Source organism: Bos indicus x Bos taurus, chromosome 7 (genome assembly GCF_003369695.1).
Source record: "Bos indicus x Bos taurus breed Angus x Brahman F1 hybrid chromosome 7, Bos_hybrid_MaternalHap_v2.0, whole genome shotgun sequence".
Lineage (NCBI taxonomy): Eukaryota > Metazoa > Chordata > Mammalia > Artiodactyla > Bovidae > Bos > Bos indicus x Bos taurus.
Window position 1 is genome coordinate 97,689,774 of NC_040082.1, and position 1,109,463 is coordinate 98,799,236.

The following is a 1,109,463-nucleotide window of genomic DNA, read 5'->3' on the forward strand; positions in this document are numbered from 1 at the left end:
CCCTCCTGGGGCCTCTCTGGTTTCTCTCTCTACAGGGAGACTTAGAAAACTTTTCAAGAAGTGCATCTGGCACCCAGATCCCATCTGTGATCTGCCCAGGGGCTCCAAGCTGGCCCAGGTCCATGCCTGTTACCCACCCAAGGAGGCTGTAGACATACCTTCTGGAGGCACATCTGACAATCAGGGGCCTAAGCATCCAAACAATGGTCTCTACGTGGGCTGCAGGTGGGCGTGGCAATGCCGTCCCAGCCTCCAGACCGCCTTCAAGGGACCCACACAAAACTGTACTTTCTTTCAATTCTAAGCCTCAGGTCTCCTTCCTCTGAGACAGATTCCAGAATATTCCAGAACACCAGAACCAGGGCATGCCAGGCTCTCTGCCTGTCTCCTGGGAGGCCCACATCTCCAGCCCACCTGTCCAAGGCCTAGCTTTGGAACCTGGTTCTGATTCTTCTTTCATACCCCGCCCCCCCAGGACCGCTGAGATTCCCCACCTTCAGGGCGCCAAGGTAGAGTTTGGGAGGCCTGCAGGGTATGTCTGGCTTTCTGGGCCCAGGACAAGCCAATACAAGTCTGTCCTCAGTGGCTTCTCAGAACAGCTGTGCCAGGGATCTCCTTGGCAGTCCAGTGGTTAGGATTCGGCGCTTTCACTGCCATGGCCCTGGGGTTCAATCCCTGATCTGGGAACTAAGACCCCACAAGGCACAAGGGGCAGCAAAAATAAAAAATAAACAAAAACACAGATGTGTCACAGCCCTAGGGGATGGAAGAGTGAAGCAGGAGTGGAGGAGGGAGTGGTGGGTGGGGTGGGATATGAACTGTGTAGACTATGGTCTGAGGATTCAGGCCAGCAAGTGGCCTTCCTGAAAGAACTCGGGTCAAGGGTCAGCTAGGATTTGCTGACCTTGTGTTTTTGTGTTTAGTCACTCAGTCATGACCAAATCTTCGCGACCCCATGGACTGTACCCAGCCGGGATCCTCTGTCCATGGAATTTTCCAGACAAGACTACTAGAGCAGGTTACCATTTCCTACTCCAGGGATCTTCCCAACCCAGGATTGAACCCATGTCTCCTGCATTGGCAGACAGATTCTTACCACTGTGCCACCTGGGAAGCCCCTGCTGACCTTTCTAGGTCATAAATTCCACTGCCCTCAAAAAAAAAAAAGGAAACCCACACTCAGTCACACCTTGACTTGAGTCTCGGTAGTGACATTTTAATGGCTTTCATTGGTGGTAGTAAGAGCAACAAGGGGGAGAGTTGGCTCCGCCCCCGGAGAGAGAACTCAGGCTCGGAGCCAGTAGTCTTGTATCCAGTGGGTCTAGCCGTCCTCTTCCCATTGGACCGAAGCCAAGAAGGTACGGATTTCCATGGGCTGCAGCGTGATGGTGGCGGACACCGGACGGGAAGGAGAAGGATGGGGTGTGGGGCCTGGGGAGGTGGAGGGGAGAAGTGAGGGATGCAGACTTCCTCCGCCTTAACATCCTCTGTGCGCCCTCCCCTGAACACAGACATACCACTTTAAATCTTTCCCCAGGCCCTCACTCCCAGACCCTTCAACTGTTTGCCAGAGCCTAGATACCACCCCCAGATGCTCAAATCTCTCCCCAGTGTCTGGGCACTGTCCTCACACCCACAAGTCCCACCCTCAAGGACTGTCAAGCCACATCACTCCCTTAAACCCCTAACCTAAATCTGAACACCGACTGACTCCGACCCTCCAAGCTCTATACCTGGACCCGGTCAACATTCCCGCACCTCCCACACTGACCCGTTCCCCCCCCCCCCCCCCCGCGGACCCCCGGCCGCCACCCCGCTCCGGGCAGGCTCCTACCCGTGTCCGTTGTCCACTGGAGCCTGGAGGCGTAGGCCAGGAGCTGGTTGGCCGCCAGCGTGGTCTCCCGCAGGTTGGTGATGGTGAAGGCGGAAAACAAGTTCTGCGGGCAGTGAAGGGGCCCGGATGCGTTGGGACAAAGCGGGGTTTCCCCTCCCTCCTCTCCCCAGTCTGCTTCCCATCTCTATCCTCACCGTCAAGTCCAGGGTCACCGGGGAGCTCAAGTTCCGGCCCGAGTCCTCCCCTACGGCGAACTGGTGCTCTAAGCGCAGCAGCAGCGTCTCCGGGCCCCAGCGGGCCAATGTGAGCAGACGTACCGAGGGTGGCAGCTCGCGGCGGAGCCCAGAGAACTGAGGGAAAGAGCAGGGCGGGGCTGAGCCGGGAGGGGCGGGGCTGAGCCGGGAGGGGCGGGGCTGAGAGGCTTCAGGAGGCGGAGATTCAGCGCGGAGGGGCGGGCCTTGGCCGTGCTCAGGAGGCGGGGCTCAGCCAGGACTGGGAAGACTGAGCCAATGAGGGGACCCGGCGGTGCCAGGTTAGCGGCAGAACCGTTCTCATCCCCTGACAGAGTTAGGATTGGGATGAAGCCAGGAGAGAGACGCTGTTGGAGAAGTTGAGTGGGCGAGAGGGTTGGACCGAGACTACGCTGAGCTAAGCGAACGGGATTCGCTTACCCCAGGACGAGTAGGAACAGGCGAGGTGGGTCTCAGTTAAACCTAGGAAAACCCGCCCTCAACTCCGCCCCTCCCTCCGCAGGCGTTCTTAGGGTCCTCTTTCTGCCGCGCCTCCTCACCTGCGTGCGTGGGGCTTTCTCGAGGCGATACCGCGCGCCGCCACCTTGAGCCAGCACCACCTGCGGGGCCAGGACCTCCATCTCCGCCTGTAACCGGTGCCTGGCGGCCGCAGTCTCCTTCTTATCCAACAGCACGAGGTGACGTCCTCGCACCCAAAGCCCCGACCCCTCCTTGTTCAGCGGCTCCCCAACTCCGCGTGCATCGTCCTTCAGCAGCCTTCGGTGCACCTGCGGGGAGAGTGGCCAAGAGTGAGGGTTCCTGTAGCCAATTTCTGGGCCGGAAACTGGGTGAAAGTACGTGGGGATTTCAAGGGAAAAAAAAAATATTGGGGGAAACGGGTGACGACGAAGGGAACGTAAGGGATCCCCAGTAAACGTGGGGATCCGACCTAACAACGGGCTAGGGCAGACGGCGGTAAGGATCTAATGCGGGCGTGCATAGGGTAAATCAGGGCCTGGAGCGGAAGTTTGGGTAGGGATTGGATAAAAGCACGGAGTGAATGTCTCACAGAGGAATGGAGGGTTCAGCTTAGCGGGGACCACAAACAAAGGGGTGCACCTAGCAAAAGAAACTGGCTTCAAGGTCCTGTAGAGGGCAGGAAGGGAACTGGTGGAAGGACCCTGACTTAGATGGGGGCTCAGACCACTAACCATGAGTTCCAAGGAGCCATCTCTCAGGCTACTGCCCCCCTGGGACCGGTCAGTGAGCACAGTCAGCTGCATGTTCCCATCCTGAGGGGTAAAGGGTGAGTGAGGGGCTGCACTGCTGGCCAGCCCCGGCTCCCAGGCAGGCCCCACAGGGATGGTGGAGACTGCTGAGGACAGTTGGGAGATGTCAAGAACAGGTGAAGTCCGCTCTGTAAAGGGGTGTCAGGAAAAGGTGGGGAGCAGGGTGGGGGATGGGTACCGTGATGTAAATGCGGCTGTTGACTGGATAGTAATTTCCAGCCACGGGTTCAGTCTGGTTCAGCTTCCAGGTAGGTCTATAATTCCGCCTGGGGTGGGGTTAGGATTTGATCAGGCTTGGAGTCTGGCTCCCTTCTCCCCACTCACCCACTCCTCCTTCATCCTCTCCCTGCCACAGTCATTAGGATCAGCAGATGCCCCCTCACTGCCCTGGGCCCCAGCACACCACAGACCACCCCTCGGTGCCCCCAGTCTCTCCACCTCCTCTCCAGGATCTCCCGGCCATTGCTGTCAGTGTAGAAGAGTCCGCGTGTCGCCAATGCAGTGTCAAAGCGACTGATGACCTCCTTCCCCCAGCCGTCTCTATACCCAATGGGATGGCAAGGTGGTGAGCTTCACTTTAACCTCACTTTGCCCTTCCCCCAGCCCCCAGCCCCGCTCACCCCACAGGTATTGGCCCCACTGTCCACTCTAGCTCCAGGTGCCGTTGTCTGGGATACAGGCGAACCACCTGGGAACACCAGGCTGAGAAGTTCTGGTGTACTTCCTGCACCAAGGACGCCTGTGGGCACACGGGAGTGGGGGCAGGTGTAAGCGTGCACCTGAGCAAAGGTGAGCCCTGCAAATGTCCACCCCAGCTGTGAAGATCACAAAGGCCTACGTCAGGGTCAACCCCACTAATAGCTTCGGAGCCCAGCCCACCTTCCCTACCTGCCTAGGTTTGATGCCTAGTCATCAAACATCAAATGACTTTATACCTCAGTCATTGCCATGTAAGTTTTTTTGAGTGTGGCATACATTCTTGCTGCCCGTGCATGTGTGCTAAGTCGTTTCAGTTGTATATAAACTCTCTGCAACCCTATGGCCTATAGCCCACTAGGCTCCTCTGTCCATGGGATTCTCTAGGCAAGAATACTTGGAGTGGGTAGCCATGCCCTCCTCCGGGGGATCTTCCCAACCCAGGGATCGAACCCACATCTCTTATGTTTCCGGCATTAGCAGGTGGGTTCTTTACCACTAGTGCCACCTGGGAAGCCCACCATTACCTATCTCCCCTCCTTAGAATAGGATTCTAGCTTTGCACATGGCTTCCTGGAATAGACTGTATTTTTCAGTCTTCCCTGAGGCTTGCAGTAGCTGTGTGACCATGTTTGCCTACTGGAAACTGATCAAAGTGTTATGAACAAAGTTCCTTGCCCCTTCTTCTCCTCCACTGGCTCAAATGTAAATGTGATGGTTGGAGCTTGAGCAGCCATCTTGGGCCATGAAGTGGAAGGTGAATGTACAGAAGGCAGAGCAATAAGTTAGAAAGGAGGACTTTGCTGGAAGTTCAGAGGTTAAGACTCTGCACTTCCACTGCAGGGGGCACAGGTTCAATCTCTGGTTGGGGAACTAATATCCCACATGCCATGTGCAACTCAGCCAAAATAATAAAAAATAAGATAGAAGGGACCTAGATGATTATTGGATCATTCCACCTGCCTAAACTTTCTATTAGATGAAAAGAAACTTCCATCTTGTTTTAGGCATGGTTATTTGAGTAACTCTGTTACAACAGGCAAAACTGTATCCTAACACAGTGACCCAGGTATGCAGGTATTCACTCATGTGAGACTTGCCATTACCTGCCCCACTCCCTCCCTAAGAGGAAACATCAGTGAGAGGCCTCAGGAAACCTGCAAGCATGAGCCCCTGATTCCAACCAGATGCACCCTCAGATATCCATTCTAGGTGAGAATCACCCAAACCTTATCCAAGTGTGAACCCTCAAATCACCCTAGATAAAATCCCTTCCTATCGCAGATCCCTAATGAAATTTTCAGGCAGTTACACCTGACTCTGTGCATTCAGGGGCCAAATGGGAACAGCCTACCACCAATTTCAAAGCTAAGTACACTCCTGATCCCCACGACAGATGTGAAATGCCTTTCTATGGGCCTCCATGTGTAACTGTCATACAACCAGCTGTGATTATCAACCCTGTGTGAAAATCCTCAAGTATTCCCCTCTGGTCTTAGCCTTCTTATCTATTGGAGATGTAAATTCTCCCCACCACCCCTCACAAGGCACATCACGCTCCACATGCACCCCAGCCTGCACGCCCTGTCCCCAAGTGCCCACTCTCAGCCCCCTGACCTTCACAAGGTGGGTCTGAGCCCAGTGGCTCACGAACAGTGGTTTGTTCTGGTTGGGTCTGAAGATGTAGGCACCGGAGGCCTGGGAGCTTAGGTTGTTACCTGTACTGGCGTTGTACCTAGGGCCAGGGCAGGTGAGAGTCAGACAAGGGACCTCAGCTCTGTTCACACACCCCACCCCCTGACCTGGTGGTCCTCTCTCACCAGTAGAAGGCTTGGCGAACAGGCAGCAAGAGATTCTGCTCCAGGTTCTCCAACTCCATCAAGAGCCCTGTGTTAGGGTCAAACCTAGCCCGGAGGTACTGGGGAGAAAAGGGTGGACAGACATTAATGACCATCACTTCAACCAATGGCTCTTCCCAGGGCTCAGGAGCAAACACTGGTGTTGGGCAGGAAGGATCGCATGTCTGAAATGCTGAATTAAAGACTGCAAAGTGGGAATTCCCTGGCAGACGGGTGATTTAGACTCACAGCTTGCATGGTAGAAGGAGAGTGTTCAATCCCTGGTGGGGAAAATAAGGTCCACCCACCCTTCCCTCCTCTCTCTCTCTCATTGTGCATCACTGGTAGCAAATCTAACAGCTCCATTTTCTACCTTATCCTCAATCTGACCACTTCTCCCCCACTTCCATGGCCTTTCCTTCTCCATCTGCTTGGGACCCAGGCTGCTTGTGCAACTGAAAGAGGAACCACAAGGCCAGGACCCAAGATTTTTAGGGCCCATAGAAATGTATAAATCTCCATTTCTTTTAGGATCAGAAGAAAACTTGAATGAAGTAATAATGAATACATCAGGTCAAAGTCTGCATGGTTACTATTCATATTCATATCCATACTATCATGAAATATAATTTTTAGCATTTTTCTATGGAAGGAGGGACCCACAAAGGCTAATGCTAGGACCCACAACAGCCTTAATGCAACCGTTTCTCCTGTGATTCCTTCATAGTAAAAGAGTCCTCCCCTCTGCTGGCCCTTAAGGCCCACACGATCTGACTTGTCACCTGCCCCCATCCCCAATACCTGGCTTCCGACACAATGAGTGTTCTCTGAACACCCAACACCCTTCCACCTGAGGGTGCTCCCTGCCTGACTGGATCTCTCTTACCCCAAATGACCACACAGCTACCTCCTCCACGTCTCTGACACACCTCACTGAATTTGCAAACCCATACCTCCATCAGCTCTGACATTTCTATCAAGTGTCACCCAAGGGTGACATAAGAGCCCCAAGAGAGGACACTGAGAACATACAGTGGAGGACTGATGACACAAGACCATAAACTTCACGCCCACTCACCCACAGTCCATGTGGCTTACTGCCACATCTCAAAACTATCACCCAGAAATGGAAGGGGGTCTGAGTAGGGTCTCACCTCATTCTGGATGACCAAGTCACGGGACCAGGACTTCTGGGGTCTTTGGTTAGGCATCTGGGAGACTGAGTAGATGCTGAAGCCCACGGCAGGCACTAAGGCTGAGAAAAGCAGCTCCTGACTGTCTGAACTGGGAATGGTCACCACCTCAGGTAAGGGAGGAAGAAACCAAGTCAAGAAGCTGGGAGGACATGCATGAAGCCACACCACACAAACAGGAAGGGGTCAAACTTGAGGAGGGCAAGGAGTCACACCTGCCAGATGGGGAAAAGAAATTTAGGTGTTGGGCAGAGAGGGTGGGAGTGTCAGAAATGCTGAGTTAAAGATGGCAAAGAGGGAATTCCCTGGCAGTCCAGTGGTTAGACTCCACATCCACTGCAGGGGACACAAGTTTGATCCCTGGTGGGGGAACTAAGATCTTGCCAGCTGCATGGCCAAAAAAAGAGAAACAGATTCCAAGATTCAGAAGGTGGGAAATCTACCAGAAGGGTGGACCTACTGTAGGAAGTGGGAGAAGTGAGGGAGTTAAGCGTGGGAAGAGACTCTTGAGACAGGGGAAGGAGGGAAAAACAGATTCTGGGGGGAGGAAGTGGTTAGGAGGGAGAGGTCCTCAGGATGAGGAGAATATTCATAAACAGGAAATTTTTTCACAGGGAGATATTAACAAGGGGGAGATACTCATAGGCGAGGGGCAGGAATGTTCCCAAGGGGGTATGATTTAAAGGAGCAGAGGGGAAAAGTATTTAGAGGAAGAGACAGTAATGGGCAGATAATATTCATGAAGGAGGAGATATCCAAGAAAGGGAGGGGTCCATGGGAGAAGACATCCGTAGAGGAGATAATCTTAGGGGAAATGTCCATGGGGGTAAAGGAGAAATGCCCATGAGGGGAGGTTTCCAAGGGGGTAGGTATTCATCAAGTGTGCTATACAGGGAGGAATATTTGTGGAAATGGGCTCACATCGCTGGGCACAATTTTGCCACCGGGGTCCTTCACGAGGTAAACGTGTTTGCTGACAGGCAGCCGCACCATCCAGTCCACTTTCCGCCCCAGGGGGTTATAAACGATCACCTGGAACTGGGGTGGGATGGTCAGAGCCGACACAGGTCACAACAGGCCTTCTGCAAACCCACCCACGTATGCAGCAACGTCCCTGGGGTGAGTCAAGCCTCCAAGTGGTGCATTGGTCCCCGTCCTGCCCCAGCTTCACTGAGCCCTCAAATATCTTGCCCCAGAGTGCTCAGTAACCAGCTGAGCCCATCAGCCCCTCCTCCTTTTCACTGGGCCCAGAGGTTTCTCTGGTTCTCGTTCCACCCACCACCCACGGGACCTGCCCCCAGCCCCGCCTCTCCCGCTCCAGGCCGGCTCACTCTCTCTGCTGTCTGGGTGAGTGGACAAATGCTGATGTTGAGCTTGCGACAAAAGGCGAAGTCCTCCTTTAAGCCGCTGAGATGCGCCAGCGCATTGCTCATGAGAACCTGGGGAGGCGTGTAAAGCAAAAGTTCCACTCTGGACTCCCCTGACGGTCTCCTCGCGATCCCGCTCTCAGCCCCGCCCCTGCCTCTCTCCGTCCCTCCTTTCACAAGCCCCGCCCCACGAGCCCTTCTGGCGGCCTGTTTTTCGACCACGCCCCTTCCTAAGTCCGACCCCCCCGACCCCCCCCACCTCCCGGCCCCCGTGTCCAGGTCCAGTCCCTTCCTGTCTCCGCCTCCCCCAGGCCCCACCCTCACACCTCACAAGGCCTCCAGCCTTCTGAAAGTTGGCGGGCATAGTCGTTAGCCACGTGCTGCCGGGAGGTACCACTGACTGCATCATGGTGCTGGAGCACGGCCATCGCCTCATCTGTAGCCAGACGGTGAGCCTAAGTGAGGTCTCCGCAGGACTCTCGGCCCAGACCCCAAGGACATGCGAAAAGTCTGGCAGGCTGGGTTCTTATAGGCTTTAAGAAAGGGACAGTAGAAGTCTGGAGTCCAGCTTCAGTCCCACCCCGCTGTCCCCTCGCCCGCCGACACCTACTGAGGGGTGCACTGTCCCCGGAGCCATAGGGTCCCACGTTGGCTGCCGGACCCGCCAGCGCCTCCAGCTGGTTGCACACCTGTGGAGCAGGTGGTATGTTGGGGCACCAGTCCTGTCAGGACCCCTGGGCCAGCCCCTGGAGCCTGGCGTCCACCTACCTGCAGGAAATTGTAGCTGAGACGCTCGTAGCGTTTGAGGGCAGGCCGGCTGGAAAAGTAACCGGTCCAGAACATGTAGGGGCCATCAGCATAGGGGAAGAAGTCATCCTTTTTCACTGACCTGCAGCAGCAGAGACATTGGGGGCAGGGCCACGACCCACAGGGCATGCCAACCCCCCGAGGCTCCCCAGTCCCCCCAAATACCAGCTGAGGTTGGCCTTGTTCAGCTCCCAGAGGTAACAGGCCGGAGTAGAGTAGAGAACATTGACGCGGATCCCGTTGGCCCGTTGCTGAGGGGAGGTGTGCCTATGTGAGCCCTCGGGAGCCCTTCCCGGGCGGGCCCACAGGTGTGCACATGCACACAAACACAGGCACACACATTCATGCACCCGGTTGGTTCAAAGTTTCTCTCTTTTTTTAAATACACAGTTTAAGTACAAACCAACGGCTAAGTGTGAAAATGAACATTGGCCCAAGCTAATTACCAGCCTGGCCTGGAGAGAAATTGAGGGATGCAAGAATAAACCTGAGATTTTACTAAACTTTCAATATTCCAATTTTATTACTTAAAACTTGCATGGAGAAATGAAATATGACATTCTAGGGCAGGAATAATAATTTCTCAGCACTGTAAGATTATTGCCAAATGACACAACTGTTACAATGAATGAAGGCTCACTTTCAACTGAGGGAGGCAGAGGAACAAGGTGACCTCCATGAATTAAAGGATGTTTGTTCTGCTCAAGTTGTGTCCCCAGTGCCTTGTACCCAGTAGGTGCTCAGTAAACACTTGAATGACCTGGAGAACATTATACTTAGGTAAGTCAGAGAAAGACAGATACCATATGATATCACTTATATGTGGAATCTAAAAAATAATACAAGGGAATCTATGTAGAAAACAGCCTCACAGGTATAGAAAACAAATTTATGTTTACCTAACAGGAAAGGAAAGGGGGAAGGGATAAACTAGGAGTATGGGATTATCAGATACAAACTATACATACAATAGATAAGCAACAATGATTTACTGTATTTAGTGTCTTATAATAACCTATAGTAGAAAATAATCTGAAATAATATATAGATATAACTGAATCATTTTGGTGTATACTTGAAGCTAACACAATATTAATATTGTAAATCAGCTACGTGCTTGCTAAGTCACTTCAGTCATGTCCAACTCTTTCTGATCCTATGGACTGTAGCCCACCAGGCTCCTCTGTCCATGGGATTCTCTGAGCAAGAATACTAGAGTGGGTTGCCATGCTCTCCTCCAAGGGATCTTCCTGACCCAGACATAGAACCTGTGTCCCTTATGTCTGCTGCATTGGCAGGTGGATTCTTTACCACTAGCCTGCCACCTGGGAAGCCCTGTAAATCAACTACACTTCAATTTTAAAAATAAACATTTGAGTGAATGAGGGAAATGCATAGGACTTCATGACTTTATATGCAAACACATTTCTATTAATACATCGCTGAACAAATACTCACATACACATTTACACCCAATGTTCACTCAACAAACAATTCCTTAATATGCTCAGGATTGTGGACACAATCTATAACCAGCGGCCAGCCCTGCCTTCATGGAATTCATAGCCAAGTGCAGAGGAGAGAGATTGGTCAGTTGACTACATTCAGTCTAGATGTAACATCACAGATATTTGTGGGCACTCCTGTGAGCCCAGAGGAAAAAGCAAGCTTTCCACCTAGGGCCTAGTGAAGGCTTCCTGGAGAAAAAGACATCGCAACTGGTGTCTTAAAGAAGAAACAGAAGTTTTTCAGCCCCAAGTAATAATAATAAACAATACTAACATTTTTTATTTACCTGGAGCTGTTCTACTGGTCTATGCAAGCTCATTAAACTTTCATCAATAGGCTTATCATAACTACTATATGTAAAATAGATAACTAATAAGGACCTACTGTATAGCACAGGGAACTCTACTCAATACTCTGTAATGACCTATATGGGAAAAGAATCTAAAACAGAGTGGATATACTGCTACTCCCTCTCTATTATGCCTTTGACTTTAGTTCCTTATTGCTTCTCTCTCTGACTCTATAAAAGAAACTGGCATCCAGCCCTCGACAAGAAGGTTATTTTGAGACATTAGTCTGCCATCTTCTTACTCAGACGGATTTCTGAATAAGGTTGTATTCCTTGCCTCAAAAATAAAAAAATTTTAAAATGTGGATATATGTATATGTAAAACTGATTCACTTTGCTGTACACATGAAATTAACACAACATTATAAATCAACTCTACTGCAATAAAAATTTTTTAAAAGAAAATAGCCCTATCAGGTGGGACCCACCACTGTGCCTATTTCCTAGATAAGAAAATTGAGGCACTGAGTGCTGAAAAACATTCCTCAAGGTCACAGAGTCAGTAAGTGGCAAAGCCAGGCTTTGAACTTCATCTCCAGTAAAATGTAGTGTGTGAACGAGAAAGCAGGAGAAAAACCAAGTATGACAGTATGAATTCCTAGTAGCCCAGGAACATAGGTATTTGCAGGAGGAAGTGGTCACGGTGTTGAAAGGTCCTCAGAGACCAGGGGCTTGGGGACGACTGGGAAATATCATCTGGAAGGCCTTTGGTGACATAGCTGAGAACTGTTTTTGGTGAAACAGCAGTGCAGCAGGTGGTGAAAAGTGAGGACGTTAAAGATGGTGCCAGTAGACAATTCTGGGGATGGAAGTGATGGGAGAGGGGAGATGAGGTTCTGTGCTAATGGCAGAGGGACTGCCTGCTGACACTGCCACAGGCCATTTACAGGGGCCACGACAACACCTCCTTGGTAGGCAGAATAATGGCCACCCAAAGATGTCCATGTCCCGCTCCCCACAACCTGTGACTGTTAGGTTACATGGTAAAAGGGAATTAAAACTGCAGAATTAAGGCTGTTAATCAGCTGACTTTAAAACATTATCCTGGATTATCTAGTGGGCCCAATGTAATCACAAAGTTATCTTCAAGTGGAAGAGGGAGGATAAAGAAGTGAGAGTGAGAAAAAAAGAGATATGATAACAGAGGCAGGGTCAGACAGCTGCTACCTTACTGGCTTTGAAGATGGAGGATGCCATGAACCAAGGAATGTGGACGGCCTCTAGAAGCTGGATGAGGCAAGGAGACTTTCCCCTAGAGCTTCCAGAAGAACACAGCCCTGCTAACATCTTGATTTTAGCCCAGTGAGACCCATGTCAGACTTGTGACCTACAGAACTGTAAGGTAATATCCTTGCTATTGTTTTAAGCCACTAAGTTTGTGGTAGCTTATTAAAGTATAGAAAACTAAGGTAGCACCTATAGATAATGTATGTGACCCAAAGCCCTGGGATACAAATACAAGTGCCCACGGGGCAGGCACACTCACCTGGGCATTGACCAACTGGATGAGCTTGTCAAGATTTTTGAACCACGTGTTGGCATTCTCGTACTGGAAGTCTGAGCCCATGGTCATCACAGTGTGTTTGGTGCGGTAGAGCTTACCCTGCAGGCAAGATGGGGGTTTCCTAAGGCTAGGGTGTCCTGGCCCACCCCTGTGGACAGCTGTGTCTTGGTATATATGTGGTCAAGAATGTGAGTGCACAGGGCTTCCCTGGTGGCTCAGTGGTAAAGACTCTGTCTGCCAATGCAGGAGACATGGGTTCGATCCCTGATCTGGGAAGATCCCACATGCCTCAGAGCAACTAAGCCCTGCACCACGCTCTCGAGCCTGTGCTCTACAGCCTGGGAGGTGCAACTACTGAAGCCCAAGAGCCTTAGAGCCCATGCTCCACAACAAAAGAAGCCACCGTAATGAGAAGCCCAAGTATCACAACTAGAGAGTAGCCCCCACTTGCCCAAACTAGAAAAATGTCCGCATAGCAACAAAGACCCAGTACAGCCAAAAACAAATGAATAAAATTATTTTTTTAAATAAAAAGAATGTGAGTGCACAGAGGCATGGGGGGTAGGGGTGGAAGTGTGTCACATGGGAGCAGAGGGACACACAGAAAAAGAGCCACAAGCGGTTGAGGAATTCTCTTGGGCCTACCACCCAGACATGGGTACTGAGGTCCTGTGCCATGCTGTCTAGCAAACATGGTGGGGATGTGCTCTGGCGAAGGGCTCCACCTTTCTAATCAGAAATGCACACAAATCCAGGAGCAGGGTATGGTGATGGTGAATGGAATTTTACCTTCCCCCAGTGAAGGTGAGGAAGTGCTAGGGATTGTCTGGGCCGATGGAAGGGCCCAGTGCGTGTACACTGGAGGCATAGGTTCTGGACACCCGGTTACCTGGTCAGTGGCCAACTTCAGGAAGTAACGGACCAGCTCCTTTGCATTGTACTCTGGGCTGCGCGTGTCCTCCACAACCGGCTTGTCGGCACACAGCATGTCCCAGCACAGACCTTCCGGTGGGTTGTACATATTGGGGAGCACACCTGCGGACCACATTAGGTTCAGGGGGTGGTCATGGCCCCTAGACCTGCCAGGCCTCACCGGGGATGGATTTCAGAATTTGCCAGGCCCAGTGCAAACTGCAAATGGTGGGCCCCTGTTCATAAACTACTAGGAATTTCAAGACAATGATAGCAGACCATAAACCAAGCCCAGGGCCCTTCTGAGCACGGGGGCGGCCCTCTTTCCACTCTACCACCTTACTGGTGAAGAGGTCGGCAGTGGGAGGTTTCAGGCTGGTGCTGGCCCGCCACACCTGCTCCATCTGCAGCGTCTTTTTCCGCACCTTCTTGTCTTGATAATCCAGGCGTCCAAAGAAGAAGCCGTCAAAACCCATCTGGAGATGGGGAGGGATGACGAGTGGGATGGGAGAACAAGAGAGGGCAGGATGCATAAGGGACCGGTCCTCTCATCACCAACCACCAACCTCTCACGCACAGGGAGAAAAACCAAGTCAAAGACCAGCGAGGCCCTCCAGTTCATTTCAAAGGCTGAGGAAGGTCAGAAGCCCTGCGGAAGCGCCGGGAGGGAGCAAGTCCAACGCTACAACCCACCTCCACCTTCCCCAGCTCTAGGAGGCCTTCCCCTTTCCGCAGCCTAGCAAGGGAAGGGGGATGGTCATGGCACAGGTAACGAAGCTGGCTGAAAAACCGCAGGCCCTAACCAGCCACCCAGCTTGGCCAAGAGCCAGGATCAGAGCAAACTGGATGGAATCAGGGGAGGGGGAAGACTCAGCTGGACAAGGGAGGCCGGGGTGTATGGGAATAGGTGATGAGGGTCAACCTAGGCTAGGACAGAGCAGAGCCAAGGCCAGAGCAAAAAGAATGGGATTCACAGGTCACCCAAGAGGCAGGGTCTTAAGTGGCGAGAGGGCCAGGGGTAGGGCCTGGTTCGGGTTCGGGTGAACTTGCAGAAAAGGGCGGGGCTTGGATGACAGAGGAGGAGTCAGAAGGAATGAAGGGGCGGGCCCAAGAGATCTGAAAACCTGCGCGAACAGTGAAGCTTGCTCCCGAGAGTGGCCGAATGGGTCGATGTGCCAAGCCACACGGGGGCGCCCGTCGCTGCCGAACGTCTCCTCCAGGAAGCGCAGTCCGAGTGTCATCTGGTCGATGATGGCTCCGTAGTGGGTGGTCGCCTCATCGTTCATCACCCAGCCACCGTTGGCAAACTCTAGGCGTCCTGTGCCGGGAGGGGCAAAGTCCAAGTCAGTTGTCAGGGCCAGGAGTGGCGCCAGGGTTGGTGATGCCAGGGACGAGAAGACCTGCCTAAACGACCAGGCTTGAGAGGAGAAGGGTCAGGGGTCACTCTCAGGCCAGTGTAAGAGAGCTATGGAACACAATCCACTCCAGTGTTCTTGCCTGGAGAATCCCAGGGATGGGGGAGCCTCGTGGGCTGCTGTCTATGGGGTCACACAGAGTCGGACACGATTGAAGCGACTTAGCAGCAGCAGCAACGGCAGCCACATAGAGGCTGCAAATGGCGTGATAAAATCTCAGAAGCCAGGGTGCTAGAGATAGAAGCTGGGCTTGGCTTCCTCTTTTCACTTCCTGAAGGGAGGCTCACCCTGGCGCACCAGTTCCCTCACGATTTTCTGTGTTGCATTTGTCTGCTGGCGCCACCAACGCGAGAAGAAGGCGATTTCCACATAGATGAAGCGGCGGGTGGGATTCGCCAGCAAGGAAGAGATGACGGAGTCTAGGATGTACTGTACACCCGCCGGCTGGATGTTATTGTAGACTGTGGGCACAGGGGTCAGGCAATCAGAAATCAGCAAGCCAAGGGAAACATTCTTAGACACAGGAGCCCAAGCTGGGTGTTGCCCCGACCCTGATTGTCCAGGCCTGAAAAGGAATTTTAAGGGCTCCGCAGGACCATGGGAGTCCCAGGGGTCACTCCCCACCCTCCTCTACTCACTGCCATAGAAGTACTGGTCCACCGTCTTGAGCCAGCCTACATCATCATGTGTGTGAGGCACCAGGTGTACATTCAGCATGTCCGGCTTCACCTTCGGGCATGTCTGCACAGGGACCCCAAACACACACTCACTCTGTCAGTAACCCCAAGGTTAAGAGGCAGGCTGCAGTGGGGGGTTGGGAGGATATAAGGTAAGTCTTGATCTAGAAGCAAGTGACAGGTGGGGATCGGCTCCCCTAAGAAGGACACACATAGTTGTGTCATAGATGTACTCCCCAACTGACAGAACTTCTCAGAGCACCTCTCGTTCATGCCCTCGGAAAACACTAGTAGTAGCTCATGTTTATTAAGCATTTGTTAATACCAAGCAGCCACCCTGGGACCTGAGGGCAACATTATCTCCAGTTTTCAGATGAGAATACAGAGGATCAGAGAAGTGAAGTGACTTGGCCAAGGTCACAAGTGGAGAAGTCAGGTTAAAACTTCAGGCAGCTGACTCCCAACTCTCAACCAGTCCCCACCACACAGCCCGCTCGTGTAAATGCTTGCCAAGTCCAGGTAAGCCAATCCACAGAAGCAAGAGACAGACACAGACAGCCCCATTCTCAGACTAACACAGCCAGTCTTCTCAGTAACACAAAGCATGAACCAGATCACACTGTCATATTAGCAACCATTCACTGGGCACCCACAAAACAGACCCACGCACACACCTCCGACTCTACTGGAGGCTTCACTATGGCTCTTGTACATTTCCGCTAGCGGGCCGCGCTCACCTTGTATCCCGCCGCCCAAGCGCAGGGCGCCGCTAGGAACAACACGAAGAGGGAGGAGAGAGGCGGGAGCGGTGGCCGCAGCGCGCGGGAGCTCGTCCGGGATCCTACCGCGCCCCGGCAGCCGCCAGCGCGAACCCCTGAAGGCCGCGCGTCACCAACCATGGCTCTGCAGCCGCCGCCGCCACCGCCACCGCCTCCACCTACCGGGGTTCCCCGGCCAGGCTGAGGCCGAGTAAATGCTCCGCCTCCAGAACACGACTTGGCCAATGGGCACAGGCGGGGGCGTGCCCGAGGCGTGACCACGTCCATCACGAGACCAATGCCGTAGCTCTGGGTACAGCTGGGGGCTCTAGGAGTGAAAGAAGGCACTGGGGCGTCACACCCTCAGGGTGCTGCTTTGGCCAGTGGAGCCTTTAGCGTCTTGTGGCCTCTATGTGACCGGAGTGCCCTATAGTGTGCCCCCCACCACCACCACCACCGGCGCATAAGTCTCAGATTTTCCCGCGGATGCTGTTTGCCTTGGAGGTAGAGTATTGCCTAGGATTCTAGGGTATTCCATCGACCTTCAGGGCTATGGTTTGCAAAGGACCTAGGTTGGCTAGGAGCTGAGGTTAATGGGGGCTCTGTTTTGTCCTATGGATTGAGACGTTAAATAAAGGAATTACCCTTACAGTGCTGGAGACGGGAGACCTCCAGCCTTGTTCAAGAGATATCAGTGTCCTCCTGTGAGCAGTGAGAACCTGACAGGTAGGGGAGAACTTCCTACCTTCCCCAGTCCCTACCAGTCCATCCGATGTGCTGACATTACCCTCACTCTTCTGAGAAAACCAAAGCCCAGATTCCTTAGATCAGCAGAGCTATCTTCTGAGTTGTCAGAGGGCAGAGATCACTGGTTAGCCTCTGGCAGCTGGCTTAAGGCATGAGTCTTGCGAAATAAGCAAATGAACTAACCAAAAGGCTCCAGACTGGGGCCCCACCCCAGACCTGACTGAGTGGGAAGGTGGAGCCCTTCCCTCTATTAGGACAAACAGCCCCCATGCACAGGAGAGAGGGGTCGCAGAGAACAGCCAGAATGCAAAACTTTATTAACGGGTTTCAACAAGAAAATGAGTGGGTACACCTAGAAACATGGATAGCGTCTCTCCTGGGAGCAGGCAGGGCAGGAAAAGGTGGGGGTCGGAGGTTAGGCCCAGGGGATTCCTCTCTCTGCTCCAGCAGCCGTGAGATCCCAGGGTCAGGGCCAGGTTCCCTCTGTCCAGCTGCAGACCCAGAGACTGCCTCGCCGAGGGAAGCCCAGCACCACAGCTGACGGCAGGAGGCTGAGCAGCCACAGGTGAGGCCTAGGGCAAGGTGGCTAGAGAGGCCCAGGACGTGACCCCTCTAGGCTGACATCACCAGGGGGGCGTCATGGGCTGAGGGTTCTGCAGATATGACATCACCACGGCAGAGATGGACAGCCTGAGATGGGAGAGAGGTGTCAGTCCAGGATGGAGAGGCGGGGGGGCTCCCACCCCTCCCCCAGGAGTCCCTCCCTCCCCAGACCCAGCCTCACATGAAGCTACTCATCATCTGCTTCGTATCCTCAGAGCTCCGGGAGTTGGCAAAGCTGATGAAGGAGCAGTAGACAGCGACCCAAGCACACCACTTCAGCTGGAAGAGGTGGGTGGACAGATGCGTTAGGTCAGTGAGAGGCACCCCAATGAGCCATTCTCCCACCGGTTCCAATCCCAGTTTCACCTGTTGCAGCTCCAGCCTTGATCCCCAGGAGTCCCTCAGTCTCAGCCTCCCAAAGCTAACCTCAGGTACCCAAGTTCTGGTCCTACTCCCTGAACTGCATCTCTGACCCCACCATGTCCCCTCAGGCCTAAGAAGCCTAGCCCTTGACATCCCCCATCACCCTAAGGACCTCAACAAGTTGCCTTAAAGCCTCAGACCAACATCCAATGTGCCCATCCTGACCCGGACCTCTGGCTTCACGACAGCTCTGGCTTTCTCCACTTAGCATCACCCGAGCCCTGCCCACCTTGAGCATGAGGCCGCACATGCTGAAGATCATGCCGAGCAGGTTCATGTAGTCTGGTGTCGGATCATCCAGGGCTGGGTTACACTCGCTCGGTGGGGGCTTGTACCTGCGGCAGGCTCAGGGTCAGGGGCACTCAACTTCTACCCCTAGGGTGGGCAGATGCTTCCCTGGGCCTCCAACCCACAATCTGAGACCCATCCCCATTGTTAAAAATAAAACCACAGGTCCAAAATGGAGTCATTTATGCTAGGCCACGCCACTAAACTGGGGCTTACTACCTAGCCTGAATGGAGCGTCAGCCTCCTCCAGAAATGTAGTCTCTGACATTGTAATCATCCTTTTTTCTGTTTATGACTTCCTTGCCCTACCTTTAAAAACCTTTCCGTTTCTATAGGCCTTTAAGGCTCCCCTCTACTTGTTAGACAAGATGTTGCCAGATTCATGAATCCTTCAATAAAGCCAATTAGACCTTTAGAATTTACTCAGGTGAATTTTGTTTTTCAAGAGATTTGGTAGCAGCAACAGGATCCAAAGTGAACCTCTGACATTCAGGGACAACAAGGAACACAAGGAGGGGTACCATGAATCCCCTTCTGAGTTCACGGTCTTTCTCGCTGGATCTGGAGGCCATGGGTAAGTTCCTCTCAGTTCTGAGCTCTGCTCTCTTTGTGTCATGCTCCCGACCTAACTGGCTTTCCAGCCAGTTCCCCATTTGTCTGGAATCACTAGTTCCATGTTGGGAGCTGCTGGTGGTTCTGACTACAGTTCCTCATTTGGCTGGAAACCCTAGGCCCTTGGTTCTGTTCCCAGATTCCTTGTTGGGATGTGCTGGCGGTTTGGTCTGCAGTTCCCCATTTGTTTGGAATCAGCCCACAGTCCCCATGTAGGATCTACTCCTGGTTCAAGCCTTTCTCCAGCCCCAGGTTCCACGTAGGCAGTCAGTGATGGTGTGCACAGGGCCTTTTTCTTGGCCAGGCCACAGTAACTGGTTATGGCTGCAGTGTTACAGTATTCATGTCTGTCTGTCTTCCTTTGTGTAGATAAAGGCCAGCCAAGAGAGATGGGAGCATCTCTGACCCCACCATGTCCTTTAATGAGTCTACCCATTGGCACACCTGCTTATTTTTATGACCAAGAACTGTAATCTCAGAAGCTGTAAATATCTACAAAAATGGCAAAGTATGACTAAAAACAACCTAGAATTACTATGGCTGTCATGGGGAAGGTTTCCCTGAGACAAGACTGCCCTTGAAAGTGAGGGTTTCAGGACTTCCCTGGCGGTCCAGTGGTTTAAGTCTCCAAGCTTCCACTGCAGGGGTCTCAGGTTCTATCCCTGGTTGGCGAACTAAGAGCCTGCATTCCATGGGGCATAGCCAAAAAAAAAAAAACTCCTCAACCAGACAAAGCTTGCAAAACAGCAACTGTACTTCCCTGATAGGGCAGTGGGTAAGAACCCACCCGTCAATGCAAAGAACACGGGTTCCATCTCTGGTCTGGGAAGATTCCACGTGCTGTGGAGCAACTAACCTGTGCACCACAACCTCTGAGCCCGAACTCTAGAGCCTACGAGCTGCAACTACCAAGCCTGTGTGCTGCAACTGCGGAAGCCCATATGCCTAGAGCCTGTGCTCCGCAACAAGGGAAGCCACTGCAATGAGAAGTCCGCATAGAGCAGCCCCTGCTCGCTGCAACTAGTGAAAGCCTGCACAAAGCAACGAAGACCCAACACAACCATAAATAAATAAAATTTTTAAAAAGCAACAGACCTTTTATAAACCGTTCCTAGAATCTTCCCTACCCCTACTGACTGGTCTGTTATTCAAACATGCAAAACAAAGAAAGGTGAATCCGACCGACTTTAAGACACTTGCTTGGAAGCCCTCCTCCTATGGTGCTTCGGTTCCATGTGATAGTCACCTAACCTGCTCTAGTGGCCCTGTTTGCTCACAGATTATCTCCTGAGATTAGTGGATTGATAAAAATACAGAAGAGAGGATAGGAGACCACCAGGCTGATGGAGCCAATGACCAGAGCTGAGCACTTTGAAATGACCTTAGAGTAAGACTACAAGCAAAAATTCTCCAAGTTGTTGGTCTTACAGTTACAACAGCTCCAAGACCAGAGAGCTAAAATAATGCCCTCCTAGGGGTCCGCCAACAAAACGCTGGCCCAAGGACCAATGTCTCAAATGTAATCAACTTGCCCCCATATCTGTCTCCTCAGTATTCCGAGGGATTCTCTGGTAAGCTGTTATCTGTAATCCCCTTAAACAGCCAAGGGGAAAATAAAATTACATCTAATGGGAAACCTTATCAAATTCTCGATGATACTTATTGTTGTTCAGTTCTGTGACTCTGTCAGACCTTCTCTCTGAATGCACCTGCCTCACACCGCTTGTTCCCTCTTCAGCAGGAATTCTCAAGATTGCAGGCCTTCCTTTGGTCCCTCACAGCCAAGCTATGTGCTGAGACTCTCACGTGTTTTCCTGAGATGTTGTTCAGTCACTAAGTCGTGTCTGACTCCTCGTGATCTCATGGACTACAGCATACCAGGCTCACCTGTCCTTCACTATCACCCAGTTTACTCAAATCCACGTCCATTGAGTGGGTGATGCTATCCAACCATCTCATCCTCTGCCACCCCCTTCTCCTTTTGCCTTCAATCTTTCCCAGCATCAGGGTCTTTTCCAATGAGCTGGCTCTTCGCATCAGGTGGCCAAAGGAATGGAGCTTCAGCAACAGTCCTTCCAATGAATATTCAGGGTTGATTTCCTTTAGGATTGACTGGTTTGATCTCCATGCAGTCTGGAGCTATGTTTTCACCCCATTCCCTTAGGATGACAACTCCCTCAGAGTGAAAAAGAGGTTTCCTAACTGGAAGAATCTAACAAAAGTTCAGAGAGAATTTCTACCTCAACCAGTACAAATGACTGGGGGACTTCTGACTGAAAAACATTCTTTTTTCACTATGTGACGTAGCCCCAGTCGATCTATTTAGGTAGAGCTCTCCTTTCTGAGTTAAAAGGGCTAAGACATTTTGTTTCCAATGGGGACTTCACCTTAAAATTTCCTGACCAACGTGAATCAGATCTTTTATGTTCTTACAATCTGTCCTTGACGGAGAGGAAGAATTCCAACAAAAGTCCCTGAATTTAATTGAGGTGTCTCAAAATCTCTGGGTACTTTCTTTCTTTCTTTTGGGCTGCACCAAATCTACACTGCTGCGCATGGGCTTTCTCTAGTTGCGGCAAGCTGGGACTACTCTAGTGTCGGTGGCTTCTCTTGTTGCAGACTGCAGGCTCTAGAGCTCCAGCTCGGTAGTTGCAGTGCACGGGTTTAGTTGCCCTGCGGCATTTGGGATCTTCCTGGACCAGGAATCGAAATCCTGGACCACCAGGGAAATCCTCTGTGCGTTATTTCTAATATTGACATTGCAAGAATAAAAAATACAGAGCTTATAAAGATTCAGAGACACATAACTAAACCTCCCCCTCAATTACATCAATATCCTCTGAAGCCTAAAGCCACACAAAGCCGCACACCCACAAGAGAAGACCTAATGTCCCAGGGCTAATTAGGCACGCCCTATAGAAGCCACCACAACATGCAGATCCTGCCAGTCTGGAAACCTAATGGGTGAGGATGGTGACTTGTCCATAACTTAAGAGCCTCCCCCCACTCCAGCCTCAGGGGAAAGTTTCTTTTGTTTTTTAATTTTTATAGGGAGTATAGTTGATTTACAATGCTGTGTTATTTCAGGTGTCCAGCAAAGTGAATCAGTTATACATGTTCATATAGCCACTCTTCTTTTGATTCTTTTCCCATATAGGTCTTTACAGAGCACTGAGTAGAATTTCCTGAGCTACACAGTAGGTCCTTCTTAGTTATCTATTTTATATATACCAGCGTGTATGTGTCAGTCCCAATCTCCTGATTTATCCCTTCCCTCAGGAGCTTCTGGTGGCTCAGCAGTAAAGAATTCACCTGCAAAGCAGGAGACACAGGTTCAATCCCTAGGTCAGGGAAGTCCCCTGGAGAAGGCAATGGCACCCCACTCCAGTACTCCTGCCTGGAAAATCCATGGACGGAGGAGCCTGGTAGGCTGCAGCCCATGGGGTCGCTAAGAGTCAGACATGACTGAGCAACTTCACTTTCACTTTTCACTTTAAAGCATTGGAGAAGGAAATGGCAACCCACTCCAGTGTTCTTGCCTAGAGAATCCCAGGGACAGTGGAGCCTGGTGGGCCGCCGTCTATGGGGTTGCACAGAGTCGGACATGATTGAAGCGACTTAGCAGCCAGTATGCTTGCCTGGGAAACCCCATGGACAGAGAAGTCTAGCAAGCTACAGTCCATGGGGTTACAAAGAGTTGGACCAGACTGAGCAACTAAACAACAAGCAGGACTCAAGGGTTATTAGCAAAGTTATTTCCCCCTTCCCAGTTGTCCCAAACCTGGAACACCATTTTGTCATAGATTCCAGCAGGCTCAAAACACTGTTGTGGATCTTTTTCAGCCTTTTGCAGTATCTCTATAGATTCCAACAGCTGATGTCCATCTGCCTTAACTTGGAACAATTAGCAGTAAGCCTGGACACTCGTGCCTCAAGGGTTCACTGAGGCCCCTTCAGATTTCTCCCAAGTGCTCCGTCAAGATGTAAGGACCCACCAGTCCCCAGGAAATGAGCTCTTTCACAACAGGTGGATGACTGCTTACTGTGCTCAGTAACCAAAGACACATCCATAAAAGATTCCATTTATCTGCTAAAAAGTGATGGAAGAACTTTTCATACTGTGGTATGGAGAAGTCATCCTAGCTAAGACATGACTGGGCTTAAACTTTATGCTCATTAGAACAGACAGTCTTGTGGCCTCTCAGACAGACATCTGCTTTAACCATTAGACCAAAAAAAAAAAATGTGCAGTTATCAGACTGTGCAGAATGTCCACTTTGAAGAGGGGATAAATGTTCTTTCACCTTATCCCCACAATACCAATGTACCAATTCCTTTGAATATGAGGTTCCCTTCCCTGACCTAAGGTCATGCTGTCTTGCTGTGTATGTGCTAATCTGTCTCTTGAAACCCTGAAGCAATGTACCCATTGTGTCTGATGTTTGTTCTTTGTTCGGACAAGACAGAACTGTGCTTCAGGCATCCAAATGGAGCCGGGTAGCCATGTTAATGCATCAGTGAGGACTTGAATTTTCTGAACTGTATCAAATTTAACCACACCACCAGCTATTCTTAAGACGGTATCTGCTAGCAGCTGCTAACTGCAACCTTATGGCCTCAACATCTTCAGACCCCAACGAATCCTTGCTTAACAAGCACCCGTATATCTTGCCGACTCTAATCATATTCCCCTTTTTTTTTTTGACCATACCTGCAGGCATGCAGAACTTCCCTGACCAGGGATAGAACCCATGCCCCTTGCAGTGGAAGCACAGTCTTAACCACTGGACCACCAGGGAAGTTCCAATTATAATTCTTGACAAACAAGTTCTGTAACTGCAGTTTTTGCCTGAATAAGCTTCTGCCATACTGTAGTCCGGCAAAACAATTCAAGTGCTTTTGAATCTATGTTTCCTGGGCCATAGGCCTCCGTTTGGCTCAGATAAAATTCTTATTATAGGTTGGTTATTATTTCAGTTGACAAGAGGAACATAAACTCTTCAAGGGAAAATTAACAATTATCTGTAGATAATGTTCATTACCTAGTGCTGAAGGAACCCAACAAGGATCAGGCTAATCCAAGAATTTCCTAGGCCTACAACTAAGTGACAGCTGTGTGGACTTCTAGACTTGATTGGCTACTGTAGACTATGGGCTCCTAATTTTTCCCTATTCATTTCCCCACCCAATGACCTTACTAAACTTCTAGTCCCTGAGCCCCTTTCTAGGGAAGATATACATAAGTAGGCTTTTCTGAAGAGTAAAAAAAGTGCTTTAAGAACCACCAGCCCTAGACCTACCTAATTATTCAAGACCTTTCACTTTATTTGTGCATGAAAGAAATAACCAAGCCCTGGGAATGCTCACACAAGAGCATAGCAATAAACACAGCCTCTTTCTTCTCACAGCATTTAACTGGATTCAGTTGCCAGTGCCTATACCAACTGTCTTGGGTTACAGCTGCAACTACAAAGTTAGTAGAAGCTTCAGTAGATCTAATCTGAAGTAACAGCATTTATTTATAGACTCCTCACGCTGTCCAAAATCTTCTTAACTCTTGGGACTTCTCTGGTGGTCCAGTACGACTCTGTGGGCCCACTGCAAGCAGCTTGGGTTCAATCCTTGTGGAAGGAACTAGATCCCACATGCCAAAACTAAAAGATCCTGTATGCTGCAACTAAGACTTGGAATAGCCAAATAAGTAAGTAAGTAAGTAAATAAATAAATAAATATATGCAGAGGGGGCATCTCCTGATCTCCCAAATGTATTAAAAAGGCAAACAAACAAAAAACCGGTCTTCTTAACTCTGAATTGACTCAACATGTCTCTGCCAGCATATTAACCTTCTATGAGATCCTTTTGCTTCCTCCACTTACGCAACATCTTAAATGTTGCAACACCTTTAACTTGCTACATCACTACCCCTACTGACAAAGATAAGCCCCTTAACTGTCAGGTAAGAACATCCTGATATAATCTTGTTTGCTGATGGGCCATACTCTAAAATGAAAATGAAGAAGGGACACCTTGTTCCCAAACTGATTATGCTATTACTAACCATTATGAATTACTTGAAAAGGAAACTTCCCATAAATGAAAGTGGCCCAAAAAGCCCTTACCAGATGGCTTGTTAATATTTTTACCAAGAATCAGTATGCCTTTAGGATTATCCATGATTTGGAGATGTTATGGAAACAAAGGGGTTTTCTGAAGTCCTCTCCAGCCCCCATCAAAAATGGGCAATAGGGACTTCCCTCATGATCCAGTGGTTAAGAATCCACCTGCCAATGCAGGGGACATGGGTTGGACCCCTGGTCCTGGAAGATCCCACATACTGTGGGGCAACTAAGCCCGTGCACCACAACTCTGAGCCCACGCTCTAGAGCCCATGCTCCGCAACAAGAGAAGCCACCACAGTAAGAACCTGAGCACAGCAACCAGAGAGCAGCCTCTGCTCACCGCAGTAGAGAAAGCCTGCGCGCAGCAAGAAGAGCCAGGGCAGCCAAAAATATAAATTAAAAAAAAAAAAGTTTTTTAAAGGCAACAAGTAAACTACTCTTACTTTCTGAAGGTAAGAAATTACCTGTCATTAAAATTGAGACTCACACTAAAAGGACTGAACCAGAGTTCAGGAAATGCCCTAGTTACATTTCATGCAAAGACAGCAGCAACAGAATCTATAAATATCATGGCATTGAGAATTCCCTGGCGGCCCAGTGGTTAAGACTCGGCACTTTCTCTGTGGTGACCTGGGTTCAATCCCTGGTTGGGGAACTAAGATCTGGTTTACAGAGCAGGAAAAATAAATAAATATTATGATACAGATGGATGAAGACCATTCTGCCTCAGCAAAACATGACCTCTCATTGCCAGACCCTGGCCATCTTGATGCCCTTGTAACATCAGTCTGTTCCTGAACAGAGAAATTAAGATGGGCAAACAATGGTTGTAAATTAGATAAACATTCAAGGCTATGGGAAACCCAAGATGGCCACGTGGTTCTTCCCAGCTCCCTGACAAATCTCATTTTTCAGTTTTTGCATTCCTTCACCCATCACAGTGCATTTTAAGATGACTCAAATGACGAATAGACATGGGTGGGGAGACAAAATCACAAAAGCAGTTTACCACCAATGTTTGACCTGTCAGGCCTGCAATCCTGGAAGAACCATCTGTGTTCCCAGAGGCCTCAGACCTCCCCACCCCGGACCTTCTGAGCACCTATTGCTGGACTTTATCTAACCACCACCCAGTATGGGTTATCAGTACGTTCTTGTTACTCTACACATGCTTTCCTAATGGGCTGAAGTCTTCCCTCGCCACAAGGCTAATGCCCTCACAATGGCAAGGAACCTGTTAGAAGATGTGGTTCCAACTTGGGGTCTACCTTCCATAGTCTTCAGGGACTGAGGCACCCACTTCACTGGGCAAATCGTACAAGCCTTAATGAAAACCTTGCAGACTCCTTGGAATTATCACTCTCCTTTTCACTTATCATCAGGCAAGGTAGAGAGAACTAATGGGATCCTCGAAAACCTCTAGACTGCCTAAACTACTGAACTCCCTTGGCCTAAGGTATTGCCTCTGGCCATGCCAACTGTTGCCAGTACCCTCTATGAAAACATACACTCACTCCACATGGAACAGTCACCAGTAGACCAATGTCCATTGCTCTACAACTTTCTGCTGATCCCTTGCTATCTAACGTTAATAGGACCAGCTACTATAAGTCTTTCACGTCTTATGCTATCATTAACAGGTTTAAGAAGCCCTCCCAGATCCCAACTCAAAGGATCCTGTTGGTCACAGACTGGAGCCTGCTGACTGGGTATTCTGAAAACATCATCAGAGGAAAACAGCCCTCAAGCCCCATGGGAAGGGACCTTACCAAGTGCTCCTGACCACTGACAAAGATGCAAAATGAGAAGGCACTGAGCCGTGGGTACACATCCCACAGCTAAGGAAAGCTCCGTCAGACATCCAGTCCTAAACAGACGCTGGAGACCTCTGAATCAAACTGATGAGGAAGAGAATAGCTGGCGTCAAGGTGGACTGCTTCTGTCCCAGACACCAGATCAAGACCATATGTTAACTAGAATGAAACCCTTCTTCTTTTTCTTTTTTTTACTATGGTTTTCACCTGGAAAGATGATGTTCTTACCCTTATCTCCCAGCCATTGCTGAGGAAAGTAAGCTTTCAGACCGCTGGATTTGTCATTAAATATTCCAATCTGGGGGCTTCCCTGGTAGCTCAGTGGTAAAGAATCTGCCTGCCAACGCAGGGCACACAGGTCCAATCCCTGATCCAGGAAGATCTCCACATGCCGCAGAGCAGCTAAGCCCATGGACCACAATTAATGAGCCTGGGCTCTAGAGTCCAGGAACCCCAACTACTGAAGTCCGCATGCCTAGAGCCTGTGCTCCGCAACAGGAAAAAATCACTGCAATGAAAAGCCCTTGCACTGCAACCAAGAGGAGCCCCAACTTGCGGCAACTAGAGAAAAGCCCACACAGCAACAAAGACCCCCCAGCACAGCCAAAAATAAATAAATAAATAAAATTCCAATCTGAGACTTCCCTGGCAGTCCAGTGGTTAAGACTCTGTACTACCAATGCAAGGAACAGTGGGTTTGATCCCTGACCAGGGAACTAAGATCTCGCATACCACATTGCACAGTCAAAAACAAAAACAAAAAATTCCAATCTATTCATGATGCTAGAGACCTCCTGGTCCTCCTTGTGACCAGCTTTTCCTTCTATTCTCAAGGTCACAGGAAACTACAACCAAACCCCCTGAAAGTTTCTTATGCAATTCAACTTTCACAGCCAGAACAACCTATACCTTGTTTTTCCCTTTCTCCCATCATAACCGTACATACTCAATTAGACACAATTAACTGGTAAATCTCACTGCACTTGCACCCCACATTCTCATGATAATCTAGATCAGATCTGCCCCCACTCACTAAGAGACCTCACCAACTGCACCTATCTTGGCAAGGTGTTTGGAGCAACACTTCATATTTCAGGCTGGGAGAATCTATTCCCAAATGTGCTGAAAACCTGACTGACATCTGGCTTGAATGGTAACTGCAGTAATCCCTGTGAATGAATCCATTAACAGTACCCCCCTAATGGAAATGGTCTGTGCCCCGATAGGGTCTGTCTTTGTCCATAATGGTTATCATTCTCCTTTAGCCTCTGAATGCCTAGACAGCCAGTGCACAGAGGGCAATGCCTCTTAGGTTACTAAACTGGGCTCCTAACTTTCCACAAGGGAACTAAGACACCTCATTGGTCAAGTCCCCTGGATTTACATCATGAAGTTAAAAAGAATGATAAGGATTTCATGACTCAGGATTCGTGTCCTTTGGCAAGGCCATCAGCCCAAGAAAGATCCTTAGATTTCTCTGGCCAGTTGTTCTTTTATAACAGAACAGCCCTTAATTAGGGGCTTACCTGGTAGCTCAGGCAGTAAAGAATTTGCCTGCAACGCAAGAGACCCAGTTCAATTCCTGGGTCAGGAAGATCCCCTGGAGAAGAGAATGGCAACCCATTCCAGTATTCTTGCCTCGAGAATTCCATGGACAGACCATGGGGTCGCAAAGAGTCAGGCACGACTGAGCGACTAACACACAGTCTTTGTTTATCTTTTAGCTGAGCAAGGAGTGTCTATGCTGTGGTCAACACCACCTGCTACACTGGATTACTCCTCCTGGGGAAGCTGAAACTCAACTACATAAGGTCACTGAGCAAGCCAGCTGGCGTAAGAAGGTAACTCCTTCAAGGGGAATTTTTTTTTCTTTTTTTTTTCTAAACCAGGGATTAAACCCTTGCTCACTGCACTGGCAGCACCAAGTCCTAACCAGCGCCCCACCAGGGAAGTTCCAGTGGGAACTCTCTTTCATGTATTTGATTTTGCCTGATTTTAATCCTGGAGAGCATGGCTCCAAAGTGCACTCCAAACATTGCTAATTATCCTGCTTATTATAATCATAATAATCTCCTTAATGCACTGAATTAGGCAGCATATTAAAAAGCAGAGACATTACTTTGCCAACAGAGGTCTGGCAAAGTAATGGTTTGCTGCTGCTGCTGCTGCTAAGTCACTTCAGTCGTGTCGGACTCTGTGCGATCCCATAGATGGAAGCCCACCAGGCTCCCCCGTCCCTGGGATTCTCTAGGCAAGAACACTGGACTTCTAGTCAAATACATCGTTTTTCCAGTAGTCATGTATGGATGTGAGAGTTGGACCATAAAGAAAGCTGAGGGCCAAAGAACTGATGCTTTTGAACTCCGGTGTTGGAGAAGATTCTTGAGAGCCCCTTGGACTGCAAGGAGATCCAACCAGTCCATCCTAAGGGAAATCAGTCCTGAATATTCATTGGAAGGACTGATGCTAAAGCTGAAACTCCAATATTTTGGCCACCTGATGCAGAGAACTGACTCATTGAACAAGACCCTGATGGTGAGAAAGATTGAAGGCAGGAGGAGAAGGGGACGACAGAGGATGAGATAGTTGGATGGCATCACCAACTGGATGGACATGAGTTTGAGCAAGCTCTGGGAGTTGGTGATGGACAGGGAAGCCTGGTGTGTTGCAATCCATGAGCTCACAAAGAGGTGGACACGACTGAGCAACTAAACTGAATGCACTGTATTCTCTCAAAAGCTTTAAATGCATAATCACAGCCACTAATCATCAAGCAAAAGATCTCCCTATGACTAGAACATCCGAAAAATAACAAGAGAATAACCAACTCAGAGACTGTGAACCTGAAGCCAGCAAGGACCTGTGACTATCACAGGGGTTAACTATGAATAGTCTGCAAAAGAACCAAACTGAGAGAACCTCAGAGTAGCAGCTGAGAGTGGCGCTCATGCCTTAAGTTTTGATCACGTCTCTCAGTTAGACAGACTCTGACTGGGAGCGGGGAGGAGGGAAGAGAGAGACGATTTGTTAAAAAGAATACCACAGATCCAAAAATCTGTACTTGGCCAAGCTACCAAATCGGGGCTTAATATCTAACCTAATAGAAGCTTCAACTTCCTCCAGAAATGCAGTCTTAATCGGTCAGTCACGAATTTTCTGGTCAGCACCAGTGAGGCAGTCTGTCACATGGGCTCTCTCCCCTCTCCATCCTTCAAAAGGAAAATGAGGTAACCCCCACCTAATAAGACCCTTTTCTCCCCAAAAGGAAACTAATATAATCTGAAATCATCCTGTTTATGACTTCCTTGTCCTGCCTTTAAATAACACTTTCCTTTCTATAGCTCTTTAGCGCTCCCCTCTACTTGCTAGATGGGATGTTGTCCAATTTATGATCATTTGGTAAAGCCAATTATATCGTTTAAATTTACAGCTGAACTTTTTTCTTTTTTTAACACCATGACAACTAGGAGCCTCACCTCAGCACTTTGTTGGGCCTCCGTGGGTCCGACATATTGTTCGCGGACATAGCGAGTCAGAAGTCGCGCCTCTTCCGCTGCGGGAATCGCAGCTTCCGGCAACTTCCGGCAGCTTCCGGCAGCTTCCGGCAGCTTCCAGCTTGGAAACACAGGATAGTTTTTAGAGTAACACTCTCAGCCCTCGCGCTTCCGTTCCTATCGACGGTTACCGGAACTCCCCCCAGCCAGGGGACAGAGAATTCGGAGAAGCCAAAAATGCTCCTAGAAGACCGGAAGTGGGGAAGGAAACTAGGAAGCTGGAGACAAGTTTCAGTGTTTCCAACACTATTTCCAAAGAGCCTAAATGTAGAACCCGGAAGTGAGAAGTAGGAAGTAGACTATGGAGGACAATAATAAGGTTACACCCTCCCAGGGCAAGGAATGCTTCCGTGCCGGCGCGGGTAAGGTGGCGAGGAAGGGGAAGCCGAGGGATGGCTTTCCCTGAGCCAAAACCGCGGGGCCCCGAGCTGCCGCAGAAACGGTTGAAGACGTTGGACTGCGGGCAGGGGGCGGTTCGAGCTGTGCGATTTAATGGTGAGCGCCTTGATCTTTCCGAGTCCTCCTCCCGCCTCCTAAGGTCGACGGCCCAGTAACCCCCCCTGGTATTCCCCAGTGGATGGCAATTACTGTCTGACTTGCGGCAGCGACAAGACCCTGAAGCTGTGGAACCCGCTGCGGGGGACGTTACTGCGGACGTACAGCGGCCACGGCTACGAGGTGCTGGATGCGGCTGGGTGAGCCGGGGGGCCAAGGCGGGATCGGGGCGCTGAGGCCAGGAACAGAAGTAGATGCTAAATATTCTGTGCTCTGCCTTCTAGCTCCTTTGATAACAGCAGTCTTTGCTCTGGAGGTGGGGACAAGGCGGTGGTGCTGTGGGATGTGGCGTCAGGGCAAGTCGTGCGGAAATTCCGGGGCCACGCGGGGGTGAGTGCAAGCAAGAAGGGGTCTCATTAAAGCAAATCTGATTAGCATGTGGGTGGTAACAGGGATCCGCTCCGCCCCCCCCCCCCCCACGCAATTACAGCGCAAGGATCCTTCCCCATGGCCCCCACTTCATCAAGCCCCATCCTTGCAGTTCCCCCCAACTCTTTGATCTCCCTTACCCTTAACCTTTTTCCCTTGCTTTAACTTGCACTGGGAACCCTGCTTTTGTCCTCATCCTCTAAGCGGCAGTTCCTGTTTCACAGAAGGTGAACACAGTGCAGTTTAATGAAGAGGCCACAGTTATCCTGTCTGGTGAGTCCAGGGCCTTGGCAGGTGGGCCCAGGAGACTGCCTCCGCCCTCTAAACCTGATCCACCTTCATGCTGGCCTTACAGGCTCTATCGATTCCACCATCCGCTGCTGGGACTGTCGCTCTCGGAAACCTGAGCCAGTACAGACACTGGACGAAGCCAGAGATGGTATATCCAGCGTGAAGGTGTCAGACCATGAGGTCCTCGCAGGGTGAGTGGGACCAGGACCTTGTCGCTCGCCAGGTGCCACCGAGGTTCACAGTTGTCTCTGTATTTAGATTAAAAAATCTACTCTCCTCATTGTGCTCATAAGGCCCTGCATGGTCTGGTCTCTGTTGTGCTCTCAGCTTTTATGTGGTTGTTGTTCAGACACTAAGTCGTGTCCAGCTCTTTTTGACCCCATGCACTGTAGCACTCCAGGCTTCCCTGTCCTTCACTATCTTCTGGAGTTTGCTCAAACTCGTGTCCATTGAGTCAGTGATGCCATCCAACTATCTCATTCTCTGTCGCACCCTTCTCTTGCCCTCAATCTTTCCCAGCATCAGTGTCTTTTCCAATGAGTCAGCTCTTGGCATCAGGTGGCCAAAGGATTGCAGCTAATTTCTGTTAAATATACCACACATGCTTCCACTCTGGGACCGACATGCAATTGCCCTTTCTCCACCTGGACTGTTCTATACTACTTGGAGTGTATCTGAGCACCTCCTACAGGTCCCATTTTTAGTCAGCATACAGCAGTGAACAAGATAGAAAAACAAGGAAAACCCCTGCCTACATAGATTTGACAGTCTAGCTGCAGGAGACAATTAAAAAAAAAAATTCCCATGCAGGGCTGCCCAAGTGTTCCCACAACCTGAGGGAGTGCTGATCCCACCACTGGGGGTGTTTGGACTGCTTGGCCTGTCAGCCCACCCAGTTCCCACACATCCCCCCCTTGAACTGAACATGGTTGGCTCCTTTCTCAGCCTCAAGCCTCAATTCCAGTGTCACCTCCTGGGAGCTGATGCCCCTCAGTCCACGAGGTTCCACTTTGGCAGCAAGTGCTCCTGGCTTGGTAGCAGCTGTGTTCCAAGTCTCTGTACAGGGTCTGGCCCAGAGAGGGAGCTCAGTGGAAAGCAGAAACAGATGGAATGGGACTTGATTGGCCCTTGGGTCTGTGTCTTAAAGCCATTGCCTCAGAATTCCACTTTTTTTTTTTTATATTTATTTTTAATTTACTTATTTGGCTGCATCGGGTCTTAGTTGCAGCATGTTGGATGTAGTTCTCTGACCAGGGATTGAACCCAGGCCCCCTGCATGGAGAACTCAGAGTCTTAGCCACTGGACCACCTAGGAAGACCCAGAATTCCACTCTTGAGTTCACGTCAGTGTGTTTTCCGTGGCCGATCCTAAGCATGACGTGGCAGTGAAGGGTACTGGGAAGGATAGGTGCTAGCCTTGCCCTCGGGCCCCTGGCCAGGTGAAGAGGATACAGGGACACCAAAGCTGGCACCCTGGACCTACAGGCCCCTGCAAGTGCTTCAGCTGCAGCCGCCCTGTCTTGCAGTTCCGTAGATGGCCGGGTGAGGCGCTATGACCTGAGGATGGGGCAGCTCTTCTCAGACTACGTGGGCAGTGAGTGTGGCTGGTGCTGGGGGGCAGGCAGGGAAGGTGGGGACAGCCCAGGGGACCCAGCCTGACATGCCTGCCCTCCCCTGCCCCCAGGCCCCATCACCTGCATCTGCTTCAGCCGGGATGGCCAGTGCACCCTGGTGTCCAGCCTAGACTCTACCTTGCGGCTTCTGGACAAGGACACAGGGGAGCTGCTGGGCGAGTGAGTCCTCAGGAGCGTGGGGCCCCTCCCCCACCCCCAGTGAAGCCCGCCCCTAACACCCGCTCTGACTCCACTCACCCCCAGGTACACGGGCCATAAGAACAAGGAGTATAAGCTGGACTGCTGCCTGAGCGAGCGCGATACACATGTGGTCAGCTGTTCTGAGGACGGGAAGGTGTTCTTCTGGGACCTGGTGGAAGTGAGCCTCCCCACCCCCACTCCACGCTGGGGTGCCTGCCTTGTCCTTACCTGAGTCACTCTCAGGCCTGAAGGGGGGGTGGTGTTCTGTTAGAACTGGGGGCTAGAAGGAATGAGAGAATGAAGAAAGAAGGGCAGTCCTGGCAAAGAGCACAGCACATGCCAAAGCTTGGAGGTGTGGCGCCCATGTATCGGTCAGGAAATGGAAGTGCTGTGGATGGCAGTGGTGGCAGCAGGATCCAGGTCAGGTGGGGCCACTGGGACTGACCCTCGGGGAGGGAGGGTGGTGATGGCATCTCACCCCAGGTGAGATGGGGCTGTAGTTGTTCAGGAAATCGGAGCCACGTCTGAGCATCCCTGTGATTTCCCCCCGTGAGCCCTGTGAGCTCTGTCCTGATGTGTCTCAGCCTGGTGGGGACGTCAGAATGGGAACTGACCAGCTAGACTTCATGGGGTCAGGGCTGGGGCTTGGCTACAGAAGCCCCTTAGAGGATGAAGGAACTGGAGGGCCCTGGAGAGTTGAGGAGCCAGCTCTCCCTTTGAGAACTCAGAAGGCACCAAGGTTTTGCCTACGTCTCGAGGGTCCAGTAGACTGGCAGTCATCCTGCAAGGGAGGGCACGTGAAAGGACATTTTGCAGGTGGAGAGAAGAACCCAATATGTTGAGACTTGACTGCAGGGTAATAAAAGGAGGGAGCATTGAGGCTCTCAGGTGGGCTGGTGGAGCCCAGATGGCAATCTTTGGGCACAGTCTAAAGGCAGAGCCAAGAGGATTTACTGACAAAAGGACTTGAGATGTACGAGGAAGATCCAAGGTGTCTGACCTGAGCACCTGGAAGGACAACTGACTGATGGGCTCAGTTTGGGACTGATTAAGTTTGCAATGTCTGGGAAGCAATTAGAAGCATTATAATGGAAACCAGGGGAGAGGCGGCCAGGAGGAGGGAGACACACTGATGACCACTGCCCACCCCTCGCTCCACAGGGTGCCCTGGCGCTGGCCCTGCCTGTAGGTCCTGGTGTGGTGCAATCGCTGACCTACCACCCCACAGAGCCCTGCCTGCTGACTGCCATGGGGGGCAGCATCCAGTGCTGGCGGGAGGAGACCTACGAGGCTGAAGGTGCCCCAGGCTGAAGCCAGGGGACCCACTGCCAAGGACAGAGACACAGCCTAAGGAGGACCGCTGAGATCATTTATTCTAGACATGCTGCTGACCAAGAAGTGGGGAGGGGCTGGGTCTGCAAACTAATAAATAGAGGAGGGGGGTGAGGCCTCCCTGGGGCTGCACCGTCCAGTGTTCAGTCCTCATTCTTCTCGGGCGTGAAGGCATCTACCTTCTGGGCAAAGGTTTCAGCCACAAGCAGCGGGAAGACCAAGGAGGCATCAGCATAGACCTATGGAGGGAACCCAGGTGAGCCAGAGGATCCACAGCTGCAGCCTAGGAGACCCTGTGCTCCAGCTGGCTGGCCGACCCTCACCTTGACAGGCTGTGCATCCATCCGGATCTTGCCCCATGAGACAGCTTCATCTGGCCGGGCGCCTGAGTCAGAGCCATCAAACTCCTGGGCAGTGTTGATGTAGACGGCATAGTCAGCGCCATTCCGCTGTGGGAGGGACAGGATGGGCTGGTCAGCCAGACAGACTCCAGGGCAGGACACTAGCTAAAGGCACAGGGATGTGTCCCACATAAAGGAAGCCCTTGGTGGCCTTCACTCCAAGGGAAGGGCTCCATGTCAATAACTGGGCCAAGTGGGAGTGTCATGGGATGCTGGGCAGTGGGCGGCTTTGCTCCAGACTCACCTAGGTAGCAAGAGCCCACCCACATCTGCCACCAACTCTAGAGAAGACTTCCACACCTCTTCCCCCTCTCTATGGTCCCCACCCCAGTCCCACTGTTTGTTCCCCACACAGCAGCCAGAAGGTGCCTATGAGCACCTGAGTGGCCCTCAAGGCCTCGCACTTTGTGGCTGTCACCTCTGGCCTCACCTCCTCTCACTCTCCCCTTCACTGGCCTCCAAGATGTGCCTACATCAGGCACCTCAGAACCTTTGCACTGGCCAGTCCTGCCAGAAACTCATCTCACGCCCACTCCTTAAGTTAACCACATGGTTCATGGGAGCAGCCCCTGAAAAACCTCTGCTCACAGGTCACACTTCCCAGGAAGTGTTCCCTTTTCTGAATAGCATGCCTTTCTCCTGCCCTCTCATCGTCATCCCTGATTCTTCTTTGTAACCAATACTGCCACCTGATGTACATGTCACCTTGTCACTGGTTTGCTGTTCATCTCCCTACTAGAACATCAGTTCCAGGAGGGCAGGTATCTTGGCTTGTCTAGTCCACAACTGTTTCCCAGCACATGGCATGGGCCTAGTACACAGGCCTGTCTGCACAGCAGGCACGAGTACCACCCCCCACTAGGGGCCACACAGTCTGCATCCCTGCTCACCATGAGGTTGGCATTGGCGATGTGGTGCTTGACCATGCCACCACCCAGGATGATCATCCCCGTACGCTTGGCGAAGATGGCCTGTGTGTTGATGAGCTTGAGGTCTGGGGGAGAGGGCTGAGTCAGGCCACCGCAGGCCCAGGCAGCCCTCCTCCCTTGCTCCTCTGCAGCCCCAACATCTTACCCTCAACAATGTCCAGGACCAGACCTGGGTTCTTATAGGAGTGGAAGAAGATCATGTCACCCAGCGAGCCATCTGTGAGTGCCGGGCTCAACACAGGAATATGGTTCTAGGAAAGAGCAAGACAGGAGGGGGGCCGGATCTAAGCCCTGTAGGTGCAGCCTGCAGGTGTTTCCTCTCTGCCTGATTCTGGGCAGGGAGCTTAACTTCACTTGGGCCTGGCACATGAAGAATGGTAGTTCTTGTTTTTCTGATTGCTGGACCCCAGAGCCTCTGAGGAGCATGGGGCCTTCCAAGAGTCCCCATGGGAGCTGCTAAGTATTGCCCAACTGCTTCCCAGCAGTCTAGGAGTAGAGCCAGAATGCCAGATCCACAGTCAATAGCTGTGGGACCTCAGACAAACTGCCTAACTTCTCTGTTTCTGAGGCTCCTTATGTAGGAGCAGGGATGAGGAGACTAGTACCAACTACCCAGGTGGCTGTGAAAATGAAACAACACATGCCAAAGCCTGGCATTTTTGCCCCCGCCGGTCCCTCACCTTCTGGGCCCAGTAATACACGGACTCTGGGTTGTTTATCTCCTTGCCAAGCCGGGCGATCATCTTGGAAGGTGTCCACTTCACACCCTAGGAGGAGACATTGGCTTCAGGCAGCAGCGCCTCCCCTGACGCACCCTCCCCCAGCCCCAGGTTGCTCCAGCCTCACCTCTGTGTTCTGCTCCAGCACCATCTGGTCCAGAATGGGCATCAACCAGTCCTCAAACTTGCAGTAATTGTCATTGGGCACCAGCAAGTTTCCAATCCTGGGGACAGAAGGTGGATGGGCATCAGGGCCCAGGACCCTCAGCCTGCCTCCCTTACTCAGCACCGCTCAGCCCCCACCCACCCACCTGTTGATCCCGTTCTCACGTAGCTCCTTCCCCCTGAGGCTGAACTCGCCCAGGTATGTGGGCGCCAAGCACTTGATGAAATCCTCCTCCACACCCCCAGCTGTGGTCACCAAGACGTCCACCTGCAGCCACAAGGCAGTGAAGTTATCCCAAGCAGAACTCCTAACTCCCAACTCTCATCCATTGACCCCTGTGGGGAGCTCTGCTGCAAAACAAAACTGACCCATATCTTCCTGTCTCACTTAAATGACCAGTAACCTTATTGCCCATTAAGACCCAGAGAGCCCAAGGCCACACCCCCACCAGGTCCCACCATGTTGTGCTGCACGAGGTAACGGATAGTCTCACGGATGCCTGAACTGATGAGGTTGGATGTGTAGCCCAGAAAAATGGTGCAGCCGGTGAGTGGGCGTCGGCTCTGGGTCAAGTCTGCATGTTGGTCTTCATCCTCGGATAGCGGCTCGAGTTTCTTCTCTATCTAGGTAAGGGCAGAGGTGAATTAACCTCTGGCCCCAAATTCCACCCCAAGGACCCGCGGCAGGTTTTGGTGTCAGACTCCCCGCCCAGGCTCTGACCACTCAGGGACAGAGAAACACTTCTACCTGGTACAGGGGAAGGAACACCCCTGTGTAGGCTCCGCCCTGTTCACAGCCCAAGTCTCAGGTCACATGCTTAGGCTTTGCCCCTTTTCAGGAATCCGAGAGCATCACTTTTTCAGGCCCGACCCCTCTCCCCACCGGGAAAAGCAAACCCAAGCTCAGGTCCGGGCGGGTGTAAGGGTCCACCTCCAATTCCTGGCTCAAATGCACTCTCTAGCCCAGGCTCCGCCCCTCCCATAATACTTTCACCTGTTACCTATAACGCCCGCTCCCCGCCCCCGCCCCGCCCCAGAATCAGTCCCAACCACTCCCCAGCACAAAACTCCCGGGCCCCATACTCTCTCCCACTATTGGACGAAGAACACACCTCCCAGAGAAGTCCCGCCCCCAGCCACCGCAGGGTGCTACTGGAGGCCACGCCCCCTCAACCCAGGAAGCCTCACCCAGGCCTCACCATGGCGTTGACTTGCTGTACCGCGCGCCCGAAGTTGGTGGCTTGGAAACCAGTGGTGCTGAAAGCCTCTAGCAGTGCGCGATAGTCCACGCCACGGTTGAAGTCGTAGCCCCGCACCTGCGCGGTCTCGAACGGCAGTGCCGAACTGTGCTTCAGCACGGCGGCCAGTGCCGCCGCGGGCACCTCCCTCTCCTGGGGACCCTCCATTGTCCTGCAGCTGCACTCTCAAGTCAGAGCCGCCCCAGGCCAGCCCTCTGGCAGCCTCGAACTGCTCTAGGCCCCGGCACGCACTTCAGTAGGAGATTCAAGGCCTGGGGAAAACCTGGGGAGGGCCGGAAGATGTTTAATCACATGACCCGCTGCGCCCGGAATCAAGGGTGCGGCCATCTTGTCTTGTACAGTCCGTAATACGGAAGCCGCGAGGAGCCATTATTTATATTCCGTATGTTCCCAGCCGCCGATGAATGATTTTTACTTTTACTGCCGCCTGCTGGAAACCCACCGCGTTGCGTGGAGCGTACCGGTTCGTGTCTACCCTCTCAGAGAGAGAATGGTTTCTCAGACGTTGCCGTTAGACGGAATTCGAATCACCAGGAGGTATCAGACAGTTTCTGCCTCGGAGAGTCTCTCGTCAAATTGGAACAGTGATCGCTGTTCGTGTCTTGCAAGTCTCCTGAGCCTTCATATGCAGCATAACCCCTGGTCTTCTGTCTCTGGCAGCTGAGCTGCCATATCCTCTTTGAAGTCTTCCTTGACTTCCTCTGGGTCAGGGATCTCCTGTGGGACCCAGGGCTGATATCTCTTTCCCTCTAGCGAGCCTGTGAGATGCTAGAGGGTAGGGGTCTATGATCTTATGGGTCCTCTTAACCATGCATAGGGTTTAGTCCAGTGAGACCCCTGTAATCACTCACTCTACAATTTATGGAGTCTGCACTATATACTGTGTGCTTCCCTGGTGGCTCAGTGGTAAAGAATTCATCTGCCAATGCAGGAGACACGGGTTTGACACCTGGGTCGGAAAGATGCCACATGCCTCCGAGCAACTAAGCCCATGTGCCACAATATTGAGCCTGGGAGCCACAACTACTGAAACCCACGTGCCCTAGAGCCCATGCTTTGCAAGAAGCCACCAAAATGAGAAGCCTCCACACCACAATGAAGAGTACCCAGAGACCGGGTAGCAATGAGGTAGAAATATTCCAGCACTGCCAAAAATAATAAATAATTTTTTAAAGAAAAACCCTCTTATTGTGGCTTCCCAGTAAGAGTAATACTCGGGCTCTTCCCTGTGGCCTAAGAAGGCACTGACTTGCCTACCCTCATCCCCTACCACTTGGCCGCACTCACTTTTCTCCAGCTCCACTAACCTGACTGTTCTAGAGCCCAATAAGCTCTTTGCTGACCAAGGGGCAATGCACTTGCTGCTCTCTCTGCCTGGAACACCTGCTTCCCCAGCTCCTCCTCCTCTGGGCCTCAATCCAAATGTCACCTCCTCCAAGAGGCCTGCCCTGACCACCTGCTCTTGCTTTTACCTTGCTTTTGTTTTTCACAGTGCAGGATATATTCTGTTTGCTGCTGTTCATCCCTCCCTGCCATCCAGCTCTGTGAAGGCAGGATCATGTCTGGTTTCACTGCTATTCTTTTCAGTCTGTGCAGTGCTGGGCACACATTGGGATCTCAGCAAAAATGGATGAAACACACACAAAGACGTCAAGGTGATCCATGAAGAATGAAGGAGGGATTGAAAAGGATTCAGAGAGGACAGTAGGTGCCAGACCAGGCAGGGCCCTGTGGGCTGTAGTAAGGAGGGTGGGTTTTATTCTCAGGGGCTGAGAAACCATAGGAGAGTTTTTAAAATGAAAAACTGATTTATTTTCTCCAATTTATAAAACTGTGGTAGAATACACATAACATGAAATTAACATTGTAACCTTTTTTTTTTTTTTTTTTTAAGAAAGAAAGCTCTGTAGTCTGTCTCTTCTTTAAAAGATACTTATTTGACTGCACTGGGTCTTGCTTGCAACATGTTGTATCTATAGTCATGGCAGGAGGGATCTAGTTCCCTGGGATTGAACCCAGGCCCCCTGCATTGGGAATGTGGAGTCTTAGCCACTGGACCACAGGGAAGTCCCCCACTGTAACCATGTTTAAGTCCACAGTTCAGAAGCATTAAGTACCTTTACATTGTTATACAACCATCACCTCCTTCATCTCAAGAACTCTTTCATCTTCCCAAACTGAAACTTTGTACCCATTAAACACAACTCCCCATCCCCCTTTTTCCTCAGCAACTGGCATTCTGCTTTCTGGGATTTGACTACTCCTACCTCACATAAGGGGAATCATGTATTAGCTGTCATTTTGTGACTGGCTTATCTCACTTAGCAGAATGTCCTCAAGTTTCATCCATGTTGTAATGTGATTTAACAGATCCCACTGACTTACTGGAGTAGAATGGGGTCAGGCTGTGCAGGGCAGGGGAGACCAGGCAACTGCACTGGTCCAGGCAAACTGAGATGGGGGGGCAGGACCCCAATGCTACCAACAGAGTGGGGAGAAGTGACCAGTCTGACAACCTAATTTGAAAGTTCATCTATAAACTGCACGGTGAGCTCTGTTCAATACTCTGTAATGACCTATATGGGAAGAGAATATTAAAAAAAAAAAAACTGGATATATGTTTATGTATAACTGATTCACTTTGCTGCGCAGAAACTGACCCAACATTGTAAATCAACTATTCCAATAAAAAATTATTAATTAAAAACAAAGAAAGTTGTTCTGACGGCTCTTGATGAAGGATTAAATGTAGGAATACTGGAAGAAAGGAAGAAAGGAGTTAAAGATTGGAACCAGGGCAGTTGGGTGGATGGTGGTGAATTTGGGGGATGGAGGTTTGGGGTTGGGGGAGAGGATCCAGAGTCCAACTTTGGCCAGGTTAGGTGAGAGACAACTGAGAGGTGGGGGTGATGGACCGAGGAGGGAGGAGGGTCCTCATGCGGGTCAGAGGTCAGGGAAGGGGCTGGGACACAGGGGAAGCCATCAGTATAAGTGAGTGAATTGAGTCATCTGTGGATAAGGGCCCTGGGTCATGAGTATAGACAGACACAGGAGAGGCAGGGCTGTACCTGAACCAGGGTTCACGCTGTGCCTCCTCACATCAGAGGAGGAGCCAGTTAGCAGGGGATCAAGCAGATCTGTGAGAGCCCGGGGCTCCTACACTCCCCCAGTAAAGGTGACACATGACAGAGCAGCCACTGGGCCTCCTGGGGCAGGGACCCCTTTGGCCTCAGCAGCTGCTGTTGCCGCTGGTGACATTTCACTCCGTGAATGTCCTGGCTTCAAAGTCTCTGCAGGCATTGTGGGGGGTTGGGGGGGTGTTGGAGAGGCTGGGCTGGGGGAGGGCTCCAGAGTGGGGCCGCAGGAGGAGGACCGAACAGCCAGGAGTCAGCCGGAGTCTTCAGTTGAGGTACATGGTCCTGATGGGTTGGGGAGCAGCCACCCCCATGCCTCAGGCACCAGGGACATAGGAGGAGGCAGGAGCTTGGGGTTTGGGGTGCAGCCTGCTGCCTGTGGCTCTGCTCACCCTCCCTCAGATGTCCAGCAAGGTGACCATTGGCAGTGACATTGGGCAAGCCCGCCGGGCCGTGGAGCAGCTGCGGATGGAGGCAGGCATTGACCGCGTGAAGGTGAGGACCAGGGTGAGGCGGGCGCATCTGAGAGAGCAGGGCAGGTGGACGGCCCAGCCCAGGTCGGGCTAACCGGGCTGGTCTGCAGGTATCCAAGGCAGCTACCGACCTGCTGCAGTTCTGCACAGAGCAGGCCAAGAGCGACCCCTTTCTCGTGGGCATCCCAGCCGCCACCAACCCCTTCAAGGAGAAGAAGCCCTGCGCCATCCTGTGAACCCTGCAGCCCGGACCGCCCAGGGGGCCTCAATAAAGATGAAGTGAGTGCTCCTCAGGGCATGGCTTGGCCAAGCTTCCGTGGTGGACTTTGGGTTTGTAGGGACCAGGTGTGGGGTGTGCCTGGCCCAGCCTCCCTCCTCGCCCACGCCAGGGTCACGGCCACAGAAGCACACCCTGGACCCTGAATAGAGGAGCATGCCCCTCCCTCACCTACCCCTTCCCTGACTGCCCCCCTCCCCACGGCCCAGGGGGTAGCATTAGCAGATGCCCGGTCCCTCTGCCCAAACACCCAGGGTTAGAGTCCCGATCTATGTATCAGTGCGTGTCACACACACACACACACACACACAGAGTTCACACACGCAGGTACCATCATACAGACAAGTGCCACTTCTCAAGTGTCTCCCTCCCCCTCACAGAAAGCACAGGAGACGCAGTCTCGATCCCTGGGTTGGGAAGATCCCCTGAAGAAGGAAATGGCAACCCACTCCAGTATTCTTGCCTGGAAATCCCATAGACAGAGGAGCCCGGAGGGCTACAGTCCATGGGGTCACAAACAGTCGGACACGACTGAGCAACTAAACAACAACAGCAAACCGCATATACAGCCTGACTGGCCTCCCTGGGGACATTCGGGCACACAGGATCCCTGAAATGCACCCGGGCAGGCGCAGGCGCACCCAGAACCTGCCCCCCCGCCCGCCCCCCCCCCCCCCCCCGCCACAAACGCACACACAGCAGTGGCTGTCGTCCAGGCTTTCAGGCCCCATCTCACAGACACACACCCACCCCTGGTACCCTGGCCCCAAGCAGGGAGGGACAGAGCCCTCAGGTGACACCAGGCTCACACTCCAGGCCGGAGCACCAGTACAGCAGGTTTATTTCTTTGCTCTCAAGGCAGAGCCTGCATCCAAATCATAACAAAAACAGGGCCCGAGGGTGGGGACCAGCCCCCTTGGGTGGGCCGGAACACAAAGCTCACCTCCCCTGGCGTGGGGCCCAGCCCAGGGACCCCACATGGCCATGGCCAGGACCCCTTGTGCCATAGGCTTGTGGGGCAGGGCAGAGGCAGCACCAGCATGGGGGAAGGTCCCCGCCCCCGAGAACAGAGGTCATGGCCCCGCCTGCCGGTAGGCAGACCCACATCCACATCCACCTGCTCAGGCCTGCAGCCTCCAGACCTCCAGTGACAGGCCCCCAGAGGCAGCCACCACCAGGTTGCCCTCGGCACAAATCTGTGAGGACAGGGACAGGAGGAGTCAGGGGTGCTCTCGGTGGGCAGGGGCGGCGCGTGGGACAGGGCCTTACCCCATTCAGCACATTGTGATGGCTTCGAGTGCAGATGGTCCTTGGTGGGTCTGTGGGCACGTGTACCTGGTGAGGGGCAGTGGGCAAAGGTCATGGGATGTGTCCCCGACAGTTGAGGGTGGGTAGAGAAGAGGCACTGTCCTGGGCCCTCACCCGGATGGTCTTGTCGGTGGACGTGGTGTACAAGGCCCCCAGGGAGTGCTTGATCCCCGTGATCTGAGACCTGTGGCCCACATCAAAGGACTGGGGGAGGGAGGGACAGGTGACACTCAGGTGTGGCTCTCCCTAGGCCAGTGCCCCACTGCCCCCCAGGGGTTAAGAGGAGGGGAGGCAGCCCAGGGAGAGTCGGGCAGGGGCGAGGGCCTCGGCAGACCCGGACAAGCTGGAAGCAGCCACTGCGGTTGGCAAAGACGTGCAGTAGGCCCTGGTTATCGCCAGCCCAGAGCTGAGGTTCCTGGTAGGACATGCAGAGCAGGTAGGAGTCCAGCTGCAGGAGGGACGGAGATGGAGTGGCTCAGGCCAGTCCAGGCCACTCCACACAGCCCCGGCCCCCTGGGCCCCCGGGGGATGGCCCACCTGCAGCCGCTGCAGGACACTGTTGGCCCGGCGGTCAAACACCACGAGCGTGTGGTCCTCGCTGCCTGAGATGATGTGCCGGTCGTCTGCCAGCAGTGCCAGCACGGCGCTGGAGTGCAGCCGCCGGCTCTTCAGCAGGGCTGGGCCAACTTTGCAGGTGAGGGGCCAGGGAGGAAAGCAACATCAGAGCCCCCTTGGAGGCCCCCCTGGACCCCGGATCTCCATCCTCCGTGGCTTCCTCTGGGGGCCTTCCAGTCCATCACCCCATCCCACGTGGAGACAGGGCTTCCTCTGCCCCTAGTATCCGCACGCAGCAGTCACCCTGTGGCCCCCAGCACAACACAGGCCACTTGGAGTGGCCAGCCTCTGGTTGTGTGATTGTTACCCAAGTCAGACTGTGAGGACCAAGTGTTTCTTTTCCCAAAATGACCCTGGAGACCCCAGGCAGCCCTGCTCTCCCCACCTAGGCCCCAGGGCCCACCTCTGGGATCGTAGACGGTCACCTTCTTGTCATAGGTGCCGGTCACCAGGATATCTGGCCGGTAGGACAGGCACAGAACAGCTGCCTTGCCCCTGGGGACACACAGACCACAGAGCTGGGGAAGGGGCCGGACAGAGCACTGCCCACCCAGGCCCTCCTGCCCAGGTCCCCTCACACTTTATCTCGCCAAACTGCTGCCCGTCAGCCGCCATGTCCCAGAGCTTCACTGTGCTGTCCCAGGAACCGGAGCACACTCGGTGGTCCAGCGCTGCCAGTGACCACACCCAGCCCTGTGGGACCAGACCCATGTCCTGTGATCTTCCCCATTTCACAGAACCCAGAGTGAGTCAGCATGAGGAGAGATTAGAGCTCAGGTCTGCGGGTCTGACTTCAGAACCGAAAGACCTGCACGTTGTTGCTGTGGTTTACTTGCTAAATCATGTCCGACTCTTTGAAATCCCATGGACTGTAGCCTACCGGGCTTCTCTGTCCATGGAATTATCCAGGCAAGAATACTGAATGGATTGCCATTCTTTCTCCAGAGGAACTTCCAGACCCAGGGATCGAACTCATGGCTCCTGCATTGCAGGCAGATTCTTTACTGCTGAGCTACCAGGGAAGCCCAAAACATGTACACCCCCACCTAATAATGTTCCTAAATCAAGTACTGCAGAGCCTTAGCACCAGCACAGGTTGAGGCCACATGACAATGTGATTAAGAATAGGACCTCCACAGAAATTCTGTGGTGGTCCAATGTCTAAGGCTCCAATGCAGGAGGCCTGGGTTTGATCCCTGGTCAGGGAACTAGATTCCACGTATCTGTAAACCCGACATCTGAGCACCTACTCTATATGAGCCTGAGTGAAGCTCTTAATGCATAGTCACCTCATTCAACCTCATCCTAATTGACACTGGACAGAAGCAGTAAGTGAGGCCCAGAGAAGTCATATATGACTTTGACTTTACCCAAAGTCACACAAACAATAGCAGACCAAGATTGAAATCTATGAGGTCTGGAACTTTCCTGGGGGCACAGTGGATAGAAATCCACCTACGAATGCAAGGGACACAGGTTCAGTTCCTGGTCTGGGAAGATTCCACATGTCAAGAAGCAACTAAACCCATGCACCACAACTACTGAAGCCCATGCGCCCTAAAGTCTCACACTGCAACTACTGAGCCCATGTGCTGCAATTACTAAATAAACCTGCTCTCACCTAGAGCCTGTGCCTCGCAACAAGAGAAGCCACCGCAGTGAGAAGCCTGAGCACTTCAACAAAGAGTAGCCCCGGCTCGCCACAACTAGAAGAAGCCAGAGTGCAGCAATGAAGACCCAGCATAACCAAAAAAATTAATAAAAATTAAAAAAAAATAAATCAATGAGCTCTGGTGCCAAAACCCATGCCCTCAGCCACAGTAGCCTGCCCAGGCCTCCTAGCTCCTACCTTTGCCTGATCTCCTATCCCCTCACCTTGTGAGTGCTGTTCTTCTGGGTCCCCAGGGTCTTGACCAGAACCCTGCTGGGCTCCACCCCCAGCTGCTGCAGGTCCCACAGGTTGACATTGCGATCTCGGGAGCCAGACAGGCAGAGTGTCCCACCCTGGGAGAGGAGTGAGGTGGTGTGGTAGGGGTCACCCTGGCCCCCCACTGCCAGGCCCTCCACCAACCCCTGTCTCACCTGAAGCAGCAGCACCGAGTCAATGGAAGCAAAGTGCCCATCGGCTAGGCAGAAGTACTCAGCCCTGCGCCCATCATCTGCCCAACGCGACAGGTGCTGCTCCAACTCAATGCAGGCCGTCGGCCAGTCAAAGTCCTCCTCTGTGGGATGCAATACCAGGGTCCCCAGTGGGCAGGAACCCTGCCACCCACTCCAGCTTTCCAAGCTCACCACTGGCTTCTGGGGAGCAGAAGACTTGGAGAGAATCCCACTTGGATCCCTTACCCCACCCAAGGAAGCCCAGGCTCTAGCTTTGGGACCACCAGCCCACCCACCTGCCATGCAGGTCTAAGGCTGCTCCTTACCGTTTCCAGATATTGGGTAACTGAAGCCCCAGGATCACCTTCCCAGGCCTCATTCTCCAACCTCAGGATGTTAAAGTCCTACCTCACCCCTGGCTGTGGTCCAACCTCAGCTTCACCCTCCCTACCCCTTTGGCTGGGCACAAGAGTTAGGACTACATAACTAACCCTTCTTGTTTTGGCCACCTGAACCAGACTCATGGAAGTGTTCCCCAAAATCAGTATCCCAAACCTGGGACCCTTGTCAAGGAGCAGAACCCAAGCCCTTGACCCAAACATCTATATTTTAATCAAGCTGTTCAGTAAAGTCCCATCAATTCAAGACCAGCAGGCTGCATTATCCTCTAGGGACCAAAGACTTTGGTGGCAGAAGGAATGACCACCAGCCCTTGTCTGAGATCACAGGTTAGACCCTGAACTTGAGGATCTGTGACTGCTGGTATCAGAGATCCCAACCTCTAAACCATAGCTTAGGTTCAAGGGTTGTAGGCTCTGGACCTGTGTCCATGTCTCACCCTCACCTAGGCCAAGACTCTAGGGGTAAGGGACTTTTACATTACCAGTTGCTGCCTTAGCATCTACACCCAGAACCTGGGGATTCTTGGTCTTACTTTGAGCACCAAGCAGCCTGACAGCCTGAGACTTTAAGTCGCTGTAGCAACCCCCGGCCTGAGAATCATTGGATCTTGAGTTCAGGGACCCCAGTTATCCAGGTAGATTTCTATAGCCTCAGGATCCCAAGTATCTGCCTCATGGTTCACCCAGAGGTCAGGAGCTTTGGTACTACCAGTAACTACCTCAGCCACCCTGAACCAGGACAGCCAGGGAGTTTTCTCCAGTGGGTGTGCTCATGACACCCTAGACCCCTTCCCCCTCGCCCCAGGCCTGACTTGGGCAGGCGACCCCCGGGCGCGCGCACCTTCCACCACTGGGTAGGGAGCCCGTACGCGGCGCTGCGCGCGTAGCCTCCAGGTGACACGGTCACGCACGAGGTCGCGCAGCGCGTGGCAAACGCGTGGCAGGACATGGAGCACGAGGCGCGCGTCGAGGTAGGCGCAGATCTCGAGCAGCAGCTCCGGGGGTAGGCTCAGCAGGCCCGGAACTGCCACAGTCGGGCCCTTGGACGCGGCCCGCGGTTCCAGAGAGCCAAAGGACACCGTGGGCGCGGGCAAAGGAGGGGCGCGCGGGGGTGCCAGCCCGAGTTTTGGAGGACTGAGCACGCGGGCCACGTAAGCCTCGGCCTGCGCGTCGGGGTCAGGCTCCAGCTCCGGGTCCGAGTCATCGTCCCAGGCGTGGGGATCGTCGCGCGGCCCTGGAGGCAGCTCCATGGCGACCGGGTGGGCGCGGCTGGCCCTGCTCTGTCAGACTCAGAGCCCGCGTCCTGTCTCCTAGGCAGCACGAGGGCACTTCCGGCGCTGCCTGATGACGTTAGGCGCCAGCCGGAACCAAGCAACCCGCGTGGAAACTGGCCGCGTGCTGGATGCGGGCTCCTCGGAAAGGTCTAGTTCTTAAGCTGCGTCGACCTTGGACTGGAAAAATCCCGATTTCTGGTTCCTGCGTTTATTAAACTAGAATGTCTGATGTTGCTGATGCAAAGGGCCATTGGACTCTGGTTTGAAAAACACGGCCCTAAAGCACTTCTCACAGACACGGAACCTAAGAAATAAATTTCTTTTCCTGGTTCGAAGTCTAGGCATGCCAGTGATTCCTGTCTTTTCTTAGCGACCCAGAAACACACTGCAGAGCCCTCGGTGAAAGTTAAACAAATTCTAAGCAGCACTAGCCCGTTCCCTCTTCTGATATCCACGTGGCTCTTTGCTCAATCACCTTAGCAGAGTACCCTAAGTACCCAGAGTACTGTAAGACTGGTCATTTTCCAAAACGTACTTTCTCCCCTCCCTCCACTGTATTTTTCTCTATGGGACATACCACTGTTTCACTGGTTAGCTTTATTTTTTCTCACTAAAATGCACACACTTAAATGAAAACTGGTTGTGTCAGCATTTAAAAATTTCTTCCAGGTTGATGCAGGTGATCGTTGGGTTGTACAGAGGTTGCAAGATTTTATCCTGAGGCCTCTGCATACCCAGATAAGAGATTTTTTATTTGCCTTTAACTGTTGTGCATGTTTTCCTGGGTCCCACGGCCTTGACGTTGGGCTGAGCATTATACAAATCCAGAGTTGTGAAACCAGCCCAAGAGTGCTGCAAGGTCTTGCTCTTTGCCACTCAGTTTAGTCTTTAGCCCATGGTGATTTTGAATCTGTGCTGTAGTGAGCTCCCAGACTGCAATTATGTCCCAGAGACGGTGTTGCATGTGCTATATTACCACATTTAATGTTTACTCTTACTTCCCCACTCCTCCAGTTATTTCCTGACCTGATTCCTGTACATCCCATTTCTAAAACTTTCCAGGCCCCCCTCTACATCTCTTCTCTACTGCCAAAACCCAAGGACACAAGAGGCCAGATGGAGACCAAGGGTTTCACAAGAAACTGATCTTTACTCAACAAAGTTCTACACAAGTGGAATCTCACGCCACCTTGGCGCCAGTCCCCAGCACAGCACAGTAACAAATGGACAGACCCTGGAGCCCGCAGGAAGAAAAGGATGAGGGGAAGGGGGGATGTGGGAACGAGAGGGACTGCAGATCGAGGCCAGTCAGGGTCTGCAGCCCTAGGCAAGGGAAAAAGGTTGAGAAGCTGAAACTTCATTGTGCAAAAATCAACCAAAATAAATTAAAAAATTAAATAGTCTTCTTAAAAAAAAAAAAAAAAAAGAGAAGAACTAGAACCAGGCCCCCCATCTTGGATGGAGAAGGGGTTACCAATCCCATCAGGCAGCCAATCCACACACCCCAAGACCCAGCAGAGGATTCTCCAAAGCACTGGAATTACCAGAAAATTAAATGATTATTTTTTTTTTTCTTTTCTTTTTCTACAAATGGCTTCCAGAGACCTGCTGGAGTTTCACAGCGGGGAACCAGCTGGGTTTATGGAATGTGCACCAGTGCCCCTCTGGCAGGGCCCCAGAGGGATGGATGGAGCAGGCCCCAGGACGCAGGAATCCAGTCAACCCCCACCCCAGCAAATCGCAAATTGCAAAGAGGCCCCCAAAGAAATAGAAAGCAGGGAAAAGAGAAAAGAAAACCCCAGTAAGGGGGCTGCAAGGCTTGGTTTCAGTTTCTAGGCCAAATGGGAAGTAACCACCCCTCCACCTTAGGGGAGTCTCTCCCACTGTGAAGGAATCCCCAAACAATCCCACAAGTTTCACTGTCCTAGTCTGGTGGGGTCTTAGGACTTGCTGGAACTGTGATCAGGAAGTCCCAGGGCCAGAGGTGGGTAAGGGAGTATACCGCCCTTCCCTTCCTCCAAGTTTTCAGTTTCTTTCTGGCTGGCAAAACCTAAACCTTTGTCTTCTGTCACCATCAATTAAATGCCCTAGCCTGGCCCTTGTGTTAAAAGTCAGGCCTGAAAGAGTGCTCTTGGAAGCAGAGAAATGAACTGCCTTTGAAACGGACTTGCTTATAGCAGCTCTGGCTGCTCCCAGCTCTCTTCAGTGGAAAAGGTTCCATCCAGCCCAGCATCTCCGTAAGTCACTGGGGCTCAGGGGAGGGAGAAAAAATGTGACCTCTGGCCAGCCCTGGCCACTTTGGTGGTCCCAACTTTTCTGGCTGGGATGGGAGAAGGAAGGGGGACACACTGGCTGAGGCTGCCACAGAGCTGGCAAGAAGTGTGCAGAGCAGGTCCAAAGCGTGCGCGTGCTGACTGAGTGGCCCCAAGGTGGCCATCCTCTTCCCCTCACCCCCACCCCAGGGTCCCAGTGGAGGTCCCCAACCCACCCAGCCCTCCCTAATCACTGCCAATTCCGGCAAAACAGCAGAAGCTTCTTAAACTCTAGATGCAGGTTACACGGAAGGCCTTACGAGTTAACTCAGGGGTTCACTAATTCTACTGTCTCCATGCAGTCGGGGAAATGGTGGGGCGGCTGGCCCAGCCTGGCTGGCGACAGCACCCGCACATGCGTGTAGCCATGTGTGTACATGTGAGTGTACGTGTCTCTACAAGGACCCCCCTCCCCGCCTGCTTTTCCCTTGCCTCATCCTCAGCCGGATTTGGTCGGCCGTGTTGATGCCTCCCTCCCACGTGGCTGGCCCAAGTAGGCTGCCTGAGGTGACCCCAATTAGAGCAAGGGGTCCTTGCTGCTAAGAAGTCCCACCCCCCTCCCGTTTCTAGGATGAGCGTGGAGGCCCCACCCACCTGCCCACCCTCTGACCAACCTCCGGCCAGCCATAGCAGGTAGATGGACAGGGAAGGCGTCTGGATTTGGGTCCCGCTAACTCCTCCCTAACCCCCCTCGACCAGGGCACAGCGACTTCTGGACGCAGCACGCTCCCCAGCAACCCCTCTGACAACGACGCAGACAGAAACCTGTGGGGAGAGGAGGGCGTTAGGGCCTGTGCCATCAGGGCTCCTGTGACAGCGCCAGCCCTCTGTGAACACAGGCCCCACACCTGGCAGTCGCGATGCTCGTCTAGACCCCGTAGAAGGCTGCTAGCCTCTCCTTCAGCAGTGGCGGGAACTGCTCCGAGAACTGCTGCCAGTTTTCCTCCCCGACTTGGTCTTTGAAGCCATGGAGGATCTGCAGTGAGGGAGGTGTGGTGAGGGGTGCCCCAGAGCAGGGCAAGAGGAGGGTGATCTCAGTCTCTCCCCACCCGCCACCTCCCAAGACTAGATTAGGGCCCAGCTGGGGGGCCTCACCTTATAAAACATGTCCCGAAGGTCATCCTTCGGGCTCACCCAGGAGGCTACAGCATCGCAGAAGAAAATAAAGTCCTGAAACGTGACGGATCCCGTGTGAGGGTCCGTCCAAGCCCAGTCCCAGCGCCTTCCCTCCGAGCCCAGCTGCCCCAACCTGCACGACGCCCCCAGGATTGACGCCTATCATCATGCAGATCCCACGGAAGGCCGAGTCCTTCTCCTCGTTGTCCCTGATGTTCCTGAGGGACGTGCACCTGGTTTGGTGGAGTGGGGGGGGGGGAGGGGGGAGGTAAGCGGTGGGGAATCAGCCCCTGGGGCTGGGGCACCGTGGACATCTATGGGGGACACTGGGGAGCGGCGGCAGGTCAGTGGGTGGTGGGGCTGGGCTGGGGGAAACAGGAGGTCAGGGCTCAGTGGGGCTGGATTGTGTATCCATGGGTGGGCAGGGCAGGGCTGGATGGGTACTGGTGAGGGATGGGGTGGGGCCCCACCCGGGTGGGCACACACCAAGGCCGGATGAACTGCTGCAGCATGGGGGCCACCTCCTGCGGGCACACGTAGCCCAGGCGGCCGATGGTGATGGCTGGAATGGCAGAGGGACTCGTCAGGCGACCTGCAACCCCGAGCGGCCCGGGTACGTGGCGGGGCCTCCAGCACGAGGCGCCAGCCCCACCCCACGGGCCCCAAGGGAACAGCTCCTGCCAGCTGTTTGGGTCCCCAAGCTTGGCCCAGTCAGGGTCTCCTCCCCATCCAACTTGGGTCTCTCCCAGGTCTCCCCTTAGGCCAACATCCTTCCCAGGCCTCCACCCACTGCCCTATTCCCATTACCCTCCCCGGGTCTTTCCCAAGATCTCTTTGTCAGCTACTGACTGGGAAGCCCCACCCCCGGGAGGCTGCCAGTGGCTCAGGCCTGCTGCCCACCTGTGTTTTCCAGCAGTGTCTTGGGTGTGTTGGGCCGGTTGATGATCTCCACCAGATTGTTGAGGACCATCTGCACATAGGGCTGCATCTCTGCCCCTAGGGAACAGAAGAATCAGAGCCCTGCGTGGCCCACAGCACCCACACCGACCCTAGTCGCATCCAGACACTGGCTAACCAGTGAGTGAGCAAAAAGCCATCTCTAGATGTCTGCAGTCCAGGATCCGTGGCCAACCAGAGACAGACCTGCACCCACCCAACACCAGAAGCCTCCCTGGAGTCACTGCTGGACACCAGGGTGAGACTACACCACCCCATCTCCCTATGGGGTAGGCAGGGCCAGGGGAACCTTCAGAGAAAGTCTCCCAACGGATCCCAGTGGGGCTTTCAGTCAGTTGCTTGTAGAGGAAGGAGGTGATGATGAGTCCAATAAGAACAGGCCTCCTGTCCCTGTGCCTCTTTGGAGAAGCCAGTTACACATGGTCTTTCAGCCATCTGTCCCCATCTCAGATGAAAATGTTCAGAGGTGTCCCCTCATCCCTGGCCAATCAGCACCTGCCTCAAGGAGCACCAGGGCCCTCAAGAGCAGTGGTCCCCAGCCTTTTTGGAAACCAGGGACTGGTTTCGTGGAAGATAATTCTTCCACAGACTGGGGTGGGATGGTTTCAGGATGATTCAAGCACGTTACATTTACTGTGCACTTTACTTCTGTTATTATTACAGCAGCTCCACCTCGGGTCATCAGGCATTAGATGCCAGAAGCTGGGGACCCCTGCTCTAGAGGGAACCTGTTGATCAGGGTTCCCTGCCACCAGGCTGGGAACAAGCCAACGGGAAGGGAAAGGGCCTGCCCACCTATGGGCACTTACCCATCTGCATGCAGATCTCACCAATGGCCCAGGTGGCATTGTTGCAGACAGAGATGAACTCGGGGTTCAGGTTGGTGCCCAGGATGGGCATGAACTCAGCTGGTGGGGAGAAAGAGGGGTGCTAAGCAGAGGGGCCAGCCAGGGTGAAGCCTCCGGAAACCCGAGGGGCAGGCCCCATCAGACAGTACGAATACATCCCAGTTCGGTCACAGTACTCCCAGGTTGTCATCTCCATCACTTGAGGCCAGGGCTGGGGTCATAGGGTGGGGACGCAATGGGTGTCGTACCGATACAGGGCTTGACATGGATGAAGCAGGCTTTGGTGAGGTCTCCCAGGAGGGCGAAGGAGCTCTGCCGGACCTCAGGCATCGAGTCCTGGGGGTCAGAGGAGGGTCAGTGTGGCAGGGCTCCCCTTCCCCCAACCAGCTAGCGGCACAGTTCTTAGAGCATGAGCTGATCCTGCCTCTTCCTAGCACCAAGGCTGCAGGCCCATCTGAAGATCCAGGACTCAGGGGCACATGAATGAGTGCCCTGCGCAGGATACCACTTAGAACTGCCGCCCATACTGATATGCTGGGGGTGGGGAAGTGATGTTGGAGAAGCTTCTGCTTTCACATTTCCTATTTTCTACTTTTTAATTTCCTATTCTGTTGACTTTTTCAATGAGATTTTAGTCATGTCTCATTTGAATCACTTTCTAAAATAATCACCAGCTCTTTTAACAAGTCCCTTCTCTTTAATATCCTCGGGGCATAACTAAGGCCCTAAGTCCACCCCAGGGAGCCCACAAAGGCTGCTGGGGGTCACCACTGTCCACTGAGAGGCCCGCGAGGGGTCCACCCACCTGCATGCACTGAAACAGCAGTGTCATGATGTTGCTACGGGCGACCAGCTGCTCCACGTGTCCACCCAGGCCCTCAGCCAGGCCACTAAGTAGGTCTAGTGCCACAATCATGAAGTCCTTGTCAGGGGCCTCATACTGCTCAGGGTGCTGGGTGTACATCTGGGCACAGAAGGGGGAGGACAGGGAGAGGGGAGTGAGCTCAGGCTGGGGCAGCAGCAGAGGGATGGATGGAGAGGTGATGGCGGTGGGCTGCTCACCATGGCCTGGGCCAGCGTCTTCTGCACCAGGGTGACGCAGCGCTGGTAGACCGGCTCGCAGTAGGGCAGGAAGCCGCTCTGCAGGGCAGTGGCCACTGATGACAGGCACTGGCAGAGAGAAGGGCAGGAGAGGTGAGCTTAGGAGAGTGGAACAGGGCCACGGGAGAGGGCCTGAAGCTGACTCACCTCCAGCAGGGGGAAGAGGTCCTTGTCTTCATCTTTGAGCTCGTTCCACTTCTGAATCAGTGGAGGCATCAGCTTCTGGATGTATTCCTGGAGAGGGAGCAGCAAGTTGGGGATCCCTGGATGCAGGTGGCAGCCTGGGAACCAACATGACTCCCTCTGACTCAAGAGGCGCTCATTGTTTGAACCATGAGGCCTAGGCGCTTTCCTTTGGCTCCTGGGGTCCTTGCCAAGTAGCCAGACCTCCAGGCCCTTCTAGTTCACTCCCTTCTCACCCATCCTGAGCCCCACCCGAGTTGATGCTTCCTGCTTCCCGTGGGCCCCTGAGCTCCCCCCGCCCAGCACTTACCACGCTGTCTCATAACTGTCTGTCTCCCCTACTAGACTGAGAGCAGGGCGAGGGCAGGGGCCGGGTCTGTCTGCCTGCCTGTCGAGGTCATGGCCACGTCCCTGGCGTGCGACAAGGGTCGCCACCAGGTCACTGGATGCCGGGGAGGGGGACAGGGGGGATCAGGAGGAGGGAGCTGCTGTGGGGTCTCACCGGCTGGTTGAGGTGGTGGCCCACAGAGTCAGCCAGGGTGCCGATGGCATCATAGAGGATGAGCAGATTCTTGTGCTGGTACTTGCCGAAGGCGAAGACGAGGGTGTCTAGGATGTAGCTGAGGTAAGGCACCAGCTCCGTGCAGGCCTCCTCCTCCAAGGTGGCAAAGGCACTGGAAGGGGCAGAAGTGTTCAGTGGGCCGCCACCGGTGGGCTCTGGGTGGGGTTCAGGAAGGGGACACTCGGGATCAGCCAGTACGAATACGGTGAGAAATCAGCGCACTGTCAGGAGTCATAAGTATCATCACTTCCCGGAGGGCAGCCAGTGGGGCAGGTGAGGTGAGGTCTGTGGGGCCAGGGGTCGAGGGTCACCTGCAGGCCGCCTCCTGTACCCTCTTGTTGCCATCCAGGATTCGCTTGAGCAGCTCCGTCATCAGAGGCTTCAGGTGCATGTCGGGGGGCTGGCTAACCACCCAGTGGGCATAGCGGCTCAGGGTCCAGCAGGCGATGGAACGGACCAGGGCCTTCTTGTCCGACAGGCACTGGATGAGGTGCGGGATCAGCTCAGGCAGGTAGGGCACCATGCCCTGCATGCAGCCTGAAAGGACCGGGCACAGACGCGAGGCTGAGCCAACTGGGCCAGGCCACATCCACCCTTATGGGCAGAGGAGAAAACTGAGGCATGGAGGTTAATAACTGTCTCAGAGGCACAGAGTCAGTGAAAGGCAAGGTGGGGATGGGAAATGGCATCAGACTTCCCTGGTGGTCCAGTGGATAAGAATCTGCTTGCCAATGCAGAAGATGCAGGTTTGATCCCTGGTCTGACAAGATCCCACATGTCTCGTGGAGCAACTAAGCCCACGTGCCACAACTACTGAAGCCCACGCACCCTAGAGCCTGCTCAGTTCAGTTCAGTCGTTCAGTCGTGTCCAACTCTGCAACCCCATGAATCACAGCACGCCAGGCCTCCCTGTCCATCACCAACTCCCGGAGTTCACTCAGACTCACGTCCATCGAGTTGGTGATGCCATCCAGCCGTCTCATCCTCTGTCGTCCCCTTCTCCTCCTGCCCCCAATCCCTCCCAGCATCAGAGTCTTTTCCAATGAGTCAACTCTTCACGTGAGGTGGCCAAAGTACTGGAGCCCACAACAAAAGAAGCCACCTCAATGAGAGGCCCCTGCTTCAACGAGTAGACTCTGCTTGCAACAACTACAGAAAGCCTTCGCAGCAACAAAGACCCAGCAGCCAAAATACATAAATAAATACTTTCCTTTCCATCAGCTCTACCCCATCCCAGGGCTTGTGCTGTCATCTGGTTACTCTATGTGCTCAGTCGTGTTCAATTCCTAGCGACCCCATGGATTGTAGCCTACCAGGCTCCTCTGTCCATTGGATTCTCTAGGCAAGAATACTGTACTGGGTAGTCATTTCTTCCTTAAGAGGATCTTCCCAACCCAGGGATCAAACCCACGTCTCTTCCATCTCCTGCACTGGCAGGTGGATTCTCTACCACTGGGACACTTGGGAAGCTACCTGGTCACTAGTTCATAGATGGCTGGGCTGCAGAGTTAACTCAGCCTTTATGGGCAGCAGCAACCCAAGTGGACAGAAAGCACCTTTCTTTTGAAACCTTTCTTAGATGTCTGTGACTTTTTCCCCCTACTTTTCATCTTCCCTTTCTAAAAAAAAACTCTGAATGTGTCTGTCTCTTTTTTCACTGCAGATCACAAGTAACAGCATACCCCTTGATCATCCCAGCCCTGAGATCTATTTTTACCAGTTCAGGGTCAATTCCTTGAGATCTTTCCCATTAAAATGAAGAACACTTCACATGTTACAGCAGACCTGGGTGCTGAGGTAGTCGTGTGTGTCTCCTATCACAGATCTGGAAAGCCCTCTGGCAATTCACCCTGTGCACACCATCAGGACAAAGGGAGCCAGAAAAGTGAAGGAAACACCAACTCTGCACACTTCTGATCCTGGCAGGCCAGCCTCGCAGTCAGAGCAGGTTTGAGGCCTAGCTTCATCCCAGGTGACAAGAGAAGTGGTGTAATTCTCTTTGCAGCTGAGTTTCAAGAAACCTACCTCCTCAGGTGGTGCGAAGCCCACAGGACAGGGCTGCCTGTTATTACCGTTGCTGGAATTATGCTTAAGACCTCATGGAACTGCCTTTCTTTGAGAATTAAGGAGAGGACTTGCATTTGGGGGTCCCTTTCAGGCCTTTTGGCTGAGGTGGTTGTTGTTTAGTCACTAAGTCTTGTCCGACTCTTTGCGACCCCATGGACTATAGCCCGCCAGGCTCCTCTGTCCATAGCATTTCCCAGGCAAGAATACTGGAGTGAGTTGCCATTCCCCCCTCCAAGGGATCTTCCCAACCCATGGATCGTGCCTGCGTATCCAGCATTGACAGGTGGATTATTTACCACTGAGCCACCTAGGAAGCCTATTCTTGGGCTGAGGGAAAGATTCAAATCCCTGAGCTGCTTGGAGTGGGGTGAGCAGGCCGCTGGAGAGAACCTGGGGATAGCCTCGCCCCCACCAGCCCTCCCTGAGCCAGCCCCATCTCACACCAGCATGAGGCTCAGAGGTCACACGCAGTCAGGCTGGAGGGTCACTTACCCTCAGCAATGGCACCCAGCACCAGGATGCCTGACTCCTTGACCACCCACTCGGGGTGGAAGAGGAGGTCCTTGAGCAGGGGGAGCAAGTGGGGCAGCAGTTCCTCCCGGAAGACGTTGGCCAGGACATCCAGTGCAGCCGCCGAGCACTTCCCTGGGGCGGGAGAGGAAATCGGGGAGGGGGGTGGGGCTCAGGGAGGCACATGGGGCAGGCCACCAGCCCTCCTTTCTGTAACCCCTGGGATCCGAGGTCGTGATTTGAATCTTTGTGATTTGCTCTGCATAGGCTCCCTCCCTCTGAGAGGGAGCCCAGGGCCTGCTGTCCCCTACTCCCCACTTCATACCACAGGCCAGGCCACTCACTCAGATTCCAGTCGGACAAAGCGTCGTCGTCATCATCGTCCTCCGCGTCCTCTGAGCCATCAGGCCGCTCAGCCTCATGGGGCAGCGTCACCGTGCGAGACTTGTGGAAACGTGGCTTGATGTCCTGTTCACTGTCAGGGACAGCCTCATCCTCCTCAACATCCCCCTGTGGAATCAGGCAGATGGCTGAGACCCCCAGAGGCCCCCAGAACCCCAGCCTTCCTTCACCCTGCCCGTGACTGGTAGTCAGCCCTAGCTAACCTTCAGCAGGATGATGTCGATTTCTGAGTACTTCATCCCTTTTACCAGAATGGGGATCAGCCTGTTGGGAGAGAGGCTGTTAATCAGGATGCAGGGGCCCTAGAGACAGCTTACAGCCTGGGGAAGAGGAAGTGGAGAGGAGTTGCAAGCAGGAGCATCAAGGCGCCGATGGGTAGACCATACATGCTGATTCCATTTGTCCTGCATCCATTAACTTCCCTTAGTGGGCACTATTCCCAACAGAGTCTCAGCCACTGTGACTGAGTCAGAGCTGACACTACTCCTAGCTCCACAGGAATGTTCTTGATCCAGACCCCTGGCCACTCAGTGAATTCCAGGCCCCCACACATGCTGAGAAGCTTGGAATAGTGTCTGACCCCTTGATGTTTAGTTGCTAAATCCTGTCCAACTCTTTTGCAACCCCACAGATTGTAGCCCACCAGGCTCCTCTGTTCATGGGATTCTCCAGGGAAAAACACTAGACTGGGTTGCCATTTCCTTCTCCAGGGAATCTTCCTGACCCAGGGATCACACCTGTGTCTCCTGCATTGGTAGGCTTGTTCTTTACCACTGAGCCACCAGGGAAGCCTGATTCCTAACATGCCATAAAGCAGTGACACACGGCCCTGCCCTGTCACCAGGGACTTCCTGGCATGGGGCCAGGTTGGGGAGCTAACAGGCAGGGCAGCCTCCCCAACTCCACTGGAACCCATGCACCTCAGGATCAGAGATTTTGACTAGAGTCTTCACTGAGCTGGGGACAGACAAGTGATTCAAGTTGATCAAAGAGGATCAGCCCTAGAACTTTTACAGAGACACTGTAAAAGAGTAATGTAAAGAGAGACTGTCTTTACTCTGAGGTTCCCAAGCTAGAAGGCTGCAGAAAGTACTACCATGAGGGCAGGCTGTGCCTGAGAACAAAGTAGACACAGAGGAAGTCGATCTGAGCCCAGACGGGCTGCCGTTCACATCCTTTGAGCACCTGGATCCAGCTATGCCTGAAGCCTCTGTTGCCTTTTTTTCCCCTTTGGCTGTGCCAGGTTTTAGTTGGGGCACACAGGATCTTCACTGTGACATGAGGGGTTTTTAGCTGAGGCATGTGGGATCTAGTTCCCTGACTAGGGACCTAAACGTGGGCCTCCTGCATTGGGAGCAAGGAATTTTAACCACTGGACCACCAGGGAAGTCCCTCTCTGTTGATTTCATCTTTTCCACCTATAACTTAACATAATTTTTAATCCATTAAAGCTACATACCTACCATTTGCAAAATAAACGCACACAGGAATAAAAGCAAACCAAGACAGTTGATTGGGATGGGCTAGCACAGAAGGGAAGGCAGAGGGGTGGAGTCTGGGGTGGACAGAGGGCAGGAGCAGCACTCACTGGACCAAGTGGGAGGCCAAGACTTCCTTGCAGATGGGCTGCTCGGCCAGCGTCAGCCAGAACTCACAGGCCTCAAGGGCCACGTTCTCATCGTGGTCCTGGGTCCTCTGCAGCATGTACTGGGGTGGGGTAGGAGAAAGACTAAGGCCAGGCCTGGTGAGGGGTGGCTCCCCACGAGCCTCCCACCCCACAGCACTGCCATGGGCTGGCCCTGGCCAGGTGTACCTGGATGATGCTATGCATGTGGGGGATGAGCCTGTCAATCCGCACTTCCAGCAGCATCACTAGTGCACGGCACACATTCTTCCGCACCTCAGGGTCATCGTCCACAGCCAGGGCAAACAAATGCTGCAGGGGAGCCGGGGTCAGCTGCCGCTGGGCCCTCAGCCCTCTCCCTACACTCCCCAGCCCATGGCCTACCTCAATGAAGGTGTCAATGTTGTCCATCAGCGCCTGGGCCCGGTCCATGATGAACTGATTCACACAGGCGATGGCATGGGACCTGGCAGGGAGTGGGTCAGCACATGGGTCACCCCCAATCCCACCCATCCTTCCCCCTCCCAACCCCCTGAAGACCCCCACCCACCGGATCTTGGGGCTACAGTGCTTGAAGAACTGGAGGAACTTGGGGATCATGATGTTGAGGGGCCTGTTGAGGGCATCGCTGTCCAGCAGTTCAGACGAGTCCTCACAGATTTTCTGCAGGGCTCCGAAGGCTCCCTGAGTGGAGAGCAGCAGACACATGGGCAGGAGTCCCAGTCGGACCCCAGCTCCCGCTTAGGCAGGCAGGCCGTGGCTGGTCGCCTACCTCACAAGTATTGTAATCCTCCGAGTTGAGAAGGTTGCACAGCTGGGGCAGCAGCTCGGGCCACATCTGCAGCTCACCCTTGGAAGCGATGGTGGTGATGAGAATGCCTGGGGCGGCCGGGAAAGGAGGCTGCCTCAGGCTAGGTGCAGGCCTGCGTGGCACCCCGGCCCTCCCTGCTGTGCTATCATTCCACCAGCACACACGCTGTAAGCCCTGCTGCTGCTGCTGCTGCTGCTGCTAAGTCCTTCAGTCATGTCCGACTCTGTGGGACCCCATAGATGGCAGCCCACCAGGCTTCCCCGTCCCTGGGATTCTCCAGGCAAGAACACTGGAGTGGGTTGCCATTTCCTTCTCCAATGCATGAAAGTGAAAAGTGAAAGTGAAGTCACTCAGTTGTGTCCAACTCTTAGCGACCCCATGGACTGCAGCCTACCAGGCTCCTCCATCCGTGGGATTTTCCAGGCAAAAGTACTGGAGTGGGGTGCCATTGCCTTCTCCGCTGTAAGCCCTACACACACTTTATTCTTTTTTTCTTTTTTTTGGTCACGTGGCACGTAGGATCCTAGTTCCCAGACCAGGAATCAAACCCCTGCCCCCTGCACTGGAAGCACAGAGTCTTAACCACTGGACTGCCAGGGAAGTCCCCTACACACTTTTGAGATTCTCTTTGTCTTTCTGTATGCCAGGCCTGTCTCAGGCCCTGAGACACAGCACAGAACTAAACACAAAATCCCTGCCTTTAGGAGCGGATCTGTCTAGTGAGGGAGGCTGCCTGGGATAAAGATAAATCAGTAAAAGTCCTGGGAGGCGAGATGCCAAGAGCTGAGGGAGGAAATGGAACTGAGAAAATAGTTAGGAAGGACTCAGGGTGAAGGTAACAGTTTTTAATTTGGAGGCTCAAGAAGGCCTTATTGGGTGACACCTTGCTATCTGAGCAGAGACCTGAGGAGGTGGGGGAGAAACTGTCTAGGTCCCTGGGGAAAGAACATCTCAGGCAGAGGGATCAGCAAGTATAAGAAGTCCAGGGACATGCACAGAATTGGTGTGCTCCAAGACGGATGGTAAGGAGCCAGCGGGGCTGAGCAGAGGACGATAGGGAGAGTGGCAAGAGATGAGGGCTGGGACGGGGAGGAGGCACGTCGTGCAGGGCCACAGTGGCTTCAGGGAGGACCACATCCTGCTTATTAGAGACCCAAGTTGTGAAGTGCACGGACTCTGGAGCAGTCTGGCAGCTGAGCTGAATATGGGTGATGTCAGTGCAGAGATAGTATATTTAGAGCCAAGAAGTGGCAGTGTTTCCCAAAGGCGGGGGAAGCTACCATCGCCAACACTCCAGATGACCCTGGTTCACATGTCTGCTGGGAAAGGCATTCCCTGCAGTGGGCAGACTGGCAATGCAGTCCCCAGGCCCATCCCTGTCTGTGTGACCTTGGCCACATTACCTAAGGGCTCTATGACTCAATGGGAATAAGGATCCCCACCCGCCTGGGACTTCCCTGGCAGTCCAGTAGTTAGGATGCCACAATTTCACTGCCTGGGGTTCAACTCCTGGTTGGGGAACTAAGATCCTACAAGCTTAGGATGATTGGGAGGCTTCAGTGATTTAACTCAAGTACTTAAGAGCAGAAACTGGTGCCGAAAATGAGTTTGCTAAGTCCAGTTCCTCTTGGTGGCCTCAGAGAAGGCTAAGGGTCACTTTGAACAAAGACAACAGGCCCCAAGATCAACACTTCCAGCAGGTCCAGTAGCTAGCTCAAATTTTTAATACCATCTTTTTGTCTTTATTGCATTTATGATTAAGGCTACCTTCCCTTTGAAAGTGAAAATGTCCAAGGCTCAGTCATCTCTGACTCTGTGTAGTTCATGACGCTCCTCTGTCCATGTAATTCTCCAGGAAAGAATACTGGAGTGGGTTGCCATTCCCTTCTCCAGGGGATCTTTCCAACCCAGGAATCAAACCTGCATCTCCCAAAACTATCTGAGCCACCAGGGAAGTCTACCCTGCTGTACAGAGCAAGCAAATCTGTCTCCCCTTCCCACATTTCTTTTGCCATGCTGCATGGTTTGCAGGATCGTAAGGCTCCTGACCAGGGATTGAACTCCAGAACCCTGCAGTAAAAATCCTAACCACTGTCTTGTTTTAAATAGTTATATACAATTCCCACTTAAAAGTAATATTTAAAGTTGATATAGAATTAAATTTTAAAATTTTAAGTCAGTTATATGTCAGTTATATCTCAGGGGAATTCCCTGGCTATCCAGTGGTGGTTAGAATCACGTTTTCATTGCTAAGGGCATAGGTTCAATCACTGGTAGGGGAACTTATTAATTAATTAATTAAAATTAATGAATTACTAATGAAATAAAAATTACATCTCAGTAAATCTGAGGGGGGGAAGTAAGTTGGGAACAATAGTAGGGCTGGTGTTTATCAGTAGTGAAAAGGCTGAAGGTAAAATTGCTTGAAAGTTCTTAGTCCTCCTCCTATAACTTCCTCAGGCAGTATTTTGGAGACAGGAAGGTTCCAACACAAACCTAACCCACATTTCTCCTAAGTTATCATTGGTCAGTTAGCAGAGAGCCCTCATATTTTAGTCTGTTATATCCTTGGAGCTAACAGAAAATTCTGGATGCTGAGTGACTGCCTAAGAAGTAAGAACAGCTGTTTTGGGAGGGAGTGGTTCAGAGCATGGACCTCATTTGGTCACTTCTGAGCTCTGTTACTGGCCAGACAAAGCCTCTTCACATCTATGTGCCTCAGTTTTCACATCTGTAAAATGGGAGCAGTAACAGTACCACCAACCGATGGTGCTGGAACATTCAGTGAATCAACATAATTAACATATTGAGAAGGTTCTTGGCCAAGAGTGCCAGCTCAGAGCATCATCAGAGGCCAACTGCCACTGCGCTCTCTCACCTATGGTGGCCCGGATGAGCGAGGAGGCGTCGCCAATGTTGTTGAGACATTCCTGTTTGATGAAGTCGGCCACAGGCGGTGGAAAGCTCTGGTAATGTGCCTTCACGTTGTTCTTGAGGATGAGGCCACTGAGAGAGCGAGTTGGCTCATCTGTGGGAAGAGGGCTGGGGCTCAGGAGACCACAGAGGAGAAAGTGGGGTCCGCCTTGGGTAGAGGGGCGCCAAGGGCATACCTTCCGATTTAAGTCTTGTCAGGACGAATATCAGGTAGTTGTTGAAGTCAGGAAACTGGTTCAGTTGTTTGAGTTTCTGCTAGGTTGTTAAGGGTCTTGGCAGACAGGGACCCCCACTCTTACTGCCATATAACCTCTGACTGCTGGGATTGGGCAGCCAGCTCCTGGGACCCCACATGTCAACCCCCATGCCCAGAGTAAGGAAGCATTTCAGACACATGAGATTCATACAGCAGACAGGGGAAGATGCCTCAGCTTCCCACCACTCCTGAAGATCTGGCCAGAGCAGGAGAGGGTGAACAAACTCTGCTGTATCTGAAAATTAGCAGAGGCTACTCAGCTCTGCTGCTGCTAAGTCGCTTCAGTCGTGTCCGACTCTGTGCGACCCCATAGACGGCAGCCCACGAGGCTCCCCCGTCCCAGGGATTCTCCAGGCTAGAACACTGGAGTGGGTTGCCATTTCCTTCTCCAATGCATGAAAAGTGAAAAGTGAAAGTGAAGTCGCTCAGTCCTGTCCGACTCTTAGCAACCCCGTGGACTGCAGCCCACCAGGCTCCTCCGTCCATGGGATTTTCCAGGCAAGAGTGCTGGAGTGGGGTGCCATTGCCTTCTCCGATACTCAGCTCTGCTCACTAGCAATTCAACACAGCATACTTTTTTTTCTTAAAGGGACCTCACACTTTCAAGTGAAATTTGCTTACAGTATATATAAATAGATTAAAAGTTTAACAGTATTTTAAACGACCAACTGAAAAAAGGAAATTTTACTCACGAACCTAAAGCCAAGCACCAGCAAAAAGTGTCTCCCTCTCTGCTGGGAAAGGGACCCAAGAATTCTAATCCTTAATTCTTTGCCGAAGTCCGCTCCTGCCTCAGCAGAAAGAGTCTGGGAACTTGGGATTCGACCCCTTCCTCTCCGGGAGATGCACTTGTCGGCCCGGTCCCCCCAGACCAAGAAGGAAGTAAGGATACATCCTGCACGATGCGCTGCGTGGCTGTGTTAGGCGACTGCGAGTCTTTGAGCAGCTGAAGGACCTGCTGGAGGCCTTGCTCGTCTGGCTGCCAGTCCATGGCGCAAGGCGAACTGCGGGGGTAGGGGCCGGGATCAGCACCGTACCTCGGAGGCTCTGTGGCAGTCCCAGGCTGAGCCCCTGCTGAGGTGATGGCGGCGGCGGCGGTAGCAGGACTGGAGCGTCCTCGGCGGACGGGCGGAGGCCTCCGATCCACGCCCGCCCAAGTGCGGGGTCCCCGCCAGCTGCGCCATCCACGGCCACGCAGTCGCGGGCTCGGGAGCGCGGGCGGGGGTATGTGGAAGCGGGCCATGCGAGGCGGCGGCGGGACCCGGAGAATCCTCATCCCACCCAACGCCGGGCCTTCGTCCCACCTCGGCCCATGCCGCCGCGCTTGGCTGCGGGCCCTAAGGCTTCCACTTCCCTTGAGGCTGCTCGGCGAGGACCCAGCCACCTCCCCATTCAGGGGCCCTGCCCCAGAACACGACAGCGCCCCAGCCCCCCTGGTCTTTCCCGTGCCGGCAGGCAGTCCAGCGATTCCCCTAATCAGACCCAGAGCAGTCGACAGACAGGTCCCCGATGCCTCTCCAAATGAGAGTCAGCAAAGGCCCGCCTATTCGACAACAGAAGCCCCCTGGACGAGTCCCTGTCGCTTCCCCAATCAGGTCTGGCCAAGCCTCCCCCCACACCGTTCCAACAACCCCACGCCCCAGTCAGCACTAACTCCCACTGATGGATCACTACTGCTTCCCCCAATCAAGTTGGACCAAGCCCCCCACCACCTCTAGCCGGCAAACGTCTTCGTCCGAGCCCTGCAGCTCCCCCGTTAGGCCTGGCCAAATACCCCCGAAGCATTTCCCCCAAATGCACCCAGCTACGCCTCGCAGTCAGAGCCAGCAAAGCCCTCTAGGCCGAAGTCTCACGCCCCTCCCTATCAAGGCCCAAAACCGCCGCCCCCAACTTTTCAACGCGGCCTCCCAGTCAGACCCAACCAAGCCCCGCCGAAACAGACCCACACACACACCCGATCCTCGCGACGTCCCCTAATCAGGCCCTAAGCAGTCCCCATACACTTCCCCAATCAGACCCCCTCCAGCCCGACCCCAGCCGCCCCAGTGGCCCAATTTTCGCGGCACCCGGACCTGGCCCGGCTCCGAGGCCCCACCCCCTAAGCCAGGCTCGGTTCCCCCATCCCCCGCCCCGGCCCATTCTCGCTGCCTCTCCAATTGGGCCCAACTAGGTTCTCGGCCTTTCCTGGTCAGGCGCGGCCCCGACGCCCGGGCCGCGCGCAGCGCAGGCCCGGAGCCCGGCGGGGGTCGACGAAAGCCAGGGCCAAGCCGGTCGGGGTCCGGGTGAGACTCACTTACCCGGCCTCGGGCGGCAGCAGCGAGGCCTTAAGCTGCGGCTTCTCCTGAGACTCGCGCGGAAGGAGGGAGCCAAAGAGAGGGAGTAAAAAAAAAAAAAAAAAAGAAAGAAAGAAAGAAAAAGAAAACGCGGCTGTATATGAACCGCGGCGGCTTCCGTACGCCGTTCAAATAGGCCTAAATGACCCAATCGCGGGAAGCAGCGGTCGCACGTGGCCTGGCACCAGGGAGACCTAGGCCCCGCCGAGATCGGGTCACGTGACCAAAGAGCCGGCGGCCCTCTAGGCCTCTCTGGCCAGCTGGTCCTCCCACCGTCTCGTTTTCTCAGCCTCGCTCGCTGGCTTGACAGGAGCTCTTTGCTGGAAACGAGTTTGGTGGCGCGCGGGACTTTTAGGTATAACTCCCCTCAGCCAGAACCATCTTCACTTTGTCACCAACCCCCCTACCCCTCCCCCAGAATTGAACTGTGCCTTCCTCCCCCATTCTGAGAGTACTTAGCAGGAGTACTGTGCGAGCAAAGAGTTGAGGGGCAGAGCCTAGGGTGGACTTTATACCCCATAGACAAAGGAGGGAGAGCCAGACAAAGGGAGTGCCTGAGACTGGCTGGGTTCCTAAAGAAGCCTCTGCCATATTTTGCGTTACCTATTTACAGTGCTGTTTGACAAATATATAAGGCACCCTACGAGGACATAAAATTTTAAACGAAGTGAAATAATAAACACTAGAGCAAAAGACCTAACTCTTTTCTCTACCTGACTCAGAATGAGGTGAAACAATTCAGGAAATTTAAGGACAGGAAGATGAAAAGAAAAAAGACATTCCGTGATTCTTGCACCTTCTGAGGACAAAGTAGGGCACCTCTTTTCCAGGAGCAGGAGAGTCCCGGTTCCTCCTCTCCCAGCCCACCCCCATCCACGTCTCCACCCTGCTGACAAAAAAGGTGGGCGACGTTCTGCCACTCCAACTTTAGTTTCTCCATTTGTCGAACAGATACAAGACTAGTTTGCTGGATAATCCAAGTTAAGCATTACAAAACCTGAAGTAAATTGTTCCTCAAAAACGTGGTTTCTACTCCCCGAGGTTCAAGGTGGTCCTTTTACTGCATTTGGACCCTTCCTAAACCAACATTTACTGAATCAACTAGGGCTCTAATCCCAAAGGACATCCCAGTCCTGCCCTGAAGGCCGTTTTGGCCTGCGGGGAGGCACAGGTTAACTCTAGCCCCAGACTGGAAGGAGACAGATTTCTCAGTCCACTTGCCCTTGGCAATGTCAGTCCTGGCTCCGTTCATTCATGAAAAATAGATACCTAAGGCCTCTCTTGACGAAAACCGAGGCCGCCAGGATTTGGGGCGAGTCAGTTGAATCCACACTCCACTCTAAGAGTCAGGATCCCAAAGAAGCAGACGAGTCCCACCTCAGCCGGCTCCGCTGAACAGGAACTGGGTTTGAGAGACACGCGCCGAAAGCCGCCTACGCACGCGCAATGCTCTTCCCTCGTGCGACCTGAGGGCTTAGAACTACGAATCCCATCCTGCCTTGCGCAGGCGTCGCCGAGCTTACGAACTCTGGCTGCGACTCAAACCTGAGGGGTCTAGAGACTTTCTGGAGTTGTGTGTTGAGCAGGACGAACGAGGTTGAGGGGCGGTGACTAGATTTGGAGGTTGAGGGAGAGGGTGCAAATCAGTTTTCTGCTCAGCGTTAGGGGTTGCCTCAGAAAGGGTCGGGTAGGGAGCGAGTTGGAGATGCAGGAGAGAATTTGTTAATGCTCACCCCCCCCCCCCTTTTCTTTACTTTCTTTCCTTTTTTGCCCGCAGAGTGTGACATCCGGGGAGTCTTAGTTCTCTGACCAGGGATTCATTCTGTGCCCCCTGCAGTGGAAGTGCGGAGTGTTAACCACTGGATCTCCAAGAAAATGCCCCTCCCCCTACTTTTGATATGTCAAGTTTCCAGCGGCTCTGCGCAGGCTTTGTGGGGAGGAGTCGGGGAAGAAGAATGTGAGCGCTGCTGCCAGTATGATCCACAGTATCGGCCCTCATATGATCACGGGTCTTTTTCTCTTCCCCAGATGGTGGGTTTCAGTACTGAATCGAAAAATCGGAAAGAAAGAAAGAAAGAAAAAAAAAAGCCCGCTGATTTCTTATGCACCTAGTGCCTGTCAGTGTATAAATGGTATTCTCACGACAGCCCTGTACACAGCAAACTTACTTCAACTAGAAGAGCTCAGTGCAAAAAAGAAATTCAAAAAATTGGAGCCAAAACAGGAATCTGAGATAAGAGACAAACACATCTCAGTTTACAACAGCCTCCCTGCCTGAGCACATCACATTGCACCCACATTTCAAGATATTTCTCAAACAAGGTCCCCAGACACAAAGCAACTGCTTCACCTTGAGAAACAACAACAGACCCTTTGAATGTCAGGGTTAATGTTGACTATATGAGCATTGTTCTTACTTTAGAACTTCATTCTAGATGTTTCAGTATTTCATCTATTTTATAGATGAATAACCTGAACCACAGAAAGGCTAAATAACTTACCCAAGATCACACAGCTAAACCGGGACTGTGTGACCCACCAAAACCTGAATTTGATTCTCTGCCCTCTTCTCTTTTCCCAGGTCAGGGCAGGTGAGCTCAGTGAAAAGAAGTGCTGACACTCCAGAATAGAGGCTGAGCTGCTGCAGGGGCGACCTACTTCTCCCACTTGTTTCTTTTTAAAGATCCAGCGGCTGTTGGTGGCTTTGAGGGAAGAGGAGGTAGAGATGGCTCCACTGGCTTCTTATATCCCTTCCCCCATACTACAACTCCAAGGCGAACATCACACCTGGGCCAGCTCAGCATCATCAAAGGAGGGAGACCTTTTGCCTCATGTGGGAAATAAACCAGACAAGCCTTACTGTGTGTTAGCAGGAAGTAAGGAGGAATGTCACCTGTTTCAGTCTATTTGCTCAGTCTTCAAGCTGGGCATGATTCAGCTCAGTCTTTGCACCTGCTGTTGCTCAAGCCTGCAACACTCTTCCAAGGACCATCCTCATTGCCTGTCCCACCTCCTTCAGGACTTGCAACAGATGGTGTGACCATTCTTGACCAGTTTACAGTTCCCCCTCTCATCACAGATCCCCTTTCATACTCCCCTCCCCACCCCCCAATCCCCTATAGAATGTATAATGGTGTTGTGTATTTTGTTTCTTGTTTCCCCCACAACCACAATGTTAGCTCCACTAGGACAGGGAATTTGGACTGTTGATATTTGCAATTCCCCACCCCGCACAGTCTGAATCTTGCAGTGTGAAGCTGTGGCGGGGGGTGGGCGGGGCTCAGTTGTGTCTCTTTGAACCCCATGGACTGTAGCCCACCAGGCTCTTCTATCCATGGGATTTCCCAGGCAAGCATACTGGATCGGGTTGCCATGTTCTCCTCCAAGGAATTTTCCCGACCTAGGGATGGAACCCACGTCTCCTGTGTCTGCCACATTGGCAGGCAGGTTCTTCACCACTGGGCCACCTGTGAGGCCCCATGGACAGGTGCTAACTCAGCCTTCATCGTTCTGCCTCTACAGGTCCCAGGCATGTGGTGACCACCATGGTCTTTGGAATCATGATGCTCCCCTAATAGAAGAGGGACTGGAGCCTGGCCATAGGATGGGCACAAGTGCCAAGAGGCTCAGCATTCATGCCTGGGAAGGCCTGGGAGATGGCCCCACAGCTGGGATGCTTCGATGTTGCTCCATAATAGATTTGAGTTAGGAGGCACAGTCATCTTAACACCTTGGTTGGCTCCACGGAGAGCAGGCAGCCAGGTAGCCTTCAGCTCCAAATAGGATGAGCAGTGGGGCCAGGAAGACACAGAATTACAAGGAACACTAGTAGGGGACGAGGGGCATCAGGCTTCCTTCAGGACATCTTGTCCCCTAGTATAGCAGCTGTCCTGTTCTGCAAGGTGGAAGAAACAAGCCCTTTTGCATTCTTTTTCCTGATCATATAAAAAACCACACCTTCCCTGGAAGGGCTACAAGTCGCTGGCAGGACAGACCAACCCCACTGGAACCCAGATCCTGGTCCTCTTTACTTCCTCCACTGCCAACACCCCATTAGCTCCTCTTGCCTGATCACAGCCTGGTCTCCTCCGTCTCCCAGGTTCTGCCCAGACCCTTTCAGCCAGAGGGATCCTGTTAAGATATAAAACATACCATGCCGCTCCTTACCACAGCCCCCCAAAGGTTTCTTCTTACGAATAAAGTCCCAAATTCTCAGCCTAGCACATGAGACTCTGCATATAACACATCCGGGCTTCTCACTCAGCTAGTTCCACTCACAGTGGCCTCCTCAAAGCTCCCCATGAAGGCCAGGCACCCTCCCTGTCTGTATACTGGCTGTTCACTACCCCACAGACAGGCTTCCTCACCTCCCTCAGGACTCTGATCCGACGTCTCCCTACAGCCTCTCTCCTGTACTTCTTTGCAGTCATCTCCCCAAATGGGTTCCCCTTTTTATCTGTGTCTGTTTCTTTCCACAAAGGCAGGAAGCACACGTGGTCTGTTTTGTTCACTGCAGTGGCCACAGGGCCTAGAAAAACCCAGGCACCCAGTAGGTGCTCCTTGTCTTTGGATCTGAACAGACAGCTTTGGCCCAGCCCAGATGGGACTGTGCAGACACTGAACAAGCACAACAGCAGGGCGTGGGGTGTGTGTCTCAGGCGTGAATCCTGAGGAGAGTTCAACCCCAGGAGGGGCTGCACCCCCGTTATCCCCGACACCCCCACATCACTGGGGCAGACCCAGCCTTTGGTGGGTGTGCAACCAGCCAAGAGGGAAGGGCTTAAGTTGTAGAGAGCAAAGAAGGCAAACCAAGCACACAACTCCGGCACTAAGTCATGTTCTTTACTTCCCAGAAGTGATGGCTAAAGGGTGGGAGGTGGGGGTGAGAAAAGGAAGACAGAAAGAGCCAGTGGGAGGGAGGAGAGGGGACAGTAAAACACTGTTCTATGAAGTCTCAGGAGGCAAGTGCTCAAGGTAAAAAAGAGTCCTGGAGAATCATCCGCAGCTGCGGGAAGCATCTCGGTTTCCTTCTGTGTATAAGTCCTTGGGGGGAAAGGCTGCCGCGCTGCCACTGCATTAAATAGTTATGTACATCGCAGAGAGTCCCAGGCCGTGGGCAGGCAGGGAGGGGGGTCATTTCACCAGGGGCCGCGTTTTATCATCATCACCGCACTGGTGGGCTTTGTACTTTTTCACCTCTGCCATGTACTTGGCCCATGCATCACCTTTACTTGTTAATACCTGTGGGGGGGGGAGGAGGGATACACAGGGGGTTGGGAAGGGGATGCCAGGAACCAGGGTCAGGACTGTCCTGAGACAGCTGACCTACCCACAGCATATTGGGTCTGAGATAAAGATAAGCAGAGGCAAGTTATCTAGGAGCTGGGTTGAAAGCCCTCCTCCCCCACCCAGTACATCCATCCAAGGGCCAGATACTGAAGAGGGAGGGATGGGGCACCTCGGCCAGGCGCTGAGGCTAGAAGGAAAAGGCAACAGAGGCAGTCCCTGCCACAACCGGTCTGCTCACCTCATCCTCCGTCTTCTGCTTCTTGGCTACTATTCCCGTCTTGAGGGCTAGTTTGTTCCCGCCTCTGCGCTTGCCCACCTGGGTGAAGGGACAGAAGACTGCAACGGTTACAGGAGCCGGGGCCCGCCCTTGGCGGCGCTGAGGCCCACTACACCTTCCTAGCCCGGCCCGGTGGCCCGTCCCGACGCCGCGCCCAGCTCCGCCAGCCGGCCGACCTGCGCAGCAATCAGAGAGGAGCACACGCGACTCAGCGCCTGCCCTGGGCCCATGATGCCCAGGCAGTCCTGGGCCCCCCAGCTGTCTTCCCAGGGAGAGAGAAGAATCCCCACAGGAGGGGGATGAGCTCTGTCCTCACTATCCCCTATTACAGACCACACAGGCAGCAACAGCTCCCTTTATTGAGCACTTACTGTATACTAAGCCCTGTGCCAAGTGGCTTTGGATGTATCATCTCCTTCCACTTTCACAGTCACCTTAAGATGAAGGTGACAACCGTCCCCATTGGACAGATGAGGAAACACCTTTGAAAAGGAGAAGGCTGTCCTCTGGATCATGCTGACAGCAGACAGTGGAGCTGGATTCAGGGTCAGGTGTGTTGAGTCCAGGGAGCAGCAGTCTTAGCCACCGCCTAATGCTGTTCCCTGACACCTAACCTGGCCTGGCCTCTTTGAGGGTGCTCCCACAAATGGCCCCTCGATGACCAAATGGAAAAGGCAGTGACAACTACTGCTACTCTCATTCACAGGGGGGCACTCGGCTGCCACCCAGTTCTCACACCAGCCCAGGCCCTGTCACTTCCCATTCTTCAAATCTAAGATTTAGCCTGAACTTTCCTCCCGGTCCTCTATTTTCTCCCACAAACTGAGGGCTTCTTGTGTACCAAGGGCCGTGACAGGCTTTACAGACATCCTGTCCCTAGCCCTCAACCAGGTGTAAAGTGACCTGAGCTGCTGAGACTATTCTCACACTCATTTTTGACAGATGAAGAAACTTGACGCACCCCCACCCAAGTCCATTACTCTTAAGTCAACACTTTTTTTCTCCACACCACAGGAACTTGCTCTCAACACCAGAGACAAAGCCAGCTCAGGGTTGACAATCAATACAGGTGCCCTTTTTTAGCCTCGAGTTTCTCAATCTTAGGCACTAATGACATTTTGAACTGGATCATGTTTGCTGGGGAGGAGGAGGAGAGAGTTGTTCTGTTTCAGGATGTTGAGCAGCAGCCCTGCCCTCTGCTCATGAATGTCCGTTCTGACGACCACGGATGTCCCCAGACTTCGTCAAGTGTGGAGATGGGGTAGGGGGAAATCGTCCCCAGTTGAGAACCACTGGTTTAGTCCTTCCTGTAAGGCTTGCCCAGTGGTAATCACATAAGAAGATGCCCACTTTTGCAAGCAGGGAAAATGAGGTTAGGCCATCTCAGACGCTCCAGGAGAGCAGTGATGCCTGTCATGTTCAGCACAGCATATCCATCACCTAGCACAGTGACCAGCACAAGGTAAGGTGCTCAATAAATGGACACCGGACGAATGAGAATCATGGAACTCAAGCAAATCTCCTAGGTCACACAGTAAGCAGTCTGAGTCTTTCATTCACACAGCTCAGACTCCAGACTTGAATATGACACCCATTCCCATAGTAGAAGATGGTCCCCAAATCCAAAGTTCGGGTGAGTACCACTCAAACAGGAATTCTAGTACCCTGGTCTCCCGATCCTCGGAACGCTGTTTCCAATGGAATCCCCCGCCCCCCCAGCTCCCAGTTCCTGCGGGCAGACTCCTGGGGTCCCCATCTCCGCCCCCAGACCTCTCTTGTCGGGAATCCAGGTTCTGAATCCTCAGCGGGTGACCCGGACGGCCCCCTGATCGGGGTCAGAGGGTGGACCTGGATCCCGATCCCCTTTCTCGGTCCCGATTCCCCAGGCCAAGGAAGACCCTGGCGCCCGCCCCCACCCCCGCGGCTCCTTACGAAGCTGAGCGTGGGGCCCGGACCGCCCTTCCTCTTCGGATCCCCGGGACCCGCGGCGGCAGCGGTGGCTGGCTGATCGGGTCGCTGCGGGCCCGGGGGCGGCTCCTCCTGCCGCTGCCGCTGCTCCTCCTCCATCTTCCGCTTGAACAGCTCCAGGAAGCTGCCGTCGTTGGCGAACAAGTTCACGCCGCCCGACACCGGGCTCGAACCCGCGCCCGACACTTCATCATCCCCGCTCTCGGGCGACGTCCCGGGCCCCGACTCAGCCCATCGGCTTCCGCCGCCGCCGCCGCCACCCGCGGGGCCCGGCGCCTCCCGACCGGGAGGCTCCGCCCGTCTCCCTCGGGCAGCCATTTTGTCACCAGGTGCCGCGCAAAGGACTCCGGGAAGGCCGCTCCCGGCCACGCGCTTGGCGCCCGACAAGCCTGGTCCCGGGCAATGCATGCCGGGAAGACCCGTCTTGGTGCTTAGGCGACCGCAGTGGGGGCGGGGCATGAGGGGCGGGGCAAATGAGGAATAAGGCCTGACGCGGCGCGCCCTCAAGCAGCTGCCCCGGCCCGCCCCGGCCCGCCCCGCCGGGTCCCGCGGAACATTATAACCCTGCTAGGCTCCTGCTGGCGTTATGCAGAGATGGTCTCTTCCGGAATGAGACTATTGTTTGGTTCTGGGTATTGTAGCTGGCTCTCGGAGTGAGGTTCCCGCTTGGGACTCGGTGGTGTACTGGCTTTTCGGGGCTAGAATCTCCTTCTGACACCCGGGATAATCTCAATGAGGGGAGAGACGTTGCCTGGCTGTGTGCTCAGCTGATACCTCGGAACCTGGGTCCCTAACTAAAACTAGCTAGAGGGCATATCTAGCCTGGTCCCCGAGAACAGAAATGGGGGTATCTCTTGATTAGGTACCTATTTCTGGGATGCAGCTTTCATTTGGAAACGGACGCAGCTCACTCCAAGGAGCTGAGAGGTTCATATCTGCAAATCAGGGTATTACTTTATGTGCTGCTGCTGCTAAGTCGCTTCAGTCGTGTCCGATTCTGTGCGACCCCATAGACGGAAGCCCACCAGGCTCCCCCATCCCTGGGATTCTCCAAGCAAGAACACTGGAGTGGGTTGCCATTTCCTTCTCCAATGCATGAAAGTGAAAAGTGAAAGTGAAGTTCTTTATGTGCTAGAGTACTGAAATGAAGCCGCGGATATTTCTAGGTTGGAGTCTCCAACTAAGGTATTCTAAGTCACTTCAGTCGTGTCCGACTCTGTGCGACCCCATAGACGGCAGCCCACCAGGCTCCCCCATCCCTGGGATTCTCCAGGCAAGAACACTGGAGTGGGTTGCCATTTCCTTCTCCAATGCATGAAAGTGAAAAGTGAAAGTGAAGTCGCTCAGTCGTGTCCGACTCTTAGCGACCCCATGGACTGCAGCCTACCAGGCTCCTCCATCCATGGGATTTTCCAGGCAAGAGTACTGGAGTGGGTCCGCAAAAGGGCCTGGGACCAAGCATATATTCCTGCCCAGGGCAGAGTTTAAAACAGAATTGGCTGAATTGAAGTTTCCCCTCGAACCTGGGGTAAAGTGGAAGCAGGCTTTGGGGAATCGGGTGCCTTCTACGACAAGGATGCAAGCCCGCATAGGAGCTCAGGGCTCACTAGACAAGGATCTGCGGACCTCGCCCACAACTGGAGTAATTCTCTCTCTAACCCACTCGCAGCGCCGAAACTTGTCTCCAGCCAAACTAATCGGTTCGTCTGTGATTGGTTTGCATCCGGAGCCCGATGGCTCCCAGCCAATTGAATGACAGAAGAGACGTACCTGAGGGGTGCTGGGACCCAGTTCGGAGAATAGGGGCGGGAAATGATCGACAAGAAGTTGAGCCTATGGAGTCAGGTCAGGGGGGGACCTCGGAACTAACTTCTTGAAAAGGGCATGGAATGGGTGTTTGGTTGGTTGCTAAGGGGAGGTTGGCGCTACCGGGAGGTGAGAGTGTTTGGTGAAAGTAAGAAAAGATGTAGCCAATGAAAGGAGTGCTGCTAGACTTAGAGGCCAATCAGTAAAGGGGGTATCCTGGGATGTACCAATGCATTAATTAGACAGGGGGAGTCTTTGAAGAAAATGTAGACAAGAGGCTGACATGGTGAAGCTTGGAAGGGAAGACATTGGACATATAGCTTCTATTAGCTCCTAGAAGTTAAGCTATGAGGAAATTAGTTCACCCTTCTAGCCCTGATGGGGATATGATAGGAAAGTTCCCCTGCAGGTAATTTGCATGGTGCGCTCCGCTTGATCACGTGAGCCGGTTCCAAGATGGCGGCAGGGGTGGCCGGGTGGGGGGTTGAGGCAGAGGAGTTCGAGGATGCCCCTGATGTGGAGCCGCTGGAGCCCACGCTTAGCAACATCATCGAGCAGCGCAGCCTTAAGTGGATCTTCGTTGGGGGCAAAGGTGGAGTTGGCAAAACAACCTGCAGGTAAAAGGGCTGCGGTGGGGGCCGGGAAAACGGGTGGGATGTACCACAGGGTGAAGGGGAGGCGAAAGACCGGGTCTTACAGCACCCCAGCACCAGCCGGGCAAGAGGGCTGGGGCGGGGTCTTCTGGATTGTACTCTTCAGAAGTTATCTGGAGCAAATGGAAGATATCTCCTGAAAGCCGGCCGGGCACCCCCTGAGTTGGACCATCCCTTTTGGGGCACAAGGGCTGAACCACGTTGAATACAGCGCACGGGGTCCGGGAGAGCATTTAGATGTCCCATCAGGTAGACTGTACCAGAGTGTGCCCAGAGAAGGGGAGGGGCACCTGAGCGAACTATCCTAATCTGGTGAACCTTGGCATTCTCTGCCCACGTGGGGGTGGAAGGCGGGAGGGAGGGCACATGATCAGGCTATCCCAATCAGCTGGGAGGAGAGGGAGGGATCCCCCGAGCAGATTACCCTGGACAAATGGACCGAACCACCGAGTTTAGCAAGAGGTGCAAAGGACCCCTTAGCTTAGCGTTGAGGGAGCGGACACAGGGTCAGGCTATGCTGGCTGGATAGCCAGATCGTGATGCCACTCTGTGCCAGCGAAGAAGCAGGCATCACACCAGACTGACACACTCAGCCGAATCTTACCAGTCTAGTCAGGTGAAAGGTTCAGTAGGTGAGATCTGAGAGGGTCCCACTGCAGAGATTGAGGCCTGATCCCACAGTCCTCCATACTCTTCTCTCAAGGCCCTTACTGATCCAGGTCCCCTGCTCCTGCGACCCTTCATCTCCCCTTGCAGACCTAGGGAGCAGAGCCTGACTCTTCACCACCACCCCCCCCCCACCTTTTGACCTTTCTTTTGCCCAGCTGCAGCCTAGCAGTCCAGCTGTCCAAGGGGCGGGAGAGTGTTCTGATCATCTCCACCGACCCAGCCCACAACATCTCCGATGCATTTGACCAGAAGTTCTCCAAGGTGCCTACCAAGGTCAAAGGCTATGACAACCTCTTTGCCATGGTGAGTGCAATAGGGCTCAGGCCTACGCCACGCCCCACCCCCCAATTCTGTCAAAGGCACCTTCAGGCCTTTCCTGTGAACACCCATCATTAGCTACCATGTCCTGCCGGTTCTCCAGCCTCTTGTCTCTCCACTTTCCCCTCTTCAGCATACCCACAGGGGACTGGGTGAGAGACGTTTGTGGATCAGAAAGGAAACCAGAGTAGCTGGAGATTGTGAGCAAGGGGAGGGGAGGGAGACATCAATAAGAGTCACATGGTATAGGACCTAGCAGGCCACTGGGAGCACTTCAGCTTTGTTTCCAAGTTTATACATATTTTTATATTTATTTTTATTACGTATTTGGTTGCTCTGGACCTTAGTGCCAGGTCTTAGTTGCAGCACACAGAATCTTTAGTTGCAGCATGTGGGATCTAGTTTCCCAACCAGGTGTTGAACCCAGGTCCCCTGCATTGGGAGGGTGGAGTCTTAGGCACTGGACCACTAGGGAAGTCCCTGATTCCAAGTTTAATGGGAAGCTGTTTGTTTTAAGCCGAATAATGTCATGGGCCTCATCGTTTTTCGAAAAGTTCCCTGTAGCTTTCATGAAGAGATTGGACTCTAAAGTCAAGAATGAAAACAAAGAGAACTGGGACAGTGACCAGACTAGAAATGGTGGCAGCCAAAACTTGGTGGGGAGGGAGGTGAGAAGTGGCAAAATTTGGGATTTATTTTCATTTGTTTGGCTGCAGTGGGTCTTCATTGTCATATACAGGGGCTTCTGTTGCAGTATGTGGGTTTAGTTGCCTCATGGCATTGGGATCTTAGTTCCCTGACCGGGTATTGTGTCTGCATCCCCTGCATTGGAAGGCGGATTCTTAACCACTAGACCACCAGGGAAATCCCTGGGATGTATTTTGGAATTAAAGCAGTTTGACTGTTTGGTTATAATGCATGAGGAAAAGAAATGAATTCAGTACATGTCTTAGTTGACTCCCTGGGCAACTGAGATGGAGAAGACTGGGAGAGGAGCAGGTGTAGAAGGCAAAAATGGGGAATTTTATTTGGCTTAGTGAGACCAAGGTGCCCACTGGTCATCCAGATGGAGACATCAGGACAGTGGCTTAGTTATATGAGCCTAGAGGAAGAGGTTGGCATTGAGAGTCATTGTCCCAAGGGTGATATTTATTTAAAGCTGCATGAATAGAGGAAAGAGTGAGAGAATAGAGAGGCCTAGAAACAACTCTGGGGGCATATCAGCATTTAGGGTCCAGCAGAGAAAGAGGAAGAATCAGTGAAAGAGGCCAAGGAGGAGCCCCAGGTGAGGTGGGAGGGAAGCAAGATAGTCCCGGCTCCTAAACTTGAGGAGGACAAAGGGACTTGGGCAGAAAGATTGCTGGCTCTGACAGGCACATCTGTTTTAAGCAGATCACCCTGGGAATGGGCACAACAGCCTGCCTGGAGTGGGTGAACCAAAGTGGAGACAGTGATCACCATGATGGGAGCAGAGAAGTGAGCGTGGCCATCCCTGGAGGGAAATGGGAACGAGCGTTAAGGAAGGCTTTTCTGAGAAAGGAGATGCTAAGAGCACGTGTGTTTGCTGATACAAATGCTTCAGAGAATTCTCTGGCAGTCCAGTGGTTAGAGCTCTGGGCTCTCTCTCTTTACTGAGGACCAGGTTCAACCGCTGGTTCAGGAACTAAGGTCCCAGAAGCTGTTCAGCGTGGCCCAAAAAAAAAAAAAATGCTTCAGGAGGGAATAAGGATGCTAGCCGAGGAGGGGCCTCAAGTGGGCGTCTGCTTGCTCCAGTGCACAGACCCAGGACTTGGGCTCTGCCAGGACCAGGGGCTTGGAAGGAAGGACTGGGGCATTTTCTAGGGTGAAATGAGAGTGTTGGTGGCCAGTGGCTTCACTTTCTCACTGAGGCACAAGCCCCAGCAGAGACTGCGGGCCACTTGTGAAAGAAAGTGTTTGAGGAAGGAGAAGATGTGGCGTTAATACTCCCACCGGTGCATTGTCTGGCTCGTCAAATGCCCATTGGAGATTAGCGATCAGCAGTGGGGAGCAAGGTGAAGCTATTTGTCAGGCGTGTTCCTCGGATGTTTACCTTGGTGCAGCCATGCCAGCGAGCTGCAAATAATGAGAATGGTGCTTTTGCCAACTGCAGAGGGAAAAGAGAGTGTGTGTATGCAGAAGCATCCTTTGGAGACTCGGCTGGATAAGGGTGCTGGCCAAGAGGAACACCGACAGTGAACAAGGGGGCAGAGGGGTGGGGATGAGGTGGCCCAGAGAGATCTAGAAGTTGAGAGAGCTGGGGTCAAAGAGTGGGCCAGTAGCTAGGACTAACCCATCAAGGGTGTGACTTCCCCCACAGGGAAGTGGTCTCTGAGGCCAGGGAGTTGAGGGATTCACCACAGAAACCATGAACTCAGAAAGAAGAGGTACGGGCTTCCCTGGTGGCTCAGTGGTAAAGAATCCACCTACAATGCTGGAGACACGGGTTTGATCCCCGCGATGCAGGAGGATCCCACGTGCCGAAGAGCAACTAAGCCCATGTGCTGCAACCGTTGAACCTGTGCTCTAGAGCCTGGGTGCTGCAACTACTGAAGCCCGAGAGCCCTAGAGCTTGTGCTCCCCAAAAAGAGAAGCCGCCGCGATGAGAAGCCTGCACACTACAATTAGAGAAAAGCCCTTGCAGCAAAGAAGAACTCAGCATTGCCAAAAATAAATAAAATAATTATTAAAAAAAAAGAAGAAAAAGAGGTAACGCAGGCAGAGGATAGAGAGGCATTGAGTGCAAGACAGGCCAGGGACCCCAGGCTGGTTATCCTTTCATGGATCCTACATCCAAGTTGAGGAGCTACTCTGTGCCACACACTTCCCAGGTATTGGGGACACCACAGTGAACAAGACAATCCAAACCTCTTCCCTCATGGGGCCGGCACTCTGGTGTGGAGATGGTGATAAATGTGATAAGTAGACACCATGTGCGTGTGTGCTTAGTTGCTAAGTTGTGTCTGACTCCATTATGGTCCCATGGACTGTAGCACACCAGGCTCCTCTCTCCATAGGATTTCCCAGGCAAGAATACTGGAGTGGGTTTCCGTTTCCTTCTCCAGGGGATCTTCAAGAGGCCAGATGTTAAGGAGAAAGGAAAAGAGGGCCGCGGGGGCTAGGGCTGCACTGTTAGGTTGGGCATTTAAGGAAGACTCATGTTACAGGACTGATCTGGAAGAGGTCCTGGGCTGGGTCGGGGAACAGCCAGTGAAAAGTCCCTGCAGGGACTTCCCCAGCAGTCCAGTGGTTAAGACCCCGTGCTTCCACTGCAGGCGGCACGGGTTCGATCCCTTTTCAGGGAACTCAGATCCCACACATTGCGTGATGTGGCCAGATAAAAAGAAAAGGCCTTGAAGTGGGCTCTGGGTTCCATCTGGGCACTGAGGACAGTTGACAATCTTCCATCTGCTTGTTTGACAATCTGTGGTCGCTGAATACCTGAAGTGCCTAAGGGAGGGGTCATGGCACCTCGGGGGTCTCCTCAGCTGTGACCAATGGTGGGCTGTGCTCAGGTGCACCCCAGGCTCCCTCAGGCTCTGTGCCTCGGTGCCAAGGCCCCAGCCACAGCAGCCTGAATCTTGACCCCTTCGGCCCGAAGGAGATTGACCCCAGCCTGGGCGTGGCGGAGCTGCCAGACGAGTTCTTTGAAGAGGACAACATGCTGAGCATGGGCAAAAAGATGATGCAAGAAGCTATGAGCGCATTCCCAGGCATCGACGAGGCCATGAGCTACGCAGAGGTGATGAGGTCAGGCGCGGCCAGGGGTACTGGGTGCTGCCTGGGGCTGGGGGCAGAAGAAAGGGCAGAGCGGGCCTGACCCTCTTCTCCCTGCAGGCTGGTGAAGGGCATGAACTTCTCCGTGGTGGTGTTCGACACTGCGCCCACAGGCCACACGCTGAGGCTGCTCAACTTCCCCACCATCGTCGAGCGGGGGCTTGGCCGCCTCATGCAGATCAAGAACCAGATCAGCCCCTTCATCTCACAGGCAGGCAGGGCCCCCGGGCAGCCAGGAATCCCCTGAGTCAGAGCAGGGCTCCCAGTCACACCGTGACAAAGGCCTTTACCACGTGCCCTCTCACTCAGCGCTTCCCAGTGGGTGGGTTGGGTCTTCACTGTGGAGGAACTGTCCGCCCCCCTCCACAGCCCTCGGTGTCCCTGCCTCCACCTCTTGAGTGCCCCAGACAGAGCTTGAAACCACATACAGTAAGTCCAGTACATATGAACGAGTCCCGTTCTGAGATCAAGTTTGTAAGTCCAGTTTGTCCGTAAGTTCAACACAGAAACCAGGTACCCAAAGAACACAGTTGTCTTTGTAGTTCTCTACTGTACTGTTGTTTAATTGCTCAGTCGCTTCTGACTTTGTTGTGACCCCATGAACTGTAGCCCACCAGGCTCCTCTGTCCATGGGATTTCCCAGGCAAGAATTCGGGAGTTGGTTGTCATTTCCTTCACCAGGGGATCTTCCCAACCCAGGGATCAAACCTGAGTCTCCTGCATCAGCAGGCGGGTTCTTTACTGCTGAGCCCCCAGGGAAGCCCATACCATACTGTAATGGGTTTATAATACTTCTTGCACAAATAATACATAAAAAATACAAAAAATAAAACATTTTTAAGTTCACAGGGCAGTACCTTAGAAAGTGCAGTAGTGCAGTACAACAGTTGGCATACAGATCCGGCAAGAAGAGTTACTGACTGGAGAAGGGAGAGGAGGTCGAAGGTGGTAGAGCTGAAGGATCGTCAGCAATAGGAGACAGAGGGCAAGCTGCAGTTTCAGTCGCGCCTGACATTAATAGCACAAGCTCTGGTTTCTGGCTGAAACCAGATGTATGTTTGTATCTTCAAAAGTTCACGACTTGAAGGTTCCTCTTTAGGGGACTTACCGTATCCAGAGCCAGGTGACCCAGGTTCAGATGCACTGCACTCTGGTGTGATACTGCTCTGTGACCTCAAGTCACGTCCCCTCTCTAGGCCATGTCTGTCAAATGGAGAGCATGCGAATCCCCCCACCATGGGTTATTGTTAGCACAAACATGACAACCCTACTGACCCCACGCTTCTGCACACCACTCCCACCTCCCTGGTTATGGGTGGTCCCCTAGTGGGGACTTGAATCTCAGGTAGTAACTTTTTTTTCTATTGGTGGTTGCTCTGGGTCTCCATTTCTGCGAGGGCTTTTCTCTAGTTACAGCAAGCGGAGATTACTCTCTAGTTGCAGTGCCTGGGCTTCTCACTGCAGTGGCTTCTCTTGTTTCAGAGCACAGTCTCTAGGTGCAGGGGCTTCCGTAGTTGGGGCATACAGGCTTAGTTGCTCCTCAGCATGTGGGATCTTCTGGGATCAGGGATCAAACTCATGTCTCCCGCTTTGGCAGGTGGATTCTTAACCACTGAGCCATCAGGGAAGCCCCCCTCAGATAGTAAAATTTGTGGAGCATTTCCTGTGTGCCAGGCACCCTTCTGAGTGTGTGACAGTGTGTTGTATAGGACAGCAGCTCTACACATGGGGAAACCGAGGCACTAACCTGGCCATGGCCCCACAAAAATGGCAGAGCTGGGGCTGGACCCGTATGATCTGCTCAAGGGCCCACATCTTAAACCACTGGGAGGTGTTGGGATTCGTTTCCTCCCATCTCCCCCCATCCGCCCTGCCCTCCCCAACCAAGTTGTCTAGTGAGCTGGACCCAGGGAGTGTAATGGGCACCAGGTAAACCATGAGCCCTCTCCCATCCCCATAGATGTGCAACATGCTGGGCCTCGGCGACATGAACGCAGACCAGCTGGCCTCCAAGCTAGAGGAGACGCTGCCTGTCATCCGCTCGGTCAGCGAGCAGTTCAAGGACCCTGTGAGTTCAGGTCCAGGTGGGCGGTGAGAGGCTCCGGGAACCACGGGGACAGGGCTGAGACCTGCCCTTCCCTGTCCTCTCTTGCCTCCTGCAGGAGCAAACAACCTTCATCTGTGTGTGCATCGCGGAGTTCCTGTCCCTGTATGAAACCGAACGGCTGATCCAGGAGCTGGCCAAGTGCAAGATTGACACGCACAACATCATCGTCAACCAGCTCGTCTTCCCTGATCCCGAGAAGCCCTGCAAGATGTGTGAGGCCCGCCACAAGATCCAAGCCAAGTACCTGGATCAGGTGTGCACACCCACCCTCCCGCCAGTCTCACACTTTGACCCCAGAAGCTGCGGTCTAGCCCAGCCCAGCCGGCCTAGCTGACCTTTTACTGTGTTCTCTGATCTTTTGCTCCATCTCACTCTCTGTTCATCTGCCTAATCCCCTGCCCTTCATCTCCTGCTTCAGACCTAATTCTGGCCTTTGTAGACTAGCTGGCCTGGGTATCTCTGATCCTGGGGAGTGGGAGGTCCAGGCCTGTGATCTCTGACCTCACTGGCGCCACTCCCACCCATGACCCTGTGAAGTCCTTGCTCATATTCTCTCCCTGACCTGAGACCCCCCAGCCTGACCCTTTACACCGATCACATCCTATCCCTGCCCCGGGGCCCCCTGACTGCTGCCTTCTGCCCCCGCCACAGATGGAGGACCTATATGAAGACTTCCACATTGTGAAGCTGCCGCTGCTGCCCCATGAGGTTCGGGGAGCAGACAAGGTCAACACCTTCTCCGCTCTCCTCCTGGAGCCCTACAAGCCCCCCAGCGCGCAGTAGCACCTCCACCAGCCCCAGCTGCCATTTCACACCCACCCGCCACCCACCGGGGCAGAGTTTGCACAAAGTTCCCCCCCTAATACAGGGGAACCACTTGGGGGATGGGAGGCGGGGAGGGGGTCTTTTCCCCCTGGTGGGGCTGGGGGAGCTATAGCTGCCCCCCACCTCTCCCCACTTCTCCTCCCTCAATAAAATGATCTTAAACTTCTGTGGATATTGATATGAGGTGGGAGCTGGGGCTTAATACCTTCATGTACAGTTGCACAGGTTGTACACTGCACAAAGATGTCACATCCAGAGAGGCATTGTCACAACAGAAATCTAATAGAGATGCATGTTTATTGTGGCAATTTTGGAAGGAGGGTTCTTTGGTAAAGGGGTGCTGTTTTCTTGGTCTTTATGGGTCAGGGTGTCCTTCAGGGCTGTAAAGCCTGGAGTAGAAGAAGTTCCATCTGCCCACGTCCTTCAGGGCTTAGAGCGTGGGAACCAAGAGGCCCCTTGGCCAGCCCCAGGCTGGCGGGGAGCGGATTAGGCCGGCAGCGGGCCCAGCACTGCCTGCTGTTTGGTTTGCGAATTAGTGGGCGCCCTGGGCAGAGGCTGGGCTTGCCAGACTGGGGATTAACAGTCTCCACCCACCTCTCCCCCACAACCAATTCCTGTTCTATGGAATGGCGTGGCATCAGCCTGTCCCAGCACAGGACTGCAACAGGGGGGCAGTTTAGGGGACAAGATGACAAAAAAACTCAGAGGCTAGAGGGGCCCTGAAGTCCCATCCTGCCCCCAGAACAGTCTTAGTGGCCTGTAGCATGTTTCCTGCAGTTTGAGTACCAGTCCCCTGTTCTTAAAATGGAGACAGAAGTGTGGCCATTCATAGGGCCCTGGCACAAATTCACCTGACCTTGGAAGGGTCAGCACACCAGCCTGAAAGACACCTAACAGTCCACCTTCTCCCCTTCACGCTTCCCTCTGCCACTCCCTGGACAGTCATTGTCACACCCTGCTTGAGAGACCCAGGATTGACATGATCTTGGGCATTTGCAAGTTCCAAGCTGGCGCTAAATGTGGGTGGGGGAGGAAGGGGTGCTTGGGGACACACATGAGTCAGGAAGCAGTGTTTAGATAGCACACATCCAGGATCTAGGTGGGCTAGGGTGTGCATATGTAAGGGGAACCCAGCCACGAGCCTAGACGTGTCCCCCCCAAATCCGTCGGGTTGCATACAAGCCAGTATAGGCAGGTCCATGTCAGGGAAGTGCTTATAACCTAACCAAACTGCTCAGGGTTCAAATCCCAGGTGTGTCATGAAAGGGCTGTGTGTCATCTGGGCCTCAGTTTAGCGGGAATAATAGCGGGAATAACAAAGTCACCAAGTTCACATTACCTGCTTGTAAAGACACAATGAGATGAAATAGGTAACGCCTTTACAACAGCCCCAGGCATGTACCTGCCAAGGAGTGTTTGTTAATATTCACTGTTACAATTAGTAAGCATGTGAACTAGCCTGGGCAACCTGCCTCCGCCCCAGCAGGGGTCCAGCAGTCAAAAGTGTGTGGGGATACTGGGAGCTGGAGGATGGGAGATGAGCACGGGGGTGGGGGAGTGAGGGGAGGGCTGGTAGCTGTGTGTAAGGATACATCCAAAGAAATAGGGGCCTCAGGTCGGGTATGAAATGAAGTGAAAGTTGCTCAGTCATGTCTGACTCTGCGATCCCATGGACTATACAGTCCATGGAATTCTCTAGGCCAGAATCCTGGAGTGGGTAGCCTTTCTCTTCTTCAGGGGATCTTCCCAACCCAGAGATTGAACCCAGGTCTCTGCATTGCAGGTGGATTCTTAACCAGCTGAGCTACAAGGGAAGCCAGGATGAGTATGGAGCCCATCAAGCTGAAGCCTGTCCCCTCCCCAGTTGCCTTAGCTACCAGCATCACTCCTCACCCTCTTTTATGAGCTGTCCAGCAGCTGGACAGCGGAGGCATGGGTCCGAGGACAGACAGTCCCGGCTGGTTCCTAATTACCCCGGGTGGGGCAGACACCTGCTGGGTTAGGAACACAGCGTCCTGGCTGGCCAGACCTCAGGGTGGGGTCGAGTGGAGCCATATGCACTTCTGGAGCTAGGGTGGACTGGAGAGTCTGAGGGACACTCCCGGACGCCCCTCTTGGGGCTAGAGCCCTGAGCCTCTGCCCCTCCCACACTGGACTATGCATTCAAAGTTGAGGATGGAGGGTTGTCTGTGCCAGGCTAGAGTGCCCCCTGTGTAGGTGTGCCTCTGAAAGGAGAACATGTGTCCTGTATCCGTGCCAAGTGTGGGGACAAAGTTTTGTGTCCCTAAGCTTGTGTGTTCATGACAATGACGAAAGTGACTGCAACCCAGGGTGTGTGTACGCACCTGCCCGCCACCACCCAAAGTGAGGGGGTGTTGGGGAGGGTGTGTCTTATGGATTGACGTACAAATAAATGCAGGTGAATTTCATGAGGGATTATGGCCTGACTCCTGGATGTGACCCTCTGGGTCTGTGGGACTGTTGGGAGGGGTCAGTGTTGCACAAATACGTCTTTGCAACATGGGCAAATCTAAGGGGCCACCAGACCTGGATCTGATCCCAGGACTGTGGGCTGCTGGGTTGAGGGGTGGTGCTCCTGCATCTAATGTGTGGTCAATTCAGTTCAGTCCCTCAGTCATGCCCGATTCTTTGTGACCCCATGGACTGCCACACGCCAGACTTCCCTGTCCATCACCAACTCCCAGAGCGTGCTCAAACTCATGTGATCACAGGTGTGTTTTTGTATGGGGGAGATCAGGAATAAATGTAGGCTACTTCCCTCTGTGTGATGGTCGCCTGTGTGATGGTGTTCTGGGGTTGGGCTGTGGTCTGCACTTGGCTGGTTGTGTGACCTTGTGTGTGTCTTTATTACCTAGTACAATTATGAAGGAATTCAGTGCTTGGGTCCCTGCCCTTGTGTTCCTGGATGGCTGTTTGGAGCACTGTGTGGGTGCCTGAGAGCTGAGAACCTGGTGGGTTTGGTTTAGGGTCCATTGGCTTTATATCTGCATGTTAGTGGGGGTGGGGTATGGCTAAGTGTCTCTTGTGTGACTCTGGAAATCTTTGTGACTGTGTAACTTCTTTCTGGGTCACGGTGATTGTGGGAGGCTGTGTTGAGGAAAGTTGAATTTGTGTCTGGATCTATGGTATGTTTCCATGTGCATCTTTATGGTTAATTTACAGGTGAGTTTCGAGTGACCCAGCCTCACTGAGCAGTGTGTGTACAACTGGGTTGGGTAAAGACAGGGTTCCTGCCCCCTCCCCGAGCTCTAGGGCTAAAGTTTCTGGGACCTGCCAGTGACTGACTGACTGGGAGACAGGACAGGGAGGAGCTAGGGAGGTCAGGGTGAATTCTCCACCCTCTGCCCCAGGTAACAAACTGAGGAGACTTCAAACAAAGTTCTTAGGCTGTAACTGTGCAACTGACTGGGGGGAGGGCCAGGGAAGGGCCACCCAAGTCCACTCCCCAGCCCCCTCCCTCACAGAATCTGGCTTAAGCCCCACCCAACACTGAAGCCACCCACCCAGCCCATCCTGTCCGTGTCCCAAGTGTCCCTGAACCAGCCATCAGGTGAGAAGGACCCAGGCCTGGGGGAACCGGGAACCCTGAGGACAAGTCTGTCTGCGAGGGAGAATCCATCTGAATCCTCAGGGTAGGGTGTGGAAGGCGAGCAAGGAACGGACACAGGAAATGTCCAGGTGGATCCAGGGCCAGGGGGAGGGGGCAGAGGCAGGGCGATTAAGTGGGAGGGGGATAGACTGGGGCTGCTGTGCAGCAGAGGGAGCCAGTCTGAGGCCTGGGGAACTGTGGGAAGGGACCTGGGGGCCAGGAGGCTTGGAGGCCAGGCTTTGGAGGACTTCAATAGAAAGCGCAGGGCAGATAATGGGCCCAGACTGGGTTAGGGGAGGAGGAGAGGAAAGGTCGAAGTGGAACTTGAGGAAAGAGAACTGGGGACGAAACTCAGTTGGAGGCCTGGGAACTTAGAAACTAAAGAGTTCAGGACTCAGGGAGCAGAGGAAAGTGTAGATGGCGTCCAGGTAAGGGGTATGGGATCTGAGAGGGATAAAACCTAAGGGTCTTGAGGGTGGGAGATAGACGGAGAGGGCCAGGGAAGGTCTGTACAAGACGCTGGGACCGGGAGTCCAAGGAAGGGAGTGACCTGGAAGAGGGGGCCTTGGAGAGGAGGGCTGGGGGCTAGGGTAGGGCAGAGCAGGTGGGAGGAGAGGGGAACCCGAGCAAGAGCCGGAACCCAGGAGCTGGTAAGGTGGTCGGGCTCGGAACAACGCGCAGAGTCGAGCCGGGTCCGCATCTCTCCACCCCCGCCCATAGCCTGCAGCCCGGCTCCGTCCCGGCCCCCTACTCCTCGGCCCCCAAGCCTAAGTCCGATCCAGCGCCCCCTCTCCTTTGGCGCGACCGGCCCGGGCGCCGCGATGACCGTCACGTACACGGCGCGCGTGGCGAAGGCGCGCTTCGGCGGCTTCTCGAAGCTGCTGCTGCTGTGGCGCGGGAGCATCTATAAACTTCTGTGGCGCGAGCTGCTCTGTTTCCTCGGACTCTTCATGGCGCTGAGTGCCGCCTATCGGTGAGGCGGCCCCGGGGGTGGGTAGGGTGGGGAGGGGATGGAGAATGCCGTGCCTGAGGGAGGTCTCAGGAGGGGCTCCGAGGCGGCCCCGGAGTGGGTGCGGGAAGAGACCGGCTGCTGGGGACAGGGGCTCGCCGGTGACCCGGTGCCCCTCTCCCTCGCAGCTTCGTACTGACCGAAGAGCAGAAACGCTACTTCGAGAAGCTCGTCCTTTACTGCGACCGGTACGCCAGTCTCATCCCGGTCTCCTTCGTGCTGGGTGGGTTCGCGCTCCGGAGTTTCCCATTCTTTTCATCCCGAGACACCCATAGCCATTCCTGCTTTCTGAGACCCTTCCTCAAAGCCATCCCCGCACATCCCCATTTCTGCATCCTTTACGCCAGGTATGGCATCCATTCCCAGGACCTTGGAGGTCACCTAGTCAGTGTATCCCCTGAAGTTCCCCCATGAGAGAGCTCCGTGTCATCCACAGGCTTATCCCTGGTCACCTCAGGGACTCCCATCTGTGTCTGCATGGGCTTACCAGTGCCTCCCCTCACATGTTTTGATCCCCAGTGTGTGTTAGTCACTCAGTCATGTCTGACACTTTGAGACCCCGTGAACTATAGCCTGCCAGGCTTCTCTGACCATGGAATTCTCCAGGCAAGAATACTGGAGTGGGTTGCTATTCTCTTCTCTGAGGGATCTTCCAGACCCAGGGATCAAACCCAGGTCTCTTGCACTTCGGGCAGATTCTTTATCATCCGAGCCATCCCAGGGACCCCCTCCAAAGATCCCATAGAACTCCCTCATTTCAAGTCCATCCTGAGGGGCATCTCTCTGACAAGTCCCCCAGCTCCCTGTCCTCAATGATTTCACATAATATCAGCCTTCCTCCCACCATTCTGGGCCCATAGGGATGCGGTGACCAGCTTGCCCTAGGTTTCCTAACTTAGACCGTGTGCCCAACCCCTTCACACACCCCTGGCTCAGGGGCTCCCTATGGCCTTGGTGACAACTTACCTGTGGGCTCCATGTCTTCACCTCGATGTGTGTGCTCAGTCGTGTCTGACTCTTGAGATCCCTCGGACAGTACCCCACCAGGCTCCTCTGTCCATGGGATTTTCCAGGCGAGAATACTGAAATGGATAGCCATTTCCTACTCCAGATCTTCCCCACCCAGGGATCCAATTGGCGGGAGGATTCTTTACCAGTAACGCCACCTGGGAAGCCCTCCTTCACCTCTTTGAGTGAGTGAAATCGCTCAGTCGTGTGTGACTCTTTGCAATCTCATGGACTGTAGCCTACCAGGCTCCTCCGTCCATGAGATTTTCCAGGCAGGAATACTGGAGTGGGTTGCCATTTCCTTCTCCAGGAGATCTTCCCGACCCGGGGATTGAACCCCGGTCTCCTGCATTGTAGGCAGACGCTTTACCTTCTGAGCCACCAGGGAAGTCCTTCACCTCTATATGGAGATCCTAATCTCCCATCTCAGATGACATCCAAGCAGCCAGGGTGATTCAGCCTGCACCAACCTCTGACCTCAGGGCTAGATCCTAAGGTTCCCAGCCCACGTGGTCCCACATGGTCTGGGTGTCCAGTTACCCCGTGCTCCTGATGCAAGACCCAGGTCGGCTCCTCTTCCCTTGATCTGGGCTCCCAACTCCCTGACCCTAGTTTCCCAACTGAGCCCTCTCCCCCATCCCCGGCTCTCCCGCAGGCTTCTACGTGACGCTGGTAGTGCACCGTTGGTGGAACCAGTACCTATCCATGCCCCTGACCGACGCGCTCATGTGTGTCGTGGTCGGCACAGTGCACGGACACGATGAGCGCGGCCGCCTCTACCGACGCACGCTCATGCGCTACGCAGGGCTCTCCGGGGTGCTTATCCTGCGCTCGGTCAGCACCGCGGTCTTCAAGCGCTTCCCCACCATAGATCATGTGGTGGAAGCAGGTGAGGCTCCGGCCAAAACAGGACGCAGGCGGCGGGGGCAAGGTAGGGGCGGGGTAAATAACTCCCGACCTCGCCCGCGCAGGGTTTATGACCCGCGAGGAGCGCAAGAAGTTCGAGAACCTAAACTCATCCTACAACAAGTACTGGGTGCCTTGCGTCTGGTTCTGCAACCTGGCGGCGCAGGCTCGGCGCGAGGGCCGCATCCGCGACAACGGCGCCTTTAAGCTGCTACTAGAGGTGGGTTATCCGGATGGTCATTCTTAAAAAAAAAAAATGTACCCCACCCACCCTGAGGTGTGTCATATCCTGACTTGCCACGTGCCTTTCACAGGGCGGATTCCAAACACCCTTATCTAGAGCCCCGAGGTGTACACGTATCTCTATGGGACGGTTTCTAGGTGAATAATGCCCCTAGGTATACACACTCACCACTGAAGACTCTCTAGTCCCTGGAAGCACATGCCCGCCTCCCACTAGGTGACCACTCACCTCCATCCCAGGTAACCCCCTACTTAATCCCCATGTGTGAGCTCACATTTCAGCCCCCTCATGACCTGTATCCGCCCCACCAGGAGCTGAATGTGTTTCGGAGCAAATGTGGGATGCTCTTTCACTATGACTGGATTAGCGTGCCCCTTGTCTACACCCAGGTAACCTGGTTCTGCCTTTTTATATCCTGTGTCAGAGGCTTTGGAGCATTGGTCTCAAGGAAAAACTAAGGACTAGCTGAGACCCTGTCACAGTGACTAGTGGTCCTAGCTCTGGTCTCTCCATGACTTTCAAGACCTGACTGGCACCCCGTCCTGTCCCTCCCCCAGGTGGTGACCATTGCTGTGTACAGCTACTTCCTGGCTTGCCTCATTGGCCGCCAGTTCCTGGACCCAGCACAGGGCTACAAAGACCATGACCTGGACCTGTGCGTGCCAATCTTCACCCTGCTGCAGTTCTTCTTCTATGCTGGTTGGCTCAAGGTGGGTGGGGGTCCCAAGGCCAGGACTACAGGGGCGAAGTGGGCAGGGGTTCTCAGGGCTCTGCTTACCTCCCCTCTCCCCACTCAGGTAGCTGAGCAGCTCATCAACCCCTTTGGAGAGGACGACGATGACTTTGAGACCAACTTTTTGATCGACCGATGCTTCCAGGTGAGATTCTCTCAGTTGAGACCATCCCTAGGCTCCTAAAGGGACCCTGGCCCCAGCCCTGCCAAGACTCTTCCACACATCATTCCTGAACCATCCTCTCTCTTTGATAGCCACCTTCCTACCCATCCTGAGGGGTCCACCCTGTGGTGCCAGCGCTTTTCCATGCCCCACTCTTCCTTGCATATCCTCTCCCGCAGGTGTCAATGCTGGCTGTGGACGAGATGTATGATGACCTGGCCATGCTGGAGAAGGACCTGTACTGGGACGCGGCTGAGGCTCGAGCTCCCTACACCGCAGCCACTGCCTTCCTGATGCAGCAGCCCTCCTTCCAGGGCTCTACCTTCGACATCACGTGAGCCAGTGGGGGTGGACAGGGCCTCTTGGGTGGGGTCTCATGACTGTGTCGTCATTCAGTCTCTCAGTTGTGTCCAACTCTTAGGGACCCCATGAACTGCAGCACAACAGGCTTCCTTGTCCTTCACCATCTCCTGGAGTTTGCTCAAACTCATTGAGTTGGTGATGCCATCCAACCATCTCATCCTCTGGATGCATGACTGCAGGTTGTGTCTAATTGAAGGGGCAGTGGGTGACCAGAACGGGGCTAAAGGCTACACCCTGGAGATTCGGAGCTAAAAGCTACAGTCAATAGAACTAGGATGAGGTGTCAGGGATCCGGGTCAAGGTCTGGGGCCGGGACACGAAAGGCTACAGTCTATGAGGATTGGGCAGAACAGAAGCAACACGAGGCAGAGCCCCAACTAAGCCTTTTAAGGCCTAAGTTTGCTCATAGCCAGAGCCAGAGGATAAGGCCAGGCTCTGGAAGGGGCAAGCCAAGACTTCTGGGAGAAGTGGAACAATGAGATGGGTGGAGGCAGGAAAAGTACCGTGCCTCGGTCTCAGCTCTGTTGATGAAGACGGGAGAGGCGCAAGTGCTGACCCTCTGTCTCTCCTGCAGGCTGGCCAAGGAGGACATGCAGTTCCAGCGTCAGGACGGCTTGGAGGCGCCGCTGAATGAAGCACACGGCGACTTCCTGCAGCGCCTCCTGCCAGTGGGCACGGGCATGGGCACAGGTGGCCTGCTGGGCCGGCGCGTGCCCTTGCTGCGCCGCAAGAACAGCCACGTGTCGGAGGAATCCATGGCTGCTAGCTGCGCGTGCGCAGGCGCTCCCGACGGCGCGGTCCCGGAGTGTGGCTGCGAAGGCCCGCTGGTCGACTTAGGCCAGCCGGAGCCGGAGTCTGAGCCCATCACCGGCCCCGAGTCGCCTGCCCTCGTCCCCGCTCCCAGGGCGCCCGCTGAGCCCTTAACCGTGGTGCCGTTGTCTGGGACCCGGGGGCCGGCTCCGCCCTGGCTGCCCAGCCCCATTGGCGAGGAGGAGGAGAGTCTAGCCTGAGACCTTTGGACCCTGAATTCCCAAGGACAGGGAAACAAGCCTGCCTGCAGCAGTTTGGGTCTGCATAAGCTGCGTGTGGACTCGGCCAGCCCCCTTCTTACCTGCCTGCGCCCCAACTTTACGTTTGGCACAGAGCGTTGGAGCGCCTCCTGTGGGCCGAGGGCTGCACCAAGGGCGGGGTATCCTTCCAGCTAGCTGGGCCTTACCACCAGCTCTACTTCCTGCCACTGCGTGAGAGGCTTTTATCCCTGTGACCTGCCTTTCTTCTTTCTTTAGACTGGACATATAAGTGAGTGCCCATCTCCTGAGCTGTGTGGATGAAATGAAAGTGGCTTTAAAAAATGTTTGATACATAATAGGTGCTCAATAAAATTGTTTTGTTTTTTTTTTTCTAAAAACCCAACTCCTGCCAGGCGAGTTATGCTAGGTAAGCTTTAAGGATTATTTGATGATGTCCTGTCCACTTCCAAATTCTACTCTCTGAAATGGCCCCATTCAGTGCCCATGGTTTTACGCATTCATCAATATAGGATTCACAGGTCCCAGGACCATGCTTTCTCCCCCCAACCTTTTGTTTATTTTTGGCCACGCCCTGCAGCTTAGTTGCAGGGATCCTAGTTCCCGATCAAGGATTAAATCTGGACCCGTTGCAATGGAGTGAGAAGTCCTAACCACGGAACCGCCAGGGAATTCTCCTGCCAGCCTTGCTTCTGCAAGTGACCCCTCTGCCTCTACAATGCTCTAGGTCTTACATCAATCGTATGTAGATGACTCCTGAATTTAGAAGTCCAGCCAGGGTCCCTTCCCACACTCTAGATGCAGAGAGCCACCTGTCTACTCAACATCTCTATGTATAGATCTCATGGGCACCTTGAACATAACATGCTCCCCCAAACCAGTTCCCTGTTGACTCCCTACTTGTTTATCTTCCATCAGCTTTGTTCTTCCTGAGGACAAAACCTGGGAGTCACCTTCAACTTCTTTTTTTTTTAAGTTCATTTATTTGTTTAAAAAACATTTTATTTATGTGGCTGCATTGGATCTTAGTTGTAGCACACGAGATCTTCGTTGGGTCATGCAGGATCTTTTGGTTTGGTGCAGGCTTAGTTCCTCTACAGCATGTGACATCTTAGTACCCTGACTAGGGATCCAACCTGTGTTTCATGATTGCAAGGTGGATTCTTACCACTGGACCACTAGAGAAGTCCCTTAAAAAAAAATACATATATATATATATATATACACACACATATATATGTGTATATATATATATATATATATACACACACACACACATATATGTGTATGTTTTGGCCACGCAGAGCTGCAAGTGGTGTCTTGGTTCCCTGACCAGGGATCAAACGCAGGCCCCCAGTAGTGGAAGCACAGTGTTAACCGCTGGACTGGCAGGGGAGTCCCCAGGTTCTCTCTCTCTCTGTCATCGCTTCTCCTTATCAGTTCAGTTCAGTTCAGTCACTCAGTCGTGTCCGACTATTTGCGACCCCATGAATGGGGTCCCTGTCCATGCCAGGCCTCCCTGTCCATCACCAACTCCCGGAGTTCACTCAGACTCATGTCCATCAAGTCAGTGATGCCATCCAGCCATCTCATCCTCTGTCGTCCCCTTCTCTTCCTGCCCCCAATCCCTCCCAGCATCAGTCTTTTCCAATGAGTCAACTCTGCATGAGGTGGCCAAAGTACTGGAGTTTCAGCTTTAGCATTATTCCTTCCAAAGAAATCCCAGGGCTGATCTCCTTCAGAATGGACTGGTTGGATCTCCTTGCAGTCCAAGGGACTCTCAAGAGTCTTCTCCAACACCACAGTTCAAAAGCATCAATTCTTCAGTGCTCAGCTTTCTTCACAGTCCAACTCTCACATCCATACATGACCACTGGAAAAACCATAGCCTTGACTAGACGAACCTTTGTTGGCAAAGTAATGTCTCTGCTTTTCAATATGCTATCTAGGTTGGTCATAACTTTCCTTCCAAGGAGTAAGTGTCTTTTAATTTCATGGGTGCAGTCACCATCTTCAGTGATTTTGGAGCCCAAAAAAATAAAGTCTGACACTGTTTCCACTGTTTCCCCATTTATTTCCCATGAAGTGATGGGACAGCAAATCCCATCAGCTTAATCTTCCAATTGTATCCAGAATCCAACCATTTCCCATTCCTCTAGGATTCCCACTCTGGCCAGAGCCCTCACTATCATCCAACCACCCATGTGGATAGTGACTTGGTCTCTCAGCTCTGACCCTAACATCTCCACAGTCTGTTCCTCCCACAGGACCAAAAGGAGCCTATGAACACTTGAATCAGGTCACATTCCTCCTTTGCTCAGAACCATCTGTGTTTCCCACTTCACTTAGAATAAAAGCTAAGGGGGACTTCCCTGGTGGTCCAGTGGTTAAGAATCTGCCTTGCAATTCAGGAGACTTGGGTTTGATCCCTGGCTGAGGAACTAAGATCTCATACTTCAGAACAACTAAGCCCCTGGGCCACAACTACTGAGCCCACACACTCTAGAGCCCGTGCTCCACAACAAAAATAGCTCCCACTCGCCACAACTAAAGAAATCCTGCGCCAAAATGAAGACCCAGCTCAGCCAAAAAAAAAAAAAAAACCAACAAAGAACATAAGCCAGCCTTTTCTTAAAAGCAATGATCCCTTGCCCACCATCTCCCCCTGCCCTCAGTGCCCAGAGTCCAGCCAGGTCAGATTAAAAGTCTTTATTATTTTTCTTCTCAAATATAAAATCACTCTATCCCCTGGCAGCTCACTAACCCCAGGGAGAAAATCAAGAATAAGAATCACATTGCTAAAAAGAGTAGGCCCATTCTTGCCTCCCACCTGCCTCCTACATTCTTGTCCCAGCTGAGAGAGAAAGGGGCAGAGACTGTGACTTCAAGGCTCTCAAGCAACCAGCTGAGGCATAATTCTGGGTCCCCTGTGAGTTGGGGGAATCCAGGGTGGATTAAGCTGGGCAGGTGGCAGGATCCTGCGATCCATCAGTGCTTGTCGGCAGGGCGCATGTTCAGGGTTGCTAGGCGTCCCAGGGGTCCACGGCGAGCGTTGGTGGCCAGCCGCTGCTGTGCCAGGAATGACTGAGCATGGGCAGGGGCCCGCTCCTCCCCAGCTCGCTGCTGTAGAGCCATGCCCTGGAGGGAGGGAGGGAGGGGCACAGCTGGAGTCAGATGAGCCTCCAGGACACCAGCACCCTCCATGCTCCCAGTACTTCAGGCAGGTGATGGTGAACTCACCATATTATACCAGGCACTGATGAGCAGCTTTTCTTCCTGCTCCCGCTGACTTCGACTCTTGTCAAAGTCCATCTGCTAAGGAGGGAACAGTCAAGGGACTGGATATACTGGTGGCAGTGAGAAGGGGTTAGGACACCAACCTCCAGGTGCCGAATTCGGACGTCCCGCTCCCGGAGCTGTGTCCTCAGGGCGTGGAGATCTAGGGGAGCCCCGCCAGGTGGCTGCTGCTTGGGTTCCAGGGTCTGTATGACCTAGGGGTGGGGAAAGACACAGTCAAGGTGACCTTGGCCCCACCGGCCATGATGCAGAAGTCTGTGACATGATGCGGCAGGACAGGCATGGGGCCAGGAGGCAGAGAGTTGCCAGGTGGGCAGCAGTGGTCTGGGCAGGAGGCCACTGGGGCACCCAGCATCCTCACCGCACGCGCCCTGTCCACATAGCGGCGGTACCGCTCCTCCACGGCCCGTAAGTCCTCGTCCTTCTTTTGAAGGCTGTGCTGAAGCTCCTCGATACGCCGGGCTGCTGGGGGTCAAGGTGGCCCCTAAGCTCTGTGCTGAGCTTGGGGGCTCCCCCCACCCATCCAGGCCACTGAGCGCCCCCCTCACTGCTGCTGTCGTTGGGGGGCTCCAGTTCCTCGATGTACTCGCGCTTCCGCTGCAGCTCCAGATCTGCTTCATGCAGCTTCTGCCTGCAGGTGGGGAGCCAGAGGCAGTCTCAGTTCCAGGCCCATTTCTCTGCTTCCCAGAAGTGTTCCTGCAGACCTCTCCACCTGACTCCAAGCCTGGGGGCTATGACCCTCCATGACCCTCACCAGGTGGCCCCTGCACCAGCCCTCCCTCCCCCATCTGTCCACTTCTCTCCATTCCACAGCCCACATGCTGGTCCAGGCACCATCATCCCTTGCCAGCCTTCTATTCTCAGCTCTTTAGTTCCATTCCTCACCCAGCAGCCAGGGATCTCTCTAGAATGCAAATCTCTTCTAAAGAAAGGAAATACAAGCTAATAGTTTGCATTCTGCCACCTGGGGCAAAACCCCAAAGTCCCTATAAGTGAGACTAATATCATGTATTATGGACTTGGAACATGGTATAACATCTAATAGTGAACCTTCGGCTATATCTACTAAAATTACAAACCCATATGCCCTGGGAGCCACCCATTCCTTTGTGTGTGTGTGTGATATATTTGCACACAAACAAAATGATACATATATAAGATTTTACTTTGTTGCACACATTGAAATCGCAAATGCCTAGAAAGAATGAATTAAATCAATTACGATATTACCAAAAAAATGCTATATGCCAGCCCTTCTAGACCAGAATTCTACAGAATTAAGCCCTAATGCCTCCAGGTATTCATCCTCTATAAGGAAATAGCTTTCTGTGCTCTAGGTTGGCATTAGGTACATTCCAGTCTTGGCAGAACTGAGAGAATAGTCATGAAAATCATTTTCTGTAAGGTCCAGTTTCCCCATGGAACCCCAGCTGACAAAAACTGCTATATCAAGAAATTAATAATAAGGTCTCCCTTTATTTATTCATACGAAGAAATTTCCCCAGTTAACTGGTTAAGTAGGGAAAGCAAAGTGTACATATTATACTACCTTTTGTGTAAATTAGGAATGAGAGTAAAAAGCTATATTCACATTCATTTGAATTTGCTTTAAAAATTCTAGAAAATTTTCCATAATGAACTAATAGAAATGGGGCTGGAATGGGGCAGAAACTGAGTTAATGAGGGAAGACTGAGATGTTTACCCTTTATTTCTGTATAACTTGGTATACCTTTTGGTTTTTAAATTATAATTGTGATAGCTATCTAAAATAGTTTATTTATTTAAGAAAGTTCTTTTAATAAAGAACTTTATTTTTTGGGAATTCCCTAGCAGTCCAGTGGTTAGGACGTGGAGCTTTCACAGCTGTGGGCCCAGGTTTTATCCCTGGTTGGGGAACTAAGATCCCACAAGCTGAGCTGTGTTTTCAAAAATGAAAAAAAAAAAAAAAAGTTGTTTTTTTTTTGCAATGCAAAAAAGTAATAAAAGCTGACTATCACTTTGTCACACAACCTTGCTGAAATTCCCTGAGTGACTCCCAATTGTTCCCCCAAAATACTCCACACACCTTCCTCTGGTCTATAAGACCCCAGGGGAGCTGACACTTTAGTCTGTGTGTCAGCTGACCCCCTGGCCTCATAAACAACTCCCCATGGACACCAGATCCATCCCCTACATCTTTGCCCCAATCTTTCCCCCCACCCGACTCACAGATGTTCCTCCAACTTCTTCTTCAGCAGGATTGACTGGAGGAGAGAAGAGGCGCTGGGTGAGTGTGGGGATGAGGTGTCCAGAGGTCCCAACCTTCTTGGCGGGTGAGGGTCGGGAGTGGTACTCTGAGCCCAAGGTACTTACTATGGACTTCACGGGGCATCAGGCAGCAGTGGGGAGAGAGAAGAGGGTTAGTGGTGGGCACAGGGGAGGGCCAGGCAGGGAGGAGGTGAGCACTCACGTCCTCAGTCTTGCCCCCCTGCTCCTGTAGGGCCTTCTGAAGGTCCTCCACCTGGGCCCTCAGCTCCGACAGCTGCTGCTGGTTCAGCCTGCGGAGGTGGGGGCCCCGCTCAGTGCCTGCGCCCTCCCTCACTCCCCCTCCAAGCTTAAGGGGGAGGCCCTCCTCTGCAGGGTCCTCACCGGTGCTGCGTCTCCAGGCCGTGGCGCGCACGGTTGGCCTCCTCCAGGTGGCGCTGCAGCTCCTCCTGCCGTTCCCTGTCGGCCGCCTCCTGCTGGCACAGGCGCTTGTTCTCCAATTGAAGTCGCAGGAGTGTTTCCCTGGGGATGGGGAAGGAGTGAGCAGGGCTGGGGATGGGTCACCACTCAGGCCTACAGGGCTCCAGGAGGGAAACTGGGTGGACGGGGCCGGGAGAGGGACAAAGCCCAGGGGAAGGGCCCAGTCAGACCCTAGAGTAGGGTTAGAGTACCTGGGACTGAGCCTAGGAGTGGGTGGGCGGAGCGCTGGTGGGGTGGCACAAAGTGGACGGAGCCATGAGCACTGAGATGGGGCTCCAGGATAGGAAAACACTGCAAAGAGGAAAGCTGGACTGGGAGTTCATGTGGGCAGGATATAGGACACTGATCCCAGTAGGGAATACACTGAGAACAGGGCTGTGTCCTGGGGGCAGAACCTGATGTGGGCGGTGCCCGGCAAAGGATTTTTGCCTGGGCAGTGGAGACAGATAAGTTGGATCTAATTGGTGCACTGAGGGTCGATCCCAAAGAGGTGAGGGGAGCCACCAACAGGGCTAGAGTCCCAGACAGGTAAAAGCAGAATTAGAAGTGGGTGAGCATAAAGGACTCCCCTGGTGGCTCAGATGGTTAAGAATCTGCTTGCAATGTAGGAGACCTGGGTTGGATCCCTGGGTCAGGAAGATTCCCCTGGAGAAGGGAATGGCAACCAATTCCAGTATTCTTGCCTGGAGAATTCCATGGATGGAGAAGCCTGGTGGACTACAGTCCATGCTATGCTATGCTAAGTCACTTCAGTCGTGTCCGACTATGTGTGACCCCATAGACGGCAGCCCACCAGGCTCCCCCGTCCCTGGGATTCTCCAGGCAAGAACACTGGAGTAGGTTGCCATTTCCTTCTCCAATGCATGAAAGTGAAAAGTGAAAGTGAAGTCACTCAGTCGTATCCGACTCCCAGCGACCCCATGGACTGGAGCCTACCAGGCTCCTCCGTCCATGGGATTTTCCAGGCAAGAGTACTGGAGTGGGGTGTCATTGCCTTCTCTGACTACAGTCCATAGGGTGGAGGAAAAAAAGCTCAGCTAGGACTTGGGAACCAAGCTGAGCAGGTCTGGCAAGTGGTAAGTACCTGCTTTGGGGATGGGGTTGAGGGTGGGAACGGGGTTCAGGGTGGGAACTGGCAGGCTCCAGTGGGACCAGAGCTCTGAGTGACTGACCCCTGGATACCTGAGCTCTGCAGGAAGGATCTCAGCTGCTAAGTTTCCCACAGCCGGTGAGGTGGGATCCAGTGAGGGGTCTGGAGAATGTGAGAAAAGTCTTCAGGTGGTGCCACAGTTCTTGTCCCCGTCCCTAGGATCCTTGGATGAAGCATCTTTGGGGACTCAAGTTTGGCCAATGCCTGACTTGACACAAACCCCACACCCAGCTTGAAAGGGAGCCATGATATTTGGCCTGAGTTTGCCTTTGCTCACCCCCTTAGAGCCCCGAAGGACAGCTCTTGCTGCTTTCCATTGGGCCACATCACCTCTTTCCACTTGAGACTCCCTCCAGCATGGCCTCGCTCTGCGACCCCAAACTAGACAAGCCCTGGGCACTGCCTTTTCTGTTTGCCCTAACAGCGCATGTGGCCAGGTAAGGCTCCAGGCCAGCGTTCTCCCAGGCCCTGGGATGAACCTCCAACTCACCGGCCTGGGCCAGCCCCCGAGGCTGCATCTGGGCGCAGCGCAGCTCCTCATTGGCCTCCCGCAGGGAGTCCCGCTCTGCCAACAGCCGCTGGAGGGACAGGGTGCAACAGGCCACTTGAGGCAGGATCGGCCTCCTGGGAAATGGGCTTTGCCTTGATGGGCAGGGTGAGGCTTGGGCAGTAGGACCTCAGTCTCACCTCCTTCTCCTTTGTCACCGACTCATACTTTTCCTCCAGATTGCGGCACTCGAATAGCCATTTCTCAGCCTTCATGGCCTCCTCTTGCCGTTTGCCCTGCAGTTCCTGAACCTGAACAGAGGCGAGGGGAGAAGACTACAGGGTGAGAGGGAGGGACAGGGACTGAGTACAAGGTGAAAGGGCGGGGCCAGAGGGACCAGCAGAAAGAGACTTGGAAGAGGCGGGGCTTAAGTGAAGAGGCGGGGCTTGCAAAGCTACAGCAGAGCTGTCCAGTCTAGAGGGTGTGGCCTCTACGTAAACGAGGGGGCGGGCTCTGGGTGGACTGGCTCAGCACTCTGCTGAGGGTAGGCCAAAGTCAGTAGCCAGCCGAGAGGAGACCCCACCCCAGTCCGGGTCCAGGCTCCCACCCACACCTGTCGCCGCTGCGCCTCTAGCTGGGCACGCAGGGATCCGGCCCTGCGTAGTTCTTCCTCCAGCTGTCGTGTGCGCTCCGCGTGGCTGGCGTTGCACTCCTCCAGCTGCCGCACCTGCCGCCGAAGCTCCCGCAGCTCGCCCAGGCGGCGCCTGCAGCTGTTCAGCGTGGCTTCCAGCTGCCCGGCACGCTCGGAGGACTGCCTGGGGGGCCGGGGCAAGTGGGAAGAGGAGGTGGGGGTCTGCTTGGGTCTGCTAGGGTTCAGCTTGGATGCGAGGCCCTCAGGGCAGGGAAAGGTGTCAGGTCAGCCTTGGGCATTTGGTTCACGAAGGTCAGGGGTCAGCGGGGCCTGGTGATGTTGGGGGATCATTAGGGAGCATAAAGGAAGACCTAAACATAAATGGTTGTGTTCGTGCTCGGTGGCTCAGTCATGTCTGACTCTTTGGGACCCCACGGCTCCTCTGTCCATGCGATTTTTCTAGGCAAGAATACTGGAGTGGGTTGCCATTTCCTTCTCCAGGGGATCTCCCCGACCTAGGGATGGAACCCACATCTCATGTGTCTCCCACACTGGCAGGCAGATTCTTTACCAGTGAGCCACCTGGGAAGCCCCAAACATCAATGGTTACCCCAAGATTAAAATCAGGGGTTTTCTGGAAGACACAAAACGACTGGGGTTACAAGAGGAATGATGGGGCCCAGAGGATCTGAGGAGCCTCCTTGGACACTCTGGGGTCATGAGATGGCTGTGGGGCCAATAAGGGCATTGTGGGTGCAGGGGCCATGGAGGGGTCATGGGAGATCTCTGAGGCACAGCAATATGGGGTTCTTGAAGATATGGTAGGGGCTCACTAGGAACTTTTAACATTACAGAGGTGTCATAGGGATCACAAGGGAGCTCTTTGAGGCTACAGAAGGCACATTGAGGTTCAGGGGTGGGTACTATGGGGGCCCACAATGCACTTTGCGGTTTCAGGGATGCTGTGGCATCATAAGAAGGGATAGTCATGAGATGGGGGGCCAGAGGTGTCACCAAGGGCAAAGTTATTGCATCGTGGGGTCCTGGGGGGCCACCATGGATCCAGGGACTTTGGTGTTCTCCAGAGGACATGATGGGTTCCAGGATAGTGTTGCAGTGTTCAGGGCAGTACTTTAGAGTCTATGGGGCATTGTGAGGGCTCACTAGGAATTTGGGGGTTACAGAGGTACAGTGACGTCAGAGAGGCAATCTGGCAGTGGGGACCTGCCACTCACCGAAGCTCATCCATCTCATCCTTCAGAGCCTGTGCCTCCTGGGCCAGGCTGGTCAGCGCTTGGTTCCGCTGCTGCAGCTCGGCAACCTCCCGCTCCAGCTCCACACAGCGCATGCGCTCGTCCTCCCTGCCACTCTCCAGCCTGGGGGATGGCGGAAGCGTCACATAAAGGGACTGTACCTGCCCCAGGCCCCTGGTCTGCTGGCCCTGTCCCCCGCCTGGCCATACCTGAAGTTCTCTTCCTGCAGCTGCTCCAACTGGGTCTGCAGGAGCAGCAGCTTCTTGGCAGTGAGGCCGCTGGCGCCCTCATCCTCGGGCCTGCCCACCCGCTCCCTTAGAACCGAATTTTCCTGAGCCAGGCTCTGCTTCTCCTCTGACAGGAGAACCAGCTGCGGGCAGGCAGGGCATACAGATAAGCTGGAGCTGGGAGGGGAGGCTGTGCGGGCAACCCTACCCTGGGAGCACCTGAGAACTCCCATCTCGGCCCCACCTGCCGCTCCAGATCCAAACAGCGCTGCCGCAGCTCGTCCCCCTCATCAGCCTCCTCACTCAGGAAGTAGTACCTGCGGGACTGATGAGAGGAGTGGAGGGACGGGGAGAAGAAAAAAATTCAGGGATCCAGGGGAGGAGGATGCAGAAAGGGAGGCTGGGATCTCCAGGGACAGAGCAGAGGGAGCTGACAAACCCTCAGATCTAAGAGAGAGCTTGGACCTGAGGGGACTGGAGGAAAGGCAACTCGGGAGCCCTGGGGACCTGGCAAGAGACTAGGATCCTGGGGGATGGGAGTGGTTTACAGGCTTAAGGTCAAGCCCCTCCTCCTTAGGCAGCCCTGGAAAATCAGTAATAGGGGTGGACTTTAACAAGGTCCCCACCCTTTACCTGGCTATCAAAGTTCCCATATGTTTCTGGTGACAGGGAGTCAGAGGTGTCTTTGGTCATGAGCTGGAGGGAGGGGAGAGGGCAGTGGGAGAACACTGAGATGAGCTGGGGCCTCTGAGGGCAGACTCCAAAATTCCTACAATCCAGCCTAAGAATCCTTGTCCTTCAAAAACAACCCCAGTCCAGAGGCTGCCCCATATGTCCAACAAACAGGGAGTCCTGGTCCTTCCCCCCAGCTCCCAGCTGCACTGTAAAGTATTTGAGATCCTAGATCCAGAGAAGGAACTGAACCCAGGCCATGGCAGTGGAAGCATTCATTCCTAACCACTGGACCATCTGAGAATTCCTGAGGCCTGGCCCTTTTAGCATGGTAGGTTGTGACTTCGAGCTGGGAGAGGCTGGCAGACACATGAGACAGAGAAATCTGGCCAACTGAGTTCCACACAGAGCCCAGGCCTTACCAGGGCAGAGCCTGTGCCCAGCTGCCTCTGCCCTGGAAATGTCCCCTCCCCTGAAGCTCCTTCCCACAGTGGGCACCCCCACCTACCTCCTGGATGGCTTCCATCACCACATGCTGAACGGATTCCTCTAGTGTCATGATTCTCTGGATGTGTTCTGAGGGTCAAGGTGGGGGAGACTGAGGCGAGGGTCGGAGGGGCAAGGAGGGTTTTCTCGGGTCTTCCCATTAGGGACCACCCCTAACCTCCCATACCCTGCTTTTTCTCGCAACTGATGGCACAACCCAGAACCAGCTGAAGCAGCTTGCCAAGCTCTTCTGGGTCTGAGAACTCGCCAATGAGGCTCACATCTGGAAGGTGCTGCTCCAAAATGGGATGCCCCAGGACCTGAGGATGGGGGGATGAAGGGGTATCAGGGGCTCAAGGATTCCCCCCCGCCCCGCTCCTCCCAACCTAACCCACTAAATCCCTTTACAGTTACTCACATCCTGAGAGTACTCTACTAGGCTCTGTAAGATCGCCTTCAGATTGCTGACCTGGGGAAGGGCAAGGAGTTGTGTCCAGGGTCTGAAAGCCCCCAGAAGGGGCCAGGCAGACCCCACCCTGAACCTGTCTAGCTCATCCTCTTCTTCTCTGCCTCACCTCCTAATCCCTGGTCGTCTCATCCTGTTTGGTCCCATTCTCTGTCTCAATGTCCGCCCTCCTAGGACTGACCTGTCTGACTGCCGGCTCTTCTTCTCCACCTGCCCATATTATTTACGTGTCCCACAGATCCAGTCACTTCTCACCACCTGCCTCACTACCCTTTGACCCTAACCATCATCTTCTTTCACGTGAATGGTTACAACAGCTTCCAGTCTTGCTGCTTGCCCTCCATTCCTCTACAAACAGCCAGGGGGAGCTTTTCAAAGCCCCAGCCAGGTTTGTGTCTTTCCTCTACTAAAATCCTTTCTTGACTTTACACAGCTTAAAATAGAATCTACCTCCCTGCTCCAGCCTGCCAGGTCCCTGATGACCTCATCTACCATGCCTACACTCCTGCTTTCTGTTCTAACCTCCCTGCCATTCATTTCTCGATCACACCAAGCTTATTCCCAACTGAAGGCCTTTCCAATTTTTCCTGGAGTCTGGAATCCCATTCCTCCAAATCTCACATTGGAAATCAGCCCATCTAGAGTAACCACCCACCCATTCTCAGTTGGCTGTCTCTCACGACCCAGCTTTTATTTCTTCATAGAGCTAACTGCTATTACAAGTCAATGTTAATGCTTGTGTATGCAGTTTTTTGTCTGTGTTACTCCTTGCTGCACACCCAGGCCTGCTTAATACAAGAATGAATGAACAAATACATAGTTAGCTGGTCCCCATACAACTGTCTCTCTTCCTGTCCATCACCCAGGATATATCTAACTGACCGGTCCCTGATCAACTCTTCACCAGTCTGTCCCCCATTCCTGAGTCCACCTGTCACCTTCAGCCTCCGGTTGGGACCTGGGTCCTCTGAAATGCCCTGGAGCCACGCTTCGTTGAACCAGGAAGGGTCTCTGGGGGTGAGAAGGTGGGATGAGCTGCTGGAGGATTCCTTTGGGACCCTCCCCCTCAGCCCCACTCACATCTGGTTCAGCACAAAGGCTACTGCCAGGCCACTGCTCAGGTCCTGGGGGCTGGTACAGGGGGGCGGGACATTGAACGTCTGCAGCTGAGGGAGGAGAGGAAAGTACAACAACCAGAATCAGGGGCCGGGACCAAGGAACCACGCCCCTTTCGCAGACTTATCCTTTCAGCAGGACCTTCACAAGGTTGGGCGGAAGTTGCTGGCCAGTTGCTCCAGCAAGCCAGCTCCGTGGGGGTGTGGCCTCTGCTCACCTGGACCGACCAGAGGGGGCGTGGCCTTACTCTACCGCTGCCGAACAAACTCCGCGCAACCAAGCGAGGGCAGAATCACAAGTCACCTGGTCCCCATAGGCACCACGTGACCAGGCCACCTCACCTGGGCCCTCCCCTTCTACAAGACCCAGCCACAAAGGGGCGTGGCCTCACCTGTGCTTTCCAGCAAAACTGCCACGTGACGGGGCAGGTGCTCAGGCCAGAGTTCAACTACCTAGCAGGCTGACGACCCCCTCCTCCTCCCAGCCCCAGGACGGAGTGAGTGGACAGAGCCAAGTTGGCGTACACCTGTCCCTGGCCCCGCCCCCGACCTACCCAGGTGAGCAGAGACCCGCATAGTTCTTCCTTGTCCATGCTCATGGCTCCCGATCGGATTCGACCCCGGCCGTGCAGCCCCGCCACCGCAGCGGCTTCCAGATCAGCCAACAGCGAGCGCCAGCAGCCCCGACCTCCCGCTCGGCCTAGAGCGCCGCCCCGCCCCCTAGGCGCAGGCCCCGCCCTAGACACGTGATCTCCTCCAGGCTCCAGCTCAGGCCTTCAGACCCGCCATGTTGGATCCGGGAAGCCGTTTGAGCGCCTGTAGTGCCGCTAGGGGTCAGTCTGGGCCAACCTTGCGCATCCCAAGGGTGGCCTCGCCTCTTTTCCTCCCCGAGCTCTTTTTGAGGTAGTGAAGACCTCGCCGTCTTTCCTCAACCGAGGTGGAGTTGCCCCACCCTGTTATACAGGCGCATTCACGTCCTTTCCCTTCAGCTGAAAGAAATTCTGCTGTCTAACCACATTATGATCGGAGCCTTTGCGCGGGAGAAGGGCAGGCCATAACATATTCTATGGACTTAGGGAACACTAAAGTTTCTTCCCAGCGGCAAGAATTTGATAGTCTTGCCCAAGGGTAGACAAGGGGATTCGGGTCCTAAGTCAAGGGCAGGATAGTTAGTCCTGGGTAGTGAACAGACATACTTGCCTACCCTGAATCCGTCCTTCACTAAGCTTTCCCAGCCCTTTCCCCTCTCTGAGCCCTGCGCCTCAGAACCCATTACCGGGCCGGCCTGGTCGCCTCGGCCCACCAGGGGGCGCCCGGACCGCAGGAACGCAGCCTAGAGGGGAAACGACGGGCCTACTCTGAGACCCCTGGGCAGTGAAGAAGGCTTAAAAGGAAAATGCTAACAGTACTACGTAACAATAAACTCGCAGTCACTATTTATAGAGTGCCTACAGAATGCAGCTCTGCGCTAAGCGATTTAACTATATAGTTGGTTGGAATCTCCACGACTGTAGGTAGCAAGGGCTCTCATAATTCCCGGTGCGCAAGAGAGGAAAGAGGTTCTGGGTGGATCCGGCTTGGGGGCCTGGGAGGCGGGTAAAGCCCTGGCCGGCGTCCTCTGACGCCTGAGTTCCCTTGCAGTCCCTCCCCCGCGGGGCGGGCGAGGTAATGAGTAGTAATTAGAGGTTATTAGCTGTACCCAGAGGGAGGGGCGGGCTCTGCTTTGGGGGTGGGTCTAGGTCTGAAAGAAGGAGAGCTGCTCCCTGCAACCTAGAGTCTGGTTCTGGCGACTCCTACCCGCGCCCCCCCCTTACCCCAGCAATTTGGGCAGGATGATAATAGCTCCCCTCTTAACACCCCCTCCCTGCATTCCCTCTTCCCGCAGTATCGCGGGAACACAATCACTCTAGCACAGACTCCAGCTTACAGCCCACTCAAACGTGCGACCGCACACACGCAGGGACCTTGGAGGCTCGTCTACACACCCACATCCCCTTCCCGAGTCGTTTTCAGTCTCCATCCTCTGGGAGCAGAGCCGAGGGAAGGAATAGGGAGGAAGGGGACAAGGGCCGGCAGTGCGGGCTTCCGGACTGGGCTTCTTCCGGCGGGCGTGAGAACAACTGCCATTTATTCGCTACCCGCACCCGTCAAGGGAGAGGGTGCTGCCAATAGGGTGAAACGGGGGGGGGGGGGCTGCCACCTGGCAGAAATGGAAGGTGAGCCGAAACTACGGCTGTGGCAAGGCTGGGAGGCTGGGAATATTTGTGAGAGGATGTAGTCACCCAATGTCGGGGGACGTGCTGGGACCGCCAAATATTGGGAGTGGGGTCCCCAATATTTGCAAGACCCGCAGGGATCTTGATGTTTAGGAGGGATCTAAATATCTGGAGCATGGACTTGAATTGTTTTAACGTTGCCGTGATATTATAGGCGTTATAGATATTCAGGGACCCCAAAGTCCCCAGATTTAAAGGAAGGTCTGGGTACCCTCACTTTGAAGGAGTCACAACCCTCCATTTGGGGTGGCAAGGAATCTTATGTTGGAGGGGAAAGGGAGTTCCCTACTGTGGTGAAGAGCAGCAATCCCTAATAATGGGACACAGGGAACCCCGCTGTTGAAGGCATCCGTGCGCCCTCCAAGGAGACCGGTTACAAACCTTCATTCTGAAGCAGGGATCTTTTATTTGGGGAAAAGATTCAAAGCCCCATTTTGATGGAGAGAGCCCCAAAGTTTGGGGAATGATCTGAAGGCCTCCATTAAGGACAGAGATGCTGGTCTGGGCCAGCAGCCCCCAGCTGGTTTGGGGACCCCACCCCCTCCTTTCCCCTCTGTTTCCAGGAACAGCTGGGCCCAGCCTGGGCTGTACTGCTGGGAAGCGGGTGAGTCAACCCCTCCCTGTGGCCACAGCTGGACCCCCGCCCGCCCCCTCTGGCCTTCACATCTGGGCAGAGACCCAGTCATGAGAGCTGGGATGGGGACCCTTAAATTCACACTGTTGGAGATGGTGCCGCTCCCCTCGGAAAGTGATCACAGCCTTGGGGTGGACACCATGCCCCACCCCATATCATGAGGGACTCTGGCAGGTTTTCTACACTCCAGACACTGACATTCTGCCTGGACTCCCATCCTGACCCCCTCCCCTCCTCGTGTCTGTATATGTATCTCTGAGTCCATGTGAAATGTGTTCACGGCTATGTAGATGAGAAATGGTGGGTCTGTGATTGTGTGTGCACAGGCCTGTGTCTGCATCGACCTGTGTCTTGGTGAGTCTTGAGGCCCTGGGAATTTACACAACAGGCTATGCGTGTGTGATTTGGTGGGGTTTTTTTGGAGGAGGGGTGTGCTGTCAGGGACTAGGGCACGTGTTTTTCTTTATGGGACCTTGGTGCTGGTTTAGTCGCTAAGTCGTGTGGGGCTCTTGGGACCCCCATGGACTGTAGCCTGCCAAGCTCCTCTGTCCATAGGATTTTCCAGGCAAAAACACGAGTGGGTTGCCATTTCCTTCGCTAGGGGATCTTCCTGACCCAAGGATCAAACTGGGGTCTCCTGCACTGCAGGCAGATTCTTTACCGACTGAGCTACCAGGGAAAACCTTTGTGTCTATATCCCTGTGCCATTCTTTGTGTAAGTAGTGAATGACTGATAATCAGTACTTCAGTATGCCTTTGTTTCTGTGACCGTGTCCTACTTTATGTCATGTGTTTTTCTGCGATAGCATGAGGCTGTCATGGGTGGCCTTGGTTTGCCCATGTCCCCGAGACAATCTGGTGTCCCTGTATGCAGCCTTGTGGGTTTGACTTACTTTCTGTGCCCTGTGATGTACGCGGACAGTATGACCATCGAGTCTGTCCCCACAATGTGTCTGTGACTCTACAGTCTCCATGTGAGGGGAGTGGCTGCATGACAACTGGATTCCTGAGGTCCGAGACTTTATCTGTTTGCATCTTTGTGTTGTTGGTGTGGCTTTATAGGAGTGTATATGTCACCTGTGTATGAAGATGGCCCTGTCTGTGTCCCTACCACAAACGGCGTGTGACAATGTGACCCTGCCCGCAGTCGCTGCGGGACTGGCTGGATTAGTGAAGGTTTGTGCCAACGTGTGGCAGGTTTGTATCCGTGTGACACTGTAGATCGAGAGTTTGTGACCTTGTGGGGGGGTGTCAAAGTCACACAAGACAGCGTACTTAGCGGAGGCAGAGTGACATGCTCCGGGGGTGTCAAAAACCCCCGAGCTCTGCTGCTCTGGGCCCCGCTCCCTGCGCTGCGGGGGCGCGTGCGTCGTGCGTGACGTGAGGCACGACGGGGGTCGCTGCCTGCGTGGAGCCCGACGCGGTCGTGCCTGCGAGCGCGGGGAGAGAGTGGAAATAGGCTAGCTGCGTGCGTGCGTGCGTGTGTGCGTGCGTGCGTGCGTGGGCAGCCGCGGGGGTTGGGCGCGCGGGGGAGCGCTGGGCGCAGCCCCACCCTGCCGGGACAGTTGGGCGCGGGTGAAACCCTGGCGGGGGGGGGTGGGGGGTGGGGCGGGACGCAGCGCCGTTAACCCCTTCCTGCCCGACCTGAAACTTGTGGCCCCTCGACAGAGCGCGCGGGGGCTTCCCCAGTGCTCGGGGACCGTCCCTGACGAGGGAGGAACCCCGCCACCGAGCTGACAGACCCCCCCCCCCAGTTACCATGGGAACCGGAGCTTCCCGCCCGCCTGGGCGCGTGCTTCCTCCCCCGTCCCGGCTCTTCCTTTAACTCCACAGTCCACCGATAATGGGCTTCCCGTTCCTAATCTCCGGGGAAGGGGCTGGGGTCAGCGAGGCCGGGACGTGTGTGACTCAGGCCAGCCTGAGGGTCCCCTGGCCACAGCAGACCTCGCTCCCCCTTCTCCACCCCGTGACTCACCCCTCGCGGCTTTTCCCCGTGGGTGACTCAAGCCCCTGGGGAGGGGGCTGTGGACTCTGAGACCCCCTTCCAGGCAGTGGGGGCTGAGAACCCAGTACTGGGGACCTGGAGCTTGAAGGGTGGGGCTCTCCCTCCAGCGAGGGTCGGTGTGTAGTGTTTTCCCTTAGCCACCTCTCACCAAGGTCACTAGAGGCGTTTTCCCCCACCCCTGAATTGGCAGTATCTACCCCCCCAAAACCCTCCGGGAACCAAGTCCCCAACCCCTCCCCCTCAAGCCCACAGGAAGTTTTGGCAGAGCCCGTTGGCGATGAAACGGTTAAAGCCGTTTTCTTATTCATTTCATCCAGGGGCCCCTTTTGACTCAGAGCGAGCCAGGCGCCCCCTTGAGCCGGGCCTCGTGGGGGCCTGGGTTCGTACTCCCCACACGTACCATTTTTAGAGAGGGGAGGGAAGGCTGTTGGTGAGCTGACTGGGGGACTCTTGGGTGGCATGTACAGAGTTGGGTTCAAATCCTGCCTCTGCCCTCATTGCTCTCTGGTTCTCAAGGTTCCCCATCTGAAAATGGGGGATAATTTTGAGCAGTTTATTGCGGCATTGTGAGATTAGGTGAATAATAGATGGGAAACTTTGTTTCCAGAGCTGGGCACAGGAGCAGAGAAGGGGGCTTGGTCGGTAAAAGGACCCAGGCTCCTCCTGTCTCCCAGGCCTGGGTGCCGGGTGCCCAGCAGAAGTGAGTCCTTGTGGGGCAGTCCATGCCCCACCCAGGCGCTCTGAGGCCATAGGGTTCATCCCGTCCGTCCACCCCCTGCCCGGGGCAGGCACCCAGGAAGTGAGAGGCGGGGCAGGAATGAGGCGGAACCTGTTGGGCCCGTCGCCTCCCCACCCCCCCCACCCTCATTCCGGGGCCCTGACATGCCCCCCCCACATAAGCTGTGGCCCCACCCCCACCGTCCTGGACGCCTGGGTCCTGACCCGAGGGTGGCCCAAGGGAGGGGATGTCGGCGGAGACAGCGTCTCGGGAACATCCTGTGGACTCCTGGCTGGACAGACGGGAGAGTCAGCCCCTCCCCGGGCAGGACAGCAGTCGGCTGGGGGCAGAGTAAACACGGCCCAGAGCAGCCAGACTTGGAGGGGCGGCAAGGAGCATACACATACACAGTCACCCCGAGAGAAAGCCAGTCTACACACACAAAATTCCTGTCACCCTGGCCACAGACAGATTGCCAAACGGGGACACACTGACAGGGTCAGACACAAATCTGGGTAAAGACGGCTGTCAAATGCAGACGCGGTGACAGGGTAGGCCAAAGAGGAAGACCGAAATGCTGCCAAACGAAGATACTGACAGGCCAGAAGCATAAAGGTAACACAGATAAGTGAACTCAGCGTACAGGCAAAATGGACACACTGACAAGCACAAACACAAGGATATTGACATTCAGGTGAGAAGTGCACAGCCTGGCAGACAGTTGCATGTCCTGAGACAAATGTGACAGGCCAGAAACAGGCAGGACGGACACACAGACACAAGTGGGCAATACAGGCATGTGGATAGACTCAGAGATAAGGGATGGTCACTTTCAATGCAAGTGCCCCAAGAGGTGCACAAGAGATGTTCAGACACAGTGTTAGATCCTGACACACCGGAGAAGGCCACAAAGGCATACACACGTGCACACACTAGCAAGATCAATTCAAAAAGACAACTCAGAGGTGAAAGAGACAATCATAAACGTATGGAGAGGACAGGAAGGACACATACAGTCCATGACAGAGAGCCCCAGCCGCCACCCCCCCACAGCACACACACAGTTGCTTGCATCCATACTCAGACAAGCTCTGAGGACACCAGAAATCAGCCTTATAGATACACACTAAGTCCTCACTGATAACACACACGTCAGACCCCCTGACAGACTGGGCATATGAAAGCGGACAGACTGACATATTCACAGACACGGTCTGGCCAGATAGTCACATCCAACCCAGAGAAGCATGGACAGGCCCCAGTCGGATATTCATTAACACGCTGGCACAAGGACACCCTGACAGAACCTGTTGACTAACACATGCACACATACACACCAGCCACAGAGCCCACATGGACACACACACACGGTCACAGACACACACCAGCCACAGACCTCACACACAGACCTCACACAGGCAAGCCATGGACCTCACACACAGACACACATACACGTACAGACCAGACACGAATAGATTAGCAGTAAGAACTCCAGAACACCCTAGACTCCTGTATACAGGCCAGCTACAATACAACATATCATATAGACCATACACACGCACACAGACACACTCACCCGCCTCCCCCCTCTACCCCTGACCCAAAGCAGACAGGCCCTACACACCCCTGCAGGGTTGGGCCAGCACACAGACACATGCCTTGAGAAGACAGGCTTCACACACACTCTCACACGCCCTGACAGGCCAGCCACACACAAACCCATAGCCAGCCAGACACACGCGCGCCCTTGGACCATGATGAGGTACTGTGGGGTTCTGGGCTGGCCAGCCCTTCTCTACCCCCACCCAGAGATCCTGGTGCTTACTCTCTCCAAACACCTCCCCCCACCTCCCTCCCAGACTGCTCTTTGTCACTTCCCCTAGGAGGCCCAGCTCAGCAGCCTAGGTCCCTGGTGGGGTGTGGGCCTGTTTTCTCAGCACATCCGCTATAAATGGGGCACCCGGGATCTCAGCCATGCTCAGGCCCCCCAAGACCTCACCAGCAGTGTGTGTGTGGGGGGGGACCAGAAACAGTCTTGTGGGAAACTCCCCTCATGCCCAGCTTAGTCAGCCTGAGGACAGACTCTCCTTCCTGCTTCCAAGAAAACTGAGCTGCTTCCTCCCCAGGAGAGGGATAGGGACCCCCCAAACCACAGAGGTGAAGGAGGGATACGGCTGACAAGCTAGGGGTTCCTGGGGGAGGGCCTCCGTGATTCTCAGCCTCTTCCTGCCAGCTGCCTGTCCACACCCAGGGGCAGGGACAAGGGAGCCTGGGTGCTATGACTTGCGGGTTCTCGCCCTGGCCTGCCCACTGGCTGACTCACAGGCAGCCCCCAGCCCAGTTTCCTGGTGAGGGCCCTGCTGGCCAGTGGGGCCAGGGTGGAGGGGGGTCACCAGGCTATTTATAAGAAGGAGAAGTCCCTCCTGCCAAGGCCAAAAGCCCCAGAGAGACCCATGGGTGGGGGTGGGTAAACTTCCTCCTTATCCAGTCCCCCAGGTCCTGGGCCCCTGGGCATGAGGAAAGCCTGGGCACAGTCTCCTTAGCCGGATGCTTGTTTGAAACCCATGGCCTGGGCAGTACCCAGCTGCTAGTCCGGGCACTCAGCACAGTCAGAGGAGGGGGCTTTCCTCACACCCTCCTCACGGGGTTGGCCTTGGCGCCAGTGGGGCGGCATGAGGGGGTGGTGCCCAGGCCACAAGGGTGAGACTGGCAGGGGCCTGGAACCGGCTGTACCAGCTCAGCTGGGCCCCTGCCCTCCCTCCTGGCCTAATCCCCACCCCCTGCTCAAACACTCGTGCAGACAGCATGCTGGTCTTGCCCCCAAACACACCAGCACCCCTCTGTCCTGTGCCCAACCCCCATAAAGGAGACCCTTTATGAAAGGACCTGCAGAGCTTAGCATACAGTTGGTACTGCATACATGCCTCTGTGATTGTGATTACACAAAAGTGGCTAACACTCTAGAGCCAGACAGCTCAGGTTTTAGGTCAACCCCAGGGCTTTGAGCTATGGGACACGAGGCAAGTTCCTTACCTTGCTGTGCCTAGTCCCTTAAAGAGGGCTAATAGCAAATAGCATATATTTCGCTGGGTTGTTGGAAGCAGGCAATGAGTTATTCTATGTAAACCACTTAGAAGAGTGCCTGGCCTATGGTAAGAGCCATATGTGTGTGTGTGTTAGTCACTCAGTGGTGTCTAATTCTTTGGGCCAGGCTCCTCTGTCCATGGAATTCTCCAGGCAAGAATACTGCAGTGGGTTGCCATTTCCTTCTCCTGGAAAGAGCCATATAAGTGTTAGCTATTAAAATAATTATTTCTCTGTCTGCTTGTCTTAAGTGTCTCTGAGTCGTGCTGTCTGTCTGCATGACTCCAACCCTGCAGCTCTCCCTACCCTAACCCCCACCCCCATACACCCATTTTTCCTTGCTGGGTGCTTGGCCTCCATCTCTACCCTCATTGGGACAGTCTCACCTCTCTCCAGGACTCCTCTGTCATGGCCAGCCTCAGCACTGGTCAGGGCTGACTCACTGTGGCCTCTTGGCCCGTGGGACCTGCAGGTTGGCTTCCTGAGATGCTGCCCTCTGGTCAGACCTGCCCAGCCCCCCAACGCTGCCCGCTGCACCCCCGCAGGGCCCAGCCAGATGTCAGCTGCAGTTATTAGCATGGGCGGGAGACACAGACCTGGCAGCGTGCCTGCCAGACTCAGCGGCCACTGGAATCTCCCTTGAGCCTAGGGCGGGGGAGGGGAGCAGTTCAAGCAAGGGAGGAGGGGAGGGGGTACCCAGGGGTCACAAGGACCCTCCAAAAATGGGGACACCCCCAGCTTCTCATGGGACCTTCCTCCCCAACGCGCCACTGCTCTGCTGGACTTCCCCAGCCCCCGCAAAGCTCAGTTTCTTTTTGCCTTCTTTCATTTTGCTTCTCTCCTCCACACTTCGTGAATTCTGTGCTTGACCTGTTGGCTAGCTTCTCTCCCCCAGCGTCTCTCTGCCCTAAAGACACTTCCATCTTTCTCCCCAAAGATAGAGGCTTCACTTTCTGAGAGACTTTGGTTCTAGTGGCTGGTATCCTATCTGCTTGGAAGTTCCACTTTAAGTCTAAATCGAAGCCTCGCCATCTAAAGCTTCACTTATTCCTGGGGAAGGGGCTCTGGAGGGGTTCTCTCAGATGAGGGAGACACCTAGGGTGAGGGAATGGATCCCCCTTTAGGTATTCTGGATGGTGAGGAGCCCCCATACTAAAACAGGAGTAGGACCTCTCACCCACATGAGTGAAGGAGGGGGCACCGCAGCCCCTACGGACGTATGTGCCAGACCTCCTGGCAGAAAGTAAGGGCACCCAGCTCGAGGTCAGAGGCGGCCGTGTCAGCCCGCCCAGGCGCCTGGGTCGCCTGGAGGCATTGGCCCGCCCCCTCTTCGCCCGTCGGGCTGGGGGCGAAGTCCGACCCAGGCCCGCGGGCAGGCGGGGACCTGCCAGGCTGGGTCGGGCCAGGCAGGGCCTGGCAGGACGCGGCCTCAGAGCGGCTGGGTGGGGCCGGGCCAGGCGGCCGTGGGGGCCCCGGGGGCGGCGGCCGGGGCTGGTCGGGACTAGCCGTCCGGGGGCCCGGGCGTGCCCTGGGACCTGGCAGATACCGGGGCCCTGGGCCCCGGGACAGCGCTAGACCCACCCCTTCCTGTGCCCTTATATGGGCGTCGGGGCGAGACTCCGGGGGCCGCCCCGCCCCCAGTCCGGCCAGCGGACTCCCGCCTGTTGCCATGGCGACCAGGCCCCGCTCCCCGGTGGGTCCCCCTCCCTCGGGCCAATGGAATCGTCCGGGACTGCCAGCCTCCTCCATTGCCTGCGGGCTCCGAGGACTGAACCATTACTAGGGTGGGGATCGGTGACTGGAGACCTCGGCAGCTGGGCTTATTCAGCGCCCCTGGCTTCCTCGGGGGTCGCCTGCTCAGGTTCCTCTTCCGAGGCCCTGAACCCCGCCGGACACAGGGCGGGGCGCCTGGTCCCGTAGGATTCGAGTGACGGAGGCAGGGCCGGGCTCTGTCCCCCGGGGCTGTTGCCACACTTCCTGCCGCGGCGCTCGTTCCCCAGCCTGTTTCTAAGGAAGGAGTGGGGTTGGGCGACCGCGCCCCAGCCGTCGGGCTGGGTCTAGGCACCAGGAGCCGACACGCTGTCGGTCAACCTCAGGGTCATTAGGGGAGGGCTTTGGGGTGGGGAGTATACAGGCACCCACGAGAGGGGAGCCGATCATGGAAGGTCCCCAGGATCCTCAAAGACCCCTCCTTCTCTCAGGTCTCAACCGGGGACCCTCTCAAATGTTATCTCAATTCTGAAAGGGTGCCTCGACCCTTCTAATTCTCTCCTTCACTGGGGCTTCGCAGATGACCCCAGTGACCCCCAACCTCTGACAGTATCCCAATCTTCTACCCCACGTATTTTCCTTGCCTCAGTGTACCCCAGGACCCTCACTCACTCCATGCATTTCTAGTTTCTCTCAATGCCTTCCCCTTCCCGCTTGTGGGGGACTCTGTCTCTCTCCGGTGGGCTCCAGGACCCTGACTCATTTTTTGCATAGTGGACCCTCCAGCCTCTCCCGGGTACACTTTTGATCTCTCCTCCTTATTTAACCTGGGTTCAGCTCCTCCCGGGAAAATTCCAGTTCCTCAACCCTTCTGTACCCAGGACCCCCACTCAGTTTCTGAGTCAGATGTCTCCTCCCCCGCTTCCCCATCTACCTTGCTTAACCCTCCTGTCTCTCCTTTGCAAGGTCCCTCAGTGTATTCTCAGCTCTTCAGCACCTCTGAAAGACTCCAGATCACTCAGGCCTTTCCGTGTGCATCCCGGGACCACCCCCTACCCCCACCACGCACACACTTGCTCAGTACGAATTCCTCGTATCCCTTATCGCGTACTCCAGGGAAATCATCACCCTCCCCGAAACCTCTCCCGGTGTGCCTCGGATCGCCCCAGCACCCCCTTCCTCACGCACCCTAGGGTCCTATGGCCCCTCCCCCTGCAGGCGCTCCGAGCCACCCAGCCCGTGGCCGCTGTTTACAAGGACACGCGCTTCCTGACAATGACGCGAGCCGCCTCCTCCCCTTCCCCACGCTCCAGAAGGGGGGGCGGGGGCCTGGCTCCGGCGACAGCCAATCAGAGCGCACTTCCGCGGCTGACAACCGCGGTATAAAGGCTTGTGGCTCTGGCGGAGCGGCCGGGACCTTGAGCACGGCCAGGCCAGCACCGGAGCCAGCAGGGAGCGGGGAGCAAGGGGGAAGCGACACCAAGAAAACGAGCGCGCCGGAGAGGGGCAAAGGGGCTCGAGAAGCCGCACAGAGCTTCCTCGCAAAGCCTCCGACCGGCCTCTTCCGACCAGTGCCAGCCCTCAGGAACGTTCGTCCAGACACCCGATACAGGCACAGCCGCGGACTGCGCGCGGCTCGCTGCAGCGAGGCCCGGGGCGGCCCCGCAGGGACCCCCTCAGACCTCCCGGGCCGCCCGGATGTGCACTAAAATGGAACAGCCCTTCTACCACGACGACTCATACGCAGCAGCGGGATACGGCCGGACCCCAGGCGGCCTCTCTCTACACGACTACAAACTCCTGAAACCCAGCCTGGCGCTCAACCTGTCAGACCCCTACCGAAATCTCAAAGCACCCGGTGCGCGGGGTCCCGGCCCAGAGGGCAACGGCGGAGGCAGCTACTTTTCCAGCCAGGGTTCGGACACAGGCGCGTCGCTCAAGCTCGCCTCATCGGAGCTGGAGCGCCTAATCGTCCCCAACAGCAACGGCGTGATCACGACGACGCCCACGCCCCCGGGACAGTACTTTTACCCCCGCGGGGGTGGCAGCGGTGGAGGTGCGGGGGGCGCAGGGGGCGGCGTCACTGAGGAGCAGGAAGGCTTCGCCGACGGCTTTGTAAAAGCGCTGGACGACCTGCACAAGATGAACCACGTGACGCCCCCCAACGTGTCCCTGGGCGCCAGCGGGGGCCCCCCAGCCGGGCCCGGGGGCGTCTACGCCGGCCCGGAGCCGCCTCCAGTCTACACCAACCTCAGCAGCTATTCTCCGGCCTCTGCGCCCTCCGGAGGAGCCGGGGCCGCCGTTGGGACAGGGAGCTCGTACCCGACGGCCACCATCAGCTACCTCCCACACGCGCCGCCCTTCGCCGGCGGCCACCCGGCGCAGCTAGGCCTGGGCCGTGGCGCCTCCGCCTTCAAGGAGGAACCGCAGACCGTGCCTGAGGCGCGCAGCCGCGATGCCACGCCGCCGGTGTCCCCCATCAACATGGAAGACCAGGAGCGCATCAAAGTAGAGCGCAAGCGGCTGCGAAACCGGCTGGCGGCCACCAAGTGCCGGAAGCGGAAGCTGGAGCGCATCGCGCGCCTGGAGGACAAGGTGAAGACACTCAAGGCCGAGAACGCGGGGCTGTCCAGCACTGCCGGCCTCCTCCGGGAGCAGGTGGCCCAGCTCAAACAGAAGGTCATGACCCACGTCAGCAACGGCTGCCAACTGCTGCTTGGGGTCAAGGGACACGCCTTCTGAGCGCCCCCTTATCCCCCGTACGGACATTTCCCCAACCTGGACGGCTGGGCGCACGCCTCCCATGGGGCGAGGGGGCAGGCGGTGGGCACTGGCCCCGGGGCCTGAGGGCGCTACAAACCACACTGGACTCCTGCCCTCCCGCTCTGCGCCCAGTCCTTCCACCTCAACGTTTACAAGCCCCTCTTCCACTATTTTTTTTTTAATTTTTTTTCCTGCAGAACTCAATTCATATTGAATATAATATATTTGTGTATTTAACAGGGAGGGGAGGAGGGGGCGATTGCGGCGGAGCTGGCCCCGCCGACCGGTACTCTAGCCCTCGGGGATACTGGGGAGGGGACCCCCGCCCCCTGCCCTCCCCCCTCTGCACCGTACTGTGGAGAAGAAACACGCAGTCGGTTTCTAAAGGATTTATTTTAATTTGTGTTTATCTGTTAGTTCGTTTATTGTCCTTACTTTTTATTGAATCTATTTAAGTAAAAAAAAAAAAGTTCTTTATTAATTTCTGTTGTCTTTTTTTCAAGCCGGGCGGGCGGAGGGAGGGGAGTACTGGGCAGTCCCCACCCCACGGCTGTTTGTGGCTTGCTCCTGTAACTGTGTCAACCTCGCCAGTTCTGTTCAGGCATCTTGCGCCCTCAGCCCGGGTGTCCAACCCTTCTCGCGTCTCCTGATCTCCCGGATTGGAAGGTCCAGGGCGTGTACACAGTCCAGCCACCCCCCCCCTCCCCCGCCCCCAGCGCCAGGGGACAGGATGCCTGGAGCGAAACGCTCAGCGCGCAGGCGCGGCACCGCCCAGCCGCGCGCGCCGGGGCTTTCCCCGCTGACGCTGCGGAAGCGCTGTCCAAACATGGGCTGATTCTGCCCAGTGACGCGACAGCGGTCTCCGGGCAGATTCCGGGAATCCCCTCCCCCGCTCTGCCCGGCAGGGCTGCGGCGCCGGGAAGGGGGCCGGGATTTTCCCAGGCTGGCGGCTACCGAGGCCCGGAAAGCCCCAGGCCTGGGTCCAGAGCGTCCGCTGTGGGCGGGCCGCGCTCCAGAGCCCCAGGAGCCACCCCAGAGTTTCCCCCATCGGGCTGGCCCCTGGGTCCTGCCCAGCCCACGCCCGCTGCGTTTGACCTGACCCGGGCGGGGGGATGCAGTTGCCTGCGCGTCGTTGCCACCGCGATCCCCTCCCCACCCCCGCCAGGAAGGGCGGTGCCCGCCTGCCAGTTTCCCCTCCCGGGTGCCAGGCCGGGAGCGGGGCGACTGCCAGGTCTGGTCCTGCCGGGGCGGCTGCTCCGGCCGCCGGGCGACGCCGCCGCCCTCGCACGGGGCTGCCTCCCCCGCAGCTAGGACGGGTAGGAGGGCGGCTGGCGAGCCCCGATGACGATCTGGCCGGCTTCGGAGCTGGAAGCCCCCAGAACAGCAGAGAAGAACACAGACTGAGAAACCAGGCCACAGGGCCTAGGTGCGGTAGAACAGACGCTTCATTAATTTGTTTATAAAATACTGAACGACCCGGTCCTGGAGTCACTAGCTGGACCAGGGCAGACAGACAATAAACAAGCAAACATGATTTGGAGATGGTTCTTAGTGCCAGGAAGAGAAAAAAAAACTGGTCGTGATGGAGCAGGGGAGGTGAGCTGCTTTGGAGAATGAATTGGGAACACGGAACTTTAATGAGGCGATTTTTCAGCTGACCCCTGAGAAAATCCTGAGTTAACAGAGTTCTGCCAGAAAAAATAGTATATGCATCTGTGGCCAGAACAAGATCAGCCTGTTAAAAGAACACCAAGAAGCCACTGTGCTTCAGTGGAGTGAACCCACGGAGGTGGAGATGAGGTCAGGGAAGACCACGTAGGGCCTTGTGGAGGAGTATAAAATTCCAAGGCCGAGGACTTCCCTTGTGGTCCAGTGGCCAAGAATCCGCCTGGTGGTGCAGGGGACTCGAGTTTGATTCCTGGTTTGGGAAGATTCCACATGCTGTGGAGCAACTAAGCCAGTGAGGTATGCCACAACTACTGAAGCCAGTGCTCTAGGGCCTGCTTCAGAAGAGAAGCCCATGCACTGCAGCTAGGGCAGCCCCCACTCACTGTGACTAGAGAAAGCCAATTCTCAGCAATGAAGGCCTAGTGCAGTCAAAATAATTTTAAAAATTTAAAAACAAAAAAACTCCAAGGCTGAGATGAGTGACTTTGGAGGGCATTAGGCTGGAGTACTACTAATGGTGATTTAGTCACTAAGTTGTGTCTGACTCTTAAGTGACCCCATGGACTGTAGCCTGCCAGGCTCCTCCATCCATGGATTTTCCAGGCCAAGAATACTGGAGTGGGGTGCCATTTCCTCCTCCAGGGGATCTTCTTGACTCAGGGATTGAACCTGCGACTCCTGCATTGTAGGGAAATTCTTTACTAAGCCACTAGGGAAGCTTAATTTAATAATGGGCCTATGGATTAAATGAGCATGTCAGTCCTGTGGAAGGAAATGAGGGCTAAGAATGGAAACACCACTTGACTGAAAAAGTACAGCATCAAACTTTGCACCTTAGAACACTGTGTTGCTCCTAACACCTGCCTTCTTGTCTAACCCTCACCCTTCCATTTCAGGGGCAGGACATAGACTTTCCAAGCTCTGGTGGTACAAAACTTGCAGCAGGAACTATGCATGTACCTCAAGCTCCCACTCTTGGTTCTACTTTCAGGATTGGGTCCCCACCCTCTTCCAGTCCCAGGAACCTGGTCCTATTAACCATTAATAGAGTCCTGATCTTCACATACTTACCTCTTTTAACATGCATTGTCTTCATTCCCACTGGTCGTCTTTATATTCCCGTTTTGCTATTGAAAAGACCCAGGTTAGACCACAGCTCCTAAGCGGCTTTTTAACTCAGGCTGGCTGCTGTTCAGGTGTGGGCGCTGCCCTGCCTGGCCAGGTTTCAGGTAGTAAGGCAGCCTGGGACTCGCTCCCTGCAAGGGGCAACAGCGCCAACCACCTCCCCATTCAGGCCACGGAGAAGCAGTGAGCATGAGGCAAGGCTGCCACCTTGTGGTGGAGATTGGTAACCAGACTGTCAGTTTCCCAGGCCACAGCCTGGAGAACGCGGCCGCGGGTGGTACACCAGGACAAACCACACAAAACACAAGACTTAGATCTGTCCCTAATACTTTATTAGTCACCTATAGGCCTGTTCCCAGTTATGTGGGCTCCAAGGAGGGGGTCACCATTCACCAGCTCGCAGCTGGGAGCTTGAGAAGGACTTGGCCTAACCCTCTGTGGTCATGGACTGTGGAGTCTGAAGGAGCAGGTCTGGCATTTCCTGGGTCAGTACAGGACACATAGGTAGGGGCACAGAGGTGGGCCAAGAGCCCAAGCTTGCCACCATCTGCCAGCCTAGTTGTGTTTGGAGAAATATTCCTTGCTGTCGTCCACATTGGGCTTGATTGTGTCACTGCCTGGTGTCCAGCCGGCGGGGCAGACTGTGGAAAACAGGGATGCACAGGTGAGGCTAGAGTGCATGTTCAAGGGAGAGTGGTAGTGAAGGGACAAAAAGAGGCGCGAGAGCATGAGTCGCAGAAGAAAAAGCCTAGAGCCAAGTGCTCCAGGCCTAAGACCATGCCACATGATGAAAGAAGCCCTCCACGCTCAGCTGCAGGATTGTCTGACATTTGGGCGGGGGGGGGGGGGGGGGGGGGGGGGGGGGGGGGGGCGGGGGGGGGGGGGGGGGGCTGTGTCTCAAGGTATGTGGGATCTTAGTTTTCCGACCAGGGATTGAATCTGTATCCCTTGTAGTGGAAGTTTCAACCACTGGACTGCCAGGGAAGTCCCTATTTTATTTTTTGGCCATGCCGTGTGGCTTATGGAATCTTAGTTCCCTGATCAGGGACTGAACTTGGGCCCTTAGCAGTAAAAGTTTGGAAACCAGTGGACAGCCAGCGAATTCCCTGGATGACATTTTAATTTCTTTCCGAGTCCTTTAATCACATCTTTCTCTCTTAGCCCCCGTCCCAGTGGACTTCAAGAGCCAGTGGCCTTCACAGAAGATTACTCTCATCCAATTAACATTCAAGCCTGCCTTGGTACAGGCCTTCTCAAATATCTTTTATGGAGTTCTATTACCTCCCCAGTTGTCTGCCCTTATATTGGGGTAGTATCTCCCCCACCGGACTAGAAATTTCTTGCAGACCTTGAGCTGAATCTTCTCTGGGGCCTCACATCCACTCCACACAAGCGATAGAGCAGGCCGTGAACATACGTGTGCATGACACAGGGGCTGCGTATGTACCCACGTGTGGACACATGTGACTGGGTGTGTGTGCTCACCTTCCCCGTGCTCATCTGTGTACTGGAAAGCCTGGACCAGCCTCAGAGCCTCATCCACAGAGCGTCCCACAGGCAAGTCATTGATGGTGACCTGGCGAAGGACACCCTTGCCGTCGATGACAAAGAGGCCCCTGAGATATTGGAGTTCACAATGAGGAGCTGGGGCTCCCACTGTCAGGACCCGGGGAGGGAGCACAGACTCCCTGCTAACCGCAGGGTGAGAGTGGTCCCCTCACCCTGAGGATGGTGGCTTCCCGAGGTTCCCACAGTACCTGTAGGCGATCCCCTCATCTTCCTTCAGCACGCCATAATCACTGGACAACTTTCTGGTTACATCAGCCAGCAGGGGAATGTTCAGCGGGCCCAAGCCTCCCTCTTTCCTGGGAGTGTTGATCCTGGGGGTGGGGGAGAGAAGGTTGGGACCTCAGGATGGCTGGTGCAGCAGGGTCCTTACTCTGTGATAAGGGCCTGGGTGTGATAAGGGCTGGAGAAGGGGGTGCTGGAGGTGAGAGATAAGCGGCCTGAAAGCAAGTCCCAGGGAGCCCCGCCCACCCCACCCTGAAGTGGGTGCAGGGACTGCTTCCCACAGCTGGGAAGACTAAGCTAATACTCTAGCAAAGTGACTTCACGTGTGCAGCAGCAACGGGAGGCAGAGAACCTGCCCTGAAGTCCTCATCCTCCTCTTTCGAACTCTTAAACTGCAGTTTCCACCTGGCTCAAATAGTCCTTGGGAGGCAGACTGCATTGCCCTGAGATAAAACATTTATCAACCCCCTATGCCACAGAAACTACTTTTCAAAGGCTAATTACTGTCATCATCGTGAAGGACTTGGGACTCACTCTCTCCATTATTTTCTTGCTGGGAAAGGGATACGCAGAGGTTGCCCATTGACCAGGAGAACACACAGCTGGGGCCTTAGAGAGGTGTAGGTTTAGCTGTACCCTCCCTCCTTGCTGGTGATCTCCATTCCTACCAAGCCAGGTGGGTGAACTGAGAGTCGACCGAGACGCCCAGCACCTCGCAGTTCAGCTTGTGGAACTCCGCAGCACGGTCGCTGAAAGCTACGATCTCCGTGGGGCACACAAAGGTAAAGTCCAGCGGGTAGAAAAAGAGGACCACGTACTTCCCTGGGGAAAGGGGTGGGAAGAGACGAGGAGTTGGGGCTCGGGCCCTCTAAGGCCTGTGCCCCGCCCCCACCGCGGCCCCCATCTAGGCCCTCACCTTTGTAGTCGGAAAGTTTCACCTCCTTGAAGGCACCATCCACCACCGCGGTGGCCTGGAATTCCGGGGCGGGCTTTCCGACGTGCGCCTTGCAGACGCAGGCCATGACTGAAAGCTGAGAGCCCCCACCCCGCCCCACCCAGGCCGGGTCAGTGCGCCCAGGACGACCCTTTGTCTTCACTTCCCAAGGTCAAGCTGCATATCCGGCCGAGTTACCGAGTCAGGGCGGCGGAGACACTTGCAGCCCAGCCCCGCACCCTCTCCGGGACCAGGTCGGCGCGGCCGGGAGACTTTTAGGAGATCCACCCACCTGGACAGCCAGGGCGGCCGGGCTGCTGCCGCCGGGTCCCCAGTTAGCGTGTCGGCCGTAGCGCGATCGCGCAAGCCCACCCGCCCAGGAGATGTCAAGAGTTGGGGAGGGGACGCATGGGATGCGGCAGCTACTCCAAGGTTCTGGCCTCGGTTTCCCGCCCCCCCACCCCCACCCCCACAAGGACAAAGGCTGCCGCTACGGCGGGCGGAAAACAAAGGCGGCTGGCCCTGAGGTCTGGATTGGGCCTGAGCTGCTCCAAGGGGACCCACCCCGCAGCCCGATGCACTCCCGGTGTCCATACCTGCGTGGGTAAGGGCGAGACGCAGGGACTCTAGGATGCACGGACTTGATTTCGCAGGGCCAAGAGCCCAGGCCAGCGGCGCCTTTTATAGTCGGCCCGAACCATGACGCCTAGGGCGCGGGGAGGTGGGCGGACTTACGGAGCGGTCGGGTCCACTATAAGAAGCGCAGGGGAGGGGAAGCGGAGCCGGCCGCGACCACGCGCCCGCGAGTGGCGGGGGGAGACGCGCAGTCTCCGGCCCAGACCACTGCACCCGACCGCGGGGGGTGATGCGCGGGGCCTCCTCTTTGGAGCGCGCCGGGGTCGGTTGGAGTCCGGCATGGCCCGGAGCCGGGCGGCACTGCTACTGCCGTCTCTGATGCTCCTGCTGCTGGTGACCCCTGCCCAGGTCTCCCCCGACTACCAGTACTTCGGCCAGCAGGGCGAAGGGGACACCTGGGAGCAGCTGCGGTTGCAGCATCAGGAAAAAGGTAACTGCAGGCCGCGGATATGACAGTGCAGAAAGGGGCCTCATTTGCCCCCACCTCACCATCTGGCTGCAGATAGACCCTCTCCAGGGACTTCAAATTTCTGCCTTGCTGAGCCCTGGGGGTACCTCTTGGGCTGGTTACTTTGGCTTAGTTTTCTCATCTGTAAATTAAGATAATGTCTTTAAGCAGTATACATGGGGAGAGGGGAGTGGACAGGCAATAAATACCAACGCAGACGTGTCCATAAATTCATGGATAAGTGCTGAGAAAGGCGGAGATAGAGAAGGCAGGGCGCATGTAAACTTCTAAAGTCAGAGAAGGCCTCCTGGCTGAAAATAGGTAACCAATGCAGCCGGAATAACAAGCAAAAAGCTCCAAATGCGAAGATTTAAGGGGAGGAGCGCGCCAGCGAGTCGGAACAGCAAGTGCCAAGATGGAAAGACAAATGGAAAGAGGCCAGTGTTGTCTGGCAGAGGCTTGATGAGGGCATGAGGTGTCAGGACTTTCTGAGCCCCAGACTTGAGCTAAGACTTGTCAACTAGGGCCGAAGGGAAGTCTGTAAAAGAACAGTTGTAAAGGGCGCGTCTGATAAATGTAGCTGCTTTAAAAGTGGTCAAGATAATTGTTTTTGTATTCCGTGCATAGCCAGGGGCTTTAAGTACCTTCATTATGCTAATTATGTCCTTTAATTTACCACCTGGTAACACCGCTGGTCAGGTGACACTGGACTTGTTGGACCGGCTTGTGATCACACCCTTGTAGAGAGGAGTCACCTTCAGACGGTGGCCACCAAGTGTGTTGTACCACACCCCCAAATGGACAGGCAGGCACAGATGGGAAGTGTCATTTTGCAGCCCCTCTGGGCCACTCACCAGATGTGTGAGCTTGGAAAGGTGGATTGCTCTTCTTAGGTCTCAGTTTCCCCACCTGGGACTAATGGGAAGATTAGAGATCATCTGTGTCGGGATAGGTGGCAGAGAAACACAGCTGAGCATATATACTGTTGTTCAGTCGCTCCGTCGTGTCCGACTCCTTGCGAACCCATGGGCTGCAGTACGCCAGGCTTCCCTGTTCTTCACCATCTCCCAGAGTCTGGAACTGTTATTTGTTAGTATCTTTCTCCTCCGCCCTCCTTAGAATGGGGGGATATAGGTTCCCCCTCTACCTGGCCCTCCATCCCTAGAATTGGAAGACTCTGTCCTTGGCCCTTGGGGAAAGTGGCGCTGTTTCTGCGACCTGGGCAAGCAGGAGCGCAGCCGCGAGGTTGTGGGCACGTCTCCGGGCCCGGTGTTCATGGACCGCGAGAATCTGGTGCAGGTGCGACCCTGCCGGCAACGGGATTGTTCATCCTGCGAGCCGAACGACTGCGACTGGAGGCTCTGAGGCCGGGTGAGCAGCGGACGTGGAGGAGGCGCCCCCCTCACCCCCGCACCCCACCCCCTGCGGGCTGGCTTGTCCGGGGCCCTGAGTCCCCAGGGTGGGAGGGGAGAGAGGAAGGGCTGGACGTGGGGACGCGGGTACGAGGCGAGCATCGGGAAAAGGAACACTAAATCTGGGGCTTAAGCAGAGCGTGTGAAAGGAGAGCTGAGTTAGGAGATGTGAGCCCCGCTGATAACCGAGGAGAAAGGAAGATAGACGGTGGGGGTGGGGAGGGGGAAACGGAGATGGAGGAACAGAAACCCACAAGCTGAGGGCGTGAGCCCTGATGAAAGCAGAAAATAGAAAGAGATGCGTTCGTTGGAACAAATCTAGGAGGCGTGCTCCTCGCTAAGACGTGAGAAAAAGAGGGGAAAGAGCAGAGGAGGGGGCGGGGGCTTGAACCCTGAGTTTGGCAGGGGAGGGAGCCTGCGTGATGGACGAAGACTCCAAGGCGGATTCTGGAGAAGTCTGGGATCTCTGTTCAGGGGTAGAGGAGGCTTAGCCCGAAAGAGAGAATACGAACCGGGCGGGGGTAAGGGGGAGGCGCTTCCGGTGAGCTACGAGGGAGTTGGGGGTTCCAAGTCCGAAGGTTTGAGTCCAGTGGGAGCCAGAATACCTAGTATAGGGGGCTTAGACTGTGGGGCGCTCCAGGGACCTCGAACACAGGAGGGCCTGAAACCAGATGGAGGCTGGGAACTCAGTGATGCAGACACCGAATTCTCGCAGTCTAGTGGTATTTGACCTTCTAGGCTTTGACGGGGCTTCCCAGGTGGCTCAGACGGTAAAGAATCCTCCCGCAATGCGGGAGACCTGGGTTCGATCCCTGGGTTGGGAAGATTCCCTGGAGGAGGGCGTGGCAACCCACTCCAGTATTCTTGCCTGGAGAATCCCATGGACAGAAGAGCCTACAGTCCAAGGGGTCGCAAAGAGTCGGATACGACTGAGAGACTAAGTACAGCACAAGCTTTGATGAGGTCGAGTCCTTCAAGGCTCCCCCTCAATTTCCCCTTGTCTGCCCACTAGCCGCGGCGGGAGGAGCTCCAGAGACACGGGGGCGGAGCTTGGAAAGCGACACCGCCCACTCGGTTCCCCAATTGCGGAGCTCGCTTGTCAGCCTCGGAAACTACAATTCCCAGGAAGCCGCACTGCAGCGGCGTCGGCAAAGGCTGCGCAAACGTCAACGGCGGCTGGCGCGTTGGGGGCGTGTCCTGCGTGCCGATAGGTCGAGAGCTGGCACTGTTGCGGAGCCAGCGGAAAACGCGCGGGGAGACCTTTCCTTGCAGACTTCGCTACTACGGCTGGTGGCGGCGGCCGAGGCGGCATGGATCTCAGCGAGCTGGAAAGAGACAATACGGGCCGCTGTCGCCTGAGTTCGCCTGTGCCTCCTGTGTGCCTCAAAGAGCCCTGCGTCCTGGGCGTCGATGAAGCAGGCCGGGGCCCGGTGCTGGGTGCGCCCCCAGGGCCGGGTGGGGGAGGGGCATGATAAGGGCGATGCAAGTTGCAGTGGAACCGGAGCTGGGGTTGCACCAGACTCGAGGAGGGGGGTGATAGTGGTGATGGGGATGGCATTGGTGATGGCACCGAAAAAAAAAGGGTGATGATGGAATCTAGAGGTGGTGGCTTTCAAGGGCTCACTGGACTCCCTCTTCCCCAGGCCCCATGGTCTATGCTATCTGCTATTGTCCCCTGTCCCGCCTGGAGGATCTGGAGGCTCTGAAAGTGGCAGGTGAGCACTGGGGTGCGTCTAGGGAGGGGGTTCCTGGGCATGGGCACGGGTGGGTGCAGACTGGAGGGGGAAAGCAGGAACTGGGGGAACCAGCCCCTCCCCTTCTCTCCCAACCCTCCTCCCAGACTCAAAGACCCTGTCGGAGAGCGAGCGGGACAGGCTCTTTGCGAAAATGGAGGAGGACGGGGACTTTGTGGGCTGGGCACTGGACGTGCTGTCTCCAAACCTCATCTCTACCAGCATGCTTGGGCGGTGAGGGGTCCCGGAGGGTGGGGGAGCGGGTCGGGAGGAGGGGCAACCAGAGTGGGTTGGAAGGGATGGGTGGCTGGAACGAAGTTGACTGGGTTCTGTCCACCACCACAGGGTGAAATACAACCTGAACGCCCTCTCTCATGATACAGCCACTGGGCTAGTGCAGTTTGCGTTGGACCAGGGTGTGAACGTGGCCCAGGTGAGCTAACTTGGATTGCCCCCATCTGATCATCTCAGGATAAAATAGGAGTGTCGAAGTGCAGTGGATGACTCTGCATCAGACATACCTAGAATATCTCAGAAACGTGTGTTACTGCTGCTGATGTTCTACTGTTTTTATTTTATTGTATTGTCTTTTTTTTTGGCCACACTGCATGGCATGTAGGATCTTAGTTCCCCCACCAGGGATTGAACCCACACCCACCCCTGCATTGGAAGCATGGAGTCTTAACCACTGGACTACCAGGGAAGTTCCCCCAACTGTTTCTTCTACCCCAAATGTGTGCTCCACTGAGGACCATTGTGGAGCCCCCAGCCTCACCCCCATCTAATCTGTGTCTCTATCCTAACAGTTCAGTGTCTAGAACGAAACCCACATGTTTGCCTCCATCCTCCCCCAGCCCCCTCCCCTACTGCTTGCTCCCCACACAGCAGACAGTCGTTTATATTTTTGGAATGTAAATCTTGGCATTTAATTTTCTGAGCACCGTTGGAATTAAGAAAACTCACAGGCAAGTGAAGAAATGAGATTAAATCACCAGAGAGAAATAGAAGTTGGCATTGCAGCCAGTGCTCTGAGGCAAAGAACAGACTGTTTTGAGAGAATCAGAAGGGCAAGTACACTTGAGATAGGGAATGTAACAAGAGAGGCCTTGCTGAGGAGGTGGCTCAGGTCCAGGACTCTGTGCAGTGCCTTGGAGACAAACAAGGACCTTTGCCTATGCAAAGAATGTGGAGCTGCCTATGCAGTGCTGAAACAGACAAGGACCCTACCCTCAGGGGTTCATGATCAAGTCAGGGGAGACGGATGGGCAACTGGTAAGCAAATAATAAAGGTGGTTTTGAGAATAATAACAGCTATGGAGATCCCTTGTCCTGTTACTTTTCTGACCCCATTTCTGTTCCAGCCATGTATTCTCTACTGCTGTCCAGAGTTCTTGGCGTGGTCCGGCCTCAGGACCTTTGCACTGGCTGTTCCCTCTGCCTAGAACACTCTTTCTCAGATCTCCCCATGGCTCATTCCCTCATTTCCTTCAGACCTTTATTCAGATGTCACCACCTCAGAGTGACTTTTCCTAAAATACCCCCGAACTATTGAAGATTATAACCTCTTCTCAATCTCCCCTATCCTTTATTATTTATCTTCTTTCCGGTCTGTGGTCCTCCAGAGTGTCTACTCTGGCATGTTTGCTGCTGTGTCTCCAACACCTAGAGCAGCCCGTGGCATGCAGGAGGTGCTCAGTAAACGTAGAATGGATATAGTGTGATCAGGGAAAGCCTCTTTGGGAGGTGATGTTTGAGCTGAGACCCCTGAGAGAAGGATGCAGCCTGGGCCTGGTCATGAGCTGAGAGAAGAATATTTCAGGCAGTGGGAGCAGCAAATGCCAGGACCATGAAGCTGGGCCATTGGCACAGTTGTTTTTTCTGGGTGTTTGTTGACTGAGTACATTTCTCTTACCACGGCAGGTGTTTGTGGACACCGTGGGGCTCCCAGAGACATACCAGGAACGATTGCAGCAGCGTTTCCCTGGCATTGAGGTGACAGTCAAGGCCAAGGCAGATGCCCTCTACCCTGTGGTCAGTGCTGCCAGTATCTGTGCCAAGGTTAGGCCCCCACTGGCCATGGCCAGCTCTCAGCATCCCCCTGGGCAAGGAGGCAGGCGTGGCTGCTTCACGGTGCCTGTGGGAGATCCCAAGCGCCTGTTTTGCCCACAGGTGGCCCGAGACCAGGCTGTGAAGAACTGGAAGTTTGTGGAGAAACTGCAGGACCTGGACACTGATTATGGCTCGGGCTACCCTAATGGTGAGCAGATGGCAGCCACAGTAAACTAACAAGGCGGGCTTGGCGTGCTTCTGAGGTTTTCTAAGTTGTTCCTCTCAGCCTGCTCTGCAGCAGAAGAGGCTGAGGTAGCGCTGTATTCCAGCTGGCAGGCCCCTCTTCCCTTCTCCCTCCCTCCCTCCCTCCCTGCTGTCTCTCTGGAGCACCAGTGAAACACAGAGGCTCGTGGTGGACCTAAGGGGCGGAGTGAGGGGTACCAGCTCCTGTCCAGTGATCCCAGCTTGAATTCATTGTTTCTTTTCATTAGGAGGCTCAGTCTCCCTGTTTGTAAGGTGGAAATGACTGTGCCCTTCCCCAGTAAACTCTGCTGAAGACACATAAGGGCAGAGGCGATGATTCAGTGGCTGGGTACCAGGAACCCTTTGGCAGTTGGGTGGGGCAACCTAGCAAGTCTGGGATTGGACTTAGGTGAGGCCAAAGGGAGGAAAATCAAGTCTAGGCCAAACACAGTTTGGGTGGTGTTCATTGCTTACTGGGCACCTCGTATGTGCCTTGCAGAGCCAAGCCCTGGGGATTTAGCCATGAGCAAGACAAGCAGGGACCTCCCTGTGCCCACTGAGTTGGTGGTTGCATGGGAAATGGGTGTTAACCTAGTGGCCCACAAAGGCTGGTTCAGTGCCTGTTGTCTTTGGGGAGGTAAGCGAGATGGCCCAGACGCAGTCTCCCTGCACTTCACCTTGAGCACCTCCTCTCAGGCAGAGGGTCAGTGGGAACAGCCTGTGCAAGGGTCCCTAGACAGGAAGATGTCTCAGACAGTGATGGGTTCCTTGGGTACTCAAGAAGAGGCCTGAGATGAGGTGGTGGGCCCTCAGATGCCAAGCTGAGAAGCTGGGACATCACGGCAGGGCTCTCCCACTGTCCACCCTACCCTGCCCCCAGATCCCAAGACGAAAGCCTGGTTGAGGAAGCACGTGGACCCTGTGTTCGGCTTCCCCCAGTTTGTCCGCTTCAGCTGGCGCACAGCCCAGAGCATCCTGGAGAGTGAGGCGGAAGACGTGAAGTGGTAGGTGTCTGGAAGCAAGGGTGAGAGGCCAGAGCGCCACCCTGCCTGGGAGGACCAATCCCCCAGAAGTTGGAGTCACCACCTCTCTCCCACAGGGAGGACTCAGAGACTGGGGATCCGAAGGGACCTGGGAGGATCAAGTCCTACTTCAGTGAAAGCCCCCAAACCTGCCTCCGCCTTCCCCATCGGTACTTCCAGGAGCGGGGCCTGGAGTCAGCCACTGTCCTCTAGGATCCAGCCTGGACCCTGTTTACCTGCTCCCCAACACCCATCCCCCCCCAGTTCGTGATTAAAATTCTTGAAGGAAAGCTAAGTGTGGGGATTCTACTTTGGGATAGAACTGTGTTCCATGTGCATCTGGACCCAGTCACTAACTTCTGGAACCTAAACAGGATGGGTATTGGTTGATTTAATTTGATTTTTTAAATGCCTAGTAGATTTGTTTGATGCAGAATTAGGAACCAGTATGCTGAGCAGCTAAGGGCGTCACAGGTGGCACTAGTGGTAAAGAACCCACCGGCCGATGAAGACGACATAAGAGACATGGATTGATTCCTGGGTTGGGAAGATCCCCTGGAAGAGGGTATGGCAACCCATTCCAGGGTTCTTGCCTGGAGAATCCCGTAGACAGAGGAGCCTGGTGGGCTACAGTCTATAAGGTCACAAGGAGTTGGACACACCTGAAGTGACCGAGGGTCCCACCACATACCACACTGAGAAGCTCCCCTTCCATACTACCCCCCAGCACCCTAGTCGACTTAATGGGGTGTCTCAGTCCTTTGTGGCCTGTTGTAACAAAATACCACAGGCTGGGCGCTCTATAAACAATAGCTACTTATATTTAACAGTTCTGGAGGCCGGAAGTCCAAGATCAGGGTACCAAGCCAGGTGGCTTTGGGGAAGGCCCTCATCCAGATCACAGACTGCCATCTCCCTGGGTTCTCACGTGAAGGGGTGAGGAATCTCTGCAGGGTCCCTTTTATGAGGGCACTAATCCCATCCATGAGAGAGCTCCACCCATGTGACCTTGTCCCCTCCCAAGGTGTAAGGTGTCCTCCTTACACCTAAGACCATCTTTGGGGGTTAGGATTTAAGCCTGAGTTTTTTGGGGGCTGTACAAACATTCGGACCATAGCAGGTGCCTCTTAGGCCCTTCTGGAGATACCCTGGCATGATACAGGTATATACACAGATACATTGTAACTGAGGTTCTGTTTTTTAAACAAATGAAAACAAAGTATACCTTAGATAGTCTGCATAGCTGTTTTTAAAATAAATTGTCTATTATTTATGTTTCGGCTGCAGCTGGGTCTTCCTTACTATGCTTTTCTCTAGTTGGGGCAATCAGAGGGTGCTCTCTAGTTGCGGCGCTTGGGCTTCTCACTGCAGTGACTTCTTCTGCTGTGGAGCGCGGACTCTAGGACACATAGACTTCAGTAGTTGCAGCTCTCGGGCCCAGTTGCCCTGTGGCATGTGGAATCTTCACACACCAGGGATTGACCCATGTCCCCCACATTGGCAGCTGAATCCTTAACCAGTGGACGACCAGGGAAGTTCAGGCATAGCTGTTTTTACCACATATATCTTAGGATAGTTCAAATACGTGTCCAGAAGCCTTCCTTGTTCTGATAACGGCTGCAGATTCCTCTGTGGCGTGACTGTCCTGTTTAACACCTTGACTAGACCTTGAGCTGTGCCCCAGCTTTCTGTTTAATTGTACAGCAGGGAATGACAGGTTTGCCATCATTTTCTCACACTGTTGTGTCTGTAAAAACAAATTTCTAGGGGTAGGTTTCCTGGGTTAAAGGGACTATTTAATTTGAAGAGATATATCCAGATTCCCTCTATGAAGGCTTGTGCTCAGTGGCACTCCCACAAACAATGTAAGTGAGCATTAGTTTCCTTCACAGCCGAGCCAGCACCAGGACAAGTTTATCTCACTCCATGAGAAATTTGGAAGTCAGGAGCTCAACATTAAATCCTATCTTTGTTTTTTCTGTTTTTTTTTTTTTAAATATCTTGTTGCATCAGGTCCTAGTTGTGACACGTGGGGTCTTTCATTGAGGCCCATAGGCTTCTCCCACTGTGGCACAAGGGCTCAGTAGCTGCAGTGTGCAGGCCTAGAGTGCAGTATGTGGGATCCTAGTTCCTGACCAGGAATCGAACCCATGTGCTTTGCATTTGAAGGCAGGTTTCTGACCAGTGGACCACCAGGGAAGTTGCAAAGATATTGTTCTTTTAGTCCATCTTCTATTTTGCCAATTTAGGCAGGTTTTGCCTCTCATGATCCCAGGATGGCTGCCACAGCTCAAGATACCACATCCCAACCTTCAAAGGCCTCATCTACAAGCAGCCACCTTTTCTCTTCCTGGCTGAAAGTAGGACACGTCTGTGCCTGAAGCAATCTGTTGCAAGGGGAATGGAATATCTGGGGTAAAGGATTAAATACTGATACCTTATCTGCCCCTTCCCCCAACTCTTGATCACCAGACACACACCTTGACTCGAACAGTAGGATTTTATTTCATCCTCTTTTTTCTTTTTTAATTTTGCCTTTTTGGGTTTGTTTGTTTTTTTTTTTTTTTTAGCTGCATGGCTTGTGGGATCTCAGTCCCCTGACCAGCGATTGAACCCAAGCCACAGCAGTGCAGGCACCGAGTCCCAACCACTAGACCACCAGGGAACTCCTGAACAGTGAGATTTTAGCAGAAAAGGAGAGAATATTTGGCTGTGCCAATTCTGTGTTTCAGCGTGTGGGATCTTTTTTTGGGAGGGCTGTGCTGGATCTGACAGCACATGGACTTCTCTAGTTGTCCATGGGCTTAGTTACCCCATGGCCTGTGGAATCTTAGTTCCCCCTGGTCGGGGAACTGAGACCCCACAAGCCATGACCAGGCATCGAACTCACATTCCCTGCATTGGAAGGTGGATTCTTAACCACTAGACCTCCAGGGAAGTCCCAGCATGTGGGATCTTTAGTCCCAGCATGAGAACTCTTGATTGTGACATGTGGGATCTAGTTCCCTGACCAGGGATCATACCCGGACCTCCTGCATTGGGAGTGTGGAGTCTTAGCCAGTGGACCACCAGCCAAGTCCCAGCTCTTCACTTTTTAGTAAATGCTCTAATGGCAAAAAAAAAAAAAAATTCAGGGCATTGTGGGAGTATTATTCATGGAGTGTTTATTATTAGTCAGCCAAGGCTGCCGTAGGAAAGTATCTTACACTGGGACACTTAACCAACAGAAATTAATTTTCTCACAGTCCTGGAGGCAGAATCCAGGATGAAAGTATCGGCAGGGTTGATTTCTTCTGAGGTCTCTCTCCTTGAGTTGTAGATGGCCATCTTCTTCCCTGTCATCCCCTCCCTCTGTATGTGTCCTAATCTCTACTTATAAGGATTCCAGTCATATGAGATTAGGGCCCACTCATAGGGCTTCAGTTTACCTTAACTGTCTCTTTTTTTAAAAAATTTTATTGGTTTATTTTATTTTTGGCTGCACTGTGTCTGCCGCTGCACAGGAGAGCTAGTGTGCAGATTCTCTTGGTGCAGAGCGCGGGCTCTGGGACATGCGAGCTTCAGCAGTTGTGGCTTGAGGGTGCTGGAGCACTGGCTCAGTAGTTATGTTGCAGGGGCTTAGTTGCCTCATGGTGTGTGGGATCTTCCCAAAGCAGGGATTGAACCTGTGTCCCCTGCATTGGCAGGTGGACTCTTAACCACTGGACCACCTTAACCACTGGACCCTTCCACTGGCAGGGAAGCCCCTTAACTGCCTCTTTTAAGGTTTATCTATAAACATATTTACATTCTGAGGTACCAAGTCTTAGGGCTTCAGCATGACTTTTGGGGGTAGATGGGTGCAATTCAGCTCTTCAGAGAACACCCCTGCACTCTGTGAGTCCTGTGCTGGACATGGGGAAGCCAGGGCTGACCAGTCACGGTCAGAAGCCTCCACTGAGGATCTGAGAGCTCCCGGAGTGCACATGGGGAGGCCAGCTCCTGCCTAGAGCCTGAAGACCCAACTGGCTGAGATCTGAAGTGTGAGAGGGATGAAACAGATAACAGAAGGGTAAAAGTGGTTCTGGGCTTCTCTGGTGGCGCAGGTGGTAAAGAATCCACCCGCAATGCAGGAGACCTGGATTCGATCCCTGGGTCGGGAAGATCCCCTGGAGAAGGGAGTGGCAACCCACTCCAGTATTCTTGCCTGGAGAATCCTATGAACAGAGGAGCCTGGTTGGCTACAGTCACGGGGTCGCAAAGAGTCGGACCCAACTGAATGACTAAGCACACATGCGTGCAAAGGTTGTTCAGGGCGGTGGGAATGGCAAGTGCAGAGACCTGAGATGAGAGAACAAGAAGGCCCCAGAGTAGAGGTGATGAGGCCAGACCTTGGGAAGAGCCGTGACCACCCTGTTTTTCTGCCTAAAGACATCTTTCTATTTACTCCTCTGCCTGTGGCTATCACTATTGTTGCAAAATATAAAACCTGATTCCATTTGTGTGTGTGTGTGTGTGTGTTTTAATTCACCTGCAGGGCTTGTGGGATTTTAGTTCCCTGACCAAGGATCAAACCCACACCCTCTGCAGTGGAAGCGCAGGATCTTAACCACTGGACCACCAGGGAAGTCCCAACCTGATTCCATTTGTAATTCTGCCCTTTTCTATGCCATGAATGTTGAGTATCTCAGACTTGCCTCCTTCCCTCTCAGAATTATTAGAAGTACAGTTCATCTTGAAATCATTGGACCTCTGACGGCTTCCCTGATAGCTCAATTGGTAAAGAATCCGCCTGCAATGCAGGAGCCCACGGTTCAATTCCTGGATCGGGAAGATCCCCTGGAGAAGGGATAGGCTACCCACTCCAGTATTCTTGGGCTTCTCTTATGGCTCAGCTGGTGAAGAATCCACCTGCAATGAGGGAGACCTGGGTTCGATCCCTGGGTTGGGAAGATCCCCTGGAGAAGGGAATGGCTACCCAACTCCAGTATTCTGGCCTGGAGAATTCCATGGACTCGCAAAGACTTCCCTGGTGGCTCAGATGGTAAAGCATCTGTCTACAATGTGGGAGACCCGGGTTCGATCCCTGGGTCGGGAAGATCCACTGGAGAAGGAAATGACAATCCATTCCAATACTATTGCCTGGAAAACCCATGGATGGAGGAGCCTGGTAGGCTAGAGTCCATGGGATCACAAAGAGTCGGACACGACTGAGTGACTTCACTTAAGAAGGAGAAACTGTTACCCTTTTTCCTCCCAGCTGGTGACAAGCAGAAACTAGGGGTTACTGTCAAGCTGTAACTCACAAATATTTCTTCTACAAAAGTCTAGTAGGACTTCCCTGGTGATCCAGGGGATAAGACTCCACGCTACCAATGCAGGGAGCTTGGGTTTGATCCCTGATCACGGGAACTAAGATCCCACATGCTGCAAGTGAGACCCTTGCATCACAACTGAGTCCGTGAGTTCCAGAGCCCATGCACCATAACTTAAGAAGCCTGTGTCCCACGAGGAAGGCCAGCAGCATCAAGTTCACCAGGCAGTTATTAATGTGGAGTCCAGCTGTTTGGAACTGAGGCAACCTTCCTAAGACCGTGATAGAGAACCAGGAGAATCACAAAGAAGATGGAATTGGGTGGAAAATAAAGAATAAATATGTGAGTGAAAAAAAAAAAAAGAAATGTGGAGTTCAGGTTCCCACATCAGACCTGCCTAAGATCCCCAAGGTTTTATTTAAACTGAAGTTGACAACAACATTTGGTTCTTGAAAGTTTCAGATGGTCGCTCCCACACTCCTCAGTACAGCCTTGTGGGTTTTTCCTCTGATTCCCTCTCATTCATCCCCTTCTGCCCATTTTTCAGTTCCTGTCCCAAGGTCCTCCAATCTCACCCTCCCCCTGGCTTGCTTGCTGGTGGCCTGCAAGAGTGTCAGTCGGATGGATCATCCCCCCACACACACACCCCCACTTAAACCTTCTGCGGCTCTCACACCCCTCATTAACTCATCCAAGTGCCTTTGCCTAGCATTTGGGGCCTTCCATGTTCTGACCCCAATGTCCATGCTCTGTTCCAGGCTTTCTGAGCAGCTGGGAGTTCCCAGAACCTGAAACCCTCAGGCCTCCTTGAAATGCTCTTCCCCATGGCCTGGCTGGCATTCCTTCAAAGGTTTACCTCATTCCTCTTCCTTAAATGCCTGTTTCTTTTCTTTGTCACAATAGCATTATATATAAAACATCAGCAACAACAGTGATTATGGATGATGTCTACATTTATTGAGTGTTAATGACATGCCAGGCATTTTCTAAGCATTTTATTTAACATCCCACCATTAGGAGTGTAGAACACCTCCCTTTTAAATAAGAGCTGTCTTTAGTGACTCAGTGAATAGAAAGCAGAGGTGACACTGTGTGACTTTTTTTTTTTTTGTCACACTGCATGGCTTCTGGGATCTTAGTTCCCTGACCAGGGGTCAAACCCAGGCCCTGGCAGTAAAAGTGCTGAGTCCTAACCACTGGACAGCCAGGGAATTCCAACACTGACTTCTACAACTTGCTAATCAAAAGTGAGACAACTTCCACATTCCACCTGACTCTCTTTCTTGGGACACGTATCTGTAGAACCCAATGGCTTGTTATGAGGAAGCCCAAGCCACTGGGATGGACCGTGTGTAGTTATTCTGGCTAACAGCCCCAGCTGAGGTTCAAGGCAAGGGTCAGTACCAACCACCAGATGTGTGAATGTGATTCCAGTCCCATCCACGATCTGAAGTTGAAAAGAAAGCCACCCAGCTGAGCCCAGGGAAAGTCCAGAACCATGAAAGATAATAATGGTTGTTTTACACCACTAAGTTTGGAATTACTTGTTACACAGTATTGCATACCATAACAACTTGTATTAACTCATTCAGTTCTCCCAGTAACCCTATTAGAGGAACAATTATGATCCCCGTTTTACAGATGAAGAAACTGAAGCTCATAAATAATGCTCAATAGCCCAAAGTTACAGAATGAGTGAATGGTAGAACTGAGGTTTGAACCCAGGTGGATATACTACAGAGTCAAGGTCATAGCCACCATTCTTTGTGGTCAATATACTCCCTGACCAGCACTCCTTCCCCTTCTCCTGGTTCCAGCCCATAAATTTCTTTTGAGGGGAGGCAACCCATCCATCAGTTCATGTGGTTCAGATGGAACTCATCTCACCATGGACTTTAGGTACAAACAAAACCTAGGTCAGGCCAGTGAGAGCACAGCATCTCTCCTGACACAATTATTGACTTTAGTGATGGGCTTATGAGGAGATTGGACCAATGAGAGCCAGCCCTGGAACCTTTGTTGGTTTTACAGAGAAATAGGCCCATTTTTTTTTTACTAAAATCACGGAGTTGCTTGTCCGTCTTTGCTAATGTGAGGAGATCCTGTCTCAGAGGACAGCCAAGAGAAAAAAAAAACAACAGATTCCTAACATCATTTAAGAACCCAGATACAGCCATTCCTGAAACTTATCACTGTCTTGGCTAAAGGCTTTGATTTTTGTTTTGTTTTTGGCCGTGCCTCAGGATCTTAGTTCCCCAATCGGATCAAACCTGTGCCTTCAATACAGCAGAGGTGCAGAGTCTTAACCACTGGATGGCCAGGGAAGTCCCTAAAGGCACTTTGAACTGAGTTTGTCTCTGGCATCTGAAAGATGCTAATCTGCTACTCTCTCAGTAGGACACTTTGCTTCTTATGCTATTTCATCTTCCTTGAGGGCAAGGAATGGGCCTGATATATCTTAGCACAGGGCCTGGACACACGAGGCATCCACCAATCTGTGCTATTGAACACAAATAAAAGAGATATCCTAAAGGGATATCAATCCTAAAGGAAATCAACCCTGAATATTCATTGGAAGAACTGAAACTGAAGCTCCAATACTTTGTTCACCTGATGCAAAGACTCAGTGGAGAAGACGCTGATAGTGGGAAAGACAAGACAAAAGGAGAAGGGGGCGGCAGAGGATGAGATGGTTACATAGCATCACTCACTCCATGGACATGAATCTGAGCAAACTCTGGGAGATAGAACCGTGGAGCCTGGCAACCTACAGTCCACAGGGTTGAAAAGTGTCGGATCTGAACAGGATCCTGGTGACTGAACAGCAACAAAAGGGATATTGCCCCTATTTTCCAGGTGAGGAAACTCTCTCTCCTGTGGATAACGAGGAGGATTAAAGACTAATGCTTACAACCCAAATCCCGAGTCTTGAGTCCAGTCCTTTGCTTTAGGTCCAGGAATTGCATTTATTTTGGCTGAACCTCGAAGCGTGCAGTTCCCGGACCAGGGGTGGAGCCCTGCAATGGAAACTCAAGAGTCTTAACGACTGGACCACCAGAGAAGTCCCCAGGAATGGCATTTGGGAGAAATGGAGGAAGGAAAGAAGACACCTCTTGGGCTTCTTAATCAGAGGTGAATGCCATAAAAGGGTGTCTGGAGCTCTGTACAAATCAAGAAGCTTGGTGGGACTGGTGGCGCCCTGTGGGTGAGCACACCTCTTCTTGTCAGTCCTTCTTCTGGACCCCTCCCCATTTCTGGCATCCGAGATATTCCAAGTTGTGCGATGCTCTAGGGTATAGACCAGCCCTCATTTACATGCTCGCACGAATCAGTCGCTCTAGCTTTAGGACCTGCGGATTCAAGAGACGCTTTCTGGCAACTATCCTTTCCACCCATTTCCCCCAAGAAGCAGCCACATCACGTGCTCTAACTGCAAAGTTTATTTAGGGGGTAGTGGGGAAAAATGAACTATTAATACACGTGGGTTATTTCTCAAATAATCTGGGGAGGGGCGAGTCTTTGGGGACCTAGGGAGGAAGGATGGGACTCCGGAAACTAGAAGGCAGAGAGGGACAAGAATGGGACGCTGGCTGTCTTGAGGGGCGGGGTCGGGGGTGGGGGAGAGGAAGCGTATCTTCCATTTAGGGCCGGGCGCCCCCTAGGGGCCGCTGCCACTTCCACTGCCACTCCCGCTGCTCGCGGAGTCCAGGATCCCGGTGCGAGAGCGGCGGGAGCGCGGGAAAATGGTTCCCCGGGACCTTCGTGCACGTCTGGGACGCGGCAACATCGAGACGGAAATGTTGAGGCAGTGACCAGAGCCGGGATCCGCCACTGGTAGCGCGTCGTCCAGAAGCGAGCGGCAAAGCTCCGCTCCGTCTGCAAAAGTCTGGGGCGAAGGAGTGGACTCAGGACCTGAGTGGGTGGAGTCTAGAGACCCAGGGGGCTGTGGCGAGATCTTAGGGCAGGCTATTTTCACTTCTGGGTCCTCCCGAGAGTCTAGGGGGCAGGACCATAGTGGGGGTGAGGCCATGGGGAGGGCGAGCTCGTAACGGGGGTCTCAGGGGGCTCCGGCGCGGGGAGAACCAGATTAAGACTGAGGCCTTGGGGAAGGAGACTCCGATTTCTGGGCCTTCCCCTGGACTGTGGATGGGCCTAGAACAGAGACCATCCTTTGTGTGTTTGTGTGTGTGTGCGTTAGTCGCTTAGTCGTGTCCGACTCTTTGTGACCCCTCGGACTGTGATCTGCCAGGCTCCTGTATCTCATGGAATACTCCAGGCAAGAATACTAGAGTGGGTTGCCATTCCCTTCTTCAGGGGATCTTCCCAACCCAGGGATCGAACCCAGGTATCCGATACTGACAGGCAGATTCTTTACCATCTGAGCCACAAGATAAGCAGAGGTTAGGGAGAGGGCAAATCTGTACTCAGTGGACCTTAGGAATGCTATAGATATATCCTGCTATGGAGATTGGGCTGTGGAAGGGGAAAGGGTGGGAGTAGGGGGTTTCGGTGTGCCATGCCAGTCCAGACTCTGGGACCTAGACGTGTTAACCCTGGACACAGTAAAGGTAGGTGTCAGTCTCTTCCCTGGTTCCTCTGCCCCATGCTCACCTGCCTGTAAGTAGTGCAGCCAGGCTCGCAGCCCCTCTTTTCTAGGAGTGGGAGCCAAGTCGGGCTGCAGATGACATCACTTTCGCAAGTGGCAAACCTGGGAATGGTGTGTGTAGAGAAGAAGGTGGAGAAAGGCTAGTAGGATTCCTGCTCTCCAAGGCTTTGCCCCATATGTCTTTTACCAGATCCAGGCCCCGCCTCTTAGAACCACGCTCCTACAAAAACCATTCCCTAGATTTCAACCCGCCCCATATTCTCTGCATTTACCCAGGACTCTGTCACTTGAGAACTCATTCTTGCCGGCCTCAGACTATCTGTTCCAGGCCAGTCACCCTTTTAGCTCCTCTTCTCAATCAAGAGACCCTACCCTTAAAAAAAAAAAAAAAAAAAAAGCCAGCTCCACGGAAGGCTACTCCTCCGTACTGCCAATCATAGAAGCCAGGGTTTCCACAAGCTCTGCCGCTTTCTACCTAGCCTCAAACACAATGCCTCGTCCTTTAGATTTAGAGGCTTGGGACTCAGGCCACGCCCCTTCAGGTGCCCGAAGGATCAAGGGGCAGATACCTCGTTTGGCCCCGCCCAAACTATAGGCCACGCCCCTCAGACACCGCCTCTCCTACCAGGCATCGCAGAGCTCAGAGCACAGCGGCTGCGTCTGGCGTACCCCCAAGAGCACCAGGTGGAAACGACTGCGAAGGGCAGCCTGGAGGTGTACCAGGAAGGATTCGCACCTGGACATCGAGAGAGACAGGACGGATAGGTCAGGATGCTCAAGGGCTTTGGCCCCTAGTTGGGGCAACTGGAGCAAAGAACCCAGAGACACGCCCGAGGTAGGTGTACTCACCTGGGGCTCAGCTCCCCACAGCGCACTGGGACGAGCCCAGAGTCCGATGCCTCTGGTGGGTTCATCTCTGAGGGAAAAGAGGGCCACAGAGAAAGGGACTCCAGTGAGTTCCAGTCTTGTGTCCTCAGGTAGAGCTGAGGAACCAAGGCTTGGGGTCCCTCTGAACTGGGAAATCCTAACTATGTAAGTCCTCCCAAACATAAAAATTAAAGACACTTCACTTGGGATGTAAATGTAGCTTCAATTAGTAATAACCACAAATCAAAATCAACTTGTCATTTATTACATTCCTGGCAGCGATGTAAGTTCTCATATGGTTACATATACTCCTTTACAGCAGCCCTATGAGGTAGATCTGTTATTTCTCCTCCTTTCCTAATGGTCCATATGAGGCTCAGAAAGGTTGAGTGACTCGCCCAGGGTCACACAGCTATGAAGAGGCAGTTGGGATTTGAATCTAGGCAATTTGTGCTCTTTAATCACCACTAGACCCAGTCACCCTAAATCCCTCTGGTAAGGAAATTCTGGCATTGTTGTGGTTGAGTTGAGGTTTCTAGATGTTAGAGCTTAGGCATAATCTGGAATGCTTACCTTCCAGGTGCAGTTGGTCTGTGCCCAGATTGGTCGCCAGCCTATAGTGTCTCTGTGATCTAGCTGGGAGTGGGTGGCTCCCTCCACAAGCCCCCAACAGCATCCATGCCAGGGTCAGCTGCAGGGCCCAGGCCAAGGCCCTGGGTCGAGTGCGACCCCTGCAGGCCATGTCCTCCTGAGATGAGAGGTAGCTGGGATGCAGGGTGAGGTTCAGTTGTCCCTTTCTGGTAGCTCAGGGTGGCACTGTCCTGATGCATAGCCAGGAGACAATGCCAGGCAGACAAAAGAATGGGCAGCTGATGAGGAAGCAATAGCCAAACACTCTCAATTCCCCCGGGGCCACCAAGGCCTGCCTCTGACCCAGGAGCCCCCCATGGGGGGCTCATGTCCCGTCCATCCCTTCAGGTGCAAATGACCTCACTCCTGTTTGACCATGGTTCCCCATCTCCCTCCCCTGAGACAATCTCCCACAGGACCCCAGGCAACCTCCTCCATCCTCTAAGGGGACCTCCCGGATTTTCCAGTCCCCTCTTCTGTCCAGTAATTCCATCCTGTCCTCTGCCCAGTCTCCTCCCTCCTTCCCGCTTGATCCCTGCTGGCCCCTTTCATGGTCACCTTCTCTCTCTCGGCCTACAATCGGCTTAGGAACTGACACCCAGGGCTAGACCTTTGGAGCCAACCTTGACTGTGGCAGGACTCGGGTCCTGCCCCTAGGATCCAAAGTCCCCAGGGCAGGGGAAACTGGGGGTCTGTGAAGTCAAGGCAATTCTTTCCCCCTCTCTTCTTCCTCTGGCCACTTCTGGCCACCTCTCACCTGTTAGTTGAACTGCAGTCTAGGCGGCTGCTGAGACACCTCAGGCTCAAATCCAGAAACACCGACAGCTGAAAGGGGCGTGGTTTGATGCAGGGGAGTGGTTTTCCCTAGCCCCTCCCTCTGCTCCAGGTGACCAAAGACCAAAGGATCAGGGGCTGGTGTGTATATATCCTTGTGTTTGTCTTTATGTAGAGCTTGTGACTTAAACTCTGTATGTGTGAAGAGTGTGTGTGTTTTGGATGAGGGTGTGTGTGTGTGTATGTACTGAGGGTTTATATGTGTTTGTTGTGTGAGGGTATGTTTATGCAAATCTCTTGGATTTGTGTGCATATGTGTGTGTGTATGTTCAAAATCTGGGTAAGGAGGTCTGTAAATGTTCCAAGCCTAGTGTGTCCAGTTGAGTAAGAGTCAGATAATAAATGCTGGGGAGAGGGATGTAGGATGAGGGTAGGTATCCTGCAGAAATACTGTGAATAGGTTGGTGGATAAAATTGTTGACTATGAATGTTGACAATGAGTGAATATGGAGGTACCATGTGTGGAGACAGTGTTTGTCTTTCTCTAAAATGTGTGTGTGCATGCCCCCTCTGAAGTTTCTGTGAATTTTTGTCCCCTGCAAACATCCCCTCAATTCATTCAACAAACATTTATTGAGCACTTATGGCATACCAGCTTCTGGGGATGCAATGTTTTGACTAAGACATGAAAATCTCAATCCTCGTAGAGCTGACAGTTTACTGGCAGTGTCCAATAAGTAAAACAGCCCTCCAAAATAAACTAAAACTAAAAGAAAGAAAGAAAAACAACCTTCCAGTGAGTGTATGAGTATGTGGATGTGTGTCCATGTTTTGTACTGGGAGGATAATGTGTCTGTATTTTGCATACTGTATTTTGTGTGCAGCTGAGCTTCCCTTGGTTTGGATTATGGTTGTGTGTATGCCTGCATATGCTTGTGTTTGTATGTGTTGTGTGTGCCTGCATTGCTGAGTGTGTGTATGTCTGTGTTTTCTAAGTATGTGTTTGGATGTATGTTTGCAGAATGTCAGTTTGTGTGTATATGTGTTTCTGTGTTTGCTTCGTATGTGTTTGTATGTGTGTGTATTTGCAGAATGTATGTTTTTGTGGAGTGTTTCCAGAATGTGTTAATAGGTGTATGCGAGTCTGTTTGTTGAGCATGTGTTCATATGTTTATGTTCATGTGTAAGTTTGCAGTGTGTGTGTGTGTGTGTGTGTGTGTGCCTGTGCTCGTAGAGTGTGCATGTGTTTTCGAGACCAATGACCACTACCACAATCTCTTTCCCTCTCGTCTCAGACTAGTGCAGAGTTATTGTCTGTATCTTTTATGGATGTACTCCCAAAATCCAAACCACTTCTTTGCACACAGTAGGTGCTCAATACCTGTTGAATAAATGAATCAAGAGGCACTGTCTCCTGGCCGCTGCATGGGTACACGCTGTTGGCTTCAGCAACCAGTATCCGGTGGACCTAGCCCTCACCCGCTCCATCTTGGGGTAGTCCAGGGTGTTCGTGGGTCATATCTGTCCATTTTCTAGGCTGTGACTCCCGATAACCCTTCCTTTCCCCTGACCTTCGCCCCCAACCCTGCGCTCATATTTCAGCACGACGGACAGAAGTGCTTCAGATCAGCACCACGGAGAGTTCCCTAGGCTGCAGGCTGAATCGGGGGCAAGAGAAATGTCCCGACCTAGGACAGAGAAGTGCGAGGAACAGACTCGACGGGATGGCAACACAAACATGCCGACAGAGACAGAGAGAAACAGATCAAGACAACTCAGGCAAAGGCGCAGAGATGAGTAGAAAAGCGCCTGGGGAACACCAAGAAGTAGACTTCGAAATAGCTCACTTTGACTGTCAGAGGTCGCTCCGGCCCAGTGACCGCGCCCTCCAGGGCCTTCGAGAAAGTTATGGGCTGAGACCCTTGGGAAGCCGCCACCCCGCCATGCCCCCCCAATGTCAACGTTGGGGTGGGGGCTTCCACTCCAACTCTGGGAAGCATTGTTGGCTTGGCCTCAGCAGTAGTAACACTGCGGGGGAGTGGTGAAAATCGCTCCCGCTGCCCCCTCTCCTCATCCACCAGCTAATCGTTCCTATAAATACAGCCCAGCCTAGCTTGGCTTCTTAATCCTAACGATGAGGGAGGGGATCGCTGGGGGAGGGGGTGGCAGGGTTCCCCGTGGAGTCTCTGCTTGGGAAGGGGGTTCATATATGTCTGTAAGTGTTTTTCTGAGGGGGGATCTCCTGTGAGGACGGGTCTCCTCAGTGCAGATACACTCTGTAAGAGACTGTCCTTGGGATATAAAGTCTCGTGGATGGGGGCAATTTCTCATAGAGACTATGGCTTTTATGGGGTCATTCATTGAGGGTACCCTCACCAGGCTCCCCAAGTGAAATAACTTGGCGTGGGTCCTTCTCTATGGAAATGTCTCTTCTTTGGAGGGTGGGCTTTTGAAAGGAAGTGTCACCTCTCAGAGACCATCTGTTTCAGAAATGATTGTCAGGGTGAAAGGAGTTCCTGATTGGAGAGGACCTCCTTGCGGGGACTACCTCCCCGTGGGAATGTCTCTCTGAGGGGATCACTGCAGGGAGGGAGTTGTCTGCATAGGGAATGTATCTTAGTGAGCTTGTCTCCCTTGGGGTGTTTCTTGCTTTGGGCGCCTACCCACGAGCACGTCTCTCCCCTGGCATGTCTTTCCTTACGGGGGTCTCACGGTAGCTTGACTTCACTGGGGGCATCTGGAGGCTCCTCCCCCACGCTTACCCCCTTTCCCCCATCGCGGGCAGCCTCGGCCAAGGCCGGGCTCGGGCGCCCAGACGCAGTGACGGTGCCGGGTCCGCCCCACTTTGCTCCGCCCCCGCCACCTCCCTCCGGTTCTCCCCCCCACCATACCCCCGCCCCCCCCCCCCCCCGCCCCAGCCGCCGCCGCCGCGGTCCCCGCGGCTTCTCACTCCCTCCCGCCTCCCTCCTCCCGCCGCTGCCGCCGCCTCCCACCTCCCTCCCGGGGGCCGAAGCCGCTGCCGCCGCCGCCATGGACGATTCCGGCCTGATTCGTCGCCGGAGGCTGCAGGTATGCGGCGGCCCCGGGTGGATGGGAAGGGGTCGGCGCCCTGGGGCGGAGCCCGGCAGCAGGCGGGAGAACTTAACGCCGGGGTGGGCCCAGGCACCCCCTCCCACGGCCTCGGGAAGCTACCCGGGGGGAACGCGGTGGCTGCGCGTCCCGCCGCGCTGGGGACCCCGCCCCTCAGGCTCTGCCCGGGAACCCAGGGATCTAACGGAGGGGCATGCAGCCTAGCGCTCCCTCGAGGATAGCCCAGGGGCGCCTGACCCTTCAGAGGAGATAGGGGGCTGGGATTGAGATCTTTGCCCTGGTGCTCGGCCAGGCTCGGGTTGAGGGGGTGCAGGGCAAAGTTATTGCCCCAGGGCTCGCGCCCCCCGGGGCTGCAGGTGCCGCAGCAGCGGTAAACATGTTTGTGTTGCAGCCTCGCCCCTCATTACCCCAGGAGTCCCTTTCTGAGTCATGGGGACCCCCTACGACCTCCACGGACCTGCTTGGCCACCGAGATTCTTCCTACTGCCCTAATTGGACAGGGATCTAGACAGTCTTCCTCCTCACCCTTCATTCCACCCCTCTTCACTACAACACTACCCTACCCCCGCCCCCACTCCGCGATCCTCAAGTCCAGCCCAGCTTGTGGGTGGGCGGGAGCGATTTTTAGCTCCTTGCAGCCTTAGAAGATGTTGGTCTCCAGGCTGCGCAGGCGCAGGAAATGTGGGTCCACTGCACGGAGTGGGATACTGAGGTTTGCTGTGGAGTGCGGGGAACTCCCACCTCCTAGATGGGTGAGGATTCTGAAGTTGAGAAGGGTTCTATTTGGTCCGCAGCATGCACTTTTAAGGGTTAATATGGGGGTTCGGTGTTGCCTCCAAACTAACTCCAGAGCGAAAATTGATCAAAACTTCACCCTAAGGCCTGCCTGGCATCTGGTTCTTCTGAGTCTCCTTGACGCACAGCCCCAAGCTAGGTAATCTGGAGGAATTTATGTAAAGCCTAGAATGCGCCCAGTCTCAGGTTGCATCCCTAGTCTGGAGCTTGAGATGAGGAGAGAATTCAAACCCTCACCCAGGGCCCTCTTCCATTTTTGGAAGGGGTCATTTCAGAGGGTAAGGACTTTTCAGGCGTCTGGATGATGCTGGAACCAGTCCTGGGTTTTAACCACAGCCCAGATGGACTCTTCAGGTCTTCCTCTGATTCCCTTCTTATCCCTGGGTTGGGTTAGGAGAATGGGTTCTAATAAAAGGAAGGGAGATGCCGCGAAGACCGAAGAAGTACTGAAGTAGCCAGATAGGGTCCGCGCCGTCGGGTCCTGGAATAAAGGGGGAAAGGGGAGGAGCCTTCCTAGGGTTTCCCTCCCCCTGGGTCGGCGCCGACTCCCATTGGCTCAGTGCCACGCGGGATTTCGTTCTCCCCGCAAGACCACGCCCCTATCCCAGGATCCTCCCATTCACCCACCTATCCTTCCCAAAGCTTGTCTTGGCCGAGCTACTCCGCCGAGATCCTGCCCCAACCTCCTCCCTTCTGGCACGGTTAACCACTTTGCAGCCTGACTACACTCTCACACATTGGTGCAACCCCTTAGGACCTGTCCCACAACTGTAGAGAGCCTAAGTTTTCTGCGTGTGAATTCGGATCGTATAGCAATCTAAGTTCAAATGCCCTGTCGGCAGGGCCCTCCTTTAATCCCAAGGAGATGCAGAATCCTCTGGGCAAAGCAGTTTTGTAACTGGCGATGGAAGTGGCCTCTATTCACACTGACACAGAGGTCCAAATCCTCTGCCTCTCCACATTTTCCCTTTCCTCGATGCTAAAATGTTTAGTTACGCTTAGCAGATGGGGCTAGAGTCGAAACTTTTCTGGGTAGCACTTAGAGCACCTAGAGCCCTGGGGCTCAGCCTTATAGGCCACAGTGTCTCTGAGTTTTGAGTACCGGACTCCATGGCCAGAAAATCCAGATCTTGGTTTTGACTGGGCCATTGCAGTCGCCTGGCAAGGCTGGTCCAAGGGGCGGCTCATTCAAGCTAATTCTGCAAAGACAGAAGGAAAATCTGGTACAGATTTTTGGTCACCCCTGGCTCGGGATGGCAGAGCTACTAATCTGGACAGTGTGCCCTTTGACCCCAACCATCCATCTGTCCTCTGTACTTGGGACTGCGAGGTCCCTCTGGCTCATCTTCTGCCATGCAGCATATACATCCACAATGTTCCTATGATCTAATATTTACTGAGCAATTACTATGTGTGCTAGGCAGCATACTAAGGTGCTAGGCACCTGCATCATCTGCAGAATCCTCTAGAAGGCATGAACTATTGGAAGGTCATTTGCCAAGGTTTTAAGTGGTAAAGCTGGGATTCTAACTCAGGACTTTCTAATATCAGAGATCCTAGAAAGATCCTAGAACATTCCTCAATTCTCCCTGGTTGGTGGGCTTCAGTTGCGTCTGACTCTTTGCGACCCTATGGAGCCTGCCAGGCTCCTCTGTCCATGGGATTCTCCAGGCAGGAATACTGGAGTGGGTTGCTGTGCCCTTCTCCAGGGGATCTTCCCGACCCAGGGATCAAAACCAGGTCTCCCACACTGTGGGCAGATTCTTTACTGTCTGTGCCACCAGACAGATGACTGGCTGGAGTCCCCACTAAAGAGGTTTTGAAACCCTCATCTGAATCTTTCTACTTGCAGCCCTACCCAGTCCCTTCTATTCACCTTAGCCTGTGGACACAGAACTGGCTGGAAGACGATGTTGCTTCTCCCTTCTGTTCTTCAGTGCTCTCAGAAAAGTGTCCAGATCTCTAATTTCTGGTCCCAGTGGTGGCTTCCTGTGTGCTTGACAAACAGAATGCAAACGTCTTCTAATGTGGACAGAACTAAAACCTACCCATGGTTATCATGTTTATCACTGCCATTACTGAAAAGACTACCCAGCCATCACCCGATTCCCCCCTCCCTTTTTTTGGTCCACCACATGGCATGTAGGATCTTAGTTCCCCAACCAGGGATTAAACCCGCATCCCCTGCAGTGGAAGCCTGGAGCCTTAACCACCTGACCACCAGGGAAGTCCCCCGATTTCCATTTCAGATCTCAGTTTTGAGCCCCGCTAATGACCCCCACCCCAATTCTGTGAATCTGGTTGAGTGTGGAGTAGAGCTACTGAGATGTGGAGGGCTTATTCATTCATTCATCCAGTCATTCAACCTTTCCTGCTTGAGCATGCCAAGTTTATTCCTGCCTCCAGGGCTTTGCAACTGCCTCTACCTGGAATGCTCTCTCCACAGATCCTCCCATGACTGACTTATTTTTCAGCAACCAACTTAAAAGTCACCTCTACAGAGCAGCCCTCTAGCCCTCATGTTCCCCTCCTAGCCATTTCCCATTACGTCACCTTGCTTAACTAAAAAAATAAAATAAAAATTATTTTATTTGGCTGCACCGGGTCTTAGTTGTGGAACATGGGATCTAGTTCTCTCTGGCCCCCTGCTTTGGGAGGGTGGAGTCTTAGCCACTGGAACACCAGGGAAATTCCACCTTGCTTAATTTTATTCATAACATTTATTTCTGTCTAAAATTATTTCATTCACTTCTACATTAATGTTGTCTGCTTCTGTCCTTTAAATACTGGTCCCAAAAGGGCAGAAATTTTTATTTGTCTCATGTACTGCTGTGCCCCAGTGCCTAGCACCAGGGTCTGCCATACAGTACGTGCTCAAGAAATGTTTTTCAGATAACGACTCCTGTTTCATTTGCAAAAACACACATTGAGACGCCAACTCAGGAGTCCTATATGGGGCTCCTGTGCTGGTCTCTCGGGGTCAGGAGAGGAATCACCCTGGCACTTTTTGCCCAGGATCCCATCCCTCAACCCAAGGCCGAGGCGCTGGTGACGATGCTGATGAAGGACTTGTCCCACCCGACTTCTATCCCTCCAAGGGGCTGACACAGGGCTTTTGGGCAGTGGCTGTCGGTCCTCGCTGACCTCTATCCTTTTGCTCCTTTGCCTTCCAGAAAGATTTGCCCCTGCCCCGGAAAAGCAGCAGGTGAGCCCTGGGGGAGAGATGAGCGGGGCTGATGGCCCTTTCTCCAGCTCGGGTAGGGGCGCCAGGCGCGCGCGCGGGCGGGGCCAGGCGCGCTGGTGCCCAGCAGCGCCCCCTCCTGGCGGGCGGTAGCCGCAGGCCTTTCCCCTCCCCCGCCCTCCCCTGCCCGCTGCGGCTCCAGCCTCCGCCCCGCGCTCGCTCCCCGCGCCGCCGCTGCCGCTGCCGCACCTGCCACCATGTCGCCGCCGCCGGGTCATGTCTGACTCTCTCTGGATCGCGCTTTCCAATTTTTCGATGCCCTCCTTCCCTGGCGGCAGTATGTTCCGCCGGACCAAGAGGTAGACCCCCGATCCCTCAGACCCTGACCCGGCCCTTCCCCCAAAGCCGCCCTCCTGCTGCTGCTGCAGGGCGGGGCCCGGGATGCTGCACCAGGTCCAGCTGCGCCAGAGGTGCCCGCGCTGAGCCTTCCTGCCGGGGTTGGGGCTAAATGGGGGGCAGTGTGGGCCGAGACTCGGGGGGACTGCACGCTAGAAAGGATCGCCGCGGGGGGAGGGGGCTGCGCCTGGTGGGGGATTGCGGCGCCTTTGTCTGCTGGTGCTGCGGGTTCCCGAAGCCGGAGGGCGAAAGTAGGGGAAGAAGGGGAGGGTGGGGGGCTTAGCACCCTCAGAACAATAGCCCCAGCCTGGCCTCCCCTCACCGCCATGCCGCGTGCTCTGGCCGCGCAAATATGCTCAGTCACTGCTCTGGGCGGGGGGTGAAGGGAGTGGAGGGGCTGAAGGGTCCCTCTTTGGAAGCTGGGATTCTGAGGTGCAGAATGAAAGGGGGGGGCTTTTATTATAGCCCAGCCGCCCCTCCCAAAGAACACAGCCTCATATGAAAAATAGTGACACACAGAGTCACGCAGGACATGATGTCACACACACATACACACACAACAGCCCTAGTGTCCCAGATACACCCGGGAGTCGCCGCGAGTTCCCAGCCATACAGTGGCCATAGGTCAGAGGCACGCACAGACACGCAGGGACACTTCCAGAATCACACAGACAAGTAAGTCTGCAGGCACAGTGCAGCGTACACCCAGGAAGATGTCACTTGTGTGGTGATACACACACAACTGTGCCATCTGAGATGCACAGAGACACATATGTGGCAATGACATCTGTGCAATGTCACAGTATACAATATCACCTAAGCATGTCACATGCTGTGTCACACAGATGACAGAATGACCCAGAGAGTCAGAGACACACACACAGTACCACAGGTTTTCACACATTTTCATCTGTGTCACACACGGTGGCATGCTCAGATGTGCCCAGTGTCACAGGGTGTTAAACTCACACACATAGAGAGGTGTAGATCATCTATATGCTGTATCACACATATACAGATGCCATACGTGGACACACATGGTGAATATCACACTCGGACACAAGGACAGTGTCTCATACAGACTCCAACTGCTACACAAAAGTATAGACACAGCAGAAATCATGCATGAGGTACACTTTACAGCCCACAGTGGCACATCTAGTCATGGACAAGTGGCTAGACAGACTGTGTCAGACAGACACACAAAGCCACAGGTCACGTCACACAAGATAAACTCAAGGGCTGTCACACATGATGTCACACTCGAGTGGTCCCAGTGCTGAACTCACACACCTGGTGCCACGCCTGGATCCACACAGCAAATGTCATGCAAAGACCCAAAGACACATAGACACGAGAATCTCCATTGGTATCACGTGGACATGACTATCACCCCATACATGGTCACATGTGAACCATCCACACCAGGAGGCTTGCACCAACACATCACATATGCATCCTCTCCCATATACAGTCCTCCTCTGAGCAGTCCTTTGGGGGCACATTTGAGCACCCACTCGGTTGGGAGACAGGTAGGAGGGATCTGAGATGGGAAGGTGATGGGTCGAACCCTCAAACTCACTGGGTTACGGCCGGGTCCGGCTCCCTGCCTCGCCTTCCCCGCAGCTGCCGCACCAGTAACCGGAAAAGCCTCATCCTGACCAGCACTTCGCCCACGCTGCCGCGACCCCACTCCCCCCTGCCAGGACACCTGGGTAAGACAGGTGATGGGTTTGCGGGCCAGACTAGTGGAGGCGGGGCCATAGGAAAGGAGTGTGTCCATGCCACAGGAGGGGTGGTCCAGAGTTTGGACACAGAGGACCTGGATTGGACAAGGGGCGGGGCCCTCCTTGTGTGGGCTCGGCGGTTCCGCAAAGGGACGGGCATTTGTGTGCGGAGGCCCAGGAGGAGCTTGTTTGGAAAGGGGATGGGGCAGAAAGGAGGAGCCATCCTTAAGGGGCGGGGCTCCCCAGAAAAAGGCGGGATCGACCCGAGGAGGGGCTGGGCTGACTTGGTAGCCAAAACATGTTTTGGGGAGGGGCCACAGCTAAGGTAAATGGCCCATTCATACACGGGTGAGATTAGACTAAGGAGACAAGCTGCTGTTTGGAACCCGCTTTGAGGATCAGGAGGTCTGATGGGATTGCCTCCCACGCCTGGCCTGAAGATCCCCCTCTTTCTGCCACAGGTAGCAGCCCCCTGGACAGCCCCCGCAACTTCTCCCCCAACACCCCAGCCCATTTCTCCTTTGCCTCTTCCCGAAGGTGAGTCCCTCTCCCCAGGGCCCCCAAACCCTGGCCATACCCTCCCCAGCCACCGTCTGGGCCACCATCTGTTCCCCTCATCACTGCATCTGAGTCAGAGCCTGAGGGACCGGCAGAGTGCCCCCAAAGTCCTGGCGGGAACAGGCGCCCAGCATTAGGGGCGGGACCACAAGAAGGCGAGGCCAGTCGCCTGTTCAGAATGGGGAAGGGGCGGGGCTTCCATTGCCGCGGAGCGAAAGCGCTTGCGCTTTGGTCCCGGGGTCTTCGTCTCCCAAGCCTGGCTCTCCAGGCCAGGCGTTCCCATAGTAACAGGACAGGGTAGCAGGGATGAAGTGCGCAAGCTCAGACTGCTTGCTACCCATCGAAGGACTAGGTCCATGATGTGGGGGAGGGCGCCTAGGGCTATTTCCCCAGAAGACCCAAGAGGAGGAATCTCAGATTTCCCTCCGGAGGTTCTGTGGGTTTCTGGAGTGTCCCTGAGATGAATTTTCTGAGGAGCTTTGGCAAAATCGGGGGAGGAAGAGAGAATCTTTGATTTTGAGGGGGAAACGTCTAGGATTCACCAGGGTGTTTTGCGGATCTCTTTTTCATCGAAATTTATTCATTCTAAAAACGTCTGAACAGCTACTGTGTTCTGAGAACTGGGGTATGGGGTGAACCGCATCCCTTCTGTAACCTTGGAGTTGAGTTTGGGCAAGCAACACAGATCACTGCAAAGGCTGGTGACAGTTTTGGTGGGGGGGAGTCACAGGAGACTGTGGGGACAGAGGATGGCTCCTCTGGGAGGGTGGGGGTTTCCCCTCGACCATGGAATTCAGCTGAGGGCAATGGGGAGTCAGAAAATATTGGACCGGATGTGGTCACCTACATGGAGGGTGAGCTGAGCCAGGACACTGCCTGAGGAGAGGAGTCCAGTGCATGGGAATGTGTGTCCCTGTGAAAGTGCAATCTGTGTGCTGATGTGGATGTGTGTGTGTGTGTGAGGTCATGAATACGTGAGGCAGCCCACGCCTGCACATGGATCCATGGGTGTGAGAGTGAACGTGTGTGACTGTGTGCTGGTAGGGTTGTAAATGTGTGTGTGAATAGCTGAGGAAACATGTACCTCCATGCGTGACTGCATGTGAATGTGTAATTTGTGTGGGAGTGTGAATGGGTGTGTAGCCCTGTGAGAATTTGAATGTGTGACTGAGTGCGAGAGGGTGTCTTCAGTGTGTGTCATGTTAATGTGACAGACTAGAGTGTGTGGGGGAGTGTGTCTGTATATGTCAGAGTGTGAGTACCAGGTCTCTCTGTTTGTGTCTTTGTAAGTGTAGGTCTTATTTTGCATGTGTGATTGTGTGTTAGCCTGGAAACGTGATATTTGGGTCCACAAATGGGACAGTGAGGGGCTGCCCTGGTGGTTCAGATGGTAAAAAATCTGCCTGCGATGCAGGAGACCCAGATTCAATCCCTGGGTCAGGAATATCCCCTGGAGAAGAGAATGGCAACCCACTCCAGTGTTCTTGCTCAGAGAACCCCATGGACAGAGGAGCCTGGCGGGCTACAGCCCATGGGGCTGCAAACAGTTGGACACGACTGAAGCGACTTAGAGCACACACACACACATACACAAGCTAATGAATGCCTGTGAGTATCTATGCTGAAGAGTCACGTGGTGTGAATGTGTCTGACTTTCAGTGTGTGAACTCAACCATACTAGTAACAGGATTGGATATGGCCAGAAGAGTGATTGTGTCTATGGGATCTCGTGTCAGTGTGTACGTGCTTATGAGGAAGGGAAGTTTCTTCTCTGAAAAGACTCAAATGATCTTCCTCTGAGAATTTTCTCAGAGGGAATCCTCTAGGGGTCATCTTTTGGGGTCCCTCTGGGATGACTTCCTTGAGTGGACTTTTTACTCTGGGGGCTTGTTTGGCTTGAGGATGAGGGTCATGGGAAGGAGCAGAGGAGACTGATCTTTGCTCTGGGTCCCGGGTGCCTGGCTGGTAGATTTCTTCTTCACCTCCTTAACCCTGAGGGCCTTCAGGGATCTCAGAGCATAAATGTATCCTCCCACCCCCCAACCCTGGCCATGGTCAGAGGCTTCTCTCACACCTTGAGGAGTGGGGGGACTGATGGGGCCTGGCAGCCTCTGAGAAAGTTGGCTGGTTTCCAGGGCGGATGGACGCCGTTGGTCTCTGGCTTCACTCCCTTCATCTGGCTATGGCACCAACACACCCAGCTCCACTGTCTCGGTGAGTGTGGCAGGCGGGGCCAGTGGGTGGGAGCCGCAGGGGGCCTACTGGACTGGCTTTAGTAAGAGCTTTGGGTTTCTCTAGTTCTCCAAAGGTGTCACCTGTCCATCTCTTCATGTTCCAAGTCTCTTCCAAGGTCCTGTTCTCCACCTTCAATATATCTTTTTGGGGATCCTACTCACTGTGGACTCAGTTTACAGATAAATGACATTAAGGCTCACGTGTTAAGCCACTTGCCCAAGTGTTTGCAGCTGGCCAGGGCCAGGCCACATCCTTCACCTGGAACCATTTGCTCACCCACCGCAATACGCAAAGTCTGTCTCTCCGTCTGCCTCCTTTCAGACCTCTCTGGTTCGCTTGTCCATACATTGGTATGATGCTCAGTAGACATTTATCACGTGACTTTCATGTGGCAGGTGGGGCTCTACAAGCTGGACCAGGGCCCAAGGATTCACAGAGCCCTCATGGGAGGAGTCAGATATGTAAGAAGGCATTTACAACTTGGGGTGCCGGAGTGGTCAGAGCTGTGATGAGGGTAGCATAAGGCAAGGTGATGACAGCAGAGGGGAGGCACCTGACTAAGCTGGAGGGAGGGTCAAGGAAGCTTTCCTGGAAGAGGTGGCATTGAAGCCAAGACAAAGGATCAGCAGGGGGTTGGCAGATGGAAGAAGGGAGGGAAGAGTGTTCCAGGAAGAGGGAACAGCATGTGCAAACTCTTAGCGGCAACAGAGAACTTCACACATTGGGAAAGTTGAAAATAGCCTGTGTGGCTGGAGCTTTGGGTTGGAAGTGGCAGAATGGAGGTGATGCAGGCAGCAACACTCACGCTGTGGCTTCTTGGCCAGGGTGGCAAGGTGGATTTTATTCTAAATGTGGTGGGAAGCCAGAGAAAGGTTTTTTTGTTTTAGATGAAGATTTTAGTCTGAACTATTAATATTTGAAATTATGATTTTGAGTGTCAAATATTGGGCTTCCCCGGTGGCTTGGCAATAAAGAATCTGCCTGCAATGTTGGAGATGCAGGCTCCATCTCTGGGACAGGAAGATCCCCTGGAGGAGGGCACAGCAACCCACTCCAGTATTCTTGCCTGAGAATCCCAAGGACAGAGGAGCCAGGTGGGCTACAGTCCATAGGGTCCCAAAGAGTCAGACATGACTGAAGTGACCTAGCACACAGGCACACATGTCATAGATTATGTACACTGAGGAGATTATTTTAATAGGTAATGATGGGGTGGGGAGTTTTAAGCAGGAAAGTGAGTGATGTCATGTGGAAAAAGATTATTCTGCCAGCAGAATCAGGTGGCTGTCCTTGTGTTTCTCCACTGATGTCTGGGTCTGTCATTGCCCCAACTGCATACCATGCCCAGACCAGGGACTAAGCAGAACCAAGTTCCTGCTCTGGAGGAGCAGAAAGTAATAACAAATAAGTCATAAGATGTACAGTAATAAGCCAGGAGACAAGAAGTCAGCAAGAAGCGAGTTGGGGAAACGAAAGAGAATGATGGGTGTGGTCAGAGGAGGATGCCTAAAATGTGGCTTTAAAGCAAAGACTTGGAGGAGTGATCCATAGTAGATGTGGGAGAAACAGAGGGAACAGTCAGTGAAAAGGCCTGGAAGCAGGACTGTGCCTGGCTTGTTCAAAGACCATCAAGGAGGCCTGTGCTGTTGGAGCAGAGCAGGTTGGGTGTGGGGGCGGGGGGGGGGGGGGCGAGAGTGGGAGGAGGTGGTGGCAGACAGGGTTAGATCTTGAAAAGACCTTGTGGGCTATGGAGAGGACTTAGGCATTCACCAGGAGTAAGGTGGGAGCCCTGGAGAGTTCTGAACAGAAGAGGCGTCTGTGACTTGACTTGGGTTTTCACAGGCTCTCTCGGGCCACACTCATGTCTGTGTCCCTGCTCCCCTGTCTATCGCCAGGAATCCCAAGCTGGGCCTTGGGATCCAAGGATCATAAGTCAGGTCCAGATTCTGGCCTTGCTCAGTGGCCCGCCAGCCGCGGGAGCCCCAGGCCAGGGTCCCGAGCTGTGGGGGGACCGTGGTGACCTGACCCCGGCCCTGCCCCTCCCCCCAGTCTTCCTGCTCCTCCCAGGAGCGTCTGCACCAGCTGCCCTACCAGCCCACCGTGGATGAGCTCCATTTCCTCTCCAAACACTTCGGCAGCACCGAGAGCATCACAGACGAGGATGGCGGCCGCCGCTCCCCTGCCGTGCGGCCTCGCTCGCGGAGCCTCAGGTGGGTCTGCCTCCCACTCCATGAACAACCTGGTGGGTCTGGGGGCTGGTGCCTTGCGAGACCCTCGTCTGCAGTTTGGGAGGGAAGGGGCTGGATGCAATGGGCTTCTCTCTCCGCAGTCCCGGGCGATCCCCCTCCTCCTACGACAACGAAATCGTGATGATGAACCATGTCTACAAGGAGAGGTTCCCGAAGGTGAGGCGGGGCCGGGGGCGGCCGCAGGGAAGCGGGGCGGCCGGAGCCCTCGCTCACCTTAGCTCCGCGCGCCCCCTGGTGGCCGGCGTCGAGGCGTGCAGGCTCCTAGCAGAAACAACCTCCGGGCCGAGCCCCGCGCGGGCATCCCCGCCTTGCCTCCCTCCCTCCCGCAGGCCACCGCGCAGATGGAAGAGAAGCTGCGCGACTTCGCCCGCGCCTACGAACCGGACAGCGTGCTGCCGCTGGCCGACGGCGTTCTCAGCTTCATCCACCACCAGATCATCGAGCTGGCTCGAGACTGCTTGACCAAGTCCCGCGACGGCCTCATTACCACCGTCTACTTCTACGAACTGCAGGAAAACCTGGAGAAGCTGCTGCAGGACGTGAGTACCCCGAGGGGCCAACCCCACCTCGGGCTCTGAACCCCCAAAACTGGCCCAATGTCCCTATCCTTTCCTTCACGCCACATCCATTCAGGGGGCGCCTAACATGTGCCAAGTGGCTGGTGTGGAGCCGAAGACTGAAGAGTGGAGGAGAAAGACTAGATCCCAACTCTAGATCTGATGAAGGAAGTAGGAATCATTTTTTTCCCCACAAAATGCACCTTTTGCCTTTATCAAAATCCTGTATTGTTATACCAAGATTTTCACAATATCACATGGTGCTGTTGACAGTACTATTAATAATTTAAGTTTCTTGAAACTTCTCTGGCGGTCCAGTGGTTAAGACTCCGCTTCCAATGCAGGGGACACAGGTTCGATCCCTGGTCGGGGAATTAAGATCTCACAGGCAGCGTGGCTTGGCCAAAGTTTCTTTCATTTTTTTCCCCACTGTTTTAATTAATGTTTATTGATTTATAGTTGATTTACAATGCTGTGTTAGTTTCAGGTGTACAGCAAGTTGAATCTGTTATACATAGACATATATACACTCTTAGATTCTTTTCCCATATAGGTCATTACAGAGTATCGAGTAGAGTTCCCTGTGCTATACAGTAGGTTCTTATTAGTTATCTGTTTTATATACGGGGTTTCCCTGGTGGCACTGGTGGTAAAGAACCTGCTTGCCAATGCAACAGACATAGAGACTTGAGTTCTGTCCCTGGGTTGGGAGGATCCCGTGGAGAAGGGCATGGCAACCCATTCCAACATTCTTGGTTGGAAAATCCCATGGACAGAGGATCCTGGTGGGCTACAGTTCACAGGGTTGCAGAGAGTTGGACACGACTGAAGTGACTTAGCGTACAGAAAGCACATCAGTACCAGTCTCCCAGTTTATCCCTACCCCACCCCCAGGAAGCAGGAATTTAACTTCGCTCACCTCTGCAGGTCTCTACTCAAATGCTGCCTTCTTGGGTGACATTATGACTGAGAGTAGGATGAAGCAGGTGATTCCCCGCCCCCCCTTTAGAACATTAATGATTGAACAAATTGAAAAGAAAATATGTTAAAACTTAATGTTAATGTATGGCAAAACCAATACAATATTGTAAAGTAATTAGCCTCCAATTAAAATAAATAAATTTATATTTTAAAAAAACTTAATGTTAAGTTAAAATATTGTATAATTAAACCAAAATTTTCTATAATTTTACTTTCCTGGTTTTAATGGAAACAAACTAATCAACAGTATTTTTATTAAAACCATTAATCATTTGAAAAACAAAAACACATAAAGATTGCCCCACTTGTTTTTTTTTTTTTTGCTGTACCACACAGCTTGGGAGATCTTAGTTCCCCAACTAGGGATTGAACCTGGGCCCACCGGGGAAGTCCCTACACTTTTTCTTTTGAATCAGTTTCCAGTAGGGCTTGGCTTAGCCCTCTGGGATCCTGTCCTTATTTAAATTTCACTGAGACTTCCCTGGCAGTCCAGGGGTTAGAACTCGGCGCTTTCAGTGCTAGAACCCAGCTGGTTTCAATCGTTGGTTGTAGTATTGACTTTGATGGGCATGATAGAGAAATTAATATATGGCCTGTTCGATAGAAAACAAGAACATGCGAGCAGAGTAATGGCGATTGAGGGTCTTAGCAGTAGGTAGGGTGCAATTTTGAATTGGAGGGGGTCAGGGCAAGCCTCCATGAGGAGTTGATAGCTGAGCAGAGACTTAAAATAGGAGAAGTAGGGAGCCATGGAGAGATCCGAGGAGAGAGGATGCTAGGCAGAGGGATTTTTAACTTGGCCTGGACTGTAGAATTGCTTTGAAGATAGATTGAATGACTGAACATTTTAGGACCATGTTTGCTATAACAATAATGATGATTTCTACCATGTGGCCTGAGTTTTCTCACCTGTACAATGGGACAGTAGCAGCAGTATTGTCCTTTCCTGTGGGGATGGAAGAGGAGCCTGGCCAGGAAAGGCGCCTGTGAACCCCACTCGCACTGTGCCCACATCCCAGGCCTATGAGCGTTCCGAGAGCTTAGAGGTGGCCTTCGTCACTCAGCTGGTGAAGAAGCTGCTTATTATCATCTCACGTCCAGCCAGGCTGCTGGAATGCCTGGTGAGGGGGCTGGGCATGGGCATGGGAGGAGGTGCTGGAGGTGGGGGGCTGGCTAGTGCCCCTTGGAAGTCACCCCAAACTCACCCTGCCTTGCCTTAGGAATTCAATCCCGAGGAGTTCTACCACTTGCTGGAGGCGGCTGAGGGCCATGCTAAGGAGGGCCACCTTGTCAAGACAGACATCCCCCGATACATCATCCGCCAGCTAGGCCTCACCCGTGACCCCTTTCCAGGTGCTGACTGCTCGGTGCTGGGGACTCTGGGTGGGCTGACTGGGACCCAGGCCTTGACTCACTCCCATTCCCCTCCTAGATGTGGTGCACCTGGAGGAGCAAGACAGTGGCGGCTCTAACACACCCGAGCAGGACGACCTTTCTGAGGTGAGGCCCGGAGGCGTGGGCAACGTGCTGGTCCGGCCCTACTGGTCGGGGCTCACCGCCTGGCTCTTGGTCCTCAGGCTGAGCAAATGTCTCGGTCCCCGCTCTGAGCCTCAGTTTCCTCACCTGTAAAATGGGTTAATAATAGCTCTTCCTCCACAGGCAGTTTTCTTTTCATGATTAAATACACAAAACATAAAATTTGTGTTTAATTTTTTTAAACGTACACTTAAACAAGTTTAAAATGAACAATTTGTTGTTATTTACTGCGTTGTGAGGCCATTTCCACCATCTAGCCCCTAAACATTTTCATCATACCAAAAGGAAACCTTGTACCCATGAAGTAGTTTCTCTCCGTCCCCTCCCTCCCCCACAGCCCCTGGCAACCACTGATCTGCTTTCCAGATCTTTCCGTCTCTATGGAGACTGGGTCTGGATATTTGCTGGGTCTGGAGATTTCATATAAATGGAATTATTCACTCTGTGGCCTTTGGTGGCTGGCATAATGTTTTCAAGGCTTCCCCATGCTATGGCATGAATCTGTGCTTCGTTCCTTTTCGTGGCTGAATAGTATATGCCACGTTTTGTTTATCCATTGCTCACTGATGGGCCTTTAGGCTGTTCACATCTTTTAGCTGTTGCGTGAATAGTGCTGCTGTGAGTATTTGTGTACAAGTATCTGTTTGAACAACTGTCTCAGTTCTTTTAGGTATTTACCTGGGAGTGGAACTTCTGGGTCACATGGTAACTCTATATTTAATTTCTTGAAGAAATCTGTATGGACTTTTGAATGGGTTGACTGTCTCTATGTGCTAACAACTCACACAAAAAATTACTTAATTCCACCCACAGGCCAACCACACTTTGGTAGATGTTCCCCATGTCTGGTGGAGGTTACCCACCATAATGGCCATACATGTGTTTTCTCTGAGCTGCCTAGTGTTTTCAAAAGTGTGAAACAAAATATAGAAATCAGAAGATTAAAGGTAAAATCTGGGTTTGTGCCTTTTTAAAAAGAATCAAAAGTTCTAACAAGACTGTGATGGAACCAGCTGGCGTTGAATGCGGGCTGGCCTATGACACGGGGTTACCTACACCCCCGTCACCTGTGACTCTCACCGGTATGCCTGGTCCCTGAAGGCATTTGGGTTTGTGTCCTTTGTTTCAGATTATGTCTATGAATTCACATACACTCACACACACACATCTGTCCTGTATTTTAAAAAATCTCATTATACCATTATATGCCATTTAATTTTTTGAATAGGTAATGGAATGACATCACTCACAAGTCTAAAACTCTAAAAAGGTATTTATCTTTAATTGTTGTTTGTAGATCCGTTGTAATTCCGTTCAATCAAACTTGTTAATTGAGTGATTCAAATCTTCCATCTTCCTATTCATTTTTCTTTTTTTGCCAGATTGATTTGATAGTTTCTGAGAGAGATGTGTTAAGTTTGTCTTGAGTAATTTCTCTTTGTAGTTCTGCCAACGTTTCTGTCAAACTTTTTTGGGCTACGTTCTAAGGAACATAGAAGTTCAATATTTTTAAACCTCATAGATCTTTTTGTGAACTGTTAATGTAATAAATCTCTTGTCCCTATGAAAAATAAAAATTATTTTCAAAAATGGTATACAGCAAAAAATCTTATACCCACTCTTGTCCCCCGTACCCATATTACCTCAAATATAATTATATTTTGTCCCTCTTTTTACATAAAATCATACAGTACACATTGTTCCTTGTTTTTCCCCCCATTTAATAAAGTACTTCAGAGAACTTTCTGAATAAGTGTACAGAAATATTTTTCATTTAAAAAAAAAGAAAAAAAAACAAACAGTGGAAAAGGACTTCCCTGGCAGTCCAGTGGTTAAGACTCTGCTTCCACTGCAGGGAGCATGGGTTCAATCCCTGGTTCAGGAACTAAGATCATGTGTGCCACACGGTATGGCCAAAAACAAACAAACAACAACAAAATAGTAACACAATATTCCTTTATATTATATCCCTTCGTATTTTATTTAACCAATTTCCTATGTATGGGTTATTTCCAATCTTGCAATGAGTAAGAAAATATGTGTCTGTCATTTTTTTTTTTTTTTACAAAAGTTTATTCTTAAATGTACAATAGGCTCCAAGACAACACTTCATTCTAGCTATAGGTGGCAATAGATATTATGGCAGGGAATCCAGATGTTTAAACAGGAATGGCGCTAAGGGTCATTGTTGCCTCAGGCACAAGGAACAGCTTACTTTTTGCCAGATTTCTTAGTTCCACCGGTGGCCAGGGGGCCTTTCCTTGTGGCCTTTGCTTTTAGCTCCTCAAGTTTCTTCTGCTCCTCCTTCCGCTTCTGCCTGAATACCTTATCTTCCTCGTCCATCTCCTTGGCTTGCTTCTTGGGCTGCTTTTTCTTGCCAGTTTTGCGGCCTGACATGGCACCTGCCGCCCCTACCCCAGACCCTGCCGCCCCTTCCCCAGACCCTGCCGCCGGAAGCGGAGCTCCCCGTTCCAGCCCCTGTGCCTCTCTGTGTCATTTTTCACACGTGAAAGCATATCTATAGCATGAATTCAAAAGTGTAAAAAAACTTTTTTAAGGTGAAAATTGCTGGATTAAAGGAAGCATACATTTGTAATTCTGATATACACCAAGTACCTTTAGTGAGACTGTACCAATTTATACTCCCAACAGCAAGGTATAGAAGTATCTGTTTCTGCACAGCTTTGCCCACAGAATGTGCCAGGCTTTTGGATTTTTTTTTCCTGCCAATCTACTGTGTGAAAAATGGTATCTTAGAGTAGTTTTAGCTTGCCTATCTGTCATTATTTGTGATGTTCAACATTTTTTTCACATGGTTAACAGCTCTAAGTCTAGTTTACATATCTTGTGTATTTTTTCTCTTCAGTTGTTAATGTTATTGTTGATTTCTGGGAGCTTTTTATATATTAGGATGATCAGCCATTTTGTAGGTTTCTTTCCTAATTAAGAGAAGTTTGTTATATGACTTCACTGTCAGCCAGTCTTGGGTTTAAGTTCTGACTTTGTTACTCCCTCACTGTGGCACTTGGATGAAGGACTCATTCACTGACTTTGTGCCTCAACTTCCCCATGTGTTAAGTGGAATACCAAGAGTCTCAGTCTCATGATGATGATGATGATGATGGTGCCGTGGTTTCCATCTTTCCTCCGCAGGGCCGCAGCACCAAGGCTAAGAAACCGCCTGGAGAGAATGACTTTGAGACCATAAAGCTCATAAGCAATGGTGCCTACGGGTGAGCCACCCGGGGCTCTGGCGGGGGGAGGGTGGCGGAGGCCGGGTGTCTCGGAGGTGACGGCCGGTCCTCGCTCTCTCCCCCTGCAGCGCCGTCTACCTGGTGCGGCACCGGGAAACAAGGCAGCGCTTCGCGATGAAGAAGATCAACAAGCAGAACCTGATCCTGCGCAACCAAATCCAGCAGGCCTTCGTGGAGCGCGACATCCTCACGTTTGCCGAGAACCCCTTTGTGGTCGGGATGTTCTGCTCGTTCGAGACCCGGCGCCACCTCTGCATGGTCATGGAATATGTGGAAGGTGTGGGCGCCTGCAGGGCTGTGGGGAAGATGAGGGGATGGCCGCTAGGGGTAGCCTGCCCAAACCCCAGTCACCATGTTGACTATCCACCTGTGTGTTTAGTTTATCCACTCATTTATTCATCCAGCCATTGTTCAAACATTCCATCTGTTTATTTCTACCCAGTCATCTGTTGATTTATGTTTTCTTTTTTTTTAATTTATTTATTTGTGGCAGGGCTGCTTCTGCATTGCTGAGTGTGGGTTTTCTCTAGTTGTAGCAAGCAGGGGACTACTCTAGTTGCAGTGCATGGGCTTCTCACTGGGGTGGCTTCTCTTGTTGGGGGGTACAGACTCTAGAGCACTTAGGCTCAGTAGTTATGGCACACCAGCTTAGTTGCTCTGCGGCACGTGGGATCTTCCCTGCAGGGATCAAACATGCATCCCCTGCGTTGGCAGGCGAATTTTTAACCACTGGACCTCGAGGGAAGCCTGATTTATCTGTTTTAATTTCTCTCAGTATGGGTACATCCATTCCATTATCCATCCATCTATCCTCCTTCCTTTCATCTGTTCATTTGCTAATCCTTCCACTTCTCTATCCATATATCTACATGCCATCTCTCCATCTATCCATCCGATTACCCATCTATTTGTCCATCCATGTATCTGTTTATCCATTACATCTTTATTTATTTTATTCAAGTGTAGTTGATGTACAATATTATATTACATTTATTTTTAAAGATTTATCTATTTTTTACTGTGCTGGTCTTTGTTGCTATGGGCTTTCTCTGGTTGGGGCAAGTGGGGATTACTCTTCATTGCAGTGCTTTGGCTCTTCATTGCAGGGCCTCTTCTCTGGAGCATGGGCTGTAGGCACTAGGGCTTCAGTACTGGCATTCCGGCTTCAGTAGTTTCAGCTTGAGGTCTCTAGAGTGCTGACTCAGCAGTTGCGGAACACCAGCTTAGTTGCCCCACGGCATGTGGGATTTTCCCAGACCAGGGGTTGAACCCGTGTCCCCTGCATTGGCAGGCAGACTCCTAATCACTGGACTACCAGGGAAGCTCCCACATCTATTAAAAAAAGTAATAGACTTCCTTTTTTAGAGCAGTTTTAGGTTTATAGAAAAACTGACTGGAAAGCTCAGAGAGTTCCCAGGTATTCACTCCGCTCCTGCTCTATTTCCTCTGCTGTTCACATCTTGTGATACCTTGGCTACAACTGATGAACACATACTGTACATTATTATTAACTAAATTATATTAGGGTTCACTGTGTTGTGCATCTGTTTTGCATCCATCCCTCTTTTTCTATATCTAGGCATTCATTCATCCATCTGTTTATTCACCTGCCTATTTAACATCCATCTATCCACCACCATCTATTTACCTATTTATTAATCTGTCATCCATCCATCCCTCTTTCCATCCATCTATTTACTATTCTTATTTGTATTCATTCATCCAAACCTCCACACTAGCAGCTATCTCATTTTATCTAGTTAGCAGTCTAACTCCATCTGCTTATTCACAATTAATCCCTTTACCATCCCTTTACCATCCATCCAAGCATCCAATCACCACTATATATGTTTTTCATCTGTTTATCTAACCATCCCAAATATTAATCCATCCATCTTCCAAACACAGAAGGACTACGATTACACACATGATCTCACAGGGCTACAGCTGTGCCACCTCCAAGTCTTAATTGACCGTTAAGTCACTCAACAGATGTCCCTTCATCATCTCCTTCATGTCACATGCTTTGCTGGTGACACAGTGGAGACCTGGACAGATACACCTTTCCCTCACAGAGGGAATAGACCTACAATAAAACATACAATAAAACTGTATACAATAAACAAGGAAAAGAAGCTAAAAAAGAAAAAGGTTGTTTCATATAGTGAGGATGGCAACAAGGGACATAGAGCTCAAGGAGGCCATGGACACTCTGTTTTCTGCATAATGTTTGTAGGGATTATCTGGGGTTATGGCCAGATTCAGATTCCTGGGCCCACCCTGAGAAAGTCTGATTAGTTACTTTCTGACACTGAGATAAATCTAGCTTTAGGGAAAATTAGGAAAGAGAGAAATTTATCAACTTGTGGTTAAAAAAAAGAAAACTTCGGGAATGGCTTTATCTAGGTGCTCAAATTATGTTATTAGTACTCTCTCCATCTCTTGGGTCTATTTTCCCATGTGTGGACGTCCCGGTAAACAGGGCTTGATAGGGAATTCCCTGATCGTCCATGGTTAGGACTCCACACTTCTACTGCAAGCGGCATGGGCTCTGTCCCTGCTGGGGGAACTAAGATCTCACAAGCCACATGGCATGGCCAAAAATAAATAAAATGAAACAGGTCTTGATATAGTGAGGTTACCATCCAACAGATCCCAGCTTACATCCTATGAGCTTAGCAATGTTTGTGAAAAAAGAAGGAAAAGTCATTGACCGAACTTGGGTTACATGCTGACCCAGCAGCTAAACCTGGAAGGAAATCTGACCCTTGTGAGAAAAAGGAGAAATGGAAGCTGAGGGAGACTAAAATATGAATGCTGCTGACAGTAAATCTGGTGGGGCAAAGTAATTTATATTTTAAAACCTCAGACCCTCAAGGTTCAGACTCCAGACCAGGGTCCATTCTCCCAGACTCAGTTCATAAGCGGGCAGCCTCAGTCCCAACCAAACTTTACCTCCACCATCAACTCCCTGCCTGACCCAACCTCTCTCTGAGGTTGGGTGTAAACCAATCCCTTCCTGTGTAAAATCAACTGATTGTGCTGACTTTGGAGCATGGCTAAGAAAACAAGAGAAGCCTGGCAGAGGGCACTCCCAGTGGAAGCTGGGAGAGGAAGGCCACTCTCTGAGCCTCAGTTTTCCTTAGCTGTAAAATTGGGGCCATGTGAGAAGAGAACTTGGTGCTATGCTGCCTGCTGAATGCTCAGCTCTGGCCCAGGGTTGCCTCCCTCTTCATATGCGTCCATTCCTTCACCCCCAGGGGGGGACTGCGCCACCCTGCTGAAGAACATTGGGGCACTGCCTGTGGAGATGGCCCGCATGTACTTTGCTGAGACAGTGCTGGCGCTGGAGTACTTGCATAACTACGGCATCGTGCACCGCGACCTCAAGCCTGACAAGTGAGCCTTGACCTTCGCCATCATTCCTTCCCTGTCCCTCGGGGGTCGGGGGAGCCCTGGCACAGAAGGGCCAGGAGTGAGAAGGACCGTCCTCACCTCTAAGACCCCAGTTTGCTTCTGCAGCCTCCTTATCACCTCCATGGGGCACATCAAACTCACGGATTTTGGCCTCTCAAAGATGGGGCTCATGAGCCTCACCACCAACCTCTATGAAGGCCACATCGAGAAGGACGCCCGGGAGTTCCTGGACAAACAGGTGTGTGTGCGGGAGTGGGGGTCACCACGGGTGGAGTGACCCGGCAGGACTGTGTGGGCCCTGAGCCTGGCATGGGAGGGGCACTGCTCCCCCAGGAGGCCCCTCCTGTGGCCAGGGCATGGGCTGACCACCTGCCCCCAGGTGTGTGGGACCCCAGAGTACATCGCACCCGAGGTCATCCTGCGTCAGGGATACGGCAAGCCGGTGGACTGGTGGGCCATGGGCATCATTCTCTACGAGTTCCTGGTGGGCTGTGTGCCCTTCTTTGGAGACACTCCCGAAGAGCTCTTTGGACAGGTCATCAGTGGTGCGTGCCTCTGCGGTGGGCAGGCAGGGGGCATGGAAACGAGGGAGGGCCCAAGGCCTCATGGACCTAAAAGCGAACCCCACCCTACACCTTGCTCTGCAGACGACATCCTGTGGCCTGAAGGGGAGGAGGCCCTACCCACGGATGCCCAGCACCTGATATCCAGCCTCCTGCAGACTAATCCCTTGATCCGTCTAGGTGCAGGTAGGGGAGGGTCTGCTGTGCAGAGAATATGATTTGAGGCAGGGGTGGGTGGGTAGTGGTGTCTGTTGTCCGTAGCAGGGCTTCCAGCGCTGTGTCCCTGGGCGGGAAAATGGGTGAGCTGGGCTGCTGGGCTACTGGGCTAGCCTGAAGTGTTAGCTGTGCAGTCGTGTCCGACTCTTTGCGACCCCATGGACTGTAGCCCATAAGGCTCCTCTTCCTCTGTTCATGGAATTCTCCGGGCAAGAATACTGGAGTGGGCAGCCATGCCCTTCTCCAGGAGATCTCGATCCAGGGATTGAACCTGGGTCTCCTGCATTGCAGGCAGATTCTTTACAGTCTGAGTCACCAGTGAAGCCTGGGCTAGCCATAGCTGTCGCTTAAATTCCTTCCCTGATCCAGCCCACTCCTTCCTCCCCAGGCGGTGCCTTTGAGGTGAAGCAGCACAGTTTCTTTCGAGACCTGGATTGGACAGGATTGCTGAGGCAGAAGGCCGAGTTCATCCCCCATCTGGAGTCTGAAGATGATACCAGCTACTTCGACAGTGAGCGGGGACAGCGGGTGGAATCCTTTGAGGGGGCCCTTGGGTATGGCCTGGGCTGGAACCCGGTTGGGTAGGAGACTAGCCCGCTAGAACAGAGAAGTGGGCTGAGGTCGTGCCGGGGGCGTGGCTTGGCAGAGGGGCGGGGCTCAGAGAAGAAAGGAGGTTGGGGTAGGGGTGGAGCCTGGACCGGAGTAAATTCTAAAATTGGGAATGAGCCTGGATTGCCGGGCGGTGCTAGGACCCAGAACAGCCAAGGGCCTGGGCTGGCAGAGGCGGAGCCAGGGTGGAGAGCACCATAGGTGGAGTCTGGGGGGTGTGGCTTTATGGAGGCGGGGCTACATGTAGCCTTGGAGAAAGTGGGACTGGGACTCAGCGTGGGGGCGGGGTCTGAATCAGTTACTAGTAAGGAGAAGGGGCGTGCGTGGCCAGGCTTGTAGGACCTAGACCTGACTTTCGTGGGAGTGTGATTTGAGGAGTGGACGTGCCCGCGGTCACTATCTACACCTCCACCCCAGCCCGCTCAGACAGGTATCACCACGTGAACTCCTACGATGAGGATGACACCACCGAGGAAGAGCCTGTGGAGATCCGTCAGTTCTCCTCCTGCTCCCCGCGCTTCAGCAAGGTGGGCCAAATTGGGGGGTAGGGATGGGATGAGTCCGGGGGAGGGCGGGGCAGGTGTTGAGGGAGGGAATGGAGGTGGGCTTGAAGTGGGCAGGGGCTCAGGAGGCTGTGGGGAGCAGGCACACAGACCTAAGGTCTCAGACTAGAGAATTTACAGAGGGAGTGAGGATCTGCGTGATGAGGCTAGTGGCAGAGGGGGTGGAGTGGGGGGAAGCAGCATAGTCTTGGAAGTGGCCTTTGGCATTAAAGTGAGTGAAGTCGCTCAGTCGTGTCCAACTCTTTGCGACCCCATGGACTCTAGCCTTCCGGGTTCCTCCACCCATGGGATTTTCCAGGCAAGAATACTGGAGTGGGTTCCTTCTCCAGGAGATCTTCCCGATCTCCTGGTCTCCCGCATTGTAAGCAGACGCTTTACTGTCTGAGCTACCAGGGAAGATGCCTTCGGCATTGAGTGGAATCTAATGAGAACCTGAACAGTATGGAAATGACCAACAGGAGGAGCGGCTAATCTGGACCGGGCGGGGTCAGGACCTGGGAATGGAGAGACTGAGCAGTGAGGGCGGAGCTAGGCCGTGGCGAGGCTGGGCACTATTTTATTTTGAGGAACAGCATGTAGCGGGGGTCACAAAGAATCGGACACGACTGAGCACACATACAATGTAGGGGGGTGCACGACCTAGCTTGGGAGAGGGTACGCATAACTGGATGAGACTTGGAGAGGTGAGATTCTTTACGGCTTGGGCAGGGCAGGATCTAGAATATGTCAGAGCCTCATTTCGTGGGGTGGGGCCAGAACTGAAGAATTGTGGGTGGTCGGGCTCGGTCCAGGAATGGGCAGGACCCAGCTTTACTAGGATGGAGCTTAGTTTGGCAGGCTCCAGTAGCGAGGTAGAGAATGAGATGGTTGGTTGGCATCATCGACTCAATGAACATGAGTCTGAGCAAACTCCAGGAGACAGTGAAGGACAGGGAAGCCTAGCGTGCTGCAGTCCCTGGGGTCGCAAATACTTGGACACGACTGAGCGACTGAACAACAGTAGCGGGAAGTTTACTGGTTCAGGAGGGAAGGCAGAACCTGGGGGTTGGACTTCCTTCCACTACCACTTGCAGGTGTATAGCAGTATGGAGCAGCTGTCGCAGCACGAGCCCAAGACCCCCGTGGCGGCAGCGGGGACCAGCAAGAGGGAGCCGACCGCCAAGGGCCCAGAGGAGAAGGTGACCAGCAAGCGGGAGGGCCTGGGTGGCCTGACCCTGCGCGAGAAGACCTGGAGAGGGGGCTCCCCGGAGATGTGAGCAAGGGCAGAGCTGGGTTTGGGGGCAGGGCCCAAAGGGGAGTAACTCCTCTGACGACGCCCCCTTTGCGCAGCAAGCGCTTCTCGGCATCTGAGGCCAGCTTCTTGGAGGGGGAGGCCAGTCCCCCGTTGGGCGCCCGCCGCCGTTTCTCTGCGCTGCTGGAGCCCAGCCGCTTCAGCACCCCGCAAGAGGAAGAGGATGAGGCTCGGCTGCGCAGGCCTCCCCGGCCCAGCTCCGACCCCCCAGGCTCACTGGATGCGCGGGCCGCCAAAGAGATACCTCCAGGGGATGGCGCCCCCAGCACTGGGGACTCGGAGGCTAGTAAGTGCCCCCTCCTGCTGCCTTCCCTAATTCCCCAGGGGCCATACATGATTGTTCAATAAGCCTGGTTACTGCTTATGCAAGTTCTCCTGTACTCTTCACACTCCAACCTGGGATTCTCATCAACATGAGAAAGACCCCTATTCCATGCTCAGTCAGTCAACAAATGTGTTTAAGCACTTCTCTGTGTCAGGAGCTGTTCCAGATGTATAGGGTACCTGCTCTTATGAAATTCACAATCCAGAAGGGAGAGAGGTAGGAAGAGCATTGCATGTAGAGGGAATACCATTTAAGAGAACTATGCCCTTGGACTGACCCCCTAACCCACCTGCTCTGTTGCAGCTGACCACCCAGGCGACCTCTGCCCACCCTCTAAGGATGGGGACCCATCAGGCCCCAGAGCCACCAATGACCTGGTTCTGCGCCGAGCGCGGCACCAGCAGCTATCAGGAGATCCCGCGGTAGAGAAGCGGCCTTCTCGAACCGGGGGCAAAGTCATCAAGTCAGCCTCGGCCACTGCCTTGTCTGTCATGATCCCTGCAGGTGATGCTGGGTCCAACCTGGCAGGGGATGGGCTGCCCCCATTGGTGCGTTTTCCCGGTCCACCATGATTTGCTCTGGGATGGGCCAATGAGAGCCCTGGGACTTTCACTTGGGAGGAGGGAGGAGCAGACACAGGGAGAGCTGTGTCTGTCCGCCCTGATCTCTGACCATGGGTCTGTGTCTGCAGTGGACCCACATGGGAGCTCACCTTTGGCTAGCCCCATGTCCCCGCGATCTCTCTCCTCCAACCCATCCTCACGGGACTCCTCACCCAGCCGGGACTACTCTCCGGCTGTCAGTGGACTTCGCTCCCCCATCACCATCCAACGCTCGGGCAAGAAGTATGGCTTCACACTGCGTGCCATCCGCGTCTACATGGGTGACTCAGATGTCTACAGTGTACACCACATTGTCTGGGTGAGCAGTCATGGATGAGCCTGTATTCTAGGTGGGGAGAGAGAGTTCCACACCTCCCCGCCCCGCTCCAAGGGATGAGGGACAGCTCAAACTCTGGAACTAGGCAGCCTGAATGAGACTCCTCTGTGACACCCCCTCACCCCGTCACTTTCCTCTCTGACTCTCAGTTTCTTCATTTGTAAACTGGCAAGAATGACTGTTGTTTCGCTTGGTGTTATGATTAATTACTGTGCCTACAGAGTTAGGTGTCTGGAACAGAAGCTTAGGGAGACTTCCTTGTTACCAATCCTGTTAATCCTGCCCCTGTGGGGTGCCCTGTCCCCAGCACGTGGAGGAGGGGGGCCCAGCCCAGGAGGCAGGACTCTGTGCCGGGGACCTCATCACTCACGTGAACGGGGAGCCGGTGCATGGCATGGTACATCCTGAGGTCGTTGAGCTGATCCTTAAGGTGAGTCTATGGGGAAAAAGCGAACTGTTGGGGGAGTGGAAGGGAGTGAAGGGTGAGGGAGGTCCCGGGGAGCTGGAGTTGCCAGAACAGCCTCCAGCAGAGAACTTTCCCCCTTTCTAACTCCAGAGTGGCAATAAAGTGGCCGTTACCACAACGCCCTTCGAAAATACCTCCATCCGTATCGGCCCTGCACGGCGCAGCAGCTACAAGGCCAAAATGGCTCGGAGGAACAAGAGGCCCTCTGCCAAGGAGGGTCAGGAGAGGTAGGTGGGGCCAAGTGCAGTGGGCGGGGCTATAAACAGCAGGCCCTCTGGAGCATTCCAGTTTTTGAGAAAATGGGCTTTTGTGGGATAGGTATAGGAGAGGACAGGAGAAGGCATATTCACAGGAATGGAAGTTGTGCACAGGAAAGGTGGCCAGGGCCACTGTACGTGTGTGCTAAGTCGCTTCAGTCGTGTCTGATTCTTTGGGACCCTATGGACTGTAGCCCGCCAGGCTCCTCTGTCCATGGGATTCTCTAGGCAAGAATACTGGAGTTGGTTGCCATGCCCTTCTCCAAGGGATCTTCCCGACCCAGGGATCGGGAAGACATAAGAGAACTCCAGTCTCACGTCTCCTGCATTGGCAGGCGGGTTCTTTACCTGGCTACCCCCAGGGTGGTCACCTGGGGGCCACCGAGTGAAGAGCAATAATGAAAGGACAGAGAAGGAGGGGCTGAGAAAGTGGGAGGAGCTGGGAAAAGAAGATGTACCAAGCTCCAAAACTCTGGGAGTAGAGCAGAGCCAGCGGATACGGACCAAGAGGGCACCATCCAAGAGATGACCCTGCTTTGCTGGATGCATTTAAGAGACTGGGAGGGGCCAGGAGAAGAGACTTCTACCTGGGAGGAGCATACCAGGCCAGTAGAAATAATTTCTTCCCTTACAAATAATGCAGAGTTAGGAGAGGTGGGTGCAGCCAGAAGAGTTTTCTGTTTTGATCAGCGGGATTTGGCCTGGACAAAGAGTGAGTGGGGATTGGAGTGAGATGCCTCAGGCTGAGGCCAGTGAAATTCTTCCTGCCCTGATAGGTGGGTTTAGCTGTAGAGGGAGGGGCTAGAAAGGTGGACGGGGCCAGAATAGGTTGGTTCTGTTTGGAAGAATGTTTCTAGCTTGGACTGTGAGTGGTCAAAAAGCAATGGGTAGGCCAGGTGGGAGGAGCCAAGTGGGACAGAGATAAGAGAAGTTCTCCAGCATCCAACAGTGTTGTTTTTGAAGAGGGAGGGTCCAGATTGGGTGGGTGGTTCCAGGAGGTTCCTTGAGGCCCTGAAGTGGGAAGAGCCGGCAGCTCTAGAGTCTGGTCCAGGGAAACTGGTTCCCTCCTTGTCCTCCAGCAAGAAGCGCAGCTCCCTCTTCCGCAAGATCACGAAGCAGTCGAACCTGCTGCACACTAGTCGCTCGCTGTCATCGTTGAACCGCTCGCTGTCGTCCAGCGACAGCTTGCCCGGCTCTCCCACGCACGGCCTGCCGGCGCGCTCGCCCACCCACAGCTACCGCTCCACGCCCGACTCCGCCTACCTAGGTAGACCCTGCGCCTGCGCGGGGCGGGCGGCATGTGCGGGCGGGGCAGTGCCCTGGCGGCGCCCACCCAGTTCTTTGCCCTCTCTCGCCCGCCCGCAGGCGCCTCGTCCCAGAGTAGCTCGCCAGCCTCGAGCACGCCCAACTCGCCGGCGTCGTCAGCGTCGCACCACATCCGGCCCAGCACGCTTCACGGCCTGTCGCCGAAGCTGCACCGCCAGTACCGCTCTGCGCGCTGCAAGTCGGCAGGCAACATCCCGCTGTCGCCGCTGGCGCACACGCCGTCCCCGACACAGGCGTCGCCGCCGCCGCTGCCGGGCCACACGGTGGGCAGCTCGCACACCACGCAGAGCTTCCCGGCCAAGTTGCACTCGTCGCCGCCGGTGGTGCGCCCGCGCCCGAAGAGTGCCGAGCCCCCACGCTCGCCGCTCCTCAAACGGGTGCAGTCGGCGGAGAAGTTGGGAGCCTCGCTGGGCGCCGACAAGAAGGGCGCACTGCGCAAACACAGCCTCGAGGTGGGCCACCCGGATTTCCGCAAGGACTTCCACGGCGAGCTAGCGCTGCATAGCCTCGCAGAGTCGGACGGCGAGACGCCCCCTATCGAGGGTCCCGGCGCGCCCCGGCAGGTCGCCGTCCGCCGCCTGGGCCGCCAGGAGTCGCCCCTGAGCCTGGGCGCGGACCCGCTGCTGCCCGAGGGCGCCCCCAGGCCGCTGGCATCAAGTAAGGAGAAAGAGTCCCCGGGTGGCGCCGAGGCCTGCACCCCGCCCCGCGCGACGACCCCTGGGGGTCGGACCCTGGAGCGGGACGCCAGCGGCGCGAGACACCAGAGCGTGCAGACCGAGGACGGTACGGGCGGGACGGCCAGGGCCGTGGCCAAGTCCGCGCTGAGCCCGGTGCAGGAACACGAGACCGGCCGGCGCAGCAGCTCGGGCGAAGCAGGCACGCCCCCCGTGCCCATTGTCGTAGAGCCCCTACGGCCTGGGGCGAAAGCCGAGGTGTCTCAGCCCCCGAGTGTGCATACCCCGAGTGCGGACTCCAAGGCATTGCCCGAATCTGCACCCCTGGCGCCTCCCCAACCTGATGCCCTCCGGGGCCGGGAGCGCTGGGTGCTGGAGGTGGTGGAGGAGCGGACCACGCTGAGCGGGCCTCGTTCCAAACCTGCCTCTCCCAAGCTCTCCCCAGACCCCCAGACCCCCTCCCAAGCCCCAACAAAAAATGTGCCCAGCAGTGCCGGGCCCCCAGCCCCACCTGCTTCGCTGCCGGGCCCGACCACCAAGCCTGAGGTGGGGCCAACCTCTCGGTGCCCTGCTGAAGCTGTGCCCTCAGTAGGCCCGACCAAAAAAGGGGCGCCCTGCCCCATGCCCCCAGGCCCATAGCAGTGGGAGCCACTGGCCCCGTGCTGTACAGCCGCCTGTATACATATGTACACATATAAATAAAGTGCGCCCCTGCTGTGTGAGCTTTCTGGAGCTCGCCCCTCCTCCCCTAGCAAGGCAGGACATCCTGTTTCCACCCCCTTGCCTGTGTGCTTGTTAAGGGGTGAAACTTCCTCCAGTCCTAGTTACCATAAAGAGGGGAGGTAGGTCTTGGGTGGACCCTTACTTGGGGTCCTATTCTGCGTCCCACCTATGTGGGTCAGCTGCCCCAGACCCTGAGCAAGCTGCAATGCTGTTCAGAGTCCCAGTGCCCAGCTGAAGAAAGATTAACAGTCTCATTTACCAGTTTCTTTTTATTACTCAGCAATTCTAAGTAAGGTGTTATGATTCCCATTGTACAGATGAGTCAGAGATTAAGGCACATGATTAAGGCCAAACAAATAGGAAGGGACAAAATAGATTCAAATTCAAGTCCACAGTCCTGCTGGGCTTCCTAGAGAGTAGGCCCTGCTCTTCTTTTCACAGGGCTCCCAGGCCTTCACCAGAGGCTTGAAGGCCTTCCAGAGCATCTGGGCACACAGAGTGCCCCCACCCCGGTGCTCCTCTCTTTGGTTCCGATTCATGTCACCCACACAGGCCCAGGGCCCTTTTGGGGTTACACACCACTTGGAATGGTCTTCTGTGGCATTGAAGGCTGGCCCAGCTGGCCCAGGGAAAGCTGTCTGAGTCACGTCAAATACATGCTGGGCCCCAGAGCAGTTGGAGGGCAGGATACCAGAAGATCGTTGCCAGAATTGGACCTGCAGGGTACTGCCAAGGGCTTCCGCCAGCCAGCCAGAGTACAGGTCTGCAGAAGATGGAAAGAGGGCATGGACAGGGTCAGGATCAATCCTAGGGATTCCCTAGGCCACTTCTCCTCTCTGAGCTGTTTCCTCAGTTGTCAATTCCTGGCGATCTGGAGGATTATAACATTAAGAGTAATAGCCCTTACTAAATGCTTTATATGTATCACTTTGCACACAGCAGCCCTTTCAAGCAGATACCATTACTATTCCCATTTTTCAGACAGGTAAGTTGAGACCCTGATTAAATCATGTATCACACAGCCAAAAACCAATACTTAAACACAGGTATGTTGGTTGTTTACCTCGCATGTGGTTATGACTCTGATGTGTCCCAATCCCTACGCATGACCTGCCCATAGCCATGGACACACCAGACAGTCCCTCTGCAGAGAAAGAGTTCTCCAAACATCAACCTCAGGCCTCACCATCTCCAAAGTTTCCAAATTTGGCAAAGCTCTGGAATGTGGCTCCTTTCTTTGATGTGAGTGTTACACTGCTGTTCCACGGTCCCTGGCGAACGTGATGGCCCTTGACTACCTCCTCCAGGTAGGGGAATTTCTGGGCAAAGTCCCCTTCCAGCCTGTGGTCATATACCAGTGGATAGGTATAGGTCAGCTGTTTGCCTGGAGGGCAAGGAGAGAAGAAAATGAGGGACTGTTCTAAGATTCTGATCTAGGAATCAGGGACTCACCCTGTCTCCCTGTCTTTACTCACTGATATCCAGGAACTGGGTGAGAGGAAAAGATACACAGATCAGGGTCTGCCCATATTTTTGGGCACCAGGAGGCCAGCTGTACGCAGCAGAGGAGGCACGTGGAGGGAAGTTTGGAACGCTGTGGATCAACCAGAAGCCCCCTTCTTGGTCCAGGAGCAGCACACCTGAACCAGAAATTGGAGCTGATGGGGGGGAGGGGACTGCTTGAGATGTCGCAACAAGCACATGTGCAACCAGGAACACTCAGTCTGTAGGGGGCCCGGACTGCAGGACCAGCGGGCAGTGGGCAATGAGTGTCAGGACCACTGCTGAGCTCAGCTTCCACAGCCATCAGTTCTTAGAGTTCAGAGAAGGACCACGTTGATTTAAGATAGGGAAACAGATATCCAGGGCCTGCCAGAGCAGCTCACCCTCAGCCACAGGCAGGTCAGGAATCAGCTGAAGAAGACGCATAGGGAAACCAGAACCCTCCCCCAGCCCCCAATGTGGCCTCACCCTTCGTGTGCCCACGACTGGAAGAGTCCTTAGACTCGCTGGATTTAGGCGGTTGGTCATTGTAGAGCACAAAGGCGAGCTGGGGAAGATGGACAGGGGCAACGTGAAGGTTCCCTCAGGTCAGGCCCACCCTAGAGTCCCACCCCAGGTTCGGCCGGAGGCGTCATCACCTGGCTGTTGTTGTTTCGGTACAGCGGCAGCAGGCTGCGGCCCACGGCACCGGTGGTGCTATTGATGAACCCCACGCCGTCGCTCCAGTCTTCTGAGTGTTCGTCAAAGTACTTGTACCGCAGGCCGTTCTGCGTCGCATCTCCCGACCCTGTGTGGGCCGGCAGCTTGTAAACGACGAACCTATAGGTTGGGGGACAGACAGAATGGAGGAAGACAGGAAGGAACCTGTTTTCTCCTAGGAGTGCAGCAAGCCCCAGTGCGGCTCTGAGGAACAGTGGGCGCCCGCGCACTCACCAGTCCACAGGCTGCCCCGAGTCCCCGTAGCAGGTCAGGGTTCCTACAGGGACCCAGAGCAGCGCGGTCAACAGCAGCGAGCTCAGCGTGGCCATAGAGCTGGGGTCTAGAAATCTGTGTCAAGAGGGCGAGGCGCGGGGTCACGAGCTGGGACAGGCCCGGCCCCTGGTGACTTTCACTTCCCCAAATCCGCCTGGGAACCCTACCCCAGACATCAAGAGGTTAGAGACCCCGCCCGCGAGGTGAGAAGCAGAGATTTAAAAAGGCAGTCCAGGATCCTCCCAGGGGCTGGACTTTCTTTCCGGCCGTCACACCCATCTGAGTCCGACCCCGCCCCACCTGAGTCCGCCCCGGATCCGGCTACCCTGGGACCTCCTCCTGCTTCCGGCCGTCTAGTCCCTGATAGGCTCCACCCTCTGGCTCGGCCCAGACGCGCCCTCTCAAGGCTAAGCAGTTTCCAGTGCCCGCCTCCGACTCTGCTCCTGGCCAACCACAGCTCATGTCCTTCTGCTAGGCCCTGCCTCCGTCTCTTTCAAATTCAGGCTGGGTGTGGTTAGTCACTCGGTCGTGTCCGATTGTTTGAGACTCCGTGGACTGTAGTCCGCCAGGCTCCTCTGTCCATGGGGATTCTCCAGGCAAGAATACTGGAGTGGGTTGCCATGTCTTCCTCCAGGGATGGAACCCAAGGATTGAACCCAGGTTTCCCGCATTGCAGGCGAATTCTTTACCATCTGAGCCACCAGGGAAGCCCCATTACCGCCTAATCCCAATGAACACTCTTACTTAACGGTGCTCTTTCCCCGGTTTATCCGTCAGAGGCAATTTTGGACTTTATCCTTTCCTGCCTTACAGGCTGAGGTCCACCTCGTGTGACTTTTGCTCCTTTAGAGGGAGCTTGTGCTGTTGGTCCCCCCCAGCCCCACTCCGCCACCGTACACGATCTAGCCAAGGGGTCACTTTGGATCATGGTAGGGTGAAGGATGCTGGGGCTCTGGGACCGAGCTGAAGATTCCTTTAAAAAAATTTTTTTTTCTCATTTATTTTGGCCACTCCACATGGCATATAGGATCTTAGCTCCCCAGAGCTCGAACCCGTGCCCCCTGCAGTGGAAGCCCAGAGTCCTAACCACTGGACCACCAGGGAATTCCCTTAGGATTCTTAGTGGAGGAAAAAGATTCTTAAGTAGAAAAGAAGGCCCCTGTGAATGTCCCTGGGCTTCAAGGCAGGAAGCAAGGACAATGTAGCCTGACCTTGGGGTTGGGGAAGGAGGGGCGGCAAGGCAGTCAGTGCCCAAGAAAGGTTGTCGGATTTTAGGAGATGAGTGTGTAAATGTGTGTTGTTCAATCACTAAGTCGTGGGTATGGCTCCCCAATATCAGTTCTGGAGTTATGGCTTCTTCCCAACTACCACAGCCAAAATCCACAAATTCAGGCCAACACAAGTTTTATCTGGGAGGGGCATTTTTACAGGACCCATAACCATTCACAGCAATACCAGCCTCTATGTGGAGTTTCAGGTGTCACAGTGTGAAGCCTTCTAGAATCAGGATCTCTGGGATGCCTCACCCACTCACTGCCTAGGGTCACCTGTGAGCAAGTTTGATGGTCCAGCTCTCTGAGAGTCTGTCTCTTTGTCAGAAGTATCTGAGTATCCATTTGAGTCCGTTTATTTGGAGGTCTGTCTTGCTGGGTCTACATGATCTTGGCTGTCTGTTGCCGAGGACCTGTGGGAACTTATGTTGGAGGCTCTCCCAGGTGCGTCTATGGGCCAGTCCTTGATATTTTGCTGGATCTGTGGGGCCTAGAGTCCAGATGAGGATTCATCCGAGGGAAAACCACCCTGCGTGGATCCGCTCTTGTTCCAACCCCAGTCCCCAGGAAGGTCCAAGTGCCAGAGGCGGGGCTCAAAGATGACGCTTCATGTGCAAGGCCAGATGATCAGAGCGCGAAAATGCACGTGAACAGAGCTGGCAGCGGAAGGGGCGCTGTCCTGTGTGTTTTCGATAGTGACGGGTCAGCTCATCGGAGCGCGCGAACCGCCAGCCACAGCCGTCCCACGTGCAGGCGTATGGCTTCTCCCCTGCGGAGATGAGGAAGCCTTGAACGCCACTGTCCACCATACTTGGTCCCAAGGTCTTCCCTCCTAGCCTAGGCCGGGACTGCGTGGATGCTAGATCGCTTCAGTTGTTTCGGACTCTTTGCGACCCCATGGAGCCCGCCAGGTTCCTCTGTCCATGGGATACTCCAGGCAAGAATACTGGAGTGGGTTGCCATGCCCTCCTCCAGGGAATGTTCCCCACCCAGGGACTGAACCCGAGTCTCTTATGTCTCCTGTATTGGCAGGCGAGTTCTTTACCACTAGCGCCTAGTGTGAGGCCAGTGAGGCACCAAGATCGAAATTCAAGGAGGCTTTCAGTCTCGGGGACGGCCTGAATCTACACCCAGAACCGATATCTGCGACCTCTGTACCTCTTCTGTACCTGCTGGCGCCAGGCTCCTTTTCGTTTCCGGGGCAGAAGTCGCGCTGTCTATGCTGCTGGCCCTGCTTCCTGTGTCCTCACGTCCTGCCCCAGCGTACTAATGCCCTCCCAGTTTTTGTCCTTTGGCACTGCTCCCTGTGTTCCAGGCTCTTTACTGTACCAGGGGACCCTCCAGCTGCTGTTCAATCCAGTTGTTGGCCTTGATCCTTGAGCCCCGAAATCCAATTCGTGTTCCACGCCCTGTCCCGGGTGATTACTTTTTCCCTCAGCTAGACTTGGACCCTCCTCCCTACGTTCCTGGACAGGTCTGTACACGTGACCCCATCCCCCTAGGCACAGGTCTCCTTCCTCCTCCTCCTGGGCCTCTAGTCCATGTCCCCGCCCTTCTTTGGCTCCTTGGGTCCCCGCTTTTCCTCCTGTGCCCACCCTCCTCTGTTTCCCAGCTATTTATCTTCAAACTCCAGGAACTGCCTCTGCATCTGGGCCCCTCAAACTAAACCTCCTGAGCTCCAGCACGCCCCCTACAGTCTGGCTAAGCCACTCCCTCTTTATATTCCTGGCTACGGCAATGGCACCCCACTCCAGTACTCTTGCCTGGAAAATCCCATGGACGGAGGAGCCTGGTAGGCTGCAGTCCATGGGGTCGCTAGAGTCGGACACGACTGAAGGACTTCACTTTCACTTTTCACTTTCATGCATTGAAGAAGGAAATGGCAACCCGCTCCAGTGTTCTTGCCTGGAGAATCCCAGGGACGGTGGAGCCTGGTGGGCTGCCGTCATGGGGTCGCACAGAGTCGGACACAACTGAAGCGACTTAGCAGCAGCAGCACGGCCCCTGAATGGCTTCCCAGGTGAAAAGTGAGTTAGTCGCACACTTTCTGTCTTTGCGGTCCCCTGGACTGTAGCTTGCCCAGCTCCTCTGTCCATGGAATTCTCCAGGCAGGAGTATTGGAGTGGGTTGCCATTTCCTTCTCCAGGGGATCTTCCCGAGCCAGGGATCGAATCCGGGTCTCCTGCATTGCAGGCAGATTCTTTACCAACCGAGCCCCAGGTGGCGCAGTGGTAAAGAATCCGCCTGTGGATGGAGGACACGCAGGAAAGGAGAGTTCGATCCCTGGATCCGGGAGACACCCCTCCGTCCCCCCCGCCCCCGCCCCGCCCCACACAGAGTACAGTCCATGGGGTGGCAAAGAATTGGACAAGTCTGAGCACGGCGGCCCCTGAAGCCCTTACTCCCACTTGCCCCAAACTTGAACCCTGCGTCTTTGGCCCCGCCCTTGGTATTCCGGCTTTCTCTCCAGCGGTCCCTCCTCTAGCCCCGCCCCTACACAGCTTGCCCGGCTCTCTGCTTTTCGGCACTTCCTTGGTCCAGGTCTTTGCCGTTGGTTTCCTGAAATGTTTTCCGGGTTCTCTCTCTGTCCCCACCCGCCTTCCCCTCTGCTCTTTGGCCGACTCCTGATGTTCCAAGCACCCCAGCTCCTTCGGCGTAGCCCTTTGCTCAGAGACTTTGTTTTAGCCCCTCCCCTTGCTCCAGTTTCCAGCTCCTCGACAGCTCCCAGCTCCCAAGGCCCCGCCCAGCCCGCCCAGCCCCTGCACCGGGGCCCGCCCCCTCACCTGTGTGCGTGCGTAGATGCGCCTTCAGGTGTGAGCTCTTGGTGTAGCTCTTGCCGCACCCCGGGTGCGTGCACGTGTGCGCAGCCTGCCTCTTGCGTGCCCACGATCGCCGGCTGCGCTTGGATGGCGCGGCCTCCGTGGTCCCTCCTGGGTCTCCTGTAGTCCCACCGAGTCCTGCACCCGTCGTCCCGGGCCCTAGACAACTCAGGAAGGAGTGGGGCGAGGGGGGGCCGGGGGCCGGCGCCTGGAGCCCGCGGAAGAGCTGGAAATGCCCTTGGTACTGTGGCATCGGGTACAGCGCGGGGTACCCGGACAGCAGCCCGTAGGGGGCGCCCGGCGCTGCAGGCACTGAAAGCCCGGTCCTCGGGAAGTAGCTGCCGGAGGAACCCGACCCCGGTCCCGGGTACAACGGCTGCAACGGCAGCGCTTTGGGCTCGGGGGTCGGGATCAGGGATGGGCCCACGAAGGTATCGGGAGCCGGGGTTCGTGGGGCCGGGCGCGCCCAGCCCAGGTGCTCCTCAGGGCCCAAGAGCCCAGCCACCAGCCCCGGGCCGCCCGCATACGCGCCCAGAGTCTCGGGCGGCGGTGGGAATTGCGCTCCGGAGCCCTCGCTGGGCGCCAGAGCGCAAGCCTGAGGCGCGCAGGTCTGAGGCGCGCAGGTCTGGGGCGCGCCGCCAGGCTCTGGGCATGGGAAGTTGGTGAAAAGGAGATCCAGGTCCCAGGGGGTAGCTGCATCCCTGTCATCATCTTCGTCCTCCCCAGGCGCGTCCTCTAGCTCAGGCCTCACGTGGAGGGGTGGTCCAGTATGGTCGGGGGGGCCCGGGCCCAAGTCCTGCACGTCTTCAGAGCGCCACCACTGGGGGAAGGAGCCGGTAACATGGAGCTTCAGCGGACACCAAGGTATCCTGCCCATAGACGGTGGGGACCGGATGCCCTGATGGGGGCAGGCTGGCCAGGGGCTCAGTAAAGGGGTCTTGTTTGCTTGTCTGTCATGTCAGTCTGTCCCACTCCCTCACACTTGTCCGTCTCCCCCCTCAGCCCCCCCAGCTCCAGAGACGGTCTATCGGGTCAGGCTGGAGACAGGAGATAAGGCTTATATTATCTAGAGTCTCCTGCCACGCTCAGGCATGGGGGAAGGGTTGGCAGAACCAAGAATGGAAGGCTAGGGGAGGCTCAGCCTTGCCTCAGTTTCCCTCAAGAATCTTCCTCCCCTTCCAGGTCCCCTAACAAGATTAATTCCTGGGTGTCACCTAGCCACAGCTGTCATTTCCCTCTTTTATCTGGGGGTGTCTCACTGAGCCTAGATCCCTGTGTTGTTCTGTTCCCAGCCTCAGTCTTTCATGACAGAAATAGGACCTTAGACCAAGTTCAGACCCCTGGCCTGCACTGAGGACTCCCGGTCCTGAGCAGGGCAAGATGTGAATTCCAGGGCAAGATGTAGACCCGGTCCCCCAATTCTGTGGCCAGGGCCCAGAACCCCTGCCGGCCCACCTAGACCCCCACCTGACCCCACCTTGAGGATGTCTTCTTGTGTGTCCGAGAAGGGGCCCAGGGCGGTCAGCGTGCTGATGGAGGGCAAGGCGGTCTCCGCTGCAGCCATGGCTGGCTGGTGCCCACCCTGGGGCTCAGGCCTCCTCTCCCTTGGCGGCCTCGTGGGCTCTGAGGCTCTGATGGCCCCTTGGAGGGCTCCTCTCTGCCCTCAGCTGATTGGCTGCAGCCCCTGATAAGGGCCAGGCGAAGGCGGGGGTCACCGTTTCTGGGGAACAGACTTCACCCAGGCCTGTTCAGGGCTGAGTCTTGAAGACTGACCGTGTATCTGAAGCCAATCAGATGTTCGGGGTCTGAGGGTTCAGGGGATAGGGGTTCAGGAGATGGGGGTTCAGGGGTTGGGCAGAGTGAGGCCATGTGTTTCCAAAGAAGGAGAAACTTGGGGGCCTGTTCTCAGCTACCTTCCTGAAGAAGAGGTGATAGGCACAATGGGAATTCTGGGAAGGAGCTTCAAGACCCCCTTGCCCCTGACCGAGGCCTTGCAGCTCTCCCCTTCCCCATAAACAGCAGCTACCATGCTGATGGCGGGACTTGGCATGAACTCTCTGCCAAGCCAAGCATTATCAGACTCCCCAGACGTTGGAAGCTGCTATCAGGTGGGGGCCCGGAACAGCCAAGGCTCTGTCCCCAGTGAGTGGGAGGGCCGGGGGCTGGGGATTAACTTGGTTTTCAATTTCCTGGGTTGTGAGCTCCCCAGGTCTGAGCCCAGTGGCAGGAGAGGCCCCTGCCAATCAGTGGTCACTGTCTACCATGGACAGCCCCACCCCCCACCCCAGGCGACGTGCAGGGGGTATGGGGAGGCTGAGGCTGGTGCAAATACAACTGCTCTAGATGGGGGGGCCTTGGGATGAGGAGGCCACCTACTCGCCTGGGTGGGATGGGACTGTTGCATCAGGCCATAGGAAGTACTTGATCGGGAGGTGACCCGATTACTGCTTCCCTTGTGGCTCAGCTGGTGAAAAATCTGCCTGCAATGTGGGAGACCTGGGTTTGATCCCTGGGTTGGGAAGATCCCCTGGAGAAGGGAAAGGCTACCCACTGCAGTATTCTGGCCTGGAGAAGTCCATGGACTGTATAGTCCATGGGGTTGCAAAGAGTCAGACTTGACTGAGCAACTTTCACTTTCTACCTCACAGTGGGGAGAGATCTAGGTTCTGCACCAGAGACCTCCACCATGGTGCCCAGGGATTCCAGGTGATGACACAGACATATAGTTCATAGTCACACACAGACATTATGCAATTGTATAATGACACAAATTCCTGGTCCCTAAGTCACACACCCCATATAAGTTCCTACTCAGATAATTGTATGTCTGTGCATCACAGAGACCATGCATAAACATACAATTCCCAGATGCAAAAACAGCCATCTACTACATCATTACACAATGTTATAGTCATACACTGCCTCAGACATAGAATTCATGATCAGGTGCTGACAATGACACACAGTTACTCAGATCAAGCACAACCACACCCTCGGTTTTGCTGCAACCAAACAGATCCATGGAGATCACCGGATACACTGTCACAGAACTAGAGAAGATGCTGCCACACAACCCCTTTCAAACACAGATGAAGCCTCAGATGCAAAAGTGTAAAGCACATCTACAAGGGTTTCCCTGGCGGCTCAGCGGTAAAGAATCCATCTGCCAAAGCAGGAGACACAGGTGAGATCCCACATGCTGTGGAGCAGCTAAACCCGTGTGCCACAACTATTGACCTTGTGCTCTAGAGCCCAAGAGCCACAACTACTGATGCCCGAGCACCCTAGAGCCCGTGCACAACAGGAGATGCCATCGCAACGAGAAGCCCGCGCACGGCAACTAGAGAGTAGCCCCTGCTCCCTGCATCTAGAGAAAAGCCCGCACAGCAACAAAGACACGCTACAGACTAAATAAATAAAAGTACTAAACCACAACTAGAGAGTCCATACACTGCAACAAAAAATCCCACATTATGCAATGAAGATTCTGTGTGTAGCAACTAAGACGGAACCAGCCAAATAAATAAATAAAAAGATTTTAAAATCCCAAGAGTGGTGGGCAGACATAAAAATAATGTAAGAGCTGGGCAAACCCACTAGGATGGCTATTTAATATTTATTTGTATTTATTTATTTATTTGGCTACACCAGGTCTTCAGTTGCGGCATGCGGGATCTTTAGTTATGGCATGTGGGATCTAGTTCCCCGACCAGATATCCAACTCCAGCCCTCTGCCTTGGGAGTGCAGAGTCTTAGTCACAGGAGCAGTAGGGAAGTCCCTATGGCTATTTTTTAAAAAGGAAAAATAAGTATTGGTGGGGATGCAGGAAAACTGGAACCATTGTATACTGCTGGCGGAAATGCAAAATGATGCAGCTACTGTAGAAAACAGTTTTATGAGTCTTGAAAAAGTTCAACATGTTACCATGCTGCTGCTGCTGAGTCACTCAGTCGTGTCTGACTCTGTGAGACCGCAGTGCATTGCAGCGCGCCAGGCTCCTCTGTTTGTGGGATTCTCCAGGCAAGAATACTTCAGTGGGTTGCCATGCCCTCCTCCAGGAGAGTTACCATATGAGGCAGAAATTTAACTCCAAGGTATACACCTAAAAAAATTGAGAACAGAAAAAAAAAATGAGAACAGGTACTGAAACAAGTATATTGTCACCCTGCTTATTTAACTTATATGCAGAGTACATCATGAGAAACGCTGGACTGGAAGAAGCACAAGCTGGAATCAAGATTGTCGGGAGAAATATCAATAACCTCAGATATGCAGATGACACCACCCTTATGGCAGAAAGTGAAGAGGAACTAAAAAGCCTCTTGATGAAAGTGAAAGAGGAGAGTGAAAAAGTTGGCTTAAAGCTCAACATTCAAAAAACTAAGATCATGGCATCCGGTCCCATCACTTCATAGCAAATAGATGGGGAAACTGTGGAAACAGTGTCAAACTTTATTTTTTGGGGCTCCAAAATCTCTGCAGATGGTGACTGCAGCCATGAAATTAAAAGACACTTACTCCTTGGAAGGAAAGTTATGACCAACCTAGATAGCATATTCAAAAGCAGAGACATTACTTTGCCAACAAAGGTTCATCTAATCAAGGCTATGATTTTTCCACTGGTCATGTATGGATGTGAGAATTGGACTGTGAAGAAAGCTGAGCGCCGAAGAATTGATGCTTTTGAACTGTGGTGTTGGAGAAGACTCTTGAGAGTCGCTTGGACTGCAAGGAGATCCAACCAGTCCATCCTAAAGGAAATCAGTCCTGGGTGTTCATTGGAAGGACTGATGCTGAAGCTGAAACTCCAATACTTTGGCCACCTCATGTGAAGAGCTGACTCATTGGAAAAGACCCTGATGCTGGGAGGGATTGGGGGCAGGAGGAGAAGGGGACGACAGAGGATGAGATGGCTGGATGGCATCACCGACTCGATGGACATGAGTTTGAGTGAACTCCAGGAGTTGGTGATGGACAGGGAGGCCTGGCGTGCTGCGATTCATGGGGTCGCAAAGAGTCGGACACGACTGAGCGCCTGAACTGAATTGAACTGAAACAAGTGGGCTTCCCACGTGGTGCTAGTGGATAAGAACTCACCTGCCAATATAGGAGACATAAGAGATGCAGGTTCGATCCCTGAGTTGGGAAGACCCCCTGGAGGACTCCATGGCAACCCATTCCAGTATTCTGGAGAACCCCATGGACAGAGACGCCTTGCAGGTTATAGTTCTCAGGATCACACAGAGTCAGACACGACTGAAGCAACGTCCCACGCATGAACAAATAATTGTAAAGTAGTGTTCACAGTAGCATTAGTTACAACCACCAAAAGGTGGAAACAACCCAAATGTCCATTAATGAGTAGATGGATAAACAGAAAGTGGCCCATCTGTGCGATGGAATATTATTCAGCCAGAAAAGTAATAAAGAGCTAATACATGTTACAAGATGGATAATCCTCAAAATCATGCTATGTTAAATAAGCCAGTTAAGAGAACTCACATTATATGATTCCACTTATATGAAATATCCAGAGAAAGCATATCCATAGAGACAGATTATTGGTTGCCAAGGGCTGCGGGGAGGAGGAAGTGGGGAGTGACTGCTTAATGGGTACAAGGTCTCCTTTTTGGGGTGATGGAAGGGACCTGGAACTATATAAAGGTGGTGGTTGCACAACACAATGAACACACTAAAAGCCACTGAATTGTGCACTTTATTTTGACTGCTCTGGGTCTTCCTTGCTGCACTCAGGCTTTTGCTAGTTTCAGCAAGTGGGGGCTACTCTCTACTTTTGGTGTGTGGGTTTCTCATCGCAGTGGCTTCTCTTGTTGCAGAGCACAGGCTGTAAAGCATGCAGGCTCAGTATTTGCGGTACACGGGCTTAATTGCTCTATGGCATGTAGGATCTTCCCAGACCAGGAATTGAACCCTTGTCCCCTACATTGACAGGTGGCTTCTTAACCACTGGACCACCAGGGAAGTCTGAATTGTATACTTTAAATGGTTCATTTTAGAGAAACTCCCTGGCTCCAGTGGTTAGGACTTGGCACTTTCACTGCTGTGGCCCAGGTTCAATTCCTGGTCAGGGAACAAAGATTCTGCAAGCTATGTGGCACAGGCGCAAAAAAAAAAAAAAAATTCATTTTATGTTATGTGAATTTCATTTTATTCAAACAAAATGGTTGAAATTAGAGAGGTTTCCTGGAGCAGTTTCCTGGAGAGGAGAGCAATCTCTCTTGAGGAGACATCTCCTTGATTTAGGATAAGGCACTAACAGGCATGTTTGGCTCTGGAAGGTGGGGCAAAAGGCTGAGGGTCCAGGGTGGGAGTTGGGGGGTGTCTGGCTGGGAGGCCAGGCCTCTGGGAGCATGTGGCCAGTACAGTTGACAGACTTCCCAGGGTGACAAGGCCTAAGTGTACATTTGGGCTTCCTACTGTGCATGCTGTCATCACCCTCTACCTCCTCTGTGCGTCAGAGAATTCCTGTGCTCACAATGACTCCAGGGCAGGGAACATTGGTGAAAGGGCAGGATAAAAGGAGGGAGGCCACTGGCTCCAGGTGGAGGGGGGGGTGTCCAAAAGAATAAGAATTATGCAGAATCCCAGACATTTCAGGGTGGTGATTTTCTCTGAGTGGGGAGGAGGGTTCAAATCATGGATATTAGAGGCCAGAAGGGCCCAGATACACCCAAGCCCCTTGGGGATATACAGGCTAGTGATCAGATTCAGACACAGTCTCAGTTACTCCCATCAGAGTCAGAGAAAATGTGTGAGACACAGCATTCTACACACAGACATGTGGGAAGGGGTGTTCCTGGGTGGGCAGGGAAGGGCCTGTCCTGGGAAGCAGGAAGACCGGATCCCGGGCCTGGTCCTTGTTCTGCACCTGGTCCATTTTTTTAAAATATAATTTTATGGAATAGGAAATAGCAACCCACTCCAGTATTCTTGCCTGGAAAATTCCATGGACAGAGGAGCCTGGTGGGCTACCGTCCATAGGGATCACAAAGAGTCAGACACAACTGGGCTCTTCCTTCTCCTCTCTATCCCCCTCTGCCTTTCTTGTCACTGCTGCTTTGAAAATTAAAAGATAAAAGAAAAATATGGTTTTATGTATTTAATTTTGGCTGTGCTGGGTTTTCATTGCCGTGTGGGCTTTTCTCCAGTTGCGGCGAGTGGGGCTCTTCTTTGTTGTGGTGGGTAGGCTTCTCACCGTGGCGGGTTCTAGAGTGTGCTGGCTTCAGCAGTTGCAGCGTACGTGCTTGGTGGTTGTGGTTCCCTGGACTCTAGAGCACAACCTCAATAGTTGCGGAGCGTGTGGGGCCTAGTTGCTCTGCGCCATGTGGGGTCTTCCTGGACCAGAGATGGAACCTGTGTCTCCTGCATTGGCAGGTGGACTCTTTACCAGTAAGCCATCAGGGAAGCCCCTGCACTTGGGCTATTTTTATCTTAAGCAAGACCATTCTGCTTTCCCGACCTCACTTTCCACAGCTGGAAAATGGACAGGTCATAGTAGGTGAGTGGCTTTCAGTCAGAGATGGTCACGCACGATGCATCCAGATGCAAAAGCACACCACATGTATGCTCATAAAAGTGATCTCGGTAAGCATAGCCATTCACTCAGGCAGATACTCACGCTCACAAGCACACACAACACATAGACAAAGTCACACCGACACATATACATATAGACAATCCCACATGCACACACACAAATAGCTAGTCACATTCTCACGAAGATAACAGCCACATTTACAAAGAAAGCCATCAGAACAGTCATGCACATAGTACCACACAGACACGTGATTACACAGAATACTATTACACAAGCTTACAATTAGACAAGAAACCACAAAGACATTCAGCCACACAGAAACAGTCACAGACAGTTAGACACACAACTGCCCATAGTCAACAGCCCCACAATGTCACAGAAACAGTCAGCTCCACTCACATACAGATACATAGTCACATAGGCTCAGTCAACCACACAGAATCACAAAGCATAGGAAATCCCATATAGTAGGGCTTCCCAGGTGGCGCTAGTGGTAAAGAACCAAGCTGCCAATGCAGGAGTCAAAGAGACGCGGATTCGATCCCTGGGTTGAGAAGATTCCCTGGAGGAGGGCATAGCAACCCACTCCAATATTCTTGCCTGGAGAATCCCCATGGACAAAGAAGCCTGGCGGGCTACAGTCCATAGGGTCTTATAGCTATAGTCGGATACAACTGAAGCGACTTAGCACGCACGCACATACAGTAACTTGGTTAGCAAGCTTCCTGGGACAAACTGGCAGACAATTTGGGCTGAGATCTTCCACCTGAACCCACCTCCTCTCACAGAACCCCATTAAAGGAGACCTCGAGATCTGGGCTCGTGATTTCTAGTACTCATTTTCTCGAGCCTCATCTGCCTGTTTTAACTCCAGAATCTCTCTGCACTCGCCCCCTACAACTGACCAACCAAGAGCGGGCCGAGCCCCTCATAGGGCCAATCAGAGCAGAAATACAGCGGGCCAATCGGATTGACCGGCTCGCCTTCAGCACCCCCCCCTTACCGGTGCTTCCGCTCCTTAAAGGGGGTTAAGGTATCTCTGCTAGGCGCGCCGCTTCCACCTGCAAGGCTGCCGTAGCCCCTTTAAAAGGCAGAGCCGTGAAAGAGGGGGGTCCTAGGACGAACCAATGACAAGCCCCATTTAGCCTCTGCCCCGCCCATCCCCACCGGAGGTCAAAAGTCTCGTTCTATGGCGCTGTGGCCTGTGCAGTGAACCCGGGGGCTCCAGGTGAGGATTCGCGAGAGGGGCGAAGGGTGCAAAGGGCCAGGGCACTTGGTGGGAGCCGCTCTGCTCAGACGCCTCCAATTCTCCAGGTCGGCTGTAATTGTTCTGTTTGCCCGCTCGCTGCCCACATGGCCCTGAGAGGCGTCTACGCGCAACTACTGAACCGCGGACCCGGCCTACGAGTCTTTCGTTCATGGAGCTCGGCGACAGCGCAGACCGGTCAGTGCTTGACCTGGGATGGAATGGGGAGGGAGAAACTTGAGGCTTGGGAGCTTTTTCGGGGTAATTTTTCCCGTCCTATGTTTGCAGAGAAAGGCGAGAAGACCCAGAGTCGATCGGCCAAGCGTAAGGACCCCTGGTTGCGCCGTGCGTCTGCGCCCCTCGTCCAACAGTCCCCTCGTCCAACTGTCTGTCTGTCCCCGATGGGTTCTGTCCCAGAATCCGGGGTCTGCCCAGGCGGGGAGGCAGGGCCGTGGCCAGGGCCAGAGGCGCTGAGGCAGTGAGTTTCCCCAGAAAGACCACTTTGCCAGTCCTGTCTGCAGCCGACATTAGTTGAGGGTTGAGGGGTGGGGCTGAGGATTCTGGGGGAGAGGAGGGCGTGGTGGTCGGGTGGACAGGGCTGAGTAGAGTCCCACTTCCTCCAACCCCGCCCAGCTTCGCGGCCTGAGTTTGACTGGAGGGATCCACTGTTGCTGGAGGAGCAGCTGACAGCAGATGAGATCCTCATCAGGGACACCTTCCGCACCTACTGCCAGGAGCGCCTCATGCCCCGCATCCTGCTGGCCAATCGCAACGAAGGTGCTCAGGCAGGCGGTTGGGCACTCTGGAGCTCCCACTGCCACCTGAACCTGCACCCTCCATCATGCACACCAGCTCTGCCTGCTCTGGCTGGGCTTTAGAGCACCTCTGGCTCTGGGCTAGTGCTCCAGAGGGCCAAGGCTGGGCCTGAAGTTGGGGCATCTATCCCTTTGCAGTTTTTCACCGGGAGATCATCTCAGAGATGGGGGAGCTCGGTATGCTGGGCCCCACCATCCAAGGTAAGGACACATTTCTCTCCATACTCTGCAGCCCTCCACTGTGTCTTGAAAAGCCCCTTTCTTTCCCTGAGCCTAGTTTCCCAGTCTGCAAAGAGAGGCTGTTATGTCTCTGAAGCGGCTGTGGGGATGAAATTAATAAACCCTCAAGCTAGAGCCAGCTTGGTGCCCTCTCCTTGGGTGCTCCTATGGGACTCTGTCTCTTGGGCAACAGGAATCACTGGTCTCAAGTGGGCAGGGCTTTGTTCCACATTGTTCTATTTCTCTCCCCTCCCCACCCAACCCTGGCCCATCCCACGGCCCCACCGCCCCCCCACCCCAGGGTATAGTTGTGCTGGAGTCTCATCGGTGGCCTACGGGCTCCTAGCCCGAGAGCTGGAGCGAGTGGACAGCGGCTACAGGTCAGCAATGAGTGTCCAGTCTTCCCTTGTCATGTACCCTATCTATGCGTATGGCAGCGAGGAGCAGAAGCAGAAGTACCTGCCCCGGCTGGGTGAGTAGCCGCCTGGGGAGCCTGGTGGACAGAAGATAGTCCCAGTGATCTGAAACTCAGGACCAGGGCTGTCCCTCAGTCCTGCCTTGTGTTCTCACCTCTAAGGGTATTGCCAATGGCCCCTCAGGCCCCCTGCCAGTCCGTGGACCCCACCCCACATCTGATTCTCCTAGGTCTTTCTTGACTCTGCCCCTTTCTCACCACCATTATATCCCCTGTGATTTGCTTTTCTCTGCTCCCCATTGCAGCCCAAAGTTTAAAGTCTAACTTTAAACTTTAAAAGTTTAGAGTTTAAAAGTTTAAAGTCTTAACTTCCCAACGGGATCCACAAGACCCCATGTGGGCAGACCTCTGCTGACCTTTCCAGCTCATCTCTGACTACTCGCTTGACTGCTCCTTTGCAGTTGGACTCAGCAGCTTGGAATTCTCAGTTGTGCCCCTGGACTTTTGCACATCCTGGTCTCACTGCCAGGACTGCTCTTCTGCATACCTCTTCCTGCTTAACTCCTTTTCAGTGCCCTTCAAGACAGTTTAGCCAACCCCTTCCCGACTCCTGTTTGGACCTCCCCCCATTATGGCATTGTGACTATGACCTGGGTGAAATATCTGTTCCCCCCACCACCTGGGAGTGCCGTGAGGGCAGGGCCAGGTCTGTCTTGGCCTGGCTCAGTGGAAAGGCCCGCAGTTTTCAGTAGAGGGATTGGATGGGTGACCGGCAGCCTCATGATCTCATCTCATGTCTGCAGCCAAGGGGGAGCTGCTGGGCTGCTTTGGGCTCACGGAGCCCAACCACGGGAGTGACCCTAGTGGCATGGAGACCAGAGCCCGCCACAACCCATCCAGCAGGAGCTACATCCTCAATGGGTCCAAGACCTGGTGAGGCGGGAGCCTGGGGTCCTCAGGCAGGTGGGCAGGGGCAGTGGGTGATGGCCAGAGCCCTCACTGCCTGTCCCGCCTCCAGGATCACCAACTCGCCTGTGGCCGACTTGCTGATAGTATGGGCTCGGTGTGAGGATAGCTGCATTCGGGGCTTCCTGCTGGAGAAGGGGATGCGGGGCCTCTCAACCCCCAGGATTGAGGGCAAGTTCTCTCTGCGGGCATCATCCACAGGGATGATTATTATGGATGATGTGGAGGTGCCAGAGGAGAATGTGCTGCCCGGGGTGTCTGGTCTGGCGGTAAGCAGCAGCCACCTTGGGAACTGATAGCAAGTCACCTGCTGCTTCTCTTTTCTTGGGCAGGCCCCTTGCTAGGGACCCAGCTGGGGAAGAGATACCCATGGAGCCAAACAGTAGTGACTTGGAGAGGCTCTGCCTGGCTCACTGATGTGTGCTGAAACTGCCCCCCTCTCCTTTTTAATTTTTATCTGTGCTGGATGTTCCTTGCTGCATGGACTTTTGTCTAATTGCAGTGAGCAGGGGCTACTCTCTAGTTGTGGTGTGTAGGCTTCTGTAGTTGAGGTGCCCAGGTTCTAGAGCACAGGTTCAATAGTTGCGCACTGGCTTGTTGCTCTGTGGCATGTGGGATCTTCCTGGACCAGAGAGCAAACCTGTATCTCCTGCATTGGCAGGTGGATTCTTTACCACTGAGCCACAAGGGAAACCCAAAACCGCCCCATTTTGGTGACCATCTCACTCAAGCTGGCTTGGCCTGGGACACATAGAGGCCTGAACCAACTTAATTCTGCTTGCATGTGCATCTTCCTGTCTCCTTACCTCAGACCCTAGATCTGAGCCTCCCGTCCAGATCTTGGACTGGGGAGAACTGTATGAAAACCAAGAGTGAGTAGGCAAGAAGCAAAACCCTATGTGCATTGTTGGCTCTGATGCCAAAGCCATGTGTGACTTCAACAGTTGTCCTGAGTCTCCCTGGTTTACACTGACTGCATATCAGGGGTGTCTGGGGAGGGGGCACTTAATAGTTCTCTACAGGTTCTCTCATCTCTTGGTGGGGCTGAGGCCCTGTCTCAACCCTACAGGGTCCCTTCGGCTGCCTAAACAATGCCCGCTATGGCATCACATGGGGTGTGCTTGGAGCTGCTGAGTTCTGTTTGCACACGGCCCGGCAGTACACTCTGGACAGGTGTGTGGGGGCTACATGACAACTCCCAGGGGTATGGGGCGGGAGGCTTGGTCTCCATCACTAACCCCTCCACCCTTGGCACCCAGCCACCAGACCTAAGTTCCCTGCTCTGTGAATTGGCTGAGGAAGTCCTTCTGAGCAGTGAGGGGCTCAGTCAGCAGCAGGGCCAGAGTGAGCTGAGTGGGGACACAGCTCACTCTGGGGCAGCCTGGAAAGGCCCTGGGATAGGTCTGGGGAGTGCCCTCCTCTGTAAGATTTGCCTTGACCTTGCCTGCATAGGATCCAGTTTGGTGTCCCACTGGCCAAGAACCAACTGATTCAGAAAAAGCTGGCGGACATGCTCACCGAGATCACGTTGGGCCTCCATGCCTGCCTGCAGCTCGGCCGCTTGAAGGATCAAGACAAGTAGGGGCTCTGTGTGTGGGAAGGGGCAGGCAGCTATGGCAGGAGGACCCGGTGCCCCTTCTAGGCATGGTGGTGGTTGGGCCTTGGAGAGAGGACCTTCCTGCCTGGTGGCCCCTGGGGACCCCGCCCTGCCTACCTCTCTCTCACCGGGAGCCATGTCCGCTGCTGTGATGTAACCCTCCTCCCGGCTGGCTTTGCCTGGGGGTAGGGATGCCTGGGTGCCCAGAGCAGGGTCAGCTCTTTGTAACCCAGTGTTTGTGACGTCTGTGCTGTTTCCAGGGCCGCCCCGGAAATGGTCTCTTTGCTGAAGAGGAATAACTGTGGGAAGGCCCTGGACATTGCTCGCCAGGCCCGAGACATGCTTGGGGGGAATGGGATTTCTGATGAGTATCACGTGATCCGGCATGTCATGAACCTGGAGTCTGTGAACACCTATGAAGGTGGGGGCTGGACTCCTGGGGTGTGTGGGGGGGTTCACAGTGGCCTCACATCTGGGGAAGGGGACAGCAAGGAGGGGCAGGGGCAGCAGGCTCAGCTCCTGCTGTCAGCTGTCTGGCACCAGTTGGCAGCATGATGTGGGCAAGTCCCCCCCTCGGTCCTGCATCTGGAGTGGCCCACAGGGGGACCATGGAAGTCCACACTCCCAGTCCTTTCCCCCGTCATGCTCGAGGAGCGATGTTCCCAAGCCCTCTTACGGCTTCCTCGGGCATCCCCAGATGGGGGCACAACACCCAGTGGGCTGGCGAATTCAAGGAGGTGAGTGTGCAGCTACACACAGGAATCAGCACTCCATTTTACGTGAGAAAAAGAAAAACGGTAAATCACTGGCAGGCTGTGGTGTCTGCACCTGGTAACTGGTTGTGACTCCCGTGGGCCCAGAACCCCTTGCCTCGTAGGAAGACAGACATAGAAAAAGATAATTAAAAAGAAAAAAGGTGCGGGGACTTCCCTGATGGCCCCGTGGTTAGGACTTGGCGCGTCCACTGCAGTGGCCTGAATTTAGTCCTTGGCTGGGGAACAAAGATCCCACAAGCCAAGGTGTGGATGAAAAAAAGAAGAGAGATATGTAATTCTAGTGTGAGCCATGCAGACTAGAGGGAGCTTTAACAGGACTCAGTCTCTGAGGGAGAAAGTGGAACCATAAGAAGCCTTGAGGGAGGTGTAGTTCCCTGGGCAGAGATGGAAGTAGCGTCCAGTGCTGTCTGGGTGGGGCATTCCAGACGGCAAAGGGGAGGGGGCGGCGATTCTACAGGCATGACAGGGACTCTGAGGACAAGCTGAGGGGACCTCCAGGTGGTTTTATGCAGGGGAGGGGCGGGATCAGATTTGCACTTTAGGAAGAAAAGAGAATTATTTTGCTCCATAAAAGGGAGGGCATAATCTCTGGTTTCTGCCTTGGGAAGCTAAGGAAGAACAGATGAGAACAGGAGGGCTGTAGAGTGTTCCCTTTGTGGATGTGGGGTGGGATGTGGGATGTGTGGCTTGGGGCAGTGGCTCCAGGATGAGGGGGGCAGGGATCAGCTGGGACAGGCAATTAATTGTCTGATGTTTGCTTTCCTGTCCCTCCTGCGGGTAAGAAAGGGCCTGATCCATTTCCCGCAGAGCTCATTAGCTCTTTCCACCTCTGCGGGAAGAAAGCATGGCTGGGTTGAAAATCAAACATTTAATCAACTGTGGGGTTGGGGTGGGGTGAATCTGGGAGAGTACCAAAGCTGGGCCCATGGTGGGGGCTGGACTTGCTGTGCTTTGAGGCCTGGCACAAAGAGCATCGGTTGGGTTTTGTTTGCTTGTTTTTGCCAAAGAAGTATTGCAGAACTCTGAAAAACAATTTTCTCAGCATGGCCCAAACGGTGGCCTTCCTTGGTGGCTGTCACTAAGAGTGACTCTCCTGGTAGCTGTCAGCATTCCCTATCTTTGTGAATCTGTTCTTCTTCCAGAGTAGTAGCCTGTGGGGGGACATGAAGATTGACTTTAAAAGCAATTTGTGGGGGATTTCCCTGGTGGGCCAGTGGTTAGGACTCTGCACTTCCACTGCAAGGGACACAGTCAGGGAATTAAGATCCCTGGTTGGGGAACTAAGATCCCACATGCCATGTGGCACATCCAAAATAAATAAGCAAAATTTAAAGAAAAATAAAGGGAAATCGCGAGCTGTTAAGACTGCAAACTGACTCTGCATTTATTTGTCCAGGTACTCATGACATCCATGCTCTGATCCTTGGAAGGGCTATCACAGGGATCCAGGCGTTCGTGGCCGGCAAGTGAACCCACTTCACCTGGGAGCCCAGATGGCACCAAACCCCTCTCCAGGGAGACACAGGGCTTGGAGCTTAGTTGGAGAGGTGGCAGATGGAGCCAGTTCTTCTGGTGGGAAGTGAGAGACACTGATTTTTAAATATCAAAATTTCCCTTTTGAAGTCATTCAAATGTGTTCCTTAAAGAGAAGATGGGACTTTCTGTACTGAGTGTCTCAATCCAGTTTTGACCGTGAACAGGCATGGACTCTACCTGCCTTGGAACAGAGGCTCCTCGACGGGAGCAGGGAGTGGGGAGGAGAGTGACATGGAAGCAACTTGTGAGACCCACCAGTGTCTAAGTGAACTGCTCCATCCACATGGCAACATTCACTCTGCACCCTCTGACCCTCCCATCTGGGGGCAAGTGCCTTATGCTGGACGCTGGAGCAGAATGAGGGGTAAAGAGAGAGAATAATAAAAGAGTGTGCATGTCTGACCCCACCGTGTTGGATCACATTTTCTGGTAACCAGTAACAGGAAAAAGGAACACGTGAAAGGGCTGTGAAGCACGCTGGGACCCAGCAGGGATTTCCCCAGCCCAGAAGTGATCTGGGCCATGTTGAAGTCTTGGGCTTGGCTGTAATAAATAAACCCAGGTGGGCACTGCCAGGGCTCGGGGCTGAGGGCAAAGGGGACTTTGTCCTTTTTGTCACCCACCACAGAGCGGACACACAGTGTAGGAAATAACAGTCCGGCTTCTTAGTTCGGACACACCACATACAGGTGCATGGGGCCATGCGTAGGGTGGCCAGAGCACCGGGGCCTTTGCAGACAGTGGCTCCTGTGGGGTTTAGAGCCTGGTGATGCTAAAATCCTCGCTCTCTGTTGATATTTACTTTAAAAAAAAATGTTTTTTTTTCTGGTCATACCTCATGGCATGTGGGATCTTAGTTCCCCCACCAGGGACTGAACCCGTGCCCCCTGCATTGGGATCATGGAGTCTTAACCATTGGACAGCCAGGGGAAGTCCCTGCTGACATTTACTTTCATCTTAGCCCCTACAACTCTCATACCTCAGGCTGGACACAAAGGTCTTTGTACACAGTCTCCACGGTGTGGCATACTTGTTTGAGCTCTGTTTCCAGGTGACTGATCTTTGCCATCTTTTGGGTGAACTCTTGGAGCTTTTCCTGGATGATCTTGTTGTGGTGATTATAAATCTGATACATCCTCTCCTCGAGCTTCTCTGTCAGGTCTGAAACCTTTGAAGGAATAAGAGGTGCTCTTAGAAAATCAAACAAGAGGCGTCAAGAGACATTTTTTCTGACTGGCTCTTTAAGATTTCTGCAGTTTATCTTATAAAAGTGGTAAAAACAACTCTGGTGACTGGCAGTGAAAAGGCCTATGTTAAATTTTTCTTTTTTTTATGAGAAATAATTTCAACTTGATGCATCTTCAAAGAGTGATTAAAAACATGATTCAAGAGACAGTAAAAGTTTAGGTCAAACAAAGTAGAAGAATGTGACTTTACATATATGTATTATATTATTATATATTACATATATAATTATATAATCTATAATTATATATTTGTGATTATAACTATATAATTATATAATTTATATATAATTATATAGTTATATTACATTATACATATATAATTATGTAATATATAATTATATATTACTTATATATATGTATTAGTGTAACCTTATCCCAGATCATTTTTCTTTTTAAAAAGAAAAGTGCAAAATTATGTATATAAGCTCAGTCAGGTTAGGAGGAAAGTATCTAGAACAGAGACTAGAGGAAAACATGCAACAAAGTGGCCTCTGGGTTATGGTATCATCTGAATATTTTTATCTTTTTTTTTCTGCTATGTTATATTTTTCTCTAAATTTGCTATGTACCAGGTAGGTAGGAATGTGGCTGAGGGAGGAAGTCAGCCTGTCATTGAGAGATGATGTGTGGAATTCACAAGTTGTCTGACTTATAGGACACATTCTGAAGAAGCATCGGGGACAACTATTAATAACAGACCTGAACATAATATTAGGTTTTGTTAGACATAAGCCCCAGGCATGTTCAGGGACTTTCACTTTCCCAAATCATGTGACTTCGGGAGGACTAGTGGGTGTGATAACTCAGGTTATGCCTCAGTCCCCTCCTGCCACAGCCATTAGCCCAGCATGAAGGTAAGGGGCTAGTCTGTGATACAGGTGTATCTTGGCTTCTCATCCTGGCTCTCTCACTCAGGCAAATCATTTCCAAACCTTACTTTGCCCGTCTGCAATATGGTCCAAGCTCTTCTCTGCAGGATTGCTCTAAGGGTGAAATCAGGTGCCATACGCAGACTGTCTAGAACATGTGGGGAACGTAACAGCAGTTCATTGCCTCCCCCTTTATGTTTCACATAAGGAACACCTCCTGCCTTTCCCTGGGCTTCTGCAGTATGTGGGGGGAATCAGTAACCTTGATCTTGAGGCTGTCTCTGAAGTTGGTCATGAGGGCATGGTCCTTCTGTCTGCTCTCGTTGATGTTTTCGATCAGCTCCTGGGCCCTCTTCTTCAGCATGTCGATGCTCGAGTCCAGAGAGGAAAAGTAGGGTCCTGACTTTCCTTCCAGCATCATCAGCTGGCGGTTGGCACTGGAGGTGGCGACAGAGGGGCTAGAAACCTGACTTCTGAAAGTATAGGAAACTTGAGATCAGCACCAAACTTTCCTGAGAGTGGCTGATCTGAATTAGCTCTGTGGTGGGAGGAGAACCTGTGCCTGGTGTTTTCTGTTGTTGACACTTGTTTATTTCATTCACACCCCTCCCCCACCCTGCCCCTGAGGGGAAGGGACAGCTTAAGAGTCAGCCTGCCAATGCAGGGGGGACACGGGTTCAATCCCTGCTCTGAGAGGATTCCACATTCTGTGGAGCAACTAAGTCTGTGCACCACAACTACTGAGCCTGGGCTCTAGAGCTCATGCACACGATGACTGAAGCCCACACACACTAGAGCCTGAGCTCTGCAACAGGAGAAGCTACCATGATAAGAAGTCCTTGAACCACAGCTAGAAAGTAGCCCTCCCTCTCCACAATTAGAGAAAGCCTGTGCACAGCAACCAAGACCCAGTGTAGCCAAAAATAATTTAATAAAAACATTAAAAAAAAAAATACCCCCAGAAGAGTTTGTTCCACACTGTGTGTGCTAAGTCACTTCAGTCATGTCTGACTCTTTGCGACCCATGGACTGTAGCCTGCCAGGCTCCTCTGTCAATGGGATTCTCCAGGCAAGAATACTGGGGGGGTTGCCATGCCCTCCTCTAGAGGATCTCCCTGACCCAGGGATCCAACTCATGTCTCTATGTCTCTTGCATTGGCAGGCGGGTTCTTCACCACTAGTGCCGCTTAGGAAGTAGTACTAGTACTGTACATGTGACTAATATTATGCAATTCGACTAAATGCATAGTTAGTGAAATGGTGAAAAAAAGCTAAATAGAATGAACAAAGGTGAACCTGATAAAATACAACTATTAAATCAAGTGTGGGCAAACAACGATGTATCAGGGCCAAGAGCAGAAAAATTTAGAAGTATTTTGCATACAGACCGCTTTGTCAAGGCCTGTAAGTTTTTGCTCTGCTTTAGAAAAACAAAAGTGGGGGACTTTCCTGGTGGCCCAGTGTTTAAGACTCGGTGCTCCCAATGCGCATTGCTGGGTTTGATACCTGGTCAGGGAACTATTGATAGATCCCACATGCTGCAACGAAAGATCCTGAGAGCCACAACTAAGACCTGGCACAGTTAAAAGAAAAGACGGTAAAAGAAATAAAAACACAAAAGTGGAAATTGTGGGTAATGCATATGAATGAGGTTTATGCAAAAAAAAAAAGTTGTGATCTGATCAACAGATCCATTGGTGTTTTAAATTAAGATAAAATGTTTAAAGGGCTTCCCTGGTGGCCCAGTAATTAAGAATCAGTTTGGCAATGCTGGGGAACACCAGTTTGATTACATATGTTGTCAAACTAAGCCTGAGGGCCACAACTATTGAGCCTGTGCTCTAGAGTCCAAGAGCTGCAACTATGGAGGCCCGTGCACCCAAGAGCCGGTGCTCTGCTACAAAAGAAGCCACTGCAATGGGAAACCCACACACCACAACTAGAGAGTAGCCCCTACTCACTGCAACTAGAGAAAGCCTTCATGCAGCAATGAAGACCCACCACGGCCAAAAAATAAATAAATCTTTTTTTTAAAGAAAGATAAAGGGTTTAAGATGATTTTTTTTTTTTTGTGGCTATTTTTTTTTTTTTTATCTGCCCTGCACCACGCTAAGGTACCCGCTTCATCTTGCTGCACCTTCACAACCACACTCTGGGGTCTGTCCCCATTGTCTTTACCTCATAGCTGAGGACACAGGCTCAGCACGACTGTGTCACTTTCTCAGGATCCCTAGTCTGTGCAGAGCTGGGTGTGGCACCCAGCTGGCCTGACCCCCAGCCTGGGCCATTTCCTCCGAAGTTCTCGTCTTCCTCCTCACCCTGAGGTGCTTCCAGCTCTGAATGGCTGAGACTCGGAGGTGCCAACACAGCAGCTCTTCCACACACCAGTTCACACACAACCATAAAGCCATGACTGCAAGCCAGGCACAGCTACTGAGAAAAACACATCGTCATTTTTGGATGCTTCCTCCACACAAATATTTTTCTTGGCTTTTCTCCAACTGCTTGAGCTCTTTCTTCTGGCTCAGGATACAACCACAGGGAAACTTGAGTGCATGACAGCCAGGGTGGCCAGGCTCTCACTGACACAGAAGTCCTCAGGCCTGAGACTGTGTCCCCTGGCTGTGTCCTGGATCTCATGTTCTCCTTACCAGATGGGCTTTTTGTCCTTGGGCCTTTGCACTTGCTCTCTGACAGTGAGACCTAGCCTAGGCTACTACCTCGTTTGTTTATACAATTTTTTATTTTTGACTGTGCTCTTTGCTGCTGCACGTACTTTCTCTAGTTGCAATGAGCAGGGGCTACTCTCTAGTTGTGGTGTGTGGGTTTCCCATTGTGGTGGCTTCTCTTATTGCAGAACACAAGCTCTAGGCACTCGGGCTTCAACACTTGCGGTATGTGGGCTCAGTAGTTGTGGCACATGGGCTGAGTTGTTCCCTGACATGTGGGATCTTCCTGGACCAGGGATTGAACCCGTGTCCCCTGCACTGGCAGGCAGATTCTTAACCACTGAGGTACCAGGGAAGCCCCTGATGCCTCTTTTGAAGCGCCGCCTGTGACCCCGTGCCTATCTCTACCACTGTGCGCTTATCTCTGATGCCGCTCTTATCTCCCCATTTATCTCTGCATTCCCAGGATCCAGCACATTTTGAGTCCTCCACTGTTAACAAACGAGTGAATGAAGGACACTGATCTAGTCCTCCCTGTTCTGGCATTACACAGCGCATGCAAGTTCATCTGCCTGCAGAGCCAGACGCTTGTGTTCAGAGCATCTGTCACAGATGCTCTGTGTTCAGGCACACCCGAGAAGGTGTGCCTCTGATCAAGGCAGATATTTTATAGCAAAACCTTATTGATAGAAAACAAAGACCAACTAAAGGCTCCCTGGGCATTCCTGTAAAAAAAGGTTGTGCTGTCCTCTTGACCTGCCTCTCATGGGAAGAACAGTAATAGTGCATCGAATAAATGAATGAGTGATTAGGAAAGGCTTTCATTACCATCCACGCTCCCATGTTTCCCAAACTTACCCCCATCCCACGCCTCTCCTCTGAGCTCCCAGTAAGGTACCTGACTACCCCTAGGCCCTCTCCACTTGGCTGTTCCAGAGGCATTTCAAACTTCTCTAAATTTGCACACCAACTCAAAGTTGTCCACCCTCCTCCTGTCATTGAAGAACACCAAAAGTCACCTGGTACCCAAGCCAGAAACTTGGCAGCCACCCTGGAGCCTGGCTTCTCTCTGTCCTTCCAAATCCCCTCACAAAATCAGACTTCTCTGGTGGTCAGATGGTTAAGAATCTGCCAATGCAGGGGACATGAACTCGACCCCTGGTTCTGGAAGATCTCACATGCCGGGGGGGCAACTAAGCTCCTGCGCCTCGACTACTGAAGCCCACATACCCTAGAGCCTGTGATTCACAACAAGAGAAGCCACAGCTCCACACCAACAGTAGCCCTTGCTCACTGCAACTAGAGAAAGCCTGCATGAAGCACCGAAGACCCAGTGCAGCCATAAATAAATACATAAAATTTCTTAAAAATGAAAAAATTAAAAAAAAAACAAACCCAACAGAAACAAATCCCATCACAATATCAGACTAGCCTGGTGCTCCAGTGCCTAGGAATCTGCCTGCCAATGCAGGGGACAAGGGTTTGATCCCTGAAAGATCCCTCCTGCCCTGGGGCAACAAAGCCCCAAGGGCCACAACTACTGAATCCGCTCACCTAAAGCCCAAGCTCCAACACAGGAGAAGGCCAAGCACATGAAGAGTAGCCTCTGCTCTCCACAACTAGAGAAAGCCTGCGTGAAGCAACAAAGACCCAACACAACCTAAAATAAACTAATTTAAAAAGAATCCTGTCACAAAAACCTTTCATTTCATACCTACTGTTCCTACCTGGGCCTTAGGGCCCTTTGAACCACAATCAGAAATCCCACTTCTGCTCCACAGCCTACAAGACACCCCCCGCCCCCCCACACCAGCTGCAGGATCAAGTAAATTCCCTAGTACAGCACACAAGGCTTTCCAGGGCTGTGGAAAGGCCTCCATCTTCTCTTTTCACCCTCCACTCCCAGCAATTTGGAACCTTCCACAATTTCACCAAATCCTTTAGCCTTTGCCTGAAATGACTTTTCTTTTCTGTCAACTTCATGATACAGCATTCAGAGCACCCCTCTCACCATCGCTTACTAATCACAACACTGCCAGTTTGTATGCTCAATTCCCTCCAGGCGCCCTATGCACTCTGGGCAGAGAGTGCATTGTATTCATTCCAGAGGCATCACCACTGTTTCCTGAACACCAAAAGGAAAGAATTACCATCTGAGATGGACGTAACATTCTTGCTCGTAAGGCACTTTGTACCCGCAGTTGCTTTGTTGTCCCCACTGTATAAGGGCTCTGAAATTAAAATCAATGAGAGAACCAGGTGTTTCTTTTTTGTGTCATTGCTCACAACCTGCTTGAGCTGCTAACTGTTCAAAGTCGCTCCTTTCTCAGGCTCAAGGGATGAAGCTGGAACCCGTCTCCGTGGCAGCTACACAAATGGTGAAAAATCACTTGAAATCGGCTCATTCAAATTTCGTGGTGGGACAAAGGCCTGCATCAGATGTCTGCAGAGAGCATCTTGATTTTCCCCAACCTCCCCTTTGGGGTTTTATTCCTTTCCATTTCATCTTTCTTAATACTCAGCAGCTGCATATTAATCAGGACACTAATGAATCATAGGCTTCTCTGGGCCTGCATTCACCAATTAACTTTAATAAACAAAACACACCGTGTCCTCTCCACTGGCTTCCCTGGTTCAGGCCTGCTTCTGTTGCCCAACCCTGGATGGAGGCCAGGGACTGGAAGTGGGCCCAACAGAGCAGGCTGCCTGCGCTCAGGGTGGGGCAGTGGGGGGCAGGGGTGGGGGTTGTGAACACATCCCTACGCTCATCTATGATGGTCTGTCCTAAGGAGTTCCTAATTCAGCTTTGAGGATTAGGACCTAGTTTCCGAGCAGGGCCCACGCTGGCAGGAGGCCCAGGAACGGCGGAGGAAATGGGTCTAAGCAGAGAGACCATCTGTTCGCTCCAGGTAAAGCTGTGATTGGCAGGCGTGAGAGCCAGAGCCCCCCGCTGGTGGGGGCCCTCCCTCCTCGGGCCTCTAACAGATACACAAGTAAACAATTCGCCAGCCACTTACGACCACCGCAGGCGGTGGTCCCAGGAGGGGAGGTGAGCTAATCAAACATTCAAGGAGGAACACAACAGCATCTCTGGCGCCTTGGCAAAATGATGTTTTGCTGAAGTACAGCCAGGAAAGGGGAAGGTTTGATTGAAGCTGCAGAGCCCACTCCTTTCACCCTCTGCTCATCTCTCGTGAAATGTGTTCACATTTTAATCATGTCACTGACAGTCTGCTGAGGGATCTGTTAACTGGCCCTTACATTGGTTCTAATCCATGTTTCTCAACCCAAAGCTCTTTCAGAACTCCTCAAAGTCTCAATGATTTGCAATTGTCTGTGTCTCCTCACCACTTAGATCACCGTCTAAACATACTATTTGCAGGAAGGTGTTATCAAACAAACTACTTTAGTTCTCTTTTTTTCTGGTCTCCAATAAATAGCACACACTTGGAAACCGTTCCACACTGTGCTCTGTTTTACAACTGAGGCCTCTGGGAGGCAAGAGGAAGCTGGCTTTCTGCCTACAGTCCTCAGCGGCCCTGTCCTGAGCCTCATTCTATTCCCAGGTGAGCTCCTTCACGGAAACAGTGACTCCCACAGCGCCATCTCTCTGGCCCCCGGCCCCACCCATCCTGAGTGCTCAGCCAGAAAGTCCAACCCTGTCCTGGACTTATTCATGCGTGTGTCTCTCAGTTCAGTTCAGTCGCTCAGTCGTGTCGGACTCTGTGACCCTACGGACTGCAGCGCACCAGGCCTCCCTGTCCATCACCAACTCCCGGAGCTTGCTCAAACTCATGTCCATCCAGTCGGTGATGCCATCCAACCATCTCATCCTCTGTCGTCCCCTTCTCCTCCCCCTTTCAATCTTTTCCAGCATCAGGGTCTTTTCAAATGAGTCAGTTCTTCGCATCAGGTGGCCAAAGTATTGGAGTTTCAGCTTCAGCATCAGTCTTTCCAATGAATATTCAGGACTGATTTCCTTTAGGATGGACTGGTTGGATCTCCTTGCAGTCCAAGGGACTCTCAAGAATCTTCTCCAACACCACAGTTCAAAAGCATCAATTCTTCTATGCTCAGCTTTCTTTATAGTTCAATTCTCACGTCCACACATGACTACTTGTAAAACCATTAACTTTGACTAGATGGACCTTTGTTGGCAAAGTAATGTCTCTGCTTTTTAATATGCTGTCTAGGTTGGTCATAGCTTTTCTTCCAAGGAGCAGTGTCTTAATTTCATGGCTGCAGTCACCATCAACAATGATCTTGGAGCCCAAAAAGATAAAGTCTCTCACTGTTTCTATTGATTCTCCATCTATTTGTCATGAACTGATGGGACTGGATACCATGACCTTAGTTTTCTGAATGTTGAGTTTTAAACCAACTTTTTGACTCTCCTCTTTCACTTTCATCAAGAGGGTCTTTAGTTCTTCTTTGCCTTCTGCCACAAGGGTGGTATCATCTGCATATCTGAGGTTATTGATATTTCTCCCAGCAATCCTGATTCTAAGATTGTGTATGTCTCTGGCCACCTCAAACTCAGCAAGGGCAGAATGCAACTCATGCCTCTGCCAGTTGGAAACCAAACCACCTCGAGCCAGAAAGCGGGCAGCCCTTTCTGTGCTGGTAAGCATTTAGCAACTGGCTCTCTAGGGAGTAGAGGAGGAAGTGGCAGGGGAAACCTTGATTTGTAGTATTCAACTTTCATGGTGCACAGACTCCCACTATAGCCAATTTCAAGCTACCAACATGAAGTCACTAAATGCCAGGCTGGGAAGAGATGTGTAGAACTGGCTCCTGCTGGTAGGAGCGAGCTCCAGGCTCTAGCACACCGCAGCTGGGAGACCTTGTCAGCTCATCCCTTTTCTCATGCCTCAATAAATGAATCGCCCCCCCCACCCCGCCAATCTTCTCTCCATCTGCCCCGCTAGACATCCTGCAGAAGCCTCCCACCTATCTCCCAGGTCCACTCCCACCCCCTCCCACCCATTCTTCACAGAACAGCTGGTGTCTTTTTATAACAGGAACCTGAGCATGTCACTTCTCTGATTTCAGCCATTCCCCGCCTTGGTATCTACCTAACAGAAACAAAAACTTATACACGGATGTTCACAGCAGCCTTATTCACAAGAACCAAAGAACAGAAACAATCTAAATTTCCAACAGCTGATGAGTGGATAAATAAAATGTGGTACATCCATAGTTTAGAATATTATTCAGCTATATAGAGGAATGAAGTTCTGATACATGTTACAACATGGATGAATCCTGAAGACATTATGCTCGGTGAAAGAAGCCAGTCACAAAGGATCACACAATTGTATGATTTCATTTATATCAAATATCCAGCAGAGGCAAATTGTAGAGACAGAAAGTAGAATTGTTGCCAGGGACTAGGAAGGACATGGGCTTGCCAGGTGGCACTAGTGGTAAAGAACCCGCCTGCCAATACAGGAGACATAAGAGATGCAGGTTCAATCCATGTTTCAGGAAGATCTCTTGGAGGAGAACATGGCAACCCACTCCAGTATAACTGCCTGGAGAATCCCATGGACAGAGGAGCCTGTCTACAGGCTACAGTCCATGGGGTCGCAGAGTCAGACATGACTGAATGAGCACACACATGCATGATTACAGAGGATACGTTTTCCCAGCAACCTGACCTCTTTCGTGTCAGTGCTTGTTCAATAAATGCCTTTTTCATCAGATGGAAGCACTGAGAATGTATGAGCCTGTCTGTCCAATGTAACCAGGGTATCACTACCACCAATCACGAAGCCTGACACACTGGCCTTCCCTGTCCCTACCTCAGAGACTTGCAGCTCCCTCTGCTTGGAATGTATGGGCCTCTGGACACCTCCTGGCTGGCTCCTCCTTATGTGACCTCCTTAGAGATCAACTATTCCAAACTCCCTGTCACTCTAGTTGCTCCTCGGTTTTGTTTCTTTACAGCACTTGCCACCAATTGAAATGACATTAAAAAAAATTATCTTTTAGAAAGTTCAGTTCAGTTGCTCAGTTGTGTCCAACTCTGCAACCTCATGGACTGCAGCATGCCAGGCTTCCCTGTTCATCACCAACTCCCTGAGCTTGCTCAAGCTCATGTTCATTGAGTTGGTGATGCCATCCAACCATCTCATCCTCTGTTATCCCCTTCTCCTCTTGCCTTCAATCTTTCCCAGCATCAGGGTCTTTTCCAATGAGTCAGTTCTTCACATCAGGTGGCCAAAATACTGGAGCTTCAGCTCCAGCATCAGTCCTTCCAATAAATATTCAGGGTTGATTTCCTTTAGGACTGACTAGTTTGATCTCCTTTCCGTCCAAGGGACTCTCAAGAGTCTTCTCCAGCACCACAGTTTGAAAGCATCAATTCTTCGGTGTTCAGCCTTCTTTATGGTCCAACTCTCACATCCATACGTGACTACAGGAAAAACTATAGCTCTGACTACACAGATCTTTGTCAGCAAGGTGATGTCTCTTTTTAATATGCTGTCTAGGTTGGTCATAGTTTTGCTTCTTTTAATATGCTGTCTAGGTTGGTCATGACTTTTAGAAGGTCAGCTTGGCAATAGACCCAACATAGTCAACACAATATTGAAGAAGAATGAAATTGGGAGGACTGATGCTACTTGATGTGATACCAGTGAAAGAATATAAAATAGACCAGTGGAACAGACTAGAGCCCAGAAATAGACCCACACACATGTAGTCAACTTATCTTTGACAAAGGAACAAACAAAATTCAGCAGAGAGAGGAGCATCTTTTCAACAAATGGAGTTGTAACAATTAGACATCCACATGCAAAAAAAGTGAAGTTAGACACAGATCTTGCACCTTTAACAAAAATTTTCTCAAAACAGATATAGCCCTAAATGTAAAACTATGGCAGAAAGTGAAGAAGAACTAAAGAGTCTCTTGATGAAAGTGAAAGAGGAGAGTGAAAAAGTTGACTTAAAACTCAACATTCAGGAAACTAAGATCATGGCATCTGGTCCCATCACTTCATGGCAAATGGGGAAACAATGGAAACAGTGACAGACTTTATTTTCTTGGGGCTCCAAAATCACTGCAGATGGTGATTGCAGCCATGAAATTAAAAGACACTTGCTCCTTGGAAGAAAAGCTATGACCAACCTAGACAGCACATTCAAAAGCAGAGATATTACTTTGCCAACGAAGTTCCATCTAGTCAAAGTTATGGTTTTTCCAGTAGTCATGTATGGATGTGAGAGTTGGGCTATAAAGAAAGCTGAACACAGAAGAATTGATGCTTTTGAACTGTGGTGTTGGAGAAGACTCTTGAGGGTCCCTTGGACTGCAAGGAGATCCAACCAATCCATCCTAAAGGAAATCAGTCCTGAATATTCATTGGAAGGACTGATGTTGAAGCTGAAACTCCAATACTTTGGCCACCTGATGCGAAGAACTGACTCATTTGAAAAGACCCTGATGCTGGGAACGACTGGAGGTGGGAGGAGAAGGGGACGACAGAGGATGAGATGGTTGGATGGCATCACCGACTGGATGGACATGAGTTTGAGCAAGCTCCAGGAGTTGGTGATGGACAGGAAAGCCTGGCATGCTGCAGTCCATGGGGTCACAAAGAGTCAGACACTACTGAGTGACTGAACTGAACTGAAATGTAAAACACAAAACTATAAAACTCCTATAAGACATCATAGGGGAAAATATAAGTGACTTTGGGGTTGGTGGTGACTTCTTAGACACAATATCAAAACAAAGAATTGGTAAATTGGACTTCATTAAAATTTAATACTTCTACTCTGTAAAAGACACCATTAAGAGAATGAAAAGACCCGTCACAGACTGGGGCAAATCTTTAAAGAACACAAACCTGGTGCTTCCCTGGTGGCTCCGTGGTAAAGAATTGCCTGCCAGTGCAGGAGACATAGGTTTGATCTCTGGTCTGGGAAGATTCCACATGCCTTGGGGCAACTAAGCCTGTACACCACAACTACTGAGCCCACATGCTGCAACTACTGAAGTCTGCGTGCCCTCAAGCCATGCTCCACAACAAGAGAAGTCACCGCAATGAGAAGCCTGGGCACCACAACTAGAGAAAAGCCCGCAGAGCAAATATGACCCAGCATAACCTAAATAAATAAATAATTAATAATTTTTTAAAGACAAAACAAAAGACTTAAAAAAAAAAAAAAACCTGCAAATCTGATAAAGGCCTGACATCCAAAATATTCAAAGAACTCATGAAACTCAGCAATAAACAAATAATCCAAAAAAAAAAAAGAAAAGAAACATCCAATTTAAAAACAGTCAAAGATCTGGACACCATACCAAAAGTTGTGCAGATGTCAAATAAGCATATGGAAAGATGTTTAACTTCATACTTCATAATGAAGTTTCAAATCAACATAACAATGATACCACCATTAGAATGGGGGAAACCTAAAACACCGACAACACCAAATGCTGGTGAGGACCTAGAACAACAGGAACACTCATTCATTGAAAACAGGAATGCAAAATGGTTCAGCCACTTTGGAAGACATTTTGGCAGTTTCTTTCAAAACTAAAAATATTCTTACTGTATGATCTAGCAATTGTGCTCCTTGGTATTTACCCAAAGGAGCTGAAAATTTACATCTACACAAAACCTGCACACAAATGTTTACTGTAACTACATAAACAACTAAATTGATAAAACTTGGAAGCATAATTGCTGAAACTTAAAAGCAACCAAGATGTCGTTCAATAGGTGAAAAGAAGTCAGCTCCAAGAGAGTAGGAATTCTGATTTGTTCACTATTGTATCCTCAGCATCTAAAACAGGGTTTGGGTAAAGGAGACCCTTGATAAATATCTGGTGAATAAATGTGCAAGACAAGAATGTCTTTTTAAAGTAATCTGCAACACTGCTCTTTTTCTTGCTCCAACATCACAATTTCTGTTAGTTTTATCTTCTTAAATCTAGCCAAAATTTGACTACTTCTCATCACCTCCATGGATCTACCCTAGGTCAAGTCACACTCATTTTGCACCTAAATTATTCCAGTTGCCTTATCACTGGCCTCCCTGCTTTCAATCCAGCCTTTGATAATCTATTCTCTACTCAGCAGCCAGAGGAAGCCTTTTAAAACTTTAGTCCAATGGACTATGGTGGTTTAGTCACTATGTCCAACTCTGGTGATCCCATGGACTGTAGCCTGCCAGGCTCCTCTATCCATGGGATTCTCCAAGCAAAAATGGAGTGGGTTGCCATTTCCTTCTCCAGGGATCTTCCTGACCCAGGAATCGAACCCCAGGCCCCAGGTCTCCTGGACTGCAGGCAGATTCTTTACTGATTGAGCTACAAGAGAAGCCCAGTGGACTACACTTCAAAAAAGGGCCAGACAGGAACACTTCCACTTTGCAGGCCATATGGTCTGGGTTGCTTCTGGAGAAGCAGCCCTGTCCTAATAAAACTTTATTAACAATAATCCTGGAACTTCCCTGGTGGTCCAGTGGTTAAGACTCCATGCTTCCATTGTAGGGGGCACAGGTCCCATCCCTGGTCAGGGAACTAAGATCCCACATGCCACAGCCCATTCCCCCTCGCCAAAAAAAAAAACGCCTCACCCTGCAGTAGTCAATTCCTGTCGCTCCTCTAATTCCATGTCTTTTCATGGGTAACTATCACCCAAAGTCCCATCACCTGTTTAACTATCTCTTATTATTTCCCTCTTACCCATGCTTGCTGCAGCACAATCCTCCCTTGGGGCCTTTGCAGCTGCTGTTTCTTGGCCTGGAATGTAGTCCTCCCTACCCTCATGGTTCTCGTATCATCTCCCCATGAAGCCTTCCCTGAGCCTCTAATCTAAACTGGCCATCTGCCACACTCTCCCTATTTTTTCCCCCAGAACACTCAGCATCCCCTGACTGCCATATATTCCTGAGTTTATAGACTTTATCCTAAAATGTCAGCTCAATGCTATTGATACCCTGCATGGCCCTGTGGGGCTCCTGGGCTTAAGACCTTTCTGTGGCCCCTGTTTCTTTGATTACAGGAAACAACATTCACTCAGCCTCCATGCTTCCCTGAGTTCCAATGGGCTGATTCAAACAGTTGTTAGGGAAAGGAAGGGATGGGAGACCTGGGAGAAACAGTCAAAAGTAGCCTTGGGGCAAAGTCCTATTTCCCCACCAGGGGATATACACAATATCTTTGAGCTATTTCTGCAGATACTGACACCCCTTCCAGGTAGAAGAAGCTGATGATTAATGATGGTAGGCTGCCCACAAACTGGTAGACCCCAGACCAGCTGGACTTGAAGGTTGATGCTGACTCTACTTCCCTCACCATCACCCCCTCAGAACAATGCAAGCCTGTCATTACATTGATCCTTATTACCTACCCTGACCATGAACCCTGTCTATAAGACCTTCCCCCAGGAGGGGGCGGGGCAGAGTTCTTGAGGTGCTAATCTACTGTGTTTCCTCTTTGGCAAAGAAATTTCTCCTCCATAACTCTTTGTATTTCTGTTCAGCATCAGTGCACAGAGAGCCAAGATTTTGGCATCACTGTGTCTCCAGTGTTTCCATCCCAGGCGAGTATTGTGGACGAGTATGTGCAACAAATGCACCAAGAGCAGACAATGGTAGGGTCTGGAAGAAGAAAAGGGTAAATGAGGGACTCAAGGGTCTGTTTGGGTCCGATGGATCGGGTTCTTCCTCACCTAGCTGGCCCTTGACAAGCCTCCTCATCGCGGGTCTCCTCACCCTGTTGCTGTTCCTGGTTCTCCCCCAGCAGCTGTGGCTCCTGGTCCTTGAACTCTACGTGGGGCATGTCCACCTGTGAGCACAGCTAGCGCTTGAGAGGTCAAAGGAGGGAGGGAGGGAGGGCAGGAAGTGGTCAGGTCCCCCTCCTCCCTCCCCTTCAACCCTGAGCACCTCTGGGTGCTGCTGCGGCATGCTGTGGACCTGCAGGAGAGATGGGCGGGGCTGGGATGGGCACCACGAGGACGGGGGCGTGGACGGGGGGGGGAACCCTGTGCCTGGAGCACAGGAGGACTGAGGTGGGGAGACCTGGAGGGGACGGGGTGAGGCCTGGGTCTCCTGCTGGGGTGCTAGGGTGCCTGGGCTCCTAATTGGTGTGTAAGTCGGCTCGAGTCCTTCGAGGAGAGAGAAGTAGGAGAAAAAGAAGAGAAACGGGTGCGGTGCGTGGGTGTCTGAGTCTTTCTCTACCCTACTCCTGCCACGCGCCATGGGTGGAAGTAGGTCCTTCTGGCCAGGGCTGTCAGCGAGTCAGTCATACAGTCGGTTAGTCAGAGCCCGGGAGGTCAGTCAGGAAATCGGGGCCCAGCCGGGCGAGGAGCGGCCTGGATGGCAGGAGACAAGCGGCCGGTCTCGGGTTCGTCGGGGAAGCCCAAGATCGCTGCCGTTCCCTGCCTGTCAGCCCGCCGCCCGCGCGAAGGAAACAAGTGCAGCGTACTCCCTGTCGCTCCATTCCGTCTTTTCCCGCCTTCTCGTTCGTGCCCTCTGCGCACACGCTGGCTCCGCCCCCGGAACGCTCCGCCCCCACGCATGCGTAGCGGCGCGAACCTTGGGCCTGCCTCTTTTAGCAAACTTGCGCGCGCAGCGCGGCAGGAGCGGCCGTTGAGTGTCGGTTGGGCTGTCCAGGCGCTGCGCGCGCAGCCCGCATAGCCGGGAGGATCCGGTGGTTTCTGTGCTCGCGTGTGCGCATGTGTGAGGAGGCACCAGGGCACAAGGTGAGCGGCGGAATACCTTGCACCATGTGTTCATTCGTATGTTTCAGTTCATTTTTCATCTGCTCAGGCCAAAGAAATCTTGCCAATAAAAAATTCTGACTTTTGCTGTCATTTGATTACGACCTACTGCCCTTACTGAAAAAAGCTGATGTAATTACCACCTTGAATCAGTTATCTGCGCTCCAAAACCAGAAGCTCCTTGAAATGGCGTCGCTGGCCCTTACAGAGTTGAGCCCATACCCTTCAATGATAGTAATAACAATAATGAATAGTGACAACAGTAGTCATAATTGGCACACGAGGAGAAAATATTTAAGAACTTGTATCCAGTATCTACAAAGACCTCTTGGAACTCAGTAAGGCAGAAAAAATAAAGGGGGCGGCGGGAGGGGGACAGACGATTTGAAACGGTGTGTGCAAAGGCCCGGAGGTCTGAGCAAGCTCAGTGTGTTTGAGGAGCAGTCGGGTCTGGTGGGGAGAGCAGGGATTGGCGGAAGCAGTGGGTGAAGGATGAAGAGTTTGGTAGGGGCTGGGCTGAGTCAAGGTCAAGGTTTGGGACTTTGTCCTGATTGGAGAGATGGGTGTTTCTTATGCTTTGTATCATATATGCTTCACCCTCACTTGTTTTTACTTTTTACATGGCTTCTACCCCTCCCTCCATTTCTGTATTTATGTCACAGTGTCCACGAGGGGAAGACAGCTGGAATCCACCCGCCCCCCCGCCCCCAACTCCCAAACACACACACATACTCAGCCCTTCTGTTCAGGGCTCTGTCCCTGGCCACACACTAGAGCACACCCCCTTTACACCTGTGTTCTGGAAAGCCCTAGGGGTTTGAATCTGGGCTGTCTCTTACCAATAACAGGGGTGATCATTAAACTGCCACTCACTCACAGAACTCATCTTTGTCTATTACCAAGGTGAAAAAATCTAAAACATGAGACTATTTGTAAGGGTTTCAGGGGTAAGCTTCTGGAACACATTCAGAGTTTAATGAACAGTAGCTAACATTAGTATCTTGTAGCAGAGCTACAAGATGTTGTATCTTCCTGCAGCATCAGATTTGAAGATTGCAGGATTATCTAAGGAGAAAAATCTCAGACTTAACTTCTAAACATGCACACACATGTGCACACAAACACAAGGACCAAATCAAGACAAAGGCAACACAGGGACTTCCCTGGTGGTCTGGTGGCTGAGATTCCGAGCTTCCACTTCAGGGGACATGGGTTTGACCCCTGGTTGGGGAACTAACATCCTGCATGCGGCCAAAAATTAAGAAAACAAAACAAAGGCAACACAGAAGGTGCAGGATGATTTTTATGGTGCAGTTTGTGTAACTTTTTTGAAAACATGCAAAATGAAACCATGTCTTGTTAAAGTAACATGTAAATAGCAAAAGTTTAAAAGCACAAGAGACTGATAAATACCAGATTCAGGAGGGGGCAATCTTAGTGGGGCGGGGGGCAAAAGAAACTAGAACAAGCTCCTAAGGGTCTTCAAAACATTAGTCACAGAGATCTAAGTGAAAGATCCAGTGCAAATATCTGTTCAGATTCAAAAGAACTAGGGGTGGATTCTTGGGTGTTTATTATGCTTTGTATTATAAATGTTTCATCCTCACTAACCTTTACTTTTTACATGGCTTCTACTCTTCCCTCCGTTTCGGTATTTATCTCTTCATCCACAGATAACACAGTGTCAGCTCTTAAAAGGCAGGGACCTGGAACAACTTTACCCACTGCTGGCACTTAAAAGAGATGCACCTTTATTGAATGAAGAAGTATTTTTCTGTATGACTGGATTATTTTCTTTGAAATAAAAGATGTGAGTGAGGAGCCCTTGTAAGATTGGTACCCACAGGCCCTGAGACCAAAAAGAACCCAGCTGACTGCTAACTGCACTGGGCATAAAAGTGACCTCATGGTTACATAAAAGCTGTCCATGTTTCCCAAAGTGCGCTGCTCTGGGGTGGGTGACAAGATTGCTGGGATTTCCAGGCCTAGTGGCACATCGGGTCTTAGTTCCCTAACTAGGGATCTAACCTGCACCCCCTGCACTGGAAGCTTGAAGTCTTAACCACTGCACCACCAGGGAATTCCTGGGGTTTGCTTTGAAATATTTTCACAGAAACAGGTGTGCTCACTAGTCAGTGTGAGCGGTAGGCTCATGGAACTTTATCCTATTCACTCATGTTTCTATTCTGGGCTCATGTGAAATCCTTATGAGATTTTTTTTTTTAAGAGTAGCTTTTTAGGGGGAGGACAAAGGGATGAATTCGTGTAACACAGGGGACTTTTAGGGAAGTGAAATTTATGAAACATTAGGATATCATAATACAGGTCATCATGCGTTTGTGCTCAGTCGCTATCATGTCTGACTGTGACCCTTTGGACTGTAGCCCACAAGGCTCCTCTGGAGGAGATTTCTCCAGGCAAGAATACTGGAGTGGGTTGCCATTTCCTCCTCCAGGGGCTCTTCCTGACCCAAGGATCGAACCTGCATTCCTGCATTGGCAAGAAAATGGATTCTTTACCAATAAGCCACCAGGGAAGCCCACATGTCAGCATACATTTATCCAAAGCCACATACAACATGGGGAGTCAACCGAAATGTAAACTATGGACCGTGGGTGATTACGATGCCATCAACGCAGGGGGTTTGAGAAATCTCTGTACCTGTCACTTAATTTTGCTATGAACCTGAAACTAAACTGCTCTTTAACAACAACAACAAAAAGCAGTTTTAAAGGCTCAGCTTGGGACTTCCCTTGTGGTCTAGTGGTTAAGAACCTGCCTTCCAATGCAGGGGACCTAGGTTCAATCCCTGGTCAGGGATCCTACATGCCCTGGGACAACTAAACCCTCAGGCCACAATAAAGACCCAGCACAGCCAAAAGTAAATAAATAAGGCTATCCACCCCATCCCACCAATGCTTGACTCCCAATCAGTGGGAATCCTGGTTCCCAGGGCCCCACCACCACCCTGGACTCACCCCTTCCACAGGGGTAAGGGTTTCTATCCCCTTCACCTAGAAGAGACCTGGCACCAGGAAGTAAACTGATGAATGCTTGACGGAGCCAGTCTTCCCTGGTGGGGATATGACTCAGGCTGGCCAAGGAGGTCCCCAGGATCCAAGACCTCCAACCCATCATGTCTTACACCCAGGGCTCCAGCACCTTTTACCCCTAAGGAAAGGCACCAGATGAGGGCACATGCCCACTTTATTAGCCAACAGCTGGCCTGCAGGGCTCCCCAAGGCCCACCCTCACGGGTGGACAACAGAATGAACCTGCTACCCGCTCCCCTGTTCCCAGGACCCTGGGGCTGATCAGGAAGAGGAGACACCGGGGCAGGGGGATGGGCCTCACAGAGGCCTCATAAATACAAGGGGGTCACTGGCAGGGATGCAAGGGGGTAGCAGGGCCTTGGGGAAGGTGGCCTATGGGGGCAGCTCATGTCACGCAGCCTCTTGTGTCGAAGGGGGCCCCCGTTCAGCGTCCAGGCGGCACAGGGGACTGTCGTACACCATCTGAAGGTTCACCTTGTGGCCCACCAGCTCCCGGATATTGTTGATGCCATATTTGATCATCGTCGGGCTTGGAGGGGGGAGGGGACAGGGTTTAACACAAGGTCAGGTCATGCTCTCTTCTGATCAGAACCTCTCTTGCTACCTTCCCAGAAGTAAAAGCCCCAGCCTTCCCTGGGGCTCAAAAGGCCCCACACCATCTGCCCTGTCACCTCCCTCACCCCTCTCTTCCCACTCTCCCCCTTCACTCACTCACTCTTCCCACCAGTCACACTGGCCTCCTCAGTGTCCTCCATATACAGCAGGCCTGCTCCAGCCTCAGGGCCTTTGCACTGGCTATTCCCTCTGCCTGGACCACCCTTCCCCAGATATCGTCACAGCTTACCAACTCAGCCACCTTCATTCGTTGCTCAGATGTCACCTCCTCTGAGAAGCCTTCCCTGACATCTCCTTAGCTCTCCCTGCTGTGTTTCTGCTCTAACATTACTTCTGAGGTTGTGGTTGTTTTGGTTGCTCAATCAGGTTCGACCCTTTTGTGACCCCATGGACTGTAGCCTGCCAGGCTCCTCTACCTGTGAGATTTCCCAGGCTAGAATACTGGAGTGGGTTGCCACTTCCTTCTCCAGGGGATCGTCTCAACCCAGGGATTGAATCTGAGTCTCCCATGTCTCTTGCACTGGCAGGCGGATTTTACCACTGAGCCACCAGGGAATCCCCATAACACTGCTTTTGGGTATACTCTAAGCTTTATTTGTTGAATTTACTTAATTCTCATCCTCCTTGGTCCACTAGCACCCCAGCTTCATAGAGCAGAGATGTGTGTTGTAATCACAGCACAGAATGGGCATACAGCAGGTGCTCACTAAGGATTTCTCAAATGAATGAATCAATGGAGGGGGCTGCAAGTCTACAGGCCCCCATGCCTGACAAGTCACCCAAGTGAGGCAGCCAACACCCTGAGTGGTTTGGGTACTCACCGCTCCAAGGAGAGACCCCATGCAATGACTGACACATTCTCAGGGAGCCCCATGGGCAGCAGCATCTCAGGGCGGAAGATCCCAGAGTTTCCAACCTCCACCCACTTCTTTAGACCTGTGGAGGCAGGAACACAATGGGGTGGCTCGCGTGGGTGATACTGGGCATGGCAATGAGCTCAGGAGGTGGGGTCCTCAGGAACAGGAAGCTGGGCTGAGCTGTGGGCAGCCCAAGACCTCCCTCCCTGCCCCAGTACCGGGTTCCAGCCTGACCTTGGTGGTAACTGAATATTTCCATGCTGGGCTCAGTGTAGGGGTTGTAGGCTGGCTTGAAACGCAGCTGGGTGATACCTGGGTGGGGAGGCAGGCAAACAGAGTTGGAGGGACGATCGGGCTGATGACCAAGGTGTCTTCCTGTTACCCACCAACACCACCCACTCTGGCCCGCCTGCTCACCCAGCTTGGTGAAGAACTCCCGCAGGACACCCATGAGGTGGCCCAGCGTGAGGCCGTGGTCAGCCACGACACCCTCGATCTGGTGGAACTCCGCCAGGTGAGTGGCATCCAGGGTCTCATTCCGGAACACTCGATCGATGGAGAAGTATTTGGCCGGAGTGAAGGGCTTCTGGGGGTGACAGGCAGGCCAGGCCCAGGCATGGGTGAGGAGGTCAGTATGACAGCCCAGCCCCTCCCTCCAATGCTGCCAGAGCCCGGCCACACCTTTTGGGCCAGGCGGTAGAGGGCGCGGGCACTGGCTGCCGTGGTGTGTGTGCGCAGCAGGTTTTTCCGAGCCTCGTCCAATTTCCAGGTGTATTTGTACCTTCAGGGGGACATGCAAGGAAGTCTATGATGCAGCTCTCGGTCCCCAGCCTCTTCCCCACCCAAAGTCCTGGTCCTCCCTTACCCCTGTGAGCCATAGCCGCCCTGAGAGTGGGTCCGCTTCACGCGGTGGACATAGTCCATTGGGAGTTGCTGGGCCTGGGCTGGATCTGGGCAGGACAGAGCAACATCTGGTCAGTCAAGGAGCATTTCTTGGGACTTCCTTGGTGGTCCAGTGGTTAAGAGTCCAAGCTCCCAATGCACGAGGGGCCTGGGTTCGATCCCTGGTCAGGGAACTAAATCCCACCTGCTGCAACTAAAAATCCTACATGGTGCAGTTAAGACCTGGCGTAGCCAAATAAATAAATAATGAGCATTACTCAAATAGCCACCACAAGGAAAACAGTGACTTAGGCAGCTCCCTCGCTTGCCCTCTGTAACTGCTGGAGGGCACCTGGGAACACCTGAGGCAGTCACTCATACCCCTCCTCTGCCAGAACCTTCCCTGGTCCTGCCTCCCCTTTTTTTTCCTGGCTATGCTGCAGGGCTTGCAGGACTTAGTTCTCCAACTCGGGTATTGAACCCATGCCCATGGCAGTGAAAGCATGGAGTGCAAACCACTGAACCACCAGAGAATTCCCTCCTCCCACTCCTAACTGATCACTTCTTCGAGCCACAGGGCTTCCCTGCCAATCTGTAAGCACACCAGGCATGTGCCAGCCTCAGGGCCTTTGCATTGGCCATTCCCTTTGCCTGGAACTTTCCTTCCCCAGATGTAGCTCCCTCCCTCACCTTCTCCTATCTTTGCTTAAGCAGCCTTTTAAAAAATTTTTTTGGTCATGCTGTACAGCATGTGAGATCTTAGTTCCTCTACCAGGGATTGAACTCACGCCCCCTGCATAGTGTACAAAGTCTTAACCAATAGACTTCCAAAGAAGTCCAAATCCTAGCAGCCTTTATTTTAAATTGACCGTGTACACCCCCCAACACAATGTCAGTTCCTCCATCTCATTTACTGCCATCTTGCATCGCCACGTTTACAGCTTGTTGTTGTTTAGTCACTAAGTCACGTCTGATTCTTTTCTTGACCCCACAGGCTGTCCATGGGATTTTCCCGGCAAGAATACTGGAGTAGGTTGCCATTTCCTTACTCAGGATTTAAGGCACATCTTGCCCAACGAGGACATGAGGGTCTCAGGGCAAGGACTTCTGTCTCATTTGTGGCTGTGACCCAGAGGTTTAACAGAGAAGTCAATGCACAGGAGCTCAGTGACCCTATGCCACATGAATATGCAAGTTCTTATGATTCCCGTCCTGAAATACAATTTTACTGTACCCAAAAAGCTACACATCCATTCCTAGCTCCACCTCTTACAAGCTGTGACCCTGGGCAAGTGATGTCTCCTCTCTGGGCCCCAGTTTCCTTATCCGCAAAATGGGGCTGACAGTCTACTTCCTGTAGTTGGTAGGAAGACTAGGAGAGTGGCAGCCCAGTAAGTTTTGTTTAGAATACTTTTTCTGGCTGTTGCAACTTCCCTGACCAGGGATCGAACCCACACCCCCTGCAGTGGAAGTCTGGAAAATTTAACCACTGGACCACTATGGATGGCCCTGGTTAAGTTCTGGATGCCGTGATGATGACAATGACATTTTGCTCCTGGCTGGATAACAGGCACACAACAGCCTTGTCTGCTCTCCTGGTGGTGAGGAGACAATGACTATTTTGAAAAGTCAAGCAACTTAAGAGAGCACTGAGGACTGTGGAAAAAAGAAATGGGAACCAAAGTTGAAGACTAGCAGTGAGAAGCTTTTTAGAGCTTGGTTGGAGAGGGGAACTTCCCTGGTGGTCCAGTAGTTAGGACTCCACATGCCTAATGTAGGAGGCCCGGGTTCGATCCCTGGTCAGGGAACTATATCCAGCATGCCATAATGAAGATCCCATGTGCTGCAACTAAGACCTGATACAGGGATTTCCCAGGTGGTCCAGCGGCTAAGACTTTGTGCTTCCAATGCAGGGGGCCTGGGTTCAATCCCAGGTCAGGGAACTAGATCCAACATACTGCAAAAAGACTGAAGATCCCACGCGTCACAACCAAGACCTAGCACAGCCAAATGAATAATGAAAAAAAAAAAAAAAGACCTGGTGCAGCCCAAAAAAAGAAAAAAAAAAGGAACCTGGGGGGACAAGGGCATGTCGTCAGGGGCCTCTCTGAGCTGACATGTGAGCAGAGATTTGATTCCAGAGGCGGTCATGAAGACCTGGGAGAAGACACTTCTCGGCAGAACACACAGCAAAGACCCTGAGGTGAGAGGAGGGGAGGCGGAAGATCACAGAAGTTGATGACAGTAGCTCACACAGGCTTTGCTGGCTACCCTGAGAAGGATGGAGTTTATCCTGTAAGATGGTAGGCTGCCCCGAAAGGCTCTGCCCAGGCCCGGCCCCTCGGGTGGCATGGGGCAGCAGGGCGCACCCACCTCGCAGGAAGAAGGTGTCATGCTGGTCACGTGCCGGGTGCTGCTGGGGCTGGAAGAGTGCGTCGAAGTTCCAGAAGGAGCTCTCAATGTAGTTGTCGGTCGGCATCTCGGTGAACCTAGTGGGAGACGCAGCCTGACTGCCCTGCCTGTGCCCCTGGCCTGGGCTGGCCCCGCCCCCGGGCCCGTGCTCACCCCATCTCCAGGAAGATCTGCCGGAACTGGGAGCGGACCTTGAGCAGCGGGTGCAGGTGGCCGCTGTCAGGGAGGACGCCATGGGCCGAGAAATTGTAGGGCTTGAAGGGCCGATCCCGCCAGGAGCCGCTATGGGAGGGGCACGGTGCAGGGTATGTGGGCATGGTGGGGGCTGCCTACCACCCTCCCGCAACCAGTCCCCAACCCTGGGGCCACCCCCTACCTGGAGATCATCTCTGGGCTCAGCTCTGTTTCCTGCTTGGAGATACTGGTGCTGAAGGCACTACCTTTGCTCACCCAGTAGGTCTTCAGGGTCCTGAGGCCAGGGTACATCACTGTTACCTCCTTCAAGTGGTTTCCCTTGACCCCCCAACTGATGCTAACCCCACTTCACCCGCCAAGTAACTCTGCTGCCATTTTCTCCCCGACACTTACTGTCTACTGAAACCCTTATTTAGCCCCACCTACATCCCTATGTTCATGCACGTACTCATTCAACCAACATTTATTGAGAACCTCCTATGTGCTGGGGCCTGTTCAAGGCACTAACCATAGAGCTATGAGAGATAAAAACAGGTCAAATTAGCCTATTTATTAATTTTCTGGCCGTACCGTGGGGCATGGGGGATCTTAGTTATCTGATGGGAATGGAATTCATGCCCCCTACAGTGGAAGCATGGATTCTTAAGCAAAGACCACCAGGGAAGGTGAAGTGGCTCAGTCATGTCCGACTCTTTGCAACCCCATGGACTGTACCCTTCCAGGCTCCTCAGTCCATGGGATTTTCCACACAAGAGTACTGGAGTGGGTTGCCATTTCCTTCTCCAGGGGATCTTCCTATAACCCTGGGATCGAACCCAGGTCTCCCACACTGCAGGCAGATTCTTTACCAGCTGAGCCACCAGGGAAGCCCTTTTTAAAAATGAAAAATTAAAACAAAAACTTTTTTGCCTTGCTGCATGGCATCAGAATCCAAGTTCCCTGACCAAGGATCAAACCCATGCCTCCTGCACTGGAAGCTTGGGAATCTTAAGCCTGCACAGTCAGGTATGTCCCCCCATAGGTCAAGTTTAGAGAGCTTATTCTACACTAGGCTCTGTTCTATAAAGTCACCCCATAACTATGTGTGAAAAGGGGCCATTTCACATACGTGTAAACAGAGGCCTGGAAAGATCAGGTAACTCAGTCAAGGTTACACAGCTAACCCATGGCAAAGCTGGGAGGTGAACTGGGCAGCCCTACTCCAGTCTGCATTCTTGTAACTGCTGCATCTGCTCGAGGAGACATCGGCCCCGTGACAGCAGAGCCCTGAGCCCTATCAAGTCCAGACAGTGCTGGCCATCCAGATGGCCTTCCCTGGCCATCCAGTGGTTATGACTCCACTTTTCCAATGCAGGGGGCATGGCTCTGGTTCCTGGTTGGGGAAGTGAGATCCCACATGCCGTGCGGCACAGCCAAAAACCAGTAAATAAGCAAATATTTAATTTAAATTCTAGGCAGTGCTTTGGACTGTAGAGGAAGTAAACAGGGAGGGCAAAAGGGCTGGAGACCAGGAGTGTGGAACTTTTATGGAAGTCGAAGAGAGGAAAGGGTGTTAGGGTGGTGGCCTCGCTAAGCTGACATGTGAACAGAGATATGATGTCAGAACTTGCCTTGAAGAACAGTGAGAGGGTCTTTCTGGGCAGAAGCACAGCACAAGTAAAGGGCCTGTCGGGGCATGAGTGTGGCAAGTGCATTTGACCACCCCAGTGTAAAGCGGGGCGGGGAGGAGCCCGATAGCACACCGGCCCGGTATGGGCAGAACGCCTCCCTGTCCCCTCCCCAACTCCAGGGCCAGGCAAGTGACCCAGGTGTGAGCCTGGGGGTGGCACCCACTCACGCTTCAGTCAGCAGCTTCCGCTTCCGGAGCTCACTCCGCTCCTTTTCTCCCAGCTTCTCAGCCTGCCCACCCCGGACCAGCTGGAGCCGGCGCTGCACCTCATCCTCCACACTGTCCACCTGCCACAGGGGTGGGTGTGAGAGACCCTGAGGGCCAGGGGCCCACCTGCCCGACCACCTGGCCCACCGCCCTCCAGCAGGGACTCACCACTCGGAACACCCGGGGCCCGTCAGCAGCACTCTTGTCCACCCGGATCCACTTGTTGGACATCGCCTTGCTGAAGCCCACCTTGCCACTGGGCAGTCGCTGGGGGAACAAGGCTGCAGTGAGGGGGGCACGGGCACGAGGGCTGCCGTCACCCCAACACACCTCCTGAGGCCCCGGCCCCCTCAGGCTCCTACCATGAGCTCGCTCTGGGGCAGGCCCTCTGGGGGGATGCTGCGAAACACCCGGGCCTCGTGGCTGCCCTCCTGGGCAATCTCCTCACCCTCAGCAGTAAGTTCCCAGCGCTTGGTGGAGCGCAGCTCAGTCTCAATGATCTGTAGAATAACAGGGGGGCACAGCGGGGACAGGGGTCAGATCCAGGTACCCCCTCGCCACAGCACTGGGGGTGCACAGCCTCTGAAGCCAGCTTCGCATCCCAGCTGTACCACTCCAGAGCAAAGTGATCTGCCCTTGCTGAGTCTCGGTTGATCTTTTGTGACATGAGGATAATGACAAAAATCATTCACACCTCTGAGAGGAGGGTAGAGTACTAAGGATTATTACCTGCCTGAAAAAGAACAAATTCCATCACTTACAAAAAAAAAAAGTACTTATTTATTCAACTGTGCTGGGTCTTACTTAGTTGCAGCATGCAGCATTTTCGTGTGTGTGTGCCAACTCTTTGTGACCCCATAGACAGTAACCTGCCAGGCTCCTCTGTCAATGGGATTCTCCAGGCAAGAATACTGGAGTGGGTTGTCATTTCCTCCTCTAGGGGATCTTCCCAACCCAGGGATCAAACCTGCCTCTCCTGCGTCTCCTGCATTGGCAGGTGGGTTCTGTACCACCAGTACCACCTGGGAAGTCCTTCCTTGTGGTATGTGGCATCTTTTAGTTTCAGCATGTGGGACCTAGGTCCTTGACCAGGGATTGAACCCAGGTGCCCTGAATTGGGAGCATGGAGTCTTAGCCACTGGACCACCACTTTTGAACCTTGGAAAGATTTTTAAAGTCTCAGATGAAATGATTTACGTGTTTGCATCTCAGTACTCAGGTGTCGGAGAAAAACCCCAGGGATCCACATTGCACCCAGAAAGCCTAGGCTCCCATGCCATTCTAATTTCTAGGTCTGCTCCTCACCTACTGTGTGACCTTGCTGAAAACGGCTTAACCTCCCTGAGCAAAATTTCTTATGTGTGAGAAAAAGGTGTGGTGGGCTTTAGCTCAGAGAGTTGTTTTGAGGTGTAACTAAACAGAAAAGATGCAGAGGACTTCCCTGGCAGTCCAGTGGTTAAGAGTTTAAGCTCCCAGCGAAGGGGGCACAAGTTCAATCCCTAATCCAGGAACTAAGATCCCGCATGCCGCCCACTGGTGCCAAACAAACAAAAACAAAGAAAGGATGCAGAACACTTAGTATGCATCAAGTGCCGTATAAACCTAACTAGTACTATCGATTAATATCATCATCATTCTTACAATGAACCACATTAAACTGCCACTACTTAACCCTCTGTAGCCTACACAAATGTCAGTTTCACATCAATCAAGGTACTGTCATCCCACACACCATAGCTTCACTCCCTTTTTGCGCTGACAACCTCAGGCTCTGCAGCCTGGGTGCCTAATTTCTAATTCAGGTTTGCCTGTTCTTTCTGGTGACACTGATGATTCTGACCAATGCTTAGAAGCTGTCCCATATCTTCAACCTGGGAATAAATAAGAGTTACATCTTATGTATCGCCTTGTTTGTTCAGTCACTAAACTGTGTCCGACTCTTTTGCGACCACATGGACTTAGCCCGCCAGGCTCCTCTGTCCATGGGATTTCCAGGCAAGAATAGTGGATGGGTTACTATTTCTGTCTCCATATATCCCCTTGCTCTTATGTAAATCTAAGGTTCCGTCAAAGATTGAATGAAAAATAAAGCTGAGGTCAGGGACTTCCCTGGTGGTCCAGTGGTTAAGAATCTGCCTTGCAGTGCAGGGACCACAAATTCAATCCCTGAAATTCAATCCCTGGTCGGAGAACTAAGATCCCATATGTCTCAAAACAAGTAAGCTCAAGGGCTACAACCGGAGAGTCCGGAGGCCACAAGGAAAGATCCCAGCAACTAAGACCCGACTCAGTCAAAAAAAAGCTGAGGCCAGAAAGAGCACATCATATGATTTTGATGAAAAAACAGTCCAGCTATGTTTTCTGAGTCCTAGCTTCATGGATCCAGGCTGCTGGGTGGCCCAGGGGTCCATCAGCATCCTCTCCTTCTGGATCTACCACCCTTCACTTGTCCAAGTTAGAAGGCCGGGCTTCATTCTGGCTCTCCCTACCTTGCCATGAACTCAATTTCATTCCTTCACCCGAACCCGTTCTCCAGTCCAGCTACGCTCTAGTTTGGAGATATGCCAGTTTCTGCCGTTGTCCCTTTGCCTCCTGTCCTGCCCCTGCCAAGATGGATGTAGGCAGTAAGCACGTCTGACAGGTTCCAGCTCCTGCCATGGCCCCCTAGTACCCCTGTGAGATAAAGACCTAGAAGGCCTTGCAAAATCTGGCTCTGCAGTGTCTCTCTCACTACCTGTCCTCCACTCCCACCCCATTGATCGCTGAAGTGCCATGGCTTTTGTACTCAGTGCAGAAACAGGATTCAGGTGTCATCTCCTTTGGGATGCTCTCCCTGATCCTCAAGGCTGTGGCAGTTAACACCTCTGAATTCCCTTTGCTTCCTCCATTACTCCGGTCACTTGAGTACATCCATCACACCGCAACCTGCACGAAGGCAGCGATTGCGTCTTTCTCGTCCCCCATCCTCCTCCCCACCCCCTCAAAATTAATCAATGCCTCAATGGACATTTACTGCACGGGAGCGTCCGCGTGCCTGGGTCTTCACTCTTTCCTGACTCCCCGCCTGCGCACTCTGGGCTGGACACGGATACAATCACCTCTAACCAGGACTGAGAGAATCTGGTCTGGAGGCAGAGCCCTCCTGGCGAAAGAACTGCAGATGCAAAAGCGAGGAAGCCCAGTATCACCCGCCCGGCTCACCTGACCCAGCGCCTGCAGGCTCTTCACGGCGCCCACCACAGTCTGGTGCTCCACGCCCAGCTCGGTCGCCAGTTCCGCGCTGTCCAGGCCGCCATCGGCCGCCTCCAGCCGCCGCAGGAGCACCTCCGCCACCGGACCGTCCGCCATGGTTGCTCCCAGTGCGCTCCGCGTGTCCCTGCCGGCTACCAGAACCACCGGAACCGGAAACGGCCCCGAGGATTGGGGGGTGGGGCGCGCTTGCGTCGCCATCTTGAATGTGGCGGACAATGTTGCAGGGCTCGGGGTGCCGCCATTTTGAGCGTGTCACAAGCACTTCAGAGGGGTTAGGGACCCCCTAGTGGTGCCTGGAACTCCAGTACTCTTGCCTGGAAAATCCCATGGACGGAGGAGCCTGGAAGGCTGCAGACCATGGGGTCGCGAAGAGTTGGACACGACTGAGCGACTTCACTTTCACTTTTCACTTTCATGCATTGGAGAAGGAAATGCAACCCACTCCAGTGTTCTTGCCTGGAGAATCCCAGGGACGGGGGAGCTTAGTGGGCTGCCATCTGTGGGGTCGCACAGAGTCGGACATGACTGAAGCGACTTAGCAACAGCAGCAGCAGTGGTGCCTGGAAGGTCCCATGGGCGGAGGAGCCTGGTGGGCTGCAGTCCATGGGGTCGCGGAGAGTCGGACACGACTGAGCGACTTGGCTTTCACTTTTCGCTTTCGTGCACTGGAGAGGGAAATGGCAACCCACTCCAGTGTTCTTGCCTGGAGAGTCCCAGGGACGGGGGAGCCTGGTGGGCTGCCGTCTATGGGGTCGCACGGAGTTGTACACGACTGGAGCGACTTGGCAGCAGCAGCAGTGGTGTCTGGTTTACCAGAGAGGTCAAAGTAATGCCCTCAAAAGCAGACTCACAGCATTGTTTTAAACTTCACACAGCTCCACCTGCTGTGGGCTGTGTGACCTTGGACTTCTCTCTCTGGGCCTGAAACAGTCAGCCCTTGGAGGAATTCTTTCTTACCCCACAGGAGGGCTCTGGGTGGTGGACTCCAGACATAGTCAAACCGCTGATGTAAACTACTTTCAAATTTTCAAAGGGAGACTGGGTAGGGACCAGCCCTATAAAAATCAGAAGACTAGCTATTTTCAAAGTAGCTGCTAACTTGCATGGTCATTCTCACTTGTCCCCAGGCCAGTGCTAAGTGCTTCAGGGGTCTTTATTTCACTTTCCTCCAAACTGTGTGCTGTACATACCGATATAATCTACATTTCACTGATGAAAACTGAAGCTGGGTGATACGCTTTGCGCAAGGGTTCTGCAAGGAATTGGTGGAGATAGTGTCAGAAATCATAAACACTCCAGAGCCTGCCGTCCCTCCCCCACACCACTACTCTGAGAAGATCAATGTCAGGGAAATCATTTGTAGTGCATATCAGCAATTCAAGATACTGGGAATTCCCTGGTGGTCCAGTGGTTAGGGGGTCTGACCTGGTGGCTCAGACAGTAAAAAATCTGTCTGCAATGCAGGAAATCTGGGTTCAATTCCTGGATCAGAAAGAGCCCCTGGAGCAGGAAATGGCAACCACTCCAGTATTCTTGCCTGGAGAATTCTATGGACAGGAGCCTGGCGGGGTACAGTCCACATGGTCGCAGAGAGTCAGACCCTACTGAGGGAATACTGGAAATTTCACTTTCCAGTGGTTGATGCTGCTGCTGCTGCTAAGTTGCTTCAGTTGTGTCTGAGTCTGTGTAACCCCATAGACGGCAGCCCACCAGGCTCTGCCGTCCTTGGGATTCTCCAGGCAAGAACACTGGAGTGAGTTGCCATTTCCTTCTCCAATGCATGAAAGTGAAAAGTGAAAGTGAAGTCCCTTAGTTGTGTCCAACTCTTAGTGAACCCATGGACTGCAGCCTACAAGGCTTCTCCGTCCATGGGATTTTCCAGGCAAGAGGACTGGAGTGAGTTGCCATTGCCTTTTCCTTTCCAGTGGTTAGAACTCCACAATTAAACTGCAGAATGAATGGGTTTGATCCCTGGTTGGCATGCCTCAGGCCTGGCCAAAACAAAGAAATGTAATTTGAGATACAAATATAATTTTACCCTTTCTAATTGTCGATGTTTAAAACAAAAGGGGTCAGGACTTCCCTGGTAGTCCAGTGGTTAGGAATATTCCACATGCTGAAGAGCAGCTAAATCCTTTGCCCTGCAACTACGAAGCTCATGTGCTCTGGAGCCAGTGTACCACAACTCCTGAGCCAGAGAAGCCACTGCAACAAGAAGCCCAGGTGCTGTAACCAGACAGTAGCCCCTGCTCGTTGAAACCAGAGAAAGCCTGTGTGCCACAAGGTAGACCCAGCACAGCCAAAAATAAATAAAAAATTTTAAATACAAAATTAAAGGGGGTGGTATTAATTTGAGGAATTTATAGAACTTGAGCTGTCCAAACTTTCATTTCATTATTTAATATTAGTGAAATATTTTATTCTTTTTTTTTCATATTGTCTTTAAATTCTGATGTATATTTTACACTTACAGCTCATCTCAGTTAACAGCTACATTTCAAAAGGCAATAGCCACACGTGGCTATAGTCAATAGTGGAGACTACATTAGGCAGCACAAGTAGAGTCTAATCCCAGATCTGCCATTTTTGTCACCCAGCAAAATCACTTCATCTTTCTGTGCCTGTTTCCTCCCTTGGATGGAAATGATATGAGCCCAGGTAACTGAGAATTAGGTACAATAGTACTTAATGTAGTATTTGCTGGGACACACATGTATGCAGTATTTGCTGGTATTGAGTATGAACTCTGAGTCAGGTGCTAGTCTAAGCAGCATGCATTTATTCATTTGTTGTTGTTTAGTGGCTCAGTTGTGTCCGACTTTTTGTGACCACCCCCTCTTCCCCGGCCATGGAGCCCACCCGCCTCCTCTATCAATGGAATTTTCCAGGTAAGAATACTGGACTGGGTTGCCATTTCCTTCTGCAGGAGATCTTCCCATCTCCAGCACTGACAGGTGGATTCTTCACCACTGGGCCACCTGGGAAGCCCTATTTACTCATTCAGCCATCACAATCGTTACTTGAGTCTGGAAAATGGGGTTACTAATATCCCCCGATTCTGGACTTATAGTGAGGTCCCGACAAAAATTCAGAATGCATTCCTCAAAGTCTCGTCTTAGTTTTAAAGCACTTCCCCCACGACTTCCCTGGTGGTCCAGTGGTTAAGAATTCTCCTGCCAACTCAATACCAGAAAAACAAATGACCCAATCAAAAACTGGGGAAAAGACCTAAATAGACATTTCTCCAAAGAAGACATACTAACAATCACTTGAAAAGATGCTCAATATCGCTCATTATTAGAGAAATGCAAATCAAAACTATCAAAACTACACAATATCACCTCATACCAGTCAGAATGGTCATCATCAAAAACTCTACAATAAATGCTGGAGAGGATGTGGAAAAAAGGGAATGCTCTGTACTGTTGGTGGGAATGTAAGTAAATTGATACAGCCACAATGGAAGACAGTATGGAGATTTCCTTAAAAAATTAGAAATAAAACCACCATATGACCCAGCAATCCCATTCCTAAGGCATATAACCTGAAGAAACGAGGGTTGAAAAAGACACATGTATCCCATTGTTCATTGCAGCATTATTTACAATACTTAGAACATGGAAACAACCGAGATGTCCATCGACAGATGAATGGATAAAGAAGTGGTACATATACCCAATGGAATATTACTCAGCCATATAAAGGAATGCATTTGAGTCAGTTGTGATGAGGTAGATGAACCTAGAACCTATTATACAGAGTGAAGTGAGTCAGAAAGAGAAAGATAAATATCGTATTCTAACACACATATACAGAATATAGAAAAATGGTACTGAAGAATTTATTTACAGGGCAGCAATGGAGAAACAGACATAGAGAATAGACTTATGGACATGGGGAGAGGGGAGGAGAGGGTGAGATGCATGGAAAGAGTAACATGGAAACTTACATTACCACCTTTAATAGATAGCCAACAGGAATTTGCTGTATGGCTTAGGAATTTGATAAAGAGGGACTCTGTATCAACCTAGAGGGGTGGGATGGGGAGGGAGATGGGAGGGAGGTTCAAAAGGGAGGGGATATATGTATACCTATGGCTGATTCATGTTGAGGTTTGACAGACAACAAAATTCTGCAAAGCAATTATCCTTCAATAAAAAAAATAAAAAGAATTTAACTGTCAATGTTGAGGGACTAGGGTTCAACTCCTGGTTTGGGAAGATTCCAATACTGCAGAGTAACTAAGCCCTTGCACCCTAGAGCCCCTGCTCTGCAACAAGAGAAGCCAGCACAAGGAGAAGCCTGCCCACCACAACTAGAGAGTAGCCCCTGCTCACAACTTGAGAAGCCTCCCCCAAGCCCCCGCACACATATGGAGACTCTGTACTGCCCCCCAAAAAAGCATTTTCTCCATTTTTGCTTTTTAATTCTAGCAAGAGTTCTTTGTCCCTTTCTTCTGTCACGTATCAGGTACGTTTTTTTATATATATATCAAGTAGGTTTTAAGCCTGTTCTGTGCCTCGTGCTATAGGAGACATTGTGGAATGGTCAGGTGAACAGGACAGGCACAGATTCTACTGTCCAGAAGGAAGCACCAAGCCCCTGTGTCCATGACACATGGTGGGTGAGAGGGAAGGTGGGAGGAACGTCAGTGCAAAGCCTAGCATGGTCATCCCAGACTTGGTGGGTGTGGGCTTCATCAGCGAGGAACAATTTGGGTTATACGCCGTACTGTTGGGGGCAGGAGTAGAACCCCAACTTCTTCAAAACTCGTCATACCTCCCTTTCGAGTCCCCACCACTGGAGGGGAAGAGCCCCCTCCCCACTCTTTTGCCAGAATCCCCCCCTCTCTTCGCCAGTTTATTCCTACTTCCCAAGTCCAGAGCCTATTTGCTCAGTTTGGGAAAGTCCCAGTTCTCCTTCCTCCTTCCTGCAGCCTAGGGGTATGGAGCTGGTGTCAGTCACTGTCTGTCCTGTGCCGGCGGCCTCAGAAGAAGGCTCTAGTCTCAGGGGTCCTGCCCACCTCTCTTGGACCTTATCTTCCTCACCATCTGTCTTTTTTTTTCTCCTCCCCAACGGAACCCCCTGCCCGCTCATATTCAGCCGTTTAATTGCAAAAGCAGGCCGTTTGCGGGAGACCACAAGGCGGCGACCCCTTTCATTTACCGGCTGGGGGGCGGGGATGGGAGGGAGGTAAAGGACAGGCTGCAACGAGAGGAACCACAGCCTATCGTCACATCTTTTGAGCCGTCAGGGTCCTTCCCTCTGTTCCAGAAAATCCCTAAAAGCTTGGAAAGCATTTCTGCCGGGCAGCAGCTGGCCGGGGTCGCTCCTCCTGGCCTTTCAAGAGATCCTGTGATTTCAAAGAGGTTGAATGACTTGCCCCAGCTCACACAGAAGCGGTCTGACAGGCTGCCAGGTCACTACGGGGACCGTACGGAGAAGAGAACAGGTACTCTTCCCCCAGGCCTGCACAGCTCCGGCGCTGGAAGGAAGTGAAGCCCCAGGGCTCGGTGCCCTCTGGGGGGCGGGGTGGGGGGGGTAGAAGGGGTGGGGAGGGAGGCGGGGGGAGGGAGGCGGGTGGAGGACGGGAAGAGGAGTGGGAAGGAAGAGAAAGAGAAGATGGGAATGGTGGGGTTCTCCAAACTCAGAATAGAAAGACGGTAGGAAAACCTTGCCCACTCATCCTTGTAGAAGGGTTGAGCGGAGTCTAGAATGGAGCCGGACCCTAGCTTCACGGAACATCACAGCTCGCGCGTGTTCTTTAAACGCCTAGATTCCGAACGCCGCGCGCAGGGGAGGGCGGGGCTGGGCCGAGGTCTGGTCATATGACCTAGCCTGAGGGGCTCGAGGCCCCCCACTTCACCGGTGGGCGTCCCCCACAACGCGTGGTCGACCTTCATTGGCCAGTGGTGCGGCCAATAGAAATCGGCCATCTGGGAACCCAGCGTTCCGAGGCACAGCCTAACCTGCTGAGCCCAGAAGGGTCCAATGGAAAGGCAGGGCTATGGCCACAGACCAATGATAAAGTGAGGGAGGCGGGCCAAGAGGCCGGACCAGGCTGGTTTGAGAGCGGGCGGGGTATAAAAGGGCACGGCCGGCGGCGGCGTCCGTCCCCACTGCAGAGCTGCTGCCGGACGAGCAACTTAAAGGGCCCGCGCGCCACCGCCCCCTCGGCCCGCCATGCTGCTACCCGTGCCGCTGCTGCTCGGCCTTCTCGGCCTGGCCGCCGCTGATCCCACCGTTTACTTTAAGGAGCAGTTTCTGGACGGAGGTAACGACTAGTCCCGCTCGAGATCGTCCTAACGACGCGGCTGGCCCCCCGGCCCATATCTGCGTGTCGCTTGTAATTACTGCTCAGAGGGCCAACACGGTTTCCTTCAGGGACTGGAGCCGAAGGCGAGCCTTCCTTCGGCGTCCCTGGGGAGCGTGGAGGGAGCAGCGGCTTTCCGAGGCGGGAGTTAGGGTTTGCCCGAAGATCTTCAAAGTCACCAGAGATGTCAAACTAGAGGTTGGGGTGGGGACAGTCTGGGGGGAGGGGGGAGTCTCCTTCCTTGCTCCCAGCAGTTTGTGGTTCCTGGTAGATGTTTGGTGGGGGGTTGATCAGCACCGCCGCGCTTACCTGCCTTTTTGGTCCTCTAGACGGGTGGACCGAGCGCTGGATCGAATCCAAGCACAAACCGGATTTTGGCAAATTCGTTCTCAGTTCCGGCAAGTTCTATGGTGACCAAGAGAAAGATAAAGGTAAGAACTTAGGAGTGGGTGCTCAGATCCAGGAGGACAGAGTTTGGGTATCCCTAGGAGTAGGGCAGGTGGAGGAAGGAGGACTGGCCTGTATTTTACATCCTTAGGGTTCCTCGGGGGGTTGCTGCTGAGCCCTGATCTGACTATAGTCTCTCGGTAGGCCTGCAGACTAGCCAGGATGCCCGGTTCTACGCTCTGTCGGCCAGATTTGAGCCCTTCAGCAACAAGGGTCAGACGCTGGTGGTGCAGTTCACAGTGAAACACGAGCAGAACATCGACTGTGGGGGCGGCTATGTGAAGCTGTTTCCAGCTGGTTTGGATCAGACAGACATGCACGGAGACTCCGAATACAACATAATGTTTGGTGAGGGGACCCCACCCTGGTGCTAATTTTTGGTCACTTAGAGGGAGTTTAAAACCCCGGGAGAGCCCATGAACGGTGGTCTTGAGAGCACAGAAAGCACTTAAATGCTTTAGACATATTTTCGATAGGGAAGGTGAGGGAATAGTTAGGAATGACTTACTGCATTTTGATCATCGACCTAAGACTCGTGCAATTTTACTATATAGGCGTTTCCTCGTTCCTAGTTGTGCAAGTGAAGATACTGAGTTCTGGAGCACTGATTTTTTTTTTGAAGTGTCCTCCCCCAGTTCCTTAGAGAGAAGGTCTGAAGTGTGTTTTTTCAGCTTGACAGTCCTGAGTTAAAGAACCAAGTTGTCTTTTTTTAATGGGGTGGGCAGGGGCTTGTAATGGTGGACAGACTGTAGTTGTGACCAGATCTGCTTTTCATCAAGGCCCGGACATCTGTGGCCCTGGCACCAAGAAGGTTCATGTCATCTTCAACTACAAGGGCAAGAATGTGCTGATCAACAAGGATATCCGCTGCAAGGTGTGCCTTGGGGGTGGTGACAAATGGCTGTGAGGGGAGGCTTTGAGCCCAGGCTGGTGGGCGGGGCCACTCATCTTCCATTCTCTTTAGGACGATGAATTCACCCACCTGTACACGCTGATTGTGCGGCCTAATAATACCTATGAGGTGAAGATTGACAACAGCCAGGTGGAGTCAGGCTCCTTGGAGGACGATTGGGATTTCTTGCCACCCAAGAAGATAAAGGATCCTGATGCCGCTAAGCCTGAAGACTGGGACGATCGCGCCAAGATCGATGACCCTACAGACTCCAAGCCTGAGGTTGGTGCTTGGGCAGGGGCTCCCCACCATGGAGAGTGTGGAGGACAGCTGGGCCTACTCTGACTTCCTAATGTATCCTCAGGATTGGGACAAGCCTGAGCACATTCCTGACCCTGATGCTAAGAAACCTGAGGACTGGGATGAAGAGATGGACGGAGAGTGGGAACCACCTGTTATTCAGAACCCAGAGTACAAGGTGAGTCTGGCACTCTGAGGAGGGTGGTGCACAATGGGGAAGGCAATGATCATCGCTCACCCATCGGTTTACTTCTGCAGGGGGAGTGGAAACCCAGGCAGATCGACAACCCAGAGTACAAGGGCATTTGGATCCATCCAGAGATTGACAACCCTGAGTATTCCCCTGACAGCAACATCTATGCCTATGAAAACTTCGCTGTTCTAGGCTTGGATCTTTGGCAGGTGAGACATGGAGGGAAAAGGCGGCTCCCTAGGGGACCTCAGGTGCTCAGGGCAACCCAGGAGAAAAGGGGACAAGGGCGGGCAGACTCCAGAATGGTGCCCCCCCTTTTCTTTTAAGAATTTCCTGGTTTGTCATTACGGGGTTCTTACAGCACCTGCTTTGGCTTGTACTTAATATGTTCCAGGTACTACTTCTAAGTATCTCTGTGGGAACTTACTCACTTAATTGCACCCAACAGCCTAGACAGGCAGGTAGATAACCCCATTAGAACTTAGCTTCACAGGGACCGAATTTTTGTCCTGTTTGCCAGCGTACTTTCTGCATCTGGTATGCTGCTTGGCACATAGAATGTACTAGAAAGATAGTTTGAAGAAGAGAATGAGACCCCATTTTATAGATGAAGATACTGAGGTGCAAAGAGATGAAGTCACCAGCTCAAGATCATATATAGTAAATGGCAGAGCTGAGGTTTGAATCCAGGCAGCCTATTTTTCAACTGCAATGTTAGACTGTAGTATTGTGTAGTGGTTATGTGAGCATGGGCAGGAGACCTTTTCAAGGCCAAGGCCAAGGCCAACAGGTATCCCTTCTGACCACCCATTCTGGCCCTATACAGGTCAAGTCTGGCACCATCTTTGACAACTTCCTCATCACCAACGATGAAGCGTATGCTGAGGAGTTTGGCAACGAGACGTGGGGTGTTACAAAGGTGAAACCAAGGTCCAGCCTGGGTTTGGGGGTGGGAAGGGTTGGCAGGGGAGTCCAGGCCTGAGGGATGTGTGTGTGGTTTGTACACAGGCAGCAGAAAAGCAAATGAAGGACAAGCAGGATGAAGAGCAGAGGCTACATGAGGAGGAGGAGGAGAAGAAAGGCAAGGAGGAGGAAGAGGCAGACAAAGATGATGACGAAGACAAGGATGAGGATGAGGAGGATGAAGATGAGAAGGAAGAGGAGGAGGAAGAAGATGCTGCCGCTGGCCAGGCCAAGGATGAGCTGTAGGGGCCACCTCTGCTTCCAGGGCTGGACTGAGGCCTGAGCGCTCCTGCCGCAGAGCCGGCTGCGCCACATAATGTCTCTATGAGACTGGAGAACTTTGATTTTTTTCCAGGCGGGTTCCAATTTGGGGTGGATTTTGTTTTTGGCTCCCCCCTCCCCCACTTTTTTTAACTTTTTTTTTTTTTTTTACTGGCATTTTTGTCTCTGATTCTCTTCAGCCCTCACCCCTGGCCTTCATCTGTCTTGATTGACATCTTTGCTTTCTTCTGTCCCCTTCACTCCAGATCCCTAAGTTCCCTTCCAGCTTGGGGACTCAGGGTGGGATGTGGTGTGGAGGAGAAGCCCCAGGCCCAAAATTCCATCTATTCTTCCTGGATCCCAGAGGGTGGGGTAGGAGAAGAGGGTGGCATCCCCAGCCCCCCAGCACTGAGGAAGAATGGGGCTCTTAAGGCCTTAGCTCTGATCCCTTCCCCTTTCTCCCTGCCCCCAGGACTGGGCCACTTCTGAGTTGGGGCAGCGGGTTCTAGCTCAGCTCATGCTGAGAATGTAAGAACTACAAACAAAATTTCTATTAAATTAAGTTTTGTGTCTTCCTCCTGTGTCTTCTGGGAGAGGTAATTATTCAGTGAGATTTGTTTTTTAGCCACTAGAATTGTTGGCTGAATGTCCCCATAAGGTTACAGGAGCCCTTGTTTATCTCCAGAACCTCAGGTGAATGAGAAAGAGTAACCATTTCCAGTGTCATTACAAATACACTCCATTTATTAGCTCGTGGAGTCCTTTCATCAAACTGGTGAGTTTTCGTTCTAGTATCAGTTGAGTTTGAAACAGATTTAGGAAGAGGTGGGTTTTGAACCCACACCTTAGCCATCAATTCATGTGAACTCTTTCACATTGAACCGCATACACATCTCTTGCTGGTGAAGGAGCAAGACTACACAGATATTAGCTTTAAACACATTTTTTGACTACTAGCCAGTGTTAAAAGCTACTAATTCCTTTTATAGTCAAAGAAATAGATTCAGAGATGTTATCTACCCCAGTAGCCTTAAGTGGCCAAGTCAGGGTTTGAACCTCTTGAAGGGAAAGAGGTGGCCCCAAGGGAGGGAGTGAAAGTGTCAGAAGAGCCTGTGGGCCTGTAGGTTGGCATAGGCCCACTTTGTTGCGCCCCCAAGGCTGCCATTAATGTCCAGTGGGTGGTTGGGAACTGATGTCTCTTAACTGCAGGAGAAGGAAGAAAGAATTCCTCACCCCTGTCTGACCTAGGCTTGTGAAAGCTTACTAGCACAGGATATGCTGTGAAGGGAGAAGCTACAGGACCTGGTAATAGTTGGGTAAGGAGTGAGGTGGCAGGCCACCGCCTGGTGTTTTCTCAGATGTGAATGGTAAGAAGAGCTGGTTAGGTGGCAGATAATGGTCCGTTCAGGATGGGAGTAGGGTGGAAAGTTCACCCACTAAATGGAAGACAAGTACATCACCTCCATCCTGTCTGCCAAAGCACCTTCAGCTTTGGCTAACCAACCCTTCACTCCTTGTTCCATGGGTAGGACTCCTTCCGAGTGTCTTGGGGCCTAGCCCCACCCTTCTGGGAGGCCTCCAGAATTGGCATATCCGGGGAAAGTTAAGGAGAGAATTTTGTGTTCAGTGTAGGGAAATCTTCCTCAAGTACTATGGAGTACTTGATGGAGTCAGATGGAGATAGTTGGGTGAACAAAGTGATCAGGGGAGGGGCAGCAGAGAGGGAGATCCAGAAGCTGTTAAGATTCATTCCAAAAATCCAGCTCTTCCGTTAGGGATTAATGAGGCCACAGAATGGCATTGTGTCCCCACGTCCGTGGTCGATTTCCGTGTTTAACTGTTGGTGACCTTTCAAGTATACTTTATAGTTCTTTCAGGGCTTGATAGGCTTCCTGTCAGGTGGCCAGACCAGAGTAAGGCTCATTTGGAACGAGCAAAAAGACATTAAGATTTTGTGGAAGAAATGAAAATTTAGCAAGTACATTGCTTGTTAAACGTCAACAAACTCATAGGCGTGAAACTGGGGGTCTCGGAGCCATTTTGTGGCCTATGACGTCACCGCTAACGGGCATGGCGTCACTCGCAGGAAGCCACTTCATGGTAGAGCAAGAAGTCCCCCTCCCCTCTCACGGAATAGAATTTAGTCTGCGCATGCTTTACTCGAGGCCGCGCTCGTGCGCATGCTCGCGATGGCTAAGGGGGCGCGCTCATGTCACGTGTTGTGGTGGTCGGAGCGCGCACTGCCTGCCCCGGAAGCTGTCGGCGTGCGGCGCGGCTGGGCGCTAAGATGGCGGCGGCGTGAGTTGCATGTCGTGTGAGGATTCCGGGGCCGCTGTGTCGCTCGGGTCCCACCATGGCCGTCACGATCACGCTCAAAACACTGCAGCAGCAGACCTTCAAGATCCGCATGGAGCCTGATGAGACGGTGCGAGCCAGGCCGGAGCTCCGGAGCGGGAGCGACGGGTGCAGCGGGTGGGGTGGGGGCGGGGAGGCCGGGATCCCGACGACAGAGGCGGGGAAGACGGCGCAGGGTCGCGCCCTGCCCATTCTCCCTACGGGCCTGACTTTCCCAGATATCCTGATGGTCCCTGGCTCTGCCCCTGGTGGCTCGGGCGGCGCTCTTGGGTCGATCTCGAGGCGAGGCCCCACCTCCGGGGCGCCCGCCAGGTCCCGGCTCCAATGTCAGCGCCCTCGCGGGGCGCGGGATCCGCAGGCTCAGATTGCCGGCCGGGCAGCTTTCTCTGGAATGGGTCCTCCGAGTTCCCACTTTTGTAGGCTTTGCCTCGGGACCTTGGTGGCCAAATCTGGGAGTAGTGATCAGGAGATGCCGGGTGATGACAGCAACTATGATGATAATAAACGGTCTGAGTTTCAGTGGTCCGTGTTTGTTTTTCACCAGTCGCTGAGCGTTTTCATGATGTTTTACTAACTTTGCAAAGTAGGCTTGTCATCTGGGCACTCTTGCGTGTCCTCACTTAACAGATGTGGAAACTTTGAGCTTGAAGAACTTTGCTATAGTCGCAAATGCATACAGCAAGGCGTGGCGGAGCTGATTTCAATTCGGATTTGCCTCAAGTCTCTAGAGCCCACGGTCTAAAGATGATGCTGTGCTTTTGGCCGGAAAGAGACTTTGGACCTAAAAAACGTATATTTCGCACTTTTTGCACAATTTCCCCCATGAGGGAGATACTGAAGTTCATTTTTTGTAAAAAGGAAACAAACTCAGATTTTTTTGACCAACCCAGCTGTTTGGGAAAGTTAGGTAATGTCTGTGCCTCTATTTTTCTCAAATATAAAAAAAGGATATGGAACTTGCTTCCTGGTGCAGTGGTTGATACTGCACTTTCAGTGCAGGGGGCCTGGGTTCAATCCTTGGTCAGGGAACTAGATCCCATATGCCAAAACTAAGATCCTATGCAGCCAAATAAATAGCTTTTAAAAAATACAAAATGAGGCTCATGGTACCTATTCCACTCAGTTGTTACAAGGCTTTAAAGCTGTGACGTATACATTTATAATAGCACTATCAACTTAGGATTCTCTCAGTAAACACCACTGTCAGCAACCTTAGGTCTCCCCTTTATTTTGAATTGCATTTCATCGTGTTTACATCATTTGAAATACGTATTAGTTTTTTTATTCTCCCACGTGAGTGTCCTCTATGAAAACAGGGACATGTGTTGAGTCTTGGTGCTCTGTCACCTGTACCTAAAACTTCACCTGACACATATTCAGTGTTCAGTAAATATATCGTTGAATGGAGAATGGTCTACTATGCTTGATTATAAAGCTTAGCTATTCAGCCATCAGGGCCTGCAGCCTGCCCCCAAACTACCAGGGAAGAGAGAATCTGGGAAGTTTGCAATGATCATCTACCCCTTCCTCCAGGTGAAGGTGCTAAAGGAGAAGATAGAAGCTGAGAAGGGTCGTGATGCTTTCCCCGTGGCCGGACAGAAACTCATCTATGCTGGCAAGATCCTGAGTGACGATGTCCCCATCAGGGACTATCGCATTGACGAGAAGAACTTCGTGGTTGTCATGGTGACCAAGGTGGGTGATGTCTGCTGGTTGGGAGGGTGGGTGGATTGGCTGGGGAGCTGGCAAACAGCCTGTGCCCAAGAGAGATTAGCCATGAACAGGGTGGGGCGGAGCTGTGGAGGGATGTCGGGGCTAGATAGGGGTACTGATGCCTGCTCCCTTTTTCTGGGTGTCACAGGCCAAAACCAGCCCAGGCACCTCAGTACCCTCAGAGGCCTCACCCACTGCCACCCCGGAGTCTTCCACATCCTTCCCGTCAGCCCCTGCCTCAGGCATGTCCCACCCCCCACCTACTGCCAGAGAAGACAAAAGCCCATCGGAGGAATCTGCCCCCACGACGTCCCCGGAGTCTGTGTCAGGGTAAGGCAAGGAGCCGCAGCCCCAGTTTGGGCCCTGTCTTCCCTGCCCCTTTCAGCGCCCACGGTCATGGTTCCACACACCTGGGGGGAGGGCAAGCCTCCAGAAGCCAGGGTCCGATTTCTCTCTCTTGAATTTGCAGCTCTGTTCCCTCTTCAGGTAGCGGCGGGCGAGAGGAAGACGCAGCCTCCACGCTAGGTGGGTGGGTGGTCCCCCAGTTGAAAATGGCTGGATGCCCCAGGGGCATCCTGTGGGCATGGGAGGGCCGGGAAGCTGCCCTTCCTTCTTGGTGACCCAGCCTTTGTTGCTCCCTCCACAGTGACGGGCTCTGAGTATGAGACAATGCTGACGGAGATCATGTCCATGGGCTACGAGCGAGAGCGAGTTGTGGCTGCCCTGAGAGCCAGCTACAACAACCCCCACCGAGCTGTGGAATATCTACTCACGGTGAGGTGGGGCTGCTGCCTCCCGGGGAGTTCTCAAGGGAGCATGCGGACTTCAGTGCTCTGAAGGGTAGTCAGAATCTGTCCCCCAAAACGTTTGGGTTAGCGTTCTAGCCAGGAAAGAACTGCAGGAGCCGGGAGGAGAGCAGTGGGGTGGGCCTGGGAGGGCAGAGCGGAGGCCTCCTGTGTCTCCCGCCAGGGCTGAGTATGCAGGAGGGGCGGCAGTGGGCAGTCTGTGCTTGGAACTTAAAAGGACGCCTGACAGGGAATTCCTGGGAGCCCCGAGCCAGAACACGGTTCTGTCCAGGAGAGCCAAGTTTCAGAGCAGCCATCCACAGAAGCAGGTAAGTGATTGGGAGGTGTGCGCATGGGGTGCCTGCTGTTGCGGCACCTGACTCATCCCACCCACCCCGTACTTCTGGGAGCCCAGGGTGGTGTCTGACCACACCCCTTCCCCCTGCCAGCAGGAGAGAACCCCTTGGAATTTCTGCGAGACCAGCCTCAGTTCCAGAACATGCGGCAGGTGATTCAGCAGAACCCTGCGCTGCTGCCAGCCCTGCTCCAGCAGCTGGGCCAGGAGAACCCCCAGCTCTTACAGGTACAGGCCTGGGGGCAGAGGGAGTTGGTGCAGGCCCCATCTCCCCTACCTGTGGGTACCACAGTCCCCAGAGAGAGAGAGCCCAGCCCAGCATGGTGGGTAGGGGAGTCTCAGCTTGGAAGGCACTACTGACACGATAGCCTCCTGCTGTTCCCTGTGACTTGATGGCCTCCGTGGTTTCACCTGATGCTCCAGCCACCTGTGAGGTGTAGGTGCTGTTGTCACACTCCCGCAGAGGAAGGCGCCAGAGGTTTGGAGCAGCCTGGCAACTGGTGGAGTATGTCTGCCGCCAGCCTCTGGGGCCTGCACTCTGACTTGGCTCCACATTTAGCTGTTGCTTCATAAACACCCCTAGGGTTGTGGGACTGCTGTGCCCTGGTTGGTTCTGAGACCACTGAGCTCAGCAAAGCTCCATCCTGCCCTTGAAGGTTCCGAGGCAGAGGAGCAGTGACCCCTGAGTGTGACAGGGTCCTCTGGGTTCTCTGTGAAGCCTGCCTTTCCTGATTCAGGCATCTGCTGCTTCTACCCCAGACGTTTCAGTCTCCTGTCCTGCCTCCTGCTCCCCTCCTCCAGGTGCTGGAGGGCCCGAGCTGCACATCTTCATTCTTTATCTGCTGTCAATCCTGGGGCCTTTAATTTCTGTGTGTGTGTGTGAGTCACTCAGTTATGTCTGACTTTGCAGTCCTATGGACTGTAGCCCGCCAGCCTCCTCCGTCCATGGAATTCTCAGCAAGAATACTGGAGTGGGTTACCATGCCCTTCTCCAGGGGATCTTCCCGATCCAGGGATTGAACCTGGGTTTCCTGTATTGCAGGCAGATTCTTTACTATCTGAGCCACCAGGGAACCCCCTCCCTGCCTTAAATTTGTATGATCAGCCTGGACCCTCTGGATGCCATGTTCTCCATGACTGACTGGGTGCCTCCATGAAAATGCTTTCTACATATCCAAGACCAGAGCAGATTCTCCCAGCCTTCCCTAACCCTGCCAGGACCAACCTGGGCTTGCTGGAGCCCCAGGCACCTGGGGGCCTGCTGGGGCTGTTTGCTCTGTCCTGCATAACACTCAGCCCAGCCCTGCACTCCACCTCTGTGGCTGCCACCTCATCTTCTACTGGGTCCCCAGGCGGCCACTATCCAGGCCTCTGCTTCTGCACTTTTCCTGTGGTTATTCTCCACCAGAATCCAGATTCCTGAAAAAGTGCTTTTTCTTTTGATGTGGAAATTGTCAAATGTACATAAAAATAGGGGCATATCAAAACCCCCCAGATGTGCAACACCCAGATGAATTCATCTTTTTAAAAAGTACACAGATGTCTTTTCCTAGTTGATTCTCACCACTGTGGTGTCCCGTTATGCTAGAAGGCACTAGAAGAAAGCGGTTTAGACCTTGCCTCCCTCTCTGATCTCATCTTTTGCTTCCTCCTTTCCTTTCTTGTTTATAGTTTTGCCATATGGATTTTTTTGTTTATGGAGTTTTCCAAATATACTCCCATCCCTGGGCCTTTACACTTGCTGTTGGCTCTATGTGGAAGGAAACTTCTCCATCTTATGGATCACAGGCCCCTCCCTCCTGGCTTAAAGTGTCTTTCCCAGACCAAGGTCTACTCTGATGTATGGCAGGGTCAGTATTTACATTGTAAATAATAGCCAATTTATTTGCGTGTGTAAAGCTTATCTCCCCATCCTGGACATTAGGTCCTCTAGGACAGGGCCCGTGTCCACCACTGTGTGGCTGGCCAGAGTAGGTGCCCTGTAAATGTTTGCTGAGTGAGTGCAAAGGGCTGTGATAGGGACCTGGGGGAGCGGGGACAAAGGCCGTGGGTCACCCTTCCCTCCTCTGTCTCCCACAGCAAATCAGCCGGCATCAGGAGCAGTTCATCCAGATGTTGAATGAGCCCCCCGGGGAGCTGGTGGACATCTCAGACGTGGAGGGCGAGGTGGGCGCCATAGGTGAGGAGGCCCCGCAGATGAACTACATCCAGGTGACACCACAGGAGAAAGAAGCTATAGAGAGGGTAAGAGGCCTGTCCAAGAGGGTTGTGACCTCGTGGGTGGGCAGGGCCCTCACCTCTTGCTTATACCTGCCCGTCTTCCCACAGTTGAAGGCCCTGGGCTTCCCAGAGAGCCTGGTGATCCAGGCCTACTTCGCTTGTGAAAAAAACGAGAACTTGGCTGCCAACTTCCTCCTGAGTCAGAACTTTGATGACGAGTGATGCTGGGAGGCCAGGCTGCCCACCGCCCCCTCCTCCCCACCCTCCCATCCCCTCTCCACAAAAGTTTTATAAAAGAAAAAAAATATATATATATTCATGTTTATTTAAGAAGTGGAAAAAAAAAATCAAAAACTAAAAAAAAGAAACTCCGACCCAACTTCCCACTCTCCTAAAGTGGTCCCTCATTCCCATCTTGGCCTGAAAAGACCTGGGCCAGACAGCTGTCCCCGTCTCCCCATCCCCCACCCCAGCCCAGCCTGCTCTAAGGAGCTGGCAGAACTGGAGGTGACAGATGGGCCCCTCTTGGCCTGTGTCCCAGCTCCCTGCAGCCAGATGGAGAGGCGGCTGCTTGCTTCCCCACCCCCCCAGAGAGCCCCCGAGACCTCCCCCGCCCTCTTCCAGGGTGAGGGGAAGCTGGAGCTCCAAACTTTTGATCCTCCGTTGGAGTGTCTCACATCTTTCCATCTGGGGTGAATGCTCAAGAGGCCCAAGGACTCCTCTGTGGTCTGGCCTAGGCTTCCATCCTGCATCCCTTTGCTGGCGGGGGGAAGGTCTGGTTTGTCCTGCTTGGGGAAGGGGAAACATCAGAGTTGCTCTGGAGTTTGAGGCTAGTCCCCCACCCCAGAAGAGAACTGTTGTCTCTGATAAAGGTTTTGAAGTGAATAAAGTTTTAAAAGCCAGTCCTGTGGTTCATCCCTACTGGGGCTTCCCACTCCAGCTGGTCTGGGTCTAGGGGCTAGTTGGGCACAGGAGATGGGGGAATGCCATGAAAGGGGCAGAGGGGTCTGTGCCTCTGCAGATTGTGGCTCCTAGTGTACCCCGCCCCCACCACCAAGCTGTGTTATTCCCAGGCAGTGGGCCCCAGCCTTGGAAGGGCTGCTGCTCTGTCCACCCCCCCATCATCACCACAGTCTGTTTTGGCTACACTTCCCCCCTGGTAATTGGCTAATTACTGGAGATTAATGTTGGTAAACAGAAGCCTTCTTCTCCTCTGCCATCTGCTCCTCCATTATTTCCCCATTGTGCCCCGCCCCCTTTTCCCCCTGAAGCCCGAGTTGGTCAGCATGGTCTTGAGTCCCCTGAGTGAGCAGAGCCAGGGAAGGGTGGGGGATTCCCTGGCTCCAGGTGTTGGAGAAGGAACCAATGTGCCCAGGGAGGGGTGTGATAAGAGAGGACATAGCTCTTCAGGGGTGAGGCAAGTTTTATTGGGAAAGAACCCAGCTCAGGAGTCGGGTGTTTCAGAGTCTGCTGGATCCTGGGCCGCAGTAGCGGCCATCGCAGCAGCTCGTGCCTCCTTCTTCTTTCTTTGTTTCTCCTCCTTGAGGCGCTTGCGATGCTGCTTCTCCAAGTCCTGCAGCAGCTCCTGGAAGCGGGCACTCCTTGGGTCCACGTGGTATCCCAGGCGCTCCTGGGCCTCCGCCTGCAGCCGGGCCCTACGCTCCTTGTCTGCTTGCGCCTTCTCCCTGCGTGCCTGCTGCTGCCGCCGCCAGTTCTCAATCATCTGTGGCATCTTGGCCATGCACTCTTCAATGAGCTGTTCCCTGCCGGTGAAGGAGGGTGGTTGGTGAGGGCAGCCCCACCCAGCCAGAGCAGTGCCCATCCACCCACCTCCCACCCCCAAGCCTTTGCCCACATCCTGCCTCTTCCAGCTCCCCTATATTTCAAGATGAAAGATTGGGAAGGCTTATGGTGGTCATTAAAACTGTCAAGAAAAGTCCTTGACAAGTGAAGCAAGAGGCAGGAGAGAGGAACTAGTGTGAAAGTGACAGTGTTAGTCACTCAGTTGTGTCTGACTCTCTGAGACTCCATGGACTATAGCTGCCAGCTCCTCTGTCCATGGAATTCTCCAGGCAAGAATGCTGGAGTGAGTAACTATTTTCTTCTCCAGGGGATCTTCCCAACCCAGGGATCAAACCCCGGTCTCCTGCATTGCAGATTCTTTACCATCTGAACCGCCAAGGAAATAAATATGTATTTAACCTTGAGCAAGCCCCAGTCACTCTAGGAGCAGACCCCAAGTCAACCCAGCATTTCCCTGAGCTGTCTCCTGAGCCATCCAAGTGCCACGTGTTATTCCCATAGCACATTCCTTCATCCTACAGACATCAATGAGTACCCACTCTATGCCAGGCCCACTTCTAGATACAGGAGTGGAGGCAAGAAATGAATCGGACCTTTCCCTCCAATAGGTGGTAGGTGTGAGTCACTGTTCCATTTTAAGGATTAGCAACATGAAACTGAAAGCCCCATGGTAGGGTCAGCCAGCTGGGATAACTGGGTTTATTTGACATAGGTTCACATCCCAGCTCTGTTCGTTCACTGGGCGACTGGACACGTGACTTCACCCTCCTTGGCCTCAGTTTCCTATCTCTCAAATAAGGGTGATTCCCTCTTCCTCTTAGAGCTGCTGTGAGGACAAGAACAGTAAACACCAGGAACACACTCGCCTGCCTTCGCTGCCCCCTCTCTTCAGTAAGTGGCACAATCAATATCTTCGCTTTTGCTTCCATTCTTCCCTCTAAGTCCTTCAGACCTGCCTCCCAAGTCCGATCTGTACCCTTGATCCCATGCTCCACTACCTCTCACACCTCCCCAGCCACACTAATGTCCAGGCTGTTTCTTAAAGCACATACCTACCTCAGGGCGTTTGCACCAGCTGTTCCCTTTACCAAGAACATTCTCCCTAAGATCTTTACATAGCTACCGCTGATCATTCATCTCTCTCTTAAGTTGCTCAGTCATGTCCAACTCTTTGTGACTCCATGGACTATACAGTCCATGGAATTCTCCAGGCCTGAATATGGGAGTGGGTAGCCTTTCCCTTCTCCAGGGGATCTTCCCAACCCAGGGACCGAACCTAGGTCTCCCGCATTGCAGGTGGATTCTTTACCAGCTGAGCCACAAGGGAAGCCCAACAGGTCTCTGCTTAAACATTTTAAATGTCAAGTTTTCGGAGAAGCCTGAGGCCTACCAGGGCGAAGTCACCCTCAGGCCTGCAGGCTCCACCCAATTTTATCTTCCTAATGACTCTGGGTCACCATTTGAAATTCATTTTGTTCCCCACTATGCCCTCAGCACCCGGGACATGGCCTTGCTCAGAGTAGGCGCTATGTAAAGATTTGTTGACCGATGACTAAATGAACTTAGCCAGAAGTCTTTTCGCATCTAGGTGAGCGTGCACGTAAATACTGCATGCAAACCGCCCGATGGAGTAAGCACTGTTGATGCACAGTTCACCGTCGGCCCGCAGTCCCGCTCCCGCCCGACTGCAAGCACGCACCTGGCTTGTCGCTTCTGCTCTTCGGCCAGCTGCTGCACCCGCAGCGATTCCTGCATGACCGCCAGGCTCGGGTACCATTCTCGCTCCTCAGCCTCCAGCTCGAGCAGCTGTTCCCGCGACGGCCACAGAGAACCGGGGTCAACACCGGAGGCGGCGCCATGCCGCGCGAACTGCTTAGCTGCGTAGCGCGGCCCCAGCTGCCAGCGCGGGGTCAGTGGGTCATCCGGGTCGGGCCACCAGGGCTCCCGTGAGCGGCGCGGAGGCGGCGGCGCTCGGTAGCCGCGGGAGCCCGGGCCCAGGGTGGTCACCCACCCGAGCAGGCTGCGAGTCTGCCGCACGGGCGCAGCCATCTTGGCCGTGCGAGGTCCTCGCGAGCAGGCCGGGCTGGCCAAGGCGCTGCCTGCGCGTGAGGTCCGCTGGGGGCCGGGAGGAGGCATTCCCTGGCCGCCTCAGTTCTGCGCAGGGAGAAGAGGGGGTAGTCTTATTTTTTACACATCTTCAAGTATAATTATAAAATTTCCTGTAGCAGTTAATTTATTAAAATCGTATTTAAATTTTTCTTAGTTTTTTGTTCATATTTAAAATTTAATTTTATGTTAAAAATAGCATTTATTTTAAATATTAACATTTAAATGTTTTAAATTTAAACGATCATTTAAATATTTATTTAAAACACTGAAATATTTTCGTTTTAAGTTAAATCTACGTATTATTTTATATTTTAACTTTTAAATCTATGCAACATATTTAATTTTTTTAAATCCAGGCAAGAATATTGGAGTGGATTGCCATTTCCCCCTCCAGGGGATGGATCTTCCTGACCAGGGATCGAACCAGTGTCTTCTACGTCTCATGCGTTACAGGAGGATTCTTTACCCGCTGAACCAAGGGGAAAGCAACCCGTGGCTGTTTTCTAGGGCCATGGGCTTCTGTAGTTGCCGCACGCTGGCTCGGTACTTGTGGCACAGGGATTCAGTTGCCCTTCAGCGTGTGGAATCTTCGGGACCAGGGAACAAACCGTGTCCCATGTCGGCAGACGATTTCTTAAACACAGCACCACTACTGAAGTCCTAAATATTTAAATTTTATATAAATACTTATTTAAACATTGTTCATGGGAGAAGGCAATGGCACCCCACTCCAGTACTGTTGCCCGGAAAATCCCATGGATGGAGGAGCCTGGTAGGCTGCAGTCCATGGGGTCGCACAGAGTAGGACACGACTGAAGCGACTTGGCAGCAAACATTGTTCATAACATTAACTATTCATATTATGCTTTTTCATTTGATTTTAATATATTTATTTAAATTTTAATTTTGAATAATTACTTAAAACTTTCCTTAACATTTATTTAAATGTTTACATTTTGTGGGCCTTCCCTGGTGGCTCAGATGGTAAACAATCTGCCTGCAATGCAGGAGACCTGGGTTTGATCCCTGGGTGGGGAAGATACCCTGGAGAGGAGAATGGCTACCCATTCTAGTATTATTCTTGCCTGGAGAATTCCATGGACAGAGGAGCCTGGTGGGCTACAGTCTATGGAGTTGCAAAGAGTTGGACATGACTGAGGGGCTAACACTAACAATTCTGTCTATAACACTTGAATTTGAATGTCAATATTATTTATGATATTTATATAGAAATTTTACTTTACATCATATTGTAAATAGTTACTATATGCCTTTTAAGTTTTTGTATGTTAAAATGTTTAAAACATTCAATCCTGGTGTAGAAACTAAATACTATTTTTGAAAAAGGATTTCCACCTTAAAAAGGAAGGAAATTCTGACCCATGGTACAGCATGGATGAAATTGAAAGCCATTATAGTGAGTGAAATAAGGCAGTCAGAAAAGGACATAAGTTATATGATTTCACTTACACGAGGTCCCTAAAGGAGTCAGATTCATAGAGTCAGCAAGTCGGAGCTTGCCTGGGAGGGGCAGGGGACTGGGGAATGGGAGTTACTGCTCAATAGGTACAGTGGATATATATTGTAGTGAGTATAGGTGCTCAATAGGTATAGAATTTCTGTTTGGGATGATGAGAAAGTTCTGGAGATGGGTGGTGATGGTGGTTTCACGACGTTGTGAATGTGCTTAATGCCACTGAGCAGTACACTTGAAAATGGTTACAATGTAAATTTTATGTATATTTTAGTATTTTAAAAAATGCCATTTGCCCAGTGAGCCAGGGAGCCTGGACAAGAAAGTTCATAGTTCATATCAGTACTATCTATTTCATACATATTAATCTCAAGCTGAAAACAGTTCGCACCTGAGTCCGTCTGCAGTCGAGTGGATCCCTGAATGTTGATGTTTCAGCCAACAGAATACCACAAGCATTCACAGCTGCTCACTGCCTTGTGGATGATTCTCATCAACATCTTATGCACCAAAGGAAGTGGGACCCAAATGATTCTTTTCCAGAAAGGAATGTTTTTGGTCATGGAAGGGCTTCCCTGGTGGCTCAGTGGTAAAGAATTCACCTGGCAAGGCAGGAGACTCAGGTTCAATCCCTGGGTCAGGAAGCTCCCCGGGAGGAGGAACTGGCAACCCACTCCAGTATTCTTGCCTGGAGAACCCCATGGACAGAGGGGCCTGGCAGGCTACAGTCCAAGGGCTCTTTTAGTCTGACATGACTTAGCAACTCAACAACAGAAACAAAGTTTACACAAATTGTCCTTTTCATATAAAGTTGAAAAATCTTAGTGTTATTATGGATGCAGTCTTTAAGAGGTAAAAGATAAAGAAAAGCCAAACAGTGACCATTCTGGAAGTCAGGATGGTACACCTCTGGTGGGGATAAGGAGGCAGCTGGGTGGTGGTCATGTGGCAGATGTGGGAGGGGTTTGCTTTGTAGCAGATTACTGAGCTGGGCATTCCCATTCTGTTAGCTTTTCCCTAAGTGGACTGTATTCAGTGTTATTTCTTGATCTAGGCTTTAGTGATGCCTGAGTTATAATTATTCTTTCAGTTGGATATAATTGTATATGTGTGGGTTGCACACTTTCCTGTAGCTTTATTATATTTTGCAATTTAGAAAAATGAAAATACACGCAACAAAAAGGATTTCAGCGAGAAGTCCTACTCCCACCTGTCTCTCATCCTCTGCTTCCTTGGAGCCCCTCCTCCATCACTTGTTTTAGTTTCTTATGTATCCTACCGTTGGTTTATACATTCTTTTTTTGAATTTTTATTGAATTTGTTAACAATATTGCTTCTTTCTGTATTTTTGTTTTTTGGCCCCCAAGGCATGTGGGATCTTAACCCCCTGACTGATGAGGGATCAAACCCACAACGCCTGCATTGGAAGGCAAGGTCTTAACCACTGGACCACCAGGGAGGTCCCTATAGTGTCTTATTTACAGTGCTAATGGATTATTTATTTCACAAGGACAGAAGACCACAGTCATTGTGTCATCACCCAGGTTTAACAAATACTCATGCTTTGGCTCCCTTGCTTCAGGGGGTGTGTGTGTGTGTTTAATTTCTTTAAATAAAACGAGCCCTATTACAAAAGTTTCTAGTGACAGTAAGGCCTCTGCCTACAGATGCCAGTCTTCCCTCCACCCTTTACCCCCTGCACCCATCACCCTACTCAGGACTAACAGTTACTTTGAAATCAGCTTTTTCTTCCAAGACCAGTCTTTATGCATTCATTACTTATCTAGAGTGTGAGAACAATATTAATGCATTAATATATTTTAAAGTTTGCATAAATGGTATCCTGAATATATTAGTTTGCAACTTTTTTCCCTCAGCCTCTTGGTTTCCAGATATCTCCAAGTGGATTCAGGTAGATTTCTACAGTGTAGCTGTGCTTTTCTGGAGAAGGCAATGGCACCCCACTCCAGTACTCTTCTTGCCTGTAAAAACCCCATGGATGGAGGAGCCTGGTAGGCTGCAGTCCATGGGGTCTCTACGAGTTGGACACGACTGAGCGACTTCACTTACACGCATTGGAGAAGGAAATGGCAACCCACTCCAGTGTTCTTGCCTGGAGAATCCCAGGGATGGGGGAGCCTGGTGGGCTGCCATCTATGGAATCGCACAGAGTTGGACACGACTGAAACGACTTAGCAGCAGCAGCAGCAGCTGTGTTTTTCACAGTGTAGGTCACAGGGCCCATTATTGATTCAGGAAGTCAGGGAACTGGGTTCCAACCAGCATTTATCTCTAGGTTTACAGTTTAGGGAAGAATGATTCATAGAAAACTTCTTTTAATTTTTAAAAATTATTTATTTTTTAAAATGATGTAACACACATAAAACTTACTGTTGTAACTTTTTTTGGCTATGCTGCTTTGCTGCTGCTTGAGGGCTTTCTCTAGTTGTGGCTAGCTGGGGCTGCTCTCTAGCTGTGGTGCTTGGGCTTCTCATTGTGGTGGCTTCTCTTGTTGCAGAGCACCAGTTCTAGGGCACGTGGGCTCAGTAGCTGTAGCACAAGGGCTTGGTTGCCTTACGGCGTGTGGAATCTTCCCAGACTAGGCATTGAACCTGTGTCCCCTGCATTGGCAGGTGGACTCTTAACCATTGGATCATTAAGGAAATTCTCGTAACCATTTTAAGGTCCACTACTATTCAGTGGCATTAAGCACATTCACACTGTTGTACAACCATTACCACCATCCATTTCCAGGAATTTGTCATCTTGTAAAACTGAAACTCTTTCCCCATTAAGCAACTAACTCTCCATTCTCCACTTCCCTCAGCTCCTGGTAATCCCCATTCTAATTTCTGTCTCTGTGAATGTGACTACTCTTGGGACTTCATGTAAGTGGAATCATACGGTATTTGTCCTTTTGTGACTGGCTTATTTCACTGAGCATAATGTCCTCAAGGGTCAGAATTTACTTCTTTTTTAAGGCTGAGTAATATTTCATTGCAGATATTCACCACTGTGTGTTTTTCTGTTTATCCACTGACGGGCATTTGGGCTGCTTCTACCTTTTGGCTATTGTGAATAATGCTCCTGTGGACATGGGTAAAATAGCAGCTATTATTAATGAAAAATACAGAATATTAAAATGTCAGGTTGTATCACATGTACTAACGGTAAGTATTATTTGGTAAAACATTTATTTCTGTCACATATGCATGTATGTATGTATACTGGTGATGCAGTTGTCATCAATGGTAACATACCTTCCCGAAACAACTATTTTGTTATGCTTATTGATTGTGTAGATCAGGAGTTTGCCCGGCCCTAGTGGGGATGGTTGTCTCTGTTCCATGCTGTCTGCAGCCCCCAGTGGGAATAACTGAAAGTTGAGTGACTTAACACTTGGCAGCTAGGATCATCAGACAGCATCTTTATTCATTCATGACTTACAGTGGCTTCTGGCTGGATATTCAGCTAAGGTATTGGCTGGAACAGCCACCAGTGGTCTCTCTGTTGGTCCCACCAGTCACCAACATTATCTAGGTTCAAGGGTAGGGGTCAGAGACCTCTTCACTCAAAGGAGTCTCAGGGTCACATTGTCACAATTGCATACAAAGGATTGTATGTAGAACATGTAGGATAGGATTATATTTTTTCAAGTATTTATTTATTTATAGTATTTGGCTGCATCTGGCCTTCATTGTACCGTGTGGGATATTCATTGTGTCATTCAGCGTTGTCCATTGTGGCACTCAAACTCAGAAGTTGTGGTCCTCAGGCTTAGTTGGTTCATGGCATATGGGATCTTACTGCCCTGATCAGGGATCACATTCCCTGCATTGCAAGGCGGATTCTTAACCACTGGGCTACCAGGGAAGTCCCAGGGCATATTATTGAGGCCTTTTTGGAAACTACAGTCTGCTACCTCTAGTTCATAATATAAAATGTATTTCTTACTGTGTTTAGTGATTTTTAAAAAAATTGGAAAAAAAAAGTCTGCTCAGGAACTTCCCCGGTGGCCCAGTGATTAGGAAGTCCTATGCTTTCACTGCAGGATGCACAAGTTCAGTCCCTGGCCAGGGAACTAAGAATGCATGCCACAGGGAGAAAATAATCTAAAAAATGAAATAAAGTACCTGTTTGATATTGTCCATAGTATGAATAAACTATCATTATTCTGTCATGCTGTTGTGATGGACATTTGTTTCCAATTTTTCTTGACTGGCGAAATGGTGCTTCAGTAAACTGCCCTTACTGTGTCCCCATGTACACCCCCAAACTTTCTTTGAGGTGCTCAAACAAGTCTGTCCCCAAGGTTTGCTGAGGGACAGATAACCAGCGTGGCTGAAGTCCTGTGAATGAAGTGGATTGAAGGAGGAAGTGAAGTGAATAGTGTTAGGTAGTGGCCAGCCATGCAGGAAATATAAGCCAGGGCAAGAGTTTCTGGTTTTATTCCAAGGACAATGGGGAGCCATGGGAGGTCTCTGAGCAGAGCAGTAATGAATATGACTTATGATTCTCCTCTGGCTTCTGAAGAGAAAAAACATTGATGGAGCAAAATGTAGAGAAGCAGGAAGACCCATTCGGAGGTAGAAGGGGCATTAGGAGGTAGAAGTACCCATTGGGGTACCAGGGTGGCCTCTGACCTGCACTGGCCTCAGGGCATTTGCATTACTTTTCCTGCTGCCAAGCTTAGAACTGTCTCCCAGGATCTATACCTGGTGGACTCTTTTTTTTTTTTTCTTCTGTTTTTCTGGCCATGCCTCGAGGCATGCAGGATCTTAGTTCCCTGATGATTGAACCTGAGTCCCCTGCAGGGGAAGTGTGGTGTCTTAACCACTGGACCACCAGGGAAGTCCCATGGTGTGTGTGTGTTAGTCGCTCAGTCATATCTGACTCTTTGAGACCGCATGGACTGTAGCCCGCCAGCCTCCTTTCTCCATGAAATTCTCCATGCAAGAATACTGGAGTGGGTTGCCATTTCCTTCTCCAGGAAATCTTCCCAACCCAGGGATCAAACCTGGGTCTCCTGCATTGCAGGCAAATACTTTACCATCTGAGCTACTAGGGAAGCCCCCATGGTAGGCTATTCCTTGTCATTCAGGTTTGACTCAGCGGACACCTCCCTGGCTTCTTGGAACTTTGTTCATGCTAAGTCACTTGTATCTGGCTCTCTGACCCCATGGACTGCCTGCCAGGTTCCTGTGTCCATGGAATTTTCCAGGCAAGAATAGTGGAGTGGGTAGCCATTTCCTCCTCCAGGAGATCTTCCCAACCCAAGGATGGAACCCGTGTCTCCTGCATTGGCAGGTGGGTTCTTTACCACTAGCGCTGCCTGGGAAGCCCTTGGAACTTTGAAGACATACAAAATGAAGTCCCTGACCTCAAACACCTTTAAAGAGTCGGTCCCTGACCTCAAACACCTCAGTCTTGTGGGTGAGACATACAAATAATTACAGTGGAGATGAAGCAGGAAGAAAGTGCCTGGAATGGGGCTGATAGGCAGACAGATGTGGATTTCTGAGCTGATTTGCTACCAGACTAGGAAATTTGGGGACCAGGGGCTTCCCAGGTGGTGCTAGTGGTAAAGAATCTATCTGCCAATGCAGGAGATGCAAGAGACACGGGAGTTGATCCCTAGTTTGGGAAGATCCCCTGAAGTAGGAAATGGCAACCCACTCCAGTATCCTTGCCTGGAAAATTCCAAGGACAGAGGAGCCTGGCAGGCTACAGTCCATGGGGTCTCAAAGAGTCAGACACGACTGAGCAGACACATGCATGCTGAGTTGTAAGCTGGGAATCCAATGTAGTGATTGATTTGCAGCACAGTCTGGACAAGTGTCTCTAACGTGCAGCCAGGAACTTGAACCATGATAAGGAGCAAACTTGCAGATAGAGTAAGTGCAAAAAGCCAGGTGCAGAAGAACCACTTTTGAGAATATTGTTTGCAAGATGGTTTGTGACGGTTAAAAAAATGGATAATGGAGAAAAAAATTGGGGAGTAGGTATGTGCAGTGAAATACTCTTAAGCAGTGAAAATGAAGGAACATGAAGGGGAGGACAGATGAAGGTTAAAAGGATACATTAAGATACCATATGTATTGTTTTATACAAAACGATCTTTTGTATCTTTTCTGAATGGACGGGTACATAGTAAAACTGTGACTACCAGTCTCCAGGATTAAAATTGGCAAATTCAAGGTTTAAGGACAAGTATAAAGCCAGTTTCTCTCATATTTGTAACCTTTTATTTCTCAATTGGGGTAATGAGTTGTTGTTCAGTCACTAAGTCACTGTTTGTGACTCCATGAACTGCAGCATGCCAGCTTTCCCTGTCCTTCACTATCTCCTGGAGTTTGCTCAAATTCATGTTCATTGAGTTGGTGATGCCATCCAACCATCTTATCCTCTGTCTCCCCCTTCTCCTCCTGCCTTCAACCTTCCCCAACATCAGGATCTTTTCCAATAAGTGAGCTCTTCAAAACAGGTGGCCAAAGTATTGGAGCTTCAGCTTCAGCATCAGTCCTGAATATTCAGGGTTGATTTCCTTTACGACTGACTGGTTTGATCTGCTTTCTGTCCAAGGGACTCTCAAGAGTCTTCCCCAGCACCACAGTTTGCAAGCATCAATTCTTTGGTGCTCAGTCTTCTTTACGGTCCAGCTCACATCCATCCATGACTACTGGAGAAACCATAGCCCAGACTACACGGATCTTTGTCAGCAAGGTGATGTGTCTGCTTTTTAATATGCTGTCTAGGTTTGTCATAGCTTTTCTTCCAAGAAGCAAGTGTTTTTTAATTTTGTGGCTGTAGTCACCATCTGCAGTGCTTTTGGAGCCCAAGAAAATAAAATCTGTCATTGTTTCCACTTTTCCCCCATCTATTTGCAATGAAGTGATGGGACTGAATGCCATGATCTTAGTTTTTTGAATGTTGAGTTTTAAGCCAGCTTTTTCACTCTTCTCTTTCACCCTCATCAAGAGGCTCTTTAGTTCCTCTTCAGTTTCTGCCACTAGGGTGTCATCTGCATATCTGAGGTTATTGATACTTCTCCCAACAATCTTGATTCCAGGTTGTGAGTCATCCAGCCCAGCATTTTGCATTTTGCATGATGTACTCTGCATATAAGTTAAATAAGCAGGGTGACAATATACAGCCTTGACATATTCCTTTCCCAATTTTGAGCTAGTCAGTTGTTCCGTGTAAGGTTCTGACTGTTGCTTCTTGACCTGCATACAGATTTCTCAGGAGATAGGTAAGGTCGTCTGGTATTCCCATCTCTTTAAGAATTTTCCAGTTTTGTTGTGATCCACACAGTCAAAGGTTAGTGTAGTGAATGAGGCAGAAATAGATTTTTAAAGAAAATTCCCTAGCTTTTTCTATGATCCAACGAATGAGTACAGGGTAATGAGTACAGTGGTGGTGTATTTTTATCTTTCTCTCCCCTCCCCCCATATATAATGTATTTACTTGACTATGCTGGATCTTCCTTGAGGCATGAGGGATTTTTCAGTAGCGGCTGCTGGGATTTAGTTCCCTGATCAGGGATCGAACTCAGCCCCCCTGTACTGGAAACTAGGAGTCTTAGCCACTGGACCACCAATTGTTGTTTTTTAGTCGATAAGTCACGTCTGACTCTTTGTGACCCCATGGACTGTAACCCAGCAAGGCACCTCTGTCCATGGGATTTCCCAGGCAAGAGTACTGGAGTAGGTGGCCATTTCCTTCTCCAGGGGATTTTCCCAACCCAGGGCCTGAGCCGAAGTCTCCTGCATTGACAGGTAGGTTGTTTACCGCGGAGCCACTAGGGAAACCCCTGGACTACCAGGGGCATCCCTATATATTCTATTTGTATATACCTATATTATATGCATATTACCATATATTTATCTATATCTATAATGTGTTTTATCTATTTTTATCTATACTTGTTTGAATGCCCAAAATATCAATACTTCACTTAAAAAACAAGGGGGCAGGACTACCTGGCTGTCCAGTGGTTAAGACTCTGAGCTTCCACTGCAGGGACACGGGGTCAATCCCTGGCTGGGGAGCTGAGATTACTCATGGGGCACTGTGCAACCAGGAAAAAAAAAAGCAAAGCAAAACAAAAACACAGGGGGCAGAACAAAGGTATTCATTGTTTTCGGGTATGTATTTCTCTATCTTTGTCTTTGCATTTTTTTGTATTGAATTTTTAAACTCTAAAATGAAGCCCCCCATCTCATCATGCCTATTTACATGCCCCTCCCCAACAGGAAAATCCTGCTGCTCTTTTCACTGTGCAAATATCTGTAAATTAATGTCCTTCCCCAAAAGGTCAGCACCTTGTGAAATTTTCTTAACTTCATATTTTTTTTTTAATGCTCTCTTTCCATGTTGAAACTTTGAAGAGTGTTGCAGCCCTGTATAGCTGTGTGGGATTATGGGATTATGCCTGGTGAGTCTGCTGCTGCTGCTAAATTGCTTCAGTCGTGTCCGACTCTGTGTGACCACATAGACGGCCTCCTACCAGGCTCCTCTGTCCCTGGGATTCTCCAGGCAAGAACACTGGAGTGGGTTGCCATTTCCTTCTCCAATGCATGAAAGTGAAAAGTGAAAGTAAAGTCTCTCAGTCGCGTCCGACTCTTAGCGACCTCATGGACTGCAGCCTACCAGGCTCCTCTGTCCATGGGATTTTCCAGGCAAGAGTTCTGGAGTGGGGTGCCATCGCCTTTTTCTGGCCTGGTGAGTCTAGAGAATAGTAAAGAGGTCCGGAGTGCCGTAAACAATCCACCTGCACTGCAGCAGACTCCAGAGACAAGATTCTGTTCCTAGGTCGGGAAGATCCCCTGGAGGAGGGCATGGCAACCCACTCCAGTATCCTTGCCTGGAGAGTCCCATGGACAAAAGAGCCTGGCAGGTTGCAAAGAGGAGTCCATGGGGTTGCAAAGAGTCAGACATGATTGAGCGACTGAGCACAGCACCGCGTGACTGGAGGCAGTGAGGAAACGGGGGAGAGAGTGTGGAGAGATGAGTGTGGGGGATGGGGTGAGGGTAAGGGATGGGGGGTGGGGAGGGGGGTTGCGGGTGTGTGGGGAGGTGATGGGAGCAGATAGGGCGAGGTCTGGAGGGCTGCAGGGAGAATTCTTTGCTGTTCCTGAGTGAGATGGGATCCCTGAACGAGGAGGAGCAGAGGAAGGGCGTGCCCCGCCTCAAGTCCTCACAGGCACTCTCTGGGGGCTGCACGGGGAACAGATTTTGGGGAGGAAGGAGGCAGGAGCTGGGGTCCCAGGGCGGAGGGGGCTCAAGTTCAGGTGGGAGATGATGGAGACCATGTCCAGGTGCGAGACAGAGGAGGCAGTGAGAAGTGGGCGAATTCTGGACATATTCTGAAGTGGATGGGACCTGCCGTCATACCAAACTGGGGAAGGGGTGGAGTCAGAGAGAGGTTAAAGATGCTCCCAAGTTTGGAGCCTTAGTATCTGGCAGGTTGGAGCTGCCATCAGCTCGGTCTAGAGGACAGCGGAAGGGAAGATCGCAGAGGGGGGCACGTTCAGGGAATCGGATGTAGAAGGGTGAGTGGGAGGTACCCGTGCACCTTCACGTGGGGAGCTATGAGGCTGGTGTCCATTGCACGGACGGCATACAATGCCGAGAGTTACCGCCAGAGGGCAAGCGCACCCCATCACAGTCGCGGGGAGGCGCGGGGAGGACCGGCTCGGCCGCTTCCCATAGCCCCCTGGCTGCAACTCCTCACCTGGGTGCGAGACGGGGACCTCGCAGATGCCAGGGCCAGGCGACCCCGAGGTCCCAAAGACTAACACGACGCGGCCGACCGTTTATCTGCCTCGAGCACTCCAACCACCATTCCCCACTGTGCCGTTCCCACCTAGCGTCTCTGCAAAAATCCACCTCCACAGGGGGACCTTCCCTGGCCACCCTGGGGGCCCCGACCCCTCGAAGGCACATTCCATTTTAGTCTCTTCCTAACAGTTAAGGGTCTTCCCTTGGGGCTCAGCTGGTAAAATCCGCCTGCAATGTGGGAGACCTGGGTTCGATCCCTGGGTTGGGAAGATCCCCTGGAGAAGGGAACAGCTACCCACTCCAGTATTTTGGCCTGGAGAATTCCATGGACTGTTACAGTCATTCAGGACTGAGCAACTTTCACTTTCAACAGTTAAGACTCTGAAATCATCTTATAAATTATCTTATAAATCATTTTATAAATCATCTTATAAATTATCCTGTGTTGCCTGTTTTCTGCAGTTCAATTTAAAGTCTGTGCCAGGAACTTCCCTGGTGGTCCAGTGATTAAGTTTCTGAGCTCCCAGTGCAGAGGGCCTGAGTTTGATCCCTTGTCAGGGAACTAGATCCCAAATGCTGCAACTAGAACCTGGTGCAGCCAAATAAATAAATGTTAAAAAAAAAAAAAAAAAAAAAAGCCTGTGCCAGTGAAGACCCATTTTCTGTGGTGTCCATCTGTAACCCCAGGGCCTAGAATCATTCCTGGCTTCTAATTTGTGCTAAAGGGAAAAAAAAAACAAAACGAACCAACAACGCGTTCATCATAGCTTACTCATAGTGCTACCGTGTACCAACCTCTGCTTGAAGCTCCTTACATAAATTATCTCCTGCCTTCAGAACAAGCCTGCTAAGTAGAGATTGACTTTTTCTTTTGTCTTGTGTTTTGGCCACACCACCCAGCTTGCAGGATCTTAGTTCCCCAAAAAGGATTTGAACCCCCGCCATGGTAGTGAGAACACAAGAGTCCTAACCTCTGGACTTCCAGGGAATTCCCCAGGTAGGGACTGTTGTTATCCCCATATTACAGAAGAGGAAACTGAGGCCCAGAGAGATTCAGGGACTTGAGATTGCACAGTCAGAAGTTTCAATGTCAAGAGTGAAGTCCAAGTTCTTCCTTGGTGGCCCAGTGGTAAAGAATCTGCCGATGTAGGAGACACGGGTTTGGTCCCTGATCTTGGAAGATCCCACATGTCTCAGAGCAACTAAGCCCATGTGCCACCACTACTGAGCCTGTGTTCCAGAGCCCATGCTCCGCAACAAGAGAAGCCACGGCGAAGAGAAGCCTGTGCACCGCAACTAGAGCCACCCCTGCTCCCCACAGCTAGAGAAAAGCCTGCACAGCAACAAAGACCCAGCACAGCCAAAAATAAATTTTTTTTAAGTTAAAAAAACTAAAAAGCTTAAAAAAAACCAACACAGTGGTACTACCAAGAGTGTGTTCCATGGTCTAGCTCAGCACAGGTAGGAGATAGCAAACCACTTTACTGGTCATCCGTCTGCTTAGATTCAGTACATTGTCTCTTTTTTTTTCTTTTTATTTATTAAAAAAATTTTTTTAACACCAAAAACATTTTGTCTTGGGGTACAGCCAATTAACAATGTTAGGCACGTTGTGTTTGGTACAGTGTTTGATAGAATATCACTGACCAGAAAACATGGATGTCACATCTCTAGAAAGAAAACCTGTAGTTGTTCAGTTCCCAATATGTACCTTAGTTTTTTGTTTGTTTTTATTTTTCGAGTAAAACTAAGAATCTCGACCAACTTTTCACTCGGCTGTTCTGGTTTTAAAGGATGAGCTACAGCTGTGTGTTTTTCTATACCAACATAGCACTTATTAAATGCTTTTGTACCATGAGTAAAATTTGAGGTGTTTTGCAAAAAAAGAAGTGAAGCCCAAGAAGCCCAACTGCAAAGTCTGAGTTTGCTAAAGGATGAATGGGGCCCCAATGGTAAAAGGGCCCCTTAGGGAGTTCAGCATTGTGTCTTGAACCCCTGTTTCTACACCGACCCTTCTTGGTCTGCACAGCCTACACACTCACAGCCCAGTCCCCAGATACCCTGCCAGGCTAGGGGAGGCGTGAGAACCCAGCAGGTAGGGGTTTTACTCTTCTCCCCATTGTAGGTTTGTAGAGGTGCCTCCTAGGCTGCCCAGCTCAGGGGCAAATTATTCAAAGTGGATCTGGAAGGAGTCTCCTGGTGGTTTGGTGGTTAGGACTTGGTGCTTTCACTGCTGTGCCTGTTTGATCCCTGCAGATCAAACTCAGGTTTGATCACAGATCCTTGCACAGATCCTGCAAGTCTTGAAAAACAGCCAGAAAAAGGAAAAAGTGGATCTGGAGACCCCAGATTCCAATTACCAGACAGCAGGGATGGCTGCCTAAGGCCCTGAACCCGGTCCCAGACTGACCAACAGACAGATAGACCCATGATCCTCAGCCAGCTCAGCGGGGCCTGGCTGCCCATAAGTTTGGGGAAGCCTGGACCCCAAGATCTTCCAGCTCAGTCCAGGGCTGCTGCCAATCAGACCGGGTCTCTGGGTCAAGGGGCCTCAGCCTTCCCAGTGCCCCCCTTTGCCCTTGGCAGCCAGAAGACCTTCTTGGACTGCACCTAACTGGGTAACTAGGGATAGGCAGGCTGCAGCATGGGCAGGATGTGGATGCCACTGTGTCTTCTTCTCCACTGGATCCACGGGAAGTGGCCTCAGAGCTATGCAAGGCTTGGCCCCTCACGCAAGGAAGTATACAGGTAGGAGGAGGAGAGGGCTGGGTCTCAGTCCTGATAGAGCACAGCCTGTGGCACCAGACAGATTAGGGTCAGCCTTGCATGCTTCAGCTGAATGTCTCTAATCTTTAGTTTTCTCTCCCACCCAGGCCAGTGCAATTGCCACCATCTTGGCCCCAGCTTCTGCTTATGGCCAGCCTGTCCCCTGAGTCTGTTTTTCCATCTCGTGGCCAGAGGGCATGAAGGATTTTTTTAGTTGTGGCATGTGGGGTCTAGTTCTCTGACCAGGGATCAATCCCAGGCCCCCCTGCATTGGCAGCATGGAGTCTTAGCCACTGAACCATCACGGAAGTCCTGCCTTAATCACTTCTGTAGCCCGATCCCTGCTGTAGCACAGCAGAGCCAGGCACACAATGTTTGTTGAAGAAATGAGTAAGTAATAGTAGTACTTGCCTTCTAAGGGCTATTGCACAGCCTGAACGAGAGGGGGACAGGGAGCACTGTCATCTGCATTCAGTTGGTGCTCCATAAAGATTCTGGTAATTCCTACCAAGTGTCGTTTATGGTCCAAGCTTTGAAGCTAGGCATACTTCAGCTTAACTTCTGCCTTAGCTGCTGATTTCTGTGTGACCCGGAGCAAGTGGCTTCCCTTTGTGCCTCAATTCCCACCTTTGCAAAAGACAGTTAATGATAATTGAGAACTGAGACTTCCTTGGTGGTCCAGTGGCTAGGACTCTGCACTCCCAGTGCAGAGGGCCCAGGTTTGATCCCTGGTCAGGGAACTAGATCCCACATACCACAACTAAGAGTTTGTGGGCTGCAACTAAAAAAAGATCCTACATTCCGCAGTGAAGATCTGGCCCAGCCAAATAAATAAATATTTAAAAAAAGATAGTTGAGAACTCATGCAAACTGTCTGGAACCATGCCTGGTGGTGGTTTAGTCGTTAAGTGATGCCCAACTCTTGCAACCCTACGGACTGTATGTAGCCTGCCAGGCTTCTGTCTAGGCAATGGGATTTTCCAGGCAAGAATACTGGAGTGGGTTGCCATTTCCTTCTTTAGTTTGGGGGCACCATGCCTACCAGCGTGTCAGTTCCCAAGACCCTTTGGCTTGCTATCCATTCAGCAAAACTTCACTGAATCCAGGCAACTCAGTGGTGATCCCCCAGCTCTGGACCAGCCACCTCCATTGTCCCATCTGGCACCCAGTGGAGGGGACTCTTGGCCTGGGATCCAGCTGTGTACCCTCTTCCAGAGCTGCTGCTCTCCCAAGGGGCACACAAGGATGCTCTAAGGGCTAGCAGGCCCCTCAGCAGCTATGTAGACTCTGGCAAGTAAAGCAGTCCCCTCAGCAGCTGTATAGACTCAGGCAAGCAAGGGACTTCTTTGAGCCTCAGTGTCCTCATCTGTAAACAGGGATAATAATGCTTCCAGCCTCGCAGCATGGTGGGAAGGAGTGAGTTCCTTGAAGGTGAGTAGCATGGGCTGGGCAGAGTGTTAGGGTTTGGTGTTTGATTTTGTTACGATGCACTGCCTGGGGCTATAGATGTAAACAAGAGGGAGAGACTCCCTGTCTTCAGGGAGTAGATATGCTGGGAGAGAGAGGAACATTAGCAATCCCCTAAAGAGACATAACAATAAATCTTTAGGAAAGAGATGAGAGTGCTGAGAGAGAGACCACCAGGAGGGTGAATTTGTCTTGGATGTGCTTCTAAAGGGGGAAGGGTGGGTTGCAATGAGCTCTGGGAGGATGGATGGGAGACAGATCCAGGTGGAGATCGTGGTAGAGGCAATGGTTTGGAGGCAGGCCTAAGTTTGGTGTGGGGTTGCCAGGTGGTGCTTGTAAAGAATCTGCCTGCCAAGATGTAAGAGTCAGGTTTGGTCCCTGGGTTGGGAAGGTCCCCTGGAGGAGGGCATGGCAACCCATTCCAGTATTCTTGCCTGGAGAATCCTATGAACAGAGAAACCCGGTGGGCTGCAGTCCGTAGGGCCACAAAGAGTTGGACATGACTGAAGCAACGTAGCACGCACACATGCACAAGTTAGGTGCACTGAAAGAACAGCAAGGAACAGAACTACCGTGCAATCCAGCGGTCCCACACCTGGGGCTAGACCCAAACCAAACTGTAATTCAAAAAGATAGGTGCACCCCTATGCCCATGGCAGCACCATTCACAATAGCCAAGACCTGGAAACAGCCTAAGTGTCCATCAACAGATAAGCGGATAAAGAAGATGTGGTACATCTATACAATGGAGTATTGCTCAGCTGTAAAAAGGAATGAAATAACGCAATTGGCAGCAACATGGATGCAGCTAGAGATTATCATTCTAAGTGAGTGAAGTCAGAAAGAGAAAGCGTGGAATCTAAAATACAGCACAAATGAACCTACCTACAAAACAGAAACAGAGTCACAGGCACAGAGAACCAAACTGGGCTGCCAGTGGGGAAAGGGGTTGGGGAGGGGCAGAGTGGGAGTTTGGGATTACTAGATGCAAACTATTACATTTAGAATGGATAGACAACAAGGTCCTACTGTAGAGCACAGGGAACTGTATCCAATCTCCTGGGATAAACCATAAAAGAAAAGAACATTAAAAAGAGTGTATATATATGTATAACTGAGTCACTTTGCTGTACAGCAGAAATTAGCACAACACTGTAAATCAACTCTACTTCAATGAGGGGCTTCCCGGGTGGCACCAGTGCTTAAGAACCTGCCTGCAACACAGGAGACAGAGAGACTTGGGTTTGATCTCTGGGTCAGGAAGATCTCCTGGAGGACTGCGTGGCAACCCACTCCAGTATTCTTGCCTGGAGAATCCCATGAACAAAGGAGCCTGGCAGGCTACAGTCTGTGGGGCTGCAAACAGTCAGACACAACTGAAGGGACTGAGCACACACATACACATACTTCAGTTAAAATAACAGAAAAGAGGGGATTCCCTGGTGGTCCAGTGGCTGAGACTCTGTGCTCCCAGTGCAGGGGGCCCAGGTTTGATCCCTGGTCAGGGGACTGCTGCTGCTGCTGCTAAGTCGCTTCAGTCGTGTCCGACTGTGCGACCCCATAGACGGCAGCCCACCAGGCTCCCCCATCCCTGGGATTCTCCAGGCAAGAACACTGGAGTGGGTTGCCGTTTCCTCCTCCAATGCATGAAGGTGAAAAGTGAAAAGTGAAAATGAAGTCCCTCAGTCGTGTCCAACTCTGTGCGACCCCATAGACAGCAGCCCACCAGGCTCCTCCGTCCATGGGATTTTCCAGGCAAGAGTACTGGAGTGGGGTGCCATTGCCTTCTCCAGTCAGGGGACTAGATCCTGTTAATACATGCCTGTTAATACATAACAATGAGATCCACATGCTGCAACTAAGATCTGGTGCAGCCAAATAAATAAATATTAAAAAAAAAAAAAAAAAGAACAGTGAGGAGGCCAGGGTGGCTGGGGCAGAGAGAGCAGGGAAGGGTTGCAGAAATATAGAGGTGGGCAGAGGGGATGGTGGGGTGCAAGGTTTAAGCAGAGAAGGACCATGTTCTGGAAGCAAGTTCTGGATCCACTCAGTTGGAAGGGCTCACAGGAAGAACTAGCATTTTTTTAGTACGGACTATGTACCAGGCAGTGAGCTAAGGGTTTTCTGTTTAATCCACCCCGCCTACCCAAGGATCCTGGAATACCACCCTTCCCATTGTCCCTCACCCCAGAGGTGGCAGCAGCTTCCTACAAGTGCCAGTCCTCAGGCTACCTCATCGTCTCCTGCTTTCGAAAAGCAGCCCTGGTCTGCGTTAATTCTCTGTTTTGAAAGGCCTAGAGCAGTTTTCTTTTTTTTTTTCCCCTGGTTGAACGTTGATGATTTTGCAGGTGAGGAAACTGCAGCCCAGAGAGGCTGAGTAAGTTGCCCCAACTCACACAGCCAGCAGATGCCAGAGTCAGTATTGAACCCAGGCAAGGTAGGATGGAGTCCCTGGCTCCAGACTCCACTGCTCGCTCTCTCTTAAAATTTTATCTATTTGTTTATTATTTAACTTTGGCTATACTGGGTCTTCATTGCTATGCGAGGGCTTTCTCTAGCTGCAGTGAGTGAAGGCTATTCTCTAGTTGTGGTGCGTGGCTTCTCATCACCGTGACTTCTCTTGCTGCAGGGCATGGGCTCTAGGCTGTGGGGTTTTAGTAGTTGCGGCACTCGGGGTCAGTAGTTTTGGCATGTGGGCTTAGTTGCCCCTCAGCCTGTGAGATCTTCCCAGACCAGGGAGCAAAGCTGTGTCCCCTGCATTGGCAGGCAGATCCTTAACCACTGGACCACCAGGGAAGTCCAGACTCCACTGCTCTTGACTCATCTCTCTGCTCCCAGCCCCCGGTGCTCTCTGAGCTGGGCTGCGTGGCTGTCCACCTTCGAAATCACCTCTGTTTGGCTAATGTTGCTCCTTCTACATCTCTGCCTTGGAATCTGCCCTGCTTCTTCTCTCCAACAGCTGTGTGCTGCTCGCAAGCACTTGGCACCTGTGGTTCTCTGGTGTTGAGTCGGTAGCCCATCCTCCAGTCAGCAGGGGTGTTGTGCGTGTGTGCTAAGTTGCATCAGTCGTGTCCAACTCTCTGCAGCTCCATGGACGGTAGTCTGCCAGGCTCCTCTGTCCATGGGATTTCCCAGGCAAGAATACTGCAGTGGGTTGCCATTTCTTCCTCCAGGGGATCTTCCCGACATAGGGATCGAACTCTAGTCTCTTATGTCTCTTGCATTGGCAGGCAGGTTCTTTATTACTAGCGACATCTGGGATGAGAAGTGTCAGTGCAGCCCAAAGGCATGAGCTGAGCATCACAGATAGACACACGGATGCACGCACCTTGGAGAGATGCAGGAAGACAGGCTGAGAGAGGCGCTGACCTGGACCATGCACACTGGGTCCAGCAACCAGGGATGCAGGGACAGCCAGTCGGATGTCCAGAGTCCTCCCTGCTCTTGGGGACGCCAGGCCCAGCCCCAGCTGTGGGGGTCAAAGCACACAATTATTGAGCATTTACTGTTTGCCAGGCCCTGCTCTTAAGTATTTGATAGGCACTAACTCGTGGCTCAGATGATAAAGAATCTGCCTGTAATGCGGGAGACCTGGGTCCGATCCTTGGGTCGGGAAGATCCCCTGGAGAAGGGAATGGCTACTCACTCCAGTATTCTTGCCTGGAGAATTCTATGAACAGAGAAGGCTGGCGGGCTACAGTACATGGAGTCGCAAAGAGTTGGACACGACTGAGCAGCTAACGTTTTCACTACTTTCACAACTCATGTCATCCTCAGAGTAGCCCCATGATATAGAGGTCAGTAGCATCCTTTCATTTCTTTTTTTTTACTTTTTGGCTATTCCACTCAGCATGTGGGACATTAGTTCTCTGACCAGGTATTGAACTCACCCTCCCTGCAGTGGAAATGCCGTGTCTTAACTGCTGGACCACCAGAGAAGTCCCAGTAGCATCCCATTTTATGGAAAAGGAAACTGAGGCCCCAAGAGACAAAATCACTTCCTCAGAGTCACACAGCAGTATGTGGCAGAGGCAGCATTCAAACCCAAGGCCTGGTGGTTCCTGTTTTAAACCACTGAGCTGGACCTCCTCTCATAGAATGAGTCAAAGATACTTCCAGCTGCAGGGAGGACAGATGGCCTAGCCCAGACTGGGAGGCACAGTGCTGACCTGGTCCTAGGGTTCCCGAGAAACCAAGGCCAGGAGACAGATGGAGCTGCTGGGGGAAACCTGGGCTTCCTGAGTCAGAGACAGGACCCATCTGCCCCCAGCTGCCCCTCCTGTCATCCCCACCCCCAACCCCGAGTCTCCATGCAGCTTCATGCTCAGTGTGGCATCTACAGGAACTCCATAAAGCTTGATCAAATCTAGTTGTGTGTGTGTATATACATGTGTGGGGGCTTCCCTGGTAGCTTAGTGGTGAAGAATCCGCCTGCCAATGCAGGGAATGCGGGTTTAATCCCTGAGGGGGAAAGATTCCCCTGGAGAAGGAAACGGCAACACACTCTAATATTATTGCCTGGAAAATCCCATGGACAGAGGAGCCTGGTGGGTTACAGTCTATGGGGTTGCAAAAGAGTTGGACGTGACTTAGCAATTAAACACACACATGTGTGTGTGTAGATCTGTGTAAATATTTGTGTGTATAGATGTGTGTAGATGGTGTGTGTACATGTGTGTAGATGTGTGTAGATATTTGTGTGTACATGTGTGTAGTGTGTGTAGATGTATGTGTGTAGATGTATGTTTGTGTGTAGATGGTATGTGTGTGTAGATATGCGTGCATGTGTGTTTGTGTGTATCCCTCCAGTCAGGTTTCCTGGGAATGGGTGGCCCCGGACTAGAGCGTGGGCATCTGGGGTGCCCTTTCCTCAGCTGGGCGCAGGCTCTGCAGTGGATGAGGGCAGCCCGGCTTTGGGCGGCTGGAACCAGGGCCCTAGCAGATGGACCCGTCTGGCACAGACGCAGGGACATGTGGCGCTGTCGGGGTTCCCTCCAAATGCCCCCTGGAGCGCGGGGTGGGGGGCTGGCCAGGCCCCTCTCAGCCCTCTTCCTGCCTCAGGAAGGAAGGCCCCAGGTGAGGGGAGCAGGAGGAGGGGACCTGAGGAAACAGATGGGCCTGCGGGGCGTGGGAGCCTGTGACCTCTGACCCCACAGGCCTGCACAGGGGGGTGGGAACAGGCCAGGCGGGCAGCTCCCAAGGCCCTGCTCCAAGGGCCCTGAGTGGGGGAGGGTCACCCGAGGCCCACAGAGAGGGGCATGCTCTCCCTCCTCCCTCCAGGGTTCTGTGCCAACCCCAAGCAGGGTCCGAGTGGGCAGCTTGGCCCTGGCACTGTGAGCACCCCTCTATCTGGCAGGCACGAGGTGGCTGTTTCCCCCTCCCTGCCCTGCTTCAGCTGTGCCCACCTCCTGCCAGCCGGGGAGCCAGCTGGGAACCTTGGTGCCAGGGGGGGCCCCTGGAGTCCCTGCCCCCTCCTGGGCAATGCCAGCCGGCCCCCACCCCCACCCCCCAGGCCCAGTAATGGGTGGGTAATGAGTGCTGGGGGAGCGGGGAGGGGCGGGGGATGCAGGTGCCACAGGCGCTGGCACGGGGGCCGATAATCAGGTTTGCCAACGCCATCTGTCACCGCGCGAGCATCTGGGGCTCAAGGTGACCCTGTCACCCTCAGTTACAATTATGAGTTTGGCATCTGTATTAAAGCCCGCCAGCCGGCCAGGCAGGGGAGGGCTGGGGTGGGCACAGGGGTGCACGGTGAGCCCTGTCCCGGGGGTCCCGTTCCCAGGGGCTGCATGGCTGCCAAGGCACGGGCTTCTCTGTGCCTGGAAGAGTTCATGTGTGTGTGTGTGTGTGTGCATGCCAGCCTCCACAATTCTGTGAGTGTATCTGTGTGCAGGGCTGGGAGTCCTGGCTTTTTGTGTGTCTCTGGGTGTGGTGGTTGTGTGTCTGAGCTTAGGAGGTTGGCCAGGGCTGGGGGGCAGCACTAAGATCATGTAGGTACACAGATGGGTGTGTGTTCAGGTGCTGGGAGGAGTGTATGGCAGTTCTGGGTGTCTCTGGATGATGGTGTGTGTCAGGGTGAATGTGTGATGTAATGTGTGTGATGGTGTGTGTGATGGTGTATGTGTGTGTGTGTGGTTGTGCATGTGTAGCTGAGGGTGTGTGGCGCTGTACACCTGATGGTCAGAGGCTGTATGTCTGGGCATGTGGGTCTGTGTAGAAGATCCTATTGAAGTGGTGTGTGTGCATGTTTGAAAATGAGCATGGGCGGCAGCTGGGAGAGGCTCTCTGTGTGGCCGGCGCAGGGCTCCTCTCCTGCCCCTTCAGTGTGTTCCTTTCCTCAAAGCCCCTGCTGCCAAAGCTCTAATGTGGGGGATTGAAGAAGTCAGGGAGCTGGCTCCGAGGGACACCCTCTGTTCTTGGATCCGGATTCTGGGTCCTCGATTATTCTTTCTTTTTGTTTGTTTTTGGTGGATTATGTGATTTTAGTTCCCCAACCAGGGATTGAACCCAGGGCTCTGGCAGGGAGATCACCACATCCTAACCACTGGTCTGCCAGGTAATTTCCCACTGGGCCCTTGATTCTAGATTCTGGAGGACAGGATCTAGATTTTTGGATTCTAGATTGTGGACACTTGTGCCTGGACTTTTATTTTTTAATTTTAAAAGTGATTTTATTTATGTATTATTTTTAGCTGTGCTGAGTCTTCGTTGCTGCACAGGCTTTTCTCTAGTTGCGGAGAGTGGAGCTACCCTCTAGCTGCGGTTTGCAGGCTTCTCACAGAAGTGGCTTCTCTTGTTGTGGAGCATGGGCTCGAGGGCATGTGGCCTCAGTAGTTGTAGCTCCTGGGCTCCAGAGCCCAGGCTCAGTAGTTGTGGCACACGCGTGTAGTTGCCCTGTGGTATAGGGGATCTTCCCGGATCAGGGATCAAACCTGTGTCTCCTGCACTGGCAGGCGGATTCTTTACCACTGAGCCACCAGGGAAGTCCCATGGACCTGGACTTTAGATTCTGGGTCCTGAGTTCTTGGATCTGGATTCTAGATCTTGGTATCTGGGAATCTAGATTCAGGTTTGATTCTGAGATCTGGTTTTGAATTCCGGAGTTTGGATTCCACGCTATGAATTCTGGATCTGAGTTCTTGCTTCTGGAGCCTGATTTCCCATCTCTGAGTTCTGTGTGATGAGTCTGGCCTGTCCTCTCTGCCCTTCTATTCGGACAGGGCCAGTGGGCTCCCTTTACTCCACACCACCTCCCACCCCAACCTGATGGGTGCAGAGAATATACATGGCCACCAGGGGACACCCTTGGCTCAGACTTGGGCCAAGCTGACCCAGACAGAGGAGTTAGGGGACCACCCTGGCCCAGATGGACCCAGCCCTTGGGGGTGTACAGGGACAGGCTTCACCTCCTTCCCCACCCCTCTCAATCTCACCTGGTGACTGATGTCTCTCAAGCATGGAGATCTGGACCCAGCATTCCCACTGCTGGCAGTCTGGACCAGGGGACAGGGCACCCAGTCCATGGGTCAGATTGAGAAGAGATGTGTGCCTTGAGAAGGCCTGTGTGTGTCTGTGAAGGCGTCAATGAGTGCATATGTGAGGGTGCACTGTGTGTCTGGTGTGGGCGCACCCCAGACAGTGATCCCGTGGCATGTGAGCCTGTGTGGTGGTGTGTGGTCATGTGTTACTGAGACTGGCAGGGTCCTCATGTGATGTACATTGATGGGGCTACATCTGTAACTCTGAGGGTCACTCTGGCGGTGTGGGGGTACTATCCCCTGTCATATGGGTGTGTCTGGCTGGGACCATGATTGAGTCACTGGGAGTCTGTGTGTATATCTGTGGGTGTCACTGTGCCCATGAGGGTGTCTCGGGGTGTCTGGGGCAGTGTCCCTGACTTGGTCCCTGTGGCAATGATGTCTTCTCAGTTGGAGTGTGAAGACATGTAGAACAGAGGTGTGCCTTCTGAGAGGGTCTGACCAGGGAAGGCCTGTGGTCCAAAGGGGAGTGGAGAGGGGACCCAGGTGGGTGGGACCAGACACACTCAAAGTATTTCCTTCATTCCTTCCCTATCTCTGACCCTCGTCCTCCCTGGATCTCTGTATAGCAGTGTCTCTTCTCACCTCTTAGCATCTCTGACTTTGTCTACGTGTCCTGGTTGCCAGGCAGAATGGGCTTCATGGGTACCAGCTGACTGGTCCTGTCTCCCACTCAAGCCCTTCATCTTCCATCTAGGTCTCCGGCTCTGCCTTCCTTTGGCTCCTTCCCTCTGTCCTTCCTTATTTGTGAGTTTCTCTTGCAGGTCTCTCCCATCTCTTTCTCCCTCTCTGCCTCTGACTCGGCTTCTAAGTGTCTTTCCCCATCTACAGCTCTGTCTGTCTCTCCCCATCTCTGTCTCTCCCCGTCTCTGCCGGCTCGAGTGGGTCCGGGTGGGTCCGGGACAGCCGGGCCTGGGCGCCGGGGCGAACAATGCCCCATTCACGCGGCCCGCCGGCGCCATGGCAACGCGCCCGCCCCGCCCTCCCTGCGCGCGGGCCGCTCGTGCCAAGAGGATGCCATGGTTACGTCAGGCGCGTGCCCGTACCGCGCGCTCGTGAAGGGGCCGGGCCAGCAGGGGGCGCCCGGAGGTAGCCTCTGCCTGGAGTCAGGAGGGGCCATCCTGCTTTAAGGGGACTTCAGCCACTCAGTGCCTCAGTTTCCCCTTCTGTAAAACGTCAGGGGTGGGCAGAGTGAGATCCTGTGTATCTGTGTGTGTGTTTTCATGCCTATGTGTGATGGTGTCTGCGTAGTTTGGGTGTAATAGCAGTCTTGTGACAGTGTGCCCCTGTGTTTGCATGCCTGGAGTGTGTGTGTGTGAGTGTGTGTGGTGGGTGTCTGTGGGTTGGATGTGAATGTGTGCTTGTGAATTCATGTGACAGTGTGTGTCCATGTCTGTATGCCTGGTGTGTGTGTGTGTGGTGCAAGTGTCTGGTGTGGGCGTGATTATGTGTTTGTGCATTCATGTGATAGTCTGTGTGCCTGTGTTTGCATGCCGAGTGTGTGTGTGTGTGTGTGTGCGTGCATGCGTGCACATGTGTGTGTGATGGCGGATGACCCTGTTGTGGGGTGTAGTTGTGAGTTTGTGTGATGCTTGTTTGTGTGTCTAGGGGTCCAGCTTCACAAACATATGTGCTCACGTGTGTAACTGGGTGTGGGTTCCAAGAACCGCTGGGGCTCGACTGAGCCCCCCTCACCTAAGAGCCTCCTGGCATGGAAGGGGGTGCCCAGCTGCCTGGGACCTCCCACTCCTCACAGGTTTCAGGAGAGCCCCAGCTGATGAATATTCATAAGGTGGGGGGCTGGCACCCACCGCCTACAGCTGCGTGTCCATTAGACCCCCTGCTCTCCAGGCTCCAACTGCAATGGGTAGAGGAGAGTAGCTGTAAGAATACCTGTAAGCAATTCCAGAGTGGCCTGTACCTTCTGGTGACCTGCTCTGTGACAATCAGGGTGTGCTGTGGAGTTATTGGAGTAACTGGTTGAGTTCAAACATTGCTCCAGGGGCAGCTGCATGCCACACCCTGGGGCTGAAGTGATCAGATTGGCTTCCCCTTCTTGTGACTGTGTGGCCACGTGGCTAGCACAGCTGCAGGGGCACCGGGACCGAGTATGCAAGTGCGCCCCTGCTGGTCAATGTGATGCTGACACAGGGTGGGGGTCAATGTGTCAGGGTCAGTGTGAGGAGGTGTGAGACGGTGTGGTTGAAGGCATGTGTGACCAGCATCATTGAGGCTGTGACGGTATTTCTGTGGGTGACAGCGTGGGCTGAGGGTGTGACAGGCAGTGTTGCTGGCTGAAGGTGTGACAGTGCAGTGCTGTGTGTGGTTGAAGGTGTGACAGTGTGGTTGTGTGTGCCAGCATGTGCGACGGTGTGGTTGTGTGTGACAGTGTGGCTGACGATGAGACAGTGGCGGCTGTGTGTGGCTGGGTGATAGAAGGTGTGACGGTGACACTCTGTGTGTGATGACATGAGACAAGGGCCTATGATGGCCCCACCCCCACCCCTAGGCAGCACAGGGAGCCCAGTTGCAGTGTCACACACAGAGAGATACGGTCACATCCTGTGGCATCTCACCTTGGTGCCTCAGTGAGTGGCCCTGTGGCATGGGACTGGCAGCTGCCTGGCTTGGGGACATATGTGGACCTGAGGCAGGGGACACTTGGAGATCCAGGGCCAGCTGGGGCCCTGCCTGGTTCCTCTGACTTCCCTCTGCAGGCTGGCTTTGGGAAATGGCCTCTAAATGTGGAGGGGATGAGGGTGAAGAGGGCTCCTCCAGTCTGAAGGACTCCAGCCTGGGCCCTGGCATGGCCCAGGGACTGGGTGGCTGAGTGGCCCCTGACGCTTGGCCAGGGACATGGTGTGGCTGGCCTCACCACCCCCCCGTCCCGGTACCCACACCCTGGTCGGCTGGGCGGTGGCGGCATACAGAGGCCCCATTCAGGAGCCAGGGCCAGGTTTCCAGGACGGGTGGGGTGGGTCTCCAGCCGGCTGCAAATGAAATGTTTCCCCAGCTCTTTCCTTGCCTCCAGATGAGCGCTTGCCACCGGAAGCCCTGCCGCCTGCTTGTCCTCGGCCTGGTAGGGGCTGCACTGCTGGGGCACGTGTGAGTGTGTGTCTACGGGACCTTGTATGCAGCTGAGGGCCAGCCTGAGTGTCCCCATGTGTGATCTGGGGGTGCCTATGTATGTCTCTGGGTGTCAGTGTGTGATCTAACTGTGTGTGACCAGGGCTGCTCTTGTGTATGTGTGTCCCTGTGTATGCCATCTGTATGTCTCTGTGTGACTTTGTGTGTGCCACATCTATGGATGATTTTGAGAGCATCAGTGTATGCTCAAAAGGTCTGTAAGACTGTGTGTCATTGTGTGACTTTGTGTGGCCTTGTGTATGCATAACCAGGCTCAGCAGGTGATGCTGGGAGTTTGTATAACCCTGTCTGATTGTGTCTCTGTGGGTCAGTGTATGTCTGCATCTCTAGGGAGGGTGTCGATGTGAGGGTGAGGGTCTTTGTGTGTGACTGGAGTGTTACTGGTGTCACTCTGTGGGATGGCTCTGGGGAGGTCTGTGTGGGGTTCTCTCTGGGGCTGTGTGTGTGCTTGTGTGTCTGTGGACTAAGGGTGTGCGCCAGCATCTCTGGTGTGATCCTGTGTCTGTGTGATTATAGCATTTATATGACCCCTTCAGAAGAGGAGGAGGGTTGGTATCTTAGTGTGTCTGGGTATGCCTGTATATGTCTTTGTGATTTTGTGCCTGTGGACTGTAGGAATCTGGTGTGTGTGTGTGTGTGTGTGTGTGTGTGTGTGTGTGTGTGTGACATGGATGCAGGTGCCTGGCCAGGGGCACCTTGGCAGCAGGACCTGTGATTCTGCAGTCCCCAACAGGGGTTCCCAGCCCACAGAGGGGGCAGCGAGCACAAGGCTGGGACCCCAGGCCTGGGCACAGACCATGCCCTCCAGGCTGGGCAAGGAAGACATAAAGCCCTCTTAAAGAGTGGGGATCCCCAGTCCTGACGGGAGGGCCTAGAGCACCACCCCCGCCCCCCGACCCTAGCAGCATCTGCAGCCTGGCTCTTTACTGATCCTATTGCCAGATGTTCGTCGTCCTCTCTGGAGGGCCTGCCCACCTGCCCACCGAGCCCAGCCACGCCTAAGCCCACCTTTGGTGGCCCAGGACCTGGCTGCTGGAGGCTAGATGTTTCAGCCCCCAGCATCCTGGCCAGGGAGTGCCATAGGCCTAGCGCCTGCTCCTCCCCCCTCCTCCTCTCCCCACACACCTGCATTTCAAGAACACACCTGCTGCCAGCTGCAGCCAGGTGGGCAGCCCCGGCAGGGAGGAATGTGGGGGATTCCAGCTGTGGCATTCCAGCTGTGCCCAGCCCCCTGGCAGCACCCTCCTCCCCTGCGAGTTCTTGAAAGCCAGGTGTGGTCCTAAGACCTGGGCTCTGCAGGGGAGAGGGGTAGGGGGAAGGGAGGCTCCCCCACCACTGTGTCCTTCAGCCTCTCTGCAAAAATCCTCCCAGCTGACAGCTGTGGAGGGGGGAGCAGAGTGGATGTGTGTGTGCACAGAGGGGGGGCGTGTTGTGTGTATGGGAGTAAATGTGTGGAGAGAATTCTGAGCGTGGATCTGTGCATGAATATGGGGACGAATGTTCTGTTTGTGTGAACATGTGTGAGTGTGAAAGGAAGAGTGTGTATGTGTGCTCATGGGAAAGGTGTTGTGCTGTGAGGGGGTGTGTGAATAGAAGAATGGCTGTTGTGTGTGTGTATGGACGTTGTGTGTGTGTACACATGGCATACATGTATGAAGTGGGTATGAGATGCTGGTTGCAGCAGAGCCCAGATGTAGGACCAGGAGGGTGAGGAGGGAGTGGGCACAGCTTTTAGAACAGGGCTGGGAGGATGGGCCGCCAGGTAGGGAGAGGCCTGAGCCAAAGGTGCCTGAACTTCTGAGGGGTTACCGTTTCACGGCTATTTGCAGAGGAGCAAGGAGGGTCCCTGGTGGCTCAGACGGTAAAGAATCTGCTTGCAATATGGGAGACCTGGGTTCCATACCTGGGTAGGGAAGATCCCCTGGAGGAGGGAAAGGCTATACACTCCAGTATCCTTGCCTGGAGAATCCCGTGGACAGAGGAACCTGGCAGGCTACAGCCCATGGGGTGGCAAAGAGTCAGACATGACTGAGTGACTAACACTTTTGCACTACAAGGAGGCCCCCCTAGCTGTGTGTGGGGGGTCTCCCCAAGCTTCGAGTTATATTAAATATCCCAGACACTCCCAAACCCTTCAACCATTTCTCCCCCCCTCCCCAAAACCTTCCCGCCCCCTCCACCAGCCCAGAGGCCCACACTGCTCTGGTGTCCCCTTCACTCAGGCCCTGTTATCCCCAAAATCTATTCTCTGCTCCTCCCCTAAGTCATCTAAGTCCCACCTTGGTCCCCCCAAACCCCTCCTGGACCTACAGATCCCTAGCTCCTTCTCCTAGCCAGTCCCAGCCTCTCTTGGGCCTCCTCAAAGGCCCCCAGACCCGTCCCGCCCCCACCATTTCCTGCTCTCCTCCCCTCCCCCTCTCTCCACCCCTTAGCCTATCCCCCACATCCTTTCCTGAGCCATCCAGGCCCCCGGCCTCCAGGATCCCCAAATCCCCTTTCTGCCCCTCCCCTCAGCCTCGCAGAGCCCCCAGGCCCTCCCGCAACTTCTCTTCCATCCCCCATGTGGCCCCGCCCCTTCTCCTTGGCTCCCGACCCCGCCTCCGGTGCCTCCTCCCCCACGCCCTCCTGCTGCAGCGGTGGCGGCGGCGGCGAGGCAGCAGCGGCAGCCCTGAAACTTTAAACGGTGTTAAAAGTTTCTGTTTACGAGAAGCCCTTGAATTTTTAAGGACGTATCGATTCCCTTTGCCGCGGCCTTGCATCGGCTGCGGCTGCGATGCTGAGCGGGAAGGCCGGGTCAGATGGGTGGGACCCTGGGATATAGCCCCCCCAAGAACGGCAGTGACAGACACACGTAACCAGGCACATCCTCAGGCACACAGAGACCTCCCCCGCCCCACGCGTCGCGCGCACACACACCTAGTCATACTCACCAACACAGCCTGATACACACAGCCCCACTCTCTGAAAAGACCCAGAGCCCTGGCTGTGTGACACACACAGGCACCTGTGTACACACACCGGTACACACAGATCTTCATCACGGCCCCAGATCCACAGGGACCCCGCAGAGAGAAACACATTTCTAGGGACACCCATTTATTCTTTCTGCCACACAGCTCCTTATACAGACAGACTAACTGGGTACACAAGCTCTGGGACACACAGAGAGACCCATGTCCATACCACACAGACACAAGCTTGTTACGTTCACTGACACTTTCTGATAGAGGCTCAGAGTTGGTGCACATACTGGGGTCAGCTCAAAACACACACACGGTGGCACCCTCACCACCAGCATTTCCCGTCAAAGAGCAGACCCTCCATATACCTGACTCCAACTAGACTGTCAGCGCACCCAAGGCAGGATCTTTTGTCTTGCTCCTTACTATGTCCCCAGCGCTAGGCACAGAGCCTGGCAGACACTCGCCTCTGACTCATAGACACCCCCAGGACACAGCCAGACCTGCATTGCTACTTCACCACACTGGTCCATTCAGAGACTCCTGGATAGACATACGCTGACCTGCCATCTCCTTTTCCCCCAGAGGACAACCAGACCCACCCAGACTCCTGAGAGGCAACGCTGGCCACCTTGCCTCAATGATGCAATGTGACCGGAAACATATGCCCTCAGGTATATGTTCACCCCACACGGACACACACACACACACACACACACACACACACACCTGGGCATCGACATGCTTCCAGCAGACAATGCATAGCTGAGAATTGCCACAGCTTCTTGGCCCAGGAGGGTGAGAAGGTGCTGGCAGCAGGAGGGAGCTTTGTTTGGGCAGGAGCTGCCTGGGGGCTGCAGGCACTGCCTTCCCACCCACCCTGGGGGTCATTCAAGGGCTCCCCCTGCCCCCATGCCAGGATCCCCAGCACCAACCTTCCCCCCATTCCTTTCTGATCCGGATATGGGGGATCACGGGCCTGCACGAGGGGATGGAGCCTCACTAGGGAGTGTGAGTACTGTACCTGAGGCCTCCATGTCCATTTCTGTCCCTGATGGTTGGGACATGTGACCCTTGGAAGATTTGTGTATGTACATGAGCAGGTTCAAGGACAAGTGTGTGTGTGTGAGGGGAGGGGTCTGGGTGTTTGTGTGTGATACTTGTGTGCATCTGGGCATCAGGGGTGTGGTGTGTGTGCCTGTGTGTCGCTGTGACTGCCGCTGTCACTTTGTAGCAGTGCTTTCCCTGTGTTTGGCATGTATGTCCTGGTGTCTGATGGTGTGTCTTTGTGTGACAATGTGTTAGAATATCTTCATAACTGCCAAGATGGTTTTCTCGTGCAACTTTGTGTGTGTGTGTTGCAGGTGCATTCTGGGTGTCTGTGTATAGCAGTTGTGTGTCTGGAGTGTGTGAAGATGTGGTTGTATGATCATGCCAGTGTCAGTGTACCAGGATGAACCTATATGCATCAACCTGCACTGATGTGTGTCTTGGTGGTATCAGTGTGTGTCCATTGAGGTCGTATTGGAGTGTGTCCACCTGTACTGGGGAGTCTAAACATGATTTGTTGTTGAAATGCATGTGTGTGGGCATCATCGTGTGATGGTGGGCCCGGTGTGCATGTCAGTGCGTGCATCGTAGGTTGCTTTCCTAGTCTTGTGTATGTGTGTGCCTGTGTGTCAGTGCATGTGTGTGGATTGTGTGTCCATGCTGCGTGTGTAGGTGTCTGCGTGTGCTTTGTCGGAATGTGGAACGTGTGGCAATGAGTTCTGTACGTGACATGTATGGAGAGGTCCGAGCCTCACTGCGTGTCAGCGTGTGTCTGCTTTGGAACGCCGGCCAGCACGTGTCGGGGTGGCCGCGTCGGTGTGCGCCCCCGCGCGCGCGTGTCTGCGTGTGTGTGTGTGCATGTGTGCGTGCATGTGTGTGTGTATGTGTGTGCGCGCCGGCCGTCGCTCCCCCGCCCTGCCCGCCCCTCCCCGCGCCCCTCCTCCCGCCCGCGCCGCCCGCCCGCTCCCTCTCCCCGGAGTGCGCCGCTTCCAAACTTTGTCTAAACTTTCACTTTCACAGCGCGGCGGCGGCGGCGGCGGCGGCGGCGGCGGCGGGCGAGGGTGACCGGCCGAGCGGCGGCGGCATGGAGTAGACGCGCGGCGGCGGCGGCGGCGGCGGACGCGAGAGGCAGCGGCGAGCGCGGCGGCGGCGGCGGCCCCGGAGCCGGCGGGGCCGAGCCTGCGAGCGGCGAGCGCGGAGCGGCGCCGGGCCGAGCGCGGGGCCGCGGGCCGGGCGGGCGCAGCGCGGCGGAGGCCGGAGGAGCCGAGCCGGAGCCGGAGCCCGAGCGCGGCCGCCGCCTGCCGGGCCTCCCCTCGCCGCGGCCGGCCGCCGCGCTCCCGCCCGGGCGTCCAGCTATGTACTCCCCGTACTGCCTCACCCAGGTACCGGCCGCCGCCCCCGCGCGACCCGGGAGGGGAGCGGGCGCAGGAGGCCGGCCGGCGGCGCGGGCGGGAGGGCGGAGGGGGAGCTCGGCGGCTGGGGGGAGTGAGCCCGCGGGTGGCCGAGGGGTGCAAGCCGGGCGATGGGGAGTCCGGGCACGCGTCTGGACGCCCCGGTGCGCGTGCGACCCTGGCCCAGGGGCAGACTCCTATTGGGGTTCCGGGGGTGGCTGGCTGCGTGCGTGGCGCTGCCCCTGGAGCGCGGAGCCGGAGTGCGTGTGTGTGAGTGTGTGTGTGTATGTGTGTGTGCGCGCGCGCGCGCTCGACTGGGGTGCAGTGGGCAGCGGGACTCCCGCCGACCTGTGGGCGACTGTGGCGTGCACCCGGACAGCGTGGCCGCTGGCAGTGTTTGCGGGGTGACAGAGTAGCAGGGGGTGGTCCGCAGGGCGCCTTGCGGGGACTGGGGCTGGCGGCGTTCCCTAGGGCGGGCGCAGCGGTTCCGGAGGGTGGCAGCGGCCGGCGTGCGTGGCGATGGCCCCTGCATGCTGCCGGGGTGCCCGGGGCGGGCCAAGCGGCCCGGGCGTCTCCCCAAAGTCTTTGTTCAGGCCTCACATGGGAGCGGGGCTAAGAAAATGGCGGGGCTCCCAAATTTCTGTGGGGCAGGGGAGGGGAGGGAGGGACGGGCCGGCTGCCAGCCCAGGCCGCGCCTCTTCGCCGACCCTGGACGCCGCAGTCGCGCCCCCCCACCCCGAAAAAAAAAAAAAAACTTTCCTTAGCGCAAACTTTCCGGCCCCGGCGACCCCGGCTGGCTGCCGCGCCGCGGACCAGGCGGGTCTGGGGAATCCCGTCCCGCTGCCTGGAGGCGGGAGGGGCGGGAAGGAGTCGCGGACAACTGCCGATCGTGCTGCGGCCACGCCGTCGAGTCAGCCGCCGGCGCTGTGCCGACCTTGGCGCGCTGCGAGAGCGCGTCCCGCCTCCAGCGAAGTTCCCAGCACCGTGCTCGGTGCAGGGCGAAGGAGGCCGGGGGGGATGTCTGCCCTGCCAGCCCACCTTCCCTGGAGGTGGCTTCAGGCTGTGAGAGGGCACAGAAGATACCCAGAGCCCCACAGAGGCCCTGGTAGCACTGTCTCCTGGGCCATGCTAAGGCTGGCAACCCAGACTCCGCAGAGGGACACCTCGGGGCCGCCTAGCTCTGCCTACCAGCAGAGCCTACGTTTGTGGGGAGGGGGCATCTCTAGGCCAAGTCTGGGGTACTAATTGTCCCCTCTGCCGATCTGAACCTTGCCAGCTGTGTGCCAAGTGTGCCCACGCTGGGGAATGGGAGTCCACGTGAATATGGCTGCAATGCGGGTGTGGTTTGTGGCAAGGGGCTAGAGGGTATGTCAGGGGTTTGTGCCGGCCCCCCTCCCAACAAACAGACTGCTTGTATCCACAGATGTGTGTGTGTGTGTGTGTGTGTGTGGTATGTAAGTGTCAGTCTCAGGGTCTGCATGTGGCCTTGTGGGTCAGGCATGGGCAGCCCTGCGTGGTATGGACATGTGTGTGGCCAGGAGCGAGGGTTTTCCTGTACAGAAGCAGGTGTGAGTACATGTTAGTGAGGTGCATATGCACACATGTGTGTCATAGTATGTATGCAGGTGTGAGCAAGCACTCTGGCCTTGATGACACTGTGGGGGGCCCCCACACCCACCATCAGTCAGGGTGGCCTCTCTGACTGGCCGGCCACCCCATCTTAGGCCCCCCACACAACGACCCCTATACACCTAGCTGGGTGTGAGCTATGGCTGGCCAGTGTGGCTGGTATTTGGGGCCTAGTGGAATCAAGACCTCATGCTTGAGCGGCCCTTGGCCCACCAGCCCCCTGCTTAGCTCCCAGGCCTGCCCTCCTCCTTGGCCTGGGTGAGAAATTGGCTCCTCAGACATCACAGCACCCTGAGAAAGAAAACACCAGCTGGTCCACTGGTGAAAAGATGAGGGAGGGCTGGGGTAGCCCCCAGACTCAGGGCGATGGCCAGGCCTTGGCTCTCTGACACCCCAGAAAGGAGCAAGGGGTCAGCTCTGTGTGGCAGGCCTGAGTGTGGCAGGGCATCTGGGGAGAGAAAGGGGCATGGGCTTGCTGGATTGCGCTCCTCAGCTCTGGGCAGGCAGCTGCTGTTGACTGGTCAGCGGAGTCCAGCCTGCCCCTCCTGCCAGTCACATTTCTGGGAGCTAGTCTCTGTTTTTATAAATTGTTCTGCTTCCCTAGTTTGCTCTGCCAGTCTCGTCTTTCCCTGTATCTCTGTCTTTCTCTGCCCCTTTTCCGTCTGTCTCGCTGTCCTATATCTGTGACTGTTCCTGTCTTTCCCTGTCCCTCTCTGACTGGCCCCATCTCTGCTCTATCCTCCCCTCGAGTCTCAGACTCTGTCTCTCCCTGGCCTCGTTGTGTGTGTGTGTGTCTTTTTTTTTTTTTTTCAAACTAGAATTGGCTTCGATTTTAAAGTCAATAAATGATTGAGCAGGAACGAGCTTGGAGCAGCGGGGCCCTGGCGGGGAAAGGCACTGTGGGCGAGGGGGAAGGGCGGGTGTGATGGTGCGGGGGGGAAAAATCTCCTGGTGGAAAAAGCGTCGAAATCCAGGGTGGCTGGGTGGGGTGCTTGCTGGGGCTGTTTGAGCCCACTGCAGCCATGGGCCTGAGTCCTTTGCTGAGGGGAATGGGGTAGATGGTAGGCCCCTCCACTCCTAACAAACAGAGCTGCACACCGGATGTGCACACACAGATACACCGCTGCTGCCGCCAAGATGAGGACACGAACGACGCATTTGTGCTGACGTCCAGACACACGGCCATGGACGGACGAACTTATGGACACAGAAAAAGGTGGACCTGTGTTCTCTCCCCACCAGCACACACACACACATATCAACACACACAGACCCGTTGATATAGGACATGTGTCTCTACATAAACTCACGGAGACACAGCGATACTGGCCAGACACCTTCGGATACAGGCTGACTCAAGTGTGTGTTCACCCCCACACTTGCTTACACAGACCTGATACAAGACACACACCTTGACACAGACATGAGGCTGTTGGCTTACCCGGGTGGGTACACAGACACGCATGTTCACCAATATTGTGTGCCACGCAGCCACAGGAGCAGTGAAATGTTCACATACCCTTATTTCCACACAACCACATACATACTCCCTCAAGAGAGGGTGATGGGCTGGGGCCCTCCTGATGTCCCCCTGCTCTCTCCCTGGGTCTCTGTGGCTACCTCTCTGTCCCTGTGAAGCTTCTCCTCCCCATCCTGATGCCAAAACGAGACCCCCTTGTTATGGCAAATTTTCTCCCTGGCTCTGGCCCTGCCTGCTCAGCGCCCATTGCTGGGGTCGGGGGTGGGGGCGGGAGGCAAGTGTGGCGACTAGCTGGGACAGAGTATACCATGCTTGGGGCTAGGTTGAACTCAGATAGACAGAGTTCAGAGCTGAGGGCTCTGCTGGGTTAACACAGGGGGGACTGGAGCCAGGGGTCCCTGGCCCAGTCCAGAAGGTCTTATGTGAACTCAAGGGCTCCCAGGTGGAGCTGTAGGCGCAGAGGTTGAGTGTGAGACTTCGCCAGAGATAGCTCAGGGTTTGAGCTCAGGCTCTGCATCTTGTAATTCCACGACTGGAAGCACAGGATTTTCTTGGTCTGTGAAATGGGCAGTAAAAAAATAATTAAAAATATTTCAATGGGCAATGATGATATTGACTTCTCATGCTGAGATTAGGCTCAGGGCTGTGTCTGGCATGTACCGTGTGCTCAAGGAAAGGAATGATGGTCGTTTTGGTTATCACTGTTAGGCCAGCTGCAGGCCCTCCTAGCTGAGGGCAGGCCACTCCAGAGTGATGGAGGGCAGGGTCAAGCACCTCCCAATCATAGAAATCCAAGTGGACTGCCTGGAGGAAGGAGGAAGCAAGAGAAGAGCTGGGAAGGAAAGAGGCCAGCTCATGGCCCAGCTGTTTTTCCTCAGATGGGCTACTGGAGGCCAAGTAGGCGGCAGGGGGTGGGAGGTGAGTGGGCAGGGCAGTGGGGGCGCGGGAGGGATGGATGGCAGGAGTTCAAGACAGGGAGAGGTGATAGTGGGGGTGAGGGAGGGGACAGAGAGAGAGCCAAGACCTGGGCTGCCCTGTGGGAACCAGATGGCATTCGTGGGGGGCTTCAGTTGCCCCTGGTCCTTTCCCTGACTTCGACCAAGCTGGCTTTGAGGCCAGGCTCTGAGGCCTTGGGCCAGAGTGTGCAAGGGTGTATACACGTGAGTCTTCAGATGTGAGTGGGTCAAAAAAACCTAGGAATCTGGGTGGGTCCTGGTGTTGACATCCTCGTGGCTCCAGAGTCATTTCTGTGTCTGCATCAGGGCATATCGTCACCTGGGCCCATCGTGGGGATGGGATGCCTGTGCGGGACCCTACGAGGGCACTTGACAGGGTCCAGTGGGCATTGTGGGGATGGGCAGGGGGCGGGCGTGCAGCTGTGGCTGGCAGCAAAGGCTCCCTGGTGGTCAGTGTCGGACCACTGGCTTCCATTTCCAGCCCCCTGGGAGCCTGGCCTTTCTGGTCCCCTTGATTCCTGTCCTCTGCTCTTGAAGTGCAGGCACAGGGGGCGGGGGGGGGGGTGTCTCACAATTTCCTCCAGCTGGACTGAGAGGCTGAGGAGGCCTGGACTCCCGTGCTTCCCTCCAGCACAGCGCTGAGGAGGGGGGGTCCTGTCCCTCCTAGTGGCGGGGGGAGGGGAGAGAATGTAGTCTGTGCTTTCCTACCCCCAAACCCCTGGATGTAGAGGTGAAGGGACCAGGTAGGGGGACACCCCTGAGCAGCTCCCCAGAGTCTTCCGGATTCGCGTGTGTGTTCATCGGCATGGCGAGCCGCGGAGGACCGTTTCCCAGAAGGTGGCTGTGCGTGTCTGTGTGGCTCCCTTTTCGAGGGTCCCTGTGTCTCCGAGGGTGTGCCAGTGGATGCTGCCTGCTGTCTCTGAGAGTTATCCCCAGCTCCATCTCTGTGTATTGAGGTGACACCGAGGTAGGGGTGTCACCATGGGTGTCAGGATGCCGGATGTGGTCTTTGTGTCATAGTGCCACTACGGTACGTCACTAAACAAATCATCGATCGAAGCCTCCCGTGTCTGGCCATCACAACAAGTGTGTATCAGTGTGTCTTACTGTGTGGGGCGGCCTGTCTGTGTCCACCTGTGTGGGCGTACCCGTTTCCCTGTGTGAGCCGACAGGTATCACCCCCATGGCACTGTGTGTCCTGGGCTTGTCCCGGTGACAATCGATTGGTGTTTCTCCACTGGGACCCTTCTCCGTGGCCTCCCCTGGCCTCTCGGCACCTTGCGAAGGGCCCACTATGGCGACCAAACTAGCGGCTGGGAGTGGGCCGGCCTCTCCAAGGCTTCCCCTGAGGTCTGGCGGCCGTGGTGGCCCTGCTGTGGGCCCCACCCTTGCCCCTGGCCCAGCATGGACAGAAGCCCGTTGTGTGGTGAGGTGCGGGTGTATGTTTGGGCCGCCCACAGGCCTCGCTCTGTCTGCCCGGCGCACATTGATCTTGGCTTCTGCCTGTGTCCGTCTTGGCCTGGCCAGCTGGGGTGTCCGGCTGTCTCCATGGGCCTGAGCCCACTGCCCCCAGGGCCAAGTCGGCCCCGGGTCCCCCGCCCCTGCACCGCCCTGCTGACCCTCGGAGGCTCTGAGAGCATGGTTTGGAAACTGAAGCCCCCTCCCTGATTTCCCCTGCCCCCTCTCTTTCCTCCCTCTCTCGTCCCCTCCTCCCGCTCCCTCTCTCCCTCTCTCTCCTCCTGCCAAACGCATCTTGGCTCTGTCTGAATATCTCTCCTCCTCGATTTTTGGCTCCAGCTCTGGGCGCGTTCACTAAAAGAAGGGCTAGCTCCCCCCTTCCCCGCCCCCCTTCCTTGCCGCCTCCCCCCCACTCCGGAGGAGCCCCTCTGAGGGCGGGAGTGGCCTCGTGCAGGGGTCTGGGCCCCCAAGCGGGCTGGGCCAAAGGGAGCACAGGCCCGGTGGGCGAGGGGGCTGGGTGGACTGGGCCTGGCAGCCTGAGCGAGCAGTGGCTGGGGTGACTTTGCTGCCGGGTTGGGTGGGCGGGCGGGTGGGGAGGGGTCGGGGGCACGGAGCTGGGGTGTCTGGCTTCTGGTGGGGCTGGCAGGCCTCTGCGAGGCGCAGCTGTGCCCAGAACTCCGAGCTGCGTTTGCCATCACTACCGATGTGGCTGCGCCAGCCGGGGAGGGGGAGGCGGGTGGCGGGCACTGCGGCGCTCCATAGCCAATCGGAAGCCGGGGTTGCACTGGGGAGCTCTCCCCCCACTGGGCCCCACCCTGAGCAGAGACTGGGGGTGGTGGCCAGCAGCAGGCAGGGGGCAGTGCCACCACCATTGCCCAGAACCCTGCCCCCTCGGTTGGAAGCTCCGTGCCAGCCTTCCTGGCACATATCAGGCAAAGGCGGGGGTCTGTCCCCACCTGAATCTGCAGGAGCAGAGCTGGAGGAAGGGGCAACTTGGAGGAGCACCCCACCCTTTTGGCCCCAGGAAGCAGCTTTCTGTCCGGGGCAGCCAGGAGCTGGGGGGGTGGGGTGAGGGCCTAATCATCCGAGATGATCCATCCAAATATCGGCTTCAGTTGAATCATCTTGGGGGTTTATTCTGGGTCCGTCTCCCACAAAGTTGCACATGGTCACTGGCATACACAGGCACAAAGAATCACGTCGTCACACAGGCATGGCACACAGGAGCACACACACACTGGGGTTCCCACACAGAGGGGCTCTCTTCACACACAGACACTTAGAGATGCCCCCACCACACCAAACACAGCAACTCGGGCTCCATGCACGGGGTCACGCGCATGGGTGCCGACTCTGGGGCACGCACGGTCACACAATGAGACACCATGAGACACAGGCACCGCCACCACCCAACAGCACACAGCCCCGCAGACGTGGCGAAAAGTGCACGGCACACGCACGCAGTGACACTCTCAGACACACGGTGATACACACACACCTTGCGATGCTTGAAAACATCTGGTCATCACACTTGGAGGAGAGTTTGCCGCTGGCATCTAGTGGGTAGGAGCCAGGGAGGCGCCCAGCACCCGCAGTACACAGAAGTGACCCCAACCGCAAACAATGATCCAGCCCTCATGTCAACCGTTGGGCTGAAGTGGAAAAACTCGGCTCTAGTATATTGTTAGATACACACAGTCACACACACCTGAGCCCGGGTAGCCCCTGACACCCACAGAGCGCGTGCGTGCACACACACAAATACACCCGGACAAGTCTGGCTAGCACAGTGTCTCACACTCTCGCTCACCAGGACCCAGGTGTTGTCAACAAATGCACGCCTCCCCCCACCTCACAGACACACAAGCCTGGGCACAAATGGTGGGGCACGTACACAATCCCGTGTTGCTCCAGCACACAGAGATGAGGGTCACACCCACATACCCATTCGCACCTGGGCCACTTGGCCCTGCTTGGAAATGGAGCCTCAGAGGTGAGACCTGCCCTCCTTGTACCTTCCCTTCTACCTGCCTGCCCTGCTCCCAGCTGTCTTTAAGCGGCAGATCCAACCACCCCTGCCTCTCCTGATGGAACTGAGAGCTCTGAGTCCCAGTGCTGGTTCGTTGACGCCTGGGGGATACTCCTACGAGGCCACATGCCCACCTCTGCCCACAACACCCCTGCCTCTGGGCCCCCGTTTCACAGTCTTGCTTCTGGCAGCCACTGAGACAGTCCAGGATGGAGGCGAGGCTGACCCCTGAGGCTCTGGTTCTCCGTGCGGCTGTCTCATTAATCCTCTGGCCGTTGACTCCTCATTTCTGACTCTGGAGAAAGAGTAGAAGAAAGGTGGCTGATGGAGTCCTACAGGAAGAAAACCTTTCAGAAGATAATAAGTGCATGAGTGTTGGTCCTCAGAATCGCAGCAATGGCCAAAGTGTGCTGAATGCGCGCTGTGTCTTGACCTGAGCTATGTGCCTCCCGAGCTTGTCTCCGTGAATCCTTCCACATGAGGTGGATATGGTGAGGGTTAGCTGTGCCCATGTATGTGTCTGACAGTATGTTAGACCAGGTTGCTCCACTTCGGCACTGTTGGCGTTTGGGACATTTGGACATTATTAGGAGAGTGGGACTTCTGAGCCAATTTCCTGGGTGTGAATCCTGGCTTTGTTACTCAGTAGCTGTGTGACCTTGGGCAAGTCGTTCAACTTCTCTGGGCCTCAGTTTCCTCTCCTAGGGTTGTGGAAAGGATCAGAGGAGTTGGTTTATCCCAAGTGCTTTAAACAGTACTTGATGTGAAAGAAGTGCTTGATTCGATAGATGAAAAACAGATTCAGAGAAGACGTGTCCTGTATCAGGGCCAAGGGCTAGAAGGTGGTAGAGTCTTGCTCTCTTCTCTGATCACCACTATCCTAAATCTTACTGATGGGAGAAAAATCTAGCTAATTTTCTGGCCTTTATGAAATTTCAGAGTGGCTCTCTCGGCCCCCATTCAAAGCGTGTCCTAGCTGTTGGCCCTTGAACCCTCGTTACAGCTCTGACCTTCAGCTCTTCTTCTGTCCCAGGGCTCAGAATGAGAGTGGATGGTCATCCCACCCTCTTTGCACACCCACCGGCCAGGCTTGTCCTCACCTTCCTGGCAGGGCCCAACGCCCTCTCCCACACCTTGCCAGGCACCTTGCCGGGCACCTTGCCGGGCACCTCGCCGGAGCCCGCGTACTGGGGGTGCAGCCGGGGGCCTGTGCATTCCTTCCACAAATATTTGCTAAGCACCTCCTGGGTGCCAGCCCTGTTCTAGGCCCTGGGGGCTCGGCAAGGAGCAAAATCAGTGAAGGTGCCAGCCCCGGTGGGAGGGTAGACTGTGAACCCGATAAACAAGGGAGTGTCCAGTATTGAGACTGCGATAGGTGTTATGGGGGAACGAGAACAGGTAGGGCCCTCGGAAGTGCTGGGCAGCCATGGTTTTTAGTGGAGGTGGTCTGGCGGCCTCGTGGCTCAGTGTTGACTTTCAACTTGGTTGTTCTGCCATGGCTCAAGTGCGGCCTACCAGGTCCTCTGCCCTCTCCACGGGGCGGTGCAGAGGTCAGGGGTACGTGACTTAGCCTGGTTGCCTGCACCATCCGCCTGGAACGCACAGCCTCTTGTTGCTGCTGTCTGAGGTCATCCGTTATCCGTACTTGTGGCTGCCGGCCTAAGACCCGGGGACAAGATGGCCGGGGCCTCTTCTCTATAAAAACCGGGACTCGATGGACACTGGGTGCTCTCAACTGGGCTGCTCTGAGCTGGGGGGTGGGGCTGGGGCAGCTGGTGGCCCGGAGTGGCACTTCCACCTGGGCCCCTCGATTTAGCTCCCTCGGGGCGGGTCCAGTTTATTTTTACCCAGCCTGTCTCCCTGGCAGTGCCAGGCTGCGCCATCTTTGTAGGGTCTTGGGGACCTGCCCATGGCTTGAGGGGACCCAGCTTTGTCTGCTGGACCCCCAATTCCCACCGCTGGACCCCCATTTCCCTCCACCCCCAAAGCTCCAGGTGTGAGGGCTCTGGACCAGAGCTGGTGGGGTCGGCACTGCTGGCTGGCAACCCTTGTGCCCAGCCTGGTGGCATTTGGTTTGGCGTCCTGCCTGTCCGCCACCCCCACCCCATGCCCGGGCAGAGCCGAGCGGCTGCTGCTGCCAGTCTCCATTTCGAAGCTTGAGGTGGGGGTGGGGGAACGCTGGGCACCTCCTGGGCCCCCTGCCCACCGCGTGCCACCTGGGGCTTGTCCCCCATGCCCGCTCCGTGGAAGGGCCCAGCCTGCTTTTTCCGCTGCCCCTTTGCATCCCGGAGCTCAGAGAGGATGCCCGCCTGGCTTCCATCTTCCCTGCTTGCTTCCTCCCTCTCTCGCCTGCTTGCCTGTAATGGCTCACCATTTTTGGCATCTCCTTCCCCTCCCCCTCCCATAGGCGCCAACCTCACTTCCAAACCTGCCATTGCTGGCTCTCTGGCCTCTGCTGCCTGGGGCTGGGGACCTTGGAAGAGAGGGTTTGGGGGGCCGAGCATATGGGCTCAAAGGGGGCTTTCTGGGTGCTTGTGTGTGTGCATCTGGAGGAGGAAACATGCTTCAAGCCAGCTCGTGCAACCAGCCTCGAGGTTGGCAGAGCTGGGCTGCAGAAAGTGGGTGACGGAGAAGTGCAGACACTCCCACTTCTGAACTGACCCTAGGGCCTGGTGTCAGCCTCTGGGCCCCAGGGAGACCAGGCGGGCATTTCTCTCCAAGCCCAGGGTCTGGACAGAAATGGGAAAAGCTAGGCTTCATTTGGAGGGTGCTCCCACCCCTGCTCCGACAAGCCTACCCCCTCCCACCCTGGGCTTGAAGATTTCTGTTCCCCTTCACCAGAGATGGGGTTGGGGGAACCAAGCCCCATGCTAGGCACTTGTGCCCACAGAGGGACAAGGGCCTTAGGAGGAACCGGTTTACTGCCCGCCCCCCCCCACCCCAGCCTGGTGCCCGCCTCTCTCGGCACTAAACAAAGTTTGCTAAGTAACTTCAAATGTTATTTGAGGACGGCCTGGCCTCAGCCCAAGGCGGCCCTGTGGAAACTTGTTTTTCGCTGCCGAGGCTGCAAGTATCAAAGACACACTTTCGGGGGGGTGGGGTGGGGGGGTGCTTCGACACTTCTCCCCTCTCTCTGGCAGGGGCTGGTCCTGAACGGACACACAGACACACAGAGGCCTACACTAGCAGAGGGACATACACATCATGCCGTGGCTTGTGACACCAGACACGTGACAGCCGAGGATCATAGCACTCCCCAGAACATACACCCAGCGCACACATAATGACACACCGAGGGGGGCAGGGTGGGGTTTGGAGGGTACTGCCCCCAACCCACAGGCCCTGGGGTTTTTCCAGCTGGTGAGGTTTTTCCACACTGGGGAAGTGCATGACACAAAGCTTGGAGTCCTGATTTCTCAGGTCTCCTGGCCATGAGTGGGTACTCAGATGGGTCCCCTCCCCTTTCTCAGCCTCAGTTTCTCCAAGTGTAGAAGGAGGCGCTTGGCCCCAGGAAGGGGTGTAAGAAGCAGAATCCCACACTGATTAGAAGAGTGACTGGGTTGAAATCAGTGAAGGGAGCAGTGAGTCCCTTAAAAGTGGGGTCTGAGCACAAGGCCTGGGGCACAAGCAATGCTTGTAGGTGTCAGCTGGCATTTCCAAAAACCTGATGGGTGTCCACCCTGACTGGAGGCCCAGACCTCAAGCAACTCTAGGTTCGCCAGTTCCTAGGAAGTCTCTGTTTTTCTCATCTTCTTCCTCCATTTCTCTCTTGGCTTTTCTTGGTCTTTCCCTAAATCCCTCCTTCTCTGGGTCTCCACCAGCCCTCCCCAGGCCTGGAGCTCAGGGAAATTGTGGAAAACAGGCTCAGGGTGTGTGTCCCTCACCAAAGCCAGCCGGGCCTAGGATCCTCCATGCCCTGAGGATCCTGATGACCTTCCTGGGGTGGAGATGGGTATCTGAGCTGGCATAGTGCGTCCCCCTGGGGAGGGGTAGGCTCCATCATAGGGTCACCTCCCAAGGTTTGTAAGCAGGTGGGATCCCGCTGCACAATAGAAAGGGCAAGGTGGACAGGACACTGGACTGACCTACCCCCAGGTCCCGAGAATCTCCTCGTCTGTCAGCCAGACCCTCACTGAGGTAGGTTTATGGGGGTCCCCTGGTCCCAGCCCCACACACCACTTCATCTCCACTCACAGTCGGTACGCGCAACACCCCGCCACCCGCAGTCTGTCGCGCAGTGACAGCCTGTCACAGGCACTGCCGCACACCGGCACAATCTGTCGTCCACGCACAGTCTCACACACAACCTGTCACACACACGCACACACACACAGCGGCACAGTCACACACACAGCCAGCCTCACGCGATCACACCAAGCGTCACAGCTTGTCACAGCCATAGACTTCACAATAAAAATAACAGCTAGCAACTCCAGAGCAATTATGCCTGGGCAGCGGGTGGGCGGGTGCACGTGACCTCCTGTAACCTCCCCAGCGGGAGGCAGGTATGAGTAACCTGTTTTACAGATGAGGAAACAGAGGCCAGAAGGTTAAGTGCCAAGGTCATGAGGCTAGAAGTGGGATGGCAGGAAGTACTCAGCAAGGCCCCCAGGGGCAAGCAAGACTGAAACAGATCACCCTGCTTTTCAACCCAGTCCTATGCAACTGACATTCCTCCTTCTGACCCTCCCCATGGGAGTTCCCTTCCCATTCCCCAGATGAGGAAAACTGAGGTCCTAAGCAACCCAGGCAAAAAAACAGGGGAAGGGGCCTCCCGGTTCCTTGCTTAAAAAGGCTCAAACGGTCTGCCCTCCACTGAGGAAACGCGAACCATGCCCTCCAGCCCAAATGTCACTTTGCTGCTGTGGCCCGTGGTGGCTGCAGCCTGCAGAGCCTTTGGCTGGGGCCAGGGTTCTGGAAGGCAGAGAGGTGTCGGCAAAACTAATGTCTCCATCTACAGTGAGGGGTGGGAGTGGCAGCCTTAGGCTTCCAGGCAAGTCCCTCGGCCCCAGCCATGCCCAGGGGACCTGGGCTGCCCTGCACCCTTACTCCCCAGGGATCTCCGCATTCCAGTGCGCTTCCTCCTCCTCCTCTGCAGCCCTCTTTCCCTTGCTTTCCCCTTCTTTGTTCCACCCCCGTCCGCTCCCCGGGGCTTCCCCCATTAGAGCAGCCACGGCCAAAACCAACACCGCTCCAACGACATCCCGCTGAGACCCGCCGGGCGGCGGCGGGCCCTGCCCCCTGGCCCGCTCAGGGGCCAAATCCTGGCTCAGCGTGGCGGCGACGGCGGCCCCGGCGCACGTGGCGGCTCTTAGGGCAAGCACATGCGCACACCCGGCGCAGCGGCCCCGACGGGGCGCCTGGGTGGGCGCACTCCCGGGTCTGCGGACACTCGGGCGCGCGCACGCACGTAAGCAAGCTCTAGCTCAGAGGCTCAGACCCGAGTGGCCAACGTTCCCTAGCCTGGCGCCGGCGACCGGGATCCCAGGCACTGCCTGCTCTGCGCATACGCAGGCCCCACACCCCATTGGGACTGCTGGAAGCACACCTTCCATAAATATATACCCTTGCCCAACATCAGATGGGGGACTGGCACACATACATATACACAGACGCGCGCGCGCACACACACACACACACACACATCACACACTTGCACTCCTGCTTGCATCCTGAACGGTGTTCAGAGCGCGAGTACTGCCCTGCGCCGGCACTGGGGGTCCCGAGCTTAGGTGGGTAGATGAGCCTGCAGGAACTGCAGGTGCCCACGCACATGGCAACAGGCCCACGCGGGCACGCACCTCCCCAGTCTGCACACGCGTGTATTTCACGTGAGCTGCACACCTGCCAGGCCGCCCAGGGCACCTGGCGGCAAAGCCGCATTCAGGCTTGGAGGGGAGGGGACTGGGACCCGGAGGCCTAGTTCCCACCGCTTCCATTTCTCTTGGAACACCCGCCTCCCCAAATGTCCCTGGGGCTCAGGTGAGACGCCCCAGAACGGGTGCCCAGTGGCGCCCCTGCATGTGCTATATTTATATTGGAAATTTGTACCTTTATATATATATTTCTTACAAGTAAGAACCTCCCCCCCATTCCGCTCCACGTTTGTACTTGGGTTTTACCATCCCTATTCGGCTTCTTCCCAAACATGCAAAAAACACACGCGCACACACACATTTCTCCTTGCAGGGGCCGTGGGGCGAGGCGGGAGTTGCCCCCCCCAACTGTGGACGCCCGTCGTTCTTAAAGGCTAGGGACCCCCCTTCCCGCGAAAGGCCGAGCTGCATCACTGAATCCCTCAGCCCTACCCGAAACACAATTGCGGGGGTGGGTGCTGGCGGCGAGACATTGCTTTTTGGTGTGTTTGCTGTTGCTGCTTAAATTAATCCTGAGTGACGGCCCGCAATTCCTCTCCACAAAGAGGCCATTTAACGCCCCCCCACCCCGCCCCGCGCCCGGCATCTCGGGCGAAACTTCCATGTGCCCCCCCCCTGAGTCCAGCTTGGCAGCTCAGGCCGCGCGCTACCAGCCCTCCTGGACTTTCCCTCAGGTGCGCCCGGGGGCTTGGAGGCGGGTTCCCTGTGCGCACTTTGGACCTCAGGAGCGAGTGTGGGTGGGTTTTGGAGGGATGGGAGATGTCTTAAAATAGAAGCGCAGGGCTGAACGGAGGTGGGGGAGGGTGTCCCAGGACTCCTTAGACAGCCCCACTGCTCAACCAAAGCGCTCCGGATGCTCCGGGCCCGGCGGAAGAAAGATCGCCTTCCGTGCCTTCTCCCAAGCGCCCGGAAGAGAGGATCCAGGAGGTCCCTCACGTCGCCCTGAAGCCCCCTAGTCCGCTTGTATATCTGTGGAAACTCCGGCGGAGACGCGCCGCCGGTGCCTGTGTGCTAGCCCCAGGGTATGCCCCTAGCCAGGTTCCTGCCGCCAACAGCTTCTTTCATTGTCGCCTCCCGGGTATTCTTTTCGCGTGTGACAGGTCCCCGACCCGTTTCAAATGGCTCACGCTTGGATAGGGGGAACATAGGTGGGTGTGGGTGGTGGAGAGGCCTGCCCTGAGCTCAGGCAAGGGGAGGGCTGGGTGTTTTCCATGCACGGAACTTGGGTGCTGACTATCGTCACTTGCGTGGGCCGCACACCATAGGGTAGAGGGGCGCTCACAGCCCTCGATGGTGCGGACGGCCGGGATACTTGGAGGGCCCTGAGCAAAGTCGGGTGTGCGCGTGCGCCGGGCGAAAAGGCGGGAAGCGGGGTCCTAAAGCCCCGGATTCGGAAAGCGCCTGTGGCACAAGATTGGGTCGCTCCCGTGGCGGAACCGCTCGGAACGAGCGCCGAGTGAGGAGTGAGAGGGCCGCTGCCATCGCGGGCAGGCGAGGGGAGCCTGGGAACGGGTGTGAAGGGAAAGTGGCAACAGGCGAGGCTTTGGGCGTTTGCCTCGCAGCCGAAGTCCCAGAATGACGCTGACTAGACTCGGAGGGGGGCTGTGGCATCCTTCGGACCCTGCACTGCGCAGGCGCGACACCCTCTCGCCCGGAGCGCGGCCCAACCTTCCCCGCGGCCCAGCAGAAAGGGACCCGGCGCGGGCGTCGAGGGCCGGCCTGGTTCTCATGCTGGGACTTTAGCCATTTGCAGCACCGGAGGCCTGCGCCAGAGGGGCTCAGATGGCGGCGTTTTGGCCTCGAGGCTGGTTGGGTCCCTTCCCCGGACGCGCGGGGTGGGGCTCGGGGCCGCAGTGGCCTCTGCCCTTCCTCCGGTGGCCTCTCGACATCCAACGGGCGATAATGCGAGATAGGGCTTTGCAAAGAATGCGAAATTCATGATTCCTGCTCTTTGGCCGCTCGAAGGACGTTTAGAGCTTAAGTGCCCCAGAATACGAGGGCAACTTTGGGGCGTCAGTATGGAGAGAATCCCTCGTGCTCGCCTCAGCCGCCAGACCCTAAGCCTCGGGACGAGCCTCCCCATCTCTCCTCAAGTCGCCTCTTTTTGTGTGTGAATAAGGGCGGGGGAAATTTAGCAGGGGAGCATTTTTGTTTGTTTCAAGGGTTGGCTGGGTTTGGGGGCGTTTGGCCTCCGGCGAACACAGGGAAGAAATGTGACTAAGTGGCAGAAAATGCGCTTTCCCTTTCCCTCTTTTCCGCCCTCAGGCCGCGGGAGTTGCGCAGCTTCTAAGAACCTTTACACAAAATTTCCCCTCCAGATCTACTCTGATCGACACCACCTTCCCTGGGCCCTGACTTCTTGAATTTGGGGCGCTAAGGCCTCTCTACCCATTGCTACCAGCCATTTTGCAGCACTTCTGGGCAGGCCAGGGGGGAGAAGAGGAAAAGTGGAAAAAGAACATGTGCGCCGAGTGGGCCCCGACTTAACCTGTTGGAGGGGAGGCTAATGTCTGGTAGGCATCTCCCTAGTGAAAGCCTCCCCCCCGCCTCCTCCACCCCACCCCCACCCCGCCAAGCTCTAGCAGCCCCCGGCATTCAGAGAAAGCGCTCCGATCCGCCTCTCGGAAGCCAGTCATAAACCCGACTTCTCGTCACCCGAATTACTTCAGGGCGCTTTGATGGTGTTAGGTCCTTTTCTTTTTCCACGTGCAGATGAGTCAGCCCTCTCCAGCTGCGACTGGGGAGGTGACCCGGGGCAGCGGTTGACACTGTGCTCCGTACTCTTGACCCAGAGGTGCCCCATCCCCGCCGCATCCACTCCCCCCAAGCTTCCAGACCACACTTAGCTCTCCTTTCCTCTCTTTTTATTCTTCGGGTCATATTTCCCCTCTTCTCTAAAAAAATTATTTTCAAAATTGTAAAGGAGTTTTTGTACTTTTTTTTTTTTTTCTTAACGTGAGACAGAGGCTGGATAATGGAAACGCATTTTAAAAAAAAAAAAAAAAGGGCGGGGGGGATATATATGCCGGCAGTCGGTGGAGCTCAAGCCTCGCCAGGCGACTGAGCTTTTCGGTCGCCGGTTCCCTGGTAGAACCGGCGTGGGGCACCTGGGATATCTGCCGCTGAAAAGGCGCTAGAGAAATGCGAGGAATGATTATGATTTTAATAAAATTGTCTCTCATTTAGGAGCGCGCTTCTGCACTGCCTCTGTCGTCGGAGCCCGGGTTTGCCACGGCAAAGTCTGTAATCAGAGAAAAATACCAGCTTTGTTGAGGGTTAGAATATATCATTGGCTAATGTGTGTGGTTTTTTTTTTTTTAATAATGCTAAGCATTGGAATAATTAAAGAGTGAGAAATAACTCGTCTCTCCTCTCCCCTCAGCATTGTCTTATTTAAAGGGTGGAAGGCGCACTTTTAGGCAAAGCTGGTTAGTTTTAATGCAGGCTTTTTTTTTTTTTCCTCAACTGCCTTCCCTCCGCTCTGGTCTGATTCGCAAATCCCCAAACTGGCACAAGCCGGGAAACTTGCCTCTGCCGCCGTTCTTCTCCCGGAGTTGGAGCCTCCCTTTCCTTTTTCCCCCCTCTTCAGAGACAACCCTCTCCTCGTCCCTCCCCCGCCTCTGGGCCCTGACCCACTGCCTGGTTTTCGCTAGAGCGATTTAAAAAAGAAGGGAAGAAAGGAGCCGGGCTCTGGTACCCCCGTGCCAGCCGAGGGCGTGTTTCCCTGGCCGCTGGCTGGTGGGAGAGTCAAACCCGGTGGCTGTCGGGTGTAGAGTCTCAGATGCAGAATCTTGCCCTGCAACTCTCCCCGCCGCCCCCCCAAAAAAACAAGTAATCAAATATTTCTAAAGATTGTAGGCTCATAGAGCTCAGATCCCTTGTCATATTTTAAATGAAGCAGAACAGTTCTTTCTTTCCAACCTCATATGCAATAGGAAGAGAAAATTCAGTCCTCGAGAGCTTGCCTTGGCAGCCCTGTGCCCTTAGTAGAGGGGAGAGCTGCCTACTTGGGCTGAGCCTGGCGTCCAGCCCCACCATGGTGCCGCTAACCACAGGGCCTAGATTTGGGGCAGGACTGCAGGGTCCAGGGCAGTGGTGGGAACAGCCTGGGGAGATATGAGAATAGAAAGAAGAAGCTCTTCATAAGGATTGCAGAGGTTTGCTCCAGGCTCCTCAGAGAGGAAGCTGCTGCCTTGGTCATTCCCCCAGGTGTAGGGGGTGGGCGGGCTTGAAAGGAAGAGAGGCTTCTGCCGAGCTCTGGGAAGACACAGCTGCCAGGAGAAAGGAAAGGTGAAAGTGGGCAAGAAATTGGGGGTAAGGGGCTTGTACAGTGGCTTTGAGTTGCAGAGGGAGTTATTTATTTATTTACCTCAGGTGTTTTCAATTAAATGTGTTCCTCTTTTATTTTCCTTGTTATTCGGTGCTTAGACTTTTCAGCAATCCCTTGCATTCTTTTTTTTTTTTTTTACATAAGCAGAAACTTTTTTCCTCCTCGAAGAGATATTGTGGGAGGTATTTTGCCTTCAGTGCTTTCTCTTTCCTGCTTTTTTTAAAATTTAATTTTAAAATTATAAAGTAAATTTAGTGCGAGTGAAAGTGATGGGGGAGCCAGCTGGGGCTGGATTCAGGGAAGGTGGAGGCAGCTGCAGCAGAGCTGGGCCTCCCAGCCCCACCTCAGGACCCCCTCACAATGTAGGCCCCCTTCTGCCGACACCACCCCCTTCCTCTCCCTGGGAGGCTCTTCTGGACAGGGATGAGGAGAGTCTCTCCTGATAGATGCTCATTCACTCTTCAGGAACCCCTGACTCTGCAGAGCCACGTTTCTTTTACAACCCACGCATACCAGGGCCCCCCAGTTCCTGCCTGCTTACTCCCCCTCAGTCACTGTGGCTATTCTGTTGAATTGAGCTTGGTGGGCCCTGTATGTCTCCCACATTTGCCCTGCTAGTCTGCTAACCCCACTGCGCAGTTGGTTGCCCTGTTGAAGGGATCAGAGTAGGGCAGGCACAGAAAGAGACAGACAGAGGTGTAGATACCCCTCTGCAGCAGTGAGGATTCAAGAGGCTTCTTTACACTATGAATTTTTATGGTCACATGAGTAGTGCACTCATCTCTGTAACGCACGTGTATACTTAGGTCCTCAAATTTGAGGCTACCGGTGTGGGCAGGATCTATTTCTAAGACATATGAATTATGAGAACACTGGAGTTGAAAAACTGAAGGCCCCTTGAGTGGTGCTGAAAATGTTCTATTTCTTAATCTGGGTGGGGGTATACAGGTGTGTTCACTTTGTGAAAACATATTGAGTGGAAGCCTTAGAACCATGTGCTTTCTTTCTGTGTGTCACACTTAAGTTTAAAAGTTTGTTGTATTTTTTTAAAGGAAGGCACAGCCTCAAAAGTAAAGGCCGAGGGTTACAAAATAATAATAACTATTATATAAATAACAATGCTCTCCACCCTGTTTTGCTCTGGTCTCCCCACTGAGGAATGGTGGGAGGGCTTGTAAAAGTTAGTGGGCTGATAAAAAAAAACTCGCAGGCATGTGGCCCACGGAGACTTCCTGACCCATCCACGTGTGCACCGCGCCTGGAAACTCTGCAGACTTAGGTTTAGCTGTGGGATTTTAACATCTCAGGACCAAAGGATAAAAAGTGGTAAGGAAGATGTTCCATGCCAATTACATTTTGCTGTCAACATCTGGAAAACAAAATTGCAGCTGTTCTCCCCTCCCCATTACCATCTCGTCTTTTTTTTTTTTTTTTTTTCTGCACACTTAAAGTTTTTGTTCTTATGCCATCCGTACTTCAGTTTTCTGCACTGTTAAAACATTTTCACGGCTCTGATGAAATCAAGTTGCTGGGTTTGGGCTTTAAAAATATATATGTATGTGTCTGTGTCTTGCAGTCTGACAGTGTAATTTTTCTTGAGCGATTTATTTGAACAAGCTGGCAATCAGTGGATAATCCCCTCCCCTATCCAACCCTTTCTCGCCTTCCCAGCACCGTTCAGGCCCAGAGCTCGGGGAAGAGCGCTTGGCTACCCTTGCCTCGGCTCCCTTGGGCAGGTACTGACAGCTTCGCCCTCCACGGCCCTTCTGCGGTGTTTTTGTTTTCCCTTCGCCCCCCAAAAATATTTGAACCAAAAAGCCTCTTTTTTTTTTTCCTCCACCCACAGCAAACTGAAAGGGCTAGTGAACCGTGATTCAACAGAGCGAGGGCGCCTCTTTTCTTCCTTAGCATTAATTAACTCAAGTTCGTTAGGACGTCGGGTCTGTCGCCCACAGTTTTCTCTTGTGTGTGCTGAATCGGGTCATAGAGGGAGACTTCCCATGCAAACAGTTTGTGTTGGAGCTGGAGGACACAAGAGGGGGAGAGAGGGTAAGAAAGAAAGGGAGCCAGTGAGGGATGGATTGTGGCCGAGGGGTGGGCACAGTCCTAAGCTCTGAGCACCCTGGTGCCAGCCTCCGAAGGGGCTCCACACCAGGGGAATGAGGATTCTCGGATTTCCTTGGCAGTGATCCTGATAATAAAATAGTTGGGCGGCGGGGGACAATGCATTTTGAGGGATTGAAAAATGTCTTCCTTCCAACTCCTAAAATTGTGCATTTGGGGGAAGCCGCTTCCCTGAACAGGGCCCGCCCAGCTCCCCGAGCCCTCGGAGCAGTGAAAACCTCGGGCTCTTCCCATCCTGGCCACCGGCTCTCTGCCCCAGGCTCTGGGCACTGCCTGTTGCCACAGCAACTGCAAGAAAGAGGTTCTCTCTGGGCCGAGGGGAGTGCAGACCAGGCAGAGGGCACCCGGAGCTCAGAGAAACTCCCCTCTTGCCCTGGCCCTTTTCTCCTGTGGCAGAGGCAATAGACCCGGCAAACAAGGGGGTGTCAGGACAGGAGCCCACCAAGAGGACCTGTGAAGGCCGCAGGAGTTGCCTCCAAAGCGCAGGGGCGAGCGGTGGGGGAAGGGAAAGGACTGTCCTCCCTGGAGGATCCCTAGGCTTTTTCTGGGGTCGGTAGTTGGTGGCCGGGCTTTGGGTTTTCAATATTTTGCTGTTTGTTCTGGCCTCCTCTCTTGCCCTCCAGATATTTTCACAATGAGCTGGGCACAGACCTCATCTTCACGTGCTTGTCTCCCCTTCCCGTGCCTCTTGTCAGTTTTTCAGTTCTCCTTTAGTGAAAGTTGTAAAGTTGGCTTGTGGGGTTCTTCCTTCTTCCCCGGGCCCTTGGTCACCAGGAGTGACACTTTGCAGACCAACGTGGTGGGTGGGTGAGGCTCAGGCTTCGCATTGCCCTCGCCCTGTGAAGCCCTCGGCTGTCATCTGTCCTGGGCGTTCTTATCTTCGGAGGCTCCCATCCCCAAGTAGACCCCTGGATGGACGACTGGGCTCCGACCTGCCCGGCTTTTGCATCTATTTGGTAATACAAGAAAGTTTCAGTCTAGGTAGTGAATTAAAGACGAGGGTTTTGCTTCTTCGACTCTGTAAACAATGAAAGTAAACAATTTCCAGTTGCACTAGAGAGAATAGACTGTCTTCCCCAACACCTCCCTTCCCACCCGATTTTATTCAGGGCCAGGAGGGAGAAGGGAGATGTGCCTGGAGCAGGGTGGTGTTCGGAGCCAGAACGGCGCTGCCTGTTGGCCTGATCCCAGGCCACCGCTCGGGTTTGTAGTCCTGAGGAGAAAAGGAAGGGAAGGAGTGGGGGTCAGTTCATAGGAGAGGAGAGCACAGCCTGATTCTGAGGCAGGCCTGGTCCTAGACTCAGCCCAGGGTGTGGGGCAAGTCCACTCAGCCAGCTGAGGGTGCCAGAAAACCCTGTCCGGGCCCGCCATTCCTGAGCAGAGGGAAACAGGCCCAAGTCAGCCAAAAACCCGCTTTGTCCAAATTCTTCGAGCCTCCTCGCAATGTGCATTTTCTGGTTTCCATGCTTGGCGATTCCAGAGGCTTGGATGACTTTACACTGGCTGCAGAGCCCCTTCCTGCCTGCCCCCCCAGCAAGGGGAGGCCCCACCCACCTCTCAGATAAGCAGTCAGCCCCTTCCTTTTGCTGCCTACGGTGGTTCTCTTTCCATTTCTGTCGGGGAGTCGGGCCACTGCTTTCTTGTACCCCTTCTGTGGAACAAGATGGGAGGGCTCAGAGATATGTAGTTAGCTTCTTTTCAGTTCAGACCCAGGCTGACTTATAAAATCCCAGGAATTAAACTGGCTCATCAGGTCTCTATCTGTGGCCTTTTAAAATTTCTTGCGTCTTTTTTCACTAGGCTGCAGATATACAGTAGTACAATGGATCCTGATATGTCTGGTAAATCCTAAGTAGGTTTTGTGAGTCATTTGCTCTCTTTGCGTATAGTTCTCCAAATTAACACAGACAGATATAAAATTAGTATGTGTCCAGAGTCTGAAAGAATAAATCTGAGCCTTAAAGAAGGCAGGATGTAGACAAAAAGAATTTTTTTTTTTTTTAAGATAAGATGACCTCCAAACAGGGACCCTGTTTTTAAAGATATCAGTTTTTTGCACTTCTAGATGTTTCACTATTGGCAGGTATAAGTCAATTGCAAAACCTGTCTCAGGCTGGGAAAATTATTTTGTTTCCTTGAAGATTTTGAATACTGTCTGTATGAGTGAGATTCTGTACACATGTCCCTGTTTTCCCTCAAATAATCCACAAGGCCTCTTTGGTTCTGTCGATTTTTGGAAAAACCACACATTTAACTTTCTCAAGCTAGCAGCAGTCACTTTAGCTAGTTTTCCTTCTTCCTCATCCTCTTCTTTTTCTCTTTTTTCGCCCCTGTCCTAGAGTCCTTATCTTTTCTCCTTGCTCATTTTTCCTTTTCAGCTGTGTCCTCTTTCCTTCCTTCTCTGTCCTCTCTTTTTGCAGTTTTGGGCCCAGCTTGTTTTTCTCAGGATTGGTCTTCCTTCTCTCTTTCTTTCTCCCTCTCCCTAGTCCTCTTTTTTTTCCCCTCCTGCGGCCTGTTCATTCTTTTTCTTTTGAAGGCACATTTTTCCTAGTGATGGCTAAAACCAGCACGGGTATTTCAGAAATGTTTCCGTGAAAACTGTTGCTTTAAAAAAAAAATCAAATTCTATATACGTGACAGTAATGAGAGAGGCCTTTCTCGAGCAAAGGCAGAAAAATTCCTTTCCACAAACTAAAAGCTCATGTGAATTTTAAAAGTCTAATCTCTGACTTCTCAGATTTTTGTTTTAAATGAGGGAAAATACCTTCCCCTCCAAATTTTGCCTAAGTTTTTTCCTTTGTTGTCTTCAATTTTCTTTTTTTGCTCACTGCTCTCTCACCAACATCACTGGCTTCCTTACCCCTTCGTTGCTTTTTCTCTCATTCCCTTTCTTCCCTCCCCTCTCCTCCTCCAAGGCCTGCCTGTCCCCTTGCTCCCTCCAGCCCCTGAGCCCTTGCATTTGTGGGTGACTCAGCCCTGGAGAAGCCTTGACTCCTCAGAGGGTTTTTTTGGTGTGAGTGTGTCTTGGCTGTCTTCGGGGTGCAGGGTGCAGAGTATCTGAGCTCCCAGCGAGACCTGAGACCAAGGGGAGAAGAGAAGGAGGCTGGGTCTGGGACAGGTAATCTTCTAGAAGGAGCCTCTCTGCTCTTGTAACAAAAGGGGGACAGTCCCCTTTTGTCTGGGGCTTCTGAGGGGCGTGTCCAGGACCCAGAGCTGCCACCAGTGGCATTCAGGAGGAGGGGGCTATAGGGGTGGGGCACACCCCTATAGCAATTCTTCTCAGTGTGCCCCGCAGGAGGGAGAGAGATCTTCTCAACACCCTCCCCTGGCTGCTCACCCAGGAAGGCCTCCCTCTGAAGGAGCAGGGTGAGGGGATAGTGCTGCCTGGGAGTCCCTCAGCCCACCTTCAAGGTTGCTGGCCACCCCACCAGCAGGGCAGGTGAAGAACAAATGGTGATTGTTCTCCTTCCCCGTTCCTCCCCTGGGAAGGGCCACCTTGCTCCTACTGTTAAGGGAGAGTTGAGGGGGCACAGTGGGTCCCCAGGCTCCACTGAGACACTGCACTGGTTGTCCGGGGCCACTTTTCTGTCCAGTCTCTCCACCATTCCATTGACCTTTGACCTCTCCCTTCATCCAAGATCTTGTCCTGTTTCCCTAACTTCCAGTGGAATCCTTCTACCCATCATCTCCCCTGCCACCTGCCCAACTGTACCACTGGGATTCAGAGTTGACCCATGTTGAGCACCTGGCAGGGTGGTCTGTGAGGGGAGCATGATAGAATTTTTCAGGAGGCTCACTCTGGCCATTTTCTGTTCGGTGTCCAGCATTTAGTATGAATCAAAATACCAGAGAAACATACCATGCCAAATATAAACTCACTTGTAGTTTCTACCATCTCATCTTGACTTCATTTACTTATTTTTTGTTTCATCTCATCTTGAGATGGAGAAGCAAGGTTTGGTATCTTATGTTACTCAGTTAACATCTTTGGCTAATTGGACCGAAGGTGGTTATTAACGTGATGTTAGTTATTGAATGCCACCCTAAGAGGCCTGTCTTGCAGTGACACCTGCCTCTTGCTCTCTCCCCTCTTAACTGTTTCTCTCGGGCAGCCCATGACCTCACTCAGGCCAGTCAGGGCCTGGCCTGGGGTACCAGGTGCTGGGTGGCGCCTTCCCCATTGTCTGGGTCCAGCAATGGCTCAGGGCTGCATGTTCTGTTGGGGCACACCCCTGGCCCTCTTCCTCGAATCTTTCCGCTGGGCTTAAAGGCCACTGAGGGTTTCAGATGGGGAAGAAAGGGGCGAGAGTGAGCAGTGACCTTTCTGTTGCCAGCTGAGGGCTGAGCCTCACCTGGGGAGAGGACAGCTGTAGGAACTGGTTTCTGAGTAGGGTCAGCCTCCCTCAGTCGGTGTTAACCTCCTCCTCCGCTCTTCCATTTTTTAAATAACTGTCTCCTCCTTAACTGCTTTACAAAGGCCTAAAGCTTGGCTGCTCCGGAGCCCCTACCAGAAAGGACCCCGCAGAGACTTCCACACTCCTGGCTGCCCTGCCCCACGCTCCCCTTCCCACCGGGGAGGAAGGCCCAGAGCAGGGGCCCCCGGGGAGCGCATTCGGGTGACTCGGTTTCCCCAAGGCTGTCTCACATTTCCTGACAGGGCTCTCTTCTGCCTTGTTTCCTTTCTTAGCTGCCTCCCTTCCGTTAGGTTTCTTATTTTATGCTCTTATACCTTGCTCCGTATGGTTTGGGCCCTTTAATCTGAATTGAACAGGGCATAGGTGAGTGTTCACCCTCCTCCAGCCAAGGAACTCTAAACACAGAGCAAGGGGAGCAGGCAGAGCTGGAGAGCGCAAAGAACTAAGAGTTTAGGAGGCGCTGGTGGTTCGGGGGTGGCGGTGGCGAGGCTCAGGGTCTGGAAGTCGTGTCCACCTTCCTGACTTTGTCACTTCCCCCTGGGGTTGGCTGCTGTGTTTGTGGCTGAGTGTAGTGCTTGTCAGCGGAGTGCTGTGACAGGAGGCTATTTTAATAAACTGTTGCAGTTTCTCCATCGGAGCTGCACTGCGTTGGCATCCCTCTTCACCGCTAATGGAGCGTGTGTGGCTGGGTGTGGGCCGAGGGAGGCACCGAGCTGGATGGGGGCTGGGGAGAGGGAGGCCGGGCAGTGCTGGGGGCCTGCCTCCCAGTCTGGGAGCGCTCCGGGGAGCGCCGCCAGCCTGGGGGAAGGGGTGGCCGCACCCTGGGCGCCGGGTCCCTGCCCTGGAAGTGCTGCTGGCATGGGCACTTTCCAAGCTCTCTTTCTTCTTCTCTTTCTATTCATAGCACGGCAGGCAGGCTCGTGTGTATGGCCGGGGAGGAAAACTTCCACTCGCCCCTGTGCGTCCCATAAATAAAAAAAGAAATAGAACCAGAAAAAGAGTGTGCGGGTCTTAGAGAAAGAGACTGAAACCAAAACACAGAGAGAAGGCGCAGCTGCTTTCCCCAAGGCCTTCTGGGGCTCCCTCCCGCCCGCCAGCCCGCCCGGAGTCAGGCCTTTATTTATTTATTTTTCTGGCTTAAAAAAAAATTCTATGTCTTTCTCAGTCCCAGTCCCCCTCAACCCCCTTCAGATTTGCTGGGTGGCCACTGCCAAATAGACCCGAGTAGGAGCCTGGAATGAAAAATTCATAACTGCTGGACTTTGCTTGTTCATTAGACGTGAACTTGTCGATTGGGCAAATTGTTTTTGGTCTCCAACTGCCGGGGGCTCTCCCCACCCTCTCGGCTCGCCCGGTTCCCTCCTCCCCTTGGACGCAGCCATTGGCTGCTCGAGGATGTCTCTTTGCCAAATAGGTGGATCCTTCTCTGTCTCCCTCCCCCCTTTCTCCCCCCCACCCTTTTTACTGGCTTTGGCACCAGCGAATGGATGGGGATTGAGCATGAAAGGGGAGAGAGAGAGGGAGTTTGAGAGAGAGAAAAGAAGCAAAAAAAAAAAAAACCCAAACCCAACCAGCGCACACACATACACACAAACACGCACACACTCACACAACACACACACACACACACAGCCCCATCCACGTCCTCCCTCTCTCCCTCTCTCTCTCTCCTTCCCTCCCTTCTTCCCTCCCTCGCTCCCTCCCTCTTTTGCACGCTTCTGCCAGCGACGGTCTGCAGCCGGTCCGAACTCGTCCTCTTCCCCGGGAATCTGTGAGCTCCCCCTCTGCCTGCGATCAGGCTCAGAGGCGGAGGGAGGCAGCCCGAAGTTTACACCCCTGTGCCGCTGCCAAAGCCGAAAGCCTTTTTCTTCAGCTGCCGATCCCCCCCACCCCCGTTTTTGTTTTTGTTTTTGTTTTGCACAGGGGTGGGGTAGGGCGTGTTGTGTGTTGGGGGTGGGGTGGGGTGGGAGGTAGGTTTTTGACTTTTAAATTTTGTATATTTTTCTTTTATTTATTTATTTTTTAAAAAAGCTGGAAGCGGATGCACAGGGGGTGAAACTGAAAAAAGAAAAAAATTTTTTGTTGGCTTTTGTTTACCTGGCGTGTGTGGTAATCGACTCGCTCCCTCTCTCTGCTTGCTATCCCTGACCTTTCTTTTTGCTCCTTTAAAAAAAATATTAATTTCCCCCTTCTGTGCAGTGGAGCATGGGGGGGGGGGGAGGGGGAAGGGTTTGAGAATCCACCCAAGCCCGGCCCCTAGTCCCCAGAACACCAATAATAACCCCCTTTAAAACATTTACCTTCCTCCCCTGCTCCTCCCCCGCCCCCTCCCCCCACCCGCCCCCAACTCACAACTCTGTTGAGTCCAGAAGCTCAGAATCGGGCGTTGGGCTTTGCCGGGTGCTTCAGATCAATGGTAATTATTTATTTTTTTCCAGTTTTATTTTTGTAAACAGAAATCAATTATTATTTAAACTTCAAACAAGCAAACAAGCAAAAAAGAAAAAGAAAAAAAGGAAAAAAAAAAAAAAAAACAAAACAAAAAGCGAGAGCCCGGCCCTCTGTCACCTGACTGAGTGGGAAAGAGGGTGAAGGGGTCAGTGGGGACGGGGCACAGGATGCCCCCCGTAGCTTTTAACCCTACTGTGGCTGAGACCACCACCTTATTTGTGCTAACAAGAAGCGTTTTGTTCCTTATGACTGTGGTTAACATTAGTATTGGTGTCGATAACAAAGCTGAAATCACATATTTAGGATTTAGATCTGATTTAAAAAATGCTGGGGTGGATGTTCCAATCGGAGCAGAAGAGAGAATGAAAACAGCCTGGGGAGGGGGAAGCCAAATCCGTTTCCTGGCTCGCTGACTCGTGGATGTCATGTTCGCTCTTCTGGGGGTGGCCAAAAACCTACCGGTGTCGGGGCGTGAAGCGGCCCTCGCCTGCCCCGCGTGTGCGTCCACGGGCATTCGTGCAGACTGGACTTCGTGCCGGGGCGAGCTGACACGAGTTCGAGACTGCATAGAACATGGAGATGTCATGGGCGCGACAGAGCCTGGCGGGGATACCAGCAGCGTGTGTGTGTGTGGACGGCAACGTTGTCTGTGCGCGCGTGTGTGTGAGTGAGTGAGGGAGAGAGAGAGAGAGAATAGGTGTGTGCTCAGGCTCTGGGTGTCTCTGTCTGGCTGCTGAGGCTGAGATGGGAGCGAGCGGCAGGCTAGGCTGGTGGCGGCTCCAGACCACACTTTCCTAGAACAATTGCAAGAGAAAATTGTCGTGGGGTGGGGGGGGGAGGAGGAGGAGGAGAAGGCGATTTTCCTTGTGCCCCCTTTCTAACGCTTCTTTTCTCCTTTTCTCTTTCCCCCCCTCACCCCGTCTTCCCCTCCTCCCGTCTCCCCTCGCCCCGCATGCTCCCGGCTTGCCGCCTGCAGGATGAGTTCCACCCGTTCATCGAGGCGCTGCTGCCTCACGTCCGCGCCTTCTCCTACACCTGGTTCAACCTGCAGGCGCGGAAGCGCAAGTACTTCAAGAAGCACGAGAAGCGGATGTCGAAGGACGAGGAGCGGGCGGTGAAGGACGAGCTGCTGGGCGAGAAGCCCGAGATCAAGCAGAAGTGGGCATCCCGGCTGCTGGCCAAGCTGCGCAAAGACATCCGGCCCGAGTTCCGGGAGGACTTTGTGCTGACCATCACGGGCAAGAAGCCCCCCTGCTGTGTGCTCTCCAACCCCGACCAGAAGGGCAAGATCCGGCGGATTGACTGCCTTCGCCAGGCCGACAAGGTGTGGAGGCTGGACCTGGTCATGGTGATTTTGTTTAAGGGGATCCCCCTGGAAAGTACTGACGGGGAGCGGCTCTACAAGTCGCCCCAGTGCTCGAACCCCGGCCTGTGCGTGCAGCCACATCACATTGGAGTCACAATCAAAGAACTGGATCTTTATCTGGCTTACTTTGTCCACACTCCGGGTAGGTCGCTCTCAATGCCCCCTTCTCCCTCCGCCCCATTTTATTTTACTTGCTGGCATTTGTTCTGTTTATTGTACCTCTTCCTTCCAAGGGATCCTTGCATGTACACACCAGGGGCCTAACTGGTGCACCCGTTCTGCTGAGGCCTGCAGCTCCTTTGATGTTCCCCTTTCCCTTCTGTTTCCCTCCACTTGCTCCATTCTTCCTCTGCTCATTTGCCATGTTACCGATTTGATTTTCGTGCTTGTCCATCTTTGGAGGACTCAAAAGACGCTGCAGGTCCTAGGACTGGGGCCAGGACGCCCGCGATGGTGAGAGTTTGTGAGGAACACCACCACCATCACCAAAAAAAAAAAAAAAAACACCTCTCCTTGCTCTGATTTTAAATGAGTCAGAAAAAGTATTGGGAGGCAGGTACCGGCTTTCCTGCAGCTTCGCTTCAAGTCCTGGGGAGAAGCCAGATTTGGCACAAGCGGGGTGGGCAGTGGTTCGGTGGAGAGAGGGGCGTGTAAAACCCTGGGATCTGAAACAGAATGAATAGAAAAGAGGAAAGAAGGCAGAGGCGGGCAGATTCTGGGGCCCAGATGCCCAGGGGGGAGCTGTTTTGGCTGACAGAGAGGAGAAAAGTCATTCGATTTCGTAGAGAGTGAAAATGAGCAGAGCTCCCTTGCGTTCTTCCCCTTTACCGCCCCTTCCCCTGCGGGTCTCAGCTGAAGTAGTGAGACCCTCCGGGAGTGGATGCCCCAAGCCCCAACACCTCTGCTGGGGGTTGGGGGAGCAGGTATTGCAGTGGAAGAGGTCTTAAAGAAACAAACAATCAAAACTCTGCAAAATCTCCTTTTCCTTTTGTGTTCTCTCTCCTCTTTGCTTTTCCAATTTCACCCTGCATTTTGGGTTGCGGTGGTTCAGTTCTCCTCTGTTCCTTTTTTTTTTTCCCCTCCCTACCCTTTCCCTTTTTATAATTTCTTTCCGCTTTTGTTTTCTTACAAATTGAAACAGAGATGGCTGGTTAATTTTTAGCCTCCACTCAGCTACGCCCAATTTACTGCCGCCTTTGAAACCTAAACGGCGGCACTCTGTGATTAAGCAAGGCAGAAGTGTGTTTACATTATGCCCAACCAACTTGTAATGAGAGGGCTACCAAACCTTTCTCTTTCTGTGTTTTTTTTTTTTTTTCCTTTCCACCATTCCAACGTTTCCCCCTCCTTTTCCCCCCTTCTTTCTCTCTTCATGCGAATGTAAGAGAATGTGGCTTAACTTCAACTCTAGTGAATGTTCTTTCCCCGCAAATATGTGTGTGTGTGTGTGTGTGTGTGTGTATCTTCCTTCCTGTTCATTCACAAAAAAGAAAAGCAACTCACTTTTCTGCTGTGGTTACCCCCTTGCCTGTTTGGGATGTTGGGAGGAGAGAGATGACTTAATCCAAAAAGGAAATTTTGGGGCACTTTCAGTATTGCGTCAGGGTTGAGGACTCGATTCGGATTAGCACTGAGAGTTTATATATTGGGAAACTCAGGAGGAGGAAAAGGTGATATTTTAGGCCTCTCTTCTTGCTCATTCTCTCTTCTGAGAAGTGGCTTTGGTGGTTGGATGGAGGCAGTGAACACCACCCCCCTCCCCCCTCTCCCACTGTATTTCCCTCTGTGGATCTTTCTAGGCCTGTACCTGGCCCTGTATGACTATCATAGCCCCCTCACAAAGAATGACCAACTGCTGGTCCTCTTCCTTGTTCATCTTTTTTCTTTCTGGAAAGGAGACCAAAGCAAAAATTAAAAGTTATTCCCTGCTTCTCTGTCTGTGCAGCAAATCAGAATGGGAGGTAGTGGTATTAGAAGTGGATTGGGGCAGACTTGAAGACTTGAGCTTGCGTCTGTCAGATAGCTCCTCTTAGAGGGGCTGCTGTACCTTCCAATTTTGGACCTAGGGCCCCTAAGGTGAAACCAATACCCATCTTCCTCCTGAGCCAGCTTCCTCTACCTTGCTCTGTAGCTGGATCCTGTAGCTGAGCTGTTTCCCTGACTTCTTTTATTTTAGGTCGTATTTTTTACTGCTGCTAGCAGGGGGCCAAGGTAGGGTGAAGTATGTGTGATGGAGACCGTTTCCTGACCAGCCAGCTGGCTCCTGAACTGACCAGGCAGGTGTAAGGAGAAGGGTGGCACCCCTACTTGCCCGCTAGACATAATGAGAAGACTTTCCCAGGAATATGAGTAAATCCATGCCCATCACATGTAGTCTTGGCCCCCTCTGTCCCAGCTGAGGCTGAGTTCCTTGACAAAAGCTGAGTGGAGAAATGAGGATGTTTTCTTATAATTTGTCAACAGTTCAGGTCCCTGGACTCCAGATAGTTTCCAGGAAGGTAGGAATTTTGTTGCTGAAATTGCTTTAACTCAAGGGCACCTTTCTGAGGGAGTGGGGGTAAGTGGATATGGTGTGGCCTACCCATGGGCCTTGGGTAGATGGCTCGAGATTGCATGGAATGGTGGTCATGGCTTTCTCTCCAAACCACTCCAATTTACCCGCAAATGTCTTCTCCTGGCTGAGCCCCCCAACAGTGCCAGTCCAATAGTAAAACCTTCTTCTTCCATGTCCATGCGAAGATCTACTCAGTAAGGTGCCACTTGTTCCTTCCTTCCAGTATAAACCAGGGTTGGTGGCTGGGGCAGCAAGGGCTCAGACAAGGGTTACTTTAGATTCTAAAAGAAATGCTGTCCTTCCCTTCAAATGGCTGAAGAACCTGATCTGGGCTGAACTGGTGTGCCAGGTTTGATGACAAGCAGACTTGTGATCGTAAGCTTGGGGGTGTGGCCTCCCCTGCAGGCGCCATTGTCATCCGTCATCCCTGGCCCTTGTGGGCCCTTGTTTTGTCTCACATGAAGCTTTAAGAAGTGGCATGGTTGAGAGGGACTAAAGGACGAGTGTATGTGACGTCAAGAGCCCCATTCCCGGAACACAGGGCCCTAAAAGGCCACTCAGAGTGTTTTGCACCCTTCATGAGGGTGGCCTTCCTGCTGGGTACCTTTCCCATTCAGGAGGGTATGTTGAAGCAGAACCGGGTCGGAGAGCACTGCCATGGGAAGGAGGCTGTACATTTTTGACGTTGTCCTTCCATTCAAAGGGGGTGTCCCAGGGCAGTGGCTGGAGACAGAGGAGAACCTGGGGCCAGGCGGAAAGATGCTTGTGTAAGGAAGGGTGGCTGAACTGATCTGGAAGCATGGCTGTACTCTCCCCAAAGCTTCTGCCAGGATCTGAAGGTAAACGGGCATCTTCAGACCATCCTTAATCTAGGCCTCCATCCTAGAAGAGAAAAAAAAAATCTGAAAGTAATAAAATGCTTTACTGAATGAAAACGTCAGCTTCTCCCCGTCAGATCCCTCCAACAGGCCCACAGTGGAGGCCCATTAAGTCCAGGTGTTCAGGGGGTGGCTCTTTTCTTTATCTCTGCTTTTTCACTACAGAGAAATTTACACATAGAAGGAACCCCCATTACCAGTGCCAACTTATGGTTAGTTTCGATCCAGCCACAGCCCCTGATGGCCACCTACTCTGAGTTGTTTAGAAGAAAATCCAGGCCTTATAGCTTCTCCTGTGTTTAATATTTCTGCATGTTTCTAAAGATAAAGATTCTTGAAAAATGGAAACATAGTGTCACTATCACACTGAAAATGGTTTCTTTAGCTGGGCAGTGTTCACATTTCCCTAAGTCTCCGAATTTTGTTTGTGTAGGTCAGGATTCTGATCAAGTTCATGCGCTAAAGTGGCTTGCTCCGTCTTGGAAGTCTCATGATCTCTAGGCGATCCTCCCCTTCTTCCTCCTTCTTCATATTGGTTTCTTTCCTGGAAGTTTTTGGGTTGTTGTTGTGGAAGGGACCTGATGGTTTCTCCTGTAGAGTTTCCCTGTCTGGGCTCAGCAGGCTGTGTTCCCTTGCGTCGGTCAATGTGCTGCTCCAAAAGGAGCTTCTGCCTCCCTCCTTATCTCCAGGTCTGAGGACAGGTGGGCCTTACCTGTCACAGGAAATGGATTAGCACCCAAGGATCTGTCCAAGTGGATTTTCTCAAGTGCAGAGTTGCCCTTCTCAGTATAAGAGCTCCCTGGTTTTCACTGTCTGTTTCAGAGCTTGGGGCTTTTCAGTGAGCGCCGGTTTTCTGGTCCAAGCGAGGGCTTCCTCGGCAGCGGAGGGCATTGGCCCGCCATGTCAGCCCTGCTAAGATGTGGTCGGTGCCAGTGGTGTCCCCCAGGCTTCTGCTGGATGCCTGGCCCCATCTGGTGGCTCTGGTGTGAGTGCATGGGAGTGGCCAAGGGCACACCAGCTGCCCTCTCCAGAGGCCTTGCTCCTCCTGAGGCCCCAGTGCCTCTTCACCCATGCCTCTTGTTTCCAGGCCCAGAAAGGGCGCTGGTCTGTTTTTGAGGCAGCACCATCTGGTGCCAGGGCTGTTGAAGACTGTGGAGCCCAGTTACCAGATTCCTAAAACCAGCAAGATACACCCGTGTAGGGTTAGGTGCCTTTGAGAGTGTCCCAGAAGAGATGTCACTGTGGTTCAAGGATCAGCTTCCGTCATTGTAAAAGTCTGCTGTTCAGCTAATTCAGAACATGGTTAAAGGGACTGAACAGCTAACATGTAAAGGTACTGGCACATAGCAAGCAAGCAGTGGATGACGGCTGCTGCGATTCTGATGTTACAACTCCCTGAGCCCTAGGACATCTCCCTGTCACCTTTACCTATTGGTTTTATTTCTGCCTTAAGGGTCGAACGAGGTGAAAGCTTATTTTTCTGTAACACAGAAGGGTTTCAAGTGCTGGAGACAGGGCTCACAGTTCCTCTCCACCCCTCTTCCCAGGAAGCTGTCGCTTCTCCAGGGCAAACACTGCCAGTCTCTCACGCCTCCCACATTTGACACAGCTCCTTGCGCCCTTGCCATTTGGTCATCACCCCCTTGGAGGCCCTCTTAAACTGGAGCATTCTATACCGGACACGGAAACTCCAAGTTTGAGCAGATCCCAAGGTAGCCACACGATTTGCTAGGCCTTCCAGCTACATATTTTGCAAAATGAAAATGAGGGATTCCTGGTTCGAAATGATTAGGAGCTACAAAGAGACGATAGTTAGATCATTAAACCAAGCACGGGGTCTGCGTGACGGCCTAGGCTGCACACCTGAGAAGCCTGCCCAGGCCGTCTTTACTCTGTTACTGTGACACGGGTCACACACGGGGTGATGTGAAGGGGTAATACAGTTCAGGCTGACTTCTGAGGGGGTGACCCCAAAGAAGAGATCAGAGATGCCCAGACCTCCCAGGCTGGTCTCATTCTAGGACTCCGTTAACCATCTGCTCGTAACCCCTTTGTCCATAGTGTGTCCCTCCAGCCAGTCAGGGGTCCCCGCTGGCTGCAATGTGCAGGCGGTCCTGGTGGAGTGCTCACTGTCATGGCTGAGTTGGAAGCTGTAGCTCAAGGGGGAAAAAAAGAACTACCTTTGTCTGAGTTTGAGCTGGCAGAGTTTGGCCCATGAATAAGCCAGAGGGGACCTGGGAGCCCGAGCATGGTGACCAGCTGTGCTCCACCGCCCACCCAGAGGAAACGGGGCCGCTCTGTAGCAGGAGGGCTGGGGGCCAGACGTGTGGAAGGACTTCCTGAGGCTTCGGCTTACTTTTTGGCACTGCAGGAAGATGGTTGAATTTTCTTTATTCATGAAATACATGCGCACTTGGTGAACCTACTGTGAGCAAGGCCCTTCTAAGAATGAGAGACTCTTGCATGCGGTCTGCAAGCTTTGAGCAAAGGTCCCCTGATAATTTCTAGAAGGCACTGACCTATAGATGTGAACAGTGATCCATGCCAGAGGTGAAGGGAGACCCCTCAGGGCTTCACAGGACAGCTCCAGGTGGGCTGTGAAGGAGGAGGCAGGGCCCATCTCAGCGCCTTCTAGAGTTGCAGGGACCTGGGATGCTGAGGAAGGTAGGCCAAAGGGGTAGAAGGTTGTGCCCTGGTCCCCCTCTGTCCTGGAGTCCTGCAGCCGCTGAGCAGAGAAGGTACAGCTACACAGCCCCCTTTCTGTCCTGGGAAGAAGGTGTCTCCCTCCCCACCCCTCTTTCTCTGTGCCCCGTCAGTCCCACCCCTACCCCACCCCCTGTCTCAGGAGCTGCCACGCTTCAGTTATTTTATCCTTCAGTGTCCGATTCAGAAGTCCTTTCAAAGGCCCCAGCAGTGTCAGCGCGGTGCTCACACAAAAGACCTCTTTGATTTCTTGTTTGTTTTCATTTGCCAGTAGAGGGGGAGGGGGCAGGAGAGAAAGAGCTTCTGGGTTTTAAAATTTTTATTTGGGTTGCTTCATTCTCAGAGGAGTTGGCTCCCAGGAACTCTTTTCTGAGTGAGGGGCTCAGAGGCGGGAGGCAGCCTTCTGGGGAGAAGCCTGGGACGGGGTGTGGGCACTGCCTTCTGAAGCAAGGGGGCTTAGGATACAGTCGCCAATTCACCTTCACATGTTCTGTGTTAGGCCTGAAGGTGGAAAGGATCAGCTAGGAGCCCTGCTGCTTGTGTAAGGAAAGGTCGGAAGTGCCTGGCATGGAAGGACATTCCCCCTGTGAGCCGCATCCCCAGCAGCTGTAGGATTTGAAAGGTCCTGAACCTTGACTTTGCCGTTTTCCCTTTATCATCCCCGATTCTGCCGTGGCCTTCTTGGTTGGATGGATGGGAAGGGGATGGGGGGAGTCCTTTTAACATGTAGACTCCTTGGAAACTCTTAGCACTCTGGAATACAGGCGGGGGCTCCCCACTCTCTATCTGGGAACTGGGGGGCTGAGAGGTCTGCCCTCCAGCCGAGCATCCTGCCGACAATGGTACACAGGCCCAGGAGGAGCCCCTGTCCTCCCAGGCTCACATGTTCACCCCACGCCTCTTGTCTCCACATGACGAGTGGCCTCTGAGATGGTGCGGCATGGGTTCCCCTTCCAGAGGATCCGGCCCACGGCTCACAGAGGGCAGACTGGTTCTGGCTGACGAGAAGGGAGCCGAGACTGAAAGGGGACGGAGGACCACCAGTGCCCATGGTTTGGGGCCACAGACGTGGTGATCAGCACCTATGTGGGTGCATGACCTTAAGCTCATGTGGGCACACCTGATGTACCAGTGAGAAGCCGTGCAGCTTGTTGGTTGCTGTGTCTGTATGGAGCCTGGTTGCCGGGGCTGGGGAAGAGAGAGCCGGAAAGCGAGGCTTGGGCAGGTGGTCACGGGCGTCAGCAACAGGGAAGTGTGCCCACTGGGTGAGGGGGGCTCCGCAGGCCTGCTTGGCAGACGGAAGGAGGAGGCTGGGGGGCTGAGAGATAGATAAATATAGCTGATGGCATTTCTCATGATAGGTTTTTCTTGGCACTGAGGGCACAGTGGCAAACAGTACGACAAACGCCTGGCCCTGCAGGCCGCCGTCGCCATTTTAAGCATGTTTGAGCTGAAGAGTTGTTGGCATTAGAAAAGGGTCCCAGCAGGCAGAGGGGCGGCGGCAGGGGGGTTTGGCTGGACTGGGCTTCACCCCCTTCCCACCCGGGTACCTGGGTTCCTTACATTGTTTGTATGCATGTCTAATATCTGATTTTCTAGGGGTTTAAGAAAATATTCTAGGATTGCCCTTTGTGGGCCTGTCTTCCAAGTGACTTGTGCCCCCAGCAGCCACCGTGGCTGGTTGGCTATCAGTGGTGGGGGGTGTTCTGACTCTTTTCCTCACTTTTGATGTCTTAATGACAACCTGGCATGCCACTGCGCCAGGGTCAGGGCCATCATTTTTTTTTTTTTTTAATTTTTACCGGAGCATAGTTGATTTACAATATTGTGTTAGTTTCAGTTGTATAGTAAAGCATATCAGTTATACTTACATAAATGTCCACTCTTTTTTAGCTTCTTTTCCCATATAGATGAATACAGAGTATTGAGAAGAGATCTCTGTGCATCGCTTGTTATTAATTTGGAGGACACTTGATAACTTAAGGGACACTGCTTTGCTCAGGTGCCCTGTTGGTGGAGGAGAGGGCACACCTGTGGTCTCCATGCTCTGCTTTAATTCCATTTTTCCGCTGAAGGTCCCTTATGGTCGAGGCACCGTGTTGAGTCCTGTTCGCGTGTTAACCACCCAAATTCTTAACATCGATTCTGGTTTTAAGCCCGCATACCCAGCGGTGAGCGTGTGCACTCAGGTGACACACACAGGGGTCTTTGTGTGTAGTGAGGACCTGGGGAACCAGACTCAAGGACCTGGGAGGCTTCCTGGAAGGTGACCTGCTTGAACTTCACCTTGAAAGACAGTGAGGAATTAGCTCGTTTTTGTCAGCTGGCTGAGCCTTTTCAGCTTGTCTGGGGCTGATTGCATCCTCACAATGGTTGAGTGATATAGGCAGGGCAGGTATCATTATCCCCACCGTACAGAGAAGGGAACCCAGTACAGCGATGTCAGGGCGCTTGGGTTGCACAGTTTCCTGCAGAAGGACCCAGGTTTCTGGTCAGCGAGCACCCTGGCTCCCCTCTGTGGGCCTCGCTGCTCCTTGAACGTCATGGGGATTGCTGGCCTTGGTGGGGTCTCAGAGGAGAAAGCTGCACAGGTCCCTATGGTCTCCCTTGCTCTCCAGGAGCTGAGACGGAGGGGCTGGAGCCCAGCCTGTGGCTCAGCTCAAGGGCTCCCCCAGCTGCTGAGCACGTAGGGTGGAAACAGACCGCGGGGACCTGGCCCGTCCTTGACGGTGGCCTCTGCTCCTGCCAGGCAGCCCCCTGCCCCTGAGCTGAGAGGCCGCACGCTAGCGCGGACCAGGCGGGGAGGCCGGCTGCTCACCCCCGTCGGGCTTTGGCCAGCTCGGCTTCTTGGCGCCCCGTCCTGGGGAAGGTAGACTGTGCAGGAGGTCCAGGTGTGCGGCCAGGCAGGCTTGGCTGGATCTTGGGAATCCCTGATCCTTGCTCGGTCACGCCCTTTTTCCTGGGAGTCTTTGGAATTGCAGCTTGAAATAAAAGTGAATATAATTATCCTAATTAACCAGATGATCGCTGGAAGTTTTGCAATAATCTGCTGTCTATTGCCTTTTATGCTGCTGAATTTACGTAGACTCTCCCTCTTACCCTTTTTTGAAAGTTTGAAAACTTCAGGGTTATGTATATAAAAACTCTTCCAACATGCTGAAGGGGGCTGGGTGTGAGAGAGGATAGCTCACTGCTGAAGATTTTCCTGTTTCCCTGGCAAAGAAGATAGAGACTTCACCTCTTAACCATTGAAATCAGGTCCCATAGAACAGGGTTTCCTAATCATGATGCTGTTGACTTTGGGGCTGGATCCTTCTGTGTCATGGAGACAGTCCTGTGCATCATAGGGTGGTTAACAACACCTCTGGCCTTGATCCACTAGATACACCCTTCACCCCTAGGTGCGACAACCAAAATACACGCTTGCCAAGTCGTTTCAGTCGTGTCTGACTCTTTGTGACCTTATGGACCGTAGCCCTCCAGGCTCCTCCGTCCATGGGATTCTCCAGGCAAGAATACTGGAATGGGTTGCCGTACGCTCCTCCAGGAGATCTTCCAGACCCAGGGATTGAACCCACGTCTCTTGCATTGGCAGGCGGGTTCTTTATCACTGGTGCCATCTGGGAAGTCCGACAACTGAAACACTTTCATACGTTTCCAAGTATTCCTGAGGGCAGAGTTGCCCCAGCTGAGATCCTCTGGCCTATAAGAAATGGAGAGATTCGGACAAAACGTTCCCCAGATTCACCTCTTGCCTCTCTTCCAGTTTAGGACCCATTTATGTTTTCTCGAGTGGTGGCAGAACCTCTGAGCCCTGGCTGTTCCCCTCCTGTCTGGTTCCATTTGCCCCTTTCTGGGCAGAAAGACCCTGGACTAAAACCATGCGGGGGCTCCTCTCCCCTTGGGAACCACGAGTACCGCTCTGAGTCTCCTGCTGAACGTCCCTCCTGACGTTTTGCATCGTAGTCTGTCTGGTGCCCGGGCTGCTGTTCTGGGGACAGGAACTGGGATCTATGGCTCAGCTGACCCGGGCCTGTGGGGAGAGCCAGTGCCCACATGAGGCCCACCCCAGAGCCCAGAGAGCGGCATTTTGTTTCTGCAGCATGGGATGCGGAGACTGGAAGTGTCGCCTGCGCCTTGGCACTACTCTTTTTAAAAGATGTATTTGATTTTTCTTATTATGGTAGTAAGACACACTCTTTATTAGAACTTCAAACAACAGGGAAATGTAAGGGACAGGCTCTCCAAACCACCCTCCTGTGCCAGAAAGAAACTTACTTCCCAGATCTGTGTAGGTTCTTCTAGTTTTTCATCAGTTAACTTCTCATCAAACCACTTTTAAATACAGTTATCTATTTTAAGAGTGGATGGTATGTTTAGGCTAATTGAATTGACTCCATCATGTGTTATCGCGGTCTTAAATTTTCCTGTCCCCTGCCCATTCCACCCGTGTCCCCCGTCACCCCAGGTGCAGAGTCCCTGTCCTCTTTTCCCCTGAAATGACAGTTTCTGTTTGCCCTTCCTGGGAGCAGGGTGACCATAGAGCATGTGTTGTCATCCGACCAGCCAGGCTTCTGCTCTGGGGTATTCCTGCCAGTGGTGTAACGCCAGCGGTGATGGCGGCAGTCAGGGCCCCCGGAAAGCCTGGCCCCTGCGGGGTGACTAGGGAAGGAGGAGCCACTGGGAAGTGGCCTGCCTGACCGGGCCTGGCTTGGCCCCAGTCCTTGCCTCTTTCCAGCTCTTTCCTGGAGGGCCAGGGTGCTCCTCTGCATGGGGCCAACCCTCTGCCAACTGGCCTGGCATGCTGGAGGCTTTTCTAGACCCTACAGGCTCCTTCCAGGGGTGACTGCTGCTGGTTTTTTCCTTTCTTGAAATGGAGAGTGAAGTGTCTCTCAGCCTTCTAGGAATTACCCCTTCATAATTCTTTGTGTTGGGCTCAAAGATACAGCAGACAGAAGTGTTCTCTGCAGGCCAGGGGCAGGGACAAGACAGGAAGAAGTAGCCTGGATAGAGCTTTGCGGCTGGGTCTGATGGCCTTGGGGAGGCTGTGGATGACAGCCGGGAGCAGGGTGACACCTGCTGACTCCTGGACGGGGTGGAGCGTGCGGAGAGACCCAGAGATCCCTGGAGGCGGCCTGCAGGAGGCCTACCGAGTGCAGCCTTGGGGAGTGTGTCCTTATTACGCCTGCAGATTATATCCCCATTAGTGTATAATTATTATGTAATGGGTGTTATTGCATAATGGCAGTTATATAACACGTGGCCCAGAATACGGGGGGGGGGGGGCATGTAATAAGTGTATATCCTCTGGCTATAAATAGTCACCAGCCCAGCTCTGAATCTGTGGTCACACCAGAGCCACCTTATAAATACCCAGCGCTGGGCTATAAATTTCTGAGCCGTGATGTAGGCAGGCGTGATACCTAGCTAGGGAGGGGTGGGAGGGACCTGCAGCCCCACCCCCCACATGACATCATTGTTTCTGTAGTAACAGACGGCTCCCTGGGGGACCAAATGAAGAGAGGCCTTTAAAGGGAGGAGGCAAACGGATAGAAAGCTTTGGGGGCGGGGGGAGGGGGGATGCTAATCCTGAGGCCTACCAGGTGGGATCCCCGGCGCAATGGACTCTCAGGTGTTCAACCAGCACCAGGGAGAAAATTCCATGTCCTTTCACGTCCTCTCTAGAGGGTCTCAGGTCCCGTCCCTGTGTCTAGCAGCTCGTGTGAGACTCAGCTGAGTGCTGGGGAGAACAGGAGAGCCAAATGGTCTCTCTCCATCCTCCTGCCTCCTAGGGGGTCTCTCCACAGCTGCGGGCCACTTGCTGAAGGGGAGTTGAAATGTGCGCCCACCAGGGCTCTGCACCCCAGTTCTGTCCTCACCAAGGTGGGGCCGTTGCTCCTAGCGGAGGTTTTAGGTCAATTTCGGCCTTAGTAATATAAAAAATATGTGAGCAATTCGGTGCATGTCTCAGAGAGCCTGTGAAAGTCATGGCCGTGGGAGATGGTGCTCAGAAAGGAAGAGGAGGCAAGGACGATGTTTTGGCCCCAGAAGGATCTGTGGGGTGGGATGTCATTTCTTCAGGTGTATGAGAAGTGGTTTCATACACAGTGATGAAGAGCTGAGGCTTGCATCCCTGAAGATGGAGGAGGAAATGCGTTTTGATGGCAGGTGGAGCGATTGAAGTTAGTTGGGAGGAAGGGTGAGTGACCTACTTGTCCTCATTTGCCCAGGAGTTTCCTGGTTTCAGCGCTGAAAGTCCCTTTTCCCAGGAAAGCCCTTTGTCCCCTGAAAACCAGGATGGTTGGCCATCTGAGAACAGTGGTTTTCCACCAGGGCTGATTTTGCCCCTCAGGAACATTTAGCAACTGCTGTGGACGCTTTTGGTTGTCACAGCCAGGGGGGGGTGCTGTTGGCATCTCGTGAGTCAGGGCGAGTGCACAGGACAGTCTCTCAACAAGGAACCACCTGGCCCCAAACGTCACTGTAGATCTTCCTCAACCGACAGTCGGGCTACATCCTGATAAACCCATCATAAACTGAAAATCCTGTAAGTCAAAAATGCTTTTAATACACTTAACCTACCGAACATCATAGCTGAGCCTAGCCCACCTTAAACGTGCTCAGGACACTTCCACTAGTTTACAACTGGGCAAAATCATCGAACACAAAGCCTATTTTATAATAAACTGATGAATACCTTACATAATTTATGGAATACTATACCATAAAAAAGTGTGAAAAACAGAGGGATTATGTGGGTTGTTATTATTGTTTAGTCGCTAAGTCCTGTCTGACTCTTTGCGACGCCATGGATTATATGTAGCCCACCAGACTCCTCTGTCCATGGGATTTCCCAGGCAAGAATACTGAAGTGGGTTGCCATTTCCTTCTCCAGAGGATCTTCCTGACCCAGGCATCAAAGCCATGTCTCCTTTAACTCCTGCATTGGCTGGCGAGTTCTTTACCACTGAGCCACCTGGGATGCCCGATTACATGGGTACAGAAAGGTTGTAAGTGTAATGGTTGTTTACCCTCCTGACTGGATGACTGGGAGCTGTGGCTCACTGCCACTGCCCAGAATCACAAGAGTACCAGTATATGCCGTATATTATATTATACTGCATATCGCTAGCCCAGGAAATGGCAACCAACTCCAGTACTCTTGCCTGGAAACTCCCATGGACGGAGGAGCCTGGTAGGCTGCAGTCCATGGGGTCGCAAAGAGTCAGACACGACTGAGCGACTTCACTTTCACTTTTCACTTTCATGCATTGGAGAAGGAAATGGCAACCCACTCCAGCATTCTTGCCTGGAGAATCCCAAGGACGGAGGAGGCTGCCGTCTACGAGGTCACACAGAGTCGGACACGACTGAAGCGACTTAGCAGTAGCAGTAGCCCAGGAAAAGATTAAAATAAATTTTAAAACTTCTTATTTTATATTGGAGTATAGCCAGTTAACCATGTTGTGATAATTTCAGGTGGACAGCAAAGGGACTCAGCCATACCTATACATGTAAGATCAAAATTTAAAATTTGAAGTATGATTTCTACTGCGTATTGCTTTGCACCACGTAAAGTCAAAAATCGAGTCAAACCATCAGAAATCATGGACTGTCTGTAGTGGTGAGACAGAGCAGCCCTGCCTTGGAGGTGGGTGAGCAGAGCCTGTGTGTCTCTCCTTACGACAGCCCTCCCTAGCCTGTGTTAGCAGAGACCCCAAACCCTGCTGAGCCTCCCCTCTGAATTTCTTGCAGCTCTGTATTCTGTGTTTTGATTGGTTGTGTGTAGGGTTGTGGAGCTGGGAGACCTTTTAGGGGAATCACGGGGCTTCTAAGAGGGTCTTTCTGCCTTCTCAAGGCTCAGAGTCCCTTTGCAGTCAAGATGGAGATGATGCTGAGAGTAAGCCCCACCTGGCAGTGTGGATCTTTTGCCTGTTATTAAAAAAAAACAATAGTAATGAAAGATTACTTATTGCCTCATTGCCTATCAAAGAGTTTCCAAGAGGCAAGACGTGCTTGCTTCCCACATAGACCTGAACAGGCCACTGCAGCCTCCAGGCCACGGGCCCCACCACGAGTGCACTCGTCCCAGGAAGAGAACTTGTCTCCACAAAAGCCCATTTCCCAGACCCAGCAACCAGGGCCAGCCCGCCACCCAAAGAGACCTCACAAATGGAACAGATGAAGGAGCGTGTGAGGTTTACCGAAATTTGGATTCGAAGCTACCTGATGTCCTTTGGAGCAGATTACATTTTGCATGGCGTACGTGAATTGTACTCACAGGATATAGCAAACTCTTTCTTTCTCACCTGTGTTTAGTGCCAGTTTAGTTTGCTACCTGGCTGCAGTGCACTTGGTCCCCGCTGGCCCTGACCACATGTAAAGCATGGCCAACTAGGTCATCATTTTTGCTGGCCTGGGACAGGGCCCACAGATGGCGGCCAGGATGGCAGTGCAGTGGTCTAGTCTGTACCGGGTTGGAGGGAGCAGGAGGATCAGCTGCCCCTTGTGTGTGTTGAGCCCAGCTTTTGAGTGTGGACTTGGAATTGGGCAGCTAATGAGCACGGGTGGGACAGAAGGGCCCATGGGTTTGCAGGCAAGTCTGGCCTGCTGTGCCAAGGGGAGCTCTGTGGGGAGCAGTGCTGGCTTTGAACACAAAGGCCATTGCTCCACAAGAGTAGTAATTCTCGGGGCACTGCCAGCCCGAGAGGTATGGCCAAATGAGAGGCCCCTGCCCCAAGGATGGTCCAGAGTTCTCTGACTTATTCATGGGCAGAGTTTCAAATACATGCATTAAAAAAACAAAATTTAAACCACACACACACACAGTCTGTTGTAGCCATGCTGCTGCCCAGGAGTGTCCCTGGCCACGTGGGACAGTAACTGAGGATGATGGTCCTGAAGCCACCGTCTAATACTAGATTTTGAAACTTGGAGACTCATTAATATAATTACTCAAATGCCAGCCTGGCTTGGCAGGGCCTCCCGAGTTGTATTTCTCTCCAACCAAGCACTCTGGCTGCAGGGCCGTCCCTGGTGAGCCAAAGCCCTGCTCCCCGGTTTGTGGATGGTGGTTGCAGGCATGTGTTGGCTTCCCCAGTGAACCCTTCCTGGGAGAGGCCGGGCGTTCCCACAGTGCCAAATCCTGCCTTTATGTGTCTTGTCATGAGACAGGCACCTCTGGAGAGTCTTCTGCAGGAGTGAGCAGTCAGCTGGGCGAGGCCTTGTTTGAATGCAAGCTGGACCCAGGTTTGGCGGAGGGCCGGGTAATTTTGCTCCTCTGTGACACTTTGCACTTAATTTTGTAGCTTTCTCTTGCTAGGCTGGAATCTTGTGCTGGGACTATGTTTTATCTGCCTTGGCATCTGGCTTTCACCCAGAGTATAGTTTTATACAACCCCATAAACCCATTTTGAATATTGAATTACCTTCAGATGGGAAGCAGCTGACAGCCCATCCCATCCTTGAGATGATGCAAAGGCATGAAATGGCATAAAAATCAGAGATGGGGCTGATAAAGGACGGGAGTGGGGCCAGGGAGAGTGGTGGTGTGCTTTCTGTGTGGGCATCATGAGGAGAGAATGCAGGCAGGTGAGGAGTGATTGAAGCTTCTGAAAGGCTGGAATGAATGTGGCAGGCAAGTGGGAAGCTGTGGGTTAATGGATTGAAAAGGACTTGGTTTCTCAAAATATGTTTGTTATTTCCCTTTTTGAGAATGAGAATAAGGTGTCAGGAAAATGGGGAAGGAGCTGCCCTCTCCCTGGACCCCTTGTTAGAGGGGCCACTGCTGGGGGGTCATAGGCTCCAGCTTGACCTATCTCACCCTCATCCCGGCCTTCCTGGTGTCTCCGTGGCTAGTCCTGATAGAAGGGGCAAGGCCTGTGTGCCCCCCAGCTCACCACCGCTGCCAACTCCCAGCCCACACGCGAAGGGAACTCCTCCCAGGCCAGGCCCTCCCTACCCGGCCAGCCTGCCTGTCAGGTGCCCTGCAGCACAGGGTGGCAGGGAGCAGCCTCAGGGCATGGGGATTGTTTGCCTTTTGCTCAGGGGTCTCCTCACCCCCGCCCCTCTCCCCGGAAGCCCCAGCCTCCAGGCTTCTTGTGCGGCTGTGGGTGCAGACACAGGGCTGGCTCTTCCTGCCACTCCCTCCTGGGGACCCCTCAGGACCAGGCCTCCTGGGTTGGAGATGGCTGCCGCTCCCCAGCTGGTGCTTTGCTCCCAGCTCTGGTGGCTAGATTTGGTTCTTAACAATGAATTATTAAAGCAACATGAACAGCGCGTGTCTCATGTACTCACACACGCAGAGCCACTTCTCTGGGCCGATTCTGAAGTTGATTCTGCCGTTGCTGCCCCTCCACTGGCTTCAGACCTTAGAGTCAGTTCTGTTGGTTTCCGAGTGAATCCCCAGCTCTCCTCGCTCTGCCTTAAGAATCTCCAGTCTGCTTCCTCCCTGGTTGTAAGCCTCTTTTCCTCTGGCCCCCTGTGACTGTCCTTGACTTTCTCAAAGATTTGCTGTCCCTTCCAAAGGACCCCTTGCCAGTGGAGGGGTGGCCTGGTGCCCCGTTGTCTCAGGAGTGTAGTTTGCAGGTGTGATGGTAGGTTGGGGGTGTCGCCTTCTTTCCTTCTCCGTGTCCTTTGGCCTGGGACACAGGAATGCAAGTTCCTGAGGTGGAGGCCTGCCTGGCTCAAGGAACATGAATGCGGCTGCACCCATAGGGCTGTGGTTTGCTATCACCTCATTGCTGTCTGCTGTGATTTGGGGAGAGAGTCAGGTACATATAGCCTCTCGTACATCTACTGTTTTTGAAAAGGCATTTTTCTGGTTATAAGACTAGTGCGCATTCCATCATTAAAGTACCAAAGAAGCACAAAATCTAAAGGAGTAAATAAAAATTATCAAAATTCTACCTCTCAACCATGAATAGCCTTTTGTTGCATTTTTTATACCTATTCATGCACAACATTGTATTTTTTTAAATTTAGGTTTTAAAATTTTAAAAAGTGATAGAAACACTTTGGCGTGCTACTTATAAAAATTTAATGCCACTGCATATTCCAACATGTCACAATTTTTCAAAAATACTCTGTGGTTGTTTAGCATCTCATTATTAGCTGCACTGTTCCTAATTACCAACATTTCTAGTGACTTCTCTTTTCATTTTGGAAATAGGAAATTACCTTTTATTATAAATGTAACATATGATTATTTTAAAAAATACAGACATGCTTTTTGAGCGACTCATGATGCTTGAGTGTTCCAGAGTTGATGCGGTCCCTCATGTGTGGAGGCCTTTGAGCTGTAAATTCTGCTGGGATGGACATCTGGGCGCACTGAGCACTGTGGCTCTGTTTATGAACTTCAGACAAGGCTTCCCAGTGGTTGAATTACCAGGCATAGGGTAGAGACTCTCGTCTATAAGACTTGTCACATATGTTGTGAAATTGCTGTCTGGAAATTTGATGCCCACAGATGGCATGTGAGGGTCCATCTCACCACATCCCCAGCTGTACCCCGTTCTCACTACAAGAGCCACAGAAAGACACTGCCGTCGTTCGCACACACCACACGCGGACATGCTTCTCACGCACCCACGCTCCCATCCCTGTCACAGGTGTGCGTTGGTTACATCCGCTCACACGTCCCCTGGTGGACGCGTGCTGTCGACCAACGAAAGAACTCCTGGACGTCACCCGACACACTCTCGTCCTCCAACCTGCGTCTCCTTGTGAGTCTGAGGCCCCCTCTTCCAGGCCTCTCTCTGTTGGCACTGCTAGAAGGGGACTGTTCCTGAGGGCCTCAGGCACGGCGGTGCCAGTTCTCTCAGGCTGGGAGTGGGCAGGGGAGCCCGGGGACTGCTTGGCAGTGAGCAGGTGCTGGCCATGGCGCCTTAATGGCAGCAGCCCCCCAGCACCACTGCCGAATCGCAGGCCCGTGGTGGCCGCCAGCACGGGCACCAGGAGTTCTCGAGGAAGCAGCTGTTGCCCATCCCTGAGGCCAGCGCCACGGTCTGCCCCCAGGACCCTGAGACTGTCTGGTGAAGTGTGTGTCCCCCTGTGACTGGAGGGGAGGCTCGGGGATGGTGAGCTCTGCCCTCCAAGCTGTGGACTTGGTCTTCACTCACGTGCGCGCGCACACACACACACACAGTGCCCTAGAGATGGCGTCCCCCAGGGCCACACAGCCGGGACACACACAGACAGCCCCAGGCCAGGGCCATCTCCTCTGCCAGGGTCCCCAGGCATACGCACGCAAGCCTGCCCTGGTCGGGCTCGGTCCCCACTGGCTCTGCTCACAGGCTGTCGTGCCTGCATGCACACACGTGTATTCATTCACTTTGAACCTCTCCACATCACCGTCTACATTTCTTTGGTCCATCAAGCTGGCAGTGTCTTGGCATCTGACACCTACCGCTTCTACCTGATGCCCTGTCTTGCCCAGAACTTAACTATCCTTGGGCCTTGTGAGGTGGGAGCTTCGCTAGGACTCCTGAGGCCTGGTGGGAAGCCCGTGATCTGCAGCAGAGGAGGGGCTGGTGCAGGACAGGGAGGGGCAACAGAAGCCTTTCCCCTCCTCCCTTGTGGCCACGATGCGGGCGTCCAGCTCCCAGAGGGCCCATAGCCATCCCATGGTGGGTGGGGCTCCTGTGTTCGTGAAGCTCAGTTTGTTCCTTAACTCTGCGTGTTTGGCATGTGTGACCCTGTCAAGTGTCTGTGCGTGTGTGGCCGAGTGTCAGGAGGTGGGTATCTGTGTCCTGGTGTGGGTTGGAGTGTGTGAATAAAGGTCAGTGCAAGTCACACCTCAAGGATGTGAGAGTAAATGCTGAGGACTATGAAGTTCAAACTCTTTGTTGCTCCCATGAGGACACTGAAGCCTAGGGAGAGCACCTGCCTCCAGTCACCCAGTGAGTTCCCCGGTCACCCAGGGGCACGACCAACCCAGACTGCAGGCCCCGAGCTCCTCGCGCCTGGAGCGAACGTCTGAGTCAGTGGTGTGCGTCCTTGCTGCGAGGTGTCAGGCCTTTCCAGCCCGCTCGGCAGCTGAGCAGCTCCTGTCTGGGGCTCTTTGTGAACCTGCCTCGCTATTAATCTACCTGTTAGTAAAAGAGATTACAATTGCTGTAATTACAGGGCGCTGTGGCTCCCCCGTCAGGAGCTGGGCTGAGTGAGAGGCGAAGGTTGGGGGAGCCCAGCCCCAGAGGAAGCTGCTATTAAAAGCCCGGTGTCTGGACACAGTGCGGGCATAACAGCCCTGGCCGGGGGTATGGGCAGGTGGGCTGGGGTACCACTAAGGCTCTGGCATGAAACAAGGAGCTCATCAGGGCTGAGGAGGGGGAGGACAGAGGAGCGCCCCCCGCCCGGCACCCAGACCTCACAGGCCACCTAGGGAACGGATGGGCCTCTGCAGGCACAGAATGAAGGGGACATGGTGGCAGTCAGGGTGGGACAGTAGCCCTCTTCTCAGGGGCTCCACAGCCGCCACTTGTCTCCTGGATAGACAAGTACCTGGTCCCTGCTGGCGTGGGTCCAAAGCTGCGTGTGACGCAGTCCTGGGAGAACGGGACAAGGGTGATCATAAAGCGTGGGGGAAGCTCTGCCCCCAGGGAACTGCTGGCGATGTCTGGAGGCCTTTCTGGTTGTCACTGCGTGGTTGTGGTGGGGTCACTACTGGCAGTTAGCAGGTTAGGGCCAGGACTGCTGCTACCTGTCTTACAAGGAATGGGACAGCCCCGCAGCGGAGAGCGGTCCTGCCCCGATGTCCGGGGCGTCACAGTGGGAAAACCCTGACCACAGCAGAGGGAGTGAATGGCAACGGGCAAGTCAGCACAAAAGAGAGCCCCCAGGACTCCCTGGGGCTGCCTCTCGAGACCTCGGCCCAGGGTGCTCAGCAGCTCTGCTCCTGGGGAGGCAGGGGCAAGCAGGGGCCCCAGGCTGACAACCCTAGTGTGCTTCATCCCGTGGTGGGTGTCAGGACCCGAGGCCACGCACTCTTCTATCCACCCCCCTCCCTTTTGTGGCAGGCCTTTCCCTCCTTTTCCAGAAGCAAGCACTGGACCCAGACTGGGGTTCTTGCCCTTGGTTCCCCTCTTTCGTGTCCTCATTGCCCACCGAGGCACCTGGGAGTGAAGGGCTCAGACCCTGCCCCTCAGCTCCAGCCTGTAGGCCTCTCTGAGTGACAGGACTGGAAGAAGGTGTGCAGGGATGGGAAGGGCTTGAGCCCTCAGGGTTCCTCCGACCCTGCCAGGATACCGGCCACACTCTGGCTTCTCCAGAAAGCACCTCCAGCCCAGCTTCTCCTCTGAGGCGTGGAGCTGAGCAGGACTGAGTGACCCCAAGTCTGCTCATTTCTGGATGGGCTTCTCCACCATTCATTCCTGCCACCGAAAGGGCAGTACTGCCCCCTTTGCACTTTTGTTTCCAACTCGGGTCCCTCCCAGGGTGCCCCTGGGGAGAGAGGGCAGGGTGGTGACTAGCAGGCAGAGTGGGGAGCGGCTTGTGGGGCTGGGGGAGGCGACTGTGGGCTCAGTCCTGTATCTCAGGGTAAGTGCACTGCTTACACGCAGGCTGTGTGCGGAGTGGCTGCAAGGCCCTACCAGCCCTTAGGCCGCTGTGTCTCTGTTTTCCACAGACAAAGCACGAAGATTTTCGGCTGTTGTGAATTTCATGTTTCACACCGAGTCCCTAATAGTGGAGTCGCTTTGCCTTTTTCCCCTGTTTTTTTGCCTTGACAGCTCCAACCTTATAATTTTACCTTCTCCCGCCCTGTGCGTTCCTTTTCTTCCCCCTCTCCCCTTCCTGGGGTTTTTGCTGCTCATCGCTGGGAACCCCCTTCAGGAGGCATCGCTCCTGACAAGAGGGGAGGGGCTTCCTGTCAAACATTGGGGGTTGATGTTTTGTTTGGTAAAACGTCTGTAAATAGGCTGCGAGGCGATGATTCTACGTGGACCCCAGCACACGGGAGCGCCTTTTTGTGTCTGTGCACATCTCCGTGTGTGAATGGCAGGATCGGAGAGAAAGGGAAGAGAAGGAGAGGAAGGAGAAGGGAGGAGAGGGGAGACAGATGGCTTCTGGGGGCCCTGGGATGGGTCTCTGCCTTCCAGGACATTGTCTGGTCTAAATCACAGGCCCTTATCAGGAGAGGGCCCAAGACCCAGACTGTTGAGGGGCCAATGGGAACATCGGAAAGGAAGCCACTGTCAGCCTCCGGGCTGGCTGTTCAGAGGGCTGGGGTGGGACAGGGGACCTGCCTTCCCCTTTCAGGCCATAGGTTTGGAACCTGAACTGGACGTCCAGGTATCCAGGACTCAGAGACCCTGAGAGGTGGATACCAGAGGGAACTATTCTCTGCATCACTTTAGATTCTTGGGAGCGGAGCGATGTCAGTCTTCCACCCATGAATCAGAGCCATTCTCCCCTGGACATGAGGCTGTCTCTTAGGTACAGTCTGCAAGGCCACTCTTGTTTTTTTTTTTAGTAAAACTTCTTGTTGCCTTAGATCAGCCCCATCTTAAGCTTCAGGTGTCTTATCTATCCCCAGAGTTGACTTACAGCAAGCTCACTAAAAACCCTGCTTGACTGGACTTTATAAACGTGACCACATCCTTTCCCCCCGTTGGCCTTCAGCCTTGCAGACCACGGAAGGCAGCATTTCAGCTGCTCCTCAGCCGACACCCTCCCTGAATCCATTTTGAGTTGTTCTTCCCCAGCCCAGCTAGAAAATGTCGGCTCCGACTGCACCGTGCTCGCGAACAAAGGTGCAGAACGATTTTGGCTGCTTCGTCCAGGAAATAAATCCCTCTCCGGTGCCAGAAACCATTGAGTGGTGCCATGTGCTGAGCTCCAGGGCCCAGCACCGTGGGCAAGGCTGTCGCGTGGGGTGAGGAGGGTAGAAGCAGGGGATCGGAGGCTTGGGGGACGAGCGGCTTGCTTCCCACACTTCCCACAGGACTTGGTCAAGGACCCCGATCGGTTACCACTCGGCTTCCTCTCCCAGGCCCGGCTTTCCACAGGCAGTTGCCTGTGGTCTAGTTGGTCCCTGGACCCAGGACGATAGGGCCCTCTCTCTGCCCTGAGGCATCCCAGGCCCTTTCTTTCCGTGCGCCTCGCCCAGGCCGGCTTGCTGCGTCTGCCCTGTGGAGGCTGGTCAGGTCTGCTTGCTGCGTCTGCCCTGTGGAGGCTGGTCAGGTCCGCTTGCTGCGTCTGCCCTGTGGAGGCTGGTCAGGTCCACCTGCTGCGTCTGCCCTGTGGAGGCTGGTCAGGCCCGCTTTTGCTGCGTCTTCCCTGTAGAGGCTGGTCAGGTCCGCTTGCTGCGTCTGCCCTGTGGAGGCTGGTCAGGTCCGCCTGCTGCATCTGCCCTGTGGAGGCTGGTTTCCCCTGGGTCTGCTCCTTCTCCTCTTCTCCTCCTGTGCTCTCTCCTGTAATCGCTGATGCTACTGGTCAGCATCACCGAGCCCCATCTAAGTCCACAGTAGTCTGAGGCACTAGGCGCTAATCCTTGGGTTATGCCTGGAAGGCCAGTGTCTGTAAGAACTTTGCTGTCGGCCTTGAACCAGGGAGTGGCAGCTTGGGGCCCATCCCCTCTGGGCACCTCTCCCTGTCACCGCTGCCCACCTCCGGGCCCCTGGTGTCTCTTAGATCTAAACTCTCCGAACTCTTCTTTCCAGCTCCTGGGCCGACATCAGCTGATTCCCACCCTGTGTCCATCAGTGACCTCACCACACTCCCAGCTCCCCTCTTTTCTCCCTGTCCCACGCCTAGTCCTGGTTGGGGGTGTCACCAGCTCACGAGCCCTCGCAAGCAAACTGTTGTGGCCCTGCAGTGGCTCCAGAGTGTCCCTGCCTCTTCACCACTGTGATTTTCGGAATTCAGCTTCTTCTCCTCTCTTCTGGATTTGTTTTTTATTGGGTTATAATTCACATAATAAAGTTCACTATTTTACAGTATATTAGTTAATGGCATTTCCTGCATTCATAATGGAGTGCAACTATCATCACCATCTAATTTCAGAACAGCTCCATCACAGCTCCAGACAAAAACCCCCATATCTGTTAGCTGCTGCTGCTGCTAAGTCGCTTCAGTCATGTCTGACTCTATGCAACTCCATAGATGGCAGCCCACCAGGCTCCCCCGTCCCTGGGATTCTCCAGGCAAGAGTACTGGAGTGGGTTGCCATTGCCTTCTCCAATGCATGAAAGTGAAAAGTGAAAGTGAAGTCGCTCAGTCGTGTCTGACTCTTAGAGACCTCATGGACTGCAGCCTACCAGGCTCCCCTGTCCCTGGGATTTTCCAGGCAAGAGTACTGGAGTGGGGTGCCATTGCCTTCTCCGTATCTGTTAGCACTCTGTCCCAATTCCTCCTTCCTGCCAGCTCCTGGAGGCTACTAGTCTGAATGTGCGCCTCTATGAATTTGCCCGATCCGGACATTCCGTATCAATGGGATCATGCTGTGTGGTCTTCTGTGATTGGCTTCTCTCACTGAGCAGCGTCACTGCAGCGAGTGTCAGAACTTCGTTTCTTTTCATAGCTAAGTAGTATTCCACAGTATGACTATACCACATTTTATGTATCCATTCTTCTATTGATGGACATGTAGATTATTTCCACTTCGGGTCAATGGTGAATAATGGCACTATACACATTTGTGTATGAGTCTTTGTGTGGACACATATTTTTTATTCTCTTTAGTATATACCTAGCAGGGGAATTGCTGTCTCTTAGCATTTCGTAACCACCTTCAAATGGGTAGCTGGTCACACTCTTTCCCAGCGGTGCTGTCCCCTCAGGCAGGCACCCAGGGTCTCTGACAGGCCTTTACTGACCATTTCAGCGTTGTCTCCCTTCGCTCTCCAGGCACGGTGTGCTCCAGCAAACGGAGCTCTCTGCAGATTCTGCATTTGCCATGCTGTCCTCTTCCCTGGGCTTCTGCTCATGTTCCACTCAGTCTGCCTTTCTCTTTTCCCCTTTGTCCAAACGCCTCTATCTTTCACACCCCAACTCAGCTGTCAGCCCTCTTGGTACAGTTTCCCCCGCGTCGCTTCCTGCCCCCAGAGCTTATCCCCCTGTCCAGGGTGGGGTGGGCTTGTAGCGTGTTCCCTGTGCACCCAGATTCCAACTGCAGGGAGAGTTACTCAAGTCAGCTTCTCCAGCCCCTCATGCAGCAGCATCTAGTAGGTAGTAGATGCTTAACAACCTTGTCAAACTGACCTTAAGGCACTGTACTGCTTCTCCTGCACGTCACAGATCTGCGTGTGGCCCACCCCCGTGCCCTTGCAGACATGCACTCCTAGTTTGCCTCCCACCTCCCCCTGTACCCTGGGGTGTCGGTGTCCTCCCATTCGCCCCTCCACCTCCATGGCCTCACATTGTCCACTCCTCCCACCCAGACCAGCCCCTCCGGAGGTGGCCCTGGGGTGGCCTTTGGGGCCCAGCGTTGCTGGCCATGAGCGGAGGCGGGCTCGGGGCCCTGTGGCCCTCTGGGGGCCTCCGAGGCCGGGGCAGGGGCGAGCAGAGGCATTGGGCAGTGCCTGCTCCAGACTTGGGTGGGGGCCGTGGATCTTGGATCCCGACTCCTGTCACAGAAGGTGGGGCAGAGGCGGTCCCGCCAGGGCCCACGCACCAGCCGCACTCGAGCTCCAAATGAGTCACCCGGCTCAGGCTCCACCAGGTGGCCCAGGGTGGGTGGACGGCTCAGGTGGGCGCAGCGCCACCCCAGCCACCCTACCACAGACTCAGGGGGAGCAGGGTCATGCCCACTCAGGGTACAGAAGGTCATCGGAGGGGAGAGGGGTGCTGTCTGCACCTGAGGGGTCTGCCGCAGGGGGTGGTCAGGTGAGGCCCCCCTTGGTCTCCCATCTCCCCTCGCACGGAGCACCCCCCCACCGTCCCTCCCTGGCTGCAGGTCCAGCTCTGGGCAGCCCGCGGTGTGTCTCTCCTCTGCCTGAATCACGAGTCTGATCTCCTTCCCGCCCCAAGTGCAGGAGGGTTCCCCAGGGCCCCCTCCTGGAGCCCGGCTGCTGCCTTCCTAGGCACAGCTCAGCCCTCCTCCTCCTCCCCCTCGGCCCTCTCCTCTGCCTGGGCCTCTTCCCCACGTGGCTCATTACAACTCCAGTTGTTCAGGTCTTGACCTCAAGAGCCTTCCCTATTGACCCCTGACCAGCGATACTAATCTGTGTCAACAGGCCCCAGGGGTTAAAGAAACACAACCCGCCGCTGCTGTGCTGCCGCCTTAGCAGGTGCCTGGAGGGGGCGGGGTGGCTCCTGGGAGCTCTGGCCGCGGTGGGAAGGCGCATCTACAGTGCCACTGGCTCCCCGCTGTGCGTCTGCCCTCCGCCCCCCTCTTCCTGCTCTTCCTAGGCAGACCCCCTGCTGCCCACTGCCCCCCTCCTCCCAGCCACCCCTCCTTCTGTCTTTCCTCCGCCCTCCACTTTGCCTGGAGGACTTAGGACCCAGTGCCCCCTTGCATTCAGGTGGTGCTGCCTTTGTGCCCCATGCCCCCCCAACCCCCACTGCCCTCCTTTCCTCCCTTTCTCTCTCTCCTCCCCCCACTTGCCATCCCAGTCAGATCCTCCCCCTCGGCCAGTGATTCTCACCCCAGAGCCTGCATCAGAGTCCCCTGGATGGCGTATTAGCACACAGATTCCTGGGCCTGCCCCAAACAGCATCTGCATTCCCAGCTGGTCTCCTGGTGCCACAGGCCCTCCAGGCAGTCTGGAAGCTGAGAGGCGCACACTGCTGGCCCCCCGGGCAGGGGGCTCAAAGGGGAGCTGTCCTGATGGGGGCGACCCCCCGAGTGACCACTGTATTCTGAGGGCACAGGGCGGGTCACCTGAGGATGGGCGGTCAGGAGGGGCCCACCGTGCATCCCTGGGGTCAGGAAAAGCTTCCTGCCTTCCCCAGCCCTGACCCAGGTGGGGACCATGTCAGGGTGAGGGGGGCACCCTTCTGACGTGATGATCTGGGTCCTCGTAGAGAAAGAGTCGCGTGTCACACGTGCCCCCTTTCTTGGGATGAACCTAGAGTTCTGCTTATAACACGCCCTCCATCCTGCCCTTTGTGTGAACCCCAGACCACCTCAGCACTGCCTCAGCTGCTCTGTGCTGCTGCCCGTCCACACACTCCTCAGAGGAGGGAGACTGCTGGGCCCTGGGGGTCTCTGCCAACTCCCATGTTGCCCTCCTCCTGCTCACAGGGAGTTGGAAACCTAGATAGAAACCCTACCAATAGAAAAGCCCACCCACTTTCTCCTCAGGCCCCCTTTCCAGCTGCTGTTACTGCCTCTAGCTGCCCATCCTAAGATGCCTTCTCCTTTCCTGGGGGTCACAGACACAGCTTGCCCCTCCACCTGGGTGCACACATGTCTGGCAGGGGGTGTCCTGGGGAGGATGCTGAGCAGTGCGCTGGGTGGGACTTCAGCAGGAGGTGGCATCTCAGGCCTGGGGTGCTTGACAGTCTTGTGGGGACCCTTCTTGCCGGCTGTGGAGAGGCTGGTAGGCCAAAGGGTCAGGCCATGCAGGGGCCGGACTGGCTAGTGGGGTCTCCCTGGTCTCCCTGCCTTCCTTGCTTGCTCTGTTTCTCTTGTTGAGTTTCTGTTCTGCCCCCTATTCCCCTTTCCGTTCTTCTTGGCTGTGGCTCCCCAAGGCTGGGGAACCATAGACAAACTCCAGAAAAAAATTTTTTTAAAGTTTCCCAAACTTTTCCAGATGCCAAGAAGAGGTTGGCTGGAGCAGCCCTGCAACTGCAGAGAGGGAAGGAGGAGGGAACATGTTCCGGGGCTTTCCCCCTCTCCCATGGTGGAAAAGAGGGACCGCTGGGGGGCATGGGTTCTCCAGTACTTCACACGGCCACCTGGAGGTCAGAGGCCCCATTTCTTGCCCCGACCCCCTCACCCTCACCCCGAGGATCCTCACTTCTTGCAGCCAGTGCTGGGAAGCCTGGAGGTGGAGCAGAACGTGTGTGGGGCTCCAGGGAACCGCAGCATCACATTGCAGGGGAAGTGACTTCTGGGGCTCAGAGGGTGGATCGGGATAGAGCATGGAGCACTCCTCAAGCCAAGGTGGCGGCTGCTGAGAATGGGGGAACCTGGCCCCAGGGGCTCTCTCCCCTGGAGTCTGCGGCCGGGTAGGAGAACCCAGCCCTGCAGGGGCCAGAAGCAGGGGAGACAGGAGCGGGCGGTGTGTGGGGACAGTGCAGGCATGGCTGCCCTTCCCCAGGCAAACCCCCAAGGGGTGCTGCCCCCACCTCTGCTGTTCTGTCCATCCACTCCCTGGACACCTCCGAAAACAAAGGCCTCTTTGTGGTCCTGGCCCACTGGCCCCTTGCCAGCCGCATTCTTTGCGTGTTTCCTGAGCACGATCCGGCACCAGCTCTGTGGTCAGCTCCTCCCCCACCGGCCCAACTCCTGGGGCTTAGAGCAGTCTTCTCTCTGCTGCCCTGCCTGGGGTCCCCTCACGGCTCCCAGCCCTCCAGTTTACAGATCGGGCCGAGAAGGAGGAGCCCTGGGAGCTCTGCCACCAGACCTGTGGAGATGCCGTCCATCCGGGCTCTGGCTGATCTGGAACTGGACCTTGATATTCTCATCTTTTAAAACTGGGGGAAATAACAGCCACTCCATGGGGTGTCAAACAGATTAAATGTCTCCCAAACACCCAGGTCCTGCCCACCACATAGCGGAGGCACTGTGTAACTTGAGCTCCCCACTTCTGCGTTGCTCCCTCAGGGGCCTGGGGGCTGTCAGTGACCTCAGTGAATGGCTGAACAGCCTCGAGAACCTCAAGGGCCTTGTTGTTTAGTCGCTAAGTTGCTGTCTGACTCTTTTGCGACCCCATGGACTATAGTCCACCAGACTCCTCTGTCCATGGGATTTCCCAGGCAAGAATACTGGAGTGGGTTGCCATTTCCTTCTCCAGGGGATGTTCCCCACCCAGGGATAGAATCTGGGTCCCCTGCATTGGCAGGTGGATTCCTCACCACTGGGCCACCAGGGAAGCCACCTCAGGAGCCTTGGGTGGGAGCCTCTCACTAGAGTCCTGTGGAGGACCCAGAGCCACCCCTGGGATTTCTCCTTCAGGGATGGAGCTGGATCTTTAGCAAGTGACTGGCCAATCCCAGGCCTGGTTCCACTCCGTGTCCCTTGCCCCTCTTGACAACCACTTGCGGTGTCAGCCTTCTCTGGGTTAGGCGTGGGGCAAGGAGAGTTAGGTCTCTGAAAGTAAGGGGACCGAGGAGGGGGTGGGGCAGGGGGCCCCAGGTCGTGTTGGCTGGGCTTCTGGAGTAGAAATCTTAGACACCCAGCACATATGCATCCGTCACCTTCAGTCACCAGTCAGGCACGGTCACACACGGTCCTAATGAAGTCCTAGATTGCCGCTCTGAGTTTTCTACCCCGTCCCCCCGCCCCGTTGTTAAAAAATGTTCATAATTTGGAAAGAAAAGAAGCTTTTTACAAGCTGGCAGCTCTAGGGAACTTTCCGTCGGTCCTTTCTGGCCTCGTGATGGGTGGGGCTCACTTTTCCCTTCCCGCTCTCCTAATAATCACCCCTCCCCAGCCCTGCCAAGCACACAGGAGACCTCTAGCCCACTGTCACCCCAAGAAAGCCGAAGTCAGGCTGAGAACCTGTGTGTACCCTCCTGGGGCCTGCCGAGCCATGGAACAACTCCGGGGCCTGTCCCCCTGCCCCCAGAGGTTGCCAAGGCCGGCCTAGAGCCCTCGGATAGCAGCAGCTCCTGGAATCTGTGCCCGGCCCCTGCCCGGCAGCCTGCCTGCCCTCCCCCGAGAGCTCGTCCCCTTCTCCTGCTGAGTGAGGGTCCCCGAGTTCTCCTGGAGTCCAGGGGCCCTGCTGGGGAGGGAGCAGGAGGTGCTGAGCTCACCGCCTCGGCATCTGCCTTCCCCTCCCCACTGCTGGTGTGAGGGCCGGCCACACTCCCGCCAGCGCCTCGCTCCCTAATAGCTTTTTAAGTCCAACCACATGTGTCTGCGGAGCGAGAGCGCGGAGCCGCCCCTCACAGGGCCTCGGTCCCCCTCCTTCCTTGCCTGAGACCACCCTTTACTCTGAGCAGTCTTGGGGCTGGGGGAGGGGGTCTGCTTCCCCAGAGCCCATCTGCTCGCCCCCAGCCCCGCTGAGCAAGGGGATGGGCTGGTGAGGTGGCTGAGCAGTCAGGAGTGTGGTGTGAAGCCAGCCTTCAGGCTCTCGGTCCTGGGGGCTGGGATCCTCACTCCTTGCGGTGAGCAAGGAGGGGCCGGCTATCTGTGCGTCTGTGCTGGGGAGCCCTAAACAGGCAGCAGCGGGTGGCCAACTGCCGGGTGGGGAGCCCTGATCTCTCCACTGGCCTCCCCTGCAGGGGTTTTGGGCCAATACTTCTCTCCTGCACCCCCACCGCACTGACCCCACTGTCGTCCCCCTGAGTCATACACATGGGTTCCCTGTGCGTGTGAGTGGTCTGTGGGGAGGCCTGTGGGGTGTGGTTTTGCAGGAGGGGAGTGAGGGCTGAGAACCAACGTGCAGGCAGCCCGGGGTCCTAATGAGAAAATTGCTTCCAGCCAGGGAGCCCTGCTCCGTGGCTGAAATTGCATCCAGCCCCAGCCAGCTCCACTGCCGTAGTCCCTCCCTTCCCTTTGGAAGGAGGTGGGGGAGCAGTGAGGGGGGCAGGGGGAGGAGCGGGGCTTGCACACAACTCCCCAACCCCCAACACCTTGGAGGAGTCTTCTGCCTCTCAGGGAGGAGGGGACAGGAATGAGCTCCAGGCCGGGCTGGGCTCAAGACCTGCTGGCTCCATCGGAGGAGAGGAGGGAGGGGGACAAGGAGCTTCCCATCCCCTGCCTCCACTGAGCCCTGGAGAGGTGGGTCCATTTACAGTCTTCCTGAGAAAGGATGTGCGAAGCATTTTGTTTCCACATAAGTGCCCTGTGCCTGTCTGCCTGCCCACGTGGAGTCACTGGAGATTCAGCCTCTCACAGAGACTCAGGGTTCAGCCCCTTTGGCTTGCCTCTTCACTCAGGGGAGCCCAGCGCCTGCCCCCAACCTGCCCTAGCCCAGGCCAGGGGACCCAGTTGGGGAAAGACCAAGACTGGCTTAGCTTCATTTCTTCTTCCCATTCCTCACTCACTTGGGCCTCTGAGCAGAACCACCTATAGAATCTGTAAGGCCCCGAGCAGAATGAAAACGCACGGCCCCTTGTTCAAAAGTTAAGAATTTCACCATAAGGAAGAGCACTAACCAAGGCCATGGAGCCAGCCCTGCTTCGAGGAAAAGCTGGTACCCACCGCCTAGCATCCAGTTGGCTCAGTGAGCTCTGGCCCCCGAGGCTGACCAGCCTCAGGCCTGACCCCGTTCTGCCTGAGCAGACCAGAAGGTCCCGCCTGGTGGCTGCTTGTAAGGGAGACCCATCTGACTTTGGAGATGTCTCCTGCTCACCTCGTTTTGGCCTCTGCTTCTGCTTCCACCAGAGACTCTGGATCGCCCGTTTTTTGGATTTGAGAGATAGTGGTCAGGGAGGAGGCCTGTGGGGGGAGGGAGCAGAGAGAAGGCTACAGCTTACACGCCGAGAGATTCCCGGGGCAAGGCTCCCCTTGTCACCCTCCAGAGACCCTGCCAGTGGAACCGTGCCCTCTAAGCTAGTACCTGCCACCTCGGGACCCCGCAGGCAGTGGGTCAGCCTGGACCTTCCTCCCCACTCCCCACCGCGTGGGGCCTCAGCTCTATCGAGTTCCAGTGGCTGCTATATAAGAGCAGGGAGAGAGCAGGAGTGCTTGGAGGGAGGGAAGAAGTCAGGAGGAAGGAAACAACCCCATTGTCATCCCCCAAATTACTGGCTGGGATGGCAGGGGAGGAGGCGGAAAGCCGACATTGTTTACTTAATTAAAAGTAAACAACAATTTGCCACTGCCAGCCTCCCATTAGTTGTGTGCCGAGCCCTGTGAGCTCGGGACTCGGCTTTCGGCTTTCGCTCCCACCAAGCCAGGCTCCTGTCACCACACCCCAGCCCCCATCCGCAGGGCCCTGACCCTTCCCTGGTTCTGCCCTGCCCAGGCTGAGCAGTGTGTGTTGGGGCCGGGGTTGGGGTGGGGGTGGGGCATAAGCTAGAAGCAGTAGCGTCTTAGAGTCCTGTGGGTTAGGGTAAGAGTGTCAAGAAGCCGTCATTTGGCAGCCCACTGTGGGGTATTTCCAGGTGGCGCTAGTGGTAAAGAACCTGCCTGCCAATGCGGGAGACCTGGGTTTGATCCCTGGGTCAGGAAGGTCCCCTAGAAGAGGGCAGAGCAACCCCCTCCAGTATTCTTGCCTGGAGAATCCCATGGACAGAGGAACCTGGTGGGCCTCAGTTCATAGGGTCGCGCAGAGTTGGACACGGCTGAACCAACTCAGCATGCGTGCGCTCTGGGTGAGAGACTCCTGCGTGTGCATGCTGTTAGGCCTGCCTGGTTGTAGCCCAGCTAGGGGCAGGGGGCGCCATCTCACCAGTTAGAAGGTCATCTGGGCCGCAGGGTTCCTGGGGAGGGTGGCCTCGCACCCTCCCCACCGAGGCCCCATCCACACTACCTGGAAGCCTGGGCCTCTCTGCCCCACCTCCCACTTTTTTCCTTTTTCCCTTTTAGCAGCTTATAAACATCCTTCTTCCATCTTTTTGGCTCTGCTCCCAGAAGGGGGCTGTTCAGGGTTCCTGGAGGGCCAGGGAGAGAGGCAGGGTTCCTGGGCCAGAGGGAAGAAGGGCTGCTGGAACTGGGTCCCCCCACCCCAACCAGGACAGCTACAGGTGACCCCAGGAACAGGGGAGGGGTTTGACCTGGGCTGGGGTTTAGCTAGGGACACCTAAACTCTTGCTTCTCTGGCGCCCCCAAACAGGAGTGTGGTCTGATGGCTAGAGCTGTGCAGGACTTTTGCTGGCCTCTGGGGGCTGAGCAGGGCATCTTCCCAGGGGTCTGCACCCAGGCAAGTCCCCATCTCTCCTGTGGGCTTCACCTCCAGCGATGTAGAACTCAGCCTTCTTTCAGGACCTGGGTATGACCTCTGGCTCCTGACTTTTAAGGAATGAAAGCTCTGAGCTTTCACTTTACCTGTCCATGGGCTCCCCCCACTGCTATACTTCCTAACACCCCAATGCTTTATTAAACCATTGCTGAGCCCGAGTAGCTCTAGACCTCCTCTGGCCAGATAGGTAAGATAGGGAGACTATCTCAGGAGAAAGAACCAGACCCGAGACACTTGGGAAGCCAAGCACTCTGGGACTTAAGCCCCAAGGGAGAGAGGTAAGGCGAAGTCCTGGTAGTAAATACACAGACTGTGGTTATCAACAGATGCCCAAGAACAGTGGGTTCCACCACTGCCCTTGGGGGCGCTTGGCCATGGGGAGGCATTTGGGGCTGTTCCAGCTGAGGGAGCATGATGCTCCTGGCACCTAGGAGGCGGAGGCCAGAGACACCTCCTGCTGTTGCACAGGATGGCTCCACCCAAGAAGGGTCCATGGGGTGGGGGTTGAGAACCCTGGTCTGGAGTTTGGCTCTCTAAAAAGATGTAGGTACTCACTCTTCCTGAGCCGTTCTGCCCCACCCCTGTCCTGCCCCTCACCATTTGCATCCGCTCATCTCCCTCCTCCACCGTCAGGATTCACACATCCACATGTGTGCATACAGGCACACACGCTCGCACTCCCGGGATTCAACACATTCGGCTTTTCACATGCTCTCGAACACGCAGAAAAATCTGGGAAGTCTGTCCCACGCTTAATTGAATTAAAGGACTGGGGTTTGGCAGGACACTGTGTATCTGAGCTGCAGCGTCTTCTAGCCGATTCGGTGCCATACAGGACAGTCCAGGGTCCCTGCGATTCCAGCTGCTGCTGCTCCTCTCCCCTCTCCTTCCCCCACTTCCTCGCCTGGGGAGGGAGAGGTCAGCAACACCTTACTCCTCTTCCCATCTGTCACTGCCTTGCCTTCCACTGCTGTTGGTGGGGGGCTGGGGCCTCCAGTAGAACAGGTACCCCCTCAGCATGAAGCCAGGGCACTGTCTGGAGCACCAGGATCTAGCCAGTCCCTCCTTCCAGGATTTCTGCTGCCGGGGGCCTGGGGTGGGAGCTGGAGAGGGCTGCTGGGTGGAAACTTCTTGGCCAAGTGTAAAGCCGCCAAGTTCTGCCTGAAAAGTCTGAGGCTTGCATCCCTGCTGAGCGGCTTGGAGCCTGCGTGGGCAGGGTCAGGGTGCCCATGGTGGGCACACCCTGAGTGACACACAGGACAGCCACCCCTCAGGTCCCCTGTCCAACTTGGGCTGTTAGAGGGGCTGGGGGCGGCAGGTGTGCTGCGGAGCAAAGAGATGCTCTTTACTTTCTCTCCCTCCCCACCCCTCTGCTGTCTCTCCATTGGCAGCCCCCCTTCATGAGCCCACTCTGGCCCCTCCGTGCGGATCAAATGGAGTGACTTCAGGCGCTGCCTCTCCTCTGAGGGCAACCCCAGCACCAGAGCCCAGCCTTTGCTTTGAGGAAGACCTGCAGGAGCCACCCTTTCCTAGAGCCCAAGGGCATTGGAAAGCGCCCATATCTGGAATGGGCACACAGGACACCCTGGGGCCTCGCTGTGGGCAAGAGGCACCTGGTCAATCAGCCTGTACCTCCTGGGGCACCATCTTCTAGCACGAATCACCTCCTTTGCTCATCCCTTGGTGGAGGTCCGGCTGTGTGCAGAATCTGTCCCCCGGACCCCACAGTTAAAGAGCAGCCTGGACAAGATGCTAATGTCTGGCATCAGGGTCATCCAGGGGCCCATTGGAGGAGCCCAGCCTTGCCCCACATGTGTGACCCCTGGTGCTTGGGCAAGGCAGAGGGTAGGGAGCAGCCCTTCCCCATCTGCTGGGCTGTTGCGCTGGCTGGGAGGAGGACTGGGGGGACAGGGAAGTAGCTGGGCCCAGTACGGGGGCCCTGAGAAGCGATCTGCGCTGCCCAGGGTCAGGGGGGAGGGGGCGGGCGGGCCTCACCTCGGCTAACCTCCCTGCGGAACAAAGGGGCCTTTCTCCACGCCTGCCCGGGAGGGTGTGCCTGCCCGACTGCTGCCACCGCTGCCGAGAGTGCTGGCCTGTGCTGAGTTTTTTTTTTTTTTTTTTTTTTCTTCCCGACTTTTCTCCATTTCTATCCCTCTTTTTGGTTTCTGATCTCTGACTTCTAGTCTCCATTTTTAACTTCTTGAGAGAGCTGGAAAGAAAAAAAAAAAAGGAAGGAACCTTCCTCTCCAAACGTTTATCAGGCGCAGAGGCAGGTCTGTGTTGCCAAAAGGTGGGGGCGTCGTGGGCGTGTTGGGAACACTCCAGGGGTCACGCAGCCGCAGACTAGCCCACATCCAGGGCAGCCCCACGCTGGGGGAGGCAGGCCGGGGCTCTGAGCGGCGTCGGCGGCTCAGAGGGGGCCTGAGCTCACTGGATTACCCCTCCCGGCCGTGCACCTGGTAGGCCCCCCTCCACCTCCTGCTTCTCCTCACTAGCCCATTCCCCGGCCCCCTTGCATCCGGCCCCCGCACTGCAAGCTGTTCCTAATCAATGAGCACGGGAAGTTCGGCCCTCCTATCTCATCACGGGATGTGCTTGGCAGCGGCCGCAACCAGAGCTGCCTCCTCGGGCCGCACAACACGGGGTCCGAGGGGCCCGAGTGCGGCCGCGTCCTCCTGGTGCCAGCTCGGACCTTGCAGTTGTGCAAGGGGTTCCCCGGCCCCTGCGGCCCGGGGCAGACCGCGCGCAAGTTCGCCGCCGCCTCCGCGCCGGCCGCAGCCTGCAGAGGGCAGCTAGCGTTAACTCGCTGTGCCACCTAGCTGCCGAGTCGGGGAGTGCAGTACACCGCTCTCCGGGGGTGCAGATCGCTGAGCCCCAAAGCCCTGGGAAGTCCCTTTCGGTACTTCAGAGCCTTGTGAGTGGGGAATTTGGCACCTGCCAGGCTTGTAGGAAATGGCAACCCATTCCAGTGTTCTTGGATGGAGAATCCTAGGGATGGTGGAGCCTGGTGGGCTGCCGTCTATGGGGTCGCACAGAGTCGGACACGACTGAAGTGACTTAGTAGCAGCAGCAGCAGGCTTGTAGGATCGGTATCATTTTGTCCCCTTAGCGGCTTGAATTGTCCCAGCCCTGAGTCTGGGGAGCTGCCTCTCACACCAGCCTCCATACTCGGTGCAGAAAATGCCCCTCCGCTGTTCTTTAGTATCCCCGCCGTCCCTAAAATATAGTCCCAGAAGCTGGCCCCTTTACCCCATCAGTAGCTCCCTACGTGTGCTTGGCGCTCTATAGTGCATAAAACCTTCCCGCTTCCTTCACTGTAAAAATTCCTGCCCACGTCTCCCCGTGCCCTCTGAGGCAAGCCTGGGATAGTGTTGCACAGAGGAGAGGAGGCCCAGGAGACACACTGGGGGCCTAATAACAGCAGGTCTAGAATTTGGACCCCAGGCTCCTGATTCCAAGCCCAGGGCTCCTTCCAGCAGCCAGAGAGGTCTCAGCCTTCAGGGAGGTCACCCACCTGCCCATCCATTCAACCCTGCCTGGGACCTCAGGGCTCCGAGTTGGAGGTTGGCAAATTCACAAATTCCTCATGTTTTGCCTGGGCAGCTCTGGACGGTGGCTGCCTTTAAAGGCCTCCAGGGTGGGGAGGCCTGTGAGAGCACTCCTCTGCCCTTCCCTTCTCAGGGAAACTCTTGTTCCTTCCTGTGGTCAGTCCAGAACTCGGGCATGGAGGCCAGTGTGTCCAGCCCTGCATCCAGACCCAGTTGGATTTTACAGGAGTATTAGCTGTTTTAGGTGTTCTCAATCAGTTCCTTGGGTATGTGTGTCGAGGTTTGGGTCTTCAGGAAAGATGTGCTCTCAGGAGAGGCGAGGGGCCAGCTAGTTGTCTCCTGGATGGTCCGTGTGCTCCTCTGTCCATGGGATTCTCCAGGCAAGCATACTGGCGTGGCTGGCCAACCCCTCCTCCAGGGATCTTCCCAACCCAGGGATTGAACCCACGTATCCTGCACTAGCAGGCGGGTTCCTTACGCTGAGCCACCTGGAAAACCCTGACGGTCTATGTAGTTGGAACGATTAGAGGGTTTCTTTGAGTCTTCCACTCAAATTACACTTTCAGGTGTGGGGGAGAGTGTAATGAGCAAAACACTGAGAGACCTTGGACTCGAGGGCCTGATGGTCTGGTGGGGCACTCCTAGTCAGAAATCCCTAACCTGGAAGACCCGGTGGTCAGTTTCTTAGGTCTCTCATGCTGTCCAAAATCAGAGTCCAAGTCTGACTCCCCCACACAAGGCAAGCCCCTGCAAGAGGAGCCTCCTCCAGGGTTGCCAGCCTGGGTACTGGGTGCTCTTAGGAGGCTGAGGAAGCTAGAGAACCTGAGGGTGGGAAACAGGTGGCCTCTGTCTGCTTCTGCTTCCCAGAGGAGAACAGAAGTAGGTGGGCTCTTCTCCAGGCCCCCAAGGTCCCCGGATGGATTCTCCCAATGAAAGGGGCAGTGAGAGGCAGGGCGGGACAGGATTCTGCTCACAGTTAGAGAGAGAGGGAACACGGAGGGCAGGGAGGCCAGGGGCACTGATGCTCCCCGATTTCCACCATCCTCTGGCCTACCCAGCTGCCTCTCCAACACTCGAAAAGGCTCCAAGTGCGGAGGCCTCCCCTGCCCAGGTCTGAAAGTGGGTTTCCTAGTCCTGGGGAGTTGATCTTCCCATTTTCTTTTCCTGGTCAGGTATTCCTTCTCTTCATCTCCTCCTTTACCCAGAACATTGTGAGGGTGGGTGGGTAGGGCTTCTGGGCCTGGAGTCTCCCCAGCCCCTCACTTTGTCCAGCACCCTAAGACAGATGCCGGTAGCTAGTGCAGACCAGGCTGTTGTGTTCATGAAGCCACTCCTGAGTAATTCTAGGAAAATGTTCTCCCCTTTTGTTTTTGTTTTTTAATGTATCATTTCCTCCTTTGCTTCCTCTTTCTCTCTCTGCTTTTCCCTCTTTTCCCTGCCTCTTCTCTAACCTTCTATTTCTCTGATTTTTTTTTGGGAGGGGGCCACATTTCATGCAGAATCTTAGTTCCCCAACCAGGGATTGAACCTGTGCCCCTTGAAGTGGAAGCGCAGAGTCTTAACCACTGGATTGCCAGAGAATCCCCTCTGATTCTTTCTATAGCAGACTTCTTTCTTTGAACTACTTGGCTTTGACTGATATTCTGTCTTGGTCCCTCCCTCTCTGTCTGTTAGTTTTAATTTTGTCTTTTTGTCTGTTTCTTGCTCTCGGCTCCACTGCCTCCTTCCCTTACATTCCTGCTTGTCTCAGAAATGTCCCTCAGGTGACCTCCAGAGCCTTTGCCTCCCCTTTCTCATCCCTAGTTGGCATTAGCAGCCAGAGTACTCTGTCCCTTTACAAATAATTAGACCAAGGGCAAGTGTATTGGGGGGTTGGGGGAGAAGGTGACGCCTGGCCCTGGGAGGTAGGGACACTATTAATAGTCCTAAGAGCAGCTGGGGGTGGGGGTGGCTGTCTGGCCGGGCCGGGCCGGGGCAGCTCGAAGGGCCAGAAAGGGCAGCACTGGAAATAGAGTGGCCGGGGCGGGGGAGCCGCTCTGCGGGCCCCTGACCTGGACACGGCCCCTCTGCCGCGGCCCTGCCTTCTCTTGGTGTGGAGGGCATTCTCCACTATCAGTTTTTATCCATCAGGTTGGCGAGGGAGGAGAAGCCTCAGGGCCGGGGGGCCACTTTTCTGGGCCCCCAGCATCACATGACGCCTGGCCCCAGGCCCTCTCAGAAATGTTGGCTCCTGCTGCCGGCTGAGTCGTGGCACCAGCCTGTGCTGCCAGGAGAGGCACCCGGCCGCTTGTGTGGCCACGCCTGTGCCCCGGTGTCCTCAGCTCCCCGTATGCCCAGCGCCCAGCTAGTGTGGGCAGGGCTTTGCGCTCAGCATCCTCAGCATCCTGGGGCACAAGTCTCTCTCTGCCTCCCTGTTAGCCTTGCCGTCTCCTGGCAATCCCTGGCCCTGCCTCTCCCTGACTGTTTCCAATGTGGTATCTGCCCTGGGACTGTGGCCATTGTATTCGGGGAGAGATGTACACGTAGAAGACATTCTGCTCTGCCCTTTATTTCCCAAGAAGGCTCCCTGCCCCTCTTTGCAGAGGGTAATGGGCCAAGTCTTGAGGGAGCTCCTCTGCTCACTGGCCAGTGGTCTCTAGGGTGAGATACCAAGAACCATCATGTCGAGTTCACGCAATGTATCATAAAGAGTACGAACTCCAGTGGGAGGGGAGCTGTGGGTTAGCCACAGCGTCCCCACCGAGTTGGCATTTGAGCTGAGCCCAGACAGAGTAGGGTTTTAGCTGAGGGAGGTGAAGGGAATCGGTGATCGCACTGGAAAGACAGCTGACGTTCAGGGAACACCTACTGTGAGCCAGGCCCCGGACCGAGCACCTTGTACCCATTTTCTCACTTATTCCTCAGGCAGGAAACCCAGGGGGCAGGCGGCATCTCCATTTTACAGATGAGGAGACAGTTCAGAACTTGGCCAGGACCACTGGGCCCGTAGGTTCCAGAGCATGGATGTGAATTCGGGGGAGCCCCGCTCCACCTGGTGGGCTGCCCTCCTCCTCCCTCCATTTCCCCTTGCCCTTGGTGTGCCCCCCTTTCCCCTCTGTCCTGCAGAAGGATACCTCCCTGGATGGGAGTGGGGTGCCCTCAGGGTGGCCTGAGGTGGAGGGCTCAGGGTGGAGGCAGAGGCAGGCCTGGGACCAAGGGCTCCTGCCTGCCTTTGTCTCACCCCAGGTCTCTCCCTTTGCGGTAGGGGCTGTCTCATTTTCATTCCCTCCATCAACCTACTGGGTGCTTCGCTCTGCACTGGGGTGTCCCTCCTCTCTCCTTTGCTGCACATTCTCTGTCATGCCTGGGGGAGGAGCAGCTGGGCACCCAGGCCCCCCATGCTCCAGTGCCCAGGCCCGATCTCTAGCTCTCCCTGGGCTGGGCGCAGAGCTGACAGTTTCCCCTGGCAGGTGCAGGGCAGAGAACGCTGTGCAGCTCACGCCAGGGAGCAGCCTCACAGGCTTGGAGCCGCCTGCCTGAGCCCAGCCTTCAGATCCACTCTGCTACTCCTCTGGGCACCACATAAGCCCCTGGACTTGCCTTCTCCTCCCTTCCCCCAGTTCCCCTGCCAGGCCATGAGCCCTGCTGTAGCCAGACTCAGCCCTTGCTCCCTAGGGGACCCCCGATAGCAGCTGTGGAGGCAGGGTGGGTTGAGGGGGAAAAGCAGTGCCATCGGGGTCAGAGATGAGAGCCGAGTGTCCCGTTTTGAGTCTACTGGTCCCGGCCTGCCAGATCCCTGTGGCCTGACCTGCTGTCCCCACCCCCACCCCCAATGGCCTTCCTTGAACCTAGGCCCCAGGGGCAGCTGGGGCGGATCTAGACCACGTGTGTGTCGAGGCTGTAACTTGGTCTCTTTCTCTTTCTTGTCTCTTGTCTCTTCCTCCCCGCAACAGGTGACCCGAGTCAAAAGCTTGAGCCCCTTTGGCTCCATGAGGGAAGGAGAAATGAGAGAAGAGAGCAGGGTGATGGGGCAGGGGGTAGGGACATGTCTCCCTGCCTTGCCCCTGCCCACACCCCCACCCACAGCTGCAGAGCTGTGCTTCCTGCTCAGGCTTTTTTGTCCAACCATGTGGGGTCTAGGATGACAGAGGAGAGGAAACCCCAGGATGGCCCCAGGTCCTGTGAGCATACACGCTGGCTCATGGAGGTGGTGGAGGGAAATGGGGGGAAGATTGAAAAGCTCCCGGGCCTGGCCTGGTCGAGCCCAGCCTCCTCTGTCCTCTGGCTGCCCTGCATTCCCAAGGACTTCCTCGGTCTCAAGTCTTCTGTTTGCAGAGACAGGGAGAACCCCTCTGTGACCCGTTCCCCTAGCCCCCCATCCATCTGCTTCTCCCCTCCTCAGGGTGTCTCAGATTCTCGGACTTGGGTTTCAGGAGACACAATAGTTACATTCTCCAGCTCTGATTGCTGCAGGCCAGGCCTCGGCTCCCCTTGAGATTGGGTTTCTCCTGCCCTGGATGCTCCTCAGTTGCAAAGAGAGGGTGGGTGTGGGTGTGGGTGTGTGTGTGTGTGTGTGTGTGTGTGTGTGTGTGTGCAGGAGGGCGGGGGGAGGAGGTGTGCCACACTGGGCAGGGCCAGGGATCAGCTCCAGAATTGGTCCTTGAGATGGCACCCCCAGAACAGAGCATACTCTTGCCTGCTTCTCCAACCTCAGGCCTGGGAAGAGCTGGGGGAGGGGAAGGGCAGGCATGCCCAGAGGGCTGGCCTCTCCCTGCCCACCCTCAAAGGCCAGTGGTCTGGATAAAGCCAAAGGAGGTTCCTCTTAGCAGTGAGCGTCCTGACCACCGCTCTTAATACACCAACTCACCCCATCCCTGCTGGACAGCATCAAGTGGTTGGTGGCATCTCTGGGTGTGTGTGTGTGTGTGTGTCTGGATGTAGAGCAAATGTGCGCCCTAGTACATACATGTGCCTGGGTACGCATGTGTCAGTGCGGTTGTGCCTGCATGCCCCTCTCAGCCCCCCCAAAAAATGCACTCAGTCTGTGATGTGCGTGGGGGCAGCCAACCGGTGAATTACATGTGGCCTGTTTCTCGGAGAGAAGTTGTTTGGGGCGGGCGCCGAGGCGGAGCGTGTGCTGCAGTGAGCAGGAATCCCTCCCTCACCTAGTGGGAGCCATAAATATCTCCCTGTCTATGGCTGGGAGTATATATATTAAAAACATGCTGTCAGTTGGAGTTTATGTGTGATTCTGGGCTCCTTCTGGCTGCTGGAGCTTCCCCTCTTACAGCTCTGATGAAGAGGCAGAGGCCTCTCCGAAGCACACACGTGTGCACACGCACACACTTGTGCAAACAGGCAGGACGGGGAGAGGAAAGGGGCCCAAAGAGAGGGAAAGCGAAGGAGAAGGAAGGACAGAGAGAGGGGCATGGAGCCAAGACAGAGCAAAATGAGACCAGAAATAGGATTCCAGAGGGAAAGGCGAGGAGCTGAAGAAAGGAAGTCGAGGACTTTAATAACTAAGCAGAGGTAGAGGATGAACAGAGCTGCGGGTGAGAAGAACGGTATTTCAGGGCTTAGGGCTGTTCCAGGAGACACAGAAGAACCCTGAGGAAGAGAGGGTCCCATGCTGCCAACCTCTGGCTGAGCCTGGCCTAGGTCGGGGTGCTGCACGAGGCCTCCAGGCTACAAGCGCCGACCGGGGGTTGGGGGTGACTGAAGCCGTAAGGGGATGAAGGCAGAGCAGCCTGGGACCTGAGCACCAATCCCATTTCAGAGCCTTGCTCTGCAGAGCCCACTTGGTCCCACACCTAGGAAGAGCCCAGATTCGTCACCTACCCCCACGCAATCCTGCCTTCTGCCCCAGGGTGTGGACTGCATGAGTACCCCGGTCCCTAGGGGAAGACAGGAAGCAGAGCCTGCGCTCACACACATGCAACGTGAGCCAGCCTGAACACACCCCTCGCCACCCTGGTGGCTTCAAGGACAAGCGGCAGCCTCCAAAATTCTCTTCATCCCCTAAGCCTGGACCAGGCAGAGGCCTGACGCCTGCACGCCCAGGCAGCCATCCTCAGACACAGTGGCTGGACTTGGTTTTGAGGAAGCTGTGTGTGATGGTTGAGTGGAAAGAAGCTTAGAGCCCAGGAGGCACTGTCTGGCCCTGGGCACCAGGATGCGGGAACATGTCACCTCAGGACTGAACGGAGCTTGCGGTGCCTCTGGCCCCTCCATCCCCTCTCCAGTCTCTCCAGAAAGTCAAGGCAGCCTTTGTCCCTGAAGAGAGTTGTAGGCCTGGGGGGCTGGGGTTCAGTCAGGGTGGCCCCAAGCTGGGAGTGGGTGGTTAGGGTCCCTACTGCTTCGGTCTACCAGGCTGGAGAGAAAGCCAAGGCCGGAAATGTTGCCAGGGGACGTGGCCCTGGAAGGCTGGGGAAGCCGAGTGACAGCCTCGGGGGCGTGGGCCGGGCGGGAGAGGATAAAGGATGGAGCCGGGCACCTGCCCGCCTGGTGCCAGCCAACATTTTCTCTGCCCGTCCACCGGCCCACAGGCCACCAGCTGGCCCATTGTCCCCAGTGAGAAAGCAGACACTGGAGGGGGGCTCCCGTGTGGCAGGAGCTTACTCATGCACGCCCGCCTCGTAGGGACTGCCAGGGGACAGCCACCACGCGCTGGGTTGGGGCGAGGGGAGAAGGGGGGTGGCCAGGGGAGGCGCCCTCATGGCGCAGCAGTCAGGGCTCCTCCTGTGCTGTTGGCAGGGGGCAGTGCTCGGGGCCTGCGAACAGGAGATAAAGAGTTCAGGCAGAGGGTTTTCTCTCACTAACCGTGGATTTGTGTGTTTGTTCAGCTGGTGGCTCTGATAAGCCCCATTCTGTGAGATAAAAGCCAAGCAACCATGAGGCGGGGCCTGGGGAGGGGTGTCATAAAGGGGCCTGCCTTTCTGTGTCCCAAGGCCTGGGGTTACTCCCTCCCTTCCCCAGGGAGCCTCGACAGGGAAGGGGGTCAGGCACTGGGGTGTCATGCTCCTTGGGGTGCCAGCCTGGGGTCGAGCTCCTGGTCCCTAGGGGCTGTCCAGAGCAGGCCCAAGCCCCAGGGCACAGCTCCCCAGAGTGCCCATGGCTACAGGAAGCTGGCCTGGTGGGCTCTTGCCTCTGGGTTGGGGGGGCATCTCCTCGCCCTCCCCAGGAGTCTGTCCACCACCGGCCCAGTGCCCCCCCCACCCCCGTGTGCCCACGGTGTGCCTCCAAGCTGACTGAGTGGACAAGGGCCTGCCCCCGTCTCTCCCCTTACTGTCCTCGGAGGCCCCTGTCACCTCATGGGGGCAGGGGTCTACGCGGTAAAATAACTGAGGCTCTGGGTCTGGGTCTGGCCTGAGGAGGGGCCTCAGCAACACTGCGTGGCTCACGGGCGGGCCGCAGCCTCGTGCCTCTCGGCCCTTTTCGCTCTGCACGGGCCAGGAGGGGTAAGGGGGCCCCCTGAGCAGGACAGCGGAGCCCCAGCCCCAGCTGCCCCGCTGGCCGGGCCAGCGCCCCTGCCCTCGAGCCCGGGTCCAGGTTTCCAGCGTCTCTGCCTTTTGTCCCGGAGCCGGGCCGCGCTCGCCGGGGGCGGGCGGCAGTGCGGGGCGCCGGCGGGGCCGCCAGCCGTAAGATGGCTGCCAAGGGCTAAGATGGCTGCCAGCAGCGCCCGGAGCACCGCCTGCAGGCGCGTGGCAGCGGGCCTCGCGCGCCGGTCCCCGCTCCTGCCTGCTCCCTTACATGGCGCTAATGGTAATAACAGCAGTAACGTTTCAGGGCAGCGTCCTGGTTCAGAAGGATTTCCTGTCTGTCGCGCTCTCCTGGAGCCCCATTTGTCTCTGCCTCTATCGCTGGCCCACCTCCATCTCTTTGTTGGGTTCTCTCGTCTTTCTGTCCCCGGGCCGGGTGTGCGCATGCGCGTGGCTTTCTGCCTCCACCTGGCCACGTTTGAAGGGCTGAGACCACTCTTAATTGGATGGCCTCCTACCATCCCCCCTACTCCACTGTCCCTGGCCTGGAGGGCTCTGTGCGGACCGAGTTGGTCCTGGGACAAGTAGGGCAAAGCCTTTGCAGCAAAGCCTTGACCGTGTGCCCCTCGCTGGGCTCCACACGCGGGTCTTGCAGCTGTGCTTTCTGAACTGTGAATCTGGGAAAGGACGGCCCTGAAAGACATTACGCTCGGGGCACTGGTCCACGGAGGCCCTAAGGTGGGCCACCTACTGCCTCAGCCCCTTGCCTGCTCCCTCCTGGACCAGCTGGGGCTTGAATCAGACCCAGAGAGTCAGAAACAGGCTGAGAAGAGAGCAACAAGAAAATTCACATGCAGAGAGAGGCTGCCCTTCCCTGGGGCGTGGGAGGAAGTCCCACGGGCTCTCTCCAGAGCAGAGTGCCACCACGACAAAGAAGTGGCCTGGGATGGAATTTGCCATCCCTGAAAACACTGCTAGGGTGGGTGCAAAGGAAGTTGTGGAAGGACACGCCCCAAACACAAGGGGGTGAGGGGTCCTGTTAGCTTATAAACTTCCATTTTCTTGATTTGTGACAGGATTCATTATTATTATCATTTGGAATTTTTAAAAAGTAGAGGCTGGCTAAAAAGGTACTTCCCTGATGGTCCAGTGGTTGAGTCCGCCTTCTAATGCAGGGGATGCGGGTTGGATCCCCGGCTGGGGAACTAAGATCCCACATGATGCCAGGAAACTAACTTCATATGCTGCAACAAAGGTTCCACGTGCCGCAACCAAGACCCAACACAGCAAAATAAATGCATAAAAAAAAAAAAAATTAAGTGAAACAAGATAAAGGATGGGGGAAATGGGGCCTGAAACCATCCTGGGGGCACCCTGTCTTTTTCCCACTGGCCACATGGATGCAAGAGGCCAGGAACTTGGCTGAGGCATCATAGGGCCTTAGCTCTGAGAAGGCCCCAACACCTGGAGCTCTTCCTTCTTTCCCAAGTGGCTGCAGGATCCCCCCACTTCTATTTCTTGGGCCCACATCACTCTTCAGGAACCTCCTTGCTATTCACTCCCCAATGTGAGCGGTTTGACCGCAAGGTTGGTAGAGGATGGCCTCCGTGGCGAGCGGGCCGGTTGTGGGGTGGCGGGTGAGACCCGGGAGGCAGGGTTGCTCCAAAGAGTGGAGCGAAGCCCTGGCCAATGGGCCCAGTTTTCCGAGGCCACCCCATGTGGTCCCCCCGTGAGCAGCTGATCCTTTGCTGAATGCCTGCCTTTCTCCTGCCCCACAACCTGCCCTGGCCCCCCTCCGCCACCCTCTCGCCAGCTGTCGTGCCCAGGCAAGCATTCTGGAGGTCCCCGTTGTGCCCCTGGCACACAAAGCTTCGAGGACCTGGGGGGCAGGGGCGGGGGGCTTTCCCAAGCTCAGCAAAATATTCACACACACACTCCACCCTGCCCCCAGTCCTCTGTGAGCTCCCACCGCACAATGGGCCCTTGTCTCAGGGCTCCCTCCGAGCAGCTGTGGCACTGGGGCATGAGACAGCCCAGACAGGCTGGCACAGAGCGGGCGACAGCATCAAGGCAGATCTCCCCCCTCCGTGTTGCCAGGCACTGCCTGTATGCATAAAGGTGAGGTGGGGGTGGCGCAGGCAGGCAGCATTGGCTCTAATTAATGAAGGGAGGGAAAGGGCTGCTCCCTCTGGAGCTTGAGTGGGGTAGAAAACGGGGGACCCCTTGGGTCCAACCCAGCTGTGCAAAGGGACAGTCAGGGCTTCTCTCCTGGGCGCCTTCTTGCCCTGACTCTCGGCCAGGGCTGTTCACTCATGGGCTACTCACCCCCAGGGCACTTCAGGCAGTGTTTGGAAACTGGTTTTTGGTTGTCACAACTGGGGTGCTACTGGCATCTAGTGGGAGGGGGCCAGAGATGCTGCCCAGCACCCTGCAGTCTGCAGGGTGGCCTCACCACAGCAGCAGCTATTCTTTTTCTCCTGGCCTCCCTGGGCTGCTCAGGAAGGGAGGGGGAGAGAAGGTGTCCATAGGGCTGGAGGGCAGCTGCTTGCCTGGTGAGCGTAGGGCACTTGGTCTTGACCCATCCCCACCCTTTCTGTCTCCTGCAGAATCCGGACAATCAGATAGTTCAAACCAGCAAGGAGATGCGGACATCAAACCACTGCCCAACGGTCAGTGCCCCCTGCCCTCCTGCCTGAACCCAGCCTCCCTGGCCTGCTGTGTCCACCACATCCCCCAACCTGTACCCTTCTCTGCCCTTCCGGGCCAGGGTGGGCCTGCCCCTGCCAACCCCTTCACTCAGCTGTCCCTTGACTGAACAGAGGCTGCTGTTCCATGGGGGAGGGCACTCATGGGGGCATACTTCACATCCATGGAGATCTGAGGACCCCTGAAGGCCAGCCTGGGGCTGGAACACGGGTCATGGGATGGAACAAGCTGAGGGTGGGGAGGGATCGGGAGAGATAGGCAGACAGCCCCTCCTGGCCGTACCTCGACTTGCTCACCTGCCCTTTTCCCTCCTCAGGGCATTTAAGTTTCCAGGACTGTTTTGTGACTTCCGGGGTCTGGAATGTGACGGAGCTGGTGAGAGTATCACAGAGTGAGTCCTTCCTTCTTCTGGGCTGGGGTTGGGTCCGCAGGGATGGGGGTGAGGAGGTGGGACTTGGACCCCATGGAGCCCTGCCGTTGATGGGGTCTCAGGTGGGGACGGGCAGGCAGACTTCCTGGGACACTCTTGGCCTCATTGGCACCGGGCTGGGTGGGATGGAGGCATTGGAGAGCCAGAGTGGAGAGCCCCACCTCTGACCTCCACTGCTTTGGAGGAAAAAAAAAAATCATAACCAAGGAATCTTCCCAACAAGCTTCAGCCAGGAGGAGGTTTCCTCAGCAGCCTTCACAGTGAACTCACCCCAGGGCTTCCAGGGAGCTGCTCCCGGCAATGAAACAGCTGCCCATGGTTTCCAGACCTCATCCCACTCTCCCTTCTTACCAGCTCCTGTTGCAACAGCATCAGGGCCCAACTTCTCGCTGGCAGACCTGGAGAGTCCCAGCTACTACAATATCAACCAGGTGGCCCTGGGGCGGCGGTCCATCACCTCCCCTCCCTCCACCAGGTGAGTCCCACGCCCCAGCCTCCCCTCAGCCCCCGAGATGCCTCAGGGTGCTCTGGGCAGCATGCTTCAGCACACCACCCCCTGTTGAGGGCATTGGCTCCAGAGCCAGGGCCTGCTCTGCTGCCCACCCCCTGAGCTTTGCACTGGCCTCAGGGACACAAGCTCAAGCGAGGCCATGGCTCTGCCAGGAAGGTGCTCCCTGTGGGGACTGGGGAAGGCCTCTCTCTGGGGGGTGTGACCTTTGAACCCAGACAAAGGGGGGCTGGTACAGGCCTGGGGTGGGCGCTCCAGGCAGAGAGCACCCTCCATCCCAACTGAGGCTGGGCAGGCCGGCAGGACTATCCCACAGTGGGCTTCACAGGTCAGAGGGGTCAAGCAACAGATGCTGGGGATGTGTGTTCTAGAAAGACTTCTAGAAGCAGTGTTCGTGGGCAGGACAGTCAGTTCAAGGCTCTCCCACTCAGGCTGGACAGGTGGGGGATCGGCCTGAGAGGAAGGAGTGGAGTTGAGAGCCATTTGGGAGGTAGGCACAGTGGACCCTGGTCAGGGCCAGTCATGCAGGACAGGGTGCGATCCTGTCCCTTTAAAAAAAAATGAGCATTTTGGTTCATTGTGAGGTTCAAGTATTCATTTTGATATGTTAGAATATTACATTAAAATGTTATGATATTTCTGTAGTTAATCGTATTTTAATATCAAATAACACAGTATCACAATGACTGAGTTTTGCATCACCCCCTGGTGTTTTGCCCCTGGCCAGCGCCTCACTCGCCTCCTCTGGCCGTAGGAGCTGATGGGAAGTAGAAGGCGGCTGAGGAGGCAGCTGAGGGCTTGGCCCGCTTCTTGCGCTTGGGTAGCTGGGTAGATGACGGCGGATGGTCCTGTGGGCTGAGAAGGGGCTGTCAGTCTGACCTGGGTGGAGGGCACACAGCGAGTGCCCTGAGATGCTGCTGACAGCGGGCGCCCACTCACCACACGGAGGCCATCAGTGCAGGCTTCCTGGGTCCGGGTCCCAGTCCGGCCACTCGCCTGAGGCCCACCTGACCCCTGTCCTCCTTCCCCAGCACCACCAAGCGCCCTAAGTCCATCGATGACAGTGAGATGGAGAGCCCTGTTGACGACGTCTTCTATCCTGGCACAGGCCGCTCCCCGGCAGCTGGCAGCAGCCAGTCCAGCGGTTGGCCCAACGATGTGGATGCAGGTATGGGCGCCGCCGCGAGGCCCGACCTGGAGCACAGGCGGCGTGCAGCCTCGTCTCCCCCTCAGTTTCCCTGGCGAGCCTCCCGTGGTGCTTCCTGCTGCCGGTGGCACCGCCTGTCCTCCCCCAGCCCTGCTCTTCCAGCGGGCACAGGCCTGGAGAGCAGAGGCGAGCGGGCAGGTTGTCACGCGTGGGCAGTAGGGCCCACCGGTGTTGTGGAAGGAAAGCCCTGGCCCTGAGCCTCTGGTGCCCTGCAAGGCGGGCATGGCTTCCCCTTCAGAGCCTCCTCATCCTCCTCCTCCTCTTGGTTTTTCTTCAGGGAGGTTGCCCCCACTCTACCATCTTCATGGTTTAAGGTAGTTTCTCAGACTGGGCGTTCTTGAACATTCCAGCATTGTCTGTGGTGGGGCCATCTTGTGCCCTGTGGGGTGTTGGAGCGGCAGCCCTGGCCTCTGCCCACTAGATGCCAGTAGCAAACCTCCTTACTAGGTGTGATGGCCAGAAAGGTCTCTGGACATGGCTGTGTCCTGGTGGGGGCAGAATCTTCCTGAGTTGAGAACCCCTGGTCTAAGGAGGGGCCCAGCTTCACAGAGAGGAGCAGAGCCTAGAAGCAAGTGAGCAGAACTGTTGTCAGGCCTCTCGATCCTCTCACCAGCCCCTTCCTGGTGAGAGGAGGGGCTCACCAGGGGGGCTCTCCTGTTTTGACAGGTGGTGTGGGCACGCCTGGAGAGCCCAAGTGGAGTAGAGGGAGAGAGGGAGGGGTATGTGTGTGTTTGTGTGTGTGTGGTGCACAGGCGTGTGTCAGGAGGCTGCCTGCAGAATGCTTCTGCCTGACACGTTGTTGGTGCAGCCTATGTGTAGCTTCCGGGTACAGGGGTCTTGGGGCCAGCTAGCGCAGACCTCTGTATGGGATGTGTCCATTGTGGTTAGGCCTGAGGATGGAGGCCTTGCTGTGTGGTGCAGGAAGATGAGTGCCGACCTGATAGTCTTTTCCTTGGTATCTTCCAGATGTTGCCAGGCCAGGAAGGGCCAAGCAGATGGGCAGGGGCCAGGGCTGGGGGGAAGGCGAGACCGAAGGGCCAGGAGGAGCATCCTCTCCCCTGCTGCCCTGGCTGCAGCCTCTGGCCTTCGCTCTCTGCACCCTGGGAGGAGGAGGCCTCAGCTCCAGGCCCCGGGCTGAGCCCCGCCCCTGCCGACCTTGCTCGGGGGGCCCCTCTCCGGGCGCCCTTGTGGCCAGCAGGGACCTGAGCCGGCAGGGCACAGACGTGGCCCTGGGGGAGCCTCTGGAGGGGCAGAGACAAGGGGTGGAGAGGCCCTGAAGAATCCCCAGCTGAAGTGCAGTCTTTCCTCAGGGACTGGTGTGCCTAGAGGGCCGTGTCCACTGCTGGCTCCTGAGGCGTGGGCCCCCGGGTCGCTCCACCCAGACCTGGCTCCCAGGAGCCTCCCCTCCCCAGCTCCGGCTCCCTCCTTTCCTGGCTGTCTGCCGCAGAGCCTGCCATTTCCGCTCCCGCCAGCAGTCCCTCCACGCATGGCCCCACGTCCTCCTGTGGCACCCCCGGCTCCCTTGCTTTTCCCTCTTTTCTTCCATACTCACCCCCTCCTCCCACCAACACTGCGTTGTTTCCCTGTTCTGGGACAAATCGCCAATTAAGCAGCCCAGCTGCAGGACTGGGAACAGCTGGGGAGGTGCTGTGCGGCCAGGGGGACAGCTGTGCACAGCTGGTGGGGGCGCTCCCCGCCCCCCCCCCAGCATCGTGCCAGCTATCAGGTGGCACACAGCTGCTGCCAGATAACACCTCTGCTGGCGGCTAGGAGTGCGCCCTTCCCCCGCCTCTTCCCTCTGTGGTTAAGACAGCTCTTATTTCTCTCTTCTGCAGCACCCCCCACCCACCCCCAATACACACACCCCACCCAAACTGATTCGATTCGTGTTCCAAAGATGGCAGCTCTGGACACCTGCCCCGACCACACCTTGTCCTTCCAGGACAGGAGACTGGTTCCCCTGGGGGCCCTGGCCTGGGGGCCCTGCTTTGTCTTAGCGTGTTGGATGTCGAGCCCACTGGGTGCAGACATGATCTTGGTTGGCATCATCAGGCTGTTAGAGGTGAGCTCAAATGGGGCGCTCTCTGTGTCCCTGTCTCTTGGCAAATGCCACCTCCCTCTCCAGTCCTGGGAGTAGAACAAAGCCCAGGAATGACCCACCCTGACAGTCTGACCTCTGGGTGCCTGACCAAGGGCATCCTTTCCTGGCTCCTTCTCCCCCAGCTCCCACCCAGGCCCTCCAGCTTCCTCCCTGCTCCCTTGTCGGATTTCATTTCTCCACAGTGGTCCGAAGGGCCCATGGCTGTGCTTTCCCTTCCAGTAAGGAGTCCTGGCTTCTTCCTGGCAGAATGGGACCTGTAGCTCAGGACCCCATGGAGTAGACCCCAGCCTGCCCCCTCCTCAGGGGCCTCCTCACTCTTTTCTTTTTTTTCCTTTGGCTGAGATCTTAGTTTCCCCAGTGGAAGCACAGAGTCTTAGTCACTGGACCCCCAGGGAAGTTCCTGGTCCCTGACTCTGAAGCTGCTCTCCAGGGCTCCTCCCGCACACCTTCCCTGCCCTCTGGTCCTGCCTCCGCGCTTTGATTCTGTGCATCTTGGAGCTCACAGTCTGTTTGTTGTGGGGCAAGATGGCCCCGCTTGCTCACGCCCTGCCCAGCGCACCAAAGGGGCTGATTTCCCTCACCTGTCAGCAGCGGATGGTCTGCACTCAGGGCCTGAGAAACAGGGCCTCGATCAGGCAGAGGAGGCTGGGGAGCCCTGAAGGGAAGGGGGCAGCCAGGAGGGGGCTGAGGAGAGAAGGAGTGAGCTGCTGGCTTCCCGCCTCCCCCGCTCCCTTCCTGGCCCAGCTAAACCTGCCCCGTGTTGCTGATTCCTCCCCTCAGGCCCGGCTTCTCTAAAGAAGTCAGGAAAGCTGGACTTCTGCAGTGCCCTCTCCTCTCAGGGCAGCTCCCCGCGCATGGCTTTCACTCACCACCCGCTGCCTGTGCTTGCTGGAGTCAGACCAGGTGAGAAATGGAGGGCCCGGAGGGGGGCAGTGGGGGTGGCAGAGGAGCCCTGCCTGAGGGGTAGCTGGCCAGGGAACCCTGAGTGACAGCCCAGCTCTCTGAACTGGCCTTGGTGTGGCATTGGGTGGGCGTGGGGACGGGCCCTCCCTCCACAGCAGCAGGCTGGCCTTTGGGCCTTCTCACTGTGTTCCCCCACACTCTCCCACTTGCCTCTCACACCCCATGTGCCAGGGTGCACACCTGCTTGTGCGCTGTGTATGCATGTGAGGATGTGTGTCTGCTTATGTTTGTGTGAGGATGCTATGTGCACACATTCGATGTATATGTGTTCATGTGTTTGCGTGGACGTGTGCACACGTGTGTGCTGTGCATGTGTGCACGCGTGTGTGCTGTGTGCACGTGTGTGCCATGTGCACACATGTGCCGAGTGTGCACACGTGTGCTGTGCGTGCACACGCGACATGTGCACATGTATGTGCTGTGTGTGCTCACGTGCCATGTGCACATTTGTGTGCTGTGTGGCACAGGCCTGTCCTGAGGCCTTGGGCCCACTCCTCCCAGCTCTCCTTGCCTCCCGCCAGCTGTGGATGGGAGAGCACAGGCTTCTGTGTCTGCCCTCCTTCCAGTTCCTCTCTCTCAGTGCCCCAAAGTGCCCAGGGTCTGTTTTCCCTGGCACCAGCCCAGGTTACTCCAAGGGACCCTCACAAGGGCCCAAGCTCCCTGCTCGAGGCCTCCCCGCTCTTTTCCAGAAGTGAAGGACTAGGCCAAGGGGAAAGGAAAGGAGCCGGCGGCTGCCTGCCGGGGGCTGGGGGGGGGGCACTCTCTGCTCCAGTCTGGCAGAGAGAGAGCTTGAGGGGAGGGTGCCGCCCAGTTCTGCAGGGGATGGAACCAGGTGGGGAACTGTGGGAGCCTCTTCCCTCTTAAGAGAGGTCTGGACTCTTTCTGAACACTGCCCTGTGTCTGCCCGCCACCTCCCGGGCCCTTGCGTAGGACACGGAGAACATGGAGGGTTACCCTCCTGGCTTCCTCCTCAGGGCCTCCTGGCTGGGAGCCAGCAGAGGGGCAGGGCGTGGTGGCTGTGGGGTGGGGGTGGGGAGCCCAGGCCCTCCGCACAGGCAGGGGAGGGCGGCAGGCCCCGCTCCACTCAGCTTTTATGAACTCCAGAGAGAAGCCAAGTTTCTTTAGGCCCCTAATGAAACCGAGAGCAAGAGCGAGCTGATTGGAAACAGACAGGATAGGGAGGACTTGGCTGGGGAAGGACTGGGGCCTGCTCCGGGGTGGGAGCCGTGCGTCCGAGGCAGTGTGTACGAGCCATGGGGCCCGAGCACAGAAGAATGTGACCTGGGGACCTGCAGCGAGGTGCACACCCAGCCTCATGCAGGACGTGTGTGTGCCCTGTGGAGCCCCCTCTCGCACTGGCACAGGGCCGGGTGTCTGTCCGGAGCCCCACCAAATGGTCTGCCTGCTCCCCAAGGCTCCCGCCCAGGCCCTGTGCCAGGGAGGGGTGTGTGAGGCACTGACCTTGGCGCAGAATGTCAGGGAGCACCTGAAATTTCAGTCACCGAAGTTTATAAATAATATTAAATGCAATGTTCTAAAAATTAAAACAATTGCAAAAGATACATGATGAGAGAATATCAGTATTTTAAATAAAAGGACTGACCTTGTAATTGCATACCCCTGCCTCACCTCACGGGGCTTCCCAGGTGGCGCTAGCGGTAAAGAACCCACCTGCCAATGCAGGACGTAAGAGATGTGGGTTCAGTCCCTGAGTTGGGAAGATCCTGAGGAGGAGGACTTGGCAACCCACTCCAGTATTCTTGCCTGGAGAATCCCATGGACAGAGGAGCCTGGTGGGTTACAGTCCATGGGGTTGCAAAGATTCAGACATAGCTGAGCGACTCAGCACGCACACACGTCTCACCTCACCCTAACTCTGGCCCTGATTCCAATCAAACTTTATTTATAAAGAGAAGCAGCTGGTCTCTGGGCCATCCCTAGTTTTGCCAATTCAACTTTTTAAAATATCACATGCAAATATTATTTACTTTGATTTTACTGAGTGTTTTTGGCACCATCTTACACAGTTTTACACTAGCAGTCAGCACCTCACTCTCCCTACCCTGGTCCCTGCCCTGCTCCTGCCCCGTTCTCTGGACCCAAAGGGCTCTGACCTGCAGGTCTCCTCGTCTTCAGTGTCCCTCGCCACGGCCTTCTAGGCCCTGACGATGCCCTTTCCTTCCTGCCGCGTGCACGCAGGGAGCCCCCGGGCCACGGCGTCAGCGCTGCACTTCCCCTCCACATCCATCATCCAGCAGTCGAGCCCGTACTTCACGCACCCGACCATCCGCTACCACCACCACCACGGGCAGGACTCGCTGAAGGAGTTTGTGCAGTTTGTGTGCTCGGATGGCTCGGGCCAGGCCACCGGACAGGTGAGTCCAGAGGACCCCACGAGCCCCCCTACAGCTCATCTTTGCGTCTGTCTGTCTGTCTCAGGGCTCACGGGGAGAGGGCCCCAAAGCCGGGAGCCCACCTGGGGCTGGAGCAGCCAAGAGCTGGGACTACCGAACACCTCAGTCTTCTGGATCCGGGAGCAGGGCTCCATGTGTCCGCCTGGGGCCTCTTCATCCCGGTCCAGACAGGACGGGGCAGTGTCTGGGCCCGCCTTGCTTGGGCTCTTTACCCTCCTCTGGTCTTTCCCCGTAGCAGGGGTGAACCAATGATCTGTCCAATCCGGGCCCAGACCCCTTAGCTCCTGACACCCCTCTTAAACCTCAGGGGTGCAAGGATTTGATAGGTTCTAGACCAAGGATTCCCACTGCTGACACCTGGGACTGTTCGTTCTCTGTGGTGTGGGAATGTCCTGTGCGCTCTGGGTGCTCAGCAGCATGCCTGGCCCCCACCCACTTGATGCCAGCGACAGCGCCCTCTGTCCAGCTGTGTTGGTCGTGACGTCTCCAGATTCAGTGTGCTCGGGGGCACCTTCCTCATCCCCAGTGAGAAGCCCTTGGGAGAGGGCAGGCTTCCTTCCACAGGCTGTGTCACGAGACTCCTGTTGGCGGGACTCTTAATGAGGGGCTCTCAGGTCAGTCACAGTTCTGGAATAGTCTTTCTGCTCCTCAGCCTGGGTGAGAGACGGCTCCCCATGGAGCTCTGAGGCCCACTGTCCTTCTCCATCAGCGAGCCCTAGAGCAGAGACACAGATCCACTGAGCAGAGAACTATTCCCGATGGCAATGAGCCAACCGTGACCCTTCAGTGGGACAGTGGTCCTTGTGTAGTTCCTGGGAGACCATTCCAGGTTGGGGCATGGTGATCTCTAGAGCTCCAGGAATGTTCTGGAACTCCAGCAGCATGCTATAAGAAGGCCCAGCTGCTTGCCTCCCAGTTGGTCCAGCCTGGAACTGCACCGTGAGAGGTCAGGTGTGGTGGACACTCAAAGTGCCCTGGCAGGGAAAGGCATCCGGAACCCCGTGCCAGAAGCCGCCCCGGGAGAGGGGCGGCCCTCAGCTGTTCAGCCTGATGCTGCCGCAGGGCGCTTGCGTAGTGCTGGCGGCTCGATGTGGGACAGGGCTGCAGCTTGGCCCCCTTGTTCTTGCTGTCCAGGGCAGAGGCCAGTCTTCTTCCCTCCCTCCTGCTCTTCTCCCCTTTTCTGCTTTTCTCATCTTTTTTTCCCCTCTGCCCTGCGAGGGTTTCTTTTGCTGGCTCTGTAGCTCCTTGGTATATGCAGAGTTTTGCCCACCTCTCTGGACAAGCTCTGTCCACTTGTAGGGGCATTGAGGGAAAAGTGGACACGATTCGCAACAGCTTCTGTGCTTCCTTCAGAGATGCCAGTGGAGTCTATGGGAGCTGCCAGCCTGTATCCCAGCCCCAGGAATCGTGGATTCTGGAATCTGGATCAGAGAGGCTAGGAATCTTGCTGTTCCTGCTTCTCAGCTATGGGGGCATCTGGGGTTTCAATTGAAATATGACCCACCTGGGGAACTGACTTAGCCCAGAGAACCAAAGCTAACCCACAGGACCCTCAAGGGTGTGGGTCAGTCCATCCCTGGGCATCCTGACAGCCCCTTGACTTGAGCACTCAAGATCAAGGGCTCAGGAAGTCCATGGCCATCCAGTGGTTATGACTCCGCGCTTTCATGGCCAAAGGCCTGGGTTCAGTACCTGGTCAAGGAACTAAGATCCTGCAAGCTGTGTGGCATGGCAAACAAAGAAAAGATCAAGGGCTCCTTGGCCTCCAAAGTTCTCTTCTCAAGGCAGGTGCTTGCTCTGAGTAGACCGTTGACAAAAAGCTATTTATTGACAGGGGAGCAAACAGCCCCTCTGATTAAAGAGAAAGTCTAGTTTGGTTGGAGAGCAGTCTCTATAGGTTTCCTCTGTGGCCTGTTGTGCCCGAGAGTTGGGTCTGGGGTGGAAGTCTGCAGTGAGCCTGCTCCTTGAGGTCTGGTTTCTGAGAGGAGACTAGAGATGGCACTGTGGAGTGGAGGAGGAGCCAGAGGCCCTGGGCTCTGCAGCTGACCTGGTGGCAGAGGGTGGGGGTACTGGACTGTGCTTGCACCACAGCCACCCCAGAGAGGTAGTTCTTAGTCACAGAGTGTGTGAGAGTGACTTGGAGATGACACACACGTGGCTGGGCCTCATCTAAGTTTGACTCAGCAGCTCTGGTGTGGGGTGTAGAATCTGCATTTCTCCCCAAGTTCCCAGGTGACGCTGCTGCTTCTGGTCAGGGGACCCACTTCGAGAACCACTGATGTAGAGACTAGAGGAGTAAATTATAACTTCCTGAGAATCTGAAGTTATGAACCATCTTTGCAGAACATTACATGCATACAAAATTTTACAGTGTGCAGAATGGTTCCCAGGTACCTCTGAGACCCCAGTATAAGTCCCTGACTGAGAAAATCAGATCAGTAAAGACCAAGGCCAAGTGGAGATCCACTAGGGCAGGGATCCCCAGCCTCTGGGCTATGAACCAGTACCTCCTGTCAGATCAGCAGTGGCATTAGGTTAGAAATAAAGTGCACAATACATGTAATGCACTTGAATCATCCCGAAACCATCCCCTTCTCCCCCAAGTCCGTGGACAATTTGTCTCCCACGAATCCAATCCTGGTGCCAAAAAGGTTGGGAACTGCTGATTATAAGACACGCCAAGGGCAGAAAGAGGGTGCCCAGTTAGCTGTATTTCTGGCATAGAGAAGAGACCGCCAAGTGAGCACGATAGAGAAGATCCAGGGACTGATGGGAGGCCATGGCTCTGAGAGGCACAAAGCCTGGTTCCAGCTCGGCCTCGCTCTCCAGTTGCAGAGTGGCCAGGCCCGCATCTTCATCTGTCAGATGAAAGGGAGGTGCTATCCCAGCTTCTAGTTTACTTCTAAGCTCTTAACTCACAAGGTCTTAAGGCACCACAAAGTCCCAAGATCTTGAGATTTTTTAAAACTTCAACTCGTACCCCAACCAGAGCGGAGACAGCCTAGCCTGGTTGGGACTTGCTTCTAGAATCTGAATGTTGTAAATCAGCAGCTTTCCATGTCTGGCCGTATCGGGCTAGGATTTGTTTTATCAGATGAGATTAGTGATTCAGATCCTCCTCGGGGGAGACAGGCTCTTGGGGAAGCAGAGGCCACCCTGTGGGAGCAGCAGCTGCCCAGAAAGCTGCCATGTCCCGGCCGCCCCTGGAGCCCAAGCTCAGGACAGCCTGGAGAAGAGTAAGACTGTGATGGGTTGGGGCCATTCTACTTCCTGTCCTGATGGAAGAGCAAGATAGGAACCAGATAGGCTGTGGAAATGAGGGAACGCAGTTGCCACTTCTGTGTCAGCCTCACCCTGCAGAGCTGGTGGCATGCTCTTGCTTGGAACCAACAGCCTGACCGGGGAGACAATGTTTTATGTCAGATGTCATCGTAGCTATGGAAGGTTTTGGGGCACTGGGGTGTCTGAACTCCTTTGGATTTGGGAAGAAGGTTGATAAGTCTCTGGGTCCATGGAATCAGACAGACGTGGCCATGAACTTCAGGCCTTTCCCATCGCAGCGTGGCTAGAACGTTTAACCATGAGGAGCCTCAGTTTCCTCTGTTGTGAACGGGGGAGAGTGGCGCTTCCCTTCTCCTAAGGGTTCGGGACCATCAGCCTGTGGACCACTGGGCCTTGGTCCTGGGGGTCCATAGGGTGGGTGTCAGGCAGCATCTTCAGCCTCCACACCCTCAAGTTGTGTCAACCAGAATGTCTCCAGATACCGTCAGTACCCCTGGGGGACAGGCAGGAACAAGAACCACTACCTTAGAGGTGGTTAGAGGACTGGACAGCCTGGGTGAGGTGCCTGGTTCAGTGACAGGTGCTGAGCTAAAGAGCACTCTCTGCAGAGGGGAGGCCCCTTGGAGTCTCATGTTCATAGTCCAGGAGACATCAGTCAGGATCGAAGGATGACAGAGCTGGAGACAGAGTAGGGCTGGATTCTACAGGGTTTGCTAACAGGAGGAAGAGCTTGTGAACTTCCCATGGTCTTAAACCTGGGGGTGCTAGGAGGACAGAGGTTTGAGCCACAGGAGAGAGGCCAGTTTAGGAGGAAGAGTTTTGGCCTGGCCCCCGTGAGCCCAGGCTGCAGGTGGTCATAGTGAGCACTGCCTGGAGCAGCAGGAGGTACAAAGTCCAGGGAAGCCGTGTCTGCCAGGAGCCAGGGACCTCTGCCTCTCTCTGTGGGGCCGTCATGCCCTGAACCCCAGAGGCTGATGAACACAAGGCCACACGTGGGGCCTGGAGGAGGAAACTCAAGTTTAAGGCACAAGAGGGAGTAATAGACAAATTGTGGCTTTGGTAGCTGGTCCCGGCTTCTGGGGGAACTGGGGCTGCCAGCAATGGGATTTCCTCTTGGGTTGCTCTGTAGCAGATAGGCTAGCATCCACTGTCCTCAGGCACATGCCCTGGCTTCCCCCTGAGGCCATGACACGGGGCACGCGCTGGTGGGCCCATGGTCCTTGGATGGGTCAGCTGATCCTACCCCAGGAGCCCACCCAGGGGAGGCACGTGTGTGTTTTGGGGGAGCACAGGGAGTAAGCTGGTGCATCTTTGCTGCCATAGGAGAAAGTCTTCAGAGTGTGACAGTTCAGAGCGCAGCTGCTTGTATAGTTAAATGGCAAGTTTTGGTACCTGAAACCTGTTCCCTGAGAAATAACAAACCACCCGTCGGACATCCCCCTTCCTCCCTCCCACCACTTCGAAAGAGGACTGCGGAAAAAAAAAAAGAGAAACACTTGAGAGACCAAATAGAGGCCTCATGCCCTCACCAACCTGGCGCCCTGGAGGAGAACCCCACCCCGCATCTTCCGCCGGGAGCGCCACCGGCTCTCAGGAGCGAGCTGGCGTGTCCGCGCAGGGGAGCGTGTGTCTGTGTGTGATGTGCCTTCATGCGTCACTCTATTTATGTTGTTCGCAGCCCAACGGTAGCGGCCAGGGCAAAGTCCCGGGGTCATTTTTGCTACCACCGCCGCCTCCAGTGGCCAGACCTGTGCCCCTTCCTATGCCTGATTCCAAATCCACCAGCACTGCCCCAGACGGCGCCGCCTTGACTCCTCCGTCACCTTGTAAGTGGACGATGAAACCGAAACCACAACGCCCAGCATCCCCGGCCCGTCCAAACAGTCTCCACTGCAAAAAGAAGAGTCCCCTCCCTCACTGCCAAAGCCCCCCAACCCAGAGTGCCTCCCACCCAGATGAGGACAGAGCTGAGCCCCCCGACCTTGGCCTCTGGGGCCTTAGTTGCACCAGCCAGCACCCCACGAGCCCCACTGCCCGCCCACTGCTCCCAGCTGGGGCCCCTGGCCCAGGCCCCTCCGGGGGGCGGGAGAGGGGGCACAGTGGGGGCACCCAGGCCAGGGGTGCTGGCCAGGGTGGGCGGGGGGAGGGGAGGCACAGCCATGCCATCTTCATGCCTAACTGCTGTTTTTTTTCATTTTTCGTTTTTTCGTTTTTTGATTTTTTGTTGTTTCGTTGTGCCCCTCCCCCCACACCAAGAAAATTGAATGTGACCACAAGGCGACGCCACCATCCCCTTTTTGCCTTGCCCCCTCACCTTCATTCTGGGCCCCTCAGGCCTCTAAAGTTGCAGCAGGCCAGCCCCTGATCCCCTCCCCTCCAGCCTTCAGTCTCACATTTGGTTTCTCGTTGTTCCTCTTTTTTTTTTACCCTCCCTCCCATCCCTCCCCTTTCCCTCAATTTCTTCCCAGGTTGGATGTTCCAAGAACAAGGAAGGGCTCTGGACCTTGGCTTACTTCATCTCTTTCTCTCTCTCTCTCTTTTTTTTTTTAAACCGATGACAAATTTTGTCAAAGGGAAGAGAAAAATCTGAGTTGAGAGGCCCCAGCTAGACCCGACGACGCATGAAGGACAGGAGAGGCGGAGGGTGGGCGGTGTGCCGTCTGGGGGACAGTGGGCGGGGGTGGGCAGCGCTCGGGGCTGGCAGGCTGTGGGCCAGGACTCGGGGATGGCGGCGGAAGGGGCGGCCCATCTCACCACTCTTCTCGGCCTCGCGCTCTCTGCCTCACCTTCTTTTTTCATGGTTTGAGTTCTTTTCCCCTCTTCATCCTCTTCACGTCATCTTCTCATCTGCATTTGCCACAAGACACGAAGTCATGGTCATGGTCATTGGAGGTGGGCAGGGTGGGAGGGGGGCCAGGCTGCAGGGTGGCTGGGGGCCGCTTATGGACAGAATCTGGTGAGCACGGGGTCCCTGGGGTGTATCCTGTGCTGGGAGGGATGGGAGGGGGACTCCCAGTTAGCCTGTGACACTCCTCATCCCTTCTGGGGGCTTCCTTCCTCCCAGGGTACAGGGCCGGCTCCTTCCCGTAGGGCTCCAGCCAGACAACCCAGAAGAGCTCCAGAATGTTTGGCCCGTTTGCCCCCTCAGGCCTCAGAACAACTGCCTCTGCTGCCCACACCCTGGGGCTTTGCCAGGCCCTCCGGCCTCCTCCTTCTCTGCACGTGGGCCCATCTTGGTCCCTGGGAACCGCAGGACCATAGGAGCTGGCTCATCCATCAGAGGAGGAGAATGCCTGCCAGGCCTGAGCCCTGCCGCCCCTGCGCCTGAGCCAGCAGCCAGCTCCCAGACCCTCTCTGACCTGTCCCACCCAGCTTAGCCCTCTACTGGGACCCTTCAAGTTCCCCAAGCCACGGGCCCAGACCTTGGGCCCAGGGTGGTAAGCGGTGCAGCACCCAACTAGGCGCCCCTGTTGGAGGCGTAGCCCGGCTGAGATGGCCTTCTCCCAGCAGGTTGGGGCCAGTCCCCAGAGCTCCCAGCCTCCTGGGCTCCCTTCTCTCCAAAAGCAAGAGGCCCAGCAGGAAAGCAAGTGTTCTTACTTCAGGGAGGAGGGGACAGAACTGGGTCCACTGAGCCACAGCTAGAGCCTCCAGGGCCACAAAGGAGCTTCCCTGGCTGCAGCAGATGGAGTGCCGGGGCTGGGGGACCGCGAGCTCCTGGTCAGTGAGAGGATAAGGGGGCCCCTCCGGCCTGGCCTTCCCGCCGCCAGCCTCAGCCCAGGCAGCATGGTCTAACCCAGTCTCTCCCTCTCTCAGCAGCCCTGTGGGGCAGTGCCCGGGTGGGCCCCCAGTCCTCACAGGGTCTCTCCCTCTCTCCCCTGCTCCCCACAGCATTCGCAACGACAGGCGCCTCCTCTGCCAACCGGTTTGTCAGCATCGGACCCCGGGACGGCAACTTTCTGAACATCCCACAGCAGTCTCAGGTAGGAGGCCCTGCCCACTGAGTGGACACAGGCAGGGGTGGGGGCCTTCCGGTGTTCTGGAGGAGGCCAGGGTCCTCGGGGCAGTTGGGAGAAGAGGCCGGGGCAGGGCTGGAGGGCTCAGGCTTTGCACGCCCAGCTGAGCCTGCCTCCCCAGGCAGCCCCCAGGCCCCCTGGCTAATCAGCTAATTGGATAATTAGCTCTGACAGCCCTGGCCCTGGGGAAGGCAGCCAAGGACCCAAGGCTAGAGGCGCTCTGGGCCAGGCCTGGTGGAAGCGAAGGTGGAAGTGGGAGGCTCCATCAGGAGGACAAGGTCTGCCCGGTTGCTTTCCTGCCGCTCTGGGGCATGTGCTTGCCCCTGGCCCTCCCCTCTCCTTGGATTTGGGTGGGCGACGTGCCCAGAGACTCTGGCACTGGGGGTGAGGCAGGGCCCAAAGCTGCCCTGGAGGTACCTCCCCCACGTCCTGTGAATCCTGTCAGAGGGGTGGCCAGGCTGTTGGAGCCGCTAGTCCTGCTCCCATCTGCCCCTGGTTCTCACGAGGAAATGTACCCCCAGCCCCGCTGCTGGAGGCCCCTGGACCCGGCTTTGCGCAGGCGTCTTTGCACCCTGGTGCTCGCAGGCCTTCTGCCCTATTCCAGTCCCTGGGAGGCTGGCGCCCACCTGTAGAACCCAGGGCCCTCAGGGCACAGGCGGGACCAGCCCCAGGAGCAGGGCCCAGGCAGCGTTTACAGTGTGGGCTTCTGGGGAGTGGAGGGAGAACAGGCAAAGATCTTTTTCTTTTGCACATTCGACAAAAACATCGCCCTGTGAGCCCAGAGCCTTGGAGGCTTCCTTAGCCCCCGGGCCACCTCCTTCAGCCTCCGCTCTCTCTTTGCTCTGAGGCCCAGGTCCAAAGAAAGTTGGTGGATGGAAGTTTTGTGTGTGTGGTTTAAGGTTTTGTTTTTTTCCCTTTTCCTTTCCCTCCCTAAAAAAAAAAAGCCAAAAACTTTGTCAGACTTCAAACTTCAGAGCTCCCTAGTGGCAAGGAGGGGAGGGGAGGAGAACTTCAGCCCCCTCCAGCTTCCCACCCCCTTTCCCCAGAGTCACGTCTGACCCGTCTGGTTTCCAGGAGCAACCAGACATGATGTAACACCCAGATGAACTTGAACTTGGGGGTGTTGAGAAGAAAAACAATGGCTTCGAGCAGGGGCTGGAGCCAGCCCCCTCCGCTCTGTGCCAGGGAGGCTGCGAGAGCCCTGCTGGTAGAGGGCAGGAGGGGGTGCCAGAGGAAGGGACAGCAGGCGGGCCTCCCCTCCTGGCTCGGGGCTGGCACCAGGCGGCAGGGCTCCAGCGTGCCGGCCTGCCCACCCTCCCTCCTCCTGCTGCCCGCCCTGTAGCTCTGACTGTATAGTATGTTCGTGCTTGCTCACTCTCGGGGACCACAGCCACGAGCCCTCCCTCCCCGTTCACCCCATTTCCGCCTCCTCATGCTCTCCCTGCTTCACTTTCTCTGCTCACTTTGGTTGGATAGTGGGGCCAACTCAGAATCTGAGACAAGTTTGGGAAACATTTTTTCTTCCCCTGGTTCCTACAAGGAGCTTTGGGGCCCAGGGCCTTGAGCAGGCAGGTGTGTCTGGGGATGGGGGTTGGGGGCCAGAGGAGTTGGACAAGCTGATCAGGGAGCCCTTAGGCCTGGGGGCAGGCAGGCTGCTGCAGCGGGTGCAGGGGGTACAGTGGGGGGTGGTTTCCACAGTAACCAGTGACTTTAGCCGATCTCTGGAGCACCAGATGGAGAGAGAACAATAGAATGAGGGAAGAAAAGAGAATTTTAGCAATTTTGTCATTCCCTGGGCAGCGCTTTTTACTTAGTTTTAATCAATTTTGGACCTGGCTCAGGAAACCGGGAGGGGTGAGCAGAAAAAGCCACTCCGGGCTTGGCAGCAGACCTCCCGTTCCCGGGACCCGCGGGGCAGCACCAGGGAGTCCCACTGGAGTTGTTTTTGTCCCTAACTCTAGGCCTGGAACTGGAACTGGAGTCTTCCTCCACTGAGGGGGCCCTCAACCTGAGCACTGGTGGTTGTCCCCCCCACCCCCCACTGCCACCGTGCAGCTCAGGAGACCCCCACAGGGGACAGCCTGGGGCCTTGGTCTGGCCTGCCGTGGGCAGAGGGGCCAAACAGGCCCTCCCTGCCCCGTCGTCCCAGCCTCTTCCCGCTCAGGAAGCGGGGAGGGGTGGGCTCACAGCCAGGGAGGTGGTGTAAGGGTGCCAGTGTAGTCCCTCCTTGGCGTCCCAGGGAACACTCAGCACTCGAGCTTGCAGGGCCCAGGGGCTCACCCAGGAAGCTCCCCTCTCCCTCGGGCCAGAAGCCTGCTGCTGCAGCCGCCCTCCCCCAGGCACTCTGGGAAGGCCTCAGCCCTGGCTTCTGCCCACACCTTACCAGGCCCCCCTGCGCCTCCTTCTGGCCTCAAATCAGTTGATGGGGTTGGATTCTGGGTAGGGGCTCCAGGGGCTCCCCCGCAGGAAGGCAGGTCTCTGTGCGTGTTGTCCACACATGGCAGGAAGCGTGGTGTCTTCACCTGCCCAGGAAATGCTAGCAGTGCCCCCAGTCACCATGGCAACCCCAAACCCCCACATGGCCAAGTGCTCCCCCATCTGCACTGTCTAGTGTGGTAGCCACTGGCCACATATGGCTGTTCAAATAACTAGAGAGAAATTGAGACCCTCGGGCACACTAGACGCATTTCAACTGCTTAGAAGCCATGTGTTACTGGTGGTTACTGCGTTGGATGGCACAACTAGAGAATATTTCCATCATCCCAGAAAGTTCTAGATGATCTCCGAGGCCCTTTCTTTCTTCTTTTTTCCAGTTTTACTGAGATATAATTGACAGATGGTTTTGTATAAGTTTAAGGTGTACAACAGAACAATTTGACTCACATACCTCAGGAAGTGACTCCCACAACATGTCTAGCAAACGTCCATTCGCTCATAGAATCAGGGCCCTTTCTAACTCTAAAACTTGAAGTCTCCACCTCACAGTGGACGATGGCCTGCAGTTCCAAACCAGAGCCTGACCAGGAGGCAGAATCTGTGTGACTGAAACACATCTTTTAAATATTGGAAATTTTCACATGAAATTGTCTGGACTTTCAGCTTCTTTTGAAAAATTGGCTGACCTAGCCACCCTAGGCCCTCACCCCAACGTGGCCGCCTTGGCTGCAGCCTTGGCAAAGTGCGGGTGTCCTGGTCACCATAGACCCTGCCTCCCTGGGAAGGCGCCACACAGCAGTGAGGAGCATGGACTCGAAGCTGCCCCCTGCATCGAGTCCCTGCTCGGCAGTGTGGGCTGTGTGGCCTTGGGCAGGACAGCCGCCCTCCCTTCACCTGGCTCCTGTGCAGGGTTGGAGTGGGGATGCGTACAGAATGCGTCTGTACCTGTGCGTGCTCTGTAGTTAGCTGTGCTTGGCCTCTGCTGACCTGAGTCTGTGACCCAGTGCCTGGGAGACCCCAGGATGCATTTTGTTCAAGGACTCCTTCAATTTTGTCCCAAGGGTACCACCAGGCACTGTAGACCATAGAGGAGCCCCGCCCCCCACCACCCCATCCTTCTGGCCATGAGGTGGGGCCAGCGCCTTTTGTGCAGGGTACTGCCAGGCAGCCCAGTCCCGGGGGTCCACCCTGGGTGTGTTTTGTGCTTAGCGGCTGCCAGAGCGTTTGTGGGAAGGCGGCGCCCCCTGCTGGCATCCTGAGGGAAGCAGCTGCCCCCTGGAGGAGCCTCAGGTTGTTCCCCAGGGCGTGGTGCCCACTGGGCTACTGATCCCTTCCCCTGGGCCTGGTACTGTGAGGGACAAAAGTCATGTGGTACCCACTCCTCCCCAGCCTTTCAGCCTGTGGGACCTTAGCTGAGGTATACAGATGGGAATTTCTGCTTTTAATCCAAAGAGACAGAAAGAAAACTCAGCAAGAAGCTGGGCTTGCCCCACCCCACTCCCCAAACCCCTCTGGGGACAAAAGCTGTAGCTTGGCATCCTCCCCCCTGCTCCAGGACCCACACAAAAACCTAACAATTGGAAACATGGCCAGATCCCAGGTCTGTGCCCATGCCAGCGCCAGCCATGGGGGTCCCACCCGCTGGGCACTGTGCCCACGGGAAGGCCAGCTGGACTCTAGCACTGCAGGCGGGTCTCTTGGGGGAGTAGGATTCCCATAGGAGGGACCCTTGCGGGAGGTGTTGGTGTCCTTGACTCGACTGGAGCTGGAACCCCCCTGGGGCTTTAAGAACCAATCTGGAGTCCCAGGACCAGGTAGGGGCAAGAAGGCACCGACCCCTGCTCATCTCAATATCACCTCTTTTTTTGTTTGTCCTATTTCAGTCCTGGTTCCTCTGATAAGATCGACAAAAGAAATGACAAAATGAAAAGAAGAGGTTCCTCAAACGGGGGGAGAAGAAATTTTGAGACGTGGAAAAAAATCCCCCAGCCCAGCCCAGCCCCACCGAAAAGCAAAAATTAGACGTCGTCAGCCACTCAGCCCTTCTCTCCTCCAGCCCGGGGACCCCTGCAGGCCCCCAGAAGCAGCTCAGTTCTCAGAGAGCCTCGGAAGAGGTCTCGGTGGAGCTGTGCGCCAGCAGCCAAGCAGAAAGAAACATGCAAAACGGACTCTGTCAAATAGAGGACAGAAAGAAAGGATGCAGAACTGCCTTCCTCCCCCCCACATCCCGTCCCGGCCTTCTGGGGAAGGAGCAAAATCCCCAAACAAAGCAACCAGCACAATTCTGAAGGGGCCTGTCCCCTACCCTCACCCTTCCCAGGGGAACCCCACCCTTGACTCCAGCCGGAGCTTCACTTGGGAGCTCAGAGGACCAGCTTGTAAAGATGATGGGGTGCAGATCCCCAGGGCTCTCCCCTGCAGACTCCACCCCCTCTCTCCCTCCCTCCCCGCCTTGCCTCTGGCTTCTTGGCCTGGACTGGGTGAGGCAGGGTAGCCTTGAGATCCCACTGCCCCTCCTTTGGGCTAGAAGTGTCCCCCCCAACCCTGGCTAGGAAAGGGGCATCTCCTGGAGCTAGTTTCATGCTTCCAGAAAGGAGGGTGTTCTGCCACCCCACCCTGAGCTGCAGGGCCAGTTCCCCAGGCCCCAAACCCCTCTGTACAGTCCATAGGAGAAAAATCGGAATGCTTTTCCAGACGGCCCCTCCCAGCCCGGGACAGGTGCCCTCTCCCCTCTCTCCTGAGGCAGGCCAGGAAGGTCGCTGTCCTGGCCGGCCACGAGTGAGGGGAGCCGGGGCCCCAGGTGGCGCCCACACCCCAGCCCCGCATGCGGGTGCCCATGCTCGGCCCCATCGGTCCCCGCCCCTGCCCCTCCCGCAGACAGCCCTGCCGCGGCGGGGCCGGAGAGTGGAGCAGAAAGGGGACCCCGGAGTCGAGCGAGAGTGAGGCAGCCGCCGCCGCTGCCGTCGGCTAAACCTCCACCTGCGCTAGGTAGGCGTCCTGCTCGCCGACTTTCAGTTCCTTTGGAGGGTGTTGGGTGTCGTCCTTTTTCAAAAAGTGTTTTGGAGCTTTCTCTGCCCTACTCCCCCTTTCCCCACCACACCACCCCCATGGCCACTTCTCTCTGGATTTCAGCTGTAATGTCTTTACTCTTTATTTAGGGGTGGGGCATTCATTGTTTCGGTTTTTGCTGTTGCAATTGGGAACCCCTCCATTTGAGCAACTTGGGAACAATTTGATAACACACCGCAAGAAGTAGCTCTTCCCCCCCCTCCTCCCCACCGCAGCCCCCTCCTCCTCCAAGGGATGGTTGGGGGCATGTCCAGAGGGTCTTCAGAAGCCCCCCGGGAGGGATGGGAGCAAGAGCACGCCCAGCCCCCTCCAGGGTGTGGCTTGGCCCCGCTGGCTTGTCTTTCTGTGCCTTACTCCCTCCTCCCTGCATCTCCCTCCTGCGCCCCTTTCTGGAGTCCTTGTGCCTCTCTCTTTCTCTCTCCTTAACTGTATGAAAACACAAAGCACAGGTCAGGATCCTCTGAAAGTCAAGCAACCCAACATTGCACCACATAGGGGTGGGTTTTGGGCTTTATTTATTGTGAATCTAGTTTGTGAGGCTGTGGCCCCAAGCGAAGGGAGGGAAGGAGGGGAGGGAGGAGGCTGGGGAGGAGCGGAGGGCCCTCACCTAGGGCTAAAGGGGCCGGCGAGCGGTCGCCTCCTCCCCAGCTGGAACCAAGGAGGTGGCTGGCCCCAGGGGTGGCTTTTGTTGGAAGTCGAGCGAAGCCCCTCCCCCATCCGCGTGCAGCCCTCGGGGAGGACCGGGTCTGAGAAGCAGGGGACGGGGGAACCCGCGGGAGCCTGGGGGTCGTGGGGAGTAGGGCGGGGGGTGGTGGGGGGCCGGGTGGGCCGGGCGTGACGCGCGGTCAAAGTGCAATGATTTTTCAGTTTGGTTGGCTAAACAGGGTCAGAGCTGAGAGGGGAGCAGAAGGGACCCCGTCCCCCTGCCCGGCCGCGCGCGCCCCTTCCCTCGAAGACAATCGGGGCGGCGGGCGCGGTGGGCCCTCGGGGGCAGGGGGTCTGCGGGGCGCCCGCCCAGGCGAGGTCGGAAGCTGCAGGCCAGCTGGGCCGGGGCGGGAGCGCGCCCTGTAGGGCTGCCCGGGTGGGCACGGGGGTGGGGGGCCGCTCCTTTCCTAAGTGTCGTTGTGAGGGGCAGACGAGGGCGACAGGAGATGTGGGGACGTGTTAGAAGAGAAAAAAAAAAAAACCCACAAAAATATATATGGGGGAAATGAACTTTTTTTTTTTTTTCATTGAACCAAGTGCAATGCATCAGAGAGTTTTCCTATCTTTGTATGTTAAGAGATTAAGAAAAAAAATTCTATTTTTGTTGTAATGTCCTCGCGGCTCTGGGGACGCTAAAAGAACCGGGCCTGCCCCGCCCTGTGCGGGGATAACGAAAGCTGAGTGTTTTTTCCTTTTTTTTTTTCGTTCGTTTTCAGTTTTTTTTTTTTTTTTTTTAAGTCGTTTTCCTGCGTTGACGAGGATGATCTGGGGTTTTTATTTGCTTCGTCGTTCGTTCTCGGTTTCGGTGGGAGGGCTGAAGGAAACGTTCACATTTTAGAATTAAAAAAAAAACAAAACCTCGACATTAAAAATCAACACAAGATCAAAAAGGAAAAGGACGAGAGAAAATTATTTTAAAGATAATTCAACATAAAAACCCTGGTGCTTCTTACATTATAAAGTACGTTTTAAAAAACCCACAAACTATTATACATAAGTTTATGAATCAATTAAATATCCTGCACTTGTTAGGAACACGCATATCCCTTCTTTGTTGAGTTTAACGGAACGGGACAGCGGCGTGCGCCCGGCGGCGGGCTGCTCTGGCCGCGGGTCTCCCCGGGCGTCCCTTCCCTGGGGCCCAGCGCCCCCTCCTCGCCCGATCCACGGTCCGGGCCCGGGGGCGCGGCGGCGGGTCCCCAGCCCCTCCCCCGCAGAGGTCAATGCCAACGAACAAAGGTCCCCTCCCTCCCTCAGAGGTCCCCAAAGCGTCCTTCTTTGAGCCAGACGCCAACTTGACCCTCACCAGCATTATCAGGAGCGCGCTCGGCAAGTTGGTAGTTTCTTCCCCACCCCACCCTCCCCGTTCCCCGGCGCCCGCGACTCGACATCACTTCTCCCACCCCCGCCCCCCACCACCGTCACCCTCCGGGGAGCACGGGGAAGGCTCGACGCTCCAGGATAGGACCAGCCAAGCTGACAGGTCGATTCGCCCAGGCCCGCGCACGCACGCACGCACGCACACGGCCCCGCACACAGCCCCATCCTACCCACCCTGCAACCAACCCCCGTCGACTGCCTTACACACCCGCCCCCGCGCTGGCCGGCCGACCTAGTGCCTTGTTCTCACCCCCGTGCTGGCGGAGCGGACGCCGCGCTCTGGGTCCCAGAGGGGCCGGGTGGCTCAGACGACCCACCACCTCCCCACCCCGACCGTGCTGAACGGACCCTCCCCCACACACGAGAGAAAATAAAGGAGCAATAAAGTCACGAGAATTTTCGTCCCCCAATCGAGAGCCCGAGGGGCACCCCAGCCCCGCCTCTGCTCCCCCCACCCACCCTTGGGGCGCCCCCCACCCCGTCCCCCCGCCAGCCAGCCTGGGCCAGCCCCGCTTCGGCCCGGGAGATCCGTGCGCCCGACCAGCACCAGCATCGCGGACCGCAAAGGCCGCCCGTCCCGTCAAACAAGTTTCTTCTTAGGCTAAGAAACGCAGTATATACGAGTATCTCTATATATAGTACTAATGGATTTGGTGTGCTTCCCCCTTAGCGTCCCCGTCCCTCCGCTCCTCTTCCTTCAGCCTGGTCTCCCCCTCTCTCTGCCCTCCACCCCCGTCTCTGCACTGAGATACATAAGAAACAAGGGTAGTTTACTGTCTGTTTTGTTTTCTGGGTTTTCAGTGTCCTAGCGGAATGCAAGTAGGCAGCCAGCCCGTACGTTCCCTCTCCGCCCCGCCCCACCCCACCCCACCCCGCCCCCGTCACTGCGCTTCTGTTATACCATCTTTGCCTGACTCTCTCCGGCTTCTCCATTGAATGGCTAATGTGTATGTGAAATAAAGAAATAAAGAAAAACAAAAGCAAGAGCGCCCGAGCCTTCGCTAACGCAATCGTGCGGGGCAGGTTCGGGATCGGTGGGATGGGGTCGCCGCGTGGATTCCGCGCCTCACAGCCTCGAGCCAGGCCAGCCACCGCCACCGTCGAGGAGTGCGGATCTCTCAGTCTCCGGGAGGGGGCGCCAGTGAGAAAGGAGCGTGTTCTCAGGCCCCTGCTTAACTCCCTCGGTGACCCCAGCTCGGAAAAATTAGGCCCCCTTTGGGTCCAATGGCCACTCTGATGTGTTGGTTCCCGGACCTCACCCCGCGGAAGGGGTACGCGGACAAGGCCACTTCCAGCGGGCCGTGGGCGATAAAAGGGTCTTCAAGCCCCTGGGGGAGACGGTCGCCCTTCGGGACCGCCGGGCCCTTTCCCCTGTAGGGGACTCCTCACTGGTCCTTCTTCGGGAGAATTCGGTCCAGATCAGGCCCTGCGAGCACGTCGTCCGCCCCTTCCTACATGGCCCTGGGCTGGCTTTCCAGTGCCCTTCGGCTCAGAGGCGACATCGTGGAGGTCATCGCACCTCTGGGCTCACAGCCGCTTGTTCTGTCTTGATGGGTCGGCCCGTCCCACCGCGGCTGCTGTCGGGGCCGCCGGAAGGCGCGGGCTGGGGGCGCGCCACTACCTCGGCCCTGCGACACGGCCCACGACGGGCCCCGCCGTCGTCCAGGCCTCGGTGCGCCGGCCGCTTGCGGGGCCCCGGAGGGGCGGAGCCTGCTGCCAGAGCCGCCGCCTGGTCGCGCAGCAGCCGCACCAGGAAGCCAATGTATTTCATGGCCAGGCGGAGCACCTCGTTCTTGCTCAGCTTCCGGTCGGGCGGGTGCGTTGGCAGCAGCTTCCTGAGCTCAGCGAAAGCGCCGTTCACGTTCTGCTGCCGCCAGCGCTCCCGACTGTTGGTGAACACGCGCCGGGCCACCTTCTGGGGCTGATGCCCTGAGGATAGGAGTGGCAGGATTGGAGCCATGGCCCAAGAGAGGCAGGCACCCCCACCTACCCTTACTTGAGACTCCCAACACCCTCTTGGGGGACTTCAACACTGGCAGTGGACTGAGGCTTTCTCCATCCAAGGGGTTCACGTGTAGGATCCACGTGTAGCTCAGTTAGCAACCCCCGCACCCCCACCCCCAAGCTGCCTGGTGGTGGTGGTGGTTTAGTCGCTCAGTCGTGTCCGACTCTTGCGACTCCGTGGACTGTAGCCCGCCAGGGTCCTGCGTCCATAGGATTCTTTAGGCAAGAATACTGGAGTGGATCTCCATTTCCTTCTCCAGGGGATCTTCCCGACAGAGGGATCAAACCCGGGTTTCCTGCACTGCAGGCAGATTCTTTACCCACTGAGCTAAGAGGGAAGCCCCCAAGCTGCCTAGACAAGGACTATCACAGGCCCAGGTTGCAGATAACCGAAGCCTCCTGTACCTCTGTCCACTCCTTTATGTCAACAGCTGGGGTTCCCTTCGGAATGTGGCTGGGGAGCTGTCCTTGTGATTCCCATTCTGTGTGGTCCCTCTGTGCGGCTGGGTGTGCTCGTGGGTCTGAGAGTTTCCTTCATCGTGATTGGTCCTATCCTTTCTCAGGTGGTCATGTAAACTCCTGCATATCCACATGGCTGTGGTGTGTGATCACTGCCATGTGGCTGTGGTTGTGTGGCTAATTCCTGTGTGGCTGTGGACCTCAGTGGCTGTGGTTGTGTATCTGCCTCCTGTGTGGTTGTGGTCCTGTGGCTGTCTCTTGAGTGGATGTTGCCCTGTGGCTGTTTCCTGTGTGGCTGTGCATGCGAATGGAGCCCCCATGCTGTGCTGTTTTGCCATGAATCGCTGTGGCTTGTTGGGTGACAGGGGTTGTTGTAGAACTGGCCATGAGTCTGTGGTTTTGCTGCATGAGTGTAACCTGAGTACTGAGCCCCTGTGTGTGTCTGTGTGCAGGGGCATCACTTTTCCCAGTGTTTTCCCAGTGGAAGGTTGTAGGGCAGACGTGGGCCCCAGGAGAGACAGTTGGGTGGACATAAACCCATACTCACCCTCAGCCAGCTCCAGCTCACAGTGGCTTGGTCTCCGCTTTAGCCGGCTGCTAGGGAAGATGCTGAAAGGTCCTGCTGGCCCAATGTAGAGGCTGTAAGGGGTCGTGGGTCACTAATGCCTTGTGGGTAAGGACCCTGCCCCTGGATTCCCCCCAGGCCCCGGTCCCCCACTGACCTGTTGAGGAACGGGTGAGGGTGGTAATGCAGGGCCAGGGGGGGTGGGGCGGTTCCCAAGGCAGAGAGTTGCAGCAGCGGGGGACGGAGGGTGCTGAGTTCTGTGGTGGCCATGGCTGCCCCTGGGGGCCTGGTGTGGCCCAGGCTGATCACTGGCACGCCAGGGGGCAGCCTGGGTGGCGAGACGGAGCCTCCGTGGCCCACCTCCTCCACCTTTGGGGGCCCAGGCGAGGCAGGCTTTGGGGGCAGGGCAGGCACCGGGCTGGGAGCACACACCATCTTGGCCTTCTCGGTCATGGTGGGGCCCACCTCCGCCTGGGCCTCGGGCGGGCACATGGACCCCGAGGGGGTGCTCACCTGTGGGAGGAATGAAGCCAGTGGGGAGGGAGGAGGCAAATGCCACCCCCTACCCTTAACCCAACAGAGCAAGCCCTCACCTGGAGGGAGACTGGGGTGGGGGTGGGGTGGCAGTCCGACGGGCAAAGGCAGATGGGAAGTGGGGGAAGTGGGCCCAGAAACTCCCAGGACATGGGAGGGGGTCCAACACAAGGACAGGGGGTGCCCACTGAGGTGCAGTGCAGCACTGAGCTCAGCAGTGATGCTTCTGAGCTGTCTGTGACCCATGAGGCCTTAGTTGCGGAGCCCCTGAGCAAATTTCCCTTCTTCCAGAACCCTCTCTGGCCTGGAGCCTGGAGGGAGGGGTAAGGCAGGGAACCATGACAGACCCATTGACCACAGGATACCCCCATAACCCTCAGATCCAAGACCCTTCATTGACACTATGGACCTTGCCAACTCTCCATGGCTGGCTGACCTTCACTTACCACTGCCCCCAGGTTGACCATGGGGTCCTTGGCTCTAACCCTGAGGCTCTTTCATTGTCTCCATGTCAGACCCTGAAAGTCCTCCATAATCACTCCAGTGACCCCCTCCTCCCAAATCTCCCCCTTACAAGCCCCATGACTCCACTGCTGACACTATGACTCCGGATGCTAACCCTGTTCCCCGGCACACAGTCATGCACAAGTCCTCTCTCTGGCTCTGGCATCCTCCCACCCACGCTACCCATAAGCAGTAACCACCCCTTTGCACCCTGCTTCCACAGCCCTGCTCACTGCTGGCCTCGCGGCCCGGCGTGTCCCGGCAACATCGGGGATTGCTAGCCCCTCTGCCCTGTCTTCCCTAGCTAGACCCTGGGGAAGCTGCTCGGCCTCTTACTTAGTGGGCCCACCAGATGCATGAAGGCAGAAAAGAATGAATGACTGCAGGTGGGTCTGGGATCCCGTTTTCAGGCCCACTCCACTCTTACCCCAGCACTGCTACGGCTGCCTGCAGATGGCCCTGACTCTGTCCTCCAGGGCTAGGATGCGGTTCCAGGTTCAGGCGAGACACCAGCACCCTGCTCCAGCCTCTGTGCTCCGTGGCCCTGGTAGTTAGTCGACCGCCCCCTCCGGGCTGTGGCGTCGGGCCACCCCTCTTCCTTGGCTCCCAAGGGCCACCGCGGCAGAAGCAGCGGCAGCAACAGGCCAGGTCCCTCCAGGGAAAGTGAGCAGCTCCAGGCCGCCCACCCTCTCCCCGCCCCTGGCGGCCCGGTTTCCTCCCTCTCACCCCTGGCGCAGTGGCTGGAGGATGCTGGGCCAGTGCAGATAAGGGCCTGGCTGCCTGGCCGCGCCTGATAAGGAGCCGGGCTGACCCCGGAGGAAACCCGGCGGGCGGGGATCCCCCGAGCGCGGGCCTCCGGGCCCCGCCCCCCGCCAGTGCAGGCAGGACCGCCTGTCACCCTCAAGGCCTCACCTTCTGTCCCCCAGGCGCTGCAGGATCCCTGCTCCAGCATACACCCTTGAGAGTGAGGTGCCCAGTTGCATGCAGAGGGGAAACTGAGGCGGAAACGCAGCAGTCCCTATGTTACTTGGGCCTGTCCTCCAGCTTTGAATACCCCTTGTCCTGTGCTGATGGGGGTGGAGAGTCCTTTCCGGCTCTGCTGGGGCCTCGTGACCCAGGGGCCCCCTTCTCCTCCTCAGCCTGCCCGGTTCCTCTTTCTACAAGAGTGCCTCCTCGCTCTTCTGCCAACCCCACCCTGCACTGACTGCAGGGCAGTGTTGACAGTTTGGCCCTGGGTGTCCAGGCTGGGCCAGTGTCTTGGGCCCCTGGTGCACCCTCCACACCACCACGCCAGGTCCAGGAGGGTTAAAGAAAAATACCACAGCTGGGGAGGTGCGGCCAGTGCCAGTGGCAGAACCTTCTGATAGGTGTGCCCACCAGGTCCCCGCCATCCGGGGCCTCTCCCCGCAGGCTCACATGGCCCCAGCTCAGAGACCCCCAGCCTTTGTCCCGCTGTGTGGGCCACTTCAGGGTGGACAGTGATAAAGAGGCATTGGGTCAATATCTTGGAATGGTGATGAAGCTCAAGGTATGACCCTGTTCCCACCCCTGGTGTGCTCCCACCTGGGTCAGTCATGCTTTGCCCCGTGTGACTGCAGGAGTGCCCAGGCAGGCCCCTGGGTTCAATCCCTGGGTCAGGAAGATCCTCTGGAGAAGGAAACAGCAACCCCCTCTAGTCTTCTTGCCCCGGAAATCCCATGGACAGAGGAGCCTGGCAGGCTGCAAGTCCATGGGGTGGCAAAGAGTCAGACACGAGTGAGTCACCGAGCAGGCTCACACTCAGGAATCAAGTGAAACCCAGAACCCCACAGACAACCATCCTACTGTCCAGGGAAGCCAGAGTACAGTTCTGAATGTTTGAGTTAACTCTGGGATGCCTACTAGTTGGGCTCTGGAATTAGGTTTAGGGTCATTGTACAGATGATACAATGCCAGTAAGGGCTGCCTCCACGGTCCCATGGCTACCACGTGGCAGGGTGGGGATTCTGCCCCAGTCCTCTCGTTAATGCTGCTACCTTCCCCGGCTCTGGCGGGGAAAGGGTTGCCACAGGCTGCTGGGTGCCTCAGTGTACCAGCCCAAGGGGCCGCAGGGCAGGAAGCACCTGGTCTGGAGCGGATGCAGGAGGCGCCTGGTTCCGGTCCAGTTTCCGCCACTGGGGCCCTCAGGGGCAGCTGGGCCAGAGAAACCAGGCGGCGAGGAGGAGGAGGAGACACTGGGGCGCGAGCCCATATGCGGGCGCAGTGCCTAGAGGACAGGTCTGAGTACTGGGGGTGCGCCCACGCTTGGAGGATGGGAAGAAGGGGAAGAAGGTAAAGGCCCCCGCGGGCGTGAGCGCACGGCTGCCGCCCCGTGGCCACCTTGGGAATCGCAGGCACCAGCAAATGTGTGGCTCAGCGGTAAAGAAGCTGCCTGCGGTGCAGGAGACGCAGGTTCCATCCCTGGGTCAGGAAGATCCCCTAGAGAAGGAAATGGCAACCCACTCCACTATTCTTGCCTGGAGAATCCCATGGACAGAGGAGCCCGGTGGGCTATAGTCCAAGGGGTTGCAGAAGAGTTGGACCCAATTTAGGGACTACACAAACAAAAGCGCCTTGCAGGCAACCGTTAACTCCCTACCTCCCTAATACAGACAGAACACTCCAGTCAGAAACACTTGACAATACCTCATCAGGCAGGGACCAACATACCAGATGCACAGAGCTCACCAAGGGGGTTAAAACAGATGGACAGAGGGACTTCCCTGGTGGTCCAGTGGCTAAGGCTCTGAGCTCCCAGTGCAGGGCGCCCCAGTTTGAGATCCCCGGTCAAGGAACTAGATCTTGCATGCCACAACTAAGACCCAGTGCAGCCAAATAAATAAAACATTTAAACTAAATAAAATCAATAAAACAGATGGGCAGAGAAACAGCCCTCAGACAAGGAGCTAAAGAGACGAACAGAGCCCCTTAGGTAGATGGACAGAGAAACCCCAGGCAGCCTCCCCATTCAGACAAATGACAGTCAGGGGAAAGTGAAAAGGTCTTTATTAGCTCACTCTGTGCCTGGACCAGTAGCAGCCCCAGGCTCAGCGGGGTTCTGACTGGGGGCCTCTGGACAGTCAGTGGGGGTGGCTTCAGCAGTGGCCTTAGGTGAGGGGGGGCTATGCGAGTAGCAGCACTGGTGCCCCTGTTGACAGGTGCCCTGGTAGGAAGACAATGGGTGTGAATGAACCCCGTTCTGGAGCACAGCAGCCTCCTCTGGGTTCCTTCCCTGGATAGGGAGCTCACTCCCACCCACTTGACTGGTCCCACCTCCCCCAGCCCTGCTGGCCCATTGGCCCAGTCCTGTAGCTGGGAGAACCCATGGGTGCTTCAGTTGGGGGGTGGTTCGGTTCACCTCCTTGAACCTCTTGCAGGGAAATGTCTTGAGCCAGGCAGCCCGCTCAGCTGGGTCCTCCACCGGCTCCTTTCGCTTATTTTGGAGCAGCCTACGTCTCTCTTCCACAGTTTCTCCTGCTGCCTTGCCTCTGTGTAGGGAGACGAGGGGAGGCTCCATCGGCCTTTGTGCCCACTCCCCCCAGCTAAGCCCCACCTTCATTCACCCAACTCTCGCTCACCCTGGCCGGGCACGGGGCCGGGGACCCCAGTTGGCCTCAGGGTTGGCCTGGAAGCGCTTGAGTCCTCGCTGGCGGGAGCTGGGGTTGGCATCATCCCGGATGGTGAAGTTGGCCTGCAGCCTGGGGAAATGGGAGTGGGGGTTGAAAGGCATCTGCCAGGCGGCTGGGCACACACCACCTAGGCTGCCTGCCCACGTCCGTGCAGCTCGATGGACCTTGGGAAAACTGTGTCTGCAGGTGCAGGGCTTCTATCATTTATTTAATAAACATTTATTGAGTGCCTACAGTGGGCCTCAAATCTGCTGCCAGTAAAGCTGACATTCTAATGCCTAAGACAGACGAGCAAGGAGGCAAGTCAGAAATCAGACAGCTGGCCTTCCTTGGTGCTCCAGGGGTTAAGAACTCGCCTGCCCATGCAGGGGACAGGGTTCAATCCCTGGTCTGGGAAGATCCCACATGCCATGAAGCAACTAAGCCTGTATGCTGCAACTGCTGAGCCCACACGCTACAAGTACGAAGCCTGTGCGCCTAGAGCCACAACAGGAAAGGCCACCACGAGAAGAAGCCTGAGCAGCGCGACTAGGGAGTAGCCCCCACTCACTCCAACCAGAAAATGCCCATGCACAGCAATGAAGACCCCACACAGCCAAAAATAATAAAGGAAGAAACTAGCAAATTATATTGTGTGAGGACATAAGGGAGCAGGGTAGAGCAACGGGGAGTCTGGGAAGGAGTGCGGTGAGAACAGGGCAACAGGGACACAGGAAGAAAGTTTGGGAAGAGCCGTGGGGGAGCCTAAGGACAGCACTCTAGGCAGAAGGAACTGCCATGCAGAGGTTGCACCTGCCAAGTTTGAGTGAGGAGGCCAGGGTGCAGGAGCGGAGGTAGGAGGGCCAAATGAGAGCAGGGAAGTGATGGGAAGACAGTAAGGGCCTGCAGACAGAACTGTTTCCACTAGGTCAGGTGGGAGCCACAGAGGGTTCTGAGGAGAGGAGGGCCGGGATCTGACTTGTGCTCACAGGTGCCCTCTGGCTGCTGTCCAGGCAACAGCTCATGATGGGGAGGACCTGGGGGACCAGGGGGATGGGGACTGCATTGGTTCAGATGAGCAGAACTGGGGCCAGAAGAGGGAGAGGACAGAAGGGGGTGGGAGAGAGTAGATGGACTCCAGATCTCACTTGAAAAATGAGCATGTGTCTATGAGGGGAAGTGTCCGGGTCGTCTACTCCCCGAGCCCGTAGGCAGCCGTAACCATGCCCGTACCTGGGCTCCACGCTGAGAATGCGGAAGGCCGGGCTGCTCTCTGACAGGCGCTCCCGTTTCACTGGACACTCCTTCTCCTGGGAGGCAAAGGTCAGAGGTCAGGGCACTGGCACTGACCACCCCCTGCCTCCCCTATCCCACCTGGTCAGGCCGGGCCTCACCCAGCACCGCATGATGTCCCAGAGGGTCGAGGAGGGAGCGTCTGTCTTCACAGCATTCTTACAGGCATGGGAGAGGGAGACCCGGAAGCCAGCGTGGAGGAGGGCCGACCTGGGGACCAGGAGGGATGGTGAGGGGGAAGGCTGGACCCCGAAGTCAGTGCTGACCCATGTGTGGGGGTGTGAGCCTAGTTTCATGGACTCGTATGGCTGTATATCTACCGGTGACTGCAATGCCTGCATGATGCCAGCCATCCTAACAGCAAGATCCTAACATCCCCCCTGGCCAGGGCTCATGGCTTCTAAGAACTGGTCTAAGCCCTCGTGCATGAGAAGCCCTAGACCTGCATTATGTTTGATCTCTACTTTCCAGGGGACTCTGGCCCAAGAGGGGCCCAACTCGCCCAAGGGCACCCAGGGGTTCCGGCACAGGCTCCAGCCCAGGCCCAGCCTCACCGCAGCTGCAGGAGGCTGGGTGTGTTGCAGTGGATGGTGCTGCTCAGCTGGTCCAGCGTATAGTAGAGGGGCACGTCCGGGAGCTCCTGTAGCAGGACCATGGGATAGGTGTGGGGCCCATCAAGGATGGATGGCTGCCCCACTTCTGGTCACAGGCCCCAGTCCCCACCTCCGTGATGACACTCAGCACTCCTCGGATCCGCTCTGCGGTGTGGAAGCGGCCAGGGTTGGCGCTCACAGCCTCGAGGACACGGCCCACGAATTCCAGGTCATGGAGGGGCTCTGCCCACATGGGGCCACCAAGCTGCGAACACACAGGGACCAGATGAGCAGGGACCAAGAATGCCAGGCCCTCCGCCTTCAAATGCTCCCCCCAGACCTGCCTCGCCCCACCTGGTGTCGCTGCCCACAGTGCTCGCACTCAGGGGCCACGGGGGGGCCGCAGGCTGCAGAGAACTTGAGCCTGCTCAAAGAGGGGTAAGGTTGGGCGGGGTGGCAACCTTGGCTGGGTTGTCCCCTTCCCCTTCCTCCCCAGCTCACCCTTGCTCACCGGCCACCGGAGGCTGCTGATGCTTTGCCAAGACGCTGCAGGTGGAAGGCCCCGCAGCCCACGCACTGGAACACCAGCGCCTGCTTGCTGTGGGGGACAAGGGCAGCCGCCAGTTCCTAGCATGGTCACCATATCCCAGCTCCTCCTTCAGCCTGACTGGACTCCCTTTGGGACCCCCCCCCCAACATTTCCCCAAGGCAGAACCATGTCCCCCAACTCCTGCCCACCAACCAACCCTGGGAAAGATCCTCTTGCCTCTTTCCATCCATCACCCTTCTTTGCCCCAGACTACCTGGCTGAGGCCTTGACCTTGGCCTGACCAGTGAAGACACGAACAAAAACCCGTACATAGAAGTCAGCGCTGATGCTGAGCAGTGGCACCACAAAGCGCTGGTAGCAGTTGGCACGGAGATCCAGGCTGTGCAGGACAGTCCTCAGGGCCTGGTGTGGGGGATGGGTGCCAGCCATCAGCCCTGCCCCTGCCGCCACCTTCCCTACACGGAGCCACACCAGGGGCTCACAGGTACAGAGGCAGGACCGGCTTGTCGGGTTCTGAGCCCAGCGCTGAGTGACCCTTGGCAAGGGAGAGCCTCAGCTTCCCCATCTGTAAAATCACACCAGTCTGTCTCTTTCTGGCCCTACTGGGGACACTAAACGATCAAGGAAAGAAAGTGTGTGTACGTGCCAAGTTGCTTCAGTCATTCTTGACTCTTTTTGTTACCCTATTACCCTATTACCCTGTTACACCAGGCTCCTCTGTCCATGGGACTCTCCAGGCAAGAATACTGGAGTGGGTTGCCATGCCTTTCTCTAGGGGATCTTCCGGACCCAGGGATCAAACCCAAGCCTCCTGTGGCTCCTGTATGGCAGGTAGATTCTTTACCACTGAGTCACCAGAGAAGCCCAAGGAAACAAAGCACAGACCGGTTAACCAAATGGCTTCCAGTTAACATTGCATGTATGCCCCATGCTGGGTGATGTGGCCCAAGGCTGCAGTGAGGCTCTGACTCAGCAAGGAGGTAGCACTTCCCTGAGCTGACTAGCAGGGCTCCTAAAGACCAAGGACAAGAGCCCTCCTTTTCCAGCCCCCTGACATAGCCAGCCTTGCCTTCTTGAATCTCCACAGCAACTCCATGGGCTCTGGGCCAACATCACACCCATTTCACAGATGCAAAAATGGAGGCCCGGAAAAGGTGAAGTCACTTGTCCAAACCACCAGCAAAACTAGGACCTGAATTCAGAGCCAAACACAAAACTGGAAAAACTGCCTTTAAAAAAGAACGCTAGACCACTGGAGTTCCCCAGTGGTCTAACGTTTAGGGCTTTCACTGCTGTGGCCGAAGTTTCAATCCCTGGTCTGGGAAACAAGATCCTGCAAGGCACAAGGCATGGCCAAAAAAAAAACCCAAAACTGCAGTTGTTGAAATAGAGAATACTAGAAAGAATAATGTGGAAGTTTCCTGGTGGTCCAGTGGCTAAGACTCCACACGCCCAATGCAGGGGGACCAGGTTCCATCCCTGGTCAAGGAACTAGATCCCACATGCCGAAACTAAGACCAGTGCAGCCAAATTAATTAAAAAAAAATTTTTTTTTTTTTTAAAAGGAGAAAAAGAAGAATGTAATCACCCACTCTTATCCTAGGAAAAACTCCCCCCCCCCCAACCAATTTGCAGCCATGCATGCTCTCAGGAATTATGCTGGTTAAAAAACATGCATGTCAGGACTTCCCTAGTGTCCTAAAGCTAAGACTAAGGCTAAGACTCCACGTTTCCAGTGCAGGGGGCCTGGGTTCAATCCCTGGTGGGGGAACTAGATCCCACATGCAGCAACTAAGAATTCACATGCCTCAAGTAAGCAACTAAGACCTGGCACAGCTAAATACATAAATAAAAATAATTTTTTTTAAAGATAATAATAAAAGAAATAACGTGCTTGTTGGGATTCCCAGGTGGCTCAGTGGTAAAGGATCCAACTGCCAAGGCAAGAGACATGGATTCCATCCCCAATTCAGGAAGATCCCACATGCCTTGGAGCAAACAAACCTGTGCGCAACAACTAGCGAGCCTGTGCTCTAGAGCCTGGCAGCTACAACTACTGAGCCCACGAGCTCTAGAGCCCATGCTCCGCTGTAAGAGAAGACGGTGCACCGCAACTAGGGAGTAGCTGCCGGCTTGCTGCCACTAGAGAAAAGCCTGTGCAGCAATGAAACCCCAACACAGCCAATAAATAAATAAAAATAAATAAACTTCATATATATAAAAAAAGAACACGTTTGTGGTCAACGTCTGGGGATGGATCTGGCTCTGGCTGCCTGGAGGAAGCTGAGCAGGTCTGGGGGGCGGGGAGGCGAGCCCGGAGGCCTCTCACCATCTCGTGGCAGGCCCGGCTCTTGAGGGCCATGGCCCCGTATTTGCTGTAGCAGGTCTCCCCGCTGTTCCCCGCCAGGACCGCCATATCTGTGCAGGTGACGCACAGCAGCCCTGTGGGGAGGGATGGAGCAGTGAAGACTCGGTAACGCCCCAAGCCCTACTCCGTTTGTTCAGACCCCCCACAGCAGGGGGGCCTCACCTCCTTCACTCACAGCCTGCACGGCTGCATCCAGGAAAGAGGCGGGGCTGCCGTAAGGGTCGAGGTCGATGACGTCAAACCTCTCCGACGCCTTCTGGTGCTGGTACATCAGCATCCTGGGAGCAAGGAGGCAGATCTTCAGCCCGCTGCCCCAGGGACCCCTCCACAGCCTCACACTCACGCCATGTGATGGTTTGGGCCTGGACTTGGGGGCCAGCTGCCCAGGTTTAGATTCTGGCTCAGCCACTTGCTAACTGTATTAACTTTTCCTCCTTGGATCTGCTACTCATCTAACAATGGCAATAATAATAGCCAATACTGAGACTCCCCTCGTGGTCCAGTGGTTTGGACTCCATGCTTTCACTGCAGGGCCCAAGGGTTTGATGCCTGGTCAGGGAACTGAGATCCCACCTGCGGAATGGTGTGGCCAAAAAAACCCAAAAAAACTAGTCAATACTGATGTAGAACATATATGTGTGTGCATGCTCAGTTGTATCCGACTCCTGGTGACCCCATGGACTGTAGCCCACCAGACTCCTCTGTCCGTGGGATTCTCCAGGCAAGAATACTGGAGTGGGTTGCCATTTCCTCCTCCAGGGGATCTTCCCAACCCAGGGATCACACCCAAGTCTCCTGCATTGGCAGGCAGGTTCTTTACCCCTGAGCCACCTGGGAAGCCTGTAGCACATATATAATTGACACCATTTCAGGAAGTTTATAGATGTATTAATTCAAGAATCTTCCACAGATTTGAAACTATTGTTGTTCTCTGCAGGTGAGAAAATGCAAATCCTACTGACCAAGTTATTTGTAACAGGAACCCTCCCTCCCTTCCTCCACCCTTTATACCCTGGATTTCCCCGCTCCCTCCAGCATTTCTCACTGCTACACAGTTTACTTATTTGTCATCATCTGTGCTTCCTATTAGATTCTAATATGGTCAGAAAACCATGTAGGATCTTAGTTCCCCAACCAAGGATGGAACCTGAGCCCCTGCAGTGGAAGCAAAAAGTCTTAACCACTGGACAGCCCAGGAAGTCCCCAGCAAATATTTTTAATTCATTTATTTTCTGTAAGGGGTCAGGTAGTAAATATTTTAGGACCACATGTGGTCCGTCACATATTCCTCTTTTTCTAAACCTTTAAAAATGGAAGAGACATTCTTAGATAGCAGGCCATTAAGAAAAACACACACACAAAAAAACAGGCTGTGGGCCTGGCAGGCTGTAGTTTGCTGATCCCTGCATTATCAACTCCACAAGGTCAGGGGTTTTATCTGTATTGTTTACCGACGCAGTCCTGACAGTAAGAATGGTGACGAGCACTGGATATACACTGGTTCACTTGACTGAATAAAAGTGCAAGAAGATGGGACTTCCCTGGTGGTCCAGTGGCTAAGACTCCACGCTCACAAACGCAGGGGGCCTGGTTTCCATCCCGATTGATCAGGGAACTAGATTCTACATGCCACAACTAAGAGTTCACATGTCACAACGGAGATGGAGAATCCTGGGTGCCACAACTATGACCCAGGGCAGCCAAACAAATAAATAAAAATAAATAAATAGTTTTTAAAAGTGCAGGAAGTTAAGTCTGAAATGGAGTCCATAATGGTATTTATATCCACCTGTGAGCACAAACTATACAAGTATAATCAATACACCAACCCCTATAAAACTACTGTCCTTGTTTCACAGACAAGGAAACAGGCTCAGAGAGGCTACAGCCACTCTCTCAAGATCACGAAGCAAGAATATGACACAGCCAGGATGTGACCCCAGGTGACTTTGTTCTAGTGGCCAGCACTCTATGCCCAGCACCTACCGGGCATCTGCCTGGCTGGGCTGTACCAGGTGGGCCACTTCGTTGAGCTGCACATTACGGCGCATAAGATCCACAGCTCGGGCAGAGGCGTCATTGGCAACCACGGATCGGAGACCAGGCACCTCTCGAGCAAAGCGAATGGAACGTAAGCCGGAGGCTGCCAGACCTTCCAGCACTCGCAGGCCTTCCTGTTGGAGTAAGCAGAGCCCCATTCACATCCACACCGCCATCCTCTGCTGGATCCCCCACCCCTCAAGGAGCCCCCACCGCCCCCGACCTCCTCTAGCCCGCCCCCTCCAGGATTCTTCCTTCCTTCATCACCCACTAGACTCCAGGGTTGCTGCCTATGTTCAGGCCCCACCTCACAGATCTCCCCCACGGCGGCTGTTCGAGGCTGGTCTTCCAGGGCCAGGTTTGCACCCTCTTTCAGTTCAGCCTTGTCCTCCTTTGGCTCTGACAAGTCCACGACCACCTTTTGCACATCCTTCTCACCTGGCACCTTGACTGCAGCCACCCAGAAGCACAAGTCAGGGGATATCAAAGTGCCCTCTGAGAAACCTCCCCCGACTCTTCAGTATGTGCTTCCCAGGTGGCTCAGCAGCAAAGAATCCACCTGCAATGCAGGAGACGCAAGGGATAAAGGTTCAATCCCTGGGTGGGGAAGATCCCCTGGAGGAGGAAATGGCAACCTACTCCAGTATTCTTGCCTGGGAAATCCCATGGACAGAGGAGCCTGGACAGTCCATGGGGTGGCAAAGAGTTGGACACGACTGAGCAACTGAGCATGCACGAACTCTTCGGTATACAGAAGATGCAGGGAAGAAAATCGTCCCTGGAGACAGGCTAAGGAGCTGAGCCCAGGACCTGCTATATAAGGCTGGAGCCTTTCTGCAAGGTCAGGGACAGAAGGGGCGGGGCACCGAGAGAGCTGTGTGTGATACCCCGGCCCATCAGGAGCCTGGACCTTCACTCACTCTGGATTCCTTTGGCCGCAAGCTGAATACGAGCAAATTCCGTGATCACAGCGCATCTGCGGGAGACGGAGAGTCAGCTCACACCCCTCTATCTCAGACCCATTGCCCTCTGCCAAGCTGACCCCGGATCCCTGCTCACGTTAGGTCCCGGTTGAACTCTTGCACTGGGTTGTAGAAAACTTCGTTGGCGTTGGGAAAGACGATCCTGGCGGCCCCCTCGGTGATCGTCGTCTCCTGGAACCCAGGTGGGCGCTCTTCTCCGTCCGGCTCGGTGCCATTCTCCATGGCTGCTGAATTTGGCGGCCCTTGGGGCTGCCCCTCCATAAACCGGGCTCTATAGAGACTGAGAACGGAGCGGAGAGTCGGGCTTAGCCACAGAACGGTCCTCGCACGGGACATCCGCGCGCGCCTCTGCCCGCCAGTCCTGGTTGGGAGGGTAGAGGAGGGAATAGCCAAAGCATCAGATAGCTGCGTTTCTGGGCCGGGTGGCCTAGACAGCTGTAAAGTAGGGACTAAAGAGACCCCGGGACCTCGGTAAAGTGACACCACCCCCCATCTTTGGAGAATACGCTTGAGAAGCCGGAAGCTCTCGAGCGGGTCCACCCATGGTCCGGATCCCTCCTCGCGTCTCCCAGGCCCTTCTCACCGTCTCTCGAGACACCGAAAATCGAACTGGTCTCGGTGCACGCTTGCCGGATTAGGACCTGGGCGCCGACATGTTGGCACAGAGGGCGGGCAGATCATGTGACAGAATTCAGTCAATCAGTGATGGTTGACTACAGTGGGCGATTGGGATCAAAATGCATGGCGAAAAGCGCTGAAAGTGTTGTGCGGTGGACTTAATCACTGCGGCTTCCCTTGGGGCGGGGGTCGAGGGGAGACACGTCACTAGCCCCATTTCACGGATGAGGAAGGTGAGGCTCAGAAGAGGGGCGGTAAGCGGAGAAACCCAATACCTACTGATCGTCTCCTGTGTGCTGGCTTCTGTAAAACACATCATTTCAGGGGACCCTGCAGAAATCACTCAGGCTCTGAAATCAGATTTACTGCGTTTGAATCCCCGTAGTACCACATGCTCTTGACAAGTTGCTTAAACTCTCTGGGCTTCACCATCTTTACCTGTTAAAAAAGACTCCTAACTTCCAAGACAGAGCAAAGATTAAAGGGCAGAATGCCTTGAAAATGTGCAAAGTAGGCTCTCACATAGTAAACCCTCAGTAAGTTGTTCTTAACTCCCTCTGCTTGTATTTCCTCGTTGGCAAAATGGGCAAATTTTTTTTAAACGTTCGTTTTTGAGTTGTGATGAAAATTAAATGAGTTAAATGCTTAGAATGGAATCTGGCGTCGCATAAGCATCATACACATACTAAGTTTTACTGTTGTTTATTGGGCCTGAGTTTGAATCTAGCACCCGTCTTCACTTCCTTGCTGTGTGATCTTGAGCACGTTTCTTCACCTCTATGTGCCTCTTTTTTTTTTTTTTTTCTATAGCGTGTGTGTGTTGATAAAATAATTCCTACCTAAAGATATTACCGTGAAGTTTAAACGAGATAATCCCATAAAGAACCTATAAAACAGTGCCTGGCCCAATAAACAGCAGGCATTACTCTTTGCTTTTTTCCAGGAAACTAAAGTTCCGAAAGATAGAGCCACTTGCTTAAGATCGCGGGACTAAAAAGTGGCGAGATCGGGACTCGAACTCTCCAACATAGCCTAGGTTGCGACCGTGATTCCGAGGGGTAGAGGGAGGAGTCTGAGGAGGGACGAAGGGTCGCACTCGGCGCTCGGCTGGCCTAGCCTCGGGGGCGGGAACCGGGGGCGGTACACGGGCGGGGCCACGGCCGCTTCTCCCCGGCCTGGCTGCCGCGGCGGCGCGCCTAGCGCTCGCTCGGCGCTCGGCTGGGGCGGCCTGGCCCACAATGAATGGCCGCCGCGGCTACCGCTGCTGCTGAGGCGGAGGCCGCGGAGGCCGCGGAGGCGGAGGCCGAGGCCCCGGCGCAGGGGGGCGCGCCCCGGGCCCAGGCCCGGCCTCAGCTGCCGCTGCGGAGCCCGCCGGGAGCCCCCGGAGCGCGGCCACGGCGCAGGTGAGGCGGCCTGCCCCAGGCCCGGTTCCGGCCTCCTTCTAGCCAGGGCGGCCCGAGGGCATCCGAGGTCCGGCTAAGGGCTGAGAGGGGAGGACATGGGGGCCTCCTCCGACAGGAGAGGAACCTGGCTAGTAATCTACACTGTGGCCGGGCCGGCGAGTGCGGGGAGTCCCGGCCCCCGCCGAGCGGCCTTGAGCGTTCAGCTCCGGGCCGGGCCGCGGAGCTTGGGGGCGTCGGGATCTGGCCCAGAGCTCCTCCTCTCATTCCCCGCGAGAGGGGCGCGAGGCCATGCCGGGGCAGGTGCCGGGGGGGCCCGGGAAGTTGGAGGGAGGCTGGTGGAGGAAAAGTGAGGAGGCGCCGGGGGAGACCGGAGGGGGAGGGGGAGGCGGAGTCAGGCTTCGGGCCGGCGGAATGGGGGAGGAGGAGAGAGCGGCGTGGCCGGAGGGAAACGGCCCTGAGGCGGGGGAGGGGGGCGGGGAGGGGCCCGGGCTTGCAGGTACCGTCGGGGCGCTGGAGGAGGTGGGTCAGGTTACAAGCTTGGGGGCGGCTGAGGAGAAGCCCAGGAAGTGGGGCAGGGTGGGTGTGGGCGGAGTTAGTTCGAGTGGGGGCGGTTAGGAGATCCCTCGGACGTTTGCGGGGGTCACTTGGGGTTAGGATTCGAAGAGAGGGGTTGCAGGTGGCGAGAGCCAGATACAGGGGCGATCAGGTAGGTTGAGGAACTTCGGTAGGAGCTTTGCGAGTGGGAGGGGGAGGCAAGCTTTTGGACTAAGTAGGCTGGAGGGGGTGTGGGAGCAGGTCTGGAGAAACTTGTATGATCAAAAGACACGTGCCAAGGTGCGCCCCCCTCTTTTCTTGGCCAGGTGTTAGCTTGGGGCCAAACCTGAGGGGTTTCTTCTTCCTCACACCTCATCCCTGCCAGGTTCTGGGCCCCTACCTACCCTTTGGGCAAGCCTCTGTGGGCTGCTCCAAGAGGCTTGGTGGCCAGGTGGGTGTTTGTGTGGACAGCTTGGGAAATAGTTTGGAACACCTAGCTCCGGCATCTTGTCTACCACCCTCTGGCCCACCCCCACCCCAGATATATGCAGGGAGGTAGACACACACACACACACACACACACACACACACACACCCTGTTACCTGAGTAGTTTAGGGTCCTGAGATTCTATGTGCACTTTTTGTGACCAGACCTTTGAGGCCGAAGCCTAGAGGTTGGGACCTCCCAGCATTTCAGGCACCAGCTCTCTGCAGGTGAGTTACTGGGAGGTGAGCTTATAAAGCTCTGTTCATTGTGTCTTGGAGGCTCTGGTGAGGTGAATGCGGGTCACCAAGAAGGGGCTCAAATCAGGTACCCAGACCTTTGGTGCTACCCGTCCCAGCGCTTGGCCTCTAGGGTGCATCTCCTGGGCCAAGCCCTGTGCTGAGCTTGCTGGTTAGATGAGCTCATTGATGGCTCACCATCACCACCAAATCGGCTTAGATCTTCTCCGTGGTACAGGGTGGGAAACTGAGGCTCCACATGGAGCCCAGCTAGACATCAATGGGCTGGGATTGATTGACCCTCAGCCCCAACCCTCGGTCCCCTGGAGCTGGCCTTTGAGGGGCGTGACGGGACGAGGTCACACTATTTTGGATTCCCTGGTGGTATTTCCCTGTCCAGGACTTTTCTCTTACCCATCCCGAGGGATGGGTCCGTACCCTTGTGGACCGAGTTTTCCTGGTGTCCCAGGGAACCAGATCAGTGGAAGCTTCTCTCTCAGAGGCTAGGTCATCCCCTACCCCCGTTCTCCTAATGGGAGCCGGAGGTCAGGGATCACAGAGCTGTGGGCTGGCAGAAGGAGGTGGTTATAAGGATGGAGCCTGGCTGGATTGTCTTTTCCTCACTTTGGTCCCCAGTCAGACCACCCCTACTTTTTGTTCCTTCTCTCAGGGAGTCTAACTGCAAGGCTATTACCGATGGGTCCTGGGAACGCTGACTTGAGATCCTCAGCACGTGAGGCAGGAACCACAAACGGCTGGGTTGAGTGGTATCAGGCAGATCTAGGTTTAATGATCACCTCCCTTCCCCCGATCTCCCCAGAGTTCCTAGAACTGCCCCCACCTGGGCTGGGCCCTCCTCCCCGCTTTGGCTGGCCTCCTGGTTCTGGGAGGGGTAGAAACTGGGCCAGCAGCCCCACGTAATGAAGCCTTCTCCCTGCCTGGTTGGGCTGAGGCTGGCTGCAGACTGGGGCCTCAGCAGGGCTCTAGGCTGGGTACTGAAGGGTTGGTGGGGGGGGCTGCCCCCAGTCACAGAGCTAGCTGGAAGCGGGGCAGAGACTGGAAGGAGCAGGCCACGGCGCATGGATGGCCAAGAAGGGAGCAGTGAGTCCGTGTGCCTAGAGCTGGAGAAAGCACTCTTCATAATTACTTCGCCAGAGGAGAGCCACAATAGCCTGGCGGGTGAGAGCCACAAAGTAAAGGGACCCTGGGGACAGTTTGATGTCGCATGGGTGCCAACTCCCTGCTGGGGCCCAGGGAATGGCTCTCGGCAACTTCTAGTGAAGGTGATCGACCCCAGACAAATGATCAAGAGTGTTTCTGATAGCCCTATGTTCAGGAATATAGTAAAATGGAGTGAAGTGATGGTGTTGGGGTGGGGGGTAAAGCATTAGATTCAGGGGGTCAGTGAAGGCTTTCAGGTGAGCTGAGCTCTGAATAATAAGTCAGCCTGCTGGGGGCAGGGTGGGTGGGGGTTGTGGGGAGCTGGGGCAGGGAGGGGTGGATGTTCTAGGCAGACAGGACAGCACATTGAAAGCCTTCATAAAGCATGTGCCAGGCTCCGGCTCAGAGCCCTAAACATCTTATCTTCATGAGGAAAAGAAGTGAAGGGAGAGCAACCCTGGTGTGGAGGTGGAGACCCTTAGTGCCATTCCCAGAAAAGAAGCACCTGATCTTGGGGTCTCCTGGATCCCCGCCTCACCCCCAGAGGCAAAGTCCAGACCCCTTGGCCTGCATCCAAAGCCTTTTAAAATGTGCCCCAGTGGATTCTTGAGCCGGGCTGTGAGATGAGTTTTGGTCAGTCTAGCAGGCCCTGTCGTGGAGGTCAGCCTGAAGTCACGGGGTTTGGAGAGGCTTTCAGGTTGGTCTAGCAAGGTCTGACCTGGCTCCTCAATGTCACCGCCAGAGCCTTTGTTGGAGGACGGCCTGCCAGGTTCTGGTGGGGCTTGCAACATTTGAGGCGACAGTGAGCTGGCCTCGAAGACAGAGGTGGTGTTTGTACCGGCCTCAGCTCCTTCTCTTAGGTCCTCCCCGCCTCTCATCACTCCCATCCCTTTCCTGGGTGCCAAGCTGCTCTGAGCACTTTTACCCACTTTTAACTCACTTTGGCCTTTGCCTAGCATGAGCATGTGGGCCCGCCTCCCTGCCTCTGCTCCTGGGTCCCCTTGGCCAAGAGTGTCATCCATCTGTCTCCCCAGGAGAGCTCTCAGCCACAGAAGCCGTGAGGTGGGACTGACTGGGTGGCTGTCACTTTGTGTGCAATGTCTGGTGGTGGTCATTGCCCCTGTCTCCTCTGGACAGACAGGGTGCAAAGGTCCCAGCATCCTTAGAGACCCTGAGCGGGGTGTGTGTGCTCATTCGTGTCTGACTTTGCGACCCCATGGACTGTAGCCCGCCATCCCTCTTGCCTGGGATTTCTCAGGCAAGAATACTGGAGTGGGTTGCCCTTTCCTCCTCCAGGGGATCTTCCCAACCCAGGGGTTGAACCTGTGTCTCCTGCATTGGCAGGAAGCAGATTTCTTTACCACTGCACCACCTGTGAGGACTGTGACTGAATTAAGCAGAAGGTGGGTAAAGGTGGGCATACATGCTGTAGTGGAGAGTCAGATTCGACCATTAGCACCACCTTGCTTAGCCCGGAGAGCCTGAGCAAAGGTCGTGACCTCGCCTGCCATCTCAGTTTCTGCATCTGATAAGTGGGAACAAGCAGGCATTCCCGCACTGCAGGGGTTCTTAATCAGAGGTGATTCTGCCCTGCCCAGGGGACACTTAGAAGATCGTCTCATGACATTTTTGGTTGTCACAGCTGAGGCTGGGGAGTAGAGACTGGCAGTGCTCCTCATAGAATGTACGGGGCAGCCACCACCACAGACTGATCTGGGCCCCACGGCAGCAGGGCTGGGGGTGGTCTCCTTGCTGCCTGGTTATCATGAGAGTTACATGAGAGGCTACTGTCTGGGATGCGATCTCATGATGCTGGGAAGGCAGTGGGGGAGCCCTCAGTAAATACCCGTGACTGATGAAATGGCCTAAGGTTCTGGGGGCTGGTGAGCAGTAGAAGATGCCTCCTCTGCTGTCAGGGAGTTTGCAGTCCTGTGAGGGGTCACGGGGACAGAAGGGGACATCACTAATAACAGCAGCTGGACACCGGCTGCAAATCTCCCTGCATTACTCTAAGGTGGTTTAAGCCTTAAAACAACCTTATGAGGTGGCTGCTCCTTTTATAGTTGGGAAAGACTGACATGGGGCTAGAGGGAGGGATAATGTTTTCTAGGCCTTAAGAGGAAGGGAAACATAATTCTAAACTGGAAACTTTGTAAGGGATATTTGATCCTAGAAAAACAAGATTCTAATTCTTCTACCCTGCCAAGGCCCTGCAGGGTCTCCAAGCACCTCTCAGCAGCCCCACCCCAGTAACCACCCGAATCCATTGTGCTAGCCGCCCAATGTGACCTCAGGACCTTTGCAGCTGCTGCCCCGCCTGCTGCCCTCCGGGTCTGAAGGCACGCTGGGGAGCGTGAGGTAACTCGGAAAGGTGGGCTTGTGGCCCTGGTGGGAGGCGGGTGGGGCCTGGCTGGGTTCTCCTAGGAGCTGCTGCAGGCACGGGGAGGCCAGATTGCCGAGTCCTGCAAGAGGAGAGCGGAGGAGGGAGGCAGGAGAGGCAGCAGGCTAGACTGCTCATTCCCGGAGGTGGCAGTGAGAGGAGGAAGCACAGAGAATAGCTGGGGGAGGCAGGGTGGAGGAAGAAGCCTCCTGAGGGCGAGCGGGAAGCGGCACCCGGAACCCTTGGGTGGGGGCTCCACGTGGGCCACAGACCCCAGCTCTGGAGCTCCCCACTGGGCTTGTCTTGGCTCCAGCTTCTCAGTCTGCCCAGTCAAGAAATGGGTCTAGCTGTGGTGGCCACCTGCCCCCAGGGAGCGGCAGCATCAGGTGGAGGACAGGGAAGCCCAGGCCAGCCTTGAACTGGAGCCATGGGGCCTGGGTGCCATCCTGGGCCTCCCTCTTCCTCTAAATGGCAAGAGGACTCGTTTCTTCCTCAGAAACAGGCGAGAGGAGTAACAGCCTCACCAGGTGCTGGTGCACAGTAGGGGCAATGTCCAGGCCACCTAGGGTTGCTCATCCTGTTCCCTGCTGTGGAGTTAATGGGAGCTTTTCAGGGGAAAAGAATAGGAATTAAATGTGCATGTCCATGAAAAAGGCCTGTGTGGTTGACTGCCTGGTTCTTCACTAGGTGGTGTTTGCCTAAGCTGCCTCTCAGAGGGTCCCCTGGCTTTGGGCCAAGAATGCACCCCCAAGCAGCCCGGGGCTGTGTGGCTTTCCTGCGCCCCACCCCCCCAGCCGTCACTCTGACTTCATGCTGAGCTGAGTGAAGGATTCTGGAGGTTTCCAAGGGGTAGTCAGTCCTTACACTTGGGCTTGGCAGTTTCCCTTAATGGGCTTCCATGTCCACGGGCAGCTCACCGCTTCCCTGGAAGGTCAGCTGAAAGAGACAGTGCCTGGTGAAACAGTCCCAGCCTCTGGGGACTTCAGAGCGCCCTCCTCAAAAAGCTGGCACTTTCCACCCCCAGGAATTGCACTGCCACACAAGCACTTCCATTTCAAGCCTGCATCACCCCAGCGGGATCTGGTGGTGGGGCAGCTGGAGCCATCAGTGGGAATCCCAAGTTTGCTGAGCCCTGGGTGGGACTCTGGCTGCAGGTCAGCTACCTGGCGGGGCTGCCAGAGGACATCACCACCCCCACCCACCCCCGTCGGCCCCAGCGGCCTCCACCGCAGTGTGGGTAGCACCCCTGCCTGGCCTCAGAGACCTTTTCTAGTCCTGCTCTCTTTTAGTCATAACGCAACTAAAAGAGGAGTCTGGTTGAAAGCAGGGCTTCCTAGGTGGCACTGGTGGTAAAGAATCTTTCTGCCAAGGCAGGAGACAGACAGCGGTTAGATCCCTGGGTCAGGAAGATCCCCTGGAGGAGGGCATGGCAACCCACTCCAGTATTCTTGCCTGTATCTCTTGTCCTGGAGAATCCCATGGACAGAGCCTACAGTTCAATGAGGTCGCAAAGAGTCAGACACAACTGAAGTGATTTAGCACGCGTGCCAGTTGGAAGTAACAGAAGTAATTCTTCATTCATTCTATGAGCAACGATCGTGCCCCCGCTGTGTGCTTGCCTGGTTATTGGGGTAGGTGGGCAGATGCCCTGCCCTGGTGGAACTGACACAGAGACAGGAACTTGTCAGAGATGGTGAGAAGCGCCAAGAAGGAAAACTCAAGCAGGAGAAGCGGCCGGAGGAATCGGGGTTGGGAAAGGCTCTGACTTCCGAAATTTGACACAGGTGATCAGGAGAGTTTGAAGGGCCGTGACCATCTTGGGTCCTGCGTTTTAGGTCAGAGTGGGTGAACCTTACCATGCAGGGGCCCCGTACACATCACAGGGGCCCAGGTGGTGAGACTGCTTTTGAAGGAGTCAGGGGTGTGAATCTGGGGTTTGTTTTTTTTTGGCTGTGCTGGGTCTTTGTGGTTGCACAAGGGCTTTCTCTAGTTGCCGTGTGAGGGCTGCTCATCGTGATGTCTTCCCTTGTTATGGAGCACAGGCTCTAGTGCGCTCGAGCTTAGTAGCCCTGGGGCGTGTGGAATCTTCCCAGACCGGGGATCAAACCCGTGTTCCCTGCACTAGTAGGTGGATTCTTTTTTTTTTTAAAACACTAAGTCTCTTACGACCCCATGGACTGTAGCCCACCAGGCTCCTCTGTCCATGGGATTCTCCAGGCAAGAATACTGGAGTGGGTTGCCATTTCCTTCTTGGAGTAGGTGGGTTCTTAACCACTGGACCCCTAGGGAAGTCCGATTTGGGAGTCTTGACCCAAGCAAGGAGGGCTGGAGCCCACGTACACTGTGACCCAAGCAGGCTTGAGGCGGTGAGAGCTCTACCGAGGACGCATTGTGTTGGCATCTGGGGTACATGTCAGTCTCCTGTCCATGGCGGGAGGTCCAGGCGAGTGGCCCCATGAGGGAGCTCTGGGGTGAATAGATGCTGGTCTGCTTGGACGCCATGACAAGATACCATATAGACAGGCTGACTTGACAGCCATTTATTTTCTCATAGTTATGGAGGCTGGAAGTCTTAAGAGGCCAGCGCAGTCAGGTTCTGGTTGGGATCTATCTAGTGTGTTCACATGGCCCTTCCTCAGTGTGTGCTTGGAGACAGAGAAATCTCTCGACCTCCTCTTCTAAGAACAGAGTTCTGTTGGATGAGGGCCCCAATTTTTTTGACCTCATTTAATCTTAATGACCTTCAAATAGGACCCTGTCTCCAAATACAGCCACACTGGAGATTAGGACTTCAGCTTATGAATTGGGGTGGGGGACATCGGTTCGATCCCTGGGTCGGGAAGATCCCCTGGAGGAGGGCACAGCAACCCATGCCAGTGTTCTTGCCTGGAGAAGCCCATAGATGGAGGAGCCTGGCGGGCTACAGTCCATGGGGTCACAAAGAGGCGGACACGACTGAAACAGCTTAGCATGCATGCACACACAACTTAGTTCACAGCAGAGCCCAGAGTCCACTTTCTGGAAGGATCGTGCCTGCCTCTTCCTCAAGGCTCTGCATGCCTTTCTTGTGCCTTGAGGGCCACCCTCCCAGCCTGCCACTGCCCCGTTAGATCATCCCACGTCTACCCCCTGGTGCTTGGCTCTGGGGCTGCATGGGGTTCATGAGGCCTGGAGATGCCAGCCTGAATATCAGGTTGGCTTTTGCCCTCAGGAGCCCCCTCCTTGTGTGTCTGTTCCTGCCCGTTATCTTGAGGATATTCGCACTCCCAAGCTAAGTGCTCCCCACAAAGCCACCTGCACCAGTTCTCACTGCGGGGACAGGCCCTGAAGTCCAGCACCTTGGGACCCATGCAGACCCATGAAGTGGGGCACCGCTCACCTTCACTGCGGGGTGCTCTGAGCACATTGGGACATGCGTGCAGCCTTGTCCAGCACACCGAGTGCAGTTAGGAGTGGAATGCCTTTCGTAGCCCCAAAAGCATCCACATCCATATCTCTACAGCCTCAGCCCTCTACCCTCCTCACCCAAGCTCCCCGCTTTCCCCCGATGCCAGGAGTCGGTCACCTATTCCCTTGGTGCTCTCTCTGCAGTGTTTTTAAAATTTACTTACTTACTAATGATGTGGCTGTGCTGGGTCTTCATTGCTGCATGAGTGTTTTTCTCTAGTTGCACCAGGTGGGGCTACTCTCTACTGTGCACAGGCTACTCATTGCGATGGCTTCTCTTGTTGCAGAGCACAGGGTCTAGGGCACACAGACTTCAGTAGTTGTGATGCACGGGGTTAGTTGCTCCTTGGCATGTGGGATCTTCCCAGACCAGGGATCAAACCCGTGTCTCCTGCATTGCAAGACAGATTCTTAACCGTTGGACCACCAGGGAAGTCCTCTGATGGCCTTTTTGTTTTTCGTGATAGTGACATTGATTTTGATGAGGAAAGGTGAAAAGAGTATGTGCAAGGGCCGTGGGGCAGCAACTAGCCAGCGCCCCATCAGCTGTTCGTCTCTCACTCCCACCTTAGCTCATGCACCTTTCAGGGTTTTGTTCGTTAAGTCTGTCTTAAGCTGCCTCTGGGTTGAGCACTGGGGATGCAGTGCAGACTTGGGCCCTCTCCGGATTCATTGAGAAAGGGCTCCGTGGAGGAAGAGAAGGAGCCATGTGCCCATAGGCTCAGGGCTGTACTTTGGGGCCAGCGTGAGTCCTGGCTCCAGAACTGACTTGCTTCTGGGACCAGGAACTCCGTATCTGTGCTTCTTCATTTGGAAATGAACCCTGATAGGGCCAACCTGATTCTGCACACTCAAACCTGTACACACTGAGCTGCTCCATTTGGGAGACCCTGAGGGTGACACTGGCCCTGCCCTCCCAGCACCCAGGCTACCAGAGCAGTCGACATGTGACTGCATGAGCGCCCTGAATCCTCTTAGCAGCCTATGGGGCTGATTTCACACCCCTAGCTCTTGGCTGGGGAAGCTTAAGACCGTTCCTTCCCCAGGGCCTTTGCACACTTTTCTACTGTTGCTTCTCACCAGCCTGACTCTGCTCAGGCCTCTCTTCTCTCCCCTACTTGCCCTTTCAGGACCACCGCCCTCCACACCAATAGAATGGCAGGGGATTCACCGTTACCAGTGGGGTGGGAGGGGGTCATGATTGCCCCCAGAGTATCAGCTGTGCCGTCCTCGCCGATCAGTTTTTCCTCCTGGATTGGAACATGCACTGATGGAATAGACTGTGATGCAGAAGTTTATACATTTGAGAGGTGCCAGAGCCCCCCCCCTCCCCCCCCGGTGGTACCTTCTGGGTCAGGATTGGGGTGGGCTCCTCGAGCAGGGTCTTATTAGGCAGTTCCTTAAATTCACATTTCTTTCTCCACCCACCCCCTAAAGCCCTTTAGATGTTTGCAGTGTGATTTCATACACTTTATTTTTAAATATTCACTTTGGTAAGTAGTACATACACCAGGTTCAAAATTTAGAAAGGACTGTGCCCACTCCAGTATTCTTGCCTGGAGAATTCCCATGGACAGAGGAGTCTGGCGGGCTACAGTCACATAGAGCTGGACACGACTTAGCGACTAAACAACAAAATAGAGACTGTACGTGGCAAGTCTCATCCTCAGTTCTGCACAGGGGACATTAGTCTTAAAATTTCTTTGTTCATTAAACAGCGTCAGATGCACATACCAAGCAGTTGACCCGTTTTTAAAGTGTGCTGGTTCAGAGCTTTTCGGTACCTTCATAGTTGTGCATATGTCACCACAATCACTGGACGTTTCTTGCGAGGACAGGAAACCCCGTTCCTGTTTGCTTACGCTTCCCCAGTCCTCAGCCCCTACCCTCACCCACTGCCCATCCCCAGGCAACCACAACTCTGCTTTCTGTCCCTATGGATTTGCCCATTCTGGACATTTCGTATTTGTGGTGTATGAAATACATATAACGCATGGTCTTCTTGTCTGGCTTCCTGCATTTAGCATATTTTGGGGTATCCTAGTTGTAGCGTGTATCAGTTGTTTGCTCCTTTTTTATGACTGAGCAGTGTTCCCACTGTGGGTGGATCACATTTTGTTTATCTATTTGCCTTTGAGGTTATTGGCTCCACCTTTTGCCTGTTGTGAACAGTGCTGCTCTAAACATTCACATGGGACTTCCCAGGCTCTTTACTTAGCAGTGAAGAACCCACCTGCCAATGCAGGAGACATGGGTTTGATCCCTGGGTCAGGAAGATCCCCTGGAGAAGGAAATGGCAACCCACTCCAGTGTTCTTGCCTGGGAAACCCCCTGGATAAAGGAGCCTGGCGGGCTGCAGTCCATGGGGAAGCAAAAGAGTCAGAAGTGACTGAGTGACTAAACAACAACAAACATTCTCTGCCTTAACTGCTGGTGGATGTTATGTTTTCACTTCTCAAGTACACTTCCCAGAGGTGGGATTGCTGTGTCATCCGGTAACTTCAGCTTTAACCATTTGAAGAGCGGTTTTCTACAGCAACTGCATGACTTCACATTCCCAGCAGCAATATAGGAGGGTCCCGAGTCATTTCTCATCTTCCCTGAGAGTATTTATCTTTTTTATGCTAGCCAGCCTGTGTGTTAGTTGCTCAGTTGTGACTGAGTCTTTGCAACCCCATGGACTGTAGCCCACCAGGCTCCTCTGTCCTTGGATTCTCTAGCCAGCCTGGTGGGTGTGAAATGGTGTCTCACGGTGGTTTGGATTTGCATTGCCCTGGTGACTGTTAATGTTCTCGTGCAGTTTCAGGGTTTCTTGAGTGGTCATTCAGTCATTCAACAAATGGTGGTTCTGGGTCACGTGCTCAGCCCTGCAAAGGCAGTGTGAAAAATCAGATGACTCTGCCTTCTTGGTGTTTGTATGCCAGTTACCTGTGTGTGTAGTCCTAGTGCTGGTTAGTGCTCATGGGGTGCTCGCCGTGTTATCTCATTTAATGCTGAAGCACAGATGCGTAAGAATGCCTTTGCCCTCCTTTGTTTGTTTTTTAACACTTATTTGCCTGCACCAGGTCTTAGTTGGGGCATGCAGAATCTTTATTATTAATAATTTTTATTGTAGTAGCATGCAGGATCTTTAGTTGAGGTATGGGGACTCTTAGTTGTGGCATGTCGGATCTAGTTCCCTGACTAGGGGGTCGAAACTGGGTCCCCTGCATTGGGAATATGGAGTCCTAGCCACTGGACCACCCAGGGAGTCCCTGCCCTTCTTTGTGCAGAAAGAAGCCCAGCATGGGCCACCCCAACTTAGCTGACTGGACAGCCTGTCACAAAGGCCAGGCCATGCTGGGACAGGAGTGGGCGGCCCCTGTGATTCTTACAGTCCTGGCAGATTCCACCACGTGGCTGCTGTCCACACTCCTGCGTGTATCCCGGCATCGGGCTGGGTCCACCACCTGACCCCGCCCCCCATCTCTCCCTGTCGCCCGCGCAGCTGCTGCCGCCATGGCCCAGACCCTGCAGATGGAGATCCCGAACTTTGGCAACAGCATCCTGGAGTGCCTCAACGAGCAGCGGCTGCAGGGCCTGTACTGTGACGTCTCGGTAGTGGTCAAGGGCCACGCCTTCAAGGCCCACAGGGCCGTGCTGGCCGCCAGCAGCTCCTACTTCCGGGACCTGTTCAACAGCAGCCGGAGCGCCGTGGTGGAGCTGCCGGCAGCCGTGCAGCCCCAGTCCTTCCAGCAGATCCTCAGCTTCTGCTACACGGGCCGCCTGAGCATGAACATGGGTGACCAGTTCCTGCTCATGTACACGGCCGGCTTTCTGCAGATCCAGGAGATCATGGAGAAGGGGACCGAATTCTTCCTCAAGGTGAGCTCCCCCAGCTGCGACTCCCAGGGCCTGCACTCTGAGGAAGCCCCCTCGTCCGAGCCCCAGAGCCCCGTGGCGCAGACGTCAAGCTGGCCGGCCTGTGGCACTCCGCTGCCCCTGGTGTCGCGCGTCAAGACGGAGCAGCAGGAGTCGGACTCTGTGCAGTGCACGCCCGTGGCCAAGCGGCTGTGGGACAGCGGCCAGAAGGAGGCTGGGGGCGGCGGCGGGAGCAACGGCAGCCGCAAAATGGCCAAGTTCTCCACGCCAGACCTGGCTGTCAACCGGCCGGCCCAGCAGGCCCCCGTGGTGGCGGCGGCACAGCCCACCGGGGTGGCGGCGGGGGCGGGGGCCGGTCCGCCGACTGGGGGTGCAGCGGCGGCGGCGGCGGCGGCAGCAGCAGGCGGTGTGGTGAGTGGGCCCAGCACATCAGAGCGGACCAGCCCCGGCACCTCAAGCGCCTACACCAGCGACAGCCCCGGCTCCTACCACAACGAGGAGGACGAGGAGGAGGACGCGGGCGAGGAGGGCACGGACGAGCAGTACCGGCAGATCTGCAACATGTACACCATGTACAGCATGATGAACGTCGGCCAGACTGGTGAGGTGCCCCCGCAGCCCCCAGCCTGGCCCCACTGCCCTCCCCACCACTTCCACCCCCGACCCCAGCACACCTCTCTCCCCCCCGCACAGCTGAGAAGGTGGAGGCCCTCCCTGAGCAGGTGGCCCCCGAGTCTCGGAATCGCATCCGAGTGCGGCAGGACCTCGCATCTCTCCCCGCCGAGCTCATCAACCAGATTGGCAACCGCTGCCACCCCAAGCTCTACGACGAGGGTGACCCCTCAGAGAAGCTGGAGCTGGTGACAGGTGGGCTGGCCTTACTCCTCCCTGAGCTCCCCCTGCCCCCTCATTTGGGTTGGGTCCTGGGGCCCCTGATGCCCCTTCATAATGATACAAATCAAAGGCTGGCCTGTAGGTTTCCACCCCAGAGGCGGGTATAAGCATTGGCTGGCATTTTCAGCCACATTGGCATAGATCAGTGGTTTCGTGGGGGTGGTTCCAGGGTTGACCAACACAGCGGTTAAGAATTTGGCCCCAGGACTCAAGGTGCCAGGGTTCCATGCTCTCTGCCTGTTCTTCTCTGACACTGGTGGCTGGGTGGGCACCTGGGTGCCCCGTGGATGGTGGTGCCACAGTCTCTCTCCTTTCCTGAGTGTCGAGAAGGCAGCTCTGGGTTGAGTTATCAAGGGGGGTCTTGGTCGGCCCTAGACGAGTAGGGAATGTGGCAGTTTGGGCCCTGGCTATCCTCTCGCCCCCCCCTCCCCCTCCAGGCACCAACGTGTACATCACGAGGGCGCAGCTCATGAACTGCCACGTCAGCGCGGGCACCCGGCACAAGGTCCTGCTGCGGCGCCTCCTGGCCTCCTTCTTTGACCGGTGAGGCCCCCACCAGAGCCCCCAGGGTTGGAGGGCTCACCACCAGCGGGGGCCTGACTCCCCTCCCCTGTGCCCTCACCAGGAACACGCTGGCCAACAGCTGTGGCACCGGCATCCGCTCTTCCAGTAACAACCCCAGCCGCAAACCGCTGGACAGTCGCGTACTCCACGCCGTCAAGTGTGAGTGCCTGCCATTCTGGAGTCAGGGTTGGGGGCCCAGGACAGGCGGGCAGGGGGTCCTTTTCTCTGGTGTTGGCCCTGATGGATCAGTAGGTAGGCTTTGATGTTAAGAAGGATTCTGAAGTTCAGTCTAGGCTTCTTGGGAAGAGGGCTGTGATTGGTTAGAGATTTCTTGATGGGGAGGACACTGAAGGAAAGCCACAGAGCCGACAGGAGAGGGTCTCCAACGTAGGCTGGTCGTGGAGTGATAGATCTCCCCGCAGGCCTCAGCCAGTTGTCAAGAGGGAAGTCTAGTGGAAATCCCGGTTTCTAAATTCTGGCAAATGACGCCTAGTTTTCAAGAGCACCCAGGTGTCCCGCATCAGCTCCACATAGCCCACACACATGGCCCAGCTGGGTCCAGCCTGGGCCACTGATGTAGTGTAGCATGCTGTCTGCAAGGTCTCGGGCTCCCCAAGTGGCTCAGTGGTCAAGAATCTGCCTGGCAAGCAGGAAACGCAGGTTCAATCCCTGGGTTGGGCAGAGCCCTTAGAGAAGGAAATGGCAACCCACTCCAGTATTCTTGCCTGGAGAATCCCAGGGACAGAGGAGCCTGGTGGGCTACAGTCCGTGGCGTCACAAAGAGTCAGACACGACTGAGCAGCTAAACAACAGCAGCAACAATCTGCAAGGCCTCAGTCCCCTCAGCTCTGAGGGGTGGGCAGAGGTGCCCTGAGGTGGGGAGGATGCCAGTTCCGCGGCAGCTGAGGGCCTGTTGGGAGGGGAGCTTACCCAGGGTGGCTCATTCCACCTGCAGACTACTGCCAGAACTTCGCCCCCAACTTCAAGGAGAGCGAGATGAACGCCATTGCGGCCGACATGTGCACCAACGCCCGCCGCGTTGTGCGCAAGAGCTGGATCCCCAAGGTCAAGCCGCTCATGGCCGAGGGCGACGCCTACACCACCTTCATCAGCTACACGGGCAAGATAGAGCCGGACATGATGGGTGTGGAGCACGGCTTCGAGACGGCCAGCCACGATGGCGAGGCCGGCCCCTCGGCCGAGGAGGCCCTCCAGTAACCCCCACCAGACCCTCCCGCGGGGCCGTCACACTCCCCCTCCTGTCACACCCACCCGCCATCTTGGTCACGAGCTACTACTGTCTGTCCCTCCCCAGGACCCGCGGGGGGTGCTGCATGCTCCCGGCTCCTCTGCCTCCCCTGTCCCATCCCCTGACCCCAAGCCGATCGGGGATCCGGGCTGGGAGAGGATGGCAGGTGGTGCGAGGTCTGCGTGGCCTTCTCTAGCACACACTCATGCACAGTCGGGGGGCTCTTGCTCCCCGTCTCCTAACCCCTAGTGACTCTCTCCCCACTCACCAGGCCAGGCACAGGGAGGGGCCAGCCTGGGGGAGCTTGGGAAGACCCCCTTCCCACGCCCTGGGCCACCAAGCGGGAGCATTCCTCAGGCTCCGCCCCCCCACTGCAGCCCCTCGGGACTTGCAGGGGCCCCCGGGTTCTCAGGACCCCTCCCACCACCACCTCCCAGTGCTTCCACGTTTCCAAAAGCGCCTTCCTGTTTCCCTCGTCTGTCCCTGCACCTGGGGGCTGGGGTAGGCGAGGCCATGAGGACTGCCCATTTTACAGCTGAGGAAACTGAGGCTCAGAGAAACTGACCGACCCAAGGTGGTGGGCGGTGGCAGGCCCAGCGCCCTTCTCTTCCCCTCCCTGTGCTCAGCCTCTCTTGCCATCACCAGTGCCCTGGGGCCTGAGAGGGGCAGGTCCTGAGTGAGGGGGGCCTTTGGGGGCAGACCGTGGGTCTCTGGGGACAGGAGGAGAGGTTTCCGGGGCGTGCAGAAGCGTGTGGGTGTGCATGTGTGTGTGTGCGCGCGTGCGTGTGTAGAAGTTTTGCTCTTAAACAAATGAAGACATAAGAGGCAGTAGGACCAGGGGTGGAACCCAGGGGAGCCGGCTAGGGGGAGGGGGCTGCTGCCTTTCCCTCCCTTCCTCACCCCTACCCCGCCCCCACGGCAGGGCTCCCAGCCCCCACCCCCTGTACATACTTTTTAAAACATTTTTTTAGCTAATGAAATACTGAAGTATAAGATTCCTTTTATTTTTCAAACCAATGGGACTGGGTCTGATGTGCCCTTTGGTCCCCGGAGCTGTGGAGCTGTGGAAGGCAGGACGGGGTGGGGGCCAGGGGGCAGGCTGAATGTGCTGCGCGTGTGTGTGGAGTGTGGGTGCGCGTTTCCAAGGTGGGGCCCCCCCAAGCCCCACTCTGCCTGGGTTCCTTGGGTCCGGCCAGCTCCCACTCACCCCTCAATGCCTCCCCCATGGGGCTCCATTGCAAGGGTGTCCCAGGTTTTTGAGTTCTACATGTAAACTCAGAGGGTTCTTTTTTTTTTTTCTAACTCTACTCCCCTTCCCCCATACACACACCCACTGGGTGTCATTTCTTTGCAATTTCACATTTTTGTCTCGAGCCCTTGTTCTCATGCCTCTGTCTTCTCCCCAGTCTGACTCGCCCATTGCTCCCAGCAGCCTCTCCCCAAAGGCAAGGGGACTACAGGAGGCGGTGGGCCCACTGGACCCTTGAAACCTGACTTGGAGGCCTGCCCCCCCAACCCCAGGAGCCCCCACCAGCCTGTGGGGCCGGGGTGGGGGGTCCTTCCTGACATCTGCTTGTTGCAGGGGTGGGGGGATCGGTCCAGCTGGGGTCCTGGGACTCTGCTTTCCTGGCCTCAGCTGGCTCAAGTGTGTAGGGGGGTCAACACCCCCAACTAAAGCACAAGCACCTTAGTCACATCTATCCTGCCCCTCCACCCCAATCCTGGTCTCAGCACCCACCCCAGCATAGATCCCAAAGCACAATATCCTGGTCACTTGGCAAGCTGCCGGGCCGACCAAGGCCGAGAGGTGGGCTGGGGCTCCAGCCAGACCCCACAAGGAAGCTGGAGTCCCCAGGCGCTCCCCTCCTTCCAGGCCTTAGTGGGGGCCAGCTCTCTGGGACTGGGGTCTTCTCCCTCCCCACCCCCTTGTCCTGGGCAGGCCTCTGTCCAGCCCCTCCTCGCCTTTATTCTTGAGCCCCTGCAGCACTGGGCTGGGTAGCAGAGCCCTCTTGTTTCAGGGACCCCAGGAGGCGCCCCCCTGGCGGTCTGGGGAGGGGTGGGGAGTGGGGCTGGGCAGGGGTGCAGGGGAGGAAACTCCTCACCAGGAGAGCCAAAGACAGGGTTGTGCCTTACCCCGGGAGCCACCCCTGCGCCCTCCCGCCCTGCTTCCTGCTCCTGGGTGGCCTGCTGCTTTTCCTTCTTGCCTTCCCTGCCCCCTCCACCCGAGCCCACCCTGCCCTGCGCTGCGCTGCATGGACCCCCAAGCCCGGGCAGCCAGAAAGGAACATGGAGAACCACCGACCAACGCAAAAAAGACTGGGGGGGCCACCTCCCTCCCCGCTGCCGGCCGCCCACTCACCCTCGCCTCTTTCACGCAGGACAGTCTGTCTGCGTGGAGTGCCAACGCCCTCCCCGCCCTGGGCCGAGCCCCTCCCCACCCCCGGGCCCGTAAGTGAGATTGCACATTAACTACTGTAAGAAGAGGAGCCGCACTGGGAAATGTGAACCGTGAGAATATCAGTGATACTGATGAGGAGAATAAACTAAACGCCTTTGTAACAGCCCTGCTGCCAGCTGCTCACTTGGGGCATGGGGTGGTGGGTCCCACCCTCCGTCCACACTCCCATACCCCAGGGTGTCACACTGACAAACGCAGTGGGGGTAGGGGGCCCTCAGGATGGCCATGCCAAACATTATGCCTTAACGTCACGAGTTTAGTTGCTCAGTTGTGTCCAACCCTGAAACCCCATGAACTGTAACCCTCCAGGCTCCTCCATCCAAGGCATTTACAAATTGGCACTTTCCATGGGTGCTTGCCATCTACCTCTACAAGGCAGGAATACTGGAGTGGGGTGCCATTTCCTTCTTCAGTCAGCTTGAGGGGGACCCCATTTTAGATGGGGAAACAGCTTCAGACTCAGGCAGCCAATAGGTTACCCCAGGTTGTTGCCTCACAGGTGTAAGCCCTAAATCCTGCTCTGGGGTCCCCCAGGATCCCCTCCAAAGCTGAAAGGGCAGCAGCTCCATCAATTGATTACTGACACCCTCACCTGCTGCCCTCCCATGGTATTTGACACCCCCAGCCCCAGACACAAGTCCTGACCTGCATCCACACCCCTCACCCCATCCTGAACCAGTGCATTCAGAGGAACACTGGGGGATTTGCCTGGTGTCCCGAAGTGAAGACTGCTCCCAGTGCAGAGGGGCATAGGTTCTATGATCCCTGATCAAGGGGAACTAAGATCCCACATGCTGCGCTGTGCAGCAAAAAAAAAAAAAAATATATATATATATATATATATATATAAGTCAGGATGGCTTTAAAGAGGATATGAATCTTCATATCCTGAGGATATGAACAGAAGAAAATTCTATCAACTGAAACAAAAGACAAAACATACCTTAGGAGCCTGTGGATTCAGAGATGTCTCAAGCAGTGAGGGAGGACTTGACTGATCTTAAGAGAATCCATCAAATCAAGATATCCATGCTGGGGACGTAGACAGAGAGGTTTCATCTCCACCCAGCCCAGGTCCCACCACCCCGTGAGGACTGGAGGGAGCCTCAGACTTCGATAGGGAAGATCACTGAGGGTGACAATTCACAGGGTCACTTGGGCGTGTTTCAGTAAGGCCAGCCCCCTCTGGAGTCCTGAAGCCTCGCTTCAGCCAACAGAAAGCAGGGTTTGGGGGAGCCAACAGCGTCACCAACAAAAATCCTGAGGTGATTCTGGTCCAAAGTCACCTCAAGGAACAGAAAGCCCTGTCTGAACATGTAAGCAATCCCAGCAAGGTGGTGTCAGACCCCCAGAAGCACATCTTTTAAGCCCAGGAAGACTGAGAACCAAGTATAGAATGGATCGAGACAACCTGAACCATAACATCAGTGGTAGTGGTTTTGCACTAAAAACAACAATAAAAAAGGGAAAAACAAGTCAACTATACTTCAATAAAATACATATATTAAGAAAAATAAAAATTAAAAAAAAGAGAGGGGGACTTGCCTGTTTCCCTGGTGGTCCAGTGGTTAAGACTCTGCACTTCCACTGCAGAGGGCCTGGGTTTGATCCCTAGTCGGGGAACTAAGATCCTGCAAGCTGCTTGGCACAGCCCCCCCCCCCCCAAAAAAAAGGGAATCTGTACATATTTGGTTCTTCTTGACAAATCAGCCTTTGGGGCTGAATGGGATGACAGACAGCCTTGTAACACATAACACATAACAATGTGTCAAAGATACAAGGTGGTTCTGATGTCAGATTACATACTGCTCAGGATGGAAACATCCAGGACATTAAGTGAATATTCACTTACAAGTTTACCCAGCTTACAGGGATCATTTCCGACTCAGGTAGGCTCTACAACAAAGTCCTTAAATCTACAAACGCCTCCTTGTAGCGGGCTTCCCAGGTAGCTCAGCAGTAAAGAATCTGCCTGCAATGCAGGAGACACAGGTTTGACCCCTGAGTCGGGAAGATCCCCTGGAGAATGAAATGGCAATGCAACCCACTCCAGTATTCTTGCCTGGGAAATCCCATGGACAGAGGAGCCTGAAGGGCTACAGTCCATGGAGTCGCAAACAGACACGACTGAGCACACGCTCACACCTTATTAGAACACTGCATCACAAAAGGATGGAAGTGACCTGGTGTACAAGAGAGCCTCGTGGTACTGAGAGGCCCCTCAGAAGTCATAGCTGAGCTCCCCAGCTAAAGGGATTCACCTACTGGCGACACAGAACAAGCAAAAGATGTTCAGGCTGAAGTTCAAAAACTCAAGGAAAAATCAGTGGTTGGATTTTTTTGATGGTAATAAAAGAAATCTGAGAAATACACCAGAATAGTCTTTTCTGCACTGAATGTCAACCGTTGAAATCCCTAACACACATGGGCACGCATGCACAGTTGGCCCCAGGGTGTGCAAGCAGGCGTCTTAGAACAGGAGTTCCCATTCAGGGGCAGCCACCAGTTCAGATCACCATATCGTATGATACAAACATAGATAATAAAGGCTGGGATTTTATTTCCAAGTTGGCACATGTAGAAGGCACAGGGGCAAAGCAATGGCTTTGGGGAGTAGAGATGGGGAGGGGTGTATCTGAGGTTCCCTTCCTCCACCACCCCCTAAGTGCACTTAAGACCAGACTGGTGGTAGGGGCTCCAGCCCGGGGCCCTGAGGGTCCTCTCTAGATGAGAGCCTTGGGACAGCTCCCCCGGCATGACCTCCCCATCCTCCCAGGGGGCAGGGCCCTGCCAGCTCCCCGCAGCTGGAGGGGCTGCCCCCTGGGGAGGACCGGAATCAGAGAGAGAAGAAGAGGACGAGGACCAGGAGAAGCACCCCCAGCAGCACCACAATGGCACACCACTGTCGGCGGTCTGGGGGCAAGAGGGTCAGAGTTCACAGAGGGGAGGCAGCACCCCTCCCCACTCTCCCACCCCAGGGGACTCACCACTGGTCATGTGGGATATTTTGGCCATCTTCCTAAGGACCCCATCCATCCGGGACTGGGTGTGGTCCATCTCCTGAGCAAAGGCGTCCAGCATACTGCCAAGACCAGGAAGGCATCAGCCCCTGGAGGCTCTGTGCACACCAGAGCAGCTGGCCATGGGCTCCTGGCCCACCCCCGGGGTCCCAGTCTCACATGCCCTGCTCGTCCAGCTCCTCCCCAACTCGGCCGGACATGTGTTTCAGAACTGAGATGCTCCCAGACACCATTTCCAGCTGTTGATCCTGCTGGTCCAGGATCAGCTGCAGGGTAGAAGGGTGGGAACCGAGGTTGGCAAGGAGCCCTGAGCTGTCCGCAGTCTCCTCCAGCCTGGGGCTGCCAGCTGCCTGCACGCACCTGCTGTGTGGCCTGCTGCTCTTCAATGTAGCGAGAGGTGGTCGAGACCACACTGGCATCCAGCAAGTCACTGGAGGACTTCAGGATGGCCGGCTTGCCTGTCAGCATCTGTAGGGACCCATACAGCAGGCTCAAGGAGGGTCGCCCACTCCCGGCAGAGACTGACAAGGTTTGTGGCAAATCTAGATGGTGCCTACTCAGGAAGGCAGTCTCAGGAGTAGAATGGCCTGGGTCCTCAGGGCCATTATTAACTAGCAAGGTGACCCCAAGGCCATACCACTTGACTTTCCTGTGCCTCAGTTTCCTCATCTGTAAAATGGGGAGGGCTATAAACCCTGTTTTCTGAGGATGGAACAAGGATTTAATAAATTAATCCTGGCATGTTTATAAACCTATAAACACAGGTATTTAAGAATCTGAACTTAAGGGACTTCCCTGGTGGTCCAGTGGTTAAGAATCTGCCTTCCAATGTGGGGGGCATGGGTTCCATCCCTGGTTGGAGAACTAAAATCCCACATGTCAGAGCTTCCTTGATGGCTCAGTGGTAGAGAATCCGCCTGCCAATGCAGGAGACATGAGTTCAATCTCTGGTCTGGGAAGATTCCCACATGCCACGGAGCAAGCAAGCCTATGTGCCACAACTACTGGGCCTGTGCTCTAGAGCCCTTGAACCTCGACTACTGAGCCTACATGTTGCAACTACTGCAGCCCTCAAGGTCTGGGCCCATCACAACCAGAGAGGAGTCACTGCAACTAGAGAAAAGCCTGTGCAGTGACAAAGACACAGCACAGTCAAAAACTAATTAATTAAAAAAGTATCCCACATGCAGTGGGGGAACTAAGACCTGATGCAGCCAAATAAATAAATACAAAGGATTTGAACATTAATCCCCAAAACAGCACACCTGGAAGGCACGTGGATCCTGCCATAGGACCCCAAGCTGCTGCAGGCTTCAGCCCCCCACCCTTCCAGACCCCATGTAGGTGTATTGAGTGAGGCTGCTGTTACACAACATGCAAAGAATGAACATCAACACAGAGGCAGCAGAGAGAGTGCGCAGAAAAGGCAGGAGTGGGTACACACACAGGGCAACTACACCCACAAAAGGGAAATAGTGGATCTACCCAAGGCCGACAGGGATCCACTCAGGGGCGAAGTTCAGAGAGGTCAAGTGCCTACACAGATTAAAAAAAAAAAAAAAAAGCACAGGGGCTTTCCTGGTGGTCCAGTGGTTAAGGCTCCAAGCTCCCAATGCAGGGGCCACAAGCGCAAGGGTTCGACCCCTGGTTGGGCAAACTAAGATCCCATGTGCTGCTGGGCACAGCCCAAAAAAGGAGAAAAAAAAAAGGTAAACACATATCCTGGAAACAATAACAGAGAGCAAGAAAAGGAGACAGGCTGCCACACACACAGAAAACCTGTAGAGTATAGACCCACAGGAGATGGTAGAAGGGATTACACACACAGAGAGAAATCAGTTGGGCTCATCCAGAAAGAGCAGGCAGGTAGAGAGCATGGACACAACTGTGCATGAAGATGAGGACCCAAGCAGAGGGACAGACGCACGGGTCCCCAGGAGACAGGCGAATGCACAGAGGGGCCAGGCGTGCACTCAGAGGACCACACTGAGACACGGGGGGTGAGGGCACTGGGTTGGAATGCCTTACCTCCCTGTTATTCCTCTCCATGAAGGCTATGGCTGCCGGGCTGACCATATGGTCCTTCATTTCCTACAGATAAGGACAGCATCAGAGAGTGAAAGACGCCCTAACCTTCCTCACCCCATCGGAAACTCTCTTCACCTGCACGGATTCCCGCATCCTTTGCACAAACACCTTTCTCTCCTGCAGGTCTCCGGCTGGAAGCTTGAACTTGCCGGGGTTGGCTTCCACTATGCGTATGCGGCGAGTCGAGTCAAGGCCAGAGCCCAACAGAACGTGCGCCCTGCTACGCCTCAAAGTCCTCAACACCTCTTAGGTGTGCAGCCTCCCCCAAATGTTGGCTCTCAGCGCCCCCTGCCCCTGCAATGGACTCTCCCCATGCCACCCCCCTTTTCCCCGCCCCCCCCCCCCCCCAGGATATCAATGGTTTCCTCCAGGTCTTCGAGGTCCCACTCGATGCTGCGCAGGCCATTCCGCAGCTCGTTGGTCGTCCAGTCCAGCTCCTCGCGTCCGACCACCGCGCTCTCCTGCAGGAGCTCGCACCACCGTTGGTACAGCCCGCGGGCCGTGTTCACCGCCTTCTGCACCTCGCTGCGGGCAGGGGCACAGCGGGCGCGGCTGGCGGGGGCGGGGAGCAGGCGGTCCTTCCGCCCACCATTACGCCCCCAAACAGGTTGGGAGCTCAGGAGACCCTTATATCCCCCTGCGGACCCCTCCCACATGGCCACGGGGCGATCCCGACGGCGGTGCCCAGAATGCCTGACATGCACCGGCTGGCACGCGGGCACTGGTTGGCAAGGGGACACAATACCCCGTGTCCTCCCGCATCGCTGTCACTCACCCTCGGACTACAAAAAATGGATCTTCGAGAGACATATCACGCCCCCCACCCGCCCGAGGCCGAATCCCCTCCCTTCTCGGCCTCAGAAGCTAATTCCCTCCAAGAGGTGCGGGACGCACCGTCACCCCGCCCCCCGTCACGTGACCCATGCCACCACCGAGAGCCGGGCCGCCAGGGGAGAAAGAGTGGCCCTCGGCCCGAAGTGCGGAAACATCCGCTCTCTCTTCAGTCATCTTGGTTGTGGGCAGAGACGATTTCCTGTCTGCACGGACCGCCCCTTCGCTCCCGGTCCCCAGCAGTGTCCTAGTTCTATCTAACTGGGTTCGACTCAAGAGCTCCGAATCCATCGGTTCGAGACCCAGCCCCTCGGATTGTTGCTGCGCAACCTCAGTTTTCCCTTCCGAGCAATGTACATAATGTCTCCTTCAAAACAGGCGAGATTATGGCTGGGGAAGGGGCTCATTCATTTGTGGGCCATCGTTATGGACTCCTTGAGCCTGCACCCAGATCCTGTCCTAGGAGATGCGAGATGGTCCCAGGCCAGGGTCGGAGTGGCAGGTTTGGGGGCAGGTGAAGTGCGGGCATTCTATGTGAGGTTCTGGGGGAGACTTCCCCTCCTCTTTTTTCCTGCGGAGGAGGGAAGCCTCGAGGTCGCCCTGGAGCGGGTTGGCCCTGAGTAGGGGCCCTAGAGAAGCTTCAGGGGATGCGGGTGGGGGTCGGGGTGGTGAGGTCTTTCTGGGTGCGACCCTTGGGGTCGCCGGAATGGGTGTGGTGGTGGCTCTGAGAATGGTCTGCGGGGAAGTCCTCTGCGTGTGAGGCGGGACCGGGAAGGTCTGGAGAGGGACTCATAGGATTGCCACCTATGTGACAGAGCCCTTCTGTGTGGCGTCGCCGGGAAAATCAGTTTTTTATAGGAGGGAAGCAGCTGTCCCCTGTGTAGGGTCCGGATTTCTGGAGCGGGACGTCTGAAGAAGTCCTTGGAGGGTTGCCTCTGTTGTGCGTCAGAGAGAGCTTCTGAGCTGGAGATGTCGTTGTGACGTTTCGTGGAGGGAAGGGACAAGAAATGGGGGCGTCCTCAGCAGGTTGCCATAATATGTGGAAAGATTGCTGAATGGAGACAGTTTGGGGAGAAGTCTTCTAGAGGAGAGAATACTTGCTGAGTTTCCCTGTGCCGGGGTTGGGTGTGGAGGATATGAGCATGCTCCAAAGGTGCAGAAGATCAGTGTTTGGTGGAGGTGCAGAAATACATGAATGGGGGTCTGGGAGAGTTTTCATGGGAGGGGTGGCGAGGACAGGAATGTAGTGATCCTTAGGTCCTTAGGGAGTAGCTGCTTGTGTTGGCAAGTTCTTTGTGTAGGTCTCTGGGAGGTGGCTTCAATGCGAGCCCGCCGGCAGGGGGCTTTCCCGGAAAGCTGTCACACCTTTCTGGCCTCCGAAGGGAAGGAAGCGAAACTTTCTTCTTACTCTCCGCCGACCCCGCTGGACGCGGCTCCGGAAGCCGGGGGCTCCAGCCAGCTCGAGCTGCCGGTAGAGGGAGAGCGGGCGGCGGGGGTGGGTGTGGCGGGTGGGCGGCGGGGTGCGGGGCGTGCAGGGAGGCTAAGGCACCACCCCCGCTCATCCGGAAGAGGCCGGCTAAAGTCTTGTACTGCGATCCCGGCCCTTGTCCTTATTAGGGCATCCGGAAGCGGCTGGAGCTGGCCCTACGTCACTACTTCCAAATTTAGTTGTGGAAGTATGGCTGATAGAGTGGCGGGAAGGTTCGCGCACCGGTGTGGAGGGGGCGGGGGAGCTTGCCCTTAAAGGGCCCACACCACGAATGAAGAGAGCTGTTCGAACAATTCCGCGGTTTTTGAGCAACTGGAAATAGTATTTCTTGGAATGTTAGTGCGTAGCAGAAGGTGGGGCCGATGTGTTCTGTCTGCTGTATCTCTGCGTTGCTGAGTTTCCAAGTCCTAATCCAACTCCGCCTCCCCGGGAGCAGAGGCGGAGCTCGGCTGCGTCGTGTGGGGGGCCACAGCCACGTGTTCACTCGGCCTGTGTTGCTGCCGGGTCCTCCGCCTTAGGGCATGGACGCCCACGGTGGATTTCGTGCCGAGGGAAACTGAGGGGGATGTTCGATGCGGAACACAGAGACTGTAGCTTGGGCTGCGCTCCTGTCTGCAGATCCACCTCCCTTGGAGTGGCAACTTTGCCCTAGAGCCAGCCAGTGTGTCCCGCCTTCTTACCGCCTCCAAACAAGGGGAGTGAGGAGGGTGGGCGGAGGCTGGCAAGACAGGAATGCTGGAGACTCCACTGGTCCCCTTTCACCGCAGTGGCTCAAGTATTCGTTTAGCAAATATTGGACGAGTCACTGTCCCTGGATGTCCCCGCCTAAAGAAATAAGATACAACTACCCTCCACGGATGGAAGTGAGAGATCAATGAGATGTTTATGATAGGAAAGCCTTTAGCGCCTGGCACTTAGCAAGTGCATAATGTTAGCACCATTATTGATTTAAAAAAACCAAAACAGACATTAATTAGGCTCCTGGTAGATGGTAGATACAGTTTCCACCGGGGATCTACCGTTTGGAACTCAAGTTTTCTCGGGTGCGAAGGGAAACGTGCAGCCTACGACCCGCTGGGGTCTCCAGACACAACCGGTGGGTGGGCCCTGAGCACCACCCACGGCCCCCCTCCACCGGGCCTGCGCGCGGGTTCAGTGAGGGGCCCTGAGAAAGCAGACCACCCCGAGAGTTCAGTTTGGATTGGGGGACGCTTCTCTTCACAGGAGTTCGGGTCCCTTTTCTTCTCTCAGTAAATTCCACTCTGTCGCTTTAAGGAGTCTCTCGCCCAGGCGTCGCGGAAAGCCCGGATGCGACTCTCTGATTGGGCGGGGCGTCTCGGTGACTTCACTCCTGGTACAAAAGGGCCCGGGTGGCGGGCGCCCGGGCAGAGCGTCCTGGCAGTGTCTCCGCGTGGCTTGTCCTGCTGAGGGTTGCGTGAAGGAGCGCGTTGTCCGAAGTGCACCTGCCACCTGCCGTGCCCAGCCGGGAGTCTCTGCCGCCCTTGCCGTCCAGCAGCTATGGAAGTGCAGAAGGAGGCGCAACGGATCATGACCCTGTCGGTGTGGAAGATGTACCATTCACGCATGCAGCGCGGTGGCTTGCGGCTGCACCGGAGCCTGCAGCTGTCGCTGGTCATGCGCAGCGCCCGGGAGCTCTACCTCTCAGCCAAGGTGGAAGCCCAGGAACCCGAGGTGCCCTTGCCGCCCGTCCGCTCCCCTGACCCTCGCCTGCACCCGCTTCGGGAAGCCGCAGCCAAGGCAGCGACCGGCAACAGTGAGCAGCCCTCTCCGGAACCCATGGACACGCAGGAGGCACCGAGAGCCGAGGAGACCCCTCCCCGCTGTGTCCAGCGCCCCGCCAAAATCAGCCGCAAGCGGCGGAGCAGCAGCCTTAGCGATGGTGCGGACGCCGCTCTGGTTCCGAGCAAGAAAGCCCGCTTAGAAGAAGAGAAGGAGGAGGAAGGGGCCTCTTCGGAGGTCCTTGATCGCCTGCAGCCCCCTCCGGCGCAAGCGGAGGGCGCCTTCCCCAACTTGGCGCGCGTCCTGCAGAGGCGCTTCTCCGGTCTCCTGAACTGCAGTCCTGCTGCCAGCTCTCCGACGGCGTCCCCGGCGTGCGAGGCGAAGCCAGCTTGCCGCCCGGCGGACAACATGCTCAACGTGCTGGTGCGGGCCGTGGTGGCCTTCTGAGGGTTCCTGAGCGGCTATACCGGAGCCCAGATCGCGGGCCGACCCGTCGGCCAGAGTACGCAGACCCGAAGCGAGGCCCACCCCCGGGGGAGCGCTCGCGGAAGCCGTGGAGAGGAGCCGTCTCCCGGGCTGCCCAGAGGCCCCGAGAGGGACTCTGCCGCCGGGGAACCGTCGCTACCTGTGTGCAGCGGCGACGCCGAGGAGCCTGAGCCGGGGGCGCGGGCGCCTTCCCCCCCAGACCTGCTGCTCCCATCGGTGCTGTTTTAACGGACTGGGAGGTGAACCTCACCGACTCCTTCTGGAACTGGGAGAAGGGCTTGGTTCTTGAAACTCCTCAGGGTCGGACTTTTTTTTTTTTTTTAACTGGGGGCTATGCTGCCCTTTCAATAAGGTTTTTCAATCGTTGGTGTTTGCGTTTCCAACTTAAGAGAATTCCAGGCACTCCCCTTCCCCCTCCAGTGACATACTTGTGCAAGCGGTCATCGTTGCGTCATGGGGCAGACGTGGGGAGCTTCCTGCTGCCGTGCGTGGGTGGGGGCCGGGAGGAGGACCTGGGGTGTGGACCGCCCTGGGGAATGGGAGGAGGGCGGCCTGAGTCACTGCGCCTTGCTGCGGGTTATTGCCCGAAGCCCCTACGCCTCCGGTGGTAGAGGGCCGATCTAATTTCATTTAAAAATTTTTTCTCATGTGGTGCGTTAGAGGTGGGGATGTTCACCGTCTCAAGCTTGACCCTCAGACCCACAGAAACGATCAACCCGGACGTTCCTGGTCGGAATCACAAAAATGGGGGGAGCAATGTAAGGCTGAGCTGGGATCAGTGGCTGGCGAGACTGGCCAGTATGGGGGAGGCGGGAGATTCTCGCCAGGGCGTTTTGGGGTTCTGTTTGCCTTTACTGGTGGATTCTGGTAACTCCCACTATCTGGACGTTTTGCTAGAATCGCCAGATAGGAAAATAAAGACCAATTGTATACAAAGTCTGTGCAGCCCGTCTGGTTTTCTTCCCTGGTGGGGGAGGGGCAGGGTTAAAGGGTCAAGAGCTGGCGGCGGCTTGCTGGGGCCCCAGAAACCGGTCTGACCGCTACCACGTGGGCAGAGTGGGCGGGAAGGGGCCGACCCCTTTTTGCCAGAGCACTTTCGTACTGGGCTCCTGGTGCTCCGATCTTTCCTTAAACGTCGCACGTTTGGCGGGATCTTGGACACACACCCCTTCCCTACACCTCTGGGTGAGAAGGCTTTCCGAGTTCAGATGTTTGGGGGATACTGCTGGGAACAGTGCCCCTAGCCGACTTGGGTATCGGGCCTCCTTTGGAGAATGGAAGGATAGCTACCCTCCCCCCACTTGATTAACTGAATCGGCAGGGTTCCCAGGATTGGGGTGGGGCTGGACAGGTGAGCTTTGGAGCGCCCTTTACGCCCAGTTCCAGTCTCAAGCAGTTTAACTGTGGCTCAGGCAAGGACCCGAGCTTCCAGCCTCAGTTTCCTCATACGCGAAATGGGCCCCAGCAACTTCCCTTCGAGACTGTTGGTTTAGAAATACCCGCGGGAGCACTCGTTGGCTTTGGCCCCACCCCGTCCCTAGATTCGCCACCTCCAGAGAAAACCCTGACAATTTCCCCAACGCCAGTTCGGGAGAGTGACAGTCGGGGTTGCCCCAGGGGGTGGGCGTGGGGGCTGTGGGGAGGACAAAGGAGCCGCAGGTGCGGGGAGTGAGGGCGGCGGGAGGCGCTGGGAAAGCTCCCGCCCCGCCTCCAGACGGCCGGCCCCGCCACTGCGGGCTTCCCGAGACCCGGGGGACCTGACCCCGAGGCCGGAGGGGAGGAGGAGGAGGGCGCGGTGGAGGGGCGGCCCCGCCCCAGAACGCCCGCCCCTGGCTCCCCTCCAGGCTCGTTCACCCACCGCACCCCCGCCTCCCTGTGTCCCTCAGCCTCCTCCCTCCTAACCCCACCTCCCACCCCTCACCTCAAGGGAACCTCGCCTCCTCCGCAGCCTTCCCCCCCGGGAAATATGAGACTTCAGTTGCCGCCCTCTCGGGGGATCGACCCACAACTCCCCAAAGGGATGTAGTGGGGGGACTGGAACCCCACACTACTGGCGGTAGCTCAGTGCGTCCGCGTGGGAGCAACTCCCTCGCAAACCTGGCCCGGCCCGGGAAGTCCCCGGCGACTGGGGAGGGGGCATCACCGCGCATCCTGTCTCAGGAACCGCCTGGCGCTTCCTTCCGCGGGAAGCTGCTAGGCCGACCCCCGCCCCCGCCCGGGCCGCCTGGGGGTTTCCGGCGCCCGGTCGCGGGGGCTGAGGGCTGGAGACGCTGCCGTGGGAGATAGGACGAATACCCCCCTAAACACATACATACCCTTAATACGTTCCCCTCCCTAAGACCCCATTTCACCCATTTGTTGTTTAGACTAAGTCGTGTCTTTTCGACCCCATGGACTGTAACCCGCCAGGCTCCTCTGTCCATGGGATTTCCCAGGCAAGGATACTGGAGTGGATTGCCATTTCCTCCTCCAAGGGGTCTTCCCCCACCCAGGGATCTGCTGGAACCTAGGTCTCTTGCTTGGCAGGACGATTCGTCACCACTGAACCATCTGGAAAGCCCCCTTTCACCATAAGAATTGTTGTTGTGTCCGATTCCTTGCGACCCCAAGGACTGCAGCCGGCCAGGCCTCCCTGTAAGGAATGTGTATTCATGCCCCATAAGAATAGACAAAGTTGAAAATTTTGTCACAACAATCGACTTTGGTGTCCACGCCATTACATGGCCTTGGGTTATTGGGACAAACCCTCTGGGCAGTGATCGACTGGACCACAGCTGTGAAAATTGAAAGTATCACCGGTCTTATGACCAGCGGATACCCCAGGGAACCTCAGACCTGCAGAAAGAGGCTCCAGAAGAGTATTCACTACAGTGTTGTCCAAAGTGGGCACAAATTGAAAAAACAACCTACGTGCTCATCCGACTGGACTGCTCTGGTAGAATGTGGACTGTCCACCACTCCCTCCCTAAAGGATGAAAGGCCTCAGCCTGAGAGATCTCCTGGGGAGTGAGGGGTGGGGTGGAGATAACTCAGAACCAACATGCTGAGTGACAGAGCCCAGGTGTGGAAGTTGCCGGATGAGGACAGATTCCAGGGCCAGATGACCAGTTGTACTTGCTGTGCAGCTTTGGGCAAGTCACTTAATCTCTCTGGGCCTCAGTTTCCCTGACTTTATTATGGACAATAATAGTCCCTATCTCTTGGGTTTATTCTGACAGTTAAGTGAGATAATATACTTAAAGTGCTTAGTAAAGTGCCTGACATGCAAGGTATGTCACTTTATGATTTATTATTGTTAGAGGCTAATAATTATTATTATTATTGTTTATTGTTAGTACTTTATTATTGTTAGAGGCTGGAATGGCAACAGTTCATTTCAAAGCACATACAAGGGGACTTCCCTGGTGGTCCCGTGATTGAGAGTCTGTCTTCCAATGCAGGAGACGTGGGTTCAATTGCTGGCCGGAGAACCAGGATCCCACGTGCCTCAGACCAACTGAGCTTGCGCTCTTCAACTAGACAAAAGCCTGCGTTCCGCAACTAAGACCCATTGCAGTCATAAATAAATAAAAATTTAAAATAAAAGCACATTAAAGGACTTCCTTGATGGTTCAGTGGTTAAGAATCTGCCTTGCAATGCAGAGGACATGGGTTCCATCCCTTGTTGGGGAACTAAGATCCCACATGCCACAGAGCAACTAAGCCCAAAAGCCACAACTAGAGAGTCCCTGTGCCACAACGAAAGATCACACATGAAGCAGTGAGGATCCGGCATGCCACAGCTAAGACCTGACACAGCCAAATAAATACATAAAATAAATTTTAAAAATAAATAAAAGCACATATGACATATACTACTGTATATAAAATAGAGAAACAAGGACCCACTGTATAGCACAGGAAACTATAATATCTGTAATAACCTATAATGGAAAATAATCTGAAAAATAGTATTTATCTGTATATCTGCATTATTTTGCTGTACACCTGAACTAACGTAACGTGGTAAATCAATTATGCTTCAATAAAAAGTTTGTTTTGAAAAAGAAAAGCACGTGCAGCAATACAAGTATGATGTATGGGAGAGTGGGTACAGACGCTGTGCTAAGCCCAGGGAGCTGGAGGAATGGCTCCCTCTGCCAATGTGAATAAGAACTCCCCTCCCAGCTCCAGAGTTTGTTCTAATCCTAATGGTCTGACAGGGTTAATTCTTTCTTCCTCCTAAGCCCCACATTCACACTCCTGGTTTACTCCCCACCTCACCAACAGTTCCCACCTCAGGCCCTGCACTGGTCTCTATTTATAGTCAACCTTAGATAGACTCCTTCAGTCTTTTTTCTTGTTAAAAAATATTCATTTGGTTGTGCTGGGTCTTAATTGTGGTATGCGGGATCTTTCAGTTGTGGCATGTGGGATCTAGGTTCCCTGACCTGGGCAGAACCCTGGCCCCCGGCACTGGAAGCTGGACTCTTAGCCACTGAACCACCAGGGAAGCCTCAGCCTCATTCAGTCTTCAGGCCCTAACTGCCAACTCTGTGTGTGTGTGTGTCTGTGTGTGCGTGTGCATATGTCTGTGTGTGTGTGTGTGTGTGTTAGTCGCTCAGTCGTGTTTGACTCTGCAATCCCATGGACTGTAGCCCACCAGGCTCCTCTGTCCAGGGAATTGTCCAGACAAGAATACTGGAGCCTGACCCATCTAGGGGTTGAACCTGGGTCTCCTACATTGCAGGCGTATTGTTTACCGTCTGAGCCACCAGGGAAGCCCACCTCTATACTGAATCCCATATGTCACTCTCCTTCTTGGACTTCCCCTCCCAGCCTCCAGACTTGTCTGGCCAAACCCTCTCTCTCTGTCTCCCCTTGAGGGCCTAAGGTATTCCAAACCTAGCAGGAACTAAAGAAGATTCTTGCTGCTTACTGCCAGCAGTTCAACTGAGGTGGAATCTTTCTTGACTTCCTTTTTCTCCTTCTTCAGGTGCTGTCAACTAGACTTCCCATCCCACTCCAAGTTTTTCCCAACCCCATGGCTCCCACCCTTCTTGAGCTGGGATCCCACCTCTCACTTGGGATCGGGCAGTTGCTTCCACCCTGCCCTTGACCCCCACAATCTGTTTTATGCAGCAGCTGCACTGACCTTATAAAATGCAAACTGGATCATATGACTCCCCCAGCTTTCCTCTGCTTCAAGTACTCTGACATCCTTTCTGCTTGGAGAACAGGACAGGTGTATTCCAGCCCCAGGGCCTTTGCACTTGCTGTTCCTTATTCCTACAATGCTCTTCTCCCAGATATGCACAAGTCCATCCTCACTTTCTTTAGGTTTCTGCTGGAATGTCACCTCCCTGGGGAAGCCTCCTTTGGCTACTTGATCCAAAATAACAATAACACCCCACTGTGCTACTCTGCTCCTGTATCCCGCTGCTCAGCCTTCCTTAAAGCACTGCTCATCTACTGATGTTTATGTTGGGGTTAGCATCCGTGCCCCCATTCAAATGTCAGTTCCACAAATGCCTAGTCCAGGCCTGAATGAGTGAATATGGTTGTCTGGGGTGCTAAGGGCTTAATACTTTTTATCCCATTACTCACTGGCTTCCCATGGCCCTTATAATTGAATTTCCCAAATTTCAGGGTCAGGGTTTTTGTCACATCTGCTTAACAAATGTATCGTTATTTAAGTAATATGTATTTTTCTAACTTTTAACTCACTTGTTAATCACTCACTAGAGTCAGACATGAGTTAAGGACTGTCGACTTAAAAAAAAAGAAAGCAAAACATGAGAGTTTCAAGTTAAGTTTTATTTGGGGGCAAAATGAGAACTGCAGCCCAGGAGACAGCATCTCAGATAGCTCTGAGAAACAATAAGGACAGTATGGATGTGATTTTGGTAAAGGGGGAGTACATGCAATCAAGCAAACAATTTTTTGTAGATTTTTCCTGATCTTCTGAAGCTTCCACTAGTCATCACCATGAAGCATTTTAGTGCTTTTCTCTATATGAGGAGACTCAAGAGTTAGGCTCAGAAAATCAGCTCCTGAGAATATCTAACTGTCTGAAGACCTGTCCTGCCAGCCCCCACCACAACCCCCAGCACAGAATGCCTCATTTCTGCTCTCCACCCTGAACTCCTTCAGGGGGTGTTGGACCTCAGCAGCTGTAGCAGTACACAACTTAATCCTTGTAGAGGTAGATGGCAAGCACCCATGGAAAGTGCCAATTTGTAATTGACGACTAAACAACACCATGATGCATGAAAGGTAACAGTTTAAAAAGTTACAATGAAAATGAAACAATATCACAAGACCCTGCTGAAACAGTAGCTAGTGTGAGGTTCCAGACAGCTTTCTTTGTTACAAAGGAAGATTAAGGTTAAAGACATTGTTGCCAAAGGAAGACTATACTTAGGCTACTGCTTGGCGGGTGGCAGTGGTAAGAATCCGCCTGTCAATGCAGGAGATGTAAGAGATGAGAGGTTCGATCTCTGGATCAGGAAGATCCCCTGGAGAAGGAAATGGCAACCCACTCCAGTATTCTTGCCTGGAAAATTCCATGGACAGAAGAGCCTCACAGGCTACAGTCCATGGGGGTTGCAAAGAGTCTGACACAACTGAGCATGCATGCAGGTCCTTAGACTAGCTGAAAAGGGAGAGACTCTGAGGGATTCCTTAAATTATTTAAATAACATTGAATCACTTTGCCCCCTGTCCCAGAAATAGGAAAATTCTGCTTTGCGAAGAAGGACAAAACTCCTATGACTGAAAGATGCTGCTCGATTTCCGCCCATCCCTGGCTAATCTTGTGTCATTCTCTGGCTACACTGACCTACTTTTTGTTTCTTGTGTTTCCACAACCTTCCCAGCCACAGGACCTTTGTATATGTTGTTATCGCCTAAGATTCTTTTCTCTTCCCTATGGTGGTTTATAGTCACTCAGTTGTGTCTGACTCTTTGCCACCCTGTGGACTGTAGCCTGCCCGCGGGGCTCCTCTGTCCATGGGATTCTCCAGGCAATACTGGAGTGGCTTGCCATTTCCTTGTCCAGAAGAACTTCCCCATGCAGCCATCGAACCCAGGTCTCCTGTATTACAGGCAGTCTCCTGCATTGCAAGCAGATTCTTTACCCACTAAGCCACCAGGCCAACTTCTCCTCCTTGTTCACCTAGTTAACTCATTTTAGCCCAAGAGCAAATCATCACCGAATTTCCCCTTCTGCCCTCCATTTTGGTCTAAGACCCCTATGTTAATTTCCATTCTGATCACGAGCTACTTTGTAGTAGTATTGGTGATGACGGTTGTAGTATTTGTCACAGTTTCAGTGTTACATTTTCTTTTGGTTTTGTCTCCTCTTCTAGCTTGCGGTCTCCATGAGGGCAGAGATGAACCCAGTAGGCGCTTACTAAGTGGTTGTTGTGAATGAATGATGCATTTGCTACTTTGCTTTAAGGCCAGTCCTTTTAATGCCCACTTTTCACATACTGGGAAACTGACGTCCAGAGAGGATTGCCCCGAGGGAGAGCAAGTAGGGGATAGCTCTAGTGGTGCCCCAACCCCCATTTAGAGATTCGCTATCACCCCCACCCACCCCTACTTCCTCCACTGTGTGGGACCCAAGGAACACAAGCCCCAGCTCTGGACTCCGCTGAGCTGGGAAAGGGCCTGTCCACAGGTCAAGACTAGAGCCAGAAGCGGCTCCCAGACCGGTTTAGCCGGTTCCTGGAGCGCGGGCGAGGTCCAGCCGCCTTAGGCGGTTAAGACGCAGACCTTGACCAGATTGCCAGCGGCTCGGGGCGGGCGCTCGATCTACCCTTGGAACTTTGAGTCCTAGGCTGGGCCCTGGGGGTGAGTGGTTTAGCCAAGGTAGAGGGCGGGGTTATCCGGGTGTCGATCACGTACGTGGGCGGAACATGCAAATTAAGCAGCTTTCCATTTCTCTCTGAGCCCCGCCCCTCCGCGCTGCACCGAGCTACTTCCTAGAACTCCCGGAGTCGGTCGGTGGCTCAGGCGGCTCCGCCCCTCCCCCAAGCTCGTCCCTCCCGGATTCCGCCCACATGGTCGGAGCTTAGCCACCCCCTTATCCCAGTGCCCCGCGGATGTAGGGGTGGGGTTTAGGAGCCGAGCGGGAAGGCGGAGGCCGTGCTGTGGGCTCCTGGGGCTGGGGGTCGGCTCGGAATCAGGTAAATGCCACCGAAAGCTGAAGGGGGACGGGATTGCCAGAGTTTGAGGCTCGAGCTACTCGCCCTCGGCGTAGGGGCTACTGAAACCCTCCCCCACCATGTTTGCCTAGAGGAGCCCAGACCCCCACAGTGGTGACCAGGGGAGGCCAGGACACACACACCTCCACCAGTAATGTCTAGTGGAGTTCAGATGCACACACTTGTGTTCAGGGGGGCTCAGGCCTTCCCCATCCGTGTCCGGGGTTACTCACTAGGTCATTTCATATCTGTTTGCTTTGAGGCGCAGCCTAGAGGGGTGTTCGGCCCACCTGTGTTGGGGGAACTTCAGGTCTCCCCAAATTTGTGTTGAGGGGAGTTCAGCCTAGGGACTAAGGCCCTCCACTTGCACGTCCAGGCCTAATAGCATCTCTCGGCCTGCCCCTTTCTTGCAGTCCCTCCCAGCAGAAATTCCCCCTGGGTCCCCATTCCGCCTCGCCTCTCTGCCCTTTTCTTTCTCCCTTCCAGCCTCCTGGCCCCACTGGCTTCAGATCATCACCCCCTCCCCAGGACATTGTTGACTCACAGTTAAGAGGCTATCTCAGGCTTCACAGTCTGGCCACCCTCCTTTTTATACCTAGGCAGCTCTCCGGAGGCCCCCTGGGGTCCTGTCTTCTCCGCCCACCACCTGACTGGCACCATTTAATTTCCCCCTCAGCCTGTCCACCCACATCTGGTTGTCAGCTGCTGGCCCTCACCCTGCATGCCCCCCAGGGTCTCCTAGGGAATTGCTTACAGCTCTCTGCCTCCTTCTGTGCCCCCAAATCCAGACTGCCCCCCCAAAGCAGAACCTTCGCCTCCTCCCTGGCCCCCCATCCAAATCTGCTAATCAGAAAAAGTCCTAGCCTAGTGCCTGGAAGAGAGATCTGAAATCAGAGAAGGGGTGGGGTGTGAAACTTTCCAACACAGAGATGCTGGAGGTGGGGGAAATGGGTGGAGGGAGACAGGAGCTTAAGTTGTACCTAAAAGCTTGAGATCAAAGCCGTCTGCCTTCCAGATGAGGGCTGTGGGGGAGGGTTGTCCCCCCTGGGGGCGCGGGTAAGCCTGAGCCCCCCCTTCCTCGGAAACCCCCCAAGACTCTGCGGTGACAGCTGTGCCCCAGCCCGCGCCCCGTGGGTTTCCTTTTCCGGTGCTTGCTCTCCCGACAGGCTGGCCTGCAGTCTGGAGACACTGCGCCTGGCCCTTTTGAAGGGGCTCCCTAGAGGGTCTTCCTGGACAAGAGGGAGGGGACCAGCTGGAGAACAATGGTCTTCTGTGGCTCCCGGACGCCAGGCGCTTCCTGTTAAACCCTTCCCTGGAGACCCGGCTGCAGGGGGGAGCGAGGCAAGGGGATTGACAAAGTCAGCAAATGCACTGCATTTTCTCTTGTTCCTCGTCTTGTTTGTGAAAGTATCAGGAAGCGGTGAGGCGAATGCAGACCTTGCCCTCCTCAGTGGAGTCACTCTGGGCGTTTCTTTTCCCCTCTGTGGCTGGGAGTTGTGCCCCCCAGGGGATGTGGCATGGTTAGAAATCCTGAGATCTCTGGGGCTGGACTTGGCCCCGCGGGGGACCCAGGCATCCCAGGTGATCCCGAAGTGCAGCTGTATTTGCCAACCGTGGTTCTAACTGCCTTGTTGGTGAGCTGGAGGTTGCAGCCCCTGAGCCATTCCCGAAGTGGGCTGGGCCTTGATTTCCCTCAGTTTAGGATTTCTCCCAAGCATTGGACCAGAGCACCAGGCGGTCCTGAGGGGCCAGAGTGGCAGTGAGCTAAGCCGAGGGTCTTGGAAACACGCTGCTCTTCCTAGGAGCCCTGGGAAGATATGTTGGGGAATTAGCCACTGTGTTAATTGAGGCCTCCTGCAAAGTCCACTGTGTTTACAGAGCTAACCTGAGATGCATCCTCAGAAGATTCTGTGAGCCTCTGAAGGGCCCCCAGAGACTCTGCATCCAACCCCAGGGGCTTCTGGTTAGAGACCAGATAATATGCCCTGGTTTACGAAGAGACAGTGTATGTTGATACTTAACTGCCAGCCAGGTGCTTTGCTGGGTATACATATTCACTTAGTTAAACTATGCCACCTGAATATTCGTTGGAAGGACTGATGCTGAAGCTTCAATACTTTGGCCACCTGATGTGAAGAGCCGACTCAGTGGAAAAGACTGATGCTTGGAAGGATTGGCGGGAGGAGGAGGGTCCGACAGAGGATGAGATGGTTGGATGGCATCACTGACTCAATGGACAAGAGTTTGGACAAACTCCGGGAGATAGTGAAGGACAGGGAAGTCTGGTATGCTACAGTCCTTGGGTCACAGAGCTGGATGCGAATGAACAACCACAAAACCCTGCCCCAAATTTGGGTCAGAATTAAAGTCGGCACTTTCACTAACCCCATTTTATGGATGAGGGAGTTGAGGCACGGAGCAAACATGTCTAGTAATACAAAGCCATTTGTTCTTTCTCTCCTGGATTTGGGGCTGGAGGATGGAGTGGATGGTTAGGTGGGCTTTTCTTGTATATATCCAGCAACTTATCTCTGGTTCACAGATAAGGAAGAGAGCTCAGGGTGGTGAGATCTGCCGTCCAGGTCTCTCGCCCACCACCAGGCAGTGTTTCCTCTCCTGGCCTCCTGTGCTTGCCGCCCACTGGCTTCACCCACCAGCTTCCTTCTTCAGCTTTTTCACACCCACTTGCTGGGTAATTCTGTACCATCTTTTCTCCTGCTTCTTCTGGTGAAAACATCCCTGGGGGCCAATTTGTGCATGCTTGGCCCAGGGGTTTGATGAGGATGAAGTTGTATTTGGGTGTTTTGTGTGTGTGTGTGTGTGTGTTTGCTGTATTTTGCAGCTTAGAGAATCTTAATTCCCTGACCTGGGTTCAGGCATGGAACCCGTGCCCCCTGCAATGGAAGCATGTAGCCCTAATCACTGGGCCACCAGGGAATTCCCTGGGTTTGAGTTTGGGTGTTTGTTGTTTCATGTTTTCGATGATTATTACTAACTGAGCAAATCCAAACCACTGCTAGACTAGAAAGACTGCTTCGGGCTGGGGGTGGGGGCCCTTGCTGGTGTCTGGGACAGGAAATGGCTCACCGCTTCACCGTTTAGACCCGAGGGTGAGGGCGGACAAGGAGGGGCCATCAAAGGCTGCCAGCCCTGTTAGCTGCGTGTCGGAGGCCACAGGAGATTGGCCCTCAGCCCCAGCATCTCGAACTCCAGCCAGTGCCCCCCACCTCCCCCACCCACCCCCAACCCCCTCCCCCACTCCCACCCCTCCCCCCAGCCAACCAGCTTCTACCTGAGCTCCCTTCCCCTCTCTTACCCGCTCCTCTTCCCCTCCTACCCTCCCCCCTCCCCTGCTGTGGCCCGCCCTTCCGGAATGAACCTTGTTCTGGCTTCAGGCCACCAGGAAGGCCAAAACAAGCCTGCAGTTACTCACTGCTGGGACCCTGCTGGCAGCCGCTCCTCTCGGAAGCTCAACGTGGGGCAGGGAGTGGAGCTCTTCCCCCCCAGGGCTGTGTGCAGCTTCCACCTTCAGATAATCCCCTGCTGCCTTCTGGCTCCTCTGTATGAAGTGTTAGTCGCTCAGTCGTGTCTGGCTCTTTACTAGGATTCCATGGACTATATAGCCCACCAGGCTCTTCTGTCCATGAAATTTTCCAGGCAGGAATACTGGAGTAGGTTGCCATTTTCTCCTCCAGGGGATCTTCCTGACCCAGGGATCAAACCTGGATCTGCATTGCAGGCAGATTCTTTTACCTTCTGAGCCACCAGGGAAGCCCCGTGGACATCACCTTATAAACAGATGTTGGATTTTAGAAGTACTCTCCTGTTGTTTGGGACTAGGTGTTACCTTCTGAGAAGGGAGAGGATGAAACCAGTTCTTTTTTTTTTTTTTTGGTTTCCGGGATTCTAGTTCCCTGACCAGGAAAGGAATCTTTGCCTCCTGCAGTGGGAGCATGGAGCCCTAACCACTGGACTGCCAGGAAAGTCCCTCTGAGGGAGAAACTGAGGTTGTGAGATGGGGCTTGCCCCAAAATCTCCAAAGCCTTACTTTTAGCCAGGGAGGGTACTTCCCCTCCCTTGCTCTGCTATGCATCTCAGGGCTGCTGCTTGGGAGATGGGGCCACGGAGGAGGGAGTGTGCAAGAGGGGGCCCCTGGGGACTCTGCAGTCAGCAGGCACTAACGCATTTGTCTTCAGCCTGAGCGTTCTTCTGTCTCCCCAGCCACCCTCCCTTGTCCCGGTTCTCACGACTCTCTGGACATCTGTGGGTGGGACATACTTGTTGCCCAATCTCCCAGTGGTTATACTGTGACTAAAGCCAGCCCTGTCCCTGGAGGCTGGGAGGCTGGAGCCAGGGTGCACCCGCAGGGCCACATGTCCCAAGCTTGACCTGGGTTTCTGGTCAGACCGGGTGGACAGGCGGGCAGGCTGGGTCTTTTCAACACCCTGAGTTGAGGCTGAGTCTGGGCCCAGCAGGTTACACACACACACACACACACACACACACACACACACACACACACAGCGCTCTGTGAAAGTTTCTGCCCACCCTCTGAATGGCCCAGGTTCCCTCTGATTGTCCTGAATTACCCTAGTATCCCTCCTCCTTGCAGCTACCAATACATTCTAGAAAGCTGGGGAAAGATCCTCAGTGAGACCCACCCTCTTGCCAGCCACCCATCATATGGGCCGGGTTCTCAGACATGCTCCCTGCTTTGTGCTCAAGGCCAGCGCAGTTCTTCCCCCAAACCTTCCCTCCTGTTGGAGCAGAGCCCATCCTGCCCCGTTGCCATGGCATCTGTTGTACCCAGAAGCCAGGTGGTCTTTTGTTCCCTGATGTCCCTTCTAGGCTCAGACACTTCTGAGCTCAGCGAGAGTCACTCGGTCCCCCTGTGTCCCCCACATTCACTGAGGCTGTGTGCCCCAGCAGTTCACCTGTCTCTCCTCCCATGACTCTGAGATGGGCAGTGATAGCACTTATACAAATTTCAGATTTGAACTCGGATCTATGAGAGACTTTGGAGAGTAAGGTTGTTTTTTTTTTAAATAGTCATTTGCCTTTTTTAAAAAAAAAGTATTTATTTATTTGGCTGCATTGGGTCTTAGTTGCAGCATGGGAGATCTTCATTGCAGCATGTGGGATTGCTCGCTGCAGTGCACAGGTGTCTTTAGTTGTGGCCTGTGGTCTTCTCTTTAGTTGTGCACAGGCTTGGTTGCCCCGATGTATGTGGGGTCTTAGTGCCCTGACCAGGGATCGAACCTGAGTCCCCTGCATTGGAACGTGAATTCTTAACCGCTGAACCACCAGGGAAATCCCAGATCTGTAGGTCTTAAGAACGACAGTCATCACAACAGCTGTTGCTTCCTAGTTTAGGCACTTCACCTCTGGAGTCGTCATCACAAAGATTTATTGCCTTATCCTCATTTCACATTGTGGAAACTGAGGCATAGTGAGTTTGGATAGCTTGCCAGCTAATATGTAGTCTGCTGCTGCTGCTGCTGCTGCTAAGTCACTTCAGTCGTGTCCGAGTCTGTGCAACCCCATAGACGGCAGCCCACCAGGCTCTGCCATCCCTGGGATTCTCCAGGCAAGAACACTGGAGTGGGTTGCCATTTCCTTCTCCAGTGCATGAAAGTGAAAAGTGAAAGTGAAGTCGCTCAGTCATATCCGACTGTTAGCGACCCCATGGACTGCAGCCTGCCAGGCTCCTCTGTCCCTGGGAGTTTCCAGGCAAGAGTACTGGAGTGGGGTGCCATTGCCTTCTCCAATATGTAGTCTACTAGATAGCAAAAAAGTGCCAATTTCTTGACTCTCGACTTTTGAGGCTGGATCGTTCCCTGTTGGGAATGATGGGGGCGCTGCCTGGTGCATCTTAGAATGCTGAGTTGCAGTCCTGGCTTCCATCCACTAGTGTTACCTGGAAACTGGGTTCACTTCTTGGTTGGGTATCAAGCCAGACACCACCAAGGAATTTCCCTGGTGGTCCAGTGGTTAAGAATCTGCCTTCCAATGCAGGAGATTCAGGTTCCATCTCTGAGGGGTGGGGGGGATAAGATCCCACATACCGCAGGACAACTAAGTCTGAATCACAACCCATAACAATCCCCACCCCCACCACCCACCCCCGCTCTGGAGCCCATGCACCACAACTAGAGAGAAGTTGCAACTAGAGAAGTGTACGCAGCAATGAAAGACCTCACATGTGCAGCAAGGGTCCTAAGACGTGAGGCAACCAAATATTTAGAAAAAAGAAAGACACAACCAAGTCAAAGATCAGGGGGAGGAGCGGCTTAATACTTGGCAGCAAGTAAGAACACCAGGCTTTTGAACTATGGTGTTGGAGAAGACTCTTGAGTGTCCCTTGGACTGCAAGGAGATCCAACCAGTCCATCCTAAAAGAGATCAGTCCTGGGTGTTCATTGGAAGGACTGATGTTGAAGCTGAAATTCCAATACTTTGGCCACCTGATGCAGAGAGCTGACTCATTTGAAAAGACTTTGATGCTGGGAAAGATTGAGGGCAGGAGGAGAAGGGACGACAGAGGATGAGATGGTTGGATGGCATCACCAACTCAGTGGACATGAGTTTGGGTAAACTCCAGGAGTTGGTGATGGATAGGGAGGCCTGGCATGCTGAGGTTCATGGGGTCGCAGAGAGTCAGACAGGACTGAGTGACTGAACTGAACTGAAGAACACCAGCGAGCTTTCCCAAAGCCGTGTCTCCAAGACCAGCAAAATTGGGGAAGTTTTAAGCTAAGGATACATGCTTATTCAGGAGCTGGCTTGAGCAGAGGAGAACGCAGCATAGAATTCAGCCAAAGCTTCCCAGATGGCTCAGTTTTAAAGAACCTGCCTGCTAATGCAGGAGAATTGGGTGGGGAAGATCCCTGGAGAAGAAAATGGCACCCCACTCCAGTATTCTTGCCTGAAAACCCCATGGACAGAGGAGCCTGGTGAGCTACATACAATCCATGGGGTGACAAGGAGTCGGACAGGAATGAGGGACTAAACAAAATAGAGTCCAAGCTCTATTTGGTTCAAGTCAGGAGGGTCAACAAAATCATTGTATCCTCCACCTTGGCGGAGGGGGGCTTAGTTCCTGCAGAACTCAAAGACCTGTATCAGATTGTTCAGGAGGAACCAGGACTGCGTTTTATGGCTGAACAATTGTTTCCTGACTGCTTTTCCTAGGTTATTCCATTCCCTCACTTCCCTTGAGATCATTGATTACTGAGACCTGTTCAAGGACAAGCCTTATGGCCAGGCTAAAATCCCCAAATGGCTTAAGCTAAAAATGACTTCACGTTTGTCAAGGAAGTCTGGTTCTCTTTCTTCAGGCTCCCCCCTCCCCCGCCCCCCGCCCCAATCCTATCTGTCTATACTGGGTACCGGAGCACTACCTCCTACAGTCATGGCAACAAATAATGTCCCCAGATGTGGCTTCCTGTTGGTGTGGGGTGGAGGGCAGGCTCACCACCCACTTTTGACTGCCCTGCCTCTTTACATAGATGCCTGCCTGCAAAGTATCACTGTGTGTGTGTGTCTTTTCCCCCAAACAGGTATAGAGTTCTGAGGATGGAGGTGATTGGCAGGTTCTGGCATCTTGGGGAGAGATTGAGTGGGACTGTCATCCTAGGCCATGGGGTGCCGGTTCCCCAGGTCCTGGTGGGTGGAGACAGGCCAGCTTTTCTTCCTTCCTGGTTCCCAGAGGTGGGCGATGGCCCAGACACAGCCCAGGAGCCAGAAGGCGTGGGGAGCCCTGACCTGGCATCAGAATTTACTGGGTGTTGCCCAGGTGTGTGTTCTGAGATCCAAGGGCCCTCGTGGGTGTGGAGAAGAAACCAGAAGCTAAAGTAGGCCTCCCTGCCCGCCTGCCTGCCGCCCTCACATCCCACCCAGCCCTGGCTCCCGGCCAGCAACTGCCAGAGTGGTGACTCAGAGCGGCAGAGCCCAGGAGAGAAACAGGGTGCAGGGTGGGGTGTCCCCCTCATCCAGCTTTCCCAGCACCCCATTAAGACCAGGACCCTTGAGGCTGCATTTCACAGTCCCCTGCACACCACCAACATCTTCCCTCCCTGCTCCCCACCGGTGGGATTTTTTTCTTTTCCTTGGCACTAGGCTATGGCAGGAAAACAGAAATGTGTGTGGGGCATGAGATATCTCTAAGGTTGGAATATATTTAGGCCAGAATGAGAGAGTGTGTGTGGTGGGGCACAGTCTCAGGCCCTGGCCTGGTGGCAGTGAGGAGTGAGCCAGTGTAGACAGCGAGCTCCCTCTTATAGACCTCCCGGGTTTCCCAGGGGCAGAGGCGGGGAGGACGGGGGAGGTCCTAGAAGTGGAGGCATGCCCTGCATAGCACCATGCTGGATCATCTACAGTTGAAAACACAGAGGCCCAGACAGGTTAAGTGGTTTTCCTAAGGCTGCTCAGGAAAGAAGAGAAGGCACCACCAGGGTTTGCCTGTAGTCTGGCTGGCTGCAAAGCAGGAGTGTGCTCTTGCCATATTCATGCACACATGTGTTCATCGATGCAGCTTTCTGTACAGCCTCGTCTGTTCCCAGTCAGACGTGAGATGTGCAGGAAAGCAAGAGGTGAACTAGACCTGAGTCCCCAAACCACAACCCAGCTCAGGGTGGGGAGTGGCAGGGTGGGGGACAGAGGGGGGATGGGGAGAACATCCGCTCCTCTTCTCTGCACAGCCCTCAGGCTCAGAATGGTTTTGACACTTTTTTCTGTTTTTCTTTCTTTTTATTTTTGGTTGTAGGGCAATGCCTGGGGCATCGTTCGGTCATAGTTCCCCCACCAGGAATCAAATCATTGAGCTCCCTGCAATGGAAGCTCAGAGTCTTAACCACAGGACCACCAAGGAAATCTAGTTTTGATATTTTTTAAGCAGTTGAAAACAAAAGATGATTCCTTGAAACATAAAAATCTTACGAATTATGATTTCAGCCCTTGTAAATTACGTTTATACAGTCATGTCCATTCCTGTCTGGCTGCTTTGCTGCTGTTGTTCAGTCGCTCAGTTGTGTCCCCATGGACTGCGACCCCATGGACTGCAGCATGCCAGGCTTCCCTGTCCTTCACTATCTCCTGGACTTTGTTCAGACTCATGTGCCATTTTTTTTTAAAATTGAGTTAAAATACACATGACAAAAATGTACCATCTTAGCTATTTTTTAAGCATACAGATGAGTGGCATTAAATACATTTATATTGCTCTGCAACCTTTATATCATCTATCCCCACAACTCTTCCCCACCCCCCCACCCCCATTTTTTCCCTACTTTTTGGCTGTTCTGTGCAGTATGCAGGATCTTAGTTCCCTGACCAAGGTTTGAACTACCCCCTCCAGTGGCAGCCCGGAGTCCTAACCACTGGACCACCAGGGAAGTCCCACCCCCACAACTCTTGTAAATCTGAAGCTCTATACCTATTAACTCTCCCGTTCACCTCCCCTCAGCCCCTGGAAACCATCATTCTACTTTCTGTCTCTATGATTTTGACTAATCTAAGTACTTGATATAAGTGCTTATAAGAATTATACAGTACTTGTCTTTTTGTGAGTGGTTTATTTCCCTTAGCAGAATGTCCTCAAGGTTCATCCAAGTTGTAACATGTATCAGAATTTCCTTTCATTTTATGTATCTATTATTACTATTTTTAAATTTTTTTTGCCACACTTTGCCCCATGCAGGATCTTATTAATAATTCCCCGACCAAGGAACCCACTCCCTCTGCAGGAGAAGCGTGGAGTCTTAACCACTGGACTGCCAGGTGAGTCCCTAGACAATAGCTTCTTTTTAATTACTTTTTACATTTTTGGCTGTGCAGGGTCTTCCTTGCTTTGCACAGGCTTTCTTTAGTTGTGGTGAGTGGGGATGACTCTTCATTATGGCGCTCGGGGTTCTCATTGCTGTGGCTTCTCTTGCTGTGGAGAACAGGCTGTGGGGCACACAGGCACAGTGGTTGTGGCGCATGGGCTTAGCTGCTGGAATCTAACGTGGAATCTTCCTGGACCGTGGATCGAATTCGTGTTTGCTGCATTGGCAGGTGAATTCTTATGCAGCGCACCACTAGGGAACTCCTTCCTTCCTTTTATTTATTTATTTAATTTTATCCTTCCTTCCTTTTAAAGGCTGAATAATATTCCACGGTGGGGATATAACACATTTTGGTAATTCCAAGCCTTGGTTTGTTCCTTGTGTTAGCTATTGTGAACGATACTGCTGTGAACATGGATGCACAAATATTTCTTGGAGACCTTGCTTTCAGTTCTTTTGGCTGGAATTGCTAGGTTGTGTGGTAATTCCATTTTTAAGTTTTTGAGAAACCTCCGTAGAGTTTTCCACAGTGGCTATCTCTTCACGTTCCTGTCAACAATGCACAGGAGCTCCAGTTTCTCCATGTCCTCATCAACACTTGTTTCTGTTTTGTTTCCTGATAGCAGTCATCCTCATATCTGCGGCTGCTTTTGTTCTATTGAGACAGGAGGGAAGGGGGCGGGGCACAACCTTTAAAAGTGTGACATAGGATTTCCCTGCTGGTCCAGTTTTTAAGACTGCCTGCCAATGCAAGGGACACAGATTTGATCCCTGGTCTGGGAAGATCCCATGTATCTTGGGGCAGCTAAGTCCACATGCCCCAACTCCCAAGCCTGTGTGCCCTGGAGCCCATACTCTGCAGTGTGTGTGTGGAGGGGCACTGCAGTGAGAAGCCGCGAATAAGAAGCCCGTGCACTGCAACTAGAGAAAGCCTGCATGCAGCGGCCAGAGCATAAATTAATGAATTAAATACAATTATAATATAAATAAAAGAGTGATGTTGTCATTGAGGATACAACATAAACTTTTCAGAAGTGATTAGATATAACATGGTGGAAGATGAGATTTCCAGTGGACCTCGAGCCTCATTATGTGCTCACTGTAATAGATTTGTTGTTCTTGTTCAGTCATTCAGTCATGTCCGACTTTTTGCGGCCCCGTGGGCTGCAGCACGCCAGGCTTCCCTCTCCTTCACCATCTCCCATGAGTTTGCTCAAACTCATGTCCGTTGAGTTGGTGATACCATCCAACCATCATCTCCTTCTGCCTTCAGTCTTTCCCAGCATCAGGGTCTTTTCTGATGAGTTGGCGCTTCACATCAGGTGGCCAAAGCTTCAGCTTCAACTTCAGTCCTTCCAATGAATATTCAGGGTTGATTTCCTTTAGGATTGACTGGTTTGGTCTCCTTATGACAGTGGGGTGGACTTCCTTGGTGGTTTAGTGGCTGAGACTCTGTGCTCCCAGTGCAAGGGCCTGGTTTGATCCCTGGTCAGGGAACTAGATCCCACCTGCCGAAACAAAAATCCCACATGCCTCAATGAAGATTGAAGATCCCGTGTGCTGCAACTAAGACCTAGTACAGCCAAATAAATAAAAATAATATTAAAAAAAGACAGCCAAGGACTTTCCTCATTGTTCAGTGGTCAAGATTTCACCTTCTGGTGCAGGGGATGTGGGTTTGATCCCTGGTAGGGAAGCTAAGACCCCACATGCTTATCAGCAAAACAAAACAAAACAAAATAGAAGCAATATTGTAACAAATTCAAGAAATACTTTGAAAAACGATCCATATGTTTTTAAAAAATGGGTTCTAGTCCCGATCTGAGGTGTGTGTTTTCACTACACAGGCAGAGTGAAATTGTTATGACCACCCAGCCCAGAAGAATTGATGCTTTTGAACTGTGGTGTTGGAGAAGACTTTTGAGAGTCCCTTGGGCTGCAAGGAGATCAAACCAGTCCATCCTAAAGAAAATCAGTCCTGAATACTCATTGGAAGGACTGATGCTGAAGTTGAAGCTCCAGTACTTTGACCACCTGATGCAAAGAGCCGACTCGTTGGTAAAGACTTTGATGCTGGGAAACATTGAGGGTAGGAGGAGTAGGGGGCAGAAGAAGATGAGATAGCTGGATGGCATCACTGACTCAATAGACATGAGTTTGGGCAAACTCTGGGAGATGGTGAAGAATAGGGAAGCCTGGCGTGCTGCAGTTCATGGGGTAGCAAAGAGTCAGATATGACTGAGCCACTGAACAACAACAACAACCCCAACTGAGACTTATTCCTAACTGATCTCTGGACTGTACAAATGGTTGTCCTTCCATTGAGGAGGTGGGGACAGGCAATATTTGATGCTTAAATACACTAATAAGCTCTGAAAAACATAAACACCTTTAAGAAAATACACTGGGGTTATGAGAGGAGAGAGTGCTGGGGGAAAGCAGAGTGATGGCTAATTGAGAAAGACAGTCAGGGACATGTTTGAATATTCTTCCTAGTGGAGGTGTGGAAGGGAGGTCTGTGTTTGTCACTGGAAAGCCCCTCATCTGGCCTCTGCCAACCTGTTCTTCCTGGGCAGCTGGGGACCCTGGGAGTGCTTAGGAGTTTTCTGTTTTCTGACTGTGGCCATGATGACGAGACCTGGTATCCCAGGTGTCAAGGCAGTGTCTCAGAGCAGTTGTTTTTTTTTAATTTATTTGGCTGCAGTGGGTCTTAGTTGTGGCACATGGGATCTAGTACCCTGACAAGGAATTGAACCGGGCCCCTGTATTGGGATCTTAGCCAATGGACCACCAGAGAATTGCCAATAATACTAATTTAAAAAAACCCTGGATACTCACAACTGTGGTCTGAATGTTTGTGTCTCCACCCCCTCACTCTGTATTGAAATTCTAACCACCACGGTGATAATATTAGGAGGTACAGCCTTTGGAAGGGAATGAGGTCATGAGGGTGGGTCTCTTGTGAATGGGATTAGTGCCCTTATAAAGATACCCAAGACTCCCTGATATACACTATTATAAGGGGCAAATGTGGGCAAGAGATAGTTTGGAGTTATCCACAGCCTTGGTTGCTAAATGCAGCCTATTGCCTGTTCCTGTACAGCCAGTGAGTTAAGAATGGCCTTTTCATTTTCAAATGGCTGGAAAAAACAATTCACAATTTGAAAATGATCTATAATTCAAATTTCAGTGACCAAGGAGCTGGGGGGGATAGAACAGACTTTGCTGAAGGGTATAAACTTGGACTGAGTAGTAAATAAATCCTAGAATTCCACAGATGCACAGAAGAGTAAATACAGGTTAAAATGTTGTATTATAATCATCAGACTTGCTAAGAGACTAGCAACTTAACTATTTCCACCACTAAAAAGAAGTGTTGATTATATAACATCTGGGCTTCCCTGGTGGCTCGGACGTTAAAGAATCTGTCTGCAATGCAGGAAACCCAGGTTTGATCCCTGGATTGGGAAGATCCCCTGAAAAAGGGAATGGCTAGCCACTCCATTATTCTTGCCTGGAGAATTCCAAGGACAGAGGAGCCTAGTGGGCTACAGTCCATGGGATCACAAAGAGTTGGACATGACTGAGAGACCAACATTTTCACAGAGGTGCTAATTATGGATACAATCGCAACCATATTACAATATATGTCAGTTATACTATATAAATGTATCAAATGTTGGACACCTTAAATTTATACAATGTTACATGTCAAATATATTTCAATTAAAAAGTCCATGGGACTTTCTTGGTGGTCCATTTGCTAAGACTCTGTGCTCCCACGGCAGGGGGCCTGAGTTCAATCCCTGGTCAGGGAACTAGGTCCCACATGCCCCAACTAAGAGTTTATATGCTGTAACTAAGAGTTTGGATGTAGCCACTAAAAATACTGCATACCACAACTAAAAGAGCCTTCATGCTGCAATGGAGATGGAAGAGCCCAGGTGCTGCAACTGAGACCTGGCACAGTCAAATAAATAAAAAATAAAACAATTATCTGAAAAGTCAGAGTCCATAAATAAAGTTGTTTTTAAAATTTAATTTATGTTTTGGCTTTGGTAGGCCTTCATTGCTGTGCATGGGCTTTCTCTAGTTGCAGCGAACAGGGGCATTGTGGTGGCTTCTCTCATTATAGAGCACAGGTTCTAGGTACCTCGGCTTCATAGTTGTGGAGCTTGGGCTTAGTCGTTCAGTGGCTCGCGGCAGGGATCGAACTGGCAGAGTCTTAATCACTGGGCCACCACGGAAGTCCCATAAATAAAGTTTTATTGACACACAGTTGTGCTCATTTGTTTACCTATTATCCCGGGCTGCTTTTATGCTACAAAGCAGAACTGAGTCATTGCAACAGAGACAGCCTGGCCCTTGAAGCAGAAAATATTTCCAGTCCAGCCCTTTTCAGATCTTTGTAGACCCCTGCTCTAAAGGAGCCTGAGGTCTGAATGTCAGCTGATGCTGACTTGGGGCTTTTGGGGGTGTCTACTGGTTGGCACAGCAAAGAGGTCGGAAGGAGTCGGTGTTGGAGGGGCATGGGGACACGCAGAAGGTTCTGATGATTAACACTAGGGAGAGGGTGATGGGGATACCCCCCGGGGAGGGGACATTCGTGTCTTCAAGGTGATATGGGGTTGAGCGCTGAGACTGGCAGGCTGATGGAGGCACAGCAGGGTCACAGACAGGAAGCCTAGATCTGCCTCGAGTAATCCCCACCCCTGGCCACCCACCAGAGCTGACAGATGAGACAGAAGCATCCCATGAACCACCACCACCCTGTCATCTAACCAGTCATGGGACCCTACCTCCTGTTTCTCCCTTTCCTCTGCTTTTCCCTGTCCCTCCCTGGTGCCATCATCTGTCACTGTCTGGGTGTGGAGATGTGCCCCAACTTCATGCTTCAGTGTCCCTGACCCCTCATCTCTTTTCTCAGTGTAGCCTGCACACTTAACTTTCCTATCTTTCTTTCTTTTTTCTTCTTTCCTTTTAAAAAAAATGGAGACAAAATATATGAACATAAAGTTAACCATTTTAAAGTGTACAAGGCCCTGGCATTTAGGAGAAACACAAGGTTGGGCAACCGTCACCAACTACCCATCTGCAGGAAGCTTCCGTCACACCAAGAAACCCTGTACCTGTGAGCTGTCACTCCCACCCCCTTCCTTTAGTCTCTGGCAACCAGTAATCTGTTTTCTGTCTCTGTGGGTTTCCCTCTTCTGGACATTTCATATCAATGGAATCGTACACCAGGTAGTCTTTCATTAGCTTGGTGGGGTTTTTGTTTGTTTATTTTGTTTTTGGCCATGCTCATGTCTTGTGGGATCTTAGTTCTATGATCAAGGATCGAACCCAGGCCCTCGGCAATGAACATGTGCAGAGTCCTAACAACTGGAACACCAGGGAATTCCTGTTAGCTTGTTTTTGAAACTCATTCACTTTGTAGCAGGTATCTAAAGCTCAATCCTTTTCTGAATGAATACTCCATTGCATGGATGTACCACAATTTTTTAAATCCATTCATTTGTGGAGGGGCATGTGGGTTACTTCCACCTTAACTTATGACATAAATATACCTAAATTAAATTTTTCCTTTTTAAACTTTTATAAGTTGTGGTAAGATATGTATAAGATTTATCATTTTTAAACCATTTTTAAGTGAAAGTTCGTGGCTTTACATACATTTACACTGTCACCCAACCATCACCATCATCCAGCTCCTAAACTTTTTCATCGTTCCAAACTGAAACTGTCCCTGGGAACTCCCTGGTGGTTAGGACTCTGAGCTTTCTGTGCAGGAGGCATGATCCCGGGTCTAGGAACCGAGATCCCACAAGCCATGCAGCATAGCCAAAACACGATGAAACAACTCTGTCCTCATTAAGCAATGACTGCTCATTCCCCTCACCCCAATCCCTGGTAATCACTGTCCTTTCTGTCTCGAAGTCAGTGAGCTTGCACAAATTGAAGTCTGAGCATGCCGGCTCTCCTGAACCCTCAGTAGGCCCCTACTGTTCTCAGGATAGAGACCAAATAGTCCCAAGGGGGATGCACATGGCATCTTGATCTCAATTTCCTCCTTCTCCAAGCTTATTTAGGGCCTTCCCAGTGGCTCAGTGGTAAAGAATCCACCTGCCAAGCAGGAGACTCAGGTTCAATCCCTGTGTCCGGAAGATTCCTTGGAGGAGGAAATGGCAACCCACTCCAGTATTCTTGCCTGGGAAATCCCATGGACAGAGGGGCCTGGTGGGCTACAGCCTATGCGTTGCAAAGAGTCTGACTCGACTTATGGACTAAACAACATCAACAGCAGAGCTTCTTTCCCTGTATAAAAAGTCCCCACTCTTCCCTCTTCTTCTATGGGATCCTTGTGTGCACGTTCCTTTCCCCTCCTGAGGAAGGTCCACCTCTCTACAGTGCTCCCCGCTGTTCCCTCATAGGACACATCTCAGCTGTAATTCATTCTTTCCCTGCCTTTTCTTTTTGGTTTGTTAGTGTAGGTTTGTTGATGTGCCCTCTGCCTCCTCCATCTGACTGGGAGTCCATGAGGGTGTGACAGCGCCTGTCTTACTGCTGTGCGTTCCCAGCTCCTGACCTTTGCCTGGCACCCTGCCCTATGTATAGTGGAAAGTGTGTGTTAGTCAGTCGTGTCCAACTCTTTGCGACCCCATAGACTGTAGCCCCCAGGCTCCTCTGTCAATGGGATTCTTTAGGCAAGAATAATGGAGTGGGTTGCATGCCCTCCTCCAGGGGATCTTCCCCACCCAGGTGTTGAACCCAGATCTCCTGCACTGCAGGCAGATTCTTTACCATGTGAGCCACCTGGCAAGCCTGTCTATGTATAGTGAAAGGATCAGCACAAAGTCCTGGCAAGGAAGGGAGAGATGGGCCAAGGTAGGTGGTGGACATCTTGAGCTCCTAGTGGTGTGGGGAGCTTAGGCTGCAGCTGGGGTGGGCTGCATGAGCAGAGAGCCCAGGGGTTGGGAGCAGGGGCGGCTGGTTGGGGGCTGCAGTTACCCCGGAGCAAGGGTCTCTGGAAGTTGAGCAGTGGGCATGAAGAGCTGGACCAGGGGGCAGAAGTGAGGACCGGAAGCGTGATTGGGAGGAGGTGGGGCTGAGGGGGCACATAGATGATGCTGTTGACAGGTGGTCATTTCTGAATGCACTGTTCAGAGCCTGGGGAGGCCAGGCTGGGCCCGGCAGCCAGAGGTCCGCAGTGTCGAGGTGCCTCCTCACCCCCACACTGAGAGGTAAGCTCCTGGGGCAGGCTTGACTTGCTTCAACTGGGAGCATCTGCATAAATTACAATGGCCAGTGCCCAGTTCTGGCCCAGGAGAGAGACCTTTATAAAGTCAGACTTGGCTTCCCCTCAACTGGCTGGCCTCCTTATCCCTGATTCCAAATGCTGGCTTGTCACAATGCGTCTGCACACAAGCACGAGCCTGCATCTCTAAGGGTGGTGGTTGGGGAGAGCGGGATGCTTGCTGCACTAGGGGCAGCCTGGGGGTGGTAGCTTTTAGCAAGCTGGTGGCCATTCCCCACCCTTCCATCCGCCCCATGGTTCTTTTTATATCCTGCATTTTCATAAAGCCAAAACATCTGAGGCTGGGTTTTGTGGCAGTGGGCTGTTAGAGGCTGCAAGGGGAGCGAGGAGAAGGCAGAGAGGTGGGGTTATCAGAGCCCAGCCTCTCCAGGCCTGTGGCTGGGCCAGGGGTGGCCTCTGGCTTCCTTCCATCAGCCCACAGTCTCAGATGGTTCAGAGCTCTATTTAAAGGCTGCTTTCTCTGCCTCCACTGTGGGGTTCCCACCAGGATTCATGAGTCAGAGGGAAGGCTGGTGTGGCCCCCAGTGCTTGGCTGGGTCCACCCTGAGAAGCTGGGAGCAAACTCTTCAGGAAGTAATTCTGTAGCAGCCCCAGCTGCTTGGCCCCTACTGTTCTGATATCTCCTTGCTCAGGTCTCCCTCCCAACCCCTACCCCAGCTCTGTGCCACGTGAGAAGCCCAATGAATGACCGCCTGATTGCGGGGTACCCACAGGCAGCTGAAGGCCAGTGATGCTCCCTGGGCTTGTTCAGTGGCCTCTGTAGCCAAATAGGGCTTCCCAGGTGGTGCTAGTGGTAAAGAACTCGCCTGCCAGTGCAGGACATATAAGAGACTAGAGTTCAGTCCCTGAGTCGGGAAGATCCCCTGGAGGAAGGCACGGCAACCCACTCCAGTATTCTTGCCTGGAGAATCCCATGGACAGAGGGGCCTGGCGGGCTACAGTCCATGGGGTCACAAAGAGTCAGATATGATTAAGTGACTTAGCATACATGTAGCTGCATAATACCTGCAGAATTCCAGAGGCATCCACATCTTCCTGAGGATGTGCGGTAATCTTTTCTTGCTTTTACAGCATCACCATGTGCTGCCCTGGTTGGGACCATATGCACATGTGGTGCCGGGCAGCTCCCAGGGGCCTGCACACACTGTTCTTACTACACTCCTATTTTATTGATCAGAAGGCTGAGTCCAGGGTGGGAAATGTATCTTTAGGTTGTTATAACAGAATACCATAGACTGAAAGGCTTATAAACACCAGACACTTATTCCTCACATTGTGGAGGCTGGATTGTCCAAGATCAAGGTGCCAGCAGGTCTGGTATCCAGTGAGGGCTGTGTGGCTCACCGAGTCATGGTGTCTTTTCACTGAGTCCTCACATGGGAGAAAAGACAAGCCAGTGCTCTGGTGTTCCTTTTTTTAAAAGGTATGAAAAAAATTATTTATTTAGACACATCTTGAGGCTTGTGGGATCTAAGTTCCTGGACCAGGGATTGAACTTGGGCCCTTGGCAGTGAGATCTCAGAGTCTTAACCACCAGGATTCCTTTTATAAGGGCACTAATACCATTCACAGGGGCTTCCCTTGTGACTCAGTGGTAAAGAATCCGCCTGCCAACGCAGGAGACATGAGTTCGATCCCTGGGTGGAGAAGATTCCCTGGAGGAGGAAATGGCAACCCATTCCAGTATTTTTGCCTGAAGAATCCCATGGATGGAGAAGCCTGGAGGGCTACAGTCTATGGGGTTGCAAAGAGTTGGACACGACTGATCAACTAAACCACAGCAACAATACCATTCACGAGGACTCCACCCTCATGACCTGATCACCCCAAAAGCCTCACCTCCTAATACCATCACACTGAAGGTTACGGCTTCAGCATGTGAATTTTGTGGGGCACAAATGTCCAGATCATAGCAGGATGCATATGTGTGTGTGGCAGAGCAGGGATTGTCCAACCTGACTGGGTAGGTGTCACCCTCTTACCCCAGTGCTGAGGCCCACAGATGAGTGGGGTCTTGCATCTGGACACTAGTGGGCAGTAATAGGGGTGACCCCCAGGGACAACAGAGCTCGAGAATGACGCCAGGTGTGTGAGGTCGACCAGTGCTGTCTAGGACAGTTGTCATGAGCCACACAGGGCTATTGGGTGCTTAAAAGGTGCTGATCTGAATGGAGATGTGATCTGAGTGAAAAGCGTCCCCTGGGTTTCAAAAACTCAGTATAAAAAATGATCATGAAAGATTACTATGAGAATCATATCTATCACATGTTGAAATGATTGTATTTTGGCTATGTTGCACTAGGAAATAAATATATCTTTCAAAATAATCTCCCGTTAGGACTTCCCTGGTGTTCCAGTGGTTAAGATTCTGTGCTTCCAATGTAGGGGGCCTGGGTTTGATCCTGGGTCAGGGAACCAGGTCTCCCCTGCTGCAACTAAAGATCCCACATGCCCCAATGAAGATCAAAGATCCCGAATGCTGCAACTGAGACCTAACACAGCCAAACAAACAAATAAATATTAAAAAACTTCCTTTCCTCAAAAAGCTAAACATAGAGTTTTCATAAGACCCAGAAATTCCACCCCTGTATCTATCCCAAAGAATTGAAAACAGGTGTAAAAACAAAAACTTGTATGTGCAAGTGTAGCGTAGCACCATTGACAGTCATCAAAAGGTAGAAACAAGCCACATGTCCAGCAACACAGTGGAATAGTATCCAGCCATGAAAAGGAATGGGGTTGTGACTCATGCTACAACCTGGATGAACCTTGAAAACATGCTGAGTGAAAGAAGATGGGCTAAGTCACCTATTGTGTGATCCCGTTTATATGAAATATCCAGAAGAGGCAAGTCCACAGAAACTGAAAGTAGATTCGTGGTGACCAGGGGCTGAGAGAGGGAGAAATGGAGAATGGCTCTTAGTGGGGATGGGGTTTATCTTGGAGTGATGATAAAATATTTTGAAATTATCTTGAGGTGGTAGTTGCCCAGCCTTCCCAGGTGGTGTTCGTGGTAAAGAACCTGCCTGCCTGCACTGCAGGAGCTGCAGGAGACCTGGGTTTGATCCCTGGGTTGGGAAGATCCCTGGAGGAGGGCATGGCAACCCACTCCAGTATTCTTGCCTGGGAAATCCCATGGACAGAGGAGCCTGGAGGGCTGCAGTCCATGGGGTCACAAAGAGTCGGACACGACTGAAGCGACTAAGCACGCATGCACGGTAGTTGTACGACATTGTGAAGGTACTAAATGAATTGTACACCACAAATGGTTAATTTTATGTTATGTGAATTTCACCACAATTAAAAAAAAATACAACAAAACTAAAAAACACTTGTTCTTTTTTTTTACTTTCTTTAATGTGGCAACTAGAAAACACAAATGTGACTCACTTCAAGTTGCCCTGGGTCGTGGCTGGGCTAGATCACTGTGCCTCCAGGGGAGTCAAATAACACCTGTATCCTCTGCATGGCAGGTGAAAAATCCCTGGACCACTGCTGACCCAGAGCAGGGCAGGAAGGAGCTGCAGCCCTGGGGGCTGAGGAGGAGCGGAGGGGAGCTATGGCTGTCCCTCACTGTCCACCAGGGGAGTTGTGATACATCTTTCAGATAGTGAGGGAACATGAGCTTGCTGGCTGGCCAGAGGATTGGAGATAATACTTCAGTGCAGTACTTTGAACCACCTTGAACTTTTGACCATCTGACGTCCCCAAGACCTGCAGACTGTTCCTGTCGATTGGTGGTTTGCACCCGCAGCAGTCCTGGTGGGTAAGGAGGCGCCATCTAGGAGTGGTTTCGGATGTGTGTGTCTGTGCTCAATTGCTTCAGTCCTATCTGGCTCTTTGCAACTCCATGACCTGTAGGCCTCCAGGCTCCTCCGTCCATGGGATTCTCCAGGCAAGACTACTGGAGTGGGTTGCCATTTCCTTCTCCAGCAGATCTTCCCGACCCAGTGATTGAACCAACATTTCCTGTGTCTCCGGCATTGCAGGTGGATTCTTTACCACTGAGCCACTGGGGAAGCCCGAGTTTAAGATGAGATAAGAGAAGAACCAGAAAAGGGGACACAGCATGGAGGAGATGGTGGGGGGTGGGTTGGGGAGGGAGTAGCTCAGTTCCAGCCAGGAGCGGCATGTCCTTACCCTGCAGAGAGCACCACGGCTGACTGGAGGGAACCCAACTGCATCGGATTCAAGGTCTACCCTTTCTGCCTTCCATGTGAGCTCTGACAATATATCAAAACTTTCTGACTCTTAGTTTTTGATCTGAAGATGCCTCCCGCATCTCTTATCCAGCCCCTCCTCTCACGATGCTCCCCAGAGCCTCTCTGCTGGCCTCCCTCTCCAGTGCGCTCTTCTTCAGAAAAGTGGAGGCAGAAACTTAGAGGCTCTCGAGACCTCCAGCTTCAACCAGCCTCTGCAGGCTTGGATGGTGGGCCTCCCTGGACCATCTGCTCTGTTCTGAGGAGTTGTTAGGAAGTCCTTTCCATACAGCATCCAGGGATTTACTTGCCTGATGTCCCGCTGTCCTGCTTCTGACCTTGGAGAGGGTGGTAGGGGTGGTCTCACGCCCTCTCTTCTGGCTCCACCCCCACGATCCCTGTTGCTGTTGCTCAGTTGCCAAGTCTCGGCTGACTCTTTGTGAACCCAGGGACTGCAGCGTGCCAGGCTTCCCTGTCCTTCACTATTGCCCAAAGTTTGCTCAAACTCATGTTCATGGTCTTCCCTGGTGGCTCAGTCGGTAAAGAGTCTGCCTGCAATGCAGGAGACCTGGGTTCAATCCCTGGGTCGGGAAGATCCCCTGGATAAGGAAATGGCAACCCACTCTAGTATTCTTGCCTGGAACATTCCATGGTCAGAGGAGCCTGGTGAGCTATAGTCCATGGGGTCACAAAGAGTTGGACGTGACTAAGTGACTAACACACACACACACATGTTCATTGAGTCCATGATGCTATCTAACCATCCCATCCTCTCTTGTCCCCTTCTCTTGCCCTTGATCTTTCCCAGAATCAGGGTCTTTTCCAAAGAGCCAGTTCTTAACATCAGGTGGCCAAAGTATTGGAGCTTCAGCTTCAGCATCAGCCCTTCCAATGAATATTCAGAGTTGATTTCCTTTAAGATTGACTGGTTTGATCTCCTTGCTGTCCAAGAAGACTGTCAAAAGTCTTCTCCAGCACCACAGTTCGAAAGCATCAGTTCTTCCGCGCTCAGCCTGGTCCAACTCTCACATCTGTACCTAACTACTGGAAAAACCCAAAGCTTTGACTGAAAGACCCGTTAGGTACACAGCAGTCACGCGCTCGGCCATTCACCATCTGGCCTCTAGGTGGCGCTGCCTGCCTGGTGCACCAGGCCTTGGTTTTGGGGAGACATTGAGTCTCATTTGCTTGTCCATGGGATTGGTTATTATCATGTGGTCCTTGATTGGCCTGGGCGATCTGGAGATCAGACAAAGCCCTTTTTGCATAAGGCATCTGGATGCCGTTAAAAACTGTTTCTGATTACAAAAGTGAGCATGAGTATTTGTGAAATAATTTCAGTACAACACCAAGTCTACACCCCCGTCCATTGAGGGCCTTCCCCACCCTATTCAGAGGTAAACATCACAGGTCCATGGCTAGCTGTACATATCTCCAGATTTTCTATTGAACAAATGGAGTCTTGGAAGATACTGCCTGGATGGTGAAGCCTTTCTCCTGTTTAAGAGCTGCAGCCAGGTGGGTGAGGGCGAAAGTGGTGGGGAGTGGCTGGGTCTGGGTGGAACTGTGGGGGAGGTGGGGAGGAAGGCCCATCTCTGAGCAGCTTGCAGGGTCCTAGGTCCAGGGACTTAATGGGGAATTGCAGAAGGGCACGGGCCACCGTTCTGGGCAGAGACCAGAAGTCCAGTGAAAAGTGGGTGTCATGTTTAGCAGATGGGACTAACAGGGCAGATGGAGAGCAGGGTGGAATGATGCTAGTTCTATGTCCATTCTTTCTGCAGACTCTACTCCAGCCAGCAGCAACGCCCTCTTCTTTTTTTTTTCTTAGACATAAGTTTTTTAAAATATTTATTTTTGGCTGTGCTAGGTTGGCAGTTTTTCTCTAGTTGCAGCGAGTGGAGGCCACTCTCTCGTTGTACTGTGTGGGCTTCTCTTGTTGCTGAGCATGGGCTCTAGAGTGTGCTCGCCTCAGTAGTTGAGGCTTCTGGGCTCTCAAGCACAGGCTCAGTAGTTGTGGCTCATGGGCTTAGTTGCTCCATGGCATGTGGGATCTTCCCGGACCAGGGAGTGAAACAGTATCTCCAGCATTGGCAGGTAGATTTTTTACCAGAGTCACCTGGGAGGTCCAGCCTCTAGTTTTTAAAATTAGTTTTTGGAGTATAGTTGATTTATAATGTTGTGTTCATTTCTGTTGTATATAGCAAAGCGAATCAGTTATACACATACATAGATCCACTCGTCTCTAACTGCTATTCCCATATAGGTCATTACAGAGTTCCCTATGCTATACAGTAGATTTTTATTAGTTATCTATTGTAAACTAGGTAGTAATGTATATGTCAACCCCAATCTCAAAATTTATCCCTCTCCCTCTTTCCCCCTTTCCCTTTGTAAACCAGAAGTTTGTTTTCTTTTCTTTGTTTTCTGGCCATGCTGGGTGGCATGCAGGATCTCAGTTCCCTGACCAGGGATTGAGTCCATGCCCCCCTGCAGTGGAAGTGCAGAATCTTAACCCCTGGACTACTGAGGAAATCTAGAACATTTGTTTTGTACATCTGTGACTCAATTTATGTTTTGCAAATAGGTTCATTTATGCCTTTTTTTTTTTTTTAAAGATTCCACATATAAGCAATATCATGTATTTGTCTTTCTCTGTCTGACTTACTTCACTCAGGATGACAATCTCTAGGTTGATTCGATTCCTGGGCAGGGAACTAGAAGCCTGCATGCCGTGCGGCGTGGCCGAAAAAACAAAAACCAGCTCTCCTGAGTGTATATATATGACTGATTCACTTTGCTGTACACTTGGAACTAACACAACATTGTTCATCAACGATGTTGTTGTTCAATCGTCCACTCATGTCTGACTCTTTGCGACCCCTTGGACGGCAGCACGCCAGGACTCTCTGTCCCTCACCATCTCCTGAAGTTTGCCCAAGTTCATGTCCATTGCGTTGGTGATGCCATCCAGCCATCTCATTCTCATCCTCTGATGCCCTCTTCTCCTCCTGCCCTCAATCCTTCCCAGCATCAGGGACTTTTCCAATGAATCAACTGTTCTCATCAGATGACCGAAATACTGGAGTTTCAACTTAAGCATCAGTCCTTCCAATGAGTATTCAGGATTGATTTCCCTTACGATTGACTGGTTTGATCTCCTTGCTGTCTGAGGGACTCTAAGGAGTCTTCTCCAGGACCATAGTTTGAAGGCATCGATTCTTTGGCGCTCTGCCTTTTTTATGGTCCAGCTCTCACAACCGTACGTGACCACTGGGAAGACCATAGCCTTGACCATACAGACTTTGTCGGCAGAGTAATGTCTCTGCGTTTCAGCTCACTGTCTAGGTTTGCCATAGCTTTCCTGACAAGAGGCAAACATCTTCTGATTTCATGGCTGCAGTCACCATCTGCAGTGATTTTAGAGCCCAAGGAGAGGAAATCTGTCATTACTTCCACCTTTTCCCTCTCTATTTGCCATCAAGTAATGATGAAAGTGAAAGAGGAGAGTGAAAAAGTTGGCTTAAAGCTCAACATTCAGAAAACTAAGATCATGGCATCTGGTCCCATCACTTCATGGCAAATAGATGGGGAAACAGTGGAAACAGTGTCAGACTTTATTTTTTGGGGCTCCAAAATCACTACAGATGGTGATTGCAGCCATGAAATTAAAAGACGCTTACTCCTTGGGAGGAAAGTTATGATCAACCTAGATAGCATATTCAAAAGCAGAGACATTACTTTGTCAACAAAGGTCCAAATAGTTGAGAGGGTAACAGGCAGGAAGGCCAGGGGTCTCCAAACGGAGGAAATAGCCTGCAAGTGTCAGACATTTTTATCTCTCTTAACTGGCAGGAGGAAGCAAACTAGTGATATTTTTTCCTTCTCTATACAAATTTAAAAAGAGGTTTCTCTTAAAATACTGTGTTGCCATAATGACACCTGGTTTCACCTGAAGTTAACTATTCTCAAACCTAGAGATAACCAATAAGAGAGAAATTAAGCTATGCTAATGTGCTATGCATTTACCCCAGACTCTGTCTTCAAGTTGGTTCCGCCTCTTGGCTCAGAACCTACTTGACAAGCCAGTATGTTATACTCAGATATTGTTTCCCTAATCTCTGTAAATGAAACTATTTGTATGGTGATCTGCCCTTCTTCAAGATTCAAGTTAATCATTTTATGGTCCAAGATGAACCATTTGGTGCCAACATTATCCCAAAATGCATCTTATGGGTGAGGGGCCTGGTGCCATTCTGAGTTTTAAGACATTCCTTTCTTTTATTAACAGACTGCTAGTGACTATATAACATCCAGCTGAAGACTAGCAGGGGGGTACTCTTTCTGCCCCCTTCTGATGCCTATGTCAGAAGCTTTCTCTATCCCCTTTATACTTTAATAAAACTTTATTACACAAAAGCTCTGAGCTATCAAGCCTCGTCTCTGGCCCCAGATTGAATTCTTCTCCTCCAGGGGTCACGAATCCCGGCGTCTTTGCGTGATTCAACAACAACCTTTCATAGTCAAGGCTATGGTTTTTCCAGTGGTCATGTGTGGATGTGAGAGTTGGACTGTGAAGAAAGCTGAGCGCCGAAGAATTGATGCTTTTGAACTGTGGTGTTGGAGAAGACTCTTGAGAGTCCCTTGGACTGCAAGGAGATCCAACCAGTCCATTCTAATGGAGATCAATCCTGGGTGTTCATTGGAAGGATTGATACTAAAGCTGAAACTCCAGTACTTTGGCCACCTCATGCAAAGAGTTGACTCATTGGAAAAGACTCTAATGCTGGGAGGGATTGAGGGCAGGAGGAGAAGGGGATGACAGAGGATGAGATGGCTGGATGGCATCACTGACTCGATGGACGTAAGTTTGAGTAAACTCTGGAAGTTGGTGATGGACAGGGAGGCCTGGTATACTGCGATTCATGGGGTTGCAAAGAATTGGACATGACTGAGCAACTGAACTGAACTGAATGAGACTGAATGCCACGATCTTAGTATTTTTAATATTGAATTTTAAGCCGACTCTTTCACTCTCCTCCCTCACCCTCATCAAGAGGTTCTTCACTTCCTTTTGCTTTCTGCCATTAGAGCAGTATCAACTATACTTAATAATAATAATTAAAAAAACCCTTTATTTTCTTATTCCTCTGTTCTCTTCTTAGGTGCTATTATTACAGAGGGAGCGCAGCCCACCCTGAGTTAGTAGTCCCTCAGCCTCCTCTACCCGAGGCAGCCTGAAGGCTTGGGGGCTGGAGCAAGACCTCTCGGAACCCTCAGTTGCTATGGTAATAACAGCCATAGTAAAAAATCACTTACTATGGGCCAGGTACCCTTTGTTCTGAGAACAGCAGTTCTCAAAGGGGTTCAGAAACTTGGGGGCCACTGAGACCCTTCCAGGGGGGTCCATCAGACTGAACTGTTTCATTTTTTTAAATAAATATTTGATACTACTTTAAAACATTATTTTTAGCCTGTGGGAATCTTTGTTCCTTGACCAGGGATAGAAGCCATACCCCCTGCATCGGAAGTAGAGCATCTTAACCACTGGACCACTGGGGAAGTCCCTGAACTATTTAAAAATATTTTTTCTTTGAACTATTTTTAATATTAATGTTAAGATGTCCTTTGCCTCTGTCACTTTTTTTCTCTCACATGTGTGTGGTGGAGTTTCCAGGGGAGAGTCCCTGTTGCAACAGGTGGGATGCAGAATCAGATGTGAGAATCCAGTTGTCTTCTGTTCACTGGACATGGAAGAGATGCAAAATTGGAAAACAATGTCTCTCTTTTTATGGAATATTTTTGTTTTGGAAAAGGTGGTTATTTTTCATTAAAAATGTTATTTGTTATCGTGAGTAGATGGATTGTGATTTAAAAACTAACAGTTTTTAAAATTAGCAGTTTTATTTTTTTTGTTTTAATCTACAAATGGCAAATATCAGTAGCTATAACCCATATAAACAGATGTATATATATATATATAGGTTTTTTTTTTGCCATGTTGCACATTATATATAGGTATATATAATTTATTTTTCTTTTGGTGTTGTGGCATGTGGGATCTTAATTCCCTGAATAAGTTCTATGGCCCCTGCATTGGAAGCTTGGAATCTTAACCACTTGACCACCAGGGAAGTCCCCTCAAGTATATTTTTTAAAGAATGGAAAGAGGTACTGAGACCAAAGTGTTTGAAAACTGGATGTAGAAGAATGGTCCAACCCAGCCCGCTGCCTGTTTTTATAAATAAAGTTTTATTGGAACATAGGCACACCCACTCCTTTACATAAGGCTGCTTTCCTGGTGCAATGACAGAGCCAAAGAGATAGAGAGACCATCTGGGCTACAAAGCTGAAAATACTTACTCTTTGATCCTTTAAGAGAAAGTTTGCTGGACTGATGTAGAATAATGCATTTAATCTTCATGAACAGCTCTATTACTGTTTCCCTTTTGCAGATGGGAAAATAGAGGTACAGAGAGGTAAAGTCATTTTCCTTAGATCACACAGTCAGTGAGGCTGGGGCTGAGCTAAGCCCCTCAGGGTCAAATGACTGACTCCAAAGTTGGGGTGTGGTAGATGTCTTTGGTTAGTGTCCCCCTTCTTGGCCTCTGATTCCCCTTCATATGGTACTCCGTTGTTCCTTGAAGACCATCTACCTCTCCATGATTCTCTGAAGCCCTTTCTTGGGAGAACCAGGAGTTGCATTTTCAGATCAAAGGCCTTTCATGTCAGCCTAAACAAGGGATGTGTGGGTCACTATGTCATTTCCGACTCTTTTGAGACCCTATGGACTACAGCCCACCAGACTCCTCTGTCTATGGGATTTTCTAGGCAAGAATACTGGTGTGGGTTGCCATTTCCACCGCCAGGGGATCTTCCTGACTCAGGGATTGAACCTGCATCTCCTGCCTTGGCAGGTGGATTCTTTACTACTGAATTACCTGGGAAGCCCCTGAACAACAGGTATAACTGGCCTTTTGCTCACCTAAATCAACATAGCTCTCTGACCTCCTGATGTTATTAACAATGGTTTTTGGCTGTTGACTATATTCACAGAAGCATTCACAGAATAGGCAGGGAGGTAAGACCCTGGGGGTGGAAGGTGCTTTACCCCCTTCATCATGCAGCCAGCTTCTAGAAGCCTGGAGTGGGAGGATGCCGGCAGGTGCACTGCGGGCTGATGGGCAGATGGACAGATGGGGCTGGGGGTGGAGGGAGGGCAGGCTGTCAGTCCCTTCTTAAGAACCCCACCCCACCTCTGATATGCTGCCCTCACCTTGAACTGGCCATGACCCTCTTCTGCTATCGACAGGCTGCTCTGAACCTTGACCTCTAGGTTCTAGGACTCTCTGATGGCTGCGGTAATTCAGGGGCATCTTAGGAAAGTCTGTGAAATGGAATACAGCTTGGGATGGAGCCCTTCAGAAGCAGCTTCTTGGGTGCGGGTGAGTGGGGTGGGAGCGCCAGAGGCCTCGGGTAGGGCTCACCTCCCACTGGACTTGGGGGTCCTGAGCTAGGCTTCCAGGTACCTCCTGCAGGGTGTTTCCAATAGGAATTTTGCTAATATTTGAGGCCTCACACATTCTCTTTGGGGCCTCACTGGCCGGATCATGCAGGAATATTATCCAGCAAACTGTGGAGCCGTGGGGAGGTGGTGGTGGGGGGTGGTCTGAGGGTGGAGGCATGGGGCGGTGGTGGTGGGGCTCTATTGCCCTGCTGTCCCCCAACCAGGACAACCAGGTAAAGACCCAGCCAGTGTCTCTGGCTTTAACTTTTTTGCAAAGAGTCCTGGCTGGAGAGCTACCGCTTTCTCATCCTTAACCACTTTCCAAGTGCCTCCTACCAAAGTACCCCCAAAGAGACGTGGGGAGTACTTTGCAGAAGCTATAAAGACCACTCCAACACAGAAGCCCTTTGATTCAACTTTTTTTTATTTTTTTTTTCTTTTTGAATGTCATGCAATAATTCACAGTCCCAAGCCCACAGTTTTCAAACAAGGTAGGAAAAAGGAAAAAAGAAGCAAAGGAAATCAGTGGTGGTGTTTTTTTTTTCTTTTTTCTTTTGTTATTTCAAGCAGGACCAAATGTCAGAAAAAAATGCTTCTTTTCTCAATCATTAATTTTTTTTGTCCTTTTTAAAATTGTTTATTTTTTTTTAAATTGATTTCTGCAGGCAGTAATAGTAGGGTTTGGTATAACCAGCAAGCACTCCTGTGTGTGTCTGAGAACGTGTGTGGGGTATGAGTGTGTCTGGTGGCGGTCTGTGTGGGACGCTGGGTTTCCTCTTCGCTTCCGGCTTCTAGCCACACACACACACGGGCCACCAGCAGGCGTTCACCAGGGAAAGGAAAGATTTCAATTGAGATGATAAAACTCATCAATAGAAGCAATTTTTTTTTCTCCCCGTTTTTCTTTTAAAAATGTTTTTTTTTTTTTTTTTTGAAATTTCCATTTTCCCCAAGGTTCTCCAAAAATGGCTGAGTTAATTCGAATCCCTTGGCTGTGTGGTTTGTCTGCCCCCGAGGGGCCCCCGCCGTCGTCGTGGGGGATCGGGGCTGGGTGGGGGGCGCCGTCGCTGCCCAGGAGGGTCTTTCCGGGACACCCTGGTGTGTCCCGGCCCTGGGGACTCCCTCCAGAGTCCGGGGTCGTCCGGCTGGTCCTCTCCTGGGCCCTCCCGGGCCTCCCCGCCCCCGTGTGCTGGGCAGGTGGCAGCGAGGTGGCCCCGCGGCCGGTGCGGCTCCTCCCCGAGGGGGGCGTGTGCGTGGGGTGCGTGGGGGGGCCGGGCGGGCGCCACCTCGCCCGGGCTTAGCACCAGTCATCGTCGTCGGTCTCGCTGTAGGCTTCGTGCAGGCCTTTCCGGGAGCCCGGCCCGCGGGGCCTGGCCAGTCCGTGGGCCGGGTAGTAGCCGTTCGGGAGTCGCCGGCCGTGCCTGGAAGGCGAGGCGCAGGCCGGGCCCGCGGCCCGGGGAGTCCTGGGCGAGCACGCGTGGCGCGCGGGGGGCGGCGCGTCGTAGGCGGCGGCCCGGGGCTCCTCCTCCTCCCCGCCGCCGCCGCCCGGGCCGTCTGGCTCGTCGTAGTCGGAGCCCCGGTAGTAACCGTGGTGGTGCCGGGGGCCCGGGGGGCCCTCGGCCGCGTGCGCGCCGGACGCCGGCCATCGCGCCCCGCCGTGGCGACACGGCGCCCTGGGGGACTCGCTCCGGGCCGGGCCCGGGATCCGCCGCTCCATCGCGGGCGAGCGGCTGCTTCCGTGGCCTCCCGTGGGAGGCCGCTCCCCGGCCAGGGGCTCGGCCACGGGGCCCGGGTACCTCCGCGGGCCGCTGGGGGCCGTTCGGCCCGGCCGCGCCGCGGGCTGCTGCTGCTGCTGGGGACCCGAGCCGCCGGCCTTACGGATCACGGGGGAATAGGACACGTGCGGCCGGGGAGTGGAGGGGGTCTGGGGGAGCTGGCGGCGTCCCCGCCGCGGAGTGCTGGTACCAGATGTTGAGGGGGCTGGGCTTCCACTTACGGAACTACTGCCCTACACGAAAATTGAAACAAAGGAAATCAAAAAAAAAGATACAACAAAATCAACCAGAAGGAGACGGGAGGAGACACAGAGGACGGGAGGGTGGGGAGCGAAGGAAAATTCAGAGGACGGGGGAGGAGGGTGGGCGGGGAGGACACACAGGACGTTCAAATGGAAAAAAAGGAAAAAAGCAACAGCCACAGGTGGGAGGAGGAGGAGGAGGGGACAAGGAGGAGGGGGAGTGAGACAAGGAGGGTCGGGGGAAGTCGAAAACCAACACAACAAAGTGAAAAGAGAAATGAGAAATGGAGTTTTGTAAGTTTCGGGGTTAAAAATAGCAGAAGTTTCAAAAATTACTCACAGGCGTCCAGAGGACAGAAATCATAATTGAAACAAAAAACGGAAGCTGGGTTAAAGGAAAGCAAAAGGCAGAAGGTAGCCAGGGTGGGCGTGAGTCGTAAAGACCACTGCTGGCCCGAAACTCAAACGTGATCCACAACCAAAGAGGAAGCAGCTGCGGGCGGCGGGGAGCGGGGTGGCAGGCGGGCAGGGGGCTGGGGTGCAGAGTGGGGAGCCAGAGTGGCAGGGGCCAGTGTCCACCCCTGCCCGAGCCCAACCCCCTGGCTTGGGGAGCCCCATGGTGGGCAGGTCAGAGATCACGGCAGGAGTGGGGAACCCCGCCCAGAGGGGGCTGTGGGCTGTGGCCCCCCATCCTCTCCTGGAGGGGTCCACAGTGCCTCCTGCCACACCCACCTGACGGTGGGCCATGTGCTCCCGGCCCTCACTGGGTGAGCGGGACCAGCGCTGGTCACGGGCCCGGGGCCGGCCGTGCTCAGGCCGCTCCTGGGTGTAGCGCTCCTTGTCAGGGGGCGGGGGATGGTGGTGGTGGTGGTGGTGGTGGTGTTGCCGATGCTTCCGGTCCTTGGGCCGGCCCCGCTCCTGGTCTCTTTCCTTTGATGGCAGGTCCCCAGACTGGGTAGTCATGCTCAAGTCTGTCCCCAAGCCTAGGGCCGCATGGGGTCAGACAAGACAGATGGCTGTGAGGAAAGGGCAGCATGGGACGTGCATGTGGGCGGCTTCTAAGCAGGACTGCGGGCCCTGCGGGCACCTGCCCTTGGGCCCAGGGTGGCTTGGTGGGTGTGTGTGGGGGAGCTGGTCACCAGGGTCTGAGCAGCAGCTGGCGCATCTCGGTCCCCCTGGGTCCTATCCAGGCCCTTCTGTCTTTCCTTACTCAGTGTTTACCCTGCTCTGCCTTCTCCCCCATCTCCCCTGCTCTGTCCCCTTACACAGCCTCCGGTCCCTGGGCCTTGCAGGGCGACCCACCTGTGTCCACGTCCGTGTAGCGGCCCAAGGAGCGCTCGGAGGTGCGGTGGCCACGGTCTCTGCGCCTCTGGTGGTGCCGCTGGTTCTCCTCGGGCGGCACCCTCTCCAGGGAGTAGTCGTCCAGGCGCCGGGCCTTGGGGCCCAGCACGGAGGCCGAGCGCTTCATGGGGCTGGTGTCTGAGATGGTCTGGGGTGGGGGGGAACAGGCTGGTGGGCTGGGGTCAGTGGCCGGGACGCAGCAGTCCCGGTCTGCCCCATCCGCCATCAGTGATGAGGTGTGACCATCCAGGGGTGGGATCTGGTTGGGGGAGCCCTGAGCCTCAGGCTCCAGGACTCCTCTGTCCCCTCCCCAGCTCCTCCTCGGTTCCTCCAGGAGGCCCCATTCTCTCCACCTCCTGCTGGGACAGGCAGGTTGGCTGAAGGGCAGAGCTTCTCCCATCTGGAGTACAAACCTGGGAGCCCTGGGCAGCCCGGCCTGCTCTCCAAAGCGAGTGAGGAGCCTCAGCCTCTCCTTGCTGCCAGGCCTATCGGCCCAGGGCCAGGCACCCAGCACACACAGTCCTCCTTGGCCAACTGGGACCGGACTTTCCTGCCCACCTGAGTCCAGCTTCTATGGGAAGCCTTTGAGGGACTGGCCTGGCATTTGAGACCCCCGGGGGGACCTGCTCTCCTCATCCTTGGCCTGCAGCTTGGGGGCCTCTGTGTTTGCTGCACCCTTGGGTGGAACTGGGTTCCCTGCGGCTGGGAGAGGAGAGAAAGAAGACAGAGCAGACTTGCCCAGGGCTTGGCCCAGTGGCACTGCCTGAGACTGGAGTCTTAAGGGACTCGGGGCTGAGACCAGAGGTTCATAGGTGGTGTCATGGGAAAGAGCCCCCAAGAAAGAGTGAGCCAGGCAGGGCTACAGGTCAGGCTTCTTGGAACGATGGACGCCCGCCTGCCAGGCCTGGGGGCCTCTGAAGAGAGGGTGGGAGGTGGGGGGTCAGGGCGGGGTCACCCCTCCAGGGCACACGTGGGGCACACAGAGAACACAACACATGAGGATGGGGCTCCACGGGGTGGGGGGCAGGGGTGTGGTCTGCGAAGAAAGGGTGGGGTCCGAGGACCCGGAGAGATGACAGAACTCCCACGAGGGGGGGTGGGCGGGAAGAGGGGGCCGGAGCCCAGCTGGGCGGCGCGGGCGGGCGCGGTACATACACTGAGGTTATTCCCACGTGGCCGGCCCCTTCTCCTCTGTCACAGCCCCACGGGATGGTGCACACAGAAAAAACAGAAAGAAGGAAATAAATATAAAAGCCGAGAGGGAGAGGGAGAGGTGTGTGGGAGATGGAGGAGAATGCCAGGGTCGGGGAGAGAGAAGAACCTGAGGTGGGGAGGGAAGGGGGAGGGGGAGAGAGGTTAACGTCCCCGGTGTGTGGGTGACCCCAGGCCCGGCTGGCCTTCCTCCCATGGGGACGGAGCACACAGATGGCAGAGGCACGAGACCGACAGATGGGGCGACGTGGCCGCAGGCGCCTGGCCCTGGACTCTGCCTCATGCAATGCGCCCAGCCCTGGCTCCGCTGACACTCAAGCTTCGGGGGTGGGGTGGGGTGGCCGTCAGCTGGCTTGTGCCCCCCTTCTCCTGGGGCCCGGAAGCTCGGTCCTGGTTGGGCTTTGGGGGGCCCATCGGGATGGGACTGGACAGTCACATGCAGGCTGGGTGCCTCCCACCCAAATTCCCAGCAGCCAGAGGCCACACCCCTGGGCGACCCTGGCCCAGCCAGGCACAGCACAGCCCAACCCCTGCCACCCCCACCCTGCGCAGATGCCACGGCATAGCACACGGGCAGCCTGCCACAGTCAGACATGCCGCCCTGCCTCTCAGGTTGGGTGGACAGCCCAGCCATGCTTCTGGCCCCTCTGTCCTGGGGGGCCAGGGGCAGTGGGACCCTGCCCCCTGACAACCAAGCGCGCAGCTGGGTAAAGCAGCCACACACAGACACGCGTCAGGCACACACACCTGCTTCTCCCCAGCGGCTCTCACAGAGACCAGACAAACGACTCCCAGGCCCCACCCCAGACATGCTACCAGGTCCTGGGACCTGCCAAGTTCCCCAGAGCATGTATGATGTATGAGCACACCCATCCCTGTGTGCATGCGCCTCTGTGCGCATGCGTGTGTGCGTGCGTGCATGGATATTCTTGATTGCAGCTCTCACCGGGGCCTGACACATCCCCTCCCATCCCCCATCCACATCCCCGATATGTGTCCTCCATATCCTCCGGCCTCAGCATCCCTAAACGGAGCAGAGACAAACCCCGAGGCGGTGGCCATGGTGCCCTGCCCCAGAGGAACCTCGTCCCCTCTCAATCCTCTGTCAGGGAAAAACTAAGAGGATTGGGGCCTCTGAGGGTTCCAGAGGTGTGGACCCTGCCCGCTGCAGCCAAGGGTGCAGAAGTCCCCCCCTGCCCTGGGTCCCTGGGCTGCATAGGGAAGCTGGGACTCCAGAGGCCAAGTCCAGTCCCCAGGGTGGTGGGTGAAAGCTCTCACCTGGTTCTCGGCAGGCAGGCGGGGCATGGAGGCGGCCCGGGCCTGGCCTTCAACGGGGAAGTAGTGCTCACTGTCAGAGTAGCCGTCTCTGCCCATCTCTCGCATCTCCACAGACTGCGGGGCAGATGGCGAGGCTGGGTGAGCCCCGGGGCCGCCTGGCTGGGGGACCCCGGGGTAGAGGGTTGGCTGGGTGTGTGCAGAGCTGCAGGTGAGGGGCCCAGACCCCTCCTTCTTGTCCTGCCCGGGCCGGGGAGCCAAGGGGGCGCTGGGGCCATGGAGGTACCTGAGAGTTGGGTTGGCTATTAGGCATATCAGTGGGGGGGCCCCGCTCTGGGCTCCATGTGCCCGTCTTCTGGAACATCTCCTGGGCCCGCTGGGTCACCCAGGATGGGCTCTCTTTCATGCCACTTTCGTGAGCCATCCTGTGTGGGGTACAGAGGCCAGGGTGATGGTGGGCACTCTGGTGGCTTTTGCACCTGGCACCCCGCACCCCTGTTGCCCTGCCTTCTGGCCAAGAGGGACACTCACAAGCCTCCTCCTGGGTCCAGCTGGGTGGAGGGGAGGGCGTTCTGGCCAGGCCCCCCCTCCTGTGTTGGCGATGGGGGCTCCATGCGCTGGAACATGAGAGGTGTCCGGTTCTGGGGAAGCAGAGAGCAGTGTGTGTACACAAGGTGGCCAGGGGGTGGGGGGAGAGGGGACAGATGGAAGAGGGTATCCCAGGCTGAGGCTTTGGTTTCAAGACTGCAGTGAGGAGGCTATGGAGGGTATGCTTAGCCCACCCATGGGGTGAAATCCTAGAAGCCATTCTTGAAACCCACCCCTACCCTAAAACACACACACACATTCAAGTCTGATCCATCAGCGAGTCCTCTAGACTCTTCCAAATCCATCCATAACCAGATCACTTCTCACCGCTCCATGACCCCCATCCTGGTTTTCATCAGTCTGGCCGGGACCACTGCCCCCTCCCAGGCTCCCAGCTCCAGCCCTTACTCTCCATGGCCACCAGAGAGCACCAGTGAGCAGCGGCAAGCGATCACTTCCCACCTCTCCTGAGGCACCCTTGTGGCTCCCACTTCACTCTGAGCAAAAGTCAAAGGCCCACAAATCCTGAATAATCCGTCCTGTCACCTCCCCACTCTCGTCTCCTTCCCCTGCCCCTCTTGCTCACTCTGTTCTGCCATACTGACTTCGCTGCTATTTCTCAAACTCACGGTCCTGCCTCAGGGCCCTTGCACTGGCTATTCCCTCTGCCTGAAACACTCTTCCCCTAGGTATCTGCTTGGCTCTCTCTCCTCTTCCTTCAAGTCTTTCCTCTGATGTCACTTCCTCAGCAATGCCTCCCAAACTACCCCTTTCAAATCACGTTCCCTTGCCCGCCCCCCCTGCTTTTTCTCGTGGCACTTACTTTTTTCTGTAGTGCGATATAATTTCATCATCTATCATTGGTGGCCTTCTGCGAACTGGAAGGTCTGCTCTGCAGGGATTCTGGTCTGTTTTGCTCACAGACACATACCCAGAGCTGAGAAAGGTGCCTGGCACACCATAGGTGCCCCATAATTAATAAAAAAAAAAAAAGTTTATTTGTTCTGCTTATTGGATTATTTGACTGCACTGGGTCTTAGTTGCAGTATGTGGTATCCAGTTTCCTGAGCAGGGATTGAACCTGGGCCCCTTGCATTGGGAGCGTGGAACCCTAGCCACTGGACCACCAGGGTAGTCCCTGCCCAGTAAGTGTTGGTGGAGCAAATGAGTTACTCCACTTTATGTCTCCTTGGCACTGCCCTCCTCCTTCAGTGACCTGTCCTGGAGCCTGACGTCATCCCACTGTTCTGGTTGGTCCTCACGGTGACAAGGGAGACACTGTCTCCCAGCCTGGGTGTCCACAGAGTGATGGACAAAGGAAGGAGCGGCTGTCAGGGCTGCAGCCATACCTGTTCCTCGCGCATGGCCTGAAGCTTCTTGGCCTTGCTCTGCCGGTAATACTCCATGATCATCATGGCCGCATAGATCTTCCCCACTGTCAGGTCCGTGGCTGGGGGCACAGGATGAGCTCACCGTGGGTGAAGGCCCGGTATGCACCAGCCCCGCCATCCCGAGGCCTCCTCTTCCCTCCCCCATCTCTGTCCCAGGCCGGGCCTGGCTCTTACACTTGTGGGGGGTGACCAGCAGGTCCAGCGTCTTCTGGGACAGATTGGGCCAGATGGCCATCATCTCCTTCCGCAACTCAGCATCCATTTGTTGTTTGTCAGCTCCACCTGCGAGTGGGAACAGAGAGGCATCAGCTGGCCTCTGGGGAAGCTGCAAAGCCATAGGCTCCTTCTGATCCAGGCTCTGGGGTCCTGGTCCCCAGCAGGGCTGGGGCCTTTGAAAGACTGTGTGGGAGACACTCCAGCATCCAGAGGGACTGGCCTGGTTCCCACTTACCAGCTGCGTGACATGGGTGTTAGTCTACTGTGCTGTGCCTCAGTTTGCCCATCTTTGAAATGGGGATGATGGCAATAGTACCTGCCTCAGTGAGTTATCTGAAGATCAGAGTAGTTGATGGGCAGCATTAGAACTATGTCTGCTGTAGGGAGCCTGGGGTACGCCTCAGGGAATAGTCCTGATAGAGGAGGTTTGTCCCTCAACCAAATTTCCCCTTCTATGAATGCTGACCTTGGAACTAGCTGACCCCTGGCCCCTCACCCCAGCCATGGTGATTACTTGTCTTCTCTGCCTGAGTACATGCGAGTGTAGCCCTTCCTGCCTTCCCTGGGATTGGCTGGGGCCATGAGATGAGTTCTTGCCAATGAGGTGTGAGCAGAGTGAGGTGCCACTTTGGGCATTTAACGGCCAGTGCAGAACCCTCCTGAGTTCTCATTCCCTCTGTCACAGCAACTGGTAACACTGGGGACCGTGGTTGCCCACTCAGGCCTGGTCCCTGAGTGACTAACGAACAGAAGACCCTGCCGACCCTGGAAGACGTTCCCACATGATGCAAGTGGGAAGTCAATCTTTGTTGGTTCAAGACCTTCTTTGTTACAGCGGCACATTCTCATTCATCCTGACTGATACATCAGCCTGGACCCTGTTTCGACTCTTGTTTCACAGCCCCCAACATGAGGCACAGGGGTGCTGTCCTAACATTTACCAGCAGTTAGGGACATTGATTGGAGAAGGCAATGGCACCCGACTCCAGTACTCTTGCCTGGCAAATCCCATGGACGGAGGAGCCTGGTGGGCTGCAGTCCACGGGGTCGCGAAGTCGGACATGACTGAGCGACTTCCCTTTCACTTTTCATGCATTGGAGAAGGAAATGGCAACCCACTCCAGTGTTCCTGCCTGGAGAATCCCAGGGACGGGGGAACCTGGTGGGCTGCCGTCTATGGGGTCGCACAGAGTCAGACACGACTGAAGTGACTTAGCAGGGACATTGATGACAGCTAGAGAAAGGGTCTGAGGGCTTTCTGCTGGGCCAAATATTAACCCTGTGGTTGCTGGATTATGGGAGGAGGTCCAGGAGATATGGGGGAAGGGCAGGGGCTGGCTATCAGCCAGTTTAGTAGTATTTCAGTGTTTGAACCACCATCCATGGGGGCCTGCTGGCTGAATAGCTGACCCACCCAGGTAGCCCCAAGAACCCCCTTTGCCTCCACTCCCTGTCCACCTCTTGTCGCCCACCACCTGCTCTCATGGCCCTTCCTTCTCCCACTCCACTTTCCAGATCCAGCCTAGGACAGTCTTTGGACCTCCTGTGCAGTTTCTTCTCAGCAGATGTGGGTCAAAGCACAGACATCTGCCAGGCACTCCGTGCTTTCATTCATCTTCCCTTGTGTGACTCCAGAGACAGGTGTCTATTTTGAGAAAAATTCTTTCAGAAGGGTCTTTTGTCAAGTCAAGCACAGATCCTATTCTACAGTGAGGATCTGGAGGCAGCAGGGAGCTGAACCGCCTGGACCAGTGTAGTGGCCTCTGCGCAAGTCCTCCCACACCCACCAGAGGGCGCTCGTGAACACCTGAGGGCAGTCGCCTCTGCCCAGGTCCACCTCCCATAGCCCTCCCATAGCCACCAGAGGGCGCCCCCGAACACCTGCATCAGTCACATGTCTCCGGAGCTCAGAGCCCTTCAAGGCTCTCACCTCACCCAGGGTGATCTCCCCAAGTCCACGAGACCCTGAACCATCTGCCCTCATCTCTATTTTCCCGTTTGGTCACTCTGTTCCAGCCACACCAACCTCCTCCATGCTCCGCAACCACGCCAAGCATCGTCCTGCCTCAAGGTCTTTGTATAGGCTGTTTCCTCTGCCAGGACGGTCCTTCCTACAGGTATCGGTGTGGTTCCCTCCCTCATCCACTTCAGGTCCCTGCCCAGATCCTTTATCAAAGAGGTCTTCTAGCCGCCTCCCAACCTAAAGCAGCCCCCCACTTCTATGCCTTTTTCTGGCTTTATTTCTCCATTCTGTACTTATCGCCTCATGCTGTTGCTCACCACCTCACTTCTGGTGTCTGTGGGGTCTAAAGGTGCAGAGATCACTGGGGCCAAGCTGTGTGGGGGTGGGGCTGATGGGTGGGCCTGGACTCAGGTTGCGGCAGACCCTTCAAATAATCATCTGTTCTGTAGCTGGCCTTTCAACACCCTTGACACCAACCTATAACAGTTTTTCTTTCCTCTAGGAAAGCAGTTGGAATTAATAGCTACATCTCCCATCCTCTGTAGCTAAGTGAGGTGCCTGGGGCCTCTGGTTCCTTTTCAGAGACATGGGAAGGGAAAGAAGAGAACGTGACATTCCTGTGAAAAGTCACTTTTGCCCAATAGCTTACGTATTTCCTGTCTTGGGTGGAGAAAAGGAAGCCACTTATTGTTATGGATTGAATTGTGTCCTCCCAAAATTCACATTGATGCCTGAATGCCCAATGTAATGGCATTTGGAGATGGGTCCTTCAAGGAAGTGACTAAAGTTATATGAGGCTATAAGGGCGGTCCCTAAGAGAGACAGACAGCAGGCGTGCATACGCACAGAGGAAAGGCCATTGAGGATACAGCAAGAACGAGGCCGTTTGCAAGCCGAGAGGCCTCTCAGGAGGGACCTAACGTGCTGGCACCTTGATCTTGGATGTCCAGTCTCTAGAACTGTGGGAAAGTAAACTTCTGTTGTTTACGTACTGTCTCTGCTATTTTTTTACGGGAGCCTGAGCTGACTAGGATACCTGTTCTTGGTGAATGGTTGAGGCAGGGTCAAGGTTTCTTGCCCTGTCAGACACTGAGGCTGGATCATTCTTGGTTGTGGGGCCGTCCTGTGCGCTGTAGGATTTCAAGCATCCTCGGTCTCTACCCACCAGTTACCAGTAGCGACAACCAAGCCTGTCCCTGACATTGCCAGGTGTCCCCTGGTAGACACAACGCCTCCGGTTGAGAATCACCACCTTAGGCTCCTTCTGCTTCAATTCACATGTTAATCTCTCATTTGGGATTGTTGTTCCCATGGAAATACAGTAAATACCCTGCCTGTGAATCTTTAAGTTGAGAACTTTCAAAGATGCGAACGTGCGTTCCATCAGTGTCAGGCCAGGCATGAGTTAAACTGCAGCTTCCCTCCATGTCCTACTGCTGAGATCCTTCCACTCTGCCATCTTCAGCCTCCTCTCCCTCCGCCGGTCAGTAGCTCTTCTTGCCTGCTCACTCAATTCCAGCCCCTGTATGCCAGCTGTTATGCTATACTCTGTACTTTTTAAGGTACTATACTGTAAGATTGAAAATGTTTTCTTTCTGTTTGTTCTTATATATTATTTGTGTGAAAAGCATTATAAACCTATTACAGGACAGTACTGTAGAGCTGATTATGTTCATTTGGTACCTAGGCTAGTCTTTTGGACTTAGGAACACATTGGACTTATGAACGCTCTTGGAACAGAACTCATTCATATGTAGGGGACTTACTATGAAGGGAAACTCCTTAGGGGATTTCAAGGCAGCTCTCCCTTGGGGTCATGGGATCCACTCAAGGCTGAATCCCACGTTGACTCCTCCTCCAGGTATGGAGTTGTTAATACTGGGGCTCCCAGGGCGTCCCTGGTGGCTCAAATGGTAAAGAATCTGCCTGCAATGCAGGAGACCTGGGTTCCATCCCTGGGTCGGGAAGATCCCCTGGGGAAGGAAATGGCAACTCACTCCAGTATTCTTGTCTGGAGAATTCCATGGACTGGGGAGCCTTACAGGGTTTCAAAGAGTCTGACATGACTAAGCGACTGACACTTTCACTTTCAAAGACAGAAGGTACCCTTATATTTGGGCATCAGTCCCCCAGAAACCAGTTGAGTCCCAGCGTCTTCCCCTCCCCTACATCACTCTACACACCCCTGGTGAGCCTTCTCTGTTGCAGGATCTGTCCCAGGCATGTGGCAACATTCAAGAGCTTCTCTTGGGACTTCCCTGGTGGTCCAGTGGTTAAGACTCCATGCTCCCAAAGCAGGGGCCTTGGGTTCAATCCCTGGTTGGGGAACTAACATCTCATATGTCACGTGGCCAATAAATAAATAAAATAAAACATTAAAAAAAAAAAAAAAAGCCTCCCTGGCATGCCAGGTACCATAAGGGCCAGCCCACTTCCAGTTTCAACAACCAAAACTGTCTTCAGCCTTCCCTGGGGTGAACTGCTGGCACCCAGATAGGAAGAAGGCTTCTTCTCTGTATGGTATTGAAGCCAATGGGCAAAGGAGGTGGTAAAATAAGATGGAAACACCTGCTGCCATCTCTGTGTTATTTTGGTCTGTTAGAATTGACAACAATTTCTATTAGTTCATCAAAAGCTTCCACTTCTGCCACATGCTCCTTAATATGAAAGTTCTAAAGAATGAATAAATCATCATTTTTCAGGCTAAAAAAAAAAACCAAAACAAAACCAAAGCTGTCTTCAGACATGGCCAATGATCTCTGGAGGCAGAATCATGCCTGGTTGAGAACCCCTGACTTAAGAGTTTAAACCCCTGACCAGGCTCCCCACCCCCGACCCTACTCTTTCTTTCCTTTCCACAACATTTCTGGCCTTTGAACACGTTACATAGTCTACTTATTTATAGTGGCCTACTTTTCTGTTGCCTGTCTCCCCACAGCCCCATGAGGGCTGGAGGTTCGTCTGTCCTTCCCTGCCACGTGCCACTTGCTGAGCACAGGGCTGGGCACACAGCATGTGCCCAATGGGGCTCTCATTCAGTGAGCTGGTAGTAACACAGGCAGGTAAGATTAACGGTGAGAAGGGCCCTGGGGCACTCCCAGGCACCAAGGCCTTTTTCCTCCCCCTTGTCTTCTAGGCAAGACTCCAGCCTCCTTGACCTTGCCTGAATTCCAAAGGGTGGATTCCAACAGTTGCTAATCAAGGGAGCAGCAGCCAGGAAGCCACTTGAGGCAAGATTAAAGGGGCTGGAGAAACTCACCAAGATTAGGAGAGGGCTCCCCTTGTAGCTCAGTTGGTAAAGAATCTGCCTGCAATGCAGGAGACCAGGGTTTGATCCCTGGGTTGGGAAGATCCTCTGGAGAAGGAAATGGCAACCCACTCCAGTATGCCTGCCTGGAGAATCCCATGGACAGGGGAGCCTGGCAGGCTACAGTCCATGGAGTCGCAAGAGTCAGACACGACTTAGCATCTAAGCCCACTTGAGACCCTGCACACACTCTAATGTTGTCAGCAATCCCACCCTTTCAAAACTTTGCAGAACCGTTGTTGTTCAGTTGCTAGGCCGTGTCCAATTCTTTGCGATCCCGTGAACTGCAGCACGCTAGGCTCTCCTGTCTTTCCATATCTCCCGGAGTTTGCTCAAACTCATGTCCATTGAGTCGGTGATGCCATCCAAACATCTCATCCTCTGTCGCCCCCTTCTTCTCCTGCCCTTAATATTTCCCAGTGTCAGAGTCTTTTCCAATGTGTTGGCTCTTCTCGTCAGGTGGCCAAAGTACTGGAGTTTCAGCATCACTCCTTCCAATGAATATTCAGGGTTGATTTCCTTTAGGATTGACTGGTTTGCTCTCCTAGCAGTCCAAGGGACTCAAGAGTCTTCTCCAGCTCCACAATTCAAAACATCAGTTCTTTGGCACTCAGCCTTCTTTATGGCCCAGCTCTCACATCCATATGTGACTACTGGAAAAATCATAGCTTTGACTAGACAGACCTTTGTTGGCAAAGTGGTATCTCTGCTTTTTAATACACTGTCTATGTTTATCATAGCTTTTCTTCCAAGGAGCAAGCATCTTTTAATTTCATGGCTGCAGTCGCCATCCATAGGGAATTTATCCTAGCAATGGGATTTATGGCAGGGGTCTTGAGCCATGTGGTACCAGTGTGACCTCTAGAGGAGCCAGAGGCTCAGCAACTGAGGTCAGCCAGGCTTACATGACTAATTCTCAATAAATATGCTAGACTCAAAGTTCAGGTGGGCTTGGGTGGTTGACAGTACTTCATACGTGTTGTCACACATCACTGCCGGGAGACGTAAGCACTGTGCATGTGACTCCATTGGGAGAGGGTGGAAGCTCCCTCTTGGTCTCTTCCAGACCCTGTCCAGCTGCCTTTTGCCTTTGCAGATTTTAGTCTGTATCTTTTTGCTGTAATAAACCACAACTGTGAGTAAAACAATTCTTTTCAGTTCTGGGTTCTATCAAATCACTGAATCCAAGCCTTTTTTCTTTTTTTGAACCTTCGTTTTGGGCTATCCTGGGACCCTCAGACACAGGTTCTCCAGAGGAAAACAGCAGCTGGGATACAAAGGTATTATGTAGGGGCTTCCCAGGTGGCGCTAGTGGTAAAGAACCTGCCTGCTGATGCAGGAGACATAACAGTTGCAGGTTCGATCCCTGGGTGAGGAAGATCCCCTGGAGGAGGGAATGGCAACCCACTCCAGTATTCTTGCTTGGAGAATACCATGGACAGAGGAGCCTGGCGGGTTACAGTCCATAGGGTTGCAAAGAGTCAGACACGACTGAAGTGACTTTGCATGCATGCATGTACCAAGAGCGGGTGCCCTGTTAGACCCGTTTTACAGGTGCGGGAACGGTAGCAGGCAGAATTCTAAAGCTTATCCTTCTCTCCCAGCAAGATTCTGCTTATTCAATCAAATGATAGTCTAGGGACTGCTATAAAAGGACTTTGCAAATGTAATTAAAGTCCCAAGTCAGTTGACTATAAGTTTCAGAGCTGATCTAGGTGGGTCTGATCTAATCAGGTGAGCCCTCTAAAAGCAGAGCATTTTCTTAGCAGCAGAGAATTCAGAGAGACTTGGAGCACGTAAAGAATTAGATGCCTCCCCAGGAGCTAAGCATAAACTCTGGCGAGAAGCCAGAAATGAAATGGGGACCTCAGTCCTGCAGCCACAGACAACTTAATTTTGCTAACACCCGAATAAGCCCTGGAGTAAATTTTCCCCCAGAGCTTCCAAAGATGAGCCCAGCCTGGCCACCTTGATTTTGGGCTTGTGAGACTGTGGACGGAGAGCATAGTTGAGTCTATCTGGACTTCGACCTACATACCTATATGCTAATAAATAGGTGTGTAATAAGCTGTTAAAGTTGTGGTCATTTGTTACATGGCATTGCTAGCTAATACATGGGCTGAGACTCAGAGCAGGTGAGGTCCTCTGCCAAAGTTTACAATGGAGGACAGGGCAGGTAGGTGGGCAAGCTGAGTCCACTTTTCCACACGATTATAAGAAAGCAGCTGCCCATGATTCTGCTTCCTCACCTCCCTGGGTTGGGACCTGGACCAGTTTCAACCATGTGTGTGGCGACCTGGACCAGTTTCTGTCTCACTGGACCAGTTAGTCACTCAGTCGTGTCTGACTCTTTGCGATCCCACGGACTGTAGCTGGCCCACGTCCTCTGTCCGTGGAATTCTCCAGGCAGGTATACTGGACTGGTTTGCCATGCCCTTCTCCAGGGAATCTTCCTGACCCAAGGATCAAACCCAGGTCCCCTGCATTGCAGGCAGATTCGGTTTCAACCATGCTGATAAGCAAACAGTCTGGGGCAGGCAGAGCCACAACCCAGACAGGCCCCGGGTCCAGACTAGACGCACGTGCCGGCATGCCTGGCAAGTCCGAACCGCTTGCCTCCTACTTGCTGCATGAGAAAGAAATTAATGTGTGTCAGACAAGGGCCTGAGCCCTGACCCCTCCCCTTCTCCACTTATGCTGTTCCGAGTCTCACCCTCACTCCTGATTCTTTCTCTCGATTTGGGGGCACCCCCTGCTCTCTTTACTTTGATCTGCATGCTTCCTGCTCCAACAATGCCTGTCCTCAATGTGCCCCTCCCCCTCGCCCTACCAGGCACTGTCTCACTGGAAGCTGCTGGTCTCCCTCCCTGAATGTCTTCCTTCCGAGCAACTTCCGGCCTTGGAGCCTCCTTCCCCTCTTCTCCTCAGGGCCCTGGAAAGAACATGTGTCTGCAGTGCGGCCTTCCTTCCTGGTGACCTCTCAGGGGCTTCAGCTGGGTGCAGCCCTGACCTCTCTCTTCAGCCCCACTGAGATTTCCAACCCTCTGCTGGACAATGGACCCAGTCCTCCACTGGCGACTCCCCCAACTTCCTTCTCTTTGGTGATCCATGCGCCTCTGTCCCTGCCCTGCTGTCTCATCAGCTGCCAAGTCACACCCAGTCTACTGTTAGGCCTCTGAAACCCACTCTGGGCAGTCTACTTCAGAGCTGCCCTGGTCAAAGCACAAAACCCATTGATCGCTCATGGTCCTCAATCTTCAGAGCTGCCCTGGTCAAAGTGATTGGCTGTGACCTGGCACAGAATCCATCGGTTAGTCTTGGTTCTCACTCTTGGTCAGTCTTGGTCCTGGGCAGTGCTTAAACACTGGAGATGCCTTTTAGGAGTCAGTGTTGCCCTGCTCTCCACCCACCTCCCTGGCCTCTCCTTTCCACTCCTTCTCGGCCACCTTAGATGCTGGGGTGGCCCCAGGCTCAGTCTTCGGGGGCCTCTTGGTTCTCTTGTCCCCTTGGAGAGCTCCTCCAGTCTCCTGGCTTAACACCTGTCAGCATGTCATGCCTCCTGACTCTACGTCGCCAGCCTAGCCAGGAGGACTCACCATCTCACTTCCTTCAGAACCTTGGGGTGGGGGGAATGCCAGAAATGTAAGTTGGAGAGCCCCTTCTAGCCCCCATGTCCACGTGTCACTGTCAACACCAATCTTTTGCCCTCCCTTGGCCCCAAACCTGCTCCTTCTGTCTCTTCTCTCTCAGGCAACTGGGGCTGGGTCCGTCCTTTAGTTGCTGGGGCCCCACCCCTTGGGGTTGGCCTTTATGCTCTCTTTCTTTATGCTCCACATCCATCCATCAGCAATCTGGTCATCTTGACTCCCAGGAAATATTCAGAATGTGAATACTTCATATGCCCTCCTTCCAAGCCCCTATCCTGTGTTCCCCTGATTTATGTCAGGGCTCCTCCTAGCCCACCGGTCTACCCTGGTGGCTCAGACGGTAAAGAATCTGCCTGCGATGCAGGAGGCCCAGGTTGGATCCTGCGTGGGGATGATCCCCTGGAGAAGGGCATGGCTACCGAATCCAATATTCTTGCCTGGAGAATTCCATGGACAGAGGAGCCTGGTGGGCTACAGTCCATAGGGTGGCAAAAAGTTGGACACGACCTGAGTGACTGACACTTTACCTCTCCTAGCTTCCACTGTGGCTAGAGGGAGCTGAGCCTGCCTCTGCTCACGAGACAGCGTGGCGCCCCCATGCGGAAAGTGCAAGTCAGTGCAACACAGCTCAGGGTGGGGTTGCAGAAGGGATCTGCACCGGCTGGTCCCTCTGCCTGCAGTGCTTTCTCCCCAGGTATCCACGTGACTCCCTCACAGCTTCCTTACGGAGGTCTCCCCCCGCTGCTGGAAGTGTCAGTGTCCTCCAGGCTTAGAGTGGTGTCCCGCACACAGATATTTGCTGAAGCAGGTGAATTTGCTGAGTCCTCTGGCAATGGCACCCCACTCCAGTACTCCTGCCTGGAAAATCCCATGGGCGGAGGAGCCTGGTGGGCTGCGGTCCATGGGGTCTCGAAGAGTCGGACACGACCGAGCGACTTGACTTTCACTTTTCACTTTCACGCATTGGAGCAGGAAATGGCAACCCACTCCAGTGTTCTTGCCTGGAGAATCCCAGGGACGCAGGAACCTGGTCGCGAAGAGTCGGACACGACTGAAGCGACTTAGCAGCAGCAGCAGCAGCTGAGGCCCTGGCTCCATCCACCCTGCCCCACCTCTCAGTTTCCATTCCTGCCCCTACCTTTGGCAATTTTGATGTCCAGGGCCGTGCGGATCAGAGCCATGAGGGTAGAGTTGAAGTGGACGGTGTTGTCATCAGCGACGGGCAGATCCATCCGCAGGAGCCTCTGCAGAAAACCAAAGGCAAAGGCAATCATTCCCAGGGACCCCTCCGCCATCCCGTAAGCCAGACCCACCCCACCCGGGGAGCCCCAGGAAGAACTCTGAAGGCAGCGGCTAGGGTGCCCCCCACCCCTCAGGTTACCTGTCCCAGTGTTCCATTTCCTGACTGCCCCTGGTGACCCATAGGGGGCGCACTGGGGGCTCTCCTATGCTGCCCGTTCCTCACCCGCCTACTGGACCCTAGAAGGGACATTTCCAGGGTTGGCCCGTATCCTTGCCCTGCCCCAGAGTTCTTCTGGACAGCTCCGTTCCATTCTGACCCCAAAGAAGAAGAGCACAAGCCAGATCGCAGCAGACATGCAGCAGCCAGGCAGAGGGGTCCATGGCCACAGCCGCTGGGAGGGCCGCCGGCTCCCCACCCCTACCCCCTGGCTCGGCCCAGACCAGACCAGATGGGCACAGACCACATCATTCCTCTGAGAAGCGGCAGGCAGGCGGCTCCCCGACTACAGATGGGGCGGGCCCCTCTCTGACATGCAGTGAGGCCATGACACACAGAACAGCGGACGGGGGCGCATGCAGACGGAATCTCGAGACTCATTCATAGCTCCGTGGAAAGTGTATCTCAGGGGCATGTCCAGGTCTTGGCTTTTTGTGCGATGGCATGGGGAAGGGGTGACAGGGTGTTCCCATGGCCCAGGGAAGAAAAAATTCCCTGTATCCCAGGCAGGGGCTCTGTCCCCCATGCTTGGTGGCATGGGAGAAGATGCTGGGCTGGTGTGCACCAGCCCAGGATGAGGTGGCATGGAGATGAAGATCGATGTCCACCAGAGCAGACACGGGGAAGCACAGAGTTGGAGAAGGGGATGGGAATGGCAAACTCAGAGCAGAAGACAAAAGATGGGTTGGGGCAGGGTGGTGAGGGAGGCGGTAGACAGAGAAACAGACTGGGCCACTGTGCAGAGCTGTACACTGCACAAAGGGCTCCCTATCTCAGAAATCATGGATCTGCGTTTAAATGACACCTTCTCAGCTGACAGTGGAAAAGTATCATGCTGTCCCCACATGGGTGGATTCCAGTATTTTCCCCACAGACAGAGTGTTCTGTGGAAAGGAGGCTTGTTTCAAATTGGCACAAAGGTGCTTATGAACCCATGGTGGCCCTGCACAGAGACCAAGAAGGAAAGGGCACTCGCCCTCTCTCTTGCACACGCTCACACACACACGACACTCAGCCAAGCAGAGATCAAGAGATGGACAAAAGCACAGGCAGAAAAGGGACAGGTGCAGGGAGGGGCTGGTGGGGGCACCTCAGGGGTGCCCAGTGGAGGAGGAGGGGTAAGGCTGTGGGGAGGTGGTTACGTGACACAGGAGGCAGTGAGGTACACAGAAGGGGAGGAAGGATTCTCAGACACAGCGGGGGCCAAGGTGGGATGGGAGAATGGAATGATGGGACCATACTTTTTGGAGGGGTTGACTGTCAAAGTCATCCCCTGAACTTCGTGTGGATGAGTTGTGGGGAACAGAGCATCTGTCCTTGGGTGCCAAGGGAGATTCCGGGACAGGGGTCTAGAGGGGTGGCCCGGCCCAGCCGCCTGGCGGCTCCTTCAGCCAGCATGCACCACCCCCCAGGTCGGCCATGGTGCCTGCCCGCCCCAGGCCCCCGCCAAGGCAGCGTGCATGGCCTGCGTCAGGGTGCCACGGTCCAGGGGTCCAGCTGCGGCCCGCCTGCCCACTCTGGAACAATGGAGAGGCATGTTGGGTTGTCTTGGGGGGAGATGGGTGGCTTAGGGACAGAAGACTGGGGAAGCAACTCCAGCGGGCAAGGAAGAGGGGAGAGGCTCTGGGTGCTCCCCGGAAGGTCTCAGATGCCCCAAGGCCCTAGGTCAGAGATCAGCTTCAGGTTTGTATAGGGGACCATGAGACCTGGGGGCTTGAGATATAAAAGGTGGGGTCCAAGCCCCTCTCTGCAAGGTGCTTGCCCAGGTCTGGGCAATGGGGGCCACTCTGGGCTCAGTGCCAATCCCACCTCTCAAAGTGTTTGTGTCCAATTGGGTTCCCGGGGGACCAGGTGCGAGGGGACTTGGGGGCTCCCCTCCCCCTCCCCACCCCGGCATGTTGGCCATAAGAGAGTCTCAAAACACCAAGACACACTGATCAGAAAGGACGGACACAGTAAATTGCTTAGAATCAAGGGATGGTCATGATCCATTTACTTGAGGAGGAAAGGGGAAAAAAAAAGGAAAAAAGAAAAAGGAAAAAAAGAAGAGTAACGCTGGAAAAAGAGACTCGGCTGGCTGTTCCTGGTCAGCACTGAAAAATCCCCAGTGCCTGGACGTCGGTGGTTGGCAAGGGTTAAACTACCTTGTAAGCCACTCTGGCCGGACACTTCTTCCCCAGACCCAGGGGCGGAGACATGTGTCTCAGCATCTGATACATGTCCGGGTAAGGCATGCGGCCCCTGGCAGCACCGAAAACAAAAAACGGAGGTGGGAACGGAGAACCAAAGGAAGGGTGGGTGGAGGGAGGGGAAGAAAAGGACGGGGAAAAACCAAAAGAAAAAAAAAAAAATCACACGAGCCGAAAAAATAGAGAGAGAAAGATGCAGAGAACGATAAAAGAGGTGTTTCAAATAAATAAAAAAGAGGAGAAAAAAATGGGAGAGGTAGTTAAAAAATATTATTTCACTGCTTATGAGCAGGGAGACAGAGTAAAGAGAAAAGTCAGATTCACTTTTGACTCTGAGCTCTAGTTCCGGTGGAATGCGGACAGAATGGGCGGGGGGAGGGCTTCTCACTCAGAAGGGTCTGGAGCAATTCTTTGGTTCGGTGTCATTTAAAGAACTGGGTCAAGTTCTCTGGTTTGGCTGAGGCTGGTCTCTGAGGGGGCCTAGATGGGGAAGAGGGGCCACGACAGTGGGAGAAGGGCTGGGGCTTCGGGAGGCGAAGGGTGGAGAGGGAGAGAGTGGAGGAGATGGTGGCGGTGGGGGGGGGGCAGTCAATGCAAAGTTACGGTCCCCTCGGATGTGTCTGATTTTGGGGTGCCGTTGAGACCCCGGGATGGGCAGCTTCAGCTAAGAGCAAGCAGAAATGGCTGAAGGGAACGGAGAGATAAACGTTCCATGCTTCATCAAGTCTACGTGACTGCATTCTGTTGGCTAAGAGAGTTTTCTAGTTTAATGCAAAAGAGAGAGATGGCTCTGTTTTTTAGATTATATATATATATATATGAAATATATATATTGAAGAACCCCAAGCCACACTCATTCCATGGATGCTAGCAGGTTTTAGTGGAAATCAAACCTTGCAAGCAACCCTATGAGGACATTTCTTGCCTAAGCCGAGAGGGGGAGATATTACGCGCAATAAACTGTACATATCCTTATAATGAATCCGACCGCTGAAAGGAGAAGAGAGGGGATTAGTGGAGGCACGGGGTCAAGCTGCATCACACTGGCTCCCCGTGCTCATAAGTGAGGTCACGATGTCAGGGCCTGGGAAACCCCTGGCTTGAAGGAGTAAGGGAGACATAGGATGCATAAAGGTCCCTGAGATGGTCCCAGACACTTGCAGACCCTGGGGGTGCGGGGTGGGCAGAAGGTTTTGTGCGGAGTGGGCTGGGAACTCTGGGCTGGGAGAACCTCCCCCAGGGCTTTCTGTATCGCCCTCCTCCACAATCTACATGGCTACACTGGGGGCTGGGGGGGGGCGGTTTGTGGCATAGAGGACAGGGGGACAGCATCCAACTGCTGTGACCTAAAATCAAAAGAGGAAGAGTTAGGAACCAGCTGAAAGTCAAGCCCCAGCCCCGTGGCTCACCCCAGCCTCTTGGTCTCATGGAGGACTTGTCTGGGGCTGTAAGAATGGCAAGGATTGATCCTTCCCTGCTTTCCTCATGAGGCCTCCCCTCCAGTGCTCAGGCTGCTGAGGGCCTCTATTTAACGCTTTCTTAGCCCCCAAGCTCAGCCTGAACTAGAATCTTCAGTCTGTGGTTGCTGGGCTCTGAGCATCAGCGTGGCACATCTGAGTGTCCAGCAAGGGCTTGGTGCTGAGAAGGTACTCAATACACTTGAGCAGGGTGGAGATCACTCTTGGGAACCATCACCTGCCAACTAGGAGGGGGCACTCCCTTGCTCATGGAGATGGGAGAGCTTACTCCCTTCATGATCACGAACATACAAGGACCACCGAGGCTCTGTGTCCTCTCCCCTGGCCTCGTGTGACCTCATGTTCCAGGGTCCTGGAATCCCAATGGGAGCTAGGTTCTGCCACTCTGATCATGTAGCTAATTCTGTCTCCCAAGGGAACTAAACCAGCCCTTCTCCCCATACTCCCTGGAGAACTGAGGCTAAGAGGCCTCTGGCTTCCTCCCTGGGGCCTGGTTAACTTGTTCTCACCATCTGGAGGCCTCACAGTCAGGGACAGGAGAGACTCACAGGAGATGAACTCATGGTGGAGTCTCTCCCTCATTTCCCAGAAGGCCTTGGGTATGGGCAGCACTGGTACCCAAATCATTTAACCCAGGATGTGCAAGGGTACTGATTCTCATCTCTTTTCTGACTGATCCTACTGAAATCCCTGCCAGCTTCCCAGGGAGACAACAGCCTAAGGTCTGGAGCCTGACCTAGACTATGCTCCAGTACCAGAGAAAGGTGGGTGACGTGGTTGGAGGATTTGGGGTGACTGCTTACCACGCTGCAGGGTCATACTCGGCCCAGACACGCACGTACTCATCCAGGTGGTGGGGACCCAGGATGGAGGAATCTCGGGTGAGGTACTCAAAGTTGTCCATGATGACGGCAACAAAAAGATTCAGCATCTGTGGGGACCCCAGGGGCCAAGACGGCGTCGGGGAGAGCAAGACACATCCAAACACATATACACAGAGGCCCAGAGGGAGAGAGGGAGGGAGATAAACATGGGAAAAGGAAGTCAGAGAAAGAGATGGCGGGAGATAGAGGAAAGACACATGCTCACAGAAGGAGCCCAGAAACAGAGATATGGAGAAATGGAGATGGGGGAGAGACACAGAAACAGAGACCAAGATTGATACAGTTGGAGAGAGAGGTGGAGAGGTTATGTGACATAGGAGCCAACACCAAGGGGACCACCATGACCCCAGATCCTCCCACACCTGACCCCCAACAAGACCAAAATGCACACTCCAGGGACCAGAACCTTATCATGTTTCCATCCCCAGCATAAAGTAATTACTCAGCAAATATTTGTTGGATGGATGGATGGATGCATGCATCTTCCTGCCTTTGTCTACATCTTGTAGCAGCTTGTCACATGCCTTCAGTGTACTAGCCTTTAGTACATGGGGAGCTTGCATCAGTCTTGCCTCCAGACCTCTGTAAATGTTGCTCCCTCAGTGGACATCACTTTTCTCCTTTTGAGTAATAACATCTGGCGAGCCCTCCCCCGCTTTATCCTTATATGCTGTTGTTGGATGTGGTTGGCTTCATAGGTGGTGGTCACATAACCCAGGCTTGTGATTGGTTAGGGAGGGGCACGTGACCCAGAGTAGCAAATGAGAGACTTCCTTGGGATTTTTGCTGGCACTCTGGCAGCCATCTTCCCTCCACAGGAAGAAAGTCTGAGAATAAAGCCAGAGTGGAGGAAAACAGCAGAGGACAGGGCCTGCTATTGCCCGGACCCAGCCTCATCTGGACTTTTCAGCAGTATAAGTTAGTGAACTGTGTATTTCACTTACGTCAGTTTCAGTTGAATTTCTGTTACTTGCAGCCAATTTTAAAGTGGTTTTTTTTTTTTTTTTTAATGTAGACCATTTAAAAGTCTTTAGTGAATTTGTTACAATATTGCTTCTGTTTTATGTTTTGGATTTTTGGTTGCAAGGCATGAGGGACTGTAGCTCCCTGACCAGGGATTGAACCTGCATCCCCTGCATTACAGAGGTGAAGTCTTAACCACTGGACTACCGGGAAGTCCCTATATGCAACCAATTTGATCAATATGTGGTCTAAGTCCTGCTCACCGTCCCTGAATGGCCCTCAGGGGGAGAAATCTTTCTCTCACTCTGTCTTCCCTATCAAACCACATATCAGATTATACCATTACTGTCTGCTGACTTGTCTGCCCAGCACCCCTGCAAACTGAGAGAAACATGTTCTCTCCTTATATCCCTAGTACCTAGCATAAGGCCTGGCGCATAGTAGGTATGAATCAAATGTGCAGATGTAAACATAGTAGGTGCTTACTATATAAGATGTATTTCTGCTGCTGCTGCTGCTAAGTCGCTTCAGTCGTGTCCGACTCTGTGCGACCCCATAGACAGCAGCCCACCAGGCTCCCCCGTCCCTGGGATTCTCCAGGCAAGAACATGGGAGTGGGTTGCCATTTCCTTCTCCAATGCATGAAAGTGAAAAGTGAAAGTGAAGTCGCTCAGTCGTGTCCAACTCTTGGCGACCCCATGGACTGCAGCCTACCAGGCTCCTCTGTCATGGGATTTTCCAGGCAAGAGTACTGGAGTGGGGTGCCATTGCCTTCTCCGAGCTCTATTTCTAGGTGTCCCTAACTTCAGTTCATCATTTCATGACACTGATTGAGCACGTACTGTGTGCCAGTCCCTGTCCAGGTGTTGGGGATGCAGCAGTGAACAAAACAAAAGCTCCTGCCTCTTAGGGGCTGATGGTCAAGGGCAGTAGATGTCTTCTAGGGTGCCTGTCCTTCCCAGATGGGCTGTAGTATGAATGTGTCTCCATATGAACCCACAGCTACTAAGACAATGGTGGCTATTTGAGCAGGAGCCAGGATGGCCCATTCAGACTCTCTTTTGGGAATCTGACACTGGGCAATGGTCCCTCTGGGCCCTGGAAGCTCAGTGGTAAAGAAACTGCCTGCCAATGCTGAGACGTGGGTTTGATTCCTGGGTCGGCAAGATCCCCGGGAGAAGGAAACAGCAATCCATTCCAGTATTCTTGTCTGGGAAATTCCATGGACAGAGGAGCCTGGAGGGCTACTGTCCATGGCATTGCAAGAGTTGGACACAACTTGGCAACCAAACAACAGCAATAACAGTGGACTGTCCAGGTCAACGGCTGTTGCCACTGGACTCGGGGTGGGTGGGGGATGCTTTGAGACCTAGCCTGCGGATATCTCAGTGTGAGGCTGCTGGTCTGAAGAGAGTGGATGTGTTGGGCTTTTGCTGAGAGATGCTGGTGTTTGGGCTGGGGTCTGAAAACAATAGCTCCCATACTCCTTGGGCAGCTTATATCCTGCCAGCAGGAGCCACGAGTGGGAGGGAGGCCAACCTGGGGAGGAGAGACTAGGAGGAGAGGAGACTCCTTCTGCTTCCCACATGGCTCTGTGTTGTGGACTGAACTGTGTCCCCATGAGATACATTCAAATCCTGGCCCCCAGTTCCTGCGAATGTGACTTTATTTGGAAAAAATGGTCTTTGTACTCTCATTGTCAGTTTAAGATGAGATCACACTGGATCAAGGTGGGCTAAATTCCATATGACTGCTGTCCTCATAAGAGGGAAGTCTGGACACAGTCACACATGAAGACGACCATGTGAGGACAGAGCCAGTGACTGGGGAGATGCTGCCACAAGTCAAGGGACACCCGTGGCCATCAGAAGCGGCAGGCCAGGAAGGATCCTCCCCTAACTGCTCTGGAGGGATCATGGCTCTGCCAACACCACAGCCAGGCTTCTAGCCTCCAGAACTGTGGCAGGATCAATTTTTGTTGTTTTCAGCCCTCAAGTTTGTGGTTCTTTGTGACAGCAGCCACAGAACACTGTCTTCAGTTGTCTGGGGGCAGCATACAGCCAGGGTGCCAGGGCAGGGGTGCCATGGTGGCTGAGTTGGCTGTCAACACCCTCTTTTCCTTTTAATACCCTAGCCCTGGCCTTCCTGCCACGGTTAATCCCTGGTGACGTCAGCGTTATCTGTTTGCCCTTTCAACCCTGTGTAGCCAATCCCTATATTAAATCCCCTCTGCCTGAAATACCTAGATCATTTCAATTCTTCTGACTGTGCTCAAACCATTCCAGGAAGAACGGAAAACAGAAAAGATTTGCTGAGATGAGACCCCAGAGAGAGAGAGAGAAAGACAGAACAGGATGCAGGTTCCTGATATGTATATTTTAATTCCTAGTTCCTTTTTGCAGTCTGACAGTGAATTATATTCTCAGGTCTGAGGAGATTCCTCCTTTTAACAAATTCATCTTTTACTAGTGGAAACCTTTCAGTTTTTTTGCAAAGCCCCACAGCCTCCAGAGAATGTTCACGTGGCTGACTTTTTCCTGCCTCCTGATCATATAGAGGAAGGCACACACCTTTCAGAGGGCAGGTGGGAGTCTCCTACAGCTCAACTAGATGGGAGCTGGGGCAAGCTCTGAGCTCCGTTAGTTTTTCTCTCAGCATACACAGCAGGTCTCAAAAGGGGGGAGATTCTGCTCCCTCCTTTAGGGGATACTTGATAATGTCTGGAGACATCTTTGGTTGTCACAGCTGGGAGAGTGGCGGGGTATGAGCTACTGTCATCTAGCGGACCAAGGCCAGGGATGCGAGCAGGCACAGAACAGCTTTCATCAGAGAATGATCCAGTCCCCAATGTCACGAGTGTCATGGGTGAGAAACCCTGGTTAATCTAATCGAGGGCTGGTCCAGAGAAGTCTTGGAGGTAAAAAGTGTGTGACAGCCACATTCCAGAGAATTCACACCCCTGAGGTCTAGGAAGCTTTCCTACACATGTCCACGGACTCACCAGAAACGAGCAGAGGAAGATGAAGGAAACGAAGTAAAAATAAGCAAATTCATTGCCGCATTCGTGAGTCAGGATGCCAGAGTTCTTATCACAGGGTTTCCCGCTGAGGCAGGAAAGCATGATGTTGTGCCAAGCCTCCCCAGTGGCACTCCTGAGGAGGAGAGGGGGCATCAGTGACCTGGATATGCAGCCCTGGACAACCAACACCTACTCCCAGGGAGGCAGAGCGCTAAGGTTAAACACTTAAGCTCTGGAGCTGGACTGATGTGGGTTTGGGTCCCAGGTAAATCACTTTTTCTCCTCTTTGAGCCTAGAGAGGGGGAGGAATTCTCATCCTTGACTGTGCCTTAAAGCCCAAGGAGAATGTTTTTTTAAAATGCTGATGCCAATGCCCCCCACTCCCACAGACTTGGTATTAAAGTCAACTGGCTTGGAGATACAGGTATGTTTTAGAGACTTCCCTCTCTCTAGGTGACTGTCATTTCTTATTTCTTTCTCCCTAGATTACTCTGCTCCAGGTGCATTGGGTTCCTTGTCCTCCAACATGACAGCTGTGCTCCTGCCTCAGGACCTTTGCACGTATCATGCCCTCCACCTGAACTGCCCTTCCCCAGATATCCACATGGCTCCCTTCCTCAACTATTTTGCTCAAATATCATCTCCCTCAAGGGAGGCAAGACCTATTATGCCTCCATTTCTTTCTTTTGGTTGTTATTAAATGAGAAAATACTTGTGACAAAATATACATAAATATTATAATCTTAAACATTTAAGTGTATAATTCAATGGTAATAAGCACATTTAGCTGAACGTGGAAGAATTGATGCTTTTGAACTGTGTGGTGTTGGAGAAGACTCTTGAGAGTCCCTTGGACTGAAAGGAGATCAAACCAGTCCATCCTAAAAGAAATCAGCCCCGAATATTCATTGGAAGGATTGATGCTGAAGCTAAGCTCCAATACTATGGCCACTTGATGAGAAGAACTGACTCACTGGAAAAGACCCTGATGATGGGAAAGATTGAAGGCAGGAGGAGAAGGGGGAGAAAGAGGATGAGATGGTTGGATGGCATCACCCACTCGATGGACATGAGTTTGAGCAAGCTCTGGGAGTTGGGGATGGACAGGGAAGCCCGGCATGCTGCAGTCCATGGGGTTGCAAAGAGTGAGACAGGACTGAGTGACTGAATGAACTGAAGCAGATTTAGAATGCTGTGCAACCATTAGCACTATCCATCTCCAGAACCATTTTATCCTCCCAAACTGAAAACTTGTATCCCATTAAACACTAACTACACTGCTCCTCTTCCCCAGCCCCTGACAATATTGATATTGAATAGTTTTTTCCCTAAGAATTTGTCCATTTTGGGTACCTCATATAAGTGCAATCATACATTACTTGTTCTTTCATGCTTCCTTTTCCCCCTTAATCTTATAATATCCTTAATCTTACCATATCCTCTTTCCCTCATAATATCCTTTATAATTCAGTTCAGTTCACTCGCTCAGTCGTGTCTGACCCTTTGTGACCCCATGGACTGTAGCACACCAGGCCTCCCTGTCCATCACCAACTCTCTCTTGAGCTTGCTCAAACTCATGTCCACCGAGTTGGTGATGCCATCCAACCATCTCATCCACTGTCTTCTCCTTCTCCTCCTGCCTTCTATGATTAGATTACTGATTGTCTGCCTCCCCTATGGAAATATAAGCATTCAGAGGGCAGAGAATGTTATCTCTGCTTTGTTCTCAGTATTTACAGCAGTAAATACAACAAGTGCTCAATAAACCTCTGATGAATGAAGGAAGGAACCCTAAGTGCAATCAGAATTAAGAACCAAGCCTCAGCGGTCTATTTAGAGTCTGTAAGAATGTTTTCTCATCTGTTAGGTGCAGTTGCCAAGAATCCCTTGACAGGATCCTCAAGAAGATTCTATGAGCTAATCCCTGAAAAATGCCTTCATGCTTGCATCCCAGGGCTTTCAGCTTCTGCCCTGTTAGGGTCTTTGGGCCGCTCCACGCCCACCCCAAAGCTCAGTGGAACAAAAGGTAGAGGGCACGCCTCCACCGGAAGAGAAAGACGAGGACACGCCCACCACTGGAAGAGAAGGATAAAAGCGTGCCCCTGCCTCACCGGAAGAGAAGCATGAGGGCCTGGAAGAAGGTGCGGAAGTTATTGTGCTCAGTGATTTGGAATTCATCTTCATCACTGTCCTCGTCCTCCACATCGATGCCAATGTTGCCAAACACCTGGGGAATTAGATAATGATGACTAGGAGTGGCCATGGGTGCCAGAAGCTTCAGAAAAACTCCACTCAACCTACAGTGATGCCTCTCTGAAACGGGCTCCCCTAACCCACCCCTACCTAAGCGGGGTGGCCCTCCTTGGGAGTGCTCTCGGAACATTAGGGGGCTGGCACTCACCTGCATCCCAATGATGGCGTAGATGAAAAAAAGCATGGCAATCAGTAGACAGACATAGGGCAGGGCCTGGTGGGAAGGAAGGCAATGAAGAATAGTGCTGGGTGCCCCTTACCCATGCTGTTTCCCTCACTGGTCCCAGTGCTCAACCCCCGCAGGTTGGGTGGCCGCATGCTGCCAGTGGTGCCAGGGATGATAGGCATCTTTGGTGGCTCTGGGAGATTCCCTTTGGAGCCCTCAAGACATACCGGGGGCAGGAAGTTAGAAAAGAGTCCTGCATATAACACATTCCCAGTAAGGTATATGATATTAATAAAGGCATTTCCACATGATTTCTAGATTCAACCAGAGCAGGCAGGGGGGTGAGGGTGGGGGAGAGATCCTGATTTTTCTTCTTAGCCTGGCAGGGGCAGGGGCAGGGGCTGGGGCTCACCTTGAAGGACTGCACAAAGGTCCAGAGAAGAATTCGGATGGTGTAACCCTGACGGAGGAGTTTGATGAGCCGGGCAGCTCGGAAGAGGCGGAGGAAGCTCAAGTTGATGAAGTTATTCTGGGGAGATGGAGAAAGAGGGGTGACCATTCACCCACCCCCAGGGGCTCAGAGCTGTCACCACTCACAGAGGCCCCTACATGAAGCCAACCAACAGGAAAAAGCAAGCCAGACCCCAAATAAGGAGGGAGAGGAGAGAAAGCACTATTAATGCAATGGTGCGGAGGAAAAAAACTCAAAAAAATGAAGTAGGGGATGGGGAGGAGAAAGGGTGAGAGGGAGGAAAAGGCATCAACTCAAAAGCATAAACCCTCCCTGCCAGCCCCATCCGCAAAGGGGAAAGGAAAGAAAAAGGAAGGAAGAGAAAGGAATGGGGGTGGGTGGGGTGGGGAAGAAATAACAAAAGAACAAGGAAAGAAAATATATCCGAATCATCCAATCAGGAAAAAAATCGAGATGGTTTTTGTTTCTCCCAACAACCAAATGCACTGAGACGATAGGACACAAGCGGGTCAAGTTGCCGAATCCATCACACGTGTACGATGCACAAACACCAGGGCGGGGTGGGGGCAGCCAGCACGCTCAGGCCTGGTGGACATGTGCGGGTTCCGAGGGCATGTTATGCTCCGGGCCAGAAATGCATCTGTCGTGGGACTCACCGGGCACCCTGCCCTGCCGAGCTGCCCACCCGCTCCTGCCCGCCCTGACCTCACCCCACGGCCAAGAGGAGCAGCGGCTTGAGCCAATCGGAGAAGCGGAAGAGCATCTTTTCTTACCCCCTTGGCGAGCGGGAATGGGGAGGACGGGAGGGAGCTGGGGCTGTTCGGCTGCAGGGCGAGTCCTCGCTGCCCGCTGAGTCGGAGAAGATGCATTTGGGGCCCTTTCCCCCCTCTCAGGGATGGCTTCTCAGCTTCTGGGACTGGGTGGAGTAGCGCGGGACCAGGCCTGCGGGAAGCAGGAAGTGCGCAGCGCCCGTGGGTGGGTGAGCTCGCCATCAGCCCAAGTCCACCGAGGGGCTGGTGCTGGGGGCCGGGAGGTGAGGCTGTCCCTGCCCGCAGGACCTCCCTGGGTGGACCCTGCCTCTGCTCAAAGGCAGTCACTGCCTCTAGTTCCTCCCTCCCGAGCCAGAACCCCGGGTGGGGTGGGGGTGGGGGTGGGGAGACAGGGCTGTTGGGTCTTGGTGACTAGATGGTTGCCACGTGACTGTCCAGGGGCTTGCCTGCTGGGGCTTCAAGGGCGCTGCTGGGGTGCCAGAGACTGGAAGTCACGCATGGACCAAATCTGGCCAAGGAAACGATTTTGTTGGGCCCAAGGAGTTTTCTTTTAGAAATTAAAAATAGTTGCCCATTTAAGTCAGATTTTTGCCCTCAAATCTGCCTTTTGGGCCATCCTGAGGCTGCTTCTGCTGGTAGCAGTTACTTGAGGCTTAGATGTGGCCGCCTGCCTTGAAGCAGGCCACGTGTCCTACAGTTCACCAAGGTTCCTAGAAATGGAACGGGTTTCCTGGCTTCTGGTATCTTCTTGGGGACCAGAGGTATTTGTGGTATGAGGCATTTTAGGCAGGCCCGGAAACCACCACTCATCAGTGGGTTGGAAGCAGAGGGGCCACCAGGGGACTAGGAGAAGCTCTAGATAAGGCCATGTAGCAGCGTCAAAACTGGCCTAGCCCTCACCCCACAAATGGCACAGGGGTGGTCATTCAGGTTGCCCCCTTTTCAGCGACCCTTTTGGCCTCAAAAGTTTGGACAATGAATTATATGGGCAATCTATCTAGTGCTTCTTGGGGGTTTCCCAGACACTGGATCTAGCTAACTCTGGCCTGGGAGATGAGAGGCAGGAATGGGAGGGGTGGTTCAAGGAATTTCTAAAGATGCTAAGAGGCCTCTGGGTTTGCCAGAAAAGTCTGGGATGCTCTCTGGAACATATCAGTTGACCCTTAGGTAGACATTTAGGATGGAGGAGGGGTGTGGGGCTCCTACCCTGACCACACGGGGCCCAACCAGAATGAGAATGTCTTGAGTGCCTTAAATAAACCCTCCCAACCCAGCTTGACTGAAAGTCACCCTCCGTGCCCTGTGGACCTGACTCCCAGCCCTGCTCGGCCACCCATTTGGGACCAGGGCCGACGGCCCAGGTGTCCCCAGTCCCCTCCCACCCACCCCCCAGAGTACGAGCCATCCCTTCATGGAGCGGGGCATAACATGTGGATTCATGCAAAGGCAGACAGGCCCTGGAAGCAGCCTCTGGGGGCTGGGGGCAGAGCAGGGGGTGGGAGCTGCCACCATGCAGGAGAAGCAAGGGGGCTTTGCCGGGAGACGCGTGCAGAGAGCATGCTGCCCTTCTTTGAGCCAGGGAGAGAGGAGACACACAGGGGGCGGGGGAGGGGGTAGAGGTGAAAGAGGTCTGGGTGACAGGACAGGGGAAGTTTCTAGTTTGCCCTCATCCATTCTTCCATCTCCCCCTGGGTCTGCATAGAGTCCTTCAAGTACCTGCAGAACTTCTGACTTCCTTCTTCCTAGTTTCCATCTTTCTGTCCACAGCCGCGAAGGATCAATCCTCTCCTCCAACCCTGCCTAGTGCTTCCTGGTTCTAGGCTGAAGGGGAGGGATGCAGGCCCTGGAAGGCTTGCTGTGTGCAGGGGATGTGAGTGCTTAGAAGGACATGGGAACCACTGACCTCAGTGCTCCAGAGAAATCCTGCCACTTGAAGACCCCAACTCTAGCCCAGATCTTGCCTGGGAATCCAGCTCCCATAACCACCTGCCTACCTGACTTCTTCCAGGGTGCCCGTCAAGCCTACTGTGCCCACACCTGTGCTCTTCCCATTACCTGACCCTCTCCTGGCATTCCCTAACTTCTGTCTCATGGTTCAAGCCAGACTCAAACCCTTGAGGTGTCTCTGTCTACCCCCAGCCCAGACCCGACCCATCTCCAGGTCCTGGAGAGGCCCCTGCTCAGATGGCCAGTCCTCCAATTGTTCCCTCCCTCTTCTGATGTCATCTCTCACTGGGATTCCTGGTGCTCACTTCCAGCCCAGCCCCCTGCCTTCCTACTCCCTGCTCTGCAGCTGCAGCGTCTGGTGTAACCACACTTCCTACCACACCTCCTCTGCTCCAGATCCTCCCAGACCCCCACAACAAGGCCCAGTCCTGTCTCCTTCTGACCTCTTCACTTTTTCCAGATCAGCCTTCCTCCACTCTTTGCTCTAGCCACATCCTCTCACTTGAAGACCCTGGCCCCTGCATGCTCTGATCTGCCCCAGGACCTTTGCATGTGCTATCCTGGGCCTCCAATGCCCTTTTCTCCCCCTCTCCACCTTGTTAACACTGTTTATACTTCAGCGTGCAACACAGTTAAATTTCAAGTGTGTTTCAGGGCTTATTTGACCAATGCCTACCCTCCCCCCCTCCCCACTACACGACTAGGTGATGCAGTGGGGGAGGGGGCAGTGATGGTGTCTGCCTCTATCCAACCCCCCATCTGGGGCACTGAATTGGGGTTCATTAAGTGTCTAGTGGGTGAGTGCTTATGTATGGCTAACTAGCAGGGGAGAGGAGATCCTGGTGCAAAGATGCCATTGAGGGGCATCCTTCAAAGGCGCTCAGGGGAGGGTGGGGGAGGGGCAGAGGCAGGTGGGATTTCTTCTCTCTCTCTTTAAAATACTTATTTCATTGATTTGTTTGGCTGCACCAGGTCTTAGCTGCAGCCTGTGGGATCTTTCAGTTGTGGCATGTGGGATCTTAGTTCCCTGACCAGGGATTGAACCCAGGCTCCCTGCACTTGGGGCACAGAATCTTAGCCACTGGACTACCGGGGAAGTCCCCAAGTGGGATTGAACAGAGGGAGGAGTGTGCAGTTATGTAAGGAGCCGAATAAGTTAGGCGAGGGAGAGACGGAGACGGGGCATCCGGGGTGGGGTGCGGGTGTGTGCAGGGTGGATGGATATAACAGAAGGGAGGGACTGTGTGTGTGTGTGTGTGTGTGTGTGTGTGTGTGTGTGTTGGGTGGGGGAGGATCAAGACAGGAAGACTGCAAGAGCAAAAAAGAGAAAGGGAAAGAGAGACAGAGACAGCGACAAAGGGAGACAGAGAGAAAGAGAGGAGAGTCAGAGGCTGAACAGGAAAGAGCAGACAGCATGCGTGTATAGGGACTATGTCTGGGTGGGGGGAGGGGGACAGGAGCCCCTGCATCTCAGGGCTCCAGGAGAGGGCGTCAGGTGGCTGGCCCATCTGGAAGCAGCAAGACCTGAGTCCTGGCTTTTTTGTGTCCGCCTCACCTGAGCCTCTTTGCCCACACACTGCAGGGCCCTCAGACCTCCTCCATCAGACTTGAAGATGCACATCACTGGTCCTCAAACCGGAAGAGCTCATGGGCTTGGAATGGGGTAAGGGACTGGTGGAGATTTCCTGGGGCCCCGGGGCTCCATGGAGCTGAACTGGGACAGGAGTGCTGAGAGAGTGGCTGAGGGCTCTGAGTACAGGGCTATGTGTAAGGAATGGGGTGGGAGACGCAGCCAGCCAGCCTGTCCTAGGGGAGGCGCTGCCTGGGGGCAAACCCATCCTTCTCTTTGCAGAAGACACAAACCAACCCCAACAGAAAACCCCAACTCAGAAACCCAATAAAAACCAGAGGAAGAGAGACTGTGGGAATGAGGGGAGGAGGGAAGTCAGGAGGGTTTGGAGAGACTGACAGACAGACCCAGTGGGGATAGGAGGGTGCATCAGGCAATCCAAGTTTAAAAAGCCCAGGGCGTGACATGCAATGCTGATGCGAGAAGATGCGTTCACAGTTAATGTAAGGCATTTAGACTTCAGAAAGAAGTAAGACCAACCGGATTCTAGATGCAGATGTTGAAGATGGAGGGGGAGCGGGCGGGCGGGGGCAGTTGGGGAGGCGTGTTCAGCGTTTTTTAGGTTGATTTGTAACCAGTGCCAAAAAACCAATGGGTTTCGGTTCCCGGGCGGGGAGTGGGGGTGGTGGTGGTGGGTTGGGAGATAGTCATTGGTGTATGAACACACAGACCACGTCATGGATGAACAAATGAATTTCATAGTGCATTTTGATTGGATGAGTTTTTCAGACGGCGTTGTGCCAATATACAGTTTAAAGAGCAGGCATGAAAAGAGACAAGACAAGAAACACAGTCATTATCCATCGCACGCAGGGCAAACCCATGTCACCCCAGCCACTTGGGGGCGCAGCTGAGGCCCAATGGGCCTCACACCCTCTCCCCCTCCCCCAAAACCCTGGGGACTTGCTCTCCCAGTGGTCTGGCTCCCCCTGCCTCGGCCTGGCTGAACTCTGCCTTCAGACCTAGTGGGCTTACCTGGGAGGCAGAAAGGGGCTGCTGAGGGCTCTTTGCTCAGTAGGGTGACCACCCCCCACCCCCACCCCATCCCCACCCTGCCTCCAGGTTGGGAGTTTATCCTCCTAAAAGTAAAAGGGTCCAAATGCCCACCCTCTATCTTTCCCACCAAGTGATTAGAATTCAGGGCTGGGGTGCTGCCTAACAGATCTCAACCCCAAGTTCATTCACAGTAATAACAGCAAGAACAATAATAATAACCACCATTCGTGAACTAATTCCTGGCTGGTTCTGTGCCAAGCACTTTACGTCAAGCAGTCTGATTTGTTCACAGTTGCCCTCTCCTGTCCTAGAGTGTCAGCCCTCCGGGGGCAGGCATTCTTGTCTGTTTTGCTCTGTCCTCGGCACCTCTACCGGTGCCTGGCATACAGCAGGTGCTTAATGTGCACTTCTATGAATGCATGGGTGAACGTGAGGCTTGCAAGGGTCTGATGAGGTTGGTTATGAAGGTTAGTCCCAGATTCAGGACGAGAAGAGGTAATACAAGTTACCCAAGGTCAAACAGCTTGTAGGGAGGGCTGTTTGACTACTACAACAGTCCTGACATCCCTGAATTGGATCCCATGCCCCATCCTTCCTTCCCACATCTTGTAGTCGGGAGAACAAGCCACTGGGGTCCAATCCTACAGATCTCTTACTGGCAACCAGAGCTTCAACCAACTTCCTCTACTTGCCCTACTGGGGTGGTGGGTCACCTCTTCTAAGATCTTGATCCAGAGAGATTTTGGTTCAAGGCTGTCTTATCTTTGGGTGGGTGGCAAGATAATTTTGATTGTCAGGAGGAGCCCAGACCTCTTAAAAACCTCAGACAGACAATGAGGTCTAAGCTCTGGCTCTCTGCCAGGGAGAGGACAGTGGCCAGATGGAGGTACCCCAATGGGGATAGCCCCCAGCTGGGCATGACCTCTCTAGAGGAAGGTGTCAGGGCTGAGACGAGGGAAGGGGGAACTTTGGGTTCACTGGAGCTGAAGGCAAGGAATTGTGGCCAGAATACCACTTGGGTGGGGGTGTTGGCAGATGGGTTAGAGAATGGTCCCTCTTTGGTGGAGCTTCCCAGTTCTAGAGGCTGACAGGGCAGAAAAGGGGCCCAAATGATCCCTTTCTGCCAGGGGCTCAGTTAGGGATGCCCCAGGGAGCACCACTGTGCCCCCAGGAGTCACCAGGCCTGGCTGCAGGCCCTGAGGTGTGTCCCTCATTTTCCTGAGCATCTGCTTCCTCATCTGTGAAATGGGGCAACACCCTCTTCCTTGGGCCTCGCCCCACCCAGGTCTACTCTCTGTTCTCTGCCTGTTCTGAGCATTGCCCTGGCTTTCCGGCCTCCAGGCTCCTTTCTGGCTGGGTTTGGCCAGTGGAAGTGGGTGGCAGGAGATAGAGGGTGGGAGGAGAGAAGGGTAGGGTATTTCCGCTGATGATCTGTGCCTGGTTTGGCCTGCCTTTGGTGGGTGCTCCGTCCCTCTGTGCCCACAGTTTCCACCAGGTAGCCCCTCTCTGACTTCAGCACCTGGGCAGGCAACAGCTCCCCACGGCGACTGGGCTCCTTCCCTTCTGCCCGGTGAGTGGTCTCTGCCTTCAGATCCCTTCAGTTGAACCTACTAACCTGAACCTCCCAATCTGAACCATGAGTTAATCCATAAAACGCTTGGCACAGAGCCTGGCATGCAGTGAGTGCATGATTCTTGTCACCTATTATTTATTTTTGTTGTTATTATGACAAGGTTGATACTACCCCTGGCCCTTGGCTCTGACATTCTTTGCCCTTTTGCTTCCTCTGCGAGGATCTCCTACCCTCCCCCCAGCCTCCCAAGGGCCCTCAAGCCTGGGCTCACTGGCAAACGGCCAAGGAAGGGGTCTGAGACAGCAGCTCTGGGACCCTGAATCTTCCAGACAAGGGGGAAAGACGATGTGGCCCACAGCCCACCACACTTACATCCAGAGACCCCCACACTGGGAACCTGCCAGGCCTGGGGATACAGGAAGACACATGTCCTGGGGACCCTCCTAAAGTCCTGGGAAGGGTGTCCCCCCATTAACCTGAGAGCCGTGGCTCCCTCCTGCCCATGAGCCAGAAGATGGTTAGTTCAAGCAGGATAGACTTGAAGCTGGTTCCCTTTGGACCCTCAACACTGTGTGCTGTTTGGAGGGCAGGGCTCAGCCTTGAGATCCTTTAAGTGTCTCTGTTTTCTCAATGAGCTTATCCACAGTATCTATTCATACATCAGTAGCCAAGATGCAGGGAATTCACACTGCAGTGCTGGGGGCTTTGGACACCCCCGTCTCCCCACATAGCCCCCTGAAGGGCTGCCTTGTTCCCGGGGGCCCCCGCTTACCCCTCTTTGGTCAAGGTCAAGTGCTGGCTTGCCCAGCTGTGGCTGTCGGGACCCTCTGCTCCTCTGGGACCTCCTCCTCACCTCTCCCAGCCCAGCCAGGAACTGCCCGGAGAGAAACTGGCGGGACACTTACCCCAAACTCGGTCACGAGGATGTCGGTGATGCTGCCCAGAACAGTCACAAAGTCGAAGATGTTCCAGGCATCGCGAAAATAATTCTAGAATGGGGACCCACAAGACAGACATGCCAACGCAGGGCTCCAGGGCTAGCCCCCATGTCCAGCCCAGGGGGCCCTTTAGAGGCACAGCTGCAGACCAGACTGAGTGCCCGGAACAGTTACAGTCAATCAAACAGCAGAATGTACCTCGCTGTTCAGATAGCATGTACTCTGAGTGCCCCCTCCCTCCCTGAGACCCCCTCTGCCTTCCCATGGCTTGCTTGATCCCAGAGGGGGGCCCCTCCAGGTGCTGTTTCAGCCTCACTGGTCGAGGGGTGACAGGGCTGCCCTTCTGGGCTGTGCCTTGATTCTCCAGCAGTTCCAAGGCTCCCGAGACCTCGGATGCATCATAATTGACGTCATTGGGATCCTTGCAAAGACCGTCAGAGGGAAGGCTTATCACCTGTTTTATACAAGGCAACTGAGGCTCAGAGAGCAAAGGTGCTCACCTCAGGCATCACAGAGGTGAAGAGACAGGATTTGAACCCAAATCTGGGCCAATGCAGGGTCCATGGACAGGACCACGCTGAATCAGGACTGTGCTTATAGCAAACTCGCTAAGACAATGGCCTCTGGGCTCACATCCCAGCTATACTGTCATCCAGCCGTGTGGCTGCGGGCCAATGACTTAACCTCTCTGTGCCTCCGTTTCCTGGTCACCTTGTGTATCTAGTTACACACAAGGCTGTGAGTCCAGTTATAGCCAATGGGTTGTGAACAAGAGGCAGCAGGATTCCCCTCTGGGCAAGCACAGTACTTGCCAGAACTCTCTTCACCCTGGGCCTGGTGACCAGCAGTGTTCCAGGTGGCAGCTGCTCCAGGTGGCAGCTGCTCCATGAGCCTGGATCTCTGAGTAATTGAAGGCAAACAGCTCCCCCACCCCCGCTCCACTCCTGCTGGGTGTCCACAAACCCTTTGTTGACTGGAGCAACTGAAATGTGGGGGCTGTTTGTTACTGCAGCTTAATTTGATCTATCATGACTAATACATCCCTGGGCTGGATTTTGGTGCAACTGGGACACAGGTATAGTATGCTGCTGTTAAAACACTGAAATATTTCACACAGCTTGAGCCCACAATGAGGAAGCACCTCTGCCTGGATCTAAGGGTGTGGCTCAAATAGCTCTTCTCTCAAGGTTCAGTGGGACCCACGCTAAACACAGGCTTTCCCAGCATTCTCACAAAAGCAGAGGGTGGGACAGAGCTTGGACGCCATTCTAAACAGTCAGCTTCTCCCCTAAGCATCTCACACAGCAGCAGCCCCTCTGCCTCACAGAGATGGACCTGGGCTTTGGAGCCGTGCTTCTCAGGATCAAATTCTTCTAGCATGTATGAATCAAATGTCCTCGGAGTTGGACTGCTTTGGCCTCAAGGCCCTCTTATGGAACATAAGGGTATAACAACAGTCTGATAATGCATGTGAGTCACTGAGTGTGGGGTCTGGTATACAGTAGGGCTTCCCAGGTGGTTCAGTGGTAAAAAATCTGCCTGCCAATGCAGGAGACTCAGGAGATGCTGGTTCGATCTCTGGGTTGGGAAGGTCTCCTGGAGGAGGAAATGGCAACCCATGCCAGTATTCTTGCCTGGAAAATCCTATGGACAGAAGAGCCTGGCGGGCTAGTCCATGGGGTTGCAGAGTCAGACATGACTGAGCATGCATGCATGCAGGTTCTCAATAGATGGATGTTGTTTTAGGATTGAGAGGAACTCAGTTTCCACAGGCACTTTTGGGTATTTAGCTGCTGCTAGGGTCCTACCCATATGTAATCATATTTGACTGTGCAACCTCGTCACTCTGCCCAGGGGTGTTCTGTAGCAGCATCCTTGTTGGGGTAATTAACAGCTTCTTTGGGAGCAGCTCTTCATTATGGCTTATGAGCCCTGGGGGATAAATACCCCAGCTCCCTCACCATGGGTGAGATGACCAGAGTATGTGATCTCTGCTGCCTCTCAGAGGTCTTCCATGGAACTGCACTCCAGTTGCCAGCACTGCTAAGCTGCTCAACAAGACACCCTGTGCTGGCAGCCTTCCCTTCTCTGTCTCACTCCCTCTCTCTCTTATGAGGCTTCCTGGGGTCACCTTCCAGATAAATCCCTTGCATTCAATTCTCGTCTCAGGCTCTACTTATGCGGGGCCACAAATACAACTTTCTAGGTGGCTGGCCACATGCTTCAAGCCCCCTGGACTAGAAGCTTCCCTTCTATCATTTAAATTCCACATGGGGAACTTGGGGTTTCATCTAAGACTGAAGGGGAAGGCTCAGTGCAGAACTGTGCAGGATTATCAGGGGTGGAGGAGATGGGGTTCCAGGCCCTGGCAGATTGCATCACTTTACTACCAGAACACTGACTGGGGGAAAAAAAAAATCATAAGACACAACTGCGTTGGGCAGTTGGGTCCATGCTCATGATCCCCTCAGCTCTGGCTGGGTGTGTGGTTCTCTCATGTTGTAGATGTAGACACAGAAGCAAAGGGGCTGAATGCTTTGTTTTTGGTCACACGTCTAGAAAGGGGCTGAGTGCTCAAGTATGGGTGCTCCAGGACTTCCCAGGTGGCTCAGTGATAAAGAACCACCTGCCAATGCAGGAGATGCAGGTTCGATCCCTGGGTCAGGAAGATCCCCTGGAGGAGGGCATGGAAATCTACTCCAGTATTCTTGCCTGGAGAAACCCACGGACAGAGGAGCCTGGCAGGCTACAGTCCATAGGGTTGCAAATGAGTCGGACAGACTGAAGTAACTTAGCACTCACAACATGCCAGGCTTCCCCCTCAGTCTCCAGACTCGCATTACTTGCGTTTGAGGTTTGCAAGAGCTCTTCTGAGGGAGACACAGAGGATGGGCTTTTCTTGTGACGGAGGAGAGAGCGGAGGTGACACAGCCTGAATACAATCAGACTCGAGGTCTGTCTTGTGCCAAAGCTGACACTTTTTACCATCTCAGGAAGCTGAGGTGAGAACCCAGCCTCCGTCTGCTAACACCATAAGCTGCAGGTCATTCTTCTTAGAGAGGTGGGCTAAGCATATTCTCAAGTGCTTGACAGGCGGGCCTCCATATCCTCAGGTCTCACATCTGTGGATTCAACCAACCGCCAATCAAATGGGTTGAGTCCTCGGATGCAGAACCTACAGATACGGAGGGCTGACGTACCTGCAAGCTCTTGGATGCAGTATGAGAACGTGTGATTTGATTCAGTGGCACAGATCATATTGGTAACCCTGGGGGGTCTGCCGTCTACTTTTAAGACAGAAGGAAACTCTAAAGTCCAATTAGCGGCTGGTGAAAAATACAAGTGAATTTTTTCACATCTCATTTCATGGGTCCCCTCACAGAAATCTGTCCCCTATCCACAGATCCCTTTGGGAGTCAACAGACCTCAGGTTAAGGCCACTTGCACTTGTTAGTGGGTCATGAATTACATTATAAAAAGGAGGGGGCAGTACTTTCCTGGCAGGACAGTGGTTAAGACTCTGTGCTTCCACTGCAGGGGGTGGAGGTTCCATCCCTGGCTGAGGAACTAAGATCCCATATGCTGTGGGACCGGCAAATAAAAAAAGGGGGTGGGGTGCGAACATGGAATCAAGAAAATAGACAACCTCAGAGTATAGGGTATATTCTAACGGGAGAGATGGATTCTGAGAAAATTTCATTTCGGTTGTCTGCACTTCTGTGTGGGCTTCCCAGATGGTGCTAGTGGTAAACAGCCCACCTGCTAATGCAGGAGACATAAGAGATGTGGGTTCCATCCCTGGGTCAGGAAGATCCCCTGGAGGAGGGCATGACAACCCACTCCATTATCCTGCCTGGAGAGTCCCACAGACAGAGGAGCCTGGCAGGCTACTGTCCAGGGGTTGCAAAGAGTTGGGCACGACTAAAGCGACTTAGGATGCATGCATGCATGTACTTCTGTGTATTGGGCTCCATTGCAAAGCGTATTTCTTACTGCAGATTGTGGCTAGAACAGTTTGAATACTATGGACTCGGCTTGTCTGGATCTCCGTTTCCTTATCTCCAAAATCATAATTACCCTCTCTCATCACATCATTTAATAAGATGCACAGAGTTTGGTGTTACTTGGGAAGTATGAGAACACCTAAGCATATGGGATCTGTGTGCACTGGAGGGACGCTCAAGTCACCACTGGGGTTGGGGGCAGAGGGGCCAGGTGAGGAGACCACTGCCAGCACCCAGCACTCCTCTGGGCTCTCCCTTAACCCACAGCTCTAGCCCCATGGCCGGACTTACCAGAATCCCAAAAGCCATGACTTTCAGCACACATTCCAGTGAGAAGAGGGAGGTGAAGACGATGTTGAATACTCTCAGAGCATTCTCATAAGCAACAGAGGCCCCGTAGAACTAGATGAGAAAGGAGGGAGAGAGGTGGGGTCAGTGGGCATGGTATTGGGGAACACATGTAGGGGTGCGGGGGTGGCTTCATGGCTGTCTTTTCCTCAGGGCAGGCAGGGCTGGGACACTTGGCTTCCCTCTTGATGTTCTGTGGAGCCAGCCTGAGCTGCAGCCCAGCTCTTCACTGGCTCAGCTCATCTTTTCACATCAAAGCAAAAATTCCTTTCTTGAGCCCTGTCTTACTTAACAGCCAAGATCCTGGGACAGTCCTGGGACAGCCTGGCCGGATGGGGCTCCTTGTGATGCAGGAGGATGTCTACAGCATCTTCTTTGTAATTTTCAAAACTTTTATTTACTTATTTATGGCTACGCTGAGTCTGGCTGCTGCTTGGACTTTCTCTAGTTGTGGCGTGTGGGTTTTTCATTGTGGTGGCTTCTCTTGTTGCAAAACATGGACTCTAGGGCACGTGGGGTCAATGGCTGTGGCTTGAGGGCTTAGCTGCCCTGTGGCATACGGAATCTATGGTGGCTCAGATGGTAAAGAATCTGTGATGCTGGAAACTGGAGTTCGATCCTGGGGTTGGGAAGAGCCCCTGGAGAAGGAAATGGCAACCCACTCCAGTATTCTTGCCTGGAGAATTCCATGGACAGAAGAGCCTGGAGGGCTACAGTCCACAGGGTTTCAAGAGTCAGACACGACTGAGCGACTTTCACTTTCATATGGAATCCATAACCTTTACACCTATCTACCAGGTTGCATGTAAAGGCTCCCCTGGTGGCTCAGATGGTGAAGAATCTGCCTGCAATGCAGGAGACCCGGGTTTGGTCCCTGGGTTGGGAAGATCCGCTGGAGTAGGAATTGGCAACCTGCTCCAGCCTTCTTGCCTGGAGAATTTCATGGACTGAGGAGCCTGGCGGGCTACAGTCCGTGGGGTTGCAAAGAGTTGGACACAACTGAGCGACTAACACTTTCACTTTCTTTTCACTATCACCAGGTTACAGGAAATCCGGAAGATGGAGGAAACCAATGCACCCAGAGGTGAGACAGTTTTCATTTAATTCATCTGGTTTCCTTAGAAACTTAATAATGGGGGGGGGGGCATGGAATGGTCGGGGGGTGGAGGGGCAGAAGACAGAAATTTAAAAGACAAAAAAATTGGAGACCATGTGTAGCCACTTAGATCTTGGCTCAACAACTCACTGTAAAAGACATTTTGGGGACAACTCAATATGGATCTTCTGGTGTTAACACTAATCTTGTCAAGTATAAGAACATGTGGGAAAATGTTCTGATTTTTCAGAAATGCATACCGAAGAATTTAAGGGTGAAATAGTGTGCTATCATTTAAAGTACTTAAAAAAATAGATGAAATATCCAGAATAGGTACATCCATAGAGACAGAAAGCGGATGAGTGGTTGCCAGGGACTGGGGGAAGGGGCATGGGGAATGAGTGCTAACGGGGATGGGCTTCCTTTTGGAGTGATGGAAATGTTCTGGAAATTGGGGTGGTGGTTGCAAACATGATGAATGTAATAAACACAACAGTACACTTTGAAATGGGAATTGTGTTATGTGAATTTCAACTCAATTGAAAAAACGTGAAAAAAAATAGGTGAAGCAAACACAGCAGTTCTGTATGGGTGCCCCTGAGGATGGAGACTGGGTGTTTACAGGAGCCTGGATAATCAGGATGTGGTCCAGGAACCTGGAGCATCAGCGTCACTGGGATACTGGTTAGAAATGCAGAGTCCCAGGCCCACCCGGCCCTTCTGAAGAGGAATCTGCATTTTAACAAGATGCCCAGATGATCTGGGAGCAGGCTGAGAAGGGCTGTGCTGTTCTATCCTTCTGTCTTTTGTTTGTTTACAAGTGTTTATGATCTTAACAATGGAAAGATAAAAGCACTTGCTTGCAGAGATGAGTTTTCAGGTGACACCAGGCACTGCTTTTTTGCCTATTCAAACAAAATCAATAGTTAGGACTTCCCTGGTGGTGCAGTGGATGGGAGTCCCCCTGCCAATGCTGGGGACATGGGTTCGATCCCTGGTCTGGGAAGATTCCACATGCCGAGAAGCCACTAAGCCCATTAGCTACAACTACTGAACCCACGCACTAGAGTGGGTCTGCTAGCCGCAACTACTGAAGCCCATATGCCTAGAGCCTGTGCTCCCCAATAAGAGAAGCCACTGCAGTGAGAAGCCCACGCGCCGCAGTGAAGAGTAGCCTCCACTTGCTGCCACTAGAGAAAGCCTGTGCGCAGCAATGAAGACCCAGCACAGTCAAAAATAGAAAACATGAGTTTAAAAAAATCAACAGCTAAATTTATAGAGTGTTTTTAAGAATCTAGAAATGTGCTAATGTCTTCGCAGGAATTTTCTCATTCAACCCTAATCCCCACCAGGCGTATGGAAGGTGCTATTTTTTAAATAATTCTCATTTCATTGACAGGGAAACCAGGGGCTTTGGAGATGACCAGTGCGTCTCATGCCACTGGTCACTAGCTCAAGGTTCAGTGGTGAATTAAACGGTAGAGCTGGGCTCAAATTCAGACCTCTGGTCTCCAAAGCACAGGGTCAAAGGTCCTGACATTTCACTCTGAAGAGGCTCCTTGGCTCTAAGGGTTACAAGGTCCTTACCTGCCCTTTCCTCCTCATTTCATTCATCACACATTTATCAGGGGGCTCTTGTTCCCTTGGAGTCAGGGCCTCTCTGAACCCCTGGAATGTAGCGGTGATCAGGACTTGTCTCAGCCCCTTGAGACAGGTGGGTGGCAGATTGTCAGACAACCCAATACTGATATTGTGACATGTGCGGTAACAGATAGGGTGGGACTTCCCTGGCAGTCCAGAGGCTAAGACTCCAAGCTCCCAGAGTAATGGGTGCCAGGTTCGATCCCTGGTCAGGGAACTAGATCTCACATGCAAAATTAAGAGATACTGTGCTGCAACTAAAGATCCCATATGCTGCAACTAAGATGTGCAACAGCCAAATAAATAAATATTAAAAAAAAAAAATCAAATAGGATGCTTGCTAAGACTTCATATGGTCCTGGGAGACCAGGGAAGGCTTACCAGAGGAAGGGCTCTGCAGGGGCAGCCGGAAGGGGCTGGCCAGATGGAGTGCTGGGAATCGTGTGACAGGCAGAGGGAACAGCAGGAACAAGGGCTTGGTGGTAACAGAGTGCGGTCTGTCTGGGAAACTTCTAGTGGGTTCCATCTTGCTAGGGGAGGACGGGTGTGTGGGGCGGGGAGCAGGGGGCGTGGTTAAGCCACGCGCGGGGAGGAGGGCTCACCTTCATCATGAGCACGATGGTGTTGAGGGCGATCATGGCCATGATGGTGTACTCGAAAGGCGGGGACACCACGAACTGCCACATGCGGTACTGGAAACTCTGCTTGTTCTGCGGCATGTGCCGGGTCAGGGGTTTGGCGCTGATGGCGAAGTCGATGCACGCCCTCTGTGGGAGAGAGCCCGGTGGCGTGAGGGCCGGAGGCAGGAGCGAGGTGGCTGGACATCGAGCGCTCCTCAACTCACCCAACACAGCTCTCCCGCACATTTGCCCAGATGTCTGCCTCTCTTACCCTCTCCCGTTTCCCATAAACTCATTACGAATGCTTTCTTTTCCCGACAGCTATGGCTCCTTGGTGGCTCAGACGGTAAAGTGTCTGTCTACAATGTGGGAGACCCAGGTTTGAGCCCTGGGTCGGGAAGATCCCCTGGAGAAGGAAATGGCAACCCACTCCAGTACTATTGCCTGGAAAATCCCATGGACAGAGGAGCCTGGTAGGCTACAGTCTATGGAGTCGCAAAGAGTTGGACATGACTGAGCGACTTCACTTTCACTTTCACGGCTCCTTGAGAAGTTCAGTTCAGTTCAGTGACTCAGTCACGTCCGACTTTGCGACTCCATGAATCACAGCAGGCCAGGCCTCCCTATCCATCACCAACTCCCAGAGTTCACTCAGACTCAACATCCATCGAGTCAGTGATGCCATCCAGTCATCTCATCCTCTGTTGTCCCCTTCTCCTCCTGCCCCCAATCCCTCCCAGCATCAGTCTTTTCCAATGAGTCAACTCTTCGCATGAGGTGGCCAAAGTACTGGAGTTTCAGCTTTAGCATCATTCCTTCCAAAGAAATCCCAGGGCTGATCTCCTTCAGAATGGACTGGTTGGATCTCCTTGGCCCATTGAATCCCCTCCGCAAACATGATCAGTGGGTACTGTCAGTAGCCCCCCTTTGCAGATGAGGAAAATAAAGGCTCAGAGAGGTTAAGCCACTTGCCTAGGGTGGCACAGCTGCCAAGTGGGTGAATCTCAAATTTCAACCAGAGTCTGAATGGTTAAAAGCCTAACCATTCTTTCTTCTCTTAAAAAATTGTTATTGAAGTATAATTGAGTTACAACATTGTATTCATTTCTGCTGCACAGCAAAGTGACTCAGTTATACATATACATATTTTTTTTGTGGGCTTCCTTGGTGGCTCAGTCAGTAAAGAATCTGCCTGCAATTCAGGAGGCCCTGGTTCGATCCCTGAGCCAGGAAGATCCCCTGGAGAAGGAAATGGCAACACACTTTAGTATCCTTGCCTGAGAAATCCCGTGGACAGAAAAGCCTGGCCGGCAACAGTCTCTGGGGTCACAGAGTTAGACACGATTTAGACTCTAAACCACTGCCAACATTCTTTTCATGTTCTTTTCCATTATGGCTTATCACAGGATGTGGAGTATAGTTTCCTGTGCTATATGATAGGACTTTGTTTTTTATCCATTCTATATAGTTTGCTTCTGCTAATTCCAAACTCTCAGTCCTTCCCTCCACTCCCCCACCCCCCACACATGACAAGTCTGTTCTGTCTGTCTGTAGATCTGTTTCTGTTTTGTAGACAGGTTCATTTGTGTTGAGGTTTAGATTTCACTTACAAGTGGTATCATATGGTATTTGTCTTTCTCTTTCTGACTTATTTCGCTTGGTGTGATAATCTCTAGGTCCATCCATGTTGTGAAGCCTAACCACTCCTTCTTACCAAATGTTTAGCTTCTCTTTCTTTTTGAGGGAGGCAGACAGGGAAGAATAATGATTACTTAGTCTTAAGGGCCAAAGAAGCAGAGGAAGAATGCATTCTAGGTCCTCTTCCTAGCTTGGATGATTCTAGAAGGGCAAATAGTCATGATTATACTCCCTGGTGGACTGGATTTTCTTTCGTTCATGTTCTCCACCTCTCTCTGGGAGAGACTGTACTTCTTTGCCCCCACTGAAATCAGATACGGACATGAGACTCGCTCTGGCTGATGAAATGTGAGATGTGACACGTGTTTTGCTGTTCTCTTTTTTAATCTGAAGTTTCTCAGAGGGGAACCAGAACAAAGACGACAGGAAGCCTGGATATGCAGTCCAATCCGTTTGTGCATGTCTGGCACTGAGATTTTCGGGATGCTTGTTACTGCATCACAACCCAGTCCAAACTGACTGATACACACACAACCCCTCTTTCTTCTGGGAACCCCAAGAAGAGCTACCCTTCATGCAGAGTGGCTTCTGCTTGGAGAATGCTGCTGTGCCCTCCCCAGATGCCCCCAGAAGCTGGTTCCTCTGTGTGTGTCTGTGTGTGTGTGAGTGGTGGGATGTCAGCTTTTAAATGGGGATGCAACTGGAACGTGGTACCTCATTTTTCTCCAGGCTGTACTCCTCCATCATCTTGTCCCCCTGCTCCTGGAAGGTGATGATGATCAAGGCCACAAAGATGTTGACAAAGAAGAAGGGGAACACCACAAAGTAGACGACGTAGAAGATGGACATCTCCATGCGGTACCCGGGGCTGGGGCCCTGGTTCTCGAAGGTGGCGTCCACGGAGTGCTTGAGGACCCTGTGAGAACCAGGGTGGGGAGCGGGACAAAGTGAGGCAGGGGAACAGGGATGGAAGACAGTATCAAGAGGAGACAGAAAAGAAAGGAAGAGTAGTCACTGTTTCTGACGGCGGTCACAGTGGTTGCTTTATGAAGCCATAATCTTCCCAACACTTTCTGTCTTTGGGGAGTGTTGACAACAACATCAGTATTGTTGTCACACTGCCCTGTATCGAGGGTTTATTATGTGCCAGAAAAGGTATTCAACCTTTTATTTATTTTTCCAGTAACCCTCTCAGGGAGGTTATTACAGGCTCCATGTTGCACACAAGGAAACTGAGGTTCAGCAATTCAAAGTGACTTGCTGTGTAGATCGCCCACTGAGATGGGGTCAGGTTGGGATTTGAAAACGGGTTTGTAGTCATGTATGGGAGTGGGTAGGGGGTCATGGAGGCAGGGGTGTGTGTGTGTGTCTGTGTATTTAAGCACAGGTGGTGGTGGGAACTGAGGAGGTGTGATGAGCTTGCACATGGGAATGAGTGTACCCGTGGCTGCTCCGTACAGTTGCACAGGTCACGCACTGCTCAAGGGCTCTGCATCTAAGTGGCACCGTTCAGCTTCGTGTGTTAACGATGACAATTTTTTTTGCAGGGAGCCCTAAAGTGCCTTCTTTGAGCGAGATCGTTAAGTATTACTGCAATGCTTTTCTGACAGATGGAAGTGATGTCTGTTGAGAAAGGGGCATCTAAAAATTCACTCAAAGGTGTCTAATGGGCAAGCACCGGTCCCACGTGTGTGGGTACTGTGTGTGGGTGAGTAGAGAGGCACGTGTTGGTTAGGGCGTTTGGTGAGCGAGGGAAGCAGGTGAGGATGCTGAAGGCACAGGCTGCAAACTTACCAGACCTTCAACTTGGATTCAGCAGAGACCTCTGGGAGGAGGACCGGGACTAGGGTGGGGAGACCGAGGCATTGCTGAGACACAAATTCAGGGAGTGCCAGACCCCTCAGTAATCGAGGGAAACAGCATTTTACCCAAATGTCTAGTCTTTTCTGCAATTTTTTAAAAAGATTTTTTTTGTTTGATGTGGACCATTTTTAAAGCCTTTATTCAATTTGTTACCATATTGCTTATGTTTTATGTTTTTTCAGTTTTTGGCTTTGAGACATGTGAGATTTTTAGCTCCCCAACCAGGGATCAAACCTGCACCTGTTGCATTGAAAGGCAAAGTCTTAACGATTGACCAGCAGGGAAGTCTGAACTGCCAGGGAAGTCTCATTCCTGCAATATTTTAGAAAGTCAAAAGAAATGCCCCAAAGCCCACGATGAACAAAATATCAAGCATTTAAATCCTGGGGACTTCCCTGGTGGTCCCAGTGGTTAAGATTCCACACTTCCAGTTCAGGGGGTGTGGGTTTGATCCCTGATTGGGGAACTAAGATCCCACATGCTGTGTGCAGCATGGTCAAAAAAAAAAAAAAAAACCTAAAAAAAATTAAATCTGGGGCTTCAATTTTAATCTTGGCACGAGTTAGTCTCACCCATATCACCCCAGCCCTAACCCTGTCTGGGATGGATAGGTCCTGACTTGGAGAATGTCGAGTCCACAGCCCCGTCTTGGAGGTTTAAGGGGATGTGACCACCTGTGTATCTACGTGCAGCCTTTCTGCAAATCAGAAACAGTGCCTGTTCTGGGAGCGTGAAGCATACACTCAAGGGTTAGGTGAGCCGAGAGATGGCTGGATCTCCACCCTTCGAAGCCCAACCACACGTGGGGGCTGCCACTCTAGTGCATTTTGTATCTTGCATTGTCCCCACTTCCGGAAGCCAGGAATGAACCTCTCCTTCCCCCAGACCTGTCTCAGCACCGGACTCTCAGACCCTTCTCTCTCTTGCCCCCGGGCCCCCGCCCCTCCGAGCTCCTCCTGGCCCACTCACTGTGGCCAGCCTTCTCCCGTGGACACGGTGAAGAGGGTCAGCAGCGCCCACAGCACATTGTCATAATGGAACTCATACTTCTTCCACTCTCGATCCCTCGCCTTTACCTCATTCTTCTCATAGAGGAGGTACTTGCCGCTGCCACAGAAAATGGGGACCGTTAGTAAGTGGAGGGGTTTCTCCAGTGGCTCAGTGGTAAAGAATCTGCCTACCAATGCAGACCTCAGTTCCTCCCCCGGGTCGTGAAGATCCCCTGGAGGAGGGCAAGGCAACCCACTCCAGTATTCTTGCCTGGGAAATCCCATAGACAGGGGAGCCTGGTGGGCTACAGTCCATGGGGTTGCAAAAGAGTCGGAGATGACTTAGTGACTGAGCAACAACAACAAGTAAACAAAGGGAAACCCATCATTGGCTCCAGAGAGAGAGAGAGAGAGAGGAGGAGGAGGAGGAGGAGGAGGAGGGGGGTGGGGCCACCAGCCCACACTGCCTCCCACAGCCTGCAAAGCAGCAACACCCCGTTTCTCCCTGGAGCGTGTGCATCCACTGGGAGACACATCCATGAATGCCACAGCCTGAGTCCAGGGGGAGAGGACTCAGATACTCACATCCTTTTCTAACTTGAACACTTCTACTCCCAACGGTGGGAGCGTCAGGCTTGCGGGGTGGTTAAGAGCAAGGAAGGAGAAAGGCACATTTTGCGGTTCATCAGACCAAGGTATGCAGCTGCTGCTCCTTCTCAGGGTAGGATACAAAGGTCAGCCCCAGACTCTTAGCCTAATGCCTGGGATCTTTCCAATTTCAGCCAACAAAAAAACAGCCCGGAGTCCTTTGCCACATAGTAAAACGGGCATCCCTGGTGGCTCAGCGGTAGAGAATCTGCCTGCAAAGCAGGAACTGAAGGAGATGTGGGTTCAGTCCCTGGGTCAGGAAGATCCCTTGGAGGAGGGCATGGCAACCCACTCCTGTATTTTTGCCTGGAGAATCCCATGGACAGAGGAGCCCGCTGGGCTACAGTTCATAGCGTCACAAAGAGTTGGATGTGACTTAGCATGCACGCGTGCACGACCCTTTATACTGGTGACAAAAGCTGTACTGACTGGGCATTTGGTTAGTGAGAGGCTCAGCACTTTCCTGGACTGAGTCTAGAACTTCCCATCAGGAAGATAACCCAAAGATGGGGGGATTTCACGTCCACAACCTCTGAGCTACAATTCCAAAATCCAGAAAGCTCTGAAAACCTAACATTTTTTCCCTAATGGCAGCTGGCACATTCCAGCCTGAAGGTCAAATCTAGACTTGTCTCTGGGTTGCCAGTAAGCTAAGCAGTGGTTGTTTACATTTTAAAATGTTTTTTAGTTGCTAAGTCACTAAAATGTTGTTGTTTTTAGTTGCAGACTCTTTTGTGACCCCATGGACTGTAGCCCGCCGGGCTCCTCTATCTACAGGATTCTCCAGGCAAGAATACTGGAGTGGGGTAGTCATACCCTTCTCCAGGGGATCTTCCTGACTCAGGGATCGAACCTGCGTGTCCTGCACTGCAGGTGGATTCTTTATCTGAGTCACCAGGGAAGCCCTGAATGGTTGAGACCAAATCAAAAGAATTCATTCATGACAGATAAAAATGAAAAGAAATTCAGTTTCCAGAAACAAAGTTTGATTGGCACACAGCCATTCTGATTCCTTTACTTATTGTCTGCAGCGGCTTTTGAGTTTCATTTGTTGTCATGGAAGGTGTATGCAAAGTCAAAGATAGCTACTATCTGGCCCTTGACAAAGTCTGCCCATCTCTGATCTAATGCGTTTGGCAACAAAACCTGACCCAGCTGGATGTGAGGCTTTGTTCTTGTTATTTATCCCATTTGGTGCAAATAGTTGCATGCTTCCTAGCAGAAGTATTGCATTGGATCACAAGGCTGTTTTAATCAACTGAAGGTGTGAGGTGCTATGTGGGACATGCGCCTCGCAATTTTTCTAAAAATCTCAACATATTCTGAATCTATCCGCCTGTAAAGGTTTCCTACAAGGAACTAGATGGGTGTTGCTATCCCCTACTTGACAAAGGTGGCAACTCATAAGTTGAGCAACCAGCTTAGGGCTCATGGGGCAGGGACTCTTATTCTACAACTGATGTTCTACTTGCAGATCCAAGCTGCAGATCCAGGCCGCCCTCAATATCCAAGCCCTCAGTTTCCAGGTCCAAGATGAAATGCAACAGGACCCTACGGTCGTCCCCCTCCTACCGTATCCTCAGCCTGCCTTTTGTCTGCGGAAAAATTTCAGCCAAAAAATAAGTTTAATCAGAGGGGTGAGAAAATGCAGAAGCAAAGGAAAACAATCAAAGAAGACTACATTAATAACAGTTTAGTCATTAAGCAGAGTCAAGGGCCTTTAGCTCCTTCTCAAGGGCTATAGATAATATCCTGAGCCATATCCTGTGAGTTGTCTTACAGATACTGAAATCCCCCCCAGGTGGAAGACGTTAACTACACGATGACCAGACTGTAGCCAGACATAAGCTGCCGTGCAGTTCTGAGAATGGGTCTCAAGGAGATGCAAACAAACCGACCCTGGAACTGAAGGTTGACTGTACTTAAAACAATTAAGATGCTGCTAACCAATTAAGTGACCAATCTGAAGATGACCCTCACAGCTGGCTGTGCTGTTTCTGCATGTAGCTCCCTCCTTCCATCTATAAAAGTTCTTACCCACTGATTGTCAGCAGAGAAGGGGTAGTTGGCCTTTGGACAGGACTCACCACCCCCCGGTTGCTGGCATCCAAAATAAAGCAAACTTTCCTAAACCAACTTTGCATTTTTATTGGCTTTTGAGGAGCGAGCAGCCAGATCCCCACTTGTGGTTACAAAGAGACTGGTGCCTCTGATCGCCTCCCACCCACCAGCCCTGATGGGGATGCCTAGAAGAGTCAAGACTCACCGGCAATCTTTCTCAAACTCCTTGGACTCATCTGTGCAGTGGAAAAACTTGCCCTTGAAGAGCTGCACGGCCACCACGGCGAAGATGAACATGAACAGCATGTAGACGATGAGGATGTTGAAGACATTCTTGAGAGAGTTCACCACGCAGTCAAACACGGCCTGGTGGATCGGGCGGGAGAGTGGGTGTGAGCAGGCTGGGAGCTGGCCCAGCCTCCACCTCCAGCAGCTCATAATATCAAAGTACAGGATTCCCATTTTACAGAGGAGGACATGAGCCACGGCCGTGCAGTTCTGAGAAGTAAGTGTGGGGGCTGCATCTAGTTCTGAGTTTTTATGCATCCCAACCCCCCAATTCTAACCCCTGGGGAACGGGGGCCACTTCTCCGAGCTTCTCCAAGGTAAGCTCATGGCTCTTTAGGGCAAGAGCAGAGATCGTCAGTGGAGAGGTCATTTCCAGTTCCTTCTTTGTGTCCCTGCCTCAGGGTCACTCTTCTTTCCCAGCATCTGGAGTTGTGCGATCTCTTCCTTTTTTTGCCCACCGATCACTAGGGGGCGCTCTGGATTTGTGAGTTGACTCCACGTGCCCTGGAGATTCTGCCTTGAGTAAGATGAAATCTTTCCATCATCCTGCCAACCCCCACCCTCCACCCCCAGCCCCATTCTGCTATGAATCACAGTGGGTTCTAACTACAAGTTAGCATCAAGGGTCATCGAACCTACTGGAATCGCATGTTAGCTTTATTGGCTTTCCCTGGGGGACAGAGTGCATAGTTCTCATGGGGGTTTCAAAGCAGGCTGTGACCCAGAAAATCGGGAAGAGCCACTGAACCGACTACTGCTGGATTCCACGTATTTCAATGCAAGCCGGTTTTCAAGTCCGGAAGGTAGCCACATTTCCTCTTTGAATAATTCATCAACAAAAAGGGGGCGTCGAATCATTATTTCCCAAACTATGGGGGAGGAGCCCACCACCAGTGATATCAGACAATACGTTTAGGTCCTTACAGGAGCCACAAACCAAGTAACACTGATTGCATGGTTGCAAAGTTATTCTCTCTCTAATTCTCTCAATCCTTTTGAGTGAAGGAGAAAGTCTTCCTTAGCTGTTGCTGTGTTAATAACATTTATAATTTTCCTCTTTATGCTTAGGTGTTTGTTTGTTTGTTTTTGGTTTGTGTGTTTTCTTTTGTTTTTGACCCACCAAAACAGGACATGCAGGATCTTAGTTCTCCAACCAGGGACGGAACCTTGTGTCTCCTATGTTGGGAGTGTGGAGTCATCACCACTGGACTACCAGCAAGTCCCTATACTTCTCATTTTTTAAGCAAGAAAGAACAAGCATCCATACTCAAAATCTTTGTCAGGCAACTCTTCTGGGCTAGATTTTGAGAATAGTTATCTTTTTTTTTTAACAGATATTTAATTTTACCTTCTATGAACAGTGGATTCTGGTTTTTCCAACTTGAGAAACTTGACAAGCATGTCCTTTTAAAATAAATCCACTTAAGTAAAAAAAAAATAAAGTGACTTAAACATTAAGATAATACAGGTGCAACATAAATTGAAACGGGGTGTTTGAATGACTAAGCTTCATATCCTTTCTTCTTTCCTTTTTAAAAATTTGAAATGACAAGTGTTTGGGAAATGCTGCTTCATGCTGTTTTGGAACAGGAGATATTGGAGCCTAGAATAGGCAGGTGAAAAGTTTAAGGTTATGTGGGACCAGAAACCTAGTTTCCTGCTTCCCAGATTCGGGTTATGCCCTGTTTTATCCACATGATGCCTTCATGGGAATTAGGAAAAGGGACCTCAACTTTGCATGAGACATTTCACCTAATGGAAAATTACCATAATATACAGATTTTGTTCCATTAACTCACTCTACTGCCATCTACTGCAAAGTTGTAGTAATAAGTAAATCCACCACAAAAAGTAGCAGCATCCCTTTCAACGCGGTGTCCTTGAGCAGTGTGCAAACTGCTCAACTGTACATGGCAACCCTGGGAGATCTCCCATATACCCCGATCTCACCTTGAGCTTTGGCAACCGCTTGATGGTTTTAAGAGGTCGTAGCACCCGGAGGACTCGGAGGGATTTAATCGTGTTGATGTCCTTTCCTTTGCTATTGCCACTGTGGAGGGATGTTAGGATGGGGAGAAGGGAAGAGAGGGAGCCAAGGTCAGGCTGGGTGGTGGGTGGCCTGTAGCCGCACGTGACCCCAGCCTCCCAGGTTTAGGAATCTGGGGTAAACCTGGCATAACCTTGCCTTGCTGAAGAGCAGTCAGTTCCCCTGCTACATCTGGGCACAAGGGTTAGTGAGCAGATGGCCTTCTGAGGTTCTTGGGGTTGTTGAGGGCCCTCCACTGCTGGGCTGGGCCTGAGCAACTGCATGGGGGCGGGGGGCCCTCAGATCCAGCATGAAGGAGTTAGGTCCTACCCTAACCTGTGTGCTCTCCTCGGAGCTGGTCTTACTGAGCTTTTAGAAAATGGGATGCCCTCCCCAACCCCCCCCCCCCACATTTCCAACAGGATCCATAAAGTCCTTAAAGTGGCATTTAAACAAGAACTCTCCTCCCCCACCCCTCCCCCAATATTCCCTGAACCCATGGGGCGAAAAGAACTGGAACATCAGATGCTGATGTTGAATCACTGCCTCATTCTTTCAGGGTCTCTTAGCTCATTTTTGTCAGATAGCTGCGTAAAAGTCCAGCCCAGGATCTACTGGGCATGAGTCCTAGCACTGTAGATGCCATGACACCCTTAGCCAACCATAATTCAACCCCCCCACCCGACCCTGCAATGAGGAGGGCACTGGGTGTGGTCATCAAAGGCTTGTGATGAATGGAACTCACCACCCACCCAGCTGCCCAAGGCAGAAACCCAATAGTCATGTTCATCCTCATCGCCCTCCTACCATGGCCACCATCCTAGGTCAGACCCCCATGATCCACCTCCCAACTTCCCCCCACTCTAAGTCTCTCTCTTCTTCCACCTTTTCTGCACACAGTGACCAAAACAATCATGCCACTCTCCTGCTCCAAACCCCTCTGGAGCATCTGAATTCCTAGCAGTGCCATCTCTTAACTTGGCATTCAAGGCTCTTCAAAATCTAGTCCAACTTACCTTTCCCTTTGCATCCCCATTGATCATGACACACCCCAAACCCCAGCCACATGCTCTGGCTTCTGTTCCTGCCCTTCCTCCACTGCTCCATTCACAGAACTATGCAGCCTTCAAAGCCCAAGGAAAATGTCCCTTCACAATCTCTGCTGACTGCCTCTGGGTTCTGCCAAACCCCAGTGCTTATTCAGAATCGCTTTTGTTTCTGTCATTGGCTCTGGCTTTAGACAGTGTGTGTGTGTGTGTGTGTGTGTGTGTGTACGCCCAGTTGCTCAGTTGTGTTCAACTCTTTGTGACCCCACGGACTGTAGCCCACTAGGCTCCTCTGTCCATGGGATTTACCAGACAAGACTACTGGAGTGGGATTGCCATTTCTTTCTCCAGGGGATCTTCCTAACCCAGGGACGGAATCTGCATCTCCCTCATTGGCAGGCAGATTCTTTCCCACTGAGCCACCTGGGAAGCCCTGGCTTTAGCCAGAAAATGCCCCCAAGGCAGAACTGTGGTTTATCCTTCTACGTGTTCATTTTCCCTTTAATCTGGGTTCTTGTCTCCGCCCCCAGCACGTGCCTGGTGTGTAGTTTCAGGACACATGTGAATGCATCCAGATTGGAGTTCTTTGGGGACCAGTGAGCAAACACCTCCCTACAGTCACCTCTTGGGTCGTGAATAGAGCTGCCTCAGAGACATCCTCCATGCTGTGCCTGTCTATCCAGGTACAAAATCATTTTTAATTTTTTTTTTTTTTTAAGGGTTCCTTTCTCTCCCTTTGCAGAGAAAAAGAGAATTGGACTTTAACCTGTCAGGCACAGCCATGCTCCAGGATTCAGCAGTCTGAGCACGGTTTTTTTCTTTATCTAAACCGAAGTCATCTTTATGATCTCAAAGCTGTGTCCCCAAAGTATGAGACACATCAGGAGAGTTGCTGAGATGCTTTTAGGCAGAACACAGACACAAGTAACAGGATCGCACAGGGAAACAGCTATGTTTTCTTCAAGTTATCTTCCAGGCTTTCTGCTTTGGTCAGAGAGGAAATCTCTGGTAAGTGTTCATATGTGTCTAATGCCTCCCTGGCGGTTGGTGGTGGTGTAGTCGCTAAGACATGTCCGACTCCTTGCAACCCCATGGACTGTAGCCAGCCAGGCTCCTCTGTCCATGGGATTTTCCAGGCAAGAATACTGCAGTGGGTTGCCATTTCCTACTCCAGGAGACCTTCCTGGCTCAGGGATCAAACCTGAGTCTCCTGCATTGGCACACGGATTCTTTATCTCTGAGCCACCAGGGATTCCCTTAATGTCTCTTTAGCACTCCCTAATCTCCCTTTTAACAAAGAACCTAGCTTGAATGCAACAACTTGCAATGCGACCGTTTCACTTCTGTTGAATTCACTTTTGCAGTTGCCATTCTATCTGAGGTCAACGATACTGGTTGTATGGGGATGACATAAGGTCTTCTAGCAAACTGCAATAGAGCTTAGACTCTATGTTGCTGGGGAAAAAGTCAAGCAAGTGGACATCTAGGTTGTATGCAGAACTGGCTAACATTTTTTTTTCTTTTCTTAAAATTCATTTCTAATTGGAGGATAACTGCTTTACAATGTTGTGTTGGTTTCTGCCGTACATCAGTGTTGAATTTGGCTAAAATCTTGATGCACCAAACTGCTGACATTTGCGAACACGCCTCCTGGGGCACATCTACTCATCTAAAAAGTACTCTATGGCCATTGTGGGGATGTCTCTCTCCCAGGAGGCACATCTCCCTTGAGAGGCTGAAATAATCCTCTGTGTTGAGACACCAAGGAGACTGTTCCTGGCAGTTTGGTTCCTGAGCATGCAGGAATGGCTTGATCAAGGTATTCTCACAGAAAACAACCAGATTTTCAAATCACTTTGTTGAGACTGTTGATGTACTTGGAGAAGGGGAGTTATTCCTCTTAAAGCACAAGCCCTCACTGTTTGGAATGTCCATGCTTCTCCCACCTGGGAAGTTAGACATTCATTCCCCTGATAACCACCCATCCGGCTTGATCTCAGATCATGGGGAGAGCGCCCTCCACGCCCAAGAACTGGGCTAAACGGTGGGTCATGGTGACAGGCAGTGGCCAAGACGCCTCCAGGCTCAGGCTCCCTGGGGAGTAGGCTGAGGGGCTCTAGTCACTGCAAGCGACAGGACGGTGGCAATGACACGAAGCTACGGAAACAGGCCCAGAGCCAACATGGCTGCGTCAGGGCACAGAGAACAGGACAGAACGAGAGAGAGAGAGAGAGAGAGAGAGAGGGGCACTTTACCGTGTACTGCTCCTGGTGAGGTGGCGTCGGAGGGAGAGACAGGTCGTAAGCGGCCTCAGAAGAAAGAACACAGGACACGCACATACACGCACGCACACCGGAGCGCGCCCTTGCCCGGCTGGGCACCGGGAGGGGCCGCCTCAGGCTGTGGCTCCGGATGGTGTCCATCCTTCCATCTGGAAGACCTCCGTTCCGACCCCTGCCCTTGGCAGGCTCCCGGCACTGCCAAACAGCACCGAGGAAGCCAAATTTTCAAGTCGCAGGATAGCCAGAAAGTTATCAACTACTGAAGGCAAATTTGCCACTAAAGGTCACTGCCAAGAGCTGGCGAAAAAACCCTTTTCTCCAGGTTTCTGGGACTGGAAGACTTTAGAATGTCTTTTTTTAATTTTTTTCCTCCCCAGCCACTCTGTGCTGCATGTGGGATCTTAGTTTTCCAATCAGGGACCGAACCTGCAACTCTATAGTTGCATTGGAAGCGCGGAGTCTTAACCATTGGACTGCTAAGAAGTCCTTTAAAATGTCTTGCAGGGGATGAGCTTTGGAGCTGGGGAGACCTGGGTTTGAATCCCAGCACTGCCTTTAATTTTTTGTGTGTTTGTTTTTGAACTAATTTTCTAATAGATTTCCGCTGGGATGAATGGGCGCTTGATGAGTATTGGAATAAAGCAAACAGATAAACAGGAAGTATCTGTTCACATAGCAAGAGGAAAGAATCCAGCTGCTTTGAGTCGCCCTTAATTCATCCTCATCTCTGAAACAGCCCTTGGGGATGCTGAGGTTTGATACACATTTATGGCCCTGACTTTACCCCCTAAGTTATGAAGATGAGAGAAGGCCGCTAGGAGTTCCAATTTGGGATGAAATTAAGGGGCGACTCTCAAGAGTCTTTTGGGAAAATGTGGGCCTGGGGAAACCTCTCTGCATCTGGCAGTGGCCCCTTGCACAACTCATCTTTGGAATCAGGGCTCAGTCTTATTACGACCCTCCAATCATGACTGGAGATCAAGGTGTGAGAAACTTGACTGCCATTATTAATAGAACAGTGCACCTGCCAAACAGATACTCTTCAGAATTTCCCACCTGCCCCCCCTCTTTTGAAATTAGTGATATTTCTAAAAATATAATGGTTTAATGCCTACAAATATTCCCACTGGATTCTTCCCCCTCCTGCTACCTTATCAGGATACCTCAGTGGTTCTCAAAGCTTAATGTATCTAGGAATTAGTGCACAGACAGAATGGTATACATTCTCCTTTTTGGATTATTGAGGAAGGTTTTCTCAAATTTATTTTTTAACTTTTAAAAACATTAATCCATGGCTTGTGGGATTATAGTTCCCATGCCCCCTGCAGTGGAAGCTTGGAGTCTTAACCACTGGACCATCAGGGAAGTCCCTGGAGAAATGTTTCAACAACAGTGATTTCTGCTCAACCTTATGGATGACATAAGGTGTAATACGGGAGTCTTCTGAATGTCACTGCATCTGCTTGTGGGAGGGTGGTACTATTACACCCATTTTCCAGATGAGGCAGCTGAGACTTAGAGAGGGAAAGTGACTTATCCAGGGTCACACAGCCAGCAAGTGACAGACTGAGCTTCAAACCCAGGTTTGTGTATCTTGCACTCTAATCTTCTATTTCTTTCCATTTCATTATACACACACAAAAGAATGCCTTCAAAGGTAGGGCCTGTTTTGAGGAGGATAATAAAAAAAATGGCTTCCTCCTTCGGCTTCCTTGCAGTTGGGCTCCTGAGCGTGCAGGAGTGGCTTGACCCAGGCGCTCTGCCGGCCATGCTGGCCCGCTTTGCGGGAGGACTGGCAGCGCCAGATGGACTCTTGGCAGCGAGGGCAGGACCACGATCCCCCAGCTGCTGAGAAGTGTCAGTTGGCCACCCCGATGCATGGGCACAGAGCGTGATGTCATGTGTGGTGACTCATGAAATGGTGTGTTAATGGTGGTCGCATGGACACGGCACACTGTCAGTGGATGGAGCAGGACACACACACACACACACACACACACACACACACACACACGGATATTTAGGGGAGGTGCAGGAGGGGTAGAAACCAACACGAGAGCTTCGACACATCCTTTGGAAGACCACAGGGATCATCTTCCCATATCCCAGACGGGGCCACAATCACAGCACTGCAGAATCCTTGCCTCCACCCCAACAGGCCAGAACAGCAAGATTCCTTTCCACAAAGAAGGGAATAGTCTCATGCCCTCTTCCCCTGGACTTCTAGGCCTTGCTGGAGACTCGAGGAACCCAGCCAGGCCAGGCTGTCAGGTCTCATCCTCCTGATTTGTGAAAGCGTCCACATTCAGGGCTGAGAGTTGGGCGGCAACCTTGAATCTGACAGTTGAATTCAACCTTAGTGATCCTGCCTGTGTGCTTAGTCACTCAGTCACGTCCAACTCTTTGCGAACCCACAAACTGTAGCCTGCCAGGCTCCTCTGTCCGTGGGATTCTCCAGGCAAGAATGTTGGAGTGGGTTGCCATCTCCTCCTCCAGGGCATCTTCCCAACCCAGGGATTGAACCTGTGTCTCCTGAGGCTCCTGCACTGCAAGTGGATTCTCAACCACTGGGCCATTAAGCCCTTAGTGATCTTGCTAGACTCATTTCCCAACACAATCTCTCTGGGCTTGTTTCCTCATGTACTAAAAGGGAATAATAAGAGAAATTCTTATATGGGGCTGTAAAGATTAAGTAAATGGAGGCTGTTACTGTCATTATTATCTGGTCAAGTATCTCAAATTTATGGGGAAACTGAGGCACAGAGAGGTTCAGGGACTTGCACATCTAGAGAGAAACCAAACAGGCTTGCAGGAACCATTTTTTTTTTTTTTTAAACAATCAGGTTTATTTCATACTTGCTGGGGACCTCAGCTTTGTCTATGAGGAAACAGGGACACAGGACAGAAAACATGAATTAAAAGAACAGAAAGAAGGAAGCAAAGGACTCTGGGATTGGGCACTCAAGTGGAGGCTGTCAGAGCATCCCTTGCTGCTGCTGCTACTGCTAAGTCGCTTCAGTCGTGTCCAACTCCGTGTGACCCCATAGACGGCAGCCCACTAGGCTTCCCTGTCCCTGGGATTCTCCAGGCAAGAACACTGGAGTGGGTTGCCATTTCCTTCTCCAATGTATGAAAGTGAAAAGTGAAAGTGAAGTTGCTCAGTCGTGTCCGACTCTTAGCGATCCCATGGACTGCAGCCTACCAGGCTCCTCTGTCCATGAGAGTTTCCAGGCAAGAGTACTGGAGTGGGGTGCCAGTGCCTTCTCCGCAGAGCATCCCTTACTCCTGCCAACATGACATCCATCTGGTAACAAGGAAAGGCCTCGTAGGGCAAGAGACCTCAGGTAAGAGAGGCCAGGAACCTGAAGCCAAAGGGAGGACTCTGAAACTTTTCTTGGGAAAAGAATAGCAGCTTGAGGGCTCCTTCTCTGGTGGAATGGCCAGGCATGCACAAGTTGCTAGATCAAGGCACTCCACCAGCTGTGCCTGGCCTGTAGCCCTGCCCTGGAGGGGGAGTGGCAGGACCAGATGGATTCTTGGCAGTGAGGCGGGGAGGGTGTGGCAGGGGTGGGGTCTTAGAGCCTACCTATTCCATCCCTAGGACCATCACATAAAGGTGCTCCCCGGGTTGTCAGCCCTTCTAAAACCCCAAGAACATCCCTAACACTCGTCAGGATCCTACTGGCAAAACTACACACCCCAGTTCCTGCAAGACATATAAGTTCACTGAGACTCACAGGGATGACCTGAAATCCCTTTCCAGACCCTTTCCTCAAATAGGAATTTAAAAAACAATTTGAAACAGGGATTTTCAAGGGCACGGACTGGCTGGCTTTATGCCTGTAGCAACTTCATAAAATCAGTTTCAAAGGTTGACTCTGCAAACATGCTGCCAGATTTCTGTGAGCTGTAGGCTCATTTTGAATGCCCTTGTATAACTTTATATTTAAAGGGAAAACTCAAAAAATTAAAAACACAAAATCAGCTCCCTGTGGCAGATTCTTTTGCAAACACAAAGAATCCTTTTGCTGATTGATTCTGGGTGGAAAAATAATTTTGTTTTTTGCAGATTAGGCTTGCTTCAAATTGAGTCTAATTGTAGCTTCAGGGAAACTAGGCCCATTATGGCAAAAGTTCTATGACTGAGAGGCTTGTTTCCCAAACTGCGAGGTCAAATGGGGGATGGAGGTGGGACAGGGCAATGGTGGGGGCCCCCTCTTTGGCAATGAAACTTGTTGGCTCCCACAGAGGTCTGGAAGGAAAGTTCCAAGGATGAACTGATGGGCAGCAGACACTACTTCTATTGTCCTACACCTAGGGGTGTAAAACAGAGGGCGAAACCCACTACCCAGGCCAGGCCACAGCGGGCAAAGTAGGGGGGCTGTGTGTGGAGATGGACGTGGCCTCTTCCTGAGCCCTGGGGGACTTGGGAGCTGCTGGCCAGATGTCATCCTGGAGGGCTGGAGGAAGTGTGGGAGGGGGTGCCTCCCTGCGCTTGCCTTCCCTGCTCCTGGAGACCACGCCAGGTTGGAACATGGTGGGGACTGGGTCTTTGATGCCAGAGTGAATGGTGGAGTGCCCGCCTTCTCCAGGCCATATGGCCCAGGTTAGGCAGAAGGTCAAGGCAAGGGAGAGGATGGAAGGGAGAAAAAGAGATGGGAGGAGGAGAGGGAGAGGAAAGAATGGATGGGGAAGGTTAGGGAGGGGGAGGGGAGGGGAAGAAGGGAGGGGGAGGGGAGGGGAAGAAGGGGGAGGGGGGAGGGGAGGGGAAGAAGGGGGGGAGGGGAGGGGAAGAAGGGAGGGGGAGGGGTAGTGGAGGCAGGGGCTGGAGGGGGAAGAGAGAGAGGGCAGGAGAGGGAGTCAGAGAGAGGGCAGGAGAGAGAAAAGGGGCAAAGAGAAAGACAGAGAAAGACAGCAACAGGACCAAGGGAGGGAAGGGGATCTGAGAGGGGTTCACCCCAGGCTTTTCAGAATTGAAACTTTCTCAGAAGCTAGCATGATTCCTAACTGATTCCTCCTTGTAGGAGTCGCTCAAATAACTGATGGATGGAGGGAGAAGCATATTTAATTACATTCTCATATCCACAGTGTATTGCCTTTTAAAATCTTTTTTGGGGGGAAGAAATTTGTGCTCACTTGATAAGAAACCAATTGTACCTTGAATTTTTTTTTTTTTTGGTCATTTTTATTAATCAGCATTCTGTGAAACTTCTATGTTAAATCCTGTATTCACTTAACTATTGAGGTTCAGTGTTTCTTCCTGACTTGTAGCTGCTTTTTATATATGAAGGCCCTGGATGCCCTGTTTTATTTGTGGCAATCTTTCCCCTCTAATATGCTGTGCACTTCACTTTGATTATTATTACTATTAAATCTACAGGACATCTTAATAATAATGTAGCCAAATACTCAAATACTTAAAAAAGTGGGAGAGAGAGAAGAAGGGGGAGAGGAGGGAGGGAGGAATAAAAGAGAAAGAAAAGGAGGGTAGAGGGGGAGTGGACCGAAAGAGGAGGAGAAAGTAGATGATAAAGAGAAGGAGGCGGAAAGTCTGGCTGGAGTCAGAACTACATTCCGCCTCCTGACTTTCATGGTACATCTCTACCAGCTCAGAGGTGTTCAGAAACTCTGGAGAGTTCTAGCTCTTCTGACACAACCTGACCTCATTGTGTTCCCAGGAGTGGCCCACTTTAGCCCTTAAATTGGAAATGGGCCACCACGCTGGCCTCCTGACAAACCAAGTCCTCGCTGTGTGGTCGGGGGGCCGTTCAAGGACTCCTCCAGGTCTGCTGAGAGGGGGCCAGGAGGCAGGGGCACAGAGGAAGCCCCTGACTTCTCATTATGTGGGTGAGGTGGGTCTGAGTCCTTCTGAGACTCCTTTTTAGGAATGATCCACTGTGATTGGGCACAGACAAGGTCTGTAAAAAGAATTGTTTCTGGATTAGGAGCTGATTAGTTTTTTTGACCCCAAACATCTACGACTTAAGGAATGTACTGCTAAGTTTGCTACCAGGGCCCTAAGAGCTAATGGCTACTCAGTCCTTAGATGCCATCTTGGAATTGCCACCCAGAATGTGGGCACCATCTTGGAATGGCTACTAAGCCTTTGGGTGCCATCTTGGAATGACTGCCCAGAACTCAACTGCCACTTTGACATGGTTGCCCAGAATCTAGGCACCATCTTGGAATGGCTTCTCAGCCCCTGGGGTGCTATTTTAGAATGGCTGCCCACAACTCGGGTGCCATCTTGGAGTGGCCTGATGAGACATGACCTTTCAGAGTGTCCTAGGACTGCCAGGAGAAGTTCAAGACACATGAGGGGAGTCATCAGGTCTAGAATTACAGGGCCTGCAGGCATAGGGTGGGGGTCCAAATTCTCATGCACATTCATTTCCTAATTGTCTTTTTAGGGGCTCCCCAAAGAGACAGCGGAGCTTGTAGAGCAGAAGGAAAATGAAATGTCCTGGTGGGGCTAGTCTACAGAAAGCAGCACAGCAAGGGGTTGGTGGCATGGCTGTGTGAGGAGGTAGAAGGTGGGGGCCCTTCTCCTTCTTCCTCCATGGTGGCCATCATGCAGAAGCCAATCGAAGCTCCTCCTGGTAGCATGCGGATGCCTCCCACCACCCCAGAGCCCCCTTTTCCCATCTCTACACCTCGAGAACATGTCCCCTGATCCAGTGGGTTGGGGGTGGAGGGACAAAGTGGTAAGTGAAGTCCTCAGGAGGAGACTTACGTGAAGGCAAAGGCCACCAGGGCCCCACTGACCACTATGAAGTCGAGAATATTCCAGAGGTCACGGAAGTAGGCACCCTGGTGCAGGACGAGCCCCAGGTCGATCATCTGAGGAGGAAGAGACAGCGTTCTGATCCCTCATCCCCACCCTGGGGAGCAGTATATCTACCCTTTTAGGCTTGGTGGAGGGGCCCCTGGAGGAAGCATGGTAGCCAACAGGACCACCTCATCCTGAGGGGATGGGTCAGAGGCCAGGGGACCTCAGGGAGGAGTGAGAAGCCCCCGCTCAAGGCTGCTTCCCACCTTGGGAAAGGTAGTTCTGACTTGCTGGTTCTTAGGTCAAAACCTCAGGGTCCCCCCGGCTTCTCACCTCACATCAGATCCATCAGCAAACCCCATTGGTTCTACTTTCCAAACGTTCCAAGAATCTGCCCACTTTTTACCACCTTGTCTGCCACCACCCTGACTGGTCCCATCATCTCCTGCCTGGACCGGAGCAATCATCTGCTCCCAGTTCTCTCGGATCCCCTACTCCCCACCTCCCACCCTGCTCCTCTTTCCAAGTCTGACCTCCCACGGAGGCTAGAGGGTGCCTGTGAACATCCGAGTCGTCACGTCCCTCTGCTCGGACCTTTCCATGGCTCCCACCTCACTCGGGATAAAAGCCCCAGACTGTCCCGTGGCCCCCATGTTCCTGCTTGATTCGTCCCAGTCACCTCTGCTCTCATCTCCCTGCTCTGCTTTCCCCACTCTCCTCTCTCACTTTCAGCCACATCAACTTCTTCGCTGCTCCACAAACACCAAGTATTTCCCATCTCTGGGGTGAGCCTCTTGCACCAAGGTGGGATTCTTGAGAGCGCAGAATCCTGTGGAGCCCTGGCACTCACCTTGATCACCATCTCAAAGGTAAAGACGCCTGTAAAAACGTAGTCAAAATATCGCAGCACCTGCAGGGGATGAAAGCAAGGGGGCAGAGGATCACTGGCTTGCTCCAGCAGAGTCCCGTGAACCTAGCCATGGCCCACTGGGGTATGTGGCCTCTAGCAAGGTCCCCAAGGAACAGAGTCTCCACCCACATGAGAAAATGCTGCAGCCATGTACAGAGGGGCAGGTCCTGCACTGCACAAGGGCCCCTCCCAGCCTGTCTCCGTGCAGATTTGTATGTTGTGAATGAAACTGTCCAGCAGATGGCAGCAAAGTCCTAACAAAATCATTGTCAAGGATCGTTTGCTTACCAATGGGAAGGGTGCCTCTTTTCACTTGCCCAAAGCCCTAAATGGACTAGAGGTGGCCTCAGGGAAGTTCAGGAAAGACTCTTACTTCTTTTGGCAACAAGTCTGATCCCCCAGTGTCTCTGACCTTCTGGTCTCCTGGGTGAACAACTGTTCCCGCATAGAGTTTCCTAAACATGATTAGCCTCCAGGACAGACACTGGGGACCGACCTCACTGCGGCATCCATTTCCTTCCAAGTACGCAGCCATACCCTCATCAGAGTGGGTTGATTCTCCCTCTCCTCGCTAACTTACACAAGACCAAGTACTAGCGGTTTCTGGACAGGCAATGTCTTGCACTCTGGTCTCTTTCCTGGCCATGCCATAGCACATCCCTTGTGTGACCTTGGCGTGAGGATGTTGAGTGGCATGAGGATGCTGGCAAAGTGCCCAGCACGCGGTAACCCCAGCGGCTGACCTCAGATCTGGCTTGTAGTGAGGGCTGTTAATTACTGAGCAGGCCACCAGAGGGCGCCTGTGAGCCCACAAGTCAGATCACTGCCCCCTTCTCTGCTCAAGAACCCTCTATGGCTCCCACCTTACTCAGGGTGAAAGCCAAAGTCCTCTTTGACCTCCAAGGCCCTGGACAATCTGTTTGGCCACCTCCCCTCCCTCACCTTGTCCCACTTTCCTCTGGCTCACTCCACTTCTACCACCCTCGATATTCTTACCTCAGGGCCTTTGTACAGGTTTGTTGGCCTGGAATACTCTGTCCCATGTTCCACCTGATATTCTCTCTCTCCTCCTTTATGGCTTGGCTCAAATATCACATTCCTGACTGCCTGTTTAAAATTCCATTTTCCTGAAGCTTGGAATCTTCCTTACCGAGTCTACCCCTTCCCCTACATCCCTCACCCCTGGCACTTATCACTTCCTGGCAAACTATTTGTCATGGTTATTAATAACGTCACTGTCCATCTCCCCCACCTGAACATCAGCCTCACGGGGGCAGGGATGTCTGCCTGTCCCTGTGCTATCTCCAGCTTATAGCTCAGGGCCAGGCATACAGCAGATACTCAAGAAATGCTTGCTGACTGAATGCAGGAGGCTGGGGCTGCCCTGGGTCCTGCAGGAGCTGGGCTCTGCGATCTGTGTGGTCACAGCTGACGTTCTCATCATGTGTGGTGCTTGGAGGGCCCTCCGAGACCAGAGTGGCCAGGATAGCTGACTTCCTGGGATGGGTGGCAGGTGCAAGGGCTTGGAAGGTTCTGGGAAGGCTGAGGGGGTGGTGGTGGGAGAGCATTTGAGGTGTACCAGGCAGCTGAGACAACATGCATAAAGGTCTGGTGCTCTGCGAGCTCTGGGAGTGCAGGGACGATCGTACAGCCTGTCAATCCTTGCTGTTTAGCTCAGCACCCGGCATGTGGTAGTTGCTTATTAAATAATTACTAAATAAAGCATTGAATGGAAAGAAAGGTAGGCCAGGCGGTCAGGTGAATCAAATTCTGGAGAACTTAATAAATGGAGCAGGAGGAAATCAAAAGGCCAATAAATTAGGTTCAACCATATCTAATATATAGATCCTTTCGACTTCTACAAATGGCATTTTCTGTGACTCAGTGGAATCCAAAATTCTCAGTCTCATTTATCATAGGGAAATACAAATCAAAATCCTGATGAGATTCCAGACCCACCAGGTTGGCTAAATGAAAGAACCCACAGCACAAGTGTTGGCAAGACTGTGGCGCAGTGAAGCCCTTGTTGGATGTTGCTGGTGTGTGTCACTGTATCACTCGGTAAACATTCTGGCTGCAAATTTGGGGCTGACCATATGCAAATTCTATGATCCAGAAACTCAATTTCTGGTTTTATACCCTGGAGAGAGTCAAGCCCAGGGGCCCCATGTCAGGAGTAGGGGGATATGGTGACAGCATTTTAAACTGCAGACAATCCAAATACACGTCAACCAGAAGATGGAAGAACAAATTATGCCACAGAGTGGAATATCACACAGCAATGGAAAAGAATGACTGTCACCACCCAAGAAAATAAGAACTCATCTCAAGGTTGAGTGATGGAAGAGACGCACAGAATTATTCCATCTGTTCAGTGTTAGAAGTAGGAAGAAATAAATTCTAGTGTTTAAAGATGAACGTGTAGCTGGGAAAATGAGAGGAGCTAAGAAATGCTCTTTCCAGAAGTAAGGGTTTGGATACCTCTAGGGTAGGGCTTTTTACATACTGTTGACAATAGGGGTCAGATTCTTCTCTGTGGTGGGGCTGCCCTGTGTGCTGCAGAGTGATGAACAGTGTCCCTGATCCCTACCCTCTTGTGTTACTAGCTACACCCTTGATGCTCCAACTCATGACACCTGAACATGTCTGCAGACCTTGTTCCTGCTTGTGAACCCAGCTTCACAGGGAAGGATGAATCGAAGAGGTGCCTGTGGTTGAGGTCTGTTTTGTTCTATTAGTACTTCTTGCCTTGGATGGTGCTTACATGGGTGTGTGCACTTTAAAATCCTTGATAAATGAATGGATTGTATGTGTTCTGTTCATTTTTCTGAGGCCTGTTCCAGACCAGCTAATGAACAGAACTTGGGGAGGGGTCCCAGGGTGTCAGTTGCCAATAAGGGGCCACCATGCACTTGAAGAGGGAGGGCTTTAAAAATTTTTTTTTGGCTGATGCCACCGGGCATGTGGGATCTTAGTTCTCCAGAGATCAAATCCATACCCCCTGCAATGGAAGTGTGGAATCTTATCCCCTGGACCACCAGGGAATCCCGGAAGAGGGAGGGCTTTGGGGAGAGATGCTTCAACTAGGGGTGATGGGGCAGGGGTGGGGGAGCCAGAACTTTGCAAATGCTCCATGGGGGCTGCTCCTAGCCCTGTCAGGGTTCTCTTCAGCCCCAGGAGCTCAGGGGTATCCCCGGAACCCCCCATGCCCATGCTCTCCTTGCCAGAGATGAAGCCTGCTCCAGTCTCCTAGAGTCGACAGGGGGTTTGCTGACCTCTCTCGGGATGCCCCCTCCCTGAGCCTGGCTCCCTGGGTCCTGGGGGATGGGGGAAGTGGGCAGCAGGAGATAACAGAGTGCAGCCTCAGCCCTGCCCTGGTACCAGGTTCCTCTGGGGGCCTTGTTCTAATTATTTCCTTCCATCTCCCGTATCAGGTCCCTAAGGGGCTTGCCAGGCCAGTGAAGGCAGGGAAAGTGCAAAGTAAGCTGCAGACAGGCTTGATTTATGGGACTTGCCAGCCTCGCCAAGGCTCCTAACCTACTTAGTGAGGGCGGCAGGCCAGGCTCCCAGTGGAAAATGGTTCCCATGTGTTGGGGGTGATGGCGGTAGAGAAAGGAGCTGGGGAAGATGGTACAGCCATCAGTCCAGCCTCTGTCACCTCCTGGCCTGCTGGTGCCTTGGTTTCCCCTCTCAACAACACTCATTTCTGCTCGGCAGGACTCAAGCGGGGACATGCACACAGTAAGTGCTTGATAAATGGTGACAGCTGAGGGAAGCATTGGGAGATCTAGGGTGGGCAGAATTGGAATTCTGCTGTGTGACCCCAGACAGGTCACTTAACCTCTCTGGGCCTCAGTTTCTTCGTCTGTCCAACGGGGATACCCCTAGCATCTGGGGCTGCGCCTGAAACTCAGCAAGTGCTCGGTGAACAGGGGCTGTTAGCAGACCCTGGGGCCCCAAAAGAAGAGTTTTTTAGCTCTTAGCCCACTAAAATCTCAAAGTTTAGGCTGTGCCTGACTAAAAGTTCAGGTTGTGACTAAGTCAAAAGGATTCCCTGGTGGCTCAGATGGTAAAGAACCCGCCTGCAATGCAGGAAACCTGGATTCGATCCCTGGTTCAGGAAGATCCCCTGGGGAAGGGACTGGCACCCCACTCCAGTATTCTTGCCTGGAGAATCCCATGAACAGATGAACCTGGCAGGCTACAGTCCGTGGGGTTGCAGAGAGCTGGACACCTCTGAGACTAACACTTCTACTTTTTTTGAGTCAAAACAATCCTTTCTTTCAAAACTCCAAGTCAGAATGAAAAAGTCCGTTTGGTGAGACCTGGCTGCACAGATGATACTGCCGGAGCACCCTCTGCCTTCGAACTCCCCTACATCCCACATAGAGCTTGTGCCCTTCCACAGCCTGTGGCCTCACTCTCCTCACCAGAGATTCCAGCAATTCTCAGCCCCAGCCACTCTTGGGCCAACTCTTCCCCACCAGGCACACAGAACCACTGTCTCAAGGAACATCCTTCATCAAGCCCAGAATCAGAGCCTCCCCTCCCCACCAGTGGCCATGGGGGCTGTGGCCTGGGGTGACCCTAACATTCCTTCGACCCCAGCTATCAGCTTTTCACGAGGCAGGAGAAAGGGACGGAGGAGCTGGGCTGGGAAGGAGCCTGCTGGGGGAGACTCACATTGTTTCGTGGTGCGTTGGGCTGAACAGGATCCTCGGCCGCCAGGGCGATGCTGCTCATGGCGATGACCATGAGAATGCACATCTCAAAGTAGCGCAGGTTCAGGATGTAATGGCACAGGCGGCGAAGGCTGTTGAAGACGGGGAGATGCGCAGACAACAGCTCTTGAGCCCTTTTGTTCTGTCATCTCCTTATATCACTTACCACTATCTGGGATCTCTAACTCCCACGGTCCCACACCCAACAGAGTATCAAGCTCCTATCCCTGGGGGCCCTCTTAGGGCAGGGGAGCCCTCCGCAGGGGAAGGTAATTCCCACCTCTGTTTATAAGTTCCTATCACTTCCAAACCACCCTCCTGGAACATCTTAACTCACAGACTGAGTTGAATACTATCCTTGAATCTGTAGGAGATGAAAAACCTTTCTATGCATAAAATGTCATATAGTCAAACCAAACTGGGAAATTCTGGGTTAAGTAGATTTCTTTTTTTTTTTAAATTAGTTGAGTGACCTTAGGCAAGTTATCGTACCTCAGTGTCCTCATCAGTGAAACGACCATAATAATCACATCTAATAAGAATGTGAGGATCAAAAGAGTTAATATATGCCTGGTATATGGTAGGGGCTCCAAAAAGTTACTTAAATTATTAATTGCAGGCCTTATCAGTACCTTTAATACACTAATGACACAATAATGAGATAATTAAGTGGATTAATAATGATAAAAATATCATGAGATTGTATGAATGGCTGCAGGGCTGGGTGGCTAAGAATAGCAACGTCGGAGTCAGTCTCTCTGGGCTCTCCCACTTGCTTGCTGTTTGACTTTAGGCAGGTGATTTTGCCTCTCTGGACCTCAGTTTCTTCATCTGTCAAATGGGGATAAGCAGAGTACCAACTCCTATAGGGTTATTATGAGAAAATTTTTTTTTTTTTGTAAAGCATTCAGAACCATGTCTGGTGCTGAGTGCCATATAAGAATTTCTTTATTAAAATCGAGAATGGCAACCAAATAAAAAAGTAAACACACAGGCTGAGTCTCCGAGAGGCAGGTTAGAGAAAGCCGTTTCCCCTGCAGCTATTTGACGTGATTCTTCTTGGTGTCAAGAAGCATTTTGAGGGATCAGAGTTTCAAGAAACACTCTTTGGAAAAATGCAATTCCAAAACAACCTTTGAGCCAGCAAGACATAGGTGTGATAAATTTCTCCCCTAAATAATCTGGCCTCCTCAAGGCCCTCCCAAGACAAAGGGCCATGGAACTCAAAAACCGTCTACCCAGAATCCAAACCCTCATGGAGCATAAGTTAGGAGCAGAGCTCAGGAACCAGGGCTGTCATGTACAGTTGTAAACGTTGTGCACTGTACAAAGCAGCTATTTCTACAGGACACCTCTCACAGCACAGACGGTGTAGATTTGGGTATTTATGATCATGATTTTCTAGCTGATGGCAGGAGGGGGTCTTTTCCAACAAACCAGTTGGAATCAGTTTTTTGAAATAAGTACTTTATGATAAGTTTCTATCTTATACAACTTAAGAAAGGGACATCATTCTTTAATTGCTCAAAAGTTCTCTATGGACTAATGGTCTTAGAGGCGACTCTCCCCCATTACACTTTGTCTGGGTCTGCCCTCTGGCCTGACTTTCACTGCCCCAGTGGGAGCCCTGGGCCCCCTGCCCTGGCCATGGGCCATACTCACGGGTTGGTCGTAGAGAGGATAAACATGGAGCTGTAGGGGGGCATGGGCTTGGGGCCGTCTTCCCCGGGGTCGTCTTCCTCCTCCTCTTTCTTCTCTTCCTCCTTTTTTGGCAGTGGGTCTGGGTTGGCGTTTTTGTTCACTGTTGGGATAAGAAGCAACACAGGGCTCCCTCCATGGTTTCCCACCTCTGATCTCCTGCCTCATTCCCAAAGCAGCAATAAGCAGCTGACGCAAAGCGCCTACTATGTGCCAGGCACCCTATTATGCCATTGAACCTTCACTTGACCCTGTGAGGTTGGTACTTTATGATCCCCACTTTACAGGTGAGGAAACTGAGGCACAGAGAGGTGCAGAGACTTGCCTAAGGCCACGTGGCTGGGAAGTGGCAAAGCTGTAATTTGAACCTGGGCAGCCCAGCACCAGAGGGCTTGCTCTTAATCATTCTACAGCCTTGAGTCTGCTGTGACCTTTACCAGATATTAATACAGACCTGTCCTCAGGCCCTGATGACCTTCATACTGTCACTTGGAGGCAGGCAGGGTGAGTCCCCAAAGCCCCACTTTGCAGATGGGAATACTGAGTTCCTCCCGTAGTCAAAATGTAGGATTCCCCCCATTAACACCCTTCTCCTGACTGAGGTGAGGCACCACCCTCCTGAGCACTGATCCCATAGCCTAGTTGCATTATGGGTTTATGGATAGGCTGAGGCTTACTGAGCCTCAGTTTTTTCATCTGTGAAATGGGCACAGTGACAAGATTTACCTTGTACGACTGTGGCAAGGATTTACAGGGTAAACTTATGGACAGCTCTTGCACAGAACTGGGCTACTGCTATCATCTTAAAAATAATAAACCCAGGGGATAATTTCCAAATTTCCAGTTTGGATAATTTCCAAATTTCTTGGATCATGGTGTTACATGTGGGAGGTTTTGGGAAGAGGCAAAAACAGCCAATTCCTCAAGGTGCTAGGCCTGCACTGTCCAGCATTTGAAACACGGCTAGTCCAAACTGCGGTATGCAGTGTGAAACATGCTAGATTTTCAAGACTGAGTAGGAGAAAAAGAATGTAACTATATGTAATAATAATGTAAAATACATTATTGACACATGGAAATGTTAATGCTTTGGATATAAATCAATAGCATTTGGGGTTAAATATAATTTATTATTAAAGTTCAGTTCATTTGTTTCTTTTTATTTTTTAAAATTTTTGGTCACACCCTGTGGCATGTGGGACCTCAGTTCCCTGACCAGGGATTGAACCCCTGCCTCCTGTGTTGGAAAGCAGAATCTTAACTACTGGACTGGCAGGGAAGTCCCTCTTTTTTATGTTTTAAATCACTTATGTTTTTCTTCCTTCTTCCTCCTCTGCTTCCTCTTTTCCTCCCTTCTCTTTTTTAACATGGCTACTAGAACATTTAACATTACAGAGGTGAAAAAAAAAATTACACAGGTGGCCTGCATCACATTTCTTTTGGATGGCGCTGGCCTAGAGAATTATCTCACTCCCCCCAAACTTCCATCAGAGGAATCTGCTGACCCCTCAGATATGGGGGCTTCCTGGCTCCCCTGTGGGAATTTGGGAGGCAGGAAAATTTGCTAACCTGTTGTGTACTTGCCAGGCATCATATCCATACTATCTCATTTAATTCTCCTAGCAGCCCCTGTGGGGGCAGGAACTATGTCTCTACCCATTTTCCAGAGGAAGCAATTGAGGCCAGAGAGGTGGAGTCACTGTCCGGAGTCCCTTAGCTGCGCCTCTGGGGAGGAAGCCCAGGAGGCCGGCTCCCCTGCCCAGGGATGTATGAGACTGGGGTTCGTACCTTGGATGATGGTGTGGTTGAGTGGGGGTGGGCAGGCTGGGGGGATGTCCACCGTGGTGTGGTCAGGTTTCCTGGCAGTCTTAGCTGAGTTGGCCTGGGTGCTGCTGGGGTTGGTGACGATAAGGCTGTTCTCAGGGGTCTTGAGGGGGCCGGGGTTGGACGGGTTCCCCGGGTTGTTGGCTGTCCGGCGACTGACGGCGTTCTGAGGGTTGGTGGCCGTGGTGGTGGGGGCCGGCGTGGGGCCAGGGTCCATGCTGTTCCCCATCTTGGCTGGGCTCTGGGGCAGGCCGGCGTGGCTGAGGCTGTCGTGGGGACTGGCTGACTCCGCAGTGGCCAGTTTGTTGTTCTTCATGTTGTCGATATCCTCGGCCAGCGGGGGGTCTTGGCGGCCCAGGTCCTGCTGGATTGGCCGTGTGGTCGACAGGTTGGGGCCTGACACGGGGACCCCGGAGCCCTGGTTCTCTCTGCAGCAGGCAGGCCAACAAAAAAGAACCCGTGAGTGAGTTAGAACATAGAGGGGACATGTCTGGATCCTGCCTAAGATTCCATTGGCCATCGAGGGGCTGTGTTCTGAAATTCTCCTGTGCCTGGTCCATTCTTGTTAGGGATCAAGATGCCATGGGGGGGGACTTCCCTGGTGGTCCAGTGGTTAAGGCTCTGTGCTTCCAAAAAAGACCTCATGGGGATGTAAGTGCCCACCCTTGCAGGTTTCAGTGTGGTGTTTCTCCTGCCAGAAGGGCTGCTTCCTAGGAGACGAGGTTACTCCTTCATGGAGAAATCAGAGTGGAAAAGAACTTTCTGCCAGAGCCTCCATCTCTCCAATCCAAACCTTCCTGCTCCTGTCTGTGTCTCCCATTAGCTCCTTGGCAGGATAAGGACATACACTGCTTCCAGGGGTGGCTAAAGCAGAGCCATAAATACCACCTCTTTAGTGGTGGAAATGGTGCCTTTTTTTTTTTTTGGCCCCATCACGTGGCATGTGGGATCTTAGTTCTCTGACCAGGGATCAAACCCTCAACCCTTACAGTGGAAGTGCTGTCTTAACCACTGGACCAGCAGGGAAGTCCCTCCCTCTGACTCTTCTGAAAGGCAACCCCTAATTCTGTACCCCATGCCCTCATGTCTCCTCCTAAGAGCTCACACTCACGGAGTACTTGCTGTGTGCCAGACATGACATACGTCAGCTCATTTTCAAAAAAAAACAGGGAGCGGGTAGTACCGTTATCCCCATTTTAAGATGAGGAAACCAAGGCCCAGAGACAGGAAGGGCCCTGCTTAGTTAGTTAGGTAGTTATGTAGTTAGTTAGTTAGTTATGTAGTTAGGCTACATAGTTGGTAGCAGACAGAGCTTGGACCCAGACCACATGGCTCCAGCACCCACGCTAACCCCCACCTGACCCTGCAGCTCTCTTACTAAGCTGTTTGAGATCTCCCAGGGGGTCAGCCCACAGTCGGTGGATGCAGGGAAGTCTTTGACACTTTCTGTAACCACCAATAGAGTGGGCCAGCCTCTCTTCTATTTCAACTCACTAACTTCTGGAGCAATCTTATGAGGTCCAAATGGCTACTGTGTCCATTACAGAGATGAGGAAACTGAGGCCCAAAGAAGCTGAGTCAGGTATACTAGAAAATGGTTTTGTCAGGCTATCTCCATCACACACTCACTCAAGAGACCAGAAACGAGCAAAAGACAGCCCTCAGATTGCATCCATTCATGGAACACCTGGGAGATTAGATGCAATCACAGGAACCAAGGCCCCTGGACAGCATGGGTTTGGTTCTCAAGGCCCAATCTGGAACCCTGAATCTATCTAACACTTAAAAATTTTTAAAAAGTCGGCCTCTGTAAATCAACTATACTTCAATAAAAAATAAAGCAATTATCCTCCGTTTAAAAATTCATAAAAAAAAGCTGACCTCCCCTGGAGGTCCTTCCACTGGCTAAACCACCAGTACCATCTTCCTTGTTTTAATTTTAGATTTTAACTTGCAAAAGTCCATGGTGTTTTTAACCAAGCAGAAGAAAGACGAGGTAATTTGCTTTTGGGTTTGTGTCTCTGAGGCCTCGGAGAAGGCAATGACACCTCACTCCAGTACTCTTGCCTGGAAAATCCCAGAGATGGGGAGCCTGGTGGGCTGCAGTCCATGAGGTCGCTAAGAGTCGGACACAACTGAGCGACTTCACTTTCACTTTTCACTTTCATGCACTGGAGAAGGAAACGGCAACCCACTCCAGTGTTCTTGCCTGGAGAATCCGAGAGACGGGGGAGCCTGGTGGGCTGCCGTCTACGGGGTCGTACAGAGTCGGACACGACTGAAGCGACTTAGCAGCAGCAGCTCTGAGGCCTCACAGGGAGAAGGACAGGCCCAGGCCAATTCGTCACTTGCAGGTGCTAGGCTGACACTTCAGAAGACTGATTTGGCTTTGAGTCTCACCAAGGCCATTTTACTAGCTGTGCGACCCTCTGTAGCTTGAGTAACCTCTCTGAGCCTCAGTTTCCTCATCTTTTTTTATGCTTTGTCTGCGCTGGGCCTTTGTTGCTGTGGGCGGGCTTTCTCTGGCTGCAGCGAGTGGAGGCTACTCTAGTTGTGGTGTGCAGGCTTCTCATCACAGTGGTGGCTTCTCTCGTTGCGGAGCACAGGTATGGAGCGTTCGGGCTCAGTAGTCGTGGCACACGGGCTTAGTTGCTCCGCGGCATGTGGGATTTTCCAGGACCATGGATCGAGCCCGTGTCCCCTGCATTGGCAGGCGGATTCTCAACCACTGGGCCACCAGGGAAGTTCCCCGTACCCATCTTTTGGACAAAGGGTCTTTGCAGATGTAATGAAGGATCTTGAGATCATCTGGGATGAGGGTGAACCCTAAATCTAATGGCAAGCGTCCTTAGAAGACAAGGGGAGAAACATACACAGAGGAGAGGGCAGTGTGAAGATGAAGTCAGACTGGAGTGATCCTTCTATCGGCCAAGGGATCGCAAACACCAAGGATTGCCAGCAGCCCTGGGAAACTGACACTGATCCCTGGACACTGAGCATCAGCTCTGATGGTGTGGATTAAATGAAATAAATCTTAAACCAATATTTCCTCAACCTCTTCCACAGCCCACAAAGAGGTTGCTAATGCTAATCCCCTCCCGGTACCTTTTAGAAGTTGGACATCAGTTAAAAAGCTGGTTGGGGATATTTTCTCATTTTATATATTGTTTTAAGCAGAGCTCTACCCAAAAGCGGGCTCAGTGAAGTTATCATTTCAAAGAGAATCTGAATCCTTTGGTCACCACCCATAGAGACTGTACTAAATAACACAGCAGCTGAGACCACAGTGTGCCTTTTGTTAAAGGGATAGCCTCACGCACGGACCGAGAGCCCCTTGTTCAGATGGAAGGGGATCTGAGGGTCTTTTGTTTTGCCTTGTTTTTGTTTCTTCTGTTGGCTCTGCTTGCCATGGAGTTTTAACAAGCTCAGCCTGCAGAGGCCTATATCAGTCTCCAGGATGTTTTATTTCCAAGTGTCTCCAAGGAGAACTCAAAAGGGGCAGAAACTTTGAAGTCAGGCCCCTTCCCCCTTCCCTCTTGGGGATCTGCCATCATCTGCTTGCAATAGGCAACTGATTGCATAACGCCCGCATCCCGTTGCCAGCTGATCACTTCAGCATCTGGTTGCTAAGGATTACGGACAGCTTGCCCAGGGCATGCTCCAGTCCCTAGGTCCAGAGGATGGGTGGGCCTGCTTCCTTGTGGTCCACCGTCCTTAGGAGTGCACCTATTCACTCATTGAGTCCCCACGACAGCCACTATCTGAGATGCTGCCATTAGGATTAGGCTCATTTTACAGATGAGGAAGATGAAGCCCAGAGAGGTAAAGGCATGGTGTCACCCCGCTGGGAAAAGGCTGAGCTGGACTCTGGTCCTACAGCTCTTAAGCTACAGCACCATTCAGTGAAGACCATGGGGGCAATGGATGACTTGGGGTGCATGGGATCGAGGTGCTGAGGAGACTGGCCAAAGCAAATTGAGGATACTATAAGAATCAGTATTAAAAGACGGAGCCCCTCCTTTCACCCCATCCCATGAAGGATCAACTGTGAGGCTCAGAAGTCCAGTCTCTCTCTTCTTGCTCCTTTTGGGAAGTAGGTTGTCATGGTGATGGGAGCAGGTGGAACTAGTGTGCCAATAGCTGAGATATTAATTCTCGGGTGGTACAGGTCTTGGCAAAACGTCCTCTGGCTCAGCCAAATCAAGCAGGAGGCACTGCCTGGTTATCAGGGAGTGGTGGGTGCCCTGCAATCCACAGATTTTTGCAGCGATTCAGAGAAAGCTCCGTTTTCATTTTGGTGGGCCTGGGGTGACACTGGGCTCAGCTGCCTGGTATGAGGAATCAGGGGCCAGCAACTGTTTAATAATACAAAACAGAATGTGCTCCACTCACTTTCCACTGGGGGAAGCCAGTTAAAGTTTCAGAGGAGGGGGACAGTTAAAGCTGAAGAGGAAGAGATGAAAGTAGAAATGTGGGAGCGGGGGGAAGGCTGGGACTACAGGAAAACAATTACACTAATTGTCAATGCTCTAGAGAATCAAAAACACAGAGCGTGTCTGGGGAAAAACCTAAGGAATGACAAGAGCAGAAATGCATGAGGCAGGACTGTTGGGGTCACTGGCTTTGTCATAATATAGAACTGAAATGTCTTTTTAGTATGCTATGTCCTTGAATAAAATTTTATCTTCACCATTCTTATTTTTTTTGGTTGTGCCATGCAGCATGTGGGATAATATTAGCTAAGATCGTTGAGACCTTATTCTCTACCACGCATTGTTCCAAGTGCTATATGTGGATTTTTTTTTTTGGCTGCACTGCATGGCATGTGGAGTCTGAGTTCCCCTGATCAGGGATGGAACCCGTGTCCCCTGTAGTGGAAGTGTGGAGTCTAAACCACTGGACCACCAGGGAAATCCCTCTTTTTTTTTTTTTCCCAAGCAGACGAATAGCTTTTCTTTTTTTTTTTCTCTTTAAAAGTGTCTGAATCTTTATGAAGTTTTATTTCCAGTGAGCATTAGAACCTTTTTTATCAGCCAAATGAATAATGCCTCTCCTGGCCAGGGCATTTGACACATCTATTAATAAAGGAGTGAGCAGAGCCCTCCTGGTGTGGATTTGGGGGTAGAGGTGGGAAAGTACTTGGAGAGAAGGGGGAGCAAGGGCCACCTGTGGGATTCAGGAAAGCTGGGTTATCACACTTCTACTATCGGCTGGCTCTCGGCTTCAGAAACACCTTTCCCTCTCTGGGCCTGTTTCCCCATCTGTAAAAAGAGGCAGTTTAAGTGAACAATCTAAAGGCTATGGATTTAAAGTTGGTTTTTATGTCAATTGATACAAGCGTCTTAATAGTAACGACGATGTAACAATAGAAAGAGCTAAAACTTATTGAATGCTTATTACTAGTGCTACTACTAAAAACAGTTAACATTTGAGTATCGAATAATCATATTCATACTAATAAGAGCTAATATTTCCTGAACCCTGATTATAAGCCAGGCACTATTTAAAGCATTTTACAAGTATTAACTCATTTGAACTTTATACCTATGCTAGGAGGTAGGTACCATTTTTAAAATATAATTCGTTTACTCCACAAGGCATGTGGAACCTCAGTTCCCTGACCAGAGAACGAACTCTCACCCCATGCAGTGGAAGCACAGAGTCTTAACCACTGGAGCAGCAGGGAAGTCCTGGTAGGTACCGTTCTTATCCCCATTTTACAGATGAGGAAATGGAGGCCCAGAGAGGGGAAGTAACACGCTGAAAGTCACACAGCTAGCAAGCAATGGGGCAGCAGTGTGACCTCTTGGCTCCAGGACCCTTGCCCTTCACCACCAGGCTGTGTTCCCTTTCTATCCTTGTCATTCTGCCTCCTTCAATGATAGGAGGAGGTATAAATATGAGGATGATAACAACAGGAATATTAGTTATATTAACAGCACCAGTGACCCATTGGTTCTTAATTATGGTGTGTGTCTGCTCAGTTGTGCCTGACTCTTTGTGACCTCATGGACTGTAGCCCGCCAGGCTCCTCCGTCCATGGAATTTTCTGGGCAAGAATACTGGCCAGGGTGCCACTTTCTTCTCCAGGTCTTAGTCATGGAGTCCTATGCTAGACTTTATTCCACCTAAATCCCCCTCCAGTGGCCTCCCCTTTCCCGGGAAGGACTCAAGATTCTACTGACCTATTATCGTACCTTCAATTTCTTCCACTCTTTCCTTTCCTTCCAAACTACAAACTCGCCTCCTTCTGTTCTATCTTGGGGATTTTGCATATGTTGTTCTTAGCCTAGAACACTATTCCCTTTTGGGAAACAATGGTTTTTCAGAGGGCTGTTGTGGAGCTGTGGAGAACTAATGCCATAATAACTAGGGGGCACTGTGAGCATTTAGGAAATGGGAGGCAGGTGTATAAACATCCTACCATGTGCAAGGCAGTCTCACTGGGGAAGAATTGTTCTTTTTCCTTCACGACTTTCTAACGTCCCTCACACAGGTGAAAGATCTGCTTGTAATGGTCGGAACCTTTAAGTTTTCTTTATTTACTTGTTTATTTGGCTGCCAGGCCTTAGTTGAGGCACGTGGGATCTTTAGTTGTGGTATGTGAACTCTTAGTCGCAGCAAGTGGGATCGAGTTCCCCAACAAGGGAGCAAACCCAGGCCCCCTGCACTGGGAGCACAGAGTCTTAGCCACTGGACCCTGGACCACCAGGAGGTCCCTGAGCCTTGAGTTTTAACCTAACTCTGTTTTACAGATCAGCATAAAGTTTTTTTTTTGGTCACACCATGTGGCATGGTGGAATCTTAGTTCCCTGACCAGGGCTGGAACCTCTTCCCCCTGCAGTGAAAACTCAGGTTCTCAATCACTGAACTACCAGGGAAGTCCTGCTGCATGTTTTAAATACTCATTGCATCTTCCTGGAATGCAAGTATTAGACAAACTGAAGGAAGAGTAGACTAAGTCACGCGGAACTTCACCATTTTGGAACATCTCAACACTGATGGTAACTCCCTCATGTCATTTGAATTGTTGGCACCCTGAGGCAGCTGGCATTTGCACCTATCGCATTCATGGTGATTCTGTGCATAGGTGCCTGCAACAGAATTGCTTCACTCTGGGGGACTTCCCTGGCAGTCTAGTGGTTAAGAATCCACCTTCTAATGCAGGGATGTGGGTTCCATCTCTGGTTGGGGAACTAAGATCCCACATGCCATGGGGCAACTAAGCCGGTGCGTGGCAACGACTGAACCCGAGCACTTTGGAGCCCGTGTGTCACAAGAGAGAAGCTGGCTAACTGCAACGGAAGATTCCCCCTCCACCATCACCCCTGCCCTGGCCACATAAATAAATAAATAAATAAAAGGTGGTGGTTAAGTCATTAAGTCGAGTCCAGTTGTTTGGGAACCCATGGACTGTAGTCTGTCAGGGTTCTCTGTCCGTGGGATTTCCCAGGCAAGAATACTGGAGTGGGTTGCCATTTCCTTCTCCAGGGGATCTTCCCTATCCAGGGATCAAACCTGGGTCTCCTGCATTATAGGCAGATTCTTTACCAACCAAGCCACCAGGGAAGCCCAAATAAATAAATATTAAAAAAAGAAAAAGAATTGCTTCATTTGGTTCTCTAGAGTCTCATTATTCAAAGTGTGGTCCCCCAACCAGCACTGACTCCTTAGAAATGCAGAATCTCAGGCTGCATCTGAGACCTACTTATTTAGAATCCGTATTTTCACAAGATCCCTGGGGATTCTTGTATACATTTAATTTTGAGAAGTACTAGTTTAGTATATATGGAGTATAACAGAAGCGTTTAAAAACATTATTAAAAACCAATATGGCACTGATGTATGTAAATTAAATCATTATGCTATACTCCTTACACTTGTACCATTAAAGTAAAAGTGTTAGTGAATTCTCCAGGCAAGAATACTGGAGTGGGTTGCCATTCCCTTCTCCAGGGGATCTTCCTGACCCAGGGATCGAACTTGGGTCTCCCACATTGCAGGTGGATTCTTTACCATCTGAGCCACCAGGGAAACCTAACACTTAAACCATGCTGCCTGGCAATTATATCTCAATAAAACCTGAGAAAAAGAATACCTAATGTCAAAAAAAGAAAACACAGAGACTTAGAAAAACTGTTTTTCTTTTTAAAAAAGAAACAACCAAGATGATGTCCTAGTGGCAGGTGATAGAAAAGAAGAGGATGCTAATTAATAAAAGATCATTGGCTGTTTCAGCATTTAAGTTTTTGGGTTCCTCAATATACAAACACTGTAGGATCTTCTAGGTAGTGTTACGGAATATTGTTATAAAAAAGAGGGTGTCATTTCTGATTGGATGAGGTTCTGGCTTGGGAGATGCCTCCAAAAGCCTTGAACCTTGCTCATCCTTCAATTCTGACCCAGAGTGGCTTTTTCAACAACCGTTCCCTGCCCACCCCCCCACCCCCCAGCAAAATAATGTAAGGTGAAAAAATGATTGACTCAGTAACAGCTAAAAGGATCTAAATTTCCCAAGCACTTACGTGTCAGTTGCTTTCAGGCCCTTTCCATCTACTACATCATTTAATTCCCGGAATGACTCAATCCCTAGTGGGATTTTACATTTTTCTCCATTTTACAGATTGAGAAAACTGAGGCCCAGAGACGTGGAGTCCCTTGGCCAAGGCGACCCGCAAGCACATGGAAGAGCCATACCATTCTGGGGGAGAGTTTTTGTAGTTTCCCTGATACAAGGGCGTGACAGTTTGCAGCTTCTGGAGCCAGATGACCTGGGTTCAAGGCTACTTATTAGATGTGTGACTTTGGGCAAGTCAGCTCTGTTTCCCCATCTGTGAAATGGGCTATGGCAATGCCATCTATCTTTGCGGGTTGGTAAGAAGCTGAAATGAGCGGCTCGGGAGAGTACCAGGTAGCTAGCTGATACTCCTTGGGTTTCATCGCTTCCACTTACTTCCTCCTGCGGTGCCTGCGCTCCTTGTCCTCCCTGCGCATGTCCGCGTCGTACGCTGGGGGAGGGCCATGCCGGTGCCGCCGCCTCCGCTCGCCGCCGCCGTCTGGGCCCTCGCTCTCGCCCTCGCCGCCCCGGGCCGGCCGGCTGCCCTCGCGGTGCCGGGACCTCCGATCGGCCTTGTCGTCCGGGGCCTCGTCGCCCGGCCTGCGGTGCGCCCGGTGCCGGCGGGGCTCTCCGTCGGCCCCGGTGCGCGGGGACCCGCTGCGGCTCTCGCGGCTGCCCGCCTGCCGGTGCGCGTGCCTCCGGTGCGGGTCGCCCGCCTTGCCCCGCTCCGCCTCGCCCTCCCAGAACCCCGGTTGCTCCAGGCCGCCCTCCCGGGCGTGGTGGTCCGACTCGCGACCGTAAGGCCCCTCCCGGCTCAGCTCGGCTTCCTGGCTGCCCGCCCAGGGCCTCCGGGTGTCCAGGCCCACGGAGCTGCTGGGGTCCCGGGCCCGGTCGTGGTAGCGGGCCTGTTTCCTGAGGAAGTCCTCGGCTCGCTGCTGCCCGAGGCGCTGGTCCACCGTGGGCTCGGCCGCCCGGCTCTTGTTGGTGTTGTTGTTACGGTTCTCCTGGGGGTCGACCACCAGCGGCCGGTCCAGGTGGGTCTTCATGTCGGGCCGCAGGTGGCGAGCGTAGGAGGCCTTCCAGCGCTCGTCTGGGTCCATCTCGTTGTAGAGTGCCTCCCGACTGGCCAGAAGATTCTGCTTCCTCATCTCGCTTGTCCGCTGCTCCCACACCGACTTGGCGGGCTTCTGGTTCTTCTGTTGCTCCTTCCTGTAAAGAAATCGTGCCGGGGTTATGGAACTGCTGGGCGTCGTGGCCTGCAGGGGCCACTCAGGCCAACAGGTGTGTGGGCCCCGGTGGAGATCTCAGCTCAGTTAGGTATTTCCACCTTGGTGGATGTCTTGCTCCAAGTGGGCATTTTCACCCAGATACCTATCTCAGTGGGCATCTTGACCTAGGTAGGCATTTCTGCTCAGGCAGGTACCTTGGCCCAGACAGACATCTTGACCCAAGTGGGCATCTCTGCCCAGGTGGGTATAACGGCCCAGTGGGCATCTCCACCTGTATCGGTACCTTGGCCCAGAAAGGCATGTTGACCTGGGTAGGGGGAGGTCTCTTGGACCAGGTGGGATATCTTGACTTGGCTGGGTATCTCCACCCAACTAGGTGTTTTAACGTGTGTGGAAAAACTCAACCTGGCTGGTCATCTCAGCCTTACAGGAGTCTCAGCCCAGGTGGGCATCTTGGGTATCCTGGCTTGGCTGGGCATTTCGTCTAATGGGGGGTCTCAGTCAGGTGTATGTTCATCAACTGACCTCTCTATTCCTCTTCAAGTTGTAGTACAGGGCCCCTGGGGGCGGTCCTGATGTTCAGAATACTCTTAATCTCTGAGACAGCCAATCATAATGAACACTGACCTGCAGCAGGTTCTGGAAGCCCTCGCATAGGCACTTGGGAGTCTTGAGACAGTGTCTCTATGGAGATGGTGAAAAACACCAGTGGGATTGTTGCTGGGGGTGCCAACTGAAGCCCTCAAACATTCAGATTTTTCCAGGCATTCTGTGTGTATCTATATTTGTATACAGACCATCACCTCCTATGGGCTTCCATGTCTGAGCATGTATCTCCCTGTGTTCTCCTTTCACAGCCACCTCCTTGCTTTCTGGGAAAGAAAGCCCCCTCTACATTGTCCAGTGATGCACTGCCCCACAGTGTTGCAAAGTCCCGGGACTACCCAACAAAGGCACGATTCAGAATATCGGTGTATCAGTCTTCTTGCCTGGAGAATCCCAGGGATGGGGGAGCCTGTGGGCTGCCATCTATGGGGTCGCACAGAGTCGGACACGACTGAAGTGACTTAGCAGCAGCAGCAGTGTTAATGAATCTTTCTTTAATCAAAACACCTTAACTCTCACCACCTGACCACCTCTGATCCACTAGCAAATTCTGGTTCACTCTTACCTTCACGATCTGTCTACAATTCAGCTATACCCATCACCTGCTCTGGCACCACCCTGGTCCATTCCTTATTATCTCTTTTGCAGGGAACAGTGCAGTCCTTTCCAACCTGGTCTCTTGCCCTTGCTCCCCTGATAGTACCTAGAGGGCACCTGAGTCCCTGTTCCTCCTTAAGAACTGTCCATGTGTCTCCCCTGGCTCAGAACAAAATTCTCTGTCTTCCCCACTGCCCAAAAGGCCCTACAGGATCTGTTCATCACCTGTCTGCCTCTACCTCCTGCCACTTCTCCACCCCCACTCACTCTACTTTAGTTACATGGGCTTCTTTCTGGTACCCTAACCACACTGGCACGTTCCTGCCTCAGGGCCTTTGTACATGCTGTTCCCACTGCCTGAGATGAGCTCCTCCCTCACCTTCTTCAGGCTTTGTCACCTGAGACCACCCCTGACAATTTCACTTAAATCATAACGCTCATCACTCCTAGCCCTCCCTATACACCTCAACCTCTTTTTAATGCTGTATTTTCAGCAACAGTGTCTGGCACAGAGTATGTGTTTATTAACTATTTCTTGACTGAAAGTGGGTGGGAGGGCAGAAGTACTTTTTCCTAAGGCTCAACGCAGTTAGGGACTGCTCCCTGCCCCCAAATCCTTGACTGGGAGGGTGCAGAGGCTGAGGAGCCCAGAGAGCATCTCAGAGTTGGTGGCACTTACACAGCTATGGACATGTTGGCTGCAGACAGAGGACTCACTTCTGCCACCTCTTTGGCTTTCTGGAGGGCGAGTTTCTGGTTGGCAGCCTCTTCTTCTTCTTGTTCATCCTAAAAGGCACATAGGATCCCTGTTCACAAACTATGAACTGGGCCTTGGGGCTGCATCTCTGACCCTACTGTTAACCAGGGGCATCATTTGAGATATTTACAAACAGGTCTGGCTTGGGTATCAACCAATCAGAGCTGAGGCCCCCTAATCGGAATGTATACTCATTGGTTAAGTGTACTGCTATCCCCTTCATGTCCAGGCTTGATATCCAGCTCATTCTGAACCCTATTTTAACACACAGAAGAAAGGAAAAAGACTGCCTTCCTTTCCCACAATGGAGATTTTTCTGTAACTCTGTCTCAGTGAGCTGGAAATTAATGCAAAGATTTTCCTCTCATTCTACTTCCTGGGTCATTTAAGCTCTCTGAACCAAGACTTTAAATAAAACACCAATAAGCCCCCACGTGCAGAAAAATCTGGCACCCACAGCCCATCCCATGCACTGCCAACAGCCTCCAGAAGGGGAATCAGGAGAGGAACTTAGATTCTCAGCCAGTTAGGTTCAGAGAGGAGGAGGATGGGGGAAGATGTTTTATAAAATACATACAGAAAAAGACGTTTTGGGGCTTTAAATCCTTCTTCAGCCTTCATGCAGGGCCTCATTCGTAAAACAGAAAAGCCAACAAAGAAAAAGCAAAGAAAAAGCAACGAGAAAGAAATGGCCAGAGACAAACCCGCCAATAAGCAAGATCATGCGGTGGCAGGGCACCTCTCCCACTGCGCTGGGATCTCTGGGGCAAGAAGCAACCTTACCACCTCGGAAATGGTCAGATCAGGACACTCTGTGTCAGTGACAACACAGGGGTGGGACTCGACTGGCCACCCTGCTCTCCCAAGTCCACCCCTCTTTCTGGCATCACATCCAAGCATTTCTGAGAGCCGAGTCCCTGGACTACTTGCCTCGGATACACTGCAAATGCACAAATGCAGATTCCCAGGCCTGAAGAACCTGGCCCGGGCCCCAGCACCTGCGTTTTCAACAAGCTCCCAGGTGAGTCTGAAACACGCTCGAGTTCAAGCCGTGCAGCATATGGTTAGAAGCACAAATTCTGGATCCGTCTGGATTCAAATAGCAGCTCCTCCACTTTCTGCTTACCTTGGACGAAGTCTTTCTTTGTACCTCACAGTCTTCGTCTAAAATTTCAACTCCTAGACTTCCCTACTTCATATTTCTCCTTAGCACTTATCACTAGCTGACAAGTTTCTTTCTCGTCTATCTCTTCTGCTAGAATATCAATGAAGGCAGAGATCTGTCTGTTTTATTCCTGGCTATTTCCCTGGCCCCTAGACCAGGCCCTGTTCACAGCAGGTGCTCAATAAATGCTTTTCAATGAATAACAAAGTCTGTAAAATGGGGCTCAGAGAATTTGCCTATGAGGTTTTCTGTGAGGGCTAAATGAGATAAAAACCTGTCTAACAACAAGGTCCTATGATGTAGCACAGGGAACTATAGTTAAAACCTTCTAATAAACTATAATAAAAATATGAAAAATAATCTATGTTTGTAACTGAATCACTTTGCTGTACACCAGAAACGAACACATTATAAATCAAATATACCTCAATCAAAAAAAAATTAACCACATCAGGGGCTGAGTGGGGTCCCTGCCACATTTTAAATGCCCAAGAAATGCTTGTGGAATAAACGAAGGGAAGAATGAGGGTCTGGATGACATTTCACAGGCGATGAGCTTTCTCCCTCTCTTTTCCCACCCTCCTGGGGCACCCCCTCCCCGACGACAGCCCTTGAGGATGGGGTCTTGGAACCTAGATGAGCTCATGGTTAAAATCAGCCCCTGGAACAGTGACACCAGTCAGCCCCATGGTGGCCAGGACTGTGGCCGTATGCTAGGGGGTGGCAGAGATTTCCGTCTTTCCTCCAGTCAGGGCTGGGCCTGGGAAACTCTCTCTCCCTCCTGCCATGGCTGGCAGATGGACGGTTGGCAGTCTTCTCAGTTCAGTTCGGTTCCCTGAATATGGCCTGTGTACCTTAAGGCATGGGGGATGGGGTGGTGAAGCTGAGGCAGGCCCCAGGCCTGGCCCTCCTGAATGATTCTGCATATGTTCTCTTAATGTGATAGGGCTGCAGGTGAAAGACTTGGGCTAGACCACGACCACCTCCTAACATGCCTCTGTTCCAGACAGCTTCCCCTCAAACTGCAAAAGGTGCTCGGCTTCCCTTGTGCGGTACAGTACCCGTTCAACCCTTCCTAGCAGCCCTGCTCAGGGGCTATCCAGAGGGCATAAGCTGTGTTCCTGAAAGCAATGTTGCCTTCTTTGTGCCTAGCTGAGGTGGACCTGAATCCCAGGGAGTACAGGGCTGCCCTAAGGCATTTGGCATAAGATTTTGTCCAAATAATCCAATACCACTGACCATGAATGAAAACTGGGCTGCTTCCTCACATGAACAGTTCATACCCCCACACCCCAAATTCCTTTCTGATTTCATTTACTGTGCTCTGCTCTTTGAGGGATCACACCTCTGCTCTTTCAGTTCCTAGCTGTGTGGCAAGGTCCTGGCCTCTCTCGGCCTCAGTTTTCCCATCTGCAAAATGGGGATAACAGTTACTCCCTATCTCATGCTTTCTGGTGTCTGCCATACGAGAGGGGCCATCACATTTCCTTTGGTGGTTGTTAATTTTTATTTTGATCGTTACCTGCTCAGCTGGGGCTCAAATGAAAGTTGGCAGGGTGTGTGGGTAAAGAACTCAGGCTCTGGAACTTGCCAAGTCTGGGTTTGAATCCTAGCCTTCCCTTTCCCAGCTCTGTAAAATGAAGAGCTGTAGCTCCGGATCTCTGGTCATGCGAAGTGACTTACAGAGGTTCCTGTTATTGATCACTTCCTGTATGCCCCAAATTATGCTGAGCTCCTGACATGTATAGCATGATGCTTTAAATAATAGCAGCTGTCATCATCCCATCTGGGGTCGGTGATTCTGCCTTTCTGAACCTCAGTCCCCTCTTCTGCCAAAGGGAAATGACAGTTACACCTGGAACCATGAGCATCATATAATTCTTTACTGCTGCTGCTCAGTGGTGAAGTCCGGCCAGTTCCCAAGCTCACGGGGACACACACTGAGCCTCAGAACCTTGTCTGGGCTACTCTCCATCTGTCCCCTCCTTCCGGGTTTAGGGTGCTGACAGTGCCTGCTCGCCTGGAGGCTGCCGCATTCCTTGGAAGCCCCTCGACACTGCCCACTCCCTATAAACGGGCACTCTGGTGGAGTTTGCCATCTGCTTCCTGCAGCAACCCTGCTGCCTTAACCACCCCCACCTCCGCCCTCCTTTGCTGAAGAAGCCACTTGATGAGGGACAGTCTATTTTGGGGGTGGGGGAGGAGGTGCCTTTCTCCCTGGCACAGTGAAGCCGGGACAAAGGCTCTGACCCCAGCTCCTGTCCCCCTACCCCACCCTACCCCCTGCCTGGCACGGTCCTGATCTGCCATGAGCAGGTGGTAACTTTGCACAGCAACATTCTCCCACCAACTCCACCTTGGTGAGCTCCTGGGCGTTAGCCAGATTATCCACCGCGATGGCCAAGAACACGTTCAGGAGGGTGTCTGCAAACGCTGGAGTTAGGGAAAGCATTGCCACATGAACCCTGATATCTGGGACTCCTGAACCCCTCCCTTATGCTTCCCCTGCTCTCCCTGAGGCCCCAGGCTCATCCGCCCCCCCAGAGGATACAGTTCCCGAAGAGCGTCAGCACGATGAAGTAGATGGAGAACACCATGCCACCTTGCACGCCCCCCTGAGACTTGATGCCGTCATACATGACCTCGTTCCAGTCTTCGCCCGTCAGGATCTGAAAGGGGAGGGAGAAACACACAGCCAACCCCCCCTCAACCTTGGGCCCCTCAGAGATGCAGCTGTGGAGCCGGAACCTGGCGTGTGGGCCCTTTCTCGGCCCGTGTCTCTGGGTGGGGATGGTCTTGGCCGTTTGCGAGAGGAAAGGGCTGTCCTTGCGTGGAGGAGCTCTCAGCCTGTTCTAGCAAAAAGTGACCCTGGAAGAGGAGTTTCAGATCTTTCTGGTTTTCTCTGATATGATAGGGAGATTTTGCTATAGGCTGAGTCATATATGTTGAGGCTATAAACCCTCATGTGATGTTATTTAGAGATGGGAGGGAATTAGGATTAGCTGAAGACATGATGGTGGGGCCCTCATGAGGGGATTGTGTGCTCAGTCGTGTCCAACTCTTTGTGACCGCCATGGACGGGAGCCTGCCAGGTTCCTCTGTCCATGGGATTTTCCAGGCAAGAATACTGGAGTGGGTTGCCATGCCCTTCTCCAGGGGATCTTCCTGGCTCAGGGACAGAACATAGATCTCCTGCATTGGCAGGCGGGTTCTTTACCACAAGTGCCACAATGAGGGGATTAGTGCCTTTATAAGAAAAGACAGCAGAGAATTTGGTCTCTCTCTGCCTCTCTGTCTCCCTCCCTCCCCCTGCTGTGTGTGAGAGAAGTGACAAGGCGGTTGTCTACAAGCCAGAAGACAGTCCTCACCTGGAATCAACCCTGGATGCACCCTGATCTACCTCCAGCCTTCAGAACTGTGAGACGTAAATTTCTCTTGCTATATATCCACAGGTACTTCTGGACTGCTGTATCTGGGGGTGGGGATGGTGGTGGTACAGGTGATCAGAGGAAGCCTCAGGTAAAGAGACGCAAGTGCTGGCAAACAGGCAAGATGCTGACGTGTATGGGAAGGGCTAAAGGGATGTGTATGCAGGATCTACACGGTTGTTAAAAAAATATCCAGCTTCCCTCCTTTGCATTATTTCCATGAAAGTGAAAAAAAGTGAGAGTGTTAGTTGCTCAGTCAAGTCCAGCGCTCTGTGACCTCATGGACTGTAGCCTGCCAGGTTCCTCTGTCCATGGAATTTTCCAGGCAAGAGTACTGGAGTGGGTTGCCATTCCCTTCTCCAGGGGATCTTCCTAACCCAGGGATCAAACCTGGGTCTCTCCTGCATTGCAGGCAGATTTTTTACCATCTGAGCCACAAGGGAAGCCCCATTATTTTCATGAGGATAAAGTAAATATGAAAGAACTCCAAAGATGTTAATCCATTAGGTAGGGTTTTGCAGTCTTGGCACTGCTGGCATTTGGGAACTTCCTCTTGTCCTGTGCACTGCAGGGTATTAAGCAGCATCCTTGGGCTCTACCCATTAGATGCCAGTAACACCCCCACACCCCACTTGCGACAACCCTAAAATGTTTCCAGATACTTCTAGGTGTCCTTGGGGGACAAATACCTCTTGGGCAACAAGCCCTGTGCTGAAGACATATGGGCGGTGATGACTACTATCGATAATCATTGATGTAAAGGCTCAGAATTTCATGGATGGTTTCCCTTTCCAAGCCCCTGTCTACAGGTCTCATTCAGAAGTTCCCCTTCCCCCAGGAGAAGAGAGGAGTGAAGTCACATTTTCCCATAAACTTTCTGTTCTCTAAAGAGACAGAACCCACATGGAACGGCTCTGGAAGTCCCAGCTTGGCCAGTTCTAAACCTTGGGGCATGTGCCTACATGGGTGCAGAAGTTGGTTTGGCGGGACCACCCACGGTCAATCTGTCTGCTTTGGAATACGGAATTGGGGTGTCTTCCAGTCACGGGGAAGATGGTGTATTATCGATGTCTATTATTTTCTATATTCTGATGCTTTGACATATGGGAGGGGTCTTACTGATCCTGGGGGGAGTCAGGACTAGCTAATTCTTAGAGTTAGTAAACAATTTGCCTGTGGGTGTGGTTTAAAAAATGAAAACCAACCAATTCAGAGCCCACACTCCAAACCATCTCCACTACTGGGCTCTTACACTTAGGCCAATATTCTACTGTTGGAATTAGCCCAGGGTCAGGTTCCATATAACTCAAGACAGCTCCAGGACTTGCCGAAATTATTCAAACTAGCCAATCCTAAGCCTGATTAACCTGCCTTACCCATTTCTTCCTGTGGAACAGCCACAATAAAGGCTCCTGCCCACATTTCCTGTCCCCCTCCTAATGAACCCTGGTGCTTCTCCATGGGGCCCTGCATTCATGGGACTGGGTGAAGGTTGTACCTGAAAAACTGTCATTATTGCTGCTGGAAAAGTGTCGAAGTTGGTAGGAGGAGTCCCTTCATCGAAATTAAACCTGTGGAGAGGGCACAAACATTTCACGTTGGTCCCACCCTAGGCGTGTGAGGGCTTGGCTCAGTATCTTGTTTCCAGGGCAACATCGCCAGCATCTCTGTTTCCCTTAGAAAGACATACTGAGTGGTACCCAGGGCCCTGCCCATCTGGGTGGGTGCACTGGGCATCATCCAGGCCATGAGGAAGGCAGACTGTGTGGTGCAGGTGGGCCTGGGTCTCTGGAGGCAGTGAGCAAGGTAAGGGTGGGAGGCCCTGGGCTGGACCCCAGGGAAGCAGAAGTCAAGAGAAGCTGCTGAGCACTTACTGGCCGCCAAAGAGTTGCATTCCCAGAAGGGCAAAGACGACGATGAATAGGAAAAGGAGGAACAACAGGCTGATGATGGATTTCATGGAGTTGAGAAGAGAGACGACCAGGTTCCTGAGAGATGCCCAGTACCTGCCAAGAGAGGCCAGGGTTGGGGTATGGGGGTCAGGCTGGGGCCAGGGTGGCAGCAGCTGAGCCCATCTTCCCAACATGGGAAGGAGGTGACCCCGCCCCAGCCCCCATCCCCACCTTGGGATGCCAGGGAACCCAAAGACTTACTTTGTGACTTTGAAAATACGCAATAACCTGAGGGCTCGTAACACACTGATTCCAAAGGATGTGCCGGGTTTTATGACAGCCCAGATGACCTCAAAGATACTCCCGATGATGACCTAGAACAGAGGATCCCGGTCTTGTGTCCATGCTCCTTGCAAATGTGCCTGGGTCTGGACCTTGCAGGAACCCAGTCCAACTCCCCCCACTCAAATGAAATCATAGTGAGTGTCTCACACGCCTCTTATCCCTTCTCTTTTTAAACTTATTAACATGAGTGCAAAGAATTCCTGAAACATAATTACAAATTGAATGCCCATGCAACCACCATCTGCGTCGAGAAATAGAGCATGTCAGCACCCTGAAAGCCTCTGGGGAACCCTAGACATAGCCACCACCCTGAATTTTATAATAACTATTTCCTTGCATTAAAAAAATTGAGGTGAAATTCACACAACAGAAAATTAACCAGAATGGTTCATTTAAAATAATGCACGATTCAGTGGCATTTAGCATGTTCACAGTGTATAACCATCACCCTTCTCTACTTTTGAAACATTTCCATCGCTCCCAGAGGAAACCCTGGACCCATGAGCAGTTGCTCTCCAGCCCCCTCCTCCCAGCCCCTGGCAACCTCTAATCTACTTTCTGACTCTGGAGATTTGCCTGTTCTGGATATAAATGGAATTACGTAATACGTGACCTTTTATGTCTGGCTTCTTTGACTTATGTTTTCGAGGTCTTTGCCTTAAAGTGTTCAAGGATCCTCTGAAATCCATATAGCTTGGTCTTGTCCGTCTGAACTTTCATGAGCAGAATCATGCTATATGGACTAGTTCTGCCTCCTGTGCGATACCATGTGGCTGATGGGTGTGGCTACTGTTGGCTGCCTCTCGCTGGTGCAGAGAACTGCATTATTTATATACAACTTATTTATCCACCCTACTGCAAAGGGAGATTTGGGTCATTTGGCTTGGGACTAGTGAAGCCGCTCAAGGCATTGTTGTATATGTCTCTTAGGTGTCCGCATAAGTTTCTCTAGAGTGAATCCCCAGAAGTGGATTTGCCAGGTCATCCTTTACTTTCCAAAATGGGTCCGTAAATTTCCCCTTGCACTGGCAGTGGTTGGGGAGGGTTCTGGGAGCTCTGTATCTTCATCAAAGTTGGGGATTATCCTCTGATTCCTTTTGCACTCAGCAGGATCTGTCATACCCAGGCGTGACCCTACTTCTCTCTCTCCTGTGTCCCCAGGTATCAACCATTCTAAGCACATCAGCTGGGGAATGAACTCCTTAGAAACCAGAGCACTTACCCCACAATCAAAACAGTTGAAGGAAGAGTGGAAGTAAGGCCGCGTCCCAAGCCCGTACATTTTTATAAACATTTCGGACATAAAGAGTCCTAAGAAAATGAATTCTGCATAGTCTAGAAAGGGAGGGGGGAAAACAGAGAGGAGATTAGATTTGTGCTAGGTGGCTCTGACGTTCCTATTAAGTGAAACTTGGCTGGTGGGTTCCTGGGTGCTTACTATGGTTTTTTAAAAATTAATTAAGAAAATTTAAAATTGAAGTATAGTTATTTCAGGTATGGGCTTCCCAGGTCGCTCAGTGGTGAAGAATCTGCCTGCCAGTGTAGGAGATGCAAGTTCGATCCCTGGGTTGGGAAGATCCCCTGGAGAAGGAAATAGCAACCCACTCCAGTATTCTTGCCTGGAGAATCCTATGGACAGAGAAGCCTGGTGGAGTGTAGTCCATGGGGTTGCAAAGAGCTGGACACGACTGAGCAACTGTACACGCACGCTTATTCCAGGTATATATAATTGAATCAGAAAAGTGATACAGTTATACATACATACATATATGTGTGTGTGTGTGTGTAGATATTCTTTTCCATTATAGGATACTACAAGGCATTGAATATAGTTTCTTATGCTATACAGTAGAGCCTCATTGTTTATTTTATACATTTTCCTATGTTTTTAAAATGAGCAAGCAATTATACTCCAATAAAAATTAATTAAAAAGAAACGAATGAATGAACTAACTGGCTAATAACTAACTCTATAACTAACAAAGTACTATTACTAAGAATTATGTAATAATACATAAGAATTATGACTCAACTGCTTTTATATGCTTGAGCTCCAAAGGACTGATAGAAATATTAATGGAAATCATAACAGTGTCCTATTTGTAATCCTCGTGTTAGGGACTTAGTTGGGAGTGCCAAAGGCAACCAATCTAAGGCATGGCTTTTCTCCCAACTAGGAAAACTCATTGGATATCCCCTAGAAATCCTGTCTTGCTAATGTCTAAAAGTCTTGATGTAAGACAAAGCCTTTTGTTTTTCAATGAGAATGCATAATGGTGAAAATTTTGCCTTGGGAAGAGGTAACTATGAGTATTTGTTTGCTCCAGCAAAGAAACGGTTAATAGCAATTCCTTTTCTAAGAGGGTTTTCTTGGTGGGGTAGGAAGATGAGTGGTCAGGAAGGGCGTGAGCAGTCACCTTTCAAAGGGGAAAGAGAGGTAAGGAGAGATTCTGAGAGGAAGAAAGCATATAGAAATCGAAGACAGAGGCCTCAAACTTCTAAGAATTCCATTCTGGTCACATAGCTAGCTCTGTTTGAAGGTGAAGAGTATTTGTTATATCACGCATATCACTCTCTTTTAAAATGGTATAAGACTTTTTTCTAGTTCTTTGTGATTTTATTCTGGCTGTGCCACGCAGCTTGTGGGACTTTAGTTCCCTGACCAGGGACTGAACCTGGGCCCTCAGCAGTGAAACTGCTGAGTTCTAACCACTGGACCACCGGGGAATTCCGTAGTATATCATTCTTAAATCAATTTTAACAAATGTATTTCTTTATTGGGCTGTATTGGGACTTAGTTGTAGCACGTGGGATCTAGGTCCCTGACTGCCTGCACTGGGAGTGCTGAGTCTTAGCCATTGGATCACCAAGGAAGTCTCTATATCCTTCTTTTAAGAGGTGATTTGAACTGACTGTCAAGGTCTTTCCCACTCATTCATGATTACTGAACCTTCCCTTAGTTTTAGGACCCCAGGGAGCTTTCAGTGTCTGAGGGAAACTCTGGGGTCTCCAGAGCCCCCAAGACTGAAACGTCAGTGAGGAAATCTGTCTGTAACATCTGATGCATTCCAAAAGCCCCCAGAAGAAATTCGGGGAGGACGTAAGAATTTCCAAGATGCTTGTTTCCCAGTTACCATGGAATCATGAGAGTTGGTGACACACAAGACCTGAGAGAATTACTGATCTCTAAGCACTGGTGGATCTGGAAGAAGTTTCAGTGTCATCAAATCCAATTTCTCCCAAGTATAGAAGAGAAATGTGAGACCCAGAGAAACGACTACACTTCATTGATTACAACACATATTTTTGTTCATGTTTTGACATCTCCGAAACTGGGGTGTAATTTAAAACCAGCCTGCCCTAGTTTAGATGGCAGCATTGTTTCATTTCTTAGTGGCACATAAAATAAAAATAAAAGAGTGCCATATAATTGACGAGGTGGCTCAGTGGTAAAGAATCTGCCTGCCAAGCAGGAGACCTAAGTTCAATCCCTGGGTTTGGAAGATCTCCTGGAGAAGGAAATGGCAACCCAATCCATTGTTCTTTTTTTAAAAAAATCATTTATTTATTTGGCTGTGCTGGGTCTTAGTTATGATGTGTGGGGGCTTCTCTCTAGTTGTGGAGCATGGGCTTATTTGCCCTGTGGCACGTGGGATCTTAGATCCCTGACCAGTGATGGAACCCGTGTCCCTTGCATTGGAGGCGGATTCTTAACCACTGGACCACCAGGGAAGCCCCCACTGCGTTGTTCTTGCCTGGGAAATCCCATGGACTGAGGTACCTGGCGGGGTACAATCCACGGGGTCGCAAACAGTCGGACACATTTAGCAACTAAACGGCAGCAGCAATAACTGAAGATGTCTTCATTTGATGGATAATGGTAATAATTTGTCCAAGGTCACACGGAGAGTTGGGGGCAGAGCAGGCACTGAGAACCCAGGGTACCTAATGATCACGGCAGGGATGTACCATCAGATATAGCTTGGGTTCAAATCCTGGCTACATCATTAACTAGCTGTGTGACTCTGGGCAAGTTACTTAACCTCTCTGGGTCACAGTTTTCTCAACTGGAAATTGATAATTAAAGGACGTTTATAGACAGAAAGGCCCCAGGCAGGCAGGAAGTCTCAACCCCCTGTTCCCCAACCAGGACAGACAAAGCAAGGTGATTAGTGGGGACAATATGGGAGATTAAAAATAGGCTACCCGAGGAGGTTAAGACAAAAAGTAAATAGTTCTCATTTGTAAGAGACTCCAGGGGGACCAAATGCAATTACTAAGGTTGGAACTAGGTCAGAGCTCTCGGAAGGAGAACTGGCCCCTGGGGAGTGTCCTGGGGGGGTGGTCAGCCAAAGTGACTGGGAACAATAAGGGTTACAAGGGGACAATGACCTGCACCAGACACCCAGGCCTCATGAGGCTGAAGACTTGATTTCTCCAGTGGTTGCGTGGGTTAATCTGAACCAGGTCAGAAGGGCAGAGAATCTACAGACCTAATTCAGACAAGCCAAAAGATGCAGGAGGAGGGCAACCAGCAGGCAAAAAGGTTTTGGGGAGTCCTCACTTGGGGCCCATACGCCAGAGCCAAGGCATCCAATTGCCTTCCTCACTTTCCAGCCACTACCCTTGTTGAATTCTCAGAGCTCTTTACTTTTTAAGCCCTGCTCATAGATCTTCCCTCCTTTCCTGCTTCTCCCCGAACGTGGTCAACAATTTTGATACTGCTGCTGCTGCTGCTAAGTCGCTCCAGTCGTGTCTGACTCTGTGCGACCCCATAGATGGCAGCCCACCAGGCCCCCCACCCCCGGGATTCTCCAGGCAAGAACACTGGAGTGGGTTGCCATTTCCTTCTCCAATGCATGAAGACAAAAAATGAAAGTGAAGTCGCTCAGTCGTGTCCGACTCTTTGAGACCCCATGGACTTCAGCCTACCAGGCTCCTCCGTCCATGGGATTTTCCAGGCAAGAGTACTGGAGTGGGTTGCCATTTTGATACTATCTCATGTTAATTCCTGAAATTTGGGGACAGGCCCAAAAGGGCAAAGTCTTGGAAATCCTGGTTTTCACTGCAGGAGCAAGATGTTCTCACAGTTGTTGGAGGCTATTGTCTAGGAATGAATCCGAGACATAAGGAAGTCAAAAAGAACAAGAGAGGAAAGGGGAAAGAAGCAGAAGATTTGAAAGAAAAGAGACGAAGCAGAGAGAAATGAGAAGAAAAGATGAGTACAACATACAGGTTACTTTTTTGTCTCTAATGCACCTTCATCTCTCAACCATAAATTTGATTCCCAGGGATGCACCTAGAAATCATATGTATGTTTCTGTATCTGGCTGTCTTGCAGTCTGACCCTCTCTGTCTTTATTTCAATGCACCTCTATGTGCCTTTCTTAGAAAGTGATCATGTGTCTGATGGCCCAAATTCCAGCTTCCAGCTCTCAGGCGCCCCCTCCCCCAAATTGGGCTCTGTCATTGAGGCAGCAGGAACTTCAGCCCTATCTCCAGTTATAAACGGGGCCCAAGTAAAAGGGGAAAGAGGGAACACATACTGCCAAAGAAAGAGAACTAGAGAAAGGGTGTGAGGAAGGGATCAGGGAGCCGGTGGGGATGGGGCCAGGCGGTACTCACAGAGGAAGTCGGAGAGCCACTCAGGCTGGTTGTAGTGAACGATAGCGACACACAGCGTGTTGAGGGCTACCAGACTGAGCACAGTCCAGTAGAAGGCCTGAGTTTTGACCATGCGGCGGATGTAGAAACGCATCCTCCTCTCCTTTTTGTGAAAAAAAGTTGAGTTCTCCAGCTTGGCACTTTTAATGCTGGCTCGGGCGAAGGGAGACCCTGCCAGGGAAAGGATGGAGAGTGTCAGGGTGTTCCTGCAGAGGAAATTAACCGATGTGTGGCCCAGGCACGGATTTTGGCCAGGGAACCCATTAGCTTCCCAAGCAGGCAAGCCCCTGGGGAACCATTATGACTCAGGGGCTTAGCTTTCCAGAGATGGGACTTATGAGAAGGTAATGTCCCTGAAAATAACAGTGCTAGAAATAACCAGAGTGCTCAGGATGTGGTGGTAGGGGGCTTCCTTGGTCGTTCAGGAGTAAAGAAACTATCTGCAATGAAGGTAGATGTGGGTTCAATCCCCGGGTGGGAAGGGCATGGCAACCCACTCCAGTATTCTTGCCAGGAAAATGCCTTAGACAGAGAAGCCTGGTGGACTAGAACCCATGGGGTTGCAAAGAGTCAGAAATGACTGAAGTGACTGAGCATGGCATGGCATGGCTCAGAATGGGGAGGCTTATGGCTCTCCATTGCTGGAGTCATCGTTCTGTATCTCCCTCTCCTGGCACTGTCTGATCACTCTAGGGGTCATGCTACAGGGTGGGATGAGGCTGGAACCTCTGCTCAGGACTCCCAGTGCAGACGCAGCCGGCAGAGCTGAATACACCGTTCTTGGAAAGCCTCCAGGAGGAGGTATGGCTAGGATCCTAGTTTATCATGGACATTTCACTTTAAAAATAATCACCAAAGAATGAGCCAGCTGTGCCCTCTGCTCACATATATTTTTGCTCTTAAGCATTTATAAGGCACCTACTATGCCAGGCTCTGTCCCAGGTGTTCAGGATACATGTTATCAGAGTCCTGCACTCCTGGGATGGATACTCCAGTGTGGGAGCCAGAGAGCAAACATAATATACTAAGTAGGACTTCTCTGGTCGTCCAGTGGTTAAGAATCCGCCTGCCAGTGCAGGGGACTTGAGTTCAACACCTGGTCCGGGAATATTCCACATGCTGCATAGCAACTAAGCCCGTGTGCCACAACTACCGAAGCCCGTGTACCCTAGAGCCCACCTGCTGCAATTGCTGAAGCCTGTGCTCTGCAACAAGAGATGTCACCACAATGAGAAGCCCCCAAACCAAATGAAGAGTAGCCCCTGCTCGCCATAACTAGAGAAAGCCCACGTGCAACTCAAACATAAATAAATAAAAAATTAATAGTGTGATGGAAGGTGCAAAGTGCTTTGAAAAAAAAGAGAAAGCAGAGCCAAATAAGGGGACCTGGAGCCCTAGGAGGGACCACTGGGCAAGCTGCAGCATTGAACCAAGGCGTTAAGGTGAAGGGGTTGGCCTGAGTCACCTTAGTATCTTAGGCAGAGGAAAGAAACAGCAAGTGGAAAGGCCCTGAGGTGGGAATATGCCTGCCTGACGTATTTGGGGAACAGCATAAAGAAAACAGTATGGCTGGAGTGAAGTGGTTCAGGTGAGAAAGAGGAGGAGGTGAGGGCGGGGGGTGGGGCTTGGCAGGTTCTGAAGGGCCTTGGGGGCTGCAGGGACAAACGGGGCTTTTGTTTTGAGTGAGGCGGGAGGTATGGAGGCAAGAGGAGCGTGACTTGACTTAGGGGTTCAGACGTCCTCTGGCTGCTGTGGCACGGAACAGACCGTGGAAGGCAAGGGAGGAGCCGAGCGGGGATGACTGCTCTAGTCCAGACAGATGATGACCAGGGCTGGACTCCATGGCAGCTGAGGAGGAGGCAGGCTGGGCCGATTTGGGGTGTATTATTATTTTCAATTTTCTCTATTATTGTTTATTTTTGGCTGTGCTGGGTCTTCACTGCCGCTCAGGCTTCCTCTAGCTGCAGTGAGTTGGGGGGTTACTCCTCGTTGTGGTGTGTGGGCTTCTCTTGCCGTGGAGCACAGGCTCATAGCTGTGGCACACAGGCTTTGTTGCTCCAAGGCATGAGGGATCTTCCTGGACCAGGGATCAAACCCATGTTCCCTGCATTGGCAGGTGGGCTCTTTAACCCACTGAGCCACCTGGGAAGCCCTGGGGTATTATTATTTAAGGTATATTTCAACATTTGTTGATGGATCAAGCGTGGGTAGAAGAGAGGGAGAAGCCAAAGTTTTTGGACTGAGAGCCCCAGGAGGGACAAAGCTGTCATCCACTGAGAATGGACAGGTTTGTGGGGGAGGTTCAGGGCTCAGCTTCACATAGATTGATTTTGTGTTCTAAAATATCTCCTCTTGAAAATCTTCCATTGCATTCATTAGTTTATTCTTCTTCATTGGAGGATTCATTCTTTCATTTATTCATCAGTGTGCTCATTCATTCACCCATTTGCTCACTCATGGGTATGCGTGTCACGCATTCATTCATTTATTCTTTTATCATTTATTCATTTATTCATTTCCTTTATCATTATTCATTTATTAGTGCACTCATTCATTTCTGTGTGTTTTTTTTTAATTTATCTATTTATTTTTTAAATTTGCCATACATGTGGAATCTTAGTTCCCTGACCAGGAATCGAACCTGTGGCCTCTGCATTGGAAATGCAGAGTCTTAACCACTGTACCACCAGGGGAAGCTCCCATCCATTCATTTCTTCTTTCATCATTTATTCACACATCCGTCCATCCATCCATTCATTTGTTCATTTGCACATTAATCCATGAAGCACTGTCCATCAACCTCACACCAGCCAAACCCAAAAAACATCTCTCAGAATGCCACTTCCTATTAGCAAAATTCTAAACACAGATTGTGAGTTGGCATCCCAGGGGCCATACTGGTTCATCTGAGACTTGTGAAGGTTGAAAGTATTGGTCTACATTTAAAAACTGGGAGATTTTCCATACAAATATGGATTTCAGCTTCTCATGAATGAAAATAACAGCTGACATTTATCGAACATTTAACAGGCACTGCGGGGGATGCAGTTTACACAGTAAGTGCCTCATCACAACCTTAGGAAGTAGGGACCATCACTAACCTCCTTTTACACCCCAAGGAAACAGAGGCTGAGGGGAGTCCAGTAATTGACTAAGAAGCTTCAGGTCAGTTCAGAGCCTGTTGCACTCTGGCCTGCAGCCACCACACTGCACTCACTCCTGGAACCTGTGGCCGTGAGCAAGCAACCACAGGCCTGCCCAGCAGCAGCTGGTCAGGCTTGGTAGCTGGACTCTCCCTTCATGTCCATCACTTGTCTGATCCCATGGGCATTGGGAACCCCAAGGTGGCTCTTCACAGCTCTTCCCAGTTGAGACACTTCTGGTTCTTTTGGCTCCCAAAGATGTGCACAGACCCACAGGCATCCACAAGGTTTGGCAATCACATGGAGCAGGAGGTCCCTGACCTTCTCCTGGAGCCACGTGAAAGCTCAGCTCCATCACCAACCACAGAGTGACCTCGGGCAGGTGACCCTGGGCAAGTTACCATGCGTCTTGGGACTCCAGTGCCTCCCACCTCACCGGGCCATTGGGAAAGATCAGTGAGTTAATGCACGAAGATGCAGAAGCCCCAAATGCAGGAGCCTGGGTTTGATCCCTGGTCAGGGAACTAGATACCACACGCCACAACTGAGAGTTCACATGCCTCCGCTAAAAGATCCTGCACGGGGCACCTATGACCTGGTGCTGCCAAACGAACAGATAGGTAAATAAATATTTAAAAACTAGCCCCAAGACAACGCTGCACGCATGCTCAGCCGCTAAGTCCTGTCCGACTCTTTGCGATCCCATGAACTATAGCCTGCCGGGCTCCTCTGTCCATGGAATTTCCCGGGCAAGAATACTGGAGTAGGTTGCTATTTTCTTCTCCAGGGGGTCTTTCTGACCCAGGGATTGACCTCACGTCTCCTGCTTGGCAGGAGGATTCTTTACCACTGAGCTACCTGGGAAGCCCCAGCATGATGCTGGCATATGCTTACTGGACATAAAGTCTTTTTCTACAACTGCAAGAGCGAAAATCAAGACTGTTCACATGCCAACTCATGGACGAAGTCTCTCCTCATCACAGGGCCTGGAGACACATCCCATAATAGGCATCCCACGCATCAAGAAAGGAGAGGAAGGTGACTATCAATTGAACCCCTATTCTGTGCCAGGCCGTGTGGCAGCTCTGTGCTGTCTCCTCTATTTGCTGCATTTATACTCCCCCTGATCCATGCTCCCTTTGTCAATACTCCCCACCTTTTTTTTTTCTGGCCGCACCTCGAAGCATGCAGAATCTTGGTTCCCTGACCAGGGATTGAACTTGTGCCCTGAGATGGAAGCATAGAGTCTTAACCACTGGACCACCAGAAAAGTCCCCTTTTCCTGTACACTCTTGTCTCTACTTTTCCTCCATGGTCTGAAAATTTGCAGGAAATCCTTAGTTTTTAAAAATAATTTTAATAAACTATTTTATGAAACACCATATATCTCAGATGTCAATTTCAATGTGGAATCAATAGAGAAATCTATTAAAAAGATATTTTACATTCTTTTTTTTTTGATACCAAGTATTCCAAATCTTTACATTGTTTAGTCACTAAGTCGTGTCTAACTCTTTGCGATCTCATGGACTGCAGCATGCCAGGCTCCTCCGTCCTTAACTGTCTCTTGGAGTTTGCTCAGATTCATGTCCGTTGAGTTCAGTGATGCTATCTAACCATCTTATCCTCTGCCGCTCCCTTTTCTTTTTGCCTTCAATCTTTGCCAGCATCAGGGTCTTTTCCAATGAGTCAGCTCTTTGGATCAGGTGGCCAAAGTATTGGAGCTAAAGTATGTCAAATCTAATGTGTGAGTATGGAATACATTTCATTCAGATCAGCTGCATTCAAAGAGCCAAAAGTCAGAGGTGGCCAGTCTTAGTCTAGAAAGTTTCACAGTGAGGATAGCAGGAGGCCACCACTAAGGCTTAGTTTCAGGATTTTTGGCAATTTATATGCCCTTCAAATTCTTGGTGAATTGAAATAGGTGCTTCCCAAGTTGTGGGTTGAACTGTCCATTGATGAGATGTGTTGATGGCTTCCCTGATAGCTCAGACGGGAAGAATCCACCTGCCAGTGCTGGAGACCCAGGTTTGGTCCTTGGTCTGGGAAGATCCTACATGCTGTGGAGCAACGAAGTCCATGTGGCACAACTGTTGAGCCTGTGCTCTGGAGTCCATGTGCCACGACTACTGAAGCCCTCATGCTCTAGAGCCTGTGCTCCACAATCAGAAGCCACTGCATTGAGAAGCCCTCACACTGCAACTAGAGAGAAGCCCCCATTTGCCACAACAAGAGAATAGCCCTCGCAGCAATGAAGACCCAGCACAGCTAAAAAACAAACGAGAGGGACCGAGTAAGGGTTGAAATCCGAACCCCCGGTAGGGTCTTTGGAGATGCCATCTAATTAAGATGAAGTCAGGTCTGTTTGGAATGGGCCTTAATCCAATGACTGGTATTCTTACAAGAGTAGAAGAGACATGGGGACAAGCAGGAAAGGACCACGTGATGACAGAATCAGAACCTGGAATGAGGTGAGTGAAAGCCAAAGGGAGCCCAGAACTGCCGACAACACCAGAAGCTAAAAGACCAGCATGGGGGCAGATTGTCCCCGAAGTCCTCAGAGGCAGCACAGCCCTTGCCAACATCTCGATCTCCGTTTGGACTTCTGGTCCCCAGAATTGTGAGAGAATACATTTCTGTTGTTTTAGGCCACCCAGCTTGTGATACTTTGTGACAGCTGCCCTAGCAAATGAACACAGCCCACGCGGAACTTCTGTCCTTAAAATCACCTAAAGGGAATCTGATTTTCCTAAAGTACTGGTGGCGTGATGGCCGATTCCATTTGTGGTTCAACTTTTCCTAGTGATGGCACTAGGTCCATATTTCCCGTTAGCTGATGAACTCTACATGAGATCATTTTTTTTTTTTTTTGGCCTGCACTTGGTTTTCATTGTGGCACACAGGCTTCTCTAGTCGCAGCACTCGGGTTAGTTGCCTGGTGGCGTTGGGATCTTAGTTCCCTGATCAGGGATTGAACCCGTGTCCCCTGCGTTGGAATGCAGATTCTTAACCACTGGACCACCAGGGAAGTCCCTTATATGAGACCATTTTGTGATATGTTTATCAACTGACAACATGGTAGAATCATCAATTACAAGAAATAGAGGAAAACAGAAGAATGGGAAAGACTAGAGATCTCGTCAAGAAAATGAGAGATACCAAGGGAATATTTCAAGCAAAGATGGGCACAAGAAAGGACAGAAACGGTATGGACCTAACAAAAGCAGAAGATATTAAGAAGAGGTGGCAAGAGTACACAGAACTATAATTTACGGAGATAAATAAGGTGAAGGTGTCTCCTTGCCAGAACCCTGGAATTTCAGAGGTCTCTTTCAAGATTATTTACGAAGTCTCTGCCAGCATAGGAACCCCTTCCTGTGGGTTTTTGAGCTATATCAGGCAAGGGAGCTGGCTTTAGGTGGGTTTGCCTGTAGCAAACCTTGTCCTGGGAGACCAAGCCACTGGCCTGTGTTTTAAACCTATTGACAAAGTTGAAAGTCAACCTGCTTGCTTTCTTTCTTTTTTAAAAATAATTTATTTATTTTTTGGCCATGCTGGGTCTTCGTTGCTGTGTGGGCTTCTCTCTAGTTGCAGCGAGTGGGGCCTACCCTTCCTGGCAGGGCGTGGGCTTCTCATGGCAGTGGCTTGTCTTGTTGTGGAGCATGGGCTCTGGGGCACCCAAGCTTCAGTAGTAGTGGCATGTGGGCTCAGTAGCTGGGCTCCAGAGCACAGGCTCAATGGTTGTGGCACACAGGCTTAGTTTCTGCATGGCGTGCGGGATCTTCCTGCACCAAGGATTGAACCTGTGTCTCCTGCACTGGCAGGCAGATTCTTTACCACTGAGCCACCAGGGAAGCCCTCACCTGCTTTCTTAACAGAGGTGCCATGGGACAGTGGCGGTCCTTATTCAGTCTGACGGCTTTCTACTTTGGTTTCTTATCTTCCTTTTATCACATGTTCATCGAATGCCAGCCTTGAACATGGGTTCTCCAAGTTTTCTTAGCTCAGCCACAAGACAGACCCTCTGTGAATCCATCGTGGCTTTCAGGGTCATTCTCACTATCCCCCCGTATCACCCCCTAAATTCATAGACTGAAGTTCTAACCACCTCCTGCCCCTCAGGTGTCTCTGAATTGCAACTGTCTTTGGAGATAGGGCTTTTCAAGAAGTAATTAAATTAGGACTTCCCTGACGGTCTAGTGGCAGCGAACAAGGGTTCGATCCCTGGTCTGGGAAGATTCCACATTCCATGGGGCAACTAAGCCCATGAGCTGCAACTACCGAAGCCCGCATGCCTAGAGCCCGTGCAACAAGGGAAGTCATGGCAATGAGAAGCCTGCGCACTGCAACTAGAGAGCAGCCCCCACTCGCTGCAACTAGAGAAAGCCCTGGCACAGAAAACTAGAGAAAGACCCAGCACAGCCCCAAATAAATAAGTTCAAAAAGACATAATTCGATTAAAATGAGACCATCAGGGTGGGCCTTAATCCTCTATGACTGGTGTCCTTATAAGAAGAGACAATTAAGACACAACACACATGGAGGAAAGAGTGTGTGAAGACACAGCAAGATGACCATCTGCAAGCAGGAGACAGTCCACCCCAGAAACCAATCCTGAGAACACCCTGATCTTGGACTTCCAGCCTCCAGGACTAGCAGGAAGTTAAGCTTCTGTTTTTAAAGAATTAAATCACCCAGTCTGTGCTATTTTATTATGGTCACCCCAGTGAACTGAAAACACTCTCCCCATTCCATACAAAGCCCAGTTTTAAAAAACGTCTCTTTTCATGAATTTTTCTTTGCTTTCCCACCAGACAAATTCCTCCCTGCCTTGTACAGCCTTTAGACTCTTTATAATTAGACTCTGGGCTTCCCAGGTGGCGCTAGTGGTAAAGAACCTGCCTGCCAATTCAGGAGACTTAAGAGACACAGGTTCGATCCCTGGGTCGGAAAGATCCCCTGGAGGAGGGCATAGCAACTCACTCCAGCATTCTTGCCTGGAGAATCCCATGGACAGAGAAGCCTGGCGAGCTACAGTCCATAGGGTCCCAAAGAGTCAGACAAGGCTGAAGCAACTTAGCACGCATGTACAATTAAGACTCTGTTGCTTTTAAGTAACTTTAAATTTATCTAATAATTTTTTTCTGATTTCAAAAGTAATGCCTGGGGACTTCCCTGGGGCTCCAGTGGTTAAGAATCTGCCTTGCAATGCAGGGGACGGGAGTTTCATCCCTGGTCGGGGAACTAAGATCCCACATGCCGTAGAGCAACTACGCCCGCGTGCCATAACTAGAGAGTCTGTGTGCTGCACCGAAGGATTCTGCATGATGCAATGAAGATCCTGTGTACTGCAACGAAGGCCTGATATAAATAACAATTTAAAAACTAATGCATGTCACTAATCCATTCATTTCAGGAAAACGTCATGAAGAAAGTGAAAATCCTCTGCAGTCCCTTCAGTTTCCACATCTTTAAGTATCTCTCACATTTCTTAATATTGTTTTAAAAATGAGACCACATATTTTACATGGTGTTGCACAACTTGCTATTTTTTCACCAAAAAATACATTTCAGATATATTTCCATGCCATAACAGCTCCATTCTTTTTCCTGGCAGCAGAGTATTCGATGGTATATAAATGTTATATAATTTCTTTAACCATCTCCCTACTTTGGGGCACATGGGTTGTTTCTGGTTTTTACTTTTCTGAATACCAGAAACAGAAGGTTGGTACATAGATCTCTGGCATACATGAAGAAATCTTTGAAGCAGAAATTCTAGGTCAAAGAATATAAACATCAACAATTAAATAACGCCCAACCATACATCAGAAAACACTGCAAACTGCATTCCTGCCAACAGCATAAGGCTATGCCCATTTTTTCACATCTTTGCCAACATTGGGTAGTAACACTTCTTCATCTTTTCCAGAAGGACTGATGACAAATAGTATCTCCCTGTTAATTAAGAACAGGTGAGATGGTTGGATGGCATCACCGACTCCATGGACATGAGTCTGAGCAAACGCCCAGAGATAGTGAAGGACAGGGAAGCCTGGTGCACTGCAGTCTGTGGGGTCGCAGAGTCAGACACGACTTAGTGGCTAAACAACAACTCAGTCTCATCCATAAAGGAGAGTTTGACTTGGGTACCCCACGGTTTCAGTGCCTGGCATTTAATACATGTGGTATAGACAAAAATGTTTGCCTATCAAAATTTAACGTAACAGATTAGAAAATTGGGCAAGTTAAATGGGAGATTTGTGGGACGGACATAACCAATCAAACGCACAGGGCGATGATGAAGCACCCTGATTCTTGAATTTTCTAGAAGGACAGAAACAGATGTATCCACAAGTGGAAGCAGGATTTGTTCATCATTATGAGGAAAAAGAGTGTTTTGGCTAGAAATTAAAAATGCAAATTAAAACAAGCTTTAAGGTATCATTACAAACTGATTTATCCAGAAAGGAAATTAAACACGTAATAGGCAATGGCCAGGGTGGGAGAGTCCATAAACGTCTGCATACTTGGCAGGTTTATAAATGGGTTCAATGTTTTTGAAACTCAGAACAGCTCTGTGAATAATGAGTTGAAAAGCTGTTAATATCTTTGATCCTATAATTATCCCCAAAGAAATCCTCCCAAAGGGTGGGAGGAGTCATTGTACGTAAATGCTCCCAGCAGTGCTCCTCGTAAAGGCAAAAACTGGAAACAACTCAGATACCATATAATAAAGCTAAGGCTGAGCAAGCCACAGTGTGGCCACCCTCTGGAGTGTGGGATGGCATGGAAATCATGTTGAAACTCAGCAGTAAGCTTATAAACTAGGGGGGAGTGAAGCAACCTGAGTATGAAGTAGTGGGTTCCTAGGGATTAGAAACACAAGTACCTTTTGATTTTTATTTTCGGCCGTGCTGTTCAGCTTGCGGGATCTTAGTTCCCCAGCCAGGGCCCAAACCTGTATCCTCTGCAATAGAAGTCTGGAGTCCTAACCACTGGACTGACAGGGAACTCCCCAAAACACGTGTAGATTTTGAATTCCCTCCCCCAGCATTGCCTCTATACTCCAGCCACACGATACCCATTCAGCCTTAATGTCTGCTCCTCTCAGAGTCTCCTGTTATTTTCTCTGCCTGGAAGCTCTCTCATCTACTCTTCATACTTAGACTTTAAAAAAAAAAACCATTTATTTATTTAGGCGTGCTGGGCCTTTGCTGCTGCACCGGCTTTCTCTAGTTGCAGTGAGTGGACTACTCTCGGGTTGCCGGCTCTTCACTGTGGTGGCTTCTCACTGCAGAGCACAGGCTCTAGGCTCACGGACTTCAAAAGTTGTGGTGCACGGGCTTAGCTGCTCCTCAGCATGTGGGATCTTCTTAGACCCGGGATCGAACTCATGTCTCCTGCATTGGCAGGTGGTTTCTTTACCACTGGGCCATGAGGGAGGCCCCATAACTAGAATTTTTATTTTATTTTTTGGCCCCACCATGTGACTTGTCGGATCTTAGTTCCCCAATCGGGGACTGAACTTGCACCCTTGGCAGTGAAAGTGCAGAGTCCTGACCACCGGACCGCCAGGGAATCCCCTTCATAACTGGAATTTTTAGGAACCTATTTCAGGCACTTCCCTGATGGCTCTGCTGCTGCTGCTGCTAAGTTGCTTTAGTCGTGTCTGACTCTGTGCAACCCCAGAGACGGCAGCCCACCAGGCTCCCCCGTCCCTGGGATTCTCAAGGCAAGAACACTGGAGTGGGTTGCCATTTCCTTCTCCAATGCATGAAAGTGAAAAGTGAAAGTGAAGTCGCTCAGTCATGTCCGACTCTTCGCGACCCCATGGACTGCAGCCTACCAGGCTCCTCCGTCCATGGGATTTTCCAGGCAAGACTACTGGAGTGGGGTGCCATTGCCTTCTCCCCTGGTGGCTCAGTGCATAAAAATCTGCCTGTCAATGCAGGGACACAGGTTCGACCCTGGTCTGGGAGGATTCCACAGGCTCTAGAGCAATTAAGCCAGACAACCACAGCTACTAAGCCTGTGCCCTAGAGTCTGCAAGCCGCAACTACAGAGCCCATGCGCTGCAACTACTGAAGGCCAAGCACCCTAGAGCCTGTGCTCCACGAGAGAAGCCGCCACAAGGAGAAGCCCACACACCACAGTGCAGATTAGACCCCTACTTGCTGCAACTAGAGAAAGCCTGAGTGCAGCAATGAAGACTCAGTTTCAAAAAAATAACAGAATCTCCTTAGAGAAGGTCAAAGCAACAGTCTCACCCAAGAGGGGTAAAAAGGAAAGACAAATGTTCCCACCTCAAACTCTGTCCTTGGCAATAACCAATGACAACGGCCTGGGCACAGCCTTCTGCCTGGTTCACTCTGCACCCACTGCTGTGGCAAACTCCTATCTTCCCTTCGGTTCTCAGAACAATGTCACCTCCTCCAAGAAGCCCTCTCTGACTACACTCCACTCTTCCAGAGCAGCTGAGTGAGGAGCATCTCCTCTGCAGTGTCGTTATCATTACAAGCTTATTTCTGTAATTACCTGCTTAATATCTATTTTCTGCACTGGACTGTAAGTTCCACAAGGGTAGGGATTTGATCTCGGTCCTGTTCACAAATGGGCATTCAGTAACAGTAGCCTCCCGAGTAAGCATTAATGAATAATAACATTACTCATGAATAATATTAGCCAATATCATGGGGATCTTCTTTTCTGCCACATGGTGTTCTAAATGCTATATGTGTGTGTTTTTTTTTTTTTTTTGGCTGCAGCAAAAGGCATGTGGGATCTTAGTTCCTGACCAGGGATCGAACCTGTGCCCCCTGCAGTGGAAGCACAGAGTCTTAACTACTGGACCACCAGGGAAGTGCAGTCCAGTGGTTATTTAGTTTTACTTGACATAGATCCAGTTACTTCTACGTGTGTTATTTAATTTTACTTCTTGAAACAATACGAGAAGACAGGCGCTGTTGTTATTCCCATAATCATGTCATCTGCCCCAGGAAATACAGTTGAGAACGGGCAGAATTAAAACCCAATCCAGGCAGCTCCAAGCCCTCACCTTCATCTCTCAGGAAATAATAAATGATGGCCAGGCAGCAGCTGGGGGACTTACCCACAGAGGCGATGTCGGCCAGCTGATCCTCAGCCTCCTCGGGGTTGAGCAGGTCTGTCTTGCTCTTCTTTATAGTGGCTCTCCGCAGAGCTCCAACAATGGAAACACGGCAAGAGAAAAAGATGTTACCCTTTTTGCTATAACAATGACATTGACTGCGTGTGTCCCTGGGTGCCAGGCGCTCTATTAGGGACTTTCTCCATGTTGTTGGATTTCACCCACGTAGCAGCCTGGTTTCATGGGAAGTAACAGTATGCCCATTTCACAGATGTGGGGACAGAAGCTTAGGGAGGTTACATGACTTTGCTTATGAGGTTAAGATGAGAACCAAGCTCCTGCTTAATCTAAGTCTGGGCTCTTGGTCAACATTTTCCCTCTAGGAGTCCTGGGATTGGACATGTAGACTCCTATGAAAACAGCCCACCCCCTTAACCTTTAGCGCACTTGCCAGGCTGGCTGGGACTGTGGGAGCCCTTCCTTAATATTTAGGTTCTACACTCCAAGAGCTCTCCAGGGGATAGTGAGTTCAGGCACATACTTCCAATAAAGTGATTTAGACACCCCCATTCCCTGGTAGCTCAGCTGATAAAGAGTCCACCTGCAATGCAGGAGACCCTGGTTTGATTCCTGGGTCAGGAAGATCCACTGGAGAAGGGATAGGCTACCCATTCCATTATTCTTGGGCTTCCCTGGTGGCTCAGATGGCAAAGAATCTGCCTGCAATGCAGGAGACCTGGGTTTGACCCCTGGGTTGGGAAGATACCCTGGAGAAGTGAACAGCTACCCATTTCAGTATTCTGGCCTGGAGAATTCCATGAACAAAGGAGCCTGGCACGCTACAATTCATGGGGTTGCAAAGAGTCGGACACGACTGAGTGACTTACACTTTCATTTATGGGTACTGTCTTTCTCTCCTCTCAAAGAGTAAAATCCATGTTACTCTTAGGATGGAGCCCCATCTCCTTTCCTTCCTTCTCACTCCTGGTTTCTTCAATCCACAGTCATTGCTCTGTCTAGTCAAATTTCTAATGTAAGACAACTGTCCTTAATAGTAAGCTGGATTATTGGTGAAATTACTTAATTTTTGGCCATAGTGCATGGCTTGTGGGATCTTAGTTCTTCAACCAGGGATTGAACCTGGGCCACTGCAGTGAAAGTGTTGAGTTCTAACCACTGGACCAACCACCAGGGTACTTCCATTGCTGAAATTACTTAAAAAAAAATTTTGGCTGCATCTTGTGGCATGTGGGATCACAGTCCCCCGACCCAGTATTGAACTTGTGGCCCTTGCATTGGAGACAGGGAGTCTCAACCACTGGACTGACAGGGAAGTCCCTGAAATTACTATTACTTATTTTGCTTATTATTATTTTACTTAGTGAACATAGATGGGGCTGACCCCAAGCCAGACACCGTCCTATGCATTCTATCTGCCATACTTAGTGTGACAGTCATAAACAATCAACTCAGGTAGGTATGGTAATTATCACGCCAATTTGACAGATGAGGAAAACGGAGGCACAAAGCAGAAGCTGGGCACGTGGTCAAAGCAGACAGGGCAGGCAGGAAACAGGAACCCTGTGACAAAGTCCTGAAATTCCTTGAGGAAACAGTCTCACCATTCTCCATATCTTCCTGAGCCCGGCCCAGTCTTGTGTTAGTTCTTGGCATCACTTGGGCCCTGAACATCCATCCCCTGGAGGCCCCTCAAAAAGAAGCAACCCATCCCCCCAGCTCTGGTTCCCCCTGTGTTCCCTGGGACCCATCCCAACCCCCAAGCCAGGTTCAGAGCAGTTACCATCAAAGGGATGTCTCTGCTCCCCATCAGTTTCATCTTCGGCGAGGATCACCTCTTCTGAAGAGCAAGAGCACATAGTTAATTTACGCTCCAGCATCTGGAGGACTCTCCTGGGGATGGGTTCCCTTGGATGGGAAAGGAGAAGAGTCCTCCCAGGCACTCCAGTCTTCCCTTGCTGAGTGACAACTCTATCAGCCAGAGATGTGCTTGCTAACTTGCTTTTGACTCCCAGCCCCACTTAAGCAACATTGTAATGCCAACATCATCCCTATCTGCTTCAAAATCAAAACCAACCTCCTAACCATAACTTACAAGATGTTGCCTGACCTGACCCCTGTCACCTCCCAGTCCTCCTTTCCTCTTGCTCTCCCCTCACTCTGCCCCAGCCCCACTGGCTTCCCTGCTGTGACTCCACTCTGCTCCTACCCCAGGGCCTTTGCACTTGCTGTTCCCTCTGGCGGGAAGGCCCCTCCCCGAGACATCCACAGGGCTTCCTTATTCACTTCCTCCAGGTCTCTGCTCAGAGGTCACCTCCTCAGAGAGACCCTCTCTGATCACCCTGCTGTCTCTCTTTCCTGCCTCCTACCCTGTTTTATTTTTCCTCTCAGCATTTAGCAACACCCAATATTATGTGTATTTGGTTATTTTCTGTCTCTCTCATTAGACTATCAGAGCCCTGCAGGCAGAGACCAAATCTCAGTGTCTAGAACACTGTCTGGCATACAGCAGGTTCCCCATAATTGTCTGAATTACCAAACAAATAAACATGTACAATACCTACAGTATGTTAGGTACTGCTCTCTCTCTCTCTCTTTTTTTTTTTTTGGCTGAGCCACTTGGCATGCAGGATCTTCCTTGACCAGGGATTGAACCCATGCTCCCTGCAGTGGGAGTGTGGAGTCTTAACCACTGGACAGCCAGGGAAGTTCAAGCACTTAGCTTAGATTACCTTAGGGACATCTCAACAGCTTTATGAGGTAGGTACTATCATGATCTCTGTTTAACAGGCTGGGAGACTGAGGCACAGGGCAGTGAGGAGCATTGCTAGGAGGTGGCAGAGTGGGGATCTAAACCAATGTCTGGTTTTAGAGCTCTCGAGTATAATGTTACGTCATGTCCTGGCTTCATCTCTCTGGATTCCTGTTGCTAAACATCGGGACTACCAGTTCAGATCCTCTGTCCCCTCCCCTCATCCATCTCCAAACTGCATGCGTGACTCTCACTGTGCTCCGTGACATGAGATTTCAGTTCTTGGGCCCCAGGATGAAAGGGCCTCACCTGCTTTTGAGATCCACTCCATGTACCCATTGAGCTCTCGTTCAATCTGCTGCTGCCGCCTCAGCTTCAGAAATGCCCGCCGGTTCTCCACCCGCTCCCTTTCTTTGGCAAACTCCCTGAAGAAGCGCAGGAGAGTCAGGTCTGGCTGCTTCAGAAATTTTAGGGAGTGTGCGCGTGTGTGTGTTTGGGGATTCAGAATCCCTGGAGGGCGGTGCATTTAAACAAGAGGAATCAGGTCTTCTGGGAGAAGATTAGAATACTATAGGAGTGGGCATTTCTGCCAGCTTCCCACATTTCCCACCAACTACACCCAGTTAGAGAAAAAAACCCCACAAAACCATAAACCATGTCATGCCAACCACTGCTGGCTGTAAACCCCATTCTCATTCTCTGTATTCTTGGCTAAAGAATAGTTTCATCCCTTTTTTAAGTTATGCCAGTGACACATAAGCTGAAGATTTCTGCAGCAATCTCACTTCCATGATATAGGACCCTTCGGGTTTCCCTTTTTCCTCTTCCTGTTTGGAGTGTGAGATGCCTATCTTGTGAGTATGAAGTAGCCATTTTGAGACCATAAAGAATCCCATGAGATTTAAATAATAAGGATGTCAGCATGGAAAGCTAGAAGAAGCTGGGGTCTATCACGACACCATGGAGCCAGCAAACCAATCCCCAGGCTTGTAGTAAGAAAAATTAAACTCATTTATGATGAAGCCAGATAAACAATCTTGGGGGTAGGGTACAATGTGTGTTATGAAAATGCATGTTTGATTGTAAGCTACAATTTTATATTTGGAAAATAAGGGACGGGGAAAACCCAACCTGTTATTTTTTTTAAATGTAAATTATAGAAATTAAAACTCTATAGAATTTTCTTGTGTTTTGTGTTGTGGGTCTGAAAAATTTGAGAAAACCTTCAAAAAAAAGCACTGAGCTACCTTTTGGAAGTAGCTCAGTGCCAGGGGTGAAGCTTAGTGAGTGAAGCCTGGGTTGGATTTCAGTTCCCATGAATCTCTTCACTGGGTGTCCCCAGAAGTACACAATTTGAGCATCTGTACATGGATTGCTGATAACGCACCAATAACCCAAAGCAAGAGAAGAGACCTATTCTGTGCCTGGAGAATGAAAACAAAGTTTTCATGGCATCTTCCTGGGGAAAAGATGGCGTTGGGGAGTGGGATGGGAGGAGCAGCAGAGACTTACCCAGAAAGCACACCCAGCACGAGGTTCAGCATAAAAAAGGAGCCGATGATGATGAGGGGGATGAAGTACAACCAGTTCCAAGTGTTCCCTGAGGCATCGTTGCTCTACGAGGGGTGAGGAAGGAAAGCAGGTGAGTACAGAGTGGGACTTAGGTATGACCTGAAAGGTGGAGGGGTAGCTCTGGTTCTCCAGGGGCTTTGTTCTCAAATGCCCTTGGCTTGTGGAGTCCTAGAGTCCTGGTAGCCCAGAGAGGGGAAGAGAGCACAAGAACAACCAGTGGGGGAAACTACAGAGGTACCACTGGAAGGACAAAGCTCCCTCCGACTCACAGGTTTTCAGGGGACCAGAAATCAGCATGAAACTCAGGAGGACTCCCCACACCAAACTCCAGTAGCAGGAGGGGAAAACCCCACTGAAGTGTAGAAATAAACCCTTAGTTCCCTCCCTCTCTCCCAGTCATACTGTCTCCCTTGAGAGGAGGTGCATGGTGGCAAGGTCTGAGAGTTAGGTTTAATCACCAAGCTAGACAGCAGGACCGTGAAACTTTTCCTCAAGTGTCCTCCACTTCTATTGCCTGCAGCATCAATGTCAACCACAGAAAAATTGCCAGAAAAGCCTATCTAGTCAATTCTCAAGGGGGAGGATTGTCCACAAATAGAACATTCCTCTCTGGGAGAACAGGACACTATGCCAAGGAGGAAGTTAGGAGGGGAAGAAAATCAAGACTAAAGAAAGAAAGAAACATAAAATCCAGCACTTAGTACTTTTTTTGTTTGTGCCAGACACCCTTCTAAGCATATTACTGATGCTGGTTTATTTACTCATTTAATCCTCATGATGTCCCTATGTTATTGTCATGAATTGTGGAAAACGAGCCCCATGAAGTCAAAACTGAAGCCTGAGCTTGCAGAGCTAGACAGTGGTGGACACAGGATTTGAACCAGGTGGCCGGACCCCAGAGCCTATGGACTTAACCCCAGTCCTAGTGGGAAGCCTTCTGGTGCTTCATCAGCTCTGTGACATCCGCAGAATGTGGGGCCCCCAAATGTGGCTTTAAAAGCTCACCTTTAAACACACATTCAGTGCTACCGCTGCCCTGCAGAAAGGCTAAAATGCGAACGACTGACAATGCCAGGTGCTGGTGAGTCTGTGAAGGAACTAGAACACTCGCATGCTGTCAGTGGAGGGTAACATGGTGTATGAGTTTCCTGTGGCTGCTGTAACAAAGAACCACCAAATGAGTGGCTTTAAACAATGGAAATTTACTGGTCCTGGAGGCCAGAAACCCAAGATCAGGGTATCAGCATGACTGGTTCCTTCTAGAGGCTCTGAGGGAGAATGTGTTCCATGCCTTTCCCCTGGTATCTGGGTTGCTACAACCTTTGGTGGTTCCTTGGCTTGTAGATGCATCACCCTGATTTCTGTCTTCATCAACACATGACTTTCTCTCTCTGTGCATGTCTGCCTCTGTGTCCAAATTTCCCCTTTCTATAGGGACACTAGTCACATTGGATTAGGGCCCATCCTAATGGCCTCATCTTTACCAATTATTCCTGCAATGACTCCATTCCCAAATAAAGTCATATTCTGAGGTACTAAGGGTTAGAGCTTCAACATGTGAATTTGGGAGGAGGCACAATTCAATCCATCACACATAGTCCAACCACTTTGAAATGGGATGGGAATTTCTACTAAAATTAATCATGGACCTTCACTATGACCTGAACATGGCAGCCCTGGGATATTATCCAGCAGAAATGTGAACCTGTCTATGCCAAAGATATATGTAAGAATGTTCATAGTGGTGATCTTCATAACAGCCCCACATTGGAAACAATCTGAATCCTTGTCAACAAGAGAGAAAATAAATAAATGGAATACTGTGCAATGAAGACCGCCATTCATCACATGAAACCTTACAGACCTGGCCTCCAGCAAAAGCCAGACAGAAAAGAGCATGTATTAGGTTGGCCGAAAAGCTCATTCGGGTTTTTCCACCTGATGTTACAGAAAACCCAATAGAACTTTTTGGCCAGCCCAATATGTAAGATTCCATTCATGTAAAATACAAAAACAGGCAAACAAGCTGATGATATCTGAGGTCTAGATGGAGTATCCTTTGGAGAGAGTAGTGACTGAGGAGAGAGCAAGAGGAGAAGCTCTCGAGGCTGAGAACGCTCTGTTTCCTGATTCTGGGTGCTGGTTATACCCACGAGTCCAGTTTGTAAAAATTTATCAAGCTCCTTGCTTATGATTTGTGAAGTGTTCTGTATATTGATTTCACTTGAACCTCCCCCAAAGTTTTTTTTTCAAACAAAGTCAATTTTACCTTAAAAAAGCAAGGAGATTCTGACACATGCTGCAGTGTGGATGAATCCTGAGGACACTATACTAAGTGAAGTAAGCCAGACATGAAAGGATAAAAACTATATGATTGTACTCATATGAAGTTCCCACATTTGTCAAATTCAGAGTCAGAAAGTAGAACGGTGGGCAGGGTCTGGGGGAGGGGGACAGAGGGTTAGTGTTTAACGAGGACAGAGTTTCAGTTCTGCAAGGTGAGAAAGTTCTGGAGATGGACAGTGGTGACAATTTATATCAACATGAATGCACTTAATGCCAATGAAGTGGCCACCTAAACGGATTAGATGGTAAATTTTAGGTTATACTTATTTTGTCACAATAATTAAGAAAGAAAACAAACCAAAAAAGCCAACTTTTATCATCATGGACACAGACAGGTTCTGGGGACAATGAATGTGCCAGTCCCAGCTCACACTTGCGTTCTAACAGAGTTCTAATGCTTTGCTTCTGGAAGGTTCTGGAAGAAAGAAAAGGGTCAGCAGAAAGGACTGGACAGAAGGCAGAACTGGCTTTGTGTTTCCCCCTCCAGTGCTGCAGTGGCTGAGGCATTTTGTTCCCATTTCTTGGGGCTAAATATAGCCTAGAAGGGAAAGCCTGCACTGGCCAACAGATGAAAAAAGTCTGGGCTGTCTCAGGAGGCAGATTTGGCGTGGAGACAGAGTGGTGGGGGGTGGGCGGAGGAGGGCAGGCCTGAATGGGGGAGAAGTGGCTGAGGTCCCTTGGTCCCAAGCCAGCCCCTCCATCCTGGGATCTGCCTACACCCCAGCTCCCTGATGCCCTTAAAGCACCTGGCCCCGTGATGCTGCCTGGCATAAAAGACACTCACGGTGCCAGGGCCTCAGCCTACCGGAGCCCATTTGATCCTCTCACAAAATGTGGTGTGTGATCCTTCCCATTTTCCTGGGTGAGGAAACTGAGGCAAATGGAGGTCAGGTCTCATGTCCGAGATCCCTGTTGTGGGCTACATTGTATCCTGTCAAAAGGTATGTTGAAATCCTAACCCCCAGGACCTGTCAATGGGACCCTACTTGGAAACAGGGTCTCTACAGCTGCCATCAAGTTAAGATGAAGTCATGGTCGTGGGCCCTAGTCCAATAGGACTGGTGTCCTCTTAAGAAGAGGAAAACAGGGATTTCCTTGGTGGTCCAGTGGTTAAGAATCCATCTGCCAATGCAGGGGACACAGGTTTGATCCCTGGTCTGGGAAGATTCCCCATGCCACAAGGGAACTAAACCCATGCACTGCAAGTACTGAAGCCTGTGCACCTGGAGCCCATGCTTCACAAGAGAAGCCACTGCTGTGAGAAGCCCACACATCCAACTACAGAAAGTCCATGCACAGCAAGGAAGGCCCAGTGCAGACAAAAATAAAGACATAAAATAAAAATAATATTCAGAAAAGAAGAGGAAAACAGCAGGTGAAGACAGGGACACACAGCCATGTTAACGATGGAGGCAGAGGCTGGAGGGATGCAGCTGTGAGTCAAAGAAGGCTAAGGGTTGATAGTCACCACAAGAAGTTCAGAAGAGGCAAGAAAGAATTCTACCCAGAGTCTCAGAGGTAGTGTAGCTCTGCTGGCATTGGAGAGGCAGGTGGGACAACCTCTCTCACTCTAGTAGAGCTTGTTTGAGCTGACAAAACACCCCTTGATTCCCACAGTCTCCACACCCAGTGGATGGGGGAAACCGAGGCTGTGGAAGATGCTATGATTTGCCTGGCTCACACACAGTGTGGATGGCATGGCTGTGACTAGACCCATCATCCTGGCTTGCATCCGACTGATTTTTTCTCTATCTCACTCATTCACTGCACTTACATAGTATTTTCTGTTTAGAAAAATTGGCCCAAGAGAGTCTTAAAGAAGAGGGAAAATACTGATTCATCTCAGCACTGTTGGTACCTAGCGAGGCGCCTGGTGCTTCGCAAGCACTCGATAGATACTCATCAAACAAATTAATGGCCGAGTCCCAGTAAAATCCTTAAGTGCCTTCTGGTTTATGGCTTATTTTCCTCTAATATTTTGGGCATGGTTCATTTAGAAAAAGTATAGAAGATGCAAAAATAAGCCCCCTCAAAACAACCAAACAACTCTCAGCCCAAAAGAACACCCAACTCCCCAGCATAAAGGAGAAGAATGGGGTGGTTTAGACAACAAATGTATGGTTACCAAGGGGAAAAGAGGGTGTGATGGATTGGGAGACTTGGGTTGACATATACACACTCTGCTGTATTGCTGTGCTCAGTCATATCCGACTGTTTGCCACCTCATGGACTGTAGTCTGCCAGGCTTCTCTGTCCATGGGATTTTCTAGGCAAGAATACTAGAGTGGGGCGCCATTTCCTACTCCAGGGGATCTTCCTGACTCAGGGGTTGAAACCACGTCCCTTGTGTCTCCTGCACTGGCAGGAGGATTCTTTACCCACTGAGCCACCTGTCAAGCCCATATATACACTACTATGTATAAAATGGACAACTAATGAGAACCTGTTGTATATGTTCTGAGCTCAGGGAACTCTGCTCAGTGCTCTGTGGTGACCTAAAGGGGAAGAACATCCAAAATAGAGGGAGTATATGTATACGTATAGCTGATGCACTTTGCTATATAGTAGAAATGAACACAACATTGTAAAGCAACTATATGCCAATAAAGAATAAAGAAGCCACACTTCACATGAAAAGATGCTGGTGGATCAGACAGTAAAGAATATGACTGCAGTGGAGGAGACCCGGGTTTGATTCCTGGGTTGAGAAGATCAACGGGAGAAGGAAACGGTTACCCACTCCAGTATTCCTGCCTGGAGAATTCCATGGACAGAGGAGCCTGGTGGGCTGCAGTCCATGGGATCACAATGAGTCGGTCACTAATTATGAGACAAATGGAAATCAACCCTAAATGTCCATCAACAGAGAAATGGACAAAGATGTGGGACAAAAGAATGGAGTGGATTTGACCATGAAAGACCCAGAGCCCCAAGGTGCCATGAGGGAGGTTCTATTTCTGTCCCAGTTTATGAAAAAGTGTTAGCTTCTCAGTCGTGTCTGACTGAGTGACCCCATGGACTGTAGTCTACTGGGCTCCTCTGTCCATGGGATTCTTCAGGCAAGAGTATCGGAATGGGTAGCCATTCCATTCTCCAGGGGATCTTCCCGACCCAAGGATCAAACCCAGGTCTCCTGCATTGCGGGCAGATTCTTTACTGCCTTGGGCCACCAGTGAAACCCCAGTTTATGCCTGTTATTAAATCATGCAATGCCTGCTAATTATTTTTTGAGCCCTCCTTTCCTCCATTCACCCTCAAAACGGTCTTTGTTTGGGTGGTAAATTATGTGGCCTTTCTGTCTCTGAGGTCTCCCATCACCTTTTCTGGCCTCTTCAGCTCCCTTGCTCCCCAATCCTTCACTTCCAGCCACATGGGCCACCTCGCTGCTCTTCACAAATGCCAGAAACACTGCTACCTCAGGGCCTTTGCACTGGCTGTCTTGTCCACCTGGGTCTCTCTTTCCTCACATCCCTGTATGGACCCTCCTCACTTCTTTCAGGTCTTATTGGAAGAGCTTCAACCTCTCACCTTGAGGGTCCACAACACTTCTACTGCTTTATTTGTCTCGGAGTCGGCAAACCGCTGCCCAAGGGCTAGTCACCTGTTTTTGTAAATTAAAGGTTTTTTGGCACACAGTCATGCCCATTCATTATGTATCTTCTCTGTGGCTGCTTTTGTGCTATGAAAGCAGAATGAGTAGTTGTGACAGAGACTGCATGACCCACAAAGCCTAAAATATTTAAGATTCTGCCATATATATAAACATTTCTTAATTATCTTGTTGACAGCTTGCTTCTCCCCCCAAAATGTCAACTCCCCTCCAAAAAGGGATTTTTGTCTCTTCCTCTTGCTGCACAGAAAATTGCCTGTATGCAGTACACATCCAATGAGTGTTTGTTGTGTGAATGTATAATCCAAAGTGCCCCCTCCGCCCCCCTTGCCGAGATCTGATGCTTTGATATTGGCCAAGATGAATATCTATGAATTAACAAGGGCTGAGGTCAAGGATTAGTTTCTACCATTCGTGACTGGCATTTTAACTGTCGACTAAGCACAGCTTTGTCGCTTTCCTAATTGACACTGAGAGAGTAACAGAGAGTAAGAGCCACAAAGAAAAGTACAGAGAAGTGGGATGGAGAGAGAGAAATAAGTGAACAAAGGAAAGGGCGAGAGAGAAAGATGTAGAAAGAGACAGAGACCAAGAGTGAAGACAGACACAGACAGGGAAAAAGAAAAAGAGAAAGGGAGTTTTTAGAGAGACGGAGGGAGTGGCTCAGTGGTAAAGAATATGCCTGCAATGCAGGAGATGAGGGTTTGATCCCTGGGTCAGGAAGATCCCCTGGAGAAGGAAATGGCAACCCACTCTAATATTTTTGCTTGGGGAATCCCATGGACAGAGGAGCCTGGCGGGCTAGAGTCCATGGAGTTCAACAGAGTCAGACATGACTTACTGACTAAACACCACCACCAGGGGAGTGTAGTAGTTAATGCCCAGCGCTGGGTTTGAATCCTGATTACACCACTCTGACTAGGGGATCTTGACAGGTCCTTGCATCACTGTGGGCCTCAGTTTCCTCATCTGGAAGATGGACCTAAAAATATCTCCCCGCATGACTTTTTAAAAATATTCATTTGTTTATTTGACTACACTTGGTCTTAGATGCAGCAGGTGGGATCTAGTTCCCTGACCAGGGATCAAACCCAGGCATCTTGCATTGGCAGCACGGAGTCTTTCCTACTGGACACCAGGGAAGTCCCATGAGGCTGTTTTATGGATCAGTTGATGATAAAAGGAAGATGTAGGGATGGATGCTGTAGGCTCTCAGCAAATGGCAAAATGTTAACTTTAGATGTACTGGGTCTGCCAGGACCCCAGTCTTTTAGCTTCCTGCCCGGGTAGCAACCAAAAGAGGGCAGGTCCCATCACCCACACCGCACTCCCACTCTACTTTGGCCCAGATGATGAGGAACATGTTGGGGATGTCCTCTGCGTAGGGTGGGGTGATTTCTTTTCTTTTTTTTTTTGAGTCATGCAGGCACATATGGTGAGGGGGTCCCTGTGAAATGAGACTGCCTGTCGCTTAAGCAGCACACAATGCTCTAGCAAACGGCCCCAGTGCAGCCCTCCTGGGCTTCCCCCGGCCCACCCCCTTGAGCTCAGAGAGCCAGTCCTCCAGCCTGTTTGCTGTAGGAGGCGGCAAATGGCAGATTCCAAGGCAGCCAGTGCTGAGTCAGAGCTGGATTCCAACCTTAACTCCATATGTGTGGCTCTGGGCCTCAGTTTCCTCATCTGTAAAATGGGGATATTTAAGACTCTACCACAGGAGTCACAGGTGGTGCACAGAGAAACACCTAGAATAATGTGGCATAGATGAAATGGCTGATAATTCACTATTATTCCAGTATGTTGCTCAGATCCAGATTGGTCCCCAGGAAGGTCCAGCAATGAGGCTTGTCCAGTGGGCACTGGAGCCATGTGGGTCCTTCAGAGGCTTCGGGACAAGGGAGCTGGCTATGTTGACTGAGGTTCATTCTCTAGCAGTTAAAAATGACTTGGACTACACTTCTGGCACAGAATTTCAACATATACCTGCCTTTGCAGTCTTTGGGCTTCGATAAGCACATCAGATCAGTCACTCAGTCGTGTCCGACTCTTTGCGACCCCATGAATCGCAGCACGCTAGGCCTCCCTGTCCATCACCAACTCCCGGAGTTCACTCAGACTCACGTCCATCGAGTCAGTGATGCCATCCAGCCATCTCATCCTTTGTCGTCCCCTTCTCCTCCTGCCCCCAATCCCTCCCAGCATCAGAGTCTTTTCCAATGAGTCAATTCTTGGCATGAGGTGGCCAAAGTACTGCAGTTTCAGCTTCAGCATCATTCCTTCCAAAGAAATCCCAGGGCTGATCATCTTCCTACCCTACCACAAAATCCTAATGGAGATAGGTCCACCATGCTCAGGGATGCCCCAGTGGCCCATCTCCAAGGATCCCTGGTCCTCTAGAGCAGGGCTTCTCAACGTCAACACTCTTGACATTTTGGACTTGGTAACTTGTGGTGGGGGCTGAGCCAGACACAGACTGCAAGAACTTGAGTTACTTGCTAAACTATCACCTCCCTGGAGGGTTTTCCTAGCCACCGTAACCACAGAAGTCTCTGTGAGATTCTCTCAGTCTCAACTGGGGTGGGAATCCTTTGGGGTCTGAGAACAGAAACTAGGGAGTCTGAATTTACATTGAAAAAGTTAACCCTTCACTTTCCCAAGTAAAGAATCTGCCTGCAATGCAGGAGACCTGGGTTTGATTCCAGGATTGGGAAGATCCCCTGGAGAAAGGGATGGAATTCTTCTGTAAAGATGTGTCCCTTCTTTACTTATTCTGTTAATTTAATAATAAAGTAATAAGATGACTACTTATTACTGTTATGTGAATCAAGAAGTCATTTATTTATTTTTGTGTGTACTCTCTCTGAACAGGTAATGTAAATAAAAACACCCAGAATACAGTGGGCACCCAGAAAATGCTCTCTCTTGCCCTTTCTTCCCATCTTCTGGTCTATAAGTAACCAAAACATCTCTCTTCCCTCCTAAACACTTAGCAAGACAAATTTAAATATATTCCCTGATTATAAAAGTAAATTGTGAAACTATTATACACACAATTGATCAGCAACAAGGATTTATGGTATAGAACAGGGAATTATATTCAATATCTTATAATAGCCTAAAATAGAATACAATCTGCAAAAAATAATGGAATCACTATGCTGAACATCTGAAACTAATGCAATACTGTAAATCAACTATCCTTCAATAAAAAAGAGGATAAAAATCAATCATGTTCACACTGCTATATTTAAAATGGATAACTAACAAGGATCTACTGTATAGCACATGGAACTCTGCTCAATGTTATGTAGCAGCCTGGATAGGAGGGGAGTTTGGGGGAGAAAAGATACACATATATGTATGGCTGAGCCCCTTCTGTCAACCTGAAACTATTACAACACTGTTAATTGGCTATACTCCAATATAAAATAAAAAAGTTTTAAAAAGTCAGTTGTGCTCATTGTAGACAAATTTGTCAATATAGAGAAGTATCAAGAAAAAGATTCCCAAGTCCCACTACCTAGATGCCATCTTGGTACAGTGGATTCAGTCTTTTTTTCCCTTATATTTTCAAGATTATACACTTGAGATTATAAGGGTCTATGGACTGAACTATGTCACAATTCATAAGTTGAATCCCTGATGTAATGGCAGTTTTTAGATGGTGTCTTTGGGAGGTGACTAGGGTTATAGGAGGTCAGGAGAGTGGGACCCCTATGATGGGATTAGTGTCCTTGTAAAAAGAGATCCCAGAGAGCTTGTTCTCTCTCTCCCCACCCTCACCATGAGAGGGCACAGTGAGAAGGCAGCCATCCGCAAGCAGGAAGAGAGCCCTCGCCAGAACTGGACTATGCTGGCACCCTGATCTCGGACTTCTAGTTTCCAGAACTATGAGAAAGCACACTTTTGTTGTCTAAGCTGCCCTGTCTATGGTATTTTGCAATGTTAGCCTGAGCCCATCTGTCAGCACAGGAGACCTAAGAGACACTGGTTCGATCCCTGGGTCAGGAAGATCCCCTGAAGGAGGGCATGGCAACCTATTCCAGTATTCTTGCCTGGAGAATCCCATGGACAGAGGAGCCTGGTGCGTTACAGTCCATTGGGTCACAAAGAGTTGGACACAACTGAAGTGACTTAGCACAGCATGCACACCTTGGTTCTTTTTAAAAGAATCAGTTCCCCTTACTTGTCATTATATATGGTGAGCATTTCCCTGAATCCTTAAATATTCTCCAAACAGATGATTTTTAATGATGACATGATACTCCATCATATGGAGGGACCATACGGTATTTAACCAGTTGCTTCCAGTTTTGTTCTATTTTTACAGATAATGCTGGGGTGCACATCCTGATATAAATCTTCGACAGTGTTTCTGATTACTTAAGGTTAGGCTTTTTCTAAAAGCACTTTAACTGGGAAATCAAGTGGGAAAGAAAAGAGATAAACTGAAAAATAGAAAAACCTGGACGGGGCCCCAACATACCATGAGGTGAGCTGCTGTTCCCTCAGCCAAGAAGGCTCTTCTCTACAACATCTGCCTGACTCTCTTCTCTGTGGAAACGTCCCCTCCTCTGAGAAGCCCTCCCTGATTGCCTGACCTAAACTGGCCCCTGCACCCCATCGCTTGTCCTCTCATGCTGCTGTGGTCCTCATGGGACAACGGGTCAAGTCACTATGTCCCACATTATACACTTGCTTAAGGTCTATCTTCCACATTCTGAGTAGTTTATTATTTACCAACGTTTATTGGTCACATCTGTCTCCCCAACAAGGGTGGAGATTTTTGTCTCTCTTCTTCATTGTGCTATCCCTGATCACCTGATCATTTCCCTGGCACACACTGGACATTCAGTAAGTAATTATCGGATTTCTCTAGTGCTCTGTGGTTGAGAATCCCCCTGCCAATGCAGAGGACATGGGTTCAATCCCTGGTCCAGGAAGAGTCCACATGCCATGAACAGCTAAGCCCGTGAGCCACAGCTACTGAGCCTGCATGCCATAGAGCCTATGCTCTGCAATGAGAGAAGCCACCGCAACAAGAAACCCAGGCACCACAACTAGAGAAAAGGTGCGTGCAGCAACAAAGACCCAAGTTGGCTGAAAATAAATTAATTAGTTACATTTTAAAAATAATAATTAAAGATAAGTAATTATGGAATAAACAAATGGATTTCAATGTTGAGAAAAGAAAAGAGATGTTTGGCCTCCATGCCTGTGGATTCTAAAATGCCTGAAGCAGGTGCTTCCGGACTCTCCCATGGATGTCACCTGACAATGGCTGGTAAGGCCATGCCCACGGGCTTGGCTCCAGCACAAGATAAAGGACAAAGAGTCCAGACACTGCTCCTGCCTGTGGCTGGATGGAGCTAGGCGTGTCCTAGGGCAGGCCTGGCAGATGGCAGAGCACATGGGCAGGGCTCAGATGAGTCTGGAAAAGCAACAGCTCTGTCTTCACTAAGCAGAAACTCAAAGATCCCACCTTAGCTTCTGCCCTTAGCAATGAGTGATCCTAGTGGTTGTATTTTGGGTTGAGGAGTTGTCTTTTCTTTTTTTTGTTTACAAATTTACTTTCAATTGGAGTAAAATTGCTTTACAATGTTTGTTAGTTTCTGCTGTATGACAACATGAATCAGCTATAAGTATACATATATCCCTTTCTTCTTAAGCCTTCCTCCCATGGGAGGTGGACTGTCTTAATTTAGGAAGTCCCAGACAAGGGTTCTGGAGAAGGCAATGGCACCCCACTCCAGTACTCTTGCCTGGAAAATCCCATGGATGGAGGGGCCTGGTGGGCTGCAGTCCATGGGGTCGCTGAGGGTTGGACACAACTGAGCGACTTCACTTTCACTTTTCACTTTCCTGCATTGGAGAAGGAAATCACAACCCACTCCAGCGTTCTTGCCTGGAGAATCCCAGGGACGGGGGAAGCCTGGTGGGCTGCCGTCTATGGGGTCGCACAGAGTTGGACATGACTGAAGCGACTTAGCAGCAGCAGCAGCAGACAAGGGTTCAAGTGCAAGTAGTTTATTTGGGAGATCTATGAACTGAATTATGCAATTCCCCCTCACCACTGCCCCACCCCCCCACCCCCCAGCCAAGATAAGTTGAAAATCTAACCTCTACGACCTCAGGATGTGACCTTATTTAGAAACAAGGTTGAACTTCCCTGGTGGTCCAGTGGTTAAGAATCCACCTTCCAATGCAGGGAACACAGGCTTGATCCCTGGTCCTGAAAGATTCCATATGCCATGGGGCAACTAGCCCACGCGCCACAATTACTGAAGCCCTCATGCCCTAGAGCCTGTGCTCCAGAACTAGAGAAGCCACTGCAATGAGAAGCCCCTGTGCTGCAACTAGGAAAAGCCTGCTCACGGCGGTGAAGACCCAGTGCAGCCAGCCAAAAAATCACATAAGAAAAAAAAATTTTTTTAAAGAAGAATAGGGTCATTACAGATGTAATTAGTTAAGATGACATTATACTGGAGTAGGGTGGGCCCTAGTCCAACATGATAACTGTCCTTATAAGAAGATGGCCCTGTGCAGATGGGATATTCAAGAGGAGGACAGAGAATCAATAAGCCAAAGAATGCCAAGGATTGTTGGCAGCCACTGGAAGATGGGAGAGGCGAGGAAGAATTCTCCCTGAGAGCCTTTGGAGGGTGCCTGGCCCTGCTAGCACCTTCTGGCCTCCATACTGTAAGGTAATAAATGTCTGTTGTTTTAAGCCACTCAGTGTGGTACTTTATTACTGCTCTTGGCTCACATCAGGCTCAAATTCCTGCTCGGGTTTCTACCAAAGCATGAAGGTAGGATATAACTGCATGGCAAGTTCTAGATGGCTACTCTGCAGCAGTTACCAGTGGGGTGAGAGCGGGTAACAAAGTGGGACCCAATGGCTCACCTCACTTCCTCAGTTGCTGCCAGAGTTTTCACAATGAAAAATTCATATATTTCTAAAAAGGAGCGCCTGTTGGGGTGTAAAATTTGGCTTATAGAGAGCTTACCTACAGCCATGGTTCTAAATGCTTCACATATATTCACTTTTACTGAGTCCTTGTGCCCTGTAGGTAGGATTGTGCTTTTCATTTTGTACATGTGGAAACGGAGACACAGAGAGTGCAAGCGACTTGCCCAAGGTTGCACAGCGTGGAAGTGGTGGGGTCGGGAAGGGAACCCAGGCAGCCTGATGCCTAACTCTGTTCTTTCAACTGTTTCCCCTGAGCTTGCGTCTCTCAAGGTGGTTCAGCTCGAAGCTTCCAGGGTAAGTATCTCCTCAGACAGTGGCTCTTCCGACTATAGAACCCTCTGGAAATTTGTTGTCCTGCTCACATTTCCTTACCCACCACTGAGCACATTCCCATTGTCTTCCTCTGAACCTCTTTCTGGATGTCCAACCCCGTGACACAACCTGACCCAAGAAAGCTCCTGACAATCTCCAAGTTGCTGTCTGTTCCTAGAGATGCTATGCTCAGGCCAGGTCTTTAGGCAAACTAGGCCACCATGGCTTTTCCCCACATCCTTTAGATTTGTCTAATGGACATATGGACATAATGGTAGAAATCTATGTGGTCTATAATATGAATGACACTCCCAAGATGCGGTTGTGCAGTGTGTGATGTACGTAACTGTCCAGGGATGGGGGACAGGGAACAGGGTAGAATGGGAGGCAGGGAGGCGTGCACATCCTTTCAGACCTGTCCTTAACATTTTCAAGACTGAGGACAAGAGAACCAACTGAGGCCCACATAATATGTGTGAATATTTAAAAACTACTAAATAAAACATGCTCTATGCTTCTGCACAAACATACCTTCATAAGCACTGGGAAGGTCAGTCTAGAATTGAGAGTCTGGATGACTGCACTGGGTTAAGGGGTGGGGACAGGATTCCCTGCCCCTTGACCATGGCCTCCACCTGGGGGCAGGGGAGGGAGGGCTCCACACACATGCCTGGACGTGCCAATCTGCATGTCCACATTCCAGCCGCATTTGTGCCAACAGCTACCCCAAGGACATTCTTAGACCTCAGGGGATACAAGGGTAAGGTAGTCAGAGAATAGACTCATGGAAGAATCCAAGTTCATGGAATCTAAGCTTGGGCAGGGAATGCTAGGATCTCAGATGACCCAAAATATGATCTAGCAAGTGGAGGGGTGGTGGCACCAGTTCCCATCAGCACCATAGGGAGGGGCACAGCTGGAGGAGAGTTAGCAAGAGCTCCAGCACAGAATCCCTTTGGACAGGTGTCCAAGACACGTCTCTGTCTTTCCTCTACGTTGGTTTTTAACTTCACGCCACCTTTACATGTTCAAAAATCTAAAATTATACTTAAAAACTTGTGCAATTAAAAATTATTCAGCATCTGTGTGCCCTCTAGATTCTCACCTCCCAAAGGTCCTTTCCTATTAAGAGTTCTGAGGACAAGACGCCCATATCATCAAAGGACGGAACCTTAGGCTGGCTCTCCTGGGGCCATACTGAGCTGTCCTTTGGCTGCCTCCCTGGTTCAGGGTCCCTCCACTCCAGCCTCAGGAGTTGGCTGGGCCTGGCTCTCCACCACCCCCATCACTTACGTTGTAGAGGAGGTCAGTCCACCCTTCCATGGTGATGCACTGGAAAACAGTCAGCACTGCAAACAGGATGTTGTCGAACTGAGTGATCCCATTGTTGGGTCCTTCCCAGTAGGGCTGACATTTGGTCCCATTGGGGCAGGTGCGGGCAGGTTCCTCTGTCCCACACGGTGCTGGAGACTCACCCTGAATGTCATCTAGGAAACGGAAGAGGAGCAAAGTCAGGGGAAAGGGCCAGCAAAACCAGCTCTGGGAAACAGGCCAGTGAACATTCAATGCTGTTGAATCTGCAGGAAAATGGCTCTTAGGATGGACTTATCAGTCTTTTTCTAAAAAGTCCAATGCTTGGCTTGGTTGATATATTCATTGTTTTCTATTTCATTAATTTCTTCTCTAAGTTGTGTTCCCTTTTTTGTTCTTTTCCTAGACTTTTGAGATAGATTAATGTTATTTAAGGCTATAAATTGCCCTTTAAGTGCAGCTTTAACTGCACCTCACAAATTCTGTCATGCATTATTATCATTATTGTTCAAGTAAAATATTCAGCAGTTTCCATTATTATTTATTCTCTGATTTGTGGATAACCAAGAAGCATCAAAATTTTGTCAGATATATACAAAAATAGAGTAATGTAATGAATTCCCATGTACCCATCACCAATTTCAACATTTATCAACTCAGGGCTAATTTTGTTTCATCCACATCCCCTCCGCACACTAAAATATTTTAAAAGCAAATCTCAGACATCTTAGCATTTCATCAACAAATAAGAAGCATGTCTCTTAATTTCCAAACACTTTTAGTGTTATCTATTTGTTACCAATTTCTAGCCTAATTGCACTGTGGTCAGAAGATATGTTTTGTATCATTCTGTCCTTTGAAATCTGTTGAGATAGACTTTAAGGTCCCTACAACAGTCAACTTTGGTAAATCTGCTGTGTGCATTTTTAAGTGGTTGGGGGCAGTGTTTTCCAGACTTCCATTAGCACAAATTCGTCAACTGTGTTGTATTATTCTTCTATAGCCTGACTGATTTTTTTTTTTCCTTGAGATGTACTGGGCTCAGGGAGCCGTTCTGGGGGCGAGGGAGGCCAGTACACGCAGTGCTCCACCTTAGGCACAGGAGCTAAGCTTTCTCCCCAGAGAGCAAGAGGCAGATTGTGAAAATGTCACAAGGAAAGAGACACATGTCAATGGGCACCCCTTTTGCTGGAAACCAAAGGCAGCTTCCTGGCAAACTCAGACTGAGTGATCAAGGTTGAGTCTGAATTCTAAGGTGTTGAAGGGGAGGGGGAGGAGATGCCTTCACGAGAACACGGACTCAGGGGAGTACAGAACATCCTGGGTGTGTACAGAGCATCCCGTTGGACCAGAGCCACAGATATGACAGGATCCTATTCAGCGAGTGAGACTTTTGAAGATTTTTAGAGAGTGATATTGTCCGATAAGAAATCAAACAGCTGAGTGTGTAAACTCCCCATGAAACAAAAATATATCTCAATGCACATGCCACATACAGGGTTTACAGACCATTCTTAACCTCCACTTAGCAAGAAACAGGGAGAAATAAGCCAACACAGAATGCATGAATCTTACTGGCCTTTGAGACTCCTGTTAAATAGAAACTCTAGGCCATGCAAAATGACATTTGCCATATCAGAAGGGATGCCTACAACTCAAGAAGCATTGACATCCCAATCGCTAGTTTAAGTTGTGGGAAATACTTTTCCCCTTCATGTCAGACTTGGTACAGGGGCTGATTTCATGAATACAGATTGGAAGGCAAAATCTTTTAAACATAAGACTCGGGGCACAAGGGAAAATTCCATGGGCTCCTATCATGAATGAGAACCACGGTTTGTTGGGAAGGTTGCCTCTGTCCCAAACCTTCTCCATTTTCACCTTCTGTCCAAGTCTGGCTCAATTCCCATCCACCAACACCCTCCCCTCTCTTGGATTAGGCCAGTCTACTGGTCCCTTCCTGCCCCTCCTCCCCACCTCAGGGCTACAATAGCTTCCAAATGTTCACATTTGGTGAGGAGATAAAAGCAGGCATTAACCTGCACTGCTACAGACTAGTTCCAGATGAGGAATCTTGTTTCCTCAAACTATTTTGGAAGCTCTTGGAAAACAGGAAGCTCTCCCACCTTTCCTTTCTCTGGGTGTTAGCACAGTGCTGGGCACACAGGAAATTGGTTCCTGATTATAAGGAGAACCTGTCTGCAGGAGAAATCTGACCACCTTCAGCAGCTATGCCCAGCGGTGTTCCTGATTATGACCTGCCAGCCCCCTCATCACGAAACACTCTGGGGGCTGCTTCTAGAAAAGCAACCATCCAGAGAGTCTGAGGAATTTGGTTATAAATATATTTTAAAATTAACCTGCTGCCTGGGTGTCTGTATATATCTGTCTCTTACTCACACGTTCTTATATTTTTAATTGTGAGCTTTTCAGTCATCTTCCCTAAATCAAGGCCTCCTACCCTCCAGTTGCCCCACCCACGTCTGTCCCCTTACAACCCTGATTTAGACTCAAGCCAGTCCTCTGTCCCCTTGGCTGGACAGAGAGAGAGAGAGAGAACCAACAAAAACAAAAAACCCAGGATCCAGGAGTCCTGGTTTCTCTGCTCTCGGCTGATGTTTCCAAGGGGCCCTGCCCTGCATCTCTCCCTCCAGCATTTCCGCCCAGGTGTCGAGGCCAGGAGCAGAAATAGCTCTGTCTCAATTAACACCTTCTTCATTGGGGAAAGAAATAATTAGGACATCCCATATTGAGCAAACTTCACAAGCCCAGGAGAGAAGGAGATGGGAGGAGCAAGAAAAAAGGAAGCAAAAAAAAAAAGAGCATCTTGAATAAACCTTCCTTACTGGGTTTTCCTGCCCTCTGGGAGGTCTGGGGAGAGGGTTGGGTTACCTGGGGGTCACCAGGAAGAGAAGGTGGATGGGAAGCCACTCCAGGACAGAATTATCTTCCCAATAAGGCAGGCCTGAAACCTCCTTCCCTTCTCACACAGGCTCCCCTGTCTCCATTCGCAGTTTCCTTGACCCACGACTAACACTGTCATTCAGCCCGTCCACAGCAAGGAGGCCCATGGTCCAAGTACTGAAATACAAGCTTCCCTCTTATTTGATTTCATTTGGTTTTTTGGCTTCAGAGAGCAAGTAGCCAGGTTTGCATAGCAGGAGACGTAGTCAAAGATGAATGCAGAAGCTATTAGGTCCCTGAGTATACGGATAGCTAGGGACACCGACTCGATGGACGTGAGTCTGAGTGAACTCCGGGAGTCAGTGATGGACAGGGAGGCCTGGCGTGCTGCGATTCATGGGGTCGCAAAGAGTCGGACACGACTGAGCGACTGAACTGAACTGAACTAAGGGACACCCAGGCTGTTTCACTGCTGTTTCAGAGACTAAGTCTGTGACTTCCGGTCTTCCTGGTTTTTTTCCTGAGTCATCCTCCCTGATCCTTTCTTGTTTATTGTTTAGTCTCTAGGTCACGTCCGACTCTTGTGATCCCATGAACTGTAGTCTGTCAGCCTCTTCTGTCCATGGGATTTCCCAGGCAAGAACACTGGAGTGGGTTGCCATTTCCTTCTCCAGGGGATCTTACAGGACCAGGGAATCTTACAGGACCAGGGATTAAAACCATGTCTCTGTATTGGCAGGGGTCTTCTTTAACACTTGAGCCACCAGGGAAGCCGCTAAGCTAAGGGGTTGACTGTGGCACAGTGTGGGGAGGGGAGGAGCCAAGATCCTGTTTGTGCTTGATGCTGATTGGCTGGTGCCAGGACTCCCAGTGGGATGTTTTAAGGCATCTTCTTGGGGAGACTAGGACAAGTCACCCTTAACTCTCCCTTCCTTCAGGGTAAGGAGGTTTCAGGCTTCTCTGGTGGCTCAGTGGTAAAGAATCCACCTGCCAATGCAGGAGACGCAGGCTCGATTCCTGGGTCAGGAAGACCCTCTGGATAAAGAAATGGCAACCTACTCCAGTATTCTTGCCTGGTAAATCCCATGGACTGAGGGGCCTGGCAGGCTACAGTCCATGTTATCACCAAGAGTTGGACACGACTTGGTAACTAAACAACAACAAGGAGGTTCAGAACTCAGCACATGCTAGGGTCTCGGGTCGCTGCAGGGTAGCTAGGCAGAGGCTGTAGGCACTGCATTTGTATTCTGCTGTCTTTTGCCCCTACATGTTCCCACTGAAAATATCTTTGATGCCTTTACCTGCCCAGCGTTTGGGGCAGCCAGCTATGCCAGGGCATTAATGCCCATAAGGGGCTCAATCCCCGCCAATGTCGGACAGAATTTGGTGGATAAATACCCAGCTCCCTTGCCCCTCATGTGGGATGGGTCTAAGGCATGCAACCTACCCTGTTTCCCCTAGGTGCCCGATGGAGCTGAGGTCTGGTGACCTTGCCCAAGATGGTAACCTACTTGATAACGTTCCTAGATGTTACTAGATCCCCCCCGTCTCACTTTCTCACTCACCTGAAGGTGTTTCCTGGGATCACTTCCCCAATAAACCACTTACCCTGGGACAGCTTCTCAGGTACCCCAGTGTAACATCCCAGCAACAACCAACATCTCTGGGGCGGTTTCATCCCCTGCCTGCCTTAGCTTTGGGAAGATGTTCTCCCAGCTTCCAGGAGAACGAAGCAAAGCCCTGCAGATCTTGTCCAGGAGCTTGTCCCCAAGGGAGAAAAGAAAGGGGAGGAAGGCTGGGAAAAAAAAAAATCTATGATGCTGCTCGGACCTACCTGTGCCCTCTTCAAAGCAGGTGGTATGAAATTTTCCCATATAAAATTCTAACCCTATGATTGCAAAAATAAGGATTGCAAAAAATAGGAGGAGGCCGATCTGCAGCAGGGGGATCATTGCCTTCATGATCGACTTCAGGACGACTTGTAAACCTGGGGAGACACAGAGAGAGAGAGGCCCCAGAGGCCTGTGAGAAGGTACCCTGAAACGCCACCCCCAAGATGCCTCCTGAGGAAACTCAGAACACGCGGGATGCGGGAGATGGGACGGGGCAATGGTGAGGGAAGATGGACGGAAGACATAGAGGCTGCTCACTTTAATAACAGGAACAATCCTTCCTTATATTTTAAGCACTTTTTTTTTTTTTTTGGTTTTCTTTTGGCTGCACCATTTGGTTTGCGGGATCTTAGCTCCCTGGCCAGGGACTGAACCCAGGAACATGGCAGTGAAATCACTGAGTTCCAACCACTGGAAATTCCCCACCTCTATTTTAAAAATATTTTTTAAAGTACTGGGCATAGGCTGTCCTGTTTGATGACTTTTGAGGCAAGTAAGAAGTGGAAATTCATAGCTTTCTGAGCCCTATTCCTGGGTGTTGCACAATTTTCATGCAGATCAGGGTGCCTTTTTCTAACCTTTTTCCACCAAGAGGGGGAGTCTTTTTCCTAATTCATACAATGCCATATGCATCAGTTGCAGCTCTATCTGGGAAAGGAGTCAACATCCTAGTTCCAACCCAAACCCAGATATTATTTCATTGGCTTTTAGCAACAACCCCATGAGGCAGGTACACGTGTAAAATCATCCCCATTTTACAGAGGTGGGAAGCAAAGCTCAGAGGATGTCATGCTTAAAATGAGGATTCAGCCTCAAGGTGTGAGAAATAACGGGGCCAGGATTTGAACCCAGGTTGGACTTGATGTCAAATCCCATGTCTGTAACCAACCTTTAGGAAAGTCTGTGTTAAAATGCTCCCAAGTGGATCAACAGTAAAGAATCTGCCTGCCAATGCAGGAGACACAGGTTTGATCCCTGGTCACAAAAGAGCTGGACATGACTAAACAACAACAAATTATGTGGTTAAAATGAGGATTTCTTGTTTTATGTCCTTGGATACTCTTCAGTGTCTCCCAGTTTATAGTCTATGAGAACTTGAATAGAATTCGTATCCTACTGTTGGGTGAAAACTATATAAATCTTAATTATGTTGAATTGGTTTATAGTACTTTTTGGGTCTACTATATCCTTCTACTTTTCTATATATTCATTCTATTAATCTTTGAGAGTTTAATATTGAAACTCCAACTAAGAATCTTAATTTACCAGGCTCTTCATCTGTAAATGGGGATGAGACTTAGCACCTCCCTCTCAGTTAAATGAGAGGGTTCATACCTAGCAAAGCCCTTGGCATATCATAGATGGTCATTAAACAGAGATTCTTATTAGTATTAGCTTTGGGATGGAACTTGATTTAACATGATGTAGGCATCTCTGGTCTCTTGAAGAAAAGACTCTTGAGAGTCCCTTGCACAGCAAGAAAATCAAGCCAGTCAATCTTAAAGGAAATCAACCCTGAATATTCATTGGAATGACTGATGCTGAAGCTCCAATACTTTGGCCACCTGATGCAAAGAGCCAACACATTGGAAAAGATAATACACAAAAAGCTCTTTCTGCCATGCCTGGTATGCAGTAGGCACTCAATAAATGGTAACCATCATTGCCACCAATATTAATCAGGCTGTGGGGGCAGACTGGCTAACTCCTAACTCTTCCATTCTCAGCCACATGATTTTGCTCAAATTATTCAGCTGCCCTGAGCCTCAGTTTTCTCCTCTGTAAAATGGAGATTTTGGTCCTATCAACTTCACAGGGTTGTGATCAACTTCACAGGGTTGTGATTATAGAATGGGGTCCTGGGTGTGCTTAGCATGGCTCCTAATAGAGAAGTGCTCAGTTAATGGGTGCTGTGGTGATGGGTGAGGCTCCTGGCTGGCTTTTAGGAACTCACCCAGACCTGCAGCCACATTCCTAGGGGTGGAGGTCCCTGAAGGGGCTTCCCCAAAGATAAGGCTGCCCTGACCCAGGCTAGGGAAGCATCTGAGGGCACCTATGAGACCTTCTTGCAGAAGGGAAATGGAGGGCTCCCAGGACCCCTGAGCAGACCCCTTGCCAGGGTTAGAAACTCACGCACTTGGGATTCCAGACACCAGCTTGAGCGGCCGCAGCACTCGAACTGCCCTCAGCGTCCTTAGGTCAAACTCCGTCCCAACTGTTGCCAAGATGCTGGAAGAAAGAAGCCAGAACAGAAGGCAGACGCTGGGTTTCAGGGTCAGAGAGGTGGGTGGAGGGTTCAATGCTGTGGTTTCTTTAAAATTTTTTAATTAGAGGATAATTGCTTTACAGTGTTGTGTTCGTTTCTGCTGTGGAACAATGAGAATCAGCCATAATTATACATAGACTCAATTATACATATACAATTGATTGATCAAATCAATCAATCCTAAAGGAAATCAGTCCTGAATATTCACAGGAAGGACTGATGCTGAAGCTGAAGCTCCAATACTTTGGCCATCTGATGCAAATAACTTACTCATTGGAAAAGACCCTGATGCTGGGAAAGACGGAAGGCAGGAGGAGAAGGGGATGACAGAGAATGAGATGGTTGGATGGCATCACTGACTCGATGGACATGAGTTTGAGCAAGCTTCAGGAGTTGGTGATGGACAGGGAAGCCTGGCGTGCTGCATTCCATGGGGTTGCAAAGAGTCGCACACGACTGAGCGACTGAACTGACTGACTGATACATATATACATATATATGCATATATCCCCTCTTGAGCCTCTCTCCCTGCTCCCATTCCACTCCTCTAGGTCGTCACAGAGCGCCAGGTTGGTTTCTTGGCAGGGTGACCACAGGCTGGGTCTCAGTTTTGTCATATGTAAAACAGTGTTAATAGTACCTGCTTCACAGGATAAAAGATGATTTACAAGGACCCCAAATAGGTCTTAATACTCAATAAATGCTTCCCTTGTATGGCTCAGCTGGTAAAAAATCCGCCTGCAATGTGGGAGACCTGGGTTCGATCCCTGGGTTGGGAAGATCCCCGGAAGAAGGGAAAGGCTACCCATTCCAGTATTCTGGCCTGGAGAATTCCATGGACTGTATAGTCCATAAGGTTGCAAAGAGTCAGACACAACTGAGTGACTTTCACTTCCTTTCACTCAATACATGTTGGGCTGAGAAGAGAAATTTTCCCCATGGCACATGGTTGGGGTGATACTCGGTGTATTTCACAACCCAAGATCAGGATGGATTGTGGGGAAGCTTGGAGGCACCAGGGGAGTGACAGACCCTTTGGGCTCAGGTCACTTTACCAACCGGCAAGAAAGTAGCTTAGTACTAAGACCTATGCCTGCATGGGTTCAAATTCCAGCTCTACCATTTCCCAGCTGGGTGACTGTGGGTAAGTCACTTTTCCACTTCATGCCTCAGTTCTCCCTTTTGGATAACAAGGATAACAACAGTACTGAACCCTCAAAGGGATGTGAGGATGAAACAAATTAATACATGTGAAGTGGTAGGTGTTGTGCCTGGCACACAGGAAGTGTGTTAAGCTATTGGGAAATAAATGGAAAAAAAAAACACCCCAAAACCTCAAATAATGGGTGTGGCCCTGCTGGGGTGGACTAGCTGGCATCAGCCCCAGAGAGGGCTACAGACCCAAAGCCTCAGGGCAAAAAGTCACTCTTATAAATGCAAGTAAGAGTCATGGCAATAGGTGAGATGAGCCTTCTGCAGAAAGCCCCCTTCCCTCACCCCTTACATAAAGACCCTATCCTAAGACCTCACTTGTAAAAGTGTTTCTGGTGAGACAAGGGAGACCAGGGGTTCCACAGCCCTTCCTCAGCCCAAGGAACCCCCTAGACCTGTTTCCTAAATAAGATACGTAGTAGGGATGACCATGGCACCATGGCACAGAAAAGGTTGTCACTGGAACCTCAGATGATGAGCAAGGAATGTGGAAAAACAGAGGATTCTGTGGTTAAGAACGGGCTTCCCAGGTGGCACAGTGGGAAAGAATCTGCCTGCCAATGCAGGAGACACAGGTTGGATCCCTGGGTCAGGAAGATCCCCTTGAGTAGGAAATCTGCTCTAGTATGCTTGCCTGGAAAATTTCATGGACAGAGGAGCCTGGCAGGCTACAATCCATGGGGTTGTGAACCGTCAGAGGCTACTGAGCATGTACTGTGATTAACAGGATGGAGACCACAGAAGTAATTTGGGGGGTATCTTCATTCTTGTCCAGGAGTCTGAGTCTTACAACTTTGGCCTGTGAATAACCAGTATCTACATCTGTCTTTATTTATTGGCTGCGCATGCAGAAGGTAGGATCTTAGTTCCCTGACTAGGGACTGACCCATGCTCCCTGCAGTGGAAGTGTGGAGTCTTAACCATTGGACCACCAGGGAAGTCCCTCTTTGTCTTTTTTTTTTTTAATTTTTATTGTATATTGGAGTATAAATGATTTACAACTCTGTGTCAGTTTCAGGTAGACAGCAAAGTGATTCAGTTATACATACACATACAACCATTCTTTTTCAAATTCTTTTCCTATATAGATTACTTAACAAAATATTGAGAAGAGTTCTCTGTGCTATACGGTAGGTCCTTGTTGATGATTTATTTTATATATAAATATAAATATATTATTTTATATATAGTAATAGTACATCTCTTTGTCTTTGAGACCATCAGTATCTGCATCTATTAACAACCTGTATTGGCACCTGTATTAATAAACTGTATTGGCCCGCTTTTGTCTCAGGACTTTCTCTGAAGCTAAGACAGACCCAGGCAGTGAATTCCCCTGTGAGAGCAGCCCTCCACCAAAGATCGCTGGGAAGAGGTGGATGAATTCCTCAGGTCCCTCGCCCCCTCCTTCCAGATTGCTCTGAGGTGTGAGTTTCATACAGGCTCCCAGAGAGGTTGAGCCCAGCTGCCTCTCCAGGGTAACCTGCTCAACTCCTCATTCTTCCCTGTCTCCCCACCCTTGTCCCCCACCCATATTTCCTGGAGTCACTTCCCAGATGAACTACTTGGACCCAAATTCTTGTCTCAGGGTCAATGTGGGGGCACTCCAAACTAAGACAGGAGTATTCCCAGCTCTTTCCCAACTACTCCTAGGACAGAAAGTTAAAGTGCTAGTCGCACAGTTGTGTCGGACACTTTGTGACCCCACGGACTGTAGCCTATCAGGCTCCTCTGCCATGGGATTCTCCAGGCAAGAATACTAGAGTGGGGAGCCACCCACCATTCCGTTCTCCAGGGGATCTTCCTGACGCAGGAATTGATCTCGGATCTCCTGCACTAAGAGTAGCTCTTTACCACCAGAGACACCATTCCCAGGACAGAGACGCGTCTATTAGATTGGGCTAACCTCCTCTTCCACCATCATCAAATGTACATCTAAACACATCGTATGTCCTGGGCAAAGCAATACTTGAGGCGCTCCCTGCTTTGTAGGGCTGATGCAGGAGAAAAACAGTTTCATCAAAAAATGCACAGAAAGATTGAATCCATTGGGGGTGTGATGCATTCTTAGAGACAGCAGGTGAAAAAAACAGCTCTGAGGGTACACAGCAGGTAGTGTTAACTCATCTGGGACCCCGGGAGATTCCCGTTTCAAGCTGAGGATTCATGGATGAGCAGGTGGAATCTGATCAGTGGGGGAAGAACTTTCTAGGCTGAGGAAATGGCTGAGACAGACAGCCTGGGGTGGGAAGGCAAATTCAAGGAAGGAAATGGCACATGGTGGGGATTTGGGTGATGCCATGAAGCTGAAGTGTAGGTGAGGGCCTTGCCAAGCAACCCCAAGGAAATTTTCATTCATTTAATTATATATTTTTTCTATTCCTCTCCCAATTTTCATTTGGATTTCTCAAACTCCATCCTGTAGATCACCAGTCTATTTTACTTTCTTCTTTCTCAGCAGGTAAAAGCCATTGTTAAGGGTGTGTGTGTGTGTGTGTGTGCGTGCGTGTGCGTGTGTGCTCATTCAGTCGTGTCCTACTCTTCGCGATCCCATGGACTGTAGCTGCCAGGTTCCTCTGTCCATGGGATTTTTCAGGCAAGAATACTAGAGTGGGTTGTTATTTCCTCCTCCAGGGGATCTTCCCCACCCACAGATCAAATCCATGTCTCCTGAGCTGGCAGGCGGATTCTTTACCACGGAGCCACCTGGACAAGCATTCCCTGAGTTTTCATTCACTGACTTCACAAACATTAACTGAGCATCTACAGTGTGCCAGGTCTTGGGGACACGAGTCATAGGAATCCCTATCTGTGTGTGGGAGGCTGAGAATAAACCCCGTAAATGTGCCAGATGTCAGGGCGATGAGTACAAGGAAGAAAAGCAGGGCAGGGAAGAGGGCGTGCTGGCAAAGTGGGGCAGGATGAGGGGAGCGATGACACCATTTCAATTAGTAAAGGCCAACTGCTCTTTCCCGCCTGGCTGGGTAGTAGTTCAGTGTTAAAGGTGTTCAGACCAGCATCGCCCAGTAGAACTTCAAGAAGAGCCGTATGTTGGACATAGCGAACAGACTGGTGGTTGCCAAGGGGGGCATGTTGGGGGAAGGATGGAGTGGGAGGTTGGGGTTAGCAGATGTAAGCTTTTATATATAGAATGAATAAACACTCTCTACATAGCACAGAGAACTCTTCAATATCCTATGGTAAACCGTAATGAAAAAGCACATAGAAAAGAGAATTATATATATGTATGACTGAATCACTTTGGCGTACAACAGAAATTAACACAACATTGTAAATCAATTATACTTCAATAAGAAAAGAAAAGAGGAAAAAAAAGGAAGAACTATGTGTGAAATTTAAAATTTGCCAACAGCTACATTAAAAGCCCAAAGAAACAGATGACATTAATTTTAATAATATACTTTATTCAACCAGGTATATCTGAAGTATTGGGCTTCCCAGGTGGCTCAGTGGTAAAGATTTGCCTGCCAAGCAGAAGACGTGGGTTCAATCCTGGGGTCAGGCAGATCCCCTGGCAAAGGAAATGGCAATCCAATCCAGTATTCTTGCCTGGGAAATCCCATGGACAGAGGAGCCTGGTGGGCTATATTCCATGGGGTCACAAAGAGTCGGACACGACTCAGTGACTAAATAACAACATCTGAAGTATTATGATTTAAATAGGCAATCATTATGAAAGATTACTCATAAGACATTTTATATATTCTTTCCTTTAGACTGTCTTTGAAATCTGGTTAGCATATTCTACACTTAGGGTACATCTCAACTCAGGTGTATGATGGCTACACGCGGCCAGTGCTGAGTGTACCTTGTAGGTCAGGTCCAGAGAAAGAGTCAGTGGGGAAGAGATGTGACGTGAGTTACAGGAATATGTTAGAGGAAAACTCTAGGCAGAAAGACAGCCAGTGCAAAGGTCCTGAGGCAGGACCATGCCTGGTACACTTGAGGAATGTCAAGGAGGCCACACAGCTGAGTGAACCAGGGTGTCAGCGGGAGGAAATGAGGGCAGGGAGGTGATGGGGCAGTGTGCAGGAGTCTGTGGGCCATGGTGAGGACTTGGACTTTTGTTCTGAGTAAAGCAGGAGCCAAGGAAGGTTCTGAGCATTGCAGAGACATGATCTGACTTACATACTAAAATAAGATCCCTCTGGGGGTCCAGACCAGAAACTGGGAGGTTGGAAGTGGGCGGAGATGACCACAGTGGTCCAGGTGAGAGATGATGGGTTTAGATCTAGTTGTGCTGGACACAAGGGTAACACTGAGATGAACTCAGCCTTGCTCTTAGATGACCACGCAAGTAAGTGGATGACAGAGTCAAGTACAAGTCCTTCTGGCCTCAGGGCTGTCGGAGGCAGGAAGGAGGAGGAAATGAATACAGACAGGAGGGCGGGGGACAGTGTGATTGTGGAGCCCAAGTCTGAAAATGCAGCAAAGCACAAGATCTTAACAAAACCTTAGACCTGGAGTTAAACCCTGACCCTGCTCCTCTCATTACCTAGCCTTTGCGCTAACTTCTCTGAGCCTCTGAAATGCAGCGAATCTGACTTCCCTCCTGCCCAGTGCTATCCTAGTGGGCACCCAAGATGGACTATCTCCTGTGCCCCTCCCTGGAAGGATGACAGGGAATTAGGAGCAGAATGGGAGGAGGGAGAGGCTTCTCAGACTGAGAATGCCCTATAGAGGCAGAAAACTTCCCTCAGGAAACATGATGGGAGGGGGGTGGGAAATCGGGGTGGCCTGGACCACTGGAGGCTGTGAACTGGAGGCGGAGGAGGTGGGTCCTGCTGTGTGGACAGTGGGAGTCATGTGAGGTTTCGGAGCAGGGAAGGGATGTGATTAGGGCTGGCGTCAGGAAGACAAGCCTGACAGCTGAAAGGACAGATTGGTGGTGATGGAGGCAGGAGTTAGAAGGCAGCCGCAAGAGCAGACCAGCGTAATGAGGACTAGAACTAGGACAAAGGCAGTGGGAGTACAAAGGAGGCCCCAATTTATATATAGCTGCCACAGATCACTGTGCACCAGGAAACTTGCCTGGGCTCACCAAGTGCTCCCTGCGTCCAAGCCATCATTAGGAGGAGTCCCATTTTACAGACGAGGAAACGGAAGCCCAGAGAAGTTACAAAGGCACAGAGGTCCATGCTGCCAAGAGAGAATGTGAACCCAGGACCCCAGGACGCCAGAACCCCAGTTTTCCACCTCACATGGCTTGTTGGATGGGGTGGGTGCAGTGGTGGGAAAGAAAAGGAAGGGAAGAATGGCTTTCTGGTTATAAATGGACCACCAAGTGATGATCATTCAATTATTCACAAGGCTTTGTGGAGTACCTGCTATGCACCAGCCACTCAGGGAGGAGGACCTCAGGATGCCACCATGAGCAGAGTGACAATGGATCACTTTGGGACAATGGGATGACACATGGCGTGTCGTGCTGCGGAAAACAGTATGGCGGCTACCAGTGCTCCCAATGGAAGGATGGAGTGTGTGGTGGCAAAGAGGAATTAAGACCGGGCCACCTGAAGGATGGAATTATCAACTGAGACGGGGAAGATGCAGGAAGGGGGAGGTTTGAAGGAAGATCAAAAGCTGGGTTGTGACATTGGGACTGACATATACACACTACTCGGTATAAAATAGATAACTATTGAGAAAGTCCTGTATAGCACAGAGAACTCTACTCAAGAGTTCCATGGTGACAAAGTGGGGAGATATATATAGAGAGAGCTGATTCACTTTGCTGTACAGCAGAAATTAACACAACATTGTACAGAAACTAAATTCCAATAAAAAGTGGGGAAAGAGCTGGATGGTGGACACACTGAGTTTGGGAAGCCAGATGTCTGTAATTTCCTCATTAAAATCTTCCAGTGGCTACCATCAGGCTTAGAATAAACCCAGGTTATACCATGACCACAAGACCTTGCCTGACTTGATTTCCCCTGACCACCATTTCTGTACTCCAGCCACTTTGGCTTTCTGTTCTTCCAACAGGAAAATCTCCTTTCTACCATGCAGTCATATGACGGCCATCTCTTTTCCTGCTAACACTTGCCTTCAACTCTCTCCCTCTTTGTCTAGTTGGCCCTCTGCAAATCTTTCAGGCTGCAGTTCAAATTTTTCTTCTCAAAGAGGATTTTCATGTCCCCTTCTAGATAATGAGAACTCTCTGGGATTATATTGCTTATTAAATTGCATTTATTACTTTGGGCTTCCCAGGTAAAGGATCCACCTGCCAAGCAGGAGATGCAGTTTTGATCCCTGGGTCGGGAAGATCCCCTGGAGAGGGAAACAGCAACCCACTCCAGTATTCTTGCCCGGGAAATCCCATGAACAGAGGAGCCTGATGGGCTATAGTCCACGGGGTCGCAAAAGAATTGGACACGACTTAGCACCTAAACAACAACATATAAATGTTTGCTATCATCATCATTTAAATTTTTATTACTTGCCCCTAAGTCATACCAGAATTGACTGATGAAGGAACCAGCATTCATTAAGTTTATTCTCTTTGCCAGGTTATATGCTTGTGGCTTTAAATACTGAGGTCTCATTTTATGCCTCAGTATCTTTACCAGGTGGGTGTTCTGCTGCTGCTGCTGCTAAGTCGCTTCAGTCGTGTCCAACTCTGTGCGACCCGATAGACAGCAGCCCACCAGCCTCCCCTGTCCCTGGGATTCTCCAGGCAAGAACGGTGCAGTGGGTTGCCATTTCCTTCTCCAATGCATGAAAGTGAAAAGTGAAAGTGAAGTCACTCAGTCGTGTCTGACTCTTCACGACCCCATGGATTGCAGCCTACCAGGCTCCTCCGCCCATGGGATTTTCCAGCCAAGAGTACTGGAGTGGGGTGCCATCACCTTCTCGGAGGTGAGTGTTCTACACTTAGTTAATTGACAGGGGAACTGAGACTCTGAGGGGTTAAGTACTTGCCCACAATCACACAGCTAACATGTGGTACCTGTAACCCGAGTCTGGCTTGGCTGCCTCCACTGTGCTGCCCCTGGTTAATTCCCCCACCCCACTTACCCTCTCCCAGGATCTCAGCCAAGTTTATGTCTCTGTCAACCCAAGTATAGGAAGGATCTAGATTTTTCTCTAGCTCCCTGGAAGTCATAATGTCAATAAATATTTGCAGAGGAGCAACTACTTTGTGCCAGGTGGGTGAGGAGGGGAACATGTGCAAAGGCCTTGGGGCTGGAGAGAATGTACGGAGAAGAGCGGGGTTACCAGATGAGGGGCAGGGGCAGAGGACAGGAGAATACGAGAAGAAGATATTAGCGTGGCTAGAAAACAGGGAAGAGGATGGAGGCCTCATTGACCTCACCCACCCGACCTTATTCAGAGGAAGCACCTGCCCACACTATGCACAAGGGCCAAGACATAGAAGCAACCTTATTAAATGTCCATTGGCAGATGTATGGATAAAGGAGATGTGGTCCCTATGTACCGTGGATTATTACTCAGTCATAAAAAAGAATGAAACGATTCCATTTACGGAAACACCGATGAACCTAGAGATTGTCATACTAAGTGAATTAAGCTGGAAAGACAAATATCATGTATCGCTTATATGTGGAATCTAAAAAAATGATGCAAATGAACTTATTTACAAAACAAAAATTGACCCACCAACATAGAAAACAAACATGGTTACCAAAGGGGTCGGGGGGGAGGGATACATTAGGAATTTGAGATTAACATATACACACTACCATACATAGAACAGATAACCAACAAGGGCCTCCTGTGCAGCACAAAGGACTACACTCAGTGTTTTATGTGTGTGTGTTAGTGTCAGTCGCTCAGTCGTGCCTGATTCTTTGCGACCCCATGAACTGCAGCCCACCAGGCCCCGCTATCCATGAGATTTTCCAGGCCAAGGATACTGGAGTGGATTGCCATTAACCTCTAAATAAAAAGAATCTGAAAAAGAATATACATACATACATATATATGTATGACTGAATCACCTTGCTGTATACTTGAAACACAACATCATGAATCAATTATACTTTTATAATATTTTTAAAATCTTGACATACAGAACAAACATATGGATATCAAAGAAGGAAGTGAGGGTGGAATGGATTGGGAAATTGGGATTGACATGTATACACTGCTGCTGCTGCTGCTAAGTCGCTTCAGTCGTGTCCGACTCTGTGCGACCCCATAGACGGCAGCCCACCAGGCTCCCCTGTCCCTGGGATTCTCCAGGTAAGAACACTGGAGCAGGTTGCCATTTCCTTCTCCACATGTATACACTGCTATGTATAAAATAGATAACTAATGTGAGTGTGTGCTAAGTCACTTCAGTTGTGTCTGACTTTGCAACCCTATGGACTGTGGCCCACCAGGCTCCTCTGTCCATGGGATTCTCCAGGCAAGAATACTGGGGTGGGTTGCCATGCCCTTCTCCAGGGGATTTTCCTGACCCAGGATTGAACCCACCTCTCTTAGGTCTCCCGCATTGGCAGGCGAGTTCTTTACTGCTAGAGCCACCTGGGAAGCCTAACTAATGAGAACCTACTGTATAGCACAGAACTCTACTCAATGCTATATGGTGACCTAAATGAAAAGGAAATCCAGGGAAGACGGGAGATATGTATATGTATAGCTGATTCAAGGCTGTGGTTTTTCCAGTGGTCATGTATGGATGTGAGAGTTGGACTATAAAGAAGGCTGAGCGCAGAATTGATGCTTTTGAACTGTGGTGTTGGAGAAGACTTGAGAGTCCCTTGGACTGCAAGGAGATCCAGCCAGTCCATCCTAAAGGAGATCAGTCCTGGGTGTTCATTGGAAGGACTGATGTTGAAGCTGAAACTCCAATATTTTGGCCGCCTGATGCGAAGAGCTGACTCATTTGAAAAGACCCTGATGCTGGGAAAGATTGAGGGCAGGAGGAGAAGGGGACTATAGAGGATGAGATGGTTAGATGGCATCACTGACTCAATGGACATGGGTTTGGGTGGACTCCGGGAGTTGGTGATGGACAGGGAGGCCTGGCGTGCTGTGGTTCATGGGGTCACAAAGAGTCAGACACGACTGAGCGACTGAACTGAACTGAATAGCTGATTCACTCTGTTGGACAGCAGAAAATGACATTGCAAAGCAACTATACTCCAGTAAAAAAGAAAAACCATGCAGATAAAAGAAAATATTAAAATAAACAGACTTCATACATAAAGAAGCATCTGCCCCGCAGATCCATTCCAATCCTTCTGAGATAAGTATTCGGAGCATAACTGCTTCCCCTGCGTCTATATTCTTGCTATTGGTAGATTTTGCAAATCTTCTTCAAGTTTATTCTTATATCACCTGGCTTTTAGCTTCTCTTGGAAAAACTATTCCTAAAATTCCTTTTCTAAACCCTCAAATGCAGAGTCAAGATTTGGTCTGTGCAATGCACCTTTCTCGTTCACTTGTTCATTCATTCATCCCTTTCATCCCCACATTTTACTTTCATTCCCCACCCCCCCAGAGAAAACTGATATGTTTAATCTGGTCTTATTGGAGTGCATTCTTGTAAAACATGCGCTTTATTTTGAACGCATGTATTTTAAGTTTACATCAATGGCAACTGTCAGGACTATTCTCTTGTTTTCTCTTTTCACCCAGAACAGCAGACGTGCAGTTTGGGGTTCTCGCTGGGCCCGGGAGCTGCCGAAGTGCACCCGTCACATCCCACCTGCCCGTCCCCCAGGCACAGCCACCAGGTGGTCTTCAGCTCATCCTCCACAGATGGTGCTGGAGCGAAAAACCTCATACCCACTCCTTATAAAACCAATAAAAGTCTCACGGAGACTTATGTACCTGAGAGCATAACTGCCCCTGGGTCTGGACTTAACTGGACCAACCACCGCTGATCATCCTCTGCAGTGGCCGCTCAGGCCACGCCCCCATGAGGGGGAGGAGCTTCCTCTGTCACCACAACAGGCTGACCCTTCCCTTAACCACCTTTCTAATTTTTTCCACTCAAAGAGCCATACAGAGACACTCACTGTTTTAATTTTCATCTTTATGATTACAAGTGGTTTTGAATTCCATGTCATCTACTGATTAGCTTTTCAGACTTTTATTCCCTAAACTGATCACATTTTTTGCCTGCTTTCCTCTTGGCATTGCTGTGCTATTTTTGTTTTTCGTTATTATTATTATTTGTATTTTTATTGAAGTTGCGTTGATTCACAATGTTGTCTTAATTTCTGCTGTAGACCAAAGTGATTCAGTTAAACATAAATATATACATTCTTTTTTGTATTCTTTTCCATTTTGGTTTTTTTACAGGATATTAAATATAGTTCCCTGTGCTATACAGTAGGACCTTGTCCTTTACCCACTCTATGTATAATAGTTTGCATCTTCTGGTCCCAAACTCCCAATCCAACCCTCCCCTGACTCCTCCTTAGCAGGCTTAGCAGGGCTGCTGTGTTATTGTGGTTGAAAATTCCCCCCATGGGCTTCCCAGGTGGCTCAGAGGTAAAGAATCTGCCTGCCAATGCAGGAGACTGGGTTGGATTCCTGGGTTGGGAAGATCCCCTGGAAAACAAATGGCAACCCACTCCAGTACTCTTGCCTGGGAAATCCCATGAACAGAGAAGCCTGATGGGCTAGAGTCCGTGGGGTCACAAAAGAGTCAGTCGTAACTTAGCGACTAAACAACATTTCCCTCCTATAGTGTTGATTGACACTGGCCAGTATGGTAGCCACTGGCTGCATGTGGCTATTGAGCTCTTGAAATGTGGCCATTATGACTAAGGAACTGAGTTTTAAATTGTATTTACTTTCAATTCATTTCCATTAAAAATAGTCACATGTCATAGAGAACAGATTTGTGACTGCCTCGTGAAAAAGTTGGCTTAAAGCTCAACATTCAGAAAACGAAGATCATGGCATCCGGTCCCATCACTTCGTGGCAAATAGATGGGGAAACAGGGGAAACAGTGTCAGACTTTTTTTGGGCTCCAAAAGCACTGTAGATGGTGACTGCAGCCATGAAATTAAAAGACGCTTACTCCTTGGAAGGAAAGTTATGACTAACCTAGATAGCATATTCAAAAGCAGAGACATTACTTTGCCAACAAAGGTCTGTTTAGTCAAGGCTATGGTTTTTCCTGTGGTCATGTATGGATGTGAGAGTTGGACTGTGAAGAAGGCTGAGTGCCGAAGAATTGATGCTTTTGAACTGTGGTGTTGGAGAAGACTCTTGATAGTCCCTTGGACTGCAAGGAGATCCAACCAGTCCATTCTGAAGGACATCAGCCCTGGGATTTCTTTGGAAGGAATGATGCTAAAGCTGAAACTCCAGGACTTTGGCCACCTCATGCGAAGAGTTGACTCATTGGAAAAGACTCTGATGCTGGGAGGGATTGGGGGCAGGAGGAGAAGGGGACGACAGAGGATGAGATGGCTGGATGGCATCACTGACTCGATGGATGTGAGTGTGAGTGAACTCCAGGAGTTGGTGATGGACAGGGAGGCCTGGCATGCTGGGATTCATGGGGTCGCAAAGATTCGGACACGACTGAGTGACTGAACTGACTGACTGACTGAGGGCGAGTGGGGATAGGGAGGGATGGATAAGAAGTTTGGGACTAGCAAGTGCAAGCTATTGCATATAGAATGAATAAATGAGGTCCTGCTGTATAGCAAAGGGAACTATATTCACTATCCTGTAATAAACCATAATGGAAAAGAAAAAAATGTTTTAAGTAGTTGCATGTGCCTAGGGACTATCATACCAGACAGCTGTTAGCTATTAATTGCTGATCAGTTTTTTCCTATCATCGTATGCACTATTTACAAACACTACTTTAGTTCTTAACACATGTCAGGTTTTTTTTTTTTTTCCCTTGAGGGAGTAAGAGACTCAATTTTATTTTATTATTAAATTCATAAAACAAGCATTACATTTTATCAGATGTTTTCGGGGCAAAGCAGTATAAAATATATCACTGAGATAACCTTTATTCTGTAATCAATTACATGGACTGTTTTCTTAAGTCTTAACTGAACTTGTTACAATACTGCTTCTGTTTTATGGCCACAAGGGATGTGGGATCTTAGTTCCCTGACTAGGGATAAAACCCACACCCCCTGCATTGGAAGACTAAATCCCAGCCACTGGACCATCAGGGAAGTCCCTATTCTGTAATTATTTAAAAGTCTACAAAAATACTTTATTTAAATATGGCTCTGACAGAATCATCTTAAAACAACATAATTTTAAAAAACTGAGCATACACATTTAGGGTCAAAATAATGTTAATTACAATTTATTTGAAACAACCCAATCAAAAAGTGGGCAGGACCTAAACAGACATTTCTCCAAAGAAGAGACATAGATGGCTAGTAAACAGATGAAAAGATGCTCAATATCGCTCATTATTAGAGAAAAGCAAATCAAAACTACAATGAGGGATCATCTCACACGGGTCAGAATGGCCATCATCAAAAATTCTACAAACAATAAATGCTGGAGAGGGTGTGGAGAAAAGGGAACCCTCTTACATTGTTGATGGGAATGCAAACTGATACAACCACTATGGAGAACAGTGTGGAGATTCTTTCTAGGAATAAAACTACCATATGACCCAGCAATCCCACTACTGGGCATATACCCTGAGGAAATCAGAACTGAAAAAGACACATGTATCCCAGTGTTCACTGTAGCAGTATTCACAACAACTAGGACATGGAAGCAACCTAGATGTCCATTGGCAGATGAACAGATAAGGAAGTTGTGGTGCATATATACAATGGAATATTACTCAGCTATAAAAAGGAACACATTTGAATCAGTTCTAATGAGGTGGATGAACCTAGAGCCTATTATACAAAGTGAAGTAGGTCAGACAGAGAAAGACAAACACCATATATTAATGCATATACACAGAACTAGAAAGATGGTACTGATGATCCTACGTGCAGGGAAGCAAGGGAGACACAGACACAAAGAACAGACTTTTGGACACAGTGGGGGAAGGAGCGGGTGGGCTGATTTGAGAGAGGAGCACTGAAACATATACATCACCATATGTAAAGCAGATCGCCAGTGGGAGTTTGATGTGATGTGTGTGATTCAGGGAGCCCAAAGCCAGTGCTGTTGACAACCTGGAGGGATGGGGTGGGGAGGGAGGTGGGTTCAGCAGGGAGGGGACACATGTCTGCCTACGGCCAATTCATGCTGATGTATGCTAAAAACCATCACAATATTGTAAAGTGTCAGTCACTCAGTTGTGTCTGACTCTTTGTGACCCCAAGGACTAGCTCGCCAGGCTCATCTGTTCATGGAATTCTCCAGGCAGAAATACTGGAGTGGTTAGCCATTCTCTTCTCCAGGGGATCTTTCCAACTCAGGGATTGAACCTGGGTCTCCTGAATCGCAGGCAGATATTTTACTATCTGATTTATTTATTTATTTACTTTCCCACCAGGGAAGCCACCGTAAAGGAACTATCCTTCAATTAAAATAAATAAATTAATTAGTTAAAAATGTGTTTGATAAACAACAAGGATTTACTGTATAGGACAGGGAACTATACTCAAGATCTTGTAATAAACTGTAGTAGAAAATAATTGAAAAAAAGAATATAGATATATACCATATCAGTTCAGTTCAGTCGCTCAGTCGTGTCCGACTCTTTGTAACCAAATCACTATGTTGTACACCCCAAACCAACACAGCACTATAAATGAACTCCACCCCAACAAAAAATGTTTGCATTTATTTGTGACCTAAAGTAACATGTACACTGTCACTTAATCTTAAATGTTTAAGAATCCAAGAAAGAAGAAAACAGCACTGTCATTTCTCATTAATTCACTTAGCATTTAAGAACCTAGCAACATGGTTTACACCATGAGTCAAGAAATCCTTTTGGCAATAAATTAAATTATTACAAAAAGACAGCATACGGTTACTATATTTCAACTACACTTGAGTTCAGGTGTTATTTTAAATGATTGTAAGGGACTTCCCTGGTGATCCAGTGGTTAAGAATCTGCCTTCCAATGCGGGGGACACAGATTGGATCCCTGGCCAGGGAACTAAGATCTCACATGTTGTGGGGCAACTAAGCCCGTGCTCCACAAGACAAGCCCCTGCACCACAATGGAGACCCAGTACAGCCAAAATAAAAATAAAATAAAATTTACATAAAGAAATATGATTATAAATATTAATTTATTTCCGACTCCTAACACCCTGTTAGTTGATGCTATTCTTCCCGTTTTATTGATGAGAAAACTGAGGCACAGAGAGGTGAAGTAACTCGCTCAAGGATTCGCAGGACATGGTACAGCCAGGATCCGGATCTGGGAACCAAACCGCCCCCATCTCAGTTTTCATATAATCAAGTTTTTGTTCGTGGTGGTGGTGGTGGTTTGTTTTTGCCTTAGAGTTTTGGTTTTTAAATTTAAGAAGTCCTTCCCCCTCTCCTGGGGTTGCACAGATATCCTCCTGCCTTTTCTCCCTTCATGTGAAGTTCTTACCACTCATCCAAGGTCCTCTCAAGGGCCTTGACCTTTGCATGGAACAGTTCTTTCTCTTATTTGTCTTCTAAAGCAGAAGACGGCACAAAAGGACACGTTGCTATTTTGGGTGATTCCTGAAGCTGTATTAAAGTGCAGTGTTTTCTTAAATAAAAAGGAGAAGGTGCAGGTGGAAAAAAATCCCAGAAGGTGTGAGGTAAGTGATTTCTAGAAAAGACAAGACCCCTGAGAGGGCCGCATCTGTGGGGAACAAGAGAGAGATGGCCATTGAGTGAAGGTCGGCTTGAGGGGCATTACTGCATTACCTTGCTGATTGCAAGGCTGAAGGAAGCAATGGAAGGGAAATCTCTCCTTGAGAGACTGGGATAAGAAGACATGGGAAGCTAGTGTGGTGACCACCTGAGGGGGGTGGAGACAGAGTATTCTTCTAAGTAGAGGAGATTTGTCCAAGTTTGCAAGAGAAGGGCATTGTGTCCCTGGAGAAGGAGAGCCTGAAGGTCCGAACGAGACATCTGATGGAGCAAAGCTCTTGAGAAAATGGATAACCACGTTTTCAATTGAATTCCCAGACATTCAGTGGGCACCTCCCACGGGAGAGGCACTCAAGGAGCAAAACAAAAACAAAAGCTAAGCTCTCGCCAGCAGCTTGTGGGAATTGCAACTGGTTCCACCACTTGGGAAAATTGTTAGGTGGTTTCTGCCCAAAGCTAAACAGATTCTGCCCCATGACCCAGAAATTCCACCCAGGAATACCTCCCAGAGAAATGGGAGCTGTGGTCACCAAATGACAAGCAGGAATGTCAACAGCACTTTTCTCTGTCACAGCCTCAAAGTGGAAAGTATCCAAACGCCCTTCACCAGTGCAGTAGACAAACATAGCCATGAGGATGAATGACTTACAACCTTACAACCACAAGTCACAACATGGATGGATCTCACACACACAAACAAGGTCAAGAGAAAGAAACCAATAAGAGCAAGATGCATAACCCTATGTATTTACAACACAAGAATAAGCAAGACTAGGGAATTCCCTGGTGGTCCAGTAGTTAGGACGCTGTGCTTCCACTGCAGGGAGCATGGGTTTTATCCCTGGTCAGAGAGCTAAGATCAAGAGCAAGCCATGTGGCACAGCTAAGCCCCAAACGCCCAAGACAACCAACCAACCAAACAAACAAAAAGAATAAGACTAATATATTCTGTTCCATGTCAGGAAGGGGTTTCTGGTGATTGGAGGTGAACAAGAGCGTTTCTAAAACCACTTGATGGGTGAATTCTGTCTCCTGTTGAGACCTTGACTGATAAATGGTGGGAATGGCTGACCTGAGAAGCCCGGAGTTTCTTTTTTTTAAATTTTATTTTATTTTTAAACTTTACAATGTTGTATTGGTTTTGCCAAATATCGAAATGAATCCGCCACAGGTATACCCGCGTTCCCCATCCTGAACCCTCCTCCCTCCTCCCTCCCCTACCCTCCCTCTGGGTCGTCCCAGTGCACCAGCCCCAAGCATCCAGTACCGTGCATCGAACCTGGACTGGCGACTCGTTTCATACATGATATTATACATGTTTCAATGCCATTCTCCCAAATCTCCCCACCCTCTCCCTCTCCCACAGAGTCCATAAGACTGATCTATACATCAGTGTCTCTTTTGCTGTCTCGTACACAGGGTTATTGTTACCATCTTTCTAAATGCCATATATATGCGTTAGTATACTGTATTGGTGTTTTTCTTTCTGGCTTACTTCACTCTGTATAATAGGTTCCAGTTTCATCCATCTCATTAGAACTGATTCAAATGTATTCTTTTTAATGGCTGAGTAATATACCATTGTGTATATGTACCACAGCTTTCTTATCCATTCATCTGCTGATGGGCATCTAGGTTGCTTCCATGTCCTGGCTATTATAAACAGTGCTGCGATGAACATTGGGGTACACGTGTCTCTTTCCCTTCTGGTTTCCTCAGTGTGTATGCCCAGCAGTGGGATTGCTGGATCATATTGGAAATAAAAGCAAAAATAAACAAATGGGACCTAATTAAACTTAAAAGCTTCTGCACAACAAAGGAAACTATTAGCAAGGTGAAAAGGCAGCCTTCAGAATGGGAGAAAATAATAGCAAATGAAGCAACGGACAAACAACTAATCTCAAAAATATACAAGCAACTCCTACAGCTCAACTCCAGAAAGCCCGGCGTTTCTAAGACCAAGTCTCTGGAGAAACAGGATCCAAGTCTACGTTCCTTTACCCCAGTGGGCAGAAATACTCAGCTGCCTTTTCCAAATAAGACTTCAGATTGGGGGAAAGACATTCTGCAAGGTTTCTGCCTCACCATGTTTAAGGCCAAGAACAATCCCTTACAGGAAGTCCAAGAAACAGAGGAGATTATTTGTATAAATTTTGCATTAGAATACAAAGGTAAATACTTTTAGTGAAAATTTGCAACTTTTTAATGTTTTGACATAGTTTTCTGTTTGTCTTTATCTCAGGCACCAAGATTATAAAATATCTAAGTAATATATTTTTGTTGTTCTTTTAGGGCTCAGGGGTTAATTCACCCTGAGTACATGACTAAAATAATAAAATTACTAGTTCAGGGAATTCAACTTGGTGTTCTGTGATGACTGGGAAGGCTAGGATGGGGGGTGTGTGGGAGGGAGGCTCACGAGGGAGGGGATATAGATACCCTTGTAGCTGATTCATGTTGTTGTAGAGCAGAAATTAACACAACATTGTAAAGCAATTACACTAAAATTAAATCAAAATAAATTGAAAAAATGTAAAAAAATAAAAAGATTACTGAAAAAAGAAACAGAGGAAGTTGGGTAGAAAAAGATAAGGGTGTTTCTTAAAGCTGTCCTAAGGTAGGACTTATAAAGAGGTGACATGAATGGAGACGTGGAGCTTGATTGTTGCGAAGACCCAAAGCAGACTGCTTTTTATTTATTTTTTCTTCCCGAGCACTTAGATTACATTTCCTGTCTGCAGATACGGGTGGCCAGGTGGAAGGTGAGCAGAAGTGATGTGGCCTGGCCCAGAAATGTTTCCCAGGTTCCTTCCTCCATATTCTTTTCCCTTCTCTGGCTTCATGCCAAGGAGCCTGCCAAACCTTAGAAGCCTTGGGTTGAAGACAAGGAGCCACAATACAGAAGGAGTCCGGGCTTTTGCCTCTGTACTTGGAACAGAGATGCCCATACCTCAAGACTATTCACTTTGGATACTGTCTGTGCAAGAACTAAACTTTGATTGTGTTTGAGCCCTTACACTTTGGGGGTTTTTTGTTACAGCAATAAAGAGTATCTGGGCTTCTCTGATAGCTCAGTTGGTAAAGAATCCGCCTGCAATGCAAGAGACCCCAGTTCAATTCCTGGGTTGGGAAGTTCCCCTGGAGTAGGGATAGGCTACCCACTCCAGTATTCTTGGGCTTCCCTGGTGGCTCAGATGGTAAAGAATCTGCCTGCAATATAGGAGACCTGGATTCGATCCCTGGGTTGGGAAGATCCCCTGGAGGAGGGCATGGGAACCCACTCCACAATATAGAAGGAGTCTGGGCTTTTGCCTCTGTACTTGGAGTAGAGCTACCACCTGTCAGGACTATTCACTTTGAATTTTGTGTGTGCAAGAACAAAACTGTCCTTGTGTTTGAGCCCTTATACTTTGTTTTTTTGTTGTTGTTGTTACAGTAATAAGGAGTATCTAAGACACCTCCTAGTATATATTTTTTTAGCTGTACCAGGTGGCTTGTGGGATCTTAGTTCCCCAATCAGGGATCAAACCCAGGCCCATGGGAGTGAAAACGTGGAGTGGTAACCACTGTACCACCAGGAAATTTCCATACACTTCCTAGTATCCTAATACGCAGTGACTGATACACTTGTGCATCTCAAATGTCAGCTGCTAGGACTTCCCTGGCAGCCCAGTGGTTAAGACTTGGAGCTTCCACAGCAGGGGACATGGGTTCGATTCCTGGTCTGAGAAACTAAGATCCCACACGCCTCACGGCAAAAAAAAAAAAAAAGGTGCATGAAGTTATGCAGACTATCATCTGTCTCTTGTTCACTGATGGACCCCTAGTGCTCAATGCCTAAAACTCAGTGCCCACTGCTCAATGCCCAGTATACGCTGGGCCTCCGTAAGTATCTACTGAATGTGCCATAAGCTTCAGTGTTTTCTTCCAGCTGAGTGAAAGGCAGAAAGGTGTAGCAGATGTGAGTTCTGGCTCTCAGATGGGAAGGGGCTGGGTTTATGTCCTGCCCCATTATTTACTAATCTGTCCACACTGGGCAAATTTCCAAGCCTCAGTTTCCTCACGGGGACGGGGGCATGGAGAATTACATAAGAGCTTTTTGTGGACAGTGGGAGGATTAAATGTGACCATTCATGAAAAGTGCTGAGCACACTGCCTAATGCATAGTAAGCCCTCAGGAAGTAGCGGTCACGAGGATCTGAACTCTCATTCTCCGGGCAAACCAAAAGCTCAGACACTGCCCTGGCAATTGACTCTGACAAATTTCAGGCCCCAAGGTATCGGGAGTGAGGGGAGGGGAGAATCAGGGCTTGAGCTGGGATTAGAGCCAAAGACCAACTCAGGAAATGCTGTTACATTCCCATGATCCTTTTGACGTCCCAAGAGGGCTCCACACGCCGTTTCTCAGTTCTGACCTCAGACTAACTCTGCAGGAATTAGCCATGCTGCTTTGGGGCTCAGACCTGCTGTCTGTGAATCAGGAAGGTCCAGTGGGGACCCAGAATTTGGAGAGCCTAGTGGAGTTCTCATGACTAAGAGACAGAACGAGCTATAGTTTAATTAAGGGCATCCCACATTTTTTTGGTTGGAGGCGGGGATTCTTATTAATATATCCAGCCTGGAGGTATGGGTGATTGGACACATGCCTTAGACCTGATCGGGTTTTTCTCCTTCATTAATTAAAATGTGATTCACAGCTGAGTCACTGAAGAAAGAAAACGGTCAATGAACAACTCTGACTTCCTCCCTCCTTCCTTGCTCAGAGAGATGAGTCAGCAGAAGTCTGGATCCAAAAATGAGAAAGGAAAAAAAAAAAGCAGAAAAGATGCAGGGCTTGGAGAGCAAGCAGCAAAAAACCAAACCTGAGTCATTTTATTCTTTGTCTTAGAAGAATGTCCCCGAATTCCCATCTCAAGACCCATCAACCAAACCCTCTAGTGATTGTGCCTCTGTTTCTCATTTTTACACAGACCCACAGGCACCCCAAGTTCTACACAAGCCCTGACAATCTCCTTTCTTGTTTTCTCCAGGCAATGGGAAGCTCCTCACCATGCCAAGACAGAAAACAGCCCAGAGCAGAGCAGAGATGGGCCGGGAGAGAAGCCACAAGAGATCTCTTTTGTGTCCTTCAGCTCCTTCAGGTCAAAGGAACTAGTGTTGGCTTAGGTGTCGTCCAAGCCCAGCAAAGTATCCAGGCTGCAAAGCACATGAAGCGCTTGAGTGCTTTCCAGAAATGAGCTAATAAATCCCCAAGGATGGGTCACTGACAATGAACATGGCTATCCTAATAGAAATATGTGGAATTTCGAGAAAACTGGCGAAATGGCAGAGTGAGAGGCCCTTAGTAACAGTGATGATGATGAAATGATGATGAAGAAGATGAGGAGGAGCAGGAGGATAATGGTCTATAACATTTATTTGGCTTCAGGTGGTGCAGTGGTAAAGAATCCACCTGCCAAGCAGGAGATGCCTGTTCGGTCCCTGGGTTGGGAAGATCCCCTGGAATAGGAAATGGCAACCTACTCCAGTATTCTGGCCTGGAAAATCCCATGGACAGAGGAGCTTGGCAGGCTACAGTCCATGGGGTCACAAAGAGTCAGACACGACTGAGTGACTGAGCGTGGCACAAAATTCATCGAACACTTGCAGGGAGCCAGGAGCTGTTCTAAGTACATGGATTTTTTTTCAATGAATTACCTACACAATTCTAGGAAGTAGGACTATTATTATCTCCACTGAAGAGATGAAAGAAACAAATGAGGCTCAGACACGTTCAGGAATCTGCTCCTAGTCACACAGCACACAAGAGGCAGGGTGAGTTTGAACCTAGATGGTGTTCTGGTAACACAGTCTCCTCCTCCTCACAGTTATAATGATGTTCTATATATTTTACAACACCCTGAAGTTGGCTGCTATGGGCCTCACTTCACAGATGAGGATACTGAGGCACAGAGAGGCTGGCTGACTTGCCCAGGGTCACACAGCCATCAGGTGACAGAGTCTAGATTAACCCATGTTGCCTTTCTGTTTCAATGCCCACATCAGCACCACTGGCTGGATGTTCTAGCCTCAAGCCAGGCTTACACGTCCCACATTAGTGGGACAGCTACAGTTCAGGATTTGAGCAGGACAAGAAGCTGGTGCACTTGATACCCACTCCCTGACCTCAGAGTGGAGTTGCTCAGCTTCACTAGAAGCTCCCGTGTCTAGTCTGCTCTTAGATACTGTGCTGGATGGAAGGGAGGGCAAGCATCCTCATACCGAGGCGGGGGGAATCCTTCACGTCCACTTGTATCCTGGCCACGCACTCCAGAGTGATCTTTCTAAATAAAAATCTGATCATATCCACCCCTTTGTCTAAATTTTTACATGGCTCCCTCGTACCTTCAGGATAAATGTCCAAATCCTCAAAACATGGCCTGACCTTCTGCAGATTCCACTTTTTCCACTTTCCTCTCCCAGTACAAAAGCACAAGTGTGCACACACAGACACACACACACACACCTACATGCTCACAGACAACGTGCACACATAGTCACACACTAACGCCTGTGTGTGAGCTTTTCTGTGCACACATGTATGCACACGAACATATGCATGCACAGAGCTCCTGTTACACTCTTTTTCCTTTCTGCATAAATCCTGCATCCAGACTGTCTGGTTTGAATCCCAGCTCTGCCACTTGGGCACATTACTTAACGTACCTCATCTTCCTCATCAGTAAAATATTTTGCTCATCCACGTTTTTCTGGAATCTAGGAGCATCTGGCACATAATATGACTTACTAACTGCTATGGACTGAATGTTTTGTGCTCACACTCAGTCACTAAGTTGTGTCCAACTCTTTGTGACCCCATGGACTGTAGCCCACCAGTCTCCTCTTTCCATGGGATTTCCCATGCAAGAATACTGGAGTGGGTTGCTATTTCCTTCTCCAGGGGATCTTCCTGACCCAGGGATTGAACTGCATGCACTGGCAGGTAGATTCTTTACCACTGAGCCACCTGGGAAGCCCTGGACTGAATATTTGTCCCTTCAAAATTTGTATGTTAAATCCTAATGCCCAATGTGATGGTTTTTGGAAGTGGGGGCCTTTGGGAACTGATTAGGTCATGAAGGTGGGGCCCTCACGAATAGAATTAGTGCCCTTATGAGAGACCTCAGACAGCTCAATTGCCCTGTGTGAGGATATAGTGAAAAGACAGTCATCTATGTACCAGGAAATTGGTTCTCACCAGATACTGAATCTTCCCTCACCTTGATCTTGAATTTCCCAGTCTCTGGAACTATGAGAAATAAATGTTTATTGTTTCTAAGCCACCCAGTCTATGCATTTTGCTATAGCCTGAATGGACTAAGGGAATGGCCATTTTCCGTTAGGTTTTGTGGAATATAATATACATACGTGGTATGTGATTCAGAAAACATACAGCATTTTCTGTGAAAAGTAAGTTTTCTCTGGACACCCATTTCCAAGTCTCTCAGGGTCCCTCTACAGAGGCAAACACAATTATTAGTTTCTTATGGAATCTTCCAGAAATAGTCTGTGCATTTACGAGCAAATGGTACTGCTATATGTACAACGAAACTTGCTCTTCTCACTTGACGATATAACTTGGATATGGAAATTCCTGTTTCCTCATCTGTAAAATGGGAACATGCCAGGAACTACCTTACAAGCTTATTATAGGATTCATGAGTTAATAGTCACTTTACAACAATACTTAGAATGGTGCCTTTTATACGGTAGGTGCTTTGTAAGTGCTAAGCTCCTAACAGTACCCAAACATCTGTTTCTTCCTTTTTTAATGCCTTCATAGAATCTGTGAGATGGATGTACCATAAATTATGTAATAGTTCCCTACTGAGTTATTGGGGGCTTCCTAGGTGGCTCAGTGATAAAGACACCTCCTACCCATGCAGGAGACACAAGAGACGCAGGTTTAATCCCTGAGTTGGGAAGATCCCCTGGAGACACAAATGGCAACCCACTCCAGTATTTCCGCCTGGAGAATCCCACAGACAGAGTAGCCTGCTGGGCTATAGTCAGGGGGTCACAAAGAGTCCGACATACCACCTGAGCACACACACTGAGTTATTGGACACTTGAGTTACTTCTAGCTCTTTGCTATAACAATGCTTAATAAATATGGTTGAACAAGGAAAAGAACCAAAGAGTAAAGAGATATATGAAGAAATGCAATTTGAGTAGGACAGAAAGAACTTGGGTGAGTTTCAGAGATTCAAATAGCTCTTCAAAGATATCTTCCTAGGCAATGAATCCTGGGCTTTTACAAATTGCTTCCAAGTGGTACTAAGGGTGTATGTCCAGCACCATCAGTATGATTAGATAATACCACTGTACAGGGGGTATTATGTCAGTTTCTAGATAAGAGAACTGGTATACCCAGTGAGAGAATCCTTGTAGGTGTGAGCTGAGTTGATTCAGTTTCTCAACTGCTCTTGCCCCAAAGAACGTTGTTGCTGTTGTTTAGTCACTAAGTCATGTCTGACTCTTGTGATCCCATGGACTGTGGCCAACCAGGCTCCTCTGTCCATGGCAAGAATAGAAGAGTGTGTTGCCGCTTCCTTCTCCAGGGGATCTTCCCGACTCAGGGATTAAATCTGCATCTCCTGTACTGGCAGCCAGATTCTTTACCACTGAGCCATGAGGGAAGCCCCTAAAGAATGTAGTTAATGTCTTTCCCATCAGCTCATGACTTTTGAGGATACTGCTGTTTCCTAAAGGGAAGATAGTAGATCATCACAGGGGGACTAACTTGGCCCAGGAGAGGAAGTTACGTGGTGAAGGAACAGCCTCCACCTGGGGTGTCCTTGAGGGACTTGAAGGTCTTGAGACCTGACAAGCCTGGGTTGAGCTGTAGGACGAAGGGTGAAGAAGAGGAGGGAGTGGGGAGGAATGAGGTAGATCGTGAGCTTTATTAAAATGTATTTTTGTAACTCTGAGTTGAAAATAGGCACGCCAACTTCACGCTGACTGTTCCATCTCGATGACATATCCCTGCTAGTGGGGGCCTTTCCATTCAGCACATCTCCGTGGCAACAGACCACTTCTCATTCATGCTATCTCCAGGGTTACCTTGCTTGGCTCATTCATGATTGCTGCCATGGAGACAGGCCCATTGATACAATCTTGATTCTTTGGAACTTTGCTTTCCTGAAAGAGAGCGTTGGCCTTGGGGGAATGGATGGGACCATAGCAGGAAGTAGAGTCGAGAGGGTTCTGGGATGTGTTGGGAGAAGGCTAAAAGACTTAAAATCTAGCAAGATGAAGATGAGGTGGCGGGAGACAGGGGAGAGGTATTGACAGTGCTTTCCGATGCTGACACCTGAAATTGCTGGTCCTACACAGTCTCATGTGTGTCTGTCTGGTGTCTTCTACTGGACCAAAAGTAGAAATACAGTAGGCACTTAGTCGTGCCTTTGTGGGCAGCTATACCCCAACTCCCAGCACAGTGCATGATACAGGGTCAACATCCTACAAATAATTACTGAATATAGTTGAATTTGTTGCTCACAAGCCTGTCCTTGATAAAGCATGAGAAAATAAAAGCATTAGAAAAGAAATTCCACAAGCACCCACCACTACATTTACTCCCCAGCTCCCAGCCCATATAGTGCCTGCCCTTATATTTCTATAGATTGCTTGTATATGCTTCTATCTAAAACAAAACCTTCCACTTGTACAAATGTCACCCCTCTCCTGGAAGCTGAGAGATGTCCATCCTGCCAACTCTCTCCTTTTTCTCCGGCATCATCATGTTCTTCCTCCTCCTGGGTTATTCTCATCATCATAAACTCTGCTGTTAGCTCTCTGACCTTAAAGAAGAAATCTTTCAATTCCAATTTCCCCACCAGCTAACACCTTTTCTTTCCCCCTCCACCCTTCACAGCAAAACTCTTTAAAAGAACTAATAAGGATAAGGTCCTACTGTCTAGCACAAGGAGCTATATTTAATATCTTGTAGTAAACCATATGTGTAAGTAAGTGCTAGTCACTCAGTCATGTCCGACTATCTACGATCCCATGGACTGTAGCCCACCAGGCTCCTCTGTCCATGGAAGTTTCTAGTAAAAATACTGGAGAGGGTAGCCATTCCCTTCCTCACCCAGGGATCGAACCTGGGTCTCCCGCATTGGGAACAGATTCTTTACCATTTGAGCCACAGGGAGGAACTCTGGGCATTAAACCATAATGGAAAAGAATATGAAAAATAATTGTATATGTGTAACTGAATCACTTTGCTGTACACCAGACACTAACACAACATGCTAAATCAACTATATTTCAAAAAAGAGAACTGTTAGTAATCCTTCCAATAGCCTTTTGCTTCAACCTCTCTCCAAGCAACTGAGGCCAGGACCACCAAAGACCTCCATGCTGCTAAATCTAACAGTTAATTCTAATTTTTTTGGATAAAAAATTTTAAAACACATTTTTATTACTTATTTATTTATTCAACTGTGTCAGGTCTTTAGTTGCAGCATACGGGATCTAGTTCCCTGAGCAGGGATTGAACCTGGACCCTACATTGGGAGTGTGGAGTCTTAGCCACTGGACCACCCGGGAAGTCCTCATTTCTCTTTTGAGTAACCCACGGGCATCAGTTGACACCATCCATCATTCCCTCCTACAGTATGAAATGTCTATCCACTCAGCCTCTGGACCCACACTCCCCTCACTGGCTCCATCTCAGTCTCCTTTGCTAGATCCTCTTCACCTTCCCCACGTCTGTAATGATGGACAGCCAACCCCAGGCTCAGTCCTTGGTGCCCTTTTCCATCCCCTCCCTTATCCAGTTTCATGGCTATAAATAACCTGTGCAGGCTGATGACTCCCGCATTTGTACTTCCAGTCCTGTCTTTTCTTCTTAACTTCAGGCTCCACATACTCAGTGGCCAATACAACATCTCTACTTGGGCAGGGAAAACTTAGCAAGTCTGAAGCTGAGCTCCTAACCCACCCCCCAATGCCATCTCCTTCCCATCTTGCTGCTGCTGCTGCTAAGTCGCTTCAGTCGTGTCCGACTCTGTGCGACCCCATAGACGGCAGCCCACCAGGCTCCCCCATCCCTGGGATTCTCCAGGCAAGAACACTGGAGTGGGTTGCCATTGCCTTCTTCAATGCATGAAAGTGAAAAGTGAAAGTGAAGTCGCTCAGTCGTGTCCGACTCCTAGCGACCCCATGGACTGCAGCCCACCAAGCTCCTCTGTCCATGGGATTTTCGCATCTTAGTCAATGGTAAATTCATCCTTCTAGCCACCTCCCAAATAATGTCTCTGCTTCCACAAACCCTCTAGCCTATTCTTTTTTAATTGAAATATAGTTGACTTACAATGTTGTACTAGTTTCAGGTGTATAAAAAGTGATTCAGCTGTACATACATATATATCTATTCTTTTTCAGATTCTTTTCCCTTATAAGTGATTACAAAATATTGAGTGTAAGTTCCCCCTTCAGTCACTTCAGGCCTGTCTGACTTTTTGTGACCCTATCACTCCTCTGTCCATGGAATTCTCTAGGCAAGGATACTGGACTGGGTTGTCATGCCCTCCTCCAAGCGATCTTCCCGACCCAAGGACTGAACCCACATCTCTTATGTCTCCTGCATTGGTAGGCAGATTTTTTCCACTAGGGCCACCTGAGAAAGCCATACATACATAAATATATCTATTCTTTTTCAGATAGATATGTATATCAGATAGAAATATAGATATATATTTCTCTTATAAGTTACTACAAAATAGTGAGTATATGTTCTGCCTTCAGTCTATTCTTGATACTTAAGCAGGCAGAATAATCCTTCTATTTCCTCAGTCAGGCTTTCCATGACTATCCTGTTTATTTTTTTGGCCATGCCACACAGCCTGTGGGATCTTAGTTTCCCAACCGGGGATCAAACCCGGGCCCTTGGTAGTGAATGCATGGAGTCCTAACCACTGGCCAATTAGGGAATTCCTGTGACCATCCTTTTAAAAATTGCACCTCGACCCCAGCTTCCCTGGTGGCTCAGTCAGTAAAAAAAATCTGCCTACAATTCAGGAGACCCGGGTTCGATCCCTGGGTCAGGAAGAGCCCCTGGAGAAAGAAATGGCTATCCACTATAGTATTCTTGCCTGGAGAATTCCATGGAAAGAGGAGCCTGGTGGGCTACAGTTCATGGGGTCGCGAAGAGTCAGAGGCGACTAAGTGACTCACTTCCCTGACCCCAGCATTCCCTCTGTTCTCTCCTGGCTCTATTTTTCTCTATAGCACTTATCACAAAAATGGACTGTAGCCCACCAGGCTCCTCTGTTCATGGGATTCTCCAGGCAAGAAAACTAGAGTGGGTTGCCATTTCCTTCTCCAGGGGATCTTCCTGACCCAGGGATCGAACCGGGTCTCCTGAATTGCAGGCAGATTCTTTACCACTGAGCCACCAAGGACCCTTATTTACTATATATTTTATTTATTAAGTTTATTGTCTGTGGTCTGCACCCCCTCTTCTAGACTATTGGCTTCATGGGTTTTGGAAATTAATCCGTATCCTGTTCCTGTCACCTAGAAAATCGCCTTGCACATAGTACATGCTCAATAAATGTTTGCTGACTGACTGAATGGAGAGAACAGTGCGAAGGAAGGCTAGCGAGCTGGACAAGGGCCAGAGAAGGTGGCCACAACAAAGAGTTTGTCTTGTGCCCTAAGGTTAGTGAGTTCAAACTGGGTTCCTCAGACTTGTCTCAGGAGTTAACTCATGGGCAAAGGGGAGGCGGGGTGGGGGCCGCCACGTGGAACTTTCTGGAAAGTCTTTTTCTGGTTCAAAGCTTCATTTTGATGGCTTTATACATTGGGATTCAAATAACATTACAGAAGTCTAGTTAATAGTAATGTACTAATATCTACTTCTTAGTTGCTTTATAATGTTGTGTTGCTTCTTCTGTACAGCAAAGTGAATCGGCTTTACGCACACACATAGCTCCTCATTTTTGAATTTCATTCTCATTTAGGTCACTGAAGAGCACCGAGTGGTGTTCCCTGTGCCATACTCAGGTTTTTTAAATGTTTTATTCATTTATTTTTGTCTGTGCTGGGTCTTTGTTGCCGCTCAGGCTTTTCTCTAGTTGCAGTGGGCCGGGGCTGCTCTCCAGCTGTGGTGCATGGGCTTCTCGTTGGGTTGGCCTCTCTTGTTACGGAGCACAGGCGCCAAGCGCTTGGACTTCAGTGGCTGTGTCTCCCGGGCTCTAGAGCATAGGCTCAGTAGTTACGGTTCATGAGCCTAGTTACTCTATGGCACGTGGAATCTTCCTGATCAACACGGGGTTGATCAAGGGATCAAATTCGTGTCTCCTGTACTTCCAAGTGCATTCTTTGCCACTGAGCCACCAGGGAAGCCCTATACTTAGTTTTGACTAGAGTACTGTGGTTATATAAGCTTGTAACATGAGGGGAAACTGGGAGAGGGGTATGTGGGAACTCTCTCTCTTACCCTTGCCACCTTGTTCTAAGTCTAAAATTATTCTCAAATCAAAAAGTTTATTTCAAGATAAGGCTGATTTGGCAGAAAGGGTTCCATTGCTTTCAAACTGTTTGAAGACAACTGTTTAGATGTTTAAAGTGGGATATGATACAATTTGACTTAAATATTAGATTAAATCTTAGAGGATGATTTAGTTAGAACTTTGGAAAGTGGGTTAGAAGGAGTGGATGCTGGAGGTAAAAGCCCAATGTGATGATGACCATAGGATCAGGTGGTCCAGAGGAAGGATGATAAACCCTGAATTGAGGAAAGACAGGGCATAGAGAAAAATATTGGGCTGGCCAAAAAGTTCATTCTTACAGGTAAAACTCAAGTGAACTTTTTAGCCAACCCCACAGAAGCATGGCTCCAAGAAACATTCAGGAGGTGGGCTCAACAGATGTAATGACTGTTGGGATAAAAGGAGGGAGGGATAGAAAGAAGGCAATGATGGCTTCCAGGTTCCTGGTTTGGGTGAGTGGGGCAGCCATGGTGTCATTGAGTAGGAGGGGAGGAGAAAAGGCTTGAGTTTTTGGTGATTTGGGCTTGCTTAGATATTTAGCTGCAGAGCTCCTAGAGAAAACTTGGGGGTGAGGGGCTCAGCACAGACTGGGCTTTTTCCAATGTCCATGCTCTTGTCTGACCAGGCACATGGCTAGATTACATTTCCCGGCACCCTTTGCATCAAAACAGGGTCAGGAGACTAAATCCGGCCAATGGGATGGGAGAGGAAACGACATAAGCCACTCCAGGGCCAGGTTCCTAAAACTTCCTGCAAGATCCTCCACGCTCATTCTCTTCTTCTGTCCAGCATCAAAGTGTAATTGGCCCAGTGGAGGACTTAAGGGTGGCAGAGCCACAGGAAGCATGGACCCTGGGTCCCTGCATGACCGTGTGAAACAGAGCCCAGCTGCCCCCTTCTAATTAGGCTGTGGCATGAGCAAGGAATAATCCTTCAAGCCACTGAGATTTGCAAGTGGTTTGTTACAGCAATTAGCCTATCCTCATACACTGTCCTCAGCACATAGGTGAGAGTTCGGTTTAGTTCAATTAACTGAGCACCTACTATGTGTCAGTCATTTTTCTCAGTCTCAGAGATACAGATAGAAATGTGACACCACCCCTTTCCTTTCCAGCAATAGCTAACACGATTATACATATCATTTCATTTACTCTTCCAAAGAACTTTATGAGGAAGCTGTTTGTATTTATTTCCATTCTACAGAGGAGGAAACTGAGAGCCAAAGGGGCTTGAAATGTGCCCAAAGGCACACGGGTAGTAAATGGCAGAGCTGGGATTTGGACACAGGAAGTATACGGGTGCTTGTTTTAAAACAACGTTTAATTTTGTATTGGGGTATATCTGGGTTACCACTGTGGTTTGGTTTCAGGTGAACAGTGAAGGGACTCAGGCATATGTATCCATGCATCAGAGTATGGGCTCTTAACTTCTGTTCTGTGTATGTATGTTATCACTTGCTTTGGAAGCATGATGGAGGGAGCAGAGTGTAGCTTGGGGGAGTGCAGATGACTCTGAAATAAAGAAGTGGGAAGAGAGATTTAGGGGGCTGGCTCACTATGAGCAAAGGCTTCGAAGTATGAGAAGGCTTGCATGCACAGAGGTTCCAGTGGAGTTGGGATAACACAAGAAGTGAGCACTGGGAGAGCAGGTGAGGGTGGTTCTACGTGTCATGTTAAGGATTTTGAACAGTTGACAGCAATGCAAGGTTTAAAACCCTGGGGCTGTCAGAGATGGCTTGGGAATCATGTGTGGCATGAGAAGGGTACCCTTTCAGTGGGCAGAAGACACTCATGACCCCATCATGGGGACTGGGAAGGAGTAATTAGAAAAGAAGAAATGCAAGCCAAGAAGCATCAAGTTGAGAGGAGACACTGCCAACATGCCTTAGCATGTACAAGAGAGATGAGCTCTGGGATGCTTGAACAGGACAGCCTGATTACGCACTGGGGACTTCTCCCATTCCCAAAGTGATTTTTGGGGAAAGTGGGAATAGAGTCTGCTGAGGTGAGGAGAAAGAAAGTGGGTCACATTCTCAGGAATTTTGAGAGAGTCAGGGCACTGGCTAGAGAAGGAAGCAGGTATAATCCAGCCCTTGCAGGATTGAGGGCTTTGAAAATTGTATCTTTCTTTGAGACGGAGACAGGGTGTGTACATGTGTGCATGCGTGCGTGTGTGTGACAGGGCAGAGGTAGCTGGTGCAGACAGGGAAAAGTGCATAGGGAAAGGAGCTAGACACCATCCTTGATGGCCCTTGTGAGCTCACTACAAACCCTCAGCAACATACCAGTCTTTATCATACTCCAAGGAGAAGATGAGAGGTGCCCATATGTCAGAACTGGACAGACAAGATTCTTCTCTTTGTATCCAGAGCTGGGTGAGTGATAAAACACTGGGAACCAGATGCGGCCCCAAAAGTGACTGAAGCCAATCTCCTGATTGTGCCAATGAGGAAGAAGTTTCAGGGGGACTGAGAATGCTGTCTGAGGTCATCTAGCAAGTGAGCAACAGACCTGCAACTAGAAGATGAGTCTCTTATCAGCCTGGCTCATGTCTTTCTTTTTTGCTCTAAGAAATTATTTTATTTTAGTGTGATGAGATGCTTAGCATGAGATACAGCCTCTCACCGCATTTGTAAGTGTACAATTCTTGTCGATTATAGGTAGGATGTTGTATAGCCTATTGAGAGCTTATTCACCTTGAAAAAGATGTTGCGCAATATGCAATAACATGGATGAAACGAGGACATTCTAAGTGAGATATGCTGGATTAAAAAAGGAATATACTGTATGATTCCACTTACATGAGGTCCCTAGAGTAGTAAAATTCACAGACACATAAAGTAGCATGGTGAGTGCCAGGGGCTCAGGAAGGTGACCTGGAGTAGATGTTTAATAGGGACAGAGTTTCAATTTGCGAAGATCAAAAAAGTTCTGGAAATGGATGGTGGTGATGGCTGCATAGTAATATGAATGCACTTAATGCCACTGAATTGTACACTTAAAAATGGTTAAAATGTTATGTCATGCATATTTTACTATAACTTGGAAAATAGCAAAAGAAAATTTTAATCTGCATATGGCTAGCAGAGACTGAATTGAACAAGTACAACCCTAATGTTTCCAAGGATGGCTTTGATGACCACCTCCAAGCTCACAGTCTTTCAGAAGAGACCACCACCCCCTCCTCCAGGAGGCAATCAGGTGCTCCAGGAGGGAACAGTCATGTGTCCAGGTCAGAAAGCAACTGGCAAGAACTTGCTGGACTGGCAGTCAGCCAGTTGCCAATCTGTCAGCTTGCATCCGGAGGGCTGGAGGAGAAGTGTTGCATTAACTGTGCGGCTCTCTGCCGCCGTACACGCTTGGTGTCCAGGTCCCGGGGGGTTTCCACTCCACTGGGCAGGAACAGGGAGAAAAAGCTGTCATGCCTGGGTTTCTGCATGCCCAGCAGCTGCGGCGACAGCAGGAGAGAGTGGCCAGGAGCTGAGAGTGGGAGTGTCTGGCTCCCCGAATGGAATAGTCCACCTGAGCACAATGTGGAGGGAAGAAGGCAGGTTTCAATCAGCCAGCAGCACTGTCTCTGCTCCTGTTCAGCTCTGCATGCAAATGCCTGGCTTTCTTGAGGTGAACTGGTGTGGTTTCTCCGATAAATTCAGCCTAAGAAGTTAAACAAGATCCAGGCCATCCTCGATCAAGGTGCAGAGACCCATCCCCAGGTCTGTCATGGGTTCTCCTGGCCGCCTGTTCTTTTTCTTCCTGGCACTTAGCACAGCGGAAGCTCAAAAAGTATTTGGGACAACACTTATTACATGGTTCAAGTACACATCTATAGTCAGATCACACAGGTTTGAATCTTGGCTTTGCCACTTACTGTGTGTTCTTGGGGGAGTTACTTAACCCCTCTGTGCCTTGATTTCTCTGTTTCTTCCACACAGAGTGAAATCAGTTGATGTATGCAAAATCTGTAGAACAGACTGGCATGTCACAAGTGGAATGAAGCCTCTGGGCTGGGGGGCAGGATGCCCCAGGTATTAAATGCAAGATGACCCTTGGAGGTCTGAAGTTGAATTCTAAAGTGCACTGTAGGTGTGCTGGGCTTAATGGTGATGTCCCACCCCCCAGCCCCCACCACCAAAGGTAAGTCCATAGCCTAATCCTTGGAACCTGTGAATTAACCTTATTTGGAAAAAGGGTCTTTTCAGGTGTAATTAAATTATGGATTTGAGTTGTTGTTTAGTTGCTAAGTTGTGTCATGTCTCACTCTTGCAATCCAAAGGACTGTAGCCCACCAGGCTCCTCTGTCCATAGGATTATCAAGGCAAGAATACTGGAGTGGGCTGCCACTTCCTTCTCCAGGGGAATCTTCCTGACCTAGGGATCGAATCTGCATCTCTTGACTGGCAGGTGGATTCTTTACCACTGAGCCAACTGGGAAGCCCTGATGATTTAAGAGGAAGGGCTTATTAGAAAACTATCTGGGTGGACCCTAAATGCAGTCATACGCATCCTTGTAAGAGGTAGGAAGAGGGAGTTCTGAGAGAGAAGAGGAGGAAGACATGTGACCCAGAGATAAAGACTGAACTGATGTGGTCACAAGCCAAGCAACATTTATAGCTACCAGATGCTGGAAGAGACAAGGAATGGATTCTCCCCTAGAGCCTTCAGAGGAAGCACAGCCCTGCCAAAACCTTGGTTTCTCACAGCCTCCAGAACTGTGAGAAGATAAATGTTTGTTGTTTTAGGCCACTGAGTTTGTGGTACTTTGTAATACAGCCCTAAAGTAAAGTGGAGTTGCTCAGTCGTGTCTGACTCTTTGCGACCCCATGGACTGTAGCCCACCACACTCCTCTGTCCATGGGATTTTCCAGGCAAGAGTACTGGAGTGGGTTGCCATTTCCTTCTCCAGGGGATCTTCCTGACCCAGGGGTCAAACCCGGGTCTCCTGCATTGTAGGCAGACGTTTTACTGTCTGAGCCACCAGGGAAGAATACAGCCCTAGGAAACCAATATAAGCAGAGAAAAATGAGGCCATATGCCCTCAATTCTATTCATTTACTTTGAAGTGTCTTCCTATCAGATAGATCCTGTTTGACAATTTGATCCAATAAATAGGGTGTTAACCATCAGATGCCCACCAAAATCCATCCTCCCCCTTGCTATCTTCTACAGTAATGGAATTTTAGCTGGGCCCTTGGCTTCCCAGCAAAACTACATTTCCCAGCATCCTCAGCAGCTAGGTGTGATCACATGACTGTTTCCACCAATAGTGTGTAAGCACAAGTACCATCCTACTTCCTGGTCTAAGATTTAAGAGACCAGGATATCCTCTCTATTCCTTCTTCTGCCTTCATAAGGCCAGTTGGTTTTGATTGTCCAAATGATGCCAACCCCCTTGGCAGCAAGAAGGCATCCAGGAAACCTGGATCCCTGAATGACTTTTGGAACAGAGCTTCTCTGCCAACATGCAGAGCTCATCTTGAAGCCATTATGGGAGGGAGAAATAAAATTCTTTATTGTTTTCAGGCCCTGATTTTTTTTGAGGTCTCTTATTATAGCAACATAGCTTTACCACATAATATAACAAATATTGATTATACACTTAAGATGTTCCAGGCACTGGAGATGTGACAATGAACTTAACAGGAAAGGTTCTGCTCTCACGGACCTCACGGTATAGACAGACAGGGGAAAGTAGACTATGAAAATCTCAATGTTGATATAACAGAACAAGGGCACTCTCAGAGCACAGGGAAGTTTCTTAATCCAGACTTGGAGTTTCAGCAAAAGATTTTTGGAGGAAATGGTGCCTATTCTGAGATCTGAAGGCCAAGAGAGAAAGAACATTTCAAGAAAAAGGATAACCACTACTGAGGCTGCCCGGTGAGAGAAAGCACAGGTTGCTAGAGGATCTTAAAGAAGGTCAAGGACTTCCCTGGTGGCCCAGTGGTTAAGAATCTGCCTGCTAGGGCAGGGTACTCAAGTTTGATCCCTAGTCTGGGAAGATTCCACGTGCCTTGGAGCAACTAAGCCCAAGTACCACAACTATAGAGCCTATCCATTAGAGCCCGAGAGCCACAACTACTGAAGCCCGTGTGCCTAGAGCCCATGCTCCACAACAAGAGAAGCCACCACAATGGGAAGCCTGAGCACCGCAATGAAGAGTAGCCCCCGCTCACTGAAACTAGAGAAAGCCCGCATGCAGCAACGAAGACCCAGTGCAGCCAAAAAGAAAAAGAAATGTAGTTACAGAGGAGAGATGACCCAGGTGAGAAGGGCAAAGGCCGGATGACACTAGACCTCAAAGCCCTGCTAAGAACAATGGATCACCTTGGAAGGACTTTACGATGAGAATGACTTGGTTAGATTTCTATTTTGTCAAGTAAAGGGTTAACTCAGCAGGGTTGGGGATGTCTGAACCATGCATATTCCAAAGAAATGACTGCCTCTTGAATGGATCCTGGGAAATAATCTCTGGACCCTTGGAATATCCTGTTGGTAAGAGTATCATTTTATACCTGGGGTCTTGGTATAAATATAAATTTATTTATAAATCATAACAATGTGATTTATGGTGAATGCTTCTTCGTGTTCACCTGGATCCTGGGCTATGCCATGTATGATCTCTGGAACTGCTGGCAGCTAAGCAGTTAAAGTCAGTCACATGGGTGCTTCATGTCTATGTGACTGAATCCCAGTAGAACCTCTAGACACCAAGGACAGCACCATGCACTGTCCCTGGTTGGCAATACCTCATGCCTGTTGTCACACATTGATGATGGAAGAACTGAGCACTGTTTCATGATTCCACTGGGAGGGGAAAACTGGAAGCTTGTGTCTGGTCTCTCCTAGCTTCTGCCCTAAGCACCTTTTGCTTTGCAGATTTTCAGCTATAATAGACTTTCCTTTCCCTGTAATAAACTAACCATGAGTATCACAGCTTTTCTGGGTCCTGTGAACCCTTCTAACAAATCATCAAACCTGAAGGTGGTCTTGGGGACCCATCACACATGGTCTTATAATCTTAAAGATGCTTCAGAGCAATGAGATTCCTGTTCTAGTTGCATCTCGCGGGAAAGCAATGCCAGTTGACACATTTTAGAAGTTCTGCCTGTTTGCCTGGCACAGAGCTTTCGTGAATTCTAGAAATAGACCAAACTGGTCCCTGTCTACAAGTAGCTCAGAAGATAGAGGGCAAGATACAAAGGATGTGGAGTTCTTTCATGGCAGAGTATGTAATGGAAGGTGAGTGGGTTTGTTTCTTTTTTTAACTTCTGGCCAGGAATGGGGACAAGGAGCAGCTCTCAGCTCATGGATTAAGTTGATGTGTGTGTGTGTGTGTGTATGTTGTATATCTCAGAGTGAGGAGGAGGTAAAATGGAGCAGCCAATGCTGCATGAGCCAGGATTGAACCCCAGAGAAAATTTTCCTTCAGAAACTTCAACTGGAACAATGCAGCATTTTGCATACTCAAAGCTACTCCAAGAAATAAATGAGGCTCTTGTCCAACGTTGGCTAAAATCGGAAATATCATCCAAGGGGATCTGTATCACACTCTCTGACTCTTCCACCCTACAGCCCCTCTCCTTGCCATCCAGGGAATGCCCCTAACCAAGACCTTACTATTCTTCATTCTTTTTCACACTATCCTCAGTAACAATACAAATAGCCAACACACATTAGGCACTGCACAAGATGCCCTGCTATTTTATATAATCCACACGACAGACCTCTGTTTCAGTAACACAGGAGCCTGGGTAATCGGATTGACCCTCCTGCCAAAAACAACCATGAATTCTGCATAAAATCCTAAGGCCCTCCTATTGAAGCACTCAAGTCTGGACAATTTAGTAGGTAATTACTTAGTAGGTAATTACTTAGTAGGTAATTATCAGTCCCACATTTAGTGAAATCAGAGACCTCCATGAGGTAGGCAGAGCATCAAAGCCACACTTGCTCTGAGGGCATCTGCTTAACTCAGAGAACTGCTGATTGAATTTTCATGGCTTCCTGGTGAACAGGGGAAGAAGGCAAAGCCCAGGACCCACCTAAGACAGCCCTTTGCAGGGCTTTCCAGGTGGCACTACTGGTAAAGAATCCATCTACCAATGCAGGAGACACAGGAGACTCAGGTTCAATCCCTGGGTCAGCAAGATCCTCTGGAGGAGGGCATGGCAAACCACTCTAGTATTCTTGCCTGAGAAATCCCATGGACAAAGGAAATTGGTGGCCTACAACTTGTGGTCTACAGTCCATGAGGCCACAAAGAATTGGAACAACTGAGAGACTGAATACACACAAAAGGAGCACCCCAAAATGAGGACAGGACCCCAAAGTGCTACCGTTTCAGGGTAAGAAATCTGGAGTAAATTTATTGCATCCTCCCATTCCAAAAGCATTTTAGGAAAGTTACTTTTTCACACTTAGCACAGAAGGAGAATAAAAGGTAAAGGTCTTTAAAAAAAATAACCATAAGCTGGCCTTTGCAAACACCAGCATCCTAAATTCTCAACACTTAGGTGGTCCAAAAGGTTAAGGTGACCCTGGAATGGGAGTGCCCCAGGCATCCGGATGAAATAAGTGCAAAATGTCCAGGAAAGATACACCTTCATCTCAGGCCTCAAAGAATTCCCTCCAACAACGTCCCAAAGAAAATGAGCATGTCGCAGTCAAGAATAATAAAACACTCGGAAACTTCCCTGGTAGTGCAGTGGATAAGAATCTGCCTGTCAATGCAGGGGACATGGGTTCGATCTCTGGTCTGGGAAGACTGCGCATGCCACAAAGGAGCTAAGCCCATGTGCCACAGCTACTGAGGCCCGCATGCCTAGAGCTTGTGCTCTGCAACAAGGAAGCCATTGCAAAGAGAAGTCCGCACAGCACAATGAAACAAAGCGTAGCCCCCTGCTCTCCACAACTAGACAAAGCCCACACAAAATAAGAAAACCCAGCGCGGCCAAAAATAAATACAATTATGAAAAGAAAAGAATAATAAAACACTCAAGGAAGCAAGAGACAGCAGGAAAAGAGCCCAAAATAATTTAAATACTTAAGTTATCAGTCACTGATGATAAGCTAATTCTTTGCATATTGTGTTTAAGGAAATAGAAGATGTGAGCTTGAAAGTACCTGTAGAGCGATTCTCAGGGGGCAATGAGAATTACCCTTCACGGGACATTTGGCAATATCTGAAGACATTTTTGGTTGTCACTACTGGGCTGGGGGCATCACTAGCATTTATTGGTGGGTAGATGAAAGGATCCCATGGACGGAGGAGCCTGGTGGGCTACAGTCCATGGGGTCGCTAAGAGTCAGACACGACTGAGCGACTTCACTTTCACTTTTCACTTTCATGCATTGGAGAAGGAAATGGCAACCCACTCCAGCGTTCTTGCCTGGAGAATCCCAGGGATGGGGGTGCCTGGTGGGCTGCCGTCTATGGGGTCGCACAGATTCGGACACGACTGAAGCGACTTAGCAGCAGCAGCAGCAGATAAAAGGATGCTGCTCAACACCTACAGCAACAGTCCCCAACCTTTTTGGCACCAGGGACTAGTTCCGTGGAAGGTAACTTTTCCACGGATCGGGGCAGGGAGATGGTTTCGGGATGACTCAAGTGCATTACATTTATTGTGCACTTTATCCTGGAAGTTGGGGACCCTGGGCAGTGCACATGGTGGCCCCTCAGAGTAAAGTACCATCGAGTCCAAAATATCAGTAGTGCCTAGGCTGAGAAACCCTGCCATAGGCAAATAAGTTTACTGTTAATTCAAAAGATGAAGTAGGTTGAAGAGGACCAGATGTAACTCACAGAAATGAACATTTTAATACACGGAATTAAAAGGAAAGGGCACGGTTAAAAGCAGACTAGATCCAGCTAGAGAGGGAATTGGTAAACCGGTGAGGAGCAGGTCCAGTTTTCCTGTTCACGGGACAAATAGGTAAACGGAGACACAAAGGAACCAGCATCTCGCTAGCAGCTGAAAAGTAGCTTCTCCCTAACTTGAGATCCACACTCTTAACTTCTCTGCTGTTTTATTTAAACCCAAGAGAATGGTTTCCTCTCCCTGCTTGTGTCTCTGAATTTCTTCCCTATTTGCTATTTTCTCTGGTAAAATATTTTGAGGCAAATAGAATTTGTCTAAAACGCCCGACAGAAAAAAGACACATTGTGTTGCTTTAGTGTGCCGGCAACAATGCCTAAGGAAAAAAGCACAGCGATTTCCATCTCTAAAGCATTTACCTTCCATTAAATAATTACGTCCCACAGTTTATGGTGAAGGGACTCTGGGTGTTTATCTTTGTACAGAGGCGGAGAAAATGGAATAAACGAACCTAGAAAAGCCTTCCCCCGGGAGCCACAGAAGCCTCAGATGCAGGGTCTAAGGCACACCTAACTTACAAATCCAGAGTTCTCAGCTGTAAGGTCTCAAGCAAATTACTCAACCTCTCTGTGCTTCGCTTTCCCTCTCTATAAAATGGGAATCCTTGAGAACCAGCTGCACTGGATTGCTGAGAGGGTCTAATGAGATGTGTGTGAAGCACACAGCACACAGCAACAGCTCAATGTGACTGAAGATTAACTCTATCAGAGGGGCAGGAAAATACAGTGGTAAAGAACATGATGCTGCAACCACTCTCCTGGGTGTGGGTCACGAGCAGTGTGACCTTGGGCAAGTTACTTAACCTCTCTGGGCCCCACCTTCCTCACATATAAAATGTGGATAATAACAGCTCTTACTTTACAGAAACGTCGTGAAGATTAAGTGAGTTATTTTTATTTTTATTACTTTTTTTTTTAATAACTGGAGGATAGTTGCTTTACAATGTTGTGTTGGTTTCTGCCATACAACGCAAATCAGCCACAAATATACACATGTCCCCTCTCCCTTGAACCTCCCTCCCACCCCTCTATGTTGTCACAGAGGAAATGAGCTCATGTTGGAAAAGGGCTCAAAACAGTGCTTGGTTCATACTAAGTGCTAGTTGCTATTCTTACCACGATTAAAGAGAATCATTAGGTTGATGAGTGAGTGCAGTGTGGTTAGACTGAAGTTCCCCAGGGCAGGAGCAATGTCTGTCTTACTGACCACTGCATCCTCAGAGCCTGGCACATAGTAGGAACTAAGCGATTTTTGAATTAATAGAGGATTCTTCCTTTACCTGCTAGTATCATTCCCATGACTACCATTTACAGAGAATTTTGCCTGGGGCAGGCTCCCTGCTGGGTGTATTACATTCTCAGAACAACGCTGGGAAACAGGTGGCACCACATTTCACAGAAGAGAATCGAGGGTCAGAGAGATTCCCACAGCCAGTGAGTGGAAGAGCCAGAATTTCCACCACCTCCATCCTAAGTGCTCAGTCACCTCGAATTTTCCCTTCAATCTGACCATCCTTAGAGATTTCATAGCTAATTAGCATGCCGGGAGAGCCTGCTGGCTCGTATGGTTTTGTCTCTCCCTTGACCCTGTACCTCCCCTCCTCCTCTTGGTCCATTCCCTGCTTTTTACGGAGGAAGTTATTTAGTCCAGTGCCTCAGTTTCCCTGATCACAAATTCAAGATAATAATGGTGTCTTTCTCACAGAATGACCATCATTCTTGGTGGTCCGGTGGCTAAGACTCTGTGCTCCCGATGCAGGGGGCCTTGGTTTGATCCCTGGTCAGGGAACTAGATCCCGCATGTCGCAACTAAGACCTAGTGTAACCAAATAAATACATAAATATTAAAAAAAAAAAATGACCGTGAGGATAATGTGAGTGAAAAGCGCCTCATACGGCAGGTCTCCATAAATGCAATCGCCTCGATTCCACGTGTCCACGAACACCTCCCATCGCCATGATCCTGGGGTTCACACCTTGGGACTTCCTTACCACCCCCGCGTGCTGGGTCTTGGTCCCCTGTCAACTTCCGTTTCCCCAAGCTAACTTCTTCAGCAGCTCCTCCCCCACGAGGCCCCGGACACCGCGCGCGTGCGTGCCGTGTATGCGCGCGCGCGCACACAAGCCTTCTCTTCGCGCAGCCTCTTCAGCCCCTAAAATTAGCTCCATCTCCAGCCCGTGTCCCCAGCGCGTCTGTCCTGGTTTCTCTCTGGGCTCCCAGCCACTTTCGATATTGTGTCTCAGATGCCACACGCTGCCTTCCTGATGCCACCGCCATTTCCTAAAGCAGGGCGGGTATTTTGAGATACTGGAGCGGGTGAGGTGGGAGAGATTTCACAGGTCTTCCTCCTGGTCTATTTTAAAAAAAGCTAACACAAGAGATGCCGCTTCCCCTCCCCCAACACTGTACCCCTCACCCCATTTCTAGTTCCAATAGGTCGGAGGAAAGCTTTAGCTAATGAGACCTCTAGGGCCCCAGGGAGTAAAAAAATCTTGATTTTTTTTTTTTTTTTTAATGGAAGAACAATGATCCAGCAATTTTACTTCTGGGTATATACCGAAAAGAACTGAAAGCAGGGACTTAAATAGATCCTTGCACAAGCAATGTGCATTGCAGCATTCTTTGCAATAGCCAAGAGGGGGAAGCAACCCAAGTGTCCATTAATGGACGACAGGATAAGTAAAATGAGGTCCATCCACACAATGGGATATTATTCTGCCTTAAGAAGGAAAGCCTTTCTGACACACGCTGCAACATGGATGAACCTTGAGGACATTACCCTCAGTGAAATAAGCCAGTCAAAAAAATGGACAAATACTGTGTTATTCCACTCATATGAGGTCCCTAGAGGCATCAAATTCACAAGATAGAAAGTAGAATGGGGGTTGCCAGGGGCTGGGGGGAGGGGAACGGGGAGTTTGTGTTAATGGGGACAGAGCTTCAGTTTCGGAAAATGACAAAGTTCTGGGGATGGATGGTGGTGGTGGCTGCATGACAATGTGCATGTTCTTAATGCCACTGAACTTTAATGTACACTTAAAAATGGTTAAAATGAGATTATCATACTAAGCTTAGTAAGCCAGACAGAGAAAGACAAATACCAAATGATATTGCATATATGAGGAATCTAAAACAGGAAGAGACTCACAGACATGGAAAACAAGCTTACGGTTACTAAAAGGGAAAAGGGGTTGGAAGGAGGTAAATTAGGAGGTTAGTATTAACATATATATAATACTATGTACAAAATAGGTAACCAGTGAGGACCCACTGTATAGCACAGGGAACTCTACTCAATATTTTGTAATAACCTATAAAAAGAACCTGAGAAAAGACTATAGATGTTGTTTAGTCACTACGTCATGTCTGACTCTTTTGAGACCCCATGGACTGTAGCCCACCAGGCTCCACTGTCCATGAGATTTCCAAGGCAAGTCTTCCCTTGTGGCTCAGCTGGTAAAGAATATTGTAGTACATTGCCATTTCCTACTCCAAGGGATCGTCCCGACCCAGGGATCGACCCCAAGTCTCTTGCCTCCTGCACTGGCAGGTGGATTCTTTACCACTACCTAGGAAGCCTACATAGAGAAGGCAATGGCATCCCACTCCAGTACTCTTGCCTGGAAAATCCTATGGATGGAGGAGCCTGGTAGGCTGCAGTCCATGGGGTCGCTGAGAGTCGGACATGACTGAGTGACTTCACTTTCACTTTTCACTTTCATGCATTGGAGAAGGAAATGGCAACCCACTCCAGTGTTCTTGCCTGGAGTATCCCAGGGACGGGTGAGCCTGGTGGGCTGCCGTCTATGGGGTCACACAGAGTCGGACACGACTGAAGTGACTTAGCAGTAGCAGGAAGCCTACACACACACACACACACACACACACACACATTCTGAATCCCCATGCTGTACACCTGAGACTAGTAAGATATTGTAAATTACCTATACATCAATAATTTTTTTTAAATGGTTACAATGGTAAATTTTGTTACATACTTTACTGTAATTAAAATTTTTAAAGAAAGGAAGAACAGTGAGGCAAGCTGGTCAGGAGGAGACAGAACAGGGTGTGCAGGAGGAGGAAGGCGAGTGCCTTGGAGTATCCGGCAGGATTGGGCACCTTGCCACCCAATTAGAGCAGTAAAATGGAGACGGCGGAGAGGGGTGGGGTGGCTACAGTGTCATAGGACATTTAAGCAAAGACCCAGAGCAAATGAGGAGTCATGTGGAGACCAGTGAGAGGCAACAGCCCACGCAAAGGCCCTGAGGCTAGATGATGACTGGTGTGTTTAAGGAACAGTGAAGAGGCCGAAGTGGCTGGATCTGGGTGAGTGAGTGAGCACAGCAGGGGGAGGTGAAGCTGGGCAAAGGATGCGGCAGAGGATGCAGATCCCTGTGGGTTATGACAATGACTTGGGCTTTTTCTCTGAGGAAGGTGGGAGCCACAGAGGGTTCTGAGCAGAGGAGGAACATGGACAGACTCAGGAACTCAGAGGCGCCCTCTGGCTTCTATGGTGGGTGGGAGAGGAATAGATCATGGGGGAAAGGGTGATTGGGGACATGAAGAGACCAGGATATGGCGGCACAACCAGAGTGGGGCTGTGAAGATGGTGAGAAGCAGGGGGATTTCTGGGTGGATGCTGAAGCAGAAGCCAACACGATTTGCTAATGGGCTTCCCCAATGGTTCAAATGGTAAAGGATCTGCCTGCCAATGCAGGAGACTCAGGTTCAATCCCTGGGTCAGGAAGATTCCCCTGGAGAAGGGAATGGCAACCCACTCCAGTATTGTTGCCTGGAGAATCCCATGGGCCGTGGAGCCCGGTGGGCTACAGTCCACGGGGTCACAGAGAGTTGGATGTGACTGAGCATGTGTGTCACAGGGGATTGGGAAAAAAGAGACAAGAGAAAGACCCCGAGGTTTGGGGCCCCAGCACCTGGAATGATGAAGCTGTCTTAACCAAGATGGAGAGGATGGCTGGTTTGGGCAACAATGACCAGAATTCTTCTGTCAGAGTCATACTCAGTTCAGTACATCCTGCATCAGCTGAGATGGACTCCTAGAGATGTGGAAACTAGCTTGTACCCAGAGCCTTGGATCGGGGCCTGAGTTGGGCTGAGATCAACCTTGGTCTGATTGAGGGGTGCAGGTCAGATCATTAACCTCATCCCTGGGGTCTCAGGCACAAATAGGGATACTAATGGCCCCAATTTCAGAATCACCACAAGGCACCTATGAGTGGATCTATGTAAAGGGTTTGGACAAGCCCCTGGCATGCAGAAAACACTGTGTATGCTAAGTCGCTTCAGCCGTGTCCAGCTCTTTGCAACCCTGTGGACCACAGCCCGCAAGGCTCCTCTGTCCACGGGATTCTCCAGGCAAGAATACTGGAGCTGGTTGCCGTTTCCTTCTTCAGGTTATGTTCCTGACCCAGAGACTGCATCTGAGTCTTCTATGTCTCCCGCACTGCAGGCAGATTCTTTCCCTGCTGAGCCATCATGGAAGACAATGGGATATTACTCAGTTATCCAAATTCACTACTTGTAGTGGAGTAGATGAACCTAGATTCTCTTATACAGAATGAAGTAAATCAGAAATAGAAAAACAAATAACATATTAACGTATATAATGGCAACCCCCTCCAGTATTCTTGCCTGGAGACTTCCATGGACAGAGGAGCCCAGTGGGCTACAGTCCATGGGTCCCAGAGAGCTGGACATGACTGAGTGACTAACTGATCAATGAAATGGAGAAAAATGGTCCTGATGAGCCCATTTGCAGGACAGGAATAAAGATACAGACACAGAGAATGGCTTGTGGACACAGTAGGGAATGGAGAGGGTGGGACAAATTGAGGAGCACCAACATATATACACTGCCCTGTGTAAAACAGGCAGCTAGAGGGAAGCAGCTCTACAGCACAGGGAGCCTGGTGCAGCGCTCTGTGATGACCTAGAGGGATGGGGTGGGGGTGGTGGCAGGGAGGCTTAAGAGGGAAGGGATACAGACACACTTGCAGCTGATTCATGTTGTACAGTAGAAACCAACAGAACACTGCAAAGCAAGTGTTCTCCAATTAAAAATAAATTTTTTTAAAGGTGTGGTTCTCTCTAACACCAGCTATAAACTCATTCATTCATTTATTCATTCATTCAATCACTTTTGCACTCAACAGGTGTTCACCAAGCTGCATTCTCAGGTTCTGTACTAGGTTCTAGGGTCTAGGGTCTAGGTTCTAGGTTTGTCCTCCAGAGGAAGAAGATAGGCGATTAACCCAGTAAACAACGGTGAGGGTTTTCACACAGATACCACCAGATGCCCGTGAAGAAGAGATCTGAACTGGCCTCATGGTGGCCGTTAGGTGGGGAGGCCAGGAAGGTTTGCTAAAGGAAGAGACAATTTTTTTTTTTGGCGGGGGCTACACAGGTCCTTCGTTGCGGTGTGCGGTCTTTCTCCAATGGTGGTACACGGGGGCTTCTCTAGCTGTGGCACGTGGGCTCTAGAGCACAGGAGCTCAGTAGCTATAGAATGCAGGTTTAGCTGCCCAGTGATATGTGGGATCTTAGTTCCCTGACCAGGGATTGAATCTGTGTCCCCTGGCATTGGAAGGCAGGTTCTAAACCACTGGATCACCAGGGGAAGTCCCAGGAAGAGACCATTTATATCATTAAATATGCACTTCCCTGAGCCCCGTGAGTGCTCCCCAGCATCTCAGCCCCTTTCTAAGTCTCCTGGAGCTTCCCATGATGCAGAAGACAAAAGGCCCACACTTGGCCCAAAAAGGGAGCCTCCCTCCTAACTGGTCAGGGCTCACGCCATCTGGATGTTACACACTTTATTTATTGGAGTATAATTGCTTTACAGTGTTGTGTTAGCCTCTGCTGTACAATGAAGTGAATCAGCTCTATGTATCCACATAGCCCCTTCCTCTTGAATCTCCCATTCTCCCGTCCCCCAAGCCCACCCCTCTAGGCCATCACAGAGCACCGAGCTGAGCTCCCTGTGCTATACAGCAGCTTCCCACTAGCAATCTATTTTAGACACAGTAGTGTATACATATATGTCAATCCCAATCTTCCAATTTGTCCCACCCTCCCCTTTGGAATATCATGTTTGAGTAAGAATTAATCAGACACAGAGAAGACAACATATTCCAGACACAGGCAATAGTGTGTGCGAAGATCCCGGGGTGACTGGGCAGGTACAGCTGGTAGAGGAGGCTGGCATTCCTTTCCTTATCTTCTCCCTCTAACTTGCAACAGTGGACAGCAAGAAGCCTAGCTCTACAATGGGGTGGATCTGCATTCAAAATCCTGGCTCTAGGACCTCCAATCTGTGTTACTTTGGACATGCGACTTTACCTCTCTTGAGTCTAGTTTTCCTCATCTGTGATAATACTTATGGAGTTGGAGGGAGGCTTGAAGGTGATAAGGTATGTAAAAGGCCTGGCACATAGCTGATGCTCAATTAATGCCAATTTCCTTTCTCTGAGTTTGATCTTCCCCACTGGCCTGGCTTCTCATAAAGCTAGAATTGCAAGAGGAAAGAGAGGTGGGGTAGTTACAAAAAAGAAGGCAGAAACCAAAAGAAAGCATTGGGATGGACAAAAAGGTCTCCAAGTAGACGCTCACCAGCCTGGCCTCTGTCCCTCTGAGCTGACAGAGTCAGAATAAGTTTTCCATCCAGCTATAATCAGCAGTGAGTGACATTTAAAAGGAAAAATGAAATCAAAAGCCCCCGTTAACATAGGGAGCTGGGCTGCATGACTGTGAACTATGCCGGGTCAACATGGCAGGCAAGAAATCTTTTATCTTGCTTTAGCCACCCACGAGGGCTCAGAACTCAGATACCAAGTTGAGATTTGATAAAAGCGGAAGGAATCTGAAGAGGCTTGTAATCTTTCCCACCTTTAATTCCCAGGTGATTGTATGACAGGCCCTGGACTCTGGGCACAGCCTTTGCTGGCATATTCTCTCCTTTACACTGCAAAGGAGACTGACATGGTAATAATAGTACATCATCCTCATTTCTCGCTAAGAGTCAGGAATGAAATGAAAGGGGGCAGAAGGCCTCACGGGACAGGAATTGGGGCCACAATGGCCCTAGTAAGTAAATTCTGGGATACATACCCTTTGTGATATTATGTATTATTTCTTCCCCCAACCTCCCTCCGCCCCCTACCCCTTGAATCTGGACTAGACTCGTTTGTTTTGGCCAACAGTGGCCAAATTGAGGGTGTCCATTCCTTAGACTAGCCCTCCAGAGACCCCATGTGCTTCCTCTTTCTCCTAGAACCCTGCTTCTTCCGTGTGAACAAGCTCAAGCTAGCCTGTGGGAGGACCAGACCACGTGGAGCAGAGCACAGTGGTCCCAGGCAAGGTCGCCCTACAGCCAGCCAACACCTAAACAGGAGAGCCACCCAGCTGCCCCACAGTTGACCACAGAGGCTTGAATGAGCTCAACTGAGACCAGGTAAAGCACACAGCTAAGTCTCACCTAAACTGCCAGCCTGCTTCTTCCCTTGTCTTGAATGTGGACGTGATGCTAGGAGCTCTGGCAACCATTCTGCAACCACGAGGTAAAGGCCAGGCATATTAGAGATGCCAACCAGTACCCACCCAGACATTTTGCAAGGTAAGAATGAATATTGTTTGCTTTGTTTAAGCCTCCACGAGTTTTAATTTTCTGTTCCATGTCACTGAATGCACTCCTAACACAGCTTTCAAACGTGGCCCTGTTTCTAGGCCACAAAAGATGCCACTGGCACCTGACTCCAGTACTCCTGCCTGGAAAATCCCATGGACGGAGGAGCCTGGTAGGCTGCAGTCCATGGGGTCGCGAAGAGTCCGACACGACTGAGCGACTTCACTTTCACTTTTCACTTTCATGCATTGGAGAAGGAAATGGCAACCCACTCCAGTGTTCTTGCCTGGAGAACCCTAGGGACGGGGGAGCCTGGTGGGCTGCCGTCTATGGGGTCGCACAGAGTCGGACACGACTGAAGTGACTTAGCAGCAGCAGCAGCAGCAGCAAGATGCCACAATAGGAACAGAGGACCCACACTTCTTCCTTTTTCAGGCATGAAGACACAGGTTGCTGTGCCATCCTTGGTGCAGAGGCTACCCTGCTGATGCAATTCTCACCTCCCAGTGAGAAAAGCCCAGTTTGCTCATTTCTCCCTTCCGGGGACAAATTCTTCTCATTATTGCCAGCCAAAGTCAGTAAAAAACACTGCTAACTCATCCCCAATCCTGGGTCCTGGATCCACCTGAATCCTGTTGGACTCTTCTGCTTTGAATTTCCATGCCTTTAATTCACGCTGGCCTCTGTTCTTCTCTGCACTGAAATCCTGTGACCCAGGCCAGGAAGGAGAGGGAGTGCTCTGTCTCAGGAATATGGATGGAGCCAAAACTCCCCAAAGAACAAGGGTCAGGCTTTCAGCCACCCCTTATTTCTCCCTTCCCTACAGAGCAGCACCTGTTTTCTCACTTTGTATTTGGGGCCAAACGGGTGAGGCTTACGGATGAACTGATTCTCCAACCGTTTCACCAGGAGACATAAGCAGTTGAGCAACAATTCACAGCAGGACGAAGAGAGTGTGGCCAGCAAGGCAGAAACCGTGGCTGCCATGCCTGTGTCCCACACTTCACTGTGAACAGCTACGACTTCCTGGCCACAGAAGCATGCTCAACCCAAGTGCGGAGTAAGCCCGGAGAACTAGAGAGCTCACACCCCAGAAGGCCTCCCACAGTCCAGTTCCCTCACTTCTCTGGTGGGCTGACTCTGTGGGGCATGTTCCACTTGGCCTCACAATGTTCTCCAGAGAGATTAAACAAGAGCTAGTTGCCCACGTGTGCAAGCTAAGTTGCTTCAGTCGTGTCCGACTCAGTGTGACCTTATGGACTGCAGCCCACTAGACTCCTCTGTCCATGGGACTCTCCAGGCAAGAATACTGGAGTGGATTGCCCTGCCCTCCTCCAGGGGATCTTTCTGACCCAGGGATCAAACCCATGTCTCCTGCATCTCCTACACTGCAGGCAGATTCTTCGCCACTGAGCCACTGGGGAAGCACTTTCTCCATTTTCACATTCCTGAGGGAGGAAGCTTGGGACTGGCTGAGGTTAACTCACACGCCTTGACTACCAAGGGATGGAGAGAGGAAGACATCCCCCTGCTTCAACCTTCAGCTTGTGAGTATGAGGCCCAGTGGTTCAGCAGGATGGCCCACAAAGTGGGGGCTTCTCCCCAGATTGGAAGAAGAGATTGGAATTTGGGTCCCCAACTAATAAGAGCAAATGTTCTCTACAGTTAACTTGCTAGTCTATCGAACTGTGCCTGGAGCAGTAGTAATAATTATTATCATCACTATAATTATAGTTATTAGTCTTATAATAGCTAATATTGAGCACTTACTCTCTGCCAGTTTCTAAGTGTTTTACAACTATTATCTCATTGAATCGTACCTGATAGGTAGGTACAATCATTATTCCCATTTCACAGATGAGGAAACTGAGGTCCAAAGAAGCGTCATATCCCTTCCTCTTTCTTCAGACCAACCATTGGTAAATATCATACATACACTCAATGCACAATGTGTCAGACAGTAACACATTAAACCTTTAGAAACAACTCTACATGGGAAGGGAGTATCATTACTCCTGTTTTTCATCTGAAGAAGTTAACATTCAGAGAGATATAGTCACTTGCCCAAGGCTACACAACTTGGATACAATAGGGCTGGGTTTTAAATCTGTTCCAATTCCAAAGCCCGTGGTCTTAGTCACCATGGTATAATATAACCAGAATTTTATTTATGAAGAGATATATAATAATATGGGCTTCCCAGGTGGTGCTAGTGGTAAAGAACCTGCCTGTCAATGCCAGAGACTTAAGAGTGGTGGATTCAGCCCCTGGGTCGGGAAGATCCCCTAAAGGAGGAGGCGGTAATCCACTCCAGTACTCTTGCCTGGAGAATCCCATGGACAGAGGAGCCTGGCGGGCTACCCCATGGGGTCGCAAAGAGTTGGATACGACTGAAGTGACTTAGCACAGCACACAATACATATGTGATGCTCATTTTCTTCATCTTTCTAAACATGCCTATGATCTAACACTTCTGATACAAAATTTTAAGGAGAGGAAAAAGGCCCAGGAAATTGAGCTATTCTCCAATGAGACCACCTAACCCATCATATCTTGGGCAGAGATGGTAGGAATGACCAAATGTTTTCTTTCTTCCTGTCTTTGACAAGCTTCCTGAATGAGTTAGACTTATTGCTTACTTTCCTTTTCAATCAGACATCTGCTGCCAAAATTTCATGCACCCCAAAGTTCCCTATAAACAACCCTCTTTTTCTCTCATATTTAGGCATATATGTGTATGCTCGGTCCCTCAGGCATGTCTGACTCTTTGCGACGCTATGGAATGAGGCCTGTCAGGCACCCCACTCCATGGGATTTCCCAGGCAAGAATACTGGAGTGGGTTGTCAATTCCTTCTCCAGGGGATCTTCCTGACCCAAGGATTGAACCCATGTCTCCTGCATTGGCAGGCAGATTCTTTACTGCTGAGCTATAGAGGAAGCCCCTTTTCAGACATACTTCATTTTATTGTGCTTTGGAGACATTGCATTTTTTACAAATTGGAGGCTTGTAGGAACCCTGCATTGAGCAAATCTATTGCTATTTCTTCCAAAAGCATTTTCTCACGTCATGCCTCTGTGTCATATTTTGATAATTCTTACAGTATTTCAAACTTTTAATTATTAATAATAACACATACAATATTATTAACATAATATATTTGGCATGGGGATCTGTGATCAGGGCTTTTTGATGTTACTACTTGGATGGTCAGCATTTTTTAGCAATAAAATATTTTAAAATTAAGGTATGTACATTTTTAAAATAGAATGCTATTGCACTGACATATATTTACTACCATGTGTAAAATAGCTAGCTAGTGGGAAGTTGCTGTGCAGCACAGGGAACTCAGCTCGGTGCTCTGTGATGACCTAGAGGGGTAGGATGGGGAGAGTGGAGGGAGGCTCAAGGAGGAGGGGATATATGTATCCTTACAGCTGATTCACTTCGTTGTACAGCAGAAACTAACAGTGTAAAGCAATTATATTCCAATAAAGATTTAAAAAACTTAAAAAGCTCTGATACATTCAACAACATGGAAAAAAGATAGAATGCTAATGCACTCTTCATAGACCACCAGTATAGTGCGAAAATAATTTTCACATGTACTGGGAAACCAAAAAAGTCATGTGACTCACTTTACTGCACTATTTACTTTATTGTGGTGGCCTGGAACTGAACCCACAATATCTCCGAGGTATGTCAGTAGAAAGCCCCAAAGCCCGAGGGATTTTCTTGTCTCTTCTGCTGCAATCAACACAGCTGGTCTGTCTTCCTAACTACCTGTCTACCACGTCTGCTTCCTTCTCTGTTCCTCTTTCTCCCTCTGTTCCCTAGCTGTGGGTGCCCCTCTGACCCTGTGTTCCTGTCTGTGACACCATCACGCCTACAGGGCTCAGTCACTTTCAGCTTTAACCAACCTTTTCTGTGGATGACTCTCAAATCTGGACAGGCAGTCAGGCTTTAAACATATCCCCATCTGTCTGCAAAGCAATATTTCTGCTTTGATGTCTTGCAGGGACCTCAACATGACTGAAAGAAGTTCTTCTCACTAGAAGCATCCTGTACTCCTGCAATGGCAGCACCATCATACCAGTCAGAAGTCAGCTGAGGACTTCCCTGGTAGTCCAGCAGTAAAGAATCTGCCTGCCAATTCAGGGGACATGGGTTCCATCCCTGGTCCGGGAAGATCCCACATGCCATGGAGCGATTAAGCCAGTGCACCTCAACTACCGAGCCTGCACTCTAGAGTCCTCGAGCCGTAACTACTGAGCCCACACACCACAACTACTGAAGCCCATGTGCCCTAGAGCCCAAGCTCCACAACGAGAAGCCCCCACAATGAGAAGCCCACGCACTGCAAAGGGTCGCCCCCGCTCACTGCAACTAGAGGAAAGCCCGAGTGAAGGAATGAAGACCTAGCATAGCCCAAAATAAATAAAAATTCAACAGTCACAATACTGTAAATCAGCTATATTTCAACTGAAAAAATAAAAAAATAGTTGATAGTCATGTTCTGGAATGTTCTTTTTCCTGGTGAACTAGACCTTAAGTCCATCTTTTCCTTCCTATTGCCACTAAGTGAGTCCCAAATCATCCCAGACTTAGAATCATCTCAAGGGACTTAGTCCATCACAGTCAGGAACCTCCTCCTCTTCTGCCCTTTTCCCTTCTCTTCCTCCTCCCCCTTCTCCCTCTTCCTCTTGACTGTATTTTATTGAGACTCTATTATGGACTAAGAATTATCCCATCTAATCTTTACCAAGTCATGGACATGAATCTAAGCAAACTCCAGGAGATAGTGGAGGACAGAGGAGCCTGGCGTGCTATCTGTACGTGAGGTTGCAAAGAGCTGGACACAACTAAGCAACTGAACAACAACAAATCTTCACCTCAGCCCAAAGAGGTGTTAAGACGAGCCTCACTTAACAAATAAGTAAAATAAGGACTAAGTGGAATAAGTCATTTCCCAGAGTCACGTATCTTAGTGGCAGAGTCAGGGTTTGAATCCACATCTCCAAACTGATATTTTGTCTTACATGGGAGAGTTATGGTTCTGAAGTCAGTGCAGAAAGGAAAAATTGTATATACTTCAAAAATACATTTGAAAAACTCTTAAATGATCCACAAAGTACAGTTTTGTGTGGTTAAACCTGAGCAGTAATAAGTGTATATAATGTGCGATACAAAAGAATTAGAATAGCATGCCACATCGGACACTGCTGTCACAGCCATTTCCCTCTCCCATCTTTTCTACAGGCAGAGCCAGTCTCCCATAAAATAGCAAAAGTGCTAGGGATTCATGTTTCTGGTCTTTCCTGAAGCTAGAAATGGTCATGTGACCCAGTTATGACCAATAAGATGTAGGGGGAAGCCTGCTGGGAACTTCTGGGGAAGATTTCCTGGATTAAAAAGAGAAAAGCCTCCAATGGAGGTTTTCTCTTTCTACCATTATATTTCTAATTTTGGATGAAGCTGTGAGAGAAGGAGACATGACAGCCACTTTGCAACCTTGAGGCAAGAAAGCCTGAAGTAAAAATACGACACCCTGAGGAAGGTAGAACAACATCACTGGGCCATTCACTAGTCCTGGTCCACTGACTTGTGGATTTCCAAGTCAGGTGACAAAAGCCTCTAATGTGAAAGTTGTCTCTACTGTTACTTACAGAAAAAAAGCATTCCAAACTGATGTACTAGGATCTATGAATGGTTTCAGCTGACTCTTTGGAAAAAGTTCACTAAATGGAATGATTGGGAGAAATGACCTCACTATTCAATTACTATATTCTTCCTTTTTCTTTTTATATATGTGCTAATTACATATTGATGATTTTGTGAAAGTCAAATTTGCATAAGATGTGATTCTGCTACACATTTTGCAGTTTCTTCTTTGAAAACATCCAGGCTACTTCCTATCAGTATAAACTCCTCAGTTTAGTTTATGAAGACCTCCCAGTCTGATCCCTTCTGTCCGTTAAATCTTATTAATATCCTATAATCTCTAGAATACCAACATGAAGCAAAAGAAACAGCACCAGCCACATTTTCATGCCCAGAGCAAGACTTAAGAATCTTGGGTTTCCTTCCTGCCTCTGTCCCTGATGCCAGAGTTTCATGTCCTGAAATTCTGTGGGTGGTCCCCAAATGTGCCCGTGAGCAGTGAAAACAAAACAACCCACAGCCTATGTCCCTTCAATACCACCTAAAAAAACTTGACTTCTGAAATCAAAGCTTCATAAGGCTGAAGGCAGTCTTGGGAGCAAAGTATTCGATACTCGTTAGTCATGATGTCTCCAAAAGAGATTTACACATAGGTGAATTACACACTTAGAAAATGTACTCCTAAAAAAAAATTTTTTTAAATAAAATAAAAAGAAAGAAAATGTACTCCAGGACTTCCCTGGTGGTACAGTGGATAAGAATCCACCTGCCAATGCAGGGGACAGATTCAATCCCTGGTGTAGGAAGATCCCACAGGCTGCGGCGCAACTAAGCCTGAGTGTCACAACTACTAAACCTGTGCTCTGGGGCCCAAGAGCTGCAACTACTGAAGCCTGCGTGCAATCATCAATATGGAATTAGCACATATATAAAAAGAAAAAGGAAGAATATAACACTTGAATAGCGAGGTCAGTTCTTCCTATCGTTCCCTTTACTGGTCTTCTTCTACATTGTAGAGAAGCCACTACAATGAGAAGCCCACACACCACAACGAAAGAGTAGCCCCCACTCACTCAAAAGCCCTCGCACAGCGAAAAAGACCCAGCCCAGCCAAAATAAATAAGAAATTTTTTTAAAAAAGAAAATGTACTCCAGCTGCCTGGTTCTGTGTAAAACCACGCACAGTAAGCCTGAGAACACATCCTTGAGCAGGCTCTCCCCCTTCTGCACAAATCTGTTCATACTTATACCACTTTATTGATGCAAGGTAGCTAGCGAAGCTGATTTCAATGGAGTTTTAGTCCATTCAGAGCTATGACGCAAAAGATATGCCATAACTCCTGGAGTAGGACCACAACCAGGTGTAGGTATATTCCAGCCCCCAGTACATGCAGCAGTTAATTAAGTTGACACTCCTCAGTTCAGTTCAGTCACTCAGTCGTGTCCGAATCTTTGCGACCCCATGAATCACAGCACGCCAGGCCTCACTGTCCATCACCAACTCCCGGAGTTCATTCAGACTCACTGAGTGAGTCTGACTCCATTGAGTCAGTGATGCCATCCAGCCATCTCATCCTCTGTTGTCCCCTTCTCCTCCTGCCCTCAATCCCTCCCAGCATCAGTCTTTTCCAATGAGTCAACTCTTCACATGAGGTGGCCAAAGTACTGGAGTTTCAGCTTTAGCATCATTCCTTCCAAAGAAATCCCAGGGCTCATCTCCTTTAGAATGGACTGGTTGGATCTCCTTGCAGTCCAAGGGACTCTCAAGAGTCTTCTCCAACACCACAGTTCAAAAGCATCACAGTCCAACTCTCACATCCATACATGACCATAGGAAGAACCATAGCCTTGACTAGACGAATCTTTGTTGGCAAAGTAATGTCTCTGCTTTTGAATATGCTATCTAGGTTGGTCATAACTTTCCTTCCAAGGAGTAAGTGTCTTTTAATTTCATGGCTACAGCCCTCCAAAACTGCACCACTTCATCTAGACCAGCCAACATGCATGAGCATTCAGGTAGGGACTTCTCGACCTCTGGATCAGTTTATTTTTCAGTGAAACTTCCCTTAACAGTGGTAGGTCATAAGTACCATTGATTGGTTCATTCATTCAGAAACATTTATTGAACACTTATTGTGCCAGGCACTACTCCAGGCACTGGGGAATACAACCTTGAGCAGAAGAAATGAAATCCCTGCCTCATGGTATTTGACCTAGTGAAGAAGATGGGCAAAAAATAAATAGGTAAAGTGTTCAACTTGTCAGAAAGTGCCACGTATGTGGGAAAAAATCAATAAATGAAAGAGGACAGAAAGCGTTGGGAATGTTAATTGTAAGTAAGGGGTCAGAGAACCCTGGAGTAAAGTCTTGAAGATGAGGGAATGGATAGAGCAGATATTTGGGGAAAGAGCATACCAGGCAGAAGAACTAGAAGTGCAAAAGCCCTGAGTTTTCAAACTTGCCTTAAGTGTTCAAGGAACAGTAAGAACAGGAGCCTGGTGCAACTGAAGCCAAGTGAGTGAGAAGGAGAATAGGGAGTGATGAAGTTGCAAGGTGATGCAGGTAGGTCCTTGTGGGCCAGGCTGAGGGCTTTGGCTTCTCCAATGAGTGAACCACAGGAGGGATGGTTCACTCAGTGGAGAAGCCAAAGTAGAAAAGTGAGCAGAAAACTGATTTGATCTAATTTAGGTGTTAAAAGGATCCTTCTGGCTGCTTGTGTTGATAACAGACTGTGGGGAAGGAGGGCAGAAGCAGAGAGCCCTGGGTAGACACTGCTCTAACAACCCAGGCAAGAGATGATGATGGCCCAGCCCAGGGTGGAGACAGCAGAGGCGGAATAAGTACTGAATGCATGTTAAAGTTGGAACCTATAGAATTGGGGGCTTCCCTGGTGGCTCAGATGGTAAAGAATCTGCCTACGATGGAGGAGACTTGGGTTCGATCCCTGCGTCAGGAAGATGCCCCTACAGAAGGGAAAGGCAACCCATTCCAGTATTCTTACCTGAGAAATCCCATGGACAGAGGAGCATGGTGGGCTCCAGTCCATGGGGTCACAAAGAGTCAAACATTACCGCTATGTCCATGCCAGGAGGCATCAAGATTGTTGGTCAGAGCTCCTGGAAGGACAGAGCTGCTGTTCACTGTCAGGGGAAGAGATGGAGGGACAATATTGGATGATCAGGAGCTTAGTTTTGGATGGTGAACTCCTCCTCCAAAGTGGGATTTTGAGAGAGGTCCAGGTTGGAGATGTAAGTTTGGGAAACAGCAACATAGAAGGAGTATGTATTTATTTATGTTAAAATACTTTAAAATTTTTATTTATTTGGATGTGCCAGATCTTAGTTGCAGCATGTGGGATCTAGTTCCCTGACTAGGGAACACAGAGTCTTAGCCACTGAACCACCAGGGACGTCCCTAGGAGTATTTAAACTCTTCAAGTTGGATGAGATAGCCAAAGGGTTGAATATAACCAGAGAAGTCATGAAAATGGGTTTTTTGTTTTTCTTAAATGACCACCCCCCTCGATTTCTTCTACCCCCTCCCAAGTTCTTAGCTTCATCCTTCTACTACACAACCCCACTGAAGGTGACAGCCTTTTGTCTCTGGATCAGGCCCAGGTTTTTGGAGAGAGGAGAGGCTGTCCAGCTTCTACAAACTCTGTCACAACACAGCATCGTTAGGTCCCATAGTTCCTTCCGGCATAAATCAAAGCACAGTGTCTTTTCAGCTGGCAGCCTCCACCTTGGCCCCAGGCACCCAATTGCTTCCCGTTCCATTGAGATTTCCTCTGCCCGCAGGACAGCTGTCTCCCTGCCTTGGTGAGAAGAGAGCAGTCATCAGCCCTGAAAACTATAGAAGCAGTGACCAGATGCCTCTTCAGAGGCCGGCTGGCATTTGTCACAGCAATTCAAGAGGACAAGACCTCTATCAGCCTCCAAACCTGCAGACAGATAGATGGCAAGGTCTTCTCCAGCCACACAGGGAAAATGGCCAAGAAGCTCAGCACAGAACAACGTCACCTGGCCATCTGGCCTTCTCTCAATCCTGCCCCACCCCAAGTGGGGGCAGAGCGATAAAGGAGGACGCTTTTAGACAAGCAAGTGTGCTGGGCGCTGTCCTGGGTGCTGAAATCTCTAACCCATTGGGTGTCTGGCTATTACTCCTTGCGTTGATTTGAGATTCCCTGAAAGGAGATCCAAGACAAGGACTTTTGGGAGGCCATGGAATTACAAGAGAGTGAAGCAAACAGTTGGTAACATGTGTACCAATGAATAAGTTTCAATGTGAGCAACTGGAATTCAATCCTGCTAAGACTCTTTAAGAGGCTGTAGAACAAACCTCTGAGTTTTCTCACTGAACAATGGGAAAGTGAGGGTATTTATACATCAGCATCCTTGCTCATTGGTTGAGGGCTGCTCCTAGCTGGTGTTCAATGTCTGTCACATGGGCTGAACAAACTCCTATGATTCTGGAAAAGACTCTGCATCAGAGATGCAGAAAGATGAGAGTGCTGGAGGTGCAAAGAGGTGAGCTGCATAGGAACTGCCCATTACAGTTGCTGGTAAACCCAGAGGTGAGATGAACTAATGAAGAGGGACACGTGCAGCAACAACCACACTCCACCAAAAGAATCTGCTTTAACTTTCCCTTCAGTTCACCAACTCCCATTTATGAAGCACTCAAACACCTTCAGGGGCACAGGTCACAGTATCTGACACTTATTTTGCCTTCTCTATTCCCAGGTGACTCAGGGTTAAAGAATCTGCCTGCTAAGCAGGAGGTGCAGGTTCCATTCCTGAGTTGGGAAGGTCCCCTGGAGGAGGAAATGATAACTCTTCCCAGTATTTTCACCTGGGGAAATCCCACGGACAGAGGAACCTGGCAGGCTACAGTCCGTGGAGTCACAAAAGAGTTGGACACAACTTAGTGACTAAACAATTCCCTACCACAGCTCTAAGAGGTAGACGCTCTCATTACTCATATTTTCCAGGTGAGAAAACCAAGGTTCAGAGAGATCAACTCACATTCTCAAGTTCATCAGTGGCAGACAGTCAGCCCCTGACTTTGAGACCCAGGTCTTAGCTATGTAGACTATGCCAATTTCCCATTTTTGGAAACCTACATTGCCCAGTTCTTTCCTGCCACCACAGAGCCCAAGATGAGGGAGAAAATGAAGGACTGCTTGCTGACTTCCCTGAAAAACTTGACTTTAGGGAAAATGGACTCAAGAAAAATGGATTCTAGATCCATATCTGCCTGAGTTCAAATCCTGGATGCACTATTTTGAGGTAGGTGAATTTGGGCAAGTTATTGAAGTCCTTTGAGCCTCAGTTTGTTCATCTGTGAAGTGGGGATAACAGTGGTACTTAACTCAGAGGGTTGTAAGAATTAATTGAGCATATATTAATATATATACAGTATATCATGTTATAACTGCTTTGTAAGTTCTAGAGTGTCGATATTGTCACTGTTCTTAATAACAAGTATTATGTTCATAAGGATACTGGGCTGAATATAGCTCTTTGTCTGAACTTAATTTGACCCAGGGATATCCTAGACTTAGGGATGTGTCCTAGCAGGGCAGCTGAGATCCTAATCTGCCATTTACTAACTGTGGGACCCTTTGTAAGTAGCTTGATCTCTCTGAGCCTCAAATTCACCTCTAAAGAAAGGTCTTGTGAAAGTGAAAAGTGATAACAAACATGAAATTGTTAATATAGTGCTGGCACACAGTAAGTGCTCAATAAATGATGAGAATAAAAATCATGGCAGCCAGCATCTTTATCATCACTGTCGCTCCAAGATGGACAAACAAGCTCCTGCTGCTAGGAAGTGAAGCGATTCTTGATGGAACATGGTTCAGCAAATATCATGACAACCAAATGCTCTGAACACTAAAAAGATCGATGCGCTCCCAACGACAAAACTCTCTGAACGATAAAAAGCATTTGTGCCACAGTGGGGAATCTTTCTGGTACCAGGGGTGACTGACTGATCCTCTGCTGGGGGGTGGGGTGGGGATTAATGTAAAGAGACATTAAAATAAAATGCTGCTGGCATTTATAGGAGCCATTAGTTGGTCCTGTGAGTCAGAATGTTAGTTGTGCTTTATTGTTGTCTGGAATGCTGTTTTCATTTGCAAGCAATGCAGCAGAGGCTGAGGAACAACTACATGTGCTGTTCAATTAATCAAAAAAGCAAGAGAATGTGAGAGGTGTATGACTCTAGCCAAGTCACTTTGACCCTTCTGGCCCTCAGTTTCTTCAACTATTTAAGGAAAAAAATGGGAAATTGGAATTTCTCTCTGAGGCTTCCTATATCTCTAGAAAGGGAACAGAGGCTGGGCATTTGGGGAGACGAGGGAAAGAGAAGGCAAAGCTCTGATGGTGGAATCCAAGGGGTGGCATTAGTTATCTATACCACCCCCACTGACCTCCAAACTGGGACACCAAGCCTCCTTGACATGAACATACCTTCTGATTTTGGAAGACTTCTGATTACCCACCATCTCCACGTGACTTTGGGCAAATTACTTCTCCCCTCTGTGTCTTTACTCCCTGTGAGTAAAATAAAGGGGTTGGGCCTGCCAGAGTCCACTGAGTCCTAACATTCAATGATGCTATGAAAACAAAGTCAACATCCTTTCCTGCTGGTCTCCAAGTACTTGAGTCTTTTCCTCACTCCTGTCCTTAACACAAAACTGCCCAAAGCCTGGGGTGGTTCATAGGACCTTTCAAAAAAGGAACCTTTGTTTTTTTATAGTCACAAAATATGAGAGCAGGTAAAGACCTACTCAACTGCCCCTTGTCTACCTTAGCTGATGTCAGGGTATCTGAACGGGGTATCTGGGTATCCGGGTATCTAGACTCCTAGACTGTTCAACTATTTATATCAAAGCAGTGGTCCCCATCTCCTTAAATAGCTTGGTAAATTTCCCAGAGGGCTTCTCAGGTGGCTCAGTGGTAAAGAATCCATCTGCCAATACAGGAGACATGGGTTCAATCCATGGGTCATGAAGATCTCTTGGAGAAGCAAATGGCAACCTACTCCAGTATTCTTGCCTGGGAAACCCAATGGACAGAGGAGCCTGGTGGGGCTCAGTCCATGGGGTCACAAATGAGTTGGACATGACTTAGCAACTAAACAGCAAAAACAGATTTTTCCAGAACACTCTGATTATCAGAAATGTTACCACCTTCCAGCTTGGCAAAACATTTATTTTACTGGTCACCTATTATATGTCAGGTACAGGGCTAAGCTCATGAATTAAAAAAACAATCATCTTCACTCTTACCCTGGCAGCATTTGCAATCTCTTTTCTTAACATGCACAAGTGTATTATTTGGCTTCTTTGATGTATACATATATTTGAACATTACAGTATCTCTGTTATCTCAGAAATATAGCCAAGCTTCTCAAATCTTCCTCTTATACATTTTCAGTTTAATGATCAAATTTCAAATACAAGTGGAGGATGCTATAAATAGGGTTGATCAACTACAAAGTTAAAATGTCTCTGAGGCTTTGAGCTACACAGAGCACACAAAAATCCATGGATAAGATCTTTTTCACCAAATGGCACACCAAAAGATGGCCAAAACATTGGTAATCCATGAGAAGTGAATGGTATTTTAATGCTGCAGATTGCTTTGAAATATGACAACACAATGCTTTAATCAGAAAGCGCACATTCAAGTCATCTTTGTTTCAATGTCAAATTGATACACTTGAGTCCCCTTCCCCCAAGAACACAAAATTAAGAGTTTATTGCATTTCCCCATCGCTGACATTGCACAGAAGTCTAGGCGTGCAGGGACACTAAAGTCTTCTCTGTCTGTTCCTGGCTTATAACCCAAGAGGAGACTCAACAGCCCCTTGGAATTTGAAGTAATAAAATTTGAGCTATGTGCCCGATCTGAAGGAGACAGAACCACCAGACAGTAAGAAAGAAGGGCTGATTACTGGAGAAGTAAGATGAAAGCAAGAGAAAGGAAAAAAGAAGACAAATAAGGAAAGGAGAGGGGGTTAAGAAATGAATAGAATCCACAGCAGGGGGGCTCCTTGTAGCGTTCAAATCAGGACCCCACTGAGACTCTGATGAAAACTACAGACCAGGAAAATACACACACACACACATACACAATTTTGGCATGAAATTTCAGATGGCTCATGGATCCCATTAATTCCAACTACGAGCTTGCATCCTTAGGATCAATCTGCCCCAGAGGAAGACTCTCTCCTCTAGAGGCTCATCAAATATCAGGAAGCTGAGAAAAAAAGATCACCTTGTTGTAACTGAGTAGTAGATAGAAACATCCAGGCAGCAGACTGACCTATCAAGGCTGCCTTTCAACTTGTGTGTGTGTGCGTGTCTTGGTCGCTCAGTCATGTCTGACCCTTGGCGACCCCATGGACTGTAGCCTGCCAGGCTCCTCTGCCCACGGAATTCTCCACACAAGAATACTGGAGCAGGGTGCCATTCCCTTCTCCAGAGGATGTTCCCGACTCAGGGACCAAACCTGGGTCTTCTGCATTGCAGGCAGTTTCCTGACTATGTGAGCCACCAAGGAAGCCCTGCCTTTCAACTTACTAATCACTTATTGAGACTTACTATATGCTCAACAGTGTATGAGCTTCCCTAGGTGTTTTAAGAACCATGTCACAGAAAACAGGGTTTTGAAGGCTTCTTCCTGCCATCAAGGTCAAGCCAGCCTCTGGCAGCAGAAGTCAGCCCCCAGGGAGCATAAGTTAGTACAACCACTTTGCAGAGCAATTTGGCAGGATCTAGTGAAGCTGGGAATGCATAGAGCATACAACTCAGCAATTCCACTCCTGGGCATATGCCCTAGAGAAATGCACTCACAAGAACGAGGGGACAGCTTTGTTCAAAATAGCACAAAGCTGGAAACAACCCAAATGTATAAATACATGGTAGAATGTTCATACCACAGAATACCATGAAGCAGTGAAAACGGATGGATGGGACCATTCTTGTCAAGCAGATTAAGCTCATACTTCTTACATGCTTATCTAATTAACTGTAACATAAGTATCACGTATTTCTTATATTCTTATATAAAAGTGTAAATACATAAATGGAAATGATAAGCACAAAATTCAGGAAAGTGCTTCTGGATGGAGAGAAAAGAATGGGGGCAGGAAAGGGAATGCAGGGGCTTACGCCGTATTAAAACGGTTGCATTTTTAAGAAAAAAGTTATTATTGGAGTATAGTTGATTTACAATGCTGTGTTGGTTTCAGGTATAGAGCAAAGTGAATTAGCTTTGCATATACACACATCCACTCTTTTTAAATTCTTTTCCCACATGGGTCATTACAGAGTACTGAGTAGAGTTCTCTATGCTATACATAAAGGTTTTGCTTTTTGTGGTCACCAATATGTTTACTTTTATTGGTTGTATATTTTACTGCAACTTCCTGTGCTTTCAAGGACAGTTGAAATATACTGTTTTCTTAGTCAAAAAGAACCTTCAGTGAAATATGGATAAGACCTTTTTACTAGATCTTCCTAAAGTTACTGATTGAAGGAAAAAAGGAAAAGAAAAAAGAAAATCAAATGATGTATTGTTGAATCTGTGTAAAGGTTAATCTACTTGAACAAGTAGTCTTTAAATGGAATATCAAATTCTTAATCAGGTAAAGGTTTCATTTCGATGGCAGTTTGCCCCATCACCTCCCTGTGCTCACCTCCCCGACTTTTCCCCTCACCCACTCTGCTCCAGGCATGCTGGCCTCGTCACTGTTCATCAAACCCACCAGATGCAGCTCAACCTCCGGCCCTTGGCACTTGCTGCTCTCTCTGCCTGGCACTCTCCTCCTTCGGCTCATGGCTTATTCACTCACTTCCTCCAGGTTTTCATTCAAATACTACCTCCCCAATGCTAGTCTTCCCTGACTTCTAGCCCTCCTGCCCATAATACGACCCATCCCTTCTCTGCTTTATTTTTTCTCTAAAAATATCTCATCAACATCTAACACACTAGATATTGTATTCATTCATGCATCTTGTCTTTCTTCACCACTAGAATGTCAGCACTACAAGAGGAGGGATTTTTGTCTGTTTTGACCACTGCTGTGTTCGAGAGCATATGGTAGTTGCCTAATAAATATTCACTGAATGAATATTGTTCATTCAATATTTGCATTCAATGAATGCAAATATTCATTCAACGAATATTTGTTATATGATTTGCTATGTGATTTTCCACTTCTTTTAGAATTTGTTACACAGGCATTTGTTATATGATTCTCTACTTCTTTTAGAATTATTCTATTATACCTTTTTAGAAATGGTTATTTCTATCACATCTTTTTTTATAATACATTTTTAAACAACAACAACAAAGTCAACCACTGAGCTGTTGCACACACAAGTTTCCTAGTAAGCAAAGAGAAAAGTGCTCAATGCCATGATACATCCAAGGAACCTTCCAAGGTCATGAGGCAAAGGACCGTGGGCACAGCAGAGCCCCTGTCAGAAAACACTACAGCTAGCCCTCATAAAAGACCACTCAAACCTGAAAGCCTCTACCAAAATAGCCCAACTGACACAGCTCCTTCTGTGAGAAGCAATGTTGCTTTGAAACAACAGATACATTTAAAACCTGAATTATGAGAGGCCAGCCAACACAGCATGGTCACTAAGACCCATGACGTCTGCCAAGAGAGAACGGACCTGGAGCAGCAACAAGGCCCAGAGGAGAAATAGAATCCCATGGAAGAAAACTTGGAGAAGGAAGTGGTAACCCACTCCAGTCTTCTTGCCTGGGAAATCCCGTGGACAGAGGAGCCTGGTGGGCTACATTCCATGGGGTCACAAAGAGCTGGACACGACTTAGCGACTAAACAACAGAGAGAACTGTGATTCCCACACAGAAATGATCCCATCAGTTCAGTTCAGTTCAGTCGCTCAGTCGTGTCCGACTCTTTGCAACCCCATGAACCGCAGCACACCTGGCCTCCCTGTCCATCACCAACTCCCGGAGTTTATCCAAACCCATGTCCACTGTGTCGGTGATGCCATCCAGCCATCTCATCCTCTGTCGTCCCCTTCTCCTCCCACCTTCAATCTTTCCCAGCATCAGGGTCTTTTCAAATGAGTCACCTCTTCACATCAGGTGGCCAAAGTATTGGGAGTTTCAACTTCAACATCAGTCCTTCCAATGAACACTTAGGACTAATCTCCTTTAGGATGAACTGGTTGGATCTCCTTGCAGTCCAAGGGACTCTCAAGAGTCTTCTCCAACACCATGGTTCAAAAGCATCAATTCTTCAGCGCTCAGCTTTCTTTATAGTCCACCTCTCACACCCATACATGACCACTGGAAAAACCATAGCCTTGACTAGATGGACCTTTGTTGACAAAGTAATGTCTCTGCTTTTTAATATGCTGTCTAGGTTGGTCATAACTTTCTTTCCAAGGAGTAAGTATCTTTTAATTTCATGGCTGCAATCACCATCTGCAGTGATTTTGGAGCACCCCCCAAAAATGATCCCATAGAGGATTATAATCCCATAGAGGAAAACTGGGCTCTCATGTAGGAGAACTATGAGGAATATCTCTCAGTGAATAGGGCTCTTGGGAGAGAAGAAAAAGACTTAGCTTGGAGGGGAGGAATAAGTAAGCAAAGGAGTTCAAAATCATCACAAAATGGTAAAGTCTATACTGGGACTGGATAAAGGGCTTTGGGGTCAGTAACGGAGACTGGCTGACCATCCACCAAATCCATTTCCATTTCCTTCTAAGCACAGTGTGCTGTTTCCCAGCTTCCCTGAGCCATGTATGGGCATGTGCCTGAATTCGAGCAGAAGTCTGTATGAGTGAAAGAGGTTATGAGCCAGGTTCCAGCCAGGACTCTACAACCGCCTCCCTGCCCCAAGCATCACCATCCACGTTCATGTCTCTTCCATGATTTCCTGTAGACAAGCAGACCCAATCTGTGAGTCAACAATAGGGAACCACAATGTATATTAAGGGCCTGAGTCCCTCAGTCACTGTGCAGAGGAGAGAAGCCTGCCAGTGAGAAACAACTGTTTTGATCTTTCAACGAGCAAGAAATAAAACTTCTGTTGTGTTTAAGTCATTACCTAGTTTTGGATTTTGTTGTTGCCGTTATAGTAGCTAGAGTTACCTTATACAAGGTGGACAGAGTATACACCTTCACCTTTTACCTTTTACCTCTGGCTCATTGTATCAGATCTGAAACCTCCTCAGAGGCACTGACTGCACCTTACTTCAGCTGGTTTTCTCCATAATCCCACCACAATCTCTTGCACCCTGAAGTCCTCAAAAAGCATTTACCAATTTAAAATAAAGGCAAGGTATTTGCCCAAGCAAAGCAAAAGGACTATGTGTGTGCAATAGTTACAAACTCGAGTTCCAGAATGATATCATCTCAGGTTCAAATCCCAGCTCCATCACTTACTAGCTGGGTGATCGCTAGCAAGTTCCTTCTATGCTTCAGATTCTTCAGCGCTCACATGGGAATATTAATGTTTCCTAATTCATTGGATTGTTGTGAGGATTAAATGAGAGAATGCACGTAAAGCACTTTGGAAGCAGTCAATTCTAAAAGCTATTTATTCTAATTGTAACAGAAAGCATCTGCCGTAATCTCCAGCCGAGATGAGGAGGTGAGGGGGGTTGGGTAAGAGGGCAGAAGCACATGGAAGAACATGGGGGCTCAGCATTTCTGAGCCCAGCCCGGATGCCGCCAATCCTTATGTTTCCAGAGTTCTCATCATTCAAGATAATTCTAAGAAACACACCACAGACCACTTACCCTGTTAGCACCACCACAAAGTCCATCACATTCCAGCCGTTCCTCAAGTAAGAGCCTTTATGGAAGGCAAATCCAAGGGCGATGATTTTAATTCCAGCCTCGAAACAAAAAATTCCAATGAAGTATGGTTCTGTGTCATCCTGGAAGGGGGAGAAGGTAAGATTAGTGTCTTTGGCTGGACAGAGGGCAGCATGAACAGGGAACCACCCACTCAGAATCTCTACCCACTTCCCCTCACCTCTCCAGACTTTCCAGCCCTCACCGCGCCTCACTGCATTCTGCCTGGAGTAACCTTGTCCAAAGGCTACTGCGAGAAAAACAGAAGCATGGAGAAGACGACTCCTTTCCATTTGGCCAACTTTACACACTACTTAGGCAGCCACGTGTGACTATTTAAATTGAAATGAAGGGATTTCCTGGTGGTTCAGTGGTTGGGAATCTGCCTGCCAATGCAGGGGACACGGGTTCGATCCTTGATTGGGGAAGATCCCCTATGCCATGGAGCAACTAAGCCTGAGTGCCACAACTACGATGTCTATGCACCTGGAGCCTTGCTCTACAGCAAGAGAAGTCTCTGCTATGAAAAGCCTGTGCACTGCAATGAAGAGTAGCCCCCACTCACTGCCACTAGAGAAAGCCCAGGCAGAGCAACGAAGACCCAGCACAGCCAAGAATAATAAATATATAATAAAAAATAAATTTAAGTGAAATAAAACGAAAGACTCAGTTCTGCTGTCACACTAGTCCCATTCCAGGCTAACATATTGGACGGTGCAGATGTTGGATATTTCCATCACTGTAGAAAGTTCCACAAGAAAGCGTTGGTTTAGAATGTTTACTTGTCACATACATCATCCAGGACCCTGGGGTTGGTTCCTGTGCACTGACCTCACCTCCAAGCCCCCAAATCTGACACTTGTGATGATTCTAAGCTGGTGTGCACCAGTAGAGCAGTTCAGGTTGAGAAAATATTGGAATGAACACTTCTGCACTGGCTGGTAAATGACTGATGTTCCAGCTCCCAGCTCCCCACCAGGCCTCCGGCCAGGCCTGGCTTCCAGCTGACACTCTATAGTATTAATACTTGGAATTAAGCTATAAGCTTTGTTCCCTCAGAGCCTCTCCATTGCTGTCTCCCTCATCTGTTAATGACAATGCTTCTCAAGCTTCAGTCATTTTCATTCTGCCTCTATGAGCCTTCCCATACCAGCTCACCATCGCTACTACTATTTGCTTACTATTCTTTAAACAAACTCTTTTTACTCAGCCTGATCTTAAGCAAAAACAAACAAAAAAGTTTTAAGTCATTGTTTTTCTGGACTAGTTATCTATTTTTAGGAAACACATTATAATACATAACTGCATGCATGTGTGCTGGGTTGTGTCTGACTCTTTGTGACCCCATGAACTGTAGCCCACCAGGCTCCTCTGTCTATGAGATTTCCCAGGCAAGAATACTGGTGTGGGTTGCCATTTCCTACTCCAGGGGATCTTCCCGACCCAGGAATCAAACCCGCATCTCCCGCACTGGCAGGTAGGCTCTTCTGCAGCACCACCTTGGAAGCCCAATACACAGCTATTAACATGTAAGAGCCTTGAGATCATCAATACTATGTGGATTAGGAAGGAATGACTTCTAAAATCTCTCTCTCCCTACACTTGAGTTTTGAAAGCTGGCTTTGAAATGGTGATGGGAAGGAGCGAGGTCTCCTTCTTGGGGTTGTCAGAATGCCAGGAGGCAAACCAGGGGGATGGGGGATGGCTTGGGATCAAGAGAGAACTTAGTGCTACTTTACAGCTCTGCAGAGTTCCACCAGATCAAACTGGATTTTGACTGGATTTTGACTCCAGAGCTGATATTCATGTGTAGTAAACCTGGGGAAAGAGAAACCAGCTAAATGATACCCTAAGCAAGCAATCCAGAGAAGGCAATGGCAAGCCACTCCAGTACTGTTGCCTAGAAAATCCCATGGATGGAGGAGCCTAGTAGGCTGTAGTCCATGGGGTCACTAGGAGTCAGACACGACTGAGCAACTTGACTTTCACTTTTCACTTTCACACAATGGAGAAGGCAATGGCAACCCACTCCAGTGTTCTTGCCTGGAGAATCCCAGGGACAGCAGAGCCTGGTGGGCTGCCGTCTATGGGGTCGCACAGAGTCGAACACGAATGAAGCGACTTAGCAGCAGCAGCAGCAGCAAGCAAGCAATCACGCAAAAGTCAGAATGTGGGACCTTCCTTAGGGCAACTGGACTGGTTTCTGCAGAGTCAATGGCAGGAGGGAAGATAACTGCCTTAGATTACAAGCCTTAACATCAAATCTAGACCATGTACGGATCTTGGTTCAAACAAAACAACCTGTAAGATGCCATTTCTGATGTAATTGTGGATATTTGATTACTGGCTGGGTTTTTGATGATTCCCAGGAACCACTGGTGTGCTGGATGTCAACATGTCACTGGGGTGATGTAAGAAAGCATCTTTTTTGGCCACTCTATGTGCCTTGCGGGATCTTAGTTCTTCAACCAGGGTTTGAACCCAGGCCATGGCATTGAAAGCACTAAGTACTAACCACTGGACTGCCAGGAAGTCCCAGAAAGTGCCCATATTTTGAGCAATGCAGACTTAAGTATATGGCAGTGAATTGACGTATTGCCTGGGATTTGCCCTAACATACTTTGGCCAAGAAAAACAAACCAAGGAAATAAAAAACAAAAGGAAACATGAAGTGAGGCAAAATCTTGATATTTGTTGTCTCTGGATGAGGAGTTCATGAGGGGTTCATGGTACTGTTCTCCATGTATTTATGTATGGTTAATATTTTTCACAAGAATTTTTGTTTGTTTTTCTTTTTTAAAAACTTATTTATTTATTTAAATTTTTTTGGCTGTGCCACCAGACTTGCAGGATCTTAGTTCCCCATCCAGGGACTGAACCTGGGCCCTGATAGTGAAAGCATCAAGTCCTAACCACCCAATTGCCAGAGAATTCCCCAAAATTTTGTTCTGAATGTGACTCCTCATGGACAACGTAACCCCTCCATCCCTCTCCAGATTAACAAAAGGTCTGCTGGGGGGCAAGAGTGGAGGATAGGCAGCGAGGACTTCTTTCTCCCCAGATTATTGGTATTCATGAAATTTAGGTTCCCCAGGGCTTTCATGGTGGCTCAGTGGTAAAGAATCCTCCTGCAATGCAGAAGACACGGGTTTGATCCCTAGGTTGGGAAGACCCCCTGGAGAAGGAAATGGTAACCCACTCCAATATTCTGGCCTGGGAAATTCCATGGACAGAGAAGCCTGGTGGGTTCCAGTTTATGGGGTCACAAAAGAGTTGGACAGGACTTAGCAGCTAAACAACAACAGGCAGGGGGCCCAGGATCTGGTTCTTGGAGACAAGACTAAGAGCCCAGTCTGCTCTCAGATCCCACAGGCACATCAGTTTGCCCCCAAAGCAGAGACCCCGGCGGGGAAACATCACTCACCAGTCGTTCAGACATCGGAGTCTTGTCATCATCAGGTAGGTGTTGCTCCAGGGCGAGGACGATGCAGTTTGCTATGATGGTGGCTAAAATCATATATTCAAAGGGAGTATCACAGAGTTAAGGAAAATCTTTTCAGCTTTGTTTAGATTCAAAGCACAACTGAGTGGAAGATACAGGGATTTCCCACATGTCCCCTGCCCCCACATAGGCACAGCCTGCCCTGTTATGAACGTCCCCCACTGGAGTGGTGAATTTTGTCACCCGTGATGAACCTACACTGACATATCACTATTATCCAAAGTCCTTAGCTTACACTATGGTTCATGCTTGGTGTCGTACATTCTGTGAGTCTGAGCAAGCGTATGATGACATGGATCTACCAACATAGCTTCATACAGAGGAGTTTCACTGCCATGAAAACCCAGCAGATGACTCCATAAGGAAACTGTAGATGCTCTTCCTCCATCTCACCTCCAACCTTCATTGGACAAATATCAATTTAGCACCTATTGCGTGCCAGGTCCTGGGCACAGGGTCACAGCTGAGAGTAAAACTCACAGAAATTTCTGCCCTTGTAGAAGAGAGGCATACGGTACTGTACGGTGAATGCCACAGAGAGAAAAAGCAGGAGAGGAGGTTGGTGGTCGCAATTTAAAATACAGTGATCAGATCAGATAGCAAAATGTCCATCTTAAATGTCCATCCACAGAAGAATGGATAAAGATGTGGTACATACATACGATGGGCTATTACTGAGCCATAAAAAGGAATGAAATAATGCTATTTGTGGCAACATAGATGCAATTAGAGATTATCATATACAGTAAGTCAGATACATACAAATGCCATATGACATCACTTATATGTAGATTCTAAAGTATGATACAAATGAACTTATTCACAAGATAGAAACAGCCTCACAGACTCAGAAAACAAACTTATGGTTACCAAAGCGGAAAGTGGGGTTGGGAAGGGATAAATTAGGAGTTTGGGATTAACATATACACACTATTATATATAAAATAGATAATCAACAAGGACCTACTCTATAGCACAGAGAACTCTATTCAACATTCTGTAATAACCTATATGGGGAAAGAATCTGAAAAGGAATGAATATATATTCGTGTGTGTGTGTACATAACTGATTCACTTTGCTTACACCTGAAACGAACACAACACTGTAAATCAACTACATCCCAATTTAAAATAAAAATTAAATTAAAAATAAAGTACAGTGATCAGGTTTGATATCAAAAGCATGATCAACAAAAGTAAAAATAGACAAATCAGACTTTGCCAAAATTTAGAACATTGGTGCATCAAAGGACATTGTCAAGAAAGTGAAAAAAAAACCAACAGAATGCAAGAAAATGTTTGCAAATCATATATCTGATAAGGGTCTAGTATCAGAATAAAGAACACTTACAACTAGACAATAAGAAGACAAGCCAATTAAATAACAGGCAGAGTTTGAAAAGACATTTCTCCAAAGAAGATTAGAAAAATGCAAATCAAACACAATGAGATACCACTTCACATCCAGTAGGATGATAAGAATGAAAAAAACAGAAAACAGTCAAGTGTTGGTGGGCTTCCCTGGCGGCTTAGTGGTAAAGAATCAGCCTGCCAATGCAGGGGACATGGGTTTGATCCCTGGTCCAGGAAGATCCCACACCCTGCAGGACAAGTAAGCCTGGATACCATAGCTGCTGAGCCAATGAGCTGCAACTGGTGAAGCCCATGTCCCTAGAGCCCGTGCCTGGCAACAACGGAGGAGCCCCCACCCTCTGCAACTGGAGAAAGCCCACACACAGCAATAAAGGCCAGTGCAGCTATAAATAAATAAATCTTTAAAAAAAAGAACTGGGTTGATTTATTTAAAAAATAAAGTGTTGGTGAGAATGTGAGAAACTGGAACCACTGTACATTGCTAGTGAGAATGTAAAACAGTACAGCCACTGAGCAAAATAGTTTGATGACTCCTCAAAAAGTTAAGACATAGAATTACCATAAAAGCTAGCAATTCCACTCCTAGGTATACACCAAAAGCACTGGACAACCAGTACTCAGATACATGTTCACAGAAGCAATACTCACAATTAGCCAAAAGGTGGAAACAACCCAAATGTCCATCAGGGAATGAATAGTTAAACAATATATGATATATCCATAGAATGGAATATTATTCTGCCATAAAAATGAAGCACTAACTCACACTGCAGTGTGGAGGGGCCTCAAAAACATCATGCTGAGTCAAAGAAGCCAGATACAAAAGACCATATATTGTATGAATTCCATTGATATGAAATGGTCAAAACAAGCAAGTCCATAGTCTGAAAGCAGACTGGTGGTTGCCAAGGACTGAGGGGGCTGGGAGAGCGGGCAATGGTGAGTGGTTACTTAATGTTTTAGAACTAGATCAAGGTGATAGCTGAACACATTCCAAATGTACTGAATACCAAGGAATTAAAAATGGCTAGTACTGCTATGTGAATTTCACCTCAGTAAAGAACAACATGGTAGTCAAGCCTCCAAGAGTCAGCCCTTTCAAGATCCAAAGGAGGGAAGGTGTAGGTCATATGGCCATTTCTAGAGGCATATTCCCTCTCTCTCTGGGCACAAGCGCCTCCCTGAAACCTGGAACACTGCTCCAGCCACTAGACAGTCCCACTGGAGGGTTTGCCCTTGGGGAGGGTCTGTCCTGCTCACTTCATATCAGGACCTGATCTGCTGGTCAGCGGGTGATCCACAATATCCCTGTTTCCCCGGCCAGATCTGCAGAAGCATCCTCAGGCCAACAGCCTTAATAAACAAAATTGGCAATTTCTTTTCTTTTTAATTTAATTTTTAAAATTTTATATTGGAAGAGAACAAAAGAGGAAGAGAAGAGAAAGGACCTAGGAAGACAAATTCAAAACAATTAACAAAATGGCCATAAGAACATACATATCAATAATTACTTTAAATAAAAAAGTCAGTAAAGAATCTGCCCGCAGTGCAGTAGACCCAGGTTCAATCCCTGGGTTGGGAAGATCCCCTGGAGAAGGAAATGGTGACCCACTCCAGTATCCTGGCCTGGAAAATCTCATGGACAGGGGAGCCTGGTGGGCTACAGTCCATGGGGTCGCAAAGAGTCGGGCACGACTGAGCAACTAACACACTAACACAACAAAGCTGGAAATTTCTGAGAAGGAGGCTTAGGTGTGGAGAAATGGATGCCAGAGGGAGAAAGCCTGAGGGAATTGGTTACTCTGGAGCTGGGTCTCCCAACTCCCACACTACTGACATGATGAGGGGCTGACTGTGGGGCTGGAGAAGACTCTTGAGGGTCCCTCGAACAGCAAGGAGATCAAATCAGTCAATCCTAAAGGAAATTAATCCTGAAGATTCACTGCAAAGACTGACGCTGAAGCTCCAATACTTTGGCCATCTGATGCAAAGAGCCAACTCATTGGAAAAGACCTTGATGCTGGGAAAGACGGAAGGCAAAAGGAGAAGGGGGTGGCAGAGGAGAGATGGTTGGATGGTATCACCAACTCAATGGACATGAGTTCGAGCAAACCCCGGGAGATAGTGACGGACAGGGAAGCCTGGCATGAGGCAGTCTATGGGGTCACAGGGAGTCAGGCATGACTTAGCAACCGAACAACAATAACAATTCTCTGTGGGTGGGGTTTCACGGGAGCTGTCCTGCATATTGTAGGGTGTTGACCAGCATCCCTGGCCTCTACCCACTAGATGCCAGTAGCATCCTCCTCTCCAGTTATGAGAATCAAAACTTATAACAACCAAAATTCATCTCCAGATATTGTCCAGTGTCCTCTGGGAACACTGAAATCCACTGTTGTGCAGAAGGATTAAATAGCATATCTTGAACTTGGCCATGTTGATGAACTACTGCCCTCCTCCCAGCTTTCTCTCTTGGAAACTTAACTAGCCTCGGTATCCTGTTTGGCTCTAGAGTTACATTTAGTATCATGGACGTTTCATAAAAACCAAGGGATCTTACAGGCTGGAGGAGGAGGAGTTGGAATATATACCCACTTTCCAGGTGTGAAAATAAAGTCTGAAATAGGCAACCTGGGAATAAGAGTCTAAGAAAGGAAAAGAGGTCTTCTTTGTCACCTGCTTCAGCCTTTGCCTTCAGCTGAAAGCAGTCGAGCCACGCTCCATGCACACTTTGAAAAGCAAATCCAAGACTCAGGGCAATTTGGGGAGTCAACAAAAGCCATTCCTGCTGACGATCATCTCTGATTGGCTTCCTGCCTCCGAGCTGACGGTCATTAGAAGCACAGAGAACAAAGCTGGGCTGTGTTGCACAAATACTCCATTCTGCCTCACCCTGCAGCCCAGAAAATAAGAGACAATATTTGTACACAAAGAAGCAATGCCAAGCCCTTCCCCGGCCTCCCCTTGCCGAGGCTTCTGAAGCCATGATTTGAATCTGATGATTTCGCTTTCCTTCTCTGCCAACTAGCTCCCTGTGTGCTTCTGCACCAAGCTGCTGCCTCACTCTTGGGGCCCCCTGGCCTCCTGCCCCTAAATGGCTGGGATGTGACTTCCTTTGTATCTGATTCGAGCTGAGGTTCCAGGAAGAGTCTCACAAGACCAGCAGCAAGCTGCACTTTCATGGGCTGCATTATCGGGCTTTCAATTGCCGTGGTCACCTGGGTTTCAGACCCAGAGCTCTCCAGTATGACAATGAAGTCTTAGTCAGCATGCAAACCAACAGAAAGAGGCTGCCCATACCCATCTTATTTCTTTTTCTTTTTGGTCAGGTATGGATACACTGGCTTCCCTGATGGCTTAGCAGTAAAGAATCTGTCTGCAATGCAGAAGACATGGGTTCAATCCCTAGGTTGAGAAGATCCCCTAGAGGAGGGCATGGCAACTCATTCCAGTATTCTTGACTGGAGAATGCCATGAACAGAGAAGCCTGGTGGGCTACAGTCCATGGGGTAGCAAAGAGTCAGACATGACTGAAGCCACTTAGCAGGCATGCATGCATAGAAACACTGGCTATCAAATGTCACCTCCCTCTCTCTCTCCATGCACCCTGCCAGTGTCCAAAGACACACCCCAAATGGGAACCTGCAACACTGACCTTACACCCTTGTTACTTAAGGTGTGGTCCACACCCTTGCTACTTAACACGTGGTCCAGGAACCAAACAGCAGAGGCCAACACCCAGCAAAAAAAGCAGAGCATCAGGCCCCATGCTGACCTGCTGAGTCAGAACATACACTTCAGCAAGATCTCTAGGGGCTCTGTGCACACTGAAGTTTGGAAAGTGCTGCCTTAGATCTATTTCAGGGGGGAGGAGGAGCCCCGGTCACTGTGGCTTTGAGTCATCCAGAAAGAAGTGGGGGCTCGCCTTTCTGCTCCAAGCCTTCTCCTCCATGTTCTGACCCCAGAGGAGGAGAATTCAGGAGGCCTGAACCAGTCTTCTGCCTCCACTCAAGGTGAAACCCAAGACCTTCATGGATCAAGAGTGATGTTGGAATGAGATGAAGACGCAGCACAGAAAATTCTGGTTTACTGCACATGGAAACAGTCACAGCCCTCCCATGGCTACTACCTCACTCAGAAGAAAAGTCAAAGCCCTCCCAGCAGTCCTGCACGACCTGCCCCCATCTCCTCCATTCTCCCCCTGGTTCATTTACCTACAACCATACTGGCCTCTCCATCTTTCTCAAACACACAAGGCACCTTTTACTGCCAGGGCCTTTGCACCTGCTATTCTCTCTCCTAGAATGCTCTTTCCCCAGAGACCCACAAGATTCCGTCCCTCTCTTCTAGGTCTTTTCTCTTTTCTCATCCTCAGTGAGGCCCTTTACCCCATCTCCCTACTTAATTTTTTCCTTGGCCCTTGCCCCCAAACACCTGCTGTATTTTTCTCCTTTACCTGGTTTCTCTGTTTCTTTTGCCTAACAGACTATAAGCCCTGTACAAGCAAAACACTTTGTTTTGTTTGATGCTTTGTTCTCAGCACCTAAGAGGGCATCTGTTCCAGAGTAGGTGCTCAGTAAACACCTATGGAAGAAAGGAAGGGTGGGTGGGTCCTGCTGTCCACATCTCTCCCCTCACTTCGTCATGTGCCAAATCTCTGTAGGCACGTTAAGGACACAGATCAACTCCTTGAAATCTGCAGTGATGTGCCTGGTGCACTGTACTGAGTTCTTGGCACAGGAGATTCTTTCCCCAGGTAGAGGTCAAAGGTTGTCCAGGCAGGGGGAGATGAGGCATTTTCAGCCCAACCCTGAGTTGTGCCTGATCCTCCCTATTTAGAAAGCCTGGGTTCTAACTCACAGCTGTGGTGAGCAATGCCTCTGTGAGCTGAGCTGAGCCTTCCTGCTCCCCGATTGGTTCACGGAGAAAACACCTGTGTCAGCGGGATCCAGACTAATCAGCCAGCCGAAGAGGCCAAAAGAAGAGGGAGGGAGATGAGGAGGAGAGACGCACCCCTGGTGGGAGGAAAAGCTGGCTCCTGAAATGGCTCATGGAAGTCAGACTAGCAAACAGCCCTACAGGCGAATACAGATACACAAAACTTCCCCCACAATAAGATAGATCAGGACCCCCAGTGGCCCCAGAGAGGGGCTGTGTGTGACACAGGAAATGACCCAGTGATTTCTTTACAGGGAACAAGGGCCGTGTCTGCGAATAGGAGCTGTTCTTGGGAGCCAGAGCATCAAGGAAAATCAATTTGTAAAGTGGGCATAGCTGATGATCCCAGCCCCTTAGCAAGACCTTACAGAACGTCCAAATGATCCATCCTTCTCTTTGTGGTACCTTGCCCCATTCCCATCTCATTTCCAGCCTTCTGCAGTTAGTGTGAAAAATCAAATCAGGTTTGTTAACCCATCAAAGTCTTGTCTCTACTACAGGGGCTGCCTGATGGATGTGTTCTGAGGAAACAGATACTTCAATGAGTCAATCAGGCAGTTGAGATTGTGGGGAGAAGCCAAGCAAGTCTTATTTTCATGTTACTTCCATGCTTTTCACCATTACCAGGAAAAGAGAAGGGGGTACCAAGGCCTTGGGTATAGGACATATTTCCTGCTCCACTAAACAGATGCCATGGTTTAATTTAGAAATATGATCAACTATTATGAGGCCATTAACAGATACAACAATCATAATTACAGCTGCAATTTATTGAGCACTTTGTTGGGCAGACACCAAGTTAACCACTATATACTCACTGTTTCAGTTAATTCCTTGCAAAAATTCTACAAGGTAGGTTCTATTGCAAGCTCCACTTTCCAGATAAGAAAATTATGGCTCCGAGAGGCTAAACAGATTGCTCAAGGTCATATATATGCTACGGTTCACTTCAAAGTCATGCTGGTGGGGGTCCCCACAGACCACTCAACAGCTTACGCCTACTTGCTAGAAGGTGGATGTTTTGGCCTTTACTTAAAAACTGGAGTTGGGGTATACCTGGGATTTTAACCATGATGAGGCCAACTGGATCAGTCTTCACCTGAGTTCCAGCCACTGACACAATCTAATATAGTAATTATCAACCGTTGCATACTAGTCCACTTCTTCATAAGACCAGCCAGAATGGGTCATAACAATCAATATCAACTTCCAACAATCCAAAGGGTCTTTCTTGAAATCGCAGATATCTCGAACTCTCTCCACCAGCGGATCAGCTTGAGACCGATGGATGTGAAGCACTAACAAGGGCAACTCTGGCGATGCCCAGAATGTTTCAGCACCATGGCCAGTGGCATGAGGCGGGCTTTTAACTACACGGCAAGTCAAGTCTCGGAGACAACTGCAAAGACCTACTTTTAACATACACAGTACAGGCACATACACACAAAAGATCCTTTATGTCAGCAGGAAAATCTCAGAGAAAATTTAAATCCCAACACTAAAAGTTTTGGGGCTTCCCTGGCGGACCAGTGGTTAAGAATCCTTTTGTCATTGCAGGGGACACAGGTTCGATCCCTGGTCCAGGAAGACCTCGCATGCCGCAGGGGAACTAAGCTAGGTGCCACAGCTACTGAGCCTGCACTCTAGAGCCTGTGTCTGGCAAGTACGGAGCCTGTGCGCCTAGAGCTAGTGCTCCGCAATAAGAGAAGCCATTGCAACGAGAAGCCTGCACACAGCAACTAGGCAGTAACCCCCACTCGTTGCAACTAGAGAAAGTCTGTGTGCAGCAACGAAGACCCAGAACAGCCAAATAATAAATACAAATTTAAATAGATTTATGTGCTATTTACTTTTTAAAGTACACAGTGATTTCCAATTCTTTGGTTCTGAAAAGAGAAGTCTACCAGGGCAGTTAAATTGTGCTTTTGCTCAGAAAACTGGATATATCTGCATGAGAAATCATAGAGCAGGGCAGTTGAAAGGCTTTCAGGGTCAGACATGGTTTTGGCCTGGGGCAAAGGAGTTTCCTTCTCCAAGCCTTGGTTTCCACACACACATATAATGTGAAATGTAGCACCTACCTCCTAGGGCTGACTGAGAATGTAATGAGTGGATACACTCAATAATACATGCAGAACAGGGCCTGGTACATAGTATTGGGTTGGCCAAAAAGTTCACTCAGGTTTTTCTGTAAGATGTTTCTGAAAACCCGAATGAATTTTTGGCCAACCCAGTATGTATTCAGTAAATCTGAGTATTTTGTTCTTGTTTACTCTGGTTCTTATGATGATCAGAAAACGTTCTATGCTTATGAAAGCATAACACGAGGTTCATCTCATTGTAATCATGCAATCAATGTTTATTGTTTTTATTTCAAATGCCACCACTAGTATTATTAACTTTTTCAATTTCTTTTTTAGTCATGTAGTCTCATTCCCCTCCCTTCACTGAAGAGTATAAACACCTACTCTCATCATGGCTGATCAGGTTGTCTTTCAAATCCGAAGTATTTTCAGGAACAAAACACAGTGAGTCCACTCCCTGAATATCAGGCTTAAAATAAATGTTGCAAAAACACCCATCAGATGTTTCATACAAACGGGATCCTATAATACACAAGCTTTTGTGTCTGGCTTCCTTCACATAGCATAATGTTCTTGGGTTTATCCACACTGTGGCATGTATCCATAATTTGCTTCTTCTTATGGCTGAAAAATATCCCATTGTATGGATACATCACAATTTATTTATCCATTTCCCCACTTTGGGGTGGTTTCAATCTTCTGTTTACCTCAAGAATAGCGGGGAGGAAGAGGGGGAATGCATAATGGCTACAGTGTTTCCTTTTGGGGTGATGAAGATATTTGAGAACTAGATCAAGGTGGTGGTGGAGAACTACTAAATGCCACTCAACTGTCATTTTACTTTTTATGTTTTTTAATTAATTTTTATTGGAGTATAGTTGCTTTACAATGTTGTTGTCTCTACTGTACAGCAGAGTGAATCTGCCACGTACATATATCCCTCCTTATGGGACTTCCTTCCCATTCAGGCCACCACGGTGCATTAAGCAGAGTTCCCTGTGCTGTCAACAGTCATGTTCTCATTAGTTATCTATTTTATACATAGTATCAAGAGTGTGTATGTGTCAATCCCAGCCTCTCAATTCCTCCCCTTCTCAATTCTCTCCCCACTTCCCCCCTTGGTATTCATACATTTATTCTCTACTTCTGTGTCTCTACTTCTGCTTTGCAAATAAGATCATCAATACCATTTTTCTAGATTCCACATATATGTGCTAATATACAATATTCAGTTTTCTCTTTCTGATTTACTTCACTGTGTGATACTCTCTAGGTCCATCCACATCTCTACAAATGACCCCATTTCCCTCCTATTCACGGCTGAGTAATATTCCATCGTATAAGTGCACCAAATTTTCTTTATCCATTCATCTGTTGATGGACATTTAGGTTGTGAAATATAGTTGATTTGCTGAACTGTTCACTTTAGTTATGTGAATCTTAATTTAAAAAAAAAAACACCCTGTTCTTTATCTTTCTCCTTTCCCCCACCCCTTGATTTTCAGAGTTCCCCTCATACGCTTTTACTCACTTACCTTTGCAGATAACTTTTTCCTCAGACAGCCCTCAAGATCCCTTTTAGAAAACAAATGGTTTTAATTATAATAGGAATATGTGTTTATTATATGTTTAGTTCTTAAAATGTATAATACGTCAGTTGAAAAGTGAAAAGTCCTTACACCACTGCACTTCCCAGAGATAATCAGTGCTAGCAGTTTGGTGTTTCTCTTTCGGATTTTCCTCTACACACATGCTTCACACTGGCTGCTCTCTCTCACCTCCTTCAGGCTGTACTAAAACACCTCCTACACTGTTGGCGGGAGTGGAAACTGGTGCAGCCACTATGGGAAAACAGTATGGAGGCTCCTTAGAAAACAAAAACTAGAGCTACCATGTGATTCAGCAATCCCACTCCCCGGCACACCTCTGGGAAACATGAAAACTCTAATTTGAAAAGATCTATGCACCCCAATATTCATAGCAGCACTATTTAAAACGGCCAAGACATGGAAGCAACCTAAATGTCCATCAACAGAGGAATGGATAAGCAAGATGTGGTGCCTATAAACAATGGAATATTACTCGGCCATAAAAAAGGAAGGAATGCCATTTGCAGCAACACAGATGAACCTACAGATTATCATACTAACTGAAGCAAGTCAGAGAAAGACAAATACATGATATGGTTTATACGTGGGATCTAAAAAAAAAATGATACAAATGAACTTTTTACAAAAGAGAAACAGACTCAACAGATACAGAAAACAAATTTATGGTTACCAAAGGCGAAAGCGGGTGGGGGAATGAATAAATTAGGAGTATGGGATTAACAAATACACACCACAATATATAGACAGACAACAAGAATTTACTGTACAGCATGGGGAACTACATTCGATGTCTTGTAGTAATTAGAATGAAAAAGAATCTGAAAAAGATTATGTGTGTGTATATATATGTCTGAACCACCTTGCTGTACACATGAAACTAACACCTCTGGCCGATTCATGTTGAGGTATGGCAAAAACCATCACAATATTGTAAAGTAATTAATTACTTTAAAAATTATTGTAAACCAACTAGTGTTCAGGTAAAAAAAGACAGTCTTCCCATAAGGCCTTCCCTGGCTTCCAGGTCTAAAATCGCAACACTGTCAACCTTTCTGCCTCTCTGCTGTTTGTTTTTCACTTGTTAGTTTGTTGCAACTTTCCACATTAACAAATTACATCTTTTTTTTTTTTAATCTTACTTACAGAGGTCTCCCTCACTGGAAGGTCAGCCCTAACTAAAGGGAGGTGTGGGGGGAGCCCTAAGGATCTGTCTAACTTGTTCTTGATTGTATGTTCAGCAAGGAGGACAATACTGACGCATAGTAGGTGCTCAGCACATACCATTAAATGCATGAAAACAAGCGTATCAAATTGCATTTTCCTTTTACACAACTGGGATCATGACACATAATGTCCCATGATTTGCTGTGCCCCTCACCACACTGGACGCGTTTTCTACATTGAATGTCCCTCTTATAAAAGGCTGCACAGCATTACCATAAACGGATGCATCATCACTTATTTAATATTCCCCTAAATGACTCCAGTTTGTCGCTATTACAAGCAAAGCTGTGATGAATAATCTGACCATACAACCTTGTGCATTTGTCAGGATTTTTTTTTCCTGCCAGCTAAATTCCAAGATGTGGAATTGCTGGGTTAGAGGGGGGAGTGCACACCTGTCACAGACACTACCAACTCAACCCTGGAGATTCACAGAGTTCTATTTTACACTGTTTTTAGAAAGTGAGGTGAGTGTGTGCATTCATTCTGAAATTAAATCCCTGATTTAAATGTAAAGGTTCCTCGGTAACGAAAAGTTCAGATGTGGAAGAATTAACACGACTCAGGGAAAACAGCGCAACAACACAACACACACACAACACAATGAAGTTCCCTTGATGAAAAAGAAAAAGGGAAAAAATATCAAGGCACGTCTGGAGCAGGAGGTGGTGGTTATTTTTAAATAGTATTAACTTTGGAGCCTCTTGGAATCTGAGGCTCCAAAGAACGACTGAGGACTTCTCTTTGTTTTTCTCTCTCTCTTTTGTCAGGACAGAAAAGTTCCCTGGAGACACCTGAATGATGTGAGAACTCTGGCTCCTGGTCCAATTTATAGCCGCGCTCCCCAGTATGTTCAGGCTACCGAAGGGAGATTGTTCTCCGATCTCGTTGTACTGTCATCCCTGTGCCGTGGTCAGCGAGATCCTCCATTCCCTTGGCATCTTCTCTATACATTCCATCTACCCTTTGGCTTAAATCCAAACCTGGAAATATCCTGAAAACAATTAACTCCGAGCACAGAGGGCCAGTGGTGGCTTCAAATTAGTTCCCCCAAATAAAAGGAAAATCCAAACCAGGGAGACATCTGCAATGATGACCCTAAGAAGAGCCGCAGGAGAGTCAAAGAAGGACCCTCCCAACCCAGGTGAGGTGAGAAAGGTATGCAAGAAGCCAGCTGAGGTGAAGAAGGCTCCCTCAAAACCAGGTGCAGCCAATGAGAAGGCCCTGAGAAGGCAGCAAGGTCAAGAGATCCCCTCCCCCAAACCAAACAAGGCCACAAAGGTCCCTCCCAGGGCCACTGGGCTCAGCAGGAAGCCCAAGGTCAAAGCCTCTGCAGCCAGGATGCTGGGGTCCACAGGAAAACAAAAGCTAGGAGCAAATCTGGCTGTTGGTTAGTTGCTAAGTCGTGTCCAACTCTTTTGCGACATCTCTATCCATGTGATTTCCCAGGCAGGAATACTGAAGTGGGTTGCCACTTCTCCAGGGGATCTTCCTGACCCAGGTATGAAACCTGTGTCTCCTGCATTGGCAGGTGGATCTTTCACTGATGAGCCACCAAGGAAGTCCCAAGACTCTGGGAGAGCCTATAACTATGATCTTCAATTTCCATGTGGAGAGACCATTGTCCAAGCTCATCCCTTCTATCCCTGATCACTGGAGGACATCTTTACCTCCTCCTCAACAACCAATGTCAACTCCAAGCCACTTGAGCCATGCACACCCGCAAGCAACAAAATGCCAAATGCCCCTCCCATCATCTTTCTCTTTAACCACTCCTCCTCCCAGCTAACCAACTCGGAAGTCCTGCACTCCGCTGACTCCACCATTTTCCAGCACTCTCTCCTACCTTCATCACCTTCCTTGTCAGTCTCACATAGGATGGTTATATATCACTCCCAGGAAAAGTACACCTCTGGATGAACCCAACCAGTTGCTTTTCTGATTCTAAACCTTGTATGGCCATTCAAGATTTATAGCATCCTGGGGACTTGCCTGGTGGTCCGGTGGCTAAGACTCTGCGCTCCCAGTGCAGGGGGCCTGGGTTTGACTCCTGGTCAAGGAACCCGATCCCACATGCTGAAACTAAGAGTTCAAAGGCCAATTAAAGATCCTGCGCACTGCACGGAAAGATCGATGATCCCATGTGCCACAACTAAGTCCCTCTTCAAACTCTTCTAGCGAGGGTCGCCAAATTCCTCTAGATTGCCAAATCCCAGGGCCACATTTCTCCACTCAGGTGACTTGGTCATGCCCCCCTTTGATGCCTTCCTATTAACTTTCTTGTCACTATTTCTCTGTTTTCCCCTTCTCACGACCCCTTTTCTACTAAATCTCTCAATGTTGGTTCTCCTTGGGGCTCAGTTTTCTTCCATTTTTTACCTAGATCCACTTTCTAGGGGGCCTTATACATTTTGATGTGTTTTGTCGCCTCCTTCTGCCCTTTCCTCCCATCTATCTACTCATTGCTTTGCTCTGTGTCCTGGGAGAAGCAGGACTTCCTCTGGTAAATGGCATTATCCAGCCTTCCTCATCTCCTGCCTTCTGGGTGGGTTTGGCCAATGGGAAGCAAGAGACTGGAGGAAAAGATGGGGAGTTGGGGTATTTCTTCATCCTCCATTTCCTCCCTGATCCATAGTGAGGTTCTGGCAATGGTTGTGTCCTGTTGTACCTTCCCAGAGACATCTCAAACTTCATAGGTACATCTATATTCATTTTCTATGGCTCCTGTAATAAATTACCACAGACTGAGTGGCTTAAAACCCACCCATAAAAACCCATAAAAGAAATTTATTCCCTAGCAGTTATCCAGGCTAGGAATCCACAATTCAAGCGTCAGCAAGAAGTTCCCTCCAAAGGTTCTGGGGGAGGATCCTTTCTTGTTTCTCCTAGCTTCTGGTGACTCTGGGTGTTTCTTGGCTTTCAGGAGCATCACTCCAATCTCTGCCTCTGTCTTCACATGACCTTCTCCTGGATCTTCTCTCCTCCTCACCTCTTCTAAGAACACTTGTCACAGAATTCACTCACCATTACATCCTCAGCACCCATCCCAGTGCTGAGCACACAGCAAGACCGCAATAAATGTTGGTCTAATGAGTAAATGAATCCTCATCTATTTCATTTCTCTCTACATCTCAGCAGCGGTCCGTCTGCATCTTTCACGTTCTCTTCCAACTCTCCCAGCTGTTGCATTGGCAACCCAAGTTAAACAGATTTTCTGGAAAGCCCCAAGCCCCAGGTGACACCTCCTTCATTTGCTCCCCTATGCACGTCTTCAAATATCTGGGTCTTCCCGGCCTTTTTCTCTGCTGGCTCTGCCATCCATGAAGATGCTCCTTGAGGCTTTATCATTAAAAAATAAACCAATATATTCCCTGCCTCCAAAAGAAGCTTTTACTTTTGCAAACTCTATTGATTTAATCCTAGAGGCTGCTGGCAGCGGTCCCAGGAGCTTCATCAATATGACAACAGCCAGTGCAGCCGAAACAGCAAGAAGGCTTGGCCAAGATCTTCTGCTTGGGTCTTCAGTGATCCTGACGGATTCTCTCGCAATGATGAAGAAGGATTTACAGTAGCGGACAGGGGATTTGCAGTTGCTCCAGCATCCTGCTTAGGTGAGCAAAAGGAAATGTCTTCAAACTTGAGGTACCTCAGCGCTATTTGTTAATTTGCTACTACAGCTGATTCCCAGGGGGTGCTAAGCAAGCAAGAAATCAAAGATAGTGGAGGAACACTGTGGGTTCTAGAACCCGAGGATAAACTCCCTGGTGGGGTGAGCGGGAGTAGAGCAGGCAAAGGGGAGGTGGGGAAAAGGAAGCTGAAGATGGTAAGAGTTAAAAACTGAATGAGTTAAAACAGAGATTCCTTCACCCCTCCACAGTTACAATGTGGTTAGGGAAGGAGAGAGAAAGAAGTCATAAGAAAAAGGAGGTTGAGGGTGACTGAATCAATGCCCAGGGGGTTAGAAACCATTCATCTCCCCCAAAGGAAAAGTCAACTCTTTGTCAATGTTTTTTTTCCAGATTGAAAAACAGGGACTTCCCTGGTGGTCCAGTGGTTAAAAATCTGCCTTGCAATGCAGGGGATGTGGGTTCTTCGATCCCTGATCGGGGAACTAAGACCTCACATGCTGCGGAACAACTAAGCCAATGCCACGACTGAGCCTGCACGCCGCAACTAGAGAGTCTGTGCACCCTCGTGCCGCAATTAAGACCCGACACAGCCAAATAACAAATAAATCATTTTTTAAAGACTGAAAAACAGAGACAGGAAGTGGAGCCCTCCCCACAGGAAGAAAGCAGAAGGGAAATAATCTTTGTTAGCTGGAAATTTAAATGTGAGTCTACATACCCCTCATGAGAATATTGTGCTTAGACATTAGCCCCAGTGAACAGATGATGAATATACATTCTGAATATTCTACATCATCCTACAGTAACAAAAACTCCAAACCTTAGTGACTGAAAACATCACAGGTCTATTTTCTTGCTCATGCTACATGTCCACTGCAGCTGGGCTGAGGACTCTGTTCTACACCATTCTCTCTCCAGCATCTAGACTGAGGAAGGCTCCCTCTCTGGGTGTGTCTGATGGTGGAGGCAGGAAAAAGGAAACGCAGTGAATCATATACTGCCTCTTAAAGCTTCTACCTGGAAGAGACACCTGTGATGTTCCTCTCATATTCTATGGGTTAAAGCAAGTTACATGGCCATGCCTGTCTTGAAGGAGGTAGGGGAAAAGACATCCCATTGTGTAATCAGAGAAGAACCAGAGAATCTTAGCTAAGCAAGGTGAATAAATTCCACTTAGGAAGATTAAATGCCTTGCTCAAAATCAAAACAACTTCAAAGGTGGCAGAAGTGGGATCAGAGTTCAGGACTCTATGGGGCCTGTTCTTTAAGCTCTACCATCCTGCACAGGACAAGAACTGGCAATAAAGTCTAGATAACAGGGAGGATAAATATCAATGGAGGTAGGGGGAGAAGGGACAAAGGAGGATAATGCACTGAGTGAGGGAGAAATGGTGGGAGGCAGAAAGCTAAGAACAGAGCCCAAGCAAAGAGGTCTGTTTAGAAAGCACAACACATCACCAATATAAGGAAAGGGATGAAGAGTCTCACGACCTCCGTGGTGGCTCAGCAGTAAAGAATCCACCTGCGATGCAGGGGACTTGGGTTCAGTCCTTGGGTCAGGAAGATTCCCTGGAGAAGGAAATGGCAACTCACTCCAGTATTCTTGTCTGGGGAAATCCCACGAACAGAGGAGCCTAGCAGGCTACAGTCTATGGGGTTGCAAAAGAGTCAGACATGACTTTGTGACTAAACAACAATGACAATAACAAAGAGTCTTACGCATCTTTCAGAGATGTCAGCAGCAACAGAGGATGGAGTAGGGATCTGTGTGAAACCATGTAAGGACATGGGGGCACAACCATGATGAGGACGAGTTTGCTTCTTGCTCTTGCGCTGAAAGCCACCATCTTGGTTGGAGAGCCAACAACCACTCGTTGGTATAACAGCAGCCTCAGGAAGCCAAGGCCACGCTTGCCAGAACTCCCATCAGTGGCATTGTCCCTTCCATGGACATTTTCCTGCACGGTTCTGGGAAATCAGGGCTGGAGTTGGATGGTGTTCCAGAACGAATGGTGCTGGCTTGGCTTTTCTCAGTACTCTTCCCCCACCCCTACCCAAGCCAGACTGGAAGTGCGAGAGATCCTGGCTCTACTGTACACTCAGCCAGCAAGCAAGAATTCTAATTAGATAGGGAGGCCAGTTTAGCATTAGAGCAAAGCTGTAGGAAAGCATTCTCCATCACCACAATTTCAGTTGAGAGCACCTAGTATGTGCTGCTACTGCTGCTGCTAAGTTGCTTCAGTCGTGTCCGACTCTGTGCGACCCCTGAGATGGCAGCCCACCAGGCTCCCCCGTCCCTGGGATTCTCCAGGCAAGAACACTGGAGTGGGTTGCCATTTCCTTCTCCAATGCATGGAAGTGAAAAGTGAAAGTGAAGTTGCTCAGTCGCCTATGTATTTTCTGCACATTAATTCATTGAGCCCTCACCAACCATCCATCCAGAAATCCTACTGGTCAACCTTCAAATCATATCTGGAACTGGTGGTTGCCAGGAACTGGGGAGGAAGGGAAGGAGAATAGGAAGTGACTAGCAACAAGTAGTAGAGAAGAAGTGGCAACCCACTCCAGTATACTTGCCTGGGAAATCCCAGGGACAGAGGAGACTGGTGGGCTATAGTCTGTGGGGTCTCAAAGAGTTGGACACGACTTAGCTAGACTGAGCACACAGTTACAGGTGTAAGGTTTCCTACTGGGGTGATGAAGTGCTGTAAAACTAAAAGAGCTGATGGTTGTACAACATTGTGAATGTACCAAAGGCCACTACATCGTACACCTCAAAATAGTAAATATTATGTTATGTGTGTGTGCATGCTCAGCCTCGTCAGCTGTGTCTGACTCTTTGCAACCCAATGGACTGTGGCCTGCCAGGCTCCTTGGTCCCTGGGATTCTCCAGGCCAGAATACTGGAGTGGGTCGCCATGTCCTCCTCCAGGGCTCGAACCTCTGTTTCCTGTGTCTCCTGCATTGCAAGTGGATTCTTTACCCACTGAGCCACCTGGGAACCCATGTTATATGTATTTTACCACAATGAAACATTTAAAAAAGGTTACCCGAATCCAACCACTCATTATTTCCACAGCTAGTCCCGCCCCCTATTGGCCTGAACCAGTACTGTCGCTTCCTCCCCAATCTCCAGTTTCTACCCTCCCCCTGCCACAATTTGATTCCCCCTCCCCCACAGTCTTCAGAGGAACTTGTGCACCTCTGAATCAGATCACGTCTCTCCTCTGCTCAGAACCCTCCATGGCTCCCACCATTTTTTTTTTTTTGCTCAGCTGCTAAGTCACATCCGACTCTTTGTGACCCTATGGACTGCAGCACACCAGGCTTCCCTGTCCTTCACCGTCTCCCAGAGTTTCCTCAAACTCATGTCCATTGAGTCGGTGATATCATCCAACCATCTAATCCTCTGCCTCCCTCTTCTCCTTTTGCCTTCAACCTTTCCCCACATCAAGGTCTTTTCTAATGAGTCAGCTCTCCATATCAGGTGGCCAAAGTACTGGAGCTTCAGCTTCAGCATCAGTCCTTCCAATGAATATTCAGGACTGATTTCCTCTAGAATTGACTGGTTTTATCTCCTGGCAGTCCAAGGGACTCTCAAGAGTCTTCTCCAGCACCACAGTTCAAAAGCATCCATTCTTTGATGCTCAGCCTTTTTTATGGTCCAAATCTCTCATCCATACATGACTACTGGAAAACTATAGATTCGACTATACGGATCTTTGTCGGCAAAGTGATTTCTCTGCTTTTTAATACACTGCCTAGGTCTGTCACAGCTTCTCTTCCAAGGAGCAAGTGTCTTAATTTCATAGCTGCCACAGTGATTCTGGAGCTCAAGAAAATAAAATCTGTCACTGTTTCCATTGCTTCCCCATCTCTGATAAGCACTCTGAGGAATGCTAAGGAGAGACCTAATTTAGACTTGAAGGTGGTGGTGACTGGGCCAGGAAAAGGTCTCTAAGGAGGTACCATTTAATGGGAGATTTATAAGCATTTATAAGCCTTCTCCAAGTGAAGAGTTGGGGGAAGGTCAGAGAATTTCACAACGACTCTGTTTATAAGATAAATCAAGAATAAAACCAATGTCCATCAACAGGATAAGCAGACTGTGATACCTCCATAGGATGGAATACTATTCAGCAATAAAAATGAATGAAGCTGTAGTACTCACTCATCCAACACATGTTTATTAGCCACCTACTATTCGTGTTCTAGAAGGTTCCAATTCACATTGGTGGACAAAACCAATAAAACCGCCTGCCATTGTGGAGGCCACAGTAGAGTGGGGAGACATATAACTAGAGCATGCCAAAGGGAGAAACAAAGCAGGGACTGAGTGGGAAGTGCTGGGTGGGCAATTTAAAAATTGGGTGGGGACTTCCCTGGCAGTCCAGTGGCTAAGAACTGAACCCCAGGGAATGCAGGTTCAATCCCTTGTCCGGGAAGATCCCACATGCCTCGGAGCAACTGAGCCCCTGTGTCACAGCTACTGACCCAAGCATCACAATGGAAGATCCCACATGGGACGCAGCTAAGACCTGACACAGCCAAATAAATTTTTTTTTTTTTTTTTAAATCGGGTGGATGCTGAGAAGGTGGCCTTCTGGTAAAGACCTGGAGGAGATAAGAGAGAAGCCATGAGGTTGCTAGGAGGAAGGGAAGGAGGATCCGGGCAGAGGGAAGAGCCAGTGCTAAGATCCGGAGGTAGGAGCATAGCTGGTGTGTCTGAGGAAGCGACGGAGGCGCTACTCTTGCTCTGAGGAAGAGGAGAGAGGCCAGCATGGCAGAAGTGAGGGCTTTGGGGAGAGGAGCCTAGAAATCCTCCTGGGCTTCTCTGAGGCACAGAAGCCCAGTGACGGTTTAGGGGAACAGTGACTTCTACATTTCAGGAATGGGGGCGGGAAGAGCGGCCTGAGCTGAGTTCCCACCACCCTCAACCTGCGTGTCTCTATCACACAAACAAGCCTGGTGTCAGGAGAGCAAGTACATTCCAGTGGCCTGACACGCTTCCTAAAAGACCAGAACAACGGAGAGAAAGGTTGGCCTGGCGAAAAAGGAAGGGAAAAGCAGGATCTAAACAGAGGAACACGGAAAAGAAACTGCTGATACATATTAATACTTACTATATCTGGTCTTGGCAAAGTATGGCCCTTTGTGGTGGGCGTGCCTGTGTGATAAGTCACTTCAGCAGTGTCCAACTCTTTGTGACCCCATGGAATGTAGCCCACCAGGCTCCCTTGTCCATGGGATTCTCCAGACAACGATACTGCAGTGGGTTGCCATGCCTCCTCCAGTGGATCTTCCCAACCCAGGGATCAAATCCATGCCTCTTACGTCTCCTGCACTGGCAGGTGGGTTCTTCATACTACTTGTGCCACCTGGAAGCTGATGTTCATGGTGTGCTTTTATAAATAAAGTTTTATTGAAAAACAGCCACACCCATTTCTTCATGTATTATCCATGGGTGCCTCTGCTAGAGCAGTGGAGCTGAGCGGCCCTGACAGAGATTTACAGCCCACAAAGCTTCAGATCTTTACTACCTGGCCCTTTGCAGAAAAAGTTACGCGGCCCCTGTAACCATAACAACAAGGTAGAACTACATATTAAAACGTGAAGTACTTACAGCATATGTTTATATATTAATATATAACTCTACAACATAAAATGAGGTAATTATGATTATAACTCACATCTACTGTAAGTACTCATCAGGTGCTGGGCACCGGATGAAGCTTTTTTTGCCTATGTCATCGCGTTAAATCTGTTCAACAGCTCATTAAATTAGGACGTTATCATTAATACTGTTGTTGATAAAGAACACAGACTCTGGAACCAGGGAGCCTGGGTTCAAACCCCACCGCTGTTGCTCCTGGCAAGCTCAGACAAGCTACTGAACCTCTCCCCATCCTGGTTTTCTCTTTTGTTACATGGGATGATGACAGTGGTGCCCACGCCTTAAGGCATCTAGAGGACGAACTTAATTGATGCAAGTGAGGTGCTTGTCCTATTGTCTCGAACTCCTGAGGTGGTTGCCCTATTGTCCCGAACTCCTGGAGTCATAGGAACTCCTGTTCCTATGACTGTCTTTGTTGACAGATGAGAAAACTGGAGCAGAGGGAAGGGAAGTCACTTGCCCATTGGTCCAGTGGTCCGGTTGAGATATGAACCTGTGCTGCCATTATGGTCAGAAGCAGGGATCCAGCAAAGTTGGGAAGAGGGTGATGAAAATCAGGAACCATGGAGCTCATGAGAGGCAGACCCCACACATCACCCTGGGGAACTTGGGTCTGACCACCTCTCTCCTCATTGTCCTCGATCCTGGAGTTGTTGCGGGGCGGGGGGTGGGAAGGGACCTGGCTGGTTGGCTGCCAGAGGCAATGAGGGGCTGCTCTTCCGCTCACCGCGAGGTGGGAAGAGGCCAGTTAAGCTTGAATGGAGGAAGTCAAGACAGTGCTGCCTTATCAACATGGAGTTTCGAGGGATTCAAAGAAATGGGCAAGGCTGGGAGGAACAGGCCATTGTTTCAGCCACTGGGCTGACCCCGGAGGAGGCTGGAGATGGGGGGATCCACTGATAATACAGCTGCACTAGATTGGGGCAGGGAGGGCACGAGCCATTGTTAGCATCTCCGGGCTACAATTTCACCTGTGCACCTACTTCTGGCTGCCAAAGAGAAGGAGGAGCAGATGAGGGGTGTTGGGGAGCTGCTTCCTGCTTCCTGCCTGTAATCCACCTCCCTGGCTCAGCCTGAGGCACCTCCCTTAGGTTTCACCTCCAGCAAGATGATCAGTTTCTTTGGACAGGAAGCTTCCCTCTCTGACTCCATCCACGTACAGCCTGAGATGACGCCAAGAGTCTTGCCAGGGGCACAGATTGCCTGCTGACAGCCAAACTATCATGTGTCTTAAGCAGAGGGCCCCGCACTCAAACCTGGCATAGAACTGAACACCTTTCAAGGACACCCAAAGATTTCCACTAAAAGAGAAAGAACTCTCAGAGCAAGGAAAGAGTGAAGGAGGTATTAGCATGTAGAGCAAAACAATAATCACCACCATCACCACTAATAATAGCAGAAAAGTAGATTTTTTTTTTTTTTGGCCACCTGGGCTTATGTAATAGACAATGTAATATGCTCACCAAGCCTCCACCTCCTAGACGCATAGATGGACTAAACGTCCAGTTGTTCAGTTGCTAAGTCGGGTGTGACTTTTCTGCGACTTTGTGGACTGTAGCCCTCCAGGCTCCTCTGTCCATGGGATTTCCCAGGCAAGAATATGGGAGTGGGTATTCTTATACCCTATTAATTACCCTGAAGCACTCTAGTAGGAAATGGCTTGCAAAAGAGTATTTTGTGATCTTATATAAATGGGGTTGGGCCAGAAGTCAAAGTACTGAATTCCAATCCCCAAACCAACATTTTTTGGTGAGATTTCAAGCACGCCCTAATGCAAAATAAAACAGGTAAAAACTCTTCCCCCTCTCCCTTACTTATCTCGTTAGCATTAGCTGGGGTGACACAGGATGCAATAGCTAATCAGTGTTTTGAAGAAAGAATTATCCACTCATTGTTCATAAATAACATACTGCTATTAATAGGTGGCCATTGTTGAATTAATTCCAGAAAACCCTGGGGTCCAGGGGCTGTCCAGTGACTCTCTTGGCTAGAATTCCAAAGACCATCTGTGGCAAATATATCCTCCAGAACACATACCTTTGGCAGGAACACAGCTTTTCTCACCCAGAAAACTCAACCAGAAAAGGAACAGCGATCGAGCAGAGAAGGAAAAATCATTGCTGCTGCTGTTTAATCACTCAATAGTGTCCAACTCTCTTGCGACCCCACAGACTGTAGCCCTCCAGGCTCCTCTGTCTATGGGATTTCCTTGGCAAGAATACTAGAGTGGGTCACCATTTCCTTCTCTAGAGGATCGTCCCAACCCAGGGATCAAACCGAGTCTCCTGCATTGCAGGTGGATTCTTTACCACTGAGCCACCTAGGAAGCCCCCAGGAAAAATCATGTTAGCCCAAAATTAACTTTTTTAAAATTTTGCCATATCAAGATTTTTTTTGAACCTTTCATATATATATATATATATATATATATATATATAATTTTAATTTAGTTTTTTAACACCAAAAACGTTTTGTATTGGGGTATAGCCAATTAACAATGCTGTGATAGTTTCAGGTGAATAGTCAAGGGACTCATATACATGGATCCATTCTCCCCCAAAACCCCTTCCCAACCAGGCTGGCACATGACTTTGAGTACAGTTCCGTACGCTATACAAAAGGTTTTTGTTGGTTATCCATTTGAAATATTAGCTCAAAATACCTTTTAATCTGACCAATGATTGCCATCTCTGCAGCCATCATGCCAGTCTATGACACACTATCTCTTCCTTTAAGGACTACAATAATTTCCTCACTGGTCTCAGGGCTTTCTTTCTTGCCCCCATAGAATTTATTCTCCACACAGCAGTTAGTGGGGCTGTTCACAGATATAATCTAATTGCATTGCTGCTCCAGTGACTGGACGGTGCCTTTAGGATAAATATCAAATTTTTAAGCATCTACCACAGGGCCTTTTCACATGCTGTTCCCTCTGGTTAGAACATATTTCCCACCATTCCTGCCATCTCTATATCAAAGTTCCACTAAAGACTCGCTTTATCACACTTCCTTGGGTACAAGCTGTTTTCTCTGTTCCTCTCAGAGCAAGATTTGTCCCTCCTAAGGCCTTATAGCATTTATAATTGTAAATTAAGTGGCCGTAGCTATTTACCTGTCGTCCTTGCCATACTGTAAGCTCCATGGATGCACTGACTGCATCTGCCATGTTCATCATGGTAACCCAGTGCCTTGTACATGCTTGGCACTTAATACATATGTGTGGTTTGACTTTCTGAGCATGAAAATACTCAAGACCAAAAGAGGTAAAAGTTAAACAGTGAGGGAGGTCGCCTTGCAAATCACTGAGGCAAGGATGGGCTTTTTGGAAAATGGTGCAGGGACAACTCTTATGGAATAAAAAGGCAATCAGACCCCTACCTCACACCATACACGAAAATCAATACCACGCTGATCAAAGCCATACAGTGAGCAAAACTGTAAACGTTTTAGAAATAATACGGCCTCAGGGTAGAAAAAATGTTATTAAATAAGATACAACACCCACACACCATAAAGGAGAGGAGTTCCAAATTCAACTATATTAAAATTAAGAACTGCTATTGATCAAAAGATGTCATAAAAAAAAGACAAAAAGACAAGCCAAGAGAAGATATTGCATGGCATATAATGATGAAGGACTAGTTTTCAGAATACATAAGGATCACCTACATATCAATAAAAGAAACCAAGCAACCCCACAAAAAAGACAGTGAACAGGGCATGAGGAGGCATTTCACAAAAGAAACTTGACCAGCCAATAAACGCATTAAAATACATTCACCCACCTTGTCATCGGGTAGCACAAACGTGGCTCACAAGCAAGAAATTGACACACATCTGCCAGAAAGGCTGCAGTTAAAAAAAGTCACCAAGTGTTGGTGAGGATGTGAAGCAACCTGAACGCTCAGCTCCTGCTGGCAGGAGTGTAAATTAGCACAAACGCTTTGTAAGAATGGTTTAGAGGTATTTAGTCAAATTAAAGACACACGCCTCTTAATATACAGCAATTTTGCAGAGGCATGTACCTCTGAGAGACTCCTGTACGTGTGCAACAAAACCCACAACAACTAGTAACGCCGTTTATCGTTAGCAACAAAAAGAACAAACTAACATGTTCATCACTGGCGAACAAATATGACCATGAAGGAGCCACAGTGACCACAGTAAAAATGGATCTTTCCAATGCAATCAGGAGTCAAAATATAAAACAATTCATATCACAGAATTTTAAATTTATAAAGTTAAAAACCATAAAACGTTTAACTATATCACAAAGCTAGATGGTAAAACCATGAAGAAAAGCAAGCTAAAGGTCCTCATAAAATCCTCAATTGTGGTTCATCCAGGAGGGAAGGAGGGGTTGTGATGGAAGATATGGGAAAATCTGAGGAGATGGTGGTGTCCTGGCTCTTGATCTGGGCAAAAAACCCATGGCTGATTCATGTCAATGTATGGCAAAACCCACTATAATATTGTAAAATAATTAGCCTCCAATTAAAATAAATAAATTAATTTAAAAAATGTTTTAAATTGAAACATAGCTGGGCTTCCCTAGTGGCACAGTGGATAAGAATCCACCTGCCAATGCAGGGGACATGGGTTTGATCCCTAGTCCGAGAAGATTCCACATGCCATAGAGCAAGTAGGCCCATGCACCACAGCTTCTGAGCCTATGTTCTAGAGCCCACGAGCCATCACTACTTAAGCCTGTGTGCTCTGGAGCCCATGAGCCACAACTACTGCAGCCTGAGCACCCTAGAGCTGCACACCATGACGCCTGAGACTGAGCGCTAGGGACTGTGCTCTGAAACAAGAGAAGCCACTGCACTCCAATGACAAGCAGCCCCCACTCGCCGCAACTACAGAAAGCCCATGCACAGCAACAAAAACCCAATGCAACAACAACAAAAACTAATTAGTTGATTAAAAAAGGAAATAAAGTTGATTTACAATGTTGTGTTAGTTTTGGATGTACAGAAAAGTGATTCCATTATACGTATAAATACGTATCCATTCTTTTTCAGATTCTTTTCCACTATAGGTTATCGTACAATATGAAACATAGTTCCCTGTGCTATATACTTTGGACCTTGTTGCTTATCTCTTTTATATATAGCAGTGTGTATCTGTTAATCCCAAACTCCTAATTTATCCCTCCCTCCTTTGGTAATCATAAATTTGCTTTCTGTGTCTATAAGCCTTTTTCTGTTTTGTAAATATGTTCATTTATATCATGACATGAGTTTTAAAGGAAATCCGTCCTGACTATTCATTGGAAGGACTGATGCTGAAGCTGAAACTCCAATATTTTGGCCGCCTGATGCAAAGAGCTGACTCATTTGAAAAGACCCTGAGGCTGGGAAAGATTGAAGGCGGGAGGAGATGGGGACAACAGAGGATGAGATGGTTGGATGGCATCACCGACTCAGTGGACATGAGTTTGAGTGAACTCGAGGAGTTGGTGATGAACAGGGAAGCCTGGTGTACTGCAGTCCATGGGGTCGCAAAGAGTCGGACACAACTGAGCGACTGAACGGAAGTGAACTGATAGTTTTTAAAGTGCTAATCTATGTTCCAACATTCTCCGCTAAGTTTGTTTTCTCCCCGTCCCTTCCTCTCTCACACACACAGAGAGTCAGCCAAAGACTAAGAAAAAACAAGACACATATGCTGGTTTATGAAGAGAAAGAGAAAAGGGACAAACACTGAGACAGAAAATTAAAAGATAACGGAGACACAGGAAATGAAAAGGGATGAGGGACTGGCAAGAGGCATCAGTAAGGAAATGAAAAGTGGGGAGACAGAGCGAAATAAGGGGGGAAAGGGCTGTCAAGGATAATGAGGAGGGGAAAAGATACATGAAGTGATATGGTCTCTCTTCTTTCTGTTCTTTTTTCTTTGTATGAACTTTCCCTCTATTTCTCTCTTCCTCCATCTTTCTCCCTCTCCATCTCTCTCTGGGTCTCTTTCTCCCACCCCCATCATCGTCTTCCTTGCCTTCCTCCAGATCTTTTTCTTTCCCCTTCTGTCTCTCTCTCTTTCCATTTTTCTTTCTCCCTCCTTTTCCTTCCTTTCTCCACCTCTTCTAGAAACACACACACACATCACATACAATCTCTCTTTGTTGTTCAGTCGCTAAGTCATGTCTGACTCTTTGCAACCCCATGGACTGCAACAATGCCAGGCTCTCCTGTCCTTCATCATCTCCCAGAGTTTGCTCAAACTCATGTCCATTGAGCAGGTGATGCCATCCAACCATCTCCTCCTCTGCCGCTCTCTTCCTTTGCCTTCAATCTTTCCCAGCATCAAGGTCTTTTCCAATGAGTCGGCTGTTCACATCAGGTGGCCAAAGTATTGGAGCTTCAGGTTTGGCATCAGCCCTTCCAATGAATATTCAGGATTGATTACCTTTATGATTGACTGGTTTGATTTCCTTGCAGTCCAAGGGACTCTTCAAGAGTCTTCTCCAGCACCACAGTTCGAAGGCATCAATTCTTTGGCACTCAGCCTTCTTTATGATCCCTCACATGTGTACATGACTATTGGAAAAACCATTGCTTTGAATACACGGACCTTTATCGGCAAAGTAATATCTTTGCTTTTTAAGACACTGTCTCCTTAATACATATTTATTAACACATAATTTATATTTAACACATGATCTCTCTTTAATATATATTTATCACGTAGTTACTCTGTGCCAGACACAGTGCTAGGGAGTCAATAGCCAGGGGAACACAGGATGGCAGGGTCCATCGTGGTGGCCTCGATGTCTGCCCCCAGGGCACTTGTGGCCAGGCTCAGACATGGACGGACCTGTGGGCAGCCTGCGACTCTCTCCTCCTCATTAATTTCACTATCAAACACTCCCAGCATCACAAGTTGTAGGTCTTATTTATTAAATATTTAACTAGGAGGAACCCAGCTGAGATGAAACCTCTCATTTGTGGCAGCCCCAGGAGAGAAGAACACGGGGCCTGCTGCTGGGATTAAGTGCGGCTGACGGGTGAGACCCAGGGTGCCGGAGGGGGCCACAGGCGGGGACATCCCTCATCCGAGGCGGAAAGACCCAGAGATAAAGAGAGCTGGGCCTTTTCCCAGTCTCACACAGGATGCCAAGGGGTGATGGAGCCAGGGACAGGACACTTATAAAAGTCTACAGCCAGAATAGGTAAATTCATAAAGAAAGAATGCAGACTAGCAACCGGGGGAGGAAGTGGGGGTGGGGAGTGACTGCTTAATAGGTGTGGGGTTTCCTTTTGGGGGGATGAAAATGTCCTGGAACGAGACTGGTGTACAACACTGTGAGTGCACTAAATGCCACTGAACTGTACACTTTAAAATGGCTGATGATCTAAATGGAAAAATAATTTGAAAAAGAACAGTTATATGTATTAATAAAACTGAAACACCTTGTTGTACACCTGAAACTTAACACAACACTGTTAATCAACTATGTAATATACAAAATACAGATTAAAAAATAAAAAGGTTGATGGTTAATTATATGTGAATTTTACTACCATCTTTTAAAAAATGGAAAAATTACCCATTATAAAGAGTTCTGTTTCCTCTACTCCAACTATTAGCTCTAAGGCTGATGAACTAATTTCTTAAAAATTAACACATTTATGTACGAAGTGCTCACTACCCACATCCCTGGCCCCCTACTTAGCACAAGGAACCATCATATCATTTATGCTCACGGTCCTGGGAGGGAGATGCCAACAGGTCCTTGGTTTTACAGAGAGGTGAATCCACAGCTCAGAGAGGGTAAGTGCCTTGCCCTAGGTCACACAGCTCCAACTCCAGTCCACCTACTGTCTGAGTGTTCTTAACTACCCAGTGCTCTCTGCCAATCCCAGCTGAACTTTAGAATCACCTGGGGAGTTTTTTTAAATCCCCATGCCTAGGGATAGTCCTGGACCAATCTCATCACCATCTGTGGGGTGAGGCTCAGGGCATCAGCATCTTTAAAACTTTCAGGTAGACTGCAACTAGAGCCAACCTCACCTGGGGGATTTTGCTGAGATACAGTTTGGGATTGAGCAGGTCTGGGGTGAGGGACAGAGATTCTCATTTCCAACAAGCTCCCCTCCAGGAAGGTTCTGCAACAGCACATCCACAGAACTTGCCACGATGACGGAATGCTCTCATCTGTAAGGTCTGATACAATAGTTACTAGCCACACATGGCAACTAAGCACGTGACATTTGGCTGCTGCAACTAAGGGACTGACTTGTTTATTTTGTTTAATTGTAATGAATTTTTAAGTGGAAATAGCTCTGTGGGGCTAGTGGCTACCTTACTGGGCAGTGTAGGTCTAGACAAATTCCAAGGAAAGAAAGATGCAAGACATCCAACAGGTTAGAAAAAATTATATCCTCGAACTTGAATAAATAACGTAGAGTCTTGAAAATAACCCAGAGCTCATTCTCTTTGCCTGTGTCATTTTTCTTCTTAATTTTTGGCTGCACCACCCAGCATGCCGGATCTTAGTTCCCTGATGAGGAATCGAACCTGCACTCCCTGCAGCAGAAGTTGGGAGTCTTAAACACTAGATGGCTAGGGAAGTCCCTGACTACATCTTTAAGTGACCCAAAACCTGGCACAAAGGATGAGAAGACATCTTCAAGAGCCAAAAAGTTGATTCTTCTCCGTTCTTTTTTTTTTTTCTTTTAAAGCATCTCTCACCTGCTCAGAAACCCTCGCCTGTTCCCTTCATCAGCCCTACCTTGGGTCTCCCCAACCTACCCCTTTCACCATCTAGACAGAATCCTCTAGGGAAGAGACCGCCAGCCTCACCACACCTGCTCCTCATCTTTCCTGCTCCCTGCTGCTGCTGCTAAGTCACGTCAGTTGTGTTCGACTCTGTGCGACCCCATAGATGGCAGCTCACCAGGCTCTTCTGTCCCTGGGATTCTCCAGGCAAGAACACTGGAGTGGGTTGCCATTTCCTTCTCCAATGCATGAGAGTGAAAAGTGAAAGTGAAGTCACTCAGTCATGTCCAACTCTTAGCGACCCCATGGACTGCAGCCTATCAGGCTCCTCCGTCCATGGGATTTTCCAGGCAAGAGTACTGGAGTGGGTCGCCAGTGCCTTCTCCGTTCCTGCTCCCTGCTGCTGCTACTGCTAAGTTGCTTCAGTTGTGTCTGACTCTGTGCGACCCCATAGACGGCAGCCCACCAGGCTCCCCCGTCCCTGGGATTCTCTAGGCAAGAACACTGGAGTGGGTTGCCATTTCCTTCTCCAATGCATGAAAGTGAAAAGTGAAAGTGAAGTCACTCAGTCGTGTCCGACTCTTCGAGACCCCATGGACTGCAGCCTACCAGGCTCCTCCGTCCATGGGATTTTCCAGGCAAGAGTACTGGAGTGGGGTGCCATCGCCTTCTCCGTCCTGCTCCCTAGAGCAACCCAAATCAAGCCCACACCTCTCCTCAGATCTCTTCTAGTTCAGGTGTCAGTACCAACACCCTCTGTCTTCACCACCCTGTTTTCTCTCCTGCTTTATTTCTGCACTGTAGCACTTAACCGCACGTCAACTGGAGCCTTTACGTGGTCCTTGGTCTGTCCCCCAGCTAGATGTTAGCCACATCAGGGCAGAGGTTTGGGTCTGTCTGTCTGTGTCTGTGTTCTAGTGCTTGTACTAAGGAGAAAGCAAAGAGCTTCAGCCACCTGTCAAGCATCTACACTGTGCCAAGCATGATATTTTTCACTCATCATATTGATTTCATCCTTAAAACATCCCTGGGCAGAAAATACTATTCCCATTGTGCGGATGAAGAAACTGAGGATCGCTGAAGTTCAGTATCTTTCCTCTCTGACAGTTGGCAACACCAACTGTCAGAGAAGGCCCCAGTCCTGGCTGACCTCAATGTCTCTTAACTATTCCCTTATACTATCTCTTCCTATAGGCATGCCAACCTCTCTGAAGCACACGTTTTCCCAGGCATAACCTGAGCATCTGCCCCATCTGGGCCTTTGTTGCTGCCATGCCATTAGCTGTCCCATGAGGTTTCCCCATTTGTTAGATTTGAGACCTTGGCAGAGCACTGGTGCAAGCCAGGAGTGGAGGAGACCACCTTCCAGAAAAAAAGAGTGGAGTTAAGATGCCCAAAGAAAGTAAAAGTTGTTTCCAGCAAGAACGAGTCCTTGTCCTTCAGAGCCAGGGATCGAGTTTAGTCTCTGAGCCTCAGTGCGAACATATGTTACATGGGGGCAAAAATAAACCCACCAAGCCCGCAGGACTGATGTAAAGATTAAATCAGTCAAAGAGCTTCCCATCCAGCCTGAGGACTCCTAAGCTCTCCATACAGAGACGCTACCAACTAGACTTGAAAAACACTTCCTCTTTATTGGAGCTCCAGTGAAATTCCAGGCACAAACAGGCATAAGGACTGAAGAGACGAAACCCATCATAAATGCGGCAAATGATCCAGTTGCTTTTGGGGGGACAGCAAGGCACAGATCCTGTTTGGTTAGTTGGAAGAGCTGTGACTAACACTAAATGCTTGGACAGCTTGCTCTAAATCACGTGGTAGCTACCGCACCCTGAAATAAGAGGGTTTTCAGCACCAACATAAGCACACAATAATAAGGGCAAACTCTGATTCCACACCCACCATGTGCCAGGCATTAAGTGCTGTTTAAGCCTTATAACAACCCCACGAGACAGGAACTCATGTTATACCCATTTTACAGATGAGGAAATTGAGGTCCAGAAGGTGAAGTCCTTGTCCAGCATTAAGAGGTTGGAAAGAAGCAGAGCTGGGATTTAACCCAGGTAGCCTGGTTCTACAGCCCTCCCTCTTAACCACTACACTGCTTCAAACCCGACGTAGAATCAAAGAACCCCTCAGTGTCTATAGAACCTGGTGCCACTTCCCCAAAAGCTATCTGTGACAGATGTCTCTAGAGAAAATGGAGCTAACGATGCGACCAGGGACATCACAAAGGAAACACAGATAGCCCGTATGGATCTGGAAAATGCTCTGCATCTTTGCAAACTGAAGAAACGTATATTGCATCACAAAGAGAGTCCATTTTTTTCACTTATCTGATTGGTTATGATGTAAAATCAAGGACAGCTAGCTGGGCCACATGATCAGGGAAACAGAACCTCAGAGTTTAAAAAGACACAGTCTAGCTGTTCCTGGCAACCTGGCCCCAAAGCCTGATAGATGACCCAGCCATGCCACCTCCAGCAATCTGTCCTAAGGAAATAGTGAGGTCCTTGTAGTGTGGCTGGTATTGGAGGAAAGACAGCAAAACACTGTGTACACACAAAAGACCCTATTTTCTGTGATGGAAAACAAAAGGTATACACGTGTCAGGTGGAAAACAGGAATGATGCTGCCATTTCCTTTGCAGTAAAATCTTCTCTGTGGTCCACACAATCTACCCTTGTCACCTGCCTCCCTGCACCTCCCCTCCCTTGCCTGACACATAGGAGGTGCTCAGTAAACATTTTTGAATGAATGAAATTTATCATGAACGCACTCTTCTCCCCCTTCACATCTCCAAGCTTATCTGTCTCAGGGGTGTCCTAGACATGCCCAAGGCCAGCCCTGGGTGTGGAGACTAAAGAAACAGAACCACTGTCTCTTCCAGCAGTACTCACCATGCCAGGAGCCCAAAGAAAGTGAGACACGATTTAAAAACTGGGCAACAGAAGAAGGAGAGAGAAAGGAAGGTTGCAGCAGCTTTCATTCCAACATTTTCCAACTCCAGCTGAGACTTCCTTCTATATACTCATCTATATTTACATCAACGAATCTGTCAGTAGCAAGCCTGTTGCTGATAGTGTGGGATCTAAAGTTCAGAGAAAGCTGGCTCAGACACCCAGCTAGCAAGAGAAACTGTAAGTAAAATTTAAGTAACCCCCAAACCCTAAATCCACCCACTCAAGGAATCCGTGACATCTTTTACATCAAGATTTCTCAGTCTCTGCAATATTGACATCTAGGGTTGGATAGTTTTTCATGGATGGGAGCAGGAGTGTGCCATCCTGTGCATTTTAGGATGCTCAGTACATCCCCAGCTTCTATCTGCTAAGTACCAGTGGCACCCCGCCCTCCACATTCGTGACAACCAAAAATATCTCCAGACATTGCCAAAAGTCCCCTGGAAGGCAAAATCACCCCCAGTTCAAAAGCACTGCTCCACATGCAGCCTAGGAAAAACTCCAAACCAATCAACTGTTCTTTCCATACTCCTCCTCGACTTCCCAAATTTCAAGTCACCTAGTCTCCAAATCTCTTTTCAGATTCAAGGAAAGAGGCGGCAACAGTTTTAAGACTTGAATGCAACCTCTAGACCAGATTATTTTCAGTCTGAAAATATTCAGCACTGTGGACACAGCTTTACGCACAAAGATGTTCATTGTGCTGTTGTTTATAAACAAAACAAATGACTGGGGTTGGTTACAAGAAGTATGGTATATCCATAAAGTGGAATGTCATCAGATATTAGCAACAGTCTTTTCTGGAGTTGATGCCAACCCATACAGCACCACTGTGTGGATTTAAATAAGACGCCCCTTTTGCAAGTTGTTAGGTCCATCTGTCAAAAGATTGTCATAATATCTTCATTTTGCTAGAACAAGATACTTAAGCTTTCATCATCTGAGAAACTAAAATAATAAATGTACAGTTATGATAGGAGATACAATACCCTTGTGCAGTGTGCAGTCTATACAGCTCTACACGGTAGTCCTGATGTTGCTGTCCAGGAATATCTAGTGGCATGCAAATGTGTTCATAAAAGCTTATATCCATAAGCATAGATGGAATGAAATAGATTAAAATGTCACCAGAGATTCACTCTGGATAGGAGAGTATGCATGTATTTCATATTCTTTGTACTTCAGATATTCAACAAATGAAGAGGATAGGCCTCCTGGAGGAGGTTACTTTTGGGCTGAGACTTAAACGAAGAGGAGTCAGCCATTGGGAGACCTGGAGAAACAATGATGCAAGCGGCGGGAAGCGCCAGCACAGATGCCTCCAGATGCAAAAGCCGGATTTGAGCAAAAAGGGTCAGTAGGGCTGGGACAGAGTGGAAGGGGTAGAGAATGGAAGAAATGAGATCAAAGACAAAACAGGGACTTTTTAGATCATGAGGGGCCTTGTAGAACCTAGTACATCTATAATCTGCAATCTCTGACCAGTGAGGAAGCATCTGGGACATTTACCCAACCTACTTGGAAGAGAGATATTCCATTAGCCCACCACTATTAACCAAGGGAGCAAAATCCAAGGAATTCCACTTTTAGTCCCAGTACTGAAATTAAAAAAAAAAAATGGAAGTGCTGTTTCCAGAATTTTAATAATCTTTGTCAAGAACACTCTTAATTTTCCTCATCACTACTCAACAAACACTCGTGCATCATACAATGTGGGAACTGTTGGGGGATGTGAGAAAGGTACATCACTGTTCCCTGCCCTCAAGGAGCTTTCTAATGAGAGGTAAGACACAAGCATACCATCTTACTGCTTTTCACAAAGCAAGCAAGAGTCACTTAGCATTGAGGGTGGTAAGTGGAAGGATTCAATCTCCAAGCCAATAAGAACATCAAGTATCAGAGACCCAGACACGGACACCCACCCTTCCACACACCCTGAGATCTAACACCACCCATCCACCCACCCATCCATCCATTTCCATCCATCTATTCATCCATCCATTCATCTTTTTACTCTTCAGTCCAGTCACCTGCCATCTATTATCCACTCATATATTTGCCCATTCATCCTTTCTTTCCTTCATCACTCATTCATTCATCCATCTGTCCACCACCCATCTCCTTATCACCCATCAATCTACTTACCCACCCACTTATAACCCATCCATCCAGTATCATTCATCTTTTCTTTGTCTCATCAATCCATCCTGCCCTCCTTCATTCCATCTAACCCATTCACCTATTTGTCCATCTGTCCAACCCTCCACAAATCTATCCAACTATCTACTCATCTGCATAAGATACTTCTCCCCTCTAAATCACAAATATTCATCAATGATCCTAAACTTTAGACTCTGTTGTGATTAGGAACAGGCCAAATTGTTAAAATTCTACATTCTAACAACTCTTCCAAAAAATTTTGACTATTCTAATTTGTGCAAGACCCAAATGCTCCAAGTCCTTATAAGACCTGCACAGAAGCTGGCCTATTCTCACTGGTTTGAAGTCTTTGATGTCTTCAAAGATGGTACACTTAGAAAGCAGGGTATGGTTAGAAGAAGGGGAAGTTGTAAGCAGACTGGAAAGAGCCTGGCAGTGGGGTATAGGGAATGGGAGAGGAAGTTGATCAGGGATATAGACAAGGATTGCTGAGATGAGAAAAAATTTGCCTGGGCCTTGGAATCATGGAATTCTAGTATCTACAAATATTGATAACATGACCCCCCTGATTGTTTTCCCCTTGAATTCTACATTGGCGCAATGGTGGTTCAGTTGATAATCCAGGAAGATGGGGTCTCAAGATAGATACCAAAGAATAAGAGAGATCAAGGGGATTAAGAGCCTTGGCAAGCAAAGGCAGAATAATAACTAATACTATGCAGCACATAGGACTTTCCTGGTGGCTCAAGTGGTAACGAATCTGCCTGAAATGCAGGAAACCTAGGTTTGATCCCTGGGTTGGGAAAATCCCTTGGAGAAGAGAATGGCAACCCACTCCGGTATTCTTGCCTAGAGAATTCCATGGACAGAGGAGCCTGCCAGGCTACAGTTGATGGGGTTGCAAAGAGTCAGACACGACTGAGCGACGAACACTTTCACTTTCACATAGCACCTACTATGTGTCATGCACTATTCCAAGCATTGGGTCAGAAAGGCCACTCAAATAAGCCCATCCTTCCTTCTTCCCTCTCATCAATCCATTGTTCCATTCATCCATATATAAACACATATAGCGCTAAGTTCCAGGCACTATTTTCTAAGCGTAACATGTATTAACTAATTTGATCTTCCCAGATAGGTGCTATTAGAACCCCCTTTAGACAAACTGGGAAACTGAGGCATAGAATAACTTAAATGACTTGAGCAAGGTCACACAGCTAGTGACTAGCAAGAGTTAGTATTGGAACCCCATTCCCCTGGCTCCAGAGTCCATGCTCTCAAATCAGCCCTGATACTCCTCTACTAACAGCAATTGCCAATGCCTAAGACACAGGTTGACTTTCAGAAGACAAGGAAGAACAGAGGCTGTCTGGCTGACCCAGCCCTTAGAGAGAAGGATGGGTAGACTGTGAAATGGCTTAGCCAGTGCCTGTCAGATGGCTGGTGTTCCATAAATGCTGATGAATCTCAGCTGATTCTAGCTGAAGCGACATTCCCAAGTACACAGACTAAAATTAACACCTTGAATTCATTCATTCCAAAATTATTTATTCAGTACTGCAGCACTGTTCATAATAGCAAAAAAAAACAAGAAACCTGGAAACATCCCAAATGTCCATCATCCAGGAAGGTGGATAAATTGTTGTATCATCGCAGAATATAATATTATACAGAGAAAAATAAATGACCTCCAGCTACACTCAAATAAGAGAGATGAATCTTAGAAACATACAATTGAGTGAAAAAAGTAAGGGCAAGTTCCAGAAGGCTAAAAAGGCTCAGAAACCACGAAAGTAAAACATTAGAGTTAAGGCATATGTAAATGTGTGATAAAACATCTTTAAAAAGAAAGAAAGGGAATAAGACACACCCAATCCAGGGGCTTCCCTGGTGGCTCAGTGGTAAACAAGCCGCTTGCCAGTGCCAGAGACATGGGTTCGATCCCTGGTCTGGGAAGATTCCACACGTTGTGCAGAGCAACTAAGCCCACGCGTCTAACTACTGAGCTTGTGCTCCAGAGCCTGAGAACCAGAGCTACTGAAGCCCGCGTGCCCTAGAGCCCGAGCTCCAAGGCAAGAGAAGCCACCACAATGAGGAGCCTGCACTCCACAACCAGATCGCAGCCCCTGCTCCCTGAAACTAGAGACAGCCCACGCAGTAACGAAGACCCACCACAGCCTAAGTAAATAAATGAATAAATAAATAAAATTACACACCCAATCCAAGAGAGAGTGTTGCCTTTGGGGGAGTGAGTGGGGGAGGGGCGGGAAGCCAAGGCAGGGTCAGAGGCTATAGGTAGAAGTAAATTACTGAGCATGTTCTAGTTCAGAGGGATCCCCAAACCAGCAGGATCAGCAGCTCCCGGGAACTTGCTAGAAATGAAAATTCTCGGGTTCCACCCGAAACCTTTTGAATCGGAAACTCTGGGGGCAAAGCCCAACCACCTGTGCTTCAACAGCCCCCCAGGACATAGTGGTGTGGGCCCAAGGGTAAGCATCTCGGCCCTGCAGCAGGTGCTGCTGACGCTGCAGGCCTGGGGACCACACTTTGGGAGCCACTGTTCTAGTTCTTTACTCAGGTAGTGGATCCATCAGTGTGTTTCCATATGGTATTAAAATAAATAAGGAAAAACAAACGAAAGGAGAGACAATATTCAGAATGTGTTGTGAACCCAGAACAGGATTAAAGCAAGTCACTGTTCAAATAAGGTGCAAGAAAACATCCCAGAGTCACGTATTCAGCTACTGTAGGTGCCAAGCACAGGGCCAGAGTGGTGACCACAACAGACCTAGCCCTGGCAATCATGGATCTACAGTATCCATTCTGATACTCTCCCCCATTCTGATGCTTTTTACAAAATAATCATATCCACCACATGCTTTCATGTATCTTTTAATCCTCTCATGATGTCCTGGTTGTAGGACTATTATGCCCATTTTACAGACGAAGAGACTGAGGCACAGCTACTGGGAGTTGGAGCTAAGATGCACAACCGGAGCCACCTATTCCCAAACCCTTTGCTTCACCTCCACCAGTATCACCTTCCCTCCCAACCTCTTCTCCTTTTAGCCTCCAACCCTGGTGCTTATTACTCAAACAAGCACATCCCTCCATGGACACCACAAACATTTCATAGCAGCAAGTGAGGATCAGCAGAGGTTCCCATGCCCATTATTACTAATAAAGGAAATAATAAAGGTTAATGGAACAAAAAAACACAACAGGTTCTCCAAACTTATGGTTGCTGGCAGGGGGCGGGGGAAGGATGGGAAGAAGGGACAGTTAGCGAGCTTGGGATGGACATGTACACACTGCTATATTTAAAATGGATAACCAACAAGGACCTATTTTATAAGACAGGGAAATATCCCAATACAAAATAAGAAGTCTTTTTAAAACAAACAAACAAACCAAGAGTGCCTCTTCAAATAAAGAAAATCCCCTTGCCAAAAAAAATTTTTGTTAATTAAAATTAAATGGATAACCAACAAGGACCTACTGTACAGCACAGGGCACTCTCTTCAAGGTTATGTGGCAGCCTGGATGGGAGAAGAGTTTAGGGGAGAATGGATACATGTATATGGATGGCTGAGCCCCTTTGCTGTTCTCCTGAAACTACCACAACATTGTTAATCAGCTATACTCCAGGATCAAATAAAAAGTTTAATTTTAAAAAAAAGTTTTAAAAAAGGATATAGCAAGTTCTGGAAGGTCAGAAACTGGGTAACCCCCTCACAGAACAAGTTCTAGGTCTGTACGCAAGTCTCGTTTAAGACGAATCTGTCGGTTTTATTCTTAAGATCAGACTTCGCCCTCCTGCAAACGCTTGTATAAAAATACTTTAAAATTGGTTTAAAATTATATAATACTTTACGCACAGACCTAAAATGAGAACAGAACTTAACAGCATGAATATTATTTACTGGCAGGTGGGCGATGAAATTGCGTTTTCCTTCATTGCTCCATGGAGGGGGCGGGGTGGGCCTCTTAAATAGTGTTGTTGGGGGAAGGGCTGCTAATACCCGAGTTCCAGGTCCAACCTGAGTAAAGAGCACCTTATAGGAAGACCCAAGAATGTTCCCAAGCTGAAAAGAAGATAAAGCCGCCTCTGACCCGAGAGAGACGACAAAACTTGATCCGTATTTAACTCTGGAATTTCGCGCTTCAGAGCTGGGATCTCTCTCGCATTAGCTGCCTTAAATAAGTAGCTTCCAAAAGCACAATTCATTCCAAGATAAAGTCTCAGCTTTTCAGAAGAAAAAAAGTTACTTATCTTCATATTTCCTGGGCACTGGCACCATCTCTGGCTCCCTACATCCCTGGGGTGTTAAGAATTCACTAGTAGATCGATAGCGAGCCGGAAGCAGCTGAATAGCACAGGGAGCTCAGCTTGGTGCTCTTCGATGACCTAGAGGGCTGGGATGTGAGGGTGGGTGGGAGGCTCAGGAAGGAGGGGATATATGTATACCTATAGCTGATTCACATTGTTGTCCAGCAGAAACCAGCGCAACACTGCAATGCAATTATCCTCCAGTTAAAAAGAAAAACTCAACAGTAGGGCCACCAAAGTCCTTGTTAGCCCCAAACTGCTGGGCTTTTCAAGATGTTAAAACCAGGACAGGGCCAGGCAAACAGGGACATCTGGTCACCCTACCCAGACAAGGACTAACGCCCGGTGGTTTTTGAACACCTGGATTCCTCTCCTGGAATGTTCCTTGTCTTCCTCTATGCTCCCAGGAAGTGAGGGAGAAGGGAGAAAGAAGAAAGACAGAAACTGTTGGGGAAGGGAAGGGGATGTAATCTAACAGCAAAGCTGAGCAGGGGTCTACTGCTCAACTCTCAGGAGTCGCCCAGGACGGCCACAGCAACTGTCCTAGGCCTGCGGTCTCCATCCTGCGTCGGACCCTTTGGCTCAGAAGAAGGAGAAGGGGCGGGGCAGAGAAGCTAATTATACACTTTGAAACTCCCTCACCTTGTCACCCACAAAGGAAGGAACCAAGGGAGAGGAAGACAATTTTACCTCAGACCAAAGAGAATAGAAAAATAGGTCAAGTGGCCATGTATTTCTCCTCCCCGCCCACAACTTAAAGCTTCCAGAGAGAAAGGAGAACGCAAATGGGCTTCCAAAGGGGAAAGGGGGAGGGGAGGGATAAATTAAGGCTTTGGGATTGAGATAAACAGACCACTATATAAAAAATAGGCAAACAGCAAGGACCTGCTGTACAGCCCAGGGAACTGTATTCAATAGTTTATAATAATCTATAAGGGAAAAGACTCTGAAAAAAAATACATATGCATAACTGAATCTTAAAGCTTTAAGCTGTATATCTGAAACTAACAACATTGTAAATCAATTGTATTTCAATTTAAAAGAAAAGGGTGCACGCTCAGATTAATAAATCCAAACCAGCCAGTCAACAGAGGGGCCCTTCTCTCCCACTCATACCCAGAGAGCCTGGTTTCTCGACAACGTTTCCAAAATAGAACGTAAGGAGAAGAAAGTACTCTCCAATGTGATGGTTCATGCATTTTGGAGCTTTCTCCGTAACAGGAAACTGGGCTGAGCATTTCTCATGCCTGATCCCCTGTGACCTCCTCGAGAGTCTGCCCAGGAACATGAACTCAGAAGCAATATCCTCATCAACTGCATGAGGAAACCGAGGCTCTGATGCTCAAGGCCGCTCGTGAGTCATCTGAACCCAGGCCTGGCTGACCTAAAGCTCACAGTGCTCTCCCTCACCTCTGTTATATTTCACGGTACCACCTGCATCCTTTTATGAGGAGCTGAGTTAGCATCCCTGGAAATGTATAAACTGGGGTTTCAGGATGAACGATAGACCCCATATCTCTGGACTGATTCCACCTTCCTAGCGGTGCCTTCCATTGTTGAAGGACTGCATGTGTGTGCTTGCTACTGGGCGAGCAATGGGGCGGGGTGTCCATAAGCTCCAGGTACCCAACAGATATCAAGCCTGAATATTCACTGGAAAGGGACTGATGCTGAAGCGCCGATACTTTGGCCACCTGAAGTGAAGAGCCAACTCACTGGAAAAGACTCTGATGCTGGGAAAGATTGAGAGCAAGAGGAGAAGGGGGTGGCAGAGGATGAGATGGCTGGACAGCCTCACTGACTGAGTGGACATGAATTCGAGCAAACTCCGGGAGATAGTGCAGGACAGGGAAGTCTGGCGTGCTATACAGTCCATGGGGTCACAAAGAGTCAGACATGACTTAGCTACCGAACAACAACCCAACAGATGTCCCCTCAAAAGCCCCAGGGGAAGACTCCACTCTCAAGGGGCCACTGCTCCCCGATTTCTCTAGCACTAACACTTCAGAGATCTTCTTTGGTCTATTAACTTCATGTATACACATGCCTCCCATCATCCCACCATCCGAACCTAAAACCCACTGAAAACCTAAAACGTGGGTACACAGGTGAATCAGATCCCTATAATTTGGAAAATGGGTAAAGAGGGACATTTTTGTCATTCATTGGACAAACATTTATGGAGTACCTACTTTGTGCCAAATGTGCTGGGGTGGCAGTGGGGAAAAGGGTGGTGGGCAAAGGTCTCACAGCCTCAGAGGTCGACTTTTTATTGCCGAGGCACTGAACCAAAGCACCCCTCTCCATCAGAGACCTTCTTCTGCCACACTGGAGATCCCACTCCATTGCTAGACTTCAAACCAGAGCAGGCACATAGCTTCATATGACATCCTCACCCCTTCTAATTTTTCCGACTGGCACTTACTGCTATCACTTCTGCTACTCTCCACACATCCACAACCCTTTATGCTAAACCCTTGAGGCCAGACGCACTTTGGAGCTTAGAACACGCTGCTTTTAAAGGGATCACAGGATGGGAATGCAAAATGGCACAACCACTTTGGAAAACAGTTTGGCATTCTCTTACAAAGCTAAACACATTCTTACCACATAACCCAGCAAACCTACTCCTGGGTATTTATCTGAGAAATAAAATGTACATTCCCAAATGTTCCCACTAAAACCCATCTACCAATGTTTGTAGCAGCTCTATTCATAATCGCCCAAACTGGAAACACCCAAAATGTCCTGGGAAATGGAAGAATGCACTCTGCTCCAACCATCCCATGGAATACGACTCAGCACTCAAAAGAATGAATAAATGATACACACAACAACATGAGTGAATCTCAAAGGCTGCGTCCTGTCTGATTCTATTTATATGACCTCCTAAAAAAGGCAAAACTGTAAGGATATAAAGAGTCTTCTCAGATAGCTCAGTGGTAAAGAATCCGCCTGCCAATGCAGAAGCCTCAATCCCTGGATTGAGAAGATCCTCTGGAGAAGGAAATGGCAACCCACTCCAGTATACTTGCCTAGGAAATCCCATGGACAGAAGAACCTGGTGGTCTACAGTCCATGGGGTCGAAAAGAGTCGGACACAACTTTGTGACTAGACAACAGCAATAAGGATGGAAAAAAGATCAGGGCTTGCATAGTGGGATGCTGACTCAGAGAGGACCAGGGGATATTCTAGGTTGATGAAATTATTCCCTATTTTGATTCTGGTGTTGGCTACATGACTGCATGCATCTGTCAAAACTCAGAACTATATGCTTAAAAGGGTGAATTTCACTGGAAGTAATTTATATTGAATACTTCAATAAACCCGGTTTTTGAGAAAAAGGAAAAAAAAAAAAGGATGCATCTATGATGTGACCTGGATACTCCAACTATAACTTGTGGACAAACAGCATGGTCAATCCCTGGAGGCTTGTTAGAAAAGACCCCACCCCAGTGACTTCATGGTGCAATGGTAGCCTGTCTGACTCCAGCGTGCGTGCTAAGTTGCTACAGTTGTGTCTGACTCTGTGACCCCATGGACTGTAGCCCACCAGGCTCCTCCGTCCATGGGATTCTCCAGGTGAGAATACTGGAGTGGGTTGTCATGCCCTCCTCCAGGGGAATCTTCCTGACCCAGGGATGGAACCCACGTCTCTTATGTCTCCTGTACTGGCAGGTGAGTTCTTCACCATTGAGTCACCTGGGAAGCCCCATCTGACTTCAAACCCCACTCCAAACTTGCTGGACAAAACTCACCATTTTAACAAGGCAATCCTCACACTCGGTTAAGTCTAGAAAGTACTACAATGTATATAAATAACACTTGCAGTGGGATGGCTGGAGCAGCACCCCAGAATCAAGCATACCTACCATTTCTTCAGTAAAATATACCAAAATGCACACCACGCTAAGTCGCTTCAGTCATGTCCAACTCTTTTCAACCCTATGGACTGAAGCCTGCCAGGCTCCTCTGCCCATGGGATTCTCTAGGCAAGAATACTGGAGTGGGTTGCCATATCTTCCTCCAAGGGATCTTCCCAATCCAGGGAGTGAATCTGCACCTCCATGCCTCCTGCATTGGCAGGTGGGTTCTTTACCACTAGCACCATCTGGGAAGCCCAAAATGCACACCAAGTAGGATCAATGAAGACCGTAAATTAAGAGTAGACATTGGGGTCAGCTCCAGGTAGGTTTTTAACTCCTCAATGAGCTGATCTTTTATTTGTCAGCATTTGGGGATTGTGGAGGGGGAAAAAAAAATCCCAAGGGAAAAGTCACACTAATATCTACTCCACAGAGTTTTGCTCTTCTGGAAATATCTGCCACACTGATCTAGGAGAAGAATCAGATAGCCATTCTCCCTTGCCCTTCTAGCACAATCTACTTTTCTGAGTGGGCCAAGGCTCTGATAATATGCTCCAACATCTCCCAGGGCGTCGACGTCTGCTTCCGATACAGAACATTCCTCTTTAGAGAGTTTTTTATTAAAAAAAAAAAAGTGGGCATCTGATGTGAGGGCACTCTGGGTTTCTCACTGAGATTCCCGAAAATAAAGGGTGAAAACCTGGGATCCTGCATGTGCTTCAGGAGAAGGAGCAGGATAAGACAGAGACCAGAGTCTGCGGCTCTTGCCATGGCCCACATTCCTACACAGTGCTCAGGGGATGATCTGCTGGCATCAGCAGGGCTGGAGGAAGATGACATTCACACTGGCGCCGGGAAGAGCGTCAGGAGTGAGTGGCATTAAATGGGGGCTTGAGGAAGGTTGACAGATGCACCTTATTGAGCTGACAGATTTGAGCTCTTTAGAAGTCATCATCAGAGCCCGTCACAGCCATATTTAAATCAGCCTTCCCATCCACGAGAACACGGAACCCAGGTGTGTGGTCCAGACAGCTCTGCTGACTGGACTCCTTCTAGAGTGAAGGAAACCAATGGAAACCCGAACATCAAAGATTTCCATGTGGGTTTTCTGACTTAGGAAAAGAAAAATGAAATTCCTGAGAATCTCTTTAAATCTGCTGGCTTCAAGCTGAAGCTGCCGAGGACAGTGGGGTGCGGAAATGGAGCTTGGGGCGGGGTGGTGGATCACAGTGGCAAAGTGCCCATGAGCATGGAGAATGCAAGGTTGCACCCTCCGCCAGCGTACCATGCTGGAATTTGCATATGGAGGTAACGCTTAGGCCCTAGGAGCCCACAGCCAAGTTCATGGGATGCGTAATGACTCCTCCTTCACATGACAGTGAGAAATCTGCTTTGCCCACTCACCTGCGACCCTCAGTAAATGCTACTTCCAAGTACACGTCATCCGCTATTAGGTACAAACTCAAAGAGAAACGCCTTCCCCACAAAGTTCCACCAAAGACACACACAAGAATGATCCCAGCACCACAGTCTGGAAATTACTCAAATGGCCCTCAACCATAGAACGGAGAGCTACACTGCAGAGAGTCAACAATAAAGTAGCACACAGTGTTGAGAAGGAAAACCAACAATGACCTGAAGTGACATGGATCCATCTCACAGACAGATTGTTGAGCGGGGAAAAAAAAAAAGCCAGACACAGAGGAACACAGCCTCTGACTCCATTTCCAGGAGGCTTAAAAGGAGTCCAAATGAACCCATGGGGTCAGAAGTCGGGGTAGCGGTAACCCTTGTAGGGGGATTAACTGGAAGGGGGCAGGAGGGGACTTTTGGGGAGCTGGTCACTTTCTTTTCCTTGGCCCAGATGCTAATGGCATGAATGTTCACTTACTAAGCTGGACTTGACTTGGGTACTTTCCTCTCTCTATATAAACACAGGGAAATATATACATATATGTAAGTCATTACTTTTAAAGTTCTAAATAAGTACTTAAACACATTTTTGAATGGCAGAAATATTTGGATACTCAAGTCAATGTTCTGCCCCGGTACCCTGACTCCTCATGTTTCCATACATCCCGTCTCTTTGCACTGGCCCAGATTTCCTTACCCAGCCCCCATCTCTCTGTCCCCTCCCCTCTCATCCTTTCTCCTTCCCCCCCGCTCCTCCCCAGAAAGCTCAGTCCTGGATGATTCTGCTTGGGGACAGATTAGGGGAGTGGAGAGCTCTCCCCTTTGACCCTTTGATGTCTGTGCCTCGGGCCCAGAGAGTGAACAGAAACTGACAGCAAACAGCAAAATGCACAAACTCATCACGAAGCTCCTGAGAGCATGAAAGCCAGAGAAAACCTCTCAAGGACCGAATGCTCCCAGGTCACCTGCATCTCTCTTTTAAGATTCCTCCTTCCAAAGGACTGTTGCCATCCCCTCCCCAACAGTCCTCTGATCTGCAGGATTCAAGCTGGACTGGGGTGAGCTAAGGACACATTTGGACTCCCACCTTCTTCCTTTCCTCTTAGAAGACTCTAAATACAGGCTCCGGAAGGCAATCTAAAACCATTTTCAACCCGGAAACCTGTCAGCCCAGTGAATCCTTCCTGGGCACCTCCGACTTATCTGATCCTGCACACACTGACATCTTGCCATTCTCTGTGCCCTCCTACTCCTCCAGGGATTGAGAGGAGACAGGCAGAGTGAATACAAGACGCCGGACCATTTCAACAGATCATCACAAGGTTGAAACTTGGGAGGCAAAGACCTGGCTCCTGCCTGGGGCACCCATCAAAATGACATCATGATTAGTGGTACACCCCTCCCAAAAGACAGCCGCTGAACCTCTGAATTTTCACCACCCTCCAAGTAGACTGTTCACACACACTCCAAAAGCTCAGAGCCCTCTGTTGCAGTTTCGGCGCCCAGAAGCCCAAATCCTGCTCAAAGTGGATCCACCAGCCAACATGTTCCTCCAATAAGCAACCCCAGGACCACCCAGGGCTCAGCCTTGTAGGGTGTATAACAGTCAAAACCATATGCAAAGAGGATGGGGGGGCTCATCAGTGAAGCCCAGGGACCCAGCCAGTCCTGTTCATTTTTACACTGAGGGCAGCCAGTTGGAACCCAGCCGAGGAGCGGCACACTTGGGCACGGCACGGTGTCCGGCCAGCCTGGGGAGCAGGGTGCATTCCCCCGACTTGGAATCTGGGTCATGCTTAGATAACTGCTAGAATGCCCGACTAATTACCCATCCTTGCCTGCCTACATCTCAACAGATGTTAAGCCCTCCTCAAGGTTTATTTCAAGCAGGCACGAATTTAAAGAAACACGGGGGGATCTGCATTTTAATAGCATCTCCACAGAGGGAAATCTGGACTCCACCTTCTTCCTCTGGAGCTTTAATTTAAAAAAAAAAAAAAAAGGCATTTACCTGCCCGAGATGTCCACATGGAGGCTGACTCTCCTGGTGTCCCCTCCTGGGTCTCTAGGGTGGAAGAAGCCGATTCCAACCCAAGGCCTGACACGGCACCCCAGGAAGGACCTGGCACCTCATTTTCTCTTGTCCTGTCTTTCTTATGGAAGTGGCCCATCCTGGGTCTTTCAGGTCAGGGCCCCAGATGGGGCAAACTGGGATGTATCCTACACCCCGAAAGATGATGAGATCCCTAATCAGTGGCAGAAGGCAATGGAACCTGCAGACATGGGGGAGAATAAATGCCCCTCATCCCTTCCCAGCCAGCGGCCCACTAGGGAATATTCATTCTGGCCAGTGCTGGCCCCTCCGTATGAAGGCCATATGCTCTCATACTGGCTCTTGGCCCTGGGAGCCCCTAGGTCCCCTCCTTGAGAGGGCGGCCCCCAACCTCGGGGCCAGCAGAGGTGGAGAGGCCTGAGAGCTGAGACTGGGCCCGGCTCTAGAGATAACCGTGGACTCTGGTGAGGGGCGGCTAGGGAAACCCAGCCAAGGCCTTCCCCCGCCCCGGTCCTTCCCCTGCCCCGGCCAGAGCACCCAGGCCCTGGCCGGGTCCATGCTCATTTCGGAGAACTCTGACCCACCCGGAACTGGCTCTAAAGGCCCCTGTACGACCCCCAGGGCCCAGCCCTCCTTCCGAAATCGGTCCTTAGAAGGAATCCACTCCCCCTGGCACCCCCCAACCCCAAGCCTGCACAGTAGCTCAACCCAGATCGGGGTGGAGAGACGCTCCGCACTCCTCCCTGGTGCCCCCTCTCCCACCCCCTGGAAGACCCCCCCCACCACCACCTCCCATCAACCCCCGGGTCTCTCTCCCAGCCTGGAAGAGGGGAAGCGGAGGGAGGGGGAGGCGCAGCTGCCGGGGGTTCGGGGCAAAGGATATGGCCATTCGGTGATCTTTTTGGCGTATTTTCTCACCACGTTGTCCTCGCTGAAGAGGAATAGAGACCGGTTGACCGTGAGGCAGTTCTGTCGGACGGGGATGGGGTTGTAGAGGGCCATGGTCCGCGCTCTCTGCGCCATTGACTGCTTGTACATCCTTTGCGCCCCGGGCTGCCCGCCCTGCCGGCTGCCCCCGGCTCCTCGCCCGCCTCCGGCGCCCACGACCACCCCGGCGGCTGCCCCGGAGCCTCCTCCCCCGTAGCGGGCCGGCATCTCGTCTCCGAAGCGGGCCATTCTGCAAAGAGCAAAGGGCTCCGGGTTACGCTGCGGCGAACGATGCGGAAGGCGCCGCCGCCGCCGCCGATGCTGTGAAGACGGCGGCCGGAGCTGCGACTGCGGAGACGCTCCACGGCCCAGCCCATCGGGCGGCGGCGGCTCGGCGCCTCGGGTCGGGGGCTCACAAGGCGGCTGCCCGGCCCCAGCCGGGGATAGCAGCAGCTCGGGACATCTTCCTGGCTGACCCCGGAGAAGGAGGGGCTGGAGGAGGGTGCGGGGGCGGGGCGCGGGGGCCGGGGAAGGGGGGAGGGGAGAGAGAAGCGAGGCAAAAAATAACCGAGGAAGGAATCCAGGCAATCCCCAATCCACCCACTCCGGAAAAAAAAAAAAAGGGAGGGGGGGAAGGCAGTTTAAAAAAAAAAAAACGCACACCCCCTTTAAGACTCGAAGGATTTGCAAAGGACTCCCCCCGGGACGCAGTGGAAGCTTCAAATCCCCTCCGGGGTCCGGGTCAGGCTGGCATCTTGCAAAAGCAGTGCGCTCGGCCCATTAAAACAATTTTTATTTAAAAAAAAAAAAAGCAAGTCTTTCCTGGGGGGAAGGGGAAAGGCAGCCCCCAAATTAAAAAAGAAAAAAAAAAAAAAGAAGAAGAAAAAGAAACAACCCTTTCTGTTTTGAGTTCCTAGACCTTAAAAATGCTGAAAGATCTGTAGCCAAAAAATTAAATTAAGAGTATTAAGGGGAAAGGAAAGAAGGGGAAGGGGGAGGGAAACACTCCGAAGAGGTCTTAAGGAGTCTTGAAGCCGCAGGGTCCCGGTGATTTTTTTTCCTTCCTGAATCACCAGCGGCTGCCTCTTCTGCCCAAGGAGGAGTGTGAATGTGCGTGTGCGCGCAGCGTTTCACTCAACCGTGCCTCATCTTGGGGTTAAATTGCAGCAATGAAATCCTGAAAATTCCCAACAAGAGGGGGGAAAAAAAAAAAAACGAGAGAGAGAGCGCGAGAGGGGGAGAGGGATGCGCGGTTCTCTTAGCCGCTCAATAGCTGCTCCGGATGCTGCAATGCCTAGTGTCCACCACCCCTCTCCCCGCCCCAATGCCTCCTCCTCCTTCTTCTCTAGATTTTGCTAAAATAAGACTGGTGTGGAAGGATGGCGGGGGGAAGAGGAAAGAAGTGGGGGAAACGGGCGCAAAGGTCTGAACCACTGGCCAGCGAAGCTCCAAAGAGGAGCGTTTGATGAGTTTAACCGGAGAAAGACCCACCCCAAGTGGGGGACACATGATGGCCTGCGACCAATCGCGGAGGCGCGAGGGGACCTGGCTCCGCGGAGTTTTGTGGGGGAGAGAGGGGACAGCCGGATGGTCGGGTGGCAAGGGGGAAGTTGGGACGAGAGATTTCTCCTCCATTGGGAGGAAACCTTGTTTTCCAACGGGTTCCATTTCGGTTGCAGACAGCCGGACGCTCCCAGCATCTTGCAAGGAGAAGGAGGGAGGAAGAAACTTACAGACAGAGAAGGATGGAAATGCAAGTCTAGGGTCCTCTACCCAAATTTGCTCTATTTAGCAATACACCAATTTGAAAAACGGGGAGCATGGTTTGATGATACTTCTGCGAAAGTTTCAAATCACCCAGGCCCTGCAAACTGGAATGAAATATTGACCCCTGTCTTCGGAAAGACCCTCAGGGGTGTCAAATCTGAATGGCCAGGAGCAGATAACTAACCAGGTCCTGCTTGGCTGGATAAAGGTCTGGCTTATGTGTGTCCCATGGTGTTTGCTTCCCTCCAGAGCCACTACAGGGCCTTTTTTATATTGTGAAACTGAAAACACACAGAAAAATACCCAGAGCATAAATACACAGTTTAAGAATTTGCTGTGAAACAAACACACATGAAACCAACACCCAAGTTCAGATGGAAAGGGCACCTTGCTGCCTCTCTGGAAACAGACATATACCCATTCTCCTCAGCAATGTAACCACATCCTGACTGTATGGTATTAATAACTTTGCTATTCTTTATACTTTTACTACTTTACTGTGCATTCCTAAACAATACAGTTCCACTTTGCATCTCCTTAGATTTTCTATGAGTATGTGTGTGTGTGCTACATCATTTCGGTCTTGTCTGACTCTTTTGCAACCCTAAGGACTGTTGCCTGCCAGGCTTCTCTGTCCATGGGATTCCCCAGGCCAGAATACTGGAGTGGGTTGCCATTTCCTTCTCCAGGGGATCTTCCCAATCCAGGGATCGAACCTGAGTCTTTTATGTCTCCTGCATTGGCCTTCAGGTTCTTTACCACTTGTGCTAGCTGGGAAGCCCCTTATATGAATATAATCATCAGTATATGCTCTATGATGTCTGATTTCTTTGGTTCAACATTATGTCTTTGACATAGAGAAGACTGTAGTTGCCAAGGTGGGTAGAGGGTAGGTGGCAAAGGGGAGGACTGTGAGTTTGGGATAAGTGTATGCAAACTATTATATACAGAATGGATGAACAAGATCCTACTGTATAGCACAGAGAACTATACAGTTCATAAACCATAATGGAAGAGAATATGAAAAAGAATGTATGTGTTTATATATACACACACACACACACACACATATATATATAAAACTGAATCACTTTGCTGTATGGCAGAAATTAACACAACATTGTAAATCAACTGTAATTCAATGAAATAAGATTTTTTAATTGTCTTTAAGATTCATCTACTTTTGTCACATGTAACTGCAACTGATCGCATTTTCACTGCTGTATAGTATTTCCGTGAAAGAATAGCCAGTATCTGTTTACCCATTATCTTCTTGGTACATATCTAAGTTGTTTCCAGTTGAGGCTCTTAAACAAATTCCTGCTTTGAGTAATCCTGGTTCCTATAAGTATACATTTCTATAGGAAGAGCCTTAAGCATGGAATTTCTGGGTCCCAAGTAGCATATCTTCAGATTTGTAATATGTCATTAAACTGTCTTCCAAAGTGGTTTCTTTCTACCAAGAAACCACTGAATTTTCACAAAAGCAATATATCAACTGGAAGGCAGGGGTGAGGGAGGAGAAAGGGAAGAGGATGAAGAAGATAAATATTTTTCCAAGCTTCAGCTGGTCGAATCCTAGTTAGTGCTCTCCCATCAGTATCTGTATCAGTATTGTATCAGATACTGTTTCAGTATCTCCAGGAGGAGAAGGGGACAACAGAGGATAAGATGGTTGGATGGCATCTCTGACTCGACGGACATGAGTTTGAGCAAGCTCCAGGAGTTGGTGTTAGACAGGGAAGCCTGGCACCCTGCAGTCCATGGGGTCAGAAAGAGTCAGATAGGACTGAGTGACTGAACTGAACTGAACATCAGTATTTGAGTTCATTCATTTGAAACACACTAGAAAAGGTGACTTTACATAAATTCTCCATTCTGTGCCTGTGGGTAAGACTTTACAGGTTGCTTGTAGCACTTTCGAGATTTTCTGTCTTGTCAAGGTATGGACAAAATGATTAAACCAAGAGTGATCAGAGTTGCAAGGAAATGGGTTGTGTAGGATTCTCAGTAAGCATTGAAGATTTTTCTACTTAATGTTTCAGAATTCAAAGGCAAATAGTTAATATGCACTGAGAAGTAATCTCACATGCACGGATGTAAATAGCCAGTCATATAAGAAGGCTGCACTGCAAAGCGAACTTATGCACATAATTTGTTACGATGGACTTTTCTGAGAAGACAGTTGAGTTTCATAGCATAAGCATTACTACAGGGATTTCTAAAGATCCCAGAGCTTTTCAGAAAAGAGTTAACTCCTCACTGGGAAAGTCCTTACTAAGATGAAGCATCTACAAGTCTTCATAGAAGTCCCACTTTACAGATGGAAATACTGAGGCTAAGAGAGAATTTTAAAATATGCCCAGGTCACTAATGGGTCTGAAACTACTTCTGCCTCTATTGGGTGGAGAGAATTTGATAGAAACACTTTGGAAAACTGGCCATTTTTTCCAATGCTGAACATCTGAATACCCTGTGACCCAGGATTGGCACTCCTGGGTATATACGCAAGAGGAATGAGGATGTACGTGGATGTAAGTCCACTCCCTGGGATGTGAATAGCATCATTTTCATACTAGTTAAAGACTGGAAACTTCCCAAATGTCTACCAATAGCAGAATAGGTCAATGCACTGTGGAGTGTTTGCACAAGGAGCCCTCTGCAGCAATAATGACCAGTTGGCAGCCACACACAAGTGCTTGGATGAGTCTCACACACACCATTTTGTGCCAGAGGAGCCAAGAGTACAATAGAACATGGTGTGGAACCTCTGTTATATAAAGTTCAAAATGGGCACAATGAATCCATGCTGTTAGAAGTCAAAGTAGTAGTCACTCTGGAGGGCTGGGGAGAAACTGGCACAAGGGGTGCCTTCTGGAAGCTTCTTGATCTGAGTGGTAATGATATGGGTGTATTCACTTTGTAAATACTGTGCATTTGGTAAGATTTCATTAAGCTGCACCTATGAGTTGTATGGTTTTCTATGTGTCCTCCAGCTCAATAGAAAATGTTTGGAATGCTTCTGAATGTAGATTTCAGGGAGCACTACTCATTATAGTGATCTGTGATAGTTCTCCTTGTGGACTTGAACTACGAAGTCCTACAACAAACTTTGGCAGCCTTTTCAACCAGAAGACAAAGAGAAATCTTCCTAGATGCCCTGACCCAAGTCTAGACAGGAAACAAGCTGGCTGCTTGTCAGAACTGCCTGCAAAGTGTTGTAAAACTTTTGAGTCCTGGGCCTTCCTTCTGCCCTGACTTTCATTCAGCCAGTCTATAGGGGTACATCTAGGTTTGCTAATCACTGCTCTGGAACATACAAACTTACTATTCCTATCTTGCCATTATCTAGAGTTATCAAAGCAAAGAGGAACTAAAGAGCCTCTTGATGAAAGTGAAAGAGGAGAGTGAAAAAGCTGGCTTAAAACTCACTGTTCAAAAAACTAAGATCATGGTATCCAGTCCTATCACTTCATGGCAAATAGATGGGGAAAAAAGTAGAAACAGTGACAGACTTTATTTTCTTGGACTCCAAAATCACAGCAGATGATGACTGCAGCCATGAAATTAAAAGACACTTGCTCCTTGGAAGACAAGCTATGACAAACCTAGACATCATATTAAAAAGCAGAGACCATCACTTTGCTGACAAAAGTCTATATAGTCAAAGCTATGGTTTTTCCAGTAGTCATGCAGGGATGTGAGAATTGGACCATAAAGAAAGCTGAGCACCAAAGAGTTGATGCTTTTGAACTGTGGTGTTGGAGAAGACTCTTGAGAGTCCCTTGGACTGCAAGGAGATCCAACCAGTCCATTCTAAAGGAGATCAGTCCTGGGTGTTCACTGGAAGGACTGATGCTGAAGATGAAACTCCGATACTTTGGTCACCTGATGTGAAGAGCTGACTCATTGGAAAAGACCCTGATGCTGGGAAAGATTGAGAGCAGGAGGAGAAGGGGGTGACCGAGGATGAGATGGTTAGATAGCATTACTGACTGAATGGACATGAATTTGAACAAACTCTGGGAGATGGTGAGGGACAGGAAAGCCTGGTGTGCAGCAGTTCATGGGGTTGCAAAGAGTCAGACATGGCTTAGTGATTGAACAATAAGAATTATCAATGGTGGCAATGCTGGCATTTTTGATGTAACAGTTTTTGGCATTCACGTGTCTGGTACATCCTGGGCTGTTCAGCACCCCTGGCATATGTCCAATGTAGGGTCAGTGGCATCCCAGTCTTGTGAAAAGCAAAAATACCCCCACTCATTTCCAAATCTACCCTCCCCCTGTCAAAGTGGCAGAAGAGTCTATGCTTTCATCTCACCAGATGGTATTCCCAAAGCTTGCTCAACTCTAAAGTTTGACATGGTGGAGTTCCTCTCTCTTTCCTCAGAAACTTCCAAAGTCTTTCAACCCTCTCAATTGCTCTATTTCCCTTTTCTGGAAAGAACTCAACTCACATACGCTAAAGTGTGACAGGGATCTAATGGGTTCACTTTTCAAAGACCAAAAATTTCTATATAGCCAAAGGAATGAATCTCTAATATTGGAATCTTACATACCATCCAGCAAATGGAAGTGAATGGGCAAGAAATCATCATAGACTCCTCAAATTAGTGCAGTAGGTAGTTCCTTGTCCTCTTTCCACCATTAATCCAAATTAGTAAACACTGACCCAGTAGAAAGATTTAGAAACTCATTAGCATTGCAGACAGAAGCAGTTTAATAGTGGGCCTCTAAAAATCAGTCTTAGCCACTGGTTCTAATCTTTAACACATTTGCAAGCTGGAGACTTAATTTATCAATCAGCAGCAGCACTACCAGACTGGCTTTGAGAATTATATTCAATTGAACAGTGCAGGCATCTCTGAAATAAATGCCCTAAATAAATAACTGCAAATTGCATTCATTTGGCTGCTAAAACAATTATCAACTAATCCAGTCATTTTGAGTTGCAAGAATGGATCAGCCAAAAGACATTTGGTCTCCAACTTCTGGTCTGGATACTCATTGGGAGTGAGTACCAAGATCTTTGGGAGTTGAAGGGTAAAAACACAAAACCCAAATCTGATAATCTAGACATTTCCAGGTCATGATATAGGCAGTCAAGAGTGAATCCAGAGATGAAATATGGCTGTCACTCCAGGCATAACATTGCATAGCAGTATTTCCAAAAACAAATGAGATAGAGTCAAATTCTGGATGCAGACTCAGGTAAAAATCATAGCTCTAACACTTCCTAGCTGTGAGCTCTTGGAAAAGTGCTTAACCTCTCTGAACCTCAGTTTCTTTGTGTAAAATGGAGACATGACACCTTGCACCACAGATTACTGTAAGGATTAATTAAGACCAAGCCAGTAAGCATGCACAATGACTAATATATAATAAGCAATCCAAGAATGATGGTAAATAGATTTTTTTTTAAATCACCAGAGTCTGGAGAGATTGTCCATGTTCATGGATAGGAAAACTCGACACTAATAAAAGACAGTTATCCAAAATACTAAAAGAATTCTTAAGACTCAACAGTAAGAACACAAACCTGATTTTTAAATGGGTCAAAGATCTCAAAGGACACCTTGCCAAAGAAGATATACAAATGGCAGATAAGCATGTGAAAAAATTCCCCACCTGGTAGGTCATCATGGAAATGCAACCTAAAGCAATGAGACACTGCTACAGACTTATCAGAATGGCTAAAATCCAAAACCCTGACGGCACCAGACACTGGTGAGGATGTGGAGCGACAGGTACTTTCACTCACTGCTGGCAGGAATGCCAGTGGTCCAGCTACTTTGGTTTCTTAGAAAACTAAACTCACTCTTGTCATACAATCCAGCAACAGCCCTACTTGGTATTTACCCAAAGGAGTTGAAAACTATGTCCATACAAAAACCCGCACACAGTTGCTCATATCAGCTTTATTCATAATTGCCAAAACTTGGAAGAACCAAGACATCCATCAGTACATGAGTGGATAAACTGTGGTATATCCAGACAATGGAATGTTGCATGCATGCGTGTGTGGTCAGTCACTTCAGTCATGTCCAACTCTGCAATCCCGTGGACTATAGCCCACCAGACTCCTCCGTCCATGGGATTCTCCAGGCAAGAATACTGGAGTGGATTGCCACGCCCTCCTCCTCCAGGGAATCTTCCTGACCCAGGGATCAAACCCACATCTCCTGCATTGCTGGCAGATTCTTTACCCACTGAGCCACCTGGGAAGCCCCAATGTAATATCATTCAGTGTTAAAAGAAATGAGTTATCCAAGCCATGAAAAGATATGGTTGAAACTTAAATTCATATTACCAAGATAAGAGGCTGTGCATATTGTATGATTCTAACTATACAACATTCCGGAGAAGGCAATGGCACCCCACTCCAGTACTTCTTGCCTGGAAAATCCCATGGATGGAGGAGCCTGGTAGGCTGCAGTCCATGGGGTCGCTGAGGGTTGGACACGACTGAGCGACTTCACTTTCACTTTTCACTTTCATGCATTGGAGAAGGAAATGGCAACCCACTCCAGTGTTCTTGCCTGGAGAATCCCAGGGACGGGGGAGCCTGGTGGGCTGCCGTCTATGGGGTCGCACAGAGTTGGGCACGACTGAAGTGACTTAGCAGCATACAACATTCTGGAAAAGGCAAAGCTGTGGAGACAGTAAAAAGATCAGTGGTTGTCAGGGGTTAGGGTAGAGGGAGGGATGCATAGGTGGATCACAGAGGAATTTTAAGGCAGTAAATTACTCAGTATGAGACTATAGAGGTCCAAATCCATAAATGTACATACCAGAGTGAACCTTAACTATAGACTTTGGTTATAAAGTGTCCATACATTGTACATACATTTGTTATACCATGTACTACATTGACATGATATGTTAACGATGTGTCAATGTAGGTTCATCAATTGTAACAAATTCACTGCTCTGAAAGGGATGTTGATAATGGGGAGGGTTGGGGCAGGTACATTTGTTACAACTTGTAAACCAACAGAGTGCAATTCTATTAACTAAACTGTACACCTTTTTTTTTTTTTTCTCCCAGATTTCCCTGGTTTTCCCATTAATATCCTTTTCTGTTTCAGGATCTCATCTAGGATACCACATTCTTTTGCATCATCTTTTCTCCATAGTCCCCTTCTGGCCTGTGACAGTTTCTTTTCTTGTTTCTCAAAACTTTGATCATTTTTAGGAGTACTAGTCAGGCAGTATTTAAAATGTTTCTCAATTTGGGTTTGCCAGTTGTTTTCTCATGATTAGAATATGATGATGGATTTGGGGGAATAAGTCTAGAGAGATGAAATGATGTCCTCATTGCATCCTATCAGTGAGTCATGATGTCCAGGTGACTTATTACTATGATGTTGACCTTGATCCCTTGGTTAAAATGATCTCTATCAGGTTTCTCCACTGTCGAGTTACTATTTTTCCCTTTACCTAACCTACTCTTTGGGAATGATCACTAACCCCAGCCCACACTGGTTAGGAGTGAAAGTCGCTCAGTTGTGTCTGACTCTTTGTAACCCCATGGAATACGGTCCATGGAATTCTCCAGGCCAGAATACTGGAGTGACTAGCCTTTCCCTTCTCCAGGGGATCTTCCCAACCCAGGGATCGAACCCGGGTGTCCCGTGTTGCAGGCAGATTCTTTACCAGCTGAACCACAAGGGAAGCCCAACTGGTTAGGAGAGGGGAGATTAAGCTCCATCTCCTGGAGGGAAGTGTATTTACATATATTCTTTTTTTTTTTTTTTCAATTGAAGTATAGTTGATTTATATTATTGTGTTGACTCATTGGAAAAGACTCTGATGCTGGGAGGGATTGGGAGCAAGAGGAGAAGGGGACGACAGAGGATGAGATGGCTAGATGGCATCACTGACTCGATGGACGTGAGTCTCAGTGAACTCCTGGAGTTGGTGATGAACAGGGAGGCCTGTCGTGCTGCGATTCATGGGGTCGCAAAGAGTCGGACACGACTGAGCGACTGATCTGATCTGATTGTGTTAGTTTCAGGTGTATGGCACAGCAATTCACTTCTATGTGTATATACATATATAACTGAATATATATACTTTGGGCTTCCCAGGTGACTCAGTGGTAAAGAATCTGCCTGCCAATGCAGCAGCCGCAGGAGACTCAGGTTCAGTTCCTGGGTCAGGAAGATCTCCTGTAGGAGGAAATGGCAACCCACCCCAGTATTCTGCCAGGATAATCCCACGGACTGAGGAGGTTGGCGGGCTACAGTCCGTGGGGTCATAAAAGAGTCAGATGCGACTGAGCAACTGAGCCTGTACACATGCATATACTTCAGATTCGTTTCCCTTACAGTTCATTACAAAATTTTGAGTATAGTTCCCTATGCTACACAGTAGATCCTTGCTGACTATCTATTTTATACACAGTAGTACGTATATGTTAATCCCAACCTCCTGATTTAACCCTCCTCCCTACCTCCTTTTCCCCTTTCGCAACCATTAGTTTGCTTTCTACGTCTGTGAATCTATTTCTGTTTGGAAATAAATCTATTTGTACCTTTTTTTTTAGATTCAACATGTAAGTGATATCAAATGATATCTGTCTTTCTCTATCTGATTTACTTAGTATGATAATCTCTAGTTTCATCCATGTTGCTGTAAATAGAATTATGTCATTCAATTCTATGGCTGAATAATATTCCATTGTATGTATGTACTACATCTTTATCCATTCATCTGTCAATGAACATTTAGGTGGCTTCCGTGTTTTTGGCTGTTGTAAATAGTGCTGCAATGAACACTGGGGTGCACGTATCTTTTTGAATTATGGTTTTCTTTGGATATATGACCAGGAGTGGGATTTCAGGATCACATGGTAGCTATATTCTTTAGAATTCTTTTGTAAAAAAAAATTTGTCTCTTCTCCCATATTCAGTTACCCACTTATTTAATCTTTTATTTATATCAGTACAGACTCATATATTTATTTTTTCTTTGGATTATCCAAACTATGTTATTTATTTTGTTCCTTGAAATATTCCCGTTGGCCACTGGGAGTTCCTTCAGACTGGTTCCTGTGTTCCTTTGATGTGCTCCCATTTTTTTTTTTAAAGCTTCCTTACTTTCTGGCATCACAAGGCTCCGGGATCATCCCTCACTGCCATGCACTAGAATCAGCCATTTCTCCAAGGATCCCTGGTTCCTTTCATTGAAGAATGATATTTAGTGATCTCAGAGCTGGGTGCAATGCTGCATTTTTAGTTTTTATTTTGGTGGAAATTGTATGTAGAGGCAACTTGGCAATCCCCACAAAACTTACAAGAACTATTATAGATGAAAGTTCAAGGAGTAACAGATTTATACAGTTACTCCCCACAGATGATGGTTCATTTTAATGGTAAAAGTAGTAACTGTATTGCGGAGTGCCTTGGCAGATAAGCAATCGTTCAAAGAGCCACACCAGTGAGGGGGCCAATTGACTTCAAGTGGGTCTTGGTATGATGTATCAAGAAGGCTACAACATGACTTCTGGGGATTTCCTGCCATGAGTGTATCATTTGAATAAACTGAATTCCATCATGTTCAAAATGAGGGGCCTTCTACAAAATAGCTTTTCTGTAGTCTTTGAAACTGTTAATGTCAGGAAGCTCAAATAAAGACTGAGGAACTTCTCCAGACTAAAGGAGGCATGAGGACTGAATCTAACAAGGGAGTCAGGATCTTCTTTTGCTATAAAGGGTATTGTTGGGACAGCTGAAAAAGGTCTGTAGATTAAATAGAGTATCAATGCCAATTTCCTGATTTTGATCATTGTGCTGTGTTACAGAAGCAACTGCCCTTCAGAATACACTGAAGTATATAAGGTTGAAGGGCCATCATACCTATAAATTTTCCTCAATGGCTCAAGAGGAGAGAGAGAAAGAGAGGGAATAAAGTGGAAGTGGTGTATGTCAACATTTGGGGAACCTGGATGAAGAATGTACAGGAATTCTCACTACTGTGCTTGCAACTCTTTGGTGAGTCTGAAATTCTGTCAAAATAAAAAGTCAAAATAAATAAACAAGTGGCTACAAAAAGTTACATGTGTACAAGTTCCACTCATTCCTTCATGCATTTTGTTGAGCACCTGTTATGTGCCAGGTGGTTTTTCCAAGTGCAGAACAAGACAGACAAAAACCCTACCGTTGTGGGACTGGGTGGAAACAGGGGCGGGAAATGGAATAAAGAAGGAAAGTCATAGTTTGTCAGATGGTATTGAGTGCTGAGTAGGGCAGGGACTTTGCTGGTGGTCCAGTGGTTAAAAAATCTGCTCTCCAGTGCGTGGGATGTGGGTTCGATCCTTGGTCAGGGAACTAAGATCCCACTTCCACAGAGCAACTAAGTCTGCATAGCATGATTACTGAGCCTGAGTGCCAGAACAAAGGATCCCGCTTGCTGCAGCCAATAAACACATAAATAAATAAATATTTTTAAAAGGAGAAGAACACAGCAGGAAAGGGGAATAGAGAGTGCAGAAACTGGGAATTAGAATCAAAGAGGTCTTTGGGACACGTTATACAAAGCAGTGCAGACAATATATACTATCTGCTTCCCATAAGAATTTGTCAACTGAATATCACTTAAATTCGGATCTCTCAATGTAGAAGGCAGCTTCTGACAAGGCCTGTGATGATTCTTGCCTTTTGGTGTTCACACTCTTGTGCAACACCCTCCCCTTGAAAGTGGGACCTAGTAACTTTTTAAAAATTCTTTGCCTTTAAAATTTTTTTAAATATTTTTTTATACAAACAGGGCTTCCCTGGTGACTCAGATGGTAAAGAATCTGCCTGCAATTCGGGAGACTGGGTTCGATCCCTGGGTTGGGAAGATCTCCTGGAGCAGGGCATGGCAACCCACTCCAGTATTCTCGCCTGGAAAAATCCCCATAAACAGAGGAACCTGGTGGGCTACACTCCATGGGGTGGCAAAGAGTCAGACATGACTGAGCGACTAAGCACAGCACATACAACTTTTAAAGGTAACTTTCCATTTACAGATATTACAAAATATTGACTATTTCCCCCATTTTTTAAAATCATTTATTTATTTGGCTGCGCTGCGTCTTAACTGCAACACGCAGGGATTGAACCTGGGCCCCCTGCACTGTGAGTGTGGAGTCTTCAGCACTGGATCACCAGGGAAGTCCCTTCCCCTGTGGGGTACAATGCATCCTTGAGCCTGTCAGGGAGTCCCATTCCCCGACTCCTATGTTGCCCCTCCCCTCCCCCACTGATAACCACTAGTTCATTTTCCATATCTGTGAACCTAGTGACTCACTTTTAATGAATAAAAGATGAAAGCGTGATGGGACAGCACTTTTGAGATCAAGTTACAAAGCGACTGTGGTTTGCACATTACATGCCCTCTCTAGCTCTCTCTACTGCTTACTCTGAGGGAAGCCAGGTTCCATGCTGTGAGCTGCCTTATGGAGGGCCCCACATGGCCAAGAACCAAGAGCAGTGTCCAGAAAACATCTAGTGAGGAGCAGAGACCCTCAGTCTTGCAGCCCATGAGAAACTGAATTCTGTCAACTGTAACATGTTCATGCTGGGAAGGGAAGTCTTCCCCAGTTAAGCCTTCGGATGAAGATGAAGCCTCTACTGATACCTTGTTGGCAGCCTCATGAGAGACCCTGAAACAGAGGACCCTGGTTCCTGCCCCACAGAAACTGTAAGGTAATAAACGATTGCTCTTTTACTTTTTGTTTATTTCTGGCTGTGCTGGATCTTCCCTGCTGCAGGTACCTGTTAGTTGCAGTGAGTAGGGGCTACTCTCTAGCTGAAGCCCTTGGGCGTCTAACCGCAGTGGCTTCTCTTGTTGCAGAGCATGGGCTCTCGGGTGCACAGGCTTCAGTAATTCCAGTCCATGAGTTTAGTTGTCCATGGCACGTGGAATCTTCCTGGACTAGGGATCGAACCCATGTCCCCTGCATTGGCAGGTGGATTCTTAACCACCAGACCACCAGGGAAGTCCTAAATGATTGCTCTTTAAAGATGCTAAGTTTTGGATAATTGGTGACATAGCAAGAGAGAACTATCATATTGAAAGTGAAGTGAAAGTGTTAGTCTCTCAGTTGTGTCCAACTCTTTGTGACCCCATAGACTGCAGCCCACCAGGCTCCTCTGTCCATGGGATTTCCCAGGCAAGAATACTGGATCAGGTTGCCATTTCCTCCTCCAGGGGATCCCAACCCAGGGATGGAACCCGCATCTCCTGCATTGCAGGCAGATTCTTTACCGTCTGAGTCACCAGGGAAGTTTACCTTCTCATCCTAAAATTTAAAAAACTGTGTTTCTTCTTCAGGTTTCCAAAAGAAACTTATCCTCAGGCAGTGGCATTAGAGCTGTTCACCAGCTATATCCCTTTTTCCATATTCCAGCACATGATGAGATGGCATTCCTTGATCCCCTTGTGTTTGCTGAGGCCATGCAACTAGTTCTGGCTGTGAGCTCTTGGTGGGAAGGAAGTGGGTGGCTTCCAAGTTGGAGCATTTAGTGGCCAGTGTAAATCTCTCTGGTGCTGCAGTGACTAGCCTATTTTATGTGACTCTTATAATTAAACAAATGGAAAACCCAGCCCCCAGTTATACAAGCCACATTTCTAGAACTCAAAAACCACATGTGTCTCGTTGCTGTTGTTAAGTTGCTAAATCGTGTCTGATTCCTTGTGACCCCACGGACTGCAGCATGCCAGACTTCCCTGTCCTTCACTGTCTCCCAGAGTTTGCTCAGATTCGTGTCCATTGAGTCCGTGATGCTATCTAACCATCTCCTCCTCTGCCTCTCCCTTCTCCTTGCACCTTCAAACTTTCCTAGCATCAGGGTCTTTTCCAAGGAGTTGACTCTTCGTACATGTGTCTAGCGGCCATCTCACGGGACAGCACAATCGAGAACGTTTCCGGCACCTGTCTACACAGTTGGTGGGAATATAAATTGGTGCAACCACTAAAGAAAACAGTATGGTGGTTCTTTAAAAAAAACTGAAAATAGAGCTACCATATGATCCAGCAATCCCACTCCTGGGCATATATCCAGAAAAGAAGAAAACTCTAATTTGAAACGACACACGCACACCAGTGCTCACAGCAGCAGCACCCGCCAACCCCGGGACTCTGTCTTTCTCCCAAACTGAAATTCTGTGCCCATTACATACTGACTCTCCATTTCCCACTCTCACTTCAGTGCCTGGCAACCACCACTCTACTTTGTCTCTATGAATCTGACCACTCCAGCTCCCTGCCATGGTGGCATCATATAATACTTGTCCTTTTGTAACCGACCTGTTTCCCTTAGCATAAGGTCTCTAACATTCATCCATGTGTCAGAATTTCTTTCCTTTTTAAGGCTGAATAATATTTTATTGTCTAGATGGACCACATTTTGTTTATCCAACCATCCATTAATACACATTTGGGTCGCATCCACCTTTGGACTATTCTGCCCCATGCTGCTATGAACATGGGTATACCAGTAGCTCTTTGAGTCCCTGCTTTCAATTCTTTGAGGTATAGACTCAGAATGGGGACTGGTGGATCAAACGGTAATTTAATACTTCTTTTTTTTAAAAAAAATTTGTTTATTTTGGGGGGCTTCCCAGGTAGCATTAGTGGTAAAGAATCCGCCTGTCAATGCAGGAGAGTCAAGAGATGTGGGTTCTATCCCTGGGTTGGGAAGATTCCCTGGAGGAGGAAATGGCAACCCAGTCCAGCCTTCTTTGCCTGGAGAATCCCGTAGACAGAGGAGCCTGGCAGGCTACAGTCCATGGGGTCACAAAGAATCTGAGCAACTGAGCACCTCTTTATTTTTGGCTGCACTGAGTCTTTGTTGGTGCACTTGGGCTTTTTTGAGCTGTGGCAATCCAGGACTACTCTTCATTGTGGTGGGTGAGCTTCACATCACAGGGGCTTCTCCTGCTGTGGCATGAGGGCTTTAGAGTGTGCAGGCTTCAGCAGTTGAGGGGCATGGGCTTAACTGCCCGGTGGCATGTGGGTTCTTCCCAGACCGGGGCTGGAACCCATGTCCCCTACTTGGGCAGGCAGATTCTTAACCACTGGACCACCAGGGAAGTCCCTATGTTTCATTTTTTGAGGGATCCCAGTACCATTTTCCATAGTAGATGCAGAGTCCTTAGCTTTTAGAAGTACATATCAAAATATTTACAGATGAAATCACATGATGCCTGAGATTTGCTTTAACATGACCCAGGGTTATAGAGAAAATAAAAGGTTTGCTTTGATTTGCAGAGTAAGGTTATGCTAAAGGTTGTGATACAGTAACTAGATACGTCCTAAGCTGATAATTGTTGAAGACAGAAGATAGCACCGTGGAGGGCCATTATTCTATTCTCTCTTCTGTATATATCTGAGCTTTTCCAAAAGGAAAAAAAAGAGTTTCTTTTCATATAAAGTACTTGAAATAATCTTGATTCATATTGCAACAAGAACCTCACAATTATAGAAACAAAAGTACTAAGCTTACTATATTCTCAGGCAATTACAAATTATATTCAGCATCTAGCCCCTCTGGTAAGTCAGAAGCTTGATTAAATGCTTACTTATATATTCCTGTGTATCCTGAGAAGTTAGCAAGGGAAATTTAATCAAATGAACTACATCTGCTTATAGAAATTCCTGTCTCAGTTTTTCTTGAGAACTGAGCTGCTGCTGCTGCTGCTGCTAAGTCGCTTCAGTCGTGTCTGACTGTGCGACCCCATAGTCGGCAGCCCACCGGGCTCCCCCAGCCCTGGGATTCTCCAGGCAAGAACACTGGAGCAGGCTGCCATTTCCTTCTCCAAAGCATGAAAGTGAAAAGTGAAAGTGAAGTGGCTCAGTCGTGTCCAACTTTTCACGACCCCATGGACTGCAGCCCACCAGGCTCCTCTGTCCATGGGATTCTCCAGGCAAGAGTACTGGAGTGGGGTGCCATTGCCTTCTCCGTGAGAACTGAGCTAGATCCCCTCGATTTGCAAATTCATAAGTTTACCACACCCAGAGATAAAGTCACAGGTGGCAGAATAGAGCATGTCATTCCACCTGGAACACTTGAGAAAAATAATCAGCTTCATTTGCTCAGTTACTCATCCATTTGACAAATGAGTTTTTAAAAATATCTATTCTTTTTTAAAATTTTTATTGAAGTAGAGTTGATTTACAATGTTGTGTTAGTTTCAGGTGTACAGCAAAATTATTCAGATACATATGTGTGTATGTATGAATATACAGGAAAGTGAAATTGTCAGTCACTCAGTTGTGTCCAACTCTTTGTGATCCCATGAACTGTAGCTCACCAGGCTTGACTCCTCCGTCCATGGAGTTCTCCAAGCATAAATACTGAAGTGGGTTGCCATTTCCTTCTCCATGGGATCTTCCCGACCCAGGAATCAAACCTTGCTCTCCTGCACTGCAGGTGAATTCTTTACCGACTGAGCCACCAGGGATCCCCCTTGTGTGTGTGTGTGTGTATATATGCATATATTATTTTTCAGATTCTTTTCCATTATATATTACTAGAAGATTTTGAGTATAGTTCCTTGTACGATACAGTAGGTCCTGTTGTTTATCTATTTTGTATATGATAGTGTGTATATTTCAATCCCCAACTCTTAATTTATCCCTCTCCCCCTTTCCCATTCTATGTCTGTGAGCCTTTGATAAATGTTTATTGAGCGCCTATGCTTACAATGAGGCCTCACCCCCAGGCCCTGAGGATAGACACAGCCATGAATAGAACAAATAAGAAACTCATGTTTTAGGTCAGAGAAACAAGGAATAAGAGAACTTGGATAGCTCTAGCATGTGTCAAGTAGAGATCATTTTTATAAGAAAAATAGGAGCAGGCATGGGTCCAGCTAGAAAGGGGAAGGGGAATTATGTGGGAAAGACCTCTCTGTGAAGGTGACACTGAAGCAGCGACTGGAGGAGAGAAAGGGACAAAGATGCAGATACAGGGGGAGGAGTTTGCAGGCCGAGGAAGCGTCAACAGCAAAAGCTTGTGAAGACAGTGACTGGGGTGTTCAAAACAGGAGGCTCACATGGCCAGAGTGAAGAGGTGAGAGGGGATGAGATAAGGGAGGTGGAGGGAGCCCTGTTGGGGCTTTATTGTTTAAAAACGTAGCTGTTATCATGTAGCTTTGTTTACAATGTAGCTCCAATACTTTGGCCACCTGATGCAAACAGTTGACTCATTGGAAAAGGCCCTGATGCTGAAAGAGATGGAAGGCAGAAGGGGAAGAGGGTAACAAAGGATGAGATGGTTGGATGGCATCGCCGATTCAATGGACATGAACTTGGGCAAACTCCAGAGATGGTGAGGGACGGGGAAGACTGGCGTGCTGTGGTCCACGGGGTTTCGAAGAGTCAGACATGACTTGGCGATGGAACAACAAAGTTTATTATTTTTCAGGTATGGTGAAGACTGAGCGACTAAGCACAACGTACAGCATGATGAGGCCAAAAGATCAAGAGTCAACTGCCATTGAGTAAATAGCTTGTTTTACTCCAAGACCCCAAGAGAGGACTGCCCTGGTGGCCCAGTGACTAAGGTTCCATGCTCCCAGTGCAGAGGGACTGCCCTGGAGGTCTGTGCTCCCAGTTCAGGGGGCCTGTCGAGTTCAATTTCTGGTTAGGGAACTAGTTGCATGCCACAACTGGAAAAGAAAAAAAAAAAAGATCTCGCATGCCACAACGAAGATTGAAGGTCTGACATGCCACAACTAATACCTGGGGAAGCTAAATAAATAAATATTAAAAAAAAAAATCCCAAAATGGAGGTCGGGGAAGCACCAGGGCCGGTTGGTCAGGAGGCAATGACAGCAGGATGAGAAAGTGGACCAGAGACTTCACTGTAGCTTGGGCAGAAAGGAAAAGGTAAGTCAGGCTACGCAGGCTTAGGATTGGCTGGTGTTAGTAATGTTAGCAGGCTATGGGGCATAGGGGCTCTTCCTAGTTGTCTGGTACTTGCCTTGGGGTGATAAGGGCAGTGGTCTTGAATATGAGAGTCCGATAGAGGAGGTTGTTGGGGTGTAAGCTCTGGACTGGTGTGTTTGTATTTGAAATGCATGCTCATGGCTGAATCCTTTCCTGTCTCAGAGGATAGGCTAACCCTGGAAGAAGCAGTCCCTGCAGAGTTACCCAGATGCCAAAGCACTACATCAGACATGGTTAATACATTTATATTATGACATGTGCCCAGAAGACTTTTCCTCTTGTAAAGTCACTTCATGCCTCCTAAAGTGTTTTAAGTTCTGGAACCCCAAGGTCTTGCCTTTTATATAAAGTCTCCTCCAGTGGTTCAGTGGTAAAGAACCCACCTGCAATGCAGGAGATGTGACAGAAGCCACAGGTTTGATCCCTGGGTTGGGAAGATCCCCTGGAGAAGGAAACAGCAACCCACTCCAGTATTCTTGCCTGGAGAATTCCATGGACAGCCCATGGGGTTGCAAAAGAGTGGGACACGACTTAGCAACTAAACAACAAGGTCTTGCCTAACCTGTTCACTGCTACAGCCTCAGCAACTGAGAAAGGTCAAAATAAAAACACACTATCTTGGGACTTCCCTGGTGGTCCAGTGGCTGGGCTCCACACTCCCCACGTGTGTGTGTGGGGAGGGGTTAGGTTCCATCCCTGGTTGGGGAACTGGATCCCATATGTCCCAGCTATGGGATTCTGCATGCTGCAGCTAATGATCCCACATGCTCTAGCTAGAAGATTCCGAATGTCACAACTCTTAAAAAAAAGTTCCTGCATGCCAGATAAAGGATCCCGTGCCACAATTAGGACCCCCGTGCAGCCAAATAAACAAATAAATATTAAAACAGGAAAAAGGAACCCAGGCTCCCCTCGTGGCTCAGTGATAAAGAATCTGCCTGCCGATGCAGGAGACACAGTCTGCTGGTCCAGAAAGATCCCACATACCGAGGAGCAACTAAGCCCGTGTGCCGTAACTACTGAGCCTGTGCTCTAGAGCCCAGGAGCTGCAACTGCTGAGCTCACATGCCCTAACTACTGAAGCCCATGTGCTCTAGAGCCTGTGCTCAATGAGATAAGCCACTGCAGCGCAGAGCCTGCACACAGCAACTAGAGAGTAGCCCCGCTCTCCACAACTAGAGAAAAGCCCACACAGCAACGAAGACCCAGCACAGCCAAAAACTAAATAAATAATATTTTAAAAAAGAACCCCACTGTCTTGATCAATGAAAAGGGCAAGTTACAGAGAAGTAAGGAACGTGAGCAATCTTTATGAGATAGACAGAATGCATGAAAATATAAAAAGTGCTTGTTCATATTTTTTTTAAAAAGAAACAAGAGACCAATAAATGACTTCCCAAAAGGGAGAGGAAGGGAATGAAGGCAGAGCTGAGGGGAAGTCTAGTCCTGACACCTGCTTAGAATCAAAGCAGAATTATTTCCCCAGAAAATATGGACTTACTCCTTTTATTTTCTTGTGTTTTCCTCCGTGACTAAAAAAGAGCAGGAAACACACACACACACACAACAAAGAAGGTGGTAAGAGTTAAGCTTAGTGACAACATGAATGGGAACACGTACACGTGTTCACGAGGTTACGCGTAAATATATGCATACATCTGTGATGTCCTTTCATAGCCGTTCTGCTTTTCTGTCACTGAGATGACAACAGCTAAATAATTTCATGTCCCATATGGCATTCCGACTGTCACCAAGTTAATGCACAAAGTTAAAGAGAGTTTGTGATGAAAAAGAAAACCTTTTGAATTATGAAAAGGTAGACGTGTCATGGATGTTGCTGGCAATGTCCAGCTTAGATCTGGCCACCTCCGTGCATACAGGAGAGGCTTCCCACTACCAGCCCTCAGGGGAATTTCTCTGGGAGCGTCCTGCAACTTGTGATTGATGGAAGCTGGTGGATAAATACCTCAGCTCCCTGGGTCTTTTGTTGTTCAGTTGCTAAGTCTGACTCTTTTCGACCCCACAGACTATAGCATGCCTGCCAGACTACCCTGTTCTTCACTATCTCCCTCCCGGAGTTTGTTCAAACTCATGTCCATTGAGTCGATGATGCCATCCAACCATCTGATCCTCTGCCACTCTCTTCTCCTTTTGCCTTCAATTTTCCCCAGCATCAGGGTGTTTTCCAATGAGTCGGCTCTTCAAATCAGGCGGCCAGAGTATTGGAGCTTCAGCAACAGTCCTTCTAATGAATATTCAGAGTTTATTTCCTTTAGGATTGACTGTTTGATCTCTTTGCAGTCCAAGGGATTCTCAAGAATCTTCTCCAGCACCACAATTCAAAAGCATCAATTCTTTGGCATCAGTCCTTGGTCCTAGGATGTGGTAACTCTGAGCAAGGTGCTCTCTGCTGCCCCCCAGGGGTCTCCACCGGTACTGAGTCCCAGTGATTCGCTCAGTTCAGTTCAGTCGCTCAGTCGGTTCCGGCTCTTTGCAACCCCATGGACTGGAGCATGCTAGGCTTCTATGTCCATCACCAACTCCCGGAGCTTGCTGAAACTCATGTCCATCGAATCGGTGATGCCATCCAACCATCTCATCCTCTGTCGTCCCCTTCTCCTCCTGCCTTCAATCTTTCCCAGCATCAGGGTCTTTTCCAATGAGTTGGTTCTTTGCATCAGGTGGCCAAAGTACTGGAGCTTCAGCTTCAGCATCAGTCCTTCCAATGAATATTCAGGACTGATCTCCTTAGGATTGACTGGTTGATCTTTTTGCAGTCCAAGGGACTCTCAAGAGTCTTCTTCAACACCACAGTTCAAAAGTATCAATTCTTCGGTGCTCAGCTTTCTTTATAGTCTATCTCTCACATCCATACATGACTACTGGAAAAAACAGTAGTAACTGGCTACAGTATTCATACAGTATACAGAATACAGTAGTGATTTGCTGCAGTATTAATAACTTGCCTGAGGGCACATCCATTCATTACTCATTGGTTCTTCCTTTCCTGGCTTCTCTGCCAATGTGTCCTGTGACCTCACCACAAAACAAGTGAATCTTTGCTTCCAAAACTGCTTCTGGGGGGAATCCAAACGATGACAATGGAGTTGGACAGAGTCTGTTATTAGTTATTTCAAAATCTTTAGGCAACAGGAAAATCTTCCTTTCCCTTCTTCCTTCCTTTTTCCTTCCTTCCCCTCCTCTTCCTCTTCTCCCTTTCTCTCTCGCTCCCCTCCCCACCCCTGCCACTCTTCCTTCTTCAAAAAAGAGTCTGAAAGCCTTGTAGGATAAAAGTTGAATACAAACGTTTAGTTACCCCTCAATATATGTGCTATTCTGGCCTCACTGTGTCATAGAAAAAAAACACAGAACTACTTGTCAGAAGATTTGGACTCACTGTCTTCAAATGTAGCCACAAGCCTCAGGTGACCACTGAGTACTGGCAATGTGGCTGGTCCAAAATGAGATGTCTTAAAATACACCCCAGAGGGGGACTTCCCTGGCGGTTCATGGACCCCCAGTCGGGGAACTAAGATTCCACGTGCCAAGGAGCAACTAAGCTCACACACCCCAACCACAGTCTTTGTGCCACAGTGAAAGATCCCATGTGACTTTAGGAAGAAGATGCTGCCTGCCACAACGAAAGCCCAAGGCAGTCAAATAAATAAATAATAGAATTCATTTAAAAATAGGTAAAAATAGAATAAAATACACACCAGGGGACTTCCCTAGTGCTCCAGGGGTTAAGACTCTGAGCTTCCAATGCAAGCAGCAAACAGTTCAATTGCTGGTCAGGGAACTAAGCCCTTACACATGTGTAATCCAAAAAAAAAATAAAGTAAAATACACACCAGATATTGAAAACTTGGTACAAGAAAAATATGTGAAACATTCAATAATTTTTATATTTATTATAGGTGGAAGCAATAGCATTTGCAATATGTTCGGTTATCTGAAATGTATTACTAAAACTAACTTCACCTGTTTCTTTATATATCTTCTAATGTGGCTGCTTGAACATTTAAAATTGCATAGGTGACTATGCTGTATTTCTACAGGACAGCGCTGGTCTGGATGATTACCCAGCTCTGTACTTTGGAGCTCCATGACTTAGGCAAGACATTTAATCCAGGGCTTCCCTGGTGGCTCAGTAGTAAAGAATCCGCCTGCCAACGCAGGCCTCAGGGGTTCCATTCCTGGCCCCAGAAGAGCCCACATGCCTTGCTCGGAGCAATTAAGCCATACGCCACAACTTTTGACCTGGTGCTCTAGCGCCTGCAAGCTACAACTACTGGAGCCTGAGCAGCCTGGAGCCTTTGCTTTGCAACAAGAGAAGCTCTCACACCACAGTGGGAGAATAGTTCCTGCTTGCTACAACTAGAGAAAAGCCTGCACAGCAATGAAGATCCAGCACAGCTATAAATAAAAAAAAAGAATAAATAAAATTATTTTTAAAGATATTTAATCCCATGAAGAGGGTTTCCTCATTTAGAAACAACATGGCAACAATAACAATGTAATAATACCACCTCTCCACACTAATGTCCAAGCTATGTTCTACTGTGGGCTTGACTCATCACTGAATCTCTCCAAGCCTCAGTCTCCTCATCGCAAAATGGGAATGAGGGCAGTATGCACCCTGTGTGATCAAGAAAGAGATGACACCCTGTATGTGATGGGCCGGGCACAGATTAGCAGAGAATGAATGTTGGCTGTGTTGATGATAGTATTTTCTGTGTGTGTAGGTGAAATTGCACCTTGGGTCAAAAGGAAGTATTCCCTGAAAGCATCTGATGCCTCAGAAACAAGACAGGCAAAACGCAGGGAAGGACCCACCAAAGTCACAGACAAAATAACAGGGAACAGAGCCCAACAAGTCATCAGAAGACAATAAAAGCTCCATCTAAGAATTACACTCAGAGAGAAACATGACTGTATTTGTGTTCAGGCTTCTGGAATATCTGTTGTCTCATAGAGACACGCTAAAGGGTTGACTTGAAAGTGAAAGTGAAGGTTGCCCAGTCGTGTCCAACTCTTTGCGACTCCATGGACATAGAACTTTCAGGCCAGAATACTGGAGTGCGTAGCCTTTCCCTTCTCCAATGGATCTTCCCAACCCAGGGATCAAGCCCAGGTATCCCACATAGCAGGTGGATTCTTTACCAGCTGAGCCATAAGAGAAGCCCAAGAATACTGGAGTGGGTAGCCTATCCCTGGATTTGCCCGACCCAGGAATTGAACCGGCATCTCCTGCACTGCAGGCAGATTCTTTACCAACTGAGGGTTGACTTGACACAACATTAAACCTCTTTTCTAGGCCTTTTTTATTCCCTTCTCTGGCATCACCCATGTCTTTTGTTGTGGAAAATACTTTTATCCCATGCCAAGATAAATCACTTCACTCTCATGTATCTGAGACACTCACTTAAGGGCTGTGTCTCAAACTTGTCTCAAATCAAGAAAAAAAACCCAAGTCACCCTGTTGGGACCAGAAGCAAGGAAGTTTAACTGGGCTTACAGATTTGTTTCAAGGCAGTGTAATGTGTGATCCAACTGTGTGGCTTTGGACAAGTTGTCCAAATTCTCTGGCTTCAGCATATTCATTTGTAAAACAGGGAAATTACAGTGTTCATTCAGGGAGTTCCTTGATGGTCTAGTGGTTAGGATTTGGCACTTTCACAGTCACAGCCTGGGCTCAATCTCTGATCAGGGAACTGAGATCCCACAAACTGCATGGCCCTCCCACCCAAGAAAACCCTGATAACAGTGTTCACTCAATTGCTGGTTGTGAGAATTAAATGAGATAATCCACAGATCATGCTAGACTCAGAACCTGGGTGTCTAACTGTTAAACTCAGAACCTACTTTTCCTTGCCTCCAACTTGGAGTCTTTTTTGGTTACCAAACAGATTTCCAAATAAGTGTGATGCTTTTTTTTTTTTTAATTATAATTTGTTTTTAAATAGTTTTCAAAAGTCAAGTATTTTCACATTAAAAAAATTTTAAGCCTCTATCCCCAGACTACCCTTAACACAACAAACACAGTGGGAATTTTACTGCATTTCTGTCTAGTTTCTCTCTCACCCCCTGTGTTTTTATTTTACATATAGAGGTAATTACAGTGAAAAGATATTTTATATATAATAGTTCCTTATCATCTGAGTATTCATTATCTAGATACCCACATAGTTATGAGTTTAGGGAAGCAAACGTTGTCCTAACATAAAAATATTCACAAATAAACTTACAATTTCACAATGATTCATTCTGGACTAACAGAAACACCACTTTGAAGCCCCACCAATCAATGTATTTGCCAGTGTTTACCTCTGATTGTTGATGTTTGTTTGAGATTTTACAATACAATTCAAAATGATGGGAATTGATTGTAATATGAAAATTGGAAGTCTTTGCAAAAGACAGCAGGATTTCTGAAGTCAGTGAAAGTGATGTGGGAGAAACATTTGCAATGCAGAGGACCCCACTGACAAATGAACCTGTAAAGTCCCACCAATGGAAAGTCAGAAAACAAGAGACAACAGTGATGCTCCAGAGAGTGGTAACTGACCAGCAAATGATTTTAAAAGCCCTGTGGGAAAATGGATGAAAATCTCGCTTAAGTGTGCCAAAAATAAATAAATAAAGACCCCCTGTAGGAACACCTGATGCTGGGAAAGATTGAGAGCAGGAGAAGAAGGGGATGACAGAGGATGAGATGGTTGGATGTCATCACCAACTCAATGAACATGAATTTGAGCAAACTCCAGGAGATGATGAAGGACAGGGAAGCCTGGCGTGCTGCAATCCACGGGGTCACAAAGAGTCAAAGAGTCAGACTTTGACTGAAAAACAAAAGGAACACCTCCCAAAAGCCAAAGATGAAATGAGAGATGTTCCACTATCCGCCATACAAGTTTTCAATAGGAAATTATATACATGCAAAAATATCAACTTTTGACTCATTCTTTGTTAATTAATGAATTACAGCGTATTTGTGACTATTCTTTAAATTTTGTTAAACAGGATCTAAAAATAAATTCAGGTTTATGAAGTTTGGATTCCTTGTACAGGACAAAGTCCCAATTGGATTCCTATTTTCACTGGGTTCACTCTAAAGAGATTTTTGTTTTAAAAAACAACAACAAACTTACTTGGCTTTGCCAGGTTTTAGTTGCACACAAGGACCTTTAGTTTCGTCTTGCTAACTCTTAGTTGTGGCATGTGGGATTTAGTTCCCTGACCAGGGGTTCAACCTGGGCCCCTGCACTGGGAGAGAGGAGTCTTAGCCGTTGGACCACCGAGGAAGTCTCCATGAAGCTTTTGCCAGTAGTAAGTATTCTGAAATGGAAGCTTCCTCTATCACTTTCTCACTGAATACCATAGTATAACTATCATTTTAAAGGTTACATTTACTTATTTCCATTTGGCTTTTAATAACGTCTCCAACTGGGTCCTTTTAGCTTCCCTTGTGGCTCAGCTGGTAAAGAATCTGCCTGCAATGCGGGAGACCTGGGTTCGAACCCTGGGTTGGGAAAATCCCCTGGAAAAGGGAAAGGCTAGCCACTCCAGTATTCTGGCCTGGAGAATTCCTTGGGGTCACAAAGAGTCGGACACGACTGAGCAACTTTCACTTTCACTTTCAGGGGCTTTTAAATATAATAGGGCAACAAGTGATGTAGTTTCCTGGTGTTTTGACCACAAAGATATGTCCCTTCTGTGGAACCACTGCATTTGTAAAATCCTTGATACATATTTCCAGTGTTTCTCTAAACAGGCTGCACAGATGTACCTGGCCATCAGAAACATTCGAGATGATTCTGCTTCTTGTATATTAGACATATTTGTTGAGTCCCTACTGTGTGCCAGGAGCTGTTCTAGGCACCTGGGACACAACTCAGAACAACAGAGCCTCAAATCTCTGCCATCATAGAACTGATATTTTAATTGGGGGAAGATAGACAGTAAACATGCTTCCCTGGTGGCTCAGATGGTAAAGAATCTGCCTGCAATGCAGGAGACACAAGTGACGTGGGTTCAATTCCTGGGTCGGGAAGTACCCCTGGAGAACGGAATGACAACTCACTACAGTATCCTTGCCTGGAGAATCTCAGGGACAGAGGAGCCTGGCAGGTTTACAGTCCATGGGGTCCCAAAGAGTAGGACATGACTGAGGAACTAACACTTTCACTTTCAGACAATAAATAATCATTTAATATGGCAGATATGGTAGCAAAGCATGAACTAGGGCATGGCAGTAAAGGTAGGGTTGGGTGGAGAGACAATATTCAGAGAGCCTCCTTGGTAAGGTAACATTCTGGAAGAAACTTGAAGGAGGTGAGGAAGGGAGCCTCAAATGGTGTACATTATCTTATTTGCAAAGCAGAAATAGAGACACAGATAGAGAGAACAAATATATGGATGCTAAGGGGAAGGAGGAGTGGGAGGAATTGGGAGATTGGAATTGACACATGCACACTATTGATACAATGTATGAAATAGATAAGAAATGAGAACATGGGGGCTTCCCAGGTAGCTCAGCCGTAGGAGATGCAGCTTCAAGCCCTGGGTCAGGAAGATGCCCCTGGAGAAGGAAATGGCAACCTACTCCAGTATTCTTACCTGGAGAATTCCATGGACAGAGAAGCCAGGCAGGCTACACTCCAAGGGGGGGTCACAAAGAGTCAGACAAGACTTAGTGACTAAATAACGAGAAAGCACCGTAAAGCTCAAAGAACTCTACTTAATGCAGTAAAAGTGAGGGGGTGTATGTACATGCATGGCTGATTCATTTTGCTGTACAGTAGAAACCAATACAACATTGTAAAGCAACTCTACTCCAACAAAAATTAATTTTAAAAAAATCTATGGGAAGGCTAAAAGTGAAAGTGTTAGTCGCTCAGTTGTGTCCGACTCTTTGAAACCCCATGGACAGTAGCCCAGCAGGCTCCTCTGTCCATGGGATTCTCCAGGCAAGAATACTGGAGTGGGTAGCCATTCCCTTCTCCAGAGGATCTTCCCGACCCAGGGATCAAACCCAGGTCTTTCACATTGCAGGCAGATTCTTTACTGTCCATGCCACCAGGGAAGACGGTATGGGAAGGCTAAGGGAGCAGCAACTGCAAAGGTCCGGAGGCAGGCACGTGCTTCATGTATACAGATAAGTTGGTGAGGGGGCATTGTTCAGGGTCTTATGGATTGCAGTGAAGTCTTTGGGTTTGGGGAGCTATAGAGGGTTCTGACCAGAGGAGGGACATGCCCTGAATCACGCATTCATGGTCTCCCTCTGACCAGGAGAGCAGAGGGAGAGGAAAGTAAAAACTGAGAGACTAGGGAAGAGGCAGCTGCACTGGTGCAGGTGGGAAATGATTGGAGCTGGAACCAGGTGTGTACCATAGAGAGTTATTTCTGCATTTATTATGAAGGCTAAGCAGACAGGTGTTGCTTATGGATTAGACGTGGGGAGGTGAGTGAAGGAGAGAAGCCAAGGACGCCTCGGGGACTTTAACATGAACAGCCTAAGGACACAGCTGCTATCGGCTAAGATGAAGACGGAGGGAGGGGGAGTGTCGGGAGGGATGAAGCAATTCACACTGACTTGCCACGTCCCCCTTGAATTACAGAATCACCCCACAGCAGCATTCATAAAGAATGAAAGTGCAAACATCTATTAATAATTATTTGCAAATGCTGCATATTAGGTAGTTTAGATAAACCCTTCTCTCTGGGAATTTTGCCAGAAGAATCCCAAACTAAGCTCTACAGCTATCAAAGCCAATAAAGTGCCATCAGGGAGAATATGGAGAAAAGCAGTCTCTGCCTCGTGTGAGAATCTTTTTTAATCTAACATTATCAGGACTTCCCCGGTGGTCCAGTGGTTAAGACTGTGTGCTTCCACTGCAGGGGGCGTGAGTTTGATCCCTAGTTGGGAAACTAAGATCCCAAAGGCTGCAAGGTGCAGTGAGCCAAAAAAAGAAGAAAAAGAAAGAAATCTAATGTTATCATTCCTTCATCTACTCTTCTATAAGACCACAAATGGAGCTGAAGAGAATTAGAAAATATTTTCTGAAGGAAACAAGAAAATAATTGCAGGGATGGATATTTAGCAATTTAAGGACTGAGGAGATAAGGACTTCTCAACCTAGGAGAAAATGAAAGGAAATACTTCCTCCCACTGGCAGCCGCAATCTATCCCTCTTATCCTCTGCCAACACTGGATTAGAGTCCCCAGTTCTATTGCTATTATTTGTGTAACTATTATATAGTAATGGTCCTGCCATATTCTAGCTTGTTCATTTATTTATGTCTACTATGTTCCAGGCACTGCAATAGACACCAGAAATAAGAGAATCTTATTGACAGCTGGTTGCCCACATTTTATCCACTCTTCTCTAGCTTTCAGTATCCAGCAATAAAAGAGAACTACATTCCCTAGACTCCTTTGCAGGGAGGTTTAGCCCTGTTAACAATGCTAGTCAATGAAACACACGGGCACTGGTCTCAAGTATTCTTTGCCATTTGACCTCTTTTCTGCCTGGAATGCAGATGTGATGTCTGGGGCTGCAGAAGCCACTCTGAGGCTGATCACGAGAGGAAGGTAAAGAGTACCTCAGCCATGACATTCGTGGGCTATTATAGCACTTTATGAACAGACAAATACAATTTTTGACTGATACACACAGACAGCTGAACAAGCTGTATTTTCACCTGTTCCTCTTCATAAGACTCCTTGAGTCCAGAAACTAGTTTTACTTCGCTTTCTGAGCCCTCAAGAAATATCAAATGAAGCGACTTTCCTGGTGCTTCAGTGGTTAAAGCTCTGCCCTTCTGCTGCAGCACAGGCTCAATTCCTGGTCAGGGAATTAAGATCCCATGTGCTGTGTCCAGTGTCACCTAAAAATCATGTTGAATGAATTACTGAGTGAGCTAGGCAACTCTACTTTTACAATTAAAAAACAACGGGACAACTTTTAAATGACAAAATGCCCAGGGATGCCATCTGAGACCTCCTACCCCAGTGAATTCCTACAGCCTGGGAAAAGCACATCTGTGAAATGAGAATAGCAGCAGTATCTACTGACGGACTTTCTGTGAGGGTCACATTAGTCACCCAAATATCAAGAATGCTAACAGTTCTATTCTAAGTGCTGCTTAAATGTTGCCCTCGCTCTTATTCTTTCCCAATGTGCATGTATGTGTGTGCTTGTGTGCAGTCGTGTCTGACTCTTTGGGACCCCATGAACCCCACCAGCCCTAGCAAAAGTAGATCTGACCTCCCACACTGGTACCCCATCATTGCTCTACATCTCAACACCTCGTTGGTTTCCCTCAGAGTCCTTGCAACAACTATTTTCATTTATTCACTTTATAAGCATCTTCACTTGAGAAGGTTGTTCTTCATTTGCCCACCCCACCCATGCCAGACCCATTCTCGGCTCTTTTCTACTCTGAGCATCATCTAATTTCTGGATCCTTTGGGATCTGTTGCTTTCAGCCAGTTGGAGGAACCAGGAGGAACTCAGAGCAGGGGAGGAGAAAGAGATCGCGGTATTTCTTCCCCATTGCCTCCTTGCTTTGGTGTCATGTGTCTGGTCAGTGGCTGGGTCCCTCCACAATGACGGCTCCTATGAAGCAGCTCCTCCTCCATCATTCCAATTCTTTTTTTTTTTTAATTTTACTTATTTATTTATTTGGCTGCTTCAGGTCTTAGTTGAGGCATGCAGGATCTTTCCCTGCAGCACACAGGCTCTTCACTGTGGCTCACTTGCTCCAGAATGCCAGGGACTGAACATGCATCCCCCAGTATTGGAAAGCAGATGCTTAACCACTGGACCCCCAGGTAAGTCCCTCCATGATTCCAACTCTTAATGGCTCCAGCACTGCCATTTCTGCAATTCAAGGCTCTCTGCTATTGCTAGCAACTGGGTACTCCCCAATCCCTTGTGGGTCCCCTTTAACTCTGTCTACACCTCTTGAAGGGGCTTCCTAGGTGGCGCCAGAGGAAAAGAATCCACCTGCCAATGCAAGAGATGCAAGAGACTCTGGTTCCATCCCTGGATTGGGAAGATCCCCTGGAGAAGGAAATGGCAACCCACTCCATTATTCCTGCCTGGAAAATCCTATGGACAGAGGAGCCTGGTGCACTACAGTCCATGGGATCACAAAGAGTTAGACATGACTGAGTGGTTGAATAAACACACACACACACACACACACACACACACACACACACACACCCCTCTTCAAGGAAACTCCTCCTTAAAGCTTCTTGACTTGAGCTGTGGTGTGAGGTTGGAGATGGGCAGGCAAGTGAATTGTTTCCTCTGTGAACCTTGAGAGAAACTCCTACCAGGCGGTAAATTCCATGAAAGTAGAGAATACACACCTGTTTTACTCACCAATTTCCCCAGTCCCAGAACACGGCCAGGCATGGAGAAGTTTAACAAACATTCGTGGAATAACTAAACTCACTTCCCATCAAACATATCAGAATTAGGAAATAATAAGGAGGGACTTTCCCCCAGCAGTCCAGTGGTTAAGACTCTCACTTCCAATTCAGGGGGCAAGGGTTCAATCCCTGGTTGGAGAACTTAGGTCCCACATGCTGCAGGGTTCAGCCAAAATGTTTTTTTAAAAAAATAATAAAATAAAACGAACCCAGGAATTAAAAAAATGTTTAGAAAGAAAAAATTATAAGGAGATATCTTTTTGTCTATTAAATTATCAAAAATATTTTAAGACATTAATACAGTTGACCCTTGAACAACATGGAAGTGGTTGGGGCGCCAACCCCCAGAAGTCAGAAATCCCTGGGTGACTTTGTAGTCCACACTGTTATTCGAGTTTCCAAGTCCAAGTTCATGGATTCAGCTAACCCTGGGTCCTGTAGTATTGCAGTACCTATTTACTGAAAGAATTCTCATACAAGTGAATCCCTGCCATTCAAACCTGCATTGTTCAGGGGCCAGCTGGGTACCTGAGTGCTGGTCAGTGTACACTTAGATCAGGAGAGTCAGGCATCAATAGTAGATATGTAATTTACAATGGCCTTTAGAGAAACCATTTGGCCATATGTATCAGAAATAATTTAAATAGGTTCTTTATTCTGACCCAGTACAACTGCTCCTAGAAATCTTACACAAAGGAAATAATCCAAAAGAAAGGAAAGGTATGTAGAAATTTTATTGTAGCATTTTTTTATAATGTCAAAGCATGCCCCCAAATAGCAGAATTGTTAAGTAGGTTCTAAGGAAAAGAAACTTATAGAGCCATTACAATGATAGTAGGAAAATTTGGTGCTGTCCCATTTATGGGTGGTTTTTGCCTTCTGTTTTCTGTGCTTTGAACAAAACAAAAATCAATTTCCAATAAATAATAAAAATGTTATCAGGAAAAATAAAATCATTTATGTCAAAAACCCTTCTATTGCTGCCAGATTCGTTTTTTCTCATCCTCAGATTTTCTTTGCTCTCCACGGTAGAGACGTTTCTTCTCCAATCATAATCTGTTCTACTTTACTACTAATAAAAGTTCCTTTACTGGTTTAATCATACATCAAGGGTAATGGAAGAATGGCGTGTGACGGAAGCGAAGTATGTAGAAGGAGGTATAGGAGAGAGGGGCTTCCTAGGTAGCACTAGAAAAGAACCCGCCTGCCTGTGCAGGAGACACAAGAAATACAGGTTCCATCCCCGGGGCGGGAAGATCCACTGGAGGAGGGTGTGGCAACCCACTCCAGTATTCTGCCTGGAGAATCCCATGGACAGAGGATCCTAGAGGGCTACAGTCCATGGGGTCACAAAGAGTTGGACACGACTGAAGTGACTTAGCATGCATATGTACGCATAGGAGAGGGATGAAGATGGAGAAACAGAGAAATACACAGAGAGAGGCAGAGAGACAGAGACAGAGAGAGGTGTCAACAAGGTGAATTATATTTGGAGCTTTCTGAATGCTCTCTTCCACAGCTGAATAATAACAGTAATAGCCTAGTAATTAGTATACAACTGCTCAGTCTCTCTCTTGCCTGCGGCTGGCAAAGAAAATAATCAATTGTACTGGAGAAACGACCAAGGGCTTAAGGAGACATTTGAAAGGAAAATCAGCCTAGGAGCTAGGCATTGGCCAAAAATATATATATATACTCTGAAGGCCCTGTCAAAATAAAGAGACCCTGAGGTCAGGAAGGAAGGTGGGTATTTAAAAAAGGAGAAGCTATTTCTAAAGTAGTTTCTGATATTCAGTAGGATCTTGGTAGGATGAAAAAGGCTTTTGACCCTAAAGTGCTATCCATCACCAACAAAGACTTGCTATATAGCACAGGGAACTATACTTAATATCCTGTGCATACCCAGTCACATCCAACTCTTTGCCACCCCACAGACTGTAGCCCACCAGGCTCCTTTGTTTGTGGGATTTTCCAGGAAAGAATACTGGAGCGGGTTGTGATTTCCTCCTCCAGGTGATCTTCCCAACCCAGGGATCGAACACAGGTCTCCTGTGTCTCCTGCAATGGCAGGCAGGTTCTTTACCACTGAGCCACCTGGAGAATCCCTTGATATCTTGTAATAACCTATAATGGAAAAGAATCTGAGAAAAGAATAGATATATTTATATATGTGTAACTGAGTCACTTTACCATTCACCTGAAACAAATACACCATTGTAAATCAACTATATTTCATTTTTTTAAAAATGCTATCTATCTTCACAGTACATGTTCCTGACCCTTCACCACCAAGGGTATACCCTGGGTATGTACTCATTTTCCTCCAAGTTTAGTAAATTGTGGAGATGGATTTTTATTTATTCAACCACTCTCTCTTGCTAGTCTCATTTGTGGCGGAGAAAAAGCTGCACATCTGCCAAATCCTATTTCCTTTTTCTCCTGGGCATACAGCAAGGCTACATGTCCCAACTTTCACTGCAGTTAGTTAGGGCTCTGGAGCTGTGTTCTGGCCAATGATGTTGAAACAGAAGTAACATAAACCTCTTCTAAGCCTGGTCCCTAAGAAATGCCCAGCACAATCCCCCAGATTCTTCTTTCTCTTTACTCATCTGCCAGCCAAATACAAAAGCACCCACCAGGGAGTTCCAAAGCTCTACCGAGGAGAAAGCAGAAGCACAATATGGAGGACTCTGGATCCCTGAGTCACCACCTGGATAAAAGCTTCCCAAGAGAACCATCCACTGTTCCTTTTTTTCACTGGAGGATAATGGCTTTACAGCACTGTGTTGGTTGCTGCCATACACCAACACGAATCAGCCATAGTATACATACGTCTCCTCCTTCCCATTGCCCACCCCATCCCACCCCTCATTTGTCAAAGAGCACTGGACTGAGTGCCCTGTGTCACACAGAAGCTTCCCTCTGGCTATCTGGTTTACATACGAGAACCATCCACCTTGGATGATGGAGTGAGCAAGGACATTTCCGCTATATCCAGCCACTGAGCATTCAGGGCTTATTTGTTACAGCAGCTGGCATTACTTATCATGACTGATACACCTTTTCAATAATGGTGTGGGTAGCCAACAGGTTTTGAGGAGAGTTGACATTCTCTTCAATTCTGCCTCTCAACCTTTATTTTCCTCCCCGTGAGGGAGAATCCATCCTCCTTCAAGACCCAGACCATCCTTGGAGCACCTGCACCTCTGTCTGTTAGGTATCCCCATCTCTGTCACAATCCCTCTAACCGGTTTCTCACCTCTGTGTCTTTGCCCCTGCGCGAGTCACCACCTGGAATACAAAAGAATATGGCAGGACCATGCATGTGCTTCCTGGTGGTTCAGACGGTCAAGACTCTGCCTGCGATGTGGGAGACCCAGGTTCAATCCCTAGATCAAAAAGATCCCCTGGATAAGGGAATGGCAACCCACTCCAGTAATCTTTCCTGGAGAATTCTGTGGTCAGAGGAGCCCGGTGGGCTACAGTCCATGGGGTCACAAAGAGTCAGACACAACTGAGGGATTAACAATTTCACTTTGAAGCATGTGCTTCAAATGGGCAGAGATGCTGTCTACTGCTATAGTCCAGATTAAAAGCCAGTTGGAAACAACATATCCATGACTTTGGCCTTGGAGATACTGTTCTCTAGCCACTAAGCAAACCAAGCATGTATGCTTTTAAGATAATTCAGTTATTGAAATGAAGAGCTGGGGGTAAATATTTTTTTTAACTCTTCCCTCTTCCTTATCCCACTCTGTTCAGTCAGTTGCCAAGAGGTATTGATTCTATGTCCAAATATCTCTCAAATCCATCCATTTCTCTCCATCATCGTTTCCATCAAATTCCAGGCCACCATCATCTCTTAGCAAGAATTCCAATTCCATTAATGTGACCCTCTATGATCTGGCCCCTACCCCAGTCCCAGCCTCCTCTCTCTCATACGCTACATTCTATCAATAGCTGCCCTGGACTTCCTTCAATTCTTTAAATGCACCATCACTTTTTCTCATCTTTGTAATACCATCCTCATAGTCAGAAGCATTCTCCCCTACTTTCTCCCTTCCCCAACCAACTTCTGCTCACTCCAGGTTTCAGCTTGGGTGGCGATGGTTTAGTCTCTAGGTCGTGTGCGACCCCATGAGCTGTAACCTGCCAGGCTCCTCTGTCCATGGGATTCTCCAGGCAAGAATACTGGAGTGGGTTGCCAGTTCCTTCTCTAGGCAGTCTTCCCAACCCAGGGATCAAACCCAAGTCTCCAGCACTGCAGGAAGATTCTTTATCAACTGAACCACTGTTCCAAGAAGCCTTTTTTGGAATTATAATTTGACCCTGAAATTATAAACCTTGTCCTTCGTTCAGAGAACTCCAATTACCTGCTTGACTAGGATGCTGGCTGGCAGGGACTATGTCTGTACAGTTCATTATTGTGCTTGCAGGGTCTAGCATGGCACATGGCATTTAGCAGGTTTATTAATATGTTTTAATAAATATAGATGAATGGCTGGATGGATGACTGGAGGGAAAGTTGGATGGATGATTGGATGGATGGACAATTGGATGGAAGGATGTATAGACAGGTAGATGCTTGAATGGATGGATGAATGGATGGATGGATTTCTCCTCAAGATGCTGAATTTGAACCTGTGAGACCAAAGGAAACCAGGGACAGCTGTCATTTTGACTACTCTAAAACCATGAAGGAGAAGGCAATGGCACTCCACTCCAGTACTCTTGCATGGAAAATCCCATGGACAGAGGAGCCTGTTAGGCTGCAATCCATGGGGTCACTAAGAGTCGGACACAACTGAGCGACTTCACTTTCACTTTTCACTTTCATGCATTGGAGAAGGAAATGGCAACCCACTCCAGTGTTCTTGCCTGGAGAATCCCAGGGACGGGGGAGCCTGCTGGGCTGCCATCTATGGGGTCGCACAGAGTCGGACACGATTGAAGTGACTTAGCATAGCATAGCACAGCAAAACCATGAAAACTCATCTAAAACCATTTAGATGAGCACAACTCATCTAAAACCATTTTTGAAAACTCTAAAACCACATCCTCCTTCATCTTTGTTTTCATGGGGTTTGCATTCTCTTTGGGGGCGAGCAGATGAGGGCGAGGGAGCAAGCAAAGACAATAGAAAACATACAAATGAACTGGGTGGCACCAGAAGATGACACACAAGACGTGTTCTGGGGAGGTGTCGTTTAATCCGAGACTTCAGGCACTTAAGCAGGTGAGAATGCCAATTCCATGCCAAAAACCAAGCCAAATGATAATCAGGGCTGCCACTGTTGACTGGCAGCAGAGGCTGGGATTTAAAAATAGACCAGTCAACCTATTATGCATGTCCTGCCTTTTGCTTTAGTAATCACTTTCCCCAGGTGCCCGAGGAAATACAAATGGCCCCGAAATAGACGACAAGGGGCCCATTTTCACTCATAATAAGACAAAAGCAATTAAAATTGCACTGAAGCCCTCCTTTTGGATAATAAGCCTTATTCTGGAGCTCCAGTTCATCCATCTCCACCAGTGTTAAAGGGCACAGGAAAGATCACCATCTGGAGGAAATAAAGCCAACGAGCAAAAAAAAAAAAAAACAACGCAGCTAAGAGATGTAAAGAATTCATATCAGAATTGTGCATAGGGAAATATTGAAGAAAACAACCACAGTCCAAGGCTTACCCAGGTGGTGACTGGTACAGTGGGGCCAGAGCCCTGGCACAAGCATTTGCCAGAGATCAAGCCCTGAGCCTTTGGAGTGGGAGCATTGACTCCAAGACCCTAGACTACCAGAGAACTAACCCTAGGGAGGATCAAATAGTGAGAACTCACACAAAGGAAACCACTTGAATACAAGACCCAGCATCACCCAACCACCAGTAGCACCCTGTGCAGCACAACTCATCTAAACAACAAACAAAACAAAAATACGAACCAAATCATCAGCAGACAGGATCACCACCTCACTCAATGTTGCACATCAGAGGAAAAACATACAAACATACAAACAAAACTCAGCACAAATCTCACCCTATACAAAGTTTACACAAACCACTGGACTAACTTTCAAAGTCAAAGTCAAAGTGAAGTCACTCAGTCGTGTCCGACTCTTTGCGACCCCATGGACACCAGTCTCCTCCGTCCATGGGATTTTCTAGGCGAGAGTACTGGAGTGGGTTGCCATTTCCTTCTCCTTAGGAGGGCAGAAACCAAAAAGAAGAAATAATTCAGCCCTGAAGCCTGGGAAAAGAGACCTCAAACACAATAAGTTTAAAAAAATAACAATGAAAAGGCAGAGAAATACTACACAAACAGAGAAATAAGCTAGAAACACCGAAGTCCAAATAAATGAAGAAGAAATAGGCAATCTACCTGAAAAAGAATTCAGAATAATGATAGTAAAGATGATCAAAAACCTTGAAAACAGAATGGAGAAAATGCAAGAATCAATTAACAAAGACCTAGAAGAATTAAAGAATAAACAGAGACAAACAACACAATTACTGAAATTAAAAATACTCTAGAAGGAATCAATAGCAGAATATCTGAAGCAGAAGAATCAATCAGTGAGCTGGAAGATAAAATGGTGGAAATGACTCCTGAAGAGCCGAATAGAGTAAAAAAAATGAAAAGAACTGAGGATAGTCTCTGAGACCTCTGGGACAATATCAAATGCACCAACATTCAAAGTATAGGGGTCCCAGAAGAAGAAGAGAAACAAAGGGCATGAGAAAATTTTTGAAGAGATTATAGTTGAAAATTTCCCCAACATGGAAAAGGAAATAGTCAATCTAGTTCAAGAGGGACAAAGAGTCCCATACAGGATAAACCCAAGGAGAAACACACCAAGACACATACTAATCAAACTAACAAAGACTAAACAGAAAGAAAGAATATTAAAAGCAGTAAGGGAAAAGCAACAAGTAACATACAAGGAAAACCCCATATGTTTAACTGCTGATCTTTCAGCAGAAACTCTGCAGGCAAGAAGGAATGGCAGGATATATTTAAAGTACTGAAAAGGAAAAAACTGCAACTAAGATTACTGTACCTGGCAAGGATCTCATTCAAAATTGATGGAGGAATAAAAAGCTTTTCAGACAAGCAGAAGTTAAAAGAATTCAGTACCACCAAACCAGCTTTACAACAAATGTTAAAGGGACTTATGTAGTCAAGAAATACAAGAGAGGAAAAAGATATACAAAATCAACCCCAAACAAGAAAATGGCAATAGGAACACACACATCAATAACTAATTTAAATATAAATGGGCTAAATGCTCCAACCAAAAGATACAAACTGGCTGAATGGATATGAAAACAAGACCCATATATATGTTGTCTACAAGAAACCCACTTCAGACCTAAAGACATATATAAACTGAAAGTGAGAGGATGGGAAAATATATTCCATGCAAATGGGAAGCAAAAGAAAGATGGAATAGCAATCAGACAAAACAGACCTTAAAATAGATTACAAGAGATAAGGAAGGACACTACATAATGATCAAGGGATCAGTCCAAGAGGAAGACATAACAATTGTAAAATCTATGCACCCAACATAGGAGCACCTCAATACGTAAGACAAACACTAACAGACATAAAAGGAGAAACTGACAGTAACACAATAATAATAGGAAACTTTAACACCTGTCACACCAATGGACAGATCATCAAAGCAGAAAATTAATAAGGAAACACAAGTCTTAAACAATACATTAGATGAGATGGATCTCATTGATATCTTCAGGACATTCCATCCAAATGCAGAAGAATATACCTTCTTTTCAAGTGCACATGGACCATTCTCCAGGATAGACCACATCTTGGGCCACAAATCAAACCTCAGTAAATTTAAGAAAATTGAAATCATATCAAGCATCTTCTCTGACCACAACACTATGAGACTAGATATCAATTACAAGAAAAAAACTGCAAGAAACACAAACACATGGAGTTTAAACAACACGTTTCTAAATAACCAACAGGTTACTGAAGAAATCAAAAGGGAAATCAAAATATTTCTAGAAACAAATGACAATGAAATAACAATTCAAAACCTATGGGATGCAGCAAAAGCAGTTCTAAGAGGGAAATTTATAGCAATACAATCCTACCTCAAGAAACAAGAAAAACATCAAATAGACAACCTAACCTTATGCCTAAACAACTGGAAAAAGAAGAACAACAACAACAACAACAAAAAACTCCCAAAATTAGTAGAAGGAAAGAAATGATAAAGATCAGAGCAGAAAGAAATGAAAAAGAAATGAAAGAAACAACAGTAAAGATTAATAAAACTAAAAGCTGATTCTTTAAGATAAACAAAATTGACAAACCGTTAGCCAGATTCATCAAGAAAAAAAGAGAGAAGAATCAAGTTAGCAAAATTAGAAATGAAAAAGGAGAGGTTACAGCAGATAATGTAGAAATACAAAGGATTATAAGGGACTATTATGAACAACTATATGGTAATAAAATGGATAACCTGGAAGAAATGGACAGATTATTAGAAAAATTCAATCTTCCAAGATGCAATCAGGAGAAATAGAAATTATGAATAACCCAATTACAAGCACTGAAATTGAAGCTGTGGTCAAAAATCTCCCAAAAAAAACAAAAGCCCAGGACCATATCGCTTCACAGGAGAATTCTATCAAACATTTTAGAGAAGAGCTAATGCCTATCCTTCTAAAACTCTTTCCAAAAATTTCAGAGGAAGGAGCACTTCCAAACTCATTCTACAAGGCCGCCATCACCCTGATACCAAAATCAGACAAAGACAACACACACAAAATTACAGGCCAATATCACTAATGAACATAGATGCAAAAATCCTCAATACAATTTTAGCAAACAGAATTCAGCAACACATCAAAAAGGTCATATACTACGATCAACTTGGGTTTATTCCAGGGATGTAAGTATTCTTCAATATATGCAAATCAATCAATGTGATACACCATATTGACAAATTGAAAGATAAATACAATATAAGCTCAATAGATGCCGAAAAAGCCTTTGACAAAATTAAGCATCCATTTATGATTGAAACTCTTCAAAAAATGGGCATAGAAGTGAACTACCTCAACTAGTAAAGCCCATATATGATAAGCCTACTGCAAACATTATTCTCAATGGTGAAAAACTGAAAGCATTCCCCCTAAGATCAAGAACAAAACAAGGGTGTCCACTTTCACCACTATTATTCAACATAATTCTGGAAGTCCCAGCTACAGCAATCAGAGAAGAAAAAGAAATAAAATAACTCCAGATCAGAAAAGAAGAAGTAAAAGTCTCCCTGTCTGCAGATGACATGATACTGTACATAGAAAACCCTAAAGATAGTGTCAGAAAATTACTAGAGCTAATCAGTGAATTTAGCAAAGTTACAGGATACAAAATCAATACACAGAAATCACTTGCATTTCTATATACTAACAATGAAAAATCAGAAAGAGAAATTAAGGAATCAATCCCATTCACCATCGCATCAAAAAGGATTAAACATCTAGGAATAAACTTAGCTCAGGAGACAAAAGAACTGTACACAGAAAATTATAAGACACTAATGAAAGAAATCAAAGATGTCATAAACGGATGGAGAGATATTCCATGCTCCTGGGTAGGAAGAATCAATATTGTGAAAATGACTATACTACCAAATGCAATCTACAGATTCAATGAGACCCCTATCAAATTACCAATGACATTTTTCACAGAACTAGAACAAAAAATTTCACAATTCATATGAAAACACAAAAGACCCCAAATAGCCAAAGCAGTTTTGAGAAAGAAGAATGGAGCTGGAGGAATCAACCTTCCTGACTTCAGGTTATACTACAAAGCTACAGTCATCAGACAGTATGGTACTGGCACAAAAACAGAAATATAGACCAATATAACAAGATAGAAAGCCCAGAAATAAATCCATGCACCCATGGGCACCTTATTTTTGACAAAGAAGACAAGAATATACAATGGGGCAAAGACAGCCTCTTCAATAAATGGTTCTGGGAAAACTGGACAGGTACATGTAAAAGAATGAAATTACAACACTTCCTAACATCAAACACAAAGATAAACTCAAAATGCATTAAAGACCTAAATGTAAGACCCGAAACTATAAAACTCTTAGAAGAAAACATAGGCAGAACTCTTGATGACATGCATCAAAGCAAGATCCTCCATGACCCCCCTCCTAGAGTAACGGAAATAAAAACAAAAGTAAACAAGTGGAACCTGATTAAACTTAAAAGATTTTGCACAGAAAGGAAACTATAAGCAAGGTGAAAAGACAACCCTCGGAATGGGAGAAAATAATAGCAAATGAAGCAACTGACAAAGGATTAATTTCCAAAATATACAAGCAGCTCATACAACTCAATACCAGAAAAACAAACAACCCAATCAAAAAGTAGGAAAAAGACCTAAACAGACATTTCGCCAAAGAAGACATACAGATGGCTAACAAACACATGAAAAGATGCTCAGCATTGCTCATTATTAGAGAAATGCAAATCAAAACCACAATGAGATATCACCTCACACCAGTCAGAATGGCTATCATCAAAAAGTCTACAAACAATAAATGCTGGAGAGGATGTGGAGAAAAGGGAACGTTCTTGCACTATCGGTAGGAATGTAAATTGATACAGCCACTATGGAAGATGGTAAGGAGATTCCTTAAAAAACAAGGAATAAAACCACCATATGACCCAGCAGTCCCACTCCTAGGCATATACCCTGAGGAAACCAAAATTGAAAAAGACACATCTTTCCCATTGTTCATTGCAGCACCATTTACAATAGCTAGAACATGGAAGCAACCTAGATGTCCATCGACAGATGAATGGATAAAGAAGTTCTTGTATATATACACAATAGAATATTGCTCAGCAATAAAAAGGAAGGAATGCATTTGAGTCAGTTCTACTAAGGTGGACAAATCTAGAACCTATTATACAGAGTGAAGTAAGTCAGAAAGAGAATGATACACACAGTATTCAAACACATGTATATGGAATCTAGAAAAATGATACTGAAGAACTTATTTACAGGACAGCAATGGAGAAACAGACATAGAGAATAAACTTATGGACATGGGGAGAGCGGAGGAGAATCTGAGATGTATGGGAAGAGTAACATGGAAACTTGCATTACCATATGTAAAACAGATAGCCAATGGGAATTTCCTGTATGGCTCAAGAAACTTAAACAGGGGCTCTGTATCAATCTACAGGGGTGAGATGGGGAGGGAGATGAGAGGGAGGTTCAAAAGGAGGGGATATATGTATACCCATCACTGATTCATGTTGAGGTTTGACAGAAAACAACAAAATTCTGTAAAGGAATTATCCTTCAATTAAAAAAATAAATAAATTTAAAACAAAACAAAAATTGCACTGAGATGCCACTTCCCACCTAGCACATGGGCAGAAATCTGAAGGCATGATAATGGGCCCTGCCAGCTGGGCTGAGGGGCACCAGGGGGGCAGGAGGGAATGGAAATTGGTGTGGGCCTCATGGAAGGTCATTTGGCAGTGTCAGTCAAAATTACCCAGGCTTTTACTCTTTGACCAGCAATCCAATGTCTCCAAACGTATCTTTCCCATTGTCCATGTTACACTTGACATGCTTTTCAAAGCAGCAGAGGCACAGTGTTACTCATTGCAGCATTGGATAGAATGGTACGGTATTGGAAACAACCCCTGTATCCATCGGTGGTTTAATGCATTATGGACCACCACAAAAAATAATAATCATAGTTCAGATTCGTATCACCCACTTCATGCCAGGCACTATTCTAAATGCATTATATGGTCAGAACGGGCATCATCAAAAAGTCCACAAACAGTAAGTGCTGGCGAAGGTGTGGATAACAGGGAACCCTCCGACACTGCTGCTGGAGGTGTGAATGGTGCACTCACTACGCAGAACAGTGCGGAGGCTCCTCAGAAAGCTCAAAATAGAGTTACCATAGGAACCAGTGATCCCACTCCGGAGCATATATACGGACATAAATTTAATTTGAAAAGACACATGCACCCCTAGGTTCATAACAGCACTATTTACAATAGCCAGCACGTGGAAAGAACCTAAGTGTTCATAGACAGATGAATGGATATATATACACTATATACACACACACACACACACACACACATATAACAGAACATTGCTACTGCTACTGCTAAGTCGCTTCAGTCGTGTCCGACTCTGTGTGACCCCATAGACGGCAGCCCATCAGGCTCCCCCGTCCCTGGGATTCTCCAGGCAAGAACACTGGAGTGGGTTGCCATTTCCTTCTCCAATGCATGAAAGTGAAAAGTGAAAGTGAAGTCGCTCAGTCCTGTCCGACTCTTAGCGACCCCATGGACTGCAGCCCACCAGGCTCCTCCGTCCATGGGATTTTCCAGGCAAGAGTCCTGGAGTGGGTGCCATCGCCAAGAATGAGGCAATGTCGTTTGCAGCAACACTGATGGACCTAGGGATTATCATACTAAGTGAAGTAAGGACAAATACACGGTATCACTTTTATATGGAATCTTAAAAAATGTTACAAATGAACTTATTTACAAAACAGAAGTAGATTCACAGACACAGCAAACAAAGGTATGGTTACCAAAGGGGAAAGGGGAGGGAGGGATAAATTAGGAGTCTGGGATTAATATATACTTACTACACATAAAATAGACAATCAAAAACAACCTACGTATAGCATGTGGAATTATACTCAATATCTTGCAATAACCTATAAGGCAAAGAATCTTAAAAAGAAAAGATATATCAGTTCAGTTCATTTCAGTTGCTCAGTTGTGTCCTACTCTTTGTGACCCCATGGACTGCAGCATGCCAGGCTTCCCTATCCATCACCAACGCCCAGAGCTTGCTCAAACTCATATCCATTAAGTCAGTGATGCCATCCAACCATCTCATCCTCTGTCGTCCCCTTCTCCTCCTGCCTTCTATCTTTCTCAGCATCAGGGTGAATGAGTCAGTTTTTTGCATCCGGTAGCCAAAGTATCAGGACTGATTTCCTTTAGGATTGGCTGGTTTGATCTCCTTGCTGTCCTAGGGACTCTCCCAACACCACAATTCAAAAGCATCAATTCTTTGGCACTCAACTTTCTTTATGATCCAACTCTCACATCCATACATGACTGGAAAAACTGTAGCTTTGACTACATGGACCTTTGTCAGTAATGTCTCTGCTTTTTCATATGCTATCTAGGTTAGTCATAGCTTTTCTTCCAAGGAGCAAGTATCTTTTAATATCATGGCTGCAGTCACCATCTGCAGTGATTTTGGAGCCCCCCAAATTAAGTCTTTGACTGTTTTCATTGATTCCCCATCTATTTTCCATGAAGTGATGGGACCAGATGCCATGATCTTAGTTTTTTTGTTTTTTTTTTTTTAATTTTATTTTATTTTTAAACTTTACATAATTGTATTAGTTTTGCCAAATATCAAAATGAAATGATCTTAGTTTTTGAATGTTGAGTTTTAAGCCAGTGTTTTCACTTTTCTCTTTCACTTTCATCAAGAGGCTATTTAGTTCCTCTTCGCTTTCTGCCATAAGGGTGGTGTCATCTGCATATCTGAGGTTATTGATATTTCTCCTGGCAATCTTGATTCCAGTTTGTCCTTCATCCAGTCTAGCATTTCTCATGATGCTCTGCATATTAGTTACATAAGCAAGGTGACAATATACAACCTTTAATGTACTCTTTTCCCAATTTGGAACCAGTCTAGTGCTCCATGTCCGGTTCTGTTGCTTCTTGACCTGCATACAGATTTCTCAGGAGGCAGGTAAGATATATACATAGGCATAACTGAAGCAGGATTTCCAGGTGACTCAGTGGTAAAGAATCTGCCTGCCAATGCACAAGACACAGGTTCAATCCCTGGGCTGGGAAGATCCTCTGGAGGAGGAAACAGCAACCCACACCAGTATTCTTGCCCGGACAATTCCATGGACAGAGGAGCCTGGAGGCTACAGAACTTAGGGCTGCAAAGAGTTGAACATGATTGAGTGACTGAGCGTGCTTAACTGAATCACTTTGCTGTACACCTGCAGTTAACACAACTTTGTAAACCAACTATATTTCAATCAAATTGGATGGCGTCACTGATTCAATGGACACAAACTTGGGCAAACTCTGGGAGATGGTGAGGGTCAGGGAAATCTGGCATTTCAGTCCATGGGGTCGCAAAGGTCAGACACAATCTGGCGACTGAACAACAACAATGTATTAACTCATTACAGCCATGTAGATATACCCTAACAGCCAACCCATCTCACAGGTGAAAAAACTGAGGTCCGGAGAGGGTCAGTAACTCGCCCAAATTACACAGCTGGGTAGCATTGCACCTGTGTGTGTAGTCAGGTCAGGGAGGAGGGGTGATGATGGGGCACCTGGGAACAGGCACAGTTATGTGTCTATAAAAAAGAGAGATTGGAGCACAGGAAAGACAAGTGATGGTGGGCAGGGGAGCAGGATGCCGTGACTGCCTTTGCATCACACTCAGGCACCGGGGAAGGGATTCATGGGTGAGACGGAGGAGGGAACTTCAACTTCTCCCTCTTCCTCAGCCATCCTCAATCGTGCCGCTGTAATACTGTCTTTCTGTGCTTGATCTAGGCACCAGTTCACAGGGCATCTGGAAGACAGAGGACCATGCTAAACCAACACTACAAAGGATGCCAGCTGGCGGCTAGTGGTAAAGAAACTGCCTACCAACGCAGGAGACATAGAGATGTGGGTTTGATCCCTGAGTCGGCAAGATCCCCTGGAGGAGGGCACGGCAACCCACTTCAGTATTCTTGCCTGGAGAATCTCATGAACAGAGGAGCCTGGCGGGCTACTGTCCATAGGGTTTCAGAGAGTCGGACACAACTGAAGTGACTTAGCACGCACGCAAATGATACAATCAGCAAGATTCAATGTGTGGAATGGTCTCCAGGACAAACGATCCAGTTCCTTCCATAAATAAATGACAATAAGACAAAAAGGCGGTTGAACAGTTACAGATTTCAAGAGACTTATGAGACGTATCAACCAACGAGGGTGGTGATGATAATAACCGGATATTTGATGATATTAAAGAACTATAGTTGGGGCTTTCCTGGTGGCTCAGTGGTAAAGAATCTGCTGACCGATGCAGGAGACACAGGTTTGATCCCTGGTCCAGGAAGATCCTACATGACCCAGAGAAACTAGGCCTGTGTGCCACACTCGTGAGCCTATGCTGTAGAGCCAGGCAGCTGCAGTCACTGAGCCACGTGCCACAGAGCATGTGCTCTGCAACAAGAGAAGCCACTGCAATGAGAAGCCCATGGACCAAAGCATATCCCCCTCTTACCACAGCTGGAAAAAGCCTGAGCAGCAACAAAGACCCAGCACCGTCAAACAATAAATAGAATTATTTTATAAAACTATTGTCATTTTTGAATTGGTAAAATCTGAATAAAACCTGTGGTTCAGTCAATAGGAATGTACCACTATAACGATCACACTAATGTAAAATGATAACATTAGCAGACACTGGGCAAGGGGCACACAGGAATTCCTCATTATCTTTCCAACTTTTTGTAAATCTGAAATCATTTTTAAATGAAAAGTTTTAGGGAATTCCCTGGCAGTCCAGTGGTGAGGGTGCTGTGCTTTCACAGCAGGGGGCATGGGTTCAATCCCTGGTCAGGGAACTAAGATTCCCACATGTCACGTGGTGAAGCCGAAAATAATAATAATAAAAATTAAAAGTTTATTTTGAAAAAATGGTATTGTGTTTGCAATTAAAAATTGCAATTTTTAATGGACTCTTTTTTAAATCATGTGGGTTTATTTTTATTTATTTTCTTGAGGTATAGTTGATTTACAAGGTTTCAGGTGTGCAGCAAAGTGATTCAATCATATATATCTATAGCTATATAGAGATATAAGGATCTATATCTTTTCAGAATATGTATATATATTCATTTCAGATTCTTTTCCATTATAGGTTATTATAAGATACTGAATATAGTTCCCTGTGTTATATAGTTTCCTGGGCTTCCCAATTGGCTCAGTGGTAAAGAATCTGTCAATTCATGAGAAGGAAATGACAGCCCACTCCTATATTCTTGCCTGGGAAACCCCATGGACAGAGGAGCCTGGCAGTCTACAGTCCATGTGGTCACAGAGTTGGACACGACTTACCAACTGAACAACAGATAGAACTAAAGAGATTCAAGGTCTTCTTTACCATCACTGTTCAAATAATCAACCAGGCACTTGTCGAATGCCCCTCTAGCCCATCTTTTCCTCTTCATCCCCATTACCAGTCAGTTCAGGCCTCCGACATCAATTGCCTGGACCATTGCAGTATCCTATTAATTTCCTTCCATCATCTCTCACACTGCCCCTAGACGACTCTTTCTCACACTTCTGACCGAGGACTCTCTGGTTCAAAATTCTTTGGTGACTCTCTTTTTTGTTAAATTGTGGGAAAACACATATAACATAAAATTTACCATTTTAAGTACATTTGAGTGTATGGTGGTGCTAAAGAATCACCTGTCAATGCAGGAGAACGAAAGAGACTTGGGTTTGATCCCTGGGTCAGGAGGATCCCCTGGAGGAAGAAATGGCAACCCACTTCAGTATTCTCTTCTGGAGGGTTATAGTCCACGAAGTCACAAAGAATTGGACATGATTGAAGCGGGAGCCTGGTGGGCTGCCGTCTATGGGGTCGCACAGAGTCGGACACGACTGAAGCGACTTCAGCAGCAGCAGCAGGAGCAGCACAGCACAGCAGAAATATACAGCTCAGTGGCATTAAGGACAGTCTTACACTTTCTGCCTCTATGACTCTGACTAATTTAGAGATCTCATATAAGCGGAATCATACAGTATTAGTCCTTTTGTATTTATTTCACTCAGTGTAATATCCTCAAGATTCATCCATGTCATGGCATGTGTCAGAATTTCCTTCCCTTTTAAGGCTGAATTAATACTTTACTACATGTATGCATCACATTTTTAAATCCACCCACCCATCGGTAAACACTTAGGCTGCTTCTACCTTTTGATTATTGTGGATAGTGCTGCGAGGAACATGGTATACAAACATCTCTTCAAGACCCAGATTTCAATTCTTATGGGTATATACTCGTAAGCACCAAAGAATTGATGCTTCCAAAGTGTGGTGCTGGAGAAGACTCTTGAGAATCCCTTGGACAGGAAGGAGAACAAACCAGTCAATCCTAAAGGACATCAAACCTGAATATTCATTGGAAGGACTGAAGCTGAAGCTCCAATACTTTGGCCACCTGATGCAAAGAGCTGACTTACTGGAAAAGACCCCAATGCTGGGAAAGATTGAGGGCAGGAGAAGAAGGGGGCGACAGAAGATGAGATGGTTGGATGACATTATCAACTCTATGGACATGAATCAGGCAAACTCCGGAGATGGGGGAACCTGGCATACTGCAGTCCATGGGGTTGCAAAGAGTCGGACATGACTGAGCAACTGAACAACACAGCAACCAATGGTAATTCATTTAATGACTCTTGCTTCTTGGTTAACTCCTTTGCTCTAGGTCTCTATGCCTCTCACTCAGCACCCACAGTTACCAGAGATTGCCCTCTGCCCACTGGATAAAGTCAAAAGCCTTGATTTTATTTCTGTGTACCTGATCATTATCTTGCTGCATCCTTCTTGAACCATAAATTCTAGCCCAGAGATGTTGGTTGCCCATTAGAGTCTCCAGAACCTACCTTCTTAGAGTCTGTTTCGTTAGGTCGGCAGCATGGTCCTGGCATTGGCATTTTATTTTTTAAGATCCCCAGAACTTCAGATGAGCAGGCTTCTTGGAGAAGCATAGGCAGCTGTGCTCAGCCACTTTCCATTCCTCTAGTACTTAAGATCTGGAGAAGAAAACGGCAACCCACTCCAGTAATCTTGCCTGGAAAATCCCAAGGACAGAGAAGCCTGGCAGGGCGACAGTCCATGGGGTTGTAGAGTTGGACACGCTGAGCACAGCACAGCCGCAGCAGTTCCAAAGATGTATCGGACCTCTAGGCCTTTGGGTACCAATTTCCCTTCACCCTGGAAACCCGCTCTCTCCCTGAGTGTCTGATAGGCACCAACCCATATCAAGAATCACACACTGGGACTTCCCTGGTGGTCCAGGGGTTAAGAATCTGCCTGCCAATGCAGGGGACATGGGTTCAGTCCCTGGCCTGGGAAGACTCCATCTGCCATGAAGCAACTAAGGTTGGGTGCCACCGCTCCTGAAGCCCATGCAGCCTAAAGACTGGGCTCTGCAATAAGAGAAGCTACCACAATGAGAAGCCCTCGAGCCGCAGGGAAGCACAGCCCCCACTGAGCCTAACTAGAGAAGGCCTGTGCACAGCAATGAAGACCCAGCTCAGCCAAAAATTAATGAATGAATGAATTTTAAAAAGAACCCCACACTTTATAAATTCTTTTCTAATAGTTCTCAAAAGAACCAACCAGTCGCCCCTGGAGTCCCTGTGTATCCCTATCTCACCATGGCTGCTTGCTCCATCTAGAACGTAAGACTCCTGAGAGGACAGCTTGCGGCTTATCTTTTGCAGCCCCCTCCATCGAAACAGTTGCAGGCAAACAGGAGCCCCTCAGCCCAAAGTCACCCTATTAGCATACCAAAAGCACCCATCACTCTGAAGATCCCAGGGGTTTTAGAAGCTGTATTCTGGAACTGGGGACAAAGCCCAGATATTTTTTATTAATATGCCATGGGTTGAGGACCTCGTTCCAGCCCCAGAATGCAGCCATTCCTAAAATCCGACCTTATTTCAGTCCCTGGATACAAGCACTGAAGCCTTATTTTAAAGTTATCTGAATCAATAAAATTCACCAGTACCACCACTCTTTTTTTTTAACCTGAGTCAGTTTGCATTGTTTCCACCTCTTACAACTAAAAGAATGATATGCTGTTTAGTCACTCAGCTGTGTTTGACTCTTTGCGGCCCCATGGATTGTAGCCCACGAGAGCCCTCTGTCCATGGGGATTCCCTAAGTAAGAATACTGGAGTGGGTTCCCATGCCCTCCTCCAGGGAATTTTTCCGACCCAGGGATTGAACCCAGGTATCCCACATTGCGGGTGGATTCATTACCATCTGAGCCACCAGGGATGCCCATGAATACTGGAGTGGGTAGCCTATTCCTTCTCCAGGGGATCTTCCCGACCCAGGAATTGAACCAGGGTCTGCTGCATTGCAGGCAGATTCTTTCCCAGCTGAGGTACCAGGGAAGCCCGAAAAAATGATAACTCTGGGTTTTCCTATCCATCTGGAATGCCCTCCCCAAGACCAACACATTTATCAGCCTAACAAACTTTAGCTGACCACTCAACGTTTCCTCCACTGGGTAAGCTTCCATGATTCCACAGAGCAAAGCTAGGGGGTTCCCACTGCACTCTGCATGTTCCCCACTGCAGCATTTGTCTGACACCGCGATGACTGTTGATCTGTGTTTCAGCCGCACTAGACTGCTCACTCTTGGCAAGAAAATATGAGGGCCTTTTTACGTTTATGTTCACAGTGCTGACCCCAGCGGCACCCAGTAAATAGCTGTTGTGTTGAATGAACAAGTAAATGAATGATTAACTAGTAAAAGTGTCACCTTCCTCTGACAATGGATTTTTTTTTATAAAGGGAAAGAAAAACAAAGGCCGGATGGTGGCTTCAGGGCTCAGGCTTGCATTCTCTCCCCCAATTAAATAGCAGGCAAGGTGTGTGGGAAGGGAACAGAGGGACTTCGGAGACAGGCAGATAAAGGAGTGGGTGGCTCTTGCCAGCAGCCGGCCTTTCTTTCATCTTCTGCTGTGTGTCCAGCCTTGGCCCCCCATGCCCACCTGCCAGGCTCAGCTCCTCTGGATCCCCAGAAACAATGAGAAATAATTTGTCTGAGGAGGGGGCGGGGGAGATCGGATGGAAAAAGGGAGGAAGATGTGTCTATTTCATTCCAGCTGGCTCCAACTCTCCACCACTGCTCCCTGAGCTAGCCAAATGCATCTTCTAATTTAGTTCATTCTTCTCTTCCCAGCCACTGGTAACAGACCCACACAGAATACTGTCGGAATTCAAGCACCCTTCCTCCCTATGAAAAGGAAAAGGGAGAAGGCACGCAAAAGAGAAATGGATGGAGGAAGAAAAGAAGGGAAAAGATAAAGGAGAAATGATCATGCTGCTGCTGCTGCTAAGTCGCTTCAGTCGTGTCCGACTCTGTGTGACCCCATAGACGGCAGCCCACCAGGCTCCCCCATCCCTGGGATTCTCCAGGCAAGAACACTGGAATGGGTTGCCATTTCCTTCTCCAATGCATGAAAGTGAAAAGTGAAAGTGAAGTCGCTCAGTCGTGTCCGACTCTTAGGGACCCCATGGACTGCAGCCTACCAGGCTCCTCCATTCATGGGATTTTCCAGGCAAGAGTACTGGAGTGGGGTGCCATTGTCAGAGAACTAGATCTCACACTCTGCAACTAAAGAACCCGCATGCTGCAACAAAGACCCAGTACGGCCATATAAATAAAAATAGCTTTTTTAAAAAAGAATTGATATAAGCAAGGCACTCAGACCAGTGTCCAGTATACAGTAAGAACAACGAAAACACTTGCTATTATTGTCATAAGTCAATCAAATACAGGAAAGTTTCATAAAAATGTTTTTAGTTACAATTATAGCTGGGAAAATGACAATTGTCTATGGCAAAGAGTAAGAACACAGTGGGGGTTTCCATGTATTGAAGTTCAAAGATAGGTCAACTTAACCAATAGTAATAGAATAGAATAATGGGGGGCGCTGGGAAGGGGCATTGAGGAGGCTTGCAGGGGCAGGGTTGTTCTACATCTGGATCGGAGTATGTTGGCATTGTTATACACCTTGGTAAAGATTAGAAATATCATATATTAATGCACATATATGGAATCTACAAAACCGGTCCTGATGAACCTTGCAGGGCAGGAAGAAAGACAGACACAGAAGACAGACTTGTGGACACAACGGGGGAAGGAGAGGGTGGGACAAACGGAAAGAGTGGTGTTGGCATGTATACACTACCATGCGTGAAACAGCTCATGGGACGCTGCACAACGCAGGGGACTCAGCTCGGTACCCTGCGATGGCCAGAAGGGGTGGGATGGGGGGAGAGTGGGCGGGGGGCCCAAGACGGAGGCACATATGTGTACATATGGCTGATTCACATTGTTATATGGCAGATACTAACAACACTGTAAAGCAACCATCCTCCAACTAAAAATAAAAAAGAATTCAAGAAGCTATGAAGTTAAAGTATATATGCTTTGCACATTTCATTTTTTAAAAGACTTGTTCAATGCAATGACTAACTAAACAAACAAGTAAGTAAATAATAAGTAAGGGTGACGCTCAAGCTGGTTGCGGGCTGCTACTGGGAATTATGAGGGGCTAAAGCCCTAGGTTCAACCATGGCCCCGGGTTGCTAGTCCCGAGGAGGAATGAGTTAGTGCATCTTTGTCAGCTCCTTTTGCCATGGCAACAGGATGGCAGAGCACTGAGAGACACTGGCCTCAGCACTTTTTAATCTGAGAGCTTTGAAGAAAGGCTCTGAGTCGGGGGAGGAAAAGGAGAGCATGGAAGAACTGGCTGGCAAGATGCTGGGGTGGTGGAAAAAAATGCTTCCAAGGCAAAAAGGATGAAGAACCAGCTTTTCTGGGCTCTGGATGCATTGCCTGGCAGGCTGGAGACATTCCCACCCATACCTGCTTCCTCTAGAGAAAAGAGTCAGGATGTTTAAGCTTCACCAGCAACTTCCCCTTCCCCCCACAGAAAATGATAATAGAGCTCACTTTAAAAAATATTTTTAAGCCCTCTAAAGAATATTTAGCCAGAAAGTGTTCCCAAGAAAACTGGGTACAAATACTAGGTCAACCTAACTAAAAAAATGCATGCGTATTTTGGGGCTCTGTGACTGTCTGGTTGGCAGCCTTGTATCAGGGCAGGTAATTTAGGGTCCAGACATCTAATCCTTAGATGTATCATCTAATCAGAAAAAAAAAAAAGGCAGATTTCTCTACATTTCACTTTTCAGGTGCTGTTATACTAAGATTTCGGGCAGGTAACTTGTTTTGCTCTTGGAAATGAGTCAAAAAGAAAACTTTAGGTTAAGTTAGGGAGGAAGAGTGATTATGAACACGATGCTATCCACCAGCGAACTGTGCACTTTACAAAAAAAGGTTGTCACATTTTCATTCTCCATCAGTCACCTTTGCAGAAGAGATTAGTCATATTCACCAATCTCCTAGCATGAAGATGGACTACATTTCCCAGCTACCCTTGTGATTCAGTGTGGTCAAATGACCAGTGAAATGCATTCTGGACCTTAAGGAAAAGGACATCTCTTCCCATTTAGCTGCCACCTTTGGTGAGCCAGCAAATGACAATACCTAGAGGATGATGCTATCTAGGCTTGGGTTCCCCAAAAGGAGACCCTGAGACAAGGTTTCAAATGTAAATATTTATTTGTGAAGTGATCCCAGAAAAAAATACAGCAAGGGAGTGGGAAAGTAAGGCAGAGTAGGGGAAGCAGCCAGTTATCACCATGGGTGCCTGAGATTCAATCCTGCTAGAGTGCTAGAAGGCAGAAGAGAACACACACTTCAAAGCCATCCCATGCAAGGGGGAGGGAGTTGTATTTATCCACCAAGCCTCAGTGGTCATTGGTGGGAGTTGCTCCCTGGAGAGGGGAAGTTCTCCAGCACTTTAAGCTTACCTTACTTGTATACCCAGTGAGCTCCAATTACCAGGAAAAGCTCTCAGACAAAGAGGTGCAGGTGCTGTCTGTTGAGAATGGTAATTGCAGGTGCAAAAGTGCCGGGGAGTTATGGGTGAAGCATCAGTTGCATCTACTCAATGGCAGAACCAGAGAACAGAAGGAACCTGGCCCCTGAATGATTGCCTGGAGCAGAGCCACACCACCAATCCAGTCTACAACAAAAGAGAGGATTAAACTCCTACCCTCTTTAAGTCACTGAATTAGTACTAGCAGCCTCACCTAACCTTATATTTGCCTTCTTTACATTGAGCTTGGGAGCTAAGAGATAAGATAAGAGCTTCAGAGATAAGAGCACCCAACGCTGAGGACCTGTGGTTTTCAGCAAATTTTAAAATTGTTTCAAAATTTTTGTTTGAAATTGTTTCAAAATTTTTGCATTGTTTCAGCAAATTTTCATAAGAACCCCAAGCCAGCTGCTATTGGACGTCCCACCCATGACATCACCCCTGGTGAGTTTTAAAAGAGGGAAGACAGACAGAAGTGCTGGGTGGCTAACATCCTGAGAAGTAATTAATGTCCTCAATCAACACCAGATGGGAACTGGTAGATAAATATGCTAGCTCTATCTCTACTTAAGCGGGATGAATCTGAAGAGCATGCTGTCTGCTGCCTCATGGAGGTCACTGTTGGAACAGAGCCCCAGTTCCCACAGTGGTAACTGGTTTGATAACACCACCCACCAGCTAGTTCCTCTCCCTGTTTCCCTCCCCCTTTCTCTCCTAGTGTTTCCTGGGATCACCTTCCACATAAGTATGTGCACTTAATTTTTTGCGATCTTTTTTTTAACCGACAAAGGTCCAGATAGTTAAAGCCATGGTTTTTCCAGTAGTCACTTATGGATGTGAGAGTTGGACCATAAAGAAGGCTGAGCACCACACAATTGATGCTTTCGAACTGTGGCATTAAAGAGGCTCTTGAGAGTCCCTGGGACTGCAAGGAGATCCAACCAGTCCATCCTAAAGGAAATCAACTCTGAATATTCATTGGAAGGACTGATGCTGAAGCTGAAGCTCTAATACTTTGGCCACCTGATGCGAAGAGCCAGCTCATTGGAAAAGACCCTGATGCTGGGAAAGATTGAAGGCAGGAGGAGAAGGGGACAACACAGGATGAGATGGTTGGATGGCATCACCGACTCAATGGACATGAGTTTGAGCAAACTCCGGGAGGTGGTGAAGGACAGGGAAGCCTGGCACGCTGTAGTCCATGGGGTGGCAGAGTCAGACACAACTGAGCAACTGACCGACAACATGCAACATGTGGAAACTTGTTTCCCCCACCAAGGATCGAACCTGCATCCCTTGCATTGGAAGCATGGAGTCTTAACCACTGGACCACCAGAGAAGTCCTGCACTTGAATTCTTATCTCGGGATCTGCCTCCGGAGACCCCAAACTCAGCCAGAGGAGGAATTATTATCACCTCCAACTTGCAGACCTGGAAACATAAAAAGCTCAAGGCCATTCCAGGTGACAAAGTAAGGAGGTAACATGGATGAGCGCAAGATTCCACCTTTTAACCACATCACTGTCCAACAAGCTGCACCCCTCCAAAAGGGAGTACTCTTCTTGCAAGCTCATCGTGGGGGAAACCAGGCTCACCATCTTTTCCCCCCCACAAACTTGGTTACTTTCCAGGCTTTAAATTTCAATTGGACAAACGTTTGTTGAGCACTCACAAAATGGCCATGTATGCACCGAAGCCACTGATAACTGATTTGTGGATCGCTGCTCTTAAATAGCTCAAGGTCTAATTGGGAAGTTAGTGTTTAAAAGAAGAAATCTCCAACTGGGAGGATATAATCGCAATTGTTGTTCACCCTTTGGGCTGTTACAACTGTGAAATACTTTTATTCCAGTTGATATATAACTACTATTTCTAGTCTCCCTGAGGGCCTACCATCTGCTGTCTGGGAGCTTCCTCCAAGCCATCCTGGACCTCCCCTTACACCAGCATTTAAAGGGGTGATTTCGGTACTTAAAGGAGACCCAGGGCCCTACACTAGGGTTATGAACTCTGACTGACTGACCCCAGTGCCCAATCTGATTATCACAGAGATGAGTCCTTGGTGGGGAAACTCACGTGTCATCAGCTTTATGTGAGCTGGTCAGGTAAGACCTGAGCTAAGTCATTTTGGTTTTATGTTGAACCCAGAAGACAATAGCCTAGAATGCATATGGGATTCTTAGGGAGATGATGAAAATGTTCTGGAATTAGATGTTAGTGATGGTTGAACAACCTTATGAATATTCTAAAAAGGCACTGAATTAAACACTTTAAAGGGGTGGATTTTATGGATGTGAATTCAAGAAAGTTGTTATTTAAACTCAGACTGAGAAAAACAAATACTGTAGGATATCACTTGTATATGAAATCTAAAAAAATAATACAAATGAATGTATATGCAAAGCAGAAACAGACTCACAGATATAGAAAACAACTTGTGTTTACCAAAGGGGAGAGGTAAGAGGGAAAGGCAAAAGAGGTGCATGGGATTAACAGATACAAACTATTATGTATAAATATATACATAAACATATATGATGTAGACATACATGTCTATAAACATATGATATATCTATATAAACAAATAGATAAACAACAAGGATATATTGCATAGCACAGGAATTAATAGCCATTATCTTGTCATAACTTATAATGGAATACAATCTGCAAAAATACTGAAACACTCTGCTGTACACCTGAAACTAATATAATATTGTAAATCACATTTTAAAAGCTGTTATTTAAAAGAAAGAAGGAGGGAGGAAGTTAGAAGGGAAGGGAGAGAATGAAGGAGGGAGGAAAGAAAGAAGTTAAGTGTTAGTCACTCAGTCACATCCAACTCTTTGTGACCCTATGGACTGTAGCCAGCTAAGCTCATCTGTCTGTGGAATTCTCCAGGCAAGAATAATGGAGTGGATTGCCATTCCCTTCTCTGGGGGATCTTCCCAACTCAGGGATCGAACCTGGGTCTCCTGCATTGCAGGCAGATTCTTGACTGTCTGAGCCACCAGGGCAGCCCTAAAAGGAAAAGTTGTTGTTGTTCAGTTGCTCAGTTGTGTCCAACTCTTTGCAAACCCATGGACACCCTGGCAACGCGCCAGGCCTCCCTGTCCCTCGTCGTCTCCCAGAGTTTGCCCAGGTTCATGTCCATTGCACTGGTGATGCCATCCAGCCATCTCATCCTCTGACACCCTCTTCTCCTTTTTCCGTCAATCTTTCCCAGCATCAGGGTCTTTTCCAGTGAGTCAATTGTTTGCATCAGATGACCAAAATGCTGGAACTTCAGCTTCAGCGTCAGTCCTTCCAATGAATATTCAGGGTTGATTTCCCTTAAGATTGATTGGTTTGGTCTCCTTTCTGTCCAAGGGACTCTCAGGAGTCTTCTCCAGCACCACAGTTCAAAGGCATCAATTCTTCAGTGCTCTGCCTTCTTTACGGTCCAGCTCTCACAACCATATGTGACCAGTGGGAAAACCAAAGCCTTGACAATACAGACTTTCGTCAGCAGAGTAATGTCTCTGCTTTTTAACATGTTATCTAGGTTTGTCATAGCTTCCCTGCCAAGAAGCAATCGTCTTCTGATTTCACGGCTGCAGTCACCATCCACAGTGATTTTAGAGCCCAAGAAGAGGAAATCTGCCACTACTTCCACCTTTTCCCCTTCTATTTGCCATGAAGTAATGGGGCTAGATGCCATGATGTTCATTTTTTTAATATTTAGTTTTAAGCCAGCTCTTTCATTCTCCTCCTTCACCCTCATCAAGAGGCTCTTTAGTTCCTCTTGGCTTTCTGCCTTTGGAGTGGTATTATCTGCTTATCTGAGGTTGTTGATGGCTCCCCTGGTGGCTCAGAGGATAAAGCATCTGCCTGCAATGCAGGAGGCCTGGGTTCGATCCCTGGGTTGGGAAGATCCCCTGGAGAAGGAAAATGGCAACCCACTCCAGTATTCTTGCCTGGAGAATCCCATGGACAGAGGAGCCTGGTGGGCTACAGTCCATGGGGTCGCAAAGAGTTGGACATGACTGAGCGACTTCACTTCACTTCACTTCACCTTGATTCCAGCTTGTAACTCATCCAGCCCGGCATTTCTTGTGATGTGCTCAGCGTATAGGTTAAATTAACAGGGTGACAGCAGACACATGCCCTAGAGCCTGTGCTCTTCAACAAGAGAAGCCACCGCAACGAGAAGCCTGTGCACCGCAACTACGCTACCTGCCGCAACTAGAGAAAAAAAGCCCATGAAGCAATGAAGACACAGTGACCAAAAACAAAATAAAACTTTAAAAAAACACTAAAAAAAAAATAAAATGGTGGTATTTTGTTCATGAAGGATTTTTGCATTGATTTTTATGTTTTCAAATATTGCATTAAAATATATATCTTGAAGACTGAGTTTTTGGGGTGTCTCTTAAATTCTGCCTGCAAACCAAATGTCTCACTTGCCTCCCCTTGATCCAGGCAATCATTGTCTGGCATTTTCCATGATTTAAAGTTTGTGGCCAGTGGGTCCTCACCCACCTCTGCATATTCCTTCTCTGCCTTCCAAAGAGACATGTTCAGGCTGAGGAAGCTTAAAGAAACTGGTCTCTTTCTTATCTGCCCCTGCTGCCATCCTGGGGCTTCACCTCTCCCTTCCTCAAGGCTATTCTTTCTGCATCCCTCATTCCCCCTCAAAGATGTTTTGAGAGAGAAGCAAAATGATTAGACAGTGCAAATCAGAACTACAATGAAGTACCACCTCACGCCAGTCAGAATGGCCATCATTAAAAGTCTACAAATAAATGTTGGAGAGGGCGTGGAGAAAAGGGAACCCTCCTACACTGTTGGCAGGAATGTAAAGGGATGCAGCCGCTATGGAGAACAGTATGGAGGTTCCTCAAAAAAATAAAAATAGAGCTACCATATGATCCAGCAATTCCATTCTTGGGCCTATATCCAGACAAAACTCTATTTCAAAAGGATACATGCATCCCTTGTCCGCTGCAGCAGTATTCACAATACCCAAGACATGGAAGCAACCTAAATGTCTATTAATAGCTGAATAGATAAAGATGTGGTGCATGTACACAATGGAATATTACTTGGCCATGAAAAAGAATGAAACAATGCCATCTGCAGCACCATGGATGGACCTAGAGATTATCATACCAGGTGAAGGAAGTCAGATACAGAAAGACAAATAGCATATGATATCACTTGCATGTGAGATCTAAAATACACACAAATATACACAAACGAACTTACCTTCAAAACAGACTCCCAGACACAGAGAACAGACTTGGTTGTCAAGGGGGAGGGGGTAGGAGAGAGATGGATTGGGAGTTTGAGGTTAGCAGATGCAAACTATCATATATAGGATGGATAAACAAGAGGGTCCTTACTGTGTAGCACAGGGAACTGAATTCAATATCTTCTGATAAACCATAAAAAAAGAAAGCAAGTGGCAAGACTGATGCTGTCTCTGTCATCTCTCAAGTTGACCCCCTTGGCAATTTCAGCTCTGCCTTGTTCATCTACTTCTTATGTTTGCTTCTGAGGTGTGAAAGCCACTCTGAAGAAAGCCTTTATCCTTGGTCATTAGTATGTGGGAACCATGGTACTGGCCGTCTTGAGATGCAATGCTTTGGTGACACTTCGACCATTTCAAGACACACCAAAATCCTCCTGGCACATCAACCGTGTGAATGCAAGCCTGCTGAAGGCTGCCTGGGCTGGATCTCTCTGACCTTTCCACTGACCTTCAGCATCTTCCTAAGAACTGGGAGTCCCTGGTGGCTCTGATGATAAAGACTCCACCTGTGATGCAGGAGACCTGGGTCCAATTCCTGGGTCAGGAAGATCCCCTGGAGAAGGAAATGGCAACCCTCTCCAGTATCCTTGCCTGGAGAACTCCACGGAAAGAGGAGACTGGTGGGCTACAGTCCATGGAGTCGCAAAGAGTCAGACACAACTGAGTGACTAACACATACGCAAGAACTGGGGGAAGGGACAGAAGTGCTGGAGAGGAAGAGAAGAGGGAAGCCACTCAGGGGTGTAGGCACCATCCAAAGAGGTTATTTTGGAAAGAGCTATTTTATTACCCATTTTTCTACACAAAGAAGAAATCTCAAATTACAGGGAAGGTTCAAACTTGACAGATCTAATAGTAGTGACAAGAATAGGAATATGAATAATTAGGGGGCTTCCCTGGTGGTTCAGAGGTAAAGAATCCACCTGCCAGTGCAGGAGACATGGGTTCGATCTCTGGTCCGGGAAGATCCCACATGCAGTGGAGCAATTAAGCCCATGCACCACAACTATTGAGCCTGTGCTCCAGAGCCCAGGAATCGCAATCACTGAAGCCCGCGTGCCCTAGAGCCTGTGCTCCACAAAAAGAGAAGGCACCGCAGTGAGAAGTCCATGTACTGCAAGTAGAGAGCAGCCCCTGCTCGCTGCAGCTACAGAAAAGCCTGCACAGCAATGAAGACCCAGCACAGCCAAAAATAAATCAATAAATAAAAATGTTTTAAAAGATTAAATAGGAAGTACTTTCCTAGTGTTACCTACATACCAGGCACTTTACACATATTAACTCACCTTAACAAGGCAGATGTGATCACCATCCCACCCTACAGATAAGGAAACCCAGGCCCAGAGAGGTGAAGTGACTTGCCCAAAGTCACACAGCTTGTAAGTGGCAGAAGCAGGACTCGAACCCAGACCATTTGGGCCAACTGTCCAGTCTCTGAACTGCTATGTTACAGCTGCCCCCTGACTATTGTGGCTATAACAGTCTTAATGATTACTCTAATGATAATAACATTAATCATCAGGAATATTCATTACTAATAATTATTAGTTGATTCTAATAGCAATGTAATGCTGCCTCATTTGGAGAGAGTTTATTTACTGCACACAAGACACCCAAGCCAGAGTCTTCCCTAGGGTTCTTCTAACAAAACTGGGAGAGAGACTCTCTTGTCCCCATTCTTCAGATGTGGCAATGGGTTCACAGAGGCCAGGGACCTTGCTCAAGACACACAGCCAACCGTCCACCCTGCAGCTGGGCTTGGAGCCACAAAACCCTTGGACCACATCACAATTGCCCACGAAACAAGAAAGATCACACACTATTTTAATTCTCTGCTCTTCCACTGCACACAGCAGCCTCCCTCTCAGGACAGCTGACATTTCCCCTCCGATGGATGTAGCAGCTCTCATTAGAGTCTTAGCCTTGGTAAGGCACTGAATGAGCCAAGCTGACTCCTTTGGCCATATTTTTAGGCTTTCTTCCACTTGAAAATTCAGAATTTCTGGATCCCTTCAGGGTGGAATCCAGTGCACATTAATGAACTATCTGGGTCACTCAATCAAAACACCAGTCAGAGAGGCAACAAATGAGCACCTGCTGTATGCCAAATGTTGTTCTAGTCTGAGGATACAGCTGTGAACAAAATAAATATCCCTGCCCTCAATGAGCTGATGTTCTAATAAAGAGATAAGGGTTATTGATCAGGCCACAAGTGTGTAAAGATAACTTCAGATATATGTATACATTTATGGGACTTCCCTGGTAGTCCAGTGGTGAGGACTCCATGCTTCCAATTCAGGGTGTTTCAGGTTCGATCCCAGGTCTGGGAACTAAGATCCCACATAGGCACGGGGTGTGGCAAAAAAAAAAAAAAACACTTTTAAACTGGGATCTGAAGGAGATAGAGTGATTACAATTACCATGCCTCAGTTTCCTTATCTGTAAAATGGGACTGACAAGGCACAGTTGTGGGAAACATTGGTGATGGAGCGATGCAAAAGGTTTGGCCCAGTGACCAAAGGTATGACTACAATCCATGTTAAGGTCCTGGGAGCTCTACCCACTTCCTGCCCCAACACCGACTGGGCTCCAAGGCACTGGGATGCACTGGCTGCCTTTTTATTATTATCATTATTACTGGAGTACAATTGCTTTACAATGTTGTGTTAGTTTCTGCTACAACAAAGTGAATCAGCTATTTGTTGTTGTTCAGTTGCCAAGTCATGTCTGACTCTTTGCGACCTCACCGACTGCAGTATGCTAGGCTTCCCTGCCCTCACCACCTCCTGAAGATTGCCCAAGTTCATGTCCATTGAATTGATGATGCCATCCAACCATGTCATCCTCTGTCACCTTCTTCTCCTTCTGCCTTCAATCTTTCCCAGCACATATCCTCTCCCTCTTGAACCTCCCTCCCACCCCTTCATCCCACCCCTTTAGGTCATCACAGAGCACCGAGCTATCTTATGTGGTACTGCCTAGGTAGTCCCTCCTCCAGGCTCCTGCCCTGGCTCACCAGCTTTTTGGTTAGTTAAATTTAGCTCGGGTTACTCTGTGCTGAGTAAATTGCCTCACTGCAAAAAAAGTGGAAGACGACTAAACCTGTTTACAGTGTTTGAAACCCACTCAGTAAAATATTTGCAACCATCACAATAATGACTTGGATTTCCATCTTGGTTGTCTCTTGGGAGCTCAGGTTGGTGCAAACCGTCTGTGATACCTGGTACAGGGGTTAAGAGGCTGCACGCTTGCGTCAAGCAGACATGAGTTCGATCCCAGCTCCTGTAACTGACCTGCCCAGCACTAGGGCATTCTGTTTCAGTGCACCTGTAAATGGTACTGATGATTTGTGCCTCAATGATGAAATGCTGGGGGCTGAGCACAACGGCTGGCAGTACTGATGACCAAGGGGCTGCCCAAGTGGCTCAGTGGTAAAGAATCCGCCTGGAGACAGATGCAGGACACGCAGGAGACCCGGGTTCAACCCCTGGGTCAAGAAGATCCCCTGAAGGAGGGAATGGTAACCCACTGCAGTATTCTTGCCTGGGAAATCCCATGGACAGAGGAGCCTGGTGAGTTATACTCCATAGGGTCACAGAGTCGGACACGACTCGGAAACTGAGCACACATGCATAACTGGAGACCAACAGCTCAGTGGTTACAAGGAACAAGAACTGGAGGCAGGCTGCTTGGACTCAAGCGTCACATGAGCCCTGTGTGATCCAGGGCAAGTGACCTTACCTCTCTTTGCCTCAGAGTCCCCATGTGCAAAACGGGGCCAATGATACTACCTAACTCATGGAGTTGTCGTAAGATTTCTTTTTAAAGAAAACATCATTTATTTATTTTTGGCTGTGCTAGGTCTTCATAGCTGTGCGTAGGCTTCCTCTGCTTGCGGCAAGCGGGGGCTACTCTTTGTTGTGCGAAGGCTTCTCACTGCAGCGGCTTCTCCATAGGCTCTGGGCTCGGGGGCTCAGTAGTTGTGGCATGCGAATTCTAGGGTGCGTGCAATTCAGTAGTTGCGACACACAGACACACAGCTCACAGGCTCTAGAGCTCGGGCTCAGTAGCTGGGGCACAGGGCTTAGTTGCTCTGAGGCATGTGAAATCTTCCCAGACCAGAGATCAAACCTGTGTCCCCTGAATTGGCAGGCGGATTCTTGTCTGCTGCACCACCAGGGAAGTCCTAAGATCCTTAAAGTTAATCCTTAGAAAACCTTTTGGAAATTGGCCATGCTTTACAATTCCAGGGGGCACCACTGTGTATTTAGCTTGTGTAAAGGGTGATCCAGGACTTGTGCAAAGCAGCAGCACACAGCTGCTATTGCTAACGCCTTTATCTGCTAGGATGTTGGTTGTGGGAAAAACTGTCAGTGACTACACTGGGTGTTTTGTATCTGTCACTCACTTTATCCTCCTAGGAACTCTATGAACAGGTGTCATTATTGGTCTCCATTTCACAGATTAGGAAACTGAAGCTCAGAGAGGTTGAGTCATCGGTGAATAATCACACAGCTAGGAGTTGATGGATTAGGAATGCACACTCATGCTCATTTCAGGCAGTGGGTCAGAGCCCAGCCATCTAACTAGCTAATTTAGGTGGATTATGCAGTGGTTTAGTTGCTAAGTCATGTCCGATTCTTGAGACCCCATGGACTGTAGCCTGCAGGCTCCTCTGCCCAAGGGATTCTCCAGGCAAGAATACTGGAGTGGGTTGTCATTTCCTTCTCCAGGAGATCTTCCCAACCCAGGAATTCAATCAGGGTCTCCTTCACTGCAGTCAGATTCTTTACCGACTGAGCTATGAGCAAAGCCCTTAGGTGGATTATGGTCAACCATAATTTAAAAAGCTAAGATCATGGCATCCAGTCCCATCATTTCATGGCAAATAGAAGGGGGAAAAGTGGAAGCAATGACAGATTTTATTTTCTTAGGCTCCAAAATCTCTGCAGACGGTGACTGCAGCCATGAAATTAAAAGACGCTTGTTTTGCCAACAAAGGTCCGTACAGTCAAAGTCTGTATATGATTTTTCCAGTAGTCATATACTACTGGAAAGTACATGAGAGCCAGACCATAAAGAAGGCTGAGCACCAAAATATGATGCTTTCAAACTGTGCTGGAGAAGACTCTTGAGAGTCCCTTGGACTGCAAAGACATCAAACCAGTCAGTCCTAAAGGAAATCAACCCTATTCATTGGAAGAATTGATGCTGAAGCTGAAACTACAGTATCTTGGCCACCTAATGTGAAGAGCTGACTCACTGGAAAAGACCTGATGCTGGGAAAGATTGAGGGCAAAAGGAGAAAAGGGCGGCAGAGGATGAGATGCTTAGATAGCATCACTGACTCAATGGACATGAGTTTGAACAAACTCTGGGAGATAATGGAGGACAGAGAAACCTGGCATGCTATAGTCCATGGGGCTGCAAAGCATTGGACACAACTTAGTGACTGAATGACAACAACAATGGTCAACCATTGTTAGCAATTGGTTCATGGATGGATGGCAGGGGACAGCAAGGATCAAAATGATCCAAGGAAAGATTTACAGCACAGGAGGAGGCTCTGGTAAGGAAGCTTCTTGTTCTAAAGAGAGCATCCCAGGAAGCCAGTCTTTCCTTCTTCCTAGATGTAAGCAAGGGCCTTGTTACCTGGGATAACAACCATTGTGCAAACCTGAGAGTAGCCAGCCTGGAAACAAAACCAGCTCTCAGGGAAGGTGAATGCTGAAAGAATAGCAGACAGATAAAAACTGGATCCTTGATCAAACTCTGCCTGAAGCCCACATCCCACTAGACCTGTGGCTATGAGAATCAACAAAAGACAATAATAAATACGGGGTTTCCTTCTAGGGTGATGAAAATGTCTTGTGATCATTGCACAGCATTGTGAATGTACCAAATGCCACTGAATTGCATATTTTTAAATGACTAGTGGTTCATTTTATATTATATGAATTATACTTCAATTTAAAAAAATGTGAGTTGAGTTTTCTGTTACTCACAGACAAAACTTCATAACCATGACCCCAAAACTGAGTTTTCCACTCTCCTACCCTGAATCCTATGGACATGATTTCCTGTGTCCATATTTCTCAGACTTGTTTGCATTACCAACCTTCAGACTCTGTCTTCCTTATCCTAGCCCATATTCATCTTGTCTTTTTTTTTTCATCTTGTCTTTTATTAGCAAGTCTCTACCTAAAATTCCAGATAGAATTTTTTTTAATTTAAATTTATTTATTTTAATTGGAGGCTAATTACTTTACAATATTGTATTGGTTTTGCCATACATCAACATGAATCTGCCACGGGTGTACCCATGTTCCCCATCCTAAACCCCCCTCCTACCTCCCTCCCTGTACCATCCCTCTGGGTCATCCCAGTGCACCAGCCCCAAGCATCCTGTATCCTGCATCGAACCTGGACTGGCGATTCGTTTCTTATATGATATTATACATGTTTCAATGCCATTCTCCCAAATCATCCCACCCTCTCCCTCTCCCACAGAGTCCAAAAGACTGTTCTATACATCTGTGTCTCTTTTGCTGTCTCACATACAGGGTTATCATTACCATCTTTCTAAATTCCATATATATGCGTTAGTATACTGTATTGGTGTTTTTCTTTCTGGCTTACTTCAATCTTCAGAAAAATTTAAGAAGAAGGTAGGATGAACTGAGAGAGTAGCATTGATATATATACACTACCATGCGTGAAATAGACAGGTTGTGTGAACCTGCTGTGTAGCCCAGGGAGCTCAGCTGGATGCTCTCCGACAACCTAGAAGGGTGCAGTGTGGGAGGGAGACACAGAGGATGGGGGATGTATGTACACATATAGCTGATTCATGTTGTTGCATAGCAGAAACTAACCAACATCGTAAAGCAATTATGTGCTGTGCGCTGTGCTTAGTCGCTCAGTCATGTCTGACTCTTTGTGACCCCATGGACTACGGCCTGTCAGGCTCCCCTGTCCATGGGAATTCTCCAGGCAAGAATACTGGATTGAGTTGCCATGCCCTCCTCCAAAGGATCTTCCCAACCCAGGGATCAAACCCAGGTCTCCCGCATTGCAAGCAGATTCTTTACCATCTGAGCCAATTATACTCCAAATTAAAGAAAAAAAATTTAAGACCTACATTCCTGGGAAGAAGCTGTGATTTCACTCATTCAATCAGCCTGCTTTTATTATGCAACTACTATATACTTTGCACTGCCAAGGCAATATGAGGGATTCAAAAGAAGTTCCACAAAAGTTCTCATTCTTTATTCATCGATCTGCTCATTCATTCAGAGATAGTGCTGAATACCTACTGACTCCTGGCACGGTTCTAGATGCTGAGAGACAGCAAACAGATAAAAGTCCTACCTAGGGAGGGCCGATGTTCTGGAATGTAAGTGGAGAGAAATGAACAATAAGCAGGATAAATAAGTAAAGTGTATAATAGATTGGGCAAACTGTTCGAGATTTGGGGGACTTCCCTAGTGGTCCACTCCAGTACTGTTGCCTGGAAAATCCCATGGATGGAGGAGCCTGGTAGGCTGCAGTCCATGGGGTTGCTAAGAGTCAGACACGACTGAGTGACTTCACTTTCACTTTCCACTTTCATGCATTGGAGAAGGAAATGGCAACCCACTCCAGTGTTCTTGCCTGGAGAATCCCATGGACGGAGAAGCCTGGTAGGCTGCAGTCCATGCGGTCGCACAGAGTCGGACACGACTGAAACGACTTAGCAGCAGCAGCGGCAGCTAGTGGTCCAGTGGCTAAGACTCTGTGTTCCCAAAGCCGAGGGCCCCAGATCAAACCCTGGTCAGAGAACTAGATCCCACGCCACATCTAAAGATTCCTCACACCGCAGCTAGAAGACGCCCCAAAGACGGTTGAAGATCCTGTGTGCCACAATTAAGAACCGGGGCAGCCAAATGAATAAATAAATTAATAAAAATAAATATTTTTAAAAAAGAACTCTTCTACCTAAAAAAAGAGAGAGAGGAAAGAAAAGATATTCAAAGGAATGGGGAATAGGGAAAGTGCGTGGGCTCCTATTACAGACAGAGTAGCCAGAAAGGCCTCACTAGAAAGGTGACATCTGAAGAAAGCCTTGAAGGTGAGGGAGGAGCCATGAGAATATCTAGGGGAAAAGCATTTCAAGAAGAGGGAATAGAAACTTCCAAGTCCCAACATTCAAGAAGTTCTTGGTCTCCATGGTAAATGTCTTTTAGAGCCACCATAACGGAGCGCCACAGACCGGGCAACTTACACAGCAGAACTGTATTTCCTTACGGCTCAGGAGGCTGGAAGCCTGAGATCAGTATGTCTGAGGCCTTTCTCCTTGGTTGGCTGCTGGCATCGTCTCCCTGTGTCTTCATGATCACCTTGCCTCGGGGCATGTCTGTCCTAGGCCCCTCTTCTTAAAAGGATCCCAGTCACGCTGGGGGAGGACCCACCCTAATGACTTCATTTTACATTAATTGCCTCTTTCAAGGCCCCATCTCCAAATTCAGCCACACTCTTAAGTTCTATGGGTTAGAAGTTCAGCATGTAAATTTGGGCAGGTGGGGGGGTGGGGAACATGATTCAGCCCCTAATAGTGAAATAAGACTAACCTATGAAACTGGCCAAAACTCCGCAGCAAACAACCAGCTGTTAAATAGTGATGGAGGGACTGTAAACGTTATGAGCATGAAAAGGAGGCTTCACCCAACCTAAATGTCCGTTGACAGAGGAATGGATAAAGAAGATGTGGTACATATATGCAATGGAATATTACTCAGCCATAAAAAAGAATGAAATGATGCCATCCGAAGAAACATGGATGGATCTAGAGATGATCATATCAAGCGAAGTAAGTCAGACAGGGAAAGACAAATACCATACGATATCACTTGTATGTGGAATCTAAAATCCGATACAAATGAGTTTATCTATGAAACAGAAACAGACGTAGAGAACAGAGTTATGTTTGTGGGGGCAGGGGGAGGGATAAACAGCAGATACACACTCCTGTATGTAAAACAGATAAACAGCAAGGTCCTACTGTATAGCACAGAGAACTACATTCAATGAAAGGGAAAGAAAAGTGAGTCACTCAGTCGTGTCTGACTCTTTGTGACCCCATGGAGTATACAGTCCATGGAATTCTCCAGCCCGGAATACTGGAGTGGGTAGCTGTTCCTTTCTCCAGTGGATCTTCCTGACCCAGGAATTGAACTGGGATCTCCTGCATTACAGGTGAATTCTTTACCAGCTGAGCTACCAGTTCAGTTCAGTTCACTTCACTTCAGTCGCTCAGTCGTGTCCAACTCTTCTCGACTCTATGGACTGCAGCACACCAGGCTTCCCTGTCCATCACCAACTCCTGGAGTTTACTCAAACTCATGTCCATTGAGTAGGTGATGCCATCCAACCATCTCATCCTCTGTTATACCCTTCTCCTCCCGCCTTCAATCTTTCCCAGCATCAGGGTCTTTTCAAATGAGTCAGCTCTTTGCATCAGGTGGCCAAAGTATTGGAAGTTCAGCTTCAATATTCCAATGAATATTTAGGACTGATCTCCTTTAGGACGGACTGGTTGGATCTCCTTGCAGTCCAAGGGACTCTCAAGAGTCTTCTCCAACACCACAGTTCAAAAGCATCAATTCTTCAGTGCTCAGCTTTCTCTGTAGTCCAACTCTCACATCCATACATGACCACTGGAAAAACCATAGCCTTGACAAGATAGACCTTTGTTTGGAAAGTAATGTCTCTGCTTTTCAATATGATATCTAGGTTGGTCATAACTTTCCTTTCAAGGAGTAAGCGTCTTTTAATTTCATGGCTGCAGTCACCATCTGCAGTGATTTTGGAGCCCAAAAAAATAGTTTGACACTGTTTCCACTGTTTCCCCACCTATGTGCCATCAAGTGATGGGACCAGATGCCATGATCTTAGTTTTCTGAATGCTGAGCTTTAAGCCAACTTTTTCACTCTCCTCTTTCACTTTCATCAAGAGGCTCTTCACTTTCTGCCATAAGGGTGGTGTCATCTGCATATCTGAGGTTATTGATATCTCTCCTGGCAATCTTGATTCCAGCTTGTGCTTCATCCAGCCCAGCGTTTCTCATGATGCACTCTGCATAGAAGTTAATAAGCAGGGTGACAATATACAGCCTTAACGTACTCTTTTCCCTATTTGGAACCAGTCTGTTGTTCCTTGTCCAGTTCTAACTGTTGCTTACTGACCTGCATACAGATTTCTCAAGAGGCAGGTCAGGTGGTCTGGTATTCCCATCAGGGAAACCCTATATTCAATATCCTGTAATAAACCATAGTAGAAAAGAATATGAAAAAGAATATACATATATATATTTATAACTGAATCACTTTGCTGTATCAGAAACCAACACAACATTGTGAATCAACTATACTTCAATTTTCAAGAAAGAAGGCTTCACTGAAACTGTTTTTTAAACAGTGATAGGAAGGAAATGGCAACCCACTCCAGTGTTCTTGCCTGGAGAATCCCAGGGACAGAGGAGCCTAGTGGGCTACCGTCTATGGGGTCGCACAGAGTCGGACACGACTGAAGCGACTTAGCAGCAGCAGCAGGATTTGGAAAGGAATCAGAAGTGAAGGGAAGGGAAGGTCCGGTGGTAAAGATTTCACCTTCCAATGCAGGGAGTGGGGGTTCAATCCCTGGTCTGGAAGCTAAGATCCCACAGGCCTCCTGGCCAAAATACCAGAACATAAACAACAAAAGGAATATCACAACAGATTCAATAAAGACTTGAAAAATGATCCACATAAAACAAAAATCTTAAGAAGAAAAAGAAACAAAAGGAAGAATGTGGTCATAATAGTAAAGGAGAAACCAGCATGCAATATCTAGGTGATTCACAAATGCTATGACCAAAGGATTGCCCAATTTCACCACTATAACAAAGAATTCCAAGTCCCAGGGACTTAACAAAACAAATGTTTCATTTTTCCCCTGCTTCATTCCCAACAGAGGAGACAGGAGGTTATAACTTGGATCCAGGATGACAGAAGTTCCATCTCATCACGGCAGGAAAAAGGGAATGTGGCATGTCACACGCTGGCTTTTAAAACTCCCACCTAGAAATGACTCAAGTCACTTTCACTTACATCTTACTAACCAGAGCAAGTCATGTGGTCATATCTATCCTCCACATAGAAGAATCAGAGGATCAGAAATAGCACCAAGGATAATATTCAGTGAATATCACTAGTGATAAATATCACCAATAACTAGGTTCATCATCACTTCCCTAATTGCTCTTCCCATCAGACTGTAGACTGCTCATGAGTAAGAACCTCATTCAAGCTGACTTTGCAAAGTTAGGTGCTCAATAAATGGTAACAATGGCTATACTGAACCCCCATCCCAATGTCTGGAACAACATAGGAGCAGAGTAAATGTCTGATGATAAATCAAATGCGAAGGTTTGGCAGCAAATGAAAGTGCAGCACACTGAAAAAGTACAAATGATACATGGATGGAGGAGGCAGAAGTTTGAGAAAATAGTGAAGAGGTTGGTCCATTCACTGGCACAGAAGTTATGAAGAACAGAACTTGGTGTTGGAAGTGGGGTTCTTCAATACCCACCAAGGGTGGATGAGCAAGACATTTCAAAGCAAGAATGGAAAGTGCTCGATGACACACTGATTACCAAAACTGAAAGGAAGAGATGAGTCAAAACCTGACTCCTACATCCTGATGCTCAGTGATTAGGAAAAGAATGTACAGCTCACCCAAGTCCCTCTCCAGTCCCATGAGTCAACCATCTGGTTTTCAGCCATTGCTAACCTGGAAATCCCCCACGTGGCCAATACCTGACTCCTTCCCAGTCTCTCTACTTGTCTCTTTGTTGGATCTGACCCTGAGGACCGCATTCTCCTCAAAACAATACCTTCCCTTGCTTTTTGTGATCTGATTGTGATCTCTTTAGCTGGTTCTTCTAGGTAGCATCTATGATCTTTCTTGTTCTGTTCTGGAGTTGATTTCCTGATTTGGGTCTTGATTGTGGAGTCCTTGAGAAAGCTGTGACTAAAGAAGATGGGGTACCTATATACAATGAAATATTATTTAGCCATAAAAAAGGAAATGATGCCATTTGCAGCAATACTAGACCTCAAGATTATCATCCTGAGTGAAGTAAGTCAGAGAAACAAATACCATATGATATTGCTTATATGTGGAATCTTAAAAAAAAAAAAGGGAAAAATGAGCTTATTTACAAAACATAAACAGAGTCACAGACATTGAAAACAATCTTATAGTTACTAGGGGTGAGGGGGAAGGATAAACTTGGGGATTGGGACTGACATATACACACTACAAAAAGAATAGGTAAATAATAAGGATCTATTGTATAGCACAGATAACTCTACTCAATACTCTGTAATGACCTATATGGAAAAAAATCTAAAAAAGAGTAGATATAGGTATATGTATAATGCATTCATCTTGCTGTACACCTGAAACTCACATAACATTGTAAATCAACTATACTCCTACAAAAATTTTTTAATAAAAATAAATTTAAAAAGCTGTGACTAATTTCTCGATTATACCTCTCTGAAAGCATTTACTTCACTGGAACAGTCACACAGTGTGTGACATAGCCAAAAAAAGAAAAAAGAATGCTTAAAAAAAAAGATCCTGTCCTGATCACATTTCACCCATCACCCTGTTTTATTGTCACTTATCACTTTCTAAAATTATTCCATTATCTATTTACTTACATATCATCTGTCTCCCCTTAGGGAATTTAAACCCCATCAAAGTAGGATCTTTGTCTGGTTTGTCCTCTATCTCAAAGTATCCAATGAATACGCGTTGAATGAGTGATTAATGAATAAACATCCACTTCCGTTCTTTTTAATAATAATGGCTATGTCTATAGAGTGCTTACTGGGGACTTCCCTAGTGGCTCAGTAGTAAAGAATACACCTGCCAATACAGGAGACACAGGAGATGCAAGTTTTATCCCTGGGTTGGGAAGATCCCGTGGAGGAAAAAATGGCAACCCACTCCAATATTCTTGCCTGAAGAATCCCATTGACAGAGGAGCCTGCTGGGCTACAGTCCACGGCATCACAAAAAGTCAGACACGACTGAGTGACTAAGCATGCATGTACAGTACTTATTATGTGCCAAGAATTTACAGTACTTGTTTGCCAAATGCTTTGCATGTATGAATTCACTCATTTGACGCTGTACTACCTCTAGAAGGTAGGTGGTACAATTATCACCCCATGTTACAGTTGGGTAAACTGAGGCACAAGAGGTTGAGCCAGTAGTGCATATACAAGCCCGTGGAGTCTAGATTTGGTACCAGAAGTGGAGTGCTGTTGAACACACTATGATTATAAAGCTGATAAGAAATTGGATCAGGATTTGAACCCAGGCACTCAGGCTCCCAAGCCCATGGGTTTAACCACTATGCTCTCTCCTGTAATTTCTGACAGGTTGCTGGGTAACTCCACCATGATCTTCCCCAGAGTTCCCTCTGAACCTACCTCTTCCTTCACTTCCAAGACGAAGTGGTACTGAACTTGTTTTTAATTCGAGGAGTCTGTGACTTTGGTTGGGGAAAAAAAAAGTCACATCTTAATTTTCACTACCTCTAGCAGAAACTATGAATGGGGTAACAAATCACAGTCGTATTAACAGTGTTAGCAGCACCTGTGACTTTGTCATAGACAGAAAGTGTCTGTTTATGTTGCATTACAATCACTGTAGGTGTCTTAAAGTATCATGCCTTCTCATCACTACTTGAAATTGTCGGGCCTGTCATCAGGTCTTATTTCTCATGGGTTATTAAAGAAGCACATTAGTTACGTATGCAAATCCACCACTTAAAGATATTTTGATAATGAATTTTCAATATAATTGGTCTTATTTGTGTTTGATTTTATGCATTTAAACACAATTCTGGGGACTTCCCTGATGGTCCAGTGGTTAAGACTCTGCGCTTCCAAATGCATGGGGTCAAGGGATTGATCCCTGGTTGGGGAACCAAGATCCTGGATGCTGCATGGCATGGCCAAAAAAAAAAAACCGCAAATTCTGGGAAAGGGTTCCTGGACTTCGTTGGACTCCAAAGGGCTCCATCGTGTCCGACTCTTTGCGACCCCTTGGACTATACAGTCCATGGAACTCTCCAGGCCAGAATACTGGAGTGGGTAGCCTTTCCCTTCTCCAGGGGATTTTCCCAACCCGGGGATAGAACCCAGGTCTCCCACATTGCAGGTGGATTCTTTACCAGCTGATCCACAAGGGAAGCCCCCATAGGGCTCCATGACTCAGCAAATGTGAAGGATCTCTGCCCTAGTCAATGATACTGATCCTCCATCTGAAATGTTTCTGGGTCTTTCCAATCTTTGCTCTCCACACTACTGTCCCAGTACAGATCCACCTTATCTTCACTGTCACAAGGCATCTCCTCCTTCTAGGTCTCCCTCTGGCTCACCTTGCCTTCCAGTTTTACGAACCCTTGGGAAATTAATAACTAGTATCTAGAGTACTAGGTTTTATGGCAGATGTAAAGAGAGCTCACAAAAACATCCTTGGTCTACCTACATCTTAAGATATAAATACAAGGACAAATCAGGAGATTACACATAAAGATGGAATTTTTGCCTCTTCTCATAAAATCAGTAGGTTTAGCCACACTGAGCCATATCCCCATCTGGCATCAACCAGCTTCTATCAAATGACGACCGTATCCTTGGGGAGGGGGAGAGGGGGCAGGGCTGGAGCTTTCCAACTGGCCACAGGCCTCACCATTCCCTGTTGTCTGGGATGGAAGCTGAGAATTCACTGAAACGTCTCACCTTAAATCAAGCCTGCTCCAATCCTTTGTTACTTGACAACTAAGTCTGGCAATGCTGGTTTACAAAATGTTCTACAAATACTTCCTTATTTGATCCTTATAAAAGCCCCATAGGGCTTCCCAAGTGGTGCTAGTGGTAAAGAACCTGCCTGTCAATGTAGAAGATGTTGAAATGCAGGTTCAATCCCTGAGTCGGGAAGATCCCCTGGAGGACAAAATGGCAACCCACTCCAGTATTCTGGCCTGGAAAATTCCATGAACAAAGGAACCTGGCAGGCTACAGTCTATGGGGCCACAAAGAGTTGGACACGACTGAACACATTACATTAAAATCCCCACAGGATGGAGAGAGTAGCATGGAAACATATACACTTAACATATGTAAGATAGATGGCCAGTGGAAATTCGCTGTATGACTCTCTTCCAACATGGAACATCTTTCTGTTACAGAAAGCTGTGGTCTCCTGCCTCAGAAGAGACAAAAAAGCTTTGAAGTCAACACCTTCCTTGTCTCTTAGGAAATCCTGAACTCACTGAGGAACTTACATTAGCTGTGCCCAAAGGTCCCCAGATGCCTTGAAGGGTCAGCAAGTAGAAGACCTGGAGGTTGGGGGATTCCCCATGAGCAAAATGTTCCCAAAGAGCAGAAGGATGCATGGAGTATCCAGGGTGGCTAGGCCCTCATGAAAAGTTCTAGGCAACCCCAAAGATTCCTAGGTCCCCAACTTGTCTCAGAAGCCAATGAATCTCCAACTTGAAGGAGTCCTGCATTCTGGGACGTGGGAAGGTCTCAAAGGTAACCAGTGAGGACTGATGATTCAAGGGGCTTCTGGATGCTTTGATACTGCCCCAAGATACCCATGCCCCAAGAGGGAAAAATGATGACTGAGGTTACAGTGTGTGTGTGTGTGTGTGTGTTAGTTGCTCAGTTGTGTCTGACTCTTTGTGACCCCATGGACTGTAGGCTGTCAGGCTCCTCTGTCCATGAAATTCTCCAGGCAAGAATACTGGAGTGGGTTGCCATTCCCTTCTCCAGCAGATGTTCCTGACCCAGGGACTGAATCTGAATCTCCTTCATTGTAGGCAGATTCTTTACCATCTGAGCCACCAAGGAAGGCCAAGGTTATATTACCTATATCCAAAAATGAAAAAAAAAAATACTGCAGAAGGCAGCTTCTAAGACAGCACCAATGGACTCCACCTGCTTGTTCTCACGGCTCTGCAGAGTTCTCTTTCCTGAAGAGGTTGTTTCTGACCAATGGAATATCTCAGCATTGAGACGATGTCACTTTACTGAAGTTGAGCTGATTTACATTATTGTGCCATCTGCTGTACAGCAAAGTGACTCAGTTTTACACGTGTAGACTGAGCGACTAACACACACTTTATACATTCTTTAATATTCTCTTCCATTATGCTTTATCCCAGGAGACTGGATATAATTCCCTGTACTATACAGCAGGACTTTGTTGTTTATCCATGCTCAATGTAATAGCTTGCATCTACCAACCCCAATTCTAAAGCTGAAACTCCAGTACTTTGGCCACCTCATGCAAAGAGTTGACTCATTGGAAAAGACCCTAACGCTGGGAGGGATTGGGGGCAGGAGGAGAAGGGGACGATAGAGGATGAGATGGCTGGATGGCATCACCGACTCGGTGGACGTGAGTTTGAGTGAACTCCGGGAGTTGGCGATGGACAGGGAGGCCTGGCGTGCTGCAATTCATGGAGCTGCAAAGAGTTGGACACGACTGAGTGACCAAACTGAACTGAACTGAACTGAACCAACCCCAAATTCCCAGTCCATCCTTCTCCCTACCCCATCCCCTTGGCAACCACACATCTGACCTCTACGTCTGTGAGTCTGTTTCTGCTTTGTAGATAAGTTCATTTCTGCCATATTTTAGATTCCACATATAAGTGATATCATATGGTATTTGTCTTTCTCTGTCTGACTTACTTCACTTAGTATGATAATATCTAATTGCATCTGTGTTCCTGCAAATGGCATTATTTTGGTTTTTTTGTGGCTGAGCAGTATTCCATTGTGTGCTTCCCTAGTGGTTCAGACAGTAAAAGAATCTGCCTGCAATGAGGAGACCTGGGTTCAATCCCTGGGTCAGGAAGATCCTCTGGAGAAGGAAATGGCAACCCACTCCAGTATCCCCTGCCTGGAGAATTCCATGGACAGAGGAGCCTAGCAGGCTCCAGTCCATGGGGTCACAAAGAGTCTGAGACAACTGGAGTGATAAACACAAGACAACAACAGTATTCCATTGTATCCATGTATCAAAAAGATGTTACTTTTGTAATTAGGCTGCAAAACATTCCAGCTTGTCTTGCTAGCAGACTCTCTATATTGACTTTGACAAAGCCAGCTGCCATATTGGGGATGAGCTGAGGGTGGCCTCTGTCCGACAATTAGGAACTGAGGCCTTTAGTTCAACAGTTTGCAAGGACTGAACATTGCCAACAACCAGGTGTGGCTTAAAGGCAGATCCTTCCCCAGTCGAGCCTTTGATTGAGACCCAACTCTGTCCAACACTCTGCTTATAGCCTTGTGAGTGATCCAAAAGCAGAGGGTCCAGTGAGGTAACATGGAGATCCCTGATCCATAAGAACTGTGAGATAATAAACATGTGTTATTTAAAGCCACTACAGGGACTTTCCTGGTGGTCCAATGGTTAAGACTCTGCACTTCCAGGGCACAGGGCACAGGTTCGATCTCTGGTCAGGGAACTAAGATCTTGCATGCCACATGGCGTGGCCACACACACACACACACAAAAAGGTCACTAAGTTTGTGGGAATTTGTTACATGGTTTATGACCATTTGTTACCCAGCACTAGATAACTAATACAAACACAAGCACTTCAGTTCAGTTCAGTTCAGTCGCTCAGTCACGTCCGACTCTTTGCGACCCCATGAATCGCAGCACGCCAGGCCTCCCTGTCCATCACCAACTCCCAGAGTTCACTCAAACTCATGTCCATTGAGTCAGTGATGCCATCCAGCCATCTCATCCTCTATCGTCCCCTTCTCCTCCTGCCCCCAATCCCTCCCAGCATCAGAGTCTTTTCCAATGAGTCAACTCTTCGCATGAGGTAGCCAAAGTATTGGAGTTTCAGCTTCAGCATCAGTCCTTCCAATGAACGCCCAGGACTGATCTCCTTTAAGATGGACTGGTTGGATCTCCTTGCAGTCCAAGGGACTCTCAAGAGTCTTCTCCAACACCACAGTTCAAAAGCATCAATTCTTCGGCACTCAGCTTTCTTCACAGTGCAACTCTTACATCCATACATGACCACTGGAAAAACCATAGCCTTGACTAGACGGACCTTTGTTGGCAAAGCAATGTCTCTGCTTTTCAATATGCTATCTAGGTTGGTCATAACTTCCTTCCAAGGAGTAAGCATCTTTTAATTTCATGGCTGCAATCACCATCTGCAGTGATTTTGGAGCCCCCAAAAATAAAGTCTGACACTGTTTCCACTGTTTCCCCATCTATTTGCCATGAAGTGATGGGACCGGATGCCATGATCTTAGTTTTCTGAATGTTGAGCTTTAAGCCAACTTTTTCACTCTCCTCTTTCACTTTCATCAAGAGGCTCTTTAGTTCCTCTTCACTTTCTGCCATAAGGGTGGTGTCATCTGCATATCTGAGGTTATTGATATTTCTCCCGGCAATCTTGATTCTAGCTTGTGCTTCTTCCAGCCCAGCATTTCTCATGATGTACTCTGCATATAAGTTAAATAAGCAGGGTGACAATATACAGCCTTGACATACTCCTTTCCCTATTTGAAACCAGTCTGTTGTTCCATGTCCAGTTCTAACTGTTGTTTCCTGACCTGCATATAGGTTTCACAAGAGGCAGGTCAGGTGGTCTGGTATTCCCATCTCTTTCCGAATTTTCCACAGTTAATTGTGATCCACACAGTTAAAGGCTTTGGCATAATCAATAAAGCAGAAATAGCTAGCACTTAAATGATGATAACTACAGAGCAGGTCCCATTCTAAGACCTGTCCATGCATTAATTCATTTGAGCTTCACCCAAACCATAGAGGGAAACTGAAGCACAGAGAGGTTAGAGGACTTCCCCAGCAGGTCAAGATCACAGCCAGGACTGGAATCAGCACCACCCCCTCTCCAAACATAAAGGCACTTTCATGCATTCCTGAGTTTGCAAACCCACCTTCTACCTATTCCAGATACCCCTTTGCTCAGACAAAAAAAAAAAAAAAAAAACAGCTAAAAATATAGAGATGGGCAAACAGGTCAAATGCACTGTGTAGAAATTCAGAATACTTAATGACCAGCAAGAGGTACCACCCTTGGAATGTAGGTTACCAGGAGGCATAGGAGAACCCAGGAAGGGACGTGACTGGAGGTGGAACTGACTCGGGGGCTCCAGACAATAGCTACTAACCAGTATGGTTTTTCCAGTGGTCATGTATGGATGTGAGAATTAGACTATGAAGAAAGCTGAGTGCCAAAAAATTGATGCTTTTGAAGTGTGGTGTTGGAGAAGACTCTTGAGAGTCCCTTGGACTGCAAGGAGATCCAACCAGTCCATTCTAGAGGAGATCGGTCCTGGGTGTTCTTTGGAAGGACTGATGCTGAAGCTGAAACTCCAGTACTTTGGCCACCTCATGCAAAGAGTTGACTCATTGGAAAAGACCCTGATGCTGGGAGGGATTGAGGGCAGGAGGAAAAGGGGACAACAGAGGATGAGATGGCTGGATGGCATCACCGACTTGACGGACGTGAGTTTGAGTGAACTCCGGGAGTTGGTGATGGACAGGGAGCCCTGGTGTGCTGCAATTCATAGGGTCGCAAAGAGTCGGACACGACTGAGCGACTGACTGAACTGAACCAGTATGGAACTATGCTAGTATTTGAACACTCAGCTATACCGATGTTTCCCAGCTGAACATCTCTACTGAATACACAAAGAGGAGATCACTGAAGCCAAAAGAGTAAGAATCCAAGCCACGAATCAGAGGAGAATAATTCCACATTGAGGAATGGATTAGTACACCAGGATTTTTTTTTTTAATCCCCCCAGCAGATTTTTAATTTGCTAGTTGTGTGTAAACCTGGGAGCTTCCTGTGAGTGTATCATGAGCAAAGTGAAGAGTGACGACCCACCCTTTGGTTCTCAAGCGTAATAGCCAATGAGAATCACCTGGAAACTTTCAAAGTGCCCATGCTTGGACTCCACCCCAGAGAGAGATTTAATGGGGGTACCACCTGGGTGTTGAGAATTTTTAAAAACATTTCAGGTAACCTTTTTTAAAAGATATTTTTTTATTTAGGGCTTCCCAAGGGGATTTCCCAACTGGCTCAGTGGTGAAAAATTTGCCTGCCAAGTCAGGAGACATGGGTTCTATCACTGGTTCGGATAGATTCCCTTGGAGAAGGGAAAGGAAACCCACTCCAGCATTCTTGCCACGGACAGAGGAGCCCGGTGGGCTACAGTACATGGGGTTGTAAAGAGTCAGATATGACTTAGTGACTGAATGACAACAACAACATTCATTTATTTATTTGACTGTGCCGGACCCTGCTTGCAGCACACAAGATCTTTTTTTAATTTTTTTTTAGTTGCAGTATGCAATCTCTTAGTTGTGGCATGTGGGATCTAGTTCCCTCACCAGGGATTGAACCCCTGCATTGGGAGTGTGGAGTCTTAGCTGCTGGACACCAGGCAAGTCCCTTCCCGGGTGATCTTCATGTGCATTTAAGTTGGAAACTACTTAATGAAATACATGCTTCTCAAAATGTGCTCCCTGGACCAGCAGTAGCATCACCTGGAAACTTGTAAGAAGTACAGATGCTCAGGCCCCCGAACTGCTGAATCAAAACCTCCAAGTGGGCCCTGCAATACCTGTGGTCTGTTTGTTTGTTTTAATTTATTTATTTGGCTGTGCTGGGTCTTTGTTGCTGTGCATAGGCTTTCTCTGGTTGTGGCGTGCAGGGACTACTCTAGCTGTGATATGAGGGCTTTTCCTTGCAGTGGCTTCTCCTCTTGCAGAGCATGGGCTGTAGGCCTGAAGGCTCAGTACTTGTGAAACGCACGCACGAGCTTAGTTGCTCCATGGCATGTGGGATCTTCTCGGACCAGGGATGGAACCTGTGTCCCCTGCATTTGTGGACAGATTCTTAACCACTGGACCACCGGGGAAGCCCCATACCTGAGTTTTTTTCACAGTCCCTCTAAAGAGTATGGATGTGAGAGTTGTACCATAAAGAAGGCTAAGTGCTGAAGAATTGATGCTTTCGAATGCTGGTGCTGGAGAAGACTCTTGAGAGTCCCTTGGACAGCAAGGAGATCAAACCAGTCAATCCTAAAGGAAAGAAACCCTGAATATTCATTGGAGGAACTGATGCTGAGGCTGAAGCTCCAATACTTTGGCCATCTGATGCAAAGAGTCGACTCATTGGAAAAGACCCTGATGCTGGGAAAGATTGAAGGCAGGACGAGAAGGGGATGACAGAGGACGAGATGGTTGGATGGCATCACCGACTCAATGGACATGAGTTTGAGCAGACTCCGGGAGATGGTGAAGGACAGCGAAGCCTGGCATGCTGCAGTCCATGGGGTCGAAAAGAGTTGGACACGACTTACTGACTGAACAACAACAAAAGGGTGCTTAGAGCTGTGAAGGCTGCCAGAATTAAAACATTTCTACTGATTATCCTGCAGGACAGCCAAAGCCACACGGATGCACTGTCACCAAAAACTCTTTTCCACCACAAAGAAATCCAAGACTTGCCATGCTGCTAACCTGCTGAGATCAGCTGGAGTCCAGTACACATACCCAACTCAGGACGGGAGATTTCAGACACAGATCTAAAGAGCTGGCAGCACTTACAGGAACTAATTCATGGCTAAGAAACCAAATCAGCTCTCCAGTATGGCCTCATTTGATGAAACCTCTTTTAAATGGGGACTTCTTATTCAGAAGCAAGAACTGAAGAGTTCCAGAATGTTCCAATAGGCCGATCAATAGGCCCAATGCACAGGCAGGCTCCACACCAATTTGTAAGGAATTTCAACCACACAGCTGCAGAAAAACTCAACACATTCAGGGACTTCCCTGGTGGTGTAGTGCCTGAGACTCCGTGCTCCCAACGCTCAGAGAGGTGGGGTCACTTGTCCAAGGTCACACAGCAAATAGGAGAACCAGAGCATATATCCAGCCAGGCTAACTCCAGAACCCCTAAGCTGTGTGGGTCTCTTATTCAGCACCCCTTGAGCCAAGATGCAAACTGGAGGAGCTACATGGTGGTCCACAGACTAGAAAGGGGGAAAGACGAGAGTGAACTTTCCTCCCTGTGATCTGAGCCCCGCCTCATCAATGCACTCCCCGAGACCAGGAACTTTTGTAACCTCCCCCAGCACTCAGAGAGGCTGTGGCATTTGCTCAGGATCACCCAGCTCTAATGGGATGGTCTCAGATTGGAAGGCAGCTCCTTTTGCTTTCCAATCTCTTCTTTGTCCCACATTTGGGGCCCTCCAGAAAAGCAGTACTATTATTGCTCTCATTTTTGGCCAAGGCTCACTAGACACTTTGCTGTTCTTGGTATTTGCACGTGCTTGCTCACCCCAGGACCTTTGCACTGGTTCTTCCCAGACCTGCAGTGGTTTTGTCATGGCTGGCCTAAACTTGCCGTCCAATCTCAGCACAGATGTTACCTCATACAGAGCACACACCCACACCCACCGCCCCAAGGATCATATCTCTCTGGTTATTATCTACAGGTAGGTATTTTCTCCTATGTTAAGACTGCCAGCAACTTGAAGACAGGATTTCTTTTGGTCTTTCTTGTCCACTACTGTGTCCCCAGTGCTATGCCCAGTGCATAGAAGGCAACAATGTTTGTTGTGCTCAGTCGCTCAGTTGTGTCCAACTCTTTGTGACCCCATGAACTGTAGCCTGCCATGGTCCTCTATCCATGGGATTTTCCAGGCAAGAATACTGGAGTGGGTTGCCATTTCCGTCTCCAGGGAATGTTCGTTGAGTGAATAACTAGGCAATCCCGGGGAACCTGAATATCTGTACTGATGCTCTTTCTATGTCTCTGGCTTAGAGAGCTGACCTGAAAATCGCTTAAGATAAGTGAACTCCATTTTCTCTTTAGTTCTCTGCCCAGGGCATTCTCTGGTTCCAAGTCCTGTGTGATTTACTTCAGAGGGTCTGCCTGGAGGAGTCCAGAAAACCTTTAAACAGGCAAGAACAGCCTTCTTGGAAGCCCACAGAACACATTGGCTTTGCAAAGTGGCATTTCAAGGAGATGGTGGAATTATTTTTGAACTGCACTGTTGTTGATCTGCTCTGTGGCTCTGGGCTCATCTGAGGGTTATAAGGCCCTGCCCCTATCCAAAGGAGCTTTGAAACATTGGAAATGTTAGAAGGTAAGAAGTTATATCATTTTATCCCAATTTGGCCTTCATCAGGCTCATTCTAGTGGCCAGGATTTAGAGAATGAGTCATGCCTTCAGGATTTTATAGATTTCATTCTGAAACCATCTCAGACTTGACACAATCAAGTTCAACAGATATTGTGTGCCTTCTACCCACAAGCTCTGTGCCAACAATTCCAAAGATTCAAGGATCAATAGAGAAAGGCTTTGCCTCTGTGGATTTGAATACCTAAAATGCAGGGGGAAACTTAATGATTATACTTCATTCATGCATTCCACTGTGTGCCAAGTGTTTCCAAATTCATGATCATGTAAGGAGAGAAATCAAGAACCTGGGTTCTGGACTTGAACAGATCTGGTTCCAAGGTTGGTTCTGCCCTACTGGATTCATTATTTTTCTTTCTGTGCCTCAGTTGCCTCCTCTGTGAAATGGGTGCTGGGGGAAGGACGTCTTGAGCCCATACCTTAAGCCCCTCAGCCCAAGGCTGGCCTTTTGGCAGTTGTGGGATAAACAGAGACTGGTCCCAGTGTACTGGAGACTGTGGGCAATCACTAGTCTGCTTGTCTGTCTCCTCTTCCAGGCAGACCCCCTTGAGTAGAGCATGCAGAACTTGGAACCAGAGGATGCCCCGGGCAGAGAACTAAAAAAAGAAAATTGGGTTCACTTGTTTTAAGGGGCTTTTGGGTTTCTAAGCCAGAGACATAGAAAGATCATCAATACAGATGTTCAGGTTCCCAAGGACTGATTGGCTATTCACTCAACAAACACCTAATGCAAAGAGCCGACTCATCGGAAAAGACCCTGATGCTGGGAAAGATTGAGGGCAGGAGGAGGAGAAGCGGGTAACAGAGGATGAGATGGTTGGATGGCATCACCAAATCAATGGACAAGAGTTTGAGCAAGCTCCAAGAGATAGTGAAGGACAAGGAAGCCTGATGTGCTGCAGTCCATGGGGTCTCAAAGAGTCAGACACGACTTAGCGACTGAGCAACAACAAACACTGGCCCCTTCTATGCTCTGGGCACTTTCCCAAGCCCTGGGGACACAGTAGTGGACAAGAAAGATCAAAAGAAAACCTGCCCTCAAGTTGCTGGCAGTCTAATAATGTAAGAGAAAATACCTAACTGTAATGAACAGAGTGATGTGATCCCTGGGAGGGGGAGGGGGCAGCTTTACTTGAGGTGACATCTGTGCTGAGATTGGAAGGCAAGCTGGAGCCAGCCATGGCAAAAGCACTGCAGGTCAGGGAAGAGCCAGTGCAAAGGTCCTGAGGTGAGCAGCACTTGCAAACACAGAGAACAGCAAAGTGTCTAGTGAGCCCTGGCCAAAAGTGAGAATAATAATAGTAAAAGCGTAGGCAGAGATGAAGCCGATAGAGCCCCCTGGGTGGAAGCAGTTGCGAGAGCCTGGAGCGAAAGTGCACAGACACCATCAAAAGAGCCTTGCAGGGTTTTAAGGACAGACTTTCGGAGTGATGGTGGCAGAATAAAAGATGGCGGCAGCGGTAAGCAGGATGGTGACTCTGGGAGGATCGCACCAGCTGCTTGGGTTCCAAAGACCCACGTGGAAAATCTGATAGATCAAAAAGGACGCCATCTCTGGGGGGCAGGGTGGCTTCCCCAGGCCCTCCACCGCTAGCTGCAGCCAAAGCTGCTAATTCAAAGGACAAAAGGAGGGTCTTTCTGCACTAAAACCAGACAGCAGCACTGAAAAAGAAGCTCCCTGGGACCAGACCTATTTCTTTTTTTTAATATCAACTAGGCTAGAATTGTCCAACTGCCTCCCTGAAAAGAGAAGGAAAAAAAAAAAATGTGCTCTGATTCTCAAGCAGGTCTTCTTTAAAGGCCAGGTTTCAGTTTTGATGTCTTCACAACCTGCTATTCTTTCTTCTTTGTAACTGTGTGTTAACTTAGGCTTCCAGAAGCTTAAAGGCCTACCCTTCTCCAGTCCATAGCAAATGGTTATCAAGGCTTACTATACACCTGCACTGTTCTAAACGCTTGCTATCTAATAATGCATTGAATTTCATCTTTGTCAGAAGCCCAAAAGCGGGTGTTACCGTTGTCCCCATTTTACAGATGAGGAAACTGAGGCAAAGCAGAGAATAATCCCAGAGTCAGGGAGAGCCAGAGCTGCAATTTGAACCCCTGCTATCTGGCTCCTCGGAGAAGGCAATGGCAACCCACTCCAGTACTCTTGCCTGGAAAATCCCATGGACGGAGAGGAGCCTGGTAGGCTGCGGTCCATGGGGTCGCTAGGAGTCGGAGACGACTGAGCGACTTCACTTTCACTTTTCACTTTCATGCATTGGAGAAGGAAATGGAAACCCACTCCAGTGTTCTTGCCTGGAGAATTCCAGGGACGGGGGAGCCTGGTGGGCTGCCGTCTATGGGATCGCACAGAGTCGGACACGACTGAAGTGACTTAGCAGTATCTGGCTCCTAGTCCAGGAATTCAACCACAACCCAGAACAAAGACAGCTGGGCCCCACACTTGACCCCAGGACCCACCTGAAACCTTTTAGCGCTTCTGGAAGCTAATCAAGCCCTGAGTCCTCTCAATGCGTCTTTACCAAGCACTTTGTGTATGGAAAAGAAATCGCCATATATGGAACGATTGAGTACTAGCTGATGAAAACTGGATTCTTGATTTGGGGCTGTCTTCTCTATGGGGTCGCACAGAGTCGGACACGACTGAAGCGACTTAGCAGCAGCAGCAGTCCATTTCTCAGACCACCGAGAGCAGGAAGGATGAAGCCAGGAAATAGGTACTGTGGAAGGTTCGCGGACCGCTTCCAGCACCTCGCTTCTGTTCTGTGCTCTCCAGACGCGGAAGCCACAGCGCCACCTGGTGGCAGCCGCAAGTGAAAAGGGGTGAACCCAGGGGAGAGTAGGGTCCCCCAGCCTCCTTCTCCCCACGCAATGACCAAAGCTGGTTGCTTACAGAACACTTATTCTGTGCCAGGCGCTGTTCCAGCCCAGTCGTGTTCAATTCTTTGCGACCCCCACGGACTCCTGCCAGTCTCCTCTGTCCATGGGACTATCTAGGCAAGAATACTGGAGTGGGTTATCATTCCCTTCTCCAGGGCATCTTTCTGACCCTGGGGATAAAACTGGGCCTCCTGCATTGCAGAAGGATTCTTTATCATCTGAGCCACCAGGGAAGCCCCACAACGAAGATCAAAGAACAGCCAAAATAATAATAATAAATTCACAATAAAAAAATAATAACAGCAAAAATGCCTGCCCTGGCTGCTTCATGAGACTGTTATGTGCTTGCAGTCAGATATGAAACTTAGAAATGCTTAGGAAAACAATAGCATGCTGCCCAATCTTATTTATAACAATGGGGATGAGGACTAAATGAGTTAATATAAAGGGCTCGGAACTGTGCCCTGCAGATATTAAGTCCTCCACAAATATTTGTTATCATCGTTATCATCACAGCACGAGTATTATTCACGATACTCTTTGCAGTTTGCTTAGCTCTTCTCTCCCTGCCCTCCATTCTCCCACCCACATCCTCTGTTTGATGATAATGATAATGATGGCTCAGAATTGGCTACTCAGACTACTGTCCACAGTCAACAGCACTGATTCCAGCTGGGAGACTCTTAGAAAGAAACACAGAGTCTCAGGCCCTGGCCTAGATCTGCTGAGTCAGAATCTGCATTTAACAAGACCCTCCAGTTCAGTTCAGTTCAGTTCAGTCGCTCAGTCGTGTCCGACTCTTTGCAACCCCATGAATCGCAGCATGCCAGGCCTCCCTGTCCATCACCAACTCCTGGAGTTCACCCAGACTCACGTCCATTGAGTCAGTGATGCCATCCAGCCATCTCATCCTCTGTCGTCCCCTTCTCCTCCTGCCCCCAATCCCTCCCAGCATCAGAGTCTTTTCCAATGAGTCAACTCTTTGCATGAGGTAGCCAAAGTACTGGAGTTTCAGCTTTAGCATCATTCCTTCCAAAAAAATCCCTCTATAGAGGTTCAAAAGTGTAGTCAAGTGTGAGAGGAACTAGCCTGGAAATTTCTTCCTGGGGACACTCCCCAGGCCCCCCCCAGACTCTTATACAGCCCCTTTCTGGGCACTCTTACTGCTTGTCACCATTTGCTTCATGCTGGATTTTCCTGCTGACTGCAGAGTGTCATTCTGGAAAGAGCTGACTGTTGACTGATGCATCCCCAAAGCCCCTCACTGAGCTGAGCATGGTGGTATCCTAAATACTGGTGGAGGGAGAGAGGGGAGGAAGGCAGGGAGAGGTGAAGGGGTGAGGAAAGGAGATGGGGTGAGTGGAGGGGAGAGGGGAGGAGGGAGGAGGGGAGAGAAGGGAGGAGGGCTGGGATGGAGAGGAGAGGGGAGGAGGGAGGGGTGGAGAGAAGGGAGGAGGGAGGGTGTAGAGAGGAGAAGGGAGGAGGGGATGGATAGGAGGGAGGCAGAGAGAGGGTGCTGTAGTAAAGAAGGACGAAGAGATGTGGGGCTGAGAAAAAGAGATGGAGTGGTAGAGGGAAGAAGGGAGGGAGGAGCCAGCGAGACGAAAGGAGGGAGCAATGAAGGAGAGAAGGGAAAACACAGAGGGAGAGGAGGAGGGGGAGTGAGCCTCTTTGCAATCAACTCTGGGTCTAAGAACCTCCAGAGTGGATCAGGGCCACCCCAGAGAGGACATCTGTGAACATGTAGAACCAAATATTCAAACTTCCATGTCTGCTATTGTTTCATCTGAAACAAAGCGTTGCACTTTCTTAATCCTGCGTGTATGGTGGACCAAATCCACACGTCTGAGCTCAACCCCCGCTCACTCATTCTTATCTGGTGCTTTCACTCAACAGATATTTCCTAAGCACCTGTGAGTGCCAGCCTCAGTCTCAGGTACTGAGGACCCAGACAACCATCCCTTCCGTGGACATTCTATTGCGCAAGACAGACTAGAAACAAGATAAATAACTGTGTTGTGGCGATACACTTCATTCTCCTTTGTGCTCTTGTGCTCAAAGAGCCATGTCTGACTCTTTGTGACCCTATGGACTGTAGCCTGCCAGGCTCCTCTGTCCATGGGATTTTTCAGGCAAGAGTACTAGAGTGCGTTGCTGTGCCTTCCTCCGGGGGACCTTCCTGACCCAGTGATAGAACCCACGTCTCTTACGTCTCCTGCATTGACAAGCAGGTTCTTTACCACTAGCGCCCCCTGGGAAGCCCATAGAATTATATCATCCAGCAATTCCCATTCTGTGTACAACAGACCCAGAGGAGCTGAAAGTAGAGTCTCAAAGATACAAATATAGGGGACTTCCCTGGTGGCCCAGTGGTTAAGAATCCACCTTAGAGTGCAGGGGACTCGGATTTGATTCCTGGTCAAGAAACTGGCATTCTACATGCCTCAGGGCAGCTGGGCCTGTGTGCTGCAGTTAGGGAAGCCCATATGCCACAACACATGCCTCAACTAAGCCAGATGCAGTCAAATAAATAAACGTTTGAAAAAAAAAGTCTATAGCATTACCATGAGTGTGTGCTCAGTCACTCAGTTGTGTCTGACTCTTCTGAGACCCCATGGACTGTAACCCACCAGGTTCCTCTGTCCATCGGAACTTTCCAGGCAAGAATACTGGAGTCAGGTGCCATTTCCTCTTCCAGGGAATCTTCCCACCTCAGGGATCGAACCTGCCTCTCCTGTAGCTCCTGCACTGGCTGGCATTCTTTACCACTGAGCCACCTAGGAAGCCCATATGATTCAGAATTACCATATGATCCAGCAATTCCCTCCCATTCTGTGTACCAGACCCAGTGGAGCTGAAAGCAGGGTCTCAAAGATAGATATAGATATATACGTATTTTCACAGCAGCATTGTTCATAATCACCAAAAGGCAGAAAGAACCCAAGTGTCCATCAGTGGACGAATGGATAAACAAAATGCAGTTCATTCACACAGTGGAATAGTATTCAGCCTCAAAAAAGAACTAAGTTCTGACACGTGTGACATGGATGAACCTTGAGGACATTATGCTAAAAGGCAAATGCTGTATGATTCCACATATGAGGTCCCCAGAACAGCCACATTCATAGAGACAGAAAGTAGAATGGTGGTTGCCGAAAGAAGGGGGAGAGGGATGGGAGCTAGTACTTAATGGGGACAGAGTTTCAGTTTTGCAAAATGAAAAGAGTTCTAGAGATGAATGGCGGTGGTGGCTGCATAAAAATATGAATGTACTGAACGTCACCATTTCAGAGTGGTGAAAATGGCAAATTTTATGTCTATTTCACTACAATTTGTAAAAAGAGATATGACTACCAAATGTAAGAGACAGACTTTCTCAGTTCAAAGAAACTGACTGTAAAAAGACAAGCAGGAAAATCCGAATGTGGACTGTAAATTAGATGACATTTAAAAATCATTGTTAATTTTGTCAGTGTGATAGCAGTAAGAAAATACGTATGTGCTTTTAAGAGATGTAGACGGAAGATTGTAAAATCATATGAGGTCTGGAATTTGCTTTAAATAAAAATAAAGAGAAAAATGGACTTATAAGTCTAAATGCTGATAATTATATTTGGGTAATGGGTATGTGGGTTTCTCTCTACTCTTAGTGTATTTGAATATTTTCAGAATAAGCTCGTGCGTGCGTGCTCAGTCATGCCCGACTCTTTTCCACCCTGTGAACTGCAGCATTCCAGGCTCCTTTGTCCATGGGATTCTCTAGACAAGAACACTGGAGTGGCGTGCCATTTCCTCCTCCCAGAGATTGAGCTCCATGTTCTGTGTCTCCCGTATTGTTAGGCAGATTCTTTACCACTGTGACACCTGGGAAGCCCTTAAAAGCTCTTACAAAACACAGGATAACTTTCAAAAATTAAAGCCACTTAAAAATGTTTATCTCTTTTAACATTTTGATTTTTGTAGATTTTATAGTGCATATAATAATTTTAGTGGAATATTTATATAAACACATAAATAAAAATATGTTAATGGAAAGATGTTCAAAATCAGTAATTATTAGTGAAATACAAATCAAAACTACAATGAAGTATCACCCCACACTGGTCAGAAATGACCATTATTAAAAAGTCTACAAATAAGAAGTGCCGTAGAGGGTGTGGAGAAAGGGGAACCCTCCCACACTGTTGATGGGAATGTGAGGAAGAGCCACTATGGAGAACCATACGGAGGTTCCTCAGTGAACCAGAAACAGAGTTGCCATGTGCTCCAGCAGTGCCACTCCTGGGCGTTTATCTGGGCAAACCCAATTTGAAAAGATACATGCACCCCACGGTTCACAGCAGCACTGTCCACCACAGCCGGAACGCGGGACCACCCTCAAACGTCCATCAACAGGGGACTAGATAAAGAAGACATGGTGCACAAATACAGCGGAAGGGCACTCAGCTAGAAAAAGAAAAAGACACTGCCATTTGCAGCAACACTGGTAAACCCAGAGATTGTCATACTGAGTGAAGTAAGTCAAACAAAGACAAATCTAAGATATTGCTTATATGTGGAATCTAAGAAAGGGTACAGATGAACTTATCTACAAAGCAAACAGAGTTACAGATGTAGAGAACAAACTCATGGTTACCAGGGGTAAGGGGGCAAATGATAAATTGGGAGATAGGGATTGACATATATACAATACTATATACATATATATATTAAATAGATAACTAATAAATATCCACTGTATAGCATAAGGAACTCTACTCAACACGCTGTAATGGCCTATACAAGAAAAGAATCTAAAAAAGAGTGGATATATGTATATGCATAACTGATTCACTTTGCCTTACAGCAGAAACTAACACAACACTGCAACTCAACTATACTCCAAGAAAGCTGTGGTACATATACACAATGGAGTATTACTCAGCCATTAAAAAGAATACATTTGAATCAGTTCTAATGAGGTGGATGAAACTGGAGCCTATTATACAGAGTGAAGTAAGCCAGAAAGAAAAACACCAATACAGTATACTAACGCATATATATGGAATTTAGAAAGATGGTAACAATAACCCTGTGTACGAGACAGCAAAAGAGACACTGATGTATAGAACAGTCTTATGGACTCTGTGGGAGAGGGAGAGGGTGGGAAGATTTGGGAGAATGGCATTGAAACATGTATAATACCATGTATGAAACTAGTCGCCAGTCCAGGTTCGATGCACGATACTGGATGCTTGGGGCTGGTGCACTGGGATGACCCAGAGGGATAGTATGGGGAGGGAGGAGGGAGGAGGGTTCAGGATGGGGAACACAGGTATACCTGTGGCGGATTCATTTCGATATTTGGCAAAACTAATACAATATTGTAAAGTTTAAAAATAAAATAAAATTAAAAAAAATTTTTTTTAAATACAAAAATCCTATAGTTTAAAAAGAAAAGAAAAGATATACGCACCCCTATGTTTATATCAGCACTATTCACGATGGCCAGGACATGGAGACAACCTACACGTCCATTGACCACTGAATGAATAAACATGTACACATATACAATGGAATATTACTCAGTCGTGAAAAGTGAAATAATGCCAGCACTTGCAGCCACATGAATAGACCTAGAGATGATCACACTAAGTGAATCAACTCAGAAAGAGAAAGACAAATACAATATGATATCACTTACACGTGGGATCTAAAAAAAGACACAAATGAACTTACAAAACAGAAACACACTCAAAGACATAAAGAACAGACCTATGGTTGCCGAGCTGGAGGGGAGGTGAAGAGGGAAGGACTGGGAGTTTGGGATTAGCAGAAGCAAGCTACTGTACACAGAACAGATAAACGACACGGTTCTACTACATGGCACAGGGAACTATGTTCAATATCCTATAATAAACCCTAATGGAAAAGAAAAATAGGCAATAAACAACAAAAATAAAGCTGAAAAAATATGTACACGCGCTGAAAATGTGTTGGCTTTGCTGGCAGAGGTAGGCGTTCAGAAGTTTGGAGATTATGGCTAGAAAGATTCTCCAGGACTATTTTATGGTCCCAGAAAGAGACTGGGGGAAAGCGATGGCAAGCTAAGGCAGAAGTTAACCATCCAGTGAGGCTGTGGTAGACGAGACACCTAATCCCGTGGTTCTTCTGTCTTTCTCCCTGATGTGATTGACTTTCTTTGTTTTCTGAGTTAGCGGAAAGCAAATCTTTGCCACTTACTATTTGGCAAGTAAAAACTCTTTGGCCAAATGATAAAGAGCTTGAGTTTCAGAGTCTGACAGGCCGGAGTTCGAATCTCAGTTCTGCCACTTTCTAGCAAGTTACTTTGCCTATCCCACCCTCTCTGGTTTCATCTGTAATGTACAGATAATGCAGAATCTACAGCGGACAGAGGTATGACAAGAAGTATCAAGCAGGGCTTCCCTGGTAGCTCAGTGGCAAAGAATCTGCCTGCCAATGCAGGAGACACGGGTTCAATCCTTGATCCGGGGAGATCCCACGGCCGCGGAGCAACTAAGCCTACGCGCCACCACTATTGAGCCTGTGCTCTGGCGCCTGGGCACCACAATGACTCAAGCCCATGCACCCTAGAGCCTGTGCTCTGCAACAAGAAAGCCACAGGAATGAGAAGCCCAAGCACCACGACTCAAGAGTAGCCCTCGCTCACCACAACTAGAGAAAAGCCCACGCAGCAACGAAGACCCAGCACAGCCATAAATAAACATTTTTTTAAAAAGTGTCTGGCATACAGTAGGTGGCCAATAAACATTAGCTGTCATTATTGTTAGAAATTATAGTTATCATTTCCCTTGAGCAACGGGTTTTTTAATTCTTTAATTCACTGACACTTTTCCTTATCCCCAAAATCTCTTTTCTGCAGGTCATCTGATATAACTCATTCTAACCCCTTAAAGAAGCTTTGCTGTTTCTTTGAGAGTTAATCAAATTTCTTTTTCAATAAAAAATAAAACAAGAGGAGAATGGAAATAAATGGGAAAAGAGAGGAGAGAGCAGGTGAATCCTAGAGAGGGGATAATGAAAGTGAAAAAGTGAAAGTTGCTCAGTCATGTCTGACTCTTTGCAAACCCATGGACTATACAATCCATGAAATTCTCTGGGCCAGAATATTGGAGTGGGTAGCTGTTCCCTTCTCCAGGGCATCTTCCCAACCCAGGGATCGAACCCAGGTCTCTGGCATTGCAATCAAATTCTTCATCATCTGAGCCACCAGGGAAGCCCAGAGAGGGGATAATAGAGGAGCGGTATTTAGCGTTGCAGCTGCATTTATTAGATGCACCATTTCCTTGCTGGATCAGACAGTAAAGAATCTGCTTGCAATGCAGGAGACGTGGGTTCAATCCCTGGGTCAGGAAGATCCCCTGGAGAAAGGAATGGCTACCCACTCCAGTATTCTTGCCTGGAGAATTCCTTGGGCAGAGGAACCTGGTGGGCTACAGTGCATGGGATTGCAAAGAGTCAGAAACAACTGAGCAACAAACACTTTAGGGCTTCCCTGGTGGCTCAGTAGGTAAAGAATCCACCTGCAATGCAGATGTGGGTTCAGTGCCTGAGTCAGGAAGATTCCCTGGAGAAGGAAATGGCAACCCACTCCAGTATGTTTGCCTGGGAAATCCCATGGACAGAAGAGCCTGGTGGGCTATACAGTCCATGGGGTCGCAAGAGTCAGACAGGACTTAGCGACTAAAACACCGGTTATTTATGAAATATGAAATGATAGGTGGGTGGATGGATGGATGAATATATTGAGGAATAGAAGGATGGGTAGAGAGATGGAAGACTAGACAGAGATATAGATCAGTGGGTATATGAATGGCATACGGATGGATGGGTGAACAAATGGAAGATGGATGGGTGGGTGGGAGGTTGGATGAATAGAAACAGGGAAGGCCAATGGATGAATGAATGGATGGGAGGAAAGACAGGGAGATGATGAACTGATAGACGCATAAAAAAGATGGGTGAGTAAATGGATGGATGGATGGATAGAAATATGTGTAGGTAAAGGGAGGGAGGGGTGGGGAGATGGATGAATGAATAGATGGATAGGAAGATTGCTGAGTGGATGGATGGATGGGTGGATGGATGAACAGATGATGGACGGTCCAGTAGGAAGGTGGGTGGGCGGGTGGCTAGATGTATGGATGGAGAGGAGCGAATGTCAAAAGGAAGACAGCATGGGCAAAAAAAAATAGTTTGGTTACACCATTTCCTATTATATGTGATGCCCAAACATGCCACCAGATGTCAGTCTAACCTCAGGAAACCATGTCAGAGTCCACATTGGAGCCACCTTTTTCACTTTACCTGAAGCCCTCTGATTCAAAACAAACACTGGCTCATTTGGATAATAATCAAACCAGTCAATCCTAAAGAAAATCAACCCTGAATACTCAATGGAAGGACTGATGCTTCAGCCAAAGCTCCATAACTTTGGCCACATGATGAGAAGATCCGACTCACTGGAAAAGACCCTGATGTTGGGAAAGACTGAAGGCAGGAGGAGAAGGAGACGACAGAGAATGAGATGGTTGGATGGCATCACTGATTCAATGGACGGGAGTTTGAGCAAGCTCCGGGAGATAGTGAAGGACAGGGAAGCCTGGTGTGCTGCAGTGCATGGGGTCAAAAAGAGTCGGACACAACTGAGTGACTGAACATTTTGATAATACAGTTTTCATTGCATTCTGTAATTATACTTCCCTCATCACTACAGCCAGAACCCAACTGGCACTATAACCCAGTTCCCTCTTCAAGCAGACAGAAAATGGGGATGAGGGGCACGAGGTGGGGGAGGCCGGAGCCTAAGCCTAGTGATGAAGTTGCTAGTTTCCAAGAGGTCAGACCTGGCAGGTATGAGGTGGGTGGGAGAAGGGATTTCTGGGGCTACAAGAGTGATTAGCAACCCTGACAGCCTCAGCTCCAATAGCCTTGAATTCGTATTCACATCCCACTTGCCTGCTGTCTGCCCAAGAATGCCCCCAGCTCTAAGCCTTGGCCAAAGAAGCTCTTGAGAAAAAGAGAAAGAAAAAAAGCACCGGCTCTCCCTCCATATGGGGGACTGAACCTTCTTCACACAAACCGCTTCTAATCTTAAACAGCCTGGAAAGATGTCACGGTGGAGAGCGAGCCCCCGGAGCCATTTGTAACCCCACTCGTCCATCCAATGATGGCTCCCAGGAGAAGACCCACTTTCAGGGTCACTGGCCAAGAGAAAGGGAACCCGGGATCAGAATCACCACATCCTCCCAAACCCCCACCCCCACTCCCACACCACTTTTCAGGTTTAGACTGAAGCCTTGAGGTAACAGTGTGATTTCCTCTTTCCACCCCTCACCTGCCCACCCCATCCCCCCACCCCACCCCCACCCCCACCCCCGAGAAAGGAGCATTTCTCAGCCTGGTTCGGGAATGTCCATCCCATGGGAAATATTTGCCGACCCCTCTGAGTGGACACTCACAGAGCAGGATCCTGAGCACGCCCTGCCACGCCCACAATTAACCCCTTTGCTGCTGCACCGTGTGTGCCCCGGGGGTTCACCGAAGGGACTCAAGGCAGCGGCTATGCGATCAACTGGTAGGAAAGGAATTGGAGACTTCAGCAACCAGCCATACGAATGGCCCCCCCTCCCCCGCCCCAGAAGCTTGTCAGAAATAGGCGTTTCCTGACCCCAAGAGACCCCGGTTTACTGCTGCTCCCCATCCCGGGATGCTGGGGGTCGGTCGCCCACCCCGTGCATACTCACTCCCATTCTTTCCTTCTGGCCTGCGGAGTGCTGTGGATTTTGTGCGCCTGGTGGGCCAAGATGACATCGCGGTGGTCGACCACGCCGCCCCGTCGCTTCAGAGGGGGCCCCTCGCAGCTGCCGCCGCTCATCAGGTGGGACCGCGCGTCCGGCGGGACCGCTGTGCCCGCGGGGGCGCCGTCCGGACCTGAGGGGCCCAAGCCGCGGTCGTACAGGGCATCATAGTAACTGCGGGGCGAGAACATGGGGTCCAGGACCCGGGAGGACTTCGACATCCATGGGCCTCACTCAGAAATCCCAGGGTCTTCTGCCTCCAGCCCGGGAGGAAACTAGAGGAGGAGACAGGAGAGAGCAAGAAAGAGGAAAGGTGAGGGAGATGCAGAGAGAAGGGCGCTCAGGGGACCAGGACCGCACAGGCGACCAGCCTCCTTCACAGGAAGTCAAAAAACACCCCAGGACCGGCCCAACGGGAATTAGTATTTCCTTGGCAACTCAGGCCTGGGAAGCCAGTTCTTAGGAGCTGCCCGGCAACCAAGGCAGCACTGTGGCGCAAAAGACCGCGGAGGCTGTGTCGCAGGACACTCGCTCCACTTCCCAGGTGCCGGCCACCGAGGGCGGTTCTGGTGATTTCTCAGCATCTCAGCGTTCTCTGCAAAATGGGCCGCCAGGAGCCTACTTGTTCACTCTCCTCTGGTCCCTGGATCCTCTGAGCTCCAGAGAGTCACTTAGAAAACTAAAAGGGGGAGTTTATGGGTTGGCTTTAAAACCCACACAGGATATGGCCATCTGTGAGTGAGCCCTGCCCTTTGCCACCTTGGCTGGTTTTTTAAAAAGAGAAAATGGGGACTTCCCTGGGGTGGACACTTCCACTGCAGGGGATGTGGGTTTGATCCCTGGTCTGGGAACTCAGATCCCACATGCTGTGAGGCATAGCCAAAAAAATAAATTTAAAAAATTTTAATAAAAGAGAAAAGGGACAGAGTTCTTGTCCTTTATGAATGCATCAGGTGGTTAAACCCCAGAGGGTCTGAGAGCTGGGAAAAAGCTTTGTCTCCATGTCATTCACTTATTCACTCAACAAACGCCGAGTGAGCAGCCGCTGCATGCAGGTCTTGCGCTGGCTGCCGGGGACACAGTGTGGATGAGACAAACAAATGTCACCCTTATGCTGGAATGGAGGTTCTAGAGGGGGAGGCAGCCTGTGGAGAAAATAAATACCTCATGTGGAGCCTGGGAGTTGAAAAGTGCTGTGGAGGGACTTCCCTGGTGGCCCAGCGGATATGAATCTGCCCTTGAATGTGGGGGGACACCTGTTCGATCCCTGGTCTGGGAAGACTCCACATGCAGCGGAGCCACTAAACCCATGTGCCACAACTACTGAACCTGTGCTCTAGAGCCCGGGAGCCGCAAATACCGAGCCCAGTGTCTGCAGCTATGGAGACCCACACACCCAGAGCTCAAGCTCCAAAGCAAGAGAAGCCTCAAACGGCGTGAAGCCCAAGCGCCACAACTAAAGAGTAGCCCCCTGCTTGCCGCAACCAGAGAAAAGCCCAAGCAGCGACGGAGACCCAGCACAGCCATATGAATAAATAAAAATTGTTCAAAGTGCCATGGAGGGCAATTCAGCAGGAGAGGTATATTCATTTGCTGGAGTTGCCGTAACAAAGTACCACATGCAGGGTGCCTTAAACAACAGCAATCTATTTCCTCCCAGTTCTGAAGGCTACAGTTGGAGATCAAGGGGGTCAGCAAGGCTGGTTTCTTCGGAGGCCTCTCTCCTTGGCTCGTAGACTGCCGTCTTCTCCCTGTGTCTTCTCATGGTCTCCCCTCGGGGTATGTGTGTGTCTTAATGTCCTTCTAATTTTACTTTGTATGCATGCCTGCTAAACTGCTTCAGTCATGCCCGACTTCTTGCAACCCTATGGACTGTAGCCCACCAGGCTGCTCTGTCCATGGGATCCCCCAAGCAATACTGGAGTGGGTTGTCATGCGCTCCTCCAGGGAATCTTCCCAACCCAGGGGTCAAACCCGAGTCTCTTACATTTCCTGTATTGGCAGCCGGGTTCTTTACCACTAGCATCACCTGGGAAGCCCCTAATTGCCTCTTTTTTCTTCTCTCATTTTTTTTCTTTTTTCTTTCCCACTCCAAATGATACGAGAACTTAATTTTAATTAAAAAAAAATCCTCTTTTTAACCTGGTCCTTTGCCCCACCACTAGAAAGCAGGTTTATTGCTAAAAACAATTCATTTATTTGAGCATATTCTTTTTAGGCAATTTTTACTTTTTCCACCGTTGTAGCACCACTCGGTATTTCTGTCAGTCTTCTCTTCAAACACTTTTTTTTTTCCAGGAGAATCTGCATCACCATCTCTATTTCTGCTTATTTATCCTCTCCCATTAGAAGAGCCAGTGTATCTCCCACTTTCAACCTTCTTCTCGTCTTCCATAATTTTTCCCCTATTCAGCCTGAGTCCACCTTTGGAGCGTTCACTTATTTCTTCCACTATCTGGGTCTGGCTTCAGGATAACATCCTATGGAAAAGACTACACCACTTTCACCTAATAAAGATTGTCTCTGACCACCCTGGGTTTGTCCTCGGGCTTCTCTTCTTGCTCACTCATCTCATTTATGGTCACACTCTTCATCAGAGTCCCCTTCATCTTCTGATTTTTTTCATCATCTTTTTAGTAGATTTCTTAGAGTTTATATGACTTTTGAGTCTTTCGGAAAGTGGGAATATAGATTCTGAAGATATTAAAAGCCTTGGGGGAACTTCCCTGGTGGTCTAGTGGTTAAGACTGTCTTCCAAGGTAGGAGGTGTGGGTTCAATCCCTAGTCAGTGAGTTAAGATCCCACATGTTTCGCAACCAAAAATTAAAATAGTACAGAAGCAATACTGTAACAAATTCAATAAAGACTTTTAAAAAAACATGGTCCACATCAAAAAAAAATTCTTAAAAAAACTAAAAAAAAAAAGTGAACATAAAAGCCCTGGAGATCTCAGTGAGATGATGTTATAAAAGAGTATTTTATGGGAATTCCCTGGTGGTCCAGTGGTTAGGAATCCACACTTCCTGTACTTCCACTGCAGGAGGCCTGGTTTCCATCCCTGGTTGGGGAACCAAGATCCTGCAAGCTTTGACATGTGGCAAAAAAGAAAAAAAAAGTTTTATAATATTATGCATTTAACTTGATGCTAGAAAAATAGAAGTATCAGTTACAGGAAAGCACAGTGTCTGTGTGAAGGTGTCTGCAGTCTCCAATCCAGGCATCTGGCTTTCTTAAAATACTGCTGGGCAATCTGACACTAGTCATACCCGTGGTGCATATGACCTTCCCAGGTCCTCAAAGTCAAGAGAAACTGAACACCAGCATCCTTGGGCTTTTGACCTGGATCTCCAGCCAGCAGGAGCAGCCAGGCAGTCCAGGGGGCAGACAGCCTCAGCCCACCAGGTTCCTACGGCCCTACAGCACCCACCTCCAGGGTCTACAGGGCATCCCAAGCTGATCAGGCCAAGGCAGGACACGAGGGATTCATGTGGAGGCCTAGCAGGAATGCAGCCAGGGGAGAGGAGCCTTAATTATGTCTGTAAAGGCTCTATCTCCAAATATGGTCCCATGCTGGGACTTCCCTGGCAGTCTTACTGGTTAAGACTTTGCCTTCCAACGCAGGGCGGGGCGGGTTCCATCCCTGGTCAGAGAGCTAAGATCCCACATACCGTGGGGCCAAAAAACCAAAACATAAAACAGAAACAATATTGTAACAAATTCAATAAAGACTTTAAAAATGGCCCATGTCAAAAGAAAAAAAAATCTTTAAGAAAAAATACAGTCACATGCTACTGTGGGTTAGAACTGTACCACATGAATTTGGGGGCAGGAGACACAATTCTGCTCACCACAGGATGACAGGAAGTGGTGGGTGGGCTATTGTATTAAATAAGGGTGGGAGATGGCCTCTCTGAGGAAGTGACATCTGAACCTTGAAGCAGTAGCCATGCTGGGTATGAGAGAAGAGCATTCCAGGCAGAGAACAGCATGTGCAAAGGTCCTGAGGCAGGGCTGTGTGTGATTTGCTCAAGGAACAATGAGGAGGCCTGAGTGGCTGTGAGAGTAGAAGCGTAATAGGGTTGAGGGTGGGGAGGTAATGGAGCAGATCACACAGGACCTTGTGAGCCACGGGAAGAAAATTTTTCTTGTTCCTTCTAGGAGTGAGATGGCCCATGGTGTTCAGATCCACAGCTTACCCAACAACATATTTTCAACCCAAACTGAGTTTTTCCACCTAACAGCCCCCCATCACTAGCCTCCCAGTGTCTGTCCAAGAAAAGGAAATCCACAGGAAGGCCAGCCTGAATGACACAGAATTAGGAGCCTAAATCCCATGCATAAACATTGCAAGAGTCACCTCAACACCCAGAGGTGTAAGAAGATGGTGCAAAGAAACGGGAGTGGGAGTGGAGGCTTATCTCCCTGCTGACTATTTCTTCTTGCTCTGCTTGAAGGCTTCCAAGAAGTAAGAACGTTCCCTCTCCTAAGTAAGCCTCTCCTAAGTAGATCAACTCAATATCAGTTTAATGAACGCTGTTTCCCTCCAGGGAGGTTTCTTTTTTCAAATCTTGTAACTAATGGAGTTTAATAGGCCTATCTTCATGACGCCTTTAAGGTTCAATTTACTCCCATGAAAACTTACTCTTAATCGCCTACAATCGTGAATTTATAAAGCCTTTTGTGTTTTTCTAAATACATTCCCTTCGCATTGAAGAAAAAAAAAAAGCCTTTTATTCCTTTTATAAGCACTTATGCCTCAAAGGCATTTTCCTTCCCATTTTATAGAAATAAAACTGAAGACTGGGACTTCCCAGGTGGTCCAGTGGCTAAGACTCCCCGCTCCCAATTGCAAGGGGCCTGGGTTTGATCCCTGGTCAGGGAACTAGATCCCACATGCCAGATCTGAAAAAGAAGAGTTTGCATGCTGCAACTAAAAAAGATCCTGCATGTTTCAACTAAGACCTGGTGCAGCCAAAATAAATATATGTGTGTGTACACACACACACACACACTTTTAAAAAACTAAGGATAAAAGGAAGGTTCAAGTGTCTTGCTACCTGTTCCATTTCTACTTCCTGGAGTCGCCCCTCCCATTCCCCAAAATGTGCTTACTGTGTCAATATTAAAGAAAGAATTCACCACAGGGAACTATATTCACTATTTTTGTGATAACCTATAAGAGAAAAGAATCTGGAAAGGAATAGATATAGACACAGATTATAAAACTGAATCACTGGGCTGTATACCTGAAACTGAGGTAGAAATTGCTAGGCAGTCAGTGTGAGACTGAGACCTCAGTCTTTTTTTCAGTAAACATCTCACTCTACTAACCTAAAGCTATATCCTTTGTTCCAGTTTCCTGACTTTCAGAGGAATGCATCCTTGGTCTGGTAGATCATCAACACTCAGATGCAGGACAGGACAACCATTAACTCCTGGCCCTCTTATCTAAAAGAAAAGCAACAGGTAGACCATCAACTTTTGGCCCATATCTGATCCTCTGTGAAATGGCCAGGGCTCGTAAGATAGGGTCACACGATGGTGACTGAAAGTGTGAGACTTAGAAACTGGGGATCAAAAGAAGCCATAAAGATGCCAAGTTAAACACTGTAACCTTTAAACTGATTGGCTAGAAATGACATACGTTAAGGACAAGAGCCAACCAAAAAAGTACAGATCGATACTAGAAAGGATATAATGCTGTTAAGTGCTGTAAGCATTTTAATTATAAATGCTGTAAGTCCCACATTTGGGGGCACTTCAGTGTCTCTCAGTGTCTATGCTGAGAGCTTTATTCTTTTCGTCTCTTTAAAATAAATCCTATGTGTTTGCTACTGTGATTGATTGCATGTTTGTTAAGTTCATTCTTCAGCTCTGTGAACATGAATTCAGATTCCTGTTTCAATACTAACACAACACTGAAAATCAATCATACTTTAAAATTTTTGAAAAATGAAAAGAACCTAGCTTACAACTTGGATGTTCCGTGTAGTATCCCCAATGCAACTAAAACCCCAGAGCCAAGGCGTGATGGAAAAAGCTTCAGGCACCTAGAGAAGGGAGGTTTGTACCTGGGAAGATGGGAGACGGAGTGGGAAAGACAAAACCTAAGGCACAGGCCCAAGTGCCATCTTTTGAGACATCCACCTGCTGGTCCCACAGGCTCAAGACAGAAACCTCCCTTCCCTGCTCCTTCTCTACAGCCCTTTGCTCCCAATATCCCCCATCTCATCACAGGCCTCCCAATTTAACTTGGTGCCCAAATCACATGGTTCTCCCTTTCCCTTCACTCTCTGATTGAAAGCCATCAGCTGGTGCCATCCATTCACCTCCAAAATAGATCCCATATGCAATCACTTTCCTCCATGGCAAAGCCTCCCTCGCTGCTGGCCTGGACTTGGGCAGTTGCCTCTCCTGGGCCAGCTGGCTTTCTCACTCCCCACGTCCAGCCTGCATTCTGCTCTGCAGTCAGTGGGGAAGCTTCTGAAAAGAGCCAGTCACTCTTTTGCTCTTAGAGAAATAAAAGCCACTCCCTACAGGCTGCCCCAACCCCTCCCCTTCCCCCTCTTGCCTCTAAGCTCCAGAGTCACTGGCCTGGCCACTCCTGGTCTCTGCCAAGCTCATTCCATCTTTGCAATTGCTGTTCCCTCTTCCTAGTGGAGCAGCGCTAAACAATTTGCCTGCCAGTGCAGAAGACACAAGAGCTGCAAGAGACACGGGTTCGAACCCTGGGTCTGGAAGACCCCCTGGAGTAGGAAACGGCAACCCACTCTAGTATATCTTGTGTGGAAAATCCCACGGACAGAGGAGACTGGTGGGCTAGAGTCCATGGGGTCACAAAGAGTCGGACATGACTGAGCAAGCATGCAGACAGGCCACTTCCTAGAATGCTCTTCCCCTCGTCTGTGACGGGTCGGCTCCCTCTCATTATTCAGGCTGCGGTCGGATGTAGGCACTCCTCATCACATCCTCCAATAAGGTCTTCCTCGTGGCCTTTTGGTGTCCCCTGTAGGATGTCAGTGTTATGCATACAAGGATCTTGATCTATGTTGCTTGCCACTGGGTCCCTGACAACTTGGGCTTCCCAGGTGGCTCGATGGTAAAGGATATATGTGCCAACTTGGGTGATGCTGGTTCCATTCCTAGGTCGGGAAGATCTGTAGCCCACCAGTCCATAAGGTTGCAAAGAGTCAGACACAACTGAGTGACTGAGCCTGCGTGCATTCTGAATGGATGAATGATCTTAAGGATGAGTCTACCCAAGAAAACATCACCAAACACATAGAACACTGCTCCCTGGGGTCTAGGGCAGGGAAGGGATAAATTGTGGTGGGAAAGATTTATTCCAGAGCCAGGCCCGTCAGACTCCAGCACACAATCAACTAGCTGTGTGTTCCCCAACATTATTTAATCCTCTGAGTCTCTTTCTCCTGCACAAGGTGGGGATAAGGATAAGTAGTACAGGGAGCCATAGTGAAGGGTCAGTGGGCGCCTGTCAGAGCTCTGATCACAGCGCCAGGCCATGGAAAGCACTTGGTCAACACTGGCTCTCAGGTTGACATTGTGGCAGGTGGGTGGAGCCTGGAAGCTGGATGGGTTGGGGCAGGGTAGGGGGCGATGGGGACGGCTGCTCAAGCAACACCACGGAGCTCACTCTGCAGAGCCATCACGCGCGCTTCCAACAACAGAGCCCCAGCTGCCCCGTGTGTACACACAAGAAGCAAACACATCCCCAGCCAACGGGCGCTTCCAGCCGGGGGTCCGTTCCTGGCGCCTGCGGGGCCTTGTGACCAGGTGTGCTGCTCCCTCTCTGTTTGCTCAACCACAGCACAGAGGAAATGGCAAAGCACGTGGGGTTTGCATCCCTTAGAAAGCGGCCAGGTTTCACGAACAGACGGTGCAAAGAGATGACAATGGAGGTAAAGCAAATAGAAGAAAAGAAGCGGCATTAAGCCTGAGACCACAAAAAAATCTTACTGTTAATGTAATCAGAACAGGACTTCCTCAAAGCACCAGGTATTGTGTGTATCTATTTCTCTGAATCCAAATTGGAACTGCAGCCGAGATGGGGGTTGACCCCCACTGCCAAGCCTGGACCAGCCTGAGTTGCCATAGCAACCAGATGGCACCTGGAGATGCTCCTGATGAATATAGCTGGTTGAGGAGCTATGGGAGGGGGAGCAGGGAGGCAGGGACTGCAAGGCAGTCTGCGTGGCTTCTGTGCACCACCCCCACTTGGACAGGGACAGTTACATGGCTGTGCTGGGCACCAGGATTCACCATCCATGGGTTAAACAAGTACCAATAACTCCTGAAGCAGCCTTCTCTCTCCTAAAAATCAGTAAAAGATATGGCCCCTAAAATTAGAGGACTTAAGGCTACCAAAGGGGAAACGTAGAGGGGAGGGGAGGGATAAATTAGGAGTTTGAGAGTAACATACAACACCAGATAATCAACAGGAACCTACTGTATAGAACAGGGATCTATACTCAGTATTTTGTAATAACCTATACAGGAAAAGAATCTGAAAAGGTATTTGGCCACCATACAAAGAGCCGATTCACTGAAAATAGAGCCTGAAGCTGGGAAAGATTGAGGGCAGGAGGAGAAGGGGGGCGACAGAGGACAGATGGTTGGATAGCATCACTGACTCAATAGACGTGAGTTTGAACAAACTCCGGGACATGGTGAAGGACAGAGAAGCCCAGAGTACCACAGGGTCTAAAGAGTCAGACACAGCTTAGTGACTGAAGGACATGTTCCTGAATCACTGTGAAACTGTATCACTTTTCCACATACCTGAAACTAACATAACATTGTAAATCAATTATACTTCAATTACAAAATTGAAAATAAAATTAAAAGTAGAGAAAAAACATTCTCTAAAGCTTCACGGGCTCCTTAGACCCATTAGAGAAGATGGAAACTCAAAATGCTCACAAGGTCCTTCATTCAGGAAATAAAAATAAGACCAGCCTGGGGGCTGGAATGTAACCTACAAGACTTCAATTTATTCACTGGTGTGGGAGGATGTCTTTTTCTCCCATCTGGGAGGAAAATTTTTAAACTAAAAATGGCCAGTAGTTTCGCTCCTAAGTGCATCTAGCCACTGAAAGTCAGGTTCACAAAGCTCTATTTTTAGTAGGTTAAAACTAGAAGCAACCCAAAGGTCTATTAACAAGAAAATAGGAAGATTGTGGTGTATCCGTATAGTGGAACACTACACAGCAATGAAAAAGAAAGCATTACAGGCACCAGCGTGGATGAATCTCACAGAACAACACAGAGGAGGACCCACTGTGTGATTATACTGATAGGAAGTTCAAAATCTATTCACTGTTTATCTGAAATTCAAATTTAACTACGTGTTCTCTATATTTTTTAATTTGTTTAAACTGACAGCCCACTGAGGGTTAGAAATTCCTTAACTCTTTACGTGGTTCCTGGTAGGAACATAGTATATCAGATCAGATCAGATCAGTCGCTCAGTCGTGTCCGACTCTTTGCGACCCCATGAATCGCAGCACGCCAGGCCTCCCTGTCCATCACCAACTCCCAGAGTTCACTCAGACTCACGTCCATCGAGTCGATGATGCCATCCAGCCATCTCATCCTCTGTCGTCCCCTTCTCCTCCTGCCCCCAATCCCTCCCAGCATCAGAGTCTTTTCCAATGAGTCAACTCTTCACATGAGGTGGCCAAAGTACTGGAGTTTCAGCTTTAGCATCATTCCTTCCAAAGAAATCCCAGGGCTGATCTCCTTCAGAATGGACTGGTTTGATCTCCTTGCAGTCCAAGGGACTCTCAAGAGTCTTCTCCAACACCACAGTTCAAAAGCATCAATTCTTCGGCGCTCAGCCTTCTTCACAGTCCAACTCTCACATCCATACATGACCACAGGAAAAACCATAGCCTTGACTAGACGAACCTTTGTTGGCAAAGTAATGTCTCTGCTTTTGAATATGCTATCCAGGTTGGTCATAACTTTCTTTCCAAGGAGTAAGCGTCTTTTAATTTCATGGCTGCAGTCACCATCTGTAGTGATTTTGGAGCCCAGAAAAATAAAGTCTGACACTCTGTGTAAAAATTCATTTGTGCATTTTTCGGCATGTTTGTTGAAATTAAAAGACGCTTGCTCCTTGGAAGAAAAGCTATGACAAACCTAGACGGTGTATTAAAAAGCAGAGGTATCCGTGTAGTTAGAGCTATGGTTTTTCCAGTAGTCGTGTACGGATGTGAGAGTTGGACCATAAAGAGGGCTGCTGCTAAGTCGCTTCAGTCATGTCCAACTCTGTGCGACCCCATACACGGCAGCCCACCAGGCTGCCCCGTCCCTGGGATTCTCCAGGCAAGAACACTGGAGTGGGTTGATGCGAAGAGCCAACTCATTGGAAAAGACCCTGATGCTGGGAAAGATTGAGGGCAGGAGGAAAAGGGGCAAAAGAGAATAAGATGATTTGATGGCATCACTGAATCAATGGACATGAGTTTAAGCAAACTCCGGGAGATAGTGAAGGACAGGGAAGCCTGGTGTGCAGCAGTCCATAGGGGTCACAAAGAGTCAGACAGGAAGTGACTGAACAACAATACCAACAAATATTTTTAAAGGCAAAATAATCATATTAAATTCACTAAGAGCAAGTAGATATGCCCTTCCTCCCTACAATCAAGCTTTGATTTGGGCAGAAAAAGGGATATTAGCCAAATCTCCCCACCCAAACACAAGCCCCAGAGGAAGTGGGAAATCTACTCCCTTGTGTTACAGATAAGACTGAGGTTCAGAGGTGCAACCACTCACCAAAGGTCCCACGGCATGGAACAAACAGGCCAGGGATACAAATCTAGGTTTCTCGGGGTTCCTAACACCTCTCTCTGAGGTCCAACCGAGTCTGACACTAAGCCTTTTTCTTACCAAGAACACTTCTCCCGAAACATAATCTGTAGTAGGCAAGAGTGTGTCCCCCATGATCTTGGCACCTGAGTATGTTATATTACATGGTGCAAGAAACTGGTCCTAGGTTACACACTTTAAAATAGGGAGGATATCCTGGGTTATTCCCGTGGGCCCAAGCTCATCACACAGGTCTTTAAAAGAAGAGGCAGGACGTCCCTGGTGGCCTAGGGGTTAAGAATCCACCTGCCAATGCAGGGGACACAGGTTTGTTCCCTGGTCCAGGAAGATTCAGCATACCGAGGGGGAACTGAGCCTGTGAGCCATAACTACTGAGGCTGCACTCTAGAGCCCATGCTCCCCAACAGGAGAAACCGCCACAGTGAGAAGCCCAAGCATTGCAACCAGAGAGTAGCCCCCCACTCGCCACAACTCAAACAAAAGCAGCAATGAAGATCCAGCTGAAAATAAATTAAATTTTTTTAAAAAGTAAAAGAGGTCAGAGTTTCAGAAGTAGCAGAGAAGCTCCCTCGCTGCGATGTATTGAAAGTCAGCCCTCAACACCAGGCTGAAAATAAACCGAAAAAAAAAAAGAGAGAGAGACAGAGAAAAGGGAAAAAAAAGAAAAGAAAAAAAGTAAGAGGGAGGCAGAAGAATAGGCCAGCAATGCAACAGAAGATGAGGCAGGAGAGATTTGAAGCATGGGAGAGAGAGGGACTTGACCCTGGGTCATTACTTCTGAGATGAAGGAGCCACAGGCCAAGGAATGCTGGTACTCTCAAGAAGCTAAGAACAACGTCCAGCTGCCAGCCAGCAAGGAAACAGAACCCCAGGTCAGTTGCAAGAGCTTGAAACCAACTTCTGCCAACAGCCTGAATGAACAAGGAAACAGACTCTCCCTAGTGTCCAGAAAAGCACGCAGCCCACCAACACCTTGACTGCAACCCAGTCAAGCCTATCAGACCTCCAACCCATGCTGTTGGTAAGCCACTCAATTTGTGGTAATTAGATATGGCAGCAGAGAAAAAATACTACACAATCCCATATGTGTACAAAAAGAACTGTACAAGCATTTGTTAAAAAAAAAAAAAAAATGAGATTTTTAAAAAAAAGGAAATTCCCTGCCAGTCCACTGGTTAGGACTCCATGCTTCCACTGCAGGGGCCAAGGTTCAATCCCTGGTCAGGGAACTAAGATCCCCCATGCCACGTGGCTTAGCCCAAAAAAAGTGAAATTATACATATATATATACACATATATGGGTGCTCCCCAGGTGGTACAATGGTAAAGAATCCACCTGCCAATGCAGAAGACATAGAGACTCTGGTTCAATCACTGAGACAGGAAGATCCCCTGGAGGAGGGCATGCCAACCCACTCCAGTGTTCTTGCCTGGAGAATGCCATGGATGGAGGAGCCCGGTGGGTCAGCTACAGTCCATGGGGTCACAAAGAGTCAGGCCCAACTGACCACACATATACATATATATACATATATTCACATATACACATAGTTGTCTATATAGACACATACATATATGTTTTATGTGTGTGTATATACATAAAAGTCTGAATTTTTTTGCACTTAATATTATATCTTAAACAACATTCTACACCAGTTCCTATAGTTTTCCACGAACCCATAGAATTTATCTAGTGTGGACATCTGAATCTTTTCATTTTTTCTATTCCTCAAAATGTTGTAGCCATCATTTTATATATAAATCCCCATGAAGCTGCTGCAAGTATTTCTTTTATTAACTTCTTTACTTTTCTTATTTGTTTTTATTTCTTGGCCATGTCATGCAGCATGCAGGACCCAGTTCCCTGACCAGGGATTGAACCCGTGCCCCCTGCATTGGAAGTGCAGAGTCTTAACCATTGGACCATCAGGGAAGTCCATGCTACAAGTATTTCTGTAGAATGAATTCTAGAAGAAGCATTGCTGTTTCAAAGATTGTGTGCATTTTAAATTTTGACAGAAGGGCTTCCCTGGTGGTTCAGTGATAAAGAATTTGCCTGCCAATACAGGAGACGCAGGTTCCATCCCTGATCCAGGAAGATCCCTCGTGGTACAGAGCAACTAAGCCCGTGCACGACAGCTATTGTGCCTGTGCCCCAGAGTCCGTGAGCCACAGCTACTGAAGCCTGGGACACCCAAGCTTGTGTTCTGCAGAAAAGAAGCCACTGCAGTGAGAAGCCCGTGTACCTCAACTAGAGAGTAGCCACCACTTGCCACAACCGGAGAGCCAGCATGCACCAATGAAGACCCAGTGCAGCCAAAAATCAATCAACCAATCAAATGGTAAAAGAAAAGAAAATTTGACAGATATTGCAACCAAAATCGAGGCACCACCCTGGGGAATAAACAGTGGCCAAGGACTACGTTCCCAGCTCCTCTTAAATTGGTATGGCCATGTGACTCATCTTCACCCATGGAATGTGAGCAGCAGTGAAAAGTGTCACCCTGGGTTGAAGCTTTAAGGAGCAGGCACGCCCTCAACAAGTTCCTTTTCTCCTCTGCTGGCTAGACATGGGAGACAGTAAGGGCCCTGTGCGTGCTGGAGCCATGAAAAGGTGGGGACCTGGGTCCTTGAGTCACCATGTGGAGGAGGAGAGTCATCCACTGACCAGAAACAACCTTCCAGGGTAATCAGGTGAGTTAGAAACAAACTTCTTCCTTTAACTTTCCACCCAATTGGGGGCCTATTTGTTACTGTAGGATTCCTGTCTTAGCTTGGCTGCTATAATAAAATACCGTAGACTGAGTGGCTTAAATAACAAACGTTTATTTTCTCGCAGTTTGGGAAGCTGGAAGTCCAAGACCAGGTCAGTTCCTGAGGAGGGTTTTCTTACTGGTGTATAGATGACCACCTTCTCTCTGTGTCCTTACATGGAGGAGAAAGAAAGAGACTGCGTGCTCTGGTGTCTCTTCTTATATGGGAAATAATTCCTGGAGAAGGAAATGGCAACCTACTCAAGTACTCTTGCTGGGAAAATCCCATGGACAGAGGACCCTGGTTGGCTACAGTCCATAGGGTCACAGAGTCAGACACGACTTAGCAACTGAACAGCAACAATCCCATCACGAGGGCCCCAACCTCCTGATCTCACTTAAACCTCATGACCTCCCATCTCCAAATAGCATCCCATTGGAAGTTAGAGACTTCAAGATATGAATTTAGGGGGACATAAGCCAGTACATAGCATTTCCCTAATGGTAAAGAATCTGCCTGCAATATAGGAGACCTGGGTCAAGAAGATCCCCTGGAGAAGGAAATGGCAACCCACTCCAATATTCTTACCCGGAGAATTCCATGGACAGAAGAGCCTGGTAGGCTACAGTCAATGGGGTCACAAAGAGCCAGACACGACTGAGTGACTAACACACACAACTGATACACTACTTCATAGAAGCAACACTGGTTTAATTCAATGAATGTTTTTCTCATGCCTTGAAAGCTTTGCATTCAAGGAGAATTCACACAGGTGTGGAGTCCTGTTGAGAACACCAAAGTGTTCATTAAAAAGACAGCTAAAGATAGCATCTCTGCACAAAACCATTTGCTCTCACCTCTTCCCTCTTGTCCTCTCTCTCAGCCTTCATTCTCTCTCTTCCACTTGCTGTTTGAGCTCTCTTAGGTAGTTTCATGCCTTCCTGTATTGCTCTGTGTGCTAAGATCTCTGTTAATAAGGCATCTTAACTAGCCCCAGGCTAAACAAGTGTTGCTAAGACCTATGGAAAAAATGGTATCTCTTCCTGAGTTCTAGGCTGAAGAGTATGAAAGTCAACAGACTGTGGATTCTAACAGCCAGGACGAAGCTAATTCAAATGTCATTTTCAACCGCCCTTCAAATGCATTCATCGCTTGCTAGATGTTTTACTTGGCTGATAGTAAAAGTGATTTCTTGGAAGGCAATGGCAACCCACTCCAGTACTCTTGCCTGGAAAATCCCATGGACAGAGGAGCCTGGTAGGCTGCAGTCCATGGGGTCGCTAAGAGTCGGACACGACTGAGCAACTTCACTTTCACTTTTCACTTTCATGCACTGGAGAAGGAAACGGCAACCCACTCCACTGTTCTTGCCTGGAGAATCCCAGGGACGGGGGAGCCTGGTGGGCTGTGGTCTATGGGGTCGCACAGAGTCAGACACGACTGAAGCAACTTAGCAGCAGCAAAAGTGACTTCTGGATCCTAAACAATCTCTGGAACAGGTAAGGGACAAGTGCAGGGTTCTACCCAGAAGTAAAAACTTGTAACAAAAAAAAGGACTTCCCTGGCAGTCCAGTGGTTAAGACTCCACACTTCCAATGCAGAGGGCATGGGTTTGAAGCCTGGTCAGGAAAGATCCCACATGCCACGAGGTGAGGCCAAAAAAAAAAAAAAAGATGAAGGAGGTTCAAGGGGTAGGGGACATATGTATACCTAGGGCTGATTCATGTTGATGTATGGCACAAACCAACACAATATTGTAAAGCAATTATCCTTCAATTAAAACTTTTTTATAATGGGAAGAAAAAAAGACTTAAAAATAATTCTTCAAATTAAAAAAAATAGGGAGTAACAAAAACAAAAATCGATAAGTGGGACTGCATCAAACTAAAAAGATTTTGTACAGCAAAAGGACCATCAACAAAACAAAAGGGCAGTCTACAGAATGGGAGCAGATACTTGCAAGTTAGCATCGGATGTGAGTGCTAAGTCGCTTCAGTTGTGTCCAACTCTGCGAGACCCTAAGGACTGTAGCCCACCAGGTGCCTCTGTCCACGGGATTCTCCAGGCAAGAATACTGGAGTGAGTTGCCATTTCCTTTTCCAGGGGCTCGTCTGGACCCAGGGATGGAACCTGGGTCTCTAAAATCTACCTGCATTGGTAGGTGGATTTTTTACCACCAGCACCACTTGGGGGAAGCCCCATATATCAGATACAGGGTTGGTATCCAAAATCTGTAAAGAACTCATACAACTCAGTAGCTTAAAAAAAAAAAAAAAAACTGATTGTCTGGCTGAGTCCCTTTGCTGTCTACCTGAAACTATCACAACACTGTTCATCAGCCATACTCCAATACAAAATAAAAATTTTAATTAAAAAACTTGGCAGAGGGGATTTCTCTGGTGGTCCGGTGATTAAGACTTCAACATTCCACTGCGGGGAGCATGGGTTTGATCCCTGGTTAGGGAATGAAGATGCCCCATGCTTTGCAGTGCAGTCAAAACATAGTTTAAAAAAAAATAAATGGAGGCACTAAATAGACATTTTTCTAAAAGAGACATCCAAATGGCCAATAGTCAAATGAAAATGTGCTCAACATCACCAATTCTCAGGGAGATGCAAATCAAAACCACAATGAGATACTGTTTCACGCTGTTTAGAATCACTACCATCAAAAAGACAAGAGGGCTTCCCAGGCAGCTCAGTGGTAAAGAATCCTTCTACCAACGCAGGAGACATGGGTGGGACCCTTGATACAGGACGATACCGCCTGCCGACAGGCAACTAACCCCATATGCCACAACTACTGAGCCTGTGCTGCAGAGCCTGGGACTCGCACCTACTAAGCCCATGTGCCTCTGCTACTGAAACTCTCCCGCCCTTGAGCCCATGCTCCACAATGAAAAGCCACCACAAGGAGAAGTCTGCACCACTAGAGAATAGCCCCTGCTCGCCCCAACTAGAGAAAAGCCTGAGCAGCCACGAAGACCCAGCACAACCAGTAAATAAATAAATAAAATTATTTTAAAAGGATAAAAGATGACAAGTGATGGCAAGGATACAGAGAAAAGCGAACCTTCGTGCATGTTGGTGGAAGAGCTGAAAGGTAACAGGGAAATAATCCAAATGTCCATCGATAGATGAAGACAAACGAAATATCCAATGGCATGTTTTTTGGCTTTGAGAAGGAAGGAAATCCAGTCACATGCTACAATATGAATGCACCTTGAGAGTATTATGCTCAATGAAAGAGACTAGTTACAAGAGGACAGTGCTGTATGATTCCACTTCAGTTCAGTTCAGTTCAGTTGCTCAGTCGTGTCCGAGTCTTTGCGACCCCATGAATCGCAGCACGCCAGGCCTCCCTGTCCATCACCAACTCCCAGAGTTCACCCAACTCACGTCCATCGAATCAGTGATGTCATCAAGCCATCTCACCCTCTGTCATCCCCTTCTCCTGCCCCCAATCACTCCCAGCATCAGAGTCTTTTCCAATGAGTCAACCCTTTGTATGAGGTGGCCAAAGTATTGGAGTTTCAGCCTCAGCATCAATCCTTCCAATGGACACCCAGGACTGGTCTCCTTTAGGATGGACTAGTTAGGTCTCCTTGCAGTCCAAGGGACTCTCAAGAGTCTTCTCCAACACCACAGTTCAAAAGCATCAATTCTTCGGCACTCAGCTTTCTTCACAGTCCAACTCTCACATCCATACATGACCGCTGGAAAAACCATAGCCTTGACTAGATGGACCTTTGTTGGCAAAGTAATGTCTCTGCTTTTTAATATGCTATCTAGATTGGTCATAACTTTCCTTCCAAGGAGTAAGGGTCTTTTAATTTCATGGCTGCAATCACCATCTGCAGTGATTTTGGAGCCCCCAAAAATAAAGTCTGACACTGTTTCCACTGTTTCCCCATCTATTTCCCATGAAGTGATGGGGTCAGATGTCATGATCTTAGTTTTCTGAATGTTGAGCTTTAAGCCAACTTTTTCACTCTCCTCTTTCACTTTCATCAAGAGACTTTTGAGTTCCTCTTCACTTTCTGCCATAAGGGTGGTGTCATCTGCATATCTGAGGTTATTGATATTTCTCCCAGCAATCTTGATTCCAGCTTGTGCTTCTTCCAGCCCAGCGTTTCTCATGATGTACTCTGCATAGAAGTTAAATAAGCAGGGTGACAATATACAGCCGTGATGTACTCCTTTTCCTATTTGGAACCAGTCTGTTGTTCCATGTCCAGTTCTAATTGTTGCTTCCTGACCTGCATATAGGTTTCTCAAGAGGCAGGTCAGGTGGTCTGGTATTCCCATCTCTTTCAGAATTTTCCACAGTTTATTGTGATTCCACTTATATGAGGCCAAATTATAGAGACGGAAAGTAGAATGGTGGGTTGCCAGGGGCTGGGAGGAGGACAAATGGGATTTAATGTTTAATGGGGACAGAGTTTCCACTTGAGAAGATGAAGAAGAGTCCTGGAGATGAATAGCGATGATGCAAAATATTATGAATGTACATAATTCCCTGATAGCTCAGTTGGTAAAAAATCCACCTGCAATGCAGTAGACCCTGGTTCGATTCCTGGGTAGGGAAGATCTGCTGGAGAAGGCATAGGCTACCCACTCCAGTATTCCTGGGCTTCCCTTGTGGCTCAGCTGATAAAGAATCTGCCTGCAATGCGGGATACCTGGGTTCGATCCTTGGGCTGGGAAGATCCCCTGGAGAAGGGAAAGGGTACCCACTCCAGTACTCTGGCCTGGAGAATTCCATGGACTGTATAGTCTATGGGGTGGCAAAGAGCTGGACATGACTGAGTGACTTTCACTTTCACATAAGACCACCGAAAAATTGTTAAACTGGTAAATGATATGTTATGTCTATCTTACTCCCAAAAAAAGTATAGGAAAAAACTCTTTAACAGGTGATCAAAAAACATCCACTCATCTTCTTGGAGGTACTTAACAATTCACAGTTGCCCCAGCATTTCAACCTTCTTGTCTTGTCAAATGCCCACTTATGGGACTTACCTGTGGTCCAGTGGTTAAGAATCTGGCTGCTGGTGCAGGGGACCCGGGTTCAAACCCTGGTCCAGGAGAATCCCACACGTGCCACAACTATTGAGCCAGCACTCTAGAGCCCTTGAGTTGCAACCGCTGAGTCTGCATGCTGCAATTACTGAAGCCAGCCTGCCTAGAGCCAGTGCTCCGAAACAAGAGAAGCAACCACAGAGAGAAGCCGCCCATCGCTGCAACTGGAGAAAGTCTGAGCACAGCAACAAAGACCCAGCACAATCAAAAATAAATAAATTTTTAAAAATACCCTGTTTTTTAAACTTTTTCTTTTATATTGGAGTATAGCTGATTAACAATGTGTTGGTTTCAGGTGTACAGCAAAGTCATTTAGTTATACATATACATATGTCTCTTCTTTTTCAAACTCTTTCCTCATTTAGGTTGTTACATAGTAAGGAGCGGAGTGAGCTGAGTTCCCTGTGTTCTACAGTAGGTACTTGCTGGTTATCCATTTTAAATATAGCAGTGCAGACATCCACTTATTGAGGGCACCAATAAGTAGATCTAGACATAGATCAGAGCTTTCATGCTAATTCAGACAACCCAAAGCCACTCTGTCTAAGGCAGAGTGAATTCACCCCATACCCCACCTACGCCAAGAGAAGCTAAGAGACAGGTGAAATGAAAAAAACCAGGGCCAATAAGAGCTCTTGTCACTTGGGGCCAAACTCCAGAATTGCCCCACATACACGAGAACAGAGCTACAGAAAATGCCAAGCCAGATGGCAAAGGCTGAAGGCTAGGCTGAGACCAGCACGCCAGCATAGCCCTGAGTACAGCTGCAAAGGTCCCTCCCCTGGTGAGAAGAAACTATGTCGCAGCTGGGCTTGGTTTTCACCTGCTTGCTCAGTTGCCTATCACAGTGCAGGGAGACACACACTCCCTCCCACCAGGATGAACAGATTCCCTGGGATTGCTGGATGATTTTTCACAGCAGCCTCTGGACACTGATTGGGCTTTAGGAAGGAGAAAGGAGGGGAAACCCTTGCGGTGCAGGCTTCTGGGCAACATCCAGGTGAACCACTGATATTTATTTATTTATGGCTGCATCAGGTCGTACTTTCAGGGCATGGGCTTCCCTCCAGTTGTGGTGCTCGGACTCCAGAGTGCACAGCCTCCGTAGTTGCAGCAAGCAGCCTCTCTAGCTGAGGCTGGCAGGCTTAGCTGCCCCGCAGCACGTGGGATCTTAATTCCCCAATCAGGGATCGAACCCACATCCCCTGCAATGGGAGGTGGATTCTTAACCACTTGACCACCAGGGAAATACCGCAAGCTGAATTCTTCCTCCCAATTATAGTTTCATGGCTCCATTATCCTTTCCATCATTCATTCATTCATCTAGCCAGTGATATTTATTGAGCACCTACTATGTGTCTATCGTAGGGGACCCAGCAGTAATCAAAGGAGAATATGTAAACAAAAGGGAGTATGGATTCCCTGCCCTCATGGAACTGACATTCTAGTAAGCGAGACAGACAAGAAGCAAGATAAACAAGTAAAAGTATGCAGACAGAGGAAAGAAAACAGAAGAGGAGGAAAAGGAAGGGGAAGCGGAATGTCATTTACAGAAGGTAGGATTTCCCGGGTGGTCCAGCAGTTAAGAATCCGCTTTCCAATGCAGGGGAAGCGGGTTCCATCTATGGTTAGGGAACTAAGATCCCACATTGCTGTGGGGCAACTCAGTCTGCCTGTCGCAATTATTGAGCCAGAGACCATGTTCCACAATTAGAGAAGCCCACATGTAGCAAAAAAAGACCTTGCACAGCCAAAATAAAAAAAATAATAATAATTTAAAAAAGAAGAAGAAGGTAGTCAGAAAGGACCCTTGTGGGAAAGATCCATTTGAGCAAAGATCTCAAGGAGGTAAGGGAGGAGCCATGAGGGTGGGGGGAGGAGAGGGAGAGAGGGGTCCAGGCAGAGGGAACAGCCCGTGCAAAGGCCCCATGGCTGGAGCGTGCCTGATGAGTTCAAGGAAAAACAAGGAGGCCCGTGTGGCTGGAGTAGAGTGAGCGAGTGAGCTGAGAGAGGAAGGTGACAGGGATAGATGGTAGAGAGCCTTCTGGATTACAGAGAGGACATAGGATTTTGCTGTTGCTGTTTTTGTTGTTTTTTATGAAAAGGAAAGAGGAGAGTGAAAAAGTTGGCTTAAAACTCAACATTCAAAGAACTAAGATCATGGCATTCAGTCCCATCACTTCATGTCAAATAGTAGGGAAACAATGGAAACAGTGACAGACTTTATTTTGGGGAGTTCCAAAATCACTGCAGATGGTGTCTGTAGCCATGAAATTAAAAGACGCTTACTCCTTGGAAGAAAAGTTATGACCAACTTAGACAGCATATTAAAAAGCAGAGACATTACTTTGCCAACAAAGGTCCGTCTAGTCAAGGCTATGGTTTTTCCAGTAGTCATGTATGAATGTGAGAGTTGGACTACAAAGAAAGCTGAGCACCGAAGAACTGATGCTTTTGAACTGTTGAAGAAGACTCTTGAGAGTCCCCTTGGACTGCAAGGAGATCCAACCAGTCCATCCTAAAGGAAATCAGTCCTGAATATTCACTGGAAGGACTGATGGTGAAGCTGAAACTCCAACACTTTGGCCAGCTGATGTAAAGAACTGACTCATTGGAAAAGACCCTGATGCTGGGAAAGATTGAAGGTGGGAAGAGAAAGGGATGACAGAGGATGAGATGGTTGGATGGCATCACCAATTCAAAGGACATGAGTTTGAGTAAACTCCAGGAGTGGGTGATGGACAGAGGCCTGGTGTGCTGCAGTCCATGGGGTCACAAAGAGTTGGACACGATTGAGCGACTGAACTGATTTGACTGAAGATGAGAGCCATGGAAGATTCTAAGCAGAGGAGGGACATGACCTGACTCAGGTGTTCTCAGGTGTTCCCTGGAGGTCAGATTTGTAAGAAACCCAAAAAGTCGTAGAAGTGATCACCCAACCATTGTGGGGCTCCCTCTCTCCCTGCTTCACCCCACATTCTACTCATCATCAGGGCTACTAACTCTGCCTCATACTTCACTTTCACTTGCCAAGGTTCAGATCCTCATTCGATCCATGCTGAGGGACTGTAATCTTTTCCTCTGTGTTCTGAGCCCTAACTCTCCCTTCAATTCATCATAGCCTATCAGGTTATCTGTTGGCCAATCCCCAAAAGACTTCCCACTGCCAGTCCTGAACACATCCTAACTTCCACACCTCTTTGCCTCCATCCTGAATATCCTTCTATCTCCCCACCTCCAAAGTCCAGCTCAAAAGATGTTTCTGCGGATCTTTCCTGGCAGTCCAGTGGTAAGATTGCACGCTTCCAGTGCTAGAGGACATAGGTTTGATCCCTGGTCAAGGAACTAAGATCTTCCATGCCCCTGGGCACAGCCAAAATAAATAAATAAAAGGGGAATTGTAGTTGTTTTTTTTTTTTTTTAAGATGTTTCTGGGGCTTCCCTGGTGGTCTAGTGGTTAATGAGTGGCAATTGAGGGCAGGAGGAGAAGAGGCCAACAAAGGATGAAATGGTTGGATGGCATCATCAACTCAATGGACATGAGTTTGAGCAAACTCCAGGGGATAGTGAAGGACAGGGAAGCCTGGCGTGCTGCAGTCCATGGGGTTGCAGAGTCAGACACAACTGAACAACAATGACAAATTGTGGTTAAGAAAACACCAGCCCATGCAGGGGACACACATTTGATCCCTGGTCCGGGAGAATCCCACATGCCTCAGAGAGACAAAGCCTTTGGGCCACAACCACTGAAGCCTGCGAACTGAGAACCTGTGCTCTGCAACAGGAGAAACCACTGCAGTGAGAAGCCCGAGCATCGCAACAAAGTGTAGCCCCTGATTACCACAACTCAAGAAAGCCTTCAGGCAGAAATGAAGACCCAGAACAGCCAAAAATAAATGAATCTTAAAAAAAAAAAAAGATTATTCTGCTATGAAGCCTCCACGAGAATTTATCAGCGCCCAAATCCTTCACCTGCTCACGTGTCCATGGCTCTCTACCTCCAGCACCTGCCACTCCCTGCATGGGGCTAGCTCTGGCTGCAGGATCGAAGGACAGGCCAGAGGTTCTGCGAAGTTAATACCCTTGGAATATTCCTCAACTAATGATTGATGAGAGTTGGTGGAGAAATGCCCCCAGCTTTGCAACCAGCCTGCTTGGTTCCTGGATCAGTCCCTTCCTGCTGTGTGACCTTGGGCAGGCCACTTCACCTCTCTGAGCTAGTTTCCCCATCTGTAGAATGAGGATGATGAGAGCACAGACTTCATCAAGCTCTTGTGAAGATGAAATCATTTCATTCTACGTAATGTGCTTGCAACAGTGACCCACACATGGTAATTTCCTACATGTGAGGAGTGCACGCATGCTCAGTTGTGTCTGGACTGTAGTCCGCCAGGCTCCTCTGTCCGTGGGATTTCCCAGCCAAGAATACTGGAGTGGGTTGCCATTTCCTTTTCCAGGGGATATTCTCAACCCAAGATTTGAACCTGGGTCTCCTGCATTGTAGGCAGGTTCTTTACCGTCTGAGCCACCAGGGAAACCCAAGATCCCACAAGTTGTGTGGCAAAAAAAAACAAGGCAGATCCTCTTGTGCAGAGCAATATCACAACTGGAGTCATGCTCCAGACGACTGACTCCACTTGTCATCCTTTATTGTCGCTTTCTCTCTTAAACTTACTTGAATCCATTGGAACCGGAAGGTTAAATGGAAAAAAAAATAGACTGCCAGGAAAAAATAAAATAGAACTCCTCCCAGGAGAGAATGAGGCTCTAATGTTGTTCCCTTAAACTAAACATTTAAGGGACATTTGCTGTCCTCTGTGTTCTCAGGGTTAGGGGCACAGTTTTGCCTACAAACTGCATCTTTGGAATCCTTTGCCTTCAATACATGGGTTTTATTCATTTATTTGCTTGCACAGGGGCTTAGCTGCAGCACACAGAATGTTTAGTTGCAGCATTCAAACTCTTAGTTGCAGCATGCAGGATTTAGTTCCCTGACCAGGGATGGAACCCAGGCCCCCTGTATTAGGAGCACGGAGTCTTAGCCACTGGAGCTCCAGGGAAGTCCCCAGTACATGTGTTTTTGACTTGGCATTTAGCATTAATAGGAACTTCATGATCTCCCTCATTCATTCTGCCCCTTTGACCAGCCAGCGGCTGTGGATGGTTATCAACATATTACTACGTGAAGACATGAATCCATTATGACAGTAATCGTCAGTGCTGACATACATCGTTTGTTCAGCAAATATTTACTGAGTACCAACTCTGTGGCACTGTGACTCAATTATTCCACACCTTGAGAGCTTAAAACTCTCAAGATATCATCTAGAAACAGCCTCCCCATTGGAGCCGAAAGAAATTGTAGTGATGGTTTTGGCTGGAGGGAAAGAGCTGGATACCAAAATCGGAATCACTTTTAGAAAAAGAAAAAGTGAGTTGTCTGGGTGTCCAGTCCTGAAAAAAGAATATTTGAAGACTGAGCCTCCCTACATTGTTCTTGCTCACTAAGAATGAACGTGGGACTGTTGGTGGGAATGTAAACTGGTGCATCCACTATGGAGAACAGGACGGAGGTTCTTTAAGGAAACCAAAACTAGAACTACTATATGACCCTGCAATCTCACTCCAGGGCATATATCCAGAGAAAAACATGATCCGAAGGGATATGTGCACTCCAACGTTCTTTCAGAACTATTTACAACAGCCAAGGCATGGAAGCAACCTAAATGTCCATTGAGAGAGGAATAGATGAAGAAGATGTGGATACACGATGGAATATCATTCAGCCATTAAAAGAATGAAATAATGCCATTCATGGCAACACGGATGTACCTAGAGAGTGTCATATTGAGTGAAGCAATTCAGACAGAGAATAAGAAATAGCTTATGATATCTATTATTTGTGGAATCTAAAAGGAAATGATACAAATGAACTTACTTACAAAATAGAAAGAGACTCACAGACTTAGAAAACAGACTTACGGTTGCTGGGGCAGGGGAGGAAGGGATAGAGAGTTTGAGACAGTCATGTACACACTGTTGTATTTAAAATGGATAATCAACAAGAACTTATTGTATAGCACAGGGAACTCTGCTCAATGTGGTGTGGCAGCCTGGATGGGAAGGGATTTGGGAAGAATGGATACATGTATGTGTATGGCTGAGTCCCTTCATTGCTCACCGGAAACTATCACAACATTAATCGGCTCTACGCCAATTTTAAAAAAAAGTTCAAAATAAAAAAGAATGAATGTGTGAAATAATAGGGTTTAGGATATGTTTCCAATACTCATCTGACCTGCATGCCCTAAGGGAGGGGTGGGTGGGACACGTGAAAGAAAGGGAAAGTTGAAGTCTGAGCTACAAAAGAAATCAGAAGTGAAAAGAAGCCAGACACATTTCTATGAAGTACGGAGAAGAGGGAAATCCATAAAGAGAGAAAGCCGGTAGGTGGTTGCCAGGTGCCAGGGGATTGAGGAATGAGAGCAACTGTTTCATGGTAGAGAGTTTCCCTTTGAAATGAACAGAAAATTCTGGAACTATTAATAAATAGAGTTAATGGTGGCACAACATTACAAATATACTAATATTGCTTAACTGGTGAAATTAAAATGGTAAAAACAGTAAACTTTATGTTGGGTGTATTTTAAATTAGAAAAGAAACTGGATACACATCCTTGCTCTGGAGAGAAATTTAAAAGTAGCCAAAATTAGCACAGAGAACTGTGATCAATATCTTGTAATAACCTATAGTGGAAAAGAATCTGAGAAAGAAAATATATACATACATATGCTGTGCTGTGTTTAGTCACTCAGTCGTGTCTGACTCTTTGAGACCCCCTGGACTATAACCTACCCGGCTCCTCTGTCCATGGGGATTCTCCAGGCAAGAATACTAGAATGGGATGCCATGACCTCCTCCAGGGATCTTCCCAACTCAGGGATCAAACCCAGGTCTCCCACATTGAAGGTGGATAATTACCAGCTGAGCCATTAGGGAAGCCCAAGAATACTGGAGTGGGTAGCCTATCACTTCTCCAGGGAATCTTCCCGACCCCAGAATTCAAACCAGGGTCTCCTGCATTGTGTGTGTGTATATATAAATTACTTTGCTGTACGCCTAAAACTAACACAACATTAAATTAACAACACTGTAAAATAACTATACTTCAATTTTTTAATGATTAGAAAGGTAATAAATAAGTTTGTGCTAAGTCGTTCATTCTGGCTCTGAGTAAGAGACTACATCCTTGTGTTATCTGGGTCATTAAGATCTTTTTTGTACAGCCAGACATTCTGGAGTGTGAAGTCAAGTGGGCCTTAGGAAGCACTGCTGCCAATAAAGCTATTGGAGGTGCCGGAATTCCAGCAGAGCTATTTAAAATCCTAAAAGATCATGCTATTAAAGTGCTGCACTCAATATGTCTGCAAATCGGAAAACCCAGCAGTGGCCATAGGACTGGAAAAGTTCAGACCGCATCCCAGTTCCCAAGAAGGGCAGTATCAAAGAATGTTCACACCATCGGACAATTGTACTCATCTCCCATGCTAGAAAGGTCATACTCAATATCCTGCATGTTACACTTCAGCATTATGTGCACCAAGAGCGTCCATATGTCCAAGCTGGGTTTAGAAAAGACACAGGAACCAGAGATCAAATTGCCAACATTTGCTGGATCATAGAGAAACCAGGGGAATTCTAGAAAAACATCGACTTCTGTTTCATTGACTACACTAAAGCCTTTGATTGTGTGGATCATAACAAACTGTGGAAAATTCTTAAAGAGACGGGAATACCAGACCATATTACCTGTCTTCCTAGAAACCTGTATGCGGGCCAAGAAGCAACAGTTAGAATTCTATACGGAACTGACTGGTTCAGGATTGAGAAAGGAGTACGACAAGGCTGTTTATTGTCACCCTGTTTATTTAACTTATATGCAGAGAACATCATGGGAAATGCCGAGCTGGATGAGTTACAAGCTGGAATCAAGACTGCCGGGAGAAATGTCAACAACCTCAGATACATGGATTATACCACTCTAATGGCAGAAAATGAAGAGGAACTAAAGAGCCTCTTGATAAGGGTGAAGGAGGAGAGTGAAAAATCCGGCTTAAAACTCCATATTAAACTAAGATCATGGCATGCCAGTCCCATCACTTCATGGCAAATAGAAGGGGAAAAGGTGTAAGCAATGATAGATTTCCTGTTCTTGAGTTCTAAAATCACTGTAGATGGTGCATACGGCCATGAAATTAGAAGACGGTTGCTTATTGGCAGGAAAGCTATCACAAACCTAGACAGTGTGCTCAAAAGCAAAGACATCACTTTGCTGACAAATGTCCACATAGTCAAGGCTATGGTCTTTTCACAGTCTTGTACGGATGTGAGAGCTGGACAATAAAGAAGGTAGAGCATTGAAGAACCGATGCCTTTGAACTGTGGTGCTAGAGAAGACTCTGAGAGTCCCTTGAAAAGCAAGGATATCAAACCAGTCAATCCAAAAGGAAGTCAACCCTGAATACTCTTTGGAAGGATTAATGCTGAAGCTGCAATACTTTGGCTACCTGAGGAGAACAGCTAACTCACTGGAAAAGACCCTGATGCTGGGTAGATTGAAGGCAGAAGGAGAAGAGGGTGATGGACGATGAGATGGTTGGATGGCATCACCAATTCAATGGACATGAACTTGGGCAAACTCTGGGAGATGGTGAGGGACAGGGAAGCCTGGGGTGCTGCAGTCCATGGGGTAGTGAAGAATCGAACACAACTTCGCAACTGAACAACAAGTCGGTCATTCAGTAGTGTCCAACTCTTTGTGACTCCATGGACTGTAGCCCACCGGGCTCTGCAGTCCATGGGATTTCCCAGGCAAGAATATTGGAGTGGGTTGCCATTTCCTCCTCCAGGGGATCTTCCTGATCCACAGATTGAAACTGCATCTCCTACATCTCCTGCATTGGCAGACAGATTCTTTCACTGAGCCACCTAGGAAGCCCATAATAAATGAAACTTTACAAAACCACATTACATTCATTAATCAATTCTTGCAAGAATATCAACAACAAACAAGTAGCCAAGATTTAGTGAGCACTTACTGTGTGCCCAGCACTGAGCATCACCTGGCCTGGTCTCCCAGGACCTCTACTATTGGGATGCCACAATTGGCCTGTCAACTAGGAACACTGATGAACAGACTTATGCCCCCAGTTTCTAAGAAACTGATTCTGCCCTGGAAACCAGCTGAAATGCAGATTCTAACTCAATAGGCCTGGGTGGGGCCTGAGACTCTGCATTCGCAGAGTATGCTGTCAGTCCAGGGTCTGCACTTTGAGATGAAGGTCTGAGGATTCTGACCAGCTCCCCTCCCCTCCTCCGCTCAGTTAAGTCAGTCTCGCTGACCGCCATCAGACAGGCTTGGCCTTGCCGGGAGGGGGTTAGGAGAGCATGCCAAGAGCCCTTGCCTGTCACTGTGAAGACAGTTGGCTTGAAAGATCCTGGAATAAGATTTTCTCTCACTTGCCCTCGGCCACTAAGGGCCCTCTTGTCCTGGGGGCTAGCATTTTGAAAAGAATAAGAAAACAAGTAAGTCAAACCTTCTACTGGTGCTATGATGTTCAAGAGCTGCACTTGGCATTACTTTGCAGGTCATTTACCCAGTAATTTGTTCAATGTCAAATCCACCCTTGGGGGACTTCCCTGGTGGTCCAGTGGTTAAGACTCTACACGTCCATTGCAGGGGGCACGGGTTTGATCCCTGCTGGGAGAACTAAGATCCCATATGCCAGTGCTGCCCACCTCCCCCGACTCCACCCCACCCCAAAAAACACACGTTAAGAAAAAAAATCTGCCCTTTGCCTCCAAAACCTTAGTTCTGATCTTTCCACTTACTTTGGGGGAGCAAGAGGGGCAGCACTGAAGTAACCTAGTCTTATCTAGAGGGATGATGGCATTTGCCTCAATATCTTTATGTGCTCAATGACTTGGTCATTTCTGACTCTTTGCAACCCCAAGGACTGTATAGCCCGCCAGGCTTCTCTGTCCATGGAATTCTCCAGTCAAGAATACTGGAGTGGGTTTCCATTTCCTTCTACAAAAAGCAGAGTTAGGCACCATACATTGGGTGGAATACCTTTATGCGTGCCTGTATATCCCAGTGTTTTAGAGGAAAACACCAATGGGATAGTCAGCTACTAAGACCTCTGGAGCTGGGAGCTTTCCTGCAACCCCGGGCTTGGGTTTCGAAAGTCTAGAAGCCAAGTTGGGGGTGAAGGGCCAGAGTCAGCCATAGACACAGGAGACTGCCTTTCTCCCCACCTCCCCACCGCCCCCGCATCCCTCCTCCATCCCCCAGAGACCTAAGACTGTCCCTGAAAGACCCCGCAGGGGAAATGGCAGGTCAGACTCTGAACAGGAAACTCAGGATGGAGCCGGAATACCTAGTGGAGATCCCTACCCCACTCCCACCCCCGCACCTAGGAGCTAAGGAATGAGGCGGCAGCCCAGGGAAGAGCGCCCCCTCTTGTCTGTTCACCACGGCGGAGGCCACTGCCTCTTGGAAGCTATTTGGTCCTCCTGTTTACATTTCCTTTTGATTCCTTCTTCCAGCTCAGTCCCTCAGGAACCCTCAAAGCCCGAGCCCCGGGAAAAGGCAGAGAAGCCCAGCCCGCGGGGTGCTTCCCCCTCCCGCCCCCACCAGCCACGTGTTCTCAGAAGCTGTCAGCGGGCGAGAGCCAGAAAGGAGAGTGATTTCTCTCATTTCTTGAGAAATAAAAGCCACCCGGAGAGTCAGCTCTGTCCAAACATTTCCTAAAGGGAGGGGTTGGTCTAGAGGGGTGCCAAGCACTGTCTCTGCTTTTCATTTGGAGCAAGGGAGGGCAGAATATTAAATATTAAACAGAACAAGAGGTTGCCTAAGACGGCGTAATTATCCTCAACAGCCATCTGCCATCTCCCTTTTTCCAAACGCATTCACGCTGCTTAGAGCACAGCAAACAAGGACCGGCGACACGGGCGATGTGAACTTTTGTTTCCGGGACCACCACCCCGTCCCCCCACCCCACAACAAAGTCGTAGGCGATGGGGGAGGGGAAGGCGCGCAAGATTCTAAGCTTGTCACTTAGTCCAGCCTGCCTGGATCTTAAAGCAAAAAGAGACTAATTTAGACTTGAGTGATGGCCGGGGGCGGGGTGGAGGACAGGAGACGGGGTTGGGGGAGACATTAAAAAAAAGTAGAATTAGACTTAGCTTAGAAACTATCAATATTGGGGAAATGTCACAGGCCCAGAACAGGTGGCAGAGACATCAAGTACTACACGAGGGCTAAGGGCAGTCGAGAGAAAATGAATATTTCAGCAAGAAGTAAAAGCTGGAAATCAGGGTGTCTGCCCCCAGCAAGAGAAACTGCGGAGAGAAATAAACTGCCCACCCCCAAAGAAAAGCTATTCAGAGGAAAGAGGGAGTCATTGGGTTCTTACCTTTGCCTATACAGGTAAGGTTGCAAAAAGGAAATAAAGATTAGACTCCCTGCAAAACTCTGCCCCCCAGATTTTATCGCTCACTCACCTGTGTGGCATGGGCTCTGGCGCTCAGGCTGTTTGGTTAGTAGGCAGCGCAGCGAGTCCTCTGGCTGTCCCGAGGGTCCCACCTTGTCAGCGCCCAGGGGTCCAAGCCAGCAGATGCCCACGCATCCATTGCCTGCCCAATGGAAAGGAAAAGGGGGCCCCGGAGAAAGGAGAGAGAAAGGGGATGCCAAGAGCAGCCAAGCTCGGAGCTGAGGGCTCCCCACAAAGGCAGGTGCCAAATGGGGCTTCTGTGCCAGCTGACAGGGGGGAAAGGGAGAAGGAAGAGGAGGAGGTTTCCCTAATGTTGGGAGGAGACAGGGGAGGACTAACGTGTCATCAGCCCCTGATCATCTCCAGCAAAGTACTTAGTCGGGAACCCAGCACAAGGAGACTATCCAGCCTCCCATCCACAGTGCTCCTCAGGGGAAAATAAAAGGGAATTCTTACTCTCCTCTCTCTGCCCCTTAACACTGGACCGCGACCTCCCAGCACGGGGCAGGACTCTCTGGAAGGATGCTGTGTATCACCCCTCTACCTTCTTCCAGAGCAGCTTCTTTTAAGGAGCCAGAAAAGGCTCTGTCTCTCCTACTTAGTGGGTTTGCGGAAGGGGCGTGTGTAGCAGGCGGGAAGCAGCATGGATGTGGAATCACACTTATAATTTAACCATCTCCCCTCCGCCAGATTACCTAAATTATTGATGCCCTTACAAAAACACTAATTAGAGGACAGCTGCTAACCCCACCCCACCCCCAGCCTCTTCTGTTCTCTGGCGAAATAGCTTTTCTTTGAGCTCCCTCCCACCCCCTTAAGGCAAAGGCAGTTGTATGATTTGAATACAAAGGCAGCAAGAAGAAAATTTGAGTCTTTGGATGCAAAAAGGCAATTGATGGCAAGCTTCACAGGTTTGTTTGCTGCATGCGTAGACTTAGGTTTCCAAAACTGGGGTGACCCCCTTTCTCCTTTTAAAGGAAGCTCCTTTTAAAGATGAGCTGTATGTCTTATAAGAGGCATCTAGGGCAGAGAGAAGCCTCATGTTTTTCGTAAGGTGGAATCAAAATGGGAGGATTTACCTCGCTGGGGAAAGAAGCATTGTTTAGACAGGAGCAATTAAACCTGGGCTGGGTGTTAAGGAATATTAAAGCATTAGTGTTCTTTTTGTAAAGTTTCTTAGTAGTATTTTGATTGTGCTCAGTCCTGTCTGACTCTTCGCTGCCCCATGGACTGTAGCCCGCCAGGCTCATCTGACCATGGGATTTTCCAGGCAAGAATACTGTACTGGGTTGCCACTTCCTACTCCAGGGGATCTTCCCTACCCAGGGATCAAACTCATATCCCTTGTGTCTCCTGCATTGGCAGGTGGATTCTTTACCACTGTTACCACAAGGGAATCCCAGTATTTTGATTATGTTGTTTTTTAAAGTCTTTATGTATTAGGGATGCATATTGAAGTATTTATGCTTAAGGTGATAGGTCGTTTCCAGGAGTAATGAATGCATAAACAAAATTTCAGATCCTCTGTAACAGGGGAGAAGAAATGTGACTCCATATTGAATCTTTTACTTTAACCTTTGTAGTCTATTGCTTTTGCTACAATAATGTTGCCTATAGCCTGAAATATACTGGATAGCCCATTTTCAAGCCTCTGACCTTTAAAGGTATAACACTTTACCATTCACATAGAAATAACAAGTTGCAGAATGTGGAGAAGGAAATGGCAACCCTCTCCAGCATTGTTGCCTGGGAAGTTCCATTCATAGAGGAGCCTGGTGGGTTACAGCCCATAGGGTTGCAAAGAGTAGAACAGGGCTTAGTGACTAAACAACAATTGCAACAAGATGGGTTGACGTTGCTGATGGGAATCACAGGATGTGCAGATTTGGCTTCTTGAAAATGCTGATTCCTCCTGCCTTCCTACAATTTCCTCTTTTTGTGGGGGGAGAGCAAATTAGCCAAGATGGCGTGGTCAGGCTCTCTTGCCCCACAGCCTCTCGCTCTTGCCCCCTGTTTTATAAATGATTATGTAACAGCTGTTTCAGAGGGCAGCTGGCACATTCTGCTGAATATGTGCTTGGGTTCCTCCGACTGAACTTGCTTGGTTTGGATACACATACCAGCTCGCCCTGACCGGTGTCAGTACTGGGTACGCTTCTAGCCATTGGTTCTCATGCTCTGCTGGAAAGACCCCCTGTTGAGTGCCTGCCCCAAACAGTGTACTCTGGCCAAACGTCCATGGATTTCCCCCCTTGTAGCCACAGATGTACTGTGTTTACCAATGTTTGCTGTTTAAATGTTTTTTTCTAATTCCACGTGTTTTCCAATCTCTTTTTATAAGCCCTAGACTACAATAACGGAGAAGGCCATGGCACCCCACTCCAGTACTCCTGCCTGGAAAATCCCATGGGTGGAGGAGCCTGGTAGGCTGCAGTCCATGGGGTCGCTAAGGGTCAGGCATGACTGAGCGACTTCACTTTCACTTTTCACTTTCATGCATTGGAGAAGGAAATGGCAACCCACTCCAGTGTTCTTGCCTGGAGAATCCCAGGGCTGGGGGAGCCTGGTGGGCTGCCGTCTATGGGGTCACACAGAGTCGGACACGACTGAAGTGACTTAGCAGCAGACTACAATAAACACAGTTTGCACCCCCCGCAAAGTTGCAGAACAGAGAATGACATTTGTCTTGCTGGAGGTTTACTTGAACATGGTGACCTGACCTACCCAGACAGCTGCACGAACAAAGGATTCTTGACATCAAGAAGTTTGCAGCAACCAACCACACCTCCTCCCCTTTCAGTATCAAAGAAGCCTGAATTCTAACTCAAGGAAGATGGTTCTTTGGAATATTAGCCCACCATCTTCTCAGTTTGCTGGCTTTCCAAATAAAGTCGATATTGCTTACCCCACAACTTGTTTCTTGATTTATTGGCCTGTTGTGCAGCAAGCAGTAGGAGCTTGGATTCAGTAACACCTCTGTACAGTGGAATATTGTTCAGTCATTAAAAATAATGGTTCCCTGATTGGTGATGGACAGGGAGGCCTGGCGTGCTGCGATTCATGGGGTAGCAAAGAGTTGGACACGACTGAGCGACTGATCTGACTTGATCTGATATGATGGCTCAGACTGTAAAAAAATCTGCTTGAAATGTGGGAGAATCAGGTTCAATCCCTGGTCAGAAAGATCTGATGGAGAAGGGAATGGCAACCCACTCCACTATCCTTGCCTGGGGAATTCCATGGACAGAGGAGCCTGGAGGGGTACAGTCCATGGGATCGCAAAGAGTCAGACATGACTGAATGATTAACGCACACACATTAAAGGTAAAGAAGCACTGAGACATACTACAACATGGCTGAACCTCGAAAACATGATGCTGAGTGAAAGAAGCCAGACACAAAATGTCATGTGGTGTATGATTCCCTTTATATGAAATATCCAAAATAGGCAAATCCACGGAGACAGAAAGTAGATTGGCAGTTGCCAGGAGCAGGGGGATGGGGAGATAGGGGGTGCCTGCTAGTGGGTATAGGGTTGCATTTTGAGGTGATGGAAATGTTGTAAAATGAGATAGAAAAGTGGCATGATACTGTGAATGTACTAAATGCTCTGAATTGTTCTCTTTGAAAGGGTTAGAGACTTCCCTGGTGGTCCAGTGGTTAAAACTTTGCCTTCCAGGGCAGGAGGTTCAAACCAGCCAGGTTCAATCCCTGGCTGGTCAAGGAGCCAAAAAACAAACAGAAACCCCCATAAAACAGAAGCAATATTGTAACAAACTCAATAAAGACTTTAAAAATGATCCACATCAAAAAAATCTTTAGGAACTTCCCTGGTGGGCCAGCGGCTAAGGCTCCAGGGTCCCAGTGGAGAGGGCCTCAAGTTCAATCCCTGGTCAGGGAATTGGATGCCACATGCCACAACTAAGACCTGGCACAGCCAGAAAAAAAAAAAATTGTAAATAAATAAAAAGGTTAATTTCATGTGAAAGGAATTTCCCACCAATTTTTTTTTAATGCAGTGCAAAAGGGAGGGGAAAATAAACATGACCAACACAACATTGCTCACTGAAGAAGCTGGCTTCTGGGGACAAGGGAGTCCACTGTTATTTTCATTGTGTTCTCTTTGCTTTGTGCTTAAAATGTTCTTTTTTTAAAGAGATGGAGGTAAACATTAATTAGGAAAAATGCAGCCCTTGAAGGTGGGTTTGGACCAACATTAGTGGGGTAGAGGGGGATTCTCTGTGGGAGACTGGAACCTCAGTTCAGCAACTAGGTGAACCCCCAGGCTTCAAAGTAACTCAAAGAAAAGCCAGAGTGTGGAGGACAGAGCTGAACTGTGGCAAGCTGTGTGACCCTGAGCAAGTCACTTAAGCCTCCATCACCTCCTGTTCAAAACTAGGATAATAACACTTGAGGAGGACTGTTTTGGGTATAAAATGAGACATATGATATGAAAAGGCATTGTGTGCTGTAAAATGCTCTGCAATGTAAGATGTTATTATTGTTATGCCAGAAGCCAGAAGTCTATGCAATTAGCATTGAATTTTCCTATTTTTAAATCACATGACTTGTATGAGTCACTTGATGATGAACATAAATAGCCATCCTGGTTTCTTTAAAAGTCCTTTGAAAATGTCAAAAAGTTCTGCTTTTTCCTTTATGCAAATGAGGCCATCCTGAGTCAACCAACTTTTAAACTCTTGTGCCTTTTGCAAGAGTTGGTGAATAATAGGTTGGCCTCAATTATTCACTCCTTCCTGTATCCCTCTTCGTCACAGCTTATTGTGAGTGTCATGTATTTCCTCAACCCTTGACTTTGGACTTGCTTTGATCAACAGCATGTGGGCGGAAGTGGCAATAAGCCAGTTCCAAGCCTGGGTCTAAAGAGACCTCCCATGCCCCACCTGCCCTCTTGCTTCTCAAAAGAGTTGTCAGCATGAGCACAACTATCCCAGAATAAATATAAAAGACCAATGGAGCTGAGTCAACCAGTCGAGCCCTATCCAGATTGGCCAACCCAGCAGACTCAGAGGTGCATGGGTATATATGTCTATTGCTTTAAGCCACTGAGCTTTAGGCTTCCCTGGTGGCTCAGATGGTAAAGAATCCACTGGCAATGTGGGAGACCCAGATTCAATCCCTGGGTCAGGAAGATCCCCTGGAGAAGAGAATGACTACTACTCTAGTATTCTTGCCTGGAGAATCCCATGGACAGAGTCACCTGGCAGGCTACATTCCATGCGGTCAAAGAGTCGGACATGGCTGAGCAACAAACACTTCACTTCTCTTCACTTCACTTCACTGAGCTTTGGGGCAGTTTGTAATGCAGCACAATTGCAACAATCTCTTGAGAGTCCCATGGACTGCAAGATCAAACCAGTCAATCCTAAAGGAAATTAACCCTGAATAGTCACTGGGAGGACTGCTGCTGAAGCTGAAGCTCCAATACTTTGGCCACCTGATACAAAGAGCTGACTCATTGAAAAAGACCCTGATGCTGGGAAAGATGGAGGGCAGGAGGAGGATGAGATGGTTGGCATTGAGTTGGCAACACCAACTCAATGGACATGAGTTGAAGGAACTCCAGGAGAAGGTGTAGGACAGGGAAGCCTGGCATGCTGCAGTCCATAGGGTCGCAAAGAGTCAGGCATGACTGAGCAACTGAACAACAACATCTGATCCACTGGCCCAGAGAAGAAGCCCAAAGCCTGTGAAATTCAAGCACAATGAGACTGAATTAAAAATACTTCTGGTGCCCCACTTCTGCATTGTCCCTTCTAATGCTCTGTAGAACTTGCTTTTGTCCCAAATCCCTTGTAAAGAGGGCTGTGCTGCTTGTTATCCCAATCCATGGATTGTTGTCTCTTTAATGAAGGATGTAAAAGCAATGACTATATTTTTGGCAACAAAGTGAGACCCACAGAAAGTTGCTGAATCCTGTGAAGACAGCTCCTAGACATAGGATCTGTGGGTAAAAGAATTTAATGAAGATAGACTTTCACTGTATTTCAGCTTTAGCCTTTCAGATTTGCTCCTCCCTCTGAATCTTATAGGCTTCCTGGTGACTCAGACAGTAAAGCATCTGCCTGCAGTGCGGGGGACCCGGGTTCCATCCCTGGGTTGGGAAGATCCCCTGGAGAAGGAAATGGCAACCCACTCCAGTGCTCTTGCCTGGAAAATTCCATGGACTGAGAGGCTATTCAGAGCCTGGTAGGCTACAGCCCATGTGGTCGCAAAGAGTTGGACACAACTGAGTGACTTCACTTCACTTCACTGAGTCTTAAGACCAGAGATCAAGCCTTGAGCCTTTTGAATGGGAGCACTGACTCCAAGACCCTAGACTACCAGAGAACTAACCCTAGGGAGGATCAAATAGTGAGAACTCACACAAAGGAAACCACTTGAATACAAGACCTGGCATCACCCAACTACCAGTAGCACCCTGTGCAGCACACCTCATCTAAACAACAAACAAAACAAAAATACAAGCCAAATCATCAGCAGACAGGATCACCACCTCACTCAATGCTGCACATCAGAGGAAAACAAACAAACAAACAAAACCTCAGCACAAATCTCACCCTATATAAAACTTACACAAACCACAAGACCAAGCTTCAGTTCAGTTCAGTCGCTCAGTCGTGTCCGACTCTTTGCAACCCCATGAATCGCAGCACACCAGGCCTCCCTGTCCATCACCAACTCCCAGAGTTCACTCAGACTCACGTCCATCAAGTCGATGATGCCATCCAGCCATCTCATCCTCTGTCGTCCCCTTCTCCTCCTGCCCCCAATCCCTCCCAGTATCAGAGTCTTTTCCAGTGAGTCAACTCTTCGCATGAGGTGGCCAAAGTATTGGAGTTTCAGCTTTAGCATCATTCCTTCCAAAGAAATCCTGGGGCTGATCTCCTTCAGAATGGACTGGTTGGATCTCCTTGCAGTTCAAGGGACTCTCAAGAGTCTTCTCCAACACCACAGTTCAAAAGCATCAATTCTTCGGCACTCAGCTTTCTTCACAGTCCAACTCTCACATCCATACATGACCACAGGAAAAACCATAGCCTTGACTAGACGGACCTTTGTTGGCAAAGTAATGTCTCTGCTTTTGAATATGCTATCTAGGTTGGACATAACTTTCCTTCCAAGGAGTAAGCGTCTTTTAATTTCATGGCTGTAGTCACCATCTGTAGTGATTTTGGAGCCCCCCAAAATAAAGTGTGACACTGTTTCCACTGTTTCCCCATCTATTTCCCATGAAGTGATGGGACCGGATGCCATGATCTTCGTTTTCTGAATGTTGAGCTTTAAGCCAACTTTTTCACTCTCCACTTTCACTTTCATCAAGAGGCTTTTTAGTTCCTCTTCACTTTCTGCCATAAGGGTGGTGTCATCTGCATATCTGAGGTTATTGATATTTCTCCTGGCAATCTTGATTCCAGGAAAATTGTGTTTCTTCCAGCCCAGCGTTTCTCATGATGTACTCTGCATATAAGTTAAATAAGCAGGGTGACAATATACAGCCTTGGCGTACTCCTTTTCCTATTTGGAGCCAGTCTGTTGTTCCATGTCGAAGCTTAGGAGGGCAGAAACCAAAAGGAATAAAGAATTCAAATTTGAAGCCTGGGAAAAGGAGACTGCAAACACAGTAAGTTTAAAAAAATAACAATGAAAAGGAACAAACTAGAAACACATAAGTCCAAATAAATGAAGAGTAAATAGGCAAACTACCTGAAAAAGAATTCAGAATAATGATAGTAAAGATGATCAAAAACCTTGAAAACAGAATGGAGAAAATGCAAGAATCAATTAACAAAGACCTAGAAGAATTAAAGAATAAACATACAGAGACAAACAACACAATTACTGAAATTAAAAATACTCTAGAAGGAATCAATAACAGAATATCTGAAGCAGAAGAATGAGTCAGTGGGCTGGAAGATAAAATGCTGGAAATAACTTCTGAAGAGCAGAATAGAGTAGAAAGAATGAAAAGAACTGAGGATAGTCTCCAAGACCTCTGGGATATTATCAAATGCACCAACATTTGAATTATAGAAGTTTCAGAAAAAGAAGAGAAAAATAAAGGGTATAGGAAAATTTTTAAGAGATTATAGTTGAAAATTTCCGCAACATGGAAATGGAAATAGTCAATCAAGTCCAAGAGGAACAGAGTCCCATACAGGATAAACCCAAGGAGAAACACACCAAGACACTAATCAAACTAATAAAGACTAAACACAAAGAAAGAATATTAAAAGTAGCAAGGGAAAAGCAACAAGTAACGTACAAGAGAAACCCCAAAGATTTAACAGCTGATCCTTCAGCAGAAATTCTGCAGGCCAGAAGGGAATGGCAGGATATATTTAAAGTACTGAAAGGGAAAAACCTACAACTAAGATTACTGTACCCGGGAAGGATCTCATTCAAAATTGATGGAGGAATAAAAAGCTTTTCAGACAAGCAGAAGTTAAGAGAATTCAGTATCACCAAACCAGCTTTACAACAAATGTTAAATGGGCTTATATAGACAAGAAATACAAGAGAAGAAAAAAGTTCTACAAAATCAATCTCAAACAATTAAAAAATGGCAATAGGAATATACATATCAATAATTACTTTAAATATAAATGGATTAAATGTTCCAACCAAAGGACACTGACTGGCTGAATGGTTACAAAAACAAGACCCATGTATATGCTGTCTACAAGAAACCCACTTCAGGCTTAAAGACACATATAGACTGAAAGTGAGAGGATGGGAAAATATATTCCATGCAAATGGGAAGCAAAAGAAAGCTGGAGAAGAATACCTCATATCAGACAAAATAGACCTTAAAATAAAGAAGATTACAAGAGATAAGGAAGGACACTACATAATGATCAAAGGATCAATCCAAGAGGAAGACATAACAATTGTAAATATCTATGCACCCAACATAGGAGCACCTCAATACATAAGACAAACACTAACAGACATATAAGGAGAAACTGACAGTAACACAATAATAGTAGGAGACTTTAACACCTGTCACACCAATGGACAGATCATCAAAACAGAAAATTAATAAGGAAACACAAGTCTTAAATGATACACAAGTCTTAGATGAAATGGATTCTCATTGATATCTTCAGGACATTCCATCCAAATGCAGAAGAATACACCTTCTTCTCAAGTGCACGTGGAACGTTTTCCAGAATAGACCACATCTTAGGTCACAAACCAAACCTCAGTAAATTAAAGAAAATTGAAATCACATCAAGCATCTTCTCCAACCACAATGCTATGAGACTAGATATCAATTACAAGAAAAAATTGTAAGAAACACAAACACATGGAGATTAAACAATACATTTCTAAATAACGAATAGGTTACTGGAGAAATCAAAGGTAAGTAAAAAAATTTCTAGAAACAAATGACAATGAAAACATGACAACTCAAAAACCTATGCTGCTGCTGCTGCTAAGTCACTTCAGTCATGTCCGACTCTGTGCACCCCCAGAGACAGCAGCCCACCAGGCTTCCCTGTCCCTGGGATTCTCCAGGCAAGAACACTGGAGTGGGTTGCCATTTCCTTCTCCAATGCATGAAAGTGAAAAGTGAAAGTGAAGTCGCTCAGTTGTGTCCGACTCTTCACGACCCCATGGACTGCAGCCTACCAGGCTCTTCCATCCATGGGATTTTCCAGGCAAGAGTACTAGAGTGGGGTGCCACATTCCAAGAGGGAAGTTTATAGTAATACAATCCTACCTCAAGAAACAAGAAAAACATCGAACAGACAACCTAACTTTATACCTAAAACAACTGGAAAAAGAACCAAACACACACCCACACACCAAAATTAGTAGAAGGAAAGAAATAATACAGATCAGAGCAGAAATAAATGAAAAAGAAATGAAAGAAACAATAGTAAACATTAATAAAATTGAAAGCTGGTTATTTGAGAAAATAAACAAAATTGACAAACCTTTAGCCAGACACATCAAGAAAAAAAGAGAGAAGAATCAAATCAACAAAATTAGAAATGAAAAAGGAGAGATTAAAACAGACAATGAAGAAATACAAAGGATTATAGAGACTATTATGAACAACTATATGGCAATAAAATGGATAAACTGAAAAAAGTGGACAGATTCTTAGAAAAATTCAATCTTCCAAGACTGAACCAGGAAGAAATAGAAGTTATGGACAACCCAATTATAAGTACTAAAATTGAAGCTGTGATCAAAATTCTCCCAAAAAACAAAAGCCCAGGACCAGATGGCTTCAAGGGAGAATTCTATCAAACATTTAGAGAAGAGCCAATGCCTATCCTTCTAAAATTCTTTCAAAAAATTGCAGAGGAAGGAGCACTTCCAAACTCATTCTACAAGGCCACCATTCATCCTGATATCAAAACCAGACAAAGACAACACACAAAAAAGAAAACTACAGGCCAACATCACTGATGAGCATAGATGCAAAAATCCTCAACACAATTTTTGCAAACAGAATTCAGCAACACATGAAAAAGCTCATACACCATGATCAACTTGGATTTGTTCCAGGGATGCAAGGATTCCTAAATGTATGCAAGTCAATCAATGTGATACACCATATTAATAAATTGAAAGATAAAAATCATATGATAATCTCAATAGATGCAGAAGAAGCCTTTGACAAAATTTAGCACCCATTTATGGTTGAAACTCTTCAAAAAATGGGCATAAAAGGAACCTACCTCAACATAGTAAAACCCATATATGATAAGCCTACAGCAAACATTATTCTCAATGGTGAAAAACTGAAAGCATTCCCCCTAAGATCAGGAACAAGACAAGGGTGTCCACTTTCTCCACTATTATTCAATATAATTCCGGAAGTCCCAGCTACAGCAATCAGAGAAGAAAAAAAATAAAAGGATTCCAGATCAGAAAAGAAGTAAGCCTCTCTCTCTTTGCAGATGACATGATACTGTATATAGAAAACCCTAAAGATAGTGTCAGAAAATTACTAGAGCTAATCAGTGAATTTAGCAAAGTTACAGGATACAAAATCAATACACAGAAATCACTTGCATTTCTATATACTAACAATGAAAAATCAGAAAGAGAAATTAAGGAATCATTCCCATTCACCATTGCAACAAAAAGAATTAAATATCTAGAATAAACTTACCTCAGGAGACAAAAGAACTGTACACAGAAAATTATAAGACACTAATGAAAGAAATCAAAGATGACACAAACAGATGGAGAGATATTCCATGCTCCTGGGTAGGAAGAATCAATATTGTGAAAATGACTATACTACCAAATGCAATCTACAGATTCAATGAGATACCTATCAAATTACCAATGACATTTTTCACAGAACTAGAACAAAAAATTTCACAATTCACATGGAAACACAAATGATCCCAAATAGCCAAAGCGATCTGGAAAAAGAAGAATGGAGCTGGAGGAATCAACCTTCCTGACTTCAGATTATACTATAAAGCTACAGTCAACGAGACAGTATGGTGCTGTCACAAAAACAGAAATATTGACCAACAGAACAAGATAGAAAGCCCAGAAATAAATCCACGCACCTATGAGTATCTTTTTTTTTTTAACTTTTAAGGACAAACTTTATTTAAATCTTGTGTCATATTAGTATACTTCTAAATTCAGAGTATTAGTCAAACTGGAACAGCAAAGCTTCAGAAACAAAACAAAAATTTTGTAGGAGTTACTGCTAACAAAGCCATCCCCCCAAGTAGTATCATATAATATGCTTGTCAGAAACCTATAATTTTCTATCTTAAACACTATTATTCAGAAGAAACCAAAATACCCTTTTTTTTTTTTTTTGCAATGTGAGTAATGTGTTAGCAAACTGTTTAGCAAAATAAATCCTCCCAACTGATTAGAAAGACGACATATTTAAAGGGAGAGGAAACATCTCACCTCCACATATACAGAAACAGCACTATGAATGCACCACACAGGCAGTCTAAGATCTGTTTTGTTTTCAACACAAAGTTTTCAAAAATGACAATTTCTCGTGTCTACACCTCTCAATTTTTTCAAATATTTTTGTTGGTCTGGTAAAGATGGCACTTATTGCAGAGCAGCTTTGGACTGACTGATCACACGTACAGATCCACAGTTAAATCTCTGTCATCTCCAGGCCTCTTTTCTCAGATGGACTCTAATCCAATTTGGGTATACCGTTCCAGACATCTCAGTGTTCACCACCTCCTCTATGCCATTTGAAAGGTCCAAAACCTTTGTGCCCTCTTCAGTTATTTCCAAAATCTCACATTTAGACCACATGCTTCTGAGACTTGACCACACAACACATTTGGATCTGACAGTAAATCCATTCAGAGTGTACATGTTCTCTGGTTGAGCCATCCGCGCTAACTGGTAAGACCTGTCGGCTGGGCCAACCACTCAGGGTTGCTCCGCTGTGCAGGCATTTGCAGCGCAAGGTGCCCTCATGGGTACCTTATTGTTGACAAAGGAGACAAGTATACGCAATGGGGCAAAGACAGCCTCTTCAATAAACGGTGCTAGGAACTGGACAGCTACATGTAAAAGAAAGAAATTACAACACTTCCTAACATCAAACACAAAGATAAACTCAAAATGCATTAAAGACCTAAATGTAAGACCCAAAACTATAAAACTCTCAGAGGAAAACACAGGCAGAACACTGGATGACATGAATCAAAGCAAGATCCTCCATGACCCCCCTCCTAGAGTAACGGAAATAAAAACAAAAGTAAACAAGTGGGACATGATTAAACTTAAAAGCTTTTGCACAGCAAAGGAAACTACAAGCAAGGTGAAAAGACAACCCTCGGAATGGGAGAAAATAATAGCAAATGAAACAGCTGACAAAGGATTGATTTCCAAAATATACAAGCAGCTCATACAACTCAATACCAGAAAAACAAACAACCCAATCAAAAAGTAGGAAAAAGACCTAAACAGACATTTTGCCAAAGAAGACATACAGATGGCTAACAAACACATGAAAAGATACTCAACATCACTCATTATTAGAGAAATGCAAATCAAAACCACAATGAGATATCACCTCACACCAGTCAGAATGGCCATCATCAAAACGTTTACAAACAATAAATGCCGGAGAGGGTGTGGAGAAAAGGGAAAGCTCTTGCACTGTCAGTGGGAATGTAAATTGATACAGCCACTATGGGAGATGGTATGGAGAGTCCTTAAAAAAATAGGAATAAAACCACCATATGACCCAGCAGTCCCACTCCTAGGCATATACTCTGAGGGAACCAAAATTGAAAAAGACACATGTATCCCATTGTTCATTGCAGCACTATTTACAATAGCTAGAACATGGAAGCAACCTAGATGTCCATCAACAGGTGAATGGATAAAGAAGTTGTGGTACATATACACAATGGAAAATTACTCAGCCATAAAAAGGAATGCATTTGAGTCAGTTCTGATGAGGTGGATGGACCTGGAACCTATTATACAGAGTGAAGTAAGTCAGAAAGAGAAAGATAAATATCGTATTCTAATGCATACATATAGAATCTATAAAAATGGTACTGAAGAATTTATTTACAGGGCAGCAGTGGAGAAACAGACATAGAGAACAGACTTATGGACATGGGGAGAGGGGTGGAGAGGGTGAGATGTATGGAAAGAGTAACATGGAAACTCATATTAGCATGTGTAAAATATATAGCCAACAGGAATTTGCTGTATAGCTCAGGAAACTCAAACAGGGCTTCTGTATCAATCTAGAGAGGTGGGATGGGGAGGGACATGGGAGGGAGGTTCAAAAAGGAGGGGATATATGTGTACCTATGGCTGATTCATGTTGTTGTATGGCAGAAACCCACACAAAATTGTAAAAATTTTACAAACAAAAAAATAATTAATTAAATAAATTTACTTCTTCAGAAAAAAAATTACTTTTAATTTTCTTTTTACTGCTTACAAGTAAAAAGAAAGATGCTTCCCATTGATTTGTTGTGACAGTTTCTCCATGCTATGAGCAGTTATATGCATGCGGTAAAACAATGTACATTGAGATGGAGTAACCATTTCATCTCTTTCGCACAGTCTAGATATTGCTTCCATGTCTAAACATTCTATATAAGCAGCGTATAATCAAGGCACCTAGAGTGAATTTTTACGTGGACTTATTAAAGTATTGATGAGTCAGTTGAACTGAGGTGGATTAACCTAGAGCCTGTTATACAGAGTGAAGTAAGTTATAAAGAGAAAAACAAATATCGTATATTAATGCACACACATACACATATATATACAGAATCTAGAAAAATGGTGCTGATGAAACTATCTGCAGGGCAGGAATAGAGATGCAGATGCAGAAAATGGACTTGAGAACACAGCAGGGAAAGGAGAAAGTGGGACTAATTGAGGCAGTAGCATTGACATATATACACTACTATGTGTAAAATAGGGCTTCCCTAGTGGCTCAGACGGTAAAGCATCTGTCTGCAATGCAGGAGACCTGGGTTCGATCCCTGGGTTAGGAAGATCCCCTGGAGAAGGAAATGGCAGCCCACTCCAGTATTCTTGCCTGGAAAATCCCATAGACCGAGGAGCCTGGTAGGCTACCGTCCATGGGGTCGCAAAGATTCGGACACGACTGAGCGACTTCACTCACTCATGTGTAAAATAGATAAGTAGTGGGAAGCTGCTATATAACACAGGGAGCCCAGTCTGGCACTCTGTGACCACCTAGAGGGGTAGGATGGGGGTGGGGTGGGAGGGATTCGAGAGGGAGGGGATATATATTCTTATGGCTGATTTGCATTGTTGTACAGCAGAAACCAACACAACACTGTAAAACAATTATCCTCCAATTAAAAAGTTTAAAACAGAATTTCAAAGGAATAAAGATGAAAGTCACTCAGTTTTATCCAACTCTTTGCGACCCCATGGACTATACAGGCCAGGGAATTCTCCAGGCCAGAATATTGGAGTGGGTAGCCATTCCCTTCTCCAGCAGATATTCCCAATCCAGGAATTGAACTGGGTCTCCTGCATTGGAGGCAGATTCTTTACCAACTGAGCTATCAAGGAAGCCCAAAGAAAGATGAAGTTGGCCCAACAGATAAAGTCTGGGTACCTTCTCAACAATTTCCACTGCTTTTCCAATTCTGCCCACAAAAATGATGACTGAAGACGTTTTAGAAGGCAGTGTAACGTGCTGAGCCAATCAGAAGACTGGGAGGATAATGGTCAGCCAGTTCAGACATATCCAGGATGGTACTTCATTTAATTCCCACTTAAATCAGCTGCACCCACTGCAAGAAAGGCTGGAGAATGTATTCTAGCTGCATCCCTGAGAAGAAGAGGGGGTGGATTTTGGTAAATGCTCAGCAGTCATTGCTGGAATGATTTAATGTGTGGTGAGATCACTTAATAAACTTTCTGCGAGATGCTAAGGTGTTCAATAAACGTGTTCTCCCCACTGAACATTTAGCCAAAAAACTAGGCCTCAGGGGCTTCATACCAGCTGTTCCCTCTGCCTAAAATTCCCTTGTCTCAGGGAACCCACAAGCTCACCCCATCACTTGTTCAGGTCTCTGATATAATACTGTAATGGAGTGGGACCCTATGGTCCTTCCCACCATGTCCTCCACCTGCCTTTTGTGAAAAAACTTTACCCACAGAGTAAGTTTAATCAGAGAAGCAAGAAAACGCAGAAACAAAGACAAGCAGTCAAACAAGACTACACAACAATAGTTTAGTCAGTAACCAAAGTCCAGGCCCTTTAGTTCCTTCCCAAGGGCTACAGATAATATTCTGAGCCACATTCTGTGAGCTGTCTGGTAGATACTGAAACCCCCACCAGGTGGAAGAAGTTAACGACATGATGACCAAACTTTAGCCGTGACATAAGCTTCCACAGTTCCAAGAACTGGCCTCAAGGAAATGGGGACAAACTGACCCTGGAACTGAAGATTAACTCGACTAAAAACAATCAAGATGGGGGAATTCCTTAGTGGTCCAGTGGTTAGGATGCTGCGCTTTCTCTCCTGGGGTCCCAAGTTCAATCACTGGGCAGGGAACTAAGATCCCACAAGCTGTGAGGCAGGGCCAAAAAAAAAATCAAGATGACATTTGTCAGACTGCATGAGCAATTTCAAGATGATTGTCAGAGCTGACTGTGCTTTTTCTGCATGTATTCCCCTCCCTCCATCTATAAAAGCTCTTGCCCGCTGATTGTCAGTGGCCTTCCCAGGGCGGGGACTGTGTGAGAGGGGAAAAGCGGGGCTCAGGTGGAAAGTGGTGGAGTGCAGAAGGGGGAGGTCAGCCTTTGGACCCACCTCCCCGACCCACTTCAGTTGCCAACATCCCAGATAAAGTAAACTTTCCCTTCCACCGACTTTGCCCCTTTATGCACTTGTGAGCAGTGAGCAGCTGGACCCCCACTTTCATTAACAATATCACTCACTCAGAGAGGTCATTTCTGTACCTAACCTGAAAACCAGCGTCTTTTAATTTAATGGCTACAGTCACCATCCACAGTGATTTTGGAGCCCAAGAAAATAAAATCTGTCACTGTTTCCACTTTTTCCCCTTCTATTTGCCATGAAGTGATGGGACTGGATGCCATGATCTTAGTTTTTCAAACATTGACTTTTAAGCCAGCTTTTTCACTCTCCTGTTTCACCCTCGTCAAGAGGCTCTTTAATCAAGCCATGGTTTTTCCAGTAGTCATGTATGGACTATAAAGAAGGCTCAGTGCCGAAGAATTGATGCTTTCAAACTGTGGTGCTGGAGAAGACTCCAGAGTCCCTTGGACTGCAAGGAGATCAAACCCGTCAAAGGAAATCAGTCCTGAATATTCATTGGAAGGATTGATGCTGCAGCTAAAGCTCCAATACTTTGACCACCTGATGTGAAGAGCCAACTCAACTGGAAAAGATCCTGATGCTGGGGAAAACTGGGGGCAAGAGGAGAAGGGGGTGACAGAGGATGAGATGGTTGGATGGCATCACGGACTCAATGGACATGAGTTTGAGCAAACTCCAGGAGATAGTGAAGGACAGGAAAGCCTGGCATGCTGCAGTCCATGGGGTTGCAAAGAATCGGACATGGCTTAGCGACTGAACAACAACCACATTGGTTGTTACTCAGGAGAACACTCACCAGTACGCCAGGAGACAATAAAACCCAGTGATGTCATTCTTACTGGTTAGCCTCCAACGGCACAGAACAAGGTGGAAAACAGGAGAGAGTGGAACTGGATGGCAAATGGAGTTTTAACGAGTTTTTTGTTGCCAGAGCACCATCAGTTACTTTCTGAATCCCTGTGATTCAGGTCATTTTTCTTAGCAGTGTGCTTGACCTGATTTTTTTTTCTCTTCGCTGGCTACCAAAGGGAACAGATACAAAAGGGAAAATACATTCTCCAAGGAATCCCCAGTAAACCATTTTTATTGCCATGTAGTTGCTCTGCAATGTTGTGTTCATTTCCGTTACACAGCAAAGTGAAGCCACAAGTGTCTATATATATCCCCTCTTCCTTGGATTTCCTTCCCATTTAGGTCCCCACAGAGCACTGAGTAGAGTTCCCTGTGCTATACAGTAGGTTCCATTAATTATCTATTTTATATATAGCAGTGTATATATATCAATCCCAATCTCCTAATCCATCCCACTCACCCCCAATAAATCTTAAGAACTGTTCCACATACACATTTACATCTATAGTGATCTCTCTCGTTAAGCCAGCTCTCCCAAAGGAAGAGGGTCATTACTCTGTTTATGTTCTCCCAATCATGTTTCCTTTGGCCGAAAGAGCAGGCAGCTGGCCAAACATATCATGCCCTCCAGCATGGTGGAGGTCACTCTCTGAGTCCCATAGCTGAAACTGCACACACGGAGCTGCTGGGAAATACGACACTCTGACACCATCCACCGCCCACACGGCGAATGTCTTTGCCAGCCACCCAGGCTGGAGAATTGCTGCTTATAAATCCCGAGCAAAGTCCAATCTCTCTGTAAAGTGAGGGGGAGGCAATCAGGAGAGAGGAAAGCAAGAGATCAAAATGCTAGATGAAATGCCCCCGTCCCTTACTTGTGTGAGCCAATCATTTAACCAAGAAAGGACACAGTGAAAGCGATCAAACTCTGGAATTGAATCTGTGGTCAGACCCCCAGCTTTGGCACATCCTATCTTAATAATTTATATATATATATACACACACATATATATATACATGTATATATATATACATGTACATATGTGTGTGTGAGTATGTATGTGGTATAATTAATTTTATTGGATATAGTTGATTTACAATGATGTGTTGGTTTCTGCTGTATAACAAAGTGAACCCTAAGTTGCTGTTTTAGTTTTCTAGGTCAGCCAGGATGAACTACAATTGGCCCTCGGCATATGTGGGTTCTAGGGATTCCAGGGATTCAACCAATCCTCAGATCTGGGGACCCATGAATTCATAAATCCAACTGTAAGGGATTTGAACATCCCTGAGTTTTGGTACCCGTGGGGGTGCTGAAAAGAATGCCCCACAGATACTGAAGGAAGACTGGGACATTTAAACAATCAAACTGTTCACTCGTGGTGCTGGAGACTAAAAGTCCAAACTCAAGCCGGCAACGGCACTGGTCCTTTCTGAGAGCTGTGAGGGAAGAGTCCGCTCCCGCCTCTCTCCTTGGCTTCTAGATGGCTGTCTTCATGCTCACATGGCATTCTCCCTATAGGCATGGCTGTGACTGTGCTTCCCATTTTTTACAAGGACATCAGTCATATTGGATTAGAGTCCACTCTAATGACCTCATTTTAACCAGTTACATCTGCAATGACCCTATTTCCAAATACGGTCAGGTTCCCATGTTCTGGGAGATAGGGCTTCAAGGTAAGACTTTCAAGTATGCTATGGACTGAATGTATTCCTCCAAAAGTCATATGTTGAAATCCTAACCCCAATGTGATGGAATTGCCGGTAGGGGATCTTTGGGTGGCAATCAGGCTATCAAGGTGGAGCCTTCTAGAGTGGGATTCAGATTCATGTCCTTTTTTGTTGTAGATTTATTTATTTATTGGCTGTATTGGGTGTTCATTCCTACATGTTAGCTTTCTTCAGTTCAGCAAGCAAGGGCACTATTCATAGCCACGCGCAGCCTTCTCACTGCAACGGCTTCTCTTGTTGTGCAGCGTGAGCTCTAGGGTGCGCAGGCTTCAGTAGCTGTAGTACATGGGCTCAGTGGTTGCAGCTTCCAAGCTCTAGAGTGCTGGCTCAGTAGCTGTGGCACATGGGCTTAGTTGCTCTGCAACATGTGGGATCTTAGTTCCTGGGCCAGAGGTTGAACCAGTGTCCCTTGCATTGCAAGGTGGATTCTTAACCACTGGACCACCAGGGAAGTCCTGATTCATGTCCTTTTAAGAAGAGACCCTAGAGGGCTCCCTCATCCCTTCTGCCACCTGAGAACACAAGGAGAAGTTGGCCATCTAGGAAGCAGGCGCTCGACAGGTACTGAATCTATAAGTGCCTTGATCTTGAACTTCCCAACCTCCACAACTGGGAGAAATAAATTCTGTTGTTTTTAAGCCATCCAGACTATCATATTCTGTTATAGCAGCCTGAAGGGTCTAAGACTGTGGGGAAAAATTATTCAATCCATAACAGTTACTATGAAGCCTTATAAAATTAAAAATCTTGAATGGATAATCATGATGAAGGGATTATTAAATAAGAAAGCACTTTATGGGGCTTGCCTGGTGGCTCAGTGATAAAGAATTTGCCTGCCAATGCAGGAGACACAGGTTCCATCCCTGATCCGGGAAGATCCCACATGCTGCAGAGCAACTAAGCCTGTTGGCCACACCTATCTAGCCTGTGCTCGAGAACCCAGAAATCGCAACTATTGAAGCCCACACACCTAGAGCCCATATTCTGCAACAAGAGTTGTCACTGCGATGAGAAGCCTGCACATCACAACCAGAGAGCAACCCCACATCACAACCAGAGAGCAACCCCAGCTGGCCTCAACTAGAAAGTCCATGCACAGCAATGAAGACCCAGCACAGCCAAAAATAAATAAATAAATACAATTATTTTTAAAAAGACATCACTTTACTGTCCCCCACAAAGTGGGTCCTTAAAAACGGTTGGTCTGGCAAAAGATATGCTGAAGACCTCCAGGTGGAGTCTGATGGAAAAAACACTGACAATATATTGAGTCCTTACCAGATAACACAGAACACACTGTAATCAATGTTATGGAGATAGAAATTGCCTACAATACAATGCATCCATCTGATGTATACAGTTTGATGCGTTTTTACTAGCGCACACCACCTGTAATCACCACCAACACCATCAACATTCAGAACATTTCCATCACCCCAAAAGTTCCCTCTTGCCCCTTTATTATCAACACCCCTTTATTATCAAACAAATTATTGCCTCCAAGTCACCACCAATCTGTTCTCTGTCACTGTAGAGTAAACTCATCTATTCTATAATTTTACACAAATGAACTCCTCTTTTGTGTCCGGCTCCTTTCACGAAACATAATGCTTTTGAGATTCATCCACATTGGTCTGTGTACCAGTTTCTGTTCCTTTGTATTATATGCCATTGTATGGCTGGACCACGGTTTGTCTGCTCACCTGTTGATAGACATTTGGCTTGCTGCTAATGTTTGCCTATTACAAACAGAGCTGCTGTGAACGATCACATACAAGCTCTGGTGTGGACATGTGTTTTCATTTATCCTGGGTAAGTACTCAGCTTCAGAAATACCATCTGGTGAGCATACATTTAACTCCATAAAAAAGCTTTTACCATACTGCTTTCCATTGGCAGTGGGCACGATACTCCCCAGCCTTGCCAGCAATTGGCATCATCCATCCTTTGGATGATAGTCATTCTGGTGAGTGTGTAGTCAAATCTTGCTGGGGTTCTCATTTGCATTTCCCTAATGTTCAGTGATGCCATACAAATAGACACGTGTGTGTCTCTGCATTCGTGTTCAGTCATATCTGACTCTGTGACCCTATGGACTATAGCCCACCAGGCTCCTCTGTCCGTGGAATTATCCAGGCGTGGATTGTCATTTCCTCCTCTAGGGGATCTTCCCGACCCAGGGATTGAACCAGAGTCTCCTGTGGCTCCTGCATTGGCAGGCAGATTCTTTACCACTGAGCCACCTGAGAAGCCCCATACATGCACAAGTGAGCTTTAAAGTAATAAAAGAGACATCCCTGGTGGTCCAGCGGTTGAGAATTCACCTGCCAGTACAGGAGACATGGGTTCGATTCCTGGTCTGGGAAGATCCCACATGCCAAGGGGCAACTAAATCCATGTGCCACAGCTACTGAAGCCTGCATGCTCTAGAGGCCATGCTCCACCACGAGAGAAGCTGCCATGATGAGAAGCCCTCGCACCGCGACTAGAGAGTAGCCCACCTCGCCGCAACTAGAGAAAGCCCTTTCACAGCAACAGAGGCCCGGTGCAGCCAAAAATAAACAATAAACAAAACTTTTAAAAGAAATAAAAGGTTTCCCAGAAGTCAGAAAAGAGACAGCTGAGAGTCAGGAGGTAAGCATGCAACATGGCACCAAGAAAGCTTGTAGAGCATAATATAGAGGAAGTATTAGGGGCTTTACTGACTCTGCAAGGCAAGAGATGGGGCCTCATGTCCTGAGTGAACAGATAAATAGCAATTGACATTTTCCACATAGAGCTGGAACTCCGGTGGGACTAGGTAGTACCCTAGGGAATGGGTACCAGGAGAACTTTATCTACCAGCCCGGAGAAAATAAAAGGAAGCTTGTCTCTTCCCTGTACATTAAAAAAAAAAAACTGAAGGACTTCCCTGGTGGTCCAGTGGCTAAGACTCCACGCTCCCAATGCAGGGGGCCCAGGGTTAGATCCCTGGTCAGGGAACTAAGATCCTGGACACTGCAACTAAAGATCTTGCATGCTGCAACTGAGACCTAGCACAGTCAAATTAATAAATAAATATTTTTTTAAACAAAAAGTAAATTAAAAAAATTTTTAATTGGTAATATCTAGTGTGGGCTAGGATGTGGAAAGACAGACATTAATTTATGCTGTTGTGGGAGTAAACATTGTTATAAACTGTTGGGAGGGCAAGGTTATATTAATATTATTTATTACATTTATATTACAGAAATATTATTTAAAACCTAAATATGCATCTTATGTTTATTTATTTTTTAGAAGTTCTTAGCATAAGCTAAATAAAGGTAGCTTAAGCAAAATTATGATTATGCTGATAATGATGTTAAAAGGGAAGGACATGCCTTACCACATATAATGCAGAACAAATTTTCTTCTCACAGGAACTAGGACCTGTCCTAAAAAATCATCACAACGTAGTAGGTCTTCAATACCTGCACGTTAGCTTCAGTCTTCCCACTCTGCACCATCCCTATTGCTGTTGCTCAGTCGCTAAGTCATGTCCAACTCTTTGTGACCCCAGGGACTACAGCACACCAGGCTCCCCTGTTCTTCACTATTTCCCAAAGTTGGCTCAAACTCACGTGCATTGAGTCGGTGATGAAGTGTGGTCCACTGGAGAAGGGAATGGCAAACCACTCCAGTATTCTTGCCTCAGGAACCCCATGAACAGTATGAAAAGGCAAAAAAGATACGACACCGGAAGATGAGCCCCCCAGGTGGGTAGATGTCCATGTGCCACTGGGGAAGAGCGGAGAAATAGCTCCAGAAAGAGTGAAGAGGCTGGGCAAAAACAGAAACAATGCCCAGTTGTGGATGTGTCTGGTGGTGAAAGTAAAGTCTGATGCTGTAAATAACAATACTGCATGGGAACCTGGAATATTAGGTCCATGAATCAAAGTAAACTGGATGTGATCAGGCAAGAGATGGCAAGACTGAATACTGATATTTTAGGAATCAGTTGAACTAAAATGGACAGAAAGGAAAAATTTAATTCAGATGACCATTATACCTACTATTGTGGTCAAGAATCCCTCAGAAGAAATGGAGTAGCCCACATAGTCAACAAAAGAATTCGAAATGCAGTACTTGGGTGCAACCTCACAAACGACAGAATGATCTTGGTTTGTTTCCAAGGCAAACCATTCAGCATCATAGTAATCCAAGTCTATGCCCCAATCACTAATGCCAAAGAAGCTGAAGTTGAACAATTCTATGCAGACCTACAGGACCTGCTAGAATTAACACCAAAAAAGATTCCATCCCTTCATTCATGTTCAAATGTTTATTGACCACCTGCCACGTGCTGGCAGAATACACGGCACTGTGGTTGGCTATGTGAAAGGCAGTTCTGTCTCTGCTTCTTTCTGACACGTGCTCTTGGGCAAAGTATTTAATCTAAGTCTCAGTTTTCTCATCTGTAAATTGGGAATGACCGTGGGACTTGAATAATAGGGCTAGTGTGAGAAAATTAGATAATAAAAGCAGAATGACTGGAACCCAGTAATCACTCCCTGTGGTTGGTGATTCTTTTCTTACATGCAGTATGTTGGGAATGAAATAAAAATAATCCCCTTTCCATGGTGCTTTCCAATCAATGGACAAGCGTACATTAAACCAAAAATTCTTTTAGTCCCAATTACAAAGGAGAGTTAAGGCTTTAAAACAGTTTGGGTGAGATACACTTCCAAATCTAATCAACTGTGTCTGGAATTTAGGAGGAAAGAGCAATCACATTGCACCAACATGGCTTCCTGAACCATTCCTTTGGATGGGAGAATGATTCCCAGAGAGAGGGGGTGGAGGTTAGAGGATTGTGGACAAGTAGATACTCCAAAAGGTATCCACTATGATATCCAATTTCTTAACATTTCACTTCTGACATTAACCCTAACCCAGAGAGATAATTGTAAAAATGTTCAGAACAACCTTGTATCAGTTACCTATTTCTATGATAATATTGTGTAACAAATAAACACAAAATATCAGTGGCATCAGTTCAGTCGTTCAGTCGTGTGCGACTCTGCAACCCCATGGACTGCAGCACGCCAGGCTTCCCTGTCCATCACCAACTCCTGGAGCTTGCTCAAACTCATGTCCATAGAGTCAGTGATGCCATCCAACCATTTCATCCTCTGTCATCCCCTTCTCCTCATGCCTTCAATCTTTCCCAGCATCAGGGTCTTTTCCAGTGAGTCAGTTCTTCACATCAGCTGGCCAAAGTATTGAAGCTTCACCTTCAACATTAGTCCTTCCAATGAATATTCAAGACTGATTTCCTTTAGGATTGACTGGTTTGCTCTCCTTGCAGTCTAAGGGACTCTCAAGAGTCTTCTCCAACACCACAGTTCAATTCTTTGGTGCTCAGCTTTCTTTATGGTCCAACTTTCACATCCATTTATGACTACTGGAAAAACCATAGCTTTGACTAGATGGACCTTTGTTGGCAAAGTAACATCTCTGCTTTTTAATATCCTGTCTAGGTTTGTCATAGCTTTTCTTCCAAGGAACAAGTTCCTTTTAATTTCAAGGCTGCAATCACCATCTGTAGTGATTTTGGAGTCCAAGGAAATAAAGTCTGTCACTGTTTCCATTGTTTCCCCATCTATTTGCCATGAAGTGATGGTGCCATATGCCATGACCTTTGATTTTTTGAATGTTGAGTTCATATATATATATATATATATTTGGCTGCATCAGGTCCTAGGTGCAGCATATGCGATCTAGTTCCCTGACCAGGGATCAAACCCAGGCCCCCTGCACTGGGAGCTTGGAGTCTTCACCACTGGACCATCAGGGAAGTCCCTGAATGTTGAGTTTTAAGCCAGCTTTTTCACTCTTCTCTTTCACTTTCATCAAGAGGCTCTTTATTACTCTTGGCTTTCTCCTATAAGGGTGGTATCATCTGCATATCTGAGGTTATTGATATTTCTCCCAGCAATCTTGATTTCAGCTTTGCTTCATCCAGCCTGGCATTTCGTATGATGTACTCTGCATATAAGTTAAAAAAGCAGGGTGGCAGTATACAGCCTTGATGTATTCCTTTCCTCCATGTCCGATTCTTTTTTTTTTTTTTCCCCATGTCCGATTCTAACTGTTGCTTCTTGACCTGCATACAGATTTCTCAGGAGGCAGGTAAGGTGGTCTGGTATTCCCATCTCTTGCAGAATTTTCCAGTGTTTGTTGTGATCCACGCAGTGAAGGCTTTGGCATAGTCAGTGAAGCAAAAGCAGATGTTTTTCTCGAACTCTTGCTTTTCTATGATCCAATGGATGTAGGCAATTTGATCTCTGGTTCCTCTGCCTTTTCTAAATCGAGCTTGATCATCTGGAAGTTCAAGGTATACATACTGTTGAAAACTCACTTGGAGAATTGTGAGCATTACTTTGCTAGTGTGTGAGATGAGTGCAATTGTGCAGTAGTTTGAGCATTCTTTGGCATTGCCCTTCTTTGGGACTGGAATGAAAACTGACCTTTTCCAATCCTGTGACCACTGCTGAGTTTTCCAAATTTGCTGACATATTGAGTGCAGTATTTTAACAGCATCATCTTTTAGGATTTGAAATAGCTCATCTGGAATTCCATCACTCCACTAGTTTTGTTTGTAGTGATGCTTCCTAAGGCCCACTTGACTTCACACTCCAGGATGTCTGGCTCTAGGTGAATGATCACATTATTGTGGTTATCTTGGTCATTAAGATCTTTTTTGTATAGTTTTTATGTGTATTCTTTCCACCTTTTCTTAATATCTTCTGCTTCTGTTAGTCCATACCATTTCTGTCCTTTATTGTGCCCATCTTTGCATGAAATGTTCCCTTGGTATCTCTAATTTTCTTGAAGAGTCTTTCCCATTCTATTGTTTTCCTCTATTTCTTTTCATTGATCACTTAGGAAGGTTTTCTCATCTCTCCTTGCTATTCTTTGGAACTCTGCATTCAGATGGGTATATCTTTCCTTTTCTCCTTTGCCTCTTCCAACAACACAAGAGATGACTCTACACATGGACATCACAAGATGGTCAATACAGAAATCAGGTTGATTATAATCTTTGCAGCCAAAGATGGAGAAGCTCTATACAGTCAGCAAAAACAAGACCTGGTGCAGACTGTGGCTCTGATCATGAACTCCTTATTGCAAAAGTCAGAATTAAATTGAAGAAAGCAGGGAAAACTACTAGACCATTCAGGTTTGACCTAAATCAAATCCCTTACAATTATACAGCGGAAGTGACAAATAGATTCAAGGGATTAGGTCTGACGGAGTGCCCAAGAACTCTGGACAGAGGTTTGTGACATTGTACAGGAGGCAGTGATCAAGATCATCCCCAAGAAAAAGAAATGCAAAAAGGCAAAATGGTTGTCTGAGGAGGCCTTACAAAATAGCTGAGAAAAGAAGAGAAGCTAAAGGCAAAGGAGAAAAGGAAAGGTTTACCTATCTGAATGCAGAGTTCCTAAGAATAGCAAGGAGAGATAAGAAAGTCTGCGTCGTGATCAATGGCATACGACAGTAAATTTGTTGCACATATGTCTGGCGTCAGTGGAGGATCAAATGGCTTTGCTGATCTTAGCTCTTTTTGCTCACATGACTGATGGTTAGCTGGCTGACCGTGGAGTGACAAGAGCAACTTGGCTCTGTGCCGCACGTCTCTCACTCTCCTGAAGGCTATCCCCAGTGTGTCCTCGTGGTGATGTCAGTGGTGCAAGAGTTAGCCTAGTCACATAGGGACCTTTCAAGCATGTTCCTACCAACATGCCATTGACCCAAAGCAAGTCATAGTAAACCCACAGTAAAAGCAGTAGGATGCTAGGACTTGCCTGGTAGTCTAGGGATTGAGAATCCACCTGCCAAAGCAGGGAAAACAGGTTTGATCCCTGGTCTGGGAACTTTCCACGTGCCTCAGAGCAACTGAGACCATGTGCCACAACTACTGAGCCCAAGCTCTAAAGCCAGCAAACCACTGAGCAGCTCACATTCCCAGGGCTTTCCCCAACAAGAGAAGCCGCTGCGATGGGAAGCTCCTGAACCACAACAGAGAGCAGCCCCCACTCACCACAACTAGAGAAAGCCCTTGTGCAGCAACGAAGAGTCAGTGCAACCGAAAATAAATTAATAAATAATTTTTAATTAAAATTCAAAAATAATAAAATGCTACAAAGTGACTGGCAAAAGAGAAGCGTGAAGAATTGATACCATTTTGGCAATCTACCATGTGCATCATTTGTAATTGCCAAAGAAACAAAAACAAACAAACACGGGCTGATTCGTGTTGAGGTTTGACAGAAAACAGCAAAATTCTGTAAAACAATTATCCTTCTAAACAAACAAACCACAAAATAAAATAACCTTTTCTAAGTAACCTAAATGACATCAGTAGGAAATTGGTTAGATAAATTAAGCCACAACATGGAACAGCATCTGTATTAGTTTCTTCTCACTGCTCTAACAAACATGCATTAACTCAGTTGCTTAAAATAGCACAACTGTATTGTCTGAAATGGGTTCCACTGTTGTTGCTGTTCAGTTGCTCAGTCGTGTCTGACTCTTTGCGACCCCATGCACTGCATCACCCCGAGCTCACCTGTCCTTCACTATCTCCCAGAGTATGCTCAAACTCATGTCCATTGAGTTGATCCTACCATCCAACCATCCTCTGCCCGCCCCTTCTCCTCCTGCCCTCCATCTTTCCCAGCATCAGGGTCTTTTGCACAGAGTCACTCTTTGCATCAGGTGGCCAAAGTAATGGAGCTTCAGCTTCAGCACCAGTACTTCCAATGAACATTCAGGGTTGATTTCCTTTAGGATTGGCTAACTTGATCTCCTTGCTGTCCAAAGGACTTTCAAGAGTATTTTCCCACACCATAGTTTAAAAGCATTAATTCTTCAGTGCTCATTCTTCTTTATGGTCCAGCTCTCACATCCATACATGACCAGTGGAAAATCCATAGCTTTAACTACATGGACCTTTGTTGGTAAAGTGATGTCTCTGCTTTTTAATATGCTGTCTAGGTTCATCATAATTTTTCTTCCAAGGAGCAAGCATCTTTTAACTTCACAGCTGGGTTCCACTGACCTGAAACCAAAGTGTTGGTAGGCCTGTGCTTGATGTCTCTGGAAGCTCTAGAAGAGAACATACTTCCTCGACTTTTCCAGGTTCTAGAGATGCATTTCTTGTATCCCTTGATTCGTCCCCTTCCTCCATCTTCAAAGGCAGCAGTGTAGTATCTTCAGGTACCTTTCTCCCCCATCTTCCATCATCACATTGCCTCTGATCTCCTGCCCCTTGTTAATATAAAGACACCTGTGATTACATTGGACTTCCCTAGTGACTCAGCAATAAAGAATCTGCCTGCAATGCAGGAGACCCAGATTTGATCCCTGGATTGGGAAGATCCCCTGGAGGAGGGCATGACACCCACTCCAGTATTGCCTGGAGAATCCCATGGACAGAGGAGCCTGGTGCGCTACAGTTCATGGGATTGCAAAGAGTTGGACACGACTAAAGCAATGGAGCATGCACGTGATTACATTTGGAACCACTTGGATAATCCAGGATGTCTCTTTGTGGTGGCGGGTAGGGCAGGGCTGTCTTGTTCTCTGTAAGATGTTTCCATCTAATAGCATATTCAGCCTCCACCCCCAAGATACCATGGACACGACCACCCTCAAATGTTATAACCAAATGTCCCCTGGGGGACAACTCTCCCCCATTGAGAAACACTGACCAGAGGCAAAAATTAAAAGACATCCTGTCTCTGGACTTCCCTGGTGGTGCAGTGGATAAGAATCCACCTGTCAGTGCAGAGGACACAGGTTTGATCCCTGGTCTGGGAGGATTGCGCATGCCAAGAAGCAGCTGGGCCCTTGAGCACCACAGCTCCTGAGCTTGCTCTCTAGAGCCCATGAGCCGCAACTACTGAGCCCACGAGCTGTAACTACTGAAACCTGCACACCTAGAGCCTGTTTCCTCAACAAGAGAAGCCACTGCAATGAGAAGCCCACGCACCGCAACAAAGAGTAGCCCCTGCTCCCAACTACTAGAGAAAGCCCACGTGCAACGAGAATCCAGAGCAACCAAAAATATGCAATTAATTAATCAATTACCAAATCACTAGACAGCCAATATATCTTATCAAGTAAATAAATCAGATAGAACAGAATGTACAACATGTTCTGACTTTGAAAATTGGCATTTTTAATAAATGTTTGAGAGGATTAATTGCAAATCACTAATATGGTTTTTCCAGTAGTCATGAACAGATGTGAGAGTTGGACCATAAAGAAGGCTGAGCGCTGAAGAATTGATGCTTTCTAATTGTAGTGCTGGAGAAGACTCTTGACAGTCCCATGGACAGCAAGGAGATCAAGCCAGTCAATCCTAAAGGGAATCAACCCTGAATATTCACAGGAAGAACTGGTGCTGTGGAGAAGGCAATGGCACCCCACTCCAGTACTCTTGCCTGGAAAATCCCACGGACGGAGGAGCCTGGTAGGCTGCAGTCCATGCTAAGGGTTGGACACGACTGAGCGACTTTACTTTCACTTTTCACTTTCATGCATTGGAGAAGGAAATGGCAACCCACTCCAGTACTCTTGCCTGGAGAATCCCAGGGACGGGGGAGACTGGTGGGCTGCCGTCTATGGGGTCGCATAGAGTAGGACACGACTGAAGCGACTTAGCAGCAGCAGCAACAGCAGAACTGGTGCTGAAGCTGAAGCTTCAATACTTTGGCCACCTGATGCAAAGAACTGACTCATTGGAAAAGACTCTGACACTGGGAAAGATTGAAGGCAAAAGGAGAAGGGGGTGGCAGAGGATGAGATGGTTGGATGGTATCACCAACTCAATGGACATGGGTTTGAGCAAACCCTGGGAGATAGTGACAGACAGGGGACACTGTCGTGCTGTAGTACATGGGGTTACAAAGAGTCGGACGTGACTTAGCCACTGAACAACAGCTACAAATATGGGTGAGCTCTCGATGAGAGATTAATGGAGGTCATCAGTTTCCAGTTTTTGCATTTTTGAAGTGTATAGCTTTTACAGCTATACAAATTCAAAAGAAGATGAAATAGTGCTCTTTTAATCAGCTTTATTCAGGACAGTGTTGTCTTTAGCCAGTTGAGGTCAAGATTATGAACCTTTGCTATTCTCAACAAGACAGGAGATAACAAGTATTGGCAATGATGTAGAGAAAAGCAACGCTTGTGCACTGTTGGAGGAAATACAAATTGGTGCAGCCATCACAGAAAACAGTATGGAGGTTTCTCAAGAAATTAAAAATAGAACTACCCTGTGAGACAGCAATCCCACTTCAGGGTGTATATCCAAAGAAAAAGAAATCTGGGTCTTGATGAGATATCTGAGGCTCACATGTTCATTGCAGTATTATTCACAATGACCAAGATATGAAAACAAGCTAAATGTCCATCAATAAATAAACAGATAAAGAAAATGTGAAGTGAAGTAAGTGGCCCGAAACCTAGTGACAGCAGCCCTGAGCTGTGAGTCAAAGCTTCCCTGATTTAATGTCTTTTTGGAGACTGCAAAATCAACTGACGAAAATTACACTGGAAATCCAGGTACGCAGGAAGGAAGGGGATAAGATGCAAACCAGATTTGGCAGTCATGAGTATCTAAGAGCTATCTGGTGCCAAAAGGCTGGATGTGCTCCCCTAGGGAGGTGGGGAGGAGAGGAAAAGCAGGTGAATGGGGAGGGATGGGGTAAAGAAGAAACTGAGGACAGTCAAAGGCAGAGCAGGAAAGAGCAGCATTGAGAAAGCTGCAGGCTGGAGGAGACAGAGCTGTGGTGTGAGCATCTGGGATGCCAAGTGGGAAAGAAAGAATGAAAGACAGTGAGAGAGAGAGAGGGAGGGAAAGAGAGAATGAAAGAGAGAGAAAAAGAAAGAAGGAGGGACTTCCCTGGTGGTCCAATGCCTAAAACTCCCTGATCCCAATACAGGAGGACTGGGCTTGACCCTCGGGCAGGGAACAAGATCCCACATGCCGCAACTAAGAGTCTGTGTGCCCCAACAAAAGATTCTGTGTGCTGCGGCTAAAATACCTCACCTGCTGTAACTAGGACCCAGTGTAGCCAAATAAATAAATAAATAACCTTGACCCTGAGGGATGGGATGGGGAAGGAGGTGGGAAGGAGGGTCAGGATGGGGAACACATGTACACCCATGGCTGATTCATGTGAATGTATGGCAACAATCACCACAATATTGTAATTAGCCTCCAATTAAAATTTTTAAAAAACATTTTTAAAAATTGAGATTGTTTCTTGAAAAAAATTAAAAAAGAAAGGAAAGAAGGGGAGGGAGGGAGGAGCGAAAGAAAGGAAGAAAGGAAGAAAGAAAAAAGGTCAAGGAAGTGAGAGCTGAAAATTAACCACGGGCTTGAGCAAATATGCGGTCACTAATGACCTCGACAAGAACAATTTGAGAGGACTGGTGGGCTAGAAAGCAATCAGTAGCAGGTTTAGAAGGACGCGGCATTGCAAAGTGCAGATAGGCTCAAAACAGTTGGCTGAAAAAATGAATAATCATGCCTGATTGTTGCCGGGTTGTCATGACAACCAGCTAAGACAATGATGATGAACGCTCTTTCTTTAAGTGACCTTTTCTATTAAGGCTTAATTTACATCCAGCCAAATTCACCCTTGATTAGTGTACAGTCCTAAGAGTTTTGAAAAATGCACGCAGCTGTGGAACCATCTCCAAAATCAAGATATAGAACAGTTTCATCAACCCCAAGCAGTTCCCTCAAGACCCTTTGTAATTAACTCCTCCCGGCATCTTCAGCCCATAGCAATCTGTCCCTACAGTTTTGTCATTACCGGGAGATCATATAAATGGAAGTACAGTGTATGTCCCCTTCATGGATTACAGCCTTGTCATGGCGAAGGGGCTTGTGGAACTCAATGAAGCTATGAGCCATGCTGTGCAGGGCCACCCAAGATGGGCGGGTCATGGTGGAGAGCTCTAACAAAATATAGTCCACTGGAGGAGGGAATGGCAAACCCCTCTAGTATTCTTGCCGCAAGAACCCAATGAACAGCATAAAAAAGCAAAAAGTCGCCAGTCCAGGTTCAATGCACGGTACTGGATGCTTGGGGCTGGTGCACTGGGACGACCCAGAGGGAGGGTAGGGGAGGGAGGAGGGAGGAGGGTTCAGGATGGGGAATGCGGGTATACCTGTGGCGGATTCATTTCGATATTTGGCAAAACTAATACAATATTGTAAAGTTTAAAAATAAAATAAAAGTTAAAAAAAAAAGCAAAAAGATATGACACCGAAAAGTGAGCCCCCCGTGTTGGAAAATGTCCAATATGCTACCAGCGAAGAGTGGAGGGCAATTACTAATAGCCCCAGAAAGAATGAAGCGGATGGGCCAAAGTGGAAATGACAGTTGTGGATGTATCTGGTGATGAAAGTAAAGTTCAATGCTGTGAAGAAGAATATCACGTAGGTACCTGGAATGTTAGGTCCATAAATCAAGGTAAATTGAATGTGATCAAGCAGGAGATGGCAAGAGTGAACACTGACATCTTAGGAATCAGTGAACTAAAATGAATGGGAATGGGTGAATTTAATTCAGACGACCGTTATATCTACTGCTGTGGGCAAGGATCCCTTAGAAGAAAGGGAGTAGCCCTCAAAGTCAACAAAAGAGTCCAAAGTGCAAGTAAATGCAAGTTTTGCATTTACTTGCAAAACCCAATGCATGATACTTGGGTGCAATCTCCAAAACAACAGAATGATCTTGGTTTGTTTCCAAGGCAAACCATTCAATATCACAGTACTCCAAATCTATGCCCCAACCACTGATGCCAAAGAAGCTGAAGCTGGCCAGTTCTATGAAGACCTACAAGATCTTCCAGAACTAACACACACACAAAAAAGATGTCCTTTTCATCATAGGGCACTGGAATGCAAAAGCAAGAAGTCAAGAGACACTTGGCTACTACTGCTAAGTTGCTTCAGTCGTGTTCAACTCTGTGCGATCCCATAGATGGCAGCCCACCAGGCTCCCCCATCCATGGGATTTTCCAGGCAAGAGTACTGGAGTGGGTTGCCATTGCCTTCTCCAATGCGTGAAAGTGAAAAGTGAAAGTGAAGTTGCTCAGTCGTGTCCGACTCCTATCGACCCCATGGACTGCAGCCCACCAGGCCCCTCCGTCCATGGGATTTTCCAGGCAAGAGTACTGAAGTGGGTTTCCATTGCCTTCTCTGAGAGACACTTGGAGTAACAGGAAAATTTGGCCTTGGTGTACAAAATGAAGCAGAGCAAAAGCTAATAGAATTTTGCCAACAGAACACACTGGTCATAGCAAACACCCTTTTCCAACAACACAAGAGATGGCTCTACACATGAGCATCACCAAACGGTCAATATCGAAATCAGATTGATCATGTTTTTGCAGCTGAAGATGGAGAAGCTCTAAGTTGTTTTGTGGTCATCAAAAACAACACTGGAAGCTGACTGTGGTTCAGATCATCAGCTCCTTATTGCAAAATTCAGGTTTAAATTGAAGAAAGTAGGGAAAACCAGTAGGCCATTCAGGAGTGACCTGAATCAAATCCCTATGATTATACAGTGGAAGTGACAAATAGATTCAAGGGATTAGATATGATAGAGTGCCTGAAGAACTATGGATGGAGGATCGTAACATTGTAAAGGAGGCAGTGACCAAAACCATCCCCACAAAAAAGAAATGCAAGAGGGCAAAGTGATTGTCTGGTAAGGCTTTACTAATAGCCAAGGAAAGAAGAGAAGTGAAAAGCAAGAGAGAATGGGAAAGATACACCCATCTGAATGCAGAGTTCCAGAAAATAGCAAGGAGCGAGAAGAAAGCCTTCTTAAGTGAACAGTCCAAAGAAATAGAGGAAAACAACAGAATTGGAAAGACTAGAGATCCCTTCAAGAAAATTAGAGATACCAAGGGAACATTTCATGCAAGGATGAAGCAAGCACAATAAAGAACAAAAATGGTAAGGACCTAACAGAAGCAGAAGAAATTAAAAGGAAAAGGTGGTGGCAAGAATACACAGAACTGTACAAAAAAAGATCTTAATGATCAGGATGCTCATGACAGTCTCATCACTCACCTAGAGCCAGACATCCTGGAGTGTGAAGTCGTTTGCCTTAGGAAGCACCACTACAAACAAAGCTAGTGGAGGGGATGGAATCCAGCTGAGCTATTTCAAATCCTAAAAGATGATGCTGTTCAAGTGCTTCACTCAATGTCAGCAAATTTGGAAAACTCAGCAGTGGCCACCAGACTGGAAAAGGTCAGTTTTCATTTCAATGCCAACCACTTTAAAAGTGGTTCCAGGCAACCTTGATGGCTTTCCCCATTGGCTCAGCAGGTAAAGAATCTGATTCCAATGCAGGAGACACAAGAGATGCAGGTTCAATCCCTGGGTCAGGAAGATCCCCTGGAGAAGGAAATGGCACCCCACTCCAGTATTCTTGCCTGGAAAATCCCACGGGCAGAGGAACTTGGCTGGCTACAGTCCATGGGGCCCCAAAGAGTCAGACACGACTGAGTGACTGAGCACAGCTCAGCAGAGATGGCCTTTGGAAGTTGGGCCAGGGTGTAATGACTGACAGTGAGAAGGAAAAAACTGGGCATTGACAGCACCTACAACAGAGCAGATCAACAGTCAGATCCTGAACTATCTTCTCTTAATTTTCATCTCTTTCTTGAGCTGTAAATATCAAATATTTTTATAGCAACCCAAGATGCTTTGCATGAAGACCTTCTAAATCATCTTTACATTCTCTAATTGGGCTTGTCACTCACAGCTAATATTGCTCTATTTATAATTATTCTTCCCATTTAGGGTCTGAAGGTTTATTTTTGTATTTCTGAGACAGGCATGCATATCCCAAGTATGCATGCTCCTATCACTATTTATCTATCTCTTTAGAAAAACAGGGTTATCATTTCTCTCTTTTTTCCTCACCTTGCTGTGCCTACCTCTGACCCTTGGTCTGGCAGCCTTCTTGTTTATTTGCTTATTTTTCTGACCCAAACACGAAGCATGCAGGATCCCAGTTCCAGACTACGGATTGGATGCACAGCCCCTGCATTGGAAGCATGAATTCTTAACCACTGGACTGCCAGGGAAGTCCTCCAACCTTCTTGTTAATTTTAACTAATATCTTCCATGAACTTTATATTATTCCAGATATTCACAAATTTATTGTTTCACTTAATCTCCGTGGTGGATGATGACAAGGACCTCCTGCTTTTAAACATTCTGCAGATGAGAAAACTGAGGCTCAGACTTACTAAAAATCACTTAAGTTTCCACTGCATTGTTTAGGATACTTCTGGTTGTGACTAAAATCTCAAACTGAATTGGACATAGCATTAGCTGCCATGGACCAAATTGCATCCTTTTAAAATTCATATGCTAAAGCCCTAACCCCCAACTTGACTGTATTTGGATTAGGGCTTTTAGGAGGCAATTATGGTAAAGAATATGCCTGCAAAGGAAGAGGCCTGATTTCGATCTCTAGGTTGGGAACATCCCCTAGAGAAAGAGAATGACTATCTAGTCCAGTATTCTTCTGTTCCATGTATTCTATGTATAGAATTCTAAGTATTCTATGACTTCTAGTCCAATATTGGACTCTCTATTCCAGAATTCTGGAGAATTCCATGGACAGAGGAGCCTGATGGGCTGCAAGTTTGTGGGTGGCAAAGAGTTGGATGTGACTGAATGACTAACATTTTTCACTTCCAAGGCTAAATAAGGCCATAAAGGTGGGGCCTAATTCAGTAAAGCTGCAGTCCTGATACAAAGAGAGGGACTTCTCTGGTGGTCTAGTGATTAAGAATCTGCCTGCCAATGCAGTGCAGGGGACAAAGATTCAATCCCTGGTCCAGGAAGATCCCACTTGCCATACAGCAACTAAGCCTGTATGCTGCAATTCTGGAACCCGTGTTCCCTAGAGCCCACGCTCCACAATGAGAGAAGCCACCACAATAAGAAGCCCACACACCTCAGCTAGGGAGTAGCCCCCACTCACCACAAGCAGAGAAAGCCTGTGCAGCAATGAAGACCCAGCACAGACAAAAATAATAAATAAATAAAACATTTTTAAAAGAGGAAGAGAGAGAAATCACACTGTCTCTATGTTCTTGAAAAGACCCTGATGCTGGGAAAGATTGAAGGCAGGAGGAGAAGAGGGCAATAGAAAATGAGATGGTTGGATGGCAACATTGACTCAATGGATCTGAGTTTGAGCAAACTCCGGGAGATGGTGAAGGATAGGGAAGCCTGTCATGCTGCAGTCTATAGAGTTGCAAAGAGTGGGACATGACAGAGTGACCGAACAACCATGTTCCTGAACCAAGGAAAGGCCATGTGCGGATATAGCAAGAAGGAGGCCATCGGAAAATCAAAAACAGAGCTCTCACTAGAAACCTGATTGACTGGAACACTGATGTTGGTTTCTTAGCCTCCAGAACTGTAAGAATTAAATGTCTGTTATTTAAGTCACCCAGTGGATGATACACCCAAGCAGACATCATAAATGAAAAAGTAAGATGTGTTTTTAAGAACGACTTGGTATTCTGGCTCAGTGATGTGATCAATAATTTAGTTTCTTCCCGTCTCTCTGCTGTGCCCTTCACGATGTTGGCTTCAAACTATGGTTGGCCAACCCTATGGTCAAAAGCTCTCTGCCAGTAGCCCTGAAGCTTCAAACTTCAGGGAAGGAGATAGAAATTCTTTGTTCTGAGATGCACTCTGATTGGTCCAGCCTTTATCACATGACCACCTCTGAGCAAATCACAGTAGACAGATAGTAGATACCTTAAGGCCCGCAGTTGGTTGAGTGCTTAAGAGTTGAATTGGCCAGTTTTCCATGAATTATAATTTGTTGGAAAAAACTGACGAGTCTATGAGGTTTCAACTTGGGTTCTGGCAGAAATTTTCTCAAAAATGAATGAAATGAACTTGCTGGTTCAAGGAAAACAACTGACAGTGTTTGTTGCCAGTGGTAAAATGTGAGCTTCAAGGGAAAATTTTAATTTTGGAAGACACGTGTTTGTCACCATGTTTGACAATGTTCCAACGCTGAAAGACTTTTCTGAGATTGGTGGTGATATTAACAAATGGAGTTTTTAAAATATTATGTAATGAAATGCGTCGATGTTTGGAAGATCTGTATGACTTAGTGAAGTAATATTATTCAAAAGACCAATGAACGAGTCATAAAAAGTGCAAGGTAGGACTTGTCCTATCAGTCTAGTGATTAAGACACTGTGCTTCCAATGCAGGGGGCATGGATTTGATCCCTGGTCAGGGAATTAAGATCCCACATGTCTATGATATTGAGAAAAAAAAAGAAATACATGAAAAGTGCAAGGTAGACAAATGGATTTTAATAAAATAGAACTCACTGAAATGGAGAGTCCCCACTACAACTAACCTTGACTAAATTACCAGTTTTTCAAGTTTTAGTATAGCATTAAAGAAGAATTCAGCCATGAAATTAAAAGACGCTTACTCCTTGGAAGGAAAGTTATGACCAACCTAGATAGCATATTCAAAAGCAGAGACATTACTTTGCCAACAAAGGTTCATCTAGTCAAGGCTATGGTTTTTCCTGTGGTCATGTATGGATGTGAGAGTTGGACTGTGAAGAAGGCTGAGCGCCGAAGAATTGATGCTTTTGAACTGTGGTGTTGGAGAAGACTCTTGAGAGTCCCTTGGACTGCAAGAAGATCCAACCAGTCCATTCTGAAGGACATCAGCCCTGGGATTTCTTTGGAAGGAATGATGCTGAAGCTGAAACTCCAGTACTTTGGCCACCTCATGCCAAGAGTTGACTCATTGGAAAAGACTCTGATGCTGGGAGGGATTGGGGGCAGGAGGAGAAGGGGACGACAGAGGATGAGATGGCTGGATGGCATCACTGACTCGATGGACGTGAGTCTGAGTGAACTCTGGGAGTTGGTGTTGGACAGGGAGGCCTGGCATGCTGCGATTCATGGGGTTGCAAAGAGTCGGACACGATTGAGCGACTGGTCTGATCTGATCTGAAAGAAGAATTCTTGAGTTCCTGAGAAGTCTATTGAAATACTTTTTTCAGCTAGATGCTTGTAGGTTTTCTTCATAGACTTGGACTAAAATGACATTTCACAACAGAGTAATAAGGTAGTCTCACAAATGAGAATACAACTGTCTTCTAGGAGATTTGCAAATATGTAAAGCAATGCTATTCTTCTAACTAACTAAATTTTTTGGTTTGGAAAATATAATAAAATATGTTGTTCATGTTACCATTCAATGGGTTTTATTGTTATTTTAAGTAAATTTTAAATGCACATTGTAAATTTTCTCAATTTTAATGTTTAAACAGTAAGTATTGATAGCTACAACTTACATTTAAGAAAGCTAAGTAGGGTCCTCAGTAACTTTAAGAGTGAAGAGAGGGGCCTGAGACCAAAAAGTTTAAGAATTAGTGCTCTAATAATAATGTTTTTTTCTTTTCTTTAATTGAAGTATAGTTGACTTACAATATCATTTTAGTTTAAGGTGTACAGCACAGTGATTCAGTCACATATATATTGGAGTAAGAAATGGAAACCCACTCCAGGTCTTGCCTGGAAAATTCCATGGACAGAGGAACCTGGCAGGCTCCAGTCCTTGGGGTCACAAAGAGTCGGGCATGGCTGAGCGCACATGGCAGATACATACATATATATATATATATATATATATATATATATATATATATATCAGTAATCTGATAAAAGAACACACACACACATATATGTATGTATGCTTGTGTGTGTGTGTGCGTGTGTGTGTGTTTTCAGCTGCTCATTCACGTCTGACTCTTTGCAACTCCATGGACTGTAGGCTGCCAGACTTCTCTGTCCATGGGATTTTCCCGGGCAGAAATACTGGAGTGGGGTGCCATTTCCTACTCCAGGGGATCCTCCCAACCTAAGGATTGAACCCACGTCTCCTGCATCTCCTTCACTGGCAGGTGGATTCTTTACCACTGCACCACTTGGGAAGCCCCATATATAAGTGATATCATATGGCTTTTGTTTTTCTTTCTGGCTTCACTTCAGCTAGCCATTCTGAACATTAAATTTCTTCCTGATACCCTTCACTCTCTCCTAACTCTATGAGGACAGCTTTCTCCTAACTCTAGGAACTGATCATCTCTTCTGCCTGAAGTGCTCCCATGACAACCACAGAGTATCTCTCAGAATCCCACGGCTGAGTGTCTTTCCAGCAGCAGAACATCACAGAATTTCAGCATCACATGTACTAAGAAATTGAACAGCCTTAGACACTAGTGATCAGCCCAGGCACACATGGTACCTCTGAAAGTGAAAGTCACTCAGTTGTGTCCAACTCTTTGAGACCGCATGGACTGTAGCCTGCCAGCCTCCTCTGTCCATGGAATTCTCCAGGCCAGAATACTGGAATGGGTAGCTGTTCCCTTCTCCAGGGCATCTTCCCAACCCAGGAATCGAACCCAGGTCTCCCACATTGCAGGTGGATTCTTTACCATCTGAGCCACCAGAGATGCCAATCCAAACATCTAGTCTCAATTTAGGAAGCCAGTTGGCTACAGCTGGGAACTTTTGCTCCCATCTGGATCATGGGATTTTCCAAGTGACACATTGCCCGCAAGGACATAGACCTGAAGGATACATAAGCAAGGTGGAGTTCTTTTTTTAATAGTAATTCTTCCATTATAGAAACTGTCTTAGTCTGTTTGGGCTGCTATAACAGAATATCTCAGATTGGCTGACTCTAAAAAATTTTATTGTGGCAGTATATGCTATATAGTAAAAGTGATTCAGTTACACACATATTTCTGTTATGGTTTATCACAGAATATCGAATATTGTTCCCTGTGCTATAGTGTTATTTGCTCGGTCGGGTCTGACTTTGTGGCCCTGTGGAGTACAGCCCACCAGGGCTGTAGCCCTCCAGGCTCTTCTGCCCATGGAATTCTCCAGGCAAGAATACTGGAGTGGGTAGCCATTCCCTTCTCCAGGGCGTCTTCCCAGCCCAGGGATCGAACCCAGGTTTCCCACACTGCAGGTGGATTCTTCACCATCTGAGCCCCCAGGGCAGCCTGTCATCTTGGGGCTAATTAGTTTTAATCAGTTTTTGTTGTATCCTCAGTGATTACATCATTCTTTTAAAGGCTGTGTCTGCCCCCTTCCCTCCTGTCTCATTTCCACTAGATGTTAAGGCAGATTTTAAGCACTGAAGCACATTGCTTCAGGGAAATATTTTTGAGAATTTATTATGGAGCAACAGAAAAGAAAGGTAGAAATGTTTCCCTCAGGGGCATTATTCAAAATCTGTGTTGTACACATATCAGTATAAGGCGTTTGGTGTTTTGTTTTTCTCATGTCCTGGACAATTAAACTGCCAATGAAGTGACATGAAATCAGAGAGAACTTTAACCTCGCTGCCATGGAGACCACGTTTCTCACTCATGGGGGGAAAGAGAGTTTACACAAGGATTTCCTAAGGTGATAAGGCAGCTGGCCATCGACAATTCCAGATACTTTATGGACAGGCAGAAAATCATGGGAATTTCCTGGGATTGACAAGTCAAGAAAGGGAAGCTTGAGATCTGTGATATTGTGATTTATAATAAGAAATACATATATTTGCGACTTCCCTGATGGTCCAGTGGTTAAGAATCTGCCTGCCAATGCAGGGGACATGGGCTCAATCCCTGGTCCAGGAAGATCCACATGGTTTGGAGCAACTAAGCCCATGTGCCACAGCTACTGAGCCCACTCTCTAGGGCCCTGCTCCCCAGCAAGAGAAGTCACCACAGTGAGAAGCCCGCGCACTGCAACCAGAGAGTAGCCCCCACTCTCCGCAACTAGAGAAAGCCCAAGCACAGCAACGAAGACCCAGCACATCAAAACTAAAATAAAGAAATAAAAAGAAATATATATATTTGGTCTTCATCCTTGTTTCTATCATACAGCTCTTAAAACCTTGGAATTTCTGTGATAAGAGTGATAAACGTGTCTTGTTATGCTAGGGAAAGCACACAGAGACGTGGGTGGGTTGCCATTGGAACCAGCTTTGTCATTAGAGGGTTGAAAATTTCACTCCTACTTCCCAACCTCTGGGGTGATTGAGTTCAATCACCAGTGATCAAGGACTTAATCAATCATGTCTATGTAATGAAGCTTCCATAAAAACTCAAAGATTGGGGTCCAGAGAACTTCTAGGTTGGTGAACCAGAACACTTTCAGAAGTTCCTTTGTTCAGGATCTTGCCTGTGTATCTCTCTGCATCTGGCTGTTGAGTCTCACTGTAATAAACAAATGATCTAGTGAGTAAACTCTAGTATTCTGAGTTCAGTGAGCCACTGTAGGAAATTAATCAAACCCAAGAAGGGGGTCACGGTGATCTCAGGTGGCCTCGTCCTGCAGTGCCTTGAAGCAGGGTTTCAGTTCCCCGCCAGAGACTGGGATTGGGTCATAACGGTGAGAGCACCAAATCCTAGCCGCTAGACCAGAGGCCAGTGACAAGACCCCGGCTCTTCAACTTTGCAGAAAAAGAATTCCCACAAAGACAGAAGTAGTGAAACAAGTGGGGCTTCCCTGGTGGCTCAGCAGGTAAAGAATTCACCCGCGATGCAGGAGACCCGAGTTCCATCCCTGGGTCAGGAAGATGCCCTGAAGAAGAGTATGGCAACCCACTCCAGTATTCTTGCCTGGAGGATTCCACGGACAGAGGAGCCTGGCGGACTACAGTCTAAGGGGTTACAAAGAGCCAGACATGACTGAAGCAACTTAGCACAGCACACAGCGAAACAAGTGTTTACTAGGAGGAAGAAAAGAGTATAGTACATGTGGATGGTCTCGTGGGCAGACTCAGAGAGAGAGTCACCCCTTTCTGGTAGTCAATTACTTTTAAGGGGCATTCGTTTCGGGGTTTCCTTTGGCCAATCATTTTGATTCACCTGCTTCTGAGTCTATATGTGGTATATCTCAGGATCCCCCTATGTGTGTATGAACATCTGTCAGTCAAGATATATTCTACCGAAGAGGCCAAGAGGGTGTGTGACACCCCCTCCATTTTTTTACCTCCAAGGAGCTTTCTAATCAAGAGAGTTTCCTTGACTTCGAGAATGGGAAATATGTGGTGCTTTTATCTTCGATCTGGGCAGGGCTTAGCCTCCTCCCTCAACTGTCCTACTATTTTCTTCTTAGAGAATCGGTCCACAGAGAACCAACTCTAACTGTTTCCTCCGGGGGCTCATCCATCTCCTGACTCAATGGGAACCTCTGATTCATACCCAGTTGGTCAGAAACACAGGTAACAACCTGGAACTGTGCTTGGCATCTGCAGTGGGGGCAGTCATATGGCACCGAGTCCTTAACCTGTGGACCCTGATGCTATCTGCAGGTTGTGTCAAAACTGAGTGGAAATGCAAGACACCCAGTACGTTGGAAAATTGCTTGGTGGTATAGGGGGGAGAAGGGGAAGCCACACATTGGAATTAGTATCAGAATCATCAGAATCAAAATTCCTCTTTGGAGAGAGGCTTACTTTATCTCCTCATTCTAAACCAGGTCCTCTGATTCTATTCCATCATTGCTCTATTTTTTTTTTTTGGCTGCACCTCACAACATGTAAGACCTTAGTTCCCCTGCCAGGGATTGAACTCATGTCCCCTGCAGTGGAAACTTGGGAGTCCTAACCACTGGACTGACAGGGAATTCCCAGAAATATAATTAATTTACAATGTTGTGTTAGTTTCAAGTGTATAGCAAACTGATATGTATGGGTTCGAACAAATCTTTCTGAGGGGTCTCCGTGTGGATTCTGGGAGGAGTTTGGCTTCCTTTGTTGGGGAGGAAGATGAGGGGAAAGAGAAAGAGTCCTTTATAAGGAATGGATGAAAATTTAGGTGGTGTCCATTCCCTGGGACAGTGATCTGCTGACTTTCCTTAAAGGGCCAAGTGGTCAGTATCATTAGTTTGGGGGCCAGACCGTCTCCGTCTTGAACTCTGTCTTTTTTGTGTCTGTGTCCTTTTTTTTTCTTTTCTTTTTTTTTTTTTTCTAGTCAGCAGAACGAGGAGTTCGATCTGTAACTGACTGTGAACAATCAATTGAGATAACTCACTACCTTCAGACCAGCCTTGAACTCTGTCTTGTACTCTGTCTTGGTAGCTTGAAAGGGGCCATAGACAAAATGGAAACAAATGGGAGTAGCTGTGGTTCAGAAAAACTTTGTAGACACTGAATTTTCAGATTTATATCATTCTCACCATGGACTATTCTTCACTTAACTTTTTAAAATGATTTTAAAAAGTAAAAATCATTCTTAGTTCACAGGCTATATAAAGAGGCAGGGAGCCATACTTGGGAAGCCCCACCTTCCATCGGGCGTAGTTTTTCAACCCTTACCTAGATGTATTTGTCCAGGCAAGTCTGTCTTTAAAAAGCTACACAAGGCAATCTAGAAAAACGGTACAGATGAACTTATTTGCAAAGCTGAAATAGAGTCACAGATTTAGAGGACAAACTGAGGGTTACCATGGGGGAAGAGGAGATGGGATGAATTGGGAGATTGGGATCGACATATATATACCACTATGTATAAAATAGATAACAAATGAAAACTTACCGTATAGCACAGGGAACTCTACTCAGTGCTCTGTGGTGACCTAAATGGGAAGGAATTCTTAAAAAACAGAGTGGATACGCGTATGCGTATAACTGATTCACTTTGTTGCACAGCAGAAACTAAGACAGCACTGTAAAGCAACTGTACTCCAATCAAAATTAATAAAACCAAAAGGTCTCCACAAGAAAAGAGGCACTGATATCTGGTACAGTGTGGATGAGCCTCAAAAACATTTTGCTGAGTGAAAGTAGCCGCTCAGAAAAGGTCACATATTGAGTGATTCCATGTATTGAAACATTCAGGATAAATCCATAGGGACAGAAAGCTGATGAGTGGTTGACAGGGATGGGGGGAGGGAAGGACTGGGGAGGGAGTGCTAAATCGTATGGAGCTTCCTTTGTGGTGATGAAAATGTTTTGGAACTAGATGGAGGTGAGAGCTGCAGAACACCATGAAACTAGTAAATGCCACTGCATTGTATGCACTTTAAAATGGTATATGACACGTAGTTGACTACAACTTAATGTGTTTAATTTAAAAAAATATGTGAGCCTTTTGCCTCATTGCAGTCAAGAAAGCAACGTGGGTCACCAGCAGCTCTACTGGGGCCATTTGAGAAAATTCAGCGAAGGTTCTCGCTCTTGCCGGGTCTGCTCAAACAGGCACGGTCTGATCCGGAAACACTGCCTCAATATGGGCCACCAGTACATGAAGGACATTGGCTTTGTTAAATCAGACTAACTGAAGTTCCTTGAATAGATCATTCAGCACATCTACCTTATGTGGAAACAATATTAGCTCTTTGCATAGAAAATGAAAGTTTAAAAACTACCCCCCCCCAAAAAAATCCATGAGTGGTTTGGATGCACAGACAAGAGAGGACTTCCTGTCACCTGAGGTTATATTCCTGGCTGTTGGAGGGGCATTCCTGAATGAGCCAAGGTCCTTGGGGAGAGGATCCTCCTACCCATTTGGGGAGACATACACTGACATTTGAGGGCTTCCCTGGTGGCTCAGCTGGTAAAGAATCAGCCTGCAGTGCAGGAGACCTGGGTTCGATCCCTGGGTTGGGAAGATCCCCTGGAGGAGGGCTAGGCAACCCACTCCAGTATTCTTGACTGAAGAATCCCCATCCACAGAGGAACCTAGTGGCTACAGTCCATGCGGTTGCAAAGAGTCAGACACAATGGAGCAACTAACCCCACTGATGAAAGCAGGACAAGGCTTTCCAGGGAGGTAAACATGGGAGGCTGGAGAAACCAATGGGTGAGAGAGTTCAGCTCTACAAAACCCCTCAAATGTGTCCCTGAGAGCACAGCTATACTGAAGACTTTATAAAATGAGATGGAGAATTCTGGGTTGAATTGTGTCCCCCTGCCAAAAAAAAAAAAAAGGCAAATTAGCAGACTTCCATTTTGGTCCATTGGTTAAAACTGTGCTCCCAATGCAGGGAACCTGGGTTTGGTCCCTGGTCAGGGAATTAGATCCTTCATGCCGCAACTAAAGAGACTGCAAGCTGCAAGGAAGACTCCCCACGTGGCAATGAAGACCCTGAGTGCCGTAACTTAAGACTTGGAGCATCCAAATGAAAAATAAACGAACTTTTTAAATTAAAAAAAAAAAAAAGATATGCTGGAGTCCTAACCCCCAATACTTCAGAATGGGAACTTGTTTGGAAATAGGGTCACAGCAGATTTGATTAAAGTCCTACTGGACTAGTGTGTTAATCGCTCAGTCGTGTCCAACTCTTTGCGTCCCCACAGACTGTGGTCCGCCAGACTCCTCTGTTCATGGGATTCTCCAGGCAAGAATACTGGGGTGGGTTGCCATTTCCTGCTCCAGGGGATCTTCCTGACCCAGGGATCGAAGCCGTGTCACTTTCACCTCCTGCACTGCAAGCAGATTCTTTACTGTTTGAGCCACCAGGGAAGCCCCCATACTGAACTAGGGTGGGCTCCTAATCCAATATGACCGGTGTCCTTAGAAAAGGGAGAAATTTGGACAGACACACACACCCATACAAACACACTCAAGAGGAACACCATTATGAAGATGAAGGCAGAGATTGGGGAGATGCTTCTACAAGTCAAGGAACACCAAAGATTGCTAGCCAGTCACTAAAAGTAAGGCGAGAGACATGAGACAGATTCTCCTTCATGACCTGCAGGAAGAATCAGCGCTGGGCTTGCCAGGTTGGCTCAGTAGTAAAGAATCCGCCTGTCAATGCAGAAGACACCCGTTCCATCCCTGGCCCGGGAAGATCCCATATGCCTGGGAGTAACTAATTCTGCGCCACAACTACTGAGCCTGTGCTCTAGAGCCTGGGAACCGCAACTCCTGAAGCCCATGAGCCCTAGAGCCACCACAAAGAGAAGCCCCTGCCACGAGAGAGTAACCCCACTTGCTGCAACTAGAGAAAAAAAAGTGCCCAGAAATGAAGACCCACCACAGCCAAAACTAAAGAAATAAAATTATTAGAAAGAAAAAAGAACCCGCTGACACCTTGATCCCAGATTTCAGCCTCCAGAACTATGAGACAATAAATCCCTGAGCTTATGGCACTTTGTTACGGCAATCCTAGCAAACAAACACAACCACACAGGAAATTTGAAGCACATGTTTGCCAAGCCTTGTCTAACATCTGTAATGAACATTTTGGAACAACTGGAAAAATAACTGTCAAGTGACCTCTCAAAACACAGTCACTCCACTCTCACCTTCTCTCCCTGTTTCTCTTTTTCTCTGGGTGATTTGCTTTTATCATTTATCATCATATCCTGAAGCCTAAAGTTATGAGCTCATATCACATCAGAGAACCGGCTTACAGGAGGAGGTATGCTTATTTTTCCCTCATAATCTCTGGGAAGAAGAAATGCTCTTGAATTTCACTCAGCAACCAATAGCAAACATTAAAACAAAAAAATCCCACCTGGGGTTTATTTTTCCAACACATATCCTCAGTTATAAAATGTGACTTAGGGACCTCCCTGGTGGTCCAGTGGTTAGGACTTTAAGCTCCCAATGTGGGGACCCGGGGCCCGCAACTAAGCCCATGTGCCACAACCAAAGATTCCATATGCCGCAACTATTACTCCGCATGGCCACATAAATTTAAAAAAATAAAATATGACTTTATCGGCATTGCTGCCGAAACTTGGCCTCTGTTCACAGGTGCCGAACAGAAACACACAGAGGGAGTTTGGGGTGAAGTAGCAAACAGCAGCTTTTATTCCTTTGCCAGGCACAGGGGGCCACAGTGGGCTGCTGCTGCTGCTGCTAAGTTGCTTCAGTCGTGTCCGACTCTGTGCGACCCCACAGACGGCAGGCCACCAGGCTCCCCCGTCCCTGGGATTCTCCAGGCAAGAACACTGGAGTGGGTTGCCATTTCCTTCTCCAATGCATGAAAGTGAAAAGTGAAAGTGAAGTCGCTCAGTAGTGTCCGACTCTTCACGACCCCATGGACTGCAGCCCACCAGGCTCCACCGTCCATGGGATTTTCTAGGCAAGAGTACTGGAGTGGGGTGCCATCGCCTTCTCCACAGTGGGCCAATGCCCTCAAGATCATGTGACCCACCTTGGAGGGGGTAGCAAGGAGTTTTATAGTGTTCAAGGAGCAGGGGCATGATCAGCTCATGGACAGTTCTTGGATTGGTTGGCATCAAGGTGAAGTTTCAAGCCTCATCAACCTTCTGGTTTCATCCAGTCTAGGGTCTGTGTTCTTGTGGTAAGCAGTTTTCATCTGGTCTGCTTCCTGTAAAAACAACTTAGGACTGTGTGCCAGGCCTTTATCTGTATCTTTCAGGGAACTGGGAATTCAGTGATTCTGCTATGCAGTGGAATTATTGTCTAAATTGTTACCAGTTCCCTAGCCCAACAGTTATTCTTTGTTTCTACACCTTCACATTTCCCACTCATTCGCTCTTGAGTCAGCATTTTACTTCAAAAGACAAAGACACAGGGGCTTGTACAAGGTTTCAGCATGTGCAGGTTAGAATTTTTTCAGAGTATGGTCTTGCGACACCTGTGCTGTGCTGTGCTTAGTTGCTCAGTCATGTCCAACTCTTCCGTGGGGATGCTCCAGGCAAGAGTACTGGAGTGGATTGCCCTGCAATCCACTGCAAGGGATCTTCCCAACCCAGGAATTGAACCTAGGTCTCCCACATTGCAGGAGGATTCTTCACCAGCTGAGCTACCAGGGAAGCCCCTTGAGACACCTCAGTCAGTTCAGTTCAGTCACTCAGTCATGTCCGACTCTTTGTGATCCCATGAATAGCAGCACGCCAGGCCTCCCTGTCCATCACCAACTCCCGGAGTTCACTCAGACTCAACATCCATCGAGTCAGTGATGCCATCCAGTCATCTCATCCTCTGTCGTCCCCTTCTCCTCCTGCCCCCAATCCCTCCCAGCATCAGAGTCTTTTCCAATGAGTCAACTCTTCGCATGAGGTGGCCAAAGTACTGGAGTTTCAGCTTTAGCATCATTCCTTCCAAAAGTACAAATCCCTTGATTCTTAAGGGAGACTTCACCTAAGGCTTCAGGCTTGGCTGGATGCATGTGTTCAAACAGTGTCAGGAATCTGTTTGTCCATTCCCAGCCCTGCTTCCCTTTCTGTTGTCTCCGTTAGCTGTCTGGTTCTCCCTGCTGTAGGCAGTTTCATTCTCCAAGCTTAGCAACTATGGCAGAAATCCTGGAAGCAAGTCTCATCACCTTGAGATATGTGCTCATGGCTGAACTATGAGCAAAGAGATGTCATACACTGAATGGCCAGTCTTGGTTCTAGGCCCAGTTCTAAAGCTGGCCCTTCTCAAGCCACATGGATAAGAATGGGACAATTGGGACTTCCCTGGTGGTCCAGTGGTTAAGACTCCACACTCACAATGCAGAGGAGCCTGGGTTCGACCCCTGGTCAGGGAACTAAGATCCCACATGCTGCAATTAAGAGCCTGCATGCCACAACAGATGATCCTCATGGCGAAGCAAAGATCCTGCATGTGGCAACAAAGATTCCGTGTTTCCACAGCTAAGACCCGGTGCAGCCAAATAAATTAAAAAAAAAAAAAGAATGAGACAATGATTCCCCAAAAGAAAATTAGAAGAAACATTTTAACAGAAATGTATGTTGGACAGGCAAACCCAACAGATATCCATCATGCCTATATATGCTAAGTGAGTCATTGAGGCTTACTAAAACATAGTGTTCATAAATTTAAAATAGCAAGTCACTGCAGTTAACTGAGCATTTTTATTTGGTATTCCACCTAGAATTCTGGCTGCCAAATAATAACCCACAGTATCACACACACACATGTATACACCAATAGTAGGAATTTCCATAATTCCCTGAAGGAACATTTTGCCTTTGTATTCTCTTGAGTTGGCCATGGTTTCTGAATGCTGTTCTTTTTGCTTAGCTAATGATAAATTACTGTGGGCTTAGCTTGTTATTATCAGTTTAATTTGTCGTGGGTTGTTTGGCAAATCCTACAGTATTTAATAACACTCATTTGCATCAGTAGTACTTTTGGCCTATAATTTTTCAATAAGTAGACTTTAAGTCATATATGTATGGAATGAAAAGAGGAGCTCTGCTCTTACTGCTAAAGCATATGTACACACTATTACCCAAGTTTTAGGATGTGTTCAGGATGACGTGTCTTCTTAACCATCCAACTGTCATCCACTGGATGGTGGGAAGAGGTGGGGTCTTGATTCTCTCCTGGGGGACAAAAAATTTTTAGAGATAATGGATTTAAAGGGCTTTATGCTGCCTGCCAAGTCGCTTCAGTCGTGTCCGACTCTGTGCGACCCCATGGACTGCAGCCTAACAGGCTTCTCTGTCCATGGGATTCTCCAGGCAAGAACACTGGAGTGGGTTGCCATTTCTCTCTCCAATGCATGAAAGTGGAAAGTGAAAGTGAAGTCACTCAGTCATGTCTGACTCTTCGAGACCCCATGGACTGCAGCCCACCAGGCTCCTCCACCCATGGGATTTTCCAGGCAACAGTACTGGAGTGGGGTGCCATTGCCTTCTCCAAAGGGCTTTATGGATATCATTTATTTTTAATTTTTCAGTTGAAGCATAGTTGATTTAAATGTCTTAATTTATGATATACAGCAAAGTGATTGAGTTATACATACATATATTCCTTTTTAATATCCATTATGGTTTATCACCGGCTTCCCTGGTGGCTCAGATGTTAAAAAAATCTGCCTGCAATGCAGGAGACCCAGGTTCGATCCCTGAGTTGAGAAGATCCCCTGGGGAAGGGAATGGCTCCCCACTCCAGTATTCTTGTTGCTGTTGTTGTTCAGTCACTCAGTCGTGTCCGACTCTTTGTGACCCGATGCACTGCAGCATGGAGAAGGAAATGGCAACCCACTCCAGTGTTCTTTCCTGGAGAATCCCAGGGATGGGCTGCGGTCTATGGGGTCGCACAGAGTCGGACAAGACTGAAGCGACTTAGCAGCAGCAGCAGCAGCACTGCAGCACACCAGGCTTCCCTCTCCTTCACCATCTCCCAGAGCTAGCTCAAACTCATGTCCATTGAGTCAGTGATGCTGTCCAACCATCTTGTCTTCTGTCATCCCCTTCTCCTCCTGTCTTCAATCTTTCCCAGCATCAGGTTCTTTTCTAATGACAATGATTCCCCAAAAAGAAAATCAGAAGAACTATATTAACAGAAGAAAGAGAAATGTATGTTGGACAGGCTCCTTACATCAGGTGGACAAAGTATTGGAGCTTCAGCTTCAGCATCAGTCCTTTTAATAAATATTCAGGATTGATTTCTTTTAGGGTTGACTGGTTTGATCTCCTTGCAGTTCAAGGGACTCTCAAGAGTCTTCTCCAACACCACAGTTCAAAAGCATCAAGTCTTCAGCACTCAGCCTTCTTTATGGTCCAGCTCTCACATCCATACATGACTCCTGGAAAAACCATAACTTTGACTAGACGGATCTTTGTTGGCAAAGCAATGTCTCTGCTTTTTAATACACTGTCTAGGTTTGTCATAGCTTTTCCTCCAAGGAGCAAGTGTCTTTTAATTTTGTGGCTGCAGTCATCATCTGCTGTGATTTTGGAACCCAAGAAAGTAAAGTCTATCACTGTTTCCATTGTTTCCCCATCTATTTGCCATGAAGTGATGGGACCAGATGCCATGATCTTTGTTGTTTGAATGTTGAGCTTTAAGCCAGCCTTTTCACTCTCCTCTTTCACTTTCATCAAGTGGCTCTTCAGTTCCTTTTCACTTTCTGCCATAAGGGTAGTGTCATCAGCGTATTTGAGGTTATTGATATTTCTCCCAGAAATCTTGATTCCAGCTTGTGCTTCTTCCAGCCCAGCATTTCTCATGATGTGCTCTGCATATAAGTTAAATAAGCAAGGTGACAATATGCATCCTTGACATACTCCTTTCCCAATTTTGAACCAGTGTGTTCTGTGTCCAGTTCTAACTGTTGCTTCTTGACCTGCATACAGGTTTCACAGGAACCTGGTGAATTCCATGGACAGAGAAGCCTGGTAGGCTACAGTCCATGGGGTGGCAGAGTCAGACATAACTGGCTAACACAAGGCCTTCTTACCATTTATCACAGCATATTGAATATGGTTCCCTGTGCTATATAGTAGGACCTTGTTGTTTATCCATTCTGTGTATAATAGTTTGCATCGGTTAACCCCAAACTCCCAGTGCTCCTTCCTCCACCCTCTTCTCCCTGGCAACCACAAATCTGATCTCTGTATCTGTGGGGCTGTTTCTGTTTCAAAGATAAATCCATTTGTGTCATATTTTAGATTCCATTACTTATGGAATGGATATCTAAAATACGATATATAAGTGTGATATCACTTACATAGTGATATCACATGATATTTGTCTTTCTCCCTCTGACTTACTTCGCTTAGTGTGATAATCTCTAGTCCCATCTGTGTTGCTGACAATGACACTATTTTATTCTTTTCTATAGCTGAGTAGTATTCTGTCATATACATGCTCCACATCTTCTCTATCCAGTCACCTGTCAGTGGACATTGAGGTTGCTTCCATGTCTTGCCACTTGTGAATAGTGCTGCTCTGAACATAGGAAGTACCTATGTTGCAGATACTAGTTTTAATATATTGGAAAGTTTAGGTGGAAGAGTACTGGAGTATATGTTTGAAAAACTGGTCTTAAATTGTAGAGGATCTGAAAGCTTGATCCAGACTGGGGTTGGCAAACTCCTGTAAAGGACCAGATGATAAATATTCTGGGCTTTGCAGATTGTACAGTCTCTATCGAGGTGACTTAAATCTAACTTTTTAGCATTAAAAACAGCCATAGGTAACTTCCCTGGTGACCCAGTGGTTAAGAATCCACCTGCCAATACAGGGGACATGGGTTCGATCCATGGTCCAGGAAGATCCCACATGACTTGGGGAGACTAATCCCCTGTGTCACTGCTTAACCTGTGCTCTAGAGCCCACACGCTGCCACTACTGAAGTCCACACACCCCAGAGCCCATGCTGTGCAGCCAGAGAAGCCACCACAATAAGAAGCCTGCACACTGCAACTAGGGAAAGCCCACGCGCAGCAACAAAGACGCAACATAGCCATAAATAAATAAATGTTAACTGTTATTTTAAAAAACAGCCATAAACAGTAGGTATATGAATGGGTGTGGCTGTCAGTAAAACTTTATTTACGAAAATAGGTAGCCAGCAAATTTGGCTGGTGAGCCGTAGTTTGCCAACACCTGATCTGGGAGTTTGTTAACACTTCGTTCTGTTGAACCCTTGAGGATGTTGCTTATGTCAATTTCAGTGCCCAATTTACATACCTGAGAGATGTTAATTGTTTTTTGGTAACAATTTGGTGGCTCAGATGGTAAAGAATGTGTTCAATCCCTGGGTCAGGAAGACCCCCTGGAGAAGGGAATGGCAGTCAATTCCAGTATTCTTGCCTGAAAAATCTCATGGACAGAGGAGCCTATGGGTTACAGACCATGGAGTCACAACACACGACTAAGCAACTAGCACTTTTACTTTCATGACTAGTTCCAACCCTTATTCTGTGCAATGGGAAACTTCATCTCAGACAATTTAGGGTTCTCTTCTGCTTGGTGGGGTGCTTTTTCTTGGTGCCATAATGCTGCATCTTAATTTTTTGGGCCTCACATGGTGCCTAGGATGGGCATGAGGCACAGAGAAAGGAAGGATAAGTTGCCAAGTCACTGTCTCTCTGTGATGGCCACATTGAAAGGTGCCTTATCATTTTCGTTCTTGATTCCTGGCTGCTATGGATTGAATTGTGATCCTCAACAACAACAACAAAATGTTTAAGTCTTAAACTGTTGGGAGCCACGTTAGGCATTACTGACAAAAGGGAGGCATGGCCCCAGCCCCCTCTCCTCATTCCGCAGGCATGGACCCGGGACGAAGGAGTTAGGCCTTGTAATTCTGACTTGTTTTTTCCTCTCCTCATCTGAGTTGACTGAAAAGGAATATTAAGGTGCTTATTGCTCTTGAGAGGAGCATGAGAAGGCACAAAGCCTATTCTTCTGCAGCTGTGCTCAGAGAATAATTCATAAAGTTAATCTTTGATATTTGTTTAAGGACTTTTACAAAAGAGTGTTTCAGGATGAGCACATAGGCCTCAGCTTGAGGCCATGGGAGGGATTGCTATCTGAAGCCTATTTGTGAGGAAAATGTTTATGGCAAAGGAGTTTACTGAATTTAGGGGTTGCTGCTGCTGCTAAGTCACTTCAGTCATGTCCGACTCTGTGCGACCCCATAGACGGCAGCCCACCAGGCTCCCCCGGCCCTGGGATTCTCCAGGCAAGAACACTGGAGTGGGTTGCCATTTCCTTCTCCAATCCATGAAAGTGAAATGTGAAAATGAAGTCGCTCAGTCAAGTCTGACTCTTGGCGACCCCGTGGACTGCAGCCCACCAGGCTCCTTCATCCATGGGACTTGCCAGGCAAGAGTACTGGAGTGGGGTGCCATTGCCTTCTCCGGAATTTAGGGGTTAAAAATAATTAAAATAGTTAGAAGTTAAAGATTTAAGGAATGTTGTAAAGTTAGCATATTTTACTATAGCTTATAGAAATTAGGAATTTTTAGAAACACTATAGCTAGAAGCCTTTTTAAGAGATAGTGAGCTCAGGATGTTAGGGGCAAACAGGATTTAGGAAGATAAGTAGTAAACTGAGGAATGTAGCATGAGTTACAAAGTAACCACAAGTTAACTATAGGACACATTAGAGGAAGTAGGTAATAGACGGTAAGGCTGATCCTGAGAGAATCACTGAAGCAGGAACTCTGTTTGAAGAGCAACAGTGATTTATGGACATAATAAATCTGGATGAGGGGGAACTGAAAATGTCAAACCTCTGACCTAATGCTTTTGTAAAAGTATAAAAGAGAATCTTAAAGTTGAAATAAATAGGCAGTCCAAGAAAACTGAGAGGCTGTCTCATCGCTGACACCGTTCATCTCTTCAGGTTGAATCCCTGGCTGCTAGAGCTGAACTCCGGCACTAAACCTCAGTACCTCAAATTATGACCTTATTAGGATCATTGTAGATATGACTCTTGCCCATTTTTAAAGATTTTTTTTAATGTGGACCATTGTTTAAGTCTTTATTGAATCTGTTACAATATTGCTTCTGTTTTATGTTTTGTTTTTTTGTCCTCTAGGCATGTGGGATCTTAGTTCCGCAACCAGGGATTGAAACCATACTCCCTGCCTTGGAAGGCAAAGTCTTGACCACAGGACCACCAGGGAAGTCCCTGGTGTCCTTCTAAAAAGAGAAGAGGATGGGGCTCCCCTGGTAAAGAATCCGCCTGCCAATGCAAGAGACTCAGATTTGATCCCTGGTCTGGGAAGATTCCACATGCCACTGAGCAGTTAAGCCTGAGCACTACAAGTATTTAGCCAATGCTCTAGAGCCTGGGAAGCACAACTACTGGGCCCTTATGCAACAGCTGCTCAAGCCTGCATGCCCTAGAGCTTGCGCTCCACAACAAGAGGAGCCACCACAGTGAGAAGCCCACACACTGAAGCCCACACACACACACAAAAACAAAACATAAAACAGAAGCAATATTGTAACAGATTCAATAAAGACTTTAACAATGGTCCACATTAAAAAAAAAATCTTAAAAAATGGGAGAGTAGCCATTCGAGAGTAGCCCCTGCTCTCCCCAGCTAGAGAAAAGCCCAAGCAGCAGTGAACATTCAGCTCAGGCAAAACATAAATAAATGTAACCATATGAAAAAGAATAGGATTGCCAAGTGTTTACAAAAAATAAATAAAAAGAGGAGAGAGAAGACACTGAGACACAAGAACATCACATAGCAAGGAGGCAGAGATTGAAGTGGTATAGCTGCAAGTCAAGGAATGCCAAGGTTTATTGCAGACAAACCACTGAAAGCTGGGAAAAGACAGTTTCTCCCCTACAAGTTTTAGAGGGATTGTGGCCCCACCAACATCTTAATTTTAGACTTCTAGCCACCAGAACTAGGAGGAAATACATTTTATTGTTTTAAGTGACCCAATTTGTGGCAAGCCTTGGAAATTAATACATTGGCCAGTGCCAGTCACTGCCAGAGCCAGCTCTACCAGCCCACTTGTTTTCTGAACCCCATCCTTTGTCCCAAATCCTCTTCTTCCAAAGCAACAGAATGGTAGCCAAGGACTTCCCAGGTGGCGCAGTGGATGGGAATCTGCCTGCCAATGCAGGGGACATGGGTTCCATCCCAGGTCCCAGAAGATTCCATGCCACAGAGCAGCTAAGCCAGTTGGCCACAACTACTGAGCCTGTGCTCTACAGCCTGGGAGCCATGACTACTAAGCCCACATGCCGCGAGTCTGTGCTCCACAACTAGAGAAGCCACCATAATGAGAAGCCCAAGCATGGCAACAAAGAGTGGCCCCCCACTCACTGCAACTAGAGAAAGCCTGTGCAAAGCAGCAAAGACCCAGGACAGCCAAAAAATAAATAAATAAAATTATTTTAAAAAAATAAATAAAGAATGGTAGCCAGGAACATAACTGCCCAGTTAGACATTTCCCAGCCTCCCTTGCAGCTAGGTGAGGCCATGTGACTGAGTTCCCACCAATGGGGCATGAGAGGAAGTGACATATTTCACTCCCTGGCTTGAATCTTATGGATAACTCACACATTTCCTGTGTGCTTTCTTTCTCCTTCCTACTGGCTGGAACTGAGATGTAATGGTGACCTGGTGTTGATCAGAGGAATACACCAGTGCTACAGGACAGTGGGTCATAAACACGGCTATACATTAAATCTCCTGGGGAGCTTTAAAAAAAACCTATGCCCAGATCCCACTGCAGACCAACTAATTCAGATCTCTAATGGCAGGGTCAGGGATCCATATATTTTTATACCTAACCCTAAGCTTAACCCTAACTGTGAACATCAAAGACTGAGGGAAGATCTTGAAAGCAGCCAGAGAAAAAGTACCTTCCAGGTGATTTCAGTGTGTGGTCAGGATGGGAACTAATGCCTTAGGGAGGATGAAGCAAGAAGAGGAACCTGGGAACCTGAGTGATCACTGGGAACTGCCTTGCCAACCTGAACCATTCCATTGGGTGAGGGACTCTGATTTCTGCATGAAACATCACTCATATGGCATTGATATCATTCACCTTCGAAACCAGAGTAATTTTGATAAATCTAAAGACTTCATGTTAGTTTATGAGTAACTGAGACAGGGGAGCTATCTGATGTAGCAGGGCTTTACTTCAGGGCACTGGAAGAGCTCTCACTCCTTTCCCCAACCATCCTTTCCTCTTGCATTTCCCAGTTTCTCTGTCCTGCTACCTCTGTTCCATTTTCAAACATGTAACCCAATTTTCACTCCTTTGAATAATATCATTGCATTCTTAGCATAATAGATTTAATCCTCAGTGATATGAACATCATTATCCCTACATTTACAGATGGGGAAACTTAAGCCCAGAGGTGCAATGCTGCCAAGTTCCATTTGGGGCATAGACTGTGCCTTTAGTTATATTATCCTTTATTCCTTGTGAATTTTATTAACAAATTTTGTTAGCAAAATGTCACACTTACATGCTCATATGCCTGCAGAAATATTACAAGCCATACATATTAAATATGGAAACCAATGAATTTTAAACTTGAAAGGACTGTACAGCCAATTTGTTTAACTTAACTCCTTTATTTTAAGGTGAGAAAACCAAGACTGCATTCATCCACTTATCATTCATTCAATAAATGAGTATTGGTATAAACAAAGTGTCACCCTAATGAGGACTAAGTATGTGTCAGGCACTGTTGTAAACCCTTTGCAGTTATCAACTCATGAAACTCAGAAACACCCTTATGAGATACCCCTACTCACCCCATTTTTGGATAGGGAGCCGAGACACAGAAAAGTAGCATTCACAATGCTAGCAGGTGGCAAAGAAATGATTCAGTCCCAGGAGTCTTATACACAGGCACAGCACTAGATGAGTAATTTTAAATTCATACTTTTAATTTCAAAATTTTAAAAAGTCCAAAGCCATGAGAAACCGCTCTGCCCAAAAGATTGGAGAAATAATCAGCAACAGACTTGAACCCCTTTCCAAGACCCTCAGATACTGGAATTGTCAGGTACAAAGGCAACAACAGGTGAAATAGTAAAAATAAAATTAAGGATGCAGTAACAAAGATCAAACAACAAGAAAGTTGAGGGGGAAATGGAGTTTTTTAAATAAAATCTGTAAAAATAAAAAAATATAAAACTCAACTAATTAAAAGCAGCTTAAACACAACCCAAGAGAAAATGAGTGAACTGGGAGAATAGCTGAGGAAATAAACTGGACTGTAACACACACAAAAAGATAAGATATAGAATAAGAATAAGAGAAACGAAGAATAAAATGATTAAACCCAAGGCACATCTAATCAAAGACCCAGGAGGGTCAAAAACAGAAAATGGAGGAAAGGCAACACTTAATGAGATCAAGAACTACAAATTTTCTAAAACGTATAAAAAATTAATCCTCTGATTCAAGAAGCATAACATAGCCCAAACAGAATAAATAAAAAGAAATATATAGCTAAGCTTATCTTGGTGAAACTGGAGACACCAAAGACAGTGCCTGCCATGGAAGGAAGGGGATGAGAGCATGCTGGGATTTACTTACATTTGTCTTTACTAACAGTAATAATATAGCTAATATTTACATATGCTATGCCAGGCACCATTCTGAGTATTGGGTTGGCCAAAAAATTCTTTTGAGTTTCCACAAGATGTTATGGGAAAATCCAAACTAACTTTTTGACCAACCCAATATTTTATTTGTATTAATTCATTTAATCTTCAACTCTATGAAGTAGTTACTATTGTTAATCTCATTTTATAAACAAAAAAATAAAGGTCTAGAAAGACTAAGTGATGGGACCAGTGACCCACAGCCGGTAAGTAGCATAGCTGAAGTTTTAAAACTCTAGCTGAAAATCTTAAGAAAATCCATTTCCAAACATTACTTTGTGTTTATCTGCAAAGTAATTCTTTGGGGGACTAGTAAGGACATTCCTAAGACTGTGAACAAGAAAGCTAGCAAAGCAACGAGTTGCAGTTTAGTACTAAGAAGCCAAACTCTTATTGAATATAGAGGGGGAAAAAAATTTCCCTGGTTCATCTCTAGAGGCAAATGCTTTGAGAGAACATAATCCATTTGCCGCTGGGATGAAGTCAGAGCAGTTTCAATCTCAGGGTTTAATCTTTTCACCAAATGTGGGCTCTATTACAAATTTCCTTGGATAGAAATTTTCAGGATCCGGAGAACACGCCTTCCTGGTCCCTAACATACAGATGCAGAGAGCAAATATTTGTCTCCTGGGAACCTTGGCAGGGAAAAATCCAGAGAACAGCTTTTCTGCCACCAAGCCACTTGGGGAATTAAGATCATTAAACGCTAATAGCAGCTGTTAGGTGCTTGGCAAATATAGCTAATCAGCCACCCACACATGGGGAAGTATCCTAAATCCACCAAGGCTGCTAAATCCCCTGGTGACTTCAGGACTATTCATCTCCCTTCTGACCAGGTAATTAGAAAGAACTGGATAATTGCCTCCTCCAAATAGCAGAGGCAGTGATATATCACAACCTGTGATGTTACCACAGTCGTGTGGCAGGATCAAAGGTCCAAAGTGCTTCTCAGCTCAGAAACATCACAGTAAAAAAAAATAATGCAACAGCAGAGGCTGAAATTCATCCAGCTAGACTCTGTGGGAAGACTCTGATGCAGGTGCTGTGGAGGTGTCTAGAGAGGGCTCAGGGGTGCTCAGATTGAAGACTACATTTCTCTGCCTCCCCTGGAGCTGGGTGTGGCCATATGAGTAAGATCTTGCCAATGAAATGTGAGCCAAAGTGATGAGTGGCTTGTCCAAGAACTGGAATGTAGATGCGCCTATAATCCAGTCTGAATCTATCCGATGAAGACAATGCCATAAGGAATGGCAGAGCAACAAGAAGGGGAAGAAGCAGGATCCTGGAAATGATGGTGTGTGGAACAGGTCTGCCCTGACAAGACGGCTCATGAGAGACTGCCATGGGAAAGACAAACCCTGGTCTGTGCTCTCTTAAGCTACTGTACTGGGGGATCCTTGTTGTTATAGCATCTTAACCTTTACCGTAATCCAATAGGCTAGTTCATTTAATCCTCACAACCATCCAGTGAGTTGGCTACTTTTATCAGTCCCATGTTGCAGATAAAGAAAATGACACTCAGGACTTCCACTGGTCCAGTGGTTAAGAATCTGCCTGCCCATGGACCTCGCAGTTTGCTGTAAAAGGAACAGGCTTTGGTATCATCAAGCAAACACAGATTCACATCCCAGTTTTGTCTGTTACTGGCTATGTGACTTTGGGCTAGCTATTTGATTCTCTGTGTACTTTGGTTTATTCATCTGTAAAATGGGAATAATAATAATAATAATGTGAGAATTAAGGATTTAAAAAAGAAGAAGAAGAAGAATCTGCCTGCCAGTGCAGAGGACATGTGTTCAATGCATGGTCCGGGAACTAAGATTCAGCATGCCACAGGGCAACTAAGCCCGTGTGCCACAACTACTGAGTCCACGCTCTACAGACCATGCTGCAAAACAAGAGAAGCCACCGCAAGCAGAAGCCCACTCACTGCAACTAGAGAAAGCCCTTGAGCTGCAACAAAGACCCAGGCCAGCCAAAATTAATTTTTTTAATAATAATAACTAAATATATAATTTGCCCCAACTCCTGAGATCAATAAGTGGTGCAAACAGAATTGGAAGCCAGGATTATCATGCTCCGAAAGCCCATGCAGAAGGTTCTGATTTCATAAGTCCGGGGCAAAGGTGGAGTTTTCAAGTTTCTAGAAAGTTACCAGGTGGTACTGATGCTGCTAAGCCATGAATCACAATTTGTGGAGCAAGGATTTCAACCACTCCACTCCTCTGCCTCCCCTAGGATTTAGGAGCTAAACTTCCAGATCCCAGAATTCTAGTCTCAGATCTCCAAATGATAATGAAGAGCATCCTAAAAAAAATGTTTCCCTTTCTGTGCTGTTCTCCACTCCTGGATATTAGTTAGATTCATCAATTCAGGTTATTTTAATAGGCAAATTTTCTTTCGAGCATCAGATTTCTCGTAGGAAGTTGTCATGCTTCACAGAGCACGCGTGCATGGTAAGTCACTTTGGTCACGTCCAACTCTTTGCGACCCCATGGACTATAGCCTGCCAGGCTCCTCTGTCCGTGGTATTCTCCAGGCAAGCATACTGGAGTGGGTTGCCATGCCTTCTTTCAGGGCACTGTGAAGTGAAATATGATGCCACTTTCTGGAGATCTTGTGACAGCTGTCTTACCTTCTGTCTTTTCTTACTTTAGCTCTCTAACTCAAAATAACATTCATCGAGGCTGTTGGAAAAGGTGGCACAAGTCGTTATGTGCTCATTTCCCCAGGAAACATCGACTACATGAAGGTAGAAACACCCTCAGCCTGGAGGGATGTTATAATCAACAGCAAAAACCATTTCAACACCCAAAACACTTGGGAACTGTCTCCCTATGCAAATCCAGCTCCAGCTTGAAAAATCAGCACATTGCCAAAGTAAGCTAAATTCAGTTCACAAAAGAGAAATATAAATGGCCACTCCTTGTGTGGAGACATTCAATACTACTGGTAAATAAATGAAGTTTAAACCAGGTATACCATTCTTCACTGGAAAATTGGAAAAAACTAAAAAGAAATATTAACACCCAGTGCTGTTGTTGTTGTCTAGGTGGGCTTCCCAGGAGGCGCTAGTGATAAAGAACCCACCTGCCAATGAAGGAGACATAAGAGATGCAGGTTCGGTCCCTGGGTCTGGAAGATCCCCTGGTGGAGGGCTCCACTCCAGTATTCTTGCCTAGAGAATCCCACGGACAGAGAAGCCTGGGGGGCTAGAGTCCATAGGTCACAGAGAATCAGACACTACTGAAGCCACTTAGCATGCATGCTGTAGTTGGTAAGAAGAAATGAGCACTCTAATTTACTGTAAAGAGAGTACCTACCTACTGGGAATCATGTGGTTGCAGGTGACAAGATCCTGATTCAAAACTGTTTAATCGGGGACTTCCCTGGTGGTCCAATGGTTAAGACTTCACCTTTCTATGCAGAGGGTGCAGGTTCGATTCCTGATCAGAGAACTAAAAGCCCCACATGCCTCACAGCTAAAAAAAAAAAAAACAAAACACAAGAGTCAGTATTGTAACCAATTTCATAAAGATTTTTAAAATGGTCCATATCAAAAAAATCTTTTTAAAAAATCATTTAATCAAAATGGGAATTGGGAGTCCAGGATTTCTTGCGGCCCCACAGGTCCCTCATGCAGGAAAGAGGTGTTTGCTGTCTCTGGGGTTCACCCCAAGCGTGGTGGACCTACACCACCTCAGCCAGGGTCAAGGGTGAGGGGTGAGGTCAGGACCCACTTGCCAAGAAGCGACACCAGGACACTGCAGACTCCGGAGGAAGCTGCCTGCGTGGAGCTCATGCCTGGCCTATCACCAGGCTCCCTCTCTAGCCACTCACGATACCGATGGGAAAACCCCCAGCAAAGGACGGCAGGACTCAGACAGAACAACGCACCACAGTCAGGAGCACGTGCTGAGGAGGATGGCCACTCCCACAGCCTGGTGCTGTACAGACCAAAGCCCTTGTTTTAGGGGAACTAGGTCCTGGGGCATAGAAGCAGCCTGCAGGGTTGTGTGCAAACACACATCTACGACCAAGGGGAAGGAAAAGTGAGTTGGAGCGTCTGCAAAACAAGGTCAGAATCAGGAGTCAGTCGAGGCCATGAGGGCTGCTGGCCAGAGGGGAGCCAGAGGGAGCTTTACTGGAATACAATATTCCACCATCATGTGGTTACTTCATCCACTATTTGCTTGCTAACCAAGAGCCATCCTGTCTGGAAGGAAAAAAATCTTCTTTTCTGCTTCTGTTTTTGGCCTCTGGTCAGATAGCAGTCCACATTCTTGTTTGTTTTCCCCAGAGCATCTGAATAAAAGGATTCCATAAAACCTGAAAGAATTCCCTACCTCAATGTGTGACTCACCGTCTAATCTGGATGATAACAGCTAGTCTTCATGTACGTGAGTTCTAGCTTCTTTACCAAATAAATGGCGAGATATTCTTTCAGGATGTTAAGATATAGAATTATTGGGTTTTCTTTCCTTTTAAATAAATTGTACTTCTTGATCACCCTTTAAAAAAGGGTGGTGGGGGGGTGGGGGAAGTGCAGAATTTTCTGGCAGTCTAGTAGTTAGGACTCCGGCTCTCACTGCTGAAAATCTGAGTTCAGACCCTGGACAGGGAACTAAGATCCCACAAGTCGCGTGGCATGGCCAAAAAATAGGGAAGGGGGGAAGTGGCAGGGATGGTTATTTATTGGTGACTCTGGGAAGTCCAAAGACGTATCAGGCTCCCAGCATGACTAGGACCAGCATTGTCAAAGTTGTCATCAGAACTCACTTTTTCTCTCAAATCTGCTGCCCACTGGAGAAGTACCACCCTCCCTCCCTCCCATAATCTAACCACGACAGCTCTGGGTAGGTGTGATGAATTTCTAGAAATGCAACGCATCTAGACCCTTTGCATGTAAAAATGCAACGTCCTGCCTCATAGGTAGAATGTATTTCCCTATTACATTGATATTGGGCTTGACTTGGCCAATGGAATGTTAGCAGATGTGAACAAAGGATTTAAATGTGTCTGCGTGATTTAGTGTAGCTCTTGTTATTTTGTTAGGGGAATAGCATGCACCAGAAGTTGCTTCCCTTTTCTCCTGGGTCACAGAGTGTGTGTGTGTGTGTGTGTGTGTGTGTGTGTGTGTGTGTGTGCATAGCAAAGTTTTATTAAAGTATAAAACTTTAGAGTGTAAAAAGTTTTATTAAAGTATAAAAGAGATAGTGAAAGCTTCTGACATAGACATCAGAAGGAGACAGAAAGAGTGCCCCTTGCTAGTTTTTAGCAAGGAGTCATTTACCTATAAGCAAGCTGCTAACTGGAGAAGGAAATGACAACCCACTCCGGTATTCTTGCCTGGAGAATCTAGGCAAGAGGAGTCTGGTGGGCTACTGTTCATAGCATCACAAAGAGTTGGACATGACTAAGTGACTAACCACAAGCTGCTAATTAGAGCAAGGAAATGCCTCAAAACTGAGAGAGTTGCACCAGGCCCCTCACCCACAACACACATTTTGAGATAGCATTGTGGACCACAGATTTGACAAATGCGGATCAGAGTAAAGACAACCCTCCCCATCTGAGCCCAACCAATCCACAACTTGAAGCAAGGTCAGCCAGCCACGCCTTGAACAGATCAATTCTGAACCAATCTTTACATGCAGACACATAAGCATAAGAATAAAAGTTTGTTTCAGAGAATGAAATAATGCCATTTGCAGAACATGCATGAACTTAGAGATTGTCATACTAAGTGAAATCAAGAGAAAGATATCATATGATATCACTTATACGTGGAATATAAAATTTGACACAAATGAAGTTATACACAAAACTGAAACAGACATATGGATGCAGTGGGGGAGGAATAGACTGGGAGTTTGGGATTAGCAGATGCAAATTTATATGCAGAATGGATAAACAACGAAGTCTTACTATTTAGCACAGGGAACTATATTCAATATCCTATGATAGATTACAATGGAAAAGAATATGAAAAAAAATACATGTATATTTAGGTATATCTGAACCACTGAGCTATATAGCAGTGTATGTGTGTTAGTCACTCGGTCGTGTCCAACTCTATGTGACCCCACAGAATGTAGGCCAACAGGCTCCTCTGTTCATGGGATTCTCCAGGCAAGAATACCAGAGTGGGTAGCCATTCCCATCTCCAGGGGATCTTCCTGACTCAGGGATCAAACCTGGATCTCCTGCATTGCCAGGCAGATTCTTTACCATCTGAGTCACCAGGGAAGCTCGCTATACAGCAGAAATTAACACAATGGTGTCCATCAACTATACTTCAATAAAAGACATTCTTTAAAAAAATAATGAACACTTACTTGGAATAAGCCACTAAGTTTTGGGCAGCTTGTTATATTGCATCATGGTACTAATAGCTGATTGATACAAAAAGTATGGCTTCAGCATCCAGGAGCCACATGGCAACTGAGTCATTATCCACAACCACCTACCTTTCAATTGCAAGAGTATTATTCATCATCTGCACCCACAGCTGATACCAGCAAAAGAAACAAAACCTCATTTTTAAATGCACCAAAAGAGAAAGTAAAAAGTATATGGCTACACTTATCAACAGTACCCCAGAGTTCACTTTGCAAATTTAGGAACTAATTCATTGTTGCAGCCTACTGCCTGTAATTCAGTGGTTTATAATTTCTGGAGTCACAGTTCCTTTAGAAATCTGAGAGCTATGATTCCTTCCTTTCAAAAGGTACATCTTTTCACATAAACATTCTTTATTTTAATGCAATGGAAACTAATTTCCTTCATGGTATAAAAAAAGAACAGTATAACACCATAAGTCTTTCTCATCTACTTTTACAGGCAAATATTTTTTATTAAAGAATAGTTGATTTACAATGTTGTGCTACTCTCCAATGTACAGCAAAGTGATTCAGTTATACACATATATATTCTTTTAAAGATTATTTTCCATTATAGGTTATTACAAGATATTAAATATAGTTCCCTGTGCTAATATAGTAGGACCTGTTGGTTATCTATTTTATATAAAGTAATGTGTATCTGTTAATCCCAAACTCCTAATTTTTCCTCCCCAACCCCCACTTTCTCCTTTGGTAACCATAAATTTATTTTCTGTGTCTGTGTTTACAGGCAAGTATTAATGAATGCTTCCTAAAATGTTTTGAAATTAATTCCAAACTGAGCAGTACAGTGACTATATAACCACTAAAGAATTACTTTTTCACACAGAACCTCACTATCTTTATCCATAAAATGCCAATTGTTAATAGCACCTACCTTGCAGGTTTGTCGTGAGTGATAAATGAATTAATAACAAGTAAAGTGCTTATCGCAGTACCAGGACATATGTTCTTTATTGCAACTCTTTTGAGTCAGAATTTTCAGTACTCATTACTCTCAAATTAAAAGTTGGAATGGAACAATGGATAACCAACAAGGACCTACTGTATAGCACTGGGAACTCTACTCAATATTCTGTGATGAACTTAATGAGAAAAGAATCCAAAAAAGAATGGAGATATGTATATATCTATAGATAGATAGACAGATAGATAGATATGTATATGCATAGCTGAATCATTTTGCTTTTCACCTGAAACTAACACAACATTGTAAAGCAAATATACTCCAAAAAATATATTTTAAAAAACATAAAAATAAATAAAATTGGAGTGGGGACTTCCCTGGTGGTCCAGTGATTAAGAATCTGCCTCGCATTTCAGGGGAGACAGGTTCGATCCCTTATCAGAGAACTAAGGTCCCGCTTGCTACAGAACAACTAAGCCTGCACACCCTGGAGCTCATGTGCCACAATTACCGGAGCCCACAGGCTCTGGAGTCTGCTTCTCTGTCCCTGGGATTTTCCAGGCAAGAATACTGGAGTGGGTTGCCATTTCCTCCTCCAGGGGATCTTTCCAACCCATGAATCAAACCCACATCTCCTGTATCTCCTGCATTGCAAGAGGATCCTTTACCCTCTGAGCCATCAGGGAAGCCCAAAGACCAGGAATCAAACCCAGATCCCTGCAGTGACAGCCCAGAGTGCCAACCAATGGACCACCAGGGAATTCCCCAAGTTTCACTCTCTTAATAGGGTCTTTTGATGAAGAGAATTTCTTAATCTTAATGAAGTCTAATTTGTCAGTATTTTCTTTGATGTTTAGTGTCTTTGGGGTCTAATTCAGCTTTTTATTCAAACCAAATAATAAACCTTCTCATTGAAATTTACAAAAACACATTCAAATTTTAATTTTATTAGCGAAATTTCAGAAGCTTCAGAAGCATTTATTGACTTTTGCCTGAAATGTGAGGGAGACATTTTCTGTCATTAATTATTTCTCTGTAATGAAAATAAGAATCTGCAACTCATGTTGATGACACCTTCCTAAAAGATTTTCAAAGGCAATTTGGGTCATATGTGATGTTTAATTTTTTTACTGCCTTCAGAACCTGTGCTGTGCTCAGTCACTCGTCATGTCCAGCACTTTTCGATCTTATGGACTGTAGCCAACTGTAGGCTCCTCTGTCCAGGGAATTTTACAGGCAAGAATACTGGAGTGGCCGTTCCCTACTCCAGGGGATATTCCTGACCAAGGGATCAAAACTGTGCTTCTCATGTCTCTTGCATTGACAGGCAGATTTTTTTTTAATACCAGTGCCACCTGAGAAGCCCTTCAGAACCTAAGCCCTGTATAAGGTGCAACTCCACGGTAAGAACAAACTGTGGTTCCCCACATATCCCATGTGCTTTTCTACATTTCCCAACATCCCTTGCAGTTTGACTAGGGTCATGTGACTAGTTTTGGCCAATGGACTGTGAGCAGAAATGATGCAAGTCATTTTCAGACTGAAGCAGTTAAGAACTGGTGTTTCTCCTCTGACAGCCTTGGAAGCCATATGTTCCATTGGAAGCCATTTGGTGCAGCTACAAGATGGAAGAGAGTTGCTTAACGTACTTCAACAGCACAAAAGTGAGAAATAAACATTTACTGTGTTAAGCCACGGAGACTTCAGGGCTTGCCTATTGTAGCAGCTGCATTGCTTAATCTAACTAATACCTAAGGAGAATTAGAATTCCCATTAATAGAAACTACCAAAGCTCTGCAAGTTTGTCCCAGCAGTTTCTGTGTCATCAACTCAGAATTGGGCTTCCCTTTGGCAAAGTTCTGCATCACTGATTTCTTAGGTCAGATTTTCCCAGAAGCAAAACCTGAAACAAAGATTCAGGTTGGGTCTTCTCCAGCAGTTAAGACTCTGCACTCCCAATGCAGGGGGCCTGGGTTCAGTCCCTGGTCAGGGAACTAGATCCCGTGTCTGTAACTAAGCCTTGATGCAGCCAAATTACCCAATAAATAAACATTCAGGTGCAAGTGACTTATTACAAATCACTCACAGGATAACCATTAAGGGAGTATGAGAAGTAAAACAGTGGAAGGAAGAAGCCACCTGAGTTTGATGTCAGGTGAAGTCCCAAATTCAGACTTGTCAAGCAGGGAGTTCTAGGACATAAATTATACTCCCAGGCAAAGGAGCCTGGGTTTGGGGTTTTGTTGTTAATTTTTGTTTATTTATTTTTTGGCTGTGCTGGGTCTTCGTTGTTGTGCAAGGGTTTTCTCTAGTTGTGGCAAGTGGGTGGGGGCTACTCTCTAGGTGTGCAGTGCACGGCCTCTCATTGCAATGGCTTCCCTTGTACAGCAGAGGCTCTAGGGTGCTCAGGCTTCAGCAGTTGCAGCTTACAGATGCCAAAGCTCGGGCTCAGTAGTTGTGGCACATGGGCTTAGTTATTCCTCAGCATATGGAATACTCGTGGACCAGGGATTGAGCCTGCATCCCCTGCATTGGCAGATGGATTCTTAACCACTGGACCACCAGAGAAGTCCAGGAGCCTGTTTTTTCAACCCTTTAGTACCACAGACTGAGTGGCTTAAACAAAAGAAATTTCTTTCTCACAATTTTGGAGGCGGGAAGTCCAAGATCAAGGTGCCAAGAGTTGTCCAGTTGCTCATCTGTGTCCAACTCTTTGTGACCCCATGAACTGCAGCACACCAGGCTTCCCTGTCCTTCACTGTCTCCCTGAATTTGCTCAAATTCATGTCCACTGAGTCGGTTATGCCATCCAACCATCTCATTCTCTTTCACTCCCTTCACCTCCAGCCCTTGATCTTTTCCAGCATCAGAGTCTTTTTCCAATGAGCCGGCTCTTTGTATCAGGTGGCCAAAGTATTAGCGCTTTAGCTTCAGCATCAGTCCTTCCAATGAATAGTTAGGGTCGATTTCCTTTAGGATTGACTGGTTTGATGTCCTTGCTGTCCAAGGGACTCACAAGAATCCTCTCCAAAGCCACAATTTGAAAGCATCAATTCTTCAGCCCTCAGCCCTCCTTTATGGTCAACCCTAACTTCTGTACTTGACTACTGAAAAAAACCATAGCTTTGACTATATGGACCTTTGTCAGCAAAGTGATGCCTCTGCTTTTTAAGATGCTGTCTAGGTTTGTCATTGCTTTTCTTCAAAGGAACAAGTGTCTTTTAGTTTCATGACTGCAGTCACCGTCTGCAGTGATTTTTGAGCCCAAGAATATAAAGGGTGTCACTGTTTCCATTTTTCCCCATCTATTTGCCATGAAGTGATGGAACTGGATGCCATGATCTTCGTCTTTTGAATGTTGAGTTTTAAGCCCGCTTTTTCACTCTCCTCTTTCACCCTCAGTGGATGTCACAGAATGGTTGCAAATAGCCACCTTCTCACTGTGTACTCATGTGGCCTTTCCTCAGTGCATGTGTGAAGAGCAAGCTATCTGATACCACCTCCTCTTCTTTTTAAAAAGTATTTATTTATTTGTTTGCACTGGGTCTTAGTTGGGGCATTTGGTATTTTTAGTTTTAGTATGTGCGATCTAGTTCCCTGACCAGAGATAGAACCTGGGCCCCCTGCATTGGAAGCATGGAGTCTTAGCCACTGACCACCAAGGAAGACCCTCCTCCTCTTCCTATAATGACGCAAATCCTATCTGATCAGGGCCCCACCATTAATACTACATTTAACCTTAATTTCCTCATAAGGTCTCCATCTCCAAATGTATTCATATTGGGGGTTACGGCTTCAATATATAAATTCAGGGATGGAGAGGGTACAAACTTTTGGTCCCACAACAGACTCCTAAACCATCAGTAGCTGGACACCAGGATGGGGAAGTGAGATAAACTCTCAGGCACTTATGGTCCTCCAGTATGAGCAGGGTGGCTCCAGAGCTAACAAGCAACCCTCTGAAGGCCACAGGTGTGAGCAAGTAGCAGGTAAGCTTGAAGAAGCTGGGTGATGTGTACACAGAGCTGGAGTCTGGGTCTGGTTGTCAAAAACACTTCAAGATACTCCACTGCTGTATCAGTAAGAGATGACGTGCATCTGTTTTAATGGAGGAATTGAATTATAATTGTATATCTGCAGATTTCTGACCCTGCACACCAGGCTGAAGAAGTCTTCTGCTAGACTTGGAAATTTCCACAGAGTTAGCCTCCAATCTCCTCTCACAGCCTGGCAGTTTGATCAAAAGACTTCCTGGGTTTTTCACAAAATCCATAATGGTAAACACAGGGCTTTGATTTCCTCCTTGTTCAGATGATTCCAAACTATTGCTGAGCCCTGGTTGATTTCCCTGTCAGTGAGATCACTGATCTGACAGTGAGAAGAAAAAAAACAGAAACTTCCATCCAGAGCCCAATCAAGCATCTGTCTTAAAAGCATTTGCCTTGAAATCCAGCCAACTTTAGTGCAGTAAAAAAAGAATCCATTTTCTGCTTCTATTTCTTGACCAACTCCTAGCAGAGGCAGTGACTCAAGTCCTGGGCTCTGTGGACGTCAGTGGTTGGCACGGGAGCAATGATGTGCTTATCAGCGGGTTGGCAGTGCCTACAGAGAGGCTGTGAATCAGGAGGGCACGAGCCACTCCATAATCTCCAAAGCAGCCAAGCCAGGTGTGCTGTCAAGCATCACAGATGCTCCTGAGCTAGAAGACTGAGAGATTGCTTCCAGTCGGAGTTTATGTTTGTTAGGAAAATTGTTCAACCTTTCACAGATATCGAAGGCCTTGTCAATTCCAAAGTGGGGTCAGAAAATGGAAATTCTTCTTGGATGGGGTCCATGAGCACATATCTGTGCATTTTCTCTTTGCACTCAGAAATGTCTGTGGTTCCATCCAGTTGCACACAGAAGAGAGATGGGAAGCTGTCCGCTCCTCCATAACCTGCTTCAAAAACATTAAAAGAATGATTAGCAGTCCTGGGCTGATGGCAAACACAATTCTTTGGTTTTCTTCCCCTGCGTCAAATCACAAAGCAATTCAGCTCTTTCTAGGAGGCATGGCTTTACTGGAGTCCTGGTCCATGTGCCATAGGAGATGTCAAGACAATGTCTTTATTGGGGCAATGCCAACTCCTTGTAAAGTTTTGTTTTTCAAAATTGTGCTTTTGGGACTTCCTTGTTGGTTCAGGGGTTAAGAATCTGCCTTGCAGGCCAGGGAACAAAGGTTCGATCCCTGGTCGGGGAAGATCCTACATGTTGCAGAGCAACTAAGCCTGCACACCACAACTACTGAGCCCGCAGGCCACAACAAGGGAGTCCTCACACCACAGCCAAAGATCCCGCAAGAAGCAACGAATATCCTTTGTGCCACAATTAATACTGAGGCATCCAAATTAATTAATTAATTTAAAAATGCTAAAAAATAAAATGTGCTTTCTACACACACACACACACACAAGTGCAAGTTGGATAGACTTAATATATTCAATCTACTTGGAAAGCATCTTAATTTTAATTGCCCCAGAAGCTGAGACAAAGATTTGAGAATAAATCCACTGTTTAGAAAGTAGTTCCAGAAAGTATCAGTAGATTATAGAGATGAAAGACAAGATTGACAGTAAATGATGTATTGGTGAGAGAGTTACTGCCGTGAGTTACTAGAGCTTAATCCCTCTGGAAGTCTGGCAGCCAGGGTAGAATTGAAGGGTGAAAGAGCTGGGGTATTGACCCACCAACTCCTGTCAGTCATTTGTAGAAGGCTGCTCTCAGTGGGGACTTTGCTAAGCACTTCTGGCTGCCACTGTGAAGACAAAACGGACTCTGTTTGCAAGAGAAAGCTGCTGATCAAAGAGATACCAGTCCTGGTAGCTGGAAATGGAGACAGTGTTCACTAGAGTGTCAGGGAAGGGGGGAAACCCTCAAGCTTCAGGGGGTGAGAATCTAGCCACATAAGCAACACTAAGCTTTTGTGACCCATCACTTGAATGATGAATAGAAAGCCAAAATGGGCCCGGCGTGGTTAACTTATAGGAGGAGAAAAAAAGCCCTTCTTTTTTCAGTTGTGGTTCAAAATGCATAACATAAGAATTACCATCATAACCATTTTTAGGTGAGCATCTTAGTGGGCTGCCCTGGTGGCTCAGACAGGAAAGAATCTGCCTGCAATGCAGGAGACCTGGGTTCCATCCCTGGGTCAGGAAGATCCCCCAGAGAAGGGAAAGGCTGCCCACTCCAGTATTCTGGCCTGGAGAATTCCATGGACAAAGGAGTCTGGTGGGCTACAGTCCATGGAGTCACAAAGAGTCAAACACAATTTAGAGACTAACACTCTCAGTGCATTAAATACATTCAGACTTTGTGTAACCACCATCCATCCCCAGAATACTTTTCATCTTATAAAACTGAAACTCTATACCCATTAAACACTGACTTCTCAGCCTCTGGCATCCAGCATTCTATTTTATGTCTCTGTGAATTTGACTTCTCTAGGGACCTCAAGTAAGTGGAATGATATGGTACTTATCCTTTTGTGACTGGCTCACTTGAAGTATAATGTCCTCAAGAGTCATCCATGCTGTAGCACACCTTTCAAGACTTCATTTCTTCTTAAGGCTGAATAATATCCCATCGTATGGACAATACTGGACTTCTCAGGTGACGCTAGTGGTAAAGCATCTGCCTGCCAATGCAGGAGATGTAAGAGACTGGATTCGATTCCTGGATCAGAAAAATGCCCTGGAGAAGGAAATGGCAACCCACTCCAGTATTTTCGCCTGAGAAATTCCATGGACAGAGGAGTCTAGCAGGCTACAGTCCACGGGGCTGCAAAGAGTCGGACACGACTGAGCATCTGAGCTCATGGATATGCTACATATTGTTTACTCATTCCTCCGATGAGGGACACTTGGGCTGCTTCCACCTCATGGCAATTGTGAAGAATCCTGCTATGAATATCTAGCACACGTTTTGTGGAGGAAGAACACCAGCAGGATTCTGAAATCCAGCACTACATCGATGCTGAGGCCATACTTCCCACAGGCTGCCCCCACCAGGGACTGAGCAGGGCAAGGACACTGAGGCAGGCCATGTCCCGGGGGACTAGAACTCCTTTGGAATAAGCAAATGAGCCCAGTAACCGGGTCAGATCCCTCAGAGCTACCCTGCAGTCTAATCCGATTCCATATCGGGACTTCCCTGGTGGTCCAGTCGTTAAGACTCGGCTCTTGCACTGCAAGGGGTGTGAGTTTGATTCCTGGTGAAGAAACTAAGATCCCATATGCTGCATGTTGGTCAGTCGATCGACTCTTTGCAACCCCAAGGACGCAGTACGCCAGGCCTCCCTGTCCCTCACCATCTCTTGGAGTTTGCCCAAGTTCATGTGCTTTGCATTGGTGATGCCATCCAGCCACCTCATCCTCTGATGCCCTCTTTTACTGCTCCCAGTCTCTCCCAGTATCAGGGTCTTTTCCAATGAGTCAGCTCTTCACATCAGAGGACCAAAATACTGGAGCTTCAGCTTCAGCATCAGTCCTTCCAGTGAATATTCAGGGTGGATCTCCCTTAAGATTGACTGGTTTGATCTCCTTGCAATCCAAGGGACTTTCAAGAGTCTTCTCCAGCATCACAGTTTGAAGGCATTAATTCTTTGGCAGTCAACCTTGTTAACAGTCCAACTCTCACAACCATATGTGACCACTGGGAAGACCATAGCTTTGACTGTACCAACCATTGTCAGCAGAGTAATGCCTCTGTTTTCAACACACTGTCTGGGCTTGTCATACTGTATGGTACAGCCTAAAATAATTTTTAAAAAAAAGAAAGAAGATAACCCAGAGAGACACATATAGAGAAGAAGACCACACGATAATAGAAGATTGGAATGATGCAGCTAAAGGCCAAGAAATGCCAAGGACTGCTGGAAACTGCCGGAATCTGGGAGAGGCAAGATGTGGATTCTCCCTCAGAGCCTCCAGAAGAAACCAGCGCCACCGATACCTTGATTTTGGACCCCTAGCCTCCAGAACTTACAGCTTTCTGGTTTTGAAGCCCCTATGGTCACTTGTTGGGCTGCCCTGGTGGCTCAGACTGTAAAGAATCTGCCTGAAGTGCAGGAGACCCAGCTTTGACCCCTAGGTCAGAAAGATCCCCTGGAGAAGAAATGGCAACCCCCTCCAATATTCTTGCCTAGAGAATACCAAGGACAGAGAAGCCTGGTGGGGTACAGTCCATGGGGTCACAAAAGAGTCAGACATGACTGAGCAAAGGAGCATACACGGTCAATTGTTATGGCCGCCTTAGGGAACCAAAACAGTCAGAGTTGAAGGCAGTGGTTGGTATAAAAGGGAACTGATTCCAAGTGACCTTCAAGGCAGTAGGCGCACCATCAGCATCTGCTATGGTAGAATCTTTTTATCTCTGGAAATGTCTTGCAAATGCAACCAAGAAATTATGAGGGTTGGGACTTTCCTGGTGGCTCAGTGGTTAAGAATCCACCTGCCAATGAAGGGGATGCAGGTTCGATCCCTAGTCTGAGAAGAATCCACATGCCTCAGAGCAACAAAGCCTGTGCACCACAAATGTCAGTGCCCATGTGCTCTAGAGCCCGAGCTCCACAGCAGAAGCCAGCACAACGAGAAGCCCAAGCTCTGCAACTAAGAGTAGCCCCTCCTCGCCGCCAATAGAGAAAGCCCACGCACAGCAAGGAAGACCCAGTGCAGCCCAAAATTAAATAAATAAATAATTTTTTTAAAAAAAGAAAAAAATTAGGAAGGCGACAGCACCTCCTTCCCTTGGGGAGCTGACGTTGGCTATACTTCTGGCTACCTCTCATTTAACCTGCCATCTTCCTATGATCATCTTGCTCTCCCTTTCAGGGGGAAGTTCCCCACTGAGAATAAATAGTCTTAACATAAGGACTGTTCCAACACTAGCCTCCCCATCCGGGACAGGCATGGGAGCGGAGCCATGCTTGGCCAACCTAAGTCTCATTGTTTTGACTTCTGAGTGAATGGTCCAGGGTGATTTGAAGTGTCTGAGGACAGGGCAGGGGTAGTACATGGCCAGAGCTGCCCACCAGCTCTGTGACCTTGGCTCTGAATCCTCTTGCCGGCCCCTAAGAAGGAAGGCTCATCTAAGACAGATATGCTGAGGGTGAACTTCCCTGTGAACTTTCTCTTCAGCATGAAAGTTCACAGATGTCCTGTAATAACACAAGAGTGATCAGGAGAAGGAATGTCCTGAGCCCCACCAGGATTTCTCCTCTCCCCACAACATGAAAGTATTAGCTGGGTGTGTGCGTGCTAAGTTACTTCAGTCATGTCTGACTCTTCGACACCCTACGGACTGTAGCCCACCAGCCTCCTCTGTCCATGGGATTCTCCAGGCAAATAGTGGAGTGAGTTGCCATGCCTTCCTCCGGGGGATCTTCCTGACCCAGATATTAAACTCACATCTCTTATGTCTCCTGCATTGGCAGGCAGGTTCTTTACCACTGGGAAGCGCTACTTGGGAAGGCCATTAGCTGGTTAGAAAGAAGAAATCTGGATAGAGCTGTGCTCGCAGAGCTGGGCAAAGCTGCTGCACACTGTCTCTGGGGCCACAGTCTCCAGGTGACTTGGAGATTCTAAGGAAACTTCAAGATACCAATATTAGCATTTCTCAGCCCTTCACTCTCCACCTGGGTTCTAAATTCCTTCTGCCATGGAAAGTAATTGTCTTTGCTCAGGCTCCCCCAGAAGCACATACTGACTCCAAGTCTCCTGCATGAGTCATTTGTTTGGGAGGTGACCCCAGGAAACACCAGTAGGGGTTTAGGGATGTGATAAAGACAAGGGAGGGTGCCCCATACTGGTGCTACAGATAACCAGGTTTTCCTCTATGGCCCCAAATGGCTAGGGAACTCTAGGAGACTGCATAGGACATGCCCCTCAGAGTCATCCCACCTGAGGGCAGGGGAGCTGGGGTATTGATCCACGAGTTCCCATCAGTTGTTGGCTGATTGCTGCTGGTCGTGGCAGGGGTGGGGATATAGCTGTTCGATGTCCATTCCCAGGCACTTCTAACCTACTGTGCAGGCTTTGGCAACTTTAGAGAAGCCTGTTGAGCAAAAAGATGCAAACAGCAGCAGCTTGGAGTATCTACCAAAGGTTACAGTTGTGCAACATTAGCATTAGCAATTCACAACCCTCATGGTGCCCACTAGACCCCCCAGAGGTCCCTCAGTTTCTCCCCTTTCTCCAAGAATATTTTACAACTTTCAGTCCATTCTCTGAGCCTCTGATACTATTTCCACAAAACTCATCTTTTAAATGTGTTAACAATACGAACAGAATCTGTTTCTTTTGCATGCGTGCAGACAAAAACCCTGACTGAGGGACTTCCCTGGTGGTCCAGTGGCTAAGAGTCTGTGCTCCCAATGCAGGGGCCCTGAGTTCAATTCCTGGTCAGGGAAATAGAGCCCACATGTCATAACTAAGAGTTCTCATGCTGTAACTAAAGATATCGCATGCTGCAACAAAGATGGAAGATCCCACATGCCACAATTAAGACCCAGTGCAACCAATAAATAAAATTTAAAAAAAAATTTCAGCTGTGACTGTTCCCCTTTACTGCATTGTTTTTCTCCATATCAATTAACAAAACTGGAGTAGTTTATGGATTTGCCTGGTGCTTTCCTCATTAAGACTCCACCCTTCAAATGCAAGAGATATAGTTTCAATCCCTGGTTGGAGAACTAAGATCCCATATGCCATATGGTGTGGCCAAAAAAATATTGTAAAAACTATATAGTTTCCTTTTTTACTTTATTGACTGACTCCCAGACGAGGTCTAGTCCCATGAAGGCAGGAACTTTGATCGATTTCAGTAGTTGCTGCTGTAACACCAGTACCTAGCACAGCACCTGCTACAGAATTGAATGAATGAACTGATTCGTATGTTTCATGAATTATGGAATATTTACTCTTCAGCAGTTGATAGTGAAAGCCTAGAGCCTATGCAGAGTCTTAAAGGTTTCTCTGATTTGACCCTGAAGCGCTGCATTTCTTTGCATCCCCAGAAGAATGAGAAATCTGCCTAGCATTCACCATCCAGTATTGGGGAAAATCGTATCTCGTGACCCTCTACTTCTCAGATTTGAAACATTCACAGGACTGAACATCTCCAGGCAGGGGTCACACCCCTAGTTTTGAGCCACCAAAAAGGAATGCTCCTCCCTGGAGGTGACTCTTGGTCACATTTTTCCTTCACCCTCTCCTCTGTCCTAAAAATAATCAAGATGCTGGAAGCTGTTGAGTCTGCATTGAGCTATTTTTAACCTTGGGATCTAGGCTGTGACCAGGCTAGACTTAGCTGCAGTGAAAACATATCGATGGGTATGTCTCACCTCAGAAATGATTTTGAACATCTTTATAATGTGCAAGTAATAATGCCTGACTTAGCAGAGGTTATAAATTGAGAGTTATTGAGGAAACAGCAGAAGAATGAGTAAAATGCAAGAATTCATTCATTCAGCACCAGGTTCTTTTCTGGGTAATGGGGATACAGAAAGGAACAAAACAGACAATCTGTGCCTTGGATATAAACAAGGTGAGCTTAGACTATCTACTTGGGTCAGAAAGCAAGGAAGGGGCATTTAAAGACAAAGTTTTGTCAAAAAATACACAAACTAGCTTGAAGGACCTCCCACTGGTCAAAACTGGGATAAGATCTTACTCTGTCAGCCAAAAATCCCATGTTATAAAAACCTTGCCTACAGACGTTCAATGCAATTTCTTACAGCTCTGACCAGAGCAATTAAATAAACAGACTGTCTGGAGGTTTCACACAACGAGAATAAATAGCCAAGCACCAAGGATTTTTGAAAAGCAATATGGTACATTATTTCCTCTAAGATAGTCACATTGAGCCACGGATTAATCAAACACAGAGCATAGTACCCTAAAAAATATTCTGCTGTCAGGAAGTGTCACTTCTGATTGACTTTTCCTACTTTGGAATAGTAAGTAGGGACTGTCCATTTCTAGATCCTTTCTGAGTCACTGTTCTGTGTGCTTCAGGTCCATTATTTCACAGGATCCCAGCCAGTACCCAACAAGTCAGGTTCTGATTACCAGTGTTTCCTAGAAGAGGCAACTGGACATCCAGGCCCTTTGTAGCACATTTTAGTAAAAGAGGAGGAGAAGGAGGAAGTCAGTAGTAAACTTTTCAGTAGTAAACTTTTTCCCTTTCAGTATGTGAATAAGTCCATCTATCAGTTAGAATTCAATTCTGCTGCACAGACCAGAAAATTGAAATAATAGTGGGTTAAACAAGAAAAAGATATTTTTTTTTCTCTCATGTAGGTGTACAAAGGTAGGAATTCACAGTTTTAGGGCAGTTGCTCAGTTATCAGGGACCTAAGGGTCTTTTAACTTTTTGCTTTTTCATCCTTGGCTTCCAACCTCATGGCCACAAAATGGGTGCTACATCTCCAGCCATCATATCCATACTCCATGCAATGTTAAGAGGCAAAGGGCTGGGGAATATGTGCCAAATGAGTCATCATCGTTTAAGAGTTTACTAGAAGCTCTCCCCTCAATAACCTTCATTTGTATTTCATGAAGTCACTGCTACCTGCATTAAAGGTGAGGAAATGTGTTTTTAGCTGAGCACATTGTCATTCTCTATGAAAATGGGGAGCTCTGTTAGAACAAAGAATAGAGGATTTTTACTGAGGATGTAACAAGCAAGCAATCTCTGCCACAATAAGCAGGCTCCATTTCCCTTCTGATTTCTATTTCTTACACAGGATTTCTGGCCCATGCCCTCTTGCCTTTACCCTTCAGTGCATAGTAGCCTATCTTCCAACTGCCAGAATATGGAGGCTTTTGTTTGTTGCTGAATCTTGTTTTGCCATGCACAAACCGCAGAATTAATACCCTGGGGAGCAGCCCTCAACCAGTACCTGACAGGAGTTGGTGGGTAAATACCTCTGCTCTCTCGCCCTTCAGTGGGACACTTCTGAAAGGCTCATGCCTTCAGCTATCTCCCAGAGGTCCCCAGCAGAATTAAACTCCAGTTGCTGCAGCAGGAAAATACATGAAACACACCCTTCACTGTCTTCCTTACCGTCCTCTCCCCTCCACTGATGTTTCTGGGGGTCACCTCCCAGAAACTATTTGACCTCAAATCGTTGTCTCAGGATCTGCTTTGAGAGGAACTCAAACTAGAAAAAAAAAAAAAAAAGACAGGAAGGAAGGAAGGAAGGGAAAGGGAAGGTGGGGCAGGGAAGGAAGAAGGAAGGGGGAAAGGAAGAAAGAAGATGGAATGAAAGAAAAGAAAAGAAATGGGGAAAGACTAATATCCTTAATCCCATCACACTAATACTACAACTGCTTTTGGGCAGACTTCCTAGCAGATGGCTGTGCTTGGTTTGCGGCATTCTTCCATGTGCTTCGTTTGTGTGTTTGCTTGTTTCCCTGGTGGTGGTAAAGATGAGGATCTTGTGATTAAATCCTTGCAGAAGAGGACAAGCTCTAAAACCCAGTTGTGTTTAATCTTTTGATGTTGAAATAATTCTAGATGGCCAGGAAGTTGTAAAGAAATGTACAAGGAGTTTCCACACACTCTTCACTCTCCTCCCATAAGGCTAATATCTTGCATACCCATAACGCAATATCAAAATAAGAAATTGATGATGGTACAAGTCACAGAGCTTATTCAGATTTCATCAGTGACCTGTGCATTCATGAATATGTGTGTGCGTGTGTCTGTCTTTGTACGTGTGTAGCTATATGTAAAACGACCATGCATAGCTTTGTGTAACCACCAGCCACAGCTAAGAAAGTCTACTGTACCATCACCACAAGACTCTCTTTCTGCCCTTTTACAGCCACTAATCTGTTCTCCATATCTGTAATTACGCTATTTCATTAATGTTATATTAATGGAATCACACAAAATGTATCCTCTGAAGCTGACTTTTTTCATTCACATAATTTCCTTGGAGTTCATCCGAGTTGCCGCATGCACCAATAGTTCATATTTTTTATTGTCGAGTAGTATTTCATAGTATGAGTGTCCTGTAATTTATTTATCCATTCACCCACCAAAAGACCTCTGGGTAGTTTTCGGTCTTTGATTATTACAAATAAAGATGCTGTGAACATTCATGTGCAAGTTTCTGCATGAAAGTTAAGTTTTCATTTCTCTTAGGTATATGCCCACAAGCATAATTGCTGGGCTATATGCTAAGTCTACTTTTAGTTTTAAAAGGAACTGCCAAACCTTCTCCAGAGTTGTCTTATCATTTTATGTTCCCTCCAGAGATGAATGAGAGATTCCATTCCTCCACAGCCTCTGACCACCTACATTTGACTCTTAGATCTGCAATTTCAGCTTATAGGTGGAATCTAAAAAATAAAGCTAACTAGTTCAGTTCAGGTCAGTCGCTCAGTTGTGCCCGACTCTTTGCGATCCCATGAATCGCAGCACGCCAGGCCTCCCTGTCCATCACCAACTCCTGGAGTTCACTCAAACTCACGTCCATCAAGTCGGTGATGCCATCCAGCCATCTCATCCTCTGTCATCCCCTTCTCCTCCTGCCCCCAATCCCTCCCAGGATCAGAGTCTTTTCCAGTGAGTCAACTCTTCGCATGAGGTGGCCAAAATACTGGAGTTTCAGCTTTAGCATCATTCCTTCCAAAGAATACCCAGGGCTGATCTCCTTCAGAATGGACTGGTTGGATCTCCTTGCAGTCCAAGGGACTCTCAAGAGTCTTCTCCAACAGCACAGTTCAAAAGCATCAATTCTTCGGTGCTCAGCCTTCTTCACAGTCCAGGGGCTACCACAAAAAAGAAACAGTCTCACAGCTATAGAAAGCAAACTAGCTGTTACCAGTGGGAAGAGGAAAGTGGTGATAGGGAAGACAGGAGTAGAGAATAAAGAGGGACACACTATTATGTATGAAATACATAAGCTATAAGGATATAAAATGCAACACAGAGAACATAGCCAATACTTAATAATAAGTATAAATAAACTATAACTTATAAAAGTTGTGAATCACTATACTGTACACCTGAAACATATAATATTATACATCAACTATACAGACAGTAACGGAGAAGGCAGTGGCATCCCACTCCAGTACTCTTGTGTGGAAAATCCCATGGATGGAGGAGCCTGGTAGGCTGCAGTCCATGGGGTCGCTACGAGTCAGACATGACTGAGAGACTTCACTTTCACTTTTAACTTTCATGCTTTGGAGAAGGAAATGGAGACCCACTCCAGTGTTCTTGCCTGGAGGATCCCAGGGATGGGGGAGCCTGGTGGGCTGCCATCTATGGGGTCGCACAGATTCGGACACGACTGAAGTGACTTAGCAGCATACAGACAGTAAAGCATATCTGCCTGCAGTGAGAGAGACCCGGGTTCGATCCCTGGGTCGATCCCCTGGAGAAGGAATGGCAACCCACTCCAGTACTCTTGCCTGGAAAATTCCATGGATGGAGGAGCCTGGTAGACTATAGTCCATGGGGTCGCAAAGAGTCGGACACGACTGAGCAACTTCACTTTCACATACTGCAATTATTAATGTTTTCCATTGTGTATCTTTTCGATATTTATTTATTTGGCAGTACCAGGTCTTAGTTGCTGCACCCAGGATCTTCAATTGCAGCATGTGAACTCTTAGTGGCAGCGTGTGGAATCTCGTTCCCTGATGAGAAATCAAACCCAGCCTCCTGTAATGGGAGCGCAGAGTCTTAGCCACTGGACCACCACCAGGTCCCTCTACTGCAGTTTTAAAACTGAAATTAAAAGATCAGAGGCATGTCTACCTGTCTGCTTCAAAAGGGAAAAGTGTTTTGGCTCCTTTTATTATTCTGGTAGTATCCAAACAATTCTGTTGCCATATTCAAGATACTGAAAGGCAAGTCTGTCTCTTTTCTCTAACGGAAATAATCAGCAGTGTAGGGTGTTCACCCAGATGTTGTCCTACATTTCCCAGACTCCCTCACAGTTAGAGCAGACCCGTGCGATTCATTCTAGCCAATGGATTATCACTACCCGGCGGAGGCAGTTAAGAGCTGGTACGGCCACCTCATGCGAAGAGTTGACTCACTGGAAAAGACTCCGATGCTGGGAGGGATTGGGGGCAGGAGGAGAAGGGGACGACAGAGGATGGGATGTCTGGATGGCATCACCAACTCGATGGATGTGAGTCTGAGTGAACTCCGGGAGTTGGTGATGGACAGAGAGGCCTGGCATGCTGCGATTAATGGGGTCACAAAGAGTCGGACACGACTGAGCGACTGAACTGAACTGAACTGAACACTCCCTCTATCCTTCTCTTCTCCTCCCAGGGTAGCTTTGGAAGCCATGTGAGAGATGGTGCTCCTGCTCAATGGAGGAAGGTTGGGTCTCTGAGTCACTGCTTGGACGAGAGCCCTGCTAGCCAGCTTCACGGGAACAAGAAACAAATTTGAGTGGGGTGCAGCCATTAAAGTTTCCGGTTTCTTTGTTATCACCATTGAACAGAGCCTTATACTGACCAACAAGCCTGCTTTCTGGACAAAGGGAGAATTCTCAGGAAAGTTTTGCAGACATTACATGTCATTTTTCCCCAACTACAATTTGCATAACTCATTTTCTAAATTATTATTTCACAAAACTTAGTGAAGAATTAAGATCAGTATGCAGCAGTTCGCTGATGACCTTTGTTTTCATGAGAGAGGAGAAATCATTTATTACATAATGAATGCCACCAAGTCTCTTTAAAGGGACTATAGCCAAGAGCCTCTCCTAGAAGGAGTGCACGTCACTTCGCCAATATGGCCCTCAGTTTCCCCATTTGGAAGGACAGCTAGGAAAGTCTCTGCAATCCATTCTTTCATTTAAAAATGTCCTTGATTTTAGGGCTTCCCTGGTGGTCTAGTGGTTAAGAGTTCCTCCTGCCAATTTAGGGAACTCTAGTTCAATCCCTGATCTGGGAAGATCCCGCATGCATTGAAGCAGCTAAGCCGAGGTACCACAACTACTGAGTCTGAGCTCCAGAGCCAGGGAGCCACAACTATTGAGCCCGTGTGCTGCAACTGTTGAAGCCTACACACCTCGAGCCCATGTTCCACGAGAGAAACCACCACGATGAGAAGCCTGAGCACCACAACCAAGAGCAACACCTGCTCAACCCAACTAGAGAAAGCCCGCTTGCAGCAGTGAAGACCCAGCGCAGCCAAAAATAAAATAAGTAAAAATTCTTTTAATGTCTGTCTGAGTAACCCAGGGAAGGGGAGAAGAGAGGAAAAGAGGAAATTTGGAAATAATTCCCCTCCATGTAGCAACCCCCTGAAGATCACCAAAAAAAATTTAAAAAAAGGTTATAGTCAAAATTGGAGCAAGAATTCTAAAACTTCTCTACTCCTGAGGAACCTGCTGTCCTAAATTTAAACTTGGCAGAGACTTCGGCAACACCCTCAAGCCTCTTTCTGCCAAGAAACTCACTGAAATTAACAAATGGCTTGTTTGCTTATGTTTGGTCTGCCTCAGTGCCGTAACAGTTTTCCACGCATGTAACTGATTGCACCCAAATTTACTTCCAGTTTTTCCTCTCCTTTCTGCTGTTATGTTGTGTCCTCAGCTTCAAAGGTCACGTTCATCAAATTAGAATATGACAGGTTGGCACGCAGACATTTCATGTAAATGCCTGAATGCCTGAGGCAGGATCAGGCAGAAGAAAACTTTTGCAGAAGAAAAATAATTATAATAACAGCTTGGGCACAGTCCTCGAGTTGTACATATATTAAATTTAGCAACACTGGACTTTTTTAACCACCTGAGCTCCTTTGCAGTACATACTTTCTTTTGCCCAGACCATTCCAATAAATTTGTAACACGTAATAAGGCAGCTATCATACAAAAATGCAAAAGGTGAAAAATAATGATCTAAAATAACACAAATTGGGACTTACCTGGTGGTCCAGTGGTTACGATTTCACACTTCCACTGCTGGGGGTGTGGGTTTGAGCCCTGGTTGGGGAACTAGGATCCCACATGCCATGGGCACAGCCTTAAAAATTAAAAAAAATAAAATAACACAAATCGTTAACACCCTAGTCTGAGCCTCCATCATTTTCTTTTTTTTTTTAATTAATTTTATTTTATTTTTAAACTTTACATAATTGTATTAGTTTTGCCAAATATCAAAATGAATCCGCCACAGGTATACATGTGTTCCCCATCCTGAACCCTCCTCCCTCCTCCCTCCCCATACCATCCCTCTGGGTCATCCCAGTGCACCAGCCCCAAGCATCCAGTATCGTGCATCGAACCTGGACTGGCATCTCGTTTCATACATGATATTTTACATGTTTCAATGCCATTCTCCCAAATCTTCCCACCCTCTCCCTCTCCCACAGAGTCCATAAGACTGATCTATACAACAGTGTCTCTTTTGCTGTCTCGTACACAGGGTTATTGTTACCATCTTTCTAAATTCCATATATATGCGTTAGTATACTGTATTGGTGTTTTTCCTTCTGGCTTACTTCACTCTGTATAATAGGCTCCAGTTTCATCCACCTCATTAGAATTGATTCAAATGTATTCTTTTTAATGGCTGAGTAATACTCCATTGTGTATATGTACCACAGCTTGCTTATCCATTCATCTGCTGATGGACATCTAGGTTGCTTCCATGTCCTGGCTATTATAAACAGTGCTGCGATGAACATTGGGGTACACATGTCTCTTTCCCTTCTGGTTTCCTCAGTGTGTATGCCCAGCAGTGGGATTGCTGGATCATAAGGCAGTTCTATTTCCAGTTTTTTAAGGAATCTCCACACTGTTCTCCATAGTGGCTGTACTAGTTTGCATTCCCACCAACATTGTAAGAGGGTTCCCTTTTCTCCACACCCTCTCCAGCATTTATTATTTGTAGACTTTTGGATCGCAGCCATTCTGACTGGTGTGAAATGGTACCTCATAGTGGTTTTGATTTGCATTTCTCTGATAATGAGTGATGTTGAGCATCTTTTCATGTGTTTGTTAGCCATCTGTATGTCTTCTTTGGAGAAATGTCTATTTAGATCTTTGGCCCATTTTTTGATTGGGTCATTTATTTTTCTGGAGTTGAGCTGTAGGAGTTGCTTGTATATTTTTGAGATTAGTTGTTTGTCAGTTGCTTCATTTGCTATTATTTTCTCCCATTCTGAAGGCTGTCTTTTCACCTTGCTAATAGTTTCCTTTGATGTGCAGAAGCTTTTAAGGTTAATTAGGTCCCATTTGTTTATTTTTGCTTTTATTTCCAATATTCTGGGAGGTGGGTCATAGAGGATCCTGCTGTGATGAATGTCAGAGAGTGTTTTGCCTATGTTCTCCTCTAGGAGTTTTATAGTTCTGGTCTTATGTTGAGATCTTTAATCCATTTTGAGTTTATTTTTGTGTATGGTGTTAGAAAGTGTTCTAGTTTCATTCTTTTACAAGTGGTTGACCAGATTTCCCAGCACCACTTGTTAAAGAGATTGTCTTTAATCCATTGTATATTCTTGCCTCCTTTGTCAAAGATAAGGTGTCCATATGTGCGTGGATTTATCTCTGGGCTTTCTATTTTGTTCCATTGATCTATATTTCTGTCTTTGTGCCAGTACCATACTGTCTTGATAACTGTGGCTTTGTAGTAGAGCCTGAAGTCAGGTAGGTTGATTCCTCCAGTTCCATTCTTCTTTCTCAAGATCGCTTTGGCTATTCGAGGTTTTTTGTATTTCCATACAGATTGTGAAATTATTTGTTCTAGCTCTGTGAAGAATACTGTTGGTAGCTTGATAGGGATTGCATTGAATCTATAAATTGCTTTGGGTAGTATACTCATTTTCACTATATTGATTCTTCCAATCCATGAACATGGTATATTTCTCCATCTATTAGTGTCCTCTTTGATTTCTTTCACCAGTGTTTTATAGTTTTCTATATATAGGTCTTTAGTTTCTTTAGGTAGATATATTCCTAAGTATTTTATTCTTTCCGTTGCAATGGTGAATGGAATTGTTTCCTTAATTTCTCTTTCTGTTTTCTCATTATTAGTGTATAGGAATGCAAGGGATTTCTGTGTGTTGATTTTATATCCTGCAACTTTACTATAATCGTTGATTAGTTCTAGTAATTTTCTGGTGGAGTCTTTAGGGTTTTCTATGTAGAGGATCATGTCATCTGCAAATAGTGAGAGTTTTACTTCTTCTTTTCAAATTTGGATTCCTTTTATTTCTTTTTCTGCTCTGATTGCTGTGGCCAAAACTTCCAAAACTATGTTGAATAGTAATGGTGAAAGTGGGCACCCTTGTCTTGTTCCTGACTTTAGAGGAAATGCTTTCAATTTTTCACCATTGAGGATAATGTTTGCTGTGGGTTTGTCATATATAGCTTTTATTATGTTGAGGTATGTTCCTTCTATTCCTGCTTTCTGGAGAGTTTTTATCATAAATGGGTGTTGAATTTTGTCAAAGGCTTTCTCTGCATTTATTGAGATAATCATATGGTTTTTATTTTTCAATTTGTTAATGTGGTGTATTACATTGATTGATTTGCAGATATTGAAGAATCCTTGCATGCCTGGGATAAAGCCCACTTGGTCATGGTGTATGATCTTTTTAATGTGTTGTTGGATTCTGATTGCTAGAATTTTGTTTAGGATTTTTGCATCTATGTTCATCAGTGATATTTGCCTGTAGTTTTCTTTTCTTGTGGGATCTTTGTCAGGTTTTGGTATTAGGGTGATGGTGGCCTCATAGAATGAGTTTGGAAGTTTACCTTCCTCTGCAATTTTCTGGAAGAGTTTGAGCAGGATAGGTGTTAGCTCTTCTCTAAATTTTTGGTAGAATTCAGCTGTGAAGCCGTCTGGACCTGGGCTTTTGTTTGCTGGAAGATTTTTGATTACAGTTTCAATTTCCGTGCTTGTGATGGGTCTGTTAAGATTTTCTATTTCTTCCTGGTCGAGTTTTGGAAAGTTGTACTTTTCTAAGAATTTGTCCATTTCTTCCTCGTTGTCCATTTTATTGGCATATAATTGTTGATAGTAGTCTCTTATGATCCTTTGTATTTCTGTGTTGTCTGTTGTGATCTCTCCATTTTCGTTTCTAATTTTATTGATTTGATTTTTCTCCCTTTGTTTCTTGATGAGTCTGGCTAATGGTTTGTCAATTTTATTTATCCTTTCAAACAACCAGCTTTTGGCTTTGTTGATTTTTGCTATGGTCTCTTTTGTTTCTTTTGCATTTATTTCTGCTCTAATTTTTAAGATTTTTTTCCTTCTACTAACCCTGGGGTTCTTCATTTCTTCCTTTTCTAGTTGCTTTAGGTGTAGAGTTAGGTTATTTATTTGACTTTTTTCTTGTTTCTTGGGGTGTGCCTGTATTGCTATGAACTTTCCCCTTAGGACTGCTTTTACCGTGTCCCACAGGTTTTGGGTTGTTGTGTTTTCATTTTCATTCATTTCTATGCAAATTTTGATTTCTTTTTTGATTTCTTCTGTGATTTGTTGGTTATTCAGCAGCGTGTTGTTCAGCCTCCATATGTTGGAATTTTTAATAGTTTTTCCCCTGTAATTGAGATCTAATCTTACTGCATTATGGTCAGAAAAGATGCTTGGAATGATTTCTATTTTTTTGAATTTACCAAGGCTAGCTTTATGGCCCAGGATGTGATCTATCCTGGAGAAGGTTCCATGTGCGCTTGAGACAAAGGTGAAATTCATTGTTTTGGGATGAAATGTCCTATAGATATCAATTAGGTCTAACTGGTCTATTGTATCATTTAAAGTTTGTGTTTCCTTGTTAATTTTCTGTTTAGTTGATCTATCCATAGGTGTGAGTGGGGTATTAAAGTCTCCCACTATTATTGTGTTATTGTTAATTTCTCCTTTCATACTTGTTAGCATTTGTCTTACATACTGCAGTGCTCCTGTGTTGGGTGCATATATATTTATAATTGTTATATCTTCTTCTTGGATTGATCCTTTGATCATTATGTAGTGACCTTCTTTGTCTCTTTTCACAGCCTTTGTTTTAAAGTCTATTTTATCTGATATGAGTATTGCTACTCCTGCTTTCTTTTGGTCCCTATTTGCATGGAAAATCTTTTTCCAGCCCTTCACTTTCAGTCTGTATGTGTCCACTGTTTTGAGGTGGGTCTCCTGTAGACAACATATGTAGCGGTCTTGTTTTTGTATCCATTCAGCCAGTCTTTGTCTTTTGGTTGGGGCATTCAACCCATTTATGTTTAAGGTAATTACTGATAAGTATGATCCCGTTGCCATTTACTTTATTGTTTGGGTTTCGAATTTATACACCATTTTTGTGTTTCCTGTCTAGAGAATATCCTTTAGTATTTGTTGGAGAGCTGGTTTGGTGGTGCAGAATTCTCTCAGCTTTTGCTTGTCTGAGAAGCTTTTGATTTCTCCTTCATACTTGAATGAAATCCTTGCTGGGTACAATAATCTGGGCTGTAGGTTATTTTCTTTCATCATTTTAAGTATGTCTTGCCATTCCCTCCTGGCTTGAAGAGTTTCTATTGAAAGATCAGCTGTTATCCTTATGGGAATTCCCTTGTGTGTTATTTGTTGTTTTTCCCTTGCTGCTTTTAATATTTGTTCTTTGTGTTTGATCTTTGTTAATTTGATTAATATGTGTCTTGGGGTGTTTCGCCTTGGGTTTATCCTGTTTGGGACTCTCTGGGTTTCTTGGACTTGGGTGATTATTTCCTTACCCAGTTTAGGGAAGTTTTCAACTATTATCTCCTCAAGTATTTTCTCATGGTCTTTCTTTTTGTCTTCTTCTTCTGGAACCCCTATGATTCGAATGTTGTAGCATTTAATATTGTCCTGGAGGTCTCTGAGATTGTCCTCATTTCTTTTAATTTGTTTTTCTTTTATTCTCTCTGATTCATTTATTTCTACCATTCTATCTTCTAATTCACTAATCCTATCTTCTGCCTCTGTTATTCTACTATTTGTTGCCTCCAGAGTGTTTTTAATTTCATTTATTGCATTATTCATTATATATTGACTCTTTTTTATTTCTTCTAGGTCCTTGTTAAACCTTTCTTGCATCTTCTCAATCCTTGTCTCCAAGCTATTTATCTGTGATTCCATTTTAATTTCAAGATTTTGGATCAATTTCACTATCATTATTCGGAATTCTTTATCAGGTAGATTCCCTATCTCTTCCTCTTTTGTTTAGTTTGGTGGGCATTTATCCTGTTCCTTTATCTGCTGGGTATTCCTCTGTCTCTTCATCTTGTTTAAATTGCTGAGTTTTGGGTGTCCTTTCTGTATTCTGGCAGTTTGTGGAGTTCTCTTTATTGTGGCTTTTCCTCGCTGTGTGTGGGTTTGTATAGGTGGCTTGTCAAGGTTTCCTGGTTAGGGAAGCTTGTGTCGGTGTTCTGATGGGTGGAGCTGTATTTCTTCTCTCTCCTTTCGAAGAGTTGGGTTGCTTTTCTGGGTGCCTGATGTCCTCTGCCGGCATTCAGAAGTTGTTTTGTGGAATTTACTCAGCGTTTAAATGTTCTTTTGATGAATTTGTGGGGGAGAAAGTGTTCTCCCCGTCCTACTCCTCCGCCATCTTGGCTCCTCCTCGCCTCCGTCATTTTCTACCTGGACCAGTGGTATTATTTCTGCCCAGGTCTCCCAGCTCCGGCCCTCAAACATGATGGTCTGTTCCCTTTGCAACAGCCAGAGGGCACCAGTGAGCACCTGAGTCGGGTCATGCCTCCCCTGCTCAGAACTTTGCACAGCTCCCCTTTCACTGGGGTAAAAGACAAAGTCCTTCCCACTCCCCCCAAGGCCTCGCACAATCTGTCCCCAACACCCGCCTGCCTCACCTCCTCCACTCTCCCCCGCAGTCATTCTCTCCAATCACAGTGGCTTCCTTGCTGTTGCTCAGACCACACTAGGCAAAATCCCACCTCGGGGCCTTTGCACTTGCTGTTCCCGTGACCGAGAAAGCCCCTCCTCCCAGCTTCCTCCTTCGCCTGCATCAAGTTTACTCAGTTCTCACATTCTTGATGAAGCTGGCTTCTGACTACTAGAAACTGCAACTCACTTCCTAGCACCCCCAATCCACGTACCTTATTCTATATTTTTTCCCATAGTATTTACTACCTTTTAACATACTTTAACTGTGGAAAATTCTGAAAGAGATGGGAATACTGGACCACCTGACCTGCCTCTTGAGAAACCTATATGCAGGTCAGGAAGCAACAGTTAGAACTGGACGTGGAACAGCAGACTGGTTCCAAATAGGAAAAGGAATACATCAAGTTTGTATATTGTCACCCTGCTTATTTAACTTCTATGCAGAGTACATCATGAGAAATGCTGGGCTGGAGGAAGCACAAGATGGAATCAAGATTGCCGGGAGAAATATCAATAACCTCAGATATGCAAGTGACACCACCCTTACGGCAGAAAGTGAAGAGGAACTCTAAAGCCTCTTGATGAAAGTGAAAGAGGAGAGTGAAAAAGTTGGCTTAAAGCTCAACATTCAGAAAACTAAGATCATGGCATCTGGTCCCATCACTTCATGGGAAATAGATGGGGAAACAGTGGCTGATTTTTGGGGAGGGGGCCCCAAAATCACTGAAGATGTTGATTGCAGCCATGAAATTAAGATGCTTACTCTTTGGAAGGAAAGTTATGACCAACCTAGATAGCATATTCAAAAGCAGAGACATTACTTTGCCAACAAAGGTCCATCTAGTCAAGGTTTTTCTTTTCCAGTGGTCATGTATGGATGTGAGAGTTGGACTGTGAAGAAAGCTGAGCACCAAAGAATTGATGCTTTTGAATTGTGGTGTTGGAGAAGACTCTTGAGAGTCCCTTGCACTGCAAGGAGATCCAACCAGTTCTTCCTAAAGGAGATCAGTCCTGGGTATTCATTGGAAGGACTGATGCTGAGGCTGAAACTCCAATACTTTGGCCACCTCATGCGATGAGTTGACTCATTGGAAAAGACTCTGATGCTGGGAGGGATTGGGGGCAGGAGGAGAAGGGGACGATAGAGGATGAGATGGCTGGATGGCATCACCGACTTGATGGACATGAGTTTGGGTCAACTCTGGGAGTTGGTGATAGACAGGGAGGCCTGGCGTGCTGCAATTCATGGGGTCGCAAAGAGTCGGACACAACTGAGTGACTGAACTGAACTGAACTGAACATACTTTATTGGAGAAGGCAATGGCAACCCACTCCAGTACTCTTGCCTGGAGAATCCCATGGACGGAGGAGCCTGGTGGGCTGAAGTCTGTGGGGTCGCTAAGAGTCAGACACAGCTGATCGACTTCACTTTCACTTTTCACTTTCATGCACTGGAGAAGGAAACGGCAACCCACTCCAGTGTTCTTGCCTGGAGAATCCCAGGGACCGGGGAGCCTGGTGGGCTGCCGTCTATGGGGTCTCACAGAGTCGGACACGACTGAAGCAACATAGCAGCAGTAGCAACACACTTTATGGGCTTCCCAGGTGGCTCTAGTGGTAAAGAACCCGCCTGCCAATTCAGGAGATATAAGGGATGCAGTTTCCATCCCTAGGTCAGGAAGTCCCCCTGGAGGACAGCCAGCAACCGACTCCAATATTCTTGCCTGGAGAATCCCACGGATTGAGAAGCCTGGCAGGCTGCAGTCCATAGGGTCACACAGAGTCAGACACGACTAAAGTGACTTAGCACGCATGCAACATACTTTATGTCTCATATTTATTATCTACCACCACCCCCTACTTGAATTGAAGTCCCATGAAGATAGCTTTGTTTAGTCACTCCTGTAGCTCAGACATCTAGAAAGTACTTCACCCATAGTACATACACAACACACATTGTTGAAGGAATGGATGGATGGATAAATGAATGACTTGCTATACAATACCTGGCTTATGGAATTTTTAGAATATCTAACTTTGGAATATCTCAGTGTTGACTTTTTAATAGGTTTTCATTTCCTCCCTATAGTATCCTGTTTGAGTTCAAATCCCATCCTTGGTCCCCTAGAATTCTCTCCATCCGCAGACATCACAGTGCCTGAAGTGCAGGAGACAAGGTTTGATCCCTGGGTCAGGAAGATCCCCTGGAGAAGGGAATGGCTACCCACTCTAATGTTCTCGCCTGGAGAATTCCATGGACAGAGGAACCTGGTGGGCTACAGTCCACGGGGTCGCAGAGTCCAACACAACTGAGCAACGATAACATTTTCAACACAGATATACAACCCAACATTCCCACAAAAATGACTCTTTTAGTTAAAAACAACAGTACTAGTCCAGGTGGGAGATGATGGAGGCTCAGACCAGAATGTTAACAATTTGTGCAATTTTCCACTTCTAAGGCTATGCCTCACGGCATTAATAAGGAGGAAACACCAGACAAACCCAAACTGAGGGGCATTCTACAAAGTACTCAGCCTGCACTGTTCAAAAGAATCAAGGTCATGGAAGAAAAGGAATGAGTAGGAGGCTGTCCCAGCTTGAAAGAGACTGTAGGGATCCAGCGACTAAATGCAACAATTGATGACCCTGAACGGGACCCTTTTGACCTAAAGCAGCATCCCCAACATTTTTGGCGATAGGGATGGGTTTCGTGGAAGACAGTTTTTCCATGGACAAGGGTGAGGGGATGGTTTCAGGATGATTCTCACAAGGAGCATGAAACCTAGATCCCTCACATGTTCAGTTCAGAGTAGGGTTCACGCTCCCATGAAAATCTAATGCCACTAACGATCTGACAGGAAGTGGAGCTCGAGGCTATAAATACAGATGAAGTTCTGCTTGTGCGCCTGCTTGCTGGCCGCTCACCTCCTGCTATGCGACCTGGTCTCTAGCAGGGGCTTAGGGACCCCTGCCCTAAAGGACATCGTTGGGGCCCATGGTACACTAGTACTATTAGTGGGACTAGTACACAGAACATGGACAGGCCAGAGGGCATTGTGCTAAGTGGAGTAAGTCAGACAGAGAAAGACGAAGACTGTATGATTTCATTTATATGTGGAATCTAAAAAAAGAGAGAGAGAGAGACCATAGACACAGAGAACGGATTGATGGCTGCTAGAGGCAGGAAGAGGGATGGGTGAAAGGATGGAGGTGATCAAAAGTTATACAGTTCCATTTGTAGTAAGTTCTGGGGATGTTATGTACCGCATGGTGACTAAAGAGCTGTATTGTATATTTGAAAGTAAGAGCTAAGGGAGTGAATCTTAAAAGTTCTCTTCAAAAGAAAAAGATTTCGAAATATATGAGATGATGGATGTTAGCTAAACTTACTCTGGTAATCATTTCACAACATATATCAACCAACAGGGGTCTACTATCTACAGAGGGAATTGTACTAGATATTTTGTAGTAACCTATAAAGGAAACGGAGAAGGCAATGGCACCCCACTCCAGTACTCTTGCCTAGAAAATCCATGGACGGAGGAGCCTGGTAGGCTGCAGTCCATGCGGTCACTAAGAGTCGGACACGACTGAGTGACTTCACTTTCACTTTTCTCTTTCATGCATTGGAGAAGGAAATGGCAACCCACTCCATTGTTCTTGCCTGGAGAATCCCAGGGATGGGGGAGCCTGGTGGGCTGCCGTCTATGGGGTCGCACAGAGTCGGACATGACTGAAGCGACTTAGCAGCAGCAGCAGCAGCATAAAGGAAAAGAACCTGAAAAGAATTTATATATATGTGCATGTATATATATATATATATATATACACGCACATATATGATTGCATGTGTGCTAAGTCACTTCAGTTGTGTGTGATTCTTTTGAGACCCTGTAGACTGTGGCCTGCCAGACTCCCCTGTCCATGGGATTCTCCAAGCAAGAATACTGGAGTGGGTTGCCATGCCATCCTCCAGGGGATCTTCCCAACCCAGGATAGAACCACATTGCCTGTTCTTTACCACTAGCACCACCTAGGAAGCCCCATATATATGATTTTTATATATATATATGTATATATACACCTATATAACTATATTATGTGCTTTGCTTAGTCACTCTGTCGTGTCCAACTCTTTGCAACCCCATGGACTATATAGCCCGCCAGGCTCCTCTGTCCATGGGATTCTCCATGCAAGGATACTGGAGTGGGTTCCCTTCTCCAGGGATTGAACTTGTATCTCTTGCATTGGCAGGCAGATTCTTTACCACTGAGCCATCAGGGAAGTCCTTAAATATATATATATATATATATATATATATAATTTTTTTGTACACCTGAAACTTATACAGTGTTATATGTCAACGAAACTGTAAAAAATAAGTGTGTCCTGAGGAAATCAGAATTGAAAGAGACACATGTACCCCAATGTTCATTGCAGCACTGTTTACAGTAGCTAGGACATGGAAGCAACCTAGATGTACACTGGCAGATTAATGGATAAGAAAGTCGTGGTACATATACACAATGGAATATTCAGTACAGTTCAGTTCAGTTGCTCAGTCCTGTCCAACTCTTTGAGACCCCATGAATTGCAGCCCGCCAGGCCTCCCTGTCCATCACCAACTCCCGGAGTTCATTCAGACTCATGTCCATCGAGTCGGTGATGCCATCCAGCCATCTCATCCTGTCATCCCCTTCTCCTCCTGACCCCAGTCCCTCCCAGCATCAGAATCTTTTCCAATGAGTCAACTCTTCACATGAGGTGGCCAAAGTATTGGAGTTTCAGCCTCAGCATCAGTCCTTCCAAAGAACACCCAGGACTGATCTCCTTTAGGAAGAACTGGTTGGATCTCGTTGCAGCCCAAGGGACTCTCAAGAATCTTCTCCCACACCACAGTTCAAAATCATCAATTCTTCGGTGCTCAGCTTTCTTTACAGTCCAACTCTCACATCCATACATGACCACTGGAAAAACCATAGCCTTGACTAGACAGACCTTTGTTGGCAAAGTAATGTCTCTGCTTTTTAATATGCTATCTAGGTTGGTCATAATTTTTCTTCCAAGGAGTAAGCGTCTTTTAATTTCATGGCTGCAATCACCATCTGCAGTGATTTTGGAGCCCCAAAAAATAAAATCTGACACTGTTTCCACTGTTTCCCCATCTATTTCCCATGAAGTGATGGGACCAGATGCCATGATCTTCGTTTTCTGAACGTTGAGCTTTAAACCAACTTTTTCACTCTCCTCTTTTACTTTCATCAAGAGGCTTTTTCAGCTACAAAAAAGAACACATCTGAGTCAGTTCTAATGAGGTGGATGAAACTGGGGCCTATTATACAGAGTGAAGTCAGTCAGAAAGAAAAACACCAATACAGTATCTTAACACATATATGACACATGTACACCCGTGGCTGATTCATGTCAATGTATGGCAAAAACGACCACAATTTTGTAAAGTAATTAGCCTCCAATTAAAATAAATTAATTAATTTACAACAAACAAACTCATAGAAAAAAACAAGTGTGTGTACATGTATATACATACACATACATAGAAAGACACAGAGGTACAGATGAAAGCAGTACAGAAATGGCAATAACTAGGGGGTATGGGTGAAGGGTTTGTGGATGTCCATTGTACCGTTCTTATAATTTTTCTGTATTTGAAAATTTGTGAACATTTCAAACAAAAGGTCTGAACGTTTTCAAAATAAAATGTTAGGAAAACAAGTCACCTAATCTATTGCCAGAGTTTTAAATTTTTATTTGCTTGTTTATTTTTGGCTGCGCTGGGTCCTTGTTGCTGCGTGTGGGCTTTTCTAGTTGCAGCGAGTGGGGGCTACTCTCTAGCGGTGCTGTGCAGGCTTCTCACTGTGATGGCTTCTCTTGTTGTCGATCACAGGCTCTAGGGCGCATGGACTCGGTAGTTGTGGCTCACAGGTTTTAGAGTGTGGGTTGTGTATGGTGGCACGTAGGCTTAGTTGCCTAGTAGCATGTGGAATCTTCCCAAACCTGGGATTGAACTCATGTCCTCTTCATTGGCAGGTGGATTTTCAACCACTGGACCACCGGGGAAGCCCTATTGCCAGAATTTTAACTAATTCAAGTAAGGGATTTATGTTTCAAAATGCTCCCTTAATTAGAGCTTTATAAAGTAAACAGAGGAAGGACATTGGAGATTTTCAGAAAATATTTGGTTATTGCTACACATTTGCCATGGATAATCTACATTTTTCCATCTATATCTACAAGCATTTATTCAACAATATTGTGTGGTCCCATTTAGAGAGCCATTTTCCTCCTCTGAAAGTCAGAATGCCTTCAAGATTTACATAATCCATTTCATGGCCAGGGAACAGTAGGATAGATGCGAATCTTGGAGTGTGGGTTGTTAGACTATTTTGAAGCTGGTGAGAAAAACACACACACACAAAATATCTGCAAGACAAAATAGGTATCTGCAACGCCCGGTCAACAGACTGCACAAGAAGAAATGTCTCTGCCCTGGTGGGAACAGATTGAGTGGAGGGAGTTGATGGGTGGGAAGGCAACGCTGTCAAAATCCTGAAATAAAGATGTTCAAAACGCCCTTTCACAGCATCTCAGGCAAATGTCACATGGGGACCTCGACAGCCCAGAGTGATTGAATGTCAAGCGGAGATTTTGAGAAAATGAGAGAGGGTGGAAATGATGCATGAAAACATACCCTTTTTCTCTCTTTTCAAATCTGGCTCAAAAAGCCCAGCTGTGAAACCAGGACACTTTCTCAGCTGTCTAAGGAGCAATATTACCTTGTCCAAGACTAACAGGGTACCAGAATAGTCAGGCTTCCTATGATTAATTGATTTGTTTGATTTGCATTTATGTTCTAGGTGCTATGCTAAGCTTTGGAAAACAGAGGATTCTGCCAGTTCCTGCCCCTGAAGGCTTGTAGTCCAATGAGAGCAAGGGAAGTAGTAACAAGTGTGGTGGATTGAACTACTGGTCTCATTCCTTTGTTCTTTCTCTCTCTCTTTCCTTGTATGACTACTCCGGGTCTTAGCTGTGGCATGCGCAGTCTCCCATCTTCAATCTTTGTTGCAGCACGCAGGAGCTTTAGTTACAGCATGCAAAATCTTAGTTGCAGCCTGTAGGATCTAGTTCCCTGACCAGGGATCGAACCCAGGCCCCCTGCATTGGGAGTGGGGAGTCTTAGTGAGAAGGTGTTAGTTGCTCAGTCATGTCTGACTCTGTGCCCCCATGGACTGCAGCCCACCAGACTCCTCTGTCCATGGGACTTTCCAGGCAAGAATACTGGAGGGGGTAGCCATTTCCTCCTCCAGGGGATCTTCCCAACTCAGAGATCAAACCCAGGTCTCCTGCATTCCAGGCAGATTCTTTATCATCTGAGCCACTGGACCACCAGGGAAATGCCCTGGTCTCATTTATTCACTCCTCCCCAACCCATACCCTGCACCATGGAACTTTACTGTCAAACTCACTAGAGGCAGAGTTTTTGCCCCTTGAGTTTTAAAATATAGTGTGTTGCAGAAAGCTTGGCATATAGTAAGGCCGACAGATCTAAAAGTGATTTCCATTGACAGAATAGCTTATCTCCCAAAGTTCCCAGGAGGAAGGGGTTCATGCCAAGCCATGCTTCCTTTGGAGGAAGCAAGTGAAGCAGAGTAAACAGACTTCAGATTGACTGCTGCTAAGTCACTTCAGTCGTGTTCAACTCTGTGCGACCTCATAGACGGCAGCCCACCAGGCTCCCCCGTCCCTGGGATTCTCCAGGCAAGAACACTGGAGTGGGTTGCCATTTCCTTCTCCAATGCATGAAAGTAAAAAGTGAAAGTGAAGTCGCTCAGTCGTGTCTGACCCTCAGCGACCCCATGGACTGCAGCCTACCAGGCTCCTCCGTCCATGGGATTTTCCAGGCAAGAGTACTGGAGTGGGGTGCCATTGCCTTAGCTGGAGTAATTTCAGCAGTCTCTGGGCATAAGTGCTGCCCCTAGCTGTCCAATACCTACACCTAGGTTGACTACGACAGATGGATAGTGGCCCTGAGTGCTAGAGCCCAATAAAAGAGGCGGTTGGACTTCCCTCGTGGTCTAATGGTTAAGAGTCCGTCTGCCAACACAGGGGACATGGGTTCAATCCCTGGTCTGGGAAGACACCACATGCTGTGGGACAGTTAAACCCATATACCACAGCTACTGAAACCCACGCGGCCTAGAGCTTGGACACACCACAAGAGAATCTAGCTCAATGAGAAGGCCTCGAACCACGACTAGGGAGTAGCCCCTGCTCCTTGCAACTAGAGAAAAGCCGGAACACAGCAACAGAGGTGCAGAGCAGCCAAATAAATAATTTGTTTAAAAAAGAAGTAAAGGGGAAGTAAAAGACCTGTTTTTAAAATGTATTAATTTGTTTTCTTTTTGGCTTCGTTAGGCCTTTGTTGTTGCACAGGGGCTATTCTTTGTTGATGTGCACAGGCTTCTCATCGCAGTGGCTTCTGCTGTTGCAGAGCACGGGCTCTAGGCAGGTGGGCTCAGTAGTTATCACTGGCTGGCTCTAGAGCGCAGGCTCCGTAGTCATGGCGCACAGGCTTAGTTGCTCCACAGCATGTCGGATCTTCCCAAATCAGGGATTGAACCTGTGTCCCATGCGTTGGCAGTTGGATTCCATTTTTCTTTTTCTTTTTTTCCAAACTTATTTATAGGAACATTGCTTCCCCATTTGGCCTAGTCAGCCATACATATATATGTGTCCACTCCCTTTTTAACCTCCCTCCCACTCCTTCCCACCCCTCTAGGTTATTACAAAGCTCCGGTTGAGTTCCTTGAATCATATAGCAAATTCCCACTGGCTATCTATTTCACACATGGTAGTGTATATGCTTCCGTGTTACTCTCTCCATTCATCCCACCCACCCTCTCCTTCCCCCGCCACCTCCAAGCTGGCCTGTGTCCATAAGTCTTCTCTCTATGTCTAAATCTCTACTGTTGGCAGGAGGATTCTCAACCGCTGGACAACCAAGGAATTTCAAAAACTCTTTCTAAGACTACGTCTAGTATCTGGGTGTAGTGACAGATTTGCTGCGCCTTCCTGTGGGTGTGCTGCACCACAGTAGCAATGCAGTTCAAAGATGAACTGCACAGGGGCTCTGTGTTTCGCACACGGGGAACATCCAAGCGTCTGCTGTTGGAATACCAGGCAGCGGTGAGGCGGGCAAGCTGGAAAGACACAGCAGGAGAGAGCAAATGAAAAGCTGCATGAAGCCACTCAGAACACAGTGCCCTTTACACCAAAGATGTGAGCCTCTTAGAGGCTGGAAATGTCCTATCTCTGGGTCCTGGTAGTGGTTACTTTGTTGTTGTTTAGTAGCTCAGTTGTGTCTGACTTTTTGCGACCCCCATGGACTGTAGCCCACCAGGCTCCCCTGTCCATGGAATTCTCCAGGCAAGAATACTGGAGTGGGTTGTCATGTCCTTCTCCAAGTGGTTAGTTGCTGCTGCTAAGTCACATCAGTCGTGTCCGACTCTGTGCGACCCCATAGACGGCAGCCCACCAGGCTCCCCCGTCCATGGGATTCTCCAGGCAAGAATACTGGAGTGGGTTGCCATTTCCTTCTCCAGTGCATGAAAGTGAAAAGTGAAACTGAAGTCAGTCGCTCAGTCGTGTCCGACTCTTTGTGACCCCATGGACTGTAGCCTACAAGGCTCCTCTGTCCATGGGATTTCCTAGGCAAGAGTACTGGAGTGGGTTGCCATTACCTTCTCCAAGTGGTTACTTAGGTGCATATAAATGTAAAAATTCATCAAGCTGTATGCTTAAGATTTATTCATTTATGGACCTAAGTCTTATCACCAGCAAGCCTCTTATTTTTAACAGAATTCTTTTCTTAAGTTATTTATTTGGCTGCACCAGGTCTTAACTGAGGCACATGGGAATCCTCTATCTTCATTGCAGCATTCGAGATCTTTAGTGGCAGCATTGTTCCTTGTGGCATGTGGGATCTCATTCCCAGACCGGGAATTGAACCTGCGTCCCCTCTATCGCAAGCATGGAGTCTTTGCCACTGGACCACCAGAGAAGTCCCACCAGCAAGCCTTTTTTTTAACCCCTGCAACCCTTCTCACCCACAACTAACTGCCCTTCCTCCGTTTCCAAGGCTCTCTATCCACATTTTAAATCTGCCTTAATTATATAGACCAAGGGTTGGCAAACCCAAAGGACCAGAAAGTAAATATTTTTAGCTTTTCAGGTCAGATGGTCTCTTTCTAAATGACTCAGCTCTGCCCTTGTAGCATGAAAGTAACCACAGAAAATCAGTAAACAAATGGGTGTCTGTGTTCCAATAAAACTTTATTTACAAACGCAGGTGGTGGGCCAGATTTGGCCTTGGGGCCATAGTCTGCCAGCCTCTGATATTTACCGCGTTTGAATTGCTTCATCTCCTCTATCAAGTACAACTATCTTGAGGCAAGGGCAAGTTTTTCCATCCCTGTAGTTTCACCATCTGGTCCAGCACCTGACGCAAAATAAATGATTGTCCTCAAACAAATCAATGAGTGATTTAGTTAATTGTCTACTCAGCTCACACCTAAATGAGAAGAGGAAGAAAAGCAAAGCTGAGTAATACAAGGGTATGACAAAGGAGGCAGCCCACCCACGAGGCATAAAAAAACCTTCCAAGTAGCCCCCACACTGTGGAAGTTCTGGCCATTGCATTCAATTTTGCGTACAGAGTTTCCTTTTGGGTGATGAAAACGTTCTGGAATTAGATAGAGGTGATGGTTGTGCAACCCCAAAACTGGGTGCCTCTTGGTGGGTGTTGAGTCAAAGGACACAATCAAGTCAAAGACTGGAAGAAGGAACCTTGGATGTATTTTCTGCAGCAAGTAAAGAGAACACTGGGATCTTTCCCAAAGAACAAAACTGAGGAAGTTTTAAGCTAAGGGTACATGCATATTCATGAAGTGACTTGAGCAGAGAAGAACTCAACATGGAATTGGAGCAAAGGTCAACAAAGTTCAAGCCTTGTGATTGAAGTCACGAGGGTCAATGTCATCACGCCATCCTCTACCTGGAGGGGGGCGCTTAGTTCCTACTGAACTCAAAGACTTGTATCAGACTGTTATGTATAATATATCCCTACAGGTGGAACTAGGACTCTGTTTTGTTGCTAACCTATTGTTTCTTGACTGCTTTGCCTGTGTTCCTGCATTCTCTCACTCATAACTGAGACCTGGTCAAAGTAAGCATTGCGACCAAGCTTAGATCCCCAAATGGCTTAGGCTAGAAAAGGCTTCACTTATGTCAAGAAAGCCATTCCCGGGGGCTCCCCTAGTGATCCAGTGGTTAAGAATCCTCCTTGCAATCCCTGGTAGGGGAACTAAGATCCCTCATGCCACAGGGCAACTATGGAGCCACTGGGCTCTCGAGCCCTCATGCCGCAACTAAGATCCAAAAAGATCAAATAAATAAATTTGAAAGAAAGAAGGATGTCTGATCCTTTTTCTCCAGGGACTCCCTACCCTATCTGCTTGCAATTACACAACCCTGTGAATGTACTAAATGCCACTGAATTGTTCATTTTTACATGGTTGACTTTATGTTTTGTGAATTTCAATCTTTAAAAGCAAAACAAAAAAAAAAAGATATACAAATGTGAAACTTGGCTAAAAAGGAAAAACAAAGGCTCCCTCTGGCTGCTGAGTAGAGAATAGACTTACTACAAGGCTGGAGCAGAAGTTGAAGTTACCTAAGTTCTTCAGCTTTAGTCATTTTACTTTCATTGGTTCTATTATTTCAGAAATATTTCTTGAGGGACACAAAATGTTTGGTCTCAGTGCTATTAAAACTATTTAACTTCTTCTCGGTCTTAGGAAATGCCAAGAAATAAAGATGCTGGGACTTCCCTGGTGGCCCAGTGGGTAAGACTCTGTGCTCCCTATGCAAGGGGCTCAGGTTCAATCCCTAGTCAGGGAATGAGATCCCACATGCCACAACAAAGATCCAGGACAGCCAAATAAATTTTAAAAATAAAAAGAAAGGAAGATGTTGCCCCTGAGCAAACTGGTGGGGTGCACAGTTTGATGGTCTCAGACAGATACTGCCCCAGTGTTAGCGTCTTGGAGCAGTAGCTAACACCCTTGGAGATCTTGCTATGTACAAAGTACAATATTAATCTCTTTACTTTTGAGTATATGCTTGTGAGCTGATGCGCTGTTTTATCACCCTTTCTGCAATAAATCCGTGAGTGCTGCACATTCCTTTCCTTCAGCCTTTATGCTTTTAGCCTCCGGAGGCTGCAAGCTTCAAGTCACCTTCTGCTGACTGTGTCCCATCTCTAGACTATACCACACATCATTTCACTTTCTGCAGCCTTCTCCAACCCTGCAGGTTGGAGAAGAGTGTGGAGTTAAAGATCACTGGGGTGCAGTTGGTCATGATTAACATCGACACATCATATCACACGTTCCCTAGCAGGATATACTTAAAAGGGCTGCTGTAAACTGAAAGTTTGTGTCCTTCTAAATTTCATGTGTTAAGACTCTAAGCCCCTGTTAATCAGCTATACCCCAATATAAAATAAAAAGTTTAAAAATTTCTTTTTGAAAAGAATATATACGATGAAATATTTTGTCGGTGTTAAAAAAAACAATAAATCAGATATTTTTAAAACAAAAAAAAAAAAACAAACAAAAAATCTAAGCCCCATAGAGAACAAGTGTATGGACACCAAGGGTAGAAGGGGGAAGAGAGTGGGATGGATTGGGAGATTGGGATTGACATATATACACTATTACGTATAAAATAGATAACTAATGCGAACCTACTGTATAGCACAGGGAACTCCGCTCAGTGCTCTGTGATGACAAAGAGGGGAAACGTGTATACCTAAAGCTGATTTACGTTGCACTGCAGCAGAAACTGACACACCACAGTAAAGCAACTAAGCTCCAATTTAAGAAAAAAAGTTAACCCACAACATGATGATATTGGGAGGTGGGGCCTTTGGGAAGTGATTAGGTCATGAGGGTGGAGCTTTCATGAATAGAATTAGTGCCCTTACATTCAGGGAAGCTGGGTTAAGTGTGTAAGAACTCTCTGTACTATTTTTGTAACTTTCCTATACATCTAAAATCATTTCAAAATACAACTAAAAAGCTTAAAAAGAAAGATTTCAGGTTTTGACCTTCAACTGATGGAAAACATGATCCAGCAGATAAATGTTCCTACCTCTAGCTTTCAGACAGACATTGTTGGGAGAAATCTTTATTCTATGGCCCACAGCAGTGACCACAACAACTCACCTCATCTTGGCTTTTCCCCCTTCTCCATTGTGTTCTCCCAGCTCTTTCACTCCTCATCCCTGGGGTCACCTCTGACAAGGACCCCTCTCTTTGACCAAACTTTACTCAGGCTCCTCTAAACTCTCTTGTCCTTGTCCTACTGAATCCAGTTGACACATAACCCAGTTCATAACTTAGTAACTGATTCCCTCACCACACCCATTGGCTATAAACTACCAGCTCTCCTCGCTGTATTAGGAGTTGAGGTCAATCTCTCTCCTCTGTTGCCATAGTCTTGAATAAAGTCTTCCTTGCCTGTTTAACACTGTCTGGTGCAATTTTTCTTTGACATCTTCCAGATAAACAACTTGAGCCCGAGTCCTTGTCTCAAGGGGTCCTGAACTAAGATAATCCCACTAACAGATGAGGAAAATTAGGCACATTGAAGTTAAGGTGTAATCTCAAGGTTTAACAGCCAGGAAATGGTAGAGATAAGATGTAACAGACAGGCCAACATCAGAGTCTGTCCTCTTGATGACCACACTATACTGCCTCTAAGAATTAAAGGATTTTCTGGGACATTCCTGATGGTCCGGTGGCTAAGACTCCATGCCCTCAATGAAGGAGGCCTGGGTTCAATCCCTGCTGGTCAGGAAACTAGATTCCGCATGCTGCAACTAAAGATCCTGCATGCTGAAACTAAGACCTGGGGCAGCCAAATAAGTAAATTAATTTTAAAAAAGAATTAAAGACTTTCTGTTTAAAACTTCACTAATTTAAACCCAGGTTTGTGTCCCCATGATTCCCCAACACAAACCCAAATGCTGTTCTTCTGCCAACTTATTCCAATAATGTGTGTAAGGCAGAGAAATGTGACAGCTTGAAACTACTCTAATTTTACTTACAAATAATTGGGTTGATTCATGCTGTTTTCTCCAAAACCTACCCCCAAAAAACTGGTAATCTGATTGGTGTTACAGAGTGCCAAATTTGTCACATACATCTCTTACAACTTTTATAATTCTCCTTCAAAGGCAACACGCAAAAGCAGTCAGTCACAAAACTAGAGTAGTAAACAAGAGATATTCCAAGATGGGAGAAAGTTAGTTTTTCAAAAGAGGTGAAATGAGAAGAAAAAAAGGCAAGAGGGAGGAAAATCAAAGAGCAGCTTCTGGAAGAAAGAAACCTCAGTGTTCCATGATGTAAAGATCATTAATACGGGTGGGATAGGGTGGGAGGTGGGAGGGAGACTCAAGAGAAATTGTGTCAGTCGCTCAATCATGACTCTTTGTGACCCCATGGACTGTAGCCCACCAGTCTTCTCTGTCCATGGGATTCTCCAGGTAAGAATACTGGAATGGATAGCCATTCCCTTCTCCAGTGGATCTGCCCAACCCAGGGATTGAACCCAGGTCTCCTGCATTGCAGGTGGATTCTTTACTGTCTGAGCCACAAGGGAAGCCCTGTAAAGATCATTAATAGGGTAAAAAAAAAATTTAAATTGCTATAACAGGTACTCAAAAATGTACCAGTTAAAAGAATGTAGAAGTATGGATCTTACTCAGGTAAGTGTCCTCAGATAAGTGGTCCAGCTGTACATGCAGATGCTCTCTATTTGATCACTAGGGACACAGGTAATTTCCACTTCCTTTCTCTGTTATTGCATTAGTTACCTGCTTGTGTGCTCAGGTGCTCAGTCATGTCGGAGTCTTTGCAACCCCATGGACTATATAGCCCACCAGGCTCCTCTGCCGATGGGATTTTCCAGGCAAGAATACTGGAGTGGGTTGCCATTTCCTCCACAGGATCTTCCCAGGGATCAAACCCCATGTCGCCTGTGTCTCCTTCATTAGCAGACAGATTCTTTACCACTGAGCTACCTGGGAAGCCCCATTAATTTTCCAGGTCTTCTTTAACAAAGTGCCACAAATTGGGTGGCTTAAAACATCGTTTACTCTCTGGTGGCCAAGAGTCCAAAATCAAGGTGTTGGCAGGGCCATACTTCCTCGGTCTGTGGTGAAGTCAAATGAAGTATTATTCATGTCTGACTCTGCAACCCCATGGACTGTGGCCTGCCAGGCTCCTCTGTCCATGGGATTTTCCAGGCAAGAATACTGAAGTGGGTTGCCATTTTCTTCTCCAAGGGATCTTCCTGATCCAGTGATCAAACCCAAGTCTCCCATATTGCAGGCAGGTTCTTTACTGTCTGAGCCACCAGGACCTGTGATAGTGTAGCCAAAAGTGGGGTCCGGTTGCTCACTGCTCAAAAGCCATTAAAGAGGCCAAGTCAGTGGAAAGGCAAGTTTGCCTTATTTTGGATGCCAGCAACTGGGGCAGAGGGTGGAGCCCAAAGGCTGACTCCCCCACCCTGAAAATCAGGAAGCAAGAGCTTTCATAGATGAAAGGAAGGGGCTACAATGCAGAAACTCTGCATTCAACTCTGCATACAACGCAGTCAGCTCGAAATTGGTCTTTGGCATCTGACCAGGGTCATCTTAATTGTTTTAGGTACAGAAAACCATTCCATGGTCTGTTTGTTCTCATTTCCTTGAGGCCAGTTCTCAGAATTGTGGCAACTTATGTCATGGCTACCCTGGAAAAGGAAATGGCAACCCACTCCAGTATTGTTGCCTGCAGAATCCCAAGGACAGAGGAGCCTGGTGGGCTACAGTCCATGGGGTCCCAAAGAGTTGGCCATGACCAAGCATACACACACATGTCATGGTTATAGTCAGGTCATCATACAGGTAACTTCTTCCACCTCATGGGGGTTTCAAAACCTGTAAAACAGTTCACAGGATATGGCTCAGAATATTATCTATAGCCCTTGAGAAGGAGCTAAAGGTCCTTGACTATGCTTAATGACTAAATGACTAAAATTTGGTCTTCTCTGACTGTTTTTGTTTCTGCATTTTCTCACTTCTCTGATTAAGTTTATTCTTAAGATTTTTCCATAGACAAAAGGTTGGCAGAGGGCAAGGGACAAGGGACAGAGGGCAAAGGGACAAGAATCATAGGGTCTTGTTCTATTTCAATAGCATCACTTCAGTCTCTGCCCCTGTCTTCACAGAGTCTTCTTCCATCAATTTCTCTCTGTAGTATCCTCTTCTCATAAGAACACCAGTCATTAGAATAGACCCCCCCTTAATGATCTCTTCTTAATGCAAAGACCGTATTTCCAAATAAGGTCACTACTGAGATGTTTTTACTCACACTTTTGACACCAAATGCCTGCATTTTTTCCACATCAATAACCTATTTTCCAATTGGGACCTCAATTGGGTGTCCAAAAATTCAATTCAATAATGATGCCAACTACCCAAAGTTCATGCCAGACCTCAAAGGTTAAGGGCTCAATTCTACAAGACTCTCCACCACTTCATATGCCAATTACAAATCCTGGGCGTCCTGTACTTATGACCAACTATCTATAAAGGGCTACCATGATCACCTCCCTGGGTTCAGTAATTTGCTAAATCAGTTCACATAAGAAAGAAAAGTGAAAGTGAAGTCACTCAGTCATGTCCGACCCTTTGCGACTCCATGGACTGTGGCCCACCAGGCTCCTCCGTCCATGGGATTTTCCAGGCAAGAGTACTGGAGTGGGTTGCCATTGCCTTCTCCAGGGGATCTTCCCACCCCAAGGATTGAACCTGGGTCTCCAACTCAAGTAAAATAGTTTAGTTACTAGTTGTTGTTTAGTCACTAAGTCCTGTTTGACTCTTTTGCTTCCCTATGGACTGCAGCCCACCAGGCTCCTCTGTCCATGGGATTTCCCAGGCAAGAATACTGGAGTGGGTTGCCATTTTCTCCTTCAGGGGATCTTCCTGACCCAGGGATCAAACCCAGGTCTCCTGCATTAGCAGGTAGATTCTTTACCACTGAGCCACCAGAAAAGCCTCTAGTTACTATTACTGGTTTATTACAGAGGATATTATAAAGGATACTTTATATACTTAGAATAACTGAGGTTAGATGATGATATAATTTGGTCAGGATCATACAGTCAGCAAATGGCACAGGGAAGATTGGAACCCCTATTTCTCCCCTATGCAATGCTGTTGATCAAATATAACAGTACCCTTTCTCATCAACCAAAAATAAAACACCATATGTCTGCTTGTTTATTCAAAACACTTGATGAGCTAGTCCTTACCCTCAAGAGGTTTACAACTTATTAAAAAAAAAAAAAAAAACAGAATCTACTCCACTCTCTATTACTTTCAGTTCAGTTCAGTCGCTCAGTCATGTCTGACTCTTTGCAACCCCATGGACTGCAGCACACCAGGCTTCCCTGTCCATCACCAACTCCTGGAGTTTATTCAAACTCATGGCCATTGAGTCGGTGATGCCATCCAACCATCTCATCCTGGGTCATCCCCTTCTCCTCACGCTTTCAACCTTTCCCAGCATCAAGGTCTTTTCAAATGAGTCAGTTCTTCGCATCAGACAGCCAAAGTATTGGAGTTTCAACTTCAACATCAGTCTTTCCAATGAATATTCGGGACTGATTTCCTTTAGGATGGACTGGTTGGATCTCCTTGCAGCCCAAGAGACTCTCAAGAGTCCTCTCCAGCACATTTCAAAAGCATCAGTTCTTTGGCGCTCAGCTTTCTTTATAGTGCAACTCTCGCATCCATACATTACTACTGGAAAAACCATAGCTTTGACTAGATGGAACTTTGTCAGCAAAGTAATGTCTCTGCTTTTTAACATGCTGTATAGGTTGGTGATAACTTTTCTTCCAAGGAGCAAGTGTCTTTTAATTTCATGGCTGCAGTCACCATCTGCAGTGATTTTGGAGCCCCCAAAAATAAAGTCTGACACTGTTTCCATTGTTTCCCCATCTCTTTGCCATGAAGTGATGGGACCGGATGCCATGATCTTAGTTTTCTGAATGTTGAGCTTTAAGCCAACTTTTTCACTCTCCTCTTTCACTTTCATCAAGAGGCTCTTTAGTTTTTCTTTGCTTTCTGCCATAAGGGTGGTGTCATCTGCATATCTGAGGTTATTGATATTTCTCTCAGCAATCTTGATTCCATCTTGTGCTTCATCCAGCCCAGCATTTTGCATGATGTACTCTGCATAGAAGTTAAATAATCAGGGTGACAATATACAATTTTGACATACTCCTTTCCCTATTTGGAACCAGTCTGTTGTTCCATGTCCAGTTATAACTGCTGCTTCTTGACCTGCATACAAATTTCTCAGGAGGCAGGTCAAGATGATATTCCCATCTCTTTAAGAATTTTCCAGTTTGCTGTGATCCACGCAGTCAAAGGCTTTGGCATAGTCAATAAAATAGAAGTAGATGTTTTTCCTTTAAGTAATAAAATCTCCTGAATTGGAGGGGGGGGGTCACATGACCCCCACCTAGAAACTACATTTCCCAGAAGAACTTGCTGCCAGGTGTGGCCATGTGACCATGTTGAATCCCAGTGGGATTTAAGCAGTCCTCAAAGCAATTTGGGAATCATCTCCTTAAAAACAAAACTACTCACCTAGACCTCCTCCTCCTTCTGCTGGGAACTAGGCTATAGAGGCAAGCCAGCTCCTACTGCGTATCTGAGGACAGACCCTAGGAGATGGAGAAGAAACAAGACAGAAGGAATCTGGGTTCCTGGATGACCTAAGGGAGCACAGAAAAGAATTAATATTCAACCCTATGTGACCTTATTTGCCCGTGCTTAATTTTAATCAAAGACTTGAGTCCACACAGAGTATATAGCAAGAATGAAACAGAATGACTTACTATAAAAGCTTGTTATAAACATTCCATGAGGCTCAAAGCCATGCAACTAATTACAGTAAAATTATATGTGCATGAAGATTGTTGTCGTTTAGTCACTAAATGGCATCCAACTCTGCTACCCCATGGACTATAGCCCACCAGGCTCCTCTGTCCACAGGATTTCCCAGACAAGAATAATGGAGTGGGTTGCCATTTCCTTCTTCAGGGGATCTTTCTGACCCAGGGATCAAACCCTCATCTCCTGCATTGGCACATGGATTCTTTACCACTGAGCAAACTGCAGGAAGGTAACTGGCACATATGGAAACTTCAGGCAAATAGAAAAAGACATCTACTCTAATAGAATTAGAATAGGGTCCAGGATCCTTCAACTTGGGGAAGACAGTCTAGGCAGGATTTCAGCCCCCTTTCCAGCCTCTCAGCCAGTCACAGCATGAACATACACAGCAGTTCATATTTTCTGCATATCTATATGCAGAAAAACGAGGTGGGATCTTGTATCTAAATGAATTTTCTATAAAGTGAATCGTTTTCAGTGCACTGGGGAAGTTTTTCTATTTAAAGAAATCCTCCTGCGAATTCTTTGACAGAGAACGCTTTCCTAATGGAGTTAGTCACCAGTGAGTCATCTCTACAAAATTCAGATTCGTGATTTGGTCTTAGCCGGATTTGGCCAGAGACGTCAGATAAATTATAGATGGCGTTAATGAATTATAGAGTATTCAAAAGCAAAAGAGGAAAGAGAAAGTGGCACGTGAATGTGAACCTATGGACACCAGGAGGCAGATCTTTAAAGTGGTCCCCGCGCGTGCTTGCTTAGTTGCTCAGTCTTGCCCCCTTCTTTGCTACACTTTGGACTGTAGCCCACCAGGCTCTTCTGTCCATGGGATTCTCCAGGCAATAATACTGTAGTGGTTGCCTTACCCTCCTCTTCCCGACCCGGGGATCGAACCCGCATCTCTTGCATTGCGGGTTCTCTACTACCAGCGCCACCCAGCACCTTATCCTAGCCAAGATCCTACGCTATCCATAATTTTTTAATTAACAAATGGTCCTGGGGACAGAAAAATCAGCTTCTGTCCAATTGGAAAGTGAACGAACGAAGGGAAAAGAAAGAGCAACTGGGAAAAGAGTCACCAAGATGAGGTAAAAAGCTGTGGACGAACAAAAGAAGCCACCGCAAATTCTTGCAGCCCCCCCCACCCTCCCGGGCCCGGCTGCCATGACAACCGAGCGGGCGTCAAGGCAGAGCCTGGAGCACTCCGCAGGCGTCCCGCAGGTCCCGGCGCTGGTTGACGCTCGCGCAGACGCCCCAGAACCAAAGTCGCGCCGCGGAGGTTGCACCTTTTGAGCCCTATGCTTGACCTCTGCTCCTCGCTGGATCCTTGCCGCCCGGGGAAGCAGGATCGCAGGGACCCAGCAAGAATAAGCAGCTCGTCTGGATGCCCCTTTAGTGCTGAGAGCCCTCTGGAGGACTCTGGAGAAGATCCCCGCCTTCCAAGTCGGCACCTTCCTTCAACGCTATGTGAGACTGCGCTTCGGGTCCGTGTGTCTAGCCTCAATCTCCCCATCTGTAGTGTGCGGGTTCACAGCTCCTACCCTGGAGGCCAAAGAATATTCATAAAACTGCAAACAGGGCGGGCTCCGTTGGAGGAGTGATGGGGTGAAGGCAGCCCTTCAGCGGCCCGAGGAGGTGGGCATATTATTCTCATTTTACATAAGAAACTGAACCCAGAAAAGTAAAGTGAGACCCACTCATGAGGCTCAGCTAGTGCCTGGCAGGAGGAAGAGGGGAAGGTGCCCACCCTGGGGTAAACCCCACTGGAGGATCGGGGGACGCAATGAACCTTGTGCCTTGGCAGGAGTGACAGTGAAAGTGACGTCACTCAGTCACGTCCAACTCTTTGCATCCCAATGGACTATACAGTCCACAGAATTCTCCAGGCGAGAATACTGGAGTGGGTAGTGGGTCCCTTCTCCAAGGGATCTTCCCAACCCAGGGATGGAACCCAGGTCTCCCGCATTGCAGAACCCAGCTCTTCTGATTTCCACGGCCAGACGAGGTGGGCATATTATTTACATTTTACAGAGAAAGAAACAGCCCAGAAAAGTAGTGAGCCACCAGGGAGGAATGAGAGGGTTGTGTTTCAATGTTGGGGGTGGGGAGATGGAGTGAAGGCAAGAAATAACAACCCAGAGTGCCCCAAACACCATCTGGACTGTAAACAGGATGGGAAAAGTGTTGAATTTAGGAGCCCATATATGCTTACCTTTTGAAACAGTACCTTTGTTGGCAAATTCTTAGCCCACTTGGCATCTCCACCAGGGTCCAAATTCTAATCTGAGTTCGCATTTTGGTTCCTGTGCCTCTGGGTTTCTCAACATCAGCAATTCTGACATTTGGGACTGGGTCATACTTTGGGAGGTGGGCTGTCCTGTTCGCTGTAAGATGTTTCATCTAGCAGCATACCCAGCCCCTACCCTCTAGTTGCCATGAATATGACTACCTCCAAATGTCACAACCAAATGTCGTCTGGGGGACAACTCTCCCCCATTGAGAACCACTGACCAGAGCCAAAACTTAAGACATTCTGTCTCTGGACTTCCCTGATGGCACAGTGGATAAGAATCCACCTGCCAATGCAGGGGACACAGGTTCCATCCCTAGTCCAGGAAGATTCCACATGCTGCAGGGCAGCTAAGCCCAGTACACTGCAACTGCTGAACCCAGTGGGCCTAGAGCCTGTGCTCCACAACAAAAGAAGCCACAGCAATTAGAAGCCCATGCACCACTACGAAGAATAGCCCCCACTCACCATAACGAGAAAGCCCACACAAGACAATGAAGATCCAGTGCAGTCAAAAATAAATAAATAAATACTTTTTAAAAGACAGATAAATCTACTCATTGTCACTAAATAAATGTTTAAATTCTTGGATCATGCTCTATGCCCCAAAGTGGTGGTGGTGGTGTTGCTGTTCAGTTGCCAAGTCGTGTCTGACTCTTTGCAACAGGGTGGACTGTAGCATGCCGGCTCTGTCCTCCACTACCTCCCGTAGTTTGCTCAAATTCTTGTCCATTGAGTCGGTGATGCTATCTAACCATCTCATCCTCTGCTGTCCCCCTCGCCTTTGGCCTTCAGTCTTTCCCAGCATCATTCATTCCAGTGAGTCAACTCTTCACATCATCAAGTGGCCAAAGTATTGGAGCTTCAGTTTCAGCAACAGTCCTTCTAATGAATATTCAGGGTTGATTTCCTGCCCCAAACTATGTATCATATTAATTCTCTCTCTCTCTCTCGAGATCCTTAAAATAGCCTAACTTTCTGGAAACTGGTTATCACAGTTGGATTATATGGAACACAATGGATGATTGTAATGGATAGGTCAACTGTGGAGTAAGCACTGGCTAAGAATCAGGAGAGCTGGGTTCTGTGCCAAGCTCTGCCATTACAAACTCTGTGGCCTTGTTACTTAGGCTCTCTGGACTGATTTTCCCATCTGTCAAATGAGGATAGTGAGATGATTTCTAAGGACTTGGAAACGCTCAGATTCTAACAAGATAACTCTCCCCACCTTCAAGTTATTTAAGCCACCCAGCCCCCATCCGAGCGCCCTCTTCACCCCCAAATGTCTTTCATTTAACATTTTTCAGCCTCCTGGCCTGTCCCTTTAAATATATCTTACAGAGTCAGTTCTTCCAGGCTCCTGTTACCACTCAGACAAACTCATTATTTTTCCTGATTCTAACAAGTAAATTATGGTGGCGTTTAACACAGCAGTGGCAGGGGCTTGTTTGTAGGAAATTACGGTGTTTAAGCACAAACACACCCTGATATTTGCATGAGGAAAAATAAAACTAAAAGTGGTCTTTTAAAATGCCCCCATGATGTGCTGCTTAAATTACAGGAATGTCTCAAGCATCCACATAAACTATGCTGACCTGTTTGGTCTTCACACAAAAAGCCGTGTTGTTGTTTAGTCACTCAGTCAGTTGCTCAGACTCTTTGCGACCCCATGAGCTGTAGCCTGCCAGGCTCCTCTGTCCATGGGATTTTCCAGGCAAGAATACTGGAATGGGTTGTCATTTCCTTCTCCAGGGGATCTTCCCAATCCAGGAATTGAACCCATGTTTCCTGCTTTGGTAGGCAAGTTCTTTGCCCCTAAGACACCTGGGAAACCCACAGAAAGCCATAGATCATCCATGTAATTAATTCTCTTCAGCACCCACCTGCCTTTCCACATACTCTGCTGTTGCCAGATTGGGGTAATGGGTCAGAAGATTCTACGTCCTGTCTTCAAAGAGCAGGAACTCGAAGTAAGGAATGAGGTGTTCTGCTCACAGAGAACAGTCTGCCCAGGATAATCCAACCTGAACCCACCAGAATGTAAGCTCAGGAGGGCAAAGATTATCCATTTTATTTATCGCTGGATCTCCCATGCTTGGAAAAATTCTAGACACCTAGTTGTGCGTGCATGCTTAGTGGTGTCCAACTCTTTGCAACCTGATGGACTGCAGCCCACCAGGCTCCTCTGTCCATGGGATTTCCCAGGCAAGGATACTGGAGTGGGTTGCCATTTCCCCCTCCAGGGGATCTTCCTGACCCAGGGATTGAACCCGCATCTCCTGTGTCTCTTGCATTGGTAGGTGGAGTCTTTACCACTGAGCCTCGTGGGAAGCCCCAGACACCTAGAAGTACTCAATAAATGAGTCGAATGACTGGACAAGATATAGTTTGGTAAGTCATAAATAAAGTCAATCTAAATATTTTGCCTGAGGTTTAAGGTTGTGTTGCAACCCCCCAGGAAGTTTTGGCGTAGTAGACAACATTTCCGTCTTTTCCCTCCTTCCTTTTTTCTGTTACCCTCATCAGTTCTCTCACTGACAAAGCATCTCCTCCCTCATCTGGGTCAGTTCTGTGTAGTCAGCACCCTTTTGGAGGGCAGCGTTCAGGTGCATTCCTTGTCACAGGAGGAGAAAGAATTTATTACCTAGGATGCATGCTGGGAGGAAGAGGCAGGCACTTCTGTGTTCCCCAAGGATGATCCCTATGCCCCTGGTGTTATCCCCAAAGCTGGTTCCATACGCTTCTGGTTTGCTGTTTGAAAATGTCATCTTTAGGCAGATGAATCAGATGGTGAATGCCACCTCCCTGGTGGTCCAGTGGTTAAGAATCCACCTTCCAATGCAGGGGACACGGGTTGTATCCCTGGTCAAGGAACTAACATCCCACATGTTGTAGCTAAGAGTCTGCATGCCGCAGCTAAAGATCCTGCATGCCACAACTAAGACCCAGCACAGCCAAATTAAAAAAAAAAATAAAAATTGTTTAAGAATATTTAAAAAAAAGAGAGAGAACAGGAAATGCCTTCTTGTTGGTACCATTAATCATTCCTGGCCTCTTCCTTGCAGCCATACACCAAAATGCACCGAGTTATTCCTTCAAAGGCTTTTAGAAAGCCAGAAATGCTGGGAGTGTCTCCATTTCTCTGGTTCTTTGCTCTCTTCCTAAATTTCAAGAACAATCGGTTCCAAGAGATTGTCAAACCCTTCCTATGGCACACCAGGCTGACTAAAATAGCAAGCAGCAGAGCCAAGAATAGAACCCAAGAATCCAGTTTTCCTAAACCCATAAAAGGCCCAGGCCTCCTTTAAAAGTCCTTTGAACTTGGTGCAATAAAAGCAGCACCTCAATCAAGCATGTTATTCTTCTTGTGGAGGTAATTCACAGATGGCATTGAGCTCGTCAAGGTCCAGACCTCCTTCTTATACTCTCTTGCAGATTAAAGAGCCACAATGCATGATGCGCCCTCGTGGCTTCAAGGTGCCCTTCCACCACTGGGAAGGGAGGCTCCCTGTCTCATTTAATCCAGTCCTACCTTCTTCCTTTTTAGAGACACAGTTCAGTTAAAGAGCTCTCTTTACCCTGAAAAGCCCCTTGCATCGCTACACTCCTCTTGCCACACACAAAACATTTCTATGGCTCAGTGGTAAAAGAATCCAACTGCCAATACAGGAGATGCAGGAGACACAGGTTCGATCCCTGGATCAGGAAGATCCCCTGGGGAAGGAAATGACAACCCATTCTAGTATTCTTGCCCGAGAAATCTCATGGACAGAGGAGCATGGCAGGCTACAGTTCATGGGGTCGCAAAGAATTGGACACAACTGAGCATGCACACATAGTTGATTTGCAATGCTGTGTTAATTTGCTGCTGTCAGCAAAGTGATTCAATTACACACATATATACATCCTGTTTTAGATTCATTTCCATTATGGTTTATCCCACAATGTTGAATACAGTTCCCTGTGCTAGACAGTAGGACCTTGCTGTTTATCCATCAGATGTTCCTTTTCAAGATTTTTGTTTTCCCCAAAGACTTTAGCCTCAGGGACTTACCTGAAAGCTCAGTGGTTAAGAACTTACCTGCCAGTGCAGGGGACTTGGGTTTGAACCATGGTCAGGGAACTAGGATCCCACATGCTGCGGAGCAGCTCAGCCTACACACCACATTGAGCCCACATGGTCCAGAGCCATGTGCTGCAACTAGAGAGCCCATGCGCTGCAGCTACTGAGCCTGCGCACCTCAAAGAAAGATCCCAAAGGGTGCAACAGAGATCGCGGTGCCACAACTAAGACCCGACACAGCCAAATAAATAAATAATTTTAAAAAGTATGTCATCTCTGAATAAGAACAGTTGTTCGTTCTTAAAAAAAAAAAAGACTTTAGCTGCAGAATAAAGCAGGTGCAGCAGCTAACCAGTGGAGGTATGGCACTGAACTTTCTAGCTCTAGAGGTCCTCTCTTGCCCCCTCCTCTGGAGCTCATGGCGAGAGCATGAAGGCTCCCTGGGTGCCCCGTGTGCTCAGAGCCTGGCCACTGGAGGAGTGACTCATGCCAGAGCTGGTCCTGTCCTTTCTGCCTTCCACCAGGAAGAGGATTTTCTAGAATCCGATGAGACACTTGAATGTTGTCCTGATCACACCAGGATCTTACAGAGGCGAATGTATAGGCATTGAGGTTTCTGTTTTGTCTAAAGTTGATTTGAAAACATGTCCAGCTGCATTTTCTGGAGTTCTTGATTCGACTTTTCATTTTCTCTCTGGACTCAGACCTCAACCACCAAATCATGAGCTCTGATACTGCTGGAAAATGGGTTAAGTAACCGGGAAGGACAACTTCACATTGAGAGATCCCTCATCCATTCTTTTCAAATCCCGTTACCTTGTTTTCCATAATCAGAGAGCTTGCACCATTGGCCAGCTTCAGTGCTCACCTGCAAAAGATGATTAACTTGGTTTTTCTGGTTTGCACTTTATTTTTACGGTTCTGTAGTTATTTCATATTTTGCAGTTCTACCTATAAAGTGAATTGTTTAAGGCTCCCCAGTCTTGGGGTTGGTCCTCACAGAAAATGAAGTGAATCTGAAGTTTGTAAATTCCGTGTGTAAATTTCATGTCTTAGGCACTTACACAGTTACAGTACTTTTGCTTGCAAGAAAGAGAAACTTGTTCAAATTAGCTTAGACAAAGAGGAGAGTTTGTTACAGGGATAAAATACAGGGATATATCAAGGCACTTAAGAACTGAAAGGTCTCCAAAGATAAGGAAAGTTTCTCTGTCTCTTTCTATTTCCTGCTGTTTTTCAAATTTTATATTTTTTATTTTTGGCTGTGGCAGGTCTTCATTGATGTGCACAGGCTTTCTCTAGTGGTGGTGCCCAGTGTATCACTGCAGTGGCTTCTCTTGTTGTAAAGCATGGGTTCTAGGGCACACAGGCTTCAGTAGTTGGGGCGCGTGGGCATGGAATTAGTTGTCCCGAGGCACATGGAATCTTCCTGGACCAGGGATTGAACCCGTGTCCCCTGCAATGGCAGTGGATTCCGAACCACTGGACTACTACGGAAGTCCTCCCCGCCCCCCGCCCCTTTCTCTCTCTCTCTTTCTCACCACATGATTGCTTATCTCTGCTCCTCTCTCCTCATGGCTAAAGATGGCTTCCCACGAAGTCCTAAAGTTCTATGTCCTCAGATCTAGCCACCAGCAGATTTCTGAGCCTCGCTGGATCCCAAGTCTAAATTCCCGGGAGCAAATCCCATTGGCCCCGCTTGAGTTAAATCCATACCCCTGATCCAATCAGCTGTGGCTAAGGATGGGCCATAAATGTTAGAAATGCTGCAGCGCCCTCTGGAGGTTGGATGTTCTCACACAGGGAGAGGTGGGGGCCGCGCAGGCACCCCAACTAAGCAACTAAGCCCCTGTGCCACAACTGCTGAGCCCAGGCACCTACAGCCTGTGGTCCCCAACAGGATAAGCCACTGCAATGAGACGCCCGTGCACTGCAACAAAGAGTGGCCCCTGCTCACTGCAACTAGAGAAAGCCCACGCGTAGCAACAAAGACCCAATGCGGCCAAAAAGAAAGAAATTTTTTAAAATAAATACATAAAATGTCTAATCTATTGGGCCTGCTTTCTGAGCTGGGCTGGGCTGGGCTGAGCTGAGCTGTGACTGGGGGTGAAGACAAGTAGGCTCCAACCACAGACTCTTAGAAGTGGGAAGGGGCTGGAGGACTGGCATGTGGAAGACAGGTCAGTCCTCTGCGACCCTCGAAGGCAGGAATAGAGCCACATAGTCGGTGCCAATAGCAGGAAAGTTTGATGTAAAGAACTTCCTGGTGCTTAGAGGTCTCCTTCTCATTCTGCTCCAGTCCCCCAAAGCCACACCATGAGGAATGCCCTCCTCAGCCCACTGATTTCTTTCTTCCTATTCAAACTGTTTTACAATTACATTTGTAGACATCTATTGCGTTTGTTCCCATGGGCAGGCTGAGCTGTCCCACTTTACAGATGAGAAAACAGAGATGAGGTGACTTGGTCAGGGTCCCCCTCCAGAGCTAGAATTCAGGTCCCTTCCTGTCACCCTGCCCAGCCTGGCTAACTGTCTTCATCTCCCTGAATGGGTTCCCTAGCCCCACAGGAACTGGCCTGCCCTTGGCATCTTTAGAGACCGTCTCTTGATATCTCAGGCTGATGTTTGCTTCTATCACCTGCCCTGTGTGGAAGTAATGAGTGAGGATCTACATGTCCCTTGAAAGCCAATGGTTCCCACACTCCTCTTTCCCAAGAGTACTCACAAGGGGGTATTTTGTGACTTTTTAGTCTTCTTTCAGGTGCAAGACAAGGATTTAAACAAAATCCAGAGGTAATAATAAGCAAGATTACTGAGGTTGAGAGAGGCTCCATCTTGTTCCTCAGGATCTGGGAGCCTCCCTCTGCCCTGCCTACCCTCACAACTCGATTTTGTTTTGTTGTTGGTTTGGGGTGGCATGGTTTGGCCGCACCATGCAATATGCATGATCTTAGTTCCTTGACCAAGGATCAAACCTGGACCTCCAGCAATAGAAGTGCAGAGTCTTAACCACGGGACTGCCAGGGAAGTCCTTGCCTTGCTCCTCTTTATCTGGCTCAGGTGTTACCCCTCACAGGGGTCTCGCTGATCCTCACTCATGCCCACTCCCAAACACCTTACCCTTGTTAAAGGTTCCTACTGGTTCCCACAGCCCTTATGCTTAATGCATACAAACCAAGGCAGTATAACTGAGGTTAAGGGAACAAAGTTTAGCTCAACAGATGGAGGTCACATCTTCCACTCCTCACTAGCTGTGCAACCTTGGGGTAGTTACTTGACCTCTCTGGGCCTGTCTCCTCATTCATAAAATGAAAATGGCAGAGTATCCATCTCCTGGAATCAGCATTCCCAGGTGATATATGTGACAAGTGAGCACTGGTGAATGATGTCTGGTAAGTAGTGAGCACTCCCTTTACAGCACTATGATTATAGGAGATCTGACTTATGAGGGCTTTAGAACAGGGCCTGGCACCAAATAACAGTGTAATAATAGCAATCATAGTAGTAGTGTGCTTAGTTGCTCAGTCATGTCCAACTCTTTGGACTGTAGCCTGCCAGGCTCCTCTGTCTATGCCATTCTCCAGGCAAGAATACTGGAGTGGGTAGCCATTCCCTTCTCCAGGGGATCTTCCAGACCCAAGGATCAAACCTGGGTCTTCTGAATCGCAGGTGGATTCTTTACTGTCTGAGCCACGATTACAGGAGATTTGACTTATGAGAGCTTTAGAACAGAGCCTGGCACCAAATAACACAGTCATAGTAGCAATTGTAGTAATAGCGTCATTTTTCACACTGTCCTTGATAAATTGTCAGTTGGCATGTTTGCATCAGTGAGAAATAGGTGTGTCCTTTGCTTTCAAATTCCCATGGCCTGACAAACAGCACCTAATAAACAGCTATTGAATGAACAAATGAACAGATTCTGTTAGGCTCTACAAGGCACAAAAGTACATTCAAAAGTCATTGTCCCATACAGAAGGCAAAATTAAGCTGGTCCGAAGGCTCTGAGACAAGGGCCAGATAGTACATTTTCAGGTTCCATGGGCCACAGGAGTTCTGTGGCAACCATTCAACTCTGCCGTTGTCATGCGAAAGCAGCTACAGACAACAGGTAAATGAATAGGCATAGCTGTACTCCAATAAAGTTTTATATATGGACACTAAAATTTGAACTTCATGAGGTCATAAGGTGTTATCCTTTTGATTTCTCTCCACCCCCCCGCCCCCCGCCATCAACTACTTAAAAAAATGGAAAAACAATTCTTATCTCGCTAGGCTTTAAAAAATAAGGGGCTGTGGAGAAGGAAATGGCAACCCACTCCAGTATTCTTGCCTGGAAAAGTCCATGGACAGAGGAGCCTAGCGGGTTGCAGTCCATGGGGTTACATGACTGAGCACTCGTGCATGAGGGTGGAGGTAGATGGGTTGGTAGCAATAAACTGGTAAAACTTAAATATATATATATATATATTTATATATATATATTTATATATATATATTATATATTTATATATATATTTATATATATATATATATTTATATATATATTTATATATATATTTATATATATATATATGTATTTATATATATATATATAAAATGGGCTAGTTCGATTCGGCCCGGGATATGGCAACCCACTCCAGTACTCTTGCCTGGAAAATCCCATGGACGGAGGACCCTGGTAGGCTACAGTCCATGGGATCGCAAAGAGTCGGACACGACTGAGCGACTTCACTTTATGAAGAGGCCCACCTTCGCCCCACCGATTAGGCGAGCTGGATCTGGCTCTGGGGAGCGCGCGATCAGAAAGGCCGGATTTGGAATGGGTCAGGCAAATGGGCAGGGCGAGGGTGGGGCATCGTGTCGTGCGTGCAGTTGGGAAGGGCAGGCCCGATTGGTCTACTCCTGCGGCGGAGAGACAGAGGCTTGTTCGACATCCAGCCCATCAGCGCGGCGCTGCCGCCTCGCCCCGCCTCGCGCAGGCGTCTCAGTCTTGCGGAGAGTGCGCCACGCCCCCTTGCGCGCCCGGAAGGGACTTCCGGGAAGAGCTCGCCGTGACGTCAGGAGGGCAGGTAAGTGCGGGAGGGCAGAGGGGCGGGCAGGCCGAGTTTGGCAAGGGGTCTGTCCACTTCCTCACCAGGCCTGTGAGCCGCCCGAAGGGGGACAAAGTGCCGGGCCCGCGGAGCTCTGCGGACGTGGGCCTGGTGCTCAAAGCCGCTCGCGACCCAGCCTTAACCCCCGACCCCAAACCCCGGACCCCGGCCCATATCCGATACCTCTTCAGGTTTTCCTTAGGGACAGTAAGCCCCTACCTCGCTGCGTCGTCGTGAAGATTTTGTAAAATGACTTTTGTAAAATGGTTTGTCGTGAGAAATAATCAAAACGATCATCGTTTAACTTGACATCAGGCGCTGTTCTAGATCCTTATTTAACTCAACGAGTCTTGATAGCAGCCTTATCAGGTTGATACTTTTATAAACCCCATTTTACAAGTAAGAAAACTGAGGCCCAGAGAAAGAAGGAATTTGCTTATACTGCTAGAAAGCAGCAGAGTCGGGATCCAAGCCCCAGCATTAGCCCTGAGCCAATGGGATTTATCATTGTTCTTGACACCAAAAACCAGAGATTTCTATACATCCCCCCTATGGTCCAACCTGTGCCACTCACTGGGGTGATAAAACCACTGAAAGACCCCAATTCTTGTAAATGGAGTGCTTACTCTGTGCAGGCATTACCCAGCATGTTATTTCATTTACAGCAACCACAGAAAGTCTTCTTGCTGTCATCCACTCTTTACAGATGAGAAACTGTACGCTCAGGGAGGCTCAGACATTGGCCAAGGTTCCCCAGCTAGTGAGGAATGGAGCTGGAGTTCCAGCCCAGGGAACTGTGTGTCCCTAAAACTTGGGTCTTGAGAGTCCCTTAGACTGCAAGGAGATCAACCAGTCCATCCTAAAGGAAATCAGTCCTGAATATTCATTGGAAGGACTGATGCTGAAGCTGAAACCAGTACTTTGGCCACCTGATGCGAAGAACTGACTCACTGGAAAAGACCCTGATGCTGGGAAAGATTGAAGGCGGGAGTTGAAGGGGACAACAGTGCATGAGATGGTTGGATGGCATCACCAACTTGATGGGCATGAGTTTGACTCAGCTCTGGGAGTTGGTGATGGACAGGGAAGCCAGGCATGCGGCAGTCCAGAGGGTCGCAAAGAGTCGGACACGACTGAGTGACTGAACTGAACTGAAAGCTTGGGTGGGCACTTGCTGTTTTGTTAGTATTTTTAGTTTGGAGGTGACTTTAGGAGACTCTGGTCCAGGGGTATGCATTACAGATGGAGGATCTGAGGTGTAGAGGAGCTCAGGATGGGATGGTGGTGGAAGATTCTCTATCTGGGGCTTTTCACCCTGGCTCTGCCTTCTCGGCGGCTTCTGAGCTCGGGCAAGTTATTTAAGCTCCCACGTGCTCGTTTGTCAGCTGGAAATAGTAATAACATCAGTGGAGCGTGTGACACACAGTAACTATCAGCACACAGCTAAGTTGGCGGAATATTCGAGACTTTCTGACTCCAGCACCGGGAGCCAGCAAACTCCACTCACAGGCCAAAATCAGACCACCACCTGATTTCGTATAGCCCACCGGCACAAAGTGGTTTAGCTTCTTAAATGGTTGGGGGAAAAAACAAAAGAAGAATAATATTTTGTGACAGGTGACAGTCCTGCGAAATTGAAATTTCAGCGTCCATAAATAAAGTTTTGCTAGGATGCAGCTACACCCATACGTTAACATGCTATCGGCTACTTTCTGGCTGAGGTGGCTCAGTTGATGAGTCTTTGGGACAGAAATGATTGCCCTCAATGGAGGAAATTTGCCAGTCCCCATTCTGGACTACACTTTAGTCCCTCATAATGTCTATTCTCTCTCTCTTTTTTTAAATTTCTTTTAGTTTTTTTAACTTAAATACAGTTGATTATAATGTTGTGTTAATTTCGCCTGTACAACAATGTGATTCAGTTATACATTATATATATATACACATTCTTCTTTAAATATTCTTTCCTGTTGCGGTTTATCATAGAATACTGAATAGAGTTCCCTGTGCTATACAGTGGGACCTTGTTGTCCATCCAATCTATAATAGTTTGCTTCTGCTAACGCATTCCCATAGCATTTCTCTTTAGCATCAAGTTGAACTTCCTTCTGTTTGACTGAAAAGTCTCGCCTCTGAACAAGCAGGGGGAGGGAAGTCTCCCCATCCCACGTTAAAGGAGCCCGGCATTTAACACCTGTGTCATTGACACTGGTTCTTCAGTTCAGTTTAGTCACTCAGTCATGTCCGACTCTTTGCGACCCCACGAATTGCAGCACGCCAGGCCTCCCTGTCCATCACCATCTCCCGGAGTTCACTCAGACTCACGTCCATCGAGTCGGTGATGCCATCCATCCTCTGTCGTCCCCTTCTCCTCCTGCCCCCACTCCCTCCCAGCATCAGGGTCTTTTCCAAGGTTCTTATGGAACCTCAATCAATTATCAGAGGTTCACACAGTCAGCATTTATCAGGACCTGTCCTGGGTGCCAGAGACGTAGCACAGTGTGACCTGGCAGAGGAGACAGACTGTAAACGAGCAAACAGACACAGGGTGACACGATAGAAAGTCCAGGGAGGAAGTGACTTGAGATCATGTCGTCAGGTGAGGCCTCTCACTGAGGTGATGTCTGAGCTGAGATCCGTGACAAAGGACGGACTGCTGGTAGAAGAGCACCTGAGGCAGTGGGCCTGCACCCACTGAGCCTCCTAAGGCAGGAAGCCAGTGTGACTGGAACAGAGAGAGAGGGCTTGGGGAGGCAAGCAGGGGCCCCGCAGGCCATGGAAAGGGACTCAAGTTGATTCTCAAAGCCATGGGAATCCCTGGAGGGTTGGGTTTGTTTGTCTGTTTGTTTGTTTTTTATTGTGCTGGGTCTTTGTTGCTGCATGAGGTTTTCTCTGGTTACGGTGAGTGGGGGCTACTTTAGTTGCAGTACGCCAGCTTCTTATTGCGGTGGCTTCTCTTGTTGCAGAGTACAAGTTCTAGGGCACTCAGGCTTCAGTAGTTGCGGCCCGTGGGCTCAATAGTTGCCGCTCCTGGGCTCCAGAGAGCAGGCTCAATAGTTGTGGCACAGGGGCCTAATTGCTCTGTGGCCCATGGGATCTTCCCAGACCAGGGATCGAACCCAAGTCTCCTGTATTGGCAGGTGAATTCTTTACCCCTGAGCCACCAGGGAAGGGTTTTAAGCCCCCTGGAGGCTTTTAAGCAGGAGAGCTGTAGTTTAGATTTATATTTGAAGAGATCCTTCTGGCCCTTATGAGGAGAACAGACTGTGAGAGTCAAGGCCAGAGCCAGGAGCTTAGCGAGATGACGGTACTCCTCCAGGTGAGCGATGATGGGGGCCATGGTGGGGTGAGAAGTGTCAGCTGGGAAACAGATGTTGGATGGAGAGTGGACAGGACACTCCCTTTCCAAACAGCCAAACCACTCCTCGGATGCCTCCTACACCTAGGGGGAGGACTACCACACACAGCCCCCGCATCTTCACAGGGAATCTGGACTGCTGAGCTGTCCAGAAGGGCAGCACTGGGCAGTGCGTCCACAAAGCAGTGTCTCATTGTCTTTTCAGATTGGCCACGTGGAGGGCGAGGACCTGTAGGCAGCTACCAAGATGGTAAGTAGACGGGCTGTGCTCACTGGGTTTCTCTTGTGGTCTTTGATACGGGGAAGGGGCCCCCTAAGTAGCCTCCTCTCCCTGCTAAAAGTCTCCTTCCCCATCCCTACCCCTGACCCAAAGCTCTAAGGTATTTTTAAACTCTGCATCATGGTCTTCTCAGTGGAGTGGTTTTCAAACTTTGTGCATGCGTGCATGCTAAGTCGCTTCAATCATGTCTGACTCTGCGTGACCCTCTGGACTGTAGCCTGCCAGGTCTGTCCATGGGGATTCTCCAGGCAAGAATACTGGAGTAGGTTGTCATGCCCTCCTCCAGGGCATCTTCCCACCGCAGGGATCGAACCCACCACATCTCTTATGTCTCCTGCATTGGCAGGCAGGTTCTTTACCACCAGAGCCCACCTGGGAAGCCCAGACTTTTGTGCGTGCTAAAATCACCCCAGGAGCTTTTGCTTTTTTTTCCTTTTTTTAAAAAATGAGGTGAAATTCACATAACATAACATGAACATTTTAAAGCTGTGATTCAGCAGCATTTAGTATATTCACAATATTTTGCAACAACCACCTCTCTCTAGTTCCAAAACATTTCCATCACCCGCAGAAGGAAACATTATACCCAATGGCAGTCACTCTCATCCCATCCACCCACACTCCCAGTCCCTGGCACCCGAATTCGGCTTCCTGTCTCTGTGGATTTGTCTCTTCAGGACCTTCCATGTCAATGGAATTGTGTACTATGTGTTCTTTTGTATCCAGTTTCTTTCACTTAGCAGGATGTTTTCAAGGTTTATCTGTTAAAACATTGTAGCAGGTATTAGAGCTTTCTTCCTTTTTATGGCTCAGTAATATCCCATCACATGGTTGGACTACAGTTTGTTTATCCATTCATCCATTAATGGACACCTGGGTTGCTTCCACCATTTGGTTATTGCAAACAAACATGTATGCACAAGGATGTGTAGAAACATGTTTTCCAGGTTGCTTTTGAAAAGCCCTGTGTCCTGTGACTTCCCTGGTCAGGGAACAAGATCCTAAGTGCTGCCTCTTAAGACCCAGTACAGCAAATAAATAAATAAAAAATTTTTTTTTCAAATGGGCTTCCCTGATGACTCAGTGGTAAAAAATTCTCCTGCCAATGCAGGAGAGGCAAGTTCAATCCCTGGGTCGGGAAGATCCCCTGGAGAAGAAAATGACAACCCACTCTAGTATTTTCCCCTGGAGAATCCCATGAACAGAGGAGCCTGGTGGGCTACAGCCCGTGGGGCCGCAAAGAGTCGGACATGACTTAGCGACTAAACAACAACCACCACCACACCAAAAAACAAAGAGAAAGGAAAAGCCCCGTCTCCGGGCGCCAGAGCAGGTGCTATGTCAGGTATCCGTGGTTTAGAAACTCTTCGGGACTTCCCTGGTGGTCCCATGGCTAAGATATTCCGCTTCCAATGCAGGAGGCCCAGGTTCGATCCCTGGTCAGGGAACTAGATCCCCCCTGCTGCAAATAAGACCTGGCACAGCCAAATAAATATTAAAAAATATATAAATGTATGGTTATAACGTGCAGCCAGGTTTGAGACCCACTGCTTTGGTAGATCATTCAGTCAATTCAGCAGGTGGCTGCTAGCAGTTAAAAGAGAGACTGTCACAGCTGGATGAACATTCTTTCCTGAAACCCGTGCTTCGACTGTATTACGTGTGTTTGTGGTGTTAAATATGTCTTATTTTAAGTCACAGTCCCAAAATAACCGTGAAAGCCATTGTTCTAGGAGAGAGTGACCCTCGTGGAATTTTCCACAGCAATGGCGGTGGAGCATGTTTTGTTTTGTTTTGTTCTTTTGGCGGAGCCGTGGAGCTTACGGGATCTTAGTTCCCTGACCAGGGATTGAACCTGGGCCGCGGCAGTGAAAGCGCCAAGTCCTAAACACTGGACTGCCAGGGAAGTCCTGACAGTGGGGTTTTTTCTCGCTAAGTCTCCAGTTCTCAGCCACACATCTTCCAGGAAGTCCCTGTCTCCCAGCTACACAGGTAGGTCTCCTGCAGGACCCACCCTAAGTCATGTCTCTCTTCTGCTTTCCAGGGTGAAAGGAAAGGCGTAAACAAGTACTACCCTCCGGATTTCAACCCTGAGAAGGTAAGGGGCAACTTTCCTTCTCCGTGTCCATGATAGAAAGCAACCCCTGGGCAGGAGCCCACACACATCGTCCCCTCCTGGAGTCAGACATCGTGGCCTCCTGGAGTCAGAACCATGGCTGCAGAAGCCCAGGCAGCCTGAGAAGTCTCCCTGCCTTAGGCTCATCACCTGGGTCTCAGGGCAGCCTTCCCTCCTGGGTGGTCAGTATGGTCCTCAGCGGACCCAGCATTGGGTGTGGCATGTTTCCAGAGGAGCCAGGATGAGATCCCTTCGCCCTTCCGGCTCCAGCTCCTCAGGCCTCCTCGTTGTTCCCTCTGCCGGGAACCTCTGCCTTATTTTGACCCACAAGGCTGCTTTCCTTCCTTTAGGTCTCTCTTCACAGAGGGCCTCCCTGACCACCGCCTCGTGTTCTGTCTCATGACTGAGTGCTTTATTTCTCTCATAGCTCTCACAACTCCCTGACACATAGTTTATTTCTCTGCATGTTGTCCATCTCTCCACCTGGAATGTCTGCTGCTCAAGGCCAGGGACACGCATCTGTCTCGTTCAGGCTGTGTCCCCATGCTGGGTGCTTAGTATGGGCCTTTGAATGAATCAGAGCATCCCGGCTGCTGGTCCCTGCTGACTCGGCTTTTCTATGCCACAGTCTCCCTGTACGTAGGTCCAAAGGGGAAGCAAAATGACCTGGGCTCCTAGAAGCATGGAGGGATTAAAATGAGACGAGGCACATAAAGTGCCTGGCAGCCGTTTGCCGATCTTGTCGCCTATCCCAGTCCTCCCCACGACACCCGAGGTGTGTTATGATCCTTGTTGCCAGTTGATTTGGAAAACCAGGCTCAGAAAGGCAAAAAGATGAGGTCACTGCCCAGGGTTGCACAGCTTATTTAGCTCTGCCTGCTTCACCAAAGCCTCTGTGCCTCCTGTTTGCTGTTAACGCTCCCAGCAGAGCATAAGAATGAGGCCTCTCTCAGCCTGTGGGAGAGGGCCTGAGCTCCCCCTACTCAGCAGTGCTAATCCGCTCCCTCTTCCTTACCACACAGCATGGCTCGCTCAACAGATACCACAACAGCCACCCCCTTCGGGAGCGGGCTCGGAAGCTGTCCCAGGGCATCCTCATCATCAGGTAAGGCCCTGATTGTCACCACGCCCTTTGCAGCGTAACTGCAGCCAGAGTCTCAGGCATGGAGACCCAGGGAGAACCCATGCGGACAAGGACAAATGAGCTGTTCTCTGTTTGTGTAGGTTTGAGATGCCCTATAACATCTGGTGTGACGGCTGCAAGAACCACATCGGCATGGGTGAGCTGCCTGCTCCCCACCCCGCCCCCAACTATTCAGCCCCACCGCCAGCGAGCCCCGTAACTTGCTAAGCGCTGTGAGAGAGCATCTCACTGATGCCCCAGTCAAGAGTCAAGGAGAAGATAGACCCCCCACTCTTCACTACCCCCAATAATTGGTGGGCTGTGGCCACTTGATGGCAGAGCAGTTAGGAGGCTCTGGGTTCAGATCCCGTTCCTGCCACTCCCTAAGCTGGGTAACCCTTAGCAGGCAACAGAGCTTCCATGCACCTTGGTTTACCCATCTCTGAATTCACATGATATGAGTGCCCGCCTGCATGGCATACAAAGTGCTTAGTGCAGAGAAAGAAAGAAAGAAGCGTGGGCTTTTATTATTTTTCTAGAGAATATCCAGGTTTGGGGGGGGGGTTCTTTTTCACTAATTAGATGATATGTTCTGGGCTCTGATCTTGCTTACTAAGTGAAAAATGCTTAAACTACAAAAACAGAACTTGGGGTGGTGGATAGTGTGGCCCTGGAAGGCTGGGGGCTGCTCTGGTTCATGGCCTCGAGGGTCAAGCTGAGCCCTGCTCTTGGTGCCCTGAGAGCCTCTTGGCCTTTGGAGCAGGTGTCCCTGGCTGGGTCTGATCAGGGGGATGCGTTAGAGGGGTCAGTCAGCCTCAGCAGTGGGGTGACCTGGCCCCTCCTTCTTGCTCTCGTCCCTCCCTCTGAAAGCCACCAGCTCCTGTTTATAGAGCAGGCTCTCCCCTGGGCTGGGTGCTATGGGATGGGCTGGGGATGTCTGCACTGCAGAGAAGGAAACACAAGCCAGGAAGGCCGAGTCACCCACCGCAGGCTTCAGACCCCTGTCTCTGCATCCATCTGCGCCTGTGGGCACAGTCGGGTTCGAAGCTAACGGCAACAGTAAGGGCAGGGGCAGCGGCAGGTCAAGCCTACAAGCCCTCACGTGCGCCACATGTTGTCCACTAAGCACTTTATTCATTTATTTATTTTTGGCCACACTGTGTGGCTTGAGGGGTCTTAGTTCCCCCACCAGGTATTTGAATCCACACCCCCTGCAGTGGAATCGAGGAGTCCCAGCCACTGGACTGCCAGGGAAGTCCCCAAAACCAGCCCTTTTGGGATGATCACTGGCACCCAGCCCTGTGTTAAGTGCTCCATGTGTGTTAACTAGCTTCTGCAGCTTGCACAGCAGCCCTGTGTGGTGGCCGTCAAAGTCATCTCTGTCCAATCCGGGCAGCTGGACTAAGGTCTTGCAGCTGGTAGGGAAGAGCCAGGATTTGAACCCACCCAGGCCCTCTGGCCGCAGCCCACCACCCTCTGTGGCTTGAGCACCCATCCCGAAGCCCCAACGGCTCTTTTCCGCTTGAATCTCTGGAGGTGTCTCCCCTGCAGGCCCGTGGAATGCCACCACTCCTGTCTGCCCCCTACCACCCCAGGAAACGACGCTGAGGGTGCGCCCTAGCCTCATTCTTTCCCTCTCCTCCCAGGTGTTCGTTACAATGCAGAGAAGAAGAAGGTTGGCAATTACTACACAACCCCGATCTACAGGTAGAGGCAATCTGGTGGGCAGAGGGGTGAGGGGCTACACAGAACTCGGAGTGGGAGGGAGGCTTGTACCGTCTGCCTGAGGGTCACCCCCTGCTGGTCTCTCCTGGAAACCAGCATGGTCTGTCGGTCCGGGTGCATCCTGCCTAGACCCCTCCATGGCTCCCTCCTTCCTCGGACTAAAAATCTCAGGTCTCCCCATGGCCCACAGAGACCCCTCCCTGCCTTCACTTCTTCCCACCCTCCCCGTCACTCACTCTCCTCCAACCACACAGCCTCCTCGCTGCCCCTCATAAAAACTCTCTCTGGTGCCCTCTGCCTGGAACGTCTTCCCCAGACATCTGCAAGGCTCCCTTTTCCTCCTCGGATTTCTGCTCCAAAGTCGCCTTTCAGAGAGGCCTTTTCTAAAGCAGTGCTCTCCTCCCAGCGCTGTGGTTGTTTGAGCATTCCCTGCCCACTCAGCTGCCACTAGAACATCAGCCCCGCTGAGAGCAAGTTGGCTTCCTTCACCACTGTGTCCCCAGCAGCTGGCACCAAGCCTGCCCCAGAGCAGCCTGGCTTTGGAGGGTTTGTTGAATGAATGAGTGAACAGATGAACAAACGAATGAATGCAGGGATGAATACATAAACTCCAGACAGATGGTCAGTACCAGGGTGATGGGCCCCTGCGTGTCACCCATGGCTGTGCCTCAGACACGGAGAGCAGCATGCAGCAGGTTCTCTGCAAATGCTAGTTGATGACGTAACGCACACAGATGGAGGGAAGCAGGCAGGGGTCGCAGGGTGTCCCAGGGCGGCCACAGTGTCCAGATTCCCGCCTGCCACCCTCCACCCACCCAGGTTCAGGATGAAATGCCACCTCTGTGTCAACTACATCGAGATGCAGACGGACCCCGCCAACTGTGACTACGTGATTGTGAGCGGCGCCCAGCGAAAGGAGGAGCGCTGGGACATGGAGGACAACGAACAGGTGCTGACCACAGGTGAGCGCTGTGGGTGGGTTTGAACCCCAACCCTGATCCTGAGCTGGGGCCCCGAAAGTCCAACCCCATTCTCACCCTTGCAGAGCATGAGAAGAAGCAGAAGCTGGAGATGGACGCCATGTTCCGCCTGGAGCATGGCGAGGCTGACCGGAGCACGCTCAAGAAGGCCCTCCCCACCCTGAGCCACATCCAGGAGGCCCAGAGCGCCTGGAAGGACGACTTCGCCCTCAACAGCATGCTTCGGAAAAGGTTCCGGGTGAGTGGGGCTCCCAGCCCAGGGTCGGGTCCACAGGCGGTGAGGCATCAGCAACAGTGGAGCAAAGAAAATGAAAGTTAGTCACTCAGTCGTGTCTTACTCTTTGTGACCCCACGGACTGTAGCCCACCAGGCTCCTCTGTCCATGGAATTCTCCAGGCAAGAATACTAGAGTGGGTAGCCAATTGCCTTCTCCAGGGGATCTGCCTGACCCAGGGATTGAACCTGGGTCTCCTGAACTGCAAGCAGATTCTTTACCGTCTGAGCCACCAAGGGGGTCCTAACAGTGGGGCAGGGAGAACGCAAAGTGGGCCGAGACCCAGGTCCAGCCTGCGCCCCATCACTTCCTGACTATAGGCGGTCCTTTTACCCTCAGTTTCCCCATCCGCCACGCGGGGACCACCTCCCTACATCGCAGCGCCTGGGGGAGGCAGCTGGCCCAGCAGCTTTTTTTTTTAATAATCTTTCTTTCTTTTTGTCTGTGCTGGGTCTTCATTGCTGTGCCGGCTTTTCTCTGGTTGCAGTGTGCAAGCTTCTCATTGCTGTGGCTTCTCCTGTTGCAGAGCACAGGCTCCAGGCACTCGGGCTTCAGTAGTTGCAGCACACAGGCTCAGTAGTGGTGGCACACTGGCTTAGTTGCTCTGTGGCTTGTGGGATCTCTTCCCAGACCAGGGATCAAACCCACGTCCCCTGCATTGGCAGGCTCTTAACCACTGGAGCATCACAGAAGCCCAAGGGTTTTCTTACTAATTATTTGTTACTAAAAGTGTGTCCCTCTGGCCAGGCCTATAGCCTGAGTTGTGTGTCCCCTGCCTTCTGGGCATCCCTGAGTGGCGTCTGAGGGCCCCCAAACATAAAATGCCAGGGAAACCCCATCAGTCCCTAACTTGCCCTGCCTGCATCCTCCCTTTCTCGGTAATAGAAGCATCTTTGTTCTTCCAGGCACTCAGCCTTGCTCCTCTTGTTATAACCACCATTATTTCCCCACCTCTGCATCCGTCAGCAAATTCTGGCAGGCTCTGACAACATCCGCAGCCTCCATCGTCTCCTGCCTGGACTAGCACAATCTCTCCACGCTGGTCCCCAGTGGCTCCTAGCTTCGTGTCCCAGAGCCTGTTCCCCTCACAGCCATCAGAGGGCACCCGTGAGCACCTGAGCCGGATCACATCCCTACTATGCTCAGAGCCCTCCATGGTTCCCACTTCCTTTATGCAGAAACCAAAGTCCTCCCCATGGCCCACCAGGCCCAAACAATCTGCCCTTTACCCTTCTACCCCCATCTCCACCTTCCCCTTGCTCATTCTGCTCCAGCCACACTGGCCACCTCACTGGCAAGTGCAGTTCTGCCTCAGGGCCTTTGCACAGGCTGTTCCCTCCCCTTTGGAACACTTTTCCACCTAATATCCACATGACTCCCTCACTTAGACATCTTTTCTTGAACATGATCTTCTCAGGGAGACTGCCCCTGCCCCTCCGCTCCACCGCGTGCCATATGTAAAGTTGAATCCCCTGCCAACCCTCACCCCCTTCCCAGCATTCTTTTTCTCCTCATCATTTTGTCTCACTCACCCACTAGTACGTCAGCTTCACCAGGGCAAGGGTTTTTTTCTGCTCATGGCTGTGTCCCTAGTGTCTAGAACAAGGCCTGACACCAGAAAGATATTCTGCAAATATTTGTGGAAAGAATGAATGACTGGGAACTTCCTTGGCAGTCTAGTTGTTAGGACTCCATACTTCCACTGCAGGAGGCGAGGGTTTGACCCCTGGTCAGAGAGCTAAAATCCTGCCTACTTTGAGTCGCAGCCAAAAAAAAAAAAAAAGAGTGAAGGACCCAATGGCATGCACAGTAATAACAGTCATGTCTCCTGCTTGTTGAACAAGTTCTGTGTCCCAAGCACTGCATGAGGCCCTTTCCTCACATAAACTTAAAGAGGAGGAAATGGGAGGAGAGCTAGAGGGGATGCCCATGCCAGCTCCCAGCTCAGAGGGCATGGAAGAGGCATGACTCTGGCACCCACCATCCCTCCCCATGGCTGCTCTATAGAGCTCAGTGGTAAAGAATCTGCCTGCCAGTGCAGGATACACAGGAAACCAGAGTTCGATCCCTGGGCTGAGAAGCTCCCCGGAGGAGGAAATGTCAACTCACTCCAGGATCCTTGCCTGCCTGGTGGGCTACAGTCAATAGGGTCGCAAAGACTCGGACACAACTGAGTGGCTGAGCGCTGTCCCTCTCCACCCACTTCCACCCCGACACAGGAAAAGAAAAAAGCCATGCAGGAGGAGGAGGAGAGGGACCAGGCACTGCAGGCCAAGGCCAGCCTGGCCATCCCACTGGTGCCGGAGACAGAGGATGACCGCAGACTGGCCGCCCTGCTGAAGTTCCACACTCTAGACTGTGCGTGGGGGCCAGTGAGCGTGGGGAGTCGGGTGGGGGGAGACGGGGGGTAGGCGCTCAGGCAGAGGGCGGCTCTGGACCTCCTTCTCCCCCCCAGCATACGAGGACAAGCAGAAGCTCAAGCGGACAGAGATCATCAGCCGCTCCTGGTTCCCCTCCACTCCGGGAGCCAGCGCCAGCAGCAGCAGCAGCAGCAAAACCAACAGTGTCCTGAAGAAACTGGCCCAGAACCGCAGAGCCACTCCCACCAGCTCCCCTGTCACCATGGGGCACCTGGGCATCGTGCGACGGCGGTCCCGGGAGGTCCCAGAGAGCCCCCAGCACGTGGCCGAAACCTTCAAGTCTGGGGAGCCACAGTTGCCAGAGGGGACCAACCAGAACAGGCCCGTGTCCCCCCAGGACTGCTCTCTGGAGACAGCCGAGACCCCCAAGAACAGCAGCCCACTGGGGCAGGAGGAGAGCTGTCAGGACAGGCCCCAGCCCCCGCCAGACACCTCCCCTGAGGCACCCAACCCCCAGGACACACCACAGCCCTGCAGCCTCGGCTCCTCCCTCGTGGCTGACTACTCCGGTTCCGAGAGTGAGTGATTCCATGGTCCAGATTCACTCACTCCAGAGGCCAAGACTCACCCAGGAGGCCCCTCCCAGGCTGCAGCCCCGCTGGCCCACCAGCTCTTGGAGAGCTCAGTCCCCACCCTTGTGCACACCTCACTTTCTCGCGGTGATGGAGTTGTTATTTATTTGTTCCTGGAGAGGGTGTCTGTGCCTTGTGCGACCCAAGACCTCCCAACATTAAAGCCCTGCTTCTTTGCCCCTGCCTCAGATTACTAAATGGGCCCAGGAGCTCTACCCCCACCCACCCAATGAAGGTTGCCCAGCATCTCATCACCCAGTGCAGATCCCCTGCTCACAGCCTTGGTCCCCACCCAGCTTGATGAGGGTTTAAATGTAGTAGCCCAGACTGGCCTGAAATCAGGGCTGACTTCATGGAGGTGGTGGAACAACAGGCTGAGTTTGTGAGGGATGGAAAGGGGACTGGACAACAGGGCAGGCACATAGGGTGCTCAGCATCCTGGCCCAAAGCAGCAAAGGATGGAGCGCACAGGTGAGGGCTGTTCATTAATCCCCTGCCCATGGGGACACCTTGGAAGGGTATACTTCTTTTGAAGGAAACTAGTAAAATGAGTAGAAAACAGCCTCCAAACAGCAGAGCACCCACAAGGAGGCTCATGGCCCACCGCCTTCCCCTAAACTCTGGAGAAGGATCATTGCTCAAACATTGACGGAGCCCTTGCAGTGCACCAGGCACCATCCAAGCCGTTGGAGATACCAGCGTGCACAAATCAGACACCTCTCAGAGCTGAGGTTCCGACTTAATCTCTCGGAACTTGTAACGTGCCGGTCCGGAGAGGTGGTAGCCCCCAGCCCACTGGACTTTCCTCCCCGCGGGGATGGGACGGTCTCAGGGCAGCAGTAAGGATCGTTCAATCTTGGGACCCCCAACTGGGGCCTTGCTCTACATAAGACCACAGGCAGTACGCGCTCCTGAGGGTGCCCACCAGGAACTTGGGGGTCGTGCTATATGGCTTGAGGTCGTTGCTCCCAAAATAGTGGCAGGGGGCACTAACAGTGGAGGGGGCTGCTAACTGGGCTCGGCTGGGAAGGTGGGGCAGGATCCGACTTAAGGACGGCGACTTCCGAGAACTTGCGGGGTTACTGTGCGCATGCGCCTCCTTCCGGGGAGGCCCCGCCCCCTCCGCGTATTCCGGCTCCGCCCCCGGTGCGAGCGGGCCCCGGGAGCCCAGAGAAAAGCGGTGAGCGCGACTGTTGACAGCATGACTTTGGAGGCGATCCGCTACTCGCGGGGCTCACTGCAGATCCTCGACCAGCTGCTGCTGCCCCAGCAGAGCCGCTATGAAGCGGTGGGCTCGGTGCGCCAGGCCTGGGAAGCCATCCGTGCTATGAAGGTGGAGCCGCGTGGTGGAGCTCAGGTTAGGGTGGGAGTGGTTGCCCTGACTGCTGTCCCTGACGCCCCCAACTCCCCCTCCAGGTGCGTGGCGCCCCAGCCATTGCCCTCGTGGGCTGTCTTAGCCTCGCCGTGGAGCTGCAGGCGGGCGCCGGGGGACCTGGCCTTGCCGCACTCGTGGCCTTCGTCCAGGACGCGCTGAGCTTCCTTGTTACCGCCCGGCCCACCGCCGTCAACATGGCCCGCGCCGCACGGGACCTGGCAGACCTCGCGGCCCAGGAGGCGGAGCGGGAGGGCGCAACGGAGGAGGCGGTCCGAGAGAGGTAGAGGAGCCACGTGCCCGGCACTGTTCAAACCCGAGGCTGTTCATTCGTTCACTGCTGGTGGTGGTGGTGGTGGTGCACAGCTGCCAGTTTTACAGATGGGGAAACTGAGGCAGGGTGCGCTTAATCCAGGGCGACACAGGCAGGCCTGGGACTCAACACCGAGCCGCCTGGCCCCCAGGTCCTTGAACTTAATCCCCTGACTGTCTTCCCTGAACGTCCCCAGCCCTATCTGCCCTTAGAGGTCCTTTTAAGTGCCACCTGGTTTACCTGGTTTTTGCTTTTGAGAAATTTTGTTTCCAGCCCTGGTCCTCGCCCTGCTCTCTTCCAACTCTTTCCCTCCACATCTGCTACACAGATATTCTCCGTTAACCCCACCAGACTTGCTCCTGCCTCAGGGCCTTTGCACACTCAGTGTTTGCAAGCCAGATATCCGCCTAGCTAATCTCCTCCCCCTCAGGTCTCAGGTTTCTGCCTTCCCCATCCCCCATATAATACAATTCATCCCCTACCCTCTGTCTCCTGACTGCTGCCTTTTCCCTCCCTTTATTGTCTGCTAATCATTTGCCTACCCAACCCCAGTGTCAACTCCCTATTAGAGGAGATTATTGTCTTATTCACTGCTCTGTCTCCCAGTGCCTGACACACAGGAGATGCCTGGTACAATGTTTTGCGAGAGCGAGTGGAGTTACAGATAGGTGGTTGTAGAAGGGACCAGACCCACGCTGAGAGAGGCTTTCAGCAAGAGAATGCTAGTAGGGCAGTGTTGGGCCGTGAGGAGGGGCTGGGGTGGGCCCTGAAGCCTGGCGGCTGGTGCTCAGAGCCCTTTGTCGGCCTTAGAGTGATCTGCTGGGCCGAGGACATGCTGGACAAAGACCTCCGGGACAATCGGAGCATTGGGGACCTGGGAGCCCACCATCTCCTAAAGCGGGCAGCACCCCAGGGTGGCAAGGTGACCGTGCTGACCCACTGCAACACTGGTGCGCTGGCCACCGCTGGCTATGGCACAGCCCTAGGTGAGTGGGCATCCACAGGAATGGGGGAGGTCCCTTTTTGGATGAAAGAGAAAGAAACCCAAACCACTTAATGCATCCCCCAGAAAGGTGACTTTATTAGTTGTTGCACAGAAACACACTCAAGGGGTTGGCTTCAGGTATGGCTGGATCTGGGGACTCAGTAGCATCAGGATCTTTCTATGCCCATCCCTAAGGTCTGCCCTCCTCCAGAGTGGCATCATCCTATCACTCGACTGGTTGGCCAGGATTCAGATCTTGAGGAAAAGAGCCAAGGATCTCTTATTTCGACAGTGTCAAAAAAGTCATGTATCTTGGGGGCCATGATGGAGTCACCTACCTACCCATCTAGGATCAATCACTTAATAGGCCTCATCTGAGCCATGTGCCTAGAAAGTGGGTGGAATCTGGGCTCTAAGAGGACTGAAAGGAAGGGCATAGCCCCCTAAAGAAAAATTAGAGTAGCTGTGACCAGGACTTGGGGGCTGGGTCCTGGCACTCAAGGCAACAGAGTCCACCTGATTCTTAATTCTCCTGGATGTTTCTCTGCCTGCCTCAGTCCCACCTTTGTGCCTGGATACTGAGGCAATGAATTCATTCATTTACTCGTGCTTAGGGATTTCCCTGGTGGTTCAGTGGCTAAGACTCGACGCTTCCGATGCAGGGGGCCCAGGTTCCATCCTTGTTCAGGGAGCTAGATCCCACATGCCACAACTAAGAGTTCAGATGCTACAACTAAAGATTCTACATGCCTCAACTAAGACCTGACGCAACCAAGTAAATATTTTAAAAAATAATACTTATACTTAATAAATGCTTATCTACTGTGTTCCTCATTATTCATCCATGCATCCATTCCTTCAATCACTCAACATTTATTGAGCACCTACTGTGTGTGCCATCATTCACACGTGTGTGCATTCCTTCATTCATTCGACAAACATTTATTAAGCACCTACTATTTGCCAAGCACCATTCTAGCAGTTAGGGACCCAGCAGTGGAGAAAATAGAAGGAATAGACAAAGGCAAGTCAACAGATACCTATGATTCATTTCAAGGTGGTACATACTAAAGAGAAAGAGCAGGGGATGGCAGTGTGGGGGTTGCTATGTAAGATGGAGTAATCCTGGAAGGCCTCACAGAGAAGGCTTTCTCTAAGCACATGTGTACCAGGCAGAAGGGAACAGCCACTGCAAGGGCCTGGGGGCAGACTGCATGGTTTGGAGTTCCATGCTGCTAGCCAAAGGGTCACCGTGCCCATCTATCCCTTGCTGTCTTATCCTCGCCTCTTCTGGTGGGCTGGGCCCCACAGGTGTGATCCGCTCACTGCATAACCTGGGCCGTCTCGAGCACGCCTTCTGCACAGAGACCCGGCCCTACAACCAGGGAGCCCGGCTGACAGCCTTTGAGCTGGTCTACGAGCAGATCCCCGCCACCCTCATCGCCGACAGCATGGCAGCAGCCGCCATGGCCCACCAAGGCGTGTCAGGTCAGCAGGCAGGGGCACCAGTGGGCAGGGCTCCAGCATCCAGGGCCGGGTGGATCCTGACTCCCAGCGTCTCATTCCCCAGCTGTTGTCGTGGGAGCGGACCGCGTGGTTGCCAATGGCGACACAGCCAACAAGGTGGGCACCTACCAGCTAGCCATCGCAGCCAAGCACCATGGCATCCCCTTCTATGTGGCTGCCCCTAGCTCCTCGTGTGACCTCCGCCTGGAGACAGGCCGGGAGATCGTCATTGAGGAGCGTCCCGACCAGGAGCTGACCGACGTCAATGGGGTCAGGATAGCGGCACCAGGTAAGCCTTCCACTCAGAGAGGGCTGCACCACAGTGCCTGGGAACCTCTGTGTAGGCACCCTGACTGTCACGCGGCAGGTGGCATCTGGGTTATCATCAGCCTTCTAAGACAGGCAGTTCCTTCAAGCCATGTTATTAGAGCAGACATGTCTTGGAGGTCAGATGCACTGGTGTGCGTGTGTGCTCAGTAGTATCTGACTCTTTGCAACCCCGTGGACTGTAGCCTGCCAGGCTCCTCTGTGGGATTCTCCAGGCAAGAAGACCGGAGTGGGTAGCCATTCCCTTCTCCAGGGGATCTTTACCACTGTGCCACCTGGGAAGCCCCCTTCCATGGTCAGAAGGTAGAGTAATAAGTCAGGAGACTTTGAGCAAATTGTCTTCTTATCCACCTCTGTTTTCTCACTTGGATAAGAAGAATACCACCTGGTCAAGTGCTTTTGAAGAGACAGATATTTCTCAGCCTCCCCACACTTCCTGACTGTAGCCAGGTGCCTAAAATTCATCCATAAGGGCCCTATGAGGTATTGTTATGACCTACCTCATACACCCAGGATGTTCAACAAGTTAACCCAGGTGACATTGAGAACAGTGCCTGGCCCTTAGTTAGTGCTCATTAAATAGAAACAGGTTACGATTGAAAACTTTTATTAAAAAAAGGACCAGTTAGGGATAGTTAGGGAGTTTGGGATTGACATGTACACAGTGGTATATTTATTTATTTTTATATCTATATCCATTCCCAATGGCTTGGAGGTAAAGAACCCACCTGCAATGCAGGAGACGTGAGTTCCATTCCCTAGGTCGGGAAGATCCCCTGGAGGAGATGGCAACCCACTTCTGTCTTCTTGCCTAGAAAATTCCACGGACAGAGGAGCCGGGTGGACTACAGTCCATGGGGCCGCAAAGAGTCAGACATCATAGAACACATGATGGATGGGTGTCAAGTTATTCAATTTAACTCACGTTTCAGTTCAAAGATTTATGTACACTGCTATATTTAAAATGGATAACCAACAAGGACCTATCGTATAGCACAGGGAACGCTGCTCAATATTATGTAAAAACCTAAACGGAAAAAGAATTAAAAAAAGACCAGTTAAAACTCCTAAGCACTGAAAATACAATGAGGCCAGCGTCCCTTACTCCAAATATGGAATGAGTGTAAAACAATACAGCTAAGCGGAGGGAAGTCCTAATATTCTATTGTTTTCTGCTGCGATTCCTTATAGCTTTCTAAAAATAGGACACATTAGCAAACTATTATATATACAATGGGTTAACAACAACTATATTCAACACCCTGTGATAAACCATAATGGAAAAGACTATGAAAAGTAAATAAAAATAGATACATTAATTCTGAAAAAATTTTTCTCAGTGCTTTTTGATGTCCCTGCCTTCCTAGGGGCTTAATTATTTAGCACTGGTCAAAATCCACAAGACCATGGAAAGCGGAACTGACAACCCAGCCTGCTTTTCCCTCCAGGAAAGCTGGGTAACACAGACTAGGTGCAATCCAGCGACCCCAGTCTCTGCTGTCACAGGAATGCAGGCCCCAGGGTAATCGGTCTGATTTTTCCAAGAGAAGCCTTAACATTTGTTATAGGGATAAAATCTCCCACATTTTGAAAACTGAAAGTGTTAGTTGCTCAGTCATATCCAACTCTTCGACGTCATGAACTGTAGCCCACCAGGCTCCTCTGGCCATGATTTTCCAGGCAAGAATACTGGAGTGGGTAGCCAGTCCCTTCTCCAGGGGATTTTTTGAAATCTGACTGCTAATTCAGTGGTCTTAAAAAAATAACTGAGCCAGAGAAACCAGTTTGCAGCCTCTTGTGTAAGAGGTTGTTATTCATTCACCAGATAAATTTTTAAGTACCTGATCAATGCCAGCTGCCATGCTAGGGGCCAGGGATACAGGAGTGAAAAAAGTTAAAAGTGGGACTTCCCTGGCAGTCCAGTGGCTAAGACACGATGCTTCCGTAGCAGAGGGCTTGGGTTTGATCCCCGGTCTGGGAACTGAGATCCCTCATGCCTCTTGGCACAACGGAGGAAAAAAAAAGACAAGTCCCTACTCTCGTGGGGCTGACAGTCCAGTGGGGGGACAAACGACAGACGAGACAAAGAGTAAAATTCCAATGTGTTTTCAGAAGGGGATAAATGAACGAGGCACAGAAGGATACAGGAAGTGTCTCTTCAGGGAGTGGGTTACAGGATGATTAGCAAAGTTCTCACTGAGAAGGTGACATTTGAGCAAAGACCTGAAAGGAAATGAAACATTAAATCATATGCATATCTGAGGGAAAGCATCCAGGCAGAGGGCACAGTCCATGCAAAGGCCCCGGGGTAAACTCTTGGAGGTTCCTAAAGAGATTTTTTGGAGAAGGCAATGGCACCCCACTCCAGTACTCTTGCCTGGAAAATCCCATGGATGGAGGAGCCTGGTAGGCTGCAGTCCATGGGGTCGCTAAGAGTCAGGCACGACTGAGCAACTTCACTTTCACTTTTTACTTTCATGCATTGGAGAAGGAAATGGCAACCCACTCCAGTATTCTTGCCTGGAGAATCCCAGGGACAGAGGAGCCTGGTGGGCTGCCGTCTGTGGGGTCGCACAGAGTCGGACATGTCTGAAGAGATTCTTGGAGCAGGCACAAGTTGGGTAGACGTGTATAAGTCTTTGAAGCCTTCTTAGCAACAATCCGGGAATGTCAGGGTGTCTAAACTTGTTACTGGGTGTCAAAACCCATGCATTTGTGTATTTTGGGGGTCAGGATCCCCAGATTCTCAAGGATTCCGCAACCCCAAGAACCACCATGAGGGAGACATGTGACAATAGCTTAAGTACATCCACTGACCAAATACCTGCCTTCTTGCTTCTCCTCCCTGCAGGAATTGGGGTTTGGAATCCTGCCTTTGATGTCACCCCCCACGACCTCATCACTGGCGGCATCATCACAGAGCTGGGTGTCTTTGCCCCCGAGGAGCTCCAGGCAGCCCTTAGTGCCACCATCTCCTGAGTGGAACACCCTAGATGGACCCCAGAAGTAACCAACCTAGCTCTCCATAGCTTCCATATGCCCTCCATATCCCCATTATTTTTATAATAAACTTATTGAATGTTCTGCACAACCGCTGACCTTCTTCCCATAACCACAGTACTTCCCAGAGCAGGGCATCAGGTAGAATACGGGAAGAGCCTGTGTGTGGCTTGAGAGGCCAGCATCTGGAGCCCAGCTGCCTGAGTTCATACCCCAGCTCCACCTCTTTTTCTGCAGTGTGATCTTGGCCACATCACTTCATCTCTCCCATACTTTCTTTTCCTCATTTATAAAATGCAGATAATACTGGTACCTCCCTCTTAAATTGCTCTCAGGGCTGAAATGAAGGTGACACCTTAGGTGCAGAATTTTAAAGGATGTCATAAGAAGCTCAGTAATCAAGATAAATGGGCTTCCCTGATAGCTCAGTTGGTAAAGAATCCACCTGCAATGCAGGAGACCCCAGTTCAATTCTTGGGTCAGGAGATCCCGTGGAGAAGGGATAGGCTACCCACTCCAGTTTTCTTGGGCTTCCCTTGTGGCTCAGCTGGTAAAGAATCTGCCCGAAATGCAGGAGACCTGGGTTCAATCCCTGGGTTGGGAAGATACCCAGGAGAAGGGAAAGGCTACCCATTCCTGTATTCTGGCCTAGAGAATTCCATGGACTGTATAGTTCATGGGGTCACAAAGAGTCAGACACAACTGAGTGACTTTCACTTTCAATCAAGATAAATAACAGCTTCCTGCATGTTTTTTTTTTGAAAAATCAAAATTAATGCAGGGAATTTCCTGGTGGTCCAGTGGTTAGAACTCTGCACTTCTGCTGCAGCAGGCATAGCTGGGGAACTAAGATCCGGCATCCCAGTGGCACAAACAAAAAAAAATGGGACTTCCCACTCGTGGCTCAGTGGTTAGGATTCTGCCCTTCCAATACAGAGGACACAGGTTCTGTCCCTGGTCAGGGAACTAAAATCCCATGTGCCTCATAGTGTGCCCCCTCCCCCAAAAAAAGAACAGAAAAGAAAGAAAAATTAATGCAAAAAAAAAAGACCTCCACGATGAACAAAATATCAAGATATTCAATAGAATGAAACCCTGATCTTGCCTATCCTGACTTTCCCTAAGTTTTGATAACCAGCGCTCATACCAGTAACATTTAATCAGACAGCCAGTCCACAGGCTGTGGTGGGCAATTTGATTTTTTTAATATTAAAATATTATTTTTGAATGTTGAAAATATTTTTATCTTGGTTACTGAAGTTTGGTGTGCTTAGTCACTCAGTCGTGTCTGACTCTTTGCCATCCCATGGACTAGCCCACCAGGCTCCTCTGTCCATGGGATTCTCCAGACAAGAATACTGGAGTGGGTTGCCATTCCCTTCTCCAGGGGATCTTCCCAACTCAGGGATCGAACCCAGGTCTCCCACATTGTAGGTGGATTCTTTATCCTGTGAGCCATCAGGGAAGCCCACTGAAGTGTGGGGCACCATTATTTTTTTTTTTTTTTTGAGGTAAACTGAATTTTACTAACAAAAAGCATAAGACAATGTAAGTTTTACAAAACAAGTGACCAATAAATGTTAGGCTATCATTATAACCCTTACTTCGAAATTTTTGCCAAACGCTGGCTATGATCAACTACCATTGTGAGTAGCTCGTCCCTTTAACTTTGCCACGTTGTATCCCGTGAGTCATTGCGCCCTTCAGCCCCACTGTATCCCATCGTGCCCTGCGCCTTCCTTCTGCGACTTTCCCCTCTTCCGATGCGTGGCTGACAATGGCGCAGGGGCAGCGCAAGTTCCAGGCGCAGAAGCCAGCGAAGAGCAAGGCGGCGGCGGCGGCGGCCTCGGCTCGGAACCGGGGCCCGAGGAAGGGCGGTGAGAAGCGGGCCGGGGGCTCGAGGGTGAGGTGGGCCCAATGTTCTCCAGCCTCACGAGAGCACGTTTCTCCCCAGGTCGCGTTATCGCACCCAAGAAGGCACGCATCGTGCAGCAGCAGCAGCTCAAGAAGGTGAGTGCGGGCGTGCAGCAGGTCGGGGATGGAGAAGTCCCAGTGCTGTGAGCCTCAGTTTCCTCCTTTGTGCGGTGGGTACGGAAACATTATCTAGCAACCCACGGGTCTCCTAAAGCAGGGATTGGCGCGCAGTAAAGTGTTCACATTGTTAGCTGCTTTCGCGAAATTGTCCTCGTTAAATCAGTCAGTTCAGTTCAATTCAGTCGCTCAGTCGTGTCCGACTCTGCGACCCCATGAATCGCAGCACGCCAGGCCTCCCTGTCTATCACCAACTCCCCGAGTTCACTCAAACTCATGTCCATCGAGTCGGTGATGCCATCCAACCATCTCACCCTCTGTCGTCCCCTTCTCCTGCCCCCAATCCCTCCCAGCATCAGGGTCTTTTCCAATGAGTCAGCTCTTCGCATGAGGTGCCCAGAGTATTGCAGTTTCAGCTTCAACATCAGTCCTTCCAATGAACACTCAGGACTGATCTCCTTTAGGATGGACTGGTTGGATCTCCTTGCAGTCCAAGGGACTCTCAAGAGTCTTCTCCAACACCACAGTTCAAAAGCATCGATTCTATGGCACTCAGCTTTCTTCACAGTCCAACTTTCACATCCATTGATGACCGCTGGAAAAACCATAGCCTTGACTAGACGGACCTTTGTTGGCAAAGTAATATTTCTGCTTTTCAATATGCTATCTAGGTTGTCATAACTTCCAAGGAGTAAGCGTCTTTTAATTTCATGGCTGCAGTCACCATCTGCAGTGATTTTGGAGCCCCCAAAAATAAAGTCGGACACTGTTTCCACTGTTTCCCCATCTATTTCCCATGAAGTGATGGGACCAGATGCCGTGATCTTCGTTTTCTGAATGTTGAGCTTTAAGCCAACTTTTTCACTCTCCTTTTTCGCTTTCATCAAGAGGCTTTTTAGTTCCTCCTCACTTTCTGCCATAGGGTGGTGTCATCTGCATATCAGGTTATTGGTATTTCTCCCAGCAGTCTTGAATCCAGCTTGTGCTTCTTCCAGCCCAGCGTTTCTCATGATGTACTCTGCATATAAGTTAAATAAGCAGGGTGACAATATACAGCCTTGATGTACTCCTTTTCCTATTTGGAACCAATCTGTTGTTCCATGTCCAGTTCTAACTGTTGCTTCCTGACCTGCATATAGATTTCTCAAGAGGCAGGTCAGGTGATCTGGTGTTCCCATCTCTTGAAGAATTTTCCACAGTTTATTGTGATCCACACAGTCAAAGGCTTTGGCATAGTCAATAAAGCAGAAGTAGATGTTTTTCTGGAACTCTTGCTTTTTCGATGATCCAGCGGATGTTGGCAATTTGATCTCTGGTTCCTCTGCCTTTTCTAAAACCAGCTTGAACATGTGGAATTTCACAGTTCACGTACTGCTGAAGCCTGGCTTGGAGAATTTTGAGCATTACTTTACTAGCATGTGAGATGAGTGCAATTGTGCGGTAGTTTGAGCATTCTTTGGCATTGCCTTTCTTTAGAATTGCAATGAAAACTGACCTTTTCCAGTCCTGTGGCCACTGCTGAGTTTTCCAAATTTGCTGGCATATTGAGTGCAGCACTTTCACAGCATATCTTTCAGGATTTGAAATAGCTCAACTGGAATTCCATCACCTCCACTAGCTTTGTTCGTAGTGATGCTTTCTAAGCCCCACTTGACTTCACATTCCAGGATGTCTGGCTCTAGGTGGGTGATCACACCATCGTGATTATCTGGGTCGTGAAGCTCTTTTTTGTACAGTTCTTCTGTGTATTCTTGCCACCTCTTTTTAATATCTTCTGCTTCTGTTAGGTCCATACCATTTCTGTCCTTTATTGAGCCCATCTTTGCATGAAATGTTCCCTTGGTATCTCTAATTTTCTTGAAGAGATCTCTAGTCTTTCCCATTCTGTTGTCTTCGTTAATAGACATCAAAAAAACAGGCAGCCTGGGAAAGGAGTTAAAAACCCCAGCCTTGCAAGAAGGATGTGCTGGATGCAAAACGCAGTCCTGTTGACAGCTAGGTCTTAACTGAAATGGTCCTAATGATAGCACTTCTGTCCTAGAAATGTCAGGATTCAGGGCCATAGGAGTGCTTGTAGGGGAACAGGGTTAAATTTATAAAGAAGTTGCGGAAAGACTTATTAAGATTGCAGAGAAGTTTCAGAGAGATCTGGTGGAGTCAGATCTGAATTTGAATTGCACTCTGCACAGTAACTCGCCCTTTGTTGTTGTTCAGTCGCTAAGTTATGTCAGACTCTCTGTGACCCTGTGGACTGCAGCACGCCAGGCTTTCCTGTCCTTCACTATCTCCCAGAGTTGCTCAAACTCATGTCCATTGAGTCGGTGATGCCATCCAACCATCTCTTCACCTGTCGCTCCTTCTCCTGCCTTCAGTCTTTCCCAGCATCCAGGTCTTTTCCAGTGAGTCAGTTCCTCGCATCAGGAAGCCAAAGTATTGGAGCTTCAACTTCAGTGTCAGTCCTTCCAATGAATATTCAGGGTTGATCTCCTTTAGGATTGACAGGTTTGATCTCTTTGCAGTCCAAGGGACTCTCAAGAGTCTTTTCCAACACCACAGTTCAAAAGCATCGATTGTTCAGTCCTTCGCCCTACAATCTTGAGCATATTGTTCAGAGCCTCAGTTTTTTGTCTTTTTGTTTTGGCTACAGCATGCAGCTTGCATGCTGCAGCTTGCAGGATCTAGGTGCCCCAAACAAGGGATTGAACCCTTGCCCTCTGCAGTGGAAGCACAGTCTTAACTCCAGGATGTGAGAGCCTCAGTTTTCTTAGCCTTGGGTACCGTGCTTACCTCCACCTGGCAGCTGGAGGAGGGAAGTGTCTCTTGGGCAGCTCAAGCTCAGTATATCCAAAACCAGGCTCTCCCACTCTGCTCCATCAGCCTACCATGATCCTACCAGTCTCTCCTTCCAGATATTCAGGATTCCCCCTTTCTCTCTCATCCAGGTTGGATCTCATCCTTTTTGCCTTCAGGATTTTTTTTTTTTTTTAATATTTATTGGGCTGTGCTGGGTCTCAGTTGTGGCAGATGGACTGTTAGTTGTGGCATGTGGGATCTAAATTCCCTGACCAGGGATCAAACCTGAGCCCCCGGCATTGGGAGAGCAGAGTCTTAGCCACTGGACCACCAGGGAAGTCCCTGCCTTCAGGATTAATCTAGAATGCACTCACTTTTCACCTCCTTGATCCCCCTCCCACCTGGCCCCATCCCATCATCTAAAAACACCTGAACTAGAGCAGTCACATCTTCCCAGATCTCCTTCCCCTGCCCCTCCAGTAATAGCCACGGGGCGCCGTTGAGCATCTGAGAGCTCCTGAACCAGGGAAGCTCTGCTCAGAACCCTGCATGACTCCACCTTGCTCAGGAAGAGCCTAAGTTCTCCCCATGGGGCCTGGCACTTTTTAGCCCTGTCTTTGCCCTGCCCTCACCCGCTCCCTCTCTTTCCTCCTGGCTCACTCCCTCTAGCCTAACTGGCCCCTTAACTGCCCCTTGACCCACCTGGGAACGTTGGCACTACTTGTTTCCTCCACCTGGATTCTTTCCCAGAAGTCCACACTGCTTCCTTCCTCCAGGTCAAGGCTGGCAGCCAGCGTTGCTTCTGAGCAGCCATCCCTGATGGTAACCTCACCACCACACCTCTCGCTCATTATCCTTTCTCTTTTCTCCACAACAGCACTTATTATCCGCCATCATTCAACAGTTTACCAGAGTGTCATTGAAGGTTACACACACACACACACACACACACACATGTGCGTGCGCGGTCTCTCTCTCTCTCTCTGAATGTCAGCTCCGTGAAGGCAGAAGGTTTTCTGTGTCTTTGCTATTGTGTCCCCTGCGCCCAGGTGTGTGGTGACACCCTTGGTACCATGGTCATTGGAACTCATAGAGCAAGGAAGCAGTTTAGGTCATAGGATTAAACTGTCAGTTTTGGACCCAAACACTTGGGCTCTGATTGCTATGCCTTTATTTGTTCCACCTCATATGTCTCAGAGCCCCAGTTCACCATTTGCCAAGCAGAGATGATGGGACAAGAAGGGGCTGGAGTTTTAAGCCAGAGAGTCTGGGCGGGCTGGGTTCCAGTTTCCCATCGCTCAGATAGTTTGGGAGCCCTGGCCAAGTGCCTCCTCCCTGCAGGTGCCTCTGTTTCTCCATCCATAAAATGGGAATGAGCAGAAGTTTAGAAGCTGAGGTCCAGAGATGAGAAGGGATGTTCTGTGTGTGTACAGTGTTCTCAGAGGGTGGGAGCGCCAGCCACCAGACTCTAAGGTGCTTTTTCAGCGAGAGGGTTGCTGATCTAGCCCCTGGTGAGCTCACAGAACAAAAGGCAGCAGGCCAGGCCCTCCCTCCCACCTCAGGTCCCAGTCTGATTGCTCCATACTTGCTCCCCCCAGAACCTGGAGGTTGGGATCCGGAAGAAGATTGAGCATGATGTGGTGATGAAAGCCAGCACCAGCCTGCCCAAAAAGCTGGCGCTTTTGAAGGCCAGCACCAAGAAGAAGGAGGCCTCCTCCTCCACCAAGATGCCTGCCTAAGGATGCGCCCCAGCAGTGATCACCACTGCAGCCCCCTCCTCTGTGCTCAGACCTGTGCAGGTAACCCCATGGGAAAGAGGAACTGTGCTCTCCAAAGACCTGAATTGCACCTCGAACTTGACTGGGCCCTGGCCCATGAGCCAGTGAGTAGCAGGTCAGAAGCACACTGACGGACTGGCTTTGCAGGTGCCGAGGTCTCCGCACAGGCCAAGGCCAGGGGGATCTTTTCACCGACTTCCTGTGTCCCCACTACCCCCTCCCACATCCTGTCTGGATAACTTGGAGCAAGACACCTGACTTTGTCATTCCTCCCATGGTCACATGCTCCTGTGAGGAGGCTGTGCTGGGGCCTCGGGCCAGGTGCCTGGACCGCCCGGCCAGCCCCAGTTTACACACGAGCCACATGTCCAGGGAAGGGTGGACAAGCTTCCGCACCTCCAGCCTGGGGGCTGGGGGAGAGTCTTTTCTTTCTTCCTACCTTGGGTGACTCACCTGCTTGCCCTCTACAAATATCCCTGTGTCTTCCTGTCTGCCAGGGACAGGCCAGACAGCCTAGGGAGCCACTTTCCCATTCTCGGGGCAGACACTGATACCACCTTGTAGAGTCAAAGTGCTGATTAAACCAGAAGCGTTTTTGAACTTCTCTGTGCCATCTTTATCGTTATAAAAAGTCATAACAGTGAGTATGTAGCCGTGCCTGTGGCCCAGACGCGGTTCAGGTGCTTCCCACACGTCTCATCTCAATCCTCACGATGCCCAGGTCAGGTCACGTCATTCATGGTCCCGAGCAAGGACTTGAACCCGCCACTGGCAGAATCGCAGTGCACTCTCTCAGCTGCCAAACCACTGCCTCCCTTCACAGACCCACGTTTCTGACCTGTTCCATCCTGGGCTCCCCTCCTCTAAATCTGCCGTCTTGAAGACCAACCACTTATGGTTTTGAGATTAATGTGGCCAATTCTGATGAAACTGGTAGAAAATCCTACTTAAAGAGTGGTGTTGTCATATCCTAGTGGCTTGCCCAGTGGCTCGGTGGGTAAAGAATCCGCCTGCAATGCACGAGACACTGGGGTGCAGGTTTGATCAAGGACCTGGGGAGCAGGGACCAGGGCAGGCTATAGTCTGGGGGATGCTAAGCTGCTGTCTTTGGAGGGAGGTGGGCATGTGGTGGCTGATCGTCCCAGGCGAGTGACTAATTCCCTGGTGGCCCAGCCTTTCCCAGCCAGTCTCACCCACCCCACATGGGTTTCCTTTGTCCCACATAGTAGTGGTCAACATTTTTTGAACACCCAACATTTTTCTAAAAAGAGGGAACAGGGACTTCCCTGGCAATCCAGTGGTTAAAACTCCACACTCCCAGTGCAGGGGGCACGGGCAGTCCCTGGTCTGGACGATGTCACATGGCTCAGCCAAGTAACAAAAAGCAGGGAACAACCACTGTGGAAAACAGTCCGGTGGCTCCTCACTAAGTTTAGCCCGGAGTTGCCACCACGTGACCCGGCCCTTCTCCCAGGCACACACCTTAAGGGACTGAACTCAGACAGCATCTCACACACTACATTCACAGCAGCACTGGTCACAGTCACCCAAAGGTGGCAGCAACCAAATGCCCAGCAGATAACTGGATAAACAAAATGTAGATTATCCATACAATGGAGTATTTATTATTTGGCCATATAAAACAATGGCTTCTGGTGGCTCATTGGTAAAGAATCCGCCTATAATGCAGGAGACTGGGGTTTGATCCCTGGGGTCAGGAAGATCCCCTGGAGGAGGAAATGGCAACTCTGTCCAGTATTCTTGCCTGGAGAGTCCCCGTGGACAGAGGAGCCTGCTGGGCTACAGTCCATGGGGTTGCAGAGCCGGACAGGACTAAGTGACTAAGCTATCAGTCACCATAAGACAGAACGATACAGGCTACACCATGGGTGAACCTCAAAAACATTCTGAAAGCAGACAGACACAAAAGGCCACGTAATACGTGATTCCGTATATGTGAAATGTCCAGAAGAGGCAAATCCACAGAGACTGGAATGCACTCTGGGGTGCCAGGAAATGGGGAGTGTCGGCTAATGGGTATGGCTTCAGCTTTGGAAGGCAGTGATAAGATTTTGCAGCTTGATAGAGGTTGCAAACATTGTGGAGGTGCTAAATGCCACTGAATTATACCCTTCTAAATGATAAATGTTCCTTGTGGGTTTTAACCACTGGAAAAAAAAGGCAGGAAGGGAAATTTCACACCCCCTCCCCCCAAAAAATCCTAATTTACATCTCAAAAAAACGAGTTGTGGCAGCAGAGCCCTAATTTGATAGAGACTTCACAGTTGGGAGTTACCTGGAGTCCAGGGCTCAGGATTTCTGTTGGGGAGGATGGAGCTGGTGAATGGCTCACAGACCCTTAACTAGAGGGCAGGACCGCTGCTGGGCTCTGTGACACCCCCAGGGCACACCCTTCTTTGAACCCCACCTAGGGGCCTGGACCTCCTGCCATCTGCCCACCTCACAGCAGTTTTCTACCCTAAGCAGGTAGCAAGTGACTTGTGCCCTTGAAATGGGATTGCTTTGAAATCCCATTGGATTTTTCCTCAATGGGGATTTTCCCTCAAATTATTCATTTATGGCTGTGTTGAGTCTTTGTTACTGTGCTCAGGCTTTCTCTAGTTGCAGCAAGCAGGGGCCTACTGTTTATTACAGTGTGCGGGCTTCTCATTGCGGTGACTTCACAGGCTCTAGGGCAAACGGGCTCAGTAGTTGCGGCACACTGGCTCTGTTGCTCTGAGCTTGTGGGATCTTCCCTGATCTGGGATCAAATCTGTGTCTCCTGCATTGGCAAGTGGATTCTTAACCAGTGGACTGCCAGCGAAGTCCATGATGGGCATTCATTGTGCGCCTACTGCATACCAACCTCTGCGCTAAGGGAGAACTGAGAGCTGACATTTTAGTGGGGAGAACAGGAAACAGGAAGTCCCAGGCCACCCCCTCCAGACCCCACCCTCCTCCCTGAGCTGCCTCCTGGCCTTTTTCAGCCCCTATTGCTCCTCCGCTCCCAGGTGTCCCCGCAGAGAGCCTCCTCTGTCCCCCGCCCCAGGAGGTGGTCCCTGTGCCACTCTCCTCCGTTTTCTGTTCTGCATCTTTGTTATGTCTTGAGCACGTGGAACAATGGACAGCAGTTGCTCCACGAACAAGTGTTTGTTGAATGAAGGAAGGAAGGAACATTTTGCGTCTCAGTGAATCTTTCTGACCATTCAAAGCACCGTCTCCATACAACACGTGCTTGCCTTCCGGGTTAGCTGATTCATAACAGCCTCTTCGAACTTCACAGCTCCGTGAATTGTCAGCAACTGATAGCAATTCAAAACCACTGTTACCTGCTCCTTCCGGCTCATCCAGCCGAGGTCCCATTGACAAGCCTCCTCCCCTGTGGAAAAACCAATTGGCCTCCATTCGGACATGTATTTACTCGAATAGTCTGAATAGTCTGATCTGTCCTTAAGAGTGCCTGTTTTTCTGGACTCTTGAACCTCGTGGAACATCTGCCTGGTTCCCATAGGAGTTCAATAGAAAAAAAAAAATCTTAATACGTGTCCTTTATTTGTCAGTGAGAGCCATGATTACACCCGCTTTTGAAAATTATCTTTTAAACTTTCTATGTGGAATCTCAAAAGGGCGAGGGCTGGGACTCTCTGGGCTCTGGGTGCCATCTGGCGCGTCCCTCAGCCACAAGGGGGCGCCTCAGACCCTGGGCCAAGCCCATGACGCAGGGCAGGCGGAGGACTCTTGTAAACTGGCTCCCTTTGTCCCTCTGATGCCAGCCCCTTTGAGGGGGACCCCAGGGGTGAGGAAGGGCATTCAGGTGTGACAGATATGGAATCTGGACTGTCAACCCATCTGTTTTGTCTTCCCCGACCCTCCACCCTGTCACTGTCCCGAGTGACTCCTCTCCTTCCTAGCACGTGGGTCCTGCCCGCAAATCCCCTTTTAGTGTCGCAGCCGAGAGCCCCAAACTTGGGCAAATCCCCATACCTCCTGTTCTTTTCAGTCCCTCTCTGAGCCTCAGTTTCCACACCTGTTAAATGGAGACCCTAACACCTCGTCCTGAGTGTGGAGAATTCGCTGAACCTTAAGGCTGTGACAGCTGCCTTTGTGTCCTGGGTGGGGTGGGAAGCCCAGTTCCAGCCACTCAGCCTGTCTTCTTTCCCTGCTTCCCCCACCCTCGCCACTCTGCCCACCCCCTACCCCTCCCCGCAGTCATTAAATGTAGCTTTTTCAGACAATTATTCCTGCAGGAGCCTTTTCCTCTCTTGCCTCCACCTTCCCCCTCTGCCTGGAATGCCCATTTTTCCTGGCAGGGCCCTGACTCTCTGCCCATGAGTTTGTGTTCCAAAAGGGAAGAAAAGAAATGTAAGAAGCAGATCTTGCCAGCTGGGCAGGCCAGAGGGGCTGTGTCCAGACCAGGAAGCGAAACTGCCCTGGCTGGTTTCCTGCCTGAGTCTTCAGGAGCCTTGGAGTGCCTGGGTGGGTGGGTAGGTGGGGGCCATGTGGGGGTGTGCTGGCAGAGGGAGGGACCCTTGGAAAGTTAGAATGGGGTGGCCAGAGTTGTGGGGCGCAGCCCCCCTCATGTGAGACTGCAGGGTTGCCCCGTTTCTCATGGGTCTCAAGGACATGTGGGTTTGGGGTCTGGAGTTGTGGATGCCTAGACAGTGAGCTCACAGCAGGGCGGGCAGGATAAACGTGCTTCCATTCCCTGAAGCCCAAACTCACTGTCTACCCTGAGAGGACTTGCCCGTGGCTGGAACCCAACCCCCCAATCTTCTTTTCTAAAAGTGTTGCTGGGTTTGAAATAGGCTTGGAGACGGCATCCCGGAGGTGTGACACATTTCCTAGGTGTCTTTCTGATTTCTCACATTCTGGGGTTGCTATGTGGCCTTGGACAACTTTCTTACCCTTTCTGGGCCTCATTCCCCCCATCAGGGATCAGAATGGAATGCTAGTGTGTCCCAAACGGTGCATTTGATCCCCATCCAATGTGATAAGACCAGCCCACTCGTCAAGGTAGGGCTTGAATGCTGGCCCTACCCTTTCCTGCTGTGGATCTTGATTAAGTCACCTGACCTGTGTGTGCCTCAGTTTTCTCATCCAGGAGATGGGGATGGTGGCACTATTAGTATCTCTTATTAATAAGAGAATAAAATAAACCTCCTCACCTTTTGATGCCCCGTTCTCTGTTCCTCTACACATCCTGTTCCATGGGCTTGGAGTGCCTTCTCTGGTTCAGCATCTTGGGGCACCCACTGAAGCATCGTCAGAAGGACCAGCCACATACTAGATGCTGAAGGGAGCCGCTTGGAACAGCCGGACCGTGGGTCCTGTTTGCCAGGGGAGCAGCTGAAAGACTTGTTTTGGTGAAGTTCTGCCTGCTTCTCTCCTCACCCATTACCCCTTCCCCATACATCTGTCTCTGCCTCAAATCCTTGCAAGAAAGACACGCTTTACTAAGTCTAGGGCTTCCCAGGCAGGCAAAGACCACCCCTCTAAGCCTCAGTTTCCCCATCTGAGCAATGGAGATAACATCCCCATTTTGCAGCACTGTCAGAAAGCTTAAACTTGATCATGTGTCTGAACAGCTACAGTACACCATAAACAATCAGTACAGTATTATTATTATTGTTTCTTTTGTTGTCATCGTGGTCAGCTGTGGTTTCTCAAGACCCACAGAAATTACAGTGGAGTGCTGTCCCATAGAAACGACCATGCAAGTTGCATACATAACTTGACATGCCCTGAGACCCCATAGAATAAAATGAATACACAATGAAACCGGTGGAGTTAATTTTAATAATGTATTTTACTTAACACAAACTTATCTAAGATAGCATCATTTCAACATGTAATCAATATAAAAAAGTTCTTAAGTTATTTTGCCTTTTTTCTTACTAAGTCTCTGAAATCCAGTGTGCTTACATTGACATGCTTAGTCACTCGGTCATGTTCAACTCTTTGTAGCCCCATGGACTGTAGCCCACCAGGCTCCTCTGCCCATGGGATTCTCCAGGCAAGAATACTGGAGTGAGTAGCCATTCTCTTCTCCAGGGGATCTTCTTGACCCAACAATCAAAACTATGTCTCCTGCATTGTAGGCAGATTCTTTACTGTCTGAGCCACGAGGTAAGTCCACAGCACAGGCTAATTCAGGCTGACCCCATTTCAAGGACTCAAAAGCCCACTTGTGGCCAGTGGTGACCATATTGGACAGTGCAGGTCAGAGAGAGTTTGCTGAATGGTGGGTTGGGGACTGGCCAGAACGTGCAGCTGTGAAACTGGAAATTCCTGGAAGGAAAAAGCCAGAGTTTCCATATGAGGAGGGGCAGGGGGCAGCCATTAGACCAATTAAGAGCCAGCTTGAGTTTTTCCTGCTCTGTACATCATTTCAGTGGAATGGGAACAGGCATGAGTTGGTTTAGTCAACAAGTTATATATAGATTGAGCCACTGCTGTATGTCCTGAGGTGTTCAGGTGCTGGCCTTAAAGCAGTGCATCAGCTGGACAAACTACTGCCTCTTGGAGCTCGCCATGGAGCAGGGAGAGACAGAAGGTAAACAACTGCTGAAATGATAAAGAAACGTAATGCTGACGGAGAGAAGTGTGGCAAAGGGGAAATGCAGGGTTCTCTGAGGACATGGAGCTGGCAGGGGCCACGGTGGGCAGAAGCCGGGGGTGTGGGTTGGGCTGGGGAACTGCAATGAGCACCACCGACAGCTTCAAGGTCAGAGATGTGGCCCAGATAAGTTGAATCAGAAAAAATAATTCAGAAGTGGTCAGATTTAACATCTATTACATTGAACTTTATGAGACTGTCATTTAGTGTATCAAAAATGATTGAAAATCAATAATTTCATATGACTCAACATAATATATGGAGAAGGAAATGACAACCCACTCCAGTATTCCTGTCTGAGAAATCCCATGGACAGAGGAGCCTGGCGGGCTACAGTCCATGGGGTCACAAAGAGTCGGACACTACTTAGTAACTAAAAGACAACAACAATATATGAGGCATAGAATGGATTGGGGGTACTTATCTTGGGGCTCAAGGATGGATTTGAATTTGGCTCTATTTCTAGAGAGGGTGCCCGCAGCCCCCATAAGCTCTACCAAGCGACCTGTGATCCCTCCATTCCGCAAAGCATCAAAACTTGACCTGGAGCCCAGAGAGGCTGTTTCTCACGCCACACAGCCCAGAGGGAGGATGGGCTGAGAGGTTGCCCGGGGATCCCGCCGCTCTGTCTCGCTCCCGGGCCGAGCAGTGTTGATTGTCCCCTCGCGGCGCCCGGAAGCGACCCTCAGTAAACAAAGCTGTGTGTGGGCACAGCCCCAGCAGCCCTGGGAGCGCTGTCCAGCCCGAGGGGGGCGGGGGAGGAATGTTGTGAATGAACCCAAGACCCGCCCCGAAACTCCGCTTAAGGCCGGCGCTGCGGGGTCTCCTCCCACTGTGATTGGTCTTCGGCTCTTCGTGATTGACAGCCCAGCTCGCTGAGCGTCCTGATTGAGTAGTCCCGAAAAGACGGGCAGTGCACGTAACGAATGAACAGCGTCGACTTGGATACGGATCTGGTGGTGCAGCCAACGGCGGAGGAGGGCCTCGGAGGCCGAAGGGGGGGCCAATAGGGATGGGCGGCGGGGGCGGGACAACGGTGTAGGATAAAGCGGCGGCCGAGGCAGCTTCATTGTTGTGAAGCGTCTTAAAGGGGCCGCATCACCGTGGTGGCCCAGGGGTGGGTGCGGCGCGAGTCCCGGGGCGACCGAGCACAGACCAAGGTCAGGAAGGTGGGCACGAGTCGTGGGAGCCGGCGAGGGGGAGCGGGCTTCGGGCAGAACCCCCTCAACAGGCCCCGCCCCGGCCCCGGCTCCGGCCGGGCCGGATGGACCCCCCCGCGGCCAAGCGGAGCCGGGGCTGCCCGGCAGGACCGGAGGAGCGCAACGCCGGGGCCGGGGCCGTGCGCGGCCGGGGCCGGCCCGAAGCTCTGCTGGACCTCAGCGCCAAGCGAGTAGCCGAGAACTGGGCCTTTGAGCAGGTGAGCGAGAGGCGGGGTGGGGAGGAACCCACTCCTAGCCTCTTCCTAGACGTATCTTTTCCTCTCCCTGCCCAGACCCCAGCCTCCGGACCTGTCCCCATCGAAGACACCTCCAGAGATCTCCAAAATCCTTAATTCTACCCAAGACATCCCCTCATCCTCCCATTTCACTCCTTCCACCCCCATCCCTTCCTGGGACAACTCTGCTCTTCAGCCCACAAGACCCAGGAATACCTGAGTGCCCCAGATCCAACTCGGGACCCATTTTCTCCTCCTGACCCGTGGTCCTCTTAGGACACCGCATACCTCTCTTGTCCCACCTTATCCTCATCCCCAGTTAGGGCACCCCATTCAATCCTCAGTCCTCTCTCCAACTCTTACGACCACCCCAACTTGGGAACAGAGCAGATCTCAGGACCTAGAGACCCAACATTTCTGACCTACACCCCTTTAGAGGACTCTCCCATATATATAGATCCCAGGCCCAAGACACGCCTTTCTGTCTCCGATCCCTGCCTCCAGCCTCCACAACCCACTTATCCCATGGGGACATCTTCTCTTGGGAATCCTTCACTCAGGCCCTAATACACAACCCCCTGTCATTCTGGGACCACCTCCCACCTGGGGCTGCCCCTCCTGACTGGCTGCAAAGATTACTCCATTGTCAGAGTCCTCCCTCCCCATTACCTCATGCCTACCCTCCCCTTTTCCCCACCCCACACCCTCAACCATCCCAGTCTTTCCAGAGTTTGGCAGCAAGTGCGGGGCCAGGGTCTTGCTACCTGGACAGGTGCACCTGGAACCCTGCCCCTATGGTTTCTGGGGGCCCTGCCAGGATGGCCCCAGGGCGGAAGCTATTAGAGTCAACTTTCCCAGCCTCAGTGGAGTTGTGGCTAGGACCTGACCAAGCCTTCCTCAGCCCTGACAGGCTCTGTCCTCTCTTTGGCTTTGGGTGGCTTTCTTTGCTCCCTGGCCTCAAAAGAATTAGGGAGTCTGCCTCGACCAATGGGTCTGGGCCAAGTGTGGATGGGGCGGGCTCTGATTCATGGCCTGGAAAATCCCTCCTTAGTCATCTGCCAACTGTCCCCGAGGCCCCGGGCGAATCACTGGTCCTCCCACTTCCCTTTGAAATCCAGGACTGGGGACTCGGAAGGGTTCCTGCTCCTTTACTGTGTGTGAGACCCCCAGGACAATCTTAAAACCTTCTCCAAGGCTCCCATGTACCTGCCTCAGGCAGGTCTGGCCCTAGTAAAGGTCTTACCACGCAGAAGCAGCTCTTTGGAAGTTGGTCTCCTTACTTTGAAGAAACAAGGGCACAGAGAGGTTGAGAAACTTGCCCAAGGACACCCAGCCAGTGAGTAGCAAGCCTGGACTGGAATGTAGGCTCAACCAGCTCAGTTCATTGCCCAGAGCCCCCAGGGGTGGGCAGGACGTTCGTCCCTTCCTGGGGACCCTTAGAAGCTGGAACAGAGAGCCTGTCTTGGAACCTGGAGCTCATCAGCTGTGGGATCCTGAACAAATGAATTCACCTTATTTCTGAGTTTAGAATCCCCAGGCTGCCAAAATATTGGATTGTTGCTGGTAGAATTAAGGGTATTTAATATACATAAAACATTTAGCACAATGTGGGCTAAGACTGTGTAGGCCTGATCACTCGTCTTCTGATCACTTTTGTCTTCTTTCCTCCTGCCCCACCCCAACCCCACAAGCCTGAGGGGTGAGACTACCTTCCATTAGGATCCTGGGACCTGACATTCAAGAGGGAAGTGACAGAAAGTTCTAGAATACTAACAATGGGCCAGGTGTTATTATAAGTGCTATACATATTAATGCATATGTAATACTCATGACACCCAAAAGGCGGGTGCTCTTAACATCTTCTTCTTACACTTGAGAAAAACTGAAGCTCAAAGAGGCAAAGTGACTTGTCCAAGGTCATGCTACTTGTTTTATTTGGTTATTTTGGTAGGTCTTAGCTGTGGCAGGTAGGATCTTCACTGTGGCATCTTTTGTTGTGGTGGGTGGGTTTAGTTGCCCCACAGCGTGTGGGGTCCTAGTTCCTGGACCAGGGCTTGAACCCACATCCCCTGCACTGGAAGGCAGATTCCCAGCCACTGGGCTGCGGAGGAAGTCCCCAGGGTCATGGTACTTGTAAGCAGCAAAGTCAGGGTTCCAGCACCCGGGTCTCTAACACAGCAGCTCTTTCCACAGGTTGAGGAGCGGTTCTCCCGTGTGCCGGAGCCAGTCCAGAAGCGCATTGTGTTCTGGTCATTTCCACGCAGCGAGCGGGAGATATGTATGTACTCATCACTGGGGTACCAGCCCCCAGAGGGCGAGCACGACGCCCGGGTGCCCTTCACCCGTGGGCTGCACCTGCTGCAGAGTGGGGCCGTAGATCGTGTGCTACAAGTAGGTGAGTGCCTGTCCCTCCAGCCCTGCCAGTGAGGCCAAGGGTCCAGAGCATGTGTGGAGGAGCAGGGAGCTGGAAGATTCCAAAAGGCAGGCTTTGATGCCCACAGAGGGTTGTACAAAATATTCTGAGCTCAGGATCAGGGATCTGCCTCGACTTGAGTCAGCTTAGTTGGGGGTGAAGGTAGAAGTGTGAGACAGGGAGGAGGCAGTGGTTTTGAGGAGCGATTATAAACCGGAAGTGAGGGGAGGTTCCAGACCTCAGGCACTGGGGCCCAGGAGTCCTCTGGGCCCAGGGTTTAGAGCCAGAGGTAAGAATGATCCTAGACTTCAGGCAGCAGGGTCCTTGGTAAGAGTTGGAGGCAAAGTTTTTTTGTTTATTTTTTTAATATTTATCTTTTGTTGGGGCGTGTGGACTTCTCTCTGGTTGTGGCACACGAGCTTAGCTGCCCACACGAGGCAGGTGGGATCTTAGTTCCCCGACACCAGAGATCGAACCCATGTCCCATACACTGACTGGAAGGAGGATTCGTAACCACTGGACCAGGGAAGTGGCGCAGTTTTAGAGCCAGTGGTGAGAGACAGACTTAGACCTCAGGCAGAGAGATTCAGGTGGAGGTGGGGTTCATAGGTTTAGGGATGGTCTTGGACCTAAGGCAACGAGGATTTGGTGGGGTCTGGGGTGAAAGTTCACCAGCTCAGGGAGATGGTGAAGGATAGGGAAGCCTGGTGTGCTGCTGTCCATGGGATTGCAAAGAGTCAGACACGACTGAGCAACTGAACAAAGGGTGAAAGCTGAGGATCATCAGTAAGGAGTGCTCTTAAAGCGCAGACAGCAGGGTCCAGGTGAAGGGAGCGGGTGGAAGTGTAGCTGGAGATGAAGGATGAATCTCGACCTCAGGAAGCAGGGCTCAGATGGGAACCAGTGGAGACTGAGCCAGAAGGCAGATGAGCCTTGGAATACCACACTTCACATGGTGGCAGGTCACGTCATCTCCCAGCTGGAGGCAGGGACTCAGCCAAGATGACCGTCTCTGAACCATGTCAGCCTGGGGGCCCCCTTGCCTGGACATGACCCAGCCAGCCACAGGCTCGGCCACCTCCAACTGGTATGAGGAAGCTGCTGTGTCCCTGCATGACACAGACAGGGCCGGCTGGAGCCTGAGCTGCCCAACCAGTCGGATGAGCCTGGCATCTGGGCTCCCCAGGGGCCAGGGAGGGGCAGGGGGTTGATGGGGTGACCTGGCCCCTAGCTGGCCCCCAAGATTCAACCCTTCGCCCCCAAGATTCTTTGGTATCTTCCCAGGAAATTCCAGGGTGCCTGGAGCCTGGGCAGTATCCATAATGATTCAAGGGCTTATGGTAATATTATTCAGAATTAGAATAAGAACAAGCATTTATTTAGCACTTACAGTCTGCAAACAGTGTTCTACATTAACCCATTTCATCCTCTTTACAAACGCATGAGGAGGATGCTACCTCCACATTTATTCATTAATATTCCCATTACACAGATGCAGACACTGAGACCCAGCAAGGTTAGGTTACTAGTGCTAAGTTACTCAGCTGGAATTTGCACCTGGTCTTGCTGTGCGTCGTTGTCAAGCACAACCCATCTCTGGGGTGATGCAGCAGTGACAGCTTGGTTTTGGTCTTAGGGTTCCACCTGAGTGGAAACGTCCGGGAGCCAGGGGGCCCCGGAGAGCCCGAGCGGCTTTACCACGTCTCCATCAGCTTTGACCGCTGCAAGATCACATCTGTGACCTGCGGCTGTGACAACCGCGATCTCTTCTACTGTGCCCACGTGGTGGCCCTGTCGCTGCACCGCATTCGGCACGCCCACCAGGTGGAGTTGAGACTGCCCATCTCTGAGACACTCTCCCAGATGAACCGGGACCAGCTGCAGAAGTTTGTGCAGTACCTCATCAGCGCCCACCACACCGAGGTGCTGCCCACCGCCCAGCGCTTGGCAGACGAGATCCTCCTCCTGGGCTCTGAGATCAACCTGGTGCATGGTAAGGGTGCCCCAAGGTCTAATGGGAGAGGTGAAGCCCCAGCTCAAAGCCACCTTGCTTGCTATGTGGCAGGCATGTGTCACAGCATCCAAAGATAGCCTTGATCTAGGAATGAGGGTGGAGCACCACCACCTGAGGCCAAGGTCACACACCTAGGAAGTGGCAGAACCTGGATTTGATCTGGCCCTGGGTAGACGAATGGTCAGAAATCAGCCAATGGGAAGATCCAGCCCCAGGGTAGGGGTGTCCCAAGATCGCAGGAGCAGGCCTGGGATCATGGATGGTTGGAGGTCAGGAGGAGTATGTGTGGACCTTAGTGGGTATGAGAGGTGGGATATGGTTAGGAGATACACCGGGAGGTGTTATGAATTCTGGGGTGGTTTGGAGCTACAAGTGTTGCTTAACTATAATGGTGGGAGGATGGAGTAAGATGGAGAGTGAATAGATGGATGAGTAGCAGGTGGAGGCATGAATGGATGTTTGAGAGTAGTGATGGGTGGCCAGAAATTGTTCATGACGGAGTGTTGGGGTGAACTGATGGTGTGGGAAAATGAATGGAATGAGTGGATGGGTGATTTACTGGGACAGTAGGTGAATGGGGAGTTGGTGGTACTCGGCAGTGGAGTTGGATGGCGTGTGCTTTGCTTGCGGAATTTGAGGTAGTGGACAGATGGGGTTGGTGGAAGATTGGAAGGACCAAGGGGTACATGGATTGAGGGTGAGTTGATGGGTGCATGAATGTTGTTATATATAGACTGACATAGTGGATGGATCAAGTATATGGGATGGATGGATGGACTAATGGATTGGTGGGTGTTTGGAGAGATACAAATGAATGGATGGTTGGTGGGGGAAAAATAGATGGAGAGTTTGGGTAACTGGATGCATGGATAGCATGGTTGTGTGGGTCAGTGGATGAATAGGTCAGTAGTGTTTTGAGTGTTTGGTACAGATGAGTTGGAAAGACAAATAGGGTTAGGTAGGTGGATGGATGGATGGATGGACTGATGGGATAGGTGTGTAGATCAGTGAACAGATAGGAGTTATGGGTAGGGTGGATGATGGACTAATGCGGTAGGTAGGTGTGCTAAGGGTTATGATGTGTGGATGGAAAGATGCATGGCATGACATGGGGGTGTGGATAGACCGGTGAGTGGTTTGAATGGATGGGTAGGTGATGCTTTGGGTAGGATGAGGATGGATAGGTGGGTGAGTGGGTTTTCAGGTGGGATGGATGGAATTTGGGGATGGATTGGGTGATTTGGAGGACTGGTTGACATATTCCTTTCCCCAGCGCACACTTGTTTTCCCTCCCTCCCCACAGGTGCCCCAGACCCCACAGCAGGCGCAGGCATCGAGGATGCCAACTGCTGGCACCTGGACGAGGAGCAGATCCAGGAGCAGGTGAAACAGCTGCTGTCCAATGGCGGCTACTACGGCGCCAGCCAGCAGCTGCGCTCCATGTTCTGCAAGGTGCTGCGTGGGCAAGCACGGGGGGCGGGGCTAGGCTCCGGAGTCAGAGCCCCGCCCCTTCTCACCACCAGGTCTTGGCACAGGTGCGAGAGATGCTGCGGATGCGTGACTCCAATGGGGCGCGCATGCTGATCCTCATGACTGAGCAGTTCCTGCAGGACCCGCGCCTGGCCCTGTGGCGGCAGCAGGGCGCTGGCATGACGGACAAGTGCCGCCAGCTGTGGGACGAGCTGGGTGAGTCCCAGACCCCAAAAGCGGAAGCACGGCAAGCTCCTGGGCTCGACCACCTTGAATCCGTCCTCATTCAGTAGCACCGCCAATATACAAGGGCTGTACTGAGCGCTGGGGCTACCACAGGCAACAAAAGAGATTAAATACCTGCCCTCAGGGCTTCCCTGATAGCTCAGTTGGTAAAGAATCCGCCTGCAATGCAGGAGACCCCGGTCTGATTCCTGGGTCTGCAAGATCCGCTAGAGAAAGAATAGGCTACCCACACCAGTATTCTGGCCTGGAGAATTCCGTGGACTGTATAGTCCATGAGGTCACAAAGAGTCAGACTCTGAACGACTGAGCGACTTTGATTTCTTCTTCTCAGAGACCTGACACCTAGTAGGGCAGACAGAGAGGAGAAAATCCCACAAGCCCATTAGGCCAGGGGTCAACACACATTTTCCATAGGGCCAGACAGTTAATAGTTTTTGCTTTTCAGGCTATTTGGGTTTTGTCCCAACTATTCAATTTTATCTGTTGTAGCAAAAAAGCAACCACAAACACATAACAAAGTAGGCATGGTAGCATTCCAATAAACTGTATTTATGGGCACTATTTATTTATTTGAATTTCATATCATTTTCACAAATCACAAAATATTTTTATTTATTCTTCACCCCCTCCACCATTTAAAAATGTAAAAATGACTCTTAGCTCAAAGGCCATTCAAAAACAGGTGGTGGGGGACTTTCCTGGTGGTCCAGTGCTTCCAAGGCAGGGGTGCAGGTTTGATCTCTGGTTGGGGAACTAAGATCCCACATGCAGTGCAGCTTCCAAACAACAACAAAAAAAAGGCAGGTTTTATTTTCTCCACAGGTGGTAGTTCGCTGACCCCTGTGATTGATAGTGATAAGTGGTATAGAGAAAAAAAAAATTGCAAGAGGAGTCTGGTAGCCAGGGTTTGAGTCCTGACTTCTGTCTTCCCAGCTGTGTGACTTTGAGCAAGTGACTTTACCTCTCTGAGCCATAAAGTGAAGAGAGGATGAATTGCAGCCTCAGAGGCCCAAGGTGAGAGTTAAGCAGTGCCCAGCACACAGCAGGCACTCCATAAGTGTGTGCTGCCCCTGCTGGCATGAGTACTGAGCCTCCTCCATGCCCACATTGGCTACCCTCCCTCCCCAGGGGCCCTGTGGGTGTGCGTCATCTTGAGTCCCCACTGCAGACCAGAGGAGCGGACGAGCTGGCTCCAGCTGCTTAGCAAGTGGGACAAGCTGGACGTGTGCCCACTGGAGGAGGGCAATTACTCTTTTGATGGGCCCAGCCTGCAGCCCACTGCAGCCCTCATCCCAGGTAGGAGAGGGGTCCCTGCCATTCCCCGCAACAACCCATCCCTATTGCCTGTGGCCTAGTCTCCCCATCATGGTGCTCTGGGGGAAAATGGAGGCAGGGCGGAGGGGACGAGCCCTTACCTGCCTCCTAGCCAGGAGACAGTGAGTGTCCAGGGCAGGGGCAGCAGGCAGCCTGAGGGACAGTGATGTGAAATATTTAAGATACCTGTAGTTCTGGGCTGACTCAGTCTCCTCCTGGCCATGGAGGCAGAAATCGGGTGGGGGGAAGGGGAAACAGAAAGAAAAGGAAACAGGTATTAAGAAGAGAAAGACAAGTAAAGACAGGCAGAGAGGAAAGGAGAGAAATAGAGGAGGAGAGAGAAAGAAATTGAGTATGGAGGGAGAAAGATGGACAGAACCAGTTGTTCATTTGTGGTGGCTCAGACAGTAAAGAATCCACCGCAAAGCAGAGACCTAGGTTCAATCCCTGAGTCAGAAAGATCCCCTGGAGAAGGGAATGGCTACCCACTCCAGTATTCCTGCCTGGAGAATTCCATGGACAGAGGAGCCTGGCGGGCTATAGTCCATGGGGTCACAAAGAATCAGACACGACTTTTTCATGTCGGACACTTTCACTTTCATGAAGGACTATGATAGCTCCCCTGACACACACACAACTTTAAGTCTTCTGAAAAAATTGGGGGCAATGATGGCACACTCATCACTGTATCCAGAGTCTAGGCCCAAGCTGGCATTTGGTGGGATAGAACTGTCCATTGCCTAACTGCTAGGGCCCCCCTCATGAAGCCACATTTGGGCACCTCTCCCACAGGCCCAGAGGAGGAGGTGATGGCGATGGCTGCAGGTTCCCGCCACACCGTGTTTGGCCGCGCCCTGCAGGCTGGGTCACTGCATTGGAGTGATGACCATCTGCAGAGGATCCTGGCCAGTGACTCCTACAGCCCCAACCTCACAGGCAACGGGGGCAGTGACAAACCAACCTTCGACCCCCAGGGCCACCCGCTCTGGCTGGGCGAGCCCTTCCCCACTACCTGTGCTCGTGTGGACACCCTGAGGGCCCATGGATACCCCCGCCAGGCCCTGCGGCTGGCAAGTGCCATAGTCAACACCCTCCGGCTGCAGCAGCGACATCAGCTACAGATTTACAAGCAGCAGAAAAAAGGTGGGCACCAACCTTATCATCGTGTCCTGGGGCTGAAGACACAAATGCCAACTGCTGGGGGCTGTGGCAACCTGGAGGGTCTGTGGGTACAACAGGAAAACAGACCACTCAAGGTGTGTTGAGCAGAAAGGACTTTAATACAGGGGATTGAGGGCTCACAGAACCAGTGAAAGGGATGCCATATTGAAAGGCAGGGAAGCCACTGCCTGGGTTCACAAACTTGAACTCCAGAAGCACAGAGAGTTCAGCTGGCTGTAGCCCTCACTGGGGAGTGGGGGCAGTTCCCAAGAGGACAACCCAGAACCTGCTGGCAAATCTTACATCTGTGCCCCAGACAGCCACACACACACCTACTCACAGCTGCTGCAGAAGAGTAATGGGCTCATTTTCTCCCACCTTTCACACCTCACACAAAGGGGTCTGGGAAATGTAGTTTCTATGCATCCATCCACTTGCCTTTCAAGAACATGGACCCAGCATGCCAGATCAGATTTTTCCAAGAGAGGTCAGAAATCTGGATTCTTTGATGTGTAATTTCCTGTTTTGTTTTTTTTTTCCCCCAATATGGGCAACAAATTCAAAATTGTATTCCATATTGTATGACCCAAAAAAGAACATGTTTATAGACTAGATATGGGGAGCAGGAGGGAGCCACCAGTTGCATACTCTGGGTGATGAGGCTGGGTTGATAGGTTAGTTACCAGGAAATGGAACACAGGGTTTAATGAGGGAAGATGGGGGCTTTGGTATCTGAGCAGAACTCTAAACTAGCCTGGAAGCATAGGGAAAGCTCCTACCCTTCCCCAGGACCAGAGGAGGTGAGAGCTAAGCTTAGATCCTAAGGATGTACATGAGGTTCCCAGGAAAAAGAGAGGGAGCAACTATATTCCAGGTAGAAGAAACAGCGTGGGCTGGAGCCCAGAGGCAAGGGAGAGCTCAGCTTGTGTGAGAAGATGAGAGGATGTGCTTCCAGATGGGGTGGGTGCGTGACAGTCATGGGGAAGCGTTCAGATCCGTCCTTGAGAGTGCTGAAAGCTGGTTGAGCCTGAGAGAAGTGAGAAGGATTAAGGGTTAAATGGAGAGGAATGAGACTGGTTGGATGTTTTAAAAGCACCCAGTTTAGCCACGCCTGAGCCTGGGTGTGGGATAGGAGGCCAGGGAGGTGAGAGCTACTGCAGAGCTCAAGGGGGCAGAGATGAAGGTGCTGGATGGGCATCTGGAGGCTGGGCTCGGGGTTTGGGAAGAGGAAGCCCTCCTGGAGGGTTGGTAGAGGGGTGGGCCTTGAGCCTTTTTTTCTACCTTCAGAGCTACTGCAGAAAGGTTCCACCTGCATCACTAACATGGAAGGATGGGTGGGCCATCCCCTGGACCCCATTGGCTGCCTCTGCAGGGCACTCTTGGAGGCCTGTCGTCTAGAGGAGGAGACCCTCGCCATTTACCCAGGTATCCACACTGGGGACCCCTGGAGGAGGTGGGAGAATCACCACCCCTTGGCCATACTCCTTTGCCTAGTATTCGTATTACTTGGCCACGCCCCTACACTTGGCCTGCCCTTTGGCCAGTACCAGGTGCCAAGAGGCTTAGCTTCTGAAAGTGAGGCCACTATAGGCCTACCTGCTGTTGGAAGGTGGGCGCTACCTCCTGGTGTGTGCAGAAACAGCTGGCTCTCCATAAATCTCCCCCACCCCTACAGTATCCATGTTTAAGGTCAGGGACCACTGGAGTCCCAGGAAAATGGGTTCCTCCCCGGTAGCCTTGGTGCCCTTCTCCCACAGACTCGGGCCCTGAGAAGCGGAAGGTGGCCTACCAGCACGTCCCCGTGCCGGGGAGCCCTGGGGAGTCCTATTTGGCAATGGCGCTAGAGGTGGCCCTGCTGGGCCTGGGACAGCAGCGGGCCCTGCCCGAGGGGCTGTATGCCCAGGACAAGGTGGTACGCAATGAGGAGCAGCTGCTGGCCCTGCTGGAGGAAGTGGAGCTGGACGAGCGGTTGGTGCAGGTGCTGCGCAAGCAGGCAGGACAGCTGCTGGAAGGTAAGGCCACACTTCTAAGCCGGGTTGTTCCTGAAACGTAGGGTCGAGTCCACTGCAGTGCTCTGGTTGCTGCTGGGTTGGGAGACCCAGCCTCTACCTTCCGGTACTTATTGTCTTACATACCTTATTGGTCAGTCGCAAAGTCGTGTCCTACTCTTTGTGACCTCATAACTGCAGCACGCCAGGCTTCCTGGTTCTTCACTATCTCCCTGAGTTTGCTCAAACTCATGTCCACTGAGTCAGTGATAACCATCCCATCATTACATACCTTGGCAGTTCCCTAAAGGGGAGGTCCAAATTTTGGCCCCGCCCCCAGAAAGCCTGCCAGCCAATAACGGCTGCTATTGATGAGGCCTCCCCCCTCTCAACCCTATCCTTGTGAGGCCCCGTCCCTACCACTTAGGGAAGCTGGTTTGGCCGCGCCCCCAGAACAAGTGCAGCCCTGCCTTCACTCTGGCAACAGCCTGCGTTTGAGTCCTACCCCTACCCAGAGGTCCCAAGGGTCTCTTTCCTTTGGATTTTCCAGTACGTGTCTTAGTTTCAGCCCTGCTTCCCCACCCCTGGGACCTCTCTAGCCCCAACCACTCTATCTTGGGGCGGCCCATACCCCACTGGAATGTGGGGACCCCTGGGGAGAGGCGATACACACCCATACCTGGGGGTTGAGCTTGGGTTGCCCCCGCAGGGGGTCCTTTCAGTGGCTTCGGAGAAGTGCTGTTCCGGGAGAGCGTACCCATGCACACCTGTGCCCGCTACCTGTTTACCGCACTGCTGCCTCACGACCCAGACCTGGCCTACCGCCTCGCACTGCGAGCCATGAGGTGAGAAAATGCAGCGGGGGACTCCCCCCGGGGCGGGAAGGATTAGAGGATGGGAGGCTACTGGGAGCCCCATCCTTCCGCCTGCTCTCGCAACTTAGTTCCTGCAGTCTCCTTCATGCTGGCATTCCAGGCCGCTCGGTGCTCTTGCTGACTAAACATAAATATGTCATATTATTTTGAATTTGAGAAATCTCCACATGACACAGAATTCAGAGTCCTTTTCTAGGTTTACCCCAACCTACCTAAAGCTCTGGAGGCAAGCAGTGTTACCACTTTCATACCTACACTATAAGAGTCCGGATTTCTGCAAACTCGTAATCTGAAAATTAAAACTTGGTTCTCCTTTACGCCCATGATACATCCTGTTGTTGTTTAGTCGCTAAGTCACGTCTGACTCTTTTTGTGACCCCATGAACTGTAGCCTACCAGGCTCCTCTGTCCATGGGATTTCCCAGGCAAGAATACTGGAGTGGGTTGCCATTTCCTTCTCCAGGGGATCCTCCTGACCCAGGGATCAAACCTCAGTCTCATGCACTGGCAGGCAGATTCTTTACCACTGAGCCACCAGGGAAGCCCCATACCTCTGGTACCTATTCTTTTTTTTTTTTTTAATAACCTAATGGTTTCTTATGATGGTAAATCTTTTTAAATATTTATTTGTTTAGCTGCACGCAATCTTAGTTGTCATACTCAGTTTCTTTAGTTGAGGCACGAGGAATCCTTAATTGCGACACGCAGGATCTTTTAGCTGTGGCATGTGGGATCTAGTTCCCTGACTAGGGATGGAACCCAGGCCCCCTGCATTGGGAGCACAAAGTCTTAGCCACTGGACCACCAAAGAAGTCTCCTGTACCTATTCTTTGCACCTTGTTTTCACTGAACTTTTGCATCTTAAAGGCTCTGTCCTGTCACATAACAGGTGAACCACTGTAGGGTGGTACCATGAAAAACCCAGTGTGAAACTGATAGACATTTAGATGTTGCAGTGAATGACCAGGTTACCATTTCCCATGGGCACCAGCAGATCACAGAATCAGAATAGTAAAAGGCCCCGTCCATAGTAAACCATGCCCAACCAATTAAGTGAAATCCACCTCCCACCCTCTGATCCTATCATCCAGCTGCTGCTGCTGCTAAGTCACTTCAGTCGTGTCCCACTCTGTGCGACCCCATAGACAGCAGCCCACCAGGCTCCCCCGTCCCTGGGATTCTCCAGGCAAGAACACTGGAGTGGGTTGCCATTGCCTTCTCCAATGCAGGAAAGTGAAAAGTAAAAGTGAAGTCGCTCAGTCGTGTCCGACTCTTAGCAACCCCATGGACTGCAGCCCACCAGGCTCCTCCGTCCATGGGATTTTCCAGGCAAGAGTACTGGAGTGGGGTGCCATTGCCTTCTCCATATCCTCCAGAGATACCTATTAACAATTTGAGAGCTTCCCTGGCTGTCCAGTGGTTAAGACTCTGCTTCCAATACAGGGAGATCGGGTTCAATCCCTGCTTGGGGAACTAGGATCCCACATGCCACATGGCCTGGCAAAAAAAAAAAAAAGTTTGAGGTGCATTTTCCGGAATATTTGAAAAGAATAATCTGTTAAGAGCCATGATTTAGAGAACACTCTTTTATGTGTCGGACTTTTTTCCTAAACCAGAGCTAGCAAATTACAACCCATGGGCCAACTTTGCCCAGCTGCCTGCTTTTGTGCAGCCCCTGAGATAAGAATGGTTTGTATATTTTTAGATGGTTGGGAAGAAAAAAAAAAAATTCTGTGACACATGAAAAACACATGAAACTCAAATCTCAGTTTCTAGAAATTAAGTTTTATTGGCCCAGAGCACCACTCACTCGCTTGTGTATTGTCTGTGTCTGCTTTTACACAACAATGATGGTTGTGACACAGACCAAATGGCCTACAAAGCTGAAAATACTGGCTGTCCAACCAGTGCAGAAGAAAAGGTGCCAACTTCTGATCTAAATCTGACTCACATTATCCCATATAATCTTCTAAACACCCCAGCGAAATAAGTATATTTACACCCATTTTACACAAAGACACGCTGAAGCTGTGTCCCAAGTCACGTAGCAAAGTCATTTATTTATTCTTTAAATTTTTATTTATTTATTTTTGGCGGTGTTAGGTGTTCATTGCTGCCCGCAGGCTTTCTCTAGTTGCAGAGAGTGGGGCCTACTCTTCGTGGCTCTGCTCAGACTTCGCACTGTGGTGACTTCTTTTTCACGGAGCAGGGGCTCTCTAGTGCTCAGGCTTCGGTAGCTGTGGGCTTAGCTACTTGGTGGGGCATGTGGGATCTTCACAGGCCAGGGATTGAACCCGTGTCTCCTGCATTGGCAGGTGGAGTATTAACCACTAGACCACCAGGGAAGTCCAGCAAAGTCATTTTAGATATTTGGAACCAGAATAGTCTTGACTCCTTTTGCATGCTCTGATTACATTTAACAGCTTTGTAGAACTTTCTTAACACAAAATGTATGGAAACAGTGAGCTGAGTATCAAAATATCTTACGGGGGCCCCTCATTGAGTCATTCAGGAAACACGTGTTGTTTACCTGTTGTATGGCAGGCATTGTTCTGGTGCTGGAGATGCAATGGTGACCGCAACAGTCAAAAATTCCTGCCCTCATGGAGCTGACATTGTAGTGAGGGAGTGACAGGATGCACATTTATAGGTAAACTATGTTGTATGGCAGATGGTGACATGCGAGAGACGGGTAGAAGGGGTTGGGAGGGGAAGTTGCACTTGCCCATGTGTAGGGCATGTCAGCAAAGAGCTCACTGAAAACACTTTTTAAATCATTTTATTGATTGATTTATTTTTGGCTGTGCTGGGTCTTCACTGCTGCACGGGCTTTTCTCTAGTTGCTATATGTGGGCCTCTCGTTGCAGCAGCTTGTCTTGTTGTAGAGCACAGGCTCTAGGCAAGCTGGCTTCAGTAGTGGTGGCACGAAAGCTGAGTAGTTGCAGCTCACAGACCCCAGAGCACAGGCGCAGTAGTGACGAGCAACTAAGCACGCGAGCTTAGTTGCTCTACACCATGTGGAATCTTCCTTGACCAGAAATCGAACCCGTGTTCCCTTCGTTGGCAGGTGGATTCTTACCCACTGCGCCACCAGGGAAACCCTGATGAGAGTTTTAACAGTGGGTCAAAAATATGGTCTCTGACTAGATCAGGATATGAGCAGGGGTCACAGATCCTTCATCTCAGGTGGTCGGGTCTTCTAATCTTGGTGAGTTTCTCCAGCCCCTTTAATCTTGCTTCAGGTGGTATCTTGGCTGTTCCTCCCTTGATTAGCAACTGTTGGAGTCCATCCATTGGAATGCAGGGAAGTTCTGGAGACTGGAGTCCTTACTTCAAGAAATGCCAGACAGAAAGGCCTCTGTGCCTGGGATTCCCACAAGGCCCTGATCAGTTTCAACTGCAGTGAACATCTTTGTCTTTTTAATTTTTACTGCAGTATAGTTGATTTACAATGTTGTGTTACTTTCAGGTGTACACCAAAGTGAATTAATTATACGTATACCTATGTGTGGGGCTTCCCTGGTGCCACTAGTGGTGAAGACCCGCCTGCCAATGCAGGAGACATAAGAGACATGTTTCGATCCCTGGGTCGGGAAAATCCCCTGGAGGAGAGCATGGCAAGCCACTCCAGTATTCCTGCCTGGAGAATCCTACAGACCAGAGGAGCCTGGCGGGCTACAGTCATTGGGGTTGCAAAGAGGTGAAGATAACTGAAGGGACTCAGCAGCAACAGCAGCATCCCTCTGTGCCTGTGTGTTAAGTCACTTCAGTCGTGTCTGACTCTGTGACCCCATGGACTGCAGCCCACCAGGCTCCTCTGTGCATGGGATTTCCCAGGCAAGAGTACTGGAGTGGGTGGCCATGCCCCCCTCCAGGGGATCTTCCCGACCCAGTGATTGAACCCACATCTCTTCTGTCTCCCACATTAACAAGCAGGTTCTTTACCACTGGTGCCACCTGGGAAGGCCCACATATACATATACCCACTCTTTTTGAGATTCTTTCCCCATATAGGTCATTGCAGAGTACTGAGTAGAGTTCCCTGTGCTATACTGTATGTATTTTATGCATGCGTGCATGCTGAGTTGCTTCAGTCATGTCCATCTCTATGCAGCCCTATGGACTATAGCCCGCCAGGCTCCTCTGTCCATGGGATTCTCCAGGCAAGAATACTGGAGTGGGTTGCCATGCCTTCCTCCAAGGGATCTTCCCGACCCAGGGATTGAACTCGGGTCTCATGTCTCCTGCATTGGCAGGCAGGTTCTTTATCACTAGCCCCACCTAGGAAGCCCCATGTATTTTATACATGCAGTAAACATCTTCAGCCACATCTTCCTTGTTCCTGGGTGCCCAGGGCTTTCTGACTCTGGAAGGTAGGTTCTGGCTGAGGTAGGAGGCATCTCCTGGAGAGGATGGAGAGTCTAGGCTTGTCTCACAGCAGGCTTGCTTCTCTTCTCACCCCAGGCTGCCCGTCCTAGAGACAGCGTTTCCAGCTGGAGAACCTCCCAGCAACCCGCTGGACTCCATCATGAGCAACCGCTTCCCCCGCTGGTTCATCCTCGGCCACCTGGAGACCCGCCAGTGTGAGCTGGCCTCTGCCATGCTGACTGCTGCCAAGGGTGAGGACCGTGGCTGCCCCCCACCCCATCCCCCTGCCCTTTACATTACTCCTCTCCCTCCTTACCCTAATTCCATTCCCCCCATTTACTTTTACTTATCCCACAGTTTTCCTTGGGGCTTCCCAGATGGTGCTAGTGATAAAGAACCTGTCTACCAATGCAAGAGACATAAGAGATGTGGGTTCTACCCTTGGGTCGGGAAGATCCCCTGGAGGAGAGCATGGCAACCCACTCTAGTATTCTTGCCTGGAGAATCCCACGGACAGAGCAGCCTGGGGATTTACAGTCCATGGGGTTACAAAGAGTTGAAAGCAACTTAGCGTGCACCTATGCAGTTTTCCTTGAGCACATTCTTTTTTTCTTTTGACCTTCGGGATCTTAGTTCCCCAACCAGGGATCAAACCCACACCCCCTGCAGAGGAAGTGTGGATTCTTAATCACTGGACCACCAGGGAAGTCCCTTCTTGAGCACTTTCTGTATATACCAGGCACAGTCCCAGATGCTGAGCCCCAGTAGCAAACAAAACTGTCCCAAATCCCAGGCTCTGTGGTGTTATTCCTAGGGAGGGCAGACAGACAATAAATAAGGGAAAGAAGATAGTTATGCAGTGAGAGGTAATAAGTGCTATGAAGAGGCATACAGCAAGTTGACATTTAAGCCACAACATGAAGGCAAAGGTGGAGTAATGCCAGTATCTGGTGTCTTAGCTCAGCTGCCGTAACAAACTACCATCGATGCGGTGGTTTAAACAACAGAAAGTTATTTTCTTACAGTTCTGGAGGCTGGAAGTTCAAGATCCGGGAGCCAGGACAGTCAGCTCCTGGTGCGGGCTCTCTTCCTGGCTTACAGACGACTGCCTTCTCACCGTCTCCTCACATGACAGAGAAACAGAGATCTCTGGTTTCCCCCTGTCCATATAAGGACTCTGATCTCATCCTGGGGCACTAGCCTCATGACTTCATCTAAACCAAATTACCTCCCAAAGGTCTGCCTCTAAAGACAGTCACTCTAGAGAGTTAGGGCTTCAGTGTATGAATTTTGGGAGGCACAGTTCAGTTCCCAGCATATGGGAAGAGTATTCCAGGCAGAAGGAACAGCCAGCACAGAGTGCCTGGTTATATTTAAGAAGCAGAGAGGAAGCTGGTGTGGCTGGAGCTGAGTAACAGAATTCTAGGATCTAGGTGAACAATAATAACAGTAATAAAAGTTCACATATGTGCATGTGTTTGCATGCTCAGTGGATCAATCATGTCAGGCTCTTTGTGACCTCATGGACTACCTCGCCAGGCTCCTCTGTCCATGGGATTATCCCAGCAACAATACTGGAGTGGGTTGCCATTTCCTCCTCCAAGGGATTTTCCTGACCCATGGATTGAACCCATGTCCCCTGCAGCTCCAGCATGGGCGTGTGGATTCTTTACCACTGAGCCACCTGGAAGCCACTCACATATATAGGTCTTGCCATATTAAGGCCTTTACAAGTATGGGCTCACCGCAGCCCTGTGTGACATGTACCGTGGCATTAGTATTATCCATTGTACAAATGGGGCAGCCAAGGCACGGAGAGGTGAAGTGACTTGCTCAAGATCACACAGCTTGTGTGATTTGAACCCTGGCATCTGGCATCTGCTGGGTCCAGAATTGGTGCCCTTGACAGGGGTCCAGTGGCTTCCTCCCACAGAAAGGAAAGGGGCAGAGGAGAGATAAAGGGGAGTGCCAAGAGTGGTCTAGGTCTTCATGGAACCATCGCCAGGTGATCACCATCCACATTCACACATTTGCACATGTGTGGAAGAAACTGTGTGAGCAGGTCCGGCAGCATCCAGCTGGTGCAGGGTATGCCCGTGATATCCTCTGCCCCTCCCCCAACTCTAGGAGACCCCAAGTGGCTGCACGCAGTACTGGGCTCCATCCAGCAGAACATCCACTCTCCAGCCTTGCTTTTCAAGCTGGCTCAGGATGCCTGCAAGACTGCCACCCCGGCCAGCGCCCCACCGGACACCACGCTGCTGGGCATTGCGCTGGAGCTGGGCCTTCAGGTGCGAGCCACGGGAGCGAGCATGAGGGCAGGCCGGGTGGGCATGAGGGTGGGGCAAGGGCCCATTTGGGGGCGGGGCCTGAGTTCAAGGTCTTTCTGGAGGAGGGACCTAAGGGTAAACCTCGCATCCTTTAGGGGCGGGGCCTGGATGTGAATGGCATCTCTGGGCGGGGCTACAGAGGAACAAGGTCAGGGAGAGGAGTCCTGAGAGAGAGGGCCTGAAGTCACCAGTGAGGGTGGGACCTATGAATGAGTGACTCAGTTGCAGAACCTGAAGGTGAGAATCTACTTCTGGAGGTGTGGCTGAGGACACGGAAGGGGATCACGGAGCATGCAGGTGGCCACAAGAGGGAGCAGAACCTGCGTGTGTTGGCCTGGGGTTGATGTGCCATAAGGAGCATGAGTGGGCGGGGCTGAAACTGAAGAGCCTGCCTGCTGCTGCTGCTGCTGCTGCTAAGTCGCTTCAGTCGTGTCCGACTCTGTGCGACCCCATAGACGGCAGCCCACCAGGCTCCGCCGTCCCTGGGATTCTCCAGGCAAGAACACTGGAGTGGGTTGCCATTTCCTCCTCCAATGCATGAAAGTGAAAAGTGAAAGTGAAGTCGCTCAGTCGTGTCCGACTCTGTGCGACCCCATGGACTGCGGCCTACCAGGCTCCTCCGTCCATGGGATTTTCCAGGCAAGAGTACTGGAGTGGGGTGCCATTGCCTTATCCAGAGCCTGCCTACTAGGAGCTTTCTTGGGGAAAGGGCCTGCAGGAGACTGCCGTGAGAAGGAGGCGTCTCTACTGAGGGGCGGGGCTTAGGGAGGGTCCTGTGAGTGAAGAGCCACCTCTGGGGGTGGGGTCTGTGGTTGAAAGTCGTGGAGGTAGAAGACCTGCAGGTGAGTGTCCAGGTCCTCCTCAGGGACCCGGACGAGGGACAGTGCTGTAAGGGCAGGGCAGAGGCATGGGCGCAGCTTGAGGGCATAGACAGGTATGGGGCTCATGGGGGCAGGGTCTCAGTGGCAAAAGTAAAATTAGAGAATAAGGTACAGATTCAGGTGACATCTTCCCAGTGTAGAACTGGCCAGCAAAGGGCACACAAGTGGCAGAATTGGCCTCTGAACAACGCCATGAAGAGGGCGGAGCTATTGTGGGGGAATACGGGGGTTGGGATAAAGGCGGTGCTTTGGGGGGTTTTTTGGCTGTGTCAGGTCCTAGTCATAGCACACAGGATCTTCGATCTTTGTTGCTCCATGCAGGACCTTTAGTTGCAGCATGCAGGATTTTTTTTTTTTTAATTAAAGCATGTGGGATCTAGTTCCCTGACCAGGAATCGAACCTGGGCCCCGTGCACTGGGAGCATGGAGTCTTGGGGACCATCAGGGAAGTCCCCAAGGGTGGTGCTGTAGGGTGGTGACCCCACTATTTAGGAGCTTCTAGGTAGGACCTGGGGTTGGAGCCTCAGGAGAAAGGCCAGCAAGGATGGTGCTTATTGGGGGTGGGACCTGTAATGGCAGGTGCTTGTGTGGGGCCTCAGGAGGAAATCTGACAGGAAGCACAGAACTTTCCAGAGAAAAGTGACAGGTTGGTTAGTTGTCCCAGATAGAATCCATGGGACCTTAGAATAACACCAACAGTAATGGCTGGGCACATTAAAGCGGTAGGCACTGTACAAAAAGCCTTACTTACTGCACACTCTCGCTTGATTCTCACAACTGGGTGAGGTAGATACTATTTTTATCTCCATTTTACAGATGAGGAAGCTGAGGTCCAGACAGGTGAAACCCCTTGCCCACACTGTACGGCTTTGATTCAGTCCTTAGCTTCTGAGTTTCCTGGGGTCCCTCAGAGTCTTCCGCCCCCTTCCATAGGCCTCCCTTGGGTGACCCCCTTCTCTCCCTGTGTCCCGGCTGCAGGTGATGCGGATGACCCTGAACACCATGACCTGGCGTCGGAGGGAGATGGTGCGCTGGCTGGTCAGCTGTGCCACAGAAATCGGTGAGAGCCCCAAAGGGGACTCACGGCTCACCTCCATGCAGAACCAGGCAGGCAGGAGGGAGAAGCAGAGCCACTTCCCGGACCCCAGCCCATGGTCTGGGCTGGGCCAGGAGGGAATGATGGGCATGGGGGAGGGCAGGGTGTGTCCAGCTGAGCCTGGAGGCTGGCCAAGCTAAAGAGGCTTGGAGAACGGACAATCCTTCCAGTGCTTAGCACCCACCTTCCCAGTTCCTACCCAGCCCAGCTGCCCTCTGCTCCCTTAGAAAAGTAAAGTTTCTATCAAGCCTAGAGTGGAGGTAGAGGGGATACAGCTTTATTCTTGCCTGGTGGGAACTCTAGGTCAGGGTAAACTTATACACATAGGTACACCCATGCACAGGTGAATCCCTGCCCCGTGCCCAGCCAGTGTCACCCTCTCGTTTCCCGCAGGCCCGCAAGCCCTGATGAACATCATGCAGAACTGGTACTCCTTATTCACCCCGGTGGAGGCGGCCACCATCGTGGCAGTAACAGGCACCACCCATGCCACGCTGTTGCGGCTGCAGCTGGATGCAGCCCGGCGGGAGGAGCTCTGGGCCTGCGCCCGCACCCTGGCCTTGCAGTGCGCCATGAAAGACCCGCAGAACTGCGCCCTGCCTGCCCTCACCCTGTGCGAGAAGAACCAGGCGGCCTTCGAGGCGGCCTACCAGATCGTGCTGGATGCGGCCGCTGGCGGCCTGGGCCACGCCCACCTCTTCACCGTGGCGCGCTACATGGAGCACCGCGGCCTGCCACTGCGGGCCTACAAGCTGGCGACGCTGGCCCTGGCGCAGCTCAGCATCGCCTTCAACCAGGACAGCCACCCGGCAGTCAATGACGTTCTCTGGGCCTGCTCGCTCAGCCACTCCCTGGGCCGGCACGAGCTCTCGGCCATCGTCCCCCTTATCATCCGCAGCATCCACTGCGCCCCCATGCTCTCCGACATCCTGCGCCGCTGGACCCTCTCGGCACCCGGCCTGGGGCCCCTTGGGGCTCGCCGGGCTGCCAAGCCTCTGGGCGCCGACCGGGCACCGCTTTGCCAGCTGCTGGACGCGGCTGTGGCAGCCTACATCACCACCAGCCACTCGCGCCTGACGCACATCAGCCCGCGTCACTACAGCGACTTCATCGAGTTCTTGGGCAAAGCTCGCGAGACTTTCCTGCTGGCGCCCGATGGGCACCTGCAGTTCGCCCAGTTTCTGGAGAACCTCAAACAGACCTACAAGGGCAAGAAGAAGCTCATGCTCCTGGTGCGGGAGCGTTTTGGCTGAGGGGCAAGAGGCAGACGGTGGGGGCATCCTCCCTTCGCCCCTGCCCCTGTGGCACCCGCTCTCCATCAGGGGCCTCGACGCTGAAGGCCCGTGTGGCGTTTCAGTATTAAGTCAGGGAAGGAGCCCGGCTGAAGCTGGGTGGTCTTGCCTGCCATCCCCCACCCCCCAAGCCCAAAAGGAGGTGGGAGGCAGGAGGTGGCATCCTGCCACGTGCGTGCCTAGGAGCGTGCAAGCGAGTGTGCGAGACGCGAGGATCAGAAGCCATACCAGCACCCAGAGGCCTGGAAGGGGGTGTGTGCTTGTGCAGCTGGTATGATCCCATTGTGAGCACCCCAGAAGCAATAGTCAAGCTCTCTGGTGCTGAGGGGGCAGCAGGGAGTGCTGGGAAGCAGGACTCTCCAGACACTGGTTTTCGAAGTCAAAGTAGCAGACAGACCCTCCCTGTGCCCAACTGTGGGTGGGTGGAGGGCTTGTGTTAGGGCATCTAAACTCCTTTTGTAATACCCCCTCACCCCCACCCCCGCCTCAGGGGCCCCACGGGCAGCCCCTACACCCTCCAGGCTGCCAAACGGGAATCAATGGTTCACCCCCACTGAAGGATTTGAAGAGGCTTCAGGCCTCGGCCACATACCTCACCCTCTCATCCTGCCAGGATTCCGTTGGGTGCCAGGGTCCCAGGGCAGGCTGGGGGGGTCATTATTGCCCCTCCCCCTACCTACTAGTCACTGGACATACAACTCAGGAACCGAGCCAGACTCACACTGTCCTCCGAACCTGGTGTGGGGGGAGACAAGCCCAGGCAAGCCAGAGACCCCCCCCCCAAACCCCCCAATCTAGAAAGGAAAGGAGCTAACATCTTCGCATTTTTTGGCTGGCTGTGTGTCTCTCCTTTTCTCCTCCTCTGCCTCCCGGCTCTGTCCTTCATCTTATTCCCTCTTCCCATATTTCCATCTAGCCTTTCTATTTGCATTCCCAGCTGTTGTCTCTCTGGCCTCCCTCTCCCCACCTTGGCCTAGGGAGAAGAAGAAAGAGTCCCGCTCCCAATCATCCACCTCTGTCTTTTCTCCTCTTGTAATTAAGGACAAAGATCACCGAATTTTGTAACTTTTTTTCCTATTTATTGAGCCACATATTGTATTTACTTTTTTTTTTTTTTTTTAAGATTGAACACAGCTTGTTCTTTTAAATTTTAGTTTGAGACTAAAGTGTGTTCTCCTCCCCCAGTGTGGCCCCTGCCAGGGCCCCCTTTCCCCCCCGTAGAAAATCTCCAGCCTCTTCTCTGGGAATAGTTTCAAGCGACGGGTGCAATGGGAGCCACTGTTGGTTACATCCAGTGGGAAGAGTATGGATGACAGTGGACAGGATGGAGAGCTCACTGTGAGCAAGCCTAGTGTTTATATCTGTGCTTTACACCTGTCATCTGTTACGACACCTGTCTGAGGAGAAAGCTGAGGCTCCAAAGTTTAAGGAAAGGGCATGGAATTTTAGAAAGTGATAGCTCTAGATTTAGTTCCTTGCTGGGCTGGGGACACTGCTCACCCCAAGCTGCTTGGTCCATGCAGTGATGGGAGTGGCCACTAGAGGGTGCCCTGGCTCCAGACACTCACTATTGAAGTTCCCTGTGTGCGTTCTCGGTTGCTCAGTCCTGTCTGACTCTGCGACCCCATGGACTAGCCGTCAGGGCTCCTCTGTCCATGGGATTTCCTGGCAAGAATACTGGATTGGGTTGCCAATTCTTACTCTAGAGGACTTTCCTCAACTAGGATCGAACCCAAGTCTCCTGCATTGGCAGGTGGATTTTTTACCACCTGGGAAGCCTCGCTATTGGGGTGATTTGCAGACACGACTGAGCGACTGAACTGAACTGAAGCACGTGGCAGGGGTGGGAGGGTGCCTGTCAGGTGCTGGGTGCAGCTGGGTGGAGAAGACACAGCCCCCAAAAGTGGAACGCGGTTTAGATTAGGCCTTGGTGGGCGAGGTTCTTGCCGAGATGACGTGGGCATGGTCAATGCCGGGCGCGCCTAGGGCGTGTCTGGGCTCCTACCCCGCGGATGAGGGACCTGGGTGATGGCGAGAAAGCCTTTAGTTGCCTTTACTGGTTTCCTGCCTTTAGAGACTGACGGACAGAGGGACTCACTGACTGGGTCAGCGTCAGGGCCGGGGCAGGCGAGGACAGGCTTCCCGGAGAGGCGGGGTTCAGAGCGAGGCTGGGCGGGGCCAGCAGCTGGAGGACACCAAGGGCCTGCGCGCAGGCGTGGGCGGGCCTTCCCTGGCGCTGGGCAAGGCGATTGGCTCTTGGCACCGCCCTGCGCTGGAGGGAACCAGTTGGAGATGACCCCACCTTCTGCCCCGCCTCACACATTCCTGCAGGTATGTGAGGGGAGACTCCAGCGGACCCACAAGCTCCTTAGCGCCGCCTGGAGGCCTGGCAGGGTAGAGGCGGCAGTCCTGAGGGCCCTATCTCAGCTTTGGCCCTTGGGGTTCCCGGCTGCCTTCAAATGTTCTCAGACTTTGGGGCACCCCTTACTGTGCCCCTCGGCTCTCCAAATCATCTGCAGATATCCCCACACACCTAGGGTGCCACTCAGGTCCCAGTCACAGCCAAATGTCCCCCTTGGGCCCACACACATAATTTCCCCACCACGGTTCTCAGATACCAGACATCTCAAATCTTAACCCCAATCCAAGTTGTCCCTTATGTCTAAGTCACCCGTAAATGTCATTAGATCAACACCTTCCGGTACCTTCAAATGTCCAGTGTTTTCTTCCGGGTCACCCTCAACCACCAGCTTAGATTGGGTCCCATTCCCTTCCACCTCACCCCTGGACATGGGGCATTCCTTACCATCCTCCCGTCTAGGTTCCAGTTCTTGTTACCACACCAACCCTGAATGTCTGTCCCTCTAACCCACCCCTGAACCCCAGGGCACACTCTTCAAGTTCACCTTTCCATGATAAGGGCACCCTTTATGACTAAAGGGCACCCAAATGACTAAATTTTCATCGTCTCCAGAGTGGGCAGGGTAGGGCTCGGGATCCTGTGAGGTCAGGAGCCCAGGAGGCCAGGAAAATAAATTCAGACCCATCAACCCTCCCCAGACAAAAAGCCAGGACTCCAGGGTTGCAGACTAGAATAGAATACATCACAACCAGCAGACCAGGCATAAGGCAGGGGGAAGCTTTTATTTAACTGGACAGCAGGCTCAAGACACAGCAGAGACTTCCCCAAGCTGATGTCTGCTGCTGCTTCGATGGAGGAGGGGTACACTGAGCCAACTCTTGACAGCTTGGGGGGCTTCACTCTACATACCTAGTTTCACGCCTAGAAGAGCCCTATTCCATCTGATGATGGATACAGTCTTAACTCTTCCATGCCCTGGACCCACCCAAGAACTGAGCAGGCCTGCTTGCGTCCTCTGGGCCCACAGGGACCTCATTCCCCACCCCATGTGCCAGGAGGGTGCCATGGCCCCTCCCCCCAAGTTAGGAAGCCACAGGGCCCAGGGAGAAGGGGCCAGGCAGGTTCAGGTCAGGCCAGCCTGGTTCCGGAAGCCCGGAGTTGGCATTTAACGGTCTGGGGGGCCCAAGGCAGCTTCCTCTTTGGTAACTGGCTGCTGGGAAGATGCAGGCCAGCCAAGCCCCCACCAAGCTTGGACGAGGAGGGGCCGAGGGTCGGCCAGGCAAGGACACATCTGGCTTCCTTTCTTCATGGAAAGGCCAGCCAGCCAGCCACCTGCCTGTCTGCTCATCCTCCCTGGGAGCACAGCCCAGTCTTGAGTTGGGACTGGGGGGTGCGGGGGCAGTCCCCAAGTGCAGAAATTGGAGGAGGGGGCCTGCAGCAAACAGCTGGGTTCACCCACCCCATTCCAGGCTCCACCCATCCCCAGGTTCCTCCTCCGGACCCAGGTCCCAGGCCAGCAGGGTCCTCATTTCTTCCCCCGGGCAGCGACTGGCCCACCCAAGGAGGGCAGGGGCCACAGCAGACTCCAAGGGGGCTTGACTCCTGTTCCTGCTGAACTGAGCCAGTGTGCACAAATCAACTGTGTTTCAGCTCAGTAGGCACGGGAGGCAGAGCCCAGGGAGGCCCCGAGGTTGGCCAGGCAGCAGAGGGGGAGAGGTGGCAGGGCCAGAGGCAGCGGCAGGGCCCTTGGGGGGGCGGAACTTAGCCACTGTGAACACGATTTGATGTGGACCTGCTCACAAGCAGCTAAGCCCTGCTCCCCAGGCCAGATGTGAGCAGTGGGGGCCTCGCTGCCACCCCATCCCCATCCCCAGGGTCAGCGTCCTCAGCAGTGGCAGTGACAATGGCGGCCCCGGAGACAGGGCTCAGGGTCGGTTGGAAATCCCTGGCAATGTGATTTGTGACAGGCAGCAAATCCCATCCCCAGGAACCCCAGCCGGCCATGGCACCAGGGTCAAGGGGCAGGGCGCCGGGCAGGGCCAGCAGCTGGCACCTAGGAGAGACGAAAGGAGGTCGTGAGATTTGAGGACACCTGCCCTCCATGTCCCCCCTTGCCGCCATCCTTTGAGGTCTAGCAGAGAAGCCATTTTCCCCACGTGCGTCTATGCTGTCGCTTCAGTGGTGCCTGACTCTTGTGACCCCATGGACTGTAGTCCGTCAGGCTCCCCTGTTCTTGGGATTCTCCAGGCAAGAATACTGTAGTGGGTTGCCATGCCCTCCTCCAGGGGATCTTCGCCACCCAGGGATCGAACCCTCGTTCTCTTGTCTCCTGCATTGGCAGGCGGGTTCTTTACCACTAGCGCCACCTGGGAAGCCCTTCTGCAAGTGCTGCTGCTGCTAAGTCGCTTCAGTCGTGTCCGACTCTGTGCAACCCCATAGACGGCAGCCCACCGGGCTCCCTCGTCCCTGGGTGCGGCAGCAGCTAAAGATACCACCAGGCTGGACACCCCCAGCCATGCTTCCCAGACCCAGAGAGGTAGAGATACCCAGAGGGTCACTTTCGGCCAAGGAGGCTGTAGGAACTCCCAGAGTGAGCCTCCCCTCCTTTCCTTGGCCGAGCCCCCACCCCCCCACCCCCGCCCGCAACACGGAGCCCTGGGCAGGCTAAATGGGGCCATGGGGAGAGGAAGCTGAGGGGGTGGCGGGCAGGCGGCTGAGGAAGTGATCTCACCCCAGCTGGCGCCACTTCCTAGAAGCCTGAAGGGCAGGAGGAAACCACTAGGGCCTCCCCCCATGGCCCTGTCTCCTCAGCGGCCAGGCCTCAGCCTGCGCCCCACCAGAGCGGATGCCGACAGCGGGCGCCCCGCTCTTCCCCCAGGCACGCACCCACCCAGAGCACCAGACCCAGGCTCCAGGTGCAAATCCCAGCTCCATGGTTTCCAAGATACCATCCAAGCCTCAGTCTCTCCATCTGTACAGTGGCACCAAGAGCCTCTACCACGTAACACAGTGAGGTTTCACCAACAGTATGTAGCAACTACCCAGCACCAGGACTCCCTACAGAATTTATGGGACTCAGTGCAAAATGAATACTCATGTGGGGAAAAAAAAAATGAAATCTCGGGGTCCTTCTCAGTGGGGAAACACCCTGTGAACCGCACAGGTCACCAGCCGGTGAAGCCAGCCCTGTGTTCAGTAAACAGAGACCTCCCGGAGGATGAGAGCCCTGTGGCTAGGAGCCCTGAACTCTGGAGCCAGTCCAGTTGCATTTGAACCCTGGCTTTGCAGCGCACCAGCTGGGCGACACTGGGCAGGGAACTCAACCTCTCTGGGCCTCCGTTTCCCCATTGGCAAAGCAGGGGCAATGCTGTGGTGAGGAACTCGTTGAGTGCTGTGTATAATTGGGACGGGGCTACGCTGTCATCATTCCCCAGGCAGAAACAGGAAGGAGGATGGCATTCAGGAACTGCACATGGGTAGGACCTCGGCACCCAGATATGATAGGGGGTGGCCACCCCCGGGAGACAGGTGGAGGGAGGTGTCCTGTTCTGCGCCGACCCCGCCATACACACATTACATACGCTGGCCACCCACTTTACGGCGGGGCCCCAGCCCAGCCCTGACTCCTCAAGGTCTAGGGGCACCAACTGGGAGCAGACGAGGCCCCGCAGGGCGGCCAGCCTCCCTGGGCCGCCTCCGGAAGTGAGACAGCACATTCGTGTCCCAGGGACGAAACGGGAAGGGCGGCCATTTGGCCAGGCCCGTTTCCTGTGGGGTTTCCCCTGCACAGAGCCCCAGGCCGGGGCCAAGGCCACTCCCCAATCCCTGCAGGCACAAAAGGTCTGGGTCTCCAGTGGAGGGGGCACTACCAGGCAGGTGCCCAGGAGCAGGATGACCCCCATTACCGTAGGCGTGCCCCTCAGGCTCAGGGGAGACAGTGTCCAGGGAGGACAAGCTCCTGGCAGCTGGAGGCATCTGCGGGGGGCTTGGGGGGGGGGGCGGGCGGAGGGCCCTTGGGCCAGGGGAGTAGGGCAGGCCCCAGGTCACACCATGGACGGATGGATAGATGGGTGTCTAAGTCTGCTCTGCAGACAGGGCGTGGACTTGAGAGACATGCTCCGCAAGCCTACCCACCCCGCCCCAAACCCCATGCTCCAAGAATGAATCAGGGGCAGCTTCCGCCGGGGGCGCCACCACCACCGCCGCCGCCGCCCCCAAGCCTGGTCCCCAAATACTTTCCACCCTCTCAGAGCAGCTGGGATCGGAAAATACCAAGGGCCGCTGGCCCCGCCCTCCCAGCCTGTCACTAACGCTTTGCCTAATGGGCCCAGACTCTCCGCAGAGGCTCCCTGGGCCAGGCCCTGAGCCAGCCGCTAACCTGGGCCTTCCAGCCAAGTGCCGCCTGACCACCAGGGCCACCCGCCCCCTCACCCATCACCCCCATCCCAACGAGGCCACCATCACCACCAGCCCAACTGACAGGGCAGCCCTCGGAGGTCGGCACCCAGCTGAAGGAAGGCAGGCCACTGGCAAGTGGGTGGGCCCCCACTGCCCATCCAGGGCTGAGGGAGTGGGGCAGGCTCAGGAAGGGGTGAGTAAGTGAGGAGTGAATCACTTGTTATAAATAGGGGAACCGTGCAAGTCACATCTCAGCCCCCATGGTGCCCAGCCACACCACGCTCCAGCCCCTGCCTTCAACTCTGATGACCCTCAGACCGATCACAGAATTCCCAGGGGACCCCTAACGTCCACACGGTGAGCCCTTCACTGAGGGGTACATGCTAGACCACATTCACTTCTGCCTTCTCCCCAAACAGGTCCCTGTCCCAGCCATCTGGCCTGCATTTTGGGGGCCGCTGGCCTCGAGGATAGTCGCTGGCTTCCAGGCCCTGTCCCCCTCCTACGGCACCCTGACAATTCCCAGGCCCAAAGCTCTAGGTTCCTGGGCTCCCCAAACCATTCCCAAGGTGTGGGTGACCACGGTCCTGGACGCTGACACCAGACCAAGGACAGGAGGAGGCTGAGGGGCTTAGCATCGCCCAAGTCGGTTCCCTGGCCCAACCCAGGACCCCAACCCAGACCACCCAGGCCTGCTCTGCCCAGGGCCACAGCTTGGTGACCACACCCAGGGTGGCGCCAGCTCCAGCACCCTGGGGCAAGGCGCCGCTAGAGCATGACTCAGCCGTGCCCAGTATGGCGGCGTCCTTCTCTGCCCAAGGATTCTCACACGCCCACACCCATTGGCTTCCGAGTACGTCCTTCCCAGGGGACCAGTCTTCCCCAGACACACCTCCATGATCACCCAGGACACCGGATGGCAGGAGGGAAGGTGGTCAGAGGGCCGCCCCCTAAAGGGATCTGAAGGCGAGGGCCTTGGACAGGGAGGGGAAGCGGACATATCTCTCCGCTCGCTTTCCCAATGCTTCCCATATACAGATGGAGAAGCTGAGACCCAGAGGATTCAGAGCCAGGCCCAAGGTCCTGCGAGAAGTCTAAGGAAAAGCCAAGGCCTGATCCTGGCTTCAAGTGCATGCAGAGCGGGAAAGGGCTGGCCAGCCAGCCCAGAGAGGGGCCGGAAGGAATTTTCTCCGGACCGCCCAGGGTTCCTGGCAGCGTCCTTCGCTTCGAACTGACTCCCCCACCCAGCTTCCCAAGGTAAAGGGCAAACGCTGAAAAATCTTACGGTATATCAAAGAATCACCTAGGCCCTTGGTGAGCAGATCCTCCCACTGTACTCTTTGGGCCAGTGTTCCTCAGACTTCCAGGGGGCCAGGGGTCTTCCCCGCAGCTGCGGCCCGCATACATCTGGCCTTCACTTGCAACAGGTAGGGGTTGGTGGGGGGGTCCCGCGGAGGACCCTTGGAGCATCCGTCCCTGTTGTTTCTTTCCACTGAGCAAGGGTCTGCGGAGAGTCAGAGGCCGGGCCGGCACAGACAGGCCCGACCCCCCTGGACACGCCCTGTCACGCATGTGCTCCGCGTGCCAACCCAGAGCCAGGTCAGCAGCTACGTTAGGGGCCCCCTCCAGATCCACAGAGACAAGACTTGCCCACTGGGGTCTTGAGGGAGCTCCCAGAGGACATCCTGCAAGGACAGAGGGCAGTGGGTGCCCCTGGGGCGCTAGAAGAGAGCTGGCACGGAGCCCTAGGGCCCGTGCCTTCCCAGGACGGCGGCATGTGAACACATGCGCATGGGCTGGCCCAGGCACAGTGCGTGGGTGAGCGGACAGGGTGTGCCCTCCATCACCTCGCCTCTAAGCTCGGGCACCTGTTGGGGACTGCCCTCCGGCTCGGGCTGGCATCAGCAGGGCTGCCAGAGGACACCCTTATGCCAAGGGTCCCAGCTTCCCCCTCAAAGACCACCCATCAGGAGCAGGCAGTTGGTTGGGGCTGGGGCAGAAAGGATAGGTGACACAGCCAACCGCACCTCCAAGACATTCAGGAAGCCACTGGGTCTGGGCCTGGCTGGCTTGCACCCGACAGGCAGTGTAGGGCTGAGGGGCTTTGGTAGCCGTGGAGCCCAGCACTGGGGGCAGAGGTCAGTCTGGCGCTAGGATGAAGGGGGTCCAGGTTCAGTCTGAGCCCTTTCACCCTCTTTTTGCACCCCAAGGGCACGGGAACCCCAAGCTACACAGGGCAGAGGAGTCAGCCCTCCAGGAATCTCCCAGATGTGGGCCCCCTTTCTATGAATGAGTCTTCTTAGTTGGGCCAGAAGGAGTGAGAAGGGAGGAGAGGGGTCCCCCTAGTCCTCTTTTAAACCCAGGTTGGACTGCTGGGTCCCCACTTCTCTCCTCTGGAGGGCCTCCCCACCCCCACACTGGCTGACATGTCAAGAACTTGAAGCACTGTCCTCCACCCGCATCCACAGAACTCTGGGAGATCCTCACTTACACAGTCCAGACAGGCACCTACCTTCCCACTCCCGGGGCCAAGACACCATGTCCATTCCCTCCACCCCGAGGGGGGCGCATACTCTCCCACCCTGCGCCCAACTCCGACCCACCTTGACCTGCCCCGATTCGCGTTGGGACCCGCCCTCCCCAGCACGCTCTCACGAATCTCCTGGGTCGGGGGAGTGGCTGGGGAGGCCGCGGAGGGCCCTTGGGGACGGGGTAGAGGTGGGCCGCCCTTTCCCAGCTCCGCAGGGGGCGCCGCGGGACTCCGCGGCCGCCACCATCAGACCGGCCCCGCCGTCCCCTCAACCACCGGCGGCGGGGCGGCGCCCTCCCCCTCGCCCAGGGGTGGGGGACCCGCCAGGCGCACCCCCCACTCCGCCCACGAGTCCAGCGCGGAAAAGTTGTCGCCGCCACCACGGCGCCGCAGTCTCCCTCCCGGTTGCTTCCCCGACTCACCCGCGGGGGAGGGGAGCCGGCACTCGGGGCTCCGGCCGCCGCCCCGGCCCGGCCGGCCGACACCCGGCCGGGCAGACGGGCGGCGGGCCCGAGAGGGCCGGGGGCGGTCGCCGGCCGCGCTCCATCCCACTCACTGGCCGGCCCGCCGCGGGGCCGAATCGCTTTTAAAACCTCCTCGTCTCCTCCCCTCCCGGGCCGGGCAGGGGGCGGGGGCGGGCGCGGGGCGGGGCGGGCGCCGCCGTCATGTGCCCCCGGAGCCGGTCCGCCCCCACTTTCTCTCTCAGGTCCCCCAACTCGGTCCCGTCCCCAACTCAGCCCTAACTTTTCCCTCCCTTGTCCCAACTCTTCCTGAGCCTGAGACTTAGCTCAACTTCCCCCTCTGGGTCCTGGGCTCGGGGATCCAGCCCCAGTTCTTCAACGAACGCCCTTCCTGCTGAGATGTTGGCGGGGCGCGGGGGGGGGTGGGGGGGGGGGCGGCGGTGGTTCCTAATCCATATCGCACCCGAAACCCCTCTTGGCCTAAGTTCTGCTCCCCTGCGCCCGGAGAGAAACCCAGGAGGCCATGGACAAGGACAGGGTAGATGGCGGGGGCACAGTGCCACACTGCCACTGTAGACCCCTCCCTGCCCTGGGGGGCATGGGCCCGGGGAATTCTGGGGTTCGGCCAATTACGAATCCCCACTCTATGCATTTACACGTGCGTTCTTTAGCCTCAGGAAGTCCCTCCTTTTATCCCACCCAACCCTCTCCTGCTGCCATTGAAGACCTGCTGACCCCAGTCCAGGTGGTCCCTGGTCTAGGTCCCCTCCCCCCGCCCCTCCCCGCCAGGCTTCCCGGCATCCCCACCCCCCATCTACCCAGGGCCTCTGGGAAACTCCCAGCTCCTGGAGTATCCCTGAGAGAGAGCCCCTCCCTGCATCCCTCCCGCCTTCCCTGCGAGCCTGTCTGTCCCACCTCATCCTCCGCGGACCTCCCCTCAACCGGGAGGAGGAACACGGAGGCATTGTTCACCAGTACGGGGCCCTGCCTTGGGGCCTGGCCCCGTGCCCAGGTGGGGGGCCGGGAACAAAACTCAGCGAAGGAGGGGCGGGGTGCCCTGTGCCGCCAAGCCAGCCTCCTTGGGCAGGCCCGGATGCCACTTTGCCCTCTCCAAGATGGGATGGGAGTCAGTGGCCCGCAGACCACCATCACCACCACCATGATGCCGCAGCAAGGTTCTATGGCTTGAGGACCCTTCCCAGACCTGTGTGGGCACTGCTTTGGGAGACAGGTTTCCTCCCATCCACCTCCAATATTTCCAAAGTCATATAATTGGGGCTTGGTGGGGGGGGGGTGCTCAGATTCTTCATAACCCACCTCCTGGGCAGTAAGACTAAAGCTGGGATAGAAGGGTACCCAGCAGGAGGGCCCAGGCAGAAGACTGGAAGGGCTGGTTGGATGCCTTGTGGGTCACCTCGCTCCCCCAGAATTCTTCCAGGCTCCCTCATTTCCCCCGTTCAGCTCAACAGGTTCCCCACTTTGGATCTCAGTGGGATTGGGGAGAGAGGGGCAGAAGCCACACCTAGCTACTATCCCATGGGGCCCAGCCCTGGGGGCTCCCGGGTCTGTCTTCTCTGTGGGGCCCAAGGGGCAGGCTGGCCCAGGCTGCAGGATCTGGCAGGTTGGGGCAGGAGGGGGCAGAGCTGCCTGTGGGGCCCCAGGGGAAGATTTGGGGTGGCACAGAATTCCCCAACTCAGGGCGGGGCCCTGAGGGGGTGGGGCACTCACCACAGGACCTCCTGAGCAGCTACAAACAGGGGAATGGAGTTCCCAGGGTCCAGGGTCTTACTGTGGACACATTCGTGCATGTGCGTGCTTGCACACACACACACACAACCCATTCTAGAAGTATAAAGTGACCAAATTACAATAGGGCACCTCCTCCACACCACCTCTCCAGAACACTCCCTTTATGCCCTGGGACAAGGTCTCCATCGAGAACCATCCTCCTATTCTTATTAATCCAATCAGGCATACATGTGGGGGAAATGCCTGCTCCAGGCTGGCCTCCAGGGATAACTATGCCAACTGTGCCTTCTGCCATTACCCTGCATGTACTTTGGGCCACAGCAGCTCAGCATCCCTCAGCCCAAACTTGGGAGGGTCTTCCCAGTGTCCTCAGCCCTCCATCTGGATTCTGAACATTTGCCCCCACCAACCCCCTCCACCCTGGTCCTAAGCTGGCCAATTTACCCAGGGACAGCAGCCAAGAGGGATCAGAGCTCTCCAAACCGGCCAACTGATTCTTTGTAATGACGGGGACGGGTGAGAGGACAGGGCCAGGGTGAGACCAGGCCAAGCGGTCAAGTGGCACAGGGCACACACACACCCATTTGTTCATTCTTCAAACATTCATTGAGTGCCTGCTGGGTGCCAGGTGCTGTTCTGGGCACTGGGGACATAGCAGAGAACAAGCCACAAAAAAAACCCTGCCCTCATGGAGTCCACATCAATGGGGGAAATACAGGCAGTAAACAGACAGGTATAAAGATATAGAATGTGTTGGGTGGTATTTATTAGGGGAGACTAGAAGGAGGCTAAGAAGATGAGGGGAAGGGGCTTCCCAGGTGCACTAATAGTAAAGAACCTGCCTGCCAATGCAGGAGATATAAGAGACGCAGGTTGGATCCGTGGGTTGCAAAGATCCCCTGGAGGAGAAAATGGCAACCCATTCCAGTATTCTTGCCTGGAGAACCCCATGAACAGAGGAGGCTGGTAGGCTACAGTCCATAGGTCGCAGAGTCTGACACAATTGAAACGACTTAGTATGCAGTGAGATGAGGAGTGAGGGGTTGGGGGCCAGATCAAGAAAGGCTACCCTGAGAAGGAGGAGGTGACAATTGAACAAAGATTATAAGAGGTGGGGAGAAGCCACGCAGACAGCTAGAGGAACAGAGTTTCGGTAGAGAGGGAACAGCCAGTACAAAGGCCCTGAGGCAGGAAGTTCCTGGTGTATTTGAGAAACAGCAAGGAACCAGTGTGGTAGAGTGGGGAGGGGAGCAGAGTGGCAGAACTGAGTTTCCAATTCTTGCTCCCCAATTCCTAGCTGAATAACTTTTGCTAAGTGATCACACCTCTCTGAGCTTCAGTTTCTTCATTCGTGGAATGGACCTGAAAATGTAATTTTTAGGGTTGTTAAGAGACTCTGAGATGAGCTGCACTTTGTCCCAGCCCAGGGCTTGAGGCAGGGTAAAAGCTGGACAAGCATTAAGGACATAGGTACACCACTTTACGTAGCCATTCAGACCTGGGATGGGGAGGATGGGTCAAGGGACCCTGACAGACTCAGTGGCCCTGTAGGTCACCCTGGCTCATATGCAGGGCCGCCTGCCGGGCCCCATGGCAACGCAGCACACAGAGACATCAAACAAGCCCTGCCGAGGAAGTCCCACGTCACTGTGGTTAGAGTGGCTCCTCCCAGCCCAGCCTCCGGCTGGCGCTGCGCTCCTCCTTGCCAGTCAGGGCCCCTGCCTCCTGTCACCCTGGTGACAGGCTGTGTTATGGACTGAGCTGGGATCCCACCACCTGCCCCCTCACTAGGGCACTAGTCACTCCCCACATCCGGAGGACATTATGCAGTGGACCCAGTTCCCTGCCACTAACCCTTTCATTCAACTGCCCCAAATTGGCATTGGGAGCAGCAGGAAAGCTCTGGTCTATCCACCAGTTCAGAGGGCCAGAGAGGCCCCCGGGACCTATGGGGTCCCCCAGCCGGGGGCCTGAAATCCCCAGGGCAGGGTCCATCAGGATACCTGCCAGCTCCTGGGGCAGGGGAGGGGTGAGTCAGATAGGAATAGCCCCCCAGGCCTAGCCCAGCCCCCACCCGGGAACTGATTCACCACCTACCCAGCACCAGATGACATCAGGGTCTGGCGGGCCACCCTGTCTTGGCACCGGGCCAGAATGGGGGTGCCCCAGAAGTGTCACAGAAGGCTGCCTTCTCCCCTCTGACTGGGGCCCGGCAGGCGCAGGGTTAAGGAGGGGCCCTCCTGGGGGTCTCCCCCCATCCCACCCCCCCCCTTTTTCCCGGGGATTTCGGGCCCCAGCCCCTCTGACGTCACTGGGGGTTGCTATGGCAACTGCCCGAAGTTCCCAAATAAAATTACCGCGGGCGGGTTAAGTTTCCTAGGAGGCAGCAGACGGGTAAACAATGGCGGTGGCAGGCGGGGCCGGAGAGGGGCTGTCTCCCCCTCCCACTCCTCATTCTGCTGGGACCAGGGGGGGGGTCCCCAGGGCGAGGAGGAGGGTCCCCTCCCCGACCGGGTCCCGAGAGCCCACGAGCACCCGGGGCACTGGTGCACAGACGAGGGACAGCGGGGTCACCGCCGAGATGAGGAGGGGGGACCTCAGAAGGGAGGCTGGGGCGGCGGGGGAACAAAGGAGGGACCTGAGGCCTGCGCTCCGCCCTCTGCACACCCTGCCTCCCGCCCCACCAACCCCCAGCCGGCGGCCAGTCCAGCTGTGGCTGCTCCCAGCTGCCTGGCTCCCCACATCTGGCGGGCTGCGCGCTCACTTCCTGTCGCCCTGGCTGCCTGGAGGGAGGTAAAAATAACCCTCCCCCTCCTCCTGCCGGCGGGCACAGACGGCGGATCCTCCTGGCTTGGAGGAGGCCGAGGCCCAGCCGCAGCGGGGGAGAGGAGCCCCCCTGAGGCCGACTCCCGTCCCTCCCACTGCCTCGGTGTCCTGGGAGGAGGGGCGCAAAGGAGGTGGCACAGATCCCAGGATGCAAGAGGGCTGAGGAGTCTATTGCCTTAAGAAGGCCCTCACCTGGGCCACCAAGAAACAGAAGAAACTCTGGCCTGAGTCCCATCCCCTACCCCATTACAGGTCACCACTATTCCGCCGCAGAACTGTAAGCAACATCTTAGGTTCCAACTGGGGGTCACCCACTTATTAACTGTATAGATATGTTCAGTTCAGTTCAGTCCAGTTGCTCAGTCGTGTCCGACTCTTTGCAACCCCATGAACTGCAGCACACCAGGCTTCCCTGTCCATCACCAACTCCAGGAGTTTACTCAAACTCATGTCAGTGATGTTACCCAACCATACAGGGAGAGGGGAAAAAAAACAAAAAACCAAAAACCTCTGGGCCTCGGTTTACCTGTCTGTAGAGCAGGGATGATAGTAGTACCTACTTCAAAGGGTATTTGCTCCATCTTTGTTATATTATTTCCCCATGCCCAGAGTCCCCTAAGACCCTCAAGTACTCTTGCCAGATAAAATACAGGACACCCAATTAAATCTGATTTTATTTAAATCATTTCATATCAGTATGTCCTATGCAATAGTTAGTTGGGCCATCTTTCTATTAAAAAAAATTTTTTTTACTTGCTCTATAACTGAAAATCAAATCCAACTGGATCTCCTGTATTTTTATTTGCTAAATCTGGCAATTGTATTTCTGAGCCATCATCATCTCTGGCATGAAACCACTCCAACTCTGGTCTCCCTTGTCTCCTTGCTTCCAGCCTTACTTACTCCATCCATTCTCCAGAGAGAGCCAATTAAATCCAATCACATTTCCCTACCATCCACTGCAAAAGTTCCTCTGTGGTCCCCCTTGTCACCTACAAGACCTTGCTTGTCAGGTTCCCACCTTCTTTCCAACCTGCCTTTCACACCCACCTGTCAACTGCCAACTTGTTTAGATCCTAGGCCACCACCTCCTCCAGGAACCCTTCCTCACCTCCTGCCATGACCCTCTGACTTTATACTCTGACTCTAAACACTTCTGTCTCCCCACTCAACCATTTGAATGATATAGTCAAGAAAATAAAGGTAACTGGGGTTGGGGGTGGGGGATGTACCTGTCCACCTGGCCTCAGTGTTGTTACCTACTCTCTTCCCCACCCCATGGGATCCAGGCCCTAGGAAACCCCTCAAGCAGCCCCCTTAGGGGTCCTGTGGGCAGCTGGATGGCGGCTAGTATGGGTCCTGGGCGCCTAGAGTTAAGTGATGCTGGCTCTTGGGGGACTCTCTCCTGCCCTCAAGTAGCCTGGAAGCCTGGGAGGGCACCTGGCACAGCCTTGCATCAACAGCCCCAAGGAGCCTACCTGGCCCATCTAAGCTCCAATGTGGATTCATAGCCTTGCTGGAAACTCCCACAGATACGACCGCCCCCAAGAGGAGGCATGCACCCCCCTGAGAGGAGCGTAGGAGGCCAAGTCACCCTGCCTGGTTTCAAGTTTGGTGTCCTGCCTCCTCTGGCGAAGGATTGTGCCTCTCTGTGACTCAGTTTCCCCGTGTGTCAAATGGGAATACCAGTGGACTGTCAGAGGGCCATTGTGAACATTAGGTAATGTCCATAGTGGTAAAGAACCTACCTGCCAATGCAGGAGATGCAAGAGACACCAGTTCCATCCCTGGGTCAGGAAGATACCCTGGAGGAAGAAATGGCAATCTACTCCAGTATCCTTGCTTGGAAAATTCCATGGACAGAGGAGCCTGGAGGGCTATAGTCCACGGAATCACAAAAAGTCAGACACCACTGAACGACTGAGCACGCGAGTAGAACACAGCTTGGAACATAGAACGTGCTCACTGTTAGCTACTCGGTGGGGGGCGGGGGGCGGATGGTGAAAAGTCAGAAGCCATGATCACAGCCCTCCTGACCCCCCACACCCAGATCGGCTCCCCAAATCCCTATAGGAAAATGGCTTCGACCTCTTGACAGTAGCTCTAACCTAACTTCTCAGGGTTCGTCTCACCCCACAGAGAGTCCCTAGTGCCATCCCCTGGCTCTGGTATCGGCCTCCTGAGAACCAGAGACAGGTCTGTTTGAGGACCCTCTGTTCTCCCCCATCCCCAATCCCGCTGCCAGTGAACCACCAACTCCTTCGCCCTCATCTCTGTGTCAACCAGGACTGTAGACCTGATCTGAATCCCTAGTCTGAATAAAGCCACCGGGTCCCGGAGCCTCTCACAGCTCCCACCCGGCTAGAGGCTCGAACCCGTGTCCTCGAGCGCAGACCCGGGGCGGAACCGGCGGCAGTTGCCGGGTAACGCGCTGTTTGTTGGCGCGGGGGGCGGGGCCGGCGCGCGGGGTGACTCACAGCGGCGTGATGCTGGCGGGCGCGGCGCCCGGCAGCCTGGCGGGCGGCCCGGCCCAGGCTGGCCCCGGCGGCTGGAGGGGCCGGGCGGCGGGGGCGCCCCAGCCTCCAAGTGGGTGCCCAAGGCCGGCTGGGAAGTGGCAGAACAAGCCCCGGCTGCCGACATCGGTTCGAATTTCTGCCCAGCCTCTCACTCTCGGGTGTGACTTAGGCACTCCTTGCCTCAGTTTGGTCATCAGTAAAATGGACGCCACATTACAGGCTGCAGTAACCCATTACTGGGCTACAAAGCAGCTGGGGTCATTACATATTTACACTGTCGGGCATCACTTTGTGCTCTGACTCGGTTTGATCTTGTATCTTTGAGCAAACTTCATAATCTCACCGAGACTCAGTTTCCCCATCTGTTAAAGTAGCAAGGACGTCTCACCTCTCAGGTGGTTTGGAGATTCCACGAATCAGTAGTGAGACAATAGCTGGCGTATCTTAGTACCAGGGGTCTGCCCTCCGCCCCACCAAGGACCAGAGGGACTGTGGGAAGTTTTCTTCGTGGTCCGAACCATGTAGAGAGGGGAGGGTAGGCGCCCCTGGAAATAAATGAGTGTGAATCACAGGCCCAGGGTAGGGTGCCATGAACCTGGCTGCTGGGGCCCCAATCCTGAAGTTGGCGCTGGCAGCACCTGCTGCAAGGGGGCAGGAGGGAGGCCTGAGCGTGAGTCACTGCCCAGCAATGAGGAGTGACTCACGCAGGGCGTGGTCCCCCGGCAGCCCCCCCACCCCAGCGTCCCAGCCGCTCCCACAAAGGCCCTTTGAGAAAGTTCCTCACCCCCCTCCCCCAGACTCTGGGCCCTCTGGGGGAGACTGTGCTGTGGGGCCAAGGCCCTAGTGGGCTGCCCCCAGGACCCCCGCCTAGGCCGGGGAGGCGCCAGCTTGCTTCTGCAATGTCTGTGAAGAGTCACCGTGGGCAGCAGAGCGTTCCCAGAGAGGGGGCTTTTAGGTTGCCTGAGTCACTAGGGGGACAGTGGAGGGTCACACGCATACAGTGGGTAAAGTTGAGTCAGGCTGTCTGGTTGGGCGTGTAGGCCAGGGCCCTTGGAATCAGGCTTTGAAGGCATCATTCTTCCCACCCCGGGAGAGCCTGCAACTCAGGAAGCCCATGACTTTGGTAGGAAACAAGGGTACTGGCGAAACGTCTCAGCATATCTCCCTGACTTTGCTAGCCCTCCACCTAGGCATCCTCTCCTTGCAGTCCCTCTGTGTTTTTTTTTTGGGGGGGGGGTGTGGTAGGGGGGTGGGAGGGTGGGGTTTGGCCACATAGTGTAGCATCCAGGGTCTTAGTTTCCAGACCAGGGATTGAACCTGCCCCTCCTGCAGAGCAAGTGCAAAGTCTTAACCACTGAATGGCCAGGGAAGTCCCAGTTGTCCTTCTTAAGCTTGGTGTGGGAAGGACAGCAGGGCCTGGACTAGGCTGAGAGCAGAGATCCACTGAGGGCAAAATTTATGGGGACACCAAAACTTTACTCAGTGTGTGGGTGCTCAGTTGCTCAGTCGTGTCCGACTCTTTGCCACCCCTTGGACTGTAGTCTGGCAGGCTCCTCTGTCCATGGAGATTCTCCAGGCAAGAATACTGGAGTGGGTTGCTGTGCCCTCCTCCAGAGGATCTTCCCAACCCAGGGACTGAACACACATCTCTTATGTCTCCTGCACTGGCAAGCAGGTTCTTTACCAGTAATGCCACCTACTTACTAAAACATCAAGATTAAATATTTTTTATAACAACTTTATTGATATAAAATTCATGTATCATAAATTAACCTTTTTTATGTACAATTTTTATTATTTTTTTGGCCACAATGTTTGGTTTGCAGGATCTTTGTTCCCCAATCAGAGATTGAACCCACACCCCCTGCAGTGGAAGCATGGAGTCTCAAACCACTGATCTGCCAGAGCAGTCCCCAACGAACCTATTTAAAGTAAATAATTCAATGTTTTTAGTATATTCATAGAATTGTGTAACTTTCACATTTTCATTAACCCCCCAAAGAAACTCAGTACCCATACGCGATCACTCCCCAGATGCCCCCATCTCCCCCACCCACTGTACCCCTACACTCCTTTCTGTCTCTATATACGAATGGACTCATACAATGTGACTTAATGACTAGCTTCATTCACTTTTCAAGATGTGCTCAAGTTGTGGCATGTATCGCAACTTCATTCCTATTGATTGCTAAATCATATGTGGTATAGATACACCACATTTTTTAAAATCCATTCATCAGTTAATGGACATTTGGGTGTTTTTCACTTTTTAGCAAACAAGAATAATGTTGCTATGAACATTCATGTACACACTTTTGTGTGGGAAATCAAATAATAGACAGGGTTTGATAGGGTGGGGATTAGGGAAATGTGAGTGAGGTGAGTCATCAGAGGGCAAAATTGAGTCCTGTCTAGATTTGTGCTTTACCAGTGAGGTTGCCACTTGTCACTTGGCTACTGGGCAGCTGAAACCTGGCTATTCCAGACTGAGATATGTTGTAAATATAAAGCTTGTTTTCAAGAATGTGAAATATCTCAAGAATTTTTTAAAAAAATCTTGATTACATGTTGAAACCATGCTATTTTGCATATGTCAGGTTAAATTGCATATATTATCAACATTCATTTCACCTGTTTCTTTTACTTTTTGTAATGAGGCTACTAGGGGACTTTTCTGGTGGTCTAGCAGCTAAGATTCTGAGCTTCCACTGCAGGGGATACTGGTTCGATACCAGGATGGGGAACTAAGATGCCACATGCCACTCACTGTGGCCATAAGACCCCCCCCCAAACAAAAACAAGCAAACCGGTAATGGGGCTACTAAAAATTGTTTTATTACACACGTGGCAGGTCACATTTGTGGCTCTGTTGTTATTGTTTAGTGGCTCAGTCGTGTCTGACTCCTTTGCAACCCCATAGACAGTAGCCCACCAGGCTCTTCTGTCATTGGGATTTCCCAGGCTCAAGAGTACTGGGTTGCCATTTCCTCCTCCAGGGGATCTTCCCAAGGATCTTCCCAAGGTCTGACCCAGGGATCAAACCCAAATCTCCTGCATTGGCAGGTGGCTTCTTTATTGCTGAACCACCAGGGAAGCCTATTCGTGGCTTTAAAAGTATACAGCACTTTTCTTGGAGAGTGGTGGGCTTGTTGCCTGTTTCTTTCTCTTCCTTACTTCTCAAGGGGGTGCCTGATCACACTAAGTGGTGAGTCAGGCCAATGCTCCCAGTCACCTCTGTCCTCGACCTCTGTACAGAATCTGTCAACTTTGGGGAGCTCCCTTGCAGTTCAGGGGTCAGGACTCCATGCTTCCACCGCAGGGGGCAAGGGTTGGATCCCTGGTCAGAGCACTAATATCCCACATGACGCACGGTGTGGCAAAAAAACCCACAAAAGAATCTGTTACCTTTGCCTACTTCCTCCTTGGCCGCAGGACACTACATTCTCCTGGTGGCCTTTCTCCTCCTCCTGCTCCTCCTCAGTCTTTTGAAATGCCTCTCAAACGCTCTCCTCCCCAGGCAGAGCTTTGGTCACTACGTGCTGATGACCTTCCTCTCCAATCATCTCCTCGAGGGGGCCCTCAGGTGTCTCCGACTCTGTCTGCTCATCCTTCCTCCGTAGTTCCTTGGCCCCCACACTTGGTCCACCCCTGAGACCCGTCTGCCTCCTGAAGCTGCCTGTTTCCACCTGTTCCCCGGGGCCTCCGTCCTAATTCAAGCTGGTGGACAGCCAGCCACATGGGTCTCCTCGTTGGCCCTCTGCTTCCGCTCATGTCCTGGTTGCTGTGTGCTTGCCCTGGTGGACCTGCTGATCACCTCCCACTAAATCTGCTACATCGTGATTTCAGACAATGGTTACACAACTTGTATCATATGTCAAAACTCAAAGAACCATGTAAAGGCAGAATTTTACTCTGTGTAAATAATAACTCAATATATTTAACTAAAAATAGAAACCCAGGCTTCCCTGGTGATTCAAAGATAAAGAATCTGCCTGCAAATGCAGGGGACACGAGTTCAGTCCCTGATCGGGGAGTAAGTATTCCACATGCTGCAGGGCAACTAAGCCCATGTGCCGAAACCACTGAAGACCACGTGTCCTAGAGCCTGGGCTCTGTAACAAGAGAAGCCACTGAGATGAGAAGCTCGAGCACTGCAACTGGGGAGTAGCCCCCACTCACCACAGCTGCAGAAAGTCCATGCACAGCAATGAAGACCCAGCACAGCCATAAAAAACTAAATTAAAACAAATAAAACTTTCCAAATCTTCCCACCCTATACTTATATCCAAACCCCTCATTGACCACCAAGGCCCTGCATGACCTCACCCACTCCAGAAGCCTTCCCTGATTGCACCTCATCCTCCAGACTGGCCCCACGCCTCCCCAGTACTCCCTTATGCTTCTGGCTTTCAGCTCTGGAAACTCTTGGCTAGCTACGTGACTGCCTCACCTGCCAGTGGCAGGCAGGCAGGTGCCACGTCATTTTGTTCTTCAACACGTCAGAAATGTAGTGATCATCAATACGTCCAGACAACAGTCTGAGACTCTGCTCTCGGTGCTCCAACATATAATGTTCAAAGGTGATAGGGTGGACTTCCCTGGTAGTACAGTGGCTAAGAATCCGCCTTGCAATGCAAGAGACATGGCTTTGATCCTGGGAAGATGCCACATGCTATGCGGCAACTAAGCCCATGTGCCACAACTAATGAGCCTGAGCTCCAGTAGCCCTTGAGACCACGTGCTGCAACTACCGGAGCCTGTGCTCTGCAACAAGAGAAGCCACTGCAATGAGAGGCCTGCACACCACCCACCACAAAGAGTAGCCCCTGCTTGCCGCATCTAGTGAAAGCCTGCGCATAGCAAAGAAGACACAGCGCAACCAAAAAATAAAAAAAAAATAGAGTTATGAAAAAAAGAACAAGCTAAAGCAAGGGGGTGGGATTTTAACGAGGGGCATCTGGGAAGGTCTCACTGAGGACATGATATTTAAGTAGAGACTTGAAGGAAGTGAGGGAGGCAGCCTTGTGGGTACCTGGGGGAAGAGAGTCCTGAGCAGAGGGAATGGCCAGTGCAAAGGTCCTGAGGCCGGACAATACCCTGTGTGTTTGTGGAACAGTGAGGAGGCCCATGTGGCTGGCGCAGAGGGAATGAGGGAAGGAGGAAAGGAGGTGAGGCAGGGAGGGGACAAGATAGATATAGTGTGCAGGGCTGTGGGGAGGACTTGGGCTTTTGGTATGAATGAAATGGGAACCATGGAAAGTTTTGAGCAGGGAAGGGACTAAGGCATTCACTGGTGCTGTTGGGCCATGGTAGAACAGACTGTGTGAGGTTGGAGCACAGGGAGAAGGAGGTGGCAACTGCGTAGGTCCAGGGGAGAGATTACGGTGGGGTGGCCCTGGGTGGGAACTCTGGAGAGGGGAGGATGCCTTTAGAAGAGACAGTAACTGAACTTGTTAATGGATTGCATTTGTTAAGAAGGGTTTTGGCTGAAGCAGCTGGAAGAATGGAGCTGCCATTTCCGGAGACAGGGAACATGGCTGGAGAAGCTGGTTTGTGGTTGAGTGAACTAGCTCCCAGCCCAGGCCTCACATGGACTTGGAGAGTCGCTGCCCGGACTCCAGTGGGATGTGGAGGAAGGTGTGTTCACAGCCTGAGCCTTGCCTAGGCACACATTTGGGCACATACGGACACCGCCCAAGACCCCCACAGCCTGGCACACCCAGTCATGGCCACAACCTTGCAGGGGGGTCCTTGGGGACTGGGGCTCGGGGACTGATGGGAGTTGAGAAGACCCTTCTGGTTGACACACCCACGAGGGCTACATCTGGGTCCCTAAGGCGACCCCCCCAGGGGACAGGAGGTGATATGGGGTGGAAAATCTCTCAGGGAGAGGTTCAGGAAGGACCGCTGGCTGAGTCACAGCCGTGGGTCCCCTATGAGTCAGCACTGGCAGGGGCCCCAGAACTAGGGTCTGGGGTGGGGCAGGCAGTTCCCACGCCAGAAGGAACCAGGCAGCTTGGGCACTGGGGCTTCCCTCTCTGCCCCTCCCATCCTGCAATGGGCTCCGAGGGATATTCAGAGGACTTTGGGGTAGGGGGTGGGACTAACCACTGGGCCAGGATCCAGGAGTCCTCTCTCCTGATCTGACCCAGCTCAGGAATGCTGAGGCTGCCCACCCAGCTTGTGTTGCAGCAAGAAGGAGCAGAGCTAGACCTTAAGAGGGACCACGTGCGGCGGGACGGGGAGTGGGGGGGGGAGGAGGTTGTCTATGCAGAGTCCTCAGCGGCTAGGAGGAAGAGGGAATTGAGAGCCAGCGCACTCCGGCAGCCCGAGGGCTCTGGAGTCTGCTGCCCCCTGCTGCTGGCTGTGGGAAGTTTAGCGGGCCTGAGTGCTTCTTCAAAAGGATCCTGGGAGATGGGGAAAGACCTTGCACAGAATCCCAGCTCTGCAGCCTACGGCTGTGCCTCACTGGGCAAACAGCAGTCCCTTTCTGGTCCTCAGTTGCCTGTATGTAAAAATCACAATATGCGCTTCATTGGCTTGCTGGGAAGAGTCTGCGATAGCTGGGATTGAATGAAGACATCATTTCAATGCAATCTTTTTCAGTTAGAATGGGGAGGGTGCATAAGGGACATCCACAAAGCTGTCTCCAACTGCTGAGGCCCAATTACTGTTTACTCACATCCTCTTCCTTCTCCTCCAAGGAATTAGCCCCTATTTGCAGGGAAGTCAGGTACAGAGTAGGGCTGAACCCCAAAGGCCTCTGGGGGACTCCCAAGGGAATATCCACCCTCCTGGGCCTGCTGGAGCTTGGCTTTCTGGGCTGAGACCTGAGGAAAGAAGGAAGGTGTGGGAAAAGGAGACTTATCAAGGAGAAACTGAGGCAGGACATTGAGGGGGATGAAGGGGAGGGCTGTTGCCTGGTGGAGCAGGGCCCTGATCCCAAAAGGGTTAAGGCCTGGGTTTTGGGGAGGTGAGGGGCTCGAAGGTTTCCTTTACCCCGGCTTAGACTGGAGCAGGGAAGAAATACACAAAATGAGAAATTGGTCAGCTCAGTCCTGGGCCATGAAGTTCAGCTGGCACCACAGACTGCCCTGAGGTGACTTCTTTCTGCCAGTCGAGGTGGCCACGGCAGGCCAGCATTGTGTGTATTGATGGGAAGTATAAGGGGGGACCTGTGCAAATTCCTGGAGGAATCCTCCAGCGGTGTACTGTTGCTGCTGTGTGTGCCACGTACCTGGTGTGTGTGTGTGTGACCACGGGGGCTCCATGTAAGCATCTCGGGGGGATCAGGGGAGCCCCACCCCATGCACAACTTCTGAGTCCATCTCCTGTATGTGATCTCTGTACCTGGCCTGTCTGTGTATTTACACTGGATGGTCCCAGGTACACATGGCCCCAAGCATCCCTGTATCTTGTGTGTCTTTATGGACCCTTTGGGCTTCCCGGGTGGCACTAGTGGTAAAGAACTCGCCTGCCAACGCAGAGATAAAAGAGCTGCAGGTGTGATCCCATGGTTGGGAAGATCCTCTGGAGGAGAGCATGGCAACCCACTCCAGTATTCTTGCCTGGAGAATCCCAAGGACAGTGGAGACTGGCAGGCTATGGTCCATAGGGTCACGCTTCAGTCACACACGACTGAAGCGACTTAGCACGCACACGTGGACCCTGTAACCCTAGGACCTGCCGGGGGAAGGGGGGACTTTGTGTGTCTGTGTGTACCCCTGAGATTGTGTACCTGACATGTCTTATGGGTGTATTTCTGTTCTGTGTATATAACCGCGTCCTGTGTCTGTGTATCCATCCACGTGTGCTGAACTGTTGTGTGTCAGGGTGTTCCCATGGCTGTGCACTTGATGAGTGGGGAGGTGTGCTGGTTCTATGTTTACACCGGTATGTCTGTGTACCTTGTGTGAGACCCTGGGCGTGTGTGTACGTGTTTTGGGGCCATTCCTGCGAGTCTGTCTGTTTCTGTGCCAGGATTTTCTGTGTATGCCCCTGGGATGCTCTGTGTACTCTGTTTCAGTTCTGAAGACATTCTTCTTGTCGCTGGATGTGGTGCGTGTCTGTATCTTGCATGTGTCTGTGTGGCCCCAGGTGCCCCTACGTGTGTAGTGGGTTTTATGAACAAGGTTGTGTGGCGGGTGCCCCGTGTCCTACCATTCCCTCGGCTGGGTTTGTGTCTGGAAGTCCCTCGCACACCCTTCCCTGTGTTTGTGGTCCGCGTGCCTTTGTGCGCGTCTGCTCCCCGTGCGCCTTTGAGGTCTGCGTGCATCTGGGCTCCAGCGTGTGCCCGCTCGCGCCCCCGTGTCCCCGTGTCCCCTGCGCGGAGGCCGGGAGCTGCGTCCTGGAGTCCCGTGGGCATCCCCGCTTGCATCCTGGTGCGCCTGGCGGGAGGCCTCGGGGCACACACGGCCGCGGCTGGACCCACCGCCCGGCAGGAGCCGGGAGGTGGGAGGGGGCGGTGGCGGCGGGGAGCGCGGGCACGTCACCGAGACAGACAGGCGGGCGGGTGGGAGGCGGCGGCCGCGGGTTCGAGCCGGCGCCGGAGCCCCGCGGTCCCCTCCCCCTGCCCGCGGCCTGGGGAGCCCCCGCCCAGCCCCGGAGCCGCCAAAATGCAATTTCCCGTGCCGGCGCCTCGCGGCTCGGGGGGCTTTTCCGGGCGGGTTTTGGACAGAAGAGGGGGAAACAAGGCGGCGGCCCCAAAACGAGGTGAGCGCGGGCGCCGGGCGGGCCCGGGGCGCGAGCGGGGCGGGGGCCGCCCGCGGGGAGGGGGCGCGGCGGGGCGGGGCGGCAGCGGGACCCGCCGCAGCCCCCTCGCGCACCTGCTCGCGGCCGGGGGGCGGGCGCCCCGGCCTCTGCAGCCCGGCCCTCCATTGTTGCGGCGGCTGGGGAAGGGGGGCGGGGAGGCCCTGGCGGCTTCTCTGTGTCTCGCTTTCCCCGAGAGGGGCCCCCGGAGGACCAGACCCCCACTCCAGAGGGGACAGACCCAGAAGTCCCAGGCCGGCTGGGGGCCGCCGGGGGGAGGGCGGGCCGAGATGCCCCTGTGGGGAGGGGACGCAGGCTGAGGGTCGGAGGGGCATGGGTGCCGGGCCTCCTGACACCTGACCGTAGGAGGCCCTGGAGCCGGGCGGCGGCCAGCTTTGTTCTTGGGGGAGCAGGGCGGATGGGGGCCTCGGATATCCCGGACCGGGAGAGGCTCTGAGCCGGCGCGCGCGTTCGAGTAGGCGCTCCCGGCCAAGTTCACGGGCGTGCAGGCCTGTGCGGGCCCTGCGGAGACGGATCCCGGCGGGGGCTTCCCGCTCGGGCCTGGCTGCGGCGGCGGGCCAGGGGCGACAGCGGCGCCGCCTGCCGGAGCCCCGGGGCCCTCCGCAGCCAGCCCCCCGCCGCTGCCCCCGCTTGTCATTACCGCCGGATGCAGAGTATTTACCCGGGCCAAGGTTTGCTAACAGGAACACGCCCTCAAAAAGAGGCCGTAAAAAGGAAAAATTGGCAGGGAATCCCACTACTGGGGAACCCTTTTAAAGCGACAAGGCGCCTTTCACAGGGACCTCGCCCTGGAGGACATGCATTGGGGGCGGGGGGAGGGGACGGAGAAGACCCCTCATTGGCTGATGGGATCTGAGATACACCCTGCATCCCACTACATTTCAGTTCCCCCATCTCCTTTCCCACCGATTCTCCACCTCCCTGGACTGCTCACAGATACACTTACAGAGTCACAATTAGATGAAGACCCCAAATCTACACTCTATACTCCCGCATAAATCATCCCCATTGTTACTCACATCACCTGCCAGAACGCTGATGTACACACACAGTCACCCATCATAACACTGCCACGTGGGCACACATCACCCACAATGACAAGAACACCCAGGGCTGACACCTGGGAAAACATTGCCACAGAGAAACGAAGCTGCCACCAACCGTGGTAGACATATCCTTGCACATAACACTGACACACACACATAGTTTTCTGTTGCACACACAGACACTTCTATGCTCACTGTCCCATGGGCACCCACAGGCTGTCATCAGAGTAATCTGACAACCGAAGCTAGGTAAATGTCCCAACACAGGGACACATGGACACCATTATTCTCAAGAACTTGGACATGCACACATAGATCTCTGTGTGCCTGCCCAGGCAAGGACACACCCAGTCACCCAGGCAAACTGACACACACACACACAGACGGTAAAGGCCTGCACAGATGACTGAGATTTTGACATCAGGTTATAGTAATCTTAATCTACACATATACAGTTACACTGACCCTCCTAGACAACCATTACATCACTGTCACCCACAGACAGATATGAACAGTCCAATAGTACCAACACCCATAGTCATCCACCCTGACACTTGATTATACCCTTAGACACCCCTGGGACTTCCCTGGTGCTCCCTCGGCTAAGAATCCATGCTCCCAATGCAGGGGGACCTGGGTTCAATCCCTGGTCAGGGAAATAGATCCCACACGCTAAAATGAAAGATCCCGCATGCTGCAACAAAGACTGAAAATCCCACATGTCACAACTAAGATCCAGTGCAGCAAAAAAACAAAACACTGATCTACAGACACAGTAACACATTTGCAGTGAAAATGACATACAGGAAAAGGACATAGAGACATGTAGAAATCCATAGTCACCTGAATGCCCACAAATCCAGCCCTTGTTTATTGAGCATCTGTTAGGTACCAGGGACTGTTCTCTACTGGGGTTATAAGAGATGAAGATCCCTATCCTCCTGGAGCTGAATTTTTAGTGAGGAGGGGTCAGGGGGGCACCATCATCAGATGACAGACCACAGTCACCCACAGTGACATTGACAGACGCCAGACACCCATGTACACCGGCTCACACATGGACCTGCAATTACCCACAATTAGCCTGACACATACCCACAGTCACACTGACATCCACACACAAACAGAAGCCCATGGGAGTGCCAACACAGACAACTGGCGTAGAGACAGCCAGCCACCCATTATGGCACATGCCTACCTTAACTAACGGACACCCACAGACCCCCTAAAATAGCCCACCAAAGTAGCTTTTGGACCCTCAAGCCCATCACAGCCTCCAAGTAACAGGCCCATAGGCAGTTGCTGCCTACATTTTTGCAGATGGGGCCCATCCTGACCCAGACCTAGGGTCACTCTGCGCTACAAGCCTTGGTAGAAGTGTCTGAATTTCTCATCAGCCTCTCCCAGGCCCCTCCACGGCCCCCAACCCCAACTCCAGGGAGGCTTCTCGCCTCCCCCAGCCCTGGCCCCACATCTGGTGGGCTTGAGAAGGAAACTCAGGTTCCTGGCTGAACTGGCTGCCCTCAGGGTCCTGAGCAGGACAGACAAGCCCCTTGTCTGAGGACGTGGAGTCAAAAGCCTGAGCAGCCAGCAAGTGGAGAGGAAGCCTGGGGAGGGCGGGGTGGCAACCTGAGAGGCCATGTAGGTATCATGGAAATGAGGGGCCTGCTGCCTGCCAGTCTAGACAGCCTGGGCCATCAACGAGACCCCACATGGGGACTCCTGTGTACACTGCCACTGCACATTCCATAATGGGCTCTTTGTCTGCCAGGCCCTGAGTACCTCCTCCTCCGCGTGTTCCCCGCCCCCAGGTCCTGTGCACACACACACAAGGGCACAGACACAGGGACATATGCACATTGGGACACAGGAGGGGCACACAAGCCAATAGATACCCCGGAAGCCCTGCATCTCGAACCTCGTGCTCCTCCCCGCTCCCACCTCCACACCAGCACCTTGTTCTTCAACTTGACAGCAGAGCTGCCTCCACCCATTGCCTGCCCATCTGGCTCCACTGGAACCTCTCACCTCTGACCCCTGACCCCCAGACCCCATGCCAGCTGCTCTGCCTTCCTGAGCTTAGGATGAGGGTGGGGGTGGGGATAGGCTCTGGGTCAGCCTGGCTGCGGAAAGGCTGCCCCCCACCCAGTCATTCCCAGCCCAGACAGGCCCTCCCAGCTGTAGTGTGGGGTCCCAGGGATAAGGAGGAGAAAGAGGCAGGGCCCCAGATTGGGGGTGGGAGGAGACGGCTCCCTGCCTCCCACCCTGCTGGGCTTCAAAGTCGGACTGGAGGCCCCTTCATCCCCGGAGAAGGCCTCAGGACACTTGGCGGGAGAAACACTCAGCCACCTGCTGAAGGGCCCCAGGTGCAGACAGAGAGAAGGGAGACAGATCCAAGGCCGCCTTTCATCAAAGGGCAGCTCCAGACATGGAGGGAACAGGCGGACGGATATAGGGGAGATCAGGTGGCAAGGGCCAGACACGGATGACCCCAGACAGCCAGGGAGGGGCGCACACAGCAAGGCTGGGGACCCAGACTGATACCTTTGAGGGGCACAGTCAGACCCAGACAGGAGGACCCAAACACACAGCAGGGTGGGAAGCCTATACCCACCACGACAGACAAAGGGAGAGAGTCAGACCCCAGGTTATGTCCGGACAGCCCTTCCCCCATAGTGGGGTGCTGGGGGCTGCGGGCCTGGGGCACCTCTCTTTGATCCCAAGGCCCATCCTTTGGCCCCAGCCCTGCCTTCCTGAGTTGGGGAGACCCCTTACTAGGACCTACCTGAGGTAGGTCAAAGTCAAAGCCCTCGGGGAAAGGAGCAGTGGTCCCCGGAAGACCCCTCTCCCACCCCCAGCGCACTGTGGCCACGGTGCCTCTCCATGACCTGGCATTCTAACCTCTTGGTTGTTAAGAACCGCTGAGAGAGTTCTGGTCCAAACTCTCAGAACCTCACCTTCCTCATTGATAAAACCTCACCTTCCTCAGTGTATCCTAATAACAGGGTGATTATGTAAAGCATCATTATTAGAATTACTGTCATTGTTGTTAATACCCCTGCCCTCCTAACCTACCCTCCTCTCCCAGCATTCTGCTTGTTAGGACCGCTGTCCTCCCTGCAGGTGATCGCCTCTCCCAACACGCGCCCTAAGAAAGGCCTGGATACACTGTGCCTGAATGGGGGAGGGCTCTGCAGGGCGGGTGGATGGTCCTTGGGAGAGGAGTCTCCGCGCGGAGCTCCAGACAGGGGTGGGAACCGGACTGGTCCCGGGTGGGCGAGAGGGCGGGCTCTGGGGAACGCAATCCGGGGAGGGAGGGGCGGGTCTTACGGGAGTCGGGCTCCGAGGGGGTCCCCGGCGGACCTTCGCGGAGTTGAGATCCCTGGGAACGACCTTGGGGACGCGTAGGGACGAGGTCTCTGGGGGTCTGGGCAGGAGGATTTGAGAGGCCCTAGCGGGGGCTCCCGGAGACAGCTGTAGATGGGAGGCCAGCGGAGGTGAGCTCAGAGAGCGAGGCCCCGGGGCGGGCCTTAGAGGAGCTGGGTGGGCTCTTGGAGGACCGGCTTAGAAGGCGTGTTTTATGGAGATTGAGTTTGGGGGCGGGCTACATGGGAGTCTATCTGGGCGGGCTCTAGAGGGAGGGTCCTAGGGATGTGCAATTTGTGGGTGGGCTTCGAGGGGGCGGGCCTTGAGGGGTCGGACTGGAGTCGGTGGCTTGCGAGGGGCAGGTCTCTGGAGGCTGGCTCTAGGTGGGGATTTCGAGGGTGGGGCTCCGAGCGCCGTGCTTCCTCTGGCCGCCTCCGCGGAAGGTCATTTTTGGGTTCACTCAAGCTCAGCACACCTGGGGGATCTGATTTGCCTTAAGTGTTACGGCAAGCGGTTTATCCTTTGGGGCTCGATATTGCCCTCAGTGAAATGGAAGGGGACTGGAAATTTGAAGTCTAGGCCATTCTCTTGGGGGGAGGGGGTCCCAGACCTCCCAGACCCAAGGAGGTTGGGAGCAGCCTTCTCTGAGACTGTGCGTGGGGGCACCCGAGGGGGAGGGCGGCTAACTCTACAGCCGCCCCTGGAGGGAGGGACTGGGGACCGGGTTTGAGGGTGAAGAAATGGGGAAGAGCATTAACGGGGTAAGCCTCGTGTAGTTATGCGCTTGGGCCCCCGTCTGATCCGACAAGGGCCCGAGTTTGGAAGCCCGGGACCCTCTGCGATCCTCTAGCTTCGCCCTTGTCCAACCGGCAGGTGGACCCACAAGGCGGGCTAGGCAGCGGCCCCACCTCGGGGCTCGAATTTGCAAAGTGCAGACTCAGACAACCCTCCCCCCAACCACCTTGGGTTGTTGTGATTCATAAACCATTGTGTCCGGAACACGGTGAAGCTCACTTAGGTATTACATTGTATTAAAATGACTTGTTTATCTCTCCGTTGCATCCATGCCCCCGGGGCCAGAACCACTTGGCCTCCAGACCTCTTGGGGCCTCTCGGAATCCCTCCTCTGCCTCTGCCTCTAGCTAAGGGTGCCCTCTGTTCTGGCCTGTCTCCCAAACTGATAATTGGAAGAAATATGCACCGTTGAGGGCCCTTTTGAGAATGCTTTGACTAAATGGGTTAGAAGCCCAGCGCCCGCTGCTGCTATATTTGCATAGCAAAGGTGACAGAAGTATCTGCTGATATTATTACTTAGATTTATCTCCTTTTTCCCTGTCCTGGAGCAGAGTTGGCTCCTTCCTGCTATCTGTTCCCTGACTTAATAGATTCTCTAAGTCTCTCATTCCCTTCCCCTCCCTCACCCTACCCGGTTCCTTGACCCACCCCGCCCCCCAGCCTCCACTCCCTGCCCCCCAAGGAGTTGCCAAGGGTTTGGGGGAACATTCAACCTGTCGGTGAGTTTGGGCAGCTCAGGCAAACCATCGACCGTTGAGTGGACCCCGAGGCCTGGAACTGCCGTCCACCCACCCACCCATCACGACCCCCAACTTTCAGATCTGGGGTAGGGGCAGGGGATCCCGAACACATCCCCTCCCTTAGGCCACAGCGAAGGTCACAATCAACATTCATTGTTGTCGGTGGGTTGTGACAGAGACCAGACCCACCGAGGGATGAATGTCACTGTGGCTGGGCCAGACACAATCCTGGACTCCCCCCCTCCCGCCCCCCAAAACTGCTCAGCCAGAACCTGACCCTGACCCTGGCCTTTCACCCCTCGAGGAGGGCTGGTGTCTGGGGTACTTAAAGACACAGGCTAGATTTGGGGGCATCAATCCTGGAGGGCTGTGGACAGGAATTACAAGTTTAGGACTGGGCAGCTGAAAAACCTTTCTGAAAGGGATTAGGGGGCCCTGCTTCCAGAAGGCTCAGTGAAGCTTTCTTGAATGAATGAATGAATGAGGTGTGTAGGCGGCACGTCACCTCTTCTCTGAGTTCCAGTCTTGGGCCCTGCTTTCTCACCCTTTTTACCTGGTACCTGCAGACCCCTCCTTTACCTTCAGTTGCCCACCTAGCACCTGATGCCCGTTGATCACCTGCCAGTCTGTGTCCCACCTGGGTGACTCGGGGGCACACCGCATCCTCCTGAGATGGAGCGCAGGTCTCATTTGAGAGGGCAATCAAGGACCTGGCCAATCTAGGGGTCTCCCCTCTGCCCCGTTAGCCCCACCTGTGCCTGTGCTCTCTTCCCCATAATCCTCAGTCTCAAACCCTTTTCCACCCCAGGACCTGGAGAGACTGACTCCACAACACCTAAGGCTCCTGTAACTGGTGGGGGAGGCAGGCTTTGTTGCCTTTGTGAATAACCCCAGGGCAGGTGACTTCAAACCCGTTTGTTCATCAGCTAAAAGGAGGTTCCACTGACAAGGGGTGTGAAAGCTCCCTGAGGGTGACCAGAGGTAGGGGCCTTGGTCCTTGTCCCCCCCCACCATAAGACAGGCCCTTCCTCCTTCCAAAGTCAGCTGGAAGGTCAGTGGCTCCCCCTCCCCCCTCCCCCAGTCCTGGAGAAGGAAGAAAGAAGTTACTAAGTTACTGACTACAGCACTGCTAGTCTTTGGGGTGGGGCTTCCAATGCCCCCACCTGCATCACTCTGGTTCTCCTGGAGGAGTAGACAAGGGCAGCCCTCTCAGTGCCCTCTGGGTGGGGTGTGTGGCTGCTTATTGCTGGTACCCCCTGCAGCCTGTGTCTTGTCACGCCCCCTCACCCTTAGCCTACCCAGAGGCCATGCAGCCCCGTGGCAGGTGCATTTCTGGGGGGAGCTGCAGCAAGCCCCCTGTGGCAATAGGGAACCTCCTACAGCCTGCTCCTCCCTCTTCACACCCCCTTGGAGTATAAGGAGGGAACTGACAGCCCAGACTCCTCGGCTCCAGAGAGGGGAAGGGAAGGGAGATTAGGCAGAAGTAGAGAGACCAGCTTGGGGGCGGCTGCGTTTCCCCTGTCTTCTGCCCCTCCACCTGGCACACGGGGCCCAGCCATGGGGACCTTCAACCTGTGGACAGACTACTTGGGTTTGGCACGCCTGGTTGGGGCTCAGCGTGAAGAAGAGGAGCCGGAGACCAGGCTGGATCGCCAGCCAGAAGCAGTGCCCGAACCGGGGGGTCAGCGACCCAGCCCTGAATCCTCACCAGCTCCCGAGCGCCTGTGTTCTTTCTGCAAACACAACGGCGAGTCCCGGGCCATCTACCAGTCCCACGTGCTCAAGGATGAAGCGGGCCGGGTGCTGTGCCCCATCCTCCGCGACTACGTGTGCCCCCAGTGCGGGGCCACCCGCGAGCGCGCCCACACCCGCCGCTTCTGCCCGCTCACCGGCCAGGGCTACACCTCCGTCTACAGCTACACCACCCGGAACTCGGCCGGCAAGAAGCTGGTCCGCTCGGACAAGGCGAGGACGCAGGACCCTGGACACGGACCGCGCCGAGGAGGAGGTGCCTGTGCAGGTGGCTGGGGGGACTCGCTGCAGAGGGGGGTCTGCCCTGGGCTGACTTAGAGCCTCTGAGAAGTGGGTTAACCCCTGGGCTGACCCACTTCAGAGGGTTGGGTGGGGGAGAGAATTCATACACAATAGAAGGCTTAGAACCACGTTCTAGAACTGTTGCCCTAGTGGGTAAGCTGGGGCTGGGGTTCCCTGTGTGACCTTGGGCAAGACACTCTCCTTCTCTGGGCCCATAGAGGGAATATTGTTTTCAGGCGCAGGGTGAGCTAGCAGGGAGGCCGTGGGGACTAGTGATGGGGTCTGGCAACAGGTACAGCAGGGGCTGCAATCTTGTGCGGAATGCAGGTGCCACGTGACCAGAGGGAAACAGCCTCACTTGTCCACTCATTCGCCAGGTGGTTTGTGAGGCTTGTCCTGTGCCAAGCACTGGGCTGGGCTTGGCCTTCAGTGGTAGATGGGACAGTGACAGTTATAACAGAAACGGGGGAGTCTAAAGGGAGCACTCAAGCTAGACAAAGAGGTCCAGGAGGGCTTCCTGGAGGAAGTGACTCCTGGAAACCTCATTCAGTTTGGTGAAATGCTGAAGGGGGTCTGGGCACTGGGGCTCACTAGGGAACTTGGTTAAATTCCGTGCGTCTGGAATGGGAGTATGCGTGCATGAAGGATGGAGGGGAAGGTGTCAGAAATTTCGGGGAAGGGCTGCTTGCTGATCGCCTTGAAGAGTTTGGACTTGAGTACTAGGGAGCTGAGAAGGGGACACGAGTAGGTCTGTGTATTAAGGGTGTGTTAGACTGTGCGTGTGTTAGACCGTGGCTAATGGGTTGGGCTGTGGGGGTGGATTTGAGGGGGTTGGAAGAAGTTGGTCCTCCAGGCAGGTGTTGGAGTTGGCATCAGTTTGGAGGGAAAGAACCATGAGTTTGCTGTGTGTGGGTCACCCCCCGGGAGGGTGGCTGGAGGCTCCCTAAGGTCTGCACAGCCACAGAGGGTTCCCTCCATCTTGCTCATCAAATTCGGAGTCCAGTTTTGCAGGCCTGAGTGAGGCCAGAGCATCTGTACTTCTAACTAGATCCCCTTGACCTCCGTAGCCGGCAGGCTTCGAGTAGCTAGGCTTACGTATCAGCAGTTACTATTACAGACTCGAAACACCTCCGCTTCTGCAGGTTTATAAGAGAAATCCGTTTTAGCAACTTTGGGGAAGTCAGCCAACAGAGGGACCGGTTTGACGGGGCGGTACCCCATTACTGCCTCTCTCAGACTGGGGGCCCCTCGGGAAGTCACCAGAAGGGAGGACCCCTTCCCACCCCGGCGGCTGTGCGGAGAACACGTTAGAAGGGTTGTGAGACTGCCTGCGGGAGAGGATAGTATTCCTGTGAGGTCTGACAAGGTCCAACTGGGAGAGGGAGGAAGCGGAAGTGACACAGAGACGATGGTCTCAGAATCTTCTTTTTTCCCCGAGGGAACAGGAAAACTTGACTCAGGGGTGGGGTGGGGTCGGGGAGCCCTCACTACGATATTGGCACGGAAAGGCTGCCTGAGGCTGTCCTCCCAGGAAACTTTCTGAGTGTAACAAATCCGGGGTTCCCGGAGCCCTGCGGCCGCGAGGGGGCAGTACGGCAGGACAGAGTTGGGAGTTTCCGTTGCTTTGTGTCTGGCTCTGGGTCCCACCTGGGACTGCCCGGGGCTGCGAATAGCACAGGGGTGCTAGTCCGGAAGGAGCCTGCAGGTGGAGCCAGAGCCCCGGCAGCTCTGCAGGTTGAGTCGGAACTTCCGGATCATCGAATCATCCTTATTACTAAATGCTTTTCCCCTCCCCCCAACTCTGCTTTTAAAATCTAGGTTCCAAAGGTGCCAGGAAGTCTTCTGGAACTCCTCCCTCTTCCTGCTGCCCCTCAACTTCTGCCTAAGGAGACTGGCGTGGGCAGGATGACGCCTTCACCTGGGGATGGGGACCCAGGCTCAGTGGAGGCTGGGTTTCAGGGAAGACCCACCCTCCGAGGATCCGCCCCCTAGACGGTGCCTCCAGCCTGGGGGCTTGGCAAAGGAGCCCGGTCTGGGACCACCGCCCAAAGCGCGCCCGCCCCTGTCACTGAAGGGGGTGGTCCTCAGGCACCCCTGCCCTTCTTCCCCAACGCTGAGCAACCAGTCAGCGCTCAATAAATGTTTATGAATGGATCAGCGTCATACGAAGCCCGGTCTTGGGACAAGGTATCGTGAACTGCGCCGCTGGGGCTGTCGCGTCCCTCAGCCTCCATATGTTACTCTGATCTCCGGTTTCCTCAACTGCTATTTGGATTTCTTTTCGCCCTGGGGCGCTGGGGTGAGGTGCTTTGGGCCGAGAAATGGCAGCTGGGGGGTCGCCCCAGCCCGGCACTTCTGAGCAGACATTTGCAGTGGAGTTAGTGCCATGAATCTTGTTTCTGTGACTTTTGTGTTTGCAGACTTTTCTGGCCACCTCTTGCATATTGACACGTCAGATGGGTAGATCCAGCACACTGGAGGCGGGGGCCTGATTTGAGGGGGCAATGGAGAAACAATTAGAGGTTCCCCCATCGTTGTCCTCACCTCAGAAGCCCTCAGTGAATGTTTAGGTTACCATCGATGCCCCAGAAACTGGGGGCCAGAGTCACATGCCAGGCCCTTCAGAACAAGGGAAGGACTTCTGGGTTGGGGCAGGGTGAGGGTTGGGGGCCATAAGGAATGGGAATATGTCCTGGTCAGTTGTGCCAGACAACAGCTTGGGCAAGGGGCACTGTGGAGGCTGTACTTCTTCAGGAGTGGGAGGGGACAGAGGTCCATCCCCACCCTGGTAGTGTGATCTGGTTCTCCTGGGGGGCTTGGCTTGGGGGGATCCCCACCCCATGTCTCCACCCCCAGATCTTGTTCCACCAGCCTTGAGGGGGCAGCAGGTAAGAAGTGCCAGTCCACATTCCTTCTCCAGTCCGAGGGCTGGCCTGAGCCTGGTCTCCACCCCCAGCCTACAAGGTCTCCTGGGGTTGAGTCAGGGCAGAATTTGGGCTTCCCAGAATTTGCCCTTGGCTTTGCCATTTGATCTGGGACCTGAGGCCACCTGAGGAGGGCTGCGGTGAGCCAGGGATCAGAAACAGCCCTTGAAGACAGCCTACTGCCCAGGCTTGGAGAGAAAAGGGAAGGAGGAGAAAGAAGACATGAGGGAGGCCTCCTCAGCAGTGCCAAGGGTTTCACATGGAGTCAGGGGACACAGTACCCCAGCCACTCTCAGCTACGTACAAATGCTAATTATATAAGCCAGAGCCACTGGGGCTTGAGACCCAGGGAACAGGGTGACTGGGCACATTCTGGTGGGTTCAAGGAAGGGGCTGTACATTCTGCAGGGTAAAAAGGCTGGGGGACTCTGAGCCACCTGAATGGGATGTCCCAGGTATAAGAAGGTGGTGGCAGGAGGGCCCTCCCTGCCTTGGCCCTAGGAGTTAGGGTGCAGGGGCGACAGGCAGAGCAACAAATTAGTCTTGGGTCTGGTCCACCTAGTGGTGACCTATTTAACAGAAGCAATGTCTTCTGCAAAACGGGTTTGACAGCAGCACTTGGGACTGCTAGTGACCATGTGACCTCACTGGGGCTGTGGTGAGGCTTGGTGGGGCAGGGTGTGCGCACGCTTGCCCTCGGCACCCTCCAGGCATTAGCTGTGTCTGCATCAGTTATAATTCCCACCCAGGGTTGCCTCCTAGACCAGGGCTTCTCGGCAGCTTGTCCCACAGAGGAGAGGCAAGGCCAACTCAGCACTGAACTCCAGCTTGGACAGTCAAGATGTCTCAGTGGGCTGATTGGTCCACAGATACTTGTGTGCTGGAATTTGTACACATGCACATCTCTGCACATACCCACCTGCTCCAGGAGAGTCTGACACTTGCTAAAGCATGGGGACCCCTAGACTCCATCTGGGAGTGGGGGCCCCCGGCAGTACACCAACTTGTCTTCACAAAGAGCATGAGAAACAGAAGGAGAACGAGGTGGTATTAGGGAGGTTTGTGGGCAGGCCATCAAGGAACTGAAAACACCTCCAACCGCAAACAGGTCGGTCACACGGTCTGAGGTCTGGCTAAGGCATCATTTATTAATGGGCTTCCCAGAAGAAATGGAAATCCAGTGAAAAACAAGGGTATGACCAACAAAGCAAGCCCTTTTCTCCTCCAGGAAAGAAACAAATTCTGAACCTTCAGTAACCTCAGCTAAGGAGCTGAAATTTGCAAACTCAGATAACCATCTGGGTGGCCCCGCGCCCCTGGCTCAGAAGCAGCTGGCTTCCTGGGGCCCCAGAAGGCCTGCCACAGGGAGGAGCAGGTTCCCGCCCCACGCAGCTCCCAGGGGAGGCCGATGACAGAGGCAGGGCCTCTCGTGTTTCCCGTGGGAAGCTGACTTCCCCGTCAGTTGAGGGACGGTTTCTGGGGCCCCCAGGACCGGCACGTGAGAAGGTCAAGATAGCAGGGTGGGGGGAGCGAGCACACAGGGTCTGCAGAGGGATTGTTCCCCACTGTTGGGCAGGACATTTCTGGGAGCCAGTGAGCTTGCAGGAACACACACCACAACCCCAGGCAGTTTGGAACCAGCTACAGATCCCTCCAGGACTGCTCCCCTCGGGGGAGGGTTCCGGCCCCCTTTGCGGTGTAGGGTGTGGGGGCCTTCCCGGCCGGCTTTGCTTTCCGGTAGTAGTTGAGGCGCTTGAAGGTCTCCAGGTCCCGGTGGGTGCTCATAATCAGCCGGCTGGGTGGAAACAGGCCTGGGCTGTGCCCCACCTCACACTCGGGCACACTGGGCTGCTCACATCGGCTCACTCGCTCATGGGTACTCGGGTCACACCCGCATAAGCACAGGCGTGTGCACAGTCCGCATCAGCCTGCTGCAGGCAGGCTGTGACCCTTCTAGCCCCTCCTTAGAGCCTGACAACTCTGTGAAGGAGAAGCTTCCCAGAGGCCCCTCACGGGGGGGCTGGGCCCAGCCTGGCTCCCCCAGATCACTGGTACACTGGGGCCTCCATCACCCACCCCCGGCTCCATTCCCTCTGCCTGTCCCAGGGACTGTGGGTCCACGGTGCCAGCCCAGCCCTTACTTCAGGTTGGAGAGCTCCATGACCAGGCCCCTCACGGTGTCCGTCGCGTCCTCTATGCTGGCGGCCTCGTAAGTCTTGATCCCCACTCGTGTCCTGGCGGGAAGGGAGGCAGGAGGAGAGCTCACTGGAGAGCCCCACCAGCCTCCACTGGGGGCGCTCTGCTGAGCCTTGAGCCATCTCTCCAGAGATGAACACCTTTGACAGCCATGACGCCCCCTCCCACCAGGCAGGGTCCTGATGGCCAGCCCCATGGCTCTACCGCTGAAAATACACCCAGAATCTAGCCCCTTCCCCCACCAGGTGGCTCCTGTGGGGCAGTTGCCACACCCTCCTCGGCCCCCACCTCCTGCCCTTATATCCTGTCCCCTCAAGTGGCTTGGTGGGGGGGGCTGTGGAAATGGAAACCCAGCCCAAATCTCTCCCCGCAGCCCTACACCATCCGCCGTGCCTCCAGACCCACCCACTCCCTCTTGTCCCTCTTCCCCCTGTTGCAGCCACACTGAATTCCTGGCCATTCCCGTAGCACTTCTTAGGGCTCTGAAATGTTCTTTCCAGAATGTCTCCTCCGTGGGGGTGGGGGAGGGAGAAGCTGGGAGGGGGACCCTCCCTCTCCCTCCCCATCCACCACAGGTTAAAATCTTAACCCCTTCCCTGCTATCTTTTTCTCCCCACCACTCTGCCATCTGACCAGCTAATAATTTGTCTGTTGCTCACCACCACCCCCCAAGCTCCCACCCAACTAGGGAGAAGCTGTGTTTCTCCCCGGTGCCCAGAGCAGGTCCTGGAAGACCTGGCATTGGAGGGCATCAGTGCCTATAGAAGGGGTAGACAGGCGGGGCACCACCGTATCTAATAGGTATAGCCTGTGGGGAGGGAGCAGAGGGTCATACAGCTTAGCAGATTCCTGGGCTGTCACTAGAGGAACTGTGGTTCTGCTCCCCCTGCTTTAGTCACCCTGAGATGACTGGTCAGCCTGGGCCTCAGTTTCTTGCCTTTTCTCTCTTGGCCAAGGGCCATAGAAGCAGACCCCAGGACCCACCTGGGGGCTTCCAGCCATCCACGTGGGGTTGCATTGAGGCCGTCAAGAGATTCACACGCGAATCTCCCTCCTTTTTGCTTAAGCAATAGTAGGGGCCTTCTCTGGTGGTTCAGAGGCTAAGAGTCCGCCTGCCAGTGCAGGGGACATGGGTTTGATCCCTGGTCTGGGAAGATTCGACATGCTGCGGAGCCACTAAGCCCATGCTTTAGAGCCTATGCTCTGCAGTCAGAGAAGCCGCCACAGTGAGAAGCCTGTGCACTGCAACAAAGAGGAGCCCGTGCTCTCTGCAACTGGAGAAAATCTGTGAGCAGCAACAAGGACCCAGCACAACAAAAATAAATGTTAAAAAAAACAACAGTGGGGCCACGTTGATTAAACTGCCTCTGGTCCCCAGGCAGGGAGCGGGTGTGTGTGTCTGTCAGGGGAAGCAACATGTGGTACCACAGGTACTATACACAGATGTGTGCAAGGGCAGGGGGTGGGAGGCCCCCCTCTTCCCTGAGGAGGAGGAGCAGGAGGAAGAGAAAGGAGACAAATTCCGCCAAGGGTTGCATGCCTCATCTCTCCTCCACACCTGCCAGACAGAAACAGAAACTTGGCCATAAATAATCAATCGGCCACCGCTCTGCAGTTTAAGTACAAGGTAACAGGAGAGGACTGTCGCCCTGTGCTGGTGGTCAGCAAGGCTGGGAGAAAGGACATGAACAGAGGTGATGGACTGGGAGAGGGAAGCTCTGGGGTGGGGGGAGAGGACCCTCCCAACACACACCTCCATGGGCTGGAGGAGCACACCGGGTGCCTATAGGAGGGAGAGAAGGTGGCTGCCTTGGGGAACAGAACCAAGCAGGAAAGAAGACGGGACAGACTGGGGACTCTGGAAGGCCCGAGGGTGCCAGAGCAGGGGTGGCCCCGAGGTCACACAGGCCAGTGGCTCCGAGCTCTGACTGGGTCCCTACTCCCTCCATGGAGATTCAAGGAAAGCTCTGGGCTGTCTCTCCAATAAAACGCACAACATGCATTCAAACCACCACAGAGCTGGGGGCACCATCCCAAGGGACCTAGGGAGAGATGCCAGCTTGGGTGCAGGGTGCTGACTGGGAGTTCTCCACTCCCAGGGAGCAGGGGGCATGGGAAGTTTGCAAGTGGGAGTGGGAACCTTCCTGGCGGTCCAGTGATTAAGACTGCATTGCAACGCAGGGGACCTGGTTTCAAACCCTGGTGGGGACTAGGATCCCATGCCAAGTGGCATGGCCGAAAAGCGAAAATGAAAAAATCTGGGGACTTCCCTAGTGGCCCAATGGTTAAGACTCTGTGCTCCCAGTGCAGGGGGCCTGGATTTGATCCCTGCTCAGGGAACTAGATCCAGCATGTTGCAACTACAACCCCGCGCAGCCACATAAGTAAGAAATTCAGGGCTTAGCAACCTTATTAGACAGAGAAAAGTGAGGCCCCTCGAGGGAGAGCCAGGGTCACCTCCATCACCCTCATTCACAAAGTGGGAGCTCAAAAGGCAGGGGTGGGGGAGAGGTGGGGGCTGGAGCCCCAGGAAAGCAGCCACGCTCCCCCTTCGAGAGACAAGAGGAGGACTCCGGCCAAGGCAAGGTCCCACGGTGCCTCCCACTCTGCCTACCTCGGCTGGGCCTCAGCACGGGGGCCTCTGTCTGCACACGGGCCGGTGCCAGGCTGGCAGGGGTCCAGCTCGCCTCCTGCAGGAAACAACTGGAAAAGGAGAGTGCGCACACATGTGAGTGACCCGGCTGGGAGAAGGAGAGGAGCCACGCAGGTCTGGCTTCTCCTCCACCACACTCGGAAGGCTGAGGCGTGCTTTCCTCCTGCAGAGGAGGAAAAGTGGTGTGGGGGACAGATGCCGTGACAGCCAGACCTGCAGGCCACCAGTCCGGCTGCTCTCACCCTCCCTCCTCGATACTAGGCCTGACCCTGGGGTCCTCTCCTGGGCCCCAGTCTTCGGACAAGCTGATCTGAGCCACCGGCGGTGGTTCCATCCCATATTCTCTGTCCCTGACCCCTGAGGCCTGGTGTGGTCTCAGGCCTGTCCTGCGGTATCTAGGAGGGGTCAGAGAGGACCCCGGGGGTGCTGACTGTGGTGAGGCGGGCGGCTGGCATGGAGGGGCAGAGTCGGCCAGATAAGCCCCGAGTTTCATGTCAAGGAAAAGATTTTGCAAATATATTTTGAAGGGAACATTCATAATTAACGGGGGCGAGAGAGCCAGATAACCCTGAGAAGCTTAAATTTCTAAAGGTCAACGGTGGTTTAATTTTCATGGAAAATGTCAGGCTCAGTGGCTCAGTGGCGCAGGTGACGGCTCTTTGCCTCTTTGGAGCCGCTGGCCTAGGGCTGTCTGTTCTTCTGAGGAGACACAAGTCCTAGGTGGGGGATGCCGTGAAGGGTTTGAGCACAACCTGCCAAGGGTCCTGGGATACAAAGGAATGGACATGAAGAACTGTCTGCAGTCCAGCAGCTTTCACTCAGGGATGACTCCAGCCCCAAGACACATCATAGTGTCTGCAAACATTTTGGGTTGTCACGCCTTTGCAAGAAGGTGCTCCTCGTGTTCAGAGGGTGGGGGCTGGAGGCCAGGGATGCTGTTCAACCCCCTTCCATGTACAGGATGGCGGCCAGGCCCCCAACGCCAGCAGTGCCAAGGTTGGCACGACTGTTCTAGGCAGTGGTTTCTCCCATGCACACAGCCGACTCTCACGGAGGCAACTCTGTGACTTAAAGTACAATTCAGGGACTTCCCTCGTGGTCCAGAGGTTAAGACTCTTCGCTCCCAATGCAGGGGGTCCCGGGTCCGATCCCTGATCAGGGAACTAGATTCTGCATGGCGCAACTAAGACCCAGCACAGCCAAATTAAAAAAAAAAACTCGATGCCATGGATTCACTTAAGTTTGGTCATAAGAAATGTTCTCCTTCCCAACAGGGACCACGGCTCCTACAAGGGCTGTGTAGGAGTTTGTCATGACAAAGGTAGTGCTTGTCCTGAAGGGACAGTAGTGCACCGTCCCCCTTCGGAGGCCACCCACGGGGGCCATGAGAGGGACGTGGGAGTCAGGGTTTTAAATGAGGCCCTCCTTACAAGTAGAGGGGGCTCCACTGGCCCTGGGGTGAGCATCATGTCCCCAGGGAGCCACGATAAGAGGGCAGCTGGGTGTGCAGCCAGCCTGTCACTGCTGCGAGTCCCCAGGGCCCCCCCTCAGCAGTGGAGCTCACAGCTGAGCACGCTGAGGTCGCAGGCCGAGACGCCACCCACCGGCACTCTGTTCCCACAGGGCCTTCCTGCCAGGGAGGGTTCCTGCCTTCTGGAACCTGTGCTCGGGTTGCCCCAACTTGTTCAGGAAGGCCCGGCGTCAAAACAGAGCGTGCCTGGGCATCTGCGGCCCTGCCAGGGCAGTGCCTCCTGCAGCGGGCCCGTCCACCCTGGGCGCTGCTGGGTTCCTGGTGCTCCCGGCTCGGTGGTGATTTGAGCGTGCTCGCTGGCGGCACATTCAGCAGGGCTCTCCTTGGCCTGCTAGACGCGCCCAAGGTTCCAGCTGCTTCCCCAGCCCTCTCCCTCAGCCACGGCCCAAGAGGGCAGAGACTGGGAATGACCAAGCTCTTCTTTCCAAGAGAGGGGTGTGCATTTTTCAAGGGCTGGGGCTTTAATTACAACGTTTCAGCTCTGTCCAGAACCTGAGTGCCTACTTCTCCCGGGCGTCTGTGTTTAAAGGCTACGATCTAGCCACGCTGTGACTCGCCTTCTGTAATCTTGATTGTCTGGTGATCACAGCAACGTGCGATGCACAGTACAAAGAATTGGAGCCAGGGCAGGGAGGCCCGTGTCACAAACGACCCCTGGCCATCCCTTGGGAAGGCAGCACCTGAGACCCACATTTCCTCGACCCAGACATGGTTTCCCTCCACGGCTGGAACAGCTGGCTTCCTCCAGCTGGGCACCAGATGACGTCCTTTGCTTGTTTGGGGGCTGCATCTTAGGAAGAGACTTTTTAAGGGCAGAAATGACAGGGTACAAAATGCTCACTCTGGGAGAGGCAGATGGAATGGCGCTACTGAAAACCTCATGGGGGCAGAGACCATCCAGATCTGTTCACTCCTGCCACAGAGCAGGCTCTCAAACCTCAAAAACATTTTCAAACAGGGGACTTGCCTGGCGGTCTGGCGGATAAGACTCCACGCTTCCAATGCAGGGGGCCCAGGTTCGATCCCTGGTCGGGGAACTAAGATCCCACATGCTGCAACTAAGCCTGAGCACCCCAACTAGAGAGCCCGCATGCCACAACAAAGACCCAGAGCAACCAAAATAAAGAATAAATTAATAAAAGTTGAAAAAAAATTTTTTTCAAACACCCCAAAAATAAAGTTTTAAAACAAGGATGGCCAGAGATGGAGGCCACGTTTGTGAAGTGACATGGGCTCTGTGTTGGTTCCAGGTCAGAACGGTTGAGGCACAGCCGTAGAATCAGGCCACCTGGGCGTGATTCCCTCCCGGCTGCCTCATGGCGGGCAGGTGCCCCACCTTCCTCAGCCTTTCAGCCGCACCCCGTGTTTGGAGAACCGCCCACCTCTGAGTGTGAGGCCACAAAACACTGAGGCTCAGGTGGGCAGATCCCCGAAGGGAAGCCCTTGCAAATGCCAGCAGACAGGACCTCCCTGGTAGATAAGAATCTGCCTGCCAATGCAGGGGACATGGGTTCAATCCCTGGTCCAGGAAGACCCCACATGCCCGGGGGCAGCTGAGGCCCTGCTCCACAACTACTGAAGCCCTCAAGCCCTAGAGCCCATGCTCCGCAACAAGAGAAGTTACCGCAGTGAGAAGCCCTCACACTGCAACAGCGAAAGAGTAGCCCCCACTCACTGAGAAGGAGAGAAAGGCCGTGCAAAAGCAGCGAAAACCCAGCACAGCAAAATATATAAATAAATAAAAAGATGCTAACCATCATCTGACAGCAGAGTTGCCCCAAATCTTCAATTTGTAAAATAAAAAACAAAAAACAAACTGCAAAGCACAGTAAGTGAAAAACAAACAAAAACTCCAGCAGACAAACGAAAGTCCATGTGTATGTTTGAAAAAGAATGGTATCAGGCGACCCTAAAGATGGACAGAGGTTCTTCCCAGCAGGGGGGTGAGGTCCCCTCCCATGGGCCCAGTTCTGAGGTCCCTCGCTTCTTCAGGTAGCCCCTTGTGGTCTGGCGCCCTCTAGACACCCAAGGAATCTCCATGCAGAGCCGGGCACTGAGGTGTGCAGGACGCAGGTACACCGGGGGCGCTGCCTGGGCCGACAAAACGTGTGTGTATCACGCCCTGGGGCTCCTCAGCTCCCAGACGGACAGGCCCCTCAGAGAAAGGCAGGTTAACCTTCCCAGGACATCACTGGCTCCACACCCACTGAAGCTGTGACTCAGACCCCAGGACTCATCTGCTGTATAAACAGGTCACCACGTGCCCCTTTTCCCCCAACTATTGGACGCTTTGGGAGGGCTCGTGGCCGTCTGGCGCCTGCCCTGGGGCATGTGGCTGTAAATCAGGGAAGTTCTTACCTGCTCCGGTGGGGCTTCAAAGCCAGGGGCTTCCAGGGCATCCTGTATTTCACTGTCTGGCAGGAAGTCGAGTTCCAAGGCTGGTGACCCCTCCCAGATGGCCTGCTTGGAAGAGTCAGCGGGGCGCCAGGGCTGGCCTACAGGGCCTGTGGGGGTGTCTGGGCTGCTCTGGCCTGCCCCAGCATCCTGGGGAGGGCCGCCCACTGCTTCTTGGTACATCAGTATAGCAGAGGCTCTGAGGGACAAACCGAGCCCCTGGAGGTCTTGTTTGCGGCTCGGGCTCCCTAGCTCAGCTGCCTTTTCAGCTGCAGGTTGTGACAGCCCAGGCTGCGAGCACACACCTCCCAACCCTTCCTGATCCGGGCCTGGCACCTGGGTCTGACCAACATCTGGGCCCGTTTCTAGGGCTGAAGGGCTGGGATCCCCAGCTCCTAGTGTGGGTTCTTGGGTCTCATGAGGCAGAGGCAGGGAGGCTGCAAAGCACCCCAGGATGTCACCAGGGGGCTCGTCTTCCCACTGTGCCTCCCCTCTGCCTCCACTGGTCACCCCAGTGAGAGGCGTGCAGCTGAGCAGTGCCCCGCTGCAGCCTGCGTCGGGAGCCTTCCCACTGGGAGAGGCGGGCACCCTGGTGCTGACCTCCCTGTCTGGCCCAGCCACCCTCAGAGCCCTGTGTTCTGGCTCAGCGGGGTCTGTGTTCACATCTGCGATAACAATGGCCCCAAGTGGTGGGCACCGAGGGCCACTCCAGCTCCATTCTGCTTCCCTGCCAAGGGTTTGCAGGGGGAGAGGAGGGCCCAGGGCTGCAGATGGGGGCTCTGGGCCCAGGAGGCTACCTCCTTCTTCCCGGAGCCCCTCAAGTTGGTCAGCACCTGCTAGTCCTTGGGCACCTCCCTGCTGGGGGGCTCCTCGCTCTGGCCCCATCTCTCCAGAGTCACTGCCTGGCAGGGGCCCTTTCTGGCCCTGATTGCCTGGAGCCCAACCCTCCTCCGTGCTTCCACTCTTGGGCACATTGGTCCCAGGCTCTGACAGGTAGTCCTGGCCAGCTCTCTCTGAGGCCGAGGGCACCGTCCCCGACTCTGGGGAGGCGTTGGTGGAGAAGGAGGGCTGAGGATCTGCATCACTGGGCCCAGGGGTCATGGGGCTTAGGCCACTGGGCTCGGTGCAGGTGCCATCTGCCTGGGTCTGGTGTCCTGGGTCCCTGGCCTCCTGGAGGGCAAGTCCTGGGGACTCTTTCTGAGGCTGGCTACTGGTCTGCTGTGCACTGGGTTCTGGCAGTGTTCCCTGTAGAGAGAGAAAGACTCAGCCTTGGGCCTTTAATAATCAACTGCTCTGAAGACTTTTCTAGCCATCACTGCCCCTGTATGAAGCCTCAGATGCCACGAGGCTGACAGTGCCCCCAAACAGGGATCTGTGTGGATCCTGGGTGGGTTTCCCTGGTGGCTCAGCGGTAGAGAATCTGCCTGCCAACGCAGGAGACCTGAGTTCAAGGTGAATAATACTGCAGTGAACATGGATACACAAATATCTGTTCTGTTTATGGATGTTACCCATGTTTTGTTTAATTCATTCATCCATCAACAGACACTTGTGGCCATATGGTTTTTACACCTTCCTCTGAGTCTACTTAATGCCCTGGAAATCCATCCAAGTGGTTATGTGTATCACACTAGTTTGCTCCTTTTTTTGGAAATTGTGTTCTGTGGTGTCAATGAAGCACGATTTGTTCAACCATTCACCCGCTGAAAGATACGTGGAGTGTTTCTGGTCTGGGGAAATTACAAACACAGCTGCTGGGAACGCCTACCAATCACTTTTTAGGGGAGTGTGTTCCAGAGACAGCGAACGTGACCCCTGGAGCTCACAGGGGTAAGGACAAGACAGCATGCTGTAAAAGCCCCCTCGGCTCATGCAAAAGCTTCTGAGAGGCAAAGGGGTTTAGGGACAGAAATTCAGGCTGCCTTTCTTAATTCATTTTTAATTGGAGGATAATTACTTTATAATATTGTGTTGGTTTCTGCCATACAACAATGTGAATCAGCTGTAATTTTATCTATATACATATATAAAATCCCTTCCCTCCTACCTCGTCCCCCACCCCAGCCCTCTAGGTCATCACAGAACCCTGAGGTGAGCTCCCTGTGCTATGCCCGGGCTGCCTTTCTGAGTTTCGCTACTTTCACCCAATTTGGGGCACAGAGCTCTGGCCTCCACAGTTTCAGTGCAGGCACGCTGCCCCGAGCGCCTCTCACAGGCCTGCAGGCTGCTGACACAGCCCCTGCTGTCCACAGATGCCTTTAGTGCTAAATATGGTGGTGGTGGGGCTGTGGAGAGGTGCAGGGCTGTGTGCATGCTCAATCGTGTCTGATTCTTTGCGACCCCATGGACTGTAGCCCGCCGGGCTCCTCCATCCGTAGGATTTCCCAGGCAAGAATACTGGAGTGGGTTGCCATTTCCTTCTCCAGGAGATCTTCCTGACCCAGGAATCAAACACGTGTCTCCTGCATCTCCTGCACTGGCAGGCAGGTTCTTTACCACTGAGCCACCTGGGAAGCCTAGTCATTGTCAAAGGAAACCAAGGTTGAACTTGGCTGCTGAGGTGGGGCCAAGAGGTGGTACACCTACAGAGCTCAGCCTGGCTGATGGTAGGACCTTACCGAGCTGAACACCCCCATCCTGAGGCCCTCTTCCCTCCTCTCTGCTTGTCTCGTCACTGTCTTCCTGGGTTTTGCAAACTGGGGGACAAACTTCCCCACTGAGTTCTGTGAAGCAGATAACAACAAGAACAAAACAGCAGTAAAGATAAAGGAGGAATGAGGTCTTGGAAATCAAGCGCGAAAATCCCCAAACCGGTTTCTGTCTTGCAGTCTGTGCCTTCCAGCCCCAGTGCACACTCCCACCAGCAGCTGCTGCTGCTGGACACAGACCAGCTCCCCAGCATCTTCTGTGCCTATGTGAGGCTACAGAGCAGGCTCACCTGGGAAGGAGGAAGGGGAACTGGCTCCCTTTCTGGCTGCCCAAGGAGCCCGGAGGGAGCGTCTGCTTCATTATCAGGAGAGCTGGAAGGAGAAAGACAAAACAGGGGAGGTTCTCAAGTCCTCCTACCCCGCCGTTAACTTGTGTAGCGAGACAAACAATGGAATCCAAAGGCAGAGGAGTGCTCAGAGTCTCCAAAGAGGGCGGCCCTGGAGCACCTGCTGAGAAAGGGCGGGGTGGAGAAGGGACGCATGACTGCCAAGAAGCCGTTCAGAGTCCCATGCCTAGAAGCCAAGCTGCCTTCTCTGGCAGCACTTTACTCTTCTAATCCCAGTAACTGGCTCCTGGAATAAGAACAGGGATTCTCATTTGGACTGACATCCCAGCCCCCAATTCTACAAATGCTAAAAAGTTGCAGATACAAAAAAAACAAAAAAACAAAAAAAAAAACACAGTGTCTAAAAACACGGGTGTATTCATAATTGCCAAAATGTGGAAGCAATTGAGAGGCCCTCAGCGGGTGACTGGATAACTAAACTGTGGTAGGCCTTTCCTGATGGTCCAGTGGTAAAGAATCTGCCTGCCAGTGCAGGGGACACTGGTTCAAGTTCTGGTCTGGGAAGATCCCACATACCGAAGGGGACAAGAAGCCCATGTGCCATAGCTACTGAGCCCCTGATTTAAAGCCTGATTACTGAGCCCACGTGTTGCAAGTACTGAAGCCCATGGGTCCTAGAGCCTGTGATCCGCAACATGAGAAGCCACAGCAATGAGAAGCCCACACCACAACCAGAGAGGAGGCCCTGCTCTCCACAACCAGAGAAAGCCTACACACAGTAACAAAGACCCAATCCAGCATGGCCAAAGATAGATAAATAAATAAAATAATTTTCAAAATAAATAAACTCTGGTACATGAAGTGGGACAGCATGCAGTGCTAAGAAGAAACAAGCTCTCCTCTACTCAGTGCTCTGTAATGGCCTATATGGGAAAAGAACCTAAAAAAGAGTACACGTGTGTACAACTGATTCACTTTGCTGTACACCTGAAACTAACACAACACTGTAAATCAATTAGACTCCAATAAAAAAATTTGAATTAATTTTTGACCACACCCCAAGGAATGCAGAACTTCCTAAACTAAGGATCGAACTGGTATTCCCTGCACTGGAAGGGTGGAGTCTTAACCACTGGATCACCAGATAAGTCCAAACTTTTTAAAAATAAACAAACAAAATTATGCTATCTGCTTTTTAAAATAAAATTTAAAAAAATAAACGAGCTCTCAAGCCATGAAGACACGTGGAGATACCTTAAATGCATGTTACCATGTGAAAGAAGCTGATCTGAAAAGGCTATGTATCGTATGATCCCAATTATACGATATTCTGGAAAGGGCAAACTATGAAGACAATGAAAAAGACCAGTGGTTACCCAGGGTGTGGTGAAGGGAAGATGAGTAGACTAGGATTTTTATGGCTGTGAAAGAACTATGCATGACGTTGTACTGATACATGTTATTATTCCTCTAGTCAAACCCACAGAGTGTGCAACACATGGAACGTAAACTTTGGGGCTTCTCTGCTGGTCCAATGGATAAGAATCCACTTGCCAATGCAGGAGACCCGGGATCAGGCCCTGGTCCAGGAAGATCCCACATGCTGCGTGGCAACTTAGTGTGAGTGCCGCAGCTTCTGAGCCTGTGCTCTAGAGCCGGGGAGCTGCAACTACAGAAGCCCTCATGCCTTAGAGAACACGCTCTGCAACAAGAGAAGCCACTGCAATGAGAAGCCCATGCACCGCAACTACAGAGGAGCCTCTACTTGCCACAACTAGCAAAAAGCCAGTGCAGCAACAAAGACCCAGCACAACCAAAATTAAACAATAAAAAAAAAAAATCTGAAGTAAACAATGGACTGTGGGTGATTAACATGTGTCAGTGTAGGTTCAGTTCAGTCATTCAGTCGTGTCTAACTCTTTGCGACCCCGTGGACTGCAACACGCCAGGCTTCCCTGTCCACATGCTACAAGCCACATTACTGTGGCTTCATCCTTGGTAAAAAAAATGTACCATTCTGGTGAGTGATGGCGGTCACGAGGGATGTGGGAGGGCAGAGGGTATATCAGAAATCACTGTATCTTCCTCTCAATTTTATTGTAAACCTAAAACTGCTCTAAAAAAATAAAGTCTTTTTTAAAAACTGGTGAGACTTACGGTTATATCCAAACAAATGTGGATATATATATTGTAAAAAAAAAAAATCAGAATCTGGAACTGAAACTTCATGATTTCAACTTTAGAAGTAGAGCAGGATAAAGCACGAAGCTACGCTAATGGGCTTGGATCGTGCCAAGGGAGGTTATGGAGACAGAATAAGTCTAGATACTGAGAGCAACCGTCTGCTCAAAATTTTTTAATTGGGATGGGTTGTTTGGGCGGCTTCTGGGGTACTGGCAAGGTTTCATTTCTCAACATAAATGTGCTAGGCTGATTGATTCATGTTGCTTTTTTTCTGCTACATTTCCGCACAGGCGGTATTTCTTAATAAAACATTAAAAAAACAGAAACAAAAGGATTGGAACCCACTTCTGCAGGTTCTGATTATTCTTTTGGACTCAGACAGCAGGCTGGGCAGCAGCCATGACCCCATCAGACCTGATGGCCTCTCTGGGGTGAGGGACATGGTGACACCATCGTGTGTGTCTGGGAGAGTGGCTTAGCTGTGACATGTGGCCCCTCTCTTCCTATCACACATGCAGCTTTAGCCCTAAGACTGCCAAGTCCTGAGATCAGACATGCACCCCAGAAAATGGTCCTGTCAGCCTGACCGCATGCCTTACTTTTTCATGCAGAAAACGTGCTATACCAATCCACAGTGCTTTCTCTGAAGACTTCGGAAAGCAGGAACTTTCCTTCTCCCAACTCCTAATAACCCTTTCTACTTTGCTGCAGTTACATATGGCTTACCCCCATGGAGACTAAATGGTTCGCCAGAGATTTCCTTTCTTCCCACCGTGTTTAATTACATATTTCTTGAAAATATATGGGAACTGGGAAGCCATAGTAGTGAAGGCACAGGAACCAGACGAAGCCAGAACCGCAGCCCACCCTGTATGAGCTTAGTGGCCCTGGGTAAGTCATTTGATTGCTTGAACCCTCAGAGTCTTCATCAGTCAAATGGAGTTAAAAACCTGTGTCACAGTGCCATGAGGATTAAATAAATGGATGTGTGTAAAGTATTTATTATTAGCACACTTCCTGGAACATAAAGATGCTTAATCCTCTCCTATAGGTTATTATTTCACAGACCCACAACTCCTTCAGTCCCATTAAGAAGGAATATGGGAGGACTTCCCTGGTGGCACACTGGATAAGAATTTGCCTGCCAATGCAGGGGACACAGGTTCAACCTTTGGTCCAGGAAGATTTCACCTGCCATGGGGCAACTAAGCTTGTGCACCACGACTACTGAGCCTGTGTGCTACAACTACTTATGCCCACATGCCTAGAGCCTGTGCTCCACAACAAAAGGTGCTGCAATGAAAAGCCTATGTACTGCAACGAAGGGTAGCTTCCGCTGTCCGCAACTGGAGAAAGCCCATACGCAGCAACAAAGACTCAATTCAGCCAAAAATAAATAAGTAAACAAGAAATAAATAAAATTTAATTAAAAAAATATATATATATATACTTTTCTCACTAGAGAGGAGTCTCTAAAGCAAAACTTCAAGAACCTCAATCCAAGGGCCCTGACCCCTGTCGGGGAGGCATAGCACTGGCTGGGTCATCTTGGCTGGTTCCCCGTCCTTTGCATCCTGTCCACTAGGTCACTGTGCTGTGCCCACCATCAGCAGAGAGGCTTGCTGGATGTTCTGAGCCACCTACCTGGAGGCTGCCTGTCCTGGTTCCTCCCTACTCTGCTCTGCAGAAGGAGTGAGTCCTGATCCACCTTCTGATTCTTCAGGGTGACGCCAAGAGTCTAACAGGGAACTCTGGCTGGTGGCCCCATCAGAGTCTTCTATCCTTGGGTTCTTTGGAAGTTTCGGAAGATGGAGTCCTTCCCTTCCTGGTTTGGAGACAAAAGAAGATTAAGGAGGCTTCCCTTCATGGTGGTCCAGTGGTTAAGAATCTGCCTGCTAATGAGGGGGGACACAGGTTCAATCCCTGCTTTGGGAAGATCCTACGTGTCACGTGGCCACTACTGACACAATTAGGATAAATTACAGGAAAGTCAGTGTTGTCTAGTGGAACCCAACAAGAGAAGCCACCACAATGACAAGCCTGTGCCCCGCGATGAAGAGCAGACACTGCTCGCTGCAACTAGACCAAAGCCCTCACTCAGCAGTGAAGCCCCAGCACAGCCAAAAATAAACAAATGAAAAGAAAAAAAAAAGAATTGAAGGGGTGGGGGACAGTGGGAGCACACACTGCCATGACCAACAACCAAACACATCTGGGTCGCTGATGCAACATGAGCAGGCTTGTGCAAAGGGCAGGAAATTCCTGCTCTGATGCTTGCTTGGAGAGTGAGAGATGGGATGGACTGTCATCCAGGTGGGACCCACGAACTTATGGGGCCATGAGATTCAAAGGCTTTTAACTTGTGGTCTAGTCATGACAGATGCTGAATCCTGAGGTGACCTGGCCTGGCTCAGAATCACAAGACAACCTGTCCAGCTGACTGTTTCTCTGGGGAAGTGGTGAGAGGTGTGTGCTGGTTCCCTTGGATCTCAGCTCAAATTGTCCCTACAGAGGGGCCATTTTTTTTTTTTTTTTTGGTGAGAGGGCATGTGGGATCTTAGTTCCCCAACCAGGGCTCAAACCTGTGCCCCCTGTGGAAACACAAGAGTCTTAACTACTGGACCACCAGAGACATCCCTGGAGGAGCCATTCTTACCCTTTCTATAGAGCAACTCCTCTAGAACCCATGCTCTGTCATATTCACTTTACATCTTTTCTGCAAGCGTCCGATGTACTAGGTCATTTACTGTCTCCTCCACTACAACATGTCCATGCAAAGAGGGGCCTCATTTATTAGTGGCTAGATGAGCACCTAATAAACTGTTGGTGCTCAATAAATGGGGCTTCCCTGACAGATCAGTTGGTAAAGAATCCGCCTGCAATACAGGAGACCCTGGTTTCATTCCTGGGTCGAGAACCGCTCAATAAATACTTGGAAGATGACTGAGTAAACGCATGAGAAAATCCAGATCACCTCCCAGAAAATGCGGATGACATTAAATTTTATGTACCACTCTGGTTTTCCATGACACTTGCAGAATATCCAACCTGGGAAAACTGGGACCCAGAGTCATCGAGCGGTAAGGAGCTGACTTCTCAGCTCGGTTGCCTCTTGGTCCCTGCTACATTCCTAAAAATACCTTTCCCATCACTGAAAGCAATTCAGAGCCTAAAGGTGCTTATTAACTTCTATTTGTTTAATGAAGGGAATTCCCTTATATAGAAATTGCCAGTAGTGGCTGACTTGGCAGAATGCTCCAAAATCTGGCCCCAAATGAACCATTTATTCAATGAACAAATAATAAGGGTTGACTGTAGTTCAGTTCCATGCCACACACTGTCCTGAGGAGTCAGGTATGTTATGATAAAACTTCGAGGTAGAGTCTTCATGTTATGCCCATGTTACGGATGAGCAAGCTGAGGCCTGGAGAGATCAAAGACTCTGAAATGGGATTCACACAGTCCAGCTCCAGAGCCTTCACACTTAAGTGTACCCAAACACTTACTGAACACTTACTATATACTGCATCTCCTCTGACCAGGCAGTGAGAACAAAAAGATAAACCAAACTCAGGTCTGATTTTTCTGGAGGTTGTCACAAAGACCTTTCCAAACTCAGCTCCTTATATTGTTGTTCAGTTGTGTCCGACTCTTTGTGACCCCCATGGCCTGGAGCATGCCAGGTTTCCTTGTCCTTCACCATCTCCTGGAGCTTGCTCAAACCCATGTCCATTGAGTCAGTCACCCATCCAACCATCTCGTCCTCTGTTGTCCCCTTATCCTCCTTATATATCTTGAAGTAAACCCACTGAGAGTTTCCCAGGTAGCTCAGTGGTAAAGAATCCGCCTGCCAATGCAGGAGACCCTGGTTTGATCTCTGGGTCAGGAAGATCGCCTAGAGAAGGAAATGGCAACCCACTCAAGTACTTCTTGCCTGGGAAATCTCATGGACAGAAGCGCCTGGAGGGCTATAGTCCATGAGGTTGCAGAGTCAGACACAAGTAAAACAACAAATCCATTGAATGAGCTCCTTTCCTCCAACACTGAATGCTAGGGGCCTCCTCAGCGTCCATTTGGCTTTTTGGGTTCCACTAGACCACAGTGACTTTCCTGTAATTTCTCCTAATTCTGTCCATTACAGTTCACACAGGCCAATTTAGAACTCTACCCCACTGCTGTGTATTTGATTAGCTCCCTTGGTCAGAAGCATTTTTCCTTTACCCTTGACTAGACTTTGAAGGTATCAACTGCAGGATCTAAATCTCATCTTGATCTCATCTTCACCGTGCTTCCCACTCCTGCCCACCTTACGGACCCACCCTGGCACTGCACCCAGAGCAAAGCTCCAATGAATGCTTCTTATACAAACACATTTCCATTTTGTGGTCTGCCAGGAAATGCAAAAATATAGCCGCTTCATTTGTTTAGTTTCTTAAGAAGTCCAAACACTAGCTTGCTTTGCTCATCCAATGGACATTTATTAGTACCAAATAAAAAGCAAAAATACCAACAGGAGTGAAGAGGCTCCCATTTTCTTCCTGTGATCCATCCCCACAGGATTAATTTAAGAAAAACGAAAGCAGAACCTTGTGTTCAACACTAAAGGCCAAAGACATCAGGAGGGAAAGGGTTTTTTCACCACCTGCCAGAATCGTTTTTCTTTTTCCCCACCCATCCAGGACACACAGAAAGAACTTTCCTGGGCCAGCCCAGGGTCCGCTGAGCTGAGGAGTCCACTGCCAAGAGAGGCCGCAAATGACCTGCTGTGGGTGGGCCTGGCTGGCCCCAGCTTCCTCCTCCAGTGTCACAGAAATTCCTGTGCCTCCAAGCAGCTTGTTACTCATCTCTGCACAAACATCTTTTTTTTTTTTTTTTAATAATTCTATTTATTTATTTTTGGCTGTGCTGGGTCTTTGTCCCAGCTCAAGCTTTTTTCTAGCTGTGGTATGAAAGCTTCTCACTGCAGTGGCTTCCCTTTTTGCGAAGCACAAGCTCTAGGGCACACAGGCTTCAGTAGTTTGGGCTCCGAGGCTCTAGAGTGCAGGCTCAGTAGTTCTGGTGCAGGGGCTTACTTGCTCCATGGCATGTGGGATCTTCCCAGACCAGGGCTCGAACCCCTGTCTCTTGCACTGACAGGTGGATTCTTTACCACTGAGCCACCAGGGAAGCCCTTACACCAAACATCTTTGATCTGTTGATTTCTTTCCTGCCCTACATCCTACTCTTGAAGTTCATTAGCCATTAGGTGAAGGGATCATTCTTAAATTTTTAAGAAATTTAAATTCCTTAGCCAATGACAGCGGAATGGAGCTATACCACATAATACTGGATGTTTTCCTTCTGAACGAGGCAATTCTCTATGTGTACTGAGAGGTAAAGATGATTTTCAAAACCCATGAAGCTGAAAATCAGAGGTTGCAGATCAGTATGTTGATGATTATATTCACCCAGTAAAAACACTGTATTTGTGTATATAAAGAAAAATCTGGAAGAAGTAGGGTACTGAGATTTATTTCCTGTTTTTTATGCTACACGATGTGGTTGATCCAGGCTTCCTTAGTGGCTCAGTGGTAAAGAATCCGAGTGCCAATGCACAAGACACAGGTTTGATCCCTGGGTCAGGAAGATACCCTGGAAAAGGAAATGGCAACCCACTCCAGCATTCTTGCCTGAGAAATCCCATGGACAGAAGAGCCTGGGGGGGCTACAGTCCATGGGGTCGCAAAAGAGTTGGACACAACTGAGTGACTAAACAACAACGTGGTTGACCATCATCCTATGGTTATGGGCGGCTTTAACATTAGCGGAAGGTGAGGAAAGGGTAGACTGAACTCTGAAATATTTTTACAACCTTTCTGTAAGCTCAAAATTGTTTCAAAATGAAAAAAATAATAATCTGAAAGGACAATCGTAACAGCAGCATATATTTGTGTCCCGCCATGCATCTACTTTCAGTGCTTTACAAATACTAATCCACATGTGAGCTCTAGGGCAAAGTTCTCAGCTTTGGTACTATTGACATTTGGGGTACTACTGGCATTTGGGGCCAGGTCATTCTGGGCTGGGGGGGCTGTCCTCTGCATGCTATGATTTTGAGCAGCATCTCTGCTCTCGACCCATGAAATGCCAGTACCTCTCACCCACCCAAACACACACACCAGTTGTAAAACCCCACAGTGTCTCTAGGGACTTCCTTGGTGGTCCAGTGGTTAAGACTCCTGCTCCCAATGCAGGGGGTTCAATCTCTGGTCAGAGAACTAGATCCCACCGGCCACAACTGAAAGATTCCACATGCCACAATTAGGACTTGGCATAGCCAAATAAATGAATCAATACTTTAAAAAAAATGTCTCTAGATATTGCCAAATGTCCTCTGGAATCAAACTGCTCCCCACAACAGGATGAGAATCACTGTTCTAAAGGACAAGGTAGGGAGGTGGGAGGGAGGTTCTAGAGGGAGGGGACATACTTATACTTATGGCTGACTCATGTTGATATGTGGCAGAAACTAACACAATATTGTAAAGCAATTATCCTCCAATTAAAGATAAATTTTAAAATATTTTAAAAAGAAAATGGTATGTGCTCTTTATTATCCCCTACTTACAGGAGGAAAGTGAGACAAAGAGTAAGTTATCTGCCATCACACAGGGAGATGAATCTAGGTTTTTTGCTCAAGCCACATACCAGCACATCAAGCTCTATTCACAGGTCATCTCTGAGAGTGGACCTGTATAGAAGCTGTACCCCTCCCTGAAGCCTGCAGGCCTCCCCTAGGCTGTGGGATCCCACTACAAGCTGGAGGAAGCTCCATAAAGCTTTCACTTTTTACTATAAGCACTTCTCCAAAACTTACACTTGCACTAAGTCATCATGTGTATTAAATCATTGTTGTTATTTTAAGGAGCTTGGTGTCGTCACCTTAGCATTTCTGCAATAAGCCCACATTCCTCCTAACAGCAGAAGCAGCAATAAAAATGTGTCAATTTGATCATCCAAATACCTGAGGTCCGAAGCTTCTTCCTCTTACTCATTTTCTCTCTCCCTAGAGAAATCTGAAAACAAGGAGCAAATCTCATCATTACAAGCAGTTCCTATCTCTGGGTTACAGGACCCAGTGGCCTTGGCTGAGGCCACCTCTCCTCCACCTAGACCTATCTGGCTGCCCCAGGGGTCAACAGAGCCCCAGTAGGGCAGAGGATGGGAATCATAGCTACCTTAGGCTATCTCGGAGTGAGAATTTAAACTTCTCCACGCTGCAGAGAGGGAACTGCCTATTTTCTGCCCAGGATCTGAGAGCACCTGGGCCGGGGTACGGCCCCTCTAGTCTCTAAGATGGGGCAGCCTATGTGAAGCTCCCTTCCTCCAGGCTGGGGTACTTGGGACCCTTCCAGGGACACCCCAGGATTTTCGAGGTGACACATGGGGCCTGCAAAGTAATCTGAGGGCTTTAGAGGGGGACCTGGGGACCTTTCAAGGGATGGGAAGGCCCTTTGGAGGATGCCTGGGGCCTTGGGGGAGGCCGGAGTCACCACCACAGGTCCATTCCTTCCAGCCTAGAAGCCAGACAAGCCCAAACTGACCTGGGCCAGAGAAGGTGTTGAGGTCCCTCTGTCGTTACCAGGAACTGGGAAGGTCTACCTGGACCTGCTGGGGGATAATTCGGTTATTTCTGTAAGGTTTTGTTTTGTTTTGTTTTGTTTTTTTTTAAACAATTAAAGGCAAAGTTGTCCCTCACGGAGGCCGGGCACCTCGAGGTCTGAGGCCCGAGTGCTGCGGACCTGGCTTCTGGTGACCAGGCCCATCCTAACCCTACCCTGGGCGCCGAAAGTGAGGACTGCCTAAACCAGGAAAGACCAGAGCTCGCAGGTGAACCGGCCACACCGTGAACCCAGAGGCCGCCACCACCCCTCACACCTGCAATCGCTCCGCCTCTTTCCCGCGCACTACGAGGCCCTGCCGCGCACGCGCTATGGCGGAACCTCTCTTCTCCACTTGCGCACGCTCCGCCTCTTTCCCGCGCAACCTGCCGGCACCGCCCATCGCCGGCAACGCGCCTGCGCACTCGCGCACTGCCTGCCGGGAATTGTAGTTTCTGTGTTGTGGGCCCGGCAAGTCCAGGGGCTGAGCTCCGGTACCGCGGCGCCCGAGGGCCAAGGCGGAAGTGGGGCAGCCACCTGGGGGCCGAGGGCGTGGGGTCGGCGGTCTCCGGGCGCCGACAAGGGGCTTGGGACTCAGGAAGGGCGCGTGCGCTGCCATAGGCCCCGGGGGAGGAGGCAGGGCAAGGCCAGGCCAGGGGTCCAGTGGTCCGAGTAGCCAGCCTGGAAGATGCACAAGAAGAAGGGACCCCCGGGACCCCCGGGTCGAGGCGCCGCCACCGCCCGCCAGGTGAGTCTGTATCCCATGGCCCCGCCGAGGTATCCCATCCCACCCTTGTCACACGTTCGAGGGAGGGCCCCACCCCCCCGGGGGGACCGGCTCTCCACTCCCAGGTGAGCCCACGTCCCCGCCCCCTAGGTTAGGTTCGACCCCCACAGTAAGGCCTGTTGGCCCGGGCTCCCCAGCTCCTGGCGCCCCGCCCAGGGCTCAAGGCCACCTGTTGCAGTAGCAGCTCCAGTCCGGGAGGAGAAGGCCTCGAACCTGGGGTAAGAAAGACAGTTATGGCTTTCCTGGACTGAGCACTCGTGGAACCCTGGCGTCAGCTTGGCCAGGTCATACTTTTTTATCCCCATTGTACAGATGAGGACACTGAGGCCCAGAGAGGCGAAGACACCTGTCCAAGGTCATAGGGATCAACTGCTTGGCCAGAGCTAAGGGCAAATCCAGACTGCCTGCCGTGAGCCCACAGAATTGTGGTTGGGCCCCGTCTCCCTCCCTCATTACCTTTTTCCTAGGCACTGGGAGAGTTTGATTTTTCTTTGATGGAAGGAGCTCAGGCCAAAACTTAGTGCCCAGGTATTAGTCTGGCTGACCTGAAGTTCCCTCCGGGCTTCTGCATATTGGATACTTGGCTTCACACCTCTAAGCCTCAGTCTTCTCACCTCTAAGCCTCAGTCTTCTCATCTGTACAATGGAGACCTTAAGAGTGTATGTCACAGGATAGTTGTGAAAATTCACAACACTCTTAATTCACAACTATCTGTGATAGTTTACAGAGGGTGCTAGAACATAGCGCTCAATAAATGGTGTCATCATCATTACCATTAGATGGAGCGCGTATGATTGCTGATACTTGGCCATTTTTGACCCAAAGAAAGGGGGGTAATTTGTGTACTTCAGCCTAATATTATCACATCATGGTTGGTCATTAATAAGGATAGGATAAGAAGACAGGTATTTCACACAGCCAAGACCTTACTTCCAACTTCAGCGCTGTCTGTGCTTCCTTTTACTCTTGACACCTCCAGTCTTCCTGCACAGCTCCCTCTGCTGAAGATGCTGGAATGGAAAAACCCAGTTGTGCAGAGTGACTTTGCTTTGGGGCAGGGTGTAGGGCCTTATTTCACCACTGAACTTGGCTAGCAACACATCACGGGTGTGGGCTCAGAGCAGGCAGTTGGGTCTCTCTCTACCTGCCCTTTGCCCCATGTTGATCTGTGCCAGAGGAGTGACTTGGCCCATCTTGGGACACCTGTTGTGTCTGGGGCCTGTTCCAGCTGACTGGCTTTCCCCAGGAGCCCTGGGTTCCTCCCCAGGGGATTCCAGGTCCATCATAGCTGCCTCCAGCTAGCCAGGGTGCATCCCATGGTATGACTGAACCCCCATTGTTCCCACAGCTGGGCCTGCTAGTTGACCTCTCCCCAGATGGCCTGATGATCCCCGAAGATGGAGTTAACGATGAGGAACTGGAGGCTGAGTTCTTGGCCTTGGTGGGAGGCCAGCCCCAAGCCTTGGAGAAGCTTAAAGGCAAAGGTGAGACTCTCAGTACACCCCTGAACATTTTCTGAGTTCCTGTTTGAAGCTGGGCACTGAGGTGATGAGAATATGGAGACAGAGAAGGTCCCTGTCCGCCTGGCAGCCTAATTCTGGGGAAGAGTTAAGCGATCGGCTCTGGCCCCAAATGAAGATTCAAGTCCCACTTCTTCAACTGACTGGCTGTGTGACTTGCTGAGTTTCAGCAACTATATGGGGCTCAGTTTCCCTGTCTGTAAAATGGCAATAATCACCAATAATGGATGTGGCATGTCTTCCAACCCATGGTTCTGTGATCAGGGCTGGGATTAGGGAAGACCTGTGAACTGGACTGGGATTCCAGGAGGAGGCACCTGCAATGGGGAGGGCCAGGTGAAGAGTGGGGGAGGGGGTGAATCACAGTTTGTGCACAGGCCCTGGAAGAGGTGGCAGGGGACTCAAGTGGGGCTGGAGCTCGGGCACATGGAACCTTTACACTTTATAGCTAATGCAGTTGATCCTTGTTAGCTACAGAGTCCAAATTTGTAAATTCATCTATTGGTTTAAATTTATTTGTAACCTCCAAATCAGTTGCTTGTCGCGCTTTTGCAGTCATTCACAGACATGCATGGAGCTGCCAAAAGTTTGAGTCACCCAGTGTGCCTGTTCCCTGCCGAGGCGACACTCTGCCTTCTTGTCTCAGCGCACAAATAGTGACTTTTCTTGGTCTGTTGAATGTCACGCTTTTCTCATGTTTGTGCTTTTTGTTGATTTTGCGGATCCACACGGTCCCCAAGCGTAGTGCCAGAGTGCTGTCTCCTATTCCTTAGCATGAGAAGACTAGGATGTACCTTGTAGATAAGCTTCATTCAGGCATCAGTTATAGTGCTGTTGGCCTCGAGTTCCGTGTTAATGAATCAACAATATATATTAAAGAAGGTGTCTTTAAGTAGAAACACACATAAAACAAGGATATATATTGCCTGTTTGACAATAGTGTTGTGCCCAGAGGCTCATGGGAACCTAATGCTGTATTTCCTTCAGGGCCAGTTGGTTCATTATTCACTAATTCCAACTTTATAGAACATGGGTGCCGTGAATAACAAGAGTTACATGAACAACAAAATGCTGACAGTGTGCTGTTCTAAGAGCTGCATTTACCTTTAGTCCCTGCAGTCTATGGTGAGGGAGAAACTGTTATTGTCCCCATCTAACAGATGGGAAGACTAAGGCCCAGGGAGGTGAAGCGACTTGCTCAAGGTCCCACAGTGAGAAAGTTGCAGATCTGGGGTTCCAACTCAGGCTTGTCGAGGAAGAGATGAGGCCAGGGAGATCGACAGGGAGTAGGATCGTGCCTGCTGGCCCAAGGACACTGGGGTGCCATGGAAGACCCAGGAGAGGGAGACATACTGACCACTGCCTGCTACCCTAATTTTCACGGCCATGGGTGAATGGGACAAGAGGCTGGGGACTCTTGAAGGATCCTGGTTCAACTGGGGCCTTCCGTTGCCTCCAGGTCCCCTGCCCATGGAAGCCATTGAGAAGATGGCCAGCTTATGCATGAGAGACCCGGATGAGGATGAAGAGGAGGGAACAGATGAGGAGGACGTGGAGGCTGATGATGACCTGCTGGTGAGCACCCGGGGCGGAGCAGGAGACTTCCCTCCCATTGGTGTCCACCCAGCAGGCCCTCACGACTGGCCCCCGGCCTTGTGTCCCTGCAGGCGGAACTGAATGAGGTCCTTGGGGAGGAGCAGAAGGCTTCAGAGTCCCACCCTCCTGTGGCCCAGGTATACCCCTGACAACACTGGTCTGTGCAGCCCAGGGTTCAAGGGCTCCCTCCTCCCCTCTCAACCACAGAACCTCGCACAGGTGGTGGGGTGCCTCTGATCCCTAGTTCTCCACCCTGGGAGATGGGTGATGATTTCTGCCCCTTTGGGGTTAGAGGGGGCAACACACCTGGTATACAGTAGGTACTCAACCCAGGAAGAGAGGGGTCACCACCCAGACTGTGCACCTGGCCCCTCCCGCAGCCAAAGGCCACAACCCCCAGCCCAGGGCTGGAGGCCACCTTGCAGGAGAGGCTGGCCCTCTACCAGACCGCGATCGAAAGCGCTAGGCAAGCCGGAGACAGTGCCAAGATGCGGCGCTACGACCGGGGGCTTAAGGTGAGTGGGCAGACAAGAGGGTGACCAGGTCCTCACCACCGCCCCCTGCACCCAGCTCCAGGCTCCTTCCAAACCTACGTTCACACCTTCTCCCAGACACTTGAAAACCTGCTGGCCTCGGTCCGGAAGGGCAAAGCCATCGACGAAGGGGACATCCCGCCGCCTGTGGCTGTGGGGAAGGGTCCAGTGGCCACACCCAGCCACACACCTGCCCCCACCCAGCCAGCCCTTCTGAACCCACTGGCCCCAGATCCCCGTGTCATCGTGGAGAGTCCTCCTTCCGCTGCTCCATCCTCGTCCCTGGCCTCAGCTAAGCCCCAGCTGCCCCCAGGTAGGCCACAGGCAGGGCTGGCTGATGTGGGCTGATGAGGGGGTATTCATTTAGTGGCTGCCCCTTTGGTGGGGGGGTACAGGGCCTGCCCTGATTTTTAGATATTTGTTAACACCTTTCCCTCCCCAGATCCTACTTTCCAAGGGAAACACAGGCTCACAGGAGAGGTTTTCTGTCTGTAGTAGCTGTAAAATATATTTAACAAAACATTCGCCATTTAACTATTTTTCAACATGCAATTGAGTGATATTTGTCACTCTCACAATATTGTGCAACACCACCTCTATCAGTTTCCAAAAGTTTTTCATCTCCCCTATTCAGCATTAACTCCCCATTCTCCATTGCCCAGTCCCTAGGAACCTCTGTTCTATTTTCTGTCTCTGGATTTGCCTCTTATAGATATTTTACCGGAATAGAATCATCCAGTGTTTGTCCTCCTGTGTCTGGCTTCCTTCACTTAGCAAAATGCTGCAGCATGTGTCAGAACGCCATTCCTTTTTAGAACTGAACAGCATTATGGTTTTTTGGTTTTGTTTTGGTTTGGGTGTGCCAGGTGGCTTGCAGAATCTTAGTTTCCTGACCAGAGACTGAACCCAGGTCCCGGCAGTGAAAGTGCAAAGTCCTAACCACTGGACCACCAGGGAATTCCCCATAGAGTTTTTTCTTTTTTTAAGATTTGTTTATTTTTATTCATTTATGGCTGTGTTGGGTCTTCATTGCTGCTTGCGGGCTTTCTCTAGTTGCGTCGAGGGCTACTCTTCATTGTGGTGCACAGACTTCTTATTGTGGTGGCTTCTTTTGTTGCAGAGGATGGGCTCTGAGTGCACAGGCTCAGTAGTTGCGCCTCGAGGACTCTAAAACACAGGCTCCATATTTGTGGCTCACAGGCGTAGTTGCTCCATGGCATGTGGGATCTTCCCGAGACCAGGGATCGACCCCATGTCTCCTGCACTGGCAGGCAGATTCTTGACCACCGGACGACCAGGGAAGGCCCCCACCCATAGAGTGTTAAGTGAGTAGTTCCCAAGCCATCAGCTTGTCCATCGTTCCTAAAACTCACTTGCTGGAGAACACACCTCCCAAGAAGTTTTCTTTCCCCTAACCTCCCCTTCCCCGCCTTAAGAAAAGAAAATGGGGCAAACCAAAGGAGATACTCCAAATGCTGCCCTGAGGTTCAGAAAGTGAACCCCTAGTCTCTGAGTGCTTCAGCCAAGCTGGTTTCTAAGCTTTTGTTTTTAATAAAGCTCAAGGATGACTATTGGAAGTCGTAACCTGAGATTCTCAGCTGAAATCACCAACAGTTTTTCATAATGGGGTTTTTTGTATATAGCTGTGCAGGGACCCTGAGAATCATGTGACATCTGTAAGACTCTGTCTCTTCTCATCTATTTGATGATGTGAAGCAGGTTTCTTTGCACATTAAAGACAAAAAAGGAAAGTAGGAAAAGAATGAACAAGGAAACAGGAGCTACGTGCTAGTGGGTGGACCCGGCCCCCACCTTGTCAACAAGAGCTGCCTCGCCAGTACAGTTTTACTCTTACTATATCAAAATTATTTATCAAAAAAGCTCAATATAGTTAAGCTTTGCTCAGTTTTGTGCAAAAAATAATTCCAACAGTAATTCTGCCCCAAAATAAAAAAATTTTAACACTAAGAGGGACTTTCAGTGGCAGGAGATAAAGCCAATGAAATGTCAGGGTGTTACAGGACTTCCCTGGTGGTCCAGTGGTTAAGACTTTGCCTTCCAATGCAGGGGGTGCAGGTTCAATCTCAGCTCGGGGATCTAAGATCCCACATACCTCGGGACCAAAAAAGTAGAACGTAAAACAGAAGCAATATTGTAACAAGTTCAATAAAGACTTTAAAAATGGTCCACATTAAGAAATGTCAAGATATTGGGCTGCTGCTGCTGCTGCTGCTAAGTCGCTTCAGTCGTGTCCGACTCTGTGCCAGCTTCCCCGTCCCTGGGATTCTCCAGGCAAGAACACTGGAGTGGGTTGCCATTTCCTTCTCCAATGCATAAAAGTGAAAAGTGAAAGTGAAGTCGCTCAGTCGTGTCCGACTCTTAGCGACCCCATGGACTGCAGCCCACCAGGCTCCTCCGTCCATGGGATTTTCCAGGCAAGAGTACTGGAGTGGGGTGCCATTGCCTTCTCCGATATTGGGCAGGGGGAGATAAATTAGGAGTTTGGGATTAACAGATACACCTTATTATATTTTAAATAGTTCCAGAAAAACCAAGTATCTACTGTATAGCCCAGGGAACTTATGCTATAGAGTAGATATATACATTATATATATAGTTCCAAAAAAACCAAGGATCTACAGTATAGCCCAGGGAACTTATGCTATACAGTGGATTTATATATTTTACATATATATAATGGAAAAGAACCTGAGAAAGAACACTTAGTTATATATTGAGAAAGAACACTTATTTATATATATACATAAATGAATCAGGTTTCTGTACACCTGAAATTAACACATTGTAAATTAATTATACCTCAATTAAAAAAAAAATGTCAAGTTGTTTTGCTTCAAGTTGCACACCTTCTCAGGCAAGTCCACCAAAACAAAGCAGTGAGTCCAGTTATCAGTCTGAAAAAGTACAACAGGTACTTTGTACTGTTTTCCAGGTGTTTCTAGGATGTATATCTGGGTGGTGGGTGGTGTATCTATTGTATTTTATTTTTAATACCAACAATTGTACTTATTAAGAACACCTCCTAAGAACATATTAGGTATATTATTTGAATCTGTATCTAACATAGTGTTTTAAAAGCCATTTAATCCTGTTTCCCAACTTTGCTGATACATTGCAGAAAGGTACATTTAAATGTACAGTAAGGTGTTAAAGACTCTCGAGTACCCAAATACATCATGTTACGATACAATTCTGCCGGAAACGTGTATGTAAATAAGGGAAGATCTGAAGTTCCCAATTGCTCGCTGTGAACCCTGGCGTATATTTAAAAAGTAGGACTTCATGGTCCTGTGGTTGGAAATCCGTTGGCCAATGCAGAGGACACGTGTTCAAATCCCTGGTCGATCCCAGAAGCTTCCACGTGTCCAGTTTCTGTTGACAGATAAAGCACACCTGGATTTCTTCAGCTTTGCTTTATTGCAATTCACAGATTACTGTGATTTTTTTTTTTTTTTTTACAAATCAGTTTGTGATAACTGTACTCTGAGCAAGTCTGTTGGCACCATTTTTCCAATAGCATTTGCTCACTTTGTGTCTGTCTGTCATATTTTGGCAATTCTCGAAGGATTCCAAGGGTTTTCATTATTGCTATACTTGTTATGGGGATCTGTGATCCGTGATTCTCGGTTTTACTGCTAGTTTGCTGAAGGCTCAGGTGGTAGTTAGCGTTTTTTAACAATACATTTTTTTAAATCCAATGAGTTGTTTATCTTTGGCTGCCTTCGCTGCTACACGCGGGCTTTCCCTAGTTGCGGTGAGCAGGCTTCTCGTTGCGGTGAGCAGGTTTCTCGTCGCAGTGGCGACTCTTGTTGCAGAGCACGGGCTGTAGGGTGTTCAGGCTCCGTAGTTGCAGTTCGTGGGCTTAGTTACCCTGTGGAACAATGACATTTTCTTACGTTAAAGTATGTACATTGTTTTAGTCATAATGGTATTGCATGCTTCACAGACTACAGTATAGTATAGTAACTTTTGTATGTACCGGGACACCAAAAAACTGAGTGACTCACTTCATTACAATGTTTGCTTTATTGAGGTGATCTGGAACCAGACCTACACTGTCTAATTTATGCCTGTAAATGGATAAACAAATGTGGTCCATCCATATAATGGAATATTATTCACCCTGAAAAGGGAAGGAAATTCTGACACATGCTACAGCACGGATGAACCTTGAAGACATTATGCTGCGTGAAATAAGCCAGTCACAAAAGGAGAAATACTGTATGATTTCACTTATAGGGGGTCCCTAGGGGAGGCAGATTCCCAGAGACAAAAAGTAGACCAGTGGGTGCCAGGGGCTGGGGGAGGGGGATGGGGAGTTAGTGTTTAATGAGGACAGAGTTTCAGTTGGGAAAGATGGAAAGAGTGCTGGAGTTGGATGGTGGTGATGGTTGTACAACAATGTGAATGTTCTTAATGCCATTGAACTGTATTCTTAAAAAGGGTTAAGATGGTAAATTTTATCTTGTGTGTATTTTACCACAATCTGAAAAAATAAAAGGGAAATATTGGTGAGTTTCAGATCACCATGGTAGTTAGGATACATTTGATTTAAAAGAGTAGTGTGATGATTTTCTTTATCAAATGTCAGTGTTTGAAGACACTAGGGACAACAGCCATTGCCACTGTCTCAACTCAAAATGAAGTTTTAGATGTCGACTTAAAAATGTGTTAGAGTACAGAAAGTTTTCCAGAATTCTCTTGGGGGCAAAATAGCATTGGCTGTAAAGACTGACAGTCATAGGGTTGAGTCCTCACTATGCCTTCAGGCTGTGTGGTTTGGGGAAACAGCATCCCCTCTTTGAGCCTCAGTTCTCAAATCTCTAAGGTGGGCCTTTGTTGTGAGAATTAAGTAGAAATAGTTTGTGCACCATTCCCTCTCGCAGGTCCTTGCAGCCCTGGCCCCCTGGCTCAGTTGCAGAGCCGCCAGCGTGAATACAAGCTGGCTGCCCTCCACGCCAAGCAGCAGGGAGACACCGCCGCTGCTGCCAAGCACTTTCGTGTGGCCAAGGTGCGTCCAGAGGGGTCAGGGTTGGAGGTAGAGGACAGGATGCTTCTAACATTGTGTGATAGCAAAGAACAGGGGCTCTGGAGTTAAGACAGACCCAGATTTGAATCCTGGTCACTCCGTGACTATAGTTTCCTGCACCTCCTGAAGCCTCAGTTTACCCTCTCTGTGAAATGGGCATAAATGTTTGGAGGAGGCTTGAGCAAAATACTGCAAAGGGACTTCCATGGTGGTCCAGAGACTGACCACCAGGTCAGTCTGCACTTCCACTGCAAGGGGAGCAGGTTCAATCCCTGGTCACAGAACAGCCAAAAATAAAAATTTTAAAAAGATGCTTGCTGCAAAGGAAGGGACACAGTGGGGAGTCATCTGCCATGTGGCAGGTCGTGGAGGCTCCCCATGGGGTCCTAGCCTCCAGCTGCAGCCTCCTCCCCTGATCTTCCTTCTCCCAGAGCTTTGATGCTGTCTTGGAGGCCCTGAGTCGGGGGGAGCCTGTGGACCTGTCGCGCCTGCCTCCTCCACCTGGTGAGGACCCACCCTGCCCATCCTCCAGGACTGCTGGAGGTCTCCAGGACGTTCTTGCTGATGCTGCCACCCCTTTGGTCAGGGGGACCCCAGGGACCCCAGCCTCAGGCCAGACTAGCCTGGTCGGGGGAAGGGCAGCCGCAAGTAAGCCCCACACTGGACTGGACCTCTCTGCCCATAGACCAGCTGCCCCAGGGCCCACCATCACCACCTGTGCAGCCTCCAACTCCTGCTGTGGTGCCCTCCACACCAGGTAGGCTCCTGGGACCCTGTGGGGTGGGCCGGCCAGAGCAAGACAATCTCCCCTCACCAAGACCCTTAACTCTACCGTCTGGTCTGGCCCAGAGGCTCCTCCACCCCCAAAGACTCTCCTGGAGGCACTAGAGCAGCGGATGGAGCGGTACCACGTGGCTGCGGCTCAAGCCAAGACCAAGGGGGACCAGCGGAAGGCTCGCATGCATGAGCGCATCGTCAAGGTGCGTGGAGACCCAAGTAGGCGGGTCGGCCACCCCTAGAGACCTTGCCCAGGAAGCCCTGACACCTGTGTTCCCTGCAGCAATACCAAGATGCCATTCGAGCCCACAAGGCTGGCCGAGCGGTGGACGTGGCGGAGCTGCCTGTGCCTCCAGGTAGGCCCTGCCCCCAGCCCCACTCCACCAGTGGGCTCCACTCAGAGGCTCCACCTCTGAGCCTTCACAGGTGCTGTTCCCTCCAGCTCTCCAGTCCCAGGGAGCTGATGGCTGCACCTTCAGAAATTCTGTAAGCTTGTTAGACAATGGGTACCCTAAAATCATTTACCACGGGAATGTTTACACCACAGAAATTGGCAAACACTAAAAATTAGGAGGTTTTTATCTGAAGATTCTGTTCACCATCCCACCACTGTCTGGTCATTTATTTATTTTAAAACATTATATGTTTATTTTTGAGTGTGCTGGGTCTTTATTGCTGCATAGGCTTTTCTCTAGTTGCAGCAAGCAGGGGCTACCCTCTAGTTGTGGTACACAGGCCTCATTGCGGTCACTTCTCCTGTTGCAGAGCACATACTCTAAGGCACGTGGGCTTCAGTAGTGCAGCTTGAACTCTAGAACCCAGGCTCAGACGCTGTGGCTCTGGGGCTGAGTTTCTTCGCAGCATGTGGCATCTTCCTGGATCAGGGATCAAACCCATGTCTTTTCCTTTGGCAGACGGATTCTTTACCACTGAGTCACCAGGGAAGCCCCTGGTCATTTCTTCTTTGACTCACTCCTTCCTAGTCATCAGCTCTCAGTTTTACAGAGATCTTCCCAGCCTCCCATCACCCCTGCCAATGGGTTGGAGGTGTCTTCTGGGATCTCAGAGTCGCCTGTCTGTCCACCACGAGAGCAATTACAGTTCTGCACGTTGGTCCCCTGGGAGTCCCTCCAGGCCCAGGGCCACCTCTTATGCCCAGCACGCCACCTCACATGGTGCTTGCTTGATGGAGTCTGGCCAAGACCCAGCCAGGGTCAGGCAAGAGGAGCCAAGAGCAAAGAGGGAGGTTAGAATGGTCTGACATCTCCACCAAACCAGCGGCAGCTCCTTCCTTGCATTCAAAATAGATTCAGGGACTTCCCTGGCAGTCCAGTGGTTAAGGCTCCGTGCTTCCACTACAGGGGGCGTGGGTTTGATCCCTGGTTGGGGAAGTAAGATCCCACATGCCTTGCGGTGCAGCCCACCCTGCCCTTCTACAAAAAAAAGAAAGAACCAAGAAAACGCAAAGTATTGTGTTGGCCAAAAAGTTTGTTCAGGGTTTAAAAATCAGAACAGACTTTTTGGCCAACCCACATAGATTCAAAGGCCTGAAGCTCCTTAGCAGGGGAAGACCCTGTGTCTCAACCATTATAGTGTGGGCCTCACCCTCCTGACCGGGTCCCAATTGGCCACCTAGGCTTCCCCCCGATCCAGGGCCTGGAGGCCACCGAGCCCACCCAGCAGAGCCTGGTGGGGGTCCTGGAGACCGCCATGAAGCTGGCCAATCAGGATGAAGGCCCTGAGGACGAAGAGGACGAGGAGCCTAAAAAGGTGTGAAGGGCCAGGGCCTTGGGGTGAGGCAGGGGAGTGGCAGGGCAGCAAAGCAAAGCCCCAGTAGTCCTGGCCGTGAGCCAGGAAAAACCGGCTGCACGTCCGGGCCTGCTACTTCCTGGCCATGAGGCCATGGGCAAGTCATCTTGCCCTCTGAACTTCGGGCTCCTCTGTACAGTGAGCACAGTACTAGTCCCTACCTCCAGGGGCTGTTGCCAAGGGTTAGTGTGAACAAGATCACATGTGTTCAGTGCTGAGGAAATAGAAACTGAGATGGTCAGTGTTGTCGCTGTCAGGCCTCGACCCTGTGGGCAGCAGACTCATCACAGGTGCTGGGAAAGCTCTGACTTGCTCTCCATCCTTCTGCAGCTTAGCAGCCCTGCAGCCCCCACAGCCCAGCCCAAAGCCCCACCTTCAAAGGCACCCCCATCAGGATCCGCCCCCATAGCCAAAGCAGCCCCCAAAGGCACATCCACCAGAGGTAGGTACAGCCCTCCCCACCTGGGCAGCCAATTGCCTGGCTGTGGGTGGGGCAGCACCCGCAGACACCCCTGTACCCACAGCCCAGCAGCAGCTGGCCTTCCTGGAGGGCCGCAAGAAGCAGCTCCTGCAGGCTGCACTGCGAGCCAAGCAGAAGAATGACGTGGAGGGCGCCAAGATGCACCTGCGCCAGGCCAAGGGGCTGGAGCCCATGCTGGAGGCCTCACGCAACGGGCTACCTGTGGACATCACCAAGGTGAACCCTCTAGGCCTTCTGGACCTTCCCAGGCACTCACCCTTCAGACCTCTGCCACTTAGCAGTCACATGACTTAGAATGTATTCATCAGGGTCCAGGTTAAACTGCTGTAACAAACTCCTCTTCCCGGCCCAAGACAGTGGCTGAAATAAGACAGACATTTATGTTTCCTGTATGTAACACTTAGGGCATTCTGGTCTCTAAAAGAGACCTCTAAAAACGCCCTTCAGGGCCCAGATTCTTTCCATCTTGCTACTCTGTGACACCTTAGGAGGTCATTCTTGTCCTTGTGGTCAAAGTGGATTGACCTTTGACCAGATAAGTGATGCCTTATCTTCATCCGGGCTATGGGGCAGTGATGTGGAGTTACCATCACTTCTACTTGCCTCCCATTGGCCAGAATTGAGTCATGTGGCCACACTTAGCTGCAGGGGAGGCTGGGACATGTAGTCTCTTGCTGGGCTGCTGTGTGTCCAGCCAGAACTCCATTACTAGAGAAGAGGAGTTGGAGATCAGGGTAACAAATTGTGCCATGTGGGACAGACCATCCACTTCTCTTTGAGGATTACTTTTCTCCTTGGGAAAGAAGAACAGGGCCTGCGGATGAAGCTGTAGTCAGGGAAGGCCTCTTGAAGGAGGTGTGATGTTTCCACAGAGCCCTGGGAGGGTCTGCTCATGGTTGTCCAGCAGGCCCCTCCCTCACAAGCCTTGTCCTCCCCAGGTGCCGCCTGCCCCCGTCAACAAGGATGATTTTGCCCTGGTCCAGCGTCCTGGCCCGGGTCTGTCTCAGGAGTCTGCCCGACGCTATGGCGAACTCACCAAACTCATAAGGCAGCAGCACGAGGTGAAGGGGGCTTCCCTGCCCAGGTCATCACCAGGCACACGGTGCCCCTCCAACCCTCCCCTCACTCTCTTCTGCTCCCCCAGATGTGCCTGAACCACTCTAACCAGTTTACTCAGCTAGGCAACATCGCTGAAACCAGCAAGTAAGAAGCCCAGCCCCCATGCCCCACTAACTTCTGCACCCCGCAGCCTGCCCCTGGGACCAGGGACCTGAGCAGGGCCCTCTCGCTGGCAGATTTGAGAAGCTGGCGGAGGACTGTAAGCGGAGCATGGAGATTCTGAAGCAGGCCTTTGCCCGGGGTCTCCCCACACCCACTGCTCGCTTTGAACAGAGAACCTTCAGCGTCATCAAGTAAGGCCCCCTATACCCTGCCACTGGCCCTTTTGGAGAGAGGGGTTCACACTCCCCAGAAGCCAGCAGAGGACTTGCTTCTGGAGGAGAGTTTGGGTGGTCTGGTGGGAGCAGAGCATGTGCAAGTGTCCTGAGGCAGACGTGCCATGTAAGTAAAGGATGGCAATGGAGTGTTGACAGTGACACGTTTGGAAATGGGGACAGTCTAGTGAATGCAAAGGCCTGGGCAAGCTCATGGAGTGGTGAGGTGGGTCCTGCTCCTGTTGCATCATCTCACACTCCAGGGAGTTGGGATCATTTTTCCCACTTGTACACGAGGTTAGGGGTGGCCACTGGGGTAACCTAACATCACCACTTAGGATAACCTGCACCCCTCACCCTGGCTCCCCGACATCTCCAGAGCCTGGCTCCCTGTCACCCCCTCATCTCCTCTCACTGACCCCACTTCTCTCACCCCCAGCCACACAGACTTCTTTTTGGTCAATCAGACACATCAGCCGTGTTCCCACTCAGGACCTTTGCATCGGCTGTCTCCTCTGCTTAGACCCTCTTAAGCAGATTACCATGTAGCAGCCTCTTCTTTTTCTTTTTTAAAAGTTTTTTTTTGCTGCACTGCATGGCCTGTAGGATCCTAATTCCGTGACCAGGGATCAAGCCCATGCCCCCTGCAGTGGAAACTCGAAGTCTTAACCACTGGACTGTTAGGGGAAGTCCCTGTAGCAGCCTCTTCTTGACACTGAGTCACCTATGATGTTACTTCTCCTGAGAAGCCCTCCTTGATGGCTCTGTCTAGAGCAGCACCTCCCAAGCACACTCCCATGTTTTAATCCTCTGCAGAGTTGTTTTTGTTTTGTTTGTTTATATATTCAGGGGTCATCTGTTCACTCAGCTAGCCAGGGCTCCCTGAACACAGGCATGGTCTGCCTCATTTACCTCTGTATTTTCAGCAGTGAGGACACTGGCTGGCATATAGTAGATGCTCAAAAAACCTTGTCAGAGAAAGAGAAGGTCCCACAGCAGCTAGGGCACTTGGTGAATTCTAGAAGATTCCAGAAAATTCTAGAAGGTTCCAGAAATCTTATTCAAGGGAAGAGGTCCCACAGACGTGAGGCCACTGACTGGTGCAGAGCTGGTTCCAAATAAATATGTGCATATTTATGAAAGGACTAAACAAGTAGCCAGTGGCAGACCTCAATAGAGAATTGTAGTCTGTCTGGTTCTAAAACTCAAGCCTAGGACCTGAGACACCCTCAAGAGACTGGGGGGAGGGCCGAGAAGGCGGGCAGGGCGGTGGCACTGAGGTGCCTGTCTCCCGCCCTCCCTCCCGGAAGGATCTTCCCTGACCTCAGCAGCAACGACATGCTCCTATTCATCGTGAAGGGCATCAGCTTGCCCACACCGCCAGGTGAGGGGGCACCAGGCAAGGGGCAGGGCTGTGGGGTCCACCCGTCTGCCCAACTCTGACCCTTGTCTTCCCACAGGGCTGTCTCCTGGTGACCTGGATGTCTTTGTTCGGTTCGACTTCCCCTATCCCAACGTGGTACATGGGGAGCTGAGGGGGGATGGGCTCCAGCCCCCTCAGGCCTGGAGGGTGTGGTTCCGGCAGGGGTTCAAGGGCAGGCCCCAGCCCTGAGCTTTTTCACCTCCTGTCTGGTCACAGGAAGAAGCTCAGAAAGACAAGACCAGCGTGATCAAAAACACAGACTCCCCTGGTGAGCCCTGGCAGGAAGCAGTCCCCCGCCTCCCCTCCCCGCAGAAAGCCCATGAGACCATAAGCTGACCCTGCGCCTCCTCTCTCCCTCCTTCCCCTGGCAGAGTTCAAGGAGCAGTTCAAGCTTTGCATCAACCGCAGCCACCGTGGCTTCCGAAGGGCCATCCAGACCAAAGGCATCAAGTTCGAAGTGGTCCACAAGGGGTGAGCTGGGGCCACAGGTGCTGTCTGGGCCTCCAGAGGAGGGGGAGCTGCCCAGGGCCAACCGTCCTGTCCCCTCTCACACACACAGGGGGCTCTTTAAGACCGACCGGGTCCTGGGCACAGCCCAGCTGAAACTGGATGCCCTGGAGACGGCATGTGAGGTCCGAGAGGTCCTTGAGGTGAGAGGTGGACATTGGTCTGAACACTTGGGTATAGCCATGCCACTCACGAACATCAACCAGATGCTCCCTACCCTGAGCCTCCCAAAGGTCCTCTCTGCTGGCACAGCCCCTCCCTGGAAATACCAGGCTTCCCCACTACCCAGCCCTAAGTACCCTCTGCACCCTGCTCCATTAAGAGCAGCTGGTGTCTCAGCCATACCCAGGGGCTCATATTTTGGAAATTTCCCTGGTTGTCCCGGAGCCCAGCCCTGAGCCTCCAGCCACAGCCTGCTGCTGCTTTTATTTATTTCTTTATTTTGGTAATTTTATTTATTTTGGCTGTGCTGGGTCTTCGTTGCTGCAGAGGCTTTCCTCGAGTTGTGGCAAACGGGGGCCACTCTCTAGTTGTGGTACGCAGGTTTCCCGTTGCGGGAGCTTCTTTTGTTGTGAGCACGGGCTCTAGGGTCCACAGGCTTCAGTGGTTTCGGCACGGGGGCTCAGCACTTGCAGCTCCCGGGCTCTAGAGCACAGGCTCTATAGTTGTGGCACGTGGGCTCAGTTGCTCAGCAGCATGTGGGATCTTCCCACACCAGGGATCGAACCCACGTCTCCTGCATTGGCAGGTGGATTCTTTACCACTGAGCCACCAGGGAATCCCCACTGCCTGCTTCTTAACAGCCTCCCCTCACTCCCCCCAGGTCCTGGATGGTCGCAGGCCCACAGGGGGGCGGCTGGAGGTGATGGTTCGGATTCGCGAGCCACTGACGGCCCAGCAGCTGGAGACCACGACTGAGAGGTGGCTGGTCATCGACCCCGTGCCAGCATCCGTGCCCACAGTGAGACCCCTGCCTGCCAGCAGCCCCGGGGGGAAGGTGGGGCTTGTGTCAAGGTGGCCGAGACTCACAAGACTAGTTCTGTTCTCTGAAGCAGGTTGTTGGGCCCAAAGGGAAGGCTCCTCCCATACCTGCTCCTACGAGGGAGCCAGGGAACAGGTAGGTGACTGGGCCCAGCCGTGCTGGAGAGAATGCCCCTCTTATCTCAGCCTCTCCTGGACGACTTATCATCAAGCACAAATTAAAGCATGTCTCTCACCTGCTTCAAAACCTTTCCTGGCTCCTCTTCTCCTAGAGCATCTGGTTTAAACTCCTCAGCTTGATCTTTAAGACCTTTTGTGATCAAACCACTGTCAATAATCCAGCCTTTTTTTCCCTACTTCTTCCTGTTGGTTCATGGCTACATTTAGTTTTTACGAGCCTCTTGGCTACTCTGTGTTATAATACCCTGAGCACCCCTATCGCCACACTTGCTCCTTGCTCCTCTGCCCAACTCTGACTCCTTTGATTCCCAGCTTGGCCGTCACCTCCTCCAGGAAGCCCTCCCTGACACCTGGCATCACAGTTGCCTGGGTGTACACCCCTTGTCCCTGTCAGGTTGTGGATTCAGCAATACAGGGGTGGGCCTGGCTTGATTCCCACTGTTCCCCGGGGCCCAGTATGTTTGTTGAATTAACAGGGTTGGGAATGGGAGTTCCCTGCAGCCCCTCACCCCTCCCCAACCCCATAGATCAGCACGGCCCCTGCATAGTCTCAGTGTGCTGGCCTTCGACCAAGAGCGTCTGGAGCGGAAGGTGGGTACTGCCCTGCGAGGCTCAGGGGGGCAGGACTGGGGGGTCCGCAGGTCCCTCACAGCTCCCTCTGCATCCTCTCCCCCCACCTCAGATCCTGGGCCTCAGGCAGGCGCGGCGGCCAGTGCCCCCCGAGGTGGCGCAGCAGTACCAGGACATCATGCAGCGCAGCCAGTGGCAGCGGGCGCAGCTGGAGCAGGGAGGCCCGGGCATGCGGCGGGGTAGGAGCTCAGGGATGGGTGTCGGGGGAGGGGTGGGGGCTGCAGGCCCCATCCTGATGCCCCTCGCCACCTCCATCCCTCAGAGTACATGGCCCAGCTGGAGCGCCAGCTACAGTTCTACACGGAGGCCGCCCGGCGTCTGGGCAATGATGGCAGCAGGGTGAGCCGGGCGGGCGTGGGGGCATGGCCAGGGCCACCAGGGGCTGCCTGCTGACTCCTTCTTCACCCCCTAGGAGGCCGCCAAGGAGGCACTGTATAGACGGAACCTGGTCGAGAGTGAGGTGAGCAGCTTAGGCATTGAGAGCCAGGTGGGCAAGTGTGGTCGTGTCCCCCATCCTGACCCAGGCCATTTCTCCCCGCAGCTGCAGCGGCTCCGCCGGTGAGGGGCAAAGGGACAGGCGGCCCCCGGAGAGCTGGGAGCGGGCCTGCGGCCCCAATACTACCACAACCTCAGACCAGACAAGCAGACAATCAGTGGACAGTCAACTCTGGACGGACACATCCCCCACTGGGCCCACCTGGCCCAGCTGGAGCCTCCCCTGGCAGGGGGCGTCGGCAGGGCCTGCCAGCCTGTGTGTGCCCCTCACCCAGGCGCAGCTGGGTGGGCCCCAGAAAGTCCGTTTGCACAGCCCAGGGGTGTACAGCCCCTTGCCGGCCTCCAAAGCGGGAGGGTGGCTGGGACCAAGCCCCCAGGGCCCTTGCAAGCACTTTACTTCCTGTCCCTCCCCAGCCTTAACCCTGATGCCCACCCACACCCCAAAGAAGCCGCTGAGGCGAGCCAGGGTCAGCCAGGCTCCCCAGAGGGTTGCTCTGGCCCAGCTGGGCCCCCAGGGCAGACATGGAATAAACAGCCAGGGCCGCACCTGGCTCACTCTGTCCTGCCCTTGTTTCTTGTTCCTGCCCCCCGTGCCTGGGCTGGGCTGCCCCACCCCAGGGGGCTGATGAAGAGGTGCCTGCGAGAGGAGCAGGCTGGCAGGGAGCGTGCCCGTGAAGGACATGGTCTGTGCACACACTCTTTGCAGGGATGTGTGTGAAGGCCCGTGCGTGTGTCCTTGGGGTCTGCAGTGCACCTGAGGGCATCTGCGTGCGTCTCTCCAGCTGGTGGCCTTGGGCGTATCTGGGTTTACACACAAGGTCAGGTCATACGTGGTGGTGCTTGGTGACCCATGTGCGTCTCAGGGCCTTGCAAGGCAGCCCTGCCGCTCGGGGGCCCCAGGACCTGGACTAGACTGCCGGACGCACTTAGCGTCCCAGAGCTTCAGCTTCCGCTGCTGGATACGATACAATGAGAGCCCCTGCCACAAGCGGAAGGGCACCTGGTCTGCAGTGAGCACTTGAAAGGGCTAGGGGTGTTTTTCTGTTTGTTTTTTGGTCACGCTGCAAGGCATGCAGGATCTTAGTTCCCCAACCAAGCATTGAACCCACACCTCCTGCAGTGGAAGTGTGGAATCTTGACCACTGGACCACCAGGGAAGGCCGGGTCTAGGCTTTATTGTTGTCTCCATCTGCACAGGCAGTTGGGGAGCATCCAGCAGGGCCCGGGTTGCCTGTACGCCCAGTGTGCGCTTGGCTGCTCCAGTCTCCTGGGCTCCCTGGGTGTCTGGGTAGTGGCCCGTCCCAGTATCCCCGCCAGCACAGGATGGGCAGGCCCAGCCCTCCAGGCCCAGGAGAGCCAGGTCAAGACCCCAGGTGGGCACTGTCTCCTTAGTCCATAGCTCTACCGGGCTCCTCTGGGCTCAGGGGCCTGCCGCCCGTGGCTGACGTGGGGCTGTGGGCGGCAGGCGGACCAAGACTGGCTCGGGGTTCCCCGTCGTGTCCACTACGCGTAGGTGCAGGAGGCCCAGGAAGGCCTCAGGTGCAATGCTGGTCATGTGAAGCCTGTTGGCCCTGGACCAGAAGATGGGTGTGAGGGCATGTTCCAGGGGACAGGCCCACCTAGGCCCTCTCACAGCCCACAGCCCTGCCCTGTCTACCTGGAGTTGCCTAACCCGGCCACCTGCAGGGTACCTGAGGAAGAGGGCACGCAGGCGTGGTGTGCTGAGAAAGGCTTCAGGGCCCACGTGGCCGATGCGGTTGCCCTGCAGGTGCAGCTCCTCCAGGGCCTCGGGTAGGTCAGGGGGCACGAAGGACAGCTCATTGTGGCTAAGGTCCAGCACCTGGGCAGGCAAGCAGAGATGGCGCCGTGGTGGCCCCAGGCCCTGGGCCACCTGTTCAGCCAAGCCCCAACCTGCTCCCCTCCCAGGCCCTCCTGTATACCCAACCTGGTTCTTCTGCCCCCTCCCCCCACCTACTTCATGGCTGCCAAGTCCTGCCCTCCACAGAGGTAAACTGAGTCCCTTCTGGGGCAGGCCTCATTCTAGGTGATGGGGGCCCAGATAGGGTCCCTGCCATGGGAGCCACTGATGCAGCTGATCACTCACAAAGACAGTATTGGGTTGACCCAAAAGTTCTTTCAGGTTTTGCCGTAACATCTTACGGAAAAGCCTAATGAACTTTGGGGCCAACCCCATTCTTCCCTGGTGGCTCTGATGATAAGAATCTGCCTGCAGTGCAGGAGACCCGGGTTCCATCCCTGGGTCAGAGATCTCCTGGAGGAGGGCGTGGCATCCCAGGGCTAGCCTACATACAGTGGGGGCTCTCTAGCATTTCAAGGCTTTCCAGGGGAGGAGCTGGGCAAGCAGACAGAGGGGTGAAGGAGCTGCCCTGTGGATAGTATGGCCAACTAGCCTGCCCCTGACCTGCAGGGCTTGCAGCTCATGCCAGGTGCCAGGCCCAATGCCACCCACACGCAGTCGGTTATGTGCCAGACTGAGCTCCTGAAGCTGGTGCAGGCCAGCCAGCGGCTCCGGCTCGAGGGTCCGCAGCTGGTTGCGCTGTAGCCGAAGGGTGTGCAGGCCAGCGGGCAGGCCGGAGGGCAGCTGGGTCAGCTGGTTGCCAGCCAGGTCGAGGCTGCGCAGGGCCCGCAGCCGGCGGAAGGCCCGGAGGTGCACGCGGGCGCTGGCCAGGCAGTTGTAGGCCAGGTTGAGCTCGGCCAGTCGGGGCGTGGAGGTCAGGTCACGGGCGCCCAGCGTGGCCACACGGTTGTGGGGCAGCACCAGGGCCCGCAGGCGGCGGGGCAGCGCCTGGGGCACTCGGTCCAGCCTGTTGCCGTAGAGGTGCAGCGTGTGTAGGCCCCGCAGTGGCCGCAGTGCTCCGGCTGGCAGCCCCGTGGCCCCCAGTTGGTTGTGCTGCAGTAGCAGGTAGCGCAGGCCCCGCAGGCCGCCCAGCCGGGCTGCCTCCACCCAGCGGATGCGATTGCGGCCCAAATGCAGCACAGCCAGGGTGCGAGGCAGGCCAGCGGGCACCGCAGCCAGCTGGTTGTGGGACAGGTCCAGGTACTCCAGGCGGTGCAACTTGCTGACAGGAGAGAGAGAGGTGGCGTCGGGCTGGGCATCCAGAGTGGGGGCCCCTGATGGATACTGCAGGGCAGGTTGGGGTGGGACAGTTGAGGAGCTGTCCTGAGAAATGTCTGGGCTTTCCAGGGAGCTCAGTGATCAAGAACCTGCCTGCCAGGGGAGGAGGAGATGGAGGTTCAATCTCTGGATCAGGAAGATCCCCTGGAGAAGGAAATGGCAACCTACTCTAGTATTCTTGTCTGGGAGATCCCATGGACAGAGGAGCTTGGTGAGCTATAGTCCACAGGGTTGCAAAGAATCAGACATGACCGAGCATGCAAGCACACACCTGAGAAATGTAAGGTGGAGATTTCAATTTAGGGGTGACAAGCTGAGAGATCTGGGCAGGAAGTAAGTCTGGGGTGACTAGGTCAGAGTTCTGGGTCTGAGATCTTCATGTGGCATCTTGATGTTGGGTAATAAGACCAAGGCACCAGCTGGTTGGAGGCCAGGTGCTTGGCCACGCCTGGTACACGACAGGCACACACCAAATGAGGCTTTGAATTGGCCATAAAGGGGGGTGGTGAAATGGAAGGCTGGGGCTCCCAGATTCTAAGTCCTCAGACCCTACTGCCAGCATGAGCCTACACCCCACCAAAGCCCTGTTCCAGGCCCCACCTGAACGTGGTAGCATCCAGGCCACTGTCTGTCAGCTGGTTGTGCTGAAGGTAAAGCTCACGGAGGTGGGTCTGGCGGCTCAGGGCTCCTCGGGGCACCTTGGAGATGAGGTTGTTCTGGGAAGGGAGGAGAGAATGAGACTGCAGGTCCAGGGCAGAGGGCAATAGGGAGCCACAGGGGACTCCTGAGTAAGGGACAAGGTGTTCTTTTGAGCAAGGCTGCTCAGAGAGAGCCTGTGAGCTACCCAGGCCGGAGGAAAGGACCCAAAGACACTTTTGACTGCTGGGATGACAAGGGGTCCCCCAGGACCGAGGTGCAGGGCCCTGAGGGGAGTGGGGACGTGGGGGTGGTCGGGCGGAGAGGGGCACCTGTAGGTGGAGCCGCTCCAGCGAAGGCGGCAGGCTGGGGGGCACGTAGCTGAGTTGGTTGCTGGAGAGACTGAGGGTGGCCACTGCCTCAGAGCCGCGGAAGGCATCAGGGGGCAGGCCGGCGTTGCTCAGCTGGTTGTTGTGGAGGTACACGGACCTGAGGGGAGCCAGGCTCCTGCCACCAGCCCGGCCCCAGCCTCCCCGCCACCCCATGCCCGAGCTCAGGGCAGGCTTCAGAGTGTGTGTGTGTGTGTGTGTGTGTGTGTGTGTGTGTGTGTGCATGTCAGAGTGTGTGTGGGAGTGGTGTGGGTGTGATTTGTATGGGTGGGTGGGTGTGGCTGTGAGTGTGTGTTGAGTGTGTTTGTGAGTTTGAGTGTGAGTATGTGAATGTGTGAGTGTGTTGAGTGTATGGTGTGTGTGAGTGGGTGGGTGGGTTGAGTGAACGTGTGTGAATGAGTGTGTGAATGCCTGTGCGAATGTGTGGGTGTATGTATGTGAGTGTGTATGTGTGTGGAGTGTATGTGTGAGTGTGTGCACCCTCCTCCAGTCTGAAATTCTCCAGACAGAGCATCCGGGGCCCTGTCTCCCCCGCCACCCAGAGCTTCCCAGGGTTGGCTCATGACCCCGGTCAGAACCCAGGGTGCAGAGTGACCCCAGGCCTACACAAGACCCAGCGGGGCCTGGGCTGGGCCAGGGGCTATACCTGAGCGCTGGCTTCTCTCCAAACGTGAGCGGGAAGATCTCAGTCACTTCGTTGGCAGCCAGATCAGCCACCCGGAGGGAGCGGGGCAGAAACTGGGGGGCCACAGAGAGCTGCGGGAGCACAGCCGCAGTGGTCCCGGTGGCACACCCATCCTGCCCCTCCCGCCTGCCGCCCACCTCCACTCAGCGCTGTGTGACCCCAGCTGGCTGCACCCTTGCTGAGCCCGGCCTGGGGCGGGGGTGGGGGCACGGTGGGGTGCTCACCTTGTTGTGGGCCACATAGATGTGCTGCAGCTGTGTGAGCGACTCGAAGGCCTCGTCGGGCAGGCCTGTGCATGAGGTGGGCAGTGAGGGGATCCTCCTGGCGGGTGGCGAGGGCAGGGGGCAGCCTGTGTTCCCATCCAGCCTGGAGGCTGGCAGAGGCTCCTCCAGGCCCCGCCCCCGCTGTGTCCTCAAAAGCCACAGCCCCCGCCCCCCATCCCCTGAGTTTCCATCCTGCTCAGCAAAGGGCAGTTCTGGGAACTGCCACAGAGCTGCCCACAGACCCAGCTGGGGAGGGAGAGGGCAGCGGGGACCGGGCTGTGGACGGGCCTCCTCCTGTTGTCCCCCCAACTCACCCTCAGAGGAGATGAGGTTGTTGTGGAGGTTGAGGGTCCGCAGCCCGCTGAGACGTGACAGCTCGTTGTAGGGGAGCTCCTGGAGCTGGTTGTTCTGCAGGGCAGGCCGGGGTGGGGGCCGACATTCACACCCTGACCCCCGCGGCCCTGGGCCCTCAACAGATGGCCCCAAGCCCTGCTTCTCAGCTTCCTGTCAGCCTAAGCAGGAAGCCCCGACACCCTTTCACCCTGTTGTTTGTTGTTGAGTCGCTCAGTCATATCCGACTTTTTTCTGACCCCATGGGCTGTAGCCCACCACGTTTCTCTGTCCATGGGCTTCTCCAGGCAAGAATACTGAAGTGGGTTGCCATGCCCTCCTCCAGGGGATCTTCCTGACCCAGGGATTGAACTCCCGTCTCCTGCTTGGCAGGAGGGTTCTTTACCACTGAACCTTCACCCTGTACTTGATCCCAAAGGCATTACTTTGTAACAAACCTGTAACAAAAAGACACTGACCCCCAACGCTCCATCCACCCCCACAATTGACCCCGGATGCCTCGTTACACTTGACCTCAAGCAACCCCGTAATCAGCAGACATTGACCCCTCCAACACCCCTTAGCCCCTCCCACTTTCAGCATCTGTGCCCCCCACCTCCTCTCACCTGAGTCCTGCACAGACCCCTGTGTGCTCATCAAGACCAACACGACCCACACGCTCAGCTCCTCACCCCTGCACGGGGACCCTGCACCCCCAACCCCGGCACTCTGCAGGCTCCCCCGTCCACCCTGGGAGCCTCCCTGCACCCAGACGCCGGCCCCACCTGCAGGGAGAGGTGCTGAGCAGCCCTGGTGATGTTGTCCGGGAACACCCGGAGGTCCAGGCCGTCGCAGTCCACCGTGTCGGGCCGGGGGCAGGAGCAGCGTGGGGGGCAGGCCCGGGGTGGGGGCTGGGAGCTCTCCCCCAGGTGGGGGAAGGAAGCGTCATCCTCCATGCCAAGGGCGGGTTGGGGGCCAGGCAGCAGCAGGAGCAGCAGCAATAGGCTCAGTCGCTGGGAGTTGAGGGACAGGTCAGGGTGTCCCCAGACTGGGCACCGGGTCACCATGGCAACGGAAGCATCCCCGCCTGGTGGGGGGTGTGCAGCAGGCGGGCAGGCCCCACCCTCAGACCCACCCCTGCCCCACCTTACCATAGCCAGCCGTGCTCTGCCGTCTCGCCCGAACTGCTGACCAGAGTTCCTTAATGGAAACCAGGCGGTCACCTCTGGAGGTTGTGCTGTGGCCGCCACCGCCCCCCATCTCACACAAACCTCCCTCCTCCCCCCCCCAGCCCGTTCCCCCAGGGGCTCAGGGGAGCTGGCCCACCCTTTCCCCGCCCTGCGGAGGGCGGGCAGGCGCCGGATGGGGTGGTGAGGACCGGCCAGCCCATCCCCTTGGTCCCACCCGCCTCCCCCAACCACCCCAGCTCCGCTTGCGTAACCTCGGCCAGCCTGGGCCGGGCCACAGGAGCGAGGAATGCTTGGGGGAAAGCTGAGATTCGCCCTGTCTGGTATTTGGGCCGACCGCAGGAGTAGGGGTGGGGGCAGAAGAGTGGAGGACACTTCAGGGCACAGGAGGGTCCCCAAGGAGCCGGGGCTGGGAGCAAGTGCCAGGGCAGGCCCAGACTCAGCCTGCCGGTCCAGACACCAGCCTGGGGCGCTCCCAGTCAGGCCTGCCATCTGGGCCCCTCCTCCCCTCTGCCAGCTGGACTCACTGGCAGCTAGACTCCCCCTGTACCCAAATGGCCACGGCCGCCTCAGCCAAGAGGAAATTACAAGTATTGAGGCACCAGCCATGTGGTTAAGGATGTGTGCTCAGGGGCAGCCTGCCTGGGCTTGAACCTGGGCTCTGCCACCTCTCCTGGCCTTGGTTTCCCACTCTGCAAAGTGGGGGAGTGATTGTCTTGCCCTCCTGAGTGGGGTAAGGATTAAATGAGATAATGCATAAGAAGGACGTGAGAGAGGTGACTTCCCTGGTGGTCCAGCGGCTAAGACTCTGTGCTGTCAACGCAGGGAGCGGGCTGGATTACCGGTCAGGGAACTGGATCCCATGTGCCGCAACTGAGACCCAGCTCAGCCAAACAAATGCTTGAATGTGTTCGCGTGCTTGGTCGCTCGGGCATGTCCGACTCTTTGTGACTCTACGAACTGGAGCCCGCCAGGCTCCTCTGTCCATGGGGTTCTCCAGGCAAGAATACTGGGGATCTTCCCAACCCAGGGATCGAACCTGCATCTCCTGCATTGGCAGGCGGGTTCTTTGCCACTGAGCCACCAGGGAAATCCAAATGCATGAATTTAAAAAAAAAAAAGACAAAGGTAAGATAGCATCTAGCACATACCAGGCCATCAACAGCAGAGTGGCAGTGTGTGCCGAGGGGTGAGGAAGCCCATCTCTGCCCCAGGTCCCATCCCCCGAGACGTGCCACTTAACGGCAAGACTTCAGACAAGTCATTTCCCTGCCCAAACCTCTGCTTTCCCACACATAACATGAAGATGACAGAAGATCCTTTTTCAAAAGACTGTCACCAGACAGGGACTTCCCTAGCGGTCCAGCGTCTGAGACTCTGAGCTCCCAATGCGCAGGGCCCACATTTGCTTCCTGATCGGGAAACGGTCCCATGTGCCGCAACCGAGAGTTCACACGCCACAACTAAGACCTGGAGCAGCCACATAAATTAAATTTATTTATTTATTTATTTTTAAGAAAAGAGGCTGTCACAAGACGAAAACCAGATAGTGGGAAGAAAAAAACTAAGCAACTGCCCCAAAAGTGCTCAGCTTGGGTGGGAATGGCTGATGGGCCGCTTAAAGGGCATGATGGAGGTTGGGGTCTCTCCAAAACAGACGGAGATGAAGATTTAGTGCCATTGCCTCAGAGATAGCAGCTGTAGGGGAGCAGGGATGTGGCAGAAGGAAGGAAGGGAGCAGTCAGTAATTGATGAGATATCACTGGAGTAAGCAACTTGCCCTGGAACTTGTCAACTTTAGCTCTCAAAATCCTGCATCCCAGGAACACTCAGTCCTGGGCACACTGGGATGGTTGGTCATTCCCATAATCAAGCAAATTTTCACTGCAGGCAGCTGGAGCTCAGTCCTGTAACGGAGCCCTGGGAGATCAGAGTCATCCCACACCAGGGGTGAGAGAGCTGAGGTATTGATCCTCCAACTCCCTCCATTGGTCACTGGTTGAGGGCTACCCCCAAGGGACCTGAATTCCCTGGCGGTTTGGGTAGAGCATGTTCCACTCCTAAAGATATATTAGGGACTTCCCTAATATCTGATCTGGTGGTTAAGAATCCGCCTTGCAATGCAGGGGACACAGGTTCGATCCCTGGTCAGGGTACTAAGATCCCACATGCCACGGGGCAGCAAAGCCAATGAGCCAGAACTACTGAGCACAAGCACTCTAGGGCCATGAGGAGAGATCCCACATGACACAGTGAAACTCCCTTGTGGGGCAACAAGATCCAGAGCAGCCAAATATAAATAAATAAATAAATAAATAAACATTTTTTAAAATAAAGAGATATGAGATGTTTGCTGGTGTGGCCCGAGGAGGGCATGGTAAGCCCCAGACAGAACCAACTACGGAGGGTTTGGGGGGAGGGGTCGTCAAGCCATGGGGTGATGGAAGTGAAGTGCATCAGGTCAGTGGGAAGAAAGGACCACGATGTGGAAGAATGATGGATAGAGAGAGGGTGTCTGTATGTATTAATCCCTCTTTTACAGAAGAAGAAACTTGGACCCAAAGAGGTAGTCATTTAACCATGTTTCCTAGAACTGTGTGACCTCCGGAAATGGGACGCTCAGGGCTAGAAGACAGGACTTAGCTTCGACCAGAAGAGAACAACAGGCCTCCAAGTTCTCCATGTGGGACTGACAAGCACTAGCTTGGACATTGTGTAGCAGCTTCTTAGTCTCTGTAACAGAGTAATTAGAGAGTAATAGAGTAAATAAAGCCCCAGGGAGTTGAAGAACTACTGAACTGATCCTAGCCACAAGGACGTGACAATGAGGCCCAAACTATTAATATGTGAGCTTCTGGCAAGAAACTTAAAAGATGCAAAGGAGTAAGAGAATCAAGCCAAACTGACGAATACAAACCAGGGTATTTATTAGCTCATGAACAGAAATTTTGAAGGGGTGTCCTTCAGGCATAGCTGGGTCCAGGTGTTAGGGGTAGCACACTGATTGAAACCGCCCACCCTGGCCAGGCACCATAGTAACCATTTGCTTGAGTTGTTTTATGACAGGAGATCCTGATAAGGGATAGGGAACTAATAAGCCACCACCAACCAGAAGAGTTCGGGAAAGGTCAAAAGGAGACACCGCATGTCTGTCCACTTCCCAGAATCCCTCTCACTAGCATCCATGTTGGCTGAGCGATGCGTGGGCCACCAGGAAAGACCCTGAATTAGAATGATTGGCCAAAGACCACCCAGAAACTAATCCCATCACCATAAAACCCAAGACTGCGAGCCACGTGGCAGAGCTGTTCTCCTGGGTTCCCTTACCCTAGTGCTCTCCACCCGGGTGCCCTTTCCAATAAAATCTCTTGCTTTGTCAGCACGTGTCTCCTCGGACAATTCTTTTCCAAGTGTTAGACAAGAGCCCACTCTTGGGACCCTGTAAGGGGGTGGGGGCCTCCCCCTTTCTACAACAACTGGCAACCACGAAGGGACACCCCCATTTTTACTGGGGTTGACATCCAGACCACTCGGGGTACCCCAGGACCAGCTCGCCTGCCGACGGATCTGACCCAGCAGCCACAATTGGGACTCGTTTGTCCCTGGTCTCCTCCTGACGTGGACAACTGGCCAGGGTGCCCTGACCAGGTAAGGAACAACAGATTTTGTTGACCCCTTTTATCTCACCTCTCCTTTCAACCTATCCTATCCCATCCTATTTTTCCTGTCCCCCGGTCCTGGATGCAAGAATCTGGTCAAAGGGCCTCAGCCTGAGCTGAGGATTGGAGACTGATCACCTCCTCTTGGCAGAGAACTCGAATTTTGGTTCTGGTAGGGCCAAGTTCCAGTCCTCCCTTCTCTGGAGGCCCAGGGAAAAGTCCCATAATGCCTGGGTATCTGCAGGTGGCAGGAGACGTCTGTAAGTCCACCCCTTTTTTTTCTTCTTTCTCTCCCTGACTCTTCGACATTTTGTCTCTTCCCACTCCTTCTCTCTCAACCTGGCCTCTTTTCCTCTCTTTGAAGACCCAAGTTATTTCCATTTACTCTGTCAATGCTTGGACCTGAAGTTCTGGGTCTTTGCAAGAGACTTTCTGAGAGGCTATGCTCTCTGCTCCCCATCAATTGTGCTTTCTGTTCTTGGGGAGACAATCTGGCATTAGAAGCCCTCCATCAGGTGCTGTTTCTCTAAATTCAGCCATTTAATTGAGCATTTGGCTGAATGCGTCTACGTGGAATTGATTGATGGGGTTCGGTATAGTCGCACCTGGTTTTGGGTGAAAATTAACACCCTAGACACATCCTTAGGGGTTAATTCTTTGGGCCCAGTCCTACAGCCCCTTGATTGTGCTTACTACTGAACATTTCCTTTGGCGCATATACAATCAGCCAATTTGAGACCAGGAGAGAGCTTACAATCTCTCTAGGGTTAGATATAGGGGCATCCACCCCAATACTGGTCCCCTGGGAACGAGATATAAACTATACCATCGCTAAAATGGGAAATAAGCCTAGCTTCCCTTTAGACACCCCGCTGGGTTATCTTTTGGCCCACTGGGAGGGATACCAACTGGAAGGGCTAAAAAAGAAAAAACTTAAAATACTGTACTAAATACTGGCCTAATTACTCCCTGGGAGGATGGGGAAAATGGCCCCAGTCGGGATCACTTGGATACAACACGATTCAGTCTATACCGCAAACGCGAGGGTAAATACAAGGAGGTTCCCTACGTCCAGGCCTTTATGGCCCTCTACCAGGATTCCGAAAAAAAAGGAAAATATAAGCTTGAGGACTTTGATAAATGCTCTTCCAAAATCCTTTTAGCAAAATCTGAAACAAATCTCCTTGACCATCTCTTAACCTCCTCTGCTTCAGCAGAGAGGTCACGGGAAAGGAGGGTCAGACACGCCCGGAAGTCTCGAGCCTGGACCCGGAAGTAAGGAGGTTAGACCCAGAAGTCACGAGGCTGGGCCCGGAAGTTATGAGATCTGAAGGGAAGTCACTCACAATCGCCTCGGCTCCTCCTCCATATACCCCCTCCCCCATGGGGTTACAATCAGGAAGTAAGCTTTGTCCTCCACAGAAGGAAAGGTCATCCTCAGACAAAATCTGCCCTCTAAGAGAGACATCGGATGGGGAGGGGGGAACCATGCACGTTCATGTTCCGTTCTCTATGCAAGACATTACTCAGTGCAAGGAACAATTGGGCTCATATTCTGAGAACCCCCCAAAATTTAAGGATTAATTTGAGCGTCTTAGTCTTAACTTCTCCCTCATCTGGAGGGATATAATGGTCATCCTCACCTGGTGTTGTAATGATGAGGAAAAAGCTCGAATCCTAGATTAGGCTAGAAAAGTGGCTGATGAAAGACAGCGGGTAGATGTCAGTTTGGCCTCTGCCAAAGAGGCAATCCCCTCTACAGAGCCAGACTGGGATCCTAATACAAGGGCAGGAAAGGAATCCTTAAGACACCTCATTACTTGCCTACTACAGGGAATGACCCAGGGTGTCCAAAAGGTTGTTAATTATAATAAGATAAAAGAGGTTACACAGGAAGAAAATGAAAATCCAGCTCTTTTTTTGGGCAGACTCACAGAAGCCTTTAAAAACTTTACCAAGACAGATCTAAAAAGTATGGAAGGAAGAGTCCTGTTGGCCCATTCCTTCATAACCCAGGCAGCCCCAGACATAAGGAGAAAATTACAAAAACTAGGAAAAGGACCAGAGACCCCAGTTTCTGATTTGGTGGAGGAGGAAAATAGGGTGTTTTTGAACAGGGACTGGGAGGAGGAAGCAAAAAGGGAGCAAAAGGAAGCCCGAAAAGATAGGAGAATAGAGAGGCAGACCCAGGCCTTGGCCCAACAACAACAGGCTAAAATCCTGGCCTTGATTCATCCTGCCACTGTGCGAAAGTTCCGGGAAGAGCAAAGAAAAAAGGATCTTAACAATCCACTGCGGCTGAGACACACCCAATGTACCTAGTGCAAAGAGGGTGGGCATTGGAAAAGGGAGTGCCCACATCGCCCTAAGTGAAGGCGTATGGAGACCCCTACACTTGCTCCCTCTGTGTTAGTCCTGGGCGACTGGGACTGATGGTGCCCAACGGCTCCAGAAACCCCCGCAAATGGTGAGGTCCAGATCACTCCTCTCGACCGCTGGGTGACTGTACAAACAGAAGGTAAGGATGTGAACTTTCTTTTAGACACGGAGGCTGCCTTCTCTGTTCTTCCTTCCCAATTAGGACCTTTAGACTCCCAGACTAAAACGGTGATGGGGTAGATGGAAAACCCCAAAGCTGAAATTTTACTAAGCCCCTCCATTGTAAGGTGGGCAATTGGCAAGGAACCCAGCCCTTCTTATACATCCCTGGTTGCCCTGCTCCCCTACTGGGGAGAGACCTTCTTTGCCCCCTCCAGACCAGAGTGACTTGGGGAAAGCTAGAAGTAGATAATTTCCTTTGCCTAGTGTCTGAATGTTTACAGTCAGATGTAGAAAAGGAGGAGTCTGTCCCTTTCTTAGATGATGTCAATTCCCAGGTGTGGGATGTCTTCAGCCCTGGTCTCGCCATAAATGTTCCACCGGTAAAGATTCTTCTGAGGCCAAATGCTCCTACTCCTGGAAAAGACAATATCCCTTAAAACCAGAAGCTCTTTGAGGGTCTTAGACCATTAATTAACAAATACCGAGATACTGGAATTCCAATTACCTGTGAGTCTCCCTGCAATACTCCAATCTTGCCTGTTAAAAAAACAGATGGATCTTATCAATTCGTCCAGGATCTAAGAGCCGTTCTCCTGGGTTCCCTTACCCTACTGCTCTCCACCCGGGTGCCCTTTCCAATAAAATCTCTTGCTTTGTCAGGACGTGTCTCCTCGGACAATTCTTTTCCGAGTGTTAGACAAGAGCCCACTCTTGGGGCCCTGTAGGGGGGCCTCCCCCTTCCCACAACACAGGGGCTCAAATGACATCTTCAGTATGGAAACTCTCTCTACCTCTCAGCTCTACCAGCAGGCTTCTCTGTGTGGTGCCAAGATATCCCCAGCTTTAGTCCAGCTGAAAGCCCCAAGGTTACACGTCATTGGCCTAGCATTGGTCACATGTCCATCTGGAATCAGTCCCTGTGGCTAGACAGATGGAATGTGATGATTGGTGGGGAACATAACCACCACTCTTGTAAATGACCTACAGGCCTTATCTTCCTGCAACAAACCCCCTTCTCTGCACTGTGCTATGCCCAGCCCGGTTCAGCCCATCCCAGCTCTGCCCTGCCCAAGAGGAAGTTCTACAGGGGTGGTAAAGAAGTATGGTCTACCAATGTGGAGCCTGGCAGAATCAAAATGCATGTAGGATTGTGTCTGTATGTGTGGGGATGTTTGCATGAGGAGGGGGTGTTGGTGTCTCTTGGTTTTCCTGGGGCTGTGATCTCAGAGTAAGAAGGACTGTGGAATCAGGGGGACAAAAGATAGCTACAGGAACACCATGGGAGCTAGGGCAGCAATCTGATCTCATTTTGTTTTTCAACATTTTTTTTAATTAAAAAATTATTTATTTATTATTTGGCTGTGCCAGGTCTCAGGGGCAGTACTCAAGATCTCTAGCTGCAGCATACAGGATCCTTTAGTCGTGGCATGTGGGATTGAGTTCCCCAGCCAGGGATTGAACCCTGGCCCCCTGCCCTGGGAGCATAGAATCTTAGGCACTGGACCACCAGGAAAGTCTTGATCTGGTGTCATTTTGGGTTGGGGGGAAGAAGGGGCAGGGTTGATGTGGGAGGGAGAAAGAAACTGAGGGAAAATGTAGTTCCCAATGAGAAGAGAAAAAGGAGGGGTCTTAACTCAGTACCAGTTAATGATCCCAAGGCATACCTTGGGCCTGCCCCTCCTCATCCTCTAATGGCATCCAGTCTTAACTCACAGGCTAAGCCCAAACTCCTCAATCAGCCTTCATCTGATTGATAAGCCCCTCAGGATCTGGACCCAATCCATAAAACGAACTGGTACTTAACCAGGCCTTATGGCTGCCTGGAATAAAATACTACATTTCCCAGGCTCCCTTGCAGGTAGACAAGGCCTTGCTGTCGTACTGTACTCAGTCGCGTCTGACTTTGCGACCCCATGGACTGCAGTCAGCCAGGCTCCTCTGCCCATGGGATTTTCCAGGCAAGAATACTGGAGTGGGTTGCCATTTCCTCCTCCACGGGATCTTCCCAACCAGGGATCGAACCCGTGTCTCTTGCATCTCCTGCATTGGCAAGTGGATTATTAACCACTGCCACCTGGAAAGCCCTAGATATGGCCATATGACTATGTAAGCAGAAGTGATATGTATAACTTTGAGGAAAGGAGGGTGCCTTATTTTCTGATGGAACATAGACGTGATGGCTGGAATGCCATCAGCTATCTTGGGCCATGACACTGCCTTGGGACTAGAAGCCTCGAATGGTGGAGCAACAAGATATTGTAGAAGGAAACTGAATCTCACATACCATGGAAGACTGTGCTGTCCATGAATTGACCAATGTTTTAATCCCCTCCTATTGGCCCTGTTGCAGAAAGAGGGATCACATGCCCTAAATAGTGCAAAGACATGAGAGCCCAACACATGATACCCAACAGGATAGATGAGGTCATCCTCAGTTAATTGGTCACACGCACTCACGGGCCGGAAGTGGAGGAAGACACTGAGCCACCAGGTGGGAGTGCTCTCAGGAGCAGAGTCAAGAAGCAGGGGCTGCAAGGAGGCAACCTCGGTAGTGACAGAAGAGTGGGCTAACCTCTGGTTCTCTTTCGAGGGTGTGATTGGCTTGTCTGAATAATTTCTGACTTCCGGAGAGGTAAAACGCCTTAGGTCAAGGACCAGATGGGGGACGGCTGCTCTGGCTGATAGAGAAACGAGTCAGGTGGTTGGGGTGGGGGTGCATATCTGACAAAAGTGGAGAAATTTACACTGAAGTCTTAGAGGGGGCCCTGTGAGGGTCAAGGAGGTCAAAACAGCCCATGGAATTTCAGGCCTTTCCACATAAGCAACACCAGTTATCTTGACCAGGAGAGAAAAATAGATATCGCTCTTGGTTAGCCATTTTTATTTTGGATTTTAAATTTTCTTTATATTTCTAATTTTTATTTTTTCTCCCTCCCAACCCCCCACCCCTTTTGGCAGGGAGGAAGGGATGCAACCTGCGATTTGCAGCATCTTAGGTCTCCGACCAGGGATGGAGTCTGTGCTACCTGCGGTGGAAGTGCAGAGTCCTAACCACTGGACCACCAGGGTCTAACATTTCCTCTGAGGTTCTACGTTGGTTGCATTTCACAAGTTGTTTTTTTTTTTTTTTTTCCTACAATATATTATTTTATTTTTTATTTTTATTTTTTTTCTTTTTTTATTTTATTTTTAAACTTTATATAATTGTATTAGTTTTGCCAAATATCAAAATGAATCCGCCACAGGTATACATGTGTTCCCCATCCTGAACCCTCCTCCCTCCTCCCTCCCCATACCATCCCTCTGGGTCGTCCCAGTGCACTAGCCCCAAGCATCCAGTATCGTGCATCGAACCTGGACTGGCATCTCGTTTCTTACATGATATTTTACGTGTTTCAATGTCATTCTCCCAAATCTTCCCACCCTCTCCCTCTCCCACAGAGTCCATAAGACTGTTCTATACATCAGTGTCTCTTTTGCTGTCTCGTACACCGGGCTATTGTTACCATCTTTCTAAATTCCATATATATGCATTAGTATACTGTATTGATGTTTTTCCTTCTGGCTTACTTCACTCTGTATAATAGGCTCCAGTTTCATCCACCTCATTAGAACTGATTCAAATGTATTCTTTTTAATGGCTGAGTAATACTCCATTGTGTATATGTACCACAGCTTTCTTATCCATTCATCTGCTGATGGGCATCTAGGTTGCTTCCATGTCCTGGCTATTATAAACAGTGCTGCGATGAACATTGGGGGTACACATGTCTCTTTCCCTTCTGGTTTCCTCAGTGTGTATGCCCAGCAGTGGGATTGCTGGATCATAAGGCAGTTCTATTTCCAGTTTTTTAAGGAATCTCCACACTGTTCTCCATAGTGGCTGTACTAGTTTGCATTCCCACCAACAGTGTAAGAGGGTTCCCTTTTCTCCACACCCTCTCCAGCATTTATTACTTGTAGACTTTTGGATCGCAGCCATTCTGACTGGTGTGAAATGGTACCTCATAGTGGTTTTGATTTGCATTTCTCTGATAATGAGTGATGTTGAGCATCTTTTCATGTGTTTGTTAGCCATCTGTATGTCTTCTTTGGAGAAATGTCTATTTAGTTCTTTGGCCCATTTTTTTGATTGGGTCATTTATTTTTCTGGAGTTGAGCTCACAAGTTTTTATATGTAATGTTTTTATCATCATTTAGCTTTGTGTTCTTGAAATTCCATATATATATGTGTGTGTATATATATATATATATATATATATATATATATATATGTTTGTTTGTTTGTTTCACAGGTGACTTAGAATTGTGTCCCCTACCCACATACCCATCCTTTTTTTAAAAAAAAATATTTATTTATTTGGCTGAACGGCATGTGGAACCTTAATTCCCAACCGGGACTTGAACTTGCACCCCTGCATTGGAAGTACAGCATCTTAACCACTGGACTGCCAGGGAAGTCCCCCCACCCACACTTTTACTAACTGAACCGAATCCTAGTGGACACAGGAGATATCCACAGAGGTGAGAATTGGAGACATAGCATGGATGCTGTTCGCCAAGAACACATAGAAGGAGAAGAGAAGGGAGTCAAAGGGAGGACCTTGAAGGATGCTTAGGTTTGAGGTGTGGGTGAAAGAGAAGCCCTCGACGGCCATAGAGAAGGAGGGTCAGAAAGGAACCTGAAAGTACCTGGTAAAACGGAAGATGTTGGACTTCCCTGATGGTCCAGTGATAAAAGAATCTGCCTGCCAATGCAGGGGACATGGGTTCGATCCCTGGTCCAGGAAGATCCCACTTGCTGTGGGGTAATTAAGCCTGTGCTCTAGAGCCCGAGAGCCACAATTACTGCACCGACGTGCCACAACTACTGAAGCCTGTGCGCCCTAAAGCCCATGCTCTCCAACAAGAGGAGCCCCCACAGTGAGAAGCCCATGAAATGTAACTAGAGAAAGCCTGAGTGCAGCAATGAAGACCCAGCACAAAGATAAATAATGTAATTAATAATAAAAAAAAAAAAACCTGAAGATGTTCCTGCTGTGTACTGGTTGGTGATGGTTCATTGTATGTGTCAAATATAAAATCACATGATAACATTTTATTGGGTCACGGGACACCCAGATTAAATATTCTTCCTGTGCACATCTGTGAGGGTGTTTCCAGAGGAGATTAGTGTTGGAATCAGTGGACTCAGTAAACCTGATGACCCTCCTCACTGTGCCTGGGCATCATTCAATCTACAGCATCCCTGAGCAGAACAAAAGATGGAGGAAGGAGACAATCACGCCTTTTCTCTCATCCTGCCTGCTTGAGCTAGGACATTGGTCTTCTCTTGCCCCAGGACTGGGAGGTGCGCAATCAGCTTCCCTAGTCCTCAGGACTCAAGCTGGAATAACGCCACCAGCTTTCCTGGGTCCTCAGCTTCCGGACCACAGCCTGGGGGCTTCTCATCCTCCATAATCACATAAGCCAACTCCTCATGCTAAATCTCCTCTTATTTATATAGATTTTACATACAGAAAATGATATGCATATAGGTATATATGAAAATATATATATAGTAACTGTATTATATATACACAAGTACTATATATATACATATGAACACATACAATATTTTATATACACAAAATATTATATATACACATTATATATAATATATATATACACATATACATATATATGGGCTTCCCTGGTAGCTCAGCTGGTGAAGAATCTACCTGCAATGCAGGAGACCCCAGTTCAATTCCTGGGTTGGGAAGATCCCCTGGAGAAGGGATAGGCTACCCACTCCAGTATTGTTGGGCTTCCCTGGTGGCTCAGTTCGTAAAGAATCCATCTGCAGTGCGGGAGACCTGGGTTCAATCCCTGGGTTGGGAAGATCCCCTGGAGAAGGGCATGGCAACCCACTCCAGTACTCTTGCCTGGACAATCCCCATGAACCGAGGAGCTTGGTGGGCTGCAGTCCAGGGGGTCGCAAAGGGTTAGACATGACTAAGCAACTGAGCACAATGCACAATACATACATTATATGTGTCTGCGTGCTGTGCTTAGTCCCTCAGGCATGTCCAACTCTTTGTGACCCCATGGACTGCAGCACGCCAGGCTTCCTTGTCCTTCACCATCTCCCAGAGCTTGCTCAAACTGATGTCCATTGAGTTGGTGATGCCATCCAACCATCTCATCCTCTGTCACCCTCTTCTCCCCCTGCCTTCAATCTTTCCCAGCATCAGGGTCTTTTCCAGTGAGTCCACTGTTCACATCAGGTGGCCAAAGTATTGGAGATTCAGCTTCAGCATCAGTCCTTCCAATGAATCGTGTCCAACTCTTTGCAACCCCATGGACTATACAGTCCATGGAATTCTCCAGGCCAGAATACTGGAGTGGGCAGCCTATCCCTTCTCCAGCGGATCTTCCCAACTCAGGAATTGAACCGGGATCTCCTGCACTGCAGGTGGGTTCTTTATCAACCGAGCTATCAGGGAAACCCTTCCAATGAATATTCAGGACTGATTTCCTTTAGTATTGACTGGTTTGATCTCCTTGCAGTCCAAGAGACTTTCAGTCTTCTCCAACACCACAGTTTGAAAGCATCAGTTCTTTGGCACTCAGCCTTCTTTATGGTCCAGCTCTCACATCCACACGTGACTACTGGAAAAAACATAGCTTTTACAGACCTTTGTTGGCAAAGTAATGTCTTTGCTTTTTAATACACTGTCTAGGTTTATCATAACTTTTCTTCCAAAGAGCAAGCGTCTTTTAATTTCATGGCTGCAGTCACCATCAGTAGTGATTTGGGAGCCCAAGAAAATAGTCTGTTATTGTTTCCATTGTTTCCCCATCTATTTGCCATGAAGTAATGGGACTGGATGACATGATCTTTGTTTTTTTTAATATTGAGTTTTAAGCCAGTTTTTTTCACTCTCTTGTTTCCCTTTCATCAAGAGGCTCTTTAGTTCTTCTTCACTTTCTGCCATAAGGGTGGTGTCCTCTGAATATCTGAGGTTATGGATATTTCTCCAGGCAATCTTGATTCCAGCTTGTACTTCCTCCAGTTCAGCATTTTGCATGATGTACTCTGCATATAAGTTAAACTGGGTGACGGTATACAGCCTTGATGTACTCCTTTCCCAATTTGGAACCGACTCTAACTGTTGCTTCTTGACCTGCATACAGGTTTCTTTACATATATACACACACACATTATATATATTATGTGTGTTTATGTAAAATATGGAGAAGGCAATGGCACCCCCACTCCAGTACTCTTGCCTGGAAAATCCCATGGACCGAGGAGCCTGGTAGGCTGCAGTCCATGGGGTCGATAGGAGTCGGACATAACTGAGCGACTTCACTTTCACTTTCATGCATTGGAGAAGGAAATGGCAACCCACTCCAGTGTTCTTGCCTGGAGAATCCCAGGGACGGGGGAGCCTGTTGGGCTGCCGTCTTTGGGGTCGCACAGAGTCGGACACGACTGAAGTGACTTAGCATAGCATAGCATAGCATGTAAAATATGGAGAAGGCAATGGCAACCCACTCCAGTACTCTTGCCTGGAAAATCCCATGGATGGAGGAGTCTGGTAGGCTTCAGTCCATGGGGTCGCTGAGTCGGACATGACTGAGCGACTTCACTTTCACTTTTCACTTTCATGCACTGGAGAAGGAAATGGCAACCCACTCCAGTGTTCTTGCCTGGAGAATTCCAGGGACAGCGGACCCTGGTAGGCTGCCGTCTATGGGGTCGCAGAGTCGGACACGACTGATGTGACTTAGCAGCAGCAGCAGCATGTAAAATATTGTGTGTGTGTGTGTGTATATATATATATATATATATATTTATACATACATACACACACATGTATTTCCTTGAACATGGCTCCACTTATATGTGGATTTTTTTTCACTGAATTTCTTCAACAGTGTCACACCATGATGGGCTAAATCTGCA

At 50.3% G+C, this 1,109,463-nt stretch overlaps 40 protein-coding genes, 1 long non-coding RNA gene, 5 other non-coding genes and 2 pseudogenes across 115 annotated transcripts; 23 read left to right on the forward strand and 25 right to left on the reverse strand.

Moving 5' to 3' along the window:
- Positions 1-1,190: 1,190 nt before the first annotated feature.
- On the reverse strand, positions 1,191-16,586 carry MAN2B1 (mannosidase alpha class 2B member 1). Its single transcript, XM_027547860.1, has 24 exons — positions 16,358-16,586; positions 15,582-15,684; positions 15,231-15,404; positions 14,653-14,846; positions 13,872-14,004; positions 13,506-13,651; positions 12,599-12,715; positions 9,420-9,505; positions 9,216-9,336; positions 9,058-9,136; positions 8,774-8,883; positions 8,412-8,519; positions 8,002-8,118; positions 7,042-7,188; positions 5,870-5,967; positions 5,667-5,784; positions 3,974-4,092; positions 3,792-3,893; positions 3,532-3,619; positions 3,276-3,356; positions 2,625-2,852; positions 2,029-2,184; positions 1,835-1,937; positions 1,191-1,431 (listed from the first exon to the last, which is right to left on the reverse strand). The coding sequence occupies exons 1-24, from the start codon at positions 16,517-16,519 to the stop codon at positions 1,322-1,324; spliced, it is 3,000 nt and encodes a 999-aa protein (XP_027403661.1). The 5' UTR covers positions 16,520-16,586; the 3' UTR covers positions 1,191-1,321.
- Positions 16,587-17,418: 832 nt separating this feature from the next.
- On the reverse strand, positions 17,419-30,569 carry WDR83OS (WD repeat domain 83 opposite strand). Its single transcript, XM_027547863.1, has 4 exons — positions 30,462-30,569; positions 18,381-18,486; positions 17,910-18,007; positions 17,419-17,815 (listed from the first exon to the last, which is right to left on the reverse strand). Exons 1-4 carry the CDS (start codon positions 30,509-30,511, stop codon positions 17,749-17,751), a joined length of 321 nt encoding a protein of 106 aa, XP_027403664.1. The 5' UTR covers positions 30,512-30,569; the 3' UTR covers positions 17,419-17,748.
- A 149-nt stretch (positions 30,570-30,718) lies between these two features.
- WDR83 (WD repeat domain 83) lies at positions 30,719-35,037 on the forward strand. Its single transcript, XM_027547862.1, has 9 exons — positions 30,719-31,034; positions 31,114-31,234; positions 31,319-31,424; positions 31,688-31,736; positions 31,819-31,945; positions 33,281-33,348; positions 33,439-33,547; positions 33,632-33,746; positions 34,730-35,037. The coding sequence occupies exons 1-9, from the start codon at positions 30,932-30,934 to the stop codon at positions 34,877-34,879; spliced, it is 948 nt and encodes a 315-aa protein (XP_027403663.1). The 5' UTR covers positions 30,719-30,931; the 3' UTR covers positions 34,880-35,037.
- On the reverse strand, positions 34,924-38,853 carry DHPS (deoxyhypusine synthase). The gene is made up of 9 exons (XM_027547861.1): positions 38,314-38,853; positions 37,574-37,738; positions 37,261-37,382; positions 37,077-37,173; positions 36,911-36,997; positions 36,376-36,481; positions 36,192-36,295; positions 35,224-35,349; positions 34,924-35,139 (listed from the first exon to the last, which is right to left on the reverse strand). Exons 1-9 carry the CDS (start codon positions 38,518-38,520, stop codon positions 35,044-35,046), a joined length of 1,110 nt encoding a protein of 369 aa, XP_027403662.1. The 5' UTR covers positions 38,521-38,853; the 3' UTR covers positions 34,924-35,043.
- A 2,167-nt stretch (positions 38,854-41,020) lies between these two features.
- Positions 41,021-42,731, forward strand: GNG14 (G protein subunit gamma 14). The gene is given in 3 exon segments (XM_027547864.1): positions 41,021-42,009; positions 42,012-42,098; positions 42,101-42,731. Coding segments are annotated over 3 exon segments (303 nt in total). The 5' UTR covers positions 41,021-41,909; the 3' UTR covers positions 42,217-42,731.
- Positions 42,732-43,073: 342 nt separating this feature from the next.
- FBXW9 (F-box and WD repeat domain containing 9) lies at positions 43,074-48,021 on the reverse strand. The gene is made up of 10 exons (XM_027547873.1): positions 47,523-48,021; positions 46,263-46,402; positions 46,056-46,184; positions 44,761-44,873; positions 44,584-44,675; positions 44,103-44,251; positions 43,900-44,013; positions 43,680-43,769; positions 43,527-43,592; positions 43,074-43,453 (listed from the first exon to the last, which is right to left on the reverse strand). Exons 1-10 carry the CDS (start codon positions 47,929-47,931, stop codon positions 43,379-43,381), a joined length of 1,377 nt encoding a protein of 458 aa, XP_027403674.1. The 5' UTR covers positions 47,932-48,021; the 3' UTR covers positions 43,074-43,378.
- Positions 48,022-49,085: 1,064 nt separating this feature from the next.
- TNPO2 (transportin 2) lies at positions 49,086-67,377 on the reverse strand. Of its 8 annotated transcripts, none has more exons than XM_027547869.1 (25): positions 67,241-67,377; positions 64,531-64,642; positions 63,559-63,634; positions 63,327-63,476; positions 60,410-60,516; positions 60,188-60,321; positions 60,022-60,103; positions 59,827-59,949; positions 59,602-59,720; positions 58,217-58,277; positions 57,956-58,121; positions 57,594-57,746; positions 55,346-55,571; positions 54,975-55,146; positions 54,437-54,523; positions 54,251-54,358; positions 53,994-54,152; positions 53,437-53,524; positions 53,150-53,248; positions 52,284-52,379; positions 51,870-51,975; positions 51,517-51,616; positions 51,363-51,437; positions 51,116-51,243; positions 49,086-51,032 (listed from the first exon to the last, which is right to left on the reverse strand). In XM_027547869.1, the coding sequence occupies exons 2-24, from the start codon at positions 64,627-64,629 to the stop codon at positions 51,136-51,138; spliced, it is 2,694 nt and encodes an 897-aa protein (XP_027403670.1). In that variant the 5' UTR covers positions 64,630-64,642; positions 67,241-67,377; the 3' UTR covers positions 49,086-51,032; positions 51,116-51,135. The 8 variants fall into 8 exon arrangements, 7 of the variants coding, with proteins under 7 accessions (XP_027403670.1, XP_027403667.1, XP_027403669.1 ...); XM_027547866.1 differs by lacking the exon at positions 67,241-67,377 and adding an exon at positions 65,936-66,041; XM_027547868.1 differs by lacking the exon at positions 67,241-67,377 and adding an exon at positions 65,593-65,611.
- On the reverse strand, positions 55,217-55,287 carry LOC113896743. Its single transcript, XR_003512114.1, has one exon. It is a non-coding gene; the product is annotated as a small nucleolar RNA SNORD41 (small nucleolar RNA).
- A 3,415-nt stretch (positions 67,378-70,792) lies between the features above and the next one.
- On the reverse strand, positions 70,793-73,929 carry TRIR (telomerase RNA component interacting RNase). 2 transcript variants are annotated; one of them, XM_027547874.1, is made up of 3 exons: positions 73,470-73,929; positions 71,499-71,576; positions 70,793-71,212 (listed from the first exon to the last, which is right to left on the reverse strand). In XM_027547874.1, exons 1-3 carry the CDS (start codon positions 73,911-73,913, stop codon positions 71,105-71,107), a joined length of 630 nt encoding a protein of 209 aa, XP_027403675.1. In that variant the 5' UTR covers positions 73,914-73,929; the 3' UTR covers positions 70,793-71,104. The 2 variants fall into 2 exon arrangements, with proteins under 2 accessions (XP_027403675.1, XP_027403676.1); XM_027547875.1 differs by lacking the exon at positions 70,793-71,212 and having other exon boundaries at positions 71,500-71,576; positions 73,493-73,906.
- Positions 73,930-75,742: 1,813 nt separating this feature from the next.
- On the forward strand, positions 75,743-83,844 carry ASNA1 (arsA arsenite transporter, ATP-binding, homolog 1 (bacterial)). Its single transcript, XM_027547877.1, has 7 exons — positions 75,743-75,928; positions 76,789-76,936; positions 80,571-80,719; positions 80,807-80,957; positions 82,707-82,814; positions 82,909-83,106; positions 83,505-83,844. The coding sequence occupies exons 1-7, from the start codon at positions 75,768-75,770 to the stop codon at positions 83,634-83,636; spliced, it is 1,047 nt and encodes a 348-aa protein (XP_027403678.1). The 5' UTR covers positions 75,743-75,767; the 3' UTR covers positions 83,637-83,844.
- A 1,591-nt stretch (positions 83,845-85,435) lies between these two features.
- BEST2 (bestrophin 2) lies at positions 85,436-93,116 on the forward strand. 2 transcript variants are annotated; one of them, XM_027547879.1, is made up of 10 exons: positions 85,436-87,716; positions 88,009-88,261; positions 88,426-88,520; positions 89,961-90,194; positions 90,277-90,431; positions 90,767-90,844; positions 91,013-91,165; positions 91,253-91,333; positions 91,531-91,685; positions 92,289-93,116. In XM_027547879.1, the coding sequence occupies exons 2-10, from the start codon at positions 88,110-88,112 to the stop codon at positions 92,722-92,724; spliced, it is 1,539 nt and encodes a 512-aa protein (XP_027403680.1). In that variant the 5' UTR covers positions 85,436-87,716; positions 88,009-88,109; the 3' UTR covers positions 92,725-93,116. The 2 variants fall into 2 exon arrangements, with proteins under 2 accessions (XP_027403680.1, XP_027403679.1); XM_027547878.1 differs by having other exon boundaries at positions 85,436-87,331.
- Positions 93,117-95,436: 2,320 nt separating this feature from the next.
- On the reverse strand, positions 95,437-107,386 carry HOOK2 (hook microtubule tethering protein 2). Of its 14 annotated transcripts, none has more exons than XM_027547890.1 (23): positions 107,237-107,320; positions 105,217-105,302; positions 105,075-105,147; positions 104,089-104,139; positions 103,858-103,990; positions 103,693-103,760; positions 103,146-103,208; positions 102,757-102,837; positions 102,495-102,655; positions 102,268-102,408; positions 101,015-101,216; positions 100,602-100,712; positions 100,405-100,492; positions 99,947-100,016; positions 98,669-98,806; positions 98,490-98,577; positions 98,393-98,398; positions 98,249-98,283; positions 96,588-96,670; positions 96,401-96,504; positions 96,123-96,233; positions 95,983-96,057; positions 95,437-95,880 (listed from the first exon to the last, which is right to left on the reverse strand). In XM_027547890.1, exons 1-23 carry the CDS (start codon positions 107,240-107,242, stop codon positions 95,731-95,733), a joined length of 2,124 nt encoding a protein of 707 aa, XP_027403691.1. In that variant the 5' UTR covers positions 107,243-107,320; the 3' UTR covers positions 95,437-95,730. The 14 variants fall into 14 exon arrangements, 11 of the variants coding, with proteins under 11 accessions (XP_027403691.1, XP_027403690.1, XP_027403686.1 ...); XM_027547889.1 differs by lacking the exon at positions 107,237-107,320 and adding an exon at positions 105,806-105,979 and having other exon boundaries at positions 95,983-96,054; positions 96,401-96,501; XM_027547885.1 differs by lacking the exon at positions 107,237-107,320 and adding an exon at positions 105,806-105,979.
- A 9,705-nt stretch (positions 107,387-117,091) lies between these two features.
- Positions 117,092-118,922, forward strand: JUNB (JunB proto-oncogene, AP-1 transcription factor subunit). The gene has a single exon (XM_027547893.1). It carries the CDS (start codon positions 117,377-117,379, stop codon positions 118,418-118,420), a length of 1,044 nt encoding a protein of 347 aa, XP_027403694.1. The 5' UTR covers positions 117,092-117,376; the 3' UTR covers positions 118,421-118,922.
- A 2,622-nt stretch (positions 118,923-121,544) lies between these two features.
- PRDX2 (peroxiredoxin 2) lies at positions 121,545-124,687 on the reverse strand. 2 transcript variants are annotated; one of them, XM_027547897.1, is made up of 6 exons: positions 124,556-124,687; positions 123,942-124,056; positions 123,694-123,847; positions 122,992-123,114; positions 122,720-122,850; positions 121,545-121,875 (listed from the first exon to the last, which is right to left on the reverse strand). In XM_027547897.1, the coding sequence occupies exons 2-6, from the start codon at positions 124,045-124,047 to the stop codon at positions 121,790-121,792; spliced, it is 600 nt and encodes a 199-aa protein (XP_027403698.1). In that variant the 5' UTR covers positions 124,048-124,056; positions 124,556-124,687; the 3' UTR covers positions 121,545-121,789. The 2 variants fall into 2 exon arrangements, with proteins under 2 accessions (XP_027403698.1, XP_027403699.1); XM_027547898.1 differs by having other exon boundaries at positions 123,942-124,273; positions 124,556-124,638.
- On the forward strand, positions 124,637-132,775 carry RNASEH2A (ribonuclease H2 subunit A). 3 transcript variants are annotated; one of them, XM_027547894.1, is made up of 10 exons: positions 124,727-125,025; positions 126,209-126,414; positions 127,468-127,892; positions 128,099-128,170; positions 128,296-128,422; positions 128,534-128,621; positions 130,109-130,246; positions 130,358-130,445; positions 131,361-131,484; positions 131,580-132,775. In XM_027547894.1, exons 3-10 carry the CDS (start codon positions 127,766-127,768, stop codon positions 131,713-131,715), a joined length of 900 nt encoding a protein of 299 aa, XP_027403695.1. In that variant the 5' UTR covers positions 124,727-125,025; positions 126,209-126,414; positions 127,468-127,765; the 3' UTR covers positions 131,716-132,775. The 3 variants fall into 3 exon arrangements, 2 of the variants coding, with proteins under 2 accessions (XP_027403695.1, XP_027403697.1); XM_027547896.1 differs by lacking the exon at positions 126,209-126,414 and having other exon boundaries at positions 124,802-125,025; positions 131,580-131,797; XR_003511967.1 differs by lacking the exons at positions 128,296-128,422; positions 131,580-132,775 and having other exon boundaries at positions 124,637-125,025; positions 126,163-126,414.
- Positions 132,776-140,233: 7,458 nt separating this feature from the next.
- Positions 140,234-146,473, reverse strand: RTBDN (retbindin). The gene is made up of 6 exons (XM_027547899.1): positions 143,657-146,473; positions 142,843-143,090; positions 142,252-142,318; positions 142,028-142,138; positions 141,408-141,504; positions 140,234-140,682 (listed from the first exon to the last, which is right to left on the reverse strand). Exons 2-6 carry the CDS (start codon positions 143,009-143,011, stop codon positions 140,455-140,457), a joined length of 672 nt encoding a protein of 223 aa, XP_027403700.1. The 5' UTR covers positions 143,012-143,090; positions 143,657-146,473; the 3' UTR covers positions 140,234-140,454.
- Positions 146,474-146,597: 124 nt separating this feature from the next.
- MAST1 (microtubule associated serine/threonine kinase 1) lies at positions 146,598-175,600 on the forward strand. 3 transcript variants are annotated; one of them, XM_027547901.1, is made up of 27 exons: positions 146,598-146,742; positions 150,732-150,763; positions 152,762-152,850; positions 153,324-153,399; positions 155,556-155,634; positions 157,705-157,865; positions 157,985-158,060; positions 158,234-158,443; positions 160,462-160,563; positions 160,663-160,795; positions 160,875-160,942; positions 164,132-164,211; positions 164,301-164,509; positions 167,493-167,631; positions 167,755-167,887; positions 168,029-168,194; positions 168,297-168,398; positions 168,817-168,939; positions 169,455-169,564; positions 170,674-170,852; positions 170,930-171,177; positions 171,520-171,720; positions 171,908-172,137; positions 172,463-172,585; positions 172,712-172,848; positions 173,958-174,145; positions 174,244-175,598. In XM_027547901.1, exons 1-27 carry the CDS (start codon positions 146,704-146,706, stop codon positions 175,515-175,517), a joined length of 4,707 nt encoding a protein of 1,568 aa, XP_027403702.1. In that variant the 5' UTR covers positions 146,598-146,703; the 3' UTR covers positions 175,518-175,598. The 3 variants fall into 3 exon arrangements, with proteins under 3 accessions (XP_027403702.1, XP_027403701.1, XP_027403703.1); XM_027547900.1 differs by lacking the exons at positions 146,598-146,742; positions 150,732-150,763 and adding an exon at positions 150,914-151,098 and having other exon boundaries at positions 174,244-175,600; XM_027547902.1 differs by lacking the exons at positions 146,598-146,742; positions 150,732-150,763 and adding an exon at positions 151,113-151,209 and having other exon boundaries at positions 174,244-175,597.
- Positions 162,856-164,125, reverse strand: LOC113896001 (annotated as a pseudogene).
- Positions 175,601-175,852: 252 nt separating the features above from the next.
- DNASE2 (deoxyribonuclease 2, lysosomal) lies at positions 175,853-178,367 on the reverse strand. Of its 4 annotated transcripts, XM_027547905.1 has the most exons (7): positions 178,244-178,364; positions 178,038-178,151; positions 177,743-177,923; positions 177,573-177,651; positions 177,077-177,241; positions 176,788-176,985; positions 175,853-176,364 (listed from the first exon to the last, which is right to left on the reverse strand). In XM_027547905.1, exons 2-7 carry the CDS (start codon positions 178,130-178,132, stop codon positions 175,985-175,987), a joined length of 1,098 nt encoding a protein of 365 aa, XP_027403706.1. In that variant the 5' UTR covers positions 178,133-178,151; positions 178,244-178,364; the 3' UTR covers positions 175,853-175,984. The 4 variants fall into 4 exon arrangements, with proteins under 4 accessions (XP_027403706.1, XP_027403704.1, XP_027403708.1 ...); XM_027547903.1 differs by having other exon boundaries at positions 178,038-178,367; XM_027547907.1 differs by lacking the exon at positions 177,077-177,241 and having other exon boundaries at positions 178,244-178,365.
- A 1,096-nt stretch (positions 178,368-179,463) lies between these two features.
- Positions 179,464-183,806, reverse strand: KLF1 (Kruppel like factor 1). Its single transcript, XM_027547908.1, has 3 exons — positions 183,644-183,806; positions 182,131-182,986; positions 179,464-180,116 (listed from the first exon to the last, which is right to left on the reverse strand). The coding sequence occupies exons 1-3, from the start codon at positions 183,728-183,730 to the stop codon at positions 179,941-179,943; spliced, it is 1,119 nt and encodes a 372-aa protein (XP_027403709.1). The 5' UTR covers positions 183,731-183,806; the 3' UTR covers positions 179,464-179,940.
- A 6,935-nt stretch (positions 183,807-190,741) lies between these two features.
- Positions 190,742-197,697, forward strand: GCDH (glutaryl-CoA dehydrogenase). Of its 3 annotated transcripts, none has more exons than XM_027547910.1 (12): positions 190,742-190,953; positions 191,040-191,169; positions 191,260-191,295; positions 191,605-191,748; positions 191,925-191,987; positions 192,307-192,477; positions 193,224-193,353; positions 193,439-193,655; positions 194,456-194,559; positions 194,839-194,964; positions 195,244-195,404; positions 197,156-197,697. In XM_027547910.1, exons 2-12 carry the CDS (start codon positions 191,079-191,081, stop codon positions 197,227-197,229), a joined length of 1,317 nt encoding a protein of 438 aa, XP_027403711.1. In that variant the 5' UTR covers positions 190,742-190,953; positions 191,040-191,078; the 3' UTR covers positions 197,230-197,697. The 3 variants fall into 3 exon arrangements, with proteins under 3 accessions (XP_027403711.1, XP_027403710.1, XP_027403712.1); XM_027547909.1 differs by having other exon boundaries at positions 190,808-190,953; positions 191,260-191,316; XM_027547911.1 differs by lacking the exons at positions 190,742-190,953; positions 191,040-191,169; positions 191,260-191,295 and adding an exon at positions 191,333-191,449.
- SYCE2 (synaptonemal complex central element protein 2) lies at positions 196,613-213,601 on the reverse strand. The gene is made up of 5 exons (XM_027547913.1): positions 213,524-213,601; positions 212,769-212,884; positions 199,674-199,848; positions 198,275-198,463; positions 196,613-196,910 (listed from the first exon to the last, which is right to left on the reverse strand). The coding sequence occupies exons 1-5, from the start codon at positions 213,536-213,538 to the stop codon at positions 196,863-196,865; spliced, it is 543 nt and encodes a 180-aa protein (XP_027403714.1). The 5' UTR covers positions 213,539-213,601; the 3' UTR covers positions 196,613-196,862.
- Positions 213,602-215,103: 1,502 nt separating this feature from the next.
- Positions 215,104-227,270, reverse strand: FARSA (phenylalanyl-tRNA synthetase subunit alpha). The gene is made up of 13 exons (XM_027547914.1): positions 226,910-227,270; positions 224,071-224,208; positions 223,877-223,975; positions 223,670-223,788; positions 222,014-222,106; positions 221,791-221,919; positions 221,599-221,714; positions 219,209-219,293; positions 219,025-219,124; positions 218,761-218,929; positions 218,578-218,655; positions 218,308-218,422; positions 215,104-217,400 (listed from the first exon to the last, which is right to left on the reverse strand). Exons 1-13 carry the CDS (start codon positions 227,156-227,158, stop codon positions 217,262-217,264), a joined length of 1,629 nt encoding a protein of 542 aa, XP_027403715.1. The 5' UTR covers positions 227,159-227,270; the 3' UTR covers positions 215,104-217,261.
- A 5,793-nt stretch (positions 227,271-233,063) lies between these two features.
- Positions 233,064-236,904, forward strand: CALR (calreticulin). Its single transcript, XM_027547915.1, has 9 exons — positions 233,064-233,234; positions 233,603-233,704; positions 233,865-234,068; positions 234,500-234,594; positions 234,685-234,894; positions 234,977-235,090; positions 235,171-235,314; positions 235,932-236,024; positions 236,114-236,904. Exons 1-9 carry the CDS (start codon positions 233,144-233,146, stop codon positions 236,312-236,314), a joined length of 1,254 nt encoding a protein of 417 aa, XP_027403716.1. The 5' UTR covers positions 233,064-233,143; the 3' UTR covers positions 236,315-236,904.
- Positions 236,905-238,552: 1,648 nt separating this feature from the next.
- On the forward strand, positions 238,553-244,659 carry RAD23A (RAD23 homolog A, nucleotide excision repair protein). 2 transcript variants are annotated; one of them, XM_027547916.1, is made up of 9 exons: positions 238,553-238,754; positions 240,218-240,379; positions 240,546-240,727; positions 240,867-240,922; positions 241,044-241,171; positions 241,433-241,511; positions 241,632-241,765; positions 243,617-243,781; positions 243,866-244,659. In XM_027547916.1, exons 1-9 carry the CDS (start codon positions 238,683-238,685, stop codon positions 243,977-243,979), a joined length of 1,092 nt encoding a protein of 363 aa, XP_027403717.1. In that variant the 5' UTR covers positions 238,553-238,682; the 3' UTR covers positions 243,980-244,659. The 2 variants fall into 2 exon arrangements, with proteins under 2 accessions (XP_027403717.1, XP_027403718.1); XM_027547917.1 differs by having other exon boundaries at positions 241,635-241,765.
- A 503-nt stretch (positions 244,660-245,162) lies between these two features.
- Positions 245,163-247,634, reverse strand: GADD45GIP1 (GADD45G interacting protein 1). Its single transcript, XM_027547918.1, has 2 exons — positions 247,260-247,634; positions 245,163-245,520 (listed from the first exon to the last, which is right to left on the reverse strand). The coding sequence occupies exons 1-2, from the start codon at positions 247,607-247,609 to the stop codon at positions 245,202-245,204; spliced, it is 669 nt and encodes a 222-aa protein (XP_027403719.1). The 5' UTR covers positions 247,610-247,634; the 3' UTR covers positions 245,163-245,201.
- Positions 247,635-262,359: 14,725 nt separating this feature from the next.
- TRNAG-CCC lies at positions 262,360-262,432 on the forward strand. The gene has a single exon. It is a non-coding gene; the product is annotated as a tRNA-Gly (tRNA).
- A 16,704-nt stretch (positions 262,433-279,136) lies between these two features.
- On the forward strand, positions 279,137-376,651 carry NFIX (nuclear factor I X). Of its 7 annotated transcripts, none has more exons than XM_027547921.1 (11): positions 279,137-279,236; positions 306,970-307,501; positions 353,064-353,126; positions 353,480-353,554; positions 353,948-354,068; positions 355,133-355,269; positions 358,190-358,312; positions 360,572-360,747; positions 365,747-365,894; positions 367,957-368,048; positions 372,401-376,651. In XM_027547921.1, the coding sequence occupies exons 1-11, from the start codon at positions 279,210-279,212 to the stop codon at positions 372,413-372,415; spliced, it is 1,509 nt and encodes a 502-aa protein (XP_027403722.1). In that variant the 5' UTR covers positions 279,137-279,209; the 3' UTR covers positions 372,416-376,651. The 7 variants fall into 7 exon arrangements, with proteins under 7 accessions (XP_027403722.1, XP_027403723.1, XP_027403720.1 ...); XM_027547922.1 differs by lacking the exon at positions 279,137-279,236 and adding an exon at positions 305,862-305,958; XM_027547919.1 differs by lacking the exon at positions 279,137-279,236 and adding an exon at positions 306,518-306,617.
- On the reverse strand, positions 375,008-381,394 carry LYL1 (LYL1, basic helix-loop-helix family member). 2 transcript variants are annotated; one of them, XM_027547928.1, is made up of 4 exons: positions 380,650-381,394; positions 378,857-379,212; positions 378,682-378,773; positions 375,008-377,600 (listed from the first exon to the last, which is right to left on the reverse strand). In XM_027547928.1, the coding sequence occupies exons 2-4, from the start codon at positions 379,189-379,191 to the stop codon at positions 377,182-377,184; spliced, it is 846 nt and encodes a 281-aa protein (XP_027403729.1). In that variant the 5' UTR covers positions 379,192-379,212; positions 380,650-381,394; the 3' UTR covers positions 375,008-377,181. The 2 variants fall into 2 exon arrangements, with proteins under 2 accessions (XP_027403729.1, XP_027403728.1); XM_027547927.1 differs by lacking the exon at positions 380,650-381,394 and adding an exon at positions 380,165-380,622.
- Positions 381,395-382,744: 1,350 nt separating this feature from the next.
- On the reverse strand, positions 382,745-391,883 carry TRMT1 (tRNA methyltransferase 1). 2 transcript variants are annotated; one of them, XM_027547931.1, is made up of 17 exons: positions 391,774-391,883; positions 391,267-391,470; positions 391,128-391,183; positions 390,515-390,657; positions 390,154-390,341; positions 388,330-388,445; positions 388,129-388,241; positions 386,053-386,201; positions 385,761-385,847; positions 385,604-385,673; positions 385,380-385,514; positions 385,211-385,296; positions 384,758-384,866; positions 384,597-384,673; positions 383,334-383,453; positions 383,114-383,243; positions 382,745-382,918 (listed from the first exon to the last, which is right to left on the reverse strand). In XM_027547931.1, exons 1-17 carry the CDS (start codon positions 391,869-391,871, stop codon positions 382,769-382,771), a joined length of 2,031 nt encoding a protein of 676 aa, XP_027403732.1. In that variant the 5' UTR covers positions 391,872-391,883; the 3' UTR covers positions 382,745-382,768. The 2 variants fall into 2 exon arrangements, with proteins under 2 accessions (XP_027403732.1, XP_027403730.1); XM_027547929.1 differs by having other exon boundaries at positions 391,267-391,551; positions 391,774-391,880.
- Positions 391,884-393,035: 1,152 nt separating this feature from the next.
- On the forward strand, positions 393,036-410,585 carry NACC1 (nucleus accumbens associated 1). The gene is made up of 6 exons (XM_027547932.1): positions 393,036-393,211; positions 404,944-405,918; positions 406,011-406,184; positions 406,649-406,754; positions 406,837-406,934; positions 407,731-410,585. Exons 2-6 carry the CDS (start codon positions 404,955-404,957, stop codon positions 407,991-407,993), a joined length of 1,605 nt encoding a protein of 534 aa, XP_027403733.1. The 5' UTR covers positions 393,036-393,211; positions 404,944-404,954; the 3' UTR covers positions 407,994-410,585.
- STX10 (syntaxin 10) lies at positions 406,928-416,494 on the reverse strand. Of its 9 annotated transcripts, none has more exons than XR_003511968.1 (8): positions 415,946-416,492; positions 415,666-415,760; positions 415,531-415,593; positions 413,863-413,970; positions 413,662-413,768; positions 413,470-413,564; positions 411,426-411,514; positions 406,928-407,415 (listed from the first exon to the last, which is right to left on the reverse strand). XR_003511968.1 is itself a non-coding variant. In XM_027547934.1 (8 exons), the coding sequence occupies exons 1-8, from the start codon at positions 416,398-416,400 to the stop codon at positions 407,225-407,227; spliced, it is 864 nt and encodes a 287-aa protein (XP_027403735.1). In that variant the 5' UTR covers positions 416,401-416,493; the 3' UTR covers positions 406,928-407,224. The 9 variants fall into 9 exon arrangements, 8 of the variants coding, with proteins under 8 accessions (XP_027403735.1, XP_027403734.1, XP_027403739.1 ...); XM_027547934.1 differs by lacking the exon at positions 411,426-411,514 and having other exon boundaries at positions 415,946-416,115; positions 416,366-416,493; XM_027547939.1 differs by lacking the exons at positions 406,928-407,415; positions 411,426-411,514 and adding an exon at positions 413,021-413,395 and having other exon boundaries at positions 415,946-416,115; positions 416,366-416,491.
- On the forward strand, positions 412,033-412,105 carry TRNAG-UCC. The gene has a single exon. It is a non-coding gene; the product is annotated as a tRNA-Gly (tRNA).
- Positions 416,495-416,622: 128 nt separating the features above from the next.
- Positions 416,623-421,072, forward strand: IER2 (immediate early response 2). 2 transcript variants are annotated; one of them, XM_027547943.1, is made up of 2 exons: positions 416,623-416,774; positions 419,186-421,072. In XM_027547943.1, the coding sequence occupies exon 2, from the start codon at positions 419,429-419,431 to the stop codon at positions 420,095-420,097; it is 669 nt and encodes a 222-aa protein (XP_027403744.1). In that variant the 5' UTR covers positions 416,623-416,774; positions 419,186-419,428; the 3' UTR covers positions 420,098-421,072. The 2 variants fall into 2 exon arrangements, with proteins under 2 accessions (XP_027403744.1, XP_027403743.1); XM_027547942.1 differs by lacking the exon at positions 416,623-416,774 and adding an exon at positions 417,079-417,892.
- A 6,911-nt stretch (positions 421,073-427,983) lies between these two features.
- On the forward strand, positions 427,984-455,513 carry LOC113896016. 3 transcript variants are annotated; one of them, XR_003511970.1, is made up of 4 exons: positions 427,984-428,307; positions 438,023-438,102; positions 454,826-454,948; positions 455,331-455,513. It is a non-coding gene; the product is annotated as an uncharacterized LOC113896016 (long non-coding RNA). The 3 variants fall into 3 exon arrangements; XR_003511971.1 differs by having other exon boundaries at positions 455,338-455,513; XR_003511969.1 differs by lacking the exons at positions 454,826-454,948; positions 455,331-455,513 and adding an exon at positions 439,997-442,427 and having other exon boundaries at positions 428,116-428,307.
- Positions 455,514-457,573: 2,060 nt separating this feature from the next.
- CACNA1A (calcium voltage-gated channel subunit alpha1 A) lies at positions 457,574-836,931 on the reverse strand. Of its 12 annotated transcripts, none has more exons than XM_027547946.1 (51): positions 836,369-836,931; positions 806,062-806,390; positions 710,752-711,045; positions 663,751-663,856; positions 660,270-660,409; positions 593,648-593,739; positions 591,453-591,605; positions 586,697-586,890; positions 572,109-572,212; positions 570,906-571,021; positions 569,628-569,684; positions 567,830-567,919; positions 555,536-555,745; positions 551,133-551,245; positions 549,827-549,939; positions 549,548-549,679; positions 549,172-549,244; positions 546,797-546,914; positions 546,602-546,669; positions 543,003-543,109; positions 540,288-541,100; positions 531,299-531,762; positions 529,475-529,613; positions 527,775-527,904; positions 523,032-523,091; positions 522,146-522,252; positions 515,386-515,397; positions 512,009-512,108; positions 509,976-510,136; positions 507,042-507,179; positions 504,924-505,125; positions 502,554-502,718; positions 499,158-499,268; positions 494,830-494,913; positions 491,836-491,841; positions 486,949-487,065; positions 486,519-486,584; positions 486,229-486,344; positions 484,099-484,249; positions 480,054-480,181; positions 477,728-477,824; positions 475,263-475,368; positions 465,166-465,273; positions 464,950-465,050; positions 463,544-463,653; positions 463,299-463,437; positions 463,016-463,129; positions 461,681-461,716; positions 460,487-460,673; positions 459,917-460,167; positions 457,574-459,175 (listed from the first exon to the last, which is right to left on the reverse strand). In XM_027547946.1, the coding sequence occupies exons 2-51, from the start codon at positions 806,334-806,336 to the stop codon at positions 458,465-458,467; spliced, it is 7,785 nt and encodes a 2,594-aa protein (XP_027403747.1). In that variant the 5' UTR covers positions 806,337-806,390; positions 836,369-836,931; the 3' UTR covers positions 457,574-458,464. The 12 variants fall into 12 exon arrangements, with proteins under 12 accessions (XP_027403747.1, XP_027403746.1, XP_027403745.1 ...); XM_027547945.1 differs by lacking the exon at positions 477,728-477,824 and adding an exon at positions 478,666-478,762 and having other exon boundaries at positions 567,830-567,922; XM_027547944.1 differs by having other exon boundaries at positions 567,830-567,922; positions 836,369-836,930.
- Positions 558,195-558,267, reverse strand: TRNAG-UCC. The gene has a single exon. It is a non-coding gene; the product is annotated as a tRNA-Gly (tRNA).
- On the reverse strand, positions 808,311-809,379 carry LOC113896377 (annotated as a pseudogene).
- TRNAG-UCC lies at positions 818,827-818,899 on the reverse strand. Its single transcript has one exon. It is a non-coding gene; the product is annotated as a tRNA-Gly (tRNA).
- A 1,390-nt stretch (positions 836,932-838,321) lies between the features above and the next one.
- On the forward strand, positions 838,322-880,708 carry LOC113896379 (40S ribosomal protein S29-like). The gene is made up of 2 exons (XM_027548584.1): positions 838,322-838,329; positions 880,537-880,708. Exons 1-2 carry the CDS (start codon positions 838,322-838,324, stop codon positions 880,706-880,708), a joined length of 180 nt encoding a protein of 59 aa, XP_027404385.1.
- Positions 880,709-955,824: 75,116 nt separating this feature from the next.
- Positions 955,825-968,948, forward strand: CCDC130 (coiled-coil domain containing 130). The gene is made up of 10 exons (XM_027547957.1): positions 955,825-955,901; positions 959,486-959,530; positions 961,605-961,658; positions 962,699-962,781; positions 962,901-962,956; positions 964,446-964,506; positions 965,344-965,486; positions 965,570-965,742; positions 967,998-968,136; positions 968,234-968,948. Exons 2-10 carry the CDS (start codon positions 959,528-959,530, stop codon positions 968,722-968,724), a joined length of 1,203 nt encoding a protein of 400 aa, XP_027403758.1. The 5' UTR covers positions 955,825-955,901; positions 959,486-959,527; the 3' UTR covers positions 968,725-968,948.
- A 943-nt stretch (positions 968,949-969,891) lies between these two features.
- On the forward strand, positions 969,892-976,361 carry MRI1 (methylthioribose-1-phosphate isomerase 1). Its single transcript, XM_027547959.1, has 6 exons — positions 969,892-970,103; positions 970,187-970,425; positions 971,266-971,441; positions 972,752-972,928; positions 973,011-973,235; positions 976,125-976,361. The coding sequence occupies exons 1-6, from the start codon at positions 969,972-969,974 to the stop codon at positions 976,250-976,252; spliced, it is 1,077 nt and encodes a 358-aa protein (XP_027403760.1). The 5' UTR covers positions 969,892-969,971; the 3' UTR covers positions 976,253-976,361.
- Positions 976,362-977,999: 1,638 nt separating this feature from the next.
- C7H19orf53 (chromosome 7 C19orf53 homolog) lies at positions 978,000-983,475 on the forward strand. The gene is made up of 3 exons (XM_027547960.1): positions 978,000-978,150; positions 978,228-978,283; positions 982,696-983,475. The coding sequence occupies exons 1-3, from the start codon at positions 978,051-978,053 to the stop codon at positions 982,834-982,836; spliced, it is 297 nt and encodes a 98-aa protein (XP_027403761.1). The 5' UTR covers positions 978,000-978,050; the 3' UTR covers positions 982,837-983,475.
- Positions 983,476-989,558: 6,083 nt separating this feature from the next.
- Positions 989,559-1,015,682, forward strand: ZSWIM4 (zinc finger SWIM-type containing 4). Of its 2 annotated transcripts, XM_027547961.1 has the most exons (14): positions 989,561-990,908; positions 993,120-993,321; positions 994,976-995,332; positions 996,657-996,805; positions 996,889-997,039; positions 998,198-998,365; positions 999,176-999,526; positions 1,000,832-1,000,969; positions 1,001,302-1,001,556; positions 1,002,242-1,002,377; positions 1,006,872-1,007,026; positions 1,008,903-1,009,066; positions 1,010,965-1,011,046; positions 1,011,476-1,015,682. In XM_027547961.1, the coding sequence occupies exons 1-14, from the start codon at positions 990,756-990,758 to the stop codon at positions 1,012,333-1,012,335; spliced, it is 3,321 nt and encodes a 1,106-aa protein (XP_027403762.1). In that variant the 5' UTR covers positions 989,561-990,755; the 3' UTR covers positions 1,012,336-1,015,682. The 2 variants fall into 2 exon arrangements, with proteins under 2 accessions (XP_027403763.1, XP_027403762.1); XM_027547962.1 differs by lacking the exon at positions 999,176-999,526 and having other exon boundaries at positions 989,559-990,908.
- A 22,047-nt stretch (positions 1,015,683-1,037,729) lies between these two features.
- On the forward strand, positions 1,037,730-1,048,129 carry NANOS3 (nanos C2HC-type zinc finger 3). Of its 3 annotated transcripts, none has more exons than XR_003511972.1 (2): positions 1,037,730-1,037,928; positions 1,047,785-1,047,868. XR_003511972.1 is itself a non-coding variant. In XM_027547964.1 (2 exons), exons 1-2 carry the CDS (start codon positions 1,045,490-1,045,492, stop codon positions 1,047,850-1,047,852), a joined length of 519 nt encoding a protein of 172 aa, XP_027403765.1. In that variant the 5' UTR covers positions 1,043,090-1,045,489; the 3' UTR covers positions 1,047,853-1,048,129. The 3 variants fall into 3 exon arrangements, 2 of the variants coding, with proteins under 2 accessions (XP_027403765.1, XP_027403764.1); XM_027547964.1 differs by lacking the exon at positions 1,037,730-1,037,928 and adding an exon at positions 1,043,090-1,045,940 and having other exon boundaries at positions 1,047,785-1,048,129; XM_027547963.1 differs by lacking the exon at positions 1,037,730-1,037,928 and adding an exon at positions 1,043,091-1,045,952 and having other exon boundaries at positions 1,047,785-1,048,129.
- Positions 1,048,130-1,050,013: 1,884 nt separating this feature from the next.
- C7H19orf57 (chromosome 7 C19orf57 homolog) lies at positions 1,050,014-1,070,843 on the reverse strand. The gene is made up of 10 exons (XM_027547965.1): positions 1,070,761-1,070,843; positions 1,070,427-1,070,490; positions 1,069,847-1,069,898; positions 1,064,488-1,064,668; positions 1,060,603-1,060,684; positions 1,060,283-1,060,387; positions 1,057,629-1,058,909; positions 1,053,701-1,053,789; positions 1,051,032-1,051,124; positions 1,050,014-1,050,685 (listed from the first exon to the last, which is right to left on the reverse strand). Exons 3-10 carry the CDS (start codon positions 1,069,875-1,069,877, stop codon positions 1,050,532-1,050,534), a joined length of 2,016 nt encoding a protein of 671 aa, XP_027403766.1. The 5' UTR covers positions 1,069,878-1,069,898; positions 1,070,427-1,070,490; positions 1,070,761-1,070,843; the 3' UTR covers positions 1,050,014-1,050,531.
- A 90-nt stretch (positions 1,070,844-1,070,933) lies between these two features.
- Positions 1,070,934-1,089,246, forward strand: CC2D1A (coiled-coil and C2 domain containing 1A). Of its 2 annotated transcripts, none has more exons than XM_027547967.1 (29): positions 1,070,934-1,071,231; positions 1,072,620-1,072,755; positions 1,074,251-1,074,366; positions 1,074,459-1,074,524; positions 1,074,768-1,074,902; positions 1,074,999-1,075,233; positions 1,079,828-1,079,952; positions 1,080,402-1,080,474; positions 1,080,656-1,080,727; positions 1,080,820-1,080,950; positions 1,081,031-1,081,103; positions 1,082,384-1,082,517; positions 1,082,887-1,082,998; positions 1,083,081-1,083,253; positions 1,083,976-1,084,098; positions 1,084,182-1,084,240; positions 1,084,333-1,084,449; positions 1,085,781-1,085,854; positions 1,085,931-1,085,989; positions 1,086,110-1,086,161; positions 1,086,265-1,086,364; positions 1,086,453-1,086,543; positions 1,087,224-1,087,361; positions 1,087,453-1,087,517; positions 1,088,089-1,088,152; positions 1,088,244-1,088,370; positions 1,088,454-1,088,530; positions 1,088,604-1,088,651; positions 1,088,733-1,089,246. In XM_027547967.1, the coding sequence occupies exons 1-29, from the start codon at positions 1,071,172-1,071,174 to the stop codon at positions 1,088,751-1,088,753; spliced, it is 2,856 nt and encodes a 951-aa protein (XP_027403768.1). In that variant the 5' UTR covers positions 1,070,934-1,071,171; the 3' UTR covers positions 1,088,754-1,089,246. The 2 variants fall into 2 exon arrangements, with proteins under 2 accessions (XP_027403768.1, XP_027403769.1); XM_027547968.1 differs by having other exon boundaries at positions 1,087,456-1,087,517.
- A 595-nt stretch (positions 1,089,247-1,089,841) lies between these two features.
- On the reverse strand, positions 1,089,842-1,095,791 carry PODNL1 (podocan like 1). Of its 3 annotated transcripts, XM_027547970.1 has the most exons (11): positions 1,095,452-1,095,791; positions 1,095,277-1,095,325; positions 1,094,911-1,095,138; positions 1,094,110-1,094,203; positions 1,093,757-1,093,821; positions 1,093,494-1,093,603; positions 1,092,791-1,092,947; positions 1,092,423-1,092,538; positions 1,091,109-1,091,766; positions 1,090,378-1,090,526; positions 1,089,842-1,090,257 (listed from the first exon to the last, which is right to left on the reverse strand). In XM_027547970.1, the coding sequence occupies exons 2-11, from the start codon at positions 1,095,277-1,095,279 to the stop codon at positions 1,090,107-1,090,109; spliced, it is 1,731 nt and encodes a 576-aa protein (XP_027403771.1). In that variant the 5' UTR covers positions 1,095,280-1,095,325; positions 1,095,452-1,095,791; the 3' UTR covers positions 1,089,842-1,090,106. The 3 variants fall into 3 exon arrangements, with proteins under 3 accessions (XP_027403771.1, XP_027403772.1, XP_027403770.1); XM_027547971.1 differs by lacking the exons at positions 1,095,277-1,095,325; positions 1,095,452-1,095,791 and having other exon boundaries at positions 1,092,791-1,092,860; positions 1,094,911-1,095,268; XM_027547969.1 differs by lacking the exons at positions 1,095,277-1,095,325; positions 1,095,452-1,095,791 and having other exon boundaries at positions 1,094,911-1,095,268.
- Positions 1,095,792-1,109,463: the final 13,672 nt, after the last annotated feature.

Coding starts and splice junctions, on each gene's coding strand:
- MAN2B1 (XM_027547860.1), bottom strand. CDS start 16,519: ATGGTTGGTGACGCGCGGCCTTCAGGGGTTCGCGCTGGCGGCTGCCGG. Junction 7,189..8,001: donor GCAAAATTGTGCCCAGCGAT/GTGAGCCCATTT, acceptor CCCTTACCTGAG/GTGGTGACCATTCCCAGTTC. Junction 3,620..3,791: donor CGGGAGATCCTGGAGAGGAG/GTGGAGAGACTG, acceptor ACCCCACCCCAG/GCGGAATTATAGACCTACCT.
- WDR83OS (XM_027547863.1), bottom strand. CDS start 30,511: ATGTCCGCGAACAATATGTCGGACCCACGGAGGCCCAACAAAGTGCTG. Junction 18,487..30,461: donor AGGCCCAACAAAGTGCTGAG/GTGAGGCTCCTA, acceptor AGCCTGCCGCAG/GTACAAGCCCCCACCGAGCG. Junction 17,816..17,909: donor CAGATGATGAGTAGCTTCAT/GTGAGGCTGGGT, acceptor CTCCCATCTCAG/GCTGTCCATCTCTGCCGTGG.
- WDR83 (XM_027547862.1), top strand. CDS start 30,932: ATGGCTTTCCCTGAGCCAAAACCGCGGGGCCCCGAGCTGCCGCAGAAA. Junction 31,425..31,687: donor AATTCCGGGGCCACGCGGGG/GTGAGTGCAAGC, acceptor CCTGTTTCACAG/AAGGTGAACACAGTGCAGTT. Junction 33,349..33,438: donor CTTCTCAGACTACGTGGGCA/GTGAGTGTGGCT, acceptor CCCTGCCCCCAG/GCCCCATCACCTGCATCTGC.
- DHPS (XM_027547861.1), bottom strand. CDS start 38,520: ATGGAGGGTCCCCAGGAGAGGGAGGTGCCCGCGGCGGCACTGGCCGCC. Junction 36,482..36,910: donor TGTATTACTGGGCCCAGAAG/GTGAGGGACCGG, acceptor GCTCTTTCCTAG/AACCATATTCCTGTGTTGAG. Junction 36,296..36,375: donor GGTCCTGGACATTGTTGAGG/GTAAGATGTTGG, acceptor CCTCTCCCCCAG/ACCTCAAGCTCATCAACACA.
- FBXW9 (XM_027547873.1), bottom strand. CDS start 47,931: ATGGAGCTGCCTCCAGGGCCGCGCGACGATCCCCACGCCTGGGACGAT. Junction 44,252..44,583: donor GACCGTCTACGATCCCAGAG/GTGGGCCCTGGG, acceptor TCACCTGCAAAG/TTGGCCCAGCCCTGCTGAAG. Junction 43,770..43,899: donor GCTGCTTCCAGCTTGTCCGG/GTCTGCCGAGGC, acceptor TCCCTCCCCCAG/TCCTTTGATGTGGGCCACAG.
- TNPO2 (XM_027547872.1), bottom strand. CDS start 64,914: ATGAGGATTCTCCGGGTCCCGCCGCCGCCTCGCATGGCCCGCTTCCAC. Junction 58,278..59,601: donor TTGGCCTCCCACTTGGTCCA/GTGAGTGCTGCT, acceptor CTCTCCCAACAG/GCTGATCCCCATTCTGGTAA. Junction 58,122..58,216: donor TCGACATCATCCTGCTGAAG/GTTAGCTAGGGC, acceptor CTGATTCCACAG/GGGGATGTTGAGGAGGATGA.
- TRIR (XM_027547874.1), bottom strand. CDS start 73,913: ATGCATTGCCCGGGACCAGGCTTGTCGGGCGCCAAGCGCGTGGCCGGG. Junction 71,577..73,469: donor CGGGCCCCACGCTCAGCTTC/GTAAGGAGCCGC, acceptor CCCTTCACCCAG/GTGGGCAAGCGCAGAGGCGG. Junction 71,213..71,498: donor AGCAGAAGACGGAGGATGAG/GTGAGCAGACCG, acceptor CCCCCCCCACAG/GTATTAACAAGTAAAGGTGA.
- ASNA1 (XM_027547877.1), top strand. CDS start 75,768: ATGGCGGCAGGGGTGGCCGGGTGGGGGGTTGAGGCAGAGGAGTTCGAG. Junction 75,929..76,788: donor GTTGGCAAAACAACCTGCAG/GTAAAAGGGCTG, acceptor TCTTTTGCCCAG/CTGCAGCCTAGCAGTCCAGC. Junction 80,720..80,806: donor AGCTACGCAGAGGTGATGAG/GTCAGGCGCGGC, acceptor TTCTCCCTGCAG/GCTGGTGAAGGGCATGAACT.
- BEST2 (XM_027547879.1), top strand. CDS start 88,110: ATGACCGTCACGTACACGGCGCGCGTGGCGAAGGCGCGCTTCGGCGGC. Junction 88,262..88,425: donor GCGCTGAGTGCCGCCTATCG/GTGAGGCGGCCC, acceptor TCTCCCTCGCAG/CTTCGTACTGACCGAAGAGC. Junction 90,432..90,766: donor CCTTTAAGCTGCTACTAGAG/GTGGGTTATCCG, acceptor CCGCCCCACCAG/GAGCTGAATGTGTTTCGGAG.
- HOOK2 (XM_027547880.1), bottom strand. CDS start 107,378: ATGGCAGTTGTTCTCACGCCCGCCGGAAGAAGCCCAGTCCGGAAGCCC. Junction 101,217..102,267: donor GATGAGATGGATGAGCTTCG/GTGAGTGGCAGG, acceptor CCGGCCCCCCAG/GCAGTCCTCCGAGCGTGCCG. Junction 96,505..96,587: donor GCCCCCCAACGACAGCAGCA/GTGAGGGGGGCG, acceptor CTTGACCCCCAG/CAGCCCGGCGTATCGAGGAG.
- JUNB (XM_027547893.1), top strand. CDS start 117,377: ATGTGCACTAAAATGGAACAGCCCTTCTACCACGACGACTCATACGCA.
- PRDX2 (XM_027547897.1), bottom strand. CDS start 124,047: ATGGCCTGCGTCTGCAAGGCGCACGTCGGAAAGCCCGCCCCGGAATTC. Junction 123,848..123,941: donor GAAACTTTCCGACTACAAAG/GTGAGGGCCTAG, acceptor CCCTTTCCCCAG/GGAAGTACGTGGTCCTCTTT. Junction 123,115..123,693: donor CAGTTCACCCACCTGGCTTG/GTAGGAATGGAG, acceptor CCCCACCCCCAG/GATCAACACTCCCAGGAAAG.
- RNASEH2A (XM_027547894.1), top strand. CDS start 127,766: ATGGATCTCAGCGAGCTGGAAAGAGACAATACGGGCCGCTGTCGCCTG. Junction 128,171..128,295: donor GGAGGCTCTGAAAGTGGCAG/GTGAGCACTGGG, acceptor CCCTCCTCCCAG/ACTCAAAGACCCTGTCGGAG. Junction 128,423..128,533: donor TCTACCAGCATGCTTGGGCG/GTGAGGGGTCCC, acceptor CCACCACCACAG/GGTGAAATACAACCTGAACG.
- RTBDN (XM_027547899.1), bottom strand. CDS start 143,011: ATGGCCTGCAGGGGTCGCACTCGACCCAGGGCCTTGGCCTGGGCCCTG. Junction 142,319..142,842: donor AGACCAACTGCACCTGGAAG/GTAAGCATTCCA, acceptor CTTTTCCCTCAG/AGATGAACCCACCAGAGGCA. Junction 140,683..141,407: donor GCTGCACTACTTACAGGCAG/GTGAGCATGGGG, acceptor CCTTCGCCCCAG/ACTTTTGCAGACGGAGCGGA.
- MAST1 (XM_027547900.1), top strand. CDS start 151,016: ATGTCTGACTCTCTCTGGATCGCGCTTTCCAATTTTTCGATGCCCTCC. Junction 164,510..167,492: donor GGTCATGGAATATGTGGAAG/GTGTGGGCGCCT, acceptor CTTCACCCCCAG/GGGGGGACTGCGCCACCCTG. Junction 168,195..168,296: donor CTTTGGACAGGTCATCAGTG/GTGCGTGCCTCT, acceptor CTTGCTCTGCAG/ACGACATCCTGTGGCCTGAA.
- DNASE2 (XM_027547903.1), bottom strand. CDS start 178,132: ATGGCCACGCTGAGCTCGCTGCTGTTGACCGCGCTGCTCTGGGTCCCT. Junction 177,652..177,742: donor ACCGAAACAACAACAGCCAG/GTGATGACGCCT, acceptor CATCTTCCCCAG/CTCGCCTTTGTGCTCTACAA. Junction 177,242..177,572: donor CAGTCGTGGGCACACGAAGG/GTGAGGCCACAT, acceptor TTTCTGGTTCAG/GTGTGCTGCTCCTGGACCAA.
- KLF1 (XM_027547908.1), bottom strand. CDS start 183,730: ATGGCTGCAGCGGAGACCGCCTTGCCCTCCATCAGCACGCTGACCGCC. Junction 182,987..183,643: donor CACAAGAAGACATCCTCAAG/GTGGGGTCAGGT, acceptor TCCTTCCCCCAG/TGGTGGCGCTCTGAAGACGT. Junction 180,117..182,130: donor GCATCTACGCACGCACACAG/GTGAGGGGGCGG, acceptor TCATCTCCGCAG/GGGAGAAGCCATACGCCTGC.
- GCDH (XM_027547909.1), top strand. CDS start 191,079: ATGGCCCTGAGAGGCGTCTACGCGCAACTACTGAACCGCGGACCCGGC. Junction 191,317..191,604: donor TAAGGACCCCTGGTTGCGCC/GTGCGTCTGCGC, acceptor AACCCCGCCCAG/CTTCGCGGCCTGAGTTTGAC. Junction 194,560..194,838: donor CGGCAGTACACTCTGGACAG/GTGTGTGGGGGC, acceptor TTGCCTGCATAG/GATCCAGTTTGGTGTCCCAC.
- SYCE2 (XM_027547913.1), bottom strand. Junction 198,464..199,673: donor GAGACAGCCTCAAGATCAAG/GTTACTGATTCC, acceptor ATTCCTTCAAAG/GTTTCAGACCTGACAGAGAA. Junction 196,911..198,274: donor ACCTTTGTGTCCAGCCTGAG/GTATGAGAGTTG, acceptor GTCCCCCCACAG/GCTACTACTCTGGAAGAAGA.
- FARSA (XM_027547914.1), bottom strand. CDS start 227,158: ATGGCGACGCAAGCGCGCCCCACCCCCCAATCCTCGGGGCCGTTTCCG. Junction 223,976..224,070: donor TGCCCCAGAGCGAGCTCATG/GTAGGAGCCTGA, acceptor TTGTTCCCCCAG/CGACTGCCCAGTGGCAAGGT. Junction 219,294..221,598: donor TGACACCTTCTTCCTGCGAG/GTGGGTGCGCCC, acceptor TGTCCTGCCCAG/ATCCAGCCCAGGCCCAGCAA.
- CALR (XM_027547915.1), top strand. CDS start 233,144: ATGCTGCTACCCGTGCCGCTGCTGCTCGGCCTTCTCGGCCTGGCCGCC. Junction 234,595..234,684: donor ACAAGGATATCCGCTGCAAG/GTGTGCCTTGGG, acceptor CATTCTCTTTAG/GACGATGAATTCACCCACCT. Junction 235,315..235,931: donor TAGGCTTGGATCTTTGGCAG/GTGAGACATGGA, acceptor GGCCCTATACAG/GTCAAGTCTGGCACCATCTT.
- RAD23A (XM_027547916.1), top strand. CDS start 238,683: ATGGCCGTCACGATCACGCTCAAAACACTGCAGCAGCAGACCTTCAAG. Junction 240,728..240,866: donor TCCCCGGAGTCTGTGTCAGG/GTAAGGCAAGGA, acceptor TTGAATTTGCAG/CTCTGTTCCCTCTTCAGGTA. Junction 241,172..241,432: donor CTGTGGAATATCTACTCACG/GTGAGGTGGGGC, acceptor GACGCCTGACAG/GGAATTCCTGGGAGCCCCGA.
- GADD45GIP1 (XM_027547918.1), bottom strand. CDS start 247,609: ATGGCTGCGCCCGTGCGGCAGACTCGCAGCCTGCTCGGGTGGGTGACC. Junction 245,521..247,259: donor GAGCAGAAGCGACAAGCCAG/GTGCGTGCTTGC, acceptor CTTCACCGGCAG/GGAACAGCTCATTGAAGAGT.
- NFIX (XM_027547919.1), top strand. CDS start 306,567: ATGGAGATGTCATGGGCGCGACAGAGCCTGGCGGGGATACCAGCAGCG. Junction 358,313..360,571: donor GCTTGCTGGAGTCAGACCAG/GTGAGAAATGGA, acceptor GCGTGCACGCAG/GGAGCCCCCGGGCCACGGCG. Junction 360,748..365,746: donor CGGGCCAGGCCACCGGACAG/GTGAGTCCAGAG, acceptor TGTTGTTCGCAG/CCCAACGGTAGCGGCCAGGG.
- LYL1 (XM_027547928.1), bottom strand. CDS start 379,191: ATGTGCCCGCCCGAGGCCCAGGCGGAGGTGGGCCCCACCATGACCGAG. Junction 378,774..378,856: donor CCTCACCCGTTCCTCAACAG/GTCAGTGGGGGA, acceptor GACCCCTTACAG/CCTCTACATTGGGCCAGCAG. Junction 377,601..378,681: donor TGAGCTGGAGCTGGCTGAGG/GTGAGTATGGGT, acceptor TCCTATCCTCAG/GGCATCAGCCCCAGAAGGTG.
- TRMT1 (XM_027547929.1), bottom strand. CDS start 391,871: ATGATCTGCCCGCCCTCTGTGCCAACATGTCGGCGCCCAGGTCCTAAT. Junction 385,674..385,760: donor TCAGCAGCCTCCGGTGGCCG/GTGAGCAAGGGT, acceptor CTCTTTGAGCAG/GCTCAAGTTCTCTGCAGCCT. Junction 384,867..385,210: donor CCCAGCCTCCTGCAGCTGCG/GTGAGGCTGGGC, acceptor CCTGGTCCCCAG/GTCGGCCCTCCTCCACGCTG.
- NACC1 (XM_027547932.1), top strand. CDS start 404,955: ATGGCCCAGACCCTGCAGATGGAGATCCCGAACTTTGGCAACAGCATC. Junction 406,185..406,648: donor GAAGCTGGAGCTGGTGACAG/GTGGGCTGGCCT, acceptor CTCCCCCTCCAG/GCACCAACGTGTACATCACG. Junction 406,935..407,730: donor CGTACTCCACGCCGTCAAGT/GTGAGTGCCTGC, acceptor TTCCACCTGCAG/ACTACTGCCAGAACTTCGCC.
- STX10 (XM_027547933.1), bottom strand. CDS start 416,246: ATGTGGGAGGGGTCCGCAGGGGGATATAAGGGTCTCCTGAGCTCCCAA. Junction 415,761..415,945: donor AGACCTGGAGGAAACCATTG/ATATCCTGGGGG, acceptor CTCGCCGCATAC/GCATAGTGGAAGCCAACCCC. Junction 407,416..413,469: donor AATATCCCACATGACCAGTG/GTGAGTCCCCTG, acceptor CCTGCTTGCCAG/GCAGATTCTTGACCACTGAG.
- IER2 (XM_027547943.1), top strand. CDS start 419,429: ATGGAAGTGCAGAAGGAGGCGCAACGGATCATGACCCTGTCGGTGTGG.
- CACNA1A (XM_027547945.1), bottom strand. CDS start 806,336: ATGTCGAAGTCCTCCCGGGTCCTGGACCCCATGTTCTCGCCCCGCAGT. Junction 549,940..551,132: donor TCAACTGTTTTGATTGTGGG/GTAAGTGCTCTG, acceptor CCTCTGTTCTAG/GTCATCATCGGGAGTATCTT. Junction 463,130..463,298: donor ATAGCCAACCCAACTCTCAG/GTACCTCCATGG, acceptor TCTGCCCCGCAG/TCTGTGGAGATGCGAGAGAT.
- CCDC130 (XM_027547957.1), top strand. Junction 962,782..962,900: donor CAGGGCATCCTCATCATCAG/GTAAGGCCCTGA, acceptor CTGTTTGTGTAG/GTTTGAGATGCCCTATAACA. Junction 965,487..965,569: donor CGAACAGGTGCTGACCACAG/GTGAGCGCTGTG, acceptor TCACCCTTGCAG/AGCATGAGAAGAAGCAGAAG.
- MRI1 (XM_027547959.1), top strand. CDS start 969,972: ATGACTTTGGAGGCGATCCGCTACTCGCGGGGCTCACTGCAGATCCTC. Junction 970,104..970,186: donor AAGCCATCCGTGCTATGAAG/GTGGAGCCGCGT, acceptor CTCCCCCTCCAG/GTGCGTGGCGCCCCAGCCAT. Junction 971,442..972,751: donor TGGCTATGGCACAGCCCTAG/GTGAGTGGGCAT, acceptor TGGGCCCCACAG/GTGTGATCCGCTCACTGCAT.
- C7H19orf53 (XM_027547960.1), top strand. CDS start 978,051: ATGGCGCAGGGGCAGCGCAAGTTCCAGGCGCAGAAGCCAGCGAAGAGC. Junction 978,151..978,227: donor CCGGGGCCCGAGGAAGGGCG/GTGAGAAGCGGG, acceptor GTTTCTCCCCAG/GTCGCGTTATCGCACCCAAG. Junction 978,284..982,695: donor AGCAGCAGCAGCTCAAGAAG/GTGAGTGCGGGC, acceptor TGCTCCCCCCAG/AACCTGGAGGTTGGGATCCG.
- ZSWIM4 (XM_027547961.1), top strand. CDS start 990,756: ATGGACCCCCCCGCGGCCAAGCGGAGCCGGGGCTGCCCGGCAGGACCG. Junction 996,806..996,888: donor TGCGCTCCATGTTCTGCAAG/GTGCTGCGTGGG, acceptor GTCTTGGCACAG/GTGCGAGAGATGCTGCGGAT. Junction 1,002,378..1,006,871: donor CTCGCACTGCGAGCCATGAG/GTGAGAAAATGC, acceptor TTCTCACCCCAG/GCTGCCCGTCCTAGAGACAG.
- NANOS3 (XM_027547963.1), top strand. CDS start 1,045,490: ATGGGGACCTTCAACCTGTGGACAGACTACTTGGGTTTGGCACGCCTG. Junction 1,045,953..1,047,784: donor AGGAGGAGGTGCCTGTGCAG/GTGGCTGGGGGG, acceptor TTTAAAATCTAG/GTTCCAAAGGTGCCAGGAAG.
- C7H19orf57 (XM_027547965.1), bottom strand. CDS start 1,069,877: ATGAGTAAGAGGAAGAAGCTTCGGACCTCAG. Junction 1,060,685..1,064,487: donor CCAGGACAGGCAGCCTCCAG/GTAGGTGGCTCA, acceptor TTCTCCTTCCAG/CTCTCCTGATAATGAAGCAG. Junction 1,050,686..1,051,031: donor ATGGAGCTCTCCAACCTGAA/GTAAGGGCTGGG, acceptor GTTTCCACCCAG/CCGGCTGATTATGAGCACCC.
- CC2D1A (XM_027547967.1), top strand. CDS start 1,071,172: ATGCACAAGAAGAAGGGACCCCCGGGACCCCCGGGTCGAGGCGCCGCC. Junction 1,080,475..1,080,655: donor GCGCCTGCCTCCTCCACCTG/GTGAGGACCCAC, acceptor CTCTGCCCATAG/ACCAGCTGCCCCAGGGCCCA. Junction 1,084,450..1,085,780: donor AGAACCTTCAGCGTCATCAA/GTAAGGCCCCCT, acceptor CCCTCCCGGAAG/GATCTTCCCTGACCTCAGCA.
- PODNL1 (XM_027547969.1), bottom strand. CDS start 1,095,192: ATGGTGACCCGGTGCCCAGTCTGGGGACACCCTGACCTGTCCCTCAAC. Junction 1,092,948..1,093,493: donor GGAGAGAAGCCAGCGCTCAG/GTATAGCCCCTG, acceptor GGCTCCCCTCAG/GTCCGTGTACCTCCACAACA. Junction 1,090,258..1,090,377: donor CTGCGTGCCCTCTTCCTCAG/GTACCCTGCAGG, acceptor CTTCTGGTCCAG/GGCCAACAGGCTTCACATGA.